This window comes from Fundulus heteroclitus, chromosome 24 (genome assembly GCF_011125445.2).
Source record: "Fundulus heteroclitus isolate FHET01 chromosome 24, MU-UCD_Fhet_4.1, whole genome shotgun sequence".
Taxonomy (NCBI): domain Eukaryota; kingdom Metazoa; phylum Chordata; class Actinopteri; order Cyprinodontiformes; family Fundulidae; genus Fundulus; species Fundulus heteroclitus.
The window spans coordinates 22,490,259-23,306,715 of NC_046384.1; the positions used below are offsets into that span (position 1 = coordinate 22,490,259).

The 816,457-nt window shown below is 41.9% G+C and overlaps 16 protein-coding genes, 2 long non-coding RNA genes, 3 other non-coding genes and 1 pseudogene across 71 annotated transcripts in view; 8 read left to right on the forward strand and 14 right to left on the reverse strand.

The window, feature by feature from the left end:
- The window catches only part of LOC118557988, a 6,880-nt pseudogene extending 1,220 nt beyond the window's left edge, over nucleotides 1–5,660 (reverse strand).
- A 6,616-nt stretch (nucleotides 5,661–12,276) lies between these two features.
- On the reverse strand, nucleotides 12,277–18,505 carry LOC118557703. 6 transcript variants are annotated; one of them, XM_036127878.1, is made up of 2 exons: nucleotides 15,900–18,505; nucleotides 12,277–15,779 (listed from the first exon to the last, which is right to left on the reverse strand). In XM_036127878.1, the coding sequence occupies exons 1-2, from the start codon at nucleotides 18,483–18,485 to the stop codon at nucleotides 12,861–12,863; spliced, it is 5,505 nt and encodes a 1,834-aa protein (XP_035983771.1). In that variant the 5' UTR covers nucleotides 18,486–18,505; the 3' UTR covers nucleotides 12,277–12,860. The 6 variants fall into 6 exon arrangements, with proteins under 6 accessions (XP_035983771.1, XP_035983774.1, XP_035983776.1 ...); XM_036127881.1 differs by having other exon boundaries at nucleotides 12,277–17,579; nucleotides 17,700–18,504; XM_036127883.1 differs by having other exon boundaries at nucleotides 12,277–17,219; nucleotides 17,580–18,504.
- Nucleotides 18,506–27,777: 9,272 nt separating this feature from the next.
- LOC105936507 (cilia- and flagella-associated protein 47) lies at nucleotides 27,778–84,442 on the forward strand. 3 transcript variants are annotated; one of them, XM_036128373.1, is made up of 67 exons: nucleotides 27,778–28,069; nucleotides 30,357–30,514; nucleotides 30,594–30,709; nucleotides 30,788–30,929; nucleotides 31,433–31,517; nucleotides 31,900–32,040; nucleotides 32,127–32,296; nucleotides 32,645–32,739; nucleotides 36,042–36,271; nucleotides 36,348–36,540; nucleotides 36,606–36,798; nucleotides 37,393–37,542; nucleotides 37,666–37,834; nucleotides 37,917–38,013; nucleotides 38,103–38,319; nucleotides 38,965–39,212; nucleotides 39,320–39,450; nucleotides 40,493–40,615; nucleotides 41,900–42,031; nucleotides 42,121–42,198; nucleotides 42,576–42,723; nucleotides 42,861–42,946; nucleotides 43,932–44,121; nucleotides 44,382–44,458; nucleotides 44,620–44,821; nucleotides 45,728–45,932; nucleotides 47,124–47,241; nucleotides 47,490–47,593; nucleotides 47,716–47,816; nucleotides 47,933–48,052; nucleotides 50,845–51,064; nucleotides 51,136–51,207; nucleotides 51,300–51,455; nucleotides 51,781–51,862; nucleotides 51,968–52,063; nucleotides 52,161–52,347; nucleotides 52,439–52,536; nucleotides 52,820–52,936; nucleotides 53,724–53,858; nucleotides 54,256–54,368; nucleotides 56,638–56,788; nucleotides 56,916–57,004; nucleotides 57,971–58,057; nucleotides 58,334–58,380; nucleotides 59,303–59,439; nucleotides 59,589–59,664; nucleotides 59,772–59,995; nucleotides 60,098–60,233; nucleotides 61,019–61,146; nucleotides 61,227–61,292; nucleotides 62,139–62,282; nucleotides 62,871–63,044; nucleotides 63,185–63,296; nucleotides 66,106–66,159; nucleotides 66,288–66,385; nucleotides 68,212–68,387; nucleotides 68,552–68,659; nucleotides 71,510–71,621; nucleotides 71,905–72,009; nucleotides 72,223–72,379; nucleotides 72,658–72,738; nucleotides 72,904–73,051; nucleotides 73,985–74,157; nucleotides 77,945–78,095; nucleotides 80,638–80,799; nucleotides 82,152–82,320; nucleotides 84,230–84,442. In XM_036128373.1, exons 1-67 carry the CDS (start codon nucleotides 27,926–27,928, stop codon nucleotides 84,419–84,421), a joined length of 9,096 nt encoding a protein of 3,031 aa, XP_035984266.1. In that variant the 5' UTR covers nucleotides 27,778–27,925; the 3' UTR covers nucleotides 84,422–84,442. The 3 variants fall into 3 exon arrangements, with proteins under 3 accessions (XP_035984266.1, XP_035984268.1, XP_035984269.1); XM_036128375.1 differs by having other exon boundaries at nucleotides 77,948–78,095; XM_036128376.1 differs by having other exon boundaries at nucleotides 51,318–51,455; nucleotides 77,942–78,095.
- On the forward strand, nucleotides 31,559–31,630 carry trnad-guc. Its single transcript has one exon. It is a non-coding gene; the product is annotated as a tRNA-Asp (tRNA).
- trnad-guc lies at nucleotides 32,510–32,581 on the reverse strand. Its single transcript has one exon. It is a non-coding gene; the product is annotated as a tRNA-Asp (tRNA).
- On the reverse strand, nucleotides 62,561–62,631 carry trnag-gcc. Its single transcript has one exon. It is a non-coding gene; the product is annotated as a tRNA-Gly (tRNA).
- LOC118557907 lies at nucleotides 74,164–76,207 on the forward strand. The gene is made up of 3 exons (XR_004928102.1): nucleotides 74,164–75,009; nucleotides 75,090–75,203; nucleotides 75,480–76,207. It is a non-coding gene; the product is annotated as an uncharacterized LOC118557907 (long non-coding RNA).
- Nucleotides 84,327–86,526, reverse strand: LOC118557908. The gene is made up of 3 exons (XR_004928103.1): nucleotides 86,282–86,526; nucleotides 85,101–85,242; nucleotides 84,327–84,401 (listed from the first exon to the last, which is right to left on the reverse strand). It is a non-coding gene; the product is annotated as an uncharacterized LOC118557908 (long non-coding RNA).
- Nucleotides 86,527–104,351: 17,825 nt separating this feature from the next.
- LOC105936508 (transmembrane protein 47) lies at nucleotides 104,352–131,776 on the forward strand. The gene is made up of 4 exons (XM_036128101.1): nucleotides 104,352–104,455; nucleotides 104,486–104,793; nucleotides 116,136–116,276; nucleotides 124,957–131,776. The coding sequence occupies exons 2-4, from the start codon at nucleotides 104,565–104,567 to the stop codon at nucleotides 125,133–125,135; spliced, it is 549 nt and encodes a 182-aa protein (XP_035983994.1). The 5' UTR covers nucleotides 104,352–104,455; nucleotides 104,486–104,564; the 3' UTR covers nucleotides 125,136–131,776.
- A 6,723-nt stretch (nucleotides 131,777–138,499) lies between these two features.
- dmd (dystrophin) lies at nucleotides 138,500–450,097 on the forward strand. 17 transcript variants are annotated; one of them, XM_036127852.1, is made up of 85 exons: nucleotides 138,501–138,756; nucleotides 240,972–241,033; nucleotides 263,117–263,209; nucleotides 265,689–265,769; nucleotides 268,380–268,472; nucleotides 276,846–276,947; nucleotides 279,147–279,217; nucleotides 280,137–280,255; nucleotides 282,100–282,290; nucleotides 288,398–288,526; nucleotides 293,021–293,116; nucleotides 294,325–294,423; nucleotides 295,305–295,486; nucleotides 298,878–299,028; nucleotides 301,783–301,902; nucleotides 306,956–307,057; nucleotides 309,885–309,992; nucleotides 310,107–310,286; nucleotides 312,835–313,013; nucleotides 317,729–317,852; nucleotides 318,791–318,869; nucleotides 320,794–320,906; nucleotides 323,225–323,353; nucleotides 325,896–326,088; nucleotides 326,525–326,670; nucleotides 333,345–333,445; nucleotides 333,899–334,010; nucleotides 334,100–334,213; nucleotides 334,400–334,555; nucleotides 334,632–334,802; nucleotides 339,200–339,382; nucleotides 341,476–341,610; nucleotides 347,270–347,419; nucleotides 353,948–354,109; nucleotides 355,308–355,418; nucleotides 356,728–356,901; nucleotides 356,996–357,151; nucleotides 357,235–357,405; nucleotides 357,495–357,674; nucleotides 357,797–357,919; nucleotides 359,519–359,689; nucleotides 359,775–359,897; nucleotides 359,984–360,118; nucleotides 361,726–361,878; nucleotides 363,653–363,823; nucleotides 365,837–365,878; nucleotides 370,784–370,906; nucleotides 376,916–377,088; nucleotides 377,607–377,742; nucleotides 378,083–378,258; nucleotides 378,376–378,523; nucleotides 378,796–378,921; nucleotides 379,126–379,275; nucleotides 379,362–379,460; nucleotides 379,796–379,895; nucleotides 381,320–381,489; nucleotides 381,589–381,706; nucleotides 381,795–382,006; nucleotides 382,102–382,256; nucleotides 385,178–385,367; nucleotides 392,045–392,217; nucleotides 392,327–392,483; nucleotides 393,914–394,025; nucleotides 397,495–397,787; nucleotides 397,927–398,073; nucleotides 404,782–404,844; nucleotides 407,495–407,558; nucleotides 409,602–409,662; nucleotides 423,419–423,480; nucleotides 423,594–423,668; nucleotides 426,722–426,923; nucleotides 427,014–427,099; nucleotides 433,265–433,422; nucleotides 433,647–433,813; nucleotides 435,350–435,461; nucleotides 436,676–436,812; nucleotides 438,424–438,462; nucleotides 439,717–439,782; nucleotides 441,600–441,665; nucleotides 444,456–444,614; nucleotides 444,972–445,215; nucleotides 447,583–447,697; nucleotides 447,827–447,916; nucleotides 448,422–448,447; nucleotides 449,854–449,974. In XM_036127852.1, the coding sequence occupies exons 1-84, from the start codon at nucleotides 138,675–138,677 to the stop codon at nucleotides 448,442–448,444; spliced, it is 10,965 nt and encodes a 3,654-aa protein (XP_035983745.1). In that variant the 5' UTR covers nucleotides 138,501–138,674; the 3' UTR covers nucleotides 448,445–448,447; nucleotides 449,854–449,974. The 17 variants fall into 17 exon arrangements, with proteins under 17 accessions (XP_035983742.1, XP_035983749.1, XP_035983745.1 ...); XM_036127849.1 differs by lacking the exon at nucleotides 448,422–448,447 and having other exon boundaries at nucleotides 138,500–138,756; nucleotides 444,519–444,614; nucleotides 449,854–450,097; XM_036127844.1 differs by lacking the exon at nucleotides 448,422–448,447 and having other exon boundaries at nucleotides 449,854–450,097.
- Nucleotides 450,098–457,868: 7,771 nt separating this feature from the next.
- LOC105936520 (abl interactor 2) lies at nucleotides 457,869–478,101 on the reverse strand. 12 transcript variants are annotated; one of them, XM_021323955.2, is made up of 12 exons: nucleotides 477,919–478,100; nucleotides 473,118–473,285; nucleotides 472,852–473,028; nucleotides 471,052–471,069; nucleotides 470,360–470,463; nucleotides 467,649–467,795; nucleotides 466,611–466,735; nucleotides 466,246–466,452; nucleotides 464,710–464,877; nucleotides 463,979–464,074; nucleotides 463,356–463,541; nucleotides 457,869–459,708 (listed from the first exon to the last, which is right to left on the reverse strand). In XM_021323955.2, exons 1-12 carry the CDS (start codon nucleotides 478,033–478,035, stop codon nucleotides 459,533–459,535), a joined length of 1,689 nt encoding a protein of 562 aa, XP_021179630.1. In that variant the 5' UTR covers nucleotides 478,036–478,100; the 3' UTR covers nucleotides 457,869–459,532. The 12 variants fall into 12 exon arrangements, with proteins under 12 accessions (XP_021179630.1, XP_021179634.1, XP_021179632.1 ...); XM_021323959.2 differs by lacking the exon at nucleotides 463,979–464,074 and having other exon boundaries at nucleotides 477,919–478,101; XM_021323957.2 differs by lacking the exon at nucleotides 471,052–471,069.
- Nucleotides 478,102–478,266: 165 nt separating this feature from the next.
- LOC105936528 (cytochrome P450 20A1) lies at nucleotides 478,267–485,754 on the reverse strand. Of its 2 annotated transcripts, none has more exons than XM_021323968.2 (13): nucleotides 485,730–485,754; nucleotides 484,320–484,369; nucleotides 483,416–483,582; nucleotides 483,198–483,343; nucleotides 482,954–483,121; nucleotides 482,786–482,864; nucleotides 480,392–480,504; nucleotides 480,253–480,307; nucleotides 480,011–480,131; nucleotides 479,801–479,912; nucleotides 479,656–479,720; nucleotides 479,170–479,259; nucleotides 478,267–479,091 (listed from the first exon to the last, which is right to left on the reverse strand). In XM_021323968.2, exons 4-13 carry the CDS (start codon nucleotides 483,324–483,326, stop codon nucleotides 478,932–478,934), a joined length of 1,092 nt encoding a protein of 363 aa, XP_021179643.2. In that variant the 5' UTR covers nucleotides 483,327–483,343; nucleotides 483,416–483,582; nucleotides 484,320–484,369; nucleotides 485,730–485,754; the 3' UTR covers nucleotides 478,267–478,931. The 2 variants fall into 2 exon arrangements, with proteins under 2 accessions (XP_021179643.2, XP_012732885.2); XM_012877431.3 differs by lacking the exon at nucleotides 485,730–485,754 and adding an exon at nucleotides 484,822–485,528.
- Nucleotides 485,755–486,441: 687 nt separating this feature from the next.
- On the reverse strand, nucleotides 486,442–498,405 carry LOC105936517 (transmembrane protein 237B). Of its 2 annotated transcripts, XM_036128055.1 has the most exons (14): nucleotides 498,216–498,405; nucleotides 496,911–496,946; nucleotides 493,570–493,601; nucleotides 493,467–493,480; nucleotides 493,314–493,382; nucleotides 493,112–493,240; nucleotides 492,940–493,033; nucleotides 492,695–492,852; nucleotides 489,940–490,072; nucleotides 489,572–489,763; nucleotides 487,106–487,179; nucleotides 486,929–487,016; nucleotides 486,721–486,842; nucleotides 486,442–486,629 (listed from the first exon to the last, which is right to left on the reverse strand). In XM_036128055.1, the coding sequence occupies exons 1-14, from the start codon at nucleotides 498,234–498,236 to the stop codon at nucleotides 486,565–486,567; spliced, it is 1,227 nt and encodes a 408-aa protein (XP_035983948.1). In that variant the 5' UTR covers nucleotides 498,237–498,405; the 3' UTR covers nucleotides 486,442–486,564. The 2 variants fall into 2 exon arrangements, with proteins under 2 accessions (XP_035983948.1, XP_035983949.1); XM_036128056.1 differs by lacking the exons at nucleotides 496,911–496,946; nucleotides 498,216–498,405 and adding an exon at nucleotides 495,029–495,471.
- Nucleotides 498,406–498,569: 164 nt separating this feature from the next.
- On the reverse strand, nucleotides 498,570–516,274 carry mpp4b (membrane protein, palmitoylated 4b (MAGUK p55 subfamily member 4)). 3 transcript variants are annotated; one of them, XM_012877408.3, is made up of 22 exons: nucleotides 514,889–515,290; nucleotides 512,935–513,041; nucleotides 512,743–512,864; nucleotides 512,538–512,615; nucleotides 512,379–512,462; nucleotides 511,708–511,839; nucleotides 508,842–508,923; nucleotides 507,074–507,159; nucleotides 506,871–506,945; nucleotides 506,607–506,803; nucleotides 505,542–505,600; nucleotides 505,429–505,446; nucleotides 505,315–505,356; nucleotides 505,215–505,235; nucleotides 505,067–505,081; nucleotides 504,817–504,858; nucleotides 503,415–503,588; nucleotides 502,446–502,526; nucleotides 502,236–502,329; nucleotides 502,035–502,143; nucleotides 501,811–501,945; nucleotides 498,570–499,295 (listed from the first exon to the last, which is right to left on the reverse strand). In XM_012877408.3, exons 2-22 carry the CDS (start codon nucleotides 512,990–512,992, stop codon nucleotides 499,104–499,106), a joined length of 1,896 nt encoding a protein of 631 aa, XP_012732862.2. In that variant the 5' UTR covers nucleotides 512,993–513,041; nucleotides 514,889–515,290; the 3' UTR covers nucleotides 498,570–499,103. The 3 variants fall into 3 exon arrangements, with proteins under 3 accessions (XP_012732862.2, XP_035984342.1, XP_035984343.1); XM_036128449.1 differs by having other exon boundaries at nucleotides 499,104–499,295; nucleotides 512,935–513,017; nucleotides 514,889–515,299; XM_036128450.1 differs by lacking the exons at nucleotides 498,570–499,295; nucleotides 501,811–501,945; nucleotides 502,035–502,143; ... (10 more) ...; nucleotides 506,871–506,945; nucleotides 507,074–507,159 and adding exons at nucleotides 509,193–509,953; nucleotides 510,090–510,408 and having other exon boundaries at nucleotides 514,889–516,274.
- A 2,138-nt stretch (nucleotides 516,275–518,412) lies between these two features.
- Nucleotides 518,413–541,612, reverse strand: als2b (alsin Rho guanine nucleotide exchange factor ALS2 b). 5 transcript variants are annotated; one of them, XM_021323946.2, is made up of 35 exons: nucleotides 541,460–541,612; nucleotides 541,032–541,101; nucleotides 540,586–540,731; nucleotides 539,370–540,316; nucleotides 537,522–537,861; nucleotides 536,557–536,731; nucleotides 536,211–536,307; nucleotides 535,922–535,999; nucleotides 535,611–535,814; nucleotides 532,642–532,813; nucleotides 532,373–532,562; nucleotides 532,232–532,297; nucleotides 531,962–532,124; nucleotides 530,396–530,527; nucleotides 530,191–530,319; nucleotides 530,060–530,083; nucleotides 526,051–526,121; nucleotides 525,565–525,631; nucleotides 525,295–525,485; nucleotides 525,156–525,221; nucleotides 524,962–525,060; nucleotides 523,647–523,811; nucleotides 523,450–523,561; nucleotides 523,296–523,373; nucleotides 523,074–523,207; nucleotides 522,827–522,991; nucleotides 522,624–522,741; nucleotides 521,306–521,463; nucleotides 521,102–521,218; nucleotides 520,844–521,020; nucleotides 520,697–520,754; nucleotides 520,552–520,613; nucleotides 520,318–520,467; nucleotides 519,825–519,921; nucleotides 518,413–519,728 (listed from the first exon to the last, which is right to left on the reverse strand). In XM_021323946.2, exons 2-35 carry the CDS (start codon nucleotides 541,049–541,051, stop codon nucleotides 519,690–519,692), a joined length of 5,007 nt encoding a protein of 1,668 aa, XP_021179621.2. In that variant the 5' UTR covers nucleotides 541,052–541,101; nucleotides 541,460–541,612; the 3' UTR covers nucleotides 518,413–519,689. The 5 variants fall into 5 exon arrangements, with proteins under 5 accessions (XP_021179621.2, XP_021179623.2, XP_012732856.2 ...); XM_021323948.2 differs by having other exon boundaries at nucleotides 537,567–537,861; nucleotides 541,417–541,612; XM_012877402.3 differs by having other exon boundaries at nucleotides 541,417–541,612.
- A 1,683-nt stretch (nucleotides 541,613–543,295) lies between these two features.
- LOC105936514 (inositol polyphosphate-4-phosphatase type I A) lies at nucleotides 543,296–591,442 on the reverse strand. Of its 6 annotated transcripts, XM_036127921.1 has the most exons (27): nucleotides 591,303–591,442; nucleotides 582,458–582,550; nucleotides 569,496–569,725; nucleotides 569,173–569,217; nucleotides 568,972–569,090; nucleotides 566,869–566,985; nucleotides 566,707–566,786; nucleotides 566,414–566,525; nucleotides 565,556–565,646; nucleotides 565,121–565,268; nucleotides 563,855–563,985; nucleotides 563,656–563,760; nucleotides 563,476–563,584; nucleotides 563,226–563,243; nucleotides 560,651–560,837; nucleotides 560,353–560,568; nucleotides 560,079–560,217; nucleotides 559,745–559,903; nucleotides 557,570–557,602; nucleotides 556,343–556,515; nucleotides 555,254–555,377; nucleotides 555,102–555,169; nucleotides 554,823–555,022; nucleotides 554,641–554,738; nucleotides 554,385–554,497; nucleotides 554,130–554,284; nucleotides 543,296–544,350 (listed from the first exon to the last, which is right to left on the reverse strand). In XM_036127921.1, exons 3-27 carry the CDS (start codon nucleotides 569,599–569,601, stop codon nucleotides 544,218–544,220), a joined length of 2,979 nt encoding a protein of 992 aa, XP_035983814.1. In that variant the 5' UTR covers nucleotides 569,602–569,725; nucleotides 582,458–582,550; nucleotides 591,303–591,442; the 3' UTR covers nucleotides 543,296–544,217. The 6 variants fall into 6 exon arrangements, with proteins under 6 accessions (XP_035983814.1, XP_035983816.1, XP_035983815.1 ...); XM_036127923.1 differs by lacking the exon at nucleotides 563,226–563,243 and having other exon boundaries at nucleotides 560,651–560,834; XM_036127922.1 differs by lacking the exon at nucleotides 563,226–563,243.
- Nucleotides 591,443–591,877: 435 nt separating this feature from the next.
- On the forward strand, nucleotides 591,878–603,094 carry LOC105936533 (sodium/hydrogen exchanger 2). Its single transcript, XM_012877436.3, has 13 exons — nucleotides 591,878–592,945; nucleotides 593,026–593,351; nucleotides 593,450–593,587; nucleotides 595,195–595,445; nucleotides 597,922–598,139; nucleotides 598,227–598,426; nucleotides 598,607–598,696; nucleotides 598,786–598,856; nucleotides 598,947–599,114; nucleotides 599,599–599,704; nucleotides 600,206–600,322; nucleotides 600,436–600,529; nucleotides 600,636–603,094. The coding sequence occupies exons 1-13, from the start codon at nucleotides 592,654–592,656 to the stop codon at nucleotides 601,052–601,054; spliced, it is 2,490 nt and encodes an 829-aa protein (XP_012732890.2). The 5' UTR covers nucleotides 591,878–592,653; the 3' UTR covers nucleotides 601,055–603,094.
- A 6,956-nt stretch (nucleotides 603,095–610,050) lies between these two features.
- Nucleotides 610,051–704,971, forward strand: LOC105936510 (inactive dipeptidyl peptidase 10). Of its 2 annotated transcripts, none has more exons than XM_036127945.1 (27): nucleotides 610,051–610,434; nucleotides 644,098–644,212; nucleotides 644,393–644,488; nucleotides 668,830–668,924; nucleotides 671,244–671,318; nucleotides 673,344–673,396; nucleotides 673,482–673,563; nucleotides 676,134–676,254; nucleotides 676,741–676,895; nucleotides 678,586–678,683; nucleotides 678,773–678,896; nucleotides 679,737–679,775; nucleotides 680,111–680,218; nucleotides 682,322–682,413; nucleotides 682,609–682,656; nucleotides 682,743–682,861; nucleotides 684,607–684,654; nucleotides 686,920–687,018; nucleotides 687,222–687,291; nucleotides 688,511–688,639; nucleotides 688,718–688,777; nucleotides 690,563–690,617; nucleotides 691,017–691,113; nucleotides 691,344–691,402; nucleotides 698,626–698,698; nucleotides 698,870–698,943; nucleotides 700,674–704,971. In XM_036127945.1, exons 1-27 carry the CDS (start codon nucleotides 610,375–610,377, stop codon nucleotides 700,800–700,802), a joined length of 2,373 nt encoding a protein of 790 aa, XP_035983838.1. In that variant the 5' UTR covers nucleotides 610,051–610,374; the 3' UTR covers nucleotides 700,803–704,971. The 2 variants fall into 2 exon arrangements, with proteins under 2 accessions (XP_035983838.1, XP_035983839.1); XM_036127946.1 differs by lacking the exon at nucleotides 610,051–610,434 and adding an exon at nucleotides 635,576–635,722.
- A 7,585-nt stretch (nucleotides 704,972–712,556) lies between these two features.
- On the reverse strand, nucleotides 712,557–717,967 carry LOC105936522 (tubulin alpha chain). Its single transcript, XM_012877422.3, has 4 exons — nucleotides 717,833–717,967; nucleotides 715,268–715,490; nucleotides 714,326–714,474; nucleotides 712,557–713,721 (listed from the first exon to the last, which is right to left on the reverse strand). Exons 1-4 carry the CDS (start codon nucleotides 717,833–717,835, stop codon nucleotides 712,747–712,749), a joined length of 1,350 nt encoding a protein of 449 aa, XP_012732876.1. The 5' UTR covers nucleotides 717,836–717,967; the 3' UTR covers nucleotides 712,557–712,746.
- Nucleotides 717,968–734,227: 16,260 nt separating this feature from the next.
- On the reverse strand, nucleotides 734,228–739,688 carry LOC105936496 (nuclear receptor subfamily 4 group A member 2). Its single transcript, XM_012877384.3, has 8 exons — nucleotides 739,520–739,688; nucleotides 739,383–739,433; nucleotides 738,464–739,221; nucleotides 737,640–737,769; nucleotides 737,205–737,362; nucleotides 736,929–737,128; nucleotides 736,526–736,704; nucleotides 734,228–734,882 (listed from the first exon to the last, which is right to left on the reverse strand). Exons 3-8 carry the CDS (start codon nucleotides 739,214–739,216, stop codon nucleotides 734,617–734,619), a joined length of 1,686 nt encoding a protein of 561 aa, XP_012732838.2. The 5' UTR covers nucleotides 739,217–739,221; nucleotides 739,383–739,433; nucleotides 739,520–739,688; the 3' UTR covers nucleotides 734,228–734,616.
- Nucleotides 739,689–742,402: 2,714 nt separating this feature from the next.
- gpd2 (glycerol-3-phosphate dehydrogenase 2 (mitochondrial)) lies at nucleotides 742,403–772,246 on the forward strand. Of its 2 annotated transcripts, XM_012877424.3 has the most exons (18): nucleotides 742,403–742,530; nucleotides 746,954–747,060; nucleotides 748,328–748,336; nucleotides 752,110–752,281; nucleotides 752,372–752,496; nucleotides 752,583–752,680; nucleotides 752,758–752,921; nucleotides 756,788–756,952; nucleotides 757,044–757,188; nucleotides 757,626–757,819; nucleotides 757,897–758,031; nucleotides 758,108–758,283; nucleotides 766,199–766,330; nucleotides 766,408–766,566; nucleotides 766,687–766,799; nucleotides 766,872–766,950; nucleotides 767,025–767,123; nucleotides 769,175–772,246. In XM_012877424.3, exons 2-18 carry the CDS (start codon nucleotides 746,959–746,961, stop codon nucleotides 769,298–769,300), a joined length of 2,193 nt encoding a protein of 730 aa, XP_012732878.1. In that variant the 5' UTR covers nucleotides 742,403–742,530; nucleotides 746,954–746,958; the 3' UTR covers nucleotides 769,301–772,246. The 2 variants fall into 2 exon arrangements, with proteins under 2 accessions (XP_012732878.1, XP_012732879.1); XM_012877425.3 differs by lacking the exon at nucleotides 748,328–748,336.
- A 6,121-nt stretch (nucleotides 772,247–778,367) lies between these two features.
- The window catches only part of LOC105936511 (fibronectin type III domain-containing protein 5), a 63,902-nt gene continuing 25,812 nt past the window's right edge, over nucleotides 778,368–816,457 (reverse strand). The window contains exons 2-7 of one of the 2 annotated variants that reach the window (XR_002429061.2): nucleotides 796,199–796,314; nucleotides 787,537–787,638; nucleotides 784,823–784,925; nucleotides 783,419–783,508; nucleotides 783,165–783,305; nucleotides 778,368–779,885 (exon numbers count right to left, since the gene is read on the reverse strand). Coding sequence is in view for 1 of the 2 variants with exons in the window: in XM_012877399.3 (XP_012732853.3) it covers nucleotides 779,844–779,885; nucleotides 783,165–783,331; nucleotides 783,419–783,508; nucleotides 784,823–784,925; nucleotides 787,537–787,638; nucleotides 796,199–796,314 (620 nt within the window). In the remaining variant the exon portion in view is untranslated. Of the gene's footprint in view, nucleotides 779,886–783,164; nucleotides 783,332–783,418; nucleotides 783,509–784,822; nucleotides 784,926–787,536; nucleotides 787,639–796,198; nucleotides 796,315–816,457 lie in introns of both variants that reach the window. The other variant, XM_012877399.3, reaches the window with a different exon arrangement.

Consider the following 816,457-nt stretch of genomic DNA (forward strand, 5'->3'; position numbering starts at 1 on the left):
AAAGAGCAGGGCCTGACCTTCTTGCAGCGGATGAATCTGTGCCAGGGTTTCTCCGTCATACATGGACTCAGCGCTTTGAGGGCGCGGGTCCATGCGGCCTAGCTGCTGCTGCAGCGTGGCCAGAGACAGCGGGCCTCCAGGTGCAGCGGCGCCATCTCCACCACCTCGTGTAGCTCTCTGCGGCCTCCTGCATGTGGCCCAGGGCCTTCAGACACTCTGAAACCCCGGAGCACAAAGGACATCAGTCCCAGACCCGCTGTCCCGTCCTGCGAAGGGGAAAACAGGAACAAACGCTCCCCAGACCGACCGCCGCTCGTTCTCATGCAAACATTTCATTCATTTTAAGAACCAGGAACCAATGGGAGAGTGGTAAAAAATCAGGAAGCAAAGAAAGAAGGACAGAAGCTGCCGTCTCCTACCTGCGTGCCGCAGCCAGACCACAGCCAGGTCGTACTTCTCAGAGACGGCGAGGGCCGACAGCAGAGGCAGGGCCGACGTGTAGCGGCCCTGCTCCAGGTACGCCTCTGCTACGTCCAGGTAGGTCTCCGATCTCCTCCGTGCTCTGCTCCGTCAAAGACGCCACTAGATCCTGCGGGGAGCAACAGTCTCCAGTAAAGCGGGCTCCACGGTCTCTAAAGCAACGGCAGGCACAAAGCGGCAACTCGTCCTCACCTCGGATGGGTCGAAGGCGTTCAGGTGGATGAGGCAGACGATCAGCTTGGCCCGCAGGTCCACCGGGACGCTGTCTGGTACCTGGACATCCAGAATTTCCCCTAAGGGAGCGGCACGCCAACACGCCATTAGAAATACCATATTAACTATTTGAAAATCAGCAGCAATGTAAAACAACACGGCAAAAAAGGCCACAAGTTTTCTACTCCTCGTCATCAGGATCTGGGGAGAGTCAGGTTCTGGCTGATAAATGGACACGTCACATGAGACATCCCGCTGGAACCGGACCAGTACTTCAGGGTTTTAAACAGCTTAGACCCTACAGAACAAGGTAATGAGACACAACTGTTCTCTGTGTAAAGTGAGAGGTGGCGCCGCCTGGTGGCAGACGGAGGAAGCTGCTGCTCTGCAGAATCTAGATTGGCCTCCATTGTCTCCTTCTTTAAACTGGTTCAAATTCTGAAAAAGGCCTCTGCAGCGCTCAAAGCCAAGCGTCTTACTGAAGTGGAGGCCTCTGCTGGCGAGGAGCGGGCTAAGATCCCTCAGCAACAACACCAGAAGTTGGTGTCCAGCCATGAATCACTGGGGAAGCAGGTCAGACCTGCAGAAAGCTGCTCTGCTAGCAGCTAAAGATGAGTGTTAAAAAGGTGTGGAAAGTGAAGGAAAAGTCTGATTTCATGCCAGCCTTACGGCTTTCATAAAGCGTTTGTAAACATCCGGTTTCATGAGGCGACACCAACAGATCTTTCTGTCTATGCTCATCAAGACATTAGGCCTCTCATCTGATGTTGGTGCTCTTTGACAGTAATGCCAGACTGTGGAAGAAAACCAGTCAAACTCACGAGTGTCCTCTGCTGCACTGTCCTCCGCTACTGTGTCCCTCTCTGCCACCTTGATGTCCCCCGACGCCGTGTCCCCCTCTGCCGTGGCGTCCCCCGCTGCGTCCCTCTCTGCCACCTTGACGTCCCCCTCCGCCGTGGCGTCCCCCTCCGCCGTGGCGTCCCCTGCGCTGCTGGACTTCGTGTCCTCTTCCTCTCCCTTCACGTCTTTCTGAGGCCCGCCGGCGGCGCCGCCTTCTGATGGGGACTTTGCTCGAATCAACACAACGTCTGCAAATTTGACCAGAACCTAGCGAGACAGAAGCACACCTTGAAGACGGAGCGCACTCTTCCTCCTTACTCCGTGCAGCCGCACGCGCACCGACCTGCAGGGCCTTCTCGTACCGCCGGCTGCAGATGTAGAGCTCGGCCGCCATGTTGGTGAAGTCGTCGCTGACCAGGTCGGGGTGTCGGGCCAGGCCGTCCTCGATCACGCTGAGCGCTGAGGGCAGGTCGTTGCTCTCGTAGTAGCTCCTGCGACACGGACACATGAAACGCTGCTTCTCTGGCCGGCGAGCGAGTGTATTCAGCTAAAAACAAAAAAAGGCGTTACTTAGCCATGTCCTTGGACAGCTGCATGAAGTGCTCGCCGTCCTCCAGAGCCAGCAGAGACAGGATCTTGCGGTAGCCGTCCATGCACTGCTTATGCTCCCCCAAACGCATGTGGAGGCTGGAACGCTCCCACAGGTAGCGCACGTTGGTGGGGTCGTACTTGATGGCTGTGGGGGGGTTCAGAGTTACACATGTCTGTCGACTAAGACACAAGACTCAGACCACAGTCTGCTGATCACGTTACCGATTCACCAGCCAGACACGTGTGTTTAGAAGATGCTGCTCAGAGAGTCATGATCCTCAGAGAGACCAGCCGGGCCGCTCAGGGAGGAAGAAGCCATGACTCCATTGGAGCAACATAAAAAGCCCAATTTTAGCTTCAACTCTGAAGCAAAGAGCTTCAGTTCTGGAGACCCGTCCTGTGGTCTGCTGGAACTACAACAACGTAGTTGGCCATAATGACCATCCTCACATTAAGAGGAAAAAGACACATCTCTAGGATATTAACTGGAAAGCCAGTGGTGGAGGCATCATGTTGGCTGCAGGAGGGACTGGTGCACTTCACCACACATTTTGCACTGAAAACGAGAGCTGAAATCAAGGTGGCCTGCTAACTAGAGATCGACTGAAAAAATGGTTTTATAACAGTCTAAGCGATGTGTGCTGGCGGTTTTTGGGGACGATTCTTGAGGCAGATATCGTTTGTTTTTCTTCCCCGTTTACGTGATAAAAATGACGCAGAGACAACAAACGTTACACGAGTCTGAAAAGTGACTTTAAAGCAGCTAGTATTAACAATCAGCTTCAGATGGTTGAGAAGCTTCACATGGCCTGGCCAATGCATCGGTGGGCCGTCTTATAAACGCAGAGCGTGTCTGGAGCTTTGAGGCTGCAGGCAGAACGCAGACAGGCTGACCTTTGCTGTAGCAGATGATGGCCTGCCGGATGTTGTCCTGCTCCAGGGACAGCTCGGCCAGCCGGATCCACTCCTCGCAGTCTGAGGGGTTGAGGTGGGCGGCGATGAGCCCGAACTGCAGCGCCTTGTCCACGTCTCCGTTGTCCTCGTAGATCATGGCCAGCGTGGAGAACGGCTCGTAGGCCAGAGGAGCTGAGGACACCAGGTTAGGACATGAGGTTAGGACATGAGGTTAGGACACACAGCTGTATGCAGAGAGGCTTAGAAAGAATGAAAACGGCTCCTTACATTGTCTGATGATCTCCATGCACATCAAGATGGCGTCCTCCTTCTCCCCGCGAGCGTAGCGGATGTTGGCCTCTCCCATCAGGCCCCTGAGAGCCTGGGGCAGCTTGCTGCCATGGCGACGCCCCTGGAAGAGCCGGCCAGGTCAGTAAAGACGCGACGAAGGGAGGCGCGTGACCTTCCTGCTCCTTCTCACCTTCATGTACCTCTTGTTCTCCCGGTTCAGCTCCATCTCCAGTTTGAACACGTCTCCGACCGTCATGTCCTCCTCCTCCTCCTCCTCTTCCTCCTTCAGCTTGCTCCTCAGGCTTCTTTTCCCACTTCTTCTGCCCCCTTGCCTCGGCCTCCTCTTCGTTTCCTTGGTCGCCTCCTTGGTCTCCTCTTCCTCCTCCGCATTGTAGTCCCTGTCCTCTTCATCGTCAACGTAGCTCAAGCTGTCCTCCTCCTCCTCCTCTTCCTCCTCTGAAGACGGAGCTTCTACCGTTTCCCCCAGAATGGAAGCGAAGGCCTGCTGGACTCCCGGGCTGACTCCGTCCTCTGAGAAGACACACGGCTTCATGAAATCAGGAGCTCTACCTGAATCACATGACCTACACAATCACCTGGAAGGCTGCGGGCCAGTCAGCCGTCCAGCAGGCAGGCAGCCACGCCCGCTATAAGCACGGCGTGGCTAAATATAACCTTTAATAATAAAACTAAACATCCAATATAAATAAACGTCAGTTTTTTGCTATACTTGACATGGTTGATCCATTTTATGGAGATCTTCTACATAAATCTAGAGCTAAATAATGGAGGGCTCTGTGAGGAGGGCCAGAGAAAGGCGCTTGTTTCATGGGAAGGCTGCGTGTTCCTCGGTACCAATCCCACAGACGGCCTGCCTGAGTCCCTGAGCAAGACCCTTAGGCCCAGATTGCTCCCTGAGGGCCGCACAGCAGCAGCCACTGCTGCCTAAAGGTTAAATGTAGGGGACACATTTCACTGGACTGCACATTATCATAAATAAAGGTGACTCTGGTGAAAAAGACTGAAAAAGAGAAAAGGATTGGCTCTGAACCAGGAGCACCTGAAGGGCGGCTGCTTTGTCATCTTACCAATGGCTGCCTTTGCTTGTGCCGAGGTGGAAGGTTTGCTTTCGTCTTCTTCAGGTTCTTCTGACTCCTGCTGAGACACGGGACAGGGACCATCAGACCCCGTGGTGACAGGAACCACATCAGCCTAACTACAACAGGGCTCTGCAGCCTGTGGACCTCCCACACGGGCTCTTCATAACTTTGGCTACAAATTCTATTTTTATTATGGAAATTCAATGTAATAATGATAGTAAATGCAGGTTTTATCGTGGAATAATTGCTTTTAATTTTCACAACAGAAGAGTCAGTAATATTTCATTTGAAATCAATATTTTTTCATTATGTTGGAAACTATGATTTTTTTTAACATCATCTATAAATATCAACATCCCGTACATTCTCTGAAAGCGTGTTTATTTAACAATGACAACATATTTCCTACAGCAGATCTTTATCTCAAATTATAACTTGTCTTTTTTAAAAGGCCAGACAACATTTGCGGCTCTGAACGAGTTTAATTTAGACTGTAAAGGTAGCAGGCTCCTGAATCGCTCAGCGGTTAACTAAGAACAATCTTACTAAGGGAGGCTCAACAGGTGCATGTCAGCATAAAGGTGCATCATCCTGCACCGTGTTGCCATGGTGATTAATTAAATTGAATGAAAAGTCGGAGGTTTGGGCCACTGAGAAATCCCCTTTCTCCTTAGCAGCCAGGACGCAGGTGCAGGATGGACCTAACCACAGGTCACCCTACAGGTCCCACCATGTTCTGGACCCATTCAGGTATGGTGGCCCCTGGAGCTCTGACTCCAGCTGCAGTCCACACCGAGACAATCTCCCACTGATGCTGCAGGCATCAATGCCATGCTAGGACAGAGCGCTCTGTGTCAGCGATGTATAATTTGACCATAAATGCTCTTTTGATGGCATCTTTTTATCCTTGAGATGCGCCTGTTGGTAAAACGGTGAGGTTTACCTCCGTCTTCCGCTCATCCCTCCTTCTATCGAACTCTTCGAAGGTTATTCTGCCTTCCAGGTAATCGATGAGCTCCGCGCTGAACCCCGACATTTCCACCCAGGTTACAAGATCAGCTTCATCGGGTAAACGGCATCGCAGTGGGCAGCAGGGACAGACGCTACCGACATGTTTTCACGTGAGTTTATTGCTTTCCGGGGGCATAAATAGCAGGAAACAACGCGATGTTTGGACGCACACCGCCACCTAGCGCCCCGGAGGGTGTAGGACAGGAGCGATGGCCAAACACAGCATCAATAGCTGCTGACTCACACACGCACACACACACGCACGCACACACACACACACACACACACACACACACACACACACACACACACACACACACACAAGAGGAAACAACACTTTTATTTCACTACTTATTGGACAAGAGTAAACAAAAAAAATATTGTCATACAGTAATCAGCGATACTTTTCTGCACCTTGGATTAAATGAAGTTTCCTATGATTCTACCAACCTTGCATTATTTGTAGCAGTTCTCAGGCATACCAAACAAAAACAAACAAACAAAAAAAGAATCTTTAGTAGATTTCAGTCGTACATGTTTTAAAAAAAATACCATGGCTGAGGTATACATTATGTGGAGGGCCTGCTTAGTTTGCCTCCAGTGAAACCATGCTGTAGCCTGCATCAGAGAACTATTTGGCATCTTATTTTTTAGTGTTTACCTTGTGTATATACAATTAGGCACACCATGCTAGTACCAGGTGGGACACTGTCGACTCTTCAAAGATGCCTTCCTTCTTCTTGTTTCACAAGGTATTGGAAACATTGCTAAGTGAATTGTGGAGTTATTGCCTTAGGAATCAATTCCTTTTTCACAGCCAAGGGGTCCTGCTCGTTGTTGAAGGTATTTTTTTCCTCCTTCAGAGCCAGGTGCTTTGACTTCCTAAAATAAGCTAGCTGGAAATCCTTGGTTCAAATCCCTATAGGTGACTCTGCCGTGCTCAGAGGTGATTTAAGGTTGAAACAGGAGCTCCTGGGTTCATATCCCAGCAGTCCCCCAGCCAATGCCACGCCGTCAACGTTTAATAGCTCTGTCAAAGGAGTAAGGAGGTTTAAGTCCTAATTCTCTGCTTGTACCCCTTCACAGATTTATTACCAGAAAGTTTGTGCCTCTTTGTCTTTGCGTTGGACTCTATCATCAAGGCTCCTTCAATTGCTATCGTTGCTCATGTCTCCTGATGCTTTGGGAAATGACCACCTAGGAAGTGAGATGTGCTGCCTGGCTTGGACTTAACAGCCTCAGGTCAATGCTGTAGCTTTCATTAGAAAAGGACAAGGCAGTTAGCTCTGTAAAATGGTAGCTATACAAAGATCTTTATCAGTGGAGGTCAGAGCACCTGTTTCCTACATAGAATATCCTGATGCATCGTTCCTGTCAGAACAAATTGTAGCGCTTGTGTTGTTAATACTTAATGTGTTTAGGAAAAAGTTCCTTTTTCACGTCCCCTGAGATTTTGGAAAATGATCTGAAGATGTATTGAGGTTCTGTGGCTTAGTTGGTCATTATGCCTGTCCTGTAATTAGGAGGTCCTGGGTTCAAATCCCAGCAGTACCTGTGGCTCATTCTGCCTCTCTCATAGAGGCTTTGCAGTTGAACTTGAGGCTCTTATCTTCACTATTTGTTTAATTAAAAAAACATCCAAAACCTCAAGACATGTAAAAAAAAAAGAAGAAAGGAATAAGTTGCTAAAGGCATTAAATATTAGCTCTTAGTGACGTCATTTTAGAAAAAAATATTAGAATTTCCCAAATTGTAATTTTTTTCTTAGAGTTTTACCTCGGCATGATAAAAGTTGTTCACAAAGCATCCTAAGCCTTCAGACAGCTCCTAATGTGACAAAATGTTAGGAGTAGTGAGGAGGACTTTTAACGAGCCTATGAGCGTCTCAAGCAGGGAAGATGGTGGAAACAGAGCGAGCTGATTGGCTGATCCACCACCTACACACTGGAGGAAATGAGCACAGAAACTTTTAACAATCATACAATCATTAAAATGTTGATGAGATCAACTTTGTTATCCCCATAGAGGGAAATTAATTAGTTTTAGCAGCTTGACGGGTTTAAAGGCGCAACTAGTGACGTTATTTTACTGAGGATAAATAAAAATGAATAAATGTTACTCCCCGCCGGGGAATCGAACCCCTGTCTCCCGCGCGAGCATGGAGAATAGTTTAGCTAAACCACCGTTTACCATTCATTTTCTGTGGTAGTCCTAAACCAGTATGGACATAATACACTTTTTGGCCACAAGCGACATTTTGGGGACAAGGAAAGCAACACAACAGCTCTGGGACACAGAACATGTCTCCTTTCTAAAAACGTATGATAGCTGTTTATACCAGACTATGAGTGTTTAAATAGCTGAACCTGGCAGCTTTAGGCATCAACAAATTATCCCCAAGGAAGAACCAGACGTGGTAAAGTCCACAGTCCTCCTTTCTTCTTTAACTTTTCTGTGATTTCACACAAAGAAGTTGTATGAGGTGTAACCTTAAAAAAAGGTATCATAATCTTACTGTCAGGGGAAGACCCAGGACACGCTGGAGGGACTATGTCTCCCTGCTGGCCTGGGAACGCCTTGGGATTCCTCCTGAGGAGCTGGCCCAAGTGGTTGGGGAGAGGGACGTCTGGGCCTCCCTACTGAAGCTGCTGCCCCCGCGACCCGACCCCAGATAAGAGGGAGAAGACGGACGGACGGACGGACTGTCAGAATTATAAAAAGGATAATCTAAAAATCCAAAAAATGTTCTTGTATTTAGCAGATAGGAGAGATTTTGGCTATCCCAACATCAAACATGAAGCTTTCAGTCTATCGTTGTAGACTGTATGTAAATATCTGGTTTCTACTGTATGTAATGAACAACACAGAGGAGTGCATTATTATGAAATTAGAGGAAAAATCTGAAAAGTGCGGCATGTCTTTTCTCCAGCACCCCTAAATAAAACACAGTGCAACCAGCTCCAAAAACAAGTCCAGCTGTGAGTAGTTTAATCTGAGCATAGCTGCAACTTTTCTGTTGGAGAACAACGTGTGGAACAGCTAGGAACGTAGCTGATAGGTCAGGGAGAACGTTGTGGAGGAGTTTTAAAAGGGGACACAGTGTTGTAGTTGATGACAGAAGGTTATCATGGAGTTTACTTTTTATTCCTGATAGTAAATGTTTGTTAACGCTGAGGGTTAAAAATAGCCAGGCCACAACTCCACCATCAGTGCGGCTCTATAACTTAACGTGTGTCATCTTCATCATTCACAGGGGATGATGCTGCATCTGCAGAACGTAAGTCAGTGTCTATTATTTAAAGGACTTACAGTATTCTTCACGTTAGCAAATAATATCAGTCAGAACCGGGTATTTTACAGGTATTTTTTACCTGGTATTTTACGGCTGATGGCCGTTCAAGCCAAAGCAAGTCCGACGTTCTCTCTGCTGGATGCTGACTGCATCAACTGGCTCTACCGAGACGGCCGGAGGCTCTGATGCTGCAGCTCCAGGGGAAGTTCTTCAGTCAGGCAGCGGCGACTTATGCAAGGTAGGCTATGAATGGTCTGATTCAAAACACACTGGCTGTTGCCTCGTTTGGATTAGATTGCTGGTCAGTTAATTTTACAAAGATAACAGTGCTAAATGTTTTGGATTTAACTGATATAACAGGATATCAAAACATTCTGTCCACTTCATAATGTTTAGGCTTGAAATTTAAAATTTTAATTTTAATCTGATGTGGTCTCAACGCTCATAATGCAAGCTTGTCATGTTAAAATGTAAGTTGACTTTAGGATGACGCTGTAACTTTATTTCTAATTTATTTGTTAGGGTGTCAATGTTAAAGAGCTAATGAAAACATTGAGTAAAAGTTTTAAAGTATGTGAAATGTCTTGTACTTAAGTATGGAAATTACTGTAAAAATAGATGTACTCAAGTAATGTAATGAAAAGTATAAGTAAAAAGTAAAACAAAGCAAATGCAATTTGAATGACATTTTTTAGATTTTGGTAAACTTTGAAAGTCAAATTCACTTAAAATAATATAAACAACCAAGTGCAGGAGAAATTTAGATCAAGTTTAGACAGAAAATACAACCTTTTTGTAAGCTTTCAGTTTTCCTTCTTCAAGCAAGGTCAATGCTATACACTTTAAAGGCATACTATGCAACATTTTTCAGTTAATTAATGTGTTCCATACCGTTTTGGATGATTAAATGAGTCATTTCAGGTCGAACAAAGGTTTTCTCGGCCGCCCTGGGGGTCTGTGGGGGAAATACCGTACTTGCAAGAGCCCTCGGCCCGCACCCACAGGCTCAGGCTACTATTATTATTATTATTTTTTTTTTTTTTTTATTTTTATTTTAAATGTTGGCGAGGTGGTAGCGTGAGTTTGGCGAGCCTCGCCAAGATAGCGCTGCGGGAAGCTTGATGTTCATACCTTCACTGTGTTAGTCATTGTTTGTACTGCCGTTTTTTCCACAGACATATATACGTAGACACGTCATAGGGCGCAGGCTCGCACGTCAACGTCACCGCCATATTGTATGTGGCAGAAAAAAGTTGAGTTCTGTTATTGTGAACGTGGATCAGAGAAGATGCCTCATTCCTGTGCTGCAATAAATACACACACACACACACACACACACACACACACACATATATATATATATTTGTGTGTGTATGTGTTATGAATATAAGGATCAATTTGTTAAATCTAAACATTGTGGTCTTCATTATTTCATAAAACCGTGTCACATGTGAACCTTTAGGAACAGACTTTTTGGGTGAGTATTAATCCATCCATCCATCCATTTTCCAAAACGCTTAGTCCCTCATGGGGTCGCGGGGGTTGCTGGTGCCTATCTCCAGCGTTCACTGGGCGAGAGGCGGGGTTCACCCTGGACAGGTCGCCAGTCTGTCGCAGGGCAACACAGAGTATTAAGGGTGAGGGTGAGTATTAAAGAGGTAAAATTAATAATATGAGGAAAAAAAGTCCTAGGCCAATAAAGTAAAAATAAACAAACAAACACAAAAGTGATGATGTTATGATAAAAACATCATATTATGAGAATTAAGGGGGAACATTTACAGAATAATCACAGTTTGCAGAATTATTTCACTCCTGGAGTAATACGACCAGGTTAGATTATTTTAAATATTTTTATTCTTTAGGAGAATAAATTCAGGAGAATGAAGCTAAAGGGATACGAAAATAAACTTCTAATATTACAGAAAAATACTACGAATACAAAGTATATTCAGAGATTAAAGTCCCTCTGATACTGTTTAAGTGACTGAGTAACTGCAGATTTGCCACATTTAAGATGGCGGACGCTCTGACGCATCGCAGCATAGGGAGAACCCGCCCAACGACGCGTCTACTCTTATATTATGTCTATGTTTTTTTCCACTTTTCGTTGCGTTCGCCTGTCTGCTAAGCTCAAAACAACCGCGCCTGGCTTGACGGAGGAACCAGAACAGCTGAGCATCTTTACGACAGTGCACTTTTACTTTCTCCCTCTGGGGGGAGCCTCGCTGGAAAATCAACCCCAGTTGCATAGTATACCTTTAAAATTGTACACAACCAAGTGCAGGCAAAGGGGTTGTATACTAAGAACATGGTCAAGTGATAAACCAGGCTTAGTTAACCTACAGGAAGTGGTAAACCTGTTAATAGATACACCTGCAGGCCGGCCAGCTGACAGCTTTGCTAGGGCCCGGGACAACACAGTCTTTTTGTGGAACCCTAATCATACTATTATAACTGCGCAAAGGTCTAAACAAGAGTAGCAACCGCCTCAAATGGTCTAAAATAAATGAAAGCAACAATAACAACGAAATAATGGTAAAAGTGACACTCTCACCTTTTTCAGATTCTTAGCCAGATTCTTAGCCATATATATATATATATATATATATATAGATAGATAGATAGATAGATAGATAGATAGATGTGTGTGTGTGAAATAAAGTCCTAGGTCAATAAAGTAAAATAAAAAAAAACACAAAAGTGATAATGTTATAAGAAAAACATCATATTATGAGAATTAAGAGGGAACATTTCCAGAATAGTCACAGTTTGCAGAACTATTTCACTCCTGGAGTAATAGGGCCAGGTTAGATTATTTTAAACATTTTTATTCTTTAGGGGAATAAATTCAGGAGAATGAAGCTAAAGGATACGAAAATAAACTTGTAATATTACCAAAATAAAAATACTACGAATACAAAGTATATTCAGAGATTAAAGTCCCTCTGATACTGACTGAGTAACTGCAGATATGCCACATTTAAGATGGCGGACGCTCTGACGCATCACAGCATAGGCAGAACCCGCCCAATGACATGTCTACGTTATGTGCCACGGTACATGAACGAGAGTTTTTTTCTTCTTCAGGTAACTTTGGACCTCTCTGTACCAATAGCACCACATGCTGACAAGAACAAGAATTACAACCAGTCGGAAGCAAAAGCAATACATGGTTTATAAAATACAAGCTGACCTTGGTGGATTTTAATTGTTAGTTAATTTCCCTGTAAATAAACCTTCACTTTAACCTGTGTCTCGTGTGATTCTGCATGTGGGTCAGGAAACATGACAGAAACAGGGCAAATGGGGACTACCATAACTCAAAAACACTTACTTCTCTGCTCAAATAAGAGCACTGTTTTATTGGTGTTACCCACCATATGAAGCCTGATGGAAGGACATCGAATGCAGAAAGAGTGCAGATATTCCCATACAGACCATACTGGCTGACAAAGACCTACAAACTAGAAAAGCCTTGGATAAAATTGGTGCTCATGGTCTGGAAAGAGCTAGTAAATGTTTATAAACTGGAAAAGGAGATAAAAATCTTGGGGTGGTATGCATATGACCAAAGGTTTATCCAAAATGGTATAGATACAAGATTCATGTCTTGGATAACAAAATGTATCACAAACTACGTCCAGTTAGTAAAGAATAACCACTTAAAAAGTTTCCAGACCCCCAGAAACTGTTTAATCTAGAGAAACCTTTTCCAATATGTGGAGTTAAGATCTTACTACGATCGAGAAATTAAACAAAGCATGGCGATAAACACAAGATAAGCTGGGATGCTTTTTTTTTTGTCATTACATACAAGCTACATACAACGGAATTTCGTAGATCAGATGGAGGGTTAGCCTGAGTTGCAGCGACTGAGCGCGCTGCCACTAATGGCCGACCTGACCAGCATGTCTTTAGTAGTAGGTGAAACCAGAGCCCCCGGAGAAAACCTACACACCCATGGGGAGAACATGCAAGCTCCAAATAGAGGGCAGGACTCAAACGCGGGACCTTCTTGCAGTGAGGCAAGAAAACATTTTTTGATCAAACCTGAAACAAATTATGAACTACCTAACCTCCAGTGTCTGACGCAGAAGTTAAGACTTAACTCTGATTCAAGGGGTGCTGGTGCCTATCTCCAGCTGTCAATGGGGGCGAGGTCGGGTACAGCCTGGACAAAAATAACAATGTTTAATAAAATCAACTAAAATCAAAAACAAGAAAAAAATTAATATCGTGGCACATGCATCAATCCCGCAATTTGTGGGGTCGTCTTCTTCTTTCATGCTATTGTGATTAGACACCTCAGTGCTTTTCATCGTATTCTTTGTCTTTCTGCCAGTTTCAACCTTCATTAATGTACTGTCGTTGGCTCCAACTTCCTGAACATGTTCTTCAGATCCAGTACAAACAATCCCATCAAGAGTAAAACCGGAGTTGCTTTGTTTATCGTTAGTGCTAACATCATCAACCAAAGAGTTTGCTTTAGGAAGCGTCGCTGACGGTTTTACAGTCAAGTTCAACAAATGTTCTGGTTTTTCAATGCTGCTTTGTCCACCTTTTTGACTGACTCCCTCACTTGCAGGATCTGCTCTGACAGAAACACCAACCTTTTCTGATGCCTTCACTGTCAAAACATTTGCTGTTTCACAGCTGTTTTTCTCATCCTCTGACTTAGCTTCCACATTCAAGTTAAGTTTGACATCAGGAATGCTGATGTCAAAATCGTTTTCACATATCTTCACTTTGAAAGAGTTTGATATGGATACAGATTGAGTTAGTTTGTCAGCAACAATATTTATGTTTTCAGTAATATTTAGTTTGTCAAAAGCACAGTTTTCTGGTATCTGGATTGTAAAAGAGTTAGTTATGGATCCGGAGTCACCTTTCTTTTCCTCAGAGCGAGCTTCCACATCCTTGTTAATTTTTACTTCAATGAAGAAAGTACGTCTCTCTGACTTCTCCTCCATCTGAACATTAACAGAGGTTTCTGAAAAAACAATGTTTTTAGATGTGTCCACCACCTGAGCCACAGATGAGGGGTCAGAGCCTTTTTTCACATCCTCAGAGCTAGCATCCATATCCTGGTTCATTATAATTTCTGGAACACTGAAGAAAACACTGTTTTCAGGCGTCTCTAACACCTGAGCCGTGGATGAGGTGTCTGAGCCCTCAATCTTGTCCTCAGAGCTAGCATCCACGACCTGGTCCATTGTAATTTCAAGTAGATTGCAGAAAACACTGTTTTCAGGCATCTCTACCACCTGAGCCGTGGATGAGGTGTCTGAGCCCTCAATCTTGTCCTCAAAGATAGCATCCACTTCCTGGTCCATTGTAATTTCAAGAAGATTGAAGAAAACACTGTTTTCAGACGTCTCTACCACCTGAGCCGTGGATGAGGTGTCTGAGCCCTCAATCTTGTCCTCAGAGCTAGCATCCACTTCCTGGTCCATTGTAATTTCAAGTAGATTGCAGAAAACACTGTTTTCAGGCGTCTCTACCACCTGAGCCGTGGATGAGGTGTCTGAGCTTTCTATCTTGTCCTCAAAGCTAGCATCCACGTCCTGGTCCATTGTAATTTCAAGTAGATTGAAGAAAACACTGCTTTCAGACGTCTCTAACACCTGAGCCGTGGATGAGGTGTGTGAGCCCTCAATCTTGTCCTCAGAGCTAGCATCCACGACCTGGTCCATTGTAATTTCAAGTAGATTGAAGAAAACACTGTTTTCAGACGTCTCTACCAACTGAGCCGTGGATGAGGTGTCTGAGCCCTCAATCTTGTCCTCAAAGCTAGCATCCACTTCCTGGTTCATTGTAATTTCAGGAACACTGAAGAAAACACAGTTTTTAGATGTGTCCACTACCTGAGCCATAGATGAGGGGTCAGAGCCTTTTTTCACATCCTCAGAGCTAGCATCCACTTCCTGGTTCATTGTAATTTCAGGAACACTGAAGAAAACACTGTTTTCAAACGTCTCTACCAACTGAGCTGTGGATGAGGTGTCTGAGCCTTCAATCTTGTCCTCAGAGCTAGCATCCACTTCCTGGTCCATTGTAATTTCAAGTAGATTGCAGAAAACACTGTTTTCAGACGTCTCTACCACCTGAGCCGTGGATGAGTTGTCTGAGCTTTCTATCAAGTCCTCAGAGCTAGCATCCACTTCCTGGTTCATTGTAATTTCAGGAACACTGAAGAAAACACTGTTTTCAGACGTCTCTACCACCTGAGCCGTGGATGAGGTGTCTGAGCTTTCTATCTTGTCCTCAAAGCTAACATCCATGTCCTGGTTCGTTGTAATTTCAGGAACACTGAAGAAAACACTGTTTTCAGACGTCTCTACCACCTGAGCTATGGATGAGGTGTCTGAGCCCTCAATCTTGTCCTCAGAGCTAGCATCCACTTCCTGGTTCATTGTAATTTCAGGAACACTGAAGAAAACACTGTTTTCAAACGTCTCTACCACCTGAGCCGTGGATGAGGTCTCTGAGCTTTCTATCTTGTCCTCAGAGTTAGCATCCACTACCTGGTCCATTGTAATTTCAAGTAGATTGCAGAAAACACTGTTTTCAGACGTCTCTACCACCTGAGCCGTGGATGAGGTGTCTGAGCACTCAATCTTGTCCTCAAAGCTAGCATCCACTTCCTGGTCCATTGTAATTTCAAGTAGATTGCAGAAAACACTGTTTTCAGACGTCTCTACCACCTGAGCCGTGGATGAGGTGTCTGAACCCTCAATCTTGTCCTCAGAGCTAGCATCCACTTCCTGGTTCATTGTAATTTCAAGTAGATTGCAGAAAACACTGTTTTCAGACGTCTCTACCACCTGAGCCGTGGATGAGGTGTCTGAGCCCTCAATCTTGTCCTCAAAGCTAGCATCCACGTCCTGGTTCATTGTAATTTCAAGTAGATTGAAGAAAACACTGTTTTCAGACGTCTCTACCACCTGAGCCGTGGATGAGGTGTCTGAGCCCTCAATCTTGTCCTCAGAGCTAGCATCCACGACCTGGTCCATTGTAATTTCAAGTAGATTGCAGAAAACACTGTTTTCAGACGTCTCTACCACCTGAGCCGTGGATGAGGTGTCTGAGCCCTCAATCTTGTCCTCAGAGCTAGCATCCACGACCTGGTCCATTGTAATTTCAAGTAGATTGCAGAAAACACTGTTTTCAGACGTCTCTACCACCTGAGCCGTGGATGAGTTGTCTGAGCTTTCTATCAAGTCCTCAAAGCTAGCATCCACTTCCTGGTCCATTGTAATTTCAAGTAGATTGCAGAAAACACTGTTTTCAGACGTCTCTACCACCTGAGCCGTGGATGAGGTGTCTGAGCTTTCTATCAAGTCCTCAAAGCTAGCATCCACTTCCTGGTCCATTGTAATTTCAAGTAGATTGCAGAAAACACTGTTTTCAGACGTCTCTACCACCTGAGCCGTGGATGAGGTGTCTGAGCTTTCTATCTTGTCCTCAAAGCTAACATCCATGTCCTGGTTCGTTGTAATTTCAGGAACACTGAAGAAAACACTGTTTTCAGACGTCTCTACCACCTGAGCCGTGGATGAGGTGTCTGAGCCCTCAATCTTGTCCTCAAAGCTAGCATCCACTTCCTGGTTCATTGTAATTTCAAGTAGATTGAAGAAAACACTGTTTTCAGACGTCTCTACCACCTGAGCCGTGGATGAGGTGTCTGAGCCCTCAATCTTGTCCTCAGAGCTAGCATCCACGACCTGGTCCATTGTAATTTCAAGTAGATTGCAGAAAACACTGTTTTCAGACGTCTCTACCACCTGAGCCGTGGATGAGTTGTCTGAGCTTTCTATCAAGTCCTCAAAGCTAGCATCCACGTCCTGGTCCATTGTAATTTCAAGTAGATTGCAGAAAACACTGTTTTCAGACGTCTCTACCACCTGAGCCGTGGATGAGGTGTCTGAGCTTTCTATCTTGTCCTCAAAGATAACATCCATGTCCTGGTTTGTTGTAATTTCAGGAACACTGAAGAAAACACTGTTTTCAGACGTCTCTACCACCTGAGCTATGGATGAGGTGTCTGAGCCCTCAATCTTGTCCTCAGAGCTAGCATCCACTTCCTGGTTCATTGTAATTTCAGGAACACTGAAGAAAACACAGTTTTCAGGCGTCTCTACCACCTGAGCCGTGGATGAGGTGTCTGAGCCCTCAATCTTGTCCTCAGAGCTAGCATCCACTTCCTGGTTCATTGTAATTTCAAGTAGATTGCAGAAAACACTGTTTTCAGACGTCTCTACCACCTGAGCCGTGGATGAGGTGTCTGAGCCCTCAATCATGTCCTCAAAGCTAGCATCCACTTCCTGGTTCATTGTAATTTCAAGTAGATGGAAGAAAACACTGTTTTCAGACGTCTCTACCACCTGAGCCGTGGATGAGGTGTGTGAGCCCTCAATCTTGTCCTCAGAGCTAGCATCCACGACCTGGTCCATTGTAATTTCAAGTAGATTGCAGAAAACACTGTTTTCAGACGTCTCTACCACCTGAGCCGTGGATGAGGTGTCTGAGCCCTCAATCTTGTTCTCAGAGCTAGCATCCATTTCCTGGTTCATTGTAATTTCAAGTAGATTGCAGAAAACACTGTTTTCAGACGTCTCTACCACCTGAGCCATGGATGAGGTGTCTGAGCCTTCAATCTTGTCCTCAGAGCTAGCATCCACTTCCTGGTTCATTGTAATTTCAAGTAGATTGAAGAAAACACTGTTTTCAGACGTCTCTACCACCTGAGCCGTGGATGAGGTTTCTGAGCCCTCAATCTTGTCCTCAGAGCTAGCATCCACGACCTGGTCCATTGTAATTTCAAGTAGATTGCAGAAAACACTGTTTTCAGACGTCTCTACCACCTGAGCCGTGGATGAGTTGTCTGAGCTTTCTATCAAGTCCTCAAAGCTAGCATCCACTTCCTGGTCCATTGTAATTTCAAGTAGATTGCAGAAAACACTGTTTTCAGACGTCTCTACCACCTGAGCCGTGGATGAGGTGTCTGAGCCCTCAATCTTGTCCTCAGAGCTAGCATCCACGACCTGGTCCATTGTAATTTCAAGTAGATTGCAGAAAACACTGTTTTCAGACGTCTCTACCACCTGAGCCGTGGATGAGGTGTCTGAGCTTTCTATCTTGTCCTCAAAGATAACATCCATGTCCTGGTTTGTTGTAATTTCAGGAACACTGAAGAAAACACTGTTTTCAGACGTCTCTACCACCTGAGCTATGGATGAGGTGTCTGAGCCCTCAATCTTGTCCTCAGAGCTAGCATCCACTTCCTGGTTCATTGTAATTTCAGGAACACTGAAGAAAACACAGTTTTCAGGCGTCTCTACCACCTGAGCCGTGGATGAGGTGTGTGAGCACTCAATCTTGTCCTCAGAGCTAGCATCCACGACCTGGTCCATTGTAATTTCAAGTAGATTGCAGAAAACACTGTTTTCAGACGTCTCTACCACCTGAGCCGTGGATGAGGTGTCTGAGCTTTCTATCTTGTCCTCAAAGCTAACATCCATGTCCTGGTTCGTTGTAATTTCAGGAACACTGAAGAAAACGTTTTTAGATGTGTCCACTACCTGAGCCATGGATGAGGGGTCAGGGCCTTTTTTCAGGTCCTCAAAGCTAGCATCTATGTCCTGGTTCATTGTAATATCAGGAACACTGAAGAAAACACTGTTTTCAGACGTCTCTACCACCTGAGCTATGGATGAGGTGTTTGAGCCTTCAATCATGTCTTCAAAGCTAGCATCCATGTCCTGGTTCATTGTAATATCAGGAACACTGAAGAAAACAACATTTTCAGGTATCTCTGCCACATGAGCTGTTGATGAGGTGTCTGAGTCTTCTATCTTGTCCACAAAGCTAGCATCCATGTCCTGGTTCATTGTAATTTCAAGAAGACTGAAGTAAACAACGTTTTCAGGCGTCTCTACCACCTGATCCACAGATGAGGCATCTGAGCCTTCTATCTTGTCCTCAAAGCTAAGCAAAGTTCCATCAGGAACACTGAATTCAGCAGGGCTTTTTGACGTCTCTGCCACCACTTTCTGGTCTTTAACGCTAGCTTGAACCAAATCCTTTTTAGCAAGGTAGCTTTCACTTATATTTTTCACTGCCTTGGTAACTAGGTGTCCAACAAAGAAACCAACTGTGAAAAACATTTTCATTTGTTGTAAATTGATCTTAAATCAAAAGTACTGTGAATTTGTCTCTCTCTGCAATCTTTCTCCAACACACTTGAGAAACAAAGTGAAAGAAAAATTCTTTTTAGAATGTACGACCCAGGAATCCCTGTGACATCACTGAGGTCTATGATGTCACAAAGGTTCTGGGTCAACATCTTATTCCTATGGTTGTTATGGAAACTGAAGCAGTTATGGAAGTGTGAGTCATTAATTCTATTCTAATCTATAAAACATGCTCCATTAATCCCAAATGGAAATGTAATATTTTCACACCTAGTGCACAGGTTTATTTAAAGCCATCATAAATGCTGACAGCTGTGGGCACCACTACTCTACTATGACACTAAATATACACATATGCAATTGTAGAACATGTTTTTAAGAAGTAAAAAATATTTACATATTTTTATGTTGTTATATAATTAATCTATGTATGCTAAGAGCATGTGAAACCATAACCAAATTCCTTTTTTTTTTTTTGCACACAAATGTGGCCAAGAAGATTCTGATTCTTTTGAATCTCTTGCCAGTATTGCACTCTAATTGCAACCAAAAGGATCTCCTCAAGCAGCTGAACAATCTACAATCTCAAAATCAACAAATTGTCAGGATCCCTGTGGTTTGAAAACTTAGTGTTAGGCTCCAGGAGACCCTGCAGTTTTGTGTATGTGTTCTCACTTTAATTAGATCTGTTACATTCAGTTCCTGTCATTTGTCAGTTTCTGTTCATTATAATTTAAGTGGTTCTGTTAGATCCTTATTTTCCTGCCTGTCTTTAGTTTAGTTGATAGGTTTATTTTTCCCTGGTGGAGAGAACGAAGAACTGCAGCTCGCCAACCGTGCCAAGTTTCGTGTCTTTGAATATGTCCTTAACAGAGGACAGTCAGAATTGTACCTTAGAGAGCATTAGAGAAATGAGAAGTTGTAAGTGACCCCATCGGGGATAAGCGAGTCAGAAATGGATGGATGGATGGATGCACGGATGGGTAAGTGTATGAAAAAGACTGATTTCAGACAAAAAAATAAAAATAAATGTTACTCCCCGTCGGGGAATCGAACCCGGTCTATAAATGATCATGGCAGGGCTTGAGTACCAGAGTAATAGAGGCCTGGATCTACCATACCAGGTGAGATTCCAGGTGCAGTCTATGCAAAGAGGTCCCAGAAACCATCCAGCATCTCACAGCAGGGTGTAAGATACTAGCAGGAAGGGAATACATGGAGTGCCATAACCGAGTGGCTGGTATAGTGTACAGAAACATTTGTTCAGAAAACCAACTGAGAACCCCCAGGTCAAAATGGAAGGTCAACCAAGCCTTGGCAGCGGAGGGGATGAGAAATGTGCAGAAAAAAATCTGGATATGCTGTAAATATATGTATATGGAAATGCTTAACAGGAAGGGCATGAGTTGGTTTCTGTATCATCAAAACCGTCTCTATGGTATAGTTACAATAAAGATTTTTGATTCTTGATTAATGTGTTCTGGATTTTTTCCCTAGATGTCCATTTACTTGTTTTGAGGATGAAAATGCAGATAAATTTTTGCATCATGGTTATCTATACTCTGAAGGTATTTTAAACGTATTGATTTTACAATTAAGAGCAAAAATCATTACAGCAGAGATTCAATCTCATAGTCAGAGATTCTTATTTCTCCTATTGACCTTTTCTTACCACAATTTAAAAAACTAAGGATGCATTCCAGAATCAACTTAGAATATTTTGCCTGCAGATGTGAGTTTCTTGATAAAGTCTCAACATCCTCTACATGAGCAGCTGAGGGTCAGAAATGCTGCAGTTTCCTTGACTGTCACGCTATTAACCCTATTCAAGACTGGCCCGTCAGTGACAGGCGGGGATACTCACCACCATACTAACCAGGAGGTGGGTGAAAAAGCAGTTGGGTTTTTGAAATACCTCGTAACTCTTACGGATGACGAGTTTCTGGATGTTGGAGTAGCTGTCAGGATTGCTTGTCTTCACTACGTTCACCAGGTCACGCACAGAAGAGCCTGCCAAACCTTTTCCAGCTCACTTTAAACGATTGCATAATTTAAGGGATTCATATCTGCATTCAAACTCATGAACTAAAGCTCTCAGCACATTTGTTTTGTCCTTGTTGGCATCAGCATGTGGCCCAGTCACATTCCTGTACTTGCCCTCACTCTCGGTCAGTAAAGTAAGCAACCATGAGTTCACCGTCGTATTCACCAGGAGCTGCGGGGGAAAATGTGCCTGCAGTTGTTGTTTTTTTCAAATGCGTGGCCTAAATCCTCTAACCTTTCCCATTCTTTTTCAATGGTAGTTCTTATCATAGACATCATATACATAGACGCGTCGTTGGGCGCAGGCTCGCACGTCAACGTCACCGCCATATTGTATGTGGCAGAAAAAAGTTGAGTTCTGTTGTTGTGAACGTGTCACACTCCAGGCCTGGGTGCAGGGCCGGGTTCTCTCTCTCGCTCTCTCTCTTCTCTGCAGGGTGTGACGGGCAGGCGCTTCTCATCACAGCTAATTAGAGCCCTTCTTAAGGAGCAGAGACCAGGAGGAGGGCGTCAGTTCTTTCTCGCTTTCAGCGTGGTACATGACCGAACTTACCCTGTTCCGAGTTCCCTGCTAGCAAGACCTAACATTGTGTCTCTGTTGTTTTTCCTTCAGAACCATTCGCCTACGCCACAGAAACCTCAAGCCTGGAACCCTAGGGCAACTGAATGTTCCCTGATCGTCTGCCAGTGCTAGTTCTCCTCCTAGAGCTCACCTGCCTGTCCACCCTCCCAAGCCATCTGCACAAGAGAGAAAGCATCTCTGGATTTGCACCCGGACCCAGGACATCACCCCTCCTGGTTCTTGGCAAGCCTCCGACTCAGTGAGTTTAGCGACCTCCACATTCTCATCAGCCACAGGCTGTTTCTCACAGTTTTCCCTCACCTCTCCAAGCAGACCAGAAGACTGTCAAACCGGACACCACCAACACCTGAGACCCTGCACTTTAAACAATAAACCAGATTCAACTGAACTGTTTTGTCTCCGTGGTTGCCCTGATTCTGAGTCGTTCTTTTCTACCATGACAGAACGTGGATCAGAGAAGATGCCTCATTCCTGTGCTGCATGGAAATGTATTCAGGCTGATTTCACTACTTGTATCTGCCTTCTATAAACTAAGGCTGCACCATGTTGCAAAACTGGACACACTAAAGCTGCAGAGTGGTAACACTAGGAAACAGCTGTGCAAGACCATTCTTTTTCAAGGTTTTTAGCTTGCATACAGTACAGACTATTGTATTTAGACATAGATGTGCATATATAGATTTTCAAGTATTATACATAAGCCAAATAAATAGCTGTGTGATTTTATATATATATATATATATATATATATATATATATATATATATATATATATATACATAGATAGATAAGTCATCCACTGGTTGACTTGCATACATTGAAATGCAAGTCTATACTGGGAAGTCATCGGTTGACTTCCCAGTATAGACTTGCTAGGATTAGCAGCCCTAAATAGGCCTGGAGGTCAATCTCATCCATCTTTTTCCAGCTGTCTCCATATTTGCGAAGACCCTCCAGATTTGTCATCTCCAGGATTATTTTTTCTATTGCTGGTGTGATAAACAGGTAGAATGTAGAAACAACAGGAGAAAGGGCATACCTTGTGGGTCCTGGGGTCATCTTTACAATGTTTTGTTCTGCCTGCCTGCCGTGTTGGTCATTTGCTGCTGAGGACCATGTTATTTTGCCATTTTTTGAGAGGAAAGTCTCACTTTCAGCTTCAGAGTTTTCTTCTTCTGAAGATGATTCATCATGCTCTGGGTTGTATTCCTCTCCATCTTCTTCTTCGGATACATCCTCTACTTCGAATGCTGCAAACTGTTGTGTTTCCAAAACTGTGGAGGTCTTTCATTTCCTTCGGACATGTTGAAGGATCAAATACTAAGAAATTATCACATGACTTGAGGGAGTCATATCTGATTTCAAACTCTTCAATTAACCTCCTCAGTACTGTATGTGTGTCTTGTCTTTGTTAGCATCCACATTAGCAGCAGTGTGTGCCCTGTAGTGGCCTTCACCATCAAGCAGTAGTGTGAACTGTCCAATGGCTACCATCAGTTCATCCTTACATTCTCCAATGGTCAGATTTTCCTTCTGAAAGTTAATGGATGTGGTCTTCAAAATGTTTCCAATGTCCAGCATGTTTGAGAGAAAGCACTGAAAACACTGTGCAGATTTGCTGCAAGTCTCTGTCATCACTCATAGCCAGTTGGATTTTAATAGCTGGCAGTAGTCTTGATATGTTTAACAGTGTTTCGTGTCTTCTTGCAGACCATCTGATATTATGAAACTTACCCAGTTTCACAAAGGAGATACCATGTTCTTCACACAGCTTCTTCAGTGCAGCATTTTTTTCTTTTGCATCCCTTTTTGTAAGTAAAACTGCAGCAGCTTGACCACAGTGCGATTAAATGTCTCACAGTAAGGAACGGTGCGATCGGCCGATTTTATCACTACGGATGTAATGCACATTCTGGCCACCAACGTAATAATGGGGGCGCTGTTTCTTCCGCTTCAATAACTAAGGACCATTCTGAGCGACAGGCAGCGTCAAACGGGGCTGGAAATAATCCCAGAGGGCTGGAAATACTCCCAGCATCAATCAACAGTCTTTTACAACTCAGTTACAACTTTTCTAAAAAGTTTGATCGTGTAAGTGCAGGTATTATCTTTGGGAGTAAAGAAGACTGAGGTATATGAGGTAATATCACTGTCAAAATAGGGTTAGGGTTAGTTGTCACTCCTTTATTCTATATCTGTGCAGAGTTTGCTGTTTGAAGAATGCCAGTGCTTGAATCACCCTTTCAACTATTGTCCTGATATCAGCTGTTTGGGCTGACATTCATTAGACAATCCCTTAAAGAGTTGTTTATTAAACATTAAATAACTTTAAACCGTGCGTGATGCGTGACAATACAGGCTAACTATGGTTCTACAAGTGGAGGTGGTGAGGAACACCAGGGCGAGCTCATAGTTTTCTTACAATTAATAGGTGATGTCCTTCTGTAGTTTGTATGTTTACATAAATCTTCCTAGTCCAAGAGCCAAAGAAGTAGCCAGTTCACCCTGAACGGAATGACACCAACCTCTGTGGACAGGGGACCCTTTAAACATGAAAACTCCAGCGATAATCATACAGTTCCTCTGGTCCTAACATGCTGGATGACAGAAGAGAAGTAGTTTGCCTACTGGGTAGAAGAGGACGCAGGGGACAAAGATGTTAAGAGGCGCCTCAGTCATGTTGTGCTACCTTGCTAGAGATGGTATAATCATTAGAGATAAAACTGGCCAAAAACTTAAGAGATGCACCGGGAAATGTTCTAGTTGCTCAAATTTGGCAGGTTTCACTTTGAGTGGCATTACCAGTGTTTGACTGGATGGAAACCCTCCAAGGTTTTTGATCAGTGAAAACCCTGTGCACTCATCAGTTCATCCATTACTTTCCCCATCAGATCAGAGCAAGATGTTCAGCAAGCCCTTTGATTTATCCATCCATCCATCCATCCATCCGTCCATCCATCCATCCAGCCAGCCAGCCAGCCAGCCAGCCATCCATTTTACTCGCTTTATCCCTCATGGGGTCGCGAGGGGTGCTGGTGCGTATCTCCAGCATTTCAATAGGCGAGAGGCGGGGTACCCTTTGGTTCAGCAAGTTATTTACCCATCTGTCCGTTTATTCCTACTTTTAATTGTTTTTGCAAGTTCCATACTTAAAGTATGAGAAATCTGCTTTAAATTCATACTGAAATCTTGTATTTATGCTTTAAATTTGGCTAAAAGGTAAGCTTAAAACTTTTTAGAAATTTAACTGGAAATACTGATAAGAATGCTGATGGCCATGTTTCATCCAAGTGGCACAGAAGCAACCTCAATAGACACCGTACAGGCTGAACAGTGAACACATCAAGGCAAAATTGCCTGGTCAGTGTACGACAATGCGTCTCAAATGGCGGCCCCTAAGGGTTAAAGAAAGGTACTGCACAAGAAAAGCCTTGGCTTTTTTGTCCAGAAAATACAGGCCTTGTGAATGTGACAACAGCACCCCCTGCTGTTTGGTCTGGACCTGCGGTTTGACGAACAAGCTCCTAAAAAAGTGCAAAACTTCATGTAATTGAAGTTTATCTTTAATATTAATAGCTTGATATTATTTTTGACATATGAGGTTCATGGCTAGTTAAAAGCTGACTGCAAGTATTTATGTTGTTGTTAATGTTATCTAGCAAAAAATGTGCCAATGTTGAAACATTCTAGTTGTTTCACGTTATAAATGAACATTTAAAAGGGATTCTGTGTAATCTTTTGACACATTTTGTTGTGATGGGGGGGGTCTGGGGGGGCTGCTGAAAATATTTCAAAGAGAGTCGCCATTGGAGAACCACTGGTTTACAGTAACTAGCTAACAATGGTACTAAACGGACTGCTTGCTAACATAAGATGCTAAAAGTATATGACCTCTTGTAATTTTACTTTTAGAAATTGGAATTGGTTAAAGTATGTCTTGGCAGATCATAGCTTTACAAAAACTGTCAATCAAAAATCTGAAACACATCTCATTGGTGCATTTCTAATAAATTAGGTCACAATCATTGCTATCCACCTTTTCTTATTCTTCTCTGTGAGGTCTAAACAGATCCTGATGAGACTGTTCTTCTTCCCTCTTCAGTATAATTACTGGCCCAGGAGACATCAGGACCGAGAGGAGATGAAGCAGAGAAGCTTGATTCTTCCACTACCGAGCAACAGCGGACTCCAAAAGAAATGCCCGTTTCCAACCTTTGTCACAAGAGACCCTCAGAAAGTACACTTGTCCCAGAGGCAGGAGCTTTTGACATTTTAAAAAGTGAATCTGGAAGAACTGAAGGAGTTTCTACAGATTTTGTCCAGAAAAGACTGCTACAGTATATCTTCCCTAGCATTTCTGTTACTTCCCCATAATGTATTTGTGAATTCAAATTCCCGCACCATATTAAGTTGCCTGTCAGTGATCCCCTAACGACATCCAGTACGCTTTAGCTTAAGTTCACATGGATTATAAAAGTTGGTAATATCTATACTACCTCTGCTGGTCCATATCCTAATTGATTGATGTTGTGAACTTGTATTTATTATCAAGCTCAGCTTTGTCCCTTCCTCACATGTCCCATACTCATGTTACCCACTACACTCGTTCCACCTCTGCTTTCCTTTGCCTGCTGCAGCATCATGTCCATTTAAAGCAGCAAAGTGCTGGGGGAGTATAACAAGCTGACCTCACAGCACATAAATCCATCATACATTTCTCCCGGTAGTTTATTTCTCCTTAAAAGTGATTAATAGTGATAAGCTGTCACATTTGATTCCATCTCTGTTAGTTTCCATGCGTTTAAACGCTTTTACATCAGCAGTAGTGATGTTTCATTCAATGGCAAATTTACTGGGATCCCTGTCACAACTTCCTTAACTTTTAAGAACATGATTTTTTTTTTTTTTTTAGCAGTAACCTTACCCTGTACTGACGGTGTTTTTTAGCCAGGGCTTGGTCTGCACCCCCTTAGGCCACAAGTATTATTGCTGTTCACTGTAGATAATGACTTTGGTGCTCCAGCAGTTTCCAGTTCATGGCACGCTTGAAGCTTGATGGGTTTTTACTGAATGGTCCAAATGATTCAGCCTTGGGTGACAGTTTGCCCCCTTTTAGGACTTTGGCATATCCAATAACTTGCTCTAAACCTTCATTATATAAACTAATTTCTAATTAATTCAAACTAAAAAAGTGGCTGTATTTTAAGAAAAACAAATGCAGATCCTTTGGGTTCGTCTTAACCAGGTGTGCACATCTGGAAACTGCAAATTTTGGCCATTTTTTTTTTTTTTTTTTGCAAAAACAGCTCAAGGTCAGTCAAATTTCAAGTGTGTGCCATTTTTAGGTTTTTAATGTAGGCCTATTTCTGTTTAATCAATGTATTAATTTTGACTTTACTTTTCTAACTCAGAAATAGGCTTTGATTTAAACTATTCCATCAAAGCTCTGCCTGTGTGTCTATGGTAGTTTTTCAGCTGGAAGACAAGCCTCTGTCCCAGTCTTTTACAGCCTCTAACATGTTTTCTTGCTGTTAGCCCTGTCTGCCCTGCTTCCCTGTCCTTTATGTAGAAAAGCATCCCCACAGCATGATGCTGCCATCACAATGTTTCACTGTCAGAATGCTGTGTTCAGGGCTGTGTGCGTTGTGTAGTTGATATTTAACGAAATGCAATAAACTGTGTATAAATACATAAATTAGGCATGGTATGTATAACTTTGACCCTGTGTGGAATGGAGAAAACATACGATAAATCCGAATGAGTGTAATCTAATCAAATCCTTCAAAGAAATCTTTGAAGAATTTGAAAAACAATTTCCCGGTGGAAAAAGAATAAAAATGTAAACGCTCCTATATATGTAATATGACATTAAAGGCTATGATGAGTGGACGTTAAAGTAGTAAATCAAGGTAGTTAATGCTGCTTAAAATACCGATTCGCACTCACACGAAGCAAATTATCGGCTGCTGCTCTGCTGAATAACTAATTGGGATAGAAATCTGGCAAACCAGGTAGATAATAATGTGTTGCACTCTACGTTCTGCACTTCTGCGTTTGTGAACGCACTAACCGCGAGAATTCAGCTTGCAGGCAAGGTTATAATGCGCCTACCGGCTGTATGCCTAAAATGAATGTGGCTAATAAGTGAAAGTCGACTGACAGCGGCCACCCCGTCCTTCCGGGCTGCCCGTGGCTGAGAAACAAGCGCTCCACCAGCGGGAGCGATCGCCTAGTAACCGCCTGACTGTCTGTAGCAACGGTAAAGTTGACTAACGGCGTGTGGGTCAACAAGCGGAATAAAGGACCCCGTACCTCCGTGGCTTTAACCACAAATACACGCTTTGTGGCATTTGACAGCTTTACCTTTATTGTAATTGCGAAGCCAGACCTCATGGCTGGAAGGTGCGTTCGAGTTGACCCTCCGTTTGTAGAATTCAGGGATGTAAAAGTCGGGGATGTTTACAAGAGGGCAGTCACAGTGACAAATATTGGGAAAGTGTCAAAGAAAATATGTATTGAGAAGCCCGAGCGGAAGGTAAGGTGTTTCCAATTACATGAGTATTGTACATCGTTATAAAGTGTATATATTGGCATTTAGCCAATGTTCATATTGTTAATTAGCTAACTAGCTAACATAGCGGCAAAATGGCGGCCGACCTTTAGCTAACTGGCGAACAGAAGTTTCTGGAGTCGCTGCTAGCTATGCTAAAGTATTGACTCCTGTGAGTTCTTTGGTTTCTCCTTATTTTCTGTCATACTTGAGTTGTTATGAAACAAATTGTTACAAATGTAACTTTGCTATCAATGTATTTTTTTTCCAGTCACGAAACAGAATTTTATCCATTTATCTCATTAGTGACCTTTTGTCATAACATAAAGGCATCAAGCCAAGTCCAGTTTACATGTGTAGCACATTTCAGCAGCAAGGCGGTTCAAAGCGCTTCACATCATGAAAACTTCCAAAACACATGAAAATGCTCTCTGGTTGTGAGACCATTAACAAACCAACAAAACATCCCATTTTTTCCAAGTCACCCCTATCCTCTAAAATAGGTTGGTAAAAAAAATGAATACAAAAACAGACAAAGTCACTGAGTGTAACCAGGCTGTAACCATCCTCTCAGCAGTGAGGGGGACATATTTTTTCAGAAGCCCATTGAGTGATTTATCATGGTCTCCCTCCTCTCCAGTGTCTAAGGAACCACATAATCACCAACAACAACAACAACAGTGCAGCACCGGGACACCAACTTTAGTTCTTTAAATGAACAAAATCTAAACTTTTAGCTGCTGACCTCTGGTGGAGTTGACACAATGACCCTCTGACATCTACAGGACAAGTAGCCAGATCATAAAACACTGAACATGAGATGTTTGGTTGAAAAAACAACAACATTCCTGTGGGCAAATTATTATTTATGACACGACATAGAACGGGAGTGACAAGTTAGCAGGGCTGTAAGCCTCAAATTTTAATTTATTTAGCGTGCACATAGAAAGTGACCCGACACCAAACAAATCCACGTTTTAGTCATATGTATCCGATGTATGTATCCCTGGTCCACCTTTTACAATACACAATAAAATATCATAGGGTGAAATATCAATGAAAGCCCTGTCCTGATAACTGCTTGGTTTTTCCTTTTTAGTCAGCAAGGTGTAACCTTTCCTTACCTGTGAAGACCCATCATCATTGTCTAACATTGTCTGCAATAGCATAACTTAACTCACATGTTTTTTTTTTTAAAAAAACAATAAAACAAATGTTCAAAGTTCTCTGGCTTTGCTGGTTTGCTGAACATCATGAGACACGAACAATTAATTACTGCTCAGCTCGTCTCCGTATGTGATTCACATCGTTCCCTACTTATGGTGTGTTTAAAGACGGCTTGGAAAAACCAGTTACCGCATGTAAATAACCGATTACACGGTTGTAGCCCCTGAAAAAGTGTGTGTGTGGAGGTCAGAGGACAGTCAAGTGCACCCTCCTACCTGATAGTGTGTGGCCTGCTGCTGTCAAAAAGTTTGACTGCCCTGGGAGCCATGAATTCTCCTCTTTAGCCAAAAAATCCTGAAGCACAATGTTTCGTCATCTCTAGCACACCTTGGTGTAGATCCAAAATAATCACAAATTATGTGATTATATAACTTGCCACAGTCTTAAATTTGTTTTATTGACCAAGGTGTTAAGGTTTTTATCATTTGCTGTTTAAAGAAATAATAAAAAAGTTCCTTTGGAATCTTTTTTACTAAAATAAGAACCAAAAACTGTAATTCAGTTCAGTCTTTACTTATTTTACCACCACTGAGCCTTGATTGACCGTTCCAAAAGGACAGGGGTTACCACTGCAAAGGTTTTCAAAGACCTTGAACTGAAAACGCAGTCTAAATGGGGAAATATATAATATATATATTTCTCTTCAGTGGTCTAAATGAAGGAATGATGGAGCTAAATACTGGGCAATCCTGGAAGAAAACATGCCAGCAAACTTCCAGCAGCACAACAAGCCAAGACGTACAGCAAAGCTAGTGTAGACTGGTGTAGATCAATGGATCTTTGTGTCATTCACTCCCACATCATCTTATTGAGAATCGTTGGCAAACTGATGTCTGCAGAGGTTTTCCGTCATGACTCAGGGGCGCTGCATTAAAAAAGAGACACACTTTTATGCATTTGTAGGGACAGCGTGCAGTCATACATAATCTTTTTTTCTCACAGAACCACACAAGCAAAGGCAAAAATGTGAAAAGATTCCAGGGCTGTGAATACTTTTGCCAGGAGCCATGTTGTCGTTTTTCTCTTTGCTTCCTGTACGCTGAAGCTCTTTAAGTTTGTGGAGTTGAGTCCAGCTGGGTTGGTGCCGTCTGGCTTTTCGGTCCGAGGCGTTCTGGAGTTCGCCCCAGATGGCGAGGAGGAGGTCAGAGACGCCATCCGGATCCGTGTCGACGATGAGGAGGTGCTCCGGGTTCCAGTGGCAGGGTGAGCTGTGCTGTGAACAGGAAACAAAGCTTCAAGCCGTGGTCATTCACGGCTGCCATTGCTGCGTCTCCGGCTGCAGATACACCAGGACGTGCTCTGTCATCATGGACTCCTTGCTGGACTTTGGCTGCGTTGTCGCCAGGAGTCAGGTGATCAGCAAGCTTCATCCTCTTACCAACGAGGGATCAGAGCCAGGTAAGTCAGCTGAGCTCAGATCTGTGGTTCATTCAGCTCCGTCCAGACTGACCACCTTTGTGTATGTTCTTGCTGAAGGAGTATTCCACGTGGAGTACAGCGGTGGAAACGCCTCCCTCAGTTTCTCACCTTCAGACGGAGTCGTGGCCGCTGGCGCCACCCAGTGGCTGAAAGTAGAACTGCGCACAGACAGACCTGGGCAGATCGACGACAAAGCTCTGTATGTTCATCTTTAAAACCTCGGGCCAACATTACTATGAATGTCCAGAGGTGGGTAGAGCAGCCAAACATGGTAGTCAGGTACCAGTAGCACTACTTCAACATATTTTTACTCTAGTAGAAGTAAAAAGTTGTCATTCAAGAGTTACGTATTAGTAAGTAAGTATTCAGTAAGAAGGCTACTCAAGTACTGAGTAACTCAATGAGCTCCGCAGACAGAAAATAAAATTAAAATAACAAAACTTGTGTACAAACAAGAAGTCTCAGGTTTTTGTCTCTGGTGCATTTTTGTTAGAAGAAGTCAGTTCTTTATTCATAAAGTGACTCGCAGCAGGTAGAGTAGACAGACATTTTACTCTTGTACTGAAAAAGTACAGAGCAGTAACACTGCTCCTAAAAGTACATTTTGTTCTAAGTAGTTAGTACCCACCTCTGTGAACACGTAGCGTGTGTTAAAGGAATGTGATCAGAGTCAGACTGGATGTTTCTCTGTTCCTCCCTGAGGGTGAGACTCCAGAACGGCTCCACTGCAGTCCTGAGCATCAGAGCTGAGGTGGTGGAGCAGCAGCTGCAGGTGTCTGACCCACAGGTAATCTGATGAACACATTTAGAGAGTCCTCCACCACCAGCTCCTCGTTAGTATAGTGGTGAGTATCCCCGCCTGTCACGCGGGAGACCGGGGTTCGATTCCCCGACGGGGAGTAGCATCCTTTTGGTTGTGTGTTTGGCTCTAAACATGTCAGATAAGGCAAGACCAAACTTTCTGACACATGTGCTAAAGCTGTGGTGGAAAAACACTGAAACCCAATCCTCATGGCCATAAATCTAAAACACCTAGATTGTTTAGGTCAAAAGCGACTTTAGGATAAAAAATAAAGCAGTGTAAATAGTTTTTCTAAGCAGTCTAACTATTAATGGTAAGTCATTGCACAGACACAGTTTGTGATCATTCCTGTTGAATTCTTTTACAGGGGTCTCCACTGTCCTGTCTGTGGTTTGGACCCGTCTACTTTGGCGCCTCCTGTGTGCAGAACGTGCTCCTCAGAAACAACGCTCCCCTGGCCTGTGACTGGGTCTGCGTGCTGCAGGAGAACACTGCTGGGACCGAGGTGGTGCGTCATTTACATTTCTAGTTTTATGGGGGGGTGGGGGAGGGTTGCAGACATACCCAATAGGTCCTACTCTGCTTTGTGTGCAGGGAGCAGACCTTGTGAGGAGCACAGACAGCACCCTGCTGGAGAGAATGAGGAACTGCAGCTCGGCCGGCCGTGCCGCGCTGCAGCCGCTGGAATGTGTGCCTGCACACGGTCACCTGGGTCCGTATGACAAAACCACCGTGGCAGTGCGATTCAGTCCCATCAGCAGGAGGTACCTTTGTCTGAAAACACTGAGAACATTTGTTCCACGTAAAGGAAGCATTCACTGTGAGCTGTTGTAGTAGTTTATAGGATCAATGGACTGGTAGTGTGGACAATGTGTTACTGTAGTTCAGAATTGGCCCCTAAAAGTATTAGAGAAATGAAAAGGAGTGTAAATGAAAAAGACTGGTTTGAGACCAAAATAAAAGAAAAAGTAGTGCTACTCCCCGTCGGGGAATCGAACCCCGGTCTCCCGCGTGACAGGCGGGGATACTCACCACTATACTAACGAGGAGCTGGCTGAGGGGGTCAGCTGACACAGGGAGTTTTAGCTCCCCACCTCTGCTGTGTGTGACAGGAGGAGACGTGGGAGCACCGCCGGTCGACAGGACTACTGTCTCTTCCTCCGCTTTGACATTTTGGCCAGCAAACACGGCTTTACTCCCCCTGATGGTACACTCTATCTCTCTCTTTCTCACTCTCTCTCTCACTCTCTCTCCCTCTGTCTCTCTCTTTCTCTCTCTCTCTCTCTCACTCTCTCTGTCTCTCTCTCACTATCTCTCCCTCTTTCTCTCTCTCTGTCTCTCACTCTATCTCCCTCTTACTCTCTCTCTCTCTGTGTCTCACTCTCTGTCTCACTCTCTCTGTGTCTCACTCTCTCTCACTCTCTCTCCCTCTGTCTCTCTCTCACTATCTCTCCCTCTCTCCCTCTTACTCTCTCTCTCTCTGTCTCTCACTCTATCTCCCTCTTACTCTCTCTCTCTGTGTCTCACTCTCTGTCTCACTCTCTCTGTGTCTCACTCTCTCTCACTCTCTCTCTCTCTCACTATCTCTCCCTCTCTCCCTCTTACTCTCTCTCTCTCTGTCTCTCACTCTATCTCCCTCTTACTCTCTCTCTCTCTCTGTGTCTCACTCTCTGTCTCACTCTCTCTGTGTCTCACTTTCTCTCACTCTCTCTCTGTCTGTCTCTCTCTCACTATCTCTCCCTCTTACTCTCTCTCTCACTCACTCACTCTCTGTCTGTCTCTCTCCCTCTGTCTCTCTCTCACTATCTCTATCTCTCCCTCTCTCCCTCTTACTCTCTCTCTCTATCTCACTCACTCACTCTCTCTCCCTCTCTCTCCCTCTATCTCTCTCACCCCGTGTCTCACTCTCTCTCACACTCTCTCACCCTTTCTCTCTCATTATCTCACTCTCTCACTCACTCACTCTCTCTCCCTCTCTCTCACTCTATCTCTCTCACCCTGTCTCTCTCTCTCTCTCTCTCTCTGTCTCTCACTCTCTGTCTCTCTCTGTCTGTCTCTCTCCCTCTCTATCTCACTCCCTCTCTCTCCCTCTCTCTCACTCTATCTCTCTCACTCTCTCTCACACTCTCTCACTCTTTCTCTCACTCTATCTCACTCTCTTACTCTCTCTCTCTTACTCTCTCTCTCTCTCACACTCTCTCACTCACACTCTCTCTCTCTATCTCTCTCTCTCTCACTCTCTCTCTATCTCTCTCACTCTGTATCTCTCTCTCACTCTACCTCTCTCTCACGCTCTCTCTCACTCACACTCTCTCTCTATCTCTCTCTCTCTCTCTCTCTCTCTCCCTATCTCTCTCTCTCTCGCTCTCTCTCACTCTCACACTCACACTCTCACAGACAGACACAGTGTTGAAGTTGGTATCTGATCCAGCTGTGACTTAAAGGGCTAGTCCACTGCATGTAACGGCTATGGACTAACTGTGCTGTGCTATAGTTACAGATATTAAATACAATGGTCCACCATGAACTGGATTGTTTTTAACCAATGAATGAGTCTTTAAAATACACTATATGGTCAAAAATATTCGCTCACTTGCCTAAATTTGCATATGACCTTAAAGGAGAAGTCCGGTCAAAATCAGAATTCAAACTGCTGAAAGTACTTTAAATATAAAATTATTACATACTGTTCAATAAATGATAAGCTTTTTTAATGAAGAGTAATTTTCATTTGAAGGTCCTTTTATGGGGGCAGCCATCTTGGTGAAGAACAGTACTGCCTCCTCCCAGTTTGTGACGTCACTGTGCGGTATTGGCTGTAGAGCAAGTCCCAATGCCCTATCTTTCCCCTTGTAAATAAATATCCGTTTTTATGCCGAAATATTTTTTTAACCCGTAAACAAAGATAGACATGGTGTTAAGCATTTAAGTTTAAATTAATGCTAATTTAACATTTTAGAGACATAAAAAGACAACAAATAAGCATTAAAGTATAGTTTATAGGTTGGGTTCTGCAATGTTAGAAGATGAGTATAAAATTCATCTTTAGAACCAATCTCTGCTCAAAATGGTGATCTGCACCGTCTAATCTACTTTCAGCAGTTATCACCAGTTATTGCAACCGTGAACTGCAGAAAATACGGTCAGAGCGGCTCTTTCTGAGTTTACTCTGCTGCTGTCAGGATGAGCTGCAGCGTTATGAGGCGGAGGGATATTTCAGCATCACTTAGTTTAGACCCAAAACAATCGACTTCATATTCAGAAACAAGCCTAAAAAAAACTGCAACCCACAACTCATGAAATTTACAAGTGACTTTAGAAAAAATAAGTGAGCTTCGCAGAAGTGAGCATTCTTTCTAAGTGTGTCGTATCACTCTGGTCGGTAAACAAATGTCCCGGCAAATTCTACATTATAAAAAAGAAAAAAACTACTGAAAAGTCTCACTCATCCTGAAGACATGTCGCTTCAACAATAGCTCTCGTGAATTTTAACGGTGAAGTCCTCTGGAAATCTGAAATAATTGTTTGTTAATCACGGCTGTGTACAGCGGCTCCTATTGAGTTTGCTTGTAAAGCGCGGAGAAATGCCCTCGGCTCACCGCGATGTGATGTCACAGGATGTGATGTCAGGCAGCCGTTTTTGCCCATATTTGGGCAATAATGGCCGCCCCCCTACACAGTGATCCAGACGACAATTTATGCTTTTATTTTCTTATTGATTAACGCTAAATTCATGAAATAACCACAAACGTATTAGTTTTAGTTATAGCTAATGATCCCCTGATTTTTCCTTGTTGACCGGACCTCTCCTTTAAATGACAACCCATTGTTATCCATAGGGTTCTATGTGGCGTTCTACTCTTTGCTGCTATAATAGCTTCAATCTTCAGGCAAAGCTGTCCACAAGGTTTTGGAAGGTGTTTATGGGAGATTTTAACCCTTCGTCCAGAAGGGACATTGAATGTCCAGAGCCTTTAGAAGCTCGTCCACGCCTCACAGCTCTTTAACTAATTCACAGACCTCTACCACAGCGAGGGAATCACATTCCTCCCAATCTTCAGGCTCTGGCCCCCTGCGGTGGTGTAAAACAGATTTGTGATTTCCAAAATCTGTGTATAGTCTGGGAAAACTCAAAAAAAAGGTTTAAAGCCTTTGTTTGGCAGGAGACCACCTTTGAGGGGGTTCAGCTTGAAAACAGCAACACGTAAGAGTCCTTTTAATTTAAATAGATTGAAAATATTTTTTTCTGCTTTCAGAAATGAAACAAAGATTTCACAAGTGTCAAGCTTTAATTAAAAGATTATTAAGCGTAGACTGAAGCAGTTTAAAGCCATGTTGATGATAGGAAATGCTGGACAGGTTGGTTAGATGTGGAGCAGCCCGTTGTCAGATAGAGAGCTGGCATCAGATGCCAAATCCAACGCCATTAAAACAAACACAGATTTTCTAAATTTGCTGAAAGAACAAAGACTGATGGCTGCATTGAGGCTCTTTTTGTTTTCCCTTCAGCCGACAGCAGCGTTGAGGTGGCGGTGACTGGTTCTGGAGTCCCTGTGGCTCTGGTGCCGTCTCCCTCTCACAGGTTTGATTTCCCCAGCTGCACCATGGGACAGCGTTCGGACCTCCTGTGCGTGCTCCGCAACCTCTGCCCTCAACTTCCTGTCAGATTCCGCTTCCGCAGCGTAGCACACTTCAGCGCCGAGCCGACAGCGGCGACCATTGGCCCAGGCCAGTGCCAGGTGACAACGCTGGCAGCGTCAGGTTGTGCTCAATAAAGAGTTTAAACTAAGGAGCTTCTTGTTTCTTCTTCTCCAGGATGTGGTTTTGACTTTTAACGCACGGCAGCAGGGCAGCTTCCGGGTCCGTCAGCAGGTAGATGTCCTGGGTGGGGCGGCGTCAGAGAAAGATGGCAGCTCCACTCAGGGCTGCTGCTTCCACACCCTCTCTCTGCGCTTATCTGCCACCTGCTGCAGTGTGACGACACGCCCGCAGCCACAACCATGTCCTGGTGAGCAATATTCACTGCTGACTAAAAAAAGCTACAGAAGCAGAACTCATCTCGTGTCTCTGTAGGACCCCAGAGTCCGACCGGGTTACGGCCTCCTGTTCGGCTGAGTGAGCTGGCTCACTGCAGCGCTCTGACCCACGCTGCCAGCACAAAACGTCGCAGACAGAAGAGCGAGGCCACCGAGGACCAAGGGTCCCTGGCTGTCCCCAAAGACCGGGCCTTAAGCGCCGCACCAGCACTGACCCAACGCCAACATAGGTAGAGGTTATGGAGCCAGGAGCTGATTTATGTGTTACAGCTGATCCTCATTTTACCCAGCGACACGACACAAAAGCTACATGTTCAGGTTGGACAACTTTAATATTCTTTTTCATGAAAGGATAGGGGCGGTGAATTAGAAAGCCTGGGATGAATATACATGCTGCCAGCTCTTTTCACGCTTTGTTACATTGCAAACACCATAAAGCTGCACAGCTCAGTCAGCCTGGATGGAAACTGACTGTAGTTTAGCTATTTATGCAAAGATTATCTGTAAAATGGTTGGAAACCATTCACAATTGTGTGCTATTTGTATTGTGCTGGTCTATCACGTAAAATCCCAGCAAAACACACTAAAGGTTGCGGTTCTCAGGTGACAAAATGTTCCTAAGGCTTCATGCATTTATAGTCAATAAAACTATACATCTATAAAATGAGAGTTTAGAACATTAGGAGCTTTTTAAAAAGTAAATTGTCTTTAAAAAATGTATTTGACTAAGAAAAATGCTTAGTAAATGGTAAATTAGTGTTTATTCTAAATCTGGCTACTGAATTTCGGTCTTGACATGCGCATTGTGTTTCCATACCATTCAGAACCAACTTTACCGGAGCACCACACCGCTCTGTGGGCACCAGCTATGCTTTCAGCGAGGAGGAGGAGGAGCAGAGGCGGCGCCACCGGCACAGTTATATGGACTTTATCAACCAACTTGGACAAGCACGCCTCGAGAAGATCAGGGAGAGGTTAGCTCCCCAAATTCAACCGTATTCTGTCTTCTCTGGAGTAAAGCAAATATTCCCCCCTTTAGTTTCCCCTTTAAAACCACACAATTCAACGTGTTGATGTGCTTTGATTTCCATCTTTAGGCAGCAGCACACAGAAAAGGACGACGTGAACATCGGCATTGTTCCATGTCAAGGCCTTGTTCCCCCTGAGCTCCACATCAGAGACCTGGGGAGCAGCGAGAACGCAGAACTGAAGTCTAACGACAATACAACACACCAGACTGAGGCCACAAACAGCAGCAGCAGTCAGGTTAGATCAGCAGCGATTCAACAAGCTCTACTTCAGCTGTTTCATTTTTATGTTTTTACATCTTTGCACAAATTCTTTGCAGATTTCCGAAGCGGTTGACACAGTTCCCTCTACCAGCCAGCAGGTGGCAGACTGTAGCAGGAGTCTGACTCCTTTGGAGCTCTACCAAGTTGTTGTTTGTAGGACTTTGTTTTATGAAGTGTCATATAAGTGTCAGGCTCAGAAATACATACATGCATAACTCTACAACGTCCCTTTCTGCAAACAGCTCCTCTGCTGGTGGACTTTGGCGCGGTGTGCCTGCAGTCGGTGTGTGTTGAGAAGCTGCATATCAGCAACGGTCTGCCGGCGTATATCTGGTTTGAGCTGGAGGTGGACTGCCCTGAGCTGGAGGGCTCCTCACCGCTCTCCCAGGTCCTGCCTCCCTGCTCGCTCAGCAGCTTACCGCTGACATTTCACAGCAGTCAGTCTGGGCCCTTCTGCAGGTCAGTCCACGTTCACAGAAGGGAGTGAACAGTGTTCAAAACGTTGGCGTGCTGTATTCAGTTCAGTTTATCTATATGGTGCCACTTCACAGCACATGTAGCCTGAAAGCACTTTACAGTCAATCAGAACAGCAGATGCATGGACCCCTAGACAGGATATTTCTAGTTTTGACGATATTTCACATGTGATAGAAGGAAATTCTAAAAACGTGGTCAAAAATTACACCAAGCCCTTTTATTTTATTACCAGACGGCCAATCAAATCCCATCCAGACTAAGCGGTTTATTTTTCAAAGACTGGCCCAAAGGTGAAAACTTCTGTCATCTCTGAATTGTCAGGAAATTTAAGGTCATCCAGGTTTTTATGTCCTCTGAACATGCTTGGGTTCTGTACTGATTTTATCTGGATTTATAGATAAATATAGCACAGTATCATCAGCATAACAGTGGAAATGTGTCCCCTGATGCTGTCTGATAATTTAACCATTGGGAAGCTTAGCCAAGACAACGTTATTCTCAAAGCACGTTAAAAGCAGTAAAGTTGAGGTTTGTGGTTGTAACATTTCTAAATGTGGAGCGGCTGGAGGTGTGAATGATATGTGAAGGCCTCTAGAAAGAGATGACGGTGTATTTTCCCTCCTCCAGGTCCTTGGCCTACTCGGTAAACCAGCAGCACCCTGGTCAGGTACTGGTGCGAGCTCAGGTGGTCCCCCCGGCTCTGGAGCTGTCCACCAATGAGCTGCTGCTCCCGCCCAGCCCGTCCATGCCCGCCGGATCAGAATACAGCAGCTCAGTGACGCTGAGAAACCCGTGCAACTGTGTGGCAGAGTTCACCTGGCAGCCCGTCATCCCCGACAGCGGCCTGCTGCTGTTCTCAGTCCGACCAGCTACAGGTGCTCCCAACGCAGCCTGGTTCCAGCACCCAGTGATGAATGCTCAGCATCCCCTTTAAGGCAGCAGGGGTGGTGGGTGCTCTTTACCAGCCCTCCTTTGTGCCCAGGTACCGTGGACCCAGGGAGGGAACTAGACTGTGAGGTGGTTTGGCATCCATCCTTTTCTTCCCCCTCAGAGGGAGACTTTGAGCTCTTTGTCCATGAAGGAATCACTCAGCGCCTGCACTGTGTTGCTAAGGTTTGTCTCTCAAAGAAGCATTTTTCTTTTCTGGGCTCCATTTACAGCACCAAGGAGACATTTCAACACATTTACTCTTCTTTAAAGCATAATCTGTAACGGAGTCCAGCCTTGGTTTGTATCTGCAGCACAGCTTTGTCTTGTGATGTCTTTCCGTATTGTTCATGTTTTTGTTTTCTCACTTTTCAGCCGCAGTGAATCTGAGATGATTCTGTTGATAGGGTTGGACATTTTCCTAAAAGCAATCTGTGTTCATAGCGCCCTCAAGAAGAAACGCATGCAGAAAAACATACAAACGACAAAAATACAGAAAATAAAGTACATACAAACATTGGTATAAAAACAGTAGCCATAAATAGTTACATTAAATATCTGCAGAATGTGCCAATTTTCTATCTGATTCCTCCACCAATCGTCACAATAATCATAGAATACTCTTTACTAAAACAAGAATTAGTTGCAGCCCTACTTCTATGTACTTTTATGGGATTTTTTTTCTTTTTGTGGCTCTAGTGGCACGCGTTTTATTGACAGTGAGCTGACCTCCTAATATGGTTCGTGCTAACCGCTCCTCCACGGGCGCGCCCCATAACAAAACAACACAAAGTACTGCAGGAAAATGATGCACAGTTTTTACCCTTTTTACAAGTTAAAATCCTAAAGTACTGAAGCCCTCATACCCCAGCTCTGTGTAGCTTAATCTGAGTATGAATCCAACATGGATCTCCCTGGATATCCTGGCAGCCTCTCGCCGTGGGTCTTGACAGAAAACTGGTCAGAGTTAATGTGGAGATGGACGGAGCGGATGGAGTGGAGAGGTTCCCCTTCCAGCAGGGAGCAGAGCTCTCCGTCCAGTCTGACTGAGCTTCAGCTGGTTTTCAATGAAAAGAAACAATATGGGCTTCTTTGGGTTGTGACCCCTTCGTTTTTTTAATAATGCGTATGCTGTCCCGTGCGTGTTCTATCCACTCCCCCATATGCAGAAGGAAGAGTAAAGAATGCCTCTCTTATCGTCTCCACGTCTGTTCCCTCTTCCTCTCAGGTTGCACACACCACTGTCCAGCTGGCAGAAAAGCAAATCCTTTTCAGATCCGTGCCTCTCAACACAACTTCCATCAGAGCTGCAGTCCTGCACAACTCTGGACAGAACCACGCCTACTATCAGGTGTCCAGTCACACACTCTATACGGGACATTTAAGCCGGTCAGAACGCTAGGAGATGTCTACATCGTCCATTGACGTGCATACAGCTCAGCTCCGACTAGGGCTGGGCATAAAAATCCATACAGAGATTAATCTCCATGTTTTTACTAAATATTTAAAGGCATACTATGCAACATTTTTCAGTTAATTAATGTGTTCCATACCGTTTTGGATGATTAAATGAGTCATTTCAGGTCGAACAAAGGTTTTCTCTGCCACCCTGAGGGTCTGTGGGGGAAATACCGTACTTGCAATTGCAGGAGCCCTCGGCCCGCACCAACAGAAGTCTCGCTTTACGGCGAGAACTCCATGTGTTTTTGCCCTGCCATTCACTATATGCACGCGCGAAAGCAACAACAAAGAACCGCGTGTTAACGTCAAATAAACATGCAAGCATATCGAGTTTTATTATTATTAGTATTATTATTTATTTTTCTATGTTGGCGAGACGCTACTGCGGCGAGGCGGCCGCGGTGGCTTGGCGAGGCGGCCACCTCGCCAAGCTGGCGCTGCGGGAAACCCTGATGTTCATACCTTCACTGTGTTAGTCATTGTTTTTTCTGCCGTTTTTTCCACTTTTCGTTGCGTTCGCCTGTCTGCTAAGCTCAAAACAACCGCGCCTGGCTTGATGGAGAAACCAGAACAGCTGAGCATCTTTATGACAGTGCACTTTTACTTTCGCCCTCTGGGGGGAGCCTCGCGGGAAAATCTATCCCGGTTGCATAGTATACCTTTAATATCGATATTCTGGCTCTCAATATCGATATACCTCCCAACCCCTAGGGGGCGTTATTATAGAACCATTACTGCTCACAGTGAGGAAGAGCAGTGAGAAGAATCTGTGGAACGGCTGACAGGATTTTAGAAACTCCTTCGTCCCTAAAATCAGACGTTTGGGAACATTTCTGCTTTCTGTGATTCATTAAATGCTGTGAACCAGATGATTTATTTTCCTGTTAATGTATCAGTGTTCAATAAAATTGAACATAAATAAAATATTTGGCTGTTTTTGTTGATTAATTGTTGATTTGAGCATTAATTTGAAGGTAATAAATATCGATACTGGAATCAAATCAAATCAAGCTGGGCTACAGAGAATCGCATTGAATCGTGAGCTATGTATGGAGAATCGTATTGAATCGGCTCATCCTAGATGACGCCCAGCCCTCGCTGCGACCCTGTGGCGCCGCTTTGCAGTGGCTCCTGGTTAACCGAAGGTCCCGTGTTCCTGTCTGCGGTCCGGCAGGTCGTAGACGAGTGTCCTCTGCCTGGAATGGTTCTGAGTCCTTCTGAAGGTGTGGTGCCAAGCAGGGGTCAGGCCATGCTGTACATCCAGTTCAGCCCAGACTTTGTCTTTAAATTCGACGCCAAGGTTGAGGTGAGACGAGCAAACGGTGCCGTCTTTGTGCTCCCCTCATGGGGCTCCCTTCTCTGTGTTAGAACTGATTCCTGGGTTGGATGTTGCAGATCGCTCTGAGGAACATGAAGTGCGTCCAGCTAAGAGTTGCAGGATCAGTGGAGCCTCCAAATGTAGATTTCAGTGTGGTGAGTGTTATAGTTCCTGTGATGCACATGATCTACGCTGAATTATCTGAGCATTTCAGACCAGGGACACTTTCTCTGTCCCTGTTCTTCAAGGCTGTTTCCTCAGCTTTCTTTTCCACTCAACTGTCCAGCTTCTTTATCAATGTTTGTGGCAGTAGTGGCAGATCCTGGGACGGCGCATGGATCACATGCTCCACCCGTGCACCACTAACATGCCAGCTTCTTTCACCACAACCTTTAGCGGCTTTTGCCCGACGTGGAGAGTCTGAGTGCCATCCTGCCTGGCCAGAGGTCCCCGGCCACATTCAGAGTGGAAGTCCTGAAATGCAGGTATTCTACTTTAAGATTGGCCGAATTGACCTGCTTGTCTTTTTCAGTCTCATTTCCAGTTCTGTGGCGTCCATTCTGGTTCTCGACAAGTGAAAGCCTTTAGCATCACCAACCACGCTGAGGCTGTGTGCCAAGTCACCTTTGATCTGTCACAATACAGAGACTTCTCCGTCTCAGTCTGTCAGCCCACTGCAAGTATGCATGCACATTAAATGATGTCCGTAGATTTATGCTCCTGTTCCAGATTTAAGAGTGAATGCACGTGGGCGTGTGGAGGTTTATGCCACTCCTTAAACACAGCTTGGCCCGTCAGACTGTGTCTGCGTTTTCAGGAACAGCAGGAGAGGCTGGAATAACCGAGGTGGAGGTGTGTGGTGGTCAGACGCAGGAATGCTTCCTGGTCTTCTCTCCCACTCAGGTGAGGAGGGAGGTCAAGCACCTTCCTGAATGTTTGCAAAGCCTCAAGAGAATTTTCTAGGCTAACCTCAAATAGCTGCGTAGCATCTGTGCTAGTTATAAACAAAGCTTTGGTCTCTATGGCTTTATGTGACTACAGTTCAACAAGTGAAGGTTTTCTGATCTTTTACTTTAACCAAATCATGCTGTGATGATGTGGCAAAGGATTATCTGCACTGAAAAAAGACATTTCCTACCAGCAATGCTTCAGTTATACTCCTTTACAATCTGCAACTGGACATAAAAACATTCATTTCACTTATTGATTTAGAAATACCATAATACACATGACTGTAGCATTCTTCCTTCGTTTGCTCACAGCCTGTGTTTGTGGTAGAGGGACGTATGTAGAGCGTTGCAAACACTGACTAAAAGGCGCAGCTTAGAGAGTCTAGCTGTTTTACATGTTTTATTAGGCTACCTGATGATGAGTGTAATAATAGTAATATAGTAATATCGTCTTTATGAAATAAAATGTGTTCTCTGCTTTTAACCCATCACTTGGGGAGCAGTGGGCTGCCATGTGTGGCCCCCAGGAATCGTTCTGGGGTTAAGGGTCTTGCTCAGGGACCCAGAGTGCAGGCAGTGGGGATTGAACCGGGTACTTGCATCCTTCTCAGAGTGCAAGCAGCTGCTCTAACCACTAGGCCCCGACCCCCCATACAATGTTCTTCCTACAATGTTGTGGAAGCAGCATTGTAAATGGTTTTCATTTGTTTTACTAATAGATGTTATCGATCAAGTCTAGTGTTTGTCATTGACATTTGTGATGTGACTAGATGTGGAATGCATTAATATTTTAAGGGATTGCTCTGTTCATAATAAGAAGAGCTGGCTGCTGCTGTGTCCTGTAGACACGTCAGTGTAACTCCTCAACAATAAGATGCTGTCAGCTCCCATTAAAGCCGTAGACAGAAAGTAAAGCCAGGGTTCCCCCTCTACTGTAGGTCATCAGCTATGACTTCGCCCTGCCACTGACGGTCAACGGAGTCAAATGGCCCTCCTCTTCGTCCTCTTCAGCCTCCTCCTCCTCCTCCAGCCCTCCTTTCCTGACAGCAGAGAGCAGGAGGGATTTCACAGCGCCTTCTTCCTGCATCGCCACAGAGGAGCGGCAGCCAGTGTGGATACACGCCACAGGTGGAGCCACGGAGCTAACTTGTGTGGTTTTGCTTCATGCTAGCTTGCTTGATCCATTCCTGCACCTGATTTGATGTTCGTTCAGTGAGTTGTTGGGGGGTCTTAGCTATCCCCTTGTTGTATTGAGGTGAAGTTGGAGGAAATTAGGTCGTTCTCCTTAGTTTCACCCTCAGCATGATGCTGCCGCTACCATTCTTGATAATTTGTGTTTTTCTAATGACCATCTATGTATATAACGTTTTTATTCCCTTTCTATGTAGCCCTGTTTGCCCCAGTGGAAATGTCCCCCACCAGCCTACAGTTTGTTGTCAAGTCCCAGTCTGATAAATTCTCTCAGGTAATTCAGTTTGACCCACGGTCCTGGTATTTTCTGTGTAGCAGGCATCTTTTCATTTACAACCAGATCCAGTGTAACATTTGTGATAATCCCATGACGTACGGCAATAGTTTGATGGGTGGGGTTATTAATGACTTTTCCGCCCCTCCTTCCCTTGGCAGAGCGTTGAGCTGAAAGCTGCGTGCCAACAGAGCGTCTGCTGGCACGCTGTCCCAGCAGAAGGTGTGCCTTGGTGCTTTGACCTGCGTGGAGCAGGAGCAGCAGCTGAGGAGCTGTGCACGATGGCTCCAGCCTCTGGCTTTCTCAGGCCCGGCCAGTCCGTGTGTGTGAGCGTGACCGTCAGCCCAGGAGCCATCACAACCGGTCTGTGTTCACCGTTTGTTGTAATAGAACATTTTATTTAGAACCACTTTAAGGTCTCCCTATGGAAATAATCAAAAATAAAGAAAATGCCAACTAATTTGAACGTGCATTCACTAGGATGGATATGAGAGTAAGACATTTACCAAAGGACAAGGTTTTATGTTCATAGTATAGATTTATACTGAAGGTGACAGGGAGCCAGTGGAGTTTAGTGTACAGCTGTCTTTTGTTCTAGCTGCAGTTTATGGAGGGTTTCTGGGGGGCACGGAGGGAAGGGAGCTGAAATTATAAAGTGGAGAGGTGAGTGGACAATGACCCAGTTTGAGAAGGAAGAGCTTGATGCTGCAGAGATGAAAGCAAGTTAACCAGGTGATGATGTGGAAAGTGAAGGAGATGATGGAGAGGCTGTCCAGGATGAGCCCAAGGCTCTGAAGCTGAAAGGTGGCACAGATGCAGGAATGCTCAATGGATATTTAAAATTTTGGTTAAAGTTGACTTTGCTCAATAAGCAAGTGAGGTAACTAATGTGGCATGACGTCCACGGCCCGGGAATATATGGGCTGACTAGAGAAAAATGTTTTTTTTTGCTTTAACCCTGAGTTGTTGAAATAATTGCAATATTATATAGATCGAGTGTTTCTGGTAGCAGTTATCGCTGATTCTGTTCATGGACATGTGATAGACTTCTTCAGTCTCACAACAGGAGGATTTAGTTTGTGATGAACCAAAAACCTCTGACCTCTTTACTGTTACATTAGTGATCTATGCTTCCAGGCAGCACGACTCCTCCACCAATCTGCAGAACAGCCACAATGTATATGAACTTGGAAACAAGAAACAGCAACAGAGATGTGTCAATAAAATGAAGAACCATTGGTCTCTGCTTAAAGGTTTTTCCTCCCCCAGGAGAAAAAGTGACCAAACTGTCCATCCCGCTGTATCTGGGAGAGAAGGAAAGGGAAGAACTCCAGCCTTACAGAGAGCTGTCTGTCATCATTGCTCTCTGGCTTCCAAGTATCACCTTCCACCCCCGTCAGATCCTCCTCACCCCTGCACCCCTGAGACGGCGCGTAGTAACCAGCCTCACCCTGCAGGCTGCTGGCTATCCATGGTGGGCTCACAAACTTAAAGCTGTGCTGTCTGCCATGACAATGATGCATTTTTGTTGCACTTTTATATATTATTTCTAATTTGCTGTGTTTCCAGCCTTCCGCACTAAATGCATTCAGACAAAACAAAAAGCCATAGTCATGAATGGACACTTCTTCATTTGGAGGGATTGCTTCATTTAAATCAATCAAGCGTGCACACATGTGCTGTCATGTTGGCTGTCCTTATGCTGGAAACCAGGAACCAGATCTGCATTCTGGCCTTGTTTATATGGCCTATCCTATAACACTGCTTTACATATCATAAGGAGGGACACTGTGGAGGATTGAATATAGCATAAAATATATTATGCATAAAAATCCACCCCTCCACAGCTAGGCATTGCATTCTTTAACCTTTTGTAGTGATTTAAAACGCTTTAATAGAAGACGCTGTTCACAAAAGATGTTTGGCTTCAAGTAGATTCTCTGTGGACTTCCTGAAGCTTCTCCTCCAATCTGGACACCCCCCAATGTCTCCTACAGGGAAAGGAAACTGGCTAGCTGCAAGTTGACTGCTCAGAGTTAGTTACCTTTGCAGCTCTAATATTATAATACAGCAATAATGAGTCTAATTAAAAATGAATCCACTACCGGTTCAGCTCCCTGTGGTTCAAAGATTGTAAAAGTGTTACCGCTCCCTGAACTTTTTTACAGTTTATCGTCTCACAACCACGCCGTTCTGTGTTTTAATTGGTTTTTAGAGAGTGACCAACAAACAAATGGTGTATAGTTGTGAAGTGGAAGAATATAAGTCATATCTTTCACATTTCTAACAACAAATACACATCTGGGGAATGTGGTTCCAGCTCGTCTTTGCTCTTTCTAATCAGGCGGAGAGCATGTCTGAAGATCAGGTTGTAAGTGCCGCCACAGATTCCTACGTGGTTTAATGTTTGGACTTTGACTAGGCCATTCTGCCATGTAGTCAGGGGGCACCTGGTTGGGCAGGATTTTATTTGGAGTTGTTAGATACTGAACTATGTGGCTGTAATGTGATAAAATGTGAGATAAATACTTTCCATTTGGTCAATTCTGTCCTGTTATGTTAGGTTTTGACCCAGTGAGTCGCCTAAAGTCTCTCTTTTCACATTCGATGACGGATTATTTTGGTCTTTGTTGGCTGATCAGCTGTGTGCTGTTTGTGCCCGTAGTGGAACGACCATATTAGCAACAGTTGATGAGGTGGAAATAGAGAATGGAGCTAAAATACAGCCTGTGTCCATCATCTTCCCAGATGGAAACATCATTCATCCCCAGGAGTGCGACCAGGTAAAAGCCTGCAGTCAGCCTGATAACACTCACAACCCAGATCAAAACAAAAACACCATCAGCCAGTGTTAGATTAGGTGATATAGCAATATTTTAAACTAAAACATATTTACCTGGAGTGCTTTATTTCAGCAAATCGCTACAGAGGCTGAAGTTCTGCTTGAAGACATAAACTCCTCCCCCAGCACACATTTAGTGCCATTGCTTTAAAAGCCGGGACTGTATTTAATCTTCTCCCTCCCCACCAGCAGGGGGCGGAGGTGACCTCTCTGCTGTGTAAAGTGTCGTTCTGCTCCGACGTCCCTGTGTCGCTGTGCACGTCCATAATCTTCAGTGACCACATGCACAACAGGTAACCTGTCCTCTGCTTTCAGTGCCGAAGCATGGATATACACCCTGCTTTGGGGGAAATCTACAGTTTGAACCTTGGATCACTTCATTTTTCTAAATCTGTACAACTTTTTATCTCTTTAGATTCAAGATTGGGTTGTGTGCAGTCGCTGACAACTGTCTGTTAACGGTGTGGCCCTACATGGCGCTACACCGCACTGGGCAGCAGATCGTTCTGAAGACAGGTACTCCACTGCCTGCATGTGCTGCCTGAGTACCTGAAATCAGTCAACCCACAATCCTTTTGGGCACTAATCAAACAAATAGATTTGCTTCTGATTTGAAATGTTTTTTTATAAAGGGGCCACAGCTGTGGAGGCCATTCTTCAAAGCTATCACACACCAAGTCCTGCTTCTGGCCCAATTACGTCCTCGTCCTTCTCATCATTTGACCACAACAGCCAAACATACAACAACTTGGGTAAGAAACGACTCGTGTGGGATCAGTTCATGTGAGGCAGTTGCTGTAAAAGTAAGTACACACTTCTGAAACCTGAAACACGTCACAACACAATCAGAGAACCTGAACTGGACGTGGTTGTGTTTTATTTAGGAGTGTCTTGGTACAATAGTCATGCCTCATGGCTGTCATGGTTTAAAGTGTTTGGCCCACATGCAGAACACGATCAGGAGGCAGAGAGCAGTTTAAGATGTTTAGTTACAGGCGCAGAGGTACGCGAAGAAGGAGGCTCACTACGTGAGCATCTGATGAGGAATCACAGAACGAGCGGTCGACAGTGATGCTCTGCGGAGGGAAGGAGACAGGTTAAATGGGGCTAGAGAAGGAAACTGCTGTAATGTGGGTGAGCTTACCGTCGGGTTCGGTAAACCTAGCCGGGGGGGGAGTAGTGGAGGACGGATTCAGTGGAGCTCGTCTCTGAGGTGGAGCCAGGTGACTGAGCGACAGGTGAGCGGGTAGATGGGATTTGGCGGAGGTCCGAGCAGCACCGTAGCAGGAGGCGGTGGCGGTAAGAAGCTGGAGGAACCAGAGAGGACGCAGAGGGGAACTCTTGCCCGGCTTGGTTCCACCAAGGGGGCTCGAGGGGAGTGCCAGAGAGAAATCTGAGCGAAGGGGTTCCAGGGACTTGACTTGAGACTTCAGAACTCAAAAGAGCGTCCAGAGAGTGATCCAGTGCATGAAGTGATCTGTGAGAAACAGGAAACACGAGTTAGCGCTGGGAACAGGTAAACGGTCGAGAGACAGTGGCCACTGAAGTGTAACACAATGGGTTAACACTCTGGCGTCTTCCAGCTGACTGCCACCTGCTTTTAAGCTCCAGCACGGAGCTGCTGAACGAGCCGCATGTGCACACCACGCCCACCTGTCAACTGCAATCACCTGACAGCAAGCTGCACAGCACTGTCTGTAGAATCAGACAATGCCGTTTTGACACATTAGGTCCGTTTACACTACCCTTTTTTAACAGAGCCAAGACCAGTCCGAGCTCGGTAACCGAGATAACTCTTGTGTGTTAACGGTCAGCAGACTGAACTGGACCGCGCTAACTGCGGACCAGTTCCCTAGTAGGTCTCGGACTGTTTTTTTTTCTGTCCCGGTTTTCTGATAAAGAGCGCATGAGCAGACCGCGTCATCCCCTTACAGTCAGCTGACTGTCCGCGGGTTTTCCGGCGTGTCTTGCTGCACATCCCGATTCACACTCCATTCAGACAAATTTCAGACATTCATAATAATACTAGCTTCCTTACCGTGCCACACGATTTCCAGAGATGATTCTGCTTAGCAGTGTGATCAACCTCAGCGTCTGTCATTGTTTCCTGCGTCTGTAAATCCTGAGTAGACGTTCATTTGTCTCATCCACTTCCCAAAAGCCAACTCTCTCAAGTAAATTCACCAATGGTTGCCTTCTTCCCCTGACTCCACAAACACTGAAATATCACAATATCAAGCATAACTTCCTGAATGTTACGGGCGCTGCCGTTTTGTTTTGCTTGGTTCTGCCTTCAATCCCAGAGAGCAGCAGTACCGCAGATCTCCACTAGGAGGCGAGTAAACCGAGATAAGCGTGGTGCGTAAACGGTCGTCTCGGCTTGGTTAACTGATCCAAGCTCAGACTGGTCTCAGCATGGATCGGTTTAACAAGGCTAGTGTAAATGGGCCTATTATAGCCAAAGTGATATTTAACCGTATTTTGGCATCCCCACAGCAAGACCCTGAACACACCATCCCCATGGTGAAACATGGTGGCATCAGACTGGGGGGATGGTATTCTGGTCTGAGTTGACAGGAAGCTGGATAGAGCTAAACAGGACAAACGCTGTCAGAGCAGAGGTGTCCAGCTTTAGTCCTGGAGAGCTGCTGTCCCGCAGCGATCAGATGCCTCCTTTCTCCAACACGTCTGAATCCAGCCCTCTGCAGCGGTGAACGACTGCTGAAGAGGCCATTCAGCCTTCAGAGTGGAGTGTGTTGGAGAAGGAATGCAGGACAGTATTTCTCACTGACTGAAGCTGGCCATCCGCGTGTTAGAGGCTGGAGGTTCATCTTCCAGCAGGACAACCCTAAAGGTACAAGAGCTACAGTGGACTGAGTTAGATCAAAGTACGTTGATGTGTAAAAACTGCCCAAACTCAGACGTAAGTCCAATCTACATTGTGGCCAGACTTGAAAACAAATTAAATCTGAGTCAAATTCAGCTACTTCACCATAGAGAATGATGAAAGTGAAAGATTTTAAACTCTGTGTGTCCAAATCAGGTAGAAACATACACCCTCACACCTTCAGCACCACTTATGGCTAACAGTATTCAGAGGGGCACGTCACACACGTCAGCTTTTATTTGCCTTGTATAGTTTCCCCCTTCAGTGCTACTTTGCGCTGGTCTCACACGTGAAATCCTGATAAAACTTGTTGAAGTTTAGGATTGTAAGGGAAAAAGCTCAAAGGCTATGAATACTTGTGCAAGGCCCTAGACGTAGGCGAGTTTGCATTTGCCTTTGCATTTGACCCGTTTTCTTTTGAGGATTTCACTTTGACTTGATTGCAGGTCCAATGGCTGCAGTGACTAGAACTCATGGTGGCACATAGTTTATGAAACCAGACTTTAAAACCCCACGTTGAACTTCACCTGAGGTTATATTTACCTGGTCTTGACTTGCTGAGGACCACGTGTTATCCCACAGCGTTTACTTCCATGAATGTGAATATTTCCCACAGCGTGCACTAAAACCTCCCGTCTGCACATCTTCCCCGTTCAGACTCCTTCTCATATTGTGACAGCGTGAGTGAACCGGCCAGCAAGGATGTCTGTCCCAAAAGAGACGCTGCAGCCAGTCTTTGCTTGCCAAAGTTCCCTGCCGCCGACACAGAGGAAGGGCTCTATTACCAGCAGGTAGCACTAGCTGCAGAGCGGTGGTTCAGCCTCTGTGGATGGCCCGGCGGACCACACCCTATGTCTGTCCCGCACTCTCTCAGGAGGTAACAGTTTGACACACTTCCCACGAAGGTGATGCTTTTGAAGCCTCGACTGCACCTTCTGTTTCCACCAGGGTCGTGTCAGCCATTCAAACAGGAAACTCGACCGGCCGATCAGACCGCGGCGGCCGAAATACAGATGCAAGGTGGGCGGAGATGACACGCAGTGTTAGAGGAGAGTCGCTTAGAGAACTGGAGCTCTTGTCTGGCTGTGCCTGGTTCTGACATCTCAGAGAAGGGAACGTTTGTGTTGCAGGTCAGTGGTGGACATGCTGCGTCATCTGACTGGCCAACAGATCCCTGGCATCCCTCTGTGGCAAACCTTTTCCAGCGAAGTACAGCAGCGCACCGCTCAGCTGCTGCAGCAGCACGGGGCCATGCTGGCCTTTCTCAGGTAGGCGTCACCAGCGCTGCAGTGCAGGGACACCGGGCGGCTGCCTCCTGTCTGCCCCACATCCTCCCTCATCATTATTCACCGCTCATCATCCTCCTGTTCTCCTGCTACAGCCGTATGTTTCATTAGGATTTTCTGTGCAAAGCTAACCCAACTTAAATTGTGTGGTAGCAGTTTTGAGAACAGCGTCGTTTCTCATGCTCCTCCCCGCCACGCATCACGTTGTGTTGGTCTATCACATAAAATCCCAATAGAATGCACCTGCAGGAAAGCAGAAATGTGACTTTTTAAATGTCCGTTTCTCTGACTGAGCTCCTGTCTGCAGGGTGCAGGGAGCCTGTCTTTGTCACATCAGAGCCGAGTATTTGCTGGATGTCCTGGAGTTTAGGCACTGGTGCTCCTGGCAGGTACAGACATACGTGCATATCAGGACCTGTTTGTTCCTGAAGCTTTACTGCAGTGCTTTCAGCGCTCTAACCTAACCGCTGTAAGTCCACGCTCGTGTCTCTCAGGACAAAGACGCAGAGAACGGCCTGGACTGGAGCTCTGTGGACTACGAGTCTCTGAGCAAACGGTCATGGACTGATGTGCTGCTACAGACGTACAAGGTGTCAGGATCACATGTTACCTTGCATCATGTCATGGATTGTTAGAAACTTTTAAATGTCAGACATCTGTAGTTACCAGATCCCGTGCACTAAACAGGTTCTGGTGTTGAGTCGTGTGCCAGAGAAAGGTGTGACTACGCCTGTGACGCCTGCAGACACAGACCAGGTCCTTCTGGATGACTCCCAGCCTCTGGCCAGTAACGTCTACTCCCAGCGGGAGTCTCACCTGCTGTCATGGCTAAACACCAACTACCAGAAGGCCAGGAGGACGGTGTGGGACAGGGGTAGGCTGTACGCCCTGAGCTGACGTCGTTTAAATGCCCCGCCATTGATAAACCACTGATAACATTTTTCTTGTGTTAACATGATTTTCAGATGGAGTCCCGTCATCGCGCTGGATAGTTAACTTTGACTTGGACTTGACAGACGGACTGGTGCTGGCTGCTGTAATGGCCGCTCACTGCCCTTATCTGGTAGGGCTCGCCGTGTGGCGCCGTGCTCTGTGCCACGTGTGGTTTAGGTTCTTTAGCCGCGTGTGAAGGAAACGACTTTATAAGAAGTCACTACTACCATGTTTTTCAGTCTGTCTCTTTGGTATTCTCTCTGATAAACCAACATCAGGTGTTAAGCTGAAGGACAAAGGCAGCATTCTTATATTAACACTGTATTAATGCGCTGTTGTATTAAAGGATAGTAAAGAAGCTTCCTGATGATTTGCTGATTTAATTAGACGCGTTGTGCTCCTGATCCCTGCAGATAAGAAGCCACTTCCAGAGGATGTACACCTCTCCAAGCAGCCTGGAGCAGATCCTTCACAACAACGTTATTGTGGTTCAAGCTTTAACTCTGCTTGGTCTCAACATAAACATAAAGGTAAAGAACAACAGCGGCTGCTGGTTTCCCATCAACACGCCTAACATCCCCGCTGTGGCAGGATTCCCACGCAGTCCACTCTTCATTTGTGAAGAAAAAACACTAATCTTTTATGTCTGAATCAAAACTAACTATGGGAACTGCTCCTTTTTTCATGTTTGTGATTTAGTTTCTACTAAATAAAACGGAATAATAAGCTTGTAATAAACATCAGTGTTTCTCTGTGTTCTGCTCAGGCTGTCCTGACTGACTTCTCAGCTCCTGCTTCAAAATGGCCTGATGTCAGTTTCTGTGAAAGACAAAAAAAAAAACATTTACAATCTTTTTTTTAATTTCTTGTTTTTTCTCTTTATTCCTTCTCTTGTATGTAGAAAAACAGGGAACTGGTTTTAGACTTATTTTGTCACTGAGCCTTTTCAAAATAAAGTTGCTGCTCTTTCATAAAGCAATAAATACAAACTTAGAAACAGTTTGTTTATGTCTTACTAGGTATTCACGCAGGACCCATACCTGATTAAAGGTGCCTCCTTGGGTCTGGAAGCAGTTCTGGTTGTAAAGCTGTAGAGAAAATAGACTCTACCACGCTGCTCGCCATGCATAGGCTACAACCCTCAACAATTTAGCCCCCCCACCCCCCTAAAATAAACAGTACAATCAATAAGTAATTATTTTCCATCATGGCACTTTCCCCACATTTTGAAAAACACTGATTTACATGTTGCAATCAATATGTAGCACAAAAACGAGAAGAATCCTTTTTTTGTGTGTTTGTGGTGGACGTGGTCAGCCGACAGACCTGTGCAACGCCAACGCAGTGCAGCTCTTAGTTCTGTGTGTTCACCTGTATGAGACCCTCCCTCACTACCTGCCGTCACAGACCCTCACTCTGACAGGAGGCCTGCACAGCACATTCAGCACGCAGGTAACACACACACACACACACACACTCTGTGAGAGAGAAATAAATCCTTGTAAGTTAAATTAACAGGAGCACAGAGGATACAGAGAGTGGCTGAGTTAATGACCTTGATACATAATGTGACACATGCAGACACACACACACACACACACATTGTAATTGGATTATATAAAATGCCACACATGCAGCAATACGATTATAAATAAACAGATGTGGGTTTGAGTAATTATCCACATTATCGCTTTAAGCCCATTTAGAAGCTTGAGAAAAATGGATGTGGATGTTCATGTGGCGGAGCAGAGAGACTTCAGTGCTGCATTGTTTTCTGCAGGCAGCGTTTGTCTGGGTGTTTTGGGTCCTTCATCATCCATGAGTGTAAATCACTGTCTGTGACCTGCAGGTGCGCCTGAAAAACCCCTCCTCCAGGCCTCTCAGATACAAAGTCCTTCTTCTAGGAGAAGATGCCCATCTCTTCTCCCTTCCTGCTGGATCTATGGTCACAATTCCCACAAAGTATGTGAAAAGCATGACGCATTAGAAACAGCTGTAAAACGGGAAACACTACCTGCATTATTCATCTCCTTCACTACAAAAATGGAACAAAAATTAAGTACAATGTTCTTGAAATAAGTGTATTTGTCCTTGGTTTGTGCAGGTAAATAAAATTATCTGCCAATGGAACGAGTATTTTGACCCCTAAAATAAGACAATTAGATATAAAGCACTTGACATAAGATGGAGATAAATTGTTCCTATTTTAGTGCAAAACTCTTATTCCATTGGCAGATCTTCTTATTAACCTGCTCAATACAACTTCAAATACTCATTTCAAGAAAATGTTTTGTTCAGTTTTTGCAGTGCTGTGTAAAACTCATTTGAACCACTGAGTTCCAAACTAATTTTCCTATTTAGTTGCTAATTATTCATATCTTGTAAACTTCTTCCTATTGTGTCGTATTACAAAAACAAACTTTAAGGCACTTTTTATTTGTTAGAACAACACAAAGTAGTGTATAATTGTGACATGGGAGGAAAACTATATATGGGTTTAATTTTTTGCTTATTAAAAATGGCATGCATTTAGATGCCCATTATCCTAACAATGTTCTGAGGAAGTAGAAGTCATCTAACTTGTTGATAGCGTAAAAGTGGTTGGAAATGTGCAGATCCTGTGTATTGTGGCTTCCCCTCAGCATGATGCTTTGTTCCGGGTGATGTGCAAGATCTAAAAAATGCTGAATGCATCTTTGGCTCCAATTTGATGGTCCTAAATGAAATCAAGTGCAATCACTTGCTTTCAGGAGTCAGACTATTAGGAAAACAGGGTTGACCTGGGTGTAATTGAATCCCAGTCTAAATGCAGCTCTTCTGTTTTATGGCTTCAGAGGATTGTTAAATCATATCAATTTTATTTATATAGCGCCAATTAATGATGTCATCTCAAGGCACTTGAGCATGCATGAAGCGACAGTGGAGAGTAAAACTCCCCTTTTACGGGAAGAAAAACCCTCCAGCAAAACCAGAACCAGGCTCAGTGTGAACAAAACCATTTTGTAGACTAAGAGACTAGAGTCTGTGGCGGAGGTTCTCTGAGCACACAGCTACAATATCTGTGGTCTACAATAAAGAGTCCACTGAAGGTGAAGACCTAAATCCAAGTATCTGTAGCAACGCTTTAACTTCCTGTTCCCAAACACTCTCTATCCACTGAGCCTGAGCTCAGAGGCGCTGTCTGCGCCCAGCAGGTAGAGAAATCAACGCCTCCAAATCTTGTTTTTAAACGTAGATACCATAGAACATGCAGGGTTCTGCAATTTATATTGGAATTATTGCATTTAATTTCCACAACAGTAAAAGTACAAGTGATAATGTTTTTTATATTTATCTTATTAGGCTGATTTTTATTTCTAACTCCTCATTGAATAAAACGGAGGAATTTTCTTTTTGCAAATGTTTTAAATTTTTCTTTATTTTAAAACCTAATATAGGAATAAACTGGTGGTTCCTTAAAAATGACAACAAATGTCTTTTAGTAGATCTTTATCCAAAGTTCTAAGTATTTTTTAAAGGCCAGGTAACATTTGCAGACTGGACTGAGGGCAAAAGGGTCTGTTTGGATCATAAATGTTGCCGTCCGCTGACATCCAGCCATTATGCTTGTTTACTATGACTCGGTTATTTCTCTTGTAGCAATGACCAACAAAAATAGGAACTAAATAATTCACTTTTTTATTTAGTATTTATTTTAACAATGTTTGGTTAAAATAAATACTTCCTCTGTTTTTCTGTGAACAGTGCACAAAAGTTGATGACGGGTACATTATGTTAGCCATGATTTCTTTAAAATAAAGGACTCCGTCATAAGTAGGAGTGCTTCACATGCTTTTTAAATCTGTGTGAACAGTGTTTGGCAGAAAGTGTAAAAACACCAACAACAACAAAAAAAGCAGAACTTGTTTTGGGCAGGTCTGGTCCAGCTGAATAATGCTGAACTCATTCTGCTCAGTTCTCCTTCCAGCCGTAGTCCTGCTTATTAAATTCTAGCAGTTTCACTCTCCAGAGCTCGCTGTAAAATTAGCCTCTGACCCACTTTCAAAGCAAAAATACTGTGGAAGAACAAAGCAGCTCTGCAGAGAATCAGTGCACAAAGTTTCTGCTGACTCATCAAAGTCACAACCTAAAAACTGGAGCTTAAATAATATCAGTGATGAGCTGTAACAGCATTTTACCTTTTACCTCTGTGGTGAAATGAGGCTATCTGTCGCTCCTGCTGCTTTTGCAGGTCAAGCGCTGAACTGACTGTGGAGTTCAGCTGCCTCTTCCTGCGCCCCGCGGAGGCGGTTCTTCTGCTCATCTCCAGCTTTGGGTTTGGCTGTCGCTGTTGCACTCTGGCTTTCAGTCTGAAGACACGTGTCGGTCAAATCACAGCAACAGTGAGTACGGCCTTTTAAACCGCTCCTACCCCTTCCCTCCGCTGGTGCCGTTTAGCAGCGGTCACATTTGATTTCTGCTGCTGCTCTGCCAACGTTCCTTCTGCCTGACGGAGTCTCTGCTTTCCAGGATACCGTCCAGTGTAGCTCCCCATGTTACCAACTCAGAGTCATAAACGTGCCTCTGACCAACAAATTTAAGAAGGAAGCTCATTTCAGGTAAGGAACTGAAGATGACTCAAACAGCCAGTCTGTTTTAAATGAGATGAGCTAAGCTTGAATTAAAATAAAACCAGCAGTTTATCATTCTGGGCCCCCTTCCTCCCCTTGGGCTGACTGCAAAGAGGGAGCAAAAAATGAGTAAATTTGTCCTTAATTTGAGCGGGTAGTCAGTTGAGCGTAGTTTTTCTGTCAGGTGTTTGGCTGCTGAGGTGATCTAGGGTTTGCTGCCCTGACCAGGATGGCTGCTGTGCCTCTAATTAAGGTAGAGCTGGGCGAAGCCAAGCTCTACTGCAGCCCAAGCGTTTGCTCTGGGAGTTGACCTGAATTCAAAGTGCTACTAAATCCAAGCTGTGAGACATGCTTGTAAAGCAAGATGGCGGCCCTGCCATGTAAACAATGAAAATATAACAAAATGCTTGCTGCTAGTGGTTTTACACAGTGAGAGAACAGGCTTCTCTTCACTGGTGAAACTTCAAACTAACTAAAAAAAATAACTAAATGAATAAATTAAAGTGTCTCATATTAAGGTAAAAACAGTTTCCTCTTTACAATATTTTACTAAATAAATATTCAGCATTGCTGCTATTCTCTTCATGGAAGCCCAGTGAGTGCGTTGGCAAAGTAAAATCTCGATTTTTCTAATATTAAAAGTTAATAAAAAATTGTAAAAACAAATGAATCAATGAAATGGATTTGTCGCCCAGCTCTACATTAAGGGCAGAAAAAGTTCATCCACCGGTCTAAATATAATGATGGTTATTCACATGCATGTCACTTGAAGTATAACGTCCCTAATCCCTAACATTCAAGTAGTCCTTTGATAACGTGATGACGGCTTGATCTATTGTGCAGCTCCAAATTAGGTATAAACCAGGAAAGTCATCATTACAAGACTGTGTGGGAAAAGCTAGGATTACTAGAAGAAAGAGGTGGAAGATGACGTTTGTTTGGTTTTGTGTTTAGGGTGGTCCTCGTGGAGTCTGCCTTCAACCCTCTAGAGGCTGAAAAGAGAGAAGACCGGCTTGCTCAGCAGGGCTTCCTGAATGCCAAGTAGTTATGATGAAGCGCCTGATGGCCTCTTCTAGTATATTCACACACCAACTTTCTGCTATTTCTACAATGAAACAAGGGCTGAAGCAGGGTTTGATTTTAGTGAGAAGACTTTCTTGACTAACGTCTCTAGATATCTGTGGATGGCGTAAAACACGGGGCAGTTGAATGATGGATAATAACTGAGCTGGTATTAGGACGGGTTTGTCAGACTTATCTTTGATTCATCTGAGTCAAGGATGATTAACTTGTTTCCTTTCCTCGTTGCTTCTTCAGCAAGAAGAATCCGACTCCAGATATAAGCGGTGGAGAGGAGGCGGACCGTAAGAGCCACAGTTTCCACACAACCAAACATCACCCCAAAATGCAACCCTACATATGGAGAGTATAGAGAGCTTCGTTTCTACCACGGCTATTTATAACAGGGTCTACCACTGGGAGCCAGGCTTCAGAATCACCTCAGTTCTGCTATAGTAGCACAGCTTAATGTGGAATATTTATTATATACATGGGAAAAAGGGCATGCATGGTTTTCAGAAGCACTCTATATGCCACCAAATGTCATGCTTCATTATATTTAGACCTTCATGTTAGATTTTAAAAAGCTTTCTCCATGATAAAAGTCATGGTAATGAACTGCTGGTTACCGTCAGACAGCCCTCTGCTGAAATGATCTGGTGTGTTTTAGGGCTGGACTATAATTCAATAATATATATATATCAGCTATAGACGTATATCAATGATAGAAAAAAAAAGGGTCAATAAAAAAGTCTTTCTGCATTCTATCATGTAGGTTAATATTACAGTCATTACATTCTCCCAACCAATCACAACGCAGACCCAGGAACGCTCCGTCGCCAAGCCCCGCCCTCTTCACAGGGTCCAGAGAGCACGCATTCTTTTATAAAAACGTAGTTCTGTTAAAAAGTTGGTTGAATAAAGGTTGAGTTTGAATTCAGTGTTTGTGTGTTGTAGTGTTGTAAAAATAGGTTGCTAAGCAACAGCATAAAATGGCCAGAGTTGCACTTAAAATCTTTGTTTTGAGTTTGTTGATAGTTATCCATATCGATCCATATTTCTATTTTATCGATGTGCTTTTGTTCTATTTGGTCCAGGCCTAGTTTACTTAACAGTTTCCTGATTACCGCAGCATTAATAATATTTAAAATAATAGTGAGACCTTTTAAAGATGAGCTCCTTCTAATCACAGTGTCTTTGTGTTCTTACTTCTGCTGTGCTGCTCAGAAGCAGAAGCCAGCGAGTTCCTGAGCACAGAGAGGAGTGTTTATCTGAAGCCGGGCCAGACGCACGCTCTGAGCATCCTCTACCTGCCCTTCTTCACAGGAACCAAATACTGCTCTGTGCTGCTGCTTTGCCCTCAGGTACGGCCTGTTTAAAACACTTCTTTACTACAAATCTGTTTGGAGTTTGACAATGAATCAGTCACAGAGAAAGCTGCAGAAATGTTTGCCATTTTGGACATCAGCTTGGATATAGGCATTTTTGTGAAACACCATGATGTCCTGCTCAGGTGGGGGATATGGTGTATGTGGCGAAGGCTACATCAGAAATGCCGCTTCCTTCCCCTCTTCCTGCAAGGCCAGGTTGTAAGTTGAGTCTAATTGCTGAGGATTCTGGTAAAACTGGGCCCTGTTCTTGTAGAGCATTGTGCCGTTAATTCTTCCTGTTTTGTTTTTTGTTGCTCCTGTAACAGACACAGGTGGGCGTGTCCTAAGCCTTCGCTGTAAGGTCGGGGAAGTGTGTGAGGAGGTGCTTCAGGTGCCCCTGGTTAACGTGCCTTTGGAGGACGCTCTAGCCGTCTGGGCTCAGCACTGCATGAGTGCAAGAGAGCGCAGGAGGCGCATTCTGACCCGCGCTTTGCACAGCAGCACAGTGAGGGCAGCCACAGCCACACACAAGAAGCTCCTCAAACCCCCGGTACACACACACACACACACACACACACACACACACTGCTCTGGGGTATCGTTACGCATATTTTACCTTTGCTACTATTCCCTTCCCTCCTCCTTGGGTCAGCTCCTGAGAAGCATTTCCCACAGTGAAGAGATAGAATACAGAGTGGAAGCCTCCCTGCCGCAGTACTTCAGTCTACCCAGCACTGTTAGCCTCCCAGTCAGAGAAGACACCAGTGTACCATGGGAGACTTCAGCAGGTACACACACATAAAATAAGGTTACATACAGCAAGCCTCCGTCCTTTTGGGGTGCGATTAGCAAATATAGACAGACGTGGCGCCATCTAGCGACAGGATCAGAGAACTATCATAGTGCCGGTTTGCTTGATAACTAAATAGAAATGAAATAATGTCGACGGAGCCTGAAATGCCGCGCAGCAAAGCGCAAGTTTGCACCTATTTCTAGCAAGACCTCTGTGTGCTGCATTCACCATGTGGCCCCCTGGTGGTGGGAGGTCTGAAGAAAATCTCAGCCTCAGTTTTTCTCTCCTCACTTAAAGAAGCAATAAGTGATGTTTGACCACTAGGTGGAGCCGGAGCACTGTCTGTCGACCCAAAACAAGCCTTCTAGTTTTCTATTTTATGTCTAGTGCCTCTTTATTTGCCTCTGTTGTGCACATGTTCTTGAGACGTTTATTAACTGCAAAAAGAAATTTAAAAAATGACAAAAAGTAATATCTGACATAAATTCAGATTGAACCTTTAAACTGTATGCGGCTACATATAAACTAAAAACAACTGGGAACCTCCTCCAGCTCAGACGTCTTCCTGAGTCTTCTTCACATTAGCTTCAGCTTTCCTGTATCTGGAGTCATTTTGCTGGAGAGAATATTCCAATATTTGCGACATGTAGTCGATTACACCCCTCAGAAGAGTGATTTAACCTTTTTTTTGCTTTCTAGTTTTCTATGAAGCGGTGAGATTGATAAGACTTTTTACAGATTATATGGTTAATAATTCTTTCCCCTCTGAAATGTCCATAGAGTGTGGCTGTGTGGACATGCCACTGCGCTTCCAGGCCCACTCAGTAGGACGGTTTACCTGCAAAGTGGTGCTAACATCCTGTTTCGACATCCGAGTGTACCAGCTTGAGGCGTTTGTCACCCAGCAGGTATTTCTGAAGTCAGTAAAACTGTAAATTTACTCATTTCATATGACTCCAAGTCTGATTTCTGATTGCTGATCTCACAGGGAGAACCCACTCACTTGGACTTCACTTCACCAGTTCTCCAGTCAGTCACACAACACATCCCTTTGGTGAGAAGCAGGAGGACATTAACTTAGAATGTTAACTTAGTTTCATTTACATTTTGCTGTATTCAATAATTACCTCACATTTATGCCCATATATTTATTCATAAACAAATGTATTCACGTCCCCATTTTTCATGATACATTCATAAAGGTCTGTGTATTTTTGTTTGTATTCAGCTCCCCTTTACTCTGAGACGCCTAAACTAAACCAGTTGACCAGTGTCTGATTTATTCCCAGTACATTTCCTAGCTGCTAGAAGGTCCTGGGTTTAAATCCCAGCCTGGGTTCTTCCTACATGGAGTTGTCACCTTCTCCCTGTGCATGTGTGGGTTTTCTCTGGGTGCTCCCACGGTCCAAAACCATAACTGTCAGATGAATTGGTCAGACTGAAATCGGCCGTACCAGTGATGGACTGGCGGTCTGCCCTCAGTGCTCCCAGCCTCTATCCCACTGACCTCTGGTCACAACACATCAGGGTTTGACTTGTAGAAACCTTTAAGAAGCGTATGCATTTCTTTACACCTCATAATTATGGCTTAGGGTCTTCTTTGTGTTGTCTATCACATAAATCCAAATTTATGTGGTTGTAATGTTACAAAACGTTGGGAAGTTCAAGGAGTTCTGGTACATTCTGTACCTTGATTTTATTCAAGGTACAGAATGTTTGTTTTAGGGATTTTTTTCAAGGGTCAATTTTAACATTGTACCACTTATAATGTTTTAACTGTATAGAAAACTATGTTTAAACTACATTGCTAACAAAAACCCTGCATTTAAAGAAATAGACAGAGTAAAAGTACAGGTCCCCTGGATGCAGCTGACTAACCACGCTCATGGGTTCTGTGCAGGTCAACGAGACTCATCAGAGCTGGGACGTGCGCGCTTTAGTGTGTGGGGAAGGATTCTCCGGCCCACATGTCGTAAATGTGGCTGCAGGAACAAAAGAGTCGTACCCGCTCACTTTTCAGCCCACCTCACAGTGCATTGTCACGGTAATCCCTTTAATGCTTCTAGTGTTTCTTAATGTTTAATTCCTGCCTTACTTTGTCACCGTAACAACAGGAAGTAGTGCACTACCTAACAGAAAGTATTTAACATCATTCTACACATTAGAAACTCCTTTAAGGACCTGACACTCCCTTTCCTCTGCTAATTACACACCAAACCTTTATGTGTGGCTTTCTAAAAATAATTTCCTCCCTTAGAAGCCTGTCTAGAAACATTATTGGGCCCCCGAGGGGGGTTGGGGGGGTGACAAAAACAGAAAAGTTGCATTGGCCGGGAATCGAACCCGGGCCTCCCGCGTGGCAGGCGAGAATTCTACCACTGAACCACCAATGCTTACATGTGCAGCTGACTGGGGGAGTCTGAAAAGCAGGCGGACTGTGGAGTCACGCCCACAGCTCCTGCTCTACAGCCTGGTGCCCGCTACAGTCTCTGTGTTCCCTCTGCATGAAGCTGGCCACGATCACTTTAGATTCTTTACAGTGTTTCTAAAATAAGTCATGTTCTGTGTATTCTCCTCGTGTGATTGTGGTTGAGACTTCCTGCCGCTCACGCCTTTCCCCCTTCCCCCACAGGGCAGACTGTGCTTACACAATGACTGTGACGGCACAGAGCACGTGTTTCTCCTCAGAGGGGTCGGAGAGCCCCCTCTGCCGGCGGATGGTGTCGTAATCTCCTGCCCAGTGGGGAGGACCACATACACTCAGCTGAACGTCCCCAACCACAGCCAGGCACATCTCACTCTCAGGGTGCTGACATTACCGCCACACATGCAGCTGTTGCAACCTCTGGCCATTTTGTCCTATTACAACCACAGACTGCAGTGTATTTCAATGTGATCATATAAAGTTCTCTGACTTTATCATTTAATACTCTCCCCTTTGTTTAGGCAGTGACAGATCTGCCCATTCTCAGTGGCAACCCTTCACTGGAGATTCATTCTGGACAAAACTCTCAATACACTCTGGCTGTGTCTCCTTGGAAACGAGGAAAACAAACAGGTTATTATATATTATTATATATATTATATATTACAGTAAAACATGTTGGTGTTCATCCTTTGTCCAGATCTTTTCCCTATACCAGCTGAAAGCAGGCTTCTTAACTAGGCTGTAAAAAAAATATTGATTTTTACATGTTTGTTAGGATAACTGTGATAAGAAGAGTAAAAATATAGTTTATAACTTAGATTCCTGAAAAACTGACCTATTTGTCCAATGATTATATAATGTCACTAGTGTAGAACAACAATCTTTGGCAATAATGTATCATTTTCAGCAACTGTTCATTGAAAATAATTATTTAAAAATTATTAATACAGTTAGAATTTTTTTAAAGGAGTCTGGGCACCACCTGATTTATCAGGAAAAAAATAGCCAAGCAACTTTCGGTGTCTGACAGGTATTGTTCTATGAATAATAGCTTAATGTGGTGGTGTTGTAGAAGAATACAGCTAGCACTGCACAGGCACATAGAATACACACCTTCTCTCAAATCACACACATTTAATAGCACAATAGTTCCTTAGACTTAGACTTAGAGACTTAGACTTTCTTTATTGTCATTTTGTATGCACAGAGTGCATACAGAACGAAATTTTGTTTTTTACAATTAAAGTATGAGTCTATAAACTCTATGACCAAGCTAGCGACATTCAACTAAACTACAAATCAAAACAAAAGGGTAATAAACAAACTGACAAACCAAACAATTAATGAATGATTATCACAAAAACAAAGGGACAATAATAGGAGAGTAATAGAAATGAATAACAAGGCAGCAGTTCAGCATGGATGTGTCAGAACCAGAATATATAGAGGAGTGAGCAGGAGGACAACCTTAACACAGAGGCTAAACATTAAACGCTAGTGTATTTGTGTAGCTGCAGTTCCACCGACCTGATGTTGACATCATAAATCTGCTACAAATGGTAAATGATAAAAACAATTATAAATAAAAACATGAGTAAAAAATAATAATAATACTTATAGAATTGTATATGTGAGATTGTCTTGGGATATTTTTTAGGGATAAAATAATCCTGGATATATATCTGGATCACGCATCAGCTTAAACTAATAATAAAACAAGGCATAGCTCCTCTCTACATTGCCGCAATATTTATGAGGAGAAGTGCAAGGCCGTCGCTGCTACCTATTTAGCAAATTTCTCACGATATTTAGCCACTTTTCAGACCCATCTGGCGACCTTTTTTAAAAAAGCGACTAGCATAAAATCTAGCGACTTTCTTCTGTGTTATTGGTGACTTCCCGTCAAAACACCAACGCCAAGGCTGCAGTGAGTCCTGCTGTGAGCCCCTACACACTTCTCCCAGCGCTGTCACAGTCAGCTGCTGCCTCGGCCTGAAACCAGCCTGCAGTCAGAGAAAAGCCTCTGAGTTCCCACATTGCAAATGTATCTTAGCCTTGATTACAAAGCACAATAAGATATAAACACACAAAAGTACCAACAATAGGTACTGCTAAGTACCAAATCGGTTCAAATGTAAAGGTACCCATCCCCAGGAACAGGTGAACTGAGTGAGACTGATTACTCTCTAGCAGGGGAGCACATGTGCTGTGGACTTACATGATTGCGCTGGGGCAGAGGAGTTCAGGTGGGGCTAATGATCCTGATTATTGAGCTAGACCAGACCATGACGGCTTTAGCTAAAAATAGTAAAGAATCAAGTTTTGGACCCGATAATTCAGCCGAGACACACGCAGCGGTTTAAAAGATTTATCAAAGAAACAGGTGTAGCTGGACTGGCGATAGGTTGGCACAAACACAGGAACCACTGAAATGGAAGAGGATAGATTAGTGGCTACAGGACAAACAGTGAGGAGTTGTGTGCACTGGATGTAACCCACTGACCGTTCTTGAATCCAGGAAGTAGCACAGAATCCAAGCAGTGGGTCCAAGTGGTTAGTGGGTGGTAGTTTGGTAGCCAATACGGAGTTCCAGGCACAGCTAGGAGCTGATGGAAGAACCATTGGACGGTCCAGGGTCATGCACGGGTGATCAGAGGCAGGCAAAGGCAATAGAGGGGGAGTCCAAGAATCCTTATCCAGAATCGGTCTGGGGTCTTTATCCACAGAGAAGCAGAGGTAACAGGAGGGTGAGGCAGAGAGACTAAGTCAGGATGCTTGTAGGGGTCGATGACCAGAATCTGAAGACCAAACGAGAGAGTCTGACAGGGGCAAGGAATCCTCAGAACGACCTGAGTCACACACAGGAAGGCAGTCTAGGAACGCTGAAAGGTCCATGCAGTGGTTTTTGAGAATCTGGCACCGACACACTGGGAGAGACAGGTATCTATTGGGCGCCTCCCAGGTGCAGCAGCTCCCAGTAATTAGAGCCGCTGCAGGAGTAAACGCGCAGGGAAAATGTGTAGAGCAGGGAGTGACGTATGCACACAGCAGCAGGAAAACAGAAACATATTACAAAAAAATTAAACTACCAAAGAGGACTGAAACTGAATTTAGACAAATTATTAAAAAGGTGTGCAGACTTAAAATAGGCTATTAAAGCCTTTCTATTTTTAGATTTGTCTGTATTTCTGTATGTCCTTGTTTGTCTGTTTTTGATTGTGCAGTACATATATCACACTAGGTGTTTTCTGTCATTATGTATCATAATCGGCTTTCAACCAAACCATGACATTTCTGTGATTTTGGTCCTGTTGAAAGATTTTGTTGTCTGTTTTTCCTGCTTCTGGTTCAACATGTGTATTAGAAAACAAATGGATTTTAGCATAGCTTCAACTAAAAATAATAAATCTGAGCATGTCATTCTTAATGTCTCTTATAGGCTCAGTATGGTTTATAGAAAAAGGTGACATGGGAAAGAGCGATAACAACAAAGGTAATGTCTTTCTACTGTTCATACTTATTTATGTTATTGGAGATTCAAAATAACTTATTTAGAGCTGTTCAAAACTTTTTGTGTGTGATAAAATGGATGTTACATAAATGAAATGTGTTTGTCTTCAGGAAATCCAACTGGAAACTACACAGTTATTTTCTCTGTTGTGGTAAATTGTGAGCCAGAAGCACCAGTCAAGGTCATTGATGTACCGTGTGTTGCTAAGGTAAGATCTTTAAACATTGCACACTTTTGGTAATACTAAGAAAGCCTGTAACAGACACCAGGCTATACTGGCAACAAGCAGTTATCTTACTGCCTGTTGCCATTATATTACCTTGGACGGGAGCTATCTTTTAAAGAAAGGAATTCAAGTTTGTGATGATTTCAAGGTGCATCTCTTGCTTTTACACCAAACAAGATGTTACAGATAAAATCCTCTTTGTCACAGGGAAGCTTTGCAATCAAATGTCTGCTTTTGGTATTTGTATTGCAACCCTAATAATAATAAATTTAAAAAAAGGCAAGAACTTAAAAAAATAAATGTGATTTATTTCTTCCGTGTACTTGTGTTGCTTTATTTAAGCAACTTCCAAGTTTCTTTTCAGTTTCATCATACAGTTTTCTTTTACAAACAAAAGGGTAAATATACAAATAATGATCCTTGACTGGTTTATTTTTTAAACATTTGGAACAAAAGCATACAAAATATTTTTATAGAAAGGGCAATAAAACATAACTAATTGAAAAAGGCTAAAACACTATGTTGAATAAAAAGTATGTTGTAGGAGAGAGGAATATCACCACTAAGAAGACAGAAGATTATTAAAAAAGCACTCTAAAAATGAGTGTGACCTTAAAAATAGCGTGAAGAGAACCGATAAGGCTGAAGCTTGTCCGATGCGGCCTGTGGCCGTTTTGAGACCCGGTACCCATCCCTAGTACAAGAGCAGCGTCTAGTTTTCACTAGCCTAGAGAGCCCCCTTGTGGCTATAGACGGTAATGTTTACTTCATGGTTCATGTTGGTCAATACGAATTACCATTTAAAATTGATATATAAGTGGCACCTGGCTATAAGTCGCAGGATTGAAGAAGTCAAGGCATAGATGTGCCAAGATTTTCTATAGTTGAATAAAAACAAAACTGAAGTAATAGTTTTTGGACCAATATAAGATCTATCAAGAATTAGCTCACAGCTTCAGCTGCTTCAGCTAGGAACCACCAATCAGGCCCGAAATCTGGGAGTAGTGATGGACTCAGACCTGAACCTCCAAAAACATTTAAAGACAATTACAAGGTTGGCTTTCTATCACCTGAGGAACATTTCCAGGAATGAAGGACAAATGTCTCAGCAGGATCTCTAAAAACTAATCCATGTGTTTATCTTTTGTTGAATTGATTACTGCAAAGTGGATCAGACAGCTGCAGCTGATCCAGAACGCTGCTGCCCGCGTCCTCACTAAGACTAAGAAAGTAGAGCCCATCACCCCAGGTCTAAAGTCCTTACACTGGCTCCCTGTTTCTCAGAGAATAGACTTTAAAATACTTCTGTTAGTCTATAAATCCCTGAATGGTTTAGCACCTAAATACATCACAGACTAAACCAAGGTTAAAAACCTTTTTGTTTAGAGTTGTTTGAATGTTAATGTTGAAGTTTGAGTCCATCTTGTCTGATATGTTGACCTGCTGCTACCGTTCCACTGCACCGTGCTTTCCTCTGGAATGCGTTCTTATGATCTGTTCCTGCACAGCACTTTGAATTGTCTTGTTACTGAAATGTGCTGTACAAATAAACCTGCCTTGCCTAATAAAGGTTCAACAATGTGTTCAGCGTTTTAAATGATCATTATGGTGAAGAGCTATAGTATGTGTATGGCGTTGCTTTTCTAACAGAACCATAGCGTAAAGGTAATATGTAGTTCAGGTTTTTGATTCTGACACTTCTAATATGGGAAAATGTAAGCTTCCCTCTAGACTTTGATCAAAACAAGTTTATAACATCACAAGAGGACTATTGAACAGGCGCGCTCTTTGAAACGTTTTCTTCCTAGAGCTGCGTTACCATAGAGATACCTGTCAGTAACCCAGGAGAAGAGCTGCTGACGCTGGATGTGTGCCTGCAAGGATGCGGTTTGACTGGGGCCGACCAGATTTCACTTCCCCCCCGAGGGACTCTCAGCTACAAAGTTACCTACTCCCCTGTCAGAGTAGAGAAGGCCACTGGCAGGTGAGGCTCGCCGCAATAAAGCTGACCTTACCGCGTTTGAAGGACAATGTAAAAACTTAGCAGAATTTCTATGAAGCCAAACATTATTCCACCAAAGATAAAACGCGTGTTGAGATACTTGTCAGGAGGAGTAAAAGATTAAAATGAAGTATTTCTCCCTGCAGTGTGGTGTTCCAGTCGGAGCTTGTGGGGGAATTCTGGTACCAGCTGGAGCTCTATGCTCTCCCTCCCTCAGTGGCCGTGCTGCCACAGGCTCGCTGTCATCTGGGCAAGTAGGTAGAGCACATACGGTGGCATTGAGATAAACGGGCTGGGAGACAACATCATTCCATCCCTACCGTTTTCCCATAAACCACTAATGTGTAGTTAAAGAAAAGAGCAACTGGACAGAAACTAAGATTGTTTAGGGTTATTCAGGATGAATCTACAGGATCCAAGTACACAGTGAAAAATAGCTGGCTTAGGGTGGAAAAGTTTGTAAATGAATCTACACCTTTTCCCTCTTGGGAAGATCCACCCTCCTTCAGTCTTCCATCCATCATGTTCCTCTGGACTATACTCCTAGGTCCTGTGTGGGGTTCAGGTCAGGCCAGTCAGGCACAGTTGTTAACAACAATGCCCTTTGGTGGCTTACCCTCCATAAGGAGCATGCATCTAGGCTTCTGGACCATTACAAACATCTGTGCATTCAGAATACTTAATTTTTTAAATGACGTTATGCAATATTAACATATTCTGAGACAGATTTTTGGATTTTCATCATCTGTGAGTCGTATTCATCATATTTACAAGAAAAAGAGGTTTAAATACTTCAGAATTAGCTCTATTTGCCAGGTATGTGCACACATACCAGGAACTTGACTCAGTAACACAGTAATGCAGTAATAAAAATCACTCTACAGCAGGGGCTCACCAACCTTTTTGAAACTGAGAGCTACTCAGAGTCAGATGAAGGGTTACCAGCACTGACTTAAACTAAAAAGAGTCAGTTCACCTTAACTTTACGTGAAATAAACATATTTTTCATGCCTTGTCATGGATGGGTTGGGCTCATGTGCCCCATGTTGGTGACCCCTGGTCTACAGTACAGAGGACACATGTGAACCAGCGTTTCCCTCAGAAAATGGGCTTTTCCTGGCTGTGGGTGTCGTTGGGGGTTCTGGGGAGTGTGCGTTCTGAGGGTGTGGTGCTGCTGAGCTGGGCTTATAATACGCTGGGAGAGACCCTGTGAACTCACTAAACAAACAGATAGATTGAGATATGGATAATGAATCTATATAAGTTTCACTTTCTGCAAAATATGTTGAACTTGTTCGCCATAGATCTACCTGTGGTCTGTATGGAAGAAGTGATTAACTGAAAAGGGAGATAGTGTCTTAAATTTGACCAGCTGAGACACGGTATTTGTTTCTTTCCTCTTTAAAAGCCCCACTTCTTCCATGGGATCTAAGCGGCTGTGCAAGTCAAGCCATTGTTTTTGGCACGTGTGGCAAGATGAAAGTCATTGTTAAAGAGCTTTCTTTCTTTTGGAACAAACAGGATGGCCAAGCTGGACGGTTTGCTAAGATGGAAGAGACATTTTTAGTTATGCAGTCATACGGCATCAGGCCGATTCTCCTGCCATCTTAGAGACCGTCCAGTGCTTCCAGCTCATCAACACATATTACCATTTTTAGCTAAGCATTCACTCATGCACCCAAAATATAGTGCTGCTGTTGTATGAGCTCTTTAGTGGGACTAAGCAAATACCCACTTTTATCAGGGCTTGAAGGTAGGTAACCCTAAAAGAAGTAAAGGCCTTTTCACTCTTGGTCTAATGATGCAAACTGGGTGACCTGATCACAGAGGAACCTGGCTAATGCGTTGTGATTGGATCAGCGCTATCTGCTCTACATGTAGATAAACAAACCCGATGAGCGCGTTGCATCTTTGCCTGCACTCAAGCTTTTAGGCTCATTAAATTCTGATGGCTCACCGGTGAGCCATCAGAATACACAAGTGCTGTGTTTGAGTGGGTGTCATATTGTTGGAAAGCACCACCAAATTACGCAACACTGGCAGCTCATCCATGAAGCCACCCTGCAGCTTTGTGCCTAAGAACCATGACAGTGAAATGTTGTATTAGTATTTTGGAATTTGTTTTTATCCGTTCTTTAAAGTAAAAAAACTGTTTCCTGTTGTATTGTTCTATGTTTGCTGGAGATTCTGCCATTTTTTGTTTCTGAAAAACATCCTGGTCCAGACTTAACTGCTTCCATTAGGTTGGTAGCTGGGCCAACAAAAGATTATTGTGTCCAAATAAGAAATCTTGATCCAAAATGCACTAGATTCTTTAAGTACAGCTAAAAAAACCTTCTTGAAGAAGCTTAATACTTTTTGCCACTTGTTTCAGAAAGTGAAACTTTATATACACATACAGGGAGATATTTCAGGCCTTTTGTTGTATTAAAGATTATGGTCTACAGATAATGTAATCAGTGTGTTAGAAAATTAGAATAGAGCAGACTCGTGGAAAGTTGAGTGGAAGGAAAAGCTGCACTAGCAACACGGTAGCCTCTGCCTTGAGAGAATTGTTAAGCAGAATCCATTCAAGAGTTTAAGGGGAGCTTCACAGAGGGTGGAAGGTGGCTGCAGTCATCAGCAGATGAGTCCTACACACAGAATAGGACTGAAATATTCTTTACTGTCCCACAGTGGCCTGGGCTACAAATGTCCAGCCCACCCTGAACCAGAGACAACGTCCAAAGTGTCTTACCTGGGCTGAGGAGACAAAGTACAGTTAAAGTTCAGCTCATCAGCTAGCATCTAGGGTCATGTTCTCTCAGTCTCCCTCTCTACCAAAACACATCTGGAAAGGTAGTCAGTCCATGTCTGCAAGGGGAAATATCCAAACACTCTTAGATTTCACCTGCCATTCACTCCCAAACAGAACACCGTTTAAAGTCGACACAGGAAGTTCAAGCTCCTCAGGTAGAAAGCAGCTGAGAGGAGATGACACTGCTCAGGGATACGCAAGTGTCATTATAATGCTGCTTCCATGCCTAAACGCCTCTTGTGTTTGGTTAGTGCTACTTTTTAGGAGCAGAAGCTGTTCCTTACTGTGCTTCATTGATGTGTTTCAGATGGGCCAGAATGAATATCCCTCTGGTTAACCCAACAACTGAGACTCTGAAGCTGATTGTAGCCAACACTAACCCCAGAAACTTCTCCCTGGAGATGGATTCAGCAGACACGGTTTGTCCTGTTGCATCTTCTTCCTTCATGGTAGCCTTCCTGTCCTCCCCAGCATCCTTCTATCCTTCAGCATCCTATCCTCCTCCTCCTCATTTAACAGCATCTTAAACTGAGGCGTAGTTTAGTCCGTTTGGCTGACTGGTCAGGTGATCAGTTGTTTCTGTGGGTTTCTCAGCGAGTAGACATACTAGTAGATACTGAGTTTTCCAGCTACTTTAAGTCTTCATTCAGTGTGGCCATACCAATGTTCTTCTGCACGTCTTTCATGTTTTCTACTTCTCAGCTCCTGTTGGCCCCTCAGTCGTTCACCCATGTTGGTGTTCGCTTCAGTCCTTCTTCTGTTGGAGAGGAGAACCACAACGCAAAGATCTCCTTTGCTTGTCCTCAGGTGATCTCCTTTTTCTTTTGTGAAAAATTAATAAATAGCATGCTTAAATAACAGCTTCAGAAAGGACAGAAAATTGTGGAGAGTTTTTATACTTTTTCTACAAATCTTATAAGGTAATAAGGCATGTACTTTTACTTGTTGTGCTTCATAAGCTAGGTACTCTCCCTTTTGGCATGTTTGTATGAATTGTATTTGGTTTCTGCTGTTGTTCAGCTGCAGGACTGCTGTGTTCTGTTGAGTGGATGTGGCCTCATGCCTGAGACGGAGGAACCTTTGTGCCTGTCCTGCCCCATTGGCTCCAGCACCTCCATCGCTGTTCCCTTCACAAACCCTACTGATCACCAAGCCACGCTCAGCATTTCTCTTACAGGTCACTGCTTCTTCCTGCTCTTCCAAAATCATCACTAGGACTGGCCCATAAATCGATTCTAACGATTAATTCAAACTTGCAATTTATGAGGATTTTATTTGAGGAAAATCAAGCTTTTTTATTTATTTTTTAGCCAATGCAAAAAAAAAACGATTTTAAAATTGTAAATTGGATTTATTGTGAAAACCAGCCCTAATGGTCACTTTTGTGCTTTTTTGCTGCTGTGGTGTGAAATAATAAGACATCTCAATACTTCCTGTATATTTTTTCTGCTTCAGCGGACGACCCGAGTGATTCCTCCAAGTGCAAAGCAATCACTGATGAGAAGAGCTTCTCCTGCCCTCTCATCCAGGCCCAAGGTTTGTCATCTAACTACGATAGCTTCACCACGGGTGGATCCAGAGTCTAGGAGCTGCTCTGACTGCATATCCTCACTGTGTTGGAAACAGAAGACCAGATCTTACGGTCATGGCCTTGATTGTTTCTAGACGACTTTAATACCAGGCTTATCTCCTTGGTTGCAGCGCTGCCGATCAGTGGAAGGGCAACCGTTGACGTGCCAGTGGTGTTTACACCTAAATCCTTGGAGATGCAAAAAGCCTGGCTTTGTATCGCCATGAAGCCCATCAGCAATCAGGACAACAATAGTGCATTAAGCCCCGCCTCCACCAGGTTTGTTTGGACTGAGCTCACTTTAAAGAGCCTGGTGTTTGAGAATAGCTTCCAGGCGTTTATCAAACACATTAACTACAGGTGGTTACAGCGGCTCAGAAAGTATTCATACCTGTTGCACTTTGTTACCCTTTGTCCCATTACAACCACAGACTTACATGGGTTTTATGGGACAAGAAGGAAAATGATCAGTCTGGGGATGATGTGTTCAGGGTGAAGTATAATATAATATGAATATAGTATAATATAGTAATATAATATGAAGTATAAGGTTCACTGTCCTCCGCTGGACATGGAAGCCAGCAAGTTGTATTTGAAGCTGCTGTACCCTGACAGGGTGTGTGACAGACTGCAAAGAGCTTCAACTGTTTCAACAGTGGCTTTCTTTGTTCATCTCTACCCTGCAGACCAGACTGTAGAGCCCAATCATCCTATTTTAGTTTACTGGATGTTCTATCACCAGATTTGTCCACCTGAGCTGTGGATCTCCTGCAGCTCCTCCAATTGTTTTCTCAACACGTTTAAACACTGCACCATCTTAGCTCCACTTCACCATAACCTACACAACGTAATGCTTGTCTATCACATTAACATGCAGTGATGTTTGGAAATCTGACAACAATACAAAACCTTCCACGTGTGTGAATACATTAGCAAGGTTCACACAAAGTGTTCATTTATTAATGAGCAGAAGAAAAACTTGGTGAAATGTAAAATAGACTTTGACAATGCGTTGTGCACCTTTTGGTTGTGATGTTGCATTATATTGTAGTTAGAGTAGCTGGTGAGTTAATCTTTCTGACAGCCCTACGCTGTCTTTACCCCAGCTTTGCACACAATTAACACTATATTCACACGAGAATTGATATTTTGATCAAGTTTACATTTTCGGACACATGCAGCAAGGCTAAAACCTGTCAATAAACCTTTCAGGTCAGGAGAAGAGCCCTTCCACATATCTTGGGTTTACCCTCTCTGTGGCTTTCCACTGGAGAAGTCTCCACTCGTCGTCCTCCAGTGTGAAGTGGGGTTTCAGCTGGAAAGGAGCGTGGACGTCCAGCTCCCTGCCTCTGTGCCAGAGAACAAAGAGCTGAGCGTGCAGAAGGGTGAGATGAATGATGGCTTCTTTAATTGCCACTGTCTGCATAGTTTGCAGCAGGAATATAATATAACCTCCTAAACCTGAGGATGTTGTATTCATACCAAATAAATTCTATTTGAACTAAACTTGTAAATTATTGGATTAAAGTCACTTTAAGTGGAATTTGATTGAAATATTCATGTCAGGATGAATATGGAATTTCTTTTTCTAATTCTGGGCCTTTCTACTGTGAGCCTTACATAAGGAAATGCACCAATATTTGCTCCTGTTAAAAACAATAAGGCTACATTCACACTGCAGCCTGAAGTGACCCAATTCTGATTTTTTTTGCCCATATGCGACCTGGATCTGATCTTTTTATGACAGTCTGAACAACACAGATCGGATATTTTCAAATGCGATCCGGGCCGCTTGGATATGTGGTCCTGAATGCGATACGTATCTGATACGTATGAAGATAACACGGAGAGCAGTCAATGGAGAGAAAGTGAGGTTGCTGACTTAATTCATATTTGGAGAGATAGCTCGATTCAGACCAAACTTGAAGGGTCTTACTGGAACCCGGGGATATTTGAAAACATTTCCCGAGAAATGGCCGATTGGGGAGACAAACGCTCCTGGATCCAATGCCAACGGAAAATCAAGAGCATCCGGGCCAATTATAAGGAGGCTAAAGATGTAAACAAACGAAGCGGACGTGGACGTGTCACCTGTCCATTTTATGAAGAGCTGGACCGTGTTTTAGGAGACAAGCCCAGGGTTCAACCACTATACCTGGTGGATAGCTGCTTTGCCAGAGAGGAGCCCGAGGAGAGGAGCCCAGGTCCTGCTGCAAACACAGGCAGCAGCAATACAGGTGGGTTATTTACATATATGGCAATAATCAGCTGTGACATAACGTGATGACATGTGTGACCTATTGTCATTTGTACGTAGGTGATGGGACGCTTGCCTCACCTTCAACTCCTGCCTCAACCTCAGAGGAAAGTTCTACATCAAGAACTGATGAGACAAGCTTTAACAGCAGTACACCATCTGCATCCTCTGGCTGTAAGAAATGCTCTATATTTTGTCAGTTTACCCATACATACCTAACTACTGTATAAAACAAAGAGTCATTTTGTGCGTTATTTATTGAGGAAATGTTTTCTTTTATGTTCTGCTTGCTTCCTGAAAATCCTTCATTTATTGTAAAGGTCCATAAACTACACTTGCTATTACCATAAACAAAGAAAATAGTTTAATTCTATCACAGTTTAAAATTATCTTAGTCTTACAGAAAAATAACAATGTGTAATGGTTGTTCTATTCTTTTTATTAAAACAGCAAGATCTGCTAATAAGAGAAAAAGAAAGTCAAAGCTGGAGACAACACTGGAGGTCTTGCCCTAAAAAATGAAGAAACTGATCTTTTATTAAAAATGCAAGCAGCTCAGCATGAGCATGAACGTAAAATGTTCTCCATGCTGTCCCAGTTCTTAGAGAGATCAAGCCCCCCTCCTCAGCCACCGTTTTACCAGACTCCCATGCAGCCTTCACAGCCCAGGAGAACCTCCTACTCATCCCTCACTGTTTCCTGTGGTTTCGGGTCCATCCAACATCAGACCTCTGTCTTTTCTTCAGGATTTACATCAACTACTGGTGTTCAACAGTGCTCATCCACATTCACATGTCACTTAATCCTTTTGTGAAACACCAGTTCATACCCATGATTATCCTCCTGCCTTCCAGTCTCAGGATGAGGATGAAATGTAAGCACTTTTGAAAAGTCCTGATTTCTGTTTTGAAGGATGCTGATCTGCATTTTAATTTAAAGACAGCAGTTGCAATGAAAGGTTAAGTTTACTTTATTAGTTAGTACTTGAATTTAGGGTGCCATATTTTTTCATATTGATTGTTCTGTTTTTGTATTCGAAAACATTGTTAAATGTTGTTAAAGTTGATTAAAAAATTGCACTACAAGAGCCATACTATTTTACCAGCAAAAACAGGTAACGTTGTTGAAAACTTTCTTTTTCTGGTATTGAACAAAAATGTTTGAACATGTGTGTTAACAGTGGACCACCAAAAATAAAAATGTTGGCAGTTCAACGTTGGTTACTGAAAAACTGAGTGAGTGCTTCTCTGACTCGGGCTGCACATCTGCTACATCACCTCCTTCTGCCCATCTTTCAATGGGAGGAACAGGTGCACCAGGTTCCTCGTAGGCCTCACCATGCATTTCACACATGTTGTGGAGTGTGCAACATGCACTTATGACATTGGTTACAGCAGAGATGTCCACATCTAGGCGTTTACCAAGGAACCTCCACCGGCCCTTCAGCCGACCAAAGGCGCACTCCACTAGTCCACTGTCATCCTGGCTCTGCTGTGGCGTTCGTTGAAGCATCGCTGCTCAGCTGTCAGCGCTCCTGTGTCTGAATATCCTTTAAACAGCCAGCTTTGAAGGGGGTAAGCAGGGTCACCAAGCAGCATGATTGGCACTAGAACACCCATTATCTCTTCAGTGTTTTAAAATGTGTAAAATACACTAGTCAAATGAAATAATACATCATGAACAACATTTTATCACCAAGTCTTCCATCACTCAATAGTACTAGAATGTTAAACGCTTACTGGTGGAAAAAGCTCCCCCCTCTCTGCCAGGCAATAAACATTGGAAGTCCTCAGAACCAGGAAGACGCTTCCTGGCCATCCAGCATAAATGCTGGTGAAGCTGTTGGAATACTGTGTTTATTTAATGCACTACAGTACTTTGAAATATGAAAATATGACCATTTCTTACCAAAATCGATGATCCACGACTCCCTGCAGGATAACTCAGTGTCACCCTTTGTGATTGAAATAGTCTGTGTGGTTCTCCTCTGGGGCAATTATTGGATATGACTCCCATCTATTGCTCCTCCACACTGCGGGAAACCCCATCTGTGTTTGAAGCCTTCAATGACCTCCTGCAGATCCTCCCCCTGGGGTAGCTTTATGTACTCCGGTATGAGGATATCACGAGCAGCTTAACAGAAGTCGTGGACCAGGGAGCAGACGATGGACCTGGCTATGCCAAAGAGGTTGGCTATTGTGCGATAACAAGCACCTGTTGCTAGCCAATACAGCCCCACAGCAACGCATTTACTCACTGCTATGGCCCGTTTACGATGTGCGTCTTTGCATGAGAGCGCTAAAGAGAGCCGTTCACAGACGCACATGAAGCTTACCTTTTTCATTCTAAAGTTATGAAGGAACTCCGTATCACTAAAGCCGCTCACATCGCTATCCCACCATTCCTGGCTTTGACTCCGCACCCACACGTTTCTCTGTGTGGACGTTGCTATTACTGCCCCACAAAATGCCATTGCAAGAAATCTGGCTCTCTTTCTTTTGATCTTCCTAAAAAAGATTGCGTTGATTAATGTGCCTACTCCTGTTGGAGAAGAACTTAAAGAAGGCAATATGCGCTGCGGCATTACGATCCATGTTTACGTCAGCAAGCAATGAGCACGCTTGCTACGTGTGACGTCATCGCCTCCTCTACTGCGCATGCGGGACACTTAGGCGTATGAATGCCGTTCACACAGGAGATCACATACAAGTCACATATATTTGGAAGTGTGAACGGACATGCAAAAAAAATTCAATTTCACAAAAAAATCAGAATTGAGCATCAAGACCTGCAGTGTGAACGTAGCCTAAGTTAACAAACTATTTGAACTCCATATTTCTTAGGATATTCTCTCGTACGCTTATTAAATGTTGTGCCATTCTCTGCTGCTTTCGCCTCCTGGATGGTTGTGGCAGAAGACTTTCTGTGCGAGGTGCGTTCAGACGATGAGTCCTCAGCGCTGGCAGACTGCCTCTCCACTTCTATCCAGGCAGTAAGGAGAGATCCTGAGAGCGGCACCGTCAGGCTCACCCTTCATCTGCTCTTCACCCCTCACAGGATATGCAGGTAGCTGTGCTGCTAAACACATGGAGTCAAACACCTGGCCCACTGTTAATGCTAGAGCTGTGCACCCTCCAGTGAAACAGGGTGGTGGCAGCATCATGCTGTGGGGCTCGCTTTCTTCCCCATGGATAAGGAAGGCAGGAATCTGTGGATGGAGCCACATTCAGAGGAATTATCGGCTGAAACGTATGGACCTAACTGTTCAGGAGTGATGAATGGTTTTCCACCGTTTGTTATAAGGCAAAAGCTACGTGGGCATGAGGATAAAGCTTAAAAACCACACAGCCCTGTAGTTAGAAGACTATTCCCACGTCTTGTCTTTTCCTCATGCAGGTGTGGTTGCTTTGTTCATTTGTTACCGTCAGCATGTGCTGAATCCTAATGTTTGAGGCTGCAACCTTTGCTGCGCTCACCCTGAGCCAAATGGGAAGGCTGTCTCATTAAAGTGGCCGCCTGTGGTTTAACAACACTCATCCCTTTAGGTTACATCCCAGCGGCATCATTTAGGGGCAACTTCCTGCATAATCAGCTGCAGCAGCCAGTTCACAGAAAACCCTGGACGAAGCACACCTCCCAGGTCCCTCCACCTAGCACTCCGCTCTCCCTCCAATTATTCCCTAATGTAATCCTGAAACTAATAAACGTATAAAATAATACTTAACTTATCCATAAATCCCAGGAAAACCCCAGGAGCTCATCTGGTCAAGCTAATGCCAGAGGCTAAAGCTAGCTTTACCCTGAATAGCAGATATGTAACACACCAGAGGGAGAAGGAGATAATTCAGCCAGACACGATGCTGTTTATTAATAAGTGGAACAGAAACCCAACGCTGGTCCAGGAAGGAGCTGACAGAAGGCTGCACACAGCAGTAGATGACAGGCTGAGTGGACCGAGACCACAGACTTGATCCCTGAGACCATCTTGGGTCATACACGGAGTGACAGGCAGAAGATCGCTGACCGATCCAAAGGGCTGGGCTAAGCTGTCCAAGTCGTGTCCAGAAGAGGTGTCTGAGCGACCACTGTCCCAAACTTTCACACAGGGCAGCCATCTTCCTTCAAACCGGTGCCGTCTGTCGTCTTACGGTAGCTCCAGCGTTGCTATATAGTCTGAACATGGTACAGTTCCCTGCTTTGCTAATAGCTAAACTCAGTCTGACGGGATGGGGAGCATCTGTAAGGATCTATTTACTGACATCTAAACCATGACGTTGAACCTCAGGCTGCGTTATTTGTTGTTGTTGCCCTGCTGGAAGGTGAACCTGCGCTCCAGTCTCAAGTCTTTTCCAGCTTCTGACAGGTTTCCTTCCACGGCTGCCCTGCGTTTACCTCCATCCATCTTCCCCTCAGCTCTGACCAGCTTCTTTCCTGGCTGCAGCCCCACATCTTGATTCTGCCACCATCCTGTCTTACAGTCCAGGTGACGCGTAATGCTGTATCCATATTGTTTGTTTGCTGGCCAAAGAGCAGAATTATGATCTTTTCTCTCAGATGTGTTCCTGTACAACTGCAAACCTGGTTTCTGATTTCTTATGGCAATAAAACGCCCCGCCTCAGCTGCTGATCTGTGCACCTCCTCCAGGGTTACATTTTGGCTTCTTCTCTTGTTAATCTTCTCTGTACCCATCCTCTGAGTTTAGGTGGACAGTCATGTCGTCGTAGACGCATTTCTGTTTTTCAGACTAAAATACACCAATACATCAAAATCTGATCATTATGTGTGTAGAAGATCATCCTTTTGCCATTATGAGACATGTGAGACTATCCAAACAGACTCGACACCCTATTAATGAAACAAGAATTTAATCTAGTTGTTATGCTTCGGATTCTTTAAGGATTATCAGTGTTTTTTATTTCTACCTCACCTATCAGAGGTCATAATGTTACTGGTGTCTAATGATTATGTGATAAATAGTTTCAAACGTCTCCACTATGAGTACGATGCCAAGTAGAAGTGTAGAAACGCTGTGTGAGCCTTTATTTTGCAGAGCGTGGGACATCCTGCTGAGTAAATAAAAGTTTCATTTATCAGCTTCAGTCTTTAGGAGAAGATCTGCAGAGTCCATTAATGAGGCGTGCACCGGTAGAATCAATACCTCCAAGAGCTAATGACTTCGCCATCAGGAAATGGCGGGGGGTGGCGCCGCTAATAGGCTCTTCCATTTTCTATCTACATGTCAAATCCAGGCCGTAAGTGGAGCTGAGGAGACGTGGCATTAGAAAGTGGAAGCTGGAACGTTAACGACCAGTTTAGTGAATCATGTTGGCCCAGATGAATAGAGACGCTGAGGGATCGTTTACAGTGAGAATGAAAAAAAACCCAGGGCTCAGAATCAAAAGGACCCGGCCTGGTTCAAGCTTAAACTCTGGAAAAGAGCTTCGTCTGGCTGTTGGTGCACCAGCTGTGATCATGGCTGCGCCGCTTCAACCACTCATCAGTCTGCTGGTCCCACATCGCCCACGCTAAGGCGGGCAGAACTAGTTTAGATTCTAGCGTGAACGCGCGTCTAAAGGAGGCAAACCTGTTATTCTTCTCATTTTAAAGGTCCTCAAGCTTCCTGGTGGTCCGTGGTCTGCCTGGCAACATCTGGGAGTTGCCCGTCATTGTTGCTGCTACCAAGCCTCAGGGTGATGATGTTGTTCATGTGGAGACAACGGAGGTAGGGAGGACTTCAGCTGTGGGCTTCCGTCTCACCAGCACCACCAGGTGTGTACTTTAGACGTCAGCACCTGTCTCCACACACTGCAAAGTCTGTCATTCAGTCCTCTATGGTTTAGTTAAAAGATTTAAAGATTCAAGACTCACAGAACTAGAACCACTTCTACTAGTCTTACATTATTTTATAATGATATTATGATGGCAGGAAATGGCTGCAGCTATACAGACATAGAAATAAGGGCATGATGCTCCTGTAGGGGTTTAGTGACTAAAGCGCAACAGTCAAAGATGACCCCCCCCCCCCCCATTATCTTCTTTTTTGACACAAACTGTCCTCCATAAAGACACGAGGAGTAATTCAGTGTTGAGAAAAGGTCTAAAACAATTACAGGAAACCACCAAGCACTGAAGCAGTCGTCCTCTGGGCCGACAGCTTGGAGTCTCTGCTGTAACTGGTGGGTTGCTGGTTCAACCCCAGAGGGTCCAGTGGCGTGGGTAGTCTGGCAGCCTCCCTTCTGTCAGGGCGGCAGTGGCTGCAGTGTAGCTCACCACCGTCAGCGTGTGAAGGCCTCAGCACTAAGGCTCTGTACGAGTACAGCCCGTTTCTTTCCATTTAAATCGATTTGATATCATCATATCGTTTTTTACATTTTATATAATTACATTTTTTTGTTCTTATTCAGCTTCCTTTGTCTTTTAATTCTAGTTTATTTGCCGGTTCTCATTTTTCTAACAAATTTAAATTCCACAACTAAATGTAGAACATTTCTATTGGATTTTGTATGTGAAGAAAGATTGTATGTAAATAACTCTGCAGTTGAAACAGAGTTGAGATTTTTTTTTTCTCAAAATGTATTTAGATGTCTTATTTTTATCTGTTCGGATTTCATTTTGTATTTTCTAGTTATGTTTTTTAGTTTTCTTGAATTATTGCATTTGGAATTGCACATAAAGGAAAAATGTTTAAACCATTGAAGACTGTCTGAGTGGAGCCTCATATTAATGTCGTCGCTCTACTTGCTCTGAGGAGAGGTGTGGAAACATTTTCAGAAAACGATTTAAACCTGTTGGCTGTTGTACGACCCGTATAACTAAGAATTGCACAGGCCTCCTCATCTGCAGCTTTAGGAGACTGAAATATGGATGATGAAAGCTTAGTGTCACAGCAGTAAATTCTTTAAAGGCATAAGAAGTTTTGTTTCATTTCTATTTAGATTTCTTTTACTTTTTTAAGCTGTTATTCCAAAACCTTCCAATGGTACATTTAGGCACGCTGTCTGTAACTCAGGGCAGCAGGAGCAGGGAAAGCATTCTACTATGAAGTCATTTCCATATGTTAGTATCGTTTCTTGCGTTCCTGCTATGTGTTGTGGAGCTAATAAATTTGGTGTTGGTTGCAGGAGGCCGGAGTCGTTCAAAGCAGCGTTCCTGCCAGGCAGCAGCACTGAGTTCTCTGTGGCTCCAGCCTCGGGGATGTTGCCTCCTGCCGGCACAGCTGGAGCTCTCATCACGGTGTCCTTCACCCCCACTGCCAGCTGCAAGAGGCACCGGGCCACACTGGCTGTCCAGGTGTGTCACTTCTACTGCGAGTGTTGATTAAGCATTTACACCATAGTTTACCTTCAGCCATGCAAGCCTCAGCCTCCAGTCTACACGGCTCAGCTCACTCAGTTCCACCTGTTAAACAATCATCTTAAAAGCATTTCATCATTGCAATCATTCGTATTTTATAAGCTAAACAACTTGAATGTATTTGAATTTTCAGGTTAATCTGCCCTGACGAGCGACTGTCTGGTCAGAAACAGAAGCTGCTTCTATTTTTCCTCTCTGGAGTAGCATCAACACTCTTAGGTGTGGATGTTGTTACTGAGGGAAGAAGAATCAAAGTTGGCTGTTTTTATTATCACTTAGGTCTTTAAAAATTAAGCCATAGGGATGTAAGAAGCTATTTAAAGAAGAGCTATTCCCTACAGAAGCATCACTGCTTCATTCAGCTTGCAGCAGCTAGCGGTTTGCTATGTTTGGCCTTTTGGTACTTCTGTAGTTTGCTATTTAGTATGTCGCTGTTTGGTGGAATTGGCCAAAGAGCCAATTGACCTTGAGCAGATAAGGCTGAACATAAGCTGCCGTGTTATTTCTGGTTCACAGAAATCTCTGAGTAAAGTACACACTGTTAGTCCTGCTGTTCTAATCATGATAATCGCTAAAATAAAATGCTGAACTCATTTAAAAACGTTAAATTCAAACCGTTTGGACTTTGTTTTAAAAACACGCTTCACACATTGTCTGAGCATTTTCACTGATTTAAAGAATCATATTTCACATTGTCTTAATTTGCACTTAGTTTTAGTGTTAGTTCATCTTATGTTTGTTGTTTTTAATTAAGTCTGCTGAAAGCATGTATTTATTTGATGTGGTCTGGTTCTGGATGAGGAACTTAGGGTATTAACACTGAATCAGTATGAGACCCATACCAGAACAACTATTAAAGAGCCTATATAGTGCAGAATCAACTCTTTTGAGCTTTTAACTATGTTAGGATGACATTTGTTCATCAAAATTATGCCCAAATTGGAATTTAGCTTGATTTATGCATTTCCTAATAATCCCTTTGAACTCTGCCCCTTCCTGTCTTGGAAGACGAGTGGCCATCACAGGCCTGAGCACGCCGCCCCTGACCAGTACACAGCATCATCGAGCGCTGATGTGGGGCAGAGCGCGATCACTTCTGTTCACAGTTGAGATGAAGTGGCTCTTTTAGAGCCTGATCTGCACAGAGACAGCAACGGCTCTTTGATACCTTGCTGCTGCCGCTGTGGGGCAACCCCGCATGGGGAGAGGCAGCGTCACAGTGAAGGCTGGTGCCTTTCTTCTGGATTGGATAAACAGCGGCAGAAAACCACTAATATTTCATAATGAGTGAATACTCCAGAGCACCAAAGGACATATTCATACCTGTATATGCCTATAGTTGACTCTGGAAGGCTTAAAAAAGCAAAAGGTAGAACCTTGGATGCGAAGGCCTCTGCTATTGCAGGATTATTTAGATTATTTAGTTATTTAGGTCTGGGTAAGTATGAAAAACAGAAACCTTATTTTCCATGCTGTTGTCCTACAGCTGCATTAATCAGTGCGTTTCTCATCCATTCATCCATCGTTAAATATTTTGTTTATACTTTACAAATGGGCTAAAAAGATGAAGAACTCAGAAAACTACAAATGAAGTTTTTGACATGAAAAGTGTTGGACCTCTGAATCATGAAGTCTGACTTGTCTGTAATGTAATGATCAAACTGGATGAAATACCAAATAAACACTTATGCTCTTTTATCTTTGAGCAGGGAAATGAAGCATTTGTCCCCAAGCAAACATCTTGTTATCACAAGTAAACCACGTATAGTGACACGTATAGTTTCCAGCAGGCACCCTTCCTAGGCTGCTGGGATCTAACTGTTCAATCCCACCGCTTTAATTGCAGGCAGCAGACATGCAGTGGATTTATGATGTGAGGGGGGAAACCCCTCAGGACTCGCCGCTCCTCCGTAAATCATCCACCAGGGACAGCTTCCCAGCTCCGCCTGCCTCCACAGAACATCAGCGGCACTTTCTGGTCCAGAACCCTCGTCTTCCCTCTCTGGCTAACTCATCCTCTGTCACAGTCAAAAAATAAAAAAAGCAGATTTCATGTGAATCTTTTCAGAATCTGACTGATCATTATGGTATATGTTTTCACCCAGATACATTTGTAACATTGTCTCTTAAAGCAGCGAGGGAAAAAAGGTTTCTCATCATCTCCGGGCTCATTAACTACACCATGTTTCTCATCAGCACCTCTAATTAGCTATTTCTCTGCTAATGCCAAAATGTATTTAGTCTACCTCGTGGGAAGAAAATTAAAGCTGGGTGCGCCTCAAGTGATGTTTCCTCAATCTTTTCAGTTGTAGTGCTGTTTTCAAGTAGTGCGAGGAAAAGAGCGTTTTCATTATACATGTTGGGAAAGGAAGCTGGTGGCGTGGCGTTACTGCTAGCTCTACAGAAGTTCTTCATGCAAACCTAATGGCTCCTATGATCACACTGACATTTCTATGTTCTGCTCTAACAACACTGAACCTTTACACATTCAGCACATCTAATTACTCAATCCTGAAAATAGTTTTCACATCAATGCAGCTGAAATCAAGCGTCGGCAGCCTGGTTTGCTTCCTCGTTTACATCAGAATCAAACTGATCTCACAGTCTAGTGAGTCAGGCCATAATCTAGTCTAATCCTTTTTACACGGTGTCTACGTTTAGTTTTAGGTTTGCTGAATGAATGTTGATATGGTGACAAACATTTCTCATCTTTCTACCTTAGTCCAGTTTAGCTGCATTTAGCTGCATCCATCTTCCCATCAGCCCTGATCAGCTTCCTTGTCCCTTCTGATGAGGAGCATGCCCGGAGCATGCCACTGGCCCACCAGGTGTCACCTTCACTGAACAGCTTCATGGATCCTGGAACAAATGCACACAGACACAGATTTACTAACCACTAACAGCGCAGCTGGCTAAACGGCCTTTATTGTGGGTATCAGAGTAAAGAGGGTCTGAATACAAACACACACCGCACTTTTCAGACTCTGGCTGTAAACCTTTAGGAGACCATGCATTATTTCCTATGATGCACTACTTTGTGTTGGTTTATCATATAAAAGTTAGTGGTTGTGACTGAATAAGAGGTTTATGGGGTGAGAATGGTTTTGTAAGTCACTTATAAACATAAAAAGTTTAGCGACGTCTGCCTAGGAGGCCAACAGGTCAGGGATTTCAGTGGGCGTGCTGAAAAGAAGCCATCAGGCTGGTTAGAAGACGGCCTTGTTCCCCTAAAGCTCAGGAGCCTGTGTCAGTTCATAAGCCCATCGCTGTGCATGCAAAGCATCAGAATCAGACATTAATAATCCCAGAGGGAAAGCATCCTGCTCGCCTCAGAAGTAGTCTGGATCGGTTCCTCCAGCGTCCTGTGAAGATCAGACGTCCCCTCTGTGAGACGGGCCAGGTCCACAGGAGATGCTGACCAACTAGCCCCATTCGCTGACTTTACTCACAGTAAAGCTCGTACAGAAACAGCTGGCATGCTGAAAGTGTCATTTTTACAAGACGGCTTTCAGCCATCCTGTAAATGGAGCTGACTTAGAAAAACACCGTTAGCTGCACAGGCTTGTGTAGGAGCCCACAGCTCTGCGTGTCCACATGCCGAGCTGTCCTGTGATTCACCTTGTGCCTCTGAAATTATTCACCAGGCAGTTACGCTCAGCTATGCGTCCATTAAGCACCATCTGCAGCCTGCTGGGTTCACAATGAAGAGGGAGATGAGGGAGGAGCAGAATATCTGATGGAGACCGGGGAGAGAAATGAGATACGGAGGGGAGCAAAGAGTGGGGATATGGTAGAGTAACAGGTGATGGAGGGGGAAAATAGATGAGGGCAGCAGAAGAAGTGAAGACTAAAAGCAGTGGATGGAGAGGTTGCATGTATGAGTGTGTAGCAGAGAAACCTGAGCATGTGCCTGCATCAGCGCGTCACTCTGCAGCTTGGAGCCGTGTTTGTTTCCATCCCTGGATGACCTGTGGACACGGCTTCCCCTCTCGCCTTCCTCTGGGTGCATTGCTCCAGCAGCAGTCGAGTCACGGCGGTGGTAATTGCTGTCATGCAACCAGAGATGGTGCTGAAGTCCAGTTCATAATGATGACAAGCTGCCAAGCACAGACTCCCCAGGCTAAGCAGAACAAAGCAGGTCCACTGACCTCTTTCTCTTCTCTGCTTCCTCAGTGCAGACCTCTACAGGTCAGCCAGTGGGACAGAAGACGCTGTGCCACATTTAAACCAGAGCTTCAAACATTTCTAACTTCAAATAAGACACAGACATTTCCACTATAATACCGTGATCTTAAATGCATTCACACCTCTCCAGTTTCTTCCTGACTGCAGTTGAAGGAAAGGTGGCATGAAATAACAAAGCTTCGTGGATGGCAGCATCATCCTGTGGAGATGCAGGAACAACAAACATTCAGTCTGACTGAGATTGGGTCATTAGGTCAAAAGGAATGGACAGGTCTCTAGATCTGAACCAAAAAAGATTTACTACCGTCCTGAAAGGCAGAAAAAGAAGTAGTTTTCTTTCTTTTCTTTTTTTAGCGTGTCCTGTCTGGCAGGGAGGACTCAGAATAGTTTTCTCAGTGCCAGAGAAGAGCCCAACAGATTTACTTTCATGAGTGGAGCATGGGTGCTATAGTGCTCAGCTTGACTGACCTGGCCAGCCAGATTAATAATGTGTAGCGCTCTACGTTCTGCTCATTAATCTGGGAATACTCCTGGAAATTCAGGAACAGGAGTGTATATGCGTCTGAAATTAGAACTTCAATCTAATTTAGTCGTCCAATAGCGTTATACTTCTGGAGTACATTTATTGACTGATTAAAATGAAAAGCTAACCTAAGCATTGGACACACGTATGCTGCTTTGCTGCCTTTTGCAACACGTTGGTGTGTTTCCTGCCTTAACACGGCTCTCTCCTAAAAGGGAGCGCTACTCGTCTCTGTTGGGAGGACAGAGTAGTTGGACGACACTGCTTTGTTTCTAACATAAGGCCAAAATAAACGTAACTTTTATCAATTAACTTACTAGGTTTATTGATGCTAGCATGTACTCCGGGCACAGGCTGCCTGACATGAATGCACTTCTAGTTTAGACATTACAGTCAGGCAGTCTGTAGACAGCTCAGGGGTCCTCAGCTAGTGACACAGTGTACCGTAATGCTCAGAATATCCACTGAGCGCACCAAAGTTGTACTTAGACAAAGTTGTACTTAGACATTTTAACAGATTTTTGAGCACATAGTACCACATAAAGACAACTTTAATCATTTATAAGGCGCACCGGATTATAAGGCGCATCATTCATTTTTGAGAAAATCAAAGGATTTTAAGTGTGCATTATAGTCCAAAAAGTACGGTATTTCAAAATCAATAGACACAGAAACAGAAAGACAAAAGTGAAAGGAACGGAGAAAAGGTGATGCAAAACATTAAAATACAGAGAAGGTGAAAAACTGAGTAGAAGAGAGAGCAAGATAACATCCTCAGTCTGCTTTTACACCTACAGGAACGGATATAAAAGGAACAGCAAAATAAACCAAAACATAGATTTTTTTTAGTGTGAGGTCACATGCAAAGATAATATCACCTGGACAAAATCCATGCCATATACAAGACCTGTAAAATGTGTTTATATATTTGGACACCCAGCCAGCTATGCCCAATAGCACCATGTTTGTTGTTATTTGTGAGCGTGAGGGGCACGTGGGTTAGAGAAAGAGGCGAAGCTACGACATCATCATCATCATCATCATCGTCGTTAAACATGCGACTCGCATGGGTTACAGAAACATGAAGCCAGCGTTTTGAAATGTAGCCACTCTGGAACCCGGCTTCCAAAATGCAGCGTCCATGTGGACACAGCCTGGACACCTAAACCGCTTTGTGGGAACACCTAACGGCGTCTCCGTGTGGACGGGGGCCTCCTGCAGCAGCGTAGGCACTCCTCTGGTCTGAGTGGCAAAGCAAAGATGCATTAAACCACCAAGATAAGGAGATAGTGAACACACGTAGCTGTGAAAACCTCCGTATGGTTTCTGACTATTCTGTGAAATCCTTTATTCAGAGGAAGCTCGAGGTTTTCTCTCTGGGAGTCACTACATGGTTCAAGGAAACGGAGAATGCTGAGAATGACTGGTGTTTCTGGAGAGAATGAGAATAAAGTGTCTGTGAAGTGGCTGGGAAATGTTTTTTTTTCTGGTTTCTGATTGTTCCTCCTGATCAAAATCTAAATCTGAAGATGGATTGTAACTTAAAAAACATTCCATAATTAAATAAGAATGATTACAACAACACAGGCTTAATATTCTATCTCTCTAGGACAACTTTTAAATTACTTAGTGAGAAATTTCTAATTTTTACTGAAAGATCAGAGCATCTGAGAAACTCATTTTACATTTCAAGCAACTTTGATGTCCTCTGACAGTAAAAACCATATGAGGCTGTTTTAACTAATCCTCGGTTCTCCGACATTTCTAAACGGATTATCTGCTTGGCTGCTTAATACTATTTCATTTTCCTTCTGTTGCAGGGAGTCCTATCCCCATACATCCCTCACACAGGGATTCAATTAGCATGGTGGTAATTAAACAAGGGGCTTCTGCTCCCTAAAATGCAAACCAGTTCATTTGTCTGCCTGCCAGAAGAACAAAGAGCTATCCATGTGTAGATCTGTTTCTAAGGAGGCTTATCGCTCTCACTTATTAATATACAGCAATATGCCAAAGAACATGTAGTGCTTACATGTGACTTGTAGTGTTATGAAGCTATGTTACATAATTCAGGAGTTCATCAATCAGTCTCCTAAGTCTCATTGCAACTAAGTCTGAAGGATAAAATCTTTAAAACATTCTGTATATTTCTGTGTTACTCGGGATTAGGATTGATTCAGATTTACAGTAAAATTATAAGCACTTAAAGATTGAATTTTTGTAAGGAGAATAAATACAAACTAAAATGCAACGAGCAATCATATAATTCCTACAATAATCACTTTTAAGGTCTGTGTTCCAATTGTTCATTTAGTAAAAAGATATAGACAAATCTTAGTAAATACTTCCCTAACTCTAGTCACTTTTATAGAATAATGGAAGGTTTTATGGGGAGGCAGTTTATTTTTGAAAGGCACTGTATAATATTTTGAACGTCATTAATGCGTTTTAGCCTAAGGCAAAATAAAACAGGTGGATGGATTTAAAGCGTCGGAGCCAACTTTGACCCATTTGCTGTAAGCACCAGAACTGTAAGGCCAAACCACGACAAACTAGAGGAGATTAAGAAAACCTCAAACTCAGAGATGAAAGGATAGAAAAAAGCAAAGAAGATGAAGTCATAATGCAGCTTCAGTTACGGCTGGATGAATTGGGACAATATTCTAGGAAATATGACGTATTGATATCTGGCCTAGAAACAAAGCCACTGGAGAAGATGCTCCACCTGAACAGCTTCATACTGCAGAACAACGGGTCACAGGACAAGGTTTCAGCATGAAACCGTAACAGCATGTCATACTACTCCACATAAAAGTAGAAAAGTTCTGGTAAGGTTTACCAACAGGAAACACAATGCTAGGAGACTCATGAAAAAGCTAAAAGTGTTGAAACGGGGGTCTGCAACTGTAGAATATGGATAAAGGTGAAAGAAGGAACACATGCAGGACAAGTAATAAGCAGATCTAGTGAAATATAAACCATCAGAATAAAGATACAGTATCTGTAATGTCACATAAGGCATGGATATGGCAATACTGGTTGACTGGATTAAAAAAGAGAAGAGGAAGAGAAAATATATGATGCTGATAAACAAGTAGATCAACAAACAGATACCTGTGAATATTATAATGAAAACACATTCAATGAAAATGTAGAAGTTAGTATCCATTAAATGCTCAAAGTAGGTTTCCCAACTTAGTAAGTTTAAAAAGAAATGTAGCTTTATTGCAGTTGCAGACACGTGGTTTATTATGAGTGAGATTCAGATGGAAGGATATGAACGTTATTCATTAAATCAACAAAACAAAACGGGGGCTGGAGGTGCATTGTACATAAATTCAAACATGAAAACAAACTGCAAAATGATTTGTTATGATTAAAAAAATGGAAGATCAGCCATGGATCACTAAAGGGATAAAGAATAACTGTTAGAAGAAGAATGATTTATATAGATGTTTTATAAAAACTCAACCCAAAGAGGCCGGTACAAGAAATCTATAAAAATAAGTTACTGTGGATCATCAGAAAAAAAAAAAAAAGAGAGACTATAACAGTGAAAAATTAAATGACAAGAACAACAGAAAGACGTTAGGGGGAATTATAAACAGTGTTATCAAAGGTAATAAAATAAAACATTTGTATCCAAATTAAAGTAAAATCTGGAAATACTAGATAAGGACACCGTTACAAATGAGTTTAGTAAATATTTTACAAATATAGGATCTGATACTGCAGAATGAAACAGAATATAATAGTAGGCTATGTAAACAGTATCTGTCATGTTAATGTGGAAAAAGAAGAAATAAGGAAAATAGTACAAAGCTGTGGAAAGAAAAGCTTAATTGACTGAAGGGTTAGACATGATGATTATATAAAAAACATTTACTTATATTCATAACTTGTCACTAACAACAGGAGCTTTTCTAGAAAGAATGAAATTAGCTAAAATAGTACTTCTTTACAAAAATGGGGATAAACATTTAAAATATAGGCCTGTATCATTCCTACCACAATTCTGAAAAATGTTAGAAAAGATATTTGCAACAAGACTGGTTCAATCTATACAAAAAGAAAATATGGTTTAAGAACTAATCATTTGACTGCACTGGCAATAATGGAATTAACCGAAAAAGATTGCTAAAAAGAAATTGACCGTAAAAATGATTTTCTAAGTATTTTTTCAAGATTTACAAAAGGCATTCAATGTAATAACTCACTCAAGACTACTATAGAAACTCAATAAAATATGGAATGAGAGGGATTGCTCATAAACGGATTAAAGGTTATTTAGAGAAAAGAAAACAATCTGTTCTTTTATAAAATATGGGCTTCTGCAGGGCCTGGAGCAGTAATATTCACATTATTCATGAAAGATTTCACAAAAACATCAGATTTATTGCAATGTATTTTATTTGCAGATGATACATCATTATTCAGAGAATACTATGTATCAAGTGATGGAAGTATCACATAAATAACATTTAAAATAAAATTGATTTGATCAAAACAAAGCTCTCAATAGCTCTCAATACTAGAAAAAAACAATGCTATAATATTTAATGACAAATGAAACTATAAAAACTATAAAAATAGATGGAATGGTAATACTAAGGGTCAAAGAAACAACATTTCTAGAAGTCACATATAAATTATACAAAAGGAAAAATAGCTATAGCAGCATAGCTGTTTTACATAAAGTAAAATTCTTTTGAAATCCCTCGGCATTACTCACTTTTTACAACAAAGAGATCCTTCAAACCCAGCTTTTCTTAAGTGTAAGTTTTAGTAGATTATAGAATTCTGCAGGTTTTGTATAAAGCCTGCAGAATTGCGACTCTCCTCGTGTTGCTACGTTTCTGTCCTTTGGTTGGGCTGATGGAGAAACGGCAGCACAGGCGGCAGGAATTACAGCCAGAACATCATTTTACAGACAGGCTGCTGCTTCAGCTCTGATTCCTTTTGGTCCTGGAGGACCAGCGTCCTGCAACTTCTCTGTTCCTCCTCTTCAGCACATCTGGATCCAGCTGCCTCCTCAGCATCCAGCCAGGTTCACTAGAGTTCTGCTGGTTAGTTAATCGTCTGATTCATTGGTGCTGAGTTTATCTGCTAAGTTTAGCTGCTGAGTTTAAGTCCTGAGTTTATCTGAGGTCACTGTGACGTGACCTGGGGACAGCAGCTCAAGTCTTAAACAGGCCCACGCATTTCTCTCCATCTGCCAGAGAACGTTTTCAGTGCTGCTGGATGATAAGCATGTTGATAAATGCGTCACTCAGCAAGTCTCTCTGTGTCCTGATGGTCTTAAAGTGTTGGCCAAGGCTTTGTAACCCTGAAAAGACGGTTAGATGTCAATGACTTGGTTCTATATGTTGAACTTCTTCAGATCTGGACATAATCCAGACTACCTGTAGAGTCAGGTACTACTACTGATTCATTGAGTCTCCAGGTCTTGTGATAATCATGAATCCTCACTTGAAAATGAAACAAAAACAGGAAATGAGTGTGGGGCCAGATCCTTCCTTAGTGTTGACATCTAAAGGAATATTTGTGTGTAACATCCACACCCACGCAGAGATGCAGAACGACACACAGCAGCCCCTGCAGTGTCCCAACACCAGATAATGATCAGGTGTCCCTCACCTGTTAGCCTGAGCAGCCAATCACACGCCAGCCCTGCTGTCCCAACAAATCCTCAGCTCGCTTCTTTGAAGTGAAATCTAATTATTGCTGTGAACGTTGTGTGTGTGTGTGTGTGTGTGTGTGTGTGTGTGTGTGTGTGTGTGTGTGTGCGTGTGTGTGTGTGTAGCCGTTGTGTCTCTGTGCGGGCCTGCCTGCGTGTGCATGTGTGAGCTCACACCTATCAAATCTGACGAACATGACAGAAGCTCAGGGAGGAAGAAGAAGCTGCTTTCATCTTACGCTTTCATTTGCTGCCTGAGAGCTCGGCCGTGACACGCGGGGAATCTTTGTCATGCTGCTGATGACTGCAGGAGTTGGCTTTCTGCCTTCATCTGAGCATTTAAAGCAGAAAGTTTTGGTGCTTGGAGGACTGCAAGTGTGCTCTTGGCAGGTTTTGTTGAGTTCTCTGCAGCAGCTTTTGGATCTTGGCTGTTCTAGTTGGTGCATCCGTTGAACATTGCCACACGTTGCAGCCACAAACTTAAAAGTGTTGTCTGGATGTTATCTGATAGGCAAAGTAAGCGCTTATTGGTGGAATGGAAGGAGAATAAGTGGATTTAAACATTTTTGGCAGTGAGAATCAGAGTTATTGATTTATTCCCCACAAAAGGTCCTAACAAAGGTAAAAAGCTTCCTTGAACAGAAGGACTTCCCAGCCCCTAACCATACGGTCGGCCAATCACAACGCCATCCTCTGTGATCTGTCAGCAGCGCTGCAGAAAGAAGGTCATCAGATGCATGTCCTCGTTACGGCTTATAGCTCCTTTGAAACTTCTCGGGGCTTTGTCACTCTTTCTTAAAGGTTTGTGGATTACATGTTGGTCTTTCAAACTTGAGCTTTGAATCTCTGCAGCTCCCCCAGAGTTACCACGGGCCCCTCGGCCTCTCTGACTTATGCTCTGAATAGAAACACAAACTAGATTTTATTTGTACAAAAAGGTGAAAAGCCATGTCTCCCTTGTTTCCAGGTCATAATTGGGCTCTACTGTGTGCTGGGGACCTTTACAGTCTTTACAGCACATCCCCAGACGGCTCCAGAAGCACAGATTGCCTCGGTGCGTGTCTCTCTGACTGATTATCAGGTATTGTTGGTCTGTTTAGCTCGCTGCGTGTTTTCTTCTCATTTCTCACAACGCTATCCTCAGCCGCCACCTGCGTCTTGTCGCTGAAGACAGATAGAGAGCTGGGAAAGCTCAGCAGCAGGATATGAAATATGCTAATGAACGGCTGTAATAAAAAGCCATCATTACACATGCGGGGAAAAGAAAATGGAAAACTTTGCAACGGTTTTTTTTTGCATTTCCGACCTTGATGTGAGACAAAGCTCCTTGCTGAAGGGCAGCATTTGGCGGCGGTAAGAAACTGAGCCGCCGTCACCAGAGTCCAGGCTGTGTTAAGACATCAGTCATAATGAAAGCAGAGCCGCTGCTTTATGGGCTGCTCTCTGCCGCCTCTGTGACTTTAATAACACGTTCAGGCAATGCATTTCCACCAAAAAAGAAAAAAAAGGCTCAATATGCATCATGCTGCAGGGAAATATGCAAATACAAAACATTCCTATTTATTAATCTGTGGCCTGCGGGGACAAATACAAATTGTTTCATCTGCAGAGGTATTTATCTCTTTTCTTTTTCAAATCGTTATTTCAAACGTTAGGAACACTAGATCTGAATCCACAGCACTCCTGGGATTGGGTTCTAAAACAGCCAGACAAACGTTATGGTTCATGAGCATTGCTGCTGTGTTGCATTGTGTTTAGATGATTGTGCAGAGACCAGACGCTGCTGTTGGTAGAGAGCCTTTAAATCTGCTGGTGTTCTGCCACCATAGTCTATAATATGTAAGGTTTGGCCTCCTCTGACGTGTGTCTGGCTGAGAACATTGTACCAACCGTCCAGCATGGTGGCGGCAGCATCATGCTGAGGGGGTGTTTTACTGTCAGCGCTGCTGCTGCTGCTGTGATTAAAGAATACAAGAAATAACGGCATGGTGGGACCACCTTCAAATGCTTCTACTTCACCTCACACTAACAGCAGGAATGATGACACTTGGGCCCGGCTGGATGTTCCAGCGCGTCAATGATCCGAAACAGAGACCAAAACTGGATTTGGGAAAAGGCTGGAACAGCCTGAAGGTTCTGGAAGGAGCCAGCTTTTAGCTTTTAGAGCTGTGGAGAACAATTAAAAGGCCGGTATTTAACAGGAAACCCACCGATTTAAATGGACCGTACCCATCCTGATCAGAAGGATAGGCAGAATTATTCCTGAAGCTTGGCAATAGCTACAAGAGAGAGGATGAGGTGCAGCTTGCTAAGGGACGTTTAACCAAACCTTTAACAGGAAGGAGATGAAACACAGTCACTTTGTTGTGTTTTAGCCTCCTGGTAACTGATCTGGTGGTATATGGTAGTGAGAGGTTAAACATTGCTGTGGATCATAACGGACTCACAGCAAAAGAAACTCTTGCTGAGGGCCAGAAGGAACATTTTCCTGGATCATCAGGAAGGTTCAGGTCAGAGGCTCAGCTGCAGCCAAGAAGGTTTCAGGACCTGCAGTAGAGTCTAGTGAGAGCTTTACCTACTACCATAGCATTTAGTAGGAGATTAGCTCTGCTCTTAAACTACTGCAACAAATGAATCCTTTCTTTGGTTTTCAGTTGTGGAAATCTGAATGTGTTTGAGATAACATGTGCCATTGTATATTTCTGTCGTTACATCATGACTCAGCATTTGGACGTGTTTCAACCTCAGTGTGGTTTGGCGTCCTCCTGACTGTTGAAGTGAGAGTGAACACTTCCCTGAATGCTGTCCGCAGCATTCAGAGAGAAGATTGAAGCAGCTGGGTCTGCTGAGAGATTCAAAGAGGTCTCAGAGAAATGTTGGATCAGGCATTGTTCTCTAGAGAAAATGCTGGACATTAACATTCAAACCAAGTGCCAGCATGTCATTGTCAGGCAAAACCAACCGTCCAGAAACCATGACATGGTGGCGGTACTGTTGATGTGGAAGAGATGTCACAATTGTGACTGCCATGGGAGTTATGCAAGAGGAAACCTTTGTTATTTTAGAAAAACATGAATGTCAGACTGAAATGTGTCAGAGAGAACGCAGACAGAGACCAGGAATAAGACGATAAGAACCACATGGAGGTGGAAGTATTGTGGTTTGGGGACGCTTTGCTGCTGCAGGACCTGATGAGCTCAGCAGCTTAGACACCAACATGAATTCACCTGAAACAGAACCGGACCCTGCGACATGACAGGAGACCTGAAGTACTGGCTGAGGTCTAGGAAATAGATCCTGGACTCAGATCTTTGAGATGTCCTAACTGTTCCTGATCTGTTTTATGACATGCCTCTCTGAGTCAGTCTTCGTTTTCCAATCACTGCATCAGGACTCGATATGCTTGTGCTGAAACATTTTCTCTCTGCAGTTGAGAAAGTTTTGACTAGAACAGCTCTCTGCGGCAGACGGAAGGTTATGTCCAGTTTAGTGTTTTACCAAACTAATGAGCAGTCTGTGACAGTGAGGCGTGCCTTCAGGGTCGAGCTGTACATTTCCACAAACCAGGCATAAAACAAGGTCTATTAGTTGTTTGGGTGCTCAGGCTTCATGGCAACGTCAATACGTCTGAATATGGGGATCATTTCTGTCGTGTTCCAGAGATACGAGAAACAAACCCCCAAACCTCTAAAACTGAAATAAAAAGTAAAGTACACTAAAACGTTGAGCTGTCAAAATAAAATATCAACTTCATCACAGCCTAAAAACTTCAGTTTAGTGTTTTCAGACCCCCTTACTATGAGACCCCTTAATGAAACCCATAGCCACCAAATGGGGTACAGTAAATATGAGGAAGACGTCTCTCTGATCAACTCTCCTGGCTTACAGGCTAAGAGTGACGATAAAATGAACATTACACCATGTCCACTGTGACACATCATGCTGTGGAGATGCTTTTCTTTAACTGGACCAAAGACCTAGCTTTAAATGCTGCGACTGAGGCGCAGGTTGCATAAACGGTTAGAAACGATTCACTGGCTCTGTTAAACATTAGCAATCCTCCCACAGAGCATCCAAACACAAGCCGTTCATCACTCTATATCGGCTGATTAATACCTGCCAGTCGTCCATCCATCCAGCTCCCTGTGCCTCATTTGTCTGATTTGTTGCATATAAAACATAACCGATCCAAAGACAGAGATCAATGTTTGCATTTAAGACGTGCAAATGACTCTTCATGCCATAACACACCTGTCCAGAGAAACAGAACTGACTGAGATAATGCAGTGCATAACGGTGAACTTCCTCCTGGTTCTCCTTGGTATGACCTCATGTTGCTCAGCTGCTGGTCTGTGTGCACACTCAACACTGTTAGTATCACCAGCAGGAGTGGGCTGAGGGGATAAATGACGCTCAGATCCTCATGGGAACATCAACCCCAGGTAACATGGAGGAGGAAGTTCACCTTTCTTCTTTTCTTTTAAATCCACCTTTTAGATTCTTGACTTTTTTCTCCTTTAAGGAACACTTTATGATTTGAAAACTGCTGTTCCCACTAACTACTGGCCCAGGAGTTGTTCTCCGTTACGCCAGATGGGGAAAAAAGGGACGCCATTTAGAAAATATAGTCTTAACATAAATTTGGTGTCTTTGCTTCTAAAGAAAACATCTGAAATGTGAATATGTATATGTATGTTGGTTCCACTTAAACATCCAGATCCAAGGAATGCCCAACCTGCTGCTCCTCATTGATCAGCTGGCTGCAGACTGTCACACATTCACCCTTTAATTAATCTCACATCAGTAATGCAATATTAATTATTAGTCTCAAGTCATAAATATAGAGCTGAAGTCGTTTCCAAATGACAAATATTAGCACTTCCTGCCAAACCTGATGGATTAAAGAGTCACGGCGGTCTATGTTTTCCCATCTGTCTCTGTCTCCAGTGAGTGGACAGAGAACAGGGAACGTTCTCCAGTTCCTCCAGCCAGGAACGTTCCCTGTTCTCTGGGTGGAGCAGCGTGTGTCAGGATGAGATTCCTGATGTTAGCTCCCTGGTTCCTGCTTATTTAATGTGATGTCATCCGTCTAGTTTCTATTTAGCATTAATGTTTTCCAGTATGGGTTAGATTAGTTCCTGTGTGGTTAACTATGCTCTTTGTTGTTTTATTGGTCCTGTTTGATCCTTGTTCCATGCTTGCTGTTCTTTAGTTTACTTTCTGTTCTGTCACTTAGATTATTAGTGCACTATTGACTGTCACCAGATGGATTCACTCCACTGAGCTCCACACATCCATCTGGACTCGCTGCCATTGGGGGGATTTCAACACCACATAAAATGGACCGGCCAATCAGGATCGACGGGCCAGATTTTCCGGTTTATCCAATCATACGCATGTATTTCTGATAAGGCCCCTCCTTCTGAAATACATCTCCAGTGGAGCGATCCCAGATGGATGTGAGGAGCTCAGTGGAGTGAAATCCATCTGGTGAGAGTCAGGCTAAATATTTTTGTCCCTAACTGTAAAATATGTTCATGTTTTTTTTTTATCCAGTAATTTGAACTCACTTGCAGTAAGTGGTGCTGAATGACTATTTCAGGGCGTTAGAAACGGGAGCTGTGTGGTCTTTCATCACAGCTGTGAGTTAATGATGTTGAAAATGAGATCAGAAAGTTTGGGAAGTTGCAAAATGACGCGTGTGCCGAGCTAATGAAGGAAGGCAAGCTGATGCACAACAAAGCAGCCACTTCTAAGAGGAACGCATAAAAACATTGGCCTGTAGGAATGAACCTTTTAGAAGGAGACACTGTTTGACAGGTTTTAGTGTGTGAAAGTCTGTGGAACTCATTTCTGAGATTTATAAAGTGTTACGTGAAACAAAGAACCCTTCTAATAGGAGAAATGGTTTAGAATCTAAGAAAGCGGGGTTATGAGCCATCATAACTTTATAAAAGACAAATATATGTGGGTATTCAATAGATGAATGTCCAGGTGTGGGGAAGCCTCAGAGTGAATCATTTAGTACGTATCTGCAGTTCTTCACCTGCTCCAGCCTCTCCTCTCTTCCTCCAGACTCTGGTTCTCCTGCTGTTTTGTAGCCCAGTTAAGAGGATTCACACATCGTCTCTGGGTCAGGAGGACCTGACGTATAGACTGCATCATTTAAAGCTCATGTGTGGGATTTGTGTTCACCACAAAGCTCTGACTCCAGCCTCAGTCCATTCCTTGTGAAGCTCCACAAATTCTTAGATGTTTTTTGCTCTTAAATTCTCCTACCACACTTTTTTCCTCCACTCAACTTTCTAAGAATATTCTTGGATACGGCGCTCTGTGGATAAAAAGCTTCTTTAGCGCTGGCCTTTTGTGGCTTGTGGACCAATGATGTCTTCTGGACTTAGTCAGCCGTCTTCTCAGCGACTGCGTGGCCCGCCGGCCCAGACTGGGAGACCATCAGAGGCTCAGGAAAACTTTGCTGCAGGTTCAAGTTGATTGGCTGATTAGGCTGTGACACCATGAAATTCAAACGTTTAACTTTCCCCTAAATTCCAGTTTTCTGAGACACAGAATTTTGGGTTTTCATTATCTGACTATGAAAATTACTAAAGGCTTGAAATAATTCACTCTGTGTGTACTGAATCGATTTAATCTGAGTTTCACGTTCTGAAACAAGTCACAAATAATCCTGAACTTTTTCATGCTATTCTAACACTTTGAGAACTATCTGTGTAGCAGAGGGGAGCACACCCTCACCATCAGGTTCAGATTTGTGTTAAAGAAGGAACATTATCAGCTTATTAACAGCAGATGAAAGGTTTTCTCTGCTCCAGATGAAAACATCTGGATGTGGTGCAGACCTGAGGATAGATACCTTAGAGGTTTTAATCACATGGAATCACTCAGACATAAACCTCAGCTAAACTCTTCTGTCTGGGATCCACCGTTTTATGATCCCCTATGAGCTCCTGCTGACTCCAGTGAGTGAACTCATAAAATTGGCTATTTACACCCCCTCCTACACAACACCCAATAAAACACACAGTTTCCATCCAAACATACTGAAAGAGGAAACTCTGAAAGCAGCACCGCCATCTGTAACTTCTGGCTTATTTGCATACTACCTCACATTTGCTCCAGGGTTACACAGTTTTAGAAAGACGCCTGAAATGCTTGATCTACTAAAACATATTTACACAAGCCCTCAATCTGTTGTTCTTTTTGTTAGGGTCATAAAAATAGTAGAACATTCTCTAACATAAAGTTGGCAAGGACGTTCGGTATTTTACGGTTAATATTAAATGTAGCAACTTTGAATAAAAAGGCACTCCTGTTTCTTTATCTGAATGAGTTCTATCCATTAGTCCTACTAGAACCTGCTATCTACAACTTTAAGTCTCTGCAAAGGGAGCCCACTGATCCATTTTAAAGCTTTATAGACACTCCAGCTTTCCCTTCCTTAGGTCTCTACGTAGCAGAGGCTCAGTCCAAATACCCATATAGTTTTGGGTAGGAACCCCGCGTCATCCCTTACCAGAGCTAAGAACCCTTCAGGTACCCCACATGATGCATCGGCACAACCTCCTCATGGAAACCAGCGGAAATGTCAGGACAGAAGAGATCGCACACTTTGTAGTTTTCAGAAAGCTGCAGGCCTGGGTTAGACCCGAATCCTCCACGTGTTTCTGTCACGTCATGACGTCACAGTTAAAGGCTGCTTGAGTTCAGCACGGCCGTCTGAAGCTCCTTCTTCCACATGATGGCGTGCTCACTGCTGACCCCATCAAAGCTCTAGGACAGGAGCAAGGAGCAGGAGCTAGAGGCTGTTGGAGCCCTAGACAGGTGCAATTTGGAGGTGTGGTTTTCTCCTTTCAGCCGGGAGCCCTACTTCAACAGCCTGTATTATGTGCACGACCCTAAGAAATGGCACACCATTTATAAGAGTAATGGGCAGCTGTGTGGGGAAATGTTTTTATTGTATGAATGATATAAAGAATAAACTATCATAACCTTTATTTGTGCATTCACAAAAACACAAAAAATCCCCTTATGCTGTATTATGGAGAATAGAGTCCATTAACTATCCTGGGTCTGGCTGATTTTTGCCTTCCTGAGGGGAAATCTGTTGATTTTAAGCTTTAAAACAGTTTCCTGCAGCCATCTCTGAGCTGTTAGGTGGCCGTGTCTGACGCTTTGCGGCCCGCGGTGCCGGCACACAGGGCATCAACGCACACAGGGCATCCCAGGGATGCACGCTGATCTCTGGAAGGAGCCAAACAGGTGAGAGGGTGTCAGTACGTGTCTCAGTGTCTCAGTTTGGAAGGGTTTTGTTGGGTCAATGAAGAGGGGTGGCGCTGCAGAAGGGTTCATGCTGCAGGGTGATAATGAGAGCAAACTCGCCTCAATGCCCTGCAAGACCTACCTGAAGAACAAAGAAGTTTAAGGGAAGCTACGTGTCCTCTGAACATCCCTAGCAAGGCGTTTTTTAAATCAGAAACGTTTAACTGGACAGAAGAGAAACTTTCTGTTGGAAGGGGCGTAGCAGAAAGGGGACTGGTAGGCACTTATAGAAATATGATCGTTCCCTCTGCATACTAACGAGGCAGCCAATGATCAGAGGGAGCAGGGAGGCCAGGAAAGCAGCAGCGCTCAGGTTCAAGGAGACGCAGCTCTCCATGTGTTCATCTGACCGTAAAGAAAGGGAAGCAGAGACTGACGGATGGGAGAAGATGGCCTTGTTTACTTCCCATCTCTGCAATATTAACGGATGATGAGGGGAGACGTGAAGGAAGGCAGGGGAGCAGAACAAAGAGGAGAAGAAGAGGGCAGCAGTCTGCAGTTAAAGTGATGGAGCGGAAACAGGGCGGCGTCATTAAAAGAAGAAGACAAACATCTTTGTCTTCTTCTTTTTCCCACATTTTCTCAGGTTGCATCCAAAAATTCTGTTTTATTGGGATCTTAGGCGACAAATCACCACAAGGTTAATGCTTACTGTGAAGTGAACAGAAATGACACGTAGTTTCTGTAACCTCTGGAGAGACGAGACTCTGGACGGTGCCTCTGAAGACCTTCAGCCTAAAGGAGTAAAGATCTGAGCCATGTCTCTAAATATACAGTTAAATACTGGTTTTGTTGGGTTTATCTTTAAATAGAGATGAATTACTTAAAGAAAGTGCATTCAGGGTCTTTTTGTAAAAGATTGATTTTTTTTAATTCTTTGCATTAATACCAAAAAATAAAAGTAAAAGAGTGATTCTACAATTTGCAGTTTTGATAACCCCCCAAACGGTCATTTTGTTTTGCAGCTCTAAGCAACTTTTATTTTGCAGGACTGATAAAAAAAGGCTTTTGGGATTCTAAAGATGAATTATCTCCTTGCCAAAAGGCTGTGGAGGAGCTACAGGACGCACAGCTCAGGTGTGTGTGTGTGTGTGTGTGTGTGGGGGGGGGGGGGGTAACTGATAGTGATGCTACGTGTTGGGGACAGATCAGTCACGCAGAAGACGATCAGATGAAAGAAAATCAAACTTTCTGGCCTGAGTACTAAATGCTAGATGTGATGGAAAGCTGGCAGCTTATTGGCTACTTTGGGGACTTTTGAAGGCAGTTAGTTGCACTGCATTTTATTTGGGCACATCACAGTGAGGGGGTTGGATAAAAATATAGTCCAGCCTTCACATGTTTTACTGCAAAACATGCTGCAGACCATGTCCTTCCCCTCCTTTTCACATTGTTCTACCAAATCCTAAAGAAGTCTGGGGTTCTAACATATATTCTTTCTTTATTGCACATATTCCATGAACTGAATCGTTAGCGTGTGTAAACACAGGCAATTCCAGAAAATAGGGCATGAATCAGCATATTTCTGGAAAAGGACTTCTCATGAACGGTGAAGTGTCTTTTTTTGTTTTGTTTTTATTGCAAAAGAAGAACATACAAGAACAATATAGAACATTACCATGTCATGGTTTAGATTTGACTCTGCTTTTTTCAGTCTTTCCTCTTTGTTTGGGTTCTAGTTATGATTTGACTTTATTTATTAATAGTTTTAGTCTTCCCTTCACTCCCTCTGCAGTCAGTCACACCTGTTGGTTATTAATCAGTCAGATGCATTTCACCTGCCAGCCTCCCTATTTAAGCCTCCCTCTGTTTCATCATCGACTCCTACTCCCTGCATGTCTACCTGAGTGTTCTCTGCTTGCTGCTGCCATCCTGCCACCTCTGCTTCTCTGTTACCTCAGTTTGCCTTGGATTATTCCAGTCTGGTCGGTGCACCATCCTGTTGTAACTCAGACCTACAACCAGCATTCATCCAGCCTAGCTCAGATCCTGTTAGGACTCTGACCAGCCAGTATTGGTCTCTGCCGTGCTGTGGATCTGCTGCGTTGCTCTGCAACTCCTACACTATGTCCGTCTGCTCCAGCCTCCCGTCATTGGCTCTCGTTTTGGTTCTCATCTGGTCAGTTTAGTTTCTGTTGCTGCACTGCTGGTTTCCGTTCCTGGTCTCTGGTCCTCACTCCTGATCCTGCAGCAGTGCAGCTCCTCCGTTTCATGGACAATCCTCCACTCTGCACCTGCAGCCAGCTCCTGCATCCTTCATTTCTGCCTGGTTACAGACTCTGGTTCATCTTATCATCATTCACTTTTACAATAAACTCTCTAAAGACCAGTTCTGTGTGTGTGTGCTATGTCCGGGTTCATCCAGAAACAAATCATGACATAATAACTACAGATAGATCAACGAGCTTTACAGAACAGAGCAATTATTTTACAGTCAACATCAAATCTGTGCTCGAGGGTTGCAATTCTTTAAGGGCAGTTATGATTTAAATGGCTTTAGCATTTGAACTGAATTCTAAAGATGCTATATAGATATTAATAGAAGATGATAAAATCCGGAAATTAGGTTTTTGTTGTAAATATTTGGAGGTGTGAATATATTTACCATAAATAAAAAAAACTAACATAAAAATTCTGTTTTGACAAGTTGACATTTCTCCATCCCAAACAAAACTTCCTTATCTGTTAAAGTAACATTGAGATTTCTTTGATGGAAAAAGTGACATATCTCTCCAAAATATGTTGGTATAATTACAATCCCAAAGAAGATGAATAACTTTTCTTTTACAAAAAGTACACATTGGGTCCAAATCCCATTTATATCTTTTTTTTTAATCAAAAATGCTTTAACAGGATAAATATTATGAATACTTTTAAAAGAAATTTCTCTTTAAGTATTTTTTAAGGAGCAAGCAAGTCCACTTTCAATTTATATTTTCTAAAGTGTTGGACCAATAAAATATACAAGCTGGTGAAAACATGACGGTGAAGTGTTTCCAAATGATGCTCGTGCCTTATCTGACGTCATCGCACCTTAAAGCACAATCAGCAGTTTTTAGCCCAGAGCGCTTTTTGAAAACTTTTTCTATATTTTTTATAATTCACATGTGAAATAAGCCGCTATTAGTTGTGTTTTCTGCGTCCAGAGGGAATGTCTGCAGCCTCGCAGTGCCAAACATGCCTAGGTGTGTTTCCGGGATTGTCTTTAGGACCCGGTTGCACCTGCAGGTCTCGTGAAGTCGCTGACGTCAGCTAGGTCTCCGCCGCGCGGCGGCAGCGGTGTCCCACAGCCGCAGCGTCCGTCCAGCGCGCATCGCAGGCGGCCGCCGCTCTCCGCTCTCCCCGGCCGGGACCAGGACCAGGAGCAGGACCAGGACCAGGACCAGGACCAGGACCAGGACGCCTCTCCGCCCCGCGCATGCATCGGCTGTGAGCCCCTCCGCGCCTCTCCGCCCCGCCATGTCCTCGGCCGTCACCGAGACGGAGGAGTCGGCGCACAGCTCCCCGCTGACCCCGCTCAAGCTGGTGGGGCTGGTGTGCGTCTTCCTGGCGCTCTGCTTGGACGTGGGAGCCGTGATGAGTCCTGCGTGGGTGACCGCCGACGACCAGTACTACCTGTCCCTGTGGGAGTCCTGCTGGAAGCCGGGCAGCTATGAGAAGTGGCAGTGCAGCAGCACGCTGGGCTCAGGTAGGCGGCTCTGCTCTGCCTCCGTCCTCAGGGCTGCTCCATGTCAGTGCAGCGAGGAGATCAGTGGCTGACCGGGGCATGATGGAGCCAGGGATGCTCCTTCACCTCTGACCATGGAGGTCCATCATGGACGTCCATCATGGACTTCCATCGTGGACGTCCATCATGGAGGTCCATCATGGACATCCATCATGGACATCCATCATGGACATCCACCATGGACATCCATGGGTCTAACAGCAGAGCCTCTGGTTCCCTCCTCTGCTGGGTGACCCACGCTCATTGCTGCCTTCATCCTCAGAAGGATGTTTCATCTCTTGTTTCCTCTTTTTAAAACGGACCCTAAACCTTCAGAGCTTTCTGATGTGACAGGCTGTGCACCACAGGTTTGTTTCACACCTTTCCTACCAGTGACCCTCTCCGTCCTCCAGCTTCACGCTGATAGATAGTTGCTGTATGGAATAATAAAGTAAACCCTGGAACTTCTCCCACCGCGCTCCGTGTATTGGGTCTGGACTTTATTTGTATAGGCCGAGTGTTTTTGCAAAGTAAGAATCTGAAAAGTGTGGCATGCATGTTGATTGAGCAGCGCCCCAGGTCTTAGAGCAGCCTTTCACAGGAATCCTAGCTGCAGCTTTCCACATCTAGACATCACCGCTGAGTGAGCAGCTAAAATCCAGTTTGCATTTGGTGGACAAGAAAACATCAACCTACGTTCTAAAAAGTTTTATTTCCTGATTTCTGCTTCAGGTTTTCTTAAACATTCAATCCTGCTGAGGCTATTGCTGAGAGTAATCCCTTCTTTTGCTCTTTGACTTCTTGCTTTTTGTCCTTCTTTCCTTCCTTTCCTCCATTGCACCCTTTCTTCCATCCTCCTGAATCCCTGTTTAAAATCCTCCCGTTTCCAGAATTATGTCATAAACACATGATTATGCACGGCCGTGGTGGGGTCATACCTGAATGACCTTACGTTCAATAAGCCGTCCAGACGGGCGATGAGTGTGGACAGACATCCACCTTCATGCTACGTCTCTGTCTCAAGGTCAGTTGCCTCCACGCTGTGCGATTGTTGTGTTTGTGGCGCGTTCCTGGTCCTGCTCTGCCTCCACAGCAGCAGCTTTCCTGTCAATGAGGCACTAGTTGCTTCGTCCCCGCAGCATGACGCTGCCACCACCGTGTTTTCAGGGAGACTTGCAGAGCCTCTGTTCCGCCACACATGGTTTCTCCTGCCCTGTCCCCTACAATGCAGCCAGTACCCTCCTTTGGCTTTCCCTTTCCCCCACAGAGGCCAGATGTGCTGCGTGCACGCCTGGCCTACATCTGTTTCCTTGACCAGATTATTTATGATTCAGATGCAGCTACAGAACCTCGGCTCTCCGGGGTGTTGCCACTCACCTGAAGCTCATTAATCCACATGTCGGCGGCAGCAAAGCAGCAGGGCGTGGAGGGGAGAATCGCTGTCTCACTCTGGATTTGATCACCCCCCCCCCCCCCCCCCCCCCTTCATCTGTCAGCATTTCACTAAGTGGCAGTCAGGTTATCACAGAAATCAGAAACAATGAGAGTCAAAAATGGTTTTGTTATGAGCGGAAAGTGATGCCCTGGATACCTGGGAGATGACGGATGACTTGTTTGCATGGCGTTTATGTTTTCCTGGTACTCTTGCATGTGAGGGAGGACCGGACTGAGGGCGACAGAAGAGGGGCTTCAGTGTGTGCGTGTGTGTGAACACAGTAAGGGGCTACCATCTTCAGCTGACCTATTTCTGGACATTTTTCTCCGGAGCCCCTGTAAATATTTCATGTCACACTCTGATTTCTCTCTTGTTGCGTCTCCGTACCCCCCCCCCCCCTCCCCTCTTTGCTTTTAACACCTACCCATTCACGTAGCTATTCCAGACCCAGACTCCCTAATTGGGTGTCTGAATGGTGTGTAGACGGTGGCTGATGTTTAAGTGTGCACATGTCATACCATCCCACCTGCATTGATCTTAAAACTAAATTCCTTCTTTCTTGTCCCAACTGTCTTGGATTTTTTTTTTAATTGGGTATTTTTTTCTTCTTCTTTTCTCACTGATGTTTTCTGTTTTTGTACTGATATCAGAAATAAGTGAAAGTTGGTGCAAAAAGCTATGTTGACCACAGCTTTGGAAGACGGACATTCAGTGGTGTGTGCTCAGCCTGCTTAGCCTTCAGAATGGCATTAATTCCCACCAGCACATCTCACCATTACAGCCCACTACGCTGTCTGTTGAAAAAGTTATGCTGTGGTCAGGCTGTTAAGCTGCCTGTCAGGCTGCGTAAATGATGTTTTTGAGTAAATTTGACTACTTATTTGCATATATGTGAGAAACCTCGAGTCGTGTTGTTTTGACAGCTACACACACGTGTGCACTTGTTTAGCTGTGCTTATCTAGGCTAGTTTATGTCCCGATCAAAGCCGGCTTTGCACAATGCCCATTTTTCTGACATCTGGGCTCCTTTCTGCTGGGTTTCCCCCACTAAACTCACCCATTCACACCTGAGCAAATTATCTAATTGTTGTGGATAGACACACCTGTCTCCTTCCTGCAGCCGCAGCCCTGAGCCAGATAATGAGCTGCTGCTGGAAGTCTTAAAGTTTGCTAACATTTAAAAACAAAAAACAAAAAAACAGAAGAAAACAATTATAAACAACTATTTAGCCTCTTTATAGAAAAGATAAACCCAAAGGTGTTGTTTGGAGAAACTATCCCAGTCAGACCGAAGTGAAATTCTAAGCGGTGCTACATGCTAAGCTAACAATACGACACAAATGTTTGAGAGCATCATAAAAAGGTCAAGCTGATGTATCTGCATCATGAAGCTGCAAACCTCCCAGACGACATAGGCTAACGCTAGCTGCTATTAGCCTGATGGAAAGCCCAATGACGGGGTTCTGTCGGTCTGAGCTCCCCCTTGGAGTTGCAACACGCGACGCTCCACTGCGTGATTGACTGAATAAATACTGAAGCAACAAAACAACAAACCAGTACCTAAAAGTTGGCCCAGTCCTCCACGCTATTACACCCCCAAAACCACCCTGAATCCTAGATCCAGCCAAGGATAGATCCACGCCTTTGTGTTATTCACACTAAATCCTGACCCTACTGTGTGAATGTCGGAGCAGAAATCGAGACTGTTCGGACCGGGTAACGTCTTACCGTCGCTCATCCACTTTAAAGTTCAACGAGTTGTGCATTCAGATCGTTTAAATTATTTGTGTGGCAACATTTTCAATATTAAATGGATGGAAGAAACTATGAAAGACTGACAAGGTTTTTGTTAGCACTGTGATAAAACTGACTGGCTAACCGTTAGCAGCTAATAACGCTAAAGGTGGGATCTGCTTTAAAGATTCCTACTGGCTAAAGGGTCGGAGGATCACTGAATTAGGCGAGCATAAGCTCTGCAACACAGGCTCAATGTAATTAGTGATGTCATTTTAAGAAAAATCTTTTTATTTCTTAGAATTTTACCTTAGTTAGATAAAAGTTATTCACAAAGCATCTCATGCCTTAAGAGAGCTGCTGAAGTGCAAAAATGTTAGGAGTAGTGACCCAAAGAGTGTCTGAAGCAGGGAAGCGCTGTTTGACTGAGGAGGGAATGAGCACAATTTAACAATTAGGCAATTATTAATATTATAATGAATTAATATAAATTTTCTTTTATTATTATTAGTAAGATCAACTTTATCATCCCCATAGAGGCAAGATAATTACATTCAGGGGCCCGATGGGTTTAAGGCACGGCTGTAGTAACGCCATTTTACTGAGGATACATAAATAATAGGCAAAATATAGAATAATCATTAATAAAAAGTGGAGACATGTACAAAAAAAATTATATAAAACTAAATAAATAAGTTTGCATGTTCTCCCTGTGCATGCGTGGGTTCTCTCCGGGTACTCCGGCTTCCTCCCACAGACCAAAAACATGACTGTTAGGTTAATTGGCTTCTCCAAATTGTCCATAGGTGTGAGTGTGTGTGTGAATGGTTGTTTGTCCTGTTTGTCTCTGTGTTGCCCTGCGACAGACTGGCGACCTGTCCAGGGTGTACCCCGCCTCTCGCCCAGTGGATGCTGAAGATAGGCACCAGCACCCCCCGCGACCCCATGAGGGATAAAGCGGTTCGGAAAATGGATGGATGGATAAATAAATAAATGAAATAAAAGGGATGAGAAAATAGTTTACGTATTGCATGACAGTGTCAGTAGCCTAAATGGTCATTTAGAAATTTGCTTGTGTAATGCCATCTCCTCGCTTTTGATTGCTGCACAAAGAGCTTTTCACATTCCAGGCTGGTGCGTAAAAGCACCAGGATGCGCAGAGGAAAAGATGCATTGATATGCAGCTATAGTCATGGCGTATTTGTGCCGTGATCCAAGGATGAATTTACCTTTCAACGCTCCTCTATTTTCCTCCCAGAGCCATGCGCTGGGCAGCGCTGCTGTTTGATTTTATTCCATATTTATTTCCTCTGTTTTGTGTCGGTCGTTTTGCCAAATACAGCCACTTTATACAAGCGTGACTATGTGACTGTTAATGAATTTAGTTTCATCATCAGGACACACATTTATAATCCAGTCTAATTGGTTAACTTGCATTCTCTATCTCTCTCATCTCCTTACTCACAGTCTGATCTCAATCACTCCACAGCTAAGGATCTTAGGATCTTAGGTAGACATTTTTAGGCCTAGATGGGAGCTCTCTAAGAATTTTTGTGAATACAGGCAAAGATTTTGTTTACAGTTTTAAAAGCATTTTTCGTGAATTATTTCCTTTGCTTTTATTCAATAAACCAATAAAGGGTTAATATTAGTTTTCTTCAAAATATTGCTAATATCTCATCTTATCTCTCCAACGTCATGTATCATGTGCCAGATGTAGCACAACAGCCTTAACGTCAACTTTAAAGAATTAGTAACCAACAACGTAATTGCTTTTTGAAGGAAACGGCATCATGGATACTTTTCAGTCTGGTTTCCTAAAATGTAACTAAAATTTCAAGTGTCATGCTGGTGGCAGCTAACTCTGGACGCTGGTTATATTGGACGTGACATCAGCCTTCGACACTATGGATCACATTGTTCCTACTGGGAGACGTGATTGGCATGTTTACTATTTTTATCAACCAGGTATATTTAGATGGTGCCCCATTGTCTTGTGATATACCACAAGGTTCAGTTTTAGGCCCGATCCTTTTTAAAATTGTATTTATATCCTGTGGTGGACATCCTAAATTGCTATTTAATGTCATATCATCTTTTTGCTGACGATATACAGTTGTACTGCTCATTTCAAGCATCCAAGATGTACAAACTGTCTGAACACAGAAACTGTATGTCAGAAATCAAACAATGGCTGGAGAACAATTATCTGCAGTTAAATGCAAACATAACAGAAACTCTTAGCATTTCCCCTGATGAAACTAATCCTGTGATCAGGCAGCAGGTCGCTTCGTTAGCTCCTACCATGAAACGTAGTCTCACATATCGGGTTGTCAGACCTGACAGTTCCTTGTCTTTTGATAATCATTGTAAATTATCAATTAATAACCACTTAAGGAACACCTCCTTGGCCTTCAGTCTGTGCAGAATGCTGCAGCGAGGCTGTTGGTCCGAGGCTCTGGGACGCCCCCCCCACTGTCCCTTCACTGCACACGCTCAGTAGAGTCATTTAAGACATTAACAAAGACATTTTTATTCCTTTGTTTATTGTGCATTAATTGTTTTGCCCTTGTTAACCTCTTTGTGATGTATAGTCTGTGGAAGGTGCTATAGAAATAAAATGTTACCCATATTTCTGCAGATTTGACATATAATCTTTATACATTCTAGCAATTATGCAAATCAGAGCTAGTACAAATATAAAACATACGTGGAACAATGAGAGCGATTCTCCCATAACTTTCCTGCTGCGGGCGAGTCGTTCCTGCTGGAAATGCAGCCAGTCAGAACTTTCCAGCACGCACACAGACGCGTCTGCGTTCATTTGGCTGACAGACGTGGAGACGCATAAACGGCGAGCAACAAAGCAGCTTCCACGACTCAGTCAGCGGCTTGCAGAAGCCGGGGATCTGATGCTTCTGCTGCGCTTGGAGGAAGTCTGCAGCTCCAAAGACATTACAGTGGGTGTTTATCCTCAGAGGCCTCTACCTGTCACCACCATATTCCCCCTCTACTGGCACAGTTAGGCAGCCTCTGCCTCCTGGAGCTTTGTGAAATCAGTCGTCAGTGCAGATGAAACCCCTACCCTCCCTAAATTGTGTCTCCCCAGCCTCTACTCATCTCATCTTTCTTTTTCATTTGTATTGATCCACTCCAGGCTTTATTCTGCTGGTTAGGTCAGTACAATTGACCAAGATTCTTTTCCACTTCAGTGCTGAGCCCCCCCCCCCCCTCCCCATTTTTACAGATATCCCTCCTTTGCTCCGCCGTCCTTGGTGACTTCTTTGTTTGTGCATTTTTAACGTTAATCATTACCTCGTTATTATTTCTGCATACTCCTTCTTCTCACCGTCTCCCCTTGCAATGTCTCCGCGGCCACGTTTCACACCCCCCCCCGTTTTCTTCTCTTCCTCCCTCTCCTCCCTTCCCGACTGCGTCTCCCCTCTCAGAGCCCCCCCCCCCCCCAGAGACGCTTGTTCTATTTGTAGCCGGTGAATGAGGAATTGCAAATCATGTAGTATTCAGCTTCATGGCTGATGGCAACAGTAATCATAACCGTTCCTATGAGTTAGGGTTCCTGTTTTATAGGTAAATGCTTATTTGAGCTCCTGATTTCCTAAATAAACCTCTAATAATGTTTGATTTTTACAGAAATTGTTTAAAAAAATCTTCAAACCTGTATTTCCAAATACAAAAATCAGGCGTTTACATTTGCCTGCTGGCTGTAAAACTCTAGATTTTTAGAATAACAATGGACAAATCTGCGCTTCTCAAACTTTTCAGCCTGAACCCCCCCCCCCCTTTTAGAGCAAATGAATGTATCTAAACCAATCTGCACCTTTTACCAGATCTGTAGAGTCAAGAAATCCCTCAAACCAAACTTGTCTGACAACAGGAAGTAGGCTTAAAGACCTGGAAATGCAACACCACGCCCTGATTTAAGGAATTCAAGAAGTGATGAGAAACAAAGTCACTGACATTTCTCAGTCTGGATTTACAGAGCCAATGAGAGCCATCATGCACACACGGAGAACACATGGAGAACCGTGGAGAACCTTCCTAGGAGAGGAAGAAATAGCCTCTGTGGGATCGTTCCAAGGTCAAACCACTGCTGACCCAAAAAGATGAAAGACCCGCTGCACATTAACCAATAAATAAATAAAGATCCACCGTAATGATCTCTGGGAAAGCATTCTGTCGACTGACGAGGTAAACATGGAGCTTTTCAGAAGCTCTGTGCCCAGATGTTAATCATAGCGCCAGTCAGACACGGCGGTGGTAGTGTGGTGGTCTGGGGCTTCCTCGCTGCTTTAGGACCCAGCCGTCCTGCTGGATTGACCTGAACGCCTGGTCCTGATGTGTGATGTGAGAACAAGCTCAGGTTAAAACACTGGGAGACCACACATTAGTTCTGCCTATGAGAAAATAAAGAAAGGTGGTGTTAAGGTTTTCACCCCACACTTGGTAAATCACCGATCTAACTCCACCACTAATGACCCGTGCTGGTTTTACCCTTATAGTCTAATTTAGCACTCAAAGGGGGAGATTGGCATCATCTGTATGTACTGGCTGTGGGTTGTTCATTTCACTGCCTGAACCAGATGCAGTCTGACCTGAGATTAATTAGAAACTTCAAGCTCCATCACCTTGAATCAACTCGATTTTAGAACTTAAAACATTCATTTTCTTTATCTAATTTACTGTAAGCAATAGTTAATTTTTTGCCCTAACAACTTAGAATAAATACAACTAATTTAGATTTGTTAGACCTGTTGGAAACCCTTATTGAGCGCGGGAACGACGTTTAAAAATCCGACTCGTAGTGTCAGATCTTCAGGGTAATCAGAAAGGTAGATAAATATGGATTCATCAGGATGAAGTGTAAAACGCTGTGTTTTATGGTAAAAGCTGACTCTTAGGATGTACCCAGATCTAGTGTGTGGATGGAAACGGGGAACGAGCCTCTAATGTCTGAAAGTGTGTTTGACAGAAGGACAACTCTAGGTAATCAATAAGCCCTGACTGATGGTGGTGGGTGGGTGATTGTGAGTTGTATTGTAACGTGCTTTGAGGTGATCGATAAGACTTTAAAAGTGCTACATGAATGCAATCCATTAGGCATTTATCTGATCATTTATTTATTTTCCCTGGCAGCTGGATCTAACAGTAACAACTATTGGTTCAGAGGAGCAGGAGAGGGGCTTCAGTGTACTGTTCCTTGGCATTCCAGTATTCAATCCTCTGTAATGCAATTTGTTGGGCATTTACGCGTAACCGTGAACTGTAGGGAAAATTATACATTTCAAGCTTCTTTACAAATAGAAATCTGAGAAGAGTGAGTATTTCTAAACAACTTTCCACTGCAATCACAGCTAAAAGTCTTTTGGAACAAAGCATCTTAAGCATTTAGGTTGGGTAGACTTTGACTAGGCCATTTGCATCAGAATGGCTGCTGCAGGGTGTTTAAGTCCATCAGTTCTCCCACCTGCTGCTGAAAAGCTTCCCCATAACCTGATGCTGCCATTACCTTGACATCCAGTGGTGGGCACTGCTAACCAAAAGGTTAGTTTTGCACACAAAAATATTAGCTTTGTAGCCATTAAACTGAAGATAAAGAGATTTGAGACCAACACGCTCTCAGTAGACAGCCGTGGGACACAAATCCTCTGGCCCCAAGCTCGGATCATCCAATCAGAATACTGGAAATCCAGGCGTTACATTTCCGTTCTGCCGGATAGTGTGAGTGCGACCATCTAGGCAAGGCAAATTTAATAATATAGCACTTTTCAGTACAAGAGCAATGCAAAGAGCTTTACATGATTAATAATTGGAAAATAAAAACAGAATAAAAGCAAGAAAAAACAAACAAAAAACAGTTGGTATAAAATGTAGGAAAAATTAAGCAAAATAAAACAGGAAAATGGAAACTAAAAGCAAATATTAATCTAGTGCTGGTCGTCCTTGCTGGCTCATTGAAGGATTGATGTGAAGCTTTTCTGTTCCATAAATGAACATTATGAGTGAGCCGTTGGTGGCCCAAATGTTAGCGTGTGTTTGAACGCTGGCGTGACGCTGAAATCCTTCCTGGGACTTCTTTGCACTAAGTGGGCTCAGAGTTGGCTTCTCTGTGTCCTGGCCAGGGTCGCTGCTTTTCAGGAAACCATGTGTGCCTTTGTTAGAGCCACCAGTGGTTCTACTGTGTCAGCCTCCACAAAATTCTCACTGCCAGGTATTTTCCATCACGCTCACTGAGACCCACGTCCATTTCACCCAAAGTAGTCGATTATGGTAAATGTTCAAAAAGTTAAATGTCCACTTCACGCTGCCAAGGCTTCCTCTCACCACGCAGTCACCAGCGTCCTGGAGGCCTGCTGCTGTCAGTTTGGAGGAGCATTCCTGCAAGAAAACCCAATTCCACATCTGCTTGTTGTGAATATTCAAGCCAGTCCCTCTCGCTCAACCATTTAGCCAAAAACAATACTTTACAATCATTATTATGCTGTTGTTTCTTCACAAACTGCCTGAGATGAATCTGAAGTGGCCTGTCAGCTCCATGGTGCTGCGATGGTGGTCTCTCCACTCCCGGTGATCCCGCTCACAGGCCGGTGTGGATGCTGACGGTGAGCTTCTGGCTTTTCCAGCCGTTTGGGAATGTCCATCTGTCTCAATGAAAATGTGCTCGCTCACGCTCAGTTTGTTGTTTCTTCTCCATGTGGCGGTATGAAGCGCTGACATCTGACCACATGACGTCAACTGCTTGATGGATTCAGCTAGGAACTTATTTTAATATCTAAATGTAAATTACTGTTGAAAAAGTGAGTGGAGTTTTCCTCACTGTGGGCTGAAAACAATATAAAAATAAAGTAAAATAATCCATTTTGACTGAGGGGGCAGGGACAACCCTGCTTTGTTAAATGAATCTCATGCAAAACTTCTAATGTAACTCGACAGTTTTGCTACTATTGTGTTAAAATGGCTCCTACTTCAAGCTTTATATAAACACTTTATAATGCTTTAACACTGAGAACATTTACAGATGAACATGTATATGAATTATATCCTGTAAGACAAAACAGCTTTCAAGTTTGTTAACTAAAACTATTTGGACTTTATCACAGTTATTTTATTTTTTTTTTTACATATAAACACTAAACTAAATCTATATGAAAGTAATTTATCCATCCATCTTCCGTACCCGCTCAGTCAGCGCAGGGCTTGAGACAGAACACATCCTGAATCCTCCAGTTCATGCCAGGATAACAGAGACGAGCAGGAAAGACGGTCGTCACTCTTCTAGGGCGATTCTGGAGGGACCAATCGATGTGACATGCGTATCTGTGGGACTGTGGGAGGCGTAGAACCCAGAGGGAACTCACATGCATGCACAGGGGAAAAGATGCAAACTGTTCCCAGAAAGGCTCTGGCCAGGATTTGAAAGCAGCACCTTGCTGCTGCAACGTACCAGTGCTCACAGGTTAGAATGACAAAAAGCAGGAAAAAGATGTTTGAAGTGAAAATCTAATCTAACTGTGGTCAATGCTGGTATGTAAGAAATGTGACTTTTTGTCTGTTGTTGCCTCAGCCAGCTGACAGGTACTGAACAGCAACAGGTGGGGAAGGGGCAGCAGTATTCTAATCTGCTCTGACCAGGACTTTCACTGGCATCTTATTGAAAGTACTTTAAACCGCAATAGGCTGATTATACAATAGTAATGTTGATACATTGTTGTTAAAGTATCGGTATACCTTACTGTCGGTAACCGGCCCATAATAATCCACAAAAGCCATTTCTCTATTTTCCACATAATGTTTAGTTTCATTTGTGTTGATTTCTCTGTGTGGATCTCCTGCATTGTTACTGACATACGGTGTGAGGTCCTAGCCAATGGACCAATCAGAATAGTTTTTATTGATAGAAATATTAAATCTTCCCAGCCTTCTCTTCTGCTTGACATCACACACATAACGTTAACCTTAGCCAGAATCCTCCGTTGAGTTGTAATCAGAATATTTATGGAGGATTTACACCAACGTACGGGTTTCCTGTGTTTCCTGTATTCTCCATTTCTCTGAATGTGTGCCGAGCATCAAAGTGTCTGTATGTTAATTCCATCTTTTAAAAAGTTTTTATCTCCTTTTCTTCACCCCCCCCCAGACTGGCAGGTTGCCACGCTAGCCCTGTTGCTAGGGGGCGGAGCCTTGGTGCTGATGTCATTCCTAGTGGCTCTGGTCGCCGTGTGCATCGGCACGAGGCGACGGTTCTACGCTCCTGTTGCCTTCATGCTCTTTGCAGCAGGTCAGAACACACTCATGTTCTCATATTCTCCTATTCTCCAACACACACACTATCCGTTACCTTGAAGTAAAACGTTTTATGTGAACAGCTGACACAAAGTGGTGAATAACTCTGAAGTGGAAGGAGCTGGACTGGTGTCCACTCTCTGAGTAAAGATACTTTTGAAAACTTTGCATCATTTTCATTCAGCTTCACATTTAAAGGGGGCTACTACAGAAACACTGTGGTGCCCGGACCTGGGATTATTGGATGTGAGTGTTATGTGCAGATGTGAGTACGGTGTCGTCTTTTTTTGTTTTTGCACGCATATTTGTGATTCCATTAATCTGAGCTGCCTAAACCAAATGCTGTCCCTGATGCTGCCTAACTAGGTTCCAGCAGCATTCAGGCAGGGCCTAGGTCCCCAGAAGGCCCATCAAGCTTGGCATCGTCAGTGATTTTAACATGAAAGCTCCTGATACAGTCATGAAAACTGCTAAAGGCCATTTTCATAAGGTAGTTGAAGTCTAGCGGGTGACCAACTCACACGATTGTCCTTATTTTCTCATTTAAACCAAGCAGGACTCACCTGGAGCCTCAGAGTGGCACCTTTCTGCTCTCACGCGCTTTAGAGAGCGTCCCCCTCGCATGGAGTCCCACAACGACCAAGCTTCTCACTTTACTAAACAAATGGCAAAGCATTTAGTTTTGTTTTTAACCGTGGGGGGATTTGTGTTTAAAAAGCTGAATCTGCTGCTTAAACTCTACTGTGCAAACTTTAGCGTGACTTCACCAACCCGTCCTGACTTAAATGTGTGGCACAGATACGCTTAAAGCATAAACCCTGATTAGTTTTTAATGAGCAACGCTGAATTAAACACAACCACTGTTCTAATCTTCATTTTTTTAATTTCAACAGTTATTTTGTAGCTATACCACAGGATTTAGTCTCGTTCTTATATATAATTCAGTGTGAAATGCTTAGTGTGAGTGAAAACAGTGCAGCATACGCTCCTCTGATGGTTGTGTTGCTCTAACTGTTACTGCGTTACGGTTTCCTCATGTCAAGCACAGCAGGATGTGTTGCTACAGTCAGACTCTTTACCAACATAAAGCCGTTCACTTCTCAAACTCGGGGAATAACGTGTTCCCTTGGTTACCGGAGCAATGCTCAAACTAAATAGGACTGAGAGTAGTTTTAAAGGCCATCTGAAGTTTGCACTCACAATAAAGGTCAGCCTTAATGCACAAGGTCAGCAGCAGAGGGAAATCCGTTTTTTACTGTGGCAGCGGGTATTACCAGTAACTTTTAGTGTTCTCAGTTATTGTGTTGATCCGTCCTTTGTTGCAACAACAGCCTTAAGCCGCTAAGAGAAGCCTCCAAAGCTCTGCAGTGGTATTCAGCAGCACGCTGTCACGTCCTTCCAGTTCTTCAATGGAGATCCGATTTATTCACACAGCAGCTCAAAGATTTGGACAATCTGACGGCCAAGTGTTTACATTTCCTTCTAAAAGAATTCAAAACCTGTGAACTTTACACATCATGTGACAAAAACCACAAACCTAAATGCATCCGGTTTGGTTTCTGGGTGATAGTCCAACACAAAGCGTTAATAAAGGAGAATTACTCACACATCTCACATTTCTTTTCTTAGATGGGAGGAAATCATGAGAGCAGCTGTGAAGTGATGTAAATCTGGGGATTAAATCTAAATGCATCACTTTTCACAACCATAAAATATGTTGGAGGCCTCGTCTCCTCTTTCCTTCCACCTCACAGTTCTGTGCTACATGTTGTTGGTCTGTCCCAATGAAATGCACCAAAGTTTGTGGCTGCAATGCGACAAAATGCGAGAAAGCCCAGCCGGGATAAAGACGTCTGCCAGACGCTGTGAAAATGGCCGCTGCAATTAAATGTTAGACAAACCTTCCTACTGTGACTGGGTCGGCGTTCTCATGACTGCAAGGAGGAGATGTTCCAGAACCAAGGTGGCTTCATAGCTCGGCCTTCTTCCTCTGATCAAATCTCACATTTTATGTTTTATCTGCTCAAATTCCATTTACTGCCATGTGCTTGTGCAAACGTTTGGAGCTGGTCCTCAGAAAGGAAGCTTTGGATAAGGTGAATGTAATTTGAACTTCACTTTAGTCAAATTCTGGGTGGGGTGGGGATGCAGTATTAATGTAGGGATAAGTGCACTGGCTTTGCCTTTTTTCTTCTTTTTTTACTTTACAGAAACAAGGGAAAATCCATCTTGCAGTGCTGTAAAAACAGATTTAAAACTCCCTTTTGTCCTTGTGAACACAGCGTCCTCCCAGTCAGAAAACAAGCGACTCTCCAAACGTGCTTCTCTTCCTTAGATCTGAGACAAACAACCTTTGTACATGACACTTTAAATACCGAGCACAAAGACTAAATGTTCTCTTGATCAATGATTGATTCTGCAGATCAACATCCTCTCTGAGTTTTGTTTTTAACGCCATCTGTGGTATATATTTTTATCTGGTTTATTAGTGCCTGCATTTTCTGTTCCCCAAAAAGTGAACTCCAAACTGCTACTTTCCAAAAGTCACACAAGGATACTAGCAAATTGAATTAAAGTCATCCGGTCCATGTTGGATAAGTACGAGGAAACAACGGCTAATCCATGAAAAATAAATAATAAACATTTATTTAGTTATTTTAGTTTGATAACAGATCCTAATTTGTCATATTTCATGGAAACCACCTGGCCAAGATCAGAACCAAGATAATAAAAATAGGTTGTATTACATAGAATCTGGTCATAATATCCATTTAAATTAAACATTGTTATGCCTAGAAAAGAAAACTAAACTGATTGCAATCGTTTAAGTGCACAGATAGAAAACGGATGTAGGAGGGGATAAAACTGTGATGTGTAGGTATGAAATGGAGATGAGAACCTGTAAAGGTGTGGGACGGTGGAAGGAAACCTTTATTACAACCAGGCTCAGTGGGTTTGGGAGGCTGAGAGTACCGCCCTGGGTCCCTGAGCAAGACCCTCACCCCCGATGGCTCCCCGCACAGTGGCAGCCCACTGCTCCCCAAAGTGATGGCTTAAATGCAGAGAGCAAATTCCACTGGAATGTATGTTACAATGACAATAAAGATTATTATTATTATTATTACTACTACTATTGTTATTATTATTAGCCTCAGGCTATTGTGGCATAGTTATAAAGTGTGGTGAAGTATATGAAGTATTGGTAAGTATTTGCCTCTCTTGCTTCTGTTTTTTTGTCACAGTTTAATATTTCAGATCATCAAACAACTTTTTAATTTCAGACAATGTTAACCAGGTTAACAATGTGTGCATGATGACATAATTTATGAAGGAAGTAAAAAGTTATCTTGTTAAAAAACGTTTTCCTCTGTTGTGAAGGACAACGCAGGAAAACTGGCCTGCTCAAATAATTACAGACCCGTTGCACTTGTGTATATATATATATATATATATATATATATATATATATATATATATATATATATATATATATATATATATATATATATATATATATATATATATACACTGTAAGGTTTTTGACCAAGTTCTGCCATAAATTTACAAAAATTGACAAAATGACACTGTACACAGTCTGCTTATGGTTAGGTGAGTCTGCCAATTAAGAAGTCACTTAAATTATACCTTGCTGACTAGAGGAAGTAGGCTAAAAGATCTCAAAAAGCAACACACACCACCCCACTCTAAACAAATCCAAGAACAAGCAGTAGATTCTTTTACATCTATCAGTTGGAGAGGGTTCTAACGTCCTTCATGAGGCTATTTTCTAACAAACCACAGTAATTACAACAGGAGAAAACATGGAACTGAAGTAACCCCCGTTTAGAAGTAGCCAACCTACCAAAATCACCCAACGACAAGTCATCCAGCAATTCTCAGAGGAGTGAAGGGAGTTCATGATTGAACAATAAGAAAAAGACTGAGACAGTTCCAAGACCATAATGATTGCAAAGGCCTGTTTCACATTTGCTAAAGTCTCTCCCAAGACCTTTGGGAGAGTATTCTTAAAGAACGGCAATTAGAGGATGCGTCCCCTTAGATTGTGCATAAAACTGACAGCAATTTAAAAACAGAACGCCATAATCTGTGGTAGGTTGATGGTTCAGGGCTGCGTCACCATCTACACCACCTAATGTAATTGTTGGAGCCCAACTTGTGTTGTCCAAGTTCACATCCATCATAGACAACACCTTCCACCCCCTGCACCAGACTGTAGAGGAGCTGAGCAGCTCCTTTAGCGACAGACTTAGACATCCTGTCTGTAGAAAGGAGCGCTACCGCAGGTCATTTATTCCTGCTGCTACCAGATTATACAATGCTGCACTGTAACTGCAACTGTGACCATAACTGTAATAAGTAATGTGCAATAACCAAGGTGCAATAATATATTTAATACACTGTCCTACAACCCGTGCAATAATCCTGATGTAGTGACTTCTGCTGCTATCACCACCTGAACATAAGTCAGCCCACATGTATGTATGTATGTACAAATGTATACAATGTATATGCACATATATACACGTAGGTGCGTATGTAAGTAGGCGCATAGATATATGTATATATTTAAGTATATAGATATGTTTATATATATGTATAGACCACTAAGAATGTAAATGAGACATTTACATTCCTATTTCCTTTTTGTATTTTTTTTGGTATTCTTTTGATCCATTGTAGATATGAAGATTCACTGTATATAACTGAATGCACCTTCCCTACTCTGCACCTTCTTGTATGAGCCGATGTGAATTTCTCCATTGTGAGATCAATAAAGACTATCTTATCTTATCTTATCTTAAAACTCCTCCACGGTGGCACAAAGCTCTGGACGGCAGTTTGTTTCCATCTTGGTTAGGTCTAGGGGTGAATCATTTTTCACAGGGGGCTCGGTTGATCAGAGATACCGATACTAATTGTTTTGGCATCAGTCTAACCGATGCTAGATATGTGCTTGAAGCCGTTATAGCCTTTTCTTCCACGATTTGCATGATAAAGATGACAGCGATAACAAATGTTACCTGACTTGTGTTTAAAGCAAATAATATTAACAGTCAGTTAAAGAGGTACACCGGAAGAACCCGCATCACGACTCCTACAGCAGTGCTTTGCTCACACTTAATGAATGTGTCCCAGCGAGGAAAGAGCTTCTCTAGTGGGGAGGAGGAGGATGAGAATACTGGCCGCTGCTGCAGTGGACATTATTTTATGTAGCGTTAGATGCTTTATGCGTAGTGATTGGTAAGTGTTTTCATGTGCTTACATGATTCTCCATGGGAACATGCACACGCAGCTCAGCAGCTGTAGATCAGACGTGGGTTTACACGGTGGAAAAGGAGTCCTATGCCGACTGTAAGTGGCTCGTTAGTTTAAAAAACGAACGTTGAAATGCTAATTTCAGTGGCAGAGCAGAGGAGAAAGTTAAAGCCCAGTCTAATGACTTCTCCAGCCGTTCTCAGAAGGAACACACACCATTGTTCCCTCCCACTCAGTTAGACAGAGGCAACTTTTAAAGGCCAGATCAGCTAAATTAGACAGTTAAAACTACGTTAAAAGTTGAAACATTCCCTTGTTGTTGTTGGCGCTCAGTCTTACAGCATTACCAGCCGCTCTCTGCCAGGGAGGGCTGGTGTTCTCAAGGCGTGGGGGCTGGATGTGTTAATGGATCGCAGAACATATCAGCCGGCCGATGTACACGTAGACATCTAATTTGGATAGCTATTTCCCCATAAAGAAATAAAACCTTCATTTAAAAGTCCTGTTTTGTTGTAAGTCATCTTTTTCTGGAAGAGAAATATGATGATCTGAGACATTTAAGTGCAACAAAATAGTTAAACAGAAGAAATCTGTAAGATTTGTTGACTTAAATAGTAATGCAGCTAATCACATCGCAGAAACCCAATAAATTTAGGCATCTAGGTGTAGTGAAGAGAAGTTTGGACCGAGCATCAGAACGAGGAAGAAAGAGGATCTAAGTGACGTTTAATGGGGCATGGCAGCTGGTGCCAGACGAGCTTACATTAGTATTTCAGAAACGGCAGGGCTGATAGGATTTGTCACACCCTGCATCTCCTGGGTTTACATAAAATGGCTCTAAAAGAGAAAAATATCCAGTGAGGGGGAGTTGAGGCCAGGTTACTTAATATAACTTCTCCCAAGATATCGATGAATAACTACAACCAAGATTTGTGGAAGAGAAAGAGGGCTTGAAGGAGCAGGGGAGCCCTGCTGCTGCTGGCAGCTAAAAGCAGAAATGCAGGCTACACCTTACAGAGCCCCACCGTAACAGACTGGACCAGCCAGCGTTGTCCCAGTACAGCCTGGATACCATCCTGTAGAGTCTGTGGAGGCATCAAAGCACTGATCCCTCCTGGTTTGTATCAATGGCAGACTGCTGGTGGCTGTGGAACGGCATCATGGGTATTTTCTTTACACGGCTGTTAGCACCACCTGAGCATTGGTTAAGCTCCACAGCCTACCTGTGTAATCCATGTCTTTATAAGCACAGTCTTCCCATGTTACATCCAGCAGGAGAATCTGAAGGATCTTAAACTAAAATGTGTTTTAACGAGACACTGGACTCTAATGGCCTCCACAATCACCAGGTACCCAGCCATGGAGCATCTATGGTACGTAGATGCATGTTATCACTGTTGAGCTGACACATGTGCAGCAACAGCTGTCATTTCACTGTGGCCCAAAACACCTGAAGGAGGCTGGATGTCATTTGTCTGTAAGACCCTCATCCCACCAACACCACTTTACGTACAAGTCCAGTAGGTCCAGCAGGTCCAGCAGGTTCCAGCAGGTCCAGCAGGTCCAGTAGGTCCAGCAGGTCCAGCAGGTCCAGCAGGTCCAGTAGGTCCAGCAGGTCCAGCAGGTCCAGCAGGTCCAGCAGGTCCAACAGGTCCAGCAGGTCCAGCAGGTCCAGCGGGTCCCGCAGGTCCAGCAGGTCCAGTAGGTCCAGTAGGTCCAGTAGTTCCAGCAGGTCCAGCAGGTCCAGTAGGTCCAGCAGGTCCAGCAGGTCCAGTAGGTCCAGTAGGTCCAGTAGGACCAGCAGGTCCAGCAGGTCCAGCAGGTCCAGCAGGTCCAGTAGGTCCAGTAGGTCCAGTAGTTCCAGTAGGTCCAGCAGGTCCAGCAGGTCCAGCAGGTCCAGTAGGTCCAGCAGGTCCAGCAGGTCCAGCAGGTCCAGCAGGTCCAGTAGGTCCAGTAGTTCCAGTAGGTCCAGCAGGTCCAGCAGGTCCAGTAGGTCCAGTAGGTCCAGTAGTTCCAGTAGGTCCAGCAGGTCCAGTAGGTCCAGCAGGTCCAGCAGGTCCAGCAGGTCCAGCAGGTCCAGCAGGTCCAGTAGTTCCAGTAGGTCCAGCAGGTCCAGCAGGTCCAGCAGGTCCAGTAGGTCCAGCAGGTCCAGCAGGTCCAGCAGGTCCAGCAGGTCCAGCAGGTCCAGCAGGTCCAGCAGGTCCAGCGGTGATGCTGTTTCCATAGTCCCCCAGATTGTTCTCCACCACTTGGAGAAACCAAGCGCACATGTCAGGGTGTTGTTGTCTTTTCTCCAGCTCTGCATTTAACTTCATCAGCCCCAGCAGACGGATCAATAAAGTGCAGAAGCTGCAGCCGGGAACCCTCTTCTGTCTGTGGATTAAAACATTTTTCAGAAAGAGACCTTGGCATGTCAGGATGGGCATGTCCACATCCTCCACCATTGTTTTCTTTGTCCTTAGTTCACTTCTGCTCACACTGCACACGCGTGACTCTGTTGTCACTAAAAGCTGCAACACTAATTGCATTTACCAACAACACAACCATTGTGCAACTGATTAGCAACATTTCTGGAAATTAAGATCCACACTGACGCAGAACAGCAGATCACAGGAAAGGAGGAGAAGTTTGTCACACACTTCTAATTCCTCATGTTTCAGAAGACCTGTGCTGGACTACAAATACCATCTACATCATCAGGAAAGCCTCTTCCTCCTGAAAATACAGAGGAGGAACAATCTTCCTTCAGCTGTTGAGAACTTCTATGGCTGGAGACCAGAGAGTGGCCTGACACAGGGATGTACAGGGTGGATTACCAGCTGTAGCAAAGCAGAAATGTAAAAGCTGCAGCGGGTCATAAAGGCGGCTCTGGTTCCCATTTCAGCACCTGAATGATTTCTGATCAAGATCGTCTTTTTTTGATGGGACCAAAAGATTGTGAATGACCCGAGACATCCAGGACACGCTCTATTCCCAACCCTCCCCTCTGATGGACGGAGAGTAATACACGCCTCACCATCAGATTTAAAAACAACTTCTTCCCCAGAGCTGTGAAAGGATTGCTGCAGGAACCACGGTCTCCCCAGTGCTTCCTCATCCTCTCCACACACAAACCCATCTAGATGAATAAACACAGGAACAACAATCGTGCAGCAATCTGCTGGAACGACATCACTTTATATATATATATATATATATATATATATATATATATCCATATATCCATATATATATATATATATATATATATATCTGTCTCTTTGCCACCTAAATAATAGCAGTAAACTAAACTAAATCCCTGGTTATTCTGCTTATTTCTGTGAATACTGAGGTCAGTGTGACATTGTACTTGTACTCTAAAAATGATGTCTTGTTTTTACCATGTCCATCTCCTCTAGTTGTCCTCCAGGCCTGCAGCTTGGTCCTCTACCCCATCAAGTTCATCGAGAGCATCAACCTGCGGATCTATCACGAGTTCAACTGGGGCTATGGGCTGGCCTGGGGAGGCACCATCTTTTCCTTTGGCGGGGGAATCCTCTACTGTCTCAACCCCAAGAGCTACGAGGACTACTACTAGCTTCCACTGATGCTGGGACTTCACAGCTACATGGTGGCTAAGAAGTAGACAGGGGTGGGGGGGTTGGGTATGTTTTTTTAACTGCTGATTTACCTGGATGTGTTGGAAACACATTGGCCCAAATGTAGTCAGAAGCTTTGATCCTTGGAAACCAAACGGATGGTCAAGATATTACTTTTCTTGCCTCTTGTCAAAAGAATTGTGATCGTTTGATGCAAATTCAGAGTTGAACTGACTTAGCAGATTGATCTTAGCAGGGATTGGGCTGGTTTCTAAATGGTTTAATGCTAGGACTTGTGAAACTCTCTTCTGAAAACTACTGATGGCAGTCTCATCAACTCCGCCTCTGCCCTGGCTTCAAAAACCCAGCGTTTGGTCTCTGGTCATTACAGCAGTCTAGCATGTAGACTCCTGGATCCCTTCACGTCCAGCTCCACCGTCAGATCTTCCGCTTGGTTAGATGAGCCGATCTTTCTTTTTCAGCATCCTGTGGAGTCTCTGAACATTGACAAGGTTGTGGAAGTGGATCACATCCTCATAAGTTGTCGACAGACAGAGTCTTCCTGAAGGAAGGTGAGGGCAGAAATAAAGTAAAGTAAGACACTCAGTCAATATTCTGTTATCGACCCACTTGTCTGTTACCAGGGCAACCCACAGGGAGTGCACATGCGGCTGTCATGATTGATTAGCCATGGTCAGGAGTTGTAAGACAGTACGGCCCTCCGAGGCCTCCAAGCGTCTTCGATTGCCCATCGAGCAGAGTTTCTCCGACCACCTGTCATCTGGTGTAGCGTCTCCCCCTCCGGTAATACGCTTTGAGAAAACAGAGTGTTGTTGCTTATTATGCGCCATATTTTCAGCCCATCAGTGGTCAGGTTTACATGCACAACAGCCGTGTTATAAAGGAGGAATGTCCTGAATGGCATCGGGTAATTATGCACTCGTCTGATGGAGATCCCTCAGGGCATTCATGTCTCGTCTAATTTCCTGACTGCGTTTGGCAATATTACTCAACCCAGATAGGGATGAAAAGGATGCTCTGGCATAGTCGGCTGCAAAAAAACTATGTCTACACTCCAAAGTGATAGATTTGCTACATAAATGCATTCAAATTGGTGTAGATAAAGGATGACTATTCAATATTTACTCTTACAGAGAACAGTTAGTTGGAGATTATTCAACTTGTACCAAATGATAATTGGCTCACGTAGTACTTCAAGGTTCCAGAGACTATTCAAGAATTCACTCTTCATTTCCCTCCATCTGTGCCTTTCTCCAAGTCATCAACACATTAGGCTGTGAGATCCTACGTTCAGGATATGTGCGAACAGGCAGATCAGGTAAAGGAAGAGTTGCAGGTCCTACAGCTGTTCATTCTGGTATGATCCATTGGAACTCGCAGGTTGGGTGTCATGACTTCCCAAAAAGAAAAGAATCCTCAATTTAAATCTAAAATATCTTGCCCTACAGGTAAAAAATGTTGTGATAGCTTTAATAGGAAACCGTGGGATGTGCCTCGCACAAGTATTCATGCTCCCTCTTAGGTCTCCACATTTTTTCCTGTTACAACCTCAAACTTTGATATTTTGTATTGGGATTTTTGTGATAGAACATCATAAAGTAGTGCATAATTGTGAAAGGGTAAAAATACACCTATGGTAAAGATTGGACAAGTATGCCTTACATTCGTATTAACCCCACTTTGTTTTGATGCATTTACATAAAATTCAGTGTAACCAATTCTTCAGATCTCAACTAATTAGTGAGCCGAGTCAACTTGTGTTTAATTTAACCTCAGTATAAATATAGTTGTTCTGTGCAAGTGCTGTGACTGGGGTGGAGGTTCACCTTCCTGCAGGTCAACAAACCTGGCATAATGAGCTACAACTTAAATGATTTAGTGTTATAATGGCCCAGTCAAGGCTCTCCTTTCAATCTGACTGAACTAAAGGGGTTTTGTGAAGAAGAATAAATAATGTGCCAAGCTGGTAGAAACAAATCTCGGCCTGAATTGAAATGCATACAGAGGGAATTTCTGAATGTGTTCACAAGACAAAGCAGATCTCAACTTTGAGAAAAACGTTGTAATTACGGGAATCTATCGAGTTTTTTAAAGTGGAGTTCTGCCGTGAACGTATGAGTAGTTAATGGCCTACTTGTAGTGCATAACTCTTTGAGTCCATTGCTTTAGGTATTTAGCTTTTTAACAGAGGCTAAATCTTACATATAGTTCAGTCGTCTGGGGTACTCTTGTTGTATTTCAGACTAGGAACTGTGAAAATCTGACTTGCGAGTTTGAATAGAACATACCAGGCCCTCTGTTGAACTGGGGACCTTGAGCTCTGGCTAGGTTTGCTTGTCTCTCTGGCTAGCTATCAGTAAAGATTTTATATTTCTTATGCTGTTTGTGGCATAGAAATATTTACTTCTGATTTTATCAGTTTTATTTTAGACTCTAAATTGGAGAATTTAATCAAAGGCAGTCTAAACTGCAAGATAACCATTTAGTTTAGCAACATTACCCTATGGCAGATGTTAGCTTTAGCATAGTTAGCGGCTAAGGGTTAGCCAGTTGCAGCATTTTCAGAGCTCACAAATCATTCCTGTCTTGGCTGACACGCAGTCAGAATTTCTTTTTTCTACCATTTCTCCAAAATGCTGCCACACAAACAATTTAAGCGTGATGGCTGCTTCTTGAAAACTTATTTGGTCGAGTATTCTCAGCCAGCCCAACTACAAGTCTTTATTAGCCAACACTTGGCCTCACTTAGACTGGCGTGTGAACAGACAAATGAAAAGGTCTATTCCTGTGTGTATCTAAGCGTGGCTGCTGACTCCGACTGTTCAGAAGTTGTTCCTACTGAGAAGTTCAGACTATGTTCAGCTGGTAAATGTCAGGAATGGACACGCAGCTCAATATGTAGTTTCTAGTGGAAGACATTGTGAGACGTGTCTAGTTATTGAGAGAAGGAAAATGTCACAATCAATCGAGCCAAGGACACATATTGGTAGAAAGTAAGTCTGGTATTTTACTTGCATTACAGAAATAATCATCTGACCGTGGTAGATTTCTCTCGCTTCCCCTGCCTCCTAATCTTGGTCTGATATTTTTATTCATGTTGTCATATTCTCTTTTATTTATTGATTTTATTTGATGTATTTTTCTGTCATGTATACGTCTTTTTATGATTGTACACCACCTTTTCTTCTGGTTCCTTACAGGACATTTTCACTTGCTTATTAGTAACCAGCTCCTTTTTTTTTTCTTTTCTTTTTTTTTCACCGGGAAAAAGTATTTGTCCCCTTACAGATTGCAGGAAATGCAGCTTTATAAGCTATCCTAACCAACCTGACCCTAGGTGAAATTATAGGCTGTAGTCATTTTCTCTAGCCTCACTCAGACATGATTGTGGCCGATTGTCTGAAATAGAACCTGTATGACAACATGAAGTAGGTCAAAAGATCTGAAAACACAATAGCTAATACCTTAAGCTAAATAAATTCAAGCTACATTCCTAGCTTGAATCAAGCTTGAAAGCCTGGAGTGACATTAAACAGAGACATCATGCTTGAAAAGCCTCTGACGATGCAGAACACGGAGAACAATTCTGCAAAGAAGAGATGGCTAGAAGTCCTTTGTTTTAAAATGGCTTTTTATATTTACTCTGGTTATCCTTCTGTGAAAAAAGCTTTTCTTTTACATCTAAATGATCCAAGTGTGAATAAAAAGCAATAGCAGAAAAAATCTGTAAGGAGGTAAATACTTTTGGTATTTAGTTTTTTCAGTGAACAGTCAGAGGTACCAAGGATTTCTACTACGCAGAAGTATCAAATGAAAGAGAAGATTGTATTTGATTATAATATTTAATGTTTAATTTACTACAGTACCTAAGTTAGTATTCTATAGCATATATGCTATCTTTGTCTATTTTGTTTTACCCTATATTGTGCATTTTGTATCCTTGATTACTTTCCTTTCTTTGGCAACATTTTCCTCCACCCCATTCTCCAGGTGTGTGGGGATTTGAATGCAAAGCAGCTCTTCTGCGGATATTTGGTGATTCAAGCAGTGTCTTTCATTCTCTGTCCCCTTCATTGTCACATATTTACCGCGGAGCTGTCAAGGAACCATCATCCAAAAATAGGATCCAGGCCGACTCCCTAGCCACCCAAACAAATAAAGGACTTGGAAGGCAGCCATGTGCTTCAAGGAACTGACAGAAGTCCATTCATTTTATGTCAACCAGCGTAGACGCTCCTACATGTGGAGGGCGTATACAGTGAAAGGTTTATACATTGTGAAAAAAAAACACTCCTCATTATTTTTCAATCCATGAACGTGTTGAAGTCCTTTTTAATACCTTCCTATGTACTTTTCTTTCTGATACAGACTAACAGTTATTTTGTAAAACCAAAATGTTTTTTTCTGTTTGGACTTTACGTCTTCATGCAAACTGAGTTCTTAGTGGAAAAAAACCCCAGCCATTTTATGACAGAACTACACTTTTCTGGATGTTATTTTGAACGATTTTTCATCTGTAGCAGAACTCTGCGTCTACTGTGTGTCTGTTGGGTAAAAAAAAATCTGTGATATACTTTTTGCCAGCAGGTACCGGTAATATTGACAACAGCTGAAATTTCAAAGGAAGGTCCTCAGTAATGGCTATAGCAGTGCCAGACGGAAGATTCTCACATCAGATCAGAAAAAAACATCCTCAGTGCTGTGGTGGTTTACTTTGCATATTCGTTAAATCACTGGACACCCAGTCCACACCTATATAGATTTAAAAAAAGTCTGCTTTAATAAGCGTCTTTAAGAATCTCATTTCAGATAGTTGTTTGGTCTAGTAGATAAGCAAGCTTTACCATTAACATTTTCTTCTATGGAAATCAGGGGGAAAAAGACTATTAATCAAATTAGTCATTTATAAACTATTCCAGCAACAAAATGCACTCCTTTAGTTTATTTATTTAGTATCTGGTTACAACAAAAGTTTTTTCAAGGTGCTTAACAAGAAAAACAAAGTGAACTAACTTAAAGTGCACAAAGATACACAATAAATCAAATCACTACAAAAGCAAGGTGCAGTTGGTTTTAGAGAATCTTTAGCCAGGCACTGCTTTATCAATGCTGGAGATCTTTTTAATGTTGACATTATCGTGACCTGCCGGCACAGCGTATAGGTACAACAATAACTTTAATTTGACTCTTGCAGACATATTGTTCCAAAAGCAGTGTTTTGTTTTTTTTATTTTAATTCTGCCTTTCTGTTCTCCAGGCTTATGAATGTTCAGCTTCTTTTATTTTTATACTTCATTTGCTATGACAATTATTATTTTTTTTCTGATTGTGCCATTAAAGCTTAATAAGGGTGTTTTGCTAACGAGTAGCCCCTCACATTCTAACAGATCCGGGGTTAAAATGTGCTTTAGTACATTATTTCTGCATAACGTTGTGAGGATAGCCTGATGCTTATTAATGTTTATACGCTTTGCCCCAAACCGAGGCTTCCTGATGTATTTTCAAACTCAGGAAATTGCTGCAAGTACATGTTCATATTCTTTGAACTTTTCCACATTGTCTGTGCACATCAGAGGACCTACAGTTCTGCAGTCAGACTGAATGGAGAGCATCTGCACTCAACGTTTGATCTGGACTTTGACTGGTCCCATTTAGGCTTTTGTCTTGTTGGACGGTGAATTTCCAGCAGCTTTTGACGGGTTTTCCTTCTAGGATTATCCTGTATTCACATCCAGCCGTCCATCCTCACACTGACCAGCTTCCCTGTTTCAGCTGAATAAAAATAAAGAGAACCCAGCATGATGCTGCCACCACCTTGCTTTACCATGCAGATGATGCAGAACACCCTGAGAAGTTGGTTTACCATGCATCATTTTCATTCCACTTAACAATTATGCACTACTTTATGCTGATCTATCATGTGAAAAACGAGATAAATATGCTAAAGATGGTGGTTGTAGCGTTACAAAATGTGGAAAAGTTCAAGGGCTGTGAAGTTGTTCGTTATTAACCCTGGATTTTAAGCTAATTTCACTACCTGAGTCAAATTTGAAGGAACCGTTTTCTTTTAATTTCTTACTTTGGGAGCCGCCGTGGTTGTAGCAATGAGCTTCTGATTTGAAAAGAAACAGCAAATGCTTCAGCAGAGGTTGCTTTTTGACCGATTGGGTCAGTATGAATACAGTTATGTTTTTGTTTGAAAGAACAGGAAAAAAAATGCTGTTTCCATGTCCCTCCCTCACCCATATGATGTTAGATTCATTAGTTTCTGGCCGATGTCGATCCCCTGCGTGTTTTAGTCCAGGTCTGACGTAGCTGTGACTGATAGCATTTGTTTGCTTAGTAACTTACTGATGAAAAGTAGAGGCTTGTAAACAGAAACAGCTCCTTTTTTAAAGCATCCTTTCCCAGTAGACTGAAGGGAAACACTGTCTAATGATGTGCATAGGGATTTAGAGTCCGTTTATGTGTGCGAACGACTGCACAACTGTGCAAGTACGTGTGGCAGGCAGAAAAAAGTGTGTATTTGTGCATGTGTGCTGGCATGTTTTAGATGCCATTGTAGAGATGTCACTAATCAGCATTTATCTCTTTCTACACATTAAAGCACTGAACTGAATGTCTCTCTTGTGTCGCTTTGTCTCATTGTTCTTCCTGCTTTCATCTTTCTTCAGCTCTGAGCCGATTGCTTTTATGCTTATTTCCCTTTTCAGTTTCTTTTAAATCTATGCAAATCGTTTTATCTAAAATTCATTAAAGCTGCCCTACATACTTTGTAGAGACAGCTCGATTCCTACAAAGGAATGTCATGTGTGTAAGAAACAAGGCAGAATGCAAATATGTAGCTAACCAATAACTAATTGTGTGCACCCTGAGCCCATCCCACCACAATGAGGAGATCTTTGTGGTGTTGTGACCACATAAAGGTCTAAATCAGCACTAATTTAGAATTTCAGCTTGTGGATATGTCTGTGTGGTGGTTCTGTCCTATTTCCTATTGAACCTCCCCCAAACTCTTGAATGGGCATTCCTGTTGTGAATAGAGTAGAATAAACTACAGGTAGAGCTGTTTGCTGTGTCAGCAGAGATAAATAAAATGTATGACTTTATGCACTGTACAGTAAAATGTGATAACATCATAGGTGGAAATTGTGCATTTATGTAATAATGCACAATCTACCCTGAAGATGTTATGGCTTAAATCTTAAAAAACGTTAAAAAGGCAAAAAAGTGCAAAGACATGAAATTTGTCCTCTACAGTTTTTCCTTCCACTCAACTTTTAATTATTACGCTTAGATCCAGCCCACTGAAAACAACGGCTGTTGTGCAATGACTTGGTTTACCTTCTGTTTGATAAGTATTTAATCAGCTGTCTTCCTCATGGTTGTTTGGCCTTTAACAACATTTTTATTTTCCTAATTAGATTCTGCAACATTTCAAGTTTCTAAAGAAAAAGGTTTCATCAGCTGCCAGCCAGAACCATCACAATTCACAGCAAAAAAGTCTAAAGTAAACCGTGAAGTGTAATGGACACATAATATACGAGTAACGGTTTTTAAATAAACCTTTTTATTCTATTCTTGTTTATTGAAAGCTGACTTGTTTATCTAAGCTTATGTTTTCTACTTCACAGATCTTAGAATGCAGTAATGCATTTAAAATGTTTCTAATGCATCATCCAGCACGGTTGTCTCTAGAGTCTCTGCAGTGAAGGCTGCTTCCAGCTGGGAAAGGGTTCTTTGCAGCTTCATTACTGGTGAATATCTTCAGGATGTCTTAAATTGTACGTCTGTAAAGTAGCAGGAGTGCTTGTGAGCCTGGATTAGCTCTAATCACCAGACAGAGTGCTTCTTCTACCTGCTGTCCCACATTTACTCTCAGACGCATCAAAGGTAAATCTCAGGTGAAGCAGTCATTCAGTGGCCTGTCTCTGCTGGTTACTGAGCTCTGAGGGAAGCACCACACCACCACATCCTCTAAGGATGGAGATGGAACCCCTGCTCCGGTGCTCTGCTGCCCCCTGCAGTGCACATTGTGCATCAGCAACAACAGCTGACCTTGGTCCAAAGCCATAATTGACGGCTGGTGGAAGGTTTAAGTGAAACACCTCCAGAGACACACAAACACACAGCAGTTCAGGGAATACACCAAAATAAGCCAATCCCCCCCCCCTCCCCTCCCCCCACACTGCCCAAAGCCAACAGACCTGCCTTCTCTCCAGATAAAATAAGAGGGTCCCTCTGACAATATAAAGTACAGCCGAGGAGCCATGACACACAACCACTATTCAGCATTTTTCTTATGGATAAACCTTCCATACACAAGTTTACTAACTCTAACCTTACAGGTGGATCCAGGTGCTACAGACTCACTTCTATCCATAAACCCCCTGTTATTATCTTCAGCTGTCACTTTATACATGCCATATTAAATAATCCTGTATATTCTTCAGGGATGGTACCAACGCGTTGGCTGTTTGTTACTGTGATACTTTATCGGTCGGTTCTGCTGATCTTTTTATATCTTTCTCTGCAGATGTAGAAGCAGTCTCAGAGGATGTTCTATCACTCTCTCTCTTTCCTCTTTCTCTTTCTCCTTTTCTCCCTTTTAGCCTTTTGTCTCATCTGTTTCTCTACATTTTATCCTCTTCTACCTTCTTGTTTCAGTGTCCATTTAACATTAAATAGTCCCTGCATAAATTCTAATAAAGCTTTTTGCATATATAAATCAAGTGGAGCCCTATGATGAAAGCAGTAAGGCTCCACCTGTGAAAGTAAAATCTGTTGGGCTCTTTTTGGCATTAAGACGACATTTCTTATTGCCACATTGCCAGACAGGACACACAAACTAACAAAAATGTGATCATCCTCATAGTCTGGACCCCGGACGCTCTCTCCTTAAAGATGCATGTGAGAAAATGTCTGTGCATTAATGAGTAAGTAAATGGATCAACAATAACAATAATTCCCGATCATGACACTGCCACCGCAGGAATGGACAGAAGTCTCTACACACGACGGGAGCTTCAGCTGCACTAAAATGCATTGACTTCAACTAAAATGTTCTTGTGTTCTATTATTTGTATCAAAAGTCACCAAAAATATGCAAACATCCGTAATATGCAAAGTGTCTGATCTTTCTGAAGCATGTGCCCAATCAGAAGACGTGCTAAGCACACATGGCTGAGTCCCTGCGTCAGTAACCCTAAGTTATCAGCTCCTAATGGGGTATGAAATGTGCCTGTCCTCTTTTATTGGACCCTGCATGTGAAACCCTGCTCAGAGCAGTAGGGCGTTCCTTTAGATGCGTTCCACTTGTCTCTGAACACACAGGTGCTTGAATGGCTTCCTGGCAGGACCCCTCACCACCCCCACAGCTAATCACATCTTTTTGATATAAAGGCCTGGACGTGTATGAACGCCACGCATTAGCTCGATGCTTTCAGAGGACCCCAGTCAGCTGCCCACAGACTCCACCAGCATCTGCAAGGCTTTGGCCTGCAGAAGCTGCTCGACCCCTCACGTCGTCATAGCTAAGAATAAAAGCTCATGGATGCCCGTAATGTTGTGTGTAATGGGCCGTAACAGTAAACCCAGGCCTTCTTTTAAACGCTCTCCAAATATAAAGGGGCTGTATCGGTTTCACGGCAGATCTAATGATAGTGCGTGTGTAACAGCGCTGCCATTCAGCCATGAAACGGAGCGTTTCCCATCAGAGACGAGCAGTTAAAGGAACAGCGTGCAATAAAAACACCTGACCATGGAGTAAACCTTTTATCCAGAGCTACGCTTCTGTCAGGCTTCAGTCCTTTGGTGTGTTTTCTAAGTGCCTCAGAATAAGGTTAACACTTAGCTCTGTTGCTGAGAACTATTCTGTGTGTGTGTTGTGAGGAGTCGACCAGATTCTGGCTCCTATGAACGGGTAGGTGGGGCATGTTTGACATCCCAGCAGTGTCCTATCAAATCACAGTGCAGGAACTGGGCTTTCCCACCTAGTCCTACTTGGTTCGGCTCATCTAGACATCTCTACGGGGTTTGGGTGGTTTTCCATTACGCTTCAGTACCATTCAATGTCGGCGTGGTGTAATAACAAGGCGGTCCCAGAGTCCAAAAGGTAACGCAGCGTCATTTATGAGACACAACATAACAATGGAGGACATGAAGAACCTGCTGCTCAGTTAGTGACTTTTTGTCTGGGTCTGATGTTTCCGGTCCAAACCGCTCCGGTTGTGTTTCTTGATGGTCCAGTGATGGCTTTTAACCTCGTTAAGCTTCTCCTGGCTTTGCTTTTTACCGCTGCCATGAGGGTAGCCATGAGCTACCCTCAGCTTGGACACCTCAGAGTACTTCTTGTTTCAGGTTGCTCTGCCAGCTCCTCTGAACTTTCTCAGCCATCAAGCACAGGAATGTCTCCCCTTTGTCACTGGGTCACAGTGTTGACGTCACTTCTTCCATTTTCTTAAAAGCTCAGAATGTGCTCATTTGTTGAGTTTTTAAAAAAAAGGCACAGCTAGTGATGCCACACCCTACCCAGTCTGCAACATCATATTTTCAGCCTAGGGCCGGACAATGTTTCAATTACAACATCCATCTATAGAGGAAGCTCAATAAAAAGTTATTTAGAGGAATAATTTTCCTTCCTTATCACATAGGTTAATACCACAGTCATTACATCCCAGCCAATCTAAAGCACAGAGCCAGGAACGCTCCGTCATCAAGCTCTGCCCCTTTCAAAGAGTTTAGAGAGCTGGCTTCTTTTCTTTTTAATAAAAGAGGAAAAAGTACAGATAGCAGATGAGAACAATGAGAACAGAATGTGGAGCACAGGCAGAATAATGGGCAGTCAACAGAATCTGGATCCAAACAAAAGGCAGAACAACAGAAGAAGCAACGATGAGTAATTATGTTAATCTTCTTGGTTCCAGACCAAGAAGATTAACATTTAGCTCTTTACCAAAACTACCAGCTCAACCTGCTTATGTGGGTTTTTCATTAGTAATTGTCTCATGGTACCGTCCTGGCCAGACTAGGGCTGAAATAGGGCTGGACGATATAGAAAAAAACATTTTGATAAAATAGAAATATTGATCAGTGTTGATACTTATCCAGAAATTCCAAACGTATTTTAAGTGGAGCCCTGGCTGTTTAATGCCGTTGCTTAATGACCCATTTTAGATCCAGAACACACAAACGCTGAATTCAAATTCAACCCTTTATTCAACCAACTTTTACCAAGACTGCAGGTTTTTAATAAAGAACTGGGCTTTTCACCTCAGTCAGTCTCTGCATTTGGGTCCACTAAAACCAAAACATGACAGAACCATCAGTCTGGATCCAGTCTCTATGGTAACTAACTGTTGCACTGACTGATGGGTATTGGCTGTCTCTACAACGTCCTTTACTGCGTTGGCGTTTGCAGCGACCCGTCGCATTGTTCCCGACCTGCTGCTACATTTAAGCATTGGTGAACGATGCCGTTAGCTCACGGATGTTCTCTCACAGACCGCTGCACTGTTTCCTCATCTAACCCCCCAAGACAAACCACTGGCCTGGATCTTATTTAGGGGTATTCCAGTCAAGGTGGCTGAATACAGGCACACGTTTTCCTCTTCCATTTTGAAATTACGTAGAACCGTAAGGTGCATAACTTAAAATCCAATGAAAACACTGAGGTTTATGATTGTGATTTAGCGAAATGAGAAAAATTTGAATGTAAACGTACTAATTAAAGCCTCCATAGTATGAAGCTTATGTTAATGTAGATGGTATGTTTACAGTTTAAAAACATTTCATGCAGACTATAACTGGTTGTATATACCACTGAGCTATAATATACACTGGAGTGCTGATTTTGCCTAAAAACTGAAGTCACTGGCCGCCATCTTGCTACTCCCTACTCTCACAGAATCCCACAGGATTTGGTTGCAACAACAAGCAGATTTCTGGCTGAGTGAAAACGTTTCACAGGTAATTCTACAGTCAGTGGATGTACTAACACTATCAACTACTAGGAAATTAGGTGCTAAAATATTTTACATGTTATTCATATTAAATATATATATATATATATATATATATATATATATATATATATATATATATATATATATATATATATAAGTATGTGTATATGTATATATGTATACATATATGTAAATATATGTTTTTGTATATTGTTATTTATATATTTATAAATGTTAAACATATATATTTAAATAAATAAAATGCAAAATATTTCAGCACATGACTTTCTCAGTACTTGATAGTTTTAGAACATAACATAAAAGTATATGGCATTTGAAATTTTAAAAGTCTTAAGCCCCCCCTGAACATGAGAAAATCCTCGTTATTCGATGCTGTAGCGCACATATTCCCTAGTTACTGGGGGGAAATAGGGAGTACCAATATGGCGGCTGGTGGCTTCACAGCGGTTCTAACAGCGGGCGCTTAGCGCTCCAGTGTATAATAGAGATCAGTGGTATAAACACACATGAGTGAGTAACGGCCTTTTTTTTCCCGCGGTGGCTCTTAAACAGAGGATTAAACACCGACTCCTGCATCTGCACCCACAGCAAAGTAAATCAGTCAGAGATCTAACTCTGATTGTTTAACCGCTCTAGAAGCTGCAAGGAGACCTCCACACAGTCTAGTTCTTCTAGTTTAATGCTTTGACCAAAGCAGCACTGTAAATACACATCATACCTGGTTCAGGTAAAAGCTCTGAGGCGGAGAGAGGTAGAATAACCTGGTTGGGCTTTTTATGAATGGATGAAATATTTTTTATTGAGTTAAAATGCACTCTGCAGGGCTGGGTAAATATTGGCCCCTAAATGCCAGCCAGGGCCATATTTTCCCCCTGGTTATTATTTCTTCCCCGGTAAATGCAGGGAAAAAGCATTTTGGGGTAATAATGGCCGCAGAAAACTACCCTGCTTCCTGCAAAAGGTTCCTGCAGTTCAAACAAACTGTGAGATCTTCACTCCCTCTGTGTTTCCTAAATAAAGACACTGGAATCTGTGGGTTATGTTTTCTGCCCATAAAGTTAAAGAGCAGATTCTTAAACCCTGAGCGTTGTCTACTGGGTGTACTCTGTTTTTAGCACTCTTTGACTACCTTCCCCCTGAAGGCCACGGCTCTGTCTGTTTCAAACTCACCTTGACATACTGTAACTAGGCTGCATCCTCGTGCCAGGGCGGAAATAAATGTCTCGGACAGGGAGATCAAGTTTTACGCTTGGCGTCTGCCAAACGGTTTGAGCCACATCATAACAGCTTACTATTTAAAGGTGGGAATGCAGCGAGCCCCCCTCACCCTGCCACCTGCTCCTGTGCATCTAGCCTTCAGCCACAGACCAAGCAGCTCCGGCTTCAGTCCCCTCTGTCTGCGCTCCTGCCTCCACTCCTTCTACTCCACCTTTGACCACCCCGTCTGGATTTGTCTCCTTCCTCCTGCCCTGTGGATTTAAGCTGACCGTCTGGGCCCTTGGTAACTAACTCCTCACAGCCGGTGGCCTGGTGATGGCGGAGGGTGTGCGTCCTGAGGATTACTGCGACGAACCCGTGGAAGACGAGTTCGGAGAGATCATCAAACGTTGGTCTGGTAAGACATCAAAGCTTCCTGTGTGTGTGTGTGTGTGTGTGTGTGTGTGTGTGTGTGTGTGTGTGTGTGTGTGTGTGTGTGTCCAGGAGCCTGCTGACCCATATGCTGCTGACAGATATCAAAGGCTGCAATGCACTGGTGCTGATCCTGCTCCAAGCTAGTGACAGCAAAGAGGCGGTGACCCAAAACTTTTTACATTTTGCATCACCAGAACTCAAACCGATGCAAAATCAAGTCAAGCTGTGAAGTTGGGTTTCGGGCCTTATTTCCGTAGACGGCACGCTCAATGAATTTAATCGTTGTAGACCATCTGACTGAGAGCGTTGATCAGAGAAAGACAGGAGGCCTGGAATAGTTGTGTGAGTGCTTGTGTTGTGCAAATGGAAATAAACTGTTTCACCTGCAAGCGTCCAAAGGTCTGTATAAAATTCAGATATAACGAGCGGTTATTCTAAAAAGAATATATATATCTACTGTTTGCTTGTGGAGGACAATATATACCCAGACAAATAGCCTGACTGGTGTTAGCTTAAAGCTAAAAACACGTCAGCTCATATGGCATCATATGACGTCCAAAAGGAAACGACCACACCGATCAGAGTCTGAGGTGACTTCCCAGGTAACGTTTCCTTCTGAGGTTATAATTCTGGTGAGTGAGAAGATGCTTTTATTGTCCAGAAGACATATTTACTGACTGCTGTGGTCATGAGAGGACTGCCCTGAGGACAGAGAGGTGTCTAGATAAAACATGACTGAACATCTGAGACTAAACCATTAACCTTTAGTTGTTTGTCCTACTTTAATGTTTCTGATCAGCACACAGATTTCAGTCAAAGGGAACCTGAGTAAATACAAAGAGGAAAAAAAAAGATATCCAGATCTAGCCCCCCCCCCCCCCCCCCCACACACACACACACACACACACACAAGAAATATATGAATCTGACTACTTGAAGTAAGCTAAAAGTTCTCAAAGAGCAACACTATGGGGTTCCATTTGTAAAGACGCACAGTCAAAAATAAACAGCAATATTTTGGGTCATCTAGCCTGAAATATGACGAAAAAACAGTGTTTTTTTCTTCAAAGTCATATTTTCCTCATTTATAAATGTCACAGTTCCAAAATAAGTATTTTGTAAGAAAGCTAAATATTTAGCTCCAAACTAAATATTTAGGCCCCAGCCAAATATTTAGCTTCGAAATTAAATATTTAGCTTAAAAATGTAATATTTAGATTGCAAATTAAATATTTTGTTTGGGAATCAAATATAAATATAAACTAAATATTTATTTTTGCAGACTAAATATCTAGCTTGCTAATAAATAGCATGCTAAGTAAAAACACAAATTCCTTTGTATTTCCTTTGCACAGAGGCCTAACTGTGTTGTGCTGCGTCTGATGTGTGTCACTGCCTGATGCTGACAGGCTGGGAGACACAGAGGATAACAAACTGCCAAGAAAAGACACCAGCTTGGCAGAATCTATTCTGCCTCCATGTCTGCATAAAGCACTTCTTTGGCTTCTGTCTGCTTAAATAAATCCTGAATGAATGAATAAATAAACCCCTCACCGTGGCCGCCCTGACTTGTACACGCTTTCTCCTGTGTCCGTGTCTTGCCACCCCCCGGGGTGCAGCTGGTGGGTCATCTCCAGCTGGAAATAGCGTTCAGCTGGCCTGGCAGACGGCTGCTGAGTGGTGTCAGATAGCCCACTTTGGAAGGTTGCACTGTTTGGCTGCTTTTTCTTTTTCTTGCAAGCTTTTGATCTGCTTCCCTCCCGTCTTAAGGTGTGCCCATGCTCCTTTAATCTAAGAACTTTATATCCCCATCAGGCGATTCTCGTTCATTCTCCTTGTTTCTGCCCCACCTGTCCCGTTTCTTTTTTTTTATCTGAGTGTGACACATGGGGCCAGCCATGTTGTTGCCACTGTGTGGCTGGACTTTCTGTCGGGAGCTAAATCTGGCCTGCTATCTTTGTGCTGTGGACCTCACTGGGGATACTTAACATACTGTCTGCAATACTGTCCTCTATCAACGCATCAAGAGGTTTCACACCGGGAATGTTCAGTATTTCTTTTAGATAGCCACACTCTGACTCTGCAGATGTGTAAGACGTAGTAAAAAACACATCTGCAGCTGCATTTTAAGGCTGTCTCTTTATTTAGAGCCGATTATATGCAGTACCTTTTAAAAGAAATGGTGTAAACTGTTTCATGGTTGTCAAATTACATCTTAACACTTTACTCTTGTTTTTTTAAAGCTGCTAATTGAAAGGAGAGGGATAAATGGTTCTAAAATAGAAAACAGAAAAATGTCCTGGTTCTCTATCCCCTGCTGAGGAAAAACACCCCCGCATCATGATACTGCCTCCACCATGTTTCACCATGGATGGTGTCTTCAGACTGATGTGTTCTCACTTCAGCATGTAGGCCAAACATTGACATTTTGATCTCATCTGACCAGAGCACTTATTTAAATATTTTATTTAAACAGCTCATGGGTGACAACAAATGAAAGCTTTGATGGACAGTTTCTCAGCGCGCCTTCATAGACGACAGACTAGTGGAGTACTAATTATCATCATCTTCACAGTTTGATCTACCTGAGCTGTGGATCACTGCAGCTCCTCCAGAGTTACCATGGGCCTTATGGCTGCTCACAAATGCCTGTCACAACTTTGTCTAGGGATTAATGTGTTTTTCCCTCTACTTCACAACTATTCACCACTTTATGTTGGCTTGTCCCAGTAAAATACTTTAGATTGAAGTTTGAGATTCTTACATGGCAAAATGTGAACAGTTTCAAAGATATGGATGTGATTTTATTGCATGGAGCTTATTGGCATAAACTGTTTATTTTATTTGTTCCCATGTGTCCTGTTGCAACATTTTAGACATACCATATGGATTAGCTGGTTCATAGCTGGACTGTTAAATCAGGGTTGCATCCGGCATCAAGGTAGACAGGATGCATGCATGAATACAAACTTTTCACTCTTTGGATTATTTGCACTGATAAGTCAGCATTCCCAGTGGAGGTGAGAAAAGAAAGAGGTTAAGAGGCTGTAAGGCTGTAGATCATGTTGGTGTTTGACTACGCTGAGCTGTCACTTCACTGCCAGCCACTGCAGGACGGTCTGCTGGCCGACATTAGCTGTGTCCACCGTCGACATCGTGCTTTCTGATAGATCTGGTTTCTGATAGATCTGCGGTATTACCAGCAGATCACTCAACAATGTTTATGTCTGCTGATCGCACCCAGTGCTAAATTCCTTTCAGGGTTAAAAAGGACAGAAAACACTATCAGGGTGAATGCTTGCTGTATATTGTTTTAGCTGGTTGTGGTTGTTTTTATGGTCAAAATACGTGACTTGGCCACTTTAAACTGTTTAAATTCACCTAACGTCATGTTTGGCTAGAGCAGACAAGCACACATGTGGAAAATGTGAATAAATAAAAGAATGAAAGTAAAGGCAAGGTTATGGGAGATTTAGCTATCTGAAAAAGTAAACAACCATCCATCATGTTGAGCAATAAGTTGACAGAGTAACAGGTGTACAGTCAAGCTTCCTGTGGCGTGAAAAGAAGTGAGGCTAAAGCTCAAAATGAAACAAAGCTATAAGAAATCTTTCAAGCCTGACTGAGGAACACCCTTTGGGAAATCCAATTTTGAGGTTGGCAGGCTGTTTGATGTAAGAACGCAGCTTACAGGAATGAAACTGTGACCAAAAGGCAGTCCTGGGATTAATTGGCAACAGAACCCATGGAGCTTTGAATCACAGCTTACAGGTAAAGCAAGAAAATAATTACTGATTTAGATAATAATATAATTCTGCTAAGTGCTTCAAAGATAGTAGCAATGTGATCATTTACTGTTTCTTTGGGTCATCCACTTAGGCTTTATTGTTTCCACTTTGACTGCTGTTGTCTGGATACAGAAAACAGAAACATTGCAAATAAAAATATACCAAATAGTGTGAATAAAGCTGACCAAAGCAACCCCTGCAGGCGGTTTTTAAAAAACAACAAAAGGGGCAACAGCGTATTCTCTCATTAGACATGAGGCCGTCACACCAGTCAAGATAAATGTCCTTTAAATTAGAGAAAAACCACTAATATTTGCTACGATAGCACTTCTACAGTTTGGAGTTAGGTGGGAGCCACAGGAGCAATGCAGTGCAGCCCCTCCCCCACCTGTTTCTGTATACTGCTGATCTTGATGTTTTAGCACATTGAACATTTTTCTGATCATTGAAAGCATTTATTCAGTTAGTGCTTAGAAATAAAGCACTAATTCTGTTTTCAGGTACAGTAAAGCTGGTTTAATATCACAGCTGGCAGGCTATGGGTGGGTATCATGGCTAAGAGCCACTGATAGCCCTCCTACCTCACTCTTTCACTTTGCTCTCCTGTTCATTGAGCAGTCCTGTATGTCATAAGATCATCTGTTCCCTGGGAAATGCTGCCTTTGTCAGTGTGTCACAGCACTGAACCCACAGGACGAGTTCTGTGTTGCCTCTTCTTTGATGAAATGAATGCTTACAGCCCTGGGAATCACAATTCATTCACCCTAAATTAGAACTGATGAGGTTTATTATGATTTGGATCTAATTTTGAAATTGTGTATAGGCCTTGATCTGATACTGGCAGGATAATTAGCATTGAGGGACTGCTGAGCGGGTTATGAATTGTGCATAAATTTACCCCAGCTTACAAACAAATTGATATAATCATCATTCTCTTGAGCTGTAAAAAATACACTGCAATCATTTTATTAGTAAAGACCTGTGGGTCTGTGTGCGGTCTGGCCCACCAGATGCCGCTGTGGAGCTCTATGTTCACAATAATCAGGGTCAGGATCATTCTTTATAGAGTTATATTATAACAAAGACTTATTCCCTTACCAATAAATAATGTCATAAACATCTGTGCCTATATATCTAAGTCTGCCAGAATGCAGACAAGCTGAGAAGGCTAACACATTCTCTGTAGACAGCCATGGGTCCCAAGCTGGGATCATCCCATCAAAATACTGGAAATCCACACGTTACGTTCACGTTCTGCTGGAAAGTGTGCGACCATTGAGTAATTGTTCTTGCTGCCTCATTGAAGGACTGATGTGAATCTTTTCTGTTCAATAAATGAACAATATGAGCCTTTAATTGTAATTATATGTATAAAAATTCAATTATGTTTAGCTTATATAAAATGGCCTTTCTAGTGTGTTGGATTATGCTAATTTATCTGTTTAATTTAACATTGATCTTATATGCGTCACAAAAAACATAGTTGCTGCTAATAGTTAATTTATTTTTTTGCTCCATTTAACTTATCATGCCAGAGACGCCACTGGTAACGGCATCAAACCTCAGAGGTAACAGTCAGCCATTTAGATTGGTTATATTTTAATGACATACTGTATATTAGCTGGTACATTTTATTTTCCATACTAGTTAAGTTCTAAAGACATGAACTACTTTTTTCAGTTTAAAAAAAGCAAAATGACCGTCACGTTTGTACAACAATTTACAAAAGAAGTTGATTAAGTAAACTTTTAGCCTCATTTTTCACACTTTGATGTCTTCAGCAATATCCTTATATGTTTGTATTTATTGTAAATGAATATTTTAAATTAGTTACACATAAAAACACTCTAACTTGTCATCAAGGAATCTTATGTGTAGAAGACAAGAATTAAACAAGAATTTAAACTAAGCTATTTTAGCAACAGTGCTAACGCTAAAGTCAGACGTGGTAGCTGGCTTACATACCACCAGGTTAGAAAAGAATTAAAAACTGTATTACCGTTTAAGTAAAATTACAAGTCTTAACTAGTTTAGCTGGCTATGCTAAAGCCTAACATGCATGCTAGGCTAGCTACTTGTAAGCAGTGGTTGCCAAGAAGCTACACTAGTTGTTTCTGTCATGGAAAAGATGCACATGGGACGTTGTGTATGTTTTTTAAGTTTAATACTATTTATAGAACATCTTGTGCTTAAATGGCAGATCCGTTCTTATGTTTTGTTTCTTTTTGAATTGTAGGACAAGCAGATTAGAGCTTGTTAGATTTAAATTTATGTTAAGGAAGCTGTTTCCCTCAGGGACAGGTTATTATCCTGTTTATGAAATTATTTCTATGCACTGCTTTGTAACTCCCATGGATTACTAAAATATAAATGAATGAAAAATGTGTAGCTTGAACTAGGCTATCAATTTTGCCTTTGATCTCAAGAGACTCCTTGTTTTTCACCCTACCAGCATAATTAAATTCAAATTAACCTTTAGTCCAGTCTAAATAAAGCAAAAATAAAATAAAACCCATGTTCTGTCTCTCTGGCAGGCTGTTAGAACTTTTGGTTTATATGAAAGCCATCCGCAGCAGCATTTTGGACTCTCATGAATAATAAAGGAATGATTCAGTGGATCGATTTTGTATTAAAAATAAAATGTGTAGAACGTTACCAATCAATTTAATCTGTTAAGACAAAATGCTGGGTGTAAGAACTTATGTCTGTGAAGCTCTCTGACACAATAGGAAAAACCTGTGATGATTGGCTAACTTTAGACTCTTCTCTACTAACTAGCCGTATGAAATGTATGAAGTCATCTTCTAATTGAAAAGCCCAGGCTGCTGCTAAAATCGCTTGTCAGTGCAAAACGACAATTGTGGGGAATTATTTGAGTAGATAAATGAATCAATTCCAGTGAAATCATTTTTAAAGTTGATAAAATGTTGCAAATTATACTTAAGAGAACTAAAAAAAATTGTCCTTAGCTGTTAAAGATACTCACTTTCTGCTCAGAAATATTGATGTTGCTCCCAAAAATGTTTGCCAGTTGTGACACCGATGATGCTGTATTCTAACATTTAATAGCTATGTGAGAGATGAGACATAATCTAAGAGAAGTGAAACTGCTATAATTATGAAATCAGAAGTCTGAATGAACACCTTTCACCCAAAGCGTGTGGTTGTTTAGAGTCAGGTAATAACCTTTGTAGCCAGCAGATGGCAGCAGAGGCTCCTCCAGGCTGGAAGCCTTCCTCACAGAGCTGTGAGGGGCTGGTAATAGTGATGAGTGCGTGGGAACAGAGGCTGTTCTTAGGAGAGTTGAGCCTGGCTGCACATGAAAGAAAGACAGGTTGGCTTGATCCAGACAGAGAGCAGGAGAGGGGACAGAGGGAGAAATACAGCCCATAATAAAGGAGGCGGAGCGGAGGAGCAGAACCAGCTGCTGATTGTTTCAGGGGACAGAAGGATGGTGGTATGGTGTGGGTGGAGGTCCGTGTGAAGGCTGGGTTGGAGGGTTCACTGCATGATCTGACCCACATGGAGTTTCTGGGTCATTATGGGCCAGAAGAGGAAGACTACGAGGGGCTGGTAACCCCAGGGGAGCTCCTTTCCTCATCAATTCACACGCACAAGCCTGTGCATACAAAGAGGAAGGAGGGTTTCTTTCTTTGATTATTCCAGGGATTCTCCCACCAAATCAGTTTGCCCCCCATTCTAATGCAAGTGGGCTGACAGCTCCCTGCAAGGTCTTCAACGATCAGTCAGGCTGGAGGAAGAGTCGTGCTGGGAACAAGTCAGCAAAAACGATCGCAGATCATGGTTGCAATAAGCCTCCATGATCGCCGCTGGTCTCACGTAGTCAGCATGGCTGCCTTTGAGCACATCACTCTGGGCTGTTCAAGTGTTGGATTCCTGCTGAGCATGACGGAGGAATCATTAATTCATTAAATCAGACTGCCAGCAGCTGACATTGGGCTTAAGCGTCAGAATCCTCACCCATTCAGACGTGGAAAGGGTTTTAAAACACGTCAAAGGAGGGCTCAAAAGTTAAGGCTGAACTTTCAAACATGCGTTACACTGGGCCAAAACGTCTCTGAGATCCAAACACGTCCACAGCTGACTGGTGCTTGGTGTGTAACATCAATAAATCAACAAAACCGCTAATCTAACAGCAGTGGGTTAACTCAAGTCATTCCCAGAGTCACCGCTCCTTCTAGTTAAACCTTTAATGTCCTTTTAAAGGTCCGCCATAATTATTCACTCAACAAGGTAATGACCCAATCGCAAACATTCCGGGTTCATATTGTTGAGAATGTATTGAAATATGTCAAAGATCTACCTGAATATGTGAACAGAGTAAAACCATTCATTTGTACACAGATAAAGGGTTGCTAAGGAGCTTTGGCTGTAATATGATGGACAACAGGTGCCTAGCTAACAACTAGAAGATCCAGTCAACATGGCCGCTAGTTGCTTGGGAGTTTCAGTAGTTTAGGTAGCACACACCCATATGTGTGGAGTTCTAAGGCTTTAACTAGGACTGTCTGCTGAAATAAGACAACGACATATGGAAGAGCACGCCACGCCCACTGTTATGCATGGTGGAGGATCTGTGATGCTGTGGGCTTGTTTCTGTTCCAACACCTCTGGGAAACGTACCGGATTGCATCAAGACGTTAAAATACCAGGACAATATGGACAAAAACCTCATGGTGGATTCAAAAAACTAAAGACAAGGTTAGCGTTGTGTCTTTGGGCAGAATATTGATCCAAACCATGAGTGTTGTTTATTGAACAACTGGCATCGACTACTCAAAGATAGACAATAGAAATAACAATAAAAAGTAATAAAGACCTATAAACCGTACCATAACAACATTTCACATTTAAATAGAGTCAGAAGGCGATCTGTGATTGTCCAGTAGCCATGTCCGTTAGAAGTGTGCTAAAGTCCAGAGTTCAGAGGTCTGTGGTGCACATGTCTGCAGCGCAGCACGCGTCTAGTAACTTTAGAACATGCGTATCAATTGGTTTCATCATGCTGTTGAAATAGTTGCCCAACTTGTTTTCCAGTGAAATGTGTGGCATAATAACTTTATCCTTTAACCAATAGAGCATGGTCCAATAACTGATGTTTGTCAAGGTAAATTTCATTCATTTCCTCTGCTGCTTAAAACACATTGGTGTCCATAATAGTTCCCTGGCTTTTGGATTGTTGGTCCATCTCTGTTTTCATGTTTTAGATGCAGCGTTGACCCTTTTTGCAAAGTGCACACATGCAGTTAGCATATGATGAGACTTAGGCGCCAGCTCAGAGTCCATTCCTGTCCTCGTTTCCTGTCCTTTGCATGAGACACCTGGAACATTCAGGAAAATATGTCAGACTTCTGCTCCATCATTGTAGACATTCTCATCACCCAACGGCTGGACCTGCACCTCCCCCCTCAGCCTGCTCTTGGATGAAATGCTTCCCTACCGACAGACCCCAGTCAGTGAGATTGACCCCCCACACAGCCTCCTCCCATTTGCTAAATCAGAAAGACATTAACACTTTCATTTTTGCTGTATTTATTGCAAGCTAAAACGTCATAGCAACTTTTCCTAATGCTGTGGAGCCAGCATTAACCTTTCCTAAAGCCAAGTTGGATTATGATACAGGAACCATCCTGGAATAAGGACAATTGTTCAGGTGTCTGATTATTTGCTGTTTCATTACCTTAGCAACTGTGCAACGTAAACCAGTAGCTGTGTGATTGTTCATTCCTGTGGGAATCCCAGATTTAGAAGTGAAGCCATTCCCGTGGTCTGGAAAATTTAATTATTTATAAAGTAGATGTTGGTGCCATCACGGATGCCTTATCATTTCTTAAAAATGTTTACATTGGAATCATATGCCTTTGTAAAAATGACAGAAAGTCAACCCAGCTCCATGGCTGTGTCATTTCCCAGAATGAAACCCCTGAGAGCCTCTGTGGTGAGGAGTTTCCCTCTGGGATTATTAAAGCATTTCTGATAAAAGTCACTGTGACCAAATGTCACTGCGTTTTTACCAGGACTCTATCGTCCTGCATGCCGACCATATGCTAGCCTCTGACTCTTCAGCAGGTATAGACAGCGGTGCTACACCTCTGTCCACAGGGTTCATATAAAGGACGTGGCTTCCTCTTTAAAATATTTAGCGCTAAATGTGATGTTAATGCATATTTTATTCCTCCTGTTGTTTTTAGAACGTAGCACTTTGAGATAAAAAATGTACAGTACAGACCAATTCAATAAGTTATTATCAATTAATATTACAGAACTGTGAAACAGCAAATATGCATGAGAACGGACATGTTTAATTTAGATGATTGATACGGCCTTTCATCTGCATTCAGCCTGACTCCTTCCCACCTTAAGTGCCTCCTGCAAACATTCAGACCAAATGGATCATTCTCTCCTGAGCAAAGACCTGCACCCGCATTAGGAATGTGGAGGTGCTGGCGCCCAAAGCAGGCTCCCTTTATTCATGTGGGTGAATGCAGCTTTGTAAAGTGACAGCTTGTTTCTAGTTATATAGATTGGCAGAGAAAAAACCCGTATTATAGCAACCTGGTCTCCTCTGGCCCTGGAAGGGAAAATAACTGTCTGGATGTGCAAGAAGCCTTTCAAGGTTCTTCCAATGCAGCTAATTTCACTCTGTGTGTAAACTAAAACGTGTAAGAATGAGAGGGGAAATGTTCCTTACAGTTTAATTTCCAACAATCAGAAACCAAAACCAAAGCAGTTCGTTAGTTGTACTCTTATCACACACTAGGGGGCGGACTCACTGAACCAAGCAGGGCTGACTGTTAGACTGCTAAGTAAAACAGCCAATTTCAGAGATTACTAAACCTACCTGATGAAGACAAAATCATCAGAGACCAAAGATGGTGATCATCACACTTTAAGGTATTTAGACAAGGGCCTACGTGGGCCCCGAAGTAAAATGGCCCCAAATTCAGCTGCATATCAGTTGTTTTTAAATCATTAAAAAGGATCATATACGCAGTAGCATATATTTCTATGGAATGATACGATGCTGTTTATTAAAACAGGATTGGTTCAGTGTTTTTGGACAACAATGGGGATTTGAGTCCTGTAGTCCCAAACAATCAGCAGTTTCCCCTGCCTTGGTTCCTTGTCTCTCTCTGGAGAATACCCTGAATTAAAATGTACAGTATGTTTCGCTGCTGTGAAAATAATCGCCAACCCGTCCAAGTTTTAGACGCTTAGCTACTATCCTGACATATGTCTTCATAGATCCCAGCTTGCATCTACGACACTCTGCAAAACCTTTTCAGCAAACTTTAACGGTTTTGTGCGTTTCTTTTCTCTTCTTTTCTGTTTGTAAATCTTGAATTAATTACAGACAGATCTTGTAAACATAAAGTAGAATCCTTTAAAAGGGTCTCCACCACAAACAAGGAGTTCTTCACTGATGGAAATCTGTGCTTCCAGCAGAACAACATGGAACATGCATGAAGGTTTAAATACAAAGTAACATGGTGAATTGATAATAGCGAGCTACTGATCTCTGCAGGCAGCACTTCTGAGCTTTAGGATCTCAGCCACTGTAAACCCTATGAGGTCGTTAGGGAAGGTTATTGTCTAAAAAAAAATGCACTAAAAGATGTTGGAGATCTTCTTGTCACGCGACTTTTACCGAAGTCTCTCAAAATCGCACAACATTAAAAAAAGGCTGGTTGGTGACTGAGCAGAAGTAACTCAGGATCCTTAAAAATCTCTTTCTAGGATCTAGAATCTTGCAATAGCTTTTAACGATCACTCAGAAGTAACTTGTGAAAGCTTTATGGGACACCCTGATGGCATATAGATCTCTTTTTCTGGATCTCGAATATCTCCGTCTTTCAAAAGTAACTACAGATTTATCAAAATTAATCTCAGGATCACATTTTTATCAGGATCCTGGGAGAAACTTAGAAAAGCAACTGTGGATCTCAGAAAACTGGTGCAGGTTTCTGGCTAAATTAATTTGAGATATCCTTCTGCAAAAACAAACTTTTCATCACTTTAACGTCGCTGGGTTCAGTGTCTACAGCTAACTACCTTTAAAAACCAAGATGATTAAAAACAGCTCATTAAGCCTTTAACTCAGTCCCAGCTACATTTGGAGCAGCCGGAAATGTTTTTGAATAACTTTTAATAGTTAGTTTAAAAAGAAAAGAAACAAAAGTCACACGTTAACAAGGTTGGATTTAGAATAAATGTGCAAAGCAATTCTACCATCTCAGTGCACAGATCTTCTTTAAACTCTCCTGTCTCAGTACATGTTGCACTTTGGCTCTCATTCACTTCTTCCTGCATTCTGTCTCTTTTCTGGTTTTCAAACCTTTTCTTTTTACTGATTAGTTTTTATATTTCTCAAAACCTTGACTTACACATTTTCTGACATCTAGACGGAGACACAAAGGCAGCACAGACTTCCCCATCTCCCTTCTTCCTTTCACTCCTTCTGTCTAAGTCTCTGTAAAAGTCAAAAGTCACCGTCAGCAATGTTCTCTCCATTATGGCTGACTGAGTTCATTTTAAGGGCTCATAATTACAAGCAAAGATTGAACGTGAGAGATGGCCTAAAGAATACAGACGACGGAAATGGGCATGGGTGGTGGGGGGGGGGGGGTGATTTATGTGCTCAGTGAATGGGATGGTAAACGAGGCTGAATGACAGGAAGGAGGAAGGGATAAGATGGAGACATTTGGCATGGTGGATGGAGTGCAGAGGTTAAAAAGGACAGCTCAGCTTGGAGACACGTTCATTCATGGGACTTTGATGCTACGATGAAAACTGCTCCTTTGTTTTTCCGTCTGCATGTTTAGGGTTGTTGTCCTGCTAGACGGTGGACCTCAGCTTCTCCTCCAGTTTGATTGTCTGAGTTTGCACCATCTCCTTTACAGACCAACATCCCCACAGCGTGATGCTGCCACCACCCAGTTTCACTGTGCGGATTATGTTTAACACAAAGTTATGGCTTTTCCCGCCAGGCTTCCATAAAGCCCAGCTCTATGGAGCGTACGGCTTATTGTGGTCCTCTAGATAGATCGTCTTGTTCACGTGTGTCAAACTCAAGGCCCGCGGGCCGAGTCCGGCCTAAAAAGACAGATGTGTCATAAAGTAGAGGCATATATCCTTTTTAAAGTGTATAAAGTGTCTAAAACTTTGCCACATGTAGTGATTGTTGATTTTTTTTAACTGTGTAGTAACAGCATCCTGCCACTAGATGTCAGTTTCCCCACAACACATTAAAACAACCCAGAAATGTCAGAAAAGAGAAACAGTGATGCAGAATGATGAGTTTAAAGTGTAACTGACCTAATATCAACTTTTCTTTTATAAATAAACTGTATAAACTGGGCCTAAGGGGCTACTTTTATGTTTTATGTTACTTTTCTAAATGTTGTAATGTTTTTGTTAATGTTGTAGTGCTTTGCACCTCAGGGCCACCGTAGCATACAGCCCTTTTACTGACTTCATGATGCCAAAGTGGCTGCATATAGAAATGAGTTTGACTCGCTGCTCTAGTCTCTGCTGTGGAGCTCTGCGGCTCCTACAGGTTACTACAGGTTACCTTTGGTTCCTACAGGTTACTACAGGTTACTACAGGTTCCTACAGGTTCCTACAGGTTCCTACAGGTTACCTTTGGTTCCTACAGGTTACTACAGGTTCCTACAGGTTCCTACAGGTTACTACAGGTTACCTTTGGTTCCTACAGGTTACTACAGGTTACCTTTGGTTCCTACAGGTTCCTACAGGTTCCTACAGGTTCCTACAGGTTACTACAGGTTACCTTTGGTTCCTACAGGTTCCTACAGGTTACTACAGGTTACCTTTGGTTCCTACAGGTTCCTACAGGTTACCTTTGGTCTCTGGTGGGCGGCCTACTCTTAGCATGTTAGCTGTGGTATCGTTGGCTTTCATTAAAATATGATGAATCTGATGGAGCTCCAGGGGAACATCAGATATTTTATTCTGACATATCATGTGACATCGCACACAGGTGGTCTTTATTTCACTGGTTGTGTGACTTTTGAAGGTAACTGGTTAACTGTTCAGGGGCTTCATGCCAAAGGAGGTAGATACATATGCACATGCTAAATGTCCAGCTTTACATTATTTTAAATTCCTATCTTTACATTTTAAGTAATTGCACTTCACCAACTTTACAAATCCATCACATAAGATTAAAAAAACTTTAAATAAAAGGCTTAAATGTAACAACATAGATGAAAAGCCAAGGCACTGTGATTTAAAATATACCAGTAAATATATAGGCCAAAACAGCATTATTAATAAAATCTAATAAAAACACTAAAAAAAGCAACTTTTATTTCATGACATTTAAAAGGAAAAAAATATATGACAACTTTACTTTGTTGCTTCTAATTAAATAATATTTGGAGCAGGTCTTGTGGTTGTTTTTGAGAAAACAATAGAGAAATAACAGGATGATCTAATTTAGCTCTAAAAGGAAAAAAGAGGTTCAGGATTTGGACAGAGGCCATTTTTATATAAAAGGGCACAATAAAATAAAATAGAGGTGAATGACCTGAAAACAGCAGACAATGGTATTTCTTTCCACTGAAATTATTTTTGGTAAAGGAAGCCTACTAAATTTAGACAGATTGTAATAGATAAGGAAAGATTTAAAAAATACAGAGGGAAGAAAAGAAAATGTTTGCTTACTATAGGTTTGGACTGTTTGGTCATGGAAGACACAAAAGTTCCAGTTTAGATTATTAGTTCTCAAAGTTGGTATGAAGGAGGAGGAGATACGACACATCCACCTTGATGCACTGACTCCTGAATGAGCCAGACCTGCAGCTAATTAACGATCTGAGATGGTCAGAAGTTTGATGAGCTAAGAAAGTAATACATTTAAAAATATGACATCATCTTAGAGGATATGGTGTATTATAACATTAGGGCAGGACGATAATTCAAGAACAATATATATTGATCAATAGATATATATCGGCAATAGAAATAGAAGGTCAATAAAAAGTTCAATAGAATATAATTTTTCCCTTTTGCTTTCTAGCCATGTTACATAAATTACAGTCATTACATCCTCCCAACCAATCACAACGCAGACGCTGGAACGCTCCGCCCCCTTCAAAGGGTTCAGAGAGCACGCGTTCTTTTTCATTTCTAAAAACTTGCAGTTTTGATAAAAAGTTGGTTGAATAAAGGGTTTAGTTTGAATTCAGTGTTTGTGTGTCTGTATCTGCACAGTGGTTGCAGCAAGAAGGTCCTGGGTTCAAGTACACCCCTGGGTCTTTCTGCATGGAGCATGTTCTCCCTGTGCATGCGTGGGTTCTCTCCGGGTACTCCAGCTTCCTCCCACAGTCCAAAAACATGACTGTTAGGTTAATTGGTTTCTCCAAATTGTCCTTAAGTGTGAATGGTTGTTTGTCCTGTCTGTCTCTGTGTTGCCTGTGACAGACTGGCGACCTGTCCAGGTGAACCCCGCCTCTCACCCTGTGAAAGCTGGAGATAGGCACCAGCAACCCCTGCGACCCCATGAGGGATTAAGCGGTTTGGAAAATGGATGGATAAAATGGCCAGAACTGCACTTAAAATATATGTTTAGAATTTGTTGATAATTGTCGATATCAATCAATATGATTTCAATATTATCGATACACTTTTTTTTCTATATTATCCAGCGCTATATAGCATATCACTTATTTCTCAAATTGAAGTTTTTCTGTATTTAGTTTCTGTAGTTAGTTATATGTTAGATTTTACAGTGATTTTTGCAAATTACATTTTTTGGCGCAAATTTATATGAAAGCTCTTAATTGAATTTAATTTTAATCAATCCTGTTTATTTTGACTCAATAAGGATCAGAAATACTGTCAAATAGCAGGAAACATATTAAAGATACTCGAGGAAAATGTATTGATTAAAAAATCTAACACAGGATTGTTATCACACCATCCAGGCGTCACAGAATGGGTCAACTCAGCAATGATTTAAGCTGTAAATGTTGTGCAGAACCAGGAACCTTTATACATGCAATCTGGGAACGTGTGTGCATCGTTCCATTGTGTTAGAACACAGTGGAACATGGTTGGGTGTGATGATTCCTGTGTGACTGAGACTTACTGGGGATGGGACAGTGGAACCTCCTGCAGCCGTGCTGATACAGCCAGAGTCAATCCACTGTTGTTAAAAACGGCCTGGAATCCCAGCTGGTAATAAAGTCACACATGCGTATGCTTACTAAGCTCTGCTGGGGCTATAGGATGCTGTTACTGAACCTTTATTTTTACAGAGACTCTCCTTTTTGGTTAATTTTTACTTTACGTGCGCCCTTTGAGGAGGTATGTGAAATGCTTTTCTTCTTGTTTCACACGGTAAATGCTCACCTGGTTGATTCATGTTATTTCTCTCTTATAAAACAAATAGAAAGTTAAATTACACAAAATATCACTAAATAGGATTTAGTTGGATGTAATTTAATTTAAATATTGTATTTAGTTGAAGTGAATTTAAATGCATTGTACTTGGAAGTGGGGGAGTAGTCAGTGTTTTTGTTGTCGTTTAGCACCAGTGCGCCTGATGCACAATCTGAATGTCCTGCTGCAAAGACAAATGTAAAAACACTGGGGGAAGCATTGAAAGATAACAATCAGGACATAAACCCGCGAGAGAGCTGACATGCAGAGGAAGGAGGGAGGGATGAGAGCCCAAGGAAAGGTTCTGTGGGAGGAGAAGGACAGGGTTGTGATTGCAGTTAATTGCCATTTGCTTCCAGGACGGCTCTAATCACTCTGAGGCTCTGTGTGAAAATGTTTTCCAGCTCCTGGTTGCAACCCTGAACACCACGAAACGCCTGCTTGCTGGAACTTTAGCAGCAGTTCATCATTAGAAAGCAGATGATGTTCAAGAAGCTCGTCTGCAGCTTCAGCACACACAGGGACACCAGTTTAACCTGCATAAAGCTGCGGGGGGAGAAAGGGGGCCCGCCCCTCAGCTAACTGGGCCCACCGGGTCTATTATACCTCATTCCTGCTTCCTCTCAGCTCATTTTTGTTGTGGTCAAGTCAAACTGCCAGGAGAAGGCTTCTCTAACATGATGCTGTTCAAAGCAGAGGATGAGTCCAGTCACCAAGTTTCACCGTTCTTCACCATCACTGAATTTAGACTTGAGCACAGCACACAGGAGGTCCCTATCTAAAATAACTCGCTACAATCTTTTGTTCAATAAAGTAGTTGAAAAATGAAAAACTCAATTGCTTCATTCTAATTCTGTAATGAGGTATGTTCTCAGAACCCGATAATTCAGCCAGATGGAGTCGTGCTTTAGGAATGTTTATGGAAGTGGATGGTTAGGGGCTGACGAGGCAGGCAGGTGGAACCAGACCTGAACAGGTGAAGCTGGCCGTGGCAGACCAGAACCAGAGATGAAGACAGGAGGTGACCTGAACAGACGACGCGGACCGAGGAACCACCAGAACGGGCTGAGCATGCAGAACTCATGGGGAACTAGGCACGTCAGAGAGAGCTGAACAGGACCAGGGGAGTAGAGTCCAGCTGGCAGAGCCCACAAGAACTGGTAGAAACACGCTGGCAGCACACAGGAGGCAAGACGAGACGTTCTGGCCGAAAGTGGATGACAGAGGCAGGTGTGTGTGGGCAGGTGAACAGGTGAGCAGAGTGGAATTAGTGGCAGCAGGTGGAGCTGATCTGAGCTGATTGGACGGTGACTGGTGACTGTTTGCTGAGGGGAGTGAAAACTAATTAGTCCAAAACAAATGAACAAAAAGCTAAATCATGAGAAGTTCACTCCTTATTAATAATTTCAGTATTCTATAATGAATGTGTTGTAATTGAAGTCAAACTGCTTGTTATGGGGCTGCACCTCACACTAACTGTGCAGCATGGAGGTGGAGGTGTCATGGTTTGGGGATGCTTTGCTGCAGCAGGACCAGGATCCACCATAAATTCTAGCGCATATCAGACCAGAGGAAAAAGTGAGGTGATCTATTAAAAACACGACAGTGACCTGAAGCATAGCAGTAAATTTAAGAAAGTTTGGCTGATTTAGAACACGCTGTGAATGCAAGAGGACCCTCTAACGTGTCACAGCTGAGATTTAGGGGGGGGGGGGGGGGGGGGGGGGGGGGCAAACTTGTCTTGGACCAATGACAGAGATGCTAGATGTCTCCAAGAAGCAGCTTTCAACCAAAGGTTGGGTGTAGGGCGCCCTGACATGATGTCAGTAGTGTTAGAGAAAGATATTCTGTTAATCACTTTTACTGAATCAATAAAACAAGGTACATTCATTGTGCTGAACTTTATTTTCCAGGTCTAAATAACAGGTCAGACAATTCATTTAGCAAGAATTCAGTTTTTTGATGGGATCTCATATATTTTATTTTGATTTATTTATGTCATAGAGCAACACAGCACAATGCATAAAATAAATAAAACAAATACTAATTTGTTCATACATACAAACCCCGGGGCCATCTTGAAAGAAAACCAATTACAATTTTGTCTTTTCTTTCTTAGCAAGTAGCTGCAGCTCAGTCAGACTGGATAGAGAATGTGTGTGAACATCACCTGTTCAGCTCCTGCCACAGATTCTCATTTGGATGTGTCCCTGAACTTTAACTGGACCATCTAACCCATTAATATACTTTGATCCAAAGCATTCTGCGTGTTCAGGCTCATTAATCCACTGGGAGGTGAACCTCCATCCTAGTCTCATACCGTCTGTAATGCTAACAGCATTTGTTTCTCAATATTTCTGCATTTAGCGGAAAACAAGTCCAGTTGTTTTGTTTTTTACTTTTTTTGGAATGACCATGACCTGATGACTGAGAATCTTCACCAGCATATCTTCCTGAATTCTAAGATTTTTCTTATTTTTTTATTTTACCTTGGTAAAGGAAAGGTTACTTGCAAAGCATCTTAGATCACCAGAGAGCTCCTAAAGAGAAAACATGTAAGGAGTAGTGAGGAGGACTTTTAACGAGCCTAAGATGGTGGAAACAGAGCGAGCTGATTGGCTGATCCACCACACACTGTACACACTGGAGGAAATGAGCACAGAAACTTTTAACAATCATACAATTATTAATATGTTGATCAGATAAGCTTTACCAAGATAAACTTCATCTGGTAACATCATTTTATTGCCAATAAATAAAAGGAAAAACATTAAATAATCATGAATAAAAAGCAGAGAATTGTACAAAGAATATAGAACAAAATAATTTTAATAGTATTTACAGAAATGTTTTCAATACTGTTCATTTTAGGAGAAATGGAAAAAAACATGCATAAATACGCGCTCCAGACACGATAAAAGAGGTGAGAAAGTATTTTCTGTATTGCATGATAATGCCAGCAGGCTGTGATGCCATCTCCTCTCCTTTGACTGCTGCAGAGCTTCGCTTTCCAGGCCGCTGCCTAAAAGCACCAAGACATGCAGACAGAAAGGAGCATTGATCTGCAGCAAAGTGCTTCAAAGTCCGCCTATTTGCGCCCGGATCCAGGGACCAACTTATATATTGACACTCCTCTGTTCTGCTCCCAGAGCTGTGTGGACAGATGCACCGCTGTTCTTTTTCTCTCCATGTATGTCAGTCGCTTTGACAAATCCAACCGCTGTACTGAAGCAGGTAATCCCAGTAAAATGCTGACGGCTGGGTGTGCATTCATGTCAGATAGATTAAGTAGTAAAATGACCAGTATGGCGAGTAAACCAGCAAATCAGAATAATGATGATGTGAATAAGCTGCATTCAAACATTTTCATGCTGTGAGACAATTACTTGATATTGCTAAGGTTACTTCTCCCCATTCAGTACTAGGAGCACATTTGTGTTTTTTTTTTAAATATATTTATTTTTGTGTCTTGTACTATCAATGACTGAAAGACAGCATCACACCTAGCAACGGGTCAACCACGCCTCCTCACTAAGATAAGAAGTTCTGTCATCTCCTCACTCAGAGCGGCTCTCAGCAGCGATCTGACTCAGTCCTAAGACTCCTGGGTAGGAAAGTTTCTCTCTGTGAGGACTCAGACTCTTTATAGAAGAATGGATTCATGACAGCCGGCCGAAAGAAGTCCTATTTGTAGGGGGCCGACTTCAATAGAAACACTCCATCTCTATGCTTACACATGGTGGTGGCAGCATCATGCTGTGGGGAATTTCTGCTTTACTTTGGTCATTTGATTCTATCCCTTCTTTGCTGTCATTTATATTTACCTTCTTGCTCCTGAGCATCCAAGCAGGGATACGATAGAGGAGATCCATAACGATAGCTTAAAGCATATCCGTGTGTGTGAGTGGCCTAGTCAAAGTCCAGGCATAAATCCAATTAAGAATCAGAGAGAAGGTCTGAAATTTGACATTTCCATACGCTCTCCATCCAATCTGACTAAGCTAAGAAGAACGGACAAAGAAAGAAAATGCAGTCATTATTTGTGAAAACTTGGGTTTATACAATATTAACTGAGGGGGAATTAATACTATGCATCCCTTTCTTTGCATAACCATTATGGCTTTGTGATGGTCTAGGATATAAAATACACTGAAGTTTGCAGTTAATGTAACAAAATGCAGGGGAAATGTAAGCGGGTATGTAAATGTGCATCAGTTTCACTACAGTTTGAAAGAAGAAGTCCGCTTTTCACATCAATGTTCACCACAAAATGAATTTTCTAAATGTTTGAGTGGACATAATGAGCCATTAAATCAGCACGGTAACTTTGAATTAGACACTGATCTTAACTTTTCTTGACAGATTGTTACATGTTTTAGTCCCTCCACAATGACAAACACTGCCATGCTTCTGTGTCGCTGATTAAAAGCTTACCCAAAAATCCCCCGGCTTAATCAACCAGGGTGGAAGGCACATTTTAGAGGAGAAACTATTTCTAAGTACTCGACAAGATAAACAATTTAATCAGCCCTCTGGTTGTTTGAATCCATTGTCTGCTTTTGTGGTGTAATGCAGAAGCACTCTGGGCGGTCTGTCTGTGATCAGCATGAAGAATGAGAGGAAGGAACTCTTATTCTGGTTTTGTTGTGGGGCGAACGTGGTACAAGCTGAAGATTATCCTTGTTTGAAAGAAAAAACTGACTGTTGTCAAAGGATTAGAGGCGCACAACTGAAACAATAGACAATCTTTGAGATTTATTCATGTGGTGCTGAGTTGTTTTACCTTCACAAAACAGCTAAAACACAATTAGATCAAAACGCATTGGCTGGCTGAGGAAAAAGTTAGGATACCCTACCCCAGATTGGTTAGAGTTACCTGGGTTAGTTTAGTAACCCAGACGTCCTTGTTTCTAACAAACAGCCTCTGACATCGGTCACTTTCAGCTGTTAGATGTTTGAGGAGTTTCTTACCTGTTGAGCCCATTTTAAGTCACTTTGAATCATCTCAATGAGATCAGGAGATGGATAAGGACCAGAACTTTCTATTTCTTAGTCCACAGCAGCACCTCGGTGGATTTAGTGTTGGTTTGGGGTTGCTGTCTTACTGAAAGCCCGGTTCTACTTCTTTTTCAAAGATGGCCTCACATTTTCTGCAGCTGAAGAACTGCCCAGATCTTGATGGAGCGAAGGATCCCCAAGCCATGACCCACCCCCTCCACCACCGTAAGCCGGTGGTCTCATACTGCAGTCCAGGAGGAATATGTCAGATATCCTCAGCAGAGCTCTGTAGAGCGCATGCTAGTGTCCAGGGAAGTCCTGATCTTTGTCTGTTTCTCTGACAACGTCCGGTCTGGCCATCTCTTTCTGACAGTACAGGTATGAACTTTTCTATCAGCAGAAGCAAAAACCTGCTGCAGATCCTGTGATAACATGTTTGGAGACTTCTTTTCCCATCCTGCTCTTTGCTTTCAGGGCAAACTTACTCAGACAGCCAGACCTGCACGTTTTGAGCCTCGTCTCTGTGTATTTTCTGTAAGGTGGAACGGCTGATTTGAATTTCTTTTGCCATCTTTTTACCAGAATATCTTCTCTATGAAGGCCTCTGACTGCTCTGTGGATCTCACCACAGTCTTCACTCTCACTTTAACAGTCAGGAGCACGTCTTGGTCCTAATTTATTCCGAAAAGAAATTTAATCAGTAATAAAATGCATAAAGTGCATTGTTGCTTTTGTTTTTGTTTCTTCTGAGGTGCCTATCTCAGTTTTTATAGTTTATTTGTATTGCTTAAATAATTGTCCACATGTCTAAATATGTCACATCTGTTTTTTAACCAGATATGTGTACACATGCAGTGCTCACGATGTGCTTTCTTATACAATAACACAATGATGCAACATGCTTGATATTCAGAAGTGAGTTTGTGTAAAGGTGGTTTAATAGATAGTCTGAGCACACTAATTAAAATGATTTAATCCCCTTTAGAACCATTGCTGCTGGCCATCCTATAATAATAATTTAGTTTATCACTCTGATTGAGAGAAGTAATTATTTCCCAGTCATTTCACACAGAGAAAATTATTCCAGATGATTTTATTCCTAACTTCAAGCTGTCGGGCAAATGTGAAAAAATGTATATACCAACGGATCCAGAAACAGACTTTTTGTTTGTTAGAAAATATTAAGACAAACAGCATTAAATGTAGCTGTTTGGTTTTGTTTTATCCAATTCACACGTTTCAGAGCTTCTAAATCACGTTTACAAAGGAATATGATCTTGCTGTTGACCCACCTGTACTCTGACATCTCTAAATAAAAGCCAAAAAACTGCCTTCTGAAGACAGTAGACAGCATCCACATGTGTGTAATCTAACATCAGCCTGTATGTGTAGCCCTGGGCATTTATCAAACTGGACTTTTATGCTAAGAAACATGACGCAGCTCATACTTCCAGTTACCAAGATCTGGACAGAGCCAGAAAGCAACCCAAATACTCCACAGAAATACCTGGAAGGAAAAGCTTTTAAAGGGAACACATCATGCTTTTTAATGCCTTCCTTTCCCCATTCAGATCATTCACTTGGGGTCCTTATAAGTGGATCTTGAATGCTTAGGTCAGTTTTCTGCATTACTGTCGTCCCACAGCATCTCTGCCTCTGTTGCTTCTGAGAGCAATTTGTTTTGGTGCCGTCTCTTTAAATGCAAGGGAGCCCCCCCCCCCCCCCCCCCCCCCCCCTTCCAGGTCGCAGAGAGTTCAACTCCACTGTGTCCCGTCTCTTTTGTAGTAGGACGGTGCAATGTATTGTGGGGGTTATTGCGCCCAACAACTGAAGCCTTTTGACTTATCCGCTTGTAGCTTCGGCATCCTTCAGCTTGGACTATGAAAAACTGGTAAAACCATTACCTTGTTTAGTAGTTCCACAGCAAATACTGTGACGTTAATTGTTCTAATAATGAAATGGGCAACAGAGAAAACTGAATGGCTTGAAAAAACTATGACCCAAAAATATCGACGCATCTCCTGGACAGAGTGCATTCAATTTTTCAGAATTCCTAGAATCTCAAGGTACACGACAAAATGTATTCAAGGCCTTAAAAAAGTGGATTTTGTATGGTGCGTCCCCTTTAGGACTTTTCCAAATCCACAAACACGTGTAGAATGGATAAGAAAACCCTTTGAACCTCTTAGCAGGATGAGAGACACACTTCTCCTCTTCAATACAAGACTAAGTCTACGGCTGGAACTTCCTCCCCAAACCACAGAGTAAGCTTTCCATGGGAGACTTAGAGGTGTGACGCCTTCATAATACAAACATGCTTTCTTAAAAACTGGGACCACCGCCACAGTCTGCCTACCTACAGCTGCTTTTCCAGTCCTTCATCCAACATATGCTATGCTAACCAAATAAGACCTACAGCCTTTCCCATTGTGACAAATCTCCTTCCCCCATGGGGCTCTGCTGCCAGTGAGCTTTTATTTTACCACAGCTGTAGGAGAGGCCGCTGTCTGTTTACCCAGACTCTGCTGCTTCCATTGAGGACGCGGTGACCAGAATGAGGAGATCCATGCTCCTCCCCTTGTCCAACACGACCCTCAGTCCAGCAGCTGTAACCGGCCTGCATGGAATAAGAAGAGCTGTGGATGATTACCTGTTAAACGTGCAGAAACACAGATGAGGCCACATTTAATCGCATTTCAGTAGTCACTCAGCCATCACCCGCTAACTGCAATGCAGAGTAACGGGAGAAAAGAATACGGACCACTGTGGTAAGACCAGCATCTGGTGACAGAAAAACCCAAAACAACATTCTGTGTGAGTTGTAGTGTGGCTGAAGAAGAACATGCGTGTGTTTTGCTGTTTTCCTATTTGTTTCTGGATAAAGTTGAAGCTGCTTTTTTCCCTGTGATTATGTGTGCCTTTGTGTCTGTGGTGTGTGATTTGAGCAGTACTCATTAAGCTAATGACTTTACCCTCAGCAGGGTCGCTCTCCTCAGAAAACGCACGTTCATTTATCCCCGCTGGCAGCCCAACGCTACAGATGCTGTAGCAGCGGTAGCTGGGAGACGATACGCTCGGCTCTCAGCTCGTTGGAGACCTGGGGGGACTCCCCAAAACCTCCGCGGGACCCTGGAGGTGAACAGAGCCGAAACATGGCTCCAGCATTCAGAGCGTGAAACGAGGAGGAAGGAGCAGAAACATCAGATCGCAGCTGTTTGGATCTGCTTCCTGTGTGGAAGCATTGTATCTAACAAAGCCAAATTAGGCCTTTTTATGATTGAGCATGCACCTAAATGTTTCCCTGCGGCATCTTCCTGCAGCCTGCTGTGGGCTTCAGCCACAAAGATACTGAAACAGCACCAAAAGAAACAATGGAAAGGCTAAAAACACGGCAGACCAGAGTTTTCACCTGGTAACTTAGAGTTTTATCAAGTGTTTCTCCTCTTACTTATGTGATGAAATGTTTAACTGAATTAAATCTATTAATATATTTCGATTGTTTTGATGCTGGCAGCGAGGGAGGGAATCTAAGGTTAACCTCCTTAGGATAAACACATGGACAGCCCTTTTAAAGATGTAAGAAGATAATAAAAAAATAATTAAACTTCATCTTTTATTTTGTGTCAACTGGCCAGATATTTCCGGATCATTACTCTGCTGGCTTTTTTCAAACTATATTGATGGAGTTAAAGTTTGGGTAGAGCTTAGAAAACTCCATTGATTCGTGATCATTGGATGAAATGTATTGTTTTTTTGGCAGCAAACAGCAAACAGTTGGTTTCATACAGAAATAAAGTAATGCTTGCTGTGTTGACTCTGTGATCCCATGCTGCCCCTTCGTTTGCAGTTCTCCAACAAACACATTTTTTTCTTATATATGTGTTTGTTTTTTGTTTTTACCTCCGTACCATCTTCAGGTATCCTCCCTAATCTCCCCAGGGACACATGTAACTCATCCCTGACTCCCAGTTTTTGCTGCCCACTCAGCCCTTTGCTTTTTTTAGCCACCTCAGGATCCCATGAGGTCCCCAGCTTTGATAGGATTTCTGCTCTAGCCTGATACCTCCTCTAACACAACGGGCCACCTGCAGGATTGGGGATTTCTGGCTTCCTTGAAGCTAGAAAAAAAATATCTATAATCATTATCCTCTGAAAGATTGAATATTTAACCAAAATGTGTTTCTTCCACTTTACGGCTTGACAAAATGAGTGGTTAGGGTTGCAAGCTTTGCATTCCTGCACTCATGAATTTTTTCCTGCACACACTCGCATTGACAAGAGCCTGTGCACGCACGCTCATTCCTAGACATCCCCCTTGACAGAACGCTCTCCTTAATGACCCTGTTCTCCAGTCCCGAGCGGCGATAAGTGAATTTTAATTAAGAGAATATTGAGAATTGCAATAAATTATTTTAATGACCAGAAAATGGTTTGGCTTCTCTCTGGAGAGAGGGAGAAGGAGAAGCGACGCGCAACCACACTTTCACCAGGGAATATAGAAATTTGACTGTAAAATAATGTCCAATCCTTGTCGGTTAATAGGGTCACCCATACACCCAGCCATGTTTTTTACCATTAATCTCATTATCTGTGCATACTTTTATCCAATTATTTAGCATTTCTGATGCTTTGAGTATATGAAGCATGTTGTTTTCTGCTCTTTGCTCAGTCCTGACTCTTAATTACTGCACTGTCTGTTTGATATGTAGTAAACAATTGAAGGTAATTAAGTATTTGGCTGGTGTATGTGTGCATTTTGTGTGTGTGTGTGTGTGTGTGAGATTGTGAGACATGTGCCAGCAAAACTGGGCAGCAGATTGTGGTGATTTTCAGCCAGCCGGTCTGGCTGTTTCTCTCTCTCTCTTTCACACACACACACACACACACACACACACACACACACACACACACACACACACACACACACACACACACACACACACACACACACACACACACACACACACACACACACACAGACTTACAGACTTACTAGATTTGACACACTGGGAAGTTATCGTCACAGCCACCGCAGCTCCCTAACGAGATCCCCCAGCCAATAAGGAGGCGGGATCGGTGCCACTTCCTGCCCTGGCTGACTAATGGCTGTGTGTAACGGTTTGTGATCACTGTAAATAAAGGCATATGTTCGCAGGCTGTGGATGCGCCAGTTCTCAGTCATCATTGTCCGCCATGCAGGCCGGCTTCTCCAGCTGCAGAGGCTTGCTTTGACCCAAAAGGCTGAGCGACTGTTAAGTTAAGAAATAACCAAGTCCAGTGCAGAACAGCGATGTTACAAATTCTCTGACCAAAACTGTTGAGATGCTTTCAAGGAAAACCAAAGTGAAGCCTAAACACGTCTGAGTGTATGAGGTCCCTGTCCCACAGGGTTAAAACTGATGCAGTCAGCAGTTCAGATTAAATGAGGCAAAGAGCATTTCTATTACAGCTTCCCTCTGCGCATCGCGGCCCAACTTCAGCCTCATATAATGATGCCCTGACTCCATCTCACAAAGACACAATCAAAGCTAGGTTTTTTGTTCTTATCAGCAGATACAATTGATCTCAGCGCTGTCAAAAAGCCCACCTTTTGTGATGTAAAAAACCTCATTCAACAAAGAATCCCTGAGAAACTAAGACTACTGCTACCCATAGACCTTTGCTGCATGTCACCCCCTTCTTTCTCTGCCCTGTTTCCTGCCTGATTAACACTACTGCCACAACATCTTTAAAAAGGTGCAATAACCTCACACACCTCTGGACAAATATTTGCTTTTATTTACCTTTTGAGCCAACATCAATATTTCCTGTGATTATACACACCTAACACCAATTATGGTGAATCAGAAAGAAACTTCAGCTGTCCTGGAAACCAAGAAGAACTTTCCTGAACTCAACTCATGTACATCCTTTGGCTCAAATCAAAGTTTACAGAAGCTACAATATGCATTGTACAAAGATATCAGTCAGTAGAGGTGTACAGCCTGCCAAGCATTTTTAGCCCATGTTTTATTTATTCTTCTTTTCTGGGGTTTTATGGCACTAGTGGCTGGAATTGAACCAAGGACTAAAGGCCTCTGTACATGTGTTGTGCTTAATTCCCCTGTGCCATCAGGGTTTTTGTTGAAAAGCAAAGCACCTCAGCTCTCATGTACACCATGTGTACTGTAGAAGTGTGGCACTGCCGCAGCATCAACACAACTGCAAGCAGGGACGTGCAGAGACCGTTGGAGGGGCAGGTGCTCAAAGTTAAAAGAGGGCACATGGGGCACGGATTTAAAACACGATACAGAAACATACCTTGCTATACATCCGGCTGAAATGTACCAACCCATACTATAAAGAATGTAACATGGAATCAAGGGCGTAGGTTTGATTTGAACTTTGATTTGAACTTTAACCCTAGGGACACTTCATTGCTCTGACATCATTGGTCCTACGCAGTATGCATGCTCCTATTTCTTTATGCTTGACTTGAGCGTCAGGGCGCGTTTCTTCTGTCTAAAGAGAAAAGCAGTATTTCTTACTACATTTATACAAATTTTATAAGCACGACACACACTAGATGCTTTTTGTTAATCTGGTGGCCTAGTGGTTAGAGCATTGATCTTGGGTCCCAGAGATTCTGAGTTCAACTCCCACAGACTACCATTCTGGGTCCCTGAGCAAGACACTTAACCCCGATTGCTCCCTTGGCGCCGCACAGTGGCAGCCCACTGCTCCCTAAGGTGATGTGTTAAGATGCAGAAGTGAATTTCTCCATTGTGAGATCAATAAAGTTCTATTATTATTATAAATTATAAAGCAGCGCCCGATCTGATGAACGTTGAATTGAGACTTTTTTCCCACTTTGAAAAAGTTTGCATTTGAACTTACCAGCAACAGAGACCTATCAATTTTTACCATCTGCAACATTCCAAACACATTTCTTACATCATATATCTGAAGAGTAGATAACAGCTTCTCCTTATCTACATCTTCTCAGACAATTAAATTATTTCCCTAACAATAGTGAGTTGTCGATGTTTAAATGTGCAGTAAATCTTAATACATAAGGAGCATGGAGGACCCAATACTGTACTTTGAGTAAGATTGGTGACACCAAAACTGAATTGTTTCATGAGTGGTTGTCCATTTCATCACTCAATATACTATTGGTATATACTAGTAAGACTAATAAAGAACAGCAGATAAAACTTTAAGATATGTTAAGGCCTATATTAAATTAATTTTACGACCATATCAACAGATTAAATACTTTTTACTTTTTTGGTGTACCAAATTACCCTCGTAATATTTTATGGATTAAGTCCCTGATGATAAGAATGTCTAGCTCCGCCCCTGGTTTGCACTAATTTACTAATAGACAGTGTGGAAATCTTTGTACAATAAAAGCAATGTAAATAGTGTTCCTCGGTTGTATTTGTCGTAATTCTAATTCTAGAAGTAGAAATAGTGAAATAAATAGCACTATAATTTTGTGAAATCCTAATTACGCTATTATAAATAAGTAAAAGTCTAAACAAAATATAGCAGTTGTTTAGGCAGCATATAGTGTTGTTGTGTTGTATATCATATAAAATAAATATCACCTGCTATTTATACCTGAACTGCATCAGAGGGTTAACAAAAAAATTAAACAATAATAGCAACGAAATATTGGTAAAAGGGAAACCCTCACCTTTTCTTTTTCAGGCAGCTGTGGCTAAGAATCAGAATTTTTAATAGTCTACAGTCTTTGCTTTTCCATCTTTCCAGCCGGCTTCAGAACTCCAGCCTGGCACAAAATATTTAATTTATAAAACAGATTAGGTTTCTGTTGATAAATGCATTATACTTCAGAATTAGATGCTATTTTGAGATGCTAACGTTGGTTACTTACATTTCTCAAGTTCCATAAATCAAAACTCTCTCGCCTGCTTCTTTACAGAACTGCACTCAGCAGCTTTCACCTATTTTACTGCAGATAATTAGTTTCTTAACTGGGACTAGTTCCGTAGCCTAGTATTAATTGTGGTAACCACAGTATTCCTGTATGATAACTGTAAAACTGAAATCTCCGCTCCAAGCAAGCACGCAGACGGACAGACTAGAAAACAGCCAATCAGAAAGAGGGAAGGCGGGATTTAAAGCAGTATAACCAATGACAGTGGAGTTAAACAGCACAGAGCACAGTCAAGTGTGCTGCAGATTTAAAGGGGCAGGTCCACTGAGGGCAGGACAGATTGGCCAGCGTGAGGCAGCGGAGCTGGGAGCTGCGAGAGAAAAAGTAGGGCAGAGTGAGGGTACGTTATGTGGATCATGTATTTTTATTATTATTATTATTCTTTTGGACATGCACCATGCACACACACACACCAACAAACACGCACACATAAAAAAAAAAAAAAAAAAAAAAAAAAAAAAAAAAAAAAACCTGACAAAAGGGCACTTTGGGCACCAAGGAGCAAAGGGGCAGGTGCTCAAGCCCCCTCCGCCCCCCCCTCTGCACGTCCCTGACTGCAAGTCAAATGCTGCAGCAGTGACCCAGTAACAACTTCACATTATCTCAAGTCGCTCCATGCAGAGGCTTCACTCACCTCAACAGGCTGGATGCTTGAAAATGAAAGGGAAACTGACTTATACAATAATTACCTGGCCGACTGGGAGCGATTGGTCGCTTTCATTCCCAGATACCCAGTTGATCCTGTGAATGTGAAAAGACAAAAACAAGAATGTTAAAAAAGTAAAGCTGAGACTTTAATGCATTCGTTTTGATTTATTCACAAAAACCCTTAAAATAGCTAAATGATTGACACATTAAATCAAACGTGGAATGTAAAGGCATTTTCCATCTGAACTAGTGTTTAACCTAGTAAACACCTGATTGTCGTGTTCCCAGCACAGAAAGCTGTGTTGTCATCCCTGTTGTGCTTTGCTGGTGTCAGTGAGCGGTGATGAGGGCAGAGGCCAGCATCAGTGCACACAGTGCTAGGTAGGAAGGCTGTTTCATTAGAACCCTGTTTAATGAGCACGTCATATGATGAAACAGGACTGTATATAAAGTTTAATACAGCTTTACACATAATTATTGCTACAGAGACCCAACATTTAAAATCTAAAGCAATATTTGTGGTGCAATGAGACATCCTGCTGAGGTGACAGGAAAAAACAACATGTTTTGCTTGCTATGCCAGCATGCTTTTAATCCAGACGGTCTCTCTGTACTGACTTTTTTGCCTTTTGGTTAAAAATACAGCATTCTGGTTGGAGGTGGGACATTAAGAGAAATACATTTCATGTAAAGGTAAAAATCAAATTTCCCTTAAAACACAGTGACTATACAGGGCAACACAGAGAGAGGTATTCAACATTTCTAAATATAGAACAAAACGATAGAAATGCATCTCTGTAAATACTATCGAGCTTTCTCTCCAACATAGTTGCATGATTTAGAGAAGTATGAAGTGTAAAACTGTTAGCTTAACAGCAATATGACGTTTCCAATGTTAAAGCATGTGGATCTGTCTGGTTGGATGAACATCTGCATAAAAGCCACAACATTTCACATTCCACTAAATCAATGCAGAAATGATTGTAAATTATAATAAGAACACAGGTTTTATACATGTTTTTGTTGATTCTGTCTTTAACAAGCTGTGTTGGAATTGAAAAACTGAGTTTACTGCGTCATATATTGTCCTATAATAAAAACGTGTTTAACTGCGATGAAGTTATTACAAAATCCCTAATTAGAATAGATTGATTTTTATCTAATCATGCCCCACATCTGGTAAAAAGTAATGGACCTGCGTTTGACGTAGCAGAACACTGTGACTCCCACATCCTTGATCCCTAAGTGCATGCACTATTCAGAACTGAAGCATATAGAAGGCAATGCACATATTCAGACAAATGACACAATGTTTATTTACAAGTTATTTTGAACACATCAGTTATTTTTCCTTCTATGTCACACTTATGCACTGCTTTGTGTTGGTCTTTCCCTCAAACTCCCAATAACATAGGTTTACAGTAAATGTACGGTTGTTGCAGGCCAAGATAAATATTCAAGTGGGTATAAATGCTTTTATAATGCCTTGCGTACTTCTTCTAACTTCTAATTGTGAACAAAACAGATTTATCTTATTTTGCCCTTGCTGTATTGGTCCCTTGAAGAGTGCTTTGGATCAACAATTTGTATTTCATCAGTTAACTAGAAGCACGTGTCCTTTCCCGTCATGAAACCGAATGTTTCTACAACTACTTTGTTACAATGCTGTATATCTTACTTTGAATGTTGGCTTCAGTCATTATTAAAGTGGGGCAGTCTTTGACTAGTATTATACTCATTCTGGTAATCCCACATGAAGGACACGTTTTAGTCTTAATCATCAGAATAACTGTGGTGTTTTCATAACTCTGCTGCACTGAATAAGCTGTAGGAATCTGAGGCCACTATAAACCGCTCTCGGTATGTCTGTTAGAGCAAAGTGAAGGCCAACTGTGAAAGCTCTTGTTAATTAAAGACAGCTAGAGGGGAAAGCTGATTTGTTCCATTTTGTACTCATGCAGGATGTAACCAAGTTTACCACGTGCAAGCCAGGATAACTAGTTGGGCAAACCAACGAAGCCAATGGCTCCTAAATTCAATTTGTTTGATAAAACTAGTGTTGCACCGATGCCATTTTTTGGCCCTGATACCTGGCTGTGCAGTATTGGCCGATACCGATACCGTACTAATACCATCTGTTTGAAATTGATGTGTGTGTCTATATATATGAAGAACTGCATACTACTTAGGGTAGTAGAACTTTTTATAGCCTACCTGGAATGGGTGACAATAGTTGAATAAACTTTTGGCTCTCAAAGGCCACAATAGTGCAACATTGGTGAAATTATAACGTATAATAGTAGTACAACAGTAAGACAGTAAAATGACATTAATAATTGAATAATCTATTTTAAACCCTGAGTTTTTGCTCTTAAATGCCAAAATAGTGCAACTTTCATGTATAATACTTGTCGGGAGAGTGAAGGCTGCGTTCAAGTGACATACAAACATCAAAATGGTATCGGTGCCTATTTGTTGGTACTCGCCAATACCGATACCACCATTTTAGTGCTGGATCTGGACCCCGTCCCACACTGGTATTGGTATCAGTGCAACACTAGATAAAACCCCAAAGGATTAAAAGTAAACTCTAGCCTAGGAGTATAAAACACATTTCTGAGGTCAGCATGTGACATACTTAGCCAAAATTCTGATAAATAAATGATGTAGTGTATTTATTCATGCTGCTAATTTTAACATAGTGTTAAAGTTAGCAGCATGAATGGCAAACTGCCATGTTGGGTGGCAGATTGCAGTAGTGTCAGCACACATACAGTGAAGCCCAAAATGCTGCTTTAGGTCAAAAGTCCCATTATGGTACATTCTTGGAAACAGAGGTTAAAATGTGACCGCAGCACATGGAGGTGGTGGTTTAATACAGCTCAGCATGAGAATGGAGAAAAGCCACCACTGTCTTCTTCAGTTCTTCCTCATGAACCACACCGCATCATGCTGCCTTGCCGATCACCAGTGGTAAGGCTCCATTCATTGCTTTAAAGCTGGTGTTTACGGCCAAAAGGCTCAACTTTTAACCTAGTCCTGCCTTAAACTCCTCAACAGCTTTCAACTTGTTGTGTCTCTCTGTCACCATGAGTTTTTATTAACTGACTAAAGCTCTTTGACAAATGTCTGTGGCCTTCACAGGAGTGTCCTTCAAACTGAGATCAAAGTGACTTCTGAACCCGACAGGTTACGCTGGATTTTATAGAGAGGTGTCAGAGTAAAGAGGGTTAGAAAGAAGTGGACAACATTCTTGTATTTGCAGTATTTAAATGTTTTAGGTTTGATTCCATAAGATCCCAATTATTGATATTGAGGTTCATCTGTTGGGATGTGACAAAATGTGTAAAAATTGTATAATTCTTTTGCATATTACTGTATACAAAAAGTCAAAGCAAAAGCCTCTAGATTTTCTGTTTCAAAAAGCTTTTTATTGCTGCAGCTTATATTAGATACAAAGATGGTGCATGAAAATGTGAGCAGGGCTGTTAACTGGCTATTCACTGATGTAATCCTGGAGATTTCTCTGAAAATGTGAATGTCCACCATCAGGTTTGTGCCGTGTTAAATATGGAAAAGGCTTTGCTGGACTTGCATGCTGTGAAATCTGCTGGAAAATGTTTGGCCAGAAGCAGAAAAACAGAAATCAAACCGGACCAAAGCCTTAGTGGAACAGAGCTGCGGTTAATTCTGGGTGTGTGAACGTAACCTTTTCTCTCCTGGTCCCCGCTGTAAACAACAATATGTTCTTATCAGCTATATGGTGTCCTGCTCACTTTGGCTCTGGTGTTTCTGATGACCTTTTGACTCCCCGGGGATGTTGGCTATCGCACACAGTCGGCTGCTTTCGGGCCACTTTGTGCATTATCCTGTCAGCAGAGCAGATAGGGCTGCACTTGACAGAACAATTTTTTTCTTATGACTGATTGCTTCACTCCCATTGCAGACAAATGGCTTCATTGTCTTGGCCATCATCCTTGGCTGGTAATAAAGCCTGAACCCCCTGCTTCCATCTAGCATCACTCTAATGTGGCGAGGAAGCATATTTACACAAAAGTTGCTTTTACCACCAGGAGGAATCCCCTAGTTGGTTAAATGCCACTATAGTGATGTAGGAAGGATGATCACAGTAATAGCTATAGGGCTCTTACAGGGGAGACTTCAATGGGATATAGATTAAATTATAGGCACAAGCAAAAAAACTCATACAGGGAGTTTGACCGCAGCGCCTTAACTAATGGAGTCTTTGGAAATAAAGAACTAGAAATAAAATATGGATCTATTTGTTAGCAGCAACTAGGGAATAATGATACTTCCTTTACCCACCATAAGATAAGAGTTTTGCAGAAGATGGAGAGTCACCCGTTTTTGTTCTTTTTGTGCTTTAAGGAATCTGTTATTAGTGTAGAACATATAACTCCAGGTTTGACTAACCATTATATTGTGTTTTTATCCATTTGTGATTTCTGACATCCACATATTTACTGATTTTTCAAAGTTGGATTACTGAGTAATGCAGTCTTGTTATGCTATTTATGAATTGACAGCAAAGTGGATATGAACTTTATCTGAATTTGTTGACCAGACTCAATATCCCAATAGCCATAGGCATGTTGATTAGACCATTTTCTTTCTGGCATTCCAGATTTCCCTTTTGTGTTTGAAAACTTTAACTTTTACACAGAAAAATAAATAAATCATCATTTGAAAGCTTATTGGCTTGTACCCATAACAACAATCAAAATTGCGAAAGATCAGAAGCAATAAATGAGGCCATAACGATGGATGTGATGTGGCTGATAGAACCTCTAGCTGGTCTGTTCCCTCTGCTGTGTGTCCCATATATTCTGGAGCAGGTGTTTAAACTGACTCTTTGGCTCAGCCTACGCTGGGCCCTGCCAACACACAATTAGGATTCAGCTTGCTGCCAACCTCAAACTCAGCTTCTAAAAGATTTGCAACTTTTCTGTTTTTATAATCCAAAATGTTGCGATTATTCAACACTAATAACAGTATTTGAATAAATCTAACTTCTTAAATATGTTTCATGAAAGGCAGTTCACTGCTAAGTGCACTGTTGCTTTCTGTATAAAACAGCCTTTTGACTGCAACTCTCAGGAAGACATACTGGTGTTGCAGAGCACATAAAAAACTTCAGGGTTTATTTATTTGGTACCAAAACCCAAGCTTCTTTGGTGCACCAACTTTTCCATTTTGGCTTCAGTGGTTATAATACATGTGGAATCTGTGCAGAATAATTTATGTACTTGAGGTTGGAGTTGAATAATCTAAGATCCTAGTCAACAACATATGATTTATAATTGTAACATTGACAGGAGGTATGCTTTTCTTTTACCATGATTCAACGTTTTCTGCTTTTTTAGGATGTAGCTGAATGTTTTCAGGCATTTAGACTGGTATTGAAATATTTAGTTAAAATTCCAGCTCCAGTGGAAAACATGAATCCCATAGCATGATTCTCCCACTGCCTTGTTTCACTGTGGGTTTGGTGTTCTTCTGGAGATGCATATTTTCCCACTAAACATGTCTTTAGTAACCCCGCCTCTTGCCCAGTGAATGCTGGAGATAGGCACCAGCAAACCCCTCGACCCCATGAGGGATTAAACGGGTTGGAAAATGGATGGATGGATGTCTTTTAGTAGCGTGGCCAGAAAGTCCAAGTTAGATTTCACCTGAGATCGGATCTAAAAAAATCCAATGGATGTTAATAAAGTATTTGAATATTTAGAATCATTGGGATCTAAATGGTTCTGTGCAGAAATTAAAAGTCATATGAACATCCAGCCATTTTCTAACACGCTTCTCCCTATTGGGTCACCAGGGGTGCTGGGGAAACACATTCCACCAACAAAACGTCATTTTATACCATTACTCTTCTTGTTTAAGCACACTTGCATTTATATAGATTTAAAAATGACAATATCCATAACAATGCATTAAAATTGTATTTAGTTTACACAAAGTTAAGGTGAACTTTGACTCTATCTAGTTCAAAAGTCAGTCCTGCTAGCCCTTTGTGGGCTGATGTTATAAAGCACTTTTCTAGTCATGCTGACCACTCAAAGCGCTTTACACTACACCCACAATCACTCAGTCACACCCACAAATGTGCAGACACTCATGCACCGACCCCCACAGCAGTAGGAAACTTAGGTTAAGGTCTGTGGACAGGGGGACATCAATGTGTGAAAATGGAAAGCTTGAATTAATCCTTGGATTGCAAAAAGACTACTCTACCCACTGAGCTATGGTTATCTGAGTGTACCCCCACCCTAATGTACACTGGAGATATCCACCAGCCCCCATTTGGTCCTGCAGCCATAAACAGAGATGGACAATGGATAAAAGGAAGAAAGGCAACGTTAAACAATGATGCTGCCACCACAATGTTTCACGCACAAAAACCCAAACATCCACAGGTAGATTGCAGATTGGGGACCAACCTCTCTCTTAGCCAAGTTTATCTGCAATAAATAAGCAATAAACTGCAAAGAAAGATGGAAAATTCTACCTTTTAGCACAGAATAAGAGTCACTTCCAGGTCACTTTAGGCACAATTTGTTCCATATGACGTTTATTTTTGTGCTTTTTCCTTTTGGATATAAAGGTCACGTGCATGTGGTCTGCCTTCAGCCCTTTAGCAAACAACGCGAGCAGCAGATGACCCAGGAAACGAGCTGATCTACTATTCATGGGCAGGAAAATACACTTTGCAGAGCTGAGCAGAGATCAAATCGTCTCAATCCAAAGCCTCCTGCTAGATAATTGTCCTTCATTTAAGTTTTATGTCATTCAAATATGCCATAATCAAACTCCATGCCGTGGGATTTTGCCCTCTTAAATGTTGGATTTGCATTCATCCTTCTGGGGGGTAAAAGCTTAAGGGGCCGTTCACAGAGGAGGTCTTTAAGGTTCACAGTCAACAGACAACTGAGAGCTCATAGATTAGGGATTTTAATGTTTGGAGAACCAGGGTGAAAACAGAAAAAAGTATTTACCTCCCACAACCAAACAAATGAGAACAATCCTAAATAAATAAATCCTAAAATGAGGCAAGCGTCTTTTTGAAAGCACTGTGGCGGGATCCCTGTGGAAATAAAAACCTCCAGCTAATTGCGGCTGATTATCAACGCCAGTAGCTGTCTGAAGGTGATTATTTAGACAATGCAATACTTTAGATAATGTAGTCATCCGTAATTTGGAATCAAGCAGAAATTGTTTGCATCCATCATGACTCTAAGCCACCCAACGAGTGAGGAAAAAAATCTGTTAGCTGAGACAGTTGGAAGAGAGGGGAATGATTCGATTTTCCTCCAGTTCATCCATCATCAGTCAGTCTCACAGGCTGCCTTCGTATTGTTTCATCCTAAAGTCATTTCTCCATCATATTCAGTCAAAGGAATCCCTCGACGCCTCATGAGTTCACCACATCGGCCGTCTCTTGGAACGCACGGACACCTGACCAAGATGGCGGTGGAGATGGCGCTGTCAGGACCAGGTTAGATTATTTTAAATATTTTTATTCTTTACGAGAGTAAATTCAGGAGAATGAAGCTAAAGGGATACGAAAATAAACTTGTAATATTAAGAAAAAAAATATTACGAATACAAAGTATATTCAGAGATTAAAGTCCCTCTGATGCTGTTTAAGTGACTTAGTAACTGCAGATTTGCCACATTTAAGATGGCGGACGCTCTGACGCATCGCAGCAGAGGCAGAACCCGCCCAATGACGCGTCTACGTAGATGATGTCTATGCTGCTGACCTCCAGCATTTGACAGACAGAAAGCAGCGCTGCTCATCATCAAAAGAACACCACATCCATTGTGAAACACGGTGGTGGCACCATCATGCTTTGGGGTTACTTTTCTTCACCAGCTGGAATTAGCATTTTATTTTATCAAGGCGGATAAAATCATGAACAGCTCTTAGAACCTGCCTTTTTGTTTAGCCACAGGTGTCATATACATCTGATTCAGCAAAACAACGGCTTCTCTGGGGGAAAATGCAGTTTCACATCGGCCTAGTCAAAGTACCAACCTGATAGACCTGCAGAACTTTTACGAGGAGCAGCTACTGCCTAGTCAAGACGTGGCATTCTTAATGACTGAATGAAAGAGGGAAATCTGATTTCTGCTGACTTTTCCACAGAGTGCGTTCATATTCAGAAACGGGGGTAAGATGAATCCCAGAGGAGCAGCGATGTTCTCCTGAGCCATTGTTCACATGCTACACCTGACATGTCATGTTTAAGTGGCGTTTTAATGAGAAATGAGCAAATCAGGTATATCTCCGCCCGCCGTTACTCCGTCTCAGCCCTCATCCGCTAAGGAACCGTAAGTTTGTCGCTCTGGCTCTTCCCGCCTCTCCAAACGGCACAAGGAGGTACCGGTGAGGCGGGAAGCTGCTTGCCCGCTCCACACGGGACTACGGCAGGCTGTGAGGAGGGAGGGGGCGTCCAGCCGTTCCGTCAGCGGCACCGGGAGAATCTCACACCCCGAGACCGCGAGGGAGGGCAGAAAGCACGGCAGCGCGCCTCCGTCCATCACCCTTACCGGGAGCAGCTGCGTGGAGGCAGCGGGGAGAATAAAGTCTGGGTGTCCGCCTGCCTGGGCTGCGCTGAGCTGCGGGGGATTCTTTCACCTGTTCCGCTGGGAGGCGGCTGGCGGCTGGCGGCTGGCGGCTGGCGGCGGCTTGGCGAGCCGCGGGAGGGCTGAGCATGGAGCGGCGCGCTCTCAGGTAGGAGCCACGTTTCGCGACGTGCAAGTTGAGCCGACCGCCTCGCGACTGTGGGCTCGAGGCGGGAGGCGGTTGGAGCCGCGCGGACCCCGCTGTCACGGTGTCCGTGGAAGAAGAGCCAAAGTGTGTGTGAGGACAGGTGGATGGTGCTGGAGCCACGCCACACGTTTCTGGGCATTTCTCTAGTTGTTCTCTATGCGCTGCAGGTGCGCACCAGTTTATGGTTTTAGGACTATTACAACTTCTCCACTAATAACAGGACCGGGTTTCATTAGGATGATGCAGCCACTGGTTCCTACCTGTACCTACAGGTATGCTGCTCTATCAACCAGTGACACAAGTGTGTCATTTCCGCTCAAAGCCTTTGTTTAAATGTAAAAAGTGCTCTCTACTACCTCCAGCCTAAAAACAACTATATAGGCCTGAAGGCTACAAGTCACGCAGATGAATGCACCTTCAGTGCAGGTACACGGAAAAAACAAAAAAAAAAAAAACCGTAAAAAAAAAATGCATGGGCCAGATTTGTTTAAATTAAGAGATTCTTATGCCCTGAACTCACATTAAACATATTTAATAAGACCATCTTGCGGCAATGAATCTGAATTGCAAATTAATACGACACTTATGTCAGTTATGGTACTGTAAATTTAAAAAATGGATTTATTGTTTGATTTTGGTACATGCACTCAAGCAGGGATGTGTAATAAATCCCATCTTATTTTAGTAGTAATTTTCAAGCGGTAATGCTGAATGTTTTGCCTTTTTTCTTTTTTAGTAGTTCTGCTTTAATAAAAATCACACTTTTAAGAAGCTATCAGCTGGTTAGTTTGCAGTAGAGATGCTACTGAAGGTGGTGATAAAGTTGGTAAATTCAACACCACAAACATAACAATGTTCACTCACTCAGCAGTATCGGCTGAGAATATCAGGTTTGTAGGGCTATCTGCTCCTGTAGCTACTATGCAGTCAACTGCATAATAAACATGCTGCTTCTGTTTGCCAATTTAAAACAATGTTACTTAAAGGGATGCTAGTTTTCACAACTTGACGGTCAGCTACAAATATTTTCTAACTGCGAAATTTGTCCTTTTTGTTGTTGTAAGCTAGAAAAATGTGTGTTAGCTACTTTTAAGCCAGCTGACTGGGAACCTTTAATAATCTTTGCCTCAATCTGTTGTTTTACATTCTTTCCGATCCTCTAAATTTAAACGTAACATCTTTTTATGGCCATATTTACTGCCAATCTGCCAGATGCAGCATCTCTTATTATTTATACTCATTTGCTGAATTAGACCTGTGCAGAGAGTTTTTTTTTTAAACAAGTTTAATTGCAATAGTATATTTTCTCAGCATTATTTAAATATAACCACACATTTGTTACAAATCCAGAAAGTTAACCTTTTGAAATAAAATAGCTTTGCATCAAATATGTGCTTTCTCTTTATGGCTTCAAAGTAAAATATAAGTAGCTGTTCTATATATTTTTTCAACGTTGACTAAGTAATGCTCACTTGGAAGTATCTATGAAAATAATAGGATCATCTTAGCCTGCTGTAACGGTTTTAGATACTAAATAAGGTTTAGGGAGAAAGAGTTGACTAACTTAGAAATCTGCCAAAATTAGCATGAACATAAAGCGAACTCTATTCAAAACCATAGTTTCTCATTTAAAAAAGACACAAAAAGAAATGACCATTTCAAAATGAGCAAATATGTCTGTTTATATTGACTTTTGATGTAAATTAGTATCTCTGAATCATTTTTTATTTTGCTTATATTCAGCCATGAAAACAGAAGCTCTTTCATTGAAAGGTCTGAGGTGGTCAGAATCTGCAGAAGGTGCAGGAACAGAAAACAAGAGCAGTGAGAGCTTGCTTTGAGAAGTCCACCCACAGAGAGTCCCCAACACCCAAGCAAGGTTTTATTGAATAGACATTGAAAAGACATCGTTGTTTCAGCTTACGCATTGGGAAATGTTGAAAATGAAAAGACGTCCAGCGTCTAAATGTTGGTGGGCTTGATCAAACCGGCTTTCAAGCCTGACTTTCAGTGAGTGAAGCACACGCACCTCGTCTCTCCTCAGCACCAGTACTGCACCCCCCACAGCCACCAAGGGAACATTTATTTAAATAGCCGCAGAAGACATCTAAAGTCAGACGTGAAAAGATGTCGACCTCCAGACTCCTGATGATATTTAAACGTGGTTAAATTGTGGTGGGGGTCGTCCCAAAACGGACTTTTAACGTTCTGCCTTAGACTACATGTGGTGGGAGCTGTCGGCTGAAAAGAGTTCAGTTTCAACATAGATCTCTGGCTCCATGAAGAAGAGGAGTGGCCAGCCCTGAATAGCATTTTAAAAGGATGCCCATTGACATCGGAACTGAACATGAATGATTGTTTATCATGCTGCAAAGGACGGCTTGGACTGCTACTGGTTCTACTGCTAGTCTACAGGATGCTAAAGCAACTGGAGCATGGTGGGAAAATGATCAGGGTTTATCATCATTTATATCACAATTAAATGTGCGTGTGTAAACATTCAGCCCTAGTTGGCATGTATTGTTTGCATAAAATCTATTGCAGCTTAAACAACTAAACAAATAGAACGGGAAAGGTGTAATATAACACAGTACCATATTTATTTTTCTTTGCACGTGTAGCAGCAGAGCTGCTGGGATTGCTCAAATGACTGGTGATAATCCACACAACAACAGGGTTGTAAGCATTAAAACTGAACCATGAACCAACTGGACAGGTTTACGTGGTGCCATGACCTCTGGACCTCTGGACCCACTGGACCTCTAGACCTCCTGGACCTCTGGACCTACTGGACCTTTAGACCTCCTGGACCTCCTGGACCTCCTGGACCTCCGAACCTCCTGCATCAGATGTTCCTCAAAGATCCAAGCTCACATCTTCCAGTGCTGATTGACAGGCTGCCTGACGTCACTGCTTAGAGCAGTTTATGGTTTTGTAGACATGTGATCCAGCTTGTCCCCGCTTCACGTCTTCCCTCTTCCAGTAGATGCATTTGTAATAAAAAAGTGAACTAACTCTCACTGCTCTGCCTTTTATACTAGCGTGTTGCTAGGGACACACGCAGAGAATCCTCTGCTGGGCATTGTGAGCGTACGTCGGCTAACCGTGACTCGTGTGCCCGCCTGGCAGTCGGGTCAGTTGAGACTCTCCGCCGGTCGACCCAGAGGCCGTGAGCCAAACGTGAGCAGCAAGCCAAGAGCCCAGACATGCTGTGTTTGTGTCCCTCTCCCCGGAGCTGTCCATGTAAATGTAAGGCGGAGGGTCCAGCTGAGCCGGGTCATTCTAGGTGAGTCCTGATAGCATTCAGCTTGTCTTCTCAGGGCTGAAAAATGTGAGATCCATTTCACAGCCCGTGATAACATCTAGGAGGATGTTGGGTGATGGATCAAGTGTCTTGTGATAAAAGGAAAGGAAGATAACTGTCTTCTCCCTTCCGTGCCTATGTACAGTCAACCTGTCAGCGTGTGTTAACGGGAGGTCTTTAAAGTCCTATTTATAAGCGTTGCCAGTCTGATGGAGGCTGTGTTTTCACATCTTGTAACTTGTATTTTTTTTCAAATCAAAGTCCTTAAATGCTAATGACTTCTCTAAATGCTACAGGAACGGAGATACAAATGAAAGTGTTGGAGAGTGTGTATGGATTAGGTTTTTGTCTCTTCCAAGCAGAAAGTACTCCATCCAGCAAAGATAACGTGGTATTTAGTGGAGGGACAAAGCAACCCCTGCTGCTCTTGTTTCTTAGTGTGATGAACCTTGGCCTCCTCTGGCCGTGTCATTTTTTGCTCCCTGCTCCACCGCTGGTAGGTAAGTCGGCCAGATGCGCCTAAATCAGTGGCAGTCAGAACAGTTTTGACCGGTTAAAGTTGCTCATGGTGTTTTATAATATCCGAGCGTTCACCTGCTTACTTTTGCCTCCTTCCACTACCAGCTAGACTATTTCCTTTAGCATGGTTGTAAACCCCTGAGTCTTCCAGTCGGGTACAGAGTCCCATGTGACAGTACGGTAGCTGCCCTTCTGACCCCTGAATTTATTAATTGCTCCCTGTTATCTTGGTAATGTGAGCTGCTTAGCCAGATGAGGAACAGTAAATTGTGTCATGCTGGTGTTTTTTCCCCTGCAGGATGCTTCCCAGGCACCAGGTGCACAGTTGGATTAGCCACACTGGGTCATCTGAGCTCCACTCACCTCATTATCTACTTTGGACAAGGACGGACATAATCCCCTCCCACCCCTGTCCCCCCCTCCTTCTGCAAACTCTTGCATCATGTTTTTCTTCTCGCCTTAATGAAACCTGCATCGCATTCTTTTTTCCTTGTCTTCCTGTCTCTGTTGTCTTTTACGCTGTGTTTCTGTGGAGGTCCCTTCTGCTGGACTCCTGCCCTCGCTCCCCCTCCTCTTAGTATGCCCAGCTGCCCTCTGTTGCCATGTCTGTGGAAAGACCTGAGCGGTCTGTCGCTGCACGCTGCTGGGTAGAGAGCCTCCTCGTCACGCTGGGCTTGTCGTGCTCAGCTGGCTTCAGGTAGCGGGGAGCATGGCGGGGAGCTGCTGGCAGCTTGTTGGAGGGGAGACGGCATCAGTATCCAGCCATTCGTTAAACTAGAGTGCGTGATTCTTGCACTGTCATCCTATCCTGTCTACCTCTCACTGCCTAATCTGCCCCTGTCTTGTCCTTAGGGACCCACCAAGGCTGAGCGAGCAATTCTTAAAACCAGCTCGAGCCTCGGCAGAAAGAAAACAGCTGCAACAGACAGAATAACGCTGTCAGTCTTGGTACATCTTATTAGATCAGTATTTTGGTGTTTCATTTATAAAACAGTCAAAAGAATAAACACTCCTGAATGAATCCACCTATACTTCAACGGCACTTTTCTACTAACCAATTAGAACATATCTTATGGAGTCCATTTTTTGTTTTTTTTTGTTCAAGATCTGATCAACACACTTGTTTTTTGTGACAGACACAAGTGGGCATGTTTCTCCTTGGCTGTATAGTCTTGACCCAGACACTTAAATTCATCAAATTTAAATAAGACAGACAACTAAACTTGACTTTATGTTCTTTTCTATACAAAACAGCCAGTTTAATCAGTCTTAGAAGGATCCTTTCATACAGCTGAGCGGCCGCTGAGCGGCAGTGTGCAGCCTCGTCATCAGGTTCTAAGCATCTTCCTGCAGCGCCGCCGCCTTGTGGCAGAAGCAGTGCATTACATCCAGAAAAGTTTTAATATTCCTCAAGATTCAAAATTCAATCCCTCTTCTTCCAGTAATATGATGACTTACCAGCATTTTAGATTAACTTAACTTATTTTTTTGTTTTTTACCTCAAACTAAAACGGCTTTGACAAAGATGCATTTAGAGCTCTTTCAGCTGTTGCTTGTGTAGACAGAGGGAGAGATAGCCACTATTTCTCATCCTTGTTTGTGTCGTGTGACCTGTGACACCAGCTTTGAGTCACCGTGCAAACATAAATTTGGCCGCGCGTTGCTCCAGGTAGCCTTTGAAACGTTGTTATTGTGAGAGAGAATGAAAACGTTGAGATGCAGTTTGATTCTCAGTTCTCTGGAACATCTCCAGATGGAAACAGATGATATGGGAAGTTCATCAGAGACTCTAGGCTGTGCTGTGGTTGAACTCTGAGTTGTTGAAAGTATTTAAGCAACAATTATTATTTTCTAATGGTGCAGAACGGAAGTTTAAATTTCAGACTTAGAGAATATCTAATAGTTCTTGTAGGAGCCCCTGAAGCATTTCATAAAATACTGCCAGATCAGTAAAAGCTCATTTCTTCCTGAGGTCAAGTGGTCTTAAAGCGGTTAACAGCAGTGACATAAAGGAGAGAGTTTTTACTTCCCACTTCAGAAGTACAGTGAATGTAAAGGTTAAAATGGAAGATGAGATCTCCTTTATTCTGCAAATAAAATCCCCTACAAATTTGAACATCTGTGTTTTTTTTTTAAGAAAGAACAGATTTTTGAAATTGCTGATGTGATATTCAGAAATGGGTCGCTAAATTTAACCAAATCTGTTTCTGTAAATGAAGTCATTTTGTTCACTTCTGCGCATGCGTCAGCCACATAAAGTGTAGGGCTGGGTATCATCTAGGATGAACTGATTCAATACCATTCTCCATACATAGCTCACGATACAGTACTGATTAGCTCAGCTTGATTTTATATCACTCCAATATTGATTATTATTACTTTCAAATTAATTGTCAAAGCCATTTAATCAACAAAACCAGCCAAATATTGTTTATGTTCAATTTATTGAACACTGATATATTAACAGGAAAATACCTTTAACACATTTGATTCATTGCATTTGATTCAACGTATCACAGACACCAAAAATGTGCCCAAACGGCTGATTTTAGCGCTTCTAAAATCCTGTCGGCCATTCCGCACATTCGTCTCACTTGTACTTCCTCGCTGTGAAGAGTAATGACGTGCTGTAATATTGCCCCCTAGGGGTTGGGAGGTATATCGATATTGAGAGCCAGAATATCGATATTAGATAGTTTATAATATCGATATTAATCTTTGTGTCGATGGTTATGCACAGCCCTAACAAAGTGGTTGTGGTTGTTGTCCTGCAGACATAACGCTTCCACCTGCTGACACCCATTTCACCAAAATTAGAAACGTAATGTTAGAAAGATATAAGAGCTTAATTCAAAGTGTAGACATTTTCTTGTCTTCCTGTTGTGTTCACTGAGAGAGCAGTTGCTGTAAATCAAGGTTTATCCCATTAAAAAAGGAAAGGAAAAGAACCCGGATAGAAGTTGAAACCTCAGAACTGGAAGAAATTTTCTTGATTCCTTTCAGCCTTCCTGCTCTGCGCTGTAAATATATCCCCTCTCTCACAGCCATGCAGCCAATGTGAGATTGTTCTGGTAGCTCTCGAACACTTTGATCATCTAATAGGCAACCAAAGTAGCTGGTAACCTTTTTTTTTTTTTTTTTTAGTATTGATGTGCAGTACTACTTTGCAAAAGTATTCATACCCTTAAGCCAGGGGTTTCCAAAGGTTTAACAGATGGAGAATTTAAATCCTATTAATATAGGAAATGTACACTCCAATGTTTTTATTTTATTTTATTTTCACTTGTTGTAATTTAATAGTAAGTCAGACCACGTATATCAAGGGTCTTTAACTAGCAATCAGACCTGGCTGCACCCATTCAGTAACTAGAACAAGCTTTTCTCAGAGTGATGAAACAGGAAATGAGAAAACAGTTCAACCCACAAAAATACGATTTTTGGATGGGGTTTATTTCCGCATATTGTGCTTTTAGTTTATTCTTGAGCAGATAAAATTAAGCCTAAATAATTTTTTGCATGAATTTTCATGGCCTGAAAATATTAAATTTTTACCCATGTGGCTAAATGCTCTGACTTTTTGTCATGTTGGCTGGTTACAGCCTAAAACTTCAGTTTATTTTGCCCAGTTTTACTGCAATCACGTTTTGTGTTTAGTTTTGATATTTGGCTCTAGTAGCTTTGCTCATCTAGTGGCTGAATTCCTTCCCTATACTTCTTCCCAGAATAGCTCAGACGCAGTCGGTTTAGATGAAAGTCAGATTTGAGTGTCAATTTTCAAGTTTTAACATAGATTCTTAATTAGATTTAGGTCTGGACTTTGACTGGGCCATTCTAACACTTGATTTTCTTGAAGCCTACAAAGCGAGGACTCTTTTTAGAGCAGCACACTGAGCTTCATCTCCATCTGAATCTCCATCATCCCGTGGAGATGGGCTCCTTCATCAGTGATAACATAGAGTGGCGAGAACAGGTTGTTGCCCAAATCATTTGCTAATTACTAATTACTTCAATTCAAATGGCCTTTTTAAACAGGCATGAGTTATTTCATGTCTTGCCTTATATTCCTCTGTTTTCACAACTAATAATACTGTATGCCATTAACCATTTGAGCCAGTCTAGTTATCCAGACCATTTTCCACAGTTCTCCAACGAGGCTGTTGATATTTATAGCGGCTGAAACATCGATTGGTCTCATATGACAACTGTTCCAAAAATATGTAGCTCTCAAATATCAGCAAGTGACTGGGTGCATCAGTAGCACTCAAACTAAGTTAAGCTCCAGGAAGGAAGTGAAAGGAATTTGAAAATGTTTATCATGCAGCAGCCACCTTAGAAAAAGTGTTTGTTAGAAACTCTTAATGTCTGAAACGTGGTATTTCAGGGCATTTTTTAGTCTAAAAAAGCAGCTAAAGCAGCTGCTGTCCTCTTTGTGGAAAACACAGCATGTTATGATGTTCAGCGCCAACATCATAGTAATTACTAAACTACCTGCAGCTGGAAGTTAACAGGAATTCTTTGTCGTGGTTCTATCTAGAAAGTCGTAGTATCCCAAAGTAAGGAAATAGTTCCCTGAGCTTGGTAACGCTTCGTCCTGTGTTCTACTTTTTAGTACTTCATCTTGATTTGCATTCAGTTATTATTATTATTTTGTATTCTCCGCCTTACACTTTACATGAGCGCGTCAGAGTGACAGGCATGTGGGACAACCAAGAGATAACCTGAGGGACAGAGGGGGGTGAGAGCAGAACCAAAACTCTGAGAAATCCCTGCATTACGGACGGAACGGCAGTGATTGGTCAGAGTTTTTACAGGCCTGCAGCTCCCACAGAGATCTTTTTTAACCTCCTTTTTCTGGATACATAATGTAATAACTACTTTCAGGATGGAAGGACCATTTTTCCCAGTGTAACAAAAAGTGTTTTTGAACAGGACTACCAACTATAGCTTTAATCTGAAAAGGAATGTTTAACTGGATTTATTACAGGTCTCACCTCATCTATAGATGTTCTAATTTACACAAACAGCCCAGTGGCAGCTGGTGATAAAAGACATGAGAAGCTGGGGGGTATCCTGGAGACCGGGCTTTACAGGACAACAATAAATTCTACTTAAAAATGATTTCCTCCACAGTCATTCACTCATTTATTTCTATAGCCTTTCCACATCCACAGTAAAGCTAGACCAAAGTGCTTAATAAAATCATGACAATAAAAACACACAGCCAGATAACAGACAGGTGAAAAACAAGCAAAATGGATAAAAGACAGTAGCTCCACTGAGAAATGTCACCCCAGTTTTAAGTATCAAAATACTGACTGAAGAATCAAATCGTCCTGAGCTTTGATTTTAAAAAGGCAAAGTTCAGAAAGAGAATCAAAGATCCAAGATGGAAGCTGGTGAAGCCACAGAAAAAGCAGTGATAAATGTTGACTGTCTGACCACAAGCTTGTTAAGAGCTTTAAAAACAACTAATAACCGTTTCAGATCTATCCTAAAATGGACATGAGGCCAAAGTAGTGAAGATAGAACATGTGTCCACGGTCACTTGCCTGCCTCTGGATTTTTAGTTTGTCTTGTGGGTCTGGTCTAAAGTCCTTTTATCTGCTTCTTTTCTTCCAGCTAAAGCTTTACGAAATAAATTTGGTGCAGTGAAAGAAAATTTAGTCCTCCACTTCAGTTCTCTGTCTTGTGGCTGGAGTCAGACTCTTGCTTGCATCTGTATGTGTGAGTGACATTCACGCCTGCATGTCTAATCGTGGGACTTTAAGTGAGAGGTACGAAGAATGAATCCGATTGGATGATGAGTGACACAAAAGGCGCTGATTGGACATGAGGGTAGAGAGCTCCACCCTATGGAGTATCCTTAAGTAACGAATTGGAGAACAGCACGAGTTCACAGATAAACCAAAAGATTCAAAGCATACATAGACACTTGTCTGTCCGGCGTCCCACGTTTAAAAAAAATATGACTCACAAAAACCCCCAAGTAAACCCAAGATGTAAACGGTAATGAGAAAAACTTAAAAAGTTGGACATATTTTATGATAGAACAGATGTGATTAGTTTTTCCTTCACAGTTTATGTTCACTGAAGGGGAGAGGCCTATTGACAAAGCACTACTGATATAAACTGAAATGTATACGTACACTTCCTCTTATGTTTAGAGAAATGCCCCTTCAAGGTTTCCAGAGAAACCAAAAACCTTCTGTAGCCGTCTTCAAGCTTCTAGCATAATGTTGTTTAAACATTATGCCATTGAACATAACTTAAGAGAAATGAGAAACAAATACCCTCTGCTGAAAACCTGCAAATGGCATGTTGAAGGAGACCAGGCTTTTAAATATAAGTGGACTGTGCCAACTCTTATGCATGGTGGTGGTAGCATCATGCTGTGGGGTTGACTGCCTCCAAATTCATCAACCTCACCTCATATCAACAGGAAGGCGTTTTAAGCTTAGTGTAGCCCTGAGCTCAACCCATCACAAATGCACAGACTACGCTTTAGAGGAAATCTGCAGTGCACTCAAGTGTGCTTGAAATTCATCTTTTCAAAAAAAAAAAAGATTAAAGTTCTAGCTTGGATAAAAGTAGGTGAAATGCATCATTAAAACTCCAAATTCAAGCCAGTCAGTGGATGTGAACTGACCAGAACTGTTGGTCCTCTACCTCCTAAAGCACCTGACATTCACCCCCCCGTGGTTTTATAAAAGCTCAGCTAACTTTTCATATCCTACGCTCGGGTGTTTTAGGCAGATTTTATTGTGCAAAACGAGTGGATGGTGTTCTACATTTATAATCAGTGGCTGTCGTACTGAGAAGTGTCTGGCAGAACAAAAGATGGACAGTAAGAAAGGAAGTGAGACAACGGAACATATTTGCGTATAAAAGGGAAGCTATGGGATAGCGGCAGGAGATGGAAAAATATCCTGGATCCTTTATTCTCTTGTACGCTGTAGCTGGATGGCTGATCAGCTGGCTGAATAGAGCCCTGGCAAGTGGATAGATGGAAGTCTCCATGCGTGCATCTGTCTAGCCAGGCGAAGAGAGCGTAGCAAAGAGATGGAGCCATGAATGGCTTAGCAGTTGCTTACGCACACGTGTGCGTGCTGGCAGCAGCGGCAATTGTATCGACAGCTCGCTTATTACGGCTTTGCTGAGACCCTCAATAAATCGCGCACCCCACCCCCAACCTGAGAGAAGGTTTGTGACATTGCACACTCCTGTTAATCCCCCCGAGCCGCTCTCTCTCTCTCTTTCTTTCTCGCTCTCTGTTTCAAGCAGGCAGAGATGGCCAGAAACAGGGAGCGATGACTAAATGGAGGAATGGCATGAGACGGACAAAAGTAGACATTTTCAGATCAGGTGGACTAATGTGATGGTGTGTGACAGTGTTAGCCATGTTAATATAAGAGTAAATGTGGAACTCTCCTCATTTATTTTTTATGTTGTGTGTTCATATGACTTAAATTTCTCCTATTTAAATGTACACTCATCAACACATGACAATCTAGGAAGTGTTATAAGGTTATGTTATTTTGAATTTAGATCACGCATCCTCCGCATCGGAAAATCATTTGTGGGGAAAAAAAAACTGTCTGCAAAGCCCGCAGTCGGCATGTTAAACATGTACAATTCAGGAACATTTGACAGGATAAATCTATTTCTCCCTAGAATGGATGCTGCAGCGCAGCTTGGATTTGTAAAGTTGACTTAGCAGATACCAGAAGACTTCCAGACGAAGTCCTTAGGACAAAGAAAACCAGAGTTGTTTGCACAGAACTCCCATCACCAGGTTTGTTCAGCATGGTGGTGGAGGGCTGATAGTGTGGCTTGTTATGCAGCTGCATGACTGAAGCACCTTGTAGAGAGTGAGACATCCATAAACCCTCCTCTGTGTAGTCCAGCAGCAGGTCTACGTGATGAGCCCAGTCAAAGTCTGGACCTCCCTTTGACTGAAGTGCTGTGAAGAAACTGTGGGAGAGCTTGTGTGGCAAGCTTCTGTGAACAAAGCAGAAGTTAAAGTTGCTGTTGCAACACAGGCTGCAATGCTGCAGAGAAGAGCAGAAGGTGAGACAAATGGCCAAGACCAAACACTTAACTGACTCCTGCTATATGCAGGGTAAGAACAGGTGCTGAGGTAATTAGAGACAAGACACAGCTTACTGAGATCAGTCAGCTGGAGCAATGGCAGCAAACTCTATAATAGAGATGACTCACTGTTAAAACAAGAAATAAAGCTAATTCAAAATGAAGAAATACTAAAAAAGAAAAGAAAAAACACCTAACACGTAAGAGTGGTTGAGTAGGTGGGTAGTTTAATTTACATTTACTCAGTTACATAAGTTCATCAACATATTCAGAGTTTTGCTAAGATTGTGAAGCAAAACCCACACAAAGGGCAGACAGAGGGAGATTCACAAGACATAAGCCATAATTGGAGTCAATGCTTCATGTATGTATTTTAGACAAGAGTGGCAATCGTCTCATCCATTGCATTGAGTTTCTCCTGAACTACAGACCATGTCAGACTCATCCCAGAAGAAAAAAGAATGGACCTCTGCTCAAAGTGGTCCAAAGTCATCTTTTAACATTCCAAAACTTGGGTGGGTAAATATTTTATTACAAGCAGAGAAACTACGTTTCTGGTTTAAACTAAATAATCTAGACTAGTGTATTTAAATCCCTAAAAGTCTAAATAAGAAGCAACTGCCAAGCTTTAAAGATGTGCAGTTGTCTACTTAATGAACACCTATGTTTGACATTATTTGGATTGCAATGATAAAGCAATAGATAAAATATCAAGAAGTTTTCATGTGACAGCAGATCAGCAAAGTTCCCTTGATTATTTAGTAGATTTGCACCTCTCCCTTTGTCTTATGAGCGTCCATTGAAATTAGTTTTGGAACAGTTCTAAGTTACTGATGGCCATTGCTGATGTCTATTTAAAGGCTATTATGATCAACGTTAAAAAAATGTCTAGCCTGCCCTCTAGAAGCAGTAATACTAATTTATGTAGCAAAGAGAGGTGATGTCCCACTGTCAAAGAGCAGTTGCTGTGTTACTAAAGACAAAAGGACTATGAAGTTATCATTTTGTCTGTACTATTTTTGTTAGCATTTAGCTTGATTAGCATGGTTAGCATTCCCTAGGATTAACTCAGAGTTCCACAGCAGTGTGAAATAGGGCTGGACGATAACGAAAAAAAGCGTACCGATAAAATAGAAATCTTATTGATCAATATCGATAATTATCAACAAATTGAAAATATATTTTAAATGCAGCCCTGGTCATTTCATGCTGTTGCTTAGCAACCTATTTTTAGATAAAGAACACACAAACTATGAATTCAAAATCAACCCTTTATTTTACCAACCTTTTACCAAAACTGCTAGTTTTTAAAAAATAAGAAAGAACGCGTGCTCTCTGAACTCTTTGAAGGAGGCGGAGCTTGGTGACGAAGCATCCTGGGTCTGCGTTGTGATTGGTTGGGAGGATGTAATGACTGTGGTATTAACCTACATAGCTACAATGCTAAAAGGAAGGAAAACCGTTCTATTGAACTTTTTGATGACCTCTTTTTTTCTATCATCGATATACGTCTCTCGATCGATATACATTGTTATCGTTCAGCCCTAGTGTGAAAGTTTAAAAGGACACAACGGAGTTCTACTTTAAGAAATTCAGCCTTCCTGTTATTTGCTGAAGGCAGCACCAGGTGAATTTACTCATTTGTCAATTTGAGCCAGGCACATATTACCGTCCTGTGGCAGTGGGCTCCTTTTTGAACCCAAAGAAGTTGGGTTATAAATGACACTGAAGCAAAAGGACCAGAACATGCTGACGTGCAGTTCTCTTTAAGGTGACTTTGACTTCCCACAGTAACAACTCCCTCACCGAAGAGTGTTGTGGTTTGTGGAGCTACCTGCTAGCGCCTTAGTATGGTACTGTCACGATTAAAAAAAGATGGTATTTTTGAGCTTCTGACTGGCTCGTCACTGATCAGTGCTGTCCAAATCTGCCTGTTCTGCTCATTGTTATCCCTAAAAATACAGATATATGCTCAAAAAAAGTGTTCCCTTTTTTTTAACAGTACATTTTATTTGTTTTATCTAATTGATTGCTTATACTTGTCACTTTTAATTTCCTATGTTGAAAATTTCCTATGTTTATTTTCCTCTACAATTTCACAGCCTTTGGTGGGGGGGCATTTTCTTGCCTTTAGATACCCGAGTAAAACTGAAACATAAAGTACCGGTAATAACAATCATTTTCCCAAGCCACTTACACATGCTTTGCTGGAATACTGGGAATCATGCTGCAAACATGCTAACATCAATCTTGTTTGGTAACAGATTAGTTAGCATTTAGGAAATGAAGCTGAGGTTCAGATATTTACACAGCAACAGATGGAGCCCCCTCTGGCTGCTAGGACTCGTTTCTAAATTGCCAGGCATGACTGTCACCAGGAAAAGCTCACCGCCCACTGAGGGTAGTGCCAAGAGAGGCAACAGAGGGCTAGTTGAAAGGAAGTCTGGCTGTTTGTGGGTATTTGTTAAAAAGAGCATTTCGTTGTAGATCAAAGCAAAGACTTAAGAGAAAGTCTCTGAAAGGATATTTTACAGCATATTTCCTCCTTTGTTGTTTTCTGGGGAGAGTCTTTGCTCCAAGGAGATCCAGCCAGGTTCAATTCAGTCCGTGTCTGCCAGTGTTTTAGAGCAAAACCAGAACATTTGGGAACAACAACCATCTTTTGCATTATAAATTATTGTTTTGTTCAGTGAATAACTGACAGACTATGATTTCATAACAATTTAGCCATTTGAAAGGGAACTTTCACCTCATCTCATGTCTCTCTAAGACATTTTATCCCAGGGTCGTCCTCTGTTTAGCTTTGTACATCTTCCCAGGCTCAGTTAGGCAAAATTGGTCTCTGTTTAATAGCCGAGATCTGAAGTCAAGTAAGTTTTACCTGCTGTCATCAGAAGATAAGTGGTCAACTGAGAGACATTGTCTTTCCGTCCTCGATCCAGGGAGGATGGAGGACGGATCCAGGGGGCTTTTGGAACAAATGCGAGAGCCCCCTCCTCTCGATGTGGAGGAGCAGGGGCCCTACTCTCAACCCACCCTGGATGGCCGAGCTCTTCACCCTATCTCTAAGGGAGTGCCCCGCTACACCGCAGAGGAAGCTTATTTCAGCCGCTTGTATACGGGATCTCGTTCTTTTGGCCATGACCTAAATTTCATGACCATAGCTGAGGGTAGGAACATAGACAGATCTGTAGATTCGGCGAAGCGTTAGTGTAAGTATGGGTGCACTGACGATCTCCCGCTCCATTCTCCCCTCACTCATAAACAAGACCCTAAAATACTGAAACTTAATACTTCCTGTTTGAGGCAGGAACTGTGTGCTGGTCTGCCACATAAAATTAGTACATATCTTCTGAATGATTAACATAAGGAGCAGTGTGGTCCATGCTTCAAGTTTCCCGAGGTTTAAATGAAGAGGAGTGTTTGGAAAATTAGCTTTTACCTTCAGCAGAAGAAGCAAACTGTATGTATAGTTGATTTGAGTTCCTGCAAAGAAAATAAATGCCTACAACACCTGATTATTTCTCAGTATAACGCATAAACTGTGAAATCTTCAAGCTAATATTGGGTCTACAGGTATTTTATGTCCAGATGAGATCTGCTGGTACTATTTTTAGACTGCTGCATAATCTGTTGTTGTACATTAGAGGTCCAGCAGCGTTTTTTTGCTAGCTCAAATTGAATATGCTTGTATGAACTTTTTTTGTTTCCCAGTGCCTGTGTGTGCATCAGCATTTCTGGGCTCAAGGATGTGTGGAGTACAAAAGTGGCTTCATCTGCGTCACTCAGCGCCATTCATATTACTTTTCTTATCAAAGTGGATGCTTTTAGCCCAATTCCTGTTCAGTACTCGCAATGCTTCTTTGTGCCTTAAAAGTGCTGGACCGTGGACGGAATTTTTAAACGTCTTGAGGCGTGCGTGTCTGCGCGTAGAGCAGACAGTGAGTTGCAGAGACGGACCCCAGAGGGACAGACAGAGAAGACAAACTGAGGTAGCAGACAAAAGAGAGAGCTGGAAAGAAAGAGGATTTAAGTCTACGTGGTGAAGTGTGCTGGAATAGTAAAACTTAACTAGACATTCAGAGACGGCAGGTAAAAAGGACAAAAAGATGGAATAGATGGATATAAAGTTTAATATTAGGGATGTACTCTTATGAAGGCTTTCCATGACTAATATGTAATCATCTTGACTTTTCTGTAGAGCTGCTGAGGTATTTTTACTCCCATCATAATGGCCAAAAGAGTCACTTTGAAATTAATTAGTTTGTAAAATTGTATTTAATTCCTTATGCAGCATTTTAACACACATAAGACAAGATTGGAAGATCATTTCTCTCGTTCTACCCCTGAAATACCCCTTGTTACCCATGGCCAAGTCAAGGTTTATTTGTGTAGCACATTTCAGCAGCAAGGCGGTTCAAAGTGCTTTACATCATAAAAACATAAAAACATCATAAACATTGAAACGGTCACGGATGTGAGACCAGTAACAGACATTAAATTTTTTTCAGGTGAAAACATCAATACAGCTCAAATATGTTGGTCACTGTTCCTGTTCTTATGGGCCCAAAGCAGCTCTAAACAGTATGGTTTTCTGTCTGGATTTAAAGGTTTCAGCTGTTTTGTAATTGTTTGGTAGTTTGTTCCAGATTTGTGGAGCATAGGAACTAAATGCTGCTTCTCCATGTTTGGTTCTGGTTCTGGACATGCAGAACAGACCAGAACCAGAAGACCTGAGTGGTCTGGAGGCTTGATACAGCAACAACAGGTCTTTAGTTTATTACCCCTTCATTTGTAGTCCTAAATAGTAATGGACTCTAATAACTCCTCTAAGTGTAGCTTTTTCAGCCGAGGCCTTCCACTGGTGGTGGAGCTTTAGGGAGAGACCCCCATCACAGAGTAAACCGCAGCAATAAAATGTAACAAGAGAACCCACCACATTGATTACAAGTTGTATAATGTCGCTACAAACTTCATGGAAAGCATAACCATTACAAACTTAAAGGGATTTCATTGAAGGTTGCTAAAATGCTTTAGGCTAAAATTAAATGTCAGTCACTGGATCTCATGTCATTTAAAAAGTGTTGTTGGGCGTGTCTCCTTTCTAAACCAAAAATGTCCGAATAAAGCAGTTATTCTGATGACCTTGAATCTAAACCGAAGAAACAAAGCGGTGGTTGGGATCTTTTATTCCATCTCAGGGTTGGACACATACATGACACACACAAAAGAGAAACATTGATTGGTGAAGCTTTGAGAGGGGAAATCTGGAGTGGCTTAATGTCGCCTCAGCAAGTAAAAGGCGTTTGAGTTGTTGACATGAATGAGATCATTACTGCACTGATGAGATGACCATTAAACAGAGCCTGACACAAGGGTTCACATCCCTGGAAGATTTAGCACCCAGACGTCAATGTTCACTCACTAGCATCTGGAATATGCCCAGCCTGAACCAGGTAGGGACCGTTGTTTGGCACCTGATTGGCTGCTTTATTTAGGAAACTGTGGACCTACTTCAGGTTTTCACTCACAATCAGAGAATGATCCAAGAAGTGAAAATATATGGTGAGCAACCAAAATGCCTTGTTGGTGTCAGGAGAAGAAGAAGAAGAGCTAGGGTGATTCCAGATGATAGAAAGGCAACAGTAGACCACAGAAGGTATGCAACATGCCACTTGTTTCAGCTAAGAGCTGGAAACTGAGGCTCCAGATCCCATAAGCTCACTGAAGTTGATGCTGAAACTGAGCTGCGCCTTTAAGATAATTGGGTCGGAGTTTGACACAAAAAGTATAAAACCCTGGGTCCTTCATGGCCTTTATGAGCAGTCCAGCCTGGCAGTGGTGGTGTATAGGTGTGGGCTACAATTCCTTGACTCACCTTTAAGTCCTTTATCTTAATCCGATAGAGCTTGTTGTTGACCTGGAAAGGCTTACCACTATGTGCCTACCAGTGGCCATTTGGCTGCTCTGTAACTGGAAAGTGAGCGAGGTTCTCGTGCTGCTGATGTTTCTGGCTCGGCTCCAGTCAGCGTTAAACTCCAGCAGGGCCGGGGTACACATGTCCTTCTGGGCCCAGAACTTAGTGGAGAGATTATACCTCAAGGCACACTTTCCTTTACATCCTCTTTGGGAATGCTTTTGTCTTCAGATTTTATTGAGCAAGTCCCAAAGTCGCATCAACTCCCAGATCCACAGGTTCTTTCTTTGTTTCTCATCATTCCTGGTGCTCCCCGTGGATTCGATTCAACAGCCTCAAGCGTATTTCAAGGAATTTCAAGGCATGTCGACGAGCCTGACAGTGAATAAAAGCAACGATTGAGAATGGATGTATTCTGCCCAGATTGTCACTCCAGCTTACTGGGATTCCCATAAATTTGTGCACAGCTCCCCCTAATTCAGACTGATTGTGTTTCGATCCTGTGTCAACAAGTCGATTGACAAAAGTGAAAGAGGTTCATTGTCATTTCAGTCAGCTAGTGCTTTTGTTTTTGTGTGTCTGTGTGTGTGTGTGTGTGTGCAAGCTCACCACAGAGAGAGAGAGAGAGAGAGAGCGAGAGAGAGAGAGAGAGAGAGAGAGAGAGAGAGAGAGAGAGAGAGAGAGCAAGGCGGATGAAGGGAACCAGGAGGAGGCAGAGAGAGTGAGAGAGGAGTGGATCCATTGCTTTGACAACAGAACTGCTTTGTGGGTTTGGGCATGTGTGTAATTATGTGTTTGGCTGTGGATCCATTGTTATTGGAGGCTAGGCTCAGCCAGCTTAGCAGCAAATAGATGGCCTTATCCTGCTTTGTCCTTCTGGTCCTAACTCAATCAGGAAATCAATACGTTTGTAAAGCTTCTACTGTATATGTTGATGGAATTCATTTTCCATTTGCCCTCGCTGCTGTCTCCTTCCATGCTCAATATTCTCCCTGCTTATCAGCTGGATATTTCTCCTCTAACCCCTGTCTTTTTGCTACTTACCACCTCTCTATTCAGGTACTTCCAGCAAAGTTAGGCGACAGGTAGCTGTATGCTGGACACGTTTTTCCTTTGTGGATATGAAATGCAGGGTCAGGGCCCTCTCCTTCTTAGATATTATCTCCAGGACTCCACATTGATTTACATTTATATACAGAAAAGCCAATAAGGCAGAATGAAGATCCAAGAGCAAGGCTAGCTTTTACATATTTCCAGTTATCAACTCAGTTCGGCGGCTTTGAGGTTTGATTTTTTTTTTAACCTTTCTGTCACTTTGATGGATATGTTCTCCAAAATCCGTCAAACTCAACTTCTTTCCTCTTACCGCACCATCATAGTTGATGCTGGATATTAAATGTGGCTAGATTATGTTTTTCTACACAGCTAGGTTTGGCTTAGTGAAAACTTGTTGGCAACAATAACATTTGAGCCATTGCTCCAACTAGGCGTAGACCAAGGCCAAAATTAGCATCATCTTCAGAGCTTCCTATGAGAATTCAACTCTGAATAGAATCTATCCATCTTCCTCTTATCCAGGATTTTAGAGAAAAAATAAATATTTTTAGTATTTGTAGCTGAAAACTGGACATAAGGTCAAGTAGAGCCTGCAGTGGATTATTTAATACTGATGTTTCATCATTCTTCTGTGACGCCTGTACTATATTCATGTTTTTTTGTTTAATTTCCAAATTATGGCTAAAATCTTGTTTTGTTCTCTTGAGCCGAATGTAGCATTTTACCATTACAACCTTGATAAGCCCGCCAGAAAAGCAGCGTATCAATAATAAAATCCTGAATCTGAATCAACAAAGATGTTGAGATGGTTTGTCCCGTAAAAGTAGATGCAGCCTCAGAGAAAGATGCTGCTAAGAACATCTAATGGCTATGATTCAGTTTAGGATGTGTGCTGGCATGCTGTTGGATTATTTAGTGGTTCAAAGTGTTATTATGTCAGCCCTAAAACACGTTCCTATTCAACAAACCTGCACATTGGGTGTAGGGGTGGAGGGTACAGCCCATATACGTAGGCCTCCGTCCTCGACCCGGTCATCCTGAGTCCAACTCCCGTTCCCCTTCCCCTCTCTCTCATCTCTCATCTCTCAACCCTGTTTCCTGTCTGTCCACTTTCAGATAAAAAGGCCGCTATAAAAAAAGATGCACCCTTTACCAATGGCCTGAAATGTGGTCCGTTTGTTACTCAGTGGTAATATAGCTTTTGTTACTCAGTGGTAATATAGCTAAACTTTTCATTTAATCTTAATCATTTCAGACAGTTTTGTGTGTTCTGAAAAACGAAGTACAAATGGAGGGACAAGCTTGGGTGGAGGAGCTGATTCTAATCCTGCATATCAATCCAAAAGCTCACTTCCTGCCTATTTGGCTGCATGACATCCTCAAGAGACACAGATTGGACTCTACACGCCCACCGCCTTATCAGCCGGTCTCCTGAGGACCTAAAAAGGCTGGACCACATCTTCATTTCCTGTCCTTAGAGCACCAGGTCCCTTCCTGCGACAGACCTATCTGCTGTGAGATAATAATCCGTTAGAAATGCAGGGTGATTGCAGTAGTGGCTCTGCTCTGTGTGCTTGTTTGCATCTGTGCTTATTGCTCTATTTGTAATTATCAGTCAGCAAGCCAAGAAGTCTGGCCACACATTTGCACTGTGGATGGCACTAAAAGATGAAAAACGTCATGTTGAACAACACAAACAACATGACTGAAGAAGTAATTACAATTTAAGATTTTGGCTATTTTCCACTGTTGTACTACATTATTCTTTTTCTTATATTTATAATGATAAAAATAAGAATTTTTATTTTCACTTTTCTACTTTTCTACCAGCCACTCAAACATTTTACCAGCCACTTATTTTCTTTTTTTGTGTATAACACTTGCTTTGGTTACAAACAACTGGGTGCAATCAAATCCTATAAATCGTATGATTTATTCTTTATCTTGCAAGAAGACATTGATTGTAATTGGAAATGTAATCATTTACAATGTCTTCTTATAACAGTATGAAGACATAAGCAGTGGTTTACAATAACAAGTTATTTTTAGGCCATTACTAACACCAAAGCTATATCACAAGTCCTTTTTTTGTTTGGCATCAGTATCCCTAATGTGCATCTGATTCAGAATCAGATTCTGGTAGCTTTTATTTAATTTAAATATTTTATATTAATTTTGATTCCCCCATCCTTTAGGTGTAAATGCAATTCTCACTGTAGTGATGCTACAATGAAAACTGCATGATAGTAGATCCATTTTGAGGTTTTAAAGAAGGGTACAGACACACAAACAGCTAAGATGGCTTTTTTTCAAACTTATTGATAATTTAATATTGCAGTAATATGACTGTTCATATAACTGCAGTGCTGAGAGTTATACAGGATTTATACAGAAAACCAAATTCTGCGTGTTCCATCAACATCTGATGTAAATGCACTCTCTCTGTGTGTCCTGAATGCTCCCATAGAGACGTTTGAGAGGTATTTTAAAGGGTCTGCATGTGATGCAAAGCTTTAATTATCGTTCTGTTGGTAGAAAAGTGAACTGTAACTGCAAACCGCGGAGCAGAGACCATATTCTTGAGACATTTTAAAGTTTTATAACAATTAATGTACCAAACAACCACAGATTTTTAAACGGATCTGGATAAGAAACAAGTTAATATAGAAATAAAAGAAAAAGTAGCTCTGTCAGTCATTTTTTAATCAGCTTTTTTCATAAACTTCATAAATTTACCTGTAATTTGCCTATGATGGGTGCTAATTGGCACCCCTGACTATGACCACTTGGTGTCATGTATCACCATCTCACCGTATGCGGTTGCACTATGCTGGTTGTAGATCAGCTGTTTTAGCCTCTTGGTAATATAGATACTGTTTCTGCATTCGTAATAACACAGAAGCTTGTTGCCCACTGAGACATAATCTGATGAACCTCTGGGTCCACATGTAGCTGGATGGTAACAGTGGACAGGAACCTTGCATGTTGCACAACTCTTACATTCAGGCTATTTGGCTTTTTATGTTTGATGGACATCAGTTCAGTAATTTGAGGTGTGTTTTAAAAGACAGTCATCAGATCAGGCCAACATGTCCAAATTCTCCCCAATATTGTCCCTGAGCCGGCACAGAAGGGTGAAAAGCCTTAGAAGAAACACATTTTTCATCACAGTTGTATGATCTCTTGCATTGTAATTTTTGAAAAATCCATAGTGTAATAAAGTGTTTGAGACTTAAAAACCATGATGTATTTCCAAACTCCTTTCACCTTTATCAGTTAGTCCGTTGTGTATAACTCTGCTGAAAAACAAACAAAATAAATCCCCAATAACCCTTGAACTATGAAATGTAAACCCTTAAACTTTGTTGAAGCTCCTTTTGACTTAATGTTGGCATTCAGCCATCTATTTTAGGAGTCCATCAATAAGCCATGTATTGATTTGGCCATACTGGCCCACTGTGCCTAGCAAAACGGCTCCAGATCTCTAGACTGTGTGGGAATCCCCTGTTCAGACGCCCCCCCCACATATTTTCTATCTGATTGAGTCTAGGCTTGTAGTCTTCTGGTAAAGCCATATATTTTGTATATTTAGACGATGCTTGACTCCTTGTGATGCTGGAAGTGAAACCCAGACTTAGTCTTCAGATTTTTGGTCAGAACTGGCTGGTATTTATAATTATTCACCGTTTCACCCATCTTTTAAAAAGCCTGTTACTGCTAAGGTTCCAGGTGGTCATGTAAGCAAAAATAGTTTTCTTTCATTAGACCCTTACACATTCTCCCCTAGGCTTCTGGGAGACCAGGCGCTGTCTGGTATCTTCACCAAACTTGAAAACACCAAACTTTTTTCAATCAGACGTAAAGTGGTTATTTGTCTGTTGGCATTTACTAATTAGCTTACTTTCAAAAATCAAAACCTAAACTTATCAACGTCTTAGCTGCAGCTTTTAGACACTCATGCAACCAAGTTGTTGCATTTTTTTCATAAACACGCCAGCCACTCTGGCACATTTTCTGGTATCCTTCTGAGGACTGTGAATTGTAGGACTGGTGTGTCAAAGTCATAAACGGCTTTGATAAAGGTTTATCCGTTTATCTCGTCACCACGCAGGATGCTGAAAAGGTAAAACAGAACTGCAAAGCTCACTAATGGAGAACTGTCACCTTATTTTTCCCCCAATGTGAGATTATGCAACTGGAATAAAATATGAGCTTGCTCCAGGGCTTTCTACAGATCTTTACCGGGGATGCCATTAACCATGGAGAGCCTTTTAGATTGCCAGAGATGAAAGGAAGTATAAAGTCATCTGAGCAGAAAACAATTTTTAGTAAGTTTTTAAAAAGTGGAGCATAGCTTTGGGATCCCTGACTGGATAGTCACACTTTAATCACTGCTTATTACTTGTTAGTACTTCAGACTTCAGGACAGAAGTTGATGTTGTGAATCAAAGTTTATTTCCAAAGACGCAGACTGAGCCGTATGATTGTGTCCTCTCTCTCTCGCCTGCTGTTCAGTCTTTAGGTTGTCACTGAAGCATCCCTGACCAGTCAGTGTGTTCTGCAGGGTGAGGCCTCAGTGGCTCAAACGCTCTCCAGCCATCTATATATAACCTGTGCAGGCTCTGTGTGTAGGGGCCTGAGAGTGATGCATGGCTCTAACTATTGCAGAAAGGTGGTGCTGTTCCTGAGGGATAAACTAAAGGGCTAGCTAATTTGATCAGCCAATCATATTTTCATCTCTAGCTAATGTGCTCTTCTTCACCACTGGAGGGATTTCTCTCTGGCCTTGTGATGATTTATCGAGCTGCTCGGAGACCTTTCGGCGAGGTTGAAAATGCCAGTGGGGGGCTGTGGAATTGTCACAGAATATTTTGGTGCCCTTAGATAAATGTACAAAGAGGGCCAATGCCGGAAAAAGTTCCCCAACATTTGGAACTCTTCCTGTAGAAAAGGCCAGACTGTGCACATTTTGCCACTTGATAAAAGTAAGTTTGAGTTATCAGAAGAGGCCACCATCTTTTTCTGCTGGGATGCTCACAGTTTCACTATAAGTCCTGTCATAGATCAGACCCATCGTTCATTTCTGCAGCTGTTCGATGCCTATGACCATATTGCTGGTTCAGCAGTTCTGTTTCTGTAACAAGCTCCATCTGTATGTTTACACTGTGAGCAACCTGCCAAATAGATAAAACTTCTGTTTACACACAATGTAGGAGGTTACCCTCTGTAGTTTTTGTTTACCTCAATATGTACCAAGATTTAGAGCTATAAACTAAAAATCTAATCATTTCCATGTGGGCCAGAAAAAGAGTTTCAAACCAGGTCCAGTCAAGCTTCCATTGTTCTTCTAATCCCCGTTCTTTTAGCATTTTGCAGATTTTGTATCCTGATCAACCCGTTCAATTCAAAAGAACTGCTTTAGATGTTAATACCTGGTCTGGTGAAACCTCATTTCCATGCTGTAGATCATGAGCAGATTATTATATATTAGGTTACACCATTGACTGTTAAAGTGACAATGATAAAATCTCGGTCTCTGGTATGGGAGCTGGAATGAACAGCGGTTAAGCCTCCATAGGAAACACAGCTTCCTTATATAAATGGCTTTTTACAGTCTCTGTGCCTCCTCTAACATTTTTAAACACTTCTCTCATTTTGAAATTGTTAACTTTTATTCTCATTTGCTAACTTTTAACCTTAACACTGAAGAGTGGTGTAGTTATCGTGGCTTAGATGTGAGGTGTTCAAAAAGTGGAAAAAAATATCTTTTTCAATGGTTTAGATTGATCTGACAATGTTTGCTGCCAGCTTATTTCTTGGTGTATCCTTAAAAATATTTTTGCTAACTTATTTGTTTACTAGTGTACTTACATTGGAGTGTATTTCTATGATGTATTGGTATGAATTTAGGAAAAATCTTCACTAATACTGAAAACAGTTCTTTCCTCAGTAGCAACTTCTACTCAGAAGAGTGTGGTGGTTAGAGCAACCTCGTGGCTCTTAGGTGTGATCCATTCATGGAAAATCTGTTTTTCTCTAGGCTAACCAAGCTGCAAATGTTTTCCTAGGCACAGCTTTAAAGCCTACATCTTATTATAGACTTAATTATCATGCCTTTTTCTCTTAGTTGCATCATGTTTGTTTCTGTTGATAGATGCGTATTTGTGTGAAGTTCAGAAAAGATATCTCACAGATATTGAAATGGCAAACTTTGAGTCATCTACCCTCAGTAACAACCTCCACGCTGAAGAGTCTTGTGGTCTGCAGAGTCTTTTAGCTCTTAATGGGCGAAGCGCTCACCTCGTGGAAAAAAAGGTTGGTTTTCTGAGTTTTGGATAGCCGGGATGATTCATGTAGCATAAAGTTACCATTTTGCCCTTGTGCCTACATGTCATATACGTTTATTTCTTTTACTCATAAGGTATTTGGTTAAACATTGGCAAAGAAAAAAACAGATAATATCTGCTAACTTTTTGTGTTATTTGCTAACCATCAGCTTCGTAGTGGTCTTCACAATCTGATGGATTTGGGATATGCCGTGTGTTTACTGATCAGAAGAAAAATATTGGATTTTATAGTTTCTGATGTGCCGACGTCTTGGTGCATTTCTAACTGAAGGTGATCCTGAATATTCTTTACATTCACGTTCCATTGCACGGGTAGCCAGTTCGCGTGAAATGAACATGATTTTTGCAAAATGTGTTTCTGCAGCAGCAAATTCAGCTCCCAGACCTAATGAGGGCTCTTATTTGGATGGAAGGAGAGAAGGAGAGGACTGTTACACATTCAGAGCATGGTAGATCATTACCCAACGGTTGTGCGCCGGTGTGTGTCATCGGTTTGTGCTGGAGCATTTGTTTGTGAAGCTCTGTGTGGAAGATCATTATAAGGTCACCGTACGAGAGTGAGTCAGAGAAAGAAAGGCGAGGGGAAGGAGTTCAGTCAGGGAGCTGATGAAGACACCCTCTGCAAAGTGTGTGTGTTAGGAGACGAAGAAGAAAAACAGTGTTCAATACTCAGTTTGCCGTTGGGAAACACCCCTTCGTTGAGAGTTTGTCTTTGTTAGGCTGAGATGCAGGGCAGGGAAAGTGAATGAGAGAGGGGGGGGGGTGTTTCCCTGAAAGTGTGTGCGCTTAATCAGCATTTTCTCATACTGGATTGTGGGGCACATCTTGGTATTCCTGCCATCAAAGCTGTGATTATTCTCTTCTCCCTGCTCCTTCTGCACATGTAGTTTTTTTTCTTTTCTTCACATCCCTACTTAAAACCAACATTTGCCATCACTTGTGTGGTTCTTCTGCTTTGAAGCTTCAACAAAGGGAGAAAAAGTTTCAGTGGTGGGATTCTACTGTCACAGCTTCTAGGTTGGTTGTCTAAGTGAAACCAAGTATCATTTCCTTCCAGTTATTTCTGTTCTCTACAATGTAAGGATGGTATTGTAGTGGTATTGTTTTCATGTGAGGTTTTCTTTCCAATAGGGAATTGCTCTAATTAGTTCAGTGAAATGCAGCCCATTTTAAAGTGGCATTGTGAAAGCGACAGCCCCTTGTGAGTTTGCCTGGTGAAATTGAATATTTGGATTCTGTGGCCGTCTGGTGGATATCACGGCTTTTAGATGCAGAATTCCCCGAGCGGCTGCTGGGCGTCCCCTGCTGAGTCTGTGTGTTCATTGTTTCAGTCTTACTGTTCTCAAACCAGCTGATGCCACATAGCGAGCCTGATGGGCACCGAGGCTCTGGCTTTAGAGAGAAAGCACAGTAAAATCATTTTAGGCGTTTGCTTCTGTTTTCTTTGTCTTGATTTGAGAAACATGTCTTTGGGGGTACGCCTTAACAAGGTTTTTGCCAATTTATCTTTACAAAATAGCTCTAGCTTGGTGAGATCCATTTTTAAATCTTGCCACAGAATCTCGATGGTTTTAGGTCTGGACTTTGACTGGGCCCTTCTAACACCTGCTTTGGTCTAAACCATCTCAGTGTAGCTGTAATGAAGGTCTTTATTACTTTATAGACAGACATCTACAGTGCTGTTTGTTTGGAATATTTGGAATGAAATGTTAGACTGAGAAGATTGAAGCATTTTATTTCTTCAGTGTTTGTTTCTTTGACAGCTTTTTCCTAGCTTGTAGCAATGAAGGCATGTCCTGGGAACAAAGGGAACAAAGCACTGTTTTGGATAAGCTCTTAAATTGCTGAAATATTGATTATTTTAAGTTGTTACAGTTGTTGTAAAGGTGACCTACCTCTGTCTCTTCCTCTGTAGGGTGTTCAGGCTAAAATATTCCACTGAACACCTTTTTAAAGGTTCCAGAAGAGACCATTTAGGGCAGGGGTCACCAACATTGTGTAGCCCCCAAGGACCACATGTGGTGCCCGCAAGGCTGTTCCCTCCTGTGAGCTGCATTTAAAAGGCTATTTTATTCAGTTTTTCTTCCTTTTTAATCATATTTGTATTAACAGATTTAAAAATGGCAAAAGCATTAAATCACATTTATAATACGTAAAGTTAAGGTAAGCTTGGACTCTTGTAGTTCAAAGGTTGGTACAGGTAGGCCTTCGTATGACACAGTACCGATGGAGTAGCTCTCAGTTTCAAAAAGGTTGGTGACCCTGATTTAGGGATTGTGAAGGGCGAAGTAAACTGTGCATTATATGACTTAGATTTATCTAGAAATTAAAATGTGTTGTAAATATGTCTGGAGCTAGATAAGGTTTGTTAAATAAAACATTTACATGTTTTAGGCATTTTGTAGATGTTTGTCAGTGTGTCTATAGATTTTACCCTGCTAGTGGTAGGTCTGTTAATTGGGGGGTGCAGCAGGTTGTAAAGGCTGCCTGTTTAGATCTATTGTAGCTGCTGCGGGGACCTGATGTGACCTGCTGAACATGGTTCTCTGAATGGTTTTAAAGATATAGGTGTATAAGTATAGGTGAATAAACAGCTGCTTGGGCTGCACCACATCTCTGCATCAAGGCTCCTGCTGTAGCGCTGACGGCCATTGTACCTGTAGCACTGACCAGATGTCTGGAGTCGTAGCCCTGCTGAAGAACCTTCGCCCCAGTCTCAAGTCTCTAACAGCAAAAGAGTTCTGCTAACTTCCTCTTTGCTGCTTTGGAGAATCTACAGAACAAAGGGACAACCAGACATAACCACTGGAACGTCGCCTCTGCAGATTTCACATTACAGACTGAGATGAGTGAACAGAGGACGAGTCGAAAGGATGATCTGGTTGTCAAACATTATCAAAGGACCATTTATGTAATTCAGCACTACAGCATGCTGGTGTTTGCTTGTTTTCATACGAGGTTATCCTCTGTTCCCCTCGTGTTCTCTGAAGCTATGTTGGCTTATTGTTTTTATTTTTTGGATGTCACAAGGCTGGCATTTTAAAAAGCTAGCCTTTTGGATGCCCTAAGAGCAAATTATTTGTGGCGCCCCCCCCCCCCAACATTAGCGGAATACTCATCAGCAGGAATTTATCAAAACCAAGAATCCTCAGTCTGCCATATTTCTACATATTATTTTAGATTCTCTGACTTTAAAACTGCTGTTAAGAGTAAATCGTTTTTGAATTATGACGGATGTAACAGGCTGAACATCGGATCAATTATCTCGTTGCTTTTGCACTTATCATTTTTCTCGTTTTTCATTTGCTCAGATAAGTTAAGTCTTGCTTCAGTAGTGAATACCTCCATGTGAAATGATGCTTTGATACGTCATTTTTATCTACAACACTACAATAAACTCCATAGCTTCTATAGAGTCCTTCTGTTTCTCTCCCTGACAGCTGAAGGCGCCGCCGTCCACGGCTGTTCTGATTAGGAGAGACAGAAAACGGCATAGTGGAGATGTTCTTCATTTGCTCAAAGAGGTTTAGAGGTTTTAAAGTAAAACATTTTTACGTGTAGGATGGGGGGTGTTATTAAAAGTTTAGCAGTCTAATGTCACGTGGAATTAAGCTGTTGTGGAATCTGATTGTTCTCCATTTGAAGCTGCTGAGCCTGTTGCCAGAGGGCAGCAGGGACAACAGACCATGGTGGGGGTGGGGGGGTGGGGGTCTTTTCTGGTTGTCTGAGCCCTGGTCTTGCAGCATCTGTGAGAAGTGTCATGGATGGAGAGAAGTGCTGTCCCAGTGAGTCTCTCCACTGTCCTCACCACTCTCTCTAGACATTTCCATTCTGAGGCATTGCAGGCCCCAAAGCAGACAGCGATGCAGCTGCTCAGAACTCTCTATTGTCCCTCTGTAGAAAGTGGTGAGGATGGGAGGGGGAGGTTTGCTCTTCTCATCTGATGCAGAAAGTTTTGTGTTTTCATTTTCTGTAAGCTATACAAATCAAGATCACAAGATGTATTCTTGAAATATTTTGCTCTGTGTATTGAATCTAAATAATGAGTTTCGCTTTCTGAAATTAGTGATAAAAATGTTGACTTTTTTAATGTATCCATATGAATATATATATATTTTAGAATTACTGATGTATTGACCATGTATTTTTATTTCCTTCTACTTCTGAATAAAAGATGTCAGTATGTCTCTTAATTTCTCAGTGAAATACATAAAACGTATTTGTAACATAACAAGAAAAAGTTTAAGTCACATAAAATACTGTTGCAAATGCTGTATATGTCAACAGTTGAAAGCTAAAGTCCCCTCAAGGGACTATATAGAAAACTAAATCCATTTAAAAAACAATCATATACAGTCAAACTCTAACCCATTTAATGTGCTTCTCAACATTAATCCCATCTAATTCAGTGCTGCTAGATGCATTGCATTAGTAATCATTAAATGCCATTCTGAGGAAAAAAAACGTAGTTTAACTATGGACGCTTACTGATTTAATTAAATCTTCACTTTGATTAGTCAAGGACGACTCTCATCAGTGTAAAGCTATGGCACCAAGGGAGCATAACCATGAGATTAAAGCCAAGTCTTTAAACCAAAATTCCAAATGGGAGATAAACAAACTGCAAACTATATTTATTTGCATTTGTCGTCTTAATATCAGTGTGCTGGATGGATTAACATTACACTTTGTCCACCCTAAGATGTTTCTTGAATCTTGAGCTTAATTTGAGTGATACACAAGATATTTAGACATTCAACAAAGTATCTGAGGCAGGTTTCCTCCTAATTGCCACCAACAAAATGTCATTTAAGTGCATTTTAACACAACCACGTCACTAGGCAGGTCTTCCTAACTATTCTAGAAACAGTTTTCAGCAGATTTCTTAAAAAAACAAAGCGATGGATTTGAGTGATGCCATTCTTGGTAACTACCCATGTTGTCATTCTATATGTGATGAGTGCAGAAGGTTCTGACTAGCTACTGTGAGCGACGTGTCAGCTCAGCTGTGATTCACGCTCTGCTCCTTCCTTGTTAAAAGAACATTAAAGGACAACAGAGGCCACAGAATTAAAGAAACAATCATATGCTCACAACAAGGTTCTGTACAGTCCTTTGAAGTCCAAGTTTTGGCTCCAACTTGATGTATTTGATACGTCTAATAGGCATGCAATACTTCAGAATAAAACCCTGCTAAATTTAGTAATGCTTTTCAAGTAAATGTGCTTACTGCACAGCATATATCTTTTTGCCATTCTGCTCTTTATAGATGCACCCTGACAATGTAACAAACTGACATCAGACGGTTAATTAGTTTGATTATCTGCTCCGCTAGACAAAGATGCCTCTGGTAGCTTGTCAGTTGAGGTTTTAGGAAAGTTTGTCCTTTTTAATATGAATAATAAATGCTTCTTATGAGCAAGGGAGTAATAGTGGGGGTAGTAAAAAGCTCTAAGGTTGCTAAACTGTATGGTCCATACAGCCAGAGAAATCTCCCATCACTCTGGTGTATTTATAGAAATAATACTTCTGCACTGTGAGATGTGGCACAAGCCTATTCAACAGTCACCTAATAGTAAAGCTCTTAGGCCGGTTGTCTAGCAAGGGGTACCAAGGTTTTAATTTACACTTTAAAAACTACTACAAAATTACATCATACCATTTCCATGCGGCTTGAAGTTATTCTGTTTTTTGCTTTAGTACGTCATAAATGGATAAATATTTTAGGTCACATTATTAAAACTGTATTTTAGCTGTTTACAGTAGTAGTAATACGTGTTTATTTTCTCTTGCCTATGAAATACATTGGACATTTAATCATAATACTCCAGAAATGAATTAAATCGTGTCAGGGAGCAGTAGCCTGAACTAAATAATGTGTCTGTCTTTAGCAGTGTATCGTCAGCATACACTAATACATTTTCTAAACACATGTATAACCACCTTCCCATTATATCCTCTTTCTGTTTTTCTTTTCCAATTCAACATGCCCAACATTTGTAGCTGGATAGAATCACGTTCCTAGGCCAGTTTCATGGAAGAAATTTGTCTTGTGCCTCTTAAATGTTTGATTTCACCTTGAGTGTCTGATTCATCTCAAACAGGGCCAAGCTCTTTGATTTCCAGAGGCAGACAGCAAAACTGACGTTTACCACTTGTGTTTTAAATGTATGAAGAAATTGTCTAAACAGACACCATCAAACTTCATCGCTGTGTTGCTGCTAACATGTCAATGAGAGTTCAGTTTTTTTGTGCTTGGTCCAAGAAATAAGGGAGCATAGCCATGGCAACAACAAAATCCCTGCAAGCTGAAGGTGCTGCAGCATAAGCTTTTATTCTCTCGGTGTAAATCATTGTTTTTAGCAGTACAACAGTGATGCAGCCAGTATAGAACATCAAATAGTTCATCAAAGACAATTGTGGTTGAATTGCATTCATTAGTAGGGAATTGATCTGACAAGCGGGACCAGGCTTGCAGGCTATTGATTAGCTGCTGTCATCAGTATAGGTGATGGGAACTGGAAGTGACAGCATCAAGATGTAACAGTGCACTAAGGGAGATGCAGGAACAAAGGTAAAAATTGTGCAAATCCAAACATTTATGTGAAGGAAATCAAAGCTCTCTTGGATTGTCATTGTTACAACCCTTATTTACAGTTAGCTAAAATTATAGATTTGGATGTACAAATGTGGTTTAAACTACATTATTAGTCATGGCTGGGCTATAATATAAAGTCTATTTATAGGTTACCAATGCATCAAAGGTGTAAAGAGAGAAAATAAATAAATATATACAGATTTAGACTATGATGGAGTAGAATCACAGTGTAATACTATCACTTAAAGAAACCTCAGCGGCTGGTGAAATCCAGGCAGGTTTAGGGAGAATGTTTACATCTTTTTCCCCTAACCCAGGAGATTTATTTTACCTCACACCATCTTCTTTTTTTACTGTATGGACAGATAGAAAATGTTATCCTGCCTTCTCTCAGGTCACCACAAGGGCACTTTATGACCGGCATAGTCTGTAGGACTCGGTTTGATTTGACATGGGATGCAGAAATTTCACACCTGCTTTTGTTTTAGTTCACTTTTACTTCAAAATTTGAAAGCAGAAGAAACCTCCTGGACAATTTAACACAGATACAGATGTTGTTTGGGGCGGGATTGGAAGGAACTGTCAAAGAATCAAAAATTCATACCAGTTTGTGATTTTGATCACTTCATATTGTCAGAACCTCACAACCTGCTTTTGTCTTCAGTTACTCGGTTTCTCCAGAAGTTGTTTTTTTCCAGTGCATGAATATTGGTCAGTGATCAGGGTCTTATAAGATGAGGTTCTCCCTGAACTGGCCATTGGCTGAGCACGATACCTTGTTTAGTTAAAGTCCATTTTCTGTGAAAGACTGGATAATGGTCTAGAATGGAACCACCAATGAACAAATGTTTTCTGCTATTTAGGACAAAGATTCAGCTGATTCGTTTTCTTTCCATAGACCATCTGATATTGGCTTCTAAAATATAAAGGTATTCGCTGGTATAGATTTTTATAGATTGATCGATCACAGGAATCACAGTTTTAGTGGCATTGATAAGTAAATGGCTTGCCAGTAAAGGATTGGGCGGGTGGGGATGGCTTCTTGCATCCTTAGAAGAAAATAATAAAGAGAATCCTGGAGGCTTGGGTATAATGCAAAGAGCGAGGTTGCAAAGAAAAGAGCTTACAGTGTGTTGTATGTTAGGCTAGACACTAAAGAAGGAGAAGCGGACATGTTAAGTCACTTGGCAAACATACTGAGCTGGAATGCAGCAAAGATTTAATAGGGATGAAGTAATGTGCTAAAAGAAGAGAGCGAGGAAGATGGAAGAAGTAGTTTGGGGAAATGAAGATGAAAATGAGAAAGGAGGATGGATAGAGGAAAGTTTATTAATCAATAGTGCATTGCTCGTCTTTAATCCAAACTGTCTTGGTTTATAACATTTTATGCTGCTGTTATCCACTTTGAATCTGGACTTTTACCTTTTAACCTCGCACGCTGCACCAAAGAAGCTTTAAGACCTGCTTTAAAGAAAAGGAGGGGGGGGGAGGGTTCCTCCTGGATGTCTCCTCAGGTTCTCTGGTGAAGGCCTTCTGGGAGGAGAGATCCAGACAGATCCAGAAACTTGTGGGAGAGACTATATGGCTGTTTGGGCCTGGGAGCACGCTGGCATTGTGTCTCAGGGACAATTCTCTGACAGTGTGGCCAGTAGTGAGCCACCATATATCTCTGAAAGTGTCTTCAGTGAGTTAGAAGTCACTGGTTCCGTTCATTTTCTTCAACTATCAGCCCTTCTGAGTCTCTTAACACAGCATTCTGCCCTACAGGGAAGTTGGTCTATTAGCAATTAGCCATTAGCCATTGGCATTTCAAAAATATAGGTAAGGAGGGAGTTTAATATCTAGCTCTGCCTCGGCACGGTACTGCTTGCCGAGTTAAATGGCGTTGCATGGGTATATTTTTCCTGCCTCTGCGCGAAACCCCGTCTGTCACTCAGCTGCTGCCTACTCCAACGCCCCCCTTCAGAGCAACATTATGTGATTAGTAGAGTTGGAAAATGTCAGCCTGGTGCCTTGACTCAATCAATGCCTTAGCTATTTGGTGGAAAGGGTGAAACGAAATATGTAATAATCATTTCAGGAGACGACATGTCAGCAACGGTGAAGATTAAAGAGAGAATGTTTTTTTTCTTTAACTCAACACATCTGGCAGAATTAAATACAGGCCATTGTATTTTGTAAGTTACATTGTAAGTTAGGCTCCCACTGAGACAAAGTAGTCACTTATTCTGAATGTGGTGAAGTTGAGCTAGTTCATTAAATCACTCATAACGTCTCATAATTTACGTTTACACTTCTTTCCCTGTCCATTGAAAGATCTAAAATATTCAGGATCAGAATTTAGAATAAGTTACAAAGATCAAAAGTAGCAACAAATAAATCAGAGCAATAATACTTCTAATATACCTATTACCGAATAAATAAATAAATAGGAAACAAATATTCAAACATGAATAACTATATATGAAGAGGTGTACAAGGAAAAATAAGCTTATCAGGTTGTGAAAAGCCAATAGAAGAGCAGATTTTCTGACTTTATTCTGACTTTAACACCCAGTCCTGCTATGACTGACCGAAGCTTTTTAATGATAATGAGATTTTAGCCAAACTAATTATCTCATTACTGCCGTTTTCACACTCGAGCAAGTGATCACTTCACTGAATAAAACACAGCATTCACAGTCCATCACTCACTCATAGGTCTTTAAATTTACAATTAATGAGGAATTAGTTCAAAGCTTTCTGGATTTTTAAAGTTGAAAAAGAAGATTATCAACCTTGATGAATCTTTTTGTTCTTTTTCTTGATGAGACCATATCACATACTCTGCATAACATACCAACGAAAAACTTGACAATGTTAATGAGATCTGCTCCATGGAAAAGTTTTTTTTTTTACTAGACTCTATGATTCCATGAGGATGCTTGGATTGGGGACCTGGAGAAAGGCCTTTAAGTGTCTTTGAGAGCAGATTTGAGAACATGTTGGCGGTGTTTCAGATGCTCCAACAATCATATGTGCATCTTTCAAGTCAGAAATGGTCAGCCAGTTCAGCGTCAGGAGCAAGGACAAAACCCAGCAGCGCTGCGAATAGTCCACATGTTTTTACTGCTTGCAGACGGAAATTCGTGTGAATCTTGATCTCGCTGGCGGAGTAAAAGATCTGCATCTCCACAAATACCTTGGATCCTAAGCCAGTGCAGTGTGCTGTCTGTGGAAGAGCTGACTGTCCCAGGCTGAATATGAGACTAGCCGCCTGAAACCAGCTGTCTCTGAGCTGCAGGAAAGAATCTGAAAGACTTACAGGCTCCCCAGAAGGGATGGTGTCCCTTAGCAGGTTGACCATCCAGATCCATCCCTTGTCTGCCCTGAGAGAAGACGGCGTTGAACCGCAGCTCTACACGCCTGCCATGTACGCCAGTGCGACTTGATGCTCCCCCCATTACTATTATTATCTCCCCATGGGATGTCCTCCACTGATCATCAGAGTACAGCAAAAGGTTGAGTGAGAGGAGAGAACCTTAGCTTAGGATCAAACTATATTTAAATATTTTCTTTCTTTGTGTTTTTACTTTGTTGTTGAGCGCTTGTCCACACATTATTTTTATTATCGGTCCTTAAAGTTACACGTGGGACCTCATGGCAACTAAAAAAAGCGCCACAGCTAGCATGTTTAACCAGATTCACCAACTCTGCATGTAACACCCCCCATACCATAAAAACATCGATAAAAAGGAGCAGCTTGACAGATCAGCCTCGTCGCTGTGAATCCACACTTTCACTTAGAAAATGATGTAAATAATGATATTCATCACCAAGAGCTCTGATTGACTTGTCCAAAGTGTTATGATACGATGGCTTACTTAAGCTGTTAGAGGAACTTCTGCCTCTTATTTATTTGATGAAAGGAGAAATGGATGGAAGAAATGTGCGAATATTTTCGGGTACAGTTGCTTTTCTCTCCTCCAGTGTCCACTTTGCTGCTGATAAACTGGTTCTCCCATAATGATTACACACAGACAGTGGAAACCAGCCTTTGTTAAAGGTTCACATTGTTTTTCTTTCCCCTAGCATTTCATAGAGGTGACTGACTGGTGGATTTAATGGGATTTTATTGAGATTAACTACCCTGACAGCTCTAAGTTTAACTTATATCTCTGCTGAAAGTACTTTCTAAAATGCTGTTTCTTCTCCCACTGGTCTGTTTTATCACATTTACTCTGACACCAGCTTTTATTTGTTGTTGATGGCATGGGGACCGTTCTGTTTTATCCTAGAAGGGATTTCTGCTGGTGCAAAGGTCAAGTTATGGCTTTCACCCCAAAGACAAGAAACTCAACATGCTGCGTTTTTGTAGAGCTTTGTGAAGACATTTTCAGCACAATATACAAAACAGATGTATAGAAATGTTTTTCTTGTACGTATTAATATGTACATTTCAAACAAAAGAGGAATAAATGGTGGAATGAGTGTAAATATGCATGGTATGGATTCTGCTAAGTGTTCATCAGAGATACAGCCTGGGGAAGAAACTTTGGCAGCTTTGGAGAATGCCAGAGAGTGGAGAGCTGAATGTTAAATGCCATCAGAGTTTGAATAAGATGAAGTAATACATGTTAGGTAGTGGGCTTACTGGCTGTTTCAGATAGTCGGCTATTTGTCTTCATCCACTTCATAGCTAACTACTACATTTTGCTGCTGATTATTTTGTAAAATTTCTAATATTCTGTAATTATCTATCAACTCCCTCCCAAATCATGCCCTTCCAATAAGCTCTTTCTAAGATATTGAGGTAGTTTTATATTGTGCTACAGTCCTACCGGCATTTACAGCGTTTGCTGTGACGAGCCAGTAGGACTGTGACCAGTTATGCATCAGGGACACAAAGCAGGCCAAAGGATGGCCAGCAGAGAACACCATCATCAGACCAGGATTCTCATCTGCAGGCCAGTGGTCAGTCTGTGCGGGATGAAGATGTTTGCATGCTGGATAGAGAGGAACGCTGGTTTTTAAAGAGGCGTGAAGGAAGCCATTTTCGTAGGCCCAGGTTTGTTCACGTATCTTTTTAGTAAATTAGTAAATCATTCAGAAACTGCCTTATGTTCGCATTCCACAGCTCCGTATTTCTATTCTACCATTTACTCTTCTTTAAATTACCAGACAAACCAGATTCCTGTCCTTCATTAAACCTAGTCCATGGTAAGGATTTCCTTTACTGGTGTTTACCAGTAACTTAAGACACTTTTCCCTACCATGACTTTCATTGTGGTCTGCTGATTTACATTGTTTTAAATCTGTACATCAGAGTTTTTGAGTTTTCATCTCTTTATTATGTTAAATCCAATATTGCAAAGAGCATATAGAAGCATTATGCTACAGCTTCTGGAGCCCTATTAAGTCAGTTGTTCGCCTTAATTTGGGTTCACTTTTAGAATAATAAGGAGAGCAGTCTACTTTGTGTTACGTTCGACCCCTTTGCAAAATCCCCTCAGATCTCCTCAAGCCAATTAGGGACAAGACGAGAGAGAATCAGGAAGCAAATTGGTCTTTTGGTTAATCTCTTTAGAGAATGGCTTCCAAGAGGGGCGTGACTGGAAGACAGCGGTGTGGAGAAGAGAAGAAAAAGTTTGGGAACACGATTCCATTTCAAAAGAAGCACAGGAGTAGGTGCATCAGCACATCTTGAAGAAAGATGGAAGCAGGAGTGAAGGATGAGAAAGTAAAGCTTAGGAGTGGCTCAGGTAACACAGCAGAGAGTCTGGGGGTTTCACCTGGCCTCAGCTCTGAGTCGCTCTAATGGCCGCTCACAGTGAGCCTCATCATTTCTTTAGCTTTCATCAAAAACTCTCAAGGCTTTACACATTAGAGTCATTGAATGGTAACTGTTGTTTTTTTATGCTGCTTCAGTAACGGGTACAAGTCAGGGTTGGGGACCATTTCACTGGTAACGTTCCACAAGCCACCTTCAGCTTTATTATCCTCTCATGCTAACAGTGGATTTCAATCAGTTGTTTTCATGTTTTTTGTGATTTTTGCAGAGCGCTGTGTTTTTACACAGACTGCATATATGCCATGCACCAAGGTTTATAGGAAATAAGGATTTATCCATCCATCCATTTTTCTGATACGTTTATCCCTCATGGGGTCATGAGGGGTGCTGGTGCCTATCTCCAGCTGTCACTGGGCGAAAGGCGGGGTACACCTGGACAGGTCACCACTCTGACACAGGGCAAGGATTTATCCATTCAGTTATTTGATTTATAGTTCCCAATCCCTGCCGGCCCTTAGTGTCGGTCTTGGTAATGGTGAGGTATTCCCCAAACAAGTTGCCATTCTTTCACACGGTCACACGGGACACTAAGGACAAATAAACCTGCACCCTAAGGCCAATTCTGAGTGAAAAATGTTTCTGACATGCATATTAGGACTGTGGGAAGAAGCTGCAGTACCCTGAGAATAGAATAGAAACATCCTGTTACATCCCACAGTAGTAAAATTGAGGTGCAGCAGCAGCAAAATGAAACGCAAATGGAAGCATGCAGATACACACAAGATTAAAAACCATAAAAAAACAAGAACTGATTAAAAGAGACTGTACAGTAAGGGACATTTACATACAAGAAAGTAATACCAGAGGTGGTTAATCCACGTTCAGTAATTAAAAAGTGTTTGCAGAGATTATTTCCAGCGCCACAGCATAGACAGGAAGTCATTTTTAAAGCGGTGGTCCCACTTCAGTCCTTCAGATGTCTCTGCTTCAACACTCTCCAGTATGAGCTCATTAGCAGAGCGCTGCTGAGCTTGACTGCATGCTGGTGAGCTACTTTAGCCATTTGACTCAGGTGTGTAGGGGAAGGGACACATGGAGGATTTGAGTTAGGAAGCACTGGTTTAAAATCACCTGGGGTCTCATTTATTAAGCGTACACACAAAATGGGGCCTGAGACATGCATACGCCACTTTCTGTGCAACGGTTGGGATCTATTAAAACAAAAAACTTGACGGAAAATGTGCGGTCCTCACAGCAACTATGACCCAGCTGTGTGCACATGGTGGAGACGGGGGAAATGGTGTTTAAAGTGGTGAATTGCTGCAAACTGCTCGAGGATTCCTCTCAGACGGTCAATTTCATCTTGATCATAAGCATTCAAGACAGCAGTGTTATTCATTCTTCTGCTGGTGACACTAAAGTATACATATGGGAGATTTCACATAAATAAAAATTGCCCAGAAGGCATCTTAAATAAAAGCCAGCACAACATCTTCTCTTCCTCTCTGATGGTCACCAGGGTGACGTTAACCATAGATTAACAGCGTATTGTGACGAGGTGTGAACGGATGTAAACAGCCAAACACATCACTGAGTGATGCTGTACAGCGGATGCTTCAGTACTGCTGGAAGACCGTGCAGGTGGCAGAGTTGGGGAAATATAAAATATTTCCCGGCCAATAACGAGGACTGACCAATAACGAGCGCTGCTTTCTGCTGTGACCAACAGCGGCTGCTCCTCCCTCCCAGGTGCAGAGAGGCAGCTCTCCAAACCCCAGAGCGCAGAGGAGGCGCGCTAACCGCTCACACCCAGGCAGCGCTCCTAAAATGCTTTCTGCAGGGGGCATTAATAATGGTGGGAAGACCTCTCACTCCTCCTGGTCTCCCTCCCTCTGAACGTCAGTCTGAACGTACGGCTACAGGGAATTTCAACGCGGAGCACGGCCTCGTTTACTTTTTAACAACTCATTTTAACAGCTTATTAACATGGATAGTATGGATTCCATGCAAAGTTTTATAAATTAAATCTCTGGTTAAGTGAACAGGATGAAGGAAAATAGTTTTACCCCCCGCTGAGTAATACTGTACAGTTATTAGTTATTAGCATAATGCAAAAATAAGATGTGTGTGACTGAGTAGATTGAAAGGACCAAGCTGAAGTTCATGCTGAATGTGCTGCTCAAGGTTCTCAGACTCACTAGTTCTTCCTCTGGCTGCACGGAGAGTAATGCTGCGTTGCCCCTCCCCAACCTGCTGCTGCACGCTACCTAGCCACCAGAAGGCTTCTACTGTACATTTTCTGCTTGCTCATAAAAAAAGGTGAATATAGTATAGAAACTGAAGGAGCATCCACATCAGTCTTATTACGATCATGCTGTTTAAAAGCTTAACGCCTGGTTCACACGGCAAGATTTAAATTGTTGGCTGATGTTCTAAACGTCAGAGGTTTGGACCTGCAGGGCGTCGTGTCACACGGCGAGCTCACCACGCACAAACAGATCTCACTCACCAACATCCAGGTCGTAAGAGGGAAATCTGGCAAGATGTGGCGATCAAACGACAGTTCAGCGTGAATAAACACGGCCGACGAGGAGTTTCACTAGCAAGTCATTTCGTTTATGATATGCTTTATACCAAATATTAGCTAAATGTTGGCGTTGCTGCTATGAGTTCCATGTCCAACGTCCACAGGACTTTCTGGTGCCACATTTCAGTTGTTTTGTCTTCTGTGTTTTGCTTTTCGTCTGATGACAGGAGTTAAAAATGGGATCTACTGGTGGCTCAGCTAATTAATAAGGAAGGACCCTATGAGTTCCACTCACTACATCTTTTCTAGTTAGTCTCAATGGTGGTTGATGCTTAGGCACCTTAATGTAGTTTAGAAACACTATTGGTTGTCTCGATATCCCAGCTGAGTCGTCACTGGGTAAAATCGGCTTTTCACAGAAACATGGTAACATCGATAAGATAATACGCAGGTTGTTCCAAGAAATCACAGTTTCTCGTCCACATATAACTTCTTATTGGAGCCGCTATACCCCAGATATCAACTGGAAGACTGGACCATGCCCCATAAATACTTCATTGTAAATAAGGTCAAAGAAGTGCCATTTAAAAGTTAAAAGTTAAATATGTCTCTTTTAACTTTTACCATATAATGCTTATGACTGCAGTTTCTGTGGTGGTCTTCCAGAAGCTGTGGCACATCTTTTCTGGCACACGGGTTTTTGAAGGAGTTTAGCAGGTTTATTAACCAATAATATAACCATATTTTCAGTGATGTCTCCTTACCATGGCAAGATGTCCTACTTTGTTCCTTTAAATTCCCCAGAAAAGATGCTAAACGTCTTTTTCTAATAAACTTGCTCATTCTTTTGGCTAGATTTTATATTCCTAGATATAAACTTATTAATAAAACACGATGTTTTCTTCACTTTGTTAAGGATGTGGAACTATATGTTAAATCAATAGCGGACTCTACCAATGAAAAAGCTCATTTGCACATGTCATACTTTGGATGTATTTGTCTAATTTACACCCCTAGATGTTTATTTATGTAAATGTTGTGTTCTTCTGTATACTACATTTGGTTGTGTGTTGTATAATTGCCATTTGTTTAAATAATAACAACAAAAAACAAACTAAATAACCAGTGCTGCCCCTCCTCCACCTGTTGCTGTGCACTCCTGGTCAGTGGCTGAAAGAAGGCAATATTTAATGCGCTTTCATAGCACAGAAACAAAAGGAGCCCTTTGTTTATACGGTAATACAGGCGTTTTATTCCAGATTGTCATACTGTGAGAAACCCGTACCTACCCATGCCTGTCATGAATTCATTTGTGATGTCAATGTTAAATTAAAAAAGGGCCTTTTATGGGTTAAATCCACAGAGGATGACATTGACACGGGTCTAATGACGGGTCAGAGACCAGAAATCACACGTGATTTCCCTGCAAACAGAGCCCCTCTCCTGCCTTTACTGTAAAATATTGTTTTTATTTGGAAGGGATGACAAATTGTCCTACATCAGGCCTGTCTAGATGGGATTTAGAAGCTGTGCTTTTAAATATATTGTGTCACAAATGTCTGCACAAATCAAATTGCGCTTGCCTCTTTTCCCATCTTGTAAACACAGTTGGCGACACAGTGGCTGCTTAATAGTTTTTCCCTCTGAACAAATAGCAGGAGGCATTTATTCTCACGTCAAGGGTGAGGGGGAGGCAAGTTTACGCTGCTGTTCTTAACGCAGTTTGGAAAACTGTAATTCATCCTACGGTTATTCCTTCACTCGTGTTCAAAGCTGTGCAAACTTTTTCATGTTCAAGTGCAACGTATTAGTAATAAGAATCAAGCAATTAAGCTCACTGAGAGGTTTTGCTGCTCGTTGAGGTTAGGCCAGCAGCTTTTTCTAGCTAATGCGAGTAAATGTTAACAAGCCCTAAACGAGAATCCTAAGCGCACTGACCGATGTACAGTAAATGAGCATTTTAAGCACTTTTTTTGTCCCTGCAGAAGAAAGAAGTGATCATGTTGTACTCGGACAGCCAGTACTTTATCTGCAATGTGTTTGTGCTCGAGTTAAAGTGGCCCTCATCGAGCCTGCTTAATGATAATGTCTTTGTAGCTAATGGTGTGAGAAATTTGAAAAAAGGGAAAGGATGGGAGATTTAATGGAACGTTGTGCTGTAATCGACACTTGTGGCTATGGTGGCTGCTGCTGGTGGCTGTAGTGGGCCGTACCCACTGGAGTCACTCAGCAACTTAAGGATCCTTGGACACTTTGGCCACGCTCTGTGCCTGCCTTGTTGACAGTTAGATGAGAACGATGCACTTGTCAGCTGCTTTGTTTGTAGAACAGCTGTTAACTGCCTTTAAACACCAGCAAGTTGTTTTTTTATTTAAAGAGTGGATAAATGCACTTCTTTCTCCTTTAATTGGCATTATATACGATAGGCTAACAGTGTGGTGAATAACTATGAAGAAGGAGAAACAGGGCATGCTATTTCATTTTTCTTTCTGAATAAACATCTGAAAAGTGCGGCATGCATTTGAATTGAGCCACATGAGAGACGCCTGCAGTTACAGCTGCAGGTTTATCTGGAGTTATGTATCTATCAGCGTTAGGGATCGTTCATTATTTAGAGCCTTTTCACCAGCTGAAACAATGATCTATTGTAATACGGCCGTATGTTAGCACATTCTGCTGTTCTCCTGCAGAGCAAACTTATCATCATGGGAGTCAGAGACAGTGAGGCCAGATCCGCTTATTATAAGCTACTTTGGGCTTGGTTTATTTTTTTAAACTGACTTGTAAATTTCGTGAATGGTGGGTTGTGGTTTATTTTTTTGGTCTTGTTTTTGAACATGAAGTCGTTTAAGTGGGCCTGTTGCTGTTTGCGGTGTGGAGGGTTGTGTTTTGCACACAACCCTGGAGATCAAAACCGAGTCAGATGTTTGAAGCAAAATCTTCTAATCTGGCCACAGATTGTCAATTGGATTTAGGTCTGAACTTTGACTAGGCCATTATAGGATGAATATGCTTTGATAATAACCATTCCATCGTGGCTCTGGCTGCATTTATGGCTGCCGTGCTGCTGGAAGGTGAACCTCCACCGCAGTCTAAAGCCTCTTGTAGCCTCCAGCAGGATTTGTTTCAGGACTGTCCCGTGTCTAGCTCTGTCCATCTTCTCCTCAACTCTGACCAGCTTACCAGAAACGTTAGCTGTGGTCACACCCAACCTGAGCACCTTCTTCTATGGAGGCTGTGTTTCCTGCATTGCCCCCAAACCAAACCCAGACTGTTTCCCTGACTGATGCTCTGATTTCAGTGGATCACCGTGTCTTGGCAGGTTTGTTTTAGTTGCACTGAATTATATTTAGGGCTGTTAGAGTAAATAGTATTGAGTAGACTTCTTAGAAATGTTATTTGCTTAAATACTAATAATGCACATCTTTTTGTCGCTCTATCCCACAGAATTGGAATAAAACAGACGTTAAATGGGATGAATGCCCATTTTACAGGGCATTACAGAGTATTGCATTCACACCACACGCTTGCATTGATATTTATTACTGAAAACGCCATTAGAGAACGCACATAAACAAGTCATCCAGCCTTGCTGCATTAGACGTTGTTACCGCTGTCATTTTTTTTTAGTGCAAGTCGTTTTTGATGTCAGTACTGGCCATCATCGTTCCAAGCAGATATAATCTTATAACCCCTTATGGGCATCAGAGAGTGTGTGTATGTGGGAAAGTCTGAGAACATTATATTCCCTCAACCATAACAAGTAAGGAGTTTTTACCCTCTTAAACTGCAAATGTAGCGCTCCTGTTTAGTGTCTGAAATGACTTAACAGGAGAAGAGCGTGGAGATAAAGTCCTTCAAGGCTTTCCCGTCTAATAAAACACAGCAGGAGGACAGATTACTTTTCTTTATAGAAGCAGTAATTACAAGAAAGTCTGCTTTTATGAAGACATAAATTGCTAAGAGAAAGATAGGAGTGAAGGAGGCACGCAGCGGGGAGCCTGCAAAAATATATAGCCATGAAGAGACGGCCTCAGTAATCTGTCATTAGGAATTATCATAAGGCTGTGGGACAGGAAAAGGTGTGCCTGCGTGTTTCCTCTGCAGCCCGTCCATCATGTGTCTGGATTAATCTGAGTGTTTGGGGGGGAGAGAACTTCCCGTAACCGTGTGGGCTTAACCTGCATTTGTAGAGAGGTTAATCCATACCTGGCAATGCTGCACAGTGGGTTAATCTGGAACAGGTGGAAGCCGTGCCATGTGACCGCCATGCTCAGCCAGCGATGGCAGAGCAGGAAAACACTCTGCTCAACAAAACAACATGGTTCCAGTTTCATGTCACTGTTTTAAGGGTGCTGTGCATTTCTTTCCACCCCCTTTACCCTGACACCCCTGAAAGGGATCGAGACAGTAAATAGAGTCCACCTCTGTAATTTCATCTCATCATGGATCCATTTGTTCTGGTACTGGCCCTGGTGGTTTGCTGGAGAACATTAGCGACCAAAGAGATGAAGGAACACGGCGACAAGTCAGGGAGGAAGGTGTGGAGCAGTTTAAAGCAGGATTAGCTTCTACAGCGCTACATGCTCAGCATGGCAGAATTTGATGTTTACTGATACGGCTGGGCAAAGATTGGTGATTGATACGTTTCCTCTACATGGGTCAGGGAAGCTGGTCAGACTTATGGGTGGAAGGACTGAGCTACATGCAGGGCGATCCTGGTAGAAAACCTGTTACAGGACCAGGGCCAGGTTCACCTTCCAGCAGGACAACAAGCCTGAACATACAGCCAGAGACACAATGGAGCAATGGTTAGATCAAACCACACTGGCAAGTTTAAATGGCCCAGTCAATAACCAGACCCAAATATAATAAGAAATCCTGAAAATCAATGCTAACTTGGGCCGTAACGGTAAGCATATGCGTACCAAAAATATCCAGTACAACTCTGCCAGTTCCAATGACCACAGCGTTGTTTTACGCCTGAACACACCAAGAATGTCTGTCTGAAACTTCTACAAAGTGACTAAAATAATTAAAACACAGGGTACTTGCAGCTATCACTAGACTCCACTATTTCAGAGCTTTAAAGTCCAAATCCAGCTGCTTGCAGCATTCAGCCAGACCAAAAGGCTGCACAGCAAACAATGTGGAGTCCTGCTGACCAGAGGGGAATTCAATAGCTGCTCTTTCATGGTGCATTCAAGTACATCACGTACACTGGATAGTCTAAATATTAAAACAGTCATTTACACTTTTTATTTATTCTCAGTTGTCTGTGCAGTCCCTTTAGAAGTTTCTTAACACTATATTTTCAGGTGTTTGGTTTGTTGTATAATGCATCAGTCAGTGGCTCTGCCTGGTTATCCTTTATTAGCTAAATCAGAGCTAATCTCCATTCAGTTCTATTGTGACCACTTTTTATTTCTTTGTCTTGATTGGATGGGCCAACATGTCAGCATCTGTGAGCAAAGCCGAGACAGATCTGCCCCAAAGAGTGGTTAAAAAATGAAAGAGGGGGAGATACCCTGTTCATGTCTTTGAAAACAATGGATCTTTTTAACACCACTGAACACATTTGGACATTGTGCTGGTCTGTCACACAAAATCTCAATAAAATGTGCTGAGTTTTGGATGAAACCTGTCAAAATGTGGAAAGGTTCAATGGACACAAAAACAGTGTAAACAGCAAGTTTAGGCTGAAGCTAAAACTTTCTACTACAGCTACAGCTCCTTTCCTCCTGACTCTAAGCAATCTGCTACATTAGCTAGCAAACTTTAAAATATTCTACATTTATTATGTTGGGTGCCTCACACCAAAGGGCACCTTATCTATTTATCAGACTCTCCTGAGGCCCTGAGAAACAGCAGCACTTGACTTTTTCTAAATTCTAAGGGTTTTACTCATGTGGGGAGGGACTGGGTCCATTTCTCTAGTAACGTTCAGCCTCCCTCAGCCTTAGTACTGTAGGGTGTCTTAGGGCTGTCTGACTTTTCTTTCATTGGAACAAAAATGTAATGCGCTGTTTTAGTCACTGCAGTAACATTCTGGCATTCAACCGTGACTGTGGAAATGGTTAAAAGAAAATCAGTTCAATAAAAAGCAAATAAAGGACAGGAGTGGTGTTCAGAGGAGGGGCCCACAGGGAGGGGTTGTTGTAGGGAAAGCCATTGTTGCATTTAATCATCTCCATGGAACCGAGGCTGTCCTGGTCAGCTCTGCTTGTGCTCTTTGGGTCTTCCTGTGTGGCTCAGGGCTTCTGCTGCGTTTAATGGTAGGAGACTGGCCAGGTTGACCTTTTTCTGGATTTTAGCTGGAGCCACTGCTTTTCTTTAGCCTCTGATGGTGGTTGCAGTATCATAAAAGCTTGTAAATATAATCAAAGCATTTAACAATTTCACCATTTACATATTTTGGAATATAAAATGAAAATAACCCGGGCACAACAGCAAATCTACAACAGAATGAAAAAGAAACAACAGGAATTAGGAATTTTAAATCAATTATGTGATGCTCTCTGGGTATTTTGTGTTTTTATGGTAGTACATCTACTATATTTTGCAGAAATTAGCTTGAATTAAGAGTCAGCGAGAGCGAAGTAAAGGCAATAGATTCAGGATTGCACAGCTGCAGGAGGTCTAATGGTTTCACTTGCTTCTTTTCTCTCAGGGGCTTTAGATCCCCGCTGTGTTGGATGGTGTGTGATGATTTGTTGGCTTTACCTTTTCCAGAGGAAATAAAAGCATAATCAAATAATGCTGCTCTGAAATCCCATCGTCTCCTCTGACTCTGGCTGTGGGTGACGCACACTGTTTCTCACACAGCACAGTCAGACGTCGCACCTTCTCTCACACACAGAAATGTGAGTTTCATTGAGAAGCGGGCCTGTGGGACGCTGAATGTGATGTGTGTGAGATGTCAGATACCAACGCTCCCTCATCTTCTCCACCCAGACGCACGTTTTAGTCTTCCCAGTGGTGGTGATCTCTGCACAGAGGCTTGGAGAACTATTCATTACCCTTTTTTATCGCCTCAGAGCTTTCATGTATTTTATGTCGATTTCACGTGGTAGACTAATCACAATCTAGTGCATAATTGTGAAGCAATTTTTTTAAATTCAATTCAATTTTAAAATAATTTTTATTTATATAGCACCAATTCATGATACACATGTCAAGGTTCTTTCCAAAGTCAGACTCCATCAGATCCTCCAGGTTGGTGAGAAAGTTTCTTCTCTAAGGAAACCCAGCAGGTTGCATCAAGTCTCTCCAAGCAGCATTCACTCCTCCTGAAAGAGCGTAGAGCCACAGTGGACAGTCGTCTGCATTGTTGATGGCTTTGCAGCAATCCCTCATACTAAGCATGCATGAAGCAACAGTGGAGAGGAAAACTCCCCTTTAACAGGGAGGAGAACCTCCAGCAGAACCAGAACCAGGCTCAGTGTGAACGCTCATCTGCCTCCACCCACTGGGGCTTAGAGAAGACAGAGCAGAGACACAGAAAGCACAGAAGCTCACATTGACCCAGGAGTACTTTCTATGTTAGAGAAGACAGAGCAGAGACACAGAAAGCACAGAAGCTCACATTGACCCAGGAGTACTTTCTATGTTAGATGGTAATAGAGGATGATCTGCCTCCCCTGATGATGTCACAGCTAACAGAACCCCAGACCAGGTGTACCTTCTATGAAGAGAAAAATGACAGAGAAAAAAAAGTTAAAAGCTGAAATAACAACAAACAATGCAGATTGGAGAGCAGTAGGGGAACTCAGCAGAGAGAGAGAAATAGACCCTGATGTCCTCCAGCATCATAAGATTATATCATAAGATTATATATATTCCAGACTAATCATAAGATTAGTCTGGAATATATATATATATATATATATATATATATATATATATATATATATATATATATATATATATATATATATATATATATATATATATATATGTAAAATAGCTGCACATGAACTGTGACCAGCTTCCCTCCACTTGCTGAAGGAACTAGTCCCCACACATCACTAATGCTGCCACCACCTTGTGTACAGCGGTGGTTTTCTACCACACAAGACGTTGACTACTATGCTCTGCTGAGCGTCAGCTATGGTTTTTGTGTGATGAAAGGTGAAGATTCTTCAGAATGTTTCCTCGACCTCCTATCTGTAATGTCTCATATCAGTTTAGAGTTCATTTCATTTCTAATATCTTGTACTCAGATTTTCTGTGTCTTTGGTCCCAGAATGTCTTTTCTTGTTTCCTGCCCTTTATCATTCTTTACCCTGCTGAAACCTCAATCCACGTTGGATTATTCTTCAGCTTCTAGCAGAAAGCTATAAATGCTGCACAGCACTTTTTATGTCGTCTCCTCATGACGTGGCCATGAGTTATAGTTTGTGCCCTCACAAATGTTGACCCAGAATGAAACAAAGTTGCATCTCCAGCGTGGCTTTGAAATCACATTTTCACATTTTACAGATGTCAAACTGACAATGATGGGGTGTGACTAAGCAGTGAATCTCATTTTGCTGCTCACAGCTCCCACTACTGACTTGCGAATGAGTAAAAAGGAAGCTGATTTAGGACTCAGTCATCGCCTGCGTCGAGTGCTTCTCAGAATATTGGGTCGTTTTAAAGGATCGCAAAGATCTAAGCTTTATGCATGAGAAATATTAGGTGTGTTGTTTGTCCTTTTGGGAGCAGTGCTGTGATCAGAAATAGGAGGGCATGTTTTAGTCTGTTGAGTTGAAATACATTTCCCTCTTCAACTTTGTTTTGATTACCATCTTTTTGCTTCTGTCTGCCCCCCCCACTGTCTGGCTGCAGATGTGTATCAGCACTACACATTGGAGCCTATATATCTGTGCTCATTCACACACACACACACACACACACACACACACACACACACACACACACACACACACACACACACACACACACACACACACACGGTTTGGGCCAACTGTGGCTGAACAGCAAACGTTACATCTGTGGCAGCCTTTCTTTGTATCATGGTGTTGTGTTGTCATCCATAGGATGCACGCCCAATTCCTCAGATCAAACACATTTTACCAGATAAAGATAACCTGACTGAATAAAAAAAAGCTGTTCTTAAAATGAGCACAACCTTATCTCATGTTGAATTATGAATTACTGTTTAATCAGCTTTTGATTGATTTACTTAGTTTACTCACATACTTACAGTATAAGTCCTGTACAATTCATCTTCTAGTTAGGTAGTTAGGGGGATTGCAGCTCCTTGTGTTACATAGCACCACCTACTGTACAGGAGTGACCTGGTGCTGTGTCATGTCAGTCATATGGGGGGAGTCAGATTTCATGGGAGCCCAGTGACCCCCCCCCCCTCCCCCCACCTGAACAATATCCTTGGGACAGATGAAACCACAGTCAACATTGCATATCAGCACAAAAGTGCATACTCACTGTTAATCATGGTGATAATGGGGTGATAATAGCTTTGTCATTGATGAATTCTTAATGTTCTCTATATGCCAAAGTGTTGTAGCAGTCTAAGCGTATAACAGCATTACCATACTGTTGGCTCAGGGCAACCCAACCCTAACAATAAGCCTGGTACTAAAATAAGCCTACCCTGACATACCTGTTTTAATCCTTGTCTTATTGGTAGACAAGGTGTCTGTCTGACAGACAAACATATTCTAGGAAGTCTGTAGTGTGAGAGAGAAGCTCTCCTTGGAGCATATACATAATTGAGTTCTTTAATGTAAGAAACTTTTAAACCTTTTGTGACAGGCGCCCCAGTGTGCCAAACCACCAAGCAAAACACCGCTCTCAGAAACTAAACCCATTTTTTTTTTATAATATTGCCGCGCACTAACCTGACCGGAGAGGGCAGAGCCCACTAATTCAGAGGCCAGGCATGAGGGATATTAATCAAGAAGGTACCAAAAAGGGCAAAGGCAATCTTTATAGAGCTGCAAAGCATTGTGGCAAAGATTGGAGTGTCTGTTCATAGGACCACTTTAAGATGAGCACTCTGCAGAGCTTTGCTCCAGGGTTGATTGGTGGGGGAGAAATGCTCCACTCAAAGAGGAAAGGAGCCATGCTTGAAACTCCCCAGGTGACTTTAAGAGCATGCCCTAGGAGAAGTCTATATTAGAACTTTTAGCGCTGCATGTCTTACAAATGTAAGCTTTTGTATAAACTACAGATACCTTGGTTTTCACTATATTGTGCATTTGCCCTGCATTACAATGGCATAAGAAAGTGTGCAGCTTTAAGTAAAAAACAATGATTTCCAGCGATGATTTCCTATGCCTTTGATAAAATGGCTTGTGATCAGAATGCAAGTTTGGCAGTCAGATGTGTGTAGACATGTCATACAATTGAATAGCATGAACATCACAACTGTCCCACGCCATATACTGCACCTATACTCTACTACCATAGAATCTATATAAGCTTTATATAGAAACAATTTACTAATAATAATAATTAAAAAAAATCTATCTCAAGATAAACTATTCATACCCTCTGTCTGCTCTGATGAAGTTACAATCACTTCGGTGTATACAATGCTTGGAGTGCATAATATTTGACCACTTGGGGGTTCTCATAGCACTGAGTGTTCAACCTTAGATGCTCAATAGATTTTTAATAATGGATTCTGATGCAGTTAAGCACTGACTTCTATACTCTACATCCCAATGTTCCACAACATGCGCTTCATTTCATCTTTTCTTTCATGCGCTACATGGAATTGATCATGGCGCACTGCCATGGCAAAATAAAATCTGCCACACCTTCAGAATTTCTTTTTTTTAATATATGTTAAAATAATGTAAAGTATATGATATATATATATATATAAACATAAAATTATGTATAGCCTACTTATACTAACCCTAATCCCAGTTTAAATATCATGAAAAGGTAAAGTGTACCAACACAGCCTGCTTCTTCCTGTCGGGCTAGCAGCAGCCTGCTGCTCTCAGGATAGAAGGAAAACTAGAGAGGACAGTCCACTGTCGCCCATTTAGCGTCTTTGTTGCTATATTTGGTCTTTCACCAGTCTTTCTGGAATCACTAAAATGATTCCCTGAATTTCATTTACACACAGCTTCAGCCCTCGTTCACTTTAAGGGCCTGTGATAACTGTCTTTTTGGTACAGTTTGTTTTATGTGGTGAGCATTCAAGCAACATATTACATTTTATAAATTATTTTAGAAAGGTAACTGTTAGTTAACACATTTAATCACTATTTATAATAACTTTCTGGTCTTGGCAAAAGCTCTCCTATAACAGATATACAAATTAGATGACGTCTAATAAAACACAGCAGGAGGACAGATTACTTTTCAGATTACCCCCCCCCCCCCCACACACACACACACACACGCTTTTCCTCGAGGAAATCTGCTCTTAATATTGGACAGCGGTGTGATGACAGCCCAAAGTATGCTGATGGAACTATTTTACTGTCAGGAAAAAAGAAGCTAAATGTTGATCTAACTTTAGAAGAACCAAACCAAAAGAAGTTTGTAGGTTTTTGTTTTCAGTTTGTAGAGAATCATGAGGAACGGATCCAACAATTCTAATTTGGTGAAACACAAACTTGACTGACTTTGAGTGTGATTATTGTGTGTGTGTGTGTGTGTGTGTGTGTGTGTGTGTGTGTGTGTGTGTGTGTGTGTGTGTGTGTGTGTGTGTGTGTGCTCCCTGGCCTTTTATTATGTATGCTGGTAATTGGCAGTGATGTCTCTCATCATTTTCCTGTCCTTCCTGCTCTCATCTTCTTGCCCTCTCTCCACATTCCTCCTCTCTTCCCCTTCGTCTCCCATCTTTCCATCTCGTCATGCCAATGTTTCCACCGCCACATGCGCCTTTTCTCGCTCTATCAGCCATCTCTCACTTGGTCTCCCTTCCCTCCATCACTTCCTCTCTGTCTCATCTCTGTGTAATGACCTGATCTGATTGGATTTGGTCTCATATTCCGTCTGTGGCTAATAGCCGTGGCAGTTGCCAGGCAGCTCTGGCCAAAACAGTGACAAACACCAGTTTTGCACCGGGCTTGGCCGACAGCGGAGACAGATCACTTGTTTGCCCTCCCGGGGCTTCTGTGCTTGCACTTTCGCTGAGCTCCATTAGGACACTGACAAGCCTGTTAAGAGAAGCCCACATGATGGATCAAACAGCTCGGATGAATTTAGCCATCTACCGCACACAGTGTAAACCTATTAGAAATGCGATTTTAGGATGATGAATACAGCTTCAGAATAATTATCAGGCAGATATGTGGCATATAGATGACATTTAACGTCAGACTCAGTTAAGTTTCTCTTTATTGAATACCACTGTGGCTCTCCTCCTATGAAGAGTCTTCCACAGTGGCAGCTTAGCTGCAAACTTATAGCGTTTTAAATAATGACACTTAAAAAATGTTTGATACTGGCCTACTTGACTGTGAATCTGAGTTATTTGAATGTACATTTATTGAGTCAAAGTGAAAAAAATCTGTAAATGAGCTTGCTGTAAAGATGAATGTCTCTGCCTCCATGCTGGTTCAGGTTTCGTGTGGGTGCCATCATATATTTTCACCAATTCCAACAGTGTGATATCTGTGCTAGCCGCATGCAAAGCTCTTACGCAACATGACCCCTCTCTTTAATAAACAGCCAAGATAGTAAAATTTCTATCTTTGAAAAAAGTAACCCCATTTGCATGCATCCTAAATCATGCAAACCCAACCCCTGAACCAGAGGCTTATATTTTTGCTGCTATTGTTAATATAATTCAACATGTAGTTGATCCTTCTTGGTGCTTTTCCTAGGCTACCTTTAGTTCTAGTTTTACCATTAGCAGGACGCTTTATTGGGTGTCACTGTGTGTGGCGGTCACACCTCATATTCTTGCTGCTGGATGCTGTGGCTTATTGCATGATGCATCTCCTTCGTTCCCGTCCTGCAGCCTGGTTACTAGCTCTTCTCAGCACAGGTTTTACAAACGATTAACTCCAGGGAGCAGTGGACTGCGTATCTAGAGATGTATGTATATGAAAAATCATCAGAAAGCCCCAAGCCCACTACTGTGAATAATGTGGTAATAATATTAGTTTGTGAAAGAATGCTCTCTAAAGACGGAGTACATACCATGATGGGGGTCATGGGTTAAGAGGAAAGCTGAATTTAGAAAACAAAGCACGTGCAACAATGAGGAGCATCTGCATAGCGCTCTGGTGTGAATTTGTGGATGAGGACTTGAAACAGTGTGAAAATAAATCAATGTAGAAAAATATATAAAGAAATGCCAAATGCACATGGATGTCAGAGTTTTAAGCACAGTGGGGATGTGTTGGCATATACTGTCGGGGGATGTTGTAGCAGTTGAAGATGATTGGGTGTGTGGGCTGTGTTGTGTACATATAATGGATTATCTCCAAAGTTTTTGGTTGTTTTGCTAAAGATAACTTACAGGAGACTGTCGATAGAATGCATGGTACAGGATGCATAAAGATAACCAAGTACATTAAACATAAAGATGCATAATGAAAGTGTAGTAGTTGTGACATGGTGGACTAATTAGACGTGTAACAGGGGACGTATTTGATTTTGAAATGAACAACGTATGCACTGGATGAGTCAGTCGGGGGAAGGATTTAATGAGCAATGCCCGCTTTCTACTCGTTTCCAAACTAAATATGAAGGTTTTGTTTTTATGATTGTTTCATTATTATCCTTTTATTACCTTTGTCTATTTTCCCTCACAATATTTCTAATTCAAAAAAAATGTTACCTTCTATTCAGCAATTGCTGTGACTCAGGCTAGTTTAATGTCCTGGGCCATAAAAACTTACTTGGTGAACTAAACACAAACATTTTGCTAAAAAACTTTTTATAAGACTAAAAAGGCTGGAATATTAGATTACTGTTTATTTTTTGAAATGCTGGCCTGGGGTTTTATGCAGCTGCATGCAGCAGGTTCTGCACGTGGCTGAGTGGATCCTTCTCCCTCTGAGTTTTCTGATCGCTCTTGCAGCTACGGTGGGTTCCTGCAGCCAGAGGGGAACAACTGAATCCACTTTGCTCTTGATGAGCTGAGTATGAAGCTGGGAGAGGAGCTGGTTTCATGGCCAGTTGGCCATTTGGCAGCTTGTGTGCTGCCTGAGCCTTATGGAGGCTTGGTTGGCAGAGTGTTTTTGGGTTAAGCTGAGTTGAGGGTTGTTTTCCTGACAAAAACAATAGTCCTATTTTATTTATTTATTTATTTATTGAAGTTTTAGCAATTTAGTTTTTTTTTTCAGATGCTCTTTTTCCTCTGAAGGTTTTTTCTCTCCTTTTCTTTCCTGGACAATTATTGTTACGCCACGTAAATTCAATTTTATTTATATAGCGCCAAATCATGAAACATGTCATCTCGAGGCACTTTACAAAGTCAAGTTCAATCATATTATACAGATTGGTCAAAATTGGTCCTATATAAGTTGATTGCATCAAAGTCCCGACAAGCAGCAAATGCTGCATTAAAGAAAATGCTATCCTGCCCTGGTGCTTCCAGCAGAGCAAATGTCTATCCATGTTTTTATTGGAAAGCAGTGGCTTCTTTGCTGCTGTCCTTGAAACAAGGCCAGCGTCCAAATGTCTGCACCTCACTGCGCCTCCAAAAATGCTCAAGCATGCCTGTTGCCCCGTCGGAGCAAGCTCTGCACTGGTGGCAGTACGACTACGACCCCTCTGCTGAAACATCTTCAGGGGAGGATTCTGGGAGCTATTCACAGAAGTTGAACTGTTCTCCTGTAATGCTTTAGGATTTCATACAATTAGGACTTTGGTGCATTTAAGCAGCTATGCTATTCTTCTGATTTATACCACTGTGCTGGTTTCTCAAACCTTTTCCCAGTAAGATCACTGAAATGATCTAAGCATAAAACACAGGGCAGCACAGTTTTTTTATGATTAAGTACATTTTTATTAACCTGAGAATGATTTGCTCTCCATCTGCCTGGATTATAAAGTTTATGAAAAACAAAAGCTCTCAGTATATCCCAGGAACATTTTATACCGCTTTAACGGACTAGAGCCACATGCATTTAAGAAAGGAAACATTACCCCCATACTGGTACTGGTAAGAGGAGAGCCACGGCCATTTTAGCATTTTTAAAAGTAGGTCTGAAACACTCAAGTTACGTTCCCTAAATACCTCCAAAGAGGAGGCTTCAATGTTTCTAAAAGAAGTGCCTAATTTCTTTTTTCACAAACATTATCGGTTTTACATCACTTGCCTTTAACAGTCTATCAAACACGGCTGACTCTCTCAGAAATAACGCTGTTTGGCTTGATGCCGTGCTCTGATTGGAGAATATGAATTTTTAGGAAGATAAGCTGTTTTCTGATCTGACCCTTTTTGAGCAAAGCAACAAAGCTGACCGCCTCTGAGCAGGTGCTTTTCAGTTTTGACATGAACACGGCCTCATCTGTGCACAAAAGACCATATTATAACCCAAACCCTCAGAAAACTACATTTGTTGCCATGGCCCCTTTAAACACGGCATGGCCTGTCCTTGTGCATTGTAGACCGGTAAAGTAATGCCCCGTGCGTAAAGGAGCTTTTAAACCTGCCAGCCATAGCTGTTCTGCTCACAGCAGCTTTCCCAGGGAAATTTCCCAGAGCTGGGCAGAGTAGCACACCTGTGGCTCCTTTAAATGTTACTTTCTTTAACAAACCAAATGTCTATCATTATAGTGGTGAAGAAGAGTAAATTGACAGGCCTAACAGATCGTTAGAAGTTATCAGGCAAAAGGACATTTTCAGCTAATTTTCTCTTCATGTTTTCATACATTTAGACGATATACAGGGTAAATCTTTTGACCAAAGGCTTTGTCATTACAATGGGAATCACTTAGCAAACACTTTTTTAACCATATTCCCTTTTATGAGGCCAATAACACATTTAGCACATTTTTGGCACACTAGGCTAAATTGTGCTAACAGTACAAGTCCACATGGTACAGTGCCTACTACAACCTTTGTGGAGTTTAATAGTTTATTTTGAAAAATATTTGGGTGAGGCTGAAAAAAAGATTTTTTTTCTTTGTTAGGGTTGTATAAATAAGACATAGTGACATTTGCAATAGTGGTTCCACTTGAAAAAAACATTCTTTAATGCCTCAGCTTCACAAAGACACTAAATGTTGTAATTTATACTGTATAGCTGGGGAGCTGTACCGTATTTATATCAGCTATGTCATTTTTTATAAACAATTATTATTTTTTGACCCCTTCATGCTTCACAGCTGTTATGAGGTTCTTTCCCTGGAATGCTCTATATGGTTTGAACACTTTCTGGTGTTCAAACATTAAAATTTCTGACTCATCTGTGTGAAGAAGATTATTTCAGAAGTCCATGCAATCAAAACAAGCTGTCTAACCAAAATGTTTGGATTAATTCCATTTCTGTCTGTTTGCGTATTCATCGTTAGAGAAAAGAAGTCTGCTTTATTCAGAGCCCTGTTGCATGTTTACTTTGAGCTTTTTTCTCTTTTTACTGTCTTGTTTTTGGCGAGCAATGTTCAGGATGCATGTCCTCAGGCTGTCCCAATAACTGAACATCCTTCAGGCGGCAGCAGTTCTGCAAGAGAGTCAGCCCTTTGTAAGATGTGCCTGGGCTAGTTTCTGCACAAATAAAGGTTTCTCAGGTTTTACCAGAGGGCGTCTAGCTCTCTTCCCTATGCAGACACATCAGAAACCTGTGAAAAAGTGAACGTTTAGCATGCCACAACCTCAGTTTGTTTGGGCAAAGATGCCATTTGAAAGCTTTTGATGCACTTGTTTATCAGGAAATATAAAAGCCAAGCAGAGCTGCGACGGCTTTCTCCACATCAGATCATTTCTGATAAATAGGAAGCCATGTTGGTACATCTCAAAGGGCCGATTCAGAGTGCTCGCAAATGAGAAGCTTTAGTTGAAAGTTGGTTTGTATTTTATGCTGTTGTCCAAGATTTCATCAACATAAACAGAAAACTGTTTGAAGCCAGGCAAGTAAATGGGATTAATTAACTGATTAGGGCCTGAAAACCCTGTTACAGTGGGTCTGTACCATCAGCTACACCGTATGTGTCTCTACATACTGTACTTTGTAGAATTGTCTATACTACATTTTTTTAAAGATTTTCTCAGGTTATATGTATTCACAAATTTGTACATATTTTAATGGGATTTCCTGAGATGGACGGACACAAAGCAGTCTATACTTATGAAGTGGAAGGAAATGATTTGTGCTCCACAAATCTGGCCTTTACATCAGAGGAGCAAGAAGAAAGCCATTAAGACCAAAAATACTCTCCAAGAACACAGAAACGTGTCGTTTTACTCATGTTAATGCTGTTCTTCGGCAGGGAGCTGGCTCAAGTTGTCTGGGCACCTGATAGAAGCTACAAATGTTGAAGTGGCAGTTCAAAAGACTTTAAGCATGCAACCAGAGCAACAATGGGATGGTTTAGATTTTTGTTGACCGGTCACATAAAAACCCAAGAAAATAGACGAAAGCTTGTAAATGAATCTGTGAGAAGGTGTGAAAAGGTTCAAAGGATCTGAACACTGTAGCTTAAGACATATAAATTCTTTTCAGATTAAAAATGTGTCCTTGTGAGGCAAAATGTCATTTGTGGCAATCTTGGATACGTGGCAGCACAGGTTGTTGAAGTCGACCCACAGATAGCTGATATAAAATAAATCGCAGTAGCATTACCTGTTTCTTTTTCTTATTATTTTTAATGATCAGTATTATGTCAAGATTTAATATTGTGACGTTTGTGGTTTGTAGCAGTCTTTAATGTGGGCTGTAAGGGCGGTAGCCCTGGGCGGCATCAGCACAAGATCCAAAGAACTTACTGCATCTGAACAAGTCTTTTTCTCTGCAGGCAGAGGAGAGTCGGCTCACCTGCTGGTTTCTGAGAATGGGGAGACTTTTCTTCAGACTTGGTGCGGGAATGCGTTGGTTTTTATTCTGCTGATTTGCTTCATTTTAACAGTTTGGAGGGTGGCGGCAGAAAGAGGGGCTCTGCCAGGGTGCCATTCATGCAAGAGCTGCTACAGGCTGTAGGAAAGGTTGATGTATTTCTAATTAAAAGAAAAGCAAATAGCTCATAAAATGATTCTACTTTTTATGATTTTTTTTCTTTTAAATCTTATTAAACCTTTCTATTTTGGGAGGGAGGGTTGATACATTCATTTATATAAGGACAAGAAATCTGTAATCTTTTCGTTTTAGGTTGCAGGTCTCTTTATAAAGTTTTGGGTTTTTTAGCTGCTGCAAGTTTCAGTAACAAAACCGTTTAAATAGACTATTGATCTTGTGTCTCTCTCACCTTTAGTGTCTGGTTGCTGCAGGCTGTTCCCTTTATTTCTCACTCTCTCAGCTTTTCTGACAACGCATGCAATGCTAATTCACACACATGGAGTCATTGGTTTTTACAGCAACAAAAGTCTAGTTTTCCCGCTCTGTGACATCGGAGGACATTAGGGGATTGCTTTTTCTCCCAACTAGGCCGCTGTGGCTCTACATTAGGCTTCCTGGTTTCAGATAAGACCAAGAGGATTGGAAAATACTCTTAACTGTAGCGAGTAATGAAATGGATCTAATGTCCAACCAGTAGACCAGTATAGTCATCGTTTTTAAAGACTTCTGCAATGTTTTGATGATTCTTTTTGTTTCTGCTAACCCTAAATACAATTCTGTGCAATTATCTTCAGAAGTCAGCTAAAATGATCAACAACCAACAATCTGGAGGTGAAAATAGTGGAAAATCTGCAGATATACCAGGACAGGCGCAGCCAGCTAAAGTGACAGGGTGTGTTAGGAGAACATTCATATGCTAACTGTAACCATTGATAAAAGCAATAGTTTTGCATTCCCATAGAGAGAAAAATGAATTTCAGTACTTGACCTGCCAAACCCTTATTAGAGCCAGTAAACAATAAATGATGTGATCCAACCTCTGGCCAATTGTTTGGTGCCTCTACATGTGCTGACCCACGTCCAGAACACCATGTGTGGGGGAAACCAGCGCTGTACATCACCCTGATTAGGGATGAGCCATAAGGACTTAAAATTCTATCCTGATAATGTTTTACATTTATTGTGATGATGAAAATATAATCCCTTCCTTCTGTCACTGCAAAAACAAACACATGCTGCCATGAAGGTAAAACCCACCCGTTATGGTACAGGCTGCTTTAGTTCACCAGTGATAACGTCAGGCAATTGTAGCTAACCGTACAAAATACCTGCATTAAGTGATATTTTCAAATATATTGATTTAAGTGATGTGCTTAGGAAACCAGCATTGGATAAAGACAGTTGGAGAAAGATAAATAGCAATCCCAGCAACACTGTCAGCTTTGGGGTTTTACCAGCATCCTCATTTTCATTGTCCTGATAAATCTGAGTTCTTCTCATCATAATTTATTTTTTCTTGGTAACAATATGGAGCTAAATCCAGCACAGTCCTGGCCAGCCTGTTAGCGGCTGCTAAACACTGGGGTTAAAATGAATGAGATGAAATCTAGAGTAGAAGTATTTATGTAAAGGGTTCATTAACGCAACTAATAAATGTTTTTGAACTGAAAAAAAAATATCATTTTGAAAAATAATTCCTGCCTATAATTTAATGCACACTCCTTCTTCTGCTTATAATTAGGAGGCCTACAAAAATAAATAAATACAATTCCTAATTGGAATGGAAATGCTGAAATATCAAAAGTCAGACACATTTAAAGAGAGATGTGATATATACTTTTATTTTATAATTTATGTTTATTGTGTACACGCTTTTTCCAGCCATTTTGATGAGGGAGGCCTGCTGAAAAAAATTAGAATTACACAATATAAAAAAAAATACAGTGCCGTCAGCCTCATTGAGGTACCTGACAGTGAGGAATGTTGACCCGCTCCTCTCTGCAGGATTCTTTTAACTCGTCCACATTGGAGGGTTCTCAACCAGATAATTGATTCTACAACTTTAAAACCCTCCATTTCTGCTTTAGATCTTAGATCTGGACCCTTCTACATAACCCAGGTGCAATTCAGCTGATGGTGACAAACTTCAGCATTTTCTGCCAGGCAGCAGAACGTATGGCTCCATCACCTCCACTGTGGTCTGTCAGTCCCAAAGCATCAGAAATGGTTTGGTAACCCTTTTCCACATTTCTTCTGGAATTGCTTTAGATCTGGGGATGCTGTGCTGCATCTGGCCTTCTCAGTGTTGTCACACAGGTTGATTGGAAGTGATTTCTCGATACTACACATTTGTAAGCAATCAGGCCCTGAGTGTGGCTGGGGAAATTAATGAAATAAATGGGGCTGATTACAGCTCATTCACGATTTAACAAACTAAACCAATTCTTCATATACAGCCTTTTGTTGTTGTTGTTGTTGTTGCTGTTTTTTTTTCTTGGCCTAAGTGATGTCTCTGTCCGATGTTGAAACTCTAAAACCCAAGTTTGACAACACATGTAGACGTTAATCGCTTTAGAGAAGACAGTTTGTGTTCTTTTCTTACCGTGTGGAAATAATACTGAACAGTAGGTCTGAGTTTGGGGGTGTGTGTGTGTGTGTGTGTGTGTGTGTGTGTGTGTCTGTGTGTGTGTGTGTGTGTGTGTGTGTGTGTGTGTGTGTGTGTGTGTGTGTGTGTGTGTGTGTGTGTGTGTGACAGAGAGAGAGGTTTCAGCCAGTGCACCTCTCAACGTGTGACCTGTTAATTAAAGGAGAAGTTTCATTATCAGCTTCATTAGCCAGTGTCGGGCCAGAGCCAACGCTCACAATCACAAACATGCTCAAAGTCTTACGGTTAGCTGAGCTGCTGTAATATTAACCTGATGTTGTGTTTCCAGATGACGGTGTAATTCATTCTCTCTCATAATGAGGAGCAGCTCCAGTACCTGTTCAGTGGCAGAGGGGTTATGGGAACTCATAGCGCCGTCGCTTCCATCAGAGGACATCTTTGATTCCTCGCTGCTAATCAATGGTCCAATTTTACAGCATAAAAAAGAGAAAAGTTGAAAAGAAAAATTAATCATATTTATACCCTTTTTAAAAAAAAAAAAAAAAACATCCTCATGCACTGCTCTTCACAAAAGGACTTTTATTTGAGACATTTTGCTCAGTTGGAGACAGAAATATCTGCAACCTTGAGCTTTTTGCAAACCAATTAAAGTGGGAAATGTTCAGCTGTCAAGCGGTTTGAGCAGGTCCGTTTGTGAGAGATGACATTTCCCATGAAGAATCATGGATGGAGATTAACATTTCTACTAAATGAGCTGCATTCTGAAATGAGTAAAAGGGATTTTTGAGAAGAATAAATGTTGGCAGTTGGTGAATTTAGTGAAGCAATTGCGCTGAGAACGGGTCAGACAAGACATTTGGGTTAATTGGAGGATTGGGCTTTGGCTGAAGCCTGAACCAGTGGCTACGGCCGTAACCTGGGGCCCTTAGATAGGAGCAGAAAGTGAGGATTTTTCCCTGCTGCCCTGTCCCTGCTGAAGAGAAGCATCCCCACAGCATGATGCCACTACCACCGTGTCTCACCGTGTCACCATGTGTCTCCATGTGGTAACCAGACAGTCAGCTTGTGGTCCCAGCAGCTGGATTTATACGGAGAGTAAATGACACCCAGTAAACTGTGACATGACTCGACGGCGGTTCGTTTTATTCAGGGGGATCAGAGTAACTTCTCAGGATTCTATTAGCAAAATCCTTTCCCCTGCGTTGCAGCTACGCACATACAATTACATGACAATACTCTGAAACTGGAGGTTTAAAGGGACAAAGGCTGAAAAAGTCCAAGGTAAATGGTTGTGAAGGGTAGCAACTCCACGTTCACAGATGAAAGTGTTAGAGTAATGAGGAAAACCCCCAGAATCATCTGCTCCTACGAGCTTGTCAGGCTGTCGTTTCAGTCCTAAAATAAAAGCTGAGCTTCAGACAGACGGCGCTGAAAACTGCCTGCCAGGAGTACCCTAGCACCTTTCCTGGAGAACGGCGAAAAGATCGTCATCCTGAACAGGCTCGTCTGAACACTCCTCAGAAAAATGGCCGCACCTCTGCCGGGAAGACGGTCACGCTCACAATTACTCGTCAGGAACAAAGTGGTGCAGAAAATGCTGACGTAGCGTTGCTTTTTGTGACAAACAGAAATGTTTCAGATCATCACATAGATTGGAATACCAGAAGGAGAATCTGATTAAACACAAAAAAGACTCAAAAAGAATCATATAGCCATGTAAAGTTATCCAGCAAAACATGGTCCTCTGTGACAGCGCATCGTCTGCTAAGGCTAATGTGGGGGTGGTGGGGGGGGGGGGGTCTTTTACATGACTGGAGGAGTCATGGCTCACTGTGGCTCACAGCTTCTTCTCATACAGCCATATTGGAAGTTTTATAAGGATGAACAACCTGTTTGAGGTCAGACATCAACGTCTGGTTGAACTACAGGTTTTCTTTATTTAAAGTGGACTCGCTGGCAGGCTCGCAATAATTCTATAGTACTTCCTGTGAATTATTTAAATATTTTCCCTCTGGGATTATTAAAGGGAGATAGGCACCAGCAATCCCATGAGGGATTAAGCGGGTCAGAAAAAGGATGGATGGATGGATGGATCATTAAAGTATGTCTGTTTCTGATTCTGATTCTGATTCTGTTATAGTATTTCTTTATAGGACACTCCCTCCTGGAAAAGTTTAGCGCTGTGGTTCCCAGCAGTCCCAAAGCCTCAGAAGCTGCTTTGTAACCCTTCGATGAGGAAGAGGAGTCGCTTTCTTTTGTCTACTTCATGTTGTGAGACAGTTTAAGTGATTTCCTGATTCTGCAGGTCTGGCCGTTATCACGCCAGGTGGAACTGAATAAAAGAAAATGGGAAGCCATGTTTTTCACCTGGTTGGTTTAGAAAGCTTCACTGGAAACTTCTTTTTCTGTGTGTCTAATGTAAAAATGAGTTTGATCTCCTAAGCAAAAACAGATGCTGTCAGGAGGTGAAAGCGGTTGTGGCTGCTCTGGGCTTTGATCACAGGTCGCCGCTGAAGATGCAGGCGATGATGTGCTTTAATAGCGGGTGTAGAGACAGACAGGGATTAAACGCTGGAGGATGCTACGCGGTCTGAACGGTTCCTCATCCCAGCTTGTTCTGCCGCTGACACCCAGCCAACCATCGCCTGTAAGTGGGCTGCTGATTGATGTGATGAGGATGCAATTAGCCCTGAGCTGGATTAGAGGAGTCTGTTATCAAGCTGAGCACCACTCTGCTTTGCTTCTGTGGAGAAGTTTGGGAGCCTGAAGTCAGTACTGAAGTTAAATGTATATATACACTATATATATATATATATATACAGCGGACCATCCTAGAGATGTTTGTGCACTGTGATGCTTTCAGACCTTCAGCTGATTGACCTGTTCTGATCACTCTGTGTTTCCTTTTGTCCTTGCAGATGAAAGAGAAGACGTTCAGAAGAAGACTTTCACCAAATGGGTGAACATACGGTTGGCTAAGGTAAGGCGTATTCCTGGTGGCTCCAGCTCTAACTTATGCTCCTGGTTTCATCCTGCTGACAGGATGGGACTTTATATCTAGAATGTTTGATGCACAACGTTGTCAGGCGCTCAGCAAACTGGACCTTTATGGAGAAGATGGTGTTGGTGGTATCATGGTATGGGCATGCTGTTTTGATGGTGATCAGTGTTTCCCATTGGTTGAGAGTTAACGTGTGGTGGTGGACAGTGCGGGTTGCTTTGTACGGTACAGTGTGGCATGGTGCCAGTCTCTAAGTCACAGACGTCCCTCATACTGCAAATCTCCACATCCTACCTTAAAAACGGCCAACAGCTGAAACAAAGTGATGTGCATCACTACAAGCTAATACACATGTCTCATATATCAGGGATAATTATTTACACTGAATATCCTGTAATTCTAATGTGACATCTGTGACTAAGTCAATATAACAGAGTGTCTGCCTAGGCTAGGCTCCCTCATACTGCTTAGGCAGGCACTGGGGGGGGGGGGGGGGGGGGGGGGGGGCGTGCCTGTCCTGGGTTTTTACCTCAGAGTGGCCAACTTTCTGCTATTCCTCTCTTAATTTATCAATCATACAATTCAACCAATCAAACATACACCACTACTGAGAGGGGGGGGGGGGGGTCACTACATTCCTAGCGTACTTGGAAACTACTGTGGTCACCATTGCTATTGAGGCGTGGATATTCTGACTTATTTCCAAACAAAGAAGAAGAAGTAACAACTGAGCTAACGAGAACCAGCAGGAAGCAGCGGCCTTCCTTTCTGTGAGGACCATAAGCGCTGCAGTCCACCCTGGAGGAGACGTCCATGCTGGGAGGGTTAGCTACAGCAGCGAGGAGCACGGGGAGCAGAACCAAGCTCAGCCGGATGGAGGAATCAGGGGTTTCCTGCACGCAGAAGGGGAACACTGCTACGTTCTGCTCCTTTAGCTGTAGTTACCTCTCCTAGTATGAATGCTTACTTCAGCCCCACATCACTGCTCATGTTGATCACGCCGCGCATGCTTATGCTTGACGTTTGAGTTAAATGAACAGACACAGCACTACGCTGTGTTGCCAGATCTGACTCTTTCCAAAGCATGTAAAAAAACTAAATCCTGCCCCAATCTCAACCTGTCTAGAACTCATGTTAAAAACATAGAAGTATTACACACAGAATAAAGAACACGCCACTGGCCTGAAGTAGAGGAAAAAACATCACTCTCACAGGCTCCCCACAAAAATGTGCAATCAGGCAACTAAATAACCGGCACACACCAGACCAGCCTCATGTTGTCAGGCCGTCAGAGCAACCGCTCAATCTTTTACCAATAGAGTTGTAAATCTACCTTATTATAAAGTTTATATCTATGAAACATTTTAAAGTTGGTCAGAAGATCTCAACCCATTTGGGGCATTTATAATTGACCAGTACCACTTCATAGTGACGCTTGATTAACCAGAGTTTGACAGATTCTGCACATTTTAAAATGAATTAACTAAGAAAATGAGTGCAAGGAGACATCATTTCATTAAAATGCAGAAGTTTTTTATATTTTTACGACACACAACGACAATTATTTTCATATCTTCCTTTCTAAAAACCCACCAAATGTGAAAAGGAGCCCAAATTTGAACAACCTGCCCAAAGCTAACGTGTTCAAGAGAAGCCCAATTGACAACACTTTCCTTTTTGATTTTGGAGTTTTATTTAGATCATTTTTTTACGCAGCTCTGTAGGAGTGGTCACAGAGCCACGGTCCAGCCTGAAGCAAGTAAAATGTTTGGTGAAAACATAGAAAGTCCCCCTTCAGTTTGTTTCTGCAGCCGGGTCAGCTCAGGTGTGCTGTGTGCGTATAGTGACTGTCATCAATGTCTGATCCTAGTCAGCAGCACCAATCAGCAGCATTTCTTCAGTCATATTCCTACATTTCCCAACCTTTCTGCCAGTGGCACAAAGCGGGGGGATAGTAGCATGTAACAGGCGTTCCCTAACCCAGACGCTGCTGTTGCTGAGAATAATCTGGCAGCTTTCTGTACGTTTTTACGTCCAGACTGAAACCTTTGCTCCCCGGTTCAGCAGGCTTTGAACCAGGCTGCTATGGAAACATGCAGTTGGTCCATTTGGCCTGAATCAGGGCCCAGACTAAACACACAGCCCACATCATTTCCATCATTATGTACTCTCTTCAATGACTGTCGGCTCTGTTCCATGTTTTTCATTTAATTCTCTCTCAGAGGCAAATAAACAGGATGGAAGGATTTGTTGTTGTTAATGCCAGGAGCATCTTTCTCCTGCCGTCTTCCTTTCAGCCAAGCTGTTTGCTTTGGTCTGGGAGCGATGCACAATTTGAGCGTTTCCTTTTATGGCACCCAAAGGTCATTCCCTCCACGTCTATCTTCTCTTTAGAGTCATGTCAGTATTGCTGGGATGAAGCAAAACCAAAGGGCAGCACCGGGCTGGGCTTTTAGGGGTAATCTACGGTGCTGAGTGCCATTATTATTTCACTTGAAAGCAACAAGTTGAGCTACTTGGATACATGCTCAGAAAAGCTCCTGGTAGAGTATCGATTATCTGAATATTCAGTGTTTTTTCTCTTTGTAAGCTCCCTGGCTAAAAATAAACACCCTCTAGAGAGGTAGTAACAAATAATCACCACTTTTTGGCCTATTTTCTTCATTCAGAAATCAAATCATGCCCGCTCTGACCCGAGTCTTATAAACTATTGTCTGCAGAAAAAATTAACAATGCAAAGAAAACATGCTCTAAATGTTGTAATTACAGTGGACAGTCACAAAAAGAAAAACAAAGTTTTCATCAGGGTGAATATAGTCATGGGGATAACTAAGTACACCCTAGCTGCTCCCATAGGGTTTATAGCAGCTAATATAATTGACTTAATGAACTCATTACCATTAGCTTGAGCATCTCTATAGAAGTAAAAGCCTCAGATGTTTGCTGGTCTGGAGCATACAGGTGTGTAAACAACAAGAAGGTGGAAAACCATCAGTAACAGTTTCTTACCTCCATCAGTCTAGGAAGGCTTGTGAAGCCATTTTTCAGCTATTTGAAGAGTATTATTAAACAGAGAGGAGGACTATTCACATTTAGAAAACGTTTAATATAGATACTAATCTATGCGTGAATGTCCCAGGAAATCCACTCCAGGTTTAGACCGTGCAATGCTCAGAAATAACAATAATCTCAAGTCCTCCATTTGAGACTCTACAACCATCAGCTGACGTCTTCAGAACTGTTAAAACTCAAGATGGGACGTAGTGACCCTCAACTCTGGGTTCTCTGCATCTCTAAGCCATAATAAAAAACACAAGAATTAAAGACTCAACAATATTTCACTCTGTGTGATGATTTTATATATGAGTAATATAAAAGATGTATAATGTCTGACTGACAGAAGATGTTGAACTGTTTTCCCCATCCATTTACAATTCAGAGTATTTAGGACGTACCGTCTTCTAGCCAGTAGAGGGTTCTAAGCATAAGTCCTGGCTTCTTACTCCAAGAACTTTAACATGTAGTAGTCCTTCTTATTAAGTACAAAAAATGACTGTTCCTTCAGCAACACGTTCTTGATTTTGTTCTTGGACATTTCTGAAGAATTATTATGTGTGTGTGTGTGTGTGTGGGGGGGGGGGGGGTTATCCATCCCAATGCATTAGTCCTATGTCTATTCTACAAACTTGATTAGAAGGTTGTGGAGGTGTGCCGTTGCCACAGTGACTGAGATTTATGAGCATGTGTGCACATTTTGGCTCGTGTGCCAGTTGGTGTGCATTTAAATGTGCAAGAAAGTAACTTTGTTGCTTTTAGCCTCCTCTTTTTCATCCCTCTTTTCTTTCATTTGTTCTCTCCCCTTTGAGCCTCAATTTTCCACATCAGTCCTTTCCTCCATCAGCTTTCATTTTTATTTATTTAGCTTTTCCTTACTTGCAAATAAATCTCCTCTTTCCACGTGTTTACCCTGTTAGGTTGAGTGGTTGTGTGAAGATGAAGAAAATCCTATGTGATCCTCTCTAATTAAATGGATTAGTCACTATATCCAAAATGTGACTTGCAGACAGGTTATCCAGCCACGTGAAAAAACTAGAGATGTCCCGATGCAATCCCGGGTGTTGGATAAGATTCCTGGTAAAGGTAAAGGTTAGGGTTTAAATATCAGTGTTGGAGTCACAGATGAAACTTAAATCTCTATAGCAGTCACCATTTGTGCAACCAAGTTTAGACAGCTTGCTAAAGCATTTTGTTGATCTGAAGATCATTTCCTATCTGTGATGTGACATGTCTGTGCAGACAGCGGTCATCAGAGGTGTGACAACGCGTTCAGCTAGCAGGACGCCATACTGGCCTTCATGAGAATCGCACGAGATTTTGTTAAAAACATCACAAATCCTTTTTCAGCATCATCATCATATTAATCATAATCCTCATCTTTATTGTCATTGCACCTCACATTCCAATAACAGAATTTGCACAGGCAAACTTTGCCTTTAATAATAATGACTTGATATTATTTTTGCCATTATTCCAGAATTTCATTGATGATGAGGATGATGAGGTTCATGACTAGTTAAAAGCAGCATGTGCCATCTCTCTAGTGTTTAGTTTCATCTTTTGTTTTGACTTGTAGGGATGTATCAGACTAAAACTCTTTTATATTGTTGGTAATATTATATACTTAATAAGATGTGGCGATGATGAAAAATTCTAGTTTTTAGAAAACCTATTCAACTGTTACAAAATGTGAAAATGATTCTGGGTAATCGTCAGAGCGACAGCTTAAATGCATTAAGAGAAAAAACAATAAAAGTTACATTTTTCACCCATTTTGTTGGGCTTTTGTTCTTCAAAGGTGTCACAAATAAAGAGGCTCACAGCAGCACAATAACTTCAGAACGATTAGTGCGTTCATGGGAAGTCACCAATAACACAGAAGAAAGTCGCTAGATTTTTTTGAAAAAGGTCGCTGGATGGGTCTGAAAGGATCATGAACATGGTGAGAAATCTGCTAAATTGGCAGCAGTGACATACATTTTCAAAAGAAGTTGATAGTTGTGGTGGCTGTTATTTTGCTGTGGTGGTGTGCCATGGTCAGTTCCATGTAGCAGAAGGCCTGCCTTCTGCATCAGATGTTATCCTAACAGAGTATTTCAGAAAAAGGACATAATGCCAACAGTCAGGCATGGTGGTGGTAGTGTAGTGGTCTGGGCTGCTTTATCACATTAGGACCAGGGTGACTTGGTCCTGAAGTTGTTGATCCTGACTTCTCTAAATGGCTCCAAAAGGATGGAATAAAGGTTTTGGAGTGGTGTGGTCATGAGCACAGGCTATTTATAGTTGAAACCCCCAATGTGGCTAAATGAAAACAGTAAAGAAAATAATGCCCCAAAGTTCCTCCATAGCATTGTAAAACACTCTTTGTCTGAAGTTAACATTCTTGTGAGGACCTGAAACATTGAAATCACCAAAAGAAGAAATCTGTAAGCAGGTGAATACTTGGTACACCGACCTGGATGCTAAAGCCAGACTGAGCTCAGATCATTGCCATTTTGCTGTTGGCACAACAGCTTCTGGGCTTTCTAAGGCCGGATTTGTTAAAAAAGATTAATCTCTGGACCCTCTACGAGGGTTGAGATAACGTGAACCAAACTGACCTACATAGAGTCTGGACAAAACAAATCCTCTCCCAGTGTGAGCAACACAGTAACAGACAGCTGAGCAACAGGCTGCAGGGCGACCAGCAAGGAATGCTGAAGCCAAACTCATGGGCTCAGTTATGTAACGCTGGGTCACCCAGTTCTGCATCCATCAGCAGTCTAAAACGCTCATCATATTCCAGCCACAGGCTCTCTGGTTTCCCAGGTTTATGGCACGATGAACAGCGTCACTTTTGTTCTACGCCTTCTCTTATTATCTTCTCACCATCCTCTTCAGAACGATCTCCTCTGAGCATGGCTGAGAAAAAAGACCGAGTGAGGCCCTTATCAGTCTAGACTTAAGTGTCAGTGCAACATTATGAGAGAGGAGGAGTTGAAAAGTACGAGCGTGTAAATGAGTAGAGAAGTGAAAACGAGAGCTAATTTGACTCAACTGGTCTGTTAGATAAAGCACAGAGTAAAAGAAGGCCAACAGGAGAGGTTATGGTTAATAAAAACAGAATAAGGTGAGAAAATAATCAATGACAGCATCATACAGCCTCTGCAGGACGGCACAGAGCGGCACAGAGCGGCAGGGCGTGGTTGGCCATCTGCTAAAGTTAGACTATTTGGATTGTTGCTGGACAGTGGAGCCCTGGTGTAGTCACTATACACAGATCACCACGCACCAACAGGAAACTGAACCATCACAACATCCGTATTTTTAACATAATTCACCAAAGGCAGACCAGATTTATACAATAACTTAGGTGATTAAAAATGAAACGCACCAGAATAAGCAACAAATAAAGCTCGTCTGTCTTCAGTGTGCTCACCCATTGTAGAATGTTTGGTTGCAAAAAGTGAAGCATTTTAACTGTTTTCCAGAGAACGACTTGCTTTTGGTCTTCCTTCTGCATTTTGACTAGCTTTTATTGTGTGGTCTGCGCGTGCTGCTAGGAGCACCTCTGTGTTCTCTGTACGTTAGGATGAAGGAGCGACTGACAGCGCAGGGCGGAGAGGAGCTGAGACGGACGCTGTGAGAATGAGGGGTAGAGATTGGGAGCTCTCTTCTCCTGATCTTCACATCTAAAGGAGTCCATGGAGGTGGTTTGGGCGTCTGGTTCAGGCCCGGCCCACTGGGAGGAGACCCCAAGGAAGACCCAGAACCTGCTGCAGTCACTATATATCCTGTCTGGTCTGGGAACACCCTGAGATCCCCCAGAATGAGATGGAGTATGTCGCTGGGGAGAGGGACGTCTGGGTTTCTCTTTGGACCTGTTGTCTGATGGATGGATGGATGGTGGATGGATGGATGGATGGATGGATGGATGGATGGATGGATGGATGGATGGATGGTGGATGGTGGATGGATGGATGGATGGTGGATGGATGGATGGATGGTGGATGGATGGATGGATGGATGGATGGATGGTGGATGGTGGATGGATGGATGGATGGATGGATGGATGGATGGATGGATGGATGGATGGATAGATCCTCCTTATCAAGCCATAAAATCATGCACTTTAGGAGTATGAAACTATTTGTTTCTTATTAAGTTCAGTTCTTGTTTCAGTCTCAAGACCAAAGTGTGTGGCTCATAACTAATATCCCACCTGAGCTGTGAATCTCTGCAGCTCCTCCAGGCTTACCTTGGGTTTACCAGTGTGACTGGAAAAGGCAATGGGTTGCACTGGACTTTATTTAGGGCGTATCACAGTGTAGCACAACACCGGCTACACTTTTCAGATTTTATTGGCTAGCTGGAAAACTATCCCTAATTTATCACTTTGTCCATCAGCAGCAGAAAAAAGTAAGATTACAACCAGGAGTAGATTTTATAGCTGTAGGGTTATAGTGTGAATAATAGCATTTGTTAACCAAACTGCAGCAACCACCATCCTCTAGTAGCAGACAGCCAGAGGATCCTTGGTGAATGTTCTGTCAGAGAACCAGAAGTTCCTGTTGTCCTTATTTGGTCGTTAAGTCCCGTCACACAGGAACAGCACATGGTATTCACTTTAATACCTTTCAGGAATGTGATAGCCCACCATGCTTCTGGAGCGTATTGTGAAGGACAAATCAACTGGAACTGATTTTTTTCTTCCCTCTCCCTCTTCTCCGCATGCTTTTGTAAATAAGCTGTGTAATCATGATGTACCCTGCAGCAATCCTTTCTGGTGGTAATTTACCAAATCAGACTCTGAATCCTGCATTCCTTTCTCTCGCTTTCTGCGCAGACAATTTGCACGCTGTGAATATGTTATTTTAGTTGTTCTGCAAAGCTGTAAAACCAATGTGAACCTTGTGATTAAGCCCGCCAGTCGTTTAATCTGCAAATGCGTGTGTTTGGGAAGCAGTGGGAACCTTTGACTGGTACTGTCAGGGATGGCAGAGTTCATGTACACGCTGCTCCTTCAATGAATGGCAAATCTGTCTGAAGTGAACAGTTAGCATCATTTGGAAAATTACGGTTAGTCAGTGTGTGTTTTTCAGTGTGTGTGTGTGTGGTTGATTGGTTCTAATGCTCATTAAGCATTCCTGTGGGAGAAGCTGCACCCATAAGATGAATGGTGTTGAGGAATTTCATTGGTTCTGCAGCACAGCTCACCCACTGGCTTATCTAAGGCCTCATCTTGTTTTATCGAACAGTTACTGCGTACAGATCTGGTTTACATCAGAGCCCCTCTGCCCACATCTAACAGCTGGCCTGGTTACGTATAGGCTGTGCAGTTCCTGAATGCACTTCAGTGTGAATGTTATGTTGGTTACAAAAATAAGCCTCCAACAAAAAAACTATTGCTTATTAAAATACCATTCTGATTAAAATGACAAGCATTGCAGGTCCAGCTTTAAAGCCTAGTTTCATTAAAGGTGGCACAAAAACAGCCAAAGAACGATGACAGCTGGCTTAACAATCGTCTTCCACTTCTCACCACAACCTCTTAGCTTTCTTTATTCTTCTGCTCAGGATCTGACCCTTTTCTTTATATGCTGCTGTTGGCACCACCTTCTGACTGGGAGTATTATTGTCACTGCCTGAACGCATTGTCAACATGTTTTTAAAAAAGGGCCTATATCATGCAAAATCAACTTTGTTGAGCTTTTAACTATTATGAGCCATTCCTTCATCAAAATCATGCCCAAAGTGGTGTTTTTTCTGGATCAATGCATGTCTGAGTAAACCTCGTGAATTCTGCTTTCTGAGCAGCAGTCCCTCTCTGTGCTGGAAAACGGTTCATCTCATGTCTACGTAGAACAGTCATTATATAATTATATATACTGCACTTGAAATAAGATGATGGAGATGAGTTGTTCATATTATAGTGCAGAAATGTTATTCCACTGGTCGATCATTTAAACTTGCTGCTCAAATCCAGGACAAATGCTCTCATTCCAGGAAAATTCTACTTACTTTTAGATCCCTCTCTGAAGTGTGCCCAGGAAACAACATGGCCAGGAGTGATGACGTGAGGTGGAGCGCCATCATTTCTGACTTAATTCAGGGGCTGCATCCTTCGAAGGACGTATTTGTTGGTCGATGACGTCACAGCGCAACGACCAAGGCTGTCCCAGTTCATGAATCCTTCTAAGACTTCTTCTAATGTGGGCCAAAAACGTGTCCTTCTTTTTTCCCTGATTTAAAGGATGGGTCCGGTGTATCCTTCATTGCTAATCCTATCCCATGATTCATTGCGGGTGGACAGAACTTTTTAACCGGAGACAGCAATGGTGCTTTGCAGCTCCTGCTGGCTTTCTGCTATGAAAAACAATTCAGATATCTAATGTCATTGTTTGGTTAGTTCATTATTATAATTCTTTACAAATAAACTGATTCAAGCTTTGCTCGGAAACTTATAGGGTTAGTGTTTAAGTTGGAACATGTTTTATGAAATCACACAAGTGGTATTTGTCATCTATTAATTTTGTTTGGTGCTATGTTTCAACACAACGTTAAACATGTGGCTGATTAATGAATAAGAATAAAATAAAAATATTCTTCTTCGGGTTCCATTTGCTTCACAGCTGCTTTGCGCTCTCGCTTGCTCTGCAACAGAGAGCGCGGCAGCACAGTGAAGGCTACTGCCTTCCAGGTTGGAAAAATAGCTCCAAAAAACAACTAATATTTCATTACAAATGAATCCTCTGTCATGCCAAAGGCAATATTTCAATTCAATTCAATTCAATTTTATTTATATAGCGCCAAATCATGAAACATGTCATCTCAAGGCACTTTACAAAGTCAAGTTCAATCATATTATACAGATTGGGTCAGATTATACAGATTGGTCAAAAATGTCCTATATAAGGAAACCAGTTGATTGCATCAAAGTCCCGACAAGCAGCATTCACTCCTGGGGAACCGTAGAGCCACAGGGAGAGTCATCTGCATTGTACATGGCTTTGCTGCAATCCCTCATACTGAGCAAGCATGAAGCGACAGTGGGAAGAAAAACTCCCCATTAACGGGAAAAAAAAACCTCCGGCAGAACCGGGCTCAGTATAAACGGTCATCTGCCTCGACCGACTGGGGTTACAGAAGACAGAACAGAGACACAACAAGAGAAACAAAAAGCACAGAAGCACACATTGATCTAGTAATCTGTTCTACATTAGATGGTAGTAGCGGGTGAGCCGTCTTCTCTGGATGATGTCACAGTTAACAGAACGCCAGACCAGGTGTACCTACTATGAAGAGAAAAATGACAGAGAACAGAAAGTTAAAAGCTGAAATGACAACACATAATGCATAATTGAAGAACAGTAGAACTCTATAGAGTGAAAAAATTAGATCCTGATGTCCTTCAGTAGCCTAAGCCTATAGCAGTAAAACTATAAAGGAAGCTCAGACTAAAATGAGCCACTCTAGTTATAAGTTTTGTCAAAAAGGAAAGTTTTAAGATTAGTCTTAAAAGTAGACAGGGTGTCTGCCTCACGGACCAAATGATGATTTCATCATCTATAAGCCTACAGTTGACTTTGGAAGGCTTGAAAAAGGCCTTATGATGTATAACCTTTACAGAGTCCAGGCTGCATGCAGACACTAGCCATTCTGGTGCCCTCTACAAGACCCTAGTTTTAGCCTCTGTTTTAATTAAGCTAGCCTAAGAGAACTGAAACACAAAGGCAGAGCTGCAACTTGTTTTACATTCAATAAACAGATAATCTGATACAGAGGGAGATGTTTGCACCAAGCAGCATTTAAAGTAGCTCCATTCTTCACCATTTAATCTGCATCTATTCTTTAAAGAATACTTGAAGATGGGGAAAATGTTCTTTACTATTTCATTGAAAGCTTTAGCCTGTTCTGTTAAAACTACAACATTATTTAAGACCACAGCTGATAGAAGAGGCGTAAATCTTCATCTGGAGGGTTTTATCTGTTCTGGTTATTTTATAAGGGGACACTGTGTTCCCATTTTCTCCACTGGCAGGCTTGTTTCTGTGTAAAAGGAGAAAATGGTGGAAATGAACTGACAGAAAAAATAGCATTCTGTTATAATAAAACTGTTGGCCATTTTGGGCAACTAGAGGATGGAAACTAAAAATAATTATGGAGTAAAAAGACACTTGATTTTTTTTTTAGAACAATTGTTAATTAATTTTTCCAACTGGTGTGGCCTCTCTTTGGTCTGTTTATTAAAGAAATCCAGTCCAACGAGCATTCAGCAGCTGAACTCGCACACGGTTCTTCTCACTTAACCTCCCAGCTGTTTCAGGTGGAAAACACAAACAGTGAAGCAAATCTGTCACAAGCTACAGATCATATGCTGACTGGAGCTAGTAACAACACCACCTGCCTCTTAACGTTATTTCACTCTAATACATGTTAGAAAAGTTAACGATCGCTCCCAGACACTGTGCTAATTCCCTCTGCCCACTTCTGTTGGATCAGCTGATTGGGTGCATGGGTAGGTGGGTAGGTTGGTGTTTCCTGTTGGGAGCATTTGACTGACGGCGGTGGGAGGTTCATCACAATGATGGACAACAGCTCGCTGAGGGTTGTTCTTTAAATAAAGGCCAGCAGTCAGAGATGCAGAACGTTTCTACTCCTTATTTCATTTGATTTATTTCATGTTTTTTTTGTGTGATCTGAGGTGTCTCAGCAGCGCCCCCTACAGCCGTGTGTGGCATCCCTAGCAGACCCTCGCCTGGCTTTGCTATACAGCAAACTGAGTCTGGAACTGCTCCTATAGAGCCCTCTTTCCTGATACCGACCAATCACAGGCGTGGGCGGGCTTTATATGTTGAGTGAGGTGCAGAAAAACAAAACGATAGATAAATCAAATGAAATAAGGAGTAGAAACGTTGTGCATCTGTAACTGCTGGCCTTTATTTAAAGAACAACCCTCGCTGAGTTGTTGTCCATCATTCTGATGAACCTCCCACCGCCGTCAGTCAAATGCTCCCAACAGGAAACACCAACCTACCTACATATAATGTTTTGGCAGCATCTCTCAGCCAAAACAAGCAAGATGGTCGCCGCTACGTTCGTTTGCTACTGCTCTTTCTACTGTTTTAAAAAAATCATTCATCGTAGTTTCCGCTCGACCGTGGCTCGCCATGTTGAATTATATTGTGAAATGTTGACGGCGGAAGTGTGATTGGGCCTTTTTTACGTCACGTCTGCAGTTTCTCTGATTGGTTTACTTTGCGCCTGTTAACCCCGCCCCAGATAAAGCACTCTATAGTTGCAGACTGACTTCAGCCGTATCAGAGAGAGGCATACGTTAGTCTGGCTGGCCAGGCTGAGCAGACCCTAGTGATTGGGTAAAGAGGATAGAAATCCCATCACATAGGCGTGCTTCATCCTGGACCCAGGCTAAGGCTATTGATGCTGACTGCAGCCATAATAAACACAAGTCGGCTTTTATAATGGAGTGGCTTAAAAACTAAAGGTTTCCTACTGCGCAACGAAGTTGCTTGTTTGGCATTTGCAAAGCAACACAAAACACGGCCTGCTGATTGTTAGAAGAAACTGTAACTCAGGTTTAAAATGTCCCTCCATAACAAGCTTTTCTGCTGGGAACCAGCAGAGGCCGACTCGTTTGTCAAACGGCTCGTTAAAGCAGTGGTGTCCTAGTTTAGTCAGATGACATGAACAGTTTATGATTGGGAAATTCCTCAACATTTATTAGCAGTAAGCATTGTTAGCATTGCTCGAGGTATCTGTATAATTTTATGTTCTAGATTTATCCCGTGTCTGTTGTAGGTGTCAGAAACAGAAGGTTCCACCCTCAACATTACGGTAAATGCACAGCAGCTTTTTCTAGAAGACTTTCAACAAGTAATTGTAACCATAAATAAAGAAAGATTATGAGAAAAACAAGGCTGGCTAAAAACAAAGTCATTTACGAGACAATAACTGTCATCAGAAATCTTCTAAAGGACAAAGAAAAGTTAATAGATCAAATAAAAGCTGCTGGGGGTGTATTTATTAAAGCTGTCTAGAATATTGCTGTAATATTAAAATGCATTTCTCATCCTTCATAATATTTGTGCACATGGGTTAAAAAGCATGTTTATTCTGAACAACATTTTCTTGAGGTAAAACTTCTGAATTCTGTACATAAGCAGACACATATATGAATATTTATACATAATGCCATGGCTAATAAAGGCATTCTGATTTAAGGCTCATACCCATATTAATCATTCCTATAATAAGGAGTAAAGTAGAAGAAGTCACAATTAAAAGTACTACATTTGTAGGTTTGTTTTAGCATGTTTGTGTTTACAACCTCAGCTCTATAGAATATCACAGTAGATTCAAAGTGCTGTACATGAACAGAACATGAAAAAAAGAACAAACTGCAGAGGAAAGCACGTTGCAGTGAAATAGTAGCAGCAGGTCAAGACATAAGACATTCAAAAGCAACTCTAAACAAGTAGGTTAAACAAATGAACCCTGATTTAAAGGAACTCAGGGTTTCATAATGTTTACAGTTTTCTGGGAGTTTGTTCCAGATCAGTGGAGCATAATTATTAAATGCTGCTTCTCCGTGTTTAATTCTGGGTATGCAGAGTAGAATGGAGCCAGAAGACCTGAGTGGTCTGGAGGGTTGATAGTCTGTGATGTGTTTAGGTGCTAAGCCATTCAGTGATTTATAGACTAGTATGTTAAAGTCTATTCTCTGAACTTAAGCTTGTAGGACCACCTGGAGCAGCAGCAGCGTGAGGCAATAGATGTTTAGCTGTCTTCCATATTACTGGTGGAATTGTTTTTACTTTAGTTTGGGATTATTTCTATTTCAGTCTGATGGCATGTGCTTACATGTCAGCTTGAAAGCTACTTGGATCCTATCCTGAGCAGATTCTGTGGTAACTTTGAAATTTACAGTTTTTTTTCCTACCATCTTCTCCTTTGAATCTATTAAACTAATAGGTGTCATAAAACTCTAAATTAGACCAATAAAATATAGTTTCTCCTGACATTTGAGTGAGATTATTATGTAGAAACCTTGTCTTCCTGTCCGTGGGCTCAGCTCTTAACCAGGTGGAAATGTTTAATTCATGCTTCAGATGAAATTGATTTAACTGATGAATTGAAGTTACGAGAGAGATTAGATATTTATTAACCGGTGAGGCTGGTTGAGCCATGACCACTAATGTATTTTGATGTCAGGAATATCCGCCACATATTTCATTGGGATTTTATGTGATGCACCAAGCCAAAGCAGTGCATATTTGGGAAATGAAAGTAAAGCAATACATGGCTTAAAGATTTTTTGTGTGACATGGTTTTTCATTTAGCCCCCTTTTACTCTAATACCCGTGGATTAAAATGCGTTTTTTCAAAGTCACCTGCAGCATTTTTTGGACTCTCTTTGGCTTTGAAGGTGTGCGTGATCAATTTGCTCTTGATTTTTGTCTATATCCAGGTTGAATTAAAGATGTAAAATAATGGGCCAATAGTGTGGTAGCTGAAAACCCCTATTGTACTTCTCTCTCTTATGTTAGAAACAAGTACCTAAATAAATGCAGCTCCATGTATGGATAGCATTTACACTTGTGCTTAATATATGTGTATTGCTCAGGAGTTTTCCTAATGCAGTTTTATGTAAACATTGCCAGTCTTAGAAGAGTTGGTCAATAGTTTAGACCAACGGTAAATATCCCTTGTGACACCAAAAAGGCATTTATCAGTAGAGACTAGTTATCATCCTCTGTCTTGAGTTTGCTGCTGTCTTAGTGAAATCCATTACTTTCTGGAAGGAAGAGTGTTTTGCATTCCTTTTGTCCTCTGGTGACATTGCACAGGTAGCATCTCATTTGTTTTTCTCTCTGTAATTTAGAGTTCAGTTATCCATGATGTTCTGCTGGAAAATTCAATTACAGAAGCAGTTTTTTTTTTGCTATATAACATCACGGCTTTCTATTTATTTTTGCTGCTTGCCGTTAGGTTTTATCTGGCATGGAGGATGGACAGCATACTAACAATACAGATATGGCCTTTCAGATAAAGTGATACACACTTCTTGAAGGTTTTTTCACTTTGTGAAAAAGGTAATCTTATTTTTTTCCGATTTTCAATTTTCCCTTTTGTACATTCCTTGGAGTTATTTACTCAGACATCTGATGAAAATATGCCTTGAATTTTACAAGCAGCTGAATCTATAGATGCATGGTCAAAAGAACTAATAGGCCGTAAATATTTTTAAATCTTGTCCCATCGCAACCCCAAGCTTCAGTGTTATATCGAATCGCATACATCCAACGTTCATTCAAATGTTTATTACTTATGCACTCTACCAATGTGGCTGTTATGGTAGAAAACAAGTGCTGAAAGATAACAAGTCCTTTCTGCAAAAGAAGGATGCTCAGATGGTCAGATAAGACCAAACTGAATGTTTTTAGCCTTCATGCTGTTTGCAGCACTGAGACTGCACATCATGACATCACCATGGTGAAACATGCTGGTGGCAGCCTCATGCTGTGGGGATGCTTTGGAGGAGTTGTTGAAATGCCTAGAAATAACTGTTAAAAGCAACAAAGGTACTCTCAACGAAGGCAGAGAGTTTATCTTCCTGCAGGATTATGACCCCCGATGTACAGCCAGAGCTAGACTGAACACCAGAAAACTCCACTCTATTCACATCTGTATTTTCCTAAAGTTTGGAACCCACAATTACTGTCCTTCCACTTGAAATGGTAAATGGAATGGGTTTGCATCGCACTTTTCTGACCACTTTACAGCAGAGCCTCATTTCCACAGTCAACTTGGCGTTAAGTGCCTTGGCCAGGGGCACCAGAGGCTGTTTGGTTCTTTTTAATACATAAAAACCCGATAAAAACAATCAAAATTGCCACCTGTTCTTGTTGTTAGCTGTTGCAGCTTCTGGTTTTCTTCCTCTGGGTATTCCAATTTCCCTTCACAATCAGAAAACACTCATGTTTATTTAACTGGAGATACAAGTTACCATCAGTTCAGAGTGTGTAGATGGTGTTTTTCTGTCTCCCATGTGATGGACCGTCAGGCTTCCTGGGTGTCCCCACCTCTGGAAGGCTCCCAGAGATGTGCACCAGCCCCTGTTAAACCTGAACAGGAATAAACAGCTACAAAAGTGGTAGGGTGGGGGCTGTTTAACTTGAAACCTTTTTGAAGAGTACATTCAATTCAGCGTGTTGCAAGTCGACTAATTAGCTATTGGTATTAAGTACTCACCGGTGCTCAAACAACCAGTAAATCTTGTGTGCCTGAACAGAATTTGACATTTTTGACAGCGCAGTAAAAAAAAAAAGAAATGATGTGACAAAAGGGTTGGAATCACTGTGGAAATGATGCTGCTGGTAGCCTGCAGCCTAACTCTGGCTGCTGCTGCTGAGTGGGTGATGATTGTCAGGAAACTGCAAATAGTAGCTATACTACATGGTTTAAGATGTACAGTGCCAGTGGTAGTCAGATGTAGGGTATCTGAGGCTACAGCAAAACATGGTATAGAACCAAAAACAAACAGTACTTATTACAAGTTAGCCCTTAACCCCATTCACTCTGTGATCCCCACATTGCTTCTCTTTAATAGCTTTACACTTAAATCCCCAAAACAAATTCTGATAAGCACATAAGAAGGTGAGCTGTTGTCTCTGTTGAGTCTTCTGAAGTTGTGAGTTGTGTATTTCTGCATGCTTGTCTGTTTTCTGTCATTATGAGGATGAATTACAAATAGATACCAAGATTAAAGATCTCCAGTAAACACAGTGACTCAATTACCATTCAAAGCAGTTGCAGTTATTGATCTGGGCAATATGGTTGACTGCAGAAGCCACATTCAATCAGGGGAAAATGTTACAACGCTTTTCTATTGCATTTCTAGTTCAAATAGCTAGTAGTCAAAACAGACTATGACAGTAGCCTGGTTTGAGACTCATTGAAACCTTCATTGTATTTATGAAAACATCATGTTTAATGATCAACGTCAATGTTTTAGATGGAGATAAGCATGAAAACTGCTATACCTGTCTAACCTGGACTTGGTTTTTCTACAGAGATTGTTTTATGCACCGTCTTGCTTTATGAAGCAGCTAATCCGCTTGTTAATAATAAGAAACCTCGTATTGAATGATGACGGTGGGATTCCGTTAGGTTGTCATTCATGGAGGAACTCTCACTACCTCAGAGACCATAGTGTTTTTTTTAAAGATAATGGTGTACAGTTTATTTTGGCTTAAGAAGGGCATATTTGGATGTAATAGTTCAACTTAGGAAGACCTTCTGCCTTGTTCCAGTACCCATCAGCTCCCAATGACTATAGACCTGTTCCACTTACATCGCACATCATGAAGGTGCTAGAGAGACTCCTGCTGACCCACCTGACTAAACAAACAGGCAGCTATCAGGACCCCCTGCAGTTTGCATTAAACACCTGCTTCAACAAACCCACTGGGTTTTAGACGAGGCAGACAGCAACTCCAGAACACTCAGGTGGAGACCTCAACAGTTGCCTGGATCAGAGACTACCTGACAAACAGACCACAGTTTGTGAGACTGGAGGGTTGTGTGTCTAACCAGGTAGTCAGCAGCACAGGAGTACCACAGGGCACTGTACTCTCACCATTCCTTTTCACTCTTTACGTCTCATATTTCCAGCACAAAACAGACTCCTGTCATCTGCAGAAATACTCAGATGACGTTGCAGTCATTGGGTGCATCAGAGATGGACAGAAAGCTGAGTACAGGGAGCTGGTGGACTGCTGAGTGGCATGGTGTGGAAGCAATAATTCTCATTCTGAATGTGGGTAGAAAAGGAGATGGTTGTAGATTTCAAGAAAAACAAGAATAGCTTTGACACTATTACCGTACTGGGAGAAGAAGTGAAGGTGGTGGATGAGGATAAATACGTCGATGTGCATCTGAACCACAGACTGGAGACGGAACTGTGAAGCCGTCTACAAGAATGGAGAGAGCATAATGTACTTCCTGAGGAAGCTTAGGTTCTTCAAGCTTTGAAGCAAGATGCTGCAGATCTTCTATAAGTCTGTTGTGGAGAATGTGATCTCCTCTGCCATCACCTGTTGGGGTAGCAGCATCAGAGCAACTGACTTAAAGAAGCTCAACTAGCCGATAAAGAAAGCTGAGTACAGGTTTCTTAATATTTACAAAAATGTTAAGGGTGGTACACTTAATGTGAGAGACTGTCCATCTATGTTTTGACATATGGCTTAATTTTGAAAGTGCTTGGACGTGTTTGGACATGCCCACTCCTGCTGGCTCGGCTCGCCTCACCAGTTTTCAGCTGACCGAGCAGCCGAGACTCACCATGCTGAGACAGAGCGGCATTCTCCCGGGACATTGCTTTCAATCTCCCGCTGGCTTTCCACAATACACAATGAGATTAAGCCAGTCTAATGTTAAGATATGGTTATTCTATTATTATTAGTTTCCCTTATGTTTATTTATTAATTCTGATTTCAGTTACAGACATTAAAATCTTGCAGAAAGCCTGTTCATGGTTGAAGGTGGGGTTTCTCCACAGTAAAGCCTGGACTAGGTGTAGTGAGATCAGAATGTGGCAATACTTCTCCTGAAATTAAAGTCTACCTTGCTAAGAGCAATCTAGAGGAGTATCAGTTCAAGCCATCATTATGAGCCCTGGAGTAATGCTCAGACACCGCTTATCTATTTTCAAGACTTTTGAGTGGAAGAAGTTCTTAAATGGCCCTGCTGTGGTGACAGGCTTTTAAGAATGGTTTCTCATTTCTCAACTGTTGCAAAAACATTGCAGAAGACCCCAAAGGTTGGTAGTTGCTGTTTGAACTTTGAAACACCTTGAAAGATCAAACGTAATGATCTAGTGATCTTTGAAAACTGAAAACTGATCGTCTAATGGTCCTATGCAGATGGCGCAGTCAGGAGCAATGAAATCCGTGTGGTTAGAGCAATGCGGTCGCCTTGGTCCGCCGAGGAGCTTTGTTCAAAAATCTGAACTTTTCTGTGAAAACGTGTGGCGGCAGCCAATCAGGGACTGGCTGTGGTTATGAGACACGGTGAAGAAACACAGTGGAGATAAAGCTTTTTCAATCAAAATGGAAAAATGATTGAAGTGAAGAATGCTCTTTGGAGGTTTGTGGGTGGCAGTTTTAGATTAGCCCTTAGAAGGACTCTTAAATCATTCATCATTCGTCCTCCTCTTGTAGCTGCAGAACTGGACTGACTAATAGTCGAAATTTTCAGTCGCACCGTTAAACATAGTTTTACATTTGTGAGAAATGTATTCAATTTGTGAAAACCCAGAAGTTTTGTCTTTTTGGCATTCCGATCACAGATGGAGACAAGATGTTCCCAACAGGATTATTGTTCAGTCACAACAGATCATTTGAAATGTCTTTTCTGATTTTTGAACTCTTTATTGAAGTGTTTTTGTGCTGTCTTGGTTTTATAACAGAACAAAATGCTTCCCAGCTTTATTCCCAGCTTCTATTTCAGCTCAACAAGACCTATTTAAGGAGTGCCAGAGGCCCACAACAGCAGAAATGTTTGTATTTGTAGTAGGAATCTAGTCTGAAACATACTCCACTAGGGATAGAGTTAAAGTAGTGAGTGGAGGATTGTTTTAGGTCTCCTCACTTCAGTGTTTTGCAGTGTTATTGATGCTTGAGTTATAAGTGCACTCAGGTTTCTAAAGTCTATTAGATCCCTCAGGACTTTTAGTCATGGGGGCCTTTATTTTGCTCGGGGAACACCTAATCGGTTTTCACCTTCAGGGGGTGAAATTATAAGGAAGTTGTCACTTACAGGACAAAATACCTCCTTTATAGTTCTCTGTGGGCAGAACGGGGAATAGATTTTTTTAGTCACTCTCTAACAGAATGTTAATCAACTGGAAAGAAATTCACTTTTTTTCGGAGGGAGGCCAGTTCCTATCTACTGGGTCATTATGATACTAAGAAAAATTCTCTATGCTATGTTTGCAACATTTATTTAAAGGCAAAGGATTATTTCTGGTTAAGAGCAAAAACAATATGATTAAATACAATGTGACATACTTAACTTTAACTTCCATTATTAGGGCAAAACCAATTAGTAGAGGACAATTATGCCCTCATTTAGAGAAATAGGTCATGTAAGTGTCATCTCCTTGTTTGGCTAAACAGTCGACAAGATAACATTTAGTATAAGTGTTAATATCCTTTACGAAAGTGTGTACCTTTGATTCAGTAATGCAGTTATTTTATTAGAATTGCTAATCTTTAGTTGCCACAGTGTTTTTCCATTGCCTGTCTCTTTCCTGATGATACAAATAAATTTGTACTGATGTCCAGAGAATCCTTCTATACTTAAAAAAGTGTGTCAGAACAAACAGATCTGGTGCACACAACATTTTTGTCTTTTAAACAAGGATCTGGTCCAAATATATTCAGCAGCGCTGTACATTTCTGCCCATTTAACATTATATTTTCTTTAACTATCAGCTAGCAGCAGGGTAGGTTCTTCTGGGTTCCTAATTATTTCTGCTGTAATTGTCAGCTTCAATCTGTGTTACCATTAGCCACGTTAGCCTCCATTAGCTTTACAGCTAAACAGAGAGGTAATAGAGTTTTATTTTGTTATGCTGTCTTCACATTTAGAAGTCTACTTCTATTTTGCTAGTATTTGGTAAAATTGTCTGACAACTGTCTAAAATGGGTCAAATGTTTTAGGTTTCATTCCCCAAGCTTCTTGCAGTAGTTTCCTTGAATTTTGGCCCATTCCTCCTTACAGAGCTGGCGGATTTGGGTCAGACTTGTAGGTGTCTTTGCTCACACACAGCTTTTACATTTAAACTGGAGATTACAAAATGGGTAAAAAGCCAAATGGGTGAATACTTTTGTAATGCTCTTGCATAACTTTTTCCTCAAAAATTGCATCTAATTTATTATGTGAAGTTTATAATACTATAATATATATTTTGTGAAGTGCACCAGTCTGCAGCCAAACACCCAGACATGATCCCAAACCTCACACATAGGTCTGATGTCTTCAGGCTTTCCCGACTTTCCTCAAAATAAATAGTCTTTATGGCCAAACACTTCAGTTTTAGTTTCATCAGACCACGTGTCCACCAAAGGTAAATTATTTCAGTGCATTTGCAAATTGTAGCCCTGCTTTTTATGTTGTATTTGGGATTAATGGCTTCTTTCTTTCTGAGTGGTCTTTCAGCCCATACCTGTTCATGACTCGTTTCACTGTGGATGAGGGAACACTTAGCAGCCTCAGAAATCTGGTCTTTAAGTTGTATTTAATGTCCTTTTCATATGCCCATTGCTCCTATATTTACACAATTCCATTACATTCAAATAAACAGCTGCAGCTCCTACAAGATGCATTATTTAGGCAGTTTTGCATTTTCTTTGCAACTATTCAATTGAAAGGAGCAATAATTCTTGCAATACATGTGAATGGAACATATTAAAAAAAAGATTTACATTTTGCCGGCTGAATCAGTTTTTCAGCTCCCTCATACTGTATTCGGCCTGCAGCATGTTCTAGTGTGAATCAACTCCTAGTTTGTAAGCCCAGACTTGTCAACACTGATAAAGAACAACCCCCTGGGTATAAAATTGTTATGTTCACATTTAACGGCAGGCTGCGTGGTTATTACTCCAGAGATGTGTCCCTATTCTCCAGACCAGTCTTTTGTTTTTGCTCAGGAAGAGCAGAGCTACCACTTAGGAGACTCAACCACTGCCCTTTCTATGAAACAACTAAATTCACTGCAGCATCTCTGCAGGCGTTCTGCTCGGCACCGTTGTTACTCACTTTTAAGCCAGTGCTTCTGCTTCTGATTTACTATTATAAATACATTTAGAAAAGAACACAAAGCACGTTGTTCTTCTGGTAATGAACATGTGAATGTTGGAGAATAGTCTTAATGCATCGTTGTTGTTGTTCATGCGTTTTAGTGCATTCTGTGAACGTTTTATCACCGGCTCTGTGTTTCAGACAGGAAAACCACCTGTGGAGGATCTGTTCTCCGATCTGTGTGATGGACGACGTCTGCTCGAGCTCCTGGAGGGACTCATAGGACATGAGCTGGTAGGGACACACACACACATCCTTGTTTATTGGACATAGTGAGGACCATGCCTTGACTTCTATAGACTTCCGTTCCTTTTCAAGCCTTTATATGGCCTACCCCCAACTCTACCCCTAAATGTAATCGATATCGTAGTGCTAAACCAAACCCCTAGCCCAGAAAAAAAGTGAGGACCACAAAAATGTCCTCACATTACATCCAAGGCCTCACTTTACTAGTAAAATGCTCAAAAGGTTGTCTTGCTCAGCTGGAAATACAGATACAAGTACACACAGACACACACACATCAGTGCAGTACATCTGGGTACCACAGCTCTGAGGCTAAAGTACACTGGAAGGAGACTTTTGGTAAATGCCAAATTTTGAGGTATTTGCTAATCTAACTGCAACAAATAAGCTATGAAAAAGAACAATTTATAATTTTCTTTCAGTAAAAAAACCATGTTTATATTAGAAAACATTTAGACATTTAGAGTGAGTGCATTTAGCCTTCTGCACATAAACAGCCAGGAAGCCCTGGGGTTTGATTTTACCGACTCTGGCTCTGACCAGCTGCTAATTTGTTCTGGGACAAAGGCAGTTTGTATTTTGTGAAATATGAGGTTATTGTTAGTTGCTGGAAAAGTACTCCTGTATTGTATCTGAAATGTGTTGCATCTATTTGTGGAAGAAGTAGTTAGATGTCCAACAACAGCCAAGATAACAATATAAAAGATAAAATCAGTTTGTAGCAAACTGGAACTGAACTGCAGTGTTTTTGCCTCCTTAGAGATCCCTTCTGTATTCTACTTTTTTGTAAAGCTTAAATTTTTGTGTTTGATATATTCTGGGAAGAAGGTTATCCTAATCGCTATCTCTATGGGGAAAAAAGTTAACTCCTATATTAATTGTTATTATCTACATGTTCAGCGGAGCGTTGCGTAGTACAGCTCGATGGGGGCTGTTCATCAAGCTAATAGCAGCTAGCGTTAGCTTATGTTGTCCGTGTCGTGCTGTTTAGCATTGTCTGAGTTCAGCGTAATTTTGACAAACACTAACCTGCGCTGGCGAGAAACACGATGTTTAAGAAAGTCCTGTTTCACTCTCCATATTAAACCATGACCACGGGTTAATTTGTCGACACAAGGCATTGCTTAAGTTCAACCTGTCTGACAACACAAAGTAGGCAAGATCTCAAAAAGTAACACATCATCCAACAGTTTAACAACAACATAACTGATTAGGAAATATGGTGGACCACAGTGGAAGGCATTATCTGCAAATGTTAAAACCATTAGGCAATATTCCCAGGACTGACTGGCCTACCAGAATTACTCCAGGAGTGCATCAGACTCACCCAGGAGATCATCTAAACTTCTGTAAACTTTATTAGCCTCAGTCAAGTCCGGTGTTTGTGCTCCAACAGTAAGAGAGATTGGGCAAACATGGTGTTCATGGGTGAATTCCAAGGCCAGAACCTCTGCTAACTTAAAGCAAAATAAAGGACCATTCCACATTTGTCAAAAACTTCTTGACAATCCCCAAGACCTTTGGGAATATTTTATGTTCTGAGGTGGCAGAATAGTGGCATTTGGGAAGGTGTGTGGCCTGTTATGTCTGGTCTAAAGCAGCCAAAGCCTATAACACCGTAGTTAGACATGCTGTGGTAGTGTGGCGGTATGGGTCTGTTTTCTCCTTCAGCATGTCAACCACTTTCCAGAACTCTGCTCTCAAGCTGAACATCTTTGTGACTTTAAACTTAAGCACACTTAGGTTACCCAGCAGGACAAATAAACATAAAACACACTAGAAATCCCACCTCTGAGTAGCTCAGAAAACAAGACGAAAGTCAAGATCAAAAATCTGAATCGTAATGAGGCGGTCAGGCGAGAACCATTGTGCAGAGAAGACTGAGCCAAACATCCTCCACATCTGCCAGCATCCATTAACTAATAATCCATTAAGTTGCTGCCCAACTTGTAATGCACTTCAGGAGTCACTTGCATTTTTAACCAGGTTGGTTTGGATAGCTCGCTTCCCTTCATACATTCAATCATTTGATAACAGATTTTTGTGTTTACTCAGATTATCTATGATATAAAAACAAGTTTGACCTGAAACATGAAAGTGTGGCAAAAAGGCAAAAAAGAGAATAACTCTGTCAGGGGACAATACTTTTGCACAGCTCTATTGTTGAACTATGACCTTTTTCAGACCATTAGCTTATCTTGACCAGTGTGGCCTGGTATTTGTGTTCAGCTGTCTGCTCTCAAACTGACTTCTAGGACGTCATTGTTCTCCTTCTCTTGTTTTCTCCTCTTTATCAACCACGCTGCTGCCACTTCCTTTACGTTTGCATTTGATCTGATTTAGTAAAGACATCCAAACACACACTTGCAAACACACACATATATTGTAATTTGTCTTTTTGCAGCACTTATGGATGCACTGAGCACTTATTTGTCTTTAACATCCTCTGCCTGCTTCCTGTGTGTGTAGGTGAGACTGGAGAAAGGGACCACCCGTGTTCACTCACTTAACAATGTCAACCGTGCCCTGCAGATCCTGCAGAAGAACAATGTGAGTATACACACAACCCCTAGACTCATTATGGTCTTCATAGATTTCCCCTATAGTGATGACTGCCTTGTATCTGCTGTGTCTAACATCTCCTATAGTTGCAGATTAGGATCTTTATCAAGAAGCTCATAGTAGCAATAAAGCATTCATATTTTTCCTAGAAAATGAGTGACGCAGTAACATTATGATGTCATTAACCACTCTTTTGATCAACTATGTAAAGCAAAAACAAACAAAAGTTTAGGCTTTGAGCCCTTCAAATAGACATTGTGTGAAAGCTGTAAAGCCTGGTTTATGCTTGATGCATCCGCGAGGTCCGCGCCGCCATTTCTGGGCCATGGAAGCCATTTTGGCTACCACGCCCTTCTGCATGGCCAAAAGTTTTCGCTCCGCGCACCTGGGAAAATTTCAAACTACACAGACAGTCCTGCGCGTAAAAACATGCCGAACGAGCAACCGCTACTTGTGGCGGAGGTTTGTAAATATAGACATCTTTACGATTCGGCCCAAAAAGATCACAGTGATCAACAAATTGTTAACAAATCCTGGACAAAAATGCCTGGCACTCTTGGAAGAAAGTAAGAGACTTAAATGTTGGAAACAACTGTGTTTTCTGCTTCTACGTGTAGTGGGGTGTAGTACGCAACACTGCCCCCTAGAGTGTAGGAGAAAAGTGCTACTTCAAAGGAAGTATGGAGCATAAATGCTGCAGATGATGAAAGTATGTGCGTCAAGCATAAAGCAAACAACTCCTTATGGTGGCTTTTCTTTGGAGATTATTTTTAAAATTAAAGAAACCCAGAAATCAGACCTCAACGGGAGGCACATGAGGTGAACATAGACAAAGAATAGGTGGAATTGTATATGTGGAAGTAAATATAGCTATAAAATGAGTTTAAAGATGACTTTCTCAATATTTCACTGGACAGAAAGTAGAGTGCATGGTGTTATTATACTGTGTGTAGAAAGAAATCCTAAAAACCTTAACAGTAATTGTGTGAAAGCCTTTAAAGGTATCCAAAGGCCAAGTCAGTCAGTTAAAACTCCGCTTTCTCTGACCTTTTTCAATGTGAAATGGCTTTTAACACTGGAAGTGTGGCTGGGGAATTGAGCAGAGAAGAAAACTGTTTTCTCAGTTTTTGCTGAAGTTACTGGTTCTGTCTGTGGGTTAAGGTTTTAGCTTTTATGTATGTAAAAATAACAAACACTGTGGCCGTACAGTATTGCTGCTGTAGAGATACTATGAATCTGTCGCTGTGTGAAATTAGACCATTCTATCGTTAAATAACCAATCAGGTTTATATATATATATATATATATATATATATATATATATATATATATATATATATATATATATATATATATATGTTAATCCCTTTTATTTGGATGACTAGAATTTTTGTTTTAACCTTCCTGGGGAACAATTACCATCACATTCAGTCTGAGATTATGTACACATTATCTGAAGAGTAGAAAACCACCATTAGTGCTACTGATGATAACAACATGTGAATGTGTTATTAAATTAATATATATGTTGATGCAATTTTAATGACTAGTAATAAACCACAATAAGATCAAACATACTGGACGAACTGAGAGCTAGCAGCCTATGATAATGTTCAAATAAATGATTATAAACCTGAAATAATAAAGCAATTGTCAGAAGTCTTATGAAACTGACTTAATAAGACCTTCCTGAAGCGTTGTTTGAAAAGATCTATGCTTATTCTGTTAACTAGTTGATGTAAAGATAAAAAAAATCCCTAAATAACGGGTTAATGATTTGAAGTTCTATCTTCTTCATCCAGATTTATCCAGTTCTAGCAGAATAAGCCTCGTTAAAGTATCAGTATAAATGAAATGGGTTAGTTGCTGGAGTAAGCTACAGAGGGTTCTCCAGTGACAACAATGAGAGCAGACAGTCCCTCAGGAATTTCACAGAAAAGTCTATTCTCAGGATTGTTTGCAGGCTAACAAACAGGCAATGTTGGTAAAGACAAAAAGAAGTTTTAAAAAAAAAACCACCCCATCAAGGAGGAGACAGGAGCAGGAGTTGATGCGTAGGACCTTTCCCTCACAACCCTCCAGCAGATCCTTCAAGGCTCCTAACCCATCAGAGCGACACTTCAAATCCATCCCTGTCACCATATAAACACTCCAAGCATTACATTAATAAATTACGTATTTAAAAGTTTACTACGGTGATTATTAATAAGTAATGGGAATGATTCAGACTAAGTTTCTCAGCCAAGAAGAGGCTGGTTCTGTCTGTTCACAGCACCAGAGAAACTTAAAACGTCACATCTTAAGTAACATATGCTGCATGACTGAGCTGCACATTTTGATGTTTTCTTTGTTTGTTTGGATTTTTTCCAAGGTTGTTGTAACCAGACTAAAGGTTATGTAATATAATATTGGTGATCCAGTGCTAATGCCTAGCACTCTTTTTAAGTTCTGAGTGATTTAATGGAGCATGGCGGCACACACCACGTTCTTTTATGGAGTCAGAGAGGGAAATATTAGAGGAGGAGGTAAGTAAAGCAGTTGTTGTGTTGGAAAACAAAGCAATCATGAGATTCTTGTGTCTCTACTCCCTCTCTGCAGGTTGATTTGGTGAACATTGGAGCGGCAGACATCGTTGATGGGAATCACAAACTGATTCTCGGGCTCATCTGGAGCATTATTCTCCACTGGCAGGTGTGTTTGTGGATGGGGGGGGGGGGGGGTTCAGTGAACGTTTGGCTGCAAAGAAATTTCAGAGAAATTTTCACACAATAAAAAAAAAGGCTTTGCATATCTACTGCTAAGAAAAACAAAGTAGCTCAGTTGTCAGAAGTGCTCACATTTGTTTTAAATCATGCTAAACAAATGCTACCATCCCTGTTTGATGGATGTCAGGATCACTTTGCCTTTCATTCCTGAACTGGGTGCTTTAGATGTTGTACCTGCCAGTCACTAGGCATGCTGCAAGAAACCCAAAGCAGTCAAGCTGTTGCAAAGGAGACAAAGGAAAACATTCTCCCTACAGACAACAGATGCATACTGATGCCATGAGGCAAAATATTATAAATACAGGCTCCACCAAGTCCAGGTCTTTGAGTTGATGACATTTAGCAAGTTGCCCCCAGACGATCTATTTTTGTCACCATCTCTGTATTTTACGACTCTTCTTAGCACAAATGGTGAAAAGTGTCAACGTTTCAATCATATGACCTGAATTGAATAAAGCCTTCTGGAGAACTGGAGCTGTTTGGCCCCAATGATGGGAAGTATGTTTACGGATGTCCACTTATTCCTTTTAAACTCAAAAGTACAGTACCCCCAGTCAAGCATGGTGGTAGCAGAATCAGGCTCCAGTTTCACAAAGTGGAGGGAATACTGAAAGATGATTGGGACTACCTCCAAATTCTTCACCTTTACTTCAGATCAACAGCTAAATTGTTACAACTGGGACACAGTTAGATGATCCAGCAGGACAACTAACCCAAACATAAATTAGAACGGGTTTCAGAATAGTTTAAGCAGAGCGCTGTTAACCAAATGTTCTGGACCGCAACCCGGGTGAAGATTTATGAAGCCAGGAAATAAACGTTTAAAATAAAAAGTGTGATCCAATATCCAGCCAGAATTAAGCCGTGACCCAAAGTATGTTTTTTTTCCAGCAGTGTGTGAAGGACTTTTCAACTCTGACCATTTAAAATGCTTGTCAGCACTTTGAATCGTCTTGTTACAGAAAAGTGCTTTATCAATAAACTTGCCCAGCCTTGTGTTATGCCATTACGCATGTTTTAAGTTATTTAATGTTTAAAAAATAACTCTCGACATGTTAGGTATTGTCCGGCAAATATCAGTCCAAATAGCTGAATAATAAATAAAATAATAATAAATAATAAAATGAGCATCCAATTCAATTCAATTCAATTTTATTTATATAGCGCCAAATCATGAAACATGTCATCTCAAGGCACTTTACAAAATCAAGTTCAATCATATTATACATCCATGGAATACCACTATAGAATGTCGTTTATCTGAATTAATCACAAATTTCAATCAACAAACCCGTTCTAGTAGGCTAGTGAAACTTAACTAAACTACTAAGCAACATTAAGATTAAAGAAAGTAAGGAACACAAAAGATCAAAAGCAGTAGTTGAAAGCCATCACCATAAGAATGATTCAGTGAATCCTGGTTCACTGCAGATCTAAAAGAACCAAAGTTCATCTTAGAGAATATGGAATGAAGTTAAATTAATTTAACTAATTTGGAACATTTTGTATATGTTTGAACCCATTCACAATGCAACTCCAAGTTGCATCAAGTAATGTAGATGCTTTGGGAAGGCTGATAAGGGGTGTGGAATGTTAAAACGTCTGCTCTCTCATAGTATTTCAAGACCTTAATAACTTTAATATTTTTTTAACACTTTTTCATGTCAGATAACTGACAATTTGTCAGACTTGGAGCATTTTGATAGAGGGACTCCCAGCGGAGTCTGTCTTATATTCCCCTGAGACCTCATCCATTTATCACCACCCTCTGTAGACATTGTGTTGATGTGCATTTCTTTCCCACTGCTTATTTTTTATTTAATTCTTTTTCTTCTTTTTTTTCTACAAATTGTTTTATTTTAGATTCTTTTTGTCAGGTAATCCACAATGGATTTACTTTGCCTGAGGCTTTCATTTGCGGTTCATCACCAGGGGCCATTGTCTAGCATCTTTTCTGCTTCATCATGGATTGTGGTTCTGAATGCTTCGCCTCGATCCAAATGCTCAGTGTACTGCACCAGTTTCACTACACTGCTTTTATCACATTATAATGAGACTGTGATATTATGTCTCTGTTTCCCATTGCCTAAGATCAGTGAAGTGATGTCATGATCAGTTTTTAACATGCAGACCAGTTGATTGGTCATTGTTTCTCTCTTAAACTGTGTTCAGTTAGTGCTTTGCAAAACTGTACACATCATTTAATCTTTTCATTTAGTCACATTGCAACCATGGACCTGAATGTGTTTTATTAGGATATTGTGGTTTGGACCAAAAGAAAGCGATGCATAACTGTAGCAGAAGGTAAATTGTGCATGTTTTTCACAAACCATTAATAAATGTTGATGTTTTTGTTTAAATTGAGACTTTTGCAACATTTGTTTACATTGCATCCCTTTTATAATGTAAATGGAGGAAGAAAAAGTAATGTCAGCACATAACAGGGATTGGTTAGACTGATGTCAAAATAATTGCCATTGCCCTTAAAAACCTGTATCGGTCGCGCTCTAGTTGATGGAAGAGTGTAAGACGTACAGTACGTAGTTGTTGAAAGAAATCCAAGGTCTGGAGGCAGGTGCTCTGGTCACATTAATCTCCTTGACCTCCAAACAAAGCCGTGTGTGTGTTTGGTAGAAAACTAATCCCTTGGATGTGGTGTTGGCAGCATCATGCTGTGGGGGCTTTTCATCAGCAGCTACAGGGAATGTGGTCAGGAGTAAACTGGAAGATGAGGAGACCTGAATAGAGGGGGAACATGGAAGAACATCTGCTGGTCTGCTAGCAGATGTTCATCCATGTTCAGCTCCTGGCCAGGAGCTTTTTTCATATGTCATTTATTTGAGGATATGATTCAATCAACCCGTTTATAGAGTAGTAGTGTTGGAAGTCTGGTACTGTGATAACCTCTGCTTCTCATTTTAGTGGCAGACATTGGTCAGTTCTCAGTTTGACCAGCAATGGAACAGTGTTGCTGATTGATGCCCATATTGACAGTCTTCTTTTCCTGTATTGATGAGGATCTACCCTGGGTGGGCCTGTTCTCATTTTCCATCCCATCCTGTTTATGGCTGGGTACACAAAGATTGGTCAATAACTTTTTATTTATACTCTTGGCCTCTTCTCCTGCGTGCCTTCTTCTAGACCTGTAGCTGTGGCTCTTTGTCAGCTGTATCTAGGAGGAAGTTGTTAATGAATCACCTCTTTAGTTCCTATACCTGGGTCAATGCATAGTGAGGGAAATTTTCAATCATTTTTTTTAAATGATGTATTAACGGTGTTGATGTTTTTCTTCTTTTGTAAATGCAGATTTATTTCAGCCACTGTCTCAGGGTGGCATTCTTAGTTTTGCATCCAGCAGTCTCTGTCAAAGCTCCCATCTAATTATAGCAGAAATGCATGCAGTGACCCACTCCCAAATGAGTCTCTTTTAACTCAACCAGCCACAATCTTTGAGAAAACAGTAGCAACAATACATGCCTGGGTGTTTATTCCCTTCACCAAGAATTTACCACAAGAGAAATGATTTCAAACCGGCTAGTATGGTATCATATACAAATTAATATATTTTGTTACACACTGTATGTTTTTTCTTGCTTTTTCTCTTTCATGTACATTTCTGCTAACTATGTTTGAACAGTGCAATGTGGTGGAATGTATAATTTTGGAAATAATGGTTTTAAAAATGTTTTTTTTTTGGAATGGTGGCAGTCAGGTTTTCACAGACTTTCCACTTATAATGACTTGAAGAAATGGACACATTCCTGGAGGAACTATTATTATACTGTTCATGCTATTAATCACAGGTATGATAGCAACATGCTGAGGTGCAGACCTACCAAAGACAACTAGAGACACACTTTAATACTGTCTGGATAAATGGGCTGTGTGGATAAAAACTAGGTTCCAGACTAATATCAAATCCCTGAGGGGGTTCTACAAGGGTCAGTTCTTAGCTCATTATTTATTTCCTAAATACAGCTTTAGCAAATTATTTTTCTACGTAAATATATGTCTAATGAGGCTATTTTTGTGAATGACAATGGAAATAGGTAATTAATATGCTTTCTGAAATGGGAAAGTATTTTAGGTAATGACATCTATGAAACATGTCCTGCATGGAGAATCTAGTTACATGCATTGCTGAGGTTCAAGTTAAACTGTATAGAGCTTCTCACATGTTACTCCTCACAAATATTACTGCAGATATAGTAGCAAGTCTTTTGGTTTGCAAAATAGCTTAAAGTGGATGGGCAGTATCTGTGAAGATAATTTTTTCACACCTTTCCTGCAGGTTCCATGATGGACTTTGACTGTGCCGTTTTAACTTGTGTATGCCGTAAAGATTGCCTCATATTTAGCTCTGTCCTTCACACCAATAACTTTGACCAGCTTCCTTTTGCTCTGAGCTGAAGAAAGGCCTCCCCACAGCATGATGCTGCCACCATCATGTTTAATTATGATCTTCATGTTGTGCATTATTGGCTCAGTGCCTGCACAGACCCGTTGTATTTACATTGAAATTCACTTTTTACGTTTTAGCTCATGTCAGTTGATTTCACCAGATTGTACTTAGGGTTAGAAAGCTTATGCAAGACTAAACCTAAAACATTGTATTTTTTTCCTACAGAGGATATTTACAATTTTATTTATTCTGGTAAACAATCTACGGATGATAATGCACGACGACAGGAAAGTTAATATGGAAAAGAAATAAAGTGAAACAGATGAGCACTGGGACCACGATTTCTTTCTTTTTGTGTTGGTGCTTGAATTTGTACATTTTAGTTAGAAGAAAGCTTCAGATACCATCTGCAAAGGTGTTATCCAAGTGGGCAGCAAAGGGAAAAACACAATTTTGTTTCTACATGAGTTCAGACAAGTGCTGCAAAACTGTCATTCACACCTTCCACAAATCCTCCCTGCGGGGATGAAAACGTATGCAAACACAGCCTGCAGCATGGATTTATGCTTATGGAAGTGTCCTTTAGCTTTGTACTTTAACTAAGCGTGTGCTGCTTTGTAGAGATTTGAGTTTGGGAATATGCAAACTGTCCTGCAGACGGGCCTCGTCCAGACTCTTGGAAGCTGGTGGTCTTAATTTAAGGGACGATGAGATTAGGAACTGTTGTCCTAGAATAGATCTGCCAAACTGGAGCCTTCTTTTAATAAAACCTCAGTGTGAAGAAAGAGATTCTATTGGCTTATAAGGTTTTCCCAATAAATCACCACAAGCACGTTTAGTTTCTTTGTGCAGATGCTAGAACGGGTATATTAGATTTTTGAAAGTTTTCATTCCGAACTTCTAAGCTAATATTGTGCAGAACAAATGATTTCAATCTGTTTGCAGGATGATTCCCTCCCAGCCAAAACATCCTAAAATCCAAACCAGAGTTTGTTTCTTTTTAAAAAAACAACAACAAATGAATCTGCTAGCATTTTTATTCTGCAATAAGCCAGATTAGTTGTTCGCAGTCAGTCTGAGTTGGGCCACGACCGAAGGAGACCTCTGCCATTAGTAAACAACTCGATTCTCAGCGCCGTCATTATGTGTTTGAAGACTGTTTATGAAACGATTAACAGCATAAATGATATTTTAGAACCTAAAAATCTTAAAAGCATGAATCAGATTACTGTTACCAACTAGTTCCATATTTAGTCTGCATGACAGTTCTCACGGTGGTTCGCTGGAGTCCCTTAGAGGGGCTCTGTAGCGCTTTTCTACACTGATAGACGTCAAAGACTTTGTTTCTCATCTTTTCTGTATTTCTCAGGATCAGAGCATGATGTGTTGCTTGTCAAGATCTTAGCCTACTTCATGTTGTCAGTCAGGTTCTGTTTATCTGGATCCCATAGGTCAGACAGTAATCAGTCTTAGGTGTGACTAATACGTGTAGGGGATATAGTTTCATTATAAAACCAATAATATTACAGTTGTGTTGTTGAATTGTTTATTTTTATTATGAAGTACAGATTTTTCTGTACCTCCACTTCCTGTGTAATCGGGAATCGGCTTACAAATTGAAGAAAATGCCCTATTAAGCCGTGGCAACCATTCATAGGTTTATGAAATTGTGTTTGTTTGGGCTCGGTTCTTCTTGGTCAAGCTTCTGCATCCAGGACCGACTCGTCTTGATTAGAGATCAACCAGTACATGTTTTTTAAGGTCCAAACCGATTATTTTGACATCAGTAACACAGTTACCAATTCTTGAGGACAAAATTCCTTTTTCTTCTTCCATTTACATGATAAAAATGACACAATGATAAATATTACACAGGTCTTAATTTAAACAAAAAGCAACATTTATTAACAAAACATGTTAACAAGATATAACAATGTAGAACATTTAAATAGAACCTAATAACTTAAATGTTTGTGCACTTTTACTTGCATAAGGCCTTTATAATGCCTCAGAACTTTGTAAACAACATTATAACAAAAATTAATCGTAGTCTTTTTTTACACCAGGCCATTGTAGTCCAGCTGACCTGAGAAAATGTGTAATGTTGTATTTTCAGTAATACAACAAAAAAGAAGATCTGAAGATGTGAACCTGAGGGTTCTTTGGCCCTACCAACCCCTCACTGAAGGTTCTTAGTAGTCCCAGTTTAAGAACAGCAGGTTGTAATGCAGGAAAGAGAAACACGTTTCTCCTGTGAGCCTTTTTCCTTCTTTTATCATAAATCTGGCCAATCTGACTGAGTCCTCTCACTGGAACCAGAGGTGGAGAGAGGACTTTCTGCCAGTGGTGCCAGACGGTGCAGGCAGGATGCATTTTGGTTCCACCATTGCAGTGGCTCACCAGTCTGTCTGCCAATCAACGGCACCCGGTCCAGTTGCTGAGAGATCTGCTGCTCTCCATCAATCGCTTCAGAGCTTTGACCATGAGCCCCCAAAGGTTTGCATACATTTGTTGGAGCAGGCCAGCTGCACCAGGTTCCTCCTCTTCTTCCTCCACCCTTACATGTTTTGGATCTGGGCCTTCATCTTCTTTTCTCTGCCTCTTCTTTTATCCCCTCTTTGGCATTGCTCAGAGTGCCCAGCGCTCAGGCTTGACCCTTGAACCGGGGACCCAGCAGTGTGGCCAGCCCCAAGCATTTAGTCTTTTCAGCCTTTTTAAATCTTGTCTGTAAGCTTTACAGCGGGGCATCCTGCACAGAGTTGATCCCTTTCATTCTGGGACCCTCGGCCTCAGCACAGCAATGCTTGGGAGGATGCAGGAGATGGAGGCATCTGGCTTGCTCATCTCCATTGTCATCTGTGCAAGTGGGCCCGGTGTAGCAATCAAAGTGGAAACGAGAGCCCAGTGATCAATGGATAGCGGTGAAATCTTCCCATGGTCACCTGCATACACATTTAAAGCACGTTTCTGCTGCAGCATCCTCTCCTACAGATGTAGAGGTGAGCCTGGAAGACTCTGTGCTGGGAGGGTCATGGTCAGGTGTTGTTTGGTCAGGACAGAGTGGTTAAAATGGCAGGCAGGTGACTTCAACTGTGCTACAACGTCCACCACCGCTCCACCAACAATGATGCGCCAGTTTCCTTGGCAGAACCAGAGAGAAAGTAAAAAAAAGAAAACACACGCCGCTCTGATGAGGCCTCGGCCCGTTCTCAGAGTGAAACAGACACACCGCTTTTACCCCCTCACAGTGTGAGAGGCAGACTTTCAAAGCCCAGATACAGCTAAGTTAGACAGGTAAAATTCATAAAAATGTGGAAACCCATGTTGCTGTTGTCAGTCACATTCTGCAGGGTGAGTGCAGCAATGCATGCGCATCACGTGATCTCTGCTGAATGCGCTGATGGATGGGCAACGCAGCCGTGTATCGGCCGATGCCGATACGTTGTAGTTCCATCTGCTGGCAGTACCGCGGACCTATCAGAAAGCAAGATGGCGGCCATAGACAGCTGCTGTAAGAGCCAGTAGATCGTCCTGCAACGCCTCGCAGTGCAGGGTTAAATTACTCAGCTCCTTTCCTTTTGCTCCTCCGCTGGGCGCTGCTGACTTTCTCCGTTGCTTCCCCTGGTTTACGCATTGATTGCATGCGTAATATCATTCTTCATGTTATATGGCCATGTTATGGTAAATATACACAAAAGGGTTGTGTTAACTAACTAATAAAGCAAAACAAAGTGTAAAACACAGAAATAAAATATAAGCCAACAGGGTGCAATAAATTAATTGCCACCCCTTTGTATGCGACCAGAGTGACCTACTGGCGTCGTAATTCATAAAGTCATAGAAGATGTTAATCTTCAGTGATTCATACTGACAGCAGTTTGTTCTCTGTGTGTTCAGGTGAAGGATGTGATGAAGGATGTGATGGCGGGCCTACAGCAGACCAACAGTGAGAAGATTCTGCTGAGCTGGGTTCGTCAGAACACACGACAGTATCCTCAGGTATGGTGCCGTACTTTTAGGTTTTATTAAGTTATAGCGCATGACAATATTCTACACTTTGCTGTGTATGAATAGAAATGAACGTACTTTGGTAAAAAATGAAAATCTAAAGTATTTACCTTTGTCATTTATAGCTTGGCAACAAAATGAATTTATTGCTCATGAAGAAAAAATAAAAGAATACATAGAGCAAGATGATGTTGAGTGGACTGTTAAGTTTGACTTTGACTAGGCCCTTTTACTACATGATTATGCTTTGATTCCATTATAGCTCTAGCTGATTGTTTAGGGGTATTTTTCTGCTGGAAGATGAACCTCTGCAGCAGTCTCTAGTCTTTTTTCTCTAAAGAGCTTTTCTTTAGCGACTGTATTGTGCTTATCTTCATTCACCTTTCTATTAACTCAACTGGAACAGTTTTCCTGCCCCGGTGTTCCACTTCCACCACCTGTTTTCAGGGTTATGCACTGTGCACTGACCAGGAAGTTCAATGTTGGTCTCATCTAACCAGAACAGCTTATTCTTGTTGGATTTGGGGTGTCCCCTGCATGGCTTGAGGAGGGAAGGGGACTTCTCTGGTTTGGCTCTACTTTAGCTAACTGGCTCAGGATGCAGCAAGGTGCTAAGAAATGGTATCACATTATCATGATGGTTTCCCATGCCCCGTTCTCCTCCCCAGCCTCTGACGTGCCGATAATGAATCACAAGAACCTCTCAATCAAAGTTTAGTATATGCTGAACAACTTATGACAGTCCTTCACACGTGATCAGTGATCACCACTCCTCCTGAAGATCTCACCAAGACCCTAGACAGACTGAGTATAGCAGGGTCCTCTCCTGGTTTAAAGGGACTCTAAATGGATTATTTTTTGTTTCATTTTTAAACCAATTTGCTGTAGATCAAACCAGTGCTTTAGTTTTATATATACACACACACACACACACACACACACATATATATGTTAAGCGTGACAGCAGCAAGCCCACTGCTGCTTTTCTGCTGCTTCGTATGCAGCATCAATCTACATTGAGGCAGAGTGAGACAGCTTTATTGGTCCTTGTATGCAATTCATTTGTAGCCTCCCAGTTCATATATATTCACTTCATACAGACCTCATGAAAACAGTCGTCAATTCAGCAGTCCACTAAATGTGTGATGTCTGTGAGGGAGGCGGCGGTATAATGTGAATCCTTTCTATCTGCTGTTTGCCGTTGGCTAACACCTCTGACAGGACCGCCGTGGAACGTGATGGGAAACATTTGGAAACAGAGAAATGTTTGAAATGTACTACTAATCTAAAGTAACTGTGTACGGTGTCGGTTCTGTAGTCACAACCTGAAAGCCTTTAAATGATAATCACGTAGTGCGCCAAAGACATTAATATAAATAAAGCCGCTAAGCTTCTAAATCCACAACATTACTGATATGTATTTTACAGCAACAGTTTGGAAGCAGTTTACAGTTTAATAATGTTATATTTTCCACTTTATAAGAATGTTAACAGTGCAGTACATACTTTTGTCAAAGGTTTTTCTAATAATAATCAATTTACAGTTTAATAATGTTATATTTTCCACTTTATAAGAATGTTAACAGTGCAGTACATACTTTTGTCAAAGGTTTTTCTTATAATAATCAGTTTACAGTTTAATGAGGCGATATTAAAACGCCACAGTGTTCCCTAAAAATGAACTCTTTCTCATAAAGTGCAGCCCAGTTGGTGTCAAAATGTTCTCCATGTCATCTGGTGAACCACATGTGGCTGTTATTATCAGCCTGTGGTCAGTAGGCTCTTTACCTGGGGCGACACAGTGTGGCGGGGCGGTGCAAGTTTAATCTACCAGTTGTACGATGAATACGCTTCTGTTGCCTGTTCATGGTACATGGTTTTATTTGTGAAAACTCAACAATGGAGCATTGTTTGAGATACCCTGCTCTAAAATGTCTGTAGGCTGTTTTTATTACATACAGAGCTAAAGTAACAGATGGAGCATAACAAGCATCCCTTTGACTTCCAGTTCTTTGCTTTTCAGAACATTTAAAGCCTTTTGTGTCCTTTTTCCACCCGTGGCTTTTTGTATTTAAAGCTCTGTCTGTCTTCGCTGTGCTTCAGGGACAGAGTTTCATCTGTGGGTTATACAGCTGCATTCACACACTGGCTCTTCAGCTTTCTTTATATATATATTGTCTCTGTCCTCAGGTGAATGTGGTTAACTTCTCCAGCAGCTGGAATGATGGATTGGCCTTCAATGCCCTCATCCACAGCCACAGGTACAGCAGAATGAAATGTTGTGTTTGAAAGCTGAAAAAGGAGCAAAGATATTGAAGCACCAAGAGAGAAAGAAAGAAGGAGTGGAAAAGAAACGTACCCAAGAGGTATAGAGACAGACAAGACAATGTTCAGTTTTCTTAAACTGAACAACAACAAATGATGGTTTTAGTAGAAGTTGCTCTCTGTATTCCACAAGACCCTTTTTTAATCTGTTGTTTTATTATTAATGATTAGTACATCTCAAAGGCAGATTTATTCAAAGATTACAAAATGTTCTACAATTAAATCCAGTACTTAACATTAGAGGACAGAAATACAGTAGGTGCATCTCTTGATTATCCACTGATTATTCCACTTAACCTTTGACTACTGCCCATTAAGTAATAATGTAAGGTCACTTGACTTTTTCAGTTTCTTCCCCTCAATGCTAAAATCAGTGCATGATTAAGGAGCTTTTTGCTCTTAAATACATGTACTGGTTGTAGGTCTAGGAGTCATTCACACACACAACCAATAAACCAATAGGAGATGCCTACATGCAAACCATCTTAAATATGGAAATGTCCAAAGTATTCACGTAGATTCATTTGATTGAGATTTAAAACAATAGGTAACCACAGTGCTTCACAATTTCCCAAACAATGTTAACTTTGATCTCATGCCACCGTGAAGAAACTGGCCAAAATAAAAGTTCAGCTGAATGATGACCCAAAGCATTTGTCCAAATCATTTAATTAGTAGATTTTCACCTGCAACAAATGTACAGAGGTTAAAGGTAAGATCTTATTTTAGAGAAGTTTATCTTTTACACTTACCAGGTAACTTATAATAAGCCCCATGAATGACTGTGCCAACCTGAAATCTAAAAACACTGGGCTGAATGTTTGGTCCCAACGGTTTCCTCTGCCATCTTTCCAGGCCGGAGCTGTTTGATTGGAGCGCGGTGGAGAAGAAGACGTCGGCGATCGACAGACTGGAACACGCCTTCAGTAAGGCGGAACAGCACATGGGCATAGAGAGGCTGCTGGACCCTGAAGGTAACGCCTGCATAGATGGTGAACAGGTCCACAGCCATGACTAGTTAATGCCCAGAAGAAGGGCTGAGCTGAGAGAATTGGAATCGGCCGTTTGGATTACGTGTCATGCTGTCGTTGGCCTTAGACTTTAAGTAGAGATGTGCAAACTGACTGAGAGGCAAACAGGAACGGCTATTCTGAAGTGGACACAACACAAAGAGAGAAAAACACACACCGGGGTGTCTGTGCTATCTATTTTCTGCCAGAGTGCTCCAGATCAATTTCCTCTGTTAATCAAAACTGTCAGGCAGGGATAAGGAGAATAACACTAAGCATTTCCTCTTCAGCCCCATTGTTTTCATCTGTCTTGTTTTCCTTGGCATCTCCTTCTCATTATGTGTTTATTTGGCTGCTCTGCCTCAGATATACTGGGACCTGTCTCTTTTACTTGTTCGCCTGGTAGACTTGCATGTCCACCGGCTCTTTGTCTCCTTCCTGGGAGAAAAAGAAAATACAAAACGTCTCCTTTCTACCTGGAGCCTCCTGTTTAAAAATCACTCCTCAGACTTAATTCAGCGGTAAGGCTCAGTTGAAGCAGTCTGACTGACACATACTCAATGCTGTGGAAGATAATAAGCAGTCTAAACAATGGCCCCCAGTGATTCATGAGAAAAATGGGAAAAAGTGACTGTGGCGGTTGAAGGACAGCCTAATTTATGCAGCCTGTAAGATCGCTTAGTGGTGGGGATCTGCTCGCATTCTTTTTGAGCTCCATCCTCGCAGGTCTTTGTTTTCCTTCAAGGCTTTTTTTCCTTGTTAGAAAAAAACTCCATTTTTCTTTTTAGACTAAAGATCCATTCGGTGGTTTTGGATATTAATATTCTATCAAATTACTTTGGCGTTTAACTCACATTACTGTGCCTTGCAAAACTGTTCACACTTTTATAACTTTTTTTACATTTTGTAATATATTTTGTTATATTAAAACCACTAACTTCAATGTATTTTTATTGGGGTTTTATATCTGACTGACCATTGTAAGGCTACGGTAAATGGGTTGTTAGAGAAAATTGGTGGTCATTGATGGCAAAAGCGCTGTGATCGTGTGCTTGTTTGGACAAATGGAGGATCTTTTATGCTGCTACATCATTATTTTTTCCATCACAGCTACTTTGATAATTTTTTCTAAACTGGACCAGTGTGAGATTCTGTCGGTACAATGACTTCAAGCAAAGATACCACACTTGGATGGCATTCAAAACAAAAGAATTAAACCCAAAAATAAAAACTGCTTAGTAACATCTGATTTTGAAACAGGAATCTCTCGGCTCTCACTACTTTTGCTTATATTTTTTTTTATTTATATTCTAATTGTAACTTAAAATGATCTATCATTTGTATCTCGAGATATTTAAAATGTTGTGGTTCAATGCAGAGCAGGGTGAAGCGGTTTCAGCAACTGATATTTTGAAGATCAATTTGTTCTGTCCCTATCAGAGTGGGAAATTTGATTGAAAACCTAAGAAATAGAAAATAGGTGTTAAGATTAGTTGTAGTTCTCCAGTAAAATGCTCTGTGACTTGTGATGCTAGCTTGTTAGCTTGGTTAGCTTGTTAGCTTGGTTAGCTCCAACAGTAGTGAGTCTGCAGTAGGCGGCTAGCTAACAGGAATGCTAACCCCTTTACTTTGAAAACAACGACAACTTCAAAATATTTCACTGGAGTCCAAGTCATGGCACGACAAGAAATATTTCTAATATTTTTCTTTCGATGGAGATAATTGCAACATGTGGGGGAGGGGAAGTGGAGAAAACGTGTTTATCACCTTTAAAATGAAATTTCCTTGTCATGCTCGGTACTTTGCAGATGTGGCGGTCTCGCACCCCGACAAGAAGAGTATCATCATGTACGTGACGTCGCTGTTCAGGGTGCTTCCTCAAAGCGTTTCCATGGAGGCCATTCAGGAAGTGGAGGCGCTGCCGTCAGCGGCCATGGCTGCGCGTGTTACAACGGAGGAGCACTACCAGATCCAGACCCAGCAGCGTTTCTCTCAGCAGGTTGGAAACTCAGACATGCCCACACACACTCCTTCATGTCTTCTTGCATTTGAGGGACAAAGGTTGCTCTCACCAAGTCCTTCATGTGAAGCTGTAATGGTCCTTTGTTCATTTTGAGTACATTGTTGTGAAAAAGTATCATCCTCTAAAGATTTCTCCTGTTTTTGCTGTTTTGTTGCCCTCAAATGTTAAATAGGACTTAACTGTGATTAACCACAATATTTTGGACTGCTGAGTTCAGTTTCACTTGAGGCCAGATTTCTGCCAGAGCCATTAGACAAAAAAGTTGCTTAAAGAGAATCAGTTTGACAGCAAAAAAGTAAGCTAAGAAATCTTTAAAAACAACACATCATCCCGCCCTGTAAAGAAATTCAAAACAGAAGACTTTATCGACAAATGAAGAAAACAGAACAGTGGAGAACCTTCCCAAGAGTGGTTGGCTGGTCAAAAGGACTGAAGGCTGGATGGACAACTCATCCAGGAGGTCACAAACATTACAGAGCAACATCTAAACCTCTGAAGCCTCTCCTCATTCAGTTTAGGTGACAAGATGGCATCCATGGGAGACTTCCAAAGCCAGAACTACCAAAACGAACACGAAGGAACGTTTGACGTTCGCAAAAAAAAGAAAGAAAAGAACTTGAAGATGCTCAAGATTTCGGGGGGAATATTCTGTGGACTGACAGGACAGGGTGTACCCCGTGTCATCTGAAGTCAGAAATAGCATTTCAGAAAAAGAAAACCATGCCGTCATTCAGATGTAGGTGTGGACTTGACGGCCAGTTAAATACACGGTTCATGCTCAAACCCTCCGATGGGGCTGAATCTGACCAACTCTGCAAAGATAAGGATAAATTCCTTCACAGTGATTTAAGGACCCATTTCACTATGTGAATGTTTGAAGAAAAATAGACATTTCGTTGGAGGCAAAGACACTTTTGCAGCTCTGTGTGTGGAGTCACTACAACTGGACTGACTCTGACATGGATTAAACAGAGTATTGGGTTACGTTGGTTACCTTGCATTAAATTACATTAGCTAATGTTTAGCACAATGCGCTGTCAAGGTGTGTTTCAGTCAAACTTACCTGCTACTTTTCAGCCAAGCCTTTGGATTTATATGTATGTGCACATATATTTATATTATTTTTGCAGCAGCTGTGAATTTTGAAAAAACGTTCATGGTTAGTGTTTTTCTTTATAATTTTTGGATCAATACCGTCAAACTGTGGTTTTCTTACTGCTGATTATAAATGGTGAAAATTTCAAGAGCAACACTGGAAGCTCTTGAGTTTTCTCCTCTGCACTGCTGTTTTACGTAGTTTCTACCTGAAGCTCTATATCACTGATCCCATTTGCCTTGCAAATATATGACACCAAATCCCACACACAGTCTCACATACAAATGCAAAACAGAGGGGGGAAAAAATCCTGAAAATCCAAATAAAATGCGTCAAAGTTTGCCGTTTTACCGTGACAAACTGTGCATAGAGTTGTACCTTAGCGTGCTTCTAAAGCAGCACTTTAATTTGGTGTCGGCCTTAATTGCCAACCATCTGTACCTTCATCCAGTCATCCATTTTGCAGCCAAGATTTCAGGTAAGAGTCTCAGTGGCAGCCAGGTTACCAGATGTTCTCTTGCTCGCAGTAATTTCCTCCGGCTCGCTCCGAGGGATACGCAGAAGAACAGCCGCCGTGCTGAGGGTGGGCTTTACCACAGACCCAGAGCAGCGCGTTACCCGCTGAAATGTATTGGCTCACAAATGAAAACTGACGTCTGATTCGACACACAACCAGAGATTAAAACGCTGTAAAAAAATTTGCTCCCACAAGTGACATCTGCTCTCACCTTTCGAGCTCAGTTAGGCAGAGGTCAGTGGCCAATCGCAGCAGATTGGAGGGACATTAGTGGAATAACTCTGCCGATATTATCATCTGACTGGGCAGCAACCACATCAGACCCCCTCCTATTGCTCACATGCCTGTTTGAGAGCAGGAAAAAGCCTGCAGCAGACGAGGAGAAATGTGAAAATGAAACCTGCAGCTTGGGAAGGGAAGCAGGCAGACACGGATTATGAAGAGTGAGATGGAGCAGACAGAAAATGACTACAGGAAACAAGCAAGATGACAATAAAATAAGAGATGCAGACGGTGGAAAAAAGTTACTGACAGCAGCTATTATCTACCTCTTCCATCATCTGTCATCAACAACAGAGCACTTATGCCACCTCCTCGCATTAATATTATACTAACACCACCTGGGGCTCAGCAGGGTGACGCGCCTTAACTTTTTCTTGAAGGAATATATGAAAAATAACTCGATTGAAACTTGGAGATGATTACCTGAAGCTAGTAAAATGTACCAAAAACCTCATCCATCTGATACCTTGGGCAGGTAGAAAGGAAAACCAACGCTTAACGTCATATTCAGGGGAATAGTGGTTAGCTGTTCTCTCACTGAACCAGGTAAAAAAAAATACTGGAAAGAATCTACAATGGTTGAGATTAGAGGCAGCCAAAGTCAAATACAAATCTGCTCAGTTCTTACAGCTTATAGAGAGAAATTAAAATCATGTATTGTTTCACAAATATGCACCACTGTGTTAGTCTATCACGTAAAAAAAACACAATTAATGACATTTTTGCAAAGGCACTGTTTTTAAAGTTTTTATGGATCTGACATTTGCACAGTTGGACTCCTGCAGAAATTTTCATTTCCAAACCAAAATGGGCAAAACTCCTGCACTGATAGGACTTTAAGATTCTTTATGTCATCTTGACCAATAGGTCTGCATGCTTTCTGAATATTTATGCCCGACAGTTCTCACTATAACATTTATATGCCGAGCAGGTAAACACTGAATTATGAAATATTTAAGCATAAAAAATCTAAATGTATGCACTTTGATGCTATCAATCTGTTACACAGTCATTTCACCATTGCATTCACGAAAAACCACTAACATAGTTTGACAGAGAAAAACATAACAGACCAATATAAAAGATCACAACAAAGGATAGCACCTATTAAACAAGATATCGCATGAAGCAATCTTAAAAGGTTTGATTAGAGAAGAACATTTTGGAAAAGCAATTAAAGGGTAACATAGATTTACCCTTTGTGGTTGTTTTTGTCCAACCAGGGTTTGTCTGAGAGTTAAAAGCCTTACATGACTACCTCACTATATTATGATTCACAGTCCAGTGTAATCTAAAATGGCTAAAATACTAAAACTGTAATGCACCCTATAATTCTTCAGTGAGTTCAGTACTTTAAGCATGTAAATGGAGAATAGAAGAGAGCCTATAGGTGATCCCCGTGCAACACTTTGCGGTATTTTAGCCATGGAGGCCAACATGGTACATCTACAATCTGCATCCAAAAATCTAAATCAGTCCCATCTGTCCACAATGAGAAGTTTGTGATTTGTGTGGTCTGAAGCATAATTTATGCTTGACCCATCCGTGCGGCCCTCGTGGCCATGTTACGTCATTTTGGCTAACACGCCCCTCATCGTGGCCGAAAGTTTCCACTCCGAGCACCTAGAAGACTTCCTCACCACGCAGACAGTCCCACGCCGAGAAAACATGGCGGACGAGGATGGGCTCATTCTGCCGGAGGTCTGTAAATATGGACATCTTTATGATCTGGCCCATGAAAATCACCGTGATCAACAAGTTGTTAACAATTCCTGGACAGAAAACACCGTCTCTCTTGGAAGAAAGTAGGAGGCTTTGAAATGCTGAAACAGCTGTTTTCTTCTACTTCTACATGTAGTGGGGTGTGGTGCGCTTGGCACAGCGCTGCCCTCTAGAGTCTAGGAGGACAGTGCTACTTGAGAGAAACAGCCACATGGAGCATACAAACGTTGTATCCGACGTAGGTCCCTGAAGCATAAAGCAGCCTTTACCCACAGCAGTGTGAGCCAAGATCTGGAACTAGGCTGAAAGCTGCTACAATATTAACTTTGCTCGTCCTCAAACTAGTTTCCATTTTGGTTAAAGCGTCAGACCATCAGGACTAAATAGGTAGGTTTGGAAAATCTAATGGAACTAAAGCAAGAATGTGGGTTGGACGGCAGATCTGATCCTGTTATTTTACAAAAATGCAAAGAACGTTTTTAGACTGCTCAGTCTTTGAGATATAAGGGGAAAACCATTAATAACCAACGTCCTTTCTAACATATGAACAGATCTTCTTGAAAAGCAGACTTTCTTCCGTCGTTTGAGAGCATCTGTGGAATCACTGGCCTGTGGGGTGTTTTTTTTTATATTAGAGAGTTTGGTCAAGGATGGGAAGCCAATAATTAATTTTAATAAATCCTCTGTCCAAGTGCTTCAGCGACTTTTATGCTTTTCCAGTTGAAAGCATAACACTGTTGAATCAGCATTGAGAAGGCAAGCAAATCTCCAGAAACTGACTGAGGTGGCACTTTGAACACAGCTTCATGGTCATTTTTCTGCAAACCCATTGAGCAGAGCCCCAAAGATATATGGATTTAAAGTTTGAGAATAGTTGCAAATAAACTAGACCCAGACCGAGCTCTACATGGTGTGTAGAACACAGAGATTTCTACTTCCTTTGGTTAAAAATGGATGACTTAGAGTGATGTGCTTCCTTTGGAGAAAATGTAAGAGTTACTGTGTGGACTGTGATTTAGGGGGGGGGGGGGGGGGAGAAGGAAATTGAAAGCTTTTCAGAACAAGAGCTGCACTTGCTTTGCCTGTGTGCTGCTGTTTCCAGTATATAACCCTGTCTCTCCGTCTTTATTGTCTGCCTCTAAAGCTTGGTTTCCATCCACTGACTTTCTCCAAAAACCTTGTATAGCTCAGAAGGGGAAACATTCATTTATATAGTGAAAGGCCTACTGCACCAATCAGTTACAGTGGCTCCTAAATGTGTGCAAACCCCTGTTATAAATGCAATTCATAATACATTTATAGTAATAATACATTTAAATAAAAACTGTATTTTCCAGACTATACATCACTCCTGACTTAAGTATAAGTCACATTAGTCCAAAAATGTCATGAAGAGGGGGGGAAATGAGACTATAAGGAAAATTTATTTAGAAGTCCAACAGCAGATATTTCCTCTGGAAAGGCAAGTAATTCAACTACACAGTAGAACACAGAAGAACAGACTGAATAGGTATCTGGTACATTAACGTGGCACATTCATAGCTACACAATAACATAAAGAACATGCCGGGCAGGCAGAATAGGCCGAATCAACATAACAAGCCGCTCCACCAAGCAACTATAACCTGTAAGCAAGTTTCCCAAGGTCCCAATCTCAGTCCTCATCACTGAATCCACCCAATTCCTCCTCCTCAGGGTCATTTCTGAACAACTCTGGAAGAGATGGTGGAGTCTCCGTTGTCTTTAAGTTAATGTTTCAGTTCCTTGGTTTAGTGGTACCGGCAGCATATAGTTAAAATAAGCCTAGAGCGCCCTGGTGCCGTTATAGGCACTAATGGTTAGCCCATGGTTCATGTCAGTCAGAATGAATCAACATTTAAAAACTGTTAAATTTATATGTATTCATTAGAAGCAGCTAAGATATGAAAAAAGCGTGAAAATACAGTAATTTCAGCATCATTTTTTGTATTTCTGTCTGTTAAATGCATGGAAAAGAAAGGAATTGGGTTTCATTTAACAGCTTTTACCTAGAGCCAACAGGTCCAATTCAAATGCTGTTTCTTTCAAACCAATGCACACCCATCCCAGTTTTACTCAGTTGATGAACAGTTATATTACACCACACACTGAGAGCATTAACCCTTAAATTATTGACCTCACTGCTCTCCTTTGATGCTTTTAAAAAGACATCGTCCCTAAAGATTAATTTGACATCTGGATGGAAACATTTTGCCTCACTTTCTACTCTTGAATTGTGATTTTGCATCTTCTCTTGCACACTTTTATTTCTTGCATCCTGCTCTCCCCCCTACCATTGTCTTTTATTTTCTGCTTTTTTACTCATTTGTGTATTTTGGCTTTTGGTTTGTTTTTTGCGCACTGTTTTACATTCTTCTGCCTGTATCTGTCCTTTCTTTCTCCTCTCTCTGCCAACTCCTCCATCCTTCCTCTGTCTTTGGCTCTCAGATCACGGTGAGTGTGGCTCAGGGCCGTGTGCGGAGCCCCTCCCCTCAGCCTCGCTATAAAAGCTATGCCTACACCCAGGCTGCATATGTCAAGTCACCAGAGCAAAAGAGGAGACGTTTTACTGAGCAGGTCCGTGTCTCGCAGTGCTAACGCTTAAAGCCCAACATTTCTATGTGCATGTTTTGGCCGAACACTTGTTTGTCTGCTGCGGCTGTTTTTTTTCTTTCAATGTCATTGCCAAAAAGTGTCCATGATATCAAGTCTAGAAATATAATATATTTGGTTTGTGATTAAAATGGGCTCTATTTGATTCCAACTTTCTTTCCTTGTGTCTCTGCAAATTGAAAATGGCCTAAAATAAAAGCAATTATAATTGTGTTAGCTTGCTGGTGCATCTTAACAAATCAGAATATCATTAAAAAGTTAGTAATTTAATTAAAAAATCTAACTTATCAAGATTCATTATAGATTGATTTCCTTTGAGCATTTTTTGTTAATTTTATTATGTTTATGGATGACAGCTAACCCAGACTTCAGTTGTGCTGAGTACGTGGACGTACCTTTCTGGGCCTCACAAACTCAGCGCTAGGTAACCCTGACCCTAAACCTTTACATGATTTACTGCATCAGTCCCGTCTGACATGGAGGCAATAATACGTTCTCTGCTGAGGTGTTTAGGAAGCCCAGTAGCCTTTAATGGAGCCCTTTGGCTCGTCTGCATTGCTGGCTCTGCTGTCTCTCAGGTTCTGGGAGCTGGCGGGTACCGGTACCTCTGGCGGTGTTCAGTCCTAAGTTCTGCGTGAAAATAAATTCAGCATCCCCGCTTCTACAAAGCCTGTCGGCAGAGAGAAGACTGGTAGCTGGCTGGCCAGAGGACTTTATGCGTGATGCATCTGCCTGGTCCGCACAGCCATGTTACGCCATTTTGGCTACCACACTCGTCCTCACACCTAGGAAAATTACTAACTGCCATCTGTAAAACAAACATGGCGGACGAGCAAAGCGCTCCTTCTGGAGTCTAGATATTGCTCTGAATAAGCCCAAAAAATCACCGTGATCAACAAATTATCAACAATTCCTGGACAGAAATCACCGTCACTCTTAGAAACTAAGAGTCTTAAATCTTGGAAGCCGCTGTGTTTTCTACTTCTACGTGTAGTGGGGTGTAGTAGGAGCGCAACGCTGCCCTCTAGAGGAAATGGAGCATAAATACTGCAGGCGCTGTGTCTGCACGTCTCATTTCCATGCAGAACGTACGTGTGTCAAGCATAAATCAATCTTCACACCAGATCACACGGCTCCCCACAGCTTTATTCATTTTAGAAACTTGTGGAAACACATTGGACCTGAAGCAGCTTTGACCCTGTACCCCTCCTTTCCTCTAAACCTTTGGATCCTGACTTCCAAATGAAAGGCAACATTTTCACTTTGTTCTGAAAAACCCCGCCGTTTCCTTCCACATTGTCTTTCCACCAACTTACCGCTTCAACAATGACCATTTGTGACCCAGGGTGTTAATGAATGTTGGCAAGAAAACCGCCATGTCAGCAGTCTCCTCTTGTTATTGTGATTGTCAGATATAGCGCCATATTTTTGGGAGACAGAATTTGGGGTTTCCATTAGCTGTAAGCTATAATCATACAAACTTACAGAAGTGCCTGAATGGAGTCTGTGTTATGAATAACTGTATATAATACATCACACTTTTACTGTTCAAGTAACATTTATTGAGGTGCACTTACATTTGAACTTGGGGAAGTACAAATTTCTTGCAGCTTTGCTGAGTTTTATTTAATTCTTGGCTTCTAAAAAAGTTATTTTTTCACACCATCTGTACTTTGAGGAGCTTTGCCCAGTCTGGTTCTGAAAGCATTCTCTTAATGAACACCTATACAACACAAATATTGCAGCCCAGTAACTGAAACTGGAAATCTGCAAAGCCTCTCTGTTTAATCCTGACATTATGGGCTCGAAAAGGCATGCAGTTTGCAATGCATTGTGGGATGCACTGGTCATTTTCCTGGGCAATGTCTTTTGTTTACATTGCTGATTGGTGTGCCGTGCTACGTGAATATGCAAAGCGCTTTAAAAATGGACCATACTAAAGAGAAAAGCGATAGAAAAGCTAGACTCTGTTTTGAAGGTTTGCGATCTGGAAAAAATCTCTACAATTGGTGGGATTGATCAATATGAGCAGAATAACTGGACAAAGGATTTAGGGACAGCGAGAGCGACAAGTGGCATCTGGCGTGGCAGACACCACGACGTGGTGCCCCGCTGAAAGGAGCTCGGTCTAGCCTAACTCTCCCTCCGCTGACAGGCCAGCACACAGCCTGGTAGTGAGCACACAATGAAAACTGATCAAAATAATATTACAGCGGTGAAGAATCTTTTAAGCTATCAATGTGTTGATAGCTATCAATGTGTTGATCGCACCCGCCATTGCTGAGGCAAAAGATCTCATATGAAGGTGTAAATATTATCCCTGCCACTTATTATTAGATGTGTGATCCAGATATTTCTCCAATATCCGAGACAATCTGGCATATACAGTTATAAGAACATTATTTATATTTTTTCTTTTATGTTTCATTTATAATGATGTATTTTTATCATTTACCATTTTGCCCAGATTTCTTTAAAGTGTCCACAGGGGGTGGGGGGCAGAGGGGACGGAGGCTTAAGGCTTAGGGGTTTTTAATTCCTACCTACAGGTTGCAATAAGATGAAGCAGAGACAGTTATTAGAAAGTCCCAAACCGGCCATGGTGACAACGTCATTCAATTTTCAATTTTATTTATATAGCGCCAATTCATGAACCATGTCATCTCGAGGCACTTTACAAAGTCAAGTTCAATCATATTATACAGATTGGGTCAGATTATATAGATTGATCAAACATTTCCTATAAAAGGGAACCAGTTGATTGCATCAAAGTCCCGACAAGCAGCATTCACTCCTGGAGAAGCGTAGAGCCACAGGGAGAGTCATTCATCTTTTAAAGCCGTGCAAAAGCAGCGCTGTTTCCTTCTGCTTTATAGCAAGCTTTTTATCCTTTTTAATAAAGATTTAAAAATATCCCAAAGTCAAAAAGTTAACTTTACCGACCAACAAACTATCCAATCTCTACCCCGTGATATCAGTCTGTGGTTTTAAGATGGGGACCTCAGCTTAAGGCCTGTTCTGTCTCTGTTTGTATATTTTGTTTTGAAGAAAGAACACAAGTTTTGGAGATGAACTTATCTACAAACTGGGCCAATTAAAACTTACCATCAGCCTGCTCTGAAAACATTTAGTTACGAAAAGTTAGTTATGAAAAGTGGTTTAGGCAGTAAAGAAGCCTCCATCCCATCGTGGCAGATGAGATTCACATGATTTGTTTGCACTGTGAGCGTACCACGACTGGCTAACAGTTAGCCGACGGTGATGTTAAAGTCTGTATCTCTGCGCTGTTCCAGTGTGGAATACATTTGATTATCTCTGGTTCAAAATCTAGAGATAAAGCGACCATGAGGATGTTGAGGACTACCTTAAATCTAAAGAAGCATGAAAACTGCAATATAAATCACAAAAATCTAAATGGAATTATTGTTCACTAATTTCTTAAAACGTTAGTTTGGGGATAACTTAGTTTTGCCCATTAATACTGCACAACTTTGTCATTCTCAACACAAATGTTTTCTGTCACCTCAGTCGCAGTCACCTTAGTCTTCATCGGCGCCCAAACAATTTACCAATTACCGCCCCCTTCTGGCTACAGGACACACTTCATCCAGATTGCATATGCTAAATAATACAAGATGACAAAACCTTTTGGAACCAGTCAAACTTGTAAAGTGAATAGATTTTTTTCTTTTAGAGCTTTGATAGTTGCTCCTTCCTGTTAAACAAACAAATCCATGTAGTTTTCAGTCTGTAACAGTTACTGTCCCATTTCATTTACATTATAGTTAGATGTAAATATAGATAAATGTACCTGAAATATGTAAAACATAATCAAAAAGTTTATTAATTTCAGAAAATAAAACCGATAATAAAAAACTCTTCAAGCTTTTATTCATTTAAGATGGTGTCTAAACATTAAATAGCTGAAAAAAATCTTCTTTTTGTTGATATTCTAATCTGTTGAGCCCCAGGAGCTCATTTACCAGTTAGCTTCACTAGCTAACTCATAGAGCCTTCCCACGGTAGCAACAAAGATTTCTCCGTGTATATCTACCTCTGAGCCGAGGGAAGAGGGAAGTGAAGAAAACCCTGGAGACCTCAGAGAAAGGCTGCTGTCCAGTTCTATAACACGCTCTTAAAGATACAAACTGGGAGAAAAAAGAAGAGAGGCAGGCTTGGGAACGGTGCTGAGAAAGAGGAACAGTTGTTGAAGCTGAACCTGTCGTCAGCATTGATGGCTAACACATAACGGCTCTTTCCCTGTCTCTGTTTATTCTCTCTCCCACACGTCTGCTCATGCTCCCTGCATTTTGTTCTCCTAATGTCGAGCTGTCACCTTCACATTCACCTAATGTTGGTTTTCTCGATCCATCTCCTCCTTGCCCTTCTTCCCTCTCCCTCTCATCCCCACAAACCATCCCCTGTTTCTCCTGCTTTCTTCTGCTGCACATCCTTCAGTTCCTGACCCGCAGCCAGGAGGAGCTGCAGCGGGGCCTCAGCCCTCTGCTTCCTGGATCCACGAGCCTGGAGAGCTACCAGGCTGCTCTGGAGGAGGTAAGGCATTACAATACAAAGTTCCTGGTGACAAATCTCAAAGAGATTAATCCTGACCCTCTTTTTGCAACATTGGCCCAATTCTCTACATATTCATTTATGTACAACTCCAAAGGCTGGCCTCATATTTCACTGTAGTATACCTAGTAATTCTTAAACTTTAACACCTTTTGTCAGGTTACGACCACACATTTCTTATGTATTTTATGGCATAGAACAAGTATGAATACAAGTGTCCTGAGAAGGCCTCAGAGGTATCTTCAGAGAACGTTAGTGACCATGTGGTAGCATAAAGACCCCACGTCAGCAAAGCATGATTATCCACCGGAAAACATTCAAAATGTGTTCAATAGGTGGGAGGGATGTTAAGAAACCACAAGTCAAGAGGAATTCATGCGTTATAAGTTCAGTACCAGACAAAGATTTTGTGTTAGTTAAAGCAGTCTGAGTCTGGAGGAGATGCCAAACAGTTAAACAACTTTTTTCAAAGAAATGTCATTAAAAACATGTACGGTATAATATCCACTGTTGACAATAATATAATTGATTAAAATTGTCTATAATTATTGATATTGTCCGTATTGTTAAAATTATTACAGAACTGTTATTTTGTATACTTTAAATATATATGTATGAAAAGGTTCAATATTTATGTATAGTATTATTAAATATTTTATTTTGTGAATAGGGGATGTGTTTTATATGAATAATTTTTTGTAATATAAATCCAACATAAAGAGTTATATATAAAATCTGGGACAGGATAGGGTCATTAATAATATATTAACCAGGCGTGAAAACAAACAAATTTTCATTTTAATTCATTTTCAATGTGTGCATGCCTCACTTCTTCAAATAAAATTCATTTATTCAGACATGAAAATATAATATCTTGTGGCTTAATACAAATGTACCTTACCCTTCACCGTCAGGCACAACTTAGTGTCGGTCTATGACATAAAAGCATAATAAAACAATTTGTAGTTTGAGGTTGTGATGTGACAAAATGGGAATAAGTTGAAGGGGAAGAGATTTTTTGGTGTAAAAAAGCAATAGGAGCCAGTGTGCTTGAAGATGTTACGCACTATGAAGAAGGCCCATTTCTTGATGCTATTATTGCTATGTGGAACTGCTGAGTATAATATGAACACACAAACTTCCCTCTTATTTTTTAAGTATATTGCTTTAATCCACTGGGCTTTCCAAAGGTGTTGACGTGGCTGCTGTCGGCAGAAGATGGCCTCCATTCTCAGCCCCCCATCTCCAGCCATGTGGAGGAGGTGAAGGAGCAGTTTCACACACATGAGGTAAGGACTGTGGAAACAGAGGGAAACTCTTTAAAATCCTTTCTAAAAGGAACTCTGATAGCTGAAGCATGGATGTCTGACAAACACCTTGTCATGACAACATTACAATGAGCTAACAGTTTACATGCGTCTAGTTGTGTCATTGATTTGTCCATCACTTGTCAATACAATTACATTTTTGCCTTTGGGTGTGTATATGATGAAAGCCAAGAGTGACCACCTCCACCATGGAGGTTTTCAAAAACCATAATTTAGGTAGACGGTATTTCTGGTCTGCTTCTCATCAGCCTTGTTGTGTGTGTGACTAGAAGGCTTTACGTTAAAGAACTGTGTTGTGACTGTGTAAAACGCAGCAGAAATGAATGCTAGCAGGTAAAAGTCTCACTACACAGCTCTTAAGGAGTCTGTGTTTCACTTAGAAGGTTTAGCTACACTACAATGATATAGCTGTCAAAATGTTAGTTACAGTGCAGTCTTTTTGTTGCCACTGAAGCTCTTGAAGTCTAAACGTAGTTTACTTCTCATGTTGTTTAGACCTAAAAAGTTGATTCAAGCTAATGCTACACATGCAGGGGATGTCAGAAGATAACGTATTCATATACAATAAGACTGCAGCTACAATCAAAAACTTAAGTTTATGTTGGCTGTAAAGAACTGTAAGTTCTTTACAGCCAACATATAGCATGTGCTTCGATGGTCTGGCTGTCGACTCAGTGTTTTGTTCCACTCCTTCACATTTGTTTTGCATTTAAGGGAATATTCTGCTTAAATCCAATTGTTTAACTGAGCACCAGGAAAGAATTATGTGACAAATCTGCCCCCCCTTGGATAGATTCATGGAGTACATATGTGTGAAATGTCTTCAACTCTCCGCTCACCAGGGTTACATGACGGAGCTGACCACACATCAGGGTAGCGTTGGCCGTGTCCTGCGGGCCGGGGCTGCTTTGCTGTCAGAGGGTAACCTCAGTGAGGAGGAGGACACTGAGGTCAGGGAGCAGATGAACCTCCTGAACTCCCGGTGGGAGCACCTAAGAGTGGCAAGCATGGAGAGACAAAGCAGGTCTGTTGGCACTTTATTTTTTTAAAGGCTTTTGGCTATTTGAGGCCAATACAATCAGTCTATTGGCTGTTTAATGTTCATTGTGTACCTTATTGTATGGTTTAGAGCTAAATTAAGCAGCCCTAGCTTAAAAGCATGTCTGTTATCGCAGAAATTGATTACCTGTTTAGGAACCTATGCTTGCATGAAGGAGTGCTGGGCTGGTGTCTAAAGCAGGGCGCCTGCATCCTGACAAGGCTGCAAGTTCCCCAGTCTTAATACTTATCTTTGGGTCCATGAGTGAGACCTTTAGCCCCAGAATGCTTCAGCCCACTGCTCCCTAAGGGATGGGCCAAATGCAGAGGACAAATACCATAAAACGTACAAAATTTTAGGAAATTGTGTACGTCCCAACAAAATCCTTTTAAAAAAAGGCAAAAAGAGACCTAGAATAGACCAGCTGAAAATATGGTGAAAATAATATCCATCCACTAATATCAAAGATAAAATAGTTACATTAAGTTTTATACTCTTTCTGGGTCATTAACATTATTTGTCCACAGACATTCATAGCTACGTTACATCAATGCAGTGAAGCCGTTGCTCTGAAGATTACCCAGAATCCCTTGCTACTCATACTACTAATTGCTGGTACAGCTCAAACAGCAGATGGTACTGTTGTCCCATTTGGCAAGATTTATGTGTGATGTCCCCATGGAGCTTTGTAACTGCGTTACACCTCTGCAGTAGTTTCTGCACAAAAAAGCAAAGATGTTCTCGCACCCTCACTGTCCTGAGTCAAATGAGTTTTTTAATTGATAGGCCTTTACATTTATTTGGACATGCTTATTATTTTTTTTACCTTAATAAACAAAGCAGACAATGGTTTGTTATTTTCAATGTTAGAAAAGCCTCTTTGACAAACTCACCTCAGGCAATTAACATTACTATTGTTCCTCACCTCAATGCTTGTCAATTATCTTGTAAAGACTTAGCTCCATGTTAACTCATTTTTCACCTCACTGGGGCTTTATTTGACAATTTCACTGCTTGAAACCTTTTATTTTGTTATTTGTAGTCACAGTCATTTGTGACAAAAGGAGTACCCTTTACACGCTCGTAAAATGAGTCCTTGAGCTGCTAACCTACACACAGCTCTTTGCTTTAAAATTCCTACACGCTCACATTGTGGTGAACAACTGAATACAGTACATGTATCAGAGTCTTTTCTGCTGAACTGCCTACTAATGGACACGCTGAATTCATCCCATCCATAGATGTTTCACAGCCAGTCACTGAAATGAGTTGGCCACGGGGAACAGAACAACACATCCTGAGTTTAAAACCAAAGGACAATATAAAATCAGTTCAGAGAGCTAAACAATACTATAAAGCTTATAAATATTAAATAATACTCTACTGAGATGCTGTAGAGTCTCCATAAAGAATGATATCTTATGTTGTGCTTTCTTAAGTGATTGATATGTAATAGGTTTATTCATCCTGTAGATCCACTCTCTAACAGAATTTTCTAAACACTGACAATGCAGTCAGCTGTGATGTTTGCTGGGATCATTCAAGGAAGAAATAATAATCTGGGTAAAAAACATTAATCCATTTCAATTCTTCTTTCTTTTTTTAAATGTGTTCATAGCACAGTGATGTAACTGAAACAATCTGCTGTCACTTTGCTTCTTATCATTTTTTTCCATCTCAGCCCAGAACATTTGATGTTTGTGATAATTTGGATATAACTTTGATCCAGCACTTTGTATGCTGGCTGCAACCCCCCCCCCCTCCACTGTAAAGGGTAAACGTACCTTTTCTTCAAACGGGTGTAGTCCTACCTGTTCCTTTGGATGATTAAAATCTTCACCTTTCAATGGCCTTTTTTAAAAGCTGACATTTGTAACTTGTCAGAAAAAGTAAATGGAATTAATAACAGCACTGCTGAGTCAGCGCTACTAAATCTTCCTTCAGCCTGTAGGAAAGAAGCAGCACACTCAGAGGAAAGGACCACCCTACGCCCCCCCACCGCGTACATGTTGTTGGGTAAACATACACTGGTGGACTGGCAAAGGCAAAGAACCGGCCCTTATTTAAGCTCAGCAGAAATCCAGCTGTTCTGTGAAGGCCTCAGCGATTTCTTAGAGAACATCATCATCCCTAAGGCCCGGGAACACAGAGGACAGATCCAACATAAAGTTGTGGAGAAGTTGAAAAGAGGGTTAGGCTCTATGAGAATATCTCCAGCTTTGAACATCTAATAGAGCACAGAGGAGCACATCTTCTTCACAGTTAGAATGGGTTTTCTTCTTGTCCTGCATTTTCTCCCAAAATGTAATGATGTCATTATTTTATTTCCATCAGATCACAGGACATGTCCCTAAAATTTGAGTTACCTCCAAATATATGTGAAAACTACAATCTGGCATCTATATATGCTGCTTTTAGAGAAATGGCTTCTTCTTTGCTAATTGGCCTTTCAGGCAGTGTGGGCAGGTTTCATGGTGGATAATGACACTCTCAGCATCTATACAAGTTTTTTTTTTCTTTTGCTTTTATTATGGGGATAAGAGGATTAGCTCCTTCCTAAAATGTGTGTTGGCTGAACATGAGCATGATGTTCATGCTTGCAAATAACATTTCGAACAGATGGACGTGGCTCCTTCAGGCCTCTGGGAAGTTTACCCAAAGATGAACCAGGCGGTCCACATTTCTCCTCCTCACATAGTGACTGATTTCTTTAGATTTTTCACACAAGGAAGGGAAGTATGTTTGAGGTTCCCAAGGTTAGAGGCAAAGTGGACTTAGTATTGGTAAACTTCTGAATTTGAAGAAGGTAGGAATTATTATTCTGTCATCCAGCAATCAGAGATGATTACTGTCACCCTAACTGACCTAGGACAGGAAGTGTTTAGTCTTATTTAATGCTGTTGTGTGTCTTTTTATCAAGGGGTATGCAAATGTCTGGTTTCAGCTGTCTTTATGAGCACTGTCGCCCACAGAGGAAAAAAGCTGTGATAAAACGAGTTTAGCCAAAGATGGCTTCACATGCCTTCTCTACGTCCACAGTTAATGAAGAGCTTTACTGCAGCTAACATTAAAGAGCACAAAGAACAGCACTCGTTCTAATTATAGTGAATCCGAGATGAGCTGACACTGAGCCAAATTTAATTAAACAGTTCAGCTATCTTCTTTAATAATCTTGTTGACTCGAGCACAGAGATAAGCAGACATGGCCCTCGCTAAATAGGGTCTGAATAATAATGACGGTGATAATATAAATTTAGCATAAAAGTCCTGCTAAAAAGTGAGCACACCATCTGTTGGAGCGTTCTTCAGGAAGACTGCTTTAGGATAATGACTCCAACATATGAGTGACAGCCATCTGAACGCGTCTCTTTCCCAGACTCCATGAAGTCCTGATGGACCTGCAGAACCAGCAGCTCCAGCAGCTCACACAGTGGCTGGACGCCACCGAGGCTCGCATCAAGAAGATCGGCCTGCAGCCGCTGGGCCCTGACCTGGAGGACATCAAGCACCAAGTAGAGGAGCACAAGGTGGGCAGCCCCTGGTCTGCGTGTGTGATGCTGAATCTAGATTTCCACTCTCTTTTATGCCAGACAAACACAAAGTATTCCTACTTGTCCCTCCTACCCTCTCTTTACCGCCCTCCCACTCTTGAAACAAGCTGTGCTGCATAAATGTAAGGAATATTACAAGCTTAGGAAACCTTGGCGCATGTTACCTGGATAATTAGCTCATGCCTGCAGACCTGGTTGTTTTGGTACACAACAAGAAGTCTGCAGAATATTGTGCAGCTATAATGTGAGCAGCGGCACGTTGCTGCTACATACCTTGCTAATTCCAGTGGAAGCTGTACGGACGGACTTTCATTCATCTTTTCCGTCATGTGATTCTCATCCTCATTCAGTGTTGTCCAGCTTGTTTTTGCACAGCTTCTGTTTTCTTTACTCTAATTTAAAGATCAAATAGGCACCAAATCATTGTATTCATCAGAGAACTATGTGCTTTCTTTTTAATTTGACTTTGATTTTTATGGTTGAAAATAATCTAGCAGGGAGCCCTGGCTGTTAGCCTCTTCACTTTATTAAACGTGGCTGTGTTTTAAAAACGTTCCGTCGTCTCGGTTCTAATCGCAGCGTGGGGCTGGGCTCCCCAGCTGTGTTGAATGGATTTTTCTGGCACTTTCACATGCTTTGGAAACCTAAGCTTCAAATGAGCCTTCTGTGTAAAGAGCCGGTAGGCGTTAAACCCTCACTTAATGTTCATTTTTCTCAGTATGTTTTCAAAAGATAAAGTTTTGTCAGCGTACTAGTGGTGAAATAACACCAATCAAGTCGCCCAGTGTTATGACATATAAAAGTATATTCTGTCTTCAGTTTGTGAATCCTAATAAGCTAAACCTGTTGACAGGTGTTTTCTTTTTGATGCTGATTGTGACAATTATCATTTCCCCCATCTGTTCTTGGATTTTATTAGAGCGAGGCATTGTGTGTTGATCTTTGGATCTACTTCATGTTGCCAGACAGGTTGTGTTGACGTGAATTCCTGATGCCACTGTGGCAGTGATCATTGATCAGTGATCATTGATCAATGATCAGTGATCACTGATCAATGATCAGTGATCAGTGATCAGTGATCAGTGATCAATGATCAGTGATCAGTGATCATTGATCATTGATCATTGATCAGTGATCATTGATCAGTGATCAGGCCTTGGTGGGGCAAATCAAACTGAACTCGTCTCTCTGAAAGCCAGGAGTTAATTTGTGAATTAGTGAGGCAGATAATTACTTTTTCACAAGGGGCCAGGTTGGTTTTGGAAGTTTTTCCCCTCTCAGTGTTTCCCCTGTCATTCTACAAGGGGGGGTGACCCACCAACAAAATCATCCGCCCCCCCCAAAGAAGGTCACGGCATGTAGTAAATTATACGTCTATAAGTGTTTAATTTCATTAAAATCCGCCTTTCTAAATAGCGGCAGATCGCATCCTGAGCTCTTTTTGTCTCTAGGCTCCTACATAATAAGGTGGAGATGAGTCTGCAGACAAGTCAGCGCCGTCACACTATTAACCGCTCAGCAGGAAGAAGTCTTCACATCCAGGCAGTGACTCGTGAGCACCTGCAGCGTCACATCCACTGTGTGGCGCTCTGACAGACAGGCACGATGGGTGCTGCTCTGCCAAATGTGGGAATTTATCACAAAAATGAAATCAATAGGTGCGCTCCACTATTCAGGGTAAAACGTCCGCGGACATTTTACACACATTACACCCAGGTGTGCAGGAGCCTCGTGTCTCCTAAGCAAAGTCATCGTTCCTACTTTCAGCTCAAAGTTACCTGGGTTCACACACAGGTGAACTCACACTGCCAGGAGAGAGAACGCGTGAATCGTGACATATTTTTACCTGCATGTCTGCAGGTAAGCATGTCTGCCTTTTGGAAACACACCCAGTTTCTGAGGGTGGCTGCAATAAAAACTCTCACAGAATCTAGTTGCAGCTCGGTCTCAGCAAGCCAACGGCTCTATGGTTATTTTCAGATTTTCATTTGCTTTGGTTGTTGCAAATCACCAAAAGTCTTTCTGTTGGGAACAAAAATCCACCTTCCTGCGTCCTTCTATGAACTAAGATGGCTGCAATATTCTTGGAATTTGTTTTTATTGAAACAATCCCAAATGTAATATTTAAATGACGTTAAAATTGAAGAAAGTTGCGCTCAAAAACATTCTAAATCCTGCCAGGTTGAGATTTTGAAGAGATTTTCATTCAGTCAAGAGGCAGGAAGGAAGAGAGGAATGTAGCCTTCAACATAGAACCGCGTATAAAGATACATGATAGAAACAGAAAGATAGAGAGAGAGAAAGAAAGGTGGATAAATGAGAGAACAATGGAGAGAGACAGGAGCTGCTCATATAAAGCTGCATTCTGTGATATTAATGGAAAGCTAAGTGGAAGAAAAGTCTCAGCAAGATGACCCCCCGCCCCCCCAACAAAAAAAAGTAGCAGCACTAAAATTGTTAATTCCCCAAGACAAAAGTTCTAGGGGAAAGACTGCCTGTAATTAAAGCAGATCATTCAGTAACTACACTTTCTATTACTGAGGTTGTCTTTGGATAGTAATGACATTTAATGGTGATCTGAAAGTTTCATCTCTGTCATCATCACAGAAGTAAAAGAAAACTATAAGAGGGCTTTCATGACTCTATCTGTGTCTGCTGTGTGAGCTAACACTGTGGCGTGGACAGAACGCCGTCGTCCTTCTTTAACCGGTGTTTTTGCCGCCTCTGCAGCTCCTTCAGGAGGACTTGGAGCTGGAGCAGGTGAGGGTGAATTCTCTGACCCATATGGTGGTGGTCGTTGATGAGAGCACCGGAGACAGTGCAACCGCCGCCCTGGAGAGCAAACTTCAGGCAAGTAAACACCAGCACTAACGAGAGCACACATCCCTTAGAGTCCTCAAATGTCACATAATTGATAAGGATGGAAGAAGAGGGAGAAACAGAGGAGCTGTGGCCACAGGTGTTATGCTGGTAGTCCTCAGTGCTTAAGTAGAAGACATGTGGACTTCCTGTTTAGCTTCCTGGAGACGTTTCTCCTCTCGTCTAAAAGCCTCTTTTGTTGATGCCGACATGTCATTTGTTAATGGGGAAGTATTAATGTACCAGGATACAATGTTAGTAGTAATTAATGTAAATTCTTTTAATTAGCTGTTTTAATAACAACAAAAATGACCAAACTACTTCACAAAATAAGTTAAATCAAGCTAATTGTTGCAATAGAAATGGCTTAAACGAGTACGGCACAGCATAAACAAACTTATGGGACTCAAACTGAGCTCTAATTAAAAGCCATTGTAAAGAAAAGGGGAGATTTCAGGTTTTCCGGTAGTAAAGTATTAATTAAATATTATTGTTTTCTGAAGATAGCCAATCAGGCTTTTTTTTTTTTTTTTTTTTTTTTTTTTTGCAAAAAGCCAACTGAACAGAGAAAGGGCTTTCCTGTTGTGGTCTAATTAGATGTTGCCACATATATTTTGTGCAGACTTCAGCTTGTTAGGTTTTCTCTTAGCTGTAAATCCAGAGTGCAGAGGGATAATGGACATTGTTGATCGTCTTCATTTTCTATGCTTCACCTCAGTTCAACCTCAGTTCTCCTTGTTATATCCTACTCAGTGCCAAGAATAAAACAGAATTATGTTACAATTGCAGCCAATAATTTCCCCACCAGGTTGTTACTGCGTCTGTAATGGGAGCAGGATGCCTGTGTTGAAGTACCATCACACAGATGGCCGTCTTTGTTCAGGACTCGCTCCTTCAAGACCGCTGCTGTCAGATTTATTAGAGGGCTTGTTGTTGGAGCAATGTTGGCTCACAAAGAAAAGGCATTTATTTTTGTAGCGTCTGGCAATTTAGGGGTTTTTGTTGTTGTTGTTTGAGCACCAAACAAAAAAACTCATAACTTGGACATACATTTATAATGAAGTTGTTTCCTTTGCCATAATTCTATATTTGCTATTAGTTTTAAAATTTAAACTGTTTATGTAGTTTTATTCTTGTTTGATTGCGGTGGAGACACCTCAGTTCAGACCTTCTGCTCTCTTAAACTATCTAAGCTAATCTACAATGGTCCATCAGGGACCTTTGTAGATTAGCCTATCAGCCTCTATCCTCATGCCAGTGGCGTCCCTGACTCATAAAATTTTGTTATGGCCAAAAGACGTTTTATCCAAATGTCTCTGAATAAAATGTTGTTCTATAATTCAAAAATCAGAAATGCTTTTTGAATAATCCACACTTTAAATAGTAAATCATGTGTGAAGCTCTGACATTAAGCTTTTCTTTTTATTTCTTTGAATGAGGTCACATGGGGAAATTGATAGGCTACAACCAATAATGACACATTTAGAAACGTCTTCAAGATCATTTCAATAATCTGTTCTTAACAGCCAGTAGGTTATGTGGTGCTCACATCAGCCCTGCTTCATATCCCATAATGCACTGCAAAGGCTACTTGTGACCACAGCCTGGCTTGGTCCTCAAGTGTACATAGATCCTTCCCTCCATCACAAATGCTAACACATTTATTTGTCTACTAGGCTAGTTGACCATATCCATTATTGCAGTGCTTCCCAAACTTTTTGCATCGCGTACCCCTTGGAGCATTTCATCTCCATCCGCGTCTTCCACACATAGTCTGTGTCGGTATTTAGTTTTCAGGCTGGTCAGACATGAAAATCCTCTCTCCAATAAATATGTAGTGGCGAATGCCATTAATTTCTTGACTGCGCGTGTTGCCAGTTCAGGGTACTCGGTGAGCAGCCTTATCCGGCTCATCAGCGACACACCGGACGCAGCGACGGGACCAGGCTGTGAAGACCGAGGAGGACCTGTAGGCCGTAGGCCAGAATCTGTACGGTGACTTTTCATATGAACTGTCATGGGGCAACTTTCTTCCACCGGGAAAAGTTGCTACACATAGCAGTGAACTCAAAACACCAATGTTCCCACGTTTTCACTTGCACATTAATAAGTTATTGCTGATAAAAAATCTAAACTGTTGCGCTCCGGTCGAAGAGGTCACGTGATTCGATTTTTGCTGCTCAGCCAATCAGATCGCTGTATTGTCAGCTGTGCGCGTTCACCACGTCATCATGGCTGCGCTCGTAAGATGTTTGTATGCATCTGTTTCCAGACGAAGAAAGCCCAATAATAGCATTTTCTGGCGCCAGCTGGCAGAGATCTTGAAAAAAGAAATAGCCCAGAACATCCGTCCATCCATCCATCCATCCATTTTCTAACACGCTTATCCCTGCGTTCGCAAGGTGCCGGTCTCTATCTCCAGCTGTCAATGGGCAAGAGGCGTTGTATAAACTGAACAGGTAGCCAGTCCATCGCAGGGGAGAAATAGTCCAGACTTTTGCTTAATTTACTGTGATATCACCAAGACCTGCTGCGCTAGGATAGCACAGGCAACAGGTGTCGTTGTGCCAAAAAGTGAAATGAAAATGTAACACTTGTTAGTGCTATCATAAAGGATTGCTATGTCGGTTAAAACTTCGATTGATCACTCAATATAATACGTTATGAGAAAGTAAACGGCTCTGTGGTCATTTCCACATGTGTCACGAAAATATTAGCTTTATGTTATTAGATTGTCGCATGTCTGTCTGCTTAAACCAAAAATCCACCTTCCTGAGTCCATCACAGCTGTCTACTTGTTCATCTTTTTTCTTTTTCTTTTCTTTTTGACCCGCATGAATGGATCATATAAAGCGGATTTCACGTGTGATCAATGAACACTGAATAAAGGTACAGCCAAAATTATCAGATTTAATAATATTTTAATTCAACCAAGAACCATATAGAGATATTAACCATATTAAGAAAACGACATGTGTCTCTTTTAAAAATAGAACAATGTATTAGGAGTTTAAAAAATCTATTTCATTTTATTAGAATGTGATATTTAAAATATTTAGACTTCACAAAGCTGAAGGTTAAAACTTTTATTGATTTCAAAAATACAATACAAAATTCTACAAATTCCGAAGGGGATAACTCGTTTGGCACAACGAGTTTATACAACGCGTCTCGCCCATTAACAGCTGGAGCTCGGCACCAGCACCTCGCAAACCCAGCAGGGATAAGCGTGTTAGAAAATGGATGGATGGATGGATGGATGGATGGACTGGGCTATTTCGTTTTCCTTGCCATCAAGATCTCTGCCAGCTGGCGCCAGAAAATGCTGTTATTGGGCTTTCTTCGTCTGGAAACAAATGCATTCAAACATCTTACGAGCGCAGCCATGATGACGTGGTGAACGCGCACAGCTGACAATACAGCGATCTGATTGGCTGAGCAGCAAAAATCGAATCACGTGACCTCTTCGACCGGAGCGCCACAGTTTAGATTTTTTATCAGCAATAACTTATTAATGTGTAAGTGAAAACGTGGGAACATTGGTGTTTTGAGATCACTGCTATGTGTAGCAACTTATCCCGGTGGAAGAAAGTTGCCCCCTTACAGTTCATACGAAACTTCTTAAGGAAGCGTCCTACAGATTCTGGCCCACGCCAGCCGCACACTCTGCTGCGCGCAGCTCCTCCGTGCGCTGAGGCGCTCGGCTCCTCTTCACCTCCCGGCCGCAGAATGACCTCCGCGGCTACGATGACGGAGCCTCTCCACAGCGGCTGGACCCCGCCGGCTGCGATCAGCGGAGGAACCACACCCCCTCCACTGCCCGCTGATGACGGCACTCCTCTCCCTCTGATTTTTTTTCTTTTTCCTGCATTTTTATTTTTTTTTCCAAAATCTTTTCCCGTACCCCCTGTCATGACGTCGCGTACCCCCTAGGGGTACGCGAACAATAGTTTGGGAATAACTGCTGTAGCCTTCGCTCTGAGCTGAGACATAAAACTGCTGTTTACCATCTAGTATGAGTCTAGTCTATTGATTTACATTTCTAAATTTCTATAAAAAGTGCCCTCTCCTCACTACTAATGGGTATTTCTCTGATATTCCTACAAGTGTCCCATGGTCATGCTCGCCTGTCGTCCACGATGGCCAGGGCCTACTTGTTGTAACGCTGTTGCAAAGACCCTGCTGGCTTTCATTAACGTGTTTGCAAAAACGTGCATCTTGCTGTTTAGCATCAAAACAATGCCCCCCAGATTCTTTGATTTCCTGCGACCATCTTTTCACAGTTTGCCTATGAAAGCGCCGTCTATACACCGGGCAGAGAAAAGCGAGGTTATGATCTCATCAAGAGGAAGTCGTGCAAAGGAGACGTATCCGTCCTTGACCTTTGCATAGAACAAATCTACTTTTATTGATAATAGACTAAGTTTTTTTAAGGTCTGTGTCACATAGGACAGCGTATGATGGACACAGTGTCCCACAGACAGATAATGGTCAAAGGGCCTAATGTTTAACCTCAGGGAAGTCAGCTGGGCTGTTTGAGAAATCCCAAAGTTTATTCTCTAGCCTGGATGGATTTAAACCTCACCCTGGAACCAAAAATCAACCTTTGGTTTCAAGTGTTATGAGTAGAATAGAAATGGCTGCAGTTAGCAGGACCCATTTTGTAACATTTTTAGTAACAAAAGGGCAGAAATTGCCATTATGTCTCAGTCAGTGTTCTGCAAGTCCTGTGTTTCTCTTTGAGTTCTGCTCCCCTACATTTAATATAAACCCTAAAATCAAACTGCATTTTTAAGATCTTAAAAAAATTCATCAGGCATGTCAAAGAATGAACCAATTAGCCTTTGAGGCATCATGATGAAACTTACACTGCCTGAGGGAAAACATCTCAAAGAGAATTTTATTGCTGATATAGACTCTGATCGACGATGGGTGTGTGTGTGTGTGTGTGTGTGTGTGTGTGTGTGTGTGTGTGTGTGTGTGTGTGTGTGTGTGTGTGTGTGTGTGTGTGTGTGTGTGTGTGTGTGTGTGTGTGTGTGTGCAGGTTCTGGGTGACCGCTGGGCAGCTATTTGCAGATGGACAGAGGAGCGCTGGATTCTGCTTCAGGACATCCTATTAAAGTGGCAGCACTTCACTAACGAGCAGGTACGAGTGTTAAACAAGCAGTGGGGACATCACTGAGGCAACCTTTTTGTTTTAATGTGCTACGTATAATGAGAATCCATCAACCAAACCAAATCTTCTCACATTTTTACTGCCTTTCAGAGAAAATTTGAGCTGTGCGGATATTAACAGAATTTGATGGACTCAACCCCGAATCCATAGAGGCCAGATAATTAAGATTGAGTAAATGTGTACCCAACAGTTCCAGGACTACGTACCTAACCATCTTTTCATCTCACTGTTAAATAACCATCAGAGGCAAAGGAGCAAAACTCGAGTTGAACTGCAAAATACTATCATGTAAATATGGAGGAAAATCCCACACCTGCCATCGCAGTGTTAACTAAATTATCAGTTACAGTTACAGCCGTACATGTAGATCAGGGGTCTGCGACCTTTGCAATCCAAGGAGCCGTTTTTACCCTCAGTCCAGCTGAATACAACTCATTTAGAGCGGCAGATGTTACATGACCTTTGGAAGAGAGCAGAACGTAATAGCACATAGTTTCCAATCTAATGACAAAATAGATACAACAAATATTACTGGTACTTTTAGTGTCATTCTTTTGTTGTTATTCAATTCAATTATTGCATGAAACAAACTGCATTTGGTTCATCTATATGTAAAAACAGTTGGTTCTTCATCACTTTTAGCCAAAGTTATTTAGAGCAGTGGGAGGTCTAAAGAGCCTCTTGCTGCTCCGTAGCCACAGGTTGATTTTTTTAGAATTAAACAAACTCTGCCTCACCCGCTGGTAGCCTGCAACAAGGATTTCATGTAAGTTTACTTTGAACATAACATCTTTAGGTAGGTCTACATGGCAGGTCTAACCATCTGAAAAGTGTGGCTTGCATTTCTGTTAAGCCCCCTCTACTCTCATACCCATATAGAAAATTTGGTACAGCCAATTACCTTCTAAACAGACCCAACTAGTACAAATTGGCCTCCTGTGTGTGACGTAATCTCAGTATAAAGCCATCTGTTTCTGGCCGCAGAGGTTTCTGGAAGAACTTTAGCGAACAAACAGCATCACAAAGATGAAGGAACCCAGCAGACAGGTCAGGTAGGACTTTGGAGAGGTTTAAAGTAAGGTTAGGTTATAACATTACACGCCTCAAATCTGGCCTCTGAGGGGAAAATGGCAAGAAGAACACTGGTTTAGGTGGGGAGAGGTGTAAGAAGTCTTGGTTGCAGTTTACCACAAGCTGTGTAGGGGGCGCTGTAAATATTATATTATATTATAGGTACTGATAAGACCAAACTTAACTTTATAGTGCCTCCGAAAACTATCCACCCCCTTGGCTTTTGACTTATTTTCTGTACATTCCAACTTCTAGTATAAATCTTTTAAAATCTTATTTTATGTGATCTATCTGCCAGACCTAGAATAGAATATGTTGGATAACAGCACATTCATGTTTTAGATCAGCAAGACTCAAAAGCAGAGGTTCTCCTTCCAATGGGACCGAGCTTGAACAATTTTGCAAAAAAACAATCTGCAAAATTGTGGGCCTGTGTTTGTAGAAAGTGGGTAAAAAAGTCCCCCAAAGACTTTCAGCTTTAATTTGCAACCACAGATGGTTCTACAGGTCAAAGTAGTGACTCCACGGCTGAACACCAGTGCATTTTTTTTCATTTGTAAAACACTTTAAAAGTCATGCATGAATTCCTTTTCTGGTTGGTCTATTAGTTTGTGGTTGTAAAGTGAAAAAAAGGTTCAAAATGCGCCTTATCCTGAAACTTACTGCAATTTACTGTGATTTTTCAAGCTGTATGCAAACAAAATTTCGTTCTGTACGCACTCTGTGCATGCAAAATGACAAATAAAGTGTCTAAGTCTAAGATACTTTTGTTAGGCAGATTATTAGATGGCTGCAAAACTTTTGCTCAGGGTATCTTCTAAACATAAATATAGACGCATTACCACCATGGTTCCAAACCACACACCACGGAGGCTAGGGTTTCAGTTTAAATTCAAAATGAATAGATTCTGTTTGTGTTATGGGATTTTTTACTATTATTATTAAAGCTGTTAGTGTCTATTCAGTTTTTGTGTAGGAGTGTGTTGGAGTGTAGCTTAAAAATGTGCAGGAATTGCATTTCCCCAGTGTGATCGTAGCAAGTCGAACCATTTCTGCACGGGGTGCTGCAATCATGTACCAATCCCAAACTAAACAGGCTTGAAATCGCCAAACCTTTCATCCTTTATATGCATCATCTTTTGCAGGAGCAGACATTGGGGGAAAAAGATATGAAGTGGGTTAAGATATCAGATTTGCTGATGTTTCATGAGTAATAATTGCAAAGTCTAAGATCACAAAGTTGAATTAAACATAATTAGCAAGTCAGAGTTAATTGAAATCTAAAAAATAGATTTGCATTGTAACTGCTTGCATAAATCAAATCTTTCTGCCCCAGTGGCTAATTTTTATAATTTAAAAGGAAAAATGTTTCAACATAATTATTTACTTTTACTTACTTTTAACATTTTACAATTATGCTATTGATTTTATTCATAAGTGTTTTAAAGCGATGCTTAGTTTTAAATTTTGATTTTACCCTTCTATGATGATTTTACCTGTAGCACTTTGAGATTTTTCTTAAATGTAAAGTGCATTACAAATAAAATTTATTATTATTATTATTATTTAGAGTTTTTAGTTAATTAACCCCTGAATAAATAAAATAGGGGTGTGGACCTAAAAGACATGCAGTGGTGTAAAAACCAATATCCCAAATGGTTTATTTTACTTACTTTACGTACTTTGACAACTCATGTTCTGCTGTTCTCCTGATCTTTGCTGCCAGTGTTTGTTTGACTCCTGGCTGACTCAAAAGGAGGAGCTGGTTCGCTCCATTAAGACGTCCAACCTGAAAGAGCAGGCAGAGTTAGCAGCCTGTCTACGTCGTCTTTCTGTGAGTTCTTATTGTGCCCCCAACATGTGTCACAGGCACATCAATAGAAACAGAGAGATAATATAATGAGATGGTGTAAATGGTTTGTCTGTCTGTGTATGTCTTTGACATCAGAGCCTGAAAGCAGAGCTGGAGGCGAAGCATCCCACCATGGACAAGCTGTGCTCTATGAGCCAGGATCTGCTCTTCAGTGTCAAGAACAAAGAAGTAGCCTCCAAACTGGAGGCCAGACTGGACAGCTTTGCTCAGCGTTGGGATCGTCTGGTCCAGAGTCTGGAGATGAACATCTCCCAGGTACCTTGGTCAAGCTTGATCCCGCTTTGTCATTTATGCAAAGATGGAAAAGATTTATTTAACCGTTAAACCACGTAAAACAGCCTTGATTTGAAACCTGTAAATGAGGGAGACTGATCACTTTATAGTTTCTAAAGTGATCAGTTGTGTCATGTTTAATGGAATCGTATCAATGCGCAGGCAACAGCTGTTGAACAGTGGTGATCTATCTAGTAATGAAACACAGTTTACAGAGTGGCAGGGAGACAGGAATCAGGAACGGAGGGAAACGATAAGTGGGTAAGTCGGCACAGGTGACCTGAGTGAAACAATCAGCTGCAGGAAAGGAGGGGCAACGAACTGGCAGGAGCAGAGGGAGAACTGAATCTAATAGGGAAGAAGATAATGGGCCAGACATGGGCAGAGGTGTCAAGTATCTAAGCACAAATACTTTGTTACCTAACTTACCTTATTTATACTTTACCGGAGTAATTGTTTTTTAGCCTATTTCTTACATTTTCATGCAATTATGTGTTCTTTCTACTCCCTACATTTTGAAAATAGTGTTACTTCTAATTTATTTCAGCTTGTTATCTTATTTGACATCTGTTGCCCTCATCAAGTCCTGCAGCTAAGCTTTGATGTTCATTTACGTTCTAATAATGACAAATAAGACGTTAATCATAAAGTTTGACTTTTTGCACCAATAGTTATAGGCAACCAGTCATCAGTTCTTCTGCTCCATGAAACCCATGTTGATGCTTAGCATTGTACCTATATGGTCCTTCAATATTTTGCATTGTGCTAAATAGTTCATTGTCAGTGGACATATATGTGAGTCAACATTAACATCATAATATACTATTAGTGATAGTTGCATTATAGACCTCTGTGGTGTGGGAGGTCAAAGCTTTTGTCCTTAATGGCATTTTTTATCTTAAATTACTTTAATACTTACTTTTGAAACTGGTACTTTTATACTTTTCCTTGAGTGAAAAGTTTGAGTTGATACTTCTACCTCTGCAGAAGTATTTTAAACCCAGGTATCAATATTTCTACTTGAGTAGTAAATGTGAATACTTTTAACACCTCTGGACATGGGGAAAGAATCTAACTAAACCAGGGAAGGAACAGATAACAGAACTACAAAAATACCAAAGGCCAGAAGCCAACTAAATCGGTCATTACACACTAATAGTTTAAATGACAGAACAGAAACTAAACTAAAGAAAGACAAGCTTAAAATAGGGATCTAACAGGACTACTAAAAACCATCTGAATCTAACAACTACCAGAATCTATAATTAACATAAATGCTGAACAGAAAACAGAACAAGAGACAAACAAAGGGTCTAGGGATGATATATATTATATAAAGGGCCAGATTGCAGGATCCCTGGGGAGCTAACATAAGTGATCACATCCCTGGGGATCCTGATCAGTTTAGTTTGTACTGTAGTTACATCCATCAGACAGGACAGACTCTACCCTGAGATTTCTGCCATCATTTTCTAACCCAGCATTTTCTATAACAGAGCTGAAATCTTAAAATGCCTCCCTATTACCTGCCTAGAAAATACCTTTTCTCTTTCCTTGCCTTCTTACACCTTTTCTGCTTCCTCTTAATTCATTTAAATATCTGTGACACCAAAAGGCTGTAACTTTGAGTTTTCTGCTTTGGAGTTTCTGATTGGCTGCTCACCATTTTATGCTGATCAAGCTAAAATCCACCAAGATGTGGGCTGGTGGAACCAGTGCATGTCTAGTCAGCATGTACGTTTATGCTTTAGCCTGTCTGTATAATCTTTAACTGGAGCAGCCGGTTCTTGTTTTAGTTAACATTGACTAACGAGGAGAGTATGTAGAAACTCAGGCCGTCATGATTTTTGGAATGGACCAGAACCTTTAAGTCCGAACCATTAAATTAACAAATTATGGTCAGAAGCATTAGGCCCAAAAAGCTCTGGGTTCCCGTACGGCCCATTGATCACGTGGTTTTATCAGAAAAGGTGCTATTTAGGACTAGTAGTCACACACACACACACACACACACACACACACACACACACACACACACACACACACACACACACACACACACACACACACACACACACACACACACACACCTGGACTAAAGACAGATCCATAGTTTCTTCCTGTCTGTCCAGCAGCGTGGGCCTTTTACTTGATCCTTCTCTCTTTTAATCACCTGTCCATTCTAATCAATCAGGTAATTAGGCTATTGACCTCTTCAGCCTGACACCTGGCTGTGAACACCTTCGTTTCCATGGCAGCATGGATGTTCCAGTTATTGTCCTCAGCGTTAAAACTCATCAGGCCGTGCCTTGCTGAAATAAACGTGTAGACAAAAACAAGGAAACAGTGAACGCTCTGAAACTACAGCTTGCTCACATCTGGATGTGCCCCCCCCCCCCTCTCTCTGTCTGTTTAAAAGCTGCCTGACACAGAACACATTAGTCCTCATGTTCACGTCTGTAGCTGTAGTTTCAGAAGCGATAGTTTGGCTTCCTTAGTTCAGTTTTTTAAATTTCTCCTTCGTGTTCAGCTTTCCTCAGTGGTCAGCACCACCAGCACCACCAGGCAGTCTGAGGCGACCCACTCTGTCACGGCGACCGTTACCAAGGTGACCACCAGGGAGAAGGTGTCGGCTTTGCGGCAAACTCGAGAGTCGCCGCCGCCTCAGAAGAAGAGACAAGTGGTTGTGGACTCTGAGCTGAGGAAACGGTGAGCGTGAGTCCAGACTGATGTTTGCTAACGGCGTCACATGCTGCAGGACGTTTGCTAACTCATGTCACATGTTCAGTTTCATGCACCCTTTTCTGCTCTCCCATCTCAGCCGGTAGGTGATAACACTGATCATGCTTAGGTCTGGTGCCAATGTTAGACTCTAATGAGCAAAGACCTCTGTGCTACAGTGCCATATTCACCCCCTCTACTCAGAAACCCCTAAATGAAAGCCAATGCAGAAGTCACCTAATTAGCAGTAGCAGCATTTTCTGCTCCTCATAATGCTTTGAATTTAGCAACTAGTCCATCGCATGCCCCTTGGACTACTCACTCCTTTTCTTTCAGGTTCAACCCCTCAAACTTAGAAGTGTTTTAGTGAGATTTGGTGATAGCACAACACAAAGTAGCACAAAATGTTTCAATGAGAATATCAGACTGTGGTTCACATGCAGCATGCTCTGTGTGGCAGAAAACTAATGCTGTGCCTCACTCTGGACCCCTGTGATGCACGGTGGTAGGAGCTTCATAGAAAGCTAAAGAAGGATACATAATTATCTATTTGGGGGGGGGGGGGGTAAGCAAGTGGGCCTGGGATGTCTAGAACTGGTATAACTAAAAGTTTTAGCTTTAGGAGTATCCCATTGCAGTTACCATAGCATGTTGCTGTTAGAACAGTGAAGGGAAGGTCAGTAGGCAGAGAAATGTTTAATAAAGTTGTTAGACTCTATTAAACACTTGACGAATTGTCATAAAGGCTGTACTGTATAATAAGCTGGTTTGTGATGACACATTATTGTTACAAGCAGTTTCCTATTCTCTGTTGTTGTTTTTTATTTTACCTCAGGCTAAAATCAGTGATAGAGTCTCTGCTTTGATTCTCTTCGTAATTTTAATTCTAATAATATTTATTTGATTACAGTATAACAGCCTCCATTTCTACAGTTAACACTTTGTCATTAATCTATTTTAATTATAACCCCTGTGTGTTTTTATAGTGAAATACTGAGTTTTTACCTAATTCAATACAGCATCAACGCTTCAGGAGCTTAGTTTGTCTTAAAGTAAACCAAATGAACTCTTATTTACTGCTTATCATTGGTTCCATTTATTTTTAACTAACCAGAATTATTTTTTGGGTCAAGCATGCTTCCCTTAACGTGTATTTATCTAATTTGGGCCAGACATTTAATGTGAAACTTTATTTATTTACTTTTTAAAGACTCTTCTCTCTTTTTCTCTCTTTTTTTTAAACTTTTAGCTGAAGCTTGCTTCTTTGCCAAGCAATCTCTGAAATGTATTTATGTTCAGATCTGCAGTTCTCCTGACACAAATTAACCTTTTTGAAACTCTGCCATTTATAATTTCAACCTGTTTACTTCGTACAGATAAAGAGAGTTTTAGTCACAGACTAACATTCATGATTTAGGACAAACGCACACGCAGGTCTTTTTTTTCCTCACACCGGGACCCTTGTTCCTTTTTAACAATATTGTGGCGTTTTCCACAGTAAATTTTAACAACTTTGCCACCGTCCAAAGAGGAAGTGTTCACCTTAATGCGTCCCCCGCACAACACTGCGCCTCTTTTAGTTACGCTACGTCACGTAATATTAATTTTTCTTTATTTACTTTTATATTTTTTTTACTGTTTTATACTGTTTCATACTGTTTCATTCAGTTTCATACTATTTTATACTGTTTTATAGTGGCCAGTTTCTTTTAACATCATTTACATGCACTTTCATCAAATACGGGTGGATAAGCCTGTTTTAAGGATCTTTAAGAAACCCGTAGGAGCCATTCAACCCCAATATCCACCCACCACTGGGGCTTCCTTTTTAAAACTGAGCTGTTTTTGTACAGAAACAACCTAGTTTTGATTAACAATGTTCAAAGACTTTAACCCTAAGCCGACCGCGCGCTCGTTTGTCAGAAAGGTAGCTTTAATATCGTATACAGATGAAGATCCGTTTTCCTCTGTAGATAATAATGGGCTCCAAATCATACGTTCTTAAGGCTATAGTACTCTTCAGAGGTTGGACTCTAGGCCTTTCACCTTGTACAGCTGGACGTAACTTTGTACTGACACGTTTGCAAACAGCTATCCTGAAACATTCCTTTGGCCTTAAAAGTTACAAAACTTCTGCTCACATAGCTCACATTTGTGTCTTGGAGAGGCCCTGATTGGTCAGTCTGACACCGTGATCACAGATTGCTCCCTGTGTGGCAGCACACCCATCCCTAAAGGCTGGCTCACACCGCAGGATCTCTAGCCCGATTTCTGCCCCGATCTTGCCCTACCGAGAAGCAGCGACTGTTGGTGTGTCCCCTAAAATAATTTTAAGAGATATTCCTGCTGTGTGTGGTGTGTTAAGAGCGATCGGGTCCTCTCGGTGGAACGTTGGGACTGCTCCGACCTCAAATCGGGGATATTCAACATTTTGGATTATCTTGCCCTGATATCCTAGCGTGTGTTGTGTCCCCCGATTATAAACAAGCACGCAGCCTGTTGAATGTGATGTGTAGCCAATCAGAAAACACCCAAAAAACAACAACTCACCTCTTTCTATTAGTGCAGCAAACATAGAGCCCCCGGTCACGCTGTCAACACTCCGTTAACCAACACCTTTTCTTTTTGTTACGCTTTCTTCTTTATTAAAATCAGTCCACAAACCAGTCCATGTTTAGTTACTCTGAACTCACGTTGAGCTTGGGAGGGTTTGCAGGATTTCCCGTCTGACATCTGAATAATCCTGAGTGAAATCTGTTGGTGTGTGGTGTGTTGTGCTCGCCATCAGACTGGACACCCCACACTGTACAAGCAAACCACTTTTATCTAAGATTTTTTAACGCTGTTGTTTCTCAGGCTTTGAAAATCGGCCGACTATTTTAAAGATCCTGCCGTGTGAACCAGCCTTAAGGTATTGGTCAAATGCAGAGACAAATTTCCCTTGTGTGAGGCATCATTTATTTTATTTATTCATTTATCCTGTTGAGCTGAAATGAGGCCATCTCCATTGTCAGCTTCTACCCAGTGTTGGTTAGAATAGCTGTGGGTATATTGACAATACCCACAGGTCTCAACAACTGTGTGACTGTTCCAGCCATCAACGTGGTGTACTGCTGACTCTTTAAATGGCAAACAGGCCTTAAATCAACCGGACCTGACTTTTTCTGAAAACTCTTTGATACCTATCCAGGAGTCTTTGTCAGGACGCCATCCCTGACAAAGACGACAAAGACAGTTTGCCTACAGGGAGAATCGCTCTATGGAGGGTGCTGTATCGTTAGCACTTCACTCAGCTCTGACTCATCTGCAGCATCCTAGCACCTACGTATGTTAGGATGCTATTCATGGGCTTCAGCTCAGCATCAGCACCGTGCTCCCAGACATGCTTACCCTGAAGCTCCACAACATGTGGTTATCCACTATACTCTGGTCCTGGATCAGTGACTTCCTCACCAACAGACCCAGGTGGTGAGGATGGGGAACATCTGCCCCACTGATCCTCAGGAACACCACAGGGTTGTGTCCTCAGCCCTGCTCTCTTCACCCGTCTGCCGTCCACTCCACAAACACGGTGGTAAAGTTTGCAGACAACACCACTGTAGTGGGTCTCATCTCCAACAATGATGAGACCCACTACAGGGATGAGGTCCTCAATCTGACACAGTGGAGGTCCAGGAACAACCTGATCCTGAACACCAGTCAGACCAAGGAGGTAATGATAGACTACAGGAGGCCCAGGAGGACTGAACACGCTCCTCTCCACGTACAGGGGGAGGTGGTGGAGTGTATGGACAGCATTAGATTCCTGGGCATTCACATCTCCTCTGACCTCTCCTGGACTGTGAACACCTCCCACCTGGTGAAGAAGGCCCAACAACAGCTCTTCTTCCTCAGGAAGCTGAAAAGGAGTGGACTTTCCACAAACTGCTAGAAAACTTCTACAGAGCTACCATAGAGAGCGTTTTATGTCTCAGCATAACTGTGTGATATGGGAGCTGCGCAGTCCAGGAGAGGAGGGATTTAGCACAGGTGGTGAGAACAGCGCCGTCTACAGGATTTGGACCCAATGTATGCAGAACAGGTCCGATGAAGGGCCAGACACATCTGCACTGATCCCTCTGATGTAGTCTGAGCAGTGCTTGCTGCATTGGACTACATACAGGAGACCACTTAGCTGCGCTGTGGGTGTTTTGCCTTTGAGATGAAGCTGTGTTTGTCTTAGAGTATTCTGAGGTTTGAAATTTACAGGTGTGTTGTAGTTCCTCAGAAACTCCTGACACATGTGGAATAAAAATGTTTTGTGTTTCTCTGTTTTCTCTTATGTTTATCGCAGTGTTGTTTTTTCTACTAGTTGTTTTAGCCGACATGACAAACCACATAGCTTGCGGTGATTTCCTCATGTTTTTGTGTTCTATTTCTAATTACAGATTTTGTATTGTCTCTGATTTTTATAGTTCCACATTTAACTGCTGTATACCTGCAATAAAGTTACATTAAAACTTTCAATATCTGCTGTTTAATTTCAGTTCCACGGTTCCATCTAAACATCTGAGAACTGCTATTATAAAGTTGTTGTAAATAGGAATTTTTCATTAATCTCATTCTGAAAGTGTAGCAGGTACCAAATGGCAAAGCAGCATCCACAACAAATTTGTACATCTGTATTTTTTTTTTCTAATGCACCTGATCGTTTGCTCTATCAGGTTTGACGTTGACTTCACAGAGGTCCACAGCTACATGACCCGTGGTGAGGCCATCCTGCAGAGCCCCGAGTTCTCAGTGTCACGCAAAGACGGGAGCATTCAGGAGCTGCATGACAAAGTTCTGGTAAAAAAAACAACTTTCTATTGTTGTGTGTGAGAATAGTCCCCGACAGAGCGAGATTCTGGTGAGATCAGTACTGCTGGTATCCCATTACCCAGCTGGGTCAGGAATATATTTTACATCACATTTAGCAGTCACACCTGAAAGGACTATCTGATCTTTATCTAAAGCAGGATAGTCTTCAAATATGAGAATGTCAAACATTCTTTTAAAAAAATGTTGGTACAGTGTGGAGCTATCTGGTTTAGTTTAATCAGTTTAAGTACGATATTCATGAAATATTACATAAACTCAATTTGCCAGTGAAAGCTTTTGAGCAATAGAATGCCATGTTGGACAGAAGTAAGTAAAAAATACAAGAAGATCTTGACTTTGGATGTTGCATATTATCAAATCTACACTCCTAGAGAGGGTGACCGTAAAAACACAATCAGCTGAAGGTAATTACCAAACCTGCTGTCCCAAATAACTAAACGCTGCCTTAAGTTGTTTTTGTGTCAGCCACAATGAGATGGTGAGCCAGAAAATACTTTCTTTTTATATCAGTGTGAGTTGGCACTTTATGAAAAAAGAAATGTGTGAAGCACTGGGTCGACTCTAGGAAAAGATGAGAAAGTTTAGAAGATGTACAATGTAGTCTAGATTTCTGATGTCAGCGTGGAGACAGCAGTGAGGAAAACGCTCTGGCTGAATCTTGTCGTTCTGGTCCTTAGGCTGTTTTATGAAACTAATTCTACCATGCACTACTTTATGCTGTTAATAATAAAGACATTGATGTTTGTGATTTACCATAACGTGAAAAGGCAGGAAGCCATCTCCTCCGTCATTAATTACTGCACCCACTGTGATGTGAACTTGTCAGTCTGCCTCTGCATCTTGTTCAGCATCTCTCTGTCTCCCTCTGCTACTCCCCTCTCCGCGGCTCCGTCTCCGTGCCAAAGGCCATCGACAGAGAGCGGCCAGAGAAGTACAGAAAGCTTCAGGAGGCGACGCGCACGGCGCAGACGCTCGTCGAGCAGGGTACTCGCACACCCGCATGCACACCCCGTCTGTCCCCATGGCAACGCCTCCACCTGTCCCACCCTCTCTGCTCGTCTCCATAGAAACAGCGATGGAGAAACACACAGAGAAAGGGGACATCGATGTATCTTTTTGTGTCCTCGCCCCTGTCCTTGTGTAATTGTTGGCTTCCCTGAACGCAGAGGAAAGCTCGATTTATACTCGTCTCTCATTCCAGCGTTCTGCCAGACAGAATAGTTCCCTTTGAAATGCCTTTCCCGTGCTATTTACCTTAGCAAAAGGCAAATCTAAATGAGAGGAGCACAATAAAATTCACTCATTTCTAAAGTTTTGAGGAGTTGGTCAAAGATAAGCATGTCAAAACCAATTTTTTATCATATTTTGGCATGATAGTAAAACCATGTCTACTTATATGAAAAGTAATATTACAGGAGGACACAGCCGTTGTTGCTAGCAGAGATGCATGGTGGGGTTTTTGAGAAAACATGTTTTTTTTGTTTGCTTGGTTGTTTTGTGGAATATATGCCAAAATAGACTGCTGAGTTTTTAGTGAACATTAAAGCGTGGTGTAAACATGCAGGAACCTATCGGTACGTGCCACATCTCATCTCTGCTTTCAGACTTAATTCCAGTTATAACTCAGAAATCCATCACAAATCCATATTGTACAGACAAACATGCTATGAACACACTTGAAGATGTAAAAAAATCCATCCTGTTGTTCCCGAAATGAATCTAACAGGAATGGGCACTCAGCCCATTCCTGTTAGATTTGTAGTAAAAAGGGCAGAGTTTAGGAGCATGCTGTAAATATCAGCCTAATCCTATAGCAGCATAACTATAGAGGTAGCTCAGGGTAACATGAGCCACTCTGACTAGAAGCTTTGTCACAAAGGAAAGTTTTAAGATTAGTCTTAAAAGTAGACGGGGTGTCTGCCTCACAGACCAAAACTGGGAGTTGGTTCCACAGGAGAGGAGCCTGATAGCTAAAAGATCTGCCTCCCATTCTACTTTTAGAGACTCTAGGAACCACCAGTAGAATGGGAGGAAGTTTTAGTTAAAGCTAAGAGTTTTGATAACTCAGAAAGCTCAACTGGATCTAAATAATGTAAACAGCCATCAGATTCTACAGGTACATCCAATGCTGCCTCTCTTACTTCCATTTCCCTACATTTGTTTAATTGTCTTCAAAAACCAGTCAACTAGCTGCTTTGCTGGTAAAAGAAATCTAATAGTTTGATTAGAAATACTCAAATTAGTGAAAATGGTGCATAGTGGTGAGATGAGACCTTTAATCTTACTGGTCAGGGCTTTGTGTGTGGAAGAGAACACATTTTCCTAGGTAGTAGCTGCAGTGGTCAGTGTGGCGCCCAAAGCACATAGTTTGGTGTGAAACTAGTACAGCATTTCAGAAAAAGTCAGCATTCCTGTGATTGATGGAGCCATGAATTCTCCATCAATCAATCAATCAATCAATCAATCAATCAATCAATCAATCAATCAACCAACCAATCAATCAATCAACACTTCTGACATGCTGAAAAAGAACAGAATGAAGGTTTTGGTATGGCCTAATCAAAGCCATAAGTTAAATCGGATAGATACTCAGTGACATGACCATAAACAGGTTATTGGTGCTTCAACAACCATCCCTTTAAAACAGTTCTGCAAAGAATAGTGGATCAGAATTCCTCCAAGACAGTGACCTGATTTGTTACTTATGGCAATGCTTGGATGGAATGTCTAGGTTTTATGTTTTGGGTGGAATTAGTTTTTCACAAAGGGCCAGCTTGGGTCAGATAGCTGTTGTCCCTTAAGATTAAATGCTAAACTATTTTATACATGTAGATTAGAGGGCATGAGGCCAGATGCCTGTGGTGTGTTTTCTCATCTTAACATTCCTAACCCCTCCAACTCTCTGCAGAGGGGAGCCGTGCAGACGACATCGCACAGGCAGCAGATCAGCTGAACCAGCGATGGGCGGGATTCTGTGTCCTGCTGGCGGACCGGCTGACATGGCTAGCTTACCAGACAAAGGTACACGCATGCATGCACATCCTGCAAATCCATGCTTCTACACATCAGGTCATGATAAAAATAGTTGCCGTTTTTATCATGTTGTGAAGCTATTTAGGTCTGTAAACACATGTACAGCAACAAACAACACATTCCATGGTGTCTTTATTCATTAAACAAAAAGAAAGTAGGAGAGAAAGTATCAGCCAAAAGCAAATCTCACCATTTCTACCATGGCAGCCTGTCTGGGAAATAAAGGTGTGAGTTAATACAATAAGAAGATAGAAGGACTTCAGCAATGGTCTTACAAAACCAGTTTTTGCTTCCTATTAATTTGGGAAGGGCTAAAAGTCAATTTCCAAACTATTTAAAGTGGAAGATTGCAAATGCAAAATAAATATTGCAGCTGGCAATCCTCCTAGGAGGTGATCTCCTTGCTAACTCAGCCCAGGTTCAAACCATAGATTACTGAGAGATTTTTAAAACTGCAATCGTTCCACCTCAGGCTTTACACAGTCCAGTTAGCATGCTCAACTTTGTGACCGTACAATTATAGATCACTGAACAAGAATAACTTTAAGTAGAATTCCAGGAGAAAGCACTTTTCTCTACATAATTAACGGCAGCAGGACTGGTCTGTAAAGTTGGATTTCAATGAACGAAAACACTCCGTTATGCATATTAGACTTAGAAGAACGGCTATGTAGCAGCCTTAAAGCATGTCTGTGGTTACATGGCTTGTTTTTCAGCCCCAAACACCTTACAGCCATTGGGTCCACTATAAACTCCAGTGTACACAAAAAGTATTCTCCCACTTGGCATGTTTCATGTTTTGTTGCCTCACAACCTGTATTAAAATGGATTGTGACAGTTTGCAGCATTTCATTTACAGAACATGCTGACAGCTTTGAGGATGCTTTATCCTTTTATTGTGAAGCAGACAACAGTTAGGACAAAATAGCAGAAAACTGTAGTGTGTATAACTGTTCACCCCCTCTAAAGTTAGCAGAGCCACATTTTCCAGCAGCTACAGTGGCTTTGGATCAGTTTCTGTGAGCTCACCACATCTGCCCGCTGGGATTTCTGCCCTTCCTTAAGGCAAAACTGCTCCCGCTCCTACATGTTGGATGGTTTTTGCTCATGAACTGCGATCTTCAAGTCTAAACACAGATTCTCAATTGGCTTGAGGTCTGGACTTTGACTAGGCCATTTAAATGTTACCCTTAGACCACTGGAGTGCTGCTTTAAATAGATATAACGATTTAATATCTCTCGCTGTGACGCGTGGCCAAGGTAACCAGCATCAACTGTCTTGCCGTTACCACTAATTACCACTGTCCAGGGCAACTTTGTTTTTAGAGCAGATTTCAAAGTATAATTCCTCTACAGAAAAATTAAGTAACAAAGAAAATACGCATAAAAGCCAAAAATAAATTGAAAAGACCAAACAGATCAAAACTAAAAGTGGTAAGCATTTAGTCATCATATAAAAATGTTGAAATATTCCTTTAGCTCAATAAAAAGTTAATATATGATTAAAAAAGAATCAATAAATCTCTCTTTGCTAAAATATAAAACTATATTTTTCTTCCTGATTTAAAGCTCATGTTCAGGCTTTAGGGACTCTGTCTCATCCTGTTAGAGTCTGGTCCTGAAGACACAGAAAGAAGTCAGAAGTCTCTGGCTCATAATTGACAATCATCTCAGAAATGCATTTAGGCCTAAGATTCTGAGCTTTAAGGATCATCAACAATATTTTACATTATGTCCTGTTTTTGAAACAGGAGGAGGATGCAGTGATTTATAAACTGGTTTTACTGGTCTTGGGCAGGACTCTGAAGGAGCCCGAGCTGCAAATGCCTGATTAGATTTTCTTCACGTAGGACAATCCTATTATAGATAGCTTTTTAAGGTGGCAGTAGGCTGATATTGTAACACCCTTCATGTGGATGTTCAAATTCAGGGCTGAGTCCATGATAACATTTAGGGTTATTTGCATGCCCTGCTGTGTTTAGTGTCATTGACTCTATTTAAGTGCTGACTTCTCCAGTCTTTTTTGGTGTTTTTTGGACTAAAAACAACAAAGTTAAATTGGATATTGGCCTGTAAGTTGGCGTAGGTTTACTCATATTACCTTATCTTTGTCTTTACCTTACAGCGATAAGGTAACAGAAGTAAATACAGTACCAGGCAACAAAGCACTGAACAATATTGAGCACTTAACATGCAGCTCTTTTGAAAACCACAAACATTGACTTTGTTTCCATGCCTGTTTGTGATAAACAAGTTGAAATACTGGTAAATCTTTTTTTTATGTAAATTGTGTTTGTGTGCCACAGGTGCTGGCCTTCTACAGCTTGTATGAGCAGTGTGAGCAGGCAGTGGACACCAGTGAGAACTGGCTCAAAGTCCAGGCGCCTCCAGCGTCGGACCCAGAACCTCTCAGAGTACAACTGGACCGATGTCGGGTGAGTGAGGCGACAGGAGGCCAGATTCTGTTAATGATGGTTCCTCAACTGTTCAACCCCAGAGTGTTGGACACCAACCAGTGCAAGGCCATCTCACACCACAACACTCACATTAATCTTCTCTAGCTAATGTTGTCTTACCTAAATCCATCTGCTACATTTTTATCTTCTTTGAACTTTACGTTCACAAAGTATTTTACCTGTTCAGTGTTATTTTTCATGCACCTTGTCAGCTTTATTCTATAAGTAGTTCTGTTGCTCACTGTCTTTGGCTTAGAAAACAATTCTTTTTCTTTGTAGAGCCTTTCAGTACAACATAAAAACTACTTCAACATATGCTAGTCAGTTGAACGCAGAAGCCCTGATTAAGTTAGCCTCCCCATGGTCCCAGCTGGTAAGACCGCAGTTTTGAATAGCTGTGAACATGGGCGTCTGATTATGTTATGAAATATGAGGAGCAAATTTAGAAAAAATATGGCGCGTCCGACTGAAAAGATCATGTTGAGACGATTATGAGGTGAGTTGGATCTCTGAGGTGGAGAAGGGCAGGACAAAGATTTAGCTGCCATTTCTAATATTAACTTTTTGCTTTCCAGTTGAGATAAAATGCAGTGAGAATTAACAGAAACTTTCATAAAAATTGCCAGAATGAGAGACAGAGGCAATATCTGATGGAACAGGTTAACTCGCTGCTGTTGTCAGACGTCTAAAGCCACGGAAACACCTAAAATGTCAGTGCTACTGTAGTTCCCTGCAAATGTATTCAAACTCCTTCACATTTTGTCAAGTTTACTGTATTTTATTGTGATTTCATGTGAAAGACAAATGGAAATTCTAATTGTGATGTGGAAGTCAGAGGATACACAGTCTCAACAATTTTTACAGAATGCAAATCTGAAAAGTGTGGCATGCATTTGTCTTAAGTCTACCTGAAACGAAGCTGTATGGAACTACAAATCTTTGAAATCTTCATGCATCTACAAACTGAAACGTGCTTTTAATAGCCAATGGTCACGAGGAGTGGAACCTAATTGGGAGTGGAGGCACAAAGTGTTTTTGTGTACTAACTTGATTATATTTTGAATGATTAAACTAATCTTGCATTTCATGTCAGCATCACAGCAAAAAACTGAGATGTTTACTTCTCACCCTATTCAACCACCTTCCTTTCAACTATGCAGTTTAATGGTTTGTGAGCCGAGGATATCGATTGTTGCGGTTTTTCAAGAGGTACTGATGCTCATTCTCACTTAATACAAAATTTCAGCTGCTCAGGGCTGCATAGTTTTCATCCTCTGATTTTTCCAGATACAGAGACACTCCGTCTCCTGCAAAGAGTCTGCACTCTTTGCAGACATGAAGAATAAGGTCAGGCATAGTTGAGCTCTACTCTTAACCCCATGTAGCTTTATTGATCACAGTGGAGTGAAGGGTTCTCGTATAATGTCACAAAATGCCATCCTGCAGTGGTTTACAGCCTGGGCCTTTATGCATGCACATATAATGTACTGACCAACCTAAAATTCAAACAAAGAGAGTGTCAAGATAAAAATGTTATCCTTATTTATAACCACCTCTTCAATGTTGAGACCAGGTCATTGTTCTAATTGACGTACAGTGATTCAGTACATGTACAGTGTCTCATGGTACAACAAAGAGAAACCTTGTTAATGTCTAGGAATGTAGAAAAGATAGTTGTTGTTTTTTTGTCTTATCCTTGTTTAAAGGGAATCCAATTTAAAAATTGCTTATACAACCAAAATAAAACTATAAATCTCACATCACTTTTACTATTATAGGGAATTAAAAAGGCTTTTCTAGCCTTAGCAGTAGATAGGTTTAATGTTAAGGTGCTATTTTTATGCAGTTCTACAACTGGAGACATTTCTAAAAGTTGGTAAATACATTTTCTAAACGGTGGAAAAGTGGTTGAAAAGCAAAATGTGAAAAGACGCCAACATGAAGACATTGGGTTGAGACTGATACAAGAGTTTAGGAATTTTTGAGGAAACTCTAAGGATCCCAATAATCGCTACCCCCCCCCCCCCCCACTCCACCCCACAATTAGGAGAGAAAGGTTAAGCGTGTAATCCAGTCCAGGTTTGCAAAGTCCAAATATTGCCCTTTCTTCATGCGTATCTAATTGTGAGGTGGTCCCAATGCCAAAAAGCATTGAAAGCACTCAGTTTTTTTTTTCACGAACAATAAAGGCTTCCTATATTTCTATCCAGGGTAGAAAAGTCCAATCAAGGTTTGATTAGTCTACGTATTTTAGATTTTGAACCAGTCAGAATCAGATCCAGTCCAGATTTGTACCAATTAGAAGCTGCAAAGCAGGTGCTAGCTGAAACATTGTTAGCAGCTAACGGTTAGCCTGTCATGGCGTTCTCACAATGCCTCAAACCTATTCAGCTGCTCAGTCTGAAATCTTTATTTGTCCACTCTATGAAGACAACACGACAGCAGCGATTTCTTTTATTATGGCAAAATAAACATGTCAAACGTAGATATGACGTAGATATTTACGCATTTATGTCAACAGGAGGAGGTGGCTCGCCTGTCCTCTCTGCAGCCCCAGGTGGACCTCCTTGAAAAGCGGCTGAAGGAGCTGAAGGATGAAAAGGAAGGAGATGAGGACCCTTCTGCCTTCCTGGATGCTGACATCACTGCCTTCAAAGAACACTACCACAAGGTGCTGGAGGATCTGCGGGCCAGAGAGAGGCAGCTACAACTGGGTGAGAACGTAGGGATGCTTAATGACTGCAACACGGTGAACAAAGCATACCCTGCCACTAGAGAAACCGGGTCCAGATCATGGTACCGCCGTAGAACTGAACCACCTAAACTTTGGTGGGAGCTAATACTCTAAAATGGTTCTAAACATCAAACAGGAATAATTAGTACTATTTTCAAACCTTAATCTCTCCAAACAGGCCTTACATTCAGGTGCAATACTAGTGTCTGAACTATAGTTAACAGCAGATTTTGAAGGAAGGACAGAACTGCTCCGCCGGTGGTTTGTTGAGGCAAAGGCAGCATAGCCAGCAGGTTTTATGTGTAGTTTAACTAGAACTTATTTCTCTACATTTAATCATCTTCTCTGTTTGCAAAGCTGCAACAGGCCTAGGCTACCTTTCAGCCTCTGAGACATTTCTTCTTTTCTGCCTTCAGTTTTGGAAAGCTTGCCCCCAGCTCAGTATAAGGAGACCATAGCCACGCTGTTGGCATGGTTACAGCAGTGTGAAGCCAAGATTTCCATCCCATCAACGGCTGTTACAGAGTATCCCACTATGGAGCAGAGACTCAAGGATCTGCAGGTACTTGCATGATGAAATGTATAGATTTAACCAAACCTCTGTGTTGTGCTGTCAGTACGTCAAGATCCAGCTCAGAAGTTTACATACACGTACATTTTTGCCTCCTCTGATCATAAAGTTTTCCTCCAGGAGGTACCTGAGCTTGAAGGAGTTGAGTTTGGGACAGAGGGTTCGTAGTTGATCAGAACCCTCTCAGTTCCTGGTATCCCAGCAGATTCTAGTGAATTACATGCCCAGGTTTTGGTGGTTGCAGAGATGTCCCTCTGAACCAGCTTCCTTCTGAAGGATGCTGTTTGGGTCACATGGCTGACACTCATGCATAATTGGATATTCCAGCAAGAGAACAAAACACAAGAGGACAAAGCAGGCTGACATGAACCTTCTAACCCCGACCTCTGGCCTACTGAAAATCTCTGGGCAATGCTTAAAATTCATGGCCATGACAGGAAATCAAACACCTTAAATTAGACTTACATTTTTTGCCAAGAAAGGTGGTGAAATTTGGAGATCTGTATTGATTGGCCCTGCAGAAAGGCAGCGGTCTCTGTGCACTGTGTGCCTCAGCATACGCTGCCCCGCTCCATCACTTCATCTTCCTGCTACTTCGTGGCTGAGTTACTGGTGTGTTCAGTCGCTTCCACGTTGTCCTAATACCACTGACAGTTTGCTGTGGAATATTTAGGACTGAGGAGATTTCATGGCTGGACTTGTTGCACAGGTGGCATCCAAAGACACAACCATGCTGGAGTTCACTGAGCTCCTGAGAACGACCCATTCTTTCACAGATGTTTGTAGAACCAGTCTGTGTGCCTGGCTGCTTGATTTTATTGGAACACCTGCTTTCCATTGTTTTGATGGTTGACTGAACACTTTTGGTAATATATAACGTCTATTTGAACCTATATGCATAATTACAAAACAGTATGGATTAGAGAAAATCTGTAATAAACTCAAATTTGTTAAGTCATTGAAGTTGCATTTCGTGTCATCAAATCACCGCAAGAAAAGAACAGTTCAGAAACATCATTAAAAGCCCTGTTTTCATATAATCATCATGATAGTATTAATAATAATTGCCTAGATGAGTGGAGGGAAACCTTTGACCAGATCTGAACAAACAGATGCTTTAATGGATGATTCTGTATTCCAAATTTCAGGAATTGAGTCAAATAATGCATCTTGCAAAGAATACTCTGTCTAGTAAATCTTCAACAAGTCTATTTAGTCAGGAGGGTGGAAATTGGCATCAGCTGTCGGCCAAAAAGCCACTAGCCAAAGTGGCAGATTAATGTCTTAGGTAAATTCAACAACTAGCCTGCTGGGGGCAGCAACGCGCCGATCGTCTGGTCTGCTGGTCGTGGGGTTCATCGCTTCTTCTGATTTGAGGCTAGCAGCATGCTGCTAAAACACTAAACACTTTAGGAAGCTGAAAAACAACTATATATTCTTTAGATCACACATGAATATCTTGAGCCTCAGAGGAAATATGTTGCAGGTGGAATTAACGTATGAAAACAGAGAGGAGTGGAGCTAGCAGCTTTTTTATAAACCACCCCTTCAGCAAAGATCCTGAGCAGCTCAACATATTTGCTTACTTAAAGCTTTTTGTATCCAAATTGAAGCTTTGTACATTTTAGATTGTTATTTTTGGAGAATCAAAAGGAAGTCTTAGAAATGATCATATGTGTTTGATTAAGAATACAAACACTATTATATTGCAAATACTAGTAAAATGTGTGAATTGTGTGCTTGCATCATTGTACTGTACTACCCTTGGACTAATTTTGCTTTTTAAATGACCAAAAATACTTATGATCACTGTTTGTGAACAGTAATCAGCAGTTAATCATTAAATGAATCACAATGCATTAGATTTTTTTTTCAATCAAACTGTAGAAATTATATTTAATAAAGCCACTGTGGGCAGTGAAAGCAACGGTTTATTTCCCCCCTGGGTGAGAGGTTGTTTAATCTATATGACTAGATGATGATGACAGCTCGATTGTTTGCATCTATTTTAAAAATCCCTGTGAAATGCCAACATGGGACTGGTTTTATGTCTCTGCCAGACTGTATAAGCCTGTAATCAGTTTTTTACTATAGGTAGTAAAGTTTTATTGCCAGTGGTAATGGCAAATAAGCTATGCAGCCAGCCAGCTTATAAAAGGATGCTTCCTGTTACACTTGAAAGCAGCAGGCAGAGGAGAGTAAGGAGGGAGGACATGTTTGTCAGGGATCATTACCTGGAAGCTTGATTTAAACCTTCAACGTTGGTAGGAAATTGTGTGTATCTGATCCAACAGGACATTACCTGTAAATTCATTATAGTGCTCGTTAAGGGTGATGGATGAATTTACAGCTTGTTCAAACAATAACATTTTTAAAGGAGATCATCGTGGTTCAACAGACTCACATCAATCTTCTGGAGAGTTTTTCTTTTTCTTTTTACATAATTTCCTTCATTTGTGAGGTGAATGAAACTGATTATCTATTTACCTTTACTCGTTACTGGATGCGATATATTAGGCATCATCGATATATTAGGCACCATCGCAGTATTTGTCCGCAAACTTGATGTGTTAGATGCAGGAAAAATAGGCAAGGGTAAGGGTTTGAGGATATTTGAGAAGGCCATATTGTGAACAATGACTGGGTGAGAGTGACGGGTCATGTGTGTGTGTTCTCATCCTGCGGTGATAAGTCGGCTTACAGAAGTGGTCTGTGAAGGGAACAGTGCTGATATATAGAATAATTACACACACACTGATACATTTTCAGTAGGGCTGGACAATTAATTAAATTAAAAAAAACACAATTTCCAAATCGCAGACGTCTGCAGTTTTTGGCAACATAACAATTACTGGATAAAACACGTCCTTTAGGTGTCAGTAACGTGTTTAAAGTGGTTTTGCCTCCACATGGAAGAGAGTTACAGCAGTGAGAATGTGACTTTATTACGTGTTTTGGAGTTTTTATAATTAAAACTTAATACATAGACTTCTTTGTTGGTTGCACTTTGCTCTTGATGGTCAACAGGGATTGATGTCCAGCTCAACAAAGCTATTTTCTTGAATAACAATATTGATTAATAAAAACAGTTCAATTTCTTGTTTTACATAGTCCTTGTTTACAAGCATCTTTATTTACAATGCACTTTTGTTGCTTGTGGTTACTGCAGCGAAAAGTCAAAAATGAAATCACAATTATGGTTGAAATAAATCTCAATTTAGATTTTTGGCAAAATCGCACAGCCCTAATTTTCAGGCATGGACTCCAGCAGCAGTCCACACCTTGTGAAAGGCCTGTTGTTTGTCCAAAAGAATTTCTACCATAGTTTTTCCTTCCTCTCAACTTTCCATTAATATGCTTGGCTACAGCTCTCTGAGCAGCCATCTTGTTCAGCAATGCATTTGTGTGGCTTGCTGCACAGGTGGAGGGTTTCAATTATCGTAAAGTCAACCTGCTAGAATAAAGCTATAGAAATATGGAAATACATTTCTATATTTTGTGTTGTAAAGCAAATTGTCATGGGGGCTGAATTTTGAACTGACATTACTTGTAAGCCATAATCATTTAAGCCACAATAAACGCTTCTATAGTAACTTTCTGGCGACTGTCTTAGACAGAACACATGATATTTACAGCGGCACATCACTACGCCACCATCAACATGAAGCCAGACAGACAGTCGTGTCATTTAATGCAGTTTGTGTGTTTACGAAGTCCAACCAGCATCTACTTAACATGCAACCACTAACCTGGACTCACACAGCTGTCACCATGCATGTTTGAGAAAGCGGGATTATTTGTGTGTGCGTGTGTCTTTGTTCTGCTTTTGGTTATCTTGTTAGGCCCGTCTGCTAAAGTCACTGACCATGCTGGGATCCAAAAACCTTTATGGGATCAAATCATTTTTTCTTAGTTATTTCTTGGGTGATGGGTCAGAAAAGAGCATAAACTTGTAACTATTATTCCTCCAGTGTTTTGGTCAGGCTCCACAAAATAAATCAAAGTCAAAAAACAGCCTCTATGAGGAGGACTTTTTATCCAGAGGGGTACGTGTATGTGTGTGTCTACAACCCTGTAATTACGGGAGGCGGATGAGCGAAATCCCACTGGAGCGAATCGCTGTCTCGGTTTATCTCAATATCTACCTAGAAACACACACACATTCACGCAGCAGTTTGGAAAGCAATTACACTGCCAATTTTCATGCAAGAGGAAGAACATTTTGTAACCTAATGCATAACAATAATATATTTTTGCTTTCAAAAAGCGACATTTTTGGATTGGTTTCATTGATTTTTATTTTAAATTAAGTGAAGATGACATTGTAGCTGCGGGTGTGTGCTTATGAATGTGTGTGTGCTTATAAATGTGTGTGTGTATATGTCAGCTAAACTTGATAGCTGCCTTTTACAGTAGCCTGAACTTAATTAGAGTTGCTGATAATAATTAGGGATTCACCCTGCATGCTGATAAGCTATTATTTATTCAGTTCAACTGTTTCTCCTCTCGTAGCCTATAGCTCTCATTATATGGGAAATAAATGAGCTTTTCCTCAGGTGGGGGGTTTTATTCCCACACCCATTTTTAGAAAACACAGATTAAAGACGCCACCTGGGATAAGTGAAAGCATGATAAGGATGGATTATGACACAGTGAAGCCACAGCTCCTTAAAGGATTTATCACCTACATAATTCAATCAATAGACTCAACATACACTTTTATTGTGATTTTTGTAGTCAACAGGAAGAGGGGATAAATTACTTAGATTTGTTCAGTAAATCTGCAAGTAGTTTTCCCCGTTATTCAATAAAAGCAGATTTGTGACCTCAATTATAGGAGGAACATTGACTGTGAACATCACATGTGCCACTTGTAAAAATCTGCTGTGTGAAACCGGAGAGAAGGAATTACATGATTATTGTATTGCATGGCTTTATAGGAGATCTTATTTGATTTGATTGTGTTACAGTGTTTAAATATTGTAACTTTAATGTCAGTAAGAGCACCATATCAGCCAGGTCTGAAAAAGGCTTTCTGGCTATTGTTTTTATGTCATCTTGATTAAAAAATGTTGAAATGGGTGTTTTCCTGACCTACGAAGCATTGCTTTGTAATATAATTTGCCCTTTAACAATGGCAGGAAGCTGGGAAATGGTATAGAAACTAATTAAAAAAACAAAAACAGAAAAACAGGAGCCACAAAACACCACAGCTGGTCTGCTTGGCGAGAGTCTCATCAGGTGAGGTGGTGGACTTTGCCGTGTAGTTAAAAGTGAACATTAAAACCCGCCAAACAGCTTGGCCACAGTTTATCTTAAAGGATGCTTTACAGCCCAGAATAGGCCGTTCTAGGACTTAGAAGGACCCAGAAGTTTGTTCAGGAATTAACAAACTTCTTATCTCCCTCCATTTTAAACTATCCATTTTTTAACTCAACAAGAAATACTGCTTGGGGTAATGGATATCCAAAGGTTAGTATGCAGCCTTCCAACAAATCATGAAAAGCAAACAAAATTGTAGGACTCATTTCCTATATTTCAACATCTAAGGTAACCTGACACGGCAGATTGATGATGTGTAGTCCTCTTCGTTCTGCACATTATCAACTGGGACTGATTTTATTCAATCTGTTTAGGGAAAGGGGAGACAATCAGCAGAACCTTTTGAGCTGATTGGGCAAAAACACCTAGTGGCCACCCACCAATGATTGGTTTTAGCCAATCACAGAACCAAATGAAAATGTCGTAAGCAGCAGACGCCATAAGAAACAAGTTATACTGGTCAAGGCATAAAGTTTATTCTGGTTCTGCCCCGAACGGTTAAGGCGGGAGCGGAACAAAATTTATTGTTATCTGTTTGTGAACGCACAAATATCATGAGAATTCAACCTGGAGGCAAGGTTACATCTAAGGTGCTTTACCACACTCATATGCAATCTCATTAACCACTTTTTAGGTACACCTTACTTGCATCAGGTTAGACCCTGTTATGCCTTCAGATCCACCTTAAGTGTTGATGGCAAAGACCAAAACGAGATGTGGTTGACAACCCCCAGTGAGTAAACCAAAGTCTGTTTGGTAATAAAGGGCCCAGTATGAGCCAGAAAATATCCTCCATACCAGTACTCCACCAACAACAACCTGAACTCTCTATACAAGGCAGGATACATCCATGCTTCCATACCATCTAACCATCAATAAACATTTATTTATATAGCACTAGGTTATATAAAACATCCTGCAGATAAAAATGGCCTAAAATATTTAGAGACCAGCAATAAACTCTTAAAATGACTTCATCAGTCGACAGGAAGCCAACGCTGGAGTCAGATGCTCCCCTTGTACAAAATGCAAGTGATGAAGACTAGTCAGTGTCAATGTATGAAGAGTTACAGCAGTTTAATTGAGTAGTCTAATTTCTAAAGAAGCCAAACAACTTCAAAGTACCACAATTCCTCTATGTTGTACTTCACCAACATTTTAAAGAACATGAGGTGGTATGCCTTTTCCAATTCTCTCTGGGCTTGGACTCTGCACAAATCCTGTAATGTCCATAAATGATTACACACTATCTGAGAACTGGAGTCAGATTTTCCTGTGTCTGTTATCACCGCAGCTCAAAATGTCTTCTAACAGAAAGTTGTTCGTCTCCTCGTCCCCCTCAGGTGCTCCAGATGTCTCTGGCTGAACACCAGGGCGAGGTTGACTACCTGACGTCAGCCGTCGAGCAGGTCTTTCAGAAAGCTCCACCAGACATCAGCCAAAAGTAAGACAAAGGCAGATCATCTGCACAAATCACCAGGAGTTCTTTTCTGGTTCCTTCTGGGATGCAATGATCTCCAGCACCATTTGCTTGAAAGTTAACATAGTAAATATGGAGGGGCAAGTAAGGCCCAAAAGTGGGATGTTAAAAGGAAACAGACTTTACACAAAATTCGTTTCTCAGAGACCTCAAGAAAAATGCAAATGTCTTTCTCTTGATCTCTCTGAGAAACACAGAATCGTAAAGCTGCAGTAGGGAGTTTAGAGAAAACCGTGGACTCAGCGACTTAGCCTGAAATGTGAACAAGCACACCTTACAGGTCCCTCCTGCTTTATTAGCAGGAGGGACAGTGATTTTCTCCCTTCCAGATTGTATGTGTTTGCTTTGTCGTCAAACATTAGAACATAGATCAGAGTATTTAGAACATTGGACACAGGACTTTCCCTTTTGTTGTAGGTATCGCATAGAGATAGATGCCATAATGGCACGCTGGAGACGCCTGGGCTCCACTCTGACAGACAGTATTCAGAGAATCCAGGAGCTCATGGCCAAGCTGATGCAGTTTGAGGTGAGATGTTTCTGTTTGTAAGAACATACGTATGGACCAAATTATGTACGTGCTATTCTACTCTGACTTCCTGTCTACCTCTCTGCTAGAATGACGTGAAAACGCTAAAGAAATGGATGGCAGACGTGGACGTCTTTCTGAACGAGGAGTGGCCGGCTCTGGGAGACTCTGAGGCGCTGGAGAAACAGCTGGAGCAGTGCACAGTAAGAAAACAAGCATCTAGGCACAATTTCAGATCCAGCTGTTTCAGTCTCCATCAGTAGATTCCAACTGCCAATGGCATATGTTGAAAGCTGCTTGGATAATGTCCAGATGATCAACAAAGTCAGTGCTGATGGCTCAACAGTGATCAGAGCCATTCTCTGACTTTGGCTCTGTACCTTGACCAGGCTCTTGTGAACGACATCCACACCATCCAGCCCAGTGTGAACGGAATCAACGAAGTGGGTCTGTACCTTAAGAAGGAAGCAGAGCCACCCTTTGCCATCCATATCCAGAAAGAACTTGACGAACTGAACGCTCAGTGGGAGAATGTCTGCAAACAGGTATGCAACACCTGCGTGCCTTTGTCTCTTTTGTTTTCTGCACCTTTGCTGGTGTTCACCTGCTTCCTCTGTGTAGGCCTATGCAAAGAAGTCTGCCCTCAAAGGAGGCCTTGACAAGACCATGGCCCTGAGGAAGGAGATGCAGGAAATGCAGGAGTGGATAAACCAGGCTGAGGAAGACTATCTGGAGAGAGACTTCACTTACAAGACACCAGAAGAGTTACGCAAGGCAGTCGAGGAGCTCAAGGTTGGTTTGTGAAGCGTAAAACATGGAAAATGAAGTTCAAACAAACTAGTGGGACTAGCACACACAACACTCCACTCGCTCCATGTGTTGATTGTATGTTTGAATGTTGATGGCATACAGGACTTTTCCCCAGATGTCCCAACCAATCAAAAGCAGGATTATTCAGATAATTTAACTTTGCCCTGGTCTTCTGCTCAATACTTATCCTTGAGTTCTCTGGGGCAAAGCTGACTTCAAAGCAGCCCTTCTTGCAGCAGGATCATTCTTCAAAAGTCTCACACACACCTACCTGTTGCCAATGGTGACCAAGCTCTGTGCTGGTGGTAAGAGGATTCTGTTGCTCAATCCTCCGTAGCCAAAGGTCATGGCTCTTTGGACCGTCTTGGAGGTCTCTCAACCTTTTGGTGCAAATGAATGAAGATTTATAATTCAGAATCAGCTTTAATTGCCACGTTTTTGCATACAAACAAGGAATTTCACTTTGGTTACTTTCCTCTCAGTAGTTACGTTTACATGGACAAGAGTAATCAGAATGAAGTACCAATAAGAGTAAAAATGTGTCACGTAAAAAAGCCAATCGGAATACTGTGATCAGATTTAGCTCAATCAGAATGAAATAGGTTTCCCAACGAGAGGGGTGGTTTATGTTAATCTGATCAACAGGTTGGCAGATGACCGTTCATACTGAGCCTGGTTCTGGTTCTGCTGGAGGTTTTCCTTCCCGCTAAAGGGTGGTTTTTCTTCCCACTGTCGCTTCATGCTTGCTCAGTATGAGGAATTGCAGCAAAGCCATGGACAATGCAGATGACAGTCCACTGTGGCTCTACGCTTCTCCAGGAGTGAATGCTGCTTGGAGAGACTTTGATGCAATCAACTGGTTTCCTTATATAGGACATTTTTGACCAATCTGTATAATATGATTGAATTTGACTTTGTAAAGCGCCTTGAGATGACATGTTTCATGAATTGGAGCTATATAGATAAAATTAAATAGAATTGAACATGCATGTAAATGCTTGTCAGGATCAAGTTATTCTGAAAGTGGCAAACAGAGCTGAGTGTGCATGTGCGCCTGACGTAAATGTGACGTATTGTTGAGTGGCAGACATACGATGGGAAGAAAAATGATCAGGGCTCCTGATACAACCTCAAAATTATTCTTTATTCAGTCATGGTCCAACCATAATTAGAAGCTGGAGCAAACAAACTCGTATAGTGCTGCTTGTTTGCTATTTTTTGTTGTTCGGCACGTTTGTTTTTTTATGAGGGGGGGTTGATAACTGTGCATGTCAGAGTGGTTCTATTCTGAGTAAAGCCAGGTGCATATAAACGCACATTATGATTATGGATTAATTGATTGTGTGCCCATATATCCAATTACCATCCAGTCCTTTTTTGGCTTTTAATCGGAATACATTTCAATCCGATCGTGACATTTTGTGCATGTAAACATGGCCAATTAATATATTTTAAGTTCCCTGCCTCCACCCACCTGACCTAAATAAATAGGTTTAATTTATAAATAGGTTTAAGGGACTGCCCTTGATGTCAGCTGGGGAGGTCATGCAATCATTAGATCCAGGTGTTGTGGCACAGGGACACAGCTGAAACATGTAGGACATGGGGTCCTGCAGGATGTGGGGGGTCTGCAGATGTGTTAGCTGCACTTTTTCTGACTCTACACCTGAACAAGTCCTGGATGGAGGGAAGGTCAGGTCCAGTGATCGTCTCTGCACACCTGATTGGTCGTTGTAGTCTGGACCGTTCTCTTCTTGTGGATGAGCCAAACTACACAGTGATGGGAGAGCATGAAACAAACTGAATAATGGCGTGTAGAAAAGGAGCCGGAGCTCATGTGGAGTTGCCACAGGGAGCATAGGCTCTGCATGTTTCCTCTTGGCCTCCACATTTCTCAGCTCTCAGTCTTATCAAGCATCTGTGGGGTGTGTTGACACAGAAGTCTGGTTTATGGTGCAGCAACAACTTGCAGGACGTAAAGCAGCTTCTGATAACAACCTCAGACCGGATAGTACAGGACACATTTAGCCTGAACGCGTCAATGCTGTCTGGCATCAAAATTGGGACAAACTGACTGAAAAAGCAGTTGGTCATAATCTATTCTTAGTGGAAAGTGACTTCCTAAAGAATCTATCTTATCAACAGAAGTTCTCCTGAGCAAAGCGTCAGCCGGCAGTGTCCTCTGAACCATTTCATTCCTTGGAAAAAGCTCCTGTCCTGAACAGCTTCTGTAAATGTTGCAGAGTGCTGCTAGAAAAGCAGAGGACGGCCACTGTGGCAGCTGAAATGGCCAAGAAGAGAACGAGTACAAATAAAGATTTCCTCTTTGGGGGAGGGTGCTGCCTGAAAATGGGACAGCGTTACGAACCGATGCATCAGCGTGTGGCCATGTACTTCTATTCAGTCAATCACACGGGTACGGGTGGAGTAAACAAGTATTTTTTATTTCTTCTAATATAGCCATCAAAGTTTTATATTAGACAACAATTGCCTACATAAAATGCAGTGTTTTGTTTATTAGAGTTAAGAAAACCTCTCAGGACTAACCTGGTCCCATGTGAAAAAGCAAGCACCCCCTAAACACCTGGTTGTGTCACCTTAGGCTGCTTCAAGGGCCAGCAACACTTTGTATTAGTGAACAATGAGTGGTTAGCATAGTTTGGACTCATTCTTATTTGCAGAATTGTTTTAATTCAGCCAGGAGGGAAGGTTTTCCAGCATGAACTGTCTGTTTAAGGTCAGGCCAGTGCATCTCAGTGTCTACTTGGGCTTATGTTCAACTGATTGCCGGGCAATCTCCTTTATGGCGCAGAGTGCGATTTATAGTCGCGTCATTTACGACAGATTCTCCAGCTCCTGAAGCAACAAAGCAGCTCCAGACCTTTGCATGACCTGCTTTTACTTTTGATGTCCTGTTCTTTAAATGAAATTCTGCTAGTTTCACACCAAATGTAAAGGTGTGCTCCCCTATCAGCAAGTTGCACTTTTGTCTCATTAGTCCACAGAATATTTTTCCAAAGTCTTTCAAGTCTCCCCTGGATGCCGTTTTTGTCCGGACTTTTTCTCACTGCTGAATCATAACTGAGGTTTTTTAGGCCTGGAGCGCTTTAGATGACTCGTTGAAGGACTTTTGGAGTAATTTTGGTAGGCCGTCCACTGCCTACCAAAGGTTCCCTACTCTTCCAAATTTTCTCCAGTCATGGTTAATGATTCTCACTTTTTTTCTTTTAAGTTCCAACCCCTTAACGAGGGAAACGGTCCCTTTTTCAGATGGGACCAGCTTGGTTGGGATATCTTTTTTTTCCCCTTTTAATCATCTGTGGACTTCATTTTATATTTACTCAGGTTGTTTGCAAAAATTGTAACATCAGCAGGGATTCCAAAGTAGTGCATTACAGTGAAGCGGAAGAAAAAGGATGCATGGTTGTGAAAAATTAAAAAGAAAAGTCCTGAAACATGGTGGCTGTAGCTTTTCTTCAGCAGGGGCAGAGAAGCTGGTCAAAGTGGATGAAAAGATGGATGGAGATAAAGACAGGGCTATTGTGATGGAAAACCTTTTAGAGAGTGCAAAAACCAGAGCCTGCTTTGGTGTACTACTTTGGTCTTTGACATAAAATCTATTAAATGCATTTAAAAATTTGTCATTGCAAGATGGAGAATGTGAATACCTTTGCAAGGCATTCTAGTTTTGGATATACCCATGTGCTGGTTAGTAATTGTTCAAAAAGGGCTGTCCCTTTGAAATCACAGTTTGGCTTTTAAGCTTAAAGTTAAGCTTGAAAAAGAACTCCAGTCTGACAGACTGTCCTTTTTGTTTGCCATTATTCCTGACTGGGAATAATTCAGAGCTGAAAACGCCTCCAAGCTGCAGGGCTCTTGGTGAAATCGCCCTTTCACTCACAACTTTGTGTCGTATTCGTCAGAGCCTTCCTCTGCTCCCCAGATTCTTCCATTTTCTATCAAATTGCATTGACTTTCCATCCATTGCCAATGTCTTTTCTGTTTAGTTTGCATAACTTGAATATAATAGATCTGTGAATTCTGCCTGTGGCACTATTTGCTTTGCGATATCTCCAACAGACTTGGCAAAAGACGTTTCTCACCCTGCTGCCTTCAAAAGTAGAAAAAAGAAAAAGTTAAAATCTGATTCCTGCTCCTTATTTCACTCATATATTATCTTCCTTACCTTCTCAACTCTTTGCTCCCCTTATCCTCCCACCTTCCTTTATTTGTTCTGGTTTTTTCTGTTCCAAACCCTGGAGGAATCCATTAATATATGTGTGTGTTTTATATATGTTGAACTTTAGAAAACACTCCTGCTCTGGTGAAAGTGTGCTTCATATTTTATATTTTCCCCTTTACCTCTCTGTGTTTCGTAGAGGGCCCAGGAGGAGGTCCACTCCAAGGAGCAAAAGGTCAAACTCCTGACTGACAGCGTCAACAGTTTCATCGGCAAGGCTCCGCCCACAGCCCATGATGCATTGCGGTCAGAGCTGGACATACTAACAGCCAACTACCAGCGTTTGTGTAGCCGCCTGGATGGAAAATGTAAAACTCTGGAGGTACAGTAACCAGTTTCTTCCTCTTCTGCCCTCTCTGGTCAGTGGACATAGGGGGTATTCAAACCTATATTTGTGTCCCGACGCCAATAAATCATTAGAATGTCTTAAATTATTGAACAATATAAAGATAAAAATGGAAATACGCCCTTCATCAAGGATGCAGTGGTACCCTGCCTCCTCCCCCATCGTTGGCACCACCGCATGTTTTTCAACTCGTTACTTTGGTCCAATCTTGTGATAATCTGCCCTGAATATCAAACCTGGTTACTTTTTTGACAGAGTTGAGCTTTTTTGTTGATGGTAATTAGTATTTTTATTAGATGTAACCCTCTGAGTGATCCATTTTGAAAAACTGACTGGTTGGGGAAGAGTTTGAAACAGGAGGGAGGGGGCTGAGGCTGAGAGCAGAGCAAGAGACAGCAGATAGAGAAAGAAAGAGCAAAAAACAAAAAAGCACACTAATTTACCATATTTTGGTAAGCCTATTTAGTCCTGTCACAAACTTGGGATCCTAATAAATAGTTTTCTCATTTACAGTAGGACTTGATCTCTTACTACTTTCAGGCTACAGCCTTTTAAAATCATGAAATGAAAAATATCTCCCAGAAAAATCCTTAAGTTATGGTACTTACCTACTTTCCAAGTTTATTCGTCATTTTTTGCCACTTGTCACAAGATAAATAAATAAAGGCTTGATTCATTAAGAATGACAGAAGTGCAGCGTTGAAAGGTTTCAAGTCTTTGGCAGCCTTCATAATGACCTGAACTAAATACTGTTTAGAGAATATCTTCTTTAATTCCAGTAATGTCTGCGCTTCTCTGTTACTCTTTAAGTAACCTGCAGTTTGTTTGGTTTTGTTAACCAACCACATCAGTAAAAATGACAAACAGGAAAAAGACATTTTCAGTGCCGTAAAAGAGTAGAGAGACCATGTTTTATGAAAGGCAATGCCATCCAACCTTCCAGTAAAGACCTGAAAAGTTTCATCAAGGTGGCAAACCTATAGGCAAAGCAACAGAAAGCAGAGATGGATGCTGGAGGCAGGGACAGTCAGACAGGACCACAGAGTCAGTAAGTGGAAATATCATGAGCTTGACTTTATTAATGTTGAGAAAAATTGTCCCCTTTCATTTAGACGTCTAATTAAGGAATGACAGTAGCATTGCTGCTGTGTTGTTCTGTCTTTGGGTAGTTAATGAGTTCTGAACAAAACTTTATTCCAGGAGACTGATAACTTATGTTGAGAAACATAAATCCATGTTTCTAAGGAATTTGGTTGTCTCATTAGGTGAGGTTATTCATCAGTTCTTCTTCTGCTTGTAAATTTGTATTTATATAGAGCTTTATATGTTTGTAAAGGTGTTGTAGCAGCTATTAGATCAGTGACATTTATTTAAGGACCACAGAAATCTAAGAATAAAAGTCAAACTCAAATTCCAACCATCTTCATCATGATTCTCAATGGTCATTTTTACGAGGAAAACTGCACTCTGCTCTGCAGATTGAACGTATTAAAAACCTTTATATATGGGATGTGCTGTGTTGTAATTTTGAATTGGATGTTAATGCAAAATTATCCAATATTTAATGAATTGCAGGAGTAAGGGTGCTGTAAACTGCATGTGCACAAATTTCTTGTTTTTGCTCTTTGTCAGACTTAAATTTTTCAAATTAGCCAACAGATAACCCAAGAAAAATACATTGTTTTCTTCATTAGAAGAAAAAACCTTCAGAAGTATCTGTATTAAGTTTAATATTTTGGTATTGACAACGCTACCCACTATATCATTATTCAGACTGAGATCTGAAGCCCGACTGCACTATGGTAATCACATTTGCTGATGATCCCTTAATATGCACATTAGATTCGCTGCATCTTGCTGCTTCCTCAACCCCAGTTTGGGGACTTGGACCAAGTTGTTTTTTTAAATGTGACCTGAGATAGAAAACACTTGATTAAAAAGAATACTTGCCTAGTTTTTTATAATCACCGTTCAGTGCCAAAATTGTAAACTTTTGCCAATGTTTTTATTTTGTTCCAAGTTAGTTTAGTCTTCAGTCTCCTGACTTGTTTGTATGTGTGGCTTTAAAGGAGGTCTGGGCATGCTGGTGTGAGCTGCTGTCCTACTTGGAGCAGGAGAATGCCTTCCTGGATCAGCTGGAGCAGAAACTGGACGAAACAGAAAACCTGCAAGGAGGAACGGAGGAGCTGCAGGAGGCGCTGGATGTGAGTGTTACAGCAGAGTGTAGGAGACCGCATGTTACTTTCTTTAGAAGTAAAACATGGACTTTATTCCACAGAGCATACAGTTAAGAATACATCTTTTACATTACAAAAACTACTATCAAGTTGCTAAGAAGTTAAAGTTATCAGTGTAGTGCAGAAATGTGTGCAAAGTAAGAGTCACGTTTTGTAAGCTGTCTTTGAGTACCAGCACCACAAAGGTGGTTAAGGAGTTCAAAATTACATTTCCATGTGTTTGCATTTGCATGCATTAACTCTGTGGTGTCCATCTAAAAGAACTGAAAGTGCTTTAGGTAGAACATTATTGCAGTACGCTGCTGCTAGAAGCTTCACCATATTCACCTTTTGAGTTCCAGCAGAGATGCTTAGAGACGTGAATCTATACCATCATTTTCCATGTCAATCAGTCTCATTTATTTATGTCAGTCTGTTAGCATGATTGATAAACATACTATTAAACCTACATGAGACATTTTCGTTCCAAGGGAGCAAATAGTATTAATTTTAAAAGTCAAAGGTTCTGATTTATCTTCAGTCAGTAATGGCGACACCTCATCTACAGATTTAAGCTTCTACAAACTATAAATCTAATATTAATTAAACTAATACACTACGTCTCAAAAGTTTGGGGTCACCCCTAAAGTGCCATGTTTATACACTCAAACTCACATTTTATTAATCAAATGAGTTGCAAAATGAATAGAAATATTTCTTTTTCTAGTCTCACAGAGACGAAGCTTGTCTCTGCGTTTAACCCATTCATCAGGGAGCGGTGTGCTTCTGACACTGGGGGGGAGGGGAGGGGGGGGGGGGGGCAGCAGCTAGCTTGATTTGCCATATTGAATTATGGAGCAGAGTTACGCTGGTAGTTACACCACAGTCTGTGCTGCAGAGGCCGTGTGCAGGCAGGTTTCTGGACGAGGCAGCAGCTGTCTGCCTGTGAGACATTGATATGGCAAGACCATTAACATTTAATCGCTGGACTCGATATTAATTACTGATATCTGCAACATTAAAAAAACATAATTTTGCCTAGTCAAAACTGCTATTGAAAATATCTGTTACTAGTAAAACTTGTGATTCCATTCATCCATCCATCCATCCATCCATCCATTTTCTAACACGTCTACCCATTGTGGGGTCGTGGGGGGTGCTGGTGCCTATCTCCAGCTGTCACTGTAATTACAGATATGTGTAATTCAGTTTTGCTATTTTGCCATTCATGTGTCGTTTGTCATCATAAATACCTGTAATTTAGTTTTGACTAGTAAGAACAACATAAGCTATACCTTAAATCAAGAGTCATAATGTGACACAGTGACATTATGACTAGTGAAAATTACGTTATAGATGTCTATGCCTAACATTTAGACAACATAACCTGCCTAAATGTTAAATCAGCTTGCCATATACAACAGCGGCAGAGCTACTGATGTCAGTTTCTCCAAATTACCTCACAAAATCTTTTGAACCAACAGCAATACAGATTCTAAATTCATTGCAAGACCTAATTTAACCCGAGGAGGGCGCCACACTGACGATTTTAAACACAAAAGCAGGATTTCAACAAATATGCACTAATTTGTCAAAGATAATGACCAGGATATATAGACAGTTTAATAAGACAACCATATCAACAGTTTATTGGCAAAAAAAGTTGATTTGGGGGTGAGTTACTCTTTAACTTATAATGATCTGATAGTTTTCCAGACTTTCATGAAACCTTGCAAGAAAAGAGCTCCACCATCTGATTATGATGTGGTCCAAGGATCCAAGGGGAGGAAAGTGCTTTAAAGCTTTCTCTTCATGTCCACTTTCACACCACAAATCTTTCCCCACCTGGAACCAATAAGGGGTTATTTGCCAGGTTTAGTCACCAGCGTTCACCAGTGGATTATAAAGGAACAGTCTCCTGGGAGTTAACACAGTAAAGTCTCCTTTTTTTAGGAGTGTCTGCAGGTAGACAAACAGGCACTGTTGACAAACCAAAGGATTTCCAAAACACTCCCATGAGGCCCAGGTGATTAGCTTTGTGCTGGAGGACAGTCCGTTAGGCTCAAAGGTAAAGTTCATGCTCCTATGGGGTGTAGTTAAAAGTTAAGACACAAAAAGATCTCTCTCCTTCAAGTTCCAGCCCACCACCATGGTTTAAAGGAAACTTTGCTTTATTATTGAACATTAAGGCCTCAGAATGCCCCCACAGTACTTGACCAATCAAAAAACTAAATAGTCATTGTGACCATGATTTGAAGCATGAAATTCCTAATCACCACAGGTACAGCATATTCATAAAAAAAAATGAATCCACCATTTCAATCTCTCAGCTAGAAAAGTTAAGCCGTCTGTTGGTAAATGGAGAAACTGGAGCCACTCCTCAAAGCTCAAGGTCTCCTGATTCTGCACACACTGAGTGAAAATGACAATTCTTTTCACACTAGACCTGGAGCCAACAATTTAAATGACCTGTGGACAAAATAAGGAGCAGAAATGTGAAATCCTGAAGCTACATATGCCACAGACGGATGAAACTTAAGATGCAATCTTATCTCAGCGGACTAGAAGAAAGTTGTAGATCCTTTTCTTGGAAGGTCATTTCGTCTCATTGATGTCTAAAAATGCAAAGAGCAAATAGAAGAATAGATTGGAGCTATACATAAACACGCTGTGCACATGTTAATCTTTGGTTAAAAACTGCTCCCCGACTTAAACTGACATGGACAACCATGAACTTGGAGCAAGTCCTGATGAGTTGAAGTGATGCTGAAGTTCTCACTTGAATGTGGGAAGAACATCGTTTAACATATCTATGCTCCAGTTTCACGATAGAAAATGCTATAAATCTGCATTCACAACAAGCAGATTGTACATTACTGGGAATGGAGACTGACTTAATGAAGATACAATCAAGCCCAGATTTACCACCTGTTATCACTACGTAGATATTGGGATATTTATTATAAATGATTTGAGAACACTCGACTTTGTCCCAGAAATAATAAAGGACACGTTCAGCAGAAGAACAGCGTGTGTTTGTAGTTTATGTCAGCGTAAGGTGGTGGGGTTGAACAGGATGCAGCATGATACTGAAGGGGTGTGACAGCCAGAAGATGGAGAGAGTGTGAGGGTTGTGTAACCAACCAGCAGCCTGAACACACTGCTCAGACTGCAGGATGAACCTGTTTAGGAACATATTCAGGTCATGTGCTTATTCCAGACTTCCATCAGATAGCTCAATTTCAGCTCCCTGAAGGAAGTCTTCTTCTTGCTCATCACTTTTATCAGGTCACTGGCGACCCAGGGCTTATTATTGGCAAAGGCACCTTAATGCCCTGGTGTGGAGGGTGTTATCCAGGAGCAGGCTGATGTGCACTGATGTCATTTGGATGTGGCTCACATAGCGCATCCTAATCTGTGCCTCCAGCGATCCCTGAAGGCTCTCTCTGCTGTGGAAAATTGATTGATTGAATTGATTTAAAGATGACCAGAAGGAGAAATAATACCCATAAGCATTTTGTACATTTTAATACAATACATTTATGTTTTTCTACTGAAGTGGTGGATAGTTGAAAACATTTGGAAATCTGAAGTGCCTTGGAAAGGTTTAGAGGTGTTACTTGCTTTGCCACATTACAGCCACACACCTTTACTGCACCTTTTTGGAAATTGTTTGTTCATTATCCAATGCTAAGTAAATGCGAAGTAGAAGGAAAATCATGCATGGTTTTCAATTTTAGTTATCCAAACTCAGTGCTGGAGAAAGTCTGGTCATGAGACCCCTAAATACTGTACAGTCACGCAGTTCATCAACACTTCATTATAGTGTCTTGTTTAATCTCAGCACAAATGCCTGTTAGCTGGTGTTGAAAGAAAAAACACTCAGGATTTCTGGTGTACAGTTTATAAGCTATGGAAAGTACAAAGCAAACATTTGGAAGAAGGCGCACTGATCAAATAAACTCATTATTAAACTTTGTGATAGAAAAACAACAGTGCACATCGCCATGGATATGCATTAGTGGCGCCATCATGCTGTGGGGAGGATTATTTTCAGGCAACGCAGGAAAACTTACTAGTGTTGCTGATTGGAAAATCACAGGCTTATAGCAGCTCTCATTAACAAGCACTACAGTGATTGATTGATTGATTGATTGATTGATTGATTGATTGATTGATTGATTGATTGATTGATCTTAGCTTTGTGGTCATATCTTGGTGTTCTCCCAGGATTGGAGAGAAATTCTTTTTTCCTTGCGCTTCATTTAGCATCAGGTTTATGTCCCATTATGTCACAGAGTTATAGGAACATTTGGGAAAATTTTGAAATTGGATTTAAGTATTTTGGAAGTGTGGATCAGTTTTAAATTCAAAATAGAGTATGAAAAAATGGTCAATTAAGACTTTATTCCCTATCACATTATCTAAAGATTCACACTTTGCTCGTTTTTCTGTCCATTTCCTCCACAGATTATATTTTGCAGGTTCTATAGTGAACTGTAGTCTTCGTATTTACATATGGGAACACTGGGATATGGGACTGAAACATATGGAGTTCGCCTAATGAAAATCTTCAGAGATGTTGTGGTTACTTGACAAACCTGTTGAACTTGCCACAGCCTTGACAGGCAATCCCCAAGAAAGCAGCTTATCCATGCCAGTGTGGAATAATCCTTTAAGAACCAGTATATAGAATGAAAATGAGAACAAAAGAAGAAAAGAAGTCTGGCGGGAGCTACTTCATCTACAATATAGTGATGTAAAATTTCAGTCTGAAGATGAATGGACGGATTCCCTCCGCTGTAACTAATTTACCAGTAAAAAAAACATCAGGGGAAAATATTCTTCGGGTTAATTGATGAGATACAAGGACCTCTGCAAGCCTCTGTATTTCATCAACTAACGCTAATAAACTCCTCTTACTGAGCCTTACGTGATTAAAAAACGAGCTCACAACCTCAGCGCCACAAGAGTTTCAGTCCTCTGTAGCAATCGCAGGTTTCCATTTTCTCCACCTCCCATCCGCAGTGAAGGAAACTAAACATCCAGGTGCATGTGCTAATTTTCACTGAGAGCTGGTGCTAGGTGTGACCACAGCTATTTTTCTGGCACCCTGAGACTCAGGCCTCTCTGTTGTTGCAGCTTACATCGTTTTTCTCTGGGAGTTTCTAAAGTCACATGTACCGGACGTAAACAGAAGGATTGGGGTGGAGCGTGCAGATGAAAATGCTCCTTTTTTTGGAAAAAATCTAAAAGGTTACTTTTAGTGCTGTTTCTGTGTCAAATCAACCCTAAAAAAACAATATTTATATTCATGTAAAAGGTCTTCACATCAGCTCTTCCCTTGTGGATGGGACTAAAAAAGCTGCTGGTGCAACTGCAACCATGCAAACACAAGAGTTGAAGCCTTAGTGTAAAAAAGCCAGCGGTCCGACGGCAGCAAAGCCATTTGTTTGTTCATTAAACCATAAAAGGCCTTTAAAGCATTTCAGTTTTAGTGCAAAGGATCTACAGGTGCTGTAAGTAGAGGGTTTCCAATCACTGTCAAAGCAAAATAACTTTACGTGCTGCTGTTGAAAAGAATGTCTGTGTCTCTTTGGCAGTAAAGAAAACGTTTCTTTCTTTCCGTTTATGGTATAATCTACAGAGCCTTGAGGTTCTTTTGCAACACCCAGAGGACAACAGGAACCAGATCCGAGAACTGGCCCAGACGCTGATGGACGGGGGGGTTCTGGATGAACTGATTCAGCACAAACTGGACGCATTCAACACTCGATGGGATGAACTCATGGCAAGGGTACGACACCATCCATCTCTATGTGGGTGTACTCATAATCTATAACTAACAGAGGTTACACATGCCGATGGCCCAACATTTTTACAGCTTCTAAATGTTTAACCATGACGTCTTAGGAGACTAGCTGAATTACCTATTTTTAATAGTATTAAACTTCTATATCTTCTTCAGATTTTCTGTTGTCGCCTGTTTCTAAACTGGCCTTTTTATTCCTTTAGTAAATGCTGGTGTTTAATTATGCTAATAGTCTGTACCTAAAAGAAAATATGGATATTTTCACAAAACTGAAAGGTTTTTGAGAACTCAGAATACAAATGTCAAGCTGCCTTTTAAGCTCTCAGGTGGGCTGTCCACCGTACACTTAAAGACATCCTGTGTCATTTAAAAGTGTCTATTTCTGGGGAACTGGTCAAAGGCTTAAAATGGCTTGGTAACTACTAGCAAACATGGATTCAGTTGTTAGGAGTTGTGATCTAATTTTTAACAGGTAAATATATATATATATTTTGTATTAATGTGTTAAATCCTTGGTATTCAGTAAAATCTATTAACTGTTCTGCTTCACCATGAAAAAGCTATTTCATGTGTTTTTACCAGTTGTCCAAAGTGCACAATAATTGACCAAAGAACCTTTTTGCTTGACTTTAACTACACTATCTACAGAGAAATGTTTATCAGTCCCACAGTATAGGAATTCTTGCCTAAACCGAACAGTTTCAGAGGTAACAATGTTACGGCTTATACAGAATGAGCAATGTTAAGCATCTTGTAAAGTTATACTTTGGTATTATAGAAGCTACGGGGCCTGTTCCAACAGCCTGCAGCTTCATGTAAGATCTAACAGTATGGGTTTGACAAGTATGGAAATATTAAATCTTTTTAGCAAATCAGCATCAAATTATTATTAGTATCAGAACTTTGACACGATTCAGCAATTGTGATTTTGTGACTTTATTCTTTCAACATTACGATTTTATTCACTTAAAGGAGTCGTGACAACAATTTTCATATTTCTGAGGTTTTAGGGGTATAATATGAGCTTGTGAAGTGGGAACCAAAGACGTGCTCAGGGGCGGTCAGCTTTGGTTCTTTGCTCACATTCTGATCAGAGAACAGTTTACGGTTCTATGTAGGTTGTTTTTCTACATAATTCATATTCTCCAGTCAGAGCACACCATCAAGTGATCTTTCAGTGCAGTGAGATTCCCGCTGCAGCCGCGGCAGAGAGCTTTAGAAGATGGTAATCCTGTGGTTGTAGACGCTGAGCACCAAGAAAAAACATCCCCAACACTATAACTCCACCACCAGCAGCAGGATGGGTCAATGTTGTCTAAGCACATTCCCACCCAGCCAAGTTATGGGATTTTGTTAACTGTACTCTCAGTTTGCTGTTCTTAGCTAAACACGTCTGTCCCACAGTGGTCCTTTGGTCCCGTGTCTTTTGGTCCACTTTTCACTAGTTTGCCGAAGCAAGAAAATGATATTAGAACGTTTTGTTGAGGTGGTTGAGCGTTGTTGAGGCCCCCGCAGACTGTGAGTGCAGCGGAGAGAGCGGCTGTGACGCTTGGCCCCGCCTGCTTCGAGCAGCTCAGCGTATCGGCTCAGCGTATCGGCTCAGCGTATCGGCTCAGCGTATCGGCTCAGCGTATCGGCTCAGCGAACCGGCTCAGCGTATCGGCTCAGCGTATCGGCTCAGCGTATCGGCTCAGCGAATCGGCTCAGCGAATCGGCTCAGCGTATCGGCTCAGCGTATCGGCTCAGCGAATCGGCTCAGTGTATCGGCTCAGCGTATCGGCTCAGCGTATCGGCTCAGCGTATCGGCTCAGCGTATCGGCTCAGCGAATCGGCTCAGCGTATCGGCTCAGCGAATCGGCTCAGCGTATCGGCTCAGCGTCACATATGAAACAGTTCCATGTGCCGGGACAAATGTAGCGTTGTGCATACATGACCGACGGACATATGTGGGAGTCTTTGAAGCAGCAGGCAGCAGGAACGCCTCTGGAGTAATTTAAGAACTTACACCAGACGATTTGACAGCTTTAGACGTTACTGTCAATCTTTACGCTTATTGCAGTTTTTTTATTTTTGATGGTTGAAAACCTTATGATAATTTAAAACCGTGTAACAATAATTATTATAATATTTTTATAATGCACTTGACCACTGGCTTACATATCTAAAACTGCTACAATCAAGAGTGTAAAAGAATAAATAAATACATTAGAATTAGAAAGGAAAATCCGGAATGATTAAAACAAAGTTAGGTTAAAAATACTCTAAACAGCAAGGAAATTTAACCTTTATTGGTATCTTTCCTGGATTTAATAAATACGGTTCAATCTGACATCCTTCCAGTTGCATATACTGGTTTTCAGAATGGGATTTTTCCTTATCTTCCTCTTATCTCAGGTTGTCTTCTGGGATTTACATGCTTCTGTTCATACATATCATACTTTCCAGTAGACAAGAGTTTATTACAGCCTCTGAAAAAACAATATGATGATAACAGTAAACAGAGCTGTGGTATCGGTATAGTATCGGTGTCAGCAGATATCTAAATGACGGTGTCAGGATCGGATCAGAAGTGAGAAATGTGGATGGGTGCCTGCGTAGTTCAGAGGCAGCATTCTGCACAGCTTGGAAGTACCGGCTGGCTATAAGAGCTACTGTTTCCTTTCTAGCCCCTTAATCGGTCTGCCAATTCTCATCGGACTACAAATGGTTTGTAAGCTAAACTTACATAGCATTTTTCTACTCATACATACTCAGACTGCTTTCCACCCAGCTGCAGTCACAAACAAATCAGGAGGTGAGTTGGGTTTAAGGGGCCTGCCAAGGGGTGCGTTAACATGTGGCAGGGCAGGCGGCTGGATTAAACCCCCGCAACTTTCCGATTGCCAGACATCTAGGCCTCCCAGTGAGCAGCTGTCGTCCCGTAACGAGGCACTTTGGTCCACACTTTCTCCTTTTTAAAACATTCTCTGTAAACCTGAGAGATGCTTTAAAATCCAACCCTCGAGCAGCAGTCCAAGTCCTCCATGCCACGTTCAAAGTCACCTGAACCCCTTCCTCTGCATTCTGATGCTTTGTTTGAACTCAGGCAGGCCATCGCTGCCACAGCAAGAAGCCTGCCACGTTCTCCACTGTTTGTGTTTAGTAATTCATAGAATGCCTGTAGCTAACAGAAAAGGCTGGGCGCAGTGCTGTAGTTTGACTCTGACAGCTTGGATGTAATCTTGTTCAGGGCAGACAAAATTGTTGCTGTTTACTTTGAATATAGAGTCTTGTTTAAATGAAATCCACACGGTTTCTGCTCTAAGGTTGTGTAAAAGTAGGACTGTGCCCTCTGAGGACCATCAGGATGGAGACCAGGGGGCGTGGGCACACTAACAGTCGCCACGTTGCCACCGCGTTGATTCTCCATCAACAACACAACCAGATTACAGCTCTCAGCCATGTCTGCCTTTGATGGACTAGATATGTGCACATTTTGTACCCCATATACCCATCATGCTTCACTCGGTTATGTGTCATAAAGGCTTGGTGCTCTGTTCGTATAACCATAAGCAGTTATGGTCACAGTCAAACGTTTGGCACCAACTTTATTTTGTTACTTTAGATTTTTCATGATTTGTTTCTATCATGCTGCACATTGAAGAATAATCATTTCAGGGGCTTTATTGGTTAATTTATCACATTTGAGATGAAAACAATATGAATGAGGCAATATTTCCCGTGTTTTTCCATCTTCATATCTTCTGTAATTTTCTCCGATTTGTTAGATATGAACTTTTATGGGTTTTCTAGACGTCCCAGACAAACAGACCAGAACAGGATTCATGAGAGAAACTAAATGAAATCGTTCTTCTACTCTCCATCCCTGTACTTCTCTTGGTGTTTTTCTTGGCAGAAGTAGCTTCTTTGCTGCTCTTCCTGTCGCTTTTTGGAGGGCAAACCACATAAATGGTGGAGACAAAAGCCATTTCTAAGTTTAAAAGCCCGATAAATGTTTGAAAATGAGCAAGATGGTAGAAAACTGTCATGTTTCTCTAGTTTTACATTGGTGGTGCTCATCAATGAAGCATGCACATTTTTCAGTCACTCAACACTGGGCCTGAAACAATCGGATAAATAGATTTTTAAAATAATCGTTAACTCACTTTGTAATCAAATTGAATGATTAACTGCAGTTTGCAGACTCTAAAACATGCCATTTGCTGAAAGAGCCACCCATTCAGAGCTGTAATTAATATATGTAAAATAATTTACATATATTTTACATTTAAGATGAAAACTGCTGTAATTCTTTGCAGTGGAAGGAGATTGCCGGTCATGTTTTACTGACGGCACTTCCAAGAGAAAGCACTAAGAGCCAGTGACACCACATGCTGTTTGCTGTCCCACCCGATCCCTTTCAGAAGCATCCTCTCAGACACGTCCCATTGTGGCTTTAGGAAGACACTGTGCATAGCACAAAGGACTCAGGGCTAAACTTAGATCTGTTATCCCTCTGTGGAAGATTAGCATGCTCACCTGTAGTGCACACACTCAGGCTTGCAGAGATTTCCTATGAGGTAATTGGTGCGTGTACAAGCTAATCTCACAGACGGTGAGTGACCGGGGGAAAGAGAAGGAATGACTTGTAGGTTCTGAGCAGAGACGTCGGACAGCGTCTGAAGATCAGCGGGCTTTGGTGGTGCATCATCAGAAGGCAACATGAGAGACATACCCAGGAGTCCAGCCTTCAAGAGGGTACTTTTTGGACCATGTATCTGCTAGAGGAGGATTTTCTCTGTGGGAATTGTTCTGTTTAGGTTTATTGATAGTGAAGCTGTGTCCGACATTTATTTGTTTGCATCTTCTTCTTTCTGAACATGAACAAAGTTGCTGGTAAAACCATCCTTACAAAATATGATGGGAATCTTTATTTTCTTACTTGGAGCAAAAAACAAGCATCACTTTAGCTAAATGGTAGAATTTGCTACGCTTTAAAAAAAAACATGAAAAAAATAGACTTGATTTTCTGACTTCTATGCTGTTTTGCTTACTTGGTTGCTGAAAGGGGCGTATTTGACGATACTTTGTAAATAGTAGCACCGGAATTTTATTCACTTCCTGCAAAAAGAAGTTAGCATGTATTTCTTTACATATCAGTAATCACTGTGGTAAAGGATAAAATTAAAACGTTAGAGTTAAGGCACTAATGTGGCAAAGCCAAGCAAATAGGAGATGCCATTTGTTGGAAAGATCAGCATGCTTTTAAAGTTTGGAAGGGGGACAAGTAGGTCCTGGCTCAATGGCCTTAAAGCATTAAGCCAGGACCCTGACCCTGAAACCCACAGATTTGATTAGTCTGATATATAAAGAGAAGCTTTTCCATTCCGCACTTTAAACGTTGGGATTAGAATTTGGAGGTGGACTCTAAAACAAACAGTGAACCAGTAGAGTGATGCTAAAATCAAGTATGGATCTAGAGTTTTCCAGAGTTTTCCAAACTCTTTCTTTAAACATTTCAAAACACTGTAGAAACTGAGATGAGAGGGATGCACATCACCAGGGTAGTCAGTCCTGGTTCCATTGTGTCTGTGACAATGTTGCCTGCTGCCTGCTCCTCATAAACATCTGGCCTTTGAAGCTTTGACCTCCCTTCCTATGGAAGTGCGCGCTCAGAACCCCTCAGCTCTACCGCTCAGGCACAATGTGTCGTTTGCTGCAGCATAAAGGCACCGTAGACCTGGCCAACACTAAGTTCAGGCTCGGTTTTTGGGTCATAGAAATATCTCACTCCTCTCTGAATGAGGCCTTAACAGTCGCAGTAAATAAAATCAGACAGATTCTACCAGTTTTCACAGAAATATTTAACCCCAACTTTTAAGATTGATGTAGTTTTATTACATGACAAATTTCCACTTACTTTTCTTTTTTTGGATCATTTTGACACAAACCTGCCAAATAAACCTTAATTTGTGTAATAAAGCTTGTTTGTTTCTATAATAGTCAGGTTTATGTATTTATTATGAAAGTATAATTACTCTAAATTAATATAAACGAGTGTATTTATTTCAAATGCATAAAGTTTACTGTTTGAATTGCATAAAAATCAGGTTACCTATACAATATCAATTTGTGTATTTTGTGTAGGCATGTAATTATTTGAATTACATGTCATTTATGCTTATGCTTATGTAATAAAACAAGTGAATCAAAATGTATCACATTTATGTAATTCTTCTCCATACAATCTTATTGATGCGTGAGAATAATCAGATCACCTTGTTGACATTAAACTCTCTTAATATCCAAGACCTGAAGCTGTTCTAGGCTTTTTTCTGAGATCTGACTTGGATTTATGACTCTTTCCAGAGTGGCCATTGTAAGGTCGCTGAGGTCTCTAGCCTTACTTGTGTGCCATTTTCTATTTTTTAGAAATGCCTGATGGGCTGTAATCTTGTTTTCTGCTAGCTGTCCTCTGCATAAATATATTTGTACGTGTTGACCTTGGGTGATGGCAGCATTTTGGTTCGCCAGGCGGCGCTTCGGCGGAAGGAGCTGGAGCAGAGTGCGCAGTGGGCCCAGGAGAACGACGCCATGCTCAGGCGAATCCAGGAGTCCTTGGCAAACACCGACCGCCATCTCACCGCTTACCTGTCTGACCACATCGACGCCCAGCAGATCCCACAGGAGGCTCAGGTAGCATCTTATACCCCGGCTCCTGCCATTTTCAGATCTGTTGCACCTCTCTGGCAGAACATCGTCACCAAGGTGTTCCACCAGACTGGGCAAACAGGCCGATCAGTGAGTCCAAATATCAAAAGGATGTGTTCACCAATGTGATGTCAAGATAACCAGGAAGAACAAATGCTTTGGCTCTTTGCTCCATTGTTTGTTTGGGATTTAACTCCCACCATCTTCTAATAGCATTGAATAGAAATATGTATATATTTTAGGGAGTAAGTCGGTATAAATTTGAGGTTTGGACTCATTTACACGAAATATGGTGGGGGGGTAAATTTTAATTATCACTAACAACAATAAAAAAAAATATTCGTAATACTTAAATAGTACTAAAAAATAAGATTTTACAAAATATAAGTGAAATAGGCGACCCTTGAAGGAAAAATGAAAGTAATAAAAAGACAAAGTCATATTATGGTGATATAAGAAATATCTTTTTAACTGTTTTACCACAAATATGTAGAAGTGCATGTGATAACAGGAACAGGGCTCAGTCTTAACTTGGCCCCCCTTGGAACTTGTTCCTGCTCTGATTTTTCTCAGAAGAAGCCAGAAGAGATCAGGAAATTCTCCCCCCCCCCCTCCAAGGTCCTAATTAAGAGTGCCGCTGATGAGGACACGCTGCCCCCTGCCTCATCGTGTCTTCTTCCAACGTCTGCTTCCTCCTCGCACCTCTCCTCTCCTCCCCTCACACACACACACACACACACACACACACACACACACACACACACACACACACACACGGCGAACTAATCAGACAATAGATCATGAAGTAATGACCTGCGGCGGTGGCAAAGTGACAGACTGGGAGAGTGTGTGCCAGGATGACATTTCTGCCGCTGCTTCGCACACAAACACACGGCGAGGAAGAGGAGCAGACGCCTGCGTTCATTTGGCAAATGGCTGCCTGATTTCTGAGCAATTGATATTTAAACAGGAGGGTGAAAATGAACCGAGCATGTGTTTATTCATGGGGTAAACTTTAAGGGCGCCGCTTTTATGCTTCCTTTAGTATAGTCTGCCTCCTTGTGGTCAGCAGGGGAATATACCCTTACAAGCTATTTAAACTCCATCAGCTGCGCCTGCGTTAGGACAGACCTGGACTGGTTTCTACTTTATTTCTGAGCTTCTGAGCTTCTGTGTGTAACAGAAAATCCAGACGGAGTTGAATGGCCATGAAGCGGCTCTGGCAGACATGAGGAAGAAGAACCAGGACAAGGACCCTTCACACAGGATCGTGGGACAGATAGACTCAACTCAGGTAAACACACAAAAATATGTGTATTTTTACTGATATTTCTTTTTAGGTCTTGGCTTTGGCATGGTCTGACCTACAGGGAAACCATAACCATAATTTTCCTCATTTTGCTCATAATGCAGCAACTTTGCTGTATCTTATTGGGGCTTTCTGTGATAGATAAACATTTTACCCCTCTTTACTGTGATACCCCGAAGTAAAAACAATAAAGTTCATTGTGCTCAGCCTCCTTCAGAGGCTTCCCAGCCGTTCTGTGAAGCCCTGAGAGGCTTGGTGGCGTCACGTTGTTGGAGATGCTTGTCTTCAGCAGGAACAGAGAGGAACATTAACGGGAAGATAGATGAAGCAAGATACAGGACAATTTAGAAAGAAATGCTGTTGGAAGCTTCCAAAGACTTGAGACCGGGGTAGAGGTCCACCTTCCAGCCAATGGCCCCAACAATATCTATAACCAAGCGTGACAAAAATAGGTTTATTTTGTATAAAGTTAAGGTGAACGCTGACTCTAGTTCAAAGGTCAGCCCTTCATATGACACAACACCAATGAAGCAGCTCTCAGTTTCAAAAAGGTTAGTGACCCCTGATCTAGATGATGACCAAAGCTCAGTAGAGACATTTCAGAGCCTGGTTTTATGATTTATATCAAATTAAAGCTTTAAAGTTAGCAATCGAGGCTAATTAGGCCATAGAGAAAGCGTGCAGTATTAACCCTGAGAGGTAAGAGCCTGGTGACGGCTGTGGTTACGCTCATACCTCGATCCCTGTGGTCCAGTGTGTCTGTCTCCTGTATGTGGAGACCTGCTGCTAAAAACTCATCTCTCATTACATCCCAGGACTAAAGCTCATGTTAGCTGAGCTGTTTCAGCACAATCAGGGTTTTATGCCAGAGGGTGCCGACCTGGTCGCACTTTACCAGGCTGGCCTCTGATAAATAAAAACACAATCATAATGGAGAAACTTTTAATCAGCATTTTAAACATGCCGTGCCTTCTGAGGAGGCGGCGGTGAGAGGAGGTCTGATGAGCGTAGCCACAGGAAAACACAGTCTGCACGCAGAGAGAGCAGGAGCAGCTGTACATACACCGGCTAAGGCTAGCTGGAGAGGTGATGACACAGTCACTTTGACTGAGCCATTAAATCTAGATCTATGTGTTAAAGAATATTTCACTGATAACTTCTGTAGAACTGCAGTAGTTCAAACAGGGACTGAAGTGGTCAGGTGCTGAATTGTTCAGATAGGTGTGTCCAGTTTTCTGCTGTCTGAGCTCTTGATTTGCTGCCACATTAACTCCTCGTTTCTGTTTCCTCCTAGAAAACGTTGGCGGACGTCTGGAACAAGTTCCGTCTCTTTCAGAAGCCGGCCAACTTCGATTCGCGCCTGGCCGAGTGCGAGCGCGTGCTGGCCGCGGTCAAAGGTCAGGTGGGGCTGCTGGGCATCCGCAGCGTGGAGCAGGACGTGGTGCAGTCGCAGCTGGAGCAGTGCATGGTGGGTAGCCGCCTGGCAGGCAGCGGAGCGGCCAGCGGCTGGAGAGGCGGTGCCTGTTTTCAGCTGGCTGCCGTTTCTTGTTTGGCTCAAACAGAAGCTGTACAAGACACTGAGCGAAGTGAAGGGGGAGGTGGAGACTGTGATTAAAACGGGCAGACAGATCGTCCAGAGGCAGCAGACTGAGCAACCCAAAGAGCTGGACGACAGGGTGACCGCCCTGAAGCTGCTCTACAACCAGCTGGGATCACAGGTCTGCAGAGACACACATACTCCCAGAGCCGGCCTCCTGTACCTCCTGAGGCACGCTGTTTCCCTTCCTTCTCCTCTCTGCAGGTAACGGAGAGTAAGCTGGAGCTGGAGAAGAGCCTGAAGCTCTCCAGGAAGCTGCGTAAGGAGCTCAACGGGCTCACCGAGTGGCTGGCAGCTACCGACGCCGAGCTGACCAGGCGCTCGGCCGTGGAGGGCATGCCTGGAGACCTGGAGGCTGAAGTCACATGGGCACAGGTACAGCAGACGCAGAACGCCGTTACAGAGGAACCAACGGGGATGAGACGCCACGCTGACCGGCTTTACCCTCATTCTTATCCTCTCAGTCCGTCCACAGTGACATCAAGAGGCATGAGCCTCAGCTGCAGGCGGTGGTGGACCTGGCGGAGGCCCTGAAGGCGGTGCTGAAGGGCCACGGGGGCCTGGTGGACGACAAAGTCAGCCTGTTGCACTGTAACTGGATCGCTGTCACATCCAGGGCAGAGGAGTGGCTCAACCTGCTGCTGGTCAGAAAAGAAACCCTTCACCCGGAACAGGAACCTGTTAGGAACTAAAAGTAGTCCTCACCGTCAGAGGACTGAGCAAAAGGTCCAGACTTTGATTTCCTTTCTGCTTTTAATCTCTGCAGGATTACCAGCACCAGATGCAGAAGTTAGATGGACAGATAAAGGAAGTGCATGAATGGATTGACGGAGCAGAGAGGAAGATGGATGAAATAGAAAATCAGGGGCCCAATGATGCTGTGCTGAAGGTTGGCATCTTTAAATAAAAGATCACACACACACACACACACACACACACACACACACACCCTGCTTTATGTCATGGGGAAGTATCGGGACTGAAAGACTGAATGTATGTTGTTATGAAGAGTGATCAGATAAAACGCAGCTAACGGCTTCACTGATGAAAGTTAAGGAGATGATTGAATTCCAGGTTGTGCTGTTGGAAATAACTTTCTCCACCATGGTTGCCCAGATGAAATTGCATTCTACCATTGCTCCCTTAGACCAAAACAAGACCTTTTTGGCCTGTTTGGCAAAACATATTTTGACCCAAATCATTCTCTTATTGAACCATTGAGCCATTTAAGGTCAGACGTCTCAGAGTCTTCTGAAAAGGATGCAGCTAAGGAAATGAGTTGCTGCCGGTGCAGAGCTTGTTCAGCGATGGCAGCAGGGAGGTTTTGCAGACAGTGGCCCGACCTGTCAAGAGTGGCCACAAATAACTTCACTCCAGTTAACCAGCGAGAACAGAGGGATATTATGTAGGAGGTGCAAGGATTGGTCACCAGAGGAGACAAAATGGTCTGGAGAAGGAATCTCCAGGGATGAAAAGAGGAATGCTAGCAGGACACCTGCGTTATCTACCTACTTAACTCTGCCATGAATAAAGAATGGGGTCTAAACTTCCTCTGGGAGCGGCCCCTTCACATCAAAACAATGACATTTGGGGTCCGGGACAAAGAAATCCCCCACGTTTCATTCCCTTTGAGAACCAGTTGGTGTTTGTGTTGTACTTGTCTGTACCTAGCTGACTGAAATGTTCAATATCAGCAACCAGATCCGACAATATTGGAGATAAAAATTTGTGGAAAAATCAAAGTTAGTCTTAAAAGCGTGGGCCTTGATTTGACCTTTTCTCTAGATTGGCCAGGAATCTGTGCACCACCACAAAAAAAGGTCCAGACTCTGGTAGCTAAATGCCTCTGACACACTAGCCTCTTTAGTCCCTCACAAGGCTAAAAATGGGAATATCTGATCTAGGGATGGGCAATAAATCAATTTAATTAATTCATTTGAATTTACAATTTTTGAAGATTTAATTTTTGGAAAATCGGGATTTTACTTTCCCAACGCACTCACTGGGCTTCCATGAAGAGAATAGCAGCAATGCTGAATATTTATTTAGTAAAACATGTCAAAAATATTGTAAATAGGAAACTTTTTTTTACCGTAATACGAGACACTTTAATTTATTCATTTAGTTATTTTTTTTAGTTAGTTTGAAGTTTCTCCAGTGAAGTGAAGCCTGTTCTCTCACTGTGTAAAACCACTAGCAGCAAGCATTTTGTTATATTTTCATTGTTTACATGGCAGGGCCGCCATCTTGCTTTACAAGCATGTCTCACAGCTTGGATTTAGTAGCACTTTGAATTCAGGTCAACTCCCAGACCAAGTCAACATTTGTGTTTCTTCCTACTATAAATTAAGTTTAGGAATAAGGAAAGTGGGATTCATTGTGAACTGAACTGGGTCTCTAAACCGGTATTCAAACAGAAGGTGTAGTTCTTCTCTGTGAGCAGCTAAGGTGCGGTGCAGAAGGCTGACCACCTGTTGGCCTCCTGCAGGTGTTGCGTGCAGAGCTGGAGCTGACCAAAGGCAAGATGGAGGAGGTGAGGGATTTGGCACAGGAGCTCATGTCCACTAGGGGAGAGAAGTGCCAGGCCCAGGTAGGACCCAGAATGGAGCAGCTCAACCAGAGATTTGACATCATCTCCCAGCGGATCACCTCTGGATTGGTAGGGACTGTTGCATCAGTGCTGTCTAAAAAGCATGTTAATGTCAGCTGCTTTTACTTCACTCTGACTAAATCTGCTTCTACAGACGGCGGCATCGGCCCGGGAGCTGGAGCAGTACCACAGCCAAGTACGGGTCTGGCTGGAGCTGCTGGAGGAGGAGGCCAAACAGGGGGAGAACCTGAAGGAGGAGGACTTCCAGGAGGACAAGGTTCCTTTATGGCACCCCTCAGGGCACTTTCAGCGGCTCCAGCCTGTCGTATGTGCACTTTCAAGGCAACATGTGTCTGTGCGTAGAATTGTGAGGAGGGTGCGGTGCAGGAGTTGCTGCTGAAAGGAGAGAACCTACAAAAGAGAGCGCCAGATCGAGACAAGCGAGAGCAGATCAGGGTGAAACACAACCAGCTCAGCAGCAAGTACAACGCTGTTAAGGTAACACACGCCGACCCCGCTGAGACTGTTAGAGCTCCACCACACCAAAACCCACGTTCCCCGGATGTACAGAGGACTTTTTTACAGTTTAACACAAATTATCAGCTACTGAAATGGAGACTTCCCAGAACGTATCGGGTTCTTTCCTGAACTGATTTACGTTCTTGTAACTTTCATGGACCTATTCAGGGACATCTGTAACTTACTATGGCCTTTTTAAAACTTTAAGGCTACTTTCTTGTAACTTTCATAAAACTTGGTGGGATATTTTCCAGAGCTTAGAGGCTACTTTTTTTAAATTCCTTATTTTGTCATTTTCCAGCAAGATAAAATAAACAAGACATAAAATTGAACAGACAAACCAAAGCAAAAAATCAGGGTGACAATTCTTATTTACTCAAAACCGCCGTTATAAAGGTCTTTAAGTTGTGTTCAGTTTGAAGGTATCGTCTTTATGTGGAAGAAGAAAAGTCAGTTTTTATAAATACTCAGAGGCTACTTTACCAGGAACTTAGAACTCACTGTTCATAACCAACCAGGTTCTTTATTGAACTTATGAGATTGTTTATTGGGACTTTTTTAAAACTTAGCAGGGTCTTTCCCCCAAAAAAGACCCTGCTAAATCTCCCTGGACCAAAGGATTCTATCCAGAACTACCAGGTATTTCCCAGAACTTAGTGGTAAAGTTCCTTGAATTCAGCTGTACTTTACAGAACTAGCCCCAGTCATTTCTGAAGAGTAACCTGTCAGTTCCAGGACTCTACCATGTGAGACCTGAGAAAGTAATCAGTAGGTAAATAACCAGGCGTGTACCTGATATGTCCCAGGGTTTAACTCTAGGTTCTGGTAATGCTCGGGCAGATTCTTGCTCATTTCCAGGAGAGTCTGCTGTGTTATGCAGAGCTTCCACTGCTTTATGATAAGAGGGCTAGCTGGGGAAGCTCAGAGAAGAAGCTAATCCCAGAAGGCTGACCTGGGCTGGAGGAGCCCATTGAAAAGGTGTGAGAGCAGACAGAAGTGGCAGCGCTACCTGTGCTCTGCTGCCAGCCTCACTCTCAGGGGTTGCTTGCAGGTTTAGGAGCCACCAGTAAATAAGATGAGCTGATGCGCTTTGTAAAGTGCCTTGAGATGACATGTGGTGTGAATTGGCGCTGTATAAATCAAACTGAATTGATGTGAAGTGTCAGGATGCTGCTTGTGTTTATCCCAGCGGTTGCCTTGGATAAGGCCGAAGGCTCCCCTCTGATGTGCTCCTGCTGCCCCCATCACTCCTGGCTCTTTGAGGGCCGGTCAGTCGCTCTAGGCCCGTCTGGATGACCATTAAAGTTTGCCTCAAACTAAATGCATTCCCTCAACCTTATTGATGATTAGGCTGACAACTCCAATAAAAGTGGAAGGCACCCTTGAGGTCGCTTACCTGACAAATGACTCTTGTGGAAAGCGCTCCATCGATTGTAAACCTCTGATAGGTCTTTTCTTCAGATTTCTTCCAGTTATTGTTTTCCATTGTGTTCCACGTGTCTGTGGCAGCAGCTGAAGTCAGCGGCGCTGTCGTTCACTCATAGCAGGGACGGTGAGGCCCTCAGCCTGCGTGTGTTTGTGTGCAGGACCTGCGTGTCCTGAGGAACCGGAAGGCCCTGGCCATCGCTCCCCAGTGGTACCAGTACAGGAGGAAGTCCCACGATCTCATGGCCTGGCTGGACGACATCCAGCGCAGCGTGGACCAACTTCCTGACCCTCCCCAAGGAGAGCGGGTCAAGGTGAAAGCACGTTCAGAAACATACACACAGTCCAAGCTTTTATGTGTTAACCATCCAGCCCTTTATACGTGGTTGTTCTTTTCAATGTTTCTCTTTTATCCTTAAAGCTTCACACTGAGACCGGGTCTTCTTCATGTTCTGTCCCACATTTCTTTAGTAGTTTTCTCACTCACCAAAGATAAAATCAATGTATCAAACTGCTTTCCTTGCCTTTTCTCTCTCCACTTTACTCTTCTCCAGCTTTAAGATTAAATCTTCATGCAACTTCTGTCGATAGCAACACTATGAATAATATATGAGTTTAAAAACTGTTTGAAAATCATTTATTTAAGACACAATTAGTGCTGTATCTAAGCTGGCAGTCTCTTTCTGGTATTTGTTGAAAATGTAACGTGTATTGCTGTGTGCCTCTGACAATACCTTTTCCAAACTCCCAACCCTGACATTGCTTTACTGATGAGTTCAGAGAGAATTGGCTGGTTTTTGCAAAAGAAGAGAGAGAAGCCTGATATTACGGATATGAGGCTAAACCAATGTTTGAAAGTTAAGTTCTGCTGTGGAACACATACATAAATCAGAGAAAATGTGGTGAACAATGACACGATGATAATAATCTAAACTCCTGAAACAACCACATGCAGATAAGTGCATATTGAGATCATTTTCTCCTGGTGCTTACTGCCGGTCAGCTGGCTGAAAGGCACGATTGTTCTTTCTGTTTTAAACCCAAGCCTTTGATTCATTTGATTTTCTTTTTCTTTCAAATTGTCATGCAGATGCCATGAAACCATGGTCATTGTACTCGAGGTTCTGGTGACATGAGAATCTCATTCAGACTCATGTCTAACATTAAACCTCTGTGGCATCATGTTGATCCACTTTTGCTTTGGGTTCCTGCCTCATCTTTATTCTACCCTCTGACCGGCACTAGTGATGCTCTGGGTTAGGAGGAGTAACTTATTAAAGGGATGGGTTCAGATCCCAGTGGTCAACCTCAGCTAAGTCATTACTGTTTCCTACACATCATGGCCAGCTGAATAAACATCATGAGGTTCATGCTATTCATAACCTGTATTCAGCGCCTAGATGCTTTGTAGCTACATTTCTTTTTTCTATCAGAGGCTTAACCTTTGCAAGAGATGAAGCCGTTTAGGTTCATCCTGTTCAGGAACAAGGCTTGGACTTGTTTTCCCGCTCCTTCATCTGACTTTGTATATGTGTCTTTCCCTTTCAGACGATCACAATGACATTTCGCTAAGCAGAAGTGTCACCTGCTCGCTGTTGTCATTTCCACACCTGAGATTTGCCCAATGCCTGTGTGTGTGTCTGGCCATCTATCTGTTCTTCAACCTGTCCATACAGCTTCTTGCTTCTGTTCAGCCTCCCCCCACTGAATCTGCCAGCGGCTGTACTTTCTTTGTGAAAATAAAGTCTTAAGTCAGAGTTTTGTTTTGTTCTTTTTAATATTGGTTCTCAAGATATTTTCTGGATCTACATTATGTTCCCATTTATGTTTGATGCTGGCAGTCATGATATTTTCTCCGTTTACTTGATGTCTTGTGAGTTTGTGCTAGTAGCTAAATAAATGTACTTTCTTTTTCTACTAAAACTTTATTTTTTCCCGGTTCTGTAATGTCGCTTTGTGAGTTGGTGTTGGTGCGTAAATGTGTTTTTTGTTTTTTTTTGGTAATTCACATCCACATGCCTCTTTATGCCTAACCCAACCGGGTACCAGCCAATGGCCAGTGACCTTTCGGTTGATTCTGTCCAATAGGAAATTGGCTCAGAGTTCGACAAGAAGAAGGAGGAGCTTAAGGAGGTGCAGGGCTTAGCCAATCAGCTCTCACAGGCTGGAGCCGGCAATCTAGTGGAGCCCCGCCAACTCCAGCTCAACAGCCGCTGGGTTGAGGTGGAGGGCAAGTTCATACCCTTCAAAAGACGAGATGTGAGTCTCAGTAGGCACTACTTTTACATCTGTAATACTAACAAAAGTTCACAATACTAACTTTTAGTGCTTTAAACCAGTGTGTTTTTACTGAAAGCATGAAGCTATCATTAACAAAACTGAAGGCCAAGCAAACCATAAAATTAATTTAGAAATTCATGTCTGTGGACTTCCAGTGTAGTCAGTTATGTCTCCCATCAACAATTCAGTCTTAAATTATTTAAAGCATTCGTACGGATTAACTCAGAAGTTCAAATTTACGAATTTTCCAAAACATCCACAAACATTAACACAGATTTTAACGTGCCTGCCCTGCGAATAAAAAGCAATGATATTAGCTATCATGGAGGGTTAATTAGTATTCCTGCTAACTTCAGTCTTACCCTTTGTGCTATCTAATTTATGTCTGAAAATTTACTGCTAGTTTATTTCCTGTGGTATAAAAAGAAATACATCCCAACTTTTCTGCTAGCTTGTATTGCTATATTAGCAAGCTGAGGACGACAATTACTAAGTCCTGATGGTTTGCTGATGTTCCACTCCGTTTGTGCTTCTCAGCAGTGTTCCAACCTCTGGGCTCACCAAACATTTTGTCGGTACCAGCTGGACGTCTATAGGCATCTTTAGTTTTGTTCTTTAGTCTTTTTCTTGCTGCAGGTCATTCTATTTACGTAGCAATAAGAACGGGTAAAACGTGGACTTTATTTAAATATCACAATTTAGCCCAAACAAACAACGCTGTCTTTATTTAGGCTACGATTCACTCAGTGGATATCAGTGGACTTTTCTGGGGTGTTTCATGTTGACCAGTCATCGTTCTTATCTGTGAAAGTTCAGGCAAACAGTTTTCACTAGACGTCTTTGGGCATCAGTTATATGTCTTTATGCAGAGATAAGCATTACTGAAATGTTTGACTAGCCCAGATTTCATCCGTAGATAGCCTAGACAATGACAATGTATTGGTTGTCATTGTCTAGGCCAGGGGTTCCCAAACCTTTGAGCTTGCAACCCCCAAAATAACAGTCCCAGAGATAGCCGACCCCCTTCTGACGGGCGAAAGTTTTTTATCTTTTTTTGTAGAAATTAGAAGAATAAAGTCGTAAAATTACGAGAATAAAGCAGTATTTCTACAAGAACTCTTACAGAAAAGTGCACCCTTCCCCCTGCATTAAACTAAGAACTGTCTAGCATCTTGTAAAGTTATATTTTGGTATTCACAAAAAAGGAAATGCTAAATATTTTGAGCACATCAGCATCAAAGTCATCTCATGACCCTCCCAACATGAAATGGCCATAAAACCGTTGAGGAAAAATTCTTGCAAGAATGAAACCAACATTTGGACTTTATTTAGCCTACATGTCATGTGGGCAAACTTTTTCCCTTCAGCAAAGTTTTACTTTGACAGGGTGGAGGTGGGAGTGTAATGAAATACTATAAAGTACAAAAAGCGACACTGTTGTCATAAAAATCTTTTTTCTGGCCCAGGTACGCGCTGACAGGGCTTCAGCGTGTTACTGGGTCATAAATAGGATTTAAAACTCGTCTTAAGCAAACCGGTCTCTCAACAACAAAACACAAAGATGAAAATTTAAACTCAAAAAGAGTTTGATGTTAATGGCACATTTATAGTGTTATAGCTTTATTTTATACCTTAGGTTCTGGGAAAGCAGCACGACTTTGAATGTATGGGGATTAAGGTGTTCTGCAGCATGCTGTGACAGGGAAAAAAAGGTGTCCTAGTAATTTATTCTCATATACTAAGAGGTTATATTAAATCTTTTATGTTATAGAAACCTCTCTAAGTTCCATCTAATGAAAGCCTTCAGAAGTCTCCATAAACCAGCCATTACTACAAGAACATTAGTTCTCTCCCTTCTAATAATGAACCTCAAACTTGCTTTTTTTGTGTTTCTTTGCTCTCATTCTTATTTACGTGAGGCACACTGGCATGTGTCATTCTCAATGCTTGCTGTGTCTTGCTTTGTGTCGTGCATGCCTTCCCCTCCGCCAGTCGCGTCGCTGGCAGTTCACCGATCTTCCAGTCACAGAAGATGTATGCTTTGCGTGAGAGCCAAACATCCATCCATCCCCCACATGCCCTTCACACCACTGGCTGTGAGGTGTTGTAGACGACCTGGACTGAAAACACATCTGAATGGACAGGTTTCATCCCATTTGTTCCTTCGGGGAATCTAAAAGCATAAATGGATTTCAGTATCTTCCCTGCGTAGGGTTCTCTTCCACAGAGTGCAGGAACCCTGAACTCAGTTACAGACTAGAGGTGCTAATCTGAAACAAACTGCTTTCCAGTTATGGAGAAGTAATTAGTGTGGTACTATATTTGTATTCTCAGACTAAAAAAAAAAGAAGTACATAGAAGGAACGCGATGAGGCAGTTGGGTGACGAAAAAACGCAGTACGTGATCCTGAGTGTGTTGTGGTGACATAAATAAAGAATCCAGTCTTGACTCTTATTATATATCTTCATGTGATGTAATCAGGAGTAAGAAGAGGCGGGATGTAAAGTGCAGACCCCGGCTGTGAAAGACGGCGTGCTGCTGGGTTTATCAGCTAGTCATGTCTGGCGACCATATGCTATTTAAAATAATCTGTTTAGCATCTTCATAGTGACTACTCCAGTATCACTGCTGTATGGACGGTCGCTTCAGAGCAAAATAAATCTGCGTCATTCTGAAGGCAGTTTGAGCGTTTTAAAGGAAAAACATTTCAGTTCAGTTCATTCAGAAGTTTGCCATTCTCTCTTTTACTCCCTACGCTGCAACTTGCTCATTATATTCAGATTTATGGAGTGAATTTTATGTCTAAATAAATGTATCCCCTTCAGAAAAACTTGCCATTTTAAATAGAATGATTTTTAAAAATAAATGCTGAGTCTTAAATGTTCAAGGGTCTTTCAGTCAAGCTCATTGACACCTCAGGTGACTCTAGAACTTCCTTTCTTCAAAATAAGACATAACAAAGAAAAGCTTATGCAGAAGATGGCAGAAACAGCATCACATTCCAACTTCAAGCACCTCTATTGATTTTGGAGATTTAAAAGAATTAAAAAAGCAAACTTGGACTGGTTATCTAAAGGTTTTCAGAACCAGCGGTGAACCTCAGAGCAAAAGCAAACAGAGGCTTGTTTTATAGATATTATCACATCTGTAGCGCTTTACCTGGAAGTTTCCTGCAGATCTGAAAAGGCTGAGCACAAAGACTAATCACTAAGAAATTAATCCTACAAATGTTTATAGATAATTGTTAGCTTATTTAGCATTATGATGTTAAAGTGGATGTCTTAACTAGTGTCGCCTTGGTGTTTCCTGCTTGAATCTAACAGCCCTTGTAGACAGATGGGGAGAATAAATAGGGCCGGCAGAGACTCTGTGACTGACTGTGAAAAAATGACTCCACTCAGAACAGGGAGACATGCAGAAAAGTTCCTGCTTACTGCTGCAAAATACAACCAGAGTCTAAATGTTATAGGTGCCAGAGGTTATTTGAAGCGTTGCCCTCTGATCTACTCATAAAGCACACTCTTCTTCTACTGTCCGTCAGTTCAGCTGTGTTTTCAGTCCAAGGTTTGAAAAAAGAGCAAAACTGGCCAGATGACGAGAGCTGGAACCTGAAAAGGTTTCTCGTTTGCTGAGAATGTAAAGTCCTGTTTGGTACACATATTTATGAAGGGACTAAATCCTGAAGAACGCATGGTTCAACAGCACATTTCTGCAAACCAACCAAAGTGTGACAGATGCTTCCCCTCTCATCGTCAGCATCTGCTCTTTTTTTATAAGTCTACAACACACAGGGTCCCCCTGAACATGCTCATAGGCTCCTGAAGCAGCCAGAGAGAACCGATGCCAGCAGCCATGTTCTAGTGTGCTGCTGGCCGGCTGTACTGAACCATAATTACAGGTGCTGCTCAATGAATCACAAGATTAATCAGTGGATTTACTAACGTCATTTAATAAAAAAAGAAATGCATATTGTGTAGCCTGTTATACTTCAAGCATGTATTTCTGTTAATTTTGATGAATATGGTTTATAGCTGCTGAAAACCCAAAACTTCAGTGAGTCAAAACACGGCCTCAGTTTGCGCTTCTTCCCATTCAATTATCCGTGTCTAATTGTGCCCGTCGTTCTACCACAGTTCTTCCTTCAGCTTAACATAAATATGCAAGAGTTGCATTTACTGCACACACACATCTTTAGCAATGATCAGAACAAAAAGATGTAATACACTGATTTTCTTTGGCGGATTTGGCTTTAACTGTAAGCCAGAATGGACTGAATTAGCAGGGAAAAAAGAAATGAATGCTCCCTCTGTGTAATGAATCTTTACATATAATGTATGATTTATACTTTCTGAGTTGAAGTACTGAAATAAATATTTGCGTGGCATTCTAGTTTATCAAGATGTACCTTTAATAGTACATTTGCATCTGTCAAGCTGGGTTATTCTTGTGAAAACAAAGAATTTCAAACTTGAAGTTTATCACTTTAGCCTGCTAAATAGACCATCTACCATTAAATACTCTGAATTAACTGATGTTCATTGATTTAAAGACTCAAGGATTAATTTAACGAAGTTAAACTTTACGCTCATCTTCATCTCTAACCGTTCTGGTTTCAGAGTAGCATCAGGTGCTAACCTGATTTGATTTGATGACCAACGCGTTCATCTGGAATAAAACCCTTCAGAGCAGTGAGTCTGGGAGATGTGAATGCTCATTATTCAGTTAACCTCAGTCAATAAAAACCAGTTTGCATTTCTCTTGTTGATTTAAACGGCCTAATGATCATTTCCTACATCCGTTTTAAAGTCAGTGTGATCATCAGAGTCGTCGATGCCTTGATTGATGACAATGTTCTGGAAAACAATCACAGCCTGTTCTAATATAAGCCATGCAAGGTAAAACTCTGATTTACTACATGACAGCAGTCTGACTTTACAAGCTAAATCCCACAGTGCCAGTCAGGATTTACGAGCTGGATGAAACATTAGTTATTGTTTTTTAATTTGAAACTCTTTCTTTACATGTCAGGGTGAAATGGTCATACACCAAACATCCTAAATTCATTTTAAACACAAGACAGACAACAAATTAGACTTTTACACTAATTCACACATGTATTTGTTCATACAGTCACACTTATTTGGTTAAGTTACTCCCTGATCCCAGACTTTTAAGTTTCTAGCATAACCCTCGCTGGATGTTTCACCACTCTTTGGATCAGAACCAGAGTTTATTTTAAATCGCTTCCACGCACCAACCTCACATAGATCATTTTCTGGTCAGAAAATAACTTAATATAACAAATATATAACAATATATCAAACCTCCGGACGGGATCTGGGAAAAACCGACCTCAAATGTTCTTAACCTTTGAACGCTAAATTTCACGTAATAAAACCCACAAATTCAAATATACTCCTCCAAATGTACCTACGGTTATGTCAGAAACTTCAGAAAACATGTGGTTGAAAGTCAAGTTAACTGTCTGTGGAACAGATAACCAAATATAAGGTTTAAATGTCGGTGTAGCTTTTATCTATTTATATTTATAGTTTATATAAAATAAAGTCAGCTGAGCTACTATCAGATAGAGAAAATCTATCTGATATAAGCACAGAGGCAGCGATAGGCAATATAACTTTTCACTAGACTCTTCTTTCTGCGCTAAACCTTCTGTTTCATTGGTTTCATGTAATATTAAATCTTCTGGGAAACCATTTTGGTGGGTTTTATCAGCAATAAGCCAGATTTATCAACATTAATGCATGGATGGGATTAAATCTGAGTTTTCCTTTTTTGAATTGAATTACCAATACATCTATATACCTTTTGATGATACTCTGGTTTGTTGAGAGGCGCCTGGTTTGCGTGCAGAAATCCCCAACTTGCAGGATGGTTTGAAAATGGCATAGAAATAAAGAGAAATATGGGAGCGGCAGACAGTGTGCTCCGTCTCCCCGTTCGTTCACGGTCGGCAGCAATCAACTGGCTGCGAGGCCGCTAATAACGCCATTATGAGCGTTTCATCTGCGGCTGATTAAACCGTCTCCTTTAATTGGAGGGCAAGTGGTTGGCCTGCGATGGTAGCATAACAATGAAGTGAAACGAGCACAGCCAAGTGTTTACATCCCAGCTTCCCCTTCGCTCTAGCAACAAGCTTCATTTGTCATGTTGTGTTGGCTTTGTGCGTCACGCTCACAATAAAAGTAGAAGTTAGTTGTACTGGCTCAGTGATTTAAACCCATTAGAAGTTTAAGAAGGTCGAGTCTTGCAGGTCTGAAACAATCTGGGGCTTCATATTAAGTTCATAATGTCTCTCTGCTGTAGAAAGAGGTGGGCACAAGCACACATGAACAAAGTATATAGAATTTCAAATGTTCCTGAATAAGTTTTCTATTGATTTAATGTGTGTGCTTTGAAAGGAGAGTGGCCCCCCCATGTGTTGAGTACGGTGTGAGTCCCCTGCCTGCCTCTCAGGAAAGGAAGACATGCTCTGTGAAGGACTCTGCTGCCTTTTATCCGCCCCACAATCTCACATGATTTCCTTCATTTGTATAAAACGGGGGCGGCTGAAGCAGAAAGAGCTCAGCCAGCGCCCATTATGAAGATCAAACATTTTACAAAATATGTTATTATGATACGCAATGAAAATATGCTTGTGCTGCATTGCAGTCTGGGAGTTATGCTTAGTTTTAACACGTGGACTTACTGAGGTCCCAGATGGGTTCAGATGAAAACCTTTAGTGCTAGTCCTGAGTATGATGCAACATATTTATCTATTTTTGGACTCATAACATTTCTGTCTTTGTTCTGATCTGCCTCTCTGCTGTGTGTGTGTGTGTGTGTGTGTGTGTGTGTGTGTGTGTGTGTGTGTGTGTGTGTGTGTGTGTGTGTGTGTGTGTGTGTGTGTGTGTGTGTGTGTGTGTGTGTGTAACCAGGAGTACCTGACGGAGCTGCAGGCGCTGCTGCGTTCGGTGTCAGAGACGGACTTCAAGCTGAACTCTCCTGAATACTGGCCTGCAGCGTATTATAACTTGCCCCAGCAAGAGCACTGCCTGAAGGTCAGCACTGCCTCCGACTTTCTGTCTGGAACAGATAAACAAGATTTCACACAATATTAACAATACACATTCCTTTTTATCAAAACAATGCATCAGATATTTCTGTTTCCTTCTGTCTCTTCAGTAGCCTTGAAAAGGTTTTAGTATATTCTCTCTCTCTTTATTTCCCTCTTTCTTCAGCAGAATTAAATAGAAAAGGACATTATTTCGGGGGTTTTTGGGGGTTTGTTTTAATTTTTTTTGCTCTGTATATAATTTAGGAGGTTCAGAAATCTTAATGTGCTTAACTGGCCAAATATTGCATTTGTTGGTTCTCTGAAATGACCTTATTTACAACTCTTATGACTCTCTTTTGAAGACTAAAAACCTGAATTTATAATAATTCTGGTTAAAATTGGTAATAATAATTGATTCTAACACCCAAACAATACGTTATTAATGGAAAGATCAAAGAACTAAAGCCTGAGAAATAAATAACTCACTTTATCCATTCACGTGATTGCCTTGCATGAATATAGTTTATGTGACTTCTAGCACTGATTAGCTGACACTATTTCAACAGCATTTTTCAGTCTTTGTTTGTTTAAAAAAACAGCCTAGGATTTAAAATCCATTTACCAATATCAAGCCAGTGCTTTGACATGTTTCTTTTATCACAGAGAACAGATAGATGCCCTTTCCCCAAAAAACAACAGATCTGTGTCGTCTACAATCAATACAAATTGTATCAAGAACTTTTTTAATATAATTAGTTTACAAAGCAAATGACACTGGTCCCAATACTGAACCTCAAGGAACTCTTAGGAGCTTTAAATCTGTCTTGTTTAGGTGAACAAACCAATGTTTTTAATGACCTTTTAACCAAGACAACATTAACACTCTTTAACAGCATTAACACTCTATTACCAAAAACTTGTACAGTTTTTGGTAATAGTATTGGATGGTCAACAGCAATTTGTTTTCTATTATTTATTGTCTATTGATTACTACTAGGCTATTAAACTGAGTAAGAAAACATTAATTTTATTAACAAATATACATATTTGAAGAGTGATTAGAAATGTATTTCAGGGCTGTAATATATATTCTATAATATATTTGATTATTGATTCCTATTATTGTATTTCCAACTTTTTATGCTTTTTAAAATAATTGTAAACCATATATTATATTTATTTGGTTTGTACCTGTTGGTGATATTTTGGCTGAAGGAGAGGAGAGGCTATACCATATTAAGTGTCATTTAAACTTATTTGTGATTTGATCCGTTATTATTTATTACCAGATTATTTTTCAGGTTATTAATTTGCCTACTGTTCCATTTTAATAAGGTCAGTCAATGTATCCATATTACTATTGCGTTACTAGGAGACAAAAATATTATTTAGATAAAAAACCTGAAAAGAGTAAGACGGATCTTTAGTCCAGTGCTCCTTACTGTGACAGCCTTGCAGAAAATGCATTGCAACGTTCAAAAGTTCATTGTTATATAGAGCTAACTTGTGTATTACTTAATCTCAAAGGTCTCAGAGGTCTGTTAGAGAACATTAGAGAACAAACAGCATCATGAAGACCAGGGAGCTTGGCAGACAGGTCAGAGAGAAATTAAAGCAGGGTTAGGTTTAAAGAATATTTTTTCATCATCTGAGATGTATAGAGTATGGCTCATCTACAAACCTACCAAGATGCCGTCGTCCTCCTAAACCAAGGGTGTCCAAACTTTTCTCTACAGGGCCTAAACTGCTCAGTTGAAAATAAGCGTGGGCCCAAATTAATATTTTGTTCCCAATTAAGATCACAAAACCAATTCTGTTAATTTTTCTACAAAACAGATTTACAAATCGTCGTGGATCCAAAAGATAAAAGTCACACATATTTGCCTTTTTAAAAGAAATGTCTTCTGTAACGTTCTGTGAGGAATCCTATTAGAGCCAGACACGGAGCTGATGCCAAAAGATTTATTAAAGTGGAAGCTGGGCAGTCCAGGCAAAAACAAAAAGGTACAGAGCTGGCATCCAAGTAAACCGGAAAATCTTGGGCAGACTCAAATAACAGAAATGGATCAAAACAGGTGACAGACAGGTAAACAGACTGAACAGAAACTCTGGATTGTTCTTACCACTGACGGAGTAAGTGGAGACAAAGCAAGACATCCTGGCAACAAACAGAAAACTAAGGTGGGCTTAAATAGGTGAACGGAACAGGAGAACAGGGCGGGACTAATTAACAAAAACAGGTGGAGGTGATAAAGGGAGCAACAGACTGATAAACAAAAACTTAAGGTAAGAAATGAGACTAAACAGGCAAGGGCTGAAATAAACTAACAACAAAGGCCAGATAACAAAAACAGGCTAAGCATAAATCTAACACAAGAAACAGAAATAATTCTAAACTGAAAAAATAACCAAAACCACAACAGAACATTACATCTTCATCTTTTTTGGACACATGATTTGTGTCCAAACTAAAAAAACTATTTTATAGTTTTAGTCTATTCTCATGGAGAAAAGGTGTGAGTCATTCTGGAGGTTTGCTGACTTACTTTGGATGAAAATAGAAGAAAATGACTCATAAAAGACAAAAAAAACTTTGTGCTATCCTAATCAACATCAGTGTTGAGAGTAATATTGAGCTCACCCTGAAAAACTAAATCTGAAACGTGTCGGTCTGCGTTAGCTGCTTTTGTTGGGAGGCCAACTTTCTGTCGCTCTGGAGTTAAGGTCGGGGGAGAGAAGCAGCCAGGATGCCCATAGTAACTCTGGAGGAGCTGCAGAGCTCCACAGCTCACCTCAAAGAATCTGTTAGGTTAGTTCTAAATGATCCAATCACAGAAATGCCACATATTTCATTATTTAATGGTAGAACAGGTTAGTGTTGGTCTGTCATTAAAATACACCGAGGTTTGTGGTTCTAACATGTCAAATAAAAGACATGCTTTCCAACCCACCATAAATATAAGATTATCATTGTAGTTTGTTTTATAGATCTTTCATTTCACCTTGCTATGTGACTGTTTTTACTGCAACAAAGAGAAACAAAAGTCAGTTTTCACACTGTTGCTCAGTGCGAGCCTCCTATCTCGTCTCTAATAGTGTGCTGCCTTGTCCAAAGTCCACACCTTCAGTTTGAGTACGACTTATCGGCCTGCTAGTTCACCATGAAGAGGGCTGATTCTGCTTAGGAGAGTAAAAAAAGGCTTTGGTAAATGTTTGATTCATTTATTCCTACACACATCCACCCACACGTCCTTGATGCTACATCTATTCATTGTGTGCTGTCAAGCTCTCTTCTAGATGCTGATTTCACAGGTCCAGCATTAGAGAACGGTCTTATACCTCAGTGACCTCGCTTACAATAGGGTAGTAATAGTAAGTCAGCAATGATATTTCCATACCTGTTGGAAACCACAGAAACATTTTGCATCGTAACAAAAAAAACTGCACAGGAATCTTTGTACTTTTTTCCTCCAGACAGTCAGAGTACGGACTTTAACCACTACACAGTAGATGTAAACGTTTACAGTCCACCTATGAGAGGTCATACTGTTACACAGATTAAAATGGATTAAAACCTTAATCCAAAGATAGCTCTAGCATGGCCATACCTGGCAGACTATCACTCATCATTTCAGGATATCCACATTCCAGCTGGAGGAAGAGTTTCAGCTCCATGACATGTGCCACTACCAAAAGTAGTTTGGACAATTGACTCTGAGGCTATGTTGTGGGCAGGTTTGGGCAAGTCCTTCATTTTGTCATTATTAGTTATAGAGATGAAAGGCCTGGTGGTGATTTGAGGTGCATTAGGAACATTTTGTTGGGGTACATTATGCGGTTAAAGGAGCTCTCCATGCATGTGAAACAAGCCACCCTTAAGCTGCCAAAAAAAGAAACAGCTGAGAAATGTCTGGTGATTGCAGTGGCAACATCTAAAGGTTGGTGCATCCTGAGAAAGAAACTAAGCACTGGTGAACTCCGGGACGTCCACGGAATGATATCCATGGCAAAGAGAACGCCTTCACAACTGAGCAAACAACACTCTCCCCAAGGTCAGCAGCAGATGAATGAATGCTGAGGAGTCTGAGATAAACTGTCTGCTCCAATCCTACTAAATCCATTGATCGGACAGCGTTTTATAAGACACATACAATCCAGTCAGTCCACAACGTCCAGCCAAATGAGTCCAGGAGTTCATTAAAGCATGAACGTGGAAGCCAGTGGAGTATGCATCACTTCATCTCATGTTTTGTAAGGCTTCAGCAGGACCAAAACACAGACAAGAACTCGAAAGCTGTGTGATGAAAACAAGAATTGAACACAGGCCTGAGGAGGAAAATGGAGAACAGAATCCAGAGCAGAACAACAGGACATAGGGTAGAGCGATGAAAAAAAACAGTGATGAGCAGGGAAAACCAGGGAGCTTAAAGGTGCATAGTGTGCGTTTTCAAGTTAAATAGTATTTATTTTCTTTCCTTTACATGCTCTTACAATTGCCCAACATGTAAAATAAGTTCCCCCCTATTTACCCCTGCGTCCTCAATAGGCTCCATTAGTCAGTTCATGACAGTGATTCAGGCCAAATCATCTGTGCGTGTGCATAGGTGTGACGCTCTCATTCACCTCACCTGGCTACTTTGTTGACTCTGCCATAACCACTGCATAAGCAAGCTCAGACGACATTACGCCTCTAAACCAAAGACCTGTGCAGTGGCAGCTGCAGATGCTTTTCCTCTTCGCTCATGTGCGTGCACAGCACTGGTGTCATTTCAACCTGTCGCCACAGGGGGCAGACTTCTGCAAAAATCCTAACAGGGCTTTAACATAAAAAACAGTAAAGAAATCGAGAAAAAGAAAGCCAAAACTCAAACACCACAGGATCGTGACATTTCCCTTGTTAAAGACTATACTTTGGACAGAAATGTCCACAAAGAGCCACGGCAATAAAGAGCTGGCGAACATTAACAAGGAAGAGACCAGCGTCTGGTGCTGTCTGAGTTCTGTCTGAGTTCTGACTTCAGGCTGTCTTAGCCAGAAAAGGGTTTGCAACCAAGAGTTACAAATAACCAGCTTATTTCAGTTATTTAATTTGTTCAATTCCTTTTGAGCCCCTAAAATGAATTGATTGTTGGGGGGGAATGCTTTAGTTCCACACATTTTCATGTAATGTTTTTGTTCAACCCCTGGGTTCAATCCACTGGGTTAAAACCAAAAGTCTGTATGTCAGCTGCATGGGTGTTGTGGTAATGTACAGAACAAAAATCTGTCCAAATATAAAGCAGCCTGATTGTGTTCTGCATTGCCTAAAGTGGTCACTTCAATGTGTTAATGCCTCACCACCTGCAGGCACGCTCTGGGGAAGCTGCAGTCATGCCAAAGGATTCTCTTGATGGTTTGAAGTTTTGATTTGGTTAAAAGATGTGTGGTCAAAGACAATCTCAGATCGCACCTTATTCACCATATTCACCATATTCACCATCACACCCTGAGCCCAAAGCCTAACCCTGAACCAACACCTCAGTAAATCAATGAAAATACTCCTTCACTCTACAATGAAATGCTTTCTTTGTCCTCGTAATTAACCAACAATAAAAAAGCATACACATAAATAAAAATCATGGGGAAAAATCCAGTAGCTAATAAATGAGTCAAAATGCAACAATGGAGATATAACCAGAGTAGTGGTAGATTAATTTAACTCTAGAAGTCCTCCATTTCTCACTTCTGTGCCATGATAGTAGAAGTGTGAACAATGCGTGTTGTGGGGGTCCTTCAGGTGGCTCTCCCATCAACTCTGCAGTTGTAACACAGCTGCACAGAGGTTGTTGTTATCCTTTCTTAACTTCACCACTCATTGCAGGCCTTTTCGGTACATAGCCATAATGCTGCCATGCCACAGGATGCTCTCTAGAAGCTGCTGAGGAGTCGGCCTCTGCAGCCTCCTCACCAATCCTGATAGTCATCTTTTACTCCAACCATAACCAGTGTGTCTCCTGTGGCTCCTCATAAACAGGACGTGAAGGAGAACATGGACAATCTGCATGGCCCAGTGGAGGGAGCCCTGGCCCGCAGAGAGGACACGGTGTCGGGCTGCCGGCCGTTGGAGGGCCACAGGCTACAGGAGACCGCTACCCTGCTCAACACTAACTGGGACAAACTGAACAAGCTCTACAAAGACAGACTGAAGTAAGCCTGACACCAGGTTCACTGTGGGAAGGTAGACGTAGTAAAGGACTACTGCTGTGACATGAGCTGAGGGAAGAACCAATGGGATGCACTGATGAATGTTGGTCTTTTACAGCAGAGGTTCTGGCTGTCTGCTGCTCTGGACAGTACAGATGTGTAACACCATCTAAACATGAAAGACATCAGCAGTAATCGCAGAAAGCAACCGTTGGGATCAAGTTCATGTAGCTACCCCAAACAGGAGCGACAGAAGTCCAATTCAAAGTGAAAGCCTATTTTCTGTAACAGATTAGGATTCTTTGTGGTTAGAATATCTGTTGAGGGCCTGCTAGAAACCTCAGAGAGGACGGTGAGAGGGTCATTCAGAAGGTTGCTCAAGTTTTTGGTTGTTGGGGTTCCAGAAGCAACAAAATCACAGGCTGACTGGAGGATTTTTTTATTATACCCTGGTGTGTTAAACCTTGTGATACTGAGTGGTTTCTCTGATTATTCACCACATTGTGACTGTGTCTGTGAAGGCGTTGGAAGGACTGCAGCTCCAAGTGGCAGAAGTTTGCCTCGGATCACAAGGCGGTGGAGGAGTGGCTGAACCACGGCGAGAGCACTTTGAAACTGGCTGAGAGTGAGCCGGCAGCCCACAGGCAGCAACTCAGGGTACCAGCCGTTCCTCTTCTCTGTGCTCACCTTAACGCACATTTAATGCACAGACTGCAGTAGCTTAAGGGTTATTGTGTCCCTGTGGATCACAGCAACATCACTATATGCTAATAAAAGCCTCAGTTAGTCATTTGACAATTGTAATCAAACGTAATTACACAAGAAAATGCGATTTATGTTGAAAGCACACTTACTGTAAGATAAATTAGCATCTTATGAGAAGTTCATCTGTCTGCTGTTCATCTATAAGTATCGACGACTGACCTTTGTAAGATCTCTCTAAGTGCTCAGAACTTGAATGGAGAGGCAGGTGATCTTAGTGTGTGTGCACGCACAGGACCTGCTGGAGGATATACCTCTCCAGGAGGCGGTGCTGGGCAGAGTGAACGCTGCAGGAGAAGACATCAGCCAGATGAGCACACCAGATGATGCCTTACGCCTCAGATCGCAGCTGAAATCACTCAACGCTCGCTGGGCCAACGTCTGCCACGAGCTCAGGGAGCGCAGGAGGAGGTGGGCTCTCTTCCCATACACATCTGTCCATCCATCCATCCATCCATCCATCCATCCATCCATCCATCCATCCATCCATCAGCAGGTCCATTCCCATCTCCACTCTTTGTCCTGCAGGTCTGCTGAGGCACACACTGCTGCCACAGAGCTAGAGGAGGACCTGGGCTCCATGCTGGGCTGGCTGGATAAGGCAGAGGGTGTGCTGGCCATCCCTTTGCACCCTCCAGAACCACGGCACATCAGAGAGACTTTGAGCAAAGTCCAGGTATCGTGAGAAAATGTGGATCGTGTAAAGAATGGTGTTGTTATTAGGGTAGAAAAGTCTTTGAATGTTAAGTGCTTGCTTCATACAGAGTGTGAAGTTGAGTCTGTCTAGTATCGTAGTGTTGATGGCGTCCAGATTCAAAAACATTTACGTATGCAGATGTTTGTAGCTCTTTAAATGTCTATCTATTGCCTTGCAGAGGCTAAACTTGTGGTGTCTAACAAGTTCCAATGAAGCTTTTCCTGGTGTGTCTTTCCTGGTGTGTCTTTCAGACGCGTGTGGAGCAGCTTCCTGCGAAGAAGTTGGCGGTGGAGAATCTGAACGCCAAACAAAAGATGCTAACCCTTCCTGCTGACAAGCACAAAGACATCCGAGGCATCAACACTCGCTGGTCCCAGGTGAGCAGCTAGCAGTGCTGACATTACAAAGACCAGATCGCTTTTCTTACGTCCTGAGGAATGATACTCAAAGATGAAAGAGGGTTTAGTTATTATTATTATTATTTAGTTATTAATGAAGCTTTAGTTATTATTATTTTGTTACAGTGTCCGTCAGTAGTAGCACATTGTGCACCTTGCCAGTAACAGGAAGCTTTCCCTTAGGTGTCCAAGGCTCTGCCTGAGCGTCAGCTGGAGATCGAAGGTCTACTAAAGGAGCTTTTGAAGCTCCAGGGTCAGCTGGAGGACCTTTCAGCCTGGGCGTCAACAACTAGAGCCAAGCTGGAGCAGAGTCCTGAGGAACCACCGCCCAAAGTAAGGGCAACTTCAGCCTCCACCTCCTGTTTTAATCATCTAAACATCTAAACTTACCTGAACTAAGCTGTGTAACCTTGCCACAGCTCATTGACGACGTCCAGCTGAAGAAGCCAGAAGTGGAGTTTGTGTTGGAGCGAGCCAATCAGCTGTACAGGGAGCCTCCCCCGGGTCGGCTGGACAAGGTGAGGAACAGCTGGACTCCAGCTACGCACGCAGAGACGGGCTTTTTTCACTACACGCAGCCATCCCTTTCATCTCCACACCAGGTCTTCTTCAAAGATTCATCAAATTTATATCATCTCCTTCATTATGGTGTCTCAGATTGTTACTTTGGGAGATCAAAGGCTCATTTCACCCTGATCAAGTAGTGCTGAACTTCTCTACTAAACTCCCTGTTTCAGAAGCAAACCCCTTTGATTGTGTTTGTAGAAGCTCACCTTGACACCCCCCCCCCCCCCTCCTGTTGTTAGCAGCGACTTGCTTTGCATGTGTATTTTTCATGTGTTGATGATGGCAGGGGAAATATACGAAGCTAAGGGAGGACTGGACCGTGATCCTGGAGCTGCTGCAGCAGCATAAGGAGAGGATGGCCACCGCTCACGTCTCCAAGAAAGCCTGTAAGTCCTTCCCTTCTATAGACAGCCAGAAACACTTCTGATGCAGGCCGTTGATTATTTCAACAGAAAAGGTGCAGATCAGCAACAAACATGAATGCTTTTACACCAAAAGAAAACTTCCTTTTTTTTTACTGTTTGTTTTTCTGTTTTTATTACATCAGCTTTCAAAAGTATGCAGGAGCCTTATGGCACTGTCACGTTACAGCTACTAATTACGATGTATATGATGAAGATTTTAGCTGATGAACCAACATAAAGTCAAACACATCCTCCGCCTGCTGTAGACCCGTAGACACCAACCTGTTTCCCCGCTTAGACCTTCGTAAATATCAAATGTTCAGCTGGGCTGTTGAAGGCCAGTGGTCCAGTCTCACCACAGATTCACCATAAGGGTCACACTGGGCTTCTGTTGGGCCGTTCTAGCTCTAAATGGGCCTCGATGAAGCCTCACCTCTCCTCTTTGTCCTTGCGTTCCCACAGCACCATGCTGCCACCCCTGGGTTTCACCTTGTGTCCAGGAGGCCTGCTAGTTCTCCACCACAGAAAGCGTTTTGCTTGTAGACCAAACAGTTTGATTTCTGTCTCGTCTGAGCAGAGCACCGTCTTCCACATGCTTGCTGTGCCCCCCACATGGTTTGGGGCAAACGTGGCTCTCCTTAACAAAACCTTTCTCTAGTGGCACGCGTTTTATTGACAGTGAGCTGACAGGAAGAGAGGGGAAGACAGGCGGCAAAGCGCCGCAGGTTGGAGTTGATCCCGGGCCGACCGAGTTGAGGACTAAAGGCCTCCTAATATGGTTCACGCTAACCGCTAACCACTCCGCCACGGACGCGCCCCGGAAAACAAAACTTGCCATATCCGGTCGGCAGAAGGGTGAAAACATGGTTTCCACCAACAGAAGCCTTCAGAGGCGTTCTCTGATGTTCTTTTAATGAAACAATATTAGGTAGATTGGACAACACGGAAGAAATAGCAGCATCAATGTTAATGCTTGCTTCCTCAACGAGCCGCCATTGCTATCAAAACAGTCTCACGTCATGGTCACTTTACCACTACGTCACATCTATGAAACTCCAGCCCTGCGTCCTGATTGGCCAGACCATAAAATTGGTTGGAGAAATCACTTTCAATGGGCGATGTCCCAGATGTATGTGAGTGAAGCTAGGCAGAATGAAATACATTTGGCGGAGTCAGGTTAGCGGGCATTTGCAGCTCCTCCAGAGTTGCTGCGGGCCTCTTGGCTGCTTCCCTCATTAACGCGCTCCTTGCCTGACCTGTGATTTTAGGCGGGGGGGGTGCGTCGTGGTAGGCTTGGTGTCGCCACATGTTGTTCAGCGTGATCAGCTGACCAGCGCTCAGTGAAAGGTTTAAAGCTGTTGTTTTATTACTTATCCTGCTCTCGATGTCTTCTCAACGTTCTCCAGATGAAGGGCCGACAAGAAGTTCCCAGCCTGAATCGGACGCACTCCAGCAGTTTAACAAGTCCTGGGCTGAGCTGACGGATTGGCTGAAGATGCTGGACAACATGGTGCAAAACAAGCAAGTGGTGGTCGCTGACCTGGACGACATCAACGAAAACATCAGCCAGCTGAAGGTGAGGATGTGGGAGGAGCTTATCCATACCTGTGCTCAGCTCAGGGGGCTGAGCAACAATTGTTTCGCTTGCTTAATGAGAAACAATGCTCGTTTCCAGGTATCTCTGCAGGAGCTGGACAAGCGTCGCCCCCTCCTGGAGAAACAAGTAACAGCAGCACAAAATCTGAAGAACAAGACCAGCAACCAGGACACGCGTAATGCCATCACAGAGCGAAGTAAGGCATGCACACCCTCACACCGGCTCAGAGGATCCTAGCTTAAAAAGCCTCGTTCTGCTAGCGTTTTGTCTTTCTGCTCCCCCAGTTGACAAGCTCCAGACCCACTGGGAGGACTCCCAGACCAAACTCTCCGACAGGCTTAAACAAATCCTCAACATGCTGCAGGACTCCACCAACTGGCTGGATGCAAAGAGGGAGGTGGACTATCTTCTCAAACAGGCCAATGGGCGGCTGGAGTCGTGGCAGGAGATCACGTACACAGCGGACGCGCTGAAGAAGCAGCACACCGACCTGAGGGTGGGGCCTGCAGATTAACTTCCTGACTGTTGGACGATTAGCCTTCTGCTGGACTCAAAAACCAGACGAACCCCTCTCGTTGCTTTCCTCCGCAGCTCTTCATGAAGGAGCTGAAGCAGTGGCAGGGCCATGTGGCTGAAACTAACGCGCTGGCCAGCAAGCTGCTGACGCTGTACGCCAACGACGACACTCACAAAGTCAGCCGGGTCAACGATGACATGCTGGCCACGTGGGCGCACATCAACAAACGGTAACCGCACAGTCAGCGTTACCCGCAGGCTATCTGAAGCTCTCTGCAGGTCTAGTTACATGTTCATTTGGGCCACTGATGTTCCACCTTAAAGAGGGGCTAGCTGGCAGGCAGGATCCTAATTAAAAGACAACTATTAGCACAAAGTCACCATGAGGATGACTGCCAAACATTCAGAAAATCTCCCCGTCTGATGCTTAGCTGGGTTAGAGCTGCCAGGAGAAAGAGACAACCTTCTATGAAGGGACTCTGTTAGTCTCTGTTAACCTCCAGGTTAATCCTCCTCTCTTTATCTGTCAAAGTCATCCGGATTTGTTCTGCTTCCCAGGGAATGTGGTCCAAACTGGTGTCAGGGCTGCATTCTGCAGGCAAACCTTGGTTATAGGGAGCTTTTTAAAAAACGGAGGGCTTACTGGATCTATGGCTGCAGCCTCAGTTACACTGCTGCCCGCTTTATTCTTAAACAAAGTGGCTAACCAAAGTGCAAGGCAAATTTATTTCTATAGCACATTTACTGTTTTATAGGAAAATAAAAACAGAATAAAAGCAGTTGGAATAAATGTAGAAAAAATAAAACATGGGAAAATGGAAACTAACAGCAAGCATTAAAAACAGTTGGACGACACTCTTGAACTAAAATGATGTTTCAGTAAAACAGTTTAACTGGAACAGTCAGAGTGGAATGCCACATGTCAACAGAAAGCATAGCAATGGCACCATGCATCAGAGTAAACTAATTAATCAACTTTATAAAACAACGGGACCACTGTGGCGCAGGAGTTAGGGAGTTCATCCTGTAATCGACAGGTTGCTGGTTCCATCCCTGCTCCGACCATTTCAGTCATTGTGTCCTTAAACAAGACGCTTCACCTGCATTGCCCTGGGGAGCTGATTTATGGCAGCTTCACTTCTGGCTGTGGCCACAAACGTAGCTCACAGCTGTGAACAGGAGGAAATGGGCGAATGTTTGAACGTTGTCTGAATAAAAAAGTAGACGTCATTTCAAATTCAATTCAAATATACTTTATTGATCCAAAAAGGAAATTCAATTAACAGTCGTCTGCATTGTTGATGGCTTTGCAGCAATCCCTCATACTGAGCATGCATGAAGCGACAGTGGAGAGGAAAACTCCCCTTTCACAAGGAGGAGAACCTCCAGCAAAACCAGAACCAGGCTCAGTGTGAACGCTCATCTGCCTCCACCCACTGGGGCTTAGAGAAGACAGAGCAGAGACACAGAAAGCTCAGAAGCTCACATTGACCCAGGAGTACTTTCTATGTTAGAGAAGACAGAGCAGAGACACAGAAAGCACAGAAGCTCACATTGACCCAGGAGTACTTTCTATGTTAGAGAAGACAGAGCAGAGACACAGAAAGCTCAGAAGCTCACATTGACCCAGGAGTACTTTCTATGTTAGATAGTAATAGCGGGTGATCTGTCTTCTCTGGATGATGTCACAGCTAACAGAATGTCAGACCAGGTGTACCTTGTATGAAGATAAAAGAGAGAGAACAGAAAGTTAAAGCAGAAATAACAACATGTAATGCATAATTGAAGAACAGTAGAACTCTATAGAGTGAGAAAATTAGATCCTGATGTCCTCCAGTAGCCTAAGCCTATAGTAGTAAAACTATAAAGGTAGCTCAGGGTAAGATAAGATAAGATAAGATAAGATAGGCTTTATTGATCTCACAATGGAGAAATACATATATATATATATATATATATATATATATATATATATATATATATATATATATATATATATATATATATATATATACTCTACCTATACATACGTACCTACACGTATATATGTGCATATACATTCGTGTATATATTTGTACATACATACATACATGTGTACTGACATTTGTTCAGGTGGTGATAGCAGCAGAAGTCACTACTTCAGGATTATTGCACAGGTGTTGGCCCAGTGTATTAATTTGATTATTGCACATTAGTTATTACTATTGTGGTTACAGTTATAGTGCAGCATTGTATAGTCTGGTAGTGGCTCATAACATGAGGCACTCTAACTATTTGTCAAAAAGGAAAGTTTTAAGATTAGTCTTAAAAGTAGACGGGGTGTCTGCCTCACAGACCAAAACTGGGAGTTGGTTCCACAGGAGAGGAGCCTGATAGCTAAAGGATCTGCCTCCCATTCTACTTTTAGAGACTCTAGGAACCACCAGCAGACCTGCAGTCTGAGAGCGAAGTGCTCTGTTAGGAACATACGGGGTAATCAGAGCTCTGATAAATGATGGAGCTTGATTATTAAGGGCTTTATACGTTAGAAGGAGAATTTTAAATTCTATTCTTGATTTAACAGGAAGCCAATGAAGGGAAGCTAAAATTGGAGAAATATGATCCCTCTTGTTGATTTTCATCAGAACTCTTGCTGCAGCATTTTGGATCAGCTGAAGACTTTGAACTGCATTTTGTGGACTTCCTGATAGTAAAGAATTACAATAGTCCAGCCTTGAAGTAACAAATGCATGGACTAGTTTTTCAGCATCACTCCTGGACAGAATGTTTCTAATCTAACTACCTTTAGAAAACCAAACTCAGTAATTTCTCATCTTTTCTAAGATCTTACTGACCCAAAGTTGGATCAGAACTAAAACAATTGGGAAATGTCAAACTTTGATTTAATATGCAATTGTATTAAAACAATATTTCAACATTTCTCAAAATAGTGTATTTAACAAATGACAATATTCTAAAGTAATTGGTGGAGGGGCAGGTTGACCTGCAGAGTTTTCCATCCAAGCATAAGGCAACAGGCTGGCTAAAACAGCGGCGCTACATGTCCGTGGTACATTTAGGTCAAGCTTCATAACAAAGTTGGTTTTAATGCATCGGTTGGATTAAATCTTCGCTCCCTCTTCTCTCCCTCGCCATGTGGCGGCATATCCAGAGTTTCAGACAGAGAGGCAGCTGTGGAAGCTGGTCTGAAGCTGCTGCAGCAGTTCTACCTGGATCTGGAGAAGTTCCTCGGCTGGCTGACGGAGGCGGAGACCACCTGCAACGTTTTAATAGACGCCACTAACAAGGAGAGGCTGCAGGAGCAGCCTGAGGCGGCCAAGAGACTGCTGGCTCAGTGGATGGTAGGACACCGTTCAGCACACACATCCTCTTCATTAGGTCAGATCTTCCTGCTCCACAGACCGCTGATCTCAACTCAGTAACCTGATTTATTAAAGCAATGCTTTTCACTACAGTGCACCATGTTTGTCCCACTCTTCTGATTGGACAGGAAGCATGGGACACGCTGATGCTACGGTGTTTTTCCTTTTTTATAACGTTATAACTGTTAACCAAGAACTAAGTGAATTAGTCTCAGCTCTGCGGCCATGGCAGTGCAGCTCTTGTCTGATTCATTCCCTCTTACCGGCAGGTGATGACTGATTCCCTTATGTTCCTTCCCTCGCTGAGTCAGGATATTAGTGCAACATATTTGCTGTGTTTATATATAAAATCTGCCCCTGCATGAACACTGTAGAAGCACTCTGCTTTAAATCTGCGTGGGCCGAGAGCAAATTGTTTTCACAAGGACAGCATGGTGCAGAGCAGACTTTCTCACTCGTCCTTCCTCTTTGCATTCGTTCTTGTTTTTCCGGTCTTCAGAGCAGCATTGCATGCATGTTAATTCAAAGGGAACATTTTTACTATTTATTTCTGCTCATTTTGACAATGATGGCTCATCGCCGATTAAATAAAACACTAATTGTAGAGTAAGGAGTGAGGGAGGCGATCAGGCGGGGGCCATGCTGTGGCACCACTGACGGCAGGTTGCTTTGATGGCGGACTTCAGCTCATCTTCGTTGTCCGTCTCTTCTCTTCTTCTTTACCTCAGCACACAGATTCTCTCTGGGTTTTAGCCTGGGACTTTTGCTGGCCTAAAAAATAAAAAACATTCGGGAACATTCAGCTTTAGTATCTTCACTGGCATGACATTTTCCCAGCAGCCCTTTCACCTTTTAAAGACATGTACCATCATATTTATCTGTTTCATAACCTCCGCTGCTATGGACAATAGCGAATGTTAAAATACAATTTAATTTGGTTTTGGAGTGGCTGTTCTGTGATTGCCTGAGAGGTTTGTTAGAGAACATTAGACAGACGTAAGCTGTAGCTTAATGAAGCTGACAGCCCACAGGTCAGGATGAAAGCTGTGGAGAAGTTTAAAGCAGAGGTAGTTTTTATAAAAGCATCACAGCTTTAGAACATCTCCCAACGTGCTGTTCAGTCCATCATCTGAAAATACCAGGTTAGCATACTACCTGACTGTCCATCTAATAGGACAGGCAGAGAGAGCGTTGCTCAGAGAAGCAGCCAAAAGACCTCAAACGTCTTTACAGGAGCAGCAGGGATCCAAAGCTCTGCTGGGAAATCTATTGACAGGACAACTATTTGCTGTTTTCATTTCAAGTCGGGCCTTTTTTGGGGAAATGACAAGAGGAAAGCAGTTGAAAGAAAGACATGAAAGGTCCTGTTCATAGTTTGCTACAAGCCAGCAAAACATATGAAAGACGGAGTTCTGGTCAGACAAGACCAAAATCCTGTGACCCACCTTCCAGCAAGGCATAGATCAGAGCATAGTTCTGTAAAGGTTGTTTTATTTCTTTTCCTGCAGGACCTCAGAACTATTTTATTTTTATTTGAGTGGCCCAGTCAAAGCCCAGACCTTAATCAATGGAGGTTCTGTGGCAAAAATTTAAATAAGTGCATTTTCCCTTGATTTGAACAGCTAAATAAGGCTATTTGCCAATGGAATAAGATTTTTGCACTTAAAATAATAAAAATTAATCTCCATAATCTTATTTCAAGTGCAGGATAGCTAATAATCTTATTTTAGGGGTAAAAAATACTCATTCCACTGGCAAATAGTCTTATTTAGCTGCTTAAATCAAGGAAAAATACACTAATTTCAAGAAAGTTTAGTTCCCTTTCTGCAGTGCTGATCCAAACTTTGCTTCACAGAGTTACAATTTAGAGCTTTATGAGTAGGGTTTTGCCTCAATCATGGCAACAATAACCAGGAGGATTTTTCTGGACAATACTGTGGACTTTTGATGGGAGCTAAATCATTTTTATAGGTTATAGGATATAACCACTGCACAGATTTACTCCTCCTGCCGTGGAAGAAAAGCAGAGCCTGCTTGTTCCGATCTGGTTTAGGTTATTAAATACAGGCCGGCCGTCTGTGGTTTGTAAAGAGTAAAAAGTTCACAGTCCACTAATTTAGGTTTAGATGAAGAGTCAGTTTTAGGGGAATGAGTGTTTTCTGTGGACAAGGAAAACGAAAGGGCCTTCAGTCGTGCTAAAATATCAGACTAATTACAGAACTGTGGTGAAATAGTTTATAATTAACTTAAAATGCTGAAAACATCCAGGCAAAATTTTCACATTTGATATCTGGTATATGCAGCTTTTTCCCACAAACTTAGTAAACGCTTTATATTGACTTTTCAGCTGCGATGAACAGATCCAGTCTGCGGGAAATCACAGGCGGTCAATTATTATTAATTATTATTATTATCTCCCTGCAGAGACCAGCCTGTCAGCGGGTCTCTGCCGTCCCGACAAGTCCAGGCAGAATTAAAAGTGGCTCATAATCCAGATGAACTGACTACACAGATGAAGTTTCTCACCTAAAAACATTTTAAAAGTACTTTTTGTGATAAATTAAGGTTCTAAAATTGATAGCTTTGTAAGCTCATCTCCTTACTCCCCCTTGTGGCACACTGTTGCCTTGCAGCACACAATGCAGGGACTTTTTCCAGTGAAAGTAAAGCTGGGGGAAAGTGAAATTTCTCAAGTGTAGACGATAGGTGGGCTTTGGAAAAGCCTGGGACTTTAGGGGTCTAATGGAGAAGGTCCTAATGTCTTCATAGCTCAGCCCAGTGTTCGATTAACCAGTCCAAAACCATGAAAAAACAAAAAACGAGTAAAACAGCTGCACAATTCTCTGCCCCCCTTGGTATGACAGCAATGCTGATATGGCAGGAAGATTTCATTGGTCGCTCACGGCTTGGCAGACATATGGAAATATTTCCCCCACTGCATTGTGGGTGTTGAATAGTGGCCTCTGTCTGTGGAGCGGACACGCTGTGACCCTCACCCCTCATCCTGCTCCCACACACTCCCTTTGGTGGCACGGTTGAAGCTTGGACACACTCACATGTAGCGTGTTGGAAATGAAATTGGAAACACAAATTTGTGCTTTTATTCCCCGTTCGCACACACACATTAAGGCTTCTATCAGTCCAAGCGGCAGTGCTGTGTGCAGCACTGAGATAGTCTTCTGTGTCCAATTATTATGGCAGCTGTAGCATCCAGAGAGTGCGCACACTCTCTCCGGGGCTACAACGCCACACGCAGATAAGGTTTAATTGGAAAACGAGCTCACTCATCGTTTTCTTCTTGCTTTCATGTCCTCTTTGCCTCTTTCCTCCTCCTATCTGGTCCTCACCCCCTCAGTGTTTCCACTAACTTACCCTGCCCAACTTTGTCTCTTCGTACTGCTCAGCCAACTCGCCCTCCCTTCCCCTCGTCTCCAGTATCTCTAGCAGTCTGCCTCACGTTTAAACACAGGCCATTCTTATACAGCCACACAGAGAGCTTGCTTCACAAGAAAAGAGAGGGGAAATGACAATCTCTCTGCGTCTCAACGTCTAGTTTCTTCTTCCTGGTGCAAGTTTGCGGGATGCTGCGTAGAAGAGTCTACCAAGTTCAGGTTGGAACATAAATTCAAGCTCCATTTGTTTTTTATTTGGTAAACATTACAGTTATGAGATCTGAAATACACAGACTATTGGTCATGTACGTCGCATGTGTTAAACATGGTAACTGTTAGAGTTAAGGCTCAGCTGGATAGTTAGCTTGTGTTTCACTGAAGGTCGTGGAGCCCATTGGATTCAGGAGAAGCCCTCCTCTTGTCTATATTCATGACTTACTCTTTGGTTAAAAGATATTTTATCCCTTAAAGTCCCTGCCCCCCTACAGATTTGTTCAGTTTAAAGTTTCTTTTGTCAATCTTAAATGTTTCCGATCAGAAGACAAATTTTAATAGCAGAAAAAAGCAGTTTGAAAGTATGATTCTATTTATTGAAGGAAAAATACGCTGTCCTGACCTAATAACTTGCACCCTTTGTCAGCAACAACTTTTAACACCACTGAGCAGGAGTTCTTGCTCCCTTAACTTTGACAAATTGTTCTGAGTCATCCATACTGGAGGGATAACCGGCCTGTTTAAGGTCATGGCACAGTATTTCTCTTGGATTTAGGTCCAGATTTGGATAAGACTACTGATAAAAAAAACTCTTTTTTGTTGTTTTATTTATGAGGCATTCAGAGATGAGCTTGTTCAAGGTGAATTTATTTGTACCCTAATAATCAAGATAAATATGCAGTCCATTGCGAGCGGCAGTCTCCTTTCAGCATGTGCATTTCAATAACAGCAGCGGCAGCAAAGCCGTTTTTAAATGGTCCTGCCCCACATTTGGGAACCAAGAATCTCCATCCAGAGGGAAGAGGGCTGAAGTTCTCTGTGAAGGGATGGAAGTTGTCACTAAAAATGGAGGAGGCAATTGGCTGTACCTGCTTGCTCTACAGGGATGAGACTGATTGTTGGACCTGTCCAATCAGTCTGGGTGACAGTTTAACTATCTGCTGGAGGGAATTTAATTCTTTCAAGAGAAGGTGGAAATTCTTTCTCTTTGGGGGGGTAAAAATAAACAGAGATTTCTCAAGTGCAGTTTTTTGGAGAAACAACAAAGGTCCAGTTAAATGTTACGGTTTAAAATGTACAGACAGACTCTTATCAGTACTATGCACAATGTGCAAAGCAATTGGTGGTCAAGCTGATTGAAATGGCATGGCCAAATGTGTTTAATAACCATATTAATAGTAATAATTATTACAGCCAAGCAAAGCTGAGGTCTGAGACCTGCTCGTCTTTCTTGCTTTTTATCCTCTCTTACGTGGTTTGTTCCCTTTGTTCTGGTGTCTGTCAAGACCATTGGGTACTTGAGCTAAAGTGGCAAAGTTTAGCTGTAGACGAGTGTTTTCCTGAATTCTGGCCTCAAAAGCAACACCGGCAATGTCACTGGCTCACAGCTGGTTGAGCAGGAAAAAGCCTGATGACAAAAAGAAAGAAAGCCCATCTTGTTGGACAGACTGGAGCATTTCATGTACAGTTTACTAAAGTGTCTTAAAAATGTTTTAAACAAAATAAAATGGAATTAAAATGAGGTTAAAACATATCAAAGTTGTTAAAACAAACATGAGACACTGCACAATGATGCTGGAATTGAAGGTTAAGAACTGATGGACCCACATACTGCTTCAGAACTTTTAACTAGAGCTAAGATTTCATTGTTCCTTCAATAAGAGCAAGTCGTTCTGGTCCTGAGGCAGCAAAGCAGGTCCACACCATCACACTACCATGTTTGACTGTAGGTATACTCCTTTTCTGAAATACTTTTTCTTTTCACACCTAATTTAAGTAGAGGCAAACCAGAAAACTTGATCTGTAAGATTTATTTGTGACAGAAAAGCAAAAAACAAGAAGACTGTCCATGCTTTTTCATAGCACTTCATATATTGTAGCTCCAGCTCACCTGATGAAAAAATCATCTTAGGATGCTACACGATGGATTTGAACAAGTTCAGTTAAATAAAAACCAAATAAATAAATAACAATTTACTACAGTACATTTTATGCTATTGGTTGACGGACGGACAGACGGACGGATCTGAACACTTGGAACTATTCCAAGTGTTCATCATGCCAAGCCTCTTCGTCATCGTCGACAGAGTGTCTGCATAGTATAGACTGACATTATTTAAGGCTATATTTGGGTAATTGTGCAAATGCAACATTCAAGTTGCATTTGTGGCAGTTTTATGGCACTAGCGCATATGTTGCAGCCTTGGAGAGATGGTGATCATATTGTGAATGCAATTGTGTGAAATGCATTGGAAAACAATACGGGCGTGTTATTCGCTTAAAGGACATATAATTCAATCCAATTCAGTTTCTTTATAAAGCTCCAATGCAAAACTGATGGTAATGAATTATAAAATGCACGGATTAGTTTTTAATGTCTCTCCTGGGTAAAATATTTATAATTTTGGCAATATTCCAGAGGTTAAAAAAGGAAACCTTTGAAACATGTTTAATACGGGACTAAAATGACTTGCCTTGTTTAAAAATGACACCAAGGTTTTTTACTTTATTACCAGAGGATAATAAATATAGCTGAGTATCATCAGCATAACAGTGAAAACTTATTCCATACTGTACCAATTTGAAGCATATATATATATATATATATATATATATATATATATATATATATATATATATATAAAGAGAGAGAGAGAGAGAGAGAGAGAGAGAGATACATAGATAGCAAATGGTCATGTTAAAAACTATAATTGTTTAGTGTTTTAGTACACTATTTAAATACCTAATTTCAAAGTTTGTTACATTAAAAGGATCCGAAAAGTGTCAGAATAGTTAATCATGGTCTCCTCTTTTAGCATCACAAAACCATCACTACTTTAGGGGTGCGCATGCTTTCTATCAATTTCTTTTTACAAGATAGTTTGTAAAAAAAATTGTATAATCATTCCAGCCCTAGGGGTTCTGTTACTGGTGCAGTAATTTAATATAAGGTAAAAAAGATGGACTATGGGAGTATTTTATAATAAAAATGTTGATAAAGCATGCTAACGTTGCGTCAAAATGAATATATTTCTCTTTTTGTTAAAACAGGACCTCCAGGCAGAGGTCGACGGTCATAAGGAGCTGTATCACTCCCTGGATGAGAACGGCCAGAGGATTCTGACCTCCCTGAGGGACTCTGACGACAGGGTTCTGCTCAACAGACGTCTGGACAACATGAGGACGCGCTGGAACGACCTGGTCAGCAAGACTCTCAGCATGAGGTGAGCAGCACCTGGAGCACTGAAAGTCTAAAGCTGTGGAAATGTTAGAGCTTTGCTCCGGATGACCAGAAATGTGGGGTGGGGAAAACTGCTTGTGCTTGTGTGGCAGGTCACAGCTAGACTCCGAGATGGCTCCTTGGAAGAGGCTCCACATGTCACTGCAAGAGCTGCTCAACTGGCTGAGGATCAAAAGTCAACAGCTGGAGCAGGAGAAGCCTGTAGGGGGCGACGTCCCCACCGTGCAGACCCAGCTGGATACCCACAGAGTAAGGGCAAACGTGACACAAGCTTATGTCTGAGATCAAAAAGAAAATATACCATGTTTTTTTCTCTCACAAGTTTTCAGTACTGGATTTAAAAAAGAAAAGTTGTTTTAGGCATAAAAGCCTAAAATCAGTAGGCTGGATAGAATCTAAAGCATTAATCAGACAGGGTGAAAGGTATGTCTCCAAGACCTTTTTAAACCCCCACCAGGGTCTGAGAACATCATAACTTACAATCTTGCTGGGTGTGACTCATAAAAAGTCAAAAGTTGGAACTAAATGCACCTGGTGAAGAAAACCAAAAGCAGAGAAAATATGTTTTTAACTACAGGTGCCCTTTTCCCATTTCACACCTTTTGTAGTTTTGGACATTAAAAAAAAAGAAACAGGGCCTCCCATAGAACATTTTACTTGAGGACGCTTCGTTCCCCTTTGACAACTGACAGTAAGAAGTCATTTCCATAACTCTACCATTAGGAAGAAGGTTTAGCTTCCACTACATATTTACCCACTGGGGAACAATTAGTAATTTTGGTCTGACCAGAGGTTCTGATCAGAGTCAACCAGCAAAAATGGGAATTAGACCCAAAGTAAAACAGTGTAAAATATACCACTAGAATGGATGAGCAGGTGGGTGAGGGTTTCTTTGATGCATAGTAATATAAAGCGAAGGGAACAAAACCTTGATAAAGGAGTGAATACAAGTAATTCCCTAACATTATTAAAATGATTAAGAAGTGTACAACTGTCTAATCCCACCACCTTCTATATAAAATATTCATTTGTTTAAAGGTTTTTTACACATTAACTGAGGATGCCAACAAATTCATCCTCATCTGTATTCATTAAACCTGACGAACCTGGTGAGCAACGTTAATACCTCTGTACCAAATGGTTTACCAACAGGTGTAGAACTAGTTGGACAGAACAAAATGGCAACACAGTGGCAAATTTATGCAGTTAGAGAATTTACCCTACAGGAGCCAGATGGCAGAAAAAAACAAGTGCTCCTTCTTTTTTACCCCTAATAAACCCCTAATAAAGATGCTGACACCCTCACTACTCTGCAAATCCGTTTTTGTTTTCATTTTCTTGCTGTTTCTTTTCTATGTCTTCCATCTGCTGTTTTCATCCAGTATGATTGGAGTATAAGCAACAAAACAAACAGAACTGGACCAGAATATATAGGTAGAGCATAATAAACAGAAAGCAAAGGTACCAAAGTAGCACAAATAAGAACTGTGTCCATAATAAACCTGGCGAGTGAATTTAACAACAGCCAATTATAAAGAAGAGAAAGTTTAGCTGATTCTGACGTGAATCAGTTCTGAGCATCATTTGTTCCAAGATCAGAGATATGTGGACTGGAAGCCAGCTGTGCTTTAAGCAGAGGAGGGGAAATGAACACGTGTCCCCCCCCCCCCCCCTCCTAGGGGTTCAAAATGGAGCTCCGAGCCAAGGATCCAGTGGTGACCAAGGCTGTAGATGATGTGGGCCTGTTTCTTTCTGAACTGCCCAGAGAGACGCCCTCACCTGAACAGAGAGGTAACACACAACACTTAGGTTCATTTAGGATTAAAACAGACCGGCTGACGCAAATAGCTCAGTCAAGATTGTCCAACTTCAGCTTTTCTCAGTTGATTTGATGTCTTTTGTTGGGGCTAGGTTCTCACTGCAGGCGCTGGAAGCTACAACAGCTCCTTTGTAGTTTTTTGTTTTAAGATCGTTGCAGCAAAGAACCATCTGTCATTTATAGCACCTTACAAAGGGATTCTTAGCCCTTTATTTTCCACATTTTGTCATGTTGCAACCTCAAACTTGAATGTTATTTATTGGGATTTTATGAGACACCAACAAAAATAGTGTATTGTGAATGGAAGGAAAATAGTTCATGGTTTTTAACATTTACATTACAAATAAAAGTCTGAAAATCTGGAGAGAGTCAGTGACAAAAAAGCATTTCCATTCATTTTCTATTCAAGTTAGGTCTGGACTTTGATTAGGCCGTTGCAACACATCAGTTTGCTTTGAACCATTCCTTTGTAGCTCTGACCATATCTTTAGGGTGGTTGTCTTGCTGGAAGATGAACCTCCACCTCAGTCTTACGTCTTATGCAACATCTAACAGGTTTTCTTCCAGGACTGTTAGTGCCATCCATCCTCTGCATCCACTCTGACCAGCCTTATTGTTCGTGCTGAGAAAAAGCCTCTCCCACAGCATGATGTTGTTCAGATGGTGTGTTCAGATTGATGTGCATTGTTAGTTTTCTGCCACACAGTTTTTTATGTGCACCAAAGAGTTTAATTAAGGACCTAATCACCCTACGTGGCCAACCACAACCCCACATGCAAACACGATATTTCAAAAAATCATATTCTGATAGAAGACATGGGAAGCTTTGTGGAAATATCTTTTCCTACCTTGTTTCATCATGAATTATCCACGTTTTTGGTTCAGTTTCACAAGCCACACCTTACCCCTCAGTAATACCCTACGTACAAACCTTTTTGAAAACATAAAGTTGGCTTAAAGGATCACAAAAAATAACATCATGAACCAATCTGAAGAAATTCAAGACCAGACGAGAAATCTTGAAAGGGTTACAAAGCTGTTTCTAAGACTTGTGGACTGCTGTGGACCACAGTGAGCAATGGAGAAATCATGGGACAGTGGTTCCTACCAAAACTACTCCACGACTTGCATCAACATCCAGGAAAACACAAATCAACAAGAAACAAAATCTGAAGCTCTGCAGGCTTCCCTTACCACAGATGAGTTCAGTTTTCGTGATTCAACAAGAAGAAAGACAGACTGGGCAAAAATGCATCATTGGGTGAGTTCAAAGGCCAAAAGAGCACAACAGATCTGTCTTACATTTGCCAGAAAACATCTTGGTGATTCCCAAGACTTGAGAAAATCTTGAGAGACAAAGTGGAACCTTTTTGGAAGGTGTGTGTCCTGCTGCGTCTTGACTAAAACTAACCCAACATTTAAGAAGCAGACTAAAACTGAAAGTGAAACATGGCGGTATTGTGATGATCTTGGGCTTCTTTGTCACTTTTGGACTCAGGACCTCCTGTAAATGAAGGAAACATGAATTCATCTTCTCTAGCAGTGAATTTGTTTGGGACCTTGGACTCTTGGTGAGCCATTCAGAGGTACACCAAGAGGTCCACCTCTGAATGGCTCAGGAAAGCAACACTAAGGTTTTGGAGCGGTTTAGTGAAAAAGTCTGGACCTAAACCCGACTGAAGGAGCTAAAACAGGCCATACACCCTCAGGAACCCTCCAGTGGAGTTTACCAAAATTTGTCACCAGCAAAAAAAAAAACAATTTTTAGTTTTCACAAACACCTGGCAGTCGTTGTCATCAAGGGTGAGGTGATTACTTTTTATTTAGTTCCAGATTGGCTTGTCTGACGTTAAAATCTGTTAGATGATTAGAAAAATGTATGAGTGACAAAAAAAGTTGTCCAACACAAAGCTCTCTCAGTGCTGAAATTTGACATGAGGGAAAGCAGGAAGTGTCTTTCTGCCTCTTTTGGCTCATACATAAAACATTTGGATCCTAGTAACAGCCTAGTAACAACTGCTCATGGAGGATGACGCAGACACGCAGACTCAGATGCTTTGCGTGTCGCGCTGTCTGCACCACGGCAGCAGCTTGTTACCAAACGAGCTAAGCTCAAAGCGTGCTCCATTAAATCTACCAGGCTGCCAACTCAAGCACTTTCACAAAGAGCTGGGGGGGGGGGGGGGATTCCTGAGCTGAGGGAAAACATTTCCCTTTCAGATGGTCACTAAATCGCCCCCGTGTGGTTCTCTGAGTGGGGCCAAGTTTAACGGGGCCAAAATTCAACAACTAACACACTGAAGGTTAAACAGGAGGTAGTAAATACCTTTGCAAGGCACTAACCTTCTCATAGACCTTCAGTCTATTTTATTAAAGTTTTATACAAGAGACCAGAACAAAATAGTTCATAACTATTAAAGGGAAACCAAATGTAGCTCTGAGAATATTTTACAGATAAAAACCTGAACTATGTGGCGTGCATTTGTATTTGGTGTAAATCCAGCTATTCAGTAAAGGCCTCAGAATTTTGTTGGAGAACATTGAGAACAGCCCCATGAATATCAATCCAGCTGATAGGTCAGGGAGAAAGTTGTGCAAAAGTTTAAAGCAGAACGTAACGTCTAGGTTCGAAAAGTATTATTGACTTTTTTGTCACAGAGCTGTGCTCAATCCATCATCTGAATATGCAGAGAGTAGGGAGAAGTGGGCAACCCTTAAAGGACCTGGCTGTCCTCCGAAACTGACAGGCTGGATGAGTACAGCAGAGATCCACAGCTCTGGTTGGAGTACATGTTCACAGGACAACTATTCCTCATGCACCTAATAAATCAGTGACAAGAAGACGGTCTGTTGTTCAAAATAAGCCATAAGAGGTCGGTTTGCAGTTTGCAGAGAACTAGCCAGTCCACTCTCTAAGAGCACAAAGGCAAAACATGGGGGTGGCAGAGTCGTGCTGTTGGGACACTTTTTTCCAGCAGGAGCAGGAAAGCTTGTTGGAATAAGGCAAGATGAATGAAGCTCAATACAGGCTAATCCTTCAGCAGGACAATAAACATGTCAAATCATGTTCTTGTGTCAGGACGGCTTAGTCAAAGTCTGGACCTAAATCCAATCGAGAATCTGTGGCAAGAGTTGAAAATTTCTGTTCAAAAGTATAGGCACAATGTCTCAAGATAGTAGAACCCCACTAAATAAAAACAAATCTGAAAATGTCCTTCTGATTCCTGATCATGTGAGGCTTTGAGTGGATCTTGACCATAAAATGCAAATGAATTAAATTGCAGATTGTGGTTATCTTATGACAAAATGTGGAAAAGTTCAAGGTATCATAAATTCTTTTGCAAGACAAATTAAAGAGGTAGTAAAGATTGTAATAGAGGCATGATTTAGGAAATCTAACACAATGAATTAGATGGTTCCTGTTAGTTATTCATTTTGCAGGACTTGGTTTGTCCCAAGCATCAGACATCAGCCCAGAGGAGCGTGCGCAGAACGTGGGCCAAGTGTTACGCAAAGAAGCAGACAGCGTGATAAGCAAGTGGGACCGGCTCAACGCCGACTCGGCCGACTGGCAGAGGAGGCTGCAGGTGGCCCTGGACAGACTGATGGAGCTCCAGGAAGCAGAAGATCTGGTGGACACACAGCTGAGGCAGGCAGAGATGGTGAAGGAGGCCTGGGAACCTGTAGGAGAACTGTTGACTGACTCCTTACCTGAGCACATCGACAGAGTCAAGGTGCAGTCTTGGTTTAACCATGTACCTCCTGACTAAACACGTGGAGTAGCAAGTAACATTTTCTGCATAACAGTAAATTGAACTGAAATCCTTATCTGAGCAGAGATGTATTTTTTTATGTGTGTGTGTATTGGTTCAGGAGTTCCAGGAAGAAATCACTCTGATTAAGGAGGATGTTACACACATGAACCAGTTGGCGTCCTCGTTCGATCCCGCCGACATCCAGCTGTCACCTAGCAACCTGGAACGCATCGAGGACCTCAACGCGCGCTGGAGGCTGCTCCAAGTACGCACTCTCTGACGCATTGTAGCACGCACACAGCAAGCTAACTCTGCTGGGAATCTGGTGCTGTCAGGCAGGACATTTCTTACACAACGGACATAAGAGCAATTAGTTTGGATTTACCGTGAAAAACCGGCCGCCAGAAATGTTTGCAAGCTAGTAGCTTATTAGCTTGGCTGGGACTTCATGCTAGCACCTAGGCAGGAACTGAGCTAGCTCCAACCGAAAACAGGCTACTGACCACGCCAATCCCGTTAGCTCCTTGTTATGTAGCCAATTATCTGTTGTTAAAATTAATTTCACAGGTTAAGAAGTTTTAGAACCAGTTCTCATTTAAAAACATGACCTGTTTCTTCCTAAGTGCTCTACTAAAACTAGCTGGACTGGAAACATTTTAGCTGTCATCATAAAGGTCTCTTGGGCTAAGCCTCATGTTCATACATTGGTATTTCCAGGCTTTTAGCATGTTAGGACAACAGCCTGAGTACTTTCCAACAAAATGTGAAGGAGGTTGAAAAGCTGACTCTTACACAACGTAGAAAAGTCATGTAGGTGAAGTTTTAGGGGTACAAAAGCAAAATCCGTACTCCATTAGATGCACTAACCAAGGCTGACTTTCCTTTGGCTCAATTTATGGTCATTAGGGTTCAGTGGATCTTTATTGATCCATTATTGTGGCCTACTTTTGAGCTGCCATATCCAATGTAAAATTATTAGGTGAGAGTTTTTTTTTTTTTCATGAATAAGGGTCAAGCCTCGTAAAGCAGCTCTGACTGCCCTGTGGTCAGTCTTAAAAAGGCAAGCACTAGCTTTTCTTGCACCGGCACCTGGCATATGTGCTGTCAGTGCATTCAACTATACAAACATTACGTCTGGTTTTGTGTCTGTGTGAATTCTGAGCTGATGTCTCACCAAGATTTCATTATGGTGACACAGTGACAGCAAAGTTTCTTGATATTCTCACTTTTGATTCGAAACCAGTTGACACACACAAAGAAAGTTGGGTGAAGCTGAGATGTGGAGAGAAAACAAACAAAACTCTTCTGGAACTTCTTGCAGCAACTAGATCAAGTAAACAAAGTGTTCAGTGCTAACAACAATGTACAGGTTTCCCTGAAAACCACAGTTAAAAACCACGCCTCTAAAAAAGCGTAAAGCCGGCCAAAGAGGGCGGTGCTAAGAGACCCTCAGGTCCCCGCGGTTCCAATGAACATGGATGCACCTTCTAGAATAAGTCAAAGCGGTTCCACCTGGTTCGCCGCAGTACATTTCTGAAGCGTCCTATATATTTCTCTAAAATATACCGCTGTTCTATTTTTGCCACTCGATGCACCGACTCCACATCAGTCTGGAGCAGAGCAGGTCGCTCTGACAGGAAGTCAGTTGATGAAAAGCCAAGTGAGACTAGATGTGCAGAATTTGGATGGCATTTTACTCTGAAACATCATTACGTCACTACCTGCAGCCCAGCAACAAGCCACCAGAGGATCTCTATTGATACGTGACGGTATGGACGACGAGACATTTATCTTGGAGGTGGAAAATCATACCATTTTATACAATACCCAGTATCCGTTCGCTCTTCTCCACCCCTTCTCTGCAGTCTTGCAAGTAGGAGAGGAAAAAATTTCTTCTTCAGTTTACAGGCACTAAAATGCAGATAACATATTTTTGTCCTTTTTTACTGCATTGCAGAACAATTACTGAGAGTCTTTACAATGTGGACTTTAAATGACAACAGATTCTGTCCATACAGAATAAACAGCCATAATAAAAATGACCATTGAATTAAAATAAATATCTGACAAACTAAATATTTGAACTCACTTACCCATGATAGACCCAAAGAAAACAAGATAAGGTGATTAGATACAGAGCAGGCACGCGAGATGCAGGTAGTACTGGCCAAATAATCACTTTAATGGTTTATTGTTATATTATTATAGTATATTGTTAATATTCTATTTAAAGGTATAGTGGATGGGTTTTCCAGAAATGTTGGTAGGAAACACCAAAGTCCCTTTTTGAGTAACTGCGCATGCACCAGACCATCCTATATGGTCTTCTGCTACTCAGGAGGATCGCATAAAATAATCTCCCAAATACACTTTGATCTTATTTCTTTCTTCTGAGGCCTTCCTCTTCTTCTCAGAAACTTGTAAGACAGTTTGCTTCTTGTGACCCTCAGCCATTTTCAATGTGTACGGTGAGAGCAGCGACGCTGCAATGACCGTCTGAAACCGAAGCTCATTGGATACACAAACACTAGCAGTGCACAGCCAGTCAGAGGAAACTACCAAGGAGCGTTCTCCCACATTGGTGTTACGAGAGCGTGTCACAATGATTGGTATGTGAGACATCCACTAGATAAGATGATCCCTCGCCACTAAAAGCCTAAAAAAGATAGTCCACTATATCTTTAAAGCCTACCATTACACTATTATCATGCAATGATGCAATCCTCACTTGATATGAGTCAAACCGTGCAGAGGCGCTCCACTCTGAAACACCCTGCTCCATTCTGTCCCAGTGGAATAGGGTGCCTGGTAGAAAACACGGCGCAGCCGCTCCACCCTCAGTGGAACCCCGGGGTAAGTGTGGGGATGAGGTCTAGGGATAAGCGGGATGTGGTCAGGACAAGGGAAAGGGACAAGCCACCAGAGCATCTCTATTGATACTTGACACCATGGACGACGAGACGTTTATCTTGGAGGTGGAAAATCACACCATTTTATACAATACCCAGTATCCATTCGTTAAATTTTAGCTAAATTATGAGCAATATTTCTTTTTATAGTGCAGATTATCACAGCATAAACTTAATCAGTGAAAATAAATAAATAAAAATGTACTATGGTTTCCTTTGTTAGCATAACTGATTTCTTATGAAAGTGAAATAAAATGTTCAAATGGTGAATATAATTACATGTATCTAGTTTGTGATAAAAACCTGTTAATAAGAATGTGATGGCGAGTTGTAGTAGCAGCAGCTGGCCAGCCTAGTGATAAAATGATGGAGACAGCACTCCTGATGCTGCTCTATAACAAGCTGATCTGAAGCCTAAAGTCCTTTATCACTTATAAAGAGATTTATCAGCGCAGATTCATCACAACAGGCTTTTGTGATCTGAGTGCCCTCCTAAATATTTTAGACATATTGTCAGATTTAGTATTGCTCTATGATGCCGCTGCTGCAGAGAACTGCCGTGTGTGCTCCTCTACCTGTGTTTGTGACAAACCTGGTAAACTACTATGATTAAAATGAGCTAATTCCACCTTATGTGTATGAATGCTTTATGGTAGAATAGTTTCACAAAGATGAGGTGCTGGTGATCAGAGGCAGCACAGCCTCTCCTCCTGTCAGCATCCTTGGTGTTCTGGAAGTCAAACAGGGAGCATAACAGGGGGTGACGGATGGAGCCAATCAGCTGTGGCATGGCTGGGTAAATGTACGCCTGCATGCACCAGCGCTGACAGCACCAGAAGGCTCTTCTTTCTGAAGTTAGGACCCTAGCAGATGCTTTGGCGCTCACACAAACATCTGCCTTACTTTCACAATCAACGGCAGAACAATATTACAGTTGTTGCCAACAGTAAACCAAGCTAAGCTGTAGCCCTAATACACATTTAGCTAACAGAAAACAGCACAGGGAAGTCCTGCGATATCAGCAGGGGCAAATTACCAAAAAATGTATTTGATTAAAAAAAAAGCTGTCAATTTGTTTGCTTAGATTTAATTTCTGTTCCATGTTTTAATGAAAAATAAGTTATGGTACAAGTAATTGAAGTGACCATGAACTCTGGTCTGACCTTGCACACGCATTTCATTTTTTGTCATACAGTACGTTAAAAATTTCCCTGACAAAATTGAATAAAAATAAATAATAAAACCTTTTATCCCAGACTGACAGCATGACAGCTTCCAGAGTCTCCCATGCATTGACGTCTTTATGACCTTAAAGTTAGTAAATGTCTGTAACTATCCCAGGAATCTGTTAAGTAAATGAGTTTAGCCCACTGATTGAGACATTCAGGCAAAAAACATTTTATACGATTCTCGACTTCTTAATTATAGATGACAATTAAGCTCTAAAATGAAAGCCAGTCTTTTTTTATTCAATAGGATGACTCCATGTTTGGAAATTGCTTCAAGAGTGGTTGGTTTAGGTGCCGTTATTCTCACTTTAGTATGAAGAATGTGGTAGAGGAGTAGTAGTTGTATTTTTCCTTTTGGCAGGATAGAACGATGAAGTAAGCTGGCATGTGATTGGCTGACTGAACTTGTGACGCCTCCTACCATGGATCCCACTTTGTAGCTCAGGGTTAGCTCTTATACAACCAAAAAAAGAAGAAAATGCAGAACCATAAAAAATCAGAACCAAGCCTGGTTAACCTGCACAGTTAGTTAGGATAAATGCTCTGCATTATTACTTTTCAATGGTTTGATGAGAAGTTCCTGCAAAGTTTTGTTTTTCCTCCACATCTTTGTATCAGATTTGGTCACATATGCTCCAATATGAGGAATCAAACTAGCTAACTGAATCAGAAAAAGAGCGCTCCATGTGGGCTTCCCAGCAGACAGACTGAACCACTTGGCAGACCGAGCTGTCTGGACCCCCGGTGATGGAGCTGAGACCGGTGATGGAACCCCGGAGCTGAAAGGCACGTTTCAGCCGCTCTGCTATGAGAAGTGGACACACCTCCTTTGGCTGACCCCGCCACCCCCAGTTATGATGTCACGATGATTTCTTTCTAATGTCATCACATTTTTCCACATCATTGTATAGCAATTAGCACATAGCTTTAAACAATATAGTTATTATATTATATTATTATGTTGACTTATACTGTATTCTCTGAATTATTTGCGGGGTTTTCAGTTCATTTCTGTAAAATACATATTTTTGCCAAATATGAAAAGAAAAGCTATACATTTATCATCCAGCTCATATTTCTACCAGTCCTCTACATATTCTTTGCTGATTTGGCCAACTCTAGTTAGCCAAGTGCATTGTGGTCTAAGACCAAAACGCCTTACTGGAACGTGGCTGGATCGGAGAAAAAATGGAAAAACATCAGTACGATGTGGGTCATGACGCTTCTATGACTAAGGTTCTTGTCAAACAGGTTTTCATTTTTACCTCTTCTTTATACTACACCTCCCCACAATACTCCTACCATGGTCTTCCTCCATCACCCCAAATTCTAGACACTGGCCTGCTGTGGCCTCTCTGGACTTGATCACAAAGTGACTGTGGGCAAGGACATTACGCCATGATACCACTAATGTCGGTGTAAATATCAAGCTTGGATTTTAAAAATGGTTACCTAGGGGCAGAGCTCTGCAAAAAAAAAAAATCCTGCACACAAAATACCAAATATGAGTGGTTCTCAATCACGTTGAGCCTCTGAAGCCTGAAATTTGTGAGTTTATAGTCTGAAATAAACACGGAAGTGGTTGTTATTGAGGTGCATCAGCTAAAAGACAACTCTGCCATAGTATAAATATATATGTGAACCATTTCTAAGCCACTTTGTGTGTTTCTACTTGTATTCTATCTTCATTGAGAGATGTACAGCCTGTAAATCTGAATTTCCTTTCCTCTTACATGATCCAGCAGTCCCAAATCTGGACACAGTGTGGAGGTGTGTGCCCTTACCTCCCACAAACCTTTACGGTGCTGCCAGGTCAGTTTGGGCACAAAGAGGTCCTAACAGAGATATATGGCCACACTGGCACATGAACACAGCACCCCAGCCTCCTCGGACCCAAAGCCACCACTAAAACAATTCAAAACTGATTTATGATAGAAAGTTTTTTTATTGCTCAAACCAGTTCTTAGTACCTACCTGACACCCTGCGAAGTACTTTTTCCAAGAACATGGACCAGAACTGAAGTGTGGAGCCTTCAGGAACTTTCTAAAATGCTTTGCTGAGGAGAAGCCCTGACCATCCTAAAAGCAACGTGTTGACCAGTGAAGAAGAGGTTTGTTCTGAAAGAGGTTCAGCCATCGTTGGCAACTGTGGAACCGTACATTTTGAAGAAACCACCCTGGTTCTGAAGAGGAGGGGGAGAACAGCCCTGATGAACAAAAGTAGAGCGTGCTTCACTGTTCGGCTACTAGACTACCACCAACAGCTGAAAGATTGTCCTAGCAGACCTGGAACGTTGGGCTTTCTTTGCCCTTTTCTTAATATTCTAACCTGCCTGCCTAAATATAAAACCGTTACTTCCTAACTTTGATGAAGTCACTCAGCTTTAATTCCTTGATAAAAGCGTCCTTTGTAGCTGAGAAGTAGATCTGTTTGTTTTGTAGACTAGTCGTTTTTCAGTATTTTCTGTAGCTCAATGATAGAGTTTGAGTCGTAAACACTGATATCTAGCATTAGCGTATATTAGCATCATTCCTAAGCCATTTGTTCTGTGGTGTAGCAAAACTTGCTTTAGAACATTTTAGGGCCCAACGGACACTATTTGAACTCATCACCACGGTGTGAGCACTGGTTCATCAACGCCGCCACTTTACGTGTTTTACGTCTACGATGTATTTGTGAGTCCTGAGAGATTCGGCTCAGTCAGGCGAGTTCTCTGTTCTTTAGTGCCTAAATGGTCACAGGTGATGGTCAACAGGGGCACATGGTGCAGTTTCAGTAACAGCAGCAAAGTGTGCCTCACCAATGCCACACATCTCTTGTACAATTCTAATCAGGTTACCGTGGATGTGGGGAAAAGCAGCGCGGGCAGAAATGGACTGGATGAGGTGGACTCAAAGGTAACTTCAGACTGTAAGGAAGCGGAACAACGGGGCTAGGCATCACTGTCGCATCCTGTTCATCTCATATCATGGCTCTCCTCCTCTCACCCCCCACACACACTGTGTCATCAGCTGCTTTGTCATTTGGGTAGCAGATGAAAGCTTGGATGTTTAATGAGCCAGTCTGGAAGTCATCTCCGTCCAGCAGCTTCAACGCCTTGGCTCTCTCACATGACGGCGCCTGCCTGGGAATATTCAGGATGAGGCTCGCTGACAGAAGTAATCAGCTGGATTTCCATCATTCTCTAGAAAGGAGTGACATTTAGCCCTGTGTTAATTCTTCACAGACACTACCTGACTGTTTGCTGCTGGGCCCATTTGTGCCTATGCTTACGTTTGTCCTACTAAAAAGAACTTCCACAGGAAACAGTTCCCATTAAATACAGTATTGTTCAGAAACCATCCACAAATATATTATATATCAGCGTGAGATAAATAGGAATTAAAGGTTTCCAAAAACTTATTGGAAATCCAATAACAATATATATCCATCGATAGACGTGTGGTGCGATAGGAAAACAAAGGGTCCATAAAAAGTTCAATAGAACAGTTTCTCCTTCTATTGCATTCTAGCCTATTGTGTAGATTAATACTACAGTCATATTACATCCTCCCAGCCAATCACAAACGCAGACCGAGGAACGCTCCGTCACCAAGCTCCGCCCCCTTCAAAGAGTTATTTTTTTTAAAACCTTCCAGTTTTGGTAAAAAGTTAGTTGAATGAAGGGTTAAGTTGAATTCAGTGTTTGCGTGTTCTTTATCTAAAATATGTCATTATGCAACAGCATAATACTGCCAGGGCTGTACTTTGTTTTTTGAATTTTTTAATAGCTATCAATATTGATCAATGTGATTTGTATTTTATGGATCTGTGAGTATTAAAAAGGAAACATTATGACCTTAAAGTTCTCCAACAAATTGCAATTGAAACCCACAACGGTTCCTTCACGGTTCCTTCTGCTGACAAGCTTTGTAGAGATGCTGGTTTTACTTTCCAGCAGGACCTGGTCCCTGGCCGTACTGCTTTAGGTACCAGGAATGGTGTTAATCACTATGCTGGCAGCCTAACACTTAACACACTGTGATCCAGGACCAACATTTCCGCAATCGGGCTAAACCTGCGCCTCTTTCAAGTCAAACAGTGTTGGGCATCCCCCAAATCAACCACAAGCAATCAGCTGTGATGAGCTGATTGTAGAGACACACCTCATTCAGACTGCATGGCCTCAGATTCCTTCACCTCAAATTCAGTTGTCTCCTCCATGTCCATCCTGGTTTTCTGCTCTCTGGCCGCTGTCACTGTGTCCTTGTGTAGATATATCATTAAATGTCCTCCAGTTAACTATGATGTTAACAATTTACTAGTGCCTGTTTGAATCTTTGTATTTAGATTTCTTTGTGTTTTTAATTGAAATAAACTTCACAAAACAAATAATTCTTCTAATATATTTAGGTTTTGGTGGAAGTAGCTCGTTAGCTGGTGATTATAGAGGACATTGTAGCCAAATTTGGACAAAACCAAATGCAGTGGCCAAGGTTCAAGAAAATTTGTTCCATTTCTTTTGTAAACATTTCAACCTAAGAAACAGGCTTAAAGGGATAGTTCTGATTTTTTGATGGGCTCTGTAAAGTGGCTCATGGTGAGAGTGAGTTCCTTCGTTTATTGAGATGTAACTTACATATAAATAAATACTTTGAAAAGGTCATTTATTTCAATTCAAAATAGGAAATTGCATAATATCAAATTTGCAGTTCTGTATCTTAGCATATTAATGGGAAGTTGAGTGGAAGGAAAAAGTGCAGTTCTAAAAGAACAATATCACTCTGTGGGATAAATCCATATGAATTAACTTCTTGCTGATAATCTAATTTACTGCGCTGCACTTTTAGAAAGAAGTGGTATCAAAGGAAAGTTCCAGAATAATCAGAATAAATAATACTCAGATATTACACACCAGTGCAAGACATACAAAACTCTACACTGAAAGCCAAAGCAGCTGTTTGGTTTCCTCTGTCAAACCTGCATGTTCCCACATAAAATCCCATGTGCAGAGTCTGCTGCTTGTGGCAGATGTCTCATTCCAAACTCAGCTCCAGTAGTGCCGCATTAAAGATTTAAATGTTTCCTCCAGAATAATTGTAACTCCTATTGTTTCGGTAATCATTACATTTTACTCTGTCATATAACTTGTTCAGCTAACATTTAAAACTGAATGGAAGCCGCTGGTGTTGGAGATGTCTTGCACAGAACGCCATAAAGGGTATGCACAAAGTGGGTTCTTTTTAAATGGCTTTAACCCATTCTGCATGGTGCTTAAATCAAATTAGTCAATAGCCCTCCTCCAGAATGAGATGTTCTCTTTTTTTTAAAAACAAACTTACATTGATAAAATATAATTCTACTTTAGGTAAGCTACTCACTACTAGATGCATCAGAGAAAACCCTCTTCTAAAACTCCAAACTATCCCTTTAAGCTTTGAGGCTAATTATATTCATTTATGTCTCGGTCAAATGTATATTTTTAATTATAAAACCATCAGTTGGTCACGTACAGAAAAAATTGGGTATTATTTGTTCTAATAATGGTTCTTTCTCTCTGTCTCTCAGATATCTGTCAAAGAACATCTGAAGCAACTGACAGACGCTCACGAGGACTTTAACCTTTCTCAAGGTGAGCACCCCCCCACACACACACACACACACACACACACACACACACACACACACACACACACACACACACTTATTTCTAAATGCCCCTAAAATGATAATCGGCATTCATTACTGTGCTTGTTTTTATGTGATTAGGAGAAACGATCGACAGTGCTAAAAGTTGGAAATGTAGATTGCAAGGGACTCCAAACTCGCTCATTAGAACGTGAACAAATTATATTTTTGGAGCAGATTTTTACCTCTGATCACATTTAATTCACTCTAAGACTTTTCTGGTGGTTATACCCATCCTGCATTTGCACATCAGCTTTTAAGATCTTCAGGTTCTCACAGAGCTGCGCGTGCACGCTGCATTTTTCTGATAGAGATATGAATCAAAATCAAATGTATGAGGTATTTTCTCTTCATGATTATTCAAAGTGGAAAACACTTTCCCCCCTTCCCGGTTTATTGTCTTTAAAAAGTGAAAAAGAGTGACCAAAAGCAGCTCAGGACTGTTTAAACGTATGAAACATGGCTTTTTGTGCTGTGAAGACAGTCTGTGGAGGCTGATCGGACGCAGATAGCATCGGTTACGCATGCTATCTGCGTTACTACCGACCCTTCAGCAGAGCATGCTGAAGGGTCGGTCGTAACTAAGCGTTCATCTTTGGGAATGTAAATATGATTGCTAATCCTTTCAGTCCTTATGCCTGGGCAGAGGCATGCAACTTCAAGGTGGTTGCATAACTGTTTGAATTCAGTTCAAGTTATCTGTATTGGGACAAATTACAACAAATGGCATCCTAAGGTGTTGTACAAACTGGTGAAACTCATAAGAAGTTAGAGAATCTCCAAAATAGGATCATTAGATCAAAAATATATATTTTCAGGGTTTTATGACTTAGAGCTAATAAATAATCAAGACTCTTTATTGTCATTATGTAACCATAATAACATTTACACAGACACAAACCCCTCAAGACCAGTAAAAAGGTGTTTAATAGAGTAATGTTTTAAACCTCCAGCCACAAAAGTTCATTGCTACAGAAGAAGTGCAGAGGGCTGTAGCCAAGCGTATTAGCAGAAAGTTAAGTGGAAGGAAAAGTGTGTTTGGGGAACAAAACGGTACTCAGGCAATAAGGATAACTGCAGCTTTCAGAGGATTGTGAGCAAATCTCACAGGAATTTGGGTGAGATTCACAAGGAGTGAACAGTGAGAAGAGTTATAAATGAAGGATGTGGAGGTTAAACGCTGGATTGTGTTAGATATTACATGAGGCAGCAGGTTGTAGGAGCTGCTGCTGGGAGAATAACAGATGATTCACAGGCATTGTGGACGTGGCAAACATAGATGTGGAGAAGAGGAACTGATAAAGGAACACTGTCCGTGATCTCAGGGCAGCACTACACATGAATAAACTTGGGCTGCATGCTATCCCAAAGTCTGGCAGATAATACCCGAGTGGGAAACAGTTTCTGCTGATGACATCTGAGGGGCGTACCGCTCTTTCAGAGGCATGGCCCTGCTGATCTATGAGAAGCTGATGTTACCATTATTCAGGGCTCGCTCGTCCTCATTCCTTTTTCCCATGTTGAACCTGTTTAGAGCCTCAGAACTGATCTGTACCATTTCTCTGGTTGTTTAGATTAAAAGTGTTAAAGTATAGTTTCCGTTTGGAGAGTCATTTCTAACTAAAGAAGTTATTTCCTCATGTATTCAATGTGTGACTGTTCTCTGGGGTAAAAGGACCGGGCAAGGCGCAGAGGCATCTAACCGCCAACAGGGGGCAGTAGCCATTAACAGCTTAGTGGTCAGAAAGTTGACCTCAGGACAAGAACCTGGGAGTCATCCTTATGTTCGCTGGAAAACAGCAGAGATTACATATCCGGGTAAATCAAACAACAGACAAGCTTTACAAAATCCTGTCTTTGTCAAATTTAACAAAAAGGTCCTAAAACCAAAATATTTGTGGATTCATTGCAGCCTTATGTTGCAGAAAATGTATGAAGTGTGTGAAAGTTGATGTCTTCTCCTGGTCTGTCCCTTTGTCTTTTCCAGGATCAGTAGAAAGCCCCTTCCAGCAGGGCATCTCCCCCAACAATGTGCCCTATTATATCAAGTAAGTAGTGATGTCTGGGCGGTGGACCAGCTGATCCTCACATTCTCCTGCCTTTGTGTCTCTCCACAGCAGTTCTCATTCTGCACTAAACTCATCTTACTGCAGGTCGCCTGACTTTTCTCCTTTTATAACAACTTGAGCTGAACTTTATGCAGTGAATTACAGCCTGTGTGCGCTTACATGTTTTTTTAGGTCTTTCCCTGTAATTGTCAAAATGTTTTAACCTGAATATATAACATTTATTTTTAAAAAGATTGAAGCTGCAACTCATACTAGTTTAGTTTGATCAGTGTTACAGGATATGTAGAGCAGGATATGTTGGTCTTGTTGGAGAACGTACATAAAAGCTACATTTTAGGGTCCATGATGCGGGACAAAAACCGCCGTGCATCATCATAAGGGAAGCTTTCAGGACCGGGAACATTAGGGAGTGTTTTACTTCAGATTCTAGATTGGATTCTTTATCATTCAACCATATGAAAAGATGTGACAATTTACAACCTTTATGTTTTTCTAACACATCTGGTTATATAAAATCTACTTTGGCAATACTTAGAAACAAACGATCAATAGAAACTGAAAGAAAATAGCTTTTTGTAATTTTTTTAAATGGACATCTGGTAAGGAATAAGCTAGGACACTCCACACTTGCTCCCATTTTAAATGGGTGAAATTGCAGGCATATCACCTACAGTAGCTTCACATGATGAAAACATCAGTTACTCTCCATTTTACAGCGGTTTGCCCTGTTTGTGCATTTACACGCTTGCTTTCTGAGCCCATTTCTCACCAGGGGCCCTCCTCAGCCTGTTTATGTTCAGTCCAGCCTGGCTTCATGTACATTTGTTGGCCACTGGTACATCTGCTCAGTTAAATGAAAGTAGTGACTCGGCTAATGAAGTGGCTTCAGCTCAGAGTTCTTTGGCATCTAACTATGGTGCAGAGGATTTGCTGAAGTTCAAACAGAGCAGCAGAATGGGGGAAATAGGGACCTGTGTGAGTTTGAACAGCAGCAGGTTGTTGGTGCCAGATGGGCTGGTTTGCCGATCTACTGGGATTCTCAAACCCAACCATCTCTCAGGGTGGCAGAACATGCTCTGAAGAAGGAGGAGATATCTGGTGCTCACCAGATATCTCCTCCTTGCACTCCTTGCACTCCTCCTTCCACTTTACCCTCCTCTCCTCCACCCAGTCCTCGCTGTTACCCTCCGGTTCTTCAGCAGTGGTGCTGATGGAAAACACCTTGTTTGTCTCAGAAGTGGATGAGCATACTGCTTTCACAGCAGTGACTCATGGCTGATCCGTGTAAGTCGTAACAACCCAGGATGCAGAATAGCATCTCTGTCAGACCTTAAAGTAATGAGCTACAGCAGCAGCCGGCCACGCTGGGGGCCGCTCCCGTCACACAGGGGGCTGACAATCACCAAAAACTGGAACATAACAGACTGGGAAGACGTTAATGTCTCTGTAGGGTCTCAGTTTCCAATGCCACACTCAGGCGGTAGGATCAGAAAGACACATGAAGGGATACTTCTTGCCTTTTAACAACAGTTCACATTTCTTGTAAAGCTTTGCAATGCGACCCACTGAGCATTTTTTTAAGGACCGCAGCCTGTTTGAGAATTGTTGCCAAGCATGTCCATCCCTTTACGAACACATTGTCCCCATCAGCTGATGGAAAATGACTAAAGACTACAGAGTGGACAGGAGCAAAATGACCAGCACCTACCAGTTAATGTAGGAGCCTGAATAGACCGCTGACTTTCCTTCATTTTTATATGCCTTATTAATAGTGAAGTGGAAATACCCAGGTTTGACTCTTCCTCCTTCAGTGGTTCTGGTTCTGGTATGAGCTGCTCACTGATTGAAGACATTATTTCTTTTAGATTCACCAGTGGAGACGGCTCAAGCTGAAAATGATCCAACTCTGCGTGTTTTTCAGCGTGTCCCCATCTACAATCTGTTCTGCTTTTCTATTGATTATACCGGAAGATAAAACACATTAACTATAGTAGAGTTTGAGCTGTCTGGGAAAGGTTGAGGAGCTAAAAGGGAACACATGCCTCGGCATTTTAAATCAGCTGGAAGCTTTTCAGTAGCAGCTGTTAGCAGCACATGTGCATGTTTAAATACGGCTAAGGATCTCCTGATGGATCTGCATGTTTCCACTCCATCAACCTCTACAGCTTGCACTCGGCAGCTGAGAGCCTCGTCGGCGTACCAGACCTGGAGTAGGTCCTGTGGGTAGCTCCATGCTCACATGTGAGGCCCCTCCTAGGTGTGTGGAGACCCTGGCAGCTGGGCTGCATGTTGTTTCTGTGGTCCACACACCTCCACACCTCCACACAGGGTTAATGGAACAGTTCAGACCTGTCTGTGCTTCTCTCCTCAGTCCTGCAGCACTGCCTCCCAAAGCAAAGACACTCCAGCTCTCTTCCTGCTCTCCTCGCTCCGCTCTCTTCTCCACTTTACCCTCCTTCTCTCCTCCGCCCAGTCCTCGCTGTTACCCTCCAGTTCTTCATGCTCAATGTGAGCGTTGGTTAGCTCTTGCTGTCTGTCCTTCTTGTCAGGGAAGCAACCCCCCCCCCCCCCCCTTCTGCTCAAATGATGTCTAGGCTCTTTTGCTCCCTGAAGCAGCAGGAAGGGGGGGAAGGGATTCAGAGGCAGGGAGCCTGATCTCTGCCTTGTCTAGCAGAGCTGTGCCAAAGCTGAGCTGCAGGCAAGCCTAGACTGGAAGTAGGCTTGCATTTCAAAATAAAGCTGTCCAACGTTGGTCTTCAGAGACTCGCTGCATTTTAAAGCAAATGGTGAGGCAGAGTAAATGGATGTCTTCATTTAGTATAAATCTATATTAGATATTACTGGAAGCTGAAGCTAAGACTCAAACCTCTACAGTTTATCATTCGTTTAATGGATTTAATATATACAGACCTGCTTTCATTTATTTTTTTATTTTTACTTTTAATGTAAAATTAATGTAACTTTATTCTTATGAGGATTTAACTTGACTTGGTTCCAACTTATTTTTGTCCTGTTTTTCTTTCTTTTTTTGTCCTTTTTCTCAAATGTCCTGATTGTTGGAGTCCTGATAACTTTGACTACTTTTTAAAATCTATGTTTTTTGGGCCTGCTATGTGTTAGTTTTTACTGTGTGTGTCTGCGTGTGTTATCTCACTTTAAAGCAAATCTAACTTTAGGTTTTAATAAGGTAATCTGAGCCTGATCCTAATTTTATACATTGTTAGAACTTTTAAACCTGTCATCATGTTTGTCCTCAACGAATACCCTTACTGAGTAAGGACTTCTGCTTTGGCTAAAGAGTCCTGGCTCTATAACTGTATTCAGATTAAGCTAAAGGCTGTCTGAAGTCGACACAGTAGTCCTAAAGCTCCTTTCCTAACCACAATAGAGTTCTAACTGTTGAGCCCATGAAGGGTGAAGGAGCAGGAGGAGGAGCTAGGAGATATAATTACAGGTATTCAGATGGAGCCTCAGATTTGTCAGGTGGAGTGAATACAGTGTTTCTACTCAATGTTTTCTGACTTTTTGTGCTACAAAAAAGTCTAAATGATTTCACAGTTTTGTAAGCTTAACATGTGAGTTGTGTGGAATCCCACCTTTGGGTGTATTTTAAACCGCACCTTCAGTGATGTCCCACACTTTCTTCACTGGAAGATGAAAACAAGTCATACCACCCACTTAGTTACAGGGTAGCTTAAGAACAACAAAGTAAATGTTTCACTGTGGCAATCACAAACCTCTGAGTTCTTCTTTTAAAGGTACATAGCCACGTTATTTTAATTATTATTTTTTTATATATATTCGTCAGTTCCTCACTCTGGTTGTGTACAAAGTTTTTATGAAAGATTATTGCGTCCTGCTGGCATATTAGTTGTTATTTTGGGGGTTTACGCTTTGTTTTTCAATTTCCTAGTAAATGAAGCCCTCTGTGTATATTTATAATAACAACGGAAGTACCACATGAACAAGCAAGCAGCTAATGGCTATTAGCATCTCCCAGTAAGGTGTGGAAACAATAAAGAAAGGTTCAAGATAAAATGTAAAAATAAATAAATATATATAACTATGATTCCAAGAGGGAATAGACTGGAAATCACTGGGAATACAGTTTGAACGTTGGTGTTCACTGAAGCGAAGCTAAAGCTGCTGATCGCTCAGATGTTGACTGACGTGAGTAAACGTCCTTATTAATACTGTGATGATAGTAATAGAAATACTCTTCTTAGCCTCTACAGCCTAGAAATAGATCGATTAATTGACTGGTTCTTGTCTTGAAGCTGTGTCCCTGTTTCCGTTTGTGAATAAGAATTTTCTTTCTCCATGATGTTCTGATATGAGGCTCTTAGAGTTGCTGTAGATCGGTTTATTTAATTAATAACGGTCGGTCTACGATCACGCTGAGCTGCTGCTTTACCACGAGGCATTGCTGAGGGGTAAAGCTCGGTCCGGCATTATTTAATAGTGATTTATTAGACGCCATCTGGATTCCTGATAGTTCTGCTGTAATGCCTGTAAATGGTGCTACGTCTGTTTATATCTGCTCATTGTTGCTGGGTTCTAGTTAGGCCTAAAAAGGACATCAGAACACTATGAGGATGGACGCTTGGTGAATATAACCTGATTTTATCATGATCAAATGCTTTTTGGTCTTTTTTTTATAAGCATATAACGTGGCTATATACCTTTAATGAATACTCAGAGCAATAAACTGACTGCTCAGATAGAAAAAAATACCATTGTTACAGGACACTGGTGCCTTAAGAATGCAACACATGGTTACTTTGAACAGCAAATTCATTCTGATAATCTTAAATTAATATGCAAGGTTGCATGTGCAGCTGCTGTGTTTTTTCCTTTCACTCAACTTTCCTGAAATAGTCTGTAATTCCCTACTAGCTCAATAGAGTTACTCAGATGAACCTTCTGATGTTATTCCTATTTACTGACGCCCACCTGAACACCTGGCCAGCCCAGGTTAAGCCCCCACAGGGTCTCCGAACCATAGCCACGCCCACATTTGGGCAAGGAGCGGCAGCCGCTTTTATTTTGTGTCCCGGCGGAAGTGGCTCTCCGCTGGATCGGCGGAACGTGTTCACCTCCGCAGTCCCGTCGCTGCTGCTGCTCGCAGAGAGAGAGCAACACACACCGACGCGTTTAGGCCTGACACGGTCACCTCGGACGGCTGTCGCCGGTGTCAGGAGACGCTCCGCCGCCCTCTCCTCCTCTCCTCCTCTCCTCCTCTCCTCTCCTCGCCGAGCGGACGCATCACCTCCGGACACGCAGGGCTGTGATTTGCGGGCGATGCGGGAGCAGTTTCGGAAGTGAGTAGCTGCAGAGGGGCAGGGGAATGTTGGTGATGAATAATGGGGATGGCGGTAAGGCGGTGCACACACGGCGGCTGGCCGCTTCCATCCTGTCCGCAGCCAGGAGAGCGGCGAACGGCTCCCTTCCTGCGGCTGTAGCCGCGGAGCGAGGCGAGGTGTGCGGCCGCTCGGCGTCTCCTCCAGCCCCCGATCCCCGCGTCTCCTCTGCTGCCATATTGGAACCAGATCAAGTGTGGATGCTCGGGCTCCACGTTCTCCTCGTCCGGCCCAGATCTGCTGCTACATGTCGGCAGTGCGCGGTTGGTTGGATGGCGCCCTCCGGGAAAAACGCGCTGCTCATCTGACGCGTGGAGCGCACTGAACGCCGCCGCCAGAGCCGCAGGCTTTGAATTCCTTCACACTCCACACACGGTCACCTTCCGTGCGCATCAGCCCAGAATCCTGCCGTTTAGCGCACAGCAGGGCAGGTTTAATCCCGCTGCACTGTGTGCTGGTCGCCTTTCAGCGGGGCAGGACAGGATGTGGTCTTTATGGGAACGGATGCCTCCCATTGTTGGCACCCATATGATTGCAGGTGTGTGTGTGTGTGTGTGTGTGTGTGTGTGTGTGTGTGTGTGTGTGTGTGTGTGTGTGTGTGTGTGGTCTAAATACAGGACCTGACCCTCCTTGTTGTGAGAACTGATTGCGGGACCGTCCATGAACGGAACCCTGCAGAGGTGTGAAAGAGAAAGACCGGGCCATTCTAGCACATGCATTTCTATTTAAACTGCCTAAAACTACAGGATTAAATGGCTGGACTGCACCACCGGGATGCAGTCAAAGTTCTGCTGATTGAGTAGCTATTTGTTTGGAACAAAAACCTCATATACAAAAATCTGCTTTAGTGATTGTTGTGGAGGAACGTGGACCCACTTCTTCTTGTTTTTTCTTTAAAGACAGGTGGTCATGCCACTGGAGATGGGGAGTAATGAACCACTAGAATTAGTATAATAAAAAGATTTATATCACCAAATCATTCAGTTCATGTACTTACATTTTTATTAAACAGGTAATGAGCATGGCTTTAGTGATACTAGGTGTGCTGTTTATTGGACTTTAAAGGAGCAATAAGTATGATATTTACTGTAAAGTCAACCTAAATCATTCTCATTTATCAACTGAGATAGAAGTAACATTCCCTATAAATAATCGGTTCTCTCCATCAACAATGTTTTAGTCACATTTTCTCCCCTCAAACCTAGAGATATGGTCAAGAACTACTTTGGTGCAGTGTGTAGCCCGTGTTTACTTCCTGGTTCCTGAGCCAATCATGTGAGAGTTCCCAGAGTTCTCAAAACAGAGCGCAGCATTTGGTATTTTATTTTGGCAAAAGAGCAGCAGCCTGCTAACATGGAATCCAGTAAGAGAAGTGAACCAGAGATAGAACAGAATATAACAGCATATACCTGTCCTGTGTAAGTAGAAATTCAGTGTAACAACGGACTGTTAAAACGGCAGGTGTCCTAAGAAGCATTGAGTGTGTTGTTCCTATTTTAACCACTACATGTCATTATTATTTATTGATCCTTTAACTGCCTATTTTGTTCATTTACATAAAAAAATGGACACTAAAGATCAGATGGACTTTCAAGGTTCTCTGCTTACCTTATTTTGAAGTTCTAGCAACTGGACATTAAACTGGACAAAAATGGGTCTCTAAATATGACCTTTGGATCACAAATCTATCGCTTCCACAAAAAAAAGCGGATTATCGCTGTATTATCATTTCCAGATCACATCTGACTGTCCTGTCTCAATCCTGTCTCAGTCCGTGTAGTATGTGATTCCTGTACTGCACGTTTATTCACGCATCAGCACAGGCTTCTTATCCTGTGTGAATAAACGAAGCCAGCCGTGATTGGTTCTCGCTGTGATGAAAGCAGCAGAGTGCTGCGGTCATAGTGCGAGGACGCTGCCGTATTTCAAACAATGCCAGAAGTCCTCAGTTCTGGACCTTTCTTCTTCATGTGATGATTGCTTCTTAGCCAACCTAGAGATAATTGTGTTTTAATTGTCATCATTTGAGTGTGGAATAGTCTCTGATATGTATACTATTTGTAACTACGTTCAATGAATACTGTCATGGAAGGTAAACTCTGTTTTCTGCATGATTCCATGGTGTAGGCTTAGGGTCAGCACAGTTGCCTTGAATAGGCTGCTTTGTCCTTTTGAAGGACTCGTTCATTAACAACTTGACTTACCACAGGATTTCAGTTTGAATCTGGACTTTGACTAAGCCACTTCAAAACCTGGAGTCATTTAAAGCAGGAATTGTTGATTTGCTTCTGATTATTATCTTGCTCCACAAGCCAGATGATGTACTTGAACTCAAGGTTTTCCTCTCTACATTCTTCGTCAAGGTTTTCTGGTAGATAACTTGAGCATCGTTAGCAGCTAACACTTAGCTTGTTGTGGTATGCCTGCAGTTCTTACAAATTAGTTATATATTATCTGTAATTCTGTCACAAGGGCCTGCTCATCAAATTGGAAGCTTATTCAAACCTTTAAATTAATCAGTTGCACCATGCTCACTCGAGCTACTTTCTTTATTACTTCAAAATAATCATAGCTACAAGGTGTCAAGCGCAGTCACTGCTACATCCAAGGTTCATAATAGCCTAGAATAGCCCTTAGACTCTAGTGTGAGAACTTTATTATGGTGAGACCTAATGGCATTGGTTCCACCAGTACCTGCCGCCTGGACATTGGTTTTACTCTCTGCAACGTCAGATGGGACATCAGATGGGACATCAGACTACTGTCGTACGTCCGTGACCCACATGCTGGGCACTTGTTTGTCTCTGTTTGTGTTAAAGCCGCTCCTTCAGTTCAGCATACAGAAGACAAATGAAGGTTGCAGGTTGACGTGACTCATATCTGGACATGCTCAGTGGAAGCAGATTTAGGTTTATTAGTTTAGAAAGTCCACCCAGAAGAGGAATATGTGTGTGCAATGGTTCTGGGACTTGTTGACCTTGATGCAGGCATGTTATACTATGTCTATATTTGAAAGACATAACGTCAGCCCTTACACCCTAAGATGTTGCTTTATTTGCCCTAATAATAGCTGAAACTGCTGATCTGCTGGTAGCTTCAGGCATAACTATTTCTCAGGTTTGCAGGGTGTGTGATGAGATCATGTCAACATGGACCTGTACCTCTGAGGAATGTTTAAGACCTCTTGTTGGGTCTGAACCATGAAGAGTCCGTAAGGTAAAGGGGCCCAACCCGATACAAGCAACCACCATTATAGTGGCTCTTTAATGTTTAAAGGGACAGTGTGTGATTCATTTGGCAGAAATCAAGTATTGCTTTTATAAATCCATATTCTGGCAAAGTCTAATAACCTCACATAAATAATGGAAACGTTCTCATAGCTTAGAATTAGTTAGTACATAGGTGGCGGTGCACCCACTGGGAGCCGCCATGTTGTGCCGCTATTTCTGATTTAAGAAGCTGTCAGCCATCCATGTTTTCCCTGTCTGTCTTCTATATGAGGACATTCTGGTGGAGGAGGAGTATAAACAAGCAAAGACAGCCGTAGATCATTCTATTTTCCATTTTCTGTTGAAATGGAGGAGCATCCATACTCTTTGCCCAGTGAGAGGAAAGAGAAAGTCACCAAGAAAAAGAAGTGATAACCAGGAGAAAATGAGGCTATATCAGCGCAGCTATTATTACCATGTCGAGTGGAGACAATTCATGAGGGAGCCGTATTCAAAACAGATGTGGAGGTTGTGGGCTTTCTGCTGCACAGATAAGTTAATTCAATCTAAGGTTGAAGTTGATTTTGGCTGTTATGTTGGAAACAGGGCAGCAACTTCTCTGTCCTCCCGGCAGAGATGGCTACTTTGTTCGTCTTCTCTCCCTCTCCTGCTCAGGGAGTATGATGGAGGGAGGTGGAGGGATATCAGCCGTAGTCTGTAGTGTGTAATGAGACCGGGTCTATTTACGCGTGTGTGTGTGTGTGTGTGGTCGATTATTTAAGACCCCACATAAGCAGCTGCACATTAAGAAACCAGACCAAAAAAACACGAATGTACCAGTGGCTTTAGAAAAAAAACAAGCGGACTTGGCAACCATTTCACACGATGGCCGTAGCTGTTAGCAGTAGCTGATACATGGTGGACATGTTGACACTGTCACAGTTACGATTCTCTACAGGCTCTGTAGCAGTTATTACACGCTTAGCGCAGAGGTAGTTTGGACTTTATTAACGGCACCACTAGATGTGCACCAGTGTGAAAACCTTAGCCACTTGGGCTTTAATGGTTTCTGCTACAAGTAGAAATGTTACAATTAGTGCAGCACAATGAGTGTACATAACTGCCTTACAGATTTCCTCTGCATTTTGTATTTAGTTTTAACAAAGCAAGAACAATTCCTAATGAGGACTTCATTTATTGTGAGGAAAGAACGTTGACCAAACTAACCTGGTTGTCTGAGGTTTTGCTTTTCATAATTCACCAATTAACCGTGATTGACCAGGAAAATCTGAGTTTAATGTCTCTACTGCCAAAACTATATAGTTATGACATGATATAAACAGAACCGTTCTGACATGAAGTTGGTTAAAAAAAGCAGCAGCTCATGCCCTGATCTGAGGAAACACACTCAGTCAGAGTTAGTTTGGGAAGGGTTACAAAACCACGTGTATGGCTTCTAGACTCCAATAAAAAAAACAGGAGCCATACGTCACAAATGGAGAAAACATGGACCAGTGTAGTGGAAGGTGTACAGAAATGACTCCAGAAGCACATTGGCGACTCATCCAGGAGGTCACAAAACAAGCCAGAACTACTTCTAAATGACAGCAGGCATCTTCTGTAGCTCATCTAAAGTCAGAGCTCACTATTCAACAATAATGAATAATGGAGCAAACATGGTGTCCTTGATGTCAGAGACAGAAACCACTGCTGAGTGAAATACGCCTCTCTGAAATTAGCCCAAAGGTATTTCAGTGATGCTGAAAACCTTTGAGAAAACTACTACTACCACTATGTGGAGCGATAAGACAGAGGAAGGAGTGTGTCCCGTTGAATCTGGTGTAAAATGAATATCATTTCAGTAAAAGAACCAGCAGTGAAACGTGGTGCTGGTGGTGGTATGATGGTCTGGAGGTGTTCAGCTGCCTCTCAGCCTTTATGCTGTGATTGATGAAGCCACTGGTGGTATCTGCTGCATATGGACATGTTCTCACTCCACTGAATGCCACATTTCAAGTACCTCCTTCCTGCAGGGTCAGTGTGTGAAATACTCTAAATGACTGCAGTGTGATATTTGTTGCATGTTAGTGTAAGGAGTTCATGCCTAAAATGCCATGAAGCGATACCAGGGGGATGGAGAGAGGCAAGGATGGTGCATGGATTACAATATTTAACATTTGTGTAATATTTAGAGATAAAGTTGTTATCTAGTGGTCGCATCTAGTCTCATACCTTGAGTTGTGGTGCCTGGCTTCACAACCTTGTTAATAAAATGAATGTTTTTTTTGGTGCTGTGAGGAAAAACAGGCGGCTAATCTCTTACCAGAGTGTAGTACATGAGTTTTACATGAGTCAGCGCTGCGGGGGGGGACAAACACGTTGCTCGTGTGCAGGACAGAACCTGCAGCAGGACTCGGCCCCCGTGTGCTGCCCTGCTGCCGGTGAAAGCAGCTGCTGCCCGTTTATCAGGCCGTTTGTGACGTGCGGCACACTCACAACCAGCGTCTGTTTATCCACACTCTGAGGCTGAGGATTTTAGAGTAGCTCTTCACCAGGGGACCCCTCTCCTCATTACCGGGAGTGTGAGTGTGGGAGAGAGGTAAAACAAGCCCGCGGGCCGATTATTGTTTGTGCATGCTTCAGAGACGCAGGTTAAGTGCAGGTGTGCTCCAGCACAACCAGCTGGACCGTGTGAGCTGCTACCAAGCTGGGAGGATCGTGTTTGCTCACCGACAGGCTTCTGGTTTAAACTGGACAGCAGAACAGGGTCCGTGGATAAACCCTCGGCTGCACCGCATTCTTCGTCTCTCCTTTGTTTGGCTCCATGCACTAGTTGAGCTGCACCACCCACTGTGTTCAGCCGTCACCCACTTTGCACACCTACTATTAGAGCCTGACCTGAAACACACACCTGCCCAGAGGAGAACACCAACATATAATTCCACTCCCATCCCTGGGTTTAGTTACGTCAAATGCACGACCGTCGTTGGCTGCAGTTGTTCTCACTCAGCAGCAAATGGCTGAGGAGAGCTCTATGGATCACTCTGTGGATCACTCTGTGGATCACTCTGGATCACTCTGTGGGTCACTCTGTGGATCACTCTGTGGATCACTCTGTAGATCACTCTGTGGATCACTCTGTGGGTGATGTGTTGTCCTTTCATACGTAGTCGTCTGAAAATGTAGGACGCTTTACAACAAAGTCTACTTCTCACATCTGGTCATTTTAACAATACTGAGAAGTTCAAGTTATGTCCGTAAACATAAAAATACCTTTTGCTATTCTCTGAGAGATTTAATTATAATTACGCAATTTCTGTAGAGGAATTATAGTTATTTCCACTTAAAATGACTAAAATCACAAAGTGTTGTGTCTTCTCAGATGCACATGTTTATAACGTTGCAGCTGAACAGTTTGAAGGCGGTTTAGCCTCAAACATTTAGTTTGGTGCTCCTGGCTGGTGAAGTGGGACTCAACATCACAGTGAGATCCAGGAGGTTGTGTCTTAATAATCCTAAAATAGCATCAAGCTGTGGTTCCTGGTAATTCCAAAAATCATGTCGGTACAAGCAGAAAGAGACACGTTTCACCTTCATTGGAGGTATGCAGAGAGGCAAGCTTTGATCTCTTAATAAAACCAAAAAACATGAAGACCAGGTGGAAGTTTGTTAAAAAGAAAAGAAAGACCTGGAATAACTTTTCCTGGGACAGATGGGTCTAACACACCAGAGAAGAGGACGTGTGGCATACCTCATTCCAGAGAACGGACCTCATACCGGCTGTGAAACATGGAGGCGGAAACGTCGTGGTTTAGGGATGCTTTGTTGCAGAAAGAAAGAATTAGTACTGAAGCAGACCCTGGACCCTGCAACAAGACAAAGGTACAAGCATACTAGTAAATCCACCAAGGACTCCTGGAGACCGATGAAATGGAAACTCCTGGGCCTAATCAAAGCCCGCATCCTGGTCTCCTTCAATGCTATGTGGTGGCTGATGTCAGGAATGTAACAGTGGAACATCGTGCTATCTGACAGCAGTTGCTGTAAATCAGGGTTTTCTTAACACTCTAGTTAATTTTATGGAGTTGACCTTCACTGTCAGAATCCCGTCGTAGCAGATGGCCCAGTTAGCATTGGTAGCTGTTCAGGTTAGCATTGGTAGCTGTTCAGGTTAGCATTGGTAGCTGTGTAGGTCAGACTCTAGAGCCCCATTTCTACCAGCCCTGCTCTCTTTGGCCCACCACGCCTGCTCAGCTCCTCCCTACTCTGTCTAACTTTGTGTGGTTCATGTTTTACCGGCCTGGAAGAGGGAAACGTCTCCTGGGGGTGACTTTAGACCCCGTCCCTCCATCTCCACGGCTCACGTCTTGTTAGCGACATTGATACGTTAAAGAAATCTGCAAGAAACGCTAAACAAATAAAACAGCTTTCAGTGTGTGTGAAATGAGATAAATAAATCTGATACACACGTCTGCGTATAGGAAGCTCAAGTGTCCTATTACTCAGAGAATGTAGACTCTGAGATTTTCTAAAAGCCAAACATTTCCATAACAGAGAAAATATCGAGCAGGGCGTCTTCACTGGGATACGTTCAGTCCTCCTGCTGTCTGCTGAGGTTGGCCCTGGAACACTTTGCCATTTAAATCTACATGGTCTCCTGGTTGGTTCTGAACTGATGTCCTGTGTCGCCCGCTTCATTTCACACCTCAAAAGGTTTGGTTTGAGACAAGCAGAACTCCAAAAGTATGAAATGATGAACAACTTCCAGACTGATGAGGGCCGTTGTGATGTGGTGGGACTTTGTCCGGTGGCTTCACTGATCAAACAAGGTTTAGTTTCCCATTGGCAGGCATTAACTGATGGAAGAAATCTGGTTCAGTTTTTGGCGGGCTGATCAAAGCCAGACTAGAACATGGCAGATGGCTCTTTTTTGTTTTTCTAAAAATACCTACCTTTGATTCTCCTTCCATCCATAAGACCTCAGTGAGAGCGTGTTGCTGTTGTTGGAGCTTGGCAGCATTAGGAACCATCCAATATCTCAGTTTCTAACCAGCAGGTCAAGCATAAATCCTCTGATAGCAGTCACCAGAAACCTTAGCTTGGCTCCACATAGCGGGCCACATACTTTCTGGATCGTTTAACTTACTCAGTGTTTGTTGTTTCCAGCCACCAGACCCAGACAACATGCTGGGACCATCCCAAGATGACCGAGCTCTACCAGTCGCTGGGTAAGCTCCCTGAACGTCTCTTTAATGGAGTCTCTTGGTGTGTTGGGAGGAAACGGGCTTTTGGTGCAGGCCAAAGGAGAATTAAACATAGAATGTGTTGTTGTGTTCCTCAGCCGACCTGAACAACGTTCGGTTCTCAGCCTATCGCACAGCCATGAAGCTCAGACGCCTGCAGAAAGCTCTCTGCTGTGAGTACTTCACGTTCCCCATCTTTCTCCAGACCTCTTCTCTCCTTTTTGTCATCCACCCCATTTACTCATCTTCCTTTCCTTCATCTTTGTCCCGCCCGCTCTGCCTTTTCTGTACTATTAACCATCTGTCTCTTTCTGTTTCTGTTCTGACGCACCACGACTACCATATGTGTGTTTACTCATCCCTCTCATCTAGTGCCTGTGGATCTGCGCTGTGGGAGCTGCCTACGTCTGCTGTGTTAGTGTAGAGCTGGCTGCAGCAGTACAGCACAGAGGAATTATCTCTGACGCCAACGTTTATTTATTTTTTTTTATATATATATATATATATATATATATATATATATATATATATATATATATATATATATATATATATATATTTGCTTTGTGCCACAGAATCTCCAGCTTGGCGTCTGGACTTTAACTGGACCATTCTTACACATTTGCTTTGAACTTAACCATTCAGTGGTAGCTCTGGTTGTTTGTTTTAGGTGTTTTTTTGCTGAAAGGAGAACCTCTGCTCCAGTCTTAAGTATATTGAAGTACCTAGCAGGTTTCCTACATAGATTCTCCTGTGGTTGGCTCTATCTTTCTTCCTGTCTCTGATCAGTATGTCTCTGCTAAAGAAAAGCATCCCTAGGAGGTAGTGCTGGCAGTAATATGCTGTGGGAATGTTTTTCCTCAGGTTTATATTCCTCCACTCTAACTTTCTTCCTCATGCTGTTTGTGTCCCCTACAAGGCCTTTGGAAAACTTTCAGTGGGATTTCCTTCTGTTTTCTTTCAACAATGACTCTTTGCCGCTCCTCTAGAGTTACCATGGGACTGGATTGGCTGATTGGCTGATTAATGTTTAGCTGACTGGACCAGTCTTGGTAGAATTTTAGCTGTGCCATTTTCAGACAGTGGGTTTTTTGACATCCTCAAAACATGTGATACATTTATGTAACCTAACTGCCTCAGTCTTCACTTCAATTTTTTCCCTGACCTGTCTGCTGTGTTCCTTCGTCTTCATAATGCGGTTTTAACTAAAAAGGTTGTCACAGAAGACCTGCATTTAAAATAAGACTCTATATACAGGTGGACTCTATGTACTAGGTAGGTGACCTCTGAAGGCAGCTCCTTGTACTGGAATTAGGGTGTCAGAACAGAGGGGCTTAATTCATACAAATGCACCACTTTCAGGTGGCTGTTGCACTTTGAATGTCAGAATATAAAATGTCCAATGTTGCTGAGGCTCTGAACCACTTGAACTGGTGAAACGTCCCGTTCAAATTTCAGAAGTTGGCTGACTTTTTGCAAATGACTGACACCCTGTAGGTGATTATTCACCACTGCCACGTCCTTTGTCCTTTAGTTGTTGAGTCAGATAAGGATCCTTGACCAACTCCACTCCAGTAGCAGCGGTCTCTGAGGATGAGCAGACTTAACAGACTTAATACCTTAATCTATTTATAAACGGGTGTTTTATGTAATTATCAAACAACACATGCCTCCTGGGGTTGTTAAAAAAGTTGTAGAAATGCAAATTGAGAGTATCAACAAAAAGGTTTCTTTCATCCAAATGGCCATCTACAGTAAATAAGTGAAACAGTAAAATTGCTTACATCTTATGTCAAGAATAGAGAATGTGGTCAAATGTTCTAGGACTTATCCCCCCATGGAAAAATGGTTTGGGAGTTCCACAAGGGTCTATCCTTGGTTCCTTGCTCTTCAGCTTTTTTATGAATGACCATTAAACCACTACCATTAAACTGCTCAGCTGTAACATGCCAGATGTATGCAGATGATACAGTCATCTACATATATGCATATGATACAGATGATACAGTCATCTGTATCAGATGATACAGATAAGAGATAAGATAAGATAAGATAGTCTTTATTGATCTCACAATGGAGAAATTCACTCGTCACATAGGCTCATACAAGAAGGTGCAGAGTAGGGAAGGTGCATTCAGTTATATACAGTGAGTCTTCATATATACAATGGGTCAAAAAGAATACCAAAAAAATAAAAATACAAAAAAGGAAATAGGAATGTAAATGTCTCATTTACATTCTTAGTGGTCTATATATATATATATATATATATATATATATATATGTATATATAGATAGATAGATAGATAGATATAGATATAGATATAGATATAGATATATATATATATATATATATATATATATATATATATATATATATATATATATATATATATATATATATATATATACATATATCTATGCGCATACATACATACGTACCTACACGTATATACGTGCATATACATTGTATACATTTGTACATACATACATACATACATGTGTACTGACTTATGTTCATGTAGGTCAGCTGCTCCTAGCACACCAGAGCAGCCTTCTCTGTATCTGTGGGTAAGAACCAAGGGTAGGTCATTCATTCAATTGGCTATTGCTTTAAAAGGACAACCTTTATTTCAACGAAGCGACTGAGCATAGAAAAGTTCAAAGGCACTGTGCCTAACTGACATTTCCAATTCAGAAACTACACCAGACACCAGATAGCTTTAATGCCTTGTTCTTTTCTGATACTTCATACTGTCTGACAGTATGGACAGAAAAGCCAGTTCAACACTATAACACCAGTCATTTATAAATCTAATTCTAAAAATTATTGCTAAGACGGCAGTTAATTAGCATTGTTGTAGTCTCACCCTAACCCTACAGCCCTATCACCTCACCCTACCCTAACCTCCCAGGGCCGGGTGAGGGGGCCTCTACTGGCTGCTCTCTCTCCACTACTTTGAACTGTATTGTCCTTCACAGTTAGGTATGAATAAACTAGAAGTCGTCATGTATTGTTTTATTGAATGGACAGGATGATAGAGGACAAACTAGGCAATGTTTGATAAAAACCTCTGAAGGACCTTCAGGAAGCCCTGATCAAAGGGATTTCATGACAGTCTGGTGGCTTGGAAGCCAAAAACACTCAATCTAAGAGGACTTCTGCACAGAACTACAAGTGTGCAGAGAAGCTGCTAATCCACTATGGCGGTCTTTCTTTGTTTAGTGGACCTGCTGAGCATGCAGACGGCGTGCGAGGTGTTCGAACAGCACAACCTAAAGCAGAACGAGCAGCTGCTGGACATCTCCCAGCTGGTGGCCTGTCTGACCAGCCTGTACCAGCAGCTGGAGCACAGCCACTCTCACCTGGTCAACGTCCAGCTGAGCGTCGACATGTGCCTCAACTGGCTGCTCAACGTCTACGACACGTACGTAACGCCCGCCCCACACACCTCCACAGTTTCCTGACGCCTGGGAGCTCAGCGCCACGCTAACGTCTCGGTGTGTTGTTTTTACAGCGGGCGCACTGGAAAGATCCGGACCCTGTCCTTCAAAACGGGCATCATCTCCCTGTGCAAAGCCCACCTGGAGGATAAGTACAGATGTAAGTGTGTCTATTATAGAACACTCACAGTCAGGCTCTTCTCATTTTTTTAGACATATTTACTTATTTATTAAGGATATATGTGTCAGGATGCAGCTTATTGGCTGCATGCTGAGCCTCTCTCCCTCTCTCTTGTTCCTGCGCAGCCTGATCAGTTTCACCTGGCAGGCTGCAATTAACCCACAACTGCTTCCACCTGTTCCCACTGCTTTATCAGACTCACCTCTTTCGGTTCCCGTCGCCGGTCCATAGCGTTCACTCCCGCTCAGTCCCTGCCAGTTTTTCTTGTCAGCTCCGTTCGTACCCGTCAGCCTGAAGACTCCGTTCACCTGGTCATGTTACAGTCAGCCCATAGACTTTCCGACAGTTTTGTTTCCTCCAGTATTCAGCTCAGACGTTCAGACCTCCACCGCTCGGCTCAGACGTTCAGACCTCCACCGCTCGGCTCGGACGTTCAGCCCTCCACTGCACGGCTCGGACGTCCTGTGCTCCACTACTCAGCTCTGATGCTCTGCTCGCCACTGCTCGGCTCTGACGTTCTGCTCGCCTCTACTCGGCTCTGATGATCTGCTCGGCTCTGCTCGGCTCTGATGCTCTGCTCGGCTCCGATGCTCTGCTCGCCTCTGCTCGACTCTGACGTTCTGCTCGCCTCTGCTCGGCTCTGATGCTCGGCTCCGATGCTCGGCTCTGACGTTCTGCTCGCCACTGCTCTGCTCGGCTCTGATGCTCTGCTCGGCTCCGATGCTCTGCTCGCCTCTGCTCGGCTCTGATGCTCTGCGCTCCACGGCTCTGCTCAGATGTCCTGCTCTCCAGTGCTCGGCTCCAGAGTTCCTCCCGGTCAGTCTCTTCACACTCCTCCTGCCAGCCAGCTTCTACACCCTTCACCTCCGTCCGTTGAAAGACTCTGGTCTCATCCTCCATCTTCCAAACTATTCAATAAAACTCACTCATAAGAACTGACTCTGTGTGTGCGTGCTGTGTCCGGGTTCATCCCAGAAAAATATATCATAACATTATGGACCGGCCAAGGGATGAACCCGAGCACGCACAGAGCCTGGTGTAGAAGCTGGTAGGATCTGCCTCGCCTCCGGTTCGTCTCGCCTGGGTCGCAAAGTTGCGACGCCACGCTTCTGGATTCATCTTGCCTGGGTCGCTGAGTTGCGACGCCACGTTTCCGTCTCGTCTCGCCTGGGTCGCAAGTTGCGACGCCACGTTTCTGGTTCGTCTGCCGGGGTCGCATCCGCGACGCCCCGCTTCTGACTCTGTTTCCTGGTTCGTCTTTTGCAAGTTCCGCCTCCTACGCTGCGCAGCCGTTAAAGACGGCGCTCCTCGTCGTCGCTGCCCAGCGTTGACTTTTGCCGCTGCCCAGCAGACAAAGACTTTGCTGTCCAGCACGTCCTGGTTTCTGTTTTGTTTAAAGTTATTTTTGGGTCCTGGGTTTTGAGTTATTTTTTAATTACTTAACGTTTCTTAGATTTCTTAAAGTTATTCAGGTTTTGTTGTGTTCTAGATCTGCTTTAGTTTCTAGTCTTTTTGTATATTTTTTATTGTTTTAGAAGAATTATTTCCGCCTTCTGTTCTTTGTTTTGGCTCAACCTTAGTTTTTGCTTTACTTAGGATTTTTTTTTAGATTTATGTTGCTTTTGAGTATTGTGTTTTATTTTGTTTTTGTCCGGGTTTTTGTGTCCCAGGTTTATTCTAGTCATTCGGGTTTTTCTTTAGTAGTCTAGTTTTTGGTTTTCTTAGTCAGCTAGTTCGGGTTTTTGTTCTCTGTCTTCTTGTTTTAGCCATAGCCCTGATTTAGTGTTCTAGGTTCGCCTTAGTCTTCTGAGTTTTGTTTTTGAGTTCCAGTTTTTTTTTTACTTTAGACTTCTTGTTTGCTTTCTGTACAGATTTCTAGCCCTAGTTATCTAGTTTTTCATTAGTTTAGTCGTACTTGCCCTCATCTCCCTGTTCTGTTTCGTTTCATAGTTTTGCTTTAGCGTTTGGTTCCTTTCCTAGTTGTCAGTCTTGTTTGTAGATCCGGTTTCAGCCCTGTAGTTTCGTTAGCTCTGTAGTCCCTGTCTTGACCCTGTAGTCCCTGTCTTGACCCTGTAGTCCCTGTCTAGCCCCTGTAGTTTCAGTCTAGCCCCTGAAATTCCAGTTTAGCCTTTGTAGTTTCTGTCCTAGCCCTGTAGTTCTAGTCTTGTTCTGTATTTGTTTTTTCTTTATTTTAGTTTTGTTTGTCTTTATTTTTCCCCCTTTAGTATTTAGGTGTCTGGGTTCCTGCGCTGTATGGGGTCCTGCGTTGGATGGAGTCCAGCGCTCTTAAAAGTCCCTGCGCTTTCTAGGTCCCTACACCCTTCTCCTGTTTTCGTTGTATGTTTTGCTCGGTTTGGGTTAGTTTAGTTCCCTTCAGTAGTTGTTTTGTTCTGTCTTGTCCTAGTGTATCTGTGTTGTTCCCTTGTTTAGGCGCATGCAGGTCGCCGCCAGAGCCCTCCGGCGCACCCATGTCGCCGGCTGAGCCCTCTGGTGCGCCAGACTGTCGCTGCCCTGCGCATGCAGGTTGCCGCCAGAGCCCTCCGGCGCTCCTATGTCGCCGGCTGAGCCCTCTGGTGCGCCAGCCTGTCGCTACCCAGTGCACGCAGGTCGCCGCCAGAGCCCTCCGGTGCTTAAGTCGCTGTCTGTGCCCTCTGGCGCGCCTGGCCTGTTACTGCCTAGCTCACCCTCTTGTTGTTGTTCCCTTGTTTAGGCGCTGCCAGAGCCCTCCGGCGCCCCTATGTCGCCGGCTGAGCCCTCTGGTGCGCCAACCTGTCGCTGCCCAGCGCACGCAGGTCGCCGCCAGAGCCCTCCGGTGCTTAAGTCGCTGTCTGTGCCCTCTGGCGCGCTTGGCCTGTTGCTGCCTAGCTCACCCTCTAGTTCCCTGGTGTTTAGGTCTTGTTTTCCTGGCGTTTAGATTTAGTGTTCCCCGGCGTGTTAGGACGCCCTCTGATTCTCGGTTCCCCAGCGTGTTAGGACGCCCTCTGATTCTCGGTTTCCCGGCGTGTTAGGACGCCCTCTGATTCGTGGTTCCCCGGCGTGTTAGGACGCCCTCTTTTCTCGGTTCCTCGGCGTGTTAGTACGTCCTCCGTTCTTGTTCCCTGGTGTTTTAGATATTCCTGTTTCCCTTGTGCCCCGGCGTTCCCTTTGCGCCCCGGCATTCTTCTTCCTGGCGCCCCGGCGTTCTCTTCCCCAAGCCCCGGTGTTTCCCTCACGCCCCGGCGGGTTTTCCCCTGGCGTTTCTGTACACCAGTCGTGTTCCAGCAGGAGTTGTTGAGCCTTGGTGTTTTCGTACGCCTGTTCTTCCCTCTGGCGTTGTCGTACGCTTGTTCTTTCCTCTGGCGTTGTCGTACGCTTGTTCTTCCCTCTGGCGTTGTCGTACGCTTGTTCTTCCCTCTGGCGTTGTCGTACGCTTGTTCTTCCCTCTGGCGTTGTCGTACGCTTGTTCTTCCCTCTGGCGTTGTCGTACGCTTGTTCTTCCCTCTGGCGTTGTCGTACGCCTGTTCTTCCCTCTGGCGTTGTCGTACGCCTGTTCTTCCCTCTGGCGTTGTCGTACGCCTGTTCTTCCCTCTGGCGTTGTCGTACGCCTGTTCTTCCCTCTGGCGTTGTCGTACGCCTGTTCTTCCCTCTGGCGTTGTCGTACGCCTGTTCTTCCCTCTGGCGTTGTCGTACGCCTGTTCTTCCCTCTGGCGTTGTCGTACGCCTGTTCTTCCCTCTGGCGTTGTCGTACGCCTGTTCTTCCCTCTGGCGTTGTCGTACGCCTGTTCTTCCCTCTGGCGTTAAGTACGCCCGTACCTTCCCTTTGGCGTTAAGTACGCCCGTTCCTTCCCTTTGGCGTTAAGTACGCCCGTTCCTTCCCTTTGGCGTTAAGTACGCCCGTTCCTTCCCTTTGGCGTTAAGTACGCCCGTTCCTTCCCCTTGGCGTTAAGTACGCCCGTTCTTTCCCCTTGGCGTTAAGTACGCCCGTTCCTTCCCTTTGGCGTTAAGTACGCCCGTTCCTTCCCTTTGGCGTTAAGTACGCTTGTTCCTTCCCTTTGGCGTTAAGTACGCCCGTTCCTTCCCTTTGGCGTTAAGTACGCCCGTTCTTTCCCCTTGGCGTTTTGTACGCCCGTTCTTTTCCTTTGGCGTTAAGTACGTCCGTTCTTCCCTCTTGGCGTTTTCGTACGCCTATATTTTCCCCGTGACGCTGTCATGCGTCCGTTTCGCCTCGGCGTTTCCCTCACGCCCCGGCGATCTCGCCCCTTGGGCCCCTGCGCTCCTCTCACGCTTCGGCGTTGTTTCTCCTTGGCGTTTCCACACGCCCGTTCCTTGCCCTTGGCGTTTCCACACGCCCGTTCCTTGCCCTTGGCGTTTCCATACGCCCGTTCCTTCCCCTTGGCGTTTCCATACGCCCGTTCCTTCCCTTTTGGCGTTTCCATACGCCCGATCCTTCCCTTTTTGGCGTTTCCATACGCCCGATCCTTCCCTTTTGGCGTTGTGTTGCGCCCGTTCCTTCCCTTTGGCGCTGTGTTGCGCCCGTTCCTTCCCTTTGGCGCTGTGTTGCGCCCGTTCCTTCCCTTTGGCGCTGTGTTGCGCTCGCTCTTTCCCCAGCGCTGTCAAGTACTCGCTTTTTCCCCGGCGCAGTCAAGCGTTCGTGTCTTTCCCTGATGTGCCGCCCCCTGATTGTGCTTTGGCACATCAGTGTTCTCTAGCTCCTTGGTTCCCCCGTGTTCTTTGGCTCCTTGATTCCCCGCTGTTCTCTAGTTCCTTGGTTCCCCGCTGTTCTCTAGCTCCTTGGTTCCCCGTGTTCTCTGGCCCCTTTGGTTCCCCGTATTCTCTGGCCCCTTTTGTGTTTGCAGGCTCTTTGGTCCCTCAGTGTTCGGTTTCGACTCTTGCCCGCCTTCCTGGGCCCCCTCCACCCGCCCGGCGTGGGGATTCTGGGCCGTCCGGTGTCCGGCCTTGGGGGGGGGGTACTGTCAGGATGCAGCTTATTGGCTGCATGCTGAGCCTCTCTCCCTCTCTCTTGTTCCTGCGCAGCCTGATCAGTTTCACCTGGCAGGCTGCAATTAACCCACAACTGCTTCCACCTGTTCCCACTGCTTTATCAGACTCACCTCTTTCGGTTCCCGTCGCCGGTCCATAGCGTTCACTCCCGCTCAGTCCCTGCCAGTTTTTCTTGTCAGCTCCGTTCGTACCCGTCAGCCTGAAGACTCCGTTCACCTGGTCATGTTACAGTCAGCCCATAGACTTTCCGACAGTTTTGTTTCCTCCAGTATTCAGCTCAGACGTTCAGACCTCCACCGCTCGGCTCAGACGTTCAGACCTCCACCGCTCGGCTCGGACGTTCAGCCCTCCACTGCACGGCTCGGACGTCCTGTGCTCCACTACTCAGCTCTGATGCTCTGCTCGCCACTGCTCGGCTCTGACGTTCTGCTCGCCTCTACTCGGCTCTGATGATCTGCTCGGCTCTGCTCGGCTCTGATGCTCTGCTCGGCTCCGATGCTCTGCTCGCCTCTGCTCGACTCTGACGTTCTGCTCGCCTCTGCTCGGCTCTGATGCTCGGCTCCGATGCTCGGCTCTGACGTTCTGCTCGCCACTGCTCTGCTCGGCTCTGATGCTCTGCTCGGCTCCGATGCTCTGCTCGCCTCTGCTCGGCTCTGATGCTCTGCGCTCCACGGCTCTGCTCAGATGTCCTGCTCTCCAGTGCTCGGCTCCAGAGTTCCTCCCGGTCAGTCTCTTCACACTCCTCCTGCCAGCCAGCTTCTACACCCTTCACCTCCGTCCGTTGAAAGACTCTGGTCTCATCCTCCATCTTCCAAACTATTCAATAAAACTCACTCATAAGAACTGACTCTGTGTGTGCGTGCTGTGTCCGGGTTCATCCCAGAAAAATATATCATAACAATATGAAAAATAAGAAGAATTGAAAATGTTGGCATATATATTTTATAGTTTTATTACATTTATACCTTTATAAATAGTTTTTAGGTTATACGATTTAAAATGTATACATATATTTGTTTTATACGTTGTTATAAAAGAAATTGAAATGATAGAAGAAATGATATTGAAGTTAGTAAAAATCTCTCATCTATTATCAGAATTTATACTGTGCAAACTTTAATTTTATAAATGGATATCTTATTTTCGTTGCTCCTCTTCCTGCAGTCTTGTTCCGACAGGTCGCCAGCGCCACGGGCTTCTGTGACCAGCGCCGTTTGGGCCTCCTCCTGCACGACTCCATCCAGATCCCTCGGCAGCTGGGCGAGGTGGCGTCCTTCGGCGGCTCCAACATCGAGCCCTCCGTCCGCAGCTGCTTCCAGTTTGTACGTGCCGCGCACTTTTACAGCAATATACTAAACAAAAAGTCTGTACTCGTTACTCCTATAAAAACTGGACTACCACCAGATTCTGGCTTTTAAACCAGAAATGTGGGCCTCCTGAACAGGATGGTCCATGTGCTGCATGCATCAACCTGTGGCTCTGACTTACAAATCGTGTCATCTCATGTATCTCTTCTCTCTATCTTTTTTTTGTTTTTTCTTGGTAGGCCAACAACAAACCTGAGCTGGAGGCCTCAGTGTTCCTGGACTGGATGCGTCTGGAGCCTCAGTCCATGGTCTGGCTCCCCGTTCTGCATCGGGTCGCAGCCGCCGAGACCGCCAAGCACCAGGCCAAGTGCAACATCTGCAAGGAGTGTCCCATCATTGGCTTCAGGTGAGGGAAGCCGCGCCGGCAGCGGTGTCCATTTACCTGAAACGTACAACCTGATCCACCAACGTGAATGGGCTCCACCTGAGGTAACTTACCTGAACAGGATTTGGACCAGAACACGTCATAGTGGAGTGGACAAACGGGAGCTGCTCATGACCAGAGTCCTCATAGCAGCCAGGTTTTTAAGGGATCCTTCAGGAAAGCGTGCTTCAGTGTCCTCTGGACCTTGAGCTCATGGACGATGGTTCATGTTCAACCTGAGAGTGAGCCAAAGTACCAGGATGTCACAGGTGTGACTTCAGGTGCATCCTGGGTTGGTCCACCTTTAACCCTGAACTAAACATGGACACTGCCTCCCAGATCCAGCCTGACTGAGCTGGAGAAGATCAGCAACCAGGAATAAACGTAGGTACAGAAGAACTGTTGGGCCAAGCTTAGAGGAGGGATGTCCAAGAAGACGTGGCTGAGGCAGTGCTCTTTAGCAGGAATCTCTTTCAGTAATGGATAACTCTCCAGCAATCATTCTGACAGCAACAGGGATCTCGGTTTTCTTTAGATCCTGGGAAACTGTTGAGCTAAAACCTAAAATGCAATAATTGCTTTAAAGCTTTCTTGGGTCCAGATCTTTCTTTCTCGATTTCTCTGTGACCAAAAAGCTTTTCTCATTTTATTTTGCGTCCCACCAGCTGACTGCAGCGGCTTTGTGTGTTGCCGGATGCCATGGTAACCTTAACATGATGTAAAAGCCTCGCCGAGATGTAAACATGTCTCCATAATAGGCCTGAGATCATAATGCTTCTATTAACTGAGCCTGAATATGACTCAGGTTATTTCTAAGAACGCTTAAGAGCCTTTTTCAGAGCAAAGCCTCGGTCAGGTTTATGCCAGAGCGTTGCACCGCGCTGAAAGCAAATGTACCCTGATGCAGAGAGACAGCCCAGCTCCATGCTTCATTATAAAAAAACTCTATCTGAGTGGGCTGTGGGAAAAACCAGAGCTGTATACACACTTATTCATCCATTCCTGGTTCTAACACGTTTAATGCAAATACTCTGTATTTTATCTAGAGGCAAATGAAAGTTCATAATAAATTACAAACATATAGTCAGAGAGGACACAAGGAAGGGAAGGAGGGACAGTAGGAAGATGAGAAAGGAAGTAAAGAAAGGAAGAAAAATTACAGGAGAAGGAAGGAAGGAGGCAATGAAGGACTGAAGAACACTAGGATGGAAGGGAAGGAGGAAGCTAGGTAGGACATGAGGGATGAAGGAAGAGGACACAATCCAGGAAGGACACTGCGAAGCAAAGAGCAGCAGAAAGGGCATGAGGAATGAATGAAGGAAACAATATATAAATGATAGAAAAGAGATTTAAGGCTGGAGAAACTAATTAGACTCCTTTTTCTTCTCAGATCTATCCAGAGCTGGATTATAATGAAAGTCTGCCAGGAACCCTGTTTTACCTGCATTATATCTACATCATGTTAGAAACATCTCACTCTGCTCGTATTGTCATAATTCCTTCATGTTTTATCCACAGATATCGGAGCCTGAAACATTTCAACTATGACATTTGCCAAAGCTGCTTCTTCTCTGGCCGCGTCGCCAAGGGACACAAGATGCAGTACCCCATGGTTGAATACTGCACTCCGGTACGCCCCCGTCTGCATCGCTGCTCTGTTGGGCTTTTATTTGAAGATGGGATTTTTATTTTTTATTTTGAAGCATTAAGCATCCTGTAGTTTTGCTACTTTAAGAGTCCAGCTGTAGTCGCAGCTAATAAAATGAATTGAAGTCTACTTATTTTTCTATTTGGCACTACGCGCTACTCCGTCTTTTTCCTGTCGTCTCCTCCTTTACTGGTTTTGGCCCGGGATGGGGTGTCTCAGACACACTTACATTTAGTATTTGTCTTGGTTGCAAACAATCAACACAACAAATGTCTTGACTGGGTTGGGTGCAGTCCTGAAAGGCTGGGAAGCATGTGGACTTTAATTTGATCATTTCTCAAGGCTGGACAAGTTTGGAAAAATGTTTCAGTTTCCAGATTTAATATCTAGTAATATTATATGAAAATGTAACAAATCTGAATTGGTGGAGAACAACATATTTTTGTCCTACCGTCATCCACACACTCAAGAATAAAAGGTTTAGTTTTATTATTAGTTTCTTTATCGCTTTAATTCTGGGTTAAAAGTTGGAGTTCTTGATCTGCGTTCAGATTATAAAACCTGAAGGTCCAATAATCAGAAACTCGTTTCAACAATCTGTATTTAATCTAAAATATTCCAGACCAGATTTCAAATATTCCAGATTTTTCACAGCAATAAAAAGGTATTTGCCTCAGATTTGTTTATTTGATCACTGTTTTTTGTCACATTTAAATGTTTCAGGTCATATCAAAGGAATAAAATCTGAATAAATACTAAGAGCAGTTTTCAAATGATGATCTCATGAATTAAAGGAAAATCTGTTATCCAACCTAGCCTAGGCCTGTGTAAATATGTCATTACCCTGCTTGTAAAACGATGACTTAGTTGTGAGTAAACTACATTTTTTGATTGTTTTACCATCAAACGTCTGACTTAATATTGGCAGATTTGTAGAATGAAGAAATCTATTGAATAGAACCCGTCTGACAACATGAAGTAGGCTAAAGCAGCACAACATGATCTGAGACAGGTTGCTTTGCAAAGTGACATGTTTCCTTGGCGTCCTCTTATTTTAGGCTGGCTGAAGGAAACATGTGATGTATGACTTCTTACATATCACTAACTGAATGTTTGAATATGATTAGTTGAATTTCAACAACGCTTTTTTTTCTTGGTTAGAGTCACTTATGATGTTGTTTTCCACGTCTCTGCAGACCACATCAGGGGAGGACGTGCGGGATTTTGCCAAAGTGCTGAAGAACAAATTTAGGACCAAGCGCTACTTTGCGAAACACCCACGCATGGGCTACCTGCCCGTCCAGACCATCCTTGAGGGGGACAACATGGAAACGTACGACACACACACACACACACACACACACACACACACACACACACACACACACACACACACACACACACACACACACACACACACACACACACACACAAAACCCCGTCTTTGTGGTTAAGCACAGCTTGACGTAGAAACATTTGTCCATAATGCTGTAAACTTTTAGTGATTCTGATGTGATCTTTGAATTGTTGTGCATTCACATAATAACGAGAATCCATCTTCAACCATTTGTGAGCGAACCAAAACAAAACTTGTAGCTGCTGCTGTCACATCTGTTTTTATCAGAATCCATAATTTCATCTCTGATAGAAGAACAGCAAGAAGTGCCTTGACTAGCTTACCTTGTGGTTTCTCATGGCGTCTGCTGCTTCTATTTTCATTTGATACCATGATTGGCTAAGACCAACCTTTGGTAGGCGGGCACTAAGTGTGGCTTCATCCAATCAGTTCTGCTCACTGTCCCTCCTTTCCCTGAGATTGGATGTGAGCAGACCCAGATGGATAATGTGCAGAACGGAGAGTGCTACACATTATGCATCTGCTGGCCAGGTTATTGAATTGTTGTTACACTGAAAGACAAAGATGCTCCTTATCTCTGCTCTCTAATAGAAGGCTGATCATTTTGAGCCAAATTGACAGAATTAGAGCAGTTTATTTCCAATTGAAGCTCATAAATCATAATGTTTCTATTGCCATTCTTCACTGTGGTATGTTGTTCTTTTACCATGTTTTTTGCACCATGTGAAAAAGAAAAAGTTATTGCCCCCTTGTTAAATCATCACATTACTATGATATCACATTGATATCATAGTAAAGAACGACACTAATGACGACTCTATAAGTAATCTGCATAGACTCCATATCTGCTTGCAAAAATATACCAATTTATAAGCAAACAACAGTGAAGTCTAAATATTTGACTATTAGATTTATAGGTGTAAAGGGTAGGATCATCAGCTTAAGGGAGTACAAACCATTTAAAGCATATGTATGAAAGGAGAAGTGATCTGAAAGGGAAACCCTGTGGAACTCCCTTTTTAACAATATGGGTGCCCTGAGGCAAAAGACTGGCCTCTGAAACATAAAATGACCAAATAGGGCCCCTGAAACTACTTTTACCTGGTATTCAGTGTACTGCAATAAAAACAAAAGTAACCTGAGAGAAATTTCTGAAACCTTTTTTTTTTTTTTTTTTTTTTTTTTTTTGCTGATTATTTTAATTAATTTGCTGACTTTGTCTTGGCAAAACTAAGCAAAGGTTGACCAAATTTACTGCATGTTTTCTTGTTTAACCATGATTTGGCAATTAAATATTGTATTTGACACTTTTGAAAGATATGATGGATAAACAACATTGAAACTGAATTGTTGCACTGCCAGAACACACACAGCTGAATCTTGTGTTAGATTAATGTGTAACTGGACTCTTTCTTCTTCTACAGTGTAAAGCAAACATGCTATTGCACCTTCTTTATATTTGGCTAGTGTGTGGAAGTTTATCTGGTCGTGCATGCATGCACAACCAGGTGCATGCATGCGAACTTTGGAACTTGCAGTATTTTAGTTGAAAGATCCAATTTTAATGGTATTTTCTTTCTCCTGCAGTCCCGTCACTCTGATCAACTTCTGGCCTGTAGACCATGCGTGAGTATCTGGCTGACACAACACTCACACATGCTTATATTCTCTTAAAAACAACTCCTTGTAAATTTACAGTGTCTGCAGCTCATTTGTTGTATTTTCATCCAGTTACTTTGTTCTGATGAAGCTTTTTCTTCAGGCTTTAGATAATTCTCTCCTTTTTATGAAAAGAGCCTGACTGAAGAAGCAGCCTCAGTGAATTTGTTCCTTTACTACTGCCTTGTGGTTACAGCATTCTATTACAATAGGAAAAGTCAAATGGGCTACTAATTAGAATGAAAATAGCTTAACATCTCTACTTTAAACAGCATCTCAACAGAAGCCCCATTTGTTTTAAATATCAGAACAATTTCAGAAAAGTTGACAAAATTATAAGAAGGTTTAAAACATGACAACAAAGTTGTTTGAACACATCCACATTTAACATCCATCTCAATAAAAATGTAATCATTCAAAAGTTAATTTATTGCAGATTCATTAAAGAAAATTCAAAGTTTCATTAAACGCAGCGACATGTTTTTTGAAATGTTGAAAATTTTTCAATATTGTTATCTATTCTATTTAATATCTATTGTTCCTTTAAGCCAAGCCAATAACGACCCTAACGACTCTTCGCTACAGAGGAGTGGACCAGTTTCGGTCCAATCTGCTGGCTTAATGGCTTTAACGACCGCCCATTACTAAGGGGTGGACCTGTTTCTGTTGAATCTGCATGTTATCTAAACCATTACAAGGCCATTGTTAGGCAGTAGAATAAAGCTTGGTACTCATCATTACTCCAGACTTTTTGAATTGAGAAAGCTTCCGGGAGAGGAAGAGAAACGTCTTCAACTACGGAAAACAAGTCCAGTTGCTTTGTTTTTAAACTTTTTTTGAAATATTGAAAAATTCTAATATTAAATCAGAGCAGTAAATTGTGACATTTAAATCAGAAATCATTATTAAAAATGATATCCCTAATCATCAAAATACAAAGTTGAAATATCTCTCTATGTAATGAATTTAGGACTTTGACTTTTTTTTTTAATGACCCTTCAAGACAGTTCTAACTTTAGCATAAATGATAGCATCATCAGCGTAAAGCATTATAGATCTTTCATCTTATGTTAATTCAAACAGAAAGCTTATTTTCAGCCGTATCAAACTGCTTACTGTTGCTTTCCTAACTTGATTTCTGTTCACTTTTGGGACATCTAACTGATTTTGTCCTTCACTTGGACTCTGGAGCTCATTCTTGTTTGTCTTTCGCTCTTAAAGGCCTGGATCGTCCCCTCAGCTCTCCCACGACGACACGCATTCTCGGATCGAGCACTATGCCAACCGGTAACATGTTCTCTGTACTGCTGCCTTCCTGCCATTAGGTGTTGCTAACATGATGTGGTGAAGCAGTGCGCCCATAATCCCTGCCGCTGTCCTCAGCCCTGAAAGTGTCCCAGCTGATGGCCGTTATAAAGAGCAGACAACAATTATTATATTAATCTATGTGCACGGGATTGGTTATAACGTTGTCCTGGAGTCTTTGCTGCTGCTGCTTTTAAAGTGATGCTGTGTTAAATGTGGCATATAGACACGAGGGGCTGAGAACATGCATTGTAGGGGGCAGGGATCGTGTTTCTGCTAAGTAACGCCACCAGCTTCTGAATGACTGACTGAATAACTGATTTAGTTTCGTGGCTCGCGGTTTTTAGTGAGGCACCAGAACTGACAAAGACTCCCGGGTAGGTGTTGAAACCTTTTCAGAAAAAACTGAGCAAAGGACTGATTGCCTCCAATTTAAGCCTGTTTGCTGTTATACTGACATAAATAAGCTCAATGTTGTTGCTGGTGATAGAGCACAACAAGGGATAGCATTTAAAATACATTAGCCTTAAACATCAACTCCCATTCGCTAAGGCCCCTTCAAGAACCCAATGTTCCCTCTGTCAGAACCACAGTGTTGCTCTGTGGAGAGAGGAGAACCTTTCACACCACAGGGTGCAGACTGGAAAATTGAAAGGAAAATCACAACATATTTAAAAATCTATCCATCTTTTCTGGAAGAGTGAGGATGAAAAACATTAGAACGCCCATTCAGCGTTCTGCCACTAGCAATGTAGTGGACTCAGCAAACATGTAGAGGAAGTTGTTCTGGTCCGATGAGGAAAACCAGCGCTGAACATGACCATCAGCCCACATGCTCTCCACGGTGAAACATGGTGGCAGCAGCATCGTGCTGTGGGGACGCTTTCTTCTGCAAGCTCAGAGAAGTTGCTCTGAGTTGAAGAGACATGTTAACACATGGTAGTCCTGTCAGAAAAACATGTTAGAGGCTGCAAAGACTTTACCGCCAGTGCTACAATGCAAGTGTTTCCCATCAATGCAAATTCTTGATTTAGGATGGCCTAGTCAAAGTCCAGACCCAGGTCTAATTAAGCATCTATGTTGGCATGACTTCAAAATGGAAACTTAGAGATGCTCTCATCCAGTCTGGCTGAAATTTCCACCTGTAGGCGTGCAAAGTTGATGGAGAAGCAGCTGTGAAAAAATACCTTCAGAACTTCTGATAAATACCACTTATAAATGGACTAAAACCCAGCTTGTCTTCACAAAACATGCTAGCAGCGCAGGAGCCAACCTAAATGGTGGCTCAAGAGTTTTGCCTGGTTTACTTAGTATTGAATTGCTTTATCTGCAGTAGCATCGTATGGTGTATGTAAGAGTTTTATTTAGAGAAAAAGAAGAACTGTTAGCTTTTGTTGTGTAAAGGTGCATCACATATAAACTTATAAAGATCACAGCAGTAGTTGCACATTGTGTCTAAAATGTCCCCTTTCACACATTCACTCCTCATCAAAATCTTTGCATTACTGGATCTTCAGAAGGTTCTAGGTAGAGCTGGACGAGTCCTGCTCTAAAGATTTTCATCAGGAGTGTAAATAAGATGCCATAAGAGGTTTGTGTCAACCCTCCACATAATCAAAGAAGGAAAAAAGTGATTTGATCGCTCTAGATGAGGTGCTGACTAGTTCTGTGATAAATGTTAGAAGCCCCTGGGCGTGGCAGCCAGGTGTCAGGTGGAGGTGGGGGGTGTCCCTCTTCGCTGCTCATGGCTCATCCCTGTGGTTCAAAGACTGACGGCTGTGTTTCTTCCCCCTCCGCAGGTTAGCTGAAATGGAGAACCGTAATGGCTCTTATCTGAATGACAGTATCTCACCCAATGAGAGCATGTGAGAACAGCTTTTTGTTTAGTTCTTTTGTTCTGCCCTGTCCTCCTAACTCACTGACTGGCTTCCTGCGTGTCAGCTGCTTATGTCCTCCTTGTTTCCACTGGCTGCCTGTCTTATCTGTCTGTAAATGTGTATTCTGGATTTAAGGTGGAATCTTTGATTTTTCCCTGATTATCTGTTCTTCCCCAATATTCTGTTGGATAAATAGAAAAAAAGAGAAAATTCATGTAAGAATACATATTTAAACTCATCACAGAAACCATGTGTTACCTTTCTCTGACTTCCCTTCTATAAAAACTGTTTTTGGAGCTTTATCTACAGTCTTGAATTAGTTTTAGTCAACAGTAATGTGTTGTGAGGTGCAGAGAGAGGAGCTGAAGAAGTCAACAGTTTGGCCTCAAAGTTGGAAAAATAGTCACAAGTTTGTTTTGTAAAACCCAGAAATGTTACAACCAACTTATTAATTATAAACCTGACGAGTTTTACTACCATAGTTTTCTTCTCATACATTTAACCTCTTAACACCTGACAGTTATAGAACAAAAATGGGCTTTTTGATGCCTAAAAATGATCACTTTCTTTTCAAACATATGTTTCATTCTCCTGACACATCTGAAGTTTACAACTGGTCCAACGTATGTTATCTGCCTTTTTTCAGTTGTCTATTTCATTTGGACCAAATTTCGTGGGTCTTAAGAGGTTAAATGAAAACTCAAACCCACAAAAAAGGCCAAGCAGGGTAGACTGACCCACAATCCCAGTAGAAAAGCAAACTCTGAAGCAAATGATGTGAGCTGGATGTCACGGCAGGCTTTATGTGGTAGAAGTAAAGCAAACAATGTGGCAGGAATAAACAGCAACGCTACCAACCAACCAGAGGACCTCTACTCTACTCCACGTTACCAAGGAGACCAAGTGGAGGATGTCCCATCACTGCATTAACTGTGCATTTATCAATGGACAACCTCAGTGCAGTTATTTTCTAGCTTGTCACCGGTAGTTTGCCAAGTTTGGGGGTCGGGTTGGGAGGGGGGGGGGGGGGGGGGGGATAAGTCCCTCATGCTTTTAAATTTCTTCTAGATGCTTTGAGGTGTTTAACTTTGTAAATTTAATAACAGGTCATGTAATCAAGGTACAAAATAAAGAGATTTGGGGATGGAAACGCGTCCTGACTAATATAAAGACAGAATCCTGGAAAGAAAAACATCCTTAAGAAACAAATTTTTGCTTCTTTAATTTATGAGAAGACATAACTAAACTTAAACACAGTTCTATGTTTCTTGATGTCCTGAATGAGCGCAGAGCATCTGAGGAACAGTACTAGCAGGTTTATAATTAAGATAAACCAAGGTTGAGTTCTTTTTTTTTTAAACTATTCAGACACAAATTCAAACTCCTTCACTGGAAAGCAGTGGATCATATTCACCTTTAAATACATTGACAGGCAAAAAAGTGAAATATATTTCAAGAATAATAGCAGAAAGATAAAGACATTAATAGAATAACCTAATCTACTAGAAATAAAGCTTGCATCAGATTGTTTCCTGTAGTGTTTTAACATAAAAACATATTCTAGCAACATTTTAGCAACATTTCTAGCATATTGTTGGCCGATTTAATAACAGACTTTAACATAATGTCAAGCGTTTTTTCTGAGCCTACCTAAGTTACCTGCCATCTTTTTAGCATCATTGAGTCAGAGTGCTGAACTCTAACCATGTATTTTCAGTCTTTTCTGCATTCGGTTGGATGAAATTCTGCGCTATTCACTCATAGATATTATGGAAATACTGATTTAGTCACTCTAAAGGACTGTGGTTATGATGACACAAAAATATATTGTCATCAGCATAATTTTGACAAGAAATGTTACAGTCCTAGAATAGCCCCTTGTGGAACCCCAATTGTAATTTATAAGTACCGGTATATATGGTCAAATTACACAGATAGTCCTGGTATGCCAATTAAAATCAGTAGAGCCAGTCTAACAGAGTACCAGACACTATCAGTGTGTTCTGATCAACTGGGTCAAACCCATATAACAGCAGACCAGAGTGGCAACCCTGTTCTGTGCCTCGTTTAGGATGGAAAGTACAAACTGAAGTAACGGGTACTAAATATATGTATCAAACTATGGACCGTAATAAGGTTTTAACTCCAAACAATCCTTCTTGTGCAGAAACTCTGAAAACTGTCAAAGCTTTTCTTAGTGTTGTGAATAATGAAGTGCTGTGCTTCATTTAGTTGTGTGTAGAGAACTTTGAGAAGAAGAAGGAATGACAGCTTTTACTAAGCTGGACAGATATTCAGATGTTGGCTAAAGCTTTTCTAACTTATAGAAAAGCATAACACAATCAAACAAAAACCTAAATCTTTTTTATGTGCAAAGATAAAATAGTAAAAATAGTGCAGAGCGAAGGCAGAGCGACTCAGGCTGGTAAATTGATGTTTTGGTAAAGAACCAAAAATCTACATAGTATTTTGAAGCCAAACTCTTCTTCATCCTCAGCCATTTAATACGCAGAGCTCTGCTCCTCTCTCTGTCCCCCATCGGTCTTTAGATTCTCCATCTGTCTTCTAGTCCACTTCTGCTGCCTTTCATTCACCTTCTGCTTTTCTTTTTCTCCATTTTTCCTGTCTGTGTGTGTGTGTGTGTGTGTGTGTGTGTGTGTGTGTGTGTTTATACATGCATGTCCATACCCTGGTGTCTCTGTGACCTTATGAATGTGCGTGTCCATCATTGGTGGGTATGTTTGATGTGTGTGTGTGTGTGTGTGTGTGTATCTGCAGCGATGACGAGCACATGTTGATCCAGCACTACTGCCAGTCTCTGAACCAAGGCTCTCCTCTCAGTCAGCCCCGCAGCCCCGCCCAGATCCTCGTCTCCATGGAAACAGAGGAGAAGGGAGAGCTGGAGAGGGTCCTGGGTGACCTGGAGCAGGAGAACAGGTCAGGGACTGGACCCAGTGGTCGTTCTGTGGAAATGATGTTCCACTGTTTCAGATTTGCTGAAATCTAACGTCTCAGTTACTGTAACCTTACACACTTACTGTTAACCACTGAACCGTTTCACTTTTTGTTACCTCCAAAATATGACGGAGGAAGCTAATTATATCTGCCTGCAGAATCTGATGAACAGAGTTAGATTTATTACTGCCAGTTCACTTTATAAAGCTTAAAAACCCAAGACCACTGGTTGAAACATTGCTACACCCATTAGCCATTTAAGATTGTTGTTTTTTTTTTTTCTATTTCTAGGACAAACTGTAGTTGATCAGATTTAAAGTCAAGGTTTCCTCCCTGCAGGAAGCTACAGGCTGAGTATGAGCGTTTGAAAAAGGCCCACGACAGGAAAGGTCTGTCCCCACTGCCTTCACCGCCCGAGATGCTGCCGGTGTCCCCGCAGAGCGCTCGAGACGCTGAGCTCATCGCGGAGGCCAAGCTGCTGCGGCAGCATAAAGGCCGTCTGGAGGCCCGCATGCAGATTCTGGAGGACCACAACAAACAGCTGGAGTCCCAGCTGCACAGGCTGAGGCAGCTTCTGGAGCAGGTACCCACCAGCAGCATGGTGCAGTCAGCATGACTTCACTTTGTCCTCTTCAACTGGGACACGTTTGCATTTCATGTTGTATTCCACTCAGTTGATCAAGAAACCATGGCAAAGGTCCCAAATATTCTAACCTCCATCTCTCTAACTTGTTTAGGTTAGAAGCAAATGGGAGGGTTAAGAAATACGGGAATAAAAAAGATAATGCAGGGAATCATCAGCATAGAGAGGGGCTTTATTTTCAGTTATATCTCTTAAAAACCTTTATTGAGCTTTAAATAGTTACTTAGGTCAGGAAATACAATTTAACCACAAACAAAGATTTCCACTACAGCGAAACAGAGATGGTGAATTAAAGACAAGCGGTCCAGGCTGTTTCAGACCTAAATGGTTGCCTTTAATACAAAGCTGGCCTTGCTTCCAGCAGGTGGAGAAACAGTACTGATGGCTTCCTCTTAGTTGTTTTCCCACCAGTGCTAAACTAGGGCTAGTGCTAGCATAGCGCTATCTTTGTATTTCCTCTACCACATGCTCTGCTTCCAAAGCTTGGTGCCATCTCAGGACCAACTCTGGGCTGGGCCATGGAAAAAAAACACATTTGTCATAAACTGGAGAACAGAAAGACTATTATTCTAATAAAATGTTGGCAGAGTCATGTTTAAAGCGCCTGAGGTTTGCTTTTGATTTGCTCGATTTTCAAAATAGTTTTAAAACGGTATCAGTGTTTTATTATTGTCAGATAGTGTTAAAAGCAGTACATCTTGATGAATTAAACCCATAGATGTCAAACTTAGGTCAAAGTATGATTTTGGGTTTTCAAGATGTGTAAGCTGCTTGTTAAAGCTAAATAAATGCTTGAAATTCAATTCAATTTTATTTATATAGCACCAATTCACATCACATCATCTCAAGGCTCTTTCCAAAGTCAGATTCCATCAGATCCTCCAGGTTAGTGAGAAAGTTTCCTCTCTAAGGAAACCCAGCAGGTTGCATCAAGTCTCTCCAAGCAGCATTCACTCCTCCTGAAAGAGCGTAGAGTCACAGTGGACAGTCGTCTGCATTGTTGATGGCTTTGCAGCAATCCCTCATACTGAGCATGCATGAAGCGACAGTGGAGAGGAAAACTCCCCTTTAACAGGGAGGAGAACCTCCAGCAGAACCAGAACCAGGCTCAGTGTGAACGCTCATCTGCCTCCACCCACTGGGGCTTAGAGAAGACAGAGCAGAGACACAGAAAGCTCAGAAGCTCACATTGACCCAGGAGTACTTTCTATGTTAGAGAAGACAGAGCAGAGACACAGGAAGCACAGAAGCTCACATTGACCCAGGAGTACTTTCTATGTTAGAGAAGACAGAGCAGAGACACAGGAAGCACAGAAGCTCACATTGACCCAGGAGTACTTTCTATGTTAGAGAAGACAGAGCAGAGACACAGAAAGCACAGAAGCTCACATTGACCCAGGAGTACTTTCTATGTTAGAGAAGACAGAGCAGAGACACAGAAAGCACAGAAGCTCACATTGACCCAGGAGTACTTTCTATGTTAGAGAAGACAGAGCAGAGACACAGGAAGCACAGAAGCTCACATTGACCCAGGAGTACTTTCTATGTTAGAGAAGACAGAGCAGAGACACAGAAAGCACAGAAGCTCACATTGACCCAGGAGTACTTTCTATGTTAGATGTTAATAGTGGATGATCTGCCTCCCCTGATGATGTCACAGCTAACAGAACACCAGACCAGGTGTACCTTCTATGAAGAGAAAAATGACAGAGAACAAAAAGTTAAAAGCTGAAATAACAACAAACAATGCAGATTGGAGAGCAGTAGGAGAACTCAGCAGAGAGATAGAAATAGACCCTGATGTCCTCCAGCAGCCTAAGCCTATAGCAGCATAACTATAGAGGTAGCTCAGGGTAACATGAGCCACTCTAATTATAAGCTTTGTCAAAAAGAAAAGTTTTAAGATTAGTCTTAAAAGTAGACAGGGTGTCTGCCTCACGGACCAAAACTGGGAGTTGGTTCCACAGGAGAGGAGCCTGATTGCTAAAGGATCATTCTGAATAATGTACGAATTTCACTTCTTGAACTCAATTACTGAAATAAATGAATTTTTGACAGTATTGTAATTGATCATACGGGCCTGTTTCCTGGTCCAAACGCTGGTTAAACTCTGCTCTCCTGTGCTGGTGGCTCTGATCACATCCCCAGGTGGGGCTTGTTGTTTAACAGCAGCATGTAGAATGTTATCTCCCCAGCACATGGAGCATCATGGCTGGCTGCGTTGTAGCCCAGTCCTGGTCTGTGTGTGGTGGCAGCTGAAGCTCTGACTCACTACAAGTTAAACCTGGGTTTGTTTTTGTGTGTCAGACGGACTCCAAGGTGAACGGCACAGCTTTGTCCTCCCCCTCCACGTCCTCCCAGCGCTCCGACTCCTCCCTGCCGCTGCTCCGCGTGGCTGCCAGCCAGACTACTGACACAATGGGTGAGGGCCCAAATCCTCCCTTTACATCCTTTAACATGCAGCCCAGGGAGCAGGAACCATCCAGCAGGCTACGTCAGCTGTTTATCCTGCCACATTCCTAAATCCTGAAACGATTTCTTTGGTTTTCAGGTGATGATGAGTTTCCCAGCCCTTCCCAGAATGCATCTGGCCTGGAGGAAGTGATGGAGCAGCTCAACAACACTTTTCCTCACAGCCAGGGTACAGAAGTGACTTCTTTCCTTTTAGGGATGTGGTGTAAGGGGACAAGTGTTCCCGCTGGAATCATCCTTTGCTTCTAACTACAAAGTCTAGAGTTCAGTGAGGCATTCAGTCTGCAAAGGTTGGAGAAAACCGACAAACAGGAACCGCTTTGTCTCATATGTGCTGTAAGCTTTAGTTCCAGCTCTGATAAACCAGACTTTATTCCCTCCTTGTCTTCCCTTCTGTCCTCTTCTGTCCTGCCGTCCTGCCTAATAATGTCTTTCACTTCCCCTCTCTGATCCCTTTCTTTCTTTCCTTCCATGTCCTCTGTTTCATAAAATGAGCGTGACGGACAGATGTGCAAAAGTTAGTTTTGAAATGTCGGGAACCCAGAGAAAATGTGTAGGAACGCTAAATGTAGCTGACTTGGTTCTTAGACATTCTCCTACTTCTGTATTGCAAACAGAAGGGTGACTTTTCCCTCTTTCTTCCTGTCATTTCTTCCTTTTTCTCGGTGAACAAGGCGGGAGAAGGGGACATCCATGAGAGGTTAGTCGCCCAGTGTTCCCCCCCCCATCCACACTTCTTAACGTCGTTCTCCATCTGTAGAGCAGCACTGCGCTGTGAAACCACCCTAGTAGCATGTAGCTCTCCTCTGAGCCGCTAAATTGTGCTCTATCTTTATTGGAGCATTTTAATGACATATTTTCTAAATGTATGCATAGATATATTTCACAAAGTTACCTATAATCTAATATTTGATGGCTGAATAAACACTGCAGGTACTAATCTCTGCCAGCAGGGGGCACTGTTTTACCATGAAGTGGGCGTAGTTCTTTCACATGCAGTGCCTTTCAAACTTAGATTTGCTCCTTGAACATCAGAACTTTGTGTGAGACACCAACACAAAGTTTGGCATTGTTGTGAAGTTGGAGAAAACGCTTTTAAAATGGCAATTTCCAATTCTCGCCCCCAACTCTCAACATGATTTCATTCCTAGACTTTGACTAGGCCACCCTTAACACACGTTAACACAGATGCTTTGATCTGACCCATTCCATTCAAGCTCTGGCTGCTTGTTTTCTACACAGAACACACAGAAACAGCAGAACGTCCCTTAATGCCGCTCTGACAAGCAGGCACCATTTTCCTACTGCAGGAAGTTCCTCTTTATATTCTGACAGAATCTGGACACTTCTAGGGGCTAGGCACTGGACGTGTTCCACATGCATGTCTGGGTCAGGGCTCTGCAACTTGCAGCTTCAGAACCGTGGCCAAAACAACAAGAGTTCAGCAAAGTTTTTAAAACTATTTCCTGTTCCTCATCAGGTTGCAAAATTAATATTTTGGTTATTTTCCAAAAGTAAGAATATCTAAAAAAAAATTGTAAAATTTGATGTTTTGTAAAACCTTAAATCAAAATTGTGTTTTATCCCTTTAACTCATATATGGAAGCCCATTTCTGCCACATGACAGTAAAAATTGCCATAATATCATAATTATGAGATTCAAAGTCATAAATTCTACTACTTTCAAAGTCAGAATTATGGGATGCAAAGTCATTTCGACTATCAAAATGTATATTTTATATCTCATAGTTCTGACTTTGAAGTCAGAATTCAAAGTCTCATAATTCTGACATGCTATGTGGCATTTTTTTCCGTTCATGTGTCAGAAATGGGCTTCCATACATTGATGATATATAAATGTTCTCCTCTTTCTTAAATGGTCATGGATCTTCAGCGGGTCTGTAATGTGTGCAGCAGCAGCACAGATGACCAACCAGGCTAAACGGAGCGTAACGGTTGCAGAGCTCTGATCAGCATGCAGCTAAACTCTAACAGCTTTAATGCTTCTTCATTTTGTCTGTGTTCATTAATGGAGCGCTGCTGACCCCCCCTCCCCCCTCTTCCTGCCTCTTCCTGCCGCGGTGATGACCTTCGCTCTCCCCGCAGGTCCCAGCATCGGCAGTTTGTTCAACATGGCGGACGACCTGGGCCGCGCCATGGAGTCGCTGGTCAGCGCCATGACTGACGAGCGGAGCGTGGAGCTGCGGCGGGCCACGCCTTTTTGATCCCCTCCACCACATCGCATGCTTTTTCTAGTCAAAACAACTGGATTGACAACTGTTTACACAGAGAATATAATGTCTATTTTTGTGAAGGATTGCCGTTAAAGCAACAAGTTAAAAAAAAAAAATACTAAGATTTGAGTAGTTTCTTAAAACATCCTGTTTTATTGTTAAAAGAGGCTGGTTTTTAAACTTCTATGCAATTGTATAAAACAAGAGGGGGATGGGAGACGGAGCTCTGACGTCCAGATAGGTGTCCTCGTATATTTGCTATCTCTTTCTAAGCGGGCAGACGAGCGGACGCCTTTCTCACTAGTTTCAATGATTGTAACCACGGGGCGTTTTCTAAGGGGCCGTTTGCTTTGGTTGTGTGTGACTTGACTTTCTGTATGTGTGGTGCCTAAAATTTCATTACCAAGTCCGCTTGCTTGTTTCAGAGTGGAGTGGTTTTAGATCGATACCCAACACAAGCTCCCAGGAAGCACGACGCTACAGCACAGTAAACAGGCCTCAGCAGCCACTCTTTAAGGGTTATAGGATTGTTTTTTAAATAGATGGAGGGCACTGCTGAGTTTACCCCCCCCCCCCCTTTTTTTTTGGACAACAGTTTCAGTTTTTAGTTGATTTTTAGTTAGAAAAGACAAATGTGACACTTGGTTGCTCATCAGCTGAACGCTTGGCTGTCATATGTCTCTCAGATCCCACATTTATCTCATCACAGCTACAGATTGAATCAGTTGCCTACATTTGGGCTCATCAGACTCCACCCACTCCAGATTGGATTGTGTCCGCGCTGCAGATGTTAAGATGCCACCAGAAGTTCCCCAGTTAGATTCAGACTTCCATCGGCTCTTACTGGCTTCCCTGTCAGGCCACGTCTGGGTGGCTGTGCAGTCCAGGGTTCCTATGCAGTCTGGAAACTGTCCCCACATTCAATTCTTCCCTTTTCTAAAAACAGTTCATAACAGTTGGAGAATGTGGAATGAATGCAGTAGATTTTCTTTTTTTTACAAACACGGCCCACTTTTTATCAGATTTCTATGCGTAGAACGTAAAATGGTGGATCATGTTTCCACTATAAGATCTACTTTGTGTTGGCCTGCAGACCCTTTAGGATGTTGGGACATGCGCAGATGTTGGTTTTCAACGTGCAAACTCCAATTTGATCGTCTCCAAACGTTTCCGTCACGCGTTCCTCCACGGCGCACAGAGGCAAAGTGCAAAAGCAATTTTAATCAGCCGTAACTTTTCCAAGAGATGAAGCATCTGCTTCCCTGATTGGTGCAGAGAGAGAAAAGTCTTCCTCAGTAGAGAAACTGTTGAACTTGACATATTTAGCGTGGAGACGACCAGTCGATGCCCTGAGTTAGAAGCTTCTACCGTTTTTAGCCTGAATGGTTGATTATTCTAACAGAATCCAACAGGGTGATTGTTTCAGGAAGCCTGGGGAACATGAGCTCTACCTCATGTGAAGCGCAGTAATCATTTATATACTGTAATCAGTTCCACACTAAGATTAATGATTAAGTAGATTTTACTTGCTAATTGAACTCTTTACACGCTCCTTACACTGGTGGAACCTCCAGGCTGAATGTTCTGGTTAATGTTCCTATTTCTCACATGGATCAGATCCATTAACTGTCCAACGAGAACAAACCCTGGTTGGATTTTTATTATTTTAGTTTTCTGTGTGTGTGTGAGTGGAAGAAATGTTTTGGTGTTACATTTTGTCTTTGGGTTACAGCAGGTTTGTTCTGTGTGAGGTGCTCTGATATTAACCGCACTAAAAGATAAGAAAATCTTTATTTCTAATGAATAATCAGAACTCTGAATAACTTCAGTCATGTTCCTGCACGACCCGATGACTTTTGTCCGGCCCAAACAGAATCTGATCTCTTGTATGTTAAAGTTGGAAGAATTTGTCATTTTCGCCTAATTTTTCTAATAACACGTCAGTTCTTCACAACATATCAGACCCCATCAACTGTATGCCTTACTACTGTACTATAAAATGCTTTACTGTATATCAATAAAGCATGCCGTTATGTTGACTGCCTCCCTGGTTCATTTCAGCACCTGAAATCTAAGGAAGTCTTTATGCTTCTTTTCTTTGTCCCATTTCAGAGTTTCAGATGAAAAAAATAATTTCACTGTCAGATATACATAACCTGACTAGATTAAAAAATGTTCTCAAATGATTTTTTTGGGTTGAATTTCATTAGAACGCTCCAGACCGACCAAACACGGTTTTCAAGAAGACATCAGAGGATTATATGGACGTTTTCAAGCATTCTGTGGCATTTTGGGGAAAAAGAAAATATAATCTAGGGAGAATATAAAATGTTAGGCTAGGACAGAGGTCAGGTTTTTAGGGAAATGGTGGGTAGAAGAGAGTAGTACACATTTTTCAGAGTGATGTGGTTCACCCAGGAGTCTCTGGTCCAGTGCTAAGGAAAGAGCATCTGCTGAATACCTGTTTAAGGTCAATTCAATTCAATTTTATTTATATAGCGCCAAATCATGAAACATGTCATCTCAAGGCACTTTACAAAGTCAAGTTCAATCATATTATACAGATTGGGTCAGATTATACAGATTGGTCAAAAATGTCCTATATAAGGAAACCAGTTGATTGCATCAAAGTCCCGACAAGCAGCATTCACTCCTGGGGAAGCGTAGAGCCACAGGAAGAGTCATCTGCATTGTACATGGCTTTGCTGCAATCCCTCATACTGAGCAAGCATGAAGCGACAGTGGGAAGAAAAACCTCCGGCAGAACCGGGCTCAGTATGAACGGTCATCTGCCTCGACCGACTGGGGTTACAGAAGACAGAACAGAGACACAACAAGAGAAACAAAAAAGCACAGAAGCACACATTGATCTAGTAATCTGTTCTACATTAGATGGTAGTAGCGGGTGATCTGTCTTCTCTGGATGATGTCACAGTTAACAGAACGCCAGACCAGGTGTACCTACTATGAAGAAAAAGAGAGAGAACAGAAAGTTAAAGCAGAAATGACGACAGTCATTTCAATGTAATACAATGCAAAACTGGAGAACAGTAGACTGAAGAACAGTAGAAATCAGTAGAGTGAGAAAATTAGACCCTGATGTCCTCCAGCAGCCTAGGCCTATCACAGCACAACTATAGAGATAGCTCAGGGTATGAGCCACTCTAACTATAAGCTTTGTCAAAAAGGAAAGTTTTAAGATTAGTCTTAAAAATAGACGGGGTGTCTGCCTCACGGACCAAAACTGGGAGTTGGTTCCACAGGAGAGGAGCCTGATAGCTAAAGGATCTGCCTCCCATTCTACTTTTAGAGACTCTAGGAACCACCAGCAGACCTGCAGTCTGAGAGCGAAGTGCTCTGTTAGGAACATACGGGGTAATCAGAGCTCTGATATATGATGGAGCTTGATTATTAAGGGCTTTATACGTTAGAAGGAGAATTTTAAATTCTATTCTTGATTTAACAGGAAGCCAATGAAGGGAAGCTAAAACAAGAGAAATATGATCCCTCAGCTGAAGACTTTGAACTGCATTTTGTGGACTTCCTGATAGTAAAGAATTACAATAGTCCAGCCTTGAAGTAACAAATGCATGGACTAGTTTTTCAGCATCACTCCTGGACAGAATGTTTCTAATTTTGGCGATATTCCGGAGGTGAAAAAAGGAAACTCTGGAAACCTGTTTAATATGGGATTTAAATTACATGTCTTGGTCGAAAACAACACCAAGATTTTTTACTTTATTACCAGAGGCCAAGTTAATGCCATCCAGATTAAGTGATTAGTTAAGAAGTTTATTTTTTGAAGACTCTGGCCTAAAGATTACAACTTCTGTCTTGTCAGAATTTAAATGCAGGAAATTTAAAGTCATCCAGCTTTTGATGTCATCAAGACATGACTGCAGTCGAAGTAATTGATTGGATTCATCAGGATTTATGGATAAATATAGCTGAGTGTCATCAGCATAACAGTGGAAATTAATCCCATGCTGTCTGATAATTTTGCCAATCGGAAGCATATATATAGTAAATAGAATTGGTCCAAGGACTGAACCCTGTGGTACTCCACAAGTGACCCTAGAGTTTGAGGAAGATTTATTATTAACATGAACAAACTGGAATCTGTCCGACAGATAAGATTTAAACCAGCCTAATGCTTTTCCCTTAATCCCTACAGTATGCTCATGTCTTTGTAGGAGAATATTGTGATCAACTGTATCAAACGCAGCACTGAGATCTAACAGGACAAGTATAGACACAAGTCCATTATCTGAGGCCATGAGAATATCATTAGTGACCTTCACCTGAGCTGTTTCAATGCTATGATGAGCTCTGAAGCCTGACTGAAACTCCTCAAGTAGGTCATTACTTTGTAAATGTTCACATAGTTGATTAGCAACTACTTTCTCAAGAATTTTAGATAAGAAAAGAAGATTAGATATAGGTCTGTAATTTACTAACTCATCTTGATCAAGAGATGGTTTCTTAAGTAAAGGTTTAATAACAGCTACTTTAAAAGCCTGTGGTACATATCCATTTACCAAGGATAGATTAATCATGTCTAAAATAGGACCACTGATCAGAGGGAATACCTCCTTAAACAACTTGGTTGGGATTGGGTCTAACATACAGGTAGAAGGTTTAGATGAAGCTAAAATTTTAGATAGCTCAGAAAGCTCTACTGCTTTTAAACAGTTCAGACACTGCGCAGGTTCTAAGGATTCCTCCAATGCTGCCTCACTTACTGAGGACGAGGTAATCATGTTTGGGAGGATGCCAATTATTTTATTTTTAATGGAATCAATTTTATTTATGAAGAATCCCATAAAATCATTACTGCTAAGAGCTAAGGGAATGGATGGATCAACAGAGCTGTGGCTCTGGGTAAGTTTGGCAACTGTACTGAAGAGAAATCTAGGATTATTCTTATTCTCCTCAATTAATGATGAAAAATATGCTGCTCTAACTCTGCGAAGGGTCTTGTTATACAACAATAGACTCTTCTTCCAGATTAGGTAGGATTCCTCTTGGTGTGTAGAGCGCCATTTTCTCTCCAATTTCCTAACATTGTGCTTCAAGGAACACAGCTCTGAATTAAACCAAGGAGCCAGCTTCCTGTGAATAATCACCTTCTTTTTCAAGGGAGCTACATTGTCTAATGCAGAACGCAATGACGAAGTCATACCGTTTACAAAGACATCTATTTGTGAATTGGAAGCAACAACATTGCTGCCATCTACAGGGCATTTCTGCAATACGGAGGATATTAAAAAGGGGACAGACTCTTTAAGTTTTGATACAGCATTATCCGATAAAGATCTACTATAATGGAACCCTCTTTTGGGGGTGGAGAACTCAGTTAGATTAAACTCAAATGTTATTAAAAAATTATCAGATAGGACAGGGTTGTGAGGAAATACTGTTAATTCTTCACAATCAATGCCATATGTCAGCACAAGGTCTAAAGTATGGAGCCAAGAGTGCGTCGGTTTATGCACATTTTGAGCAAAACCAATTGAATCTAGGATAGTTTTAAAGGCTACACTAAGGTTATCACATTCTGTGTCAACATGGATGTTAAAATCACCCACTATAATAGCCTTATCAGTATTTAACACCAAATCAGATAAGAAATCTGACAACTCATCCAAAAACTGAGTGTAAGGGCCTGGTGGACGATACAAAACAACAAACAGAAGAGGTTTTATTGCTTTGCAGTTTGGATGAGGGAAACTGAGGGTTAAATGTTCAAAAGAACTGTAATTATTAGTTGGCCTGGGACTAATTAATAAATCAGACTGAAAGATGGTTGCCACTCCTCCTCCTCTTCCCACAGATCTGGGAATGTGGAAATTTTAATAATTGGAGGGAGTTGACTCATTTATACTAACGTAGTCCTCTTGTAGCCAGGTTTCTGTGAGACAAAACAAATCAATCTGTTTATCAGAAATCAATTCGTTAACTAACAAAGTCTTTGGAGGGAGAGACCTTATATTTAATAGACCACATTTAATTGTTTTATTTTTAGGTTCAAGGTGAACCGTATTGATTTTTATTGGGTTTTTATGATTTGTTCCTTTTAGATCAGTTTTTGATCTGTTAAGTTTTGGCCGTGGGAAAGACACCGTCTCAATAGGGTAATGGATGGGTAACAGTACAGAAGCTGCAGAGAGGTGTGTTAAACTACGGCTCTGCTTCCTGGTCTGGACCCTGGGTTGTCAGCATTTAGGAGGACTAATAAATCCGGCCAGATTTCTAGAAAGAAGAGCTGCACCATCCAAAGTAGGATGGATGCTGTCTCTCCGGATCAGACCAGGTTTTCCCCAGAAAGTTCTTCAGTTATCAACGTAGCCCACGTCGTTTTCAGCAGGTCATAATGTTCCTCTGGAACGTGAGAAAGATTTATCTAGTTTTCTCCTCAACCCCCTGAAAAAACTGGAACTGCGGACAAAAGACGGTGACAAAGCCAAGACATAACTTGAGAATCTGACCTCTCTGCTGATAACTGCACTATAGAGACATTTTTACTGTTTACCACAAATAATTTTCCTCTATGATAGGACAGTTCAGTATATGCTAATAGGTTCATTATCTTCCTGTTTCCATGTCTTAGTGCCATTTAAACAGCACCACATGGCTTAGAAATTGGATTTTACACACGTCCACAAGTCTGTGAACCACAAAGTTCAAACTCCTGATCATTTTGTATTTGATGTAGCAGGATTATAGTTTATCAAACGTTTTAACCCAAAACAAAGGAGAAAAATATCTGGATCTCCTTTTGTTTAACGTTTAAAATTAGAGTCTACACAAACAATTTCACCAGTCTGAGATATTCAACACTGACTTTCTTTATTCCCCCAGCCAACCAACATCCAGTGCTATTGAAAACAGCTATTTTGCTGATTTTTTGTCTTTGAAAACAATATATGAGACGCTCACATTGAAGCAGAAGTCACAGACGGGTGCATCGAGTGTCACCAACACACGGCGCTGCTACTAGCAGGCTGGTTATTCCTGCACGACATAAATTAGATGACCAGCACAGGTTAGCAGGTCCTTTCTAGAACTGCCAACAGCATTTCCTCTGAGGGAAACGTGGCCAGATGCACACAGAGGAGAGTTCTGCTCTGTTATGAACAAGAACAGGGCAGTGAGTCTCCATCTAAGGGGCAAAGCTACCACAGCTGGACCGTCTCCGTTCTCTTCCTAGAGGGCCCACTCTGGAAAGCACATCCACTCCCACATTCTGGATGGAGGATAAAGGGGACAAAGGGAGCTCTGACTGGCAGGAAACATGTAGTCCTACAGAGTGACGCCTTTAAAGATGCGTTCACACTTCTGCTGCTGCCGCTCTCCTGACTAATTTAAAATCAAGTAATCAAATACGCTTCTCCTAAAAGCAGCCCCATACCATCACACTACCACCACAAACTTTTACTGCTGACCAGTAACCCTAAAACCAGATGCAAAGTTTCATTAGGAAAATAAAAGTATTGTCATTGATATTTTCCTTATAGTCAAGAAGATCATTAAAGTGTATTTTGGTAAATGTGAGATGGGCCTTTATGTTCGCTTGTGGTCCAGCAGTGCCTTTTGCATTCACTCAGGTTATCTGTGTTTCAACTTGTCTGACCTGAAACACTTTTGCGTGTGACAAAAGCAGAAACAGGAGAAATCATTAAGGGCCACATGCTTTCTTCACAGCATTAAAGTGTGAAAGATGCAGAATCTTTATTTGGCCACAGAAAGTCCCCAAAACCAGCCCACTGCATTATCTAAGGTTTTCCACCAACCTGAGAGCCAGTTGCCAGAAATAACCTCGGTCAGACATTACAAATGAAAACCAGTTCCTACAATGTGATATGATCCAGAAAAACACACTTCTGCACCAGTAAACTTAATAACTTTATTGTCTTTGTTCTCATGATTTTACAAATATGATACTTCTGCAATTCAACTTTAACTGTGCAACACAATGGCATTATGGACTGTTAACCTGACATCCTGAGGGACGTCCGTGACTCCAGAAGGTTGTGAATCCTGCGGGCCAAAGGCCTTACATGTAGGTTTGACCGCTCAGTGTCATCCATGTAGTGTTACGTAACATCCTGCCTGCTGGATTCACTAGCAGCTTACACATAATGGTCCACGGTGATGCGATGACGGCTACGTTCAGGTCAGAGACACTCCTCGGACGTGGGCTTGAACTTGGACAGTCTCTTTGGACGAGGCTGGTTGTTACTGGTCAGGGCTGCTTGTCTTTTTCTTACAGATGGGTGACCTCGCCATGTAAGTTTACACATAAGAACAATGGCATGCAAGACTCACATTCAGACCCACTTATTTCTTTTTTTTTTTCTCCATTTAAGATAAAAAATAAAGATTCCGACATGGTGGAAACACCCAACGGCCAAGCGTATTTAACTATACGGAGGACAAGTGATTTTTTTTTTCTTAGTATGGCCGCTAAAACCATTTCAACACAACAGCTGGCTTCTTTTCATATTCAACAAGTCCCTTTGTGAAGACATAATACATCTCACAGTTATAATATTTCTTCTTGTACACGTTTTAGTAGAAACGTATGTGCTTTTGATCTAAAACAACTTGGAGGGGAAAGCTGAGAAAGTTTTGCATTTCAGTACCAGTCCAACCCTCCATCCCCCGGCAAGTTTATTGCAAATGGAGTGATAGAAAACCTCTGAACAGCAACACACACTTCAATATGGCACAAGCGTCTGAGAGATGACCGAGATATGACGTTGTCGTCTGCGTAGAGGGCGAATATAGAAAACCAAACCACACCAGATCTGAAAATATTAAGACGATAATCAATAGGAAAGAAAACATGCAGCCTGACGCACTGCAAGCAAAACCAGAAAATAAACCCTTAAAACTCCAGAAAACAAACAAAAAAAGAACGCTGCTCTTCTAAAACTCTTGCATTATGTCAGGGCTGGATGAGGATTCCTTCACTTCAAACACTGCATGTCGGCTTGTGAAGCGTGGATCAACCCGCCTGCCTGAAACGCTACGTTTCATCAAATAAACTTCACAGAAAATAATCAGAAGTCTGACTTTAAAGCACTCGTTTGCCTACAGATGTCGCGCTGAGACATCCCATGTGCTTGTCCTGCTCAGCTTTGGCACCATCCCTGAGGTACCTGACTGCAAATCTGGAAATCCCCCCCCCCCCCCATACCTCCCACTTATTGAGGATCTGGTTGTCTCAGGAGCGTTGAGGAGAAATCTAACCATGAAGGCATTTTCCTCCAGCCCTTTCTCCGACTACTAATAAATATTTGTTAAAATGGGTAAACAACAGAACAGTATGTAGTGGCTTTATAACGGAACAACACTCCTGCTTGGTCAAATAAAGAAACAGAACAAGGATATACCTAGAGCAGTGGCTGCTTTACAATGGCGACAACTATGTGGGAAGAATGATCCCAGTTTGTCGTGTTCTTTAGAACGGCTTGGCAGGGATGGAGATCATGCTCTGTCTGATCCAGGTCTCCACCCGCTGCTGCTCACAAACAGAGGAGCGCTGCTCAGTCGGCGTAGTGCATGATGGACTCCACGTAGTTGCCGGGGAAGAGGCCCGTGGTGCCGTTCATTACTCCCTCGAACCAGCCGTCGTCGTTCTTCTTGATCACGTAGATGATGGCGCCCTCCTGGAACGACAGCTCGTCCTCTTTGTCGCGGGTGTAGTCGTAAATGGCCACCACTGAGGGAACGGGAGACAAGAAACACCACCTTCAGTTAGATTCTTCTTCTAAAAACACATTTAAAAAGGCAATCAAGATGCTTCTGGGGATAATTTGGACATTTGATTACTCTTCTGGAGTTCACTTAAATTAGTTGGTTTTCTAGCTTTTAAGCAAACTCAGCGTTGAGTGTTGAAGCCATTCACTAGTTAGGCACCTGCCATAGCATTGCAAATGCATGGAGGCACCTATTACTATGCACCTCTAAAGGCGTCTCTATCTTATTCTTTATTTTTCATCCGTCACGATTAATGCGACCCGAACCATAGCGTGCACCCCCACAATATAGTTATCAAAACGTGCGGCTCGATCACGAGATGTGTGCTACTACTTTTATTGAGGTTTCGAGCTACCATGGCAACATACTTAACGAAAAACCACCCCCAAAAAAAATCCCATAGGAATGAATGGAGTCGGGTAGAGAGAAAGCCTCAAAAAAGCCTCAAAATGACCATTTTCAACGCTGTACTGTGTCGCCATGCTTTCACCTACGAACACCGTTTAACTTCCAGATTGTAGATATATCTGTGAATCACTCAGAAGTGAAAACGGGATGTGGATATCTTTTATCGTCTCTTCACAGTTACTCCTCAAAGCTCATGTCCAAAAATCAGCAAAATCATCGTTTACAATGAAAGTCAATGACGGAATTCTCCAACCGCTAGAGTGGCCCACTCTAGCTTTTTTAAAGATTTCAAAACTCCGAACAACTTGACCTTACTCGCTCAATTTTCACTCTACGTAGACAAATTATACATCAAAACGTAGGTATTTTTGTCAGGATTCGGGAAATGTAACCCTCATTGGTGTGGCATTTATAGATCTTTCGCAAATCACCTCAGACCGACACAAACCCGAAACCTTCCCCATTCATTTCCTATGGAGCGCTTTTGAAAAATGACATCTGAAAATCCAAAACATCACATGTTTTCGCATCGTCGCTACTCCTAAACCGTTTTATGTACAGACATGAGACTTTCACACATGAATGTCCCAACCCTTCTGGCACTCACAAAAAAGGAATTTTGTGGATAACTGTTACGGTTTTTCCGCAGGAACAATTTGTTCGGAAGTAGCGAATGTGCAAAATCCTAAAAACGCTTTGGAGCTGCATTTTCCCACATCAACCACTTTTTTACATCGTCGCTGTGTCTACACCGATTTTTGTACAAACATATGAAAATGAGCTACATGGTCCTCAAAAGCCTGCTGATACTCATGGTGAAAGAATTATTTTGATATCTCATACCTTTTGAGTTACAGCGATTTGTTCGGGACCCTTTTTAGAGGATTTCTGAAATTCCATAAAAATCCCCTTTAGATCATAATTTTCTTCTTCTTCAAGCTTTTCTTCTTCCCCTATCCGTTACGAACTAAACGCAGAAAAAATTACGTCTCTGCCATTTACGGATAAGGAGATATCGAGCGTTGTTCGGGGCAAAGTTCTCCATTATAATCCAATGGGACTTATTGTGACCAAAGTGTCTGCACTTCTGTAGACGGCCGCTGCAGGTGTGTGAGTGAGTTTCCATGACGACGGAACTCTGGAAGCCTGAGGGAGAAGCTACATTGGGATACAATGGCAACTTTCGACGCCCGCTGCAGCGGCTGTGATTAATGTAGAAATCTGAAATTTAAAATGTTAAGAGGAAGTCACTTCCTCTTAACATTTTAAAATTTTCCTGTGACTTTCAGCCATGTGTGACTTTTCTGACCCATTTTGGATTTCACATGCTTTCCTATTGGGCCTTTGCTTCCAACAGGACCTGGCATGATAACCAGACACGACCCAATTGGCCAATACAGCACCCACCCACCTGTGGGAAATGGTGCTACACGTCATTTTGGTCAAATGTTGAGTTCTGGGCCCAGATGTGGTGAGGCTGAGTTGCTAAAGGAGGCCAATCTGACCCATGAACTTTGGTCACGTTTGGTGACATCAAGTATTGGCACCCCTATTTGAGGCACTTCCCAGTACAGGATTTGGACCAAACTGACAGAGTACAATCACCCAGTGATACTGAACACAACCTTGTTAGCGGCTAACAGTTAGCTTGTTGCTAACTGGAAGTAGCTCTAGGAAGGTCTCACCAACTTTTGCTTCACAGAGTCTGTTCGTACTTTAGAGAGAAAGCTCCACAAGAAATTTGGGCTACGTCGCATAAAGCATCTCCCAGCTATGAGGTGTCAAACATCCAATGCTTTTCAATGGGGGACCAAACCCCTTATGGTCCCAATAATGCATGCCCATATATGGCGCTACAGTATAGCTGAGATGGAAAGTACAGGTCTTGCATGCAAGAGGTCGTGGGATCGATTCACGGCGTGGGAGACTAAGAGTTTTGTATTATAATCCCCACAATGTGTATATTAAAACATGTGTGCTGATCCCATGAAGTATTTTTTGTACCACCCGCCATTTTGAGTTACCATGGCAACGTTATAAACAACGTTTTTTCTCCCTATTTGAGGCCCATCCCAGTACAGGATTTGGACCAAACTAACAGAGTACACTCACCCAGGGATACCAAACACAACCATGTTAGCGGCTAACGGTTAGCATGTGGCTAACCGGAAGTAGCTCTAGGAAGCCTGTACAAACTTCTGCTTGACAGATTTGGTGAATTTTAGGATTTTCTCCCTTTTTAGGCACTTCTCTGTACAGGATTTCAACCAAACTAACAGAGTAACATCATCCGGTGATACTGAACACAGCCATGCCAACGGCTAACCGTTAGCATGTCGCTTACCGGAAATAGCTTTAGGAAGGTCCTACCAACTGCTGCTTAGCCAGAGTTCTTCTGCCTTTACAGACAGAGAGGGTTGCAGCTGTCAGTGAGTCTCCATGACAACGCTGCTAGCAAGAGGCTCCTAGGAGGTCCATTGACTTAACATGGCACCTTTCAACGGCCGCTGCGAGGGCTGTGAAGACCGTAGGAACCTGAAATTCGCAGTGTTATTCCTGTTGCTATTTCTGACGGTACGGTACGCACCAAGTGGCAGGCGCCTTGCTAAATTTCTTCAGAAATTTTCTAGTCGAGTTCTGCTCTTCTTTTTCCCCATTCTGAAATCAGTTTTGGTGAGTACTTATTAAACAATTTTGTTTTTTTGGGTGTTCCTAAGTTTAAAAATAAGCACCTAGGCTCACAGGGAAGCTAATTCTCCATGGCCGTGGACAGAGAGGAAAACAGCCCGGTGCTGGTGGCAGCGTCTGGTCATGCTACTGGTGCTTTACACAAAGCTAATACAGACAGAGCACTACCTGGAAATTATCCTTACAATGAAAACTTTAGAATGGACCAAAGCAGCATGTTTTCCTGCAACCAACACAGGCGCTGGAGCCCAGACTCCAGAACAGGGTCAGCAGGTAGCCTCTAAGGACCACATGTGGTACAGCAAGCCTGATCAAAAAAACCCTCCAGTGAGCTGCACCTGTAATGTTATTTCATTTAGCTGCTCTTCCTTTTTTAATCATATTTGTGCTTACATAGATTTAAAATGATAATGGCATTAAACATGTTCATGTTCCAGACTCTTCTAGGAGGAACTCCCTATCTCCTGGGCCACTGGGGCCCATACATGATCTACGGTGGATCTGAAGACCAACCTTTCTCCAGGTAGCTGCGTGGGGCCCACGGTGGGTCTTCCTCAGCGTAGGGGTCGGTGTACTCCACCACTGCCGACTCCTCTTCCTCCTCCTCATCCTCGTAGTCCTCAGGTGGAGGAGGAGGCGGTGTGGGCTCCTCAAACACCGGCTCGTCGGCAGGTGGAGGCGGAGGCGGAACGTCTGAGACTAGAGGCAGATGTTGGGCAGCGGGGGAAAAACCAGATGAGCCGTTTTAAAGAGGCAGGATGAGCGCAGAGGGGAGAGAGTCTTCCATGCAGTTCAAAGAAGGGAATGCAGAACGGATGGGATGGAAACTAAGTGCACACTAGTTCACCATGCAGGTGTGGAGAAGACATTGTGAGGTAAAACAGAAGAGCAAACATCCCATGGCAGCTTCATCATGATGGTAAACAAATGTCCTGCTTTCTCCTGAATGACCAGAACCCTGCATGTCTCACATTAAGCTCAGCGTAATCAGAGCGATTAGCTGCGTTCAGTCCGCAGCCAGCTGAATGTGGAGACAGCAGCTTCACAGGAGGACAAGACCAGGCAAAGCAGGAAGGGACATGAGCTGCTGGAGGAGGCGGGCCATGCAGAGGAGCGAGGAGCTAAGAGCTACTTACTGGTCTCCTGAACCCGGGCCACGAAGCCCATGAGAGGCAGCTGGGGGGTGATCTGCATGGATGGGGGAGGGGGCGCGTGTGAGCCTGCTAGCACCGCTACAGACAATCAGACACCAGGGCAGGGTTAGACAACACAAGAGAAAGTTAAAGAACAGAGAAGAGTTCACTTTTACTGCTGGTAGTGTGACGATATTTGGTAATACACAATAAAAAAAAAGTCTTCTTTCAGCTTTAACAAAGAGATAAACTGTGATGAAGGAGCGGCTGCTTTCTGGAGGAGAAACCTAACCAGAAACAGAGAGAGAATGGGCAAAGCTTCCTGACTGACATGTTGGAGCGAAGCGACAGATTAGGACAACAGAGGACTTCAGAAACATGGAGCAGGTCAGGGATCCGCTTCATTACGGGTCACATGTGAACGCTGGCAGCGCTTTTAAATCAGAAGCTGCATCTATAGTGCTCAGGTGAAATGTTCTGACTGAGAATGAAGTCCAGAGCTGTTCCCCTCTCCAGACTCTGTGGGTTATTCTGGGATGGATGTGGCCGACCACGCCAAGAAGCACAGAGGAAAAGGACAGATGATGGCTTCAAAACTGTGCACAACTAAAAAGGTTGGCAAACAGCCCCTTTAATCCATTAACATTAATAAATATAAGGATTTACTGAGTGATGCTGAACACTGTATGTGACTGTGTTGGTTTCCCTCCTAAAATGCCAATAAAATGTGTCACCTGGGTTCTGGACGAAGTGCGGACCCCCGTTGAGCTGGCTCTGGTTGTGGTGGGCCGCGTTGGGCTGGCCTGTGACAGACGACGGCCGGCGGAACGGCAGGGACCCCCCCACCTGGGGGTTCTGGGGCTGCTGCACTGGGCGGTTCATGCTGTAGAACTGAGGCGCACCTGCAGACAGACGGCAGCAGAGGGCAGCAGAGAGCCGGTTACGTTGGCCAGAGCTTTGCATCAACAGCATGAATAATCCAGAGCTCAGCTACACGGTGCACATCTGCTTAGGCTCCAAATGATTTAAAACTGGATTTAAAATCAACTTTTTCATGGTTTTTTTAATTCTGCAACATTTAGACAGATCAACGACATCCAGATGTCAGCCAGGGTTTGTCAGTGTGTCATGTTGAATTAAATGTTAGAATAATGACAACTGGAACTGAGCCGGTTCATTTAAACCTTTTCTCCTCTTAGCCCAGGAAGCTTTACGTGTAAAACAACCTGAGATAAGGACAGAAGTCCAAGTTCCTCTCTGAAAACAACAACTAAAAAAGGGGTCAAGCAGAAAAGACAGAAAGCAGACGGTTCATGCATTTTACATGACAACAGCGCGTCTGGAGAGACGGCGTGTAGGATGAAGGGAGGAGGATGGAGCAAGCGGAGGGATGACGGGACGTCTGAGGAGCTGCATGACAATCACACTGGCTGCCTCACATTCACACGTTCAGTAAATCAGACGGAGCCTCGCTGATTGTCTCAGCTTCTTCACAACCTTCTTATGGCTTCAACACGGCAGAGCGGTGCCTGACCGTTAAGGAAACTGGCTGACAGCTTCAGGCTAAGTAGCAATACCACAATCTGCCATTATTCCTGAGAGTTGGGTTCAGAAGCCTCCGTGTGGGTAAAGGCAAACATATAGGCGACTAGAGGTCTTCATTACAGAAAGCTGCAGGATCCAGGAACCCTGAGAACCACTGCTGTCTACCAAAGAACCACAGCAGCTAAAGCAGAACCACCAGACTGGCTGGAAAAGATAAACTTCTCTTTTTACTCACTCATTGGTGCTTTGAACCCTCTAATAGGACCAGACGGTACATCAGAAAGCACCTCCATAAACTAGAAATACTGACAATTATCAAGACATTCATTTTAAGCTGTTGCTCAGTGACTTCCTTTAGATGAAGAACAATGAATTCAAACTCATTTTACCTAAATTGGTTTTAAAAAAGAAAAACTGAATGCGTGCTCTCTGAACTCTGAAGTGGGTGGGGCTTGGTGGCAGAGGGTTCCTGGGTCTGCGCTGTGATTGGCTGGGAGGATGTAATGACTGTAGTATTAACCTAGAATGCTAAAGGAAGGAGGAGTGTTCTCCTTTTTATTCCCTCACACCACGTCTATCCATGGATGTATATACGGTAGTTACTGAATTACCGTCCAGCCCTACCCAAACCAAGCTGAGGCACAATGTGAGGGGGGGCGACATGGAGGGTGGGGGACGTGCACCGGTGGGCTTCTCCCGCCAGGGGGGGGGGGGGGTGCACTCACCTTGTGCGGGGTTGCCATAAGGAGCGGGGCCGGTGCTTGTGGGGGCCATGGAGGCGGGGAGCTGAGGAGGGGGTGGGGGGACAGGAGGAATCTCTACGGGGGGGTTGGGGGCTTGTTGGGGGCCGTCGAGGACAGGAGGAGGCGGCCCGGGGGTGGTGGCAGTGTTAGGGGGAGATTTGGCCGTGTTGGGTGGGGGAGGGGCTGCACCTGATGGGTAAGGTGAGGGTTAAAGATCAGGAAGAAAGAAGAGAAAGGTGAGGGAGGTGGAGACAAGATCAGAGCGAGAAGGAGAGAAAAGCAGATCCTGAGCCACGCCCGGATGAAGTCAGGCCAGCAGCCATAGAGGAAACAACAAGAGGCGTTACCTGGGAAGACTGGGGGCGGGGCCGGCGTTGGCACGGCGATGGGCACGCCCACACTGCCGCTGCCGCTGTTCTCCCTGCTGCTGCTGCGACTGCTGCTGGGGTGGCTCCCCCCGCTGCTCCCGCTGCTGGTGACGGGCGGCACAACACGTCAGAACACGAACAACATGTGGAACCAGAACTAAACCCGAACTAAACCCGAGCCCAGGAGCAGCGGGAGCCAAGCTCTGAGCTCTGCTACTATACAGCACGCCTGATTCACAGCCTAACGGCAGAAAACAAAGAGAATCCATTACAGCGAATCAGACCGTGGCTTTTATTACAACGGCATTCCTAAGGTTAGACTTTAAGACTGTTTTTATTTAGTTCCACCTGAAACTATGATGATGGAGAAAAAAAAAAAAGGAACAAAGTAATATTGAGAAATACAAAAAAATAGAAACACTGACCAACAGAATAAAATCCTCATTTGAACGTTTCATTTAGTTTTTCTTCACTTTATGTTTAGCATGTTCAATGTGTTTGATGTGAATATTAAGAACGGCAGAGAAAGCAAAGAGGTGAGAGGCAAACACTGACATCGTCTAACGGGTCAGTGGAAGCCTCTGCAGAGACTAAATGTAGAAATAAAGCAGCTGGAAGCCTGAACGGACAGACAACACAGGGCAGAGACGCAAACGTGTGATGGCGTGACAGCAGGAAGCGTCGGGGCATGTGAGGAAGATGAGGAGGACGAGCTGTGGATGGAGATACAGTCAGAGGAAAGAGGGGAAGATTTTCCTGCTCTCGTTACAGGCTAACGTTGTTTGCTGGCCCACAGACGGGGCGCAGACTCAGAGCGGGCCTTACGCCTGGGAGGAGGGGTTGGACGGCGCGTGGGTCTAAAAAGAGCCTCTTTACCAAGAGTCAGCAGAGGAGGAAAGGTTGTGACAGGCCGGCTGGCATTAGAAGAGAGGTGCAGGAAAACAAGAAGTAGAGGGGCTTCTTAAAGTCTGAGTGAACAGAGGCATGCTGGGAGGTGGGAGGAGGGGCGAGGGGTACCTGTACGTGCGGTTCCTCTGATTAACGGATGCAGTGCGTGCGGGGCTCTGCTGGGGGTGCGGCATGTTGCGCGTCGGGCTCGAGACGTAGTCGTTAGGGACAACGGGCGGACGCACCGGCTCGAGCGTCCGGAAGGGGGAGTGGCGCCTGTGGGGTGGGGGGTTAGGAGGAGGCCGGGGGTGGGTGGAGAGGGAGAGGGGGAGCATTCAAGGGTGAGTGTGGGGGGAAAGGAGGGGGAGGAGAGTAAGAAACAAAGTGCAAACTTAAAAATGACAGATGGCACACAGTAGGACAACAGGTGAGGTCACTGCTGTTGGTGGAGAGACGCCTCCATCACACTGAGCTGTCCTCCTGCTTAGGTCCACGTCTTCATGGACACTTATCAGTCTAAGCTTCTGCTGAGAGTCCCGCCTGACTCCACTCACAGGTTTTCTGTCTTTCCATGGCAGAGACAGCTCAGAGAAACGGGCATTTTGAAGCCAGAACTCAGACATTAGTGAACGGACGCTAAAATCAATGTAAAGAAAATGTTCTGTTACATCAGGGCCAGCGATGTGGTTCTGGAGATTCTGTTAGAAAGATTCATTGGTCGGGGGGGATTTCTTCTACACACGCCGGGTGGTTCCAGCAGAGCACATGTCCAGGTTAGGTCAGCACCCTCGCCTCAGCCCCCCAACACTGAGGAGCGGAGCTGGAAAGGTGTGGACGAGCCCACAGGCCCAGTTCCACCGGCTCTGTCTGGGAGAACGGGCCACAAATCAAGCCTTTGGTAAAGAAGCTCAAACCATCTGACCCAAACCGTCCAGCTTTACACTGAGGAACCGTATGGAAACGTAGAAAATAGAGACAATGTCACCAGTCCTAACTCGCCTAAAGGCAAAAAACTTTAGTGGGTCTAATGTCAATTTCTTTTGCTTTAAAGTTGGTGTGTAAATGTTTCCATGTCTGGAAGTTGGTTTAGTTTTAGTTTATTTCTCCTAAATTGACCCTAAAGAATTTTCTGAATATTTCAGTATATCAAATAAAAAATAAAAACGTTTAGCGATGGTTACAGCTGAAATGTAAGACCCTTAAGTCTCACCCTTCTCGGCTAAGGCAGGTGAAAGTCCAGGAGGCCTCAGAGGGCTTTATTACGGCTACATCCCACAGCGTTAGCAAAGTCTAAGAGCTTATATTCACAGAGTTACTTTATCTCCATCATGTTTAACAGAAAAAAGATGTTTTCCCTCCCGCTTGTGCGCAGAAACAATGTTCCAAAAATGTCTGAAAGCAGCTTTTAGCCCAACAGCAGCTCGGATGACTTTGAAGATGAGGAAACAGAGAGTGAGTGATCAGGGCCTGCAGGAGGAGCCTTTCTCAGCTGCAGCAGCCGCCTGAGCACCGTCTGGATGAGGAGGATGCAGCAGCCGGGCGTGCTGACGCAAATAAAAAGGTGGAGAATAAATGGAAACCTGATGCATCGGGGATGATGGCTATGCATCCAGAAGGGACAAACAGCACACTTCTCACCAACAGACAAGTCAAGGTACAAGACAAAAACACACACGGCACTCTGGGACAGGTTTACCAGCAGCTCCAGTGGAGCTCCTGCAGGATAAACACACCTTTATAGAGTTAGGTCACAGAACAAGAGCATGGGAGAACGTCCGCTGCTGTGAGAAACGCTGACACAGCAGAACAGGTACAACTATGGTGGCTTTTCTTTTTAAAGAAGGGTCCCCAGAAATAATACCAATATGGAGAAATGTTTGCTATGAGCCTGAGCAGAGCTGAGCTCTTTGTTTTAGGCTGAAGGTTCAGAGCTTTTATGCTTTTTGATAAACAGGAGCTCAATCTGGGACTGTAGAGACCAGAACTGGCAAGTTAAAAGTTGAGGGTTATGACTGGAAGATTGGAGAAAACGAGGCTGAAATCAGGAGGGATCCACACGGTGCACCATCTCCATGAACTGCTCTGTACTCCTAAATGCTTTTCATTTAAGACTAAACCTTAAGATCTGCACACAGAAGTTACCAATAAACTAAACCTTTGATTTACAGTCCGATATGTTACTCAGGAGAAATATCAGCATTTCTACTTAAATCTGTTCTAAAAATAAAACCAAAACAAAGCTGGACTCTGGAGCCTTGAGAACCTTTTGCTATGCCACTTTTTTCTTCCACTCAACTTTCCATGAGCATGTTTACATGAGGCAGCGCTGAGCAGCCAGCTTCTAGCAGGGACGTTTCCTGGCTTACCCCCTTACTTCACTTACTGTTTTCTGTGCTGGCACGTTGTAATATTAACATTTTCTGACTTCCTAATAGCTTTTATTTGGTACTTTTCCAGTTTGGCTTCATTTCTTTTGTCAATAAAAGGCCAATAGTTTTTGAATGATTGAGAATGAAATCTTTCTTTTCCTCATGGTTTTAGGAGAAGGGCTGAAACGTTAGCTGCTCAGGCTCCAGCAGGCCACATGCAGGTGTTAATAATGCACCATGTAGCGTTGATGTTTTATTAATGACGACCTGAGAAAGGCCAACTAGGAGCTCATGTGTCGTTAATCCGGCTCACATCCAGCCCAGCCGCTTGGTACCAGCCGCTTGGTACCAGCCGCTTGGTAAAGCACGACCCAGTCCACCTCTGGGAGATGTGGAGCCGGTCAGCGTGGAAACCCTGAAAGAGAGGAGCACAGCCAGAACAAAGCCGGTGGTCCGGTGCAGCTTACATACCCAAGGGTCCCTTTGCCTGACATGGGCGGGCTGGGGGGCTTCTGTGTGGGGGGGTTGGTGCGAGGGAGGGCACCTCCTCCGGCTTTCATGTTCTGAGCGCTGGCCTGTGGCAGGAGGACAGATGTGTGAACATCTGCTGGTTAGTTAAAGCACCACAATAACGCCTAGATATGAGAAAGAAAACAGCAGCAGCTGCACAGCTAGTCTGACTACGAGGTCTGAAAACCTCCCTAGAGGCCAGGAACTCAGACACCTGGACTGCATTAAGACCCCAGAGCGAGACCTTAGAGGGTCGCTTCAGTCCAGTGAGCATGTCCACTGCAGAGGAGAGGAAGAAAGCGTGGACTAGACTGGTTCATGCTTTAAAGGTGCGGTCATGTCTTCAGGCCTCCACCTTCAGCTCGTCTCTGGCGGTTCTGAACCAGAGAAGGGACGACTACAGGTCTGGGCTCAGTTCTGCTTTAGGTAGAGCAGCTCAGGAAGCCTGGGGTTATGAGCCATGGTGGGATGAGAGCCTCCCTCAGCTGCAGCACTCTGGGTGCTGCTGCAGGCAAACGGTCAAGACAAGCTTACAGTTTAACCCTAACGTCATTATTTTAGGAACGAGAAGAAAAACATCAAAACATAAAGGAGAGAAACTGAAACAAAGCCCACTCCCACCTCATTTCAGGCTTTTACTTTGAAAGTCTTACCTTGAACCTTTGCAACCACTGTGGTTGACAACAAAGAGGCGTTTTGGCAGCAGTGAGAGAGAAAGAGAAGAAACCAGGGGGTTAGCAGGTGGAAGAAGTGCAAAGCTCCCTGTTCACATCCACAGATACATCTCTGTGGCGTCTGTGTCCGTCTCTGGACACAGTGGGTGTGAAGCAAGCCTTCCACAACAAACCACTAACATTATCATAGGAGAGGAAGACAGCAGAGAGACGGTGACAGACTTTACAGTTAGTTTCCTGGTGAAACAGACAGAAGAATTGATTTTTCTCTTACGTTACTTCTCAATGCACTGAAACCTGAGAGCTGTCTAATGTTTGACCTCCCCGTGTCCTCTACATTACATTTCTCTGGCTACAACAATAAAAAACACACCATGCTATTCATTCATATTCACTTTATTCACCAAATAACATCCCATCCGACTTTCTTTACTGGAGATCATTTCAAAGGATGGATGTGATCTGATCCAGTTTCACATGTAAATACAGACTTAATGTTTCTCTGGCCAGCAACTTAAAAAGCCAGCATAATGAAGTACGCTGGTTCATCCTGAGATGAAAAGCTTTGTTGAGACATCTTTATTAACGTTGAGGTCTTGTTTTCACTCTATAACCAGATAATCAGACCACAGCGTTTTATTGTCTCACCCTATCAGGGTAATTAGGCCCCAATTCCTTTAGTTCATCCATTCAATTTTCTCATGATCTCCCGCTTATGTTGCCATTGTTAGATGGAGAGCTGCACGTCTTAAATTCTTAACTTATTTCTACCCAGAGACTCTCAGCTGGTTCTAAGTCAGGAGTGTCAAACATACGGCCCGTGGGCCGGTTCCGGCCCGCTGAACAATTTAGTCTGGCCTGGTGGCTAAATGCATTATCATTATTAAAAAAAAAAAAAGTCCTGTCTGGCAATGTGACAATAAGAATTAACTTGTCTTAATGCCAAAATTAGCTCATCAGATTTGACTTTCACAAGTGGAGCAGTACTGCTTTTGCCATAGTGCTCCGCTTGATTTATGAATGTGAATAGTTTTATTATGATTCATGCGGGGAATATCTCAAATGATATGGACACTACAATGGGAAAGTAGGAGAGGAAAGGAAGAACAAGAAGAAAAAAAAAAGAAAAGGTCAAAGAAAGAGGAGATAAAATGAAGAGAATGATAAAACAATTATTGAAAAAAACATGTACTTTGTTTAATTGAAAATCTGCTGTTCCTATATTGTCCACGAGGGGCGCTGTGTTTTAATCAGCAGATGGTAGCACTGAGCTTCAGATGTGGAAAATTAATTTTAAATCATTTCTTAATTTTTATCTGTTTGATGTATTTTGTCATGTAGGACAGTGTTTATAAGTTCCAAAAAATGTGAATAAAGGTTTTTCAACATTGTACAATCACTGTGATCAGTTCTTATGCATAATGCACAAGTAAATGTTTAACTGAGTAAAAGTATTGTTGAAATTGCACATACTTAATTTAATATAAAAATCAAAAAGTCCACATTTATTAGTTGTATTTAATCTTGCAATGAGTTTACTCGTGTGGCCCTCTTGAGATCAGATTAAGCTGAATGCGGCCCCTCAACCAAAATGAGTTTGACACCCCTGGTCTAAGTGATCCATTGATCCCACACCAGAGCGTTACCGATGAGCCGTGGGAACCCTTTAACCGGGTCAGACACCAGAACAACACCGTTAGCCGCTCCAAAACATGCTTGGCTGTGTGAAAAAGCGAGTTAGATGAGGTGGCAGACAGAAGAAGCTCAGCCAGAGCTCACCTTGACGCCGTGGCCCATGTCGTCCAGCAGGCTGTAGTCGATGGGTTTGCGGATGTAGCGGACGGGCCTCTCTGGGTTGGCGGGGGCGATGATCTTGTGCGTGCGGGACGTGTTCTTGTTGGTGGTGAGGATGCCGATCTCTCGCCGCGCCACTTTCTCTTTGTGGATGTCCACCGTCTGAGGGAGGTCAAGCAGGAACGGTGACTAAACCGGCTCAAAAAGCTCAAACTGTCGGGCTGCGGGCACCGCCCCCCCGGCCCCCCCACCTGTGAGATGTGGTTGATGGAGGACTCCATGCGGCGCAGCTGTGACGCCTGGATGTCGAGCATCTGCAGCACGTTGTTGGCCAGCGTGTTGATCAGGTAGGCCACGCTGGCCAGGGACTGGGTGGTGTAGTTCTTGGTCTCCTCCAGCGCCCTCTGCTTGTCTGGAGACTGAACCAGGAACAAGCGTCCACATGTTAGAGCCCAGCCAGCGCCATGGTTTGGGTTAACCTGAGCAATCCTACCTGCAGGAACATCTGTTCTAAGCACCACCTAGGGTTGTCAATATTTCCAGCTTTAAACCTGACGCTGATGCTGAGAAGAATACTGGATAGTACTTCTCAGGAAACAGAAACCTTTTCTAAAGGGTTTCCTTCTGACAACGACCAGAAAACTGAAACCAGAGGCGATATTTTCCTCGTGTTGATTAAAGAGCGGGGAGCTAAGCTCCCATTGGCTCGTAGAACCCGCCCTGGAGCAGAACCTGTTATCCTTACCCAGGTGAACCGCTCCACTTACCGTCATGCTGACTTTAGGCCACATCAGGCCTGGTGGTGTTTTAGTCCTAGTGCCCACTTAGGGAGGTGAAGCCATTCAGTTTCTGTCCTTACACATTATTTAGAATCAAACATAGAAATACTATCAAGTAAATGGGACAGCCCCCCGTCCCATTTACTTATATTTGGAAGCGTGAGCCTTTAAGGAGGACATTGTGATTTTGAAACTAGAACCTGCCAGTCAGAAGTGTCTACTAGCCCTTTGTGCTGAGATATCTGTCTAGAGTCAAGAAGAAAGGAAACAAAGCAGCATACCATTGTAGTCTTAGCTTGTTAGACTATCGTCATTCAACTACACTACAATTAGCTACTCAGAAACTCTGTGACACAGACCCACACTACAGCTGAAGATTGTAACCCTGTAAGACACACTGTTGCAGAATTACATCTTTTTGTCATCCCAAAATAAATCTTTTTTTTTGCTTCAACTGCATGAAGTCACTCATTGGGTCCATTAAGCAGCAGTTGAATTTAGGCAGTTTCTGTTGTATCAAACGACTTCAGTCATTAACGTGTGATAGAGCTGTATGGAAACACTTGAAATAGTCGAGTAAATAAAAACTAGAGCTGTGCAGAACAACTGATACAGAGATTAATCTCCATGTTTTCACTAAATATTTAATATCGATATTCTGGCTCTCAATATCGATATACCTCCCAACCCCTAGGGGGCGTTATTATAGAACCATTACTGCTCACAGTGAGGAAGAGCAGTGAGAAGAATCTGTGGAACGGCTGACAGGATTTTAGAAGCTCCTTCGTCCCTAAAATCAGACGTTTGGGAACATTTCTGCTTTCTGTGATTCATTAAATGCTGTGAACCAGATGATTTATTTTCCTGTTAATGTATCAGTGTTTAATAAAATGGACATAAACTTAATATTTGGCTGGTTTTGTTGATTGAATGACTGAGCATTAATTTGAAAGTAATAAATATTGATAATGGAATCAGATCAAATCAAGCTGAGCTATAGAGAATCTCATTGAATCGTGAGCTTTGTATGGAGAATCGTATCGGTTCATCCTAGATGACACCCAGCACTAATAAAACGATACTTTACAGGAGCAGCACTTAAACGTCAGAGTGGGAATATAACGCAGCCTGGTGCTCCATACGACAGAAACGAGCTGAAAAGGTGGAAATGACCATCGGCTTTAAGGCTGATTGTGGCGGCAGCCTCAGAGCGAGGGAGAGGCGTGTTAGAGGGAGAAAACATCAGAAAGCAGGAAGTCTGAGCTCCTGAAGCAGGAGGACCGGCTGTGAAGGCAGTCCACCTGAGAATGAGGAAGCAGAGGCAAAGCAAGCGTTTCTGCAGGGAGATCCTCTCTGACGCTGCAGCTTTCAATAAGACCACACGACGCAAAAATCAGAGCGAGCCAGGCCAGCGTCCAGATACAAAAACCTCTTAACTGGAGGTTAGGAGGTTTTTGACCTCCAGATCCAGGCAGCGCTCAGCTCTGGAGCGTTTGTTTAAACAGTTCAGAACTAGAGAGTGACTGATGAGGAATGCCATGAGGCGGCAGCGCTGCTCAGCATCAAGACAAACAGGTTTGAGGAGCTGGAAATGTGCTGCCAGCCTTCAGCTTCCTGCTGTAGCTTTCACCACTTATCTAACTCACTGGTCTTAAAGTTTACAATAAGTTCACTGAAACGACGTTAAAGGTTACAAACTAAATCCAAACAGGCGGCTGCTACAGTTAGAGCTTATGAGGGTTATTATATTAATAGTATATTATAAATCATGATTTCTAGCTAAATTTACACCCGTTTTTCTCCTGATTGCTTGCAGGAGGAGAAAGAAGTTCTGCTTGACGTCGGCGACTCGGCGAGGTTTCAGCCGCAGGTCCTTCTGCTCTGGCTGGAAGGGAGACGAGAACAGAAGCGTGCTTTCTCCAACCATACCTTAAATCTATGAAAAATATCTTTCCTGCCGCCGTAAATCTGCAATCCAGTTTTATTGTTTTCTGTTTTAAAGCTGTCATTCACAAGATTACCCAGAGTCCCTTTAAAAATTCATAACAAGCATACGGCTTCATTTCTAACTTATAACAAGGATTTCTAACTAGCATGTTTCAACATTGGCACACTTTTTAGCTGTATAACATTAATAACAATATAAATGGCTTTTAACCTGACTTGTACCTGCAAAGAACTTTTAACTAGCTGTGAACCTCATATGGCAAAAATAAGATCAAACCATTAATATTAAAATATATTAAAGCCAAACTTCAGTTACGTACATTTTAGGACTTTTTTTTAGTATTATTAGTCATACTACTGACCACCGCTACAGGGCAAACAGCAGGGGGTGCTGTTGTCACATTTAGCAGGCCTGTATTTTCTGGACTAATAAGTCCAGGCTTTGTGCCTTGGAACTTTATGGAATTACAGCTGGTTCAGACGCTTTTTATTTGTTTTTACAAGCCCAGAAAAAGCTCTTTTCCACAGGCGCCATGCTGTTCCACGTCGGCTTTATTTTGAAGGACCCCGCCTGGCTGCCGCAGGTTTAGGCTTGGCGGTATGCTGCTCCCTGGGCGTCTGGCATGGGTAGGACAACGGTCAACGGGGAGTTTACACGGGTCTGCGTGGTTAAACCTTTTCTAAAGACGATCCTGCGTGTACGGGAGTGTTTTTACAAGCGATGCGGGGGAGATGCTGGTTTTTATAAATACCCAGATACGTGTGTACGAGGCCTGAGAAGCACTGGTTAAAACCATCCACCAGGGGGCAGCGTGCTGTCCACTGGTCAAGGGTCTTACTCAGGGTAACAGACCTTTGCATCATCAATAAATACTAGTAAAGTTAAACAGAAACTTAATTGGTAAAACATCCATATAACTACAACTTCCCTCTTTTCTGAGCGAGCAGTAACAACTGGGTCCAGACGGTTTCATAGCTCCGACATCTGTTTGGGGAACATCTAAGCCCGTTTTATCTGAGGCCTTATTACTACTAACAGGACGAATAATAAGGAAAGTGGGTTTGGATCATTTAGACTGCAGGAACGCAAGTGGGTCAACAAGAACTGGAGTGTGTGGAGTATCACCTCAGAGTATCCCTTTGAGGTGATACTCCACATGTTGTGGAAATGGCTCCACCAAACCATGTGACCCTCCCATGTGAATGACATGAGCATCACAGAACACAGCTTACTCTCTCCACAGCCACGCTGCAGAGGCAGAATCCCTGTGGAAAGCGTACCAACAGGGCTAGACTCCTTCCTTCCTGAAGCAGCCTGGCCCACATCCACAGTGAGGAGCGACACATCCTAACACTTCTGTCCTTCTGTCCCAGTGACACCAGAGGGACAGCAGTGCGCCCTCCTCCTGTTCTCCAGGAGAACCTGACAGATCGGATCACACCACGTCAAAGCTTTCTGTCCACCTGGAAGGGGCCGGGCAGAGCACATCTGGTTAAAGCCACAGCGGCAGAGCCCCTCCACGTGGGGGCAGAAACTCAACAGAAATACTAATAGCTGAGTGGGTAGGACGCTGCAGGGCTGTGGAAGTGAGTCATTCGTTCATTCAGGTGTTCAAACAGGGATGTCTCTAAAGGTGGAGGGACGCAGTCAGGAGAGTCCTGCTTTACACAGATTGTTCAGCATCCAGTCACCAGACAACCTGTCAGAGCACAGACCCCCCATCATCATCAGATCGCCTTCCACCAACACCAGCAGCCGCAGTGCTAACCCGCTGCTACACCTGAACACGCAGAGCCACATCCAGCCTTTTAAAGCCTGATCCATGTAGTCCAGAGACGGCGGCGGCTCGCCTGTTACAGCCGCGGTGGAAGCACAGCGGCTCCGCGGCTGCCGGCCGGCCGCCCCTCGGCAGAGAGGAGCCAGACCAGGTCCCCTTCCCCGCCAGCTCGCCCACTGATCCCCAACCATTGATTTTACGGCCTGTTTTACAACCCTGGTTGGGTGGTGGGGGCTCCCCGCCGCTGGCGATGAGGGCAAGCGGCTAGCTAACGCGCTGCGGAGCCACAACACACCCCTCACAATAACGTCGGTGCACGTTTAACGCCAATAGCTACACCGATAACTATGGCCGACAGCACAGAAATGAGCCGGCCGCACGCTGAATTCTCCCCAAAGCAGACGCGGTGACAGCGGCTTGTCTTGGCGTCTGGAAGCCATAAGGAAGGCTGTAAAACAGCGCTAGCAGCAGCTAGCCTAGCATCAGCGCGCCCAGCCAGGGATGCTAGACTTAAACCCGAGCTAAAACGGGACACTTGAATATCCTACCTGGACATAGTTGCTTTCGCAGTACTCTGCTACTCTTTCCAAGTTGGTGAAACTGTCCAGGAGAGCGCTTCGTCCTGCTGGGATCTCCTCCTCCAGAAGCATTTGTAGCTCCGCCATTTTCACATCTTTCAGCGGAGCGGGATGCAGGGCTCCGCCCCGCCCCCAGCGGCCGCCTGTGGTACTGCAAGGGCTGTCCCTCTGGAACTAGTGGCTCGTCTGATATGTTATAGTAATCAGACAAAGTAGGTGGAGTCATGTCAATTTATTTAAAGAGGACTTAAAAACATGTGCAAACCTCTAAAAAGACAACTTTGTAAGGTTTAGAAAAAAAAAGACACAACAAATACACAATTTTTCTGTACAGCTTTATTATACAATAGGCCTTAAAAATGAATCCGACTGAAATGTCCAGATGCTGTAAGGCTCCTAAATATTTGGCCTCAGTGATGAAAATTCTGATTACCAATAACAAACACCTGCAAAACAGAAATTGTATCAGTAGCAGTTAGTTTCCATCACTTTTTAAAAAGGATGTAATTCCTTTTTTGTGCAAGATTAAACAGTGGAAAGTCACTTTTGCCACAGAAAAGGCACATAAAATGATTGTAATGTCCAAGTAGCGGTAAAGAGAAAGGTGGATCAATCTGTGGATGCAGAAACACAAAGAGCTGATAGTGAAAAAATAACTTTCCTCTAGACAGATGATTTAGGTCATTATTGATAATTTCTTGCCCCATAACAGATGGACCTGTTTGGATTGCTATAATTTTTAACATAACCACTAGATGGCAGTGTCTGTTACTGTGTGCTCCTTTAAAATCTACTTGTTTCTAGCTCTTGTCCTTACTTTTCTCACTGATTAAGTTGAAATTAATTTAGTTGACAGAAATGCGCTGAAAGTTTTTATGCCTTTAAAGCGGTCCAATCAAGAGCTTCATTTTGATTCACAATTGAAATACTTTGCTGGTAAATGCTCACTCAAATCCAATGCTTCAGTATCTGGGCTGTGCAGACTATGTATGACTTTTTCTATTTTTGACGGTGATCCAGGTTTCATCCTTGGGTGTGGACACCAGCTCAGATCGGACTTCTGCCACTTGATCTTCCAGCTGGTGAAGCTTCAGCTGTCGCATCAAGGTGCTGAGCAGGACCGTGGCTACAGTGTAGGCAAACCTAACAGAAACAAATTTAGCTATGTGAACAACATTCTTCTAATAAAAGCTCAAAGAGTAATAATTAATGTGCCATTACCTGAGTTCTGGGCATGTTTGATTCCCTGAGAAGCCAAGCAGGCAGAAGCTCTTCCTTGCCGATTCTTCCTCAAATCGATCTGGATCAAACCTAACAAATATAAAGGGAAAAAATGCTGATTTTGCATAATTTTATCTCCTACAGTGAAGCTTATTTATAGATGCCGTCAATGGAGTAATCTAAGTTCACTTTAGGATTTAACAGCTTATAAAACCACCAAGTTGTCCTAGTATGATTCCTTGGGCCACACCTCAGGCATTGAGTAAATGTTCATGCTAACAGAAACATATGTTGGTTAAATGCTGTCAAAAAGAAACAAAGTGCACCCTTGGTGTTACACACGCCTGCCTTCTCCAGCCCCACAATAACACCTCCTGCCTTTAAACAGGTGATCACAAGGAAGCAGCAAAGGTGGGTGAACATACAGTAGTTTTTCCATATTAACAATGGTAAATATTTTAGCTCCTCCAATAAGTGAAGGTGAACCTGTAGGGGGCGCTCCACGTGTCAGCATCCTGAAGGACCACTCCCAGGGCATAGATTACCAGAGTCTGAAACGTGAACACATGCAACGTCACTCTTACTTCCCTTATTGTGTTGCAGAAGCTAAAAAGCTCAGGAAGGCCGGTACCTCTTTAGGGATCACATGCTGGTCAACTTTTCCCTCCACTTCCTGAAGACGAGCAGCTATGGGGGTCAGCTTGGCGGTCCTCACGGTCTCATTGAGAACCTGCTGGCAGTATCTTTCCAAAGACAGAGACGTAGATGAGCTCAGCAGCTGTTTCTCCTAAGCAGCCGAGGCATGAAGGATGGGTCAGCTGTGGGACCAGCTTGGTCTCACCTGAGCTGAGGAATCTTGTCCAAGGAAACTGGATCAGTACCCAAAACATCTTCTAGCTCTTGGCACAGCTTGTCCTGGACTTCCTTGGATGTGGACACAAAGTGAAGCGCCCAGATGCACACTGCCAAAACAGCATTTTTTTCAATTTGGACTCAGGTTAAAGACAATAGATGGTTACTGACTGGCTTTTCACCAGGCTAATCATCAATGTCTGCTACAGGTTTACTTTCACATTAACTTACAGTTAGCAGTGATGACACATCCGGCCAGAGTGAAGACCATGCAGTCCTCCATGACCTCCATGACAGAAGAAAAATTATCATTTGCTAAGGTCCTTCAGTAGTTCTGATGTATTTAAGCGTATGTATATTAAGACTCTACCTGTCGCTCTGTGAGACTGGACTGAAGAAGAGCGTCCACGAACAACATCTGCTTCTTCTGGGCTCTCCTCTCCTTCACCACCGACAGCAGCATTGATTCCATCTCCGACAGAGCTGACCAAAGATGGAAACCCATTTAAGGTAAAAAACAGAGAAAAGCCCCAGACCCCAATAACTGAAACTTTAAGGTTAGTCAGCACAGAGTTTCCCACGAGGACGTTGTTCTCAGACACTAGAAGAAACAGATCAAATCCTACTTCTAAACTCTGACGTTTGCATTTTCAGGGGAATTTACAGCTTCTTCTTGAAGCTTTGAAGATAGGAGCAGGAGGAACGCACATGGTTGTAGTTCCCAATTCTGTCACTAGGTGTCCTCATAGCACCCCCTACATACAAATCTGGATTGATATCAAGTGAATGGAGATTCTGGGTCGCATTCAGCTTTGACCAAAGGCAAAAGTGTCCTTAAGTTACAGTGGATGATTCAATTATGTTAGGCTTTTATATTCTGACCATAAACACACATCAATGAAACAATGATGACATTTTCAGATGTTAAAACCCCTGCAGCTCCAACCCAAAACTCCCAAAATATATCTGCTTCCTTTATTTAGCTCTAAAACAGACGCTCTACAAAAACTTTAAGTGTTAAGAACATTCCTGGGAAAGCAGAAAATCTTATTTTAGCCCTATTAAGAGTTTAGAATTTACTTTGATGATGGATTAATCAAAAAAAGAAAGTGTATCTCTTGAGTAATGTAAAGCAGAGCTTAATGCACTAACATTACAAGTCACATCATGAAAATGAGTGAACCCTTAACATCAAAAACTTCTGGTCCCCAAATCTGCATTTTTCAGAGTTTTATGAACAGGATATTAGAGTTCAAAGAGAATCTACGTTCAGTTTTGAAAGAAAATCTCCTGTCTTGTCGTTATCTGACTCCTCCGTTTGCATCGTGTGAGCGATAGTCGCGTCTGCTCACCCAAACCACCAGGGGTGTGACTGTGATTGACAGGTAATATGAATAAATCTGATGGGATGAAGAATGAGAATCTTTAAGTAACCAATTAGAGACCATCATGAAGTCACATGGAAGCCAAAAGTGATGGGACTTACATACACACTCAATTGTCCGGCGCCCCACATTAAAATTAGGAGGCCTACTCAAAGAAATGTACCTAAATAAACCCAAAAGGAAATGCGGCTGACGTTCTGCTCTCACATCTTGGCCTCGCTTACTTTCATCAACACTGTTGCAACTATTCAGCAACTTTTCAGACCCCGCTAACAAATTTTTTATTCAAAAGCGACTAGCAATGAATCTAGCGAGTTAAAAAAAAGAAAAGTAAAAGAACCGATTGTTCTGAGTTTAGGGTCTCTTCAGCAAACTGTGAGTGCAGCTGTGAGCCCCTCCCACTTTGAAATCTCTGACAGGCGGTCGGTCAGTCAGCCTCGCCGTGCTGAAGTCAGAGAGACTAAATCAACTCGTCTGTTTCTCCACTGAAAATTAGTCACGCATGAGCAAAGCTTCCACTGGAATACAAAGCGGGATGCAAATATATTATAAACACATTGTTTAATGGGTAATGATAATTTATTTTTCTCATGAGACTGCTGGACTTAAATAGATCCCTCCCTGTAACTGATTCACACGCAGCCTGTGTCATTTATTCACCTCATCCACCGGGGGTGCCTCTGCTATCCTTCGGTTAAATTGATCATATAAAAACATCTATAATGTAGTTTGGATTCAGGTAAAATATTATTTAATACTTTAAGGGTTATTTTTTTGTTCTGAGTATTTTCCGTCTTTTCAATATTGATATTCCTTATTCAAGATAATGTTTTAGCCTTTCTTTATAAAAGTTATTTATATAATGTTTTTACTGCTCTATTTGTATAAAAAAAATATTATATACTTTTATTTTGTTTGCCTTTGTTTCAAAAGTTTTGAAAATAAACCAGTCAGTGATCCTTATTTGTTTTTTTTTTACGCTTTTGTTTGATTAAAAAAAAGTATTGATAACGGTACCGTTAAAATACCGGATCGATAAGGAGTATCGTTAACAGTTTTAGTATCAATAAATCCTTAACGATACCCAACGGTAGTATACATGATTTGCATTGAAAGGTTTCACAACTTTAAATAAACTTTTAGGTGTGTTAACCTAACCGGTTAAATTCTGTAGTAAAATGTATAAAAAAATAAATTAAAAAAAAAGCAATGCTATAAAGGAAACAAAATAAGCCAATCAGGGAGCTCAAACATTACATTGAGACTTCAGAAAGAATGCGTGCTGATTTTCGTACAAGGCGTCCAAAAAAAAGCTTGGTCAGAACGAAGCGTCAGACACAGAAAGTAGATCCATAGAAGATACGAGAAAAAGGACTCACCTTTCTCATAATGGGCTTTTCTACTGGAGCTCTTCTCCAAGGAACCGTCCATGTAACCCTTCCCGATTTCAGACCAGATCTGGCAGGATCAGAAAAAGACATTTTTCATTTTAACACCTTAAACAAACCAAGGAAAAACAAGTGACATAAAAAGCAGAACATTCTTACCGCGTCATGGCTCTTGCGGAAGGCGATGATTTGGGCGTCGTCTTTGAAGCGCTCTCCCAGACCCAGCTGGGTGACGGTCTTCAGAGACAGGCCCAGCAGGTGAGCACACAGGGGAATGTGCTGTGCCTCCGGGAATGACTTCCACTTTCCCACCAGCTCCTCCGCCAGCTAGAAAAACAACAACAACTCCTAGTCAGCGGGTCGGCGTTACTGCACACAAGGATTTAATGTGCTCTTTGCCAACCTTCAGCATGACGGGGAAGTTGTTCTTCAGGCTGATGTTGATGGCCCCCTCATATAGTTTCTTTCTAACCACCGACTCGTTGGGCCCGCCTCCCATCCCCGGCGGGTATCCCAGCAGCGACTTCAACATGGTCTCAAAAGAGTCCGCTGGAAAACAGGAAGAGAAATGTTTGGAGCTCAGATGTGAACGTGAACAAAGCCTTCCAGCTCAGTCCTTACTGGTGTGGTTGGGGTTGATGTGCTGCTGGAGCTGCTTCACAGAGCCCAGGCTGACCACCGGTCGCCTGCCAAACCAGAAGGAGGCCACGGACCCAAACTCCTGATGCAGATCAACAAGGAACTCGTGCAGACCGCCTTTGTTGACGATGTCCTGCAAATTTCCGTCCCTGAAGAAGCAAGAAAACAACGTCTAAAAGTGAACTTTCTGTGTTCTCTCCCTCCATTTATACAGCGCCGTTCAGAATTATTGGCACCTCGAAAAATTTATATAAATTAAATGAACCATTTGTGTAAAGATTTTTAACATGGTGCCCGCGGGTACCAAGGAGCCCCCGGGGACCACATGTGGCGCCCACAAACCCGTTCTAAAAACAGCACAATCCACAAGTGAGCTGCATCTAAAACTTCATTTTATTCCGTTACTCTTCCTGTCTATTCACACCTGCATTTATATAGATTTAAAAACAACAGTATCTATAATAAAATATGTTCATTTTACATAATGTTGAGATGAACTCAGACTCTTCTAGTTTAAAGAGAAGTACTGGTAGACCTTCGTATGACGCGACACCAATGAAGTCGTTCTCAGTTTCACAAAGGTTGGTGACCCCTGGTCTAGACTTAAAAATCACTTTTTTTTTTTTTTTTGTATCCTGTCTCCAATGCATCACTGTCACATGACCAAAAACCCTGATGGTCTGGTGTGACCTAAAGGATGCCCACTGTAAAGTATAGAGGAGGATCTGTCATGCAGCGGGCCTGTTTCCTTTAATGATCCTCTGGACTTTCAGCAGGCGGTGTCAGCATGTGTGGAGGGTGCTGATGAAAACTAAGCCATGAATCTGACCCAGGAGTATAAAAGTTATCACAAGCGGCAAGTGCTAATGTAGACACGATCACTTACTTCTCATCTGTGGGGTAGAGACCTGGGATACCAGAGGCCCTTCTGGAAGACTGAAAACATAAATAGAGGCATTCAGTGCAGTTAGCATGGCGATTCCCATTTAAATGTCATTTTTAGCGTTCTAACTTTTTTTTTTTTTTTTTTTTTTTTGCCAAAGTAAAAGCAAGCGTTTTAGGACAAGTATTTGACCAAGCACACACATTAGGCTTACAAAGTATACACTTTCAAGTTTTTGAATTCTCATTTCTACGAGTGTTTTGCCTTGTTGGCGCAAAAATTAAACCCTAAAACAGGATTTTTAAAAACTATATTTGTTGACAGTTACATCAAATGCATGCCGATTATTAGATAACGTCTCAATATCCCTGTATTTGTAAGACTGTTACATTAAAGGCGACGGAATTTGCAAAAAAAAGCCGTGGACCTTTAAAATCGAGTGTTTTGTCTATGAGACCTGACCCAGAGATAGCACCCTGCTAAATGCTAACCAACTGTGACTTACCGGGTACAAATAGAGCACAGCGCCGACCAAAATGATGACAAACGTGACAGCGAAGATGGCAAAGTCCAACATGGCTGCGTTTTCACGTTTTATTCGTGTATTTATGGAAGTCTGCGGCTAAATGTTGATGGTTACCACGTCAACGTTGCTTCTCTGTGTGCAGCTACACCGCCTGGCCGCAGCAACTAGACCAAAGTAATCGATTCCCGGTGGGAGTTCCTGCAATTTTACAGATTCTTTTTTTTATTTCCTTCCTGCCACCTGTGCTGCTCATAGCATTTTCATTTTACAGCCTATTCATAATAAAATAAGTATAAAAAGTATTTGATCTGCCAGTTGAACTCTACGCAGATTGTCTGCAGGATTAAGACCACTTCATGACTCTAATGTACTTCTTGTTTAGCTGCTCCATTGTTGCCTTGGTTTTATGTAGGTTGTCATCACTCCGGATGACCCAATCAGGGCTTTTCATCTAGTATGGACCTTTTCATCTACCTTATCATAATGCTTCAATCTCCATGCTTGGTTTTGGCATTTTGCATTTCTGGGTCACCTGACTATAGCCGATTTCTCAAGTAAAAAGGCTCAACAACCTGATAAAGAAGGCCGGTTCTGTTCTGGGGATGACTGAACCTCTGGATACGGTGATGCAAAGAAGGATTTTGCGTAAAATCAAGAAAATTATGGACAATCCTGAACATCCTCTTCATGACATTGTCACTGGAAATCAGTGAAAGGCTTCTTCAGATTGGTTGTAAAACGGTCCGCTCCAGATCTTTCCTGCCCACAGCCATCACCATCCATAACAACTCCTTGACAAAATGAGTTACATCAACGTTTAATTTCTCTTTGGGATAAATAAAGTATTTTCAATTGAATTGAAGTAATGAATTAGATGGACTAGCTACCTGTTCAGGTTGCCTCTCCACCAATGACCACTGGAGATAGACACCAGCCCTCCCACATCCCCTACCCCACCCCATATGAAAGGTGGGGCAGAAGGAACTGTTCGGTTGCCGAATCAAATAAGAAAACAGAGCTTAACTGTAATTTATTCTAAATGAAAACAAAATAAATAATAAAAAAAACATATATCCTCTTCTTTGTGTCTGACAGAATGGGCCACAGGAAGCCAAACTACCTGTTGGGGTTATGAATCTTTTTTCTTTTTTTTCCTTTTTTTATCAGGATAAATCCCCCCCAAAAAACACGTTTCCATGCCGACATCCTGCCAACACCCTCTTGTGATGACATCGACCCAAATACATGGAAATCAGAGTTAGTGTTTTTTTTCTCTCTAAGATTTTTAAAACATTGACATTTGGGATAAATCCTGCAGTGGAAATATTTACCCGATTACCCAGCTGTGCTTTTAAGCATTGGTTCATATTAACTATATATTTGTAAGTGAGAGAACAACACACTATCTTGGATTTTTTTTTACCTTCTTTCTGTGTTTTCACCAGAGCAGAGCTTTGTTTCTCATGGTGAATGAATTAAATGTTCTAATGCTTTTGTTTCTTATTTGGCTGAACCATGAGATGCAGCAGGAACTCAGCTTTGAGTCGATTTATTTAACCAATGTCATATTCTAACAGATAAGAAGAAGAGACTGTTGGATTATTTTAAACTCTATATTTTAAGAGACGAGCACATTTGAAAAGTACAAAAAATAATCTCTAATATAATCACAGACATCAACAAAGCTGCAGAGAGGAGAGATTTACAATAGCTCCATTTTTTTCAGGTAGTAATTTCTGATTTGTCCTCTGGCTTTGGAAGCTCAATCTCCATCGACCTCAGATAACCTACAGAGGGCAGAAAACATGGTATTATCCGCAGTGTGAAGGTGGAGTTTACTGGATTTTTTCCATAATATGTCAGTCTTGTCTTTTTCACCTTCGGTGTAGTCCGTCTCAGGTCTAGTGGCGATGAAGATCCACGCCAAGCCCACCAGCAGAGCCACCACCAGGTTGACGGTCACCCACGGGTGGAGGATCTGGTGCTCCGCCCCCGGAGGCCTGCAGCGGGAGCAGATTAAAACTGAGATATGTAATCCTGCTGCAACATTTGTCTCAGAACACCAGGATTATGGCAGTCAACTCACCACAATGTGCTGTTGAAGGATACGTAGAGGTTGATCCGATCGCTGGTCATCTGCTGGCTCAGAGAGAGGACCAACGCTGAGAAGTACACTGCGAGGAATAAAAGACGGAGCGAGGGATTAAAGCCAGACAGAAAGAGCCGGGATCAATGGCCTGTGGAATGGATGACAGAGACTCACAGAATGAAGCCAGAGCCACTGGATCCAGAGTGATGAACTCCCGCAGAGCCACAGGACCTTTGGCCAGATTCACCCTGACGACACAAACATATTTATGAAAATTACGTTTTATAAAGAGCTAAAGTTTGACCTGTTTAACCAACTCTGTTAGGTTTACTCGGTGAATGTCTTCACCACTTCCTACCATGTGGTGCTACAGACCCTGATGTGAGCAGATGAGATAAACAGGAACCTCAAATGGAACCACAATATAATGCAAAATAGATCTGCAAGCAAACACACTCATTTAGGGCTAAATAATTAACACATTTATTCAACGTGTAATGCTCTAAAACGAGGCCTCCATGGCCCACAGCATCACAGATCCTCCACCATGCTCAGCGGGGGGGCGTGAAGCGCCGTTCCACGCATTCCTCCTTAGACCCACATGGCAGGTTTGCTGCTGAAAAGTAGAATTTTAGTCCTGACTTTAGCAGACTCCACATGTTGACGGTAGTGATGATGGACAGCCAGTAAACTAGCGGTATAGATGGAGCCCAGTTCTTCATATGGAAACCTGACGCCACTCTCTGCTGCAGCTCTCTAACAGTGACGCCCTTTATGACCTCTCTTACCATCCTGCTGCCTGTTGGGGGCCCAGCTCTCTCCAGGACACCAACTACAGGCGTCTTCAGTCAGTAAATCCATAATATAGCCCAACTGTACTGTCTAAGTATGTAACACATAAAAATATTTGTGTTTAAATAAATGAACAAGAAGCACCCATAACACGACGTGAATTGACAGAAATGTTCAGCTTCTTGAAGTGGAGCGAAATTTTGCTCTGATCGGCCATTCCCCGCCGTTCGTAACGCTTGAGACAAATCGTTCGCATCGCAGTCTGTTAATTCCCTCTTAAACGCGCCTTTACAGAGGGACAACTTCACCTGCTCCATTCAACTTGTTCAGGGAGAACCTTTAAACCTTTCCAACACCACCACAAACTTCCATCAATTTACGGATTTTATTAAAATAACGAGACCAGCGTGGTTTCATTTACCTCTCCCTCAAATGTCTCCCAGCATTACCCTCTATTTAGCTCCTCACAGCGTCTGCATGCTTCCCCACGCCATCATGCTGCCACCAACACATCTGCATGCTTCCCCACGCCATCATGCTGCCACCAACACATCTGCATGCTTCCCCACGCCATCATGCTGCCACCAGCACATCTGCATGCTTCCCCACGCCATCATGCTGCCACCAGCACATCTGCATGGTGTTTTAGTGGCCTGGTGGCTAGAGCACTGTGCTTATGTCCTGGAGGTTCTGGGTTCAACTCCCACAGACTGACAATTCTTCCTATAATGATGGGGCTCCTCATGGCTTTCTTCTTGACTCTTTCATACAGACCAAATTTGTGGAATACAAAACTCATAAGGTTGTATTTATTTACAACTTTTAAAGAGTATCTTCTGGTGCTTTGGCACATATAATTGAGGCAGTGGTCATTTAGTAAAAAATAAAAACAAAAGCAATTATTTCTGAACCCCCACCCCCCACTAAATAAATTTACTAAAATGAAAAGGTGAATATTTGGTATATTACAATAAATGTGGTGGACACAGTAAGAAACCTCCTCACATCATCATAAAAGTGTCTAAAACTCACTTTTATGATGCAAATATTTCCTTAAAGGTATATAGCCACGTTATATGCTTAACAAAAAGACCAAAAACTGTTTGCTCATGATAAAATTAAGTTATATACACCAAGCCTCCATCCTGATAATATTTTCATGGTCCTTTTTGTGGATAGAAAAAGCCCCAGCACCAGACGCGATATAAACAGACATGGCTCCATCTAGCGACAGTATATCAGAACTATCATAATGCTGGTTTGCTTAGTTAATAAATCAAAATTAAATGACGCCAGACCGAGCCTGACCCTCTGATATGCCTCACAGTAAAGCAGCAGCTCAGCATGATCAACCATTATTAATTAAATAAAATGGTCTAACAGCAACTTTAAAAGCCTCATATCAGAACATTTACTAACGTCAGTCAACTCTGTGGTCACATCTGAACCTCGGCAGGTTTAGCTTCAGTGAACACCAACGTCATACTGTATTCCCAGCCACATTCCAGTCTTTTCCATGTTGGAATCATATTTTTTTTGTGTTTTTTTTCCCCCACTAGATCCTGGAACATTCTTCATTGTTTCGCCTATAGATGCTAATAGCCGTTAGCTGCTTCCTTGTTTTAACCCCTGCTGTGCATGCGCAGTGCGTACTTCTGTTAGTAGGACGTGATAATCTTTCATAAAAACCAGAGTGAGCTACTGATGTATATAAAAGAAGTCTAATAACGTGGCTATGCACCTTTAAGTGACTAGTCTGACCCAAAGAGGAGGAGCGGGGCTTCGTATGTGAGCCTCTTTATGCAGCTAAACAAAGGAACGTGTTCCAGCTCAGGAGCACAGCCTCACCTGTCGAAGGAGGCCACAGTGCTGATGGCCAGCAGCATGTAGAGCAGAGACTGGGAGGGGTAGGCCAGGCCGTGGTACTGCTGCAGCAGGTTGGGCAGAGCGGTGAGGTGCTGCCCGGCCAGCATGTACACCACCACCACGTTCCACACGGCGTATCCGGCCAGGAAGCCGTGGCAGTACAGGCCGAACACCCTGAGCCGCAAAAAGACAAGAAGAGGAGAAACACTGAGAAGGTGCAGGAGACACAGGTAAAGATCCTCCCTTTAAACGTAGACACAGCAATAATACACCGGTTATCAGACATACTAAGATGGTACACTGCACTTTATGTGGCACTGAATTGATTCAGTTGTCTGCTTTTCTTTCACCTGAAGCCTTCGTGCACCCGGACAGAAACATCTCTAGAGGTCCAAAGCGCCTGCATGTGCTGCAGCTCGGTCAGGTTGTCCATCTGCTCGCTGGTCGTCTTCCAGTCTGACCGCTCTGCAGCCTGGAACCGCTCTGCACGTCAACATGCACATAATTAGTAACAGACCACCACCTCAACGCCATAATTACACCAGTTGGTCCTTTCGTAGACACGGACACCTCAGATTTGACCTTTTTAACCACGAGAGCCGCTTTTCTCCGGATCTTTCAAAACGTCCCTGCTTGATTTTTGGTCTAGTCCAGCAGTTCCCAAACTTTTCTAGCCGAGCACCCCCTTCAGTGTCCCCAACAAAAAAAAAAAAATAAAAATAAAAATCTGTTGCAGTTACAGCAACACAACCATCACAACAAAGGTTATGGAAATAAAATTAGAACATTACAACATAATTTGAATTAAACAGCAATACAGTTACACACAACATCCAGAACAGGATCCTGAGGGTTTCCAGGTGCATCGGTGGCTCAGAGAAAGAAAGAGACGCTCAGATCGGCCACACCTCCACAACCTGAAGCAGAGGCCATCCAGGTGGATTCACAAACTAAACTCTGATAACCTACCTGTGTGCGTTCTCACTTTATTTCATGTATCAGCTTCTAAACCTGAGTCTGACTCACATTTTACAAAATAGAAACACAAAGAACTTTGATTTGATTTGTGTCTGATGACGAGCGAACGAGAGAGATAGAGACTTTGGTAGAGCGGCACAGAGTAACAATAACAGAGAGCTTCATAAAGATGTTATTATTCAGAGAAATAAAAAGTTATTTCCTGATTGTTTCACAGCAGGTAAACACGCCCATGACAACACACCTCAGCTCCCCTCACCCCCACCACTCGTTGCCCGTTTCCCTGTTCCAGTCTGAAAACGCGCTAAAACCGCATCTTTAAAATGAAATGAACCTGTCTGAATCACAATGAAAAGTATTACAGCTCTGTGAACATAGTCAAGAAACCACGTCTACCACCAACTTTCCCAGCAGCAGCAGCCGTGTGGACATGATATGTGCATCAGTGCTTGTAGCGGTTCAGAGTCACGGCACAGTTTCCCTGGTTTTAGCTAATTGAGCATATTTGCTAGAATGAATGAAGTAGAGGGCACAAGCTAGGTGCGCATATACAGCACAATGCGTAGAAGAAGATAACTTCCTCTATATTTCATCTTAAAATGAAGGGTAGAAGAAGACCTTTTTCTAAATAAATAGATTTTCGTGTGAATACATTTTATTTATTTATTAAATTTACAGCTTTTGATTTAAATTTTTACATAGGAAATGTTTATTTACACGTATTTATGGTGTGGGGAAAAAACACTGTCAGACTGCCATTACATTTTTCATTTCGTGCCCCCCCCCACACTTTGGCAATCCCTGGTCTAGTCAAATTAGCCTCCTGTTCCAACCAGTTGGCGTCCAAAGAGTCCAAAATATGATTGGCATGGGACCGTGTTGGCTGGCCATGCTCAAAAGGTTTTGCCTGTCAGTTGGTTCTTATGAATTATCTTATTTAGATTTAGTTTTAAAACAAAATTACTATACTATTACTTATAACTTAAAATATAATTTGGTCACGGTGTTAAACTTTGAATCTGAATCCTGTTGCCAGTTGTAGTGAGAGAAACTAGCAACCAGCTTTATTATATCTACCTTGTAAACAGTATAAACAAACAAACTTAAAGTTGCTGATAATAGACACTGCTGGAAGCCTGGAACACAGGAGGTCCCTTTTCCCCTTAGTCATCCGACTCTTTAAGAAACGTGCAATAAATTAAGACTTTTTGGGTTACTTATTGTGGTACTATCTATAATATCAATATTGTTATATTAATTGAGATTAATTTTAATTGAAAAGCAAAAATAATAATCGGTTCCATCATTGCAGTGTAGAAACATGTTTCCCTATGTTGGTTAAATGTCCCTCCAGGATTACCATAGTGTAGGCACTGGGCAGTAAGTGCCGGCTGGTGTTTTGTTCAGAAGTATTGGAAAACTAAGACTTCCACTGAGCCATGCAGGGACCCAAAAGCCCAGCTTCAGAGCCCAGTCTCCTTCCACCTCATGTGATGACTGGTAATAAACCCAGAAGGCTTGGTTACACTAGTGACTAAAGGGTTGGAGTCACATATCAGTGCACTATTTACAGGAAAAAACACATGGATACCGGAATCTTTGTTTCTGAGCAATGGGAGCTGACTGCTTCATAAAAAGAATAAGAAAAGTAAGAAGAAAACAGCACAGCTATTAACAATGGTTTTTCTGTGGACCCATGACTGCTACTATGAGGAAAGTCTGTGTGGATGTGTACTGAGAAACAAGACAGTGACGTAAACGGTGGATGAATATCTCGTCTGAATGTTATCGTACTTAGTTATCAAAACCCAATAAAATGGATGCTAACCAGTCCACAAACAGTTTCTAAACCCAGCCTGGACAATAATGTAATGGACAAAAAGTTAGCTCCGCAATTATCTGCTTGCAGTTTAGCACCACTGTGCCCACCACTGTTAGTTACTGGTTCTATTTGGATCTTCTTATAATTTGCAATTCAAGTGTTGATTAACCTTATTGTGTATTCTAAATAAATTCAAAGTATACCACAGTGTCCTCGAAAAGTCTAAAATTCCTCCTTCAGGCAGATTTAGTGACTGGTTTCTGAACTCTAGTGTAATAAACATGTCGTGTTAATGCCACACTCACTGTTTCTCTCAACAAACAGCTTCCCCACAGGCTGGCTCTGACCCTGGGGGGCTGCGAACAGAGACTGCTGGGGGATCGGCGAAGAGGTGTCGTTGATGATGTCGTCCTCTTCCACACAAAACTCATCAGGAAGCTGCGACTCGGCAACCTTTGATTTTCTGAACATGAATAAAGTCATTAGGCTCTCCCGTTTTTCTTATTCCCTCTGATTTTATTGTTTTTCTTTGCTAGATATTATTTTTTACTTTTTCTTCTTATGTTTCTTAACCACCTCTTCCCCATCAGTGGTCTGATCCCCCGTATCTCCGTTGACCAGCTCGGCCTGGTTTTCTTCCACATCTGAAATCCAGACGCATGAATTTAAAACTGCTAGGATACTTTTTCATCAAGTACAGACGGAAAGCAGAATGACTTCACCTGTAGACATGGCTTTCTTCTTCTTCCTTCTCCTCTGTGTTGGAGCATCTGCTGTAGCTTCCAGAGTCAGGTGATCTCCGACCTCGGACTCCCTCCGGCTGCTGAGTCCACCCATTTCCATTTCTTGATCTGTGGAAATAGAAATATTTTATGTTTTTCAGGGTTCAAATGGCTATTTACAAGTTTAGCCTTAATTTCTTACCCTCCATATCCCCTGTTCCATTTGTGTCCTTTCTTGGCTTCTTCTTTTTCCGTTTTGGGGCTGGAAAATCTGAGAACATTTTTAGTTTTATAAAAACAGAAATAAGTCAAGCAGAATGGCTAGAAAAGTAGTTCCTGTAAGACTTGGACTCACCTGCTGTGTCTTGGCTTTCATGAACAAACACACAAAAAGAGAGATTAAGTGTTGGTCTCATTTCTATCGGAGAAGCAGTTTAAAGAAAAACTTGTTTTCCTACCTGGACATAGTAGGAAGTGCTCTCTGCCCTCGCTGAGGAGACAAAATAAATTTAGCATAAAATTCATCTCTTCAAATTTTACTTCATTTAGCACATTTATACTAATTTTTGGCATGATCAACAGACAAAACAGAGCATATTTTAAAAGGATGGTTCAGATTCTTTGAAACTGGGTTACTGAAAGCCTTTTGCAGCCAGGTAGGTTTCATAGTATACAGGCATTAACAGCTAAGTGTTTGCATGGAAGCAGAAAAGAAGACCCAGAAAAGACCCCAACTGTCTGCCTGGAGTGACTTAAAGGAAACTGGCTAGAAACAATCTATAAATGAACAAGACCTAACTCCACTTACAATGGAAGCTAGCGAAAAACAAGCGCCGTTGTCCACAGTCGTCTGTAATTTGCAGCTCCACTCAAGGACAAGCTAGATGCCTTTTATTGTTAAAAGAGAAGACGACTAAGCTGTTTGACCACATCAGATAAATGTTTGGAAGAATCAAGATGAGGCTTTTCTAATCTTAGAACACGTTGCCAACTTTCAGGCATATAGTTGGCAGCATCATGCTGAGGGGGTTGCTTTGCAGCCAGTGGTGCGCTGCACAACTTCATTTTCAATAGAGAACATAATTGAAAAGTTAATGTATTTCAGTAAGTCAATTTACTAAGGGAAACACATTATATAGATTGACACAGACTAATGATGTTTTAAAGCCTTTATGTTTGTTAATTCTTGATATTTTCCACCTTCAGCTAATAAAAACACAGCATTTAAGATTAGAATATTCCATCAGACCAACAAAAATAAATAAAAACAGCTTCATTATACAGACGGCTTCCTCTCAAAAACAGTTAGTTGAAACTGGGACACAGCTGGTGATCCCAAACGATCCTAACTGCTCTTGGACTGAATTATTCAGGATAAGATTAAGCTTTAGCTATGGCTTATATTAAAAATCAGTTTACTGTGTTTGCAGGCTGAGAAACCAAACAATCTAAGTGAAGACTACAATTCTGTCATGAACAGCGGTAAAATATCAAGCTAGAATGACTCCAGTGGGATATTTAATCAAAGATTATGTGGGCTGTTGGATAGGCCAAGGTGTTGCCATAAAAAAATTATTAAAAAAGACCAACAAACCAAACCCTTATGGCCAGTACACATTGTGCGATTTTTGGGCATTAGTCTGTTAAATTAGAATATTTCCCTTTTTTTGTACCAATTAAGTCTTTGTCTAGAACACATTAACTGGCATTTTTTTCTTATTATATGAAAGCCATATTTTATAAAGAGACTCATTAACAATTTCATGCGGTAGAAGAGAAGAACCCATGATAAGAGGCTATTTTAATCCCAGACGCTTACATAACAGCTGAACAGGTTTGGTTTTTCTACACTGGTATAACAGAACGTCTCGGCTGTGTTAAAGTCCTAACAAAGCGCAGACATGATATAAACCTTACCGTTGTCTTTCTGGCCATTTCAGTCAATAATTCACCTCAGAGCGGAGCGGAGCCACACATGACATCCTGACGGATAAATCCTGAGCTAAATCTGCCAAGACGGAGGATTAGTCGGAGCAGAGGTCAGCCGACTCAAACCTTTTATCAAAGACTTGGAGAATCACAACAGTGACTGTTTGTGACGGATAGAAACGCAAACTTTGGAGGGATTTGGTTTCATTTACAGATGGCACGGCAGCACTTTGGTATTCGTGGTGTAGTCAGACAATAATACCTTTGAGACCTTTCAAATTTTGATTCATTAATGGAATAAAACAGGATTTTGCCAGGATGTATTTTTGTGTTGTTGTTATTAAATACAGCTTCTTTAAAGCAGAGTTTGTAACTTTTCGTAACTTTATTCTGGTTGTAAAAATGCTAAATATAAATGGTCAAATGCCAGAATCTAAAAAAAATAAAGAATTTATAAAATCAAGGCATTAAAGCTATAGTTGGTAATCCTGTTCAGAAACACTTTTTGCTATACTGGGTAAAATCATCCTTCCATCCGGAATGTACTTAGTGGCCAGGTTAGCAGTTAGCTTAGCGGCCAGGTTAGCAGTTAGCTTAGTGGCCAGGATAACGGTTAGCTTAGCGTCAGGTTAGCAGTTAGCTTAGTGGCCAGGTTAGCGGTTATCTTAGCGGCCAGGTTAGCAGTTAGCTTAGTGGCCAGGTTAGCGGTTAGCTTAGTGGCCTGGTTAGCGGTTAGCTTAGCGGCCAGGTTAGCGGTTAGCCGTTCATTGTAGCGGCGCTGCTCTCACCGTAGACTTTGAACATGAGTCACAAGAAGCAAACCACGTTTATGTTTATGAGAAGAGGAAGGCCTCAGTAGAAAGAAATAAGACCAGAGTGGATTTGGGAGATTTCTATTACGCAATCCCCTTGAGGAGTGGAATAGCAGGAAAACGGTCTTGGGCTTGCGCGGTTATTCAAAATGGGACTTGGGAAAACTTCCAGAAAAATCTCAAAATTAAGTTATCCACAATTTTATGAATGTGTCAAGGCAAGGCACGTTTATTTGTACAGCAATAACACGATGATTAAGTACTCAAATACAACATTTTACAATAAATGCAAAAATCATCGAATAATACTTGAATTCATAAAGTGTCAAAATTCTACCTAAATATTTAGATATTTTATCAATTAAAATCTTCTGTGCCTCAATAGGCCTCAGCATCTGACTGGTTAACCTGCACAGTCTTAGCTCCTCCTGCTGACCTTTAGGGGTATGGCTGGCAGATTAAAACTACATCCATGATGTGGGGCAACACAGGACCGTTAAACAAGTTTACACATAATCAGTGCAAATTTTATGAATGGTTCCCAACATATTTCTGATTTTATTTTATTTTTTTTAGAAATGTGAACTTTAAAGATTAGAATCAGATTAAACTGTAAGGCTGTCTAGGAACCCTCAGGAAACCCTGCTTTCAAACCAAACTTTGTTTCCCATGAAGGAGATATGATACTGGATAATAAAGTAAGAAGGTTTTAGGAGCAGAAGACATTGCTCACTGTTGAAGCTGCATTTCCAGCAATAAATCCCTTCAGCTGCTACTAAGGAGAATTAGACATGATTACAGAATGTGGACAAATAAAAGAAATACTATAGCAATACATGCAACAAAAACAATATGGCATTTAGGCAAGTTCATGTGCCATGATTCAAAATACAATTTTTAAGCTTAAAATTCAAAGGTTCATCTTAGCTTTATTTTTTATTGTAACTTAAACCTCCCTCACAGACTTTATTAGCTATAAAAATAGGTGGCAATCTAAAGGCAGTGATAACTAAGTAATAACATGCAATAACCAGCGGATTATAAGTACATTGACTGACCTGAGGAAGAGGCGGCAGCTCCCTGAACCTGGTGTTCTGAACAATAAACACAGAAAACATTCTTAGGTTCCATAAACATTCACTTTGAAGTTTTTACCATCACTCATGAATTTTTAGGCTAAAGTTCCAAACTTTTTCAAACTCCGATTTCCAGAGCATTCGCCCGTTTAGGATAAATACAAAAGTCCACCGTGAATTTGTGGAGGATTGCAAAAAAACAGAAGAAAGCTAAGAAGATGGAAGGATGAGCGAATAAGAGGATGGATGGACAAATGTAAATGGATGGATGATAGATGGATGGGTAAACGGACATATGGGTGAGTGAGAGGATTGATGGATGGACTGATGAGTGAATGAACTGACAAATCGATCAACAGACGGACGGATGGATGGATGGATGGATGTTGGAAGGAGGGATGGATGGATGCAAGGATGGATGGATGTTGGAAGGAAGGATGGATGCAAGGATGGATGGATGGTGGAAGGATGGATGGATGGTGGAAGGATGGATAGATGGATTTTGGAAGGAGGGATGGATGCAAGGATGGATGGATGGATGTTGGAAGGAGGGATGGATGCAAGGATCCAATCAATCCAATCTACTTTATTTATATAGCACATTTACCAACAGAAAAAGTTTCCAATGTGCTGTACATAACAAAAAATAAAATTAAAATAATCTAAAGATGGATGTTGGAAGGATGAATGGACAAATGAATGGATGCATTGGGTGAATGAGTGATGGATGGATGGATGGATGGATGGATGGATAGATGGATGGATGGATGGATAGATGGATGGATGGGTTAGTTGATGGATGAGTGAGTGAGCTAGAGGATGGATGAATGGATGTTGGAAGGAAGGATGGATCAGTAAGAGGATGAATGGACAAATGGATGGATGCATTGGGTGAGTGAGTAAGAGATGGATGGATGGATGGATGGATGGATGGACTGCTGGATGACTGAATGAGAAAGTTGGTGGATGGACAAGCAGATGGATGAGTGAGTGAGTGAGTGAGTGGACGGACGGATGGATAATGGACACATTTTAAGTGAAGCTTTTAGGTGTTATCGCGTAAACGCGTAATCTGGTCTACTACTACTCGGCCACCGTAGAAATAGGCAGCTTTAGAAAGAATAAAGAGGGAAATCCTTGGATGCCATCAAACGTCTCCAGGATGCGGGAGAACTTCGTATAAAGCTTCACGTATGTAACAGAGCAACGATCCCAGCCGCTACGGCGAGACATGTGGACACTTCAGGACAAAAGAAGCGTTATTGATGTTGTAATTAAAGTACTTACTTTACCGTCTCCGCCCTCCATTCTCCGGCTTTCACCTAAAAGCCTTTAGCGAAGTGAATATTCAGTCACATGATCAACAACAGACAGCCACTGTTTCCCAGCAACACCGTTAAAACCGTGTAGACGCAGTCTGCCTTGTTGTTGCTGTTGGTTACGCACTGACCAGCTGCCTTACTCATCCGGAAGTTACGAAGCAGCGCTTAGGATTTCAAAATAAAAGCCTGGAAGTTAAACTGAAAACACCAACTATCTAAGCTAATCAAATCTACACTCTAATATAACTTTTTATCATAGCCACAAAAGGGTTCACAAACTCAAACGTTCTGTTCAGGTTGCAAAGTATAATATTTTATTTTGAAACACCTTTATACGTTGATTGACTACCAAAGAAACGTATCTAGCTACTTTTTCACTTTTAAGATTTTTTTTGTCACGAAAACTCAAGACACCTTGAGTAAACACAAAACAATTGTTCTAGATTGTAAACTTTATTCAGAAAAGGAGATCATCTTTGCAGGTCTGTCAAATCAGATCTGAAAATGAAGATTCAGCTTTTCACAAAATGGATCCAACGTGGGACACCGCTTTATTGTAATCTAAAAACCGCCAAAGACACAAAAGCCTATCTAGAACAAACTGATGAATTCAGCAGAGTAGAAAAAGATAAAGAAAAAAAAACAGGAAACAGTGACACAGTTTATGGGATTTTTTTATGGCTTCAGTCCAGCTTTGTGTCATCTGGGATTTAAAGAGACTTAAAGACCTAAGCAAGCTTTCCACAAACACATACAGATCAAAGGATTTACATATTTCCTGGCCCACTTGTCGTCAAACATCCAGTCAAGGGTTTTCTGTCTTCCCAGTGAAAAGTAGTCCAATCCCTCCCTCTCACGACTCAGCCGTGGGCCGGATCCAGCAGGCAGGGACCCACTGTGGCTCATCCTGCGCCTTCCTGACTGCTGACAGCAGTTGGACACAGGAGTCCTGCAGCTCATCGTTGACGATCACCTGATCAAAGAACTGCCAGTACTGGGCCTCCATCTTCCGGGCTGATTCCTCCATCTCCTGGAAGTCTTCATCCTGTTCAATGTTAAAGTCCAATTAGATTTCAGCTTAAATGACTTGGGGGATTTTGGGGGGCACTTTTCATAACATTTTTTGACACTCAAATCTTCTTTTCAGGGAAATTTTGGCTTTTATTTTTGTTTGATCTATTTCATTTCTAATAGAAATATATAATCGCTGTGCTGAGCCACAGCGATTATATAGAGCACGCATTAGGGTGCGTAAAATAAACCGACCCAAAAACACACAAACGGTCAATTTGTATAAGAATTTTTCCTACAACCATTATTTTGATGTGTTTTGAAAAGCGCAGAAAAGTCATCTGCGTAACTTTGAAACGTATTATTTCAATTATTAATAAACGCATTTAAGGTAGAAAAAATAAGTAGTTCTAGTATAATTCCTTGGGTTATGGGAAGTACAAAACCTACAAAAGCAGCAATAACTCTCAGTAGTCATTTTCTGCCTGTCTTGAGTGACTGTGGGAGAATTTTGTCCCATTCTTCTCCTGTGAAACCAACTCCCAGTTTTGGTCCGTGAGGCAGACACCCCGTCTACTTTTAAGACTAACCTTAAAACTTTCTTTTGTGACAAAGCTTCTAGTCAGAGTGGCTCATGTTACCCTGAGCTACCTCTATAGTTATGCTGCTATAGGCTTAGGCTGCTGGAGGACATCAGGGTCTATTTCTCTCTCTCTGCTGAGTTCTCCTGTTCTCCAGTTTGCATTTTTTGTCGTCATTTCAGCTTATAACATTTTGCTCTCTCTCTTTTATCTTCATAGTAGGTACACCTGGTCTGGCGTTCTGTTAACTGTGACATCATCCAGGGAAGACAGATCACCCGCTACTACCATCTAATGTAGAACAGATTACTAGATCAATGTGTGTTTCTGTGCTTTTTTGTCTCTCTTGTTGTGTCTCTGCTCTGTCTTCTGTAACCCCAGTCGGTCGAGGCAGATGACCGTTCACACTGAACGGGAACGTTTTTCTTTCCCGTTAATGGGTGGTTTTTCTTTCCACTGTCGCTCCATGCTTGCTCAGTATGAAGGATTGCTGCAAAGCCATCAACAATGCAGATGACTCTTCCTGTGGCTCTACGGTTCCCCAGGAGTAAATGCTGCTTGTCAAGACTTGATGCAATCAACTGGTTCCCTTATATAGGACATTTTTGACCAATCTCTATAATCTGATTGAATTTGACTTTGTAAAGTGCCTTGAGATGACATGTTTCATGAATTGGCGCTATATAAATAAAAATGAATTGAATTGAACTCTGCAACGTTGCAATAGTTTATTGAGGTTTGGACACAGTAGCTTCTACACAGCTCTCCTAAAGTCCCATCACTGCATTTCAATCTGGTTGATGTCTGGATTTTGACCGGGCCATTGCAACAAGTTGATTTAGTTTTGTTTATCTTTGCAGCCGTGTTTGGGATCATTGTCCCATCAACGGCTCAGTAGGTGACAAGCTTCCTACTAGAGGGATCTAGAGGAGTTCATGGTTTGTGGTCAAGGTACTCTGGTCCTGTTGCTGCATCGCCCTGATCATCATTTCTCACCACCATGCTTCACCATGCTTGACAGTTTATATGAGATGTCTGTGCTGACGCCGATTTTGGTTTTCTAAAATCATGCTGCTCAAACAACTCTAGTTTGTCTCATCTTTCCAGAGGACAATGTTCCCAAAGCCTTTATCCAGAAGCAGTTTTGAACTCCCAAGTCACGCTACTATCATGTTTTGAGAGGGAAAGGAATTTCTTCAAACCAGCAACATTTTCAGGCTCTTTCTGATTGGCCTGTTATGGACTCTAATTGTTTGGATATTCGTAGAACGGAACGGACGCGGATCTAAATATTCCTTCGAGGTGTAGAAAGACTGACAATGTCTTGCATTGGTGGATAGAAATAGTGTATTGCTGTTGACTTTCATCCTGAAATTCAGGTTAGTATACATCTGCCATGTATCCCCAAATATTGGGTAATTATGTATTTTCCTCTTTTTCTCATTTGCCTTCCTGTATTGTAATATAGTGGCCCATAAGGTTTTAATGCTGTCGTCCTACCAACTTCACATTGTGTTAACATGCTGCTGCTCTTTACCTCCCTCAGTGTTATGGTCTTTCCTACTCCACAAAACTCAAAAAAAAAAAACACCTACTTCCATAGCGGTGGTCACACGGATGAAGATAGATTATTTGAGAATTGTTTGGTAGCACCTGGATGCTCCTTTCCCTCTTACATCCGATGGAGGTGGAAAAGGTTGCACTGAGTTTTTCCCATGACTGTGTGATGTAATCATTTTCAGACTATCTCTCACAACAAACTAACAACAGGTTTTCAGACACATCCAAATTGGCCGTACTTTTTTGGTATTTAAAGTGGACCCTGTGTGGGACGTCGTTAAGGTTTCTTGTGCTCCAGAACCAATGTCTTCTCTCTAGGTTTTCTCACACCTGCTACTAATACTACTACTCTCTGTGGCTTAGAGGAACTAGATGCAAATAATCCAAACTGGCCCCTGGAGAGCATACTTTGAATGGTCGGTTGACGTAGTAGTTGGTGGTGATGTATGAGTCCTGTCTCGTCTCCCTGAGGCGCTCCAGAGGTGGGGGCTTCACATAAATGATGTAGGCTCTCAGTTCATGGGTCCTCACTGCCTGAACAGCCTAAAAAGTGGGGCAAAGCATGTTAGTTCTGCTCTACATCATTAGTTCTGCTCCTGAAACTGGGCTATAGGGAAACTTTCTGGACTTACGTTTGGCTCTATGTCTATGACACAGATCTTTCCGCTGTGTAAAACTTCTTTCACAGCATCGATGCTTGTTCCATAAAGGTTACCTTTGTACTCTCCGAACTCCAGAAACCTGTGAAAAAACAAAAACAGAATTAAAATCATTGCTGCAAAATTACAATTAATCCAGAGACATATCAAAACAGTGATACATAGCAGCTTTACCGATTATTGTAGACCATGTTGTCAAAGATCTCTCGACTGGTGAAATAGTATTCTCTACCGGATTCCTCGTACCCTCTTGGGCTTCTCGTGGTGTCTGGTGAATGAGGAAAAACAAATATGTCACTTAATGTGTGTGAGACAATTTTATTTGATTTATTTATTATATGTTCAGTAATGATGCATTTTGTCGTGAGGAGGCTTTACACTCACGAGGTATGGCTCCCTGGAAGATGTTTGGGTTCATCTCAATCAAGCGCCTCCGGAGTTCATTCACACCCACACCAGACGGACCTGATGGACAGGAGTTTCACTTTTCAATGTGCTGTGTGCTGAAGGAAGGAAGGAAGGAAGGAAGGAAGGAAGGGAGGAAGGGAAGGAGAGGAAGGAAGGAAGGAAGGAAGCGAAGGAAGGAAAAGGACAGGAAGGAAGGAAGGAAGGCCCACGGAAGGACGGTCGACGGAAGGAAAACACAGCGACTAGAAGGGGGAAGATGAGGAAGGAAGGACCTTAGCGAACAGCTCAGGACGGGACAGGACGGGGGACAGGAAGGAAAGGAGGGAGGAAGGACCGGGACGGAGAAGGAAGGAAGGAAGGAAGGAGGAAGTTAGGAAGGAAGGAAGGAAGACACGGAAGGAGGAAGGAAGGAAAGGAATGGAAGGAAGGAGGAAAGTGAGCAAGTAGGGAAGGAAATCGCTGGAAGGGGAGGAAAGGAGAGAGGCAGGAAGAGGGGGAAGAGAGGAAGGAAGGAGGAGAGGAGGAGGAAGGGAAGGAAGGAAGGAAGGAAGGAAGGAAGGAAGGAAGGAAGGAAAAGGAAGGGAAGGAAGGAAGGGAGAAGGGTAAGGGAGGTAAGGGAGGGAGGGAGGAAGGAAGGAAGGAAGGAAGGAAGGAAGGAAGGAAGGAAGGAAGGAAGGAAGGAAGGAAGGAAGGAAGGAAGAAGGGAAGGACTGGGGAACATATCTGCAAATAAAGGGACAGAGTAGTGTAGATTTACTGATGGATGGATGAAAAGAGGACACAACGTGTGAAAGCAGGATGAGTATAAAGTCTGGCAATACAATTATATTTCCAAACGCTCTTTCTATTTCCATCCCTCTTTATCATGACCTGTGATATGCTTAGATGGAACTGCATATTTTTCCAGATTGTGCAGACATTCAAACCGCAGATCTCTGTCTGTACCCAGGAGCGTGATGAGGCGTTGTGTGTCCTCTGGGTGGCGCTGGTAGCGAACCACCTCCTCATACGGGTCATTCAGGGTACTGTAGCAGCTGCTGGAACAGCGGATGTTGCAGGATGGCTGAGTGGTACTGTGGGAACGCCGCCGGCACAGACGGATGCTGCGCCTAAAGCCCGCTGGTCATTAACAAAAAAGCATGTCAGAGGCTAAACTAGAAAGAGCATTGAGGACTAGTCCACACAAAGACAAACCTCGTAAATTATCAGAAACGATTAAGGAACAATCCACACGAGAGGACGCAGCACCAGTGAAAACGCTGTAGTAGGTATGCCGGGCCCATTGGTGGCGCTGTGACATTGCCACAGAAAAACACAACAAACACGGGGCATGCACAGACAAGCCAGGTCTTTTCCAAAGCTTTCTCTTTATCGTTGTTCTCTGGGGTGGATCCAGACGTATCTGGTTCATGTGGTTCTCTGGATCAAGCTAGAACTCATGATTGTAGAGGTGGAGCAGTACGTTCAGCTGTGACAGCCATAACAAAGCCAATATTTAATACATTCAGCATGAATGCTACATTAAACGACGCCATGTTTGTTATTATTCGTGAGAGCGAGGTACACACAGCACAGAGAGACATGAATCTATGACATCATCGTTTAAAAAAATGCAGTTTTGAAGATTTTCCACTCTGGGACCCGGTTTCAAAAATATTTCTTTATAGTCTCCCAAAACACCAGATCCGTGTGGACGCACAGCCTAAACGTCAAAATAAGTTAGTGAATGCACTTCATGGTGTCTCTTTGGGGACAGGGCCTGGAGCCCCAGCTACACCGCTTTAGGTGCTTTAAAACGATCTTTTCCTTGGTTTGGAAAAACAAAAAATTTTGTGTTGGCACACATTTCTTGGAATTGTAAGAAAGATGATCATTAATATTAGGCAAGCTATTGTATTTCCAGTGCTATGAGTTCACATGCTACAACATCTATTTAACTTCAAGGGCCAGTCGATCAGATTGATGTGTGGGCCGCTCCAAAACCTTAATTTGGCTTTAAAACCAAGATTTACCAGCAGCACTAGGAAATAATTTGGACCCAACTGTAAATCTTCACCATATTTTGTCATATCTATTATCTATATCTATAGATATAGATATAGATTGTTGTGGGTGGCTTTTGTGTTATACAAAAACAAATGCAAAGTAGCAATCATGATGTCATCAATTTCCAGCAACTGCTGTTTCTTTCTTTTTTGTGACATATTTCTTGATTTCTTTCAGATAAAAAAATATAACTAGTGTGAACTAGTTGAAAAAGAAAAGTAAAAAATAAATAAATAAAACATAGAATGTGCACTCTAATGAACAACTTCTATCCTTGTTGTCTCTGAGTTCAGTGGGTTACCCAGGTATACGCCTTCTATGTTGCTGCAGAAGTCATCCTCCTCTGGTGGCAGAAAAAGAGTAACAAAGAAGAAACTTTTAGCAAAGCTGTAGAGTTAGTGAAAACATGGAAGAATGGGAAATCATGACTAAAGAAATGACAGACCGAATACTATTAAACTTTTTTTCTCTAAAGTAAATATGTGGAGAAATTCATCCATTTATTCTCTGCCAGCAGTCAGGAAGACAAAGAAATATAGAACTTTTCTCACCTTCTCTGAGCTCCTCTGACATTTCCCCGTTAGAAACAGAAATGTTTGGGAGAGACAAGCAAATGTTTTCCATGAAGGGCAGGAAACAGAGCGAGGAGTCGAGTTTAGGCTCAAAAACAAACAAATTCATCCAAAAAAACTTACCTACCAGATTCAAACGCCTCCTCGTCTGTTTCAAACCCAAAGCACACCGAGAATTAAACTGAGAAGAAGCAAACATATATGTGCTGGTGCTAATTACACTTTACCTGCTTCCACACATTTGTCATCAATGGCCATCATGTCCTCCTCTGAGAGCAACAAACAAGGTCTTTAGCTGAAATGTGTCACAATAATTCAAGCACACTGTGAGCTCTGCTTACCTTCATCTACAGTGCTCACTGCATGAAGCATGGAGAAAAACAGATAAAAGCTTGTGAGTTGATGTAGAGGTTTAAATAGGAGGCAGCAGCAGAGTGGAGTGCAGGAGACTCACAGACTTGCATGCAGACGTGTGGAGAGTAAGGCTGCGACCACCACAGCTCCCTCTGCTTCCTATCACACAAACAAAGTTTAGCTTAAAGTTCTTCTATCTCATAATCCAAATCTAATCTGCTTGTACATCGTGAAAAAAGGACACAGAAAAGCTAAAAGGTTTAACGAATACAGAGCACAACATTTCTGGTGAGCCAACTTTTCTGATCACAGCGATACAGAAAACAGATGTGAATCAGTTTTAACCGTCATAAATGTGTGCGCAGTGCCACGTCTGCTGAAAACACTTACTGTGGAGCACGGCGGCGGAGGTGGCATGGTTTGCTGTCGTTTTGCAGCCTGTAGGCATTCTACAGTCCAATGTGACCCGTTTGTTAGACCACTAATGCTCAAAATACACAACCCTGATCCCAAACCCAGCTTCAGTCCAACAAAGTCATTTCTGACAAAGAAAATAATTCTTTCTTGTAAAAAGAGCCGGCCCAATTCCAACAATGGGATGGAAAATACAGATAAAGGCAGACAAAAATCAGACAGAACCATTGCTGCTGAAGGTGGTTCTACAAGCTGTGGGATCATGGGGTGTATTTAGTTTTTTATGACTGTATTAAACTGACAGGTTTTTGTTAGTAGTAGCCTAAGAATTAACACTAGGACCACTTTTTAAAATTAATTATATGAGGTAACAATTTCTAAAACAATCATACAGTGAGTGACAGAAACACAATGTTAAAAAAAGTAAAATAAAAACTGCATTAAAACCAACATTTGAAGATAAATCGGTCCTCCATAAATCTGATGACCATCTGCACAACATTGAAACACATTATTACATCCACCCAGGAAGCTGCATTTAGAGGGCAGAAATCATCCCAATGCAGATCTTTGAGGAAAATCTCAAGAAGATTCTGCCAGACTCCCTAAGATGTAAACCTCAAGAACTGATCTGCCACAGAACGGCCAATGAGAATCAGAAGGTCTGATATATTTAAAGCAGTACTGCTGTGAACTGTCCCCTACAGACCTCCCCATGTGGCACATGATCTGACTATGAGCTCAGACTAACCGTTTGAGCATGCTGGTGGAAGGGATGAGTCCGGCACAGGTCGAGCTGCTGGCCAGCTTCCTGGCCTGCCACCACACGCTGTCCGTCTGGTCAACGATCTCCAGGATGTCACCTTTGTTGAAGCCCATCCCTGCGTCGGCACAGGGGATGTTGGGGTCCTGCTGGGGGCTGTAGTCGCTCATGGCCCGCACGTAGAGCTGACGAACACGGTTTCAGTTCTCTGCAGATTTATGGGTGTGAAACAGACGATACTGGAGGACTTACCATGGTCTGGTGGTGGACCGGCCTCTCTGTGATGGGAATGACTCTGAACATGATGGTGCCATGCGACCGAGTTTGCTGTTTGGATGCAATACACAACTTTAATAACTTTACTGTTCCCCCTTTACGCTGTTAAGACTAACTACAATAAATGTGAAGGATGTCTAAGTGATCATAAAGCTAACTGATACTTTCATTCAACCCACCACAACTTGGATGACCTGCTCAGGCTCCATGCCGTCCACAGGAAAGCCGTTCACCTCTATGATCCTGTCCCCTGCATGAAGCAGACCTGCATGCACAGAAACAGAATCAAACTAAAGCTGAGGCTTTGGTTTAAAGCCATGAACGATGTCATCCAGTTAGTCCTTCATGAAACATGACCAAACATCTGCGATAGACTGGTGACCTGTCCAGGTGAACCCCGCCTCTCACCCTGACAGCTGGAGATAGAACCAGCAACCCTCACGACCCCATCACAGATAGACGTTGTAGAAAATGGATGGATGGATGGCCAAAACATAAGAACTGTGGTATACTGGGTTGACATTTCATTGCCAATTAAATCATTAAAGAAAGTTTATTAATTAAAAAGGTAGGCCAGATTTAAAGCTTTCAACGGCTCAGATGCAGCTCAGGTATTTATGTGTCTTGTTCTTGGTTAATGACTGAACCGAGTCAGAGGTCCATCGGGACTTCGCTGTGGGAACACGGGCACTTTAGACGTCTGCTCTGGTGATGAAGGTCTACTTCTCTTTATTCCTCATCTGTGGTCATGAAACATGGATCTCAATCAAAAGAACAAGATCAGGGTTGGTGGAGCTCAGACATCCAGGGGGAGCCAGGAGTCGAGCTGCCCCTCTCCTCCTTTTCATAACTAGTAATTTGATGCGATTCGGTTGTGGATCTGGGATTCCTCCTGGATGGCTACTTTGGAGATCTTATGGCCACGCTCCACTGAGAGGACCAAAAGCTGAGCGGAGGAACCATCCCTTCTGACCCAAGAATATCTCAGGATCCCCCAAATGAGTTGGAGAGGATCTGGAGTGAAGTTAAATACAGTACTTTAATCTCTTAAACCGCGTATTATTCAGCTAAAAAGCTACGAACAGCAAAAATAAATGTTCCATCAACATTTAGCTAGACTGGACAGCTAACATCCATGACTCGTATGTATTTCTTCACACTTCACGTTCTTTTGGGCCTCTCGTGGCTGAGCAGACTTTTTCTATGCAAACTCAAGAATAGTTTTGTTACTGTATCCTGTTTAGCTTCAGACTGCCTGCAGCAACACTCTCTAACCAGGACTGATATCTGACTCTGTGCATCTTATGCGGCTGTGGGGATGTTGATAAAGGCGGGGGTTATGGATAATTTTTCCTTTAGGCCAGGTCAAATCTGAACAAGCGGGAGAGCTGTCACACACAGTTTCAGAGAATCTAATACGCTATGAACAGCCATTGGAGCGCAAACGGTAAAATATCAGAATTGCTACATGCTGAGATAAGAATCTTCCATTGGAAACGTAACAAATTCAATTGACAAGAAATATATTTTAATATAGCTAGTATATCCGGGGTGGAGAGTGTTGATGTGGAGAGAGATATTTGGGATTCTTCTCCTTCACCAACTGACTCCACAATACATGACAATGCATGGATGTATTAGTGGAGACGGGGACATGCTGTCAGTTCCTGTTTCTAGAATCAGCGCAGGCAGAGGCATGGAGTCCTCTGCACTAAAGATGAGAGAGCTCAGCAGCTTTGATGACAACAGTGGCATTAAAGCAGGAGCTCAGGTGGAGATGGGACGGTCCACTCTGAACCAAAACCACAATATGCTGTGTGATACGTCTGTAGATATCTTTAAAGAGGCTACACATTCCTGTAGGACTGAAGACCGTTAAAGTCCACATATATAGTTTAAAAAGACCTTCAGAAAACCCCGGAGAACAGATCCAACAAAGTGTCTCACCGCTTCGATCCGCCAGCCCTCCATGAATCACACGGGCCACGAAAATCTCTCCTGTGATCTCGTTTCTCTTTATGGTCGCTCCCTGGAACGTCAGAAAAGAAGGAAACGACACGTTGTTATGCATGGAGGTCCAAGCTTTGAACAAACTGCCATGTCGGCATATTCTTGGACGGATGGAGCCGGTCGGCGGCCATGAAAGGAGAAAAGGAAATGGAGGGTTTTCTAAAAACAGGAACCAAACAAGTACAGGAAAGGAGAGGAAACGCTTCACATTTTTAGATGAAGGTAAAAAAAAACAGGACTTCCAAAATGATGGATGACAATGAAGCAATGATCCAATAAAAAGCTCACAGTTTGGAGCCACAGCATCATCTCTCAGCTCTGTTTCTTCCTCTTCTTTTTCTTCCTCCTCTGGTTGCAGCGACATGCCTTGGCATTGCTGGCTGCCTTCGCCAGCTCATCCAGCTCGCCATTGGTGACTGGACCTTTGGACACGCCCAGGTCACCAGGGCGGGATGGTTTCGTCCTGACCCTGCCAGGTGGAGATCCATGACGGGATGCTGGGAGAGGAGGGGGGTCCTTGGAGGTGGAGGGAGCCTCCAGAGAGCCGGCGCTGGATGAGGAGGAACATCTGGACTGCTGCGTCACAGATGAACACTGCTCGGCGTCTGAAATCTTCACCGTGTTTATGTCGTTGCGGGCGGTGGTGAGGAGCGTCTGCAGCCGGTCCACCACCTGAGTGAGGAGGACCATGGACTGCACCGTCTCTGTCATGCGCTCCGTGGCGGCCACCATCCTCTCTCCCAGGACTCTGATGTCTTTGCTGCTGCTCTCCATTGAGCTGGCTGCCAGCTGCACCGTGGTTCTCAGCTCATCCAGGCTCTCCTGCTTGGCCAGCTGCACGGGGGTCTCCTCCAGCACCCGCCCATGTTGCATGGGGCTCGGGGGAGCCGTGCGGATGCAGGGGCTTTGTGCACGAAGCCTGTGAGGGAGGCCTGGCTGAAGGTAGGGGCCTTTGTCAAAGCAGCACGGTCCACCGAGAAAGGAAGGATGCGGCGCGCCGGTGAACGGGGCTGTCCTGCTTGCACCTCCAAGCTCTTCAGCAGGGTCGTCTCCAGAAAAGACAGAAAATATGAATCGTATGGTGATGGAAGGATGGATGGTGGACGGATGAAGGCAGAGCAAAGATGAATTTTCATTGTTTCCACAGGGAAAAAGAGCAAAGGTCTCTGGACGTGTCTCTCTTACCGAACCCATGGGGGCTGTAGACCGACGGTACCGACTGGTTCAACCTTTGTTCCAAGAGCAGATCAGTGGAACACGCTCTACAGCCAATCATCTTCCTGCTACAGCACACCTGGTGTCCAGGCGCTAGGTGCGCTCGGAGTCCCGCCGGGCGACACGGCGGCTCAGCCGGTCGGCCGCAGGTCCTCTGGGTGTCACAACAGGAGCAACGGCGGAGCATCTGCGGTGCGGATGTCTCCTCGTTGTGAACGCTCCAGCTACTTCCCATCCCTGAGCTACACCTTCTTGGACGAGCATGGGAGGCAGCACTCAGCTCGCAAAGCTGCGACACAACACAGTCACTGAAAACATGCTTTTTTTTTGGTTCATGAAACGTGCCTGTCATGTCTTGCTGCACAAACAGTTAGGATTTTATATATTTTATATATACTTCTTTCTATTTAAACGGTAAAATGGCTACAAAGACTTCAAAGCACAGAACATTTCGTAATCTGGACAGCCGAATTATTTCTGGTGTTCCTCATGGAGCTGTGGTCAGATCCCTGTTTTTTTTTCTTTTTGATACAAACTAACAGCCTTTAATTCAATGATATCCAACCTCTGTATTTCCTCAAGAATCACAGTTTGTGCTCTATTGTAATTGTGTTACACTAATTTAAGAAATAAATCAATTACAATGGGCAGTAAAAATATTAATAATATCTAAATATTTGTACATAGAACTCAACTTTTATAAGGTCGATTTGTAGGATTATTGTAGCGTAATAAGAGAAATGTATGCAAAGCTATTCATTAATGGAACATATTTTTGTTAAACCAGCCAATGAATGTATTTAATAATTAACATTAAGCTATTAGTCTTCTTTATCAATTTGTAATATTTTGTTTGCTTCAGTACTATATACTAAACATTTTAAATAAATAAATAAAATAAGAAACAAATTTAAATAGATAGATTTAAATTAAATAAAAAATAAAGCTAAATAAAACTGATGATTAAAGTAAAAGCACCTGTAATCAAGCCTTTATAAATCCCAATGGGAAACAGAAAGTGTCTACATGTGACTGCTTACACACTGACAACAAATTAGCATTAAATTCCTTCTGTTTCATTGTTGTCCCCTTCCAGCAGTGTGTGCTAGAGAAGATTTATGTGTAAGAATATTGAATTCCAACATGTGGTCTCTGTTGGTGGAATTAAATTTGACTTAAAAAAACAACAACCTAAAAACTGGATAGGTCACCTGCCTTCATATTGCAGTAGGAAGCAATGCCTCCTTATGGTCTACATGCAATTTAATGCTCTAGATGAGATTTAAGTGTGGAGAGATTAAGGGTCAATTAACCAACATGTAAAATAAATAAATAAAACTATTTTACTAAGCTGTAGCTTAGTAAAGTTTAGTTTTATATATTTATTAACATAGGGTAAGGTAAGAACTAAAGAATAGTTCAATTAAACATTTTCACTTGCTGTTAAAGTTGACTAAATTTAACTGATTGGGTTTTAAATGGGTCTGAAACAGGAAATATTTCAATGTAGTAAAAATCTTCACTTCTATTTTCACGTTTCAACCACGGTTGCATTTTAAAATTAGGCGGAGCTGAAGGAGCAGCTCACCAGAGGCTGTTTGTTCTTGACCAGGCAGACGATCCGAGTGGCCTCTTCTTCGTTTGCCAGCTCCTCCGGCATCGGCGGCAGCACGGGCTCATAGTCCTTCTGGGCCACCGTGTCGTGTGCCGACAGTAGAGCCTGAGAGGAAATATCCACAAAAATGATGCATCAAAACGTTGGTATTTTTGTCTACATTCACACAGTGAGTCTCCTACTGTAGAACTTTGTGTTAAGTAGCCCCACAGTGTCTAATGTGTGCACCCAAACTCAAACATGACTATTATCAGGGTTTCTCCAAGTCTAGCTCAAGAATTCTAGACTTTTTGAGATTAGTAGGGATGCACCGATATGAACATGTGGGCCGTTATCGACAGCCGGTAACATCGCTGTTATGTCCCATAACCTTTCCCAGAACACATACATTTTAACATTTCCCATATTAAAATATCCTAAATAAAACTGAAAAAAATGCAATTATCAACCTATTCCTACTTATGCCTATTCCACATTATAGACCTATTCCACATTATAGGCAGAGAGTCTATAGTAATAGCTACTAAAAAAGTAATATTTAAGCTCTTTTTCTATTACCTTTATAGAAAGTTGTTTTTTCCCTAAATACCTGAATGATTTAAAGCTTTGACTAAACACCCAGAGGTAGTATCAGAGTCAGAGACCTGCATGTGGGGCTGACGGAGGAGACGGTACAGCTCCTTGGCCTCTTCAGAGCAGCAGGGCAGCGATCTGATGTCCATCAGCAACTGCACACAAACACACGGCATGCTCCGCTTGTGAAAGATACACAACCGCTGTGTTAAAATGGCTACACAACCAACCTGAAGGGAGAGCCCAGAAGCATAATCCAGGATTGGAGCCGGCGAGTCCGTCAGATACCTTTGAAGACATTCGTAAACCTGAAAAGAGGAAACAATTAGAAACAATCAGGACATCTCTATAAGATTCCAAGAACCTTTGGTTAAATGAAAGGTAAATATGTAAAGCTATGAGAGCTGACTGAAAGGTTTAGGCCTGTTTTCTGACCTTAAGGAGCGACTGGAGCCAGGATGCAGTGAGCAGACTGTGGAGGATGTCTGCACCATCAATGTCCTGACTGATGGAGCGCCTCACCTCCTGGATCACGTCTGATAGGATCTGACGCAGGCCTGCAGGGCAAAGCCTTCAGCTCAGACTGTAGACCACATGCTTAGCCTGTGATACAGGAATCCTCCTTACCTTGCTCTCCGAGTTCAAAGGGGGGGCTCATTACCTGAGCCTCCACCGCCTGCCTCATGGTACCAGGACTCCCCACCACCTGTCTGCTCACCAGGAGGGATGTAAACCTGAGGATTAATGGATTTAAAGCACACACCTGAAAGTTGTTTGACTCTTTTCTATGATATCTGGTCAGACATCGTCGCAGATTCTTTCCATCATAAAATGTTTGCTCATTCAGCATACTGTGTTAAGATATTATTTAAAGAAATTGGTTTATGAGGGATGTGACGGAGCAGACACTGCACCATTGTGCGACTTAAAAAATTACCCCAGTCAGATTTTGTAACGTGTTGATACCCTTATAGAAACATATTTACACATATAAAGAATGGAAGTAAAACTTTCCTGACTCAACATGAAATATATGTTGCTTATACCATCTGTTGCATAACACAAGCTGCAAAGGCTTGTAAAAAATAGGTAAGCATTTCTGTATTTAGGACATGTAAAGATGAAAATGAATATGCAAAAGACGAGGTTTCCTACATTCCCTTTATTTTTTAGTCACATTGTGACCTAATCTCCAATCTTACCTGTTTTTTTTTCTATCTACATTATTGCTATTGCATTGCAGACACAATGACTTCAGGATTGTAAAGGACTCTGATTGTGATGAGACAGAAATATAAAATGGTGCGTCAGTCTTTTGTAAGAGAATACTCTATCCCTCATGGGAGAATGGGGATTTGGAAAAAACAAAAGTGGCTCGAGAACGGAGTGTCGGGGAATTCCAAATGTGACTGCAGCCCTAATAATATTAGGATGTTGATCAATCGTTGTTTAGACATGTCATTGTAAACTCCTACAAGTGCAGTTTCAGCTTAAATGTGCGGTTGAAAAACTTGACCCCTTGAATCCTTCCTATTAAAGATCTTTGCCAAAACTGTTAGACCATACACAGGACTATATACTTATAGAGAAATCTAAATGCTGCCCCTTAAACACATGGAATAGTTATAGACCTTTAGTTTCTGAGGCTTCAATACATGTTTTACAAGTTTAATCATAGCGACAAGCAAGAAAAAACATTAGACACATCTCTGTCGCTAGGAAAATGAAAGTAGTTTATGAGACTGAATTGATGAATTTGATAGATATTAAGAATATAACTTACAAAAAGACCTAAGCTTAAGTCTCTTTCAATGACCAGCATGCTGTTTGGAAATAGTATTTTAGCGTTTGTGTTAAAGTTAAAGTAAAAATCACTAAATTTCAGTCACCTATTTAAAAAACAAAAAAAACATAAAACTTTTGTTACATAGGTAAATGTATGAATGTGCATAACCTGCCCATAAAATGACAGTACTACATATTTTTCCCGCTGATACCAGTTTATTGTTGTCTTTTCTATATGGCACTTCACAGCACCCTCCTCTGGTTGGCATAATAGCAACCTCACTACCATTTAAAATGTATTTCAACCATAACACTGCAATATTTCAAATAAACTCAAAAGGCCAAACATCTGGTGAATTTCAAAATCTACAAAACTGCGGTTCTTTCTAGCTGGAAAAGGAGAAGGATCCATGGTGTTTGACTGAAGCAGGGTGAAACAGGAACACGCAGTCCCAGCTCTGCCAGTATGAATGGGGTCAGATGTTAATGGCATGCTTTATGTGATGTGAAAACACATGATAATCTCTGACTGGTGAAAAAACACCGGTGTCCACTAGAAATCACCAGAAAGCTAACTACATTTGGACACCGCGGTCATAACTTTAGGAATCAACATCAGGAAGATGTTAGTGCTTCAAAAGGTCCGATCACTATCCTAGACAGTGGCGCTTGCTTCAGATGACAGACCTGTCAGGAAAGTGTTGTAAAGTAGGTGGAGCTAGTGGAGAGGTAACCACTACTAGGATGATCCCTGTGGCCCATAGCCAACTCTTCCACTAAACAACATGTATCTTACCTTTACACCTGGGGTCTTTACAGGTATTCAAGTCCTCTTCCACCTCCTCCTCCTCCAATAAAGATGCCGAAAAATAGAAATTTGCTGGGAAAATATAGTCCCCTGAGATTGGACAGAGCCCTACACTTTCATCGAGCAACAGGGGAACGAGAGAGAGGGCTGTAATCGCTCTCGATCCCACTTAATCCCAGGCAAGTGAGCTGCCTGCCTCTGGCCCCCGGAAGCCGGTTCCTCCCTCACCGGCTGGCTGGTTGCCTGAGCTGCCAAATCTTCTTAACCATTTCAGCTGTTAGCACCGCACAAGAGAAACTGTGGGATAAGGAGGGAGGAAACAAAGGTGTTCCCTTCAGGGATAAGAGCAAGACTTGATACATTAGAGGAGTAATGACAGAAAAATCTGTTAATACGCCTCAGGCAGTTAAAGGACCAATGCTCATCTGAAGCCTGTTTAGTTAAAAATCATTTTACCCAAACAGAACCATTTTAGTGCTCACTGATCATGATCTATAACTATGCCACTCGAACACCTTCTCTTGACCTGTTAAAACAAGCAATGAAAATACTCAAAAAAAAAAAGTAAATCGACAGAGTTTATGAAATGTAGTGCAAATTTGACAGCATGGCTAAAGACGCTAAAAGTAAGTAAAGCTAAATCATGCTACCATGGTTATAGTCATGCTACGTTAGATGGATGCTCACCTTATACAATATAAATCATGCTAATCATGTTCAGAGTAAGTACATAATATGCCAAAAATAAGTCTATACTAAATTATGCTAACGCTATATATTGCTAAGCATACAGGTCGTTAAATAGTAAGGCTAAATGATACTAAAGCTAAATTATGCTAAATCATGAAAACTAAACTGTGCTTAAGGCAAAGTTTTTAAATACTAAAGCAAAACAGATGTTTAACTACAGCTCTACCAAGTGAGAAATATAAAGATTTAGCTAAAGCAATAAGACTAAATCATACCAAACTCAAAATGTGCTAAATCACACTGAAACTAAATCACGTCAGCGGTTTATTCTAGAAATAAATAATTTTGAATTACAGCTAAGACATGCTAAACCAGATAACTAAATCATGTTCAGGGTAAACTACCAACAAAGTACTAAAGCTAAATGTAGAGCAAAATATACTAACTATAAGCAAATCAGGATGTAGCTTCATTAATATCAAATCACACTAAAATCTATGCAAAAATCATACTAAAGCTAAATGATGCTAAATCCAACGAATATAACATCTGCTGAAGTCAGGCTACGTCATCCTAATACTTAATACTGAAGTGAAAAGCATGCAGAATCAAGCCAAAGCTCCATATATACAGCTACATCATGCTAAAACTATATTATACTATAGCTAAATCCATACTAATTCATGCTGAAGTTTAATCTATGCTGATCATCAGTGTTAAGATCCTATCACATTGGATATCATAGAAAAGAGTCACATAGGATTCAATTCTAATTTATAATTTAAATCATATCAAGTTGTAAGATATTAGCTACTCTTGACTTCTAGGTGGGTGAATAAAAATGACTGAACACAAAATTACAGCAGCCTGGTTGAGCAATAACCTAAAAAAAGATTTAAAGCAAAATCATAGCTGCACCATCACATAATACAAGGCAGTAAAATTTCATGCAGCCACAGTTAAATCTTGTGTTTGAGGAAAACTATTAACTCTAAACATCAACCACACACCTAAGGATTCTAAATCAGCTTTTAATGAATTTCAATAATTCATATGACTGAAGACTAAAGCCATAGATAATTCTATGTTGGTAGGTGTTGTGTACCTGGATTTTGTGCTGCTTTTGACATTCTTGACCATACTTTAATGCAGAAGAATTAAAACATAAAATTTAAGTCTCTCAGCTAATAAAGTGGATTGAAAGCTATCTGTCTTTTAGATCACAAAAGGTTTATCTGGATGGCAGCCTCTCCAGTAGAAGAAGTTAGGAGTATGGAGTTCCACAGGGCAGCTGCTTAGGTCCTTTACTTTTCTCAATCTTTACTAATGATCTAGCTTGGGCCACAAAAAATGCCAGAAGTGCCTAAACGCAGATGATACCACTTTGTATTATACTGTACCTTCATGCAGTGAATTCAATCAGGTTTTGAGCAGAGAACTGAATGTTGAATATGATTGGGTGGAGAGTAACAAACTGGCCCTCAACATCTCCAAGACTAATTAAATTAGTGCCAAACTCCTGGGTGTGATGGTAGACTGTTCTCTGTCTTGGTCTCACCACATTATATTGTTCTGAAAATGGGAGGAGCGATTAGTACTGCAAGGAAACGTTGCTCTTTTGTGGCCCGTCCCCTTTTATGTCAAATAGTTCAAAGTCTAGTCTTAAGTCATCTTGACTATTGATCTACAGTGTGGACGTCTGCTGCCAGGGGTGAACTCAGAAACCTCCAGGTTGTTCAGAACCAGGCAGCACGGCTGGTACTGGGCCGCCCCATTAGATCTAATGTCATCCAGATGCAGGCCCGCCTTTCCTGGCTTACCGTTGAGAACAAGTTGCTTTTTAATACACTTACGCTGTTTAAGTCAGTCATGAGCTGTAATGTTCCTGCTTTTAGACATTTACAAATTGTTTTTAGTAATTCTGTTCATGATTACAACACTAGAGGTTCCAGTAATGGACAGCTTGTTTCACCAGGTCCAAAAACCAATGCTCTAAAGAAATATTTTATATATAGATCATTGCGTCTTTGGAATAATCTACCTCAGTAAATCTGCTGCACTCACAGTAAATTATCTTTTAAAAAGAATCTGAGACTCCATTTGATGCCCTGAAGTGTTTTTGTTTTATTGGCTGTTTCATTTCATTTGTTTTTGTTTTATTGGCTGTTTTATTTTACTTGTTCTTTTGTGCATTCTCCGATAATTTCTAAAGTATGGTGTGTTGAGAAATTGTATGTTTTTAATGTGGACCCTAGGAAGACTAGCTGTTTGCCATGGCAACAGCTAATGGGGTTCCTTAATAAAAAAGTCAAATTACAGCGACTCAGTTTTGAACTCTGAGGGCCTAAAGTGTCAGAAAGATGAGCTGCAATGCCCACATGGACCGAAAAGTTTAAATCGGGTACTGCTGAGACAATTAGAAAAAAAGAGCTCATAATAACCTGATAAATCTGTGGTTCATTATTATTTAGTCCTTACAGTGTAACTCTTTCAATTTAATGAAGTTATAGATGATCAGCTGCTTCAAGATTTTATCAGGATACAGAACTGTGAAAATGTCTTTAGTCATCTCTTCCCATTTTTTTTTACCAGATATTTTTACTTTCTTGTGAACTTTAAAAAGATACACAATACTCCTCTGGGGTTTCTTTGGATTTTAGCTTCTTTATAATCTCTGGCCTATTGACTCCCCATCTGAGCGTGACCAACGTTTAAGGCGTACCACAGGGCTCTCTCCTTGGACCATTAATCTATCATCTACATAATCCCGCCTAGAGCCCGATCATGTCCCCAATGCTCGTCAACAATGAAAGTATATTCAGGATCAAAAGAGATAGTTGTCTTTTAATCTCACAATCTCTGCTTTTCAAAAATCTGGTTCATTTAACAAGGGTGGCAATCGATTTTTCACACAGGATTAGGACAGATTTGCTCATAAGTAATGAAATTATTTAAAAACTACTTTTTATTTCCATTCAGGTTTTCTTTGACTGGTATTAAAATTATTTTATTATTTTTTTATTTTTGCTCAAAGCACTGTCAATTCACTCAGCCGTCGATCATATTTATTGCACCTTGTTTTTGTTTAAAAGTTCGGCACATTTGACACCATGTAAAATGGTCAATTCAGGAAGAAGTGGGGGGGGGGCGGGGGGGGGGGCATTGACCTTACAGTCATCTTTTCATTTTTACAAACAAAAGCGTGAGGTACAGTCAGTTGTCATGCGCAGCTTCAGTTAGAGGAGATTATCGTTTTAGATGCAGACAACCGTTGGAATGACATAAACGACGGTCAAAGATGATTTTCTAAAGGTTTCTGCAAAGTTCATCTGTAATATTTAGGCTCAGATTGTCAAGAAAACAAACAAACAAAAAAAAAAAAAAAAAAACACACAAAAATTCTCTGTGAGTCTTGACGATAGTGTCAGTCCAAGTTTCTGTCAGGGGTCCAAAAGTTTTACATAAGAAAAAAACAAAACAAAAACAGCTTGATATAGAGTCACAGTTAAAGCAGTTTAGATTTTTATCTATTTTTTCAAATCCTCATTTAATAAATCAGTTTTTTGCATAAATTTATCTTTTTTTTAATCCTTAAAAGGGTTCATCTGCAGGATGCATGATCTTTGAAATAGTTTCTGTACAAACCCGGCAGAGCTTCCACCAGAGGGCGCTACAGAGTGGCGTACCATCGAGTTGATGACGACGCCATGAGTAAACAATAAGTGAAAATACTTCAAAATCGGATTTTGCTTCTAGAGACCTCTGCAGCTCCTTTGCAGGCATCGGGTAAGAAACTTCGGTCCACAATACTCCTCTGGACTTTGCTGAACTTCAAACTTCTTATTCTCCGACACAACCAACACAGTTGGCGATATAAAACTTCCAAATATTTCCCGACTCCTCCTGGATCAGGAGAGAAAGAAAGTAGCTCATGGTTTACATGTGCATCTTCCTGATCAGAGGAGAAAAGTCGACACAGATGAGGTGATCCTCGTCTGCGTGACAGCAGCTGAAGGAGCTGTCGGGGTAGAAATCCTGCTTCCCGAGCAGCCGTAAGATCCTCTGCTGTAGGGATGGGCCTCCAGGAAGAGTCTTCGTCTTATGTGATCTTCTCGTGCTGGATCTGGTAGTAGCAGGCCTGCAGGTTGAACAGACAAGAGTGCAGGACCTGAATATGGCTGTGAGAACGCAGCAGAGCTGAGAGAGAGAGAGAGAGAGTGTGGCTGAGCATCACCTTCAGGGTGGTGAACATGATCCCGTGCTCTCCATGCTGAACGCACGGATCCATCAGGTCCTCGATGAGGCTGACCTCTGAGCCAAGGTTACGGATTCTACAGAGAAATCGTGAGATGGTTATGTCCAAAGAAGAACAAGGAAGGATAACAGAGGAACCTTCACAGAGGAAAAGTTGTAGATTTTCAATGAAATCAGGTGCCTCAGGTTTTTATTAGGATTAATCCTGGGTCACCCATCGTATGTCTAGATTTTCTTTCTGGTTGCTTGGTTGAATGGATGGATGAATAGACGACAGACAAAGAAATAGTTGATTGGATGGATACATGGCCGGCTAGATGGACGAAGGGACGGACGGATGAATAAATGGTTGGATGATCTGACTATCTTAAATCCAGCGTCAACAAAAAGGTTTCCTTCATGTGACGTACGCGCTCATTAGTCAAACAAACCCTCTGCTCCGGCTGAACCATCGGGGAGAGCCGGCGACTTACCGGGCACGCAGCACGACGTAGAGGAATACAGGGAACAGGTCGTCCATGGACCACAGGAAGTCCTGCCGTAGCAGCGACTGCACCTCCTGTGTGATCTCCTCGAAGGTGAGCTGGATCACCTGCAGCTTGTCAGACGGGGTGAACGTTGTGCTGCAAATACAAGAAACGGGAATGCTGGCTGATCTGAGCTCATTGTCCTCCTACTTGTCCTCTAACTGTAGAGCTGAGCTGTACCTGATCTGCTGCAGCGTTTCCACCGCAGAGGCAAAGCAGACGTCTTTAGTGCTTGAGATGACCTACAGAGCACGATTTGTTAAAGGAGGCTATGCGTAGAATAGCTAGAGCAATAGATTAATAAGATTTAAAGAAATAATAATACCGGCTGCTTCTGTCCGGGAGCAGGCAGAGCATTGGGGATGGAAACAGGCCAAAACTTTCTGCAACAGACCAGAGAGAGAACAGACAGTCACCAGGCCTGACTCCCCTCCCATGCAGTCGTTGGTGTTTCAGCACAGAGTGGCTTTACTGCTGGACGCCCAGGAAGGCGAGCAGGGCGAGGTCAGACTGCTTGTTGAGGCGCAGGACACACTCCCAGTACATGTCATCCTCCTTCTCCTTCTCCAGAGCGTAGAGGGTGAAGAGTGGCGGGTAGAGGCGAGGCAGCAGGACGGGCAGCAGCAGAGCCGAGCTGCTCACCACGCGGCTGGAAAGCAAGAGCGCAAAGAGAGGAGGTTGATCCTGGTCTGTTCCACCTGAGAGGCGCAGCACGCAGCTAGGTTCCTACCCTGGTTTGGGTGACTCTGTGCGGGTTTCAGTGGAGGTCTCCTGCTCATTGTCTCCAAGGCTCTCTGTTGGCTCGGGTATGAGACCGCCCTCTTCTGGCAGGTCAGGGAAGAGAAACCTTCAGGGGTTTAACACAAACAGGCCAGACGATTAAATCCGGCAAGCAGCAGCATCTTTTTTGGGTGGAAAACGTTCCCGTTTGTACCTGACAATCTGGAAGATGCGGCCGAGGTAAGACTTGATCTCGTTGACTGCCTGAGGCAGCAGCCGACGGTTTGCACCGACGCCAACGTAGGTCATCCTGTAGACCGCCACTAGGGTCTCCACCAGCCGGCCCAGGGGATGGAGGGGGGTGTCGCATGCCTTAAATTGGGGACAGGATACATGTTTAGCCCAACCTGTACTAAATTCAAACAAATTCACAGTAAAGAAAACATAGCTCAGTTTTACCCTCTAGATTTTTATGGTTGTAAATGTTTTTTGAGCACCTGAAGCACTTCAAATACATAAAAAAACCTAACATATTCAAGCAGGTCTGTAATAATTCACATTAAAACTAATGTGAGCTGTTTGAGTGGCATGCCAGAAAACAAAAAGCTTTTTTTCTACCTTCACAAATGTAAACATGGGCTGTTTAGTAAGATGAATTGTGACTTTAACTGGAACTTTGGTCAGATGAGACTGAGAATGAGCTCCAGGTGGCTCTGAGACGAAAAAGGATCAATATGTGGAGAAACACCTCATGCCCCCTGTTAAGTGCAACAGCTGTTCTCTGCACTTTGTTCTGTTCCAACCGCGCTGGGAGCTGCGCTAGAGTAGATCTCAGCATGAACTTTTTGAAATACCATATAAACATCATGGTTAGAAGGTATAGTAGAGGATCTGTGATGCTGTGGGCTTGTTTATCTTTGTAAAGGCAGTGAGAACCTAGTTAGAGAACATCATGGCATCATGGACCAGTGATTGTATATGAAAACAATTATTTCTTGACATGAGAATTTTCCATACTGAATAAATGTACTAAATTAAAGTTTAGATTTCTTTCTCCTTTATTTTTGGAGTGAGTTTCTGCAACTGTAATAATAGATAATTTATTTTAAGACTTTTGCACATCCTTACCAGGAGTGGCAGTAAATGTGGATGGAACTGTATATGTTTCTGCACAATGAGGACAGTCAGAAAAAGGATCCTAAGAAGCTTATTTTTAAAAACTAAAAACCATTCCTATAGGTGGAGTTTAGAAAGGAAATAAAGGAGAGTTGTCAGGAATCAAAAGAGTGTCAAAAACTGGGCCCTGTATGCATTACAGAGGCAAATATACTGCCAAAACCTAAAGGACCCCATACAAATGTGAATAAAACAGGACTAAGTACAGACCCTTGAGGGACACCAAAACAAAGAGGAGCCATTCTACACTCGTTTGCATGGTTATGATTGGATCAAGCAGATTTCATACTGAAAAAAAGAACTGGTAAATACTGAATTAGACATATATACCAAAAAGCAGGAGTAATTGAACTCACCTTGATGAGGTACAGCCGGATGCTGTGATATCTCTCTATTGTGATAGGCCCTTCATGTTGGGGGATAGCCTCCAGACCCTCCAGCGTTTTACTGTGACTCCGAGACAATATGTCTGGACTGAGAAACCGACATCAGGAATAAAAGCTCTGCTTCTGGTGCTCTCTGAGTACTGTAAAACATTAAAAGTCTCATTGGTGCACACCTGTCTTGTATCTGCTGCCTGTTGGAGGTCAGGGCCACAGCAATGGCCTCCCAGGCCTTACAGTGCTCCCCCTGACCCGGCGCCTCGCAGCCCAGCTGACTCCAACACTCCTCGAACACTGCCCGCCACTTTTCCTCCGCTCTCACGCTGAGACGGCCCAGCTTCCTGCGACATCCCAGAAACATGGAGACCATAGTAAGAGATTCAATCTGAAGGGTTTAAGAAAACCAAAGAAACATGAACTTACACGGCCCGGTTCTTGTCCTTGTCAGAATCAAAGAGGTTTGGCTTGAAGTAGGAGCCTGTCACTTTGAGACCAGACCCCCACTCGCCACTAAAGGAGCCTTCCAGGTAGTCGCCATTTGGCATGGTGAGTACGCCCTACGCCACAGAGACAAAGCATTTAATCTCCAAAGTGGGCTCATTCCACCACCAGCAGTTTGCTTATATCAGTTCACATTTACAGCACCTTTCCACTGAGGGTCCAATCATCGGAGAACTCCCCCTCGTAGGTTGTGTCATCCTCGGACAGAAGGATTCCTGTACCCTAAAGGATGGAAACCCGATTTAATTCCACTCTCACAATTTTGATCTTTTATAGCCAGTTAGTCAGACATTCTCACCATCATCTTGTTGTCCTTGAAGACGCCTTCATAGTACAGACCAAACTGGGTGACGACTACCCCCATGCCCTGCCGTTGGTGGTCCTGCCACATTCCCATGTACTTCTCCCCTCTGCACACATAACAGGAAGCTCTCGTAAGGGAATCGTCTACCAAAACACGCTGCGGAGATAATCTCAGAGAAGTTCCGAGCATACTTTGTGATATCGTCAAAGACTCCATAGCCTGTTTTCTTGTCCTGCAGCCACTGTCCGATGAAGACGCTGGGGGACGAGGTGTTGTGCTTCCCGCTGCGCAGCATCCCGTGACCTTGGCGCATGCCATCCTGGAAGTTACCGTCGTAAACTTCGCCGCTTGCATACCTTCAGCCGGACACAGGAGCTTTAGGCTCTTAGACAATATACAGACCCTCTGAATGCACCTTTTCTTTCCCATCATAAAATTATTTGTTTGGAAGCACTTGTTGACACGACCACGGCTCAGAACTATGACAAAGACCAAGGAACTCCACAGACAGAGAATTGTAGACTTAGACAAGCTGGAAACATCTTTCAAAGTCATTTCTAAACAATGTCAGATTCCAAGATCCTCAGGTCCAACATCAGCTGTACGCAGTTACAAGTTTGTCCCAACTTTTCAAAAGGTCTGGAAAAAAGACCCAAAATTACGTCGCCAGGAACTAGAAGGGTACCGATCAAAAACAAGCCTCTCCTCCAAAACTGTTAACTATCCAAAGTAACTTTGGAATGAATAAACACAAGATTAGGCTTTTGGAACGGACACAACCTTAACTAGGACAGTTTATCGTGAACACATTAGTTCACACACACACACTGAAGCCAAAGGGACTTCAATAAGAGCCCTACATACTAGCTGTGTGTTAAACTAAAGGGAAATATTTCAAAACTCCACAGACATAAGGAATCCTATTACATGGTTCCACCCTGCTACCGTAAACTGGAGGACAATCGAGCTAGCCAAGGCAAAGCTAGTGACAAAGTTTATTGCAATGTTTGCCAGGAAGGACCTGCAACAGTCGAGTCGTTGGGATTTTTTTTTTTTTTTCTTGTGAAATGATGAACTCATGGTTGGTAGCGCAGGTCTTTTTATGAATTCAGTAATAAAATTTTTTACTGTCTGAGGTATTCATTATTTATTTTTTGTTGAACTAAAAACAAAGTATTGAAAAACTATTATGGATGGGGTTTACATCAATGAATCAACTTTCAAATGTATCTTAACCTTCTGCATCCTTATTGAATTGGGAAGTGACTAAATATTTCCCATCCCTGACACCAACTCAGTTCAAAATTTGTGAATTATGATTAAAAGCCCAATCTGAGCCAAAAAAACAACAACTAATGTAAACAAACTATACAAATTTAGCTTAGTGTGGTCAAATATCCAGCCAGACTGAAGAAATATTGAAGTTTCTGAACAACAATCTGAGCTTATAGTGCTCAGGAAAAACAGAAAGCAAACTTATAAATGTAACAGTTTAGTCTGACCTACCGGTATGTCCCAAGGCCATTCATCTTTCCTTCTTTCCAATAACCTTGATAGATATCATCTTTGCCCAGCGCCTTATTGGGGCCAACAAACTCCCCGAAGCTGCACAAAAACATGCAAAATGTTAAAAAAAAGAAAGAACACAAGTGTTTCTTTTTATTGTTCAGTTACATTTCCAGCTGATGTGTGCGGCTCACCCATCCTCCAGTCCGTTCTTGAATGATCCGGTGTAAATCCTCCCATCAGGCCATTTTAAAATGCCTCTGAAATTAAAAGCCACAAATGTCAGAAATCAGTCTGTTTGAAATGCTTCCTTTAGGTCCAACAGTGACAAACCTGCCGTGGGGCTTGCCAGCCAGCCAACGACCCTCGTAAGTCGCGTCCTTAAGCCTCCCGTCTTTGTAGAACGTGTACGAAGCGGTCCTGGAGATGGGAGGCTCTGACTTTGACAGCGAGCTGCCAACATCATGCCCTGCGCCGCTCAGAGCTTGATCCACCGCCTGGTTGATGGCGCGGAGCCACTTGGACTAAAAATACGAAGGTCCCAAGTCAGTGTAAAGAAAAAGCAGCGGTGGTGGAGAGAGTTGTGCTTGTTGGAAGAGTCACCTTCTCAGTAGACGACGAGGCCAGCAGGGTTAAGGTCTCCTCAGGCGCGACCACCTTCAATCCTTGTCTACACACAGAAACATATTCTACAATTAGCCACAACACGCCTAACCTCGTCCACACGTCTCAGTGGACACAGATATTTCAAATTACAGCATTTATTAAGCACTAGATATGACGGTTTGATGGCTTCAAACCAGTCCAGGCTCATTTCACACAAAGACTGGTTATCCTAAGAATTCCTTAAAGGGGACGTATTGTGTTTTTTTTAATGCCTTCCTTTTACTATGAAATTATTCAGTCGTGGTTTATATAAAGTAGAACTGTGATGCTTTGGGTTTGAATTCCTCGTTATTGCTGCCCCACAGCCCCTCTTCTACTCCTGTCTCTTTAAATGCAAATTAGCCCCCCACATGTCAAAAATACTTAATTTCTAAGATATAAGAAGATCTGTCTGCTTTAATATGTCCGCATTCAACGACTTACAGTCCAGGATCATCGTCAGGTGTTGGCTCCACCCACAGTGTGGCCAGCGCAAAGATGTGATGGGTGGAGAACTAGAGGCAGGAGGAGAAAGAAAGAGCAGAAAAGCATAACCATAAAAAGGTGAAAGCTTATAAAATGGGTTTTCTATAAACAAATCTCATATATTAAACAGTGAAAGAGCTTTAAAAACTCCAACAGTTCACAACAAAAAGGAAAAAAAGCAAAGATTTTTTATGTAGAAATTTCTCCAAACATCTTCAACATTAAAATCAAAGTTATATAATCCTTCGATTGGAGCTGGTTGGCTGTTTTTTATGTACAGTGTACAATCTACCGTTACAGTTAGATTTAACCTTAAAATGTTTAGCGTGCGATGACGTCCCACGTCAGACTTTGAAACTAGGAAATATTCAGAAATGCTTTGTTTTAAATAAATCAGTATTCCCTCCACGTGTACAATTTAAAACGTAGGTATTTACGTCCACGTTCACTCAGTCTGTCTCTCGCTGGTGTTGTGCTCAGTTTTCTATCAAATCCCCTGAGACAAAAGATTGCACCTCAAGACCCCCCATTTCAGTCCCTTTATACCTGAACTTTGAATTTTTGTTTTCATACAGGACTTTTCATTTCTCCCACAGAAAATGCTGTAAGTAAATGAAAAAAGATTCACGTAAGATCTTCAGAAGTTTATGCCACTCACGGTTATAAAAGCTTTCCCACACAACTTACTGTAAATAGTGTTTAGTATAAGATGTTTGTTATGGAGATTTCCCACTTTTTTCATCAAAAAGACAATCATTAACTCACCACCTTGAATTTCTACTACGACATGAGAATTATGGCTGGAACAGCTGATATTACAAATCTATATGGTTCTTTAAGACTTTAAAGAAGAATCTCCATATATGCTACACTGTCTATTTTATATAAAAGGCACATTTTATTCCTATTCTTATTATAGCTATTCACTATAAATGTAAACATATTAAAGATTTTCCATGAATAAAAAGAAAAAAAAACTTTTGGTTCAATGATTTTGAAAACAATGACAACATTTCTAGGCTTTGTACTCCAGGTCTTGAAAAAACACATCATGTACAAATAAATGACAGACTTAAAATGACCATCATCAGTCATGCACAACAACATATGGTTTTACATGCATGTTCTAAATTGTACCGATGCCCTGCTTCCCATATTCGCAGGACAGAACATCTTCTAAGGACAGACTAACCCTGCTTCTACCCACAGAGTTTTTAATTCAAAGAGCAATGACTGCTGCATGTTCAAGCAGGTTTCACACACACACACAAAAAGAGGACTGAAATGTGCAGGACAACCACAAAACTAACTCAATGACTAAAGCAAGGATGGGAACACAGACATAAAGGAACTGGAAGAAAAGAAGGAAAATCAGGAAACTGCTTTAGAGAAGGTAACAAAAAACTGTTGGTGATTTTATCTCTGATTGACATTATAAAACAACAGTTTAAACCAAGGCGTTCCCAGGAAATAAACATTTTATCACCTTTTCTTGGCTATAGATCAATCATTGTTGATGGTAATGTGGGTGTATAAATAAACAACAAAGGGATTAAACTGTTTGAGCCTTGGTTGCGAAGGGTTTATCTTCCCATGCAGCGTCCTTGAGGTGGAGAACAGGCAAAAGGGGGAGGTCAGGATAGGGCTGAGTATCACTCAAAACTTTCTGGGCAATAATGCGCCTGCATTAAGATCATTTTGGTCCTGTTGGTTGTGATTGGAAGCCATAAATGGATTTAGGAGCTTTGACTGACTGAACACGTTAGCAAACACAAAAAGCATTGTAGGACTGAAATGACCTTTTCAGAATAAAAGTTCCCCTATCAGATACTGGAAGTTGAATATCTTTACTTCCACTACAGCTGAGGCTTCGTCTTCAACATATTCCAGAAAAAAAAGTACACTGCACACGAAAAGTGAGAATTAGTGACACCTGATATATATATATATATATATATATATATATATATATATATATATATATATATATATATATATATATATATATATATATATATATATATATATATATATATATATATATATATATATATATTAGGGCTGGGCGATATGGATTAAAAAATAAATCTCCGATTTTATCATACCAAATCCGATTAATCGATTTTTTTTCCTCCTTTTTGTTTCATAAAAAGAAATTAAAGAAATTATTTTAAAACCCTGCTTTTATGTCAAGCATTTCGTCAGGGAGTTTGCCGTGAACTCAAAGTGCAACTAAAAACAAGCTGTAAAGTAGGGTTGTAAAACAAGATGGCAGCCGTGCATTATAAACAATGAAAATATAACAAAACATTTGCTGCTAGTGGTATTACACATTGAGCTAAGAACAGGCTTCACTGCACTTGTGAACTTCAAACTAAGTTAAAAAAAAAATAAAATAAGTGTATGAAGAACCTCGTATTATGGTAAAAAAAAGTTTCCACTTAATATTTTGACAATACATTTGCCTAAACATATATTCAGCATCACATGCTGTTCTCTTCATGGAAACCCAATGAGTGTATTGGCAAAATAAAATCCAGATTTTCCAAAAATGAAATCCTAAAGAATTGTAAATTCGAATTAATCGATTAAATCGATTTATCGCCCAGCTCTAATATATATATATATATATATATATATATATATATATATATATATATATATATATATATATATATATATATATATATATATATATATATATATATATATATATATATATATATATATATATATATATATATACACACACACATATATATATATACATACTTTTATAGCACATTTTTCTTCTTAGTGTAGCTTATTCTGCTTTAGCTGGGATTAGTTTATTACCTCTGTTTATCTCAGCTATTGATGCTAGCTGTTCTTATCAATGTATAGCCTACCTTAGTTTTGTTCATCTTAGCTTAACTTAGACTACATTATTGTTATTTAGTTTGATTAGCGTATTTAACTTAAAAAATTAGCTTACTGTATTTTGATAGTTTAGTGTGTCCAATTTTAAATGTGATTATTGTATTAAAAGTTGGTTAAACACATTTTATCTAATGTTACTTTAAATTAGCAATCTTAATTAAAGTTGGTTTTCTTAAGTGTACCACATCTTATGTTGCTTAGCTGAGCGTACTCCATGTTACATAAGTTTAATGGAGCATACTACATCATATGTTGGTTTAGTTGAGCGTACCATATCATATTTTAGGTTAGTAGAGTTTAGCGTCTCTCTTACAATGGTTTAGTTTACCGTATCTCAGTTTAGTTTAGCTGCATTTGTTTTTTAGGGGACATTATTTTCAGACACTTAACATTTCCTGTATGTTTTTTCTAAGCCCAACATGATTTATTTGTCTGATATTCATATTTTAACAACGTGGACAACACTACAGATTTCGTTTCATTTGGAGAAAGCTGTGTAGAAATAAGGAGAGCTGAGTAGACATGTAACTACCATTAGAAGTAACTTAAGGTTTGCAGTTTGTCTAAAAGACATGCCACCCTGGGTAACAAAATTAAACTTTACATCAGATGTAACCTTAAGGACGTTTTTTCATTTAAATCTGACTGAATCATTTTTGAAGATTCCTGAAGGCTTGCATCCTCCAGCTATAATCCACAAAGATGCATCTTCATCCATTCCTCTTAGATTATAAATTTCCAGGCGGTTCATGATGAGATTGAGTTAGTCCAAAAAAATAAAAAAAAGGTAGATGTAATAGACCTCAGTTAAAATTTAAAATCAAACTAGTTCCATCATTATTGCCCCAAGTATTAAAAATACAATAAAAAAAAAATCAGGTTTTTGAGCAACTTAGAAAGTTCTTGTCAAATAGAGCTGCTGACACAAAGCCCTAAACTCCTAAAACATAGACAGACACGATGAAAAAGGAAGACGAGGATGAAGACCGTTGAACAGGGAGGGATCTACAGTAACTGAGCTGAAATGTTCTGCTGGCTGCGTACTTACAAGGTTTTTACAAGGCGCCACGCCCTGACAGCACAGAGGCAAGCACACACAAACTCTTAAAAACACAGCAAGGAGAAAAAAGCAGAACAGCCAAAGATGTGAGGCAGCGGGAACGTGTGTGTGGAGCTGACCTGCGCGTGCACCAGAGAGTCGTTGAAGAGGATGAACCAGTTGACGGAAAACCTGCCGGCATTCTGCACCGTCAGAGATTTGTTGCTGCTCTCGTAGATCAGTCGGCGGTGAGGCTTCCTCAGGGAGTCCTGACCACAGACAAAGCTCACATTCAGCCTCCTGCAACAGCACAAGGCAGCAAGAAGGCCGAGACCGCAGAAGTACCGTCATTTTGCCCGGAAAGCTCTTCCAGAAGTGGAAGGTGCACTCAGCTTCTTTCCTTTTTCTCTTCAGCTGCAGGGCCAGAGCTTCAAACTTGGAACAGCTGTCCTGCAGCTTCTGGTAATCACTGGAGCTCTGAGAAAATAAACGAATACAACACTGAAGAGGATTTGGTCCAGTATAAATCGTCTAAACATCGTACCCTGAACCAACAGGGGGAGCTGCTGCCTCCGGACAGTTTAACATGATTATACAACATCTTGACAGAAACTGCACCGTCACGCTCTTTTTGACAGAAAATGCTCAAAGCTGCCTTGAAGCAACTGAGCTAAAGCACTTATCATTCCAGATGTCTACTACAATGTTTGTTACGCCACTACGAAGTAGAAAAACACTCCTGACTGCTTGACAGGCGAATAATTAGCAAAGGGTTTGGCCTTTTTTACAAAAAGTAAATAGAAGTGAGCCACAACCTTGAGTAAATGCAACGCCAGGAGGAAAGACACCAGCGATGCCCTGAAACAACAACTGTTGTCTCCCGTCAATCTATGAAGGGCTTTATATCATTACTAATTGTTAGCGTTTTTAACAGACTTGATCATCATTGTCATTGTCTACAGCTTAAGCTGGGAGCACGATGGGTCTACTAAGGCAATCCCATTCACAGCGTTTACTTTTATCCATGTTACAGCCTTGTAATTGCCGGCCCAAACCTTAAAATGGACTGCGACGAGAACTGGCAATGAACGGCTAACACCGAAGCTAACCGCTAAGCTAACCGCTAGGCTAAACGGATACATAAACACTAGAAGTGCGCATAAACTATTCGGACGGAATAGCAGGGATTGGTCAGAGTTTTTCTGGCCTGCAGCTTCCACAGAGATAACATTTTAACCTCCTTTTGTGAATACATAATGTAGTGACTACTGTCTGGATGGAAGGACCATTTCACCCAGTGTAACTAAAAGTGTTTCTGAACAGGATTACCAAATATAGATTTAAAGGTCAGCTGAGATCAGATCAGTTTTGAGTAAGTTCCACAGATGGGTTCAGCCAGTACCCCAAATGTCCCTAAGTTAAATCAATAGTGGGACCACAACTAACCCCATTTGAGGACAGACAATTCATTTAAATGGTAAACAAGCTGATGGAGAAGTGATAATCTAAGCTTGTTTTGTAGTGAAGGGCCTGGGCACCTTGGAGTTACCGAGTCAACCATAAAACCTTCTGAACAGGACAACGATCTGAAACAAAACTGCTAATTTATAACACAATGGCTGAAAAAGACTAAAATCAAGGCGTGACAATGGCCTAGTCCAAGTACAGTCCTCAACCAGAATAAAAAATGGTGACTATGCTTGGAACCCCTTCTCCTCATGTCTGAATCTCTGCAATCTTATTACTTCCATTAGGTGGAATAATAACATCTAAGCTCATTTCAGTAAACTTTGTGGATGAGGTGAAAACGATCAGCACAAATGGCTGTGGCCCGGCAGGTTTGGAGCATCAACTAATTTAAGTAGATTTCAGCATTTAAAAAAGTGAATTGCTTGGCTCTACTCTGCCTACCACTTCAAAGCAGGTGGCCAGTTTGAGCAGCAGCCGACCGTATTCATGCAGGTGCTGAGTTGGGAGATAGAAGAGCGCCACCAGGAGGTCAGAGGTGGTGGGGTTCTCCTCGTTGCACTCCAACAGCCTCTGCAGCAGCTCTGGAGTTTTCCCAAAGATGTCCCTTGGGGGAAAAAATTAAATAAAGATAAATCAGCATCTCATGTTGTAAAATTCATGTTTTCAGGCTAAAACTAACAACTCTGTTTTCACCCGTAAATCTATACTTACAAGGACGGTTTTGTAAGAGCATGGAAACCACCCATCACAAAGAAGTTGCCCACAGCTGAGCAGTAGCTTCAAAACAACAGAGGAGTTATCAAACAGAAGCTTGGTCTGAGTGCAAAAACGCAGGCATGCTGCAAAACGTACTCATTGTACAAGTCTAGGAAGATGCTGGCGTGGTCGAGGATGAGAAGGCTCTTCACGTCCCGTCCGCGTCGCAGGTCGGCGGTGAGGCTGGCGGCGTGCTGCCCGGTCAGATGAGCCAGCAGGCTGAATCTACCCGCCAGCGTCTGCAGCAGCTCGGTGACCGCCGGCCCGAGGGCGGAGCTCAGACACTCTGACAAACGGGCCAAAGAGTGGCAATGAGCGGAAAACTCAGTTTAGCTGCAGATACCATCAGAACTTGTTTCTCTCACCCAGCTCCAGCAGGGGGCGTATAACCTGTGATTTGACGTCACACAGCTTGCAGTAGAACTTCCTCTCCGCTGACGCCAGCTCGTGAAGGCTGGCAATGAGGCCCATCACGTTCCTGTCAGAGAGCGCTACACACCTGCTACCACCTGCGACCACACTGCTCACATAGCCGAGCTGAAACATTCAAAAAATTATTACAAATGATACAGTTCCACATAAAAATGTCCATGTATCCATGCCAAGAAGCGGATTAAACGAAAAGCTGATTATTTTCACGTCACATTACAGTTTGTAACTATAAAATGCAGTCTTCTAATTGGTTAGTCCCAGGGGCCGGACCAAGCTCTGACTACAATAGTTGGACTGACTTTATAACAAATTAACCCCATGCATCTGTTTCCAAAAGCTCAATAAGGAGCCCATATGGTTACACTTAGGCTGATTGGATGGGTGTTAGGCAAAAATAGGATTCAACTGGGCTACATGTATGAAGCCCACATGGGATATTAGAAAGCATATGATGAAACTAAAGTGAACCAATTAATTAACCCAGTATAACCTTTTAAGTTGGCCCCAAAATCCCATATTTTACAGGAATTATTTGTGTCTATTAATTGTCATACCATTTCAGATCTTTTATGGTGGAATAATGATGAGATTCGGTTCACCTTGCAGTGTTATTCAGGAGAAAAAGAAGTGTTAAGTTAGTTTACTTATCCTTAAAGGGGCCTAGTCACGTACTACGACTATGAAAATAAAACAAAAAACAAACAAAAGAAACAGATATATGTTTTTTTGTTAAACCTTTATTTAACCAGGCAAAAGACCAATTGAGAATGAGACCTATTCAGCAAGGGTGAATAAATCTCGAGTAACAACTTAAAAATGTAAACACAGTAAAAAGGGAACTAAAAGTAAGTGAAATTTTCTTCAATGTATTTTTCCTTGATTAGAGCAGGTAAATAAGACTATTTGCCAATGGAATAAGATTTTTGCACTTAAAATAGGACCAATTCATCTCCATCATCTTATTTCAAGTGCTAAATATCTAATTATCTTATTTTAGGGTTAAAATTACTAATTTCATTGGCAAATAGTCTTAGTTAGCTCCTCAAACCGAGGAAAATATGCTAATTTCAAGAAACGTTACTTACTCTTAGTTCCCTTTTTGCAGTGAGGTTGTAATAAGGATTTCACTCCACTGAGCTCCTCACATCCATCTGGGCTCGCTCCATTGGAGATGTATTTCAGAAGGAGGGGCCTTATAAAAAATACTTGCACATGATTGGATAAACCACTTATCCGTCGTGTTTCCTGGAGCGCTACAAGCTCTTGCCAGACCCGGTTGGAAGAAGGGTGAAAACATGGTTTCCACAAACAAAATTTCTGGTGTTCTTTTACAGAATTAATATTCGGTAGATTGGAGATCGGCGGTGAAATAACAGGATCAGTGTCATCGCTTGCTTCCTCGCTGCGAGCCGCCATTGTTGTCTGAATCCAAACAGTCACTTCTCTGATACGTCACATCTATGAAAATCCCGCCCGCCGATCCTGATTGGCCGGTCCATTTTACGTGGTACTGAACCCCCCCCCCCCAATGGCAGCGAGAGCAGATGGATGTGTGGATGCCGTTTTTGATTTAAATGCCTGATGCTTAGAAATACAAAGGTCAAATCACATTTTGTTTTTTGTGAATTAATATCAATGTAAATAACAGTAAATAATAGTGTTAGGTGGGTGGATGATATCACATCATACTGATCGCATCGATGGGAAATCATAAGACTTTGTTATATCGGTAAACATGGTATCGTCATCCAAACAGACAGCTTTATATCGTGTTGAGATAAAGCTGGCGGTTTACACGCCTACTCCGTACCAACACGTGGTACAAAGAGATGAAAAATGTCCTTAGAACGTAAGGCATAGAACGTTTATTCATCTTTAAATAAAACAATATACGGCAAGTGTTCGTCCCGATAGTCTTCACTCGGTCCATTTTGAGCCTGAGAAGAATTTCTGCACAGAGCGCGATCAGCAGACGGTAACATAGTTGGGCCATCTGTCTGCAGCACCGCAGAGCTATCAGAAATCGCTCGGCTCCGTCGCTCCTCCTTGTTTACTTATTGCACGCACGAGCAATATCATACTGGCCATGCGGCCTCACTATTAGGGGTGGGTAAAATAATTGAAGAATCGATGCATCGCAATAATTTCACGCAAAATTCATAATCGATTAGGGGGCTCCTCAGAATCGATTCACCTCCTGACACGTTGGGGGCGCTGCGAGTTTGGTTATGCACTAAAGTGCTTTGTTTACTAACAAATGGTGAAAAACCAGTGTAAAACACAGAAATAAAATATAATGAGCCAACAGGGGGGGCGGTTATTTAATGGGAAATCCTTCGTATGTAACCAGAGTGAGCTACTGGCGTAGAAATTCGTAAAGTCATAGTACGTGACAGAGACCCACGCTCAGTAGTCGTTGTACAGCATGTAGTAGAGGAGTTAAGGCTGAGAACCAGAAGACTTTAGTGCCTGTTTCCCAGATGGGGCCCACGTTGAATAACTAAATCAAATTTTAGGATTACGGCGATTGTCACAGTTAAAGAAACAACGTGACTGTATTTCTTGATGATCTGTCCTTAGGTACCCCACGGTACGGCTCAGCAGATTCAGACATCTGATCTGATTAACAGCAGTACTGACACTTTGGTCACAGAGATAGCCACCGTAAAACCATCAGAGAGCACAACCACACCTCTGGATCTGCAGAACAAGACACCGTCATCAGTAAAGTTAGAAGCAGCGGACAGACCCACAGCATTATGCTGAGCGGTTATCTTCCTTCAGGCATGGTCTTACCATCATGCTTTAATTAACCCTGGCCTCTCAACAGGGGTTTGAACACTTTTCACATCCACCGTATATTTTAAACAAAGTGAAAAGGTGACAGAACTCGGCGCCTTACGTTCATGCAGAAAGGGAGCAGGACCGGCTGCTGGGTGTAGCCTCCCACATGCTCCTCTTCCTCCTCCAGGCCTCCCCCATCCTCGCCCTCCTTCACCTGCTGCCCGCTGTAGTAAATGATGGGCTGGATGCAGTCTCCGTCGGCCAGCAGCAGAGTGTGCCGCTCTCCTGCGCTCGCGTCCCACACCCGGATCCCCTCCGACAGCTACAAGTGGAGATAGATTTAAAGATAAGTCAATAACAAAAGGCCGGCATGACTTAAAGAATCAGTTTGAAGCTGCAGGTGGATGAGGGCCTGGTTGGTTCCCGGACCTTTGCCAGACGTGGGACGGTGCTGGGCGTCTCCATGTGTCCCAGCTGACCGCACAGGTTGCTGCCCCACGAGTACACCTGGAGACAGCAGACGCACAAACCTTTACTCTAAAGGTACGCTCCCAAAGCTGCGGGTGTAGCATGCCAAGACCGTGATGATGACTTGGTCCCTCAAATCTCAGAAGACTGAAGGCCACAACCACACAGGAATGTAACACTTTGAGCTGTTTGTGCTGGCCTACCACATAAAGTACAGTACAGACAAATAAAAAGAATGATGAGGAAGAACCTGAGACTGAGCCGTCAGAGCGAGGGAGTGATGGGCGCCGGCTGCCACGCGGATCACCTCCTTCTTGTTCAGGCTCTTGATGCAGAGCGGCTGCAGTCTGTGAAAACGGATCAGAAGCAAAGAACAGAGACGTTAGAGCGCTTTGGTCCTTCAGGCTGTCTAAAGCAAACTAAACGGTGGGGGAGGGCTCATGATTTGGGCTTTTTTTATAGTCACATGATCTAAGCACTTTGCCCGTTTATATAATAGAGCAAGGAGGAACCGGCGTCAGATTCCTGTATCAGAGCTAAATCTCGCTGATCAAAGCTGATTCAGACTCTAAGCCCCTTTGGTCGGCGCGTCCTACCGGGCCAGGTTGTCTCCATGTCCCAGCTCGCCGTGCTCGCCGTGTCCCCAGCTCCACACCTCGGTGTGCAGGGTGGGAAACACCTCCTGGTCCTCGGGGACCCCCCCTCCCATGGGGGTGAGGGCGAAGCCCCGCGTCCTGGAGCGTCCCATTTTCCTCAACAGCCTCGGCGACACTGCAGAGAGAGGAGCGAGTTCCTGAAACATGAATACTGGGAAAAAAGCTTATTGTTTAAATAAATAAATAAATAAATATGAGGCTGCTGTGGTCGGCCTTAAACAAGCGAGGGCAGTGGAATGAAAATGGAGCCATGCCTGCACAGACAGAGACGACGGATGCATTCAGTTAGCACTCAGGGAAACATGCAGGGAAGCTGCGGGCCTGCTTTTACACACCAACCGTTCAGCGTTACTGAAACACCTGCTGGGAACTTAAGCTTCCTTCATAGGGAGGTGAGTGGAGCTGAGGGCTGACTGCATGAAGGAGGGATTTATTTCATTTTATTAAGGCTCAATTCATACTCAGTCTAATAAAATAGACTGAAGTACCAGTTATGATGCGTGTTTAGGGAGGAGCTGGGCACAGATAGAAGAGACTTGTTGTTTTCAGACAGAAGCCAGCGCTGCTTGTGGTCCCAGTTCCCTTTAGAAAGCGGGCTGGGAGGCGTCCTTTAACCTCGCTTCCAATCAGACTCTTTCACTTCCTCTTTTCAGAAACACGTCTGGTGTGACTGCGGGCCGTGGAGAGGTTACGGATGAGCAGACATGGCACGTCCTCTACTGACGGCCCGGAGGCCGAGCTTCACCCCGGCCCTGAGGTGAGGCTCACAAACGTGAACGCTTCAACACGAACAGGAAGTGTGAGCACAGCTGAGGGGTCAGCCAAAAGGTGTTGAGCCAGCGCAGGCGTGGATGAGGCGGCGCAGCAGCTGCAGGGCAGGCCGCTCATGCGCAAGGTGTACTTACGCAGCGGGCCATAGGAGGAGGATAAGAGGTGGACGGCGTATCTACCCTGAGAGAGGAGCCCCGGCAGCGAGAGGCGGCGCCGCAGACCCTCCGCCTCCTCCTCGTGGATGTCCCCCGTGCTGGAGCTCTTCTTGGCCTGGACCGACTCCTCGCGGCGGACGCGCTCGGCCGTGCCGTCGGCCGCCCCGCCCAGCGCCTCCAGCCGCGCCGGCAGGTAGAAGTTCATCATCCGCTTCAGGGACAGGGCCTCGTAGGTGGAGGCCACGCGCTCGCCCACCGCCGAGGCGCAGGACGCCACCAGGCTGTTGAGGGCGGAGGAGCTGCGGCCCGACGACGACGGCTGCAGGAGAGAGAGAGAGAATATTCACCGTGTGTTGAGGAAGAGCGTGATGTTCACCGGTGGAAGGAACGCAGAGCAGAGACGAGTCAGATGAACAGGGATCCTCCTGATAGTCCTATTCATGCTTATTATGCATTAATTAAGGCTGAGCAGGAGAGAAAACAGGCCGGTTTGTGCTCACAAGGCAGTGAATTAATCTGAAGTGTTTAATATCAGCAACTATAGATGAAATATATATAGCTGGGCTCACTATATGGCAAGAAAATATCCAGTTTTATCTCCTGCTCATGATTAATTAACTCACAATAAACACTTATGAATGAGCTATAAAGCGTTTCCAGATTAATGAGCATCATGTCTATAAACTATTTATTAGCCAGCTATAAGAGCAGCCTTATTGCAAACTGATACCCTAAAATCATTTATTTATTTACCCTTAAGTTCATTATAGCTGTAGTTTGACTTTATATTCTCATTACATTAACTTATTTACTTCTTTTAAAATTTTGTTTATTAGCCATTTGTTGTTTTATTATGCGCGTTGAGCCCCAGCTGTCGTTGTAGGTAAAACCAGAGAACCAGAAGCTGGCTCTACGGTTTGATGCGTTATTTCCCCCCAATCAGTTTCATATTTTAGGAGTTTTGTGTCTTACTTCTTGACTAAGCTAGTTTACATTTATGGTCTATTCTAGGTTTTCTTTGTTCTTTGTTAACACACTCAGGATGTAGAACCACCAGAGCAAAAGATTAGCTATTTATGAACTCAACTATTATTGGCATTTATGACTACAGCCAACGGATTATAAATTCAACGCTGGAGGGGAAAACATACTTTATTTAAAATTAAATAAATCAGATGGAATCCTGCTTTCAGAGGCCTGAGGATTTAAACCAAACCCTGACCTGAAAACACAAACAATCATCAATCCATTCAGTGCTTGTCCAGAAAGTATTCACACCCCCAGCAGGTCCCCGATTATCAGGCGGGGGCGGTGGCAGCATCATGATGTGGGGAAGCTCCCCTTCAACGAGGGAGGTGGAAGGGGCGACATACAGGACCACCCTCCAACAAAGCAGGGAGCCGGAGCTCAAACAGTGCAGCTGTGTTAGGACGGCCTAGTCAAAGTCCGCAGCTCAAACCAACTGGATCACAATTGGTGACAAATCCAGTCTGATCTGGGGTGTTTTGCAAAGTAAAATGGCCCAAAGTTTCAGTCTCCAGATGTGCAAACCTGTCAGAGACGTACCCAACGTTCTCCAGAGACGGTCTAACAAAGGCGCTTAATCCAGATGCTCGTCTCGGTTTCCAATTAACATTTGTAAAGAAAACGATCCTTTGTCTTTAACTGCACAATTATGCCCAACGTTGGTGGTTGTAAAGTGACAAAAGGTGTGAATACTTGCGTTTAATGCGGCAAAAGTAACGAACACTAGACATCAGCAGGTCGAATAGAGATAAAAAGCTGCAAGAGGAGTTTTGCTCTGACACCACACACCTGGAGGCTCACCTGCAGGGCGTGCAGAGCTCCGGCAGCCATCTTGGCTTCGGCCTGCGACGCGTCCGACAGCTTCCTCAGGTACTCCTTCACCTCCCGCTCGTCAGGATAGGGGGAGCTCTTAACGGCAGCGGGGGCAGCAGCTTTGGGAGGAGGCGGGGGGTCAGAGTCGGAGGGCGGGTGCACTCCGTTAGTAAGGCATGCTTTCTGTGAGTCCTGGGGGTCAGAGACGGGACCTGGGGGGGGCTCAGGGGTGGGAGGTGCTGGGGTTGGAGCAGAGCTGCTGTGGGAGGGCAGGATGGGTTCAGACGGGGAGGTCTTCAAGGTCTGGGTGGGAGGGGGCTCCTCCCTGGCCTCCACTCCCACCGGGCAGTAGTGGCTGTCAGAGATGATGACGTGGTCCTCCTTGTCCGTCATGGTGTACAGCAGCTGGTTGCACTGGTTGCATTTGTCCACAGGCGGCCGCTGCATGCCCTCCACACCCACGCAGCGCACCAGAGCCAGGCTGTGCGAGGCGCCGCAGGCCACCTGCAGCACGCACCTGCCGGCCAGCTGCTCCACCTTCTGGGGTTTCCACACGGGGAAGGCGGGCGCGTTGAGCCCCAGCTGACACCCGCTGCCCCACGCCCACACCTCCCTCTGCGCCGACAGCGCCAGGCTGTGCCTCTCCCCGCAGGCCAGCTCCAGCACCGGCACCGTGTGAGGCCCGCCGGGGTCCAGCAGGGCCACGGGCGTCGGGTTGGGCACGGAGCTGAGGCCCGACAGGCCGCACTGGCCCGCCGCGTTGTCCCCCCACATGTGGACGCCGCCGTCCTCCGTCACCACCCCGCTGTGGAAGCTCCCGGCGGCCACGCCGACCACTCGCTGGCCGCTCAGCGCGTTCTCCAGGGTGGGCTGCGTCGCCCGCAGCACCTGGGTCTGTTTCCAGGGCAGCTCGCCGAAACTATACACCTGGCCTCCTGAAAACGGAGAAATCAGGAGAAACGTCCTGAAACATGAACATAAACGACATCCAACTCCTGTTAAAACATCTTCTGGAGGCATAGTCCAAGTAAAATCTGATTCTGAGCCACTCACTTTGAAACAAGATGTTTCCTTTAAGTTAAAGCAATATTTCCTCTACAGAATTATTATTCTCCTGTCAAATGTACATGTTCTGATCACACTCTCTCTAACACGGCTCCCAGGCTCCACAGACGGCTGAGAGGACGGAGGCCAGCATCCTCACCTTCCACCAGCAGGACTCCATGCTGCGCTCCAAGGGCCACCTGGAGCACGGGCCGCGGGAGCAGCAGCCTCTCTGGGACCACGGCGTAGGAGTAGCCGCCCCAGGAGTGGAGGAGACCCCGCTCGCCTCCATCGTCGCCTTCAGAGCTGGGAGGAAAACACACAGACGTTGAGGAGAACCAACCATCAGGGCCACTGATGGCCGACAACGCTTCAGCAAAGGGGTTAAAGGGGGATATTGTAAAATCTGAGATGTTTTGGGCACCAGCTTCACATCAGCTTTGGCTGTATACAACAGTTGTTTTGTGGCTGAAAGCAGAAGTGAGCAGGGAGCTCAGTCCGGAGGCCACGTCACATGGTGCTCACATCCATCCTGCCTGCAGCAGCAGCTGAGCAGGCTTTATACCAGCAGCACCCAACCCCCCCCATGCCGGGGAGCTACCCTACCTCTGCCGCTGGGGATCCATGGGTGGGTCTCTAATCCTCCATCAGGACGGCTGCTGCGGTCATCACCCCCCTGGACAACAAGCCAAGCATTAGCAGTCAGCTCCACAGCTCCCAGGATGTCAGGATGACAGATCACTGCTGCCAACCTGGCTACAGCCAAACTGAAACCATCCAACAGAACCAGCTGGATCAGGTGTTTCCGTCTCTGCTCTGAGCTTTTCGTGAAAAACAGAAAACCACGTTCAAACCCTTGTTTTCAGCGCGGAGAGCATCATTAATCACGTGTAAGAATCAGAATAAAGCCTCGGGCAGGTGTTTGCTAATCTTTGCTGGCTGTCATCACCAGCTAGTGTCGGCAGCTAGCTACATAATGAAGAAGCCAGACCTTAAAAAGGCAGCCGGGGAAAGAAAAGCCTCCTCTTCCTCACCAGCCGCTTCTTCCGGCCGCCTCTCCGGCTGCTCGTTGAACCCAAAAGGCAACTCTTGTGTTGGCGCAGCTGTTAGCGGAGAAGCGCCGCTGCTTGTTGTTGTTCTCCTGTTGACACTAGCGGCTAGCTGCAGAGATGGTCTATTAACAGGAGGAGCCACTCGCCGAGCGAATCGAGCGGCTCTTAAAGAGACAGTACGCCTCTGGCAAAACCCCGCCATGTTTTATTCCAGCGCGAGCCAGGGGAAAAAAAGATTGCGTTTTTATCTGAGGTTGTGTTTTGCATCATTGTTGTCGAATGGTGTTTATGAGTGGCGCAAAGAAACATGTCCTGCTATCTCAGCATTCCTCAGGGATGTTCTACACTAGATGATGTAGCAATCTGCTTCAGTCAGGCATTGGGATTTGAACTGTGTGTCACCGTCTCACCGAACTCCTTTTTCATCTTTTTTAATCTTTAACCAATCACAGTACAGTTCAAATTTCTTTTTTCATCAATTATTACTGGAACGTTCACCGTAGACGATGACCTTCATCTAGATGGGGGTTTCTCTAGTGAAATATTCAATAACTATTTGATGTCCTTATCCTCTGTACAGTTTATACATTATTGTTTTAAATCCACGTGCCCATTTTTAACAAGTGTTTAAATTCTTGTGTTTCTTGCAGAAATCTCTCTTAACCTATAAGCTTCTTTTTGTTACATATACATTAATTTGCTGTGCTTTTGAGTCATTCTTGTGACTTTCACCCAAAAAAGTAAGCACTTTCTGTTAATTGCATTCATGAAGAAGTCCAAATGCTAAAATGCATTTTGACTGCATTTTCCCCCACCAACGTTATTCCCAAAGAGGTGGATAACTTGCCATTTCTTGGTGAAGAGTGTCACCTTACATAATTATGAAAGAAAGGGGTAAATGGAAGTCAAAACAGTTTACAACAAATTGTGAAATAAAAAATGCTTGCAATATTTGTAGTGCAGTAAACCTAATCTCCAAGTAACACATCCCAAATGTCTTGCTAATGTTCTTTCAAAACATCAAAGTGAGACCTCTTTGTTTTTTTCTTGCTATGTTAAACTGTAGTTCAAATGGAAGGCGAGCAGGTTCAAAATAGACGTCTAAAAGTGGTTAAAGATGCAATTCTTAAGAACTTGAAATGAAGACTTGTGCCAGTTCATGAGCCCATGCTGGTGCTACGTTTGCGTCGTGTTTCTCTTGACATTAGGTTGTGTGAAAATGGGTCTGACGTTAATAGATTTCATGAGATAAAACTTTAATCTCCCCTCATTGTTAGCAGTCAGCCGTGATCCTTCAGCCTCATTTGACATAGGGAGATTAGATTAGAATGAGTAATGAAACAGTCCAGTTTTCTCGGCAGCAGACAGGCCAGAATCAGCAAATACTGCAAAAAAACACGAGAACCTTTGACAAAAAGATGATCTCTGTCAAGCCGGGAAACTTTGGCATCTTAGGTGCATTTGTATTGGGTTAAGAGGCTAATGAGGGATAGCATAGCTTTGAATTTTTCACATCAACAATATGCCTCGACTTCACAGCTCGTTAAGTGTAAAAGATGCAGATGCTAATCTCTAAATTTCTATGGCCTGTACTTGATGCCATCTAGTGTACAGGTTGGCAGTCCCCGCTTTGGTTTCTGTTTCAGTGAATTAAGCTGTAGTGTATGTGACCAAATGAAGCACCTGTAGCCTATTAAAATGCTGACCCATGCCAGGGAAATGAATCATATCCCAGCGGTCGTTAAATCACTGCACACTATTCGCTAAGATGATACATGTAATATATTTTATGAGTTAATGTGGTCAATCAGAAAAATATTCACTTTCAAGACAACAAACCAAAAAAGTTGTTTATTCTAGAAACTCTGCAACGCAAAAACTTTAAAATCTGTCCCGTTTTCAAAGACAAAACAAATGTGCATGTTACAGAAGTAAAAAAAACAAAGCAAAAACACCTTCAGTGACGACTAAAACATGTACATTTTGCAAATATGGCAGCTGATTCACAGACAGATGTAGGGCTACATATGTTGGTAGAAGCACAGTGACGCCCCCTTGTGTTTTAGGCACATCATGAAATGGTCTACTTCAGCATCAGTGCTCTGACTCAAACCACCTTACTATATCTTTTTAAAAGTATTTATTGGTAAAATTCTGTATGTGCTGATTAACTGAAGTGCAAAACATTAAATTTTCTGGTCCATCAACAAAACAAAACAAGAGGTATTACAGAATTCATAACTTGCTCATGGGCACTTCAGACAACATTTTGAAGGCACTGCTTCTTATTTTACACGGTAACAGCATTAGGTTTACTTCTATAGAGTTTGTCCTAAAAGTTGATTTTACACAATTAATTCCTTTAATCTTCTGGTATCTTCCTTTTTTTCTGTTAAACTACAATGTTGGCATGGTAGTTAAATACTGATTATCAGTGCTTGAAAAGGTAGAGGCAGTGAGGTAAAACACTGTTCAGCATGTTATGAATAACATAACACAAGCAACATTATGTACCTGAAAACAGTCCTTGTAATAGGATTTACCTCTATATTTTCTTTATGGTTCTTCTGAGTAAGCTAAATCACAGTAACTACTCTCAGAAAAATGTAATCTAAAACCTGATAACTCACAAGATAACATTAATGTCCGTAATGTTCCACGATAGTACCGCGTCTAATCTTTCCCATAGAAGCCTGGTGATGCTGCTGATGCCCTGACAGGCACACCTTGGGTGGTTCCATCAGGTTTCCACCTTCCCGTAGGTACCATCGGGTGGCCGGTAGTGCTTGGGGAAGGCCCTGATTTGGAGTGAGTTAAAGGCATATTTTCGGGAGCCAATGTTCTTCACTGTGTTTTCTCGTCTGCAGCCCTCGCTGTGAAGACAAAGAAAGCAGGAGGGGAAAGACAGAAAGGATTAGGGTGTTGTAACAAAACACAAGAAAACAACATAATGTAGGTAACTGGACCAACATGCACAAACACTCTTAGCTATATTAGTTCTCGTTGGGAACTAAACAATTTAAAGATTCTCTCTAACTGATCTACTGCAGCTAAATTTGTCTGTAATTAGGTGGAACAAGTTAGTTAGATTGAGATTTATACCTATAGGCTCCTAGTATAAAATGTCAATATGTAACATATCTAGCTAACTAGCATGTCACAGGCTTGCTAGCTTAGTTAAAAGCTAGCTATGTTTTTAATTATATTTATAAGGCTTAATCCACAATTTCTTGCTTATCTCTTAGTTCTTTACAAGCTTAAAAAAATAGTATTTTTTAAATTATATAGGAGTAAAATATCCTTTAATTTATATAGCTAGCTTATCTGTTAAAGGCTATAATAATTTATCTGTATTGACTTTATATTATAAAACATTTATTTTACAATTTGTCTGTTTAGTTAGAGTCCTACTAATTCAGATAGCTGCAACAAGTTAGTGAGACAGTTTTAATGAATTACATTTTTCTCAACTTGATTAGCTTGCATGATTAGTACTAGCTAGCTAGTTACTACTAGCTAGCTAGACCTGGTGGGCTAGACAGATACATTTTCAAAAATATTACCTCTGTGTAACTGGTTAGAAAGCAATTAGCTTTTTGGTAACTTGCACAGTTGTTCCTAATCATAAGAAATTTTGATTCCCATATACATTTTTTAAATTTGATTTGTGAGCTTGTTGCTAACTAGTTAGAACATGTTAACATGTATATTTAAATTAGATTTTAATGGCCTTCTTAAACTTGTTATCTAGCAAACCTAATCGTTTCTAGCTAGTTTACCTTTTTTTGATAACGGAAGTTTACATGGCTATGATAACTTGTTATTTAGTGAGTTAAGTTCTTACTATTTTAGTAGTCATCTAAAACAAGTTAGCAGGATTAATTATATAAAATACAATAGAACTAAACTGAAATGTTCATATTTAACTCGGTTGCTTGTAACTAGGCCTCAACTAAGCCAGAACAAGTTAGCTGAAAAATAGCTAGCTAACTAAATGACAAGTTAACTAGATATTTTTTTACAATGAACATTACAATAATTTAGATTTTTAAATTAAACATCATAATGTAAAAAAAAGAAGAAAAGCACACACTACCAAAACTGTAATTAACAAGAGCCCTCAAACAGAAATAATCTATTTATGTAACGTATTGACAACAAAGAATTTAAAAAAAGAAAACTGAATGAATAACTGGAAAACCACCAACAAATAAAAAATGGAGCAACAATACTGAAGTATGTTTAGATTTTGCAAGTGGAACCACAAAACATTTATTTCAACAGTATCATGACCGTAAGGGCACATAGACAGGTAGGTTTCTTGGATTTGTTGTACATTTAAAGCAACTTGAGTGTTGGACAACACAAGCAAGAGTTTAGACATTAAAAGTGACACTAATTTGAGGCACAGCTGAAAAAACTAACTAAATGTTCTGTACTGTAACAGGTCTGGGTGCAACTGGACTATAACTGTTACCACTGGAATAAATAAACAGAATTTAAACCTGAAAAGTAACAAAATCAGTGAATATTTTCTTTAAATGACTTTCTGCACGATTCACTAAAAAAGTCGTATTAGAAAAAGCTCTTCGGGACATTTTTCTGTCAACACAATAAGTGAATTTCGGCCTTTTAACAGTTTACAGTCAGAAATGAGAATTTTACCAATAGTATTTTTAAATTACAAGCCAAATATCTCCAAAATACCAAATGTATGACATAAGACAGTTAGGCTTAGAGCTTTGGGAATACCTGCAATCTATAGAGTAATTAAGTCACACAAGAAAAAATATCAAAGTGTAAATTAGAGTAAGATAGTAAAAACAGATATACATAGCTAAGAGATGTAGTGACTAGAGCAGGACAATTATAGCACAAACATAATATTCAAAATATAAGTACTAACATTTGTATATACTTTTCTGATTTATAATAAACATCTCAGACAAGATGATAGAACATGGTATTGAGGCCATACAAGCACTTAAATACAGTTCTTGAAAGGCAGTGCAAACATATTATTTTCTAGATATGCAAAAATAACAACAAAAAGTAAAAGTGGACAACATTGAGACATTTCTCCCTCAGGTCCATAAAACAAATTTACCTGAAACCTTTAGTAAGCACTTTATTATAACAGCTTCAAAGATGGTTCTTTAATAATTAATGTATGAAATTAATACTTCTTCTTCATAGAACACTCACTCATTGTTTAACAGCTGTTATATTTATTAATATTATATATTTTCTCTATAAAAAATATTTAGTTTTATCTGCCTGTTTAATAAATGCTAACCTGTAGCCTAATAAACCTTACAGGGTAGGTCTGCAGCTCAAGATGCAGTAATATTGCAAATATAAGAGGTGAGAGTTTAAAAAAAAAGTTTATTTTTTCAGGTAAAATTTAGCAAATCTGACTTTAAAACATAACTACTCCTTAACTCATCAGCTGATTAGTTCATGATCATATGTTTTTAAATAGACTTGTTTTTACTTTAGGCGTCACATTTTTCTCCAGAAAAATATCAAGTCGTCTTGCTAATATGATAGCCACTCTTCAAAGATTGTGACCATTTAGCTTTTTTTATACAGTAGATTTTACATTTGGTTTGAAATTAAGGATCTTTCTTTGTTTTAAATGTCCTGATAATCTTGTAATTCGACTACACGTAGATTATTCTAATTCCAATTATTCTTCTTTTTCTACCAAAAAAATATGAAATGCTAACATGCTAAGAGCCTTGCAGGAATATTGAAAAGGCAGGAAACCACAAAACTATGACCAACGCTTTTTTAACATAAAGCATATAAACTGACCACAACATCAGCTCTTACTAAACAATTTACCAGTTTATTGAAACGCCACAAAATAAAATGAATAAACATAAATTTAAGTCAATAAAATTAGCATGACTCAGCTAACAAGGTGCTCATGATAAAAGTTATAGTCTTTGTGTTATCAGGAATACATTCCATTGCATTATTTTAATTCTTTTAAATATAAAAATGTATAATCTAAAACATGTATAATCTAAATTTGACTGTTTACCATGCTAACAAGGTCCTTTGGGTTTATATTAACTGTGAAGCTCTGATTAAAACACTTGTTATGCCTATTTGTGAATCCAGAGAAGCCTTTTATATTTTTAGGAGACAGATAATTGATCACTGTTCCGTGTATGTGAATGCTAGGAGGTCAAGAGAGCCAGTAAACATCCAAGTGATGCTAATTTGGTCTGATCCATTTCCTTACTGGGTCGATCTTCATGATATATTTCTAGACACTCGAGGGAGGCAACTGAAGCTTCACAGCCTAAGATATCCAGTTTTAAATAGCATACTTCCAGGTAAAGCAGCCAGAATGCTTTTAGTTTCCTAAAATACAATAAACACAATCTATTCAACCTCTTTCTTTGTTTCAAACAATAATTTATGGTACTGTTCTGTCTTGAAAGGAAAATATGAAGTTGTTTAATGTCTGAAAATTAAGGCAGAGCCTAAAGATAAGATTAAAATGCTACATAAATATTATGATTTTTTTTCACAACACATATACGAAATATATTTTAACTGAAAATTAATACTTTATTATAATCATTATTCATTGTTTAATAATTAATTCAATGATAGCAATTTAATAAATTATTTTGCAATATTTTCAATTTTAGAAATACTGACCTTTTATACTAAACACATTTGAGTTGTTCGTTATTTAATCTAGTTTTTAATGGGGCTATTTCAATTATTGTTTTTAAACCATTTTGTCCCTTCAGGAACAAGTAATGTTTACTAAAGCAAAGGGATGATTGTATAAAAGGAAAAAAAATATTCTGGTACAAACAGAAGTAGTAAATACAAATGAGGAGGCTGACTGGGTTTATAGAAAGTGCTGCATCCAAAACATCAAATGTTTGCAAATAGATCCTGCAATAAAAGCTGACTGTAGTATTTGGCACAAGCATGAATACATCCATCGACATTTCAGAAATCTTGTTGCATAATAAACTAAATGTGTTCCGTTACTTTTACAACTGCAGCTAAAGCTTGTAGACATAAATGCTTTGAAGGGTATACGACCTGAAGCACTACTTTGGATAATCACACACAATTCACCTGGTTATCCTACAATCTGCAACACCTGCTATGTCATGAAAGCTAGTAACCAGATATGGTTCTCTCATCTTATTTGTCAAAATAATACCAATCAAACAAGCCTGTTTGATTTGAAAACAAAATTACATTAAATTCTTGTTAGACGTTTGATGTAAACAATGCTGCTTTTTGTCTCCCCTCTTCTATTCTCCTTTATCCAGCCTCAAAACGTACGGATAGCTGTGGTTAAACCACACCTGTTTCTAAAGTGCACCGTATGAAGTAGAAGCAAAAAGCCTCCAACTTTCTAAAAAAAAAAAAAAAAAAACAGGAAGACCCAATGAATTAAAATCAAGACTGAAAAAATATAAATATATGTAAGCTAAAGCATTTTTGCATAAAGGTTCCTCTACATTAGCTCACAAAGCTGAGTGCCAAAGCTGGTGGAAGACTATGAAAGCACAATGGGAAGAAGCTGTTTTATAGATATATTGATTTTCGTAATCAAAGCTACACTCAGTTCCTCCTGAAGCACTGTTCCTACAGTTTATAGCAGTCATACTTTATACATATTAGCAAAAATATGCAGCAAATCTTATCACAGGCAGGAATATCACATTCAGCCTCAACCTGTTCTCATCGGTTCCCATCTATTCTCCTCTGAGGTAAAACGATAAGCAACAAACAGACGTGATATCTTTCTGAGTGCACAAGTTTGAATTCACTTTGGATTGCCTCTGAACCATGCAGACAACATCTGTGCCCAAATGTATCTGTCCTGTGACATTTAGGTAAAAGTTCCTCAGTAAGTTGCATATTGACCACAGGTTTTAGAGCCATGAGAAGCTGTGGTTGCTTTCCACGGCACAGACCTCGCCTTTAGGCATTGTCCGTACGTTTTCTATAGTATAAAGCACATAGCTATTCTAGGTGCTTCACATTAGTCTGTTTTATTCATCTAAAAACCCATTTCAGTGTGTTTGGGTTCATTGCTCTGTTGGAACAACTAATTGTGTCCAAACTGCATTTAGTTGTTGATTTGAGGGGAAATTCCACAAATCCCTTATCCAAATTGGATAAAACAAACATATACATTATGATATTTATGCCCATGATGAGTAAAACTTCTGAATGCAACTGCACATATTCTGGTTTTATTTGTGAGAATTAAGGCTGAGGAACACCAAGCCACCAGAGGGTGTTGTTTGCATTAAATCTGATTTAGAAATGCTTTTTTCTATTGTGCGTTCCCATAAAACACATCGGCCACCATTAAGCGGCTTTGTTCTGTAGCTTTCCTTCTTCTAACATTCACACAAAAAAAAACGTTTTGTAGTGATCACGCACAGGGACTGTTCATGAGGCAGCATTTAGGACAGAAAAAATGCAGATAAGGAACTGAAATCCAACTTTAAATGATTAACGTGACGCCTCAGTTTCCGCAAAAGTAGAAGTATGAGCAGGAAACTTCTGGTTGTTATTTTTTTCCATGAAGAAACTTGAACGGGGTCGTGTAAAGCCCTTCGTTGAGGTTAAACAGCGTGTGCTCGGACCGCACGCTCACAGGAAGGTGGCAGAGTTGCAGAGAACAGCCGGACCCTCACTGGGCCGTTCATCTGCAGCGCACTTTGGCCAAGAAATACGCCACGCTGAGGAAGATCCACACCACTAGCAGGTTGGGGCTGAGCGCCAACAGAGGCAGGGAGTACATGAGGCTGGGGTCCAGCCGCAGGTCGCGCACCGGCAGCAAGCCGCTCAGGTTCTTCTGGATCACCCCTTCCCTTGTCCCAACGCTGCCCAGTCGCAGAGCAGGGGGGGGGGGGGGGGGGGGATGAGAAGGAGGTGGAGCGGCAAAAGAGGAGGAAGAAGGCGACGGGTGAGGAGGAAGGGAAATAAACAGATGGCACGCAGATATGCCAGCAGAGAGATGGCAAATTAATAAGTGGGATGTGAAAGAAAAGAAAAAAAAAACGTGTTGACAGAAAGCAGCTCCCACAAGATGACATAAAAACAATAACATCGATAAACAAATAAAAGACCATCCAGCAAAAATAAGGCGGTTACACGACAAGAGACGTGGCGGGAAGCAGAGGAGGAAAAGAGAGGAGAGAAAAAAAGAGAAATTAGGAAAGATGTTCTTTAAAGAAGGGGGAGAAGAAACAGCAAATGGTTTACCATGTTTATATTCTCTTAGACATGGATGAAGGCGGGAGAGAAGGGAGAAGCTTTAAGCCTAATACATGCAACTTTACGGCTGTTTAACTATCTACTTTATGATCTCAAGCATGCATCTGGACTCAAATCAAATCTGCGGTCATGCTGTTCGGCTGCGGGGGGGCAGAGGAGGAGAGGAACACAGGCAGATGTGAGGAGAAGGAGAAAGATGGAGAGACTTTAAACAGAGTCGTGCAGGCAACTTTGGCTTTGTTGTAGCAAACAGACAGTGATATCTGGAGCAGGGACCAAACAGAGAAGCTGGGAATCACATTTACTGTGGATCAACATCAATGACCAGCAGCAGCTCAGTCACACCGTCTCCTGTCTGAAACCTGCATCTTATTTCTACCAGCAGGAAAACACCTCAGCCTTTTTCCTTTTTATTCAGTGCTAGTAAACGGGACATTACAGATTAGTCTAGCTTCTGGCCTTCAGAAGCTTTTTACTTGACGGAGCTGCTTTTGCATTAGTAGATCTATTGTTTGTTAAATCTGGTTACATTCTAAAAGTATAAATACCCTGATCATTTGGAAATGCAATACATTTTTGATAAATTGCTACTACTGAGCTGCCTTGGACTGTCAGACAAAAGGGAAAAAAATTAGACTGCGCTTAACAACTATAAAACTTTGACAGCATTTAAAGTTTGTTCCACATAATAAATCAGTTTAAACTAAATATCCTAAGCTTCTTTGCATGTGCCCAAACATCGCTCAGTGAGCCAGGCTAACAGCGGCCTTAACGATGTCTTGTTCTTAGAGGAGTCCAATCTGCACAGGAATTTAGAACGGCTCATCCCAAACAGCTTTAAAGAAGCGTGGAACCTTGAACTGAGAAAGCCCTTTGGATGAAGCCACAAGAACTGACGTCGAGTTGTTTTGTTTGATTTTTAAACCTTTTTGGATTTGCCATGTGCCGGATGACAATAGGTTCACAGGTTGTAAGAGAAAAATGCAGATCAGGAAAGAGAAGGAGTAGCAATCTGACTGCGATTGCAAAGTAAAATATCAATCGACAGTTTCAGATCTCTTTTTAATCTTGTTTTCTAAACTAAAATTTGGATTCTTAGAGACTAGCTTTTAATGCTAACAGGCCAGCTAGCTTAAATGCTTGCTTTTTGACTAAATAAGTTTTGAATTTACTTGATTGCAAGCTATGCGTCCATAGATCATGAAATACTAAAGCATTAATTCCATCTACGCTCATGAGATTTTTTAGAACTGTGAATGAACCTAACCTCGACTGACGAATTAATGAATTAGCAAATGATTTATTTACATTCATTATACAATTAGTCCATCTAAATTAAAAGTACTTCGACAAATATGTTTCATGAAGAAAAGAGATAAGAAACTGAAAGGCCTTATCTGATTTGACCTCAGTTACTTATTCCATATTTTTGCATCCAATAATATTCCTGTTTTAGAATGTATCTGATGTGAACCTAACACATGTCTTACCCTGGCACTGTTCTATTGCATTTGGAGACATTTTCCTGATGCCTCAAGGTGCAACCGCTGCCTTTCAGCAACCTGTAAACTGAGTTACTGTGACACATTTCTACGGAGTTTACAGAAATTCTGCTGTTGCCTTTAAAGGTCTTTCAACAAGCTGACATGTATAAGTGGTGGTAAATGTGTTCGCCCATATCATCTATTTTTCTTGTTTTACACTTACATTTTTCAAGAGAGCATGAGCTCCAGTTGACACGTAGAAAACCGGGACCAATTACAAATGGGTGGCACCAAAGCTCCTCCCTGAACATTCAGGTTAAGTTCTCTTTCCTCCCTACTGACCACCAGAAGGCGGTGCTGAAAGCCCTGAATGTTCCCTTCACGCATGCGCCGTTCAAGTAATAAAACCAACGGAGTCACACCTGTGACAGACGGGATGACCCATCAGAACCTATATAGTCCGACGTCATCCGAGGCTCTGCTCCTTTTTTCTTCTCGCATACGGTTTTTGCTGCATGGCTTTGGCTTGCAGAAATATCCTAAACCAATTATTCCGTTGTCAGCCACCTAGGTGTTCTTATCGGCGATGGGAGACCACAGTTACCATGGTCCCCTCTAAGAGAAAGCCTGACAAGGGCCTTTCCATGAGAGTTGAGCAATTGTCTGCAGACGTGGAAGAAATGTATCTCTTTTTAAGGCGTGCCAATCAGAGGCCTGATTGTCTGCAGAGGAGGATGTTTTGTCTTTGGCTGCATCAGCCTCTGACTTTAGGGATGAGGAGGGGCCATCTCATGCTTCTGAGGCTGGCTCTCTCTCATCACCTCAGAGCTCCACAAGGGGAGGAGTCTCCCCCTGGGAATGCCTTTTTCAGCATGGACGGGCTTCTACGTACTCCCTTTTCTGTCCCTCCATCAGAGGAGTACCTGAGGGGGTGGCATGCTTGTTGGCGGGACCCGAGAGTCTTTTCATGCTTCTCCACAGGTTGTTGTGTGTTGGCGGCTATGCATGACTCGGCCAGACCGAGCTTGGGTCACATGGGTTCTCACAGAGGAACCTGCTGTTGCCTCCCTCACTGTGTCACCAAATGAAGCTCTGCGTCATGATGTTCAGTGCCACAGACTCAATGCCGTGTTACGGACGACCTCCTATGCAGGGCTTACAAAGCGGGAGCCCATGTGGGTCCCCTTGGCAGTTCCTTGGCACAGCTTGTGTTTGCCGTCTCGGCATCCCTTCAGGATGCAGGTGCTACAGCAGCTGTTGGGTTTAGTGATGCAGGCTTAGAGGCCTTTGCACTGATGACCAGACAGCTGGGCCGCTTGATGTCATTCCTGGTTTAAGCTCATCACCAGGTCTGGCTGGCACTGTCAGCCTGAGGTGACGTCAGACTTTATAGGTTCTGATTGGTCATCCCACCTGTCACAGGTGTGACTCCATTGGTATCATTACTGGAACGGCGCAGAAGGAACATTCAGGGCTTTCAGCACCGGCCTCTGATTCATAGAACCGTAGTTACATACGCAACGTTCAATGTGAAACATAACTGGTTTCTTTTATGGTTTAATTTAATCTGTGTTATCTGGTTTGGCCCTGCAATCAACACGGGCCTAAAGCAAATGACTGTTTACCCATATTATTACTGGAAGCCAATGGAGGAAAGGAGGAGGACAAAGAAAAAATGACGATGATGATGGCAGCAACAACATCAATTCTAAAAATGTTTGACACATTTTCTCTGAGATGAACTCCAATTTGTTTTCTTTCCAGCAGATCACCTCATATTTCTTTTTTTTTAATCAAATATGGACAAATCGGATTTCAGTTCAGTGCTTAAATGATGCAGTTCATCTGTACATCATGACTCCCAATAGCCCAGGTAGTAAACCACCTACCTGCGCATGCAGTCTAGCGCCTGGGTGAAGACCTGCGGCGCCATGCCGTGCTCATGCTGCAGGATCAGGCACTGCTCCAGTGTGACTGACATGGCCGTGCGATCTTTGGCACTCTTGCAGCTGGTGAAACGGACGCCGTTCAGCCGGCGGCAAATCTAGAGCAGAAAAGAGAAGGAACTGAGTTGCAACAGGCAGATTCCTCCTTTCTTCTGTGTTTGGATGTTTTCATGCAATAATCACATATTCTGCAGTCACCTCAGCAGCCTGCCACAGAATGTCCACGTTCTTGTTCTTGCGGGCATTGACGTTCTGGCCCAGAAACCTCAGCAGCTCAGGGAGACAAGTCTGGGAACGAGATCTTGGAAGGCCTGAATGTAGGTAACCAAGGTTGCAGGATTTAGAAGAGCTGAGAACCCGTTAGAAAAACTCTGCTAAAATGTTCCTGTGGAGCTAAAATCTTCTCTTTTCTCATTTTCTGAGAGAATAAAGACATAAACGTTTCTCCACTCACAGTCCTCAGGTAGGACTTCTTTAAACTGTTCGTAGTACGAGTTCAGCCTGGAGAGACTCTCTACGTTGATGATTTCCTGCAGGGATGTGTCACCAAACCTGAGAAGTAAAAACAGAAACTATAAGGTGTCTTTCTGCTCGTTTGGATGACTCTGCAGTGGAAACGTGTCTCTGTCGGCTCACTTCTCAGCCAGGGTTTGCTGCTCGTTGATGCCGACGTTAAAGTGCACCGGCTGGACCCTCAGCAGCATCCCACTCTGGATCTCCCGCGGCAGCGCATCGAACATGCTGCCTGGCAGCGGGATGCGTACGTTGAAGCCGTCCCTGTTGCCTGTGATAATCGGCAGCATGTCGGGGGCGGAGCTACCGGCCGCCTGGGTAACCTTGATCAAAATGAAAAGGAAAACACTTCAGGATTCTCCTTCGATTTTTAACTGCTGTATTTTCATTCAGTTATTTTACCTTAAAGGTGACATTACGCAGATCCATCACACCGACACTCATGTCCTCTAACATGGCAAGCTCATCTCCTACACACACACAGACAGCAAATGAACTAAATCCAGTTAAAAAGAAGAAGAAGAAGTGAAGGTTAGAGAGCATCTGTGTCGGACCATAGGTGCTGAGCAGCGACTCGAACTGAGCCAGCAGGCCGATGGTGTAGAGCTGCCGCAGGAAACCGTTATCTCGAAGACAATTCCTCAGTTTAATGACAAAGCCGCAGATGAGTGCAGTGAGCTGCAACAAACGTTAGAGACACATCAGAAAGAGGGCGGTGTAATATGAAGCCTACAGCATTCTGGTTTCAGATGCACTTCTAGACTACAGTTTGAGCAGTCACAAACTTTAACGGTGGAATCTGTTGTTTATCTGGATGTTTGCTTGGACTCAGTGTGATGCTGAAAAATTTAATCCGTCATCTTTGGCTTCTTGCAGACGGCTGAAGGTTTTAGGTACAAACCGACAGGTTTCAAGCCACAGTTCCATCTGAAGAAATACAAGCCTAAAGATGGCTGCTGCCACCACCACCTCATTCTCAGTGTAGTTTTAGTACCAAACATGCTTATTGCAGATGGGCTCCAAAAGCTCTAGCTTGGTTCCATCAGGCCATTACACTTTTGCTTCTTTAGCTAAAGTTTATTTGGGAAAAAAAGGCCTTTGATCAGTTTGCAGTCATTGTAAAGCAAAAAGAGGCTTTTAAACCTTAACTCTTGCAACATCTGCTTGCATAAGCTGATTCTTTGTCAGGTATGATCAGTTACAGGACTCTGATTCTGCACAAAGTGTTTAATGGGTAAAGTTAAATACACAATTGCACTGTAACTCCTTGACATGAATAGCTCAACGGCAGCAGGAAAACACCTAATGCAGTCTGCAGTACGTATCTGAACTTACTAATATATTATATTAAGTTGGGTATACGTTGGGTATTTAAACTTGAACTTTAGTGTGGATTGCCTGTGGTTCTAAATAACTTCCCTGACACGATTTACAACTTATTTGAACATTTTCCCCCTGTGTTCTTTGCCTTAATGTTGGTAGATAAGGCAGAAATGGCTCTGTCAATGCTGTGAGCTTCACTGCCACCACCATTACAACGTCTTTGTTGTTGGGGGTCAGATCGGCTGTTACAGTGGCATCACGTCAGCTGACCCTGAGCCCCTGCATTCCTCTGCCACATGGATCATGTTGTGCGTGCTGACCGTCTGGCAGAAGACGACGTCCCGGCGGTACTGCAGCGACACGTCCATGGCAATGGTGGGGGCGCTGTCCTGCATGAGCAGGAAGACCATGGACTTCTTGGCCTTGTCGCTCATCATAGTAACGCACTCTGTGAGCGTGGTGAGGAGCGGGTACAGCACCTCGCTCCACTCGCCTGGGGACAGAGACGGCACAGACGTAACAATAAAACCAAGGGGCATTTAGATGAAACTCAACCTGTAATTAAGCTCAATTACACCGTAAGAGAGAGAGAAACAGACGACACATGGAACAGAGACAGAGCAAGAGAAGCAGGAGCGCTGACAGACACCAATGTACGTTAATTTTGTTTTTCAGATGACAGAAAAAGACAGAAAGTGACTGTTTCTTTTAAAACAAGAATTCATTCAAAGTTAAACGGCAACAGTTGCATTTTATGGATTTATGATTGTTTTGGTATTCTTGTAGAGTTAATGCATTAGTTTTGTCACTATTTTTTTTTAATTATTCAGTTAAGGCACTAAATTTGGCACCTGGAGGAATGCCTCAACAGTTTTTTAAATTTCAGACCCAAGAAATTGGTTTAGAGCTATAAGTCACTAAGGTCTGACTGACTTTCAATCACACTATTTGGTGCCCTTTACGATGCAAACTACTAGTCTAGCCAGCAAGATTGATGTACACCATGTGTATCCAATACACAGCTTGTGGGTCTGGACAGGCTCACAGTTTTGGTGTTAAAGGACGGATGATTATGTAGAAAAACACCTCCTGCCCACTGTCAGGAATGCTAGAGGATCTGTAATGGTAGATTATAAGTCATCATCACATTTTAAATGAAAATGTGATGATCTCTGCTAGAAAACTGCAACAGGTCATCATTGGGTAATCCAGTGGGTTAATGAGCTTTAAGGAACAAGTAGTTTTGTTCCTGAAACTTAGGTTGGTGTTTTAGAAACTCCTGATTCACAGAAAGTCTAGTGGCAACTCGTAATGTTAAAGTTAATGTTAAAATGAGCTGGCTGAGCTTTTTCAAGTTTTCCAGCCTCTTCTTCAGAGTACTGAGAAGTGTCATTTCTGCCTAACTGCTCGGCATAACACATCTGCCCAAAGGGGCCAAAGGCCACCTGGGAAAAAAGAGAAAATAAATCCTGACATCTTTAAATGGTAAAGAAGAAAAAAACAGGCCTAAATGCCAAGAAAGGCATGGGTGAGACAGCAGCTCTTACCTGGGTACGCCTCCTCTGCACTCGGGCTTCCATCTGGAAGAAGGGGTGAAGGTGCAACGTGCATGATTAGCAGACACGGTAAGCCACACGTAGAAAACACTGCAGACCAGGGTCAAAGATCTAACCATCTACTGTACAGCTTTACATTTGCTTTAGAAGAATTAGACCTTTCAGGCAACAGTCTCCAGAGCAGAGAGAGCTGCTTTACTTTATTCCCACACTGGTTGGAAGGGATAGATGTTTGACCATGGTCCAGAACAACATTTAAAGTGCTGACTGAAACACCATGGGCAAAGACAAAGATTAAACACCACTGGCACACAGCTGGCCTGCTGTAAACAAGACACATAAACCAGGTTCAAGTTCAGTCTCAGAGGCTTCAGAGGCTTCCATCCCATCATGTCATATGAATTAGTCTCTGAATGATCCCCCCCCCCAGGTATTTCAAACAAGAACTGGGTCAACACGTTTTCATTTACTGTAGGTTTTCTTCAATCCAAATAGGATCTCCATCACTTATATAGGCTCTACAAGCACCAAACACCAAAATCACAGAGAACATTGGAGAATGTGGTCCAGATATTGTGAGAAGACCAAAACAGCGTGTTACTAAGGATTATTACCCCGTCTGTCTTGGCACTTCCCTCACACGGTGCAAATGATGAGAGGGTTTTCTCCCTGATGCAGAGCCAGTGGACCTCTAAAAGGTCCCTTGGATGAGCTTAACAAAGCCTGGGGTTCTACCTGAGTCCTTTTACACACTACACAAACAAAGAGAGATTTTTCTACATGGTCTCTACTTGTATAGCGCTTTATTAAGTCTGATGAGCCCAAAGCGCTTTACACTGCAGTCAGCCACTCCTGCTTTCTCTCAGATATTTGTTCATTTATTTGACCAGCATGACTTGAAAAGTGAGCTATTATTGTTCCAAGTTCATTTTCTAATACAGAAGAGTCCTTATTTCTATCATTATTAAATTCCAGACATTTTAAAGTCATTTAAAGTCATCCTGGGTATCGTCTTTCTTCTGAATGAGGAAGCTGGTTCAGAACTTCCCTCTAGTGGCTACATTGCCTAAAAGAAGGCCTGTTGTGTTAAATACGTTGCACCAGTCAAGTTAAAAGCAGGCCTGTTGGTCCCATGAACAACGCTTTTCATTAATCTATGAGTCCCCTCTGGATGCCCTGGACAGAACATGAGAAGTGGAGAAAAGAGGAGGTTAGGTAACCCTACCATAGCAGACATGACGATGGCTAAGATAATCTAGACAATGTGCTTTCTGAAAGAAAGGCACTGCAGTAGACAGAGGTGGTCTGGGCTGCCATTAAATACGTCGCGGTACACGGCTGGAGGAGCTCCACCATTTCTGTCGTCGTTCTTTGTTTGCTTCAGTGATTCTACGCAAGATATTCTGTGCTACGCTCCAACTACAATTACTGCTGTTGTTTTGTTTGTCATGTTTGGGTACGTCTCTGTAAGCCCCAGAAGATGGACTAAAATAGACACAAAACGAAAGAAAAACACACACACACAACACTTTGCACGCATGCATCTGTGTATCTAACATTGAGCTTAAAAAAGGCCTTCAAGGTAAGGCTTTCTAACTTAGAACTGTGGCAGCAGCATCATGAGGTGAGACCGTTTCACAAAGTGGATGAAATAATGAAACCCTGACAGAACTGTGTGTTCCAGCAGGATAATGATACCAGACACAAATGACAAATGGTTTTGGAATAGATAAATTAGGCTACCATTATGGTAAGTTCTTAAAAGGCCCTCCTACTTTTTAAAAACACTGCTTTAATTCAGGGTCTGTGTTAGAAACACAACCAACCAGTTTTTAAAAGCTCTACCAATTCTGCCACTAGCCAGAACTATAGATGAAGTATGTGGTTGAGACTTAATTTGCCAAGAAACATTTAAGCTAATTTTATTGGAATGGACAGATGGATTTGAGCCTGTGTGGAATAGAGAAAGTCCACATAAATTCAAAATTCTTGTTTATTAAAGCCTACCCTGGAAATGAAATGTTCAAAAAAAAAAAAAAAAAGCCCAGAATGACAATCACTGCCATGGTGAGTGGATGTAAACTGACTGGATCCTCTATGCTGTCACAGAAAACAGAAACAACAGAAAATGGTAAAAAAAAGAAAAGAAAAAAGACAACAACATACAGTTTTCCTGTTCGGGGCTGGGGGGTCGTGCAGATGAGGAGAGGGCAGGCGAAGACGAAGAGTATGGTGGTGATGATGATGGTGGAGGTGGTTCTGATGGTAACGAGTCCTGTGACGAACTTCCTGGGTTGATCCAGAAAGCTCGTCTCTTTTCGTCGCCTTTTCACAGCCACACACACACACACAAGACTTTATTTACACCAACAAATGGCCTCATGTAACAAGTCTACAGTTTTTTTTTTTAATAAAACATGATGGTGAAAACTGATTCCAGCAGAGCAAATTAAGCTGAAGTGGACTAAAAATAGGAACAGGAAATGAGGGAATGTGTCACCTTTCTGACTGCTGCCCTGCAGGTCAGGCTGGCTGCTATCCAGACTACTGCTGCTGGGTCTCCTCTCTTTCTGCAGCAGCTTATCCACTCGTTGGATGATGCACTCCAGAGATTTGTCCACATTTACCCACACCTTCTCCTAGGCAGACAAAAGATTTTAAGTCATATCTGCTGGATATAGTGAATGTGACTAAAAGTGATTCTGGAGAACCAAAATAACTAATTATAATAATCACAAAAGGCTGATATTGTTGAGGATGTTGTAAAAACCTACCCACTCCTCTTCCTGCCAGTCCACATGCAATGAAGATCGACTGTTGCGACCACTCCACTTGGCGAGCAGAGTATCCTGGTCATTGCGGAGGACCACTTGTTCTGGTTCAGTTGTAGGAGATGCTTTGGAGGCAATGTACTCGGGCCGGCCTGCGTTCAAAGCCTGGATGGCCGAAGCCAGCAGTTTGCAGTCGCACACTGTCACCAGCTGACGAGTCTGACCACATCACATGAGAACATATCAGTTTTGAAAGAAGAATAAATAGAGAGTAACTACCAGATGAAACAGCCAGTGGTACCTTATCGGTCAGGATAGCCAGCGTCCTCTCCAGTCCGCTGGCTGATCGGTCTTTGGCGGCGCGGGAAAGCCTCTCAGCGTAGTAGTTGACCTGAGTCTTCAGTGTGTTGATGTGAGCAATGATCTCTTTGGCTCGGACAATGTCCTGGGGTATGTAGACAATGGACTGCGAGCTGGACTGAGCACTGCTGTATGAAGAAAAGATAATTATCAAACCTTACGCTGATGACATTCTTTTCTATACTACTAAAGGAAAAAGTTAGTGGCTGATTTTGAGAAGATCTGTTTCCAAACTAGGAGCCAGGAGGGAGGGATGCCACTCTCTTGTCCAATATTATTTTGTTAAAGACATTTAAAGAATGATACAACTTTTGCATGCACATGCCTGCTGCGGATGATGTTTTAACAACATGTTTTCAGCCAGTGGGCAATACCCTCAACTTTTGAACTCTAGAAAGATCCTTTCTAAAATCTTTTACAAGTGCAAACAGGCTTTCTAGAAGGCTGAACAAACACCGACCTGTAACCTGTTTTCTATGATGTCTGGGTTTGGTAAATAACTCCAAGCACCGTCAGTTAACGTGTGACACAAGACAGGGTTATTTAAAAATAGTTATAGCATAATAAATTAAGTGTAAGTACCGATCAAGCGCTGACCAGCTGTGCTTACATCTGAAATAGGAACTATTTGTCTTAACAGTTTTAACATCTTAGTGCATGCCGTTCGAATGGCTATGATCAGGCCTCACCTTTCTGATTCTCATTATATTATGCATAACAAACATCTGCAGCAGTGGGAATTGAAAATCTAGAACATCCTTGCCATTCTAGTTGGAAGCTAACCTGACTCTGGCCAGATGGATGTAGTTCCACCGAGCTCCACATGTCTCCACACATCCATCTGGACTTGCTGCCATTGTGAAGGATTTCAGTACAACATAAAATGGAGAGGCAACCAGGATAGACGGGCGGGATTTTCAAAGATGTGACGTATCAGAGAAGTGACTGTTTGGATCCACAATGGCGGCTCGCAGCGAGGAAGCAAGAGGCAACATTAGCTCCCTTTCCATTGCGCCTTAAAAGCCTGGAGCTTTTTAAATCACGGGTAGCGTTTCCATACACTAATTTAATTTACCCGCGCTTTACTTTCCCGGGGCTTTGGTTCCCCAACCGACCCAGTAGTTCTATGCTTTCGTGGGGCTTGTTGAGGGGGCGGGGTTGCGTGCAGTAAGAAAAACTGTCCACCTCAAGGGTGGAGTAGGGAGATGGGTTTACTAACCTATGAATTTTATAACCTTCATTTATCACAAAAGGTTCTTTGAAAATTATTTCAGGTAAGAAAGTACACCTCCAAACTTCATCTGTGCAGTCAGTTCATCAGGATTATGAGTAAATTTTATTTCTGCTCGGACTTGTCAGGGATGGCCTGCTGACAGGCGAGCCTGGCCGGGAAGACAGCCGTGTTACGGCCGCTGCTGCTGCGTTATTACTCGGCCACACGGTCAGTGATTTACTGCTGACTGGACCATGTTCGTCATGGCTGAAAACCCTAGAGGGTTTACTAAAGTAGTGGGGGATATCTCCGTCCGGACGGACGGACGGAGATATCCAAAGTTAAAATCTTGGCTGGATGTTTTCGGCGTTTTGAGTTCATTTTAAACTGTTTGACCACTCCCTCTCGCTGTGTACGTATGTGTGTGTGTGTGTGTGTGCGTGTGCGTGTGTGTGTGTGTGTGTGGTGCAGGCTCCTTTCCATGGCAGAGAAAAAAGAGGACAGAACTGCTCAATGCTTATAGCCTGGCTTTAACCTACATAAAAATGATTTTGCTGTGATCAAAAGTCTGCGATACACCCGCTCAGGTAGAATTAGTATCACTGGAGGGGCGGAGTGATATGGGAAGAATATTTAATGCAACTTATGGTACAAAAAATATGACCATAATGTATGCTAATTCTTTAAAAGAACACCGACATCGGTCATTTACTGACATCGCCATATATCCATGATGGCGGCTGTTCTGTTTTGGTTTCCCCTCCGTCGCTCTCATCAGCATCACAGGTTAGTTTGATGTGAGTGGTTTAAGTAGCGCGTCAGTAAAGATGACAGACAAATGTTTATCCAGACATATGCAAGTATTTTTGATAAGGCCCCTCCTTCTGAAATACAATGGAGCGATTCCAGATGGATGTGTGGAGCTCGGTGGAAAGTCAGGTTGGTCTGGAAGCTTTTTGTCCCATAAATCATCAGCACCTTCAACAGGTCTTTTGCTTTTGTCCTGGGGTTGATACGCATTTTCCATCAATTCAACAAATTCATCACTGGGACTCAAAACCCATCTTACTAATGAATGATGTGAAGCTGAACATTACCATGCAATGTATACTTGTATTACATTTGACAAAAGTTTTAAAGTAACTTCAAAATGTTTGTTTCCTCTTATACAGTGTATAAAAGCAGCTACTTTGAGTAAAGACAAATAGTTCTGACTCTTTATGGTTGCCGTGTGTCTTGACAAGCATAGCAGTGAGACACAAACTGTGAAATGAAAACGAGCAAAATTAATGTAACAACTCACCATCCCTCCTCATAAACGCTGATCAAAAAAAGTAACACAAACAAATTAAGAAAGCTACTGAATATTACAAAGCAGTGCATTCATTTAATGTCAAATCATAACAGCTCAATGATTTGCTTGTTTTCAGCATCTAAAATAAAAACGTAAATATGAATGAAGAAAAAATAACATATTTAACTCAAGGAAAAGAAAGAAAGATGACTTTTTTCCTGGATTTGGTCTCTTTAATGTCCCGCTCTGGTGAACTTACTGTTTCTTTGCCTCCTCGAACTTCTGGATGAGCTTCCTGAGGCCGCCGCTTTTAAAGCCCTGGCAATGAGCAGCCGGAGCGCCGATGGTTACCACGTCGTAGGTGTGCTCTGCAGGGATAAACAGCCGTTTGCACAGGAACGGGCAGCACACAAACAAATGTTTGCATCTGATGTTTTACCGAAGCCCAGCTCGTTCTGCACCCTCATCCTCTGCACATGGAGGTTGGTTGGCATGAACTCCAGCTTCCTGTCTGCCTTCAGGTTGCTAGCTTTGAACGAGGGACCTGATGTGGTAACCATACCGAGGAGAAAGCTTACTCACCGCTACATATAGTTCTACTCATTTAACAACCTTTGGGAAGCCATGCAGACACCAACCTCTGTAGCTGCTGAGGTCAGACAATGTTTCCTGGTGTGTGAGTATTGTGGACTGGTACTGAGACACGATTTGTCGTCGCAGACTCTCCCAGCAGGGGGATAACTCTCCCAGCTCCTCCAGCTCACATACCCTGAAAAAATATTTAAACACAGCATATCATGCAAAATCCAAGTTTTTTTTGGCTCATAAATCCATTTTGCTGTGTACTTGGAGTCTGTAGAAGTGCAGAAAGGTTGAACGTAATCTCTCCAGGTGCTGCATAGACAACCATATATTCTGTTTTGGTTGGGTTTTCTATCCGTTCTCTATTCTCTACTACGTTTCAAAACAATAAAGTATTTGCTGTGGGGCCGTTAAACAAGGTCATAGACTTGAGGCTAACATTTTTAGCGAAGCCGACATTTTTACCTCTCTGAGCCATTTTGTAGTCCAAGCTAAAGGATGCTGAAGCTGCAAGGGATAAGTGAAAATGTGGAGTTGTTGGGTGTATTGACCCACACAATTCATTAGACCGTCCCCCAGCATAATACAAAAATGGCCGAACGGGGTGGAGTGGAAACTTCTGCGACCGGGAAGAGGGCAGGGTGTGAATTTAAAGAGACGGCACCAAAATTAGTTGATCTCAGGCGCACCTCAGAACAAGGGTAAAAGAGGCGATGTGGGGCAACAATGACGGGGAATTCAGACTAAAGCATTGCAGTTTCACTTTTTAGAGACCACCACTGATTTATTTAAGTAAGAAAAGGAAGGATTTAAAACTATGATATATCCCCTTTAAGGAGGAAAAAACAATATGAGTCATCCTAACGTGCATACTTCATCACATTTTGGTACCAGAAAACATGCATTTCGTCAGTAAAGTATTCACAGCGCTTCACTTTTGCCACATTTTGCTGAAATCGCTCCAGGTTTATTAAACCATTTAAAAGTGCTCCTTATTTGCTGTTGATTATGAGATATAATTGTTGGGTTTGTTGTGCTTCTGCTGCCACTCCTCTTGTTGAGCAGTATTATTTCTCTTACAGCAGTGACTGCAGTGAGTGTGATTTGCGGGTGGAAAGAATGACAACATAACTCGTTCCGATGCGCAGCAATGTTTTGCTTATCAAAGCTTCATAGAAATTTTAGAAACTACAAAACTGATATCAATCAAAACAAGGGCATGTTGCTGCATAAAATCTAATAAAAAAAAAATCATGTTGTGAGGAGTCTGAAGTGCTCTGAGGTGTTAGTAACGGTCGAGTGTCCAGATATAGGTCGTGTACCTGGCAGTGTCCTCCTCCAGCAGCAGCTTAACAAACTGTCGGGGAACGTTGAGGGACAGCACGCTCTCTGCCATCTGCTCCAGGACACGCAGGTGCTTCCCGTCAGTGGTTGGGAAGCGGTACATCCTGGACATGGTGCCTCCGAACACTGTTTAACATGCACACACATAATAGTGCGGTTTGACAGGTTTGCAGCTATGTCAACACCTTCTCTCATCAAACAGTGTCATTTATCTCCAAACACTGCATGTAATTAAAACACTGAGGAGCTTTCATTCCCTCAGCTAGAAGCCCTCTGTGACTCGGTTACCTTGTTTCCTGCAGGAGCTCTGTCCTCCTGCCCTAGTTTTTCCCTCACTCTGTTATGGTTTCTTATCCTTAGACCGGTCTGCTGTGGATAGATTTACAACTGTTGTGTAGTAAGTGCAGACTAACCCGAGCGCAGCAGACTGTCTTTGCACAGCGAGGCGTACTTTATGCGAACTCCCATCGACTCGGTCAGGCTCTCGTCAACGGGCAGCACCGTCTGCAGGAAAAACAAACACGCCGACTTTATAGAAGGAAATCCTGATCCTATCTGCACTGAATATTTAGTGTAGTAAAGTTAAGGTAAATTCAATTTTGATAGTTATAACCCACATCACACCAGATCCAGACAGATCTATGGTGTTAAAGGTCAGCCAGACTGTGGAAGTCTTTTTAGGGTAGTGGAGGTCTTCTGGTTCCTTTAGAGGACACAGTGCCTTCATCATGACCAGAGAGCATATGCTATAGTTATACCAGCATAGATTGGTCATAAGGCGCTCTCCAAATACGTTATAACACTTATTGCATAGTACTGTAATGTTCATGTCACTGGGGCTGCCATAAGCTTGAGTTTCCACCCAGAGGACCTCACTATACAGTCCTAATGAATAACCCACGCTCTGCCCATCAACACCTACGGCGCCATATTCAGGCTCTTTGCACATCTGAATCAGAATGCAATGGAGAAATCTGCAAACCTACAAATTGTACCCAGCCTGACGAGAAGGCCTCTTTTTTGTCAGGCTGCAGATCAGATGCAACATTTACCTGTTAGAATATGCAGTTTATTTAGACTGGAGTAGAACTGTATGTGCACAGAGTGCCGCCCCAAAATAAAACTTTATTTGGCTGGATACCACAGTCTGACCTCACCAGCATCTACTTGCTGCAGAAACTGATAATGAAATGGTTATGAGACTAAAGTGTGGTCTTAATGTAGCGTGAAGGGGGCAATATTTCTTTATTTTTTATTTTCTTGTTGCTTACTCGGCCATTGATGCTCTCTGGCAGACTTCTAACAGACATCCTATGATCCGCCCTGTCCTCCATCTGCCATGCTGCGACCGTAACCTTCCCGACCCGTTGGTTCTCTGCCGACCTGTCCATCCGAAACACAAGCCTGGGTTAATGGCTGGAAAATGATTCGCAGAGCTCAGTGTAGTTTATTTTACAAGAAAAAAAAAGAACCTTAAATATAAAACGGATGAATTAAAGGCTCAAAACATTTTACGAGCGCTGCTTCCTTTACAGGATTTGAATGCATTGTGTTGGTGCGTTACCGCAGTTCCAGCTCTAATCTGTGGCTTTTCTCCTGCAGCAGTTCCTTCACAGCAAAAAGTGCAGAACCCAGCATGTACATCTGAACGGAAGGAGAGGAACAACAGCTCAGTGTCATGCTGGATTGTCTAAGGAGGCACAGGTACATGACGGTAGAGTCGCACCGTGCCCTGCGAGCGGTCCTTTACGTCGTACACAGCCAGCTTGAGCTGCGTCTGGTGGTTGATGTTGCAGTCCTGGAAGAAGGCGATGCTGCTGAGGAACATGGGGTTACTGGTGCCCTGAGGGGAGATGAAGCAGACCTAATTCACACAATGCTTTATATGAAGCAGTTGTTTTTTTTTTACCAATTTAACACTGCTGACAGGCACATTCTAATAGCTAATGGTGATAATCTAAAGAAAAACTATATTCATCTATAATTCCTAGGAATCTGGGCGGATTTATCAGTTCTCCTAAATGCTGACAACCCAGGGTCCAGACCAGGAAGCAGAGCCGTAGTTTAACACACCTCTCTGCAGCTTCTGTACTGTTACCCATTCAATTATCCTATTGAGACGGTGTCTTTCCCACGGCCAAAACTAAACAGATCAAAAACTGATCTAAAAGGAACAAATTATAAAAATCTAATAAAACTTAATATGACTCAACTTGAACCAAAAACTAGAACAAGTAAGTGTGGTTTATTAAATATGAGGTCTCTCCCTCCAAAGACATTGTTAGTTAATGATTTGATTTCTGATAAACAGACTAATTGATTTTTGTCTCACAGAAACCTGTCTGCAAAAGGACTTAGTATAAATGAGTCAACTTCCTCTAAATACTGTAGGGGAGGCAGATCATCCTCTTTTACCATCTAACATAGAAAGTATTCCTGGATCAATGTGAGCTTCTGTGCTTTCTGTCTCTCTGCTCTGTCTTGTCTAACCTGTGAATGAATGTCCAAGTGTGGTTTACAAATTAATTTTCCTATTGTTTTCACAGACTTTGAAATGTAAGCCTGTGTTTTACATCAGTATTCGATATCGTTCTGTTTTACATAGAACGAGTACATTCCTGAAACACTGAACGGCAAGAACAGCTCCAATAGCTCGCTCTATCTACACCTTGTTAACATGTCCTTTTCCTCTCTGAGTTTAAACAATATTGAGAAAAAGCTAAAACGAAGAATTTTTATTGCTTTTTTATTATTTCTTTGCCTTTCATTGCTTTTTTAGGTGACGTGGCCGCACGGCTCTGAAAGTCTGTTTTTAGTAGCTGAGTGGCTTGTAATATTTCCTCCCTGGAAGCTACCAGCTTCCACAGCTGAACGCTCACTCAGATAATCAGATACAATACTGATCAGAACCACTACATGTCCCACCAAATGGAGTAGATTCCTACAAGGCTGTTTGTTTCCCTCCCTTTTGACTAGAATGACAAGCTTTCTTTTCCTCTGTTAATGATCTGGCTCTGAATCCAAAACAGAAAGCCAACCCAAATTCTAACAACCTGGGCCAGATCAGCCATCCGCCATGTAACAGCCACGTGACAGACCATTAGGCCAACAAAAAAGAAAAAGAAACAACTACTGTGCTAAAACATGAGCAGAGCTGGAGACGAGGATGGTGAAAAGCGTAGGTCCAGTTTGGGTCACCAAGAGACAGAACCCAGATCGCAGTAATACGCTCCTATCCTTCTGATTGGGCGATTTTCATGCTAAAGAAGATGACATGTCCAGGTGTCCTGGAAACTTTGACTCCTTTCTACCTTTTGTCCTTCTCCCAAACTTTTTAACCTCGCATCAACACTAGGGATCATATTTTAAAAGCAGGCTTTGAGTTCTTTATTCAAAGAGATGTCGAGCAAACCTTTTGTCAGAAGTTCAGCCTTCAATCAGACTCAAAATATTTTGATGTTCCCTTGTTATTTTAGAAAACGCTTCCCTCTTCAAAATAGTAGCAGCTTAGAGAATTCAACCCTATTTCCTGTTGATCAACTTTTGCATAAAGGTCACTAGTGTGTTTCATTTTGTTTTTATAGTTTTTATAACGTAATTAAATCTGAAGAAAATAGACTCAGGAGTGATTAAAAATAAATATCCTTGATTATGTAGGATGATTGTGCTTGCCAATTTTGAGTTTTTTTTTTTTTTTGCATGAAAAAGCTGTCCCAAAAATCTGGCTTCTTTCTTAAATATTTGATTTGAGCCGTTCCCAGGAATAAATAAAGAATGCATCCTTCAAAGCTGTTTATTTGGACAGATAAGTTGATCTGAAGAGACTGACCTCTATGATTTCCGTCTGCGCGTGTTTGGTCCAGAAGGCCTGAGGAGGGGTTGTGCAGCTCACGGCCACAAAGCTGTTGGGTTTTCGCTCCAAAGCAGGAGTCGCCAGCTCTGTGCAGGCTGCAATAAACACTTCTGCAATCACTAAGGCACGAACCAAGAGGTATTCAGCTCTTCTTCAGCATACTGGGGTAATACTCACCAATACTGAACTCCAAAACAGGCTCATCTGGGTCCTGACTATTTCCTGGAAAGTGAAACTATGATCAATCCTTAGTTTAAAATAGACTGAATTTATAGTTTCTAGTCATGTCAACCACTTAAAGGGCTTTTATACCAGAGCCACATTTAGCAGTCACACATTTACAGACTGGTAGCCTTCTCTGAGCTAAAAGTCTTGCCCAAGAGCACGGCGACTTGTGACAGGCGAGTAAGGCAGAATCGAACCCTCAACTTACAGACTACAGGACAAATACTCTTCCCGCTGAGCCACAGAAGCTTTACATAAATCCTGTGAATCCTCACCTGCGAGCGCCAGGCCAATCATCTCGCTGGAAAGCTCGAAGGTGTTGGCCCTGTACACCGACCATGGCCTCTGTGTTCGTGAACTGCGCTCTCGGCCACCTGCCATGTCGGTCCAGGAACTGCGGGCGACGGGACAGTGGGAGCCCCGAACACACACCCTCACGCGCGCCGACGCCCACTCCCATGTGACGAGGTCCTGCAGGGATCCACGGTTGGACGCTTCACCGCCTCTAAGAGAAGACAGAGGACAAACGTGTTTTCAGCGTTAACTCACAGGAGTTTACACAATAGCCAAACAATACTGATTATGAGCAGAATTACTGCAGATTTCTGTTCAAACTGTCATCAGCACAGGAAGTGTTGGAAACCCGTTGACCCTTACTCCTTCCATGGGATTTAAAGAGGGACGACGCAGCTTAACATGAGAATGCTGCAATCAATGAGAGGACGGTAAACTCCTCTGGTTAGCAACATATTATTGATTTAAACAGCAGCAGAAGGATGGCCCAAAGTGGGACATCATCAGAAGAGAAAAGCATCAGGGTGCTGCAGCAGCCTAGTCAAAGCCCACACCTCAACCTGATTGAAATTCTGCAACAGGATTTAAGAGAGTTGATGGATGCTGCAACACTGGAGCAGAGAGAGGGCTAAACCCCTCCATGACGATGAAACAAACTGCTAACCTCAGACAATAGGGCTACAATTAGGTTTTCCACCCACTGCTTACCCAGTCTGTTGTGTGCTGTTGGACATTTGAGGTTAGATTTAAGAGTTTCAGAACCCTTTTAACTGGTTTTCCTTGGGGGTTTTAGTGAGAAATTAAAAAGCAGAAGCAACTGCCTTTCCACACTCTCAGACATTTTACTCGAAAGATTAAAGTCAGAAATCAACATTGATATTGATTTCATAAAATAGAGGAATAAACTGAAGATGAGTTTAAATTTGCAGATTGAGTACAATTTAAGAGATTCTGTTTGAAGAAATGACTGCAATTATACTACAACCATGCTACATAGACTGTCAGACCCCAAAAAGATAATTCAATAATAATATATATCGATTGATAGACGTATATCGATTCCTTCCTTCCTTTTGCATTCTAGCTATTTAGATTAATATTACGGTCGTAACCCAACCTGTATGAAGGTATAGCGTTCAACTGGATTCAAACCACATTGAGAAGTACATTTGCTGCCATCATCACTGATGGAACAGCACCAGAGGATATCAAGGACACTAATGTCGTGCAGCAACAGCAGCGAAGGGGAACGTCTTTGGAGAACAGAAACAGGGAACAAGGTGCAGAAAGCAACACTGAAAAGAGAGCAGACCGCACAGAAAGTAGCAGGGTCACCCAGCTATAGTCATGGGAAAAAAAGAAAGTACATCCAGTGCAGTCAATGGGTTTTAACCTAGATGTAAAATGTATTCAAATCTAATAGAAAAATGTACACAACAAATTCCACACTGTCATTATTTACTACACATAGAGGCTAAAAATTAAATACAACCCAAAAATTCAGGGTGTGTCGAAAATACATCAGACTTTGGGATTTAAAGAAGGATGGATGGAAACCATATCCAGACAAGACGATAGGACATTAAAGGTGCACAGCAGGGGTTAAAAGAAGAAGCAGCTAACCGCTATTAGCATCTCTGGGCAAAACAATGAAGAATATTCCAAGATCTAGTGGGGGAAAAAAAATCTGAATCCAAGACAGAAAAGACTGGAATGTCGCTGAGAATACAGTATGACCATTGGTGTTCAAAGAGATGTACCAGTGAGACTTTAAGGCAGACAGAAAAACAAGAGTTTGCCTGCCCACAACAAATGCTGCTATCCAAACTGGCTCCCCTGAAATCTTAATTTCCTCTGGATGTTGTGTAAAGAAGACGCTCTGTGACATCTGTGACCTGAACAGAGCGCTTCCTGGTAACATCATCACTATTAGACTTTGGCTGCGAGAGGTATCTGCCACAGATCACAGACTGACACACACACACATGCGCACACACACGATTACACTAAAACACACAGACACACACCACCTCTACTGTGCTTTCCTCCCTTACTCTGCTGCTTTTTGTTTGACCTGTAGTGTCAGAAAGGTCAGAGCAGAGACTTTAAGCTTGAGCTTCATGAATATAAACAGCTTTGAATTTTTAGTGATGAAACTTGTTACAGTGAAACTTTATTATGAATAGAAACAATTCTCTCATTTTATCTGTGGTTTAGAAAGGTCAGATCAGAGACCTTAAGTTGTAGCTTTAAGGAATGTATGAATAGAAAAAAATTAAGCTTTGAATTTTTGAATTTTTAGTGATAAAGCTTGTTCCACTGAAACAATAAAAAACACATTTATTCTATTTGTAGCTTTGGAAAGGCGGGACAAAATTATTTTAGATCAGAAATCCCCAAGAATATACTTTGCTTATTTCTTCTTATTAATAGAAACAATTAAGTCTTTCTGTATGTTTGTTAATGTATGAAATGTGTCTAGTCAAAGACTTACTTAACTTACTTTGTTTTTCCTATGTCTGTAATGTTTTTCTGTCCATGTACAGCACTGTGAATCGTCTTGTTACTGAAAAGTGCTACATAAATAAACTTGCCTTGTAGCGGATGCTAAACCTGCCGAGGCTCAGATGTGACCACAGAGTTCAATTCAATTCAATTCAATTTATTTATATAGCGCCAAATCATGAAACATGTCATCTCAAGGCACCTTACAAAATCAAGTTCAATCATATTATACAGATTGGGTCAGATTATACAGATTGGTCAGAAATGTCCTATATAAGGGAACCAGTTGATTGCATCAAAGTCCCGACAAGCAGCATTCACTCCTGGGGAACCGTAGAGCCACAGGGAGAGTCGTCTGCATTGTACATGGCTTTGCTGCAATCCCTCATACTGAGCAAGCATGAAGCGACAGTGGGAAGAAAAACTCCCCATTAACGGGAAGGAAAACCTCCGGCAGAACCGGGCTCAGTATGAACGGTCATCTGCCTCGACCGACTGGGGTTACAGAAGACAGAGCAGAGACACAACAAGAGAAACAAAAAAGCACAGAAGCACACATTGATCTAGTAATCTGTTCTACATTAGATAGTAGTAGCGGGTGAGCCGTCTTCTCTGGATGATGTCACAGTTAACAGAACGCCAGACCAGGTGTACCTACTATGAAGAAAAAGAGAGAGAGCAAAAAGTTAAAAGCTGAAATGACGACAGTCATTTCAATGTAATACAATGCAAAACTGGAGAACAGTAGACTGAAGAACAGTAGAAATCAGTAGAGTGAGAAAATTAGACCCTGATGTCCTCCAGCAGCCTAAGCCTATCACAGCATAACTATAGAGGTAGCTCAGGGTAACATGAGCCACTCTAACTAGAAGCTTTGTCAAAAAGGAAAGTTTTAAGATTAGTCTTAAAAGTAGACGGGGTGTCTGCCTCACGGACCAAAACTGGGAGTTGGTTCCACAGGAGAGGAGCCTGATAGCTAAAGGATCTGCCTCCCATTCTACTTTTAGAGACTCTAGGAACCACCAGCAGACCTGCAGTCTGAGAGCGAAGTGCTCTGTTAGGAACATACGGGGTAATCAGAGCTCTGATATATGATGGAGCTTGATTATTAAGGGCTTTATACGTTAAAAGGAGAATTTTAAATTCTATTCTTGATTTAACAGGAAGCCAATGAAGGGAAGCTAAAATTGGAGAAATATGATCCCTCTTGTTGATTTTCATCAGAACTCTTGCTGCAGCATTTTGGATCAGCTGAAGGCTTTGAACTGCATTTTGTGGACTTCCTGATAGTAAAGAATTACAATAGTCCAGCCTTGAAGTAACAAATGCATGGACTAGTTTTTCAGCATCACCCCTGGACAGAATGTTTCTAATTTTGCCGATATTCCGGAGGTGAAAAAAGGAAACTCTGGAAACCTGTTTAATATGGGATTTAAATGACATGTCTTGGTCGAAAACAACACCAAGATTTTTAACTTTATTACCAGAGGCCAAGTTAATGCCATCCAGATTAAGTGATTGATTAAGAACTTTATTTTTTGAAGACTCTGGCCCAAAGATTACAACTTCTGTCTTGTCAGAATTTAAATGCAGGAAATTTAAAGTAGGCTGCACAGTGGCGCAGTGGGTAGCGCTGTTGCCTTGCAGCAAGAAGGTCCTGGGTTCGAGTACACCCCTGGGTCTTTCTGCATGGAGTTTGCATGTTCTCCCTGTGCATGCGTGGGTTTTCTCCGGGTACTCCGGCTTCCTCCCACAGTCCAAAAACATGACTGTTAGGTTAATTGGTCTCTCTAAATTGTCCTTAGGTGTGAATGGTTGTTTGTCTCTCTGTGTTGCCCTGCGACAGACTGGCGACCTGTCCAGGGTGTACCCCGCCTCTCGCCCGGTGAACGCTGGAGATAGGCACCAGCAACCCCCGCGACCCCATGAGGGATAAAGCGGTTTGGAAAATGGATGGATAGATGGAAATTTAAAGTCATCCAGCAGTTGACTGACGTGAGTAAATGTTCAGATATGAGGTTCTTAAAGTTGCTGTTAGACCATATTATTTAATTAATAATGGTTGGTCTTTGATCATGCTGAGCTGCTGCTTTACTGTGAGGCATTGCAGAGGGTCAGGCTCGGTACGGAATCATTTCATTTTGATTTATTAATTAAGCAAACCAGCATTATGATAGTTCTGCACTACTGTCGCTAGATGGCGCCACATCTGTTTATATCTGCTAATCGCGTCCGGTGCTGGGGCTATTTTTATCCACAAGGAGGACCATGAAAACATTATCAGGAGGGAGGCTTGGTGTATATAACCTTATTTTATCATGACCAAACAGTTTGTTGTCTTTTTTTAAGCATATAATGTGGCTACATACCTTTAATAATTTACTTTGTTCCCTTCTTTTCTGTTCCTTCTTATTCAGACCTGGTTATTCCTTCACTTCCGGACTTTTCACAATGAGCTGGAACCCTGACGCTAAGCTAGTTTATTGTCTATTAAAAACTACAAGTCGGTATTTCACAAGAATCTCTATGTCCATTCTGCAATATAAGCTATTTTCCATTCATGTCATGTCTTTCATGTTTACATCCTTGTTACCACCTTTACTTTTGGGGTAAGTTCAGAAAATTAAAACTCCCTTTAGCGAATGTGGATATCTCTCTCTATCTGTGTCTCTGCTGCTTTTGTCCCAGTTTTCTAAAAAGCAATTAGCCTATTTGGATGAAAGCTGTGAACAGAGGGGAGGGTAGGCGGTTCCAGCGGAGAGATCCAGTGGTCTAGTTTAACAACTCACACAGAAGGAGATCTCCACTCTAGACATCAAATTCAGTTCCATTCACAGTTGAAACATTAATGATTCAACTTAAAGTCAACAGCAAAAATTAAAAGTATTAGTAATAGTATTAGTATTCCTCTAAGAGGACGTAATCTAAAGAAATTATTAAAAAAGTTTAAAAGTCAGCCCTATTTAAGCTTTCTTAAAATGTTTCTGCATGGCAAGGTGCTAAAAGCTGGCGTCCATATTAGTAATATTTCACCCAAACATTGAGTGCCAATGTTTTACCGTGGGTCTGGCCTACTTCCTGGTGAATGAGGTCCAGCACTGAAAGCGTCCCACTTTATGAACAACCTACATGTGTCCATCATCTGGAGCACATGCGGTCTTTCGTGGACAAAGGCAAGTCAAACTGATTTACATTTGAATTTGAATTGAGTTTGCATGTGTGTAGGAGCTGCTTTACGGGTTCCGGCACAGAAACCGTGATGACCTGTAAATCTATTGTTAGCTTTTATAACATGAAGCATAGTTTTTAGAGATTACCAACTTGATCTAGATGTTTTCAATGCATTCTTTTTACAGCTGAAAAGGACTTAAAACAAGAAGCCTAAAATTTGTCAAAATTAAAAAGGGTGGCTTATAAAATTAACATTGTGTTAATTAATAATTTATTTTCCAAATTTTTTTCAAATGAAAATCTGAAAAGTGTGGCATGCCTACCCATTCGGAAGAAAAGCATTCACCCAGCATGATCCTGCCACTGCCGTGGGAAGCAGCATGACTTTTTGGCTTGTTCTTACCACATTTCTATGAAGGTCATGTTTGTGGAGTGAACAACCAATAGTCCTGTCAACAGATTCTCTCACCTGAGCTGTGTATCTCTGCAGCTCTCCCAAAGTTAATATGTGCTTCTTGACATCATCTCTTAATAATACCCTCGACAAGCTTTCCCCTTCTGCCACCACCCCCCAGCCAATCAAAATGAAGGAAATTGTCTAAATTATGGGATGGGATAACATAACGTTCTGTCTTCCGGCATTATTTAATAGTGATTTATTAGACGCCGTCTGGATTCCTGATAGTTCTGCTGTACTGCCTGTAAATGGTGCCATGTCTGTTTATATCTGCTCATTGTTGCTGGGTTCTAGTTAGGCCCAAAAAGGACATCAGAACACTATGAGGATGGACGCTTGGTGAATATAACCTGATTTTATCATGATCAAATGCTTTTTGGTCTTTTTTACAAGCATATAACATGGCTTTATACCTTTTAGTTAGTTTGATGCCACACAAGTGAAGTGAAACCTGTCATTAGCTCATTGTGTAAAACCACTAGCAGCAACCATTTTGTTGTATTTTCATTGTTTACAATTGGAGGGTCGCCATCTTGTTTTACAAGCACCATTCACAGCTTGTCTTTAGTCGCACTTTGGATTTAAGTCAAGTACCAGATGAAGTGCTTGAAATTGAAGTAAGTTTTTTTTTTTTGGGGGGGGGGATTTTTTGCGGCTCTAGTGGCTTGCTTTTTCCGAAAGTAGGCTGACAGGAAGGGGGGTAGAAGAGGGGGAGAGACATTCGGCAAAGGACCGCGGGTCGGATTCGAACCCGGGTCGACGATTAAGGCCTCTGTATATGGGTCGCGCTACCCGCTGCGCCACATGCGCGCCCTGAAGTAAGTTTTTAAAATAATTCCTTTTTGTGAAACAAAAAGGAAGGGGGGAAATAAATCAATCGGATTTGGGATAATAAAATCAGAGATTTTATTTATAAGCCATATCACCCAGCTTTATAATAGTGTCTTTTTCCACAACATTATGCTAGTTAAGTTTTATGACATCCCAAATTTTAATTTCTATAACTGCTCTTGTACCTGCATTGCACTAAGTACATAATAAGCAAATTAGGTAAAATAATAATAATAATTAAAAAAAACATAAAGTCTTGACTTCTTGCTTGATTCTTGCAGAAGACTGAACCAGTTACGCTTAAACACTTAGTCCACTTGTAGCGTGGAGCATCCAGTCACTTAATCGTAATGACTAATTCAGATTTTTGCTTTTTACTTATTTCAGCTAGCTGGGTTTCAGCTTCTTTAAAGATAAATAAACCCTGATGTGTACTGGAAGTTATATTTTTATGTAATCCTACAATGTTTTCTTTGCATAAATACATACATTTAAATCTCTTCCCTTTTGGTTTAAAAACTGCAGGTAAAAAATATAATAATAATAATAATAATAATAATAATAATAATAATAATAATAATAATAAATAATAATAATAATATATATATATATATTTTTTTTTTTTCTTCTATAAGCTTGTGATAAAAATACATAATAGAGCTGAAGAATTTGATTTTTTTGATTGAAAAAAACCTCAATGACATATAATTGATCAAAATATAACTAAACTAAATTTTAATTGTATTTTGTGGCACAATAATAATAATAGATTTATTTTATTAGCCATTTCTATCAAAGTATAAATAAATAAAATGTAGTTTATATATAACTGACTCAGATGTAAACATGAGTTTAAAACGGTCTAGATAATTTTTTCTTGGTAACATTTTTATAGTTGCTGGCACCGTAAATCTTATTAAGTTCCAATATTTGATTTGTTCCTGTTTGTCAGCCCTTCCTTTCAGTCTGGGCACAGGATTTGTCAGGAATAGGTTTCAGCTGAAACACAACCAAGAGTAAATGAAGCCCTGATGAGCCAATCAGAGGAATTTATGGTGTGGAAGCGCCATCGCCGTCAGGTTTTATTTTACTGAAGCGGAACTGAAATCATGGACCCGTAAAGCCTTTGGAATAACAGCAGAGAGAAGCTGGAAGCTGTCAGAGGTCCTGTCCTCCATCACATCTGTTTACATGTATTATTATAGACGGCAATAAAGAGAATAAGACAGGTAATGCTGGGGGAGCCCAGGATATTTAATGCTCCTGAATGCATCTGCAGGGATATTTCGGTTGCTTATTTACAAGAAATCTAATGTTCTATATAAAAAAAAGTCCTGTAAAATTCATTTCTTTAAAGTTATAGTTGGCAATCCTGTTCAGAAACTGTTCAGAACTTTTTTTACTGGCTAAAACGGTCCTTCCATCCTGACAGTAGACAACACATTATGTATTCAGAAAACGGAGGTGCAGGCCTGTAAAAACTCCAATGACAAATTCTGTGGTTCGGTCCGAATGGCAGGGATTGGTCAGAAGTTTGGTTCTGCTCTCACCCCCTTCTGTCCTCAAGTTGATAAGGTGGTAAGTCGGGTTATCCCCTTCTCTACTGGTTGTCCCACATTCCAATCATTTTGATGCGCTTACATAACAGCGGTGTGCGTGTACGTTCCGTGTTAGTTTGCGCTTGCTGGCTGTGCATGCACACTTCTAGTGTTTATGTATCCGGTTAGCTTGGTGGTTAGCATCGGTGTTAGCCGTTCATTGTAGCTCCGCTGCTCTCACCGTATACTCTGAACATGGCTGAGAGTCACAAGAAGCAAACAGCGTACACATTTATGAGGAGAAGAGGAAGGCCTCAGCAGAAAGAAATAAGACCAGAGGGGATCTGGGAGATTTTTTTCAAGCGACCCCCCCTGAGGACTGGAAGAGCAGGTGAGACAAAAAGGGACTTGGGAAACTTCCAGAAAAATCACCGACCCTACCATTAAGTCTGGTGTTTTTGTTAAAGAAAGAAAAATCCATTAAAGTCTTAATCTTTATGGAAATTGATGTATTTCTCCTACTTTGTTTCCAAATCTAGCAGGAATTTTCCAGCCTCTTGGCCAACTGAAGTCACTTTTTCCATTTCCAACCCCAAAAGAACAGCGTACTCACTTCCAATTTCCTTCATCACGTCATCGTAATCTAAATGTCTTCATAAATACCAACAGAAGGTCGCTGCATGTTCTCTTCTGCATCCTTAGACTGTCAAAAATATTTACAGTGCTTTTCTGACGTCATAAGGAAGAATTAAGCACTACAAAAGGCAGCAACTTGGACTATTCCCAGTCATTTACCAGTTTGAAATGTCTTCCAACAGTAAATTCACAGGGTTGCTGCAAGGAATGAGGAAAAGCAGACATATAAGGTAGCTCCAAATTTAGCCCACATGGGACCCAAGTGTGTATAGGTCTGTGAGTCACAAAAACTGGGACACAGTCTTTGTGCAAACCTCAGTGCAGGCTCGCCACAGCTCCTGACACTTACAACCCAAACCTGGGATGCGTTACGATGAGTGGGGGAGAGGTGCATAAGTGGTTAGAGCAGGCTGCAAGTTCCCTGGTTCAAATCCCACAGACTGCCGCTCTGGGTCCCTGAGCACGACCCTTAGCCCCAGACTGCTCCTTTGGAGCCGGACAGTGGCAACCCACGATCATTTTACTGGCCTTATTTCCTGGTTTTTATTCTGTTCATTTTAGACTTAATGTTGATATGTGTGACAGATATGCATATCTGACATTTATGAAAAAAATACAGAACAATTCGTCCCGTATTGCTTCAAAATGGACGCACCATCAATCAAATATAGGACGATTCCATATTTTACAGGACGGGTGACAACCCTACAGCTAATTGCACAAACATCCCGTCAGGGGAAAACTGTCCTGCTGGGAAACTTTGACTTACTTTGAATCCTCTGATTGTATCTGGGGAGGGATCAGATGTTGCAAACAAACACGAGATCCATCCTAGTAGTGAAGTTAAGTAGATTCCTTTAAAATGATTGTTCAGCCGTCATTTGTCATAACCCACGGCTTATTTTAAAGCCATTTAAAAAAGCTTTTTACCGAAAGCTTCATGAGATATCAGTGAGACTGACGCCATCTTGCCCAGTTTTCAGCTGCCGTTCAGTTTATTTATATGAGCCATCTTACTGTCTTCAGGGAAATACTTTATTCTTACAGTTCTAGGTTTTCCATAAGTGTAGACTAGGGATGGGTACTGGTATCACAACAGCTCACGGACCGACAAGCTTCAGCCTTATCGGTTCTCTTAACGGTATTTTTAAGGTCGCTCAGACGCGGTGGGACTGGTGGGAGGGGCTAACGTTCTGCGCTCACACATTCATCTTATTTACTTTCATAAGGTTGACAACTATTTAGCAACTTTTTAGATCGCTCTAGCGACTTTTTTTATTCAAAAGCGACAAGCAATGGATCTAGCAAATTTTTTCTCTCTTGTTTGAGACTGTGGCAACTAATAAAAGCACTGATTGTTCTGAGTTTAGGGTCTCTTCAGCAAACTGTGAGTGCAGCTGTGAGCCCCTCCCACTTTGAAAGCTCTGACAGGCGGTCGGTCAGTCAGCCTCGCCGTGCTGAAGTCAGAGAGACCAAATCAACTCGTCTGTTTCTCCACTGAAAATGAGTCACGCATGAGCAAAGCTTCCACTGGAATACAAAGCGGGATGCAAATATATTACAAACACATTGTTTAATGGGTAATGATAATTTTTTTCTAATGAAACTGCTGCACTTAAATAGATCCCTCCCTGTAACTGATTCACATGCAGCCTGTGTCATTTATTCACCTCATCCACCGGGGGTGCCTCTGCTATCCTTCGGTAAAATTGATCATATAAAAACTAGTGCTGTCAAACGATTAAAATTTTTTAATCGTGATTAATTGCAAGATCGCAAATTAATCACATATTTTATCTTTTTATTTCTGAAAGTGTAAATGCCTATTTGGGCATTTTAAGATGTAATTTCGCAATAAACGACACTAGTAAAAAACATGCTTGTACAAAAAATATTTCTATTTTTTATTTTCAATCACTTTTCAGAATTGGAATGAAAACATCTTGGTGCCATAAAATGTTAAACTCTGGCCTATAATGGCTAAATCGCTAATCATAACGCCCTGATTTTTACACAATGTGTAAACAAATGTGTGAATAAATAAATATTTCATGCCTAAATATTTATTTTGTCTCTTAAACAAAGATAGACTTGGTATTAAGCATTTACATATAAAGTAATACTAATTTGACATTTTAATAAAGTCTTATTAATTTTTTTACTCTCTCACACACATCTAATTCTGAGCTTTCACACTAACAACGATAATTTCTTCGTATATTTTTACATGCTGTTTAAATCCATATTCATACAGTTTAAAGCCTGGAGAAAGGTTTTACATTTCCAGGTCATTCCAGAGCAGGAGCTTAATACTCTTGAAAGACAACTGTTTAGCACAGCTGACACTGTAACTCCAGGGTACTTCATTCAGTAATGTGATTCAGCCTTAGTTTGTCAAATACAGAGACAACAATTCAATAAGCATTAAAGTACGGTTTAATGGTAGGAAAGTACGGTTTAATGGTTGGGTTTCTGCAAGGTTATCAGCGTGTAAAAACTCATCTTCAGAACCAATCTCTGCTCAAAATGGTGATCTGCACCGCATGATCTACTTTCAGCAACATTGCTCTCTCTGCCTTCACTCCATCAGCTTCTATGTCAGGACGCACTGCAGCGCGTTATGAGGCGGAGGGATATTTCAGCTGGTTATACTCACTGTGTCTGTAGTGCGGCAGCGTCACTTAGTTTAGAGCCCAAATAAGCGACTTCACTTTAGAAACAAGCCCAAAAAACTGCAACCTGCAAATTTACAAGCAACTTTAGAAAAAAGAAGCCCAAAGTCACATGAAATAAGCGGGCTTGGCAACAGTGAGCGCGGGCCTGTTTAGCTACAGCTTCTAGCATTCTTGGAAATAGAGAGCGTCAAGGGTAAAAACAACAACAAAAAAAAAAAAACACAGTCCAGAGAGCGCTGCGGGGAAAAATACATTAACGCGATTAACGGGCGTCAAAATAAATGTCACCGTTATGGTCAAACCAAGTTAACGCGTTAATAACGCCTTAAAACTGACAGCCCTAATAAAAACATGTATAATATAGTTTGGATTCAGGTAAAATATTATTTAATACTTTCAATTATTTTATACAGTTGTTTTTTTTTTTAGCATATTTAGAGTGTTTTTCATAATTTTCTGTCTTGTCAGTAATTCCTCTCTCCTACAACATACTTTTTATTCATGATATAGTGTTTTAGCCTTTTGTTTATACATCGTTACTTATATAATGTTTTTATTGCTCTATTTCTATAAAAAGTATTTTGTACTTTTATTTTGTTTGCTTTTGTTCCAAATGTTTAAAAAATAAACCAGTCAGTGATCCTTATATGTTTTTTTCAAGTATCAATAATGGTACCAATAAAATACCAGATCGATAAGGAGCATCTTTAAGGGTAGTAGTATCGATAAATCCTTAACGATACCCATCCCTGGTGTAGACAATGGCTCTTGCTGTGGTCCATAGTACCAATCATTCACATAGGTGGGTTTGGATACCTTTTCCCCTTAAATGAAATCTTCTTTTGAAAAGGAAATTTGCTGCTGTGACTCAGATTACCTTTGTCTAATGTTAAAATGTGTTTGCCATTTAAGTGCTTAAAAAGTAAAAACGGAGGAAATCTGGAAGGGAGCTCCTAATTCCCTGGGAAGTTTGTGTAAAAATAGCAGCAGAAAGAAGCTTTTGACTTGTACTTGTGTAGATTATAATTTTTTTTTTTTCACCAGGAGCATCAGCCGTGTTTACAGCTTCTGTCTTTGGAAGCCAGATTCAGGGACAGACAGAGCAGTTGACCATACATGGTGAAACTCACGTCTCAGCGCTTCCTGTCTCCAAGCAGCCCGTTCTCTCACTCAGGACACAGAGAAAGGTTCAACACGGTCAAAGTTGGTTCTTCTCCTGATGCCTGCAAAACACAGCAGAGGGAACTTGACGCAGTCGGCTGAAGTAGTCATGAGAGTGGTTGATAGCTTTCAGTAGCTTCGATGTCTTGTGGTGTTACAGTGGCAATGCCCCATAACTTGATTTAAAATAAAAAATAGACTAAACATTTAATAATTTTAGTAGCTGTTCATATTTTCCCTCTCTTTGTCCTGTCAGATACAGAAGACCTCCGATAATCCTGGACGACAGAACACAGCGGAAGTGGCAGCATCTCTGACTGCATCAACATTTCTAAAAAAAAACAACAAAAACAAAGATGAGGCCTCTACTAAATTAACCAGCTGGCTGCATGTGATAACCTGGGTGAACAGTTAGGGGAGATGTGAGGTGTGAGGTGGGGGCAGACCAAGGAGGGCTAAGAGAGTCAAAGAAAATAAACCAATGGGCAGCATTCCAGGTCTAATATACGGTCGCAGATGATGAAGTTTATTTGTAAATACTCTTATTTACACATTAATCAATTAATGCATATTTTCTATTAATAACAGCTTGTCTGTATCTGCCTAAAGCTTATAATATACCAGCAGTTAAAAGAGCATTGCCCAAGTTTAAAGGTTACATTTTATTTTCTTTCCTCATATATACCTGACATGTAAAAGAAGTTTTTCTCTATTTACCAAAATTGCCTCTATAGGTGCTATGAGTCAGTTCATGAGAAAGTGATCCGGGTCGTATTCTCTGGGCCAGAGGTGGGTAGAGAAGCCGGAAATTATATTGAAGTAAGAGCAGCACTGCTGCAACATAGTTTTACTCAAGTCAAAGTACCCAACCAAGAGTAAAAAAGTATTTGGTAAGAAGGTTACTCAAGTGCTGAGTAAATACTTACAACAAGTGAGTTAATATCTAAATATTATGTAATTGGTCAGGCAAAAATATTCAATGATTCACAAATTCTGGTATTTTAATGACTAACACATTTTTTTAACAAACAATAACAATTACAAAGTAACAAATTCAGACAGAAGAAATGTTTTTCAACATAAAACTTTTGAAACCAAGCAGTTAATGTATACAGTAAGTTAAGAGCACTTAAAATAATAATATCTACTGTTTACTATATGATTACTTGACCTGTAAATGGCTCAATGAGGTCAGCAGATAGAAAATACCATTAAAACAAAACTTGTGTACAAACAGGAAGCCTCACCTTAATATAAACTGTAGACATGCATCTCTCTGGTGAGTTTCTGGTTGAAAAACGGTTGTTCTTTATTCAGTAAAGTTACTCACATTGGCTAAACTAGACAGACATTTTACTCTAGTAAGAGTAGCAATACTTCTTCATGTTTACTCAAGTAAAAGTACTCCCAGAAGTATATTTTGATCAAAGGTTACTCAAGTAAAAGTAACTGAATAAATGTAACTGGTTACAAGCCACCTCTGCATGGATGAGACATGCTGCATACCCACGCAGCAAACCCTGGCTATCCATTGATTATCTGCCGTAATCTACGCATTAGTGAGGGAATATGGACTAACTTCAATATTTATAACTTGCTTAATTCAGATGATATCACGGCTCTAAATAAAGACCTGTGCAGCTGCAGCGGCGGATGCTTTTCCTCTTCTACCATGCACACGCACAACACTGGTGTCATTTCAACCTATTACCAAAGGGGGCAGACTTCTGCAAAAACTCTGGAACTGTTCCTTTAAAGTTTAAAAAATCATGAACTAACAATCGACTCCTTATGTTCCAAAGCTGGTTTGAAGAGAGAGTTTTTATTTGTACTTCTCTGCTGTGTATTGAATGGACATAAAGAAATTACAGCACCTGTTATCTTGTCTGTTGCTTTATGACGTGGCAGATATAATGCCAGCTGCTTTACAACCACAGTGTGAAATAACTACTCATCCAAACATTACAGTTGGATCACCGCATTGATCCAGACACCAAACTTGGACATCAGTAAAGCCCTCTGGAACCTGGCGGTTTGGACGTTTTAGAGCTAGTTTCCAGCACAGCACTGAAACTGAACGCCCACAACGTAAAACAAGCCTCTGCTTAGTCATCAGGCTGCAGGACTGGACCCAAAACGGAGCTGCTCCCCTGTCAGCACGCGTCCACCCTCAGGGACGGGCATCAGAATGAGGCATGAATAATGTCTTTATGGGGACGGAGCAGCTGTGGTCCTTTCACATGAAAATGAGCATCGGCGTGAGCCTCAAACACAGAAACACACAATCACGTACTGAGCGTCTCTCTCTCGCCTCACCACCAACCATTTGCTGCTCGTAACGGCTGCTTCCAATGACCGGGCAAAGAATGAGAAAATAGTCCACAAAAAAGGCTCTCAGCAAAATGTAAACCATCATATAAAGCAGCCTAAGTTTTCAGGTCTGGTTTCAATGTTTATTTATATGTTAAGTCTAAGAAAAGTGCATATTTATGCACTGAACCAGTGCATAAAGATGCCCACCCTTTTTGGTGTCACTTGTAAAGGGAAACTAGAAACATCTATAAACCTCCCAAAGTCAGACTGTAAAACTGCGATGGACTCAAAAAGGAAAATTGTGTTTGAGGAAGTGTCCTAAAACAGAGTGGCTGATAGCAGTGCTTTAAGGCTCTCCAACAGCAGTCATAAAAAAGGTTCATCAAGACAGAGCTGAAAGTAAAACGTAGTATAGTTTCAGTTCTACCAGGGCGTGGTCTGAGGAACATCTACCCTCGCATAAACAGACCTTTATCATCCCTAAGAGCTTATTGGATTTACAGCTGGAAAACATGACACCAAAATGCATAGCTTCTGTAAAACTGACTATTCACCGGACATTATGAAAGAGCAAGTGGAAAACATTGTGTTTTTGGCTGTTAGGGATAAGATTTTACTTTTACAATGTCTCTCAATGGAATAGAGCCGTACCTGCTTTGATACAGAAATCTAAAGATATGAAAATGCCAGAAAGTACTTTTTAAGGTCAGATAAGTGGATTGGTTGACACTGTGTGGGCTAACCTCTTTCTTTTTTCTTTGCAATAGAAAGTACAACTGAATCAGTGCCTTTGTGTTTAACTGTGTCTCGTTCTGGAACAGGGCCACAGGATAAAATGAATGGCATTAACTCAGAATTACTCCTAGCTCAAAGTGTTCACATTTAGATTGGGTAGAAGAGCGATTGTTGCAGTAAACCTTTTTTCCTGTAGAAAGTACTTCTGTCTTTCTGCGTTTAGGAAGATTTCTTACCTTAATGGAACCATTGACTGAGCTATTGCTGCCATTACCTGCCTACTCTCCTTCTATTTCTGGTCCATAAAGAATACTTCTGGCTCTGTGCTTTAATATTTAACTCTTTTCTGGACAAAGCCGTTGTCAGTGCTATGGTTGTTCTAATTTTGTATTAACCTCGTCTTTCTTTCCTATAGTAGGTAGGTACTCCGTCTGGCTCAGTAATTGAGTGTTTATCTATGTCTCTTTCCTATACAAAGCCATAGACAGAGCCAATTCTGCATTTCCTTCCAATAGAAAGTACTCCTGGCTCAGTGCTATGTTTATCTGTGGCTACTTCTTGGGTGGTCTGATTGACTGAGCGATTGCTGCCAATAAGTGTTTTTCCATACCACTGAAAGTACTCCTAGACAATTGTTGTAAAGTTTCGTTGTGTCTTTTGCCCTTCTTTCTGTTGATGAAGCTATTGCTGCTTTTAACTTTGAATACTCTTCCTGTTTTTCGTTCCCTTACAAAAGCCCTTCAAACACAGTGATAAATACTTCTTAATAGTTCTTAATTTCTACTGTCACCACACGCTTGCTCAGAATAAGGGATTGCTGACACTGTATCCTGTGGTTGAAACCGCAAACGTTACATTTGAAGGGCAGCATGAGATTGCAAGTATCTTATCTCTCCTGTGAAAAACACAAGAAGGCTGCTTATCTTTAGATGGTAAGATGCATGCAGATTATAATATGTTCATGTCAAGTTCATATTCTTCAGGGTGAACTTTGTTGTACCGGAAAAATAAGCTGCAGCAAAGGCCAGGTTAAAATTTAAATTGCTGCTCTTCGCAGTCCCTAACCTGAAAGATCCATAGTCACTGTCGATAGTTTAAACAATTACTTCCTGCAGCAGAACGTACAAGAATTTATACAACTCTATAACACTTAGAAATACCCCTCTTGATCTGATGTGCATTTCTCTGAGAAATCTTCTCCTGGTAAGATTGGCACCCATCCTAAATGTTTTCCACATAACCTTCTGACCCTTCCTTGACTGATTGGCAGAAACAATTGCTACGCTACAGTTTGGTTTAATCCTCAAAGTTATTAACTCTAATCTTCACAGTCAGCTTGGAGGTTCTAGAGAACCGATGGTTGCACAGAAATATGCAAGTGAAATTAAACTAACTTATGCCAAAACTTCCTCCCAGCAGAACCAGCCTGAAAGCAGAAGTGAGCCCAAAGTGTCAACTTAGAAGAATCTCCGAAAAAACAGCACAAGTCAGACTACGAGCAATAGAAACAAGGCAAGCAGCATGAAACGTGTGCCGGTTACATCGTCTATCTACATTGAATTCTTCAGCTGGAGCAAAGAGTCCAGTCAACATCTAAGTCTCAGGTTTTTGCCTCTTTCTCATGACGTTGCAGTGACTTGTTAGCAAACAAGATGACGGAAGGTTTCCTGCCGGATCCTCAGAGCACAACACTGAAGCCTGCAGCCAAATGTGTCTGCTTGACATCAGCGTTCCAGGACACGCCGGTCCACAGCCCCTGGATGTAAACAAGCTCCGGCTGGAGATGCTGTGGTGTGGCGGCGACCATCAGCGCTCACCCCCTCCTCTCCTTGCACCCTTAATATTTACATTAACAGCTCCCTGCCTCTCCCAACACCTGATCCAGCGATTTGTCTCGCTGCGCCGCAGCAGTTGTTGCACGTTTGGCACCATGACTGGGTGGGCAACATACCGGAGCGACAGCTTTCTAGTTCTATTGGTTACATACTTAAAACAAAGGCTCCCTAAGTATAATAAAGGTCAGATGTATTGTAGGAACGTGGATGCCAGACCTCATAAAGACATAAGTGTGGGCGACTATTTTGTATGGCAATAATGAATATTTTTGGCTGATAACTGCCAAAGCAAGTTGGAAACATAGAAGATGCAGCTTCTACTTCTCATTTCTGATGTCTATGTGGATTAGGAGAGTAACTTAGCTGTAACATACAGCCGGATGTTTAAACATACTAGTAATGGTCAGGAACATTCAGATTAATAGAATAGTTTGGGTCTTTTGATGCTTCTAGAAGCAGAAAATCCATGTTTCATCCAGTCATAAAACCTTTTGGATGTGTTTCTGATCATTGCCATGTTGGGACGCCCGGCTGTTCCAACCATCTGTTGATTGGAGGTAAAGATGAAGAATCTGGTAGTAGATCCATTCTGCATCAGAATTGTTGGCAGTGGTTACAATCCCACAGCATGACACTGCCACCACCATGTATAGATGTAATGAAGGCTTTAACTTGACTCCTCTGAACCCACTTCCAGTCATGGCGACCAAACAGCTCCATCTCAGTCTCTCTGACCAGAACATGATGGAGCTTGTGTCCCAGGTTGTTGCTGAGAATGGCTGAAAATGTTCTAGGGACAGTACCTGTGTTGGGTACTGAAAGGTGAAATGCTGAAACGTCCCCCGGTCTCAGCGTTTTATGATTGAGAAACAAAATCACGCGGAGCAAGAGCTAGCTGGCTCCTCAAATGAACAGATGGTTGTTCCTAAGAGCACGCTGCCAGCTGTCGAGCATGGCGGTGGAAGCATCATGCTATGGGGCGTTTTCGCTGCTTAAAGTGGGTGGAATAATGCAGAAGGAGGACTTAGTCTGAATTCTTTAGACACAGTTCAACTCAGCAGCTAGATAAAGGAACCTTGGACAAAGCTAGGTGTTCAGACTCTAAGACCCTATAGAGGATTTGATTTAAACCTGATTTAACAAAGTTTTACCATTTCCAACAAGTAGAAAGCTCACCAACAGAATAATATATCTGAGCATGTATGTATCATAATTCCCCACTAACTAATTAAGCGCAGGTTGATCACAGGCTCTGAGTAAAGCACAACAAGCACCGATCTCTACCGTCTTAACGTCTGACGCCGAACCTCTGAGCCTGCATGGAGCCAACGCCAATCCTTTTTCAGCGGCTTTTCAAGAGCGCTCTCCGTGAGAAAACCCCGTCACGTGTTGTGTCACCCTCCGCGTCCCTTTGAGACAGCTGTTCGAGGAAGAGAAGAGGAAGTAGTGCAACACAGACGGCTCGACCTGCGCGCTGCAAACCCGGCCTGCCAAGCAACTGGGCGCCGTTCGGACGCGTTTCTAGCTTCCCCCTCCGAGTTCATAAATATTAAAGAGGCTGTTATATGAGAAGAGCCAGCATCAGCAGCAGATGCGCTCACAAATTAGAGAGCATGATGCCGGCCTTCCTCTGTAACAGATGCAAGGCATATTTGATTACCTTTGGGTGAATATGAACTTTCTCCCGGTTACGTAAGCTGTGCTCCCAAACGCCCAGACGGGCTGCAGGCGTGCGGTGTTGACTACCCACACGTGGAAGATGCACAGAAACAGATGAGCCGGGGTCAAGGGACGCCCGCTCGCCTGCTCTCACCCGCTCACAGCTGACTGGGAGAGTGTGATGAGTCACGCCGGCCATGTGGCGTCGAATAAAACACGTCACAATCCAGCAGAGACGCTCAGATGGAGTCGGTGATTAGTTCTGTCAGCAGCCTGCCGTGAGCTGCAAACACACCTACACTGTAAATAACTGACTCACCTCTGCTTTTCCATTTAGTTGCTAAAGTGCTCGACAAACATACAAATGACCAAATCAACATGAGAATTGAGACTTTTACCATCAGGTCGGCGCTACAGAGCGCCACTTGCTAAAACAGGCCGCTACAAAGACAGTTTCTTCCTCCAGGCTGCATCTCTGACGATGGACATTTAACAGGCAGAGGATCCAGATCATGCTTATTTGCTCCAATCCAACCATGACTTCCTCTTAGAATGCATAAACATATTTACAAAAAAATATCTCTATTTTCCTCTTTTGTATATTTGTGCTAAAATGTCTTCTCTCAGAGTAAAGTGGAACTAAAGTCAAATTCCTTGTTTCTATGCAAAAACCTTGCAAATGAATAAAAGCTGATGCTTAAATAAGCAAAAAAATAAAAGAAATCTGTTTAGTATCTTATTTTTTTTTACCTAAATGCAAATTTTTCAGTCTAAATGTTGTGATGAAAATAGTAACATACTTAAAGCATACCACTAAGAAAGAAAGAAAAATGTTGGTGAGAAAATTGTATCTACGTATATGTAGAAGGATTTTATATTTCATCCTGTACAATCAAACCGATCCATCTCTCAACAAAATCAGTTTATATTTGGCAATTCTAAGATAAGGGATGTAACATAAGTAGAAATAAAAGTAAGAAGCACCTTGTCCATTAGAAATGGGATTTTTCCCAAAATCTTTTACATAGAAAAATCAGTTAAGTCTTTAGTCTGAACTTATCCAGACCTGAAAAATGATAGAAGCTAATTCCAGATTTTTTTAAGACTGCAAAGGAGCCCTGAGATCAGTGAGGCAGACATCCTGTCTACCTTTAAATCTCAACCTAAACATGTCCTTTAAATAACAGCTTAGACATTAAGCCTTTAGTGACCGTCTTTCCTTGAGCCCTTCACTTTACTTTTAAAATGGATTTTTCACAATTGTTGCTGTCATTAGCTTTATGATCTGCTTGTACTCAGCAATTGCTTTTTAGAAAGGCAGATTTTTATACTCTGGAAAATGAAACGGGGCCTGGGGGCCTGGATGTTTTTACCCACTTTTACCCCCATACGTACCCAGACAAGGATAAAAAACGAACATTCCAAACTTTTCCATACTCTCTAAGCCTCGCTTTACCCGCCTAAGCCACCTACGCACCCTAAAAGTCCTCTTAGTAACAGCAAGGGCCTGGTTTTCAAGCTGAGGAGCATCATGGCCTGGTCCAAATCACTGACCTTGACTCCTTCAGAGTGAAACTAAAAAGCAGCAGGACTGCAGTGGGCTGTCAGGACCACATGTGTTCACATCCACACAGCGGGATGCCCTGCAGCACACAGACGCCTCATGCTTCTGTCAACACTGCTGCTCAGAGGCAAAGCAAAGGCATGGCCTGCAGAGAATACTATTCATTTAGATGCACTGGCTTGCAGGAATGCCGGGTTTAAAGTTATGTAACTGAGTCAGCAGCATGTTTTGGGAAGGCCCTACGTGTGCAAGACCTTTCGGCAGAGCATTTATTCAGGTCACGTTACAACTTGCGCACAGACTTAGCTCAGAGTTCATACCCTTCCTGCCGCAACCGGGGTTCGAACCCGCGACCGCCTGCACCACAAAAGACAGCCCCGAGAGGCCCTGAGCAAAGCACTTCAATTCACTTGAAAACACTTCCTCCTAAGGAAGGTTATCAGTCTGCTGTCATGCGTTACCCTATATTTAAACAGGAAAGCCGCTCCTGACACAACATCACTGCGCATATCGCTAAGCAGCCTTTGAGTCGTTGTATAAATGTGAGGCTTAAACCTACAGAACAGCAAAAGGTAGAAACTAACCACCTTCCGTTTAAGAACTTATCCCCAGCATTATAGAGTAAGCCGCATTTAGCTCCGCACAGACAACAACAACGCTACGCCATAACTTCAGCTTCATGGCAGACAGTAAATAAACGCCGCTGACCTGTTCGCTGCGGTCCTCCGCTGACAGGTAGCCTTAAAATCTGAAGAAAACGCCACAACTGTCTGCAAACTGCCGCACCGTTTCTCTACGTCTGCCGTCTGGACGTCATCCAAACCGCAGCAGCAGCGTCCTGCGTCTGGACACGCCCCTCTGTCAAGAACCCCCGGCACGTCATCACGTATTCTCCGACGCAGCGCCTTTACTTTCTTCTGGGTTAAATTAAATCAAATCAAATTAAATCAAATTAAATTACCAATGCTTTTTTTCCCCCAAGATTCAAACATTAAAAATAAATCCAGGTTTTTTTTCACACTACACTGCAGTGAAAGTACGTCTGTGTTTTTATTTTTATTTTATATGTTTTATAAACACATAAAACCAAAACGTAAATTTGACTAGGCCACTTCAGAACTTATTTTTGTCTTGTGTCCCTTTTGCACACTATGATAAATTTCTGTCCCACCCCCCTATCATGAATGAAATCGACAATTAGTTAAATGTTCTTGATGAAGTGGAACGTTTAAAAGGACAAAAAGGGAAAAAGCAGAATAATTGTGCAATCACATCACTGTAGCTAGCTTTCATCAATTTGAATAAGGCTACACAATTCAACAAGTAGTAAATCATGTTAACCTATGGTTTAATCAAGAAACTGACTTTATTTCAGCCTATTGATTGAAGTAAGTGACATGTCTGAAACATGCCACTTAACTCTTTACCACTGTATAAACTTTTCAACTTTTTTATGACGTCATATGACGCAAGTGTTTTTTTTAATCACCTCCATATCCAACACTGCCATACATCACGTTAACTGAACATTCACATTACAAATAGAAATCCATTTCCTTTAGCAAATCACAGAACGGTGCTCTGCTGCCATCTGGTGGACTTTCTGTTGTACTGCAGATCCAAACAGCAGTTTCCAGGTGGGCCTTAAAGTTTTATTCAAGTCCTTCCTAAGTCCAAGCCATTCATCCGTGGGCGTGTGTGTTAACTGAGACAGAGGTATGACCTGATGACAATACGCAACATGACAGTGCTGCTGTTTCCTCTTCATGTTGTTTTCAACATGCAGCTCCACCCAGTAGGTAGGGCAAATAGGTGAAGCAGGTTCAGCAACAGTTGGAACCAGATTTGCACCTCAGTCTTGATCCTTTGTGAGAGTATGGGAGGAGGGATTGTTTCTGTTCTTAGTTTCAAATGAAACTCCAACATTCGGAGAAACTAGGCATGCACGGCAGTGATCGAAGACTAGTGCAAGTTCTAGGGCTCAGCGGGAGCTTCTAGTCCCATTTTGGATTAATTTGAATGTTTTTGGAGAACTTTTGACCCACACTAGTTTTCGAAAATGGATAGATTTGCATTGGCAGCTATATGGACTAAGAATGGGGTTATCTGCATGACTTTTTTACTTTTTCTTTGCTGCACCACTGGAATATGTGAACCCAACGAACCAACACCGACAGATTCAACAAACTTGGAAACTGCCATACTTTTGCCAGATGACCCTGAGGATCCTCAAGCTTATCCAGAGGAGGAAAAGGTCAGCAACCTCCCTGTGTTTACAATGGACTACACTCGCATCCAGATCCCCTTTGAATTTACCCTGTGGATATTGCTGGCTTCCTTCTCCAAAATCGGTACGTAAATGCTGAAAAGTATGACTGACTCTGGATAATCTGGTGCTCCAACCTTGAATTGCTTTGTCTCTTCTACACAGGTTTCCACGTTTACCAGAAGATCACCATCTGGATCCCAGAATCATGCCTCCTCATCGGCATCGGCCTCATAGTCGGGGGCATCATGCACTCGGTGAAGGAGGAGCCCCCCGCCGTTCTCACCTCCAACGTGTTCTTTCTCTACATGCTGCCCCCCATCGTCCTGGACAGTGGCTACTTCATGCCCACCAGGCCGTTCTTTGAAAACGTTGGGACGGTGGTGTGGTACGCCGTGGTGGGAACGTTGTGGAACAGCATCGGGATTGGTCTCTCCCTCTTTGCCATCTGCCAATTTGAGGTGTTTGATCTTCAGAACATCAATCTGCAGGTCAGTCATGAAATCTTTCCAGCGCCATGTAAACTAGTCAATGAAGCAATCAGCCGGTTCAGAAGAACAAATTCTTCCTTGTCCACTCATCACTGCAGGAGAACCTGCTCTTTGCTACCATCATCTCCGCTGTGGACCCTGTGGCGGCTCTCAACGTCTTCGATGATGTGGGAGTCAATGAGCAGATCCACATAGTTATTTTCGGAGAGGGCCTCTTCAATGATGCCGTCACTGTGGTGAGTAGAAGTGCCGCCAGACGGTTTCCTTGCTAATTTTCTGTCAGTGTGCAAACTTGTCGGGCCAGATGGTTTGGATTCTCTCACGGCTACGCCCCTGGGAGAATCCAGCTGTCCTGTGAGGCCACCATGCGCCAGTACTGGCATGTAGGATACTGACGACTAGAAGTTTGCTTTGCAGCTGACTCCTACTCTTACTGCAAAGTGTCTTAGAACCTTTAGCCAGTGCATAACTTCCTGTTTGCCTGGGGTAGAAACATGGTGGGACATAGATGGCAACATCTTTTACCCACTCTTCAAAATGGGAAATAAAGGAGAACATATTCAAATAAGGCTGATATATATATATATATATATATATATATATATATATATATATATATATATATATATATATATATATATATATATATATGTATTAAACAACTGGAATGGTGACGCGTCCACATGCAGTTAACAGCATGGTAAGGGAAGTAAAAAAGATAATAATTGCAGCAAAAGGGTGCCAGGGTTCCTACACATTTCCTGCTTCAATATCTCAGACTCTAAAAAAGACTTTTCTGGATCTTTGTGCACAAAAAAAAATAAATATTTGGGTTTTACTACATGTTGTAAAAATTGTAATGACATCATAATGATGATACAGTACATCATCGTAATGTAATATTTTGTAATATCATCTTTATTGTCATTGAAACATACATTACAATGAAATGTGGCAAGGGGAAGCTGGAGTTGAACCCTCAACCTTCTGATTGCCAGACGACTATTCAACCCATCAAGCCACAAGTGTGCTTGATGGTCTGGTTAAATCCAGCTTTTTGGTAATGTTAATAATTCACAACACTTTGTAATCTGTAACACTTCTCACAGCACAGTCTGAATGACCTAAATTATCTTAGTATTGGTTACTTAAAGCACAGTTTATATTTTTGTTATAGCTGAACCTGCTTTCAATGGTTCAGGTAGGCTAGCAAAGCCCCTTTTCTCTTCTAGTCTCAAATGAAAGCATGTAGGGACTTTAGCTGGAAACTTTGTGGGCCTAAAACATGAATATGTGGGGATAGCCCCTCCAAATATATATCAGTGGTGTCTGCCAGAGAACAGCTCAATCACATTTGGCCAAATCAACACTAAATATGTTCCCAGGGCATAAAATCAACATCAGCGGGGTTTTCAGCCTTTCAGTTTAAAGGTTAATACAAACCAAGCCTTCCAAGTCTGTTTCTATCAAAATCAAATTGACTGAGATCATTCTGATGGAAGCCTCCTCCCCTGCCCCACTGTCAGTTTCCCCTTTATTGTGGATAACATGCAGAGTTTCACTGAGTTTCACTTGAAAGGCAGGTTTCATTCAAGGCCTGCCAGCACATTGTTCACAGCTGTGTCTGGTTGGCATGGGAAAAACTAGCATGAAACCCAGCATGATGTGTGAACGTGACTGAGAGTGCTGAACAAAAAAGCATTTTAAGGTTTTCATTTCTAAAACACAAAGATTCAATCAGCTCTTCATTTGTTTTATTATTTAGACTACCAATAATCTTTGTCCTGACAGTAAACCGGTAGTTTTAAAGGTCCTGAGTTGTGAACATGTTCTGCCCCTGCAGGTCCTCTACAGCATGTTTGCCTTTCTGGCCGACATGCCGGCCATCGACTCCGTGGACGTGTTCCTGGGAGTGGCCCGCTTCTTCGTGGTGGGCGTCGGCGGCGTCCTACTCGGCCTCCTGTTCGGCTTCGTGGCGGCGTTCACCTCCCGCTTCACCAACAAGGTGCGGGAGATCGAGCCCCTGTTCGTCTTCATGTACAGCTACCTGGCCTACCTGGTGGCCGAGCTGTTCGCCATCTCCAGCATCATGGCGTAAGTCGAGTGGGAACGCCGCTGCCAAACCTGCAAACCTGCCAAACGTGTTTGCCCTCACATTCAGCCTCTTACCTAAGATCCAGAGTGAAAACACTTTGTAACCAACCCAACCTATTTTCTGTTCTTTTCACCTGTTGAGGCTAAAATGTTAATCCCAACCAGAGGAAATGACACTTCTTTTAACCAGGCTGTGGATCTGGATCTCTGAATCTGACTGCACACCACATCCTGGTGTTTTTTTCCACTTGTGCCGCTGTCATGAGGATAACCGCTTATCTCCCCCTGCCTTGAACATTACTACGCAAACTTGTTCTTCCACATAACTTTCCAACCTGAAAGTGGGACGGAAGTTCAACAAGTGCCAGGTGTGTTGTCAGAAGACAACATCCTGCACAGAGAGGGACTACAGCGTAGTATAAAAAAAGCAGAACGATAAACGATGTCCAAAGGCTTTACACAAACATACGGTACGGTTCACTGGGAGAACAAACAAATCAGCATTTGGTCTTCAGCAGCCACATCTTCACTTGGTAACATTTTCCCAGTTTTAACGCCAAAGCATCTCTAAACATCTCAGATTAGGAAGAGATCTCTTGTCCACAGCCCTAATGAAGATGGTGATGCCACAGGTTTTCTCTCAGATTTAGTTCTGGGCTTTAGCTCGACCATTCCCAAACTTTGATTTTCCCCTCATGAGTGAAATCCCTCCACATCTTTAGCTTTCTAGCAGACACTTGAAGGTTCCATCTGAGGGAAATGAATCCCAGAGGATGATGCTGCCATCACCGCCGTGTATCAGTGTCAGTATGGCATTCGTCTGATTTTCATCTCATGTCCCAGATCCCATTTGGAATCGTCAAGTTCAGATTTATCCAGCAACAACTCGTTCAGGATGTTCTGGAAGTTTTCAGCCGTATTCTTACAACATTTTAACCAGGTCTGAGCGTTCTCTGTCTTATTCTCTGATCCTTGGTCCAGACATATGGAGAATACAGAATATTGTCGTTACATCCTCCTGGTAACCTCCCTGGTCTGTTTCTGTCTGCTCCATCATTTCGGTAAATGTCCTGTCGTTTTCAGTCTCCCTGTCGTCCCATACTTTCTCTGGTTATGTCTTCATTGCACCACAGGAAACCATTGGTGCCTTCAGGGTCAGGGTATAGTCTGGCTGATGCTTTGGTCATCGAGATCCTTCTGATCTTCTGTAACTCTGCATCATCTCAATGTTTACCTCACAGCATGCAGACATTTAACAGGGGCGTGTAGACATTTGAGAGCCACTTTCAGCTAGCGAAATATCTGAGACCTGAGTAGAAGAAAAACCTCATCTGAAAATCAAAGTGGACCTAAAACGTTGATTTGGTTAAACAAAGACTCAAAAAGATTTAGAATACTACAATTTAAAGCCCTAACAATTTGCAATAAATGGCTTTAATTCATTAGAAAGAAAAAGGGTGTAGTTGTAGTCTGGAAACATCCTTTTTGGTCACCATATGCTAAAAAAAGAGAGAAAAAACAGCAAAGTCCAAATCCAGCGGGGATGTGTGCTGCCAGGTCAAACATGCTCAGTGTAGACAGAAAAGCTTTTGCATATTAGAATAAATAGGTCGAGAAAAAAAAAAAACGAAATAAAATGATAAAACATGTTGTTGACGCCAACTAATCTTCTACCACCCCCTAGTGGCCAAAAAGAGGAACGTATGGAGTCTTAACGCCTAGTTCTAGTTAAGTCTTGGCTTTTATTAACACATTAATTGGGTTCTGGACCAAAACCTTCCTGATGGTGACCCAGTCTCGTTTTCTCATCAGATCCTGTATGCATCTGATGAGTTTGGGCTTCATCAGGTGCATACAGGAGGTGGTTTTAATCACAGGAGACAGAGACAGGAGACAGTTCAGTAAGCAGGGACGTTCTGCTCAGCAGTCTCCTGCATGTGAGGCCATTTTGGTGCAGATTTATGTTGAACCCCCCCCCCCCCCCCCCCCTGCCTTTGGAAGTACACCTTACTTACTCAGGAAGCAGTCAGTCAGCTGATGGATTTCAGCTGGACTTTTTCACAGCTTCACTGACTAAACAGCCGTATCACAACAAATAAGTTCAGTTTATTACGGTAATTCAACTCAAAACAGGAAACTCCTATATTAAATTAATCCAAACTGATCTGTTCAAGTGATCTATGTATTTATTTCTTTTTCAATGATTATGGCTTACGGCTAATGTAAACCAATCCATATTCATGGAAAATGTGACTATTAGATGAGACCAAAATGTGTATTTCTAAATACCAAAGTGTTCTATTCTGGCCGACATTACCATGGTGGAGCTGGCTGTCCAGCAGACAGTCATAAAGCCTCTCCACAAACAAAGTCAAACTCAAAATGTCGCTTCTAGGCTTCATCCTCTACAAACAAAAGCAAATGATGCAGAGAGCCAATATTTCTATCTGTTGTTTTTCTGTTATTATTCGTACAGCATCATCACATGTGCCATAACCATGAAGTACTACGTGGAGGAGAACGTTTCCCAGAGGTCCTGCACCACCATTCGCCACGTTGTCAAGATGCTGGCCACCGTCTCTGAGACGCTCATCTTCTTCTTCCTGGGTGTGGTAACCATAACTACTGAGCATGAGTGGAACTGGGCCTACATCCTGTTTACGCTGCTTTTCGCCTTCCTGTGGAGAGGACTCGGTGAGGAGCGCCGTTTGCACTTTCCTGCTCTACCATTTGTCAGATCAAAGCAGTCAGGGTGATCATTCGGTATCTCCTCCTCTGAAGGTATCCTGGTTCTGACCCAGATCGTTAACCCCTTCCGGACCATCCAGTTCACTGTGAAGGACCAGTTCGGCCTGGCCTACGGAGGCCTGCGAGGAGCAATCTGCTTCGCCCTGGCCTTCACGTTGGGGGAAAACATCAACAGGAAGAACCTGTTTGTCACAGCTTCAATAGCCCTCATCTTATTCACAGTTTTCGTCCAAGTAGGCAAACCACACCACGCCGTTCTTCTATGTCGTTCATGCAGGCTTGCTTTCTTTTTTAGTCTCTTACATTACTTACTATTTTAGGCTCAAGATTTGCAAGGCCACCAATTGCTTCCCAGTTCTGGTGCATTTTCTGCAGATTCTTTCATTTGCTTCGGTTCTGTCTCTTGTCTGCAGGGCATCAGCATCCGGCCCATAGTTGAGTACATAAAGATCAGACGGACCAATAAAGATCTAAACACTATTAACGTGGAGATCCACACCAGGGCAAGTAGCAGGTTTCATTCTCCCTTACTGCTGTTGTGTCTTCAGAATGGGACGTCACGTGTAAAGCTCAACTTTCCCTGTTTTTCCAGACGATGGAGCACCTTATCTGTGGCGTTGAGGACCTGTGTGGACAGTGGGGCCACTACTACTGGAAGGACAAGTATGGCTTTTTCTTACGTTTCAACCAGCGTAAATTTACACGAAGAAGCAGGCGAATGCTTAAAGTTGTACTATTTGATCTGTGCGAAAGGTTTAAAAAGTTCAACGATCGCATTTTGCGACGCATCCTGCTGCGAGACACGCGATCCGAGTCGAGCATCGTGTCTCTGTACAAGAAGCTGGAACTTCAAAACGCCATTGAGCTCCTGGACACGACGATGGGAGACATCAGTGCAGCTCCATCAGTTGTTTCCCTACAGTACGTCGTTGCTTTTTCAACCTATTTAACATAGTATATATATATTTTTTTCCTGGAACATTATAAATACACAGAGTGCTTTTTAGCAGAGTACATTTGTGCCTAGAGATTAAGAAATATGGCAAAATTCAACAGGCCAACAAACTAGTAGCTGAAGGAAAATAAGGACTGTAGCTAAACAGATTCTCTGTTATCTGTAGTTTCTCACGCATGTTACATATGGTGATGTCTAAGTTAATAAAACAGTAGATAAAAACCATTAGAGCAAGACATTGAACATGTATAATCAATAGTCTAATGAGTCAACATCAACTGAATGCACGAAATGTTCGTTCCTAATCTAATTTGGCTGCAACTGATGAAGCTTTCTTTCCATCAAGAGGGAATCGGCCCTCCTCTCTGTCCATCTAGATGATAACAGTAATGATAAGTCATTACACTCATGGCTCTCTTTCTTTGTTTATTGCGTTCATCTTCATTTTAGGGACGAGTTGATGGAGGCATCTCGGCCGAAGAAGAAGTTCCTGACTGGGGACATTAGGAAAATGCATGACATCCTGTCCAAGAATATGTACAAAATTCGACAAAGGGTAACGATCATACTTCATATTTACATTATATTTCCTTGTCTTTAAAGCCATTTTATTGCTTCCCAAAAAAGGCTCTGGAATAATTTATCTTAGACAAGCCTTATGTAACAAACTGAATTTGTATGCATCCACTGAAAGCACTGGGATGTTCTGTTACTACAGGAATAAAGTTGCAGCATATCTGATAAAATCGGGGGAACAGAGGCTGACAGAAAACACAGTCAAGGCACCAGGGTGAGCTTTAAAAATCAGGGACAAGGACAGATCTAGCTGGAGGAAATAGGTAAAAGCACAGGGCTCCACCGTAGCAAGAGGGTAAAAGCAGCAGGGGATGCAGAGAGACCCGGGAACAGGACAGGGTGTTTGGTGAGAACAGGGACAAGGATCAGGGTATCTGAGGAAACTGGGGTGTCTGGGAAAAATGGGAAAAAGCACCAGGCTATCCTTGTAAATAGTAATCCCCGTCTTCACACTGGAAATGTGACTGATTGTGTTTTTCAGACCACGGCCTTCAGAGGCAAAAACACCCTGCAGGATAACAACCACGCCAGGGAGATCCTGATGCGCCGCCACGCTAGCATCCGACGCAGCCTCCATGGACAGAGTTTCCGTGAGCAGGTGGTTTTTCTTTTTTGTTGAACTTTTGTATTTCCCTAATGAGAAATGTAATGGGAATACTAAACACAATTTCCTCTCCATTCATGTAACCTTCTCATTTCCACCGCCTTCAGCCAGTACAGAACGTCTCCAAGTCTCTAAAGTATTACTCCCTCCAACCTGGTGGAAATCTGGATTCTGCATTCCCCCTCAGAAGACGGAGTCGGGGTGAGCTATTGAAGGCTCTTTTGAAATTAAACCTGGATTCCTTTGATTGGTTATGGCACATAACCATCATATTTTTGTGAGTGGCTGATTATTTGTTTCCCATTAGGTATTCCTGAGGAGGATCACCTGCAGACCTTTGGCGCGTCTCCACGCTCCTCATCCCGCTCTCTAATCCCGATGACCACTCTGAAGACCATCAAAGAACAGGGGAGTAGTGGGGCACCATCATCTCCGTCCGTGCACCCTCTGGAGCCATCTTCTGGAGAACACCACCTGGATGAGGGGTTTTCAGGCCAGAGCCTCAGAGGACGCAAAGCACCAGTCGCTACACCGAGGAGACGCAGCTCAAATCGAGATGACGAAGACGAGGACAATGGATTCTCTGAAAACCAAGCAGCAGGGGCTGAACAGCCTCCACCTCCTCAAGGCTGGGTCCCAGAAGTCAGGGATCCAGGAGCAAACGAGGCTGGAAACCCTTTACTCAGACAGTCAGCACATGGGTCCCAGCGCTCATGGAGAACGTGACTTCCTGACACGCTGACCTCGTATTTTGGACACAAACGAATCCTTCCACTCCAGTTGATGTAAAACCTGCTGCATGTGCAACGTTTACATGTTTAAATCAAAAATATCCCCCGGAAATACAACGTAGCAGGCTGAAACCGGGGCTCTCCAGTTACTGACACTGTGTACTCACCAGAATTTATTTTTTTTGTTTCTGTTTTTTTTTATATGTACTCACACCTGTTAATTTGTCACAAGTTAAATTCTGAGAAGAAATCCGTCCATTTTTTGTGACACATAAGCTTAAAACCTTACAATCACCTTCTTTGTCCCTTCCTACGTCCTCCATCATTTAAAGGACATATCATCGCTTTCATAGTGTTTCAGTTTCAATATGTTTAAATTTGTAGTTTAAAAAGTTCTAAGTTATTTACATGAGTAAAAGCGAGAAATGTGTAAAAAAGTGAGAGGAGAAAAAGCTGTTGCCATGGCAGCGCAGGAGGATGCACTGGTAGCTGCTCCTATCACGTCTGTAGTGTCAGAATCCATGATTTCTTGTTTGAAAGAAGAACAGCAAGAAATGCCTTGACTAACGTGACTGGCTGTGGTTTCTCATGGCGGCTGCTGCTTACATCTTTATTTGATACCGTGATTGGCTAGAACCAACCTTTGGTAATTGGGCACTAGATGTCACCCAATCAGCTCGGAGAGTTTTGCTGAAGGTCCCTCCTTTCCCCAAACGGATTATGATGAGCAGAACGGAGAGCGCTATACATTATCTATCTGCCTTGCTAGGTTACTTTCTGACAGCACATACAAAAAAATGCATAACATGCAGTGGGAACTGAGAGACGCAAAGATGCTTATTGTTTATTCTGCCTTTGGTGTCCATGTGTAGCAGGAAAGTAGGGATGAATGACTAAAGCCCACCCCGAGATACTGCCAGGATACTAGCTCTAAGTCTGAATCCTATGAAGTACCAATAGTCTCCTGCCTACAGCAGCAGGTGTGTGGTCATCCCTCTGACTCACGGTCTGGCTTAGTTCCTGACTATGAGGTTATGGAGATCTGACCGAACAGTAACACACTAACCTGAGGTCAAGCCCACGTAACCGTCTCCCTCATTCTTGGCTGGTCAGAAGGGTGGGGTGCCCCTACTTCAGGGTAGCTTTGCACGTGGAACTCATGAACAATAAACAGCTGGAATAATGCAAACACTGGGGATTTATTTTGTACCCCAATTGGAAACAGGATGCACCAAAGTTTAACAATAAATCAGATAGAATTATCCTTGAGATAAAGTTTGTTTCACAAAAAAGCCTTTTGAAGAACTCAGAGTAGTGTCCTGACAGGATACTCTTAGGCTTTAAATGGCTTTAGGTGAGATGAGGGCTGGAGGCCAGAGCATCACTAAACCAACATTCAACTTGAGAAATGTCAAAACCTCCTGAAGCCGCTGTCGTCCTCTCACCTCAGTTCTCACCGCAGTTTTCGGCAGATACTCACGGCTGCTGCAGCTTTTCTCTCTCTCTGCAAACTGCATGCTAACGTTCTGTCTCTCTTTGTGCTCTCTGACTTCACCCAGTTTTTCTTCTTCCTCGCCATTCCCTTTTTCAACCTCTCCCGCTTGGCCCGCCTCCTTGTTCCTCTGATAGGCTACTCAGGCCACATTGTTAGAGCCTTATTGGCCACACACAAACTTTATGTGCCCCTTACACATGCACACCCCTTCTAATGCCGCCCTGGGTAACTGCCCAGTTCACAAACTGCCTTTAACACAACGTCTAGCCAAAAGAAAAGAATTATCAGCTGCTTGTAGCTGCATAATTCTTAAAGCTTTCTCACATATCTTTTGTCATATAGTGTTCACTGTGCTGTTGAAGAGGCATTGTCCAAAGGTGTGTGTATAATGCTCATCTGGAGCCAACAATTAAAAAAAAATACTGTGACCTTAAGGAACTTCTATATATTTTTTATGTTTTTCTATTATATTTTAAATTTAGAGAGTAAAGAATTATGTCTGAAAACAGATTTGTGAAATAAATGTAATTTTAAAGTAGAGCCACAGACATCCTTTTTTTTTAAATAAGGAGAGATCTTTGTTTTCTGCTTTCACAATGCATTAAAGGTTTATTAACAAAGCTCCCACACACAACAGACCCTTATCTTAGCCAAATGTGCACTCCGAGCCAATTCAACAGATGGCAACATGGTGTGTTTAAAGATGAGAGCGTTTGCTAAAATGAGCTGAAAGTTGATGCTGAAGTCAAATTTGTTTCACAAGATTACTTAGAAAAGCTGAACATCTAAGAGTCTCTTTGCTAAATCTGTCAATGCGCTGCCAAGCTTCCGTTCTCTGCACACATTAAAATGGTGTCAAAGACATTTGGTTAAGAACAATATAGCCAGTACTAGGCTGCCTAAATTATGTCATGTCCATAACTCCAACAGTCAATGGTTATCAAAAATTGGATCAGCCAGTAAAATTCATTTCAAGAAGATGAATTGTTAACCTTTCCAATTTGAATAAGGACGGAGGATTTCTTCAAATTTCTATGGAAAATATTTAATGGAATCTGAAGGTTATAAAGAGAACATCTCATCTAGTATGCACTAAATGCACTAATGTCAACTATGACTCATGATGAAGTAAACAAAACAAAACAGTGGTGGGAGTGAAGGTGGGCTCATTGCTGCAGCGGTCAGAATGAGGGAAAGTGACCTGCTGAACCATGAACTGACAGGAGTGACATCTGGTGGTTTTTCCATGGATCTGTTTTTGAGGTGCTGAGCCTTATTATCAGTTCGAGCCGCTGGCTCAAGGCGCTGACTCAGCGATGGCCAAAGCCGGTGCTGCCGAGGCAGTGGAGGACTGAATGGGTGCAGTTTCTGAGTGGTAAACTGATGTTAGTAGCATCACTGCTGACATGGGCTAACGTTCAGCAGTAGCAACACACACTAAATGCTATTCATCAATGCTCCCAACTCCCGAGTCTGGCTCTGTACTGGGGGAGGGGTAAGGTGGGGGCTCTGACTGAGATGCCCAAATGCTGGTGACGAAAGGATGCACCTTTCAAACCAAATGGGAAATTCAATTGCAATGACCACCGTTTAACCCTAAGAAGGCAGGACTAAGAGGGTTTTAAGACAAATATTGCAGAGCTAAACAAGTTCACATGAAATTGTAAAGAAAAAAAAAGGGGAAAAAAAAGCACAGTAACACATTAAACATTAAACATTAAAGTAGCACCCTTAGGCCCAGTATATACAGTTCATCTGTGAAAAAACCTGATTTTGGGGTGAGTTACACTTTAAAGTAATACAGGGATAAGGGATTTGCTGTGAGGACCATTTATCTAGCAAGGAAAAAACAAACAAACACACAAACAACTTCTTCTTTTATGTGTAAACAGTGTATAAACCAGTACATTACTGCTACCTAGAGGTAGTAAAGATAACTTTACATCTCTGAGAGGAAAGATGTTCATCTAAGCTAGAAGATAGGATGAATAGGGCCAGGATTTTTTTTGCTGATTAGAAAAAACACTGTACATGAACACCAACAGGTCTGTCAAGCCCTTACAGGACATTAAAAACCACAGACACAGACTACACCATTGATGCTATAACTATTTTTCAAAATGTCAGTATATATATATATATATATATATATATATATATATATATATATATATATATATATATATATATATATATATATATATATATATATATATATATATATATATACATATTGATATAACACAGTAAATGTTATTTGTGAAAAAGCACAAAAAGCATACTTCCATTGTCTTCTTAGGATAATTTCCATTATCAGAAGACGATTTCTATAAAACATTTAAAAAGTGAATTGATTAAATTTCATTTGAACTCTGTAGTGATAAAATGAAAATGTTCTGCATGTTTCACGTGTTTCCCATGTCCATAAGACCAGCAGGAACTCCTGGAGCTTGTTTCCACGAGGAATGTGGTCAGATTTAAGCTGCGCTGAGGGATCAGGTTAGCCATGTCTTGCGCAGCCTTTAGGCTCTTCAGATCTTAACCCCACGACAAAACCAAATCATAAAACACTTCTTCATGCTACAAATAAGAGGTTGGTATTTAAAATGAACCACTGTTATCTGAGCCATGCTCTCAAATGGAAATTTGATGACGTAACAAATGAAGGTTTCAGTGAAGACAGATTCAGTTACCTAGCTGATGTGGTTTTTAATACACTACTGTAGTCCACCATTTAAACAGTACATCTGAAACCAGGGAGAAGACCCATAGGTGCTATTAAACCCAGCAAAGAGGAGTTAGAGCACTAAATGTCTTAATGTTCCCTTTTATTATTCCACTCAACTCTTTTATGGCCTTCTGTTCTCATAAACCTCTAAAGGTTAAAGCCTTACGTCTGCCAGGCAAGCTTTAAATGTGTAGGATGGATTTTCTTTACAGTTAGCAGAGCTAACTATCACTTTTCAGTGCGTCACAGAAGCAAAATTCAACTGTAAAAGTGCAAAAAACGGTGTTAATGTGCCTTACAACTGCTCAGCTCTCGTGGATGAAATATTTCATAGATTTGTGTCATGACAGAGAGGAGACTGTGGACTTGGTGTGGGAGGAAGCCTTGAACAGCAGACGGATGGCGTCTCCTCATCTTCCCTCACTTGTGGGAAGTAAAAATCTGAGCTCAGCTGCTGTTTCCTGAGTCACATTTTATAGATAAAACAATGACAGCTGAAGATAAGAAGTGAAATATTAATGATTAAAACAGGCCGGTACACCAGCACATTATTGTTAGGTTCCTTGCCACCTACCTGACACCTCGTAAGGTCGGCATGAAAGCGAAGCCAACAGTAAAGGCATGGGTACCCATGGGGACAGTGAAGTGGACATATTTGACTCCCCCCAAATTAGTATAAATATATAGTAAAAATATAGTACACATAATTAGTTTAAATATATAGTAAAAAATATATATAAATAAATAGTAAAACATTCTGTAAAATGTAAGGAAAGGAATCAATGTGGTCCCACAGAAAATGACACAAATGAAACTCCGACGTTTCACATCGGGTGCATATGGGGAAAAGACTTTGAAGGAAGATTCCCTCTTTAAACCTCTTGTTTTCAGCTCTTTAGTTTGGTGGTCCTGACTGCTGAAGTGAGAGTGAACACTGTAGAGAGATCCATGAAGAAGAGTGGAGCAGCTCATGAGAACAAGCTCAAATCAGCCATTGCACCGTACAGAAAATAGTCTACAAGTGGAGGAGATTTAACCGGGTCTGGTGGACTAAGCAAGTTCACCCCAGAAGGAGACACAAAGACGCTAAAAGAAATCTTCAAAAACCCTAAAATGTCATCATTGGACCTACAGCCAAGCTTTTACAGGTTTGCTGTCGATGTGAAACTTCCTGCCTGTTCTATTGCAGCCCTCCCATGAAGTTTCCCTTTCATGGGAGGGGTACAAAGAGGAAACAACGACCAGAACTTCATGAATAACATTCGGTGGAGAGACGAGTCTTCAACTGAATTATTTGGTCACCAGAACAGAGGACGTGTTTGGAATAAACCAGATAGAGCCTTCTAGGAAAAGAGCTTAATTGCAGCTGGAAGCATAGAGGTGGAAGTGCTGTGGTTCGGGGATGTTTTGCTGCAGCAGGATCTGGCCAGTGCATAACTTCCGGTTGGGAACTTCCGGCATTGATTGTAAAAATGTTGCCGCCTTGTGCTTGCAGTAGGTGCCTCTTCACTCGGCTGCGCCGCATTCTGATTGTACTCGCCTTGTTCTAATGCCACTGATCACCTCCCCAGCAGCTAGAAGCTGTCTAGTTTCCTCCATGACTTGTCAGATCTTTCTGCTTCCCTGCCTTGCTGTTAGCTCTGTTGCTTCAGGTTACAATGCTAATCAGTTAGAAAAATAACTGATTACAATTTTTTTTCTCTCTTTTTTGTAATTTTGTATGATCCTTGATTTGGTGCTTAACTTTTATTTGCAAGATCAGCCTCCTGCTGTCCCATCAAAATGACTAATGTATGAACGTGCAACCCCAAATGTCTGTCGGCAGACGGGTCGTCCGGACAAAAACAGGTTTAAAGAAACCAACAACAGTCTTGCTGCAGCGTGAGGAAACACAGATGAGGAAGGTAGCAGACAGGAGGTACAACAAAAACTTTAGGAACTGTTTAAAATCTCTGAAACTCTGTGAAGCAGCGTTTTGCATGCACACTGCAGACTGAGAAATCATTTTCCTGTAATGACTAACGGCTCAGCTTTCGCGTGTTTGTCCTGATTACTCTTGCTTCCGCACCGCTGCTCTAATTAAACACGTTCCACTGCGATTATAGCATTTCATTACTTCATGAAAAGCAACACAGTATGAAATTAAGTGTTTTAATGATAAAATAACGGCGGGGACTTCAAATAAATGGTTAAACTGAGGAACATTTCAGACGTAAATGTGAAGTAATTATGTGTATTAGCTTTTTAAATCTATTTTTTTTTACCCCTGCTTGCAAACTACAGATTATTCACACTCTGAAGATTTGTTTTGTCTTCTGGGAACTTCTGCAGGTTTAATGACGCTTCCTACTTGTTGTGAACCTTTCATTATACATTACATTCTCAAGCAATTAGTGCAGCAGAACAGGATTCACTCACATGTCGCAGTTTTATGGGATTTGTGGATGCAGCTATTAAAATATGATCCATGCGGCTGCTTCAGAGGTTGGTGAGCATAATAACTAGCTCACATGATGTGGGAGGTTTATGCTCTTAAACAGTCAAGGCATCAAAAACGTCGCATTACTCAGATATTGTGTTTAAAAACATGAATAAATTAATGTAGTCATTATTGGCTACATTCATTTACACGTTTATTAAAGATTTAAACTTACATTGTGTGAAAATAAATAGCCATGAACATATATTTCCTATATTAAAGGGAACATATTATGCAACATCTACTTTGTTAGCCCTTAAATACATTTCGATGAGTACTTGGAGTCTCTGGGAGAGCAGAACATTTTAATGTAATCTTTCCAGGTGCTTCATAGATATCTTTATATTCTCTTTGGGTCAAAATGTTCAATCCGTTCAGTTTTCTCTATTACATTATTTGAACAATTATGTCACAGAATTAGCTGCAGAACTGCTGAACAAGGTCATGGAGATCCAGCTCACCAATTTACCAATTTCGTGAGTCTGCCATTATTATTTGTCGGAGTGACTTTGTAGTCCAGGCTGGAGGATGCTGAAGCTGGAGGTGGATAAGTCGAATCGTTCAGTTGTTCATTACACCGTCCCCCAGTACACTGCAAAAATGGCCGAACAGGGTGGAGTGGCTAGCTGTGTGACCTGGGAGGGGACAGAGTGTGAAGAGCCTCCTTTAGATTTAAAGAGACGGCACCAAAACAAGTTTCTCTGAATGATTTCAATGTGAAAAGGAAGAACTGAAAAGCCTGATGTGGCCCCTTTGAAACGAAGCACAGAGTATATGAACAGCTCAGACCTTTCCTCACCTAAGTTTGTCAGCTGGTTTAGGTTCAAGCTTTAATAAGAAAGTTCACAATAAATTCATAACAGACGCTGGTGTAGTCATGTGCTTGGTGTGGATGGATGGACAAGCATTTGGATCAGCTGATGAACAGATTAAATGGATGGAAGGACAAATGCACTGGTGTCTGATGGATGGATGGATAATTAAAGGGACATGGGTGAGAAAAACTTTGGAAAAAAATTATATTTTTCTGTACTCCATGTTCTATTTCCATATTTTTCTAGACCTGAAATATATTAAAATCAAATCCCTGATTCTACCCTTTCTGCATAGGAACCCAGAAAACAACAAATCTACCAAAAAATGTACAAATCCATTGAGTTAGTATCAGTTTAACCTTCATCAACCCATAGTCACAATCAATTAAAACCTTTCTTAAGTTGCATTTTCTTCCATAAAAAGAATAACAATTTAACAGAAATAAAACTACATGTTGGCATCAACAATAATATTATATATGTGTTTTCATGCATTATCTTTTTATTTATTTATTATTTTCTTATTTCTTTTTTAATGGATGTGTTTTAGCTTGTAGCAATGTACAGCACTTTGTTTCAGCTGTTTTTAAGCGTTTTACACATAAAGATGAGATGGTACGATATATTTTGTAGGTTTTGAAATAAAGAGTAATGTGAACCCTTTTTCAAAACATCCCAAACATCTTCTGGTGTCCAGGCATGAAATGGACACTACTCTCTTTTATCTTTGATAGTTTTCTGAAAGAGTGAACAAAATTCCAATAAAACAAGGCATGTGAGAATTATTAATGAGAAAAGCTGCATAACAGCGGTTAGGACCACTGACATGGAAATTGGTCAGCTAATTAATTATAGATCAGGCCAATGAATTTTTAATGTGAGCAAGAGATTTCAGTAGCAAGTAGCAACACATCTGGAAGAAGAGGCTGAGATGATCCTTTAGTTTGCAAACCAAGTCCCCTGGTTGTGGGGATGAGTGCATGTGGAAGAGGCGAGTCAGCCCGTTCCACTCAGGCAGTTCTACCTAAAGCTAAAATACCTCAGCTGCTCCTAGGACTCTCTTCTTCTAGATCCAGATCCCACAGGTTGTCCTGGGAATCTACTAAAGCCACTCTTGCAGTTTTGGGGATCACAGTCCTGTGTGACTCGATGACCACTGACATCGGTTTATTTTTTCTCTTTAAATTTATCATTAAAAAATGAAACCCAGCTCACAATTGAATTGGGCGCCTTTGAAAAGCTACAAGGGTGAAGTTATACATGAATTTATCAGTCACAGTCTGTCAAAGTAAATAACTACACAAGGAGCGTTGGATGTAAGAGCTCAAACCGTACGCCTGCTAAATCTTTGCCTGGAGCAAATTTGCATTCTGATCAAGAAATGTCTTCGTATGTGGGAGGCACTGGCAAACATCCTGGTTTTATGAGCTGCCCGTCAGCTGAATGTGAAGCAGCACATCGTTGCTATAGAAGGGTAGGCAAGCAGAGAGGGAAAAAAAAGGAGGAGGGGAGAAGCTGGATGTAAATGCATTGATATCATTCAGAGCCGCAGAGAGAAACAAAGAAGGCAAAAGAGATTGTTGATGTAAACGTGTTGCATCTGGTGAAGCTGGAGAGAGGAAGAGGGAGCTGCTCCGGTGATAAGCTCTGCAGGTTTCAAGACCCAGGAATTATCCGGTGGACCTGGAACAAGAGGAAGTCAGGGGAAACTTTGGTTCTCACCCGCCTGTTTGGGATTTTATGGTTATCTGGTCCTGCTGTCAGGCTGAGGAGCATTTTGTGAAAGCCAGGGGCGAAGATGAACCAAACTGCATCCGTGTCGCATCAGATAGAGTGTCAGCCGGTCAGAGATACCAAGGTACGCTGCATCTGCCGCCTCTTACATCAAATTACATGTCAGAGTTTTCTGATTTTCTGCGGTACTTTTCTTTCACTTTTCACACTTTGCTCTGGCTGATCACCAAGTGTACTGATGTTTCCAAAGCTGTTCAATATTAACTTACTAAAGGGATTTAAAAAGGTCATGACTCTGAGGGATAAAATATTTATCTGAGTCTTACACCTGGACTCTCCTTAAAAAGATGAGTTTTATCTTCTTAACTGCTGGTTTTTAGAAGCGCCTCTTTAGTTTTTTCATGTGTTTTTACCACACACTTAAGTTAAACATTTCCAATTAATCTTTTGTTCTTTTACTATAAAAAGGTGTCAAAAACCACAGAACACGTCACCCAAAGGTTTAAAGCAATAGACCTGGAGACAAGATTTAGAAATATTAATAAAAATAATAACTGTACTTCATCTTGTTTGTTTAGCATTATTTTTTACCACCATTCTGTGCGCTTAAGAGCAGGTGTTATGCATTGGCCTCATTGAGTTTTAATTATTATACCAATCAAGGTAGACCTAACGATAATGTCACCGATATGTTTTCTTTTCCAAACATTTGTCTAAGAATTGCCATAAACTTCTATGGCAAATGGTCCCTGAAGCAATAAAATCACGTGGAAAGCAGTTATTTCCGTCTGGACAACGTTTCTCTTGTTTTCAGAGTTCTGAATGTGCGTTCACATCGAAGGAGAACGAGACATTTGGAGCGAGTGATTTACATGTTATGCCTATGCAAAGCGTTTTCAGGAGCGGATCAACGGTCCATGATGTGAAGGACACGTTTAGAGCGATGTGCAAATGGTACGAATTGGGCAAATAGAGGAAATTAAAATTTAAAGTTAAAAAATCTGAACTTTTCTGTCAATTTGCATTGCGTTAAAGAAGCAATGAGCGAAATTTCACCACTAGGTGGCCTGTTGAGCACTGTCTGTAGACCAAAACAAGACGTGGGACAGGCCACGCCTCTCTACCTACAACACACATTTCCCCTCCCCTTCTCACCTGTCACCTCATATGCACATATTTGCAAAGGATAAAAACATATTGCTCATAGGAAGCCTGTTCAGTGATCCAAACATGTATATGTGGGTCCAAATGAGCCGTGCACAGACTGAATGTGCACCAACTGAACTGGGCTCACAATGAGTTTCTTGTATGTGAGCTGTTTTCGTCACTAATACCAACTTATATCTTAAAAACATGCGAGGCACCCTGTGCAAGTCTTAGCTAGGTGTCAAAAGGAGATATAAAAAATTTGTTCAATTTCTGCAACCCACCCAGGACCCATATGGGTTTTACTTTTTATTCCGAGCTGACCTGATCATTTGGAACTGGCTGAGCACAACAGTTGGCCAATCACACTGCTCTGCTGAGCAACAACATGACCATAGTTTGTTTGACTCCAAACACGTAATTCCACATCCTCCGCTCCTGTATCTGTCCGTTCGGTTCCAGACCGCACCCATGAGTCTGAGAAAAGCCAAGCCTACTACATCCGCGGTTACTCCGTCTAGCTCTGCTCTGAACTTTCTTGGAGCCCAGAGAGAGCATGTGTGATCATCGTCATTACAGGAAAAATCCAAAATACCAATCGGTGTAGTCACGGAGAACGTGGAACCGTGCACGTCCGTGAACAGAACAGCTAGCATGGAGGATGTGGAATCAAGGGGTTATACTCTCAGTCTGATGTTGGTGTCAAACACACAGCAGAAGAAGAAAACAACCAGCCAGGTCACGAGGAGAAAAAACCAAACCAAGCAAATAACGTGAGGAAAGATCTGCAGTTTTCTCTGAAAGAATAATTTGTCTCTCAGGGACAACAAAGATACAATTCTGCTGAGGAATCACTTTGTTGTTTCTTTACTTCTCCTCCCCTTTTCTGAGTAGACAGTGCATGAAACAATCCTTCCTCGCCCCCTAAGAGGCTCAACTGAAAACAGAGCAGAGGAACTGTTGCTCAGCTGAGGCAATACAGCTTTAGCAGCACTACCTCTGCAGGAACCGTATGGCTACAACGCTAGAAAACGCTAAGAAATACTAAACCTTCTAGTTGTGCGTCACTACTAGCTAGTCTGGTAGCTGTGCATAACAGTTAGCCAATCAGATCTCTGATAGACAGCATGGCTACAGTTGGGTTTGGAGTGATATAATAATTCTCATTTCAACGTCTGAAGCAAACAAAATGGTGAATAAGGTTTTAAACCAACGGAGTCGCCTTTAGTATCACCATCATTTAATACATTCTTTATATTTATTCCTCACTGAATGTAAGTGATGCACCAATTAATCAACAGAGAGCTGAAATCAGCCATATTTCCCTGAATGGTGACAGGTGAACTCTCACTAATGCGTCATTGTTCTCAGTTTGGAAAACAATCGGATAAAAGTAGTTTCAATGCAAAAATGTCTTGTGGACTCTTCATTTGCAGTTGAATTCAAAGCTACTACCTCAATCAAGGACATCGCACATAACTTTGTTATGGTCAACATTTGTTACATTTGGTCAGTTACTTTGTTTTACAATCCTGACAGAACAGAATCTGCATGCATAAAACCTGATAGATGCACTTAGAAAATGCAGAGGGTGAACCTTGCACGCTTTTAGCTATCCAAAAATCTAAAGCTGGTCTACATGTAGGGATGGGAAGTACCATTATTTTCTTAGACACCTAATATCTTCCAATGCTTTGAGAGCTTTTTCTATCTTTATCAAAACGTCAAACTAAAATGTTATTTTTTCATTTGATCCCAGCAAGGTTGTCGTGGAGGTTAAGTTCATACGTCTCAAATCTTACATTTCTTTCTGGATTCTTGTTTTGTGTTAACCTCATGTCATGTCTGCCACGTACAGCTTTCTCAACTGCACACACCTTAACACTGTGAATACCAAATTATTCAAAGCTTTGGTTCGAAGGGAAGATTTTGCAGCACAAATCAATCTCCCGCTTTAAATCAGAGGTGTGGTGTGTAAAATTAAAGTGTTGCAAAAAGAGCTATAAGGCTGCTTTAAAACATTGGTATGTGGAGGAAAAGCAGTTTAACATGTACACTGGTGTGAAATGTACCCTGACAAACACATTTTAGCTACAAAATTGTCATTTTCTAACATCTGTGCAGCCAGACCTTATGTTTTGTCGTTGAGGCAGAGAAAGATTGAAGGCAACGTCTTTGAGATTAAAGTGCTTTATTATCGTTTGCAGTTTGAGCAAAGTGGTTCTTAAGTGTTTGCAGATCCCTAAGAAGCGGGCACTGACAGCCAGGCAAAGTTTAATCCTGCAGAATCCTGTGCTGCTGCAGTCCCTTATCCAGACAAGAGTAATCTGACAGAAGGAAGCCTCGATAAGGAGGGGACGCGTACGAAAACCTGAAAAAAAACACGCCTCTATGCTGAGTGTCTCCTCAGATACCAGTGGGCTCTAGTAGTGTCTGCAGAGCTTACAGGCTGGAAACTGTTGCAACTTTGGTATTTTAACTTCCCTGTCGTTATCATAGAAGCAGTGTTAAATGTGTACGCTCATCACATGTCCTTCATATGAGCTCAGATCCATCCATCCATCCATCATCCATCCATCCATCCATCCATCCATCCATCCATCCATCCATCCATCCATCCATCCATCCATCCATCCATCCATGCACCCATTGTCTATACCTGCGTATTCATTTTTGGACAGTGGGAGGAGTTCGGAGAACCGGGACAGAACCACGCATGCACAAAGCATGCAAACTCCATGCAGAAAGACCCCAGGTCCTGGGTGTGAATCCTGGTCTGGGGTCAGAATTGCTGGTGCAAGGCAACAGTGCTACCAACTTTTACCAGCCCATGAAGCAAACTTTTCTGCTATATTGTCAAAGGTGCTCCAAATCATTCAATTCTGCTAAACTAGTCCCTTCCATGGTGACAGTGATATAAAATCCCAAACCTAGGCACACAGGCTGCTTCTGCAACCATTTGTGAAAGAAAGGATTGCTTTAAGGAGCTCAATGAATTTCCAGCGTGGCACCATGATGGATGCCTTGTTACTACGTATTCCAAAGTAACATAACACGGACATTATAGCAGAGTGGAGGCGAGCAGCATCTAGACAGAATCTTGAAGCGTGGCTGAGGTCAGCACCTTTCTGCACAGTGTACGGAGAGCTTCATGATATGGACTTCTCACGTCTGAGCAGTGCATCCAAGCCTTCCATCACCGAGTGGAAAGCGTCAGATCCAGTGGTATAAAGTGATCGCAGAGCAGTGAAGACATGTCCTCTGCAGTGACCTATCCTGTCTCACTCACTGGCATTCCAAAATACGTGCCTCGTTTTGGTGGTTTAAAACTGATAGGAAAGGTTTGGAAATGGTCTCAACTTGTTAGAACATTTTATGGACAGACTAGAAAGTGTTACAAACCCAGATGTTGTTGTCCAACATCAGTGTCCGACCTCATAAATGCTCTCCTGGAAGAATGGTCAAAATGTCTCATAAAGACTCTTAAACATGGGGAGATATTAAGGAAGTGCCTCAAGGTGTCTAGAGTCTAAGAAATACCCTAGTTTATACAAAATAAAGGTCTAATCTACTTGAAATTATTAAAAAATAATATCACATTTGACTCCAGTTATAAAGGCTATACAGAATACATTTATTACCAAGTTGACCTTTTAAATAAAAGGACCAGAAGAGCTTCTGGTTTTCTTTTATTTCCATTCTGATTCAGACAGAATCTTAGAATCTGCATTTAATAATGAAGTTTTTTTTAAATGCCTGTGTATGAAAAACGTGTATGAAAAAAGAGCAAGTTATATTATTGTATGCGCCATCATCTCTCCTCGCCTGCTTCCTCATTCTGAATTGCTGCTATGATCATGTTGGCTGTTGCTAAGTAACTTGTTATTCTGGGACATTTTTATCATATATATCTCGGTTAAATCCCGTTTGCTCAGGGTCAGAGGAGTGGGAGTGCTTGTTCAATGGAATTTGCTGCGAGTGAGTTGTCAGAAAAAAGCGAGAATCCCTTAAGAATGAATAGACGCTGAACATTTATTTTATTTAGAGAGCTTGAGTTCACATAACAGTGACCTACTGACAAGATGGCAGAAAAACCCCCAAAACAGTAATTTTTGTTGTCCACTCACTGAGGTTTACTTGAGATTTGAAGAGCGTAAGAGACATCTATAGCTGTTAATTCAGTAGAAACAAATTGATTACAATATATAGATCCAAAAATAAAGAAGCCAAAGCGTTTGGGGTTTCGGTTTTTTTTCAGACACCTGTTAACGTTTTTTATTGAAACTCTTTATTTAAAATGGCCTTCTGTGTTTCACTACGATTTGCTGTTGGCTTGGCTGACCTGCACCTGCAGCCCAACGTACGCTACTGCTGCACAGTTTGGGGTCACTTAGAAATGTCCTTATATTTTTATCAAAAAGCGAATTTTTCTTCAATTAAAATAACATTCAATCAGTCAGAAATACAGTCTAGACATTGTTACTGTTGTGGTCTGTCTATAATGGAGAGGCCAGCACAGTCACCAGATCTCAAGCCTACTGAGCTGTGGGAGCAGCTTGACCTCATGCTGCGTTAGAAGAGCCCATCAAGCCAAGCTGACTTATATAAGGTGCTTCAGGAAGCACAGGGTGACATTACCTCACATTACCTCACATTACCTGAGCAGATCGACAGCTGGAATGGGTGCAAACACAAGATTCTTTCATTAAAGCAAAGTTTGAAAGACTTACCCTTTTCAATGGGTTGGCTATATTTTCAGTTAAATTTGTAATTTAGTTAAATAATAAAATGAAGGGGTTCTTAGAGGAACATGGCTTTTGAGCAGTAGTGTAACTATGAAAACATAGATTATTTATTTTCTTACCACCAATTCAACTAAAAAAAAAAAACAAGACCCCAGATACTGTTCAACAAACACAGTGATGCAGTTTAATTGTTTACAACTATTGAGAAGCCAATATTTAGGTGGTCTGAAAACTTGCATATTACATAACAGTAATAAAACATAATATACTTAAATCTGTGTGTAAGGTATCTATATAATGCACAAGTTCACTTTTACAGAAAATAAACACGATTTTCAATCTTATTCTAATTTATTGAGATGAACCTGTAATGCATAGGGTTACATTTGGTATAGATTTTATGGATATGACTAAAGAAGTAAGTGTCCATTATTTAAAACGTTTTTTGTTTTTTTTTGCTTTCTTACCAGAACATGTTTTCTTTTAGCAAAACTACTCAGTCCTTTAAGAATATATCTATATATTTTTTTATCAGCAAGTGCCACATCAATGTAATAATGGTGATACCACTAGCTACTTAATAACTTACTGCGTTATTTCCTGATTCTAGAGATTTTAAGATCCGTTTTTTAGAATGAAGTAGAATAAAATAGAAACAACTATTAAGCTGAAGTAATTGATGTTCTATTTATCTTAAGCCAGTACCGTTAGCAACATGTTGACTGCCCCACTCCAGCAAACATTATCAAATTAAGTTTTCTTCTTACATATATAACTATTTTCTCTTATATTTAAACACGTCTTATATTTAGGGAATATTATATTATATAATAAACATGTTACTTAATGTATTGCTAATACAGCTAGCTACACCTTAAAAGACCACTCTGGGTTCCACTACAATATGTTTTTAACATTAAAATAGGAAATACTAGATTTTTGAAGTTGCCTTATGAATATGGATTACTTTTTTTTTTAATCTAATGCTAAAATTATCAACTTTCTTCCATGGTTGCAATCATTCTGTGTTTTTTGGTGTAATCTTTTCCCCCATCTAGTATGTATAAGCTGAAAGCTTTTTACGTGGCATTTTTTAAATTTGAAATAATTACTCTATGTTCAACAGGATCAGAATTGGCCAAAAAGACAAATTTGACAAAGTAGCTGCTGAAATGTCTCGTTACAGTGACAATGACTGTAGCGTGTCCGGCAGCAGGTTCAAACAGCGCTAATGTTTCACTTTCTGCAAAGCCAGCTGTCAGACTAAACTTAGCCTTTAAATTTCTTTAATCATCAACATGAATGGAAAAGCAATATTTCCCTTTTATCAGATAGATCTGCTGATTTGTCCAATGCAGGCATAGAAAACAGGCTTGGACAGACCATATAAAAGAATGAAATGAGATCTGAGAGGGATTAAGAGAACCATTAGGTCAGAATTGTTGTCATTTTCTGGCAAAGCAACCAATGGTCATGCCTCCCAACCTGACGACCTGTGAAAGTGAGCAGATTGCCGTCCTACCGGGGTTCAGCCACCTCTGCGGTGCCTAACAACCGTCAGAGTCACTGAATATTAACACCAACCACACGTTGTCAACGCCATCTGTTACCGTGGAGACGGACATGGAAAAAAAGTCATTAGCATCGGAAAGGTGGAGGGAAATTACTAATGCGGTCTCACCATTCTTCTTTATCTTTATCAACTGGTTATTTATTTAGGCCCTAAACAACATTTCGGTCTGCACATTTGATGCAGAATGACGGCAGTGAAACTCCTTTTTAGACGTCTTAAAAGCACATAACGCTTTGTAGATTTTTACCCATGCTGTGTGTGAGATAACAAGTCACACCGAGTTCCTGACCAAGTTCTTGACAATGTGAAGCGTGGTGTGATTTTAACACCAGCAACCAAAGAAAAGTGACAAAAAGGGAATCTGTGAACAGCCCAATGATGCTGGCAACATTTGTGCAACTTTGTAAGACACAGGCTTTAGTTCTAAACCACATTTTACACATATTAGAAACATTTTTAAATGTTTTGATCTCCAAATATTTAGAAATTAGTTTTATTTGTAATTATTAGTAATGACAATGTTACTGGAAGTATGCCGTCTTTATTCAAACGATAATGCAGTTTGTTTTTAGTCTAATAGTTAAATGTGCGTTCCCTGCTGTACGACATCTTACGTTTATGTATAATTCAGCAGCTAAAACAAATGTACTTCTACCCTTTGTTATTAATATTATGGACTAACATTTGTAACTTAAATATTCTCAACTATTTTTTCAATATGTCTTTATGTTAAAGATTTGATGGAAACCTTTATTCAAACAAAACATGAAACTTAAAACTCCTTGATAAAAACTTAATAAACAGGGTTCCTACGTGTTATATAAGAATTCCATATTTCAATGTTTATTTAAAAATATGAAGTTTTAAATTTTGAATTTATAATTGCTCAGACATTAAACATGGAACCTTGAAAAGTCAATAATAGAATTGCATAGAACTATTCTTTATTGTCCCTTGGTGGGGAAATTGACACGTCCAAGCAGCTAAGTGAACGCAAATGGAAGCATGCAGATAAACTCAAGGGTAAAACATAACAACAAAAAAAAAAATACGAACAAAAGGTTGTATAATAAGGGCAAATTTACAACATATGAAAAACACTATACACTTATTAGCTATTAAAAACAGTTTATTCAAAAGAGTTAAGAATTGTTTACCTCAGTAGGGAGATTGTTTTAAATTTTGTAAAAGATGTGTGTATATTTATGCATAAAAAATACCAAAGGAAGGAAGGAAGGAAGGAAGGAAGGAAGGAAGGAAAGAAGGAAGGAAGGAAGGAAGAGCTTTTAATGAAGGGCTAAAAGTTAGAAAAGAAGGGAGGTAAGACACTAGGAAGGAAGAACATAAGCAAATAGAGAAATGAAGGGGATAGGACAAAAGGATGGAAGGAAAAAAAGACAAGACAGGAAGGAAAGGAGGTAGACACAAGCATTGAAAGGCAGGGAAGACAAAGAAAGGAAAGACAAATGGAGCAAACGAAGAAAAATAAAACAAAGGTATGAGAAAGGAAATGGATGAAGTGAAATGAAGGACATAAAAAAACAATGGGATGACACAAAGAAGTGTAAAACAAATAAATGAACAAAGGACAAGAAAGGAAATAAAGAAATACATTAATGAGGGAGAGAGAAGAAAAGGAAGGAAGGACAGAAGGGGTTAAATAAGGAAGGAAGGATACAACAAGGATGTATGTATGTATGTATGTATGTATGTATGTATGTATGTATGTATGTATGTATGGATGTATGGATGGATGGATGGATGTATGCATGGATGGATGTATGGATGGATGGATGGATGTATGCATGGATGGATGTATGGATGGATGGATGTATGGATGGATGTGTGTGTGTGTATGTATGTATGGAAACAACATTTTCATAAAGGGATTAAAGTATGGAAATCCATTTTAAATTTTCTTCTTCCATATTCATCCAATACAGAAATCCATTTCCAGACTGCCAAGACTTTGGCTTTCCATTGCTTCCTTCTCTTCGGGAACTGGTTGGCAAAATATACTCAAGCTCTCAGAGTGTTGCCTTTTCATCTGAGGAGCTTGAAGGATGAATAAAAATGGTTCAAAGCTCACTTCCAGGAAACTATCAAATTTGATTTAAATATTTTCCAGATCTGGGTAAGTACGTAATAATAAAACAGACTACAGAAAGGGATTTTTTACTTACATCTTATATACATTCACAATAATGCAAGAGATGCACATGTATTATAATGCATGTAATATGTAAAAACCTCTCATGTTTCCAATCATTTAGTCTCTTTGAAGTATTCAAATTAACACAACCAAATAATCAAAGATGCAAACATTTTTCAGAGCATAGTATTTATTTTGTGTCAGTAGAGGGCAGTATTATGCAAGTGATATTTTGCAGTCTCGTCAACACTTAAACACTTAAACACATGCAACAATTAAAACAAGAAAGTGAAACGAAGGAGAAATAGAAACAGGTTTCTTTCCAAAACTATTTCTCTTATTCAGATATGAGGCGTTCAAACTGGAATCTCTGGAATCTGCCATGCCACCCCCCCTGTGTTTCATCCAAAGGTCCACTGATGAACAAATCCACATCGGTCTTGTCCTCATTGCTCAGGCTGCTTGTTTACTTAGATGCATTTTATTTTTGGTTCAGTGAGTCACAGCGTGGCCTACTCGGCGCCAAGTACCACCTCAGGAACCATCTCAGGTTATAGGCGGCTCTGAAACATAATTGCCCAGATGAAGGTCATCGCTGCGAAGGCTGCAGGCCGGAGGCTGCTCTGTGCCAGTACATCCCTGCACGGTGATGGGAGACAGCGTAACAAAACGTGGAATAAGGAGCATTCACAGAGAGCTCCATCTTTGTTGGAATACTGGAGGTGAAACGTAGTGAATATGCAAAAGATTAGATTAGATTACAATAAAATAGAAAGACCCTTTATCGACCCACAGCGGAGGAAATTCAGGTGAACCAGCAGTGAAGAGCAAATTCCTAACATAAAAAAAACTACAACATATTGCCTGAGGTTCTTTTCTGCCTTCACACATGTGAATTTGTGTGACATCACATCACTTTTTGCTGCTATAACAGCTCCAGCTTTTCTTAGAAGGCTTTCCACAAGGTTTACTATGTTTACGGACATGTTTAAACATTTCTTCCAGAGGCCCGTTTGTGAGGTCAGACACTAATGTGGGACGAGCTGGCCGGCCTCACTTTCAACCCAGAAAGATGTTATTTTGGTTGAAGCTCAGGCTCTGTAAAATTCTTCCACACCAAACATGTTTATTCTTGTCTTAGTAGACCTTGCTTTGTGACCTGAAATGCAGCCACCTTAAGGGAAGGGGCCATCTCTAAACCCAAACAGTCCGGAGCATGTAATTGTTCATAATGTCTGGAATGCTGAAGCCTTAAGAGTCGATTTCACTGGAACTAAGTGTGTGAGCCCAACTTTTGAAACAAAGCCAACACCATAATCCTCCCTCCTCCAAACTACAAACCGCTAAACCCATTCTTGTCTATTGGATTGCTAGAAAGAGAGGTTTGATGTATCTCTCCTGGCAGAGTAGACGTCTTCCCTGCTGTGGAACCCAGTGGTGGCGTTATTTACAGAAACTTCATCTGGCACCTTGCATTGCACTTGGTGATCTAAGGTTTGATTGCAGCTGATCAGCCATAGGAACCCATATTGTAAAGCTCTTTGTGCCCTGTTCTTCAGCTATTCTGAAGGTCAGAGGACGTTTCCAGCACTGTACTATCATGGTACCACGCTGGAAATCATAGAACTCCTGAGACAGATCCATTCTGTCACAAATGTTTGTAAAAAGCAGTCTGCATACCTAGATGCTGGATTTCGGAAGTGACTGAATCACCCGATTGTACTGATTGGGAGCAAATACTTCTGGCAGTATGTGAACAAAGGTAGTCTTAATTAGAATGCTGACCATTAAAAAACACTAGATGCTCTAAATACTAGAAAGGGTTCTGTTGAATGACACTCATCCATCCATTTGTTCATCTTCTGAGACCAGTCTATGTTGGCACAAGAGTCTTAGTAGATATTCTCCAACTTCCTTGTCCCCAGTTACTTAATCCAACCAGATGTGAGCTATGACCTCTCCCTTTAGTCCTGGGTTTGCTTCTAGGATCTGTTTCCAGTAATTTCCCCAGAGACAGTCTATAAATCCATTCACTGTCATACATCCACCCAAATAACCACCTGAATCTACATAAACCATCCACTGAAAAGCAACCTATAGAGACTTTTTTCCTTGGAATACCAAATCTCTTCTTAAAAAGTCGAAGCTTCTGATTGGCTCTAGAAACTATTGAAGTTGTCCACATTGTGGAAATGAGGCAAACGTGTCACGAAGGCCCAACAAACATGCTGAATACTAGACCTTTCTTTGTTACGCTACAGATAGTGCCTCAAATGATAATTATCCAATTAGGAACTAAATATTTTAAACTGTAGACTTTGTTTTGGAAAATAATTCTTAAAAAGAATATCTCTAGGGTATTTAGATTCATACATAACAGCCAAAACTGGTTGGTGTGCTTTTTAACGTTCCTTATAGTATGTTCTGTTCTGCAGCTAATGCCTTTAATGTACACTTTTACAGACCAGTATATATTAAGTAATGGCATTAATGAGATTCCTTTATTTCCTACTATAACCAAACACATTGTTCACTGATTTTGCCAATTTTCAAACTGTTTGCTAAGAAGTTTCCACTCTCATGCAGACTGGGTATGATTAAGTCCATTGCATCCGTTTGAAGATTTGGCTTGTCTCTAAAAGCAGATTGCACATCGCACAGTAAAATGTCCAGTTAATCACCAGGAGCTGTCGTGGTCCAGTGTGGAGCCGGATAACCCTGCTCAGGGTTCTATGTGTAAGGATGAGTGGCATTGTAAAGCCTCTGACTAAAATAATCAGTAATTACCTCTGGGATCCATGGAGGTTCTCCAGGGATGTTTGGAAAGAGTCAAGATAAGAAAGGAAGGTGTTTGTACAGCTCCTGCTGTCTAAAGGACTTAAAAGGACATGTTAAAGTCTTTAGTTTGTATCACTGTCCAAATGCTACAAAAGCCTCAAAAATGCCCTTTTGATTTTCACAAAAAACAAAACTAAAACGTATTATCCAGTTCAGGTTTGAGCAATTTATATACTTTACATTTTGAGGTGATCACATGGAGCCCAGAGTCCTCATCAGTGAAGCAACCCTTCAATCTATCACCAAACAGCAATCTTGAAACAGAGACCTACCTCAGTATTATTAGCCAGCCGCCATGTTGCTGCCATGTTTTCTTATGGCGCTGATGAACTTGTTACTTCAAGGCTTGAAATCGACAGAATTCTGAGCAACATTGCCCTTAATAATGAAGCTCCATCATTCATCAGAGATCAGATTGCCCCGTATGTTCCTAACAGAACACTTTGCTCTCAGAGGGCAGGTTTACTTAGCGTTTGTAAAAGTAGTAATTCTCAGTTCTGGCTCAGGTTTGGATCACTGGACTCATCCTCTGGAAGGAGTCGTTCCAAGGGATTGGTCATCCAATCAGAAGCAGACTGGGGGTAATATACCAGCTATGACATGTTAGAGAGCTAATCTAATCACGTATTCTTACAAGACCTTCTTTAAATGTCAGAAATATATAAAAGCTCTAAAAATGTAGCCTCGTGAGACCATCCTGATCTCGCGAGCTTTCAAGGTTTCACTCGCAGATCAGTCTGGATACTCTCCGTTGAAGAAAATTTGGAGCCGTTCACCAAACGAACGTCCAATCAGCGTTGGCTTTGAGGCGGGTTGAGGTGTGACGCAACGAGATGCGTGACAGTTCAGTCTAAAGAACATGGCGGCTTCAGCCGATGAAACTAGCGTTAGCGTGGCTATCGAGCAAGTTTTATCGGAATTACAGAGTATTTCTTTGCTGAGCTAACGAGCCTTTACCTGCAGCAGCAAGAGTAGCTTGGCTTGTGGTTGTGTTTTCGTCGTCGCTCGTAACAGAGCGACGACGAATCTGATTGGTTCATTTGGCCCGTCTATCACCAACATAGGCCAATCAGCTAACCAGTATTTTCGCCCCTTCCCAAAATTACTTCAACGGAAGGTTTCCAGATGGATATGCGGAGCAAATCTATCTGGCGGAGTCAGGTAACTAAAAATGTCCATGGCCAATCAAAATCTCAGACTGTTTCCACATTCAACCAGTTGAAGGAATTACAGAATTCATATTCAGAAACATCAATAATCCATCCATCCATTTTCTGACCCGCTTAATCCCTCATGGGGTCGCGGGGGTTGCTGGTGCCTATCTCCAGCGTTCACTGGGCGAGAGGCGGGGTACATCCTGGACAGGTGAAACATCAATAAATAATAAAATTACCAAAATAAGATAATCCAAATATTTTAAAAAACTTTGTCTGAGCATAAAGTCTAATGAGGTCATATGCTTTTTGTATTTTTCGATCTCTGGACGCCACCTGTATTGAATAAAAGGTTCTTTTGAATAGATACATGGTCCTATAAGGAAATTTTAAGGGACCTGAAGAAAATGAGAGTAGTTTATTTTTATTCTAAGTGTCATTTTTGACTGATTGTTTAACACAAAGCCTTAAATATACCGTCAAGTTTGTTACAAGCATCAAAAGTGTCACCACACCTGCGGCGCAGCCTACCAGATTTATGGACGATGGTCTTAAAAGATAACGGTATGTACAGATAGTGGTGCTTTTGAAAAGCAAAACACAGAAAAGTAAAAGCGATAACTAAACTCTATTTGCTTTAGCTTTTCTTTACCACATAAAAAAGCAAGTTAATTTTCTGTAGCGCTGACCAAAATCCTCCTGACACAGATTGGACAATTAGAGCGCTGATGCTAAGTGAAACTGGGTTGACGTGTGAATGACACCATTTCTATGTGTGCACTTCTAAGCTGCTGTTTACTCTGAAGCCAAAAAAGACAGGCAGCGCCTTGGCGAGAGCGACTCTCTCTTTATTTTGACTCAAGTGGAAAGAATAACTGGCGCTTTTATGCAGTTTTTGGACTAAAGTTACATGAATTCAAGCGGCGGGAGCAACTGGCCTGGCTGGATTTCAGGCCGCTAGATTGAACGTATGATTGACCCAGAGCTCAGGTTTATGCAGGTGAGATGTTGCATTTCTGTAAATGATTTCAAGCATGATGTTTGCATACATTCTTATTATACATGTTGACTTCAGCTTGTTAAGCGTTGCTGGTTTTGAAATAGATTAAAATGTTGGGGAGAAATCTTTGCCAAACGGATTTCTTTTTATTGGAAATTCCCAGCAGGACCTGCTGCGTCCAAGAAGACGAGAAGCTCTAAAAAGCTGTAACGCTTTCCTCCGGGATTCAAAGTGTGTCAGGCTGTTGTTCCCTGTGATGAATAGGCTTAGCAGTGTGTTCGTTTGAGATGCAGGCCGAGCATCTTGTGGTTATAAAATGCTCCCCCAGTGGAATACATGGAAAGTATTGTCTCGGCGAGCTTCTGGTTGCATCTGAAAGATGCCTTTTTCAGAGAAAGACATTATGTAGCTTGTAACACAACAAGTAAGGCTAGTCAGCCATGTATGAAACGTGGCTCTCTTTCCCAGAGTGCTTTGTAGAATGTCGTACAGCAGGGATGTCAAAACCTTTGGTCACGGGGGCCAAAACTGTGTAGTCAAAAAATATTCATGGGGCCAAAATATACTATTCAAAAAAACTAAATTACTAACCCTTCCAATTTTATCATTAACCAAACTATAGTCAGTGTTTCTTTAGGAAATGGATGTGTAAATCATTGTAGATAAAAACTTTAAAGGGTTTTACATTGTTGCCTTACTGAAATATGGGCCGTCCAATTTAAAAATTATTTTGTGCTTCATTTTGTGCTTGAACAGAAATTGAGTCTATTCTCAGCAATAACACAGAAATTGAGTCAGTCTTTCTTTGAAGACTGCTGTAATTTAAAAGAAATTTAAGCAGATTTTGGTGCATCAAAGTCTGCATTTGAATAAATGTCATTAAATATATGTGATCTTGTTTACTATGAAATTAAAGAGAGTATAAAGTGAAGTAAAAATGCGATGTACCGTTTTAAATTGTAAGATCTTATATTTCTACAATAAATTTGCTCTAATAAAAACTAAAAAAGCTTTTATCTACATAAACCATCTGAGCTGTTGAGCCAAACCTTTCTTGAAATGACATCGGGGGCCGCACAGAATCACTCCAGGGGCCACAAATGGCCCCCGGGCCGCACTTTGTACACCCCTGTTATAAAGCATCATAAACATCTCAAAACGTGGTTACTAGACATTTTTCTTTTCAGAAACAGATGAATGGATTGACAGTTGGACAGCAAATGCCTTTTGTAGATGGTCGGATGAATGGATGTTTGAAAATCTGATTTATTCGTCTAAAAGAGATGGCTCCAGGGTTTGAAAGAACAGCAATTATGTTGGTAAAAATGTGAGATTTTTCACAAAAATCTGAATGTTTGTATTTAAACTAAATAGCAAATTAACAATTCTTTCAAGCAAAGTTCACACTGAAAATGCTAAATGGTCTCAAGAGGATTTCTTGATCTAAATGAGAAGCAAAAGAAACCCTTTTGAATCAATTATTGAATGTGAAACCAATCATAACATAATGAAAATTAACAACAACACGAAAACTGCTTTGAAATTTTTTTTAAATGAATTTACCAAAAGTGAACTGATAGTTTGTCACTAGAGCATTGGAGCTTGGCTTTTTTAATGTCAATAAAGCAACCCTGCTGAAGCTGGTTTTCAGCATTGGACTTGGTTTTCATGTCTAATGCAGTTTTTTCCATTTGACCAAACCAGAACAACCCACATGCTGGAAATCCAGGAATTAGGTAGCCATGGCAACAGAGCAGGTTGTGGCGTCCAACCCTAGCCAAGTGGTGAAAGGGAAAAAACAGAAACTCAAAGGAGCAAAAGTTTTAAGTCATTTCTCTGGAAACCATCACTGATTGAACTGAATATTGTTACCTGTTAGTTGTGCCTCAGGATTTATGGGTTTCATAAAATGCAGACGTCATAAAACACTAAAAACGATGACAGTAGACTACTGACTTCCTGTACGTATAGCCTGGAAAGGTTTGGAATTGTATTTAAGTATTTTTCAGATATGGATTAGTGTGGAGAAAAAAAAAAAAAAAAAAAAAAAAAAAATATATATATATATATATATATATATATATATATATATATATATATATATATATATATATATATTTATCTCCAGACATTTTATTCTATCCCAATGTCTGAAAGTTAAATCAGTGATTTGCTGTGTTAAACACTGAGGTTTTACCAGTGTTTATAAAGATGTGCTTGTGGCTGTGATAAGGGTCTCAGGTAAAACAAAAACACCTGGAGTCACATTTGGATTCTGTCTGTTCTGTACGGGCCATGTTTGGTTAAATTAGAAAACTGCAGTTTGTTGTCCTTTTAATTAAATATTGCCTAGTTTTGGTTTCCTTCACCGTAAAACACAGTTTAATTAAAAAACTTTGTGTGCAGAACTCATTTCTCATCAATTTATACTCATTTTAATTAAGTTCTAGAAACTTTTAGATAAAAAAATGCTTTATAACTTAAAATATTTAATTGGAGACTTGTGCAGATCAGTTTAACCTCATTGGCAGATTTTTTTACTTTATTTATTTTTTTTGCCATGGATGTGGCCAAACAAAACCATGAGCGAATTCACTGTTACGATTAATGGGATGTAATCAGTATTATACAAAGCAGGACTTCCCAATACTGGAAGTTGAACACTGAGATCTGGTAGTTGTTTGATGAAGCAAACATAAAGGTTTCACCCAGAAAAAAGGTCCCAGTGTCCTGAGTAATAAGTCATGTCAAATTATAATTGCTGAATTTTATGGTTAACAACATGGAAACACAATAAGGAAATATAAATAGTAGCTGGAGATCCAGACAGGATGCTCCCTGCAAACAGATCAACTCTAAAGGCCGATTCCCCAAAAATACCTTAGTATTACATCCTCTCAAAGTTATGAAGTGCAGAGTTAATGTTTACAACTTTCACATAAATTTTTTACGTTCACAAAAGTTATATTTTGAGGCAACCAATTTGCATACCGTTTATTTTTAAAAGTAAAGTCAACTTAATGCATTTTACATGCAATATTTACACTCAGATTTTAAAGTGTAGGTAAGCTTTTCATGATGAACTGCAAAAACAAATGTAGGACTTCTTTTAATATAACAGCTTTAAACAGTAAATAGTGTGTAATATATGCGTATAAATTAAAACCTGAAACAGGTTATCTTCGTCTATCTATGAGAAATGGTGTCATAGATAGACGAAGGTCCCTTATCGCACGTTTTCACAGTTAGTCTGATGAAATTGGCCGGGCCGCTACCATTGAGCATATTGGAGTTTCCAAACGTTAGTTCATATGTTTTATATTGAAAATACTAATGCTGTTCTACGTAATCAAATGTTAAAGCATGGAAATGTATCTTCCTTAGGTTAGTAGTAAAAAATAAGGGTTAAAAAAGGGTGGTTTAGATTACATTTGGAGTCTCTCAAAGCAAGCTTCAAGATTGTATCAAGGCAGTAATAGTAAACAAAATTTTTAATACCTTTTCATTTTGGTTGAAGATTATAATAGAACATACATCTTAGAAATACTCCTGTCTGTAAACGTATGAAAGTAGAAATGAAAGAAAAGAAAAAAACTATTTTGGAAAATGATCAAACAGAGAAACCCTGAAGGAAATTAGAATACAGATTTAAGGGATAAAAGCTGTCAAAGCTGACCTGACCTAATGTTAGAAGTAAGTGTTGGAAGTCGATAGAATTTATATAAGCTGAAAAATCTTGAGACTGGAGAGTGACCAAGTCAAAGTTCAGACTAACGTGGCATTCCATTTTCAGTCGGAACTTTTAGTTTTTTAAAACTGGTTGTCGGATCCAATATGGCAGCTCATCACATCAACAACAGTGAGCTTTGATGAAAACATGTTTATTTTACTAGACACAATTGTAGAAGTGCGTCTAAAATCAGTGTTACATGTAGCCGTTGCAACTCTGGACAAATTAAAAGTGGTGTCTGCATGAGGAAGGTACAGCTTTAAACGACGTTGATAAGAGGTTCTATGAACCAAACCAATGCTTTCCTTGGCGTCACCATATTGGAATCATGACCTTTTGTTTTTAGGCTCTTATTTTGGAATGCTGACTTCTCCCACTGTGTTAACTGGAACGCTGTTTACTCGGGTTCACCCCATCCCCAGCTCCAATTTTTGATATTCGAGGTAAATGGAAAGCAACATAAAAGCCAGGAATCTGTGGTGAGAATTGAAAATTATTTAAATATTAATCTAAAGCTGACTGAAAATAATTGCATAATTTCCCTTCTAACATGCAGACATGTGCTGCATTGTGTTGGTCCAGCATATGAAATCCCAATAAAACACATTGAGGTTTGTGATTGCAAGATGAAAAATGCTGAAAAGTTAAAGGGGTGTGGATAAGTAGGAATTCCTCTTTGTGACTGAAACCTTTCTGAAGAATCAACGGTCCAAATCAGAGGAGCTGCTAGGACTACGATCTTAGAGGCAGAGCGGTAGGCAACCCACAAAATGATGAAAGCAGCGTGAAGAGCTGTTTGGCTTAAAATCTCCAGAGGATTCAGTACTGCAATCAGAGAGCGTGCATACATAATGTGAAAACAATAAACTTCCATGTGTTTTAAAAATCATATACTTATTGCTGCTTGTTATAGAAATGCGGCTTTCAGGGTACTTTTAAGTGCATCTTTACTGAAGAAATGCTCACAAAAGTCACAGATTTTGGTAAACTTTGTTATATTTCTAATTTTCTTCCTAAAACTAAATCCTGGACTTAAGGATATATATAGAGATTCTTTTCTCAAATAAATCAAAGTAAACCCCTTAGTGACCAGCAGTGCCTTCCTTTCCTCAGACTGTAAGGTCAAGCTTCCTTTGAGTCAATTAACCCACTTCCTTATCAACCAAACATTGCTCAGGGTGTCCAAGATCAGAGCCCTGTGGGCTTCCATCCAGACAGCGGGTTAATTGCATTCACCTCATGCCCAGGTGTAAATCAGCTTTGATTAGACAGCAGCTCTGAAGTTCTGCTCTTATCTTATGCATGCAGCTGATGTGCTCTTGGTTTGAAACTAAGAGCTCTTTCTTGAAAGCCCACATTATAAAGAAAACAGGCATGGAAGAGTTGAAGGTAGTAAATCAACAGGCTATAAAGCTCTGAAGTTCTTAATAATTAATAAGAAAAGCAACACATGACGGTGATAAACTAAAAATGTTCAGCTCTAGCACCCTGTAAAGCAGACCAATGAATGTCGGCCCAGAAATATGCATCCCCGTGAAAACAGAGCGCCAAAAATGATGCACGATGAAGCGAGGATGCTACTGCAAGCTTTTTCTGTGATGGCTGCAGAGAGATTTTGTGCCTTTGGGACGCTGGTGAACTTCCGAATCATCAGGATAGGTCAGAGAAGGAGAGATAGAGATCATTTCCATGTGGTTTCTTATTCCGCCTGTTAAATATTTAATGGGGAAGGGAAGAAAGTCCAACACAAGCTTTGAGGATTTTTTCCTTCTACCCGCTTTCTTCTTCCATCACCTTCAGTCTCTGTTACTCTTTCTCCTGAATTCTCAGACTTCTTTACTTTCTATGATTTTGCTCACATTCTCCCTCATCTTCATCTAGCTATGCTGCTCATTCTCCTTCCAGACACATCTGTGTTGCTGTATGTCAGATAAATACTACGGTCACTGGAACCTTGTGGATGCACATACTGTTTGAGCCATTATTTACACTCCTAGCCTAGTATGTGGCGATAATATACTTGATCAACCATCTATTTTTAAACTACTTCTACTTTCTGCAATCCCAGAGTTTTTAGCAAGCACAAGGACTTCTCCATCCTTACAAGTGTGTCATACAACTGCCAGCGGTGTAACAATCCATATATAGACATTGATTAAATGATTAATGGTCCAGTTACATCGATGCAAAATAAAAACACCGACCCATAATGTTGTTTTTAAGATACGCCTTTATTTTGAAATTCACAAGGCATAAAACCGGTGAGCGGGTCTATTATTTTTTTTATATAATCTGAAAAATGCTGTTTTTCATTTAAATTTAGGACTTCAGAAATAAAGTGGCCACATCTAATTAGTTGTTTTTTTGTGTGGGTTGATATGAATCTAAATAACAGTGTTAGAAGAATACATGATATCCCATCACACCTTTGCAAACTTGTGAATTGAATTTAATAGAAATCGTATCGTAACAGACTTTTTGATACCGGCCATCATCGTATCGTCATCCAAACAAATCGATATAACACCATACCGTGATAAAACTGGTGATTTTCACTCCCAACAACCGCTTTCCACAAGTACAGAGCTTGCTCAACAGGTATTCACAATCAACAGATACCTGTAAAGGTATTTTCTCTGATAAATCCACAGTGGAAAACAGTAGAGTTTTCTATCTTATTGTAATGATTCGCGACGTGGGACCCAGGATTCAGCCAGAAAAGCAGAGGTTTCAGAAAAAGGCTGTTTATTAACAGAAGAAAACAAAACAGACCCAAAAATGACCGTCAAACCAAAAAGGGACGGCACGGTACAAAAACAGACGGGTCAGGCAAACTCAAAGTCACAAGGCAAACCAGGTCAGCGACTCACAAGCAGTCTGAAAGAGGCAGGAACAGAAACAGGTGCTTAACAGGTCCGGCTGGCTCAGATCTTCAAGGACAAACAGGGTCAAAATCAACAGACAAAAAACACCAACATGGTTATGCTGGACGGAGACTCGCCCGAATGCGCGAAAAGATGATCTGGCACTGATGACTGGTCTGAACACAGTTTATATGGAGGTGGAAACGGGTGAAACCGGTGAGAGATGATTGCAGGCGGGGTGGAGCTGAGCAGGTGTGCAGAGTGAGTAATCAGACCAGGTATCAGTGCCGAGATCCTAGCAGAACTAAAAAACAAGCCAGAGACAGAACATAAACAATAACAGAAATCAAACAGGAAAGAACCCACAACAGAAAACTACACAGTGGCAGAGACTCAAACTATTACCCTTTTGCAGGCAATATGAAGAGATACCACAGAATACTTTAGTTGACGAAACACCTTTCTAGGTTAAGAGATCAAGCTTTGAGTTTTACAGAGCTGTCGTTCTCTGAGGCCAGACCACAGCAATGCTTTGTTACAATAAATCATTAGTCTGGACGTCTTCATTACACCTGCGGCAGGACTTTTTTTTTTATCCTTTTATCATTCTTTCATACCTCGTCTGACAACCAAACCCGACCTTGACATCAATAAATCAATGGAATGTCCCCTTCATTATCAGTTATGTCCGTAAAACTGTATCAGCTTGATGTAATTTGCAGGACACACTGTCTGCTGCGTGTAAAAGACACTCCACACTGCTACACACCTTCAATAAAGACAAGCAAGCCAATGAATGAGATCGGAGACTCAACTACATTTTCTTAGAGCGAGCCAATCAATCACCATCAGGCTGCACAGTGGGAGGGTAGCAGATCTTTGCTGGCTGGATTTTGGCAGAGAGAGATGTGTTTTTTTGCAGCGCAGAGGGGAGAACCTTTGGCTTTTCCAGTTTACTGGCTAAATGGGACATTTTCAGTCATTTTGTAATCTACTATAGGATTGACATAGCAAGCAACTTTTACATCTGGAAGACTTGCAATAGATGTAAGCAGCCTCTGAAGGAAAATATCTGGCCATCAGGCCTTAAGCCCAAGCACATTCTGGTCATCCAGGTTATAAAACACCGCAGCAAGTCCACCTCTCACAGTGGACTTTATAATGTTGGACTAGCTGAAGTAAAATGAAGGCTTTCGAGTGGCCTTGTTAAAGTCCAGATTGAAATTGGTTTAAAAATTCCTTCACACCAATGAAAAATATTAATTGTAATTAGTCTAACTGCTGCCGACTGTTTAGTTCAAAAGGCGTTTATTTCTTCACACAGGATTAGGCAATTTTCTACCTTAATAAAGGTTATTTTTATGTACTACGCTTTCTATTTACTCAGGTTAGAAAATACTTCTTCAAAGCATGACTAATTCTGCTTAACTCCTACAAGAAAAAGTGGGAATGTTTTAAGAAATTTTATATGGTATATTATAAATACATATGTAATATAGCCTATTAAATGTTGAAAAGATAACTGGTCTTTCAGAAGTTTAAAGAAGACTGTTTCATAACCCAGGATTCTAATACCCAGACAGTGATTTAAGGGGAAAGGGAAATTCAAAGTTCCTGCATCCCTTTTTTTATCTGTCAGAGAAAAGAGATCTGGCTGTTGACTGATCTACAGAAGGGACGTGGATTTGGGTTTATTGAACAGTATTTCTACCAGGTGATCAGGCTTGTTGTGAGCTCGGTCAGGCAAACATCTGGCTGGTTGCTTGGTTCAGTTTCTCAGCTTTGCAGCCCCTTGGAGACATAGTCACCATGAGGTTCTGATCAACCAATCAGAGGCAGATCAGCAAATACGAAATTCTACCAGATTCCACTTTATTTTTATATTGTCATTATCGCCTGGCTGAAGATATTTTCAAATTCAATATTTCAACATCAAATCATTGAAATCAAAATCAGATTTACATTTCTGTGTTTAACTGATACACTAATCACTTTTTCAATGTGGCGATAAATGAATTCACTTTAGCATTTTGAAATGAGCAAAAGGGATGATTGATATAAGTAACAGGTGTTGATGGGCATCAGGACAAGACTTCTTTTGAGCAAAATGTGCAGACATAAAATGTTCACATTTTGACAATTCAGGACAGCCTCTGCCAGCAATAAGAGATTTTTTTGAATTGTCCAAAAGGGACGTCAAGGAAATCAAGGAAGTGAACATCAGATCTGGTGTGTTGTGAAGATCGAACTTTCCGGCATAATTCATGGAAAACTGTATGGAATTTAAAATGAAAATGAAAAGGATGGCATGGGAAACCGAAAAATGTTGGTATTGGCAGCTGAAAATAATCATTTACTTGTAGAATCCCATAGCACATAAAGAGCCCCTCAGGACGCTTTGTGGTTTCTATTAACTCCTCCATCTTCATTTGCGCCCTTTTCTGTTCCCCTCCCGCTTGTTTGCATCATTATTTTTAGATGGGTTTGGGGGAAGAGTCTGCGTTCCCTTCTTCAGGGCTTTCTCAGTGACACCTATCTATTTGCATTCAGCCACTTGGCAGCTGTAAAGACCAGCTGGTCACTGATCTGCTCGACAGCCTCGCCTCATTGTCCTCCGCAGGGATTTCATACGGAGTCTTGGACCTGTTCCTTCTCTGGTGACATGCAGAGCCATAATCCCATAATTTAGACAACGCGATGCTGCAACAGCAGATATCATGGAAGGGATCCTGGTCCCTGAAGTGATACAGTAGAAATAGTTGCGTGACATCAGGGGTAAAAATATCGCAGGTTTCTGTGGGAATATTATAGTTATCATGCATGCTCTTCTGAAATCAAACTATACCAGAAGGCTGGCTGAGTAGCAGAGTAAACAGGAACAGCAAATAACGAGAGGGTAGTAAGTAATAGAAGTTTCACAACAGGTTGGTAGTTTAAATGTAGCTGGCGGCTCATTGTAGATCATTTTGCAGTTCATCAGTTCTAAAGGATTTTTTTAAATTCAGTTTTGTCAGTTCAGACAAAAACAATTCATCCCCATGATTTGATCAAATAGTCCCCAAAATGGGTTGTCACTGGGCCTATAGACCTACTGCGTAGTTAACATTAGTGTCATGTCATTATTCTTTGGGTTGTGTTTAATCACTAACAATAAAATTAAACGATGCAGGAAAAGTTAAGATAGATCTGCAAGGGTTTTCTGTAGTAATCATGATAATAGAGGTTAATGTCGGTTCTTGAATTAACTAATTAGTTATCATCTGATCCACAAATATCGTGTCAAAATTTAGGACACCTTGGCAAATATTCAGTTCTCTATTCTCTATGAATAAATGTCAATATTTTGGTGTTTTACATTTTTATCTCTGGAAAATAATGTGAATAAACAGAAGTACAATGGCAAATAACCTTCTGTTACTAATTAGATATAAAACAGCAAATATCTGTTTGGACACCACACCTCACCATACATCTCTGGAAATATGCATTGGTTGTTAGACCATTTATGTATATTTAAAGGGAACACGATTTAAAAAAGTAGAAGTTCTTCTGAGACCAAGATGTACTGGCATTGTGCAACAGTTTATTTTCCATGATATTGCACAAAGTTTTGGTTAAGTACAGTTATGGCCAGCATTGATTTGCTCTGAATCCAAATGTAGGTTTTAATAAGCACCTTTAATTTCCAAACTCAATCCAACTGATGGTTTCGAGCAGCATCATTTCAAAACTAACCAAATCCATCCACTCTCTCACAAGCCTTCACCTTTTATTTTGAAACTCTAACTCGGTCAGCTGTTGACGCATCCTGACCAGACACAGTTATGAATCTTAAGCAGCCGCTTTTATTTTGAAACTACAACCGTTTGCTTACAGAGCCGCCAGACGCCAAACCGCGGCTTTTATTCTGAAACTCACACCACACCCCTTGGTTGGTTGCCAGCAGCAGCGTTTACTTAAAAAACGACCCCCTTAGATGCTGTCGCTGACGCGGCTCTTATTGTGAAGCTCTTACCGGAAGCAGTCGCGGCTGCGGAGCGTGAGCTTGACGCTCCGCGCTTTAATAATCGCTCCGCCAGCGTCTGTGGAGGCTGTTGTGACAGGGAGAGTGGCTGGATCGAGGCTGCAGAGCGACACCGAGGCAGCGGGAGAAATGACGGCGTCCAAGGATGCGGTCAGGAAAAAGCCCAAGGACTCTCAGCAGGATGAGGTAGACCGATGAATACCTGCTTTGCTCTGATGTTGTCATCATTTCTAGGATCTCAGCTGTTTGGACCCTCAGGCAGGCAGGCAGGCATCCTGGAGCATGGCCACAATAGCAGCTGGTCAATCCCATTCTTAGATATAACATACACATGTGATTTACACCTTCATACATCACATGTGTATATGACAGAAGCAAAAGTGCATCCATCTTAATGTGAAAAATAAGAGTTTTAATCATGAAACCAGCTTTGTGTAGATAAGTGAGTGGCTTCCCCTTGTAAGAGTGGAGTTGGGATTTGATATGGACAGTTTTAGATCCCAGGTGAGAGCTGCAGCTGCAGCATCACACCCCAGAGAGAGTCATTTTCTATCTCTCTGGAAGATCTGTCGCCTGTCTGCGAGCAGCGAAGCCTTCAAGTCTGCCTGCACACAGCTATCAGCCTCCTTCAAGCCCAAGCAAGCTGACATTTAGTAATGGGCATCTTCAACAGGTTCCAAAGAAAGAGTTATTCTGGACAGGCAGGGGAAAAGGCTTTTCCTGGAGTCACTTTTTCTTTCTTTTCTATTTTTCTTTCTTTAAAATAGGTGGAATTTTGTAAATTTTATTCAGTTTGTTGTGCTGCATTATTCAGGTCTTCTCTGTCTCGTTTGCTGTACTTTTTTGTTGTTGCTTATTTCTCTAGTTTAGCTCCTTTTTGTGCTTTATCTTTCTCTGCTTACAATTCCAGTCCTTTAAAAGCTCATTTACGTGGCTTGGCTCTCAATTTAGCTCTTTTTGTGTCCGTTACCTTTTTAGTATGCCTTTTATAAGTATAAACATTTCGTCGTTTTCTCGTAGCAGACTCCAATGTCTGTTAAATTGTGAATAAACATGATAGATTATTGCATAACTGGTGAGGGAAGGAAAATTACACATGCTTCTGACAAAAATCTATTTAGACATAAATACTCTTGCCTACCTTTGGCTGTTCTAGCTCTCATTTATGAATTTATAATATTTTCTGTCCTTTCTTGTCGATTTTACTCGCTGTTGAGTTTCTTCTTACATGTTTTGCCAATCAGCTTCCTGCATTTTATACCAAAAGCAAATAAGATAAGATAAGATGGGCTTTATTGATCTCACAGTGGAGAAATTCACTTGTCACGCATCGGCTTAATAAACAAAAGAAGGTGCCAAAAGGAGGAAAAGGTGCATAAGGTATATATAGAGTGTGTCTACATTTATACAGTGTATCAAAAAAATGAAATAAAAGTACAATGGAAATAAAGCAGAAATTTAAGATGAATTATGTACATTCAGGTGACTTATATATAAATGGATTGACGTTGTACATTAAGTGGTACCAGGTAAAGAACAACAGTGAGGTAGTGAGATAACTACACAGCTGTAGTCGCTTATTTAACAGGAATATTTGCACAGTGTATTAAATAGACTTGCACATTACTTATTACAGTTATGGTTACAGTTATAGTGCAGCATTGTATAATCTGATAGCAGCAGGAATGAATGACCTGCGGTAGCGCTCCTTTCTACAGACAGGATGTCTAAGTCTGGCACTAAAGGAGCTGCTCAGCTCCTCTACAGTCTGGTGCAGGGGGTGGAAGGTGTTGTCCATGATGGATGTGAGCTTGGACAACACCCTCCTCTCAGCCACTTCCTCCACAGAGTCCAGAGAGCAGCCCAGGACAGAAGTGGCCTTCCTCACCAGCTTATTCAGCCTCTTTCTGTCCCGCTCTGCGCTGCCTGGAGCCCAGCAGACGACAGCGTAGAGGAGGGCTGAGGCCACCACAGAGTCCTAAAAAGTTTTTAGCAGAGGCCTGCTCACTCCAAAGGACCTCAGCCTCCTCAGGAGGTGGAGCCGGCTCTGGCCCTTCTTATACAGGGCGTCGGTGTTATGTGTCCAGTCCAGCTTATTATTGACGTGAACACCCAGGTATCTGAAACTCTCCACAGTTTCTATGTCCTACCCCTGGATGTTCACAGGTGAGTGAGGTGGGGGTCTTCTCCTGAAGTCCATCACCATCTCCTTGGTCTTACTGGTGTTTAAGCACAGATGGTTCTTCTCACACCAGTCCACAAAGTCCATGATGACCGACCGGTACTCCAGCTCGTTCCCCTCAGACACACAGCCCACAATGGCCGAGTCGTCAGAGAACTTCTGAAGGTGGCAGCTGTCCGTGTTGTAGGTGAAGTCCGAGGTGTAAAGGGTGAAGAGAAACGGAGACAGAACGGTGCCCTGGGGGCCCCGGTGCTGCAGAGTGCCACCTCTGACTGACAGCCGTGCAGCCGCACGTACTGAGGGCCGTCTGCTCCTGAGGCTTTCCTCTGTTTCAGCCTCATCAGCTGACCTCTCACCTGCATTGGTGTGACTGTGAGGGGGGAGGAAGGCAGGACCGAAGGTGTGGATGGGTCGGTGGTTGGTCAGAGTGACGGTGGGGGGGAGGGGGAAATACTGAGCTTAGTTCTGTTCTCAAAGCTTAAATTTATTCAATTGCAATGAGATCTCAGCGTGAGGATTGATGGATTTCTTTAGCATTTACCAATATTTAGATTTATGAAACAGTTAAAAGTTCTCACATGTATTTGTTCCATAAACCCTTAAAATGTTGTGTTAGTAGTGTTATTTTGATCAATGAATTACATTTTGTCATTAATTGCCTTCAATAAAGTAGTTTATGTATCTCTAATGCAGTTGGAGGGTTGCCGGTTCGATCCCCTGCTCTGACCGTCTAAGTCTTCACCTGAATCGCCTGCTGCCGGTGTTCAGAGGGGCAGCCTCTGTCAGTCCGCCCCAGGGCAGCTGTGGCTGCTAACATAGCTCCCCACCGTCAGGGTGTGAATGTGTCCTCCAGACTCTGCTGGTTTGGAGGACCAATAGCGGGAGCTTTTATTTTGAAACTCTAACCAGATCCTGTTGCATTTGGAAGAGATATGTACTGGAGCCCCTAAAGCCTCAGAAAGTGGATTCAACAGGATGAGACCCGACTTCTACTCGCAGCAACATTGAGTGAAAACTTCCTGCTTTGATTGCTTTTAGCAGTTCTCTATTATTTATGTAACATTTAGTCAGTCAGGTACGACTTTTCAGTGTTCAAAAGGATGTTTGAACACTGAACATTTTTCAGTTACAACGATTTTGTAATAAAATGCAGCGGCTCATGTCACGTTGACTGTATTTGTACTTTTAATAATGGCTTTTGTGCGAGCATCCATCTTTTCTCCTACTGTTAAGCAAGAAGGAAACTGGAACGCAAAATGGCAGAGATGACATAATAAGATAAGATAAGAAATTGTCCCACAATGCAGCAGTGTTTGTTTTGAACGCTGCTGCTCATTGGACCGTAACCACATGCTGATTCCAGCATCACCTTTACCTTGAAGCTCTCATCTTTTCTAGAGGTTGGTTTCCAGTTGCTGTTTTTATCCTGAAACTAATTGGACCCACTGGTCCATCTCGCTTGGCAGTTTCTCAAAATTTTGAAATGCTGGCCAGACGAAGTTGTTGGTTTCCAGCAACTGCTTCCGTCAGTTCTAAATGATGGCTTTAGTTTTAAAACTTGCTTCATACAAGAAATGGGCGGAGAGAGGGGAGAGTAGCAGAGACGCTAAGTTTAGTTTAGAGCAGCATACTTTATCTAGAAACGCTCACCGGATCCGCTTGCTGGATTGGAGCATCAGCTTTTATTTTGAAACTGTAGCCAGATCCAGATGTTGGCTTCAAGCCGCAATGATTATCTCGAGATCATAAACAATACCAAATATTGATTCTTAGGAGCAAGGAATTAAACTGGCCCCTCCCCCACCACTCCTGGCTAATAATGGCGCTTTAGGTGGTCAGTGGGTGATTTAGATGATTTGGTGTTGCTTTTGTTCAGAGCGGCTCTGCTTGTGGCATTTGTGCACACTGTATTTGCTTTCTAGCTGCTCCAATTACTCTAATGATAATCTGTCACTCTGAATTGACTTCACGCTGGACATGTGTAGCTGACTTTAGTTAGAATCTGTCGTCTCTCGGCCCGTTTCCAGCGTTCCCCATACAGCGTTGAGGCCAGATTGAAATATTTTTATATATTTTTTTGTCTCCATACACTCTCCCTCCCAGACACACGACACACACAATTGACTTCCTCGCCTGCTTTGCTTTCCACTGATGCAAGGCCGACCAGGCCGCTTTCGCAGCGCACCGTGCCTGATGAAGCGCGCAGGGAGCACGGCGGGAATTAGCTCCGAGATGTTAAACTAACGCTTATAGAGGAGTCGGTGATGGCTCGGTGAGTGTGTGTGCGGAGAAATCCTACCTACTGCTGAGCGCGTGTCACTGGGAATCACTTCCTCCCGCCTCACTGATTTAACACCCCCCCCCCCCCCCCCACACACACACACACACACCTCAGCAGCTGATCCTTTGTCTTCACACCGTCAGGAGGTGCATTCTCCTGGTTAATGATGTAAAAAAAAAAAAATGCTACAATCAATTTTATTATTCAGATATGGTTCATTAAAAACAGAAATCTTTGGTTGAAAGATTCAAAAGTACTAAATGGTCATTTTAGTCAATTTTCTGAATACGATTTATCTTGCAAGTTTCAGCTAAATATAAACGTTCAGAACTTAATTTAGTTCAAATATAACCCAATTTTAGCAAAGCACCTCAAGAACATTCCTCCCTTGTGTGACAGCAAGGTCGAGGAAGGTGAGATGAAAGTGGAAATGTGTGTTTTACCCCCAGAACTGAAGCTGAAGATCTTGTAAAGAGGTTGACTAAAGCTATACCCACAGCGACTGCAAAGCCACTCAGCCAAGAAGAAGCCATTACCCCTAAAAGCAACGTTAAAACGCCAGATTACAGTTTAGAAATGTAAAAGGATGCAACTTTAAAGTACGGGGGTGGCAGCATCATGCTGTGTGAATGTTCTGCTGCAGGTGGGACTGGGGTGGGGGGGGGCCAGATAGCATTACAAGGAAAGAATGATATGTGGAAATATTGAAGCAACATCTCAAAACAGCAGTTGGTAAGTTAAAGCTTTGACACAAATGCGTCTCCTAGTGGACGAGGATTCCAAGCACACCGTCCAGTTAGGGACAAAGTCGGTGAAGGACAACCATATACTAAGGAAATGTGAGGAATCCTTTAAATAAAAAGAATATGATATAAAAATATCAGTATATAGCAAACAGAAATGACTTTGTTCACCCTAACAGACCTAAAACAGAAAATGTTCAGTTTGGTGGAACGTCAAGCAGCTCAAAACCTTCCCAATCTTCCAGACGTTGCTCCCTTTTATTAAATACTCAGGGGCCCGGGGATGTCAGTCTGCATCTCTTTCTGCCATTCTGTTTTACTCCTGCCACGTGGCTCTGAAAATATACAGAAATAGCAACGCCAGGGTTGGGGTGACACGGCTGTCTCCTTTCTATCAGACTTTGCATCGGGTTACATAATGGCTCCTTGCTTCCTAAAGAAGCAGCAAGGTTAGGGATGGCATGATGTATCGTCGCTGTCTGATTTCACTGCTTCTTTTATAACAACAAGGTGGCCATGAAGATCATTGCTGATGTCTTTCCGTCTTGACACGGTGTGAGCGCATAGAGGTGTGCTACAGGGCAGCAAACTGCTAAAACCTCCTGCTTTTATAGGCGATCATACTGATGATCCGCCGCATCTTATTTGCAGCACCTAGCAGCTACTTTCTTTGTTTTTCAGAGCATATTGCTTTATGTTTTCTGCCCTGACACTGGGACATCGCCTTACTCTTACTCTATATTTCCCGCTTGCAGTTTTCCTTTTACGCTTACATATTCTCCAAATATAGAGTTGGAAAACAAACTAATTTTAGCTCACTTTCCTTCTCCCGGTGTTCTAAGGCAGCGTTTTCAGCTACCAGACACGTGTCTTGCCACCTAATTTTTTCACTAATAAAACAACTTAAACTGACGTGTGTCTCACTAAACGCAGAAAGCAGCAGTTGGCAAGGCTAAAAACATACTTGTCCTTTTATTAAAGTAATACCTTTGCCTTAAATTGCATTTGGAAGAGCAAGAAGGAAAACACCTGTAACACAGGGATGGTTCCTGTTTTTAAGTTGCAAATTAATTGTCTCATATTTCTGATCTGTCAAAAAAAAGGAAAAAAAAAACCTGCTCAGGTTCCCGCTGTGACCCCAGGCTCTTACAGATGGAAATAAAGGCAACAACAATTATTGGGATGTCATGTTGTTGCCGTTAGACGAGCCTCAACTAGCCTCAGCACGAGGAAGGGCGGCTCTTCTGCTCTCAACACCGTGATCTCTTTAATGCACGAGCATCTCTGTCATGGAATAACCACTTTAGGCCTCAATTTCCATCCTTTTACTCGTGTCTCCCCCTTACATTAAAGTGCCGGTGTCACTTTAGCCGCCGTTCGCTCTGAGATGGTAGCCTGGAGCAGTCTGCGGTCGGAGCTGAAGCATCTGTGGCCCAGTGATGAACCCTCATTTAAAGTCACTCACATCATTTCCTCTTTTCATTTTGATGCAAAATGAACTGAGTGTGCTCGGCATGTTTATCAAGTCCTCAGAGCTTGGATGCTATCTGTTTATTGTGCACCTTTAGCAGTGGTAAAATATCTGCACAGCATCTTCATTTACTATGATTTTACATAAGGGAGGGAGGCATTTGTTTCTGCACTGCAGCTTCTTTGCGGTCAAGTTGAGGTCTGGACTTTGACTAGGCCATTGTTCATTTTCTTCTTCAGCCACTCCGGTGTGGATATTCTGCGGTGTTTGGGATCACCGTCCTTTTGAGGACACTTTTATTTACAGAATCAGAATGTTGGAGCGTATTTCCAGACTAAGGAAAGCAAGAAGATCAGAACATCTGTTGGAACAGAGTGGAAAACAAACCGGTAACGACTTTAAAACTAAACCGGGACCTAAACCAAGGCAGAAACTAGAAGAGGGCAGAGCTGAGAAACGGCTCAAAACTAGTCCGTAACCCGTATAAAAGCAGTCAACCAGGACGCTTCAGTAGTCAAACATTTCTGTCCACCGATCTTTGGTAAAGCATGGTTGACTTGTTGTGTCCAAGGTGCCCAGCTGGTGTTTGTGCTGGTTTGTTCTGTTGGGTTTCCTCTACAGCTGGTGCTGTGCATTATGGTCCAACACCTGTCTGCGTTCAAGTGGTGAACAATGGCCTTTTTATCTGTTCAAACAAAGTTTATCTGAGATAATTTATATCATAATGACTTAGTGTGATCAATTTGTATAGAATTATTATTATTATTATTATTATTATTATTATTATTATTATTATTCATTTATTTACAAAAAGAATATTTCACAAGGCTTTTACTGGAGGAAAGAAAGCAGATAATGAAATGAGAGCCGGTCAGACGTTAAAATCCAGTAGCAGGAAAGTGAAAGTGGACAGATTTATGTTTAAGTAGAGTTTATCGTTGTGTTGTAATCTCCAACTTCTAATCACCAGCCGCCACTGGGTGGGAGTCTGCTTGTAATTAATTCTGTTTTAGATGTTGTATCAATTACACACTTCAATGGGATCTGTTGGGATTTCATAGAGTTTCACATAGAGGCCAACACAGAGTTGTTCATAATCATACTTTTCAGATTGAAACACCAAAGAATTTGATGGTTCAGAGTGCTTTGGGCTTCAGCTGCTGTTGAAGTGTTTCTCTTGCCTTTCTATTTTAAAAAAAACATTTCACTAATGCTTTATGTTGTTTGAACCAGGCTTCACCGCCTTCCCTGACGGCTGGGTCTCTAAGACACGGCCCCATGTCAGGTGCCTATTACAGCTCCCTGCAGGGTCCCCGCTGAAAGCATCTGACCTCACCTCTTCAGCCGGTTTCCGGTTCACAATGTGACATTAAGCCTGCATCCTTTGTCCATTTTCAGACGCGTGGCTGCAGGTTAAACCTTCCTTTTCAAAGATTGCTGTGCCTCTTTTCAAATAAGAGCTAAAAGAATTCATTTAAATCTTAAGACTATATCACTGAAAGCAGAAAGGATAAAACAATCATCAGAAGCGGCTCCTTCCGTTGAACATCTTTTGTCTGGACACGATGATTGCTCTGCATGTGCTTTTACCATGCAGTTAAATGGTTGCAAAACAAACACTTACGGTTGAATATCCGCTCGGCCATTGGGATGTTGTTTCCTAAACTGTGAAGTATAAATACTGTAATCACAGTGTGATGTTCAAGTACCAGCTTTGTAAATTTACAGCTTCCAAGTTGTATTAAAGCGAGGGCCAAAGCAAACTCCCGGAGCTGGTCCAGGGTTAGTTTGTGCTCTCCTGCCGTTGACTCTTGAAGTTTTGATCCCAGTTATAAATGAAGATGTTTTTTCTGCTGATCTGATGGTTTTAACCTGCGTTTGCAGGAGTTTGTGGATGTCAGCCCGCCGCAGAGGAACTGGAAGGGCATCGCCATCTCTCTTCTGGTTATAGTGGTGGTCTGCTCCCTCATCACCTTGTCCGTAGTCGTCCTCACACCCAGTACGTTAAAATTCCTTATAGTTCCTTTTTTTTTTTTTTTTTTTTTTTTTTTTTACTGTTCATGGTTAGCAGTTAGTTGTTCCTTTTTTTATTTTCAGGTAAAAGACTTTTGATGTGTTTTGCTCTTCGTTGGTAACCCCGTTCTGACAACTAGGGTTTGAATGTGTCGTTCCTTCCTAGCTGAGCTTCCTGAAAACAACAAGTCCAAGCTGACTGTGGCGGACCTGTTCAAACCGGAGTTCCAAGTTCACGACCCGGAAGCCAGGTGGATTAGCGGTGAGTCCAATGTTACATTTTAGTTTAGGTTTGAAGCAAGCTGAATGATTAAAGGAAGGTCCAGATAGACTTTCCTTTGATTTTTCTATTTTTCCTTCAGATTCAGAGCAAGCCTTTGCCTTCCCACATTTTCTTAAGTTGCTTTTGTCTTAAATAAAATATAATCCTACTCTTCAATCCAAATGGCCCTGCAGACCTAATTATCTCTACATAATTGATGTTTTTCTTGTGCAGCAGCCTCAGATTTTAATACAGATCACAGGGTAAGTCAGTGTCAAGTTAACACAGGAAGGTGATGTTGCTTTTACCATTTTATATTTAATCAAAAGATTCTTTTCAACCAAAAAAACAACAAAACAGAAATAAAAAATGTATCGCAAATGTACTTTATGCATTGCCGTATTTTACGTTTTTGTGGAGTTGAAGTTTTAGAACCGTGAACTAGACCCTAAAGTAGTTCATGTTAGAATTAATTGAAAAAAAAATTATGGGCTACATTTTGCACATGAAATCCTGTCATAATTAGATTTTGTTCAAGTTTATCCTATTTGTTTATGCATGAGTAATGGCTTATGTGCAGGCGAAGACTTGTGGTGTGGGCCCTTTTAGCTTTTTGGCTAGAAAGGCCCACTTGTTAACAATTCACTTGTTAACTTTTGACATTACGGATCTGGGGTCTCATTGATGAAGCTTGCACAAAATCGGGCCTGATAAATCACTTTCCACACAAAAGCTGGGATCTTTTAAAAAAAAGTTGGAGATGTGGTGAATCGCAGCCAAACTGCATCATGATTCCTTTCAAACTTCAACTTTAATCATAGATCGACTTCATCGTAAGCATTCACAGCATTTCTTCAGGGTTTCCCACCATCACGTCTCCTGATGATCACCAGAGTGGCGTGCTCCACAGATTATGGTGACGAGGTGTGAGGCAGTTAGACTTCTACTTTACCTGCTGTAAACAGTCAAATAGGCTCGTGTGTAATGACCTTGCAGATAGGACAATTAGCAGGAAACGGTTGAGTATTTCCTAGCCAATGATGGCTAATGTGCTGCATTGTGCTATAACCTGCAGGGGAGACTGGCTACACCTTCCTCCCAGTTGTCATATTTGCCCAGAGCGCAGGTGCGCCCACGCTCACACCCATGCAGCTCTCACCCACCATAGGCTTCCTAAAATGCTTTTGCGTTTTTTTTCCTTTTTTTATTGGTGGTGGTGCAGGAATCGTAGATAAAACAGGTTTGCTGGTACGATGTGTGGTGTCTGGTCAACAACAAGCACAACAAACCCCAAATGAATAGATTTAATTCACGATCATTCAGACGTCACAAGGAAAATCTTGCGAATCCTCTCAAGATCAAACGTGAGTTCAGAGTAAATAAACTTGGACGACGAGGAAGAACAATAGTGATAGTTTATGGGGTGATTTAACAGAGAAAAAACACAACAAAGAGAAAAGGCGCTGGTTGGACGAGTGGAGACAATGTGAATCATTCACGATTGTGAATCATGCTATATCCTCTTAAAGTTCAGTATTCTCAATTATTATGACACCTTGGTTATTACTGCCTGTTAACAAGCCGGTGATCTATCTCCATGGAAACCAATTGCGGTATTGGCCTACTCCCAATAACTGTGTTACAGAATAGCCTTCTTTGTGGTAGCATGTCAGGCAGGGGTTGTGTAAGTCTCACTTTTCTCCACATATTAGCTAGTTTTCCTCCTGAGGGTTTAACTGACTGTACTAATGCAGATGCCAGTGCGTTACTCTTAGGACACAGACTCCCTCACCACTCCAACTCTTCCTCTCCCTCTGCAGTTAGTTTTCTCAACCACATGCTTGGCTCTAAACAGCTGCATTAAGCAAATGCTACACATGTTGATGTTGGGTGGAAGGGAAGTTAAAATAGGGAATCACAGGCAAAGTCGAGGCTTTCCTTCTTTCTGGTCAGGCACAGAGAAAAATAAGTCACAGCTGAAGGCTAATTATTGCACCTAAACATGCAGGAAGATTATTTAGGGAGTGGTTATTGATATAATGCAATGTGCCATGATCATAAAGTGGTTTGCACCCACAGAGGAAACATAAAAAGAACAAATAGCTTTGCTAGAAAGCATTTTATTGTCTTATAAACTTTATGGTTTCAAACAACAGCTATGGTTTCGGGCACTTTACCCTTTATTAGTCTTATTATTAATTTATAGGGGTGATATGGAATGAAGCGTTATTATGGTATTTTGTGTTAGGCATTGAGATAAAGAAAAAAGGGAAGATAAAAGGTATTTAAAAATTCATGTCTTTTTTGACAATGAAATATATGACTGTGACTTCATGACAGTGCAATCAAAGCCCCACAAGCACACGCTTCTGCAGGATAATTTTATTGTTTAACAGGACACAAATCCTTCAATAAATTAAAGGTTTTGATATTTATAAATTTGCTGTGTTTGAAGCCACATTGAAAACGTTTTGAAGTTTTCAAACATGAATTAGATGTTTGAAAACTTCATCGTCACAATGAGTGACATTGATCACATTCATAGGTGGCAAGAATTTGTTGCCAGTTCTTGCCACCTATGTGGGTTCTAATTTACATTTATTGGATAATGACTGCGATTGCTAAAACTGGCCATTATGTATATTGAAGTCTGAAGTTCATGAAAAAAGCATGTTGATGGATCATTTTCTATTCCCATCCTGAAGATTAAAGAGCCCAGGGGGATCACAGAATAAAGGGACCCTCAGGAGACTGTCAGAGATCATAGAAAAGCCACAGACATGGTCAGCTCTGAGGTCACTGACCTTCCTCACCTTAGTGGGCCTCGGGGCCTCGGGGCCACCGTGCCTACGTCTCCTGATCGGATTTTTGACCTTCATCGAAATCGGTCCTCGTCCCTTCGCTCATCTTGGTGAAGAATTTCAAACGTTGTTGTTGTCATCTCGCTCCTTGACAGCATGACAGATTGTGTTAATGTCCAATTTTTTTTTTAAGAAAAGGGAAACGGACAATAACAAGGGGCTATTGATAAAAGAGGACAATTTAAAGAATGGCAGCAGGATTTTTTCTGACATGACAGCTAAATTATGGCCTTTGTGGTGAATTCAGACGTGTGGATGACTAAATATATCCATAACGCCTCTGTGGAGGCCGGCTGAGGCGACGGAAGGTTAGAGGAAGGTTGAAGACGCAGGACGGTGGTTAAAACATTGCCTTGTTGTTCTGAAAGAGAAAGAAAAGATCCATCGCCTTCTCTCTCACTGGGAGATAATGCTAATGACTGGTTCTGTAGCCTGTGGCTTCTTATTATTTGATGGCTGAGGCTCTGATACCCTCTGGTTTGTCGGTAAATATATTTATGAGAACTAATTTCACCCAGATCTGGATTTTAATGTCATGACTGATCGCAGTCAACCAGTTGCTGCCTGGATTCTCTGATTTTCATCATTGTGGGGTTCCTGAAGCTCTCATGGTTCTTGTTGAATGTTTTCTCTGTTACCAACTCTGTTTTTTGTTTTAATTGAGATTTTTATGCCCTCTTTCTTTCTTTAATTAAGTTCTAGTGTCACATTTAAAGTTATTCAGCTTAATTTTTATTCCTATAGTACCAATTTACAAAAAAATAAATCAAAAATCAAATCTAAAGTCACTTTACAAAACAATCTGGACAGACCCAATTCAGTCCCCCCAGAAATACATTAATTCCACCTCCACACAGTCCAGATGTGTCCAGTTACGGATAAATCTGAATTAAACCTCATCAAAAACTAAGTGCACCAGATTAATAAAAGGAGGACCTGTTATGTTATGGGGACGCTGTGGTCAGAATCACAGGGAAGACTGCTGTTGTCGAGCCGACCGTCTGTGTCCAACCATACTGATGGAAAGTTGGGTGGAAGGAAAAATGTGGTAGAAAAATTTGCAACGGCAGTGCTTTAAAAGGTCACAACTAGAAAAATAGCCTTATTGGACTATATTTCCATCACAATTCCAGACTTATTACATTTTTTGACAGCAAAAGCAGAAACATGACACAAAAAGACCACCTGGCTACATGAAGACACAAAATGCGATATTTAATTACCGGTAGAGCTGTTTAAATGCAGAAGCCACACCCTGATATTTTTAATAGCTTGTTCCAGACAGATCTTTTTGCAAAGTAAAGTATACGTAGACCTATTTACTGCTAAATCTGTTGAAGAGTGTACCTGTTTAAGTAAGAAACGTTTGTCTACAAAAGATATATATTATCTCACCCCAACATAAAAAGCAAGTTTTTTCCAGACTTCAGACATACATTCATCTTTTAGCAGAGTTTGATCAAATGTCCTTTTTTGCCCAGACAAAAAGAAACTTCCCTCATACCTTCCTGGCTGGGACAAACCGGAGGCGGAGAGCACCATGTGCTAAGCCGGCTTGTGTTTTTATGTCTGACAAAGGTGCCAAAGATCCCGTCGGTCCCAAACAGAAAAAAACTAAAGCGGCCATGTGAGTTTGTTGTTAGACTGGGGAAAGGGTCAGGGGTGGACCAAAAGCCCAGCATGTTACTCAGGATCACTAAAGACTGCCAAATTTATCCGCACTTCTCTCGCACAATGCAAACGCTGAGTGGGTTTTCTCCCTGATGCAGAGCCAGCAGACCAAAGAGAGGGACCAGCTTCATGTCGAGTCATAGACGGGCTTCTGCTTGTGCAGTCTAATTTCAACTTGTTGCAAAGACTTTTATACACATTATGATGAGCAACCACAGACTGATGAGTAGAATAGAATAGAAATGTCCTCCACTGTCCCACATTCAGATGTACCTTCAGAAATTAAAGCATGCAGGTACATACGAAGGGTTAGAAATATCCATCCATTTTCCGTCACGCTTGTCCCTATTGGGGTCATGAGGGGTGCTGGTGCCTATCTCCAGCATTCAGTGGGCGAGAGGCAGGGTACACCCTGGACAGGTCGCCAGTCTGTCACAGGGGTTAGAAATATAAAAAGAAAACATATGAAGAGGACATTTGCTAGATAGAAAAATGCAGTACAGTTGTTCTAACGCCTAATTAAAAAACAAAGAAGCAGGGTGACCTCAAGAAAAGTGCATGTACATTTATGGTGAATGGCTTGTGCTCGTACAGCGCTTTACACTACAATCATTCACCCCCTGACAGTGGTGAGCTATGTTAGTGACCACAGCTGACTGACAGAGGCGAGGCTGCCATACATCAGAACCAGCAGGCCCTCTGACCACCACCAGGGGGCAGTTTGGGTCAAGTGTCTCGCCCAAGGACATGACGACTGAGATGGTAACAGCAGGGCATTGAACTGGCAACCTAGCAATTGCAGGACAAACTCCCTAACTCCTGTGCCACTGTTGCCCCAATTTATGTGTAAAAAGATGAACAGACTAAAACAATGGAAAGGACTGTGCAAAGACAGGTGAATTCTTGTTTTCTTAGGATATTAATTCAGATTTCTGTTTATTTATTTGTACAGCAGGACTCGAACAGTGAGCTATTATTGTTACAGGTATGGAGAAGCCATAATTGCTGTCATTATTCAATTCCAGATTTCAGTCATTTTTGTATTTGCTGGCTTATGAAAGGCCATCAGAAGTTTGCTTTTTAACTGTTCAGAGAAGGCATACTTTAAATATTTAGAAACAGGAAGTATTTCACGACTGGGTCACAAGTGTCCTCTTTATTACTTATCGAATTATGATCACCCTATTTTTTTTAGCAAAATTGACATTTACTTGAATGAGTTTTTTTTTTTTTATTATTTAAACTCATCTTCAGTCTAACTTGTTTAAACTTGCAGGAAAGCCACCTCGAGCTGTAACGCAGCTGTGGTGATTTGTTTTCAGCCCTACAGGGTCAGCTGTCCCATTAGCTGCTTTATTGAGATTGATGATGAAATGGGGGAAATTGCAGCCTGACGCACTGTGTGGTGTAAAAGTAGTTTCCATCAGGTGTGATGAAAGCTGAGAGGCTGTGCAGACGAGAGAGGTCTGGCTCTGAATTTACTGCAGCTCTAATTCGGAACAGGTCCCTGATGGAAATTGCATTTCTTGACAACCTTAGACTTATTTTACCATCAAAGTTGGACCTCAGTGGTGGCTGCACTGACATTTAACAGAACCAGGGACGCGAATAAATGATTTCTTATATTTCTTCAAATAGCTGTTCATAAATTGCAGGAAACCAAGCGTAATACATATCCAGTAGGAAAGCGTTCAAGCCAGACTTTGAAAACTTAATCATAGAAAAATAATCAAGCAGTGAGATTGAAGCTTGGGGATTTCAGTCCTGTTAAAAAAGAGTCAAACTCTATTAGAATTAATGGTTCACACCATATCTGCCAGGAAAAAAGAGCAAAACAATCACGCATCAGAGCCCAAGTCTTTTACCTGACCTCACACAGCTGGTTTGGAGCAAAGATTTGATTTACACCACATACTCTGAAGAGAATCCAGACAAAAACCAAAACATGATTGATTTTAGTAGTACTGGTCATATTATAGGGTATTTTGACTTCTATTAATTATTAATAAAAGGTAGCTGTCAAATTTATTATGAGATTTGGCAACTGTTCTGTGTTAAAAGATGTCATGAACCAATTACAGTCTGCAGGCTGAACACACGTCGTACTTGTGCATTGAGTAAGCACAAAAGAATAGTTTTAAAAAAGATTCTTGTGCAGACGTAAAGTATATTTCCCACTTCCTTCTGGTGGTTGGAATTAAGTTTCCCAGAGTCTCTGAGACCCTGTGTTTGATGGGCAATCAAAAAACTTAGAGTTTTTGATAATGCAGTTTTCACATTTAGTTTTAGTTTGAAATTTAAATTTAAAATGGTAGAACTAACTTTTGAACAATGGGAGCTATTAAAACCTGTGATCGTAACTAGATCCCAAGGTTTTTAAACATTGGAACAAATTACACAGATTGAACAATGGTCCATGCTGACAGAAAGCTATGCCTCCAAAATAGACGTCATGATGGAATACGTTAAAACTAAACAAAATCTCTTAAAGGTTGGTTTATTGGAATATAAGAGCTAAACAAATTAGCTCATTGCACATTATTAAATCCTTAAGCCCAAACTGAGTAGCCCAGTTTAAATGTTACCACTTGCAGTGAAATAACAGAAACAAACAGAAATAAAACCAAAACCATTGAAAGTGCCTTTTATTCCTGCCAGTATTTTGGACATCAGGAAAATGACTGACATTTTCAAATGATCTCAGTAAATAGCACCGGATGTTAGCACATCCTGTTCAACCTGGGCTCTTTTTGCATTAAGTCTGCACAGTCTACTGTTTCTGTTCTTTATATTATTTTAATCAACGAAAAAGTTTCCAGGAGCATCAGTGAAGCTACTGGAAAAACTAATTACACCTTTTCTGCTTACATGGGATTTAGGTGGGAAAAGTATCAGTGCTGCTAATAAAGTGAAGTTAATTCACTGCTCATAACTTCTATAAAAGTGGGCTATGGCGTCTGACAATAAGAGAAGAAAACAGAGGCGAGACATGATCATTCACACATTTAAAAGTTAATTTCAGTGTGCTAAAATTTATAAAGTTTTCAAAGGTAAAAATGCGTATACTTCTTTATTATGTCACAATGATGCCTCCTTATAGGTTTCTTATCCAAGACCTTAACGGACTAATTGTAGAGAGAAATAACCGGCTTTAGTGTAGAGGGAGAAGCTTGAGACCATGTTGTAGGGCAGTATGAAAGATGTGAGAAAATTACAGCATGCAAGTCCAACGGGCGGCATGATGAGGTAACTCCCTTCTGATAAAACGGAAGCAGTTCAGGTTTGGTTTGATCTTTTTACATATGATTTTTACTTGACTTTGACATTTTAAGCACAATATCCAATATTTAAATTTATTTACTTCTATTTCCATTTGATTATTTATATTGACCAGAATGGCACTATCTGACCTTTTATACTTTTTGATCCAAAAACATATCAAAACAGTTTTCTTTAACTCAGATGTAAAGATTGAAGTTACTTGGAAACATTGACTAAGGCCTTTGTTAAGCGACGTGGGGGTTTTGGCTGACATATAAATAACTGTGTCATCAGCATATAGCTGACAGTCAACAAGCTCTGATTTGACTGCAACAACCCTTACACACTGCTGCGACAGTGGCGCAGTAGTTAGGGAGTTTGTCCTGCAATTGGCAGGTTGCCAGTTCAATCCCCTGCTACAACTGTCTCAGTCATTGTGTCCTTGGGCAAGACACCCAAATTACCTTGCTATGCCATAAGCTGGTTGAATATGCTTATTATTATTATTAATTATAATTTGGTATTATAATTTAAATAATAAATCATTCAACTCAAAATTCCGCTATAACAAATATAGTTCAAATGGTGGTGATGTTAGCTATAAGCTTCTAAGTATTTATACCACTAATGCATTAGTTAACTTGCTGTTATGAACTCATTTATGCTGGAATAAATGATCAGGTTGGACTGTTAACCGACCAGGTTTATCCAGCAGGCTGTGAGAACCCCAATGTAACTGCAATTAGAGTTTAAATCCTTATTCCTTATCACCATCCAATGATATTGTCTCTGTATTAATATCAGATGTTAACTCCAAAGGAGGTTAGCTCTGATTTCTGAATAACCATGTAACTGTGAATTGGACTGAACACAAAACAATGTCTATTCCGCAGTGGTTGGTTTTATTGAACCAAAAGCAATTCCCTGTTACAGTAATTCTCTGATTCCACAACTTTGGGATTCTTACTCATTACTAAACTAAAACATGCAAAATATATATGTGGAAATAAAGAACAAAACAAAATAAACAATGGATTAAAATGAGCGGTTAGCAGATCTTAACTTAACTCAAAGTTGTTTAACACCGCCCTCGAAACACCGGCATTTCACATATCAGCATTGATAGACAGAACAGCTTCGGGAATCTCACTGGACGCTTTGATGTCTTACACAAGCTAGTTCAGCTAAGCTACCTACAGTTCAGATACACGTCACCCTCCCAAGATGGCTGCTACGATGACGTATGAGGGGAGGTCCTAATGACGTAACCACGCTTACGCTGATGGGATAATGCCTCGCTTCGAGAGGGGGGGCAGCTAACTGGGAGTTTAAAGCAAAGCCCGCGACTTGAGCTCGGACAAAGAAATTAAACTGATAAGAAGCGAAAGAGAGAGAGGGGGGAAGCAGGGAAGAAGATGGAAAGGAATAAAGCGGTAACCCACGGCGGGGTTCTTAATGGATCACAAATCAACACAGCAAATCAATTGTAAAATGCATGCACATACAAAGAAAATGTTCAGCAAAATAATTCCAACTTCGTCGTGGAATAAAAGCATTAACCAACACCTACAAAGTTCTACCGCCTGCCCAGGCACTTCTAAACACCCTGTTGGTGAGACAGAAATAAAAAGGGGAAAAACCCCGTTACTTTGAGGTGCCTCGGGGCTGGTCCGGAGCGCTCCGAGTGTTGTGGCTTTCTGGACGCGCCTTGACGAGCGCAGTTGTCCACAGGCTGCAGCGGCACGGGGAAGAAGCTCCTTCGTTTCTTCCTCCGGGTTCAACAGTCAGTCGCTTTGTTGGCCAGACAAAGCGGGGTCCTCTTCGATCACTGGGAGATGCGGCGTCTCTCAGTCTTTTGATCAGAGGGAATTTAAAAGTACTTATTTAAGTCGACCTCCTGTTATAAAGCAGGGAATAACCGTTGCGTCGAAAAATCTCGGTCCAGCGAGGAACTCGAACACGTGGCGTGGGAATCAGCTGTGCGTGTCTTCTCGGGTTGGCTAAAAGCCAGGGAAGAAGGAAGGTTTTCGTGTGTGATCGGCTTTTATAGCCATCACCATAGCAACCTTATCTTGATCGGCGGCCATTTTGCCGTGTTGCGTGATGGGAGTTGGTGGCCATTTTGACCACATTGCATCATGGGTAACGCAGTCCGTTACGTCCCGAATCGATGCCCGCTTTCTGTCACGTCTGAACTGGCACAACAACCTGCTGGCGGTGGTGATGCATGGCAGCCTCGCCTCTGTCCAGGGCATCTGTGGCTACTAACACAGGTCATCACCATCAGAGTGTGAATGGGTGACTGGCTGTAGTGTAAAGCGCTTTGGGGTTGTGGGACTAGTTAAAGTGATGTACAAGTCATTTACCATGCTACCTTCCCTCCAAGTAGGACTGAAACCACAACATAGCTGCAGATGACATTTTAAATTGATACTGTGGACCATTGCATATCAGCATGAAAATCACAAAAAATGCTTTTTTCAAGTCCAGAAACACTGTCCTGACAACATGGCCGTTGTCCAGTGAAGATTTTAACTTGTTTTGCAAGTTGTCATTAGCGGTTTTGGTAGAGTACTTTTGATAAAAGACAAACTGATAAGGATGCAGCAGTTGCCTCATTTCAAGATGTTCTGTTCATTGTTCTGCGATGATTATCTCCACAAGTTTTAAGACTACAGGGAGGATGGCTATAACTATCTGTAACTATAACTTGCTAGATCTTTATCTCCTGATTTGTGGATTGGTGTAATTACAACAGTTTTCCAGCTTTGTGGGAACCTGTTTGTCCCTATTGAGAGGTTTACCAAGTGAGCAACTGGTTCTAATAAGTCACTCAGATGATTTTTTGATAAAGGCAGTCTTAAGATTGTAAATGTCATTTGACGTGGAGTTTTTCATATTTATGATCACTATTCTAACATTTTGAGAATTTTGAGACCTCTTTATTATAAAAGAGACGAGTATTATCGAGTTTAGCTCCATTCTGGAATGGTAGTGAATTGTTAAACTTAGTTACTAATTCATGAACTGATTCTATAAAATACTTATTAAAAACATTTGCAATTGACAGATCATTAGTTTAGATTTAACGCAGCTCATACTTTTCCTACTGGAAGTAATCCATTTACATTTTGCCAAGGTTTGAGACTACTAACATTGGCTTCGATCATTTTAGTGTAGTATGTAGTTTTAGCCTTTTTTCAGCTCTCTTGTGACTTGATTTCTAAGTCCAGTATAAATAAAATGGATCTAGCACTCAAAATGAGACTTTTTGAGTGCTAGGTCTTTTTTTTTTTTCATAAAATGACAAATCATGGAAGAAAATACTTCTTTGGTGTACTAGTCCAAGTTTTTGTATATTCATTTGTGAAGTCACTTAATATGGAAACAAATTTATTTGCACTCTGGTTTAAGTTTAACTCATTTGTTACATTATCCCAATTTACTTGCTTTAAATTATAGTCAAACTCACTTGGTGTAGGGGTGATAATTTGGTCTTGTTTTTAAGCCACAAGACTTTCTATCTTGGTATTGTGTTAATGTTAAAAGCTGGAAGGTTTTAATTTAGTTCTATTAGTCCGTGCTGCTTGTTACCAGCTTGATTTCCCTGTTATCATTAGTATTGTGGATGCTTTGGTGCTCTGAACCATATAGTAGGTGATCAGCATCATGCGCAAGGTGTATTTACAGACTGACCCCTAAAATGTGCACGAGTAAGTTATTCATGAAGTTTATTGGGTTTGCTTTGAGTCATTTACAAGGAATTTGGCTGAGGAAAGGAAAAAAATCCAGACGCTGTTGTGATGGAGAAAATGTGTTAAAGATGAGTTTTGCACTAATTTGGCTTGATGGATGTTTTTGCTAATAAGGTTTAGACAAACAATAGAGAAAAGGGCTCAGTAAAGACCTGCAGCTGATGCATTATGTATGAGAAATGTAAAAAGAACAGCAACAGGAAACTTAATCCACCTCAGATCCTTGGTAAATTCACTAGATAATGGATAGAAAGTCTTAGAAAAATGCAGAGCTACCAAGTCCTATAATCACCAGGAGAAAGGACAGCTACACACTCGATGGTAGCAGATCGTGCTTCACTCTGAAAATATTGCAGGTCCTTGTCTGAAGGTCATCCTCTGTTCGTAAAGGTGAACAAGCTCTTCACTGGTGGTCTCACAGTCCAGCTGCACATTTCTGACTGGGAGACAATAGCTATGATAGCCTTACATTACAATCTACTGGTGTCCTAATTGCAAATTATGAAGCTATATGAGCAGAGCTTACCTGGCCATGGCAGCAGGTGGGTATAGACTCCTCTTGGACATCCGGACGCCTTCATTACTCCAGTTAAATGTCTCACCTTGAAGTTCTTAAAACTAGATTAAACTAGACTGTAATACTCTTAGCAGCACTTTTAATGCTACGTATTGTTAAAAACCTCACAATTCAGTTCAATCTTGATTCTTTGGCTCACGACTCGATTCAATATCGATTCAATATTGATTTAAATGTTTTGATATTTATTTATTTTGGCATACGTAGAAGCAAACTGTTTTTGAAGAGTACCTGTCATTACATTCTGGATTTTTTGTCCAAATTAACAGCCTTAGTATAATATTTTTGAGAAATTAAATATTAATATAGAGTACAAAAGTAAAAATATGACAATACTGTATTAACATTGAAATAAAGCACATGTAAACCTAAATTATTCTCCTTTTTCTCTTAGAAACTGGGAAAATTCTCATCATTTTTGAGCAATAACACATCTGAAAATAATGTCGTCCTGCCAGTTAATTTTCCTGCTAACTGTCTTCACTTCATTCTGTCACACTCATTGTTAGGTCCTCCATCTATCTACCCTGTTCTGGTCTTCCTCGCCATGTTCTTTATTTCTTTTTCCTGTTATCCTGTAAGCCTTGTTCATCTCGAGCTCTTCTCAATGCTTCGGTTCTTTTTCCGAAAACATGACAGGGGAAGCCATGTGGTGTTTTTTTTTTGGTCATGTGACTCTAGTAATGTGTACATGCACACAATTTCACAATTGGATTGAAATGTCTTCAGATTAAAACATACAAAATAATTGGATTGTACCGTTTATATGGACACAATCATTTATCGATCACGATCATGATGTGGGTTTATATGCACCTGGCTTTAATCAAAGTAGAACCACTCTGATATGCACAGTTACCAAATTACAATACATAAAACCACCGAAGAAGAAGTATTTACATCTTTGCTGAACAACAAAAAATAGCAAACAAAGCAGTAGTGTACGAGTTGGTTTCTCTTTCGAGCGCGCAGGCTGGGCTTGAACCAGGTTCTAATAACGGTTGAAACATTACTCAATAAATAGTTATTTTGAGCTCTTCTAATGTCTCAGATAGAAATGTTGTATCGGGAGCACAGCCAGTTTTGCTTCCTGACATATTTTTGACACTCAAAGCAGAAATGCATCATATTAATGTGGGGCACACATGCGCACTCAAGTCAACCTGCCACATTCAGAATAACTTGATCTCGACAAGCGTTTACATGCATGTCTATTGGTTGTCAATGGGCATAAACCAGCAGTCCCATTCAGATTTCATTCCGATTGAGCTTAATCTGATCACAATATTCCGATTGGTGTGTTTACATGGTGCTTTTTTATTCCAATTGGCTTACCCCACCCCCCCCCCCCCCAAAAAAAAAAAAAAAAATAACACAGTGCGACTTGTGATGCTACAGGGAACCTTATAACTGGATAAAACTCTAATAATTTTGGGAATTATCTCTCAGGATTGGTCACCGTACCAAAAGTACTGCAACACCTTCCGTCCGTCTTCTTCCGCTTATCCGGGGTCGGGTCGCGGGGGTAGCAGCTTCAGTAGGGAGGCCCAGACGTCCCTCTCCCCAGCCACTTGGGCCTGCAACACCTGAGAAAAACAAAACAAGGTTTCAGTATTAGACGGATTCTTTACTCCGGCATCTGGTTACGCAGTTAGACTGCAGACTTAGCTTCGATCCAGCCAGCAGTTCTCTGAGTCCAGTCAGGTCCTCTGGACGATGAGAGTTCCCCCCTTTGCTGCGTAGCAGCAGGAAATGAGTTTCACAGAAAGCACATTTTACTCAGCTTGGTCAACCCTGCAGATGCTTGTGAGTCAGATGCTCTCATGGGTGGCTGGTTTCCCCAGTGCGGAACCTCTCCTAGAGAGTCGACAGGCAAGAAGAAAGATAAGTGAGATGTAGCCTGGCTTCGTAGCAGGGCACCCTGCTGAGGGAGGCAGTCTCTGTGTGGATGTTGCAGTGTGAAATTCCTTTGCTTACAACCCATTCTGATTTTTCCTCATGGCTTGATGGCACAACAGTAGGCAGCAGTGGCGGCTGCTGGTCTCTGAAACAGGGGAAACTCAATGATGTTAATTAAATCCAAATGTAACATATTGCATTAACGAATGTTGAAACATATAAAACTCATTACTTATAAACAAAATCAACCCTTCTCTCCTTTCCCAGGAAATTGTCTATGGCCCTGCCATACCAGCTGACTATCTTTTCCAGTGATTTGACCAGTTTCCTCTCAATGGCCAGTAGAGCAAGTTTACTTAAACGCTCTTGGCCCATTGTGTTGCATGTGTATGACTTGACTCTTTTAAAGCAAGAGAAGCTGCATCTACACCAACTGATGTAGCTTCTATTGTGGCAACCAAACACAACAGCTTGTACAGCAGTGACATTGCACCATCTAATTCCACGTCTTTAAAAAAATACCAAAAAGTTCCACAGTTTTCCTCTCTTCCCTTGCAAGTCACAATTTGAATATAGAACTTGAAGTTCAGATTTTAGTCTCCCTGAATGAAATAAATATATTATACATATATTTTCAGGACACTTTGGAATGCCTGCTCTGGAAACACTTGTTTCATTTAATCAAAACTACCCTGGATTGACCAGTTCCAGACACTGCAGACATTCTAAGTTTGAAAAACACCTTGAAATCTGTTCTGTTAGCGATAGCCATGTCCAGCTTTCTGCAGTGATCCTGAGCGTCATGCATTGTTGACTGCTGGCGCTTTCTCATGGGCTCATCTTGAGGGTCTGTTTTGAGATTTGCTGCTTTTGAACAAACAACTTGAAAACTTCTGACCTTTTCTGCTGGACAATGTTAAAAACAACATCAGTTTCACTGAAGATTTGCCTGTATGCGAACAAAAGGAAAACAAACTCAAAGTCCCCCATCTTCATTATGTACCCTTTTGCACAATCTATTATCTCATCATCCATGTTTGATTCAGATACAAGCTTTTCAAAAACCTGTAGCAGGGTATCATAATTATTTCCCATAGTGCTCACATGGCGAGATGTAAAAATCCATGTGGTGGGAGCATTTTTGGCCAGTTTTGGACACCCTACAGACTCAAGAAAAGTGGCAAACCCAGTGAGAGTTGCAAGAAATAATCTTGACTGAGGCAAGCATTTAGCACCCTGAGACAACTCTTGGTTGGTGTGCATAACAATGCAAAAATGTAGCACTGGGGGCTATTTCTTTGACCTTGGCCTGCAGGCCATTAAGTGAAGAAGCCATGACCGAAGCCCTAACATTAGTTTGGACCACTAGTTTTTCTGGCACTACTTGTGGCTTTAAACTTCTAACACAGATGGAGCATCTCGTCCTTCTGACACATCAATAAACCCAATGAAACGGTCCTGTATTTTTCCTGAACTATCCACATAACGAACAGTGACAGACATCTGTGCATGGCATGATAAATCTGTAGTTTCATCCTCCTCCCATCCAAAAAATGGGGCACTTCGAATTTCACTTTTGATCTCATCAGAAACAGTGGCAGCAATAGCAGAAATCAGATCATTTTGGATGGAATGAGACATAACAGAAAACACAGCTGATGATTGGAGTTGTGAGGCCAAGACAGAGTTATATTTTGCTAATGTTTTTGTAAATTCTCTGTAATTCCCTTTATTGGCTGATTCAATGACCTCATCGTGGCCCCTGAATGCCAGCTATTGGTGGCCAGGTAAAGAAGTAACATCAATGAGTAGATAAAAGACGGCCCTATTTTTTTCCCACTGTTTCATTGTGTTTTACTACCTGAATGCACGCACCTTCATTGATAGCATGTTCAACCCTGACCTTCCCCAAAAAACTTAACCATGTACATGAAACCACATGTTCTTTGCTCTGCTCATGTTTTTTGTATCCTCTTTCAAAATTATTCAGAGCTGAAAACTACATCTTTGACCAAACAACACATGCCTGAGATGGTTTCATCAAAAGACATGGTCAACAATACATTTTATTTGTAACAGTACTCCCTGTCAGCCAGTTAGCCTTATTGTACCAGGAGAGTTGAAATGACCTGTCTCTTTTAACCTTCGTTTGAACTAAGCCAATATTTGGTGTTGAGGAAGGAATTCTACGTTTTTGCTCATAAGGAAGACTTTCAAAGGTTGTTCCCTAAAAGAGTGTTCACAAACAGTTCTAAAGTCATTACACTGGCTCCCTGTATCTCAGAGAATAGACTTTAAAATACTTCTGTTAGTCTATAAATCACTGAATGGCTTAGCACCTAAATACATCACATACTTGTTATCAGGGCATCAACCCTCCAGACCACTCAGGTCTTCTAGCTCCAGTCTGCTCTGCAGAACCAGAACCAGAACCAAACACGGAGAAGCAGCATTTAGTTCCTATGCTCCATTTATCTGGAACAAACTTCCAGAAAATTGTAAAGGTGCGGAAAGCCTGAGTTCCTTTAAATCAAGATTAAAAACACATTTGTTTAGGATTGCCTTCAACTGTTCTAGTTAACTGAAGCACCACTTTTTTGTTCTATTTTCTGTCTACATTTTATTCCTACTTGCTTTTATTCTGTTTTATTTTGCTATATTTTAATCATGTAAAGCACTTTGCATTGTCCTTGTACTGTGTGAGGGACCGAGCCGGTCAAGCATGAGGACACAGTTGTAACTTTCAAAAAACTGGGTTTTATTTCCCCAAAGTTACAAAGATTCCAAACAATAATTATAGGGCCCTTAAAAGAGGTCAAATAAAGAAGCTAACTCAAGCCAAAAATATCAAAGTTAAACATAACAAAAACCTCAAACTAACTGCTCAAACAAACAAACTGACCTGACATACAACAAACAAAGGGGCTTAAATACTGGCTGATCAGACCAGACTAACACACTGAGGAAGAGGGAAAGGGAACATCTACGCAACAACAAAGATAACTAAACACAGTTGGTTTAAGGATTAAACTTAAATGACTAATAACTAAAAATTAACAAAATAAACAAATCACAAAAGCAAAAGAAAGATTATGCCACAGAATTAAAATAAGGACTCCATGGTCTTCTCCCCCCTAGTGGAACTCCAGATGGTACCACCCAATCAGTGAGTCAATCAGGGATTGGAGTGTGCCAGCCAGAGTCCTCTGCTTCAGCCCAGTTGAAGGCACTCCCCACAACACCAAAAAAAGAAAACAAAAGGATGTTAAGCATGTAACAAAATTAAATATACAAAAGTTAACCAAATGTGCGCGCTACAATTGGAACTAATGTACTCTAACATTGTTACACTAAAAACCAAACAAATCAATGTATTTATACTTCGGTATGTGCAAACTTAAAGTGAAAAAGTGGTTTGTGAGGTTACCGACTGTGTGGCTGCAGGTGTGGCCATTACATACTGAATTGTGCTATATAAATAAATTTGCCTTGCCTTGCCTTGCCTTACAATGTTAGCAGCAACATTGCTGCCATTGTGGCTAGGCTAACATCAAGCTAGCTCGCTGGGCTAACTACAAGCTAGCTCACAAGTTCCTTCCTTACAATGGCGAAGAAACAAACAAACAAAACATTAACAAGACGCAAACGGTGCAATAACGCTGTTATTTTGTAATTTATTTACAATGTTGTGTGTACAATGGGTGAAAATAGCTGTTGTGAAGCGCTCTGAAATAATAAACTCCAAAAAACCACGGCAAGAGTTCAGCTCAAGACAACTGTTCTGATTGAATGATCACCTTTTCCTCTCTCGTCTGAGTCTCATGAGGAAAACTCTCCCCTGTCTGGCCACTGTCAGTCAAAAATCTTTTAACGTGTTCTGCCAATCAGCATCAAGCGGCCAGCTTCACGACCCGCCCCCGGCCCGCCTCAGCCCCAATAGACCCCCTAAGAGGTTTAACCTCACTGGAAGTGAAGAAATGATGTTCTCCAATCTGGGCCCTACTTTCTCGCTTGGCTGCTTCAATGGGGTAGTTCTCAAATGATGTCACATTTTTTCTGAGACAGACGGTTTCCCGGCTGGTCGGACAGGAAGAGTGCAAATTACATTGGCAACAACCGCAGTACTAATCATTTTGGAAGATGACGACGTCCCAGGAGCGTCATTTCACACTGCTTCAATGGAGAAACCCAGCATAGAACAGCTGAAATGGTTGAAATAAAATGTAGAGTGCTCAAAATGAGAAAGAAAGCAGTATTGGTAGAAAGGTAGGAGAGGCTGTCCTCTCTCACAACGGCTCAAACTCCAGAAAGAAACCCGTTGAATCTACGTAGAATTACAACTAATACTAAGAAAAAAATACATGTATCATTGCAGGCATATGTTTTAATTTATTATATAGCTCATTACAGAAAATAGACTTAAAGTCATCCCGCTGTAATCAGACACTCAGACCCTGTCTCCTCCTCACACGCACACACGCACACACACCCACAGACACACACACATGATCAGTGTGAGAAAGATCGACTTGATCCATGAAAAGAGGCGGAAGACCAGCAGGAAAAACCCCACATGCCGCTTCTAATCATCACAAATGCACCTATTTAGCTGATATTTAGCCACACCGGGACTTTTCCTGCTCATAAACAAATTGTTGTGGGTGAGGGGGGTTGAGCCCCGCTCTCTTGCTGCGTGGCGCATTAACCAGACAAGGGCATTCTTTCTGAAAAAACACAGCCCAAAAAAGCGACTTCACGTTCCAGAAACAACCCCAAGAAACCGCAATAGCCGACTCACAAAAGTTACAAGTGGCTTTAGAGAAAACCAAGCCTAAAGCCGCTTAGAAGGAGGGAACTAAATGCAATACTGAAGCTCACATGAACAGCCCTCATGGATTGAATGAAGTTTTAAAGGCGCTGAGAAAAAGCCAAATAAAGGTAGCCTACCTGCCCAGATGCTGCAGTCACTGCTATCAGGTCTGGACGTTAAAGTGTTGGCATCTTACGACCGAGGAAATGTAGAGGCCACATTTAGTTCACTATTTTGCTCAAACAAGTAAACTATTCGAGTGCTAGCGCTCTGCTTGTGCGACCACAAGATGGCCGCGATGCATGCGTCTTAATTTAGTAATTTGACGTCATTTGAGGAATGCCCTATGCACGGAGGCTCTAACCTCAACAAGGGTTTCACATAGAGACTGGCAGGCAGCGTCCTGCTATTCCAGAGCGGAGGTGTGATCGCATCTGAGAGCAGACTCAACAGCTGATTAATGCGCAACAAACTCATGAAATAAAGCACATTTTAGCGCACATTAAATGCAGTTTAAAGACTACATTTGTGAAGTTTAACAATGCATATTTGACCAATTATTTTACAAAATTTACAGGCGAGGTTTAGCCTCCCTACTATCCAATGAGAAATCACCACTGGCAGTCAGTGTTGTCAAAATGTATGATTAATCCTAGCGGTTAGTCAAAAAATACAAAAAGGAAAATAACTAAAAATCTTAAAAATGCAATGTTCGTCTTCTACGTTTTGTTCATCTGAAGTTTTTGTGGGGAGGGGGTTGGCAAACAGCTTGGTGTAGTACTGCTTCCTACAAATCAGAACGAAAACAAGCTAAAACATAATAGAAGGAGTGAGACGATTTTTAAAATACGTGGAGTACAAAGTACAGATACTTGCTTGAAAATATAAGGAGTAGAAGTAAAAAGTAGGCTAAAAAACAATTACTCCACTAAAGTATGAATAACCAAAATTTAAGTAAGGTAACAAAGTATTTTTACTTAGTTACTTGACACATCTGGCATTCACTAGCGTTAGTTAAGGTTCATAATTAAACTATAGGAAAGAGGACTGGGCAAAGATTACATCCATGGCAAACAGCTCTGTTGGCCAAAAGAAAAAATAGAACAAAAAAACAAAACAACACAAAGCCTGGTTTGCCAGAAAAAACAACTTGATGGTCTTCAAGCCTTTTGGGAAAGGTCTCTGTGGACTGAGGAGACAAAAGTGGCGCTTTCTGTAGGGTCAGGGTCCAGTTACATGTGGTTGTAAAGCAAAAACAGCATTTCAGAAAAAGAAGCAAAGCAGATTGAGGGTTTTGATGTAGCCTTATGAAAGTCTGGACTTAAGTCTGATTGAGATGCTGTAGCATGCCCCTAAACTGGTGATTATGGCAGAAAACCTTTCTCTGGTATTAAAATGAGTTTGATCTGAGACGTTTAAGAGTGACAAATACTAAAGTGGAAGAAGTCTGTAATAAGCCAAATGCTTCTTCACGGCGCTGGATGAACAAATCCTGCATTTCAAGGCAGCTTAATTCCTGCAGTTGGGAGCTAAAACAGGCTATCTTAAAGGATCTGCTGAAACAGCTCGATTTAACACTTTACCAGGGATTACAGATCTGTGGGCATGTAAACACTGCTTATGAGGCTTATCAGCAGGGCAGCAAAGTTGACCCACATGTTTAAATGCAGATACAAAGCTAATTTCTGATCTAATTCACGTTTAATCTCCTCTAGACTCAAGAGAAAATATATCGCTTAGATTTTCTGGCACTAAAGATGTTTATAGAAGCAAAGCAAAGTCATAATTTCTTCTTATGCATTTAAATAGGAGGTGTCCTTCACATAACCCTCACTATGAGTCTCTGCCGCTTACTGAACAATGTTGGATTTCTTTCCAGCTCCATTAGTGCGCACACCCAGCCTGAACCCATAACGTGGCAGCAGAGTGATTTTCTCAGCCGCAATCAGCCACAAATTCTCTCGGAAATGAGATCCAAGATTCCAAAAGGAGGGACGTGGGAAAGAAGGAGCGGCTGCTTCAGGATTAAATTGACAGAAAATGACTCGGAGTTGAAAACTAATCCCCATTTCGTTCCGTATTAAATGCTCCTGCATGAAATATGCGGATAAGAATGCAGGTTAAAGCTGTGAAATGAGGTGATTAGGTGGGTGTTTGATTTGCATTGTTGCATATCCAAAACATGTTTAGGAAACATAAAAATGGATCTTATTGCTGACCTAAACCAACTTGACAAAACATCAGGACCGTCAGGGTTTCATGTAACTGTTATTAAGAACTCAGAGGCATGATAACTCTTCAGGTTTTTTTTTTTTTTTGTCAGATTTTACTCTGAGAAAACCACTTTCTCAGTCAAGCAGAAAATCAGAGAAACATCAGCTTCACTGATAGAGACACAGACTCGTGTCCTCTTTACTGACATCCAATCCCGGTTTATCCACATGTTCGTTGAGATTCGGAGAAGGTTTCCATGTGGGAGCTCTTGTGCTTTTTGAATAAAACAGAACCTGGTTTGTTCTCAATAATAAGACCGGCAGATGACCAGTGCAGTTGCATGAATCAGTTCCCTACTCGCTGCATATCATTACCCTCCATGCAGCTGTATGCAACAGGACCGGGCAGTGATGAGACAGATCCAGGACATTGTGTGTGGGTTGCTGTACGACCTCTGATGGAAAGAGAGGCCAGTCGGTGCAGAAGCTAAAAAAAATTGACAGGCTTTGAACTAACGCTCAAATGGAAATTAGAGAGGGGGACTCTTTATAAAGTCCACTCCTGTATTCTCTGGGAAGCCTTTCCTGCTGATCACAGTATTCATTATGCTTTTTCAAATGATTCTCACCGGTTTTTTTACTGTCATATCAATACAATACTGTTGCAAATTGTATCTGAAATTAAGGTCTGCATTTTCAACTTTTGATGTCATTTTTGCAAGCATTGAGATCCTAATAGTAATAATAGTAATCTCTACTTCATATTGTCAGACAGGTTATTTTTAGGTGTTGTGATTTTATTATACAGGTGGCAGTAATCAAGCCTGGGTTTAAAGTTGGTCTCAGCTTTTCAAAGAATGTGGTTAATTACAGTTAATTAAAAAATGTAAGGGGGGGGGGGGGCGAGTTTGTTTGGATTGGTTGTTGCCCTTAAAAACAATAAATCATTGTTTGAAAACTACTTTTTGCATTTACCTGGTTACCTTTGTCAGATAATAAAAAGGTTTCATGATCCGAAATTTTTAAGGGTGGAAAAATTATAAATCTTTTTCAAAGCACAATGCCTAGATGGAAAGGCGTCAACAGTGGCCTTCATGGGCAGCGGATGATGTTATGAAATAAGGAAGGAAGCCTAGAAACAAACCAAAAAAAAGCATAAATTCATAACCACCCCTTTTAAGAGGAAAATCTATTGGTGTATATTAATGCAAACCAAGATGAAAAGGTGAAACAAAATTAATAAAATGCAACGCTCCATAATTAGCCCATTTAATAATAAAATAATAATACGTTCTATTTAGAAGTGCCTTTCAAGACACTCAGGTGGGCTGGGGGTGTCCTTTAGTTACTTTCCTTTTGTGATGAAAGTAGCAGGCACATGTGAACACAACAACAAGGTGAAAAGGAAACAGCAACGGCACTGTATGGGCTTCTCATTATGTAACAAAATAGGCAACACCAATCTGAAAAATACAGAGAAAGAAAGAATTAGCCCATTTAAGAGCAAAAGAGCAGGTGTGTTAATGCCATGCCAACTGTAGAAAGACCTAGCAATTAAATCACAAAAGCAATTGTTGCTGCCCATTAATCTGGGAAGGTTTATTGGTTGCAACAATTTTAAGTCCACAATTGAGAGAGATGATTTTCTTGGGGGAAACATTTCATACAGCTGTCGACTTCCCAAGGAGGAAAGATCCCAGAGGATTTATTTCAATTTTAGAGTAAGGAATCTGCATCAACACAAACATCTCATTTAAGCATGGGAGTGGAGGATTGATCATTTATTTAAATGATGCTGTATACTTTTTCAAGTTTAGCTTAATTTGTGTTTGAAAAAAATGCAGATAAATCATTATAGATCCTGTTAAAAACCTGTTAATCTTATTCTTTTCTCAGACAACCCCCCCCCCCCACAGAATTAATATAACTCAAAGCAATTATGACCATATCTGATATTGCCAAAACAACTGAGTTGTAACGCTCAGACAGGGAACCTGATATTTAAGACATGGTGTTAAACAATTTATTTAGAAACAAAAATGTGGCAATAACAGAAAATAGACCAGGATGAGTAGGTGGCTGCATGAACAGATAGTTGATGGATCAACAGGCTGAAGGCAAAGCGGCGCTCCCCAAGACAAGCAGTTATCATGCTCGACAGATCCAGCAGAATAGGTAGAACAATCCAAAGGGCAAGGCATGACTCAGAAAACAGTCCATGTTGTGACCAGCGTCAGAAAGCTGGTGAGGTATTCAGTGAGGGAAAGCAGAGAATCATTACACAGGAGAAAAAAAACATGTCAGGCCGGCAGTGCACACTAACCAACTAATTACACAAGGCAAGAAGACAATCTGGCACTGACTGGCTGTGAAAGGCAGGTATTTGTAGGCAGGTTCCCAGGTGAAACGACTTGTAGTAATCAGAGTCAGTGCAGATGAAGCTACTCCACTAATTAGCAGAGTGGAGCAGAGCAGAAGGTGGAACACAGTCAGCCCAAAAAAAGACAGACAACAGGTAGGCTGCATGACACTCTGGCATCAGGACACTGCAGCTGATTTGTTTTGCTGAAATCAGATTGATTTGAGGTGGCCGTTCATACCACCATTAAATCCGACCGTCATCAGACTTCTGTCTGAACGGTTCATGACGGTAAAACGACTGAAGGAGATGTCACACAGCAGCGCACTGTTTACGGAAGTAATGGTGAATGTAATGGCTTCTAGAAGTCTTCAATAAAGTTTTGTTAAAAAAAATAAAAATGAGGATAAATTCCGGCATCTCTCCTTGTTATTATTAGAAAGCTGTTAAGTAAAGGGAGGTGACAATATTAAGACCACGTCATACAAGACGAAGTAAGGTAAGAAGAAAGCAGCACAGCTATTGATAACGGTCTCTTATGGAGTGCTAGCTGCTACTGCTGGGTGTGGATGTGTGGTCAGAGACAGATCTTTTTCTAAAGATCACAGGAGATGATGTGAAGGATGGATAAAAGGCAACATGACCGTTCAGACTGCAGACGCTTTGAAACATATCCAATACGTATCCGAATTAGTATCACACATGTGGCACAAATCAGATTTACCTGGGGGTGAAAAGACCAGAAGTGGGCCGTTCACACTGCCATAAAAAGACATATATGGGTCGCATTTCCCTGCAGTGTGAACGTAGCTTAAGTTGATTTACTAAGAGTATTGGTATTGACTTTTCAAAGCACAAAGTTAGGCTATAATTATTATTTGCTCCTCCTGTAATTGATTTTACATATTTTTCCATCTTTTTGCATTTGTTCTCAGATTCAGAGGTGGTGTACAGAAACAGAGATGGTCATGTCGTCAAGTTCAACTTTGTCCTGAACGAGACGGAGATCATTTTGATGAACACCACATTTGTAAGTAATAATTGCTGCTTTTTTTTATCCTTTGGTCATAATTTTTGGCTAAAGTGGCTAATCTCTTTAGCCGTTGTCACACACAAGCATCAACAAGGATTAATAAAATGTTTTCTGTTTTTTTTTGCTGCTGAAATTTTTATTCAATGCAGTCTTGAGAAGTTTTGTAACAGTTCTAATGAAAGGAAAAAGACATTTTTCTCAGTTTAAAACTGAAAAAATTCAGAGAGGTTCCAAAGGTGAAAGGTAGCACAAATGCAGGAGGCAAAACATATATATATATATATATATATATATATATATATATATATATATATATATATATATATATATATATATATATATATATATATAACTAATGGTGTGGCTTTAGAATAAGATTTATTTTGGCATATTTAAAATAATACACAATAAATAAATGCAATAAATGACACATAAAGTGCCATGTGACATGTTAGAATCATCCAGCTTCTCATCAGCATTAACTTCAGCTGCATTACCTTCAGGAATATACATTCACATCCTAAATTGCCGTTCAGTGAATAATTGACGTTTTCTGTCAAAGGGAGGTTAAATTTAGCAGTTTTCTGGTGGCATCGTGTTAATCCTGTTACTGTTCCATAATCCTTGTGTACTGAAACAAATCAGTCCCTCTTGTATCATCATCTCACCCACACCACGTCTCACTGAGAATTACTGAAGAGCTGTAAACCCTGCTCCAATGAGGGCTGGAGGTAAGATTGTTGAATTTTAAACCAACCGCTTGTACCCGCTGAGAACCTTGTCTTGAAATGTTGCTGCTGTTTTCCTCAAGCATTTAGGGCTTTTGGAATCTGAATCAGATTGCGTGCACTCTCACTCACTGTGCACAGCAAATAACTACTAATATGTCTAACTTTGAGGAAGCTAGGGTTACGACACAAAGAACAATAAGCTATATACGTTTGTGTGTAGATATGCTCACTTTGTTTATAAAAGGCAGGTTTGAATAGTGCAACCTCTCTGGAGACCTAATAGTGTGTTGCGGTTTGGCACTGTCATGGTTTGTGGATGAGACAAATGACAGCGGTGTTATCTGCAAACCTGTCTGGGAAACTAGGAGTATCACACAGACAGGTCCGTGGAGGTGCAGTCCTTTGTTTATAGACATATTAGGAGTGGGGAGAGACGCCACCCCTGGGGGGCGCCGGTGCTCATGGTTCTTGAGCGAGAGAAAATGCTCCCCAGCCTGAAGACGCATTGAACAGCATTGAGTATAAGCAGCAAGGGTGTGCGCACCAGAACTGATGCAATCGCGCCATCCCTGGCCATATGTGAGTTTATTGGCCAAGTTTGTAGGTACAAACAACGACTTCCATTATTTGTGGCATAAATCAAGTCTAATACAACAACCCACAGTATATACTTCAATCAGCTTTTATTCAGTAAAGCAAAGTATGCTGGGTGTGTGACTTCAACTCTTTCTTCTCTTGTTTACCGTATGTCCACTGGTTATGTTGAGTACTGCCCCCTAGTGTTTTTAGAATGTAATGCGTCCCTGTCAAGTAGAAACGTCTACAGAGCTTCTATGGTGCTCGTGGCTAGTCGGCACAGACTTGCGCGACAACCCAGCTTTCACCGCTGCTGCGTTGATGATGAGCAGGTTGGTGGTGTTGCAGGCTGAGCTAAGGTCCATAAACAGGATCCTGACGTACGTGCCTTCAGTTTTAGCGGAACAGTTAGCTTTTGCTGCTGTGTTGGTTTCAGACACTGGCATAAGAGATGGAAGTGCCTCTGAACTTTTGACCTGATTGAAATATTACATACAAATAAAAAAAATCTGAAAATGCAAGAGTCTCTATATATACTCTATGTATACACTGCAGACAAAAAAACATTATTAGAAACTATCACATTAAATTAATTATTAGGATCTTTTTTCTTATTAAAATATTGAAAAAATGTTAGTTTGAAAAATAATTAGAAAAAATGTCTTTAAATAAATGCCACATCAAAGCTAATGTTTGCCTCCTCAATAATCAAACCCCTCTTATAGTTGCTGTGAAGCTTTTTGCATGTCTCCATTGCTCTTAAGATGATGGGTTTGAAGGCCAGCTTGTTATTCAGTTCCATCCATAGAGTCAGGACTCTGGCTGTACCAGTCAGAAGAACCTTTGGTAAAACAAAAAGGATGCTATAACCTTAACTGGGCCAGGGATGGGTGTCATTTTGGGTTTAACTGTAACAACAACTGCGGCGACATCTATTCTGAAATGTTTTTCCTCCAAGAATAATTTATCACACTTAAAGCAATATTTATTGATTTTCTGTTTCCTTTAGGACTCCTTTAAAGTGGCAAAGTATTCGCTGTCTCCAGACCTGAAGTACGCGCTGTTTGCATACAATATCAAACAGGTGAGCTGCAAATGAAGGCTGATCGCCATAAAGATGGCATGAATACCAGCTGGTGTTTTGGTTTTGTCATCATTACATTCCCACTAGCCGTGATTGGAGTTCATCCTGTGTGTGATCAGCCATTCTCCTCACCTTTTGTTTTATGTCCTGGCAGATTGGCATTCCCATTGTTCTCCTGTGAAACACCCTGCGGTGCCATCACTCACACGTGCGCGCGCAGACACACGTCACCCAATCGTGATGTCTCTATTCATATTCACAGACTTCTTTTTTTCTGACAAGTGATTTTTTTCTGCTTTGGCGAAGGGTTGCTCTGATAGTTTGGATTTTTGAGGGGATGAATGAATTCGCTGCGGCACTCATGAGCACAGCTCTCTGTGGGAAGAAATTGTACCACCTGCGCTGAACAGGTGTAGATTTGTTTTGTATAATTTGTTTTTTTTTTTAAACAGCAGGTTTTTCTGTAGTATTTGTGCCATCAGTCAACCTGCAGGAGGCTTCCCTTTCTCCTGACAGTGAAGGTTTTCTATTGATTTTGACGCTGCAGACACTGATCTAGAAATGCTGCGGCTGCTGATAAAGCGAAGGATATCTGTGTGTGTGTGTGTGTGTGTGTGTGTGTGTGTGTGTGTGTGTGTGTGTGTGTGTTCCACATTATGCTCTCTAATGATTGCCTTGTCAATATAATTTCTTGGTTTGTCAGCCTCTTTCAAAGGAAGAGTGCACCTCAAATTTAGCCTTAATTAATTAAATTCCAGTTTCACGCGTTGCTTTAGCAACAGAGAATCACTTCTTCCTGGAGCTTTTAGTTGCCCTCAGTTTAGCTTCTTTCATGTATAAAATGTTATTTTCTAAAGGATGATTTCAAACTATCCAAACCAAATGGGCCCTATATGCGAAACAAAATAATCGCCCCCTAAACCTTTTCATTGCTTGTGCAACTTTTAGCAAAAACAACTGCCTGTTGCTCTTATTCTTCTTCGCTCAATTGATATATATATAAAATGTGGCTGAATATATATAATCTACATTTGACTTTAACTAGGCCACAGCCATCCCAGTAAAAATGCACTTTAGATTTTCTTGCTGTAAATTGCAATGGCGTCTTTTTATTTTATTTTTTCTTAAGCAAAGTTTTCTGTTTTAGGATTACACAATGTCCCTGACACACTCTGGCAGCTTTAGTAATTTTAGCAACTTTAAAAAAAGAAAGAAATCCCACAGCATGACAGATTCTAGTTAGCAGTGGACATGAGCTGCAAAAGCTGAGTTAAGAAAAAAAAGTTTCTGTAACTCAACAGTAGGAAAATCTCACACCAAAATATGGTCAGGAAAAAAAAAAGCTTTCTTTAATTTTTTTTCTTTAATCTATTTACTGAGTTAGAAAATAAATATGTTAAGAGATGGTAATTTGTGACTAAGTCAGTGGGATAATTGGTGCCTACAGTCCCTTTTTAACTTGAATGACACTAGACCACTTTTTAAAACCTTTTATTTTTTTTAATTTAACCTGAGTTTCTAGAAGCTTTTAATAAGTTGCTGATGAATTCTGTTTTTCCTGGGGTACAACACTAACCTGACACAGAAGCCCATGTCCTTAAGCCAGTGGCCACTAGGTCTCACTTGGTGGACTCTACCTTTGATTTATACATTATCATGAAAAAGATCGAGAGTTCAAAGCAGTTTTTTTATTGTTTTTTTTCTGTGAAGGAAGGTTAAGACGAGCTACACATAGTCACAGGTCGTGCTTTTCTGTATAAGTCAAATATGGTTATTTTACATTATGGAAAGTATAGGCAGGAACTGAAGCTTTTGCTTCTAGTGGATGAATCCTCTCACAGTGAGGAAGTTGAGAGAATCAGATTTGAATGCAGTGTTTTCGCTTTCTGCCATAAGCTATTACTTTTCTGGACGTCTTAGGGTTATTAGCTGTTGCCGTTCTGTGTACTCAGAGAGGCCTATATCGAAAAGCATCAATCTTTTATCACTGTTTGCGTTGTGTGACTGTCTCTGCTCTCCTTGCAGGTGTACAGATACTCATACACGGCGTCTTATGCCGTGCACAACATAGACACAAGGTGAGTCGGCTTTGGCTCCCCTGGCGCCGCTCGCATGGGATGGAGCTGGCAGATGGCGCCTGTTGACGTTGTTGTGTTTTTTCAGGGAGTTGTGGGAGCTGAACCCACCGGAGGTTCAAAACTCTGTGCTCCAACATGCAGCCTGGGGAGGGCAGAGACGGCAGCTGGTGAGACATTTCCCTCATTTCCCTCTCTCCTCGCTTCAGTTATTGTTATAAAGCCTGAGTCTCTCCAGAGGGATCTGCTCCAATCATGTCGCTCTGTCTGAACAATATATATACTGTCTGTTTACATCCTCTGTCTGGGAGGTTTAATGTTTATGTCCGCATTGCATCCAACCCACACTGCTTATTGAGAAGAATTAGTTGAGCCAAGAAATTTTAGCCAACACATTTAATGAATTTACTTTGTGTGCTGCATCAGAAAAAAAAACTTTCCTTTAAACTTACACACTAATTACATCAGTTATTATAACGGAGTTTCTGTGTAGTAAACAATAACGATTCTAAACAATTATGTTAACATCATTTATTTAAACTGAAAATTAGCACTTTTTTTCCAACAGTAAAGTTTGAATTTTTTTTAATTTCATACGATTTGTTTTAGGGTATGCAAATACCCCTTGGAGTGCATTGACATCACAGGATCGCCAGTGTTATCACATATATTTTCCTTAATAAACAATTCATTATTATCTATTATTACCCATCTCTGGAGAAAAAGAAATGCAGAACATCAGATTTTTTAATAACAGTTATATTCAAGAATATCACTAAAATCATTCCATACTCTGTGGAAATGTGCAACCATCAGTCTTTGCAGTAAAAACAAAAAGAAAATAAGCCAAAGCTATATTTTATGGTTTCAAACTGTCTTTATTTTAATACCGCTTTTACTTTTAGAGACGTGAATAAATGAGGTTGAAAGCCCCAAGGAACGTGTTCCATCACCCCACTGTAATGATGAAAAGACTGAAGCACACTGCTGCCGAGTGGGACTTTTTATGGGGTCCAGTTTTGTTGACTTTTTAGAAAGATTTATTACCTCCTGATGTTACCTCTCAATTTGAAATAACTTTGCCCATGTGATGGACGGGGATGAAAAAGCAGGGGGAGTCACAGGAATCATTACAAACAAATTGGGTTTTCATCTGAACCTAAAAAGGTTTATTTCCAAAAACCTAACCTAAGTGAGCTTATAAAAGAGGTCAAAGAAAAAAAGCATATCTCTGGCATTAACTTAACAAACTGACCTAACAGAGAAATAACACATAGGGTAGAAAGTCATATTTAATAAATTAGAATATGCATTTCTAAGGGTCTTGTTTGCCAGATTAAAAGTTCCTTTTGAAAAATCAACAACCTGTGTGCTGATATGAACATACTTTTCATTAAGCCCCCTATTTCTACATAAACTTTTTAGCTTTTTATTGGTCTGGTACAATATTCCAATGCTAAATGTTGTTTTTATGAGCTGGAGGTGAAAAAATAATTAACAGACTGTTATAAGAATTATTATTCTGAAGTCACTATGGCCTCACACCACTCGGACAGAGTGGTGTGAGGCCATAACACAGACATAAATCTTTAAACATCAGTCTGTGGTCATCTATATAATGTGTTTCCCCTTAGTAAACTGAGTTACTGAGAGAAACAAACTTTTCACAAATATTCAGATTTATTTTATATGACTGTATATAATGGCTGATCAGACCATTGAAACACAATAGGGGTAATTGAACACAATGCCGTCACTAACACCTTACAGTCAGGTTTGTTGATAGGAAGAAAATTTAAAAAACTCAAGTTTTTAAATGAAATCTGTGAATAAAAAAGATTCTTTAACCAAAGGAAATAAAAATGACCTCCTCGCCAGCAGGAGCTGGCGGTGCAGACCAATTATCCCCTCCATGTATTCAGGCCCTCTGAGCTCTGGACGCCATCTTTTGTCCTGGAAAACTCCCAGGGACCATGAAACCATTTATTTAATTTTATTTTAAATTGGTCATAATCATAAACCAAAGGTGAAAAGTGAATCTGTGAAAAAAAATACACAAATGATACACAGGTGAATTAAATCTGGGTTTAACTTGCTGCAGTTGCAGGTTTTCATGATTTTAATTGTTCTGGTTTGTCACGCCTTTAAATATGCACGCTCTATTCCTGCAGATGACTGCTCTGTCTTCTCAGCTGAAGTTCTTTCTCTTTTTCTTCATTGTAGTGTATTGTGATTACAGAGTTCCACGATGTTTGTGGGGATTTTAGATATATGTTAGAATGTTACTGCTTTCAAGGAATAAGAAGCTGTTACAAAACACTGTGTTGTAATCCCAAATGGAGCTTATTCGTTTTGTTTTTTTTAATCAAGCTCCTAGCTGGTACAATACAAACAAAACTATGGAAGACAAAGACAGTGTAACAAATTTCCATGAGTTTTTGAGTGATTTTACTTGCATTTTAGAATGTTAGCGCTCTGAAACAAACAGAGATTTATGCTTTGTTGGTTCAGTTTTACTGCCTAGTCTCATTCTTTAGTTCTCATTCTACGGTAGTAACATAGCTGAAGTACTTATGATACAGTATGTGTGATATAGAAGAAGATTAACATGTACAGTCTATCAGCTGACAGAACCTTTGAAACTAATGACTGCAGGAAGAAACATTTTCCAGATAAATCCCAACAATAAAGCAGACAAACACCTGGAAGATAAAGTTGAACGCTCATCCTTCCTCCCCAGATCTACATCTTTGAGAACAACATCTACTACCAGCCAGATGTGAAGAGCAGCTCTCTGAGAATCACCTCCTCCGGGATGGAAGGAGTCATCTTCAACGGGATAGCCGACTGGTTATATGAAGGTGTGTGTGCTCTCTGGCTCTTTGGGGTGTCAATAAGCAAACTGTGGCTTTGATTCTTTCTGGGAGAAACCTTCGTATATTCCCTTCCGTCAGACATTAGAAAGTTGAAGGCGGCCCCGTCTGTGGTGGATACAGATTAGAGTGAAATCTCAGGTTTTCCAAAGCTTGGTTTCTGGCGTTGAGCACGCAGGGCAGCAGATGAGACAAACTAAACAGATTAGTGATGAGAAATCGGCGACAAGCCTCTGCAATCCTTGAAGTGGCTGGGAAGGCTTTGCACAGGCAGCAGCACACAGTTTTTTTTCTGTGTGCTGCTTGGCAGAGGAAGGAGGTTTGGAGATTCTGCTTTCACATTTGTTTCTACTTCAAAGTGTAATCGACTGGTTGGCGTTGTTGAGTAACTTTGAGACTCCACCAGGGGCAGCTTTCCTAATGAACCTGCAGATTACAGAAAAAGGGGATCTGAAATGAGGTTTATCTCATCAGAGGAGATACTGCACTCACACCTGGCTCACTGGTGGTCGCCTGACGGAGAGCGCCTGGCCTTCCTGAGAATCGACGACTCCTTGGTGCCCAACATGACTCTGGCACAGTTCACTGGCAGCACTTACCCCCGAGGAATACAGTACCCCTATCCCATGGTAAGGCTTCGCAACATCAGCGTTGAAACGCCTAAACTCTTTGTAGAAATACAACAGTTGACAAATCTGGTGTTATTTTTTGTATTTTCATAAAACTGTGATCCCCTTAATGTTTATTTACTTAAAAGAGACTTTAAAATTAGACTTTTGCCTTAAAAACGGCTTAAATCAGGGGTGTCCAAAGTTGTATCTTCTTATAATTGAAAATGTTAGATACAACACAAATTATTTATCTTTTTTATTAATCACAGTTTTAACATTCTCTTTAATTTATTTTTAAATAGGACCGCAACTACTAATGACCTTTACTCAGATTCTGACTATGGTTCACTGAAGCCTGCTCCTAATTCATTTATTCATATTGGCTAAATACAGGAAGCATAATTATTATATTTCAATAGATATTAAACATACAAGCATACAATGTACTAAATGTCTTTATTACTAATTGCTAAATATGTTTATTGGAGTTATATGTATATCATATGTGTAAGATTATGTAGGCACTGTAAGGATGTGTCAGGATGAGTCAGTCACTAATCATCAAAGTTATGTGCTGAACATATTTTTGAACAATCAAAAATGAATAAATGCTAAACAATGCTTAGAAAGACTGGCTCACATAATGCTGAGAATAGACTTTTTTACTTTATCAATTGAGCCTAAAATAATTAGCTAACAGATGACCATCTTTTAATAAAGGAAAAGGATCTACAATGATTTACACATTCTTTTACAATAGAAAATCTGAACAATTAGTTTAATTTAAATATTGCATGCTCATGGAATAGGTTAAAAAATCCCAATCCAATGTTTGTTTGTTTTTTTATTACATTTTTTTTGGCCCCTACTTTAGGTATTCTTTTCTGGCTTTTTAAAATACAATGGGCTTTGCACTGAGCAAAAAAAAGTTTTCTTTTTTTCTTATCAAATTTAAGATTAGGAATATAATATATATATAAAACCAAGAAGAGGTGCACTTTCTACACTTCCATCATCGGCACTGATTGTTGCAGTATTGCTCCGTGCACATTTTCAAGAAGAAAACGGTAATAAAAGTGGATGAATGAACACTTTTCACCCACCCAGGAAAAGGTGGTGTCTCTAACCTGGTTAGCCGAGGAGGATGGAGGGTTTAGATATCTCAAACACATGGGGGGCAGAAATGGAGGATATGCCAAGTACCCAACAAAGCAAGAATTTTGGAAAAATGGGGAACAAAACTAACACAAGCTAGGAGTACACACACTTAAACTGGAATAAAATAGGCAAAAAGCCAAGGGTAGTAAATTAAAATACCGAGAGGTACGCTAAACTATGCGTTAAAGTAAAACATCCTAAATACTTATTTACAATATAATATAATCTGTGACGTGTCTGGGTGTTTTTTTTCCCCCGAGATCCTGTTGATAGAAATAAAATAAAAAAAACTAAGAGAGGAATAATGCAAAAAAAGGAATAAGTACAATTGACATAAATACAACCAAAACCTAAACCTACATGATACAACTGGGATATAAATGAAGGAACTTCAATGAGGGCACTAAAGTGCTAAAGTAAATCTGTAAAAGCTTTCAAATTGTTGAACCATAAATGTGGTCTTCATCTTTGACTGCTTCTCATTAGAGTACACAGTTCCACGGCTGTTCTGGTTCCCTCGTATGGCTGATCTCTGTTTGGATGCTTTTAGGCTGGTCAGAGGAACCCTGCTGTCAAGCTGTTTGTGGTCAACCTGTTTGGCATTACCAACTCTCTGGAGCTACATCCTCCAGATCAGCTCAGACTCAGGTAACGACACGTAGCAAAACATCCTGGCGTCGCGGGAGCATGCAACCATCCAATCCTCCTATCCTCTTGTTCCATTCAATTATCCGCAGAGATTTCTACATCACCATGGTGAAGTGGATCAATAACACGCGCCTGGCGGTGCGGTGGGTCAACCGTCCTCAGAACGCCTCGCTGCTGACGGTGTGTGATGCCACAACTGGAGTCTGTCATCAGGTCTGTCTGCTTCTTTTCCTGCGTTTGAAATTCCTTCAACTAAAGCAATTGTAGATGCTCATGTTCTGACATGTACTGAAAAAGAATAAAATCTATTTTTCCATCATGCCTGAAGGCTTCAGGGATATTAGAGTAAAAGATGAACAGCTGAACAAAAGCAGTAAACCTCTCCCACGGTTTTATTAGCCTTGGAGGAAATATCATTTCAGGTTTTTTCAAATGATCGCTCTGAATGTGATGGAACTGTTTGACAGATGAAAAAAAAAGGACACGTCCTCATTTTGATGTTTAAAGTTGATTTTATCAAGGACTGGCTTTTAGTGAAACACTGTCCTCCTAGTTTTATCAAAATATTGTGTTGCGAAGATCTTTAGTAGAATTTCAAGGTCTAATCTAAGCATTTGTCAGTCTTTGAGAAAAGACGAACATAAAATGTTGACCAATTGGGACAAAGCTAAAAATTAAAAAAATTATAGCTGTAGTATCTAATGTAATTTTTTATGGAATTGCTTGTGTAATTATATATATATATATATGTGCGTGTGTGTGTATAGCTAATGTATCACTTTTAAGTAAGTAATACATAAGTCTAATATAATGTTTTAATACATTTAACGTGATTCAGATATTCTGTGAGACTTAATTCTGTATTTATTCTTTATTGTGTATATTTTGCCATGTTTATTTACTTTTGCATTATATCTCTATCTATTTTTGGTTCACTGTTTTTTTTTCTGCTCCGCTTCAATGTAAAAGATTTAGGTTGACTTTTTCTTTATCTAACGCTTGTGCATATTTAAAATTGATAACATCTGACAAAAGTTGCTTTATTGCCTTCAGAGACACGAGGAGACCTCAGAGACGTGGCTCCCCAGGCAGGTAAATAAAGAAATTTAAATTCTAAAATAGTTTTATTCAAATGATTTAATCTCAAGAAGAAAAATCATACTTTTTATTAAAATATCCTAAACTATTTGATGTGCAGATATAAAGAAGGTCATTTGTATTGACAATGGGGCACAAGATGATCTCAGATCCAAAAAATACTTTTACCTGAGGAATTATTATTATGTTGAAAATCTCCCAAAAAAACATCTCAGAAATGAAAGCTAAGACTGTGCAGCAGCCATTGTCTCCATATATTTTTACAGCCAGCATTGAAACCAGGAAGCATGCATGCTGAAAGTGTGTCGCCTCCCCATTTCTCCCCACAGAGCCAGGAGCCGCTGTTCTCAGGGGACCTGAGCAGGATTTTCCTCGCTCAGCCCATCAAACATGGAGGTCACACAGACTTTCACCACATCGCAATGTTCTCTAAAAAGGTGACTGAAAGCAGACTTTTTCCTCGCTCTCCACATGTCTTCCTGTTCCATTTCTGTCCTCCGGTGGCAGAAAATCCACGCAATAAGTCTCAAAGCAAAAGAAAGGATTTATTTTCGGGGAGATCTTATCATGGTGAGCTTTGATTTTAATCCCGGTTTAAGATTTGCTGCTGCTTTTCCAAAGAATACACTGCATCTACTTTCATTTAAATCCAATACCTTCCAGGAAACATGTTCATGTCTCAACCTCAATATTCTGCTTTTTATTAAAATTTGACCATTTTAAACACGTACAGTAGAAATGAGGCAAATAACCTCTTGCTTCAAAATCGATATGTTCACGTTCCAATGAAATTGCCAGCTAATCACATGGACAGACCAAATACCTTACAGAGGAAAGATTTTTGGTCAAACAAGACAAAAATTGAGCAATTAGACCACAATGAGAAGAAGTTAGGTTGGAGAAGTCAAGGTGAGGCTCTCAATCCTAAGAACACCGCACTAACGGTTAAGCATGGTGGTGGCAGGTTCATGCTGTGGGACTGTTCCAGTTCTTCATCATAAAGGTGGGCCTTGAGTCTGACGCTTACTCGCTAAAACTGACAATTAAGTTTCTTGTCAGTCTTTCATTATGTGTAATGTGAACCGGAGTGGCCAAAGAGAAATGTTGCCACGGTAACATGCGGTGACAATAAAACACTTTTGACTTTGACTTAAGACTCACCCTCAGAAGACTTAAGAATTAGCTTAGATTGAAGGCCTGAGACGTGAATCTGTCCGTCACGTGTGATCAGTTGTGAAATAAGCCACAGACTCCAGGTCTGACAAAGAGCCACTTATTCTACTACAAAGTGGTGTGGTTGATTTTTCTGGAAACACCAAAGTCCCTCTGCTATTAATTGTTCATAACAATCAACATTAGCTGAAGCTTCATTATAATAACCATACAGATGTCTTGTAACTGAACTTTACTTATTAAAAGTGTTAATATCCTTTATTGATTTATGTACATTTGATTTCATTTGACATACCATTATTTTGTTAAAATAGATTTTCTAAAGGGTATCACTGCATGCGTCTATTTTCTTGTTGAAAAAAATGCATTTTATTACTGGGGGACAAATTTAGAATTGTGGTGCATATAAAGCATGTTTTTCACAATGTAAACAACGATCAGTTCCATGCAAACATATAAAGCAGACGCTCTGAATTTTGCATATTTTCTTTAGTGATCAGCAACAGCATTGTTATGGCTCCACCATAACCTGAGTTACCATTAGCTACATTAGCTTCTAGTGCCTTTACAATTAAACAGAGGAGGCTGTTTTCATTGCTTCACTGTTTATAAGCCAACTGCACTATCAGCTAATGTTCGCCTGCGTTGGGTCGTAGCAGATCAGAACGCTGCGTAACTAGAACCGTGTGCTATTTGCCTAAAACGGAGTCTAGTGTTGTACAGAACTCCGTACATCTCGACGGGGCGCTGAGAACAACCGAATCCCGTCATTGGGCTCTCTGTTTCCGTGAAGCTAATATTTAAACAGATAGTGTTAGCTTATATCATCTGGGAGGTTTACTACTTCACTGTTGCAGATACCCAAGCTTTACTGACCTTTTTAAGTTACTCTCAAACACCATTGTTGTCGCGTTAGCTTGTAGTGTTCCATCCATCCATCCATCCATCCATCCATCCATCCATCCATCCATCCATCCATCCATCCATCCATCCATCCATCCATCCATCCATCCATCCATCCATCCATCCATCCATCCATCCATCCATTTTCTGACCCGCTTAATCCCTCATGGGGCTGCGGGGGTTGCTGGTTCCTATCTCCAGCGTTCACTGGCCGAGAGGCGGGGTACACCCTGGGTCGACAGGTCGCCAGTCTGTCACAGGGCAACACAGAGACAAACAGGACAAACAACCATTGCTTGTAGTGTTAGCATAGCTAATTTAGTTTCTACTTCCTGTCCGTCTGCCTTATAGGGAAAGGCATCGGCATCTCTTCAGACTGGAATAAACAAGGCTTACAGTGACATTTTCACCTCTTTGCACTGAGCAGAACTAAGGTTATAAACTGACTTTTTTTTCTATTTCAGTCACGAAGTGACCCAGTTGAAGTTCGTTACTTGACACATGGAAACTGGGAGGTGATCAGAATCGTAACTTATGATGAAATCAAAAACATCATGTAAGTGTCAAGTCATTTTTTTTATGTTTACTTTTTTGTAAAATTTTGGACCACTGTCATAATCCTCTCATTGAATCCCCGCACCTATTAGTGTGCTTCTGATTCAATGTGATTCATGAATATGTTTTCAGCCAGAAAAATGCAATGGATGGATGACCTTGTCCTACTTTAGCAGCTCTGCTTTCTTTCTCACAGATACTTTCTGAGCTCTGAGGAGGCTGCACAACAAAGGCATTTATACAGGTGAAAACCATTCATGCCTCTCTCTAAGATTGTTTCCTTATTTTTTGAAAGAATTATAGGGACTCTTTGTCCTTTGGCCCCCTCAGTGTGTCGACAGATGGCCCTTTTACAAGGCGATGCCTCACCTGTGGACTGAAGAAAGGGTGCATGTTCTTTGACGCCGACATCAGCCCAAATGCTCAGAGCGCCATCCTGCACTGTCAAGGTCTTAGATATTCATCTCTCCCTGCAAACACAATGAACTGAATGAAGACATTTTTGAAAGAAAGTCTCTTAATCAAATTTAAAGAAAGTTTAGTAAAAAGAACGATTCTAAAAGTAGACAAAGTTGGAGGATTTAAACGAAGACCCTCACCAATCCAAAGTAGGACCAACAATATCTCTTTAAATTGTTTTTAAATCAGTTTTGGTTTTATAGCTCAAACAGTCAAACAGATGCCAGACAAGCTCCCATTTATGTTACAACCCATTACACATTTTTGGAAATGGAAGATCTTTATGTAAGTGAAAATATCCACTCCCTCATGCATCGATTCATCTGTTCTGTTACTCAAATTCAAAGTCTAAACACAAAGGCACTAGGTCCACCAACAAAACCACACATGCTTCAGTTGAAATTATTCTGAGGGATCTCAAGGTGTTTTTCAGTAAGTGCTGGCTTTGCCCTGGGGCCTCCTCCGAGAGGGCAATGCTTGAACCAGCTGAGCTGATTCCTTGAGGCTCTGCTCTGCCCCCAGCTAATGGAGAAGCTCACATTTTCTCTAGGGCTGAGCATGCTCCTTTCAGGTGCTTGTAACACGGCATGTGCTTTTCTTCATAATCCACATCTCTTGAGCATGGGAGTAGGGTCAGAACATAGCGTGGCGATACCCCTATTACCGCAGAACCTCTCCTCTGAGGAGAACCATGACTTCAGTCTATTAGGAGCTAACTCTCATCAAGGCAGTCAACTGCAGACCATCTCAGCAAATGTTCAAGATCATGGCTTAGAGACGCTTGCAGAACCAGATCATCGTCAAAAAGCAATCAAGACTTTCTTCTGCTTGAGTTCTCCTTGAAATACCATCCATAACCACAGGTGAGAAGAAGTAGCCCTCGCAAAATCCAGCCCATACCAGAACTGAGGTTGACTTTGTACCAGAGAAATAGGGATGAAGCTCTTGCCTTGGTACACAGAGAGCCCTTAAAAGTGACCCCGTCACTAAAAACCTCCTTCATTGGAAAGTAATCTTCACACATCTACTCTCAGTACCTGCCCAACAAAGAGTTCCCCTGCTATTGCTCATAACCACCAACCTACTTTGCACTTCCCCTATGGTTTACCCTGGAGACCCGCCATAACTGCATTGATAGCTCCTTTGTCTACTTAAACCCCCTGGAAACTCTTGTTCAATATCAAGTGTAACATGAAGCTTGATGGGTTGTTAATACACCACAGAAGACCCAGCCTAGATCCTTCAAAGCATTGCTAGGAGCCAAAATGTCTGCCCTCTGGATGTCGAACACTAAACTCCGCTGTTGAATTCAGTATTGTACACTCTGTTGTTTAATGATTGGGTTAGATTTAAGATTTTATATAAAGTAGGAAACACACATTTAAATATAACAATATCAGAATTATCAATCAATACCCACTGAACCTTTAACATCTAGCAAAGCAAAAGAGAATATAATTTTAACCCTTGATTCTTACCAGGTTGCACGTATTTATGTTTACAGACGTGTTCAGTGTAGGCTATTAAAGTGCAACCAGTCTATAAGGTGCTTTCTAAGTAATTGTAAATAATTGTAGTCACATATTCTAAGTTGCTATTATAGCAATGAAGGAATAAATATCCACAAGAGGCGAGTAGGTTGTGACGATTCAAAGCCTTCATCTATTTAAGAGAAACTAGCAGCCATTATTTTGCATTTTCTAAAAGCGCCTAATCTCCTCTGTGGACATTGCAGGTCCTGGTGTTCCAGCTGTGCTGCTTCTCAGTTTCAGCGACTTGGGCTGTGAGTATTTTTTGCTTGTGTGGGCGGGAACCTGTGCTTTTTTTCTTCCCTCGCAGCTGTTCTGAAACAGAAAGCAGCTTGCAGCAATTAATAGGCTTCGTCTTATTTTTTGAACGGCAGCACCAATGCGTTGATTTCAAAATGTAAATGTGTTTTTAAAATAATTTTAAAATTATGCCAGTATAACTGACAGGTCTTGAGGGCGAGTAAAAAATTAATTTAAATGTATGGTGACTTCTAAGTAGTTTGATGACAGAAGGAAATGTTGAAATAGAGTATAAATGCAATACAGAATTTTGTATTATATGATAAAAGTTTGTTTTTTAATTAGACGATGTTGGATTATGTACCTCCAAGTATAGCTTCAAAAATTGGAATAAGGTGAAAAAGTTTAATATTTTCACTCATTTCAAAAAAGTGAAACTCCTATATTACATAGATTCATTACACAGAGTGAAACATTTCAAGCCTTTAATTGGATTAAACAGAAAAGGATATTTTAAACAGAAATGTCAGGCGTCTGAAACATCTTTTTAGGTATACTCTGTTTTTTTGCATGAAATCCTGCATCTATGCGACGCATCATAGAGGCGATTAGCCTGTCGCACTGATGAGGTGTAATGGAAGACCAGGTTGCTTTAATAGCAGCCTTCAGATCATCTCCGTTACTGGGTCTGATGTCCCTCATCTTCTTGATAATACTCCATAGGTTTACTATGGGGTTCTGGTCAGGCCAATGAAGCACAGTAATGAAACCAGCATACATTGGAAAGACTCAATATGAGGAGGTTTTATGTTTTTATTATTTACCTCTAACAGCTAATGTTTCATATCAGGTATGCATACAAGCACTTGGCAGCCATACAATCTACCGAGTACTATTTTAATGCCATGACATTTCAGCAATTTAGACTAGCCTGCCACATGTTTTCAGTTTCACTTTTTTGATTACTTTGGATTAGGCCCTATGTGTGTTGATCATTTTGACAATGATGTAATGTAATGATAAATTTTACTTTATCTTTACAATTAAATAATTCTAATATAATACCAGCTTAACTTGTTTTCAACATGGTAGCACCATTATACTGTAATAACATAATGCTAATGCTAACATAACAGCATTATACTGTAATAACATAATGCTAATGCTAACATAACAGCATTATACTGTAATAACATAATGCTAATGCTAACATAATGCTAATTCTATGGTAGTCAGAAAATGTTAATGTTATACTAATGTGGTTGTTTGTTTAATGCTGTTGTTACTATACTAATATGTATAATGTGAGTACAATGTTAACATTAACATTATGCTAATATTAGCGTAATGCTTTAACAATATTAATGCAAGCTAAAAACAGGCTTAGTGTTGTTAATATAGTGCTAGAAGACGTAGTAAAAATGGTATACATTGTACATTTAAGTAAAAGTACAGTTGTTTATGTGTAAAAAAAGCTCTGGTAAAAGTCGAAGTAGTGATTGAATGCTATTGAAGTAAAGGTGAAAAATTAGAGGTTCTCAAATGTAATTAAATATAAATGTAAAAAGTAAAAAAAAAACAGTAAAAAAAAACAGAGGGCACTTCTGCCCTCAGTTTTGTGATTTTTTTGCAACTGTTGTATCATGTCATTGTGGATATGTGTAGCAGTAATGAGTCAGTTTTGCAAATGTAAGAAGAAAGTCTAGACATTTGTGTTATGTGTACTGCTAACAGTACATGTACCAAATCATCAACAAAATTCAATCATAGATATCTACCACTGGCTAAGTAGAGTAACAAAGTATTAGTATTAGCATATTATCACTTCCATGGTCTTTTTACTGCAGTTAGTAAAGCTAACTGCAGTAAAACACATAACAGTAAAATAAACTGCATTCTTCTTTAAATCACAGAAATACCATTTTTAGAGTGTAATTGTTTTAAGTTTAACCGTCTATTTTACTGTGTAGTTGAATTCAACATTGCAATCAATATATATTTTTTAAATAACTTCTGAGAATGGACTTTATCCAGTCCATTCTCACCACGCCCCCACTGCGTGCCCAACTTTGGGAACCACTGGCATATTGCATTAGCATTATGTCATCGCAATCGCTGTTTTCATGACATGACTCGGTTGTTTATCTGTTTTTCCCCGTGAATAAATCAGGAAATAAGTAACTTTATTAAAAATGAAAGCAATAAAAGCAGCAGTGGTATTTTTTTGAACATTTATATGAATAACCGCTGTTGTTTAATGTACCATTTTCCTTTGACAGCTTATTTTATTCTGGAGAGCAACCTTCCGCTACAATCTGCGCTGGACACCAGAAGGACAACTAAGACTCCTCTCCGGAATATCACTAGTGGCAACCTTGGTACAAATGATCTCTTAACAGCCCTGTTTGAGCTCTTTGAGTTAATTGAGCCACAGATAACACCAGAATGGATTCAGTGTGTGTGTGTGTGCCCTTGACTTTCTGTTTCTGTGTGCCTGGCTGCCGTCCCGACCTACTTTAATGTTTTTTAACCTTCCGTGGTTCACCTCCTCACCAGCTCATGTTTCTGTCTCTTCCCACAGAGCTGCCTCTGAAGCTCATTTATCCCCCTGACTTCTCCGAGTCCGCCTCGTACGGCCTTCTCCTCATCGTGTGAGCGCTCCTCACTTTATTACATTTGCATTTTTGCAGTTTTACGTTGATCCTGGGCTCAGTTCCACGAGGACAACATAACCCTTTCTCCCAGTTTGTTTGACCGTCTTTACAGCAGCAAATCTAAGACGAAAGGCAATTTTAACCACCTCCACACTGATTTGTACCTATGGTGAAGTTTTGTCAAAAGCATTAAAGTGAATTGATCTTTTACTGCAGTAGCTCAATCTAGAACTAAACTGCAACGTAATTTAAGGATATTTGTCCAAAGGAATAAAGATAAATTATTGTTTTTATGCGGGGCCATAAACATTTTAACAAAGCCATTTCAATGACAGTAAGCATTTTTCCCATTTGTGCTTATAATTAGTAATCCAGAACTTACTGATTCCCAGGGATATAAATATATTACGTGACACAGAGGTAACTACTCTTAGCCACTTTTCAAAATGGGAAAGACAAGAGAACATGCCATTTAAGTAACGCAGATCTTCATCCATCGCTTTCTAAAGTCAGGAAAAAAAGAAAGTTGCTACTTTCCCAAATTTGTCCATAACTAGAGTCGGATTAAAAAATAAAGAATAGTTGACTTTTTCTGTCCTACCGACACAAACGTAAACTCTGCTTGGACTTTAACCCGAGCCAACTGCTGTGGTCAGACGGGACGAAGAACGAGCTCTTCATTGGGATGTTGTGTGTGTTTCCTGCTGAAACATGCCGTTTCAGCAGGAAACACACAAACATGGCGTGTGCTCAAATCAAGAAAACTGCCTCACCACAAACTAATCCAAATTCATGAAATTGGGCATAGACATTGATCTAAATTTCCTTTTGAACAATCCGATGAATGAGCACTCCTTTCTTGACACCCTTATACTTTAATATAAAAAATAGATTTAAATATGCCCTGCAGGTAGGTGGAGATAAGCCTAAATGAGACAGAAGTATTTATGGTTTATGTGCAATATCAAACTCTCATATGACAATATTATACACCATGTGCATAGAATAAATGCATTACGGGTGCAGAGTGGAGAAAGTGAGACTGAAACTTTGACCATGCGTGTACTGACATGCCTAATATGCTCTGAAACTTTAGTTTATCCAGAATAAAAACAGGAAATCATCTAGCTAGGTGTTCAAAGATATCATTTACATTATGTTTTGTTTCTCGTTCTATTCCTAACTCATTTTTAATAAAGTAAATGTTTCCTGACAGGGCCAGCTCTCCAGACGAACAGACAGTGACGGAGAAATTCGAGCTGCATTGGGATTTGGTACTGGCTGAATCGGAGCAGATCATAGTGGCACGAGTGGACAGCAGAGGGCTAGGACTCAGAAATCAAAGGTGCAAGATCCTTTTCATGAGTTTTATGGTGTACCTGCTCCACACTTTACTTCCTGATATTTGTCCTTCTTTTTCCAGATTGCTGGATCAGGTTAATCCCAGACTGGTGGATGTCAATGACCACATGGCAGCTCTGAAGTATGTGGCAAACTTTCTTTCTCCTACTTTCTATCAGGTAAAAAAAAAAAAAAAACTTTTCAGGTCTTGCTCAAAGAAAATCCGTATTTTAAGTGTGTTCGCTTAGTGCTTTATTTCTGTCTTATTTCACTCCCTCTTGCTCAGAACTAATGAAGAGAATATTGCTGACCTCACTCCTAAATCCCCCGGATTACTAAAGCCGGGCGTACACTGTACGAGCTTTTGCCCTTTTTGGGCCGATTCTTCAGTCATGGGAGAATTTTTTAGACCGGGCCGAGTTTCAGCTTGATCGTGCGTCCTGCGTCGTGGAGCATCCAGGGGGTAACGAGGGGCGATTAGCCTCTCATGACCACCTCCTGATCAGGAATAGGACAGTTGGATCAAAATCAAACATGTTTAAATTTAATCAGCCCTCGTGAGGAGATCGTGAGCGCCTCCTGCTGTTGAAGCAGAGCTGCAAGCAGATTTACGCACAAACAAAGAAATTCTTCTCCTAAGAGGAAAACACAGGAGGGGAGAGAAGCATGGCGGCGATGCGTGTGACATGGAGTCAGACTACGGAGGAACAACTCGTAGAATAGCCAAGGCAGCGCCTTTGGTTCTAGTGAGCCTCATATTTAACAGAGAGCATCGACACTTCCATCTTTTTCTTCTTCTACTGCTGACATTTAGCTTCCGGATAGACGAGTCCGAGTAGCGCCATCTCTCTACGGGGCTGAGTCTGACGTGTGGTTTTTGAACGTACAGCGTGAGCGGTCAGGTTGCATCAGAGCGTCGGGCCGTACAGTAAGAACAGATATGCTGAGCTGTGAACTTTTAAACCCTGCGGTTTGAACTGTATATCAGAACCACGACAGAAAATATTGTACAGTGTATGCCCGGCTTAATCAGTGCAATGTATGAGCTCAACATCAGACTCTACAAGCCTCACACTCCTAAACGACGCTCAGTCATTACAGGACAATTAAAAAAAAGCCTGAACAAGTCTGCCTTGTTTGGAGGGCTTGAATGAGAAAATCCCTTCTCCCTAAAGAGACTATGAACGTTTAACTTGGGTTTCCAACGTTGAATCTGAATGAACCTCAAGACCTCTGAATCAGCTAAAGTAGAGATCTCATACCAGTGTTTCCCGCAGGAATTTGATTAGGCGAGGCGTAAGTTTGAGGGGGGGGGGGGGGTGCGACGACACGCTTTCCGCGGACCGAGTCGCGGAGCTGGGGGGGGGGGGGGGGGGGGTGTACAACAAGTTTTAGGCGGCCCGACGCGCCGAGCGGGGGGGGGGGGGTACGACACGTTTTCTTTCCGCGGACCGACTCGCAGAGCGGGGGGTATCCAAGGGTTTTTTCCCTGCCATTCACGCACGCGCGTGTTGACGTCACACTTTTTTTTTTTTTTGGGGAACGTTGGCGTGGCGGGGGCGTGAGTTTGGCGAGGCAGCCGCCACGCCAAGATAGCGCTGCGGGAAACCCTGCATACTAACTGTCAGGCACGGTGGTGGGGGTGTGATGGTGTGGGCTTGTTTTGCAGCGACAGGCTCCTAGCAGTCACAGAGTTGGACCATCCTCTGCTTTGTATACCAAGCTTTTCTAGAGTCAGCCGTTTTTGTGCTCCCCACAAGAGTGAGCCATCACTCCACAGGAGTACAATTTAGAGCTCCTCGGGTTAAAAGTCAGTCCTTTTCGGAACATTTTGTTTTTGTTTAGGTGATTAAAAATATCCCACATATCCTTAGGAAAGGAAATCCTGAAGGAATTTTTAAAGTGAGTTCTTTGTGTTTTTTGCCAGATTCCTGGTGGGGCTGCCTTATGTTGACCAGACTCGTGTGGGAGTTTATGGACAGGTTCGTCTGTCGACTAGAGCTGGATAAATCGGTCTGTAGTTACTTTGGTAATGTGAGCCGGATCAACAGAGAAGAGTCTGTTGAGATTTTAATTTGACTCTTGCAGACTAGTATGCAGCTTGATTCTTGTGTTTCTTACTGTTCTAAACAACACTCATTTCCATTTAAATAGCTTTTTGCAGCCTCTAAATGTAAATCACAGAGTACTGTAATTATTACAACACAGTTAGAAGACCCATTAAACTCTCAACGTTGTAGCTTTCCAAATGCTGGTTTTCATTTAAGGCTTTAAGGTTAAAGGATTTGTTTTCAGTGCAACACAGAATGTGCCTTTAACTTATCCCTGCTAGCCCAGATAGGACCCTCCTGATTTGTCTGAAACTGACTACTCTTCTGCAGGGTTGTGGGGGTTACATCACACTGATGATGCTGAATTCAGGAAGCCTGATAAAATGTGCAGCAGCGCAGGCTCCAATCATTGACTGGACAATGTATGGTAGGTAAAATCCTGCAAGCTTTGAGGAAAAATACCTGTTTATTACTTCTGAACCGCCAACTCGGCGGAGTTTCTCACTTGTTTCCTCAGGGCAGGGGGACTTTAATTATACTTTGGCTCTGCTTTTAGGGATTTAGGCTTAGAGAAATGTTGAGATGAAAAGCTTCAGCATTTATTAAAAGTGTGTTGTTGAGTCGTCTTTAATCAACCTCGTCCTGCTTCAATTTCAGCCTCCGCCTTCTCAGAGAGATACTTCGGCATGCCTTCAACCGAGGAGAGCAGATACCAAGTAAGCTGCTTTTGCTAATTATAATCCTGGGTGCTTATTACTGTAGTTCCCAGTAGAGATTCATTCAAATCTGGAGTTTGAACTACAAATACCTACCGTGTCTCCCTGCAGGTTTATGGAAAAAAACAAAGCAACCAACCGAAAAAGGCTGAATTAATCACCCTGTAAAAATCCACTTTTCTTTGTTTATGATGCATACTAAAAAGAGAGTTGTTAAGGGAGCCTTTGTCCCAGTGCCAAAAGTGAAACGCCATCTCCAGATCAGTAACTTTCCTTATAGGGGCTGATTGTTAAATTGTTGCAGCCAGCATGGGGCGCCGGGGAAAACTGACAAGACCTTGACTCTGAGTCAAACATGTAACTGCACTCAGTGTTTGACACCAACTATGACTAAATTTTGTATCTTGCGTTGTGAAGCACATGTAAAACCATCTTTGCTGCAAAGCCAGGGGCTTCTACCTGTCTGAAGGAACCCATTTGGGGAGCAGTATATGTGGGCGGGTTCGACGTGGATGGAGTCAAGCGGGGGCTGAGTCAAACATCTTTTTGAACTCTGACTTAAATTTTGGCGCAAGCCAAGACTGAGATTTTAATGTGTCCCTTGCATTACATTGCAGCAGAGCCAGGGTTTCTGCCTGACTTGGGTTTACAAACCTGCCAGTCAGAGGCGCATAGTCCACAGGGGGCTTTCCCAGAGCTCCAGAGAGCTGCCGACACCTGCAGCTCCTTATATATGTAAATTTCTTTGTGCAGTTATTTTTAAACGTACATCATTATTTTGCCGCACAGCTCTAGAAACAATGAGACACAATTCAGTTAATTTTCTTTTGATTTTATTGATATTATACTTTGCACAATAGTACATTTTGATGATACACATTGTAAATCTTATGACCAAAGGCTTTGCCATATACAGAAGGAGCCCTACAATGGAAACCAGTGCTTTTATTTGACCAGATTCCATGTTATGAGGTGAAAGACACGTGTGGCACATTTTGACACATTTGGGTAAACTGGGCTAAAATCCCAGCTTCGCCTGGCTCACTGCCCTATGAAACCTTAGTGGAACAAATATGCATCAGCGGATTCAGTCCAGATTTGCGGACGGTATAGTCAAGTTGTGGGCTTAGCAATTCTGAAACTTTGACATTGTTGTGCAATTATACACTGTTTAAAGTTATATAATGTTTATTAAATAACCCTCTGTCTGTTAAGTATTGTCTGGTGATGATCAGCTTTTAAGATGATATCAAGACAATAGTTGAAAGGGATGAATTCGAGCACTAGCGATCTTTTAACAGCAAAACCTGCACACATACATAGATTAAAGGAGTGACAAGTCCAAGAATTTAATAACAGAAATAAAATGAACATCCAGAGAACACTATCACTATGTAATGCTGTTTATCTGAATTAACAGAATATTTCAATCAGTAAATCCTCTCTACTAGGCTAGTGAAACTTAACTAAACTACTAAGCAAAATAAAGATAAAAAGAAGCTAAGCTAATGTTAGATATAAGTACACGGCCTGCTCCTGCATATCTATTGAAGGCCCATCTTACCCCGGTTCCAGATTTGGCAGTAAATAAGGGAAAACGTTGATCAGAGGTAAAACATTGTAATATACATATTTAATTTATTAGGAATTAAATATGGAGACAGAGTATTACATTACCATTTGTAGTGTTCATTATAAGCTGCCCTCATGGCGATGCAGGATTCTGTCTGCTTTTTCACAAGTCTGAACACATTTTAAAAGGCTGAGTCCCCTCCCATGTCTTTTCAGGAGGACGGGGGATCTGTTCAAACAAAGAAACTCTCCTTTTCTGACCTACCCCCTCCTGCAATAAAACTTTATGTGTTATTCTACCCAGCAACTGAGAGGAGACATACCTTACTGCCTGACTAAGATATTTTCCTCAACACTAAGGAACTATTTACATGCAAAAACAAACAAAAGACAAAACAAAAGTGGTTGATCATAATCAGAATACTTCAGTGAATCCTTGTTCACTGCAGATCTGATTCCAAAAAGCATGGAATGGAGTTTGAAAAAACATTTGGTATGTGTTTCAATCCATTCACAATGCGAATCCTGAGTTAAAGAAAGCATTATTGGATGAAATAATATTTTGTTTAAGTTAAAGAACCAAAGTTCAACTTAATGAAGGTGGAATTGGGGTAAATTAGCTTGACTAATTCAGAACATTTGACATGTGTTTCAACTAGTGCTGTCAGTTAAATGCGTTAATAACGGTGTTAACGCAAACCCATTTTAATGCCGACAATTTTTTTGTCGCCGTTAATCGCGCGTCAAAACACACACACTGTTCCCTAATGTTTTTTCCCCCGCCGCGCTCTCCGGACGGTGTTTCTTTTACCCTCGGCGCTTTCCGTAGTTTCAAGAGAGCTAGAAAACTGTAGCAAAACACACCCGCCCCGAAGTGTTTCTTTTACCCTCGGACACATGCGACTTTGGGCTTCTTTTTTCTAAAAGCGCTTCTAAATTTCATGAGTCACGGGTTGCGTTTTTTTTGGGGCACGTTTCTGAAAGTGAAATCGTTTATTTGGGCTCTAAAATAAGTGACGAAACAGCGGTTATTATGAGACCTGCCTGCACTGGACACTTTGTATCCAGCTGAAATATACCTCCGCCATAGGAGCCGACGGTAGTAAAGGCAGACAGAGCAACTCTGCACGTATTTTCTGCAGTTTACGGTGCAATAACCGGTGATAACTACTGAAAGTAGATTACTTGGTGCAGATCACCATTTTATCAGACATTGGTTCTGAATATGAGCTTTTACACGTTGATAACGTTGCAGAAACCCAACCCATAAACCGCACTTTAATGCTTATTAATTTGTTTTCTCTGTATTTGACAAAGTAAGGCTGAATTACGTTGCTAAACGAAGGACCGGGAGTTACTAAACAGTTGCTAAACAGTCTCTTTCAGGGTATTAAGCTCCTGGCCAGTTGCAAGCAAAGTGTAAGACTGGAATGACCTGTATTGTTGTTGGTGTGAAAGCTCAGAATTAGATGTGAGAGAGAGAGAGAGTGAAGAAATGAACAAAACTTATGACTTTATTGAAATGTACAGTTTTTATTAATTTATATGTTTATGCATAATACCATGTCTATCTTTGTTTAAGAGGCAAAAAAAATATAACAGGTATAACATGAAAACAGGTATTTATTTACACATTTGTTTACACGTGGTGTAAACATCAGGGCGTCATGATTAGTCATTTAGCCATTATAGTCCAGAGTTTAACATTTGGCACCAGGATGTTTTCATTCCAATTCTGAAAAGTGCTTGAAAAATAACATAAAAATATGTTTTGTACAAGCATATATTTTATTAGTGTCATTTATTGCAAAATTGCACATTAAAATGCCCAAACAGGCTATTACACTTTCAGAAATAAAAGGATAAAATATGTGATTAATTGCGATTAATCTCGAGTTAACTATCGACATTATGCGATTAATCGCAATTAAAATTTTTAATTGTTTGACAGCACTAGTTTCAACCCATTCACAATGCAAAGCCCAAGTTAACTAGAACATTATTTTGAGTAAATAATTTTCTAAAGACTGATTTGCTCAGTAAAATCATTTACTTCAGAATCGCTTGCCTTTGTTTATGCGATTCTACCTCCGAGCGCCTTGGGTCGCTGTAGCGATCGGTCACTAAATAGGTTAAAGTCTAAAGTCATCAAAATTGCCTGTAAAACCAACATTAATATTTGATATTAATGCGGGAATAAGGCTCATAGCCCTATCGGCCGACGGCAGAGCCGAACAGTTAAGCTTTATTTTAAAACAAACTCCTTTTGAATTACCGGAACAGGATGTTAACAGGAGCTGATCGCATTTTGGCTAACGGGCATTCGGTGCTAACAAATAAAACTTTTGCTTTATTTTTAGTCATAATGAGTGGGCTGGATAACGTAAACATTAATGTCCCATCGATGTATGAAACCGTTGTGGAGATAACCTTTGTTATAACCATAAAAACACACTCGACAATGACATGTTACCGAATGCTAGCAATGAGCTACCTCTGTTAGCCCCTTTGTTCAAAGACACCGTGTGCAAACGGTTTACAGACATTTCCCAAATGAACCATTTGAATTTTCCCTTTTGGGTCATCCTGCTAAACCTGTCTTTTGCCTCATGTGAGTCTTGTCCACTTTGGCCATTCCAGGAAGGAGCACCAGAAAGCAGGAAGGTTGTTGGTTTGTCTTGGCAGGCTAGCGTTTAGCTCTGCAGCTATGAGCTAACCAACAGCGCGGTCGGGCAGCTTGGGATTCTGCGGCCTAGCAGAAGCACGCATGTGTGGTCGAGATCGAGGTCCATTTAAGCTGATCGCTCAGCTTGTCTGGTGAGGGAAGGCATCCACCGTCTCGTGTTTCTTGGTTTTCTTGCAACCGCTGACAAAAATGAACAAAGCTGTTTCGGCTTCCCTTACTTTGCGGCTGGTTTGCGCAGCAGTCAGAGTGAAACTTAGCTCTGTCCCAGCAGTTCCTCTGATGCCAGAGAGGTCCTCCATCGAAGCAGGCAGAAGACTTGAGCAGACCCTGGATCAGGCGTGGCTGACCAGCTACGTTCCTTCAGATGTCCCAGCAGAGGGGACCATGTGGCCTCATGGTTCAGCCAGCCTCCCTCTCCTCCTTTTGTCTAAAGGAGGGAGGAGGTGGCGGCTGGTAGCTTTGTCATGGAGAAGTGAGGTCTGAAGAAGAGTCTGAAGAGAGTCTGAAGAGTGTGGGAGTTGCAGAAGAGGGTCTGAAGAGGGGGTGGTCAGAAGCACCCTGCTGAGAGAAGAGGGGCCGCCCTTTGTGCCTCTCTCTCCTCTGTGGCTGTGTGAAAGTTCTTTGCTTAAAATGCATTTTGATTCCTTCCCCATCGTAGATGTTAAAATTAACACAATTCAGCCATGGTGTGATGGCACTACAATGTATTTTGAAAAAATAAAGATTTTTTCCCCCTTTGTTTAATCACCTATAATTCATATGGCAATTGTCACAGTGGTTCCAGTGGAAAAAATATTCTTTGATGCCATACCTTTAGACAGATACTAAATGTTTGCCTTTACACTTTAGAGCTGCGAAGCTGTGCTTGATTCAAATCAGGTGTGTAATTTCAGGCAGATATTGCTCCTAAACGAACTGTTTTCCCTGACAGCAGCACACAGTTTAGGGCCAAGCGTAAAGTTCGACAACACCTCTGACCTGGCCACACCACATTTAAAATTCTGTCATCTGCAGGCAGAAGTTGAATAACACCTCTTCCTGTCATCGCCACACAAACAAGGTTACTGCAGTTTTAAAGTTGCGAAGAAACAAAAACCTTAGGCTTTTTACCCGTCTATACGCTGATGGCAGTGATCTGGGTCAGCTGCTCTGAAGATTGTGTCGATGGGATATTCCGCATTTTTCGACCGAAATTAAACATAATCTTAGTGCCAACCCAATACTTGACTCCTGAGTTGTAAACATTTTAAGAATGGAGCATCTTTTCTAGTTCCCTAGAGCAAGTGCTTTCTATGTGATATTTTATTTTTATCCATAGATCAAGTCTTCCTTGTCCATTGGATCTTTGGTACCATCTTTAGTCTAAACAAAATGATGAAGATTTTAGGAATTTTTCACCAATATATTCCCTTCAGTAAAATAATGTTGCATATTTGTTATGTTTTATCTTCCAAGTTACCAATATGTTCTGTAACGTTACAGAAACAACAGTAGGTGTGGAAATGCAGGGCTTCTAAACCTAAAAACGTTTCACACAGCTGTCCTCTGTGTGAAGGTTGCAGTGTATTTTTCCTCCTAAGTGGGTTGCTTATAACTGGGCCAGAGTGCTCTATTTTGGTGCCTCTCACAGCAGGAGGTGGGAGATCCGCTTCAAGTTCAATCCAGAAAAAAAAGGGAAATGTGACATGATCTGATCAGACAAAATTCAGCAAAATGTCATCCCTCTTCTTACCCCCTAAGAGATGTCTACAGAGAAAGACATCAAATCTAAAAAGTCAGGCTGTTGACGACTTACCGGAGACATCTTCAAGTTCAAATCCCTGATGGAATCAAGTGAATAATGGGAGTGAGAGGTTGGGAATTCCTCTAATGCTAATGGTACACGTTCCCCAGGAGTAATGAATCTTAAGTGCAGCCGGGCGTCTTGTTTCACAGAGTATACATTATGTCTCAAGCTTGTGAACTAGTCTCCATCCATCCATCAGATTTCTGTACCTGCTTTTCCGTGCAGGGTCTCAAGCGGCTGGTGCCTATCTCCCCTCATCAGTGGGCGAGAGGCAGGGCTGGTTTCTCTCTTTAGCTTAAATTATAATAACACAGTTCTCCAGTTTTCATCGCACAAGTAACCCAATTTCAAACACATGATGCGATCTGTACTGATGAGCTCAAGGGGAGATAGTATTCTTACCTTTTTGATCCCCATTTGTCTGGCTACCAATTAACGCATGCTTTCATTTTTTAACAAAACCTTTAACAAAAAAATGAGGAAGAAAAAAAAAAGAATATTATATATATATATATATATATATATATATATATATATATATATATATATATATATATATATATATATAATATTCATTTACATTTTTTTTTTACTTAGATTGATTTGTACTTATCTCAGATCAATAAAATACTTAGGCGAGCAATAAGCAAAATTTCTTTATATTATATAGAAAGCACAGATTTTTTTTTTTTGCTGAAGAACTAAAGGTATCTTTTAAAGACAGACTGTGGTCAAACGTCACACACCATCTCTCTGTGCTGTTCTGTTCTCTTGCTAACAGCTTTATAAAGTTATGAGTTACTTACTTCTTCACTTCCCATGTTCCTCTGAGAGGTGATGCTGTTCTGCTGTGTTTTTATCCTTTGCTAATAGGCTCATATGAGCCCTTGGCTGAGAAGAGGAAATGGGTTCTGAGTGCTAGAGATAGAGAAAGGCGTGGCTTGATACACATCTTGTTTTGGTCTACAGACAGTGCTCAGGCTCCACCTAGTGGTGAAAGAAATTGCTTATTGCTCTTTAATGGGTTCCTCTACAGTGTAGAGTCCACACTGATGTTAACTTCTGTGAACATTTATATTTGATGTTACACTTTCTGTAATTTCTCTACATTTTTTTCTGTATTTTTTGGGATATTTAGGATAAGCAGTTTCAAGAATTTCTCTTAAATTTCATTTCCAGACATCTAAAGTGCTGTCCAGCATGGGAGGCCATCTGGGGGGAACTCTTTTTCTGGCCCACGGCACTGCTGACGGTACAAACATCCTCTCTGATCTTTTCACACACAAAACAGATATTGTATAGCCTTGTTGTTGCTGTTAAGTAAATTATAAAATGCTCTTGGTAAAAGGCTGCTGCTTGCATTTATTTCTTATCCCAAGTCTTTAAAGTTTGACATGGGACTTTCTTGTGTTTTTCCCTACAGCAAATGTTCACTTTCAACACTCAGCCGAGCTCATCAAATACTTAATAAAGATCGGAGCAAACTACACTATGCAGGTAAATATATTGGATTGTAAGGGTTGCTGACTCCTGTTCTACACCAAAACAATCAGTGGTATGCAGACTAATTACTCCAATTAAATCTTAATATCATGTTGAAAGTGGGACCAAAATGCAGACAGGAACTTGGATTGAGGATAGTGAAAGCTTTTAAATATATAGAGATGCCGCTCCATGTCCTGTTCAAACTGAGCAACATGAGGAACCAATAATGAACAGTGGAAAACCAGAGAGCTTATACACAGAGGAAAGGGTGGAGAATGACACTGGATGGAGGTGAGTTTATCAGGGAGATTTGGAACAGCAGTGGAGGAGAGGAAAACAAAGAAACTGAGGAAAGTTGCATAATTAACACAGCAGGAACTAAACTAGACAAAAATGAAACTACAAACCAAGGGGGAGCACATACAACGCTGTTATTAATAGTCAACAAAAATACATAGTGAACAGAACACAAGGAATAAGTAAGAAACTTTAAGCGTTTTCATGCATTATCTTCTAATTTTTTTTAATTATTTTTAATGGATGTCTTTTAGCTTGTAGCAATGTGCAGCTGTTGGCTGTTTTTAAGTGCTTTATAAATGAAGATGGTATGATAATTATGAACACAGAGATGAACTGTATATGGCCAGCTGTATATGGCACCTTTCGAACATAAATAAACAACAATGAAATGATCAAAACACAAACTCATATGAAAACCTGAGGATCGTAACACTCAATCCCCTCTGAGAAAATGAGATTTATATCTAAATTCAGCTAAGATCAGAACTCAATGGAATAAAGTTGGATTCAGTTTTATTCCATTTAATTATTTTCAAGTTAAGTTTGATCAGTTCAAACTGAACTAATGCATTCAAATTTAAACTATTTATAATTTAATAGATACTTTAATAGATTCAGGTTGACATCTATTTACAGACGGAGCAGTTGTAGTTTATTCCAGATGAGTTAAACTTTAATCGGCGCAGTCAAGCTCAAACACAATTCAATTCATTTGGAATCATTTTACCGAGACCCGACTATTTATAATCCAATTTATTACAGTCAGGTTCAGGTTTAAATTCAGTGGCATGAATACAAACTCATCTCCACTCAAGTCGAGGGTAACTTAACTCTCAACTCAAATTTATGCTAGATCAGCAAATTCCAACTCAGTTTTATAGTCAGATTCCTTACTTTAGTAAGTACATTATAATTTAGTTCATAAAGGTCATGTTGACATTCAAAAACAAATTACAGCCGGGTCCTTTAAATCCAGTTTATTCCAGAATAATATACTCCTAATCAGTCTAATTCTAAGCCAATTAATAAACAGGTTAAAATCAGATACTATTTAAATCTAACTTAATTATACAAAATTATGTTTTAATCCAGTTACATTCCAGTTTATTGGATTCAAATCAAAAGCCAGAAATTACCGCAGTAATTTCTGGCTTCGCCTTAAAAAATTATTTCTTAAATTATATCCTTAATATTTCATAATTGTCAGTAACATTCATGCATTTTAACCAAATATTAGGAACAGAATCAAGTAAACAGGTTCCCTGTGTAGAAAAATGACATTTCGTAAAAGTCTGCTGATAAAATAAACCTTGAACAGCATAATAGAAGAAGTTTCAGTATAAATAATGTTTTTTTTTTGTGCGTTAGAAAGTTTGTTGAAGTAGTCGGGCGGGAAATGTTGCACTGACCTTGTTTGCTTTTTCATCTCTCGCCGAACTCAGATCTATCCGGACGAAGGCCACTTCCTGTCGACACGCAGCCGGATGCAGCTGATTCACTCTCTAATTGGATATTTCAGAGGATGCTTGCTTGACACGTCATTGTTACTCGAACAGCGGGACAGCGAGTGAAGAGGAGAGGGGGCAGTTAGTGTGTTCGGTAAACCAAATGTGTGTGTTTTATACCAGTAGCATCATGTTTGATGGACAAAATAAGCTTCTTTGTGACATATCAGACTTGTATAATACGCTGTCACAGTTCAGCTGCTGTATTTTCAGTGTTGTTGCCAGACTGGTGTTATCAGCCCCTGATTGAGTGTTGTAAGGCCTCATTTGCTCCAACGAAACACCACTATTGTCCCATTTCGATTATTTGTTCAGTTTCATAAGGTTTGCCTGACTTATTTAATTTAAAGATCCAAAACCAAAAGTATTTTTATCGTAAAATGAACAAATATTTGGTTTCATGATAGATTCTTGCACCTTTGTCCATCTTTGAAGAGGAGCCCTGAGACTATGATTGGAATGAAATGTTAATAGACTAAAGTATCTTTTGCTTAGTGCAATAATCAAAGCCTTGGTGCCAAATATTGATATTTTAGTTAATAACATAAACCACCTCTTTTCAGATTTTTTAAATTTTAAATTTCTTTTTTCTGCCCTCATTGTCACTTCCTTGAGGGGCACCTCACACATAAATGAAGAGAACTTCAGAATCAGAAGAACGGTACGATGACTGAAGAAAAAACATTTTTATTACTGTAAAATGATGGGATTCCCTAGAACCTTTTTTGCATTTAGGACTTTTAGTTAATCAGACAAGGTGTACAGGTTTAGCAATGTCTTGCAATTTATTTATTATGACAAAACTGTAATGCTAAGATATTTGTATTCTAGGACATCATTGGGTATCGTATTTCATTGTCAAGTTTACTCCAATTTCTACTCCATATATTCAGTATTATATAATGTTTTACCTGATCAAATTTGCCTGAATTTGAATGTAAAACTGACTGTATTTTATTTTAAAAACAGGTTATTGTGATCTGACAAAGCTGTTTAGAAACCTCCGGGAATTAAGATTGAAATAAAATTGGAAGGGATATGTTTTTGTTTATACTAGGAAAATACACTACTTCCTAGAGGATCTAAAATATTATACATGCTGCACATATACATATTTAAAATCAGTGCATTCCATTTAAATAGTTTTAAAATTATGGTTTAGTTCTCTACTGTTAGATTCCTGTGTCATGCATTGGTTTAAGCTAGTCAACTCCAAGTTAATACATTCCAGTCCATCTAGTTCAAATACAGTAATTATTATGTTGAAATCCCTTTTATTAGGTTATGATAAATCTGTATGTTCCAGTTATGGCTGGGCGATATAGAAAAAATGTCACGATATTTTTCAAATCAATCGATATATAGCACAATATAAAACAAATCCCAGTTTGACACCATATGTATGATAAGATATGAGGCTAGAGAAAGCCGGCTCCGTGGTCAGATGTTGGCGCTGTACAGGCGCTGTTTTTGAACTGAGGGTGGCGTGGGGCTCATCTGGGACTGTAAAGTTTTACATTCTGCATCCTCCAGAGGGCGCCACTGGTTCAGGTGGCAAAACAGATTGGTGGCAATCCGCCAACGTTGCCAGAACATGCGCTCGACATCACTTGCATCGCTCACTACTTTGTTTTTTTGTTTAAATTTAAATAGAAAAAAATACTTCCACATGACTGAACTGTTCAGGCCCTTCTTGTCTTTGAAATAATTCCCTCTGTCTTATGTTTTTTCTTCTTTCGGCGTGCTCATTTCTGTCCTACCTATTACCCAAACCAGCACTTTGAATCGAGTTATGAAAAAGCGCTTTAGAAATAAACTTGCCTTGCCTAAAGTAAGAGGCTACAACTACACAAGCGTTAGCATCAGCGCATCTGCTACGTGACTTTGTGCGGCTCGACTCCGGCCACATGATTAGTCCAGCACAGAGTAACTCTTATCATTGGCTATTCATTGGTCTAGGCCAGGTTTATACTCCACAAATTGAACAGGGCGAGATGGTGAGCACGGCAAAAGTGACACAATCACAGTGTCTTTGCCTCCGCATGCGGGGCCTGGGTGCTGTCTCGGCGCACAGTCGTGCACCTTCAGATTTTCGTAACCTGCTGTGGACCGCATGTGCGACAATGGGTAAATTTAAAGGAGCCCTCGCCAAGCAAGTCCGCCTGTACTCATATGGAATGGCAGAGAAGTTTCAATCAGCACAACTTTGTTGAATGTTGTGTTGTTAGGGTTTATTCTGTAATTTAAAATAGCATGCACATATGATTGCCATAATTTCATGGGTCTCTAATCCTATTTTTTATTTCTGTTTAGCTGCCATAAGCACACCATCTATTTTCCCTGATTGTTACGATACCGCGCACTGCCATTTTGGGTGCCTGACGTCAACTGTTCTCGTTTCTGCATCTCCACTGGCTATGTGGAGTACTGCCCCTTGTGTTTTTGGAGAGTACTGCACCTACGTCCGCATCTAGTAGAAACATGGATAGCGCTTCTATGTGTTTACCCATGTTCCGCGCAGACCTGCGTGACTACCCAACGAGCAAAAGACAGCCTTTCTCTGTATCTTCCAGGTCAATATCGACGTTTGAGAACATTTTTCTTTATATATATATATATATATATATATATATATATATATATATATATATATATATATATATATATATATATACGAGCAAAGGACATTTGAGCACAAGCCGTAGATTTTAGAGAGAGCAGAGGATATTATTATGACTATTCTTAGGGCCACACATTTCAGCATGACCATATATGCTTTTAGATTTTCAAAAGAAAAGTTCTCTCTTACAATTTATAGAAGGAGTTGCACTTTATAGTTGTAATCCAACCAAGCAAATTCAAATTAGATTTGAAATGCACTGAGATAGCTCAGTCTCCCACTCGATTACATCAAATCACTGCATTTACTTTCAATCTAATTTCTATTATATTTAGGTTTAGTCATGATTTGTTTTGTATTCTTATTCTTATGTAAGCAGAAAAATAAACTCCAGACATTTGAATGTTCTTTATAACACTAAACACTGATTAAACGAGATTTAAATCAGATTATATTGCAATCTATAAAAAAAATACACATAAGCAAATTTGGACTTGACTAACATTATATGTCATCTGATTACACCTAATACCGTTGGCCGCCCCGTCCACTTTAAATACATTCACTCTTTAACGAAGAAATATGGAAAACTGAAAGATTAAATCTGCCCACTATCGATACGTTTTCATCCCTTTAGAATTCAAATAGTTAGAAATGTCATTAAAAAAACACAAACCATTACAAATTGATCCAGAATGCAAAAACCTGCTTATTTTTTAACATTATTATTATTATCATTACGGGGCAACTCAGCCGGCTTGTTGTACACAGCTGTAGCTCTAACTAAATGTGCAATCTTTGAGGTTAAAGTGTGTTTTCCTAACAGTCTTCTAGGTGTTTGTACAGATGTATTTATTACTTATAAGAGAAGGTATTTATTAACATGTCGCACCAGTTTTGTGGTGTTTTGGTTTGTGTCCAGATGACAATCCCACACTTTTTCTGCCATGTAAAACTCATCTTTTTCTTTTTTTGCAAGCTTTTCTTGTCATTTTGGAGTTCCTAAATGTCCCTTTTTCCTAAATGTCAAAACTCAAGCAGTGTTTTGCTTTTTAAACTAATGCCCTGTTCGTGTGGGGCACATTTCCAGGAGAGTTAGTGCACTTCCAGTCGCTTGAGGGTTCGTTCTTCTCAGAAATATGTCCTAGCTGAAGTGTGGGCCCATAAAGCTCTCCAATAAAAAGCGCCGTGAGTGTCCACAGCAGCAGAGTGAGCTCTTCTGCGTGGTTGTGGTTTCTGAGAGCGAGTCACACAATTATCGTCCGCCTCACACGAGGGCCATTAATCACAGGATGAGTGTCCTCGACGACGTGCGCTCAGCGTTTCATTTCCATGTGAAAAACACCAGGAAATAAACAGCTACGCTGCAGTTAGAGGATCCAAAGCAGTCTAATGTGGACGCTTTAAAAAACTCTTTGCAACGTGAAAAGGCTGATGATGCATCCTACACGACGCCATATCAGTGCATGACTAGGTCCGGTTTAGAGAAGCGACGCGAGGTGTGGATTTGCACTACTTCTCCTGGAAACCGCAGTAGGTTTTGGATGAATGATGAGAATTGATTGTTGTCATTTTTTTTGAGGTTTTATTATTAAAGATTGATGAAAGTTTCTCATTTGGACTTTAACTTGAATCAAAGCAAGAATAAACTAACTTAAATGACAATGTTCCCAGGTTACACCCCCCCCACACACACACACACACACCGTCTCATGTTCAATGAACAACGTGTTACCCTCTCCACAACCTACAGGTGCATCTCAGTAAATGGGATAACATTGAAAAGCTTCTGTATTTCAGAAATTCAAATCAGAAAGTGATGGGTACGGCACTCTTCAAATGAAAACTCAAAATTAAGTTTCTCTCAAAATTATTATTATTGTTAGATCATATACAAAAAAACTAGTTTTAGTGCAGAAATGTTATGCTGTGGCGATGTTTAGGCCTACACCATACTGACTTGACAGTCGCTCCAGAAGAAAGACATTGACACCCTTTAAAAGGAGTGGAAACCTACTAAAAGTCATTGCTAAACAAAAGCTGACTGTTCACAAGGTGATGTGTCCAAGAACTCTATGGAAAGTTGGCTGGAAGGAAAAAGTGTGGTTGAACACTTTGTTTTTGGCTTACAGCTTATCAAAAACGACATTTTGGAGAAAATATAAGTCTAGGACTGGGCAATATGGACCAAAACTTTATCTCGATATTTTTAGGTTGAATGCAGATATTTATCACTTTGTTTTTCTTTTCATAAAGAAATTACAAGAAACATCTCTAAATCAAAACTTTATCCCAAACACAGCTGTAGAAAAATAGGAGAAATAGCTGAAAAAGCACATACTGGAATACCTAAATGATCAATACTAACGCATGATAGACCATCTCGATGTAAACGATATAGTCTCATTTTATATCTCCTTTTTAAAAATCTTGATTTTTAAAATCTCAACATATTGCCCAGCCCTACTTAACTCCAATAAAAAGTAGACTTTTTGAAACAAAGATAATGTTTTTTCAGTCATGTTAAGGCATACACAACCAGAGGGAAGAATGCTGCCTTGACGTCACCGACTTTACATGCAGGGAAGCTGCAAAAGGCCATTGCTAAAGAAGCTGGCTGTTCATTCAAGTATTTTAACGGAAAGATTAGTGGAAGGAAGAAGTGTGGTAGAAAAGTTTCATTTGCACCAGAAAGAACTTCTTATCTCACAAAGTCCCCAAACTTCCACATTTAGAAGATCTTGCAAGTTTGAGGACTTTTTGGGATAAGAAGTGATTTTGTCCTGATCTTGGGTGAAAGCTGAGATGTTTGCATGGAAATATGTGAGCACTACTTTGTTAGAATGCAACATTTTTTCTATGTTAGCTGATAGTAGCAGCTGGTAACAGTTTAACATTTTAAGCATCAAAGGTACAATAAGAGAAATTGTATTTGATATCTGGATTTTTTGGGACGCCATATATTTTTCTCCTTAAAAACAGGAAGATTCTTGCTAGTTGATGGTAAAAGAACCTGTTACACAAAAACATTAGCTCTTAGTCATTTTCATTTACTTTTTATAGACTGACTGGTAGGTAGAAGTAAAACTCGGCAGGCTGTAGCTGCATTCATCTTTCCTTCTGTCCCCCACAACCTTCTCTAAATCCCCTGTCCAACGCTGGCGAGACTCCGCTCGAACTGAGCCATAATTACATCAAAGCAATTACAGAGCCGATATGAAGGCCTCGTCCACAGAGGAGGGAAAGAAAAGGCGGCAGGAGAAAAAGTGTCACAAATTTAAGTTGGTCTCTGTTGGTTTTGCAGAAAATCTATAAAGAAAGAAAGAAAGAAAGGAGGAAGACTATTTTTCCTCGGGTTTAGACTGAAAATTCATAAAAGTATGAAGCAGCACCTATAATTTCCCCTCAATTAATTACACAATAAAAAAAGGATTTGCCATTTATCCTGCCATGAGTTGTACTCTTGGTAATGTGAAACATTCTAATGCTTATGGTTGTAAAAAAAAAACACTCCGACCCTGTTAATGAAACATTAAAAATGAGTGAAAATTCTAACAAAAAATCAATGTTTACATAGTCATACATTTTATATAGAATTTTAATGACATCTGCAATGTTTTGCATGTTGTTATAAGAATTATTATTCTGAAGTCACTATGGCCTCACACCACTCGGACAGAGGAGGCCTGGAGACCTGATGTCTGTGTATAAGATTCACTGTTTTCTGATTGCAAGGCCAAATGCTGCAGCTGCTGAGGGATACTGATTGTTTACGATAGACTGTCTTTGTTTTGTCTCATGGGAAGGCCACGGTGCAGTATTAGGGGAAGCCCGAAAAGTGACACAGACAGAGACAGGGCAGACGCAGACTGCAGCGGAACCGTGGGGTGCGATTACTTTCCATCTATGTGAATCTCTGCTCTGTTTCTCAATAAAAGTGCTGGAACGTTATACCACCGTCTCGTCATTTAGTAAAGATGGGAACTCAGTTACTATTGTTTAATATTCCACCCAAAACTCCCACAACAATTTGGCGTAAACGAACAAGATCTCCGACCGACGAGCGAGGGAGTCCGAGGACAGGAGCTGCTTTGGCCGGCCCGGAGAGGTTATCCGGCCTCTGGTACCCCGAATGGATTTTCAAGGGATGTGGAGGAGCTCCTGGTCTCGGAGCGTCTCTGGGCGTCGGCGCGAAGATCCGAACCTTTCTTTCATGAGACGGTAAGGGGATTATTTTCCAGCTCTTTTAAAAACAAACGCAATTGGTCAAAAAATGCTTGCAAGCTTTTAAAATTTAAACCCCATTTTAAAGTATACCTCAAGAAATTTAAAAATTTAAAACTGTAAACCTAAAAGGTAGTAAAAGTAAAAGCCGGTAGAAATAATGAATTATATTTAATCCTTAAGGCAAATAAAACAGGGTTCGCAATACCGAACGGTGACTAAGGTTTAAACATTAAACTAAAATTCAAAATTTAATTAGAATACGTTTTCAGCTGAAATACGGACTTTCCCACAAGGGGAGAGGAGGGGCAGAGTGATTTTCACCTGGAGAACAGGTGACCGGCTGAGCAGTTTGCAGCTGGTCCATTAAAGTCCTCTTGTCTTGGTTTTGTGCAAGAGGCTGTCCACTTCTGTTGTGGATGAAAGCGGCAGGGATGCTTAAGTCCTTGACTGTTGCGAAGACGTTTGCAGCTTTGATAAGTGGGGACCCCGACCATTATACCAAAAAGCCGACCATCAGATGTGAGGCCTTTCATTTTAGTTGGTCGATCGTGCTAAGGACGTAAAAAATAATAATAAAAAACACAAAAAAAGGATAAAATAAATAAAAACAAACAAAAAAAGTCTGGAAGCGGAAGAGTCAGTGTAATGGGTCAAAGGCAGAGTTCTCGGGGTCCACCCTTGCCCCAGGGTGAGACGTTCGTTTTCATGCTGAAAAACGTAGGGGCCCAGACGCATGACATGCATAAATGATTTGAAATGATTTGATTAAACATGCAGATTTCTCACATAGGGATTATTATTATTACTATTATTTTATTGTATTGCAGTACTGCTACTAAATAATAAAAATAAAATTAAGAGAAAAAAGAAAAGCGAAAATTGAATAAAATGGATAAAAACAAGGAAACGGAAACGAAACTAAAAAGGCGTTGCACCGGGGAAGCGTTTACGTGGGGACCGATTAGGCACTTCCGTTGTGGATAAAATTGGTCTAAACTGCTAATAGCGACGTATAACTTTCAAAAATGGGTAAGCGTCCAAGTGTCTGCGAGACACAGAGTTGTATCCTTGCGGGACTGAAGCGTGAAACCGCGTGTGGACGAAGCATCGGGGGGTCGTAACCAGCGCACGCTCTCCACCTTTTAAACTAAGCGGGAACTTAACGCGTTGAAAACATCTTTCGGCGTTGACGTTTAAAAATTATGAAAAACATAGAACTATTTAAGATGGTGAAAAAGCAGGCCTGCACGTGTTTGTCTGTCTGAATGTCATCGTTTGTATGTAACCGTACGTGTGTATGTATCTATGTAACTAAACGTTCGTCTGTGTGAATTAATTCGGGGTAAAAGTAATGTTCATGGTTTCAGAATGTTCATTTGTTTTGGGAGAACTGCAGCTCCGTAATTCAAATGACATTTTAAGCATGGACTATGTTAACAATAGAGGTACAGTAAAAGAGAGATTTAAATAACAAAGTTTGTTTTTTAACATTAAATATCAGGACCAAATTAAATTTATACACGGAGAGATTAACATGGCTTGAACGGAAATATTTCAGCTTTGTTAGAAATTGGAAATAAGCTTTACATAAGCTTGTTAAGTTTACTGTTTTACAAATTTAGGCTGAGATCCTATCACTTGTTTTTTTAGCCCTAAAGTAATTTAAAATTACTGAGATCTCATTGCTTATAATAATAATGATTCATCACAAACCAGTCCAGTTGAAAGAAGTTTAGATATACAAGATTTTTGATTTAAATAGATGAGGGAAAACTGTGCTTTGAACAAACTGTATGGAACTAAATATGGTTGCTTTTCTAGGGTTTTCTATTCATTTATTTTATTTCTTTTTACTTGGGATTTGAATGCAACTAATGAGAAATGTTGAAAAGCGTCAAAATATCAGAAGGCCACGTTACACGCGTCATCAGTTACAAAATCATCTGATGTTATTAGTTATGCTGAGCTGAGGCGATCCTCAGAGGGACAGTATAACCTGAGAAGGACAATAGATATGATAAACAAATCTGACCATGATGTAAACATCTGAATGTTTATGGCGAGGCTGGGTCTGTGTGTTCTGGCCTGGGGCACGAAAACTATGTCAGAGGGGAAAAAATAAAATAAAGCCAGCTTTAACCCTTCAGTTAAATTCTAATTCTAATCTTGGTTTGTTTTGGGTAGCCTTCTCAATGTGCGGAATTATGGGGAAAACTCTTATCATTTATAGAGAAACACTAGAAGTTCAGTAAACTAAAAGGGAAAAATCATTGTTTTAAAGTTTCACCCTTGACCAATTAAGATTGAAAAGGTATATATGAATAAAAGTATTACTAACAGCAAATACACATGGTCAAAGGACCAGAAGGATATCAAAAAGGTTTGTAATAAGTCAAAAACCTATGTCATATTAGAAAAGACATAATTGTGCTCCTTGGAAAACAATTTTGTTTTAGTTTTGTTTGGTTAATTTCTTTCGGGTTTTTTTCCTTCCTTTTGGAGGTGTTTTGAACAAAGTTTCAAAGGAAAGGGGAAGAATAGAAACCTTCCCAGGATCAGAGAAAAAAGGGGGAAAAAAACATCACGTTAAAGGGACACTAAGGGGACCAGGGTTTTAACTGCATGCTATTAACACTCTTGTTTTTCTCTGAGTTATTGCTTTCAGATTAAAGGAGTTATAATCAGATTTGGACACTAAATTATACTTAGTTTTAACCAAGTTATGCCAGATCTTCCAGCAGGAAAGGTGGTGTCTTAAAAATGTTTGTTGCTTTCTGCTATTAACAGCTCTATCTTTCTGTTTCTTTTCTTTGCAAAGAAACCTGGTCAATATGATGGGATTGTGCTAACATAGAGATTTAGTCTCATTTTAGACGTTCTCAGATGCGAGAGAATGCAGAAACAGTGCCGCAGTGCCATGGGGGCTGATCCTTGGGACAAGGACTAAAGGTGATGTCATTGACTTCAGCCTGATCCAGTTTTGAGTTTTATTTTGTCAGAGACAAAGTTTGATTTATTTTTTTTTTTCTATCCTTTTGTTTCTTTTATGTTTGTCATGTTAGAGGGAACACTGTAGTTAAAATGTTTGTGACTGCTTTGCTGTAATTTCTTTTCAACCTATGGAGCGTTTTCTTTGGCAAAAAATGCTGGCAGAATTCATTCTGTTTGCAGGCATGAGGACTGGAGGATGGACTCTTGATGAGAAGGAGAATGTTGGGCTGACCATCCAGCTCAATCGTCCAACCTGCGAGGAGGAACCAAGAAGAGGACTGGGGATGAAGAAGCCAGAGAACTCTGATTCCTTATTCTTCAACGGGAGGAGTTGCCTGAAGAGACCCTAAGCGCGATTAGATTATTTTCTGCCTTGTGCCATGAATGGCCTGAAGGCTTTCTTAACTTTGCGGTCTTGACGTTTAGGACTCTTCTCATATTGTGTTGCTGTTTGTTTAACTGCTCTGTTCCACTGACTCACATGTTTGATTTTTTGTGTTATGAGATCTACACTTTAATATTACATCATGTTGATCAATATGGTTTTATGGTAAAAAAAAAATGGAAACTGTTTGCTTCAGACACACAAGGATCTATGGTTTATGCACCTTTTGATTTGATATAGGAAGAACCAGGATCGGATTGGCTCTAAAGATCCTTTAATATTAGCTGGTAATGTTAACACTTAGATTCAATACAGGGTTTTCAGGCTCAGATTGGCCGAGAGCAGATCTCCCTGGGAGGGGGGCTTTCCAGTTTTTACTGCCCCCTAGGGGTAGCTTTTTCTGTAGTTCCCCTGCCCGCACTGAACCTCTCCTGCCTTTGCTCCTGGTGTTGTAAGTTTGGAGTGGTGGATTATTGTCCATCGTAGGGGTGAGTGGAGAAAGGAGTAGGAGGGTATTCAGGGTGGGTAAAGAGTAGACGGATTCGACCTTGGTTAATGAACAGGGTTTAGCTTACCATAGTCTAATGTAATTTTAAAATAATGTGCGCATAGGTACCTAAGACAGGCCTTACCTAATTAGATGAATCCTAAATTGTAGATGAAAGCTAAACCTTTGATCTTGTGTGTTAAAGCTCTATGAAGCATTCATGTTGATCTGTATTAAAAGTTCCAGCACTACCCGGTTCCAACACGGGAACCCTTTGGGTCCCACTTTACGACTTTACAGAAATGGTTCCTCTGTGTTTTGTTCACATTTTCAAGTGATGGGTCATCTTGTTTTGTCTTGATGCTGACGACGCCATCATCAAAAAAAAAAAAAAAAAAAAAAGAGAGGAATGTTATAAGAATTATTATTCTGAAGTCACTATGGCCTCACACCACTCGGACAGAGGAGGCCTGGAGACCTGATGTCTGTGTATAAGATTCACTGTTTTCTGATTGCAAGGCCAAATGCTGCAGCTGCTGAGGGATACTGATTGTTTACGATAGACTGTCTTTGTTTTGTCTCATGGGAAGGCCACGGTGCAGTATTAGGGGAAGCCCGAAAAGTGACACAGACAGAGACAGGGCAGACGCAGACTGCAGCGGAACCGTGGGGTGCGATTACTTTCCATCTATGTGAATCTCTGCTCTGTTTCTCAATAAAAGTGCTGGAACGTTATACCACCGTCTCGTCATTTAGTAAAGATGGGAACTCAGTTACTATTGTTTAATATTCCACCCAAAACTCCCATAACACATGTATAGTCCCATGGTTAGTCAATAATTATCTGAAATTCATATTTGTTTATGCTCATGTAATAGTTCAGTCTGCTCAGTAAGGAGACACTGCCATCTTGTGGCCAAACACACACATTTCATCCAGAGCCCTTCTTCTTACCAAATTAAAAGCCTGATTGTTTGTTCATGGAAATCATTATTTTGAACATAAATTAGATCTGGAACTTTTATGCATTGGGGAAAAAAAAATATTTAGTAAATATGAAAACGTTAAGCGGTTGCAATTCTAGGTAAAAGAAATAGTTCAAACAACTCATGTTGGTGTAATTAGCTTTATTATAAAAGACACGTTTAGGAGTTAGCTTTTAATAAAACCGAACACGATAGGATTTAGCTCGTTAAAACTGCCAGTCTACGGTGTTTAACGACGGTCCACAAACCACCATTAAAACAGCAGATCAGCACTCGTTCAGCTTCTAGATGAGGTTTCTCCAAAACGTCTCGTTTTAATACTCCTCCCCCTCTTCATCCTCTTCGTAGGAGTCAATCCCGACCTCTTCGTAATCCTTCTCCAGGGCGGCCATGTCCTCTCTGGCCTCCGAGAACTCCCCCTCCTCCATCCCCTCTCCGACGTACCAGTGCACGAAGGCCCTCTTGGCGTACATCAGGTCGAACTTGTGGTCGAGTCGGGCCCAGGCCTCGGCGATGGCCGTGGTGTTGCTGAGCATGCACACGGCCCTCTGCACCTTGGCCAGGTCGCCGCCGGGCACCACGGTGGGAGGCTGGTAGTTAATGCCCACTTTGAAGCCTGTGGGGCACCAGTCCACGAACTGGATGCTGCGCTTGGTTTTGATGTTGCTGATGGCGACGTTGACGTCCTTGGGCACCACGTCGCCGCGGTACAGCAGACAGCAGGCCATGTACTTTCCATGACGGGGATCGCATTTCACCATCTGATTGGCTGGCTCGAAGCAGGAGTTGGTTATTTCGGCCACGGTGAGCTGCTCGTGATAGGCCTTCTCTGCAGAGATGACCGGGGCGTAGGTGGCCAGCGGGAAGTGGATGCGAGGGTAGGGCACCAGGTTGGTCTGGAACTCCGTCAGGTCTACATTCAAAGCGCCGTCGAAGCGCAGGGAGGCGGTGATGGAGGACACGATCTGGCTGATGAGGCGATTGAGGTTGGTGTAAGATGGCCGCTCGATGTCCAGGTTCCTGCGGCAGATGTCGTAGATGGCCTCGTTGTCCACCATGAAGGCGCAGTCAGAGTGCTCCAGGGTGGTGTGGGTGGTCAGGATAGAGTTGTAGGGCTCAACCACGGCTGTTGCTACCTGAGGAGCTGGGTAGATGGCAAACTCCAGCTTGGACTTTTTTCCAAAGTCTACTGACAGCCGCTCCATGAGCAGCGAGGTAAACCCAGAACCGGTTCCTCCTCCGAAGGAGTGGAAGACCAGGAACCCTTGGAGTCCAGTGCACTGGTCAGACTGAGCAAGAAAGGAACAAGTTGCAAAAATTAGGACCAAGAACCTGAAACCTTATTTTAATCATTGTAAAAGTATGGGTTTATTTTAAAGATAAAAAGTTCTGAGATTAGAGAATGCACATTACACATCTTGTCCAAATCAAATCAATCCTACCATCAAATTATTGCCATCTATTAAAACCAGGAGGCAACTTTTGATCAACCCATCTGTTGTGAAAGAAAACTGGCCAAGAACCATTACAAAAAGGTAAGTTTTACAATATCTATAACTTGAATTAAGAAGATCTTCCAACTTTGTCTTGGTCAAAGTGCTACAGCAGTTTTGCTTAAAACAGCAGCACTGTGTAACACTCCGCCACTAGGGGGCACTAGACCTGTACCAAACACCCACATACATAAAACACAAAAATGTTTTTTTTTTTTTTTTTTTTTACCCATTAAGAGGTTGACTTGCTTTTGTCCCTTTAGACTGTTTTTATTTATTTTATTTGAGGACAAATAAATCTGAGGAAGGGGAAGAGACTGGAAATAGGGATGAACTAAAAGCACCTGCATGGCTGATGGCATCGCCCGCTTTACGTTGTGCAAAGTTTTATTCTTCTTACCAGTTTGCGGATCCTGTCGAGGACAGAATCTATGTGCTCCTTCCCGACGGTGTAGTGGCCTCGGGCGTAGTTGTTGGCAGCGTCCTCCTTTCCTGAGATCAGCTGCTCAGGATGGAACAACTGACGGTAGGTTCCGGTTCGCACCTCGTCTGAAAGGTCATCATTTAGAAGAGGGTAAATATAGAGTCAGATTACTTCTTATTACCATGCCAAATGCCTCTTTAGCCAGGTGACTGATGGCTATGTTGCAAAACTAAGGTGGAGGGAGGGGATGTGGGATGTTGGTAATGAATCATCTTTCATTACCACCAACTACTAACACAAATATGACCACTTGGTAGGGCTGGGCAATATATTGACAATTTAAAAATAGAGATTTTATAAAGAGAAATGTGATGAGACTATATTGTTCATATCAAGATGGTCCATGTTGTGTTATTATACTTTTTGTATTTCAGTAGGTTATTTTTCAGCCATTTCTAACTTTTATCTACAACTGTTTTAAATAAAATGTGCCTGTGAGACATTTGGGATAAAGCTTTGATTCAGAGATGGCTTTTTATAATTACTTTATGAAAATAAAAGCGGAGATAAATAGTGTATATCGGCATTCAGCCTAAAAATAAAGATATTTTTGCTCCATATCACCAACCCTACAGCTAAATAATAATAAAAAGCAAGTCATATGTTCTAATTGTGCAGTACAATAGAGTAAAAGGAGGTTATTTTTGCACTAATGAGCCAGCTTATGAAGGGAAAACACAACAAAGGAAACAAACAACATCTTGAAAGGTTAAACCTTTCCGTGGAAATCTGCCCTTTTGTTTTATTCAAAAACAAGCTCGGGATGCTTTACCAGAAAAGCGACTTTCAGTCACAATATCCTTGTTGACAGGAAACATTTTGCAGCCAAACGCGCCTCAGAGCTGTGAAAGTCCTCACCAATGACAGTAGGCTCCAAGTCCACAAAGATGGCTCTGGGAACGTACTTCCCGGTGCCGGTCTCACTGAAGAAGGTGGTGAAGGAGTCGTCGTAGCCACCGCTGGGTTTGTCGCTGGGCATTTGGCCGTCAGGCTGGATGCCGTGCTCCAGGCAGTACAGCTCCCAGCACGTGTTGCCCATCTGGACACCAGCCTGCCCAATGTGGATAGAGATGCACTCTCTCTGAGGAGGAGAAAAGGACAAAACCAAAACCGTATAAACAGACGGGTTCACTTTAGGAAACCAAAAGTACAAAACTGAATTTTTAAAAATCAGATTTAGGCCAAACTTGTCTGAACTTGCTTACACTGTCAGTTGAGTGCTTAAAAAAACAGAAGCAGGGAGGAGTTTGCTCTGCAGCCAAAACAGTGCTTTGAAAAAGTATTTATACCCATTAAACTTTTTCACACTTTTGTCAAAGCTACAAGAAGCTCTTTTCTAAGTTTGCAAACATGTGCAAGAATAAGATCTGGTGAGATGAGACCGAAGCTGAACAGTGGCAGAGAACTAACACTGCACACCCTGAACGCACCACCCCTGCTGTGGAACATGGCCGTGGCAGAACCACGATGCTTATGATACAGAAGAAAAACTGTTAGCCAACGCACACGCACCCTAAAAATACAGCCAGCGATACGATGGAATGGTTTAGATCCCAGCATATTCCCCGTGTTAGAATGGCCCAGTCAAAGTCCAGACCTGGTTTCATTGTGGATCAGTCGGAGGACTTGGAAACCGATGCTCCCGATTCAAATTTACTAAAAATGCCACCACCCTCAAAATGCAAAAACATTGAAAACATGTCTCATAAGCCCCCCACAGCATTATACTGCCACCACCATGCTTCATAGTGGTGATGGTATGTAAAGGAAGAGGCAGTGTATTCATTTTCTGCCATTATTTTTGGTTAAAAAAAAAAACACATTATAGTAGGCATCCACAGCATTATACTGCCACCACCATGCTTCACCGTGGGTGTGCCGGGTATAGTGTTCATTTTCTGCAACATATTTGGTGTGAGGTTATATAACGTGACAGAAGAAGGATAAGAATGCGTCTGCAAGGCACCGTCATTAGTATCTGCAATCAAACATGTCAGTCATACCTGCATGGATGACGCAAGTCAAACCCAGTGCCACGTACATAAAAGCAAGAGGTGGAGTGTTTTATAATTACACACACAAAAAAAAACATCTGCAGGGGACAAAGTGCCTCCACGCCCTCCTCAAGTATTTATCTAGCTGGCTGTAAAGGTGTGGGTGATGGTAGTGGTAGCGCGGGATCCGTGCATGCAGAGCGTTGGAGCAAATTATGAAGGAAGGTTTGTCCTGAGGCAGCGCCATGCCGCCTGGCCTGTTTGTGCAACTGTCCTTTCTGGGTAATCCAACCGTCAGAGGAAGAGCAAACACCACACCAGTCACATCTCCCAGTTCTGGCTACCAGCAATCAATAACTCTGGGTTTACATGGCGGCAGCTATCTTTAGCCTCTGATCTAAACAGTGAAACCAGGATGTGAAATTCTTTGCCCTGCTGCTGAAAAGCTCGACATGATGTGGTCATTGCAGTGGGACCAACGGTAACAATCTGTCTTGGGTCATGTTGTAGCTGCATAAAGAGGAGGAAAGCCAGATAAACAGTTTGGAGTGTTGGTCGCCTTAAAAGAGCTCATTTAGAGGACGGGGGGGGGGGGGGGGGGGGGGGTCTCAGCTGCTAAGTTTGGCAATAGCAGACAGCTATTTTGAGTCTGCTGTGGCTCACTCCACACATCTCTGCTTCCACCCACTAACCTCACCATCAGATCACATGTTGTAGAGAGCTCAGAAAGTCAGACGTTTCTGTGCTGATTGCTTTAAATAAAATAATCATTATGTGGCGATATGGGACCAGATTTAAAAGAGCGCGGGTGTGGCGGCCTGTTGCGACATGCTGCGCTCATTCAGCCTCATGGGCAGAGAGGGAACTGCTGAAGGGGGGTTGGAGGGATCATCTGCTTCGTCTATCTCGTCCCGCCTGAAATCAGGTCGCGCATGGAGGTCAAACACAGTGGAGCATTGTGCTACACAGGAAAGAGGACGCTGGGGGGCTTTATTCACGGGGTTCTCCATAGAACCAAGCCGTAAACGCAGATTCGGAGGAACGTTGGGCCTCCTTGATCAATGTTTGAGCTTCCTTATTCTGTGGTCAAAGACCAGCAACAACCCGACCGAGTTCCGCCTCCTCCCCGCGAACAGCAAACATTACAACATCCAAACTGTTTGCGCGTCAAAAGTCCAACTTTCTCCGCGCGTAAAGTTGCGCACGGAGCGAGTTTCGAAGACTGCGCCGGAAACGAGACAAAGCCACATCAGCGTTCCCCCGGTGGAGGAGCGCTGCGCATATGGAAACAGTTAACCCTCCGCAGGCTGGCAGCCCACCAGCGGCTTGGGGCAACGCAGCAGACGCCGGGCTACATTCGGGAAGGAAGTGTCAACCGTTTTGTCCAAAAAGCAAATGCTGTCTTGATCTTTCATGAGCGAATACTCACCATTTTCTTGTCTTTTTTAGGAAGGGAGAGTTAGTCGGAGAGGTTCAGATGCGCAAGTTCTCACAGTTCAACCTTAAGGAGATCTCTGTGAGTGAAGTCCTGTCACAGAGGGATGGTGAAAGTTTTATATAGCTGCGGAGGAGGGCGGGGCCGACAGCAGCCGCAACTTTGTCCAACTCTTTTCCTCCTTGCAGCAGTGACTGAAAGCCTCCCGGCTTCTTTTCACAATAAAATCTGCAGTAAAAACGCTCAAATTTCAAAGTAAAACTCGATACAGGAGCAAAAGTTCAAGCTACAGAATGAACACTTGCATTTTGTTACGTTGCAACCACAACCATTAATGTTTTTTACTGGGATTGTATTAGATAGCTCAACATCATGCAGGACAGGGGTCTTGAGGACTAGAATTGCAGATCCCTGATGTAGAGCAAACCTTGGCATTTTAAGAAAAGCAGTAGAAAGGTCCTTCAAACAGAAATCTGTGGGACAAACCTCTGCGCTGAACACATTATCCCTACAATGAAACATGGCGGTGGCAGCATCATGCTGCACCGAAACGTTATGACGCATCTGACTTCCTGAGAAATCTGAAAAGTGTGGCGTGCATGTGTGTTCGGCTGCACTTTGTGGATACTTTGTTGAACCATCTTTCACTGGGATTCCTGCTGCAGGTACTGACATGTTTTGGTCAAAGCAGCTCTGGCTCAGTCAGACTGAATGGAGCGCGTCTGTCAACATCTGTTTTCAAGTCTCGCCGTAGATTTTAAATCTGATTTCACACAGCAGTGGCTTTTGATGTTGCTTTCTGCCCAGGGTGCCACGATGGAAATGATAGAGATAATTTCTGCCGGCTGCACATAAGGGTTACACATACAGTACACGCATATTCAGTTCCATGGTCGGTACAGATTTGTAGCTTATGAATTGGTGCAGCATTTTTTTGACTCCATATTTCAGTGAGACGGAACTGCAGCCATCTGTATTTTTGAAACACTGCAATATTTAGATGTGCAAGAACCCAGCTGGATCATTTTATTCATCTCCTCTATTATTAAAAAAAAACATTTGGATCTTCAACACCTCCGTGTTTTACTGTAGGGATGTTGGGTTCAGTGATCTGCAGAGTTAGTGTACTAGCAAACATTCAGTCATTTTGAAAAGTTGTTTATGAATACAGTTACTACTATTCATTTAAATCTGTCGGTGGGAACCACTCCTGTTGTTAATTTACCGGAAATATTTGTCAAACATTAAGGTCAACATTAAGGTTAAACATATATATATATATATATATATATATATATATATATATATATATATATATATATATATATATATATATATATATATATATGTATATATGTATATGTGTACAAATATATATATATATATATATATATATATATATATATATATTAGGGCTGGGCAAGTTAACGCGTTAATTTCGCGTTAACTCATTAGACTATTAACGGCGATATTTTCTTTAACGCGCGTTAACGCATGTTGGTCACATGCTTTTATTTTGTGAAGGTCTGTTGCTGCGGTGTAGGGGTTTGAATCAGAACAGTAGCTGGCGATAATGCGCCAATAACCTCGCTGTCAGCCCAGCCTCAGATTCAAAGAGGAAGAAAGGTGCTGGCCGGAAAAAAACACAGCTGACATGCGGAAGGCGGTGTTTCCCGCAGGTACCGCGAGCGAGCTTAGGCGAGGCGAGGCGGTGAGTTGGCGGCCGGAACAAGTTTTGTGCGGAGCGGAGCGGGGGGGGGGGGGGTCTGCATCGACGCCGTCGGTGAAGTCGCTTCTCGTTTCAAAGTATCCATGTATTTTTGCCTGTTTTCCCCCTGCCATTCACTATATGCGCGCGAGAAAGCAACAACAAAAAACCGCGTGTCAACTAGGGCTGGGTATCATCTAGGATGAGCCGATTCGATACGATTCTCGATACACAGCTCACGATACGATACGATTCTCGATACATGGCTCAGCTTGCTTTGATTCCAATATCGATATTTATTACTTTGAATTAATGCTCAGTGATTCAATCACCAAAATCAGCCAAATATTATGTTTATGTTCTATTTATTGATCACAGACATATTAACAGGAAAATAAAGTGCATTTGCTTCAATGCATTTAACGTGTCACAGAAACCAAAAATGTGCCCAAACATCTGATTTTAGGGACAAAGGAGCTTCTAAAATCCTGTCGGCCGTTCCACAAATTCGTCTCACTTGCTCTCCTTCGCTGTGAACTGTAATGGTTGCGCTGTAATAACGCCCCCTAGAGGTTGGGAGGTATATCGATATTGAAAGCCAGAATATCGATATTAAATCGTTTTTAAAAATATCGATATTAATCTTTATATCGATTTTTATGCACAGCCCTAGTGTCAACGTCAAATAAACGCAAGCATATCGAGTTAGCAAGCATTTCAGTTTAAAGTTCTTCCAGCATGGAATATGACAGAAACAAGTTAGTTGTAACCACTGCCAAGTTAAACTTTGGTATTGAACATAAAATGGTAATGCTGCTCCCTGCTGTTACCTCAGAAATTGCCTGTTTTTGGTAGATTTTTTCCCCATAAAGAGAATTCCCTGTCAGTGGCAATAAGCTTTAATTTATTATTATTGCTATTTTTTGTTTTACATGTTTAAGTTGAGCTTTACACTAAATATGTGTTACTGATAAGTGCTACAAATGTTACAACACTTTTGTTCATATGGCAGCAGAACATTAAAATAAAAGTGCTCTTTACACTACTTTTGAATTCATTCTTGGAGTTTGTAAATACAATGCGATTAATCGCGATTAATCGCGATTAATCAGTGCGATTAATCGCGATTAAATATTTTAATCGTTGCCCAGCCCTAATATATATATACCGTCCGTCCGTCCGTTGTCTTCCGCTTATCCGGGGTCGGGTCGCGGGGGTAGCAGCTTCAGTAGGGAGGCCCAGACGTCCCTCTCCCCAGCCACTTGGGCCAGCTCCTCAGGAGGAATCCCAAGGCGTTCCCAGGCCAGCCGGGAGACATAGTCCCTCCAGCGTGTCCTGGGTCTTCCCCTGGGCCTCCTCCCGGTGGGACGTGCCCGGAACACCTCTCCAGGGAGGCGTCCAGGAGGCATCCTGACCAGATGCCCGAGCCACCTCAACTGGCTCCTCTCGACGTGGAGGAGCAGCGGCTGTACTCTGAGTCCTCCCCGGATGACTGAGCTCCTCACCCTATCTCTAAGGGAGAGCCCAGACACACTACAGAGAAAACTCATTTCAGCTGCTTGTATCCGGGATCTCGTTCTTTCGGTCACGACCCAAAGCTCGTGACCATAGATGAGGGTAGGAACGTAGATCGACCGGTAAATCGAGAGCTTCGCCTTTTGGCTCAGCTCTCTCTTCACCACAACGGATCGGTACAGCGCCCGCTTCACAGCAGACGCTGCACCAATCCGCCTGTCGATCTCCCGCTCCATCTTCCCCTCATTCGTGAACAAGACCCCAAGATACTTGAACTCCTCCACTAGGGGCAGGACATCCTCCCCAACCCGGAGAAGGCACTCTACCCTTTTCCGGTTCAAGACCATGGTCTCGGATTTGGAGGCACTGATTTTCATCCCGGCCGCTTCGCACTCGGCTGCGAACCGCTCCAGTGAGAGCTGTAGATCACGCCCTGATGAAGCCAATAGGACCACGTCATCCGCGAATAGCAGAGACGCAATCCTAAGGCCACTAAAGCGGATCCCCTCAACACCTTGGCTGCGCCTAGAAATTCTGTCCATAAAAGTTATGAACAGAATCGGTGACAAAGGGCAGCCTTGGCGGAGTCCAACTCTCACCGGAAACGAGTCCGACTTACTGCCGGCAATGCGGACCAGACTCTGACACCGGTCGTACAGAGACCTGACAGCCCTTATTAAAGGGTCCGGTACTCCATACTCCCGGAGTACCCCCCACAGGATCCCCCGGGGGACACGGTCGAATGCCTTCTCCAGATCCACAAAGCACATGTAGACTGGTTGGGCAAACTCCCATGCCCCCTCAAGAATCCTGCTGAGGGTGTAGAGCTGGTCCAGTGTTCCACGGCCAGGACGAAAACCACACTGCTCTTCCTGAATCCGAGATTCGACTATCCGACGGACCCTCCTTTCCAGAACCCCTGAATAGACCTTACCAGGGAGGCTTAAGAGTGTGATTCCTCTGTAGTTGGAACACACCCTCCGGTCCCCCTTTTTAAATAGGGGGACCACCACCCCAGTCTGCCAATCCAGGGGAACTGCCCCCGATGTCCACGCAATGTTGCAGAGCCGCGTTAACCAACACAGCCCCACAACATCCAGAGCCTTAAGGTACTCAGGGCGAATCTCATCCACCCCCGGAGCCTTGCCACCGAGGAGCTTTTTAACAACCTCGGCGACCTCAGCACCAGAGATGGGAGAACCCGACCCAGAGTCCTCAGGCTCTGCTTCCTCAATGGAAGACGTGTTGGTGGGATTAAGGAGGTCTTCGAAGTATTCCGCCCACCGACGCACGACGTCCCGAGTCGAGGTCAGCAGCACACCACCCCCACTGTAAACAGTGTTGGTACTGCACTGCTTCCCCCTCCTGAGACGCCGGATGGTGGACCAGAATCGCTTCGAAGCCGTACGGAAGTCTTTCTCCATGGCCTCTCCGAACTCTTCCCACGCCCGAGTTTTTGCCTCGGCGACCAGCGGAGCCGCCTGCCGCTTCGACTGCCGGTACACATCAGCTGCTTCCGGAGTCCCACAGGCCAAAAAAGCCCGGTAGGACTCCTTCTTCAGCTTGACGGCTTCCCTCACCGCTGGTGTCCACCAGCGGGTTCGAGGGTTGCCGCCACGACATGCACCGACAACCTTGCGGCCACAGCTCCGACTAGCCGCCTCAGCAATAGAGGCGTGGAACATGGTCCATTCAGACTCAATGTCCCCCGCCTCCCTCGGGACGTGTTTAAAGTTCTCCCAGAGGTGGGAGTTAAAGCTCCGCCTCACAGGGGACTCTGCCAGACGTTCCCAGCAAACCCTCACAGTGCGTTTGGGCCTGCCCGGTCGGACCGGCTTCCTCCCCCGCCATCGGAGCCAACTCACCACCAGGTAGTGGTCGGTGGAGAGCTCCGCCCCTCTCTTCACCCGAGTGTCCAAGACATGCGGCCGCAGGTCAGATGAAACGACAACAAAGTCGATCATTGAACTGCGACCTAGGGTGTCCTGGTGCCAAGAGCACATATGGACACCCTTATGCTTGAACATGGTGTTTGTGATGGACAATCCATGACGAGCACAGAAGTCCAACAACAAAACACCACTCGGGTTCAGATCAGGTGGGCCATTCCTCCCAACCACGCCCCTCCAGGTCCCACTGTCATTGCCCACGTGAGCGTTGAAGTCCCCCAGCAAAACGAGGGAGTCCCCAGGAGGGGCACTCTCCAGTACCCCTTCCAAGGACTCCAAAAAGGGTGGGTAATCCGAACTGCCGCTTGGCGCATAAGCGCAAACAACAGTCAGAACCCGTCCCCCCACACGGATGCGGAGGGAGGCCACCCTCTCGTTCACCGGGGAAAACCCCAACGTGCAGGCACCGAGATGGGGGGCAACAAGTATGCCAACCCCAGCTCGGCGCCTCTCACCATGGGCAACTCCAGAGTGGAAGAATGTCCAGCCCCTCTCAAGGAGACTGGTTCCGGAGCCAGAGCGGTGCGTCGAGGTGAGTCCGACTATCTCTAGTCGGAACCTCTCAACCTCGCGCACAAGCTCAGGCTCCTTCCCCACCAGAGAGGTGACATTCCACGTCCCAAGAGCCAGCTTCTGCAGCCGAGGATCGGAACGCCAAGGTCCCCGCCCTCCACTGCTACCCGTTACACATTGCACCCGACCCCTTTGGCCCCTCCGACAGGTGGTGAGCCCATCGGAAGGGGGACCCATGTCGCCTCTTCGGGCTGAGCCCGGCCGGGCTCCATGGGCAAAAGCCCGGCCACCAGACGCTCGCCAACGTGCCCCACCTCCAGGCCTGGCTCCAGAGTGGGGCCCCGGTGACCCGCGTCCGGGCGAGGGAACACGAGGTCCAACAATCGTACTCATCATAAGGGGAGTTTTGGGCTGCGCTTTGTCTGGTCCCTCACCTAGGACCTTTCTGCCTTGGGTGACCCTGCTAGGGGCTTAAAGCCCCTGACAGCATAGCTCCTAGGATCACTGGGACACTCAAACCCCTCCACCACGGTAAGGTGGCAGCCCAGGGAGGAGTATATATATATATATATATATATATATATATATATATTTGTACATATATATATATATATATATATATATATATATATATATATACATTTTGAAACTTAACGGTAAAGGCTAACAATATTTTTCCCTGTCCGCTTTTAGACCATCACATTAGATTAGATTCAACTTTATTGTCATTACACAGGTACAGGTAACCTGACTCTAGCCAGATGGATTCCGCTCCGCCTAGCTCCACTCATCCATCTGGGACAGATCCATAGGAATGGCGTTTCAGACGGCTGGGCCTTATCAAAAATCCTTGCATATGATTGGATAAGCCACTTGTCTGTCATCTTTATCGACGTGCTATTTCAGCCACTCACACCGAAGCTAACCCATGACGCTGATGAGAGCGACGCAGGAAAAAACAAAACTTGCCAAATCCGGTCGGGAGAAGGGCGAAAACATGGTTTCCACCAACAAAAGCCTTCAGAGCCGTTCTCTGATGTTCTTTTAATGAAACAATATTAGGTAGATTGGACAACACGGAGGGCTGCACAGTGGGGCAGTGGGTAGCGCTGGTGCCTTGCAGCAAGGTTCTGGGTTCAAATCCAAACCTGGGTCTTTCTGCATGGAGTTTGCATGTTCTTCCTGTGCATGCGTGCACAGGGAGCCCAGTGAATGCTGGAGATAGGCACCAGCACCCCCGCAACTCAGAAAATGGATGGATGGACAACATGGAAGAAATAGCAGCATCAATGTTCAAATAATGGTTCCATAAGTACAGTTATTACTGAATAAATATAGAGATGGATACTATTATAAACAGATAGATTTGTCCTATGAGTATAATATATAGATAACTAGTATTGTGAACTAAATTTACAGCTGGATATGTATTGAATATAATATACAGGTGGATATTACTATGAGTAGAGTTTTACAGATATGTACAATAGCATAATATACAGATGATTGTTATTATAACAGAGTTTACATGTACTATGAATATATGTACAGATGGCTATTACTATAGGCAGAATTGTGAGCATGATATACAGGTTAATCACATTAACAGTGAATGCCGTCGAAACAGTGCAAGCGGAGCATAAAGTGTATAAAAAATGAGTTTGAGTGAATATGAAATAAAGTTCTAAAGGCTAAGGTGCCTTGGAGTTTGATTAAGGTTGCAAAAATGTATGTATATGTGAAAAATAAAATTCCTCTATTAATAGTCTTAAAGATATTAGTAAATTGGGGAAGGGGTATAAATCTATTGCTCGTGTAGAATTAGATTCCGAGCAATATGAAACTATAAAGCTTAATAATTATCTGCCTTAGAAACATTTCAAGGTTTAAAATGTAATAAAGAAAATTAAAGCCCTGTTTTCAGCCTGTAGTTCACCTTATAACCACTAGATGGAGTGCCATTCATGTCTGTGTCTGTCTCGTGCTCTTCATGTGGATGCCTCCTGACTGTTGTAGTTCACGTGTTCATTTTTAATCAGGATCCATTCATTTCAGGTCCGGCTTCCTAAACGTATTTCATGTCAAAGCTACATACCTTTCACTCTTTCTAGCTAATCTTTGAAAGTATAGTGGAGAAAAAAGCACCACGTGGATTTATGGAAGGTGTTTCTAGAATGGTCCAAGCTTTAAATATGCTGGAAGGAAGGAAGGAAGGAAGGAAGGAAGGAAGGAAGGAAGGAAGGAAGGAAGGAAGGAAGGAAGGAAGGAAGGAAGGAGACAGATTCCTCAGCAGCTGGTGAACAGCGCAGTCGTCGTGGCAACTTGAACATCCCAGCCAGCCCGTCTAAAGTCCCCTTAAAGAAAAACTGAGTGCCAACATTTAGCTGAAGCCCGGTGTTATTAATATGTAACGGTGCTGCTGTTTGATCTAAAAGAAAATTATTACTTTAGGATTTCCTTATTAAAAGTAAAAATAACAAATCCTGTGTCCAACATATGTACTGTGCAATAATGAAGTAAACTTGCAGTGTAGAGTAGCTTAAATGGAATACTAAAGTATTAATGTGTCGGCGATTAAATACAGTAGATCAGTGCTCCTATACGGAGCCATCAATGGATGGATGGATGGATGGATGGATGGATGGATGGATGGATGGATGGATGGATGGATGGATGGATGGAGGGATGGATGGATGGATGGATGGATGGATGGATGGATGGATGGATGGAGGGAGGGAGGGAGGGACGGAGGGATGGATGGATGGATGGATGGATGGATGGATGGATATACAAGTTCCAGACTGCCTTTATCAGCTTTCACTGGGTGAAATAAGCTAGAAGGGCACATATCTAGAGTCATGTACGTTGAGTAGATGCTTTGGTCCGGGTTTGGTCCTGCTCAGGCAGCTTCTCTTGCAGCACGTCACTGCAGATCTTCTGTCATCCAGAGTGAGACGATCCAAAGTGCTTAAAATACAGGCAGCTGGAACTAAAGACAGGAGGTCCATCTCCCTTCTAAATGAGCCCTGAGGCTTTTCCTCTAATCATCCTGATCGATAATTCCACAGCAAGGCTTTCAATTTGTTTTAATCTTCTGCTGATGTATCACTGATTTTCAGCCCAGTCCTCCTGATGATTGTTAAACAGCATCCAGGTCCAACACAGAGGAGACATATTTGTATTTTTTTACCTTTAAAATATGTTTTTTTTTTCTGACGGTTTATAACCACAGTGAAGAGAAGTCTTTGTGAACTTTTCCTGTCCATCATGACTGACTGAAACTCGCAGCAGAAATCTCCCCAGGCCATCGTCTCTGATGGTTAACGTCCTCATAATCCTCAAACCAACCTCCAGAGTCCTCCTGAGCCTTTAACTCCTCTTCAAATACCACCAATCATCTTTTTTTTAAAAAAAAGAGATAGATTGTGATCAACAGATAGCAGAGGTCTTTTTATGGGATGTTGAAGGTCCACGGATTGTTTCTCTCCCACATCTCTCTTGTTGCTGCAAGGTGTAAACTATCTCTTTATTTCTGTGGATTTTCTAGAGCTGAAATCTGATTAGAAGTCTAAATTCCCACTGGGTTATATCAGCTCGGTCTATTTCTAATGAACAAACAGATTTGAAGAAAAGCCGAGAATTGCAAATGAGATGATGCTTGACTGTGTTTCTTGGATTCTACGTACCAGGACAGAGTAAGATGGTCTGGTCTTTCCCATGCTCTATATCAGTCTGTGACCCCCAGAGACTGGGAACCCCCTTTTGCCAGGGTGGGAGGGGTATTAGCAGAATAAAGTAATAAAATGGTAAGAGTAGTGGTCAGTTTAAGAGATTTCTTTCAAAGAAACCACAGCCGACGTCGCCCAAACCAAAGTTTATTCTCGTAATGTTGTGTACTCTTGTACCGCTAATATTATGGCTTTCTTCTCGTTGTGGGAGAAAACAACAGATATTTTCTGATGTTGAATTGTTTTTTGTTAATTTTCCACATAAAATTATTCACCTCAATTAAAAGGCCTAAATTTTCTATATTTAAATAAGTATATATATCTTGACATTGTCAAGTCAGAAATTTGGATCATCTCATGGTGTCTTGCAACCCTCTCTTTGGGAACCATTTTTCTAGAACACACCAATAAACCCAACCCAGCATAGTTTAGTAACTTAAGAACCACCTCTCAGCACCAATAACTCCTAAAATGTGTGTTCTGTTTGACTTTCTCAGTCTGTTATGTCATTGTGGAGGGATTTTAGCTCCCAAAACGCTGTTGCTGATATTTTTACACAGCTCTTTAAAGGAGCCACCAATGGATTTCAGTCAGGTTGAGGTCCGGACTTCAACTAGGCCATTCCAAACTCCTTGATTCTTTCAGCTCTTCTCCTGCTGGTTTGCTGCTCATTGTCCAGTTCAAGACCCAGTTTGGACCCAGCTTCAGGAGTTGGACAGATGGCCTTACATTTGACTCTAGAATAAGTTGGTATACAGAGAAGTTCATAGTTGAATGGAATTGCAAAGCAAGCCTAAATCACCATCCCTCCACCCCCATGCTTCACAGTTGGTATGAGGTGTTTCTGCCGATATGCTGAGTGGTTATTTTCCATCTTATGGTTCATTCAGATATACCTTGGAAAACCTAAGTGACGCTCCAGTATTCTTTCAGACAGAAGAACCTTTGTCTTCATCCCTTCATAACAAGTCCTTGTTCAGCCTTTTCTAACTGTCCTGTCATGAACTCGAACAATTAAACTGGCCAATTGAGGCCTGGGGAGTCTGCAGTTGGAGCGCTTGTGGTTTTTATAATTTTTTTCCTGAGCCGTTAGGCTGAAAAACGAGAAAAAGAAGTCCCACGTCATAATTTGACCAGGGACGACGAAGCTCCACCATTCAGACACATTTCAAATTAAAATCTAAAATAATTTGGCCTGCAGAGGAGACCCTGCTTCCATTGATGGGCAGCAACAATGTGTCAGGTGTCTCTCTGCTCTGGTGTTGCACTAATACACACCTGCTGGGCAGGTCACACCTGTTTCAGGTTTCTATAGATGTTGATTGTTTGAATGACCTTTAACTTCTGGGTAGCAAAACACTCTTGTAAACTAAACAAGTACAAGAGGAAATCTGAGCTAATCCCCTGAATTCCTATTATAATGGTCCAGTAAACACCTTCAGAGGGACACAGTCAATAATTGGTGCTTTGCTCATGTTTGTCTCTGGTATTTTGTCTGGTTGTCCTATAAAACCAGAATGTTAATTTCAGGTGAAGCACTCCCTGAAGATTCCCCTGCAGAAGCACAAAGACGCTGTAATCCATTTCATTTACTGTCGGTTTAAAGAAAGAGTTGCTAAGTGGACGCTGAGAGGAATCCACTGATTGCTTTTGCCAAACAAACTGTTTAAGCCATTTCTGCTCTTGCTTATGTTTTTATGAGGCTTTGAAGAATTATGCAGAGGTGTCATTTGAATATAAATCTTTATCAGGAACTTCATGGAGGGTAAAAACATCCAGGTTCAGAAGAAATTTGAGCATATGAAGAAGTATTTGCCCCCCTGAATGATTTCCTCTGCTTTTGGTTTTTGTCACATTTAAATGTTTCAGATCATAACACAAATTGTAATATCAGTTTTAATTATCTAAGGGGAAAAAGCTTCCAAAGTAACCCGGGCCTTTGGTTAAAAGTAACTGCTCCCTTTGTTCAAACATGAATTAACTCAAATTTTATGGAAAGCCGAGTTTAATTTCAGTAGCTGCACCCTGGGCTTATTACTGCTAAATCCGCAAAATTGAGACATTAACTTAATAAAACCTGTCATTTAAAAATCAACCTAAAGTAATTGAGCATCAGATGAAAAGAAAACAAAAGAAAGAAAAGAAAACGAAAAGAAAGACTGAAGTCTATCAGTCTGGAAAGTGTAGTTACACAGTTAGAGAAAATATGGAACGGTGGTAATTCTTCCCAGAAGAGGTCAGTGTACCAAAGTTATTCAGAGAGCACAACAACGTCTCATCCAGGAGGTCACCAAGGACCCAGAACAACATCTAAAGTCCTGCAGGTCTTACTGCTCAGTTATGGTCAGACGTCATGATTCAGCAATAAGAAAGAGAGGCTGGGTAATAATGGCATCCATTAGTCTGACTACGCCTGTCCAAAGTCTCAGTTATCCGGGTCATGGCAACAGTTAACAGGCTTACATCGGGGGCAGCCAGAGTTTTGCTCAGTTTGTGCGTTTATGTAGTTATTCTTTGTTTTTTTTCCAATGACGGAGTCTGAGCAGTGCTTGCTGCGTTGGACCGCATTCATGACGTCGCCCAAACCAAAGCTGAGTGGTGCTGTCTGGTTTCTCTGTCATCAGAGCAACATAAACACATGTTGCAGCACAGGAAGCCCACTGCTCAGGTTCCTGCATCAGAGAAGTATCAGCCTCCATATGCATAAAATCAGCAGCGTGTTAACTACCTGTTGCTCAAGTGTGAGTCGCCAGAACTGACAGAGACTTCTGGATAGGTGCAGAAGTGTTTTCAGGAAAACTGAGGGAAAGTCCGGTTGCCTCCGATTTAAGCCTTAAGTCTGTTGTGATTTTGGACTAAAAAGAACACAAAAACACCTCCAATTAAAAATATATTGATGATCTCCAAGAAATTATGGGGTGAAAAGACTTGACTTCATCTTAGTGTAAAACAATTTCAGAAAAGCAACAGACATTAAAATATGATAGTATGATGATTTTATATTACTGTGCTGCTTCAGGACCTGGAAAACTTGCAATAATTGACTGAACAGGATTTTTGCTCTGCTGTATGAAATCTTGTTGGAAATAATGAGGAATCTTGGTCATAATTCCTCATTATTGTTGCCCCACAGCCTTTTGTTTACCTCTGTTCTGAGGTGCGTGTGAAAGCAGTCTGTTTTGGTGCCGTCCCTTTAAATGAAAACGAGGACAATCAGTTGGACAATCCGAAACACATCAGGAAGTCTAATTCTGAATGGCTCAAAAGACAAAATAAAGGTTTTGAAGGGGCAAATACTTTTTTTTCACAATGCTAAGGCTTCAACACATTCGATAAAACATGGCAGAGGCTCATTTGGGAAATGAGACCATCTTTAAATCAGTTTTAATCTGCAAGAAATATGGATATTCAGGTGCTCAGGTGTTAAATGTCAAGCACATCTTCTGAGGATTTACTCGCTGAAAAGGTCTCTGGGCAAAAGCTCCGTGTGTTCTTACCTGCATGCCATAGATCCTCTCTCCTACATTAGTAAAAGGACGACCCAATTCAAAATGAGGTATATAATTCCACATGAAACAAACGCAATAAGGTACAATTTCTGTCTAATTGAGAGCAAAGGACAAAGGGTTTGGGGTTGGGAACTTCTTTTTTCTAGCCATATAACCTTAGACTTGTTGATCTTCTTCTTCTAAAAGAAACAATAGATTTAGCTCCATTACAGAGTGATTTCTATCAAAACAAACATGGCTATCACCTTGAAAATAGTCTGATAAACTGCAGGTATGCCTAATGGGGAGTTTTCTTTCATATTAATAACAATAGATATATCTGATGAGTTAATCTGTAATAATCTACAATGGATTACATGATGAAAATATCCGGGGGGGAACAGAGCCTGCCTACAAATCCCTCAGCGGCTGGCCTAAATGCTCGCTGGCTCTGGCCTGAATGCGATAAGGGTTAAGCTGTCTTGAAGCTGGACGGCCGCAGAGATCAAAGTCCGCAGGAAAACCCAAGCGGCTGGCCACTTGAGATCAAAAACAAGATGCTGCTGTGTGGTTCCGGCCTGCCTGAGGGCTTCAAGATCCCCCAGAACAACCTGTTTCTGGTGCCCGCTCTCATCGTCTCATTTATGGACCTCAAACAGGATGTAGTGTCATCGTGTCTGGCTAACAAAATGCATCCTTCAGTTTTGCAAACGTTCATAAAATCTTAAAATATGTGCATTTAGCAAAAAAAAAAAAGAAGAAAAAAAAAGGTGAAACTGGAAAAGTGACTTTTACATATAGCGCGACTAAACTGGATGAAAATCTTTGTAGGTTTTGGCATAAAGATATGTGATGTTCTGTAGAGCTCTAATGGAAGTAGTGTTGATACAAACCCTGGAGATAATGTTTTGTGTTGCATTGGCTCCAAGTGTAGCTTTTAAATTAATTGATTAAATGCTTTGGTACAAACTCAGAGGAGAATTGACTCAAGTGTAGGTGCATTTTAAAAACAGTGGCTCACCTTCTTTGGTCTGTTGTTTTTCAGTTTTACAGATATAGTTTATTTTTGTCTTTAGCACTAAAATTTGACTTTGTACAAATGACTTTGTAAAGTGCCTTGAGATGACATGTTTCATGATTTGGCGCTATATAAATAAAATTGAATTGAATTGAATTGAAATGAACACAAATAACTGTATATGTTGCCAACTCACCAGCTAAGGGTAATAATGGTAAACTTAGACAGGCAGCCTCCTTTATTTGTGTAATGAAGCAAAACAATTATGCATAAATATCAAAATAAGGCATAGAAATAAATAGAATAATTCAACTGTAAAATATAATTTTGAAACATTTTTGAAATACAAGTGAAATTAATTCTAAATAATTTATAAGTAATAGAATTAGACTTTATAATTGCAAGTTTAGAAATGCATTGTTTGTTCAAACCTTTCTGGTAGACTGGACCTTTCAGAAAGTGGCTTTGTATCTTTTTGCTGTGCAGGAACGCTATTTTTCCTGGATCTAGAGTTCTGCCACAGCGTCTCACACTCCTATACAAATTGGATATAAGTATTTATTTGTGACGATGCAGAGTAATAAGTTTGTTTCATTGCAGTTTCAGAGCCGCCACGTCATTAAACAGCCATGTTTCTAAGACTCTTAAAGAAGCAGCACAGTTCTGCTGAGGATGATCTACCCCCATCAATCTCCATCATCATCAAAATATATTGGACGTATCCCAGGTAATGTTATTGATTCATTTCTATCTCTACCCACCAAACTACAGCCCTGAATGGAATATTGATCTGGAGCCTTGTTAAAACCTCCATAAGAACATCAGCCTAGTTTTTTCCAGGCAGAGGAGAAAACAGTGATAAACTGACTGGGATGATTTCTAATCTGTAAATCTGCTTCACAACACAAGTTTAACTAGATGGTCAAAGAATTCTGTTATTCACCGAAGACGATATTAAAGTTTTTGTTTTCAGGCTTCAAAGAGACGACTCTGCAGCAAATGAAACGATTCATTTGCTGGGCGCTGGTTCGTCTTTATCTGTGTGAACGGCAGCAGAAACCGATGTCTTTAATGTCAAATCTGACCACAGGGCTGCAGAAAGGTCAGTCAGCCCATGGCTTTAAAAATACATTATGGAGCAAAAAAAATCTATGCCTTAGAATGCACAGAATATTTATTCATCTCTTTTGCTTTAATTTTTTTTTATAGATACAGAAAAACATATATTCGCAAACATGTATTCTTTAAACTGATTTGATTTTTTGTGAAGAAATGCACCCTTTAGTTTTAAATTTAAATTAACATGCATTTGCGAACAAATTTTTTTTAAACAGATGGGCTATTCGTGTAGAAATTTTGCCTCTTGAGCTAACCTTAATTATCTGTGCACAGCGGCAGTTCTTACATCAATGGCAGTGTGGGTAAGATCCTCCTCTTGCCATCTCCCAACCAGTTAAAATGCAGGAAATCTGAAGGTGTTATACATACCTACCATACAGAACTGGGACCATTTACATAATTACTGTACATGCAATAAAGCAATAAAAAAGTTTCTCTAAGCAGAACCGATAAACAGGTGACATATTTCAAGTTTGCTTTAGGCATCCCCCTCACCAACACTGCCCTGAGCCACTGCCCGAATGGCCCATATAAACGATTAATATATATATATATATATATATATATATATATATATATATATATATATATATATATATAAATATAAATATATATTAGACATCTTGTAATGCTACAACAACAAACTTTAAAGTAATTTCAGACTTTCCAAAAACAAAAGTAGTTTTTTTTATTTTTTATTAAATAATCTAATAAAAGGTGCATTAGGGCAGTCAATTTAACACTATACATTACCTTGAGTGCACAATGCACTCTGTCAATCACGGTGGTGGCAGCATCATGCAGCGGTGAAGATGGATGAACCTACAGAGAGGGCTATGCAGGAAGTAAAACCTGCTAGAGGCTTTTAAAGTCTTCGTAACCCTGAACATACAACCAGAGCAACAATAGAAGAGCTTAGATCAAAGACTTAAAAACTCTAGCCTGACTGAGTTAGAGCTATTTTACACAGAATAAGGGTAAATAAATCAGCATATTTTTCCTGACAGCATGATGATCCATCCAACACGAGTCATTGTGGGAATGATGTGTTCAGGGTGATGTGCAGTCTACGTTTTCTGCCACAGATTGTTATTTGTAAACAGAATTTTTTTAAATACATGTGTTGTATTTCTCCCACTCAAGATTTTTGCTCTATCTTTTGTAGGACAATTATATAAAACTTCAAAAAATGACATTAAAGTTTGAGGATGTTATATGACAAATAGTCAGGGCACTGTAACTATTCATCACAGTTAAATGTCAGCTTAAAACTAAATCTTTTCCCTTTGTTAAATCTAAAAATTCATAGAATAACATTATATGAAATAAAAAAATTGAAGGTCAATCAGGAATAACTTAATTTGAACGTTTTATTAAATCATGGACATGACTGACAGACTGAACACAGCTGACCATCTGTAGCTAATATGACTGAACAATATTTCACTAATAAATATAATCATGGAAAAAAGAAGCACTTCTATATCAAAATGCTTTATACAAGCTGAACAGGCAGAAAAATGTGTCCAAACATAGTTTTACTTAATTTACAGTTACCCTATAAAGAATTACAATTTGTAGAGGCCAAACATGTTTAGGCCCAAATACTCACCCAGCAACTTGAATTTCGATTTTTAAAGCGTTTTTTTTATGCAGAACAAACAACCCAGACTGCCAGGAATCACCCATGAATTCGGAAAGAAGTCAAACTCCGACATCTGTGTAAAAAACGAAAAGTCTCTAAAACGGCAGCGTGTCCAGGAATAACTTATCTATCACAGCGGGCGGTGGCACCAGGTCCTCCAGCTTCAGGTAGAAAATCCTCTGCAGGCCTTGGATGCACAGAGTGCGGAGTTCAGGCAGTTTCTCCAGAAGTCTGGACAAGTGGTTGGACCACCGGTTTGGGCCCCCTCCATCTGGACCTGCAGCTCCGTTGTCTTTTAAGCACCTGACCACGTTGTTCTGCATCTCCTCCACCCTCTTTGGCTCCTTCAGCCCGTGGCGCTCTAAACGTTTTAACATTAGCATTAGCATTAAACAACAACACAAGGAGGTCTAGAAGGTTTTTTTCAAGCCTGTTGAGAAAATGTAGAATAGAAATAATACTAACTGAATTGTTTTAGAAAAATATAATGTTACAAGAATGTGTTTCTACCCTGAATACCGAGCTTTGAGAAGTTTTACACATTCAAAAAAGCTTTATTTGTAAAAACTAGGAGAGCTGCAACAGTGTTTACAATGTAGCTAACAATTGGGATTATTTACCAAATAAATTATGGTTTAAAGACCTGTAAAACCCATTTTCCTTTTAGCCAACTTCCCCAACCAGCAATATAACAGTTCAAAATCTACAAAGACCAGTTTATTATCACATCATTCTGTTTTAGCTAACTGTTGTTAGCAAATCTTTTGTTAGCTAACCAGACTAGGCTAAGGATAGCTGAATTCATTAACAAAGGTTTTGCATTTTATCAAATATGTAGCATCTATATTTGGATCATATTTTTAATAAATTAATGCACATCTTGAAATTAGCCATCTTCAGGCATTTTAGATGGCAAATATTAGCTTAAACTTGGTTACTATCAGAAAAATCAAAACTGACACCCAATAGTTGTTGATATTCTCCCATATTATGTATTCTGATCTTTATTGGCATTTATCTGAAGTAACAAAAACATTAATGTAAAAAAATCTTTCATATTCAATTCATTTTTTTCTCTTTTGGGTTTTTTGATAGATGTTTTGATATTTTAAGCCTGAATAAGTCTTTTCACGCCAAGCAGCCTAAATTTTCTCTTTTTGTTACTAGTTAGCCATTTTCACAATCATTTAATTATCCATTCTTTTAGCTCAGAATTGATCATTTACTTCATAATTGTTCCCATGAAGATCATAAATGGGCAACCACATTTCACAAATTGATATTTTTACCCATTTAAAGCTAACAAAGCTAGCTGTTTATTCCAGAAATGCACGGTAAAAATGTTTAATAATAAAAACACAATCAAGTTTCGGCTTTTTTCTTTTCTTTTATCTCTTTTTTTGAAGCTTCATCTGTCTGCATCTGTCAAATAAATATTGGGTTTCTTTCAGCTGAATATTTTATCTAAAGAGTTTTTTTTTCCTTTTAGCTAACCATATCAAAGTTTGTATTCAAGCATTTTCCAACTACTAAGTTGACCTTTTAGCTATTTATTTACCCAATTTACCCCATAAATAATCAGACAATCATTGTGAACCCTTGACAGCCATTTCCAACCCACAACCATTTAACAATTTAAGAACTTTACTAACTAGTTCCCTAATTCTTTATGTACTCTTATTTAAATTAATCATCCAACAAATGTTTCATTGAAGAATCATGATTGTAACAGTATAACATGTTTGACCCATTTATTCATAGAATAACTATAGAAAACAAAGCGTGCATTTCTTTTTTATACCACTAACTCATTTATACCCCTGCAAATTTTAAATCTCTCTGTTAATTACTCATCATCACCTATGGTTACAGTGACTCACAAGTATGAATTCCACTTTTTCAAAGTGACTGAATGTTCCAAGTAAAACACATTTATAAAGGACCAAATGTCTGGAAAAGAGCTTTAGATTGAAGCAGTTGAATGTGCACAAAGTTCTTGCTCACCGGTGAGTAAAGCCAGGGTACAGATGCAGGCAAAGGTGGAAACGTCCAGGTTCATCCTCTGCAGGTTAGCGGAGAATTCAACAATGCTGTCGATCCACTCCCCGAAGCCTCGCAGACACTGCAGTCGATGCCACACCGAGCCGTCGCAGAAGATCAGCTTTCCTTCTTCTGGACTGGATCTGCAATGACATGAACTCTTGTGGAAAAATGAGCTGAAAGGGTAAGGGTGAATGCAGACTGTACCAGGGTGTTGCACAATTAGGCCTGCCCTATCAGTTACTGAGCATATACCTCAAATCAGGGAATTAGCTTCAAATTGAAGGAAAGCTGAAAAGCAGTTTAAACTTCTCAACACCACATGGACTGACCAGCAGGTTTGTCTTGTAAAAGGTGAATTTGTTACCTGTACGACAGTCGTAGTACAAATAGCTCCAGGAAAGCTGAGTAGAAGAGGAGGTCTTGGTCAAGTTTAGGCAGGGTGGCAAAACCTGGGATCCTCTGTGCCCAACTCCGGATGACTTCCATCGATCGTGTCAAAAGGTCATAGAACTGACGGACGTGCTGAGCATCGTCACCCAGCAGATTTCCTGGACTCTCCTTGAACTGCAGTCATGCAGTCAGTCAACTAACGCTTTAGTGTTTAATTAACTGTTCCACATTAATCAACGGGATGACTTACTTTAGAGAAGTCCAGGCGAGACGTTGGAGGGTTTGACTCTATATGTGCCCTAACCAGAGCACTAAGAAGGGTGCTGCCATGTAAAACCGAGTCTGGTAGAGCTCTAGGTTTGGATGGCAGACGACCTCTTCTGCCTTTAAGACCGTCTGTCCTTACCACTGCAAGAAAAAAGCCGGATGTAAAAATGTAGCTTCTGACTCCGGTCTCCAGCTCCGACCCTGAAGTGACACTGCCCTGAAACTTTTAGATGCATCCTTGTTCCATCACAACTGAATCAATGAAGGGCTAATAAGCAGACCTTGTAGAACTCGATAACTTGAAGAGGTAAATTCAGGTGTGTTGGACCTGGGATGTGTGTAAAATGTTTAGGGTGGTGTCATTTGAGGGCAGAGTTTGGACACCCCTGCTTTAGTAATTCTGTTGCAGTGCCTATACCTTCTTTGACCATTCCCACGGCAAGGCACTTCTGGAAGCGACAGTACTGGCATCGGTTCCTCCTTCGCTTGTCTACAGGGCAGCTTTTTGCAGCCAAACACACATATTTGGCATTTTTTTGCACCGTTCGCTGCATGGATAAAGGAAGAAAATACATATGCTTCAGCTGACACTGAAACAAACAATATGAGACACAGACTGTTGTTTTATACCCAACAGGCACAAGTTTACCGAACCCCAAACCTAACCCTGGTTTTGTGAGTTCTATTGTTGTCCTGCAAGCGCCTTTACCGACCGGATGTCATGCAGTTTTGGGGACAGAAGTTCTAATTTCGGAAGCCAGTTGCATGAACATGAACATACAGAAGGTCTAAATTGCCATCTGAAACTCATCAGCAGCACCCTTTGTTCCTGTGGGCCACCAGAGGCAGTGGAAATAGATTCAACAGGCGGACAGGGGCAGTCTGGGTAAACACTGGGTCGTGGTCACTCATAATTTTGAGAATCGCCCTGGGATTATCTTTCTGGCAGATGAAGGGGGGAGACTTTTGCAATTCATGGCACGTTGCCGGCCACTTTGATACGGAATATATCACCTGTCAGGAGATCAACAGATCAAGACGTGCTCCTGGAATATAACATCCAATTTTAAAGGCAGTCAAGAGGTCCACTGGGAATTTGTTTCATTGTTGCAAATTATTTGAAATGGCATGGAATAGCATGACCAGATCCAATGGAATTTATGGGAATATTTTTTTATCTTTATTCTAATAAAGGTTCATTTGAATAAAAATAAAAATACTGGACACTGGCATCCCACAGACCTTGAAGAAGCCTTTGCAGCCCTCGCAGGTGCGCACTCCATAATGCTGACAGGCTGCGTTGTCCCCGCACACCGCGCACAGCCCCTCCGAGCTCATCGGTCCTCGGCCGGCTCCCGAAGAGGTCTGGTATTCCATAAAGTGGTGGCTGTGGGCGAACTGGAGAGGCCGCGGGAAGCTCATCCCGAGCTGCTTCCCTTGCTGTTGGTGCGATCCGCCCGCGTCCATGGAGTTCATGGAGACGTCAAATTTCACCTGGCAGGTGGGGAAACTCTGCGTAGCGTGCGGCGTGTGTTTTAGAGAAAACAAGGACAATCTGGAGAGGGCGTTTTTGTACAGAGAGCCGGAATCCTCCCAGATGTGTCCATGCGGAGAGTGGAAGCTGTGCGGCGAGGGGTTGCGGTAGTAATACACGGAGCTCTGGGAGGAGAGCAGCTCCTCCGGAGAGTGCAGGGGATTCTGATAGCGCGGACATCCGTGCGCATCCTCCACTTTGACGCACGGCAGCTCCGTCTGGACCGCCGGCATCTGGAAGACGCACGGCGGCTTCGCGTCGTAGCTGGCGCCGTAGCTGTCGACCAGAGGACCGAAGCCGGGTCCGGATGAGGCAGCCGAGAGTTCACTGTTTGTCAGGTCCATGCTGAACTTGACAAACTCCGGCGTGAGGAAGTCGCAGCTGCGCTCTGCGCCGGCGCTCTGAGACGCGGGACTGGCGCCTTGTGGAGAGGAGCCGCACTGGTTCTGGACGCAAGGCATGATCTCTGGAAACACAGACATCCAACTTTATTAGGCGTGTGCGTAAATCTGACGAGCTATACAAAAGTATTTGATTTTCTGCTTATTTTACACTATTCTGGTTGATTGGGAAATGCCTAAAATGACAAAATAACACGAATATTGAAGAAAGTGGACCAGAACTCACCTTCCAGTCCTATTTTCCAGAAGATGTAATTCTCCTCTAGGCTTTGTCCACCTTGGAGAAAGAACAAAAATCCGTTTGAAACCTTTAAAGTAAACGAATCCACTAAATTCACAATTAAACGATATAATTGTCTCTACCTTAGATGTCCTCGCAGGGCAGGAGAATCACTAAAATAATCCCATTAAGAACGCTCTCTGTCCAGATCAGTGGAAATGACTGCTCACTTCGTCCGCTCACGGCGCGCAGACTGGACAGCAGCGGCACACACAATGTGCTTTTGTTTACGCGCTCCGGAGTCTTGTGCCAAACCCCTTTACGCACCATAGCGGACCGCCGAGTGGGTGGGTGGTGGCCACTATCCACATGCTTCAGTGTGTACAATTTTATTAACAGTGGTTTTTCAAAATATTTGGACATCTTGAACTTTTGCACACAATACACTTAATTGTAAAACTTGAACTAATTAAAATGTTTTAATTAGTTCATCTACTGTATTTTTTATGTTAATAAATTGTGCTCACATATATTCAACCCATTGTGTCTGTTCTATTACTTTGTTGTTTTTTTTTAAAAGTACGATTTTTTTAAAGGGATCATATTTCTCCTATATTTACCTTACTTTCATTGGCTCGCTGTCAAATAAAAATGATTCAATTCAATTCAATGTTATTTATATAGCGCTAATTCACAACACCTGTCATCTCAAGGCATGTTACAAAGTCAAATTGAATCAAATCAGACAGATTGGTCAACAGAGTCTCTCCAAGCAGCATTCACTCCTCCTGAAAGAGCGTAGAGCCACAGTGGACAGTCGTCTGCATTGTTGATGGCTTTGCAGCAATCCCTCATACTGAGCATGCATGAAGCGACAGTGGAGAGGAAAACTCTCCTTTAATATGATAAAAAATTCTCCTTCTCACATTTAAAGCTCTTAATGATTAAGCTCCATCATCCATCAGAGTCCCGATGAGTCCATATGTTGCTAACAGAGAACATGGCTCTGGTACCACAGGTCTGCTGGTGGTTCCTAGAGTCTCTAAAAGTAGAATGGGAGGCAGATCCTTTAGCTATCAGGCTCCTCTCCTGTGGAACCAACTCCCAGTTTTGGTCCATGAGGCAGACACCCCGTCTACTTTTAAGACTAAGCTTAAAACTTTCCTTTTTGTGCTTTTTGACAAAGTTTTGAAATAGTTAGAGTGGCTCATGTTCCCTGAGCTATGCTGCTATAGGCTTAGGCTGCTGGAAGGGCATTAACACCGATCCCCCTCACTCAGCTACATCCTCCTATTACTCTCCAATTCTGCATTATTTCAGCTTTTATCTTTTGCTCTGCTTTCCCCCTTTCATAGCTATTTCTAGCCTGGTGTTCATTTAAGTTGTGACGCTGTCCTGGAGGAGGGCACTGGCTGAGCTACTGATTCCATCACTTTATGTTCTCCTTCTATAGAGAGGTTTCTTCCTGTTAAAGGGAGAGTTTTCCTCTCCACTGTCGCTTCATGCATGTGGGGTTGGTGCAAAGGAAATTGAAAGCCTGGATTTCCTTAGATAGAAAACTTTTTAACTGAATCTGAACAATCTTAATTACTGAATTTGACTGCACTGTTTGATAACTAGGATTCATTTGGAATGTCTATACTTGACTTGGAGTCAGTCTGTAGGATTTGACTGAATTCACTTTTTTGGTAAAGCGTCTTTAGATGACATGTGTCATGATTTTGCGCTTCTAAATAAACTGAATTAAATTCAATTAAAATAAGTACTAGAACCATTTAGAGTTTGTGCCTTGTTTAATTCTGGAAAAATCTGATAAGATTGTCTTTAATTTCATTTTGAAAGTCAACTCCTCTGCAGTCTTGAAGGATTTCCGTTCTCTTGGGTGAAAACTTGCTGCATGCAGAAATGGTTTGCATGATCATATTATTATTTAAAAAGTATCACACAGTGCTGTTGATCAAATCTCTGTTTCATTCATAAATTCTAATCATTTCACTGGACAGAGGTACAAAGAAAGGTGCTCACCAAGTGCTAAAGCCTCAAATAAAACCTAAAAAATGTCATGTTTCTTTCCTTCATCTTGCTGGAAGAGGTGTGACAGCAAAATAAAGTCCATATCTCACCTTTCTCAAAAATAAATTCAAAGTTCAACCAACTCAAAACGTTCTCCTTGCTAAGTACAAACAGAACTAAAACGTTTTATGTTTTACTTAATAACACAAAAATGAGCTTTATCAACTAAGACCTGAATTTTTTTTTTTCAGATGTCAGCATTAGAAATCTACAGATTCTCTGTACTTTGACTGGGCCATTCTAACACAGAAATACGTTTTCATTGCAGCTCCGGCTGCATTTAGTCCTGATCCTGCCAGAAAGTGAACCTCTGCTCTGGAGCTGAGTCTGTTATACAGCATCTAACAGACTTTTAGCTCCATGTATCTTCCAATCGACTGTGACCATATTTACAGTAAACTATTGATGGATGGATGGATGGATGGATGGATGGATGGATGGATGGATGGACTAATCCCAGCCTAAATAATCTGCTGGTTACAACAATAATCATAAAACTAAAGATAGCAAATTGTAAACACCAGATTAATATTAATAAGGCATAATTAATTGGGCGTAAAATAACTTTCCTGTTGGTTTGGGTTTAATTTAAAACGTTTAGCGAACTTTTCCATCTGTTGTGCTTCAACCTTGGGCTTAGTCTGGTTTTTAATCTTCACTTTTAAAGTAATATTCATGTTATAGCCGCAGAATGGAGAGATTTGCGGATATTTACAAGTCCCCAGCAGCAACGCGGCTCTTCCTTTTCCCCTCAGCGCCTCCTGCCGTGAAACGCGGAGGAGAAAGCGACAGCTGGCGGCTCCTTTCATCTCTTCCTCATTATCCAGGACAGGAGGAAGATCAGCGCGCGACGCCTCCGTCTCCCTTCCCTACGTCACCGCCATGGCCCCGCCTCTCCTCGTGTCTCATTGGAGGGGAACGTCGAAGCGCCGCGCTCCGATTGGCTGCGGGGAAGGTCGGCGCTGTCAGCAGGGAGCTTCCTGGGTTCGGAGCTGTGTGACTGTGACAGGAGACAGTTTGGTGACCAGCCGTCCCGCATCAGGCCGAGAGAGTCATTTCCCACCAGAACACAAGAAATCCTGTAAGTGTGGCCTGTCTGTCGGCTTTTTTACTGCATCCGCTCCGCCATTCTGCTTTGGATCGCAGCCAAAGAGGCGATCAACACCTCTTATCTTCCTGCTTTCACAGCTACAGCTATGCGAATTCATCGGTTATTGTTATGCCTCGGTGTACAGCTCGTTATTTAACCATCATGTCTGTAAAGCCTGCGGGGGAAGAGTTGTTGCTTCAAACGAAGGGCTGGCAGTGTAATCCACGGCAGCAGGTTGTAGTTGAACAACTTCCTCATGTGTGGCCATGATCCACAGATATAACAGGGTAACACAGCGCTGATTGGTCCCGGCGGCTGTTATAAGCCAGGTAAAGTCGCTAACACGCATGTAGCTCCTAGTCAGCTGTTAAAACCACGTGATTCTCTCTAAAAGTACTGAAACTGTAAGAGAGCTGCCATGTGTTCACTGACTGATAGACACAGGGATCCCCCCCCCCCCCCCCCCTGCTGATGAATAATTACGGCAAACACGTCACATCCACACTCTTCAGTGTCTGTGATGAAGAGGAAGAAAAGGAAGAAGGATCCCCGCAGCATGATGCTGCCGCCACCATGTTTCACCATATGGGTTCTGCGTTTGGGGGGATGTGCAGTTTTGTTTTTGCACCACGCCCCAGGGGGCTAGCAAGTTCAGTTTTCATCTTATCTGAGCTTCTTCCACATGTTTGCTGCCTCCACTCCTTTGGCAGGGTGCCGACATAAGTTCTTCTGGCTTTTTGTTTCATTATTTGAACATTTATTGCTCTTGTGTTCTACCTTTACCGTCAGTGGTGGTTCCAGACCAAATTTACCCAGGGGGCCAGGGTGGGGGCAGGCTGGAGACAATGTTTTTTCATGGGGGCACAGAAGAAAATAATTAAACCGGGGAAAATATAATCGTTTGATATGTTAAGTGAGCCACAGAGCCCAATTTGTCTCTGGAACTGCAGGTTGCAGACCCCTGAAAACTCTGATCCTGCCTCCATTTGGGAAGTGAATCATTAATTTAAAAATTATTGTTAAAATAAAAATGTAAAGGTAAAAAATCAAAGGGGCCCACGGGACCAACCAGTTATGATTTCTGTTCCAGCACATATCATCATAAGACACTGATTCAGTATTATGTCATCAGTTGGCCCCTGTCTAGAACCGCCCATGTTTACCATGTTTTAGAGTTCTTTTTAAATATGAGGATCGAGGGCAGTGACACTGAACGCCTATCACAAGGTTTATAGCAGAAAAAACATTTATTACTTTGCTAGACAGCCTTTGTTGTTTGTGCCACATGTATTTTAGTGTGCCGTGGCGTTTATGTTGTGTTTAGGATGAGATGCACAGTAACGTTTTAAAAAAAAAACAAAAAGAGTATTCTAGTGGTCAGTTTGTGTTGAAATATGATGCATCATACACCCCACAAAGCACTAATTGAATCTCCTGCCTGAATCTGACAGAAGGGGAGCCCAGACCATAATACTTCCACCAGAGCGTTGCACTTATCAGCAGCTGTGTTCGCCCTGAAGGCTCCAGCTCCTCTGTGTAACCTCAGTTGCACCTCAGTTGCAGAATATTTAGTGTAACCTCAGTTGTGGGCGTGGATTCCTCCCCAGGTTACATTTCACACGCCTCTTCTAATGCCCATAAACAGATGCAGTTTCAACAATCGTTGAAACATGTGTCCCAGAGGACGGATATCTGTTTACCTCGCTGGGTCCTGGTGGCCACTGTTGGTGCTATCAGTTGCATTGGCCCTTAAACGTTTGTGGTCCAGAAAAGTTGTTACTCTGCACCCGTGTTTGCTTCAACGCTCTTTAAGGCAACTTCTGGACATTAACACTCTATTGGAGTGAGAAACAACAAGTTAGGGAGTGACTGTTAGCATGGAAGCTTCCATCCGTCCGTCCGTCCGTCCATCCATCCATCCATCCATCCATCCATTCATCAACAACCCTGGAGTAAAGCATTTTTGTTTTTTAAGCACAAAGCTGAAGCACATTGACGATGGAGGTTTATTTAACTGAAGCGTTTCAAATAGGGGGATGAAATCGCTCTCAGTGCTTAGTAATCAGCTTATGGGTCACAGTATATTATGAGTAAAACAAAATCTAAAAACCTATGTTTTTTTTCTAAAGTTAGATGCCGAACAGAAATCATAAAATACCTCATTATATTTTGATCAGCAGCACAGTCTAATTCGGCTCGCCTGTACTAAGTCATAAGTTTCACCAAACTGCTGGCTGACATTTTGGGCCATCTGCGGCTGTGTTTATTAAAATGCATCAGAATCTGCCTGGGTGTGCGGCGTTCCCTGGAAACCTGCATCCTAACTGCATTACAGCAGCTATGCAAATCATCTCAGGCCTCCCCCGGCTGGGAGCCGAGGTCCGTGCCGCGCCCGGCAGCTCGGCCGTCCTCCTCTGCTCGTTAAGGTTCCCTGGGTCCGTATGACAATGTGGAAAGTGACTGATTAGTTTCAGTGTCCAGTTCTGGGGGCGAATAAAAAACTTTTTGGTTTTGTGAGCCGGTCGAAGCACAGCTTTTAGAAGCGGGCCCAGTCTGGGTCGTCTTTCAGCTGTTATATTTACAGCTGGTCACAGTAAATCCTCTGCCTGGATCTTTCCCAGCTCTCTCATGTTGTCTCCTGGCCACTCTTACCGAGCAAACATCAACAATCCATACCTCTCCAGGCTTGAATTTCCGGGCTTGCGTAAATACAGCAGTCCACTGTGGATTTATGTCAGATATTAGACACTGGTCAGGCTATAAATATGCAAGCTGGAAAAAAATGAAATTAGATGGATGGATGGACAATTGATGAGATGATGAACAGATGAACAGACAGTGACATGGGTGGACTGATAAATGGCCTGATGGATGGATGAATTGATGGATAATGAACCAATGAATGGTTAGATGACCTGATGGATGAACTGATGAATTGATGGAATAATAAGTGGACTGAACAGTGGTTGGACGAACTCATGCATGCATGGATGTATAGATGGATGGATAGATGCATTTATGGATAGACAGAAATCAATTAAATTTTATTTATATAGCACCAATTCACATCACGTCATCTCAAGGCTCTTTCCAAAGTCAGACTCCATCAGATCCTCCAGGTTGGTGAGAAAGTTTCCTCTCTAAGGAAACCCAGCAGGTTGCATCAAGTCTCTCCAAGCAGCATTCACTCCTCCTGAAAGAGCGTAGAGCCACAGTGGACAGTCGTCTGCATTGTTGATGGCTTTGCAGCAATCCCTCATACTGAGCATGCATGAAGCGACAGTGGAGAGGAAAACTCCCCTTTAACAGGGAGGAGAACCTCCAGCAGAACCAGAACCAGGCTCAGTGTGAACGCTCATCTGCCTCCACCCACTGGGGCTTAGAGAAGACAGAGCAGAGACACAGAAAGCTCAGAAGCTCACATTGACCCAGGAGTACTTTCTATGTTAGAGAAGACAGAGCAGAGACACAGAAAGCACAGAAGCTCACATTGACCCAGGAGTACTTTCTATGTTAGAGAAGACAGAGCAGAGACACAGAAAGCACAGAAGCTCACATTGACCCAGGAGTACTTTCTATGTTAGAGAAGACAGAGCAGAGACACAGAAAGCACAGAAGCTCACATTGACCCAGGAGTACTTTCTATGTTAGAGAAGACAGAGCAGAGACACAGAAAGCTCAGAAGCTCACATTGACCCAGGAGTACTTTCTATGTTAGAGAAGACAGAGCAGAGACACAGAAAGCTCAGAAGCTCACATTGACCCAGGAGTACTTTCTATGTTAGAGAAGACAGAGCAGAGACACAGAAAGCTCAGAAGCTCACATTGACCCAGGAGTACTTTCTATGTTAGAGAAGACAGAGCAGAGACACAACAAGAGAGACAAGCAAAGGACTAATGGGTGCACTGATGGGTGCAATAATGGATGGATGGATAGCTGCATTGATGGATTGCTCAATAAACGGATGGATACATTCTTTAAAGCTAGGGGAAGGAATAAACTCTGTAAAACCAGGCATCCTTCCAGATGCTTCCATTCTCAGCCTTTTCCAGGCGCTCCTGGCCTGGCTAACAGGAAGACGGTGCTTTTGTATTAAATATTCTCCATGTGTCACCGGAGGTCCTGGCGCCTCTGCTGGCCTTCATTCTCTGCTTCCCAGTGTCCGACCAGCAGGTGAACCTGCAGGAGAACTATTAAGGGATGAAAGTATGTGTCTCCAGGAAGGTTTTGTCTTGCTTTAACCTCGTGAAAGTAGTTTGACCTGATCAACGCGATGATGCAGCGGTGATAAAGGGCGAAGAGTAAATGAATCTGCTTTAGGTCCTGTTTAAACCTCAGAGAGAGCTCCCTGGTTGGCCCTCACGTCTGCCTGACTCCTTCCTCCTAACCCTGAGGCTCTCTCTTCCACCACAGGGCTCATGGCGTTCAGACGGGCCCTGAGACGGACGGCGGTGGCGGGAGGCGGGGCGGTCGCCGCGGCCTTCGGCCTGTCGCAGCTCATGGAGTACAGGAGGACGCAGGTGAGCCTTGGGAGAGAGGGGCGTTTTCTTTCTCTGCAGAGGCCTTCCTGCTGGGAGGGCAAGTCCGGTCCGGATTGTGGAATGTGTTTACCCCGTTTTAGGTGTGTTGCTCTGTGTGGGGAAGTTTGCAGACGTACAGTGTCTGCCCTCCCCACTGTTTATTCAAAATAAAGGTCAAGGTCTGTCGCCAGCTCTGAGCCTCCTCCTGCTCCGTAGAGGAGTAGATTTATGTCACCGTGTGGTTTTACCCCAACAATGGAACTTTCTGGTACTGGAATCAGCTTTTTTTTCCTTCTTGCTTTTGATTGGTCGTTGAAAATCAGAGTAAATGACTGCTGACAGAGGAGCGAGGGGTAAAGAGTGTTTTGGCAGCGTCAAGCTTAGACGGCCTCAGTATTTATATCCCTTGAACTCTTCCACATTGTGTCACATTACAGCCTCAAACTGCGGCGCATTTCAACGGGACCTTGAAGTTGAAACCACTTGTCGGTGCTCTCTGTAGGTAAAGGTAACCTTTTTCTTCTCAGTGTCTGACCAGAACTGGCACTGAGCCTTTCACGGCCCTGGTCCTGACACTGGCAGAGCCACGCGCTTTGAGTGAAGTAAATATGAGACTCAGTCAGACTAGATGCTGTCCGGTCCTGTCTACCAAACACGTTAACCAGACAATGGACCAATCAGAAAGGGTCCACCGTTCCCCGGCCAGGATAAAAGCTATTCTCATCCTGACTTTTAAGTTAATTCGTCCAAACTCTGTGCATAACCCTGAACTCACCATGCCCACTGTGATGCACAGTGGTGGCAGCACCATGCTGTGGGGATGGTGTCAGAGAGAGCGTCACGGGTCATAATGCCGCCACCATGGTTCGCATTTTAAGATGGCGCCTCCAGGTTCTTGTGCAGCTCTGTCAGATAAAATCTCCGTTGACAGTGGATTGAAGGTTTCGGGTCGTATTGTGACAAAATGTGAGAGAAGCTTTACCGGTCGGGACCATTTGGAAGAGATGGTTTAGCTTCAGTAGAGCTGGTGATCCTTGAAGACGACAACGTCTCAGCGGGGACAGAAATAAGCGAGGCTTTAGCAGCAGTGTTGGCCCGGCTTATTTTACATGTGAGACATAACTTCAGATGCCGGACTTTATTGGTGTCCTCAAACCTAACCTGAACTTCTGTTTTGTGTCCCGGTGGGATAACGTCCCGCCTGCCTCTCTCTCTCTCTCTCTCTCTCTCTCTCTCTCTCTCGGCCATCGCCGTCCTCTCCACCAAGCCTGGATTGGTAAGACAGAAGTCCATCCTGATGAAATCCGATGATTTTCTGAATAGTTTGTAATCATGCATGCCTTCTGATCCCTGCAATTGCACTGCTGATGAGCTGACTGTCCGTCTTGTGTCCTTCACGTCGGGGCATGGGGCTCGGGGGAAGTTTTCAAGACGCGGCCCGATTGGCTATTAGCTTCGCCGCGCCGTCCTCCGACTTAACCTGATTACCGGCGCTTCATTGTGTGACCGAGCCTCCGCCAAAGGAGACAATGATTATATCATAGGCGAGACCTAAATTACAAACGCCCGCCGCCATTTGCAAGTCAAATGGCGCGGTGGCTTCAAAGCAGCTTGATGCAATCATTTAGCCGGAGCTGCTAAACAGAAAGCTGAATAAATATTTCATTAGAGGTGAAATTCTTCTACTGTAGCTGTGATTATTTCTTTAAATTAATTATCTTGCTAATCAAACGGTGGTGTTTCAAGTCTGCAATGTGTGAAAGCGAGCAGCATGCGGGAGCAGCCACAAAGTAACCCCTCTGCACTTTTCTAACTTTTTCCTTTCCTCCAGTCTAACCCTCAATGTGTTGTCCAGCCTCTCTTCAGCAACGCTTCACTTGCTCACGCAAGTCTCATGGAAGACATTATAAGCACAGAGAGGCTTCTTCTAAGCAAATATGTCATTCCAAAAAAAAGTAAAAAACAAAGCAACTGGACTTGTTTTCCGTAGTTGAAGATGTTTCTCTTCCTCTCCAGGAAGCTTTCTCAATTCAAAAAGTCTAGAGTAATGATGAGTACCAAGCTTTATACTACTGCCTAACAATGGCCTGTAATGGCTTAGCTAACATGCAGAATCAACAGAAACAGGTCCACCCCTTAGTAATGGGCGGTCGTTAAAGCCATTAAGCCAGCAGATTGAACCGAAACTGGTCCACTCATCTGTAGCGAAGAGTCGTTAGGGTTGTCCAGTCCAGTGGCTTTGTTTTTTACTTTTTTTGAAATGACCATGACCTGAATGACTGAGAACCTTCACCAGCACTAAGCAAATATGGCTCCTTAGAAACACATGGTCGCCAGATTTACCAAAGCATTTCCATCAGCATCGTTAGGCACCTATTATATTTGTAGACCTGATATGAGTCAAAAATAACAAGGAATAGAGGGTGAATTCATACTCAGTCAACTATAATATAGAATATATTTATAAACAGTATACACTTGTAGTATGTACAATCCATCCATCCATCCATCCATCCATCCATCCATCCATCCATCCATCCATCCATCCATCCATCCATCCATCCATCCATCCATTCATCCATCCATCCATCCATCCATCCATCCATCCATCCATCCATCCATCCATCCATCCATCCATCCATCCATCCATCCATCCATCAATCCATCCATCCATCGAGGGAAAGCGCCTCAAAGGAAGGTACCTAGGAGACTCCATGATCAAATGCTTACATCCACCTCAACGGACTCCTTTTTATTTCAGGGAGCGGTGGCGCTACTCTAACAGACCTCTTTTTTCACCATCACCTCATTTTCATGCCTCAGACTTGTGACCTGGACAGCTATTCTTTGGCTCAGCTGCTTCCTGTCCAAGACAGGAAGCACATTTCTACAGGTGTGAAGAAACTCCTTGGCTTGAGGCAGAGGGCCGATCCCCGTCTGTGAGGGAGTCTTAGAGAAGCCGACTCTCATCCCGGCTGAGTCGCCCTCTGCTCCACACCTCTCCAGTCCACGGTCGAGGTCATGACCCTAAATGAACCACATACTTTGCATACAGAACTGTATATATGTGGCATCCAAATTCGACACTGTCGTTATTACAGCTATGGTTAGAGATTGTGTCCAGGAGAAAACACTGTGTACCCTCTGAGGAGTCCAACCTGCACTATAAACAAACTCAACCTTTGAGCAAATTATACCAGGTCAGCTTTGGTATTAGCGAGAGCTCTCAACCCTGGGACCAGGTTTTCTCCCAACACGTCCCACAAAATTCCTAAGAGGGCGTGGCTGTCAGCTTCTGATCTACAAGACACATGTTAACCAGACAATGGACAGATCAGCAAGTCCAAAACGGCGACGACAAGGTCCAGGATAAAACCCTACACATGTCCTGACCTTTAGTAAAAAGCTAATTGGTTTTAAGGTTTAAAACATGTTGGACTAAGAAGACTGAAGGAAGTAAAGCTGTGCATCCCAACAATGCAGTTTGATTAGCCTCGGGAGCACAGGGGTGGTGGTATCATGACGTAGGCCTGTTTTTCTGGTTTTCTGTCTGACATGGGAGAGCAACTTCTTTATTACTCAAAGGGTTCTGCGTTTTCCAGAACCCTTGTGTTCTGGAAAACGCAGAACACAAGGGTTCTGGAATGTGTTTTCCAGCAAAAGGTTCTGTACCAGTCTGATCCACGGTGGCGGTGGTACCATGGTGTGGGCCTGTTTAGCAGCTTTTCGTTTTACTCAGAATCATTGAAATATGCATCATTTCCGCAGATCCTGCAGGCCATGCTTAACCTGACTCAAGCCAGACGCATGTCGCTCCGCCTAGCTCCACTCACATACATCTGGGACACCGCCATAGGAATTGCCTTTATTGAAGACTGGGCCTTATCAAAAATCCTTGCATATGATTGGATAAGCCACTTGTCTGTCCTCTTTATCGACGTGCTATTTCAACCACTCACACCGAAGCTAACCCGTGACGCTGATGAGAGCGATGCAGGAAAAAAAAGTGTTTTATGTGTTTGCGGCTCTAGTGGCACGCGTTTTATTGACAGTGAGCTGATAGGAAGAGGGGGGAAGACAGGCGGCAAAGCACCGCGGGTCGGAGTCGATCCCGGGTCAATCGCGTTGAGGACTAAAGGCCTCCTAACATGGTTCGTGCTAACCGCTAACCGCTCCGGGGCGCGTCCGCGTCTGCAGCGGACGAGGACGCGCCCCAGAAAACAAAACTTGCCAAATGCGGTCGGGAGAAGGGCGAAAACATGGTTTCCACCAACAAAAGCCTTCAGAGCCGTTCTCTGATGTTCTTTTAATGAAACAATATTAGGTAGATTGGACAACACGGAAGAAATAGCAGCATCAATGTTAACGCTTGCTTCCTCGATGCAAGCCGCCATTGCTATCAAAACTGTCTCACGTCATGGTCGCTTCACCACTACGTCACATCTATGAAACTCCAGACCTGCGTCCTGATTGGCCAGACCATAAAATTGGTTGGAGAAATCATTTTCAATGGGCGATGTCCCAGATGTATGTGAGTGGAGCTAGGCGGAGCAACATACGTCTGGCATGAGTCAGGTTAGGCCATGCTAGGTTTGTGCTGTGGAAGTCAACATCCTGACTTAAATGGTAGAGAAATAGAGCAAAAAAAGGCTTGGAGGGAAAATTTTAATAAGTAAGAATTCACCGACATCCTGGAATTGAAGGTCATCTTCAGCAGAACGGCTGCAACTGGTACGCTGCTAAAGTCCAAGGTTCACAAACCTTTCCCACGCACTGTGGAGTTCAGAACGCAGGGGCCACAGCGATCTCACTGCACAAGCAAACCAAATTCATAATGTATGAAAATTATTGCAGGTCGGTGCATGGGCGGATTATGAGGCCAGAATAACGTACCTGCGGTGTGCTTATAATGTTTCAGAGCAGCTCAAGCAAAGTGTTGCTATGTCTTCTTGCATTAATCTGCACTATCTATAGAATACGGGTCACTGTTGAGGAGGGGAAGGCGTCGCTGTGGTTGTGTTTATGCGCTTCCATATGTGTCCCTTCCAGGCTAGACTGGCTCACGTGGCGGCCGAGGCAGAGCTGAAGGTCCCCTACGCGGACGAGCTCCCCTCCAGGCAGACGCAGCTCGCAGCCCTGCGCGACACTCCGGAGTTTGACGTCCTGGTTGTCGGAGGGGGAGCCACCGGTGCCGGATGTGCCTTAGACGCCGTCACCCGCAGTAAGCCCGCCGCCCAGCAGCCTCCTGGGCGTGTCACACGCAGCGTCCAGAACGTCTTCCCTCACAAGCCGGTGTCTGTTCTGTCCGCAGACCTGAAAACCGCCCTTGTAGAAAGAAGTGACTTCTCTTCAGGGACGAGCAGCCGGAGCACCAAGCTCATCCATGGGGGAGTGCGCTACCTCCAGAAGGCCATCATGCAGCTGGACTACGAACAGGTTGGTTCGTGTCTCCATCGCCCCCTGGTGTTGCGGCTCTTTTGTCATGCTTCGTCTGACTTGGCCTGCTTTTGCGGACACCCCAGTACATGATGGTGAAAGAGGCTCTGCACGAGCGAGCCAACCTGCTGGAGATTGCCCCCCACCTGTCCGCGCCGTTACCCATCATGCTCCCTGTTTACAAGTACGAGTGCCAATCTGAAACGCCGAGCTGCTTTTTTACGTCGACGGCCTTTAAAGGGAAGGTGGTTTTATTTCCAGATGGTGGCAGTTGCCCTACTACTGGGCTGGGATAAAGATGTACGACTTGGTGGCCGGGATCTACTGCCTGAAGAGCAGCTACGTTCTGAGCAAGTCCAAAGCCTTGGAGCATTTTCCAATGCTGAAGAAGGACAAGCTGGTAGGAGCCATCGTCTACTATGACGGTGAGTAAAAGATTCATTTCCCACTTTTCATAGTTTGCTGTAAACATAAAGAGGCAAATGAGTCAGATTGGCCGTCTCCAGATGGCACCACAGGTTCTCTGTCAGATTTAACTCTGGACCCTTCCCAGGCCTTTCTACAAATGCACCTTGCTTCTCTTCAAGTTGCTCTTTGTTGATTTGATTTGCATTTTCTAGCAGAAATCTGAAGGCTTTGGGTCAAAGGTACCTGCTATTTAGAGCTGTTGATAATTGCATCCACCCTCACTAAAACCTTAGTTCTGTAGGAAGAAAATCAGCCCGCAGCATGGTTGTGCCACCACTGTGCTTCACTGTGTGGGTGCAGGTTTCTTTTGGGGATTCTGATCTAAAGGCTCCAGTTTGGTTCTGACAGAATATAAAACATTCTCCCTGGAGGAGGGGGTGTCCCACCTGGTCCAGTCCTGGATGCTTTTCCTTACCTTTCCTCTGGACATATGGACCACTACCGTCCATCTGCCCATCCATCCAAGCATCCAGAACCAGAACCTTTTAACATCCCCATCTAAATCGGTTAGGATTAGAGTTTTATTATTAGAGTTTATGTTGTTTAGCTTCCTTTGTGGGTTCCTTAACATTTTTACAGCCCACATGTTCTGGTCAGACATTATCTCAGATTAACAATCTGGGCCCAATGATAGTTTGCACATCTTCTCATTGTTTAGGCTGCCCTTTATGTTAAAGTCGCCTACCTCCACCGGTATCCTAGATCCCCCTGTTCTTCAAAATGATGCTAAGCTAATATCATTTGTGTAGCTTTAGCAAAGGGCTATTTTCTGATCTACATTTGTTCACAATCTAAAAACTAAAATACATTTTTCTTGACTTTAAAGAAAAGTTATTTAAAAAAGGATCTGCGTCCCATCGGGACTTTATTGTTGTATACATATTAAATTGAGGAAAGCAGAGCAATGATTCCCTTGATTACAGTCATAAAGGGGGTTAAAGACGAAGGCGCCTGTCACGCAGTCAGGCCCGAGGCTTCACCAGTTCCTTTGGGGCCGAACAGAGTGTTGACGGGTCGGTGGGATGCAGTAAAGCTTGCATATTCATTTCTCCGGGACAAAGAGGTAAAACACGTATGGACGCCTGGTCTTCTCCGTCCTCTTCCCTCCGCCACAGATAACAACGCGGGTCATGCAGGCCTCACTGACCATCATACCTGGCTTTACTTTACTTTATGGATAGCTTTTAGAAGAGAATCTAGAGAGAAGTACCGGTTATGTTGCATTTCCACATCTTTCCCCTCCTCCATCATGGTCCGAGGGGATGGATGGAGGCGGGGGCAGGGGGGAGGGGGGATGGTGGAGGATCCGAGCGTCTTTTCTCCAATTATTCCGTCTGGAACAATCACGCTCGTGACATTTAGAATCCTGACCTTCTCTTCCGGCGCTGCGGAGAAGAGTGGTGGTGGTCTGCCGCAACGACAGGGCAGCAGCAGCTCTCTCTCCTGCCGTCGACGACAGCCGGCTTTCGTTTTGCTCCCACAGAAGCTGGACAGCAAACATGTAATCCTCTCACACTGAACCGCTTCAGGTGTGTGCCTACATTTGCATTTAATAGCCATCTCAGTGTGTTAACCTGTGGAAGGTACGCCTGGTCTGTGGTCCAACGCAAACAGTTTCTGTTGTTTCGTTTTTTATTCTTATGAATGTGTTTCCAAATCTTGAGAGACATCTGTAATGTCTCGTTCACCGACAATATGGGAAATGAGACAAATCTGTAAAAAGCATTGACGGCCGTAGACAGGAAGTGTTCAGCCAGATCATCATGCCATGTTTTGACTGGGTCTTGGATTAAAACAGCAACAATAACCTGATAGGTTGGACCCTCATCTCTAGGCCTTTATAGCAGATCCAGTCTGGAGAACCAGGAGAAAAAGCATTCCTGCTTGTGTGTCTTGTCCTCATCTTAATTCTGCTTTTAATACAACCACACTCTCAATAAATTGCTCGTTTGGGAATGAAAGCATCTTTCTTCAATTTGATCCTTGAATCTTTGACAAACTGGCCACATTCTGTTCAGGTCCCAGCATCCACCATCATCTCATGAGAATTTGTCATCAGATAAATTTTGTCTCCCTTTTCTTCCCAACGTTGCTTCAGTTGCTTGAGGACTACAGACAAACACACCATCTGAACGTCTCACCTCAGCCTTTCAGTCAAGTTGAAGTCTGGACTTTGACTAGGCCAATTTAACGCCTTGATTCTGTTGAAGACTAGCTGCCGTGTTTGTGACCGTTGTTCCGTTAATGACCCGGTTTGGGCCAGGCTTCAGCTCTAGAACACCCGCGCTAAGAAAACCAAGCTGGTAACCTGGATAGATCATAGTCCATTAGATGTCTGAAACCAGTCCAAATGAAGACACAAGTCAGACTGCAACTAAGTGAGTTACCAGACAAAGAGAAGATAAGAGGGGCTGGAAAAAAGAAAATCAATAAACCCTTCGGAAAAGAGTTGAAATCACACTGGTGATTGAAAATTTGAACTGGAAAGTATAACAAAATAAATCCATTACCAGGGAAGAAAAGAACAAAACAGTCATGAACCAGTAAAACCAGAACCAAAGAGCCTCACCCTTCCCTCTAGAACTACTCAGAGGGGTTGATGGTTGATGCTGTAACTGGAAAGAGACCAGGCTGCAAAACACTAGTGATGGGAACACCAGTTCATTTGAGTGTACTAAACCGAGAAATGAACAAATCCATTAACAAAGTCCTTTGATTCAGTTCATTAACTCAAATGAGTCGTTCATTTGAACGAGTCGTTCATGAACGACACGACACTGCAACACAAGCCTCTGTCACCATGCTGAACACTCTGTCTGATGGACTTTATGACCTTCAAATACTTCCTAGATAGAAAGACTTTTTAAGGTCATTGCTGATGCTTTCCTGCCTTGGCGTTGGGTTCTAGAGAAGCAAACAGTCTAAACCTGTGCTGGAGAGTACGCTCAAATGTCTGTCGCTGTTCAGTAAGTTCGAGTTCCCCTCTGCAGCAGGAGGACATTTTTGTCAGCAAGGTGTACAGCCAGAGCGTCGAGTATCAGAGAGGACTCCACCCATCCAGAACAGAGAAGGCTAATTAAACACTTGTCAGGATGGTATGTTCAAGGCTGTGTTTATGAGGCTGTCTGGGCAGTCTTTCAGGTTTTACCAAGACATGTTACATGCAAAAGCTTTTGTTGTGTTTTTTTAAAGGCCAAAACTGGTAAGAATATTAATTCTAAGGATAACAGGTATAGAGTGTTCACAGATTGATTGTATTGGCCGCATGATTGGTCAGATGGATGGATAGAACAGACAGAGTGGTGGAAGGATGGACAGATAAAACTGACCAATTGAGTGTTGGCCAGACAGGCTAGCTGATGGATAGATGGATGGATGGATGGATGGATGGATGGATTTGACTAATCTGTATAATCTGACTGATTCTGACTTTGTAAAGTGCCTTGAGATGACATGTTTCATGAATTGGCCCTATATAAATAAAATTTAACTGAAAAAAAATGGATGGATGGATGGATGGGCAACTTATGAACAAACGGATAGACTGACGGATACTCACACGGATGGACAAACTGACCAATGGCTGGAAGAACAGAGGGATAGATGGGTTGACAGAAACTATCCCATGGATGGGCGGACTGATGTACAGATGGAGAAATTGATGGACAGACATACTGCCAGATATGTATTTTTATTAAAAAGGATCAAACTTGTTAACGTTTAGCTCCAACATTGATATCTTAGCGTTACTGGCTAATAGAAGGTTTGCTGCTCCTGTTTCTGTGAGAGAACCTAAATCCCAGCTCTTGGTCCTCACCACCAGGCCAACACAACGATGCCCGCATGAACTTGGCCATCGCGCTGTCTGCCGCTCGCCACGGCGCGGCCGTCGCCAACTACACCGAGGTCGTTCGCCTTCTGAAGACCAAAGACCCGCAGACTGGCAAGGAGAGAGTGTGTGGCGCCCGCTGCAGGGACGTCACCACAGGTGAGGGCTCCGAAGCCCAGCCCAGAAAACCTGAACTGATGTCTCTCCAGGCGCAAGCTCTTCACTGGGATATGTTTGGTTTGCTTTCCAGGGCAGGAGTTTGACGTGAGGGCCAAATGTGTGATCAATGCCACTGGACCCTTCACCGACTCTCTGAGGCAGATGGACAAGCAGGAGACCTCCAACATCTGCCAGCCCAGCGCGGGCGTCCACATCGTCATCCCAGGATACTACAGGTAGCACGGCAACACGGCTGAACGCCTGCTGTCAAAACTCTGCGTGTGCCGCTGTTTTCATATGCATTACCCCCGTTAGTTTGTCCTTCTGTTTTCTCATTCCTTTCTACAAATAGTCAGGTAGCCAAACTATCATCTGACCTTCACTTACGGGTGCAGGACAATCTTCCCAGGTTGAGAAACAGCTCTGCAATAGAGTGGTTTTGTTGAAGTGGGAGGCTTTAAAGTTCAGCTAAGCTTATTGAGCGAAACCCGAGGGAGCGCGAGCCCTTTGAACACAAATGCCAACCACCTAATTTTCTTCTTCATCTTTGGCGCTCACCTCGTTCGGCCCCCTCATAGACGTTGCTCCCTCCTTACTTCATCTTTTATGCCACATTGTCCTTACTCTTTCTAGGCTCCTGCATTAAAAAATAATCAAACCTTCTTCCATCCAGCCCTGACAACATGGGCCTCTTGGATCCGGCCACCAGCGACGGCCGCGTCATCTTCTTCCTGCCCTGGGAGAACATGACCATCGCTGGGACCACTGACACCCCCACCAATGTGACGGCCCACCCCATACCAGGGGAGGACGACATCAACTTCATCCTGAGGGAGGTCCGGAACTATCTCAGCCCGGACGTGGAAGGTACTGGACTCGGCTCACGACGTTTCTGAAGCTCTCTGCTTGTCTCTGGTTAAAAAACAACTCTGCTTCCTCGTCAGTGCGGAGAGGAGACGTGCTGGCGGCTTGGAGCGGCATCCGCCCCCTGGTGACCGATCCTAACTCCAAAGACACTCAGTCCATCTGCAGGAACCACATTGTCAGCATCAGTGACAGCGGGCTGGTAACTATCGCAGGTCAGCTCGGCCGCCGCAAAGTTTCAGAGCTTCTTAAAACCTACTTTGTTGCTTTAATGCATTCCTGTGCGTTCAGGCGGGAAATGGACGACGTACCGCTCCATGGCCGAGGAGACGCTAGATGCAGCAATAACATCTCACAGCCTCTCGGCCGAACCCTGCAGGACGGTGGGTCTGATGCTGGAGGGGGCCAAGGGCTGGACTCCAACGCTCTACATCCGCCTGGTGCAGGACTACGGCCTGGAGAAGGAGGTACATCATATCTTCATGCAGGTTTCAGAATATCAGAGCTTCAGCACTGTTCTGTGGAGTGCATTTACCTCTAAATTTAAAGGTTTGATCTGGGAGTGATGTCACATCCAACTAATGTATTCCAGGTGCAACGTAGAAGATCTGTCGGATTGAATCTTATATGCTAAGGGATCAAGCTAACCGCATCTAAAGCTAGTGCTTGTCTAGCTAAACGTAGATCCTATGTAAATTAATCATAACTGTAAACTATATCTTAAAATGTTCCCCTGAAGTGTTGTTAAATGTTTGTCTTGAAGTTGTTTAGCTGTCAGCTTGACTCCTCCCTGTTTCTCCAAACTGCTCTGAAATGTCGTCTTCCAAAGGGTAAGATACTGACTGCTCGTAAAGTGACTGCTTACTAAGCAGCCCCAACTACACCACCTAAGAGTTTCAGTGAGACTGAAGACATTTCTCCTGGAGCTGACATTAAAGCTTCTTCTGACATTTGTTCTACATAAAAAAAACAAAGAATTGCAAAGAAGATGTCCAATTCATCAATACCTTTATATAAGGATACATCGACTGGAGTCAACTGTGCATTAATTATCCCGTTGGCTTTGATTAAAAGCAGCAGGCCATGCGTTCTTGAAGAAATAGTGCCTTGGTTAAACCTCCCACTCATTAGCAGCTCCTGCGGCTGCTGCGGTGTTCTCAGGAATATTCCTAAAAGGTCACTGTTGATATTTGGACAGGGTTTGCCCTTTCACATGATCGGCAAGTCGGCCATCTGAATAGCAAATAGGCCCCTGTGTTCTGTAAACATATGACACCTCATTGACGTCGTTTATTGTTCACCTACAAAGACGTGGTGTTGATCAGCTGGATACCACAAAGCTGAAAGCTCGGCTTATCGTGAGGGTTTTCGTAGCGGGAGGGTTCTGCCTTTGATGAATTTAAAAAGATCCGCTGTGACTGAATGGCAGCACTGCCAGAAAGTCTTCACGCTCATCGTCTTTGTCCACATTTTAAGTTATGGATTTAATTCAATTCAATTCAATTCAATTCAATTTTATTTATATAGCGCCAAATCATGAAACATGTCATCTCAAGGCACTTTACAAAGTCAAGTTCAATCATATTATACAGATTGGGTCAGATTATACAGATTGGTCAAAAATGTCCTATATAAGGAAACCAGTTGATTGCATCAAAGTCCCGACAAGCAGCATTCACTCCTGGGGAACCGTAGAGCCACAGGAAGAGTCATCTGCATTGTACATGGCTTTGCTGCAATCCCTCATACTGAGCAAGCGTGAAGCGACAGTGGGAAGAAAAACCACCCATTAACGGGAAAAAAAAAACCTCCGGCAGAACCGGGCTCAGTATGAACGGTCATCTGCCTCGACCGACTGGGGTTACAGAAGACAGAACAGAGACACAACAAGAGAAACAAAAAAGCACAGAAACACACATTGATCTAGTAATCTGTTCTACATTAGATGGTAGTAGCGGGTGAGCCGTCTTCTCTGGATGATGTCACAGTTAACAGAACGCCAGACCAGGTGTACCTACTATGAAGAGAAAAGAGAGAGAACAGAAAGTTAAAGCAGAAATGACAACACATAATGCATAATTGAAGAACAGTAGAACTCAATATAGTGAGAAAATTAGATCCTGATATACTCCAGTAACCTAAGCCTATAGCAGTAAAACTATAAAGGTAGCTGAGAGTAACATGAGTCACTAGTTATAATTTTTGTCAAAAAGAAAAGTTTTAAGCCTAGTCTTAAAAGTAGACAGGGTGTCTGCCTCACGGACCAAAACTGGGAGTTGGTTCCACAGAAGAGGAGCCTGATAGCTAAAGGATCTGCCTCCCATTCTACTTTTAGAGACTCTAGGAACCACCAGCAGACCTGCGGTCTGAGAGCGAAGTGCTCTGTTAGGAACATACGGGGTAATCAGAGCTCTGATATATGATGGAGCTTGATTATTAAGGGCTTTATACGTTAGAAGAAGAATTTTAAATTCTATTCTTGATTTAACAGGAAGCCAATGAAGGGAAGCTAAAATTGGAGAAATATGATCCCTCTTGTTGATTTTCATCAGAACTCTTGCTGCAGCATTTTGGATCAGCTGAAGGCTTTGAACTGCATTTTGTGGACTTCCTGATAGTAAAGAATTACAATAGTCCAGCCTTGAAGTAACAAATGCATGGACCAGTTTTTCAGCATCACTCCTGGACAGAATGTTTCTAATTTTGGCAATATTCCGGAGGTGAAAAAAGGAAACTCTGGAAACCTGTTTAATATGGGATTTAAATGACATGTCTTGGTCAAAAATAACACCAAGATTTTTTACTTTATTACCAGAGGCCAGATTAATGCCACCCAGATTAAGTGATTGGTTAAGAAGTTTATTTTTTGAGGACTCTGGCCCAAAGATTAAAACTTCGGTCTTGTCAGAATTTAGATGCAGGAAATTTAAAGTCATCCAGCTTTTGATGTCATCAAGACATGACTGCAGTCGAAGTAATTGATTGGATTCATCAGGATTTATGGATAAATATAGCTGAGTATCATCAGCATAACAGTGGAAATTAATCCCACGCTGTCTGATAATTTTGCCTATCGGAAGCATATATATAGTAAAGAGAATTGGTCCAAGGACTGAACCCTGTGGTACTCCACAGGTGACCCTAGAGTTTGAGGAAGATTTATTATTAACATGAACAAATTGGAATCTGTCTGACAGATAAGATTTAAACCAGCCTAATGCTTTCCCCTTAATCCCTACAGTATGTTCAAGTCTTTGTAGGAGAATATTGTGATCAACTGTATCAAACGCAGCACTGAGATCTAACAGGACAAGTATAGACACAAGTCCATTATCTGAGGCCATGAGAATATCATTAGTGACCTTCACCAGAGCTGTTTCAGTGCTATGGTGAGCTCTGAAGCCTGACTGAAACTCCTCAAGTAGGTCATTACTTTGTAAATGTTCACAAAGTTGATTAGCAACTACTTTCTCAAGAATTTTAGATAAGAAAAGAAGATTAGATATAGGTCTGTAATTTACTAACTCATCTTGATCAAGAGAAGGTTTCTTAAGTAAAGGTTTAATAACAGCTACTTTCAAAACCTGTGGTACATATCCATTTACTAAGGATAGATTAATCATGTCTAAAATAGTGCCACTGATCAAAGGGAATATGTCCTTAAACAACTTGGTTGGGATTGGGTCTAACATACAGGTAGAAGGTTTAGATGAAGCTAAAATTTTAGATAGCTCAGAAAGCTCTACTGCTTCTAAACAGTTCAAACACTGCGCAGATTCTAAAGATTCCCCCAATGCTGCCTCACTTACTGAGGACGAGGTAATCATGTTTGGGAGGATGCCAATTATTTTATTTTTAATGGCATCAATTTTATTTATGAAGAATCCCATAAAATCATTACTACTAAGAGCTAAGGGAATGGATGGATCAACAGAGCTGTGGCTCTGGGTAAGTTTGGCAACTGTACTAAAGAGAAATCTAGGATTATTTTTATTCTCTTCAATTAATGATGAAAAATATGCTGCTCTAACTCTGCGGAGGGTCTTGTTATACAACAATAGTCTGTCCCTCCAGATTAAGTAGGATTCCTCTTGGTGTGTAGAGCGCCATTTTCTCTCCAATTTCCTAACATTGTGCTTCAAGGAACGCAGCTCTGAATTAAACCAAGGAGCCAGCTTCCTGTGAATAATCACCTTCTTTTTCAAGGGAGCTACATTGTCTAATGCAGAACGCAATGAGGAAGTCACATTGTTAGCAAAGGTATCGATTTGTGAATGGGAAGAAACAGCAATGCTGCCATCTACAGGGCATTTCTTCAATACTGAGGATATTAAAAAGGGGACAGACTCTTTAAGTTTTGATACAGCATTATCCGATAAAAATCTACTATAATGGAACCCTCTTTTGGGGGTGGAGAATTCAGTTAGATTAAACTCAAATGTTATTAAAAAATGATCAGACAGGACAGGGTTGTGAGAGAATACTGTTAATTCTTCACAATCAATGCCATATGTCAGAACAAGGTCTAAAGTATGGAGCCGAGAGTGCGTCGGTTCATGCACATTTTGAGCAAAACCAATTGAATCTAGGATAGTTTTAAAGGCTACACTAAGGTTATCACATTCAGTGTCAACATGGATGTTAAAATCACCCACTATAATAACCTTATCAGTATTTAACACCAAATCAGATAAGAAATCTGACAACTCATCCAAAAACTGAGTGTAAGGGCCTGGTGGACGATACAAAACAACAAACAGAAGAGGTTTTATTGCTTTGCAGTTTGGATGAGGGAAACTGAGGGTTAAATGTTCAAAAGAACTGTAATTATTAGTTGGCCTGGGACTAATTAATAAATCAGACTGAAAGATAGTTGCCACTCCTCCTCCTCTTCCCACAGATCTGGGAATGTGGAAATTTGAATAACTGGAGGGGGTTGACTCATTTATACTAACGTAGTCCTCTTGTAGCCAGGTTTCTGTGAGACAAAACAAATCAATCTGATTATCAGAAATCAATTCATTAACTAACAAAGTCTTTGGAGGGAGAGACCTTATATTTAATAGACCACATTTTATTATTTTATTTTTAGGTTCAAGGTGAACCATATTGATTTTTATTAGGTTTTTATGATATGTTCCTTTTAGATCAGTTTTTGATCTGTTAAGTTTTGGCCGTGGGAAAGACACCGTCTCAATAGGGTAATGGGTGGGTAACAGTACAGAAGCTGCAGAGAGGTGTGTTAAACTACGGCTCTGCTTCCTGGTCTGGACCCTGGGTTGTCAGCATTTAGGAGAACTAATAAATCCGGCCAGATTCCTAGAAAGAAGAGCAGCACCCTCCAAAGTAGGATGGATGCCGTCTCTCCGGATCAGACCAGGTTTTCCCCAGAAAGTTCTCCAGTTATCAATGTAGCCCACGTCGTTTTCTGGACACCACCTAGACAACCAGCGGTTGAATGATGACATGCGGCTAAACATGTCATCACTGGTCAGATCAGGCAGGGGACCAGAGAAAATTACAGAGTCCGACATTGTTTTAGCAAACTCACAAACCGAAGCAACACCAACTTTGGTGACCTCTGATCGGCGTGACCGGGTGTCATTACCGCCAGCGTGAATAACAATTTTGCGGTATTTACGCTTATCCTTAGCCAGTAGTTTTAGGTAGGATTCTATGTCGCCTGTTCTGGCCCCTGGTAGGCATTTAACTATGGTCCCTGGTTTCTTTAGTGCCACATTTCTCATTATGGAGCTGCCAATAATTAAGGTCGGCTCCTCGGCGAGATTGTCGCTCAGAGGGGAAAATTTATTAGAAACGCAGATGGGTTGGTGGTGATCTGGGGTCTGTAATCTAGAGCTATGCTTCCTACGAACTGTCACCCAGCCAGCCTGGTTACCAGGCTGCTCGGGTGCTACTGCTTTAGGTTCGCTACGTGAAGTTACTCTATGCGGCTCCGCGCTAGCAAAAGAGCGGCTATCAGCTGGTTTTTCAACAGCACGGAGCCGGGTCTCCAATTCTGACACCCTCGCCTCCAAAGCTACAAAAACACTACATTTATTACATGTACCATCATCACTAAAGTAGGCAGAGGAATAACTGAACATCTGACACAGAGAGCAGCAGATAGGAGACTTAGTCAGAGCCGGAGAAGCCATTATGAGGCTAAGGCTTGGCTAGCGCTAGGCTAACGCTAGGCTAAAGCTAGGCTAGCGCCCTATTATCACGCCAAAGAACAAACCGTGTGAAACACGAGGAGTTCCCAAACGTGATGAGCAGCCACAGACAATGTTTTAAAAGTGCTTATGTTTGGAAACAGATGTTACAGCAAAGAGGTTTAAAGATAAAAAGCGAGAGAGCCTGGAGCAAAGCTCCGTCGTTCACACAGCAACAACAGGAAGTGACGCAATACGCCTTACCGCAAACAGGAAGTCCGCCAAGACCATCTAGCTGTTATGATCTAGTCCAAAAACAATTCTCATCTTTGAGATGCTTCTGCGTCTCTTTTGTGAATTCAGTTGATCTGACCAGAATTTAGACTCTGGTGTATATGAGGTCACACAGCTGACCGTGAACATCAGAGCAGAAACCAACAGGATCCTCCCTAGAACTCGCTGCTGAACTGACTAATCGTTTTGTACGGTGGAGGCAGCATCATGCTGTGGGGTGGTTATGGGTTTCTGTGGCAGGAACTCTGCATTTGAGCAGAAGTTTGTACATAAATCCCATGAAACATCTGGCAAAAGACCTAAAACTGGCCGTCTGCCGATGCTGCCAATAAACCTGATTAAGCTTGAGAGGATCTACAAAGAAAGCTAGGAGAAAATGCCCCATAACAGGTTTGCTAAGCTCACTGGGACATACCCAAGGAGCCTTGAGGCTGTGATTGCTGCCAAAACCTTTTCAACACACTGTGATTCATCCACAGTTGTGAATACTAGTTTAGCTAGTGTTTAAATTTTAGATTTTATGATGAATTTGCAAAGATGTCTGATACATGTTTACACATTGTCATTCAAGGAGCAATCAGCAACATTTCATTACTTTAGATAGAAAGAGCTAAAAATTAGTAATGTGAAGAACTAAAGGTATCTTTTTAGACTGTATGACGTCACACACCATCTCTCTGTGTTGTTCTCCAGTCTCTTGTTTACATAGCCGGGCCGGCCGTGCCTGCATGTAGCAGGGCTGGCCCGGTCACTCAGGGCGTAGCAGCTGCAATGGGCCAGGCATTACTGTTATGTGAGGCAAGTAGACGTTGGTAGCCCAGCTAACACAGTTAGCATTGCTTAATGCACTCAGGGGGGCTTGTGAGCTGCTCACCATGATCCTTGCATGTGTTCAGGGCATTCTCTGTTTGAAAAACATGTCAAGTTGAAGTGGATAACCAATCTGGTGCTTAGACTTTGGAGGTAGAGCGAGGCGTGGTATGCCTGCATCTTGTTTTGGTCTACAGACCGTGCTCAACAGCGCACCTAGTGGTGAGATTTTGCAGATTGCTCCTTTAAGGACTTTTTTTGTATTTTGTTTTTTAAGACATTTTCAAACTGGTTTTAGAAAAAGTTCAGAACAAAGAGCGGTGAAAGCTTTCTGGTAAAACTGTATGTAACGTATTTTGTGGGAATGTGTGCAGTTATGCAAGGTTGTCAGTTTACCAGCAGCATGTTGAAAAAAAGGGATAAAACACAAAGCATAGTGGTTGACAGTATTCATCCTCTTTAAATTCTGACCTAACAAAGGCCAAAAGGTTCTAAAAAACTTGGTATATCCTCATTTGGAGTTAGACAATAGGCTATTCCTTAGAGATATCTAACTTACATGTTCATTTAAAATTGAAACAAGTTTTTCGACGTTGTGTCTAGAAAACTAATTCTGATCAATAATAATGGTTTAATACTTTACTATTTTTAACTCTGGTCCCTGCAACAGACCTGACTGAAAGAGATTTAGACGACTCTTTCTGCATGAACATAAAACATCTCTGTACAAATGGAAGTTACCATTTGATCAGTTACCACAAAGATGATTTATGTAAACGAATGAAGAGCAAGGGTCTTAAAATGGAGCCCTGGGGAACTCCTTTGGATAGTGGGAGAAAGAGCCAAAGGAACCAGTGTAATACATTAGACACATTAGGTTCAAGCTTGCAAGTAATTTGAAAACCATCTTACAGCACTTCAAATTCCTTTAGTTGTTGAATTATAGGCTTACAGGCTACATGATTTAGACATTCCTGTAGTGAATAACATCCAAGGATCACTTAGGGGATACAGTAGGACTGAAAACGGTTTCTACAATTAATTCTGCTGCTAGCCTAGTGTGATAAATATCACAGTAATTATTGATAACAATTTTCTATGTGAATCTATTTCCTTGCCACAGGTCGCTCAGCATCTGGCCTCAACGTATGGTGGAAAAGCGTTTGATGTTGCTAAAATGGCCAAGGTTACAGGTAAACGGTGGCCGATTGTTGGGAAGCGCCTGGTGTCTGAATTCCCCTACATCGAAGCAGAGGTAAAACTGTCCCTCAGGCATGGGACCTTCCGGTTCGGCGTCCCTGGAGTCTCTGAGTCCATGTCGTCCTTTTCCAGGTTCTGTATGCGATCAAGGAGTACGCCTGCACCGCCATCGACGTCATCGCCCGGCGGACGCGGCTGGGCTTCCTGAACGTGCAGGCGGCGGACGAAGCGCTGCCGCGGATTGTCCACATCATGGGCAAAGAGCTGAACTGGAGTCAGGAGAAGAGGACGGTATGGGACACGCGATGGACACTTTCTGCCATCCTATCCTACATGAAGACTTGATTTCATTTAGTTTAAAGGAAGTGATTGTCTTCATCTGTCTGGTGCTGTGTCTGATGTCAAATCCAGGAGGAACTTGAAGCAGCAAAGAAGTTTCTGTACCACGAGATGGGCTACAGGTCTCGATCGGAGCAGCTCACAAAGACATCAGAGATCAACCTGGACTACCAGGAAGTAGTCAGGTAACTGATAATGTTCATTTTCTAAAGCCCCGTTTTTACATGGGCTTCCATAAATCACGAGCTGTTCTCCAGGTACAAGAACCGGTTCCATAAGTTTGACAAAGAGTCCAAAGGCTTCATCACCACTGTTGACGTCCAGCGAGTTTTAGAGGTGAGTCTCTCGCCGTCTGTTTCCTCTGTTCCTCGCTGTTCGCCATTGATCGCCCGTTTTCCTCCCATCCGCAGAGCATCAACGTCCACATCGACGAGAACGCGCTCCATGAAATCCTTAACGAGGTGGACCTCAATAAGAACGGACAGGTTGAAATCGACGAGTTCCTGCAGGTAGCGTACCGCTCAGCTTCTGTTAGCCAGCCGTCAGAGACGGTTAGACTGCTTTGTAGCTGCGATGCCTGCTGGTGGAGTAGGACAATTAAGACCCAAGATAATTAATGGTAATAATAAATAGCTCCTGTGATTAAAAATATGTACAAAGCCTTAAAGTAAATGTATCTTTAATAATAACAATTTAATCTCATACTGCAATATTCTGAACAATCCAGCCATTTATTTATCCGCTTATTCAATGGGGAAAAGTTCCCTGGTGACTGAGATATATGGAAGGAGGCTGATTTTGTGTCTGCAGTACCCTTTCTCTTCATTTCGCCATGTTTTCCATCAGTGCCCTGCTGCGAGAGCCAACGATGACCCATTCTCAGTTTAGTGTTCGCCTAGTTTTCTTACTTAAAATGTTTGAGAGAGTTCATTGGTCCATGCAGTCCTGAACAAACATGCCCACAGCACCACACATCCACCACCGTGCTCAACAGTGGCCATGCTTCAGCTTTACATTTCTTCCATGGAGGCAGATTGTCTTTGACCCGTTCCCCTGCCGAAACACCAAACGATGGCGGATCTTCGGTTTTGCTCTAGAGGCCACCTGATTCCTATTTAAAATCTCAGAGAAACACGCCCACAGCATTATAGATCCTCTACCCTCCTTTCTCAGTAGGCTGTGTTTGCGATTGAAAAGTTAAATCTTAAATCCAAACCACCATTTCATTTAGTTTAGCAAACTCCGCTTTTCTTGACATTTTACTTTACTTCTAGGTAAAGCCCATATCTTTTGGATCTTTATTCTGCTAAGAAATCCAATGATGACCCAACTTCAAGTTTCTCTCAGAGGCTGCTAAAGTATTATTTAAAATGTTCTGTATTTCAAGAAGCTCATCACACCAGTCAGACCCACAGCATCACGGATCCTCCATCGTACTAAACAGTGGCGATGAGGTGCTTTTAGTGTAATATTTCCCCTCAGTGGGAAAATTTTGATTTTAAAATTCTTTTTGGATCAATACCCTACTGAGGGTCCTATTGAGAACCGTTTTTTAGCTTTCAGGCTAAAGCCTCTGGATTTTTGTTGAAAATCTTGATGTTTCAGTCAGTGCTGGACAGAGAAAGAGCCCCACAGCATCATAGATCCTCCACCGTACTCTAAAAGTGGGCATGAGGTGCTTTTACTTTTACATCTCTTCTGTCTGTGAATCAACGCGCTTTAAAAAGATTTCTGGTCTGCAAAGAGGGAACTAAAAGTAAGTACATTGTTCTTGAGATGAGTGTATTTGTCCTTGATTTGAGCAGGTAAACAAAATAATCTGCCAACGGAATAAGATTTTTTCTCTTAGAATAGGAAAAACTCATCTCCTTCATCTGATTTCACATGCAGTATATCTAATTGTCTTATGGGTAAAAATACCCATAAGACAATCCTTTGTTTACCTTCTCAAATCAAAGACTAATACACTCATTTCAAGAATATTTTACTGATTTTTAGTACTGTTTTTGCAGTGGGGGGCCTTTGAGAAAGAAAAACAGATGTAGAGCATCACTACTCCCCTACTGTGCCTAACAGCGGCCATGAGGGGTTTCTCTGCATAGTTATGGTTTGTTTCATGACCAAAAGAAGGTTAATCTTAGTCTCTTCTGACCGATTGTGTTTTCCATCGTTCAAAAAGACAACTGCCTTTATCGAATGGTAGGTTCTCGTGTCTTTCCCGTTTTGAAGAGTGGCTAACAGAAATGGACCCCAGGGGACTAGACAGTCATAGATTACTAATTAAAAACTACATACTCTGACTTACTTGTCAGGGGTAACAATAACCCCGCCAAAGGGGATTTTATTTAATAAAATAATAGATTTTTACATTTCTGATTGTTAAACGTTTGGATGTAATTACGATCAGGGGACCTGCACAGACTCGGGTAATTTCACCGTTATCCTGAAGATACATTCATTATTTCTACCAGCGGAGCGTCAGGCCTCAGGTTGACAGGCTAACCTTTTCCCTGCCGCCGCCGCCGCAGTCTGAAGCGTGTTTCTGCTCTTCCCCCCGCAGCTGATGAGCGCCGTGAAGAAGGGACACGTGTCCGACAGCCGCCTGGCCATCCTCATGAAGACGGCCGAGGAGACGCTGGAGACGAGAGGGCCGGTGACGGTGGACCGCAGCGGCGGAGGAGTCTGAGCCTGAGAGGCTGATATGCAAATGGTTCCATTTGAATCACAATAACGCAATCAGGCGCGCAGCGGGATGAGTTTGACCAAATCAGGCGGCGTATTTTGGGGGAAATCAGATCTAATGATTGAAGTCAGGGAGATAATTCCTGTGCCTGTGGATAGCACAAAAATTTTTATGAGCTTATTTGAAACAAAACCGTGTTGACATTTGTTGTTTCCTAAATCACTCCATATTTCACAGGATCAACTCTGATTGTAGATTAAAAATGTTTCGGGTCAGCTCTTAGGCCTCGTTTTACACAGAAACCTATTTCTCACAACCCAAATGTTTCTACCAAGAAGAGTAAGATTTCTGCCATCTTAGAAAAAAAAAACCAGACGGATCCACGAGGCTAATTTCACTTCATCCTTGGCTGAATCAAAAACTTCTGCTGAGTCCGTTTGTGGAGCCTATCTCCCAGCAGCTCTCTGCTCTTTTACTTCTTTTGTTTTTGGCTGAAATATTAACATCCACTCATCTTAGACCAGAAGGTCATTTATTTTGGCTATTAATGATACATCTGAGAGAAAATGCTGCAAATTTAAAACTGTTTAGAGGAGATCAATACTCAGGCCCATGTCAGCAGACGTCAAGAAAATTGACAGAAATAATTTCTGTCAGGTTTGGGTTCAGAGGCGAGATGTGTTGGGATTTTTGTGTTTGGTTATGCGTAGGGTTTCTAGTCATAAACGTATATTCAAAATCAGCATTTTCATTCTGGAGAACAAGCCTTGAGCTTGAGCTAAAGATGCTATTCAGCACTTCAAATGTTCTTTAAATGTATTAAAATAGCCTAGCTTTATTGCTCCACAAGGCAAAACAGCTTTAAGTTGTTTTTTTTATCTACTCTGCAAGCTAAATTTACTTATGCCAAAAAAAGAAAAAATTTTCTTCACCATCTTCCGCATGAAATTTTTTCAGATGACTAAAAGGTAGTTGCAGACACTAAAACAAGCAATTAGTATTCATTTTTGTATTTACTACAAGAGACGCGTTTGCTTCATATTTAAAAGCCTGCTTTGTAAAGGCTGTATCCCATTCTGTTGTTTTAAAGAGTGGATAAAATAGCTCCTGCAAACTTTGCTGCTACTTTTCTCAACATCTCAGGCTGCTGTAGCCTAGCAACGCTGCAGGAGGTTACTTCTGATTGGCCAATAGGAGATGCAAGTGTGTGACTCACAACCAGTCAGGGACCAATTGACTGTTTGGGCTGATGAACGGACTCTTTTGAGTCCTATCATCTTCATGTAAAAGAAGATTTGCACTTTTTAAAATAAGAAACAATGTTTATTCTGTAATTTAAGGGACTTTTGGCGACGCTAACATACATCCACACACAAGTATTTAATTTTAAATGTCCCGTAGTATGATCCACCTCAACCATTAGCCATCAACAAGGCTCAGGCATTATTCTGGTTGAATATCAGAGTGAAGCCTCCCGTCACTGTGCCTGCTATTTGGTACAGTGTTCCTCCATTTAAAAGCATCACCTTTACTCCTCCAAATGTCTCTTTCTCTCTCTGTCATTAACAGCACAGCTGTGTCGTTGTTTCAACCATTTATAATTGAGCCCAAAGATATTCATACCCCCAGCAGATTTTAGACCGAAAACCAACCGGCGATGCTGATGTTCCTCCAGTTTCCAGTTTCTGATTGGTTTGATTTGCTAACCGTCTACCGTTTATTTGAAGGGATAAATAAAGTTTGTTTTTTAAAGCCATTAAAAGATTCAGGCAGATAAAGTGTTGATGGAAGCTCCTGAGTGGAATATTTGTTCCAAGAGTAGGCTAAGACTCCTGCTCTTTGATTGGTTGGTTTCCTAAAACCTGCAGAGTGGCAAAATTAAGGTTGGAAATCTCAACTTTTGTCTCCCAATCTTTATTAATCCTCACATTTGTCTCACTGTTTTAAACTTTAAACATGTTTTAAGCAAATATTAAACATTTTTAATGGACAGACTCGCTCTGCTTTAACCCCGTTAGCGTTCACAATTCCTGCAGTGTTATAGTTTTAACAGAGTCATTTTTTAATTTAATTTAGCTTCTCTTAAAAGACACCTGCTGGCAAGTGAGCAGGAATGAAGTTTTAGTGAATAAATTATCTCAAGTCTCTTTTGAAAAGCGGATGATTCAGAAACGACTTGGCTGAATGATACTACATGCACAATTTAACTTTAAAGGTTCCTCAAGCACTCCTGCTGCCCTAATAGTTTTTTATTCCTTTTAAGTTGCTCTCAGTCTATCATACTGCCTAAAAGCTGCAGCCACTGATGATGTTTACAGGCTTTCAGCATCTTGATTTGAATATCTCTTTTTTACCTGATTATTTATTCCTTTTTTCCACTACAGTTGTTTGTTGTTCACTTACAGAGGTTTTATTTAAATAATTAATATAAGAGGGATTCTAGTTGGAGGTTTTATCTTAAAGCAAAGAGTTATTTTTAATGGTCATAGTGATGTTCTATGGTATGGGGTGCCAAAGGTGTCAAGATATGATTAAAAAACATTAAACAATAATCTATATAAAAGGATTTAAAATATACATAATAATTTTGGTTAACAAATTAAATGCTATTTATTCCGCATTAGGTTAATTATAAATTTAATAAGTAATGGTGTTCAATGGTTTATATTTTTGTGATTTTGGGCATGTTTGGATCTCCGTACTTTTAAACTACATGAGTAACTGTGGTGTTTTTCTCTTTTTATGCCTGCTTCTGGTCAAGAACAATTACCCTGCATGTTGGCTCATGTTTTATTGCTTATGCAACTTTTTTAAGGTGTAACACTGTTCTACGCTGTGATGAATGTATCCCATGTGCCTTCACTATGATTTTATTTTCTCGCAAAGCGCACAAAGTCTGTATAAGATGTTTGTATATAAACATTTATTACATAAAGAACCATTTATAAACCTGGTTGTACTATCGGTGTTCATTTTCAGTTATTTTAGGTTAAATAGAAGTTTTGATGACCCCCCCCCCCCCCAACTAATCCAATGTTTAAATTTAAACAGAAAAAAAATATATTAGCATCTAACACAAAGCTGCACACATTCAAGGGTTATATGAAATTATAGCGGTGATCAGTGTCAGATGAAATAAATCAGATTATTTCATAATTTCCAAAGCAGGATGAGCATTTGAAAAACCATCATCCACTAATATCAAATCAAGAAAAAATAAAGATAATGTACAGAAGCATGTAGGCATTACTTCATTAGAGCAACCTGTTAAACAACTGATAAGGTTCATAGAAAATGTTTGGGTGTTTTTTTTGTTTAGTTTGTTTTTGCTTTAAATTAGCACATCACTGTTTACATAAAAGCATGTAGAAGTATTTATGCTATCATGAGACATTTTTAAAACAGTTTGGAATAATTTGGTTCTAATGTGTATTTCTTTCCATGTCAGGCCTGAGTTCTTTTGACTTTATTTTCAAAATTGTTTTTTTTTTGTACCTAGTTTGATGCAAATAGATTGAAGTGCTTTGATTAGGCCTCATCCTGAGTGATACACGTACAGAACTTAATAGCAACCGTTTTGTGAACCTCGGGGAAAGTTGGCGACATGACAACCATGAAGAGATATCTGAGAGAAAAGGCATACTGTATTTAAAATAGAAATCCAAATCCACGATTAGTTTTTATTCCACATTTTGGTTTTATTGGTAATGTGGGGTCAAGTTGCACCGAGCCAAAACATCCTCTCCAAAAATCCGTTCTCACAAGGAATAGAAGCACACTCGCACATTAGCCTTCATTTTTTGGTTGGTAGAAAGTGGCTGAAAAACATCCTTTTCTCCTGCAAAGGTCACGCTGAGGTTTGAGTGACAGCTTTAAGTCCTCTGCTCATGTCACAATCTGCAGCAGAGACGTCTTCCTGGGAAAAGGCCGGGAGCGCCGGGAAGCAATTAGTTATCATGAATAACGGGGCAAATCTGTCTGCCATGCGAGCACTAACGTGCCTCGCTGCTTCCTGGAGGAGTCCCCATGGTCGCCACAGCAAGTCTGCCTGTAAAACAGGGGGGGGGGGGGCTTCCATAGAGGATTGATTGAATATTCCCTCACTTCTTCTTTATTATGGAGGAAATTCCAGATACAACCTGAAAAAAATGTCATCATCCACCAAAATTAAGGGTTTATTTTAGCTGTGTAAACAACAGAAGGACAGTGTCATCTACATAGAGTATACATTAAGTATTTTCACATCACGTCACGTTACAATGGCAAACTGCAACATATTTTTATAGATGTATTCAGAGGCCTTGAACGGTTTCACAGTTTGTTGCATTGCAACAGTTTTTAAGGGGACTTGATGTGATCGACCAGTGCCAGGTGACACATAATTGAGAGGTGAAATTAATATGAAGCGTGGTTATATTAAAAAAAACCTGAAAAGTGTGGCATGCATTTGTATTTTCCCCAAGAACGCACAAGCGTTGATGTGTGATGGTGGCAGCATCATAACGTGGAACTGCGTACCATTTTCAGTTTCTTTTGACAAAAATCAGAAATGTCTGACATATTTGTGTTCATCATTTTTGAGCAAATACTCGGTAGGGCAGCCTTTCAACAAGCTCAACAGAATTAGGTGAAGAGTTCTCAGGCCTTGCCACAGATTCTCTGTTGAATTTAGGCCTGTGATTTGACTGGGCCATTCCTGCACATGGCTGTGCTTTGCTCCCACTGAGGCTCAGTGGATCGAGAATTCGTCTTGCTTTGCCCCCCCCTCGTCACGTGCCAATGTGCTCCAGGGCAAGGCTCCACACCCCACGTTACCCTCTGATCTGTGTATTGTGGCTACAGTGGAAAGTGCTGTGTGGTCAGCATGGCTAGAAGTAGAGCTATATGAATGCAATCCATTTTCCATTTGATCCAAACCCTTCCACTGAAATTCTAGTTGAATGTTTGTGGATGTTTAGCGACATCTAACAAGTTTTCTTCCAGCCTTCCTCGTCTTAAGCTCCACCCATCTTCCCTTCGACTCATTATTCAGGCACCCTTGTGTTCCACTTATTAGCTGTATTTACAGTCAGATTGAATTACCCACAAGTAAGATGTTTACTTATTAGGTCAATTCTAGAGCCAGTTGGTTGCATTGGATTTTAGTTTTCTTTATTTATTTTTGAGGGGGGGTATTAATCCATTGCACATTTTCATGCTTAAAGCTCTATTTTCTGCACGCAGGTCTTGTTTTTCAGGTTCAGTTGAACCTCTTGGCTCTTTTTCACCAGTGTCCTTCAGGGACCATGAGCTCGGGAGCCTGTGTCAGTGATTAAAAAAGCAGAAGTGGGAGTTAATAACTATTCTGGAGGTCTTCACAAACAAGTTGTCGCTAAATAATGACGAGTTTTAATTAGAATGTGTGGATAAGAGCGCTGGGACCAGACAGCCAGCTCTCGTTGCTTCAAGCCAATAATTATGGTAAATAAGATGATAATTAACTGACGGCTCTCATCGACCTGTTACCATGGAAGGAAACGTTCAAATATTGATCTGAGAGCGGACCGGTCTCACAGGTTTTATTAGTGTTTGGTGTAAGTTTGTTGTTTGATTAGAAGTCGCTGAAGCTGATTGTATTTGAAGCCTTGAGGAACCATAATTACCACAGGTAGCCTCAGATTTATGCTCAAAGGTACTGTCTTGGACTAAAAATAAAAAGAGAAATTTCACTTTTCTGGGTGGGAATAATGGGTGAGACCTTTCTGGGCCACTCTGGAACCTCCTCTGGTGGAACAAAACGGCCTTCTGCGTGGTGTCCTGACATTTACCTGGGTCATTCACAGCCTTTGTTCCCATCAGCGCGCACACAGGAAGCTCTTTCAGCCGCAGTTCTTTGGACAGCTGTCAATCAAGACACAGCTCGACACATTTCCTCTGAAAACAGGGAAAGAGGACTATTTTTCCCTGCAGAAGTCCAGATTACTTTAAAGTTTAGTGGATCAGAGAAGCCCAGTAGTTGAAATCAAGAAGCCTTTATGGAGACATGACTAATGTCATAGTTGGGTTCATCGTGGCGCTGCTGCCTGGCAACAATGCTTCCTTTTCACAAAGGATTCAGTGAGTCATTCAAAATGTCGGCGGTTCGGCAGCAAGGCTCGATATAGAATAGGCAGCGGATACAGCTCTGTGTCTTTGGGAAGCTGCTTGCATCTCAGTTTGGGCAGAAAAGCTGGATATTAGGATTAAATCTCTCTTTATTATAAGCAACATAAGGCTGGTCCGCTGCTGGCAAAAGTATTTCATGTATGATGTTAAAATCAGTTTGAGGATTAAAAACACTGACGAAATGCTTTTTTCAAAGTGCCATACTTCCATTCCCTCCAGGTGCAGTGGCCATATTTAAAGGGTGACAACATAAACCAAACGCTGCGTTTCCAGAGAGCCTCAAACTGTGGAGTACGGATATGGAAGGTGATGGTTGGGCATGCTTTACAGCAGAAACCTGGCCAGCTCCCCATCACAGAATCCACAATAAATTCCACCCTGGGTCAGACACTGTTGGAGGAAAGTGTGGGACCATCTGTAAAAAAAGAACAAAACTTAAATGTGAAGCAGAAATGGTCCCTGCTACATGACAATGACCCCAAAAATACCAGTAAATTCACCAGAGACAGTCTAAGAATTAAGAAATAGCGATGGGCCTAGTCAAAACCTAAATATTTGAGATGCTGTGGGGTGACTAAAGGAGGCAAAAGTAGCTATTAGTAGGATAGGGTGTGCTAACTTCCTGTGATAAAGAAATCAGCTGTTAATCAGTAACTGAATATTTAATGAGACGTCCTCATTGTTTCATAAGTAGGACCTGCAGGAACCAGAATGGCGTAAAACATGATTTCTGGAACAGAGAGCCGGTGACGTCAGAGCCTCAGGATTTCTCTTTATGTCAGTTTGAAGGGTTCTGCAACACACAGCAGATTAAAACCTCATTAACTCACAGCTGGTCCTCACTACCTGCAAGAAGAAACACTTAGAGACAGAAGAGGCTTCTCAACATGAAAGAAGAGGATTTATCCTCAGTTAAAAGAGCTCCAACGACGTCATTCCCTTCTTCTTCTTCTGTCTGTATTTTTATCCAGAACTTGTCCTAAAACTCCCTCTGAGCCTGGAGCAGGCTGTGATATTTCCCTCTGATCTTTACCTCACACCTCACGGAGGATTCCTCCACTCATCCACCTTTTGTTTGGCAGCCACAGATTTCCCTCTGAAGGTCGGGGAGCGCTCCAGGTGAAGCTTCTTCCTGTAAACTCTGACCTCCACCATGCAAGCAGGGTGAATGGTGACATTTTCCTCCATTTCAATGAACCACAAATAATTCCACAACTAATCTGACTTCACTTGGTTGGTTGCCTTTCTTAAGGACATAGCTGCTGCACTTTACCTCTGAAAAATGTGAATATGTCATATTTCTAGTTTACAGTGATATTTTATAAAATCCCAATAATTCAGAATCAGACAAAGAAATCCTGATGTTTCAAACCTTACTGCTGGTATTTTGTCTAAAAAAGGCTGCCAACAAACGCAGTGGTTGAACTTAGGTGCTCTCTGCTGGCTAAACGCAACATCTGCACAGGCTCCAGCGTCTTCACAAACTTTATAAAAAAGGTAGAATTAGTATGTTTGTCAGAAATATTTCCAATGTTTTTATTAACCTAATTTGACCATTTTTGCTTTGCAAGGTTGATTCTATACCCTCAATGCGAATTTTGGCATATATACATATATATATATATATGTATGTATATATATATATATGTATGTACGTATATATATATATATATATATATATATATATATATATATATATATATATATATATATATATATATATATGCATACATATCTATCTATCTATCTATCTATCTATCTATCTATCTATCTATCTATCTATCTATCTATCTATCTATCTATCTCTCTCTCTCTCTCTCTCTCTCTGTATATATATATATATATATATATATATATATATATATATATATATATAGACACATATGTATGTGTGTGTGTGTGTAAACAAATAAATAAAGCTGTAAACTGACCTCATTATTGTTTAGTCTCAAATCTGCCTTTTCCAGTGAAATACTTCTTTATAAGCTTTTAACGTTGTATTTTACTTCTTTAACCTATTTCAGTTGTTGTGTATTACTTTTTTGATTAGGATTTGTTGATTAATTCAGTTAAAAAACTGGGAATAGTATATTGTGTATTTAACCAGAGTGATATATATCAAGAGAGTATTTCTGGTGGATTTGATGAGCACGGTTTACCGCTAATGAAAATCCAGCACCCACTAAAGGAAAATTACAGTAAGTGGAAAGGAATAATTTGCTGGAAAAAAGGGATTATGGTTTATAACCTAATGAAAACACTATTCAGTTATGCAGATAATTATAATATTACATATGAGTAAAAAAAGCATAAGTATGTGTTATGTACATTGCTGACTTGACAGTTGTCCAGCAAAATTACTCCCTGTGGACACCCTCCACAGGGAGGCTTAACCATGAAAGGTCATTACTAAATGGCTGCTGCTCACATCGTGCTGTATCTGAACATAATAATGGAACATTTATCAGAAAAAGTGTGCAAGAAAAAGGTCCAAATTGGCATTTCACTTGTAAATAAAGGTCAAACTTTCACTTTATCTGAAAAGAATACTTTGTACCACCGGGCCACTGTCCAGTCCTTCTCATCATTAGCCAAGGTAAGACACTCCTGGCATTATGGTTCAGGAGGGGCTTAACGCAAGAAATGAGATATTTGTGCTCTATATCCTGCTCAGGTCTGTGGCTCTTGAAGAACCGACTCCAGCTGCAGTCCATATCTTATGAATCTCCTTCAGAGGCTTCAACAAGGTTTGCTTTGCAATCAACTCAAACCTGCGGCTAGTCCTGTGACTTCCTGTAACTGTTTCTTCCCCCCCAAAAAAGAAAGAAAAACAAAACAACCAACAAAGATTTTTACCACCTGTGACCTACCTGTCCCTAACCCTACCACCTGTACGACTTTGCCACAAATTAAAATCACAATATAGTTCAACAATAATTACGATTTAATTTGGACTTTTCTCTGCATTAACCACAAGCAACAAAAACGCCCTGTAGACACAGATGTTTGTAATCAAAGACTATTTAAAACAGGAAATATAACAGTTTTTATTCATCAGAATATTATTATTCAAGAGAATAGCTTTGTTGAGCTGGACATCAATTCTTGCTGAACATGAAGTGCAAATTGCAACCAACTAACAAATGTTAAACAGTTTGACCAGAACTTAATGCTGTGGTGAGATTCCTGAAAGGTTCTGGTAAAAACTATGATTATATAAACTCTAAAACACGTAATAAAATGATATTGTCTCACTGCTGCACCTCTCTTCCACTTTAAACATCTAACCGACACCTAAAGCATGCGTCTGATCCATTGTTACATAACCAAACATGTCATACCTTCGCCATTTGGAAATTGCATTTTTTTTTATATTGCAATTATATTGCAAATGTGATTAATTGTGCAGTCCTACCTGGAACCACAATCCATGAGACATAATGTCTGTTGGGTGACCTTCACTCAGCGTTTGGACTCACTGGGGTGCTTCATTCACTGCCTGACCACATACGCCCCCTGGTGGCCATTCTGGTTGTGCACATTTCTTGTAAATCGTAGCATTTACAGTACATACTGCATGTGGACCGGATTACATCCTTCTGAGCACTTCTTGGTTTTGGTCAACAAGTCAAATTTCTGTTTGTTTGAATGTCCAGTAAAGGGTTAATGTACATTGTCTTTGTTGGTCAGTTGTACACTTAGCTTGAGGTTTTATTTTTGCAGTTTGTGCAGCTTATATATTGCAAATTAGATGCTGTGATCATTCAGCTCAGAAAGGAAGTGTGCACTCCAAAACATTATTTCCAATTTAGCCTTGTAAAAATATTCCACACATAGTTCCTTCTCATGTATCAGCATTATACAGGGATATTAGACGCTTGTAGTCAAATATAAAAAGGTCAGGTAGGAAAAAAGTTATCCATCGCAAAAATATCTGAGCTTGATTTATTGAATCCATTTATGAAATATTTACAAAGTGAATTCACCACCATTACCGCAAAGATTACACTTAAAGTTAATCACCAACACCATTGATGTATGTAGATAGATAAACTATGATGAAAGCTGAACACTGAATCACTGATCATGAAGCAAGAGCTCAAATAATCATTGTCCTATTATTTTAACTGTGAGGAAGGAACAGCAGCATCAGTCCAGGAGAATTGGAGGAAATTGAGGCAAAGCAGTTTGAAAATATTCACATTGTTCTCTGACATCCCGAGGAAGGAAGTGTCAGGTTGAATCATTTTCTGCCACTAGAGGGGAGCATTGAGCCACTCCTACGTCTGCTCATGTTTTACAACAGTTTGGAGTCTTAGCCGCTGAGGCAGGTCTCTTTATTCCCTTCATCGGCTGTGATATTCCGGATGCAGCTCCTCCTGAGAAGAAACGACTCCGAACATCAGACTCTGATGATACTGATGGAGGACGAGGCTCGATGCAGCTGCAAGACAACAAGACGGAGCCAAGTGAAGACCCTGTGCTGCCAAACAACCAATACTAGACAAACACACACACGACAACGCTAGATGGCTGCTGATTCTCTACATATTTAACGGGCTTTTTCACTTCTTAAACATTTACAGACATTTACACCTATTCAACGATTTCAATCATGTCTAGATCAAAATCTCAAACACAGAGTCTTAATAATGCACTTTAAAATGTATGAAACCTTTATTCTGTGCAATTTACCCAACAGCAACTGTGATCAGGCCCAGATTTTTTTAATGTGGAGATTAGAAAATAAAAAGCTCACTGCTTTAGGTATGCGTCAGACGTTCCACTAGATTTTACTATGCAGCTCAAAAGGTATGAAATATGGCATCTGTGTGGAAGTGAAGCTGTTTCTTCCATTCTAAACTGTTTTGTTAGTATAAAGCCACCAGTGGCTGCACTGCACTCTTTTACGAGACAAAACTACTGAAAAGCTGTGGAATGACCTTCCCTTGGGCATTAGAAAGGCCTTTTCCCTTTCAGAAATGAAATCCCTTCTTAAAACGCGTCTCTTTTCTTTGGCTTTTAACACAATCTGAGATGCTGACTGTATTTTACTGCATTTTATTTTCTTAAATTATATTACTAATTTTATATACCATTCTGCTTATGGATTTATCAATCATCATTTGTATTTTATGATTGTGTATAGCACTTTGGTCCTGTGGGTGTTTAAAGTGTTTTATAAATATAATTTGTATGGTATGGTAAAACTCAAGCTCAGGTAAATTATCCCCTTTATTCCCTTTCAAAAAAATATCCAATTAATTATCACTAACGTTGAATATAGAATATCTTGGGAAATGATGCTTGAAATACATTTAAAGTACAAAGCAGCTCTTAGCTGACAGTTTTAGTTGAAATAAAATTTTAAAGAGGCCTTTTTCAGGCCCTGTCCACATTAACAACTCGGTACATTTTCAGAAACGATTAATAAAAATAATGTTTATCCACACGAGAGGACACAGCACTGCTGAAAATGCTGTAGCAAGTATGCCGGGCCAATTGGTGGTGCGTGACACTGGCACTAAACACGCAAAAAACACAAGGGCTGCGCAGATGACTCCTATGAAATAAAGACACAAACATTTACACACGTTCAGCAGGATCTTTATGTGGGTTGTAGAGCGAGCCCGTTAGAAAGTAGGAGTCCAAGGATGCTACTAACAGCCATAATAACACCAATGATTGCCTTATCATGAACGTAAGGCAGAATGCTGCCATGTTTGTAGTTATATGTGAGTGGGGTCTATGTGGGTTACAAAGAGGCAAAGCTATCGTGTCATCACATGTACACATGGAGAAACCACAGTTTTGAAAATGATCCACTCTGGGACCCTGTTTCAAATTAACGACTGTTTACGGTCTCTCAATATGCCGGATCCGCGTGGAAGCACAGCCTAAACAACTAAATACTTTTGCGGATACACCCAATCTGGTCTCCGTGTGGACGGGGCCTTTGTCTCACATCGGTGAAATCTCTGTCACCATACGGGGAGTGCTTGCGTTAACCGGCCAAATTTGGACTTCCTGGATAGGTGGTTCAGAATTAATTTTTTTCAAGCTTGTACTCTGCATAGATTACCAACTCTAAAATTGAGGAACTTCAAACATCCAGACCTGCACAAACAAGACCACTGTGTGCTGGCTGAAAAATGCTGACCCGAGTGTTTAAGGTAAAGAGCTGTATATCTGTGGATGCACCGTTCCACAGATCATGTGACACGCTGATGGCACACAAGTGCATTTCATTTCACTAGTTATGTGACTTTTCAAAGAATTTAATTTATACAACAGTAGCTCACTCTGGTTGCATACAAAGTTTTTATAAAGATTATCACATCCTGCTGGCATATTAGTTGTTATTGTGGTGTTTTATGCTTTGTTTTGTTTTTGCTCAAGTTGTTAGTAAATAAAGCCTTTCGTGTTTATTTACGATTTTTTTTTTTCTTCCTTTATTTACGATTTTATTTAACAGAAGTACGCACTGCGCATGCACAGCAGGGGTTAAAACAAGGAAGCAGCTAACGGCTATTAGCATCTACAGGCGAAACAATGAAGAATGTTCCAGGATCTAGTGCAAAAAAACACAAAAAAATATATGATTCCAACATGGAAAAGACTGGAATGTCGCTGGGAATACAGTATGACGTTGGTGTTCACTGAAGCTAAACCTGCCGAGGTTCAGATGTGACCACAGAGTTGACTGACGTCAGTAAATGTTCTGATATGAGGCTTTTAAAGTTGCTGTTAGACCATTTTATTTAATTAATAATGGTTGGTCTTTGATCATGCTGAGCTGCTGCTTTACTGTGAGGCATATCAGAGGGTCAGGCTCGATCTGGCATTATTTAATTTTGATTTATTTCTTAATCAAGCATTATGGTAGTTCTAATATACTGTCGCTAGATGGCGCCATGTCTGTTTATATATTTTAATTGCATCCGGTGCTAGGGCTATTTTTATCCACAAAAATGACCATCAAAATACTATCAAAATGGAGGCTTGGTGTATATAACCTTATTCTTATCATGACCAAACCGTTTTTGGCCTTTTTAAGCACATAATGTGGCTACATACCTTTAAAGGGAGTAGGTGATTTTTCCAGAAATGTTAGTAAGAAACGCCCAGGCCCGTTTTGAATGACTGAGCATGTGCAAGACCGTCTCACCTGCTCTTTGGGGGGGGGAAATCCCCCAAATCCACTCTGGTCTTATTTCTTTCTACCTTCCTCTTCTTCTCATAAACTTGTATGCGGTTTGCTTCTTGAGACTCTCAGCCATGTTCAAAGCATACGGTGAGAGCAGCGGAGCTACAATGAACGGCTAACCCTGAAGCTAACCGCTAAGCTAACCGGATACATAAACACTACAAGTGCACATACACGCACATTTACATCATGTCACAATGATTGGCGTGTGGGACAACAAATAGATAAGGTGATATCCCACAACTCCAATCTCTGTCTTTCGGACCCGTATGGCAGAAGCCATCTTTATCAAAAATGTGAAAACTGTTTTTTCTGTGAATCTATAGTCTATTTTTAGAATGCCATGTCATGTGTCCAGCAGGAGAATCTGCAGTCTAGGTAAGAGTTCAGATGTGGAACCGGGATTACTCAGGGATCTCTACTGTAGCTTCAGAGAGCTCCTTAAAGGCTAAGAGCAATGGTCATGTATCATAAAAAAAACAAGCAGAGGAAGAGGAATGCCAGAGAACGCCTCACCCTGCTGCTGTGGACGGCTCCGTTGTGGTAAATCGGTGAGCTGCCCGTCGAGCCGTTATAGTAGGGGGAACTGGCCTGGACCAGCGGCCTCTTGGCCTTCTCCTTGGTGCTGTTCGAGTCGTTGTCCTTGATGATGTCGTACTGTCGGCAGAAGAGGGCGATGACAGCTGATGGTGAACAGAGCAGAGGTTAAAACAAGCGATGGAAGGCCTCACCCACACGTTCATGTTTAAGTAGAAGCGGCGCAGACTGACCGGCCCACAGCAGCAGCACGGTGGTGATGATGAGCAGCTCTCCAGTCTGCAGGTGAGGAGTCATCCCCAGACCTTCCATCGCTGGTTCATCTGTGGACACGGCCAGTCAAACGTTGTAACATGCCGTCAGTCTCTAAGGGTACTGATGGTTGTCCTGATTGGTTCTCTATGTCTCAGGACTGAGACCCTAAAACCCTAAAAACACTGAATATCCCAAACAGAAAGACATGTCCTCAATGGACCATGGTGCTGGCAGCATCATGCTGTGGGGTTACTTTTCCTTTGGTGGAACTAGATTTTTGTAGTTACTTATTTTAATGGACCATAAAAAAAGAAAGTATTCTGAAACATGAGGATTTAGTAGCAATAATAATTTAGCTGTATTGATCAGAAAAACAAAACAAAACCCTTTTTTTTAGCAAGATCCTTTAGCAGTAGATTCAGTCCATTTTTTCAGACAACCTTTGATTTTAGAGATAGACGGAGAAGTCAACTGGTGACAGGAATCTGACACTTTTAGCTTAATCAGCCCTCACAAGCGATTGGTTAGTCAGATCGCCGCATTAAGCACTTCACAGTCAAGCTGGCAGCACTTTGGTAATAAGGTCCAACTGAGTGAATACGACCTGGTCAGCTAATTCTAACATATCAGAGAGATGTTTGAGAATTAACCAGGAGACGTGTATGAAATTATTTGAAAGGAAACTTTTTTCATCAATATGTGTTTTTAATTTTTTTTAGTTTTCATCAACACGTGAAGTAATTTTAGGCTGCTGGGGAGTGAGAGAGCGAGACTTTTAGCAGATAACAGGAAGGCTGAATGAAGTGGAGCAGTTTCATCCTATGTTGCGGAACATGCTGGATTTGGAAATGTTGGCAGCCTTTTGGGGATATCGCATAGTTCAGGTAAAAGCTTAGGAGACTGATATTTTGTTGGTTTTTAGTTAGTTACATTAGTTGGTTATTTAATATGCTAAAGCAACTTTGAAATGCCTATTCAGTAACCATTTAATCTGTTTTAAATGAGTGTTTTGCACCAACTCCTCCCACACTGTGCGACGTCGTCTTTGATCCGATTATAAACTAATAATTATTGTTTACTGCAGGAAGGCTAGTAAAAAGAATTCTGAATGCAGTTTTTTATATCTTCTTAGATCGTAGTTCTGAGGGAGAAATTAGAATGGGCTACGTTTAAAAAATCCCTGGTGGTCCAACTGGATCTCTGCTACAGTGGAAGCCAAATACAGCTAGGCAGTAAATGTGTGGAAGTTTGGAAAAGTCTGGAAATATCCTGTCCTAGAAATTTGTAATGATGTTTCTGTAAACACGGAGTTAAGTAAGAAATGGTATCATCCAGAGTTCCAGATCTCCACTTTTCATGGAACTAACTTCGTTTTTACTTACGGTGGTCAAGGACTCCGGCTAGATAATGGTCGGTTTTCTCCAGTGTCCTGAAGTGGATGGGGTGGCTGGGTTGGCTGTCCCCATGCAGGCCGACAGACTGCACCTACGCAGGGTTGGAGACGGGACATTGTTAGAGAAAAAGCCAAACAGGAGCTGAGGAGAGGATGGTATTATGTATGAAAGGGGCTCAGGAAGGGATTGGTTTTAATCCAGGATCGTAAACAACTGCTGGAAGACGGAGACAAGAAGTCAGAGTAGGAGGTAAAGCAGATATTTCAGCTAAAGACTTTTGTGTGGGCCAAATAATCCATTAAGAAAATCCAAAAAGGGCAAACGAAGAGGTTTTGAGATGTTTGTTATTTCCAAAAGCTGCCAGAGTTTTCCAATATTTATTCAGGCACAGAACTTCACCCTTTTCCGTGGAGCGAGTGGATCCTACAGCTACTGTCTTATTCAGGCCTTGGAAGTCATTAAAACTGGAGTTTTTACACTGTATGCCTTTCCTGATGCAACCAGGCATCGCACCCGGGCCCCTAGTATAAAAGACGTGGACTTAGCCTGCTACAACACAGAGCGACAGTTTCCATGGAGTGATTTTAGAAAAAAAAGAGTGGTTGGAGTCCAAACCATTCTGGTTCTTCATTCCACATAATTTGTCCAAACTCCCCTGAGACCCTCCGGATCCTCCGCAGCACATCCTCCTGATGGCGAGAACATTCCAACCTGCAGCTGAAGGACCGTCGGAGTCGCTCTGCCAAGCTGTAACAGATCCCTAGGATCTTTAACGATAATGGAGCCATGATGGAACGCTCAGAGCTCTCAGCTGCAGCTTGATTTAAACTTTCGGCAGTAAAAACTAATGAAGAAGCACCACAGAGACAGTTAATTCAACACCCCTAGTTAATTAGAGCCAGTTAGGAAAATGAAAAGCACTTCATCAGCTAATAAATCCTCATATTCACGGTTTTTAAGGCATTGTTCTCATCTTAAGATATTCTGCAGTGAAAACACCTGGATAATAATCATCTGGCCAGGCACTTCAAAAATGATCCTGTTTATTCAAATCAAATGATACATGAAGAAACCAAGTGGCTTCAATAAGCGGTTATAAAATGTTGATCAATGACAAAAGGGCCAACAATATTCTCCTCTCACTTTTTTGGGATTAGGGTTAACCCTAACCCTACCCCTAACATTTGTAAATCAGAATGTCAGAAAATCAGTTCTGATATTGCAAAAACCAAAACAAATGAAACAGTCTGTAAATGTAATAAATATCCCACTGACTGAGCCACAAGTAAAGATAAAGAATGAACTAGATTTTTATATAAAATAAATAAATATCTCTATGGTAACCAGCTCTAACTGTTCTTTTACTATATTACAGAAGTAATATGAGGTCTTTAAAATAACTAAATGTATACAACTGTATCAAAATGTACTTCAGAGCTAGTTTAAATTTTAGAGGACATGAGTATGGTGCTGCTCTCTGGTAGCTCAGACAGGCTGAGTGGGCTTTGGATCAGCCTGGACAGAGGACAGGGTTCAGTCTGAATGAAGGAAGTACTGGAAGTCTCACCATATTAAAACACTGGAAAAGTACAAAAAAATAAATAAAAAAAGCCCGCTATGTGAGTCACGCACCTGCCTAACGACATGGGGGGTGTCTTATTGTTGTTATTATTATCATTATTAATAATGATACTACTGGCGTCCCGTACAGGTTATTTATACAACCACTGGTAGCAATCCCTTGCCACTGTCACCGTCTCCAGGCTTGCAGTTATGATAGTCTCTCTATAAAGGTTGCTTTATGCTTGACGCATGTACCATCCGCGTGGAAATGAGATGTGCGGACGCAATGTCTGCAGTATTTATGCTCCATGCAGCTCTTCTTCTGAATTAGCACGTTTCTCCAACACACTAGAGGGCAGCGTTGCGGTCCTATGCTAATCGTGAGTGGTGAGTTCCGGCCTCCCAGGCAAAACAAACACACCGTAGCCTCTTACTTCCTTCCAAGAGTGACTGCGATTTCTGTCCAGGAATTGTTAACAATTTGGTGATCACGGTGATCCTTTAAACTTCTCTCTGACTAAATATCTTGCCAAGCTTAGGCCCCTGACTTGCCCTGGTCTCCGGGCCCCCCGGAGTGGGATTCCATGCTCTCTAAACAGCCTCCAGGCCTGCCTGTCTTGCTGGTTGTTCGTCTTATCACAACATTCTTTATCCGCAGTGGGTAGCGCTGTTGCCTTGCAGCAAGAAGGTCCTGGGTTCATGTCCAACCATGGACCTTTCTGCCATGGAGTTTGCATGTTCTCCCTGTGCATGCGTGGGTTCTCTCCGGGTACTCCGACTTCCTCCCACAGTCCAAAAACATGACTGTTAGGTTAACTGGCCTCTCTAAATTCTCCTTAGGTGTGAATGGTTGTTTGTCCTGTTTGTCTCTGTGTTGCCCTGTGACAGACTGGCGACCTGTCCAGGTGTACCCCGCCTCTCGACCACTGACAGCTGGAGATAGGCACCAGCACCCCTCATCACCCCAATAGGGATAAGCATGTTGGAAAATGGATGGATGGACGACCTTTAATTTCTGCATTACAAGAACTTGACTTTTTTATTGTTCATGCTGATTTGAGCTGATGGACTGACTTTTAGAGAATACCAGACATATTTAATCTAAAATCGTATAGACGCTGAGGGAGCGCTTGCTTCACCTGGACGCTGTAGTATGTATTCTCGCCCAGATCCCACAGGACACACGAACGGCTGGACGTGTTCACCTCCCGGATGGAGCGCTGCATCAGGCCATCCTGCCTCTGCAGGTGAAGAAAACAAATAAAAAACATAAACATGCAGCTAAATCTTTCTTTACTTCCATGAATATTTTTTTTTGTTGTAAATTGAGCTGAAAAAAAACAATTGGGGAAGGAATCGATCTACTTTTACCTTCTACCATTTCAACTGTCCCATTATACATGGTGTTCAGGGCCTCTAATAAGGCATGGACAAGACAATTTTCAGCTCAACTAGCAAACATTAGATCAGGCTTTCAGGAATCCAATTTCCTTATCTTTCTGGTCGATTGAACATGTCACACTTGAGCACATTTCTGATGGGGAAGATTTTCCTGAGTGAGGAAGACTCAGATGTAGTCATGCATAAGAGCCATTGAAGATGCAGAGGAAGAATATAAGGCTGCCAGGAGATCAAATCAGGAGTCCTGGCATGAACTAGCTCACTAGGCCATCAGTATTCCATTAGATCAAGCCCTGATGTTGGTTAACGAAGCCGTGCGTTTGTGTTTTGTATTGATGTAGCGTTTGATCTCAGGTGATTGACTTGCATCTGTTTTCTGTGCATAACATGAGCAAATAAAGATGCTCCAAGTCACACATTCACCATAATCTTTCAATAAGTGGTTTTCTGCATTAGACCTGCCATGAACTAGAAACTGCTGGAACACTAGTGTCAGTCAGTCTCCACAGAAAGCCAGTTTTTTTTTTTTTTTTTTACTAAAATGAAGCATTTACTCCAAAATTGACACCAGATTTGATCGAAATTACCAGCTGCCTACATGGACAAAGTAAAATGTGCTCTGGAAAAAAAACAAAAACAAACAAATAAACACGGTCAGACTAGACAAAGATTGCATTTTATGGTCATAGTGACAAAGAATAATGCTTGGAGGACTCAAGGTAAGGCTTTCAAGAACACTGAATAGCATGATGGTGGCCAAAGACAACAAGAAATCAGCAGGCGCGTGGCGGAACTAATAATATTTAAAGGAGCCAACTTCAGAAATAAACATGAATGGAAAATTGATGTTGAAAACACAGGTGAGTGGGATCAACAAATGAACACAACATCCAAGCGACACTAATCGGTTCATTTCTCTCCTTTGATCACTACGTCACACCTAGCAACGGGGTCAACCACACCTCCCCACTAAGACAGGAATTTCTGTCATCTTGGTACTCTGAGTCGCTCTCGGCAGCGATGTGAAACACACTGAAGGCAGGAATGTTTAGGCTGAGATGGGAGCGCTCTGAGAAGACTCTGACAATCTTTGTGAATACAGACACTAAGCGGTTTCCTTCACCTGGTAAGAGCCAGACTGAATGGTATCAGAACCCTGTTGGTGAACTAAAGCATGTGGTCAGAGTGGAACTTGCTAAGCAATATTTGACCAAATATCAGGGGGAGTGGACGTATATATTTCCCTTTGGTATTAATGAAGTATTTTTGACTATCCTGCCATGCTTGGTAATGGCGGCATTATGTTGACAAGCTCTTTTGTTTCCACAGATACATATGCAGTACAAAGTGGTTTGGGTAAAAAAAAAACTCCTTTCTTGAACAGATTATGAGAAAGTCTGGTTGCTTGGAAGGAGAACATGAAAAAAAAAAGCAGGACAGAACTTTTGCAGCAGTCAAGAAACTAAACTATTTCCAGCTTAGTAAGCACTGAAACTGAACAAAGTGCTTGTTCATGAAACATTTAACCTGACTGCTAGGTAAGCAGACCGTGGATCTTCATAAACTCCGTCCTTTACTGATTAAAAGTTTCTTAATATCAGGCCAGCAGAAAGTTCACTTTCCCCATCAAATAAATGTGTCTGCAGAGAAGTAAAAGGCGAGGAAAAGTCAATAAATAAAACGGCTGACAGGAAGCTCGAGGCTCTCCAGATGTCTGAATCAGACCGTCCTCTGCTCCTCTGGCAGCGTTGCAGGCGACACATCAGCGAACGAGGTTTTATTATCTCAGGGCTCAGAGACTTCACGACGTACTGTATATTAGGAGGACTTAAAAAGGTTTGTAAATCAGTGAGCCTCCAACAAGGTCTGACTTCAGAGAAAGGAAAGAATGTTATTTAAGAGAAAGCAGCAGATCTACTCTACAAAGTGCAGATGGATTATAATAGAAGTTTCTCTCTATATGTCAGAAAGATGAATAAACAATGGAATAATGAATACAGGTGCATATCATCAAGTTATTATTTTTTCAGTCACTCAGTGCAAAAAAGACAAACTCCTATTTAGATTCATCACACACAGATTGAGATCGACCAGTTAACGAATGTCCAACATTCAGTTTCTCAGAAAATGTTGCATAAGACTGAAATAAAAGGATCATCTGGAAGACTGCTGACTGGGGAAGCCACAAAAAGGCATCACTAAAGAAGCTAGATGTTCACAGCGTGATGTGTTGATGGGAAGTTTAGTGGAAGGAAAAACTGGCATAGGAATTCTTGAGTTTTTGGTAATCCACAATGCAGAGGTTACAACTTAAGTTAGTGCTGTAAGAAACCCCAAACACAGACTCCTGAACCAGAGACAAGATCAGAATGTTCTAATCCGGGTTAAGGAAGAAACTCCACAGAGAATCCACATTGTTGAGAGAAAAATGAGAGACAAGAAGGGCTAAACATCGCAGACAAGCAGAAGGTCACCTCTAAAGCTACCTGGGATTCCTGAACACCTCAGAAGATCTCCAGCCAGGTTGCCTTCAAGGCACGATGCTTTGCTGGAGGTATTCATGTAAAAGAAAACCTGACTAAGTATTGAGTGCTTACACTGTGCAGGATTGTACATGGACATCATTATCACCAGGCCGACATCACACAAGTCAGCAGTCATTCCCATGATATGTTAGAATTTACCAAAACACCAAAATTTGGGGTTTGACTAGCTGAACGCCATAAATGCCACTTTTTCCTTCCACCAAACTTTCTTGCAATATGTTTAAAGAAAGAACTGCCTGCAAATAAAATAATGAATCTGTGCATTAAATGAGTTTCACTTTTCAAATAGAATTTCTGAAATGACCTTTTAATGATATTCAAGTTTATTCAGGTGACTCTCTACAATCAACAACATATAAAGTAATATGCCATTTTTTTCAAAACAACAACCATAATATGTATCATCGGACGCTTGACGCCCCAATTATGCTGTGTCCCTGGAGTGTTATTAGCTTTAAACACTTGAAGCGTTCAGGAAATGATTTAACAAGACCTTCAAGCTCTTTCCGAGACGGAATAAAACAACCTCCCACCTGCGGCTGATAACAACTCATCTACTGGAGCCACAGTGGTAAAAATAAACTTAAAGTAGTTTTTATTTATAGCTCAGATGCTAGAGAAGAGGTTGGATCTTCAGTAGGTCTGCAGGTAAACACAAAGTTTGGTTAGGAAACAGCAAGATGAACACGTCTCTCTCTCTCTCTCCCTCTTCCAAGCCTGCAGCACAGGTTTATTTGACAAACATCGGCCTTCTGATAGCTCGGGATGTAAAAACAAGATTCACCGGGAGTCTGAAACTGGGTTACGTCCTGTTGGAGCGCCCCTGTGTGAATCTCGCCAGCCGGCGCTGTGGGATTTAGAGCTGCTTCAGACGAGCGAAGCAACTGCTCGTCAGAGATTGTTCCCTTCGCCCTGCCTCTCCTTCACAAACAGGAGGCTCAGCTCCGCACTGACTCGCAGAGTGGAGTAATCTCATAAAGCGGCCTATCTGTGGCTCCTAATTAAACCGCCAAACATACAGCAACCACCACGTTGCTTTGTTTTCAAGGCATAGTTTGTTGCTTGCACACAATAAAAAGGGGGGTTGATTGACAGAGCGGCATTTTATATAACTGCAGCTTTGCTCCTTTGTAGCGCCCCCCCACCCGATCCTGATGACTAACAGCAGAAGAAAAGAGCCGGGAACATAAAACCTGCTCCTACCTGCTCTCATCACCTCTCTTCCATTAATATTTGAGTAGAGCTTTTACATAAGAGCCCTCTAAGGTGATGGCAGGAGATGTTTTACATCCCTTTTTAGTGTTTTCTTCAAAACACCTCTGGGAAGCTTTGACAAAAAGCATGAAAAAAAAAAAAAAAACAATGTTTGGCATGGAAGCCGCCGTAGATGTTGTTCCTGTAGGAACGAGTCCGAGCCAAATCATTACCACTAATGGAGACGGCCTGAACTCAGAACTCAGCTAGTGTTTGATTCCCTCTCTGCCAAAGACTGTAGGTGGTAAAAACGGATGAAAATGAGACGAGCTGAGTTAGCGGGAGAGGCAGGACCAAGAAAATGGGGTGATATAACAGAAGAATCAATGTGAGGATCCATTTAGGAGTGCATTTGCGAGGTGGCAAACAGAAAAACTGCCTTGCAGCTCCATTTCTTTAGATAAACTAAAGCTCGGATTGGTCCAGGTCTAAATCTATGGTTAAATGGTAGGATACTGAAGAATGAGAACTGCCAACTTATATTAGAGCATGGCAGAGGTCCTATCGTGATGTGGGGATATTTGCTATCTCAGAACGTTTGTGGAAAAAACAAAAAAGCAAAAAGAAACACTATAGAGGCTAAGCCGACGCTTAAAACCACTGGAGTGTTTTTAAATCCTATGGTTGACACGCATTTGCCGGGGTGAGATGGTAAATAGGAAATGTCCAGACGCTGTTCTTGCAGTTAAAAAAGGCACAGAGAAAACCACAGTTTTAGCGGCACTCTATCACCAGGATCATAGCTGCAGAGTTTTGAACTGATTGGAGCCTCTGAGGAAACCCAAAATAAGGACAAGGATCAGAGCACGGCAGCAGCTGAATCTGGAGGAGGCAAAGGTGTGGTTTAGTTTACCTGTATCTGGTAGGGTGAGAGTGGGCCACATTTTGGCACTGTTATGGAGGTGATAAAAGGAGCTCTTGCAGAGTTGACATGAGGTTTCAACGGTGAGGAGGGAGACCACAGCAGCTCTAGGTTTAGTAACCCGCTGGGAGAGGGGAATGTCGTGACCAGAGAAATGATGCTGGTTATAGGAGATGACTACGTGGGTTTTTGAGCAGTGGTCTCATCATGACTTTTTTTTTAAAGCAGGAGGGACATGACCAGCTGGGAAGGAGTGGTTTATAACCACAGGGATAAATGGGGCCAAAAGCCCAAAGTGGTTGGGAAAGAGAGTGGTCTATGATGCAAGATTTATTTGTGACTGACTGGGCATTAAAAAGTTCAATTTTGATGTCTGATGGGTCAGTCAGTACTCTTACTGGACGTAATGGACTGAATTCCACTCCCCGTTTCCAAGCTGGCTTCACTGACCACAGAGTTGGAGTAAACAAACATTCAATGGCGGCTCCTTCGGACATATCGGAGTCAACAAGGAAGTCCAAGTTCTTTACTAACTTCAATGCATGACGGTGTCATCAAGTGGCTGGGCCCATCAGCTGCTTGGCAGAGTACTTCAAAGTGGTGATGCTCTTAGTCTCCGATTGCCAAGACGAGCCCCTCGTGAGAAAACGCCATGGTGAAAAAGATCCAGGCTTCCCTGCGGTAGGAGTACCATGTCTTTCATCGTAGCAATGAGCAGATCCTTGTTGACCAGGCTGCGTGTTGATTGCAGCTACCTGGTAAGCAGCAAATCCTGAGGAGCAGCGTCAGCCCACCTTTATGTAGACGTTAACCTTAGCCTCTGTGACCTCTTCATCTACATCAGCTGCTAAGTCTTTGGGAGAGGATAAGCTTGTTGAAGAACCAAGTCAAACGTCAGGGGTAACATCCAAATCAAACAGCACTCTTAAATCTCTGGGAAATCCAGCTACAATCTTTCGGGGTCCTCTAAGAAACTAAAGCAGACCAGTTTCAAAAAGCAACTTTGTTTACTGGTGAGAGAATCAAAGTTATAACTAAAAGAAGATAGTATCTATGGTAAGGCACGGCGCAGGTTTTACAGCTCGTGCCTCTGATATATTTGAACAATACTCCGTATTTCATAGTGTTACCTGGACTGGTCCTGGACTGGTCCAAACTGATTCAAAAGACATTAAACAGCCTTGCAAGACAAGATTATGTGAAGATGAACAGCCAAGCAATAGTAAAGCACAGTAGTGTTCCTATTATGATGGGGGACTGCTTTGCCTGCATCTGTTCATGAATGATAGTCAATTGTTTGGCAAAATGATAACAAGGTTTCCTTTTTATTGACCCAGTGAAGTGAGGTTAGCTTAAGACACTAAACAGCATTCTTTTAAGAGAAACCAGCTGCTCCAAACTGACTTGTGCAACAAATCTAAGCTTTAATGGCAAAAACAAATAATTGCTTTACCTATTAAGAGTCACACTTCTTTGAACTCGTATTTTGAACATCAGAAAGGATAGATGGACCACCACAATTGGAGGCTTATAGCGAGCCAGGTTGAGCATGTATTCTGCAGGAGCATGCTGTAAGCCAGGAGGAGCTGTAAGCCAGTTCCCTACTCCTGTAAGCCAGGAGTGGGGAACCTCCAGCCTTCAGGCCATATGCAGACCTCAGAACCTGTTTTTTGGCTCGGCACAAGATCTTTGAAGCAAATAAATAAAGATAGCTAAAGCTCAGTGGAGAAAATACCATGGTGAAGGGTATTTCTGCAATAAGAGCATTAGTAATGCATATTTCTGAGTCAGAATCAGGGTCAGCAAACATAACATGAGTGGTCATGCGTCAGTGTGGGATGAGAGATAGACAGACAGGTGTCAAACAAGGCAACAGCAAAAAAAGAAAAAAGAAAGAAAAGTGGACATTATGACGATGAGCAATGTTTTGTGGTGCATAAATGAATAACTCAGAGGTGCAGAAGGAGTTTAAGGAATGCATCTTTTCTGCTACAGAGCTACTTAGCTCCTGACAAAGCAAAGTTACTTGAAAGCATCAGTTGGTCTAGAACAGTTGCAGACAGGATTACTGATAAGGCAAATTATATTCAGAAAACACACAGTGCCAGAGATTTCAAGCATTTTTCCCTTGCCTGTGACGAGACAAAACATATCAGCAATACTGCACTGCTAGCTGTTTTTGTACGAGGAGTCACAGCAGACTTTGATGCTACTGTCTTTGCTAGCTATGCACGAAAAAAGCAAAGAGGAAGATCAGTTCCGTCAAGTTGTCCAACTCATGAACAAATCTGAGCTGCCGTTTGAGAAGCAGAGCGGCCGTGAAACAGATGGAGCACCAGCGATGGATGGTGCGCTAAAGGGATTGGCTGCATTCATTAAAAATGAAATGAGCCGCCTCGGTCTCCATTCTGGTGATTTAGTTATATGTCACTGCCTCGTGCATCAAGACAATCTGTGCGCTCCTTCCCTGAAGATGACCAACACAATGACAACTGCCGTTTCAGTTGTAGACGTCAACAAAAGCAGAGGGCTAACCAGCTGGCAGCCCAGCGAGCTGCACATTGAGCTGGAGTCAGGGTATGGAGATCTGATGTGCTGTTGTGAACCGCGATGGCTGAGATGTCCAAACGTGCTTAAAAGGTTCCTTTGTCTGAGGGAAGAAGTCAGGCAGTTTCTGGAGATTAAGGGGAAACATGCGATGGAGATCAATGAAAGCTCTGTGGTCTGGCTTTTAATGGTGGACAGAACCAAGCACCCGTTAGAACTGAACCTCAAGCTGCAAGAATCCATCCTGCTTCTCAGATCTCTGCTATCTTTAAGAGCAAAGGATAAGTGAATACCCTGCTGAGGGTGCAAAACTAATCCAGGGATTTGATGAATGATTTCATGAAATTTAAATCCAACAAAAGGAATTCAACATGCTTGTGACGCCATTTAATGTGGAACCATCTGAAAATACATACACAACAACTGATATCTTGGTCTTGTGAATTCCTAATCATCGCATCATAAGGGCTTACAAATTGAGTGTGGCCCTCAGGAGACGTTCGATACATTGACCTAGCCTCCACGAGAGAAAATAGTTCCCTACTCCTGCTTTAAACCTGAGCCACTCAGACTGGCTTTCCTTCCTTAATCAATGGGGACTTTAGTACTTTATTAAAGAACTTAACCAAACATTCCAACCTTTTTAAACTGGTTTTATGAAGCAGTTAATGGTCTCCTGAGTATATCTTCTGGGCTCAAACCTGCTTCCTGACAACTGCACTTCAGTTTTTCTTTCTAATTGGATGATTAGAAAGTTCTGCATTTGGCTGTAAAAGTTTTAATTAAGAGATTTGTTTTTTATTATTTCTTCCAGTAACCGACGTGGACCCACAGCCAGCCCTGACTTCCACAAGCCTTTTAACGATTGAAATGTTTATGAGCAAAACCCCCTGAGATGTTTCCAAACCTCTCAAAGTGTTTCTGAGCAGACTGCTGGATGCCTGCAGGGCTAATAAATGACGCAGCGTTTTAAAGGTCCTGCAGACAAAACAGAGAATAATCCAGGGACAGAGGCGATCACAAAGAAATCTATAATTCATTTTTGGAGGGGCTGCTTTAGCCCTTAGTGTGGCAGCACTCCAAGTTTTCCTTCAGTTACAGTTTGGACCCCTGCAAAATGAATTGACCTGAGAGGAGACGGGGTTGGATGAGGCTCTAATGCAACACAGAGGAGACGGAGAAGCACAGTACCTGCTGAGAGATGGCATAGCCGATCACAGTGTCACCCTGAGGGACGTTCCAGGTCACCATGGCCGAGCGCGCCGTCAGCTGGGTCACCGAGACGTTCTCAGGCGCCGCTGGCACAGCTGCCAACACAGACACACACACATGCACCGTCAGGACGGTCAGAGACAGGGACGCAGTTGAGCTGAGGCTGCTTTTTATCGATGGGGCTCTTTGCAGGGATCCATCGGGGGTGACAGAGAAACACTCATTCTAAAATGTCCCAAAGGTGACTGATGGGGCAAAAATCAGCTGTCGAAAGCAAGAAAGTAAAAGAAGCACTGGAAAAAATAAAAAGTAGAAAAGTTACAGTCAAAAAATTTATTATTCATGCATGACAAAATAGATCGAGACTTTGTTTCCAAATCAATTTCTGTACTGTCTTCTTTTGTTAGCAATTACCTCCAAAGAAAAGAGTTCAGCCATCAGGGGTTTGCATCAAATATGAATTAAAGCAGAAAAGTTCTGCAGATAACATTTATGGGATCGTCAAGAACTTTAAAAGTGAGATGTTCAGCCCCAATGAAGAGGGCTTCAAGATTAGCTCAGACCCAACTGCTGCAAAGGTTGAACAAGCTCTGCACTGGTAGCAACACAGTTTGATATAAGGAATCACGCGTGACCTGACACAAAACTGTGACAGCGAGTGCTGGTAAATGTGATAACACCAATGCACAGCTTGCTAGACGGCCTTTTGATGAGAATAAAAAAGAAGCAACAACGACACACGGAAATTCTGCAGGAAGTACCGGCACAGACAGTAGAAGACTGATACAAAGGGATCTCCTCCAATCACTCCTCTGTCTGATTCTTTTGTACTTTAGGAAATCCAAATGTCTGGAGAACAAAAGGGGAGAGCTAGGAGAAGGCTTCCTGACTGGCATGAATAAAAAGGAGTAATAATGCCCTCCTACAGCAATATCTTCTAAAACTCCTTTAGACTCAAATCCTTATTTGCAGAGTAACGAGAGTTTCCTTAATCCCTGTTTTCATAACTGATTCAAAAATGATTTTCTTTAAATTCTCCATTGGTGAATTGATTAGAAATAAATCAAACTGAGATTTGCGGCCGATTTCTGAACTTTGACCTGCCTTTCACTATTTTCTTCTGATACAGATTTCTCTTTGAGAGATAATAAATTAAAACATTAAAATTGTACTGAAAAGTGAAAATATGCATTTTTAGCTTTCATTAAAGGAACAATAAATAATAACGACAACTAGTGGTTAAAATAAGAACAACACATCTCATGGACACCCGCCATTTACTCAACAGTCCGGTGAGTAAATGGCGGGTATACAGTGTTGTACTCTGTTCTGTTTGTCATGATTTTTCTTTGATGAACCCAGAATACACACCACACACATGTTTCTGGTCTGCTTCTCTTACTGGATTCCACGTTAGCAGGCTGCTGCTCTTTTGCCAAAATAAAATACTAAATGCTCTGTTTTGAGAACCCTGGGAACTCTCATGTGATTGGCTCAAGAACCAGGAAGTAAACACGGTCTACACTGCGAAATGAAGTAGTTCTGGACTGTACCTCTAGGTTTGAAAGGAGAAAAACTTAACTAAGACATTGTTGATGGAGAGAATCAATTGTTTATAGGGAATGCTACTTTTATTCCAGGTGACAAATGAGAATGATTTAGCTTTACTTTACAATAAATATCTTACTTATTGCTCCTTTATTAATTGTTAATCATCATAAAGCAAAAGCAACATCACACGGTATCCTGATAAAACATGAGTTTATTCTCACTTATCTTAAAACACCAGTCTCTGTATGTATCCCATATAGAATGTAGCTCCTTACCTTAACTCTCAGATTTCGAAAAGGCAGCAATTTCCTAAATCTTAATCCAAGATGCTCTATAACAAGATTTGAAGGCTTAAAAGTAAAAAAAATTAAAAATTCAAGAAGAGCCTTCACACAGAAGAGTGTTTTCAGCGCTGGGAGTCTTTAGTATCGGGACAGAAATGAACAGCTGCTGACAAAGGGTCAATGGAAAAATCGCCCGGTTCCAGAAACCTTCTGAGCAATCAGTGCATCGCTACGTATATCTTTGTAAAGTTTTGATTTACTTGTCATAGTGGTGCAAAGAAAAACACACAATAGAACAGTTCTACTGTTACTTTATAAATGTATTAAATAAACCTTCTTGACAATCTATAACAAGGTTGCATTCTATGACCTTTTTCAGTGGATTTTTCCACATGAGTGCATCCAACACATCAAACACTAAATTTAAGACAGGATCCAACAGGGTCAGACTCAACCGAACCGCCCATGAGTCCTTAGAAACACAAACATAAAAATAAATACAAAGTAGATAAAGAAAAAGAGACAAAAACTCAAAAAGAAAGCGTAACGTTAGGATAGAAGTGACCTTCCTCTTGACACTATAACATCTCATCCCAACATCAATCACTTGGTTTTTCCTGTGGGTCAATAAGTATTGATTGGTACAGTTCATCCACTTCAGCTTCTTTTTAAGACGGCGACAGGAATAAGAATGCATACTTCTCACCAGCTACTGTAGCTGCAGAAAGCAATTAGTAAGTGGCTAGTGGATATGTGTGTCCCTGTATGTTTGTCTACAAAGAAGAAGAAGAAAGAGGAGGTCAAGGGGTCTGCATTGCAGCCAAATTGGGCATCAACATCTAAAAACTCCGTCAGAGTTACATTTGCATTTAGATCAGTTAGTGGGGAATTTGCTCTTGGATCTCCTTCCCTCTATCCATTTTCATTACCATCCATCTGTCCGTTCGTCTAGGTCACACATTCTGAGTACACCAGCAGGTGAAAGAACTTTTTTACAGAGTTTAATTATATTCTTGTTCCAGCTCTGGATAATCAGTGGTCATTATTAAGAAAGGCACTTATGCAGCTTGTATTATTTATAGTATGCTGCAGGAGGACATGGTGTGTGGGTTCGAACCCCTGAGACATTTGTATGCCTCTTGCAAACTCATAATAGGACCCTAAAGGCTATATGACGCATTCTCTGAGTGTGGCATGACTGATGGATAATTCTGCAACTGCCTGATACTAATTTTTTCAATTCAATCTAATTTTATTTATATAGTGCCAATTTACAGCACATCATCCCGATGCACTTTAAAAAGTCAAATTCAATTAAATCATACAGACAGATTGGTCAAAAAGGTTCCTATCTAAGGAAACCCAGAAGATTGCATTGAGTCTTAACAAGAAATCTTTATTTGTCATTACAATTGTACATTCCAATGAAATTTGTCTTCTGCATATAACCCATCCCTTAGGGAGCAGTGGGCAGCTATCACAGCGCCCATGGAGGAATCTGGGGGCCAAGGGGCTTGCTCAGGGACCTACAGCGGCAGTCTGTGGGGATTGAACTCTAACCACTAGGCCACCACTCCCCCCAATTCACTTCTCATGCAAAGAGGGTAGACCCACTGTCCACTCTAACTACAGTGGACAGTCGTCTGCATTGCCCATGGCTTTCATCCATCCATCCATCATACTGAGGAAGCATGAAGCAACAGTGGAAAGAAAAACTTCCCCTTAAAATTGGAGAACAGTAGAAATCAGCAGAGAGAGAGAAATAGACCCTGATGTCCTCCAGCAGCCTAAGCCTATAGCAGCATAACTATAGAGGTAGCTCAGGGTAACATGAGCCACTCTAGTTATACGTTTTGTCAAAAAGGAAAGTTTTAAGATTAGTCTTAAAAGTAGACGGGGTGTCTGCCTCACGGACCAAAACTGGGAGTTGGTTCCACAGGAGAGGAGCCTGATAGCTAAAGGATCTGCCTCCCATTCTACTTTTAGAGACTCTAGGAACCACCAGCAGACCTGCAGTCTGAGAGCGAAGTGCTCTGTTAGGAACATACGGGGTAATCAGAGCTCTGATATATGATGGAGTTTGATTATTAAATGCTTTATACGTTAGAAGAAGAATTTTAAATTCTATTCTTGATTTAACAGGAAGCCAATGAAGGGAAGCTAAAATTGGAGAAATATGATCCCTCTTGTTGATTTTCATCAGAACTCTTGCTGCAGCATTTTGGATCAGCTGAAGGCTTTGAACTGCATTTTGTGGACTTCCTGATAGTAAAGAATTACAATAGTCCAGCCTTGAAGTAACAAATGCATGGACTAGTTTTTCAGCATCACCCCTGGACAGAATGTTTCTAATGTTGGCGATATTCCGGAGGTGAAAAAGGAAACTCTGGAAACCTGTTTAATATGGGATTTAAATGGCATGTCTTGGTCGAAAGATTACAAGATCTGTCTCATCAGGTTTTAAAAGCAGGACATTTAAAGTCATCCAGGTTTTGATGTCATCAACACATGCCTGTAGTTGAAGTAATTGATTGGATTCATCAGGATTTATGGATTAATATAGCTGAGTGTTATCAGCATAAGAAATGAATCCCATGCTGTCTGATAGTTTTACCATTCTCCACTCCACCTGTGATGGCACCATTTAAATTCTATAGCCACTGCTCCAGACGTACCAGTTCTGTACAGATCCAGTCATTTACAAACCCACCCATATCCTGCATGGACACCAAAATACCTCCCAGTCGTATCGTTCCTGCTAGGTGCCAAAGGAAACGATACACCAATCTCTCCTTATTCTATCACAATTCTTTGTTTTTTTCCTTGGCTGTCTATTTTTGGTGTGATTAATGTTAACATTATCTTGCTCCGGGAAAAGCTAAGTCTAACTAATTTGCAGTCTGGTTTAGGCATAAGTTCTACCACCTACTCAGGCTTGCCAAAATTTCTCACACATTGGTTCAACCTAATTCCCAAGCTCTGAAGCAAAGATCTCAGGCTAAGAACTCTGTCATCCTTTGCTCTCTGCAGGACCAGTCAGCCTGCTTGCAAAAACTGCTTCAGACTCTTTAAATGAAAGACACAACAAGCTTTTACAGAAGCAGCACTAACCTCCAGGGCGTCTCGTTCCTACAGATACTCTCAGAGTGCCGGCTGATGGGTGACAGGGAGGGAGTAAAAAGCTGCTGCACCCTGCATGCGTAGGTGGACTAAATGAAAGTCGGCCAAAAAGGTAGGAGAAAAAAAATGGAGTAATGTTGAGGCCACCGTGTCTGAGGGTCAATTTTTGATAATATGGGGACAGAAATTGTCGATTTTCTGACACATTCCTCACTTTAAGACGATGCCTCTCTGAATTATGAGATGGAAGATGAAGTGTTACATCTCCCAAGTCTCCAGGACACATAATCGGATGTTTGCGCCTGATTTTCTGTCACTTTTTAACCCATTACTCATAATTTAATTCAGTGACTGCCATGATCTCAGCATTTCTGTGTTAAACCAGAAGAATCTGGGATTTTTCATGCTAATTTCTAGGAGCTGGACATGATTACATAAAACATCGATGCAGAGACATCAGAGGGTGATGCAAAAGGAGGCAAAAACAGGGCTAAATCTGCTGAAGATTTTTTTAATTATGGTAAAAAAAATGCATGTTGCTTTAATATTAATGAACTGAACCTCAACGCTGATTTAAGGTATTTATGAAGGAAAAATGTGTAGGGATAAACTGAAAGGTTGTTCCTTTCCCATCTTTTCTTCAAACCTCTCTGATCTTTTTGTACAAAAATGCACAATAAGCCCAGCCTCAAATCATTTCTATCTAGTGTTGGTGTAAAGTAAATATGTGGATTTGTTTTGTTGAATCCAAATGTATGAGTTGCTAATAGAGCCCACACCTGGGAATAGGAAGGAAGGAGAGAGAAGGGAACAGTTCTGAAGCCAAGGCTCAAGACTTGTTGTTAGACCTTGTGGGCTGCTAGTTTGGTTTTTGGTGCTTGATAAGTTAGTCTTTGGTCAGGTTTAGGAATGAAATAACTAGGTCAGGATCAGGCAACAGAAAAAAAAACATGGTCTGTTGATTTGTTACAGGATACAATCATTTTTCCTTTGTGCCCTCAGACTATTTTAAAATGAAAATGATAAAAGTTCATTATGGATGGATGGATGGATAGATGGATGGATGGATGGACAGCAACACAGATGGATAGATGATGGCTTGTAGACAAGGAGAATGGGCATAAAGTCTGTGAATACAAATATTTTCCATAATCTTATTTTTCCACACTCCTGACCCGGAAAATCCTTAAATCTGATTCCAGGCCGTTCCAGCCGGAGTAGGAATGCTCATTTTAGAACTTTCACATATCAAAATTCCTTAAACCCCTCGTTAGTGTGTAAATCCGACATCCTGTATAGGCTGCAAACATAAGCGCGGTGTTTATCCACCGTCGCTGGTGTGCTGTGAATCACACTGTAATTGTACAATAGCTTTTCCAGTTAGAGCCTCCCTGCATGTCACTTGCAGAGCAGCAGAGTTGAATCGGGGGTGTTTCGGCCGGTAAAGTTCCACTTTTCAATTCCCCCGGCTCTGAGCAACTGTAAGCCGAACTTCAGCACAAGAGCCCCCCCCCCCCCCCCCCCCCCCCTAATTCTCCAAACTGTTGAAAACAAACCGACGTCAAAAGAGGAGAGAACCACTCTCTTTTGGGGGGCCTTTACATCATTACCATTTCTGAATCTGCTGCTCCGGGGGGGATTTCTTAGTGAATGGAAGACATGCCGACATTCACAAAGCAAACATGTGTACTCATAATGCAAAGAGGCATGACGGGAACATATCCCTCCCACATGCACTCCAACACACTCAGAGCTGTGTTTCATGATCCCTGCCAACGACAGACAAGATGCCGGTGAAGTCCCGATGCTCTACGGCTGCTTCTTTCATCTGGCAGCACCGAATAGTCCTTTGCAATTACTTTACACACATGAGGAGAGGAGAGGAGAGGAGAGGAGAGGAGAGGAGAGGAGAGGAGAGGAGAGGAGAGGAGAGGAGAGGAGAGGCTGAGATGGAGTCAGGAAGACAGAGGAAAACAGAGAGAGAACAAAGAGAAGTGGATGGAAGATGACTGGAGCAGAACAGAAAAAAGCTATCATCCACGGCAGATATCAAGAGGTGGTGAATTTCGATCTTTTGGTTCTGATGAACAAAAAGCGGCGACACACGAATCAACCTAACAGGGTGAAAAAAGAGGGAGAGAAGAATGTGAGGGATGAAATCTAGCAGCTCAGATGGCTGTCTGAGCACACGCTGTTCCTGCATGTCCTTGGTTGCTCTGTTAGTCTGGATTATAGCCATCCATTTTTAATGTTTTAAAGGACACATTTAGTCATTTTCAACTCTTAAGTGCTCCACACTATATCACTCTTTCACGTTTCCACTCTATCCTAACAGGTAGAGGATAATATGATGATGGAGACCCGATGTGTGGAAACTAGGGTTGGGTATAGAGACGGACGATAATTCAGTAACAACATATAATGACTGATAGAAGTGTGGTGCGATGGAAAAAAAGGCTCAATAAAAAGTTCAATAGAAGAACAGTAGTTCTCTCTTTTGCATTATAACCTATGTTGGTTAATACTACAATCATTGCACCCTCTCAACCAATCAGAAACGCAGACACAGGAACGCTCCCTCACTGAGCTCCGCCCCTTCCAACGAGTTGTTTTTCTTTCTTTTTTTTCTTTTTTCTTTTTATTTACTGTTTTGGTAAAAAAAAAAGTTGGTTGAATAAAGGGTTGAGTTTGAATTCAGTGTTCTATTAAACAAGTCATTAAGCAAGAGAGCATAAAATGGCCAGGGCAGCACTTAAAACATATGTTTAGAATTTTTTGATAATTATTAATTTTGATTAATGTGATTTCTATTGATACGATTTTTTTCTGTATTATCCAGCCCTAGTTGGGTATCTCTAATTTGTGGTGGGCAGAGTGATTGTACAACACACAACTGTAAACACTTCTAAAAACCACATTTGGATGCAAACATTTGGGGGTCCATTTATGGTCATGACATCTAGGGGCTCAAAGTCACACAGAAAGGTCTCAGAAGGTACGCATGGCCCACAAGCTTTCTGAGGCCATCCACAGGTTTCCTACGTCTGGATGGTAGAAGAATTTACTTGGTTTTTTGGCTGGTTTCCTGATGAAAGCTTGACTTTTAAGCATGGTATACGAATATTAAACAGTAGTGGTTCTGGGCCCTTCTGAAAGCCGGTCCAGAAGCCCTCTTTATCCATTTTTGATTTGTGTGTGGCGTCATGGTTCTGTGGGATCACCTAGATACACTGTGGCCACAGTGTCGTCATCCAGCTGTTATCTTGGAGGGATGATGATGAATCTCGGCATAGAGCTTCTTGTTTTTTATTTCACTCCCTTTATGGGACATATCAGTACGACAGGAAGTGATGATGCTGCCACTGCCATGCTTCCAAAACCAGACAGGAGGGGTTTGGAATACAGCGGCAGAATATCATGAAATGTGTAGTTGCTATCCTATTGCTGTAACAGCATTGATTATGACTACCTGTATTTTCTTTAGTCTTTTAATTCCTTAGTCCAAATGCTCAATATAAGCTTTGGCATCTCAAACACTGAAATCTCTTCAACATCAACTGTTTCCATAACGGACTGGAAGCGTCATTATTACCTGGGAAATGCCAGTCAGAGCCCTGACTTGAATCTGATTGATAATCTAGGGGAGGAGCTAAAGATTCTGGCGATGGCAAGTAGGCATTCCAACCTCATAGACTCGGATCATCATTAAAGATTAAATACCATCGGAAACACGAAGGCAATTTTTTACAATTATTGGAAGAATTGTTGTAATGCCAATAAAGATTTTCAAATAAGTAGTTAAGAAAGATGTAAATAAATGTTGACATGACATTTATTTAAGAAAGTGTAGATGACAATGGAACATTTGTTATATTTCAGTTGACACTAGTCTTATTTCCTATCAGAAACAAATTCAATCTCCATCTGCCTGTGAAGAATTTTGGGCTAAACTGCGAATGTACGACCCCTGAAATACAATATCCTGCCATACACTGGATCCAAACTGTCCTTTGCGGTTGCACACATTGATATTGCGATGACACCCATAGCTTGGAATTATTAACCTGCCATTAAATCCAACTGTGTCAACGTTTAGACCTTCTAGCTTTTAATTTGACCTGAACAATAAGAATTTGAAAGAAGTAATTCATTAATTTTGTGCAATGCACCAGTACCACCGCTAACACAGTAACCCCATCGCATGATGCTGCCACCGCCGTGCTTATGGTTGGTATAATGAGTCTAGATTTAAAATTAAAAAGTCTCTACCACCTTGTGGCCAACCAGTATAGCACCACACAGGCCAGCTTTATATCTTACTCACATGCCGTACGATAATTCTGTGCCATCTTACTTCTAGTTTCTCTGCAGCCCCTAACAACCCTGCAGTGACGAGAACCAAAACAAGCCCGGTGACAGCGGATGTTTACCTCCCTCCAGGAGTAGAGTAGTCTGTGACGTTTAAGTGCAGCCGGACGCTCGGCCGTAAATCACAGTGATGTAACAGTTAGCTAATAGACATAGACAGCCTAATCTGGCTAATGGCTTCCCACCACTTTCTAAAGATGGATGTACGTCTGGGCACGTGTGCGAGTCTATATGTGTGTGTGTGTGTGTGCTCTAGATATACTGACAAACTATGAATACTGATTAAACACACTGTCTGGTATTGAGTGGATTATGAAACGGGCCACTTGGAATACAAACATCTCAGCCTTTGCTTATGTAAGAGCAAGATACAAACCCCATCAATCGTGCCAAGGGTCTGCTGTTTGGGTTGTTTCACAATGCTCGTTTTGTGACTTTGTCTCTGATCCTGTTGTTGTCACTGTGTCCATTTCTTTATATTTGCATTTTATTCCCTTTTTTGACATTTTTGTTTCCACATTTGCCTTTTTAGTCATTCTATGTCATCAGTACCTCCATGTAGTCAACTTGCAGCAACTTTGGACCATGCGGATCATTTTGTGTTTGTTATTGTCCAAAGCTTTTTTTTTTTGCACTTGCATTCACTCACTTATTTCTTGGTTTGTCTTTTTGTCTTCATGTTTGCTACTTGATGGTCCTATTTTGCTCACACTTGCCTCCAGGTGGTAATTCTGCTTTCATATTTTCCTCTTGTTAGTCATTTTGCCTTCACATTTGCTTTTTGGTGGACATTACATGTTAACGTTTGACAATCGACAGTCATGTTTTGTTCACACTGGGTTTCTGTAGGTACTTTTGCTTTCACATTTACATCTTCCAGCGGTCCTTTGGTAATCACAATTGCCTCTTGTGGAAAGTTTGCTTTTAAATTTGCCACTTGTTGGTCATTATATGTTCACATTTGCCGCTTGACAGCATGTTTTCTTCACGTTTGCCATCTGGAGGTAATTGTCCTTTCAGATTTGCCTATTGAAGTGGTCATTTTGTGCTCATAGTTGCCTCTTGTGGAGATCTTGCCTTAAAATGTGCTGCTTAGTGCTCATTTTGCTTTCACATTTGTTCTGTTGTGGTCATTTTGTGCTCATATTGACAGTCATATTGTGTTCATGTTGGCCTTCTGGTGGTAATTTTGCTTTAAAGTTTGCACCTTGTGCTCTTTTAGCTTTCACATTGGCCTCTTGGCACTCATTTTGCCTTCACATTTGCTTTTTGGTGGTCATTGTGTGGTCACGTTTGTCACACAACAGTGATATTTTTGCTCACATTAACTTCTGCAGGTAATTTTGCCTTCAGATTTGCTTCTTGGTAGAAATGTTGCTTTTAGACTTGTCTCTAATGCCGCATTCAGACCAAACAGGCTTTGAGTGTTAGTGTGGACAGACTTGTCTGATGTGCATTGGGAGGAGCTACCCTCTTCTTTTCCTCAAATGGGGGAAATATTCACCTCTGTTAAAAGTTTTAACTTACCCGACATTCCGACTTCCTCACTAACTCTCTTCCAGATAAGGTCCTTTACTGTCTCTGTAGTGATAGCTCAATTGATTACAGACAACAGGATGAGTCCCATTTGAAAATCAGCCACTACGTCACATGTCGGGGTCTCTCTGATTGGTTGATGCTCCACGTCCAGCTGCAAGTTCAGATCTTCCAGCTCTAGCTCTTGAAAGGTCAAAACACGGCGCTCCCGACAGTTGAAACGCGCCGCAGGACCTCTCGACGCTCCTAGAGGCGCGTCCACCATAGACTTAGCATATAAACCAGACGTCCCTGAAGCTAAAAACACATTTGGTGTGAACGCAGCGTTTCACTGATCTTGCTTTCAAACGTGCCTCTTAGTGGTCATTATCTGTTCACATTTACCACTTGACAGTAGTCCTAGTTTGATTACATCTGTATTCTTGTGATAATTTTGCTGTCAAACATGTCTCTTACCTTTGCATTTGCTATTTACTGAGCTGTTTCATCTTACAGTTACCTCTTGTGGTTATTTGTGGCACATTTGCCAGCTGTAAGGCATTTGTAATTAAACTTGCCTCTTTGTGTTCATTCTGGGCCCATGCTCCAGCCTAGCGTCTCTTTCCGTTGTCAGTCTGTGCCTCTTATCTTTGCCTTTTTGCAGCTACGTTGTGCCTCACTGTGCCTTCAGCACCATTGACGCATCTCTGGGCCAATTTTCTGCCATGTGGTCCTCTGTGTGAATCGTATCCTGCTTCTTTTTCACTAAAATATTGACATTTTCATGGTGTTTTAGTAAATTTTTTTAAACCATTTTGTATTATTTTTGCTCATGTTTATTGTATTCACAGGTTTTCCTGTCACTTTTGTTTTTACAAAATCCTCTATTTAGCATGCAAATCAACTAAAATGTGTGCCCACTTTATGCTTATTGGCCTTGTTCAGTCTGCAACATCAGTTTTGAAATGCGTTACTTAAGTAAAACGGCAGTGAGCTGCGAAATAAACTTGACCTTGCGGAGTCAGGTGCATGTCCTACAACAGGCAGAGCAGTGATGCAGCAAAATTAACAAAACACATTAGCGAAAAGAAGAACGGAGGATGCACAAGGCTGGGGATGTCACAGAGAATAAAATGGTGACGGTGTGCAGAGAAGCGACGTAGAGCTGCGCAGAAAGATAAAGCAAGGCCTCCCTGCAGAAAGGAAAACCCTCTTCCTCCTGCTGAGCATCAATACAAACATCCTTCTTTCACAGCTGGTGCATATTTATGATATCTCACATGCTGAACTGTTTTCTCCTTCCTAATAACATCTGTTCACCAGCTTTCACCTTGTTTCAAAGACTCCTGCGGGGCAAAGAAAACAACTGGAGTCCAAACACTTCATAGAGATGCACATCTTCTTCGTCCAGATGTATAAGTCAGGATAGGCATAATTAAACCACAGCTATAATGTAATACCTTGGATATTACTGTAATATTGTCAATCCAATTCGCTGATAACAGCTTGCTGGTCACAGGTGATGTTTCACTAAGAAATAGAATTTTTCATGCTCTGGCTCTTGAAATAAATGTATTTTTTTTCAAAACCTATGAGGCCAAGGCCTGGCTGGATGCTCCCGGCCAATCACGGCTTTAAATTCAACTTTCAACATTTCTAAAGTACTCAGTTTACCTCTGCACTGCTGCGTGCGAGCAGATGTTTGGGATTTATCTAACAGCAAAGAACACCGGTGGGAGAATGCTGGTCTTTTCCCCGCAGCGAGGCCATTTAAACCAAAGGCGGTGGGCGGGACTACAGGCTGCGGTGACGGCGAGATGTTTGTGACACGAGCATGGAGGTTCAGGCCACTACTGGAAATAAAAAGCCCACTTCATCGTGTAAATCAATGCAGAGCCTCGTGAGCGCTGATTAGCCGCCTCTTTGTTATTCTGCCAGGAAGAAGAACGCTGATCTGGCGCCGTTTTGGCTCAAGTCTGATTAACATTGAACCCTATGAGAAGGTCCAACAAGCAGGAATCTGCCCACGGGTGATTTAAGCGCGTTCCTGCTACGGCTAATTAAGCTGAGAGCGCGGGAGAGGCTCCTGTGGACCCACCTGATCGGCAGTTTGTTCTGGCTTTGACACTTTACCAGAGTGCCTTGTCTGGTTGAAATACAAGCCGTAAACAGAGGATCCACTTGCCTTAAATCACATATATTAATGTAAAATATTCTTGTGTCGTGTACTTCAGTCATTTTATAAAGTACACACCTTGATAATTAAAAATAAATAAATAAATGATAATATTTGGGTGGAATTCTGCTGGTTTTCTCCTACATAATTACAGCTGGAATCTTCTACTGAAAATACTGGAGTTTAATTTGTCTACAATGTTATAAAATGTAGACAAAAATGAAACTGTAATTTTTTAATGTTTTTTTTTTAAACCACACACTGCCTAAGAGAATATTTAACTCTCAAAATGACACCATTACAAGTTGGAATATGAAACAACCTGAAAGGATTTTATAATTAGACCAATGCGTCTTTACTGGGAGAAACTAATCATGTACAATTCACATTCGCCTCAGGAGCGTGGTGCTGCATCTGGGTTTTCCTCCTGCTGGTCATTTTACAGTTTGTTTCAGGGGGTCTTTAAGCATTCCCCTGATATTTGACCCATTTTGGTCATTTTGCGTTGACGCTTGCCTCAGGGGGGACATTTTGCATTTATTCTTGCCTCCTGGTGCTCATCCTGCCAGTACGGTTTGCCTGCTGCTGGTGACTTTGTGTTCGCAGAGGCAGATGTGAACATCCAACAGGCTGTGATCTGCCACATGTGCACTTTTCTACATCATTACTTTAAATCCTCGACTAACTGAAAAAAGAGATTTGCAACATGGATGAACTTTGGCAGATTTATTTATCTACCAACTGATTTCAAACCTTTAGGGTGAAAAAAACCGTGGTTACATTTGTAAACAGTAACAAAAAAAAAAAAAAAGAAGAAAATCCTGCGTGATTCTAAAAAAGAAAAAAAAATATCCCAGCATTTGGGTTTTTAAAAAAAATCTTATTTAATAAGGTGATACTACAAACTGATGATAAATAAGAATCTGGTCACAGACTAGCTCATTAGGAGACTAATAGGTGCAGCCAGAGCAGAAGAGAAGAGAAGCCATTGATCTGTAGAGCTTTATGAATTGTGCTTTGTGTTTTGCTGAGGGTGGGTTGCTACAGTAAGGAAGAGCTGTTGCCATGTGGGGGCTTGGATTGGTCTTTAGACATGTGCATGTGGGTGGCAAGTGTCAGAATAAAACGCATGTGAATGCCAGGAGGATGCAGGGTTCCTCACAGAGCAGAGCTGATTCATGAAGAGCAGCATTATTAACGATACCTGTAGGGGACGCTGGGTTTGTTACCGCATGGGGATCCGCGCTTCAAGTTAAGTTCGAGCCTTTTTACATTAGAATTCAGCAGGGAAAGGTGATGTGGAGAGGTCTATGAGAGGAAGATTGAGCAAGGACAGCAGACAAAGGTTTGCTTCTTTGTTAATATGTTCACGTTTTGAATACTTGTGTATTATGGTCCAATGCCACGTGTGTGAAGAACCATCCGTTCAACAGAAGTACTGCTGCTTCCTTTGAATCGTTTCAAGCATTCGTGATCAGCATTTCTCTTGGCTTTTTAATGATCCTGTAACTTTTGTTCTTTGGATTATTTTCCATTAAAAAAAAAACTCTTTGAAAAGTTGCCTCCTAACATTTTCAAGGATTTTTTCTGTGTTTCACTATTTCCCCTATGACTCGTTCAACCTTTTGTTGAGATGAAGTGTTTAAAGGACAAGAAGCTTTTAAAAAAAAGACCTTGACAGCACTGGGAGAACTTTTGTTGTCCATCATTTTAAAAGGAGCCATCGTATATTCTAATATTCTAAAAGTACATTACTGCCAGCACCATTCCCAGGAAAATCATTTTTAGTTGGCCAGAAGATTTAAATTTGGTAAATCCATGTGGGTATGATCTGGGAATATAGAAAAACATTGTATTTCATGTAACTTTAAATTTCCGAATTTTAATCTTCTGGCCAAATCCAATAAGTGTTTTTTTTTTTGTTTTTTTTTTTTTTTTAACCAAACAATTTGTCTCCACTCATTTGATACATAGGCAAATGCTTTCCTGGACCCTGGAAATCCTTTGGACAAATTCTCTGCTTTACATCACAACCTCTTACAGTACATGCTTCTCAAATAAATAAAAATATATTATTTATTATGCATTTCAGTTTATTATATGATGCCGGTTCAGAACAATTGTCCAAGCGGCTCTAAATCAGACGCAGTTAATTTAGTTGGGTCCAAATTCAATTAATTCCAATACAATACACTCTGAATCAGATCCAGTCACATAAAGTCCAACTTAATCCAGCAGTATAGCTCACAACCGTATATGCAACATGTTCAAATCTGGCAGATCATGTAAGGTCAATTGGTCAAAGGTTATCTATCAATTTAGAAATATTCAGCATATAAACCGACATTCATCTTTCTTTATAAGTTTAGAAACCCCAAATTTTTGGTTCATTTTTCAGAAAATATAAATGATAATACAATTCTTTCACTCTTGGTGAGTGGATAGATGAAGCCATTTACTTATTTATCCTCGTTCACTTTTTTTCTGGATGAGTGATCTAGCAGCAGGGCAGTTGATCGAAATTGATGGCAACATAAATGCAGCATGTTATCAGAAAATACTGCAGGGAAATTTACAATATTCAGCCTGGAAGCTGTACATGGCATGCAGCAGGATGTTCACATGGGACAATTTCCCAAAACTACCAGCGATCCCGCTCTGTGCTAGGCAGAGGGGGATCGCTCCCTCTGAGCTTTCTGTCACCGGCCTTGCAGACGCCTCTTCTAACAGCACTGATTGTTGTGAGAATTAAGTTGAATTCTGGTCTCATCCCCAAACTAGTCCCAGAGGTTTGAGGCTTACCTCTGAGCTGTTTGACAAATTGGAATGAGAGCTTCTTTGTGACATTACCGTAGCAACAGCTTTTTCTGACGACCAGATATTATGCTTATTTTGAGTCTCGAAACAGCCGCGCAGCTCTTTTTTTTTTCCATCTTAAACAGTTCTCCTTAAAGTTGTCCCTGAGATTCTTAGTGATTTTAATATAATCTCTATTTAATTTCCTTCTTAGGGTTTGAGCACTATTAATCTGAATTTATGATAAACTGGATATCTGTTTATCGTTTCCTGTTTTATGAGTTCATCTATCAATTTTCACAGATACTGTGATAGTTATTTGCTTCAAGTCTTCACTCAACTCTTCTTAAAAAAGAAAGTCTAATTATACCCAATTAGAAGAAAGAAATGTAGTGCCTAGCGTTTTAAAAAGAATGCGGCTCCAACTTTACTGGATTGCTTCAACTGGAAACAAGTAATTGAAATTAAGGTGATCCAACCTAATTTATTTCGTTTATAAGTTGTCAAGTTAAATCGTTGTAAATAAATGAAGTTGGAGAAACTTAATTCAATTACTTGTTACCAAATGAAGCTATTTGTTTAAGCTGGGGCTGCATTCTCTTTCTAGACTGAGTCTGCTACTTTTATCCTGTTATTCTCCTTTTCTGCATCAGTTGTAACTATTGTTGAATTATTTTTCAATTCAATTCAATTTTATTTATATAGCGCCAATTCACATCATGTCATCATCAAGTCTCTTTCTAAAGTCAGACTCCATCAGATCCTCCAGGTTGGTGAGAAAGTTTCCTCTCTGAGGAAACCCAGCAGGTTGCATCAAGTCTCTCCAAGCAGCATTCACTCCTCCTGAAAGAGCGTAGAGCCACAGTGGACAGTCGTCTGCATTGTTGATGGCTTTGCAGCAATCCCTCATACTGAGCATGCATAGGCGACAGTGGAGAGAAAAACTCCCTTTAACAGGGAGGACAACCCAGCTGTAATGATTTAGGCTTTTGTTTGTTTTTGTCAGGACTTTTCTAGAACCATCTCTGTCCCCTCTCAGCCACTAGTCACCATCCAGTCAGCGCAGTCATCCCCAGCAACCACTCACCCTGATCAGCTACACCTGCTGCTACTAATTAATGTTTACTCTGATCCCTGATCCTCTGCCTTTTACGGCCTCAGCCACCCCATCCCTGCCAGAATATCATCTTGCTACCTACCTGCCTGCATGTGTTGTTTGCGCCAGTGGCTTGCATCGTTGTGCTTCTGTGTTTCCCTGAATCCAGTCCCCGCTCTGCTCCGCTAATTCACCTGCTAGTGTTTGTGTGCACCGCTTGGAAAGGAGGATTCCTAAAGTATTCTACTGCCTGCTCTACTTACACTGGAGGAGGTTTGAGTGGTTTCTATCAAGATTATGTCTATGGCTTCTGGTCATTCTGATTACATCTGTGAGTTCCTGTCCAGTCTGGTTCTGCTTGCCTACCCCACCTTCCACTACTCAACATAGCAATAAACTTTTTAACTAAACTCCATGTCTGGCTGATATCGGGTTCTCCAGTACTAACCATAACACCAGTAGAACCAAACTCGGTGTGAACGACCATCTGCCTCGACCAACAGGGGGTTAGAGAAGACAGAGCAAGACATAGAAAGCACACATTGATCCAGGAATCCTTCTATGGATAAATTAGTTCTTGTGTTTTTTTCTCTTTCTGCTGAAGGTACGCCTGCTCACTGCATCTGTGTTAACCTGAAACTCTTTTCAATATGAAGCCACAGAAGGAACTGTTGCTGCCTGCTGCCATCACCTGCTTCTTCCTTCGTGTTAAATTTACTCCAGACCAAGGACTGGAGTAAATTTGGCTCTACTTGCTCTAGATGAGGGATGTTGTGGCAGATTAAGCTCAGTGCAATATCCTGGATGTCCATAGATGGATAACTTTTTTAATATTTGGCAATAAATAATAAACTAAATGTGAGGGTATTGTCTTTAGAAGTAAATTGACCTAGTATAATTGGATGTGGCTGCCTGATTGGATTGTACAGAAATGAATTGCAATGAACTGCTTCAGCTTAAATGTGGACCAGTTCGGATACGCAGGTGCATCTCAACTAATTAGACTATCAGAAAGGGAATTTCTTTCTCTAGTTCAGTGTAAAAAGTGGAAGTCTTATATAGTCGGATTGCACAAAGTGACTTATTTCAAGCTTTTATTTCTATTCACTTTGATAATATTTATATCATAATGCCTTTACCAAAACAAAATATTTCCGACCAATTTTATTAGTCTTATGTAACATTTTATTTTTCTACGTTTTTCTACCCACCAAACGTTCCATCAAAATGCTTAAATACAGCACTGCAAGAGTTTGGTAGAAATTACCTTTGGTGGCTTCATCTCCTTTTGGGGGGGGGGGGGATCAGCAGTCTTTACAATTATTTTGTAGAACTAACATGTACATAAGCTTCCTATACAAAAAATATTTTTTATTGGACTTGTCATACTGACATTTCAGATAATCTTAATTAGAAAGAGCTGCAGAAAATGTCAAATTGCAGCAGTCATGCCAATATTAATGTGTGTAACATCACAGTTGCTAGCGCTGCTTGGAGAAAATATTTAATAGGTATTAAAAATCAACTTTTCTGTACAATCACACACCTTGGCTGGGCCTTTGCTGACCTTTCTGCTTACAGCTAATATAGAGAGATCAAGGAGAGCAATGGGTAAACTGTGCCGATGGGAGAAAGACTGGGTTATTAATAACCAATATAACCACTGCAATATAGTTGACAACAATATCACATTGCCATGGTTTCCTAATAGTGTAAAACCCTACGTTCAGCCAAAGGAAACTTTACCTAGCAACTAACGAGACACCTGTGGGGCCCGTACAGCTAGGCCCCCCCTTCTCGTCTCACCCGTTCGAGGATTTGGCACGGAGAGAAAAAAGGCAGTGAATTCAGAGGCAAAAACAAAAGTTAAACATATATTTATTACAATTTGGAATTCCAAAGTGGGAGACACTTACACGTTTATCACAGCATCGAATACCTTAAATTCTCTGCCTGTGTCTGAAGCCTGTCTCAAAACTTTCACGTTGTCCCCCCCCCCCCCTTTAAAACAGACAGTCAAAGCGGGGCTGGACCTGCTTGAGACATCCAGTCTGCTGAACACATCTGTTTCCTAACCTTTAACTTTTAAATATAATCTATCTCCTAGCTTGGTTCCTGGGAGTTTGACTGAAACAACATACACCCTCATGCAAACATTTTTAACAGCGTTATCACTCACAAGACTGTCATATGGCCTCGGTGCCTCCTGTTCCTGGTACGTGTCTCACTGAAGTCTGAATCTACCCTTTGTTTTCACACACATCCATTCCTTTAGGTTACTGGGTTAAAGTTAACATCTGTGTTACTTTAAGCTTCACTATTATATATATGATTATATTTCCATAACACACCCTTTACCTTAATAGTAATATCAACATTACCATATTTAACAATATTTTTGCCATGTCATGTTTTCCTAATTTTATGCACCTGTAGGTTGTGGCAGCCAAACATCTGCCTGGCTAACGCACTTTTTTCTCTCACTTAACTTTCCATGAATTGCAACGATCTTCAAATTTCTCAAAACTGATTAGGAATGATTATGATCAGCATGTCACGCAATGATCAACCAACCTCTCGAAAATGCCATTCTGTGCGTAATGAATGCCTGAGTTTCAAATCAACTTCGGGATGACTGGCTGAAATGTGCCTCTGCGTGTAGAATTTAAAACCTGAATAAAGAATTAGACTCTATTTTTAGAGTGAGTGTGTGATCAGATGGAGATGAAGGGACTTACTTCCACCGCCCCCGGTTTTGCCAGCAGGCCAGCAGCAGCAGCAGCGGCGGCAGCATCACTCCGGGGTCCAGGTGATGAGACGCGGTCATCCCCGCCTCTCGCCTCTCCTCTCGCTCCGCCGCTCCCTTTGACTCCTGCCTCTGCTTCACTGGCGCTCTCCCCGCGGGGTCACCGCTGTGTCCACGGCACCTTTCATCTCGCTTAAAACGCAGGGGCCGCCCCCCCTTCACCCCCCCCCCCCCACTAACGCAAAGTAGGTCAGTAGGTGTGTGGCGCCGGCGCCAGCGGCGGCGTTCAGGGGCGGCGTGTCGCGCAGATGGAAGCAAACAGGTAGCCCCGGTCACCTCCGCGCGGAGCGTGCGTCCACCGCGCGGTAGAAATGCGCCTTTTCTGCGCTGCAGGTCAGAGCACCGCGCAGGGACAAAGAAACGTCGCCTCTTTCGCTGGAAGAAATCCCGGCCAACTGAGGCTGGCTCGTCTGTATCTAGAGCTGGGATCCCCGAGGAAGAGGAGGAAGAAGAGGAGGAGATGTCTGCAGGAGCTCTGTTAAGTCCTCCATTCAGCCTCAAAAACACACTGCAGGTCTGCGCTCAA

Coding starts and splice junctions, on each gene's coding strand:
- LOC118557703 (XM_036127878.1), bottom strand. CDS start 18,485: ATGAACCAGGACATGGATGCTAGCTTTGAAGACATGATTGAAGGCTCA. Junction 15,780..15,899: donor ACAACTCATCCACGGCTCAG/GTGGTAGAGACG, acceptor TCCACGGCTCAG/GTGGTAGAGACGTCTGAAAA.
- LOC105936507 (XM_036128373.1), top strand. CDS start 27,926: ATGGCTGGAAGGTGCGTTCGAGTTGACCCTCCGTTTGTAGAATTCAGG. Junction 32,740..36,041: donor CGGCTTTACTCCCCCTGATG/GTACACTCTATC, acceptor TTTTCCCTTCAG/CCGACAGCAGCGTTGAGGTG. Junction 47,242..47,489: donor ATCCCCAGGAGTGCGACCAG/GTAAAAGCCTGC, acceptor CCTCCCCACCAG/CAGGGGGCGGAGGTGACCTC.
- LOC105936508 (XM_036128101.1), top strand. CDS start 104,565: ATGTCCTCGGCCGTCACCGAGACGGAGGAGTCGGCGCACAGCTCCCCG. Junction 104,794..116,135: donor CAGCAGCACGCTGGGCTCAG/GTAGGCGGCTCT, acceptor ACCCCCCCCCAG/ACTGGCAGGTTGCCACGCTA. Junction 116,277..124,956: donor CTTCATGCTCTTTGCAGCAG/GTCAGAACACAC, acceptor CATCTCCTCTAG/TTGTCCTCCAGGCCTGCAGC.
- dmd (XM_036127844.1), top strand. CDS start 138,675: ATGGCGGAGGGTGTGCGTCCTGAGGATTACTGCGACGAACCCGTGGAA. Junction 354,110..355,307: donor AGATCCCACAGGAGGCTCAG/GTAGCATCTTAT, acceptor TGTGTGTAACAG/AAAATCCAGACGGAGTTGAA. Junction 382,007..382,101: donor AGCAGCACACCGACCTGAGG/GTGGGGCCTGCA, acceptor TTTCCTCCGCAG/CTCTTCATGAAGGAGCTGAA.
- LOC105936520 (XM_021323955.2), bottom strand. CDS start 478,035: ATGGCGGAGCTACAAATGCTTCTGGAGGAGGAGATCCCAGCAGGACGA. Junction 473,029..473,117: donor CCATCAACCACATCTCACAG/GTGGGGGGGCCG, acceptor GACCTCCCTCAG/ACGGTGGACATCCACAAAGA. Junction 459,709..463,355: donor ACGCAGCTACCTGGAGAAAG/GTTGGTCTTCAG, acceptor CCGTTCCCTCAG/TGGTGGCCATTTACGACTAC.
- LOC105936528 (XM_012877431.3), bottom strand. CDS start 484,893: ATGTTGGACTTTGCCATCTTCGCTGTCACGTTTGTCATCATTTTGGTC. Junction 484,370..484,821: donor CTGTGCTCTATTTGTACCCG/GTAAGTCACAGT, acceptor TTATGTTTTCAG/TCTTCCAGAAGGGCCTCTGG. Junction 479,721..479,800: donor AGCATGTGATCCCTAAAGAG/GTACCGGCCTTC, acceptor TTCACGTTTCAG/ACTCTGGTAATCTATGCCCT.
- LOC105936517 (XM_036128055.1), bottom strand. CDS start 498,236: ATGGAGGGCGGAGACGGTAAA. Junction 490,073..492,694: donor GCTGTTTGTTGAGAGAAACA/GTGAGTGTGGCA, acceptor GTTGACGTGCAG/AGCGGTTCCAGGCTGCAGAG. Junction 489,764..489,939: donor CGGGTGCACGAAGGCTTCAG/GTGAAAGAAAAG, acceptor TTTGCGGCTCAG/GGTGTTCGGCCTGTACTGCC.
- mpp4b (XM_012877408.3), bottom strand. CDS start 512,992: ATGAGGCAGGCGGTGGAGGCTCAGGTAATGAGCCCCCCCTTTGAACTC. Junction 505,236..505,314: donor TGACAAATGTGTGGAAGCAG/GTAAAGTGTAAT, acceptor GGTTTGAAACAG/ACGAGGAGGCGTTTGAATCT. Junction 502,144..502,235: donor AACATGGTCTACAATAATCG/GTAAAGCTGCTA, acceptor GTTTTTTCACAG/GTTTCTGGAGTTCGGAGAGT.
- als2b (XM_021323946.2), bottom strand. CDS start 541,051: ATGGATCCCCAGCGGCAGAG. Junction 520,755..520,843: donor GCCTTCCTGGGCGTCCAGCA/GTAAAGCCACTC, acceptor GGTCTGTTGCAG/AAAGTTTTGGCCTGTTTCCA. Junction 520,614..520,696: donor CTCCCGGACAGAAGCAGCCG/GTATTATTATTT, acceptor CGTGCTCTGTAG/GTCATCTCAAGCACTAAAGA.
- LOC105936514 (XM_036127921.1), bottom strand. CDS start 569,601: ATGGCAGGTGGCCGAGAGCGCAGTTCACGAACACAGAGGCCATGGTCG. Junction 563,585..563,655: donor GCAGAACGAGCTGGGCTTCG/GTAAAACATCAG, acceptor TTATCCCTGCAG/AGCACACCTACGACGTGGTA. Junction 554,739..554,822: donor CAGCAAACCCTGGCTGAGAA/GTGAGCCGACAG, acceptor TTTACTTCTCAG/GTTTGGTGACACATCCCTGC.
- LOC105936533 (XM_012877436.3), top strand. CDS start 592,654: ATGGATAGATTTGCATTGGCAGCTATATGGACTAAGAATGGGGTTATC. Junction 595,446..597,921: donor GCCATCTCCAGCATCATGGC/GTAAGTCGAGTG, acceptor TTATTCGTACAG/CATCATCACATGTGCCATAA. Junction 600,323..600,435: donor GACAGAGTTTCCGTGAGCAG/GTGGTTTTTCTT, acceptor CACCGCCTTCAG/CCAGTACAGAACGTCTCCAA.
- LOC105936510 (XM_036127945.1), top strand. CDS start 610,375: ATGAACCAAACTGCATCCGTGTCGCATCAGATAGAGTGTCAGCCGGTC. Junction 610,435..644,097: donor AGCCGGTCAGAGATACCAAG/GTACGCTGCATC, acceptor CTGCGTTTGCAG/GAGTTTGTGGATGTCAGCCC. Junction 682,414..682,608: donor GATGAAATCAAAAACATCAT/GTAAGTGTCAAG, acceptor TCTTTCTCACAG/ATACTTTCTGAGCTCTGAGG.
- LOC105936522 (XM_012877422.3), bottom strand. Junction 714,475..715,267: donor CTTGGAGCCTACTGTCATTG/GTGAGGACTTTC, acceptor ATGACCTTTCAG/ACGAGGTGCGAACCGGAACC. Junction 713,722..714,325: donor TCGACAGGATCCGCAAACTG/GTAAGAAGAATA, acceptor TTTCTTGCTCAG/TCTGACCAGTGCACTGGACT.
- LOC105936496 (XM_012877384.3), bottom strand. CDS start 739,216: ATGCCTTGCGTCCAGAACCAGTGCGGCTCCTCTCCACAAGGCGCCAGT. Junction 737,363..737,639: donor CGTGGGAATGGTCAAAGAAG/GTATAGGCACTG, acceptor TTTTTCTTGCAG/TGGTAAGGACAGACGGTCTT. Junction 734,883..736,525: donor TACCCTGGCTTTACTCACCG/GTGAGCAAGAAC, acceptor TAAAACGTTTAG/AGCGCCACGGGCTGAAGGAG.
- gpd2 (XM_012877424.3), top strand. CDS start 746,959: ATGGCGTTCAGACGGGCCCTGAGACGGACGGCGGTGGCGGGAGGCGGG. Junction 752,497..752,582: donor TGCAGCTGGACTACGAACAG/GTTGGTTCGTGT, acceptor CGGACACCCCAG/TACATGATGGTGAAAGAGGC. Junction 752,681..752,757: donor ATCATGCTCCCTGTTTACAA/GTACGAGTGCCA, acceptor TTTTATTTCCAG/ATGGTGGCAGTTGCCCTACT.